Source organism: Lissotriton vulgaris, chromosome 10 (genome assembly GCF_964263255.1).
Source record: "Lissotriton vulgaris chromosome 10, aLisVul1.2, whole genome shotgun sequence".
NCBI lineage: Eukaryota > Metazoa > Chordata > Amphibia > Caudata > Salamandridae > Lissotriton > Lissotriton vulgaris.
Window position 1 is genome coordinate 237263901 of NC_141698.1, and position 1153433 is coordinate 238417333.

Below are 1153433 nucleotides of genomic sequence, written 5' to 3' on the forward strand. Positions count from 1 at the left end.
ATATTCTTGCGGTGTCCCACCCATTTGTTCGATCAATCCAATGCAAGTGTCAGGTCTCCTCATCATTCTGTAGGGAAGCAAGATACTCCTCCAAATAACCCCAAATACTTTTTGGTCTGGATTTCGCCGGTAATAGCTCCTCATACGGTTGTAGTTTGTCTTGGCATGTGGACATGTCATGTAACCATGTTTGCACCTTAGGCACCTTACGACTGTGCCAGCATTGTGCCACCTGCCTCTTTGCCAATAATAATGCTATTGCACAGAACTTGCGCTTCAATGCCCTGAACTGCGGCACTATTCCCAGCAGACAGACTTTAGGCGTACATTGCACCTCCTCCTCCAGAATAACAGACAATGTGGTAGTGACCTCCATCCAGTAACTCTCTATCTTGGCGCAGTCCCAAGCCAGATGCGCAAAGTTCGCCCCCTCCCTGTTGCACCTTTTGCATCTATCTTCCTCTTGTAACCCGTATCGGAGCAGTTTCGACGGTGTGTAATAAATTTGGTGAAGGAATTTAAAATGAATAATCCTCAAATTGCCGCTGGGTGTCAGTATCTGTGTCAGGGCACAAGTGCTAGCCCATTCTTCATCAGTTAATGGCGTGTCTAATAGTGCATCCCACCGCCCTTTTGCCTTCGATGTGTGTCCAGCTATTTCTAGTTGTGCAGCTGAGTAAAGTCTAGACACCAGGTGTGACAAATCGTTAGTTGTGATCAATAATTGCAGTGGTGCAAGGGATTCAGGTTCCGAAGGGAACGTCGGATAGTGTTCCTTCAAGGCTCTAGTGAGTCTGAAATATGTAAAGCGAAACATGGATGTTTGGTTCTGAACATATCCCAGCTTGTCAAGGCCCACGAATTCCCCACCCTGAAAAACGTCCCCCATCCTGTCAATTCCAGCTCTGCGCAGTAGGGACATTCCGACTCCCTCCCCAGTGACTGATAGCTCCTGATGATGGTGTAGCAACATGGCTGGTGCGTACAGTGGGGTCTTATGAGCCAGCTGCCCCAGTCTGTGCCAAGCCTTGACCGTAGTGTCCACTGTGTTAATATCCCTAGCATGTAGCGGGGGGCGTGTATGTGAGATAATTGCTGTGAGGGGAACAGGGTGCGCATCACTCTCCTCCACAGCCACATGGGTGAGGTAAGGAACTGCATGGTACCAATACGCCGCGTATTGCGCCTGCGCACATAGGTAGTATAGGAGGAAATCAGGCACACTGAAACCACCCTGCGCAAGCGGCAGTGTAAGAGTCCGCAGATCCACACGGGCCTGCTTGCCAGCCCAAATCAGAGTCCTTACCAGGGAGTTTATCCGCCGGAATATAGCCTGCGGAGGGGTAATCGGAATGTTGTTAAACAGGTATAGCAGTTTGGGCAGTATGTTCATTTTAACGACCGCTATCCTGTCTGCTAGTGAAAGGGGCAGATGTATCCAGCGCTGAATACTGTCCTCCAGTTTCGAGAGCACCACGCCGTAGTTTGCCCTCAGCACCTCTTCTGGATCTCTATGGTACATGACCCCTAGGTATCTGATCGGGTCTCGTTGCCACTCTAGCGGGAAATCTACTACAAAGGGAGAGGTGGTGTCAGTGAGGGGTATTATAAATGATTTGGTCCAATTTATAGCTAGACCCGAGTGGCCCCCAAATCTGATGTATTCCCGGAGTAGTGTGTTCAGGTGGGTCTCAGGGTCACGGACATACAGTAGCATGTCGTCCGCATACAAAGATATATGAAGCGGCCTGGCTATGAAGTGTAGTGCCGAATCTTTGTAGTTCTGTCTTATCAGACATGCCAGCGGTTCCAGTGCCAATGCGAATAAGAGCGGTGAGAGTGGGCAGCCCTGCCTCGTCCCCCGCTCAATTTCAAATTGATCTGAAACGTACCCATTTACTCTGACCCTGGCACGTGGTTTCGTGTAAAGCAGGGAGACCCACTGCACAAATCGCTTCGGAAACCCCATTATATTCAGGACAGTGATCATATATCGCCATTCAATGGAGTCAAAAGCTTTGGTAGCGTCGAGCATGACCGCCACCGCTTTGACCGAGGGCTGTAGGTAGTGTGAGAGTGCAAACAGAGTCCTAGTGTTATGTGTGGTCGATCTGGAAGGCACGAAGCCAGATTGGTCCGGCAGGACCAAACTTGTCATCAGGGGTGACAGCCTTTTCGCAATTAACTTGGCAAGGATTTTCGAGTCCACGTTGATTAGGGATAGTGGTCGGTACGAGTCACATTCCTCCGGATCTTTAGATGGTTTGAGGAGAGCGATGATCATGGCTTCGCGTAGCGAGGGGGGGAGCACTGCCTTCTCAAATGAGGTGCCATACATGTCCACTAAGTGTGGTGCGAGAATGTCCGCGTATTGTTTATAAAATTCCGAGGTGAACCCATCCGGGCCGGGTGCTTTGCCATTTTGCAGCGAACCTATTACCTCAGTTACCTCCTCCGCCGAGATAGGCCTAGCTAAGTATTCCCTATGCGCATCCGACAGCCATCCAATTGCTACATCGTGTAGGTAGTCATATGTGTCAGCAGCTGGGGCTGTGGGTTGGGACTTGTACAGTGACCCAAAGGAATTAACAAAACATTTCAGTATGTCTGCAGCATGTGTCTGTGGTACTCCCTCCTTAGACTTCACCCTGAGTATCGTAGTCGGACCCCGACCTGTACATATTTTACGAGCCAAAAATGCTCCCGGCCTACCCCCTTCTCCAAAGGCTCTAGCCACATGCGTACGGTTCAGGTATTTCATTTCGGATTCAAGAAAATCTGCATGCTCAGTATGAACTTCCCGCAGTTTGGCTAGGTGGGAGACATCCTGGGTGGACTCATACAAGGATTCCAGGTCTCTCATCTGCCGCTCGCATCTGCGTATTTGGGCCCGAATATCTTTAAGAACCCCTGAAGTGGTGCCAATACAGACCCCCCTGATCGTGGCTTTGAATGCTTCCCATAGGATGCAGGGGTCGTCAGTTGATGGAGCATTAAGGTCAAAATAATCCTTTATCGCCTTTTTAAGGGTGTCTGCATAGACCGTGTCAGTTAGGGCACGCGAGTTGAAGCGCCATTGGAAGGGAGGGGGTACGTATCGAGGAATATCTAATTGTAATAGTACTGGATTGTGGTCGGAAAGTGTGCGGGGCAGCACCTGTAGGTGACGAACCCATAGCGCCAGGTCCTTTGTGCCTAGCCAGTAATCCAGCCTGGACCAGCTGTTATGTGAAGCTGTTATGTGCGTAGCCCCAGATGCGTTAGCGTTTCTCAACCTCCAAAGATCCTCTAAACCCAGATCTTTCATCATGTGACCCACCAGTATGCGTGATTGCTTGTGTTGTTCTATGGAATTAGATGATCGGTCTAAACCGTCCCGGAGAGTCATGTTCCAGTCACCCCCACATAATATGTGTGTGCTATTGTGTTTCTGTAAGTGTTCCCACACCTCCCGGAAGAAGTCCGGGGCGTCCGTGTTCGGACCGTACACGTTCAACAACGTTACTCGCTGACCCCTTAAAGTACCTGATACCAGCACAAATCTACCAGATGGGTCCTGTGTTACAGTGTGTGTCTCAAACCCCACCCCACGCCTTACCAAAATGAGCACCCCTCTAGAGTAGGAAGAGTAGGAGGCCCTATAAACCCCTTCCGCCCATCTTGACCCTAACTGAGCGTGCGTGTGTGGTGCCAGGTGAGATTCCTGTAGGAATGCTATGTCCACATTCCACCTTGTCAGGCTAGCGAAGATCTGCCTTGTTTTACGTGGCTGCGAGAAGCCCCTAACGTTCCAAGTGAGAACGTTTAAACCGCTTCTACCCGAATCCCTCGACCCCATCAAATTTGAGTGGTCCAATGCATGACAACGTACTCCCTGTCAACTGTATAGGACTTGCCAGCTGCTTTCCAGCGGGAGTCCTAAGTGGCACATCGGTTGTCAGAATCAACGGTGAACTAGCATGAAAAGATACGTCATACTCTGTCGGTCTATATATACATTCAAACAACCCACCACCCCTTATCCCACCCACTCCAGCAACCCCAACCTGCCGAAGCCATCCCCATTCAGTGCACCAGTCCATAAAATTCACAACCATAACTATAGTGCCCAGAACCAAACTCATATCGGGTTTTACCCTCACAGAGGTCCGCCAGGGGCACAACTCTCCACCCGGTGTAAGGATGTGGGCGATACTAAAAAAGCTGTATGAGATGCAATTTAGGTGGTTCTCCGCCGCCCCTCCCCACCGCCCCCCTAACACAAATCAACAGTGCCGCAGTATTAACAGCATGTCCATAGCAGTGCGATCTCAACGTTGTTTCATTATTAAAACTGTAAAGAAGACATCTTCCGCCCCCCACATGCGCTGGTCGCCACCCATAGTGCATTGGAGACCGCAAGGGCAGGTTGTGACTGAAGCTCGTGTCGGCCAATGCAAAGTAAGCAAAACATATCAAATAGGGAGCAGTGACCCACTGTATGCGAACCGAGCTTCACAGTATATCCGCCAAATGGCACCAATGTTGCATGTCAATGTTGGGCAGTACAGCACACATGAGGGGGCATGGGCCGCGGGGCATTTACAATGCAAAGTCAGGAGCGTCCCCGCATTACCAAGCAGTAGTCTCTATGCCCCAATATTCCCACTCCAGCCAATCATGCAGTCTTTGCTGTGCCAACTCTACAGTCATTTTCCCAGGAGAGCAGAGTCGCGTGAGCCCTATGGGTGTGGACAACAGTGGCCATGCTAGCACGCACGTCTGTAGACAGAACAAGGAACTCACCAGTGGTCGACTAAGAGTCCATTAGTCGCCTTCAGTCCGAGTCACGATGCCTTTCGTTCTGTGAGTTGTCTCTCATCTCGCGTTGCACCTTTTTAACAAATTCCTGTGCTGCCTTTGGTGTCGCCAGGATAGTCGCTTTCTCTTTCCACACCACTCTAAGGCGCGCCGGATACATCATAGAGTACACAATGTTCAAATCACGTAATTTGGCTTTCACCGCGGTGTATTCTTTCCGGGCCTGTTGGACCGCAACCGTGTGGTCAGGATAGAACTCCAAGGAGTTTCCCTGGTGCTGAATCTTCCCTTTCTCTCTCGCCAGTCGAAGGATCGTGTCCCTGTCTCGGTAGTTGAGGATTCGCGCCACAATCGGTCTTGGCGTGGTGCCAGGAGGTGGTTTCGGGGCCAACGATCTATGTGCTCGCTCCACGATGAACAGGGGCGATAAGGCCTCAGCACCGAACAGGTCCTTACATAGCGTTTCCACGTAGGTCTCCATCCGCCCCGTGTTGGTGGTCTCCGGCAGGCCTGCGATTCGAACGTTGTTGCGTCTCGAGCGCGCCTCCAAATCCTCCTCCTTCGCTCTGATCACCTCCAGGAGTCGTTCCATATCGGCGCACTTTGAGGTGGAGGCTCGCGCCTCATCTTCGACCGCAGAGATGCGTGTTTCGGCCTCATCCAGACGTTCGCCATGTTTCTCCTGCCGTGCTGCCATTCCGTCCATTCTGCAAGTAAGGTTATCCAGCTTGCCATTAATGTCCTGCAGATTCGACTGTATCGCCAGTAGGATCTTTTCTATGTTATTGTTGGGCACCGGCCCGCACCATCGCCATCATCGACCCCTTCATCGCTGGGCTTCTGCGTCTTTTTTGCCTCAAATGACAGTTTCTGTTGTTGCTTGTCCGGTTTACCCATGGTGGTGGTCGGGGACACTGTCTTCCTGTTTGTGGGCCCGATGCCCTCGCAGCTCTGGTCGCCGTCGCCGTGATGATCCCACAACAGGTACGTCCGTCGTATGTTATACCGACCTACAGGGTCGTGCAGAGGGCAGAGGTGATACTGGCCCAAGCGTGATATTATGTGGGTGAGCGCTGATTGCCTCGTCGTACCACAGCTGTACTCGACGTGGCCGGCCAGTGGCCTCCCAGCAATACAAAATGTGCGAGAGGATGTGACAGTTCACCTTGTTAAAGAGCACCTGGGTCTCTCCGTCCTTCGAGGCGGCGTTCGGGATGCACACCGTGTTCAACGACGTTAGTTCTGCAGCGTAGCCTATATTTTCTTTGCGCGGGCACAGTTTTGCGTCAGGCAGTAAACCTCCGCAGCCTGGATAATCCTTTGCTGACTGGAGCGGGGTCTGATGCACACGTGGTCATTAGCCAGCCATCCCCACCTTGGCAGGCGCTAACCCCGGCGTTATTGAAGCGGTGCGTTGTTTCTCCGCAAGCTGAGGGGGCAGGACAGCGACAGTAACAGGTTAAGGGAGCAGGGCCTCACCTCTGAAGCACCGTACTCGGCGCAGATGATTGAGCGTGGACTGTCCGCCTCACTCTGGCCAAGCGTCCAACATCCAGCGCTGGTGAACCTTCAGGCAGTCAGATGCGTCTAAATATTCGCCAGTGAGCAATCCTGCCGCTCCTGCAGTCACCTCCGCAGCCACTCCTGAGACTCGGCAATGCTGCGATATATGAGCGATGTCCGGTGAGGGGCTAGCTATGCCCGCGTTTTCTCGGAAACAGCCGCCATATTGTCAGGCATGAGCTCCTGCGTCCCAGAGGAGGTCCTCGGTACCCCGTAGTGTGGCAGGGCAGGGTATTGGCACCGGAGGTTCCAAGGAGCCAGACCCTACCCCTGAAACGTTGTTCGTGGCGTGGATGGACCCCTGAAGTTCGCCCGTTCCTGTCACCTGCGCAGTTGTCCGGTAGCGGCGGCCATCTTGTCAGGCATGCCGACCCACCACTGTTTCCACCGGCGATTAAACCGATATCCCACGCAGATCGGGGGGCTCTCTGCCGCACATCTACTGCAGCGGCATTTCCCACATCAGATGAAGTGCTCTGGGAGCGGGCGGCCGGGGTGAGACCGGCGGGATCACACAATGTTGGTGATCGCCCGGCGGAGCTGCTGCTCAGGCAGCCATCTCGCTGTGCGCCCCCTAGCGCCTCCCATATTAATGGGTTTATAACCTATATAGGTATTTCATCAGGCAGAATACTCTGGCCCTAAAGCAGATGAAAATGGGGACCATACCAGGTCTAACTGAACTGGCTCTTACATCGGGGATTAATTATTACCGAATTTCAAAACAGAACTCCACTACACTCAAAAGCGAGCTCTCTGTGACTCACCTGTCCGTCGGTTCCCCCGCTTGAAATGCGAGCGGATGTGGAGGTAAAAGCAATAGCGCCATTGCTCCTTATAAAGCTCCTGTTGATTGGGTGAAAAAGTCACTGTGGAGCCAAGATAGAACAAGGGATTTAGCAACCTCGCGGCGGGTCGCGTTGAGGAAGCCGCTACTAATGCGCGCATGCGTGGAGGCTGAGAGCCATTACTCTCCAACGCATGCGCGCTCGCTATGTCTCAATAATTGTACTCAGTAGAGACCTTAAAGAGCGAGTGTCCCTGAATTGGACAATTATCAGCTATTGTGCTGGCCGGACCAGTAGTTTAAACGGCAACAGCTTTAATGGCCCCAAAAGGATTCCGAATGCATAACCCAAAGGAGACTAGACATCAGAAAAAAAAAAAAAAAAAAAAAAGAGAGAGGTAAATGTCATTGAGCCTGTAATCGCTAATGGAATACTGGGTATTCCGTCCTTGTTACCATTGGAAGTGGTTATATAAATATGGAAAGAGCTATCTCAGATGAAAAATTTCATCAATAGGGGTTTTAAGGTATGTAATCTGCGATGGAACATGCTTATTGAGTGTTCCCTGATTGGCTGATTATAAAGAGAGAAGAGGACGATGTCTCAGGCGAAATCAAGCCTTTTAATTGGATTAAAAGGACATGGATGATCTCATGGGTCCCTTGTAACACTAAGGTGACAAAATCCCATAAGGACTACTAATTACTTCACAAAATTGGAAGTGGATGTTGTTAACTATGAGTGTCAGTGAGGGTGGACAAAAAGGAACACACACAATTAAGTTGGGTGAGCTATGAGGTGCAAAATACGTTTGCACCCTGATATAAACGACCCGCAACTGAAAAGCTGCACTTAATACTAAGAAAACAAACGGGTGTGTGGAGGGTCGGGGGGAAATATTTAATGACCTCTCTGCTCGCTCCCCTAAAGCAAGGTAAAAAACACACAAAGAAGCAGACCAGGTCTAAGAACGGCGTGTAGCTACAACAGCGACTGTGAGACACTGATGGTGAGTGTATGAGACAAAGGATTGTGGAACAATAGAAGACTATTGGTCACAAAAGACTAGAGAAATTCCCATCAGACCACCCATATGGCGGAATTCGCGTCATGTGGGAATCACTAAACTTCCCATCCCAAGTACGACCATATAGTGTCGAGGCGGGAAGGGCCATCACCCACACAAAGCTGGGTGAGTATCACTGAGAGGTATTTCCTTTAAGTGATGAAGCTAACATGCTTTTTCAGAATGCAGAATGTCAAATGATTTCTGTAGGTGTGTCTGCACGGTTTCTGTGTGTGTACGATAGGTGGATGTGTAAGACTTAGTTTTGTTTGACATATTGTCTTTGTGTTCCTCTTCTCTTGATAGGAAGAAGACACTCTTTCCACCAGTGGACATTTAAGTATACAAGCACCTGGTATATATGTAACTTTGTATCAGTACATGTTTATCAACCTTCACTTAAACACATCACATGTTGTTGCAGTAGCTGATTTTTATTAAAGGTCCTGAAGAAAGCTGGGCACATTGCTCTGTAAGCTGAAACATGTTGACCGTACTGCACAGCGCCATTGAGTAGTCTTACTACTTGGCGTGTTTTTAACCCTTGACACTTAGACTTCTGTTGCAATTTTCTTTGGAGTCTTGGTAGTTAATTTTATCATTTCACATTCTTTTGAGCACTGCACATTTTTCACTGACATTACCTTAGAGTGTCACAATAGGACTATGGTCTTGATAGCCCTTCCCGCCTCGACACTATATGGTCGTACTTGGGATGGGAAGTTTAGTGATTCCCACATGACGCGAATTCCGCCATATGGGTGGTCTGATGGGAATTTCTCTAGTCTTTTGTGACCAATAGTCTTCTATTGTTCCACAATCCTTTGTCTTATACACTCACCATCAGTGTCTCACAGTCGCTGTTGTAGCTACACGCCGTTCTTAGACCTGGTCTGCTTCTTTGTGTGTTTTTTACCTTGCTTTAGGGGAGCGAGCAGAGAGGTCATTAAAAATTTTTCCCCCCGACCCTCCACACACCCGTTTGTTTTCTTAGTATTAAGTGCAGCTTTTCAGTTGCGGGTCGTTTATATCAGGGTGCAAACGTATTTTGCACCTCATAGCTCACCCAACTTAATTGTGTGTGTTCCTTTTTGTCCACCCTCACTGACACTCATAGTTAACAACATCCACTTCCAATTTTGTGAAGTAATTAGTAGTCCTTATGGGATTTTGTCACCTTAGCGTTACAAGGGACCCATGAGATCATCCATGTCCTTTTAATCCAATTAAAAGGCTTGATTTCGCCTGAGACATCGTCCTCTTCTCTCTTTATAATCAGCCAATCAGGGAACACTCAATAAGCATGTTCCATCGCAGATTACATACCTTAAAACCCCTATTGATGAAATTTTTCATCTGAGATAGCTCTTTCCATATTTATATAACCACTTCCAATGGTAACAAGGACGGAATCCCCAGTATTCCATTAGCGATTACAGGCTCAATGACATTTACCTCTCTCTTTTTTTTTTTTTCTGATGCCTAGTCTCCTTTGGGTTATGCATTCGGAATCCTTTTGGGGCCATTAAAGCTGTTGCCGTTTAAACTACTGGTCCGGCCAGCACAATAGCTGATAATTGTCCAATTCAGGGACACTCGCTCTTTAAGGTCTCTACTGAGTACAATTATTGAGACATAGCGAGCGCGCATGCGTTGGAGAGTAATGGCTCTCAGCCTCCACGCATGCGCGCATTAGTAGCGGCTTCCTCAACGCGACCCGCCGCGAGGTTGCTAAATCCCTTGTTCTATCTTGGCTCCACAGTGACTTTTTCACCCAATCAACAGGAGCTTTATAAGGAGCAATGGCGCTATTGCTTTTACCTCCACATCCGCTCGCATTTCAAGCGGGGGAACCGACGGACAGGTGAGTCACAGAGAGCTCGCTTTGAGTGTAGTGGAGTTCTGTTTTGAAATTCGGTAATAATTAATCCCCGATGTAAGAGCCAGTTCAGTTAGACCTGGTATGGTCCCCATTTTCATCTGCTTTAGGGCCAGGGTATTCTGCCTGATGAAATAGCTATATAGGTTATAAACCCATTAATATGGGTGTTTGAGACAGTTACTAAGGGGCGTTTCTTAGCAATCCCCCACCTATGTATAAGAGCTGGAGTCCCCAATAGGTCTTGAGCTTTCCTACATTTGTATACCTTTGAGGGCAATGATTGCACACTTTTGAGAATGGTTTTTTCTCGAAATACTCTGTGCCTTAGTTCAGGGTATATAGCATCATTTTTCATAGGATTCACCTAGAGACACACACTGAAACCAATGGACTGGTTGCTCTTCCTGGTTCGCAAGGTGTGCCATTCCTGTGTACTCTGTAAGAATCTTTGAAGTGGTCAGTGTTGGGTGTGACATTCTGTTTACTATCACACGTCAGTTGGGTTATATGTGTAGAACCATTGGGTAAGGCATAGTAAAGTGGTGTGCTTACTGTGTCGTTTATTTTTACACTACAGAGCGGGGCCTCATACTCCCGAGCGGTTGCCGGGTGAGGTGAGGCCATCACCCACACAAAGCTGGGTGAGTATCACTGAGAGGTATTTCCTTTAAGTGATGAAGCTAACATGCTTTTTCAGAATGCAGAATGTCAAATGATTTCTGTAGGTGTGTCTGCACGGTTTCTGTGTGTGTACGATAGGTGGATGTGTAAGACTTAGTTTTGTTTGACATATTGTCTTTGTGTTCCTCTTCTCTTGATAGGAAGAAGACACTCTTTCCACCAGTGGACATTTAAGTATACAAGCACCTGGTATATATGTAACTTTGTATCAGTACATGTTTATCAACCTTCACTTAAACACATCACATGTTGTTGCAGTAGCTGATTTTTATTAAAGGTCCTGAAGAAAGCTGGGCACATTGCTCTGTAAGCTGAAACATGTTGACCGTACTGCACAGCGCCATTGAGTAGTCTTACTACTTGGCGTGTTTTTAACCCTTGACACTTAGACTTCTGTTGCAATTTTCTTTGGAGTCTTGGTAGTTAATTTTATCATTTCACATTCTTTTGAGCACTGCACATTTTTCACTGACATTACCTTAGAGTGTCACAATAGGACTATGGTCTTGATAGCCCTTCCCGCCTCGACACTATATGGTCGTACTTGGGATGGGAAGTTTAGTGATTCCCACATGACGCGAATTCCGCCATATGGGTGGTCTGATGGGAATTTCTCTAGTCTTTTGTGACCAATAGTCTTCTATTGTTCCACAATCCTTTGTCTTATACACTCACCATCAGTGTCTCACAGTCGCTGTTGTAGCTACACGCCGTTCTTAGACCTGGTCTGCTTCTTTGTGTGTTTTTTACCTTGCTTTAGGGGAGCGAGCAGAGAGGTCATTAAATATTTCCCCCCGACCCTCCACACACCCGTTTGTTTTCTTAGTATTAAGTGCAGCTTTTCAGTTGCGGGTCGTTTATATCAGGGTGCAAACGTATTTTGCACCTCATAGCTCACCCAACTTAATTGTGTGTGTTCCTTTTTGTCCACCCTCACTGACACTCATAGTTAACAACATCCACTTCCAATTTTGTGAAGTAATTAGTAGTCCTTATGGGATTTTGTCACCTTAGCGTTACAAGGGACCAATGAGATCATCCATGTCCTTTTAATCCAATTAAAAGGCTTGATTTCGCCTGAGACATCGTCCTCTTCTCTCTTTATAATCAGCCAATCAGGGAACACTCAATAAGCATGTTCCATCGCAGATTACATACCTTAAAACCCCTATTGATGAAATTTTTCATCTGAGATAGCTCTTTCCATATTTATATAACCACTTCCAATGGTAACAAGGACGGAATACCCAGTATTCCATTAGCGATTACAGGCTCAATGACATTTACCTCTCTCTTTTTTTTTCTGATGCCTAGTCTCCTTTGGGTTATGCATTCGGAATCCTTTTGGGGCCATTAAAGCTGTTGCTGTTTAAACTACTGGTCCGGCCAGCACAATAGCTGATAATTGTCCAATTCAGGGACACTCGCTCTTTAAGGTCTCTACTGAGTACAATTATTGAGACATAGCGAGCGCGCATGCGTTGGAGAGTAATGGCTCTCAGCCTCCACGCATGCGCGCATTAGTAGCGGCTTCCTCAACGCGACCCGCTGCGAGGTTGCTAAATCCCTTGTTCTATCTTGGCTCCACAGTGACTTTTTCACCCAATCAACAGGAGCTTTATAAGGAGCAATGGCGCTATTGCTTTTACCTCCACATCCGCTCGCATTTCAAGCGGGGGAACCGACGGACAGGTGAGTCACAGAGAGCTCGCTTTGAGTGTAGTGGAGTTCTGTTTTGAAATTCGGTAATAATTAATCCCCGATGTAAGAGCCAGTTCAGTTAGACCTGGTATGGTCCCCATTTTCATCTGCTTTAGGGCCAGGGTATTCTGCCTGATGAAATACCTATATAGGTTATAAACCCATTAATATGGGTGTTTGAGACAGTTACTAAGCGGCGTTTCTTAGCAATCCCCCACCTATGTATAAGAGCTGGAGTCCCCAATAGGTCTTGAGCTTTCCTACATTTGTATACCTTTGAGGGCAATGATTGCACACTTTTGAGAATGGGTTTTTCTCGAAATACTCTGTGCCTTAGTTCAGGGTATATAGCATCATTTTTCATAGGATTCACCTAGAGAGACACACTGAAACCAATGGACTGGTTGCTCTTCCTGGTTCGCAAGGTGTGCCATTCCTGTGTACTCTGTAAGAATCTTTGAAGTGGTCAGTGTTGGGTGTGACATTCTGTTTACTATCACACGTCAGTTGGGTTATATGTGTAGAACCATTGGGTAAGGCATAGTAAAGTGGTGTGCTTACTGTGTCGTTTATTTTTACACTACAGAGCGGGGCCTCATACTCCCGAGCGGTTGCCGGGTGAGGTGAGGCCATCACCCACACAAAGCTGGGTGAGTATCACTGAGAGGTATTTCCTTTAAGTGATGAAGCTAACATGCTTTTTCAGAATGCAGAATGTCAAATGATTTCTGTAGGTGTGTCTGCACGGTTTCTGTGTGTGTACGGTAGGTGGATGTGTAAGACTTAGTTTTGTTTGACATATTGTCTTTGTGTTCCTCTTCTCTTGATAGGAAGAAGACACTCTTTCCACCAGTGGACATTTAAGTATACAAGCACCTGGTATATATGTAACTTTGTATCAGTACATGTTTATCAACCTTCACTTAAACACATCACATGTTGTTGCAGTAGCTGATTTTTATTAAAGGTCCTGAAGAAAGCTGGGCACATTGCTCTGTAAGCTGAAACATGTTGACCGTATTGCACAGCGCCATTGAGTAGTCTTACTACTTGACGTGTTTTTAACCCTTGACACTTAGACTTCTGTTGCAATTTTCTTTGGAGTCTTGGTAGTTAATTTTATCATTTCACATTCTTTTGAGCACTGCACATTTTTCACTGACATTACCTTAGAGTGTCACAATAGGACTATGGTCTTGATAGCCCTTCCCGCCTCGACACTATATGGTCGTACTTGGGATGGGAAGTTTAGTGATTCCCACATGACGCGAATTCCGCCATATGGGTGGTCTGATGGGAATTTCTCTAGTCTTTTGTGACCAATAGTCTTCTATTGTTCCACAATCCTTTGTCTTATACACTCACCATCAGTGTTTCACAGTCGCTGTTGTAGCTACACGCCGTTCTTAGACCTGGTCTGCTTCTTTGTGTGTTTTTTACCTTGCTTTAGGGGAGCGAGCAGAGAGGTCATTAAATATTTCCCCCCGACCCTCCACACACCCGTTTGTTTTCTTAGTATTAAGTGCAGCTTTTCAGTTGCGGGTCGTTTATATCAGGGTGCAAACGTATTTTGCACCTCATAGCTCACCCAACTTAATTGTGTGTGTTCCTTTTTGTCCACCCTCACTGACACTCATAGTTAACAACATCCACTTCCAATTTTGTGAAGTAATTAGTAGTCCTTATGGGATTTTGTCACCTTAGCGTTACAAGGGACCCATGAGATCATCCATGTCCTTTTAATCCAATTAAAAGGCTTGATTTCGCCTGAGACATCGTCCTCTTCTCTCTTTATAATCAGCCAATCAGGGAACACTCAATAAGCATGTTCCATCGCAGATTACATACCTTAAAACCCCTATTGATGAAATTTTTCATCTGAGATAGCTCTTTCCATATTTATATAACCACTTCCAATGGTAACAAGGACGGAATACCCAGTATTCCATTAGCGATTACAGGCTCAATGACATTTACCTCTCTCTTTTTTTTTTTTTCTGATGCCTAGTCTCCTTTGGGTTATGCATTCGGAATCCTTTTGGGGCCATTAAAGCTGTTGCCGTTTAAACTACTGGTCCGGCCAGCACAATAGCTGATAATTGTCCAATTCAGGAACACTCGCTCTTTAAGGTCTCTACTGAGTACAATTATTGAGACATAGCGAGCGCGCATGCGTTGGAGAGTAATGGCTCTCAGCCTCCACGCATGCGCGCATTAGTAACGGCTTCCTCAACGCGACCCGCCGCGAGGTTGCTAAATCCCTTGTTCTATCTTGGCTCCACAGTGACTTTTTCACCCAATCAACAGGAGCTTTATAAGGAGCAATGGCGCTATTGCTTTTACCTCCACATCCGCTCGCATTTCAAGCGGGGGAACCGATGGACAGGTGAGTCACAGAGAGCTCGCTTTTGAGTGTAGTGGAGTTCTGTTTTGAAATTCGGTAATAATTAATCCCCGATGTAAGAGCCAGTTCAGTTAGACCTGGTATGGTCCCCATTTTCATCTGCTTTAGGGCCAGGGTATTCTGCCTGATGAAATACCTATATAGGTTATAAACCCATTAATATGGGTGTTTGAGACAGTTACTAAGGGGCGTTTCTTAGCAATCCCCCACCTATGTATAAGAGCTGGAGTCCCCAATAGGTCTTAAGCTTTCCTACATTTGTATACCTTTGAGGGCAATGATTGCACACTCTTGAGAATGGGTTTTTCTCAAAATACTCTGTGCCTTAGTTCAGGGTATATAGCATAATTTTTCATAGGATTCACCTAGAGACACACACTGAAACCAATGGACTGGTTGCTCTTCCTGGTTCGCAAGGTGTACCATTCCTGTGTACTCTGTAAGAATCTTTGAAGTGGTCAGTGTTGGGTGTGACATTCTGTTTACTATCACACGTCAGTTGGGTTATATGTGTAGAACCATTGGGTAAGGCATAGTAAAGTGGTGTGCTTACTGTGTCGTTTATTTTTACACTACAGAGCGGGGCCTCATACTCCCGAGCGGTTGCCGGGTGAGGTGAGGCCATCACCCACACAAAGCTGGGTGAGTATCACTGAGAGGTATTTCCTTTAAGTGATGAAGCTAACATGCTTTTTCAGAATGCAGAATGTCAAATGATTTCTGTAGGTGTGTCTGCACGGTTTCTGTGTGTGTACGATAGGTGGATGTGTAAGACTTAGTTTTGTTTGACATATTGTCTTTGTGTTCCTCTTCTCTTGATAGGAAGAAGACACTCTTTCCACCAGTGGACATTTAAGTATACAAGCACCTGGTATATATGTAACTTTGTATCAGTACATGTTTATCAACCTTCACTTAAACACATCACATGTTCTTGCAGTAGCTGATTTTTATTAAAGGTCCTGAAGAAAGCTGGGCACATTGCTCTGTAAGCTGAAACATGTTGACCGTACTGCACAGCGCCATTGAGTAGTCTTACTACTTGGCGTGTTTTTAACCCTTGACACTTAGACTTCTGTTGCAATTTTCTTTGGAGTCTTGGTAGTTAATTTTATCATTTCACATTCTTTTGAGCACTGCACATTTTTCACTGACATTACCTTAGAGTGTCACAATAGGACTATGGTCTTGATAGCCCTTCCCGCCTCGACACTATATGGTCGTACTTGGGATGGGAAGTTTAGTGATTCCCACATGACGCGAATTCCGCCATATGGGTGGTCTGATGGGAATTTCTCTAGTCTTTTGTGACCAATAGTCTTCTATTGTTCCACAATCCTTTGTCTTATACACTCACCATCAGTGTCTCACAGTCGCTGTTGTAGCTACACGCCGTTCTTAGACCTGGTCTGCTTCTTTGTGTGTTTTTTACACTTTGGAATATGCCAGCCGTTGAAGGGCACCACCCGTGTGGTAACTGTGCAGCCTGTCATCAGACATCAAAGTCAACGACTATTGACATTGGAAGTAACTGTCCGTGGTAACAAAGGCGGTTTACGAACTGCAATAGTCAGAACTTAATTTATCTCATTACTTGTCCGTGTCATCTCAAGTATGTAGGAATGACCACCAGAAGGATTAAGGTCAGGATCTCAGAACATAAGAGCACCATCAGGTGTAAGAAACAGGCTACACGCCTCACCAACCATTTCCTGACGGTGGGACATAAGCATACAGATTTCACTTGGACAGTAATAGAAAAACCTATGATCCCAGAACACACCACAGATGTTAGCAAATACCTCTTCAAAAAAGAACAAAAATGGGTATACAAATTAAATACGGACAAAGAAGGTCTTAACGAGGACATACCTTGGATGTCGCTATGATTTGTATCTTGCTAAGTGTCTTCTATGCCACGGATTACCAGTACAACGCTAATCGAGCATTATCATTAGCTATATAACACTCTTTACTGATGGATTAACAAATATGAAAAGGATCTTTATTTGCTCCTGGTAATTTGCGTGTAATGAAAAGATAGAACTACATGATTGAAGTAGGTCTGATTCCAACATAACTGGCATAGACGTGTCCTGAGATCCGGATGTCATAGACACTGAGGACAATGTTAAACTTTATGACACTGTTAGTTTCCTGATAAACCTCTATCTAATAAATCTAGTACTGACCCGTATTGTAAAAATCGTATGGTCTATTATAGTGATACACGTGGTAATTTACCAGTAAGCATTCAACATTGTATGTTCAGTTACTTTTTGATCTGAATAGTGACTACCATGTAAGAGTTATAAGATTGCTAAGTAGATCCGGTTTTCTTCTGACTCTAACTATGTTTGAAATGAGGCTCAATACTTAGATGGCGTGTGGTTTCTAATATATGATCACTACGTTATAAGAAAATCAGGTAATTGCCATGTTTATCACCTACATGAAAGTGGGCGAGAAACTAACAGATATCAAGTTGTGCGCCAAAAATTAGAACAGTAGCCCTGATCGTGTTCGATTCACTGAACATTCGACCGGTGTTGGCACGTACTCTCTTTTAGAGTACAGGATGATTTACACGATATCTATTTTAAGATATAACATACAACGCGGTACTGGGGACAGTAGAACTACAAGTCCCAGCACCCGGAACGTGTCACGTGCTGCCGTGACGTCAAACGCGTCCCAGAACACGGAAGCGTTATAATCGGAAGAACCTGCCGGGTCGGCACCTCCCCGAGACGGCCCAGAGGGACGCCCGGAGTACAGACGGCAGGTAGGGATACAGCTTGGACTTTGGTGCGCTGCCTCTTAACAAACGTTCTGTACGATTTAAACTGTGCATGTAATGGAGAGATCGTAGTCTGGAAAATGTGTACTCGAGCGAACTGTTATGGCGCTCATTACTTATCGGACGCTATCTAGTGAACCCTTAAATATAAGCAAGAGTGAAGCCCTAGATATTGCAGAGTCCCGTATGCCATTTAATTAGGAATATACCATCAGTGTGAATGACAACAAGCTCAAGCGTTATTCTGTCTGATACGAGATTAGAGCAACTAGAGAAAGTGCATGCATAAAGGGTCCTGCCTAATATCATCTGCAAAGGAGGTTTGGATCACAGTTTACGTGCAAGTAAGGACTATGAATGTCTGCTGACAACGGGTAGGAACTCAGTGCCAACATCGCTATCAGAGTTGAAGAGAGTGTGTATCACCACTGGTGGTACACTCACATGACATTTTTATCTTCTTAGCACTCTTTATCTGGACGTTGTAGATCGTGTGACAAGAATTAACATGAAGCATTTATGACCTGCATCTGTTTATTTTTAATAGAGCGGTGCTCTATCTACCTGAGCCGTAGCCAGGTGAGGCGCAGCACCCACGTCCTACTAAGAAGGTGAGTGGGTGACAACAATGTTGGTGGGCTTCTGGTATACCTTTATGGATATAAGAAGGAAAAAGAGGTATATAAAGGCATTATCAACAGAGATGCTGTTTTCAAATACCAATGTGTCTTTGTATGTCGTTGTGTGTGTGTATGATACACTAACCTATTTCCACTTGGACGCAATTTTTCTAGGTATCTGGTGGACAACTCCGGATCCTAGTCGTCCAGGTGACACTTATGGACTTTTCACTCACACAGGTGATTTTCAATTATCTCACATTCACGCAGTAGCGAAGCTTTGGTCCTGAAGAAAGCAGTGGACCCTAGGTCCTCTTACTGCTGAAACATGTCAACCTTTCTAATTAAATAGTAGCTATTTGTTGAAAACTACTATATCTCCGCACTGGTTTTTAGTCTTGAAAGTATGAGAGGTACCTAATAAATTGTTTTTCCTCTATACTCTTCAATTTTAGTTTTTTCACTATCACTTTCTTTTTCACATGCACTGCGTTTCAGTTATCGTTGTTAGGTTACCTTTGTAGACCCTTAGTTACACTGGGGCATCAGCCTCCCTATCGTGAGATGCAGTAATATCCTCCTTGGTGTAAGGAGTCCCATATGATGACAAGGGCGGCACCAAACAATATCTGATGGGTACTTTCGCACCCAAGAAGCATCATTTACTAGTAGGATTATGCTTTAATTATGAGTAGGATGGTGGCCATACCTTCACAACTTCTGATGCATGTAGACCCACAGTTACTTTGACTCAACATCCCACCCTACATGACTGGTGTATAATGCAGGAGTTAGTGCTACCGCCCACTCCTGCGCATATGAATGTTTCAGTGATTCTGGAATGAGATCAGAGTAGGCTGGTAAAATTACAGTTTCTCCCTTTGGGCAGTCCATAATAAACTCAGGCGGCCAATCTTTTTCTGCTAAAAGGATGTCATATCCAAAGTGCAGGTTATCCCCAAAGACACCGTTATCTTTCCTCAGTATGTACCCCTGCATATGGATTATTATTTTTTATAACTGGTGTGGGACATTTATCCTAGTATCAGATGTCTCCACTGTGATATGTTCATTCATCATTGCTGTCACTAGAAATTCCATCAGATTCTGGTGAGCTTTTGTTACTTCTGCTGTGCTGTCTAGCATCGTCAGAACCCATTCCCTGCTCAGAAGCCGATTCCTCAGCAGCCTGGGCATTTATTTTAAGATCACCTATGTTCCTCTTTTTAAATTAAGGTTTTTATTTTGGTTTATCTTCTTTTTTTATATTTAAGTCTGAAGTGCGATGTGTGTCTATTGGCTTGGCTCGCTCTTCCGGTTGTGTTCTGACTGCCCTCCCCTTTCAGAGTTTTTTGATGAACCCAAAAGGAACTAGATAAACGTGTTTCAGTATCCTGATATCTGTCAGGTTTTCTAATGCTATCACAGTTTCTAAGGTTATAACTCCTGTCAGAGGACTCCTGTTGAGGATACCCACCAAATGATTGTGATGTATTCTGCTCATTGTTCTGTTGTTTATTGTCCCATTCCTTCTTAGAAGGATCTGGTGTTTGCTTAGTGTTATCCTTTTCAGAATTACCCATTACTTGTGGTTTCATAGGTCTGGCTCCCAAATTATCTCTACCTAATTCAGCATATGTATCTTGAAAAGCGCTTGGCAAATTTTGCTCTGTTGTGCAGGGGGTCATTCCCTCAAGCGTTGGCGTATAGCCACCGCTGCTGCTTCCCCTTTTATGTTTGCTAATATAATTGTCGATACCTGGGAAAATTGCATCCCTAAGTTTGGAGCAGGTTCTGCTCCATACTAATTTTGTATTTGTCATAATACCTCTGGTATCACTGCTATTAAAGGGGCGCCATGAGTCCTGGTATGGATGGTAGTGAAGACTGTACCCCAAGTGGTATAATCCTCTATGAGGGGAGCTATCCCCATTGGCGAGCAGATTGTCAGTATTCTGTGTTTTTCTTCTGGGCCTCTGTGTGGAAACACAGGGGCATATTACCAAGGGCCTTATCGTCGCTTTAGCGGGAATTTTTCCCGCTAAAGCGGCGATAATTTTATCGCCCTATTACCTAGCTGTCGCTAACACCAGTTAGCGACAGCTAGTAGGAGATAGCGATCATCTTGGGGCCCACTTTGCATGTCAGCGATAATTATCGCTAATGACATGCAAAGTGGGCGTGCCAAGATGTTAGCGACTGGAAACAGTCGCTAACATCGCTATCGCCTATTACCTACTTTTGGAAATATTCGCACTAAGCGGGAATATCTCCAAAAGCTAACGCCTGCCCAGAGCAGTTCTCAGCCATGTTATCCAATGGTAGGTGGATAACATGGCTAAGAGCATTAGCTCGGTAATGCCTGAATATCGCTGACTTTTCAGCGATATTCATGCATTTCGGTCGATTTTTATCGCTTTTGAGATAAACCTTGATAATAGCAAGGTTTATCTGCGATAAAAATCGGCGGAGCTCGGCAATAATAATATTGCCGCTAAGCCAACATAGTGATAATTATCGCTAGTTGTTGGTAATATGCCCCACTGTCTCTAACTGTGCTATTTTCTGTGCTATCCAGATTGGCATTTGCTCACGTCTAGTGGGCATTCAATGTTTGTGAGGTGATTTTAGTTGCAGTCCCTTGTAGTTGGCTTGCTAGAGCAACACTTGTGGGCTGAAGTGTGAGTGTTCTCATAACGAACTGTGTCAGATTTCTGAAAAGTTTTATTATTTCTTCGTGAAGTGGACGTAAGTCTGCTATTGGTAATGGGTCAACTTCTGGATGCGGTGTGTAAGCAGCGAAAACCGGCCAAGTCCCTTCATCTATGCTGAGCAGGGCGAGTCATACTTTTTCTGTGTTGTGTGGGAGGGCGCCTATAATCCATTTTATATATTCCTGGTATGTTAACGGGACCTCTTTGTCCTTGTATGCATTGTATTCTTTTGATATTTCATCCGAAGTGTAAGAATGAAATGTATGTGTCCGTGCATCTACAGGTGGGAATTTAATCCATGAATAGAACACCTCCGCTCTGTATGCTTCGTGTGCCTCCACCACAAAGGTAACAGTCCCACTTAATGCTGGGACTCCAAAATCTGCAAATTTTAAAGTAAGTGCATTTCTAACATTTTCTGAAAAGTTTAGACAACATAAACTAAGGTTTAGTGTCCGGACTGATTCGAGACACCCCCAAAGGATCTGTTTGTCCAGCTAGCTCAGAGTGCTACTATGAGCCCTTCTTACCAAGGAGCAAATAGCTCCTGGCAACTATCGAACATGACAACCCTGTCCCCTCAGAGATTGTGGAAACAGTGCAGTACTTTTCGCACAGTCACTTGTGCTCACTTTGTTTCGGAGAGATACACAGAATAAACAGTGGTATAAAATATGTGTGCTGCAGCTACCATTGGAAAGAAAAAGATATATACGATTATGCGCACCTGTAGAGTAAAGAAAAGGTAGAAATTCTATCATAGTGCTAAAACAATGTATATATGCAGGCATATAGATACATGACAATAAAATGCGTACTCCTATGATGCTAACCCTAACTAGACGTACCTAAGTGTACCTAGAATGTATGTAGGTGTATAGCCAAGAATCCCCTTAGGATAGAGCCAACCCCATTACCTGATGTGGGAGAGCGAAGGACCCCGTCTTGGTCATGAGATTGGCACCTCGCAAGGGATGTCAGACCACTGCGTCCTGGAGTGTCTGTGTCAAATCCCATCTGAGGAGGTCCGTGCTTCAACACTGTCACAAACGATGATATTAACGCACTATGAAGGAGGAATGCAACAATTCCCATCAGGCCTCGTGAACCAGAAGGGATGCATGGGCGTTCATGCTTCGTCCTGAAGGGATCATAATCCCTTCCAGAGCAAAAGATGTTGCTGATTATTCTCAAGTTTCCGATGCAGCGACCAGACGAGGAAGAACTCCTGTTCCTGAGTGGTAAGGGTGCTGGTAGCACTGCGCAAGTCTCTCTTGTTTACTTTTGTGATATCACTTCCCAGATTGTTTTCGCTTTGCTTTTCTAATCAAACAGTTATACCGGAAGCTTGTTTCCTTTCCAGTATAAGAATTGGCTTGGTAGTTTGGTCTGCCCTGTTCCCATGATGCATTGGGCCAGGGACAGACTAATTTGCATGTAGCCAGGTTCTGAGCTGGGATGGTGCAGTGAGCTAAAAAAAACGGTGATGGATCAAGCCCTGATCTGTTGACTGGGTACGAGTGTTCTGCTTAATTCAGATACTCTGTCCATCACCACCCCTTTTTCTGAATCGACTTGCTAAAATGTGTCAATAAAATTACTTTTCAAGCACAGCATGCAATGTGCAACTGCCAACGTTCATTAAGTGACTAGTACCGTGTGTAGTACAGGATTGGCAATGTCTAAGATAGCACATGATGTCCCAAGTTGGTATGACAAACAGTAAACATTTTACAAGGAGGGTGTGAATGCTAAAAGCAAATCTGCTTGCAAGATAGCATTTATGTGGGCCAGTCCTAGGTGTATGTATGTGATGATGAAAAATCTGACATACCACAGGTATGTATACATGTGAAACATATGCACGTGGCTGGCATCAAAGGCACATCCTAACGTAAGATTAGTAGTACACAATGCAATTTGCACAATCATAGGAATATGGACATGCTTCACATCAGTGCCTGCAACCACATCCCTTATCACTCAAATGGTGTCTCATGTATGTGGTCATACAAACACTTTAGTCGTGCTGCAAACAGAACTTCCATGACATGGCGGAATTGAGTCGTCAATATACATATGTAAATCTGAGCGATTGACAAAGCCTTGGCACACCACTAATCCTTGAGCACTGTTACACTTTTCATTTGGAGAAGTGACAACGTGACAGATTTCAAGTTTTAGGTCAATTTGTCAATCTGGAAAAAAACAATGGGACATTGAGTCAGCTTGCATACATCCACAATAACTACTTTTGTACAGGCCTGTCACACAGATTGTTGTACAACAACAGACCATAAATGTCCTATGCCTATTCAAATATAATATGTATATTATCTGTGGCCCACAAGATGTGTGTTACGATCCGTACCACTAGTACAATGTAGATTGCCAATGAGCCCATTTGCCTATGGCACCATGGTCTGTCAGTGCCTTGTTCACTGTTTTGTGCCCTTGTTGTGTGTGTCTGCTTTGACTGCTAGCACCAATTTTGCCTGTCTGGTGTGTTTCCCCAGTTTTTCTCTGTATTCCCATGGTCTTTTACTTGCCACTTCCAGTGCAGTTAGCTCTGCATCCAGCACCCACACACGTTCATGCTTCTGCCTTCAAGCTGCTCTCCCTACCCACGACCCCAGCTCAATTGCAGTACAAAATAGCCCCACAAGATATCGATTGTGGTAAAATTGATTGAACAACCCAGGAGCCTAGAGAATCAGTACACACTTACTATGAACAGCTTTTGACTGCTTTCAAGCAACACAGTGGGTTAGATACTCTTGACCCTAAAGACATGGGACAGTTTGTTTCCAAATTTGTGATGGGTTTTAAACCAGGATTAGCATTATGGTCCAGCAACATTTGATCTGTCGGCAAAATATGCCAGTGGATGAAATTTTACGGTATGTCAGGTATTGCAGTGATGAGGTAGATTGCAAGCATAGGAGGATAAAGGACAAGTTTATGTTAGTCCAAATGAGGAATGCCCAATGAGTAAATCAGGCGCAGACAATAGGAGGAACAGTGGGTTGGAATTAGGGGAAGAATCAAGGAGGGGTTCAGAATGTTCCCAATAACTCTGGACAGGGAAAAGGGAGAGGTGTCTCTATATACCCCAAAACAGGGATAGACATTGCCATGCTAAAGAAAATGATGGCCTGCCATTTTTGTATTTAAATCAGGCATTGGAAACGCGAGTGTCGATCAAAATCAGCAAATAAGATGCAAGAGAGAGAGTTAGTGCAAGTACCAGATGTGCTAAACACTGCGACAAGGCCAAGATCCTAAATGTGGGGAATTCGAAACCAGTTAGTACAAGTGCCACAACCTCCAAGAGTTCCGCAGAGTAATCGAGCATACCACCAAATGCCGTTTATGGAAGCATTAGATAGATGTGATCAGGACCAGTCATAATGAGGGGGGAGGAAGACTGTACCCTTGGAGCAGTCTTAGCGGTAGACCAGAGTGGACCGTATGTGGAGGCAGATTTTACATTCTTGATTGATACTGGTACTATCCATTCTCCTATGAGATCTGCAGTAGTCTCAAACCTACTCCTCACTAGAAAATCGATCCAAGTTGTAGAAGTTGCCAATAAGAGAAAGACGAACCCTTTGACAGAAGAGGCACCAGTGAAAATAAGAACCTTTCAGGATCTACACCAAATTGTAGTGTTAAACTCGAGTCCAGTCTGTTTGTTAGGGCGGGGTCTCTTATGTAATTTAAATGGCATCATTTATTGCTCAGCAAAGGTAATTGAACTGCAGACAAATGATGATGACATTGCGTTCAAGATGGCACATCAGAATAACTTGGTAGACATGTTTCCCGTACTGAAAGTGGAAGACATGCCGCTGAATTTGAGACACCGTCCCTCCAGTGGTGTGGGACTTCATGCGAGAAGAGATAGGGCTGAGTCACAGAGTTGAGCAAGTCGGTATACAAATCAAGCCTTATGCAGAATTACAAACAATGCCCCAGTACAACCTGACCCCGGAAGTGGTGGCAAGGATTACATCTGTGATTGATTCCATGATTGCAATGGGTATATTGAAAGGGTTAATAGGAAGTCCATCCAATTCACCTACCATGGGATTGCAGAAGTCGAGCGGAAAATATCGCATGGTTCAAGATCTTAGAAAGATAAATACAATTGTGATTCCTTGTTGTCCCATCTGCAATCGTGTTTCAGATCCCTTGAAAAGCTGTTTGGTTTACTGTTATTGATCTGTGCCAAGCATTTTTCCCCATCCCATTTGATGAGGTATGCCAATTTGTATTCGCTTTCCAGCTGTAAAATCGTGTTTTAACATGGTGTTGTATTCCACAAGTGTGTACTGAAAGCCCATCTATCTTTAACCAAATTCTTAAAAAAACCTTGAGAGCTTGGTACTGCCTCAGAATTCAGGGATCGTGCACTACAAAGATGGTCTCTTAATTGCATCGGAGAAAGAAGAGTCTTGCAGGGACAATACCATTGCTTTACTGAACCATTTAGCTGAAAATGGACACAAGGTGTTGCCGAACAAGCTTCAGTACTACTTAACAGAAGTTCAGTATTTGGACCATCGCATTAAGAATGGCTAGAGAGAGGCGTCACCAGATCGCATTGAGGCGATCATGAAAATGAATGTGCCTACCACTCAAAAGGAAGTCAGGATGCTTTTGGGAATGGTTGGCTACTGCGGACAATGGATCCCAAAATTGTCGTTGAAGGGAAAGCCCTTACAGAGACTGGCACAAAAGGATGTAAACATTCTGGTACCCTGGGATAATGATTGCTTGGATGCCTTCTTAGATCTGAGAGAGTGACTTAGTTGCGCTCCAGCTTTGGGAATGCCTCATTACAACAAATGTTTATGCTATTCTGCTGTGAGAGGGAGGGTTGTGCTCTATCTGTACTCACTCAGGCACAGGGGGGTGTCCGTAAAACTGTGGCCTACTTCTCAGTTACATTAGATCCTTTAGATTTAGCATTGCCCGTATGTCTCTGATCCATTGCTGCAACAGGTGTTAGCACTGAAAGATGTGAAAGCATTGTGATGGGTCATCCACTTACTTTATATGATCCACATTCAGTTGAGCTTCTGATGGTGAGAACCAAAAAAACAGCATTTGATGAATAATAGGCTAACAAGGTATGAGCAAATCTTGTAGGCGTCTGAAATCATCACCATGAAGGGATGTTCTGTGGTAAATCCTGCTACCTTGTTGCCCATTCTAAATGCTGGTGGGGAAGATTGTGAGGACCATTAATGTACCATTTCTGGAGTTGTGGAAGCTGCTTTTTTACATGGAGTATACTCCGCATAGGTGGGTGAAATCATCACCTTGGCCCGTGCATGCCTTGTTTCTGAGCAAATCTGAGTCAGTCTATACAGATAGCCATTAGGGTTATGGGAGAGTTCACTGCTTTGGACAGGTATGGTCACAGAGGGGGTTTTTAACGTAATCAGGATCTCCCATAAGAAACAGGGAGTATGTGAGACAACTGTTGGAAGCCTTGCGGTGACCAAAGGAAGTGGCTGTTGAAAAATAAGCTGTACACAGGAAAGGGAAAGACTTTGTGACTGCGGGAACCTGATACGCGGACGAAGTAGCCTGTTTTTGTGCCCCTCATGCATGTATTTTTAATGGGGAATATTCTGGCGAGAGCACAGAGGGAGCCAAGGTCCGCGTGATGCTAGCCATTGCAGATACCTGGGATGAGGTCAGGCGTCTGCAGGTAGAAGTGTTAGATCAGGAACAGCCTGGGTGGATCAAAGCAGAATGTAAAAAGAGAAAAGATGACATTTAGGTTTCAACTAATGGTAGAGCAGTATTGTCGGATTGTTCGCTGAGTCCCAAGGCGAGACAGATTCATGGAGCAGTTCATATAGGGAGTGATGCAATGGTGAGATTGTTCTGGCAAACATGGTGTGATTGCTGTGCAGTGTGCCATCAATGGAGAAGTGTGGCTCAATGGTTAGAGCAGGCAGACCTCGATGCAGAGCTCTGGCCAGGGACCAGGGTTCAATTCCTGCCTGGCGGTCTCGGGCTCATTAATTCCCCTGACCGGATATTCTCGCCTCACTGCCTATTCTGATCATGGGTCCCACGCTGCAACTCTGGGCAATAGCTTGCTTTGTCTCCACAACGGCCCCCACAACGCGAGCGATGCCTGGTCTGCACCATGGGGGTGCCCAGGAGTGGACACTTCACAGGGAAAGCCAGGAAGGGTTCCCTTGCGGTATTCGTACAAGCGCCGGGAAACCCACTGCGGGTAGCTGTGCGCTATACAAGTACAAAAACATTTACATTTACAATGTGTCACTTGTCAACAGATGAATGCTGGAAAGAAAACTATGGTTGCTTTAATCACATTGGAAGGTTGAGAGGTCCTTTCACCCGAATAAAGTTGGACTTTGTTGAGATGCCAGTGTGTAATGGTTTGAGATACATTTTGGTTGTTGTGTGTATTTTTTCATGGTGGGTGGGAGCTTATCCGACTAGAAGGTGTGATAGCCTCACAGTAGCAAAGTTATTGTTGAGGGAGCTTATCCCGCTCTTCGGATTTTTAACTACACTACAGTCGGATAGAGAGATGCATTTCCATAGTGAGATCATGAAGCTGCTGTGCACTGCCTTAAACATTGATCAGAGACTGCACTGTTATTATAGGCCATAGGCATCAGGAATGGTGGAATAGTTTAATGGGACTTTAAAGATGAGAATAGCAAAGGTATGTGCTTAGACGTCTCTGAAATGGCTTGATGCATTGCCTTTGGTCTTGATGACTTTGCGCAGCCTTCCAGATAGGAGGACTGGGCTATCGCCTCATGAGATCCTCATGGGGAGAGTGATGCACTTACCTGCAGTGCCATCCACAGCGTTAATTAACATCACCGATGATTTGGTTCTTGACTACTGCAAAGGATTGGCTGATGTGGTTCGTGCTGTGTCTCACCAGGTTGAAGCTGCGACGACTCCTACCTGGAAGGACTTCTGCCACGACTTGGGCCCGGGAGATTGGGTCCTAGTCCGAAAGCATGTAAGGAAGAACTGTCTTGATTCACGGTGGCATGGTCCATACCAGGTGATCTTCGTGACAAGCACTGCTGTGAAGTGTGGAGGTCTGCCAAACTGGATACAAGCTTCACACGCCTGCAGAGTCTCAGGACCCTCAGAAAAACAACTCCTCCCCCAAAATTGACTCCAGCCGTGGTTGCAAAACCACCGAAGAGGACAAGCCAGGCTGTGGGGGTTCCTGAAGTGGCTGGATACCCACCAAGTTAAGCTTAGGGGGGTCAAGCTACATAGGGCCCAGGTATTGACTCTGAGGGAGACGGTAAAGTTGCAAGTGGTATAGAGTCTGACTCAGCTGAAGAGACTGGTATGGAAAGTGGTCATGTGCTACCAAAGGAGACAGGGGATGCAAGAGAATTGTGGCTGGTGAGGCCGAGAACGCAAAACTTGAGACATGCATCCAAGAGAGAGCTTGCTCCCATAACTGAATCATCTAAATCCAACCATAGTGATTCAGATCAAGTGCAGGGGAGTGTGAGGAGATTGGGGAGAACATTGTGCTGTGCCAAAGATACGCCTCTTTGGAGTGGATTTACCTTGCTACAAATGCCGGGGAGAGTGAGGTCCAGAACATCGATACTGATAATTGAGATTGAGTTGAGAGTGCCTGGAGTAGAGACTAATGGTGTTCTGATATTGACTGTACCATATCCACTAAGATTGGGTGGCTTAAGGAGTTTGATTTTTGAAGATCTTACATTTCCAATCTTTGAAAATCAGCCATTGTCTCAGGAGATTGCAGCGTTCCCAACTGAACTTTTGCCGCGAGTCATGGACGAAGTTGGCTCTGATCTCATAAAGTATGTAAATTGAACTTTGAACTGTAAGAAATTTTTTGCTAAAGAAGATAACCTAGGAATAAAAATAGGGACTTTTCCGTAGAAGAAGAAAGAGGGCTAGGGAAGTCTTTCAAGCTGTGTAAATATTGTGCCAAAGACTGACAACTGTTTCCACGATTTCAAGGAAGTTTATTGTGCGAGAGTGAGAGGCGGTGAAGGAGACAATGCGTTAATCCTCTTACAGCTACAATCCAAACCACTTTGAAAATGGAGTCTGGAAATCCGAACCATAGGCACAAATGTATAATAGGTACACTTATTGTAGGTGTAATTATAGTAATAGCTGTAGTCATCATTATGTCCACTATAAATTCACATGAAACTGAGGTCAAGGGAGTGGGAGTACATAGGATCTCCACACCTATCACTCCAAGCACAGGATCCGATAGTGTTTTAATAGAACAAACTAGTCACTTATTGCATGTAGATTTGTCTAAAGGTGATTATACGTTCAATGCTTATGCAAAATTGTTGTATTAATATATGAATACCATGGATGTGAGAGATTGTTATGTCTGCATGTGATTGTCTGCCTCGCTTGAGGACTGGTGTTTAAGTACCATCACCTGTCTTTGAGGTAGGGCATTAGTTGCAGATTGCTTCTTAGTATCTTCTATGGAAAGGATCATTACGAGTACTAATTCTCCAATTATGATCTGGTGCTTTCAGAATTTCCAGTTTACAAACATCTGAACACATACAATTATTATAAACAGGAGGAGAGATTGGGAAAGTATTTTGTAACTACTATTACGCTAGACACACCTTAAGTACATAGACAAAATTTAACCTGCACACTAACTGAGAAAGAGAAAAAGTTTGTAAATCAAGGAGAAGATAGACATGCGTGATTGACAGTTAAACTTGATAGTAGGGAGGAAGTTTTCAAATGGACCACAGAAGAGTTAGGTCACAAGGCTAAGGGAAGTTATGGTCCAATAGCTCTTGATTGGGAACAACGAGGCAAGCTTTGTATTCAACAGTTACAGATGCGTTATGACACCATTTTTGTGGGACAAAGTGCTTATGAACACACATTTCTAATTGACGCTTCTTCGAAGAAGTTCTTGCAAGAAGCGGTACAAGAGTAGGGCCAAATGTGTACTTTGTATGTGGGAGAAGCACATATGTCCAACTGCCGAACAAATGGTATGGTCATTGTTTTGTAGCTGGTGTATTTCCTAAGATATACCACATAGATGATTTGAAGGGTTTGGAAACGGAGGCCATCACATAGAGAGAAACGAGGAACAAGTGCAGGGGAAATTGTAGGAGACGTGTTTGGAGCACCAATACCTAGTTTGGGAGTGGTCTTAAATGATGTCAGGATTAGAAGATAAGTTGTCAGTCAATACAGCTCAGTCTTGCTGCCCATAAATGGAGAAATGGTTTTGATAAGAGCTTTGGTAATGCAAAACCATCTTGCTTTAGATGTGCTATTAGCAGAAGCGGGCGGAGTCTGTAAAATTTTGAAGGTCCAACAGTGCTGTACTTCTATCCCAGACCATAGTAAGGATCTGAGGATGTACATGAATAACATCACTGAGAAATATTATGAGATACATGACTTTGCAACTGAAGGAAATTGGGATACGGTTGGGAAAGGTTTTGAAAAGGTTGGAAGTTGGTTTGCGAATCTTGGGAAAGGAGTCCTTGGTTATAGCTTGAGACCATCAGATAGGCAAGCAAAGAATTTCATTAGAGAAAGGAGAATTGAAGGACTGCAGGACAGTCACTATGAGGATCCTAAGTGCTTGTAGAAGGTATGACAGGGGAGACTGGCTACACCAGGTCTTTAGACCGAAGTTGTGATGGCACATATCATCAGAGGGGAGGACTGATGTAGCACAAAATTCAATTTTAATTTGTGGGGGTGCTTCATAATCATGAGTAGTCGGCACCCACATATATTCCTTTGTTGTATTAATCTGAGACAGTAGAACGTGAATTGTAATAATATGGATTGTGGTGTATTAGGGTCATTTCAAAGTAATGTGAAGAGAATAATGTTGAAACTAGATGTGATTAGCTGTAAACATTAACGTGTAGAATTTGTGTATGCTGCTGAAAATTATTCATGTATTTGATTATGCAATGTGTTAATTTAGAAGTGCTCAGTAAAGAGTGTCTCAATTTTTATGTTGCCCGATTTCTGTAGACCTGAAATGCATTTTTCCTGGAAGCTCTCGCACTAGATTTAATAGTTGAATTTCATGTCCATGTTGGATTTGTTCTTTCTCACGTTTCTGTTGCAAGTGGAGAATCATCCTTGTTATTTAGAATAATGTCTTTGTTTTATGAGTTAGGCTTAGGATGAAGAGAATACATTGAGCATTGATACTGAAAGTGGAAAACTGTTGTACTTTCTCAGCGGCATAAGCCAGGGAATAAAGGACATCTCGCCAAGCTTGGAAGCATCACTGCCTACTGGAAAGTTACCTATGAGGTATCCTGACTGAGTGGCGTGATCCGCAAAGGACCCTGGGATACTACCTATGGTATTGATATATCGTAACTAGGGAAAGTTGCCTTGAGAAAGAGAGCATCTTAGAACTATCACTGCCTTAGTAGCTTTATACTGCTTGACCCAACTAAGGTGGAGAGACTTCTTAAAAAGGCCTCACGCGGTGAAACCTTAACTGATCTTGCTTTGGGAAATGCTATCAGGGATGTTACGTTATTGTAGAGTAGGGACAGATTAATTTTGTATACTCACGAACTTCCGATAAAGGGGAAACTGGATGTCTGCTCCAAAATCTTTTGTATCCTGATTCTCGAACGAATCATTTTTTTTGCGTGTTGCACTACCATAACTTCATCCGTAGATTTGGCTTTGTATTAGTTCCATGTATTTCTACACCCTCACTTTGAGATGGCTGTACGTTCAGTTATTCTTGGCTTTGTAATAAATAGACTAATCTTAATTGGTAGTCTGTGATTCTTAAGAGTCATAGTAAAGTGGAACTGAAATGATTGATCTTCTAAGTATTTCTCTCCCCCTCACGCTTTCATGCTGAGAAAATGTACCACCGACTTAAGGTTCTAGAGCGAATCTAGAACATAGAACATGGAACTCAGCTCCTTCAATGTCGAACTGGTGAGAAGTGTAGAATTATTCCCTTCTCAACTTTTTTTTATGCTACAAACTGGAGACACAAATAAACTTTGTTAGTCTACCAGTAGGGTACTCTCTATTCATAAATCACACCCCTCAGCAATAACTCTAGGTCCCTGCAACCAAACTCTTGCTGTGTATCCATTCAAAGAGCACCCCACTACCAATGTGAGGAGAGGCTTAGGATGAAGTACGTCACCTCTGGGTGGTTGAGGGCTTTCGTCCTTTAACATGACCACAGAACATTGTTCACTAAGGCATGCGACGTTTACATTTAGTTCCCTTTGGAACTATCCCCTAGGGACTCTGTAGTTTATATCAGTAGCATAGAATGTTGTCTTACAAAAAAGGCAGTTGTTGCCTTCTTAAAAAATAACGATATAAATGCGTAATACATGTTTTTGTTTATTTTGCAAAAAGTGCTCCAGAATGTGGCTGGGACAATACAGTACTTCTAGCTCAACCCATTCATATGATAAAGTGTATGTTTTAGCTGCTGTCTTTGTGAAGCACGCATGGACTGCAATGTTTAATTCAACTGACATACTTTCAGCTCCTGACCCTGTCCTGGTAGTTATAGATCCCAGGTAGTGAATGAGCAGGGCATGATGTTAAATTGACCATGCATATCTATGTTCTTACAATATATTGAACATAACACGACCTCACTATAGTATACTGGGTTGTTTTAATGTCAGACTCAATTCATAACTCCTTTTTCGTCATAATTAGGAATTCCGCTTTTCAAGTATAATTTCCACTGAATTTTCTCTCGTTATTGCTGTACTTATAATGCAGCTAATGTTGGAGGGCAGCTTAGCTAATCAATATATCAGTCACATTACGGTCAGCTGCATAGGTTTTTCACAGAGATCTGGAGTACAAGGATAATACAGACCAGATGAAAGCAGAATTGACAACTTTTAGAAGGCACAAGGAAGGACCCCCTATCAGAACATCATATTTGAGGTTAAGGGTACAAGGAAATGTAGGCATCGAGCAACACCAATGTTCACTCTTAAAAGAAGATGCGGAAAACCTTTATGTGCATGATATTGGCGCTTTGGATCTACTAAGAATCTGTCACAACATTTATAAGTGGAGAGGGATCACTTCCATTCATCCATGAATGGATGAAAGGTGCCTGTATCCAGATGAATCCCAGCTGATTCGTGTACGGTATTAGCAGTTCATTATGATTTCCGTAGTTAGTACTTGAGGGATAAGTATCTGGCGCCATGATGACTCTTACACCAACGCCCAGGAATTATCGAAGGCTTGTGGATAATTATATAGCTACTTCATTTAGCAATCATGATTTTAAGGGTCTGGCTACTTGGCTGGAGTAATCCAATGAATTCTCTGTACAGAGAAGACTTTTATGGGACATTTAACTGCCCTGCCAAGTTTCCCAGGCTCACGCTTGGTATGCTGCTCCAGTCTAGGCTTTTTTAATTTGGAGTATAGGACTTGTCTGGTTTATTCCATTCTAAAACAAGACAACATGTCATGTGCCCATTGACCTGGGAAACTTAGCACCATATGTGTTTATCTTTCAATAAGACTAGATTGTTTGTCACTTGTGCAGCTTTTGATAAGTGTTTACAATACAAATTTTAAAACAATTTTGCCTGAAAAGCATAAATTGAACCAAAGATGCATTTGGGAGCTCTCTCGGTGCCCTACGCAGAGCAGAGCAGTGCAGTGAACAATGTAAAACAACACCAATGAGCATGGGATTTCTGCTCCTGTGAACTGAGAGAGGTGAACCGGCAGACTTACAAAAAAGCATACATTTCTGAGGAATACTTCTAACTGCAAATATATACCTCACCTTGTAATACCTCTTGCATCCTGGCAGTTGGCGCCATCAGCTTTCGGGGTGACTGGACAATACTACACGACGCCCCCTGGTGGTGCAAGCTCTGTACCCTGATGTCAGTTCCTCTTATTACACTCCACCTAACCTCTACAAGGCAGATCTGGGACTTAACTCCTTTGATGTTCCAACTTTTACTTTAGTATTCCAATCAAACATTTCTGAAAGTGTGCAGGATTTAAACCACGCAGCGAGTGCTACATGCTGAAGTCTCTCACAAATGCACACATCTGTCTTTGGTGCCTCACCAGCTAACATGACTCCAAATTCCAATTTGTGCGACAAATACTCCCTGATGCGTCCAAAACCGCTCACAGTGAGAAGCTAAACTGTATGTCATCGAGCATAAGAAAATAGGTTGGTCCTACACTAATTTGCGTTGCTGTTCCAGGTCCCGCTTCTGTTCCAAGTCTAGGGGAAAAACGAGAAAAAAGGTGAAAAGTAAGCACACAAGGTCCAAATGCTTCTCGTCTCTTACTTGAAACTCCTATTTCGGGCAGAGGTCTAATAGTTGCCACTCTAAATGCTTGACTTTGACCTGATTCTGATCCCAGAGCTGAGTTTCTGGGCCATCTTCAACCCCACAGCAAATTGTGACCTTTAAGGAGGCCATGCTGCAGCTCTTCAAGATGGTTCCTAATCACCCTGGTATACCTTCCGGTCTCATAGATCTACTGGAGCCTCTAGTCAGGCTTCTGCCGGTGGGTCCTCTCTAGAGTGACCTAACACCACATCATGACAGTCTGCCACCGGCCCTTGGCCTCGACTCCCTTGCTGCAGACCCCATCGGTTATTAATTTGCCGGCACTTGACCCCCTCCAGAGTTGATGGTAACACATTTTGCTCCGACTCCGGAACCAACTCTGGTTAGGGTGCATCCAATAGCAAACACGGCTCAACCTCAGTTTGTGGCCCAGAGACTGTATTTTAAGAGGATCAAGGATCAAGCCTCTTACTCTAATGCAGTTTAAGGTCATGAGCATCTTCCCCACAATAAAGAATATATTGAGAAGGAAGACATTGCCAAATGCCCCCCACCCCCAATTACATTGATTCAGGCTTATACCTTGATTTACAAAAAGCCACTGGCTTGGACAGTTCTCCAGAGAAGGAACTTAATTTGCTCTTAGGAGCCTCCATGGGAGAGAATGCTTCTTTTGGAGGGGTGGTACAAAGAGCTGCAGAGTTATAAATGTGTAGATGCCTGAATGGGCAACTAGGCCCAAACATCTGACAGAAATGTTGCTATTGGGGCCCTCAGCTTCGCAGCTGATAATGCCTTTGAATAAGGCCTTGTATGAGACCATTATGGCAGCCTGATCCAAGCCTTGCTGGACACCGCCTGTGCGTTACCAGACTGCTAACTGGCACAACCTGCCTCAGGTGATCAAAGTTCCTGACTCAGCATCCTTTTTTAGAGAGCTTTGTAACATAGTCCTCTCTGAGCAAATTCAACTCGTATCTTTCCCACTGCTTCAAATCAAATCCTGAACTAGGGTATTGTGTTTAGAACCTTGAATTAATATTGAATGTTATAAAAATTGAAAGAGACGTAATGTACCAGGACACTCTGAGAGTATGAAAATGTATTCATTCGAATAGAATACATTTGTCTCATAGTATTCTGGTACATTATGTCTTTTTAAATGGTTTTGACATTCAAAATTAAAGCATGATTCTAGACAAAATACTCTAGCTCAGAAAGCTTCACTCTGCCTTAGTTAGTTTCTGGAACTGCATGAGCTTACCTTCAGAGGCAGCCCTCACATCCAGCTCAGCTAGTTCAGCCCTTTTGTGGCTCCAGTGACAGGGGCACTGCTAGGCCAAGCAGTCACCAACAGCAGAAGCAGTCTCGTTCACACCCGTTACCAGGAGCTGCTGCTCACAAGCCCATTTAGTTTCTCCTCCACCAACACATTGGGGCCGGTAGGGTATGAACCCAGTGTAAGCTACCCCACTGTCACTCTATCATATGGCACCAATGAGTCCTTGACGAAGTTCAACAAGATTCTGCCCTCTCCCTTTTGTGCACCATTCTCATGTCCCTCCAAACTTCTGTGGATCGTGCTCATTTGTCCCAAGATGTGATGATGGTGCTTGCCAAAAGTGTACCCGAGGCTAGAGGGGCATGGGTTGCTATTCCATGTACTTTTGGTCACCAGAACGATGGAGGCTTGAGAAACAGACAAGGCGGCACATGCCGGCCCTTCAATAAAATCTTTGGCTTCGGTGGACCTAGCACTGGGGATGCTTTATGGGTAGGATTTGGGTCTCCAATGAGGTGGACCAGGACCTTCAGTGGAGCATGTTGTTTACCAACCAGGAGAGTGGCAAGCCATTTTCCCTTCTGCTCTCGAGGTCTCAGAGGTGATGGATACATCGACTTTTGGCTGGGGCACTCACCTGGACATCAGCGGTCTCAGTCTTCCATTAAGCACCACCATCACATCAGTGTTTTAGAGCTGCTCGCCAGCCACTTGCCCCTCAAGGCATTTCTTCCTTCCTTCGAAGGCAGGACCATCCAGGTGCTGACAGACAACATGACCTCCATATAGTAGTGCAACAAGCACACAACACAAGCTGGGCATGGTGAAGTCTCGTGTCCTATGTCTGGAGGCTATGAAGCTCTGGGCGGACCTTCACAAATCTCTCAGTGAGTTGCCTGGAGAGTTCTTCATAATCAGGGCAGACAAGATCAGCAGGCATCCTCTTGGACGTCGCAAGTGGAGTGCGGACCCTGAGGTGGACTGGGGTATTTTCACCCGATAGATCTTGTCGCTACCTCCAAAAACTCTCAATGTTTAACTTTTTGCGCTCTAGAGTTTCCTCTTTGAGCATCTCTAGGGGACACGTTCCACCTTTGATGGGATGCAGGCCTACTATATGTATATTCGTCTCTTCTGCTGATCTCACTGGAGCCAGAAGAAAGTCAGGAAGGACCATGCACCGCAGACTCTGGTCGCCTGTGATTAAGCCAGGAGACTCTGGTACTCAGAATTGCTGACCCTCAGCATCTGACCACCTCTTCAGCTTCCTCTTCTGGGGGATTTGCTGTCTCAACAACAGGGCAGGATCTTACAACTGAACCTTCTGCTCCTCTACGCATTGAGATTGTCACCTAGTGTCAGGAGAAGAACAATCTAACAAGCTCTACCAGCTAAGGTGTTGATGCCCTTTTGTTCTGGTCTTCTATGGGTCAGCCAGACTTTGCTGTGGGTACAAATAAAAGTTACTTGTCTGCTCCTTTGGCCCTTCTTTGTTGAGCTGATCGTGCTTTTCTTAAAAAAGGCTTTCAAACATTTCCCACGGCCCCTTAATTGAACCATACTAAATGTAGTTCTGACATTCTTAATGTGCGCTCATTTTAAGCCTCTTCATAGTTGTACTCTGAGATTAATAGCTCTGAAGACTGAGTTTCTCATTGTAATCACTTCTACAAATTGCATTGGTGATCTACAATGATTGTCAGTCCTTCCTCTGTACACTACCTTCTTCCTGACAAACGGGTACATAGAACTTGGATATCTTTTCTTCTGAAAGTAGTGTCACTCTTGCAGGGCAATCCCTCAAGGCTCATACATTCTTCTCTCTGCAACATCCCTCTAAATGGGGAGAGATTACACCGATTGGATCCATGCGTTTGCAGAGTACCAGGGATGACTAGCTTTTCATTGTATTCATTGCTGCAAATTTAGGAAAGGAAGTTCAAAAACAGACCTTAATGTGATGGATTGTTTTTTGCATCAGATTGTGCTATATCTTGGCCACAAAAAACATTGTGATGGTATCAGGGCTCATTCCACCAGGGTAAATTTCGTGGCTACAGCCCTGGCTCAGGGTGTCCTCAATTTGCACATATGCCAGACAGCCACATGGGTTTCCATCCATGCTTTTACGGGGCACAACTAGTTACTTTCTCGGGTCTAATGGGGGGTCATTTTTCCGCTCAGTTGGGCAGGACTTCCAGGTATTAAGTCCACTCTTTATACACACCTTCAAAGGGGCATTGCATGGGCACGGATTCTTAAGGTGAGGAAGGTGCCGTAAAGAAGTATCGATCAGAAAAATAACTTATTTTTATTTGCTCTTTCTGTTGAACACTCTATCTAGCCACAGATTACTCAAGCCCGCACTTCTCCCCATTCTGTGGAGTGGACTTTAAGTAGTTGTAAGGTACCAAGTTAGATTTTGCATTCACCATGTTTCCAATAAGTCACCGATACTGCAGGTCTGAGGGTGCAGACGTGGAGGGCAGTAAATGACCTGATGACAACATGCAGGGTTGGTACCTGTCATGTCAGGAGATGCTACAGAGCCCAATGGTGCTACCTGCCTGTGTGCAGAAGCGACTGCAAGAGTTTCCAGATCCAAGCTGGTACCTGGAAAGGTTGCCATGGTGAAGACTCTTTTTAGATAGAGTATCCACCAAAAAGTGCATACTGAATGTAAATCATTTATTCTTTTCCCTGCATGTGCACTTTCATGGTGAGCTGAACCCTTGTCTATAGAATGCAACACAACCCTCAAATGTAGGAATCGCCCACTGAACCTCATGGTGCTCTGAATGGTTCCGGGAGAAGCAGCACTGTTCCTAAGAAGGGGGTGGGTAGTGAGAGTAGGAATTTAAACACACTGGGCATAGAACAACAGTACATAAAGGTGCACAGTAAATCACTAGTCAAGTATCAGAATTCATTGCCGTTCATTTATTCTGCATTTTTTAAGATCACAGCATTAGAGCAGAGCACAAGATAACTACAGTCCCTCTTGATCCACTGAAACAGACACATGTCCCACAAAGAAAATATCAAAAAAGATGGCCACGGACATTACACTGCATTAACTAATGTCAGTGCTAAGATTATGCAGCTCAGATCAATGTGGCACATGCTCTCCAGACGTTGTGCTGCAGGGCTGACTGTGGTTGGTCCTCAGGCATGGAGTGCCACCTGGAACTCAATGGTAGAGTGCCAATTGGCGAGTTCATATGCTACTATGCAGTAAGGTCTCAGTGCCAAAGTGCCATGGAGGAAGTGCCTTGTATTAAAGTGCATGGAATCTTGGATCATTCTTTGCCGATCCTCACTTGTGCTCCTTTGCTTGCCGGTGAATCAGCTCTGCATACAGACCCTTATTCTTCAGCAGTTCAGAATGGGTGCCGCACTAAGGTAGAAAGAATAAAGACAACTGTCATTTGTTGCTTACTTCCCCACAAAAAATACATCCCTAATCACTCCATTTTGCACGCCACAGCTAGAAACCCTCGTGAACCAGTGATATATGGAAGACCAGCCTCAGCAGGGCCAGCGAAGGGCACAGGTTCGAAAGAAAACATGTTTGTTTGCTATTTCCACTTAAGACCTCAGATACCTTTTAAAAACATTTCTCTTGGCTCTGAAGGGTCTTAAGCATGTTTATGCTACAATGACAGTTACTTGCTGTTTTAGTGATCCCCTTCTTCTATTCATTTGTCATCTTTCAAAGGGAGCGGGTGTAATGGTTTAAAGTATCACATTTTTTCGGGAGGGAAGTAAAGCTGGTTATGGCATTACAAGTACATCCTTTCTTAAAATGAAACGAATGTCAACTAAAATTCCAAGTGTAGCTCTGCAGATCTCAGGAAAGGAGATGGCACTTGGCATGGCACAGATCAAGGCTACTTTGGATACAAGAAGTCCCGGAACTTGATAAAAAAAGATCTTCAGGAGTAGAGGAAAGGTTAAATACTCCAAGCTCAAATTTCAGGAATTCAACCAACAGAGTTGCAGATCTGTCTACTACCATCACCTTCATGTAAGAAACAGAAGGGGGCAGCTGCAGGGACATTGGCACTCACACTTTACTTAGCTGAACTCAGAACAGATGCAAGAACATTTGCTCACCAGACACTGCCCAGCTTGTAGTAGATAGGCCTTGGCATTCAAATTTGGATCAACACCTGGATCGAGTAAAACCACCCACTTTATCACTGTATATGTTCACCCCATTATTCCTTCGGATTCTGTGAACCTGAATTTCATTATAGTCTAAAGTGTAAGAAGATGTAACTCATAATCTATGCACCATCAAAAGAACAGACATTTTAGTAAGAAAAAGTTACCTACTGGTAATCATTTTTTTTTTGTTCTATTCTATATGTTCTCATATTTAAACAGCCCTGGCTGCAAGCATAAGCATCTCTGAATACTAACCTTTTTTATTTAATGATATAATGGTGGTAAATTTTGTACGAGGCAAATTTTTCATATATCTCAACTTCTTCACATTCGGAGAACTGCGTGCCATTGCAAACCTTCCTATAGGGAAACTATAGGAGGACTAGGGTGTGGCAAATACGATAATTGCGACTGGCTAGATATTTTAGGAGGGCTTCTGGTAAATTATGGGGCTCTACCAAAGGCATCATATTTACCCACCACAAGAGTGCTAGACTGTTGGGTGACGGGACCCACTCAAAATTGTACTTTTAACATTGCAGGCTACTTCCTATTGAACACACCATGACACTGCTAAAGACTGGTGATTTCTGGATACAGAGGGGGCACGTTTCGTTTTACCTGAACCCCAGTGGGACAGGGGCAGCTCCTCCACAAGAGAAGAGGAACACAAACATACATAAATAAAATGGCATAATAATGCTATTTTATTTTGCCACTAGCTTGTGCTGTGTACACCGCGAGTGTGAAGCGGGGCTGAATCCTGCTATTGCAGGACTACTGCTGCCCCTTTCAGGCTGTGAAACACCTGGGGGAAAGGCCCCAGCCTCAAAATGAGTGCTGGGTTAGACTGCTCCCACCAATCCTGGAGCTCCTCTCCAGAGGCAGTGTGTAAAGCATTTGTTCATAACCAACAGTAACACAGTGAAAGCACTACAAAAGGAAACCACACCAGTTCAGAAAAATATCCAATATTTTTATATACTCAAAACAAGACCAAAAACGATAAAGAATCCACAATACAGCACTTGAGAAAATAGATACTTTGAAAGATGTCTTCTAAACTGCAGAAATACCTCAAAAACATTTGTCCGGGGCTACCCTGATGCTGAAAACAACAGAGTCTAACAGTTCCAGCCAACTGTGTCGATACGGCCCAGCAAAAGCGTGAATGGACTTGGTAGTAGTACCTTTCTCGTTGCGGCTTACACGCGGTGCGAGCCGGTCGTGGCAACTATCTTGGTTGTGTTGCAAAATGGAAGCAGTGCAGGGCGCAGTGTCCTCTTGATGCGGTGCAGGTAGAAGCTTGGGGATGATCGTCCAGACGGCGCCAGTGAGACCAAGGCTTACGGTGCAGGGCGAGACGGTGCTCGGTGCGGTGCTGACAGGTTGCAGGGCAGGCTTCGGAGAGACCAGGATAGCAAAGTGAAGCGAGGCAGTGAGGACTGCTGTGCCCACAGGTCACGGTGCAAGTAGCGACTCGGTAGCGGCGGTCGTAACCATCAGTGAGACCAGGTTTGCAGTGCAAGATGCGGACAGTGCCGTCTGCAGTGCTGTCAGGACACAGAGCCAGCGACGGAGTCAGTGATGGAGTCGGTTGCAGTTCCCTTCTCTGTGGCAACTGAAACAGCGGCTCCAGAAGCGGTACCCAGAGGTTGGTGGAGTCTTTGCAGTCCCTCAGACTTCAGAACAGGAGGCCAGCTCGATTTCAGGCCCATGGAGATACTCAGCACAAGTAAAGAAAGTTCAGTTCAGTCCTTTCACTGCTCAAGGCAGAAGCAGCAACTGCAGGCCAACCCAACAAAGCAAAAGCACAGCAAAGGGGCAGTACTCCTCCTGGCAGCTCTTCCAGCTCTTCTTCTTGGCAGGTTACTTGATTCGATAGAGTTCTAAAGTTCAGGGGTTTGGGCTCACTTTTTATAGCCCAAAATCCTTTGTCCTCTCAGGCAGAGAGTGTCTGTGCACAGCCAGAACCAGTTCTGCCCTCTCTGGTGTGGCTTTCTGGCAGGAATGGAGACGGCATTATCAGAGGCTGAAGGACTGGGTTTTCTTAAGACCCAGCGGTGCCAGGGGACAACACCTGAAACCTTCGTGGGTAACCTGTTCCGGCGTACAAATGACAGAGACACGGGACACTTCCTTCGGCGTCAAAGATTCGAGGTTTATTACTGCAGGGAACACAGAAGTCACGAGAAGTACATAGCATGTAGGTTCGCGGAGCCTGCTTCAAATTGCTACTGTGGGTCGCTCCTTTTATACACATTTCTCTCATAGGTTAACATGGTACACAAAGGTTTACAACTTGGTTCCCATAATAAACGCCAGGAGGGGTTGCCTTCATGTATTCAGGGCCCGGAACATAAGTACGGAAACATTTGGTGGTTCCCAACTGTAAAAACCCATCTTCCCACCATTAGTACATTCCATTCGGCAGTAAACAGATCGAAGAAGGAACAGAAACAGGTGCAAAGGAAGGCAGAAACAGTGGGGAGATCGGAAAGGGTGTAAAAGGGGTGGTATCGGGAAACACGAGTTGCAAGCATCAAAGGGACGCACCTAATGAGATGCACGGCTGAGACAATAGACCGGCACCACAAGATGAGCCTCGAGCGGGGCCATCTGCCTTACAGTATCATCCCCCTCATCATAAAGACACTTTCAAAGGAAACGTGTCTTCCGCAAAAGTCTTGGGAATCCAGGGTCGCGAAGCGGACAGCGTCCGTTCGCTGGCTATTGAGGGCAAGAGACAAAATGGATGCCGTATCTAAGATGGAACCCGTGGGTACAGATATAGAAACCCACGAAACAGACGAATGGTTTAGGTTAGCACAGCGAAACTGCGTACACCCACTAAACTCGTCATTTGCGGTTCATAGATACCAGACTCGACCATATTCGTACGAGTCAAAAACACCACTTACGATCGTCACGGAACCTCAGACGCTCCTTTTGCCCTCATGTAGGCAAGCACTAGTCAAAATCATATTCTATATTCATCAGACCATCTAGATGTTGCTGTAGCATAATTCTATCCATCTGAGCTCCCTTGGTAACAGGCGGCTGTCTTATACACGTCGTAGCACAGAGGCCACATAAGGCAGGACCACACTGCACACAAAGGCAACACGTGAACAGAAACGCTACGACAACACCGATGATCATCAGAATCTTCCAACCCCAAGTCGACATTAGGCCCCAAAACCACCCAAGTAGCGTCCAATCCCCTACGTCCACGTGTACGGACTCAGAGATTTTATACAACTTTGAAATGGCTTGATAAACAGTTGGAGCGTTATCTGGAATGAAAATACAGCAGCTCGAATGGATCACCTTACATACTCCACCTCGATCTGCTAAAACAACGTCTAAAACCATACGGTTTTGTAACGTCATGAGCCTACCTGCCTGAAGTTCTGCGGTGATATTACCAAGGGCACTGGCAGTGATATTAGCTGTCGATTCCACTACTCGAGTCAACTGTCTCAGGTTCCTACTATTGACCATAGGCCCCCAAAACGGAAAGAAACCCTTGAAAAAGTCTCCTGCCTCTTGACCGGCAGTGTCCTCTTCGCTAATCACGCCCCTCACAATTCTAGTCTTGTGATAATCTGCATCAACAGTAAACGTCGGAGGCAACAGATTTGCGATGTAACATGAGCCCACAAAGTCAGTGGGCAACCACGTATACGCACGATCATGACAGACGAAGTATGTACCCTTGGCAGCCAGAAACACAGGGGAAGAGAGCATCGGTAGGATATAAGTCTCGGAGCAAGCGCTCTCTCCAAGACGAGCTCTCGATCTTCGGCCACGACCTAGTAGACAGAAATTACCAAGGTGGGGTACGATCCATATCGGAGGCGAGCTTCTGAGCTGCCTTTCACCCACGAACGCACTATACTCAGCCTCACTCAGGTCCCTATAGGCTCGCACCTCTTCCTCTGGGATGAGCGACGGTTCGTAGATATCCCTATCTAAGTCCGCAATCGCTATGGCCAAAGGCTTGTGATACGGACCAGGACCAAAGTGGGGAGGACGTGGCTCTCGATTGGGGTAGGAATCTAGTGCGCTTCGAAACATAGTTTGGAATGCTCGAGCTGAACCCTGGGAACTATAAGGAAGGACCAGATATGGAATTCCCTTATCCGTGGTATGTGGCATTAACCCACACACCCAACAATTAGTAGTATTTACCACTAACTGATGCTGATGAAGGAGTTGAATGAAGGAATTATTTCTGAATTCTGCGCGTCTAGCCTGCTCGTGTTGAGGTAAGATGTGAAAGGAATGAGGAGAAACAGTGGTGGTAAGTTTAGGTTCAGAAGTAGGAGTAGGTATGGCAGAAGGTAAAAACGTCAGTATCAGGTAATACACCCCACCCACCAATAATGAAGAAACAGTTAAAAACAGTAGGAACACCTGAAACATAAAGCATTTGGTACGGGTAATTTGTTGCAGTCTGAATCTTTGCGCCTGAGCTTTTTCCAAGTCCACAAGTTTCGAAAATGCCATCCTCTAAAACCGTCCGCAACGTTTCTTGACGCACTTCGTTTTGTGTAGCAGTAGTCAATCCCTAGGAGTTCCCAGGAACCGACGGCCTTTGACCTAGTGTCAAGACCTACTAACCAGAAGGAAGTACACGCGCGGCCCTACGGTACACCTGGATGCAAGGTATCTTTATTCACAAATATGCACAAAAGTCTTTCAGCTGTGGAAGCAAAAACACAGATGTGGAAAAAACTCAATATTTACAAAATCATAGTTATACGAGTGTTTTAGACTGATCGTGTCAATGGGGTAACGTAAATGTCGAGGAATAAGAGCAAATTTTATTAGTCCTTGGTGTTAGATCGCAAAAAGTATCGGCTCTTTCCAGGACGTGTCTGTTCGTCAAACAATGGATCCGATGAAGGAACAGAGTTCTGCTGATCAGTCAAGTTTTCAGATCTTGAGCTTTGGGGTGACAAATGTTCAACAATGTCGTTCTGCTGCACTGAGGATTCTCCGACAGGTTCGGCGTCGCTAAAAGGTACGAAGGTCTGCAATTTCTCCGTTTCAGATGAAGCAATGCCTTTCCTCACCCACGAGTCCGCCGGTAAAGGTATAGGTACCTTTTTGGTGTGGGTGGCATGCACCCAGTTCTTCCGGCCCTCCAAACGGACAGCAGTTCTCGTGGCAAGGAGGACCTGGAAGGGTCCAGTAAAACGAGGCTTCTTTTTCTTCCGAAATTCCTCGTCACCACCCAGTCTCCGGGCTGGAGCTGGTGGCCTGGACCCTCTGTCTGCGTCGGCAGTGCTTCAAAGACCTGTTGGTGAATTAACCTCAGTTTAGCAGTCAGATCATGAAGATAATCGATCAACATTGGATACTCAAGATCAGAAAACACACTCGGTCTAGGGACCCCCCAAACATTCGCAGGACGGCCGAACACTATTTCATAGGGACTGAGCCCTACTCGGGAGTGTACAGTCGCCCTTGTTGACAACAGAGCTAGAGGCAAAGCGTCAGGCCACGAAAGACCAGTTGTAGCCTGAATCTTGGCTAGTTTGAGTTTAAGGGTGCCATTATACCCTTCAACCAAACCTGCTGACTGGGGATGATTGGCGCTATGGAATTTCTGAGTAATTCCAAGGCCCTTACACACACTCTTCATCACACTCCCTACAAACTCACTTCCGTTATCAGACCATACAATCCGTGGCATTCCATACCGAGGAAAGTATTCCTTCAGTAGGATTTTCGCAGTGGACAGAGCTGTATTGTCTTTGAGAGGGTAGGCTTCGATCCATCGGGAGAATGCGCAAACCACAACTAAAACGTATTTCAGGTTATTGCATCGCTCCATATGGATGAAATCTAACTGAATCACTTCAAAGGGATATGAAGGGGGAGCAAAATGGCCAGGAGGTGTAGGTGTTCCTTTACCAGGGTTGTACATCATACATATCATGCAATTCTTCACCAATCTCTCAGCACATTTAGTGATACCATCATTCTTCCACACAGGGGACAACAACTTACAAATACCTTTCGCACTGATATGTGCTAACCCATGTGCCATCGTCACAACAGCTAGCACATACGCGTCTGGCAACATCCATCTCTTATGCTCTGACAAATCAATCCAACAACCATTCGCATCCAACTTTCCCGTACTCTCTTTCCACTTCGTCTTTTCAGTCTCAGTGGCCTCGTTCTGTATCGTTCTCACACTCTCGATGGTATCCTCGCACATACTAGTCTCTGTAGGCCACCTAACCGAACTCGTCACATACATTCTAGTGCTAAGGTTCCGGGCAGTCTCCTTAGCAGTCTCATCTGCAAACGCATTACCACGACCAACATCATCCGTCACCTTACGATGCGCACTACATTTAACAATCGCCACCTGCTTAGGTAACGTAAGTGCATCCAGAAGATCATTCACAAGTTGTCCATGTTGAATCTTAGTGCCATGCGATGTCATAAAACCTCTCTCTCTCCACAATCGTCCAAAACTATGGGCGACGCCAAAAGCGTATTGGCTGTCCGTAAACACATTCACCCGTTTCCCTTTCAACAACACACACGCTCTAGTCAAAGCGATCAGTTCTGCAGCTTGGGCAGAGTTCTGATTCAATCTCGCAGCTTCCACAACAGTATTCAACGTTACCACAGCATACGCAGTCGTCACATCACCATTCGGTAATTTAAAACACGAACCTTCCACATACAAGGTCCCATCGGGATCTTCCAAAGGAGTGTTTTTAAGGTCCACACGACCTTTTGTTTCCTCCTCAGTCCGCAAGTAGCAGTCATGAGGGGTTACTTCGTCTGACTCCATGCTAATGGGCAACAAAGTCGCCGGGTTCAGGACATTACAACGTCTTATCTGAATATGACTTGCCAAAAGCGTCAACTCATACCCAGACAACCTTGCGCTCGTCAAGTGCTGAGTTTTCGTACGATTTAAGAGAGTGTCAACTGCATGCGGAACCATCACCGTAAGCATATTATCCATGACCAATCCTGCTGATTGTCGGATGGACACCGCAGCTGCCGCAGTTGCTCTCAAACAACTCGGCAATGCTCTAGCTACCGGGTCCATGGTCGAGGAAAAATATGCGCATGGACGCTGCTTACCACCAAAAGGTTGCGTCAAAACACTCAACGCACAACCTTCTCTCTCGTGCACGTATAGTGTAAACGGCTTGCTGTAATCAGGGGTACCTAACACAGAAGCCGAACACAACGCGTCACGCAATTCAGAAAAACTTTTCTGACATTCTTCCGTCCATGGTAAAGGAGTTGGAACATCCTTGCACGTAAGAGCCACCAATGGTTTCGCGAGCAATGAAAAATTTGGGATCCACTGCCTGCAGTATGACGTGATACCTAAAAAGGCACGCACATCTCTCTGAGTTGTTGGCACAGTCATTCGAGCAATCGCTGCAATTCTCTCTGGGGTCAACCTTCTTTCCTGTTTTGACAATAAGTGACCTAGATAGGTTACTTCTTGACAACAATATTGAAGTTTAGAAGGAGACACCTTGTGATGTAAGTCACAGAGATGTTGCAACAATGATACCGTAGCAATTTTGCAAATGTCCTGAGTATCTGCAGCCACCAATAAGTCGTCAACGTATTGGATCAAGGCTGCACCAGCCGGCAACACAAACGCATCCAGCTGGCCCTTCAAGGCTTGACTGTATATCAATGGACTTTCACAGTAGCCCTGAGGAGCACGTTTAAACCGGAAGCTGCGACCACCAAGAGAGAAACCGAAAAGGTCTCTGCTTTCCTCAGCAATCGGGATGCTGAAGAACGCATTCTTCAGATCGATCACTGAAAACCAAGATGCTGAGGCTGGAATCAGAGTCAGTAGCGCCGTGATGTCAGGCACAACAGGGAACTGAGGAATCACAATTTTATTTACCTCCCGTAAATCGATAACAAAACGATAAACAGGCGGTTTCGAAGGATCAGTACGTTTTAGAATGGGCAACACAGGACTGTTGCACACGTTTCCCCGTGTCTCCTCGATGACGTCTTTCTCAATCAGGTCATAGATAATCGCTAACAATGCTCGTTCACCATCAAGAGAGATACGATACTGGGGAATACGTGGCAATCGCACATTAGATTTCAGGTGAACAACATAAGGGGAGATGTCAAGCAGGCCCACGTCATTGGGACCCGTTGCCCACAAAGATGTAGGAAGAGAACTCAATTCCGGTGGAAGCTTATCGAGAGACAAATACATTGGAGAGACAACTCTCTCACCCAACGTAAGCTTTACTCCCGCAGGAGAACAATACAAAGTCGCATACAGACGTTTTAGCAAATCCAGACCCAAAAGATTTTCACCATACCCAGTGGTCAAAATCAACGGAGCTTTTAGTTCACGTGGCCCAATGGTAAGAGGCAAAGGGCACGAAACTGGATTGCTAACAGGGGCGCCAGAGAATCCAACGGAAACATTTGTTAAGCCAGACAAAGGTGTGCCAGGGAGTTTCGAATGCATTATGGAACTTTTCGCCGCACCAGTGTCCAACAGAAAAGGCTCAACGACGCCCGAGGTGGCAACTGCGACGTAAGGCCCTCTCTGATCAACCGGAACTGATACTACTCCCTCTCCTTGTCTATGGCTGTCCTAGTAATTACCGTCGTCAGCATCCTGATCGACGTAATAATCATCCACATTGTACTGAGCAGATTGCCCTTGTGACGATCCATGTTGATCAAAACAATTATTGGAGTCCGAGGTGTTAGTGGAACGATCGTTCTGAGCACCGCGACTTCTACCACGTGATGTTTGTTGAGAACCACCATGACCTCCTCTAGACGAATTACCACTATTACGCTCATTGAGGACTGGACAATCGAATTTCAAATGACCCTCCTGTCTACAATAGGCACACTGATTGTACCCTAACGAAGATCTCTGCGAAGAGGAATCATTTCGAGATTGTGACCTATTTGGCTGAGACTGCGATCGATTACGTTGTTGCGAATCATTCTGATTCGAACGCGGAGGATACGCCTGTTGCAACAACACTTTAGTTTTGAGCTCTTTCGTCTTCTTGTCAGCACAATCATTCTCCTCTTTCTCCCTATTCCCACAATACTGTGCCGTAGCCAATATTTGAGCAGACGTAGAGACAGCCCACGCACTTTCAGAATTCCGCAATTTGTTGCTTAAGTCAGGCAATAAGTTAGAAACAAATTTGTCCACAAACAACCTCTGACCACCTTCGGTACCCATATCCTGACCACTATGATCTATGAATGCCTCCTCAAATCTCGTAAAGAAATCAGAGACACTCTCGCCTTTCTTCTGTTTGCAAGCGGACAACTTGTCCCAATTTACCTTCATAGCTGGCATAAGCGTTTTCATCAGAGCGATAATTCTCTGAGGCAAAGCCGTAATGAGCTGTTCAGGTTTAGCCCCACCAACTTGTCGTGTATCTGCTGCTACAAGAGCAGCCCAATCATCACCTAATTCTGCCGCATGGTTTTCTTGACGAATCTTTGTCCATACCGGTTGCGGTACGACATTGCCAAACAGCATATCAATATCGGCAAGATTCATTATCGTAGCGTCTACGAGCTGCGATAATTCTTTATAATATCCGGCGGGATTTTTGCGAGGGTCAGGCAAAGATTGCTTCACCTGCAGAACTTCAGACCGTTTCCACGGGAGATGTATCCACACTCTCTGGAAGTGTGGCAAGATCGGTGGAGCAGCACCAGGGTTACCCGGCATCCACACTGGTGGAACTTCACGCATGGGAAACTGACCAGGTGCTTCTAGTGGTCCCTCAATGTCTTCTACAAACAATGCCCTCGGCATTATAGAAGGACGAAAAGATAATAACTGCTCAACAGCGCGTCGAACATTTGAATCGACTATCATTCCGCTCGAAAACTGAAGCTGCAGATTAGTCAACGCAGTCAATACATCGTCCGATGCATCTGCCGATATGTGGTCACGTAAAACTTTACACATTTCTTCGAAAACGTATCTTTGTGTCGGTATATTGAATTGACAGAACGTGTCAAGCACCACACGTGGTGGATTTCTAAGAGGGTATCTCATCCAAGCCATCGCCATATTATACAATGCAGCACGTTCCCGATTACCGGGAAGCTGACTACGTCTTTGGGGACTGTCCGAACCAGCGGACTCAAGAATAGGTCCAAGAGAATTAAAGAAATTAGCAGCAACAGAGGGGGTACGACGTGGGGTAGATGGAGAAGTATAACATAGAGGATTAACAAGAGAAGAGTTAGAAGCAGATGAAACAACAGGAGTAAGTAGAACAGGAGCAGCAGCGGGAGCAGGAGTATGAGGAAGTACAAGCGGTGGAGCAGTAGGAACAGCAGTAGGCAAGGGAGCAGGAACAATCGGAAGAACGGGTACAGGTTGAGGAACAGGTTGGGGAACGGGCACAGGAGCAGGTACAGGGGGAACCACAGGAGCTGCGGTACCCTGTGCGTACGGAGGTGGTGACTTCAGAAGATAGGACATCAAAGGATCCTCAACTAATTCCTCCTTCTTATCCGACTCCGTTGGCAAAGCGGGGTAACATTTATCTATAGACATACGTTGAAGCCTATCGAAAACTTCCTTTTCCTTTTCCTCCTTATCTCGCTGAAACTGTTCTGCTTTCTTCACTATAGTAGCAACTCCATCTCTCTGATTGCGTTTTGTCTGTCTGATTTCTTTCTGTTTGGCTTCTTTCCGCCACAACCGAAAGGCATCAAACATGGCCGGCCTTGACTTTTTCTTAAACAATTTAGCCTCGAGGTTATCTAAGATCGGTGTCTCGAAACTACCATGAGGTGGCCAACTAAGGACACCGTCTTTTTTGGTATAACAAATCCAATATTTATTAAAGGTAATCGGACCCAACCCATGCTTGCTATATAATTCATAAGTTGGAGTTCCAACCGGAGGTATCGGACACGAGTCCTCCAGTCGGGAATCCGCACCACAACGACCAAAACAACTGAACAAAGTACTACGACCAGGCATCTTGCACACTAGCCGAGTTTCACAAACTTCAAGGGTTACGGGATTTACCAAGTCCCAGCAAAGAGCAAAAACCCTCGGTTTTTGGCGACTGCAGACGTCAAATATCACAACAAAGAACCAAGTACTAAGAACCACAAATGCAATGGAACCATGCAACAACTAAGCACCCACAACTAAGGACTCTGGGAGCGACCCACAAATACTTAACTCAAAGATCGATGGCGTCACCAGGAAGGCCCGTCAATCGTCTCGCTGTACCAAGGTCTACGCCAGGCGCCAAAACAGGTCTACAGTCAGGGCAGCAGTCCGTCGCAGCCGTCAGGAGGCGGGAATCTTCGCGGGAAAAGTCGTCGGGCCACTTGTTTCGACAACAGGATCGATGAAGCGGGGTGCACCTTCCCTTGGAGATTTCACACGAAGTTCCTCACGATCGTCGGGCTTGGACCGGTACCACTGATGCAGCCCCACGTTGGGCGCCAACTGAAGGACTGGGTTTTCTTAAGACCCAGCGGTGCCAGGGGACAACACCTGAAACCTTCGTGGGTAACCTGTTCCGGCGTACAAATGACAGAGACACGGGACACTTCCTTCGGCGTCAAAGATTCGAGGTTTATTACTGCAGGGAACACAGAAGTCACGAGAAGTACATAGCATGTAGGTTCGCGGAGCCTGCTTCAAATTGCTACAGTGGGTCGCTCCTTTTATACACATTTCTCTCATAGGTTAACATGGTACACAAAGATTTACAACTTGGTTCCCATAATAAACGCCAGGAGGGGTTGCCTTCATGTATTCAGGGCCCGGAACATAAGTACGGAAACATTTGGTGGTTCCCAACTGTAAAAACCCATCTTCCCACCATTAGTACATTCCATTCGGCAGTAAACAGATCGAAGAAGGAACAGAAACAGGTGCAAAGGAAGGCAGAAACAGTGGGGAGATCGGAAAGGGTGTAAAAGGGGTGGTATCGGGAAACACGAGTTGCAAGCATCAAAGGGACGCGCCTAATGAGATGCACGGCTGAGACAATAGACCGGCACGACAAGATGAGCCTCGAGCGGGGCCATCTGCCTTACAGTATCATCCCCCTCATCATAAAGACACTTTCAAAGGAAACGTGTCTTCCGCAAAAGTCTTGGGAATCCAGGGTCGCGAAGCGGACAGCGTCCGTTCGCTGGCTACTTGAGGGCAAGAGACAAAATGGATGCCGTATCTAAGATGGAACCCGTGGGTACAGATATAGAAACCCACGAAACAGACGAACGGTTTAGGTTAGCACAGCAAAACTGCGTACACCCACTAGACTCGTCATTTGCGGTTCATAGATATCAGACTCGACCATATTCGTACGAGTCAAAAACACCACTTACGATCGTCACGGAACCTCAAGGCATACCCGGCCAGTTCAGGTGAAAGGAAATCTCCTCCCCCTACTCTAAATGCAGCCCCAGTCGATTCAGCCCTTTCCTGACCCATCTAGACTATCTGGAACCACTGCTCCTCCCTAGCCCCTGTCACCCAAAACCCAGACAGTCAATCCACAAACCCAGCAGAGGCGTACTGCATGGGTGTGCAAGAAAATACCTACTTTTTAACAGAATGTAAAAATCACCTTCACTAAACGATGCATCTTTAGATGCTAAGTCCAGGTATACTAAACTTCATTTCTTTACCTAGTTCCCAGTGCCAGTTATATTTATGAGATATTATAAACAAATTCAGCATTCTGCCCTGTGGGAACAGGTAGCCTTGTGATACTGAATTACTGCCAATTTCGGTTTTCACTATCAGGACATGCCACACACACCAGGGCATGTCCTACCTTTAACATACACTGCACCCTGCCCACAGGGGTACCTTGGGCCTACCTTAGGCGTGACTAACATGTACGAAAAGGGAAGGTTAAGGCCTGGCAAGTGGGTACACTTGCCAAGTCGACATGGCAATACCAGACTGCACACAGGCTCTGCAATGGCAGGCCAGAGTAAAATGTACAGGCTGTTCATGTGGGTGGCACAATCCAGTGCTGCAGCCCACTAACAGCATTTGATTTACAGGTCCTGGCACACTCAGTGCACTTTACTAGGGACTGACACATAAATCAAATATGCCAATCATGGAAACACCAATCCATAACATACTTTTCAACAGAAGCACTTGCACTTTAACACTGATCAGCAGTGAGAAAGTGCGTAGAGACACTAAGCCAGCAAAACCAGAGACAAAACTTGGAGATCAGAAAGAAAAAACTCAGGGGAAACCTGCCAAAAGATGCCAAGTCTAACAGCTTCCAAAGTGAAAAAGACATATGAAAGTAACATGGGGTTAGAGTATCCCACTCACATGAGCCTTTCGAAAAGAAGTAACCACCAGTGCAAGAATTCATGGGTAGTAAGCCAGGGAACCATAATGAGAGGGTGGTTTATTTTTTTAACTCTTACAAGGTAAACCTGTTAGGCTGCTCTTATTAACATTACTTAGACATGTTAGGTAGAAGTTGGCAAAGTAGTTACTACAACGCAATTATAAGAAAGGATATTTTCTATAATAAACTGTCAACAATTCTGAAAATCTTGCATTTGATATGTTTTTGTGGGTGATCTGATACATATGCACGTCAGATTTTTCACCCTCTTTATTCATGTATATATATTTGAAATAAAGTTTTCCGGGCTCCCCACATGGAGCTGGGGATTATACTAATATTTATAACCCTCAATGAATACCCTACAATATAGAAGTTTTTAGTTTGATTGGAATTTGGATTGGTCTTGAGCTCACTCTTAAAACCAGATGATGACCACAATCCTTGAAGATGTGCTGTGGATGTTTCTGATCATATTAGGATATGTATATGCGAGGATTGATTCTAGGCTTTGAACTGCAGCTACAAACACTGGACATTTTATGAACCCTTTCATGGCTGGCTTGATCCCGGAAATGAGAACTGGTAATATTTTATACTCCTCACAAATGTGAGTTCATTCTTATGGTCACCCTATAGCTCAAATATGAACAATTGCATATCAGTGCTACAGCAAGTAAAGTACTTTGTGAGAATACCACTTTTTTTCAAATAAAGAAGTACAGAAAATATTTTTTACCCCTCCTTCCCCAACAAGTTTGTCCCCAATTACTCCTTTTCAAAGTAAAATAGGTGGAACGTAAGCCTAGCCTTTCCATTGTGGGGAATTATGCTTTAGGTGAACACCACTGCCTCTGGTTGTGTCAAACCTATGGAGCCTACTTCTTTAATATGCAAGAACATGTTGCTAGTGTTGCACAGACACTTGTGCAGTGTATAATTGCTATTTTTAAAACATTGGCCTTCAGGCCTCAGATGACCTCCTGTTCAGTCCTTAATAAATAAGTGGACATTGTTCCAGGACAATCTTGGATTCGCTACATAAGAACCCGTTTTTACTCTTTTACACTTCATTCACGTTCTGGACATAGAAATGCTCCTCACTAAAAAGAATATTTAATATGTGACACTATATATCCAGCCAGTAGCCTACAATGCATCTGTAATGTTAGACCAGCAGAACAAGTTACTTATTTTTGGTAACACTTTTTCTAGGTAATACTCTACCTAACCAAAGATTCCTCATCTTAGAATACCCCCATCAGGCGCCAGACTGGATCCAGCCACTCTTTGCCAGCAATGCTCCAGTGTGCCTCTATGGAGTGCCACGAGGCTTCGTGTTAGCCCTGTACCGCCCTAGAGTGGAGCCACATGTAAGTGCCACCCCTACATGCTGATGTCAGTTTCTTATTGTTCTCTTTCCGAACCCTCAGAAGCAAAGCATTGACAATTGTTAGAACCAGTGTGCAGATGTTTTAGATGGTTTAAAGTGACAACTCCAGACAACGGAGAAGTTGGAAAGCATGAGGAACCTGCGGTTACATAGTTTCCACTAGAAAGGTTGTTACTTCTGGACACTTCTAATTGCATAGTCCAGATATTCTAGTTGGCCAACGCTATGGAATGATCACAGAGACTGCTTCAGGGATATGCGAGGAACCAGATTTAGCACTTATCGGTGAATCGGACCTTGCTATTCCCGAACCTCATGTCACCGGCTTAGACGTTAATATCTGTAACCCAAGTCTTGTAAATGTGGAAGCACCCGCTGCAGGGGCAGTTAGGCAGTCCTCGGAGCTCCCCACTGCACGTTGCAACAGTTTAACAGTTCCCAATTATAGCTTTTTATTTTGGAACATTGCAGGCATTAAGGATAGGGCCACGGATCCCTCTTGGATTGATTTTGTTAGTGCATTTGGTCAGTGAAGTAGTGTGGCTCACTGGTTAGAGGCGGCAGACCCGAGAGCAGAGGAAGGCCCGGGACCAGGGTTTGAATCCCGGCGCGGCAGGTTTCTGGACCAGGGTCAGCGGACTCGATAATTCTCTCGCCTCGGTGCCCACTCTGATCAGCGATCACACTCGGCAACTCTGGGCATTAGCTTGCCTCATCTTCACTAACGGCCCCACCAGACCGCCGGGGATGCCTGGTCTCACCCTGGAGATACCCATTAAGGGACCATCTCTCAGGGAAGCCAGGAAGGGTTTCGCAGCGGTCGAAGCGCCTTGGGACCCTCCGGGTAAGTAGTGCGCTATATAAATGCCTATACATACATACTGTGTTTCCAAGAAACTTGGACTACTGAGCCTGTTCATTTAAACGGGTTTAGTACTTTTCATGTTGCTGCTCTTCCATCTAAACGCGGGAGGAATAGTGGGGGGCTTTGTATATTCATTTCTAACCTTTTGGGTGCTGAGAAAATTAAGGTTGTTAACCAGGGAAGTTGTTACCAGGTACTTTCAATTCGGTTGGCCGCTAAGGTCGATATTATTTTGATTAATATTTATAACAACCCGAATAAATGTTTATTAACTGACCTGGTTCTTTCATTGAGTAAGGATCTTCAGGGGATCTTTACCCCAAAAGGGAAGGATTGTATCATTGTTTGTGGGGGGGATCTTAACCTCAATTTATGCGATCTAGCAGTAGGGGGGTGTGGATTTATCGGGACAGGAGCAGACGATTCACCTCCACATTTTTCTCACCTGGACGGGGGGATTTATTGAATGAATTGTTGGCATCCTTTAATTTAATTTTTTTAAACAGACTATGCTCCCCTTGTGTCGATTTTAGTGCAACCTTTGTGGGGAGAGGCCATGGTACCATCATAGATTATATTGTAGCCTCTGAAAGCCACGCCTCCTGGTATACTGATTTCTCCACCCACACGGTAGGGTTTAGTGTTCATCTTCCTCTTTCCTTCTCTATCAGATTTCCACAGACTCAACATAATTCCCTGATAGAGAGACTGTCATGGTTGAAATCCTGTGAAATGCCCAGACTTAATGGGTATACCATCAAATGGAGTTACGCTGATGCAGAGGCCATGCACAACAAGATTGTCAGGGGATCTCTTGCCCATATTGAGAGGTGTCTAGATGCAGAGGCCTCTTGTGAAGAAGTGCTGAAAGCCTTTGAGACTATCTCACGTAATGTCCGAGACAGTTTGTCCCGGAGAGGGAGAGACTTTTCCTCCAGCCCATCGAATAACTCATGGTTCGATGCTGCCTGCTCTAAGGCACATTCCCTTCTCAAGGCTGCTCTACACAAAAAGATCAGGGACCCGGCTGAGGTGGCTAATTGCAGAAAAATCTACCGATTATTCAGAAAGAACTGTAAGAAAAACATTAAACAGGAGGCCTGGAACAATTTGGTTTCTGCTGCCCAATCTAAGGATAGCGCCCAATTTTGGTGCGCAGTCAATGCACCCTTTTTTAATACTCTAAATAGTGCGAGGATTGAGGTCGCCATTAGCGAAACTTCCTGGATCGACTTCTTTTCGGACGTCTATAACCCAGGGGAGACCTTAAAACTAGTGGATATGAAGTGCATAGAAAAAGAGGCATCCCGGACTTTCAATAAAGGTAATCTGGGAATTTCAACTGGTGAAATGTCCACCGCCATAGAGCAGAGTTGGGGAAGAAAGGCCCCGGGAATTAATGGGGAACCTATCGATTTGTTTAAACATTCAGTAGACCTATGGTCCCCTATTCTGAAAAGAGTGATGGATGCAAGTGGCGAGTTGGGCTTTCCTAAGACCTGGTCTGATTCCATCATCATTCCCATTTTCAAGAAGGGAGATAGAGAGAGCCCTTCGTGTTATCGTCCCATCTCCCTTCTTGATTCTTTTATGAAGATCGTGGGAAGGGTTGTTTTAAACCGATTATCATCATGGGTTGAAGACGCAGGTGTCCTATCCCAGGTCCAGTATGGTTTCCGAGAAGGCATGGGCACTGTAGAACAGGTTTTAAATTTCACTCTCCTTCAAGGGAAATATGTTCAGGCCAAGGCAGAAAAACTTTGTGGCATTCGTCGACCTAAGTGCCGCGTTCGATTGTGTTAGGCACGATCGATTATGGGTGGTGCTGGAAAAACTCAAAATAGACGAGCCCATTATTTCCTTTTTAAGACAACTCTATGCCGGGGCTAGGGCAAGGGTGAGATTCGGTGCCAGTGGCGAATGTACCAAACCTTTTTATGTGAAACGAGGGGTGAGACAAGGGTGCGTCCTTGCGCCCCTTCTCTTTAATCTCTACACGAATGACCTAGAAGAGGTCCTGTCGTCCAAAGTTATTGATTCACCTAGAATCAATTCTAAACAAGTAGTGTCCCTACTATATGCGGACGACGCTGTCATTATGGCTAGAACTGAGAGGGGTCTGCAGTTAGCCCTAGATACGTATACTAATTTTATGGAATTCAGGGGCCTGTCTCTTAATGTAAAGAAAACCTTCGCGATGGTTTGCACTAGAGGCAAGTCTAAAACCTGCAAATTGTTTGTAGGCAGGGAAAAAGTGCAGACCACAAAAACGTTCACATATTTGGGAGTAGTCCTGGAGGCCGGGGGACACTGGGGCCCAGCAATTAGGAGCAGAATCTTGTCATTTAAAAAGGCCACAGCAGCACTCATGGCCTTTTCACGTAAAATGGGAAAAATACCTCCAGCTATCTTACTTAAGATTTATTCGGCTAAATGTGTAAGCACAGCCATTTACGGGGCAGGTGTCTGGGGCATTTTAGATTCTAGAGAAATACAAACTGTAGAAAACGCTTTTTTAAGGTTTATTTTAGCTGTTCCCCCTAGTTCTTCTGTATATAATTGTCATGCTGAGCTGGGGGTCCGACACATTAGCGACCAGATTGCAATGCAACCATTACTTCTCTGGCACAGGGTCTGGACCGCAGATGAGTTAGTTCTAAACAGAGAAATCATGCTTGACGTAATGGCCCTCGATAATTCCCATAAAATAGCATGGCTATCTTACATTCGAAAGTTCTGCCTAGACATGAGCAAACCCAAGTATTATTTTGATCCGAAAGGGCTACATAGGATCACGAGGGCAGCTCTAAAGAGAGAATGCTGGTCTCATATGGAATCCCTGAGGCTAGCGGTAGAGCTGAACAAAGTTACGGTAGTGCGGCATCATTCTTTGCTCACTTCAGACAGTATGCAGTCTTATCTGACCTGGTGTTCTAGGGGCTTTGATAGGTACCTACTCACCAGATTCAGATTTGATATCTTTTTCCGTCTGGTGTCTTTCCCTCAAACTAATGACTGGTCTAAAAAACTTATTAAATGTCCATGTGATGGGAGATCTGATCAATCAACACTGCATGTGATCTGTTTCTGTGGTTTCTATCAAAACGAAAGAGTCCGATGATTAAACCTCTTTTGAATAAATATGGCCCATGACGCCATTGTCGCCTTGCTCTGTTGTATCTCCAGCTCTTAAATGATGAACCTTGTGTGGCTACTATGACCGGTTTTTTAAAGAGTGTCTTTTTAAAAAGAAAAATCCTATCAAGTTTTTAAATTTATTGTAAACATTGTTATTTTTCCCCATTGTTGTACTGTTCTATATATGTATTTATGTATTGATTTATGATGATGTTGCTTTTATGATTTTTTATTTTACAAAAATCGACTAAAGCCTTTCTACCTACCAGCATAGTCATCACCTTGGAACAGTGCCTCATCAGATAGAGGTTCTGTGGAGTGCACTCAGTTATAAAACTATTACATGAACGAGCAGGCGAAATGACCATCCACGTGTCAAAACAGAGGTATCAGCCTTAGCCTTGATGGAATGGGATCTCAAGCCTTCCGAAAGCTACTTTTTGGCCAGTGCATTTAAGATGTTAATACAGATAGATCAGCAGGGTCCTTTTCTGCACAGTTTTCCCTTTCTTTGCCCTAGAGACACCACCCCCCCAAGAAGCTGATTGTCGGCACTGTGGGGCAGATTTGCCACTTTTTCAAACAGCGACGTTTAGTAGCTGCAAATATAGCGCTGCATGAAATGTTGGAGAGCGCCAAATTTGATAAAATATGGCACTCTCCTCCTCTTTCACTATGCACGGGCAAGGAAATCAGCTGCCGTGTGCCACGGAAACACCTTTGCGGCATGGTGCAAGAGTGCCTCTGTGAGTCTAGCATAGGTTTTGTTCTGGAAGGGTAGCCTTCCAATACAAAACACTATGCATAGAGTGCCTTAAACCATTTTCCCTCTTTGAATGTGTGCTGTACAGTGCAGCACACGTACAAAGTCGGAAAAGGAAGGAGAAATTAATGCATTTCTCCTTCCATGCGCCTACTTCAAAAGGGCACAGTTTCCTGAACCTAAACCCTGTCTACTTTATTTAGTAAATTGGGTTTAGCGTTAGAAACCTTGGATGGTTGCATGGCAATGCCCATGCTCCACCCATGGTATGACCCCTTGGCGCTAAACGCTGGTTTGTAATACTTTCATGTTATTTCCAGTGCTAAACAAGTTTAGCCCTGAAAAGTAAATCGGAATAATCAGATTTCTAACCGATGTGTGTCACTTTTGTGACACAAACACAGCATAACATTTTAGTAAATCTTCCCTTATGTTTTTTGGTCCATATAAAAGCTTAACATTTTTTTTGGGTCAATCAATGAAGCCTCTCCTCCTCTTTCGAGTGGTGAGCGGGTCAAAGAACCTGGCAAGGTCAACTATTGCTCGATGTGGAAGGGAGATTTAATGTTCTCTGTTAGCTGTGTCTGGGTGAGATGAATGTTTGACGATACAAATCTTGAGACATGTGTCGAACATGATTGTTGGTATTCATGCCAAAGTATGATGTATTGCATATGTACACCAATATAGCAATGACATTTAATAAATCATGTATTTTTAATATTTTTTACCTTGTTGATCATTAATAAAAAATATGTTTTGTATTCACCCTAGACACATTTAGTTGTGAGCCCTTTATCTAGATAGAACACTAACTTTACATTTTTGAGTTGCCATGGGTGTTTTACATTCAACATGGAAGGGAGTCATGACTTTAGGCAAGAAGGCCGCCCGAGTTCTCAGCTTGTTCAAGAAAAAGGTCTTGTAAAGCAGTTGCACCAACAATTCATGAAGCTCACTCACACAACGAGCTGAGGTAATCGCAATGAGGAAGACAGACTTTAAAGTTAGGAGTTACAGCGAACTGTTATCCATCAGCTGAAAGGACGTACACATGAGAAATATAAACACCAAATTAAGGCCCCACTGCGGCATCACATACAGTTTGGGAGAAAACGTTTGTCAAACCTTTAATCACAACAGGTGATTTAAGATATAAACATGAATGGTTTGTCTGGGAAACATAGAAGGTCTGAAATGGGCAACAAACAACATTATAATTGCCCTTTGTAAGGCCTTGCTTGGTCAAAGTCATACCAAACATAAGAACATTTTACAGCTTGGTTTGTAAAGGTTCTATCTTTTGGACACCACGACAGACAACAAAATGGTTGCAGTGCTCAGCATAAATGGACTTTATGAAAGGGTGATTGGCAACGAGGATGACATTCACCACTGGCAGATCAAACACAGTCAACTGCTTCCACTTAATCTTCATCCATTGAGGTGTAGATTGCAATGGTTTGGGTGAAGGACCCTGCCCTCCTGCTGCAAAATAATATCCTTCAAAGCGGTAATCCAATCAGAGGGCAGATGCTAATGCTCAGAAGTTCCAGGCCAAATATGAAGCCAGTATGATGACTTGGGTCTTGAAGTTCCAGGTGTTTTTCAAAACTCATGGGAGGAGCAGTAAAGGCACAAAAGAGTAGGAGCTGCAGCCCAGGAGGAGTCTGCACAAAACAGCTTCTGGAGCCCTTGAAGTGTCATTTATGTAAATTAGAGGGGTCTCGCACATTCTCTTTTTGCCGGGGCCCGATAATCCTAGAACTGGCCATGTTGGAATGCATTTCCAGCACATGTACTCACAGAATTTCCATCACACAAAACGTTTGACACTGCACGCTCTTGATGGTGGCAAAAATATCTAGCTGGGGTTCTCACCACAGCTGAAAGATGCCTTGTGCCACTTTGAGATGGAGAAGCCATTCGTGATCTGCCATATGCAGAATGCTTAGTTTGTCTGCTCTGGCATTTAAGGGTACGGACAAGTGGTTCACGATCAAGGAATTGCCCTGATGCCCCAAATAACTCCAGAGGCGCAGAGCCTCCTAGCACAGAATGAAATACCACATTCTACCCTGTTTGCAGCAATCCCACAAGGCTATGGTGTGGCCTGTGAAAACCTGCACCCGTCTTTTTCCTCGATTGACCAAAGGCCTTCATGCAACTCCAACAGACTGATGCGGAGATGACCTTCCATTGGAGAAGGGTGTTCACTTGTCTCCAACTCCCCCAGAGGACTTCCCCAACTGAGTAATGAAGCATCCATCAACCACCATAATGTGGGAAATGGAGGGGAAGGGAAAAGGGCCTGCCACAAGAACAATTGCGTTTGAGGAGCCACCAATGCAGAACTGAGCTATTTCCACCTAAATCTGGAAGGCATGCAATAGATGTCCTTGTTGCTGGGCCCACTGTAACTTCAGATTCCACTGTACAGTCGCATGGAGCACCTGGCATAATCGAAAAGGTGGATAAAGGAGGCTAAGAGACCTCGAAACATCAGAGCCTCTCTCACCAATATCAGGGACCTCTGAAGTTTGTAAACTGATGAAGGAACTGCTTTTATGTGCATTTTACTTGAGAACCCTGGGATTAGAACCTCCATCTTCTAGATCCATATTCAGCAGCATCACCAACAGTTCGCCCACGCAGTAATATTTCCTGAAACGTTGTTCAGATAAATTTGACATGCTGATCAAGATGTATGGTCAGAGTAGAATAGAACATGTAGAAGGCGGTAACATTTTAGCACAGTAAGGTATCAAAGATCACGTTTCTCCTCTTTGTGACCCCAAGAGGGCATGTTTTCATGATTTGTGGCAATAGTTTTCTATAGCTTTGTGTGATACATATTTCTTCCCTTTCTCCCTTATTCTGGGACCTGAGAGGACTCCCTTTTTTTTTTAATCTAAAGACTTCATTTAGATGTTGCTTTTAAATACAGCCACCACAGTAGATTAATAACATTGCCATTCTATAATACTATTGCATTTAGAGGTTTTGGAGTAAACATAGGTGAATAACCTCTTCTCTTTTAAATACTTTAATTTCGCTGGTTGTAATCAATCACAGAATTATCAAGAGATTTTTCATTAACTAGTGACTTGATCATCAAGCATTGTTTATTCTATGCCGAATTCCTGGAATAAACTAAAGGTGGGTTTATGTGCCACCCATTTTTTGGCTGCAAACGCTGGTTTCCCACCCCAATAGAAGCAGGTTTTGTTTCTGGTGGAGAATGATAAGGGAGGAGATATTAGGTAGGATTCTATGGAGTATTAGTAACCTCATCAGACGAAAACATCTGGAGAAGTACAGGAAGACTGCTTAGTAAATACACTCATGCATTATATGATTCACAAATAGCTCACAGTTACCTCAATCACTTTCCCGTCAGACAGCAGAACGATGAGGTCAGCCCCAAAGATTGTACTGAGCCGATGTGCAATGACAAGAACTGTGCGGTTTGATGTGGCCTTGTCCAGTGCCTGCTGAACAACCCACTCCGACTCAGAGTCCAGGGCGCTTGTAGCTTCATCCAGGATCAAGATGCTGGGGTTCTTTATCAGAGCCCGGGCAATGGCAATTCTCTGTTTCTGTCCCCCAGAAAGAGTTACCCCACGCTCACCTACAGGAAAGAGAGAGAGGGGATGAGCACTGCAGACACAGTACACAAGGCCATCTGCTAAACATGCATAGAAGGAGAACGTTTGTAAAGCTAGGGCCTTCAGAATCCGAAACTGCATAACAAATACAACACAAATTACAAAGACAAAAGTGTATGTGGTTACATAGGCTGTGGGCACTGAACACCACCATTTTACATGTTCACGTTTAAAGTTGACTTTTAACACACATTTGTTTGCGCACCTGTAGAGGATAATATTCTCAGAAATTAGGGTGCTTACACTTACACTTCTTCGTTGGCATATGATTAAGCCCTTGAACATTTTGTACAAGGACTAAGGGCCAGATTTACGGCAGATTTTTGCATGCGCAAATGAGTCTTAGACCCGTTTGCGCATACAAAAATCTTGTTGGGAGTCGCAAAACTTTGCGACTCACAAAATAGTGTTTTGCCACTCGCTATTAGGAAGGGGCGGTCTCTTCCTAATAGCAACCCCAAATGCCATGTATGGCTGTTTTGCAACCACGATTGCGGTCGCAAACAGTCACATAAAGCTATGTGGTTTTTAAATAAGAATATTTTGTATATTTGTTTTTGTAGCCCTGAAGAAGTCTTTCAAAAAGACGAAACGAGTTGGCTACTGCAGAAATGAGAAAATAAAGATTGAAGAAACACAGATTAGGGGGGGGCGTGGCCAAGCAACATGGCCGACAGGACGTGAGCTCCACCAGCTCCGTCCCGAAGACCCGCAAATCCTGCAAATAACTCTTGCCCGGGCTGTCAAATTGCTTGGGAATCGTGCTGAAAGTCATCCTAACGCGATTGGGACCTCCCGAGTTGAAGGAGCGGTCCCGGATCCCTCCATGAGCGGAGACAACGGCACTGTCGGAGGTCGAGGCGGCACGCTGATTTATGCAACGCCGCGGTCTGCACGCTGATTTATGCAATGCCGCGGTCTGGGCCTGGGTCGCGGGGCCGAGCTGCGGGCGACCCGCCCAGGACTGACGTACTGCGGGTTCCGGGCCGGGCGAGTCCTTGGCGGACCCCGGCGCTCTACACACTGCTACTGGTGAGCGATTGGAGGTGGGGATTGACCGCTGGGAGGCCCCGGTAATCTACGGTGACCGTAGTGGGAGGATCGCGGCGCCGTCCTTCTTGAGCTGTGCTCCTACGGCGGAGCTCCGCCCCGGGCGCTGACACTGCCGGGGATTGCCTGGCTAGCCTCCAGGGCCTCGAGGAACCTACAGGCCACGGGGGAGAGCGTGAGTGCTGTTGCCCTGACCCCTGATATAGGCATACATCCAGAGAAGCGGATCCTGAACTATTGGGCGGCCGGCCTGGCCTGATTCCTTCGCTGTGCCCTGCAGGAGCTGCAGACTTGCTCCCCCCCCCCCGAACTGCAGACTGCATTACGTCCCCCTGCTGGGGGTTACTGGTGCTTCAATACCCTGGGGGGACACGGGGCGCGGCGCCTCGGGAGATACGACCACGCTAGCACCCCTCCCCCGCTCGCCCGCCATTTTGACTGCGTATTCAGGCGATTCCTTGGTGGTGCTGTGGGTACACGTGGCGGGGGAGACCTCTGTCACAACTTGAGCTGCGGCTGTGTGCTCTTCCGGGGGGGTGCTCCTGGGGCCCCGAGAGCCGGACTACTGCCGACTGGAGGTGTGGGGATGGCCGTGGAGTGATTTGGTGAGCGTGCCGACCGTCCCCCTCCTTGTTGCCTCGGCGAGTGCTGGACTCTGACCACCACTGCACTCCCGGCATTGAGGGGGAGACGAGAGCACGCTGCCTCCATTCTGTCCTTGTTGCTGGATCGCCTGGCCTGCCTCGAGCACTGCCTACACTGCGTTTGCCGCGAGCCCTGGTGTGGCCTCATTGTCCCTGCTATCCCTGACCTGGGCCCGCTCGCATATTCCCTCTCTTACCGGTGGGGCCTAGGGTGAACCCTTTGGAACGCGCTGGATAGGCGCAGCACCTACCTCACACCATGGCGACCCGTAAGGATCGGTCCTCGAAAGCCTCCCAACCTAACACCATTGTACAATATACTACTCCACGTCTGCAATCACAGAGGATCACACGCGAGACCGGGCCCGAAGACGGGAGTGAAGGTCCTGCAGAACCGTCTAGAGCCGAAATCTTGAAGGCTATTCAGGGATCCCACTCTGCCCTGGAGCGACATATAGAGACTGTCTCTATAGATGTTAACCTACTCCGGACCGACCTCCGCAAGGTGGCAGACAAGGTTTCGGACGCAGAGGGCAATATCACTCACTTGCAAGGTGAGGTCGCATCTTTGCAAAAATCAGTTGCGCAGCTTACATCTACTACCCGCGCATTGGAGAGACGTGCCGAGGATGCGGAAGGAAGGGCCCGTCGAAGCAACATAAGGGTCCTGGGAGTACCGGAGCGATTGGAGGCGGGAAACGCTGAACGCTTCCTGGAAACCTGGATCCACACTCACCTGTGCCCGACTGGTTTGTCCCAGTCTTAATCGTGGAGCGAGCACATAGAGCCCTTGTGCCCCCTCCGCGCCTGGGCGAACCTCCTAGGGCCCTCATCGCAAAGATCCTAAACTATAAGGACCGTGACTGCATCTTGCGAGTTGCAAGAGAAACGGAGTCCCTAACAATTGAGAACATCCGCGTGTCAATATACCCTGACTATACCCAACAGGTGCAGGAACAGAGAAAATCCTACCTGGGAGTTAAACAAAAGCTCCGTGAAATGAAACTCCAGTACATGCTTTTATACTCAGCCAAACTTAAGGTGCTCTCCCAGGGCCGTGCACACTTCTTCGAGACGCCTGCGGAAGTCTGGGAGTGGCTTGAGATTAGAGGAGATGATCTGTCCCCAGGTGAGCGTGGTGGCCCTCGTGAAACTTGGGGAACCAGACCACAGAGGAAGCGCCGAGGTAGGGGAAGGCGCCGGTCTGGATCCCGTGGTTCTCCTGAGACTCGAGTTACAGTGGGAGCGGATGGCGCTATGCATATGGACAAAAGGGGGTGGTATGCACTCCAAATTTACGAAAATTCAATCCAATACAATCATCCTTGTGCTTTATGCGTGCCATCCAGGCTTTTCGTGCTTGCCCTAATGCACTGAATATAATTCATTGCAATGGGGAACATAGAATTTCTACGCTCCACACCCAGATGCACACCGTAACTGGATACAAGATCCAAACGTTTAATCCACATTTCTTTTAACTCCAATTTTAATCCTTCATTTATCTGTAATTATTCCTTTCCTCTTTTTCATGTCCACATCAATCATCATTTGTATTTTTGGAAGCTTCATATATTTTCGTGTGCACATCCAGACCTTCACTGAAATATGATCCAAATACAACCAATATTTTTGAGCAGCATTTCTTTATTGAAAAGCCCAATGCATTAAAATTGGAGTTAAAAGAAATGTGGATTAAACGTTTGGATCTTGTATCCAGTTACGCTGTGCATCTGTGTGTGGAGTGTAGAAATTCTACGTTCGCCATTGCAATGAATTATATTCAGTGCATTAGGGCAAGCACGAAAAGCCTGGATGGCATGCATAAAGCACAAGGATGATTGTATTGGATTGAATTTTCGTAAATTTGGAGTGCATACCACCCCCATTTGTACTTTAACTTTTTGCCCACTGTTGGTTTTTGCACCCGGGACTAATAGGATACCTTTGAAACAACAAAGTATAAATCACAAACTCCGCATCCAGCTAGTTTTCAGCAGCTTTCTCGTCGAACATAAACATAAATAAAAGCATTATACCGCGTATACTGTGGATTACATTAGTTTTGGATGGTTTTAAATGCATGTTGGGTATTGTAGTTTACATGAAGACTACAAGGAGATTACTCAGGTTCACGCACAAGGGGAGGAGCATGCAGTTTTTAAGCGTAGGTCGAGGGAAGGGCCAGCTATACGAAAACCCTTTGGCTGTTGCAGGCGAACGCCGAGCGGCTTGCAGACAATACAATGAGCAGGTATGATTAGAGCGGGCTTATCCACTGAAGGAGTATAAGTGCATGGAAACGTTCGTTTTGATAGCTTGTAGGAATATGTGAATGTTTACTAGCAGCCGGGACGATCAGAAAAGTACGTAATTGAATCAGATGGGTGTGAAGGAATCACAGATTACGCACTGCGTGTTGCGAGGGTGATATTATTTAATGAAGGGCTAGTGGGTGATCCAATGAACTAAGGGAAGTTGGGTTGAGAACACGACAACTGAGCATTTTTTTCTACTTGATTTATAAGACTTATAATGCAAAAATGTATAATATTAAATTTAAATTCAAATTTTTGTGCATAACGTGATATAGTATGTAACCTATCGCTGATGGATTTTCTTTGATTGGTTAATTTGCAGTGACCCCTGACGGAGGGCTGGTGACACAGCCCGAAATGCATTGGGCTTTTCAATAAAGAAATGCTGCTCGAAACTATTGGTTGTATTTGGATCATATTTCAGTGAAGGTCTGGATGGGCACACGAAAATATATGAAGCTTCCAAAAATACAAATGATGATTGATGTGGACATGAAAAAGAGGAAAGGAATAATTACAGATAAATGAAGGATTACGGGTTGGGCTGGGTTGGTGAGGGTGGGTCGTGGAGGGGTGGTGGGGTTATAGGGGGGAAAAAAGCAACACAAGAAAATGAAACTGAAATCCTAGAGTACTTAAGGAATTATGTATTAAACATGGCAATGTCATGGAATGTTAGAACTTGCAAAATACATGATATAATTTTTTCTATTCTAAAATGCTTCGAATAAAATGTTTGGCCTGGAACGTTGCTGGCCTGAATAGTAAAAGGAAAAGACGTTTAGTCCGGGAAGAAATAGCTCTTTATAAGCCTAATGTGGTTTTTCTATCTGAGACACATGTTGCCTATGCTGATAGAAAATTTTGGGGATTTTTGGGGCTTGAGGTGATAACTTGTTCGAAATTTAATGCATCTATAAGGGGGGTTGCTATTTTGAAAGATAAACGGGTTAAGCTAGAAGTGGGGAAGAGTGTTTGTGATAAAAAAGGGAGGTGGGCTATCGTCCAATTAATGGTGGAAACAATTAAATATGTTTTTTGTATAGTTTATGGGTCAAATTTTGATGAAGCTTATAGTTTTGATCAGTTGAATATGGAATTATTGCAATGGGCAGGCGAATTAATCATCATGGGTGATTTTAACTGCATAATGGACTACAAGATTGATACTACGAGGAGCGATGTAAATTATAGAATGCGGAAAACACGAGCTGCCATCCTTGAATTAGGGCGCATACATAACATTAGAGATGTTTGGCGAGCTACCTTTCCTACTACACCTGGGTATACATATTACTCTGCCTCTCACAAGCTCTGCTCACGCATCGATATGGTCTGGCCATCAGATAGAGTAATGAGAACTAGTACCATCGAACTTTGCCCCAGAATGAACTCAGATCATAACCCTATTTTATTTACTTTTGAAACTGAAAAGAGCTATATAACTCCCCGAACATTCTCATTTCCCAGGCACTTATTTACTAATATCTTATTTATATCACAACTCAAGCTACATATCGCAGATTTTATCAAGACTAATCTTAACTCCATGACATGTCTAATGGTATGGGACTCTTGTAAGGCGAGTATTCGGGGTTTTACCCAGCAATTTCTATTTCATCAAAATTCCGAGCGGTTTAAAAAGGACAGAGCGTTGGTTAACGATATACTTTCCACTGAACTATTACTAGCGGAGGCTCTCCGCCGACACGCCACGAATATAAAAGAATTGGAACTACAATTAGGACGACTGAAATCTGCTCTAAAAACTATTTTCTGGGATAAGAGCAGCATCAAGCTACACAAATTTCAAGTCACACAGTATGAGAGCGGCGATAAAGTCGGAAAGTTATTAGCCTATAAAATAGCTGACGAACGAGCTAATACTCGGATTAAGAATTTAAAGGGCCCTAATAATAATATAATTGATCAACCCAATCTAATTTTAGAACACTTCGCTGCATTCTATAAAAAACTATACACTCCAGAAAAACAACCGACAGAGGTAGATATCCAGAAATATCTGGATGATTTTCAGGAGAAACCTGACTCTCTTGATTTGGACCAACTATCTAATCGCATTAGACCATGTGAAATAAGAAAGGCCATCTCTTCCTTACCAGCTGGAAAGGCATCCGGAGAAGATACGATCCCACTAGAAATTTATAAGGGGTGTACCGAGGAACTTATACCTCTCCTCTCCCAAGTTATTAATTATATTGGGGAAAACAAGGTAGCCCCGAAATCCTGGAATAAAGTAAAACTAGTCTTTTTTAAAAAGAAGGGAAAATCACCCGATCAGTGCGGTTCGTACCGCCCCATCTTGTTAATTAACGCGGATGCTAAAATATTTGCTAAAGTGTTAGCCACTCGATTAGCCCCTATAATACCGAAAATAGTAAGCCCAAACCAACACGGGTTCGTAATTGGTAGGGATACTACCGCACATATTAATTTGGCTGTCACAGCCTTTGATATAGCTGAAAAGGAATCCACCCCACTCGGCATGATTATGCTTGATGCAGAAAAGGCTTTTGACCCAGTGGGGTGGGATTACCTGTGGCTAGTTATGACTGGTCTTGGTTTTGGAGGCACATTTCTGAATTGGATACAGTCACTATATGATAATCCCATGGCCAGGATCAGCTATGCTGGTCTATTATCAGCTTATTTTACTATTGCTCGGGGAACCCGCCAGGGGTGTCCCCTATCACCTCTCCTATTTGCTTTATCAATAGAACCATTTCTTTACGCCTTACGAATACAACCACTTATTATCCCTTTTAAGTTTGGACCTCACTTATTGAATCTCACAGCCTACGCTGACGACGTCGCCATATATTCAACTGATATCGGTGAGGCGATGCAGGGTATTATACTAGAAGCCAATAGATTTGGGGACGTCTCTGGCTATAAATTAAATCTAAACAAAACCCAAATAATTGCTAATCACAAACCAGAAGGACTAACTATTGGACTGTGTTCGGCAGCTACTTACTTAGGGGTTAAACTATCTGCAAATATTAAGGATTTAATTAAAATAAATTACAATGACTTAGTTAAAAATACTATAACTTTGCTAAAAAAAATGGCATAAACTTTTCTTAAATATCATTGGCAGAATTAACTTGATCCGTATGATAATTTTACCAAAATTTTTGTACTTTTTTCGTTCTATTCCTTTGGCATTATGCAATTCCTTTTTTAAAAAATTAGACAGGGTATTCAGTAGTTTCATTTGGGGATATCGTAAAGCCCGTAGATCGATGACACTATTAAAAGGTGCTCTCGATATGGGAGGGCTGAATTTCCCGGACTTTAAGCTGTACTTTTGGGCAGCATTTGTTGGACGCTTACGACACTTAATTAACTCTGAAGGTATAGATAAGCAACCTTATTTTCTTACATTTATGTTTGATCTAGATGTGAAAATGTTTTTATGGAGAATCAATGACCCCAACTACTACAAAAGAGTTCGTTTTAAGACTGCGAGGGATCTAGTGAAAATTTGGCGTAATATCCAGGCCTTCTGTAACTTGAATTTTTTCCATCCTAATTTGATTTTGTGGGGAAACCCCGGCTTACCGGTAATATTTACCGATGGATTAACTAACATATGGGAAATACATGGAATAAAAAAGTTAGGGGACCTGTATGGAGCACAAGGGTTCTTAAGCTTTGAAACACTTAAAATGTTATATAATATCCCTGACTCCACGAAGTTTAAGTACTTGCAGCTATTTTACTTTTTTACTCGTAAAATGAAACTAAAGAATATTTCTGATTCAAGCATATGGGATCATCTCTATTCACAGGAAACTAAATCATTAATTAGTGGCTGTTATAAATCTCTCAACACTTATAGAAACATGGACTGCAATATAATATCAGAGAAGTGGAGCAGGATGTTAGGGGCCAATATTACTCCAGCTGTAATAAGCTCATCTCTACGTAATATCAATAATTTGGTTTCATCATCAAGTTTAAGATTGCTGCAATTTAAAATAACCTGTATGCTTTACCATACCCCAGAAAGAATAACCAAATGGGCCTCGAATAGCACATATAGTGAACGAACTAAGTGCCCCAAATGCGTGTTGGTTGCAGCAGATTTGGTGCACATATTCCACACTTGCCCTAAATTATCAGAATTTTGGACATCTTTTCAGAATATAATAACACTGAAATTAGGGAATATATCCCCTTTAGACTCTGTGTTAGTTATGTTAGACACTAATGGTAGGAATATCCCACATAGACACTTATTTACTATTATGGTAATGTGCGCTAAACTTATAATTGCTCGCGCTTGGATTTCCCCTAAACCCCCACACATAATGGAATGGTGGTCTCTTCTTATTGAAATTCATAGTATGGAATTAGCGCTGGCTAGGCTTAGGGGTACTAAATCTCTAGCTAAATTCAATAAGATTTGGGGGTCTCTCATATTTTAGTTTAAAAAATCATGTTTAATCTAGATCATTACTGTCCTTTGTTCTATATGTACCAAGATACATGTATATATTTTGTTTGGATCTAACAAGAATGTTGTCAACTGATCAAATGCCAACTTAACGCTAATTTTGTAGACGTCTAGATTATTTCTTTTAATTTGACTCATTTTTGTATACTATTGGTTCTTGTGTTGCTAATAAAAACAAAATAAAAAAAAAGATAAATGAAGGATTAAAATTGGAGTTAAAAGAAATGTGGATTAAACGTTTGGATTTTGTATCCAGTTACGCTGTGCATCTAGCTATGCATATGGAAACATCACCGCTGAGGGCGGGACCGGGGTCGCCTGGGGCCCCTGTCCCTGGTGAGATTTTGGTCCCAGACACCTTGCAGGAGACACCGCTTGATACCGACTCTACAGCCCCGGTGGTCCCGGAGACTGCCCTCTCTGAACCAAGGTTGGAATAAATTAATGACTTCTGTTGTATATTGCTGTGCATGCTGTTGTCCTCCGTGTTGGGGGACCTCAAATTGACACTTTGGTAGTCCACCACTGCTTTTCATTGACACTGAGGGTGTTGGATAACTAGCCACAATAGAGAACTCGTGCCCCTATGGCCTAAGGTGCGAGACAGGAGTGGGGGTCGACTTTCTTCCTGAGTAACATGTTGCCCGTACTGATTATCGATATAAGAAGACATGCCCGGGAACTGTCTTAAGACCATTGGGTCTTTCAGGGAGCTGGGGGGGGAGGGTGGGTGGGTTTGGTTTGGTGTGTGTGAGTGTGTGCTGAGTGAGTTGTATGGGGTGGCTGTGTACGTCCTGGCACTGGCAAGGAAGGGCGGGGTGGCGTTTTTCATTGTTGCTATCCTTTTGCTCGTGGGTGGGGGGGGGGAACTGTTTTTGCAAAAGTTCTGTGTTCTGGGGTTTTTGGGGGGTGGACTGAGGTTCATGAAGAAGTTGTTACTGGCATCATATGCATGTTGAATCCGAATTATGTGTGGCTCTCTGACAGGGCTACCCCGTCCGGTCTGACTGGAGTGGGGGCCAAGCAGCGACAGGTCATGTTGTGCATATGTTGTGGCCCGAATGGGTGTAATCATCGACCATGGGTTTTAAATTCTTAACTTAGAATGTGCGTGGCTTGGGTACTTGCACCAAGAGACACAGAGTCCTCTCTTTCCTTAAACGACATGGGGTCTCGGTAGCCTATTTACAGGAGACCCATTTAGACGAAGACCGCGCGCAGCGGCTATCCATGAAGTGGAGATGTCAGGTCTTCCATTCCTCCTTCTCCACGTATGCCAGGGGGGTCCTCATTTGGGTGGCCCCAGGGATTCCTTGCGCTGTCCAATATATTGAAGCAGACATTGACGGCAGGTATCTATTAGTGCAGCTTCGATTAGATGATAAGGAATTCCTACTCCTCAACACCTATGCACCAAACACTGATGATCCGACCTTCTTCTCCCAAATCCAGGATCTTATAGACCCAGATTTGGATGCACCCCTCCTTTGGTTTGGGGATTTTAACTGCGTGTTGCATCCTGAGTTGGACCGTCACCCACCCAGATCGGGCACTAAGCCCCGTATGACGGCGCGTCTTCGGGAGGTGATGCACAACCTTGGGGCACTGGACGTGTGGCGAACGTGTCATCCTGTCCTGAAGCTCTACACGTGTTACACTCCGACACATGGTACCCATAGTAGACTGGACCGCATTCTTGCAGCTAATCTCACCCCGTCTCTCACCTTGCCGGTAACACATCAGGCTCAGTACTTATCGGACCATGCCCCAGTGACGTGCATGGCGCAGTGGGCAGATCGGGCTGCCCGTCCCCATACCTGGCGAATGCCCACTGACATTCTTCAGGATCAGGTGGGCAAGGACCATGTGGCGGCATCACTATCGGACTACTTAGAGCTAAACTGGGGGAGCGATGTTCTGCCCTACTCTACTAAATGGGAAGCCTTGAAGGCGGTGGTGCGTGGAGCATGTATGGGCCTCACTTACGGGGTCCGGAAACAATTGTTGTCTGAACTGCACGATGCAGAGGTTGTGCTTCAGCGTGCCCAGTCCCGTTCGGATCCGGACTCATTGGACCAACAGACCGAGAAGGAAGCTCAGGTATAGACACAGGTCGTCCTCACCCGCCTTCACAAATTTACGTTGGGCCAATATAGGCAACATCTCCACCGCGAAGGTGATAAATCTGGCCGCTTATTGGCCTGGATCCTTCACCGTGAGTTTGCACCTGAAAGGATAGTTGCTCTACGAAACTTGAGTGGTGTTATGGTCCACTCAGAGTCCGATATCCTTGAGGTCCACCGGTCCCACCTGCAGACCGCGTATGAGGTTGACCCATTGGTTACGGAGGACTCTTATCACTCGTACCTGGAAGATCTGGACATCCAAACCCTGCCGGAGGCAGCGGTAAAGGAACTTGATACTAAGCTCACACTGGGTGAGATCAACATGGTGATTGCCGCCCTCCCTCGTGCCAAGACCCCTGGCAGGGACGGATTCCCGGCAGAATTTTATCACTCATTCGGGAACGTTCTGGCCCCTCTCCTGTAGCAAGTTTATGATGAAGCCCTGAATAAGGGCACCATTCCGCCCACCATGAATCAAGGGGAAGTCTGCATGATTTTGAAACCGGGCGGTGATAGTAGTGATCCCGCGGCATTCCGCCCTATCACCTTGATTAATACAGATGCAAAAATCCTTACTAAGCTGTTGGCCAATCGACTCGCCCCGCACATGACTCGTCTGATCCACTAGGATCAGTGCGGATTTATTCCGGGTCGTAACACGGCGATAAATCTGCGCCGCCTGAATCATGTCCTACATGAAGTGCGAGGAAGAGAAGGTCCACATGTGTTGGAGTCAATTGATTTGGCTAAAGCATTTGATACTGTACATTGGGGGTATTTAATGCAAGTGCTCCAGAAAACTGGATTCGGACCTAGATTTCGTAACTGGGTTCGAGTGCTCTATGGGCGCCCCGAGCCAGGGTCAGGCTGGGATCGGCCCGTTCGGAGGAATGACCATTGGAGAGAGGCACCCGACAGGGTTGCCCTCTCTCCCCTCTCCTGTTTGCTCTTGCGATCGAGCCCCTCGCCGTCTCCGCCCGCGCTGAGCTACAGCAATGGGGGATAGCGGTGGGTGACACTACTAATGTGGTCTCACTCTACGCTGATGACGCACTATTCTATCTGACCTCCCCTTCTGAGGCCCTCCCTGCCTTGATGCGGACCCTTGAATGCTTTAGTGCAGCCTCTGAGTTGCCTTTTAATCTTAATAAATCCCTGGTCTTCCCGTTGACGGGTTGTACTCCGGACCCAAGCGTAGATGTGCCGCATTTGGGTCTGCGTTGTGAGCGTGAAGCGTTCCGATACCTTGGCATTCAGGTGGCCACATCTGATGAGGCCCTCCTGACTTACAACGTCGACAGAGTCCTCCAGGCTCTCCACAAATCTGTTACCTTTTGGAACACGCTTCCTCTCTCTCTTATGGGAAGATTGGCGATCGCCAAAATGGTGATGCTCCCCAGGATTTTGTATGTATTACAGAATACCCTGTGTCCATTGCCCCCCGAGTGTTTCGTACACTTGACTCACTCCTTACGTCCCTGCTTTGGGCGGGCGGGTGTAGTAGAGTAGCTTTGCGCACGGTGACACAGTGTTGGGAAGAGGGAGGCCTGGAAGCACCGAGATTTGATTTGTATTATTATGCAGGGCAGCTTCTCACAGCTGCTAAGTGGTTCGCTGATGAGGACAACTGGGAAATGGCACTGCTGGCAGGTATGGCGAACAAAAAGGCTCTGAGGGAGGCCTTGATGCAGGGTCGGGGCGTCGATGAAACTCTACCATATGTGGTGCGCCACACAGTGGGAATTTGGCAGCGATTTGTCGAAAAGGTACTGAGAAGGGCTCCGTTTCATAGAGTGCTCCCAGTGTGGATCTTGGCCCCGGTGCTCCGGTTGGAGGAGAACATGTCCTACCGAGAGTGGCGCTGTGGCGGATGCGAGACTTTAGCAGACCTCTACCCAGACGACACCTTTGTGTCCTTTGAACGTGCCATGGAGTCCTTTGATCTCAGTGGGGGACAGTACCTCCACTACAGAAGCCTCCGGGACATAGCCAGAACAACGTGGCCCCAATACCCGGAAGCGCTTACTCTCACCTATACTTTGGACATTATTTTATCCTGTAGGAGAGGGAAACAGCTGATTTCCCAGCTCTACTCGGCCATGCGTTGAGACTCGACCCCCCAGATCGCACCGGCTTGGGTGGCCTGGGAGGCTGACTTGGGGGTGGAGCTGGAACCTGAACAACGGAAAAGAATCAGGCTTTTGACCCGCAAGGTCTCCTGCAATGCACGTTTTAAACTTATACATTTCAACTTTGTCCATCGTACCTATATGACCCCTGTCTCTCTGAATCGCATATCGGCAGATAGACGACACAATTGTCCTAGGTGTGGAGCACAGAAAGCGGGTTTTCTCCATCTGGCGTGGGAATGCCCTCTGGTTCATGACTTCTGGAGGGAGGTGGTGGCCCACATTGCTCGAGCCGCGAAAACCAGAATTCTCCTAGACTCGCTCCATTGTCTCCTGGCGCTAGTGCCCAAACCTAGAAAGAAGAAGCTGTCTTATAAATTCTTGCAACTGTTGCTAGTTTTGGCGAGGAGGCGAGTAGCTATCACCTGGATGGGTCAAAGGGCGCCCGAGATTTCCCTATGGCTGAGGGATGCTAGAGAATGGGCCCTGGCTGAGGAGACGCAAATGCAGCGCACTCGCAGGGATGGGAAGCTACAGGATGATCTGCTTGCTTGGAGGATGTTGTGCATAGAGGGGCTAGCGGATGATGTTTCGGATGCCACCAGCGCTGAATTATTCACCCCGGCTGAATCGGAGTCTGAGTGTGCTGGGGAGGGAGCCCAGCTGGAGGGCTTGGATCTGGTGTGAAGGCCCTACGCAACCACGCAAATATTCCTTTACACACATTATTGTGAATAGCTGTGATTCCCACAGGTCCTAACTGTATTATAATGACTGTGCCTTAGATGGGCCTCGCATACATGACCTGCCTCGTTAAATTCTGTGCTAATGATGCCATACTTGGGTATTTTAGTTCTTGGTAAACAAATAGTATAAATGCACATAAATGGAAAATTAGCGAATACAACGATAATTCCATATCCTTTAGGCGCAACTGAACTTTTCCTTTCTACATGCTCTGATCCTACGCCGCCCAGCCTCCGGGATGTGGGTCAAATTTGGCTGTGTATTGTCATGGAACCTGCATGTTATCAACTTTTGCATATAAGTGGTCTGGATAACCATGTAACCTGTGCCTTTTTATAATTTCGCAATAAAAATATTTTCCAAAAAAAGAAACAGATTAGTGTGATTCATCCTTGAATGAACTGACTTTTTTGTTTGTGTGTGCGGGCCACAAATATTCATACATGTGTCTGTTGTGAAAGGTTCTTCCACGATTAAGAGAATCAAAAGGATCTGGCTCTCTGTTGGTCAACGCACCTCTTGTTAATACAATTCCCCAATTTTAAATACATGCGGTATTGTTTCCTAGATCCTTTTTTTAAATCCTTAGATAGAGTAGTGTTTTATTGGAAAGAAGGGGGGGGGATTTCATGAGAATAATGTGGGATGCTTCATATTAAATCCCTCTATAAATTTGGTTCCCAGGAAGACAACGCTGTGCAAACAAGGTAATTTAGGGACCATTTGCAGATATTGGTGGCAGCGGGTGAATGGCATGAAACGTTGTCTGTTGGGTTGATGTTGGCAGATAGAAGGATGATGCTCAGGTTGATGAGATCCACCCTAGAGATGGGTGTAGAGGGGGGAGGTCGCACTTCTTGTGACTTCATTGTTGTTATCTGCAAAGGAATATAACCAATGATCTGGTGGAACACTGCTCTTCCAACACATTTGTTATTGAGTTACTATCATATCCTGATATATTATTGATTATTTATAAATTGATTCTTGTTAACAATTAATTGCTCCAGGGCAGAGAAGTGATTTATGGTTATCTTCTAAGATTTCTGATATTAATGTTTTTTTTATTCCTCTGAAGTGTGTACAAAGCTAACTGGTGATTATAATACAAAGTGTACCACTATATGGAGTAAAACTAACCAGAGTTAGTGCAATTATAGCAGATGACAAGTCCCAGAGCCCACCAGCTAGAAATAATGGGGGGGGGGGAGCAGAGGTAGATTATGTACGAAAAAGCTTCTGCTTAATGTTAAAACATGTTAAACAGGGATCAAATGTGTGAGGGTAATGTGAGAAGTATCTTGATGAAATCCCTACTCTCAGTCATTTGGGAATATTGAATATGATGTTTAGGTTAGGAATTATCTCACTCGTCTCTGTACTTTCCTAGTGCAAACCTTCTAAAGTTATAAGTGATAATCTCCCGTACGCATTATGACCTTGCCTCTCGCTTAAAGAAGCAATGATTTATGCCAATTTCTTTACATGGGTATTAAGAACTGGTCCTCCCATCCCCTTTCACTGGAATTTAGAAGCAAAAGTGCTACTGAGCAACTCTACTGCCAAAATAACAAGTTTTGTTGTTTAAATGAATTGCCATGCATTGGATGTAATATTTGTAACAATATGTCATCGCTCCACCTTCACCACTGAGAAAGTAAGCATCACAAGGAGTGGTGGAGGTTGACCAATCACTGCAACAAAGGAGACTGCGCGGGCAGGCGATGGCAAAGAGTTCTGTGACTTGGTGCAACTAACTGTAATTCACCACCACCTGTAATTCCCCTAGTTCCTATGGTCCTTACCCACAGGTTTCCAATCCCTGGGTTGCAGAGCCGGGGAGAGACTTACCAACAACTGTGTTGTAGCCATCAGGGAAGCTCCTAATGAAGTCATCAGCATTTGCTTGATGTGCTGCCTCTTGTACTTCGTCGTCAGTAGCATTTGGCTTTCCAAAACGAATGTTCTCCATTATTGTAGTACCAAACAGAACAGGCTCCTGTGGAGAAATAAAAATACTTCTTGCGGCACTTCTTCACATGTTCATAGAAATCAACAAGGCATCCCATGTCCATCAATCCCTACATCACCAAAAGGGCTGCCACAACAATTCAAAACTGATTCCTATACACCAATACTGCCTTCTGTACCACCACGCTGCAGTACTCCTATATTATTAAGTAGAGCAGCACAGAAAACCTTCACTACAACCACCCTTACAATCTTGACACAGAAACCCAACTCAACCGATGCAGACAGCTACAGTTCCCTTGTGGCATGAACAGGGGTACCATGGAAATCAAGTGGAAAAAGTAAACTAAATTGGGCAATGTCCTAGCCCTTTGAACAAGGTTATCTTGAATTGAGATATGATGTTGGTGAAAGCCACATGAATGTGTTTCAGCTAGAAATGGAGTGGCCATGAGGGACGTGGGCACAGACGCTAATCAGGGGCAGTTCCTCTTTGCGGCATCCGATATCGTCCCCCTATATTTGCAGCCCTGCCACCTATTTGTGGCCCCTACTTCCCTAGTATTAATGTAATTTTTTTTACTGGCCACGGCGTCAGCTTTTTTTCAGCCGTGGTATGTTTTTAAAGTGCCTGAGGAAGGTGGAAAGGTCTAAATAGTCTTTACATTGCACAGTTGTGCTAGTTACTCACTCTTCAAAGTTGCAGTGCGCATGTCGGGTTTGACGGTAGCCTTTTGTGCGGTCAGCCCGACACGCGCAGTAGCCGCCTCTCTCACATGCTCACTGGTGAGCGTGTGGGAAATCACAGCTGCATTCACCCAGTCTCTTAATGAGTGCTAACTTATCCTGCCTAATCCAGTCTGGACAATGCTCTCATGCTGTGTGTTGATAACATAACGCAAAGATCCGTATCTGCATTGGCATGGTTACCATGCCACTGGGGGTGATGTGAGGCAGAAACAGCACGGGCTGGGACTGAGAGTTCACAACACATGTTGCTTGGTGTTCAGAGGATTCAACCCTTTCGCCAGCCTGTTTCGAAGAAGCTTGTTGCGGGCCTCCTGTTAGATAAGCTGCTGGCACTGTGCAGCATTTCTGACCGGTCAGCCTAAATTCGGCCAGAAACCTGACAACTGGGTAAGACTCTTTGTCAGAGTAGGGCCGGGGAGGGCGGTTTGTTGAGAGGTGCTAAAACCTCTGTGTAAGAGACGTCCAATCGCACAACCTCCCGGCTGCACCACACGTGGGATGCAATGTCTCTAAAACTGGAGCCAGGGAAACCCCAAATTGAAAATATAAACAGGGACAACTTAGTGAGGTCTTTCGGAGCCAAAGTTCTGGAAACCCTTACCCCGCATATAGGAAGAACGGTTTCATGACTCAGCACTGCTAATATTTCTAAATGACTCCCAGACCAAAAGTCTGATTTACTTAAAGACAGGTTTGGATAGAGCTGTGTCTTTGCGTGCACAATGCAATTTGTGTCTCGGTTGGTTATCAAACGAAGTGCACAATTGCTATCCCTTTTGGAGAGGTCCGTCTTGCATGTCTGATGCAGCTCCACTATGGCTTTTTCTTTTTATGCACGCCTGAGCTTTCTGCTAAGTCATCCCTCACTCCAGCCCTTCAATGTCAGCAAGACAGAGAGGAGAGGGAGAGGTAGCAGAAGGTGAGGGCAAGGACTGGATGTCTCTTCCTGTGGCTCACCTGGATGGGGAGACCTTGGAGGCGGAGCTGTGTGTTTCTGTGTGTGTCTCAAACAAAAGAGGGCCTTACACACAGCTGCCAAAGGGCCCTGGGACACTGCAGACAGGTCTGGCCCTTTAGCCAAAAATATAGTGTCACCAAAGGGAAGCAACCTTTACAAAGCAGTCATTACATCGCACTACCTTTACAACGCAGTCAGTACAACGCAACATCCGTTACATCGAATGCCATTACAACGCAGCCGTTGCATCGCATGTTGTGAGAAGTTAGCCTGGCATATGATGGCCACTAGTTCTAGTGGACACCTTGTACCAGTCTAATCAACCCTTATTGATGGCTGTAAAGTCAACCTTATAGAAAGCTTTACTAGTGGTCGCATGGACCAGCAGTCAATAGGCTAAGACTTCAGAGAGCATGTGAAGCTGTTTGTTTTACCAATTCTAATCCCTTGAATACCAAATGAAAGGACACCACACAAGGTATATATCAAATATATATGTATTTATTCTAAACACAACCCCTCTGCACTCTTTATGAGGTCAGAGGTAAAAGCACAATACAAGTTACTTAATTAGCATACAATAAGTTGCACAAATACAGTTATGCCCTAGGAGCCTCACAAACCATATACTAAAATAGTGGTATAAGAGCCACGCCAGAAATAGAAAGTAGAATAAACAAACAAAGGAGCCGGACAGTGTAACTTTTCAGAAACAAATGCACACCTAGTATAATAAATTGCTAGGCTGAAAAACCATTTGTGTTTAGTCACTTATTTTTTTATGAAAGGTTATAAACCAAGTTTTTAGCATCAAAGGATACACCACCACATTCACAGAGGTTCACAAATACATTGAATAGACCATAAACAATACAATCAATCAAATAATACACATAAAGACAATTGTGATAACAATAAATATAGACAACTGTGCAAGGCCTCAGCAAGTTATGTCATTGAGGCACCAATCCTGAATTAAAAATTGAACAAGTGGACTGGCAAGATGAAAAACTAGCCTACTTGTTTCACCCACCACAAAATACACAGTGAATTTGTCACATGGTGCGAAAAATAGGAAGACACATAAACTAAACAACAGTGTAGAAATGTGTAGGTTCTATTCCTATTACGCCCTAGTGGTTTGGTATCTTGGTGGAGCTGGACGCCGACGCGTTTCGAACCCAATCAACGATTTACGGGTTCTCCTCAGGACAAGGATTGGGGGGGTCGTTGTCACTGTGAATTAAGTTAAAAAATGGTATCAATGACGAGCTAACTAACAACTCACTGAAACTCAAACATCGTGAAAAAACGTATGAGTACCTTATACTTGGAGTGTCAGGATACTCCCTGTGAATAAGATGATATAAACCTCAGTTATTATCAGTTTTGTAATAGTCCCTATCAGCCACCGGGTTAGAGTGGTGAATTTTGGCACATACCTTGAGGTGGTAAACACTGGGAAGTAGTTGGGGCGCCGGAGCACCTAAGATGTTTTTTTAATTTTGGAGCGCCTACAAGAAGCACAAACACTTCTTAGTATAGTCCCAAATGTTGAAACGCAATACAAAGATGTAAATATATAAAAAAATCCTACCTTCGTGTGTAGGCGTGTGGATTTATTTATGCGCGAACGCAGGCGGCAGCCGCCGCAGGAGTTCTACAACTGTAGAGACAGAGAATGGGCGTTTAGGAAGGATCTAGTTTAGCGCTCGCTCGGCAGAATACTAATAATTATAATGCGGGACTTACTTCAGAAACAATGGATTGAAGCTCTGCACCGGCGCCCAAGCAGTAGTGAAATGACAAGTCGAAGCTTGGGGGGGCGTGTCCAAGTGTATTTAACATGGACGGAGTCCCGATGCATATTGGGAAATGTAGTTCGAACATGTGCAATGTCCATGGCTGGATTGGAAACGGGGCTCAAGAAGGGGGTTCACGGTTGGAGACCTTTATCATTAGGATGTCAATGGTACGTATACGTTTAAAAATATATTGGCAGTGAAAAGTTTAGCGGACACATGAGCAGCAGCAAGCGGAGAAAGACAATCGCCGCGGGCAAGATATCTACAGGTTACTGAATTCGTTAAGATCATTGAGTCCAAACATGGCAGTATTAAATCTCAAAATGAGGTAAGCCTCTTTCTGGGCAAGGCGTGCATCAGGGTCCCCTCCTGCTCCTGGAGTGTTCTTGATGTTTGCTAGGATTGTCCATTTTATATCATTGGGCAAGTGTGCCTTTTGCGAAAATTGGGATACCAAGGGTGCTGTCAGGACTTTGTTGTTAATCCGGGATCTGTGCTGGATAATGCGTTGGCGCACTTTTTGAGTTGTTTTGCCTATGTAGACTTTTCCACATGGGCACGTGATGGCATAAACTGAGTATTTGGTCTTGCAGTTTGTGAAATTGTCATGTCGCCAATGTTTTTACCATCAGTAAAGAGAGTTCCCTCTGTTGTCAAATTGCACACAGAACATGTCCCACACTTGTGATGACCCTTTACCGGGCCCATGTTGAAGAGGGTCCCTTGTATTTCTCTTTTGGTGATACCTCGTGTAGATGAGATCTGCTGTCCGAAACTTCTGGTTTTTTTTAGTGCGAACAGCGGTTTACCGATATCAGGTAGGATTTCTTCCACCAGATGCCAGTTGCTCCAGATGATTTTCTGTACCGGGTTGGTGTGAGGTCCAAAGGTAGAGACACAGACCATCCGTTCCACCTTAGGTTTTTCTCGCTTTTGCAGAACCATGCCATTCCTAGATGTGGAGATAAAATCGACACCAGAAGGCCTGAAGTCCACACTCTTTCAGAAAAAAACTGACAAGAACAACGCTCTACATTATGCAAGTTTCCACCCCAAAAGCCTAAAGAATAATCTCCCCTACGGTCAATACCTTAGGGTGAGACGGAACTGCTCGAGAACAGAAGATTTCATCACCCACGGAGAAGCACTGACCAACAAATTGAAGGCACGAGGCTATCCAGCCAAACTCTTGAAACAATCCATGAAGAGGGCAAGATGGACACCTCGGGAACATCTATTGCAAAAAGAGAAATACAAGGGACCCTCTTCAACATGGGCCCGGTAAAGGGTCATCACAAGTGTGGGACATGTTCTGTGTGCAATTTGACAACAGAGGGAACTCTCTTTACTGATGGTCAAAAACATTGGCGATTAACAACAAAGTCCTGACAGCACCCTTGGTATCCCATTTTTTGCAAAAGGCACACTCGTCCAATGATCTAAAATGGACAATCCTAGCAAACATCAAGAACACTCCAGGAGCAGGAGGGGACCCTGATGCACGCCTTGCCCAGAAAGAGGCTTACCTCATTTTGAGATTTAATACTGCCATGTTTGGACTCAATGATCTTAACGAATTCAGTAACCTGTAGATATCTTGCCCGCGGCGATTGTCTGTCTCCGCTTGCTGCTGCTCATGTGTCCGCTAAACTTTTCACTGCCGATATATTTTTAAACGTATACGTACCATTGACATCCTAATGATAAAGGTCTCCAACCGTGAACCCCCTTCTTGAGCCCCGTTTCCAAACCAGCCTTGGACATTGCACATGTTCGAACTACATTTCCCAATATGCATCGGGACTCCGTCCATGTTAAATACACTTGGACACGCCCCCCCAAGCTTCGACTTGTCATTTCACTACTGCTTGGGCGCCGGTGCAGTGCTTCAATCCATCGTTTCTGAAGTAAGTCCCGCATTATAATTATTAGTTTTCTGCCGAGCGAGCGCTAAACTAGATCCTTCCTAAACGCCCATTCTCTGTCTCTACAGTTGTAGAACTCCTGCGGCCGCTGCCGCCTGCGTTCGCGCATAAATAAATCCACACGCCTACACACGAAGGTAGGATTTTTTATATATTTACATCTTTGTATTGCGTTTCAACATTTGGGACTATACTAAGAAGTGTTTGTGCTTCTTGTAGGCGCTCCAAAATTTAAAAACCATCTTAGGTGCTCCGGCGCCCCAACTACTTCCCAGTGTTTACCACCTCAAGGTATGTGCCAAAATTCACCACTCTAACCCGGTGGCTAATAGGGACTATTACAAAACTGATAATAACTGAGGTTTATATCATCTTATTCACAGGGAGTATCCTGACACTCCAAGTATAAGGTACTCATACGTTTTTTCACGATGTTTGAGTTTCAGTGAGTTGTTAGTTAGCTCGTCATTGATACCATTTTTTAACTTAATTCACAGTGACAACGACCCCCCAATCCTTGTCCTGAGGAGAACCCGTAAATCGTTGATTGGGTTCGAAACGCGTTGGCGTCCAGCTCCACCAAGATACCAAACCACTAGGGCGTAATAGGAATAGAACCTACACATTTCTACACTGTTGTTTAGTTTATGTGTCTTCCTATTTTTCGCACCATGTGACAAATTCACTGTGTATTTTGTGGTGGGTGAAACAAGTAGGCTAGTTTTTCATCTTGCCAGCCCACTTGTTCAATTTTTAATTCAGGATTGGTGCCTCAATGACATAACTTGCTGAGGCCTTCCACAGTTGTCTATATTTATTGTTATCACAATTGTCTATATGTGTATTATTTGATTGATTGTATTGTTTATGGTCTATTCAATGTATTTGTGAACCTCTGTGAATGTGGTGGTGTATCCTTTGATGCTAAAAACTTGGTTTATAACCTTTCATAAAAAAATAAGTGACTAAACACAAATGGTTTTTCAGCCTAGCAATTTATTATACTAGGTGTGTATTTGTTTCTGAAAAGTTACACTGTCCGGCTCCTTTGTTTGTTTATTCTATAAGAGTGGTCCAGGCCGGCCAGGGACAGGACCCAAGCCTTCCCCCTTTTCCCTAGAAATAGAAAGTAGGCCTGGGGCCTAGGGAATCGCTGGGGCTACACTACACAACCAAAGGTTAGGAAGTAGGAGGCCCAAGGGAGATGCGTGCAGTGTCTAAACACAGCCGCGAGTTACCATTGACTTTCTATGGGAAACGTAAAAGTTACAAAGTTAATGTTTAACCCCTTGCATGTTGATGACGAACCCCAGCCGTCATGCACTACAGTGCTCGTGTGCTGATGACGGCTGGGGTTCGTCATGGCCCGCCCCTGTTCATTTGTTTACAGCACAGGGGCGGAAACGGGCCAGCAGTGAAGGGGTTAAGGGCACTTCCGGCTGGACTACGACAACACCCCTTTAAACCAAGACACTTCGAGAGTCAAGACCCACGGCAGCACCGGAGTACTCATGTTACCTCACTCAGGGAAGCTGGGTGCCTATGTGCCTTTTGGTGTCGGGTTTCGTCGATGTTTTTTCTGAAGATCTGCAAAGAAGTGCTGCAGGCGACCAGAGGAAAAGTGTCCGGTTGGATCCAAAGGTGGAACGAAGATCTGAAGAACCTGAAAGCAGAAGGGACAGAGTCTGGGTCACTAGCCAGTGACTAGGAAGGTAACAGGAAGGAACCAGGCGATGTCGCGATGATCTCCGGTGAAGAGGTGAAGCTGGTCTCTGCAGCCACGAGGTCCAGGAGGCGTCGACGACGACCAGGAGCTGGATTCGAGCTGTCCCACAAAGGATCTAGTTGACTGCGGTGTCGCTATCCAGATTAGACCCAGCAAGCCTTGGCAAACGCAATCCACGCAGATGAAGATTGGCTTTGGTGCAGACCAGCAAGGTCTGTGGCGCTTCTCCTTTGCAGGGAAGCTGGAGCAAGCCTGGAGCAACCTGGAAAGCAGTTCAAGTTTAAAAGAAAGTCTTCAGGGGGCTCACTAGCCAACGGACTAGGAACCGGGAAGACGCTTCAAGCTGAAATGCAAGAGCAGGCCCACGCGGCACTCGTGGAGGGCTGAGCTTCAGTGCAAACGGTGCTCGGGTCTGGGGCTTCTCGTACTCCAATGCACAACTGCAAGTTACCTCAGGAGTCGATGCAGTTAGCAAAATGCAAGATGTCCAGGAGTTCCGGTCCCACGTCTCTTGTGTCCGCTACGGGTCTCAGCTTTGCTAGAGTTGTCGAGCAGGGTCAGAGATGTCTGGAAGTCCGTGTCCTGTGTCGCAGAGTCTTCAAGTTCCGGCGGGAGCCTCGACAATGCAGACCGGCAAGTACTGGTGGTGCCTGTTTGCATAGGGTGGTCACTCCTTGACCACAAGGAAGATGTCTTCTGTTTTCCAGTCGAAATGGAATGTCGAAGGTTCAAGAGTTCTGTATCAAAGTTTCGTTCCAGGATAATCTAAAGTCCTAGGGACACAGCTCTTATACTTATACCAAGTTAAGGGGTTGGATTACCTGCTAGGTCCCTCCTATGGGTGGACCTGAGAAGGGGGTGATTACACCCCTTTCCCTTTGTCCAGTTTCGCGCCAGAGCGAGGATGGAGTGCCCCAGCAACTGGTTTGAACCGGGCTATGAATGGAGAACCTTGTGTGCCCCAGGCAGTCTCTGAAAAAGCATCTGCTGATGCAGCCCTCCCTGCCCCAATACACAAAACCCTGTCTGGGGAGGAAACCTATTGTCCAGGCCTCCCCTGATGGAGTTTCATCCAGCAGCAAGAGGTCAGACTCGTGTCTGTGGCAGCAGCATCCATTTTGTGATGCTAAGGCTCTGTTTAACTTTAACCGGGTAAACCAGTAACTACATGTCTTCTCCCTCTAGAAGGGTGGAATGCTACCCCCGCCGCCGGGACTGGCGGGGGGGGGGTAGTATTTCAAGGTGTTTGACACCTTACACGACATGTTTCGATAAAGCCAAACCAAAGTTAGCATTAACCGCAAGGATTATAATGCACTTAAGAGTATATGGTATGGCTATATCATAGAACAGCTATAAGGAGATGGTTCCGGAAGCTGCAGAGGGGCTCATCTCATGCTAGGACAACCTCTCACATACAACCAAGCACTCTGCCTCCAGTATTGATAAGGCCTGCCACAGGAGTGACTTATAGGTGCATATTTCTATATATAAGGTAGATATAGGTATACTACTGATTACACCACCTTACCCAGGCTGGGGGAACAGCCTGGGGTGTCAGTTTGGAGGGCCAGCCAGGGGTTGCATAATACATGCTGCAGCCCCTGGTAGGCCTTGGATGCACCTATGCCCTGGGTACCTATGGTACACTATACAGGGGCTCACAGAGGTGACCCAATACCCAATCTGGTATGTACCTAAAGTACATGGTATCAATTTAGAGAGAGAACAGCTAGGCTGTGGTCCTGATTAGCAGGGCCGCACCCAGTCTAAAGTCGAAAAACCAGAGTATCACAGCAAAAAGTGGGGGTAACCATAGGAAGCAGACCCTACTCTCCTACACATGTCATTACAACGCATGGCACTACAAGGCGTGGCATTACAATATATGGTAAGTAATGGGGAATAGTAACTTTTACCCCTTCCCTATCCAACACTTACCCTACTGTTGAACTCACTGGAGTGGGAACAGTAATTTTTACCCCTACACTATCCAACACTTACCCTACAGCTGCCCTAAAAGTAATATGCGGTGTAATGGTATGCGTTGTAATGGAATGCATTGTAAATGTAGTTTCGGAAAATGCGTTATGATGGCATGCAATGTAAAATCATTCGTTGTAATGGATACTGGGATGTAAAAAGTGCATTGTAGAGGCATGGATTGTAGATGTTTGCATTGTATCGTCATACATCCGTCACCATACGCACCCCTACCCTGCCAGCCTCCATCCGTGCTGCTTCCAGCGAGGGATTGTATGCAGACACCCTAAATAAGTGTTTATGAACTGGAGAACCATGCAGGAGGCTCTATGAAGGGGCAGAGGGAAGGGATATCCTGCAAGAGGTAGTGTGAGAGAACTTTGTGAGAGGCATGTTGTACTGGCTCTGCACCGGGCCATGTTGCTGAGGCACTGTACCATGCTTTTTGTTCATGCCAATCAGTATAAACCCATTACACTGGGTATTAATGTTCAGGGCACCGTGCAGGGCTGGATTATATGAAGTAGCACAGTAGAAGTTCGATCTCAAAGGTGTAATTGACAGAGCTGTTGTGCACAGAGCTATTATGCATGGGTATGGTGCATGGGTATAATGAAGGAGTAATGTACATAAAACTTTCTGTGGGCAATGGACAGCAACTTCGCCCAGAAGTTTTGTGCATTGGTCATAGTGAAGGGGCGCGGAGCAGTAAACAGATTGCAGCAGCAATGTGTTGGCTTCTTGTGAGCATAAGGCAGAAGCATCATGCAGGGGTATTTCCATAGCTTTTCGATTCGCAAAATGAGGGGTTGCAATATGTGCATTGAAAACGGAAGTATTTACAAGAAAGGTTTTCGACTTCGACTTCTACCTCTATGCATTCCACAAATGTAACAAGTAGGTTATAGCCCATTTCCATCTGGGGCCAGTGTTTATGGCCTGACAAATGGCTCTGGGAAAACAGCCTCTTCAGGCCCTCCCAAATGCAAGCAATCCATTGAAGTAATTAGGGAAGGCATGAACACAGGGTCTGGAAACCAGCACAACAGAGCAGATTGGCAATGGAAAGAAGTATGTATGGCTTCAGGTGGTAGTCTGTGTAGTGTAACATTTCCGAAAGGAAAATCTCAGGAGGCCCCAGCCTTGCCTTTGATGCTAGCCTTGTAACCAGACCAAGGAGTTTGGAATTGCCATCTGTTCTGTATACTATAAATTATACATTACCAATATAAGATGCAGAACTGAAGTGGCTTTTTAGTTGCAAGAAGTGATAGAATATCATCGAAATAAATGTTATTTTTGCTGGACAGGAAAGAATGGTAGTGAATGAGTTGCATGTCATTATGTGTTAGTTAGTACTTACTGCAATAAGTCTAAAGGTTTAGGCTTTACATATTGCAGTGACAGGTTTATTTTGAGGTTTTCTATAGCGCTTTATTAACCTACTTGCTTTCTCAAATTTGCTTGAAATACCACCATTTGCCCCCACTTAAAAAAAAAAAATGTTCTTGGTGGGGTGGGAGAGAAACCCCCGAACCCACTTTATGACAGACGCTTGCCCCCCACTATCCACTCATCCCGAACTCTTCCGCTCCACCACTTTCAAACGTCACCAGCCGCACTCTGAAAGCCTCTAAGTTTGGGGAAGAGTCTTCCAATAATTCACCTGGTTGATAAATCCAATCACCCGTCCTCGCAGCCAGGCGGGGTCCAGATTTCGTATGTCATTTCCATCCACAGTCACCACGCCACGGTTCGGATCATAGAACCTTTCCAGCAGAGCTGCCACTGTGGACTTTCCTAAATAACATAAATGCAAGAACAAATGCATTGGCTATAAAACTACATAGGCAGTGCAGATTCACAATAGACTTCCTTTTAGAAGAAAACTAGACTGTAGCTGATCTTTTGACAGAGTTTTGAACTGTTTTCAGGAACAGATCTCTACAGAGGTCTTTACCTCCTCCAGATTGTCCCACAATCGCCACCGTCTTCCGTGAGGGGATGGTGAGACTAAAGTCCTTCAGAACATCCTGGCCTGGCCTGGTGGGGTAGCTGAAATGCACAAAAGTGAAACAATGCAGATGAAAACGATACTCAGGCAGCACGACCAAGTTCTCATAAAATGGATACATAAAATAAGATAGGAATGAAAGCGCATGTAGAGGTCAAAAGCAGTGGTACTGATATTGGGCCATGAGCAGACCGCATGCAGAAAGCAGTTTGGAGGCCTACATGGCGGGCGGAAAAAATAATTTAGAAATAATGATAACTCTAGTTCTTGGTCCCATCAAGGGCGACTTCAGCCACTGGTGTTGGATCAACGTCAAATGCATGAGTTGCCAACTCCAAATACAGGCCATACTCTACAGAGCAGTCCATATGCTAGGTTACTGCAGTTGCCCTCAGTTTCTATGTACTCAAGGGCTCCTATGTCTAACTAAGCAGAGACCAAGGCTCCTCTTATTCCATCCACAAACCATTACCATGTATTCCTCTCTCCACCACCCAGGGGCCCTCTGTCAACTGTACACAGATTGCACCCCTTTTTGTCAATTACAGATCAGAATGCCTCAACTTGTTATTTAGCGTTTGGACAATATATACACATAATCCAGAGACCCGAAACAATTTAAACATCAAGAGCCCTTATAACCACCATCTAGAGACAGAAGCCTCTCTTTCTCCCTCCTGGAAGCCTGTGGATAGTGGTCAGGCAACCATAAACACAGGAATCCTCATCCACAGGCTGGTTTCTTCTTTACACACTCCCAACAAATGGGGCCCTCGATCTGCAATCAATGTTCTGAGGACCACTTCTGGACATCCTCAGACCGGGCCATTCGGTCATTTCAGAGGCTATAGACCATTTATTAGTAAACAGGAAATATCGGTTAACCAACCAACCAGAGACTTTCAAACAATACTACTGCTCACATTTAAGTTTAAAGCAAACATATGAAGGGTAAGCACATTCAATAGATTGATTGTGTCAGACGAACGTCCTAATATTATCTATCCCCAGAACCTCATAACAGCCTTAAAAACAACAGCAACACATAATTTAAAGCATCCCTGATCAAACACCTTCTACCACAGTTCCCACTGCTGGTGCAGTTTACAGCACCGTGGTACTTTTGAATGCAGCCTCAAACTTGGTCAAACCCATCTTAGGTGATGCGCAGGAAAGAAAATATCTCACTTTGTGGCAAAGTTTATGTTCAGCATGTGTGCTATTCCAAATTTTAAGTCTGGATGGCAAACTCCTTACGGTTAATGTTAGACCTGTCAGCCTTTGGGTGGGCTTCCTCCAAACTGTTTGCCTTTCTCCTCTATTTTTCCTGATCTCGTTTTTGCTGACATTAGGACTCTGCACACTTTACCCCTGCCCATCAATGCTAAAGCACTTGTGCTCTCTCTCCTCTAAACATGACAATATTGGCTTATCCCCAAATGGCATATTTAATTCACTTATAAGTCCCTACTTATGGGGTACTACATGTGCCCAAGACCCATAAATTAAATGCTCCTAGAGGGTCGGCAGCACTGGTTATGCCACCCATTTAAGTAGTACTGTAAACATGCCTCAGGCTTGCCATTGCAGTCTGTTTGTGTAGTTGTAAACTGCCATATCGACCAGGCAACATAAACCTTTTGCTAGGCCCAAACCTTCCTTTTTAAGACATATAAGCCATCCCTGCGGTAGGTCCTGGACAGCTCAGAGGGGAGGGGGCCACATATGTAAAAACAGGACATGTACTTTTAAATTTTACATGTCCTTATAGTGAAAAAAAACTCTTAAATTCGTTGTTCACTATTGCAAGGCCTATCTCTCACATAGGATAACATTGGAGTTGCATTATTACATTTTTAAAGTGTAATTTCCAAATGAGATGTTGCGTGTCCCTGAAATCACCATTTAAAATCCTTCCTTATGGTGAACTTGGATTTTAAATTGAAACTCTGAAAGTGTCACTTTTAGAAAGATGGTAATTTCTTGCCTTAGCCATTTAGTGCCTGTAGCCTGTCTCTGGTCACATGACGGTGTGGCTGTCAGTCGGGCGTTGTGCATTCCTTTTAGACAGTCACACACAATAGGGAGCTTAGGTGTACCTGGATAGGCCATCACTGGCAGAATGCACAATCACAGGCAGGATGGAAAGGGAGGAGCTAGGCACAGCCCCACTTACACCTGAATAGGCTGTGTCCTGTCACCACACAAAGGGCTGCATACACCAACTTCAAAGGCACAACTTGGTATAAATACTGGACCTCAAACACCACCACTTCAGTTCAATTCTGGACCTGTGGATACTCTGCCAAGAAGAAGGAATGCTGTGGTGCTGAAGGACTACCACTCTGCTGGACTGCACTCTACTGGACTCCAGCTTTACTGCGCTGACCTGCTGTCTGCTACCCTATTGCCTGGGTGTGAAGAACTAGACATGCATCTCTTGAACCCAGAACGACTCCAAGGGCTAGTTAGCCGGCCTCCTAATTCAATTAAATTCATTTTATTTTGATTTGGAATTCCAAGGAATTCCACATAAAATACAAGGAAAACATCATTTCATACACATCATAATATTTAAAACACAAAAATACAACTTCAATTTTCTTCGATTACACCCGAGAGTACTTAGACACTTTTCATAATAGACTCTACACTACGGGGAACAGCAGAGAGCAATTTCTAAAACATAAAAACTTATAACTTCAGAAATCCTAAATTGAATCCTCCCAGAGATGGAAATCTCTTTTCTTCCTTAAATTCATCGCTGTAATGGGCAAAAATATTCTAATAGAGAACACTTGCGGCCAATAACTATCATTCTCGAATGGATAAAACTTTTTGGCTATCACTCTGGATTTATAAATTAATCTACGTTTGGGTGGCACATAGTTAAGAAAAGGTACAAATATCATCCAATATACACATAACAGTTTACATAAATTGTTAAAAACTTTTTCTTTCCAGAGATGAACATGAAACAGTAATAGCAGCAAATTTTTTTATAAAATGCATATTAAAGTGCTAGTGCTTTACATAAAGTGCCAGTGCATTGAATACCCTATTCTTAGAAATTTCTCGCAAATGGCTATCTAAAAGCCATGTTTCAAGGAGATACGCATGGTAAATTAACTATCTTACAGAGATGCCAGTACACAATAAAAGTAGTACATAGATTATCATATTTAGTAATTTAGTAACTGATTACAATGTTTGAAATGCATAAAAAAGAACTAATACATGGAATCACATCGCACAGTACTATAAATACCTACGGGTCACCCTCGCCCACTAATTTTCAATAAACATTCAAAAATTCTTTAAAAAAACGAAATTGTTTAAAACAGATCAGTTCAGATGGGGGGGGGCAGAAGGAAGTTGCGGGCCTTCTCTGCTGCATGCACACCTCTAACCAGCTACAAACTATTGATACGCTCTTCTAAATACCCAGTTAGTACCTATGCAGTGTAGGAATCCTCCTGTCTGTCCCATGCATTTCTCCAATCACCCATCCAGCACTATCTACTTATCCTATGACTCCACCAATACCTAAGCACTTATAAATTCACTATACACTCGGTTTGTAATACTGTAATTATTCTAGTTACTAGTCATGAACTTATGGAATGGCCTAGCTACTAACACAAGTACAGCTATAATATTGTGTGCACTATCCAAGCAGACCTCTAACTAGCTACATACTATTGATACACTCTTCTAAATACCCAGTTAGTACCCATGCAGTCTAGGAATCAACCAGTCTGTCCCATGCACTTCTTTAATCACGTATCTACCACTATCTACTTATCCTATCACTCCACCAATACGTAAGCACTTATAAATTAAGTGTTCACTCTGTTTGCAGCACTGTCATTATTCCAGTTACTTGTGGTATTCTTATAAAATGACCTAGGCACCAAACAAGTACTTATAAAATATTCTGTGCATAATCCCTACAAATCTCTAAGCAGATACATACTATTGGTCCACTCCATTAAATATTGAAGTAGTATCAATGCAGCGTAGAATACCTCCTGTCAGTCTCATGCAATTCTTCAATCACCCATAAAGCACTATGTTCTTATTGTATCAATCTGCCAATACCTAAGCACTTATGGGGCAGATTTACAAGCACCGTGCGCCACCAGTACGTCACTTTTTGTAACGTAGTGATGGCGCCAGGCACTCCTTCATATTTACAAGGAGAGGAAAAGCCACACTGCATGGTTTTTCCTCTCCTTGTAAATACGAGCCTTTCATACACAGAATTTTGCGTTGAAAGGAAGTTCCATAGGTGTGGCTGTGGGTGTTCCCACGCAACACCCATAGAACAAGACACATCTCCAGATTTATGAGAAATCGTAAATCTGGAGATGTGTGTGAATGCTGCGCCATCCTAGAGTTGGTGTATCAAGGCGCAACGAGGAGAATTGTTTTCATTTCTCCTCATTTTTCCTCTTTCAATGCATGCTGCATTCCACAGCATACATTGAAAGAGGAAAATGCCTTTACTGATTGTTATTGTGCAGGAAAGTGTCCCTTTCTACACAAAAACAATCTCCGCACGACACAGACATCCTTTCACCATGGTGCAAGGGTGCCTGTGTCACCACATAGCTGCAGTTTGTGCAGCAGTGCAGAGGGAAGCTTAGAGTTGCAATATATTCATTTACATATGTCACATCCCTGTGCTTCGGAAGTGCCACAATGCAGTGCAGCTAAAGAGCTTGCAGTGTCACGCTGCAGTACTTCCTCATAAATCTTCACCTAAAAAATTCACCATACACTGCTAATGCATTCTTTCAGTCAATCATGCTGTATACATATATTCGACCAAACTTTCTCACATTACCTTGCAATTATAGTTCTTTCTTTAACCAGATAAGGTAGTTCTGATAAGAACTTTTTTTTTCTTTTGAATTTTTTTGGGTGTGTTTTCAAAAAATGAACAAAAAAAACCGAATAAAACAGGAAACTTTTGTAATTACTTATTAAAAAAAAATAATAATTAACAACGATGATTGCATTGCGCAGCACAAACTGCATCCACGACTGCTCACCGAAGCATATGTTTCTTACACTTCACGCAGTGTTGCTCGAGAAAGGCGAATTCTGGCCTAATATCCATTGTAGGTGTTCCTGAGGACGCTCCAGACGTACTTGCCACAGCAGGTGACGGGTTGAATGCAGCTCGCCTTATTTCCTCCCAAACAAGATTGAGAGGATGTGTGGTCCGGAGATGCTTGTCCATAGATGCAGTGACACAAGAGTATTTTTTTCACTGCCTCTTGACAGGACTCGGTCACAAATTTTGCATGTCGCCTTTCTCGCATTTACTTTCTTCTCTCCAGGTGGAAAAGTGAAGTATTTCCACACAACAGATTCCTGCCTCTGTGGACGTGGTGCCTCCTGCAAGAATTCTTCTTTAGAAGATACTTCCTCCTGCTGCTGTCCAGACGCCATTTTGTTTGATATTTTTTTTAAAACACCAAAAAACAAGCAAACAGGATTCTTGTAGGAAAAGAGATGTCGCTCTAAACATGTGTGGGGTCCTTCAATAGTTACAGTGGGAAATGTTATGAACCAATTAAATCTTATTTTTTGAGGTCACAAGGGACCCGCGCACTCTGCGCTCACGATGCACGCACCCGACTTTGCGAAAATATATTTAAAAATAATATACGATTATAAGTACAAATATATTCTTTTTATGAATATATTAGATAATCTCTTGCCCTAATATGTATATTAAAGACACATACATATCATTTTAGAACATAAAAATGTTTTGCGTGAGACGCGCACCCAGCGCGTCCCAGCACGTACAGGACGTTCCGTGGGACCCGCCACTGCGCAAGCGTCTCGTACCGTAATGCGCATGTGTCGCAAATGTGCGGGAGCAGGAGACACGGACTGGTTGCATACCAATCGCACACATCATGTAATATTAAATGTATATGATGTAACTGAAAAACACGCAGCTGTCGCACACCGTACGCGGATCCTTCAACTTTTCTAAGAATCCACGCACCCAACGTGATGTGTAAGCTTTGAGTGCGAGACTCCGAAAAGAATTTGGAAAAAAAAAATGTTTTCAAAGAAAATAGTATAAATAGATTAAAATAAAAAATGAAAACAAAAAAATTAATCATATTTCAGTTTGAATTTTTTTTAAATTATTTTTTTGCAATTTTCAGAAAAATATTGAATGTTATTTAATGAATAAAATATTTATAAATAAACAGTTAAAAAAACTAGAAAATCAGTAAAAAAAAATAGGTATAACTACTATCACACTTAAAAATTAGCATTTAAAAAACCTTTGAAATTCATTGAAAAAACCATAGCTTTCAGAGACGTTATAGTTAGAAATTAACATTTAAAAAACCTTAGAAATTCACTGAAAAAAACATAGGTTTCAGGGGGGTTATAGTTAGCTGGCCATTTCACTCGTACAAAACCATAGACATTCCTCCGTTATAGTCAGCTCTGCTAACTATAACTCGCGCACCCGCAATGCACTGCTGATGATGTCACACATTGCATCGTTCGTAGAACTAACTATAACGGAGGAATTCCTATGGTTTTGTACGAGTGAAATGGCCAGCTAACTATAACACCCCTGAAACCTATGTTTTTTTCTGTGAATTTCTAAGGTTTTGAAATGCTAATTTCTAACTATAACATCTCTGAAACCTATGGTTTTTTTCAGTACATATATATACACATAAATACAAATATATATATATATATATATATATATATATATATATATATATATATACAAACCCATATATATACACAAACACACACATAAATATATATACATATATATAAATAGATATATGTATAGATATAGATATATTACCTACTGGCGGTCGCCAGTAGGTATATATAGTTAGCACCTAGTTACCATAGGAAATTCCGAACATTCTATTGGGAATAACTTTGGCCCCGATTGAGGGATCTGCCTGTAATTTTCCTTAAATTTGCCTCGCTGCGCTCCGCTCCTTCCCTGAAAGTTTCGGGGGGATTCATTAAGCGGGGGCCAAAAAAAAAACGTGTTTTCCCCATGTTAATTTCCATAGGGACATTCTGACAAGGCTACAGCTCGAACGGCTGAACGGAATTACACCAGATTTGGCAAAATGGTAGGAACTGGTATGCAGTAGTGCCTTTTGTATGTTTGGTGTAAATCCCTCCAATAGTTTTTGAAAAAATTGAATGTTAAATGTAGCCCAATGCAATTTTCCATAGGACCTTTAGACACGGCTACAGCCCAAACGGCTGAATGGAATTACACCAAACTTGGCAAAATGTAGGGACTGGTATGCAGTAGTGCCTTTTTTATATTTGATGAAAATCGCTCCAGTAGTTGTTGAGAAAATTGAATTTTCCCAAATTATATATCTATGGGTGGGACACCGTGAGTGCACTGTAAGCTTGCTGTACTCTGTACCTTCCCGAGTATGAGCTGCATGCTGATTGGCTGCCACTGTCTGTCAACACTCTAAAACAGAAATTGTTGGCAGCCATCTTGTGCCTCGGTAGACTGAGGCACAGGAAAGCAGAAAAACAAATGTGTATAACTCAAAAAGGGGGCAGGGTAGAAGCACCCTGACCCCCTAGGCCCGCTCAGGGGGTCCCACAAGGCCCCCCTGGCCCCCCAAAAATATTTTTTGTTCGGGAAATTGCGGGGGACGCACACCGTACGCGCACCGTACATGTACGTACGCGCACGGTGTGCGTACGGTGCGCGTACCCCCGCGATTTTCCGGGAAAAAAAATTGGGGGGGCCTGGTGGGACCCCCTGAGCAGGCCTAGGGGGTCAGGGTGCTTCTACCCTGCCCCCTTTGCTTGCTGTGCACCTTTGTTTCACTGCTTTCTTGTCCCTTTGTTCTACCAAGGCACAAGATCGCTGCCAACACTTCCTGGTTTGGAGTGTTGACAGACAGTGGCAGCCAATCAGCATGCCTTTCACAGGAAAGCAGCATGCTCATTGGATGTCAACACTTCTAACCAGGAAGTGTTGGCATTTATCTTGTGCTAGGTAGACCGAGGCACAAAAGGAGCAGAAAAACAAATGTGTAGAATGCAAAAGGGGGCAGGGTAGAAACACCCTGACCCCCTAGGGCTGCTCAGGTGGTCCCACAAGGATATTAACATATTTAAACGTTATCCGCTAATAGAATTAGCATTTAAAAAACCTTGCAAATTCACTTAAAAATCCATAGGTTTCAGGTCATATATAGTTAGGAATTAGCATTTAAAAAACCTTGCAAATTCATTGAAAAAAACATAGGTTTCAGGTCATATATAGTTAGGTATTATCATTTAAAAAAACGTGCAAATTCACTGAAAAAAACCATAGGTTTCAGGTCATATATAGTTATGAATTAGCATTTAAAAAACCATTGAAATTGCTCCTATATAGTTAGTTGTAATAACTATATTTCACGCACCCGCAATCCACTGCTGATGATGTCACATATTACATCATTCATGACATGGTCAGTGACATCACTGATGACATCTCAAATGACATCACTGATGACATCACTGATGACATCTCAATTGACATCACTGATCACATCACTGAAGATATCATTCATGTGATAATACGATGCACCTCTTCACACTCTAATATAACCTTTGATTCATCCAGTGTTAAACACAGACTACCATTCTTGAAACCATTGACACACCAATACCAGTTACTACATACGCACACACTGATTGCTAGGTCTATACACACATCCACTCATTCACCCATAGAATCACTCGTACATACAGTCACTCATCAATACAACACTACCATCTGCACTCAAACACCTATACAGACACTCACACTCTGCCACTCATCCATGGAGTTACTCACACATCTAGTCAGTCATGCAAAGAATCAATCACACTTTCATTTCCTCAACTATACAGTTATACACACAACACCTTACTTATTCAAACACATACTAACACATACTTACTTTGTTATCCAATTACTGATACAAGTACACAATGATCCATACAGCCACTCGCACAATCAGTGGCTCTTATGTATAGTCATTTATATATGCCAGCTACCCACACACAAACTCAGTCTCCCATACAAATACTCGGGCAACCAATCAATAACACATATAGCCACTCATATAGCTACTGATCAACACATACAGTAGCTTACACAACAACAGACATACTGATGCACACATTCAGACAGTTTAGTCACTAACCCAAGCATTCAGTAAGACACATTATTCACTCACTCATACATTCAGTCATGAACCTACTAAATCTTTCATCCAGACACTTATACATCCACTCACTCTTCAATATGTAAAACATATTTAAACTTTACAGAAACACACAGTCACTGGATGATGTCATCAGTGATGTCTTTTGAGATGTCATCAGTGATGTCACTGACCATGTCATGAATGATGTAATATGTGACATCATCAGCAGTGGATTGCGGGTGCGCGAAATATAGTTAGTACAACTAACTATATAGGAGCAATTTCAATGGTTTTTTAAAAGTTAATTCATAACTATATATGACCTGAAACCTATGTTTTTTTCAGTGAATATATATATATGTCAAAGTGATCCGGTATCCTGCATATGGGTGGGACAATTAAGTGCTTAGTAATATTGATGAGGATTCCATGGAAGAAAACTCCACATCAAACAGATGTCTTTGTCACCCAAGTCAAAGACAGGAGAGGTACAGCAAGAGAAGCAATCTTAGCTCTGTTCATGGAGGATTAATAGGGATCATCCATAAAACTAATTATGAGGGAGGCAAAATGGTTCATAGATTCCCTTTATGCCACATGCATGGTCTCCCAACTTAACTGAAGACACATGATGGATTTCCGATGACAGATTAGTTCAAACACTCACAGACAGCCCCCGCCATGCTTTCCATTTTGCTTTATTAGTTATGATTGAAGACATGTGATACAGGTACATTAGCTGTAGTGAGTGCCCTCTGTGGGATGACAATCTGCCTATCAGTTACTTTTCTTGCTTAGGAGAGTTCTATTTAATCTATTGTTCCAGCTTTTTCGGTCAAGGGGCTTCACATGTTAGTCACTCTTTTCGTTACGTTGTTTCACCACAGGAGAACCCAGAAAGCCTTATTTACTTGATCATCATTCTGCCTGAAAGTAAGAAATGTGAAAGCAGGGTGTTAACCCTGTTAATGCATGAGGAACAGGTTCATGGGGTTGGAGTACATGATGTACAAGGAAAGATTTGCTCCTGCAAGGAGACTGATAAGAAACCGTCTAAGATTTCATCTCTTTAATGGTGTGACAGGGATCAACAAACCATCACAAAGACCTTGTCATTTTTTGCAATTTCGTTCCTGTGATCAAGTGCAATATTTGTTTATGTGACAGAAGAGGCACTTTCTCCTCAGTGGGTTGTTAAAAGAGAGCAAGAGGTACATCTGACCAAACCTTTTCATCCTTGCACAGAATTATTTCAGTCAGATTTGGTGACAGACCTGACCTAGAGACTGCTAAGCCCATATCAACCAGTGAACAAAAAGTCCATAGAGAAATTTTCCCCGAAGGCATTTACAACGCGGTTGTTTCAACGACTGCGTTGTAACAACGCATATCATTACTCTGCAAGTCATAACAACAACTTGCTCTAGGGGGAGCACTGAATGTCGGAACAGTATAATTTATAATTCCAACTCCAGTATGTGCAACAGTACGGAAGGTATTGGATTTTAAATCCAACATCTTCTGACCCCTTCGCAAGTTGTTGTTCCGACTTGCAGAGTAATGGTATGCGTTTTTACAACGTGGTCGTTGTAACGACCGCGTTGTAATTGCCTGCTGGGAAAAGGATTTGTGGTAAACGATGTTTACCGTCCACAGAGACAAGGAGTAGAGGGTACACGGTTTCACTCTCAAGATTTCTGATTAGGGCACAGGTGTGCTTAGAGGGGCCTCAGGTGATGGGATTTTGATGTCCACATGCCGTCTATATGAAGGGATGTTTGGCGCAATGCAATTAGGTTACAAACCTGAATGTGACATTCTTAAATGAAACCTGTCCCATGAGAGAATGGCTGGGAATCCGCGCACCTCCAGCTATTGGAATCTGAGGTTCCTGCATCATATACTCGAAGACTCGAGCGCCAGCACTAAGCCCTCGGATGACCTGTGAGAGAAGAAAGAACGGTAGTTACTATCACAAGGAAGAGATGCCATGCCTAGAATACATCTGTCATACTCCCAACCTTGATTAGTGAGCGAAAACACAAAGCCAAAGATGTGCACTCCAGGTATTATCTCCAGCAATAAACGGTAAACAATTACATATGCAAGGAATTACTAATGACAGTAGAACAGTACCATCCACAAAATGAAATAGCTCAGCTGTGAATAAGAACACTATACACTGATAGGCATTGATTAACACTGCTGGTTTCTAGTGGACGTGCACAGGGATTGCCATCCATAGGAAACCAATAGTGGTCAGATGTAGCTAGGTTCACCATTATTATGCGACTTTACAATTATTTTAAAATGTTAATTTTCTTTAGTCTTTCTCTTCAGAGTGCTACCTAGTGTATCCATAACTCAGCTTCGAATGTATGGATGTCTCAAAACATTTAATGAGGACTAAGGTTTGCATATTTTTATAAGAACATGCTTGCTAGATATTTATAAATCTTATGTTTTCATTATTTCCCTTTTATTCCAACTAGCAAATAAAAATGTCATAACTAATTAATCTCGTCTTCCAATATTTTTATTATTCTTCTCTTAACTTTATAAGCTGTGAAGTACAGAACCCCTCTTCAAACTTTTTCAATGTATGACATTTCTGTCTATAATAATTAAAATATTATGTTAAACCCTTAAAACTAAAGCAGAACAGATTCTGAAATACATTTAATATTAGTTCTCCCTCAATAACTCTAAAATGACATGCAATTTAACTTCCACAATAGCTTTAAATTCAAAGAATCCAGGGTAGATTACATCTGACGATAAAGCTAACAGTCTCTAAACAAGCACTGGCGTTGCCAATAGGTTTCGCATTTGGAAAGTTGGAGCTATTGGTTTTGTAAATGACATTTTATATTTATATATTGTTATTGACAATGCCAATAACGATATATAAATATAAAATGTCATTTACAAAACCAATAGCTCCAACTTTCCAAATGCGAAACCTATTGGCAACGCCAGTGCTTGTCTTTCTTTTGAACTGTGTACAATGAATGTGTTCAGTCTTTTGTGCCAATGGTCGTTTTTTAAATAATTGTATGACTTTCAACATGAACGTTTGAGTGCCATTGCGCTCAAATTTAACATCAGTATATAATTGTTATGGCTTTGCGCATTTACATTGACATCGCGCTTGTCTTGTCAAATTTTACATCGCGCTTTTGTCTTATGACGTTATTATGAACCTTTGCGCGATTACGAACGTTTGCACGCTCAAATGTAACACCAGTATATAATTGTTATGGCTTTGCGCATGAACGCTTGTCTTGTCAAATTTGAGCAATGCTGGCAAATGGCCGGAGGGAAGCCGGATGGGGGCGGGAGAGCCTGGTGGGGGGGCGGGAATGCGAGCGAGGGGAGGAGAAGTGTGGCAGGCGGATTAGGGAGATGCGCGTGCTTGTGTGGTCACGTGACCCGCTGTTGTGGTCACGTGACTCACATGCACTGTGAGAAAACCGCAGTGGTTTGACGAGTCGATGGAGCACTTGAATTCTCGCCTATTACATTCGTAAGCGAATGATAATAGGCGAAACCTAAAAACAAAGACTGTGTTAACGAATGGTATCAAATACTCCATAAAGGTTTGTTTAAGCTTTTATTATTACCATAAAACAATCATCGAAACCTTTAATTCAAGTAGACTTAGAGATACAAATACTCAAGACTCCACTGCAAATACAACGTGAGACAGAATAACTATCTAGCAGCCAGATTCATGAAGCCGAAATCGGCTCGCAAAGGGCCAGATTCTGAGAATCTGGCACTTTGCGAGCGCTATTTTTGCATTTGGGATTCATCATCCCAAATGCAAAAATCGTAATTCTAAAAATCGCTAAATTATGAATAATTGCATTTAAGGAATCTCAATTTGAGATTCCTTAATTGCAATTCATGAACCATTTTAAAATTGCGAATTTGCAATCTGGGGCCGCTATTTACCGCGAAGTGTAACTATGTGGTAAATAGCGAAAACTTAGAAACATGCACTTTAGTGCATTTTTCTAAGTTGTATGTTACACACACACATGTCCTTTGGACATGTGTGTGCGCAACACCTGTGTACATTACCATTTCAGGGGTGCTACAGGGTGTCCTTTGGACACCCTGGCACCCTTGAAATCGCATCCTTATTTGCGAATCGCTATTTGCTAATCGCAAATAAGGAATGACTCCCCATTCATTCCTATGGGCCTTTAGGCCCATAGGAGTGAATGGGGAGTCACTCCTTATTTGTGATTCGCAATTAGCAAATCGCAAATAAAGTAGCTGTAGAAATCGCAATAAATATTGCGATTTCTACATGAATCCCGTTTTGCGAGTCTTTAATAGCGATTCCTTAATAATCGCTATTAAGGACTCGCAAAACATGACAATGATGAATCTGGGGGTAAGTGCCTTGGGAAATTGACAGATAAAATAGAAAGGGATATTAAAGGTTGACACGACAGAAACAACCCTCAAATGATTCCAGCACCAACAGGAACGAGCGAAAGGAAGGCACAGAAGGTACGAACAGAGTTCAGAAAGCAACTAGCACAGAACTAACAAAACAAAAAAACAGTGCAACTTTTTTTTTAAAGAATCTTCATATCCAGAGAAAGGAAACCAAGAGGGTGAACGAAGGGAAAGACAGCTTTGTATTAAGGAGTTAGAACAAAGTAAAACATTAATTATTCTGACATAACTAACTGTTATGCAACAAAAGGTGTCTTGATTTATCCCGACCCACAAACGAATTGCCCTGATACCAACGTTTAATAATTCAAATTTATGCAAAAGTTGAACAACTTCCTCAAAAACAAAAAAACAAAGAACTATTGGAATATGTTTAGGTCTGATCAAAATACCTATTCACTTTCTAGGTAATGAATAAAACTGTTTTTCACATGAAGAATGGGTCTTGGGTCTTGGAAGGTTTAAAACAATTACCAATCATGAAAAAAATTATGAATTTGAACATTGCAATGAATGAAGGGAAGTTCCTCGCAAATTATTTGAGATTAAAACAGAGAAACAAAGTACCTTTAAGTGATTTTCATCCCTAGGTAAGGCATTAATGCTCTCAGCTTTCTAGACAATTCCTTAGGCAGATTTCAAACTCTTGTTGTTTATAAGAATGTTTTTCCTATCGTCCACCACTCCCACCGAGTCAGGGTCACGTCAATGCTGACAGTGTCTGTGTTTATAATGAATGCCCCTTTTAAAAGTTGATACAAGCTCTGACTAAGAGCCCTAGACTCCTAAATGCGGTACCACTGTATAGAAAACAATATAGAAAGGCCAGGCTCCTGAGAAGGTCTGAGGTAGGTGCCATTTCTTGGTCAGATTCAGAAATGACCCTAGAGATATTTTATCATTTGTACTAGAAACTATCCAGGTTAGGTGAATTGAACAATCACAGTAAGTGATTATCCCAGCTGATTTTGTAAATTGTTATAAAGCAATAGTAAGCTCATACTGCCAGCTTATCATATGGCACTGGTCATGCCAGAAAAAAATGTGCTTAGCAGATTGCCTGGCTTTTTGGCAGAGGTGACTGCAATAGCAGATATTGTTCCAAAGAATAAAGACTCCTGACCAAGACCAGGGTGGCACTGGACCAATCTGAACATGATCAAGACACCTTTTGTCCCAAGCTAACTGAAGTGCTGAGTGCCACATTTAGTGAGCCCTTTCTTCCCCAATCTTGCCTTCAGTCTATTATTTAAATAGGCAGAGATAGATCTGTGATAAAGGATAGGAGAAGGGTCTACAAGCGCCTGATTACCCATGCCAAGAGCGAATGGGAACAGGAGAAATGGGAAAACCTCACTATCTCACTAGCTTGTAGGGATTCTCGCAAATTTTGGCGTATTGTTAATACGGGGTCTGAGGAGCTAGCCTCGGCAATCAAATCCAATATCTCAGCCAAGGCTTGGCAAGATCACTTCCAGTCCCTTTATAGGAGTTACGATGGGGCCCCTAATAATTCCTCACCGACCACCAGTGTTTTACTAGAAGGGGACCCCTTTACAGAAATGGAGGTACGAGCAGCCATTGCAGGGTTGACATCAGGTTTGGATGGTCTACCGAGCGACTTATTCAAACAGGAGCCTGATGTATGGGCGCCCTACTTGATGACGTTATTCAATGCAGTTTTGAGGGGTATGGAGGTGCCCGGTACTTGGCTGGGCGCAGAGATTGTTCCCATATATAAGAAGGGATCGCCTCTGCTCCCAGCCAACTACAGGCCCATAGCCTCATTGATGTACCTCAGAAAAAATTTGGTAGGCTGATACTTGATCGCCTTCAAAATTGGATTGAGGAACTCGCCATCTTGAGTCCCTACCAGGCTGGGTTCAGAAGGGGGGTCTCAACCACGGACCATATCTTCCGTCTGAAACTCTTGTTCTGGAAGACTGCAGCAACCGAGGGCGGCAGCTTGTGGACTTGCGAGCAGCCTTCGACTTAGTGCCAAGAGACAGATTATGGACCGTTTTGGCGGAGCTAGGGATCCCGGCCGACATTCTGTCAATTCTGATAAGACTACATCAGGGGAACTTCGCCCGGGTCAGGTGTGGCAGAAGCGGGGCACTTTCGGGAAGATTCCCCGTTGACAGAGGGGTGAGACAGGGTTGTGTACTTGCACCGACCCTGTTCTGCCTCTTTTTCAACGGGGTAATCGGCCACCGGAATAGGTTGGGTGACATTGACGCTCCCAAGCTCAACGGCAGCAGGGTGCACGCCATTATGTTTGCGGACGACACCCTGTTGCTGTCCAAGTCCCCCATGGGTATACAACGGGTCCTGGACGGGTTTTCGACTTTTTGTGTGGAGCTCGGGCTAGAGATCAATGCCCTGAAAACCAAATATATGATCTTCAACCCTCCCTCCTCAACTCGCCCCAATCCTACCATAGGCCCACTGAGATTAGAGAGGGTCCTCACTTTCGAATACCTGGGGGTAACCATCAACCAGACTATGACATGGGACTCACATCGGACCAAGGCCAAGATGAAACTGGTTCAGTTAACGGGTGGCAAGTAGGTCGACCTACAAGCCTTTTGGTCCCCTCCTCCAAATCTATAAAATGCAGGCAAGAGGGGCAGTTACCTATGGTGGAGAATTGTGGGGTCACACAATTGCCCAGAACTTGCAGATTAGTGAGAATAACTTCATTAGGCAGTTGGCAGCCCTACCACCAAGCACCCCCCTTCTCCCGCTGAGATTAGACTTGGGTTTAGACCGATTACAGAAGAGTTGGGACTAAAACCAATAATCTTTTGGCGCAGAATCTGGAGCACGCCTTAACTAATGAACTATAGGGCTGAGCTTGAAGAGATTCTACGCTTACCTAATGCAACACAAATCCCATGGCTGAGATATATTAAACAAACATGCGAGACCCTAGGAAGACCAGAACTATGGCTAGATCCGGGAAACGCATGCTCTAGGATCCCACGCAAACTTCTCTCGAGGGATTTTTACAAGCAAAAGTTACTTGTGTCAACAGAGAGTACACGCGAGGGGTCTTTAACAAATTTGTTTATTAAATCTAAAGACTCATACCATCTAGAGCTTGTCCTTGATGGCATCAGCCCCGTTCTGACTAGAAAATTATTTATGCAGTGGCGATATGGCACCCTCCCTCTCAGGGCATTTACTAATCATTGGGCCCAGTCCCAGCCTTCAGCACAGTGCCCGGTATGTTCACACCATCAGGAAAACGACCTGCATATTATATTTTTCTGTAAAGCTTACCAAAGATCTAGGAAGTACTGGCTTGTCCCACTCCTTAAAAATCTTGGTTTTAGGCACTACCTCCCAGCTTACAGAATATTAAAGACGGAACTATCACTGCCAATTGTGTTTGCAGTGGCAAAATTTCTAACAGCGATGTGGCATACCCGTAACCGCTGCATTAAGTCAGATACAGATTTGTTATAATTGAATTGTACCAATGACTCAAATGTAATGTACTGTAACTGATTTTAAACAGGCTAATTGTACTGCTTTTAAACTATGTTATTACTTGATACTATTTTAACTTTATTTTAAACTGCTTGTATTCCTTTTATGATCTAAACAGATCGAAATAAAGATTGAAATGAATGAATGAATTAAATAAGGTGGAGAGAGGTGATTCTGTTTGTTAGCTACTATCCAATCTTACGTATTAGATTACTCTGTTAAACTACTGGCCAGATTACTTCTAGGAAGATTACAGAAGAGGGCAAAAGAAAAGGCTAAATAATCTGATGTGCTATTTAGGTTTAAGAAAAGAGTGAGACAGGAGAGAAAAAGGCATGAACCTTTAGGCCATCATTGCAAAAAATATATATGAAGGCAAAATAAGGATATGTAGGTCTTGCTTTTATGGACTTTAGCACTGGCTTTTGAATCAGTCCCAACTGCTGAACATCTGATCTGAGATGGTTCCAATCCTCTTCACTTCTCAGTATATGTCAGATATGACCCTTCTGTTGAATCTACTGAACGTTTTCAACTTGTTTTATTAAGATTGTGTATTTAACAAGGCACATGCTCAGCATTATAATGACAATATTATGCGTCCAGATAGGCGCATTGTTCAGCACAGGACGTAGTGTCCTTTGGCAGATATCACCTGCATCCATCCCCCCAGGCTGGATGCATAGGTGGGTCACGCAGTCAGCACGCAAGCAGCATTATTTAGACTAAGGTGAAGAGAATTATGGCTAACTGTAGGTTGGGGACAGATTCAAGAAGGAAGGAGGATTTTATGTTGAAAAACAGGAGACTGAGTTTATAGAGTGGAGTGTGAGGGCTATAGCCCCTAGAGATTTTGTTGGCTGCAAATAAGCAAGCATGGAGATGTGGAAAGTATTAGGAGGATAGCAGATCCTCCGTTGGGGCGGTCAGTTTCTCCAGGAGTCCATTCAACACTGGTGCTAATGGATGGCTTCAGAGGCCATGGGCCTCCTCACTATGCAGGGCCTTAGCCTTCGGACAGAGGATGAAGGCAAATCACCACTTGGAACTTTATCCCGCTCCAGCAGCAGTGTGCTCCTGAACCAGCCGGCATCCCATGGTGGTACACACATCAGACTGCCTTTGCATGTATGAGCAACACTTAACATGTGGGTACACCACTCGCACCCACTCCAAGCATCTTCGGTCACAAGGTTTGCTGGCCTGGCAGTGTGTGCGCACAAACCCAATGCCACCTTCTCTTCATCGTGGGGCATGTAGCATGCAGGGTCCCTAGTATGTTAAACCACTGAGACGCCCATAACCCCCAGCACCTAATCTGCACAGACTACATACAAGTCAATCATGGCCAGCACCCTGTCCGTGCTAAACATACGAAGGAAAACCGCTTTCCACACACAGACGTGGGAGGACACAATACAAGCATCATCTGTGGTTTGAATTCTCATTATAAATGCTTTACTTTAAAATACAAAAACAGAACACCAATATAAAACTAAATACAGGACTGCAAGTACCAGAATGCACTCTGCCTTGCAGAAGCCCTATATACAACAATGTGCACTGTACATGCAGTTTTGATTTTCATTTTGTAAACGCAGGAATTCAAGTTCCATAAAGCAATATCCCATGAGAAGGTATGATATAAAAATTCATGTAATTTTGAGTTTCATTCTGGTTCTATAAGTACCTGAGGGAAATCTATCAAGTACAGATATGCTACAAAAATACAAACTGTACATTTTGCTTTGATTTGCATTTTATAAATGCAGGAGTACAAGTACAAGAATGCAATATTCCACCTATGTGTATTATATAGTACACACCGAGTGCATGTTCTGCTGGTTTTCATTTTACAAATGAAGGTCTACAAGTATCAAAATGCATCCTAGGTCAATTATAGCATAAAACGCACTGTACATGTTATTTTCATTTTACAAATGCAGGACTCCAATGACCAGAATGCAATATTCAATGTACATGCATGATATAAAACAATGCACACTGTTATTTTGATTTTCTTTTTACAAATGCAGGACTGCATCTACCAGAACGCAATATCAAATAGACAAGAAGAACACAAGCTGCTTGTATAGTTTAGATTTCCCTCCTATGAACGCAGGCTACAAGTATCAGCACACAAACTGCGAAACAGGGCAAGATAAGTTGTTGTAAAAACAACTGAGGTGGTAAATCGCAAGTCACACACTGCCCTGCTGAAAAAGAAGGGATGCTATCTCACTCACTCTGCACTCCCTCATACCCCAGGACCTAAGCTCCTCACTAGCCAAGCACCTAGGAGGCATCATGTGGTTCTTGGTAGCGCTATAGATACTCATCACACAGACCTAGCTGCAGATAGTGGAGTGACACAAACCCCCCTCCCCCAGCAAAATGAGCTGAGGGGCACCTAAAACTCTCATACCTCGCACACATTCTCAGGGTGGAAGCTGAACTGGGGGCCCGTAAAGGTGAAACGACACCACCGCAAGGCCTGCTCTGGGGCCCTGGTAGCAGAGAGACATAAAGGCATCATGCTGGCGCTATGCAAATCATTAAAATAAATGAAAACATATATAAAAGCTTTTTTTTAATTCATTAATATGCGTGAATTTTTGCATACATTGAATATATTGATGTGAGGCACATTCCTTTATCACTGAACACCTCTTTGCCAAGCAGTCCTTTCATTATGCTCTGAAGGTAGGGCCATGCTGACCTGTTACAAAGCCAGCAAAACAAAACACGGTAAGCCACAACAATGACGCTGTTTGTCTCAACCGGATGCCTGTGTCGGTCTCATCGCCTCCAGCATGGCTTGGGGCGGCATAAAGGCTATACTGGATTGCATTTGCATTGCATGCAATTTAAACGGCTGGCATCCAGTCGTATTTACATAGACTCACCTGCGGGCCTTTCTTTCCCAGGCTTGTCTCTGGCCTCTGAGAAACCTGCCTCAGAGTCACACGCACTTTTTAATGCATGAGCCCCAATGCGCATGTCGTGATGAGTGTCACCAGGCATCAGAGACCCCACCCTAAGGTAAAATTAACTGAATAACCCCGCCCCGCGGAGGCGGAGACATCTGCGCGCTGTGCGCATCTACGACTATACGAACGTCATCATGGTCAGGTCAGGTGGTTTTTAATCAGTGGTCGAAGTGGGGGGAAAAAAGTAGGGGAACTGTGGGCGGAGACTCCAAGGGCGGGGATAACCCAAAGACTGGATCAGTGGGCGGAGTCAGAGGTGTGGCCAGAATGTGCCAAACATCCCAATTTTTAGTATTTGTTTGGCATTTCAGCGACCAGTTACAGCTTATTGTGTTATTTAATTCAACCAATGGATACACTTGATTATTTAAGGTTTAATAGGAGTTATTGGCATTTAAATATATTCACAAAGTGGGATATATTTCCAATCACACAACGTCCCAAATATGCTTAAAGTGGAATCACAAGCCATTTGTCTCCAAGCCATGCAGTTTCTCTCATTATCACTTCTCCTTCCTTCTTCCACAAGAGCAGTTCAAACATGAATTGCAAAATATCCTAGTTTGCAATTGTTTTCTATAGAATTATGGCTCTGCCATATTTGCCACATAATACATCATCCACTGCATAATCTTACAGTTCTAACTAATCATTTTTGTAGCTCAAATGAATAAAAAGTTACTAAAAACGTGACTTGAGTTGCTGCAAAGTGGACAGTCCTTTGCAAAGGTTGACTGATCACCTTTCTCACTGCTGCATTTGTATGTTATACTGATACTAATGAGGCAGAATCTTTGCAGAAACTTAACATGTGTAAAATGTCTAAATAATAAAGTATAAGAAAATATATTGCATTACGCTGCAGCCTTTTTATTGTTGCATAATTTAGTCAACACTGCTGCATAATTTTGTCCCCATTGCTGCATAATTCCAGTGGCTCCAGAGCAGGTAGCACACGTTAAAAGTGCTTGTGCATGAAGCAGAGAGACTGTGAAGTTTGCAAACTTAGTTTGGTGTGCGTGCAAATCCTGCATTGCCAATCCTTGGTGGGTTGCATCTACTACTGCTGAAACAAGGCCAATGGAGGTACAAATGGGTGAGGCGGAATGGCCTCGATGGCAGAGCCGGCTTTCGTGCTGGTGGCGCCCTGTGCAACAATGTTTGTTGGTGCCCCCAATGATCACCTATGTCTCGTACTCCCTCACTTCCACCCGTTAAAAGTCCCCCTCAAGTTTCCATAACCATACTCTCTCAGATACATTTAATTTGATTTACAGCACCACTGATACCAGTGTACGGTGTCTGAGCACTTTACATCATACCCACTACACAGAGACACTCATTTATATGTGTGTAAATCACTGTATAGGAAATGTTACATAAGACAAAGATCTACAAGGTGTAGAAGCCACATGACAACCATACTAGTAGGCAGTATAGTTTAATAGCTCACTGTTCTATGTTAGGATTTAACTTATAAACTGCAAGTAACAAAAGGATCTCTCTGAAAAAAGCAGTAACCTACTAACCTAGATAACATTATTGCACTTTGTGATCTGCATGTTCTTTACAGCAGGCACATTAACCCTCTGTTCTACCTTTCCAGGAATTAACCCTTCCACTAGACAAAACTCTGATCTCTCTCTAGGAAGAACATTATTCACTGAAGTTATTGTGAAATTTTTATTGTTGCTGAAAATTGCTGTAGGCAAGGAAGGAGGCGGCAAGTTTTTTTAAACCATAATATACTTACAAACACTACGCACCCACCCGAAATAGGTACCCAGTGTGGTCACACCGTTCATACCGCCCTAACCTGCTCAAGGTTCATGTGACCTCAGTGCCAGAGTCAGTGACTATTTCACTGTGGCTGTAGGGTGTGCTGCTTCCTAGACCTGCCCGCAAGACTGGAGATGAACTTCAATATGGATTGTGGTGGACAGGCCTTCAAGGTTAACCCACAATTGACACCACTAGGGTACATCTGCTTGTGCTAAGACATCAGGCCTTCTAATATCTAGTGGGGCCTTCTAAAAAAAGTCTAGCATGGGAATATGCTCCCTTCGTAGAGTGGTCTGGTGAACTGGTCATGAAGGCTGAACCCGGTTCCCCAGTTCCAAATTCGACAGCTCTGGCCATAGTGCCATATCCTCTCCCCCATTGAACACCATACTGCCCCACTGCGAGAAACTCGGACTGCCTTCAGCTACAACCTGATTGTGCCGTGCTATAAACACTTGGATGTGGATCAATTCAAATAATGCACTTGATAAGAGTAATATGCTGCCTAAAAAAACCAAGCATTTACAATGCAATGGTCTCGGCATTTTAAAGTTAGAGCTATTGGCAGTGCTCATGATATTATTGTTATTTATGTATTTTTTTTAAAACATAAATAAATGGCATTGTCATTTACAATGCCAATAGCAGGGCAGGAGAGCAAGCACAAGCAACGAGGGGGCAGGACAGCAAGCACAAGCAACAAGGGGGGGCAGGGCAGCAAACACAAGCAACGAGGGGGGCGGGACAGCAAGCACAAGCAACGGGGGCAGGGGAGCAAGCACAAGCAACGAGGGGGGCAGGGGAGCAAGCACAAGCAACAAGGGGGGGCAGGACAGCAAGGGGGGGCGGGACAGCGAGCACAAGCAACGGGGGACAGGGGAGCCAGCACAAACAACGAGGGGGGGGGGACAGCAAGCACGAGCAATGAGGGGGGCAGGACAGCAAGCACGAGCAACGGGGGCAGGGGAGCAAGCACAAGCAGCAAGGGGGCAGGACAGCAAGCACAAGCAACGAGGGGGCAGGACAGCAAGCACAAGCAAAGCGGGGGGCAGGACAGCAAGCACAAGCAACGAGGGGGGGCAGGACAGCAAGCACAAGCAATGAGGGGGGGCAGGACAGCAAGCACAAGCAACGAGAGGGGGCAGGACAGCAAGCACAAGCAACGAGGGGGGGCAGGACAGCAAGCACAAGCAACGGGGCAGGGGAGCAGGCACAAGCAACAAGGGGGGCAGGGGAGCAGGCACAAGCAACGAGGGGGGACAGCAATCACGAGCAACGAGGGGGGAGCAGGACAGCAAGCACAAGCAACAAGGGGGGAGGACAGCAAGCACAAGCAACGAGGGGGCAGAACAGCAAGCACAAGCAACGAGGGGCAGGGGAGCAAGCACAAGCAACGAGGGGGGCAGGGGAGCAAGCACAAGCAACAAGGGGGGGGACAGCAAGCACGAGCAATGAGGGGGGGAAGGACAGCAAGCACGAGCAACGGGGGGCAGGGGAGCAAGCACAAGCAACAAGGGGACAGGACAGCAAGCACAAGCAACAAGGGGGCATGACAGCAAGCACAAGCAACAAGGGGGGGCAGGACAGCAAGCACAAGCAACGAGGGGGGGCAGGACAGCAAGCACAAGCAACGAGAGAGGGCAGGACAGCAAGCACAAGCAACGAGGGGGGCAGGACAGCAAGCACAAGCAACGGGGCAGGGGAGCAGGCACAAGCAACAAGGGGGCAGGGGAGCAGGCACAAGCAACGAGGGGGGGACAGCAATCACGAGCAACGAGGGGGGAGCAGGACAGCAAGCACAAGCAACGAGGTCGGAGGACAGCAAGCACGAGCAACAAGGGGGGGCAGGACAGCAAGCACAAGCAACGAGGGGGCAGGAGAGCAAGCACAAGCAACGAGGGGGCAGAACAGCAAGCACAAGCAACGAGGGGGGCAGGACAGCAAGCACAAGCACAGGACAGCGAGCACAAGCAAGGGGGGGCAGGGGAGCCACCACAAGCAACGAGGGGGGCAGGACAGCAAGCACGAGCAACGAGGGGGGGCAGGACAGCAAGCACGAGCATCGAGGGGGGGCAGGACAGCCAGCACGAGCAACGAGGTGGGGGACAGCAAGCACAAGCAACGAGGGGGGCAGGGGAGTAAGCACAAGCAACGAGGAGGGGCAGGGGAGGAAGCACAAGCAACAAGGGGGGGGAGGACAGCAAGCAAGAGCAACGAGGGTGGACCAGGGCAGCAAGGGGGGCAGGACAGCGAGCACAAGAAATGGGGGGGCAGGGGAGCAAGCACAAGCAATGAGGGAGGGAGGACAGCAAGCACGAGCAACAAGGGCGTGGCAGGACAGCAAGCACGAGCAGCGGTGGGGCAGGGGAGCAAGCACAAGCAACGGCAGGACAGCAAGGGGGGGCAGGACAGCGAGCACGAGCAACGAGGGGGGCAGGACAGCAAGCACAAGCAACGGGGTCAGGGGAGCAAGCTCAAGCAACGAGGGGGGAGGAAAGCAAGCACGAGCAACGAGGGGGGGCAGGACAACAAGCACAAGCAGCGGGGGCAGGGGAGCAAGCAGAAGCAACGGCAGGACAGCAAGAGGGCAGGACAGCGAGCACAAGCAACGGGTGGCAGTCGAGCAAGCACAAGCAACAAGGGTGGGGGGAGGACAGCAAGCACAAGCAACGAGGGGGGGCAGGAGAGCAAGCACAAGCAACGGGGTGCAGGGGAGCAAGCACAAGCAACGAGGGGGGGACAGCAAGCACGAGCGTCAAGACTGCACAACAGGCGCTTATACACATATACACACACACACACACACACGGTCTGTTTTTTTTTTCTGGCGACAGCACACAGATGTCACTTTGTTTTTATAATTTATCGATTCAGTTATCAATGAAAATTATAAAACACTGTCATGCAGAATTTCTGGGAGGAACACAATACGTGTAAATTAACACATGTAGCAGACCTGCACGAGCAGCTAACAAAAGCCAGAGAGACTACCTTCCCAAAATGGAAGGGCGGTAGATATTGTGAAGTCAGTATGACAGGGTAATAGCTGCATACAGCATGTTGACAAAAAAAAAACTCACAAAAAACACACAAGCGAGGTAAACACAATCTCTGACACCATGAGACTAGGAATGAGATGAGTCGGTAAAAGATGTTTCTATGGCGATGCTGGACCTTTTAAAGGATAGATGGAAAGGTAGAAGTTTTGTGATGAATGCCATTGAAAAAGGAAACTCAACTATTTGATTCAAATTTGATTGAGGTGGACTAGCAAGTGTGTAATCTCTGAACGCCTTAAAGACCACTCAATTGCCATATGCAGAATGTAACGGGGGAAGTTATTGTAGAATTTTGGCAATCTGATGTTTAGACTGGGCACGCAGGCGGGACAAGGTGGTCAAAGAAGCGACAGAAGAGTATCTGGACATACAAATTAGTTGAATGAAAATTCACTGGACATATTTTGAATATACCACATAAGTAAAGAGCGTTATATTTAAATACATAAAAAATGGAGTAGATTGGATATCTGAAACTAGTCTCTCACAAGCTCTTAGTGGCATGAACACAGTATAATGTGACATGGATCCCCACTTGCCTCATTTCCTTCATGCCATTCAAAGCATCTCGAAAGCCATCACTCTCAAATCTTGGGCGGAGATGTCAGAATTGGAGTATTGAAATATTGTCAGCTTTCGATCCTGTGATGCACAACGATTTCTGCAGCATGTACATTACTTACTCGGGTTACCTCCGATTAACATTAATAAAAAGCAACATACATACGTTATGAAATCCATGTAAATTATTTTGGATAATTTGCAATGTAAACTTACATCTGGAAAGGGTATAACTGTTGTTTTACTGCACATATCAGCTGAGCAGAAATGGTCATTCTCTTGCTACCAGCGCCATGGGGGGCTTGGGGGGTCTCTCCCCCGGGCGGTTTGGGAGGGTCTGGCAGGGGGGGCTGGGTCCCAGGCCCCGGGCTCCTTTTTTCAAATTTGGGCTTTATTTTCCTACTAGAGGAGCCCAAGAATAAATTCTGTGGGCTCCTCCTCCCGGCCACCATTTTAGGTTTGGTGACCTGGTGGCCGGGAGTTAGCTTAGGAGAAATTTTTTCTGGTAGTGTTTAGTGAGTGTTTTCTTAGTCTTTTTCGACTTGAATTTTGCATAGGCATGGCGGCTGAGGATTACAGGGTCTTGGAAGCCATCCTGCTTCTCAGTGAGGCGGGTAGGTTGGATCTGGTGATCGGTAATGTGAAGGGCCCTTCGCGCCCTCACCGTCAGGCTTCCGACGGGGTAGCCGCTGTGGTGGCGGCGTGTGTTACGCCGAAACGTTCTCGCTCAGGGGACCTGAGCGAATGTGGCCGCTCGCGTACTCGACGGCCTGCCCAGCAGCGGTCGAAGGAGGTGGCGTCTGTCGAAGCCCAGCGGTCTTCGGAGCCGGTAAGTTCTGCGGTGAGGGGGGGTTTCTTAGAAGGGGCGCCGCAGGAGCTTGCTATTGCTCCGGCGGCTTTAATGCGGGCGGGTTCTGTGGCGGGACAACGAGGGAAGCGAGGTGCGCAGCGCGGAGGACAGAAGCGGGCTGCTTCTGCCTCCGGAGTTAGTGGATCGGGAGGGGGGGGAGCGGGTGAGGGTTGCGCGCTCTCCGTCTTCTCTTCAACGGCCATCACTACAGATTGAAGGGAGGGTCCAGGATGCACAGGGAGCTTTGGGGTTGGACGCGGGCCGTAATTTTATGGTGCTGGGCAATGAAGTGGCCCCTTTTCATGTTAATCATCACGCTTTGGGCGGTCAAGAGGTCTTTGGGCAGCAAAAATGTTTTCAGGTGCCAGCTGATGGTGAAGTTTTTGAGCAAGTGGAGTCAGGCCATTTCAGCCCTTTGTTGTTTTCTCCGGCAATTTCCATTAGGGATGAGGTTGTTTCAGTTCATAGTGGGTCGGTTGGGGAAGGCGAGTGGGCTCAGACAGGGGGTTGGGTGGACATGTCCTTTGAAGCGCTTGGTCAGGACACAGGTAAGGTGACTTCCCCAGTTTATTCCTTGGGGTCTGGCAGGGGGCTTCCTATGAAGTTGTTGCAGGTTGGTTCTCTTTCTTCGGCTGGGGTGGCGGAAAAAGGGTCTGGTGTGGGAGCTCGGTCTTGGGAAGGTCTGGATGTTTTCCCTTCTTGGTCTGAGGGTATTCGTGATTCTGTTAGGGGTAGGGGTGGAGTGGGGATGGGTTTTCAGGGTGAACCGGGGCAGGTTTTGAAATTGCATAAGCCTGTTTTGGGGAGTCAAATGGTACAGGTTAGTGATGTTCCAGTTCAATCACAGGTGATGTCTAGGGGTCAAGCTCAAGGTCCTGCGTCAGCTGTATTACAGGCTATGCTGGATTGGAGCAGTGGGGAGGAGGAGGTGGTGGAGCCTTCCCCTCCTCAGCGTAGAGTTTGTTTCCAGTCAGGTGATGTGGTGTTACAAGATGATAGGTTTATTCAGAGAGATCTTGCAAAGAGGTCAGTTGGTAGTGGTGTGGTTCTTGGTCAGGGGCCCGGCACATCAGTCCAGCCTTTTTCTTTTCAGGTTAGGGATCAACGTGGAGCAGCAGACTCGGTAGGGCGGAGTCCAGCCCATTTCCGCCGAGGAGAAGGGAGGGTGGAGCCAAGCGCGGCACATTCCATACCGTCGGGGGATCCCGGCGCGGTCAGCAGATACAGGTCCAGCGCGACCTCGCTGGCCCCTACGAATCTTCACTCACGACAGTTGGATTTTTCTGCAGCAAATATTTACAGGAGTAGTAGAAAGTCAGGGGAGTACCGGCGCGTACAGTCGGCTCCTCCTGTGAGTGATCAACAGAGGGTTGGTAAGGCCCATGCTAGTGTGGTGGAGCAAAGTAAAGCTCATAAAAGGTTGTTGGCGCCAAGTCCTCCTAGGTTGGAGAAATCATTACTTTTGGACTATGATGAGGAGAGCCCCGAGGAAGGGGAGATTCGTGATATTGTGTCTGGGGGGGGGGGGCATTTTCATGCTTCTCATAGTGTTTTACAGGCACCGGTGGCGGTGCAGGCAAAGAAGGTGGTGGTGTCCGGACCAGCTCGAGAGCGCGGCCCCGTGGGAAGGGTTCCTCGGATGGTGGACAACGTGGACCAAAGGACATGGAGGTCGGGGCCAGGGCAAGCCCCCGTTTTGAATCCAGGTGAGCTTCCTAACCCACGGGCCAGACCAAAAATGGTGTCAGTGGGGACCGGGGGTGAGCCTTTAGCTGAATCAGGTGGTAAACTGTTTAAGGGCCGCTATGTTAGGGATCAAGGGGTGGGTAAAGGTGAGGATGAGAAGATGTCCTCCACGGTTGACAGTGGCATGTGCACTGAGCCCGCTGGGGACGGGAAGGATCCTTTACATAGTAAGGAACTGAAAATTAAGAAATTACCCTACATGGGTGTCACTAAGCCTTTAGGTGCACATTTGATGCTCTCAACTAAAGAGAGGATTTGGAAAGGTGAGTATGTGGAGCTTCTGAAGCTCCTACATAGGGAAGTGCATTCTAAAGAAGGCTCCAAAGAAGAAGAGTACGAGTTGGCCAAGCGCCCCAAAGTACCGCTGACCATTGAGAACTGGACGTCAGCGTTTTTAATTTATGCTAGCGTGTACTGTGAGAAGTTTCCTGAGCGCTGTGTGGCATTATTCAAATATATGGATGTTATCAGGAAAGCTCAGATTACTGGCAGTGGTTTTGCTGGGCGCAATATGATGAGGAGTTCAGGGCCCGTATGGCGTGGGACCCTGACGCTAAGTGGGGCGAATTGGATACTGATCTTTGGCAGCACACCATGGGTGCTTCAGTAGGTGGTAAGACCATTTTCACAGCTAGTGGTCTACCTTTAGTTTACCGGCCCTTTACAGGAAAACCCACCAGGGGAGGGGTGGGAAACACAGCAGGCGCACAATCAGGAGGGGGGGCTTGTTGGGATTTTAACAAGGGGTTCTGTTCAAGGGAGTTTTGCAGATTCCGACATGAATGCTCTCAATGTGGTAAAAAACACCCTTCAGTCAAATGCTGGGGGCCCAGTCCGGCAGGGGGACAACAGTGGCCGCAGCGGAGTGCTGGCACGTCAGGCCCTTCACAACAAGCTCAGGCTAACAGAGGGGGGAAGAATGCTACTGGAGTTGGGGCCAAAGGCTCGTACTCCGGTTAAATTGGTCCAGTTGGCTATCAGCCTGTCACAATATAGTGATGTGCAAGCTCAAGATATTTTGTTGTCTGGTTTCCGTGAAGGTTTCAGATTAGGTTTTACAGGTCCTCGTGTGAGGCGTTGGTCTAGGAATTTAAAATCGGCTGATGAACATCCAACAGTGGTACAGGACAAACTGAATAAAGAGGTTTCTGAAGGTCGAATGGCAGGCCCCTTTGATGATTGGCCTTTGGAGAATTTGATAATTTCACCTATAGGAGTGGTTCCTAAAAGGGATCCTGGTCAGTATAGGTTGATTCAACACTTGTCATGGCCAGAAGGGGCATCAGTGAATGATTTTACTGATGATGAGTCAGCTTCAGTGTCCTATTCCTCTGTTGATGTGGCTATGACTTTAGTGGTAGCAGCGGGTCTCTTGGCTGAGATGGCAAAATGCGACATCAAATCTGCATTTAGACTGCTTCCAGTCCATCCTGAAGACTGGTGTCTTCTGGGAATCCATTTCCATGGTAAATGGTACGTGGACAAAGCACTGCCAATGGGTTGCTCGATATCCTGTGTCCTTTTGGAAACTTTTAGCACCTTCTTGCAGTGGTTTTTCACTCGCCGTTCTGGTTATGAGCTCGTCACGCACTATCTGGATGATTTCTTTTTTGTGGGACCCCAGGGATCATCAGAGTGTCAGGTAGCACTGGATACATTTCAACAACTTATGAATTACTTGAGGGTGCCTTTGGCCCCAGAAAAGACCATGGGTCCATGCGTGACCATGTCTTTTTTAGGAATTGAGCTTGATTCAAGACTCATGCAAGCTCGATTGCCACAGGACAAGAAGTTGAAAATGTTGGATCTCATACAGGCGATGTTGGCAAAACCAAAGGTTACGGTGAAGGAGGTTCAGGTCTTATTGGGTCATTTGAATTTTGCCTGCAGGGTGGTGAGAGCGGGTAGAACTTTTTGCAGGCGTCTAGGAAGGGCTCTGTCTGGACATCATTTGCCCCATCACCGTGTGAGATTGACTGCGGGTGTGAAAGAGGATTTGCGGATGTGGTCCACCTTTCTGCATTCCTTTAATGGGATTCCTTTGGCCCGGGAGGAGGACTGGCTGTGGGAGGTTCAAATTTTTTCAGACGCTGCAGGCAGCGATGGTTTTGGAGTTTACTGGCAAGGTAAATGGTGTGCAGAGAAGTGGCCGGAATTGTGGAAGGATGGTGGCAGAAGCATTGCTTTTTTAGAACTGTTTCCAGTGGTTGTTGCTTTGACGCTATGGGGCAGCAGTTCGCTCATAAGAAGGTTCTGTTTCGGATTGACAATCTGGCTGTAGTGGATATCATTAACAGACAGTCTGCCAGAGACCCCCAGATTCTGAAATTGCTGCGGGTTTTTGTGTTGGGGTGTCTTAGGTATGACATCTGTTTTAGGGCTCTGCACATTCCTGGTGTGGACAATGACATTGCGGATGCTTTGTCTCGTTCACAGTGGGAGAGGTTCCGTGGGCCTGCCTTGGAGGCGGACAGAATGCCAACGCGTATGCCGGAGCACCTATGGGAGGTCGGCAACACAGGGTCCTACAGTTGGTGGTAGGTTCTTTGTCTTCATCAACTCAAGCTGCTTATGACCTGGCTTGGAGAGAATTTTTGGCATCTGGAGCTGTTAGGCGTGCACCTGGCTGGAGGCGTTTGGATGTTGGAGGGGTGGTCACGTGAACGCAGTGTGCATCAGTCTCTTCAGAATCCCTTGTCGTGGCAGACTTTGGCGCGGGTAGTGCAGGTACTGCCTTCTGTTTGTATTGATGCTTTTGAGGTGTGTCTGTTTTCCACACTTATGGTATGGATGTTCTTTGGTGCCTTTAGGGTTTCTGAGTTGCTGGGTTCTAAGTTTAACGGGGGTGTTCAGTGGGGAGATGTTCATTTGTCCGAGAAGGGTGTCCACATATGGCTGCATCGTTCCAAAACAGATCAGAATCAGAATCATAAACTTTTATTCGATTATCAAAAATTTACATAATCATAAAAAGTACAGTTTAAAAAAAAAAACCATCATTTTTGTACTGGGGTTTACATTTTAGAATTTACATCTTAAAAAACAATTTTCGATCGGATTCTTGTTACTATTTTTAAAAAAGTCACTATCATTTTGGCTTCATACGGGTTTGCCGGTGATTGTAGATAGGCAAGCGCTGGATATGTGTTTCTAAGGCCACTTAGTCGCAGAAGGGGAAGGATCCATTTTTTCCTGGCCACACTGTAGTATTTACAGAATAGTGTGACGTGGACCGTTGACTGCTTAGAGAGCCCATCGCAAGGACAACAGTTCATGATCCGTGACCAGTTATTCTGTTCTGGAAATGAGACCAGGCGAAAGAAGAGATCAAACCGGAGTCTAGTCAATAAGAACTTTTCGTGATTCGAAAGAAAGAACGTGAGGTAAGGCTGTATCAGCTTCTCTGATTGCAATTTAGAGATTTTTTCATTTTGTGTTTTCGCTATCTCTGCTTGATTCCGAAGTTCTCTCAGGTGGCCTAGACACAGTTCTTTCAGCTGTTTCTTGGATATATCTTCAATCGAAGATGGATCAGAAAAGTATTGCTCACGGTTGAGATCTTGAAAAAATTTAAAAACGTAATTAAGCCAGGGAATTTTTCTCCAGTGAGTTAGGCTAAGACAGTCTGTGATGAGGGCGCGTGATACATGGCTTTCTGGGTTGCACCATATGCGATGCCATAGGATGAGAGGTTGACAGCGTATGGTGTCTGTGACGAATTCCATCCCTAGCTCTCGATGAGATGCTAATATCGGAGAGCTTTGGGGGAGAGCCAGTACGTATTTAATGAAGGCGTTTTCCGTAGCCTGTAGTTGCTTGATGCACCCATAACCCCAGATGCCTGCTCCGTAACTCGCCACGCTGTGGCATTTTGCGTAGTATAAAGTTATGAGTTCTGACGGGGCAGGTTTGCCTAGTTTTCTGGAGAAAGCGCAAAGTGCAGATGTTGCACGACGAAAGTTAAGGTTTCTGGCTTCTATGGCTTTTCGCCAGGTCATTGAATCGTCAACAAGTATGCCCAAATATGGATATACTGACGTTTTTTCCAGCTTAATGTTGTTTATATATATGGATTTTGTGTTCCCTGGTTTGGATCCTATGGACATTGTAAATGTTTTCTTTGTATTTACTTTTAGTCCCAATGAGTCCATAAACGTCACATATTTGGCCAGCTGTCGTTGTAGTTGGTTGGCTGTTCGGGCCAGGATGACCGAGTCGTCGGCGTAGAGTAGGATGGGTATAGGGCGGCGAGCTATTTGCGGGAGGTCCTGGCTCCCTGCCAACATTGCTTCTTCAATCCCGTTGGTGTATAGGTTGAATAGGAAGGGAGCCAGTACACACCCCTGCCTAACTCCACGCGTGATTTTGAAGGGGCGCGATATGTCGCCGCCAATGCCGTAACGCACTCGGCCTTCTGCGTTGGTGTATAGGCCCCTGAGAAAGGCCAGTATCTCTGGATCTACTCCGAGATTCGACATAATTTCCCACAGTTTGGCGTGCTGAACACAGTCGAAAGCCGCGCTCAGGTCTACATAGACTAGATAGATCTTCCCTTCTTTTGCGTGGGCATATTTCCCAGCCAAAAGCGTCAGGTTTAGGGCTTGCTCCACCGTACCGAGTCCCTTCTGGAAGCCGTATTGCAGATCAGTGAAGATGTTGTTTACCTTGGCCCAAGTTTGTAAGCGGTCCAAAAGTAGTCGACCTGCAATTTTGCCCGTAGAATCCAGAAGGGAGATCGGCCGGTAGCACGCTGGGTCGTTTCGGTCCCCTTTCTTAAATATTGGCAAAAGAGTGGATGAGGACCAAGAGGGAAGGAGACCGACTTGAGCGACTGCGGTCATTACCCGGGTTATTATTAATGACCAGTAGTCACTATTGTGCAAGAACAAGTCCATAGGTACCCCGTCCGGGCCAGGAGCCTTGCCAGTTTTTGACGCTCGAATTGCTTTTCTAACCTCGGTGACTGTAAAGCGTAAGTTGATTGGAAGAAGATGGGTTTCTGCCTCGGCCACTTGCTCTGTTTGGGGTATGTCGGATGCCGGGCCGAAAATTTTTGTGAAGTGAAGGACCCATTCATTCTCTGACACTGCGACATCGAGGTGGTTTGGATCGGTGTCATTTTCCAAGAAGGGTGATCTAATGGTCTGCCAAAAAGTGGTGCTGTCCTTTTTTAATGCGCTCTCGTGCAATTGGCACCAAAGGTCTCTCTTGATCTGACGCCTGCGTTCTTTCCTTGTTCCATTATACAGTTTCCTCCGGGATGAGATTAGTTGGGCGTCTCTTGGCTTCTGCCGAAGAGCTTCTTTTAAAGCTGAAAGGGCTTTTGTGCAGTCCGAGTTAAACCATCTGTTGGTTTGGGATGTAGGTTTGTTTGCCCTGTATTTAACTAGTTCGTCTCTTATGGCCCCTTGTATGTTATGGAAGGAGGCGATAATTAGTTCAGGAGAAGCTTCTGCGGACAGACAGTCCCTTTGCCAGGGGAGCGTTTTTTCAAGTATCCTTTGCGTAGTCGTCTCAGGGTCGACTTTGGCCCATTTAATTGCAAAACCGTTCCTTTTCTTTAATGTTATTGTTTGCTGATCGAGGGAGCTCGTTCTCGTTATGGGAGGACCTGCTTTCTCCATTGTGATCTCCACGCTTAAAGGATAGTGGTCGCTGATCGGGCTCGACCCTACTTTGTAGTTTGCTAACGTGTTCTTACACGTGTTTGAGGCTAGGATGAAGTCGATGGTAGATGTGCAACCTCTCCCATGGAAGGTGGGTTGAAATTCCTGTACCGGGTCCACTAGCTCATTTACGAAGTCTAAGTCCAGGGTAAATAGAATTTCGTTCAGCTTATTTCCCCTTTGTGAGTGTGCAAAGTGAGGGACCGGATTGCCGAATACAGATAGTAGGCCACAGGTTCCGGTTTTGTGGTTTGGGCATATTGGCTGATTAAAGTCTCCTCCCCAAATGATTTTTATTGTTGCACTTGGATTCGAATTTTGCAGTGTGGATATATGGGCCACCATTTCATCCAGGTTTATGCAACAGTCCTGGGTGCCTGTGTTATTGTAGTAGTTAATGAGTATGTAGATATTCCTTGATGCAGTGGTGAGATGTGTGATTTGGATGACCTGAAAGGCAGATGTTTCTTTTATTAGTTTTACCGTGGCTGCTAGAATGTTAGAGAAGTAGATCATAAGACCACCTTTTGGTCTTCCCATTGTGCTTGGCGTTGCTTTGGTGAAAAATGTCTTGTATCCCGGTAGATGGAGGGGGGATAGACGCCAGGTCTCTTGTAAGCACAGGATTTGATGGCTTCGTGCTATTTCCAGCCATTGAGGACATGTTATTTTGCTGGCTAAGCCTGCGACATTCCAAAAAGCTATACCTACGGCAGTGGCCTCGTTAGTTGTCGAGATGGCGAGAGTGGTTTTGCCACTGGTTGTGATTTCAGTGGTTACAGATTGCTCAGTTAGTGGTCTTGCGCTCGTGGCCGAGATCTCTGAGGGACAGGGGGTTAAGAGATTGTTTTGTTGAGTCATAGAGGACTCTGCTAGCTCGAGCTGTTCAGGTGGAGTTTTCTGGTACTTATTTGGGGCTAGGGAATGTGAAACGTCAGCTAAGTAATGAGAGGCAGCTGTAGGTTGATTCAGATCGACCGTGGATGGTCAATCGATCGTATCGAGACACTCGTAGCGGTTGTGAGTTGGGAAGCCCTGCCAACCTTCATATGCGGGATAAGGTCTATCCTGCCAATATGGAACTTGGGTATCAACATACCTTTCTCTTGGTCCTCCCCTATCTGGGTACTCACAAGGGAAGTCCCGCCAATTCCACGGTGTTTGACGCCATGGATCCTGATTTCGTCGGGCTTTGGGAAGATGGTGCCATTCCCAAGGAGGGAGGTTGAGTTGTTGTTTCATTGGGGGGTAGAACTGAGAAAGGTGGCAGGCGTCTACTCCTCCTTTTTTCTCGAGTTGTGGCCAGGCACATATATAATCAACCGTTGCGGGATCTTTGCAAGTTACTATGATACAATCACCGCGTATTGATTTCTTGGTTTTGCCTATCCAGGCTACCCTACGTGCTGATATGATCCCTCCTGATAGGTGGGATTCAAGAGGTCTATTTATGCTAAGCCACTGCATGGCCTTGTTTTTAAGTGACCATGCAGTTTCTGGGGTGTCATCTACTAACTCGGGTACTCCTGTTAAAACTATTGTGTAGGGAGTAGCTTCAGGGGGCAGATGGGCAGGGCGTCTAGCTGCAGGAAGTTTTTTCGGGGTGGTTACCGATGTGATCTTTGGTGTTTTTTGGAGGGGTAGGGAATTCGCGGGCTGAGAGACGGGTTTCTCCTGGGGAATTCTACTAGAATCTAATTTTTGTGCTGGACACGAGCTTTGTGACTCAGCCTTACTTTTAGTATCTATCTGTTGCCCTTTGCTTTGTTGTAGTGACTTCTGTTGTATTGGTTTCACCTGCTGGGGGTGAGATGCATTTGTGTTTGATTTGGGCGTGATTATCGGTGGATTGGGGTTCGTTTGTACTGTATGTGTTGCGTTTGTAGGATTAGCTACTTTCTGAATTTGTTTCTGGTTTTGCTTTTTTGATGGGTGTGTGGTGTTTCGCTGTCCCTTTACATCTATCCTGGTGTTTGTGTCTAAGAGAGTAGCTGATATTATCGTTAATTGAGCCTCAAGATTTCTTATGCTCAGCTGAATGGGTTTCAGATATTGGTAGAGTAAGTCTTTGGTGGTAGTTAACACTTGAGTTGTAATGCTACAGGTCCTACATTGCTCAGTTTGGTTATTGATGTTGGATATTGGCTTGTGCGGGAGAGTGCAGTCAGGAATATGTAGTATGCTGTTAGAACATGGGGAGTTTGAGTTATTCGCAGATGAATTTTGTGTTTTTTCGCTGCGTGGTAGTCGGGTTTCTAATGTTGCCCTTCCCCGTACGTCGTGCTGGGGTAGGTTGTCGTGAGTTAGGATATCTCCTTGCGATTGACAGCCAGCTAGGTCTGGAGTTGCTTCCAAATCTTCTGATGATAATGATGAGGATTCCAACTCGGAGTGAGTAACTGACAGGTCAACTACAGAAGGAACAGTGTTGAATTCCGTGGTTAGAGGGAGTACTGGGAGTGAGCTGTTTTGGGAGGTCAGATTGATTGGAGAAGCAGCATTCGCTATGGCGCCGAGTGATGAGCGCTTGGCATTTGCGCTCATGAGGTCCAATGAAACCCTCTTTTCCATGAGGGCTATGCTTTGATTTATTGTTTCATGGACCCGCGATATAAACAGGTCAATGGGGCCTGTTACCTGTGCTACCTCCTGCGCGTGTTTGGACTTCGATTTGGATTTGGAGGTACTTCTGGTTTTGGGAGGCATGTTGTTTGTTACCGGGTTGTCGATGTAAGAGAGATGGCCCGGTCCGGTCTCTACCGGGCACTAACGGGCAACAACGGGCCCGCCCTTGGCCCGGGCTCCGACCCGCGCGCGTCCCGCGATGCGCGTTAGTAATGCGGTTAAGTGGTTGTTGGGTGAGAGGGGGCGGGCACTGGGAGGGGGCGCGGCTCGCACGGGAAGAGGCAACAGCTGATGTAGCTGATAGCTGAGCCTCGCAGTCCCGGAGCCGCGCCTCGCGCCTCCTCTGCGGCCACGCTGATGTTCTTCCTCCTCACCTCCTCCTCTCAGGCTGGAAACGGGTTAGTTCAACAAGCTACTCCTGTAGCGTCAGGGAATGCGATGCAACTGGCAGGGAACCTCAGTGCGAGTGGCGCCCGCGTAGCGGGAGCCACGAGAGGTTGTAGGCGATTTGGTGGGGGCGGGCACTGGGAGGGGGCGCGGCTCGCACGGGAAGAGGCAACAGCTGATGTAGCTGATAGCTGAGCCTCGCAGTCCCGGAGCCGCGCCTCGCGCCTCCTCTGCGGCCACGCTGATGTTCTTCCTCCTCACCTCCTCCTCTCAGGCTGGAAACGGGTTAGTTCAACAAGCTACTCCTGTAGCGTCAGGGAATGCGATGCAACTGGCAGGGAACCTCAGTGCGAGTGGCGCCCGCGTAGCGGGAGCCACGAGAGGTTGTAGGCGATTTGGTGGGGGCGGGCACTGGGAGGGGGCGCGGCTCGCACGGGAAGAGGCAACAGCTGATGTAGCTGATAGCTGAGCCTCGCAGTCCCGGAGCCGCGCCTCGCGCCTCCTCTGCGGCCACGCTGATGTTCTTCCTCCTCACCTCCTCCTCTCAGGCTGGAAACGGGTTAGTTCAACAAGCTACTCCTGTAGCGTCAGGGAATGCGATGCAACTGGCAGGGAACCTCAGTGCGAGTGGCGCCCGCGTAGCGGGAGCCACGAGAGGTTGTAGGCGATTTGGTGGGGGCGGGCACTGGGAGGGGGCGCGGCTCGCACGGGAAGAGGCAACAGCTGATGTAGCTGATAGCTGAGCCTCGCAGTCCCGGAGCCGCGCCTCGCGCCTCCTCTGCGGCCACGCTGATGTTCTTCCTCCTCACCTCCTCCTCTCAGGCTGGAAACGGGTTAGTTCAACAAGCTACTCCTGTAGCGTCAGGGAATGCGATGCAACTGGCAGGGAACCTCAGTGTGTAAATAGGGTGTATATATATGAAATAGAAGGAGAAAATGGTCTTATATGTAATTTTTAAGGAGTTTTTTACACACATATATATATATTTTTTTTTTGTACAACACTGTATATACAATGAATTATGAAGAAGCAATTCAGTTTGAAAGAAATGGCCTACTCGTTGGGGGTAAAATTAGATCACAGATGAAAGTGTACTATATGTAGTATGGATATTTCATGTGTCCAGTAATCATGTTGTTTGATAACCTGAGGAAAATGAGAGAGAAAGGGAGAGATATATATCTATGTGCACGAAATTCATAGCGAGGAGATAAGCTGTCAAAACAGATCAAAGAGGCAAGGGTAAGGGGGTTTAGTTGGAAGCCTCTTCCCCCTTTGAGACGTGTCCCCTGCAGTGGGCCAGGAGGTGGTGCACTGTTTCGGGTGGGGTTATGGAGGCTAGCATTTTTCAGCACGCAAATGGTTTCGGGTCACTGATTATCAATTGCGCATGGTCCTCCGCAAAGCATTGAAAAGCATTGGTATGGATGAAACGAAATTTGGCACTCATTCCTTCCGAATTCGGGCAGCCACAGAGGCATACAATAGGGGTTGGTCTGGGCACGATATCATGCGCTTAGGGCGTTGGTCCTCCAAGTGTTTTCAGCGCTATGTAAGAACTGAAGTGGGCGAGGCGCTGGCGTCATCCTCTTTGTCTTAAAATTTGATGCTGCTTTTCTCATTCCAGGTTCGGTGGCTGGTCCTCGGTCCACGGCTCTGACCATCTGGATTGTGGGTCATTCTTTCGTGAAGTGGGCGCAGCTTCAAGCACGAAATAGCTATTTTGGAATGCAGCTTGGTTTTAATGAACGTTTTTTCAATGTGGTGTGGAGAGGTAAAGGTGGGATGTGCTGGAAGGAATTGATTCCAGCTCTGAATTCTTGGCTGGGTGGGGGTCATTGTTATTCACCTGGGGGAGAATGATCTTTGCAAAGTTAAGGGAGTGGTTCTTCTGCGAGCTATCAAAAAGGATCTTTGTCTATTGAAGCAGCAGTGGGCGGGGTGTCATGTCCTCTGGACGGAATTGGTCCCCAGGAGATCTTGGAGGGGAGCTAATAAACTGTAACGGGGTGTACAAAAGGGCATCGGAGGGCATGCAGGACTCAGAGCCTCCAGGTGCTGGTCTCCCTCGAGCAAAGAGGACGACCGAGGGGAGGTCCGACCTAACGCTTGTTCCCTCCCCTCCCCTCTCTCTTTCTAAATCACAGGACCCGGGTGCAAGCTGGACTGAGCCGAACGCCATGGACTGGCCCTTTAATTCTGGAGAGGACGCCGAGTGGGAGGAGTCGACCTATCCGACCTGCCCCTCAAAAGGAGAACACGACGAGTCTCAGGTGTGCTTGTTCACCTGGAGGACGGAAGGAGAGAGTGCGCGGAGAACGGATGGTCGAGAGGAGGAAGTTAAGGATCGGAGGATCGGACTGCAGGAGGAGAGAGCGGGAGACGCCAGTGGAGAAGCCGAGAGCCGGTCAGCGAGAGAAAGAAGCCGGACGTCAGGAGAGGAGACGAGAGCAGATTCGGCGCCTGCCACGGACGGAGGGAAGCCAGGAGGCCACCGTTTCCACGAGCCGCCCAGCCACTCACCCAGGGGAGGTGCGTGGCTTCTCCAGGTACGTGACCGGTTAAGGGGTTGGGTTGGAGGTCATCGTACGCTAGGTACAACACTCTGGGACGTCTAACCTCCCCGGTATCCTTCCGGTGCACTTAACCCCTCCAATCACTCGTTAACTAGTGCACAGGTGCTCCCCTCACTCCCTACCCTGCACGGATTGTTGTTTGAAACAGACGACTGACACTTTTCCTTTTCTTCTCTTTGGGTGATTGCTGGAGAGCTACTCCGATAGTCGGGACGGACTCCGAGGGGGAAGAAACACCACCCAGAAGACCTGAAGGGACCCGGAAGAAGGAAAAGGTCGTACATCGCCGACGGAGCAGAAGCCGGTCTCCACGGAGATACCCTAATAGGAAAAGCTGTACAGACCAACTATTTGCTGCAATAAAACCTCAGTTGCCACGAGCTCGCCTCTTGCCCCTATCTTCTACGCCGCAACCCGCACCAATTGTAACAGTGGTGGAGAATGCGGGGAACGTGAATCCCGATACAGAGATGGAGACCATCCTTCAAGAGCTCGTTCAAGGACAGGAGAAACTCGGCTGGGTTGCAGAACAGCAGTTGACCTCGGCCCAGGCTGACCGCGAGATCCTAAAGAAAGCCCTTGCAGCCAGAAAGGAAACCCAACAAGCTTGGGTGGATCCCGGCCCCACAGGGGGATCCCGAGGAGAAGGAACTATCCCCCATGGCTCCTCTGCAGTGGCCCTGCAGAAATATCATGCAGGAGACGACCCTGATGCTTTTTTGCTTAATTTCGAAAGAGCCGCGAGGGCCTGTGGGTGGCCCATAAGCAAGTGGCCCTTCTTCTTAGCGCCCCTCTTATCTGGTGAGGCGCAAGCCGCCTACCAGGTCGCCAACCCCAATGGGGACACCTCCTACCAAGATGTTAAGAAAATCATTCTCGATCACCTAGGACTGGACACAGAGGCCTATAGAATAAGGTTTCGGAAGGAAAGGGGCACCCCCGGAGAGACCCCTAAAACTCTATTTGTGAGACTGAAGATGGCCGCTGACAAATGGCTGACCCCTACCACCAGCACTAAGACCGAGATCATGGACCATATCTATCTCGAACAATTCCTAGAAGCCCTTCCCTATGCTACGCAACGGTGGCTCCGCCAACATCACAACCTGACCACTGCTGAAGCCGTGGAGATGGCCACCACGTTCTCTAGAGCACAACCCCGCTCCTCGGGGTGGGAACATGAGCGCCACCAGAAACCTCCGGTGAAACAAGAGAGACGCCCCGTCCCGCGTCCCATCGAACCCCCGAAACCACGTAGCTGGAAACCAGACATTCCGTCCAGCTCTGGTCCGCAATGCTTTGATTGCGGGAACTGGGGCCACATCGCCAGATTTTGCCCCACCAAGAAACCCCAGGAAGAACCTATGGAGGTGGGATACTTGCCTCGGACAGTGCTATACTCAGCCGAGATGGGGAGCACCTATCGGGTGAGTGTACAGGTGAACGGAGCAGCTATTCAGGCTCTATTAGACTCAGGGTGCCGGCAGTCAGTTATTCAGGCCCAACATGTCCTCAGGTCACAATACCTGTGTCCTCAAACAGTGGCCATAAGATGCGTACACGGGGATGTTAGAACGTACCCACTTGCTCAGATACCCATAGCCCCCAAAGGAGGCCCCCAGCAGCTAGTAAGAGTAGGTGTCCTCCAAACCCTCCCGGAGCCCTTAATAATAGGAACTGACAATCCCCGGTTTCTTCAATGGTTCAGGCAGAGTCTAGGTACAGGAGAATACAGCTCACAAACCCCAAAACCAGCCCTTCTAACTCCTGAACCCTGGGTAATGGACAGGAGCTTTAAATTTGCACAGATTAACGACACTACACTCTTGAACGCCTGGGAGCAGGCCCACCAGGAGATGGACGCTCCTCATCCGCGATACCCCAGGTTTCTCATTTCAAAGGAGCTACTGTACAGACAGGCAAAGGAAGGCGAACCAGAACAGCTACTGGTGCCTGTCTCATACAGAGAACAAATACTATTCTTCGCCCACACTCACCTAGTGGCTGGGCACACCGGGAGCGAAAAGACCACCCAACTTATATTACGTTTTTTTTACTGGCCCGGTATATATAAGGATGCCCAGCGTTATTGCCAGGAATGCAGTATATGCCAGACAAAGAACATGACTAGACCTCCTGCAGTGCCTCTCCAGCCCCTCTCCATTATCGGAAAACCTTTCGAAAGAGTCGGTATGGACATCATCGGTCCATTACCAAAAACCCGAAAAGGACATCAGTATGTGTTGGTGTTAGTGGATTACGCCACCAGGTTCCCGGAGGCTTTTCCCCTCACGGCTACCACTACGAAGCAAGTAGCGGACAGAATGATCGAGCTATTCAGCCGTGTGGGGTTCCCAAAAGAGCTACTGACAGATCAGGGAACCCCCTTCGTCTCCCGTCTGATGAAGGAAGTGTGCAAGTGTCTGGATGTGCACCAAATCAGAACTTCCGTATACCACCCGCAGACGGATGGCCTGGTTGAGCGATATAACCGCACCCTAAAGGCAACATTGAGGAAAATGATGGAGGTCAATGGGAACGAATGGGACCAAATCCTTCCCCTGGCTCTATATGTAATAAGAGGGCAACGCCAAAGTAGTCTCGGAGTTTCGTCCTTTGAGCTCCTATATGGTCGACAACCCCGCTCTCTGATGGAGATGACAAAAGAAGCCTGGGAGAACGAGGTTCCCGAAGAAACCTCAGCCACTCTGGACTATGCCCAGAACCTCAAATCCAAGTTGGGAAAACTCAGAGATCTGGCCTATGCAAACATGGGGACTAGCCAGCAAAGACAGAAACAAATCTACGATAAAGGCAAGAAATGGAGGCAGTTGAGGGTAGGTGAATGGGCCCTCGTATTGTTACCCTCCTCCACTCAGAAGTTTCGTGCCAGTTGGACCGGACCCTACCAAGTGGTCAAAACCAACGGAAAAACCACCTATTGCCTACAGATAGGACCCAGAAAAACGCAAACCTACCATATAAACACGCTAAAGAAATGGTTAGGGGGCCCTCCCGCCGATGTGCAAATAATGACTAGTATTGATCCGTCTACTTCCACTCGAGACCAGCTGAACATCAATGATGAGTTGACTCAAGACCAAAAGAAGGATATACAGACAATACTCCACAGACACGAGGGATTGTTCTCCGACCAGCCCGGACTAACCAACCTGGCCGAACATTGTATAAACACCCCGCCCGAAAAGGTCATTAATATCAAACCCTACCGGGTGCCTGAAGCCAGGCGAACCGCCATCAAGAAAGAAGTGCAAGACATGTTGGAGCTAGGGGTGATAAGGCCGTCAACCAGCCAATGGTCAAGTCCTATCGTCATGATTCCCAAGCCGGACGGTAGCCGGCGCTTTTGTATGGACTTCCGAGCCCTCAATGAGATTTCTGAATTCGACGCTTACCCCATCCCTCGCGTGGACGAACTCATAGAACGCCTTGGGGAAGCCCAGTACATAACGACACTCGACCTTACCAAAGGATATTGGCAGGTGCCCTTACGGGAGGAGGATAAGAAGAAGACCGCCTTCAGCACTCACGAAGGGCATTATGAGTTCACCGTCCTCCCGTTCGGGCTCCACGGGGCACCTGCCACCTTCCAAAGACTCATGAACACAGTTCTTGCCCCCGTATCTTCCATGGCATCGGCCTATTTAGATGACATCGTCATACACAGCAAAACCTGGGAGGAACATCTACTGCATATTCATCAGGTTTTTCAAGAACTGGAGAAAGCGGGACTCCGAGTAAACGCCAAGAAATCCCGGCTAGCCTACCAGAAGGTGAAGTACCTCGGTTATGTCTTGGGACATGGCATGATCGAACCGCAGATAGAGAAAGTCAGGGCAATAGCGGACACCCCTTTTCCCTCCACCCGAAAAGAAATGAGGGCCTTCCTAGGGTTGGTGGGGTATTATAGGAGGTTCATCCCCCTCTTTGCGGACATTGCGGCCCCCCTTACGGATGCCCTACGACAGCCAGGGAGATCCAACGCCCCCATCAAACCCACGGAAAGCATGGCCGATGCCTTCAACAATCTGAAGCGCATCATAACTACCACCCCTGTGCTAACGTCACCAGATTTCTCAGTCCCGTTCCTACTTCACACAGATGCCTCAGAGTACGGCATAGGCGCAGTATTGTCCCAGACAGGCAAAGACGGGCTTGAACACCCGGTGGTATATGTCAGCCGTAAACTCTTTCCCCGAGAGTTAAAATATGCCACCATCGAAAAGGAGTGTTTGGCAGTGCGATGGGCTATTGAAAAGCTGGCTTACTATCTCGAGGGTCGCCCGTTCCACCTGTACACTGACCATGCTCCCCTCTTGTGGATGTCACGAAATAAGTCCAACAACGCCAGGGTCATGCGCTGGTTCCTGGTGCTTCAGCCATATTAATTCACCGTGTATCATAAGAAAGGAACTGAGAACGTTAATGCGGACTACCTATCTCGCCATCCACTCCCCGATCGGGAGCGTCCTAGGGGGGAGGTGTGTAACAGGGTGTACAAAAGGGCATCGGAGGGCATGCAGGACTCAGAGCCTCCAGGTGCTGGTCTCCCTCGAGCAAAGAGGACGACCGAGGGGAGGTCCGACCTAACGCTTGTTCCCTCCCCTCCCCTCTCTCTTTCTAAATCACAGGACCCGGGTGCAAGCTGGACTGAGCCGAACGCCATGGACTGGCCCTTTAATTCTGGAGAGGACGCCGAGTGGGAGGAGCCGACCTATCCGACCTGCCCCTCAAAAGGAGAACACGACGAGTCTCAAGTGTGCTTGTTCACCTGGAGGACGGAAGGAGAGAGTGCGCGGAGAACGGATGGTCGAGAGGAGGAAGATAAGGATCGGAGGATCGGACTGCAGGAGGAGAGAGCGGGAGACGCCAGTGGAGAAGCCGAGAGCCGGTCAGCGAGAGCGAGAGAAAGAAGCCGGACGTCAGGAGAGGAGACGAGAGCAGATTCGGCGCCTGCCACGGACGGAGGGAAGCCAGGAGGCCACCGTTCCCACGAGCCGCCCAGCCACTCACCCAGGGGAGGTGCGTGGCTTCTCCAGGTACGTGACCGGTTAAGGGGTTAGGTTGGAGGTCATCATACGCTAGGTACAACACCCCGGGACGTCTAACCACCCCGGTATCCTTCCGGTGCACTTAACCCCTCCAATCACTCGTTAACTAGCGCACAGGTGCTCCCCTCACTCCCTACCCTGCACGGATTGTTGTTTGAAACAGACGCCTGACACTTTTCCTTTTCTTCTCTTTGGGTGATTGCTGGAGAGCTACTCCGATAGTCGGGACGGACTCCGAGGGGGAAGAAACACCACCCAGAAGACCTGAAGGGACCCGGAAGAAGGAAAAGGTCGTACATCGCCGACGGAGCAGAAGCCGGTCTCCACGGAGATACCCTAATAGGAAAAGCTGTACAGACCAACTATTTGCTGCAATAAAACCTCAGTTGCCACGAGCTCGCCTCTTGCCCCTATCTTCTACGCCGCAACCCGCACCAATTGTAACATAAACCCAAAGCAATTGATAAGGCCCGGAAAAAGATTAACTCAGAGGTTTCCAAGTGTTGCAGGGATTTGGGTTTTGGTCGGGTGTCGCATGGGGACATTCGTTTTGATGCAGTGGAGTTTTTTCGTCATGATGGTGTTCACCTTTCTCGTTTGGGTATGGATTTATATCTTTTGGAGTTGCGTGAAGTTTTGTCGCGCTGTTTGAAAGTTCGGGAGTTTGCTGGTTAACCTCTTCTTTCCTTAGCTCTTTCGTGCGTTCGCGAGGTTGGGGGGGCAGAAAGGGGGGTGTATTTCTCTCCCCCGCTTTCTGGGTGGCGGGGTTTTAGTTGATTTGGTCTGGGTTGGTAAGTTTGTGGTTGGTTTTTACTTGGTTGGCACATTAGGTAGGGGGATTTGGACAGGTTGACGGTTTGGGATGGTTCTATACGTTTGGGGACGAAGAGGGGTTTGAGGGCAAAATGTGGATTTTGTTTTATGGTTGGAGGGTTGATAATTTGAAATGTTTATGCGGGGTGTTTGCATTGTTGTTTTGTAATTATGTAAATGCTTGGGTGGGGGCGGGGTCAATGACGCTTTAGGGGTGGGGGTGGGATGGGGGAAATTAAGGTAGTATATTTTAGTTAGTGAGGTTTAGTTTTGTAAGGCATTGGCCGAGGTTTTAATTTGTTAATGTGCACCTGTTTCAATAAAGCGGCCTTTTTCATACTCATACTTTGTCTGGTGGTCATCTCCCTCCCCCCTCGCCCTCCCTCCCAACGTTGCAGTGGCCTGTCAGCGTTAGGTACAAACGCATTAATGAAATCACCTGTTTAAAACGGCCTCCTCGAAAGGGAAGCTGGAGCCATCATACAGAATACATACACATCTATGGCATGCACAACTCAGAACCCGCCTTTCACAGTGAGAACAAAAAAAACAAGTTGATGAGGCAAAATGTTTAACAGCACACACGAAGGTATTCACTTAAGTACGGTGTTCTGAAAGTTTTTTGATACCCAACAAAGGGGCGCGCGGCGGGCAAGAGCAGGGTCTTCTTACAATGGCTGCAGCTTACTTCTATGTGAATGTTGGTGTTGACGCTTTGCGCTGTTACCGCATCAGGAACCAAAGGAAATAGAAGGCAGACTAAAGCGCAACTTATCAATGATCAGAAAGTTCCTAAAGTAGCGGCAATATCAGAATGAAGCACTACATTTTAAAACATAATCATAAAATGGTAACAATGATGCAAGAGTAAAACATCCATGCTTACCTGACTATTTAAAATTACTTCAGAGGACCATGGGTCAGCAATGATGAAGTAGCACTCCATCCACGGAGTGATGACACCCAAAGTCTTTGACTTTTAGTGGTGATTTTCAAATGTATACATTTATTTATTATTTGAACGAATTTTGTGAAACAAGAAGGACACAATCATTTATGCATATAAAAAGAAAGCTTTTATATGCATAATGGGCTTATATGAGCATGACCACGATTAAAGCAACCAACTAGGATTGAGAGCTATGAAGTACTTAAATAAGTGTTATGGTGCCAATTTCTTCTCCACTACATAATGCTGCATAAGGTTCAGAACCATGTTGGCGTCTTCATGGTGCACAGGTAAACAAAATGAGACATTTGCGCGTAAATACTGAAGCTTTTAACTGTACTAGGTTTTTTAAATTGCGTAGGCAAAATGCTGTCCCTCACAATGGGTGACGTGGGCTTACCCACTGCCCCATGCTCTAAGCTGTGGTGGACAGAGTCGAAATGGGAATGAGAAGTTAACAGAGAGTAGATGAAGATTGCTTACCAGAAGCCCTTCTACGTACATATAAACATATTTATGATTTCTTTTTTGTAGGAAAAATGAGTTTGTAGAGACAGCAAAAGTTAGACCTAAAATGAAGCTAGGTGGCAAATGAGGTTTGGCGGAGAAGTGATAAAGGAGAAAGGTAAAAGGAGGGAAAGAGCTGCACAGGGCATGCATTTGGTGGGAGTGACTGGAAAACACATGCACTCTCATGGAGTGCTTTTCCCTAAAAGTGAGCAGATAAAGATAGAGGTCAGTCAATCAAAAGGATGGTAAAGAGGCAATGCTCCATGTGAGGGAGAAACACAAAAGTAGGCAAGACACTGAATACACAGCAAGCGAATGATAGTGACTTAAAGCCAACCAATGGGGAGTGACAGGTGAGTTCTAAGCCCACTGTGAGTTTTTGGTATAAACCACAGGAGACTTTCACCTAGGCGAGACCATAAAAAAAACACACCAGCCCTCCTCACAGGGAGGCTGAACTCCTATGTATCAAACCTTCCCTCTCCATTCCCAGGGACACACAGTTTATGCAATAAACATCCTTCTCCACTCACACAGAAAGCAAGCGACCCTGTATAACTCCTCCCTCCACTCCAAGGGACACATGGCCGCTATGTATCGAACATCTATTGTGTTGTGATGTCCAACATGTAGCGGAAAAATCAAGATGAATTAACTCGTAATGAGGTTTAATGCGTTGTGCATAATCTGGTATGTATGTTCTGCCAAAGTTAAGAAATCCTAGCAGGGATTGTAAGTTCTTTTGTGTATTCGCAGGTTGCAACTGGGCACCCTTCTCCAAACAAGCATTGGTAAATGCATTAGGTTTCCCCTATATGATTAATAATAAGCTGTTTTTCATTATAGCTTACTGAGCAGTAGTACAATATAAGTTACAGAATGTCTCTTATTGTGTTATGACTTGTTTATGTACAAAAAGGCAATATATTGTGCTGTTACTAGTGGTATAGTGCATGTAAATAATAGAATTTTTTTGAAAAATGAAATGAGACAGGGAAATAATAGAATTAATTTATGTAATAGCAATTATTATGTGTTTGGAGGAGTTCTGACAATGTTTGACCCTAGTGCCACTGCATCTGCCGCACCATTCAAATCATGCTCCCAGTGCCTGCAAGATAACTGCATTTGTGACTGCCTGTTTAGTTGTAAAATATAGCAATATTTGGTGTTTAAAGGAGTTATGACAACATTCAAATCATTACCCTATTGCCTGTAAGGTAACTACAGTTGTAATTGCCTGTTTAGTAGTTAAATATTGCAATATTTGGTGTTTAGAAGAGGGCTTCCTAGACGATTGAGCCCCGGTGCCACTACTTCTGCTGCACCATTGAAATCATGACCCTAGTGCCTGCAAGGTAACTGCACTTGTGACTGCTTATTTAGAAGTTAAATATAGCAAAATTTGGTGTTTAGAAGAGTTCTGACAACTTTTGGACCTGGTGCCATTGCACCTTCTGCACCATTGAAATAATGGCCCTAGTGCCTGCTAGATAACTGCACTTGTGACTGCCCGTTTAGTAGTAACATTTTGCAATACTTTGCGTTTAGAGGTGTCCCTAGAGTCCAGTGCCACTGCACCTGCTGCACCATTCAAATCAAGCCCCTTTTAACTGAAAGATACATTCAACTGTCGCTGCCTGTATAGTAGTAGAAAATAACAATATTAGGTGTTTAAGAGTAGTTCTGACACATTTTGGGCCCTGTGCCACTGCACTTGCTGCACCATTCAAATCATGACCCTGTTGTCAGCAAGGTAACTGCACTTGTGATTTCCAGTTTAGTAGTAAAGTATAGAAATATTAGGTGTTTAGTGGGGTGCCTAGAGCATTTTGTCCTTGTGTTACTGCACCTGCTGCACCATTTAAATCACGACCCTATTGTCTGCTAGATAAATGCACTTGTGTCCATCTTGTTTAGTAGTCAAATGTTGCAATATTCTGGGTTTAGTGGGGTCCAAGAGCTTTTAGTCCCGGTGCCACTGCACCTGATGCACCATTCAAATCAAGTCCCTTTAAACTGAGAGGTAACTGAAATTGTGACTGCCTGCTTAGTAGTCAAATATAGTAATATTATGTGTTTAGAGGAGTTCTGACAACTTTTGGGCCCAGTGCTACTGCACCTGGTGCACCATTCAAATCATGACCCTGTTGTCTGCAAGGTAACTGCACTTGTGGATGCCTGTTGATTAGCAAAATATAGCATGGCTCTTGTATAGTGACTTTATTTTTAATGCGCAATTTTTTTTACAACATTTAGAATTAAACATAATGACCAAATAGACTAAGTTGAAAAAATCAATCCAATAATGCCTACAAAGTGCGAAGAAGGGTACTGAGGCATGAATAGGAAATGCCATGAACGTTCTAAGGCTAAAGAACCTGCTTTAGACAACTAAGTAACATAAAGAAAGCATTCCAGCATCCTGTTAGAAGCTGTCTACCTTTTCCGTGGGAAGAGATCTTGACAGTAAATGGGGCTTAAACAGTGTGAACAGCTTTAGTGGAAGTATCACAAATGTGTGCAGCCAGAGGAAGTTAACACAAATACACGTTCCACACACCTAGCGAATGACTACAGTAATTTGGTAATGGGAACTGATAAAAGCACTCTTTTAAGATATATTAAATACAAAAGATTTCACAAGCACAGCAGAAACCTAACGCTGAGGTGCTGGTCTCTTTCCCTCATGCGTAAATTCATATCCTAGAAAAAGGACACTCAGAAAAGCTAAGTTAGACTTTTTAAAATTGAACTTATAGCCCAGTTCAGCAAATCCCAGTATAATGCGATCTACTCGGGCTAAGTGTGGATTTAGGTAATCATCCGTAAGGTAGATCTCATCGGCTTACAACAACGCATCTGGATCAATATCATGTAGACTTGATATGCGTGCATCAAATAATCACATGATAATCTTATAGCCCATAGAGATCCTTCTGTATTTCATTTGAAAACCAAGTGCGGAAAATGCTGTCCAATGCTGTTTGTATTTTTATACAGACTATATTGTTAATAAGTGCCCTACGGTGTGTGCTTTGGATTTCAAAAGTGTGTTTATGGCTATTTAAATGTCCATAGTCTAGGACTATATGATAAGAAAGACTTGGTTTCAAATCAGGAAAAAGTGGATTATTCATGTGAGAGGTACAGGGTTCAATTACTCACTGACACTCCATGTGGGAGAGTATTTCTTTAACAGAGGCTTTAGCATCCTGTTTAATAGGGTGTTGTGGTTGCACTTGTGGGCTGGACTTTATAGGTATGACAAGATAAAGAGAGTCCTTATCCCAGCTGACATGACTGCGATATAGCGCAGGGAAGAGTGTAGGAACCCATTTTGCTGCATAAGCTTGTGTGACTTGTTCAGGGACAAGAGCAGAGAAGGAATGAAGTATTACATCCTCATCCTGTGGGGATGTGTGTACGGACTGTGGGGGCCAATCAACCTTCGCCTAAGGATGTTATAAGACAAAGTAACATTTTCCCAGAATATTGCTTCAATGGTACTCTGTATGTCGCCCTCAATTTGAATGTTTAGATGATATAACCTATCTGGAGGGACTACATGCCTAACCGAGGTCTCAACTGTAATAAAATTATAAGTTGCTTTCACTGCCTGAAACTCCTGGAGATTCCCAGCGCACTATGGTGACTACTGTCGCCCTATTGAGGAGATTCACAGCCCAAATCCTGTTCAGGAGAAGGGTTCCCAGTGTCTGTGGCATATCTAGTGGTTATAGCCGCTACTTTCTTTCTCTAAAAAGGAGCTTTATATTGAGGAGTTCTGTCCTCCTTTTTTATCCTCACGTCAGACGAGCTTTGTGTCTCCCCTTTCGGTTCCACATACTCTTCTGGTCTGATCGCTCTCCTCTGTTGTACTGCTTGTCAGACGAATCCTGAAAGGAACGACGAGAACGTTTATCAGGAACCTGATACCTGTCTGAAGTCTTGATATTAGAGAGATCATGAAAATCATACCGCCTCTCAGAGAAAATACATGACAGTTTCACCCAACCACTTAATTTCAATATTTTCAGTCCCATCTTCGAAACCTTTCACTAAAAAGCAAATCCTTATCAATACAACCAAAGACATTTTGCTTATAGATAAAAAAATAGTCTTCAGAATTTTCAAATGTCTATCTATAATCTCTATGGAATTCCCCCTACTAGGGAGCTTTTGTGAGATGAAAAGGGCTGATAAGAGACCTTTATTCAGCAGTAAGGAACACTATTGTTTGTTAAACTTCAACAATCTAATAACCTGTCTTATTTGGATTTTTCTCACTTTCCTAAAGTTAAGAAGTTACCAAAAATCGGTCCTCTCAAGGACCTTGAGATCTGCTCCTTACTTAAGAAATATATGCCATCTGGCTACATTGCCTCAAAGATGTATAAGTGAATACATTTTCAGTAAAACAATTCAATCTTTCAACCTCCTACTATATTTAATAAATGCTTTACTAACCTTGGCCGAACACCTCCAGACGGAGAAACACGGACTAACATTTCTTCTAAATCTTTATGACATAAAATCATGCTTTCGCTTGCTCAATCGAAATTCTTCACATTGCATCTGGTATTCTGGACACCAAGTAGACTGGCCAAGTCTAACCTTAGTGGCTCGGATCTATTTTGGAACTGTAATGAGAAACCTGGAGATGTCAAAAACATGTGTTTTAGCTGTAGACTGCTGCAATCTTATTGAGAGAAAGTCAAATGATGTCTAGCCAGCATCTTTGAGCAGCATATTTTATTACATTTCCCCACGGTACACTACTAGGCCATTCAGCACCTTTACCCCCTCCCTACCTCATGAAAAATTAAAATGATCTTCTTGATCTACTACTCACCACTGCAGTCAAATAGGTCCTAATAGACTGGAAGTCTGCCATGCACATTTAATTTCAGACATGGTGGGCTTTGGTCGCATAGATTCATGGTGCGCATAAATAACAATGTTTCATGCAAACTTTTACCATGCATACCACTAATATATGGGGTTCGAGAAATATATTTAATGATGACACAACTTCTAAATAGGATGTTCACCACTAAGGTACACTTTCTTGAGGGTGAGACATTTAGAGTCTCGTACCAGGTGATACTCAAGACAATGTGCCTTTACCCACTCTCACTCTCTTTTCTCTATTTTCCGAAACTGGATTGCTTTGCTAATGTTCTTCTAATCCTTCTCTTCAGGGGGGTATTGCTGCACACATATGTTAGGTGCTTGTTACATTTTCCAATGTTCTTATTATTATCTGGTCTTGCTTACACTTGTCATTCATCAACGAGGCCCACTCTTACCTTACTTTGCCGAAGGTAAAGAGTTATTTATGTGTAATAAGGTCTATCATGCTGTACTTGTCAATACTGTAAGCAAGAAGCCATTTACCACATTGAGATATTGTAACCCCCTTTCTTTCTGGTATATACTTCACTTCATGATTTACCTCTTCAAAATCTTAATAAAATCTTTTGAAATAAAGAAAAATAACTTTGCCTCTGGTCCAGGGGATCCACATCAATAGATATAAACATTGAATAGCATAGCAACCTCATCCCACTACAAAAAACTGCAGACAATTAAAATGACTGAACAGTTCCCATATTTACTCCAAAACATTCCTTAAACAGAGCTGACCTACTTGGGCATCTGCTCTTGAATCTGAATCAAAATAATAGTGTCTGAGATAGGTATGTATTGATGTCCATGTAGCAGTTTTACATATTTCCAAAATGGGTATGTTTCTTAGTAGAAGCATAGTCACTGTTTTCCCCTAGTTGATTGAGCTTTAGGCATGTAAGATAGAGATTTATTTGCAAATTGGGAACAGAAAATGATACAAGAAACAATCTACCTGGGATGCAATGATTTAAAGTATAGAGATCAGTCCTAAGAGGAACATAGTTTAAAAAAGGTGGCTAGTTTGAAGATCTCTTTTGCCTTCTCAAGATAACATTTTAATTCTCTCTTGACCTCCAATGAATGAAGGGCTCTTGCTGCAGATTAAACTGATTTGGGGGAAAAGTTGGTAAAGAAATTGTCTGATTGACATGCAAATCTGACATACCTTGGGAAGAAAGGAAGGGTTCGTTCTCATTCAGCCCAGTTACTATGAAAACGACATAAGACTCTTTTGCGAACAAATCTTGAATTTTGCTGACCCTCTTACAATGTAATGGCTAAATGGAAGGTTGTTTTCCATAATCAATAATGCTGAGTCACTTTATAAACAGGTTCATAAAGAGGAACAATGAGTTTTGAAAGTACTAGATTCAATTCCCATGGGGAAGACCGGGTTTGAATGGGAGGAAAACTTTCTTAATTACTTCTAAGAAATCCTTTGCTACAGTTATTTTAAAGAAAGAGATTTGTGAAGGAAATGTCCTAAAGGTAGAAATTGCTGCAACATGAACTTTTACAGAGAAAAAAAGGCCACATCTTGCGAGGTACGAAAGTTATGGAATAACCATCACCTCTTACTATGTAACAGAGCTATGGTTATTGTGAATACACCAGATGCACAATCTCTTCCACTCAAAAGCATCTGATCAACTTTTGGAGAGCCTCTTCAGCTTTTTCAAGACGTTTATACTATCTTGTGGAAGACCCAAATGTCCATATTGCAAGAATTCAGGATGCAAATCACTAAGTTCATCAATGATAGATTAGGGTGAGGAATCTGGCCTCCAAACATGTAAAGTTGTTTCGGCGTGCACAGCAGCTTCCTGTGTGGTCTCACTGATAGGTGATGACAGTCTGTGCACCAACACCGTCGAGGCAATTCTGGGGCTGCTAGAATCATTCTTGCTTCGAAACAACATAGTTTGATCAACACTGTTGGAATCAAAGGGATGGGGGGAAAAGCATGAAGAATCTTCCTGGACCATTTGATGAAAAGGGCATTTCCCATGATTCCTGGTTGGTAATGTCTTGCTTGAGGCAAAGCTTGAGCATTTTTAGTTGTTTACATCTGTAAAAAGATCTATTTGAAGATAACCTCTGTCTTTGCAGATGTTGTGACTACTTTGTCATTGAAGATCCAGTTGTGATTTTCTTGTATAAAATGGCTGTGCATGTTTTGAATGCCTGGAAGATAGACCGCCTAAATCATTAGATCCTTGACAACAGCCATTTCCAAATGGCCTGAGCTTTCAGGGCCAATTACACTGAGCATTTTACTCCCTGCTTGTTTAGGTAATACATTCTAGATCTATTGTCCTTCTGAGTAAGCAGTCCTTTCGTTTTGAATGAGTGCCAAAATGATTTCGGAGCTAGATGGATGGCGCTCAGCACCAAAAATTAGTAGGATTTATCCTTTTCTGTCCATGATCCCTGTACCTGTAGATGTTCCACGTGAGCACTGCATCCTAGAAGGGATGCATCTGTTATTATAGTATGAGAAGGAATGTCCCGGTGAAAGGGAATTCAACAAACACACTGTACGCCATCACACCTACCATAATCCCTGCAGCAGCTGGAATAAGGACACAAATTCCAACTCACCACCTCCCTCAAAAAAATCTCACCACAGACATCCACGGATGACAATACCTCAGCACTCAATCTCCATCGCTGGATCTCCGACTGCGACAACACACTGACCCCATCAAGAAACACTCAGGCAAGCAGCACTCCAAGAAAGCCAGCTGGTTCTTCTCTGACCTCCAGGAGTCCGGATGCACCTGCAGATCACTCAAGACCACAGCAGACCACACAACCTTCAAATCCGACATCACAGGACACCACCGCCTCATCAGAGTAACAAAGAAAGCAGCCATCAAGGAGTGCATCAACGCCAACAAACACAAAAGCAAAGAACTCTTTGCTGAAGTAAAATAATTCGCCAAACCCAGCACAGCAGCAGCAGACATCCGCCCGGCCCAAAACTTCTGCAGCAACCTAGCCACCTTCTGATACCACAAGATCAAGAAGATCTATGACAGCTTTACAACCCAAGACTCACCCACCCAACCGCAACCACTGCACCCAATGGCTCCATCCCCCAGCATACCTTGACTAACTGGACCACCCTCACCTCTGACAACACCTTCAGGATTAGGAAGAGCATCCACTCTGGAGCCCCCTCCCATGCCTGCCCTCACCACATCTTCAACAGAGCCGGCACCTCCATTGCACCCAAACTCTGCCACACAATCAACTGCTCCATTGAATCTGCTACTTTCCAGGAAGACTGGAAACATGCACAGATTAACCTCCCTGCTGAAGAAACCTTTGGCTGACCAGACGGGCCTCAAGAACTACAGACCCATCTCTCTGCTCCCCTCCCCAGCCAAAGTATTCCAGAAAGCCATCAACGCCCAACTCTCTGAGTTCGTCGAAACAACATCCTGGACCTGTTGGCTATCTGTTAACATGAGAATCACCTTCAAGCTTCTCAAACATGCCTACAAAGCCCTCCGCAAAGCCGGACCTGCATACCTCAACCACTGCCTCTCCTTCTACACTCCCACCAGACATCTCCGCTCTGCCCAACAGGAACGGACCACCGTCCCTCGTATCCTCAAGACCACAGCCGGGGGGGAAATCTTTCTCCTAACTTGCTGCGAAGACCTGGAACTCCCTGCCCCTGCACCTCAGGCAAACACCATCACTGCCGTAATTCAGAAAGGATCTGAAGGAGAAGATTGGTTGCTCTGCACCACCAAGGGAATGACTGGATACCATTAATTAATTTGCTCTTCCAGCTTCCTGATTTCTGGTTCCACTGATCTTCCAGGCATTGTTGGAACAGCCTCATGTGGAGTCTGGATATAGCAAAGGGTTTACCCAAATATAGTCACTGGGACCTGGGTAATAACAGTACTGAGAAAAGGGGGGTCCCAGCAAACAACAATAAATTCAAACCAATCAACATCAATGAATAAAGAAACACTTGATTATCCTACACTTGCTTTGGGGTCTTCATCAGGACGGGGGCGGGGCATGCAACCAGGGTTGCTCGTCTCCAAGTTGGAAGTTGAAATGGAGAATCCTTTCATAAGAAGAATGACATCAGGTCATAGTATGACGATGTAAGGCGACCCTCAAGTAAAATATGGAGATGATGGGCGTTCAAATTTGAAGCAGAATGGTCACAACGTCTAGATATAACGTCTAAGGCAGACGGTGTCTGTCCGTGCGCCGACTCGTGTTCGTCGTAATCAAGACGGCGAGATTGAACCATCAGAAGCAGAGTGAATCTGTTAGTCTGTCGACGCGCGTCAACAGACTAACCGATTGGAGACGAGCAACCCTGGTTGCCTGCCCCGCCCCCGTCAAAACGTCGACAGCTTTTATGTTTATCAGCTTCGCCCCATTATTAAGTCATTCAATGCGATATGTGAAGTATGATTCTTATTTAACCCCTTCCATGCTGATGACAGAACGGTTCCGTCATCAGCGTCGGTTGAGCTGTGCTGATGACGGAACCGTTCCGTCATGACTCCGCCCGCGCAAGGCGGAGTCAGCACAGGCGGGGAATATGCCCTGCACGCAAGGGGTTAATGATGAACTGTACCTACGGTTGTTTTTCTGTATATGTTGGACATTGACATACAGCACTGCCAGACCATTTGGTTGTTTTTTATTGTCACTATCCCATACCCACACTACCTGCACTATACCACTTCCCTCCCTTCCTGGGGCACTATATATTCTGTGATTATCTAAATCAATAATAACTAATATACACCTACTTTGTGAATAAATAACAGTGTAGGCTAATCAAGTGTTTCTTTATTCATTGATATTGATTGGTTTGAATTTATTGTTTGCTGGGACCCCCCTTTTCTCAGTCATGTGGAGTCTGGCATTCAGTGTTAGAAAAGTGCATGAAGCCATTGATCCCAGTAAAGAGGGGATCTGCTGTGCTATTAATGGAGTGTGTATTTCAGATTGCGACATATCTGAAGGGTAGATTTGAGGCTCTCCCGTGAAGGAAACATTTTAACGACAGTGGTGTCTAGTTTTGCTCCCAAATAGTGAAAGAATCCTTTGTACTGGAGTAATTGTTGACTTTAATTTTTTTTTTTTTTTTTTTATTATTATTATGGAACACAACAGAAATCAAAGTACAATGGATAATCTTCACATAATACATAATTCATAGTTCATAACAAAATATATCCCACACTCCTTTTGATAAAGGATGAATACGAGCGTTATACAGAACAAATAAAGAAAGAAAAACTATACAATGAAGAATGTACACAAAAATACACACAACATAGGGTCTTTAAGCCTCATAAAAATCTGAAAAAGTCCCCCATATTTTCCACCCCAATCTTTTTCTCCGTCTTGATTCGGATAACGAAAAGAGACTCCACTCTAACTTATACAATTTATATAACCGGGCTTGCCATTGTTGAAATAGTGGAGGTTTTTCTTGAAGCCATTCTACAGCAATACATAATCGAGCTACTGTCATTATAAAAAAAATAAAAAATCGGAAACGATAAAGTTCATTATTTTGACTATCACCAGGGATCTTCCCTAGGATCAACATTGATGGGGTAATTTTGAAGTTGACCTTTAGAATTATAGACACAAAATTTTCAATGTCTTGAATAAATTTTCCTAGTGTAGGACAAGAGAAAAAAATATGTATACTATCTGCATTGTCAACTTTGCAGCGAAAACATTTGCCATCATGACCTCTTCCCCACTTTAACATTCGAACAGGTGTATAATATAAATCAAACAGGCTTTTAAAAAATTGAGCTCTTAAATTAGCAGACATCAAAACATCTTTAGACAGCAATATCAAATTTGCAACTTCAATATCATTATCTCCCAATAGCTCCCTCCACTTTGCTTGTATTTTAACCAAATCATCAGGCTTTTCTTCCAAAAGCATGCGATAAAGAACACCAATCTTAACTTCTTGTGCGATACCCTCTACAATTTTATGCTTTTTTAGGGATAATTTATGTCTTATAAGATAGTCCCGTATTTGTAAAAACTTGAAAAACTAACTTCTAGGTAAACCAAATTCTACAGACATTTCAGAAAACGACTTACATTCACCTACACTCGAATAAAAATCTCCCAAACAAGTCACCCCTTTTTTTTGCAGATTCCGAGCCGCTCCATCCGAAAATATCATGGGTAAAAATCTGACAGAGAAATATGGAGTATAATATGACAATTTCATTATATCAATAAGACGGGCCACCCACTTCCAAGTTTTATGGGCACACAAAGAACCTTAAATCGGGTCCTTTTGTAATAATTGCCATCAATTTAATTGAAAAACATTTGTTGTGTGTGTGCGCCCATCAAAATCTCGAATATGGAGGGATAATTATGTGTATGCTCCATAGCGTCTCTTATTAACAGAAATCTCATTTTTAACAAAAAACACACAACATAATATAAAAAGAAATCAGGTACCCCTAACCCTCCCCTTTCAATGGGTAAAGTGAGATATTTCATCGCCCGCCTAGGTTTGCCAGGGCTCCAAATGAATTTACCACAAAGAGATTGCAGAGCCAGCAATTTAGGTTTCGAAAATTCCAAAGGTATCGATCGAAATAAATAAAGAATTTTCGGAAGGACATTCATTTTGATGACATTAGTCCTGCCTATAATAGTCAAATATAACTGCTCCCATTTCTCCAACAACACTCGCACATACCTGGGCAGTACGTGGACCTGCTGGACGGCGCGTGGATCGCCTTTGCCCTTGCCTCTGACCTCACGCCTCGCGGAACCCGCTGCGCGGGTCCCGCTTCGCCAAGGGGCGCCTGGAACTTTGGAGCTGCCGTTGCTGGAAACAGACCAGGGCTAAGGGCTGTGAGGGCTGCGAGCAGGAGGGGCTGGACTCAGTTTCCCAAGAGTCACAGCTCAGCTCCGCCCGCAACACCTGGGCCGCTCTCCCTCATCGCCCCGCCCTCAGCTGACCAGTGAAAGCTGCCGGATTCCTCCCTCTACGTGGGACAACACTCGCACATACCTGGGCAGTACGTGGACCTGCTGGACGGCGCGTGGATCGCCTTTGCCCTTGCCTCTGACCTCACGCCTCGCGGAACCCGCTGCGCGGGTCCCGCTTCGCCAAGGGGTGCCTGGAACTTTGCAGCTGCCGTTGCTGGAAACAGACCAGGGCTAAGGGCTGTGAGGGCTGCGAGCAGGAGGGGCTGGACTCAGTTTCCCAAGAGTCACAGCTCAGCTCCGCCCGCAACACCTGGGCCGCTCTCCCTCATCGCCCCGCCCTCAGCTGACCAGTGAAAGCTGCCGGATTCCTCCCTCTACGTGGGACAACACTCGCACATACCTGGGCAGTACGTGGACCTGCTGGACGGCGCGTGGATCGCCTTTGCCCTTGCCTCTGACCTCACGCCTCGCGGAACCCGCTGCGCGGGTCCCGCTTCGCCAAGGGGTGCCTGGAACTTTGGAGCTGCCGTTGCTGGAAACAGACCAGGGCTAAGGGCTGTGAGGGCTGCGAGCAGGAGGGGCTGGACTCAGTTTCCCAAGAGTCACAGCTCAGCTCCGCCCGCAACACCTGGGCCGCTCTCCCTCATCGCCACGCCCTTACCCATAACCCAATTGTATCCAAGGCCATAAGTAAGTGCACGAACACCGCTGCGCGGGAGCGCGCGGGAGCGTCCCGGGAGAAGCCCGGGACAAGGGCGGGACCGTCTTTGGCCGTCAGTGGCCGAAGGAGGCTGGGCTGGGCCCACTCTCTTAATCCCCCTTTGAGTCACAATTAAGGCAATGCCTTCGCCCCCACCACGGGAAACCCCCTCAAGGGATGGCGCCTCCAGCTCCGGGACTTTGGATAATTACTTTAAACCCACTAAAGGAGAAGCGGACAAGGAAAGCTCGCTTGAGAAACGTAGGGTGGAGCGCAGGCGCTCCATTGAATCTATGAAAACCAGGCCCTTGACCGATATCATTCCTTACCCCACCACTCAAGAGGAAGGCACTCCACCCAGCAGTCTAATTAAATCGACACTCGAGGACTTCCCCGTCTTATTAAGGGAAATTCCCTCTACTCCAGGGATAGCGCTTGGAAAAAACATAGAGCCAGCCCCTCTTGAGTTCTCCCATACCCCTGTTAACCTGGTAACTCAAACCCCACCTACGCAATTGGCTAATAAGAGCAAGTCCAAATTAAATGTAGTGGCGGAGTTACATAGGCCCCCACCCAGTAAACGTGCTCGGAAAACAGTGGGGGGGCGGGGGAAATCCAAAATATCACATCTTGACTTTGGCAAGAAACGCACTAACACCGCTCTATCGGGGAAGCCTACGGAGATAGTGCCTACCATTCCACCGCCTAAGCCCCCAAACCCCAGTATAACGGCCACCACTAAAGAACCAGAGGTAATTTCATCAAACTTAAACCTCCCACTCTCTGCCAAAGGGAGCATTGAATTTCTACTCCGCTCCCTTTTGCAGCCCATTACGGACAGCTTAAAAAAAGTCGAGATCAGGCTCACCCTACTAGAAACTTCTCTTACCACTTTGAACACTCTAGTAAGTAAGCAGACAAAGCTAGTGGGAACCCATTCCTTTGCTGGGGATCCTTTCAAAGCAGAAGCTGCAACTAATGCCAATAAAGCCCCCCCCAGAAACCCGCCGCCTGCCCCCCCTCTGCAACCCCTTATGGCCATCCAACTCCAGGCACGGCACAATAACCAAAGCAACAGACCTACCCACCCAGTGGACCTAGCCTCCCATAGCTCTCAAATAGAGTCCTCTGGAATACATCAAGACCAGGTTAACGCCCCCCCACCCACGCCCGTTTGCCCAACTCCCAGACCACGAAGGCCAGACCTCCCGCCTGAAGCTAATAGATTAATGGTGGTCTTAGCTGGTGCCCCCCACTTAAGATCAGGGGAAAATGAGGACTACCAATCCCTTAAGAAAAAGTTAATCAAATGGCTTAACTGGAACCGACCCTTGCCATCCCATTTTAATAACGAAATCATCATGGTGAGAAGGGTTCCATGGCTAGGGAAGACCAGGAAAACCATAGTGGGGGACTGTATTATGGTAACCTTTAAGGATCCGGGCACGGTACGACACATTTGTGGAGGAATGAACCGATCCCTTGATTCCACCATACAGACCCTCCCAGTATCTTTTTTCTTCCCCCCGATTCCCAGGCACCAGGTCCCAATACACGATGACTGGACAAGGGTGGAATACAGACGTAAACACAAAGGCTTTCTACAACGCCCGTACTTCCAACCGCCGGACACACCGTTTTGCGATTTTAATCGCTTTAACTGCCTGAACGGTTTGGATGGGGTCGACTGACTTACCGTCTGTAAGACAGTGTCAGGGGTCTCGGGCTCTTGTGGCCCCCTGGAACCCCCCACTGTGTCCTCCGGTTCAATTTCTGGCCCCCTGAATGATCCAGCTGCTTCAGACCATGGCAGAACCGAATCTTCTCACCAAGCCACTGATGGGGTAGTTGTTGCTGAGGGGATAACTACGGTTCCCTTCCTTGTGGGCAATGGTGCGCCAAGACCACCGGTGCCACATGCATCTTTTGCTGCCCCCACTACAGGTCCCGCAACTGAAGTGGGGCCTGGACTCACCTCCTCCAACCCTCATGGTATGGCATCTGCCACCTCCGAACATTTGAAGATAATTTCCTGGAACATCGCAGGATTAGCTAACAAACTGGAAGAGCCGGCTTGGGCAAAGTACATAGAAACTGGTGACATATGCATGTTCCAGGAAACCTGGGCCAGAGAGGACTATGGACATCAAGGCTATTCGTCATTTTTCATCCCAGCAAGGTGGGAAGGCAAAGGCCGCCCATCAGGGGGCCTTACGACGTGGGTTGCTGCGCACCTGGGCTGTGTGGCCACACGGCTCCCATTCAACTCTGATGACATCCTTGCGGTCTTATTAACATGGCCAAACAAAGCTAACCTCCTGCTGGTCAACATCTATTCCAGGCCGATGGGAATGGCAAAAGAATCATCGACCTTTGATGAACTCTCGAACTTCTTATCTGAACTGTCGACTGATTCATATTATGTGGTGGGTGGGGACTTTAACTCTCACTTTGAGCCACTCCCCGGCCTCCAGGAAGGGTTCTTATCAGAAGAAGAAGTTAGGTGGGCAGTACTATGGGTTGATGTGCCATCTCCGAAAGCTTGGACCCCACTGGCACTGCAAATCACTGCCCTTACGTTAAGGTTTGGTCTCAGAGCGTGTAATGGGCGAATCAAATCCGATATACCAGGCAAAAACACTTACAATCGGCGGGGAAGAGAGTCTCATTTGGACTATGTCCTGGTCCAATTGGCGAGATGGTCAACAATACAGGACTTCAGGGTAATAGACAGGTTGGACAGTGACCACAATGCCCTCGAGTTAGACCTTGCCCATCCAGCACCTCAGGCCCCAGTGACCCATGAGGAAGGGAATCGCCCCACGCTCCTCCTAGATAACAGTAGGAGAAGAATTAGGTGGGAGCATATGGTCACAAGCAAGGATAAGCTCCCACTGCTTTATGCAGAGATTACTCCCATCCTGGAAACTGTTGGGGATCTTGACAGTGTGGCAAATAAAATAGATATAAGGAGCAAACTGTTTGTTGCCCACGAGGAACTCATAAAAGTTGCGGCACCCCACTTTACTCGTAACCTACGAAAGCCAAGGGAGAGGTGCCAAGGTAAAACACAATGGTATAATGTAGCCTGTAGACGGGCCAAAACAGAACTCCTTGGAGCAATTAAGGAGGGCACAGGAGGGGAACGCCTTAAGCAACGCAGGCAAGCCTACAAGAAGCTTCTTGCTCAGGCCAAAATAGAATGGGAGGAAAATCAGTGGGAAGAACTCACAAAGGCCCTAGCAATTCAAGATCAACGCCTGTTCTGGAGAATTGTGAATGGGGGATCAGGGAGTCTACACTCGGCAGTGGAGCCTAACATAGCTCCTGGAGTGTGGCAGGCCCACTTCCAGTCCCTATATAGCGCTGAGTCCGGAGAACTTCCTGCGCCAATCGAACCGGAGAGGCTGGGCCCTCAGGCGGATCTAAAAACACTGAGTGAGGTCACTGCTGCTATTTCAGGCCTGGCTTCGGGGAAGGCGCCTGGACTGGATGGGCTACCGGGAGACCTGTTCAAGCAGGAGCCCACCGTCTGGGCGCCTTACCTCGCTGCTCTTTTTAACGGTATCCTCGGTGGGATGGAAATCCCTAGTACTTGGCTGGGGGCTGAGGTGGTCCCGATTTTCAAAAAGGGATCCCCCCTCCTCCCAGCCAACTACAGACCGATTAGTCTGATAGACGTAGCGCAGAAGCTGTTCGGCAGGGTTCTCCTGAATAGGCTTCAGGAATGGATAGAGGAGGTGGGCGCCCTCAGTCCCTATCAGGCAGGATTTAGGAAAGGGGTATCGACTGTGGACCAGGTCTTTAGATTGAATCTGGTCTATTGGAGGACAGTGAGGTTCGAGGGCGGTAGTTTGTACACGATTTTCGTGGACCTACGGGCCGCCTTCGACCTCGTGCCCAGGGGAAAACTTTGGATCATCTTGGCAGGGATGGGCGTACCACCAGATATTTTATTGACATTGCAGAGGTTGCATCACAACAATTATGCCCAGGTGAGGTGTGGGAGGTCGGGGGAACTGACTGATAGATTCCCCGTTGGCAGAGGGGTAAGACAGGGCTGTGTGCTGGCGCCGACCCTGTTTTGCCTCTTTGTCAACGGGGTAATCGCCCATCTTAACGCCACTGACTACACAGATGCCCCCAAATTAAACGGCAACAGTGTGCCCGCAATAATGTTCGCGGAAGACACATTGTTAATATCTAAAACACCCATGGGCATCCAAAGGATACTCGATGCCTTTGTGGCCTTCTGCCAGGATAGAGGGTTGGAAATCAACGCCACAAAAACCAAATATATGGTATTGAATCCGAGCCCCAAACAGCGCCCGAATCCCCAGCTGGGAGCAGTGCGGCTGGAAAGAGTAGCCACGTTTGAATATCTCGGCGTGACGCTCAACGAAAATATGACCTGGGGGACCCATCAGAGCAGGGCTAACCTTAAATTAGTGCAAATTACCGGGGGTATATCCCGGATGATGACTGGTTCGACCTACCGCCCACTGGGGGCCTTAATTCAGATATATAAAGCCCAGGCCAGGGGGGCGATCTTGTACGGGGCTGAATTGTGGGGCCACATTCCATGTCGGAACCTGTCTTCCACGGAAAATAGGTTTATAAGACAAATAACCGCACTTTCCCCTAGCACTCCACTCCTTCCTCTGAGGCTTGATCTAGGGCTACGGCCACTTGCCGACGAGATAAGTCTAAGACCCATTGCCTTCTGGCGCAGGCTATGGAGCGGCGATGATCTCGCCGACTATAGGGCGGAACTGGCCGAACTATTAAAGCACCCCAAGGCGCTCAGTATTCCCTGGGTCAAAAACATCCAGTCAATTTGCACCGATCTGGGGCTCCCTGAATTGTGGACCGAACCAGCGAATGCAGCACCTGGAATCTCTAAGAGATCCCTGGCGAATCTGTATCACGAACACAAAAGGGCAAGGGCCTTAGCTACCCAGACAGAGGGGTCCCTTTCTTCCATATTCCTGCAAACTAAGGATCTCTACAGATTTGAGAAGGCTTTCGATCCTATATATCCCATACTCGCCAGAAAGTTATTTCTCCAGTGGAGATACGGTACATTGCCTTTTCGGTCCTTCTCAAGCACCTGGTTACAAGTCCCTTCCACCAAATACTGTCCTCTTTGCGTTGATAAAGAGGAAAATGATTTGCATGTGATCTTTTTCTGCCCAGCCTACAAGGCAGCCAGAAAGCATTGGCTGCTTCCCTTGATTAAGAATTTGGGTGGCAGGGAATTTACACCTATGTACAGGATTTTAAAATCCGATGTTTCTGGCCCAACCGTTTTTGCACTTTCCAAATTCTTTACGAATGTTTGGTATACGCGTATTCGTCTTTTAAAAAATGCTGGGTAGACTTTAGAATCGCTTCAATTCTTAATAACTGTTTTTATTGTCTGTGTTGATCTTAAAATCATGTATTGATGTTTTAACAAATTTGACAGAATTCATGTGATTTTATTGTATGTGCATCTTTTATGACCAAATGGTCGAAATAAAGATTGGAAAATGAAAAATGAAATTTCTCCAACGAAATCTTAATTTTATGGTAAACATTACTCCAATTTGCATTAACCAATTCATCCATATCGGTTTTAATATGTATCCCTAAATAGGTAACTTCTCCAACCACCCTCTCATCCTCCCAAGTTATGGCTTCTGAACAAAGAATCTGTGTTTTAGACGCATTAAGTTTATACCCCGTTATCATGCCGAATTCCTTGGCCAACCTCTCAATTTCCAAACTAGCAGTTTCCGGGGTATCCGTGACTACCGCTATATCGTCCGCATAAGCGAAGACTGAAAAAGAAAAATCAGTGACCATAAAGGGGGGAATCAACATGTTCCGGCTTAATAACTCAATAAAAGGGTTAATGCATAGTGAAAATAATAAAGGGGAACAGGGGCAACCTTGACGAGTCCCTCTGGTAATATACACCAATTCAGAAAGTCCTCCCAAAGTAGATATCTTTGCGGTGGGTTTGAGATACAGTGTTTTTATAGCTTTAATATATCTCTGGCCAAAGCCCATTTTATCCATTAGAATCCAGAGGTACTCCCATGCCACTCGATTGAACGCTTTTTCCGCGTCTAATAAAAAAAGCGCTAATTTTCGTTTGTTCACAGCGGCCAAATCAAACAATGTGATGATTTTGTTAATATGATCAATGGTACTTCTTTTAGGAATAAACCCATGTTGGTGTCAGGAAACTAAAGATGATACTACCCCAGATAATTGATTAGCTAAGATCTTTGAGTATATCTTGTTGTCCACATTCAACAAAGATATGGGTCTATAGGATCCAACACTATCAGTGGGTTTATCTTTTTTACAAAACACAACAATTGTTGCTTCGGCCCATGTATCTGGGGGATTACCCTCTTGAGCTGTCACAATTACCTGATGAAGCTCATCTTTTATAATATGAAAAAATCTTTTATAAACTTCAACAGGTAATCTATCTGGCCCCGCAGATTTACCCAATGCAAGGCTATTCACTGCGGTCTCCACTTCAATCAAAGTTATGGGCAATTCCAATTCGTCAGCTAATCCAGGATTTAAAACATTCAAATCAATCAGCATTCTATCGTACCATTGATCATCAGAAGCCATGGTGTCTTCCCTAGCATAAAGCTTTGCATAATAGGTTTGAAATATTCCCAGGATACCTTCCTGATCAAAATGCATATTACCATGGGAGTCTTTCATTGCACTTATATTCTGTGCAGTTTGTTTCATTCTAAACCTTGTCGCCAAGGTCCTGCCTATTCTTTCACCAAATTCGTAACTCGTCATTTTTGAGGATAAAAATTTTCTTGCAATTTCTTTATCCCAGAAACCCAGAATATTTGACCTAGCTTTAGTAACAACATTTTCCTCTGCAGCCAAAGCCACATTGCCCAATGCAATTTTTCTAGTTTAACAAATCTCTGATTTAATCAAAACTTCATATAACTCGTCCAATTCTTTCTTTAGCTTCTTACGTTGACCCATTGTGAAATTAATGCATTCTCCCCTAAACCCTGCTTTAAAAGTGTCCCATACTACCGGGATATTGGCAGTACCACGATTTTCATCAAAAAAGGTTTGAATCCAGCCCTGCATATGCGCAATAAATTCTACATTTAAACTAAGTTTACGATCAAATGAAAAACTGGATTGTATCTTCCTTTTAGGTAAATGATGAATATCTACCACTACTGGAGAGTGATCCGAAGATATCCGGGGATAGATTCTGATATTAGTACATTCAATTAAATTTCGCGGTAAAAAAAATAGTCTAATCTTACTAACTTTTTATGTGGATGAGAGTAAAATGTGAATCCACTATCCCTCTTTCTCAACATACCCCAAGTGTCTACCAACCCATGATCTGCTAACAAGTTCTTAAGTGCTGTATACACCTTAGGTTTACGTCCTTTATAGATTGCTTGTGTATCTCCTAAAACGCTGGTATTCAGATTAATATTAATATCGCCACAGATCACTATCGGCTGTTGAAAGTTGACTAGCTCCATATTGATCTCTATTAGTGGTTCGGGGTCATCCAAATTAGCCCCATATACCGATACTAAAGTAAATTGTCTATTTCCAAACTTCATTTCAACAATGACCCACCTTCCCTTTTTATCTTCCAGCTTACGACCAACTGTTATTAAACTGTCTCTGATTAAAATGGCCACCCCTCGTATCATACTGGATTGTTTGGAGACTGATGCCAATCTGAAACCTAAATCCGTTAGGAGCTCCCTCTTAGCCCATGGGATATGCGTTTCTTGTAAGCAGACCACATCCGGTTGTATATATTTTAACTCCGCTGCCACTTTGTGTCTTTTTATTAAATTGTTTAAACCTGATACATTCAGAGAGCAAATCCTTAAGCTATTTCCCGCCATATTCGATCATAACATTGCAACCCAAATAGTTTAACCATCCTCTTTTCAAAAAATTCTTTTTTTTTTATTTTGCACTGTATTACGCTCAATTTTCTTCTCACCATGTCTTATACCTATACTTCCAGCATGCATTAGTCGTGTTCCATATTTTTCCCCCTTTTATTTTCACCCCCGTGCCCCTATCCCTCCCCAAAGACCAGCCCCCCCTCTGACCCCCCCCCCCCCCACCCAGTTGTCCCCAACCCTTCACTGAGGCTTTAGGACTGATGGTCCTGTGATGAAAGTTTGTCCCCCCCCCCTACCACCCCCCAACAGAGTTTCCGAACATCCTCATAAACAAAAAAATAAATAAATCATTGCAGGTGAGATATTATCCATAATCCTGACTATTTAAACATTTGTCGTTTAACCCACAGACCGGTATCATATTGATAGTAAAAATTATTTAGCGGCAGCTTCAGTGGTAAAAAACTTGGTGCGCTCTTTGTATATAATTTTAAGCTTCGCAGGAAACATAAGATAAGCCTGCGCGCCTTTACCTTGAAACTGCGCAATGAGTTGTCTGAACTGCCATCGTAGCTCAACAGACTGCTTACATAAATCCGGTCTAACAAAAAATTCACAATCACCACCATTACATTTTTTATCAGGGCGAGCTTTTAAGAAAATCTCCTCCCTTGCTTGGAAGCTATTAAAGGCCACTAGAATTGCTCGGGGTTTTTTATCTCTGACATTAGCCCTAAACGGGAATCGATGGGCCCTCTCGACCTCCCTATCCCAATCCCATCTCCCAGTTTCTGGCATAGCAGATTTTAAGAGTGACACAATGAATCCTCGTACATCAGACCCTTCTTTCCCTTCTTCAATTTGCAGGAACCTCAAATTGTTCCTACGAGCTCTATTTTCAATGTCTGTAAGCTTCCAATTAATACCCTCTTTAGTCGCTAAATGTAATTCAATAGTCTTTCGCTGTTGGCCCATCTCGTCTTCTAATGAAAATATACGTGCTTCAGCTTCAGTTGCTCTGGTGACAAATTCCGTATGAGACTTAACCAGCCGTCTCACAGAGTTCTGTAATTTCTTACAAGAGTTTTGTACTTTAATACTGTCCTCACGATTCTCTTCCCTGTGTTGCATCATAGTTTGATATATCAGGTCCAGTGAGATATCCTCAGAGTACTCCACGCCCTTATTTCCATCGACTGCACCATCTTGTGTTAGCTCTTTATCATTTCTATCCAATCTGAGCCTACGAACGGTGCTAGGGCCAGTAAAATCTCTGTCCATATTCCCATCCAAGCTACTATGAGCACTGTAACCAGTCTCCTCCTCTAACACACCATCCGACCCGCCGTCCTCCATGCTCATACGTGTAGCGTACAACTCAACCAGACTTTCTGATCAAGACATAGAGTGTTCTGACAAGGAAAATAAATCTGCTGAGTCAGTATCTCCTGCCATTGATGTAGCTAAATCAACGCTGACCACTTTTCCGTGTTGCACTTCAGGAATTGCAAGCAAAGAACTCCCACTTGAGCATCCTTTGTCCATTTGTGTAGTCGTATCGATTAAAGCCCCATCATTGCCTCCATTAGCGGGTGTATTGGGATCTGTCACTATCACTTTCTCGTTACCCATTGCTTCCGCTGCCGACATAGGAACAGAGCTAGAGTCATACACATTTTCAACAGCCATTTCTAAAACAGCCCCCGGGGTCTCTTCTACTTCACCGGCCGGTTGCTGTAGCTTTAAAGTTAGTGTGTCCACCGCTTTAGTTTTCAAAGCAGTGAACATTCCAGGGATTTTTCTGCGGACACTTGGCTCCCCCTCTCTCCCGGATGACTTCTCTAGTACTATACTGTTTGTACTCACTGCGGGAGGAGGGGGAGTCGATCCAGCAGCAGCAGTCTTGGCCATAGTCTCAGCAGGTATTTCTGGCGTTTTGCTCGACGCAGCATCCACTCCATTAGTCATCTCTGCTACCGTTCCCTGTCCTCGCGCTCTCCTGCCCTTCAGCCGCATTTCTCTTGGCAAAACACACGAAACAGCGCTCTGCCTCCACACGCCGTTCTCTATGCCGAGCTCCGCACTTTCGGATGCAACTCTGACACGCTTTGGGCGGAGAGCCGGCTTCCACCAGGTGTGCTGCGTTAGCTGTGTAATCAGGAACTGCTGTAGCCGTGTATAGCGCTCCCGCTGCCAAAACCGTCGCCACATCCAGGTCAAAACCGCTCCTTGCGAGGTCATAAAGGTCCAATTCAACTGTAAGCCGCTTTCTCTTACAAATTATAAGCGATGGTGCCCACTTCTCTCCGTATTCTCACCGCATTACCTCTACTCTGCGGGGTCCGGCAGGAGCAACAAACGTACGCGTCCGACTCGGACGCCATCTTGCCTACCTGCATCACACCCCTTCCCAGCGTGATTGTTGACTTTCAAAAGATGATTTCTAACCCCAGCTTTTGCAAGATGTTTGCTGCCATACAAAAATATTTCCTTAGTGGAGATGATGCTTTTATTATTATCATCTAGATAAGCATAGACAAAAATCTTTTGTTTTGGTAGGTAAGTAGCTACCACTGCCATGCACTTTGAAAAGGTGTGAGGAGCGGACTTGAGGCCAAAAGGAAGAAATTTGAACAGGTAGTAATGTTTTCCTAACACAAATCTTAGAAGTTTACTGTGTTTCCACAGGATTGGCATGTGGGAAATGTATCTTGAAGAGCTATAGCACACACTCAATCCCGATGATGCAATTGTGGGTAGATTTGATGCAAGGCCAACATCCTGAATCTCTCTTTATCTATTAGTATCAGATCAAGAATGTGTCTGAATTCTTGTTTTGAACTTTTCTTTTGCACCAGAAAGTAACAGGAATAAAATGACAGTTCTTTTTTAGTAAGAAGGCCCTTCCTCCACCTCATCCTTTTTAAAGTAAGGTGTTCACTTCTTTGTGAAACAAGTCCTGATGATAATGAAGCGATCTCTTCGGTGAAACAGTAGGTGGCGGAGAGGATAACTTGAGAGAATATACATATTTTATTCAATATTCAAGGCCCACTTGTTTTTTGTTATTTTATGGCACTCTTGGAGATGATTTGAAATGTTTCCGTCCACCAGAGTGACTGACAGAGTGGAGGGAAGGAAGACCTAATTTTGTTTTGTTGGTTTCCTTGTAGCGGCAAATGTGTGTTGGTCACTTCTGCCTCTAGAGTGCCTTCTGGGATGATAAGACTGCCTTTGCTGTTTTTCCTGTTGTTGTTGCTGTATTTGAGGCTGCCAATGAGGGACTTGAACCGCCTGCGGGAAATATTGTCTATAATAGGGCTTGTAGCATCTACTAAATTCATTGTTCTTTTCAAGACTTACAACTTTTAGTGTGTCCAGTTCGGTTTTCATCCGCATGAGATACAAGAAGTGAATTACACAAAAAAGGAACATTCATAATTCTTTGCTGTGCTTCAGGTTTTAACCTAGCACTGAGTGTGAAAGAAATTCCATCGCAATATCCATGGACACAAAGGTAAGAATGGTCTGCTTCTGCACTTATCCCCTGATTTGAACCTATAATGCACTCCTGTAAGATCTCCTGGAAATACTGTCTATCTTCCCTTTCCAGCTTTTCTGAGCATCTTTGCAGAGAGTCACACAGAGATCTGTTATACTGGCCAATTAAGGCTGTTGCACTTGCAGTTTTTATACTAGTAGCAGCTGTGCCACATACTTTTATTCCAGTGAATCCATACATTTACTCTCCTTGTCAGGAGCAATAGTGGATGAAGGTGCAACAGTGTTAGATTTCTTTATGGCATGAATTATAACTGAATCAGGAGGAGGACCCGATCTAAAAAATTGAAGGTCTAGATCCGGAGCTTACGTTTTTTTTCATCAATCTGGCATGTGAAGCTTTCACAGATGTTGGTACCAGAAATAGTTGCACGACTCGTTCCAAAAGACCTGGAACCAAGGGCAACAAAGGTCTTGAAGAAGGCCTGTGGTGAATAATTTAGTAAATAATCAAAGCAGAGGTGGTAGGTGACGGTATAGTGATGTTCAACTTAGTAGCTTCCCTTACCAATACTTCATCAAAGGTATTAATGTCATCTACTGGTGTTACTCTGGCTTTTCGAGAATTTGAAAGTGTTGGAGAATAAACCTTAATAGATGACTGTAATGAAAGCAGCGTGGAGACCGACGGTGGGGGACCCAGGGGCACTGGGAATGTGCGCGCGAGTGTTTCAGCCATTTGTGAAACACCCCCATTACTGCAGCTGCAGCCACATAGGCTGGAGGAGGACCTGGAAGGAGAAGAGAGGAGCGGGGTTGCGAAGTCGGCGTCATGCAGCAGGGAGGCAGGCTGGTAAAACAGAGAGGAGAAGAACGAAGAAGATACCAAGGGACGTGTCTGGACAAGCGAGGAGGCTGGGCATGAGTGGTTGCTCCAGTCATCGGATGCAGTTGAAAGGAAGAACGATGCCTGTAGTCCAGAGACTTTGAGGGAAGGCGAGGAGGCCTAGACTACATTACAGGGTCACTGCTTCCGGCAAGTGGCCCAAGAAAGTGCGTGTTATGTAGGTGGCTGGTTTCTTGAACGCGCTTACTTGGTTGGATTGTAGGGTTTGGGTCTGAAGGCACCTTACAGACCCTTGGGAGGAGGGTCTTTTGATGGACACTTTTTACATGATGTGCACTCTGAATAGCAGTTCTATTGAGGAGTGAAATTCCCCTCATAACACTGCTTGTCTAATAGGACTGTTTATCACACCTGACATAGGGCTTAGGCGTACACAAACTGGTGTAATGGTTACGGACTTAGTGAAATCCATATAAACAGATACTAATTGCCCTAAACCTTTGTTTTCCCCAAGGGTACTCTACTACAGTGGTAAAAGGATTTGGAAGAAAATCCCGAAAGTGATGTGATTTGGAGAATAGAAGACGGCAAAGAGACAGGGACAAAAGGAGGACTTTTGTATTGTGACTTGGAGAGAATCAGGTCGGGTACCGTTAAAAACCCTTTACTCTAAACAGTGCATGGTGTGGTCTCTCTTGTCCTGTCACAGTGGTGTCAGAAGTAGGATTCAGGTCCCCTACAGAACAAGATGACTCAACCAACAACCCTACGATATGATTAAACAACTTGCTGAAGGTCAGCGTCATCTTCAACTAGTGGTAGAAGGACAGACCACATCCGCACAGAGAGATAGGAGAACTTACAGGAGGCCCTTCAAGAGCAGGCCAGATTTATGGCAAACAATCAGATGTTGCAGGATACCGCTATACAAAGATTAACAGACACCATTGCTAGTAGCGAAGTACATCCTAAAATGCCAAGTTCTGTACTGCAGAAATAAGAAACAAGGGATGACCCAGATTTTTTCTTTAAAAACTTTAATAGAGTTGCCAGTACTACGATGGGGCCAGTACATCGCACCCCTTTTGTATGGTGAGCTAACCTGCTGGGACCACGTCATACAAAGAGATAAAAAGGACCATTTTGGAACACCTAGGCAATGATAATGAGTATTATCGTTGAAAATTCCGTTACAAGTGGATGCTTCAGGACAATCCTAGAGCGTGCTTTTACAGGATCTAGGTACTCATTGGCTACAACCAAACACTTCAACAATGGAAGAAGTGATGGATAAGATTTTTCTGGAAAAGTTCCTTGAGGGCTTCCCTAATCCTACTCAAGCCTGGATAAAACAGAACCCAAATCTGACTGTATCTAGTGCTATTGATTTTTGTGTTTCTTCCATAGGGCTCCTGATTTCAGGGTCTCCCAGCCAAGAACCCCTACTCCGGCTGCACTACATTGGAGGTTTTCAGCCCCTAATCCCACTACTCCTCCTTCTAGGTCATCCTTTGAGTCTAGACAGTCCATATGGCCTCCTAGTAGGAAGTTAGGGCAAGGGCCACAATTTTATCAATGTACTGAGTGAGGTTATATTGCCCGAATTTGTCCCCAGAAGACTGCAGCAAGCGAACCCATGGAAGTGGGGTATGCACAAGGTCAGGTTTTGTGGGCTTGGGGTAGCATAGATCCCTACCATATGATGGTCCAAGTGAGAAACAAGCCCACAAAAGTATTAGTGGATTCAAGGTGTGGTCATTCAGTTATTTGTTGTGACAGGGTGAAAGAACATCAGTAGCGGCCCACGGAGACCGTAAAGATAACTTGTGTCCATGGTGACAGTAAAATGTACCCTGTTGCTGGTGCTGATATAGAATGGGAGGGCAGAAAGGAGTACATCAGTAGGAGGGATTCCCCGGTTAGTAGAAGAGATGACTTTGAGAACAGAGTACGAAGAGTTTCCTAGGGTATAAACTACACCGGTTAAACAGAAAAACAAACAAGCTTGGTTGGCAGAAGCTTCATTTGCAACTGAGGACTTGACAGGTGGTAGGTATAAGGAATAGAAATCCTGCAGAGAGAAACATGTTAATAACAAACACGTTGCTTTGAATGATCTGGCTAAAACACCATCTATTCCCTCCACTACAGATGGGGAACAGGGAGCCCAACACAACTTCAGGGCAGCTCAAAGAGATGACCCCAACATAGAGAATGCATGGGCTTATATCATGTTGGATGAGTATGGACAGGTAGGACCCTATTTCCATGTATCAAAAGGCCTATTGTATAGATTGATAAAGAAGCCCACAGAGATAGTCTCCCAATTGTTTCTGCCATTCCCTTTTAGGGATCAAGATAAAGCAAGTGTGATTAGTCACTTGCCCCTGCCCGCACAGCGTAAATGCAAAACTCAGTTTGCTTAATTATTTCACGCAAAATCAAACAGTTTAATACTCATGACTTTTTTTACTCAAAAACCAAAATCAATTTTAAGTACAATATATATAAAAAAATTCACTGCATACTTCCTATTACAATTTTTTTGAATCTGCTAAACAGTTGTGAACACTGTATACAAAGCATTTATACATATACTCAAAATAAACAGGTTCATGACGTAAATGTCCTTGTTGTCTGTCCCAATGCATTTCGGGATACAAGATCCCTTCTTCAGGGGAACTGTAAGAATAAGGAATTAGAATGCACAATATTAAAGCACACTACAGGAGGAACATGTCACATTCCAACATTAGTCAAATGCCAAATAAATAGTCCTAGCGTAATGTTGATACCAGACAAAGGGTGACAACCAAAATCTTCACCAGTGACACATGAAACACACAGGTGCACAAGTACAATTCCCAAATTCTCTCAATGTGAAGCAAATGAAAACTTACTCAAACAATCACGTCGACTTAATGGAGGGTCAATTCAAACAAAAAGCATAACAACAACTGAAACGGAAAAAATCAAGATTATCGCCTGTAAACTCTGACCTGTTAATCATCATAGTGTCTGATCTTTTGACATGCTAGTTACCTGGCATAGTAATCCTAGCCAAGATCTATCCAACTGTATGTGGTTATCCTGGAACGCCAGGTCTGGGCTGTATATCAAACTCTGAAAAACATTTTATTCAACAGTTGATGTTACCAAACCCTCGCTCTATGAGACTAAAGTGATTTCGAAAAATGCGTAACAACCGGTTACCTTTCTGTTGCACCATGTTCCAACAAATACAACTTTCTTGAAGAGACAATGTGCACTAATGGCGAATGACGCCCTCGTTTTGTAAGAAAAACAAGATCTGTAAAACAATGAGCATACTCTAAAAACTTGATCTATCAACAAGTTGTATGTGCACATATTTAGACATACACCAAAAGTGAATTACCTTAACTATGGTTGGTATTTGTAAAGGCCGACGCAGTGAGCGTTGTCTGCTGCGCGTTTTTCATTGTCGACCACAGCAAATTACTGGCGCTTTTCAAGCTTCTGTGAAAAGAACGCACAGAGTGACTGACGCCCGTTACAATTGCCAACTGCTCAGTATTCAAAATTAGCGTGTCTCAGCCAAATTTACCTTAAGCCATCGCAACCTTCCACATAATCTCTCCGTACGTTCCACCGCAATAACAACCGAGAACCTGATCACGCTATTGCGAGGATTTGAAATTGACGAGCCGGTCACTAAACTAAACAACTGACTCAGTCCCACTGTAAGTATACAGAAAAACTACCGCCATCTTGTAACATGAATCACCAACACCAAACTGGCCATTAATTGCAGGTCTGTGATGAAAACTAAAGCCTAAAGAAACTATCAGATGCCAAATCCGTTTGAAGGAAATCAGAAAAGTGAAAAACTCATAAATGTGCACAAAATAAATTAAATAAATGCTACACATAGTGGAGTACACACACCGAAACCCATTATAAGTGTTGTGATACCTGCACGCAAAGAACAAATCAAAAATACCAGAGATAACATTGGCAAATATAGCTGTTCGCACAATATCTGTACATAGATGTAATTAGCAGCATGCTGATATTAATAAAACAAACCAGACTACATTGTTGTAAATGAATCTCGGACCCTGCAGCAGCAAGTGCCGAAGGAAGCCGACCCTCCAACAGAGGGACTGCGAGACTATCATTTCTCCTGCCGAGAAATCAGCTCCAGTGTTTCCTGGCTACTCTTGCGGGTATCTGGGAAATCGAGTCCGGAGAACGAGATACAAGACCTCCTTCATTCTAGAACAAAGGTATGGGAGCTGATTAGACCTCTTAGAAAATTATTGGAATCAGATTCCTGGCAGAGAACTCCTCCTCTTATACTCCCTCCCTCTTACCAGACTTAGGTTAGGTACACCGTGAGGGAGGGAAAGATTTTACTGTATGCATATCGTGGGACATTCTTATCCCTCAGCTAGCATGAACCCCTGTGTGTAGGCCCTGCTGTTCAGAATTATAGGCCTTGGTTAGATTGGCCAGAGTACTGCCATTTTGTGTTAAGAAAGCAGAAAGCAGGTCTGGCCAAGACTTCATCCAGCCCCACTTGTCTGCGAAGCTTCTCCTCCTGTTTTAGAGCCCCCACCCAGCTTGTGTGCTAAAGTTCAACTTCCACCATATTCTTTCAACACAGAGGGCCACATCCTCAAACTGTGTATGAGAAAAGGAGAACTTCGCCCTTCAGCTATGACAAGCTGGAGTAATGGATGTGGCAACAGGTTATACAGATTGGTACATACACACCTAAAAATAATCTATTTCTGCAGTAAAAACGCTTTTCTGTTATCCAAAGCAAATTTACGATAAACTTCAAGTCAATAAGGCACGACCTTTAGTCCAGCATAAGTGCCAAGATTCCAGGAAGGGCTGCATTTTGAACGTATAGGATGAGAAAAGTGCAGATTAGGCCATAAATTACGCAAATAGGGTACGTGGCATGGGATGGCGTGAGATGACGTGGGTTACTATGGAACCCTTGTACTTGTACATATGCTCTAAACTTGCTGCTTTATTTTATATTCTGTCTTATGAAATGTTATATTTACCGTGCTTTTTTTTACCTTGTTTCTCCTTATTGCATTTGAAATGTACAACTTGTAATTGCAGGATTTCTCACTTATAGGCAGATGTGAGTAGTCTCAAATAATATGTACTTTGCCTTTTTGAATGCATTTTGCCACAAATGATAAATGTGTCTTAACGTTTAGACTTACTGTCTCACTGTCAGGAAACTGTCATTCTGTAAATGATATCTGGTCCAGGAGGCTATCTGAGAATGCGGAGTCCTGGACACAGAACTATGATTTTCATGCCTTTGTATTAAAGTATCTAGAAGTTGCATCTTCTTTTTTTTTAATTTTTTTATTTTTGGGGAACCTTTATTATTACTTCAAGCAAATACAAGCATGGGCCTACAACCACCCCGGCCGGCCGCTAGTCAAGTCGTAAGTACAGCAAATCAATGTGGGAAAATATAGCAGCTCAAAAACCGGGGTCTAACAAGTGTCCAGGATATGACTTGTATTCAAGCGTACTGGCCGAAATTCAGGATTCATGAAGGTTCATTTTACAATAAAGAAAAAACTAAAAGAATCAATGCCATACGGTCATACATGGTCCTACAATAGCAAGCATGAATCAGGAAATCCGCAAATAGTGCAAATACAATTGAAGTATTGGGGGTAAGGTATACGAGTCAGGATAAATGTAAACACAAACCCGTTCCGTAGCAAAGCTGCACCCCACCCCTCAAAACGAAACATACTGTAGGAAACATGAAAAACGACGACACCAAAAAGGAAGAAAGACAAAAGGGCCATAGAAACAAATAACGGACAAATTAACAAACCTCATCCCCCTAACCCCCACCCTGCACCCCTGCAGAAGGCCACGGCCTACCCCCCCCCCCCCCCCCCCCCCCCCAGCAGCGTGCCTGTCGCCCTAAATAAGAGACCTGAAATATAGAAAAAGAAGAAAAGAAGAAAAAAAAAAGAAAAAAGTGGAGAAGGGCCCTCGATCTTGCCACCCGCCCCCCCCACCCCCGCGCCCAGTAAACATCCTAAAAGCAAGATCAGAATAATCATGGAAAACATTAATCACCAATTGCACCGTCAATAAAATCCCCGCCGAGTGTCTCCCAAACCACCGTCAGCCAACAATAAGTCCTCTGGATCCTAGACGGTATCGCCCCTGGCCTTTTCTATCAGTAGTACCAACATACGTCCACTTATCAATCGGCATACAGAGCGGCGTGGAGGGTCCAGGTGATACGGGCGGACCGGGCCGCGTTATTACTCCATGGGACTTCAGCAACCAAAACCCAGCCGAATATGTATGGCGGAAATCCGTCTGTGTCGGTATCAACCCCGAAAACATCCTCAAGTTCGAACACAGTCTCACCATCCAAGGAGAGAGAGTCACACCATCCGGCAAGCGCTGAGACGTCGCCGGGGGAGCCCAAGACATAGATCGCGTTGTTTCCCCAGCCGCCGATTAGATATGTGCCCCGACGAGTCACTCACATGTACTACAGATCTGTCCAAGGCGATCTCATGAGCCGGGCCTTCCAGCGTCTCCACGAACCTAGGCGTAGCTGGAGCACTCTTCACTGACATAGAGGCGGGCATGTCGGCACTTCCTTGAGATCGAACTGTGCCCGTGTGGAATGGCGGGACAACAATGGCGGCCATCCTTCTTCCCAGGTCCCGGGCTTTACGAATCAGGGTCGCATGCAGGGTCGTTAGAGCAGCCAATATATCTTTGGACGTGGGCTCTTTCTCGTGCCGCCAGTCCCCTGAACTCTCCCACACAGCAGCTTTTCTATCCGGACGTGGTCTGCGTGAGAGGGCGCCAGCCGCCATCTTAGCTGATCCGGCCTCTACCTTCTTCACCTCACCTCGGGACCGGGCCCCACACCAGGGCGCAACAGGATTCACAGCAAGGACCCAGAAAGTCAAGGCACCACCCCCTTTTCTGAATCGTTTTTGGCCACTATAGGTGTGGCAGGGTATACTCAGACATGAGTCCCTTTCTCACTGCTCCATCAGGATTCAAGCAAGCCGGGCCGAAGACGGCTGAAATGCCAGAAACCGGTCCCCGGTAGCTTGTCTCCTTTCTGGTGAAGAATTGGCTTGGTAGTTTAGTCTGCCCTGTTCCCATGATGCACTGGGCCAGGGACAGACTGATTTGCATATAGCCAGGTTCTGAGCTGGGATGGGGCAGTGAGATAAATAACGGTGATGGATCAAGCCCTGATCTTTGGACTGGGTAAGAGTGGTCTGCTCAATTCAGACACTCTGTTCATCACCACCCCCTTTTCTGAATCGTTTTTGGCCACTATAGGTGTGGCAGGGTATACTCAGACATGAGTCCCTTTCTCACTGCTCCATCAGGATTCAAGCAAGCCGGGCCGAAGACGGCTGAAATGCCAGAAACCGGTCCTAGGTAGCTTGTTTCCTTTCTGGTGAAGAATTGGCTTGGTTGTTTAGTCTGCCCTGTTCCCATGATGCACTGGGCCAGGGACAGACTGATTTGCATATAGCCAGGTTCTGAGCTGGGATGGGGCAGTGAGATAAATAACAGTGATGGATCAAGCCCTGATCTTTGGACTGGGTAAGAGTGGTCTGCTCAATTCAGACACTCTGTTCATCACCACCCCCTTTTCTGAATCGTTTTTGGCCACTATAGGTGTGGCAGGGTATACTCATACATGAGTCCCTTTCTCACTGCTCCATCAGGATTCAAGCAAGCCGGGCCGAAGACGGCTGAAATGCCAGAAACCGGTCCCCGGTAGCTTGTCTCCTTTCTGGTGAAGAATTGGCTTGGTAGTTTAGTCTGCCCTGTTCCCATGATGCACTGGGCCAGGGACAGACTGATTTGCATATAGCCAGGTTCTGAGCTGGGATGGGGCAGTGAGATAAATAACGGTGATGGATCAAGCCCTGATCTTTGGACTGGGTAAGAGTGGTCTGCTCAATTCAGACACTCTGTTCATCACCACCCCCTTTTCTGAATCGTTTTTGGCCACTATAGGTGTGGCAGGGTATACTCAGACATGAGTCCCTTTCTCACTGCTCCATCAGGATTCAAGCAAGCCGGGCCGAAGACGGCTGAAATGCCAGAAACCGGTCCCCGGTAGCTTGTCTCCTTTCTGGTGAAGAATTGGCTTGGTAGTTTAGTCTTCCCTGTTCCCATGATGCACTGGGCCAGGGACAGACTGATTTGCATATAGCCAGGTTCTGAGCTGGGATGGGGCAGTGAGATAAATAACGGTGATGGATCAAGCCCTGATCTTTGGACTGGGTAAGAGTGGTCTGCTCAATTCAGACACTCTGTTCATCACCACCCACTTTTCTGAATCGTTTTTGGCCACTATGGGCCAGATGTAGGTAAATGAGATTTACCGATTTTTAATTACCGAATTTTACCGATTCGGTAATTAAAAATCGGTAAATCTGAGGGGTGGATATGTAGGAACATCCAGATGTTCCTTTTACCGAATCGGTAAATATCTGTATTTACCGATTCGGTAAATACCGACCGGTAATGCCCCATTCATTCCTATGGGCTTTGAAGCCCATAGGAATGAATGGGGCATTACCGGTCGGTATTTACCGAATCGGTAAATACCGATTCTGACAAGGGTGCAGGGGGTGTCACTTTGACACCCTCTAGCACCCCCAAAAAAGGTTCGGGGGCCATGTGGCAGGCATACCTGCCCTAAGGGCAGGTCTGCCTGTCATATGGCACAGGTGTGCATGCACACATGTGCATGCACACCAGAATCGTTATTTTACCATCAAATAGTATTTGATGGTAAAATACCGATTCTGTCATGCTTGTGGGACTCAGAAGAGTCCCACCTACATATCAATTTTACCGAATCGGAAAAAATACCGATTCGGTATTTTACAGAATCGGTAAATTTACCGATCGGTAAATTTGACCGATTCTGTAAAATACAGGGCCCTACATCTCAAATTGCATTTACCGGTCGGTAACGGCCGAATTCGGCCGTTACCGACCGGTAAATGCCTACCTACATCTGGCCCTATAGGTGTGGCAGGGTATACTCAGACATGAGTCCCTTTCTCACTGCTCCATCAGGATTCAAGCAAGCCGGGCCGAAGACGGCTGAAATGCCAGAAACCGGTCCCCGGTAGCTTGTCTCCTTTCTGGTGAAGAATTGGCTTGGTAGTTTAGTCTGCCCTGTTCCCATGATGCACTGGGCCAGGGACAGACTGATTTGCATATAGCCAGGTTCTGAGCTGGGATGGGGCAGTGAGATAAATAACGGTGATGGATCAAGCCCTGATCTTTGGACTGGGTAAGAGTGGTCTGCTCAATTCAGACACTCTGTTCATCACCACCCCCTTTTCTGAATCGTTTTTGGCCACTATAGGTGTGGCAGGGTATACTCAGACATGAGTCCCTTTCTCACTGCTCCATCAGGATTCAAGCAAGCCGGGCCGAAAACGGCTGAAATGCCAGAAACCGGTCCCCGGTAGCTTGTCTCCTTTCTGGTGAAGAATTGGCTTGGTAGTTTAGTCTGCCCTGTTCCCATGATGCACTGGGCCAGGGACAGACTGATTTGCATATAGCCAGGTTCTGAGCTGGGATGGGGCAGTGAGATAAATAACGGTGATGGATCAAGCCCTGATCTTTGGACTGGGTAAGAGTGGTCTGCTCAATTCAGACACTCTGTTCATCACCACCCCCTTTTCTGAATCGTTTTTGGCCACTATAGGTGTGGCAGGGTATACTCAGGCATGAGTCCCTTTCTCACTGCTCCATCAGGATTCAAGCAAGCCGGGCCGAAGACGGCTGAAATGCCAGAAACCGGTCCCCGGTAGCTTGTCTCCTTTCTGGTGCAGAATTGGCTTGGTAGTTTAGTCTGCCCTGTTTCCATGATGCACTGGGCCAGGGACAGACTGATTTGCATATAGCCAGGTTCTGAGCTGGGATGGGGCAGTGAGATAAATAACGGTGATGGATCAAGCCCTGATCTTTGGACTGGGTAAGAGTGGTCTGCTCAATTCAGACACTCTGTTCATCACCACCCCCTTTTCTGAATCGTTCCCAGAGAAGAGTCAACAAAGGGCTAAACAAAATCTCTGCCGCTTCCCGGGAGCCGCCCGCCAATTCTGGGGGAAGACCTTGGTTATGCCCGGACACAAAACTGGAAAGGGGGCCAAATATCATGCACACCCCTCGACCCTGCTTTGCCACGCATCCCCACGAGACACTCCGCTAGATGGACTGGGTCGTCACTGTCACCAACGGCCCATCAAATCTCCGGCTCCCTCCGGCCGACTCTTCACCTCCACCAATGGCCGCTGTTGTCGCAGTCGCGGCCGGCTGCTCTTCTCACTCGACACCCCGGTCCCAGCTCCGTGAGGGCCGCAAAACAATAGGGGACATTTCTTCGGGTCTGCCGCACGTAGAAGCCTCAGGAGCAAACGGTTAGTGAAAGTTTTCCTTCGCCTACTTAAATATGCCGTTACGGCTCAGGATAGTTGCCAGGATGTATGCGCGGGGTGAGAGGGTTCACGGAGCCGAGCGTCTATGCGGCCATCTCGGTCGCTAGCTTGGCTCCTTTGAAGTTGCATCTTCTTAATAAAACTGTTAACCTTTCAGCTTTGGCTTCCACGGCTCACATATCTGTTTTCTCTATTTTTAGAGCAAGGGTTCCTGCATACCCCGGTACAAATTAAGCCGCCCCTTTGTCCCTAGTTCACTCTCACGATCATCCCAGCGCAGGCTTCAGAGCCGTTGCGCCCAGCCCTTTGCCCTTCTGCCCCATATTAAATCTCCCTCCAACATTTTGGTGCCGTGACTCGGATTGGCAGTACCAACAGACAGGAAGCATCTGGACCAGGAAGAAATACAGGCTGCTAAAACAAACGTACAGCCCTTCTGACTGAGCCATAGGAGAAGCACAAACGCATGGGGTAAGTTTATAACTGGACTGCCTGGTGCTTGTCTTTTCTGCGCTGCAGTAGAGAAGTGGTTGTGTTTTGTGATGCAACTGTGTCCCTTCCAGGTTATCAGTTTGTTACTGTCTGAGTGGTCTCGCTACACCTTTTTTTTCCCAAGAGAGGGGAAGTTGTGTGCAAAGTGGAATTCTGAGCCTGGGAGTAAAGGTTAGGACATTAATGTGATTTACGCATTTATCTTTCCAAGTGATCCTCTGTAGACACATGTTATTACTATGCCTTTCGTAAAAACAAAGTAGGAGAGACTGCGTCTGGAGTCTTTCAATGCTCATTTATTGCTAAGCCTCTCTGAAACAAGGGAGGGCCTCTGACATATCTAATAGATTGTTAGGGAAGAGAAGGTGAGTTTAGCGCCTTTCAAATGCTTATTTTTTGCTTTTCTAAGTGATTCTAAGTGACTCTCTGTATAGTAAACAGAGAAGGATACCCTCCATTTTAATAGTCAATGGTGAAGAAGCTAAATCTGAAATCCGCGTACCTAACGGTATTTTAGATGTCGCTTATATAAAAGAATTAAGTGATTCCCCGGGAAGATTATGTATCTTTGTTGAAAGCATTGTATTTTCGCCAGTTAAAAGTATTTTTTCGCATTTTTTTTGTTCTCTTTCTGTACGCCATTTGCATAGGAAGCACTTTAACGCCCTCTAGTGGCCAAAGGGCGTAATTTAAAAAAAAAAAGTTCAAAAACATTAGCATTTGCTCTTCTGTTTTGAAATACATGTACAAATGTTCGCTAATTATTAGTCATTGTCTGGACTGTATATTATTGCTTAGTACCTAGTTTTATAGATATATAGAGGTTTTTTTTTAGGTCTAAAAGTGTAGCTTTTTTGTGATTATTGTTTCTTATGGTTTTGTATTGGAAGTCACTGGCTGGTACAGAGGCTGACCCTAGTGAGACCATATATTTAGGTGCACATTGTTTATTTTTTGTTGATTCTTTGTTTGATTATAATCACATGCATATTGATTGTAGAAGAATATTTTTGTGACTGGCCCCATACTATCACTTAAGGGTAAGGGCCCGCTTGTAGGATGCTGCTGAACAATATTTTTTTAACATTATTGAAGGCCACTGCCAAATGTAGAACACTGGTTTGTTAGTGAGATTCAGTAACTAGGGAGATTGTAAATGCATTTATATACCCCCATGTGTATTGATCTGCCACTGATTAACTGAAGAGATTCTGTAAGCCCAAAGTATCTTGAGCGCCACAATTGTCACAGATATACTATTTTAAGGCTGCTACTTTCCTGTGTGCATATTTGTCATTCAGGATTACCCCCCCCCCCCCTATTAGCACTGCAGACCTCGCTTCGAAAAAGCCAGAGAACATTCACTGCGCCATTCAAAAAAAAAAACTAGGTGTCACTTAGGTCTGCAGAAAATGTTTTTCTTTTAAACAGCGTTTTTCACACAAGTAAATCGAATACATGGTTAAAAAAACACATAAGCATATTTACAAAACCGCAAGGAGAATAAGATTGTCAAAATTCGCTGTTCCCAATTGCCCGCCTCAAAGATCACTCTAGGAGATGAGCAGACAGCCCACGCAAACTACAAGACAACAGATCACGGTACACTTAGAAAAAGGCTGTGTTACTGCCCTTTCTGAGGATCTAACAGCATCCTCTGTTCAGGTTTTACCACTGACGGCTACAGTCATCTTGACACTGATCTCACTCCTGGAAATTGACACAACAAACTTGCAGCAGGTGAGACTAACTATAGCACCTAGTGGAGTTACACCCTTACTCCTTTCTATACACAACGCTGAAGAATAATGCCAACACCCACAGCAAATCCACCAGCATTTGACGCAGATGCCATGTATCCAGGACAGGTTATCAAGACTGACCTAGAACTCCTATCAAATGACCAGGCAGCCATAGGCCATGACGATATCTCAGTCCCAGACATCTCAGATGATTCACGAGACAGTAGACCAGAGAGTACATAGGGCCAGCAATCCCTAAGCTCCCAAAGCCCAGTACTGCAGGGCTCAGCATCAGAAATGCCAGGTCAAAGTGACACGCTATTTACAATAAAAATGACACAGGCTTCCAAATCTGCAGCCCCCCAGCAGGAAGAGGACCAAGAGAGCGATGGGGCCTCGGGCGGTTCACAGCACAGCTTCCACATGCCACTCCCCAGACTTAACCACCCAGCCCCCGCATCCATCACTAGTGATCACAATACCACAAGAACTAGACATTATGGCCCATTCCGATCTCCTAGCCAGCAGCATTACAATACACAGACACACTACGATGGGTGGCACACCCTTAACACTGGTACCAAGAGAAAGGAAGAACACCTGTTACAGTTCAATGAAGAAAAAAGAGACAGTGAACAGTATCCTTCTGAGGTAGTCACTGATGGAGATAGTGGCAGGTGGAGGACAGAACGCGACCTATGCCAAAGAACGGGTAGAGAAGCAGGGGACATGTCACATGAACAGTAGTCAAGAAGCCCCACTGGCAATACAGCAACACTTCAGCGACTGTCATTACATGTAGGCATTGTAGAGGATAGAATGACTGAACTGATGGGTGGCGTGGGCCTATTTAGTAAGAAGCAACAACCAGCACTAAATGAATTAGCAGGTGCTGCAAACGTAGCAGGGTGACACAGTGGTGGGATCCCAACTATCATACCACAGCAAGGGCCATGGATAGACTTACATAAGGAAGCCCAAAATGTAGCCCCACCACAGTGCAACACAGCAGCTTCTCTTACAGCCAACTTCTTAAGTGTACCACAAGCTCCACCATCACTCATTAATTGCAGCACCCAGACATCACATCCAGTAGTTACACCACGTAGGCCAGTAACGCCACAGCTAAACCAAGATAATTTGGATCTGCCAAATGTGCTCGAATGGGCAGAAAATAGGAGAAGACAGAGAAGAACAGAGATAGAAAATATTGCAGTGTTAGGTAACGATGGGCGACCTGAGGACATCTCACTGGAATATGATGTATCAGGTACAGCACATCTGCGCACCGCCAGATCTAGAGCACTGCACCACATGACTGGTAACAGGCCAAGACCACCACTGACCAATGGTCTAATGCCAAGTGAGATAGTAGTACTTGGAGAAGGGTCTGACTATTATGTCGATCCATTCTCAGGTAACTTGGCAGGCTGGACAGAAGTTAATGCACCTCAAATGAAGGTGTGGCCCCGAGAAGGATCTTTTAAACTAGAGGAAATGGACACTGCTGAAGAGTGTATCTTGCAGGGGGCAGGAGACAAGGATTGGGACTATGAGTACATGCGCCAAGGCCTAAGAGTCTGGCAGAAATACGCATGCAGGTACGGTCACACAAGACCTACAGGGGTAACACACCAGCTGCCCCTGCTGTTCAAAAGTGTCAATGACCCCCCCATCTCTGTTTCTTGGTCCCCAATGGACAAAGAAAATATGAAGAATGAACTCCCACCCCTCAAAGAGGGTGCGGGAAAGTGGATACAAGCCTTTGAAAAACACACTGCAGGTGTGTCATTGGTTATTTGGGATGTGAAAAGTCTGCTCACCTCCCTGATTGGAGAGGACGCATCGACACAAGACTTTCCACCACTAATACAGAATTAGATGGTGATCCTTTCAATGAAATAAGATCAGCGCTATGGAATGAACTGCGCCGGAAGTTTTCCGATTTCCCAGACATTTGATGTCCAATGTCACAAACAAGGCAATTAGCAATTGAAAATACAGGTGCTAAATTAGTACAGCAAAAATTAAAGGAAAGAGAGGCTCTTGACGCAGTTATGGTGGCCACACCAGTGAGTCAAATGGCTGCTGTCGCTAGTTTTCCACAAAGTGCCTGGAATGTACTAGGAGGTAACACACAGGTAACAGCACAACACATGCAACAACAGCTACCTCAGCAAAACATGCCTGTGTACCAAATGGTGCCCCAGACACAAGCCCTTGTACCACAGGGAACTACAGTACTGCCCCCCATCAATTCGGTTTTACAGGGCACCATCCAGTAGTACCAGGCTGGAGGATATTCAAGTTAGGACAGCCCACAGATAACTCTAGTGTGTCCCGTGCTGTCATGTCTCACAAACATCTCTTGGGACGTGATATCATGGCCAAATTAAATATGAGAATATATTTTCATGAGAACGCCACAATGACTTTCTCCATTCCTGATACACCACCAGCCAGAATGATGGCTGTCAATCAAAAATTCCTCAAGATATGCAGTATTTTTTGATCATAGGCCTGAAGAATGCCCTCTTCAGTGTCCCACTGCATGCTGACAGCCTGTTTTTAATCGCATTTTCATTCAGAAATAGGCAGTTCACATGTAAAGGTTACATCGAGACTACTGTGAGTCCCCCATAGTATTCAACAGAGTTGTCGAAAATGATTTGTCAAATTTCCAATGTGACAGCACTCTGCTACAATATGTCAATGACATACTCCTCTGTAGCACCACAGAGCAAGAGTGCAGACAAGATACAATTGCTCTGCTCATAACACTAGCACAGAGAGGATACAAAGTAGAAAAAAAAGAAAACAAAATACAAAAACAAAAAACATTCAATACCATCAGGAAGAAGAGTTACCCCAGGAAGGGTAGAGGTAATAAGGAACACTCCAGAACCTCAGACAATTAAAGACATGCAAAAGTTCCTAGGACTAGTGAACTACGTTAGACAGTGGGTCTTTGATTATTCTACTGTAACTGCACCACTCCTGAAAGCTGTCAAAATGGCTAAAGACAGGCATAACAAGATTGACTGGACACCTGAAATGACATCAGCCTTTGTAAAATTGAAAGATGAGATTACAAATGCCCCAGTGTTAGGCTCTCCTGACTACACAAAGGATTTCTATCCGTTCACTCACTGCAATGGACAGGTCATGACAGCAGTCCTCACCCAAAAGTACCCCATGGGCCACAAACCAATTGCATACTTCAGTGGCATGTTAGACTCAGTGATGAAAGGCCATTATCCTTGTGAGCAGGGTTTATCAACAGCAGCATTCGCTGTTGAGAAAAGCACCCCTATAGTTATGGGCTCCCCTCTGACACTGTATACTGAGCATGCAGTCTTTGCAATAATACAAAAAGCTAAAACAACCCTTACCACACAAAGAGTGTCAGGATACAGATCATACTGTCATTGCCATCCTTGAAGGTTGTTAACCCCTTCGGTGCTCATGACGAGCTCAGCTCGTCATGAGGCACAGTGCTCCTTTGCTCATGACGAGCTGAGCTCGTCATGACCACACCCATTATCATTATGGCCCAGCACAGGAGATAAATACCTCAAGCAGCCAAGGTGTTAAATTTCACACTGTGAATCCAGCCACATTCTTTTCCCATCCTGTTGCCACCGATGATGATGACACTCATGATTGTCACAAATGAGTCCTGCTTTGTATGTTCACACATTCCTCACTCTGTAGGCGCAGATAAATTGCTCTTTCCCAAAGAAGTCCCACCGCCCACTGCCAAGTGCCTCCTACACCTGCTCCAAGTGACCAGGTACGAGCTGATGCAGCTTGTCAACAACACCCGTGATGGGTTCAACGCTGTGAAAGAAGAACTACGACCTTTGAGACTCATTGTACTGGAACATCGCTATGTTCTAGACCAGTTAACTGCGATGAATGGTGGTGTCTGTGCCAAGGTGGGCAAGTCCTGTTGTACTTTTATAATAGCGAATGATACGGACAATGGAACACTTACAAAAACTATCGAGGACTTGGACAATTTGGGGAAAAAGATGCATGAGGAAGGAGGTGCACAAGCAGACCTTTTTTGCTAATTGGTTCAATATGGACTGGATGCCTTCATGGCTGTCTGCAGTACTGAAATTGTTCATGCCAATATTAATCGTGATGCTGCTGCTGTGTTTTGGGACACAGATTATGATACATTGTGTTAAGAGATTCAGCTCAAAAGTGGTTGGGATGAATTATGCAGACTCAGGAGTATATACGGGAATACGTAGGGAACAAGGGGACGAGGAAGGAGTAGCAATGTTAAACATAGTAGAGCTCACCAACCCTGACTTTGGCACAGCACAAGTTCCTCCCGATAGTCAGTACCAGGCCCAGGTGCATAGTGGCCAACCACTTCCCTCGGGGAGAGATTTGGTACATCCTTGTGAGACGATGTGTGACAAATTAGGGGTACCATATGAGGACTTAGGAGCTGCCCTGAACAAAAGCCCCGGGAGCCGGTCCTTCATGACTCACCATGGCCACTACCCCCAGCGCCAGCTACACATGCGGTTCGAATGATGTTCAATAATATGAACAAGACGGGGAATGAGAGAAGGAAAGATTTTACTGTATGCATATCCTAGGACATTCTTATCACTCAGCTAGCATGAACCCCTGTGTTTAGGCCCTACTGATCAGAATTATAGGCCTTGGTTAGATTGACCATAGTACTGCCATTTTGTGTTAAGAAATCAGAAAGCAGGTCTGACCAAGACTTCACCCAGCCCCACTTGTCTACGAAGCTTCTCCTCCTGTTTTAGAGCCCCCACCCAGCTTGTGTGCTAAAGTTCAACTTCTACCATATTCTTTCAACACAGAGGGCCACATCCTCAAACTGTGTATAAGAAAAGGAGAACTTCGCCCTTCTGCTATGACAAGCTGGAGTAATGGATGTGGCAACAGGTTATACAGATTGGTATATACACACCTAAAAATAATCTCTTTCTGCAGTAAAAACGCTTTTCTGTTAACCAAAGCAAATTTACGATAAACTTCAAGTCAATAAGGCATGACCTTTAGTCCAGCATAAGTGCCACGATTCCAGGAAGGGGTGCATTTTGAACGTATAGGATGAGAAAAGTGCAGAGTAGGCCATAAATTACGCAAATAGGGTACGTGGCATGGGATGGCGTGAGATGACGTTACCGTAGACTTCTCACTGATTTAAAACATATAAAAAGGAGGTTCACAAAGACCTCTTTGAATTACTCCTCATAAGTTAGTTCTTCCCAAAGGTTACTAAAGAACCCTTGTAATTGTACATATGCTCTAAACTTGCTGCTTTATTTTATATTCTGTCTTATGAAATGTTATATGTAGCGTGCTTCCTTTTAACCTTGCTTTCTCCCTATTGCATTTGAAATGTACAACTTGTAATTGCAGGATTTCTCACTTATAGGCAGATGTGAGTAGTCTCAAATAATATGTAGTTTGCCTTTTTGAATGCATTTTGCCACAAATTATAAATGTGTCTTAAGGTTTAGACTTACTCTCTCACTGTCAGGAAACTGTCATTCTGTAAATGATATCTGGTCTACGAGGCTATCTGAGAATGCGGAGTCCTGGACACAGAACTATGATTTTTATACCTTTGTATTAAAGTATCTAGAAGTTGCATCTTCTTAATAAAACTGTCAACCTTTTAGCTTTGGTTTCCACAGCTCACATATCTGTTTTCTCTACTTTTAGAGCAAGGGTTCCTGCACACCCTGGTACAAATTAAGCTGCCCCTTTGTCCCTAGTTCACTCTCACGATCATTCCAGCGCAGGCTTCAGAGCCGTTGCGCCCAGCCCCTTGCCCTTCTGCCCCATAATAAATCTCCCTCCAACAACTGGGGTAGGCGTATTCTAGAAGCACCAGTTGAGTATTTTAGTCATCCTTTTATCACTGTATGTATTTTATGTATTTTATACATTTTATGCACTTTATGGCTTAGAAACCATATCATGCTTTTACAGTACTACTTTATAATACACTTCGTATTATATGCATTGTACTTCATAGTAAGCTTTACTATTGTAGCAGTTCATTTTCAATGCTTGAGAAAGAAGACTGTTCAATAAATACCTTTTATTGAAAAAGCCCGTCTCTCTATTTCTCTTGCACCTCTGGTGAAACTAAGCATGCACGATTGACTGAGTGAAATAGTTATCTATTGTTTCCGCGACTCTAGAGATTTGATTTCTTATTCTTGGGAAACAAAGTTGTCATGTTTTAAGCGGTTGTCAGAAACTAATCCCTTTTTGTTTATTCGAGAAAGTTTCTAGTGACCTCTGAGCTAGCTGGCACTCACAATTAAGTCTAATATAGTCAGTAGAGACCTAATAGACCTCGGTCCTACGTCTAAGCTACAGGATATATTATTGCAATGCACAGAGCCTATTGGGAATATAGGAACTACACTACAACATAACTAGCATATAAGTAGGTTAATGACCCCACATATCTAATTGAATCATGAATATTCCGCAGCTGCGGAAGACCTCTCTACGGGGGAACATTTGAATTAACCTGAATAAAGTGAGTGAAGGTGTCTAAAGAAGACATACCATGTCTAATTTATCATTCAGTTCTTGCGGTATCATGGTATTGAGGAATCTTATCCACCATATTTCGCGACGAGACAACCATTTATCATTGTCTCGATCTGGCAAAAATTGAGTATTAAACTGTATGATTTTGCATGAAATAATTAAGCAAACTGAGTTTTGCATTTACGCTGTGCGGGCAGGGGCAAGTGACTAGTCACACTTGCTTTATCTTGATGTTTACAGTGTAGAGGATAGCGACCTCTTTCCCACCCAGCACGCTCCGATTAAACATTTGGTCTTGATATTATAACGGTTTACAAATCGTTCAACCAGGTGTGCGCAGCTCAAACCATTATTTACTTTTCAATTACTGAGCTAACAGGGCTACAGCACCCACTTGAAAAAAAATTTCCTTTGACTCCATTTCTAACATAACGGACAATAGGGCAGAGGCAAAAACATATACATCAGCTCAAGCCTCGGACATATATTCTTTCATTACAGAAACTCAGTCATTCAGCACACAAGGTGGTTCAGTCACTCAACAACTTCGACAATTGGAATTTTTATCTAGAAGAGTACTCAACCAAAGACTACATGCATCAACACTTATACAGTACCACAAGGTACAGAGGATTCCACGTGGATTACGCCTACCCATAAAGCCCATGTTATTCCGGTTTCAATTCAATAAGCATTTCATGGATAAGTGGTATGCTATTTTAACCCCTTCGACGCTTATGACGAGCTCAGCTCGTCATGTGGCACAGTGGAGCTGAGCTCATCATAACTGCTGCGGAACGCCCACGCAGGGTTAATTCCCCTCCAGTGCGGGCGTTCTACAGGAGTGGGAGGAATCGTGACGAGCTCAGCTCGTCATGAGCACTACGAGCTGAGCTCGTCGCAAGCACTGCGGCGCCGCGCGCACCCCCGCCTTCCCCAGCACAGCGAGGGAATTAGCCCCGCGTGGAAGGGGTTAAAACAAATGTTCGTTTATGTTATACTGTTATTGGTGGAGGAACTAGCAAAACCCATCAAAGATTTGGAGGAAGAGATTGATATTTTGAAAAGCGAATTGTCCACAAAATGTGACATTGAGTTCTGGGATGCAGCTTTAAAAGATCAAAAAGGACAAGCTGGACAGGTATGGCAAAGAAACACAGGAACGCAAATTGCGAAAATACAAAAGAGACACAATAGATTACAAACTTAACGAGGTGTACACCTTGCCTGAGGTGTACACCCAGAGAAGACATCCACAGAAAGTAGTCTCGTCATCTCAAGAGTTTAGTTTCTGATCAATACTTGTCATCTACCAGACAACCCACTAATGTTGAAACAGCACTAAGCTCATCCGCAGGCCCTGGACAAAGAGCCTCCACAAGTGATATTTCACAGCACCAGCAACCTGGATTTTTAGAGAAGGGTCCCACCACAGGCAGACCACCAGAAAGGAACAATTCAAGAAAACCAGTCGAGGGAAGAGAAACCATGAGTCAAAATTTGAGAAGCAAGACCAAAAGTTAGTGATCAATATTTCCTCTAAAATTTTAAACAAGCAACAACTCCAGGTTCTGAACAAAGGCACAACTTTTGTGCCCATATATCACAGCAACAACTTTGAAACAGAAATATGCTTCTTTAAGTTTATGCGTACGCTCAGATTACACCATTTATTTTCAAATATAGTCCCTGCTTCAACAGATTACGTGGATCAAACAACAAATAGGGAGGAAACAGAGTTCAAGGAGTTTAAACCTTCCAGCACATACATGGCACTAGCATCACATAAAATTCTGGATACCTTTGAGAGCCTAGTCAAACAAGACCTGATTAAACTTCAAAGGAGGTCTTGAATCAAGCTTAACATCAATAAACATGATCATCATATAATCAAAGAATTGGCGAACTATACTTCCCTTACAGCGGCAAGGGTGGCAATCTTGTCATTATGGATACTGCATACTATGACATGAAAGTAACTCAATAAGTTAATGATGAGAATACTTATTGGAAATTAGGCAAGGACCCAGTGACTGAGATCGCCCAGATGCGCAATGTAATTTTGGAGAGAGCACTTGAAATGGATTGGATTAATGTAAGCACTAAAACATTTTTAACCACTGCAAACCCAAGGTGTCCGAAACTTTACATGCTGCCGAAAGTACATTGAAACTTACTGGATCCACCATTTAGACCTATTGTGAGTTAATGTGAGTCAATTTTTGAGCCACTGAGACAGTACATAGATGAATTTCTACAACCATTTGTCCAAAGCTGGACTACATATATCCGTGACACTGCACATTTCTTACAAACACTCAAAACAGTGAACACAGATTTATCCAACGTAATTCTGTGCACAGTTGATGTCACTGCATTCTACACTTTGATACCGTTGGTGGAAGGCCTGGAGGCCAGCGAATGGGCATTATTGCAGTCAACTGACATACCAGCAAAGTGTTCATTTTGGAGTTACTGCAATATTGCTTGCAACACTCTTATTTCAAATAGAAGGAAGATTACTTCTTACAGATTACTGGTACTTCAATGGGGTTTTCTGGAGCCCCGGCGTTTACCAATATTTCATGGCCAAATTTGAGAACAATTATATTTTGACGGACTCCTGTTGGAAGGAGAGAGTTGTTTTTTTTTTTTTACAAATTATTCATTAGTGATATCTTCTTAATTTGGTCCGGTTCAGAGAAAGAGTTGTTACTTAAGATTGAAGAACTCAAGTCGAGAAACGCGCTGATTCAATTTACACATTCTGTGAACATCAGAAAAATCGCATTCTTGGATGTGTTAATTACCAATACAGAAGAGAGGTTGGAAACATCGGTGCATCATAAACCAACCGACCGAAATAATTTGTTATTATTTACAAGCTTTCATCCCAAAGCTCTACTGCGTAACTTACTATATTCAAAGATGTTGAGAATAAAGCGGATTTCGTCTACTGAAGAGGCTTTGTCAGAAGAAATGAATACACTAAAGGATAAATATGTGGCACATGGGTACCCATTAACAATCCTTCAAAAAGCTAAGTCAAGGATTGAGAACATTGCCAGAGAAGAATTGCTACAGACTAAACCCAAGAGCAACCAAGATAGAATGGTTTTTGTTTCGAAGTTTTCCACAGAATATGCAGAGATCCAAAAAATGGTGACTTATCGATTGGAACTTCTGCAGAATGAAGTTGATTTCAAGGTTTTGTTCATGAGTAAACCTTTGTTTGCTTATACAAGGAGCAAAAACTTAAAGGAGCTGTTAACTCAAGTACCTCAGTCAAATATTGTGCAAGCCACTAAAGCAGGCACCAAGAAATACTTGAACTGTACACATTGCAATAATGTGATTGTGGGATCTACAATTCTTTATCCTCAAACTGTAAAATGTCTCAAGTTGAGGGACCAAACTGATTGCAATTCTTCATATGTCATTACAGTATCAAATGCCTGTGTGGAAAGTTATATATAGGAAAAACAGAAAGAAAAGTCAAGGTTCACATCACTGAACATAAAGGCCGCATAAGAAATAAAGTTGCTAATTCAAGTTTGGCTGCACATTGGGCAGAAGAAACCATACCATTCCTCAACTTCTATTTCAGATATTAGAGAAAATTAAAATTTTGCCAGATCGAGACAATGCTAAATGGTTGTCTTGTCACAAAATATGGTGGATAAGATTCCTCAATACCATTATACCGCAAGGACTGAAGAATAAATTAGACATGGTATGTCTTCTTTAGATACTTTCACTCACTTTCTTCTGGTTATTCAGGTTAATTCAAATGTTCTTCATGATTCAATGAGATATGGTGGTTCATTGACCTACCTATATGCTAGTAATGTAGTCTGGTTTGTTTTTATTAATATCAACATGCTGCTAATTACATCTATGTACAGATATTGTGTGAACAGCTATATTTGCCAATGTTATCTCTGGTATTTTTGATTTGTTCTTTGTGTGCAGGTATCACAACACTTATAATGGCTTTCGGTGTGTGTACTCCACTATGTGTAGCATGTTTGTATTTTTAATTTATTTTGGGAAAATTTATGAGTTTTTCACTTTTCTGATTTCCTTCAAACAGATTTGGCATTTGATAGTTTCTTCAGGCGTTAGTTTTCATCACAGACCTGCAATTAATAGCCAGTTCGGTGTTGGTGATTCATGTTACAAGATGGCTGTCATTTTTCTGTATACTTACGGTGGGACTGAGTCCATTGTTTAGTTTAGTGACCAGCTCGTCAGGTTCTCGGCTGTTATTGCGGTGGAACGTACAGAAACATTGGAAGGTTGCGATGGCTAAAGGTAAATGTGGCTGAGACACGCTAATTTTGGATTCTGGGCAGTTGGCAATTCAACAGGCGTCAGTGACTCTGTGCGTTCTTTTCACAGAAACTTGAAAAGCGCCGGTAATTTGCTGTGGTCAACAATGAAAAACGTGCGGCAGATACCGCTCACTGCGTCGGACTTTAGAAATACCAACCATTGTTAAGGTAATTCACCTTTGGTTTATGTCTAGGTATGTGCACATACAACTTCAAGTTTTTAAAGTATTCTCATTGTTTTACAGATCTTGTTTTTCTTACGAAACGAGGGCGTCATGCGCCATTAGTGCACATTGTCTCTTCAAGAAAGTTGTATTTGTTGGAATGTGGTGCGAGTTCAAACAGTCTTTGCTACAGAAAGGTAACCGGTTGTTACGCATTTTTCTGAATCACTTTAGTCTCATAGAGAGAGGGTTTGGTAACATCGACTGTTGAATAAAATGTTTTTCAGAGTTTGACATACAGTCCGGACCTGGCGTTCCAGGATAATCGCATACAGTTGGATAGATCTTGGCTAGGATTACTATGCCAGGTAACTAGCATGTCAAAAGATCAGGGGGGGTTGCTTGGAGAGCAAGCATGGCGGACGTGCTCTAGACTAGCTCCGTCTGGCCCACCATATATCCTCCGATTATCCTAGCCCCCACAGCCATTTTGGGGCTCGTAGTGACGCCTGACCTTTGCTGTTCCCTGGCGGGAGCTCCGGTAGTGGTTTCTGGTGCCCCACGCTTGATTTCAGGAGCCTGGTGTCCCGGAGAGGAGGGGTCTAGCTGCGGCAGTAGAAGCCGGGGCCTGGAGTTTGGCGGCGGCCCGGCCTGGAGAGGGGGCGGACCTAGCCTCGGGGGGTCTCCCGGGGCCTGGACAATCTCGGCGGCCGGAGGTTTGCGGACGCCTTGGCTCTGCCGCTGCTAGCGGGCAGTAGTGGTGGGCGGAGCGGCTGCCACAAAGCGGAGCAGACGGCCGGTGGAACTTGGAGGCACCACGGACGGCGGAGGCGGCTGGGCCTGGTGAGGTGGGGCTGGCGGCGGAGGTGAGGCGGTCCTGGTGTGCGGAGGCCCCTGCTTCAAGTGCAGTGCGGTTTTGGGACCCCCTGGCCCACTGGCTCCGGTCGTGAGCAGGCAGCGTGGTTGACAGGGCCTGTGGAGGACCGGGCGCCGAGAGCTGCGGCATTGCTGTGCCTGGAGAGGCCGGGTGGCGATGCGGCCTGCCCGGCTCATCGGCCCCTGCGCTGTAGACTCGGGGTGCGGCGCATCCCTGGGGCCATTTAATGAACTGTGGCACTGGTGCATAGAGTGAAGAGGTGTGGCGGTGCGGCCTGCCCGGATCTTCGGACACCGCAGTGGTCGCACTGGAGCATCGCCGTCTGGATGAGGTCGCAGACACAGAAGGAGCTAGACCCCTGGGGCCCCTTGGTGGATGAGCAGTGGAGTCGGGATCAACGTGGGAAGACCGACTGGGGCTCATTAAACTCTCCTGAAGATACCTGGGGCCATCCCTGGGAGGCCCCCGTCCCCTGGCAGGGGGTGCCTTGGTGCCTGGCTGTGGTGGACCCCCTCCCCCACTCGGCTGGGCCTTCAGTTGCCCCCGCTGTATGGACGCTGGTGTTGGTCGGGCGGTCAGGTGGGCGCCCCCTCATCACGTGAGTGCTGGTTGGGACAGTGCCTAGTGGAGTGGCCGGCCTGTGCTTGGCGGCCATGACGAGAGGGAAGGGAGGCGCGGCGCTCCAGGGGCCCATTGACAAATACACCGAACCTGGTGGGGGAGCTGGAGCATCTTGGGGACGGCAGGAGCCCGGACCGGACAATGCGGCCCTAATGGCGGCAATCACACAGTCCCGTGATATGCTTCGGGCAGAGATTGGAGCGGTGGGGACTGATGTTTCACTCCTGCGGCAGGACCTGCGCAATGCTGTTTCCCGCATCACGGAGGCGGAGGGAAGAATCTCAGGTGTAGAAGACGACGTCGCTGCTCTGAAACGGCAAGTGGCCAAGACGGAGGGGGTCCAGAAGGGACTGGCCCTGCGGGTCGAGGATGCGGAAGGGCGCGCGTGGCGCAACAATCTACGCTTTGTTAGCTTTCCAGAGGGCTGCAAGAAGGGTGACATGGAGGCTTTCTTGACCCGCTGGTTGGAGGGCTGGCTGCCCCCGGATGCTTTGTCCCATTGCTTTGTAGTGGAGCGGGCTCACCGAGCTCTCATCCAGAAACCACCGGAGGGGGACCGCCCACGACCGGTTATTGCAAAGCTGCTGAACTACCATGACCGCGATGTCATCTTGAAGCAGGCTAGGCTTCGGGAACCGCTTTTATTTGAGAGCATTCGCATTATGGTGTTCCCGGACTATACTCGTCTGGTTCAGCAGCAGCGCCAGTCCTTCCAGGCAGCTAAGGCCCGTCTTCGTGAACTCAAGCTCCCATATGCTCTCCTCTTTCCAGCTCGCCTGCGGGGGTGTTCCAATCGCGCACGCATTTCTTTGAGACTCCGGAGGAGGTTTTTCAGTGGACTGACGAAACTGTGCGGGTGCGGCCGCATACTCCGCCTAGACCGCATGCTGACTCCTCGGATGGGGGAGCTCCATCTGGAAACAATTGGAGTTCCCGTCGGGAGGGGAACTGGCGGTCCAGATCACGGCAGCGCTCCGGCCCTCAGGGGGCAGTGGACTCGAGACCCTCGGCATCCGAACATTGAGCAGTACCTTTGGGTTTGGTTTGCTATGTATGCTCTGTATTACTCTATTTAGGCCCTGTATGCTGACGAGGTTTGGCTCTGTTCTTGAGTTGCTGGATGTGGGGGCAGAAGGTTTTTGATGTGGGCCGCTCTCTTCCCCCCCCCTTTTTCTTAGGGGTTGGTGGCGGGTGGGAGTAGGTCTAGGTGCTATGGCTTGTTGGGAGGGGATCCATTGGCGGGGGGGCCTCAGGACCTGTGTTGGGGTGGGGGCACCCGCCTAGCCGCGACAGATACTTCAACGGTTTTGAGGTATGGGGGTGTGGGGTGGGGGTTGGGAGTTTCCGGTTTGGGGGGGATCTGGTTGGGGTTGGGGGGGGTTGCACAGCCTGGGGGAGCCCGGATTTTCCAGTTCTGTCCTGTCCCTTTTTTCCGAATGTCCATGTATTCCTTGAAGCGACTCCCAGATGAGGCCTTGGGTTGATGTGCCCCCTGGGGCTCCAGGCACCCTGCGAGTCCTTAGCTGGAACGTTCGGGGTCTTTTAGATAAGATCAAGCGAGGGGCTGTGTTGCGGCTAGCGAAGCGTCTAGGGGATGACATCCTTCTGCTCCAGGAAACACACCTATTGGATAAGATTTGGCTACCAACAGGTTTACCATGCTGGGTTTGCACGGGGTCCAGGGGCGTTGCTATCCTTGTCCACCGTAGGGTCCCTTACACTCACACAAGCCTCTGGCAGGATGCGCAGGGGCGGTATGTAGTGATACAGGGGATGGTGGGCGGGACTCCCGTGGTCTTGGGTTGTGTATATGCCCCACCGCCTTTGCAATGGTCCCTTATAGAGAAGCTTTATACTGTTTGGGCTGATATCACAGATGTGCTGATGGCAATGGGTGGTGACTGGAATGATGTCATGGATGTTGCTAGGGACAGATTCCGGCAGGGGGCGAGGTGCCGGTGGACCGCCCCTCGAAGCTGCAGGGATTTGTGGCTGGCATGGACTGGATTGATTCATGGAGGCATACTCATGGTGCTACGCACGAATATACATATGTTTCGGCGGTGCATGGGTCCTTCTCGAGACTTGACTACATTTTCATTCCCAGGGCGAGCTGCCTAGAATCGGCGACGATCCATCCCCGGGGTCTCTCGGATCATTCCCCGGTGTCGGTGGAACTACAGCTGGGTTGGGGGAGACAGCCGTTTAGGTGGCGCATGTCGGGTGGCATCTTTAGCAGGAGGACTACAGGCGACATATGTGCGAGGCGCTGTCAGCATACCTTACATCTAACGTGGGCTCTGTCGAGGGGGCCACAGCGCTATGGGAAGCCCTGAAACCCACATTGAGGGGTGTGACTATCGCCTGGTGTGTGGCAGCGCGGAGGCGGAAACGGGAGGCACTGGTGCGTGCAGAGGCTGAGGTGGAGGCCTTGGAGTGCAGTAGTAGACGATCGGGTGTGGCCTGTGATTTGAGCCAACTCCTGCTAGCGCAGCAGTCCTATGCCGCGCTGCTTATGGACGAGGCTCGTCAGGTGTGGCTAGCCACGCGGAGCAGAATCTATCAGTGGGGAGATAAGTCCAGCAAAATGTTGCATAGGCTCTGTCAAGGGGTCTTTCATGGGCAGCAGTTACCAGGGCTGCTGGATGATGCAGGGGAACCGTTGACGGACCCCGGTAGCCTGGCCGAAAGCTTCGCGCGGTATTATGAGGAGCTCTATGCCCCACGGGAGTGCCTCCTCCTGCCCAGATTGATAAATTCATGGCTGATCTGCCTCCTAAGGCGGTGACAGATGGCGTGCGCGACAAGTTAGACCTTCACCTGACAGCGGAGGAACTGGGCACTGCACTGGGAGAGCTAAACCCCGGGAAGGCCCCTGGTCCGAATGGGTTCCCCAGTGAATTCTTTAAGAACTATAATACTCAACTGGCCCCTCACTATCAAGCGGTCTTGGAGGAGGCTAGGGACCAGGGCAGGCTTCCCCCAGACTGGCGGCACGCGGAGGTGGTGGTGTTCCACAAGACGGGACGACCCCTAGAACAGCATTCCTCTTACCGCCCCATCTCGCTTCTCAACGTGGAGGCCAAAGTGCTGGCCAAGGCGTTGGCCAATAGGCCCCTTCCGTATATATAGAACCTGGTCCATCCCGATCAGGCGGGCTTTATGCCACAAAGGGCGACCAGACAACATTAGACGGGCCCACGTGGCAATGGAGGCGATTAGGGACATGGGGAGGCAGGCGGGGCTTCTGTTGGCCGATATCGACAGAGTGTTTGATTCCTTTAGTTGGGTATGCTTGTTTTCTTTACTCCTGCGGCTTAACCTGGGTCCCCGCTTCCTCTACTATGTACATCTCTTGTATACAGACCTGACAGCTTCGGTTAAGGTGGCGGGAGCGGTCTCATCCACATTTCACATTCGGCGCGGCACCCGACAGGGGTGTCCGTTATCGCCTTACCTGTTTGCCCTGGCCATGGAGCCCCTCGCTACGTGGGTGCGGATAGACGCTCAGCTGCACTGGTTTGATTGGGAGGGGGGTCCGTCCAACAGAATCGCGCTCTACGCAGATGACGTCCTCTTCTTCCTTATGGCCTTACATAGCTCAGGGCAGCGCCTTCTAGAAATTCTACAGATTTTTGGTGAGAACTCAGGCTTGTATTTAAATCCCCGCAAGTCTACTCTGTGGGTCTTGGGCGAGCAGACGCCGGCGGTGAGTGGTTGGGCCGCCTCGCTTCAGGTGGCAGTTGGAGGGCTCCAGTATTTGGGGGTCTTCCTGTCGGATGCCCCGACTGTGTCTTGGGAGCGGAACTTGGTGCCAGTGTGGGACAGGTAACTACGGACATGAAGACCTGGGCGCGTATGCCACTTACCATTTATGGTAGATCGGCCATCTTTAAGATGGTGGCGCTCCCACGCCTGCTGTATCAGCTCCAGAATCACCCCTATCCGATTCCCCTGAGCTGGTTTCTTCAGGTCAATTCTCACCTGGGACAATTCTTATGGGAGGGGGGTGCGGTCCGGGTGGTATTGCGCACGTGCTTCCTCTCTACTTATTGTGGTGGACTGGCCACGTCGGACGTTCTTTCCTACTATCAGGCCTCCCATTTGTTGGTGTTGAATGAATGGTGGTATGGTGACCAAGCGGACCCGGCTTATGCCATTGAGCGCTTTTTGATGGGCCCCAATACGCTTCATACTATCCTCTACTCTTCGCCCCTGCGTAGTGCACTGCCCACAGCTACCCGGGTGGTATTCCTCATCTGGAGACAGGCCCTGCGCCGCGTGGGATGGTGGAATGTCCTGACGGCGGAGACGCCTTTATGGCACAATGGCCGCTTCCCAGCTCTAGTCTCTCTACAGGGCTTTGTGGGGTGGGACAGGGTGGGGATCTCGACCTTAGGGGATGTGATGCATGACAAACCACTGAAATCTTTCCAAGAACTCCGAGACAAATTTGAGATGCCCAACTCCCAATTTTTTCGCTACCTTCAATTTCGCCATGCCCTGTCCCCCAGCTTGGTGGGTCTGGAGACATTGCCGGACTTCAATCCCCTGGAGGCAAAAGTGTTTATGGGGGACCTGGTAACAAAGAAAATTTCACGCATATACCAAACACTGGTCATCCATAGTGCTCCCACGCTTCAGAAACTCAGGGAACACTGGGAGAGAGATGTGGGAAAGTTGGAGGAGGAGGACTGGAGAGAGGCGCTGGCTTCACCTCGAGGCGCAGCTATTGCTATGCGACTCCGCTTGGTCCAGTTCAAATTCTTGCATAGGGTCTATTATACAAGAGTTCGTCTGTTTGGGCCTGATAGCCTCGCCGGCTTGTCTTCGCTGCCAGAGCGAGGAGGGGACATTCCTCCACACGGTATGGAGTTGTGGGATTGTAGCGCGTTTCTGGAGGGGAGTGTTGGCCTGTTTAGCTGAGGTTTTGGGGTGGGAGCTCCCTCATACGCCGGAGTTTGCCTTATTGCATGTTATGGATGGGGTTGGGGGCAACTTGTATAAAAGACACCTGATGTTACTAGGCCTCACCACTGCTAGGAGAGACATAGCCAAAGGGTGGAAAGACCCCCGTGCCCCCAAGATGACGATCTGGAAGAGGGGCCTTGATTTTTATATGGGCCTGGAGCGCCCGATTTATATTGCTTGGGGTTGCCCTCGGAAGCATTTTAAAATTTGGAAACGCTGGGCAGATTACAGGGGGGTGTGGTTGGAACCTCCGATGGAGCAGGATGTTCTCCCTCTGGATGAGTAAGGGGGCTGTGTTAAAGAGTCTGGAATATGGTGCAGACAGGATGCATGGTCTATATGGGCTCGTTTCTACATATGGCATATTATATGTTCGGTGTGGACTTCTTTTCTTTGTTATTTTTCCCTGGTCCTATTGAGAGCTGTGCGAGTGTGGGGGGGGGGGGGGGGGGGGGATGGAGTTGGGGTGTTGGGGGCAGATGGGAGGGGGAGTGGGTGGGGTACAGTGGGGTCGGTTGGGGGGCTTCATGTTATCTTTGTAGTGTTTGTCTACACAGAGGAAAAGTCAAATGCTGATGATCTTGTGATGTTTCTTGTGACAGGCTATGGTGATTAACAGGTCAGAGAATACAGGCGATAATCTTTTTCAGTTTCAGTTGTTTTTATGCTTTTTGTTTGAACTGGCCCTCCATTAAGACTTGATTGTTTCAGTAAGTTTTCATTTGCTTCACATTGAGAGAAGTTGGGAATTGTACATGTCCACCTGTGTGTTTCATGTGTCACTGGTGAAGGTCTTGGTTGTCACCCTTTGTGTGGTATAAACATAATGCTAGGACTATTTATTTGGCATTTGAATAATGTTGGAATGTGACATGTTCCTCCTGTAGTGTGCTTTAATATTGTGCATTCTAATTCCTTATTCTTACAGTTCCCCTGAAGAAGGGATCTTGTATCCCGAAATGCATTGGGACAGACAACAAGGACATTTACGTCATGCACCTGTTTATTTTTGAGTCTATGTATAAATGCTTTGTATACAGTGTTCACAACTGTTTAGCAGATTCACAAAAATTGTAATAGTATGCAGTGAAAACAATTTTTGTATATTGTACTTAAAATTGATTTTGGTTTTTGAGAAAAAAATGTAACGAGTATTAAACTGTATGATTTTGCGTGAAATAATTAAGCAAACTGAGTTTTGCATTTACGCTGTGCGGGCAGGGGCAAGTGACTAGTCACACTTCCTTTATCTTGATGTTTACAGTATAAAGGATAACAACAGCTTTCCCACCCACCACGCTCCGATTAAACATTTGATCTTGATATCATAATGGTTTACAAATCATTCAACCAAGTGTGCGCAGCTCAAACCATTATTTACTATTCCCTTTTAGGGAGCAAGTGTTACATCTGGCTCATGGACGGGCTGGGGGAGGCCATTATGGAAGGGAGAAAACAGAGGAATGTCTCTTAAAATGATTTTATTGGCCTGGGTTTTTTTTCAGACAACAGACGTGTTGGAACTGGCCCTTCCCAAACCTTTTGCTTCTTCCTCCCTTATTTTTCCTGACCCGTGGCTGTTGGCAATAGGACTCTGCACACTTTACCACTGCTGATCAGTGCTAAAGTGCATATGCTCTCTGTGTAAATTGTTATTGTGATTGGATATACATGATTGGCATATTTGTATCAGCACGAAGTCCCTAGTAAAGTGCACTGGGTGTGCCAGGGCTGGTGATGACAAATGCTACTAGTGGGCCAGCAGCACTGATTATGCCACCCACATGTGTAGCCCTAAAATTGTGTCTCAGGCCTGCCACCACAGTGCCTGTGTGCAGTCTGTGAACTGCCATGTCCTCCTGGTCAGTGTCCCCACTGACCAGGCCTAACCCTTCCCTTTTTGTGCACATTGGTCACCCCTATGGAAGGCCCAAGGTACCCCCCTGGGCAGGTTGCAGTGTATGTGAAAGGTAGAGCATGTACTGCTGCAGGTGACATGCTCTGGTAGTGAATCACAGCCAATTTCGTTTTTCACTATTGTAAGGCTATCTTGCTACATAGGTTAACATGGGATGCTGGCTACAGTGGCCACCAGCATTTCTTCCCATAGGAACAAGATAGGACATAAGAGTCTAGTATCCCCGAACTCAGAATTTAATAACACATCTTTTAGGAAAGGTTGTTTTTAGGTCGAGCAGACCTACCCTCAATGCGTGAGCATTGAAGGTGTCTGCTTCAGACCTATTGTGGCCCGTATTTAGGAATGTGGACAGCTACCAGACGCGCGCTTTGACGAGGTCAGATTTCACCTTGGGAGCGAGCGTCTGATAGCTGCGCATGCGCGGTGCAAAGCCCTTGCTCACACACAGACACAGGCAGCCCCCACCCCTCTGCATGCATGCACGCACGCACACACCCAGGCTCGCGCATGCACACGCAGGCATACGGCACACATACAGGCACACATACAGGCACACTATCCCCTACCTCGCATTCTCTCTCAATCACACACAGTCACGCATGCGCACACACATTCCCTCGCGCACACACGCACACACGCGCGCACACACTTCCCCCCCCCCCCCGGCATACACACAGGCACGCACGCACTTCACATCAGCCCTGGGCCCCACTCACCGACTGCGCTCTTCCGGCGGGGCTCCTCTCGCGCTCCGCTCCTCACGGCGCGGCGCGTCTCGTCTCCTCTTCTGAATCGGGGCTCCCTCAGGTCAGAGGAGCCCCGCAACAGGCGCCACACTCCTCCTTCTCCCCGGCCCCCTCCTGGGGACCCGGGCTACCCCGGACCGGCAGGGCGCTCCATGCGCCGGCATGCCTGTTCACGGACCTCGGGAGGCGGGACTTCCGGTCGGCCGCGAGCGGATTGGCCAGCCGGCCAAGAGCTTCCGGGTCGCCGCGGGCAGCGCGGCGGCACCCTCCCTATCACTACAAGGGCAGGGTCTGTGCTCTTATTGAACTATTAAGCAGCCCGTGGATTTATTTTTGGATTTCAAGCCTGCTAATTAAATTGCTGAAGCGTTTTGCATCCATTAACTCACGTAGTTATACTTTTTTTTTACTATTCATAACTCTTCATATGAAAACGGTTTTTACATAATCTGTATTAGTTTTGAAGTATAATTATATATACGGCCCGCTTCCTCCCACAGTGCCTTAAAATAGGTTATAACAGGGGTCTTATCTTGTTATGCAGTGAAGTCACACAAATAAAACCCCTGGGGCCTATTTTTCTTACACTGTTCTTTGGCCTCTCAACTAATGTTGATGCAGATAATGTAGCTAATTTGTTTTAGCATATAAAACATTCATGGCTTAATTTTATTAATTCTGCTTCAAGGCAAGTTACCCTATCGTGGAGCAATGTGTGTCTACCGCTCTGGTTCTACATACCTTATTAAGCCTGCTTTCAGAGCAATGCCAGAAATTGCAATTTGTGAGTGGGTTAAGGATCTTCAAATAGGTAACAGTGTATGGGAAGACCTTTCAGTAAATAGAGATTGGATGTTGCTGTCCATTCCTCCCTAGTCGCCACCCCCTCACCCTCACATCCCCTCACCCTCACATCCCCTCACCCTCACCCTCACACCCCCTCACCCTCACTCACACACTCACCCTCACCCTCCCTCTCACCCACCCTCACCCACCCACCCTCACACACCCTTTCACCCTCACACCCCCTCTCACCCTCACCCTCCCTCTCACCCACCCTCACCCACCCACCCTCACACCCCCTTACCCTCACACCCCCTCACCCCCTCACAACCCCCTCACTCTCACACACCCTCACTCTCACACCCCCTCACTCTCACTCTCTCACCCCCTCACTCTCACACCCCCTCACCCTCACACCCCCTCACCCTCACACGCCCTCACCCTCACACGCCCTCACCCTCACACACCCTCACACACCCTCACCCTCACACACCCTCACCCTCACACACCCTCACACACCCTCACCCTCACACACCCTCACACACCCTCACACACCCTCACCCTCACAAACCCTCACTCACCTTCTCACCCTCACTCACTCTCACACACCCTCACCCCCTCACCCTCACCCCCTCACCCTCACACACATCCGCACACACCCTCTCACCCTCACACACATCCTCACACACCCTCTCTCCCTCACACACCCGCACCCACCTCACCCTCACACACCCTCACCCTCACACACCCGCATCCTCACTCACCCTCACCCCTGTCACCCCCCTCACCCTCCCTCACCCTCTCACCCTCACAACCCCATACCCTCACCACCCCATACCCTCACAACCCCACACCCTCCCCCTCACACCCTTGCACCCCTCACCCACACTCTCACACTCACACCCCCCTCACCCTCACCCCCACACACCCTCACCCTCACACATCCTCACCCTCACACACCCTCACCCTCACACACCCTCACTCACCCTCACCCCCCTCACCCTCACACACCCTCACCCCCTCTCACCCCCTCACCCTCACCCCCTCTCACCCTCACACCCCCCTCACCCTCACCCAACCTCACCCTCACACACCCTCACCCCCCCACCCTCACACACCCTCACACCCCCTCACTCACCCTCACACCCCCTCACCCTCACACACCCTCACCCTCACACACCCTCACCCCCTCTCAACCTCACACCCCCTCACTCAACCTCACACCCCCTCACCCTCTCACCCCCTCACCCTCACACCCCCTCACCCTCACACACACCCTCACCCCCTCTCACCTTCACACCCCCTCACTCCCCCTCACCCTCACACCCCCTCACCCTCACACCCCCTCACCCTCACAAAATCACTATGTGCTACCACAGCATCACTGAACGCCACAGCATCACTCGTTTGCCATCACAACATCACTCAGCGCCACCACATCATCAATCTCTGCGACCATTCAACAACACCTGGTTCAAATATGCTCTCTCAATGTTTGAAGCTTTATTACAAATGTAACAAAAACATGTTAATATTTCACTTCTGTTCTTGGAATTTCGTCACAATGAAATACACTGAACATAATCTTCACAAAAGTTATTTACAAAACTTTAAGCTATTGCCATTATAAATTACAATAACTTTTATTTAATTATTAACTATTAAAAAAAAATTAAAAGCCATTGTTATTTGTAATATCAATACATGTAAGTCACGTAAATACAACACATATTGCATTACAAATGCTATAGGTGTCACATTTGCGAAAGTTATAACTATTGGCATTGTAAATGACAAAGCTATTAATTTAGTTATTTTCAAAAACAAAATATAAATAAAAAAATTGTCATTTACAATACCAATAGCTCAAACTTTCCTAATGCGAGACCTATTGCATTGCAAATGCTTGTTAAATCCTGTGTTTGAGAACAGCACTTTTAGAAAGTTGCTGTTCTCTTGTCTGACCCTTCTGTATGCCTTGGCCTGTTTGTGTATTGACTGTCTGGTTTGAGAGTGACAGGGGCTGGGGATTCTCCAGGAGGCTGGCTGAGTCAGCCCTAGTCTGAATGACTGCATTTGCAACCTGAGTGGTGGGAGGAGTTAGCACCTGGGACTGAATAGGGCTGTGCCTGCCTGCCACAATGCTGGCTCCACCTCCTGCTGGGTGGCTGATGACCCTGTCCCTCACTCTGAAAAGAAAGGAGAAGCCAGGCAAACTAAGTGCTCAAGCAACACCCAGAACTGGTTCAGACCGGGCTCAGGGCCCACTTGCCCAAAGAGAACAAAGACTTTTAGGGGTATAAGTACAGGACCCCTGACAACAGAAAATTAGATCATCCTGGAATCAAGAAGGAACCTCTGCCAAGGAGAAAGCAGAATCTGAAGAAGGAAGACTGTCCTGCTGTTGCTCTGCTGGACTGACCTGATGCTTTGCTGCCAAGGAGAGGGGAAGGACTTTGCCCTGTCTTGAAAGAATCTCCAAGGGCATGAGAAAAGCTGGCTCCCTGTTCTGAAGTCCCAGGAACAAAAGGACTTTACCCCCAACTTCCCTGAACTCTGCTGAGAGAGTTCTGTCCTTCCTAGAGTGCTTGATCCAGTTGTGGGGCCTCTGGAAGTTGTACCTGTGCTGGGAAGCTTGAAACTAAGCTTGAGAGACTTCTTGCAATTGAAAAGGTATCGCATCGCTCGCTGCGGAGGCAATCCCCGACAGTGCGAGAAGTTTCCCGCCGTTACGAAGGTCGAGATCGTCGCAGCGCCTGTTGCCGCTGTCAGAGCCGTCGCATCCTTCGTTTGCGGGACGAACCCGATCGGTGCGGGAAGCATAACATCGCTGCGAGTGTCGTCGCAGAGCCTGTCGTCGCTGGGTTAGATCGCCGCACTGCTTGCTTGCGGACCGCATCACGTCGCTGCGAGTGTCGTCGCAGAAACCATCGCAGCGGCGAGCTGCGAGAGAGAAGATCACCGCTGGTTCGCGCATCGTCGCCACGGAGATCGTCGCAACTCCAGAGATCGTCGCATCGTGCCTTTGCGAGAACAAACTTTCTACGTAACCTAAGCACCGGAATCCATACAAGTGGCCTTCCTCCCCATACAGACCGGATTCGTCGCAACACGCCTGCTGCTGCAGCGGAGCTGCCGCATCGCCTCCCCAGGGTCTCAGGAGCAACGCATTGCTTGTTTTCCACCACACCAGCTTCTGCTTTTGGAACTTTTTGCGCAACTAAAGGTACTGTGTCTGAAACGTGACGCAACTGTGAACTTTTCACGCAACTATGGATTATTTTATCGCAACCTAAAGAACTTTTTATTACAACCTTAAGAACTCTTTTGAAACAATATTCTTGAACTGTGTATGTTGGATTTTTGTCGTTTTGGTCTTGTGTAGTTTAGATTAAATACCTTTATTTTTCTAAACTGTTGTGGAGGCAGTTTGTGGTGTTTTCACTGTGTTACTGTGAGTGTTGGTACAAATACTTTACACATTGCCTCCTGAATAGCCTTGACTGCTCGTGCCAAGCTACCTAGAGGGTGAGCAGGGGTTATCTCAGAGGGTTTCCTCCTCACCCTGACTAGAATCAAGGGTCCCTATTTGGACAGTGGTACCTACCTCTGCCAACTAGAGACCCCCAGTTCTAACAAGACGTTTTTCTGCAGCTTGTATGCAATGTCAACAAGTGAATCCCCCTCATGTGTCCAGGGCTCCATTGCGGCCGTTTCCTATCATTGATGTTCCTTTTTCCAGGGTCTGTATGGATCTGGTGGGACCTTTGGTTGCATCATCCCATGGGAAACAATATATTTTGGTACTACTTGATTATGCGACTTGATATCCTGAGGCGATACCTCTAACCAGTATGACGACTACTGCTGTTGCCCAGGCCATGATCGGATTCTTTATTAGGGTGGGGATTTTGACAGATCAAGGTACTCTTTTTTTATGTCAAGATTAATTACCCACATTTCTAAGGTGCTTAGGGTTCAGCAGATCCACACCTCAATTTATCACCTACAAATGGATGCCTATGTGGAATGGTATAACCGTACAATGAAAACCATCCTAAAGAAAACAGTGAAGGTGTTATGTTTCATATAGGTACCCTAATATAGGCCCGGGTAATATCATACACCGTCACCTACATTATCGCCCTTATACTACACAGTAACGAGCCTTTAGGATTGAACCTTTACCTAGTTCTAGTCCTGGGTGCAGAAGGAGGGTTTTTCCTAAACAATAGTCTCATATAACTGTATCAATAAACTCACAGAGTATGAATGAAACAATGGTTCTTGGAAACCAGGCAGGGACTACCCCGCCATATCTACGTACAAGGCTCATCCCATATGTCATCCTCAAATCCAACAATGGCTAACACAAGGAACAAGGGACATAGGAACCACAGATACTTTCTGCATAAATACAGCACATCTTGCTAGTGTTAGCTAGAGGGAACCGAGACTTCCAGGCCGACACACTGACAGAGACGCTGAGGCTCCTGCATGCAGACGCTCCAGCTGACAGTGGTCTGAAATCCCTCGCAGGATGTCCATCTGGAGACCAAGAAGGGCTCCCACATTCTCATACTTCAGGTAATGAGGTTCGACAAAATCCTAGAGGGATTCTTGGCTTCACACCTACTCACATTTTAGGTACACTTAGGTGCCTCTAGATAGGCATCGAAGGAGTATGTGCTTTCTTTTATCATGCATTTGAGGCTTCATGGCCCGATCAGCCATTCCTGAAAGGGAGGTACTGTAACGAAAGCAGCATGGAGACTGATGGCGGGGGCGCCAGGGGCACTGGGAATGTGCACTTGAGTGTTCCAGACATTTGGGACATGCCCCCTTTTCTACGGCTACAGTCACATACGCTGGAGGAGGACCTGGAAGGAGAAGAGCGGAGCGGGGTCATGGAGTTGGCGTCGCTGCAGCAAGGAGGCAGGCTGGTTAAGATGAGACCGGAGGAGAAGACTGAAGACACAAAAGGCCATGTAGGGACAAGCAAGGAGGCTGGGCCTGAGAGGTTGCTCTAGTTATCAGACACAGTTGAAAGGCAGAACGAGGCCGGTAGCCCAGAGAGCTCGAGGGAAGGTGAGACGGATGAGGCGGCCATGACTCCGATACCTGGGTCACTGCTTCAAGCAAGGGGCACAAGAGAGTGCACGTTATTTGAGCGGCTGGTTTCTTGCATGCGCTTACTTGGTTGGATTGTAGGGTTTGGGTCTGAAGGCACCTTACAGACCCTTGGGAGGAGGGTCTTTTGATGGACACTTTTTGCATGACGTGCACTCTGAATAGCGGTTCTATTGAGGAGTGAAATTCCCCTCACAACACTGCTTGTCTAATAGGACTGTTTATCACACCTGACATAGGACTTAGGCATACACAAAGTGGTGTAATGGTTACTGACTTAGTGAAATCCATATAAACGGATACTAATAGCCCTATACCTTTGTTTTCTCCAAGGGTACTCTACTACAGTGGTAAAAGGATTTGGAAGAAAATCCCGGAAGTGATGTGATTTGGAGAATAGAAGACGGCAAAGAGACAGGGACAAAATGAGGGCTTTTGTTTTGTGACTTGGAGAGAATCAGATTGGGTACCAATAAAAACCTTTTCCTCCAAACAGTGCGTGGTCTGGTCTCTCTTGTCCTGTAACAATTAAATAGATGGCAAATAGTGTTGTTGCTTAGAGGTCCTGTGTGACGATGTTACACTCTTGTTGAGGATCTAGATCTACTACGTCCTCTTTTCCATGGAGAGTCTTTATGTGCTGGCCTAGATGGAACGTGTGGCAACCTTGGTGACCTTTGTGGGTGTGTAGAAGTGGGAGGTGGCGCTGGTAAAGGGAGTAGGGACACAGACCTTCGGGGTGTAGTGGAGGACAGACTGAGCACAGCCGCCACATTCCTCATCGGTGAGTATGCCCTAGAGTACCCTGAATGTGTAAAGAGAGGTACTGTCCTTCTTTTAAGGTGAAAGAATCAATCTGCTTTAAGCCTCTAGGACCGAGAAGGAGATCCAGATAGTTTTCTTGCTGTTGATGGTGGTGTTTTCATTGTTGATGATGATTGTCTCTATGTCGATGGTGGTCTCAACATTGACTTGCTGGATCTCCTCGATGTTGAGGTACCATGTCTTGATGGCTAGCATGTGGCATAGTACTTGTTTTCGATGTTGATCGAGAGCGTTATTTTTTATATGATTTTCTGAGCTCTTTAGCTGTACCTTTTGGGTAGTTCATAAGAGTGAGATAAATTTGCAGAAATTAAGGATCATTTTATCCTTGCCCTTTTTAAAGTCCTGAGGCTGTTGTCTGTCTGAAGCCTTTTCTGTAGACTGAGCAGTCTGATCCACTGTCTATCCTGCCCGGTTCTTCAGGAAATTATCTTTACAGTGTCCACAGCCTTCTGGATGGTGATCTTGAAGAAGACATTCACTGCAGTAGTCATGAGGGACTGACTGGGTCATTTTCTTGTCACATTTAGATCACTTCACAAATAGTGCAAGCATTCTAACTGGAAAATATGATGAATGAATGTTAGAAATAACATCTCTCTAGTCCTTAAGGACTTCAATTGAGGTTGGTTATACCAAGTTTCAAAAAGGTTTTTAGAGAAAATAAACCAAAAAAGGCAAGCTCAGTGCTCCAGGATCTTGTTGACAGGAGTCAGAAAAATTAACTGGCCTAATCGTCAAGTCTCATGCATGATGGGATACAGTAGTAAGGATGTGACCCTAAAGGCACAACACCAGTTGTAATGCTTTATCTGTGTAGCCTATATTCTAGCATTGTACAGGATTCCCTTTATTTTAACTTTTTAGATAAAAGCTTGTGACTGATATTTCTAGTCACTTTAGATACAGCAAATATATTTTTTCAATTGGAGATGAGACATAAATGAAATGTAGCCATTTCTAGGCATTTTAGACTATAAGATCTATGTGTACATGTACAAATATATATTTTGCAAGGTGCTCAGACATCCCACACTTGGGCAGGTTAATTCCCTTGACTATGTCTAATGATGAGGATCCCCTGGAAGAGAATCCTTTCCCATTTTGGAAATAAAGGCCACTGGTTCTCCTGGCTTATGTAGGGCAGAGTTTCTAAATCTAATGATAGACCCATTTCTTTGTTAATATTATATTACCTGAGCCTGCTTTACTGCTCACCGGCGCCTACATAGCGCCTCGCCGCTCCCGATGGCGCGGGAGTCGCTTCGCTGTTCTGGCATTGTTGGAGGAAGGAGGCTGCAACTACAAGTCCCAGGGGGCGTGCTGACAAGCCCCCACCTGAGCCTGCTTTACTGCTCACCGGCGCCTACATAGCACATCGTCACATCCGCTGCGTGGAACGCGCGCGGACGCACGCCGGGCGAAGCCCGGGCCAAGGGCGGGCCCGTTTGAGCCCGTTCGAGAAAGGCTCGAGGACGGGACGGAACCACCCTCTAACACTGATTTGGCAAGGTTAGTACTTAATTGTAACTTGGGGCTCCCTACAGATTTGTATTCAGTAGCTTGGTAAACTGCCCAACAAAGGTTTTTTTTTCACCGGAATAGCATGCCTAAGGCAGACTACACACATTGACAAAATGCCCTCAAAGGTGCCGAAGGGAGGAAAAACGACTACTACGGACACAATCATGGGTACGCTGGACCAATTCATTTTACGGGCTTCGTCAATCCTAGCCCATGAAATAGACCTACTGAAAAAAGACTGTCACTGGACCCTGCTTTTAATAAAAGGTCTTCAATAGGAAGGCTGGCTGCGTCGCCGTCCCCTATCACCGCTCCAGGCTTTGATGCTCCCCTAAGCGAAGGTGCGGGGGGGATCATGGGGTTCATTCAGTTCAAGTCCACTCTGTCAGGGCGATCCCGGATGTCCAAGCTCAATTGAGGGTAACGTGTCTGATGTGCAAATTGGCTCCCCTGAATACAGCATTGTGTCGGACCCTCCAGAGAATACTGAAAGGGCTCCACTCACTCGTGGCGCAAAATCTGGGCAATCATTATTGGTCACCAAAAGTAAACGTGGAGGCCAAACGCCTTTGTAGAAATTCCTGGGGTAGCATCGACATCATTAAACAAAAGTGTAGAGGATATGACTCCGTCGGTTGTCGTGGAGGGTCCAGTGTTGCCACTCAGGATGGAGTCTCCATTGGAATGGAGCCAGGACATGTGGGACAAACTTGAACAGCTTTTCTATAGGCCCTGCACCCCCATCTACAAAAGACTTGACACCATTGAAAAGAGACGTACAATTTTAGAATCTGCAAGGGCCAAGGCCAAAGATAATAGCAGGCCTGGGTCCGCGGACGGGTCCACGGGCGGGGATGGAGTTGTTGGTGATCCTGAGGATAGTCGAAGTCCTAATCCTCCTATTCAGATAGTGAAGACAGTGGCACCCAAAAGTAATTGCACCACGATTGCTAGTGACCCTATCCCTCAGACTAGCATGTGTGGTGTTAATGGAGTGCGGCCAGCGTGTGGCAAGGGAGATGGGGCGGGAGGTTTGAACGTAGGAACTCAACATCTAGACCGCAGTAATAGGGTGCCTGATGACCCACCTTTAGATCATCTACCATGTATAGATATCCCCCCGGCTTCCGCACCATATGTGTCTATTTTAACAGGGGTCCCCACATTGAGGCCAGGTCAATAAAAAAATTATGCTGAATTGAAGAACAAGTGCATCCACTGGCTCAATGCGAATCGGTCTTTACCCCCGCGGGTGTCGGCTGAAATGTTATTTGTAAGAAGGGTGGACTGGGTTGGGCCAAGATATAAAACCACCAAGTGCGATAGTGTTATCATCAATTTCAGGGATGTCAGAGCTGTAGAGCAAGTATGTGGGTGGGAACATCAAGGTACAGATTCCCAAATTAAATCACTCCCTTTGACATATTTCTATTCAGCCAACTACCAGGGTTCCTTGAATGCCCAGGCAAGGAGGAGTGGGTTAGCCCAAACGCCTAGGGGAGGCTTCGGTGTTTGTACGGGGAACAGGTATGATGCACTATCAGGTTTAGAAGAGTGCGATTGACATCAAATCACACGTAATCATAGTGTTCCCGTTAGTGCCTTGCAGGCCTATATCCCCCATAACTCTAGATTTAGCTTGGATGATCTAGTACATGGCGAACTTAGTCCATCTAATCCCCCGCCCGGTAGAGTTACCTCCCGTATAGAGAATGCGGGTAAAGCCCCTGTAGATGGTTATCTAACACCTACTAATGGATATGGCGTTAAAGATTGTTTAACGAAATCGGGGTTGAATAGGAGTCCTGGTCCGCCCCTACCCGGGATGGCTGTCCAGTAAGATTGGATCTTTGTACCTAAAGGCCCAATACTGTGTCATTTTTATCTTAGAATATAGCAGGGCTGGGGTTCCAAATTAGTACTTACTGATTGGTCAGACTTCATAGAAGCTCACGATATATGTCTCTTTCAAGAGACATGGGCGGTAGAGCCTGTATACCGCCCGGGGTATCTTACCTTCCAGGTTCCAGCAGTAAAACAAGCAAAAGGCTGACCAGTGGGTGGCCTGGTGATCTGGGTTCCACAGGCTTTGCCGTGTAAAGTATCCCAACTAGTTACAAATAACATCGACATTCTTGCAATAAGAATTATTCCAGAGCAGGGTCCTAGTATACATATCTATAACGTTTACGCAAGAGGCCTCACTGCTGGGCGACGTTCAGAAGTGGTAGCAGCAGTAGAGAGGTTGTTGGACGAAACACCGAGTAACATCAGTCCGATAGTCGTGGGGGATTTTAATACCACGTTTGAACCAATAGGGCTTGAGGACAAGTGTCTCATGGAAGAAGAAGATGCAAAGTGGTGTATACCCATCCTCGAGATTGACCCAATTAAAAAATGGTCAGAGGCAGCCATTCAAATGAAGGGGATGTGTATAGGTCACCAGTTGAGGGCCGCAAATGGGCGCACACTGTCCGACAGGAGGGGGGCTGATACTTTATATGATGGCCACAGGTCTAGCCGTATTGATTATGTGCTAGTGAGTCTACCTTTGTGGCAGTTCCTTAAAGACATGGTTGTCACTACCCGAGTCGATCATAACCCCCTTATCGTCACGATGGCTGGGTTGTTGGGCGAAGCTTTATCCAGCAGGGAAGAGGCAGTGGCCAATGACCTGGTACTGTCTAACGATAGCCGACATTTGAAATGGAGTTACGTTATAGAACACCCGGAAATACTGCTAGCTATGAATATTGAGGTAGATAGGGTATTGGAAGCTTGGGGAACCAGAGAGGGAAACCAGACCCCGATGCCACAAATAACTGAGACGCACACCAGGCACTTTGATTGTTTAACGTTATTCCTCTGTAAACCTGGTAACAATAAGAAAGGCATGATTAAGAAATCTGAAGGATGGTTTAATAAGGACTGTCGGCACACATGGAGGGCCTTGGGGGTAGCCTTGAGTTCTAGGGACTCAGTTAGAGTAAGGCTTACGCGGGACTGTTACAGAAAAGCTGTTAAGGAAGCCAAAAAGCTCTGGGACCAGGCAAGATGGCAGGAGCTTAAAGAAGCATGTGAGTCACGAAACCCTAAACTATTTTGGAGCAAGTACAAATGGGACAGGCCCGGGACCAGGGTTCGATTCCCGACGCGGCAGGTTTCCGGACCAGGGTCAGCGGACTCGATAATTCTCTCGCCTCGGTGCCCACTCTGATCAGCGATCACACTCGGCAACTCTGGGCACTAGCTTGCCTCATCTTCACTAACGGCCCCACCAGACCGCCGGGGATGCCTGGTCTCACCCTGGAGATACCCACTAAGGGACCATCTCTCAGGGAAGCCAGGAAGGGTTTCGCAGCGGTCGAAGCGCGGAGGTACCCCTTCGGGAGTGAGTCCTGCGCTATATAAGCACACAATTAATTAATTAATTAACAGGGGGGGATGCCCAGAAACCCCGCAGAATAACGTTGCCCACCACCTATGGGTTAAACACTTCAAATCTCAGTATGCTTCCCTTGACGAGGAGCGGAATATTGATCTGCATGATCACACCTTTTTTAATAGTGGGATATTCACTTTAATGGAGGTGGATAGGGCGCTAGATTCTATCACACCAGGACGTGCCCCCTGGAATTGATAGCATCCCGGTGGATGTTTTCTTAAATTACAAGTCATCTTGGCGCCTGTATATTAGACATGTGGCAAATGCCATTGCATGTGGCGCTCCAATCCTGCCTTCCTGGAAAGGGGCAGAGATAATTCCAGTATTCAAGAAGGGCAACAAACCAGTGGCAGCAATTTACAGGCCAATTAGCCTTATAGACTCTATCCCAAAGGTTATGGGCAGGTAGATTTTACATAAGCTCCAGTCATGGATAGAAGATGAGCAAATTCTAACCCCACTCCAGGCGGGTTTTCGACCCCTGACAAGTACCATAGATCAGGTCTTCCGTTTTATTACTATCTATTGGAAGACTGTTGTTCTGGGGAAAGGGGACTTGTACGCGGTATTTGTAGATTTGAAGGCAGCCTTCGACCTAGTAACGCGTTGCAGGCTGTGGCGTGTCTTGAGTGAGATGGGGATGGCTCCTGAATTGCTATCCCTTATCGTCCGCTTACATGGGGATAACCACGCGCGGGTTCGGTGGGGGGCCAGGGGCGAGGTTACCGAGCCATTTGCCGTGAACAGGGGGTTGTTACCTATATTCCTGTTCGCGGACGACACCCTGATTATCTCCAAGACACCTAGTGGCCTTCAAAAAGCCCTACGTAGGTTTGAGGACTTTTGTTCTATCCAGGGGCTAGTCATCAACACGGCAAAGACAAAGTTCATGTCTTTTAATGAACATAAATCATTCCGGGGCAAGGTGTACATGAACAACGCTCCCCTCAAAAAAGTCGATGCCTTTACTTATTTGGGAGTTACACTACAGGCAGATATGAGATGGTCAAACCAAATTGATGTGGCCACACTAAAGCACAAACAACAGTCAGGGAACCTTGCAGTCAAATTCAAAACATCCCTCTCCAAACCGATCAGCCCATTACTGGAGATTTATAGCTTGAAGGTCTTAAGCTCCGCTCTGTACGGAGCCGAGCTATGGGGGTTTACGAATGTAAGCCCTCTAATTACAGCTGAAAATTATTTTTTGCGAAAGGTCACTAGTGCTCCAAAAAGCGCATCTATGCGACCGCTACTGCTAGATCTAGGCAGGAAGTCAGTAATGGATCTGGCGAAACTTCGCCCTCTTCTATACTGGCGAAGATTGTGGTGCACGGTTGAACTATCGCACTATGCTAAGGGTCTCAAGGATGTAATGGATGCAGATCGCTTTCACAAGGTTAAATGGTTGAAGGAGATTAGGGCGTTGTTGGTGAACTTGGGCCTGAGTGAACTGTGGGACGATCCCCTTATTGCTGCTTTTCCCTCTAAGAAGACACTGAAGGAAATGTACTGGGAAATGATTATGATTACAGCATGCACTAGTGGATTAGCAAACCATCTAACAAGCCAGTTCCTAGAATTTAAGTCAAGGCCCGCTTTAGAACAATATTGGGATGCCATTGAAAAAAACTATGCCAGGAAGGATCCAGCTTCACGCACAACTCCAGAACATACAAATTGGCACAGTTTACGAATTGCAACAGCACGCATGTGATATACGCCATCACTTGTCCATGTGGGTTGCTTTACGTAGGACAAACTACACAAAAAGTCAAAATAAGAATTTTGCAGCACATGAGCCGAATTAGATGCAACACTATTGGGGCCCCACTAGTTGAGCATTATAACACCTATAAACATAAGCCTGATGAGATCAAGTGGAGAATTGTGGAAAAGGTAACCGTAGGCCCAAGGGGTGGATCCACAGCTAAGACAATGAGCTATAAGGAGTGTAGATGGATACATTCCTTGAACAGTGTCTCACAGGGGCTTAATGAGAGAGAAGAAACAGCGAGACAAATGGGACAGCTGTGAATATTTGGCTATGATTATATCTGTTGCCCTATTTCTGACCAAACATCTCCAAACAATACAGCTTAAAAACATCACACTGTTTTCGCTAGCAGTAAAACCTCTAACGCTGTATGTTTCTCGAATACAATGTACATGGATCACGTTAACATCGTTTGTTTTGTAAATATAATATGCATGGTTCATGTGAACGTCATTTGTGGCTATGTTTTTCAAATACAATGTGCATGCATCACGTTAACATCGCTTGGTCTTTAAATATAACATGCATGGATTATGTTAACGTTATTTGTGGCTATGGAATTGTTCTGACTTTGCCATTGAGATATGTGAATATTCCTCTGTGTCTCTATTCTTTTAATCTGCCAAGAACGGATTCCTGAATAAGCGTAGTGTTTCCTAAACCATTGCTCATTGTGCCCAGGGTCTGTTTAGCCTCTCGGATTGATCTCCTAGCAACGAGAGGCGTAGTGTAACTGACTCAGTAAATTCCAATCATACACGGGCTGACGTCACCCTGACGCGCGCCGTGTCTCGCGCTTTGTTGCTAGGCAACTCCAACGCCGACGTCCTCGAGGCGAATGCGGAAGTTTATAACTACCGCCGCCCGGGACTCGCATTCAGCTAGTCGGCACCGCTTAGCCGAGCGGACGATTCTAGGATTCCAGTTTGACGAAGGAGACCACGTATCAAAAGTAAGCGCTGCATAACTACAGCACCAACACAGATTTTAATTCCGTCTGTGTGTTGGGTTTATCTGACGGACTTTTCCGTTTCAATTTTTCAGAATTTCCACATTGAATGTGAGAGGGCATAATTGATGGAAGACAGCAATATGTATACCCACATATACAATTGGTGAGTGCTGCCAAGTTAGTTTAACGGGGAGACTAATTATGATTGGACACTCCCAAAAACTTTTTTAATAATAAAAAAACACTAATACTTTGCAAATGATATTAATTTGCAGATCGTTGAGAGTGATGCACAACGATCGTGGTGTTCAGAGAGAACAGTCACCCCACAATTAGAAATATCTTTGAATATGGCCACATGATACACAGAATAGGTGAGTGTAACACACCAGTGAGGCCTGATCCGATTTGCCATATGGCCAATATTGAGTAGTTAGTCCACTAATACTCATTGTTTGATTATTCAGATTCAAGATTGATGAAGACACCTGCATAAAGTAGAATATAAGGATGTCTGCTCGGTGAAGACCTGGTAATAAGTTGTAACAACGTCTTCTATTAATAATTTCTCGTGCAAAACCCAAACCTGATGGTTTTATCCTCTTTTAAACCAACAGGCGCAATAATCTTTTCCCAGTCCCCGTCCTGAAGAAGACCCGCCAGTGACCCACAAATAAGGTGTCCACAGGGTCGAAACGTCGACATAACCATCAAAGGACCAATTTACCGAGTCCAACACATCATGGCTAATTGAAATAGCGTGTTGGTCCCGAGTATTAACGAGATAGAAACTGGCCTTTTATAAACCTCTCCCCCTTCCTCATAATCACTTATTCACTTGTATATAGACCTTCACGTATATATGTCACAATGTCACGACATTTCACACTCAGTCACTTCTCACACTGATTTGAATTGTTGCGCCGCAATTTGTATTTTGTGAAAAAGTAAAAAATTGCTTTTTATGTTCTTACGGAAGGTGTCAGTTGACAACTAAAAAGAAAAAGAAAAAATAACTGTTTAATTAAAATATACTCTGACCCTTCTTTTTGTGTTTGGTTTTGCACCTCAAAGATGACTAATGTAGCATATTTTTGAAACTATAATTTGATTATTGCTGAAGGTATGCATATGATTCAAAGCAATTGGTTAGATACCCGAAAGAACCACTGTTGAAATTACTACTGTATTGCCCAGGTTCTCAGGGATACTGGGTTACCCCGTAAGAATTAATCCTGCCATTGAAAAAACGTTCGAAAGGAAACTGTACTTCCAGCTAAGGGTTGGTACCATACCCGTAAGGTCATTCACTAGTAAATGGGCAGGGGTCACCGAGAATGCATGTCCTAAATGTTTAGATAGACAGGAAACGATCAGTCATCTGTTGTTTTTCTGTCCATTATATAACAAACCCCGCTCTACTTGGGTCATACCCATCTGCAAGCTATTAGGTTTTAGAAGGCACGAAGTGGCGTTGAGAGTCCTTACTACGGACCCAACTCTTCCAATAGCAATAGCAATGGCTACGTTTTTGGGATGGGCATGGTATATTCGATCCAAGGTGCTCCTCCAGGCACACACTAATCGATAAACCTCGAATGGCACTCTGTATCGACCTGGAGTTATGAAATGTTGCTAGTGGCTCACTCTGAATTTTATTGCACTGAACATTTTAAATATTTTAGATACATCTTATTCGTCAGAAATCAAATGTTTAATAATTTCTTAAATATGCTTTTAGGTCTGGAACATTTATATTTATGTAAAAAAAAATTAAATGTGTATGTAGTAATGTCTATGTTTGTGCTTTTATGACATATCTGTCGAATAAAGCTATTTTGAATTGAATTATTATTTTATTGAATAATATTTATTTTTATAACAATATAAACAATGTGGGTGCTATAGGAAAAGGAATACAAAACTGTCTTGCAAAAAAAGATGATTCGCCTATGCATTATTTAAGTCAAGCACCAATTTTAGAAATGGTAAAGCATTTTATTATTACAATTAAAAAGATGAACTATACAAGCATGTCAATAGCCAAGCACCAACACAAAGGTTACTCACTTTTACTTTTCACATCCACATTTAGAAGAAAGGCTATTTTAAACAACAGGGGTTTTCCCCAATGCCTTTCTTCCTATTTTTCTTTTCTCCCTCCAAACTCTCATTCCCACCGTTTCATGCCCTTCTTTCCCCAGCATGTCTACTAAAAATGTGATATTATTATCTCATAAATTAGCAATTTTGTGCTCGGACTCTGGTGTTCTAACTGCCTCTTCTAATCTCAGTTTTTTTCCATTTATACTGTAACCATTCTGCTCCTATAATCCCTTGATTTTTTGAAAGCATGACCATTGAGTGGTAATGGTTCCTGGCAGTGCTTGTTCCTATACCGTACACAATATTTTGTACTGCTTCACCAATTTAGCTGCAACAATACTGGAAAATTTATTTTTTTACATAATGTACACAATTTCTACCCTCCTACTGCATCCTCCTTTCGCTGATCTCTCCTCCTGCACCCCCCCCCCCCCCCCCCCGCCCCAACCTCATGTTTAACCCTCCAGGTTCCTCTGCAAATGGAAGCAAATCATCTGCAAGCACTATTCAACTATATATGCTTGTGCATTTAGAAAGGTCATCCAGTGCCATTTAGAATAGCTTTGTTTACAGCAGGCACATATCACTAGGGCACTGTATATATTGAGGAAAATGCATTGAATACACTAGATATCACCAAAGGTTGATTTATGAACTGCCAGTAGCTCAAACAGTCAGTAATGTACTCTTATGACTCCACATTAAAGTGGAGTCTACAGATCAATGTATGTGACATATCCTTGCAGAGGACATTCCAAAAATCATGGCTATCTGAAAGTGAACTAAAGAGAAGTATATTCAAGTCCAAGTTGGAGACGAAGTACCTCTGGAGTCCCCTTTTATGGACAGATGAATTGTCACTCCTTCCCTGCACCTCAGCTGTTCCCTATTGAGCTTTCACTAGTTTTTAAACTTTTATTCAGTACATTTTAATTTGGTCTTACCATCATCAACTTAGTGTGTTTACATCGAATTTCAAACGATAAGAAAGCTACATGATACCTAAATGAATCAAAGAATAATCCACTGTATCTCTGCAATAATAGTGAAGGGTTTGAATGATGTTATGTTATACTAACATCACTTTATTGTACATAACATATGCATGCACTTTGACAGTGACATTGTTTATCTCTGTTATTTGATCATTTAACAATAACATAATTAACAAAGAAATAAATAGGCATGTACATTCTTTCCGAAGGTAATATTAACATTATTTTGCCCATGGGAACATGAAGAAAGAATGTATGCTTTATTGGCTCACACCAAAAATGTTTGATTTCCACTTCTCATTTCCCTAAATTTGAAAACCACCAGCAAGCTGTGCCTGTCGAAAAAATCGATCTAGACAATATCTTAGAGGTAGGGAGATGGGACAAGGAACAAGAGAGAGACAATGAGAGGCAGGGAGCAGAGACACAATGAAAGGAAGCAGAAGCATGAAGATACACAGAGTGAAGCATGTTGAGTGAAGAGACATAAGTGACAGAAAGCAGGTTCAAGGTGTGAACAGGGAAACCGAGACAGGGAGCAGGCAGGACCTTGGGCAGAGGATGGGCAGAACATAGCAATACAGTAGGAGGCAGGTAAGAAGACGAATTCTGACCGAATCTGGAAGCAGTACAGAGAAATGTGATTGGACAATGCAGAAGAGACAAAGGTGATAGGTAATGAGAACAGCAACAGAAAGAAACTATTCTTCCACATAAAAATGAGCTGCTGGAAGGGCAGGGGGCTTGCCTGGGACTGCTAAAGTGAGTCAATGATCAAAGTAAGTCAAACGAGGGCCAAATCCTTCTGCTAAAGTATAAGCAAACAATCTTCTAAAAATAAAAGATACTAACTGCATCTTTTACACATTTTTCAAAGTACAGAAAGTGAGCCCTAGGTACCAATCCCCTTTCAACTGAATGAGTTTTTTTAGGCATTGATTAACCCACACAAAAAAAGCCAGAAGGTGGAGGGTTTGGGTAGAAACCTCAGCTACAATTGAAAGCCTTTAGGTTTCTGGGACAGATCTAAAAAAAAAAAAGAAAAAATAGCAGTCTGCCAAAGAGCAAAACATACAAAGAAATGAGGCAGCACCTAAAGGGTTCCTGGATACCAGGACAGTGTTTGTGCAGCTCACAGAGTATTTCTTAGTTTTGGCTTCTCAACGAATGGATGTATTTACGCATTGTCCTAGAGAACCGAAAGTAGGTTAGTACACTTCAAGGCCTCAAAGTCACTGGTAATTACAGTAGGAAATGTACATTTATCATCAATATGTTGTACATTTAAGCATACTCTAACAGCACACCTACCTGCCCAAAAAGGACGGAAATATTTGCCATGGACCTGCCAAAAAAGAAAAAGGAGAAGTGACATAAATATATATAATCATATTCCTTTGTCATGGGTCATTTCAGTGGTTTCATAAACATCTTCAAATAATGGTGGGCTTTAAATCATGCAAGCAGGCAGACATTTTTTCTTGATAAATATTAATGAAAATCTCGTGAAGGAGATGGCAAACTTACTTACCTGTTGTATTAGTTTTCCATGATCGACATCTTTGTTATTATTCAACAAAGAATAGTGCCCGTTGAGCAAGGGATCTGGATCTATCCCAGAGGCAGATATTAAATGTGTAAGACTGTTAAGGAAGATACACTTAATGGAGAACCACTGCAGTTATGCCAGGAACTTAGCATCACGAGCCACTCGATTCAGCCATGCATGGAGACTATGACATCACAAGCTGTATAAGAAGCTTCAACCCCTACCTACTCTGCCACAGAAGGCCGGGCTTATTATTCTTTACCTAGTTAAGGAGAGAAAGAGCATTTTATTTTAAAAATTTGTAAAAACTTGCATTTGAGAACATCTAATCTATACTGACAACGCTGCAGAAAACAAATACATTTAAAACAATTGCAATAGACAACTGCTCTGCAATTTAAAAACATGAACATGTAATGCATGTTACCGTTACATTTACCTTACCCTCACTAGGGGTGGGGGCAGAAAAGTGTGATCATGTGTTCATTTCGGAATAAAGCAATTGTGGAATTCAATTATTTATAGGCAGCTGTAACTGCAGGACATATGTGCCTTAAAAGAGAGGAATTCAAAATGATATATACATGCGGCATGATAAGGGGTGTATCGTTAAGCAAGAATGTTTTTCAATTAATGCTTTTCAATGAATGATGGAGCCACAAGCTTCTGAAGAAACTTTGTAAATGCATTTTTAAAGAAAGAGGTAGCAGGGAAGGTGGGTAGGTACCATCACACAGCTTCGAAGCCATTTGAAAGAAAACACAGTAAAGCACATTGTCATCATCAAGAAAAATTACACATGCAAATAACCTTTGCAAAACTAATTTTCAAGGAGTGGGTACCAGCTCCAAGAGAGGGTACATCAATCAGGTTTTTCTCGAGATGGGAACAAAAGCAACCCCTGACCTGTTTCAACCTACTAAGGCCTCATCACTGAGGTACAGCTTGAGTCCTGTGGACCAAGACAGATAAGCATCTGGCTGGCCTCCGTCTAGAGTGGCAAGGAGGGAGAAACAAAGCTATACCTCACTGATTAGGCTTAGGTAGGCCAAAACGAGTCTGGGGTTACTAGTACCCTACTTTTAGGGACCTAGCTAGGCAGTGCTATACCTATTGGAGCAAGATCAAGACCAATTTGCACATGGATTGACTTTTCCTAGCGTGGCAAAGGAGGTGGGGGGGGGGGCAAACAAAGAGCTGGTGTACTGCCCCATGCAATCACCAGTGGCTGAGATTAGTTCAAGCGTCTCTTCTATCATTTTGCTATTTGCTGCTTTTTAGGTATGGCGGTACAAAAGGGGGTGGTGATGGACGGAGCATCTGAATCAATCAAACACTCACACCCAGTCAAAAGATCTGGGTTGAATCCATCACCGTTCTTTAGCCCACTCTGCCTCCCCAGTTCAGACATGGCTATATGCAAATCAGTCTGACCCTGTGCCTCATGGGAACAGTCCAGCCCGAACTGCCAAGCCATGTCTTCCCTGGACCGGAAACAAGCTTCCGAAGACCGGTTTCTGGCATTCCAGCCGTCTTCAGCCCGGCTTGCTTGAATCCAGTGGCAAAGTGAGCAAGGGACTCACGTCTGAGCATACCCTGCCACAATTATGGCGGCCAAAAGCGGTACAAAAGGGGGTGGTGATGGACGGAGCATCTTAATCAATCAAACACTCACACCCAGTCAAAAGATCTGGGTTGAATCCATCACCGTTCTTTAGCACATTCTGCCACCCCAGTTCAGACATGGCTATATGCAAATCAGTCTGACCCTGTGCCTCATGGGAACGGTCCAGCCCGAACTGCCAAGCCATGTCTTCCCTGGACCGGAAACAAGCTTCCGAAGACCGGTTTCTGGCATTCCAGCCGTCTTCAGCCCGGCTTGCTTGAATCCAGTGGCAAAGTGAGCAAGGGACTCACGTCTGAGCATACCCTGCCACACTTATGGAGGCGAAAAGCGATACAAAAGGGGGTGGTGATGGACGGTATAGGCAAAAAGACCTATAGCTACCGCTTTGGCTTTTCAGCCAAAAACGTGCATGCGTTCCATTGCCTTCAATGACGTGTGCACGTCTGGCGATTCCCTTGCGGGAGCAAACGCCACCATATGGTAGCAATTATTGCTCTCGCAAAGGAATCGCGCAGCCCCCCTCCTCCCCATGCTGCTGCGCGAGGCGTGCGCCTCCCCCCTGCTGCCGCAGCCTGCCACGCTTGTGCTTGTTCTTCCTGCCGTATCCCAGCTGCTTGCAGACCCTGTTCCCTTAATCTCCCCATGCTTTACCCCAACACGCCTCCACTTACTACACAGCACAGCTGTGCGCCTTTCTTCATTTCTTTTTGACGCTGATTAAAATACATCATGGCTCTGTGCCTTTCTTCATTTCTACACAGCAGCGCTTTCAGTTCAAACGTAAGGTGCTGGTTTAAGCTCCTTTCCTGTCCTCCTTCTGGCACAAGATTGTGTTTTCCCCCAACAAGCTATTGCTTATTACTCAGCATGGCAATGTGCCTTAATTGATTTCTGCACTGTGCCGCTTTCAATCCAAACGTAAGGCACTGCTCGAGCCCCTAATCAGTCATTGGATTATTTTACAGTACATACTCGAAGGCCTTGTTGAGGAAGTCCAATGTGTGGGCACTTCATCCAAAACTTGTTTATTTAAGGTAAGCCATGGGTGATGATGTTATCAAACCTGCTTAGAATAGGCATGTGGGCGCTGGGCTTTTGGATCCATGAGATAAATGGGTGCAAAAACACCCCAATGCATGGGACATTAGAACCCGGTACATTAGTTATTAAACCTAGATTGTGACATTCTTGGTACTCCCGTATATCCTCTAGTGCATTGGAATTGGTGCTGGTATCGCGCACGCAGCATTGCTTTGCTGCTAGTAACTATGGTGTGGCTACTCAGTCAAAGGTTGGTGTTGCTATTGAAGCTACGCTACCTAAGTAAAACAAGCATTGGCATAGCCAATAGGTCTCGCCTTTGGGACCTTATAAGTGTTTAGCCATGCAACAGTTGATGTTGTTGCACCAAGGATATTGTGCTGCATAACTAAATACTTATAAGGTCCCAAAAGCGAGACCTATTGGCTATGCCAATGCCAATCCTGCCCTGAGTGGTCGCTCCCCTGTCTCTCCACCGAGACGCGGTATCGTAGAACTGCGCTGCATTGTGATTGACTGTGCCATTATTTTCAACTGGAAATTATTTGTATTTACCTCGCTTGCTTGCACCATATCTGTCTTGCCATTGAGTTAATTGTGCGATATCCCCCGGCGCCCTGCTCTACTCCCCCCTCCATTTTGTCTCTGTTGCTGTTGTGCTCCGTGTGCGTTGACCTGAGCCCGCCCCGCCTCCCAGCTGAGCCGCCCTCCCACTAACTATTTACAGCGCTCCCGGTCCCAGAAGCGCTGTGATCCCTCATCGCTCCTGCCCTGAGTGGTCGCTCCCCTGTCTCTCCACCGAGACGCGGTATCGTAGAACTGCGCTGCACTGTGATTGACTGTGCCATTATTTTCAACTGGAAATTATTTGTATTTACCTCGCTTGCTTGCACCATATCTGTCTTGCCATTGAGTTAATTGCGCGATATCCCCCGCCTCCCAGCTGAGCCGCCCTCGCCCCTCCCCCTTCCCACCATCCATATATGACAGTAGCCCATGCGCGCAGCGTACACGCGCAGCGTTCGCGCCCAATCCGCGCCAAAGGTAAGCCCGTCTACGCCCGTCCGCGCCTGGCCCACGCCTAGCGCCAGACCCCCTAGCCCTCGCTTTGCCCAGCCCTCCCGCATTACCTACGATGCCACCACCCTCCTAGCCCTTAACCCCGGCCGCTCCCCCAACTGCGTCCAAGCCGCTCCTGGACACACCCATGGACCTTTCTCATGCTACTCCTGCAAATTTATCGGCACCGACAACAACTCCGCTACGATCACACCACAGACTCCCGACCCCAACCACCTACAATGCATCTTGCTCAACACCCGATCGGTCCACAGGCACGCCATTGACCTATGGAATCTACTAGACACCAACTCTCCGGACGTCGCCTTCCTAACAGAAACATGGATGAACGCCTCTTCCTCCCCAGACATCACCATTGCCATCCCAGAAGACTATAAGATCATACGCAAGGACCGTACCGGCCACACAGGAGGAGGAATCGCTATCGTCCATAAGAAATCCATCCACATCTCAACCAGCTCTGACGTCAATCTCGCCAACTCTGAACACCTTCACTTCCAGATCCACATCGACCCCAAGACCACACTCAGAGGCACCCTCCTTTACAGACCTCCAGGACCCCGCGCACAATTTAGTGAGGACATCACGGACTTCATCACTCCACACGCGCTCCCCTCCAAAGATTACATCCTTCTGGGAGACCTCAATTTTCACCTTGAAAAGAACAACGACCACAACTCCACCACCCTTTTGGACAACCTCGCCAACCTCGGACTTAAACAACTGGTCACTTCCCCCACCCACATCGCAGGTCACACACTCGACCCTATCTTCACCTCCAGCAATCATGTCTCCTTCAGCCACACTACGGCTCTCCTCTGGACTGACCACAGCTGCGTTCACTTTACCTACAACAAGCCCAAACCCAACAACCACCCCCAACCAACTCTGCAAAGAAACTGGAAGAAATCACCATCGACCAGATCTCTTCATCGCTTCTTCTAAACGCCCCAGCCCACTCCTCAAACCCCGACCAAGCCGCCACCAACCTTACCCTATGGTTATCCAACAGCGCCGACATCCTAGCACCACTGAAAAAACGACAAATCAAACTTGGCAGCAAGAAGGCCTCCTGGTTCAACGATGATCTTAAGAAATCCAAGAAACTCTGCCGCTCCCTTGAGAAGGCCTGGAAAAAAGACCCAACCACCAGCACCAAGGACGCCTTCAAAAACGCCACCCGCTTACACCACCAACTGATCCGAAAGGCCAAGAAAACCGCCTTCAAGGACCGACTAGATTGCAACGCCCACAACAGCAAGGAACTTTTCAACATCGTCAAGGAATTTACCAATCCCTCGGCCAACTCCAACGACATCACCCCCTCTCAAGCCCTCTGCGACTCCCTAGCCTCATTCTTCCACAACAAAATTGCAGACATCCACAACAGCTTCGACAACCAACCCGGAGACCAACCCACCCAACCATCTGCTGGACCTTCACCCCCCTCGAACATCCTTAATGACTGGAACCCAATCTCCACTGAGGACACCATCCGCCTGATGAACTCCATCCACTCAGGATCCCCCACAGACCCATGCCCTCACCACATCTTCAACAAAGCAGACTCCATCATAGCACCGCACCTCCGAGACGTCATCAACTGCTCCCTCAACTCCGCCACCTTCCCGGAAAGCTGGAAACACGCTGAACTCAGCGCCCTTCTGAAAAAACCCACAGCGGACCCCACCGAACTCAAAAACTACCGTCCCATCTCGCTCTTTCCATTCCCGGCCAAAGTCATCGAGAAAGCTGTCAACAACCAGCTCGCCGCCTTCCTCGAAGCCAACAAATCCCTCGACTCCTCACAGTCCGGCTTCCGAGCAAAACACAGCACGGAGACCGCCCTCATCGCAGCAACAGACGACATTCGAAATCTACTGGACAATGGAGACACAGTCGCCCTCATCCTCCTCGACCTCTCCGCAGCCTTCGACACAGTCTGCCATAGCACCCTTCTACAGCGCCTCAGAAACATCGGAATCCAAGGAAAAGCACTAGAATGGATCACCTCGTTCCTCACCGGAAGAACCCAGAGAGTCCGCCTTCCACCATTCAAGTCAGAGGCCACTGAAGTCATCTGCGGCGTGCCACAAGGATCTTCACTCAGCCCCACCCTTTTCAACGTATACATGAGCCCCCTCGCGGCCATCGCACGCCAACACAACCTCAACATCATCTCCTACGCGGATGACACTCAACTGATCCTATCACTCACCAATGACCCTAGCACCGCCAAAACTAACCTACACGAAGGAATGAAAGAAGTAGCCGAATGGATGAAACACAGCCGTCTGAAACTGAACTCAGATAAAACAGAAGTCCTTATCTTAGGTACCTCCCCCTCTGCATGGGACGACTCTTGGTGGCCAGAAGCCCTTGGAAAAGCACCCATCCCGACAGACCACGCACGGAACCTGGGCGTCATCCTGGATTCCTCACTTTCGATGAACAGACAAGTCAACGCCGTCTCTTCATCCTGCTTCAACATTCTTCGCATGCTCAAAAAAACATTTCGTTGGATCCCCACCGAAACTAGGAAAACGGTCACCCACGCTCTGGTCACGAGCCGACTGGACTATGGAAACACCCTCTACGCCGGTACTACCGCTAAACTCCAGAAAAAACTCCAACGAATCCAAAACCCCTCAGCCAGGCTCATATTAGACATCCCGCGTAAAGAACATATCTCTGGTCACCTGAAAAACCTCGACTGGCTTCCCGTCAATAAGAGGATCACTTTCCGGCTCCTAACCCACGCACACAAAGCACTCTACGAAATCGGACCAGAATGCCTCAACACACGACTGTCCTTCTACACCCCCTCCCGCCAGCTACGATCATCCAACCAAGCCCTTGCCACTGTACCCCGCATCAACAAAACCACCATGGGAGGTAGATCCTTCTCCTACCTGGCAGCTAAAACCTGGAACTCACTTCCCACTTACCTTCGCCTTACCCAGAACCACCTAGCATTCAGAAAGCAACTTAAAACGTGGATATTTGACAAGTAATTCCCCACCCCTCCTCAAGCGCCTTGAGACCCTCTGGGTATGTAGCGCGCTATATAAATTCTTTGACTTGACTTGGCTTAACCCAAAATGAATGCTGCAAATTTGCAATTCAAGACTTTCACTTGCAATAGCTAAAGGAAATTAACTGCTCTGTAATGAATAAAGCATGTACCTTAATCGACTCAGTACAATACTGAGCACAAGAATGTCTCATTCTGACTGAAAACTGAAAATCCGTCTAGGGCTCACACCAGAAGGATTTCCTGTTGTTTTTTTACATCTCTATAATTGCGAGAGAAAGTTTCTCTTGCAGCCCAAGATTGTTTTTTTACTAACACTCTGTACGGCTAGCAGTGTACAAGGTGTGCTGATGTCACACGGGCTGAAAATAAAGGCAGCAAGAGTCCTTAGCCTCCCGCAGCTTTCACTGTGCTCTGAGCAGTCCCCCAACCACGCATCAATCACCATGGAAGAGGTGCGTCCGCCAGTTGATACCTGCTCTGGGTTTGCCACCAGGGGCGGCTCTTCCATTAGGGCGGAGGAGCATCGCCCCACTGCTTTCTCGCAGTGCAAGAAGCAGAAACATACAATGGTAAAACTACTATTTTATGTTTGTGCTTCTCACACTGCGAGAAAGCAGAAGGGTTTGGTTGGGGGCGGGCTGGTTATCTCTGGAGGGCAGGGGAGGAGTGGCAAGCCCAATGCTGCGGGCCCTGACTGGTCGGCCCTCCGTCTTCCGGTCACATGGTGAGTCGGCTGAAAGTTGGAGGTTGGAGTTTACCAGCAGGGTTATCTCCTTTAGTGGTGGTGCAGCTCCAAAGTCACCTGCTCTGGATGGTGAGCTGGACAGGTCCCAGGGTCAGACGATGATGCAGCCCACTTCGTGTGATGATGCGACTGGAAGGAGTTGGGCTATTTCAAGGCGCTTTTCAGGTCAAGCTGCAGTGAAGCAGTTGATCAGGCACACTACAGGGCAGTTCCTCAGTCATCTGCATTCAGGGTCGCAAAGAAGTAGTCCACTCAGGTACACTTCAGTTTCAGCAGTGCTCTCTATTGGGACATAGATAGTTCAGGCATGTGCAATGGGCTGGAAATTGTAAGTCTGTTGGAGCACACTGTGGACAAGTGCCATGGACTAGCAGCAGGCAGGTTTCTACTTTGCAATGTGCTCGAGCACCCCTCTGGCAAGTGCCACAGATTTCCTGCTTCTACAAAGGTGGCAGACTCTGACCCAGAAGTATGCAAGCCATGCTCTATTGAGTCTCCGTTGGACAGACGTTCAGCTCATAGGTCAGTTGCTTCTTGTTCACCAAGGTTGACTGTCCTCCTGTAGGGCTGGCTTACTCCTTCCTACTTCTTTCAGGCAGGGTACTTCCAGGAGCTTCAGGACAAAGAGACCAATCTCCATTCAGACCAGACTCCAATTGTTATCATTCCCTTACCTCTGGGCAGCCGGCTGTCAGGCAGACATCATCTTTGGTTGCACAGCAGTCCTCTGCGTTTCCTGCAGAGCCCCCCCTCCTTGGTCAGAAAGAGCTTGGAAATGGAAAGACAAATGGGTCTACAGCTCCGACTTTTATACAGACACAGCAGAAAGAGGATGTGTATTCTCTGCCTGCGCTTTCAGAATCAGCTTAGTTGGTTCTCGTTTCATATGTCTGTCTCAGATTGACTTCAAGAGTCTGTCTCTGTGTAGAGTGATACTCCTCACAGTAGGTTGTCTTCTGTTTGGAGCACCCACAACAGAGGCAAAGAGGTGTAAGTATTCTGCAACTGGTTATCAACAGCCACATTGACAACGATCAGAAAGACGGACAGACATTCTGCCTGAACTAGAAGACCCTTCACACTCAGAAATACAGGGACTACAGTCAAACTCTCCACTGCCATTAGCTACTAAATGGCAGTGCTCAGGAAGACTAGTTCAGAGTCTAGGTCCCTTTCCTCCAAGAATGCAAGAGGTACACGATCTTCAGTTAATTTTTCCCATTGACCCCCTTCCTTCCTCCCGTTCCAACTTTCAATCTACCATGCTCAACATCGCTGAGTGGATGCTCCATAGTCAGCTAAAACTGAACCCTACAAAAACCGAGCTGGTACTAGTTGGGGGCTCCACTAATCCGTGGAATTCCACCTTTTGGCCCTCCTCTCTGGGGACTCCGCCTAGCCCAGTTGGCACGGTGAAGAGTCTGGGGGTGATCATCTCTGAGGACCTCTCTATGAGGCCTCAAATCAAAGCAGTTACCTCATCCTGTTTTTTCCACCTTAGGCGGATTCGTAAGATCAGTAGGTTCCTCACTAGAGATGCGCTGATTTTAGTCATCCTAGCATTGATCACTTCCAGACTCGACTATGCTAACACGTTGTATGCCGGAATTCCATCAATCCACCTCCACAGGCTGCAACTTGTCCAGAATCAGGCCTCAAGGCCCATAGGAATCAATGGCAATTACCGAATCGGTAAATACCGATTCGGTAATTACCGCAGATTACCGATTCGGTAATATTTACAGAATAATTACCTACATGGCATTTACCGAATTGTAAATACCGATTCGGTAAAATTCGGTATTTACGATTCGGTAAATGCCATTTACCTACATAAGTGCGTAATTTCCCACTCGTGTAACACAAATGAAAAGGTCTGGTCACGACTACTAATTCACTAAAACACAATGGGCCATATGTAGGTGGCAAAATACCGGTCGGTAACGGCGGCCGATTTCGTCCGTTACCGACCGGTATTTGTACTTCCAGATGTAGGGGGCCAGAAAATTACCAATTCTGTATATTTACCGAATCGGTAATTTTACCGAATCGGTAAATTACCGAATCGGTAAATGTACAGAATCGGAAATTTGGGATGTAGGTGGCCCTGGAAACAGTGCCATAGGCCCTTAGAAATTCGTTATTTACCATGAAATACAATTATTATTATTATTATTATAGAAACTTTTGTAGCGCGCTCTATTACTAAAACAATAGTATCCTGGCGCGGGAGAAGGGAGGCAGATCAGAGTAAATCCAGGGTAAAAAGAGAACCATTATACAGTGATGTTAAAGAGATGGGTTTTAGTCCCTTCTTGAACACCGTGATAGATGAAGTTGTTCTCAAATGGAGAGGAAGGGTGTTCCACGCTCTCGCAGCTCTGACAGAGATGGATTGGCCACCAAGCCTGCTGTATTTAAACTTTGGTACAGTCATTTGGTGTAAATTGGTTGACCTGAGAGGGCGATTAGGAACATAGAGGGAGAATCTTTTTCTTAGATAAACTGGACCAGTTTGATGAACAGCACGATGTGCAAGAACAAGGATTTTAAATAAAATCCTATGAGCGACTGGGAGCCAGTGAAGGGTTCGAAGAGGTTGGCGAACACTAGAGCTCTTTGGTATGTTAAACAAAAGCCGCACAGCGGCATTTTGAATAACTTGGAGACGATGAATCAGATAGGCCGGAAGTCCACAGAAGAGGCCATTCGCGTAATCCAATCTGGATAATATAAGAGCGCGGATGACCATCTCCTTGGCTTCTCTCGGGAGTAAAGGAAGAAACCTGCATAGTGTTTTTAGTGTGGAAAAGCAGATCCCAGTAAGTTTTTTTAGGTGATCCTCAAATCTGAGGTTGTTATTAAACCAGACTCCTAAGTTTTTTGCAGGTCCACCGATGGATTTGGGGCATGGCAGATCGGTGGGCCAGAGAGAGTCGCTAAAATTATCTGGAAAGAGGCCATACAGCAGGATTTCAGATTTACTTTCGTTACATTTTAGTTGGGCGAGGGCTAACCAACGAAAGACCGATGATAGACAGGTTTGAACTCCCGACGTGTCCAAGTTATTTTTTGGCCATGTGAACAGAAGTTGTGTGTCGTCAGCGTAAGCCATAATTTTTGCTCCCAGCTGTTCAGCAAGATAGATAAGAGGGGTCATACATATATATAAAAAGAAGGGGGCTGAGGGTGGAACCCTGTGGAACGCCAGTTGTGAGTTTTTTGGGAGAGGATGCAAAGGGCGGCATCCAGACTTGCTGAGATCTATTATCTAGAAAAGATGTCAGCCAGTCAAGAGCAGAGCCTGTTATGCCTATAGCCGCTAATCTAGTAAGTAGAAGGGAATGAGGGACCGTATCGAAGGCGGCAGAGAGGTCCAATAAAATCAGAGCCGCTCTGCCACCTCCGTCCAAACATTCCCGGATAGCCTCAGATACTTCAACTAAAGCCGTCTCCGTGCTAAAGGCTGCTCTAAAACCTGATTGCGCTGGGTGAAGAGCCTGAGAGCTTTCTACAAATTTGTCCAGCTGTATGAAAGCAACCTTTTCGCATATTTTTGCCAGGGCCGGCAACAATGATATGGGCCGGAAGTTAGCGGGGACCGCAGGATCTAGGCCATTTTTTTTTTTAAGTGGTAACAATTTAGCTTGCTTCCAGCATGCCGGAACAGTGGCAGTGAGAAAAGAGTGGTTGATAATGTGTGTCACCTCATGGCCAACTGTGTTTGCAAGGCCCGCAAGCACTCTGGCAGGACAAGGGTCAGAGGGGGATCCTGATTGTAAGGCAGCAAGAATTTTAACAATATCTGTTTTTTCAACTGGGGTGAAGTGGGTAAACTGATCCGTAAGGAAAGGCATAATGGGGGATGGGATGATCATTGAAGGTGGAAAACTATTACATACGGTGAGTAGATCATCTTGAATTTTGGCGAATTTGTCCACGAAGAACACAGAAAGTTCTTCACACCATTTCTCAGAAGAGGTTAGTAAAGGTTGAGCAGCACATGTTGAAACAAAGCTTTTGACGATAGCAAAAATTTCCCTGCTATTGTTGTTAGCCTTGGTTATTCGCCCATCGTAATATTGACTTTTTGCAGATTTAATCGCAGCATAATACCTCTTTTGCGCCGCCCTCAATTCTTTCTTAGCCTCGGGGAGATAGGCTTGTCTCCATATCCGTTCAAGTTTTTTACAACCTGATTTGAGATCACGGAGGGTGTGGGAAAACCAAGGTTTAGAAGGGGTAGAGCGCATTCTACAGACTCAGCCTGTTTTAATTGATGCAGCAGTCCCACGTTCAATCCATGAATTGAAAGAACTGACGGCTGACTCAATTCCAGGGGGAAGAGTTGGGCGGGAAGTATCTAGTTGGTCACGTAGAATATCTATATTAATTTTCTGTGTATGAGCAGCTGGATGATTAATCTCGGCAGGGCGGGTTAAAGGCCAGGTAAACCTAATCAGCATGTGGTCAGACCAGGTCACTATTTCGGGATGAGTCATGTTTATATCAAAATTAGTACACACCAAGTCAAGGACATGTCCACCTGAATGAGTTGGAGCCTTAACCCATTGTTTAAGCTGGGCCGTAGCAAGAGCATCATTTAAACGGGCCGTATCAGGTAGATCTAGATTATCCACATGAATATTAAAATCCCCCAAGAGAAGATATCTGGAGTATTTCAAAGCCCATGGGACTATTATGTCCTCCAGTGCCCCCAGGAATTTACCTGCATGGCCTGGTGGCCAGTACACCAGAGTGCCCCCTAAGGTGAAATGTGCCCCGAAAGATAATGAGAAATGGAGCATCTCGGCATCAGCTGGGGGGCCCAGAGGGTCAAGAGAGAGTGTCCATTTTTCTCTGAAAATGGCTGCTATGCCACCTCCTCTGCCTAAAGGGCGATCTTGTCTAGCAATTTTAAAACCACGTGGAATGGCAAATTCGACCGCTGGACTGCATGTCTCATTTAGCCATGTTTCCGTGACGAAGAGGAGATCAAACTCGTTGTCACTCAGTAAATCAAAAATGTCATCGGAGTGCTTGACCAATGATCTAGCATTGATCAAGCCTGCCCGGATGCATGATGTATCGATGGGAAGCTGGATAGGACAATTTAGAGTAGGCTGAAAGCGAAATTTGCAAGCTTCACAAATCCGCAGAAGGTTATCAGCCAACTCCCATTAGTCCCTGCAGGGGCAGGAGTTCGTACTAAGTGCCATAAGGTACTCACGGGAGTAGCGAGCTCTGGACCTATCGGTAGTTGGTGGAGCAGCAACAGGGGGGCTGGCGCTGGCCACGTCCGGGACACGGACGGGCACAGACGGGCCCTCCTTTGGCGCTCCTTCGGCGCGCAGACGGCGCGCCCGCTGCGCGTGGCCGCTGCGCGTCTTAAAGGGCATGGCTATTTGTAGGGAAAAGCCCCAACCTCCGCTGGACCGCTAACTCTGGTCCGGCAGGGTCCGACCCACACTAAAGATGGCGGCCGACCTAGCCCTCCACAACAATCGGCACGTGAAGCCGCGATGGAACGGGGCTCAGGGGGACCAAATTAATGAAATGCAAGTAGCGGTCGGTTTTAAAATGAACACACAGTATTTAACACAGTAATGAATAAAATGATTTAAAAGTGTTAAAAAACGAGTCAATTTAAATGCATCAAAGGGAATAAGGTGGGAGCAGAGGAGAGCCCTCGCAATCTGCTCGCCTTCTCAAGCGTTGTTCCGAGGTGCTGCCACCGCCTCTACACAAACAATGACATGGTAAATAACGAATTTCTGTGTACATGCACATCTGTGCATGTACACCTGTGCCATGTGGCACACAGACATGCCCTTAGGGCATGTCTGTGTGCCACATGGCACACAAGCCAGAAACAGGGGTGCAACAGGGTGTCAAAGTGACACCCTGTCCCCCATGACAAATCGGTAAAATTACCGAATCAGTATTTACTGATTCGGAAATTGCCATTGATTCCTATGGGCCTCAAGGCCCAAAGGAATCAATGGCAATTACCGAATCGGTAAATACCGATTCGGTAATTAGCGAATATTGCCGATTCGGTAATATTTAAAGAATTATTACCTACATGGCATTTACCGAATTGTAAATACCGAATCGGTAAAATTCGTTATTTACAATTCGGTAAATGCCATTTACCTACATATGGCCCAATATGTTGCCACCTCCACTCTACATGCTAATTCATGACAAAGGTGATAGGGCACTATCGCTACACAGTAGAATACCAGACACTAGCTGGGCACTCAGGGCAGGGAGACGACGGTACACCATACAGAGGGTCTGTCACGTCCCAAAACAATTTAAACAAGCATTGGCATAGCCAATAGGTCTGGCTTTTGGGACCTCATAAGTATTTAGTTATGCAGCACAATATCCTTGGTGCAACAACATCAACTGTTGAACGGCTAAACACTTATAAGGTCCCAAAGGCGACACCTATTGGCTATGCCAATGCTTGTTTCCCTTCTCACTGGAGGAAATCAATTAGTGATTTATTAATTTTAAGAGGTGGGTGGAACTTGGCAGGCCAGACTCTTTAATTACCTCTGAGGAAAAGTTGTTTTGTAAGTCGTGTGTTTTACTATACATCCTTGACAGTATTCAGGTACTAACTTGCTCTATGTACAGGATTCCCCCAGAATGATAGCTACTTTCGTATGAGTAGAGTCCCATCTAAAAGCTGGACTTAAGAAAGGTTTAGTTCCACCACACAAGCCAGTGGCTGGTTTTGGTACTCCACTAAGAGCTTGTGCCAATTCTAGGGCGAGAGACATATAGCTTTCATCTCACGATGTTTTGGTGGCCATGGTGCATTACTGTAGGGTAACCCAACACAAATAGGTGTAGTGTATTCCTTTTCTAAAAAGCAACGAAATGTAGGCAAAGGCTCGCCCCTCTCATTCTTGTACCCATCATATATAAAACGCATAAACTGAAGATTAACATCAACTATGTCCAATTCTACATGGAACCACCTCGCGCAACACTCAATTGGCGAGCAGCGATGGTCATACTTGGGCTCGTGTTTTATTTCAAGAAAAGCTTTGGACAGGAGGCCACTGGAACAGGATACAAAACGTTTCATATTAATTAACTTCCAGTAAGCTGCCTTTAGTTTCAATTTACTAGGGAATACGCTTCCGGCAGGGATGGTCCATAATTGAGCCGTACCCAGTTCACATAGTAGGTTTTTAACACAACTAAACCACCCAATTTTCTGGTTGACATCCAAGTCCCTCACTTCTAACAGGGCCTGGGCATAGTGTGTGAGCTCTGGGGTCACCCAAAGCCGCCTCCAATAAGCTAAAAGCATGTAAGGTGCTACATCTCTCACTGAATGGCATCCCAGATCCTGAAAAGGGTGGTACTAAGGGAGTGGATTGGGGGAGGCAGATTAGGGAAAGAAATAGAAAGATGTCCATACTGGAACAGGTAGAGGTATCCGGGGAGGCGGGTGGGCGTGTACAACTCTGCAACTCTACATGCCAAGAACAGATTCATACTGGTTAGTAGCTTTTTCCGTTCGAGGCATATGAACTGCAGATTGTACACTTTTTCATAGACTACACAGCAGTTACCTCCTTAGCGGTGGCTACCTGTATCTGTTGCAGTAGTTTGAAATAATGTTTTTAGTACAGCCTGGTCCACACTAGCTTGTTGTTTTGCCTGCACGTCTACACAATAGTGTTTTGTGAAGGTGTGTGGTGAAGCCCAAGTTGCTGCTTTGCATAGGTCATCCAGGGGAATGTTCCCTAAGAATGCCTTAGAAGCCCCTAGATTACGTGTAGAATGAGCTCTAGGGGGGATGGTTAACATGCGTTTGGCTTTGATGTAACATATTTGTACGCATTTTACAAGCCACCTAGCCATTCCTGTTCTGAATATAGGATTACCTTTATGAGGTGGGGAGAAAGCCACAAAAAGTTGTTTGGTTTTCCTAAAAGATTATGCTCTTTCAATGTAGTAGAGTATTGCTCTTTTAACATCTAAGGTGTGTAGAGCTCTTTCTGCCATTGAGTCTGGTTGAGGAAAAAATAATGGGAGTTTAACAGACTGGTTCAGATGGAAGGCAGATACTACTTTGGGTTAGTTCCAAGAACCACTTTGTTATGATGGATCTGTAAAAATGGTTCTTGTATGGTTAATGCCTGGAGTTGACTTACTCTTCTGAGAGATGTGATAGCAACCAAAAAGTGAGAAACTGTAGTTCACATTTGTGGAGAGGTTCAAAAGAAGGATCCATTAGTCTGGTAAGGACGACATTTAGGTTCCACAGTGGAGAGGGTCGAGCTCTTGCTGGAATTATTCTTTCCAGTACTTCCATAAAAGCTTTGATAGGGGGGACTCTAAACAAAGACAAGTGTTGTTTATTTTGTAGGTAAGCCGCTATGGCCGCTAGATGTAACCTAATAGAGGTGTACGCTAGGTTACATTGTTGTAGATGGGAGAGGTAACAGATGATGTTTAGAATTGAAGCCTCTAGTGGGTTGATCTTGTTGTGCTTGCAATAAATGACGAACCGCTTCCATTTTGCCGCATAACATGTCCTTGTTGTGGAGCTTCTGGCCTCTTTGATAATGTTCATACAGTCTGGAGGGAGATTGAGGTAGCCAAACTAAGATTTCAGGAGCCAGATCACAAGGTTGAGTTAATTGGAATATGGGTGTCTTATCTCTCCATGGTTCTGAGTAAGAAGTTTGGGTGAAAGGTGAGAGGTGTAGCTTTTGATGTGGTACTACTGATAGTTTCAATAGGGTTGTGAACCATGGTTGTCTTGCCCATGTTGGAGCAACTAGGTTCATTGTGAGGGAAGGTTGTTTGAGTTTCTTCACCACTAACAGAATGAGTGGGAGAGGCAGAAAAGCGTAAGCAAATTTGCCTGACCAATTCATCCATAGCCCATTGCCTTTGGACAATGGGTGTGGAAACATGCCGAGCTCAGCGCCCTCCTGAAGAAACTCACAGCGGACCCCACAGAACTCAAGAACTTCCGCCCCATCTCGCTCCTCCCCTTTCCTGCCAAAGTCATTGAGAAGACCGTCAACAGACAACTCTCCGCCTTCCTCGAGACAAACGGATACCTCGACCCCTCGCAGTCCAGTTTCCGAGCAAACCACAGCACCGAGACCGCACTCATCGCAGCCACTGACGACATCAGGTCCCTGCTCGACAACGGGGAAACAGCTGCCCTCATCCTCCTGGACCTTTCAGCAGCCTTCGACACCGTATGCCACCGCACCCTGATACAGCGCCTCAGCAACACCGGTATCCAAGGAATGGTCTTGGGAGTGGATCATCTCGTTCCTCGCCGTAAGAACCCAGAGAGTCCGCCTTCCCTCATTCCGATCTGCGGCCACCGAAGTCATCTGCGGCGTCCCGCAAAGATCCTCGCTCAGCCCCACCCTCTTCAACGTCTACATGAGCCCCCTCGCAGCCATCGCATGCCAACACAACCTCAACATCATCTCCTGCGCCGACGACACCCGGCTGATCCTCTCCCTCACCAACGACCCTGCCACCGCCAGAACCAGCCTCCAGGAAGGAATGAAAGACGTTGCGGAATGGATGAAGCTCAGCCGTCTGAAACTGAACTCAGACAAGATGGAAGTCCTCATCCTGGGACCATCCCCCTCTGCCTAGGACGACTCCTGGGGGCCCCCGGCCCTGGGCACCGCCCCCAAGCCAGCGGACCATGCACGCAACCTGGGCTTCATCCTGGACTCCTCCCTCACGATGACCAAGCAAGCCAACGCCGTATCGTCATCCTGTTTCAACGTCCTGCGCATGCTCCGAAAGATCTTCCGGTGGATCCCCACCGAAACCAGGTAGACGGTCACCCAGGCCCTCGTCACCAGCTGTCTGGACTACCGGAACACCCTCTACGCTGGAACCACAGCCAAACTCCAGAAAAGACTCCAGCGCATAGAGAACGCTTCGGCACGACTCATTCTGGACATCCCCCGTCACAGCCACATTCCTGCCCATCTGAAAGACCTGCACTGGCTCCCCGTCAGCAAGAGGATCACGTTCAGACTCCTCACCCATGCACACAAGGCTCTCCACGACATGAGCCCCAAATACCTCAACAGCCGCCTCACATTCTACACACCCACCCGCCAGCTCCGATCCGCCAGCCTCGTCCTCGCCTCCGTCCCACGAATTCGCAGAGCCACCGCCGGAGGAAGATCCTTCTCCTACCTGGCAGCCAAGACATGGAATTCCCTCCCCACCCACCTACGGCTGACCCAGGATCACCTCTCCTTCAGGAAACAACTTAAGACCCGGCTGTTCGAGCAGTAGCGACTTTTTTTTTGCGGAATTGCCCATCTCCATATGCTTTGAGCTAGGTGTGATAGCTGTAGGAAGTGTGTCCCCCATTACTTCTGTATGTAATACATTGCTGTCATGTTGTCTGTACGAATCAGGACAGCTTTACCTAGAAGGTGCAGTTGAAAAGATTTCAACGCTAGTAAGATTGCTAACAATTCCAGGTAGTTGATGTGAAATTGTTTTTGTTGCAGGGTCCAGATACCTTGAATGGTATGGGTTTGAAGATGAGCTCCCCAGCTGGTGAGCGATGCGTCTGTTGTTAGCACTATCTGTGGGACTGGCTCGAGGAACGACCACCCTATGGAAAGGTTCTGTGTGTTCCACCATTGCAGAGAGCGATGGGTGCGGTCGTTTATCAACACCAGATCCGTTAGCTGACCTTGAGCCTGGTTCCACTGATGTGCTAGGCACTCTTGTAATCAACGCATTTGAAGTCTTGCATGAGGAACGAGAAAAATGCAAGAGGCCATCATCCCTATTAGTTAAGTTGCATGAACACTCGTGCTGGTAGTGAGTGTTGTGGCTGAAATCTTTGAACTAGTGTTTGTATAGCTATTATCCTGACTGTGTTGGGATATGCTAGGGCTGTGGATGTATTTAGTGTAGCTGCTAGATATTGTTTTATTCTGGATGGTTGGAGATGGGATTTGCCCAGATTTACTGTGAATCCCAGCCTGTGAAGCAGTTGTATTGTACGGAGTGTGTGTTGAACATAGCTGTTGTGGGATTTTGCTTTATGAGCCAGTCGTCTAGATAAGGGAAGACATGAATCCGCTGTCTTCTCAAATGGGGTGCAACCACTGCGAGGCACTTGGTGAAAACCCTGGGTGCCGTGGTGATCCCGAATGGTAGAACTTTGAAATGGTAGTGTTGCCCATCTGCCAGAAACCTGAGATATTTCCTGTGAGCAGGGTGAATGGGAATGTAGAAGTAGGCGTCCTTTAGATCTAGAGTAGAGAGAAAGTCGCCTTGCTGAAGTAGTGGAAGCATGGGCAAGTGGTCTGTTTGGATGTAGAAGTTGAGCAGTCTGAGGTCCAGTATTGGCCTGAGAGAACCGCCCCTTTTTGGAATTAGAAAATTGAGGGAATAGATCCCTGTGCCTTGATGAGGCAAGGGAAGCCGCTCTATTGCATGTTTTTGTTATAGTGCAAGAACCTCTTGTTTGAGAAGCGTCAGATGTTCTGATGACATTGGACGCTGTTTGGGAGGTATCAGTGGCGGCTGGTGGAATTTGAAACTAGTGGGGCGTAAGAGCAATTAATGAGCTTTGGTACACATGTGAGCAAGCTGGAATTTGTTTTAGGAAAGTTTCTCCCCCAGAGAATCTTTATTGAAAATGGTTGTAAAAAGGTGCATTTTCCAGCTCAATGTCTATAATAAATTACGAAAATGCATATTTCTTGCAGGCCTTTTTTGGGGGGGGGGGGGGGGGGGGGTTTAAAAAAACATCATGAAAAGTGTCCTTGGTTTAGCATGACGCACATTTCATGAGGCTATTTGGTAGCTGTGTCCCATTTCTTTTACTACTACAAAGACATGCCCTTGAACTATGCGCTTAGCTTTTAGGGGCTGTGAAGAAATGTTGCCTGTGTGATTAAAAAATGCAAGACGTAGTAGTATTCTGCACTTAGAAATTAATAGCATACAGAAATCTGTGTTAACTTGTGTCAGGGCTTGCTTGTCTCTTTGTATACTTTAATGCTACCAAGAAAGTCCTCAACATTCCAAGTACCTCCCGGCTAATTGTTCTCCTGCCTTGTGCCCCTTTTAATTTGGTACACCACTATGCTAGCATGTAGGGCCCAGATATCCCTTAAAGCAGGTTCTCTTTTCACTGAGCGCTTACCTACAATGAGATGATTCCCTGTCTGTCAGAACCCAGCACTCGGTGACCCCTGAGCATATGGCCATGTCTCTGAGACTCCAACTTCACAGAACTGGTGTCACAGGCTCCTAGATATCGTTATATGACATTGACAAGTGTCATAGGGTCCTGGCTGGTGGCACATGGCCAGTGTCAGATGAGCCTGACTAACCTCACAGGGCCCTGGACTGTGTCACAGGACCCCGACCTGTGTCACATGACCATAACAAGCATACAAGACCTTGACCGGTGCCCCAGTTTCCCGATCTGGCTAGTGTCACATGGCCCGCCCGAGGTGCAGTGAGTTCCATATGGTGACACATGCCACTGACCAGAATTCTGTCCTGTTACTGTGGCTCCGACTTGGCAGAGCTTTTCACTGCTCTGAGCCCAGGCTCGTGCTGCAATAGCCAGATGCCAAGAGAGAGCCAGGTTTTGCGTTAGCATGCTTGATTTTTAATTACACGCTTCGATTTGATGTGCCCATTAAGATGAAATGCAGAGTTGGCAGGACCCTCGGTGACCCAACTCTTCCGCACTCACTTATTTGCTGATGTAACATTTGTTCTTGCAAGTGATAAATAAAAAAATACACACATATGATTGACTCTGCTCGGGCACTGCTTTTTATGTTTGAATAATGCTGCACCTTCGTTGGAGTATTTTCACGATCTGACAGATTGAATGTGATTTATGCTTTTACTGGTGCTGCCTACACTGAGTGCCCAGGCCCTTCACATAGGCCGGAGCATAAGATGAAAGGCAGCGCCATTTAACACTTTGAGATTAAAAATGTATCTTTCTTAAACCAAACGGTTAATCGGCGCGTTAATGGAAAAATACTTAAAGCTATGACTGGGGATGTACGTTTGAATTTATGCATAAAAGCAAACTGTTTGAACACTGAGTCCGGGCCGGGGGAGGCACTGATTCATGCATTGTGGTTAAGAATGCGCACGCAAACTCGCACATTCACTGTTAACATTAAGCCTCATCACTCACCATAATGTATTTCCACGGGTGCTGCTATGACATATATCATCAGCATAGGGTGGTTACATATAAGCATGGTTATGGCGCCAACAATGCTTATATTTGACTACATGCAATTTGCCGGCATGACGGACGGGTGGGAGGTGGGGTAATCGCGGGAGAGATTGGGGAGAGGCGGGGGGGTTTAATTAAAGAAAACTATTAAAAAAACGTACTGTCCTGCTTCTGGGTGGGTCCCAAGTCCGACTCCCGCTCCCGCCGTCCACCATTTTCTAATTCAGACCTGCACCCTCCACCAATCTCAACGCTGTGCACCACATTGTTGCTGTGCCACTGCCAGCTACAAAATATATATTATGTAAACTATTAACTAAACTCACTCACTATGACTATGAGGAGGAATCCTCGCTCCATCCGTCTGACTCAGAGCACAGCCGTATCGGGTTCAAAGGGGAGCGCGTGCCATCACTCTCCTCGTGACTCTTGTTGTAGCAGTCCTGTCCACGCCAGGGCGTGGTGACGTCCCAACAGCGCCGGCCAATTACTGACTACATGGAGCAGGGCTAATACTGCCCATAATGAGACCCGGCTTCCCCGGGTCTCTGCCTGTGTGAATGCAAGAAGAGGAGGAGGAGGGAAGGGGCTACTGAATGTGTGCGCATGCGTGGGCAAGTCATAAAAATGACTTGTCCTAAATGCGCACACACTGCTGCTGCCCCCTGCCCTCCCTGCCACGCTGCTATCTGCTAGCCCTTCCTACCACTCACTGCCGCAGGCCCGCCCCCCACAGTCTTCCGCGATGACGTCACTATAGTTAGTGACTCCGACCGACCTCAAGGCTAAAAAAAAATGCATTATGACTCGGTAATTAGTATGTATGCAGTGACGGTCGTCCATGGCTAGTGGGGCAACGCCCCAACGCCCTCAATGGACGAACCGCCACTGGGAGGTATGTTGGTATGGGTAGAAGTGAGTTCCAGACAATAACCATACTGGATAAGTTGTCTTACCCACTTGTCTGTTGTGATGGAATTCAAGACAGGTAGGAACTGTGAGAGGCGTCCCCCGACAGGAGTGGGATGATCGGAGGGAAGTGCAGGGAAGTCACTGTTTGTTATTAGGGGAGCTGGGGTGTTATTACCCCTGCCTCTGCCCTTGTTGTGGTTCCCCCTGTAACCTACTCTAGTGTATCCTCTGGAAAAGGAGTCCTGGTTGGGACTTTTGTAGGATGAGGACGGGTGTTCTATTGTATTTGTTTTGGAGCATGCTCAATAGAAGGAACGCTGAAAGGAGCCTCTGTTAGAAGGTGACTGAGGAGCTCCCATCGACTTGGCAGTCTCGGTGTCCTTTTTTATCTTTACCAAATATGTGTCCACTGCAGGGCCAAAGAGGTGCTCCTGGTCAAAAGGTTGATTAAGGATCGTATTTTGTACCTCTTGTTTAAAACCAGATACCCTGAGCCAGGCATGTCTGCGTAGAAAAACACTGGTATTTACTGCACGGGACACAGTGTCTGCTGCGTCGAGCGTGCATTTTATGGATGTATTAGTGATTAGGTTACCTTCCTGTATAAGGTCATTGACTTAGTCCTTATATTGTGGAGGTAGATGTTGAATTAGCTTTTCTAGCTCATCATAGTGAGCCCCGTCATACCTTGCCAGAAGGGCTCGTGTGTTGGCTATTTTCCATGAGTTTGCAGCTCGAGACGCTATGCGTTTGCCTGATGCGTCTAATAATTTAGATTCTTTATCAGGAGGTGCTGTGTCACCTGACCCTGGAGAGGTTGCTCTTTTGCGTTCAATGGCTACAATCAGGGAATCTAAAGGTAGTTGACCCTTGATGTATATGGGGTGAGTGGGAGCTGCCTTGTATTTCTTACCTATTCTGGGGTTAAGAACACTAGCTCACCTCAGGGGCGTGTCTAAGAAGACCTTCAAGCATTGGCAAAACATGCACAGATTTTTGTGGCTGGTCAAAGGTTTCTAGAAGGAGATATATATTTTGTAGAATGGCCCATCTCCAAATGTTCTGTGCGAGCTGTTTTTGTATGTAATACATGGCTGTCATGTTGTCAGTCCAGATCAAGACAGCTTTGTTCTGTACCTGGAATGTTTTGAGTGCTAAGAATATTGCTAGCAGCTCTAGATGGTTGATATGGAACAATTTTTGTTGACTGTTCCATTGTCCTTGAGTTGTATGATGTAGGAGATGAGCTCCCCATCCTGTAAGGGATGCGTCTGCTGTGAGCACTAGCTGTGGAACAGGTTCGAGGAACGGCCGCCCTTTTGTCAAGTTTTTGGTGTTCCATCACTGCAGAGAGCGATGTGTGCGGCTGTCTACCAACACCAGGTCTGTCAGTTGACCTTGAAAATTACAAAAAACAATTTGATGGACAGAATGTAGATCAATGTCTTACATTCACCCCAGTACAAGGATCTGGGCCTAAATCCATCGTTTTTTGCACTCCACACCACCCTGGGTCAGATAATGGCTTTATGCAAATCAGCTCTGACCCTGTGCCCCATGGGAACAGTCCAGTCCGAACTACAACAGCCATATCTTTCCCAGACCGGAATCAAGCATCCGAGGACCGGACCGGTTTCGAGGTAACACCTCTCATCAGCCCGGCTAGCTTGACTCCAGTGGTGTGGAGGCTCTGGGACCCACGTCTGAGCTACCCCAGTACACTCAGGGAGAAAATTACAAAAAACAATTTGATGGACAGAATGTAGATCAATGTCTTACATTCACCCCAGTACAAGGATCTGGGCCTAAATCCATCGTTTTTTGCACTCCACACCACCCTGGGTCAGATAATGGCTTTATGCAAATCAGCTCTGACCCTGTGCCCCATGGGAACAGTCCAGTCCGAACTACACAGCCATATCTTTCCCAGACCGGAATCAAGCATCCGAGGACCGGACCGGTTTCGAGGTAACACCTCTCATCAGCCCGGCTAGCTTGACTCCAGTGGTGTGGAGGCTCTGGGACCCACGTCTGAGCTACCCCAGTACACTCAGGGAGAAAATTACAAAAAACAATTTGATGGACAGAATGTAGATCAATGTCTTACATTCACCCCAGTACAAGGATCTGGGCCTAAATCCATCGTTTTTTGCACTCCACACCACCCTGGGTCAGATAATGGCTTTATGCAAATCAGCTCTGACCCTGTGCCCCATGGGAACAGTCCAGTCCGAACTACAACAGCCATATCTTTCCCAGACCGGAATCAAGCATCCGAGGACCGGACCGGTTTCGCGGTAACACCTCTCATCAGCCCGGCTAGCTTGACTCCAGTGGTGTGGAGGCTCTGGGACCCACGTCTGAGCTACCCCAGTACACTCAGGGAGAAAATTACAAAAAACAATTTGATGGACAGAATGTAGATCAATGTCTTACATTCACCCCAGTACAAGGATCTGGGCCTAAATCCATCGTTTTTTGCACTCCACACCACCCTGGGTCAGATAATGGCTTTAATGCAAATCAGCTCTGACCCTGTGCCCCATGGGAACAGTCCAGTCCGAACTACAACAGCCATATCTTTCCCAGACCGGAATCAAGCATCCGAGGACCGGACCGGTTTCGAGGTAACACCTCTCATCAGCCCGGCTAGCTTGACTCCAGTGGTGTGGAGGCTCTGGGACCCACGTCTGAGCTACCCCAGTACACTCAGGGAGAAAATTACAAAAAACATTTTGATGGACAGAATGTAGATCAATGTCTTACATTCACCCCAGTACAAGGATCTGGGCCTAAATCCATCGTGTTTTGCACTCCACACCACCCTGGGTCAGATAATGGCTTTATGCAAATCAGCTCTGACCCTGTGCCCCATGGGAACAGTCCAGTCCGAACTACAACAGCCATATCTTTCCCAGACCGGAATCAAGCATACGAGGACCGGACCGGTTTCGAGGTAACACCTCTCATCAGCCCGGCTAGCTTGACTCCAGTGGTGTCGAGGCTCTGGGACCCACGTCTGAGCTACCCCAGTACACTCAGGGAGAAAATTACAAAAAACAATTTGATGGACAGAATGTAGATCAATGTCTTACATTCACCCCAGTACAAGGATCTGGGCCTAAATCCATCGTTTTTTGCACTCCACACCACCCTGGGTCAGATAATGGCTTTATGCAAATCAGCTCTGACCCTGTGCCCCATGGAAACAGTCCAGTCCGAACTACAACAGCCATATCTTTCCCAGACCGGAATCAAGCATCCGAGGACCGGACCGGTTTCGAGGTAACACCTCTCATCAGCCCGGCTAGCTTGACTCCAGTGGTGTGGAGGCTCTGGGACCCACGTCTGAGCTACCCCAGTACACTCAGGGAGAAAATTACAAAAAACAATTTGATGGACAGAATGTAGATCAATGTCTTACATTCACCCCAGTACAAGGATCTGGGCCTAAATCCATCGTTTTTTGCACTCCACACCACCCTGGGTCAGATAATGGCTTTAAGCAAATCAGCTCTGACCCTGTGCCCCATGGGAACAGTCCAGTCCGAACTACAACAGCCATATCTTTCCCAGACCGGAATCAAGCATCCGAGGACCGGACCGGTTTCGAGGTAACACCTCTCATCAGCCCGGCTAGCTTGACTCCAGTGGTGTGGAGGCTCTGGGACCCACGTCTGAGCTACCCCAGTACACTCAGGGAGAAAATTACAAAAAACAATTTGATGGACAGAATGTAGATCAATGTCTTACATTCACCCCAGTACAAGGATCTGGGCCTAAATCCATCGTTTTTTGCACTCCACACCACCCTGGGTCAGATAATGGCTTTATGCAAATCAGCTCTGACCCTGTGCCCCATGGGAACAGTCCAGTCCGAACTACAACAGCCATATCTTTCCCAGACCGGAATCAAGCATCCGAGGACCGGACCGGTTTCGAGGTAACACCTCTCATCAGCCCGGCTAGCTTGACTCCAGTGGTGTGGAGGCTCTGGGACCCACGTCTGAGCTACCCCAGTACACTCAGGGAGAAAATTACAAAAAACAATTTGATGGACAGAATGTAGATCAATGTCTTACATTCACCCCAGTACAAGGATCTGGGCCTAAATCCATCGTTTTTTGCACTCCACACCACCCTGGGTCAGATAATGGCTTTATGCAAATCAGCTCTGACCCTGTGCCCCATGGGAACAGTCCAGTCCGAACTACACAGCCATATCTTTCCCAGACCGGAATCAAGCATCCGAGGACCGGACCGGTTTCGAGGTAACACCTCTCATCAGCCCGGCTAGCTTGACTCCAGTGGTGTGGAGGCTCTGGGACCCACGTCTGAGCTACCCCAGTACACTCAGGGAGAAAATTACAAAAAACAATTTGATAGACAGAATGTAGATCAATGTCTTACATTCACCCCAGTACAAGGATCTGGGCCTAAATCCATCGTTTTTTGCACTCCACACCACCCTGGGTCAGATAATGGCTTTATGCAAATCAGCTCTGACCCTGTGCCCCATGGGAACAGTCCAGTCCGAACTACAACAGCCATATCTTTCCCAGACCGGAATCAAGCATCCGAGGACCGGACCGGTTTCGCGGTAACACCTCTCATCAGCCCGGCTAGCTTGACTCCAGTGGTGTGGAGGCTCTGGGACCCACGTCTGAGCTACACCAGTACACTCAGGGAGAAAATTACAAAAAACAATTTGATGGACAGAATGTAGATCAATGTCTTACATTCACCCCAGTACAAGGATCTGGGCCTAAATCCATCGTTTTTTGCACTCCACACCACCCTGGGTCAGATAATGGCTTTAATGCAAATCAGCTCTGACCCTGTGCCCCATGGGAACAGTCCAGTCCGAACTACAACAGCCATATCTTTCCCAGACCGGAATCAAGCATCCGAGGACCGGACCGGTTTCGAGGTAACACCTCTCATCAGCCCGGCTAGCTTGACTCCAGTGGTGTGGAGGCTCTGGGACCCACGTCTGAGCTACCCCAGTACACTCAGGGAGAAAATTACAAAAAACATTTTGATGGACAGAATGTAGATCAATGTCTTACATTCACCCCAGTACAAGGATCTGGGCCTAAATCCATCGTGTTTTGCACTCCACACCACCCTGGGTCAGATAATGGCTTTATGCAAATCAGCTCTGACCCTGTGCCCCATGGGAACAGTCCAGTCCGAACTACAACAGCCATATCTTTCCCAGACCGGAATCAAGCATACGAGGACCGGACCGGTTTCGAGGTAACACCTCTCATCAGCCCGGCTAGCTTGACTCCAGTGGTGTCGAGGCTCTGGGACCCACGTCTGAGCTACCCCAGTACACTCAGGGAGAAAATTACAAAAAACAATTTGATGGACAGAATGTAGATCAATGTCTTACATTCACCCCAGTACAAGGATCTGGGCCTAAATCCATCGTTTTTTGCACTCCACACCACCCTGGGTCAGATAATGGCTTTATGCAAATCAGCTCTGACCCTGTGCCCCATGGAAACAGTCCAGTCCGAACTACAACAGCCATATCTTTCCCAGACCGGAATCAAGCATCCGAGGACCGGACCGGTTTCGAGGTAACACCTCTCATCAGCCCGGCTAGCTTGACTCCAGTGGTGTGGAGGCTCTGGGACCCACGTCTGAGCTACCCCAGTACACTCAGGGAGAAAATTACAAAAAACAATTTGATGGACAGAATGTAGATCAATGTCTTACATTCACCCCAGTACAAGGATCTGGGCCTAAATCCATCGTTTTTTGCACTCCACACCACCCTGGGTCAGATAATGGCTTTAAGCAAATCAGCTCTGACCCTGTGCCCCATGGGAACAGTCCAGTCCGAACTACAACAGCCATATCTTTCCCAGACCGGAATCAAGCATCCGAGGACCGGACCGGTTTCGAGGTAACACCTCTCATCAGCCCGGCTAGCTTGACTCCAGTGGTGTGGAGGCTCTGGGACCCACGTCTGAGCTACCCCAGTACACTCAGGGAGAAAATTACAAAAAACAATTTGATGGACAGAATGTAGATCAATGTCTTACATTCACCCCAGTACAAGGATCTGGGCCTAAATCCATCGTTTTTTGCACTCCACCCCACCCTGGGTCAGATAATGGCTTTATGCAAATCAGTTGACCTTGAGCCTGGTTCCACTGCTGTGCTAGACATTCCTGTAACAGACGCATTTGTAGTCTTCCATATGGTATTATGAAGATGCAAGATGCCATCATGCCGATTAGTCTCATGAACACTCTGGCTTGCAGAGATTGTTGCTGTTGAAAAACTGTGACTAAGGTTTGAATGCTCTGTATCCTTGCTGGACTGGGATATGCTAGAGCTGTAGACGTGTTTATTGTAGCCCCTAGATACTGATGTATGTGAGAGGGTTGCAGGTGCGACTTGGTGTAGGTGATGGTGAACCCTAAGTCGTGCAATGTTTGAATTGTCTGGTGTGTGTGTTGGGCACACTGATTGAATGACTTGGCTTTTATGAGCCAATCGTCTAGCTAAGGGAAGACATGTATTTGTTGTCTCCTGAGATGTGCTGCTACTACTGCTAGGCACTTTGTAAATACTCGAGGTGCCGTTGTCACCCCGAATGGAAGGACTTTGAACTGATAATGTTGTCCTTCCAGCACAAACCTTAGATACTTCCTGTGAGCAGGATGTATAGGAATGTGGAAGTAGGTGTCCTTTAGATCTAGTGTTGTAAGGATATCGCCTTGTTGCAACAGTGGGAGCACTACTTGTGAAGTGATCATATGAAAATGATCTGATATGTAATGATTGAGGGGCCTGAGGTCGAGAATTGGTCTTAGTGTCCGTCTTTCTTGGGAATTAGAAAGTACAGCGAGTAAACCCATTTTCCTTGTTCTTATAAAGGAACTATTTGTATTGCGTCCTTTTGTAGAAGTGACAGTACTTCTTGTTTGAGCAGAGTAAGGTGTTCTGTAGACATTGGACGCTGCCTGGGTGGTATGTGTGAAGGTGTTGCTGTAAGTTCTAGGCAGTAGCCATACTGGATAATCTGTCGTACCCATCTGTCTGTTGTGATGGAGTTCCAGACAGGCAGGAATTGCGTTAATGTGCCCACCCACAGGAGTGGAATGCTGTTGGGGGAGCAGAGGGAAGTCACTGTTTTGTGGCGGAAGAGGTTTGATTACTGTTACCCGACCTCTTCCTTTATTGGTATTACCTCTATATCCTCCTCTAAAATATCCTTTGCTAGAGGATGTTTGTGTGTTAGATGTGAAGGATGTTGTATTGTCTGCACCTGTTTGTTTGGAGCCCACTCTATAGAAGGAGCGACGAAAGGAACCTCTAGTTTGTGTGGACTGTAAAGCTCCCATAGATTTGGCAGTGTCCGTATCCTTCTTCATTTTTTCAAGTGCTGTGCCTACTTCTGGACCAAAAAATTGGTTTTGATTAAAGGGTTGATTTAAAATGGTAGTTTGCACTTCCTGTTTAAACCCTGAAATGCATAGCCACGCATGTCTTCTAAGTACGACACTAGTATTTACAGCTCTAGATGCAGTATCTTCTACATCTAATGTGCACTTGATTGAGGCATTAGAAATAAGCTTGCCTTCTTGTATAATATCAGTTGCCTGTGCCTTATATTGGTCAGGTAGATGTTCTAGCAGTTTCTCTAACTGATCATAATGAGCCCTATCATATCGTGAAAGGAGGGCTTGTGTATTAGCTATACGCCATATGTTGGTTGCTTGCGCAGCTATTCTTTTGCCTGAGGCATCACCTGAAGTTTGTGAGTTTGCTCTCTTCCTAGCATTTGACACAACTAGTGAGTCTAATGGTAGTTATCCTTTAATGTAGGCTGGATCTGCAGTTGCAAGCCTATATTTTTTCTCAATTCTAGGATTTAAAATTCTAGTACGTACAGGGTCTTTAAAAATTTCTGGAGCATGTTTGATGACCCCTTTGATCATAGGAAGAATTTGAACAGACCTCTGTGATTGTTCAAATGTGTCTAATAGAAAATCTTCCTCTGCCTCGTTGAATGCATAGTGATCCCATGGTAAATGGCAGCTCTGTTCAATAGGTGCCCAAAACCAATGTTATCTTCTGGGTGGAGAAGGTTTTGATGGGTATGACTGTGGATCAGGAATGTCTGGTATATCCTGTGGGTTTGGGTACTCCCAGTCTGTATCATCTGTAGGGTATGGGAAAGGCTCATCTGTGTCTATCCCTGTTCCTAAAGTATACTCATCATCATTTTGAGGTGAGTGTGAAGATAAAAGAGGAGAATGTGAAGGAGACATCTGTGGTGAATTGTTAAGAGGAGCAGGAGATGAAGGAGAAGGAAGTATAGGTGAAGAAGGGTGCATAGGGGATGTGGCAGAGTCCTTCTTCTTGGCAGTAACCACAGGTGTGGATGTTTCATCTGCCTTTCTCTTCTTGTGTGGTGTAGTGGACACCTGACTTGTCTTTGGGTCAATGTAGATCTTCTTTTGCAGAGGATCTGGCTGGAAGAGTTCTTATCCTTGTGGAACCTTTGTCGGCGTCGATTTTTTCGGTACCGGACGAGCTTCTTGCTTATCTTTAGCCTTAGGAGTTGTTACAGTGTCCTTTGGCGTAGTTTTCGACACCGAAGTTGTTGTTTCGGTGTCGTAGGCTGTTTCGAGGTCTTGGACACGTCGGAATCAGGCCTTGTCTGTTTCGGCACCGAAGACGATGCCTTCGGAGTGGAAGCTGGTCTTGTCGGCTTCGAGGCGTCGGACGCTGGCTTCGTACCCTTGTCTTTAGAAGTCGCCGGTTTCGGAGCCGAGACTTCTTTCGGTTTCGGTGCCAAGAGAGCTGGTGGAATCGGCAAGTGCGACTTGCTAGGTACCGAGGTACTGGAAGGCTTAGTTAGTTTCTTCTTAGCCGGGCTCGATAGCGGGGCTGTTGAAGTGGTTTTTCGGTCGCGACTGGGCTCCGGAGGCGGAGTGTTGACCTTTGCCTTCGATCTGGGTGCTGTGTGTGGTGCAGGGGCAGTAGTACCCACGCGCTGACCCGATGGTATGGAGTCATCTGAGTCGTCTGCCTCTGATACGATCTGGAGATCATCAGAATCTTCTTCAGGAACGAGCGGAACCTCCTCGTCTAAGATATCCACCGGTTCCGAAGCTGATCTCTGCATGTCGTGTCGACGGGCCCTCCGATCTCTGATGGTTTTCTTGGATTGAAAGGACACGCAGGCTGTACAGCTGGATTTGTCGTGTTCTGGCGAGAAGCACAGATTGCAGACCTCGTGGTGGTCACTGTGTTGAAACTTTGCTCCACTCCCGGGGCATTTCTTGAACGGCGTCCATTCCATGAGGTGTAGGCCTCACGGCGTGGATAGGCCCAAAGGCCTGCGTCGACGACCGGAATCGAGCTGATGGAGTCGAAACGATGTTAGTCCATGTCGAAAGTAGTTTGGTAAGTTTTTAGGAAGTTTTTGTGCTTCGAAGTGCTTGAAAAGTCTATTTCTAGCCGGAGCGGAAAACTTTCATCCAAACCCAATGGCGGAAAAAAACAATCTAAGGATGGAGCCGATGTCCATGCGCACTGTCGTCCAAGGGAGGAGTCACCTATCTCGTGACTAAAAAGACTTCTTCCAAGACGACAACAACATGCAATCATCCGAGCCCAACACCAGGTGGCGATCTAATGCTAAGTTTACAATCTGCAGCTCATATGCCTCGAACATATCATTTACCAATTCCAAAATACCGAATTTTACCGATTCAGTATTTTAGAATCAGTAAATGATATGTAGCTAATAATTCGGTACATTTTACTGAATCTGTAAAATTTGGTAAATACCGATTCGGTATTTACCGATTCGGTATTCCCCAATTATTCCTATGGGCCTGGAGGCGGAGGTACATACCGAATCGGTAATAGGGGGTAGACTTACAAGGGTGGCAGGGTGGCACATTGACACCCTGTTGCACCCCTGTATAGTGCATGGGTGCACATGTAGCACACATTCGTGCCCTAAGGGCATGTATGTCTGCCACATGGCGCAGTTGAAAAAAGCACAAAATTGCTTTTTTTAAGGTTTTCGATATTTACCACCAACTTGTAGTTGGTGGTAAATAACGAATCCTTACAAGTGAAAAGCACTCACTTGAGTACTCCCGACATTAAGGATTCGGTAATTTACCGAATCGGTATTTAAGAATTCGGTAAATTACCGAATCCTTAAATTAGGCCCCTACATCTCAAATGCCTAATACAGGTCGGTAACGGCCGAAATTCGGTAATTTCGGCCGTTACCAACCGGTATTAGGCTTCCTACATCTGGGCCCAAATAAATAAAGAAACCTTACAGATCTTGCGCCAGTAAATATTAATGCAGGTAGGAGGTTGAGAGACTTCTGACAAGGGTTCAGCTTCTGAAAACTACTGCCTCACATTGCAGTATAGCAGTGCTCATATACGATATTAAAAGATAAAAAAGACTCAGGGTGCCCAGTCAATCCAGCTGCATTTCAGCAAGTACTGGTTCTGAGTGTCCCACTTAGAGCTGGTGGCTACACGTTCTGTTCTGTCCTGCTTTGGTTGAAGTGTGGGAATTGCAGAGTAACACACAACAAGACTTTATGTCCAATGCACAAGCATGAGCAATATCTTTAATCCTACGGTGCCTCTCCTCAGTCTCAGTTTTAACAAAACATCACACTCCGAAATATTTTCAGGGTTGTCAAGTATGGTACTGTTCTACACAATTATTGTAGAGCAGGTGGTTTCCGTATGCTTACCTCTGACTCGGTCTTGCAAACTCACCTTTGAACAGTCTGTGACGCCACCAGAAAGGACATGAGGTCACCTGCTGAAATCTCGTTTCCAGCCATCATCGACCCACCAGCAAAGATGGTGCCCAGCACAATGCCTGATAAAAACAATCAGGAAGGCGGACATGAGAAAATGCTTTGCTTCCTCCTTGCATTCAATAATAGAAACATTTTTATTTTTCAAAACATCCAGGGCTGTATAACATTACAGGGGCATTTTCATTGTAAGTGCCAGGCGCAACTTTCAAAAGGTGCACCCGGCACAAACAATGAAAATGTGCTGTATTAATATGAATGTGCTGCCCCCTTGGGGCAGCGCATTCATGTGATAAACAGGCGCGCCAGGCGCAAACAGGGACAGTGCAGCCTATTACATGGAATGAACTGTCCCAGGGCAGCCACAAACTTGTGCTGCCTGGGGGAGCGCATTCCTGTGAGAAACAGCGCGGCTGCTTTGAAACTGCTCCGTTTTTTCACAGTGCCTGCACAGCACTTTACAAAGGGGATTAGAGATCCCCTTGCAGACGGGTTCATGAGTGACTGCACCTGCCTGCAAGGTGATGTCTGGGGTGATTTTTAGGACCCCTTTCCCCCTCTCCAGAGGGTTGCCATCAGGGAGCACACAGACAGTGTGCCACCTTTTAGGTGGAGGTCGGTCAGTGCCCCTCCTAAGAGCTTCTTTGCCTCCGAGCCCGTGTCTTTTTTTTGTTGAAAATTTCTTTATTTGCAAGTTAGGTCACTGCATATAATATAGACATTCGCACAGTATTTCTCCGCATCGTGACACATATTTCAGTATACATTTCAATTATTAACATTTTCCGTTTTCTGCTTTCAATAACGTCCCAACTCCCCTATTCCCTCCCTGCTCCCTCCCCCCCCCCGGCACTTATCATTCCACATAACAGCATTACGTTGGTTTTGCGTCAATATGTACAGTAATATCGGTATTCTGTAGGGGTACCGGTCCCCGGTTACACCATATATGCATATCAGATCGTTCCCAGTGTGTCTGCATCTCAGCTCCCGTGTATATTCGGTCATGGGCGTAGTATCCCCCTGCGATAGATGATAGACACAGACTAGTCCTCTTGGTCTTGTACGCCTTGTTCGAATACTATGAGTAGGGCGTTCCATTCCATTGAGATGGGATGTTTCCTGAGGCCTCTACGTCCTTCCCTGCCTAGTTCCTGTCCCTCGGCCTTGCCCCACCTGACCACCTCCCCGCTCCAGGTCCCTATGTCTGGCGGCCTTGCCGATTTCCATCTCATCGCCACTGACCTCTTCGCCATTAGTAATGCCAGATCCACAAATCTGGATTCCACACTTCTCTTTTTCTCTTTGTGTCCTATCCCCAGCATGCAATAAGAGGCGGATGTGTAGGGTCTATCCGGTGCTATATCATTCAGTATGTGATGTATCGTACCCCAGTAGTGTCCCAGCTTAGAGCATTCCCAGAACATGTGTAACATGCCTGCGTCTTCCTGCCGGCATCTGGGGCAAGTATCGGACGCATTCGGGAACATTATGTGAATCCTGTGAGCAGTCAAGTATGCCCTGTGTATAATCATCAATTGTATAAATTTAAACCTGGGGTTCCGAGACACTTTCTTCGGCAATCTCAATACCAGGTCCCATTCTTTGACGCTCAACGCCACCCTTAGATCCTCCTCCCATCTCAATTTCAGGGGTAGTAGGGGGTCCGCCCTGCCCTCCCGTATCCCAGCAGTCAACCATTTTGTCAAGTTTCCGTCCGCCCCCACGAGGTACTGCATAGTGATCAGCGTGTTGGTGGAAGGCTCCACCCCGTCCCCCGCCCAATGGGTGCCTATGTAGTGTGTCAGTTGTGCATGCTGCAAAAAGAGCGCCCTTGGCGCCTGGTGAAGCCTGGCGAATTCCTCATACGGCAGTAGCCTGTTATCCGAGAAGAAATCCCCGATTTGTGTTATCCCCGCCTCCTGCCACACCCGCAGTCTTCTTTCCGTCATCGGGCCTGTCCCCAGCGTGATGCCCAACAGTGGTATCGAGGGTGCATAATTCGACCGCCCATTTGTATACCTGACCGCCCTCTTCCAGTACGTGAGGGCCAGTTTGAGTAGGGGTGGAGTCGTCGCCGGTGCCTTGGCCCCTGGCAGTAACAGCCGATGTATGACCCCCGGAGTCTATCGTCCTCTGTCATGTTCAGTTCGTGTAAATTGCGGCCAGCTAACCAGTAAGCTAGCCATTGCAGTTGACACGCACAGCTGTAAGCGAACAAATCAGGCACTCCCAAGCCGCCCCTATCCGTGGGTAGTTGCAGCTGGGTCATGCTTATGCGTCCCCTGCCCTTCCCCCAGATTAGGTCGAGTAATAAAGTGTTAAGTTTCTTAAAATAAGGCATAGGGATAGAGACTGGTAGATTCGTAAAGAAGTACAGTAGACGCGGCAGTACCACCATTTTTGATATAGCCACCCTCCCTGCCACCGATAGCGGTAAAGTAGTCCAAAATTGTACCCGTGCAGTTAGGTTAGTCAGTGCTCGCCCTAGGTTCCCGCCCAGCAGGTCCTGTGGTTGTCGGTATATCTGGATACCCAAGTACTTAAATGTTACAGGCGCCACCTGGAAACAGTGCGGCGGAAACTGGACTTGTGTTCCCGCCACCGGGCCCCGAAAGCCAAACCCATATGACTTTGTCTCGTTGATAGCGAGACCCGATAACTCGCGGAAGATCTCAAAGACCTGCGGCAGTGGTGTCACTGGGTTATTTATGTCTTTTAGGAACAGTAGTATGTTGTCGGCATACGCCGAAATGACATGATGGGTGTTGAGCCTAGTAATCCCCACCGCAGCCGCCATAGTTCGGACTTTCAGCATTAGGGGCTCCAGGGCGATTATAAACAGCAGTGGCGAGAGAGGGCACCCCTGCCATGTGCCTCTCGCTATGTCTATCCGATCAGAGATACAGTTGTTGGTCCGAACCCGTGCCGTAGGCTTCCGGTACAACAGAGATACCCAGGCTATAAATCCGGCGGGTAACCCAAATTTGGTCATGGCCGCGAACATGTAGTCCCATCTGAGTGTATCAAATGGTTGTCGTAGGTCCAGCGAGATACAACCCTCGGTGTCACTTCCCCCTGCAGTCGGAGACATGAGTTGGTTGAGCCTCCGCAAATTTAGCGCCGTGCTCCTGTTCGGTATGAACCCGCATTGATCGGGGTGTACCATTTCTGGGATGTGTTGAGACAGGCGCACCGCTAGTATCTTACTGAGTATTTTGGAGTCAGTGTTCAAAAGTGACAGTGGTCTGTAGTTGTCAAGTCGCAAAGCATCCCTTCCCGGTTTCTGAAGGGAGACAATTAGGGCTTGCAGTGTCGTGTCCGGCAGGCCACTGCTCTTCAGTGCCTCGTTATATACCTCATGAAGGCGGGGGGCCAGCAGGTCTATGTATGTTAAGTAAAACTCCGCAGGGAGTCCATCTGTCCCGGGTGCCTTGTTTCTGGGCAGAGCCCTAATTGCCATTCTAATTTCCGCCACCGTAATGGGTTTCGCCAGCTCCTCGCTATGCGCCGCACTCAGTTGAGGAACGCATACGTCGGAGAAGAAGTCCTCCAATGCCGGTTCTTTGAGTGGAGGGTGTGGGCCGTACAATTCAGCGTAGTAACGCCGGAACGTCGTGTTGATTTCCCGCTGCCCCTGCATTAATTCCCCTGAGGGATCCTGAATCTCCATGATAGGGGTGGCTGCCGGTGCGTCCCTGGTCAGGCGCGCCAATTGCGCACCCGCCCTGTCCGCCTGTGCGTGTTGTCGTGTGGTGTATTCCCTATAGTCTAGAACCCTCAACTCTTCTAGAAGTTCCGCATACTGTATATTAGCCTCCTGTAGTTGCGTGAGGGCGCCGCCCGTGCCTGCGGCCTCGGTTTCTAGTGCCGCTAAACTGCTCTCTATCTCTCGCAGTCTCCTCAGCACCTGGTGTTTGATGCCTACTTTGGTGCCCATGGCCACCCCGCGAATGGTCGCCTTGAAAGCGTCCCACTCGACCTTCCTGGAGCTTGCCGTACCCGTGTTTTCTGTGAAGTAAGTGTGCGGTAGCATCTGAAAGGGTGGACGTAAGTATTGAGTCTTCTAAGAGGCTTGGGGACAATCGCCACGTCGGTATGGGGGTGGGTATTCTTCCCCATGTCAGGGACAATTCCACCGGGTTGTGGTCCGAGAGTGTCTTCCCCATATGTCCTACTTGCACAATTGCAGGCGTGTCTTGGAGCAAAAGATGCGATCTATCCTGGTGTGGAGGTTGTGCGGTGGGGAGTAGAATGTGTATTCCCTGTGCGATGTATGAAGTGCCCGCCATGCGTCAACTAGGTCCCACCCCTCAGCCCAACGTGCCAATGCCTCCGCCTGTCTTCTACTCTCAGCTGCATGTAGAGGGGGATGAGATATGTCGAGCGTGAGATCTAGTACCGCATTGCAGTCTCCACCTATAATCCAATAATACTCCACCCAATCCGTTAGTGCCCTACCTAATTCCGCAAAGAACTGCGATTGTTCCACGTTCGGGGCATACAAGCAGCCAAGCACTACACACACACCATTCAGCAATCCCTTAGCAAGCACGTAGCGGCCTTCCCTGTCTATCTTAGATTCAATGAGCTTAAACGGGACTGTGTTATTAATCCAAATGGCTGCCCCCCGGGAAAATGCAGAGTACTTAGTGGCGAAGAGCTGGCCCTTCCATTTCCATAGCATTTTGGCCCCCTTTGATTCATTCAAGTGCGTCTCCTGCAGGTATGCTATGTGCACCCGCCGCCTATGCAATTGTGCCAGAACTCTGTGTCTTTTGTGTACTGAGCCCAGTGCCCGTATTTTCCAAGTGCAGACCACATAATCATTAGGGGACGTCATTACCCCGGATGTCCTCAAAATGTTCGAGCCCGTGTCTTTAATACGGTGGGGGCGCAGAGGCAAAGGATTGCCAGGTTTGCAAATGAGGGAATGCCCTCTGAAGGTAGCGCCGGCACTTTAAGAGCTCCGGCTTTATTGGTATTACAGAAGGGGGATGCACAAGCGTCTCTGGCTCCTTCTGTAATGCTCAAAGTGCCCCGGGGGCACGCAAAGTGGGCACAAATGCCTGTTGCGCCCCCTGGGCACTTTCATAATATGGCCACTGGTTTTCAGCAACAGGGGTAGATTTGCCATTTTTAGCAAAGGCTCCCAATGAGTTTGTGAACTTAGCCTTCTTCAGTACTCAAAGGTGAATCCACCCAAGCTAATGCAAACAATGCTGCATGATTTAGCAGGCTGTACCAGTAATGACTAGAGGGACTTCGAACTAGAATCCAACCTAGAATCAGGATTCAATAAGGTTGACAATAGTTACTATAAACCACGGTTGTCATAAGCAATGAACAGGGATTCATAGAAACAAACTGGCTACATTCTGGAGGGCTTTCAACATGCAAAGAATGAGCAGAAAAGTAGGTTCTCTCAAGTTCCTGTGTGTGTGGTTGTTTTGGCATTCCTGACCCCATCTTTGAACTCCTGGTGCATCCAGAACAGTAAACGAGCTCATGGCAGAAAGTACGAGCCCAGACTCAAGTTGTGTCATGTTTCCCACCTCTATAGGCACAGATTTACCTCAAGTGCACGAATTACAGGGAATGTACTGGTGCTAATGCTTTTCTGCTTTCATCATCGAAATCATGCTGCTTCTTCAACACACAGTGACAAGAGGTAGCAAGTCATCAATGATCTTCTGACATGGGAAGTGTCTTGTATGACACGTATGCTGTCGTCCGAGCTTCTTATTAATAGCCCAGAGCCTCTCAGTATCTCACACAAAGCTTCTGCTATCTGTTGTGAGATAAACATCACCACTTATTCAGAGATCACGAAAACCGGGAAGTTAGATACGTGAATGCATCATACTGCTTTCAAACTCAACTGTAGGAAAATGGGGAGTCGTTGGGTGTTTCTTCAGCTGATCAGTGCTGTGAATCTCTCTTTAACCTTAAAAGAGCTCATTCCACAGCTTCGGGCCAGCACCAGCAGTGCCAGTCCTCTTGGACCCTGACAATGTCACCATCCACCTGCGGCCAGGCTGGCCCTTAGCCTGGGGTGTGTTAGATGATGATCCTAGCCCAGTGTGCTGGCCCACCACCATGTGACATATAGCAGTTGTAAAGATACAACACGTGCACAGTCCTTATCTTTTGCACCTACCCCTGCCCATGCAGGTCTTTCTGGCAGGACAGCCCACGCTGGAGTACAGAGGCCTGGGAGTAACTGAGGGGCAAAAAAATCAAAGAGGCTGAGTGAAGAGATGTAAGAGTAGAATCATCCTCCTATACAGACCTTAATTAAACAAAGGAATTCTACCACTTTTCAATATATCCTTCCTTGTGTTGGAAGCCATAATGAAGGTGGTGGGAAAATTGTGTTTAAACCTAAGGAATTGTCATGGGAAACACTATGTGTTTTTAAAATACCCCTCACACACTAAGAATCCCTTAGTGTCATGCTTCTTCATGGGGGTCTTCCCGTCCCTCTACGGGGCAGGCATGCTGCAACCTACAGAGATGTGAGAGCACCTGATAAAGTGAACAAGGCAAAATGGTAAGTAGCCTTAAAAAGCCTGAGGGCAGTAAAATCAGAGATAGTGTCCAGGGGAAAAGGGTGGGACCCCCGTCGATTTAGTAATTGTTTCACAGGCTGTGGGGAATACTTGCTACGAGAAAACTGAGTGACCTGGCGGGAAAACATTGTTCCTTTTAAGGACAGTGAGCTCCACTTTTGTAATACCTTTCCAAGAGCACATCCTCAATGATGAAGCCGCCAAGTAGGAGACTCCTTAGCCTTGGCACATGATGTGTTTTCAATGAAGCTGGAGGCAATAAGGGAAATAGCCTTTTGATAGTTTCTAGGAGGAGAAAAAATTATCCTCTGCTATAGTAAATGTAAGTATACCTGATGGCTTTTGGACATGCTTCTGAGTAGCATTGTAAAGCATTTGGCTGATCAATATAGGATAATTCTAAATAGTCTCATTAGAATATTTATGTGTGACTACGTCATTCTCGGTTTCACTGAATTCAAATAACTACTACACGTTGGACAGAAAAATAGTGAGGGTGACGTTAAGGTGGGAAACGAGAGAAAGATGTGGGGTGGAGCATGTCTGAGTGGCAATAGGGTATCAGACTGGATGAGGTGCAAGCGTGTACGTGAGAAGGGTAGATAATAACGTCATAGATATGATGCCATGTAAGTGTGGAAAGTGGATGAGAAGAAGTGTACGATGAGTGAGTGAGGGTGGACATGATAGGTGTGGATAGAACAGAGACAACGGTGGTTAGGGGGAAACTGGGGATATGGTGAGAGTATGAATCGGAAATGTGTGTGAACAGGTTGTGAATGTCAGTGTGTGTGTGTATATGATTGGCTCAGATAGAGAAAGGCTGATGACGAGTGAGTAGGTGGAAAAAATAGTTCATTGGCAGAGAGGAAGAATGACTGAGATGAGGTTGTGAGATCAAATGATTATTCAAAATTAAGCTGGGCTCTCTCCAAATGAATTCAACAATTCTGAGTAAAGGTGAGTGTTGTTTTGTGACATACAGCATTAGCTTATGAAGTACATTTTAATTTTCACTTTGCTGAAATTGGTGAAGCCTTTATATTTTGTTATGGGGCTACCGGTACTGGCTTTGCAGTCACTGACTCCTGGAACAAAAGCTTACAGCCTGATTTAGATCTCAATGGGCGGGTTACTCCGTCACAACGAGGACGAATATCCCGCTCACCAAAAATATAAATCAATCCCATTATATCCTATGGGATTTATATTTCAGCGGACGGGATATCCGTCACCATTCTGACGGAGGAACCCGTCCGCCAAGATCTAAGTCAGGCCCATAGTTTGCAATAAATGTTAGTAGGAATGTTTTGCTTTATGGTTGGGTATATTTGCTATGGACAACTATGTCAGAATGCTAACATGATTGAGACTGAATAAGTATTGGGTTAGGGTTATTAATATAGAAAATTAATAGAAGTGGAATAGGTGAGGTGCAGTGTTGGAGCAGATGCTTGAAAGTGAACAGAATGTTTGTAAAAAATATATTTTGATTGAAAAGAAAAACACCATCCCCATCAAGTTTGTCCATTCGTCCCTCTACAATACCATCATATACTCACCTGAGATCTCCTCTTCTTTGATCTTTCAAATTTGTTTTCTCTTTAGATGCCATCGAATTAATGACTAATTTGCAATAGTGTGGAGATTTGACACTAAACACACAAATCAGGGAAACCCTAACAATGAAGGTGAAGAGGAACGCTGTACTCACAGTTCAGGGTGACATTGGAGAGTCCTTGGAAGACTGCGATGCCCACTCCCAGCACTTCGTTTGCCTGGCAAGATTTATCCACTTCGGCCGAGTAAAGCCTCGAGAAAAAAAGAGAAACGTCAGGAACAGGGGTCACATCCCATTGTTTTATGGTCTGGCTTGACAGAGTAGCTGTTGCAATACAATTATGGGTCCATCACTAGAGATGAGCTTTGGCTCTGCCCTCAAGTTGGGAGCCAGGCGTACATGGTTTGATTGGACAGAAGTTGTGTGCTTCCACATTTAAAGTGATTGCCGTTCACACAGTTGTGATCATTTTATTTATCCAGCAGCCTGCGCTTCAACTGTCAGGCATACACATATGACATTGTAATGCTATAAAAGTATTTTAGATAGCTAGAGAATTAAGGAGTTTTTTTTCTCTTGCAGCGGCACAGATGGGAGCAGGGTAGTTATTAACTTTCATGGGTGTTTAGGTGTGGCTTGATAGTACAACTGTCACCTGACCTATTAATGTACACCAATATTATTCTACAGTTCTTGGCTTCCACACAAAGACATATCCTTTCCCGTGCTATCTACTTACAATGCTTCATTTAACCATACAACATTCCTTCAAAGTCAAACTTACTTTCATAGCCAGTGCTTGTTGTAATGTACGTTGTCCCAATCCAACAGGACAGCTGTAATTGTGTTCGTTAATCCCGGTCGCCAACAGGTTACTCAGCCTATCACATGAAGAAAAGGCCTATTTGACATGTTCGGTGTGTGGGTGTGGAACAGACTAGTTCTCAGTGGGCATGTGTTTACTTCAGTATAACTACCAATGTGAGCAAAAACGTACAGCCCTCCACTTACTAGGTTTAGCACAAATCAACATGAGGGATTCATCAGCTAGGTGTGGTGCGCAAGATATAATACAGCTTTCTATGATGTACTCAACCTGTCAATATACTTTAGCATTAAACTCTGCACCATTTCAAAATCCCTATTGTGGGGAGCAGGATATTTCTATTGTGGCCCTAGGGTTTTTTACTGTTGCACTACAGGATTTCTTGATAGTTGATCTAGATCTAGCCTGTTGAAAACTACAAAGGCTTCAAACTTACTGGGAAATGCTCATGAATAGCCTGGCAGCAGTATTAAATGTGAGAAAATATGATATTTTGTATGGAGGTTAAAAAGAAAGTTTGCATTGCTGATCTACCATTTGCAATGTTCTTTTAACTCTTTATTACAAATATAAAAAAATAAAATGTAAATGTACAAATCAAGTCCACTTCTACTTTACGTTCTCCCCAGGTTTGCCAGTAATTGGCTTCTCCATCAATCAACCAATCAGGATTTATAAAGTGCTGCTCATCACCTGATAGGGTATCCAGGTGCTTGCAGGCCCTGTGGGCTTATTAGAACAGCCAGGTCTTGAAGGCTATTCGGAATTCCAGAAGTGAGGTGATGGTCCGGAGTTGCATGGGGAGGTTGTTCCAAGTCTTTGCAGCGATTTGGGAGACAGAGCGTCCTCCAATTCTGCTTAGGTAGATACTTGGAGTAAAGCAAGTTAAAGGGAGGCTGAACAATGGTTAGCGGAAGTTCAGGTGGTGGTTAATATAGGCGGGTCCATGGTTGTATAGAGCCTTGTGTGCGTGGGTCGGCAGCTTGAATTGACATCTCATCTGTACAGGGAGCCAGTGGAGTTTCCTGAGATGGGGTGTGATGTGGGTTCATTGGAGAAGGCCAAGGATGATTCTGGCTGCGGCATTCTTCATGGTCTGAATTCTCAGTAGAAGGTGTGAATGGATTCCTACGTAGAGGACATTGCTGTAGTCCGGTCAGTTGGTGATGATGGCTTGTGTCATGGTACATCTCGTGTGTAGGGGTAGCCACTTCTAAGATTTAAGTTGAGTTGGGGAAAGTACCTACTTATATGAAAAGAGCATTCAGATTCTGTAGGAAAGTACCCATTTTTGACATGGTCACCCCCACTTTGTGCCTGGTATTTGATTCAATTTTGACAGACATGCACTGGGTTCTTGTTATCCAGTTCCCCAGTGCCAGATCTCTTTTCCTACTAACTGTACAATTGTTGCCCCCATTGGCAATTTCTTTAACAACACACGTATGTCCCAAGCAACTGCCACCCTAAGGGACACCTCACAGCACTCATGCAAACTGCCATTGCAGGCTGTGTGACATGGTGCAGAGAAAAGTGAAGAGACAACATGGCACACAGGAGGTGTGCCATGCCTGCAGACACTGCATGTAATATAAGTAAGTCATTCCTACAGCCTTAAGGCAGGGTGCATTATATTATACATGAGGGTATAAGCAGAAATCCCCTTGTGATGTCCATGTAGATTCTTGGACATTGCCAGTGAACAGGGATACCATCTTGAGAATATGTACTGAGCACTGGTGATTACGAGTTCCCCAGCTATATGATGGCTTCACTGAAACTAAATATATTTGGTATCAAACATCTCGTATTATTAAGCCCACATTGATTCTAGTGATGTATTTGACTAGTGATGACCTTAGAGGTGCCCCCTGAAAACCCATCTTCCTCTAGTGTACTGATTGATTGGTGTAGACCAGCCTGCCACCACAGGCAGGTTTATGACCCCTGCAGGTGAGAGCCCATGCTTTCTGAGGTCAGAAACAATGCCTGCTCTGGCCGGAGGTGTTGTCACCTCCTCCAAACCGGATGGCTAAGTAATTAAAATGTCAAGGAAGAAGGCTTCAGAGGCCTCTGCCGCCTTTCATATGTGATCCATGCTTCGCCCCTTAATAGAGGAAATGCCACCCCGTGCCCCCGGCCTATTTGGTAGCAGGACTGGCAGGACAATTAGCTAGTCAGGAGGCATTTTCCTCATCAGGGCAGTTCCAACCCGAAGGTGGGATACCGGATGTTAACACGAAAATAAGAATTCCATCACTTTGGTTTTTGGTGGAATTATGCTCACTGCATCAGGGTTATGCCCAATTCCCACAGGAAGTGGTCATATAGAGGTGTAGGCACCCTGAAGGTAAGTAGCCTATTGGCTACTACCTGTCACTACCCACTTAACACCCTAAATTGAGTATTCTGGTGGCCCCTCTGATGCCAGCGCTTAGATTTTAAGGACCTAGAAGCAGACAACAAGGAAGAGAAGCTACTACAAGAATGAAAGACTTAATGGGGACTTTTGGTGCCAGACCCTGCCTCCTGCACTAGTTTTGACAATCGTGAAGAAACCGACTCATCCTGCAGTTGAAACTGTACCAAGACCCCCAGTAGACTGTCAGCTCTTCACAAATTGACAGCAGTATCCCTTGGAGTAGAGGAGCTACTCCCCTGCAGTCCACAGGCATCGAAACAGCAGAGTCCAGTTTACCATACTGCTGCTCGCTAGTTGTACCGATAAAGCAGCCACTCAGGAAGAGATCAGCATTCTCTGGATGGTCAGATCCGTCTCTCCACCAAGTGAGAAGACGCCAGGACCATCCGGAGACATACAGCACCACTACCAGGGGTACTTGACCCCTTGCAACAACCAAGGCCTGTTTAAGTCCAGTTGGGGCTTCAACAGCCCTCCTGCCGTCATTTTTGCATCCTCAAAGGGCGAGATAGACAACTGCCAGGTCCTTTGTTGCACCAGCCCAGTTGACCAAACCCCTCTGCACCTGAGCGTCCCATCCCAGGGTAAAGAGAACCAATAGTGCTGCCTTACTTCCAGGACCCTTGAGAATCAAGCTCCCCCATTGAGAGCTACCGACCTGTCCCCAAGTCCCTACCAACCTGACCAGCATCTCTGCACCCAGATGCCCAAGGGCAGGTTAACTCTAACCGCTGATAGTACTTTGAATCTTACTCTCCTACCACCTTTAGTCCTGAAGGGGACCCCTGGAAACCTACTGCAAGTCCTGTATACCCTATGCTTTTTTCTCCCATAGGAAAGCATTACGCGTAAAAATGCATTCAAGTGACAATTTTGCTTATTTATGAAATTCAATATTTAAAAAAATACTTACCTGATAAAGTTCTTGGTATCAAAATTTAAATAAAAATATGATGTATTTTTCTAAATTGAACTCAGATTTATTATTTGAGTGTGTCTCCCATTTATTGCCTCTGTGAGTACATAAATGCTTACCACTACAATCTGATTAGCCTAAACTGATCGCCCACACTACCCCAAAAGTGAGCATTTATTGTTTTTATTTTTGCCTCTATAAACCAAAAAGGGTTACCTGGACTCTCTGCACACACAAAGTGTACCTCGTTTTGGTACACTGTATAGAGAGCCAGCTTTCTACATTGGTAGCAGCAGTGGGATACATGACTGTGCATGCGGATATCACTTGGTCAACAGGTGACTCCATGAAGTAAATCCACAATTGGCATTAGTTAAAGGATTATTTTGGCAATTTTGTTGATTTTTCAAAATGTGCTAATTTGAACTGTAAGGGCCTTTAGCTAACTCCCCTGGTCTAATTCATTCGAATTTAAAAGTTATCCTAGATAATTAGGCTTTAAAAACAAAGCATTATAATTTTTTTTTTATTCCTAAAAAGGTCCCAACTGATCTAATACCATGTTCTGAGACAGGTTACTAAACAGGTGCTCAACCTGGCTCCTTTCAAGAAACTTAAACTGACCCAACCAGGCCCGGACTGGCCATAGCGGGCACCGGGCAATCCCCCGGTGCGCCGCACAGGTGGGGGCCGGTTTTGGGCCCCTGGGGGCCGGTTTTGTTACAGGGCCGTTTTTGCAGCATAGCTGCAAAATCGGCCCTGTAACAAAACTGCAGAAAAACAGCCCGACAAAGTGCTCAGCCGCCCCCCTCGCCGGAGTGGGGAGGGGGGGGGGGGGCTGCCTAGCACTTTGCCAGGGCCGGTTGTGGTTCCCAGTCCGGCCCTGCTTAAGGACCTCTGTAAAGCATGGAACCTTGCCATGGGATCTAAATCTACTATAGCACATCTACAAAACCTTTTTTTGCTGAGCATGATAGAGCCATGGCAATGAATGGAAGCCCCAATGGTTCAGTGGATAGAAAGGTCAGTGAGTATGACTAGTCCTCAGATTCCCCTGCTGACAGCACTCCTACTGGGAGTACGCTGGTAGTAACCCAGATGATATAGAAAAGGAAGATCCTGATCTTCTAAAACTAGCTAGGATAATAGCTCTGGAGGCTAAAATCAAAGCGATAGAAAAAGAAAGAGCTGAGATGGTAATAGGACCCATCTCTGGTGGAGGCAAAATCTCAAATATGGAGAAAGATTAAGCGTTTAGCCCTGAAATTCCCAAAGGTATTGTCCCCAAATATGTAGGAGGCAATGATATCACCAAGTGCTTTACAGCCTTTGAGAGGGCTTGTAACAGAGGCGTAACAAACGCCCCCGCAGCCCCTACTCTTCAGTAAATGAAGGGGGCCCCCTCAGCTCTTCGGTGTGAGCTGTGAGAGGGAGGCTTGCAGCTAAAGCAAGCCTCTCTCCCTAAAAAGCAGGTGCAGGCTGTCTGCAGCCTGCTCTGAGCTCCTGCTGACTGAAGAGAAACAAAGTAACAAGTTACATTGTTTCTCTTCAGTCAGAGCCAGACCCAGGCCCAGAAAAGGGATGGGGGTGGGGACCCCAGAGACAGCAGTCTCCACAGGGCTTTGCTCCTCTGAGGCAGCACAGAGGTGACAGAGACATTGTAAGGATTTTTGGGGGCCAGGGCCAAATTATTTTGGGGTCTCCTGTTTGGAACAGCTTTGAATTTATGATCCTATTTCAGCTCTTTCATGCACCCTTTGGCCAGGTCACTGACAGTGCACAAGCACACTATTGTAAATTCAAATGTGTTTACATCTAATATTAAGGGATAGTAACTAGTGTTTTCAATATTGTAACACAGCAGCAGCTCACTAATGTTACTGCAAATAACCTCTGTGTCACCCTCCCATTTCTCATATTTCAGGTCCTTTTGATCTAAAATAACCTTTTTTTATGGATTTTGCATGAAACAAACACATTTCTCAGTAAAATGTCTGTAATAGATTTTCACACATCACCCACATTAAAAATGAATTAAAGAAAAATGGTATGTAAAACAAACACAAACTGTCTATGCATTACTCAAGGTCGCCAGGACAAGACTCTGCAGAAAAGAGTTAGCTCTATGAGGGGGCCCCCTGAATGGCCGGGGCCCTGGGCCAGAGCCCACTTTGCCCATGCCTTAGCACCTTCCCTGCGGGGCACATTCCCCCGCTGTGTTGGGGGGATTGGGGTGCGCACAGTGCCCCGTGCTCATGACAAGCTCAGCTCGTCATGCAGCACGGTGGTTGTGGGCTCATGGCGAGCTGGGCTTGTCATGACCACACCCTTTCCTTTAGAACGCTCACAGAGCAGGGGAATTAGCCCAGCGTGCGAGCGTTTCAACGGTCATGATGAGCTGAGCTCGTCATGGGCACACTAGCACCGTGGCTCATGACGAGCTGAGCTCGTCATGAGCGTCGAAGGAGTTAAAACATCTCTTTGCCAGGAGAAGGATTGCAGCTCCAGGAATAAGACTCTGCTGGGACGCATTGGAAGGCACGCAAGCATTGGAAATGCAATAGTCCTCGCATTTGTTTGTGTTGGAGCTATTGGCATTGTAAATGGCAATGCTTTTTACTTATTTGCTACAGAGTATATGCATGTGGTTTGTTGTGGAATCATGTGGGTTGGATTGAATTAGTTAGTTGTGTAATTGTGTGGCTTGGAATTGTGTGGTGTGGAGTGAATGTGTGTATTGGAATTATGTGGCATGGGTCCTGTGGAATAATGTGGATAGTAATTATGTGGTATTAAGTGTCCTGGAATTATTTGGAGTGGGGTTGTGTCAAGCTACATCCAAAACCTAAACTGTCCTCATGATATCTAGCACTCTTTGTTTTTAAAGAGATAGCTTTGGTATTTATGTGTGAATAATCTGCCATAAACATAGCGCAACGTATTAACCTTTTCAAAACTATGGTGATGGAATTCCATCGCACGAGCAGCGGGAGGATTGGGGGAGGCGGGGCTTTAGCAAGACGCAATGCAGTTAAGAGGAGAGACTATTACACGCTGCAACAGGAGAAACCATGAAAGTACCATCATGGCCAACAACATTGTTCTCTTAGTGAAATCCCCTGGGCAACAACCAAGCAGCCTGGGGTGGGACTTTGGAAAGCAGTCCACCAAAAGGGGGCCAGCATTTATGGCTGGCACAGCAGAGAGCGAGTGGAAAGCACTCAGACTCTAAGCTTGATCAAAAAAGCACAGCTATGCTGCTACTTTGGGTCTAGGAAACCAGATTAAAGTTTCAGAGTCAGACTTTTCATCCAGCATGCATGGCACTCTTGAACAAATCAGGGCAGGCTGAAAGTCAGTGACATGCTGACAGCTGGACACCTAGTATACCAGGGCCTAGGGAGGAGGGGGGTGAGAGGGCACGACCTCTGCCCCCCAGAGTACACAGTGGATGCTGGGTGTCAAACATGAGCTATTGGAGAATGCCAAGATGGACCAGTAAAGCTTGACATAGGCCACCAGGACAGGCTTTCAGCTGAGTGCAGACCTAAAGTCCCAACACCCAAAGGGATGCCTGAAGGGGTCTCTTGTAATGGGGTCACTTTATAGCTGCTATGACCATAGGTTCCTACTTTCTCTTCAGGGAACAAGAGATATGTCACATTCTAAAACACGTCCTGTTAATGCAGGTAAATGTGAGGAGGAGAGTGGGGAGACGGGTGAGATAGGCCCTAAAGATTATTTTCCTGCTGACCTCTGTATATCCATAAGCAGGTGTACACACAAGTGATAGTTGCCCCTTTCCCCTTACCGGCTTTGTGTTAAACATGCAGGCTAACAACTGCATGTGTAGTCTTGGGGTGAATGTGACCTATTTAACAGTTCTATGTGTACAAGTCTCAGGGCCCCTTGTGCACGTGTACATATGTCTTCTGCATTCATTGCTTTTGGGTACAACTCTCAGGGCCACAGATGAACCTTTGTAAACTAGGGATGACGGCAGATGTTTTTCTACATTCCAGTGCCATGTTCATCCTCCTGGGCCCCAATCACATGCATGTGCACATAGGCAGCTTGAAGGCTTCTTTCTACTCTGTGTAAAAACAGAATCCTCCTGTTATATTCAATGCATTGATATGTTGACATCAGAGACTTGGTTTAAGCCCTTCTATCCTAGTGGTGTACGGTTGAAAGGTATGGAAGGAAACTAAATCGTTTTTTTTAAAAGGGGGTGTCTCCCAGGCAGTCATAATGGAATAATAAATGGAGTACTGGTTCAGACGGCATCCCCTTTGGGTCCCTCTGGGTTCATGCAGACACCGGAAGTTATTGTCGCCTTGGCTGAAGCACACGCTATCCATGACACTGTGGGGCTGACGCCATGACAGGATGCCAACGCTCTCTTAACTGAGGTGTCCCACATGTTCAGCTCTAGCCACTGCTACCTAATGTGTAGTTCTCAAAAACAGCAGGCACGTAGTTTTGAAAGACGGAGGTGACAGCAGCTGCGAGTTAGTACACCAGTTTGAATTTTACTTGGGTTGATGGAATATTATATTAATAATGTTAAAATGTAAATATTTTGCTGACCAATTGATCTTTTATGGTTCAGATCTTTTAATTAATTCATCCAGGAACAAATACTCTTACCTAAATCCAAAGGCTGATGAGGTAGAACAGTGGGAGAACAGAAGAAGGAGATAGAAGGCGAGTAAGGGAGGATACCGGGGGACTGGGAAAGGCGAGATGGAAGCAATAAAATATCAGGGGTTGTCACCCGGATGATAGCCGCTCTTGCCAGTATTAGCTCTTTCGCAACATATTCAGTGTCAGCAGGCTGGGTCTTTTAGTTTATTTTATTTATTTAAGAAGTTTTATATAGCGCTTGACTGACCAGAGGGTATAGGAGCGCTTTACAACAGTTACGATGCAGAGAATTACAAAATACAGAATAGTGTAGGTCGATTAACGGCGAGTTCAGTTTTGCGGCTTGTGGACATAGAGTCGCAGCTGTGAGAGGTGACTGTTTCCACACTCTGGCTGCTCCTATCTGTTTCCTAGGGAACGGTTGAGGAACAGGACTTTGAGCTGGCTTTTAAATTTTGCAAAGGAGGTAATAGTTCTGATGTGGGGAGGAATAGAGTTCCAGATTTTGGGTGCGCTCCCGGCAAAGGATCGAGTCGCAGTTTTTTGTTTCCGAGTTTTCCGCTGGATGAGTAGAAGAGAGTTCGAGCTTCTCAGGTTCCTGGTCTGACTGGCTTTTTTGAGTTTGACTGCCAAATATTCAGATCTGCCTGTGTGTAAGGCTTTGTGTGTGAGGCAGGCTGTTCTGAAGCTAGCCCGCATTTCCACTGGGAGCCATTTAGGTTCTCTGAGTGCCGGAGAAATGTGATCAAATTTCTTGATTCTGGTGACGATTCTTGCTGCAGCGTTGAGCGCTGTTTTGAGGGGGCAAGATGTGATTTTGCTACTCCTGAGAGGACTGTATTTCCATAGTCTAGTCTTGACAACATCAATGCTTGGGTGGCCTGTTTGAGATTATTGGACGGGATGAAAGGTTTTATTTTGTTCAGTAGTTTTAGGTTGAGGAAGGCGCTCCTGGCTGACTTCTTGATGTGTGAGTTCATGTCCAGTTTCAGGTCTAGCGTGATACCTAGAGATTTGAAACAGTCGGCCAGGGTGAGGTTCCCATAGAGCGCATCGATGGCTTTTAGCCATTCAGCAATTTGGGGGTTCTCCTCTTTGTTCGAGATGAGGAGAACTTCGGTTTTATCCGGATTTAGTTTAAGGTGGTTGCTAGACAGCCAATTTTGGACATCTCTCAGTATGTCGTTGAGTCTTTCGATGTCCTTGATGGAGGAGGATTCCAGGTAGATCTGCGTATTGTCTTCATAAAGATGGAAGCAGATTTTGGCTTTTTTGAGTAGTTTGGTGAGGGGTTCCATGTAGATGTTGAAAGGTTGTGGAGAGAGCACTGAACCTTGCGGGACTCCCTTGTTGAATGGATGCAGATCGGATGCAAAGTTTTTCATTTTGATTCTTTTGGTGCGGTTGTGTAAGAAGGATGAGAGCCATTAGAGGACCGCCTTGCCAAGTCCGGCTCATTCTTGGAGAGCCTTAATGAGAAGTTTGTGGTCTACCGTGTCAAAAGCTGCTGATAGGTCTAGGAGGATGAGAAGGCAGCAATGGTCTGAGTCTAGTGATTTATGGATATCGTCAATGATGTTGAGGATCGCGGTTTCAGTGCTGCATCCTTTTCTAAAGCCAGACTGATGGGAGTCAAGGAGGTCGATGTTGTCTAAGTGTTGGGTTAGTTGTTTAGTCGGTCATACCCACTGCAGTCAGTCTTTGTCCCGAAGGTGGGATACCGGATGTTAACACGAAAATAAGAATTCCATCACTTTGGTTTTTGGTGGAATTATGCTCACTGCATCAGGGTTATGCCCAATTCCCACAGGAAGTGGTCATATAGAGGTGTAGGCACCCTGAAGGTAAGTAGCCTATTGGCTACTACCTGTCACTACCCACTTAACACCCTAAATTGAGTATTCTGGTGGCCCCTCTGATGCCAGCGCTTAGATTTTAAGGACCTAGAAGCAGACAACAAGGAAGAGAAGCTACTACAAGAATGAAAGACTTAATGGGGACTTTTGGTGCCAGACCCTGCCTCCTGCACTAGTTTTGACAATCGTGAAGAAACCGACTCATCCTGCAGTTGAAACTGTACCAAGACCCCCAGTAGACTGTCAGCTCTTCACAAATTGACAGCAGTATCCCTTGGAGTAGAGGAGCTACTCCCCTGCAGTCCACAGGCATCGAAACAGCAGAGTCCAGTTTACCATACTGCTGCTCGCTAGTTGTACCGATAAAGCAGCCACTCAGGAAGAGATCAGCATTCTCTGGATGGTCAGATCCGTCTCTCCACCAAGTGAGAAGACGCCAGGACCATCCGGAGACATACAGCACCACTACCAGGGGTACTTGACCCCTTGCAACAACCAAGGCCTGTTTAAGTCCAGTTGGGGCTTCAACAGCCCTCCTGCCGTCATTTTTGCATCCTCAAAGGGCGAGATAGACAACTGCCAGGTCCTTTGTTGCACCAGCCCAGTTGACCAAACCCCTCTGCACCTGAGCGTCCCATCCCAGGGTAAAGAGAACCAATAGTGCTGCCTTACTTCCAGGACCCTTGAGAATCAAGCTCCCCCATTGAGAGCTACCGACCTGTCCCCAAGTCCCTACCAACCTGACCAGCATCTCTGCACCCAGATGCCCAAGGGCAGGTTAACTCTAACCGCTGATAGTACTTTGAATCTTACTCTCCTACCACCTTTAGTCCTGAAGGGGACCCCTGGAAACCTACTGCAAGTCCTGTATACCCTATGCTTTTTTCTCCCATAGGAAAGCATTACGCGTAAAAATGCATTCAAGTGACAATTTTGCTTATTTATGAAATTCAATATTTAAAAAAATACTTACCTGATAAAGTTCTTGGTATCAAAATTTAAATAAAAATATGATGTATTTTTCTAAATTGAACTCAGATTTATTATTTGAGTGTGTCTCCCATTTATTGCCTCTGTGAGTACATAAATGCTTACCACTACAATCTGATTAGCCTAAACTGATCGCCCACACTACCCCAAAAGTGAGCATTTATTGTTTTTATTTTTGCCTCTATAAACCAAAAAGGGTTACCTGGACTCTCTGCACACACAAAGTGTACCTCGTTTTGGTACACTGTATAGAGAGCCAGCTTTCTACATTGGTAGCAGCAGTGGGATACATGACTGTGCATGCGGATATCACTTGGTCAACAGGTGACTCCATGAAGTAAATCCACAATTGGCATTAGTTAAAGGATTATTTTGGCAATTTTGTTGATTTTTCAAAATGTGCTAATTTGAACTGTAAGGGCCTTTAGCTAACTCCCCTGGTCTAATTCATTCGAATTTAAAAGTTATCCTAGATAATTAGGCTTTAAAAACAAAGCATTATAATTTTTTTTTTATTCCTAAAAAGGTCCCAACTGATCTAATACCATGTTCTGAGACAGGTTACTAAACAGGTGCTCAACCTGGCTCCTTTCAAGAAACTTAAACTGACCCAACCAGGCCCGGACTGGCCATAGCGGGCACCGGGCAATCCCCCGGTGCGCCGCACAGGTGGGGGCCGGTTTTGGGCCCCTGGGGGCCGGTTTTGTTACAGGGCCGTTTTTGCAGCATAGCTGCAAAATCGGCCCTGTAACAAAACTGCAGAAAAACAGCCCGACAAAGTGCTCAGCCGCCCCCCTCGCCGGAGTGGGGAGGGGGGGGGGGGGGGGGGGGCTGCCTAGCACTTTGCCAGGGCCGGTTGTGGTTCCCAGTCCGGCCCTGCTTAAGGACCTCTGTAAAGCATGGAACCTTGCCATGGGATCTAAATCTACTATAGCACATCTACAAAACCTTTTTTTGCTGAGCATGATAGAGCCATGGCAATGAATGGAAGCCCCAATGGTTCAGTGGATAGAAAGGTCAGTGAGTATGACTAGTCCTCAGATTCCCCTGCTGACAGCACTCCTACTGGGAGTACGCTGGTAGTAACCCAGATGATATAGAAAAGGAAGATCCTGATCTTCTAAAACTAGCTAGGATAATAGCTCTGGAGGCTAAAATCAAAGCGATAGAAAAAGAAAGAGCTGAGATGGGAATAGGACCCATCTCTGGTGGAGGCAAAATCTCAAATATGGAGAAAGATTAAGCGTTTAGCCCTGAAATTCCCAAAGGTATTGTCCCCAAATATGTAGGAGGCAATGATATCACCAAGTGCTTTACAGCCTTTGAGAGGGCTTGTAACAGAGGCGTAACAAACGCCCCCGCAGCCCCTACTCTTCAGTAAATGAAGGGGGCCCCCTCAGCTCTTCGGTGTGAGCTGTGAGAGGGAGGCTTGCAGCTAAAGCAAGCCTCTCTCCCTAAAAAGCAGGTGCAGGCTGTCTGCAGCCTGCTCTGAGCTCCTGCTGACTGAAGAGAAACAAAGTAACAAGTTACATTGTTTCTCTTCAGTCAGAGCCAGACCCAGGCCCAGAAAAGGGATGGGGGTGGGGACCCCAGAGACAGCAGTCTCCACAGGGCTTTGCTCCTCTGAGGCAGCACAGAGGTGACAGAGACATTGTAAGGATTTTTGGGGGCCAGGGCCAAATTATTTTGGGGTCTCCTGTTTGGAACAGCTTTGAATTTATGATCCTATTTCAGCTCTTTCATGCACCCTTTGGCCAGGTCACTGACAGTGCACAAGCACACTATTGTAAATTCAAATGTGTTTACATCTAATATTAAGGGATAGTAACTAGTGTTTTCAATATTGTAACACAGCAGCAGCTCACTAATGTTACTGCAAATAACCTCTGTGTCACCCTCCCATTTCTCATATTTCAGGTCCTTTTGATCTAAAATAACCTTTTTTTATGGATTTTGCATGAAACAAACACATTTCTCAGTAAAATGTCTGTAATAGATTTTCACACATCACCCACATTAAAAATGAATTAAAGAAAAATGGTATGTAAAACAAACACAAACTGTCTATGCATTACTCAAGGTCGCCAGGACAAGACTCTGCAGAAAAGAGTTAGCTCTATGAGGGGGCCCCCTGAATGGCCGGGGCCCTGGGCCAGAGCCCACTTTGCCCATGCCTTAGCACCTTCCCTGCGGGGCACATTCCCCCGCTGTGTTGGGGGGATTGGGGTGCGCACAGTGCCCCGTGCTCATGACAAGCTCAGCTCGTCATGCAGCACGGTGGTTGTGGGCTCATGGCGAGCTGGGCTCGTCATGACCACACCCTTTCCTTTAGAACGCTCACAGAGCAGGGGAATTAGCCCAGCGTGCGAGCGTTTCAACGGTCATGACGAGCTGAGCTCGTCATGGGCACACTAGCACCGTGGCTCATGACGAGCTGAGCTCGTCATGAGCGTCGAAGGAGTTAAAACATCTCTTTGCCAGGAGAAGGATTGCAGCTCCAGGAATAAGACTCTGCTGGGACGCATTGGAAGGCACGCAAGCATTGGAAATGCAATAGTCCTCGCATTTGTTTGTGTTGGAGCTATTGGCATTGTAAATGGCAATGCTTTTTACTTATTTGCTACAGAGTATATGCATGTGGTTTGTTGTGGAATCATGTGGGTTGGATTGAATTAGTTAGTTGTGTAATTGTGTGGCTTGGAATTGTGTGGTGTGGAGTGAATGTGTGTATTGGAATTATGTGGCATGGGTCCTGTGGAATAATGTGGATAGTAATTATGTGGTATTAAGTGTCCTGGAATTATTTGGAGTGGGGTTGTGTCAAGCTACATCCAAAACCTAAACTGTCCTCATGATATCTAGCACTCTTTGTTTTTAAAGAGATAGCTTTGGTATTTATGTGTGAATAATCTGCCATAAACATAGCGCAACGTATTAACCTTTTCAAAACTATGGTGATGGAATTCCATCGCACGAGCAGCGGGAGGATTGGGGGAGGCGGGGCTTTAGCAAGACGCAATGCAGTTAAGAGGAGAGACTATTACACGCTGCAACAGGAGAAACCATGAAAGTACCATCATGGCCAACAACATTGTTCTCTTAGTGAAATCCCCTGGGCAACAACCAAGCAGCCTGGGGTGGGACTTTGGAAAGCAGTCCACCAAAAGGGGGCCAGCATTTATGGTTGGCACAGCAGAGAGCGAGTGGAAAGCACTCAGACTCTAAGCTTGATCAAAAAAGCAGAGCTATGCTGCTACTTTGGGTCTAGGAAACCAGATTAAAGTTTCAGAGTCAGACTTTTCATCCAGCATGCATGGCACTCTTGAACAAATCAGGGCAGGCTGAAAGTCAGTGACATGCTGACAGCTGGACACCTAGTATACCAGGGCCTAGGGAGGAGGGGGGTGAGAGGGCACGACCTCTGCCCCCCAGAGTACACAGTGGATGCTGGGTGTCAAACATGAGCTATTGGAGAATGCCAAGATGGACCAGTAAAGCTTGACATAGGCCACCAGGACAGGCTTTCAGCTGAGTGCAGACCTAAAGTCCCAACACCCAAAGGGATGCCTGAAGGGGTCTCTTGTAATGGGGTCACTTTATAGCTGCTATGACCATAGGTTCCTACTTTCTCTTCAGGGAACAAGAGATATGTCACATTCTAAAACACGTCCTGTTAATGCAGGTAAATGTGAGGAGGAGAGTGGGGAGACGGGTGAGATAGGCCCTAAAGATTATTTTCCTGCTGACCTCTGTATATCCATAAGCAGGTGTACACACAAGTGATAGTTGCCCCTTTCCCCTTACCGGCTTTGTGTTAAACATGCAAGCTAACAACTGCATGTGTAGTCTTGGGGTGAATGTGACCTATTTAACAGTTCTATGTGTACAAGTCTCAGGGCCCCTTGTGCACGTGTACATATGTCTTCTGCATTCATTGCTTTTGGGTACAACTCTCAGGGCCACAGATGAACCTTTGTAAACTAGGGATGACGGCAGATGTTTTTCTACATTCCAGTGTCCATGTTCATCCTCCTGGGCCCCAATCACATGCATGTGCACATAGGCAGCTTGAAGGCTTCTTTCTACTCTGTGTAAAAACAGAATCCTCCTGTTATATTCAATGCATTGATATGTTGACATCAGAGACTTGGTTTAAGCCCTTCTATCCTAGTGGTGTACGGTTGAAAGGTATGGAAGGAAACTAAATAGTTTTTTTTAAAAGGGGGTGTCTCCCAGGCAGTCATAATGGAATAATAAATGGAGTACTGGTTCAGACGGCATCCCCTTTGGGTCCCTCTGGGTTCATGCAGACACCGGAAGTTATTGTCGCCTTGGCTGAAGCACACGCTATCCATGACACTGTGGGGCTGACGCCATGACAGGATGCCAACGCTCTCTTAACTGAGGTGTCCCACATGTTCAGCTCTAGCCACTGCTACCTAATGTGTAGTTCTCAAAAACAGCAGGCACGTAGTTTTGAAAGACGGAGGTGACAGCAGCTGCGAGTTAGTACACCAGTTTGAATTTTACTTGGGTTGATGGAATATTATATTAATAATGTTAAAATGTAAATATTTTGCCGACCAATTGATCTTTTATGGTTCAGATCTTTTAATTAATTCATCCAGGAACAAATACTCTTACCTAAATCCAAAGGCTGATGAGGTAGAACAGTGGGAGAACAGAAGAAGGAGATAGAAGGCGAGTAAGGGAGGATACCGGGGGACTGGGAAAGGCGAGATGGAAGCAATAAAATATCAGGGGTTGTCACCCGGATGATAGCCGCTCTTGCCAGTATTAGCTCTTTCGCAACATATTCAGTGTCAGCAGGCTGGGTCTTTTAGTTTATTTTATTTATTTAAGAAGTTTTATATAGCGCTTGACTGACCAGAGGGTATAGGAGCGCTTTACAACAGTTACGATGCAGAGAATTACAAAATACAGAATAGTGTAGGTCGATTAACGGCGAGTTCAGTTTTGCGGCTTGTGGACATAGAGTCGCAGCTGTGAGAGGTGACTGTTTCCACACTCTGGCTGCTCCTATCTGTTTCCTAGGGAACGGTTGAGGAACAGGACTTTGAGCTGGCTTTTAAATTTTGCAAAGGAGGTAATAGTTCTGATGTGGGGAGGAATAGAGTTCCAGATTTTGGGTGCGCTCCCGGCAAAGGATCGAGTCGCAGTTTTTTGTTTCTGAGTTTTCCGCTGGATGAGTAGAAGAGAGTTCGAGCTTCTCAGGTTCCTGGTCTGACTGGCTTTTTTGAGTTTGACTGCCAAATATTCAGATCTGCCTGTGTGTAAGGCTTTGTGTGTGAGGCAGGCTGTTCTGAAGCTAGCCCGCATTTCCACTGGGAGCCATTTAGGTTCTCTGAGTGCCGGAGAAATGTGATCAAATTTCTTGATTCTGGTGACGATTCTTGCTGCAGCGTTGAGCGTTGTTTTGAGGGGGCAAGATGTGATTTTGCTACTCCTGGGAGGACTGTATTTCCATAGTCTAGTCTTGACAACATCAATGCTTGGGTGGCCTGTTTGAGATTATTGGACGGGATGAAAGGTTTTATTTTGTTCAGTAGTTTTAGGTTGAGGAAGGCGCTCCTGGCTGACTTCTTGATGTGTGAGTTCATGTCCAGTTTCAGGTCTAGCGTGATACCTAGAGATTTGAAACAGTCGGCCAGGGTGAGGTTCCCATAGAGCGCATCGATGGCTTTTAGCCATTCAGCAATTTGGGGGTTCTCCTCTTTGTTCGAGATGAGGAGAACTTCGGTTTTATCCGGATTTAGTTTAAGGTGGTTGCTAGACAGCCAATTTTGGACATCTCTCAGTATGTCGTTGAGTCTTTCGATGTCCTTGATGGAGGAGGATTCCAGGTAGATCTGCGTATTGTCTTCATAAAGATGGAAGCAGATTTTGGCTTTTTTGAGTAGTTTGGTGAGGGGTTCCATGTAGATGTTGAAAGGTTGTGGAGAGAGCACTGAACCTTGCGGGACTCCCTTGTTGAATGGATGCAGATCGGATGCAAAGTTTTTGATTTTGATTCTTTTGGTGCGGTTGTGTAAGAAGGATGAGAGCCATTAGAGGACCGCCTCGCCAAGTCCGGCTCATTCTTGGAGAGCCTTAATGAGAAGTTTGTGGTCTACCGTGTCAAAAGCTGCTGATAGGTCTAGGAGAATGAGAAGGCAGCAATGGTCTGAGTCTAGTGATTTATGGATATCGTCAATGATGTTGAGGATCGCGGTTTCAGTGCTGCATCCTTTTCTAAAGCCAGACTGATGGGAGTCAAGGAGGTCGATGTTGTCTAAGTGTTGGGTTAGTTGTTTAGTCGGTCATACCCACTGCAGTCAGTCTTTGTCTTGCTGATTAGGCGTGCCCCCTCGTCCTGTAAGGTGGTGTACTCCTAAGTAAAGAGGACTAGTAAATTCCCAGAAGTCCTGTGCCAGATATTGGATGCATGGGCCCCTCATTTTGTCAAAGTGTAGCAACTTGTTCTGCCGGGAAGCAGTAAGCTTGTCCATCCCTGTGAGGTCCCACAGTTTATGCAGCCAGTCAAAGTGAGACGACAATGTATCTGTGCCCCATTTGGTTTTGATGACATGTTTAGCCCCACATAAAGCCAAAACCTGTTATTATTGCTTTGCCTTTGTTAGAGGGTACAGGGTGTGTTTGGGCATTGGTGAGGCTCAGTAGGACGTAGCTAGAAAGACAGGGTATATCTGTTGCAAACATTTCATTGATATCTTACAGACGACCTACTAGTAGCATATGAGTTTGGGACAGAACCAGAGGACACAAGTCAGTGTGTCTGGGTGGCCGAAGTTGCTTTAACAGCCATTAGGACTGTTGAGTTTCCATTTCACCTTCTGGCTGGGGTGTAGTACTAATAGTGTGTAATCTTATGCATTGCTTCTTTAGCTGAGGCACAGAATGAGGAGGTGTGCACTTTGTGGAGGATGTCAGTCCATTTCTTTATGATGAAGTGAAAGTCCTGCTCAGCCTCCGAGCTGCGGGGTTAGAATAGTTGCACAATTCCCATGTTTTGAATTGTGTACCCAGACCCACCTTATCTAGTACACAGAAAAAGGCTCATGCACTCGATAAAATGCATGGTCTCTGTCAATTGACAAGAGAAGTGCTGGGACGCACTCTACAGTGAATGTGTGTCTGTCTGTCAGTCTTTCTGACACCCTGAAAGAGAAGGCTGCCCCGTGTGAAAGGTTATGTTTGTGACTGGTTGTCTTTGTCTTTATCGATTTAGAGAAATTTGGGTAAGACACCTTGGATTGTTTCTGCAGGACAGAAGGTTGAAGAAAGAGGTAGGTCTTACTTTTGGGCTGATGATCGACAAGGCAGGAGTTGGGGAAACTTATGAGTCTTGAGTTGGAAGGTTGGGTGTTGGCAGGAGATCCTCGAGTTGTTCTCTGAATAGTAGCAGGTTGGATGGGTTTTGATGCTCTACAGGAAGTCTGTTTCAAGGGCTGTTGTCAAACATTAAATGGATCAGACCTCTGCAGAGTATTTTTAAGTGAGTTATTGGGAAGGTGGTGTGGGGTTGGAACATAGCTTATTTTTTGGGGTGATTTTGTCCTTAATCGATAGTGGTGCTTAACAGTAAATGGCTTTGTGAGGTAGTGGCGTGGAGGTTGAAAAAGCAGGCAGAGACAGTAGTTAGCATCCAGGAAATACAACAATGTACTGTTTAAACACATCTTTCCAAGAATGGTAACAGACATTTGCATGTGTTAAAAGCCTTACAATTTATTATCAGAGTATAAACTCTAATGAATTAGCAAAATTAAAAGGCAGCAGGGAGAGATTTCAAGACCAGGTTTACTAATGTAGAATGTCACAGGTGATGGAAAATGTTGATAAACGAACTCTAACCACAAAAAAGTGTACATCCCATTTAAGCCAATGTGCTGACCTAATAGATGCACCTTATGCAATATATTCTTTTTCACCTTTTCCTATGTTGGAATATGCCTGGGGGTTTTGGGAGCTGTGTCAATGTGGATGTCTCTGGGTATGAGGTATTGACCTGGTGGGGGATCTTTTTCTTGTTTGCATAAGAGTCCACGACAACATTGCTATGTCACTGTACAGAATACAACGAGAATGCTGTATGAGTGATAAGGGAAGTGAAGGGGTTTGAACAAGGCTATTATAAATGGTCCAAAACAAAAAGTGCCTGTGGTGGGTCAGAGGTAAGAATGTGTACTCCATTCCAGCAAAATCCTCTCCTCCATCAGTGGCCTTTTTGCATGTGTTTGGGTGTGTGTATGTAGATGGAGAGAAAGAAAGAGAGAGAGAGATTCAAACAATGTAAACAAACAGCACTGATTTGCAACTAATGGTTGTTGGACAATTTAATGTGTGTGGCAAGGTGCAGTGTCTGCTTTTTCTGTGTCGTCCCACAATACATTAATCAGCTGTGGTGGAGGGCACTACTAGAGCCAGGACAAATAGCACTGGGGAACAGGCACCATCTGGCCTCTATAGAGACACCAGTGAAGACTCTGGAGTAAACAAATACAACCTGTGAGGCTAGGGGTTCTGGGAGAGTATGAGAAAGAAGAAGGGCAATAAGGTCTGTACTAGATTGGTGAAGAGCATAAGAATGCACTGGAAGCGCTAATCAAGGGACCCAGCGAGAAAGTATGAAGGAAAGAAATCACAAGGTGCTATAGGGACAAGGTCAGCTAGGGTATAAAAGAAGAAAAGAGGTAGGGAACGGAGAGGGTGAGAAAATGGGCGAAGGGAATACAAAGCAGATAGCATAAAAAGAGCAGAGAAAGGGAGAGAAATACTGCACAGGAGACAGTAGAAGCATAGTGGAATGATTTTGACGGGATGGGAGAGAAAAAGTTGGAGATAAAAGTGATAGAGAATAGAAAGAAACAGGCTGGGATGAGAATGAAGAAAAGATAGGATGCTCAGAAATAATGGAATGGAAGAGATAGAAAGCAAGAGGGAGTAAGGAGGTGTGAAAGAGCAGGAGCAGTGGATGCAGTTTTGGCAAGACCGAACAAAGAGTGGGCCCAATGTTGCATATCCTGACAGGAGTCTGCATCAGAAAACCCACCTAAAATAGGGCAAACTTCCCCTGCGTACTGATGGCAGGGTCCCTGTAGTGGATAGACCACCACCTATGATAGACTGCAGGCAGACTAAGCCCAACTGTTAACTCCACCATCCAGGGTTACTTATAACGGCCCTATTGGTACCAGTGGAGTAGCAATAGCCCCTACAGTATGGCAGGTGGCTTGCCTGAGAAATCTTGAGTGGCGCGGAGAATGGGGGGGAGCCCCATCCATGTACTTTGCAGGGGGCCCCCTCAAGTTTCGTTACGCCACTAGCTTGTAAGATGAGGAAACTCAGCCAGAAGTATTGGGGCTCTCTACTCTGGGAGCTGTTTTTAGGAAAGTGAGGGGGACACTCCTGACTCTTACTTGGGGCGGATGCTGTGTCATATGACCTCATTAAAGATACCTTGATGGAGGGCTTTGGACTCACCACAGAGGTGTACAGAATAAGGTTCAGGGAAACTCACAAAACCTCGAGTCAGACCTGGGTAGATTTGTTTGACTTCCCATTTAAAACCTCTAGGTGGCTGGTTAAAAGGTAACAAGGTGCAGGGTATGCTCAGACGTGAGTCCTTTGCTCACTTTGCCACTGGATTCAAGCAAGCCGGGCTGAAGAAGGCGGAAATGCCAGAAACCGGTCCTCGGTAGCTTGTTTCCGGTCCAGGGAAGGCATGGCTTGGCAGTTCGGGCTGGACTGTTCCCATGAGGCACAGGGTCAGACTGATTTGCAGATGGCCATGTCTGAACTGGGGTGGCAGAGTGGGCTAAAGAACGGTGATGGATCACACCCAGATCAGTTGACTGGGGGTGAGTGCTTGTATTGTCAACGCTCCGTCCATCATTTCCTTTGTTTTTTCTTTGTTCGCCCTAAGTTGCCAGGGTATGCTCAGTCGTGAGTCCCTTGCTCACTTTGCCACTGGATTCAAGCAAGCCGGGCTGAAATGCCAGAAACCGGTCCTCGGTAGCTTGTTTCCGGTCTAGGGAAGGCATGAATTGGCAGTTCGGGCTGGACTGTTCCCATGAGACACAGGGTCAGACTGATTTGCATATGGCCATGTCTGAACTGGGGTGGCAGAGTGGGCTAAAGAACAGTGATGGATTAAACCCAGATCAGTTGACTGGGGGTGAGTGCTTGTATTGTCAACGCTCCGTCCATCATTTCCTTTGGTTTTTCTTTGTTCGCCCTAAGTTGTCAGGGTAAGCTCAGACGTGAGTCCCCTGCTCACTTTGCCACTGGATTCAAGCAAGCCGGGCTGAAGAAGGCTGAAATGCCAGAAACCGGTCCTCGGTAGCTTGTTTCCGGTCCAGGGAAGGCATGGCTTGGCAGTTCGGGCTGGACTGTTCCCATGAGGCACAGGGTCAGACTGATTTGCATATGGCCATGTCTGAACTGGGGTGGCAGAGTGGGATAAAGAACGGGCATGGATTAAACCCAGATCAGTTGACTGGGGGTGAGTGCTTGTATTGTCAACGCTCCATCCATCATTTCCTTTGGTTTTTCTTTGCAACACAATGATAGGCAGCATAATCTTATTATGAAACAACATCTGTTAAGTAACTGTTTTTCCCAAAAAATGCATCAATACTAGGCAGACCTAGGTCCTGTCTTTCTCCAAGGATTGGGAAAGAAGGCTGACCGTTGGGTTAAGACTAGGGAGTCCAAAAAGTCTCCTGGAGGGGGTGATCAAAAGAAAGAAAGAGTGGTCAGTCTAAAGATAATAACAAAGTGTCCTCTAAAAGCCCCCCAAAACCTGTTCAGGAGGGTGGGCCCCAACACAATACACAGACCAAGGGAGGGTAACAATGTTCCCTCTAATTATTTTTCTCTGTGTGCGGCAGTGAAGGGTTTCTGTGCCCTGTAGCCAAGGCGGTGTGCGCTGAATACTGGTGAAAATTCAATATGCAAATGAATTGTTGTGCGCAAGGTTCTAAAATGAGTTATGTTCACTCCGATTTAAGGTTTATTTGAAAATGAATGCAAAATGTTTCATTTTGATTCAGTTTATCAATATGTGAAATCAGTGGCGGCTGGTGGATTTTAAACGTAGTGATTCAGAAATGTTATATTGGACTATAATATACAAGTGCAGCGAGTGAGGACCGAAAAAGGAAGGTGCGTGGGATCCTCCCATCACAAAAACATTTTGTGAAAAATGTGTTCAAAGATTGGCTAATACGGCATTAATTTATTGAAAACTTTGCACTTCAGTTCAAGGCAAATAAATACAGCATGATGTGCAGAGTTTTGATCTAGACATAACCGCACACATAAGTATGCACAGACATAAGAATAGTAAGATCTCTGTACAAAACATGTATTAGTGTTCAATACATTCTGCTAGCATTTGCTTTTTACAGTTCTATTGCCAGTTTCAGGCCTTTGGCTACTCAAAAAATACGAAGGACAGAAGCAGATACGCAAACTTCTTTCGTATTAAGTGGACACCCTATGCATTGCTGTCCTGATATATTGTACCATTTATCCTCTTCGTTTTCCACTGACATACTCAGTGCCTGCTAAGATTGACAATGTAAGTGCCATGGTTCTCTTGTTTCTTACATAAGCCACCTGGGCATTGCCCGATGCTGTGCTCATTTCACTTAAATTCATCTTTTGTTTTGTGTATGTTTGCTATTGTTGCCTACGAATGCCACACACTGCCCACGTGAAAAATATTTTAATAAACTTGCACAGGTACATGACGTCTTTAAAAACCTACTGAGGTTGCTTTTGTGTTGCAGTTGTTTCTGACAATACAACACACCAGGAGACCAGAGACTTGTTTTTCAGAAGCTCATCATGTTCGGAGTTTTCAGTATTTTATCAAACTGTGATAAAAAAAACACAGAATTAACTTAAGCGGCCACTTCTACATCCACTACTGGTGCACCTACTGCACCGTTTGAAAATGAATGAAAAGCCTCGGTCGCCTGAATAAGAAGTTAATCAATTACACAGAGTGTGTAGCAGTCATTACATTTCAGGTTTTTTTTGTTATAATGCAGGAATGCATTCTTTGATTCCTGTATTGTTTTTGTTTAATTGTTTTAAGAGAAAATACAAGTTTCCCGATATACTAAACAGTATCTCCCATCTGGGTTTAATATTTTTCATTGAAGATTGTACTACTGAACATCGACAGCAACAATATTTTGGTAAAAGTATTGAGGGACAAAATATCTAAAGGGAAGGAGCATACATGGAAGTATAGATTTAATATCCCTAACTCCACATACACATACTTTGAATACACATGTACCAAGTATGTGCATACATGTTGCGTTAGGTATTGAAAATCTCAATTTACTTACCTGTCGAGATTTTATTTTCAAAATTCTGCCCTCAATATTGTGTTCCATCAATACTGTGGTTTCGATATTCAGGGGGCATGTATTTTTTCAAACCTAGCCTGCATGGATTTTTAAGCCTCAAAGTGTGACTTTGGGCTACTTTGCAATAGAATCCTACTTATGGGTGGAATTGAAGTTGGCCTCGCAGGAGGCTACTACACAAAAGCAGGCTGAATAGTGACGATTTCCTTTAGATATATAGGCTGTGAATGGACTATTGCATGAGAAGTTTGATTACAGGAGGAACACAGGAGAGTCATAAGGCTGCCTTTTCCGGCAGGTCTGTTTTAGGTAATATCACAATAGGACAAGGAATTATGGCTTTGTTTTACTGTAAGAATGGTACTTTTTTGCACCATTTTCTTATTCAGAAATATGTATTATCTTCTTCAACTTCAGCAATATTGGTTGGTTTCTTGGATAAACATGCCCTGTGCATTCTTTAATTGAACATTAGATTATGCTCGACATTTGTTTACAATGCTAATAAGCAGCCAGACTTTCCCTGAAGACAGTAGTGGGAACTGTATATGATTTGGGCCTCACCAAGCATACTCCTTCGTACAGGAGTAATTATTTATAGAGTGTTACAGGAACAGCGGACTGCCGCATTTCTGTTCTGAACCCCCTGATCGGGTTAGCAAGACGCAAAAGGCCAAGCCAGCAATAACTGAAAGGTAACCACTGCGTTTGGAAGTCAGTCGTGGAGACCTGCAGAGTACAAGGGCAGGGATGCGGTTGGTTCAATATCCTGTTTGCCCTTGAAAAATAAAGGAAAGGAAAGCAAAGCCTTGCTGCCACCCTATTCATGGTCTACAGACAAAACGTACATCAATGAAACCGGAGTATACATATCCCCAGCATGAACATCCGCTCGCTGATTGAAATGTGAAAGACCGGTTGCCCCACTAGACATTAATGTACCATAACACCCCTGGACCTACATGTACCCTGACCTCGAGGTGTTTGGCATTCTATGTAATTACACAACTGGACTGCACTGTACTGGGTTACTGGAGCTTGGCCTCTCCCATCCAAACCCCCATGATAGGAGTAATACCCATTTAGATGGGGCATCACTGGATGGTGGTAAGCTAGCCAACCCGAGTTGGTTTGTAGAACATATACCCTCTTATCAATGGTTGTTTTCAGAATGTAGTATCACTAATCTAAGACGCCACGAGTGAAGTAGGTAGTTGTGAGAGATAGCAATTCACACAAAGGGGCATGATCTTGAACAAACCCCAATGAGCCAACCCAGTTTCACTACCTTGACCAGAACTGCTGCGAAGGCAGCTCCTGCCAACATAAGCGATGTCCGCGGGGGCTGTGGACATCTTCAGATTCCGAGAGCAGTTACTCCGTCAGGGTGATGGAGTATTTTACATTCAACTTTACCAATGCCCAGTGCGAATACATTCTTGTGGTCTAGACTTTTCAAATGCCTACATTTTCAGTCCCTCAAATCCTACAATTTGGGGCAAACAACCTGATTTGGAGTTTAGTAAATTCATGTCAGTGCTTTTGTGACATTGTTAAGCTCCATTGCCTTACACTGAATATGAAACCAATTTGAGACGAGCTCTCCACTCAACTACTGGAATGGCCATTGAAAGGCCTTGCTCAACCTGAACACTATCCAGAAATGTTTGGCGAGTCCTCCCTACGTTTTACGTTATTCCATCACCGAAAAGAGAAAATAATGAATTTTCTTTCTTTAGTGCATGTCTGATGAATGAGTGCTAGAAAACAAAGCATTGTCAGCACAATGGTCCTGGAACTGATGCCACCCTTTTGGTTCTGGAAATTCTTGTTGTGTTCTCTAATGGTATTGGCAAATCATTATTGGTAGGGAAGCTGCCAGGCCCTCATCATACTAAAATAAAACATTGGATAAATCCAAAAATATTTTGGGTCTCTAAAATGCACACATTACCAGAGTAAACCGTAGCACTGAGAGGAACTATTTTGTGTGTGAATGTGCTTCTTGTGAAAGGGAAACATGCACTAACTCAAAGTGAAGTCAGTCAAAGGCTGAAGTGGGCTGCCCATTGCCCCATGATGCATGTTAGAGTGGATGGAGGCAAAATGTGAATGACACAGAAACACACTAATGGATAATGTCTGACTGAAAACTCCTATAACTATGTTAAAGAGATAAGTTTAGTAAAATCATAAGGGCTTGTTAGCCAATCAGTCTGGCATTGACTTCCAGTCTCCTGCCTTTACTAGTACTTGATTTGCAGTGTTTTTGAAAGTCTTTATTATGAATAAATAGTGTACAAAAGATAAATAAGTAGAGAGGCTTGCAATGACAGATAGAGAGAATTTATAAATAGTGTTGCATGGATGGTTAGATAAACAGATAGATAGACAGAGTTGCATAGACAGATAGGTAGATAGGTAAATAGGTAGCAAGATGCATGGATGGACAGCTAAATCTCGCCCCCCATCAAACGGGTGGACAAGATTAAGCAGGACCATGTCGTCTTTTGGTAAGAGTGGAGTTGCACTCCTCAACCCTGGACTGGGCTTTCTGTCTTTGTTGGTGCTGCTGCCACTGACTTTAGGTTAGGCAGACTCCTCCTGGCGGGTCTCCTGGCGAGACTGCTTCAGTCTGCGGTGCCTCCTTAGTCTGACTGATACACTAGCAGGCTCCTTCTCTGTTGTCCCTTTGATCCAGGGAACTGGTAGACTGCCTACCTAAGTTTGGGGAGCAGGGTACCACACTCGCTACTCTCTTGTCGGAAGCTCTCGTCAGGTCGGCTCATGTTCCAGATCTACTGTATGTGATCCGCAGCTGAGCATCTCCTTCAGCCACATCTCACACCATCTACCACCGTCCGACGCCACAGCTTTGGAACATACATGCCCCCCTTCTCATGGAGGAGATTCCCCACCTTAGCACAGGATCCCCCTCTCCTCTCAAACCTCCCAGCCAACTCCCATAGCCTTGACACCAAAGACGGATGAAGACACTGCACGAAAGGCTCATAGACCTGGGGGCAGAGGGAGTAGATGACCACGTGCCTCAGCTGTGCCAGCAAAAGTCACCCCCCCCCCCCCCTGAGAACAATTTAAGTATTGAGCCATGATTCCAAGAATGGAAAAGACTTATTAACATAATTCGGTGGGCAAAGTCACACATAATTTAAGTAAGGCACTGATAGAGGCGAGAGGGTCAAGCAGTGCACAGCTGAATACGTTTGATAACTGTGAGTGAAATCTCTATGAATGGAATACCCAAAAGCCATACTGGAGAAGGATAAGTTAGTTGCCAGAAGGAAAGGAGTGATTAGTTAAGTAGAATACAATTTATTCAAGTGTCTCAGAAAGATAAACGTGTTGTTAGACATGGCAAAAGTTCATTTGAGAGGAGAAATCAACAGTGTTTTTTTAGCAAAGGAATGAAATTGTCCAACACTGGAGGGACGGGTCAGGGGCCTGATAATTTGAGGGATAAAGAGGTCTAAGACAGTGCATTAGGGCTTTGCTGACTTTCGACCATATAAAGAGGAGTTCGACTGCGTCTGTGAGGCAGGAAAGAAAGCTCAGAGAGAAGGTGTGTATGAGTACAAAGTGAGGTTCGAGCTTGTAATGAGAGTGATACTTGAGTGAAGGCAAGAAACTGACGGGATAGAAGGGATCATTGTTGGGGTTTGAAAGAAGCCCCTCTCCACCCACAAAAAAACCCTGCACATTTCACTCCTGCAGCATGACATTTTATTTTCACCACTTTCATCATAGTGCCAACGGCCAGCCCACTAACAAATTGTCATTCAATATAACACTCATTCTGTCCATCTTGAATCAACCCTGCAGGTGAGGTGGCCAATGCCAGCCATGCCTCACGGAGCACTCCTGCACACCCACAACTACTGCAGGGCCAAACGGAAACCAACTGGAAGCGAACCACCATCAACATCAAGTGTATAAGCCTTTCTCTCTGTAGCCTCCTGAAGGTACAGAAGCTGGCATTACAGAAAGGGCCACAAACCCTTGCACAGATTGTGCAGGGGCACATTTAGCACCAGTGCAATCCTAAGGGGGCTTTCTCATGAAAATGAAGTGAAGACTTTGCCTCTATGCCCGCACTGTATTATGAGCGCAAGCCCAGAAGCAAAGAAGCCATGATGAGGTTCACGCTAGTGCAATTCAAATAGGTAGCACGTCGTCAGTGCGCTCCCCAAGGGCCCACCACTGGGAGGCTACATTGGGGCTCTTGCACTTCCAGACCTCCCCTCTAGGTGGGCGCAGTCAGTAATTGCACCCGCCTGCAGGAGGATCTCTGTCCTCCTTTGGAAATAAAGCAGGCCGCGCGCCACCTGCACTGTGGAGGACAGAGCGGCAGCTATAAACAGCTCTTAGCCTTTCACTAATTATATGCAGCCCCCAGGGCATACACGAATATAAGTGTGCCCTGTGGCAACACGTTATCTGTAATGGGGTACAGTGTCTCCGTTTGCGCTTAAAGGTGCGCCACTGCGCCAACATGGACAATGCACTCTTACACGTACCCAGTGCTGGAAAAGGACAAATAGAAGTTCAGGTGCTCTGCCCCAGAGTAACTGCTTATTTGTGAGAAGTGCCGGTACTCTACAGTATTAGGTCTGTCATGAGAAGTGCCGGTACTCTCCCGCTCATAATAAAAAATGTTGGTACTCCGCATCGGGCATTTAAAGGAAGGACTGCACGTACATAATGCAGCACTCGGCCTCCAGCGCGGCCTTGTAGCCCTACTCATAGAACCCCCTAGGTGCTTTGCTGCTGTAGCCTCCTGTAGCTGTTCCCTGATCCGAGATCCCTGGGGTCTGTAACAACGGCCGATGTTAGCGGCCCTGGACTCCATACTTACTCCAGCTCCTTTTCTTCCATGGCGAACGCTCGAACCGTCCGTACATTGCCCAAAGCCTCGTCAGCCACTCCAGTCGCTCTGGCAACCTGCAAGTGAGAAGCAGAGTCCGTCACCATGGAGAAGACTTGAACCTCTCCTCTGCGCCAATGTGGGGAGGGTGGGGGTTCAGAGGGAGGTCAACCCTTGACCATATGGTGGACACAGAGGATACTTACACGAGTACAGTACACATTACACTGGTACAGGCCTGGGGGACAGCAGGGAGACAATTAGGCATGGGAGGATTTCGCGGATCCACGATCTGCAAATTTGCGTATTCGCGGATATGCAAAATCCGCGAATTTGCGGATTCGCAGATTTTGCGGATTTCCTTAATGGAGGGGGGGTCTTCTGTGCGGCCGCGACGACGCTCACAATTGGTTTTGGGTTGATGAATGAGTCACTGAATTTGAGCTTCAACTAGTTCCCAGCGACCATGTGTGTGTTACTATGCAATCGCCCCGAAGGGCGCAGGGGTCCCTTGAGTGAGCTGTCCATCATAGTGGGTAAATGGCGGAAGTCAAGGATGCAAAGGCCTCTATCCAGCATCACAGCTGATTTTCGACACTCACGATTGTTTTTGGGCTGATGAATGAATCACTGAATTTGAGTTTCAACTACTTCCAGCAACCATGTGTGTGTTACTATGCAATCGCCCCGAAGGGCGCAGGGGTCCCTAGAGTGAGCTGTCACTGTCTCAACCTATAATCCTGTAACTATTTTAGGATGGCGCCGGCAAGCTGCCAGCGCCATCCTAAAATAGTTACTAAATTAGCTTAATCAGGAAGTACTAATAGATAAAATAAAGCAGGTGCTCGAGCACCTGCTTTATTTTATCTATTAGTGCTTCCTGTTGAAGCTAACTTAGTGACTATTTTAGGATGGCGCTGGCAGCTTGCCGGCGCCATCCTAAAATAGTTACAACTTCAAGCTTGAAGGCTTGAACTTTTGCCCCCCGAATCCGCCGCTCGCGGATTCGCGGATTTTCGGTAAATTCGTGGGAGTTTGCGGATTGCGGATTTACCGAAAATCCACGAAATCCGCGAGCGGAACGGATTTTGCGCTCACACCTAGAGACAATGGCTGCTACCTTCACTCACAGCTTGATGGGGGAGATTCAATGAAACGCGGTGCGGCTGCTGTGTTAAGTGAGTTAATAATGGGGGTCCAAGGTACCAACTTATCTCTTCTAGATGCGAAACCAGAACACAGTGCTCTGTTATCTCAGAGGCCCCCCCACACACACAGAGGGCAGTCTGTCGGGGCTCTGTGCATTTGCAGGGTTTCTATCAATACCTGCTCCTGGGCTCGGCGCGAGAGCTTCCTTAGAAAAGAGCCAATCAAGGCGCCAGCTCCCACCAACGTTGGCACCACCACAACCATCAGCGTCGTCAGCTTCGGGGAGATGAGGTAGAGTGAGATGAAGCAGCCGGCAGTCTGGGTGATGCTACGTAAACCCTGCGAATGGAAACAGAGGGGATAAACATGCCTTAAACAAGAGAGGAGAGTTAGAGTGCAAGCTGCCCCTGTGGAAGTGCAATCTGATACACAAAGGTAGTGCAAGTGCTGGGTGAGAGTGCAAACGCTGCACTGGCAAGTGCAAGTGCAAGAGGAGTGTGTGGACTGGGTGCAAGGTGCAGTGCAAGAGGGGAGTGTGCTTAGTGCAAGTGGAGCGTGTGGACGGTGCAAGGTGCAGTGCAAGAGGGTAGTGGGCTCAGTAGAAGAGGAGTGTGTGGACTGGGTGCAAGGTGCAGGGCAAACACTGTACGGGCCAGTGCAAGTGCAAGAGGAGTGTGTGGACTGGGTGCAAGGTGCAGTGCAAGAGGGGAGTGGGCTCAGTGCAAGTGTAGTGTGTGGACTGGGCGCAAGGTGGAGTGCAAGAGGGCAGTGGGCTCGGTGCAAGTGCAAGAGGAGTGTGTGGACTGGGGGCAAGGTACAGTGCAAGAGAGCAGTAGGCTCAGTGCACGTGAAGTGTGTGGACTGGGTGCAAGGTGAAGTGGAAGAGGGTAGTGGGCTCAGTGCAAGTGCATGAGGAGTGTGTGAACTGGGAGCAAGGTGCAGTGCAAGAGGGCAGTAGGCTCAGTGCACGTGAAGTGTGTGGACTGGGTGCAAGGTGAAGTGGAAGAGGGTAGTGGGCTCAGTGCAAGTGAAGGAGGAGTGTGTGAACTGGGAGCAAGGTGCAGTGCAAGAGGGTAGTGAGCTCAGTGCAAGTGCAAGAGGAGTGTGTGGACTGGGTGCAAGGTGCAGTGCAAGAGAGTACTGGGCTCAGTGCAAGTGCAAGAGGAGTGTGAAGACTGGGTGCAAGGTGCAGTGCAAAAGGGGAGTGGGCTCAGTGCAAGAGGAGTGTGTGGACTGGATGCAAGGTGCTGTGCAAGAGGGGAATGGGCTCAGTGTAAGAGGAGTGTGTGGACTGGGTGCAAGGTGCAGTGCAAACGCTGCACGGGCCAGTGCAAGTGCAAGAGGAGTGTGTGGACTGGGTGCAAGGTGCAGTGCAAGAGGGGAGTGGGCTCAGTGCAAGTGGAGTGTGTGGACTGGGTGCAAGATGCAGTGAAAACGCTACACGGGCCAGTGCAAGAGGAGTGTGTGGACTGAGTACAAGGTGCAGTGCAAGAGGGGAGTGGGCTCAGGGCAAGTGGAGTGTGTGGACTGGGTGCAAGGTGCAGTGCAAACGCTGCATGGGCCAGTGCAAGAGGAGTGTGAAGACTGGGTGCAAGGTGCACTGCAAGAGGGGAGTGGGCTCAGTGCAAGTGGAGTGTGTGGACTGGGTGCAAGGTGCAGTGGAAGAGGGTAGTAGGCTCAGTGCAAGTGCAAGAGGAGTGTGTGGACTGGGTGCAAGGTGCAGTGCAAACATTGCACGGGCCAGTGCAAGAGGAGCGTGTGAACTGGGTGCAAGGTGCAGTGCAAATGCTGCATGGGCCAGTGCAAGAGGAGTGTGAAGACTGGGTGCAAGGTGCACTGCAAGAGGGGAGTGGGCTCAGTGCAAGTGGAGTATGTGGACTGGGTGCAAGGTGCAGTGGAAGAGGGTAGTGGGCTCAGTGCAAGTGGAGTGTGTGGACTGGGTGCAAGGTGCAGTGCAAACGCTGCACGGGCCAGTGCAAGAGGCGCGTGTGAACTGGGTGCAAGGTGCAGTGCAAACGCTGCACGGGCAAGTGCAAGAGGAGTGTGTGGACTGGGTGCAAGGTGCAGTGCAAACACTGCACGGGCCAGTGCAAGAGGAGCGTGTGAACTGGGTGCAAGGTGCAGTGCAAACACTGCCTGGGCAGGTGCAAGAGGAGTGTGTGGACTGGGTGCAAGTTGCAGTGCAAACGTTGCGCGGGCCAGTGCAAGTGCAAGAGGAGTGTGTGGACTGGGTGCAAGGTGCAGTGCAAGAGGAGCGGGTGAAGTGGGTGCAAGGTGCCGTGAAAACGCTGCACGGGCCAGTGAAAGAGGAGTGTGTGGAATGGGTGCAAGGTGCAGTGCAAGAGGGTAGTGGGCGCAGTGCAAGTGGAGTGTGTGGACTGGGTGCAAGGTGCAGTGGACGATGGGAGTGGGCTCAGTGCAAGTGCAAGAGGAGTGTGTGGACTGGGTATGAGGTGCAGTGCAAGAGGGTAGTGGGCTCAGTGCAAGTGCAAGAGGAGTGTGAAGACTGGGTGCAAGGTGCAGTGCAAGAGGGTAGTGGGCTCGGTGCAAGTGCAAGAGGAGTGTGAAGACTGGGTGCAAGGTGCAGTGCAAGAGGGTAGTGGGCTCGGTGCAAGTACATTGGGGCAAACATACAATGTATGTGTTGCGCACATTGCGATAATGTAATCTGAGGCCTGCAGGCGGAGCAAGCAGTGTCAGTGTGCAGGCATAGAGATGAAAGGCATAGAGGAGCAGAACAAAGGCAATAAAGGTGATATCATGGCTATAGGAATGCATGGGCTCAGCCAGGAGAAGAAATAATGGAAAGAGGCATGTCATAGGGAGAGGGCATCCTCCGTGGGGCCTCACTTTTCAGGCAGACTACCGGACTCATGGATTGATCCCAGCTGCACTAATTCCTGTAGCAGTTTTCAGCTCTGATATTAAATTATGAGGTTTTTGCCTTTTTCTCCTTTATTGAACCAGCATTTACCATATTGGACTATTTGTTTCCTGACATAAGTTGCGTACATTGAACTATTATGGATTGCATTGTCCTGAAGAGAGACTCATGAATTGCTTAATTAAAAGGGTGGAAACGTTCACAACTCTCCCATACTAAGATTGGCCATAGGATAAACCACGCCCTAAGCTATTTTGAATCCCACTCGAATTTATTAAATCAGTCTAGCTGGATTGTTTAGAGCTGTGTCCATTTTTTCACAAGCACTGCACACTCTGCACTATACAACTATATATTGCATATGTTAAATGAATTACATGTGTATGCCTTTTATGAACTCATTGGCTCGGTTTTGCTTGATGTTATTTAACAATGGCACCCATATGTATTTGCCTTATTGTTTAAGGGTGATATCTTAGAATCATTGTTCCTTGAATTATATATACAAGGTTTTGGGTCTGTCCTGCATTTTGTGCAGGGGGAATACAACCGCTGCAGAGCAAGGCGAGACCCCACTAGGAGCGGGCAAGCAACACTGTAGCCGGGAGACGCAAATCCTGCATGAAGAAGACTCACCTGGGAAATAACAAGCTTAAATGAGGACTTGAACTCCTGGACATCCGAAGTGAGGCGATTCACCAGATGACCAGTTTTATGGGAATCGAAGAAAGCCACATCCTGCCTGAAAGAAGAAGCACACACGTCTCTCAATTCGAGACCAGGTTGGAGTTCTAGCACAAAGCACTGGTGAAAATGCCTTGGGCACACCACCTCAGCTCAGGGGATGCACAGGATTCATCAAAGTAGTATGAGCAAGAATCACAGCATTGGGTGAAACAGTAAGAAATGGCCCAATAAACCAGAGAAAGAGGACAGAGTAGTGAGAAACTGGGACTCACCTGGACCCAAGAGTTACCACAGAGGAGCCAGAGAGAAGCAATGTAAGAGCTAGGGTGCCAAGAAAGATGGCGGCCGGCTTAAAATTACCTGAGCAGAGAAGAGAAGAGCTCCTTCCTCATTCTGGCGGCTATTCTCTCACCGACGCGAGACAGCAGGATGATATACCCACAGGTCAGCAGCCCCTGCAAGAAAACGACCAGTGATGCGGAGGCCACCATTGCCTTTTCATGGTAAACAGTTGAATGAAGACAAGAGTATGTGCAAGGGCTCCCTTTACCTCAAAACCAGTCTCCTTGACAGGAGTAGGTGGTTAAGAAGCAAAAGGAGATGATGGACGCCTTAGATGATGAAACATCTACAGATGAGGACCACAAAGGACACTTTGATGAGGTCACTCAGCTGCCCTCTTATTTTGGTATTGTTTATTTATTGAGGTAGCAATTTTCATCAGTGAGGCGGTGCTCAAAAGGAATTCGCAAGCTTTAGACAGAGCACTTGAAAAATACTGATGGTTGGAAAGGTTACATTGCAGTAAAGTACAAGACGGAAAATTCACAAACAAATGAGCTGAGGAGAAAATAGACAAAACCTAGGAAGAGTGGGGTTATTTGAGTAAGTAGCTGGGCCATTAAAAAGTCCTCATCATTCACTGCAACCATTTGTATATTTACCCACAGAGTATTGAACAAGTTACTTACTTTCAGTAATTCTCTTTCTGATAGGGACGCTATCACACTGCAGATTCCTTCCTTGCCTTTAGATTATCCCCAGGCGCCAGACTGAATCTTAAAGAAATTATAGCAATGCACCGGCTTCCCTGCCGGTGGCACAGTGTGGCTCTCTGAAGAGTCCTCACAGCCCGGGAACTGATGGCGCAGAGCCGCAAGTAAGTTCCACCCTTGCACACTGAAGTCAGCTTCTTGGATCTTTCTCCAACACAGAGCACAAAACAATTGTTTGAGGCAGTGTGCTGATCATCTAAATGGGGAGACCACTCCACAGGGAAAGGGAGGAGGGCGGGTAGTATGGAATCTGCAGTTAGCTGTAGTATCCAGCAGAAAGAGTGGTACAGAAGGTAACTTGTTGTTCTGATGGATGCTTCTAACCACAGATTCCTCACCTTTAGAGTAGACAAAGGTGAAGGGAAAGGGAGAATGGGCGCATTAAAAACGTCCTACAGCATAGAGCTGTTACAGCAACCTTCCCACTGGAACTGGCTGTCTAAGCAGTAGTGCTTTATGAATGTATGCACCATTGCCCTCGTCACAACCTGGCAGATGTGCAGAAAAGGCACTCCTTGCATCTGTGCCATTGTAAATGCCCTGGCCCTGGTGAAATGAGCCTGTAGGCCTTCACCGGGGCTGGTTCTAAGCCAGCGCATGGAGGATTTTGATGCATGCTACTTTCCAGCTTGAAAGAGTCCTCTCCTGCATTGCCTTCCCTTTCTTCACACCAGAGAACATACCAAGGAGCTCACTAGACCATCGGCGGTTTCTCTTCTTGTATGGAAGAGTGTCATCCCACTTGCTGGCGCAGCGGTAAACACAGAATAATAAAATGGTTATTACCATTTTATCATTCTGTGTGCTGCTAGCCCGCGCTGCTGGAGTGTCAGGGTAGGGGTGGGGCAGATTCCTGCAGGTTGCAGGATGTATCCTAGGGCTCAGTGCGCATGTCAGATTAGACAGCTGTCTACAGCCGACCTATCCCACATGTGTACTTCAGACCCAGGAAACCCCAGCACTAAGAAACAGCCAGGGGATTGCCGGCACAGGCCCCCAGCCTCAAAATAAGCATTGGTTTAGACTGCGCCAACCAATCCTAGAGCTGCTCTCATGCTGAGAGCAACTCCAGGATTGGTTGGATTTGAGCTGCATGTGGAAGGAAGTCCTTCCCTTTCCTCCCTGCTCCTTGTCAACCTCCCAGGAACTGCGCGGGGAGAGGAGTACCCAACGGATGGCCCGCGGCCAGCAGCACTTATGGCGATTGCTCCACCACCATTTATTAATGTTGCTAGTTGCCACTGCTTTACTGAGCAGGTTATTGAATCCGTTGTTGAGGCAAAAAAGCATTCCTACATGTACTCGCCAAAACGATCGGCTTTGGCGATTCCTGACTTTGAAAAGGCAAAGAAAATATGAAATAAAGAGTTCGATAAAGAGCTCTCTTTACAAACAAAGAGTAGGGCGCTAGTCCTAAGACTGGCAGCTGTCCCTGCAGTCTGCGTCCAATTATAAGGCTCTGGTGGAGACCCCTTTAAAAGTTTCCATGGTTTTTGTGCTTGCAGAAGTCAAATTCAAAATAGAGCGCACCTACTCTGACAGTCTGCTGTAAATATCGTCGGCATCTGTAGGAGAAAATGAGCGCGACCGCTAATACTTCTGCCTGCAAACGTCAGGCACAAGAGAGAGTGCTACTCCTCTGACACGCCGCTGTCAATACAGTCGGCGTCTATATTTCGAACCTGCTGGCTTTCAGAAAGGGTCTGAAGACGTGGCTCTATGGACAGTAATCTGCTTGTTCTTTTCTCCTTTTTTGCCTGCCCTCTGTAGTCTGTTGTGGGTTAGAAAGCGCCGGGACACTCCTTGGAGTAGCCGAGCGCTATATAAGACACCCATAACATTAACATTAACATTATATTGACAGCGGTGTATGTCATTGGAGTAGCACCCCGCTGTTTGAAAGAGCTCTTCAATAGCTTTTTGTCTGTGCAATTAACCAGGAAAATTTTACTTAAATAACAGATGAGACATTCCCCATGAAATGTTCAGAAGGGTCATATAACAGTTCATTTGATCGTCCTGAAGATGGTCTAACGGATGTGAACACCAACAAACGTCGACAACTGCATCTATTTCCCTTTTGATTGGTTTTCTTTAGAAAATGTTTTCTGTTTTGTTCAGATTCACTGTTCTATTTATGTATTTATGTTTGGAATGGATGGTTGCATTAACCCCTCCCATGCTCATGACGAGCTCAGCTCGTCATGAGCCACGGTGCTCGTGTGCTCATGACGAGCTAAGCTCGTCATAACGGTTCCAACGCTCGCACACGGGGCTAATTCCCTCGCTGTGCTGAGCGTTCCACACAAACGGGTTTGGCCGTGACGAGCTGAGCTCGTCATGAGCACACGAGCACCGTGGCTCATGACGAGCTGAGCTTGTCATGAGCACCGGGGCGCTGTGTGCGCCCCCCCCGCCCCAGCACAGCGGGGGAATTACCCCCGCGGCCAAGGGGTTAATGACTCCGAGGTGTTAGCAGTGCAGAATTCTTTTGTACACCTCAGTCATTTTTGTGCTGATCTAATTCTTTGTGCCCTTTCTATTTACATCACATACATTTGTTTTTTGAAGAATTCACACCCGTTCAATTTATTGCAGCATCGCTGACAAACCCAGAACTTTGAGGTGCATTGGGACCAATTACAGAATTGGCATCCCTGTAAGGGACCAAGAATGAGAAACAGAGCACCCTTACATCCTCTAATCTTCTCAGAGTGAGAGTGGTGAGGCAGGGACAATACCAATTTGTACTTCATTGATTTTTCCTACAATTTGGACGTACTCAAAGACTTGGATTGCAATGAAGACCTGTTAGAGGGCTGTTTGTGAGAACTAGAATAGGTCTGAGTACTTGACTTCAAGCAGGAGGAGCCTTTACGTGATTTCCAGCAATGGTCAGCGAGAACAGCTTGGCTTTAAGGTAGTGGATTGCCTTCAGATTCATCAGAGCACACTCCCCACACAACATGAAAAAGTGGCCCGACCCTAGACACCAGAGGCACACCTCGTCTAGATCTGTCACAGACATCTGTTGCCGACAATTCCTACAAGGTTTAAAGGCTATGGCTCTAGGAGGTAATGATTTTGGTTACAGTTCAAAGAGAAAAAGCTCTTCAACTGATGGGAAAAATAGAGGAGCTAGCGCCGGTTGCACGTACAAAGACATGAAAACAAAGTTACTGACATCAATGTGACTAGTTGGTGGCTATAAATGGCTCCAGTTATCACTTCGAAGGCAGAGCAAAGTCGGTGCAGAGCGGACCCAGAGCAGCATGACACCACCTATTAGTGAACAGGGGCTTTGTTCAAAAGTCTTCTAGAACCAGTCTGGTGCCTTGGGATAATCCAATGGTGAGGAATCTACATCAGAATAATAAATACCTTTTAATGAAGTAGTATGTGACCAAGGGAAATGAAAAGCCTGGACATATAATGGCCCTGCTGCCCTCAGGTGTAACAACCCCAGGGATCACTTTGAGTTAAGATGCCTGTCGTATGAGCAGCTTCTGAAACAAACATACAAATGCAAGAACAGATGGTTAGATTAGTAGCACAAACCTAGTCTTTTAACAGGCTGGAGTCCATAAGCGGGCAATGTACCAAATTATCTTGGTGCATATCATAGATGTTGCAGCTAATGTGACAAAACATTGTACAGGCAATCATCCAAGGAAGGATAGTGGTGAGTACTTTGGAGTAGCAAGACAGGAGCCAAAAAGGCCAAGATTTTGGAGAAGAGCTGCGGGCTGGGAAGTTTCAACCAAATAACAGCCTACTGTACTCAAACTGCTGAACTGGCATCCTTAAGGTGAGGTACTCTGTGTTCCAGTAGGACTTACACATACAAGCTAAAATCCCACAGACAGATGTTGGTTCAGACAGGCTAAAATGATCTAGACCAAAGAAAACATATCAAACTTCTGCAGGGGGCAATACGGTGAGATCTGAGATTCAGGATGAGGAGATTTTTTCTTACCTTCCTTACTAGAAAAAAAATAGGAGCAATATCCCATCCCAATCATGGGCCAGGTCTACTACTCCTAAAATTAATAGCTTTTCAACCTCCTGTTGAAGTTCATTAGAAGCAGACGGAAGCACTGGACGCCTGGATACAGACGGCCGCGGGAGAAGTAGAGCACAGCTAATTCAACACTGCCAGGAGGACATATACTTCATGATGATGTTGGGTCCAAGGCAGACAGTGAATAGAATGTCTTCCCTGCTCCACAGTGGAAAACCTTGTGAGATGTAGCAGAGGAGTACAGTTTAGTCTTGCAAGGTCAATAGGACTTTTTAGCATTTGTTAAGTACTAGACGACAATCATTGCATTTGCTCTTTTGCACCCCAGATCTATCCTAAAATGCTCCGACTCTCTTACTTTACCCATTTTCCCAATCCATCATCATTTCCACTATTTGTAAAATCAAAATAATTTTCCTGGAAATTAAACTTATGAAGCTTCATGAATCAGGTGGTCACCCTAGCCATAGATGAATCAATATTTACGATATTATCCAGAAGTAAGGATAAGGTAGAGGTCTTCCACCAGTGTGGTACAACCCCAATGGAAGGCCATGACTATATACCAAGGGGGATGCCTGGCATTCAGTTCTTGTAAATAAAGACAGTCTGTAAGCATAATAAAAGGAAAAGCTGTTTAAAGGTGGGGGGTGGAGGAGGTTGATGGGCTGGCATTTCCTTGCATGCAGGTAATCCCAATGTCGGGACTGCATGGGGAGGCGGTCGGCTGAGCTAAGGCTCATGCGAGGGAGGGGGCTGAAGCAAAGGCCCTCAATCATTTTAAAACTTGAAAAGAGACTGCATGCTAGGTGCCTCAGAGCAAGGCCCCAGGGAAAGGGGTGAAGCGCAGGAGCTCTGTTTGCTTTTATACCAGTCAGAGGCACAGCCTGGTAGGAGCATAGTAAAGATGCCACAGGTTAGAAAGCGAAGCTCGGAGATTACATTATTTTGCTGCATACACAAGGAGATAATGGACAGAGTGCTGAAACTTTTCAGACACTCACACACAGTCACAGATCTGGGTGGAATCCATCATAGTTCTTTTGCTCACCACACCACCCCAGTTCAGACCCAGTCATAAGCAAATCAGTCTTGACCCTGTGCCTCATGGGAACAGTCCAGCCCGAACTGCCAAGCCAGGTCTTCACTGGACTGGAAACAAGCATCCTGGGACCGGTTTCGCGGTAAAGTTTGCTGCATTCAAATAGAGGGTGGACTGATGAGGGCCTTTGAGCTGGGGGTTTGACAGAGACATGCTGTAAAAGATCTGTTAAGTGTTCCAGTTCCATTTCTTTTCTTTCCATTCTGGGACTTGTATAAAATAAGGAGTGAAGCAGCTAGCCAACCACATATGGACATGGGAAACTGCCTCTTTTGCAAAGGAGCACTGAACAACAGGTATTAGGGTTATATGTCTTATTGACATGTCTCTGAATCCAGAATATATCCACTGTGAGAATCCGGGTTAAGCCTCGTTAGGAGAGATACTATTTTGCTTTGCCAACTGTAATTTTCTATGAGTTGGTTATGGCCACAAGCCAATAATAACAGCTATAGGCTTGACTGGTGTGCAGGGAAATGTTATGCCATAGGCCAGGCTTGTTTATTATGAAAAGGTATTACGAATGCAGTAGGCCTGGGTTTTTTTATTGTTAAACGCATATGGTAAAGCTAGAAGGCCTCTACAGTAGATTATTGTCACATTATTTAGAGGCCATTAAAAAAGGTATCAAGTGCATGTAATCTTACAGATTACAGTTGTAAGCAAGGGGTAATGGTGTTTGTCACCTACTCTGACAAACCTTAGAAGCAGAACTGCACGGTGATGTTTCTTGTTAGGCCCTACTGAGAGGGGCTTAAACTGTTTGTACTCACTTATTGTGAAAAGTATGTGTTAAAGGTACACTGTACTGAAGACTGTAGGCAGGCATTTTGGTACAGGGAATCTCACAGATTTCTGTCGTAGGCATGGGTTTCGATGCTAGTGATCCACCTGAATAAACCACGAAAATAGGATTTGCAATATCATAATTCTTACTGACCTCTATTAGTAGAGATTGTGTATTGTTTTGACAACTGCATTTTGTATATATTTGTAATTTTACTGTGGCATACCTGGCTGCTGCCATGCAGGAAGCCTAATGAACAACACAGTAGGTCTGAGTTGTTTATGGGGGCAAGCCAATGAGATTCTTTATAATGACATGCTGCAAAAAAGGCAGTATACCTGACATACTGAATGTGAAAAACATTTTAAAGCTACTATGTATTTAGGGGTACATTGTTATTACTCTGTATAAAAGTCTACAGGTATTTCACTAGTTGGAATCTCACAGATTACCATAGTAGCCAAGCGTTTGGGTGCTGGTTACCCTCTCTAACAAACCATGCTATGAAAAAACTTTACTGTAAGAATCATTGTTAGGCCATCTTTGAAGAGGAAGATTATTTTTTTCTGCAAGCCATAATTTTGTGTAATATGATCTAGTACCTATGTTTAAGGGGAGAGGCATTAGTTCTACTATTGATTTTATTTTTGTGTCGGCTTGTATGTTGCCTTTTCTTATAAAGTTTAAAACAGATTGGAATACCTGTAGTGATAATAGTCTTCTTCTGGCTGAGTTTAGATGTTATGACTTTGGGGGCAAGAAAACCATGCCATTTAAGAAACTCTTGTAGCAAAGGAGCTGGGTCACAGAAAAGGTTGGGGAAAAAACATCCTGGAGGACTTCCTAAGGAATTTGATACAATCATGTAGTAATGATTTCGAAGCTTGTTTACAATTAGAAGCAACTGGAATAGGAGAAGGGTGGACAACCCGGACCTAAATAGTTTGATAAAAACTGCTCAAAGACCCATGAAGATCTGATGATGGTTCTTTATCAGAAACCCAGATCCAATGAAGCAGTGGAGACAGTAAGTACAGTGCAGCCTGTAGGACTCAGCAGAATGATCTCAAAAGGGAAGCTTGGGAACAGTTAGTGACTGCATGTGCATTACAAGAGAGCCAGCCTTTTGGAGAGTAGTGAACCAACCCCTTTTAAATGAGGCAGCTGCACCATACATGGACCAAACTATCCCTGTGCAGGAGTGGGACACCTACTTTGAGTCTATCTATTCTATTAAATGTCATTCTCCTTTTAACCCTTCTTTCATCAGAGGAGAAGAGTTACATTTTGATGTGGTTGAACTGTCAGAAGTCAGGGTAGATCTGTGGGCCCCTTTAGTCAACCAACTTTTAAATGCAGTAGCATGAGGGCATATTCCCTCTTCTTTGCAACAGATGATAATTGTTCTGATTTTCAAAAAAAGGGAACCAAGCAGACCCAGCTTGTTATCGGCCATCTCTTTAGTAGATGCCGAAATGAAAATTACTGGTCGGGTACTGTTGAATCGACTAACTGAATGGGCAGAGAATAGAAAGATAAAGCCAAATATTCAAAATGGTTTTAGACCAGGATGGGGGACGATCCAACAGAAATTGATTTTTTACCTACTGATTAATGAGTACACCATAGTTAAGAAAGGAGCTCAGTACAGCCATTGATACTGTAGATGTATCGAAACTTTGGGCTGTACTGGGGCCATGCGAGTAGATAGTGCCCTTATTACCGTTTTGCACGATTTGCAAGCTGGGCTTGAAGCTTCAGCAAGATTCAGCCTCAATGGGAAATGCACAATACACTTTCAGTTGGGAATAGGAGTCCGCCAGGGCTGTATATTAGCCCCGTGCTTTTTATCTATATAATAACCGATTAGAGCGATTTTTAGTGGCTCACTGCAAGGATGTTCCAAAAGTTGTGACTAGGCAGGTTCCAGCTTTACCTTATGTGTATGATACAGTCCTTATAGCACGTACAGCTAATGGCCTTCAGCTTCTGTTAGACCGCTTTTATTAATTTATGGGTAGTCTGGGCCTGAAAACTAATTTTACTAAATCATATACCATGGTGCTAGGGAAGAAAAATGGTAAAACCAAAACTTATTTGATCAATGGACACCACATTGGCAATACTGAAACATTTTGCTATCTAGGCATCTGGCTAGACTGCAGAATGAATTGGAACCCATTGTTGACTGCTCATCTACAGTCTTTTAATAGAGTAGCCCATAGCATTGATGCTTTTTCTAGGCACCTTGGTCCTACCCACATCAAATCCATAATGGACCTTTACAAAGCAATATGTTCTCCCGTTTTTAATTTAAAAGAGAAACACTTTCAAAATGTGTATCTCTATCCCCAGAGGGATGTTTTTGATGAACCTTTGCTGGTTTTCCTCCTGGTAGCCAGGCCTAGCGACCAGGAGCATTTTCATCACATCTTTTGGCGTCTAAAGAGATGCCCATGTTGCTGCCTGACAGATGCCCAGGACTGCTACTCCTCTTTGTAAAGCCGTGGTAGAAACCTTAGCTCAAGTGGAATGAGCCCTTAAGCCTTCAGGAGGCTCCTATTTGGCCAGAACGTAGCAAAAGTATGATGCAGACGACGGCCCACTGGGAAATGGTCCTCTTCTGCACCACACAACCTTTCTTTGCTCCAACATACCCCATGAGAAGTGGTCATCCACCAGGAATTCTTTTGTGGAGTAAAGCTAGAATGACAATGCTTTGTTTGGATCCAGATGGGGAGGCGCTCATCTTCTTTAAAGGAATGCTGAGGAGCGTAGAAAGCGGGCAGGGTAACAGATTGACCTCCAAGAAATGGCGTTACGACCTTCGGAATGAAAGAGGCCCCCAGTGCAAAGCACCAATTTGTCAGGTAATATCACCAGAAATGAGGGCTTTAACAATAGAGCCTGCAGCTCGTTCACCCTCCAGGCAGATGTAATCACCACTAAGAAGGCTGTTTTGATGGTGAGCAGCCGGAGGAGGCAATTATGCAGGGGCTCGAAAGGAGCTCACATTAGGAAAGTGAGAACCAAATTAAGGTTCCACTGAGCCATAATGAAAGGGACAGGAGGAAACATATGTACAAGGCCTTTCAAAAAATCCATTTACAAAGGGTGATTTAAATAGGGAGGGTAGGTCTGGCAGCCTGAGGAAGGCAGACACAGCCAAAAGATTCCCATTCAAGGTGCCCAGAGTAGAGCCCTGCTGGGCAAGGGACAAAATAAAAAGTAAAATATCAGAAAGGGAAGCAGAAAGAGGGTCAATAGACTTTTCTGTACAATATATTACAAATCTGTTCCACCAGCAGGCGTATAGGAGGGATGCCTGGCTGTCAGAATAGCATTTCAGACTTTGGGAGGAAGATTGAAAGCTACCAACTGCAGCCGCTCAATCTCCACGCAAGAAGGCACAGAGTTGACAGGTTCAGGTGGAAGACCCCCCCCCCTGAGGTTGCAACAGAAGGTCCTCCCAAAGGGACAGCCTGATCGGAGGAACAATGCTCATCTGAAGAGGTTCGGGATACCGGACTCTCCATGCCCAGTCCGGAGCCACAAGGATGAATTGGGCCGGTCGTTCCGGATCTTCTTAAGAACTCTGGGTAGGAGGGGTATGGGCGGAAAGGCGTACAGGAGGCCTGAGCTTCACTCGAGAGGAAAAGTGTCTCGGAGCGAAAGCTGCCTTGGAAACTCCAGGGGGCAATCCTGGCATTGCGCGTTCTCTGTGGAGACAACAGATCTAACCAAGGCTCTCTGCACTGCAGAAAGAGACTTTGAAGCACCTCCGGATGGAGACACAATTCATGATCCACTAGGCATTGACGGCTTAATTCGTCTGCCCTGTTGTTCAGGGAACCTGCCAGATGTTGAACCACCATGAATATGCGCTGCTGTTCCAGCCATGTCCAGAGACACAGGGCCTCTTAACAAGGAGTCCACTACCCACTCCACCCTGTTTGTTGCATAGCGGTGTATGTCTGTGAACACTTGTCCCCCACAATCTAGTCAGAACTTGCTGGCCGAATGGTGTGCCACAGCCTGGCCCCCCAAAACTCTGTGAAGAATCTAGGTATTAAAATTGACAACACTCTCTCGTTCCAACCCCAGATTCAAGCACTAACCGGCTTTTGCTTCTACACTCTCCACATGCTAAAACATTTTTTACCTCTCCTGCCTAAGTCAGTAGGCAAAAAGGTTATTCAGACTCTGATCACGATGAGACTGGATATGGGAATGCCCTCCATCTCGGTCTCCCAGATTTCCTTCTCAATAGACTCCAGGTGGTTTAGAATTTGGAGGCCATACTGCTACTCAAACTCCCACCTAGGTCTCACATGTCCTTTTATGTGAGGGCCCTCCACTGGCTCCCTATTTTTTTTTAAGGCCATGGTTTTAATGCCATGCACGACGTGGGTGCAGTATACCTCAGAGAGAGAATTAACAAATACATCGCAGCGTGTACCCTACGTTCCTCCTCTGCTCGCCTTGCAAGTGTGCCCCGGATCAACTGACTTAGCGTAGGCGGGAGATCTTGGTCTTACCTAGGGCTGCTCACCTGGAACAAACTCCCGAAAGATCTCCACAGGGTCAGCAATCTCGCTGCCTTCAAGAGGAAACTGAAGACAAGGCTTTTTATGCAATCAACCTAGGTACACTGGTCTGTTGCCCTTAGCCTTAGCACCGGGATACTCTGCTGAGTAGCTGCGTACTTTACAAATCGGGTTAACGTTACATAACATAACTTGAACTTGCCTTCCTTTGATGGTGGTTAAACGGCTTTCAATGCCAAACAGATCACTCAGAGCTCCAGCATGATGATGTGGAGTCCGGATTCTGCCAGAGACCTCTGATCTCCACCTCTCCCAGATGCCCCCCCCCATCCCAGAAGTGACGCATCTGTCACTACTGTGACATCTGGTTGGGGAAAGGAGAGGGGTCATGTAGGTCCTATAAACCCTATATAGGATCTGCACGTTTAGACAACAGTCTAGGATTGGTGTCAGACTAATTCTAGACACCCCTACCGGGTATGTCGGCCTGTGTACCAGCTAGCTCACAGAGCCACCAGAAACTCCTCTTACCAAGGAGAGAATAGTTCTCGGCAACTATCCAACGTGACAACTCTGATCCCTCTGGATCGTGGTAACAGTGTACTACTTTTCACTTAGGTCCTCGTGCTCACTTAGTCTCAGAGAGATACACAGAATAAAAGTTAGGGATGTTTTCAATAAGTATTTATTGAACAGTGGCGCTAGAGGGCGCACGGCAAGATGGCCGCACTTATGTGAGGCTCCGCCAGACTAAGTCCAAATCCGTCCAATATCCGCCACATCCAGCGTCTACTACCGAATATCACGGTGGTGATTTATGCCCGACAGCTTGCGGTGTTAATTTGAGCTGTTCCCGGGCGGCGGAGCTCTCTGGCGACGTGTACTGGTGCACAGTTTCTCCCCCGCGAGATCTGTCGCATGGCGGCTGGAGCTGGCCTACGTCTGCCGGGGCCCGCCTGGTGCATGGCGCGGTGAGCGCGGCCCGTTGGCCGGTGGTGTTGTGCCCCGGAGGTGAGGGAAGACTGACGTGCCTACCGGAGTGGAGACGGAGGACGTTTTGCAGGAGGACAGCTGTTCGTTGCTCCGGGACTGTGACGGCTAGCCGCGGTGAGCCTGCGCGCCTGCCTGAGCTGATAGCGGTGAGTGGGGCTGAGGCCTAGGGGAGGCCGGGGCTGCGGAGGCGGCATGTGGCTGACCTAGGCCTGGCTGTGCGACCTGGGCAGGCCTGAGCGGAACCAACCAAAGCTTAACTTTGACCCGCGCAAGTCTGCGATGTCCTCCTCTCAGGCCACATCTGACGCTGAGACAGCGCCGAAGTTGGAGGCCACACTCATAGCTATGCAAAAGACATTACAATCAATAGAAGGAACTATGGAAGATGGTGAACCACAGGCTTGATCACATGTCCGCACAATTTGACAGGCAGAATGAGAGAATGGGTGAAGTAGAGCAAAGGGTGTCAGCTACGGAGGATGGCCTTACAACAGTCGCTGATAAAGTATTCAACATGGAGCGGGTACTGGCAATTATCCAAGCTAAGAATGAGGAGTTGGATGGGCGGTCCCGGCGCAACAACATCCGCGTCACGGGGCTGCCGGAATCCACGAATGTGGGCAGGGTGGAAGACTTTATGGAGGGTTTGTTTGTGGAACTCTTCGGGGCCGACCAGCTTTCCCGAATGTTCATAGTGGAACGTGCACACCGCTCTCTGGCGAAAAGACCAGTGCCGGCCGCGCCGCTGCACCCCATCATCACTCGCATTTTAAACTATAGAGACAGGGATGTACTACTACGCTTGGCACGGGAAAAAGGCACTATTGAATATCAAGGCAGCAAGTTGGAGTTTTTTCCTGATTTTACTGTGGCTGTACAGGCGGCATGGAAAGAGTTCAATGGTGTGAAACAACTTCTCCGGACAGAGGAAATATCGTATGCCATGTTGTATCCTGCTCGGCTGCGGATAGGTGCACCTTCGGATAATAAAATCTTCACCTCGCTGAAAGCTGTCATGGAGTATGCCAAGAAACAGAAGAAGCGTAAGCGAGTCTCCGCTACGGCGCGGGAGGGTGATGATGAACTGAACGAAGATAGCTGAACGAAACCCTGAGCATAACGGGCTGTTTGGTACTTGAAATGATGATCATGGGAGCCTTTTCAAGTTGGGATTGCTTTCCTTCATTGTACTGTCTGTCTTGCTTTATCTAGGCCAATGCAAAGCATATGCACTGTTGGGGTTAATGCCTTGTGAGAAACAAAGTTTGAGACTGTGTTATCATGATGGTAATGTATTGTAATGTGTATGGTGTATGGTGTTTAGCCACTTCAATTGTGATCTTTGGGAGTTATAGAAGCAGCGGGATGCAGGCTCCTGGTGGTAGACGCAGGATGTTCATTCTTGAGGCTTGGTCACCTCCCGTTTCTCCACATACGGCAGTTCTGCTCCTCTATGCCCCCACATATGGGAGTACCCCACAATCTAATTGCGGTTGGGATGGGGGGGGAGTTTGGGGGGTTGGAGACAGCTTTGGCAGGTTGGGGGAGCTGAAGTGGGTGGGGGCTGAAGGGGGAAGATAGGGTTTTCAGGTCTGTTTTGAGTCTACAAATGGAGTGGGAGGGGGGAAGGGGGGCTAGGGGATGGCTTTGGCAGGTTGAGGGAGCCGAATGAGTGGGGGGTCGGGGTGGGTGGACTGCGGGATCGGGAGCTACTGGTTGACATGCATTTTGGTCCTCGGGGATTCTACGGATGCAACTACTGGAGGTGTGGTTGCCATCACATGCGCCTGCGCCGTTTTCGTGGCGACTGCCACCTGGGGCTTTGTCGGATCTGGTGTTGCGTGAGAGCTTGAGGGAAGTAATTGAGCACTATTTTGTCAGGAATGTTAGCTCTGTAGATGGCATGTGTGCTGTTTGGGAGGCCTTCAAGGTGACGGTGCGTGAGGCGTGTATTGGTTTGCAGGCAGGTGTGCTCAAATCACTAAGGGACTCCATGGACAAATTGGAGCGTGAGCTGTTAGGCCTGGAGCGGCAATATGAGCTACAACTGGCGAAATCTATTTTGGTTGATATACGTTCGAAAGTTACCGAGTATAATGAGCTAGCGGAACAGGAGGTCAGATATTTATCCAAGCGTACTAGGGCAAGGTATTATGGGGAGGGAGGACGTCCGGGGCATGGACTGGCAGATAGAATTAAAGAACCATGGGCCAAGCACTGCGGAGTACAAGCAATCAAGGACGGGGACAAGACTGTGACGGATGCGGACGGTATACTGAATTGTTTTGCGCAATATTAAACACACATGTATGAGCATAGGGAGACGGCTGGTGAAGACGAGATAGCGCAATATTTGGAAGATATAGCGTTGGTCTGGCTGTCGAAGGGGCAACAGGATTCTTTAATGCATCACATCACGGAGGGGGAATTCAGGGATGCGATTTGTGGCTTTGCCGAACGGTAAGGCAGCAGGAACTGACGGTTTACCGTCTGAATTTTATAAAGAATATGTGGACTTGCTTTTGCCCCATCTGGCGACAGTATTGGAGGAGGCTCTAGATCAGGGGCAGCTTCCAGCGACAATGCAAGAGGCCCTTCTTGTGGCTCTTCCGAAGCCAGGTAAGCCACAGGACCAGTGTGAGTCCTATCGCCCACTGTCCCTGATGAATACAGACGTAAAGATACTCGCCAAAGTGTTGGCGACACGTCTACGCCTGATATTACCCGATATGATACTGCCGGACTAATCCGGCTTTGTCCCCATCCGCTCCACGACACATAACTTGAGAGCTTTATTTGTGGTTCTCCATCTACTTAAGCCGGACCTTGCTGCGGTGGCGGTCCTCCTGGACGCTGCCAAAGCGTTTGATTCTGTAGCTTGGCGATATAGGATAGCGGTGTTACATCGAATGGGGGTGCCTTTTGTCTTCACGTCCTGTGTCAACTTACTTTACACCAATCCGATTGCACGGGTGCGGGTCAATGGTTGTGTATCGGCGCCCTTTTCTATACAGAGAGGCACGAGGCAGGGATGCCCACTCTCGCCCTTATTATTTTTTAGAACCCCTGGCCTGTATTTTGAGACAACGACACACGGCATCAGCGTTACGTTTTCATCTCAGGTCACTCGCGGTTTCCATGTACGCCGACGACATGGTTTTGTATGCGTGGGAGCCCGATAGGTATCTGGAAGGGGTGATTCGGGAGTATATCCGGTTTGAACGCTTTTCTGGTCTATCTATTAATTGAGATAAATCCATACTGTTGCCTTTGACAGACATTACACGACCATTTCAGTTGGAGTTCCCATTGGCATGGGCCACGGAGCCTGTTCGGTACTTGGGGATCTGGGTGCACAGAGACTCCCAAGAAATTATACGAGCTAATTATGGGGTAGCAATTTCGAAGCTGGAGAATCAGGTGGCTCGCTGGACGCGTCTACCGCTATCGTTCGCTGACCGGGTTGCACTGATCAAAATGGTGGTGCTACCTAAAGTTCTTTATTATTTTGTTAATATTCCCCTCGCCCTAATGTCTCATTTTTTTAATACGCTGCTGTCTTTGTTAGTGACTTTGGCCTGAGGGGGTAAGAAGCCACGTGTGAAGTGGGACACTCTGACCAAGCCTTATGAGCTGGGCGGGTTTGCTGTGCCAGATATGCGTTTGTACTATCTATGTGCCCAGGCACACTTCGCCTCCTACTGGATTTTGGCACCACCATATACTCCTCATGTAGCAACTGAGGCAGGAGCAATATATCCGCTACCCTTAAAGGCGATGGTAGTGAACCCGCATTTGGTATATGAGAAGGGTGAAGTGGACACGGTGCAAAGTAATGCTAAAGCTTGGAAGCAACTGGGGAAACGTTGGAATTGATTGCCGCTGTATGCTCCAGCCTTGCCTATGCTGCATCATGCTGGCATCTCAGTGTCGAGTGAGGTGGGGGCCCTTCAGCTGTTGCGGGGTGCCGGGGTACAGACCATGGGAGCTGCTTTTCCGGCAGGCCATTTTCTTCCACTACAAATGCTTATTGGAACATGAGAACAACAGAACCATGGCTACATTTATTTATGTCAGGCTGCGTGCTGCGGTGCGCGACCTGTATCCATCTTTCCCCACAGAACCACCTGTGCTGGGAGCATTACAGTTGATGTATACTACGACTACTCGTGTGAAGTTGGTTTCGCGATTATATAGAGCGTCACAGGTGGACGAGAGGGGGTATGAATGTGACCACGAGAGCTCGATGGGACGCCTGCTTGATGGAACCATTGACGGATGATGAATGGTCTGACTGCTGTACTATGACTGGCAATTTCACAGCTAACGGTAATTTTAGACTCATACCCTACAAATTTTTACAGCAGTGGTACGACACACCAGCGCAACTTACTAAATACGGTCTCCGCGACTCGGCTGTCTGCTTGCGTTGTGGGATGGATGGAGCTGACTTTATGCATTTAGCTTGGGTGTGCACCCTTGTATTTGCGTTCTGAACGGATGTGACAGCGGCGTTGTCTGAAATGATGTCAGTGACGATTGCTAATGACCCGCGCGTATGTTTGCTTGGCATCGTTTCTAGCGTGCCGGCGGGTGTGAGACGTTTGGTGGTATTAGCATTACAGCTAGCCAAGCGTAGAGTGGCAGTTTGTTGGGGAGGGAGGCGAACGCCTGATGTCAAAACCTGGTTGCAAGAGTTGGCGTATTGCCATGATCAGCTGACATACTACTATGAGGAACTCCCCACTGCCTCGCGACTGAGAGATATTTGGGGCCCTTACACTGCCTATATGCTGTCCAAAATCACTGATGAATGATTATCTACATTACTTATCTCTACATTGCCCAACCGTTGCTCTTTCGCTACTGTTGTCCCGAGCACTGCCATCTGCCTTGTTGTTAGCATAGTCCTGCTCGTGTACCTGCTAGTATGTAAAGCAACACCGGTAACCTGCATTTCACGACGCATGGACCTCCTTCTTCTGTTGTCTATTAATACCGCCTTCCTGCTTTTATATTAGTTTACTTTCCTTTCAGTAAGCATTTCATATGTGTACAGAATGAGATCAAAACCCTGACCACACGTGGGACTGAGGACAATATGTTTCACGCTCTTTTTGTATTTTCCTCTCTTTGTTATTGGATGCTGTCAAGCTAGGATCCTGGGGGTTTCTGGGGGGGGATGTTTATTTATACGTTTGTTTATAGTGTATGTAAAATGAAAGGCTGAGAAGTATATCCTGAATCAGAACGCAAGAACTGAATACCCCAATTTTGAACTACTACGCCGCCGGACCTTTGGTTGTCGGCTAAAGGGCTGTTATTGAGACTGGATTGTCATGCATTTGTGGTCTTCGCGGCCGGCCCCTTAGGGTTGTAGGCCTGATGCTGTGTTCTTGCAGAATGATACAATAAAGGTATTTTTTCAACAAATCATAAAAGTATTTATTGAACAGTCTTAATAGTCTAAAATAGGTGTGCTGAAACAATCATTAGACAGTAAAAGATATAGATGATTAGAAGCACTAGGAAAGTAAAAGGAAGGTGGATTTCTATCATTTTTTTAGGTTTCGGCTGCAAAAAAGCTGCGCAAGCAGCTTTTGCGCAGGAGAAATCTATTGAGTTACAGTATGTGGCTCTGGAATCCGCCCTCTGTTTCATTGGCTAGCTCCATAAATGGAGGCTAGCCATTGGAACAGAGAGGCGTCCGTCATGGCCGGACCAGATTCGGGGGCGTTCCCGAGAATTTTGGCTTTTGGCTACGTCATGCTACGTCAGCCAAAAGCCGGGAACGCCCCCGAATATGGTCCGGCCGGGCCGTGCTTGCTGCTGTCCTGCCTTCCTCCGTGTCCCTCCTCCCGCCGTCCCCCCTCCCCTCGCTGTCCTGTGCACGTTTCCCTCCTCCCTCCCACCGTCCGTGTCCTCTCCCGCCGTTCGTGTCCTCTCCCGCCCCCCTCGTCCTCTCCCGCCCCCCTCCCGCCGTCCGTGTCCTCTTCCGCCGTTCGTGTCCTCTCCCGCCGTCCGTGTCCTCTCCCACCCCCCCCCGTGTCCTCGTAGGTGCTTGTTTAGAAAATGGGGTGAGTCGAGTTGAAATGCATATGGTGAGATTCCGGTAGCGTGAAAAGGGATCCTCTCTGTGGTACAGTCCATGAGTTTTGATAAAGACGCGGGGGGGGGGTGTTAAATTCCTGATGTTTTTGGGAATGGGTTACTGTGGGGGGCATCCCTGTTACCTTAAAAGTAATCCGTAGAAACTCTGTATTTTATACTGCACGGATATATTTCAGTGGAGTCGCCGAGCTGGGGCTGTCTCGGGGTGCCCTAGGAGCCCCTCTTCTCGTGCTAGGTTTTCTCCCGCCCCCCTTCCTCTCTCGGCTCTTCCTTTGTGCCTGGCCTGGGGGTGGGAGTGACCGACCCAGCTCTGGCCCAGGGCAGCGGCATCCTCCTGCTGTGAGGCTTCCCTATCTGATACAAACACTCGCTTCTATAGACACTTCCAGCTTTCTCGTTTTTTGTGTTTTTTTTTTTAAGCCAGTACTGTTTTGTTATTGTTTATAAAATATATATCCTGTTGTTTTACTTATTTTGCCTTATACATTTTCACCACTGGTTACAAATTACTTTTTTCTTCATTTTTGTATAGATAGCACTCTATCTATATTGCAAACTAGCGTATTCTTTTCAACCCCCCCCCCCTCTCTGGTTTGGTTACACTTACTTAAGGGTCTTTTTTAATTTATTTTATTGGAGCCCAATAAATTACTCACAAAATGGACACTTTATAGGGAACTGGTATTGAGACCCCCATCCTCATGTAGGAAGAACTCGGTTTTGCTAGACCTGACGCATTGTTAGTTTTCGGAAGGGGTAATTGATGTGTCTGGCATTTCACCAGTCACCCCCACACAGTTCTGGTTGCGATAAATCGATGGCGTTGTGTGATTCACCAGTCAGCCACCGAGGGAGAACTTTCTCTGAAAATGACCGAACTGCCAAGGTCAGCGGTTTTAAGGTTTTTAGTGATCCGAGTAACTAACTGCGCTGCACCTTCTTCCATTGTAGCCCAAGTAAACAAAAGTATTGATTACAGTAGATGGCATGGGCCGAAAACGGGGAACATGGTTGATCATCTACTGAACAGGGTTACATATGGATAATTGTGTGTGTGGAAACCTTCTGTGGACTTTAAAGCGATTTACATCATTTTGATATAACCATTAGGGAATATAATAAGCTTACCCAGGATGTGTATATACTATCCCTTGGTATCGCCCATTGTGTGATCCTCGTTAAATCAAGCCATAATCAGTTCGCTCTGAGTCTTAAGTATAGTGTTAAAACAGGGGCACGCCCTATTTTTGGGGCTGGGTGGGGGTAGTCCAAGACCATTTGCACATTTTCGTCCATTCAACAGCCTATGGTGTTCAGCGCCGCCTGCAAGGATCTATTTGTAAACTGTAGGCCAATGTTTAGACTTACCAGGAGGTTATGGGTGACTCAGCAGTTATTCTGCATAGCGTAAGCTTTGCCCTTGGGTGTTGTGACGCATTACGAAAATTCAAACCTTTACCCTTGATAATACCTATGGGATACAACATTCTTCCTCCCAACGTTTCCTCTTTTTCTTGCTTGATAAAAGGGGCGCGAATTAATTTCTTGACAATAATACGTTTTTCACTGCTCGTCATAACAGCAAAATCTTGCTCGTAGCGCTACTTAAATCGTGTTAGTTGCAGTGTTTATTATATATTGAATATGCATGGCTGCACGGGAAGGATTGTTTACACCCATAAGAAGGTGATGTAATGATGGGCATGGAACAGTGTGTATGCCGTAATGTAAGAGCCAAGCTCTCTGCTCCCTATTTTCTCTGGCCGCAGGTGAAGCGACATTACTTCTATAATTAATGCATTGGTTGCTTAATGAAAGCCCCGGATATCAGCACTGTATCTCTTGAATTGCTATACCATGTGTTGACCAGTTATAAATGTGTTCTACTTTATCAAGTTGACATGCACTACGTTTTTGAACTATACATCTGGTTACCTAGAATCTCCCGAGCTAAAGTACCACGAGGGACGTTTCATTATGGAAAACATAAAATTGAGTAGGCAACCAACTTTATTTCTGGCTAAAACGGGTGTTCACCGTCGGGTTCTTGCTTATTTTTTAATTTTCTTACACTTTATCCAACTTAATCAACAAGGTAATACAAGGTATACAAACTCACTAAAATTTGCAATTGCTAAAATTCAGTCGTTTAATCAACATAGAAGATTTTACATTTTCTTGCCTGGTTCTTCAGGTTGCGGGAGTGTACTGGGAATTAGAAGTTTCTGCCTAAATTTCAGTTGATCCGGGACCCCAAGAGATTAAAGTGGGGAAGGGACGTGAATGTATAAAATTAATTAATTAGTGACCAATTCAAATGTTCGGTTTCTTTATATGTATTTATGTATTATTTTAAATAAATCTTCCTTGCGTCCTTTCTCTCGGCTCGTGTGCAGTTACACTGTTTGATCGGTAGTATGCGCAGCTCTTAGTGCAAGTCCGGTAGATTTTGTTGTTAGAACCCAGCTTCACATCACTTATTTCCTTGAGGAATGTTGTTATCCGACCATGACTCGAACGTTGCTAGTGCACGGTGTCGGGTGTAAAAAAAAAAAAAAAAGAAATCAGCGTAACAGAAAAGTGTACATGTTCAATGATCCTGGAAAAATGTGCAGCTGTGGCCTTTTAAGAGCAGCTCCCGCTCCTGGGGAATGAGTCTGGGCCTGGTGGTGCTGCCGCTGGGCTGGAACAATGTCCCTTGATGCAACCAGTGTTTCGTTTTAAATTGAGGCCCTGCGAGGAAGTAGAGGTGCAGGAACCAATCCATGCAGTTGTGCAGGCAGTGCAAACATCCACAAAGTGATGCATGCAACCAGTGTGCTGTTTTAAAAGGCGGGCCCTGTGTGGGAGGAGAGGTGCAGCTGTGGTAGAAAAGGCCTATGGACCTGAGACAGGAGTGCATCCTGTGACACGAGACAGCTGTGCACGTGGGCGCTGCACACAGCTGGGCTAGAATACTGTAAACAGACTTAGGCATACAGCAATGAGAGGGAGCTAGTGACTTTCTGTTCCTGTAGAGGCGCTTTAGGTGTAAATACTGCAGTGTTGTGTTTGGTATAGGATTTAAGATGCAATATTAATTTTTTTTGTTTAAATCTTGTACAGATATTGTATTGTTTGCTAAGAGCTGATTTTCGATAATAATGTTTTGAATAAACACAACCTGTGTGATGAATCCAAATTAGAGATATTCAGTATTGTCAGTGACTCAGCTGAGTTGGAGGGTGCGGGATCCAAATTGGGTGTCTCCCTGGCCCAAGCAATACAGAGTGTTACTGATTCTTACTCAACCAACTGGCTAACAGACATGTTGAAATGCAATCATCTTATCCCCAAACATCAGCTGATCAATTTTTGAAAATAGCCATATGTTGCTATCAAATACACATTTTCTTTTTGAAAAGAGCAAACAAAATGACAAAAGCTTATTAAGAAAAAATAAAATAAAACCTGTTTTGGCACAAATATCTTTTCATTTTTCGTAAATACACATTTGACAATCAAACTTCAATTTGTCATTTTCATCACATACTCACATGCATCACTTCCACACATGAATGCCATCTATCACTATCTCATGCCATGGAGGTCTACAATATGCCAAGAATCATCATGCTTGGATCAACATTAGACCAAGGGTGGGAATCCTGATGCCATGTGTGTCAACAACAAGAAGCAAGTAATTGCCACGGTTATACCTTGGCCACCACTATACTAGGTTGAGCAACATCATTCAGTGGTGGAAACCAATATTTCAAAAATTGACATCAATATGTCAGAGGTGGCATTTGCCAGCGGTTGCCATCATGAAATTGATTCTCACATTATGCAAAGCATTTCCACCTGTATGCCATGGCCACCAATACCAAAGGTGGGAACCATCAATACGCTAAGAATTCCAATCAATATGCCCGGGACAACATTTTGCCAGGAGTGGGAACCATCTTTATATTGAAGCCCTCAATAAGCAAATAATGAGTGCTAGGGAGTGAGAGTGACTAGGCAGTGCTAGGGAGTGCAGAGTGACTAGGGAGTGCTAGGGAGAGCTAGGGAGTGCAGAGTGACTAGGGAGTGCAGAGTGCTAGGGTGTGCTAGGGAGTGCAGAGTGACTGCAGAGTGCTAGGGAATACAGAGTGACTGCAGAGTGCTAGGGAGTGCAGAGTGACTGCAGAGTGCTAGGGAGTGCAGAGTGACTGCAGAGTGCTAGGGAGTGCAGAGTGACTGCAGAGTGCTAGGGAGTGCAGAGTGACTGCAGAGTGCTAGGGAGTGCAGAGTGACTACAGAGTGACTAGGGAGTGCAGAGTGACTAGGGAGTGCTAGGGAGTGCAGAGTGACTAGGGAGTGCTAGGGAGTGCAGAGTGACTAGGGAGTGCTATGGAGTGCTAGGGACAGCTGAGTGACTGCAGAGGCTAATGGCAGTGTAAATGACAATGCCATTTATTTATTTATTTATTTATCGGTTTTCAAAACCAACACATAAATACAAATTTTGTCATTTACAATGCCAATAGCTCTAACTTTTCCAATGGCGAAACCATTGCATTGTAAATGCTTGTATAACTATGAATATAGGCAAGTAGATAAAATACATGACAATAGAATGTGTACTCCTACGATGCTACCCTGACTAGATGTACCTAAGTGCACCTAGCAGGTCTGTAGGTGTTAAGCCAAGACTCCCTCTAAGATAAAGTCAACCCCCATTACCTGAAGTGAGAAACTGTGGGACCCCGTCCTGGTCTCGGGTTGGACTCCCGCAAGGGATGTCAGACCACTGCGAGCTGGAGTACCTGCTTCAGGGTCTTCAGCGTCTCATGTCAGTGTGTCGGCATGGAAGTCCTGATCTCCTCTTCCTGTCCCAGCAAGATACGATGTTTATATACCCAAAGGTATCCCCGGGGGTTCTACCTTGCTGTGTCACTGTCTGACTTAGGATGACATTGGGAATTAACCTTGTACATAGTTATTATTCAGAAGATGGTAGTCCTGCGGAGTTTCCGAGAATCCAAGGATCCTCATGCATAATGTATGAGGCTACTGTTCAGGGAAAACCCCACGTTCATTAAGCAGTACTGTAACTAGGTAAAGGGTCAGTCCTAGTAGCCTATTATGTATGTAGTGTGGGATGAATATAGGTGAAAGGTTGGGATGTTACCTGAGCCTATATTGGGGTACCTATATGGAATATAACAGACCCAGTCACAATTCATCAGCCACCACTGCAGATCTTGTGCAGTTCCCTCTGAGATCTGGACCATGTAGGAGAGATTCCCTTGATGCTGCTCCCACTGGAACTTCAGGTTCCACTGCAGAGCCCGAATATGCCATCTGGCATGTGCCACTAGCAGGATGCAGGAGGCTGAAACATCGGAATCATAAGCCCGAAACTGCACTTTGTCCAGAAGTGGAGCATCTGAGAGGGAGTCAGGTGTGATTTCCATATGTCTATTGTGACCCCCAGTGAATGGAGAAGGTTCGCTGTAGCCTGGAGGTGAGAAACGACAGCTTGGGCAAGCACACCTTCAGCAGCCAGCTGTCGAGATAAGGGAAGACTGGTACACCTGATCTGCCTAGATGAGCTGAGACCACCTTGGTGAACAACCAAGGGGCGCTGGTAAACTCAGAAGGTGACCTGAAAATGTTTGTGGCCTACCATAAACCGCAGGTAGCGTCAATTATGGGGCAGGGCGGGAATATGGAAATAAGTGTCCTGCAAGTCCAATGCTATCATCTAGTCTCATGTGTCCATGGCAGAAAGGGCCTGAGCTAGAATGAGCATCTTGAATTTTTCCTTTCGAGGAAGTAGTTGAGGGCTCACATGTCTAGGATAGGACGAAGGCCCTGGTCCTTTTGCAGGACAGAATGTAGTGGGAATAGCAACCACAGCCTACTTTTGGCTCCTTAACCCTCTCTAAGGCTCCCTTGGTCAAGAGAGTTATGACTTCATCCTGAAGAAAAATGAGATGATCCTCTGCCAGTCAGTCATAAGATGGAGGCATTGAGGTAGGGGTAGACCCGAAGGGGAAGGAGTAGCCCCTTCGGACTCTCTGGTGGACCCACTTGTCTGATTTGATAGTCTGCCCGTGTTGGAGATGATGGCAGATCATGCCACCCACTGGCTGTCCATGATCTAGAAGAGCAAGACTTGGAGGGTTTGTAGGCTGATGCTGCAGGGTTGATGGTGACCCGACCTTTGGCAGCCAGACTCATGGGGTCGGAAAAAGCCGCGGCCTCGGCTGTGCGGAGGTTGCAAAACCTGCGCTGTCTTGTGATTGGGATAGGGCTGGCACGGCTGAAAGCCTCTTCTGTATTCACAAAAGGGGCGAAAGGCAGACTGGGGACATGTGGCTACTGAGAGGCCCAAGGACTTGGCCATAGCCAGTGAGTCCTTAGAGCGCTCCAGTGCCATTTCTGCCTTGTCTCCGAAGAGAGGTTTGTGATTTAAGGGCATGTCCATGAGAAAGGCCTGGACATCCTCCAAAAAGCCAAAAGGTCTGAACCAGGCACAGCGGTGAACAGCCACCGTCGAAGAAATCGTTCTGCCCAGCAATTCAGTTGTACGGAGACCACAACGGATGGAAAATGTTGCTGCATCTCTCTAGTCTGACACTGCTTAGCAGTACCTGTGGCAGGAATTGCGCAACTGTTTCCCACAGCGAGTGGGAATGATGGGCCAGAATCCAGGGAGGTATCCAGTCTGTTGGCCTCATCCAACTCTTCACACCGGTCTATTTCCTGATAAGGGTGGTCCAGCGACTTTTCCAATCTTCTCCCGCTTCTAGCCCCTCAGAATATGCTCAAGAAATCACATGGGCCCTGAAGGTTCTGTAGGTGCCGGAAATGGTGTCAGTCAACGCAGTAACGGCTGCAGGTAGTCTTAGACCAGAATAGGGCTGACACCACCAGGGGGCACCAGTGGCGCCAGGAGCATCGGCGACTCTTCTGGCATCATGGTAGATCGCGATGGCATGACCGGTACCGGACAGGATGTATTCCCAAACTGACGTAAAAGAGAGCCGAGGTGGCACCTTTATAGGTGATGCAGACGTCAATTCCAGTGCAGATGACGCTGCTGACTTAAGAGCCAAACAACGCCACCTATCAGCACACAGCGCTATTGCTCAAAGAAAATTTTTATTGATCCAGTCTGACACCTGGGAAATTCAAAGGTAAGTAATCTGCAGCTAGAGGTCTGTATCAGATAAAGCCAGTAGGTTTCACTTATACATAATATAACCTGTTTAGAGTGCAGATTTATATTTGGTATTGGTTATGAACATTGCAATTGTGGGGATCAGGACCCACTAGGGGTTTAATGTGATATAAGAGTGTCCCCAAAGGAATTTCCATCTACCTGATGTATATATGTGTAATCTAATGTGTAGTATTTAGTAGTGTGTATAATAAAAGTACTTTTCCTTTCTAAAAGTAAAGTCACTGACTGGACAATAGTTTAATGAGTGCTGTTGTGTGCCAGCACATTGTGATTACTAGCTCACACCACTTCCACTGAGTAGGCACTGGACTGCTCTGCTTTGCTACCATTAAAGAATCCAGTGGTGCAATTGAGTACTTGGCTCCCAGAAAAGAGACAATTGTTGACCTATTACTTGTGAAGAACTCACATCCTATGAAACAGAAGGCTATGCATGTTCTAATTCACAGTTCTGTGGTCCAAACTATGAGATACAGTAGTCCAACTTTTTTTTTTTGAGGTAGCAAAGCTACCATGTTAAGCTTTTCCTCTGTGAACTTTTTATCCATGCTCTCTTTGATCAGTTTGAGTAAACCACCAGATTTAGAATAAAAGCAAATGTATAGTATGTGTAGCTGAGTCCCTTTTAAACAACCACAATGTTATCCTACTTGTGATAAAAGGCATGGGTTCATGAGTATGTCCTTAAGTGTTTCATTCCATAGTTTATGGGATGTGGCTTGTCTAAAAAGATAGAGTCTTCATGTTCCTACATAACTGGATCCACAGGTTGTTCAACTTCCCCATCTGAACTTTATGGTGCTCAGGAGAATCTTTGAACTGTTTTGTGTTCAGGTTGCTTTTCAACTTCTAGATTGTTTAACGTGTTGAACAAATCTACACCAACCATCAACTCAAATTTAAATGATTCAGGGAAAGTAAACATATCCATCATCTCTCTCATTAGAAACGCACGAAAACTTGTGCGAATTTGAAAGAGAGTCATTACAGGTGAGGGAAACCAAGGGCAGATTGTCATGAATGATGAAACACAGAAGAAAGAGGATGGCTCTAGATCTCTGGCACAGTTCCTCAAGGAACCTCAGGCCATATGTAATATTTACTAGTCGTAAAATACAAGCAGCATTTTGTGACCACTAAAGAATTGTAAGATCTGACCTATGTGCTAATAGGTCTTTTATGAAAAATTTGAATCGTAGTGAGGCGAAACCTGACCTACCTCATGCATATTATTGAGGTAAGCTGCAAATTGAGACCAAGTAAGATTTGTTCCTATCACAGGGATGGTGGACTGCATAGGTCAGCAGACCACCATGTCTATGATTGCTTTTAAATACAGCAAACCTTTTTTTAATGCAGCTTGTTTTCCTTAAAGTAAAATTAGTTTCTAAAAAAAAACATTGTGTAGACTTTAGGAGTTTGGGGCAACCCCCATGAACCACTGCCTATTTTTAAAATATATTTTGACCATTCACAAATGGGAAGGAATCCCTTGGAGACTGGTGGAATTGTGCCCTTTCTTCAGGGTAACCCCAAACATTTTAGCCTTTTGACTAACTATATTTTTGCTGTCAATAGAACTCTGTGCATTTTAACCGGCTAACCAATGATACAGTGCATTGCTCCTCCTTTAAACATGCCCAAACTGATATTCTCCTGATTGGTATATTTAGCTTACCTATAAGTCTCTTGTTTATGGTCCCCATAGTGTACACACAGCATGTAAGTTGAATGTCACCAGTGGGATGCAGCCCTCAATGTGCAAACCACTATGGTGACAAAGTCTCCAGGCCTGCCACTGCAGCCTGGCTGTGCAGTTTTAAACTGTCAATTCTACCTTAAATATAAACACTTTTGGCAGGTCTAAACCTTGCTTCTAAATATGAATAAGTCAACACATGGGTAGGTCCTAATACCTATAAGGTAGGGTGCATTGTATTTAAAAGTAGGAAATGTAGCAGTTTAATATTCCATTTGTCCTTGCAGTGAAAAGCCACCAATCCATTTTCACTCTAGCAAGGCTGGATGTTTCCATAGGGAAATGCAGATTTGCATTATACCACCCTGTAATGCTAATTTCGGATTGGTAACCGTTACAGAAATATTTCAAGTACTCTTTTCAATAGCTAAACAAAAACAATTTGCTGGTAAAGTCAAATTTCGCCTAATTATTACAGAGAAGGTACTTTAGAAAAGTTATCTTTTGCCTGCTAAAAGCCTCTGGGGGCCTTTCTGTAATTATTTAACTGTCGCCTAACAGCAGCTTGAATGCTCTTCTTTGGTGAGGTGTGAATTGCTCCAACCCCAGTGGAAGAGAGAGCTGCCCCAGAACTGGTTTAGAGTGAGCAAAGGAATGTAGCTGTGAGCATCCTCTGACATTAGAGTGTCAAATCCTGCTTGAATGTCACTTCTTGCTTTACAGGTCTGCTTGGGCTTTACATATAACATTTGGGTTCAATTCAAAGAAGGGAAACAGAATGTCAAAACAGTTGTGAATCTACTATCTGACTGCTAAAAGCTCAGCTTTGACTTTACTAAATGCCTGTCTCTGAGTTTGTTGGGGGGTTGGGACTGCCTAAAACTGGATTTTAGCATTGGATGTCGGAGGACAGAGGATTACGATAGTACACTCCCCATTCAAACCCCCAGCACTCAGAGCCTAAGTTTAATGATGTAGCTAAAGAGTCTGGACATCTTTAAAATTCCGTTAGTGGGAAGAGTCAGCCCTGGGGATCCTTAACCCATTGGTTAGGGCATCCCCAGAGGTCATTCCAACTCATTAGCTCATTCCAGGCATAAATGTAGCACCTACAGGCATACACTTCAGAACACTTCTGGACCTGTGGAAGCTCCAAAGACCGAAGCTGCTGTCTAAGACCTGAAAAAGCCTAGAAGGTTGGACCTACGCTCCCTATTGTACCCAGGACAACAAGTTACAAGAGGCCTTTTCATCCAACAGCCAAGCTGGCCAGTGGCAACTGGACCTGGACAGGACTCTGCTATGGCCTCTGCCTGCCTCCCTGTGAGTCTTCCCTGAGGTCCTTCTGGGCTTTAGAAGTGCACTCCAATGGAAGTTTGGAACTCAAGTCAGAAGGTAAAATCTGTTAATCAAGACAAACCTTGTTTGAGTATCGGAACCGTACTCCATCATAGTCAGTGTCAAAATATGCCTAGGGCTTGTTCTACCATGACTATTAAGTATCATTTGAAGTTCAGTTCAGTTCAGAAAACTTTATTGCGGCTGGATATAGCCATAAAAGCACATTCAATTTAAGACAATTACTAGTACAGATCCAAGATAAAATTAAGAATTTCATACTGTACATAGGCGTTTAGGCAAAATAGGTTAATACTATTATTATACAATCGTCATTCTGGGATTTCATGATTATAAAAAACATAATAAAAATATAAGTTAACAATACAAATTCATAAAACTCTAAAAACTCTGAGAGGAGCCGCCCGGATCACTCAAGACCCTAGATGCATGCCGCAGGTTCTCCCTCCACAACCACCCCGTGTAAAAAAGCTCCCAGAATTGATCAAGATGCTCGGTATGACGGATGGAGGGGTACTATTCATTGCTTTTAGACTGTTCCAATTTTAGCAAGTTCCTACGAATTGACCACATAGAAAACAAAAACATTGATACTGCGACCACATAAACCGGATCAGTATCAGTCTTTAGAATCCTAAAAAAGTCTAGATATTTCCTGATACCCAGGTTCCTACAAAGTTGGATAATCCATTTGCGCCTAGGTTGTTCATATGCCACACAGAAGAGCATAACATGGATTAGCGATTCTTCCTCGGTGTGGCACCAGGGACACTGCTGAATAGGAACTCCCGCCCACTTATTAGTGATCGCATATAGCGGCAGAGTTCCAAATCTAAACTGAACGAACAACTTCGTTGCTAGGATTGGATGTACGGAATCCAGGGCCCTCTCAAATTCATAATGGCTCTTAAAATCAGGAAACCTATAGGTTAGGCTCGTTGGGTTTGCTGACTGGAACATTTTTGTTAATTTGTGCTCTTTCAGAGCATTTGCCAAAATGTTCTTAGAAATGACTGGGCAGAATACTTCAGGGTCTGTCCATAGGTTTTCCATGCCAATTGTCCTAAAAGAGTGCTTTACATAAGAAAGCCAAGGTATGCTACCCGCCCCTAGTGAGGTCCTCACCACTTTTAATTCTTCCCTGTAGCTAATCAGCTCAGGGGTACTCCACAACCACCGCCAATATAGCAGCGGTCGTATTGAAATAAGGTCCGCAAAATGAAGAATATTTAAGTCCATCCTTAGCGGAACAAGCGGAGTATTTTTGGCAGTATCATTGGCAGTATCATTAGCAGTTTCGGCTTCTTGCCACTATTTCGACTTAAAACATTTTAAAAAATAATTTCTCCAGTTCCCCTTGTTGAATGTTTGTCAATCTGGTGTAATTTTGTTAATTAAAATGTAATCTATTTTCCAACATATTTGCTGGCTGCAAACCTAGTGATTTAATGAATTGCAGGGCTTGAGACCAGTAAATGCATTATTACATCTGTCCCTTCTTCTAGCACTAGGTGGACTTTAATGACTTACTTTCCAAATCTCCAGGAAATGTTTCTTAAAGCATGATAGTATCACCAACAATAAAACCAGGATGAGGAAGTCAAAGGTATTCTGTAACAGACAGTTTTGGCAATAGAGGAAGACATCAGGGTGCCTGCGATTGACAAGTAGGGGGAAAGAGCAAGATCTCCTAAACTTTAGAGCAGATAGCTCAGCTCACAAGAGTGTCAGATGTCTAATTGCCTGAGACACAGCTCTGCAAATATAAGGAGGTACTGTACACTCCACAACCGAAATCTCTGTGGAGGGTGAGAACTGTGATCGTCTGTAATTTAGAATTTGAAATAGATTAAGGCGTTTAAATATCAGAAGCAGGCACATCTTGGGAAGTAATAGGATACAGAGGTAAACAGATGATAGGAAGAGAGTGAGGTCGCAACTTCTGCTTATGCGTTCGAGTTAGATCTCAACTTCTGAACCAGAGAGTTTTGGCGTTGAATACTTTTTCCTCACCTGCAGCCCATAAAGGGAGAGCAGCTTCAGAGCTGGTTCCTTCATCTCGCGCAGGTAGTTCCCAGCATGCTCTCTGGTGAAGCCGGATACCACATTCACCAGGGAGCCCAGCATTAAGGGAATCTGTATGTTGAGGATTGCTGTCCAGAAAGCGAGCTGAAAAACATGAAGAAGAGTAAGTGAGTTGGATAAAAGAGCTATTACACATCAGATTAGCAGAGCAGCAGCGCATAGGGCACATTAGAGGTAATCTTCTCTCACTCAAAGGAGAGCAGGAAGGAAGCTTCTCTCAGTCAGAGATAGAAGCATCTTGGGGCAGAGAAACTTTACTTAGAGGGTGTGACTGGAGGAAAAAAGCTTCTACAGGCCAGAGGTTGCAAGGGAACAGATTAAAAACACTTATTTCTGCCAGTGGTATAGGGACAGCAGTAGAGGAGCAATCTTTACCCAGGGCTCGCAGAGCAAGGACAGAAACATGGCAGAAGCATTTGTTGTAATGTGACTAGCACAAAGTGTAGGAAATGGGACCCCCGGCCGGCCAGGACTTGCACCCCAGCCAGTCAGAGACCGCCACTCCTATGTAAAGTCGACCCCCTGCTCACCCATCTAGGTAACGCGGCGCGAGCAGCCAGGCCTATCTCGGAGGACATGTGTGAAGCATTTGCGCACGCACCCACCAACAACCACCTCCCGGGCCTCCCACAAAAAGAACTCCACACCAAGTATATATATGAAAATAGTCTTTGTATTACGAAGGACACATAGGAACATACACTTTACAATGGGCTCGAGGCACGGCAGGGGTTACAAGGGAAAAGGTACAGGGCAGGGCCAAGGGGCCCCTGCCAGGGGTATGCACATGATGGATCTAGCATGGGAACACATATCCACTGGGAGCTTCCTCGGACGAGGACTAGAACACATAATCACCAGGAGCTTAGCATTAGAATACGTCACGCCCCGGGGTCTCATAGAACTAGCAATAGAACTCACTCTAATCAGTATAGACATACCTGAGGCAAGGTTATACAGGGGGGAAGGAATGGCAAGGTACATAACACAACAGAGGCCCCCATCAGCAGGGCAACACATAAGAATTCTTAGCATTACTTTGATAATAGTCAGTAGCGCCCCCTAGGCCAGATGGCCTTCCTGGGGCGAGGGCGCCTTAGAGTCTCGATGTCCAGAGTGGGCTGCAAGGGGCCCGGGGCAAACCTAAACGTGGCAGCGGCCCACGAAGTGCTGGGCCGCTGGGGGACTAGGACATAGCCCTGCAGGCCTGGGGGGACAGGGGGGCAATGGTGGAGCCTCTCGCAGGGTCAGGGACACGTGGTGGGGCCACTCGGGGCCCAGGCAGGGCCAGGGACACGTGGTGGGGCCACTCGGGGCCCAGGCATAAGGACACGTTGGAACTGCCTCGGGGCTCGGGGTCCAGGACACGTTGGAGCCTCCTCGGGGCTCAGGACAAGAACTGTGGGCAGGCGGGGCCCCCCTCGGGGGACCCAGCATCAATGGGCGCCCCCGGGGGCCGTGACGGAGCCTCGCGGGCTCGGAGGGCCAAAACTGTAGAGGGAGCCTCTCGGGGCTCAGGGGGGCAAAGTATGGCCAGGCGGGGTCCCCCTCGGGGGACCCGGCATCAATGGGGGGCCCGCGGATCTCCAGGAACATGTGTGCTCGCGCTGGAGGGGAGGGGCGAGCACCGACAATGTGCTCCGACGCCCCGCCTCCCCTCCGGCGCACTCACCGCTCAACTGCCAGACGCGCCGGTCTCTCTTCGCTCCCCGGGGCTCCCGCTCGCTCCTGGGGGGCCCCGGGGGGGTCAGCGGCACTTCTGTTGGGGGGACGCAGGGCGCGGAGTTGGCTCCCGCTGCCTCCTGCATTGCTCGAATCTCTTCTGGGTGTGCAGCTCCCCGGGCCGCCGGCCAATCAGAGCGCGGCCCGGGGGAAACGTCATCGGGCCAGCCGCCTATCAGAGCGCGGCCCAGGGGCGGGCTTCACGCGGGGTCCCGGGCTGCGGCGGTGAATACAGGGGAAATTGACGAGGGTCCGGCTCCCTCGATAAGGCAGCCAGGGAGGGGATAACGCGAGGTAGGCACTCGCTGGGGTTGTAGAGCCTCGGTAGCACGAGGCAGACGCCGGGTGGGCACCGATCTTGTTGGATATAGGGCTCCCAGCGCGAGGGCACGAATGAAGCGCCCCAAGGCGCTAGGCCAGCAAGAGAGTGCTCCCGAGCGCTAGGAGCATAGATGAAGCGCCCCAGGGCGCTAGGACCGCAGGGACGCGCTCCCACGGGCTAGAGGCATGGAAAGCAGAAGCCATAGGAAGTCCAGGGAGTCCGTAGTTCAGGAGCAGAGCAGGGCCCAGGGGGGCACGCCCTTCCCTGAGCCCAAGCAGCAGCACGACCCAGGCAGGGTCCCAAGCAGGAAGAAGAAGAGAGAGAGAAGAGGGCCCACCCTCCTTTTATACAGGAGCTTCCTTTGTCTCCAAAAGGGGCAGGCAGGGAGAGAACCAGCCAGAACTGGTTATAAGGAATTTCAGGTTACTGGCCAGGCCAGGGACACTGGACGCACCCCAGGGGGGTGGAGCCAGCCTGGTGGGGGAAGGCCCGGCCGGCTTCAGCCAATCAGGCGCTAGCACACCTACTGCACACACACACCAAAGTCTAGAAGTGGCACTTCCCTTCTGGTCACCCACATGCCGCATACATCATCTTGTAGCATTCAACCTCACGAGTGCATACATACCAAACACGACCCGGCACGCCCCACGCATCAGGAACTACCAGAGCCACATACATTCCCCATGCATTCCTATGGGAGGCAGGTCTCTCTCACCACACACACACTCATAAGGGGAATCACCATCCCCCGGACACATATAATAAGCACAAAACTTCAGGGGTGGACCTGCCAGACGGGCCAAGTCCAACACATGCCCCTCCCAGCCCAAACGCAGGGCAGACCAATCACTACCGTGATGGACTTCCCTGTGGCAGGGCGATAGAACGTGGACGCGGCCCGCACCGCCGGACCGATAGACATACACAGACTGAAAATAATGAAAGTTACAACAACAACAAAAAAATAAAAAAAATGAAGACATAGGCCCAACCAGGCTACCCACCTGGTACTCCTTAGTTGTCCATGACTAGGACCAGGCCCTAAGCCATCCAGATACCCCTGGTCCTTGCTAATCCGAAGTGGGGGGTGGTAACCCCTGGCCCACAATAGCCATTCTCCACTCCCTTTCTCAATGTAGCCACGACTACCACTGTTCCTTCCACCTAGGGTCCGCACCCTCAGGTTTGCCAGAGGTCACGGGCAAGAATGCCCCACCCTACCTCTACTTCTGAGGTTCCGCGTTCTCCCAGGAGAAACACCCTCAGAACACACTTTCCTACCAGTCTTGGAACTTCCTCCCTCCACTGGTCTTCCCCCTGGGACTAAGCGTTTAGCTCTCCCCTAAAGCAAGCCGCGGCCGAGCCAGCAGGTCTTCCTTGACCGGGATACCACCTAACCTAAATTCAGCCAGGGCGACACCTGACGCCTAAACACAACAAGATGAGCCGCGGCAGCGCCAGCAGGTCTCAGTGTTCAGCTCTCCCCAAGGCAAGCCGCGGCAGCGCCAGCAGGTCTTCCTTGTCCGGGATACAACTCAACATAAATTCAGCCAGGGCGACACCTGACGCCTAAACACAACAAGATGAGCCGCGGCAGCGCCAGCAGGTCTCAGTGTTCAGCTCTCCCCAAGGCAAGCCGCGGCAGCGCCAGCAGGTCTTCCTTGTCCGGGATACAACTCAACATAAATTCAGCCAGGCCGACACCTGACGCCTAAAACACATTCAGCGGGGTAAGGAAGACAGGAGGCGTCAACCACATTTAGCGGGGAAAAGGGGACACATGATGCATCCAACACATTCAGAGGGGCAAGGAAGGACACTATTATCGTTGATTCAGCAAGCTCCCCATCCCAGAGAACTTACACTCCATTACTCAGCACACCTCAACATTCATCCACACCCCGTCCCCTAGACTGGTAAGACAGTTTTCCACCGCCCCTGATTCCTCAACCTGACCCTTGTGGCACAGGTACCATTACTCTAGGGAAGGGACAAGGACCACACACCTGAACACAATTACACAACTACTACTGGATCTCACCCTTCTGGTGAATTCAGAAAACCATATTGTACTAGGGAGATTATTTACCCTCCCAAGCTAGGGACACCTAACTCACAGTGTATACGCACACATTTTTCCACGGAACGGACATTTAAGTAACCTTAAAAAACTTTCCACAGAACGGGTATTTCTATTAATCACTAAACATTTCCACAGAACAGACATTTTTAGCAACCTGGCCTGACCCATGTGGCGCAGGTATCATTACTCCAGGGAAGGGACAGGGACCATACACATTGAACACAATTACGCTGCCACCACTGGATCCCACCCTTCTGGTGAATCCAGAAAACACATTACACTAGGGAGATGATCTACCCTCCCGAGCTAGGGCCACCTAACTCATAGCGTACCAGTATACATTTTTCACAGAACGGACATTTAAGTAACCTCATACAAACAATAATCTCCTTTCTTTGCGACCATTTACCATGCAGAGTTTTGTAGGGAGGCCAGTTATCGTTGTGGTACTGCGCAAACACAAGTCCGGATCCCACCGCTAGCCACCAGTGTAGGAAATGGGACCCCCGGCCGGCCAGGACTTGCACCCCAGCCAGTCAGAGACCGCCACTCCTATGTAAAGTCGACCCCCTGCTCACCCATCTAGGTAACGCGGCGCGAGCAGCCAGGCCTATCTCGGAGGACATGTGTGAAGCATTTGCGCACGCACCCACCAACAACAACCTCCCGGGCCTCCCACAAAAGGAACTCCACACCAAGTATATATATGAAAATAGTCTTTGTATTACGAAGGACACATAGGAACATACACTTTACAATGGGCTCGAGGCACGGCAGGGGTTACAAGGGAAAAGGTACAGGGCAGGGCCAAGGGGCCCCTGCCAGGGGTATGCACATGATGGATCTAGCATGGGAACACATATCCACTGGGAGCTTCCTCGGACGAGGACTAGAACACATATTCACCAGGAGCTTAGCATTAGAATACGTCACGCCCCGGGGTCTCATAGAACTAGCAATAGAACTCACTCTAATCAGTATAGACATACCTGAGGCAAGGTTATACAGGGGGAAGGAATGGCAAGGTACATAACACAACAGAGGCCCCCATCAGCAGGGCAACACATAAGAATTCTTAGCATTACTTTGATAATAGTCAGTAGCGCCCCCTAGGCCAGATGGCCTTCCTGGGGCGAGGGCGCCTTAGAGTCTCGATGTCCAGAGTGGGCTGCAAGGGGCCCGGGGCAAACCTAAACTTGGCAGCGGCCCACGAAGTGCTGGGCCGCTGGGGGACTTGGACATAGCCCTGCAGGCCTGGGGGGACAGGGGGGCAATGGTGGAGCCTCTCGCAGGGTCAGGGACACGTGGTGGGGCCACTCGGGGCCCAGGCAGGGCCAGGGACACGTGGTGGGGCCACTCGGGGCCCAGGCAGGGACAGGGACACGTGGTGGGGCCACTCGGGCCCAGGCATAAGGACACGTTGGAGCCGCCTCGGGGCCCGGGGTCCAGGACACGTTGGAGCCTCCTCGGGGCTCAGGACAAGAACTGTGGGCAGGCGGGGCCCCCCTCGTATCGATCCCCTCGGGGGACCCGGCATCAATGGGCCATGACGGAGCCTCGCGGGCTCGGAGGGCCAAAACTGTAGAGGGAGCCTCTCGGGGCTCAGGGGGGCAAAGTATGGCCAGGCGGGGTCCCCCTCGGGGGACCCGGCATCAATGGGGGGCCAGCGGGTCTCCAGGCACATGTGTGCTCGCGCTGGAGGGGAGGGGCGAGCACCGACAATGTGCTCCGACGCCCCGCCTCCCCTCCGGCGCACTCACCGCTCAACTGCCAGACGCGCCGGTCTCTCTTCGCTCCCCGGGGCTCCCGCTCGCTCCTGGGGGGCCCCGGGGGGGTCAGCGGCACTTCTGTTGGGGGGACGCAGGGCGCGGAGTCGGCTCCCGCTGCCTCCTGCATTGCTCGAATCTCTTCTGGGTGTGCAGCTCCCCGGGCCGCCGGCCAATCAGAGCACGGCCCGGGGGAAACGTCATCGGGCCAGCCGCCTATCAGAGCGCGGCCCGGGGGCGGGCTTCACGCGGGGTCCCGGGCTGCGGCGGTGAATACAGGGGAAATTGATGAGGGTCCGGCTCCCTCGATAAGGCAGCCAGGGAGGGGATAACGCGAGATAGGCACTCGCTGGGGTTGTAGAGCCTCTGTAGCACGAGGCAGACGCCGGGTGGGCACCGATCTTGTTGGATATAGCGCTCCCAGCGCGAGGGCACGAATGAAGCGCCCCAAGGCGCTAGGCCAGCAAGAGAGTGCTCCCGAGCGCTAGGAGCATAGATGAAGCGCCCCAGGTATCTAGGACCGCAGGGACGCGCTCCCACGGGCTAGAGGCATGGAAAGCAGAAGCCATAGGAAGTCCAGGGAGTCCGTAGTTCAGGAGCAGAGCAGGGCCCAGGGGGGCACGCCCTTCCCTGAGCCCAAGCAGCAGCACGACCCAGGCAGGGTCCCAAGCAGGAAGAAGAAGAGAGAGAGAAGAGGGCCCACCCTCCTTTTATACAGGAGCTTCCTTTGTCTCCAAAAGGGGCAGGCAGGGAGAGAACCAGCCAGAACTGGTTATAAGGAATTTCAGGTTACTGGCCAGGCCAGGGACACTGGACGCACCCCAGGGGGGTGGAGCCAGCCTGGTGGGGGAAGGCCCGGCAGGCCGCAGCCAATCAGGCGCTAGCACACCTACTGCACACACACACCAAAGTCTAGAAGTGGCACTTCCCTTCTGGTCACCCACATGCCGCATACATCATCTTGTAGCATTCAACCTCACGAGTGCATACATACCAAACACGACCCGGCACGCCCCACGCATCAGGAACTACCAGAGCCACATACATTCCCCATGCATTCCTATGGGAGGCAGGTCTCTCTCACCACACACACACTCAGAAGGGGAATCACCATCCCCCGGACACATATAATAAGCACAAAACTTCAGGGGTGGACCTGCCAGACGGGCCAAGTTCGACACAAAGGAAAAGAGAAAGAGGATAATGCTCACCTTTAAAACAACAGAATTAACAAGTAGAGGAAATTGGAAATTTAACAACAAAAAATACAGATCTGACACAGAAGGCAGACATAAACTACTATTTGGAAACATTGCGAATAGCAACTGGCTTTCTACAACCTTGGTGTTCCATCCTGATTCTAATGGAATGGTACTAAATCATAAAACAAGATATATTACAAGCTCTGCACAGGATTCAGACTCTATGAGAAGCAGCGCCCCTCGGATACCACTTATTAAATTCACATGGTAAATTAAATCAGTTTATCAGTGAGTAGACATTAAGTATGCAGGCAGGCTTAAGCACAGCAGAAAACAGTAGTTCGCTAGTTCAAACTTCAGGACACATTTCCAGCTTTGGCAATTAGACACAGTGGAGGAGGAGAATGAGTGAAACAATGTGTGAAATCTAAGCCATTTTTTACCCTACTGAATAGTCTGAAAGACCAATGAGCAATTGAGTACTCCTTTAATTACCTTGGAAATATGAATATGGTCATGGTAAGTAGATGTGGAGTTAAGAGTAATACATCTACTCTTAACTAAAGATACCTTGACAATAACATGGTTAAAGACATTCTACAGTTGATATTTTTTCAGCTCAGTATTTTTTACCTTATAAGTCTGTCACACACCCGCATGCTATCATACAGTAGCGGCTCGTGGAGGGAGTGCCGCAGGGCGGTGAGGTGTGACGGGGAGGGGCAGTGTGGGGGGTAGTAAACTCCGCTCACAGCCGACCGGAGTAATGCAACTAAATAAATAATAAAACGGATGCCATTGTGCGCGCTGAAACGCATTTGGCATTTTCAGCACGCGCAATGAAATTTGTTTTATTCATTTATTTAGTTACATTACTCCGGTCCGACATGTGCCCGAGTTTACTACCCCCCACTCTGCCCCTTCCCCACCTCACCGCCCGCGGCACTCCCTCCACGAGCCGCTACTGCTATCAAATGAAGGATGGGTTTGGGAGGTGCTATAGCAGATGACTAACAAAGCATAGCCACCGTCAAGATGTGATAATACTAGCAATCCTATGTCTGGACGAGAGACGAGGATTTGTATATTCTTTCTTCATTTTATTTCTCCAGCAGCCAATATGACTTAAACAATGAACAAAATATGTTTCCAGAGAGACAATGAGAGAAGAAGAAACATTCGAACAATAACAATAACTCATAGTCGAATAATTCCCTGCCAAGTTTCCCAAGTTAATGTGTGAGGTGCTGCCCCATTCCATGTTTTTTCCTTGAATTCTGGGACTTGTAGTTTTTTTTGTTCCATTATGAAAGAGGACCACATATCCCAGAATTCAAAGGAAAAACTTAGACTGGACCAGCAAATCACATATGGACTTAGGAAACTTGGCAACTATGCATATATAATGCATCTTCAGTTCAACAGAACGTTGCTACCTGGATGAAAGATAGCTGCCTCAAGTTGAACTCGAACAAGACTGAAGTACTCATCCTGGGACCCACCCCTTCAGCCTGGGAAAATTCTTGGTGGGCAGCTGCTCTGAGATCCCCTCGCACCCAGGTGGACCATGCACGCAACCTCGATCTCGGCATCATACTTGACTCATCGCTCACAATGAACTGCCAAATCAACGCAGTTTCCTGAGCTTGCTTTCACACGCTCCACTTGGTTCGAAAAACATTCAGATGGATTCCCACAGAATCTAGAAAGATTGTCACACATGCACTCATCACCAGCAAACTCGACTACAGCAACGTAATCAACGCCGGTGTCACCCAGAAACACCTCAAGAAACTACAGAACTTCCAAAACGCTGCAGTCAGACTGGTCCTCGACATCCCCCGCCGCAGCCTCATCATGCAACACATCCCAACAACTTCACTGGCTCCCAGTCAACAAGAAAATCATCTTCAAGCTCTTCACACATGCCTACAAAGCTCTCCACGACGAAGGACCAGCATACAAAAACCACGCCTTGCATTCCAAGTACCAGCCAGACAACTCCGTTCCGCCCAACTCGCCCTAGCCTCCGTCCCCAGGATCCACAAGACCAGAACTGGAGGAAGATTCTTCTACCTCGCTGCCAAGGTCTGAAACACCCTGCCCGTCTACCTCAGGCAATCCGCGTTGCTGACCCAATTCAAAAAAGACCTCAAGACTTGGCTCTTCGAATGATCCTACACTCACAAGGACATTCAGCCCCCCCCATGTCTTGAGACCCTCCCAGGTGAATAGCCAAGCTATACAAGCCCCTGATTGATTGATTCCAATACCCCTCTTACTTTGCTGCTCCAACAGCTATTCAGATAAGTATCGCAGTTCTCCTTTATGTTAGCTGAGATATTTACGTTATTTTATGGGTATATTGTCTTTTTTTTCCAGGCTTGCTTAGGGAGTTGTTGTTACTCCACATTGCGGGGATGCTTTGTCGTTCCTAATGCTGTAATTAACCTGATTGTATGTGATTTCCCAACTTCGGTCGGTTAGCGTGGCAGTGCATGCTGCAGTTCTCCCTCCGGCAGAGGGCACCCGTGCGCTTTATGCATTTGCTGTTATTCCGCACAGGGGTCTCCATAGATGAAATCTGATGCGAGGGGCACCATGGGGACTGTCTCCTTAGTTATTCAGTGTGAAACTCACACTTTGACTGCACTGAAGAGTCGGACACCCTAAAGGTCTTAAAGGAAACAGATTCCCTCTTTAATGGCAGCATTTTTTATTCTCATGCCCTGCGCCAGGGTCAGGGTCAGTACACTTTGGGTGAATTAGAATACTGACCCGGACGGAAATATCCCTTAAACTAAATTGGGTGATGTGTCCTGGACTTCCCCTATTAAGCATTCGCTGGTCGCTCCGCTCATTAATTAATACGTGGATTATGCAGGTCTCCCAAGAGTTGGAAAAAGAGGAAAAAGCCATGTTTGGCTTGCCTTGGGGTAATGATTTCTTTGAGGTAGTTGATGCCTCAATTTATATAGGAAGTGACGAGTGTGATGCCCCCCAAAAAAATAAATTAGTGCTGCTCAAGCGGAAATGTAAAGAACCTCTTTCAGAGAGAGGTTATTCCTGGGGCATCCTATACTCCTATGCCACGGCAATTTGAGAAATCCCCCTAAGAAAGCAAGACCAAGGGATTGATCTCAACGCATTTGTAAACTGAGAAGGTCATTTATGGCACAGGATTTATCCTTAAGTGATCAGAGTTCTGGAACCCTTAACTTTGTGGACACAAACATGAGCATGAGGGAAATGTTGTGCCTTCCACTTGTCCACATCAAGAGGATCACTCTTGAACCTCTTGATGGGGATGATACCCCTGCTGATTTGGATGGGGTCAATAAACATGAAAGACCTTGGCTTTCTTCCCCTACTCTTCCTTCTTTAGAGGGAAACGCTGATTTTTTTGTATTTATTTTGTTTATATTTCTTTTATTGAGGTTTTTCAACGGTTTCCTATATTAGGCATGTATACTTTTCAAGAATAAACCATACATCAATCAATATCTGTCAATTTAACATATTGGGCAATACTTTTGTGTGGTGATTGAGAGAAGTATATCAGCGTGTTTATTCTTGGGGATGAACTGCAGGGGGGCTGGTAGGGGAGCCTCGTTTATGTGTCTTGGTAAGACGAAAGCAAATGCCTTTGTCAGTGAACCGTCTTCACACCTCTGCACACCTTGATTCTGCTCCTGCGTACTTTTTTTTTATATATATACATTTTTTATTTCCCCCCTCTATTTTTGTTTTCTTTTCCTTCTTCCCACAGTGAAGCTGAATGCCGCCTGCTCTTGCTGTTTATATGAGCATGGTTTGGCTTGTATGTGTGATTGGGTCGCTCAACGCTCTGTGTCTTTATAGTTTTCCTAGATCAGCGCCGCTTAATAGTACCAGGTCTTAGTGTGCGCTGTTTGTTTGCTCTTGCACCGTGCTTGCCTCTTGGGGGATTCCTTGTGTCTCTAGGTGCGTCTGCCAGGCGCTGTGAAGGTCTGAGAGTGCCACATCCCATGATGATGCCATTGGTATTTTGTGCATTCCAATGACATCTTCACGTCTGAGCACTACACTTTCCACCTTAGAGGGAAACACTGATGCTCAGCCTCCCTTATCTAAGATGTGGGATCCGTATGACATTTTTAGGTCTCGCCTGTCGATGCGCATGCGCATCGAGCAAGGCGAGAGTATTGGCACTTATCCGCTCTTTATCCACACTGCAAGGAATCGTGGCGATTCCTTGCAGTGCACGAGAAATTTAAGCTCAATGCGCATGCGCATTGAGCTTAAATGCGCGTGCACATGCCCCCAGCCGCCTGCCTTGCCTACTCTCTCCCACAGCCTCCCCCAGCTCCGCCCCCTCACTACTTGATTGCACTGCCGCTAGGCCGTGCCTCCCCTACTCTCCTCCCCCCTCCTCCTCTCCTCCCCTGCCTGCCTGCCGCTAGGCCGTGCCTCCCCTACTCTCCTCCCCCCTCCTCCTCCTACTCTCCTCCCCTGCCTGCCTGCCGTGTCGCACCTCTCCCCTCTCCGCCCCCTCCCCTGCCCGCCGTGTTACGGTGAAAGGCTTGTTAGATATAAGGAGACATTTGGGAACTTTCTGTGTTGATGATAATGTTTATGATTTACTGTTGTTTTTCTCACTTTAATTATTCAGTTGCGATGTGGTGTTCACTGAGTATTACAACCTGCAGTTTGGAATAAGTTAGCTTGGCTTTGTCCATTTTTAAAGGAAAACTGAAGACTTGCACGTTTTTTCTTTTAAATATTTTTTTCATGTTGGCAGGTTAATGTGCACTTAAAGCAAATGGCTTGGCTTCCAAATATGAACGGAAAAGGGTCTATTTATGATTGTGTTTGTGGCGTTCACAAATTGAGTGCACTGTCCTTGACTTGGCTGCCGACTGAGGAATGCTTTTACATTTCAAAGGTGTTTGTACGCTGCCTTGAAGTATGCTGGGCTGAAGAGCGGCAGCAACATAAAGATGGCATTGCCACTTATCCAGGCACATTGTACTGCAATTGAATAGAAAATAGAGTTCGTTTTCAATTTTTTGGATTTCTTCACAATATTTGACATTTTTTTTCTTCTTTTCCACCGGAGGTAGGTTAAAAAAATAAAGCATTGGCAAAACCATTATACCTCTCACCCAGCAGTTTTGTCATCCTTATTGTGAGTATTAACAAAGGGTGCGGCTTCTGATCCGTAGTGCAGGGTATTATCCTTAAGCGTTGAGGGATCTGTCTCTCCTAAGCGAAGGTATCTGTTTCTCCTCCCCCCTCCCCTCTCTTCCCTCCGTCACTGTCGTCTCCCTCCCCTTGATCTTAGGGATCTGCCCCTGGGAGTTACGTCCTCGGCCCTCTAGTGCTGGTTGCCTCCCGTCCGTCTTTGTTTACCCGCTCCGCCCCCTCCCCTTCCCGCCGTGTCGCATTTCTCCTCCCCTCTCTTTCCTCCGTCACTGTCGTCTCCCTCCCCTTGATCTTAGGGATCTGCCCCTGGGAGTTACGTCCTCAGCCCTCTAGTGCTGGTTGCCTCCCCCTAATATTACGGATCTGTTCTCAAGTGTTGCTATTTTGTTGAAATGTGCATTGCATTTTACATGCATTGACTCACAGCTGCATTCTTTAAACAACTATCGTCCCTTCTTAATGTCAGGGATCTGCTCCTGCGTTTTATGTCTTCTGCCTCTAGGCACTAGCTGTGTCCTCTTAATGTTAGGGACCTGCCCATAAGTGTCACACCACCTGCCTTCGAGTGCTGACTGTCTTCCCTTAGTGTCGGGGCTCTGCCCTTAAATGTCACGTCATGTGCCCCATTGTGCCGGCTGTCTCCCCTTATTGTGAGGAGTCTGCTCTTAAGCCTTGCTAACATTTCACTTGTGCATTGCAATTTCTATGCATTAACTCACAGCTGTAATCGTTGATTGATTGAAAATTGATTGTAATCGTTGTATCTCCGCTTCATGTTAGGAATCTGCCCCTACGTGTTACTGACTGTTCTTTGGAGCACCATGTCCCTCAGTGCTAAGACCTCATCGCCTTAGAAAGGCCTTCGCACCTTAGTGTTCTGTCCTCTGCCGCCTAGTGTGCACTGCCTCTCGGGGTCTTTGTCCCACAGAGCTGGTTCTCCCTCAGGGTGCGGCTTCTGATCCGTAGTGCAGGGTATTATCCTTAAGCGTTGAGGGATCTGTCTCTCCTAAGCGAAGGTATCTGTTTTGTAGTGCACATAGGCTCTCCTTAGTTTCCGCCCCCTCCCCTTCCCGCCGTGTCGCATTTCTCCTCCCCCCTCCCCTCTCTTCCCTCCGTCTTGTTGCCTATGGGCGGCTGTGCTGGCAAGCAGCGCTGATTCCTCTCCTCTTTCTGTTGAAACAAACAGCAGGGAGGGGAGGCGTTTCCAGGGCCAGCTCACTCTCGCTCTCTTCGTCTTGTTAGGGTTTTCACCACCAGAATCAAGGAGTGACAAACCAGCCAGTATGTACATTTTCAATTCAGAACGCCCTCTCTCCTGAAGTGTCAGTAATCGCGGCCGCCGTTTCTCCCTCCCCTCACCTCTCTCCCTTCTTCCCTCGATCTGTCTGTAACAGAGTCACTGCTCCTCCCACTCTCTCTCTCTGTCTGCCTGACGCCCTCTCGCCTATCCTCCTATCCTGCCATCTCTCTCACATCCTGACATCTCTCTCACATCCTGACATTTCTCTCACACTCTCTCCCATCCGGCCATCTCTCTCTCCCATCCTGCCATCTCTCTCCCTTCCTGACATCTCTCTCTCCCATCCTGCCATCTCTCTCTCATCCTGCCATTTCTCCCACACTCTCTCCCATCCTGGCTGCTCTCTCCCATCGGGCCACCACCCTCACCCTCACTCACCCTCACTCACCCTCAACCCCTCACCCTCACCCCCTCAACCCCTCACCCCCTCACCCTCACTCGCCCTCACCCTCAACCCCTCACCCCCTCACCCTCAACCCCTCACCCTCACTCACCCTCAACCCCTCACCCTCACTCACTCACCCTCAACTCCTCACCCTCACTCACCCTCAACCCCTCACCCTCAACCCCTCACCCTCAACCCCTCACCCTCAACCCCTCACCCTCAACCCCTCACCCCCTCACCCTCAACCCCTCACCCTCACTCACCCTCACTCTCACTCACCCTCACTCACCCTCACTCACCCTCACTCACCCTCAACCCCTCACTCATCCTCACTCACCCTCAACCCCTCACCCTCACCCTCACCCACCCTCAACCCCTCACCCTAACTCACACTCACCCTCACTCACCCTCACCCTCACTCACCCTCACTCTCACTCACCCTCAACCCCTCACTCACCCTCAACCCCTCACTCACCCTCAACCCCTCACTCACCCTCAACCCCTCACTCACCCTCACTCACCCTCACTCACCCTCACTCACCCTCACTCACCCTCACCCACCCTCACCCTCACTCACCCTCAACCCCTCACCCTCACACAGTGCAATAGGTCTCGGAGCATTTGAGTTAGAGCTTTTAGAATTGTTTATGGCTTTTTTTATTTGTAATTCTTTAGCATTGGCTACAGGAAACAAAAATGCTAAAGATTTACAAAAAAAACCCATAAACAATTCTAAAAGCACTAACTCTAATGCTGCGAGACCTATTGCATTTCCAATGCTTGTTCATCCTTGCTCCTCAGAATGGACCCAGGGCAGAAGGTAGCTGCTTATGTAGCAGGGAGATTGGGTAAACAGCTTGAAAAAGAGTTTCGCAATCACCTTAGGACTGAATGCCCATGTCCCTCCGACTGGAAAGGTGGCCCTTATTTCTGAAATTGATGCTTGTAAGGCCACCTTTTAAGCCAAATATATTTGCGACCTGAAGAAAGGCAATGACCGGTCTTGGCGGTCATGCCAAGATAAACGACTTTACATTACAGGTCCCTGAACAACAATTCTAGATATGGCTGAAAAAGATAGAGAATCAGGCTCTCTAATTCCTCCTGATATCCTTTCAGGTTGGGCCCAAAGGGCAATAATATTCTTATTTAACATAAATTGTGCCCCCTCCACCAAATGGCACAGTTCACGCCTTATCAAAGTAGACCCTAAGTTAGGAGATCTCTCTATTTCGGAGGCTGGTCCAGTAGCACCAGGAATCTCTTTGGGGATCCATTTATTAGGGTAATCTCCAAAGGTTTTTGCAAGGGTCGTTTGTGGCAGGGGGTGTTTGACCAGTTGCTTCATCCATCAAGCCCCTTATAGAGGACAGACAGCCAGGCATGGCCAATGGCAAGATCCTTTCAGGTTGGTAGGTTTCTTCTCTTCCAGAGGATTCCAGAGGCACACAGGTGGCAGAGGCAATTTCAATGGAGAATCTTCTTGATCAGCTTCCTCAAATGAAACTTACCCCTTCTTCCAAATTAAAAGGGGAGGCTGAGTGGCAGATCCTGTACACAATTAGTGGCCTCATACAACAGACAAATAGGGTCTTCAAATAGTTCAGGGGTTTCGGATAGAATTATTGGGAACTAGTGTCCACACCTTTTGTCCCCCGTCATCTGAATTTTTTGCAACTGGATGCCGTTAGGATACAAGAAGAAGTTTCAGCCCTTCTCACTAAAGGTACAATCTTTCACCCTAGTCCATCCCAGTGGTTTTTTAAGCAACATTTTCCTAGTGGAAACGAGAGATGGAGGCTATCGACTGGTGATAAATTTGCAGCAATTCATCAAATGGTTTGTCTACCACCATTTCAAAATGGAGGGTATTCACCTTCTTCGGGACGTCTTACGATGCAGTGATTGGATGGATTGTCTGGATTTGAAGGACACATACCTTTGTATTCCAATTTTCTCTCCTCATTACAGATTTAAGCAAATCACTTAAAAGTCTCAAACTCACAAATTCACAACTCTGCCTTTAAGTCTCTCCTCAGCGCCATGGTGTTTCATAAAGGTACTTCGCCAGGTAATAGAGTATCTTCGTGCTCAGGGCACTCGTCTTATAGTCTACCTAAAAGACATTCTCCTGTTGGATCAGTGCCCTCAGAGGTTGATGCTACATCTTCAGATAGTGGTATTTCTCCTAGAAGGTTTAGGCTGAATCCTAAACGAGGAGAAATCTAACTTAATTCCATTTCAAACCATTACCTCTCTCGGTTTCTTGTTACGCTCTGTGCAGGCTACCCTAAATTTACCTTCCAAAAAAATGAACCAAATATGCCAGAATATGCACAAAACGCTTGCCAAGAAGGAAACTTCCTTGAAACAAATAGCAGGTTTGGTAGGCCTTCTATAATCTTCCATTCAAGCTTTATTGCCAGGCCCCCTCTTCATTACAGGGCTCTTCAACGGCTCAAGGAGAAACATCTCAGGATCAGTCTCCCTTATTCTCGGAAAATCTCCCCATCATAGGAATTAAGGAAGGAGATGAGTAAATGGTTGTCCAACATGGCAGCATGGAAGGGAAGAATAGCCCAGATATAATTAAAGAGTTGGATGCCAGCAGAGATGGCTGGGGGGCTCGATATGGAGATTTTCCCACAGATGGAAGATGGTCTTCAACAAGGAAACAAGTGGAGAACCTGGTGATGGTGATTCTGTTTGGTTGTTCTCGGGTATGATATCAAGTTCTGATGGAACTTTCCTGGTATTTTATAATCCCTGTACCCCATTGCCCAAATCCTCTTCAATGTCCCCTGGGGAATCCCCACCACCTAGTGGCAGATGGAATGTTCTATCTCTTGGCTTGGAGGATTTTTAGGAAACAATGGGAAATCCCCGGCATTTTAAGACAATCTCAATTCCTCCTTTCCAAAGCAAGGGCAGATGGAACAGTTAAGAGGTATAAATCAGCATGGTCCAGATGGTTACACTGGGGTATGAAGAGGACCCATTTTCTTGCAGCAATTGCAGAAAAAGGGAATGGCTTACAGGTTAGTGAACACCTTTTAATTGGCTATTTTAGCAGCACATCTCCTGACTGATGGTAATCCAGCAATGGAACATCCTTTGGTAAGGAAATTACTCAAAGATGCTGGTCATTCTCTCCCTCCACAGCCTATATATAGGTGAGACCTAGACTCAGGTCCAGGCCAGCACTCTCCCCAGCAGTGCCGCCTCTTCATCTCGTCGCTCCAGCCCGTCCCTCGCCAGCAGTACTGCAGTTTTTTTCCCACCGCGCCTCCTGTATCTCCGCACTGTGTAACTGACTGGGTGACTGTTTTTAACTGTATTCATGGTATCGCCCCCTGATTAATTGTGTGACTGTATTTTTTAGTTGCTCCCTGTTTATTTTCTGTACCTGTCCTGCCTTGTGAGTTGATTTTCTTGCCGCTGCTACCCTGCAGTACCTTCCACTGACACAGCCACTGATCCCGCCACCCTCCTCCCCTACTTAATGGTGACCGTTGAAGCGCGTCTGCACCACCGCGCCCAGTGCCAGGCCCCCACGAGCGCCACAAAACCCGACGACGCCACAATCCTCCACGCACTCAATGCCGGCTGATCTCCACCTGCTTCCAGGCCACCCCGAAACTCTCCCACGGACCCTTAACCTGCCAAAACTGCAGCTACATCAGCTAGCGCACACCTGCACGTCCTGCCCATCCCAACACAGCTGGCCACAACCACCTCAGTTACGTACTTCTCAACACCCGCTCCGTCCCCAAGCATGCCGTCGAACTCTGAGACCTGCTCGACTTCTCCGTCCCAGACGTCGCCTTCATGACAGAGACCTGGATGAACACCTCCTCGGCACCCGACATAGCCATAGCCATCCTGGACGACTACAAGATCACCCACAACAACAGACCAGGAGGAGGAATAGCCATCGTCCACAGGAACACCATCTGGATCTCAACCAACACCAAAGACTCCCTCAGCATGGCCGAAGACCTACACTTTCAGATCCATGTCGATCACAACACCACCCTCAGAGGAACACTCGTCTACAGACCTCTGTGACCCCAACCACAGTTCAGCGAATCCATCGCCGACCTCATCAGCACACACGCCCTCGCCTTCATGGACTATATCCTCCTCGAAGACCTGAACTTCCACCTCGAGAACGCCAATGACAGCAACTCCACAACAATGATCGACAACCTCGGACTCAAACAACTCATCACAACACCGACCCACTGCACTGGTCACATGCTCGGCTCCATCTTCTCCGCCAGCGACCACGTCACCTTCAGCCACACCACCAAACTCCACCGGACTGACCACCACTGCATCCATTTCTCCTTCGAGAACACAGCGCACACAACCAACCGCAACGTATCCCACACCGCAGCTGGAAAAAAATCCCTGAAGACCAGATCACCACCACACTCGCCTGAGACCCTCCACCCGAGCCCTCCGATACCAACGCAGCAGCCAACAACTTCTGACAATGGATCGACGACTGTGCCAACACCCTCGCCCCAATAAAGAAACCCTCCAACAGGCACACCAACACGAGAGCCATCTGGTTCAACGCTGGCCTCCAAAACTCCAAGCACACCTGCAGAAAACTCGAGAAACATTGGCGCAATGACCAGACAACCACGCAGCCCTCTTGAACGCCAGACGAAACACCACCAACTCATCCGATCCACAAAAAGAACCTCCTTCAAACAACGCATTGACAACAATGCACACAACAGCGAAGAGCTCTTCAACATTGTGAAAGAGCTTGCCACCCCCAGCTCCTGCTCCAATGACATACCGCCATCACAAGAACTCTGCGACTCCCTGGCTACCTTCTTCCACCGCAAGATCGCAGACATCCACAACAGCTTCGACACCCAGAGACCGACGACAGACGCCATCACCCGTCTCTACACCCACCAAGCACATCGACCCTCTACTATCCTGGCACAACGTCAACGACGAAGACACCATCGAAATCATGGACACCGTCCACTCCGGCTCACCTTCCGACCCCTGCCCCCACCACATCTTCAACAAGTCAAGCCCCATCATCGCACCAAAACTCAGAAAGATCATCAACAACTCCTTCGAGACCGCCACCTTTCCAGAAAGCTGGAAACACGCTGAGATTAACGCCCTTCTCAAGAAACCCAAGGCGGACCCTAAGGACCTCAAGAACTTCCGACCTATCTCCCTGCTCCAGTTCCTGGCGAAAGTCATTGAGAAGACCGCCAACAGACAACTGGCCCACTTTCTGGAGGAGAACGTCTTGGACTCCTCCCAATCCGGCTTCCGCAGCAACCACAGCACCAAAACTGCCCTCATTGCCACCATTGATGACATCAGGACCATACTGGACAATGGCAAAACTGCGGCCCTCATTCTCCTGGTCCTCTCGGCCGCCTTTGACACCGTCTGCCACCACACCCTGCGCAAACGCCTCCATGACGCGGGGATCCGAGACAAAGCCCTTGAATGGATCACCTCCTTCCTCACCGGCAGAACACAGCCAGCCTCCCCCCTTCAGGTCCGAAGCCACACCACAATCACCTGCGGCGTACCCCAAGGACCATCCCTCAGCCCGACCCTTTTTAACATCTACATGGCACCGCTTGCCAACATCGTCCGAGCACACCACCTCAACATAGTCTCATACACCGACGACACCCAGCTGATCCTTTCCCTCACGGCCACTGCCAAATCCAACCTCCATGAGGGAATGAAGTCCTTCGCAGATTGGATGAAGACTAGCCGGCTGAAACTGAACTCAGACAAGATGGAGGTCCTCATCCTGGGCTCCATCCCCTCCGCTTGGGACAACTCCTGGTGGCCGGCCACGCTGGGTGCTGCCCCGACACCCACCAACCATGCACACAACCTGGGAGTCATTCTGGACTCAACGCTCTCTATGACACAGCAAGTCAACACGATTTCCTCCTCCTGCTTCAACACCCTCCGCATTCTTCACAAGATCTACAGATGGATCCCCACCGAACCCAGAAGAATGGTCACCCAAGCACTCGTCAGCAGCAGGCTGGACTACGACATCGCCCTCTACCCAGGAACCGTGGATACACTCCAGAAGAGACTCCAACACATACAAAACGCCTCCGCACGCCTCATCCTTGGACTCCCTTGCCACAGCCACATCACCACCCACCTGAGAGATCTGCACTGGCTCCCGGTGAACAAGAGGATCACCTTCAAGCTCCTCACCCACGCTCACAAAGCGCTCCACAACACCGGACCGGCATACTTCAACGAACGACTGTCCTTCGAACTGCCAGCTTCATTCTGCCAACTTCGCACTCGCCACCGTCCCAAGCATCCCCCGAACGACCACAAGCGGAAGATCATTCTCCCACCTCACCCCCAAGACATGGAACACCTGCCCCATCCACCTCGTCAGACCCAGGACCAGCTGACCTTCAGGAGACGTCTCAAGACCTGTCTTTTTGACTTGTAGCTGCTCCCATCAGCTCCATGATGAAAGTTTTTCCTTGATTTTATTTATTTACTTGAGTTTTATATAGCGCTGGCTAGACCCGGAGGTATCAGCACTGACTAGGAAGCCGAGTTCCTTCATGTATACCACAAAATTCGAGAGCAGAGACTGAAGGGCCAGAGGGGGGAGCCATAAGGCCAGCATTGTTAGCGTAGAGGAGTGTCGGGACAAGGCGCGTTCCTATTTGTTGGATATCTTTAGTAGATGCCGCAAGTACCTCACCCACGCTGTTTATGTATAATGAAAAAAGGAAAGGAGCCATAGCGCATCCGTCTAACCCCTCTCTCCACGCTGAATGGTTTGGTGCATTCCCCTCTGGTGCCGTATCTGACCCTGGCTTTGCAACCCAAGTACAAGTCCCTCAGTGAGATGGTGATTGATGCCTCCATGTCTTTCATTTGTATCCATAGTTTAGCGTGTAGAACACAATCAAAGGCCGATGACAGATCGACAAATGCTAAATAGGTGTTTCACTTTTTGATGTTAACATTTTTTTCAATTAGCATATTTAAATTGAGACTCTGCTCTATCATCCCAATCCCCAGGCGGAAGCCATATTGCAAATCTGACATGATATCTTGCTATTCCGCCCAGTCCTGTAGTCTTTTCAGGATTTTGCGGCCCAATATCTTGACTAGTGAGTCGAGCAAGGAAATAGGTCTAGAACAAGCTGGATTAAGTTGGTCTCCTTTTTTATAAATAGATACAATGATAGATTCACCCCATGATTGCAAAAAGCCTGCTATACAGCATACCCTCAGTACTAGAGTTAAAACGGACCCCCATAGGGCAGTATTATCTTTATCTAAATCTACTGGTATTGCAGTTGGTCCTGGCGCTTAGCCACATTTACTTGCCTGTGTTGCATTATTAACTTCCTCCAGGGTAAAGGGAGCAATGGAGGGAGTTTGAGGTGGGACTTGGGTGTCATTGCTGCTATACTCACGCTCTAATGCTAGTGCTGTGCCGATCAGAGAATAGATATTGTCAAAATGCTTTATCCATTCTTCCTCCAGTATTGAAAGCTCGACCCTGGAAGCCTCATCTGTTGTCAGTGGTGTAGAGTTAATTACCAGCCAGAAGGCTCTATTATAATTGCTGGTGCTTGCTTCCTGTAAGGACTCCAAAGCCACCTCCCATAAGTGTAGTTTTCTCAACTTCACAGCCTATTTATATTCGTTTATGGGCCTTGGAACATAATGTGTTAAACCACTTCCTCTCCTCCTGTTTTGCTTTCTCTCTAGCAACAAAAAGACCATCCTGTATAGCCTTTGTAATTGACACAAAAGGCTGTGATGATTTTGTTGTTTGGGGTGGTATTGTCCAGACACAGCTCGAAGGCTTCCCTCTTGTTAATTATCAATTTCTTGAGAAAAACTTCTGCAGTGATCTATGTCCAGCGCAGGGAGTAACCATTGCACCTTGCTAATTCAATCTCTGTCGCTTATAGGGTGGTTTTGCCACACCCCTATTTAAAAAATAGTACACAAGTTAGTTGCATACTCAAGGGAAAGTGGTTATTTAGTGAGAACGAATGCGTAGAAAAACTAAACGCAAAACTAGCACGCCTATTGGACAGTAATACATGGTCAATGATGCTGTAACACTTTCTTCCATTAAAAGTATTCTTATGGATACCACAAGGGGAAGAAATTTCATTTGCGAATGTCAGATCAAATTTAAATATTAGATCACTGCTCTTATCGCCATAAATGCTATGGTTAAAATGAGGCTGATCTCCATCCTCTGGGTTTGCCGTACCACATATTTTATCTGACTGAATATTTGCATTGTTGCAAATTAAAGGAGCCCCCCCCCCATAAGATTACTGTATGTTTTCTATTATCTAAGGTGATGTATTCCAGATCATCATTCAATTTCTGCAAAGTGTCTATTATATCTTTCATAGTAGCAGTATTATAGAAATTGATCATTATTAGCCTAGCAGGCCCTGCCAAGCAACTGCCACACCTGTATGTACCTCACTTGGACATGTATTGTCAGTAGTTCGGCGGCAAACCGGTAAGCCTGACAATAACCCTGAATATACCTTGCACTACCCTGGGTATATTCACAGTGCTGCAGTGGTGGATGAACACTGGATGAACACAGACTGAACTGGTCTCCATGTTCACTGTAACACTGGCAAAAAATGTTATGGGAAGAGTACATTAATCAACTGCTGATGATCTGAACTGCATTACAATGTATTTTATTGTGGGAAGGTGCTGATAGTAATACATTTGTTTTAGTTTACCCCCTGTTGAGTGCAAATTGGAAGGGCTGTTATTTATTAACTCATCTATCAGATATTTGGGATAAGTCTATCTTTAGAAACAGGGCCATTATTCAGCACTTCAGCTAAATGTTCTTAGATACTGAAATTCAAATTTAAAATTTCGAAAAATGTGTGCGGTGGGTGCAGGTGACCTCAGCTTCCAGGCCCAGTAGCAAGGGGGTTGAAGGCAACTACCTTGAGGCCAGAGAACATTTGTATATTTACATACCTTTGTAAACTGGTAACCGAGGCTTAGTTCTTTTCTGGTGCCAGTATCCCTTGGGCCGCCACTCTGCCTATTCCTTACATTTGAAATTTGCATTTACTGCTGTAGTGTGAGAATGCCTTTCATGACAAGGAATATAAATTAAGGTTGCCAAAAGAAAACAAATACCAGCAATGTATTGTTTAAAGTCTTGACACAAAATAGGGTTATAAATAAAGTATGTATTGATTTGTAATGTGACTTTTCTGTCTTTCTTGACTTTAATTATCAGTCATGGATCATTCAGGCAGCCCTAGCCCACAATTAAAAGTGTTTTCTATTTATATTTGTTGTTCAAAGTATGCACAGATAAGTGCTGAAAATACGGCTTTAGGTGATGCTTATTTTTGTCCCTTCTGGGGCATCAAAGTAATGTAATGTAATGTAATGTGTCTTGTAAAGCGCACTGCTGCCCTGAGGCGTCGTGGCACTGTAGACCGCTGGGGAACCCGTCCTGGCTATCCCTGTGAGATGGTCCCTACTGGGTATCTCCAAGGTGAAACCAGGCATCCCCGACGAATGTGGGGGGCCGTTGTAGAGATGAGGCAAGCTAATGCCCAGAGTTGCCGAGTGTAATCCCTGGTTCGAGTAGGCACCGAGGCGAGAATTATCGAGTCCGCTGACCCTGGTCCACGACCCTGCCGCGTCGGGAATTGAACCCTGGTCCCGGGCCATTCTCTGCTTCCGGGTCTGCCGCCTCTAACCAGTGAGCCAAACCACTCCATGAGCTGGCAACCCTAATCATAGGACTGTAAGTTTGTTGCAGGATCAGCACATTATTTATTTCCCCCACCCTCGATCCCTGATTAGCGCCATAATTGAAATAGTTTAACTTATATCTGAAAACCCTACGCCGCCGTCAATAACATGCTGAGTTACTTCAAGTGTTTGGGAATGCACCCTGCATTCAAACAACTCACTCCTCATTCTTGCCCTTCACTTGTGCGCTCACCCTGCACTCACAGCGATCACCATATACTCACACTGATCACCATGCACTCACACTATTCACCTGCTTACCCTGCACTCACAGTGACTACACTGCACCTATGCCACTCACCATGAACTCACATCGATCTCCCTCCACTTACCCTGCAGTCACATGAGCACACTGCTCACTCTGCACTCGCAGTGATCACTCTGCACTCACAATGCACTTGCGCTGTTCACCCTGTACCCCACCCTACAGTCACACAAGCACACTACTCACCCTTCACTTACGTCACACTTTACTCCCCTGTCATCCTCACTGCTCAATCTGCAATCTCACTTAAACAAGCCCAGCACTAACCGTGCATTCTTCCGTCCCACTCTGCACTTACATCCGCACCCAAATTTATATGGTCATCTCACTCACCCTGCAGTCACTCCTCTTACCCTACTCTCACACTGTGGCATCACTTACCGTGCACTCATATGGTACTCCTACCACCCACAAAGTGTAGAGGGTTAATGTGCCTGCTACAAAGAACGTGTACCATGCACATCACAGAACTGAGTGTGAGTAAACTATGAGTAGCGCTATAAAAAAAAGAAATGTTTGTCATAAAGGTGCTATAGAGAGATGATGTGCATTGTTGGTGAGTGGTAGTGAGGGAGTTCATGGAAAAAGAAGAAATGTGGGAGGGCGTACCGAAAAAGATTGTCAGATGCCATCCAGAGACTTTTTGAGGCATGGGCAAAGTGGGCTTTCAGGGGGCCCCATGATAAGACCAGCTCTTTTCTGTAGAGTCTTGCCCTGATGGCATTAAATGAATCATAACCCCTTCAGCGCGGCGCGAATTTTCGCGCTGTGCTGAGGGTTCTAAGGTTCTAACGGGCTCATGACGGAACGGTTCCGTCATCAGCACAGCTCACCCGTAGCTGATGACGGAACCGTTCTGTCATCAGCATGGAAGGGGTTAAACAGATTGTTTTAAATACAACTTTCCTTTGTTTTGTTTTTTAATATTAATGATGTGTGGTTCGAGCAGGTCGGTGTGGCGTAGTTGGCTCAACATACTGTGATACTGGGAATTGGGGAAAAATCATCAATCTCCCATGCCTAACAAAAAAGTATATTGTTCTTTCCAGTGTGTCCCTGTGTAGTTTATTCCATCATGGACGTTGCAAACTCTCTGTTAACACTGTTAGTGAGTTTGCAAAGTCCATGATGAAATGAACTACATACTTTTTTGTTAACACACTCTTTGAAGTGCTTCAAAAAGTGTTAATGTTTATATAGCAGGAACGCGACCCGAAAGTATTAGCGGGGCTGGCTTTACATGAGCGCGCCAGTCAGTGCTCGACTTTGTGTGTATGAGGACTGGAGGGAGGACACTGCCTCATACCGATTGTGTCCTCTGTGTGTACTGACTGGCGCGCTCATGTAAAGCCAGCCGGCTAATACTTTCAGATTGCGTTCCTGCTATATAAACATTAACACTATTTGAAGTGCAGAGTGACTACTTCTCTAGATTTTACCTACAGAATGTGAACAATACGTTAATCTTAACATTTCTTCTTGAATGGTGCTTCTTTGTGACCTGTTTAGTTGTGTGCAGTTTAAATAAAAAAAATCTGTGAGGTTCTCAGCATTGTATCTTGTAGTATGTTATGAAGCTCTTTGGTTATACTGAATAAGCAGATACCATGATGTTGTTATATGACATCCCTTTATTAACCCCTTCCATGCTGCCGCGATTCCCCTGGTGTGCTGTAAACAACACGAACAGGGGCGGGCCGTGACGAACCCCAGCCGTCATCAGCACACGAGCACCGTAGTGCATGATGGCTGGGGTTCGTCATCAGCATGGAAGGGGTTAATGTAATAACTTCACTTTCACAATTGCTTTACTAACCTTCTTGCTTCTCACATTTGCTTGAAAATGCACCATTTATCCTCTCTTTTTTTCAAACTTTTCTCAGGGGGAGAACCCTCCTTTAATTTTTCGGGCTCGCATAGCACGCCATGGTGCGGTCCCACAGAACGTTTGCGCTGCACCTCTTTCAAATGTCACCACCCACCTCTGATTGCCAGTCGAGTTTTTATGGAATTGCAGGTTTGGGTTTGTCTTTCAAAGTTTCAGGTTATTTTCCATTAATGTCAATTCTAATTCAGACCCTTCATAGTTATTCTTCAGCCATAGGCAGTTACTAAGATAATGTGACCGCTCTTTGGCATTGTTCTGATTGCTGCCGTTCCTGAGACAATAGGATCGCTCCTTGGCATTGTTGTCATTGCTGCCTCAGCTAAATAATCTGCTTTTGACATTATTGTTATAAATGGCGTAGCTTATATGGTACGAGGGTTGCCCTCTGTCTCATTAGAACTTGAGAAAGACAATATAGAGGCAATTAATTTAAATGTTGGAGGTTTCAAATCAAAATATGCCAGTTTTTGGGCGGTAGGGCAAAGTGGTAAGTGGTGGGCCGGGCCGCCTGGTGGGGGCCCCCTCCATGTGTTTTGCAGGGGGGGCCCCTCAAGTTTCGTTACGCCACTGAGTCTTTCTTTTTAGCGTGCCGCATTAACACACGTTGTCTTACATGGAGAGGCTGGCACACACACACAGAGTTACATAAGCTTAACTGCACACATACACATATGCACAGCATCACTCAGAGCCAAGAATGCATCACTCAGCACCACCACAGCATCACTCAGCACCACCACAGCATCACTCAGCAACACCACGTCATCACTCAGGGCCAAGAATGCATCACTCAGCACCACCACAGCGTCACTCAGCGCCACCACAGCATCACTCAGCGCCACCACAGCATCACTCAGCGCCATCACAGCATTACTCAGCACACAAAAATATCGCTCAGGGCCACCACAGCATCACTCAGCAACACTACATCATCACTCAGGGCCAAGAATGCATCACTTAACACCACCACAGCATCACTCTGCACCACCACAGCATCACTCTGCACCACCACAGCATCACTCTGCACCACCCCAGCATCACTCTGCACCACCACACCATCACTCTGCACCACCACACCATCACTCTGCACCACCACACCATCACTCTGCACCACCACAGAATCACTCTGCACCACCACAGAATCACTCTGCACCACCACACCATCACTCTGCACCACCACACCATCACTCTGCACCACAACAGCATCACTCTGCACCACCACAGCATCACTCTGCACCACCACAGCATCACTCTGCACCACCACAGCATCACTCAGCAACACCACGTCATCACTCAGGGCCAAGAATGCATCACTCAGCACCACCACAGCGTCACTCAGCGCCACCACAGCATCACTCAGCGCCACCACAGCATCACTCAGCGCCATCACAGCATCACTCAGCACCACCACAGCATGATTCAGCACAGAACAATATCGCTCAGGGCCACCACAGCATCACTCAGGGCCACCACAGCATCACTCAGGGCCACCACAGCATCACTCAGGGCCACCACAGCATCACTCAGCACCACCACAGCATCATTCAGCACAGAACAATATCGCTCAGGGCCACCACAGCATCACTCAGGACCACCACAGCATCACGCTGCACCACCACAGCATCACTCTGCAACACCACAGCATCACTCTGCAACACCACGGCATCACTCTGCACCACCACAGCATCACTCTGCACCACCACAGCATCACTCTGCACCACCACAGCATCACTCTGCACCACCACAGCATCACTCTGCACCACCACAGCATCACTCTGCACCACCACAGCATCACTCTGCACCACCACAGCATCACTCAGCAACACCACATCATCACTCAGGGCCAAGAATGCATCACTCAGCACCACCACAGCGTCACTCAACGCCACCACAGCGCCACTCAGCGTCACCACAGCGTCAACTCAGCGCCACAACAGCATCACTCAGCACCACCACAGCATCATTCAGCACCACCACAGCATCACTCAGCACACAACAATATCGCTCAGTGCCACCACAGCATCACTCAGGGCCACCACAGCATCACTCAGGGCCACCACAGCATCACTCAGGGCCACCACAGCATCACTCAGCACCACCACAGCATCATTCAGCACAGAACAATATCGCTCAGGGCCACCACAGCATCACTCAGGGCCACCACAGCATCACTCTGCACCACCACAGCATCACGCTGCACCACCACGGCATCACTCTGCAACACCACGGCATCACTCTGCACCACCACAGCATCACTCTGCACCACCACAGCATCACTCTGCACCACCACAGCATCACTCTGCACCACCACAGCATCACTCTGCACCACCACATCATCACTCAGGGCCAAGAATGCATCACTCAGCACCACCACAGCATCACTCAGCGCCACAACAGCATCACTCAGCACCACCACAGCATCACTCAGCACCACCACAGCATCACTCAGCACACAACAATATCGCTCAGGGCCACCACAGTATCACTCAGCAACACCACATCATCACTCAGGGACAAGAATGCATCACTCAGCACCACCACAGGATCACTCCGCACCACCACAAGATAACTCAGCACAACCACAGCATCACTCTACGCCACCACAGCATCACTCAGCACCACCACAGCATCACTCTGCACCACCACTGCATCACTCTGCACCACCACTGCATCACTCTGCACCACCACTGCATCACTCAGCAACACTACAGCATCACTCAGGGCCAAGAATTCATCACTCAACACCACCACAGGATAACTCAGCACTACCACAGCACCACAACAGCATCACTCAGCACCACCAGAGCATCACTCAGCACCATCGCAACATCACTCAGCGCCACGACAGCATCACTCAGTGCCATCACAGCATCACTCAGCGCCACCACAGCATCACTCAGCACCACCACAGCATCACTCAGCACCACCACAGCATCACTCAGCACCACCACAGCATCACTCAGCAGACAACAATATCGCTCAGGGCCACCACAGCATCACTCAGGGCCACCACAGCATCACTCAGGGCACCCACAGCATCACTCAGGGCACCCACAGCATCACTCAGGGCAACCACAGCATCACTCAGGGCCACCAGAGCATCTCTCAGCACCACCACACTATCACTCAGCACCACCACAGCATCACTCAGCACCACCACAGCAACTCACCACTACTACAGCATCACTCAGCACCACCACAGCATCACTCAGCACCACCACAGAATCACTTAGCACCACCACAGTATCACTCAGCAACACCACATCATCACTAAGGGCCAAGAATGCATCCCTCAGCACCACCACAGCGTCACTCAGCGCCACCACAGCGTCACCCTGCGCAACCACAGGATCACCCAGCGCAACCACAGGATCACCCAGCACAACCACAGCATCACTCAGCGCAACCACAGCATCACTCAGCGCAACCACAGCATCACTCAGCGCAACCACAACATCACTCAGCGCAACCACAGCATCACTCAGCGCAACCACAGCATCACTCAGCACAACCACAGCATCACTCAGCACCACCACAGCATCACTGGTTCAAATATGTTCTCTCAATGTTTCAAGCTTTATTACAAATGTCATAAAAAGATGTTAATATTTCACTTCTGTTTTTGGATTTTCGTCACAAAAAAATACACTGAACATAATCTTCACAAAAGTTATTTGCAAAAGTTTAAGCTATTGCCATTATAAATTACAATAACTTTTATTTAAGTATTAATTATTAATTCAAAGCCATTGTTATTTGTAATAGCAATACATGTAAGTCACGTAAATACAACACATATTGCATTACAAATGCTATAGGTGTCACATTTGAGAAAGTTATAACTATTGGCATTGTAAATGACAAAGCTATTAATTTTGCAATTTTCAAAACCAACACATAAATAAAAAAAAATTGTCATTTACAATACCAATAGCTCAAACTTTCCAAATGCGAGACCTATTGCATTGCAAATGCTTGTTCTGTACCTGCAAGTGTTGGTTTGTCCTCGGTTTTGGAGTCTCAGGGCCAGCAATGATTCCACTACATCATCGCTGTAGAAGGACTCTCAGTCCGGCTGTCCGAACTACAATGACCAAAAAACAATTTGATGGACAGAATGTAGATCAATGTCTTACATTCACCCCAGTACAATGATCTGGGCCTAAATCCATCGTTTTTTGCACTCCACACCACCCTGGGTTAGATAATGGCTTTATGCAAATCAGCTCTGACCCTGTGCCCCATGGGAACAGTCCAGTCCGAACTACACAGCCATATCTTTCCCAGACCGGAATCAAGCATCCGAGGACTACAATGACCAGCATTCCCTGCTCTACCCGGACGGGCCCAGCGCAGCATTCTGCAACTTGCTAAAGGCCCGTCCCTCCAGTCCGTCAACACTCTGGTTTAGAGCTTTCCACAAGAGCAGTGCTGCTTGCTGTGTGTTGGAAGGACAGCCTCATTCCATGGGCGATGCGTAGTGCCATGATGACATCAGTCCCACCCCATCGCCTTGGAGGAAGCCAGAGGCAGCGCCGATCTTCTGCTACAACCCTTAGCCTCGGAGCCAGATGGGAAGAGAAGATCGCCGCCTCACAGCCTCTTCCCTGGCCAACAGACTTCCAAGACTGCCTAGGCCTAAGACTGCCCCACTTTAACGAGGACAGCCCTGTACGGCCTGCCTGAATTATCGTTTTGTGAGGAACGGAACCCCGAGTTCTCAGCCGGTGACTCGCACATTTGCAGGCGGTCATCTCTAGTGAGTTCTCCTGGTCCCAAGAGAACTGTTTTGGAACGTTCAATGAGTGCTGCTTTAAGCATTGTTTTACCTGCATAACGCCAGGAGTCGCTCCTATCAGTCCCTATTTGATTGTACTTGCCTCTGCCACAGTGCTTACCTAACTGATCTAAGAACTTGCAGTGAATGTGATAGTTTGAAATACCTACAAAAGTACTTGTGCGATCTGTCGTTTTGTCATGTTTTGTGTAAAATACAAATACCTATTTTTATAAACCTGTGGGGAGTCTTTTTGTATTGTATTCATTGTGTTGTTGTGTGAGTATATTGCACAAATACTTTGCACATTACCTCTGTTGATAGGCCAGTCTGCTCTGCGTCAAGCTACCAGAGGGTGAGCACACATCTTCTTTGTGTATCTAGCTTACCCTGACTAGAGTGGTGGCTTCTGCCCGGTAAAGGTGTATACCTCAGCCACACTTTGGTGCATCTAGAAAAAAAAGTGTAAGCAATGTACCACCCAATTGCCAAAGTTGAGCCAATCTCAAGCAACTGGTTTGTTGACAGGTCAAGTAAAATCAGGTATTTGACACTATTACTGCTACTGCCACTGCCTCAGTGAAAAAAATCTGCGTGAAAATCAGCTGCGGTGTCCTCTCATGTGTTGACAGTTTCCAAGAAACCACAAAGCTGAGTAGCGACACAGAGTTCTAAAATGTTTGCTGCTGTGGAAAGGTGAAAGATCTAGAAAAATCAGAATCAAGGTCATTCCTATCAAGGCAACCACGACTCCCTCTTTAAATTGGCTGGCAACAACGTCAGAAGACAAGGATGGAACAAATGAACTGAGAAGAGAATCCGTCGGAGGGCCAGATTTACAGTCCTGCCTGACCTTATTAGGTTGAAAGAGGAACAAAAATATTATTTTTTCAGTCCGAAGGAAGATCATTTGAATATCAGAGAGCACTGTGTGAACAGAGTAGAGATGTAGTTCTGAATCTGTTATCTCTCAATAAAAAATAAAGTTACTCACAAAAGGACTAAGAGAACGAAAAAGAAAAAGTCATAAATAAAGTTTTCATTAATACAGCAACAATCATGAAGACCTCTTTTTATTTGGTCTCAGCTGACACAATCCTGCCAGGGGAGATAGTAGTATTTTTAAGGCTGTTTTGTAGGTATCAAAGTGTTTTTTTATATTCAGATCTTTCGACCAGGTCATTGTTCTGACACGAAGCCTTCACATTTCGTAATCAAATGTTTCAGCTCAACGAGTTGTTCCATAAGTAAGGGGGATAGCTTAGTTCTGTCTTGTACATTATTATCCACCACTTCCAATGAGGAGTCAAGAGCAATTGCGATCCACTTGCTGTTGTTGAAGTAACCAGTAGTGGTAGCCTCTAAAGTTGGAAGGGAGGTGAGAGTAGCATCAAAGGCTTCTGGGGAAATGCTCCTCCAGTTTGTGGACTAAAGACAAAATACATGTAGCAAATGAATCAAAGGATAATTAGAAAGAGATTTCCATGAAGCTAATCCATTAGCCCCTAAAACGGTCATAGATGAATTGAGAATATTGAGAAACTATCTTTATTTAGATATAACACAGATATCTTTAAAAGAAAATTACAAAATTCACATTATATACAAACTGTTAAAATAGAAAAGAAAACAAGGCGATCAATTAGACGACCATAATAAAAATAGAGATCTTCCACATCCTGCACCTCCTAATTCCATAACATTTTAAAAGAAAGAAGAAAAAAAGATTTAAAACGTAATGTACAAAACTATTCACCCCATTTTTGTTACACTGACAGTCAGTGGTATCGTACATATGAAAGGCAAACCAGTGTTCTTAGAGGTACCACTCGATGTGTTGGCCAGTCAAGTTAAAAAAGAATGTTCTTTTCATTTCATCTTCCCTTTTTTTTTTCTTTTGGGGATGTGGTGGAAATATATTAGATGATTTAAACAATAAAATAAGGGGGAAGCATTAGCAGGACCTCTTTTGCATAAAGTTACGATATGCTTGCTGAATAAAAATTATTAATCCTATGTTTAAATCTGTATTTTCAGGGTTCAAAGCCACAATGATGGCTTGCCTACAGGTCCGAACATCCAACCTGTTCCATTCAGCTTTGAGTTTGCACCTGCGTTGGGAATTAAAGGCTGGGCAAAGGCAGACCACGTGCAACAGAGTTTCAGCTGTCTTGCCGTACCCTCTACAGGTTAGGTTTTCCACCGTACGTCACCAGGGGGGCAGATCTTGTAGAAATCGCCAGTCACCCATTCTAATAGCCATAAGGCTGCGTTTTAAATACAGTGAGTATGTGCAAGACAGGTAAGTGGCGGGGGATAACCGTCTGTAAGAATTCACAAGAGCCCAATCATGACTGTGTTTGGAAAAGAGGGCTTTGTCCATAATGAGTGAATTCATTCTCACACATTTTTTAATACCGGTTTTGAATGCTGTCTGGCTGGGGTTAAGGGCCCATAAGTCACTCGCCGACATTTGATGAATGGAGTCCTTAAAAAGGCGACCAAAAGCGCCTCCTGGATTTTTCTGGGTGATTTCTAGCCAGACTAAGGATTCTAGTGTGCCTAGGTCCGCTTGTCTCAGTTTATGACAAAGGTTTAAGTATGCACCGATGTTAGAGGCCTCATAATTTAATAACCCCAGCTCTAATCTTATCTGTGCTGCAGATGCGGAATTTGGCAGATGGAGGACCTTTTTATAGATTTTAGTTGTGTGTTGATTTAAGACAGTATTCAATTTGCCCCTAAATATCTCTATGCCGTATGATAGGGTAGGGCCAATTTTTGCTCTAAGGACTTCCAAAAGTGGCGAGAGAGTTGGGCCAGAGAGATTTTTCATGAGCTTGGCTAGTGACACTCCAAGGGTAATAGCTTTAACTGCGATCTCGTTGCGCTGTTTAATGAGATTACCCCTAGAGTTCAGGTGAACACCTAGGTATTTGTACGAGTGACCTGTAACAAGGCTTGCGTTGTTATATGACCACCCACCACCGACATGCCGTTTCCTTCCAAAGGGGACAACTTGGGTTTTCTTTAAATTAACCTCTTGTTGGTTCGTGATCGTATAACTAAGTAGTTTGTCAGGGAGCCTTTGCAGCCCGACCCTAGTGAGGCTAAGAAGAACCAGGTCATCGGCATATAAAAGGTTACTTAGTGCCGTGCCTCCCACCTTTGGGGGATGACTATTTGTTTCATCCAGTGTCATCGACAAATCCACTATAAACAGGTTAAAAAGGAGGGGGGCCAGCGCGCATCCCTGCTTCACACTTCTAGTTGTCATGATTTTCCGCGAGAGATGCGTGCCGGACCCCAACGTCACCCGGACCCAGGTACAAGAGTGAAGTTGAATGATTGCCTCCAGTACTTTATCAGGGATCCCCCATTTTCTTAGCTTTTCCCATAAAGCCGCCCTTGGGACCCTGTCAAAGGCGGCTTTGAAGTCGACAAAACAGCAAAGCACTGACCTAGATGTTGAGAGTGCTTTGTCGACAATAGTTGACAATGCTAATAGGTTGGTCCTAGTCCCGGAGTTAGCAATAAAACCAGTTTGGTTCATCAGTATCAGTTTGTGTTCCTTTACCCATAGCCTCAACTCCTCCAAGAGGAGACCTGCATAATGCTTAGCTTCAATGTCCAAAACAGCAATGAGTCTATAATTGTTGGGGGAAGCGCGGGATCCTGATTTATAGATTAGGTGGATTATTGCACCCCGCCATGAGTCCGGGATTGTTGCAGTTCTTAAAGCATAATTAAAAAGGTTTGTTAGCGGCCCTAACCAGAGAGCTATGTCCGATTTAAACAGGCTCTGTGGCAAGCCATTTGGGCCCGGTGCTCCGTCTGATCTAGCTTTTGACACAGCTGAGGCATCCCTTTCTTGCAGCATCTGAAGATCCTCACTGACAGAGTGTAAACACTCAATGGATATGCTCCGCATGTTACTAAAGTCAGTCTCAATCCTTCTTGGGGGGCTGCTTCCTGTAGCTCCTGAGTATTCTGGTGACCTAAAGTGGTCAGTGAGGAAAGTTGCCCAGTCTGATTCTTGGATGTTTGCCGATCCGAAGCTCGATGTGCTCGGTTGGAGTGGTTAATTAGGGCCCAGAATTTTCTTGAATTCGCTCTCCCACACTAATTTACACCAGAATTGATTTTCGTGCGTCTGTTTGTCTTTGGTAATCGCCAGCCTGAATGATTTTTGGGCTGCTTGATAAAGTTTTAGAAGTTCACTATTCCCCGGAGATTTTGCAAGTAGCCGCAGAGCATTATTTCTGGCTTTCTTAAGTGACTTTGACTGTTTTCAAAGTATGAACTGGCGAGGCGGGATTGTCCTTTGGGCCTGCTGTTTTGCTGGGAAAAAATTGATCAGGAGTGAGCAAAGCATCGTCCATGCCTCAATCGGAGAGGCATCCTGAACGATTCCACCTCTTATAAGGTCCGTGCTTACATGTAGAATATTCAGACTAATGTCATCACTCCATCTGAGGCGCTTTAGATTTTCAGTGTATGTTCCCCTGCAGGTTGAAGGTGCAGGTTTGTGATTCACTGGGTTTGTGTTGAGGGATATGACCTGGGGCCGATGGTCACTTTCGGTCCGTGGGTGGATACCAAAACTGACCAGAGAGTGGAGCAGGGCTGAGTTACAGATGGTATAATCCAAATAGGATTGTTTATTTCCATTTGTCCAGGACCAGTTTGGAGGGGTATCGCCGCCCGACTTTCCATTCATTACCAGATAGCCTGCACTGTAAAATCGCATCACACAGAGTTCACCCAGACCGCAGTAGGCTTGGTTGGGAGGTTTGGTTTGTATTGCGGCCTCAGTCAAAGAAAATAAGAAAGGCCCTTCAGTTTCTGCTGGTTTTCCTTGGAATAGGTTGGTATTGAAATCCCCCGTGACAATACAATCTGAATTGGGTTGTTCCGCGGCTAAGTCACTCATAATTTCCATTAGGCGTACCAGATAGTCTTTTTTTGTACCTGTGCTTGGGTTGATGTACACGTTTAGGAGAAAAAGTGAACGTTGTTTCCGCCATGAATTGATTTTGAACCCAAGTAGCCAGTCATCATTAAGATTTAATCGTGTGATTGGGCCTTTTAAATGGTTTGATATGTATATTGACAGGCCACCTTTAGAGTGACCATAATGGCTGTCCCCGAGTGCTGGTTTCCATAGTTCAATAAAGCTGATGACAGGGCAGCCTTGTGTGGCCCAAGTTTCCTGCAGGGCTATTACTGCATGCTCGCATATAAAGGAATAGGTGTCTGGATTGCTACTTTTCTGCTGAAGGCCACTGATGTTCCAAGAACATATTAAAAAGGTGGAATCTGCTTGTGGATTAAGCACAGTTGCTGATGAGGCTGCTTGCAGGCTTATCTTTGCCAGTGATTTGCGGTTTTGGTCCGCAAACTCTACTCCATGTGGTCATTCTGATCTTTTAGTTGACAGGATAGCTGGGAGCCAACCCCAGCCTTGACTTATGTCGGCATTAGAGACCACTATTGGAGAGATTAAATTCTGTTCTTCAGAGCCTGACGTGTTTTTAAAATTGAGTATGGTCTAGTGTAGGGCACAGATCTGAAGGTTCCGGCTTTTGTGGGCGGTGTTGGCTGGTTTAGTAATGCTGTGGGGTAGCCTGGGGTGGAATATGGATACACATGGATGCCCCAATCCCGCAGAGTAGCCTTGTGATCAAATATACTCCTGGCCATAGATGAATAGTGTCTTTACACTGTTGCACTGGAGGCCCCACATCAAAGCTCCAGCAAAGGAGACACAATACCTGTACCATGTCAATTATACCCCATAATGTGATTGCAGATCTGCCTCACAACCACAGTATGATAAAATATTGAGGAAAATATTTAGCAGCAAGAAATAGTTTGAAAAAACGTTTATCTTGATGAACGATTTTTCAAGGCTGCAACTGCGAGAATCTGTCTGTGACATGTAGAAATGGTCATGCTGAGGATAACAGAGGCCCCACACCTGAAGGAAGTAATGGAGATGCTCTAGACATCTCAACATAGCGCCTGGAAGAAAAGACTGTGGGGACACATGCAAAACAAAAATGCAGGAATATAGGGCAATAGCCCAAAAAAAAAAGTTACCATCAGGAAAGCATGTCAGAAGTCAGTACAAATCCACTATGCACTTGCAGTAAAGATTCGCCACATACTCCATTCCTCTTTCAGACTTTTCAGTGTGTGGTAGTCCCTGATTACCAACAACTAAACCTCGAGAGCCAAGGGGGCTAGGAAGAGCACCAGACACCTGTAGCGAACTAATGTGTCAATGAGCCCCAGCCAGATCTGATGCAGCAAATCCTGGGGCCCAGACACAGTAAATGAAACAATGTTTCTTTACTCAGTGAAAACAGGTTACATTTCCTTTGAGTCAAATGGTGTGCATTAGCGGTCAAATAACATCCAGAGCTAGAATCTGCTTGAGAAGGAATACGTGCATTTGCAGAGATTATCAAAGTTTGTTCCCCAGGGATGCTGCACGTGAAACAATGTGGAAAACTGCACCTATTCTTTCAGGCATGTTTTCAACTGCAAACTATATAGATCTTCATTATACAATAAATGCAATAACTGCTTCTACAATATTTACTTAAATAACAAATTAGGTACCCCTTTAAGGAACAAGGGCCTTTACCCAACCTCCCTTTTCATAGGAGCCACAGAAGTGGATGGCCAAGCTAAAGCCACTCCTCCACACAATGCAGTCAATGTTATCAATGAGTCACATCCCTGCTGAAAACCAAACTGCATTTCCAAGAAATAGGGCCAGAATGGCTTTAGCTGCGGACACCCTGTTGAAAGAGGCTGGTTTCTACATTAAAAATAAGATTGTTCCATAATGAAAGAGCACCCTCACTGAACTTGGTTCAGTCTTTCATTTATTTCAACACCAAATTGCTACAACAGATCACTGCCTTGTGGCCAAAATTGCCCATATATTAGTATTTGTTATCCTTCGTTCTACAAAAGGGTAATACTTCGGCCTTACGCAAGGTTAATTCTGGGGCATTAGCTTCACAATAGCGACCCAGAGTTACAACAGATCTTTGGAGGACCACTGTTATGCAATCACACAAAAACAAGATGTTGGCAAAGCACAAAGCTAGGATGATTTCACTTTCAGGTTTGGTGATTATGTCTACCTTTCTTCCGCTCCTCCCACACACATAACATATGAAAACTGGAAAGCAATAGGTAGAGAACACATTTCTCCAGGAATCATGTCAGTGCTCGGGTTCTACTACGTCGTGGCATCTAGGGTCTACGCAGATTCATTGGGATACTCCAGGACAAGCATTTGCTTAACAACTGACCTCTGCGCACCTTGCTGAAAGCTGCAGTGAAATAAATGCTAGAGGTAGTTGCACTGCTTTGTAAGCTAATGTCATAATTGCCACCTTAATCAACGCTGTCACTTCATGCACTATTATAGAGGTTTGATGCTGGAAGTTTGTATGGGTATTAGGTATTCTTCATTAGCTAAAGGCCCATTTAACTAAATGTTCAATTATTCTATAGGCAAAAACTTTGCCAGAAATTAGCACTACTGTTAGATAGTAGTCATACTACTGCTATCTTAACCCCTTTTTAGGTTTCGACTGGGGAACGGAGCTTTTAGCTCCGCCCCCAGAGAAATCTGTAGTTTCCAGTATGGGTGCCTTGAATACGCCCCTCTGTTTCATTGGCTAGCTCCATAAATGGAGGCTAGCCATTGGAACAGAGAGGCGTCTGTCATGGCCGGACTAGATTCGGGGGCGTTCCCGAGAATTTTTGGCTTTTGGCTACGTCATGCTACGTCAGCCAAAAGCCGGGAACGCCCCCGAAACTGGTCCGGCCGGGCCGTGCTTGCTGCTGTCCTGCCTTCCTCCGTGTCCCTCCTCCCGCCGTCCCCCCTCCCCCCTCCTCGCTGTCCTGTGCACGTTTCCCGCCTCCCTCCCGCCGTCCGTGTCCTCTCCCGCCCCCCTCCCGCCGTTCGTGTCCTCTCCCGCCCCCCTCGTCCTCTCCCGCCCCCCTTCCGCCGTTCGTGTCCTCTCCCGCCCCCCTCGTCCTGCGACCGTGGCTTCGACCCATGATTAAACTAGCGCATGTGATAGGTTGCCAAACAAAGTATACATTGTCCTTTAAAAGCAGCTCTTCTAACTTTCCAAAGAATGCGTCTATTTTTGTTGTTGTTTCTTTGCTTCAGTGCTACGAGGCTTCGACGACGAGAGCACTTGAAACACAAACATCACGTGACGTCAAAGTGAACTTTTTTTCTGCATTTACATTTATATAGCGCTTGCTACCTCTAATGAGACGTTGCAGATCTACCCGCGACACATTTTGTGAAGCCAGATCCACTCAATACAAGCATTTAAAATCGGGTACACTGCGCGCTGCAGGCAGGGGCTGGCATTGGTATTTTAGAGAATAAACCGCGAGACTTGAGTGGGACTAGGGGCATGCCACGCCCCGCAGCATCTGCGGGCATCTCATACCAGAGGCTGTCGAGGTGTTAATTGTTAACACTCGGATCCCAAACTCGCGGGCGAGTGGATCGGTAACCTACGGACGAGGTTATACGGGGCAAAGGTGAAAACATCGACCAAAGTAAGAAGGTGAGATTCACGGATCGGAAACTAAGTATGAGTTCTGTTACAACAAGGCGTGTAAAATCGGGTACACTGCGCGCTGCAGGCAGGGGCTGGCATTGGTATTTTAGAGAATAAACCGCGAGACTTGAGTGGGACTAGGGGCATGCCACGCCCCGCAGCATCTGCGGGCATCTCATACCAGTGGCTGTCGAGGTGTTCATTGTTAACACTCGGATCCCAAACTCGCGGGCGAGTGGATCGGTAACCTACGGACGAGGATATACGGGGCAAAGGTGAAAACATCGACCAAAGTAAGAAGGTGAGATTCACGGATCGGAAACTAAGTATGAGTTCTGTTACAACAAGGCGTGTAGGAGAAACTAAGAGTAAACTAGAACTAAAGAAAGAAAAAGAAGTGAAATGGTGAAAAGATGCGAAAGAGGATTGGGTAAGAGAAATAAATAAGTATGGAAGAAAAGGAAACGCGAGGGAGGCAAGAGGAGAGGAAAGAGTTAAAGGAGAGAAGTAATCATGTTAGAGAAAAGAAGTAAAAAGAAAACAACAAAGAAAAAAGACATTAAAGCGTCGGCAAAAAAGTAGAGTGCCGAAGGGTAGCTGATTGTTTTACCTCAATGGACAGAAGGCCTTATTACAGAAAACAATGAAGGATGGATGGGTGATCTGTTGTTGGAGCCTAAACAGAAAATCACAGAGAGTGACAGTAAAGCAAATGATAAAATGCTGTCGCTTATGAGTGTTCCCAAAGTTACACCACGGTGCCAGTGACCTGTCAGGCGACCTTGAGGGATCATGCGGGCCACTGGAGCCTCTGGGTGTCAAACTGGCGGCGACCCGCAACACCATTTCTTTAGGCGGTGCCGTCTCAAGTGAGACGGGCCTCCACTCAGCTGTCGCATCTGAAGCCTGTTGGCTGTCAGTGAAATGAAGCAACGGGCTGCATTTTACGGCGTTATGTGCTTTTGTGTAGCACTCCCAACATTTCAGAGCCGCCTGCGGAGGTGAAAAGGGTACTGGTAAGATCATGTGATAAAGTAGCCTGTGCTAATTAGAGCGCTACAAAATAGCAGGACGGCTGTCAAATGCTGTAACATAAATTACATATTCCTAACACGTGGAGGTGGGAGAACGAGGGCTTATCAGTGAAGGGTGTTCTTTGTTGCTCTAGATACACGCGTGTGTGTTTATATGTGTAAAGCCTCTATTAGTGATTAATTAGCGAACTTTGTATTGGAAATATTACACATTCAATGCAAACGCACCCTCGGTTTTCAGAAACCACGTTTCATCATCAAAACCCGGCCGCAGCGTAGCCTCGCTTGCATCCCCCCTCCTTTAAAACTACTCAGTCTTGTACTAGGTAACTTGCTGCAATATGTGCTTTGCCTTTTCTCTGTGGTGCCTCGGCCCTTGCATTATTCAGTGCCTTGAAGGCTGCACGGGGAGCGCTATCACCTCTATGGGATGACAGCACACTCGGCTCGCACTATTCCTGTCTGGCACAGGGCGACGTGTTCTACTAAGATCTTTGCCTCTTCCGCGGGGTGATCACTTATCCCCTGTGCATCTCCTGCGTGGGGCGAGGTCACTTTCTGCAGTAGGGGTGTTGTCTATTTTCTGGGGAGGCCCCAAGTACAGAGCACACTTCTATTGTATACACACCCTGGTGCGCACGCACACACTGCTCCCCTTTCTTCTTTCGTCAATAAGTATCTGTCATGCGGTCACTTTCTGCAGTTGGACTGTTGTCTCTTTTCTGGGGATGCCCCAAGTACAGAGGGCACTTCTATTACACACACGCACGCGCGCCCACCCTGCTCCCCTCGCTTCATGCTCCATTAAGTGTCTGGCACGAGGCCACTTGTTGCTTTAGGAGTGTTCTCTCTTCCTTGGGGTGACTGGAGTGTTGCGTCTTCCCCGCGCCCTCTCCACTGCTGAGTCTGGGGTCAGGTCACAACCTTCACAGGAGCGCATGGGCAAAATGACTGCGTCACAACCTTCACAAGAGCGTGGGGGGGGGGCAAGATGACTGCGTCACAACCTTCACAGGAGCACCTTGAGTGCAAGATGAATGCATCACAACCTTCACAGGAGCGCATGGGCAAAATGACTGCGTCACAACCTTCACAGGTGCCCCTTGGGGTACGGCTTCTGCCAAATGAACTACTGGTACCATACTTTTTCAAAACACAGCCCCAGAGGTTTCTCACTCCCAGGGCGTGAAACAATGCCCCAAGAATCCGAGGCTGTATTTCTGCATTAGGGGTATGCTGAAGCAGAAAGTGGTGAAAAGGAACTAGACAGTGGGGTCAAGATCATGCGAACAAGGTTCATATCATTATTGGTGAAAGCCAAGCCCTCATCATATAAGTAGTCCCATCACCATGAGGGCGAAATGCCGCATGTGGAAATGCGAAAAGAATGTCTAGAATTAGCGTAAATTACGGTAAATCGCATGCACATTACCTATTCAAGTAGTTTAGCAATTAAGTGATTCAAAAAGACAATTAAAGAGTTGTGGGAAGGAAGTCTAGTGGGTACATTGAAAATGGAATGTTCTTCAACGACTAAAGCACATCTTCAGCCTGTAATGTGGTAATAGGATTATTTCTCCTCGTTTTTTAGGTTTCGGCTGCAAAAAGCTGCGCAAGCAGCTTTTGCGCAGGAGAAATCTATAGAGTTACAGTATGTGGCTCTGGAATCCACCCTCTGTTTCATTGGCTAGCTCCATAAATGGAGGCTAGCCATTGGAACAGAGAGGCGTCCGTCATGGCCGGACCAGATTCGGGGGCATTCCCGAGAATTTTTGGCTTTTGGCTACGTCATGCTACGTCAGCCAAAAGCCGGGAACGCCCCCGAATCTGGTCCGGCTGGGCCGTGCTTGCTGCTGTCCTGCCTTCCTCCGTGTCCCTCCTCCCGCCGTCCCCCCTCCCCTCGCTGTCCTGTGCACGTTTCCCGCCTCCCTCCCGCCGTCCGTGTCCTCTCCCGCCGTTCGTGTCCTCTCCCGCCCCCCTCGTCCTCTCCCGCCCCCCTCCCGCCGTCTGTGTCCTCTCCCGCCGTTCGTGTCCTCTCCCGCCCCCCTCGTCCTCTCCCGCCCCCTCCCGCCGTCCGTGTCCTCTTCCGCCGTTCGTGTCCTCTCCCACCCCCTGTGTCCTCTCCCGCCCTGCGGTGATCGGCTGTCTGCCTGCCTGCAGTGTCCGTGGTCCGTCTGTCTGTGTGTGTGCCTGCAGTGTCCGTCTGTCTGTGTGCGTGCAGTGTCAGCCTGTCTGTGTGTCTGCAGTGTCCGAGGTCCGTCTGTCTGTCTGTCTGTCTGTGTGCCTCCAGTGTCCGTCTATCTGTGTGCCTGCAGTCTCTGTCTGTCTGTGTGCCTGCAGTGTCTAAGGTCCGTCTTTCTGTGTGCAAAGTCAGCCAGTGTGTGGGCTGTGAGAGCTGTGTGGGCTGAGAGAGCTGTGTGGGCTGAGAGAGCTGCGTGGGCTGTGTGGGCTGAGAGAGCTGTGTGGGCTGTGAGAGCTGTTGGCAATGTAAATAACAATGCCATTTATTTATAAGTAAAAAAAAAAAAAGAAATGTCATGAGCAATGCCAATAACTCTAACTTTTCCAAAGGCGAAACCATTGCATTGTAAATGCTTGTTATTGATAAGAATCAACATCTGTGAGTGGTTTCTGTTAAATATCTATCAAAAGAGTATGTTCATCCCAATAGGATATTTGGCGCTATTAGAAAAAATATCAAAAAGGAATTTGCTTCAAAGTCTGGTTTGTGCAGGCAGTTTACTGATGAGAGAGATTATTAGTGAAAGGGACACTTGTTAGGTTTGTTACATATTTCAAGGTACTGGTACTCTCTTAGAAAAGGTTGTGGAAGGAAACTTCAGAATTGCGTTCCTTTAACAAGACATGACTTGTCTCCGCTTCAGGAGTGGAAGAAGAGAGGGACAAGAGTTTTGAGGCTGAGCATGAGTGGGAAGTGATTTGAGGATGTGCTGTTTCAGCAAAATGATCCTCAACAAGTGAAGAGGATGAAGCAGAGGTACAATATAGTCAAACTTTATTAATCCAAACAGGAACTGAACAATCACATTTTAATGTGTTAATAAAGGAGAACAGCGAAAACATTTTTTTCATATCAATATCTTTGTTTTGTATTTTAAAAATGTATGACAAATAACATTGTCTTTCTAAAAGTACCTTCTTGTAAATCAAAGTACAATCCACAATACATTAACCCAAGATGTGTCATTGATTGAGTATCACATATCACAGATTAAATGGAACGTTAGAGGCCCAGGTAGACATAATTTCCATCATCCAGTCTCAACATCGGTAGGGATAGTGAAAGATCTGCCATTTAGGAGTTCTCCCCGAAAACCAGTAGTAAGTATACCAAGTAGCAATGTGGGTAGGCTGTAAGGCTGAGGTTAAAGAGATCATTTGGCACTACAATCTTAGATGAGTTGGGTTTCTCAACTATGAAGATCTGTGCCTTATAGTCCTTCATTTTTACATTTCCTCTGTAGTATCTAAAATATTGAAATGTCTTAATATCCCTCCTCATCATAAAAGCTCAGTGAACGGCTACCCATGGCCCTTCACTGATTTCCATCAGAGCTTCACACCTCTAGTCCCCTTCAAGAACACCTGAAATGTCCTTCCAGAATCTGCAATTGTCACCATCATGGACTACATAAAGCAGTCTCCTACCTGTCAGTATTATAGCGTTTGTCCAATGTTTATACCATTACCTTTGGGGGTACAATTGCATCTGGTATTTTATTGCATCCCATGTTCTCCATGACCTTAAGCATGTTCTTTATGCCCCTTAGCAAAGTACTTATCAAGTCTTACCCCAGATAAAGAACTTCTTGCTGCTTATGCCTTGTAGCCGCATTGAACCAAGCACCAACTCAAACTAATTTAATTGATCACGTTATTTTGAGGCACAATCGTTTGCAGAGGTCATAGTAAACAAAAGTTCTAATAGTGACAAAGGCTTGAAAAAACGTGTGCAAACAAACGTGGCAGATTTAGATATTCCGGTATGGCTTATACTCCGTCAGGGCGAAAGAGTACAATAGACCATTTCCCTGGTGGAGTTTCCGCACTCCCAATTCAGAGATGTCTGCAGCCCCAGCAGACATCTGATACATGGGCAGGAACCGCCATCAAGGCGGTTCCTGTCAATGCGCTGAAAATATGCCATAAGAGTCCATCAACATGCTGTCATCTGGCACACATTCAATCTCTTTTTATTTTTAAACACAAAATCATAAAGCGAGATTTTCTTTTTAAAAATAAAAAAGCAATGACCCTTCGCCATGGGAGTTTTACTTTAACTTACCATCACGTTTTGGATGGCAGTGGTTTAAAGTAAAAAAACTGCCAATTTGTCCGTTCACTTTAACTTGGGCAGGTGGACAAATAGTCAAATCTCTGATGGCCCTTACTCTGTTGAAGGAGAGTGCCTGCTGCGGAGACGGAAAACATACTTAAGTTCCACCAGACTCTAAGTGAGGTGAGTGGAACTTTAAATTGACTCAGCTGAAGAGTTTTAAGATTGCAATGCTCCCTAAAATGTATAGCTAACCTGCCTTCTCTGCGTAAGAGACAAGAGACAAGCACAGCTGGAAAGCATCACCAAAGTTATGGCCAGAATTTTGCAGAGAGGGTACTGTGTCGCTATTGTGACGGAGTACTATCTCTGCCAAATTCTACACCAGGCCCTTCTGGTTAGTTTTTAATAAATATGTTTGGGAGTGATTCTAAAGTCCATGAAGATTTTTTGCCTGAGTATGTAGCGTAATGTTAGATTTATTTTTTACTAAAGCTTTTCTTTAAATATTGTTTAGTCCATCTGTCTAAGTTTCTTTTCTGTGCTTACTTTGCTTACTTAATTATGTAATACACTATCATGTCAAAGATGGTATCTTCTTTTCTGCACAGGAACGAGCATTGGCAAAACTAGTAGGCTTCACCTATGAGACCCATTGGCTTTCCCAATGTTTTTAACTGTGCTTTACAGCATCGCAGCTGCTGCGCAAAGACTCAATGACATGGCTGTTGCGTCATTTTGTAGGTGTACACTCTTGCATTCAACACGCATGTGCATGCCTGTAAACGGACACATGCTTTTTTTCTTTCTATTTACCAATCAGACATGGATCGGCAAATTAATTTTTAAAAAGTAGTTTGAAAGCTCTTTTTTAAAACATAGCAGGAAAGTGGTTTTCTCTAAAAAAAAAAAATAGACCACTACTTGCAATTTTGCACATTTGTAGCTCTTTACTTTACCTTTTGCGACTTATTCAAAGACTGTGATTCACTAAATCAAAATTTTACTTTTCTATCTGTTTTTGTTTTAGTGGATGCTTGGACAAATTTTCGATGATTGACTATGAACTTTGAATATAGCTTTGACCTATTTTACTGGGGTAATCAAATACATGTTATGAGTTGCTGCTTTGCTGTATCAGTCTTCAAGCATTATCTGTGCGAGCATCAGCTCGGACTGATATGGAGTAAACATCAGCCTAACGCCATTTTTCTACAGTTTGAATTATTTGAAATAGTATCGCCATTTTGGTTAGCATTCTAGCATTGCAGTCTCCCTCTAATGACAGCCTATTTAAGGTGGCCAGCTGCGAATGCGGGCAGTGGGCATGCTAAAGATAGGCCCTCTCAGCCCATCTTCGCAACTCCATGCACAGTGCCAACCATTGCTGCCAGTTTTTTCAAAAATAATATTGCATCTATATTGAGCTCATTCGCCACAAAACCCCAACGGTATTCTAGGGAACAACGTGTGGGTGGTAACTGGCAGGCCTCCCAGAACTCCATTAATTTCACCAGCGCTTGTCCCAGGGAAAGGATGTTAATGAATACTCATTGTTAGGGGGGAGAGATGTACAGAGTAAATAGAGGGGATATCTCACCTATTAACATGATGGCCAGAAGCTCAATCAGGAGCAGTTTGATCAACACCCATTTGTTGGTGAAACTTGCATTTGAAGTTAACGATTTACAACGTTCAGAGGGGTTATAATTACTCTTCAGAACCGATATTTGGGCCATAAATGAGTCTAGCCCTAACTTTGGTGATGCTGTACAGCTGTGTTTAAAGTTATGCATGTCCCTCATTCCTTACACAGTGGAGGTGGGTTAGCTATACGCTTTTGGGAATCTTAAAACTCTTCAGCTGAGTGAATTTGATCATAAAGAATTACTTGGCTTCTCTCTATGCGCCTGTGCCTCCAAGTCTATTGTCTGTGTGGTGCGTTTTCGCCTGCCAGGCTCATCTATTAATTTCCCCTTTAATTTAATCTCACTCTGCTTTTTTCTACTTGTACCTCCTAAATTCTTCGGCCGCTATGGGACTTGAACAGGTAGTCTATGGCCCCACTCATGTAGATAATCATAACATTGACTTACTTCCTCCCCCGTTGGTTTTGTTATGGTGTCTCAGGTATTACCTCAGGTCTGGACAGGACATTTTTAAAGCATTTTTAGATTCACACAGAAGACAGAAATCACTTTAATGGCCCTACAAGAAATAGAAGTAGCCTGGCCCGACTGAGAGCGAAATTGTCTGATAAGACATTATCTGATACGCTCACTGCCTCAACTCCCAGTGTCATCGAACTATCAGACATGGATCACACAGGATCTGGGCACGCTCCGTCCAATTAAGAAGAAATTATCATGCTCATGCCCTTAGTGCGTTGGTATAATGATGCCCTCGTAGCTTCCCAAATTGAATGCAAAAAGATTGAAAAATGATGGCATGCCAGTTATACCATGGATATGAAAGTTAAAATTAAGCAAGCCTTAATAAACTACAAGAAGCTCATTATCTCGGCTAAAGCAGAGTACTTAGCCAAAGAAATCATAGAGGTTTCTAATGTCACAAAAAAATATTCTATTGCTCATACTCGGTCTAACTCATTTTGCACATTTCAAACTATTAATCACTCAAATTCAACGCAAAATGTATCTGACGTCTTTGAGAATAAAATGTTGAACATCATTTCAACTTAGAACAATCAGGAGACCACATTTCATTTTAATGAAATCATGAGGTTGGCTCTATCAATTGTCACCACTATACCTGTTATTTATAATATCTAGTCAACTCTGAATGACTTCAGTCAGATGGATATGGAGTCAGTCAGTCAAAAGCTTTATTTAATTCAGCAATCAAATCATAAAAGCTCATAATAAAATACACAGCAGGTTGAAAAGGAGATACACTCATTAAAATATTATACTATCAAACATAGTTAAAATACATTATTCGGAAAATACTTCAAAAATATTAAAACAGTGAAATATACAGTAAATAGAACCATAGCTGACCTGCAATAACATATTGCGGGTTCATAATAAAAATTAAGTAAAATTGTTGTTCATTTGTCAAAGGACTAACCTCAACAAGACTCAGTATTTTGTGCTGTGTCTGAGGCTGCCGGTGATGTAAACTAGCCCTGGAGAAAAATGGAGATTTGATAATATATTTTGCTTTTGGTGGCATATTTTGAGGATTATCAAAAAAACTGTGTAAACCCACCTCATGAATCATCGGTTTCAAGCAGCGAAGCCAAGGGATCTTCTCAACATTAAACATAGCAAGACAATCCACAATATTAATCTCGAAAAATCTAAATCCAATGAGAGCCACATCCAATTCGGAGTGACAGAATGTAGAAGATGCACTTTTGAGCACTAACAGAAGCCTTCTAATTAGGTCTACAACTTGATGCTTGTTACTCCTACTGTGCCGCCAAACTCCTGCCCCATAAGTGGCAATAGAAAGTAAATTTGCATGACCGAGAATGAACATTTTTTTTACAGGTTTCTGTCGCAATTAAGCAGTAAACAGAAAAAGAGCATCTGTTGCTCTAGTTGTCTGCTGCGCTTTTAGAGTAAATAAAGGGTCCCATGATAGCTGTATGTTAAATAGGTTACCCAAATAAGAAAAACCTGTAACTTTCTCAATTTCATTTCCCTGCACCACGAAAGTTTTCGTTTTTTGTCAGCTTGGGGCCACATACCATAATATACGATTTTTTTTAAATTAACTTTTAGATCAAGGGAAGTCATAGAATCTATAACAGCATCAAGGAATTTCTGAAGTCTTATTGCAGTTCTGGCCAGAAGGACAGTGTCGTCTGCATAAGAGAGTAATGGGACGAAGTCACTGCCAATCCTCGAGAAATCTAACTTGTTCTGCAATAAATATATCTTTAACCCATTTGTGGAAATAAAAAAGTGGCTAAGATACAACCTTGAGAAACCCCCTCGGTCGAAAATATTGGCTGTGTTTTCTCTCCTTCACTGACATATCGTATCTTAACCATTGTGTTATAAAGTATAGCCAGCATAACAGGACTAACGATTCCTCCACTCCCATCATAGCCCACAATCTGTCATGATTGAGAGTATCAAAAGCACTCGATAATTCCATGAAGGCCAGATGTTAAGGGCTCTTCAAGGACTTAGTGTACTTATTGACAATCAGTGACAGACTGAGGCATCGTTCTATTGTGCCCATACCCCACCTAAAACCGCTGTGTCTGTGAAAGAACCTTATTAGCGGTCATCCAGTCTTACAATTATGCCAAAAGGACCCTGCCTAAAACTTTTACTGTGGCGACAATCATATTGGCCTATAACAGACCGGGTCATTTCTATTCCCCTTTTTAAAGACGGGGACCATAATCAAGGGACCAATGGAAGTAGGCCTCAGTAACGATTAAAAACGCTCCTAAGATAGTTAACAGGACACAAAAACCACCTTACAAGCCATCAAGGAACTGATCACACAAAAATACCACAGTGCCTTAGTAGACTCTTTCCGATAATAGAACAATCCACCTGGGAGGACCAAGAGAGCGGCCCCAGCCACGGTCGCCGCTGGTGCGCACAGCAGGTCCCACACTGCGGGACTTCCATCGCGATTTTGAGTGCTGTTGTGACTGAATCAGGCAGGGGGGCGTAGTCCCACCCCAGCCAGGTTAGATTTTAGCAGTGAAGTCAGTGCGGGCAGGGAGCAGCAGGCAACCCATGGAGTCATTTGAAGATTAATAATTTGATCTCTTGCCTGCTCACCACTAGACCCTTTACCACCAAGAATTTGGATGGAACTGCTTGACTGTTTATCTAAACCATTACAATGTATATGTAAACATTCTTTAGTGACAGGCTCTATTCCCTCTGAGTGGAAGTAAGTCATGGTGGCTTCGCTACTAAATAAATCCGATTCACCTGTCTTGGGCAACTTCCGACCTATCTCCCTTTTGCCTTTCTGGTAAGATCATGGAAAAATATGTCAACCATTTGTCATCAGACATTTTGAAGCGCCACTGTCTCCTAGACCCTGCTCAATCTGGGTTTCTCCAGGCTCATGGCATCAAATCTGCCTTGGCCCCTGTCTTGGATGACCTTCGTATGGTGGTAGACAAGGGTCACTTTATGTTCCTTGTCTTACTCAATCCGTCTGACGCTTTAAACATTTAACATTCATTAGTGACAGGACGTGGAAGAAAGTCATGGGGACACCGCTGCTAAATAAACCTTCAACCTTCGTCCCTGTCTTGGATAACCTTTGTTTGGCGGTAGACAAGGGTCCCTTTGTGGTCTTTGTCGTACTTATCTGTGTGCCGTTTTTGATATGGGACAACTTAACATCCTGATTTTTCGATGGGCAGAGACAGCCGTCAGTAGTACAGCCTTGAAATGGTGTGAATCCTACTACGACAAAAGAGTCTAAATTTAAAGCTAACGGTCAAATAGTGCCTCAAGGCTCCTCTACAAGGTATTCATTTTATGAGTTATGCTGATGACATCAAGCTAATCATATCAGTCCATCAATCACCATTGGAAGATTTTTATAATTGTATGTGTAACATCTCTGTATAGATTGGTCAAAATTCTTAAAATTCAACAGTGACAAAACCGAAGTGCTGTGCTGTTCTATAGGAAACCCCATGCATTCGCTGCTTGATTAGTCCCTTTAGTACTTTCTTCCATTTTCGGCATACTGGATTACTTTAACTCATTGTTTCTGGATTCCCAAATAATCTCTGTAAGCACATCTACTGTATTCAGTCTGCAGCAGCTAGATTGGCTTTGACCTTTCCTTATTACTTAGGTTCTGCAGCCTCGTTTGATTCTTTGCATTGGCTACCCATAACAAAGAGAGGCTCTCTGTATCACTCATAAAGCCATTCATCAAGTAGGACCCCTTTTCTTATAGCATAAATGTGAACCATATCTCCTTCAGTGACCTTTGCACTCCGCTTAAGCCGACCTCTTCGTGGTCACAAAATGTAAAATTTTAAATGGTGTCAAGCCTTTTCTGTACAAGCTGCTCGGCTTTGGTACAATGTGCCCACGTTCCTTCAATCTATTACAGATCTTCTGGCTTTCAGAAAAGCCTTAAAACTTGTCTGAAATTCCCTTGAAGTCGAATATATGCTTAGCTCTTTGTGGTGTAGTGGTGATCAGTGCCAGGACACATTTTAGGTAGCAGGTGAGGAATGAGAAAGAGATGTGGACACACATAAGCAAAGCAAGGACAGCTCCTTCGCTACTTAGCTTCCAGCTCCGCAGCTCGCTAGGCCCTACTGTCCGAATTAGTTTGCTGCTTAAGTCCTCAGTCCGATTCAAGCACCGGACTGTTTTTTCAGAGGGCCTTTGGGGAGAGAAGGAACGCAGACGACTGTGACTGAACTCTGTGAAGGCTCCATGAAGGCTGTAGAGGTCAGAGTAGCTCTGCGGCTGTGATATCTACCAGGGTTTTTAGGTCGAGCCTAGTGCCAGCGTGCATGCGCTGCTCTGTGAGATTTGTAGTGGTTGAGTAGCGAATAGAAGCTCCGCCCATATTTGCCATTGGCTTGTGTCATTGTCTGTCCTAAATGCTGGCTTCTGATTCGTAAATAGACTTGTTAGTCCCTCCTTAGTACTGCCTCCTCTTCATTTATCACCTCTCATTGGGACTGGCCCCTTTACTTCGTCTGTTACATGGTTCATGTTATTTTAGACTGTGAGCACCATTTTCTTTAATCAGTTTCTCTTACTGCAGGCACCACGTGCTTTGGTGCCTTCTTTACCCCCCTTGCCGTGCCTGGTTTAATTCCCGTTGTCGACTCTCACTCTGGCTCTAGGCTCGACCTAAAAACCCAGGTACCTTTTACTAATGATTGCCCTTTACAGTCTTATATTTTGTGGACACAGCAATATATGTGGACACAAGCACAATACTAACAATGAATATTTAACTCACTTTAGGGGCTGAGGGTATGCCCATTATTAACCTTTCTTGCAAAGCGGTAAGAGGAGATTAACCGCTCCAAGATGGCCGACGTATTTCCATATACCGTATTTATTGTGTTCGTTGTGCATAAAGCAGGTTACAGTCCCATGAGAAGTTTCTGCTCTCATGTCCTTAACAACGCGAGATCACCAGCGGGTCAAAATGAATTTGTAACTCACCTTAGGGCTGAACTATGCCCATTACTAACATTTTTGGCAAAGCTTACTTACCATGGGGTTGTCAACATACTTACTTTGACAATCTTCTTTTGGTCTCTTTAACACGTTTAGGTCTGTACAGATACCGGCAGGGAATTTGGCTGCTGGTGCTGGGGATTGAAATAACCCTTATCGAGTGGTTTTCATTGCACCACTCCACCTATTTTCTTTATGTTTGAAAGATTTGTATGCCATAAAGTCTCCATATAAGGTACGTGGGGCCTCATGACCATATTGTTTGTCAGGCCAGAATATACTCCTATATGTTTAGGGTGTATTCTTAATGTAATTGGGCCATTTTCCTTATTTATTCATCTTTAGGGACTCTCAAGCTGATATTACAAGAAGGATACATATATACTGAATAGGAGTTACTATTATCTGACACAGGATACCTTACAGTTTTTACTGCGCGTCAATGATTGGACCTCTTGAATCCCTTTCGGGCCATAAATACAACCGAAATCAAGTTTGGTTACCCTGACGTTTTTGGTTACCATTAGCAAGGTCAAAAAAAGCTTTATTTCGGCCGTATGGCCATAAAAGCACATAAAATAATACAAATACATTTTACACGATAATAAATTATTAGATGTTAGAGTCAAATGTCATCATAGAACTAAGAACGCAGGTCCAAATTGTGGGTGGCTTTCTGGCTCAACATTGGCTGCACTCCCTCTTGACAGTTCTAAATGCTAAAATTGTACGGGCAATGTTCAACAGTGGAAGTGTATTCTACATCACAACAAGAAGGGTTGGAGTATCCAGTGTTATTAGTAATTGCCGTTACATTAAAAATATTAAACTCAAATCTGTTAATACATGATAGGGTTGCTAACCTTGGCTGGTAGCCCCTGGGTACATATTTAAAAACACATTAAAAGCATAAAAGAAGAAAAAAGACAACCCAAGAGAAAAAAAGAGTTTGCAGAACAATGTTCAAACTATAAAAATATGCCGGCGTAACACAGCAACATATTTAGTTGGCAATCGGAGTCAAGGGTTTTCTGAATTCTTTTTCTTTAGAATGCCCCTGCAAATGCACCACATTGCATAGAGAAACCTGGAAATGACAAACACAAATAGTGGGTCAGTTTCATGTTTAAGAGCCTAAAGACCTCAATATGGTGTCTAATCCCCACATTTCTGCAGAGCTGGAGCACCACTTGGACCTTGGCCTACTATAGGCGGGGCAGAAGAGAAGAACATGTTGTTCTGTTTCTTCAAATGTATCACACCCTTGGCAATCTAGTTTGAGTGCTCCCTGCCATTTGTTGGTGAATGCTCAAAGTGGAAGCACCCTGTGTCTAAATTGGAGGAACAGTTTCTTTGCCAAGAGTGGTAGAATACTATCAAGTGCCAATTCAAGCTTGTATTGCTGTTTAAAGTCCAGAAACTTGTAGGTCAAGCTACTTGAATTGGTCCTCTGGCATAGTTGGGCCAATTTATATTCTCTGAAGGAGACAAGTAAAGCATTTTTGGGGATTGTGGGGCAGGTCTCTTCGGGTGTTAGCCACATGTTTGCCCTCCCCAATGCCTGGCAGGAGTTCCTAATGTAGAGTAACCATGGTAAGTTCCCTGCACACAGGAGGGTCAGGACATCCTTCAATTCCTCTCTGTAGTTGACTAACTCTGGTGTACTCCAGATGCGACGCCAATATAAGAGTGGTCTAGAGGCGACTACATCGGCTTTGGGACCAATCCCCAGGTCCATCCTAAGTGGTGTTAGTGGAGTACTCTTTGGGAGGCCCAACAATTGCCCGAGGAATCGATTTTCTGTCATGGATAACGAAGTTGATGGGCAGTGACCCCATAGTTCTACCTCTTACAGAGAAGCTCGCCTAGCTTGTATTTTGTACATTTCTGCTGGTGGGACTATCAGTTTCTGAGAGCAATTTTTGTGTATTTTTAAAATGCCCCCCTGGAGACTGGATCAATTTTAAGTTAGCTTTCTTTACTTGTGTCCCCCAGTCTATCTTATCGTTAAGTGGAGGCCCCAAATAATCAAAGATGGACACCCTCTCTAGGGCCCTGCCATCCAATAGAAGGTGTGGGCAGTTAGTGGTATTAGCATGGAAAACCATGTATTTTGTTTTTTGGAGATTAATCTCCAGGCCCCTCTTCCTGCAAAAAGCACTGAATTCCTCAAGTAGCCACTGCATTACCATAGGTGATTTAGAGAGAAGCAGAGTGTTGTCCGCCAACATAAGTGCTGGAATTTTGCGGATCGCCAACATAGGTGCATCTATGTCTTTCCCTGCTAGTAAGGTTTCAATTAAGCCATTTAAAAAGAGGGAGAACAAAGTCGGGCCAGGACACATCCCTGCTGCACCCCTTTCTCTAAGGGAAAGGGAGTGGTCAGTTCGCCTTTTTTACCATATCTTATTCTCGCATAATTGTTTTGGTGCAGACGTTTCAGCTGATGGCAAAGACAATCTGGTATTTCCATATCAAGGAGTATGCCCCATGGCTGGTCTCGCTGAACCATACAAATGCGGATTTAAGATCCACAAATGTGAGATAGAGGCTGCCACCCTCTAGAACCACAATTTTCCAATGGATCAATTGTAATCTAAAGATCTGGTCGGTAGTCAAGGTCTTGGCCCTGAATCCAGCTTGTAAAGGTGTTAATGCCTTGAAGAATGGCGTTTAATAATAGCCATAAGTAAGGTGCCCAGACTGCTTGTTCAGATCGAAATAGATTGCCAGGGATCCTGTCTAGCCCAGGTGCTTTTGCTCGGAGTATGTTATCCAAAGCCACTGGGATCTCCTTCATAGTGCAGGGGGGAGCATTCGAGTTTAGGAGAATTACTTCTAGGGTGGCTAATACGTCCCTAACATCTTCAGCTTCTTCTACAGGCATCGAATATAAGGTCTCAAAACTTCTTCCCCAGATTGGGTCCAATAGCTGAATGACCCTCAGATTTCCCTGTCTTGACTAGATTCCAGAAACCTTGCATTTAATGGTTGTCTAAAGCTATTTGTGTTGCTTCCCATTTGTCTATTTCCCATTTTATTTTTGCTTCAGCTGTGATTGTTTTGTATTGGGCCCTGGCTACCTTTATTTGTGGTTTTATTATTTATTTTAATAGATTTTATTAGAGCCTGTTTGGCTTCCCTGCATAATTTATTGTACCATGGGTGCTTGGGTTTGTGATTAGGCCTGGTCTTATCACTATTATAAAAAAATTGTGCTAATGTGGTGAGCATGTCCTGGTGTTTTTTTTCGATCGCCTTTAGCGATGCGGAGCCACAACTAGTTGCAGACAATTGAAACGCTATTTTTAAAGAGGGGGCAATTTGTTGGTACAAAGTAGCCACTTTGTTTGTTGACTGTGCAAAGGCTCCCCAACGTACCCCCCTCCCGCCTCCTTCAATCAATACTAGGTTTGGGGTGGAGGGTGAAGTTATACTTTGGATGTCCTTGTGCACGGGGAAAGTTATTTCTAGGGCCAGCTGGTTGTGGTCGCTTTCATGGCGGGAACTGACCATGAAGTCCAAGGTCTTATGCTATAATTGGACATCTACCAAGAAGTAATCTATTATAGATGCCTGTCCCGGCTTGTTAAAAGTAAAATTCCCAGGACTATCAGAGGGGAATCTGCCATTACAGGCCCTTAGTGAGTGGCTAAGTGTAACTGCATTAATCTGTAAAACTAGAGGGGTCCATGCCCTGGTTGGCTGGATGTTAGTTTCTGGGATTGACCAAACCGAATCTTCCTCACTTGTGATAGTTGTAGTGGTGCCATTCAGGGGCTCGAATTAATAGTTAAAATCTCCCCCAATTATTACTTGACAATTCTCTGGTATAGTTTGGAGAAATGTGGTCAGGCAGTCGAGTGTCTGAGAGGTGTGTCCCTGGCTAGAGAAAGGCCAAGGAGGAACAGAAGACCCAGGATGGGAAAAGGACAAAGAAAAAGAGCGCCCGAACACCAGAAGCACCACAAAGCCGAAACGGGACAAGAAGAAAACACAGAAAGAAACCTAGTCATCAACATATCAGACTATGTGTTAACACCTGAAGAATCAAAACTATTACAAAGGGGTACATCATTTGTTCCAACAACGGACAGCAACAACTTGGAACTAGAGATAAGTGTGTTTAAACTGATGAGAAAGCTTCGACTTCAGAACTTTTTTGACAATGTTAAACAGAACTTTTTTGACAATGTTATACAAGATCAGAGGCCCATCGTAGGTCAAGATGAATTACAAGGATTATGAAGCAAAAGCACTTATATGGCTCCCACAAGCCATAAAACCGTGGATCTATTTGAAAACCTGGTTAAACAGGATCTTACACTTATTAAGTTTAAGAATAAGTAGAGAAGAAACATAACACAGAAAGATTGGAGTACACTTAAAAAACTGGCGAACAACCCAAACATAGTGTTTCAAAAAGTAGACAAGGGTGGAGCACTAGTGGTATTAAACACAGTCCACTATGAAAACCGAGTGAGGGAACACATTAAGGACAGTAACACATACATGAAATTGGACAACAACCCAACTAAGGAATTTTCAAAACTACTAAAGACAATAGTTGATAACGCATATGAGATGGGAACAATAAAATAAAAAATGAGGTCTTTCCTCTTGATACTGAAACCCAAGAGCCCAGCACTCTATATGGTGCCGAAAATACACAAGAGTGGCACAGACCCACCATTCAGACCCATAGTCTCAACATGTGGTAGTATTCACAAACCTATTGGCCAGTTTTCGATAAATACCTTCAGCCAAGCGTTAAAAAAATGGCATCGTACACAAAAGACACCACCGATTTTCTACTCAAACTTCAAAATGTAAGTTGGCAAGAAAATGAAAACATTATATTGTGCAATGCTGATGTATAATCACTGTACACATCGATTCCCCACAACATGGGATTAGAAGCAGTGGAATACACACTTCTTAACAAGGATCTGGAAACATCAATGCAAATTTTTATTATGGAATTAGTCAATTTTACGCTGTATCAAAGTTATTTCCAATGGAAGGAGCAATGGTGCCTCCAACTTAGCGGTACCTCCATGGGAAATTGTATGGTGCCCTCGTATGCTAACCTGGTAATGGAAAGATTTGAAGAGTAAAATATTTTGTTAAACCAAGAATGGAAACAGCATATCATTATGTATCTACGATACATTGATGATATTTTCATACTGTGGAAATGCACTAATGAAGAGGTCAAGACCGTTATCGAAACTTGGAACCCCTTCAATGAACATATGCAATTTACGAGTGAAACATTAGAGACACAAATCACATTTTTAGATGTACTAATCCTCAAAACAGAAAAAGGTCTGAAGACCGACATTTATCGAAAGATAACGGATAGAAACAATATCCTCCATTACTCAAGTCATCATCAGTTATCTCTTAAAACTCATTTACCAACTTCACAAATGTTGAGAATCAGAAGAATCGTATCTAACACCGAAAAGGTAAACCAGAGGATCAATGAGATGGCACAAAGATTTACAGACTGAGGGTACCCTCCATTGATAATAGAGAAGGCTAAAGTTAAATGCCAATCAACCTCACGTGAAAGAGCTCGAAAACCCACAGAGAAATAAAAAAACACCAGAACAGTGGTGGTATCAATATTTTCTACATCAAGCAAAATCTTTAAGAAAATCATTAACAAACATTGGCCTATACTAGCGATGGAGCCAGACACCAATCACGCATTTTCACAACCTCCAATCTTTGCGTATACAAGGAACAGAAACGTAGGAGAAATACTTAAACATAAGGACCCACAAAACCAATTACACAGTGGCACTAAACCATGCTTAAACTGTCAGGATTGTAACAACATTATACGCGGAACTGTCATTAATCACCCAATGAAGGGTTACAATATTAAACTTCATGTAACGGCCACATGTGACACCACCAACGTCATCTACTTGCTAAAATGCCCCTGCGGCAAAGTCTATGTGGGGAAAACTGAGAGGAAACTACGTCTAAGAATCAATGAACATAAGTCAAATATAAGAACAAGAAACATGAAGTCAACGGTTGCGATACACTTTATGGAACTGAAGCATAATATATCTCAGCTGAGATTTATGATTTTGGAAAAAGTTGACAGAAAAGAAGGCAGAGATAATTACAAACATTTATTGAGGAGAGAAAACCATTGGATAACGAAATTACAGTCTTACAGACCACATGGCCTGAACGGATTGAGTATGCCTGCTACCTTTAAGTAACAGGTTCTCATGTTTGCTCCTAAGAACTGTGCTAGTTGCCATAAAACATTATGTTAACACTGGATTTAATTCATGTCATGGACACTAAGACTTAAGTTATGAGTATAAAATAACGTTTACTTTTCATTTACGTTTATCTATTTTCATCTTTACTTTGATGTTACAGAATTAACACAAATTGGACATCGCCACATAGCCATTTCAATATGTCTCCCACCTTTCGGTTATTCTAAGTCCGTTTTCACCTTTAATCACCCCTTACAGCGTCTTCGCATATACGCGCGGCACTGTTAACATACAGAACGCCAAACACACACTCTCGACACTCTGCTACGGTACGGAATTGCCGATAACAGAAACTTAGCCTTAAGACACATGCTGTTGAAGTGCTACACAAGTAAGTCCTAAATTTTAATCGAAGGGCTTTTGTAAAGCGCGAAGGCATAGCCTGCTAAAGCATTTATATACGCGCTAATCTTTAACGTGTTTTAGGCACCACAGTACTTTTTTTCTACAAACGGCTGCTGTTTTGTTTAATTTCCGTAATCATTCTTTTCACAGTAACCTGTGAAGTATATTTTCGCGAGCCCCATACGTGAGTAATTCTATACGTATTCCTTTACACCTTTACGAATACAACAAGCACGTTTTCTTTGGATATCACATGTATGTCCATATCACTGCACAAATGAGCACAAGTTTAAAGTGCATGACCATTAACATGACACTAATGTGAATTACAGAAGTTACATGTCCTGGTATCAATATGCATTGTGATTTAATTTCTAGATCGTACTCCCTGATGAGGAGCATACAATACTCGAAATGCATTGGAATGTATTAAGTATTAAAAAGGCTTTGTGAAGAAATTATGCATTAAGAAGAAGTAGCATATGGAACGCAATGAAGATTAAAGAAACACTATGAATGAATAAATTCATGAATATATGATAAAAGATATGGTTTCAATTTTTTAAACCTTATGGATGCAAATGGAGTGCCCTAAAGGGGATGCAACCAAGTTCTTTGGAAGCACAATTGGGATTCAGTTTTTTGACGTTACTTTATTGGACGGAAACGTCACCCCAAGGAGCACCCAACAAAACAAGAGAAATTACTATGGAAAGTCTAAGGAAAATCCACTAAACCCATTGGTTGTGCACTAGCTAATTAATTTGAATACATAAACTGTTGGATGTCTAGAATTCCCAATTCTGTACATTTGATTGTTTCTTAGCCCTGAAGAAGTTGCTGTGCACAACAGTAGAGCGAGACGAAACACGTGTTTGCTAAGGCTTTCAAGAATAAATTGAAGCAAATGTTCCAGCAAAGAATCAAGCAATTTGTTACATTTTTATTGATATACTCTATATACTGTTAACGTGTGCAGGGGACTCTTTAGTTCTGGAAAAACAGCTGTGAGAAGAGGGTCTTAGGGACTATGTTTACCGACCATTCAAGTTCATACCCCAATTAAACTATACTTATATAACAGCTTGGCCCTGAAGAATGCCGGTGAACTTTCACCTTTCGGCAGAAACATGTTGGCCCTAATACTTTCCACGCATACTGTACAGTGATTCTTTCACACTGTTACCACACTGTTTTTAATCTGACGCTTAGGTGAATACCATTAAACCAATTTTTTCACCTTGACGTTCATTTTAACTATCACCACCACACTCTTAGTTATTTGTTTTTTGCACTGCACTACATCAGCACCACTTGCGGAGAGGACACATACAATTTCTGAACCACGGTCTAGTGGAACAAAGCCAATACATCTAGGCTTGGATACACAAACTGGGTTCAAGATGTCCTAAATGACGAAGTTCCGCCATATGGGTGGGCTGATAGGACTTACATTAGTACCTGTCTGTGCCTCACCACAATGTGATAGTTGATTTCTTGTTGTTCACCCCTGGTAGGCGTCACTCAGCTCTTTTGAGACCTTCAAGTTCCTTTGTTATATAAGACTCTTTAGTTCTACCATTGGTTTTCCACGCATTGAGGAGTAGGGTAGCTCTCCCTACCCTTATGCACCGCAATTCTCACTTATTATTAGTGTATACTCACCTGCGTATTGCCCAGGAGCGCCAATACTACACAGAACCGCCTACCGAGTAGTTTCAATTGAGGTTTTTTTCTTAATCTGTACATTGTAAATATTGAATATTACACGGTCACCATCTTTAATGTTCAACACATGAACTATCATCCTGTGCCCCATAACCTGAGCAATCCTCTTTACTACCATAACCATCATCAACACACTTGACCTTGAGGTTTTTTTTTTCTTTTTGCATACTTGCCCATCATTCCGCAAGAGGCACATTTTTGTTTGATAGCTGGGCATAATTTGCAACTGGCGAAATGAGATTTACAGTCACAATGGTAACACCTCAAATTCTCTCTATTGGCTTCGTAAGTTTTTTTCCTTAACACTTCAAGAATATTTGTTTTTAACTTCAACATTCTTAGAAAAAGACTCGTTACTAATTTTACTTACTACCTCATCATTTTTTAACTTGACATCAGCTTTTACCTCCCGCGCACGCCTACTTGACATCTCAGCTTTCCTTACAGTGGTTAAGATAAATTCTGGATTAGCATCTCCATTCACCCATAACCTTTTTTGTTTGGACGGGCCATTCACATGCATGACCACCTGGTCTCTGATAAAATCTTCTTGTAGCACTCCAAATTTACAATACAATGACAAGGTTTTAAGAGCTAAAACATAACTACCTACTGATTCATCCTTATTCTGTTTCCTCTGAAAGAACGTATATCTCGTTTCTACCCCCCCTTTCCTCCACCATCCTTATACAAATGATTGAAAGCTTTAAGACCCTCCTGGTTCACAGAATGAAAACAGATTCCTTTCTTCTGAGCAGCAGACCTCTTCATTTGTAAATCCAGGGTTTCAATGTAGTTAAAAAAATATGCTTTCCATTCCGGCCACTCCCTGCATGGTGTACCCCCAGCTGGCCAAAAACATTGGGGAGGGGCCAAAGAATAACTTTATATGCACATGAAGAAAACTATTAACAGAAAAGAAGGGACTAGTTCACTGAATAGAACTGACAGTGTGTTTTTCACTCCTCCAGAAAATGCAAAGGATTGGTTCACTGACAAAGAGCACAGTGTCCACTCTTCACCCTTGCTGTAGACCGATACCTGTATAAAATTAGGTAAAAGCAGCCACAAAGACAAATTAGAAACCTGTGCTTAATTTACTGTAAAAACAGGGGATCAGAAACCGAAACAAAAACTCCCATAAAAAATCAAAACTAATCAAGTAAAACTCACACAGTTAAACGCGAAGATTGTGGACAATTTTTTCCCCAAAGGCGGTAATCCTTTCAAATACCGGATTCGATGCAGTGGTGCCGAAGTCGTCGCCAAATTGTTAGATATATGAGGACACAGAAGAACTTAACAAAAGGTTTATTTCAGTAAATGGCACCACCGGTAAGCACATCCAGTAACGCCAGCTAACAGCATCAACTGTAGTAATGCTGTCACGGCACAGACCTGGTAGTTCCAACCTGGAACACCAAATGTACGCTGTGAGAGCGAGACACGTGTTAAAATGGAAAAAAAATGAAAAAATGTTAAAGTAAACACACAATTAGAAAATCCAGGGCAGAACAGACAGAAGGGACACGCTTATAAAAAGTGATCAACAATCAAAGTAATGAAATAAAGCAGAAAGTCTTCTCAGTTTTGGGTAAAACCTATCTATTATTGGAACCCAGCACTATGACTTCACAGCTAGGGGTTCTCGATGAAGAGAAATACTAAAAGAAAACTTGTGGCAACGTTTTTAATGGTAGTGAGAATGATGGGATACAGAGAAATATAGCTTCAGGCCACCATTTAGGAAAAAAGATGAACTTACAATCACATGTATGTACCTACTTCTATGAATGACCATTACGCCTTTGGTGTAAGTAATCTATCCACCCCAACAGTCAGGGGGCTGGCTGTATAGTGACCCATGACATAAGCAATCAAAAAGGTAAAAACGAGATTAAAAGAGTAAAAATGTCAGTCAACAATGATTAAAACTTCTGAAAGTCTGGTTAATGTATGTAGAGGTGTGTACACTATAAAGACCTAGAGAAACAGCTTATCAACTTTATTATATTGATCGATAAATCTGTCTTGGAAAATCTAGTATGTTAGATGGACATAAAGAATCAACCTGATATGCCGGCATGCCCAATGTTATCTGGAAAACCCAGGTTATAGGAGGCTAACAGGATCTCTAACCTCATATTTGGGTCAGAAATTGAACTGATAAAAGAGGCAACAGATATGCTGCCAAATCACAGAAGATTTCCCCTTCCGAACGTGATTGATTTTTCCAACTCAGAAAACATTAGTAGTCTCTCATGCGAAATTAGACTGCTGCAAAATAAGGAGGTAAGCCTGGAAACGCCCCCTCCAAGATCAAAGAGCCTCCTTCCCATGTGGGGAAGCAGCAAGGAATTTAAGTATAATACCTTCAATTAATAAAATCTTGGAATCCGTTGTGAAACTCCTGTCTAACTTTGTGGTTGACTTGGAACACAATGTGGATATTAACCTCTTAATACTGCAGTATCTAACAGAACTAAAGTCAAGAGAAACTAAGGACCATATCTTGACAGCAATTAAAATAAGTAATGGGGTAAAAGTATCACAGTTAGACCTCGAACCGATGCAGGGTGTGAGCACTAAAAGTCATAAAACTGCCTAAATGGAGCTGACGAAAACAAATGACCTAACTGAAACCACTGCAGAGAGTTCAAGGCCCAAACGTGTGGCAATTGATACCAGCGAAAGGATAAACAAATTAGTCCGCGAGTATTGGGTAGCAATAGAAAAGAAGACCCGATCAGAAGAAAAAGAGCCGTTAACGGCCAACAATGTCTTTCAGATTTTTAATAATAGAAAACAACCCAGGTACTTTTAGAAATTAAAAGAAAGTAGTTAGCACAAAATAACTTAAACAAAAAAGTAAATGAATCCTGCGCTTTGAGGTACCTTTTTAAAAATAACATTGCAGTACATCCCAGCAAGTTAATTTCGACCAGAAGTTAGCACCATCTAGTGTAGATAAAACCCCTGAAGAGGTAACAATGTTACCTGATATCTCACCTGTTGAAGAGCTTTTAGGGGAGAAGAAAAAAAAACACCCAATCCTCGGAGGTCTACTATAAAGATAAAGGGCATTAATAATTAAGCCCACACCACTCCTCCACAAGAGCTTGGATCAGCACCCAGAATGTCCATAAGTGAACATGGTCAATATGTAGCTTGTGAATCAATAGATTGTAGGCTTTGCTAGCAGGAATATTCGTCATGATCTGAAAGAAGAATCCCAATGAATCCTTATCACAAAAAAACGCACAGGAATTACAATTCATACATTTTGAACAATTTTCGGTACTTTACTAGGCATTAAGAGAAACTTCAAAGGATATAGCTCTGATTTCTCTTCCACAGGAACAAGAATTATCAAACTAGCCAAATGCACCGTCAAACATAGTGGTGGATGAAGAATTTTATTCTATCGATGAACTGAGGTATTCTGATTATGATATATGAAAATTACCAATGGAAAAATAATCAGAAACATATGTAAGAGGATGAAAAATAAGGTCCTGTCCGAGGCTGTTGGGGTGAAAAAGTAGTAACAAACCCAGTTCTTATTGATAAAATGAATATATATGCGACCATGGGAGGAAAAATTAACATAACAAAAACAGACTCAGAAAGACAAATATATACAAATTGTAATGACCCTGCTCAGATGAATGTTCAGGATTAGAACTGGATTGCCCCTGCAATTAATCCAGAGAATCCGGTTTCTAAACCTATGCCCTTGGAAGTCCTGATGATGGTGTCACCCACTTGTTGTTCTGGGATATAGCTATCCTGAAAAGAAACTGGATATCTCTTAGCTCAAAATTAAAAGTGAAAGACTTTAGGTTCGCAGCCCTGCAAGAAACATGGGAAACCGAGACTGTGGTGATAAAGAATTACCTATCGTATAATTTGAATGCACTACAGGGGAAATTTGGCAGACTAGCTGGTGAACTAATACTATTAGTAGCGAATACAAACAGACCTAAAGATTGCAATAACTTTTCAGGAATTTACAGATTTTACACCCATTAAAATATCAGGTATGAAGTACCTGTGGGGAAGCTCCAGCCTTGCTTACAGCTATCAATATTGGGCTCATTAACTTAGTCCGCAGACGATATACCAGAGGGTACTTAGCTGGGGACCACGTGTTTGTTTGAAAACTTGTGTCTGATGCATCAGTGTATGGAATTCTTTTCGGTTGCAGCTGCAATGCAGTTTGTTTTCCCCATCACTTATAGAAGCTGTACTAGTGAACAGGAATAGGTTTTCTTGTCTTCCATTGGTCCTGAAGAGTTCTGATAGTGTAAAGGCCAAAATGCGGCAACCTATTTTGTGCAACAGCAGAGCTATATGTACTATGATATAGAATCTTAGTAGACGGGTCTGAATTAATGAATGGACTTTGTTATTGGTCTCACCTTCCCCCTTCTACCTCTAGGTGGATCAGGGACTCTTAATATAGGTGAAGTTCCAGCCACTGTGTTTCAAGGTTATGAAGACCAAGGATTAGGTATATAAACATAGGAAAATGTACAAATTACAATAATTGTATGTTTGTTGTACTTCATTCATGTATTTACATTTATTTCTTTTTCAATGTATGTCAAGGTTAGGTTGGTCATTTGGCTTGTAAAGTACTTTGACAATAAAAAGTAATAATCAAGAAGTACACACAAGTGATCAAACAAGAAGATGTGTTAAAAAAATAATTTTAGTTGAATATTTAGTATGATAAACTCATATTAATGTAACCAAATTAAGTTTGGTTTGCTATAAAGTACTTTGTAGATCGTTCCTCAGGCTAGCCATACTACGTGATTCTAAAGGATGCTCTAGACAAGAAAATATCAAAGATCTAAAAATGTGAATACTTACTTTCCACCAAACAAACCCTAGGAGAAACAACAAAAAAACTGATTGTTTTAATTGAGGCTGTTTGTTCTGAGTATCCAACAGTTCCTATTCTTCTGTTTGAGGATTTCAATACTAAAATACCAAGCTCAGAGAGTCTGGATGAGTTCTAATAATAGAAAGAAAAGGCCTGGGTATTCCAGGACAGATACTTGATTACACTTATGGATACACCTGGTAACAGCTCTTGAAAGTCTCAATATGTTGATAAAAATGGTAAAACCAAAGAAGACCAGCCGGTGAAACAATCATGTGATCTTCCCTGACTGACTATGCTGTATATCCTTAGAAGAGTTCTACCTGCTAAGGGGCTTAGTTTGAAGTATGGGATCTGACAGGGAGTAATCATAAGCAACTTCTGTTATCATTAACGTTTTCTCCAACAACAAGAAAAATCTGGCAGAACAGTCACCAAATATGCTGTAAGAATGCAGGAAGGATCATCTGTTCGACACAATTCACAAGTCAGACAGTAAAATTGGTTCATGATTTATTATCATCCTATACAGAGACAAATTCACAAGGTACTATTGAGGAATACAGTACATAAATGTGGACTGTGAGCCTAGACTTGCACCTAATATTGCAAAAAAGGAAACTTATTAATGAGTATACCGTATTCCCAGAAAAAAAAAGAGAATCTTTCAAATTTGCTCATGTTACCAGAGAGGCCTTAATAAAATGATACAGAAATGATTTTAGAAAGGAGCTCAGAAGGGTGACTTAGAATGGGAAAGAAACAATATTTCAGAAGTGATAATGGTTTTTGGAGAAAGGAGAATAAAGTCTTTTTGGGACCTTGCAGGAAAAACCCTAGGGAAGGTTGAAGAAAATTGAAGCGACCCCAGTAGAGGAGGAGGAATGGGTGAAGTAAAATTAAGAGGGATCATTTTAGGGGTCAGTGAAGGACAAAAGCCAGATACATCTAAAGGTGCTTATGAACCTCTAATTCCAACTACAAACACAGTCAAAATAATCATTAAGAGTTTATAATGATCTTGGCTGAAGGACTGGATAGTTTATCAGCCTATATACTCAAATAAAACCCTTATATGTGGGCACAAGTCCTTACCCAGGTGCTTGTGGCAGTAGTCACTGGGACCCAAACCTTGAGTCTTGGAAAGGCATTTTTAGGTACCAATTTAGAGAATGGGCCTATATAAACTAGCAAGCAATTATCAGATGATTAAGTTACTGCATATTATGAGTAAAATGTATGTGGAACACCTGCTTCAAGCCCATGAAGGAAGGGCAGAGAAGGAGGATATTCTACCAAAGTTGAAAACGTGATTTCAGAAGGGCTATTCTACTGATGGGTGCTTTGCATTGAAACTAAACGCCGCGGAATATGCGCTAAAGAAAAAACAACCTCCTTATGTGTCCTAAATTGAACTAACACAGCCTTTGAGACTACTAATCGCACGCACCTTTTGGGAAACAAATGAAAACCTGGAGGATTTGGACGGGTTTACTGATACTAATAATGCAATTTCATGAAGGGTCCTGAACAAGAATAGAACTAGACAGTAATGGATCACTGTTCAGAAAAATCAATACACCCTATAGGTTAAAGCAAGTATGCATATTAGCAAATATAAATGTTAAATATATATATATATATATATATATATATATATATATATATATATATATATTCACTGAAAAAACCATAGGTTATAGACCATATATAGTTAGGAATTAGCATTTACAAAACGTTGAAAATTCACTGAAAAAAACATAGGTTATAGACCATATATAGTTAGGAATTCGCATTTACAAAACCTTATTTTACTCACACAAAACCATTGAAATTCCATATATAGTTAGTTGCACTAACTATATATCGCGCACCTGCAATCCACTGCTGATGATGTCACATATTACATCATTCATGACATGGTCAGTGACATCACTGATGACATCACTGATGACATCTCAAATGACATCACTGATGACATCACTGATGACAACATCCAGTGACTGTATGTTTCTGTAAAGTTAAAATATGTCTTACATATTGAAGAATGAGTGGATGTATAAGTGTCTGGATGAAGGATTTAGTAGGTGCATGACTGACTGTATGAGTGAGTGATTAAATGTGTCTCACTGAGTGCATGGGTTAGTGACTAAACTGTCTTAATTTGTGCATCATTATGTCTGTTGTTCTGTAAACTGTTGCATGTGTTGATAAGTAGCTATATGAGTAACTATATGGGTTATTGATTGGTTGCCCAAGTATTTGTATGGGAGACTGAGTGTGTGTGTGGGTGGCTGGGAGGTGTATGACTCTGTGCATAGATGTGTGAGCAGTTGATTCACTAGATGTATGGTTTCAAAAGTGCATGTGGAAACAGCTGTATGGGCGGTTGACTGTGTGCATGAGTGTATTGGTGAGTGAATGGATATCTCAGTGCTACATGTCAAAGTAAGTACATATGTAAAACACAGTACATGTGAGAGTTGACATATATAAATAACTGTGCATAAGAGCCAGTGAATGTGTGAGTGGCTGTATGGATCATTGTGAACTTGTATCAGGGATTGTATAAGAGAGTAAATATGTGTTAGTATATGTTTGAATAAGTAAAGTTTGTATAACTGTATAGTTGAGGAAATGGAGGTGTGATTGATTCTTTGCATGACTGACTAGGTGTGTGAGTAACTCCATGGATGAGTGACAGTCTGTGAGTGTCTGTTTACACTGATTGTATCTAAGGTTATATTAGAGTCTGAAGAGGTTCATCGTATTATCACATGAATGATATCATCAGTGATGTGATCAGTAATGTCAAATGAGATGTCATCAGTGATGTCATCAGTGATGTCATTTGAGATGTCATCAGTGATGTCATTTGAGATGTCATCAGTGATGTCATCAGTGATGTCACTGACCATGTCATGAATGATGTAATATGTGACATCATCAGCAGTGGATTGCGGGTGCGCGATATATAGTTAGTGCAACTAACTATATATGGAACTTCAATGGTTTTGTGTGAGTAAAATAAGGTTTTGTAAATGCGAATTCCTAACTATATATGGTCTATAACCTATGGTTTTTTCAGTGAATTTTCAAGGTTTTGTAAATGGTAATTCCTAACTATATATGGTCTATAACCTATGGTTTTTTCAGTGAATTTTCAAGGTTTTGTAAATGCTAATTGCTAACTATATATGGTCTATAGCCTATGGTTTTTTCAGTGAATATATATATATACATACATATATAAACATATATCATCTGTATATCTATATAAATACAAACATAAATGCATGCATACATATACTTATATGCATACAGATGCATGTTATTTACATGAAAGTTGAAAAAACACTAATAAAAGCAAAGCTAAAAAGCCACCTCATTACAAACAGAATGGCTTTAACTTAAACGAGGGCGAGATCTATTGCATTTTCAATGCTTGTTTACTTTGGTTCCATCAAGAAGGCATTCAGATGTGTCACACATTTGCCATAAATTCTGAATGTTAGCACTCTAGTTGCACATTAGATCACTGTAGTAAAGCTACTGCTCACCAGGGACGTCTGCTGCTGGTATTCAAAGTGCATGTTTCAGTCTGCATGTCAGAATTTTTTTAATGAAATAGAAGAGGATTTGAGAAGTCACTCAAAATGATCCCTAATTTTTCTTTCTGAAGCACTAATCATACTTTCTATGGCAAAATTAACCCCCTCATGTTGTTCCTTTTTAAATTGAGTGTTTTCAGACTTACCACTTCATTCCAATCAAGATGGCTTCTGGTGTGCCATACTTTTGTCATAAGTAAGACTGTTCGCGCTCTAGTTGTTCTTTAGAACACTCTGGGACATTCTGTCATTGGGCTATACTTGGGGTACATCTGGGTGATATTTGGGCTACATTTAGGCTCTTTTGTCTCTGGTGGCCATCTTGGGAGACTGTTTGTCAGAATTTTTTAATGAAATTGAAGAGGGTTTGAGAAGTCACTCAAAATGTGCCCTAATTTTTCTTTCTGCAGCACTAATAATACCTTCTATTGCATAATATACCCCCTCATTTTGTTCCTTTTTAAATTAAATGTTTTAAGAGTTACCACTTTATTCCCATCACGATGGCTCCAGGTGTGCTATACCTTTGTAATAAGTAGGACTGTTAGCGCTCTAGTTGTTCTTTAGAACACTCTGGGACATTCTGTCATTGGGCTATACTTGGGCTACATCTGGGTGATATTTGGGCTACATTTGGGCTCTTTTGTCTCTGGTGGCCATTTTGGGAGACTGCATGTCAGAATGTTTTAATGAAATAGAAAAGGATTTGAGATGTCACTCAAAATGTGCCCTAATTTTTCATTCTGCAGCACTAATCATACTTTCTATGGCAAAATATACCCCCTCATGTTGTTTCTTTTTAAATTAAATGTTTTAAGAGTTACCACTTTATTCCAATCAAGATGGCTTCAGGTGTGCCATACCTTTGTAATAAGTAGGACTGTTAGCGCTCTAGTTGTTCTTTAGAACACTCTGGGACATTCTGTCATTGGGCTATACTTGGGCTACATCTGGGTGATATTTGGGCTACATTTGGGCTCTTTTGTCTCTGGTGGCCATTTTGGGAGACTGCATGTCAGAATGTTTTAATGAAATAGAAAAGGATTTGAGAAGTCACTCAAAATGTGCCCTAATTTATCATTCTGCAGCACTAATCATACTTTCTATGGCAAAATATACCCCCTCATGTTGTTTCTTTTTAAATTAAATGTTTTAAGAGTTACCACTTTATTCCAATCAAGATGGCTTCAGGTGTGCCATACCTTTGTAATAAGTAGGACTGTTAGCGCTCTAGTTGTTCTTTAGAACACTCTAGGAGGCTGCAGTAGAACACAAAGGAATCAACTGACAGTCTCTGTCCTAATTTCTAATTTCTAGGTTTGGTAAAGCGCAACAGCTACCCCAGCAATGGGGTGTCCCGGCGCTAAGAGACAAACTAACTCTTACAGAACGGGGAGGGGAGGATGAGGGCCCTAGAAAGCGGGGAAGAGGTGGGTCTTGATGGCTTTGCGAAAGGCCGGGAGACAATCTATGGAGCGGATGCTTAGGGGGAGATCGTTCCATAGCTTGGGCCCCAGGACGCTAAAGGAGCGGCCACCAGTGCGGCTAAGTCTGATTCTGGGGACTGTCAGGAGGAGTTGGTTAGAAGAGTGAAGGTCGCGGCCGGGGACGTATGGTCGGGCCAGATTTCGCAACAGGGGGGGGTTTCCCTGCTTGACGATCTTAAAGATCGTGATAAGAGCTTTGAATTTCACTCTGTGCTCCACGGGCAGCCAGTGTAGTTTGCGGATGGTAGCTCTGGCTGAGCATCTGCGTGGGAGACCGACCAGTGATCTGGCCGCCGTATTCTGGATACGCTGGAACCTAGCTGTTTCCGCTTTGTTTGCTCCCAGTAGAAGAACGTTGGCATAGTCCAGGCGGGACAAGATGGTTGCCTGGATAATAAGCTGGCGAGCTTTAGAGTCAAAGAGTCCAAGTATAGGCCGGAGGTTCCTTAGGAGCCCTATGCAGGTGGCTGCCACCTTTTTAGTATGTGACTGGAAACTGAGATTGGCATCCATCCAGACTCCCAGATTTTTTACACAGTTTTTAGGGGATGGAGTGGTGCCAAGGGATGACGGCCACCAGTGCTCGTTCCATAGGCAGGTGTTGCGGCCAAGGAGGAGCACCTCGGTTTTCCCGGCATTAAGTTGGAGGTAGTTGTCCGTCATCCATTGTGCCACTGATGCCATGCCCTCTCTAAACTTGGATGCCGCGGTGGACGGGCTTTCCGAGAGGGTGACGACCAACTGGGTGTCGTCGGCGTATGAGACCAGCGTGAGTCCCCACTCCTTGGCCACATCCGCAAGCGGCTGGACATATAAGTTAAAGAGGGAGGGACTCAACGCTGAACCCTGGGGGACTCCTTGGGCTATGGGGTGAGATTTAGAGAGAAATGGGGGGGCTGACACCTTGAAAGACTGACAAGGAGAAGGTTTTTAGTACAGTAAATGGGTGCACTGCCTGTTCATGCGCATATAGTACAAAATGGTACAAATTTTCAGGTGCTAATCGGCGAGTGGACAAACCTAAACCACTCATGTGAGTAAAGAACTACTGCTACAAGTAAGAGGTTTGCCGAAGCACTCTGGTAAGTAATTATGATTGTACAGTGACAATATAACAACACATTTGAGAACACCAAATTGACAGAAGTGACCAAAGTTCCACAAGATGAGTAAATCTTGGATTCTTTAATGAAGATTACAGCCAGCCGACACGTGTTTCATCGCCTTCGCGATTCCTCAGGGCTGAAACAAACAATAAATAGCATCTAGCATATTTTTTGAACAGTTAGATTTTTCATGGCAGACCATGCTGTCTGACCAAAGTAAATATACAGTGGATGCTGCCTCCAGCTGTGGACATACAGTGAATTTTTCAACTCATTTCACTAGTGCCACCACAACTCATCCGTGTCGAATAGGGTGTCTATGATCGATATTATATGTAGACGTGAGTATATGTGATAGTGATTGTGATGGGTTTATGTGAGAGGAAACGGTAATTCAATAAAAAGTGCTCGGCGATCTCTCATGACACAATTGACAAGACCCTGTAGCGCAGTGGAAGTGTCCTGACCGTGTGCGGCTCTTGCATACTCCATGCCAAATTTGTGATATGGTGCAAACGTGTGTCAAAGAGAAGGCATACCTAGATGGCCGTATCGACATCAGAAGGTCTGTAAAATTATAGAAAGGGAGGAAAAATCGGAAAATTCTCATCACTAACCGCACTTAAGTAACTATAGGGCAAGACGTCACCACAATGAGACTAACTCTTAGAAACTAATTCTGGCTGCTCACCGCTTAGCTGGTGATAATTCCGACCCAGCCGGGCCTTCCAGTATGGGCACTGGTTCCAGTGCGTCCAACAGCGGCGGAAGTCTTTATGTCTGTGACACAGTAAGGGTAAATCGTGTCACTACGATCAGTATTCAAAAATTGTTTTCATATTAAGGAACTGGGTGAGACTATGTCTGTGCAAAAACTATATATCAAAAAGGCTAACTTGCTGGAGTCCTTTTATTATAAAAGACATGCAATTGAATTCCCTGTCTATTATCCTAGCCATGACACCTTTGTTGGTTTCACATTCGGTCATTTGTAAAGATACTCATGCATTACCATAGGTGAGGTAACTCCATTCTACTTACAAATATTTATCTGTCATATGAGTAAAAGAGGGCTCGGAAATCACTCGATATGGTAAACCAGAATATCGGTCATGCCGATAATGACATCACATGCTGTTAAAAGAGAAAGATGTTCTCATCAATAGCTCGATATGGTCAGTTGTGCATACGTGGGATTACATATACGTAGCTATTGCCTTGTCTTACCGATTGTTATTTAGTAAAGCGGAAACCCGGTGCGGTTCCAATTAGTCCGTAAGTCAGTGCTAAACAAAAGGGAGGATAAGGGCTGTATTTAGACATTCGCTCGTATTTAGCGAAGTAACATTAGGAATTTACACTCCTACGTTGGTTACCATGTCCCTTTAGAATCCAGCTTACCCGTGTGCGGCTTCCTCTAGCGTAGTAGGCGAGTGCACCTCTTCCGAGCCCGGTTCCGTGTTTTCACACGTGACTGAATCCAGGCCTGCGTATATGCGCGTCTCGACGTGAGGCGTTCCCTTCACTTGAGCGCATTCGGACAGTAACTGTAGCGGCCATCTTGGAGAGGATAATATATCTCGTGTCCAATTCCTCACATGGTATATGAGTAATTATGCTGATCAGATGTATACTTATATTTTGATCAGTCTTAGAGAAAATATTGCCGAGAATTTAATTTATATATTGCTCCATGCAATTATTTTGATGTCGATGTGCGAGCAGAAAGACACCACTAACTTGGTTAATGGTGCTCTAATTTGATAAGTATAGCATTATTTACAGGGAATTCCGGTTTGTTTTACGCCCCCGGGTGCCGTGTGAACATGCAACTTCCATTATTGCGTGCCATATTTCAGTGTGCACCGTGATTTAGAGGCATAACCTATATGAGTGGATGACCCATTCATACTGTGACTGTCTATTATAATATAACAAGTCCATCGTCACAAATCAATATTTATGTACTTCCTCAGTATAATTGCCTGTATGGGAGACATAAACCAGCATTGGGAAAGATATTGCTATTACAGAGATTTCCACAGTTCTGCAGTATTGTCAATTTTTATACAAAAAATGCCACGTTCTATTGTCGGTGTTTAATCACCCAAAAAGTATTGCATTTCTTGGTCGTAATTTAATCCCAACTCTACAGATTTCAAACGCATAATCCAGGTCGCTTCAATGCGTCTTAGTCTTAATTCGCGATTCCCACCTCTTAATGCCAGAGGAACAGTTTCTATACCAAAAAATTGCACATTTTTACTTTTCTGGCCTTGTTGGCAGGAGGCTACGTGCAAAGCCACAGGGTATTTGGGGTCACAATTTACAATTGCTCTTACATGTTCCATCATTCTTTCTTTCAATGCTCTTATTGTGCTCCCCACATATTGTTTACCACATTCACATTCAATAATATAAATGACAAATTTGGTTGTGCAGTTGATATTACTTTTGATATTATAACATATGCCATCAGGGCCCATGAAACTTGTTGTCCCGTGTTTGGCCCATTTACACATACTACAGAACCCGCATTTGTGGAAACCTAGACCACGTTTTGTTAACCAATCTGCATTCCTCCTATCACGGGGAACAGTGGGACTCAGCTTATTCCGTAACGTGTTTCCTCTTCTGAAGGAAATCTGTGGTCGTTCTGTGATGCAGTTGGTCAGAGCTTTTTCGGATTTTAGTATATTCCAGTGTTTGGTTAAACTTTTTCGTAGATCAGAATGGAGTGAATTGAAATCCGTCACCATTCTGATATGTTTTCTATCATCAGAGTTTCGTTGTTGTCTAGTGATCAGAGTGTCTGTTCTCTTTACTTTCTTGATTCTTTGTTCAGCTTTTGTAATAGAATATTTTTTTTTTTTTTTTTTTTTTTTTTTTGCATAGCCCCTGGTTTGAAATCTTTCTTTCATGTTGGTAATACATCTCCCGAATTCACCATCCTCACTACAGTTTCTTCTTGCCCTAATAAATTCACCAAATGGTATGGCGTTAATCTGGTGTAGGGGGTGAGAACTAGAGGCATGCAGAATTGCATTGCAAGCCGTTGACTTCCTGAACAGTCTACTGTGCAAGCAATTAGATGAGATATAGAACTCAATATCTAGGAATTCTATAGTCGTCTTGCTCCACTTCATTGTGAAGCTAATTTTCCACAAGTTGTCATTTAAATATTGAAAAAAACTCTGTAGTTGCTCCTCTGAGCCTGACCAAATAAGGATGCAATCATCTATATATCGACCCCAAAATATTATGGAGTCGATATATTGGCTGCCCTTATCGCCCCAGATCAGATCTGCTTCCAGTGCACCCATGAATAGGTTCGCAAACGAGGGTGATATTTTAGAGCCCATGGCCACACCTTGTTTTTGCCGGTACCAGTGTTTTTCACACATGAAATAGTTATTTTTGAGAATTAATTCTATCATTGTTGCTAGCATTTCAGTGTGTTTCCATAGAGTGGCAGGTCTATTGCCAAGAAATTTGTTGATAGCCTTGATACCTAAGTCTATGTCAATACTGGTATATAGGGATACCACATCCATTGTTACTAGAAAAAAGTCTTCTTGCCATTCCATGTCTGCTAGAGTGCTAAGAATATGCTTAGAGTCCTGGATGTAGGAAGGTAAATTTTTGACTATTGGGCCAAGAAAAAGGTCCGCATATTCTGCTATTCTTTCTGTGGGGCCACCTATGCCAGAAACAATTGGCCTCCCTGGTGGAAAAGGTAGGTTCTTGTGGATCTTAGGCAAGGTGTATAACCATGGGTATGTTGGTCTAAATATTTTTAAGTACAAGTATTCTTCCTCGTTCAATAACCCTGATTGTTTCCAATTTAACAAATGAGAGTTGATTTCTATTGTTAGTGGACCAATGGGGTTGTATGTGAGGCGTTCATAGCACAGTTCATCTTGTAGTTGACTCATTTCTGATTGGTAGTCTATGCGATCCATTACCACTACATAATCTCACCAGTGGGGAAAGAGCAGCACTCAATATACTTATGAATGACAATACTATCACTATACGAGAGGCGGACAAGGGAGGGAATGTAGTGGTAATGGATCGCATAGACTACCAATCAGAAATGAGTCAACAACTACAAGATGAACTGTGCTATGAACGCCTCACATACAACCCCATTGGTCCACTAACAATAGAAATCAACTCTCATTTGTTAAATTGGAAACAATCAGGGTTATTGAACGAGGAAGAATACTTGTACTTAAAAATATTTAGACCAACATACCCATGGTTATACACCTTGCCTAAGATCCACAAGAACCTACCTTTTCCACCAGGGAGGCCAATTGTTTCTGGCATAGGTGGCCCCACAGAAAGAATAGCAGAATATGCGGACCTTTTTCTTGGCCCAATAGTCAAAAATTTACCTTCCTACATCCAGGACTCTAAGCATATTCTTAGCACTCTAGCAGACATGGAATGGCAAGAAGACTTTTTTCTAGTAACAATGGATGTGGTATCCCTATATACCAGTATTGACATAGACTTAGGTATCAAGGCTATCAACAAATTTCTTGGCAATAGACCTGCCACTCTATGGAAACACACTGAAATGCTAGCAACAATGATAGAATTAATTCTCAAAAATAACTATTTCATGTGTGAAAAACACTGGTACCGGCAAAAACAAGGTGTGGCCATGGGCTCTAAAATATCACCCTTGTTTGCGAACCTATTCATGGGTGCACTGGAAGCAGATCTGATCTGGGGCGATAAGGGCAGCCAATATATCGACTCCATAATATTTTGGGGTCGATATATAGATGATTGCATCCTTATTTGGTCAGGCTCAGAGGAGCAACTACAGAGTTTTTTTCAATATTTAAATGACAACTTGTGGAAAATTAGCTTCACAATGAAGTGGAGCAAGACGACTATAGAATTCCTAGATATTGAGTTCTATATCTCATCTAATTGCTTGCACAGTAGACTGTTCAGGAAGTCAACGGCTTGCAATGCAATTCTGCATGCCTCTAGTTCTCACCCCCTACACCAGATTAACGCCATACCATTTGGTGAATTTATTAGGGCAAGAAGAAACTGTAGTGAGGATGGTGAATTCGGGAGATGTATTACCAACATGAAAGAAAGATTTCAAACCAGGGGCTATGCAAAAAAAAAAAAAAAAAAAAAAGAATTCTATTACAAAAGCTGAACAAAGAATCAAGAAAGTAAAGAGAACAGACACTCTGATCACTAGACAACAACGAAACTCTGATGATAGAAAACATATCAGAATGGTGACGGATTTCAATTCACTCCATTCTGATCTACGAAAAAGTTTAACCAAACACTGGAATATACTAAAATCCGAAAAAGCTCTGACCAACTGCATCACAGAACGACCACAGATTTCCTACAGAAGAGGAAACACGTTACGGAATAAGCTGAGTCCCACTGTTCCCCGTGATAGGAGGAATGCAGATTGGTTAACAAAACGTGGTCTAGGTTTCCACAAATGCGGGTTCTGTAGTATGTGTAAATGGGCCAAACACGGGACAACAAGTTTCATGGGCCCTGATGGCATATGTTATAATATCAAAAGTAATATCAACTGCACAACCAAATTTGTCATTTATATTATTGAATGTGAATGTGGTAAACAATATGTGGGGAGCACAATAAGAGCATTGAAAGAAAGAATGATGGAACATGTAAGAGCAATTGTAAATTGTGACCCCAAATACCCTGTGGCTTTGCACGTAGCCTCCTGCCAACAAGGCCAGAAAAGTAAAAATGTGCAATTTTTTGGTATAGAAACTGTTCCTCTGGCATTAAGAGGTGGGAATCGCGAATTAAGACTAAGACGCATTGAAGCGACCTGGATTATGCGTTTGAAATCTGTAGAGTTGGGATTAAATTACGACCAAGAAATGCAATACTTTTTGGGTGATTAAACACCGACAATAGAACGTGGCATTTTTTGTATAAAAATTGACAATACTGCAGAACTGTGGAAATCTCTGTAATAGCAATATCTTTCCCAATGCTGGTTTATGTCTCCCATACAGGCAATTATACTGAGGAAGTACATAAATATTGATTTGTGACGATGGACTTGTTATATTATAATAGACAGTCACAGTATGAATGGGTCATCCACTCATATAGGTTATGCCTCTAAATCACGGTGCACACTGAAATATGGCACGCAATAATGGAAGTTGCATGTTCACACGGCACCCGGGGGCGTAAAACAAACCGCAATTCCCTGTAAATAATGCTATACTTATCAAATTAGAGCACCATTAACCAAGTTAGTGGTGTCTTTCTGCTCGCACATCGACATCAAAATAATTGCATGGAGCAATATATAAATTAAATTCTCGGCAATATTTTCTCTAAGACTGATCAAAATATAAGTATACATCTGATCAGCATAATTACTCATATACCATGTGAGGAATTGGACACGAGATATATTATCCTCTCCAAGATGGCCGCTACAGTTACTGTCCGAATGCGCTCAAGTGAAGGGAACGCCTCACGTCGAGACGCGCATATACGCAGGCCTGGATTCAGTCACGTGTGAAAACACGGAACCGGGCTCGGAAGAGGTGCACTCGCCTACTACGCTAGAGGAAGCCGCACACGGGTAAGCTGGATTCTAAAGGGACATGGTAACCAACGTAGGAGTGTAAATTCCTAATGTTACTTCGCTAAATACGAGCGAATGTCTAAATACAGCCCTTATCCTCCCTTTTGTTTAGCACTGACTTACGGACTAATTGGAACCGCACCGGGTTTCCGCTTTACTAAATAACAATCGGTAAGACAAGGCAATAGCTACGTATATGTAATCCCACGTATGCACAACTGACCATATCGAGCTATTGATGAGAACATCTTTCTCTTTTAACAGCATGTGATGTCATTATCGGCATGACCGATATTCTGGTTTACCATATCGAGTGATTTCCGAGCCCTCTTTTACTCATATGACAGATAAATATTTGTAAGTAGAATGGAGTTACCTCACCTATGGTAATGCATGAGTATCTTTACAAATGACCGAATGTGAAACCAACAAAGGTGTCATGGCTAGGATAATAGACAGGGAATTCAATTGCATGTCTTTTATAATAAAAGGACTCCAGCAAGTTAGCCTTTTTGATATATAGTTTTTGCACAGACATAGTCTCACCCAGTTCCTTAATATGAAAACAATTTTTGAATACTGATCGTAGTGACACGATTTACCCTTACTGTGTCACAGACATAAAGACTTCCGCCGCTGTTGGACGCACTGGAACCAGTGCCCATACTGGAAGGCCCGGCTGGGTCGGAATTATCACCAGCTAAGCGGTGAGCAGCCAGAATTAGTTTCTAAGAGTTAGTCTCATTGTGGTGACGTCTTGCCCTATAGTTACTTAAGTGCGGTTAGTGATGAGAATTTTCCGATTTTTCCTCCCTTTCTATAATTTTACAGACCTTCTGATGTCGATACGGCCATCTAGGTATGCCTTCTCTTTGACACACGTTTGCACCATATCACAAATTTGGCATGGAGTATGCAAGAGCCGCACACGGTCAGGACACTTCCACTGCGCTACAGGGTCTTGTCAATTGTGTCATGAGAGATCGCCGAGCACTTTTTATTGAATTACCGTTTCCTCTCACATAAACCCATCACAATCACTATCACATATACTCACGTCTACATATAATATCGATCATAGACACCCTATTCGACACGGATGAGTTGTGGTGGCACTAGTGAAATGAGTTGAAAAATTCACTGTATGTCCACAGCTGGAGGCAGCATCCACTGTATATTTACTTTGGTCAGACAGCATGGTCTGCCATGAAAAATCTAACTGTTCAAAAAATATGCTAGATGCTATTTATTGTTTGTTTCAGCCCTGAGGAATCGCGAAGGCGATGAAACACGTGTCGGCTGGCTGTAATCTTCATTAAAGAATCCAAGATTTACTCATCTTGTGGAACTTTGGTCACTTCTGTCAATTTGGTGTTCTCAAATGTGTTGTTATATTGTCACTGTACAATCATAATTACTTACCAGAGTGCTTCGGCAAACCTCTTACTGACACCTTGAAAGATCTGTCCTTAAGAAAGGATTGGAACCATGAAAGAGCGAGGCCAGTTACACCGGCCATCTCCAGACGCTCCAGAAGGATGTCATGGGATACCGTGTCAAAGGCTGCGCTGAGATCTAAGAGAATCAGCGCAGCACTTTGCCCGGAGTCTAGGATCGTCCGGAGATGTTCGGTGGTGGCCAGTAAGGCGGACTCAGTACTGTGGCCCGCTCGAAAGCCATTTTGGGATGGATCCAGAATTCCGTGACGGTTCACATGTTTCGAGAGAATGCCGTTGACATGGGCCTCTGCTATCTTGGATATCCAGGGTAGAAGGGATATTGGTCGGTAGTTTTCCGGTTTGGAAGGGTCAAGGGAGGGTTTCTTAATTATTGGTGATACCCACGCTTGTTTCCAAGCGATAGGTACAGATCCAGAGGTAAAGGAGAGATTGAGGATATCCATCATGGGAGGTAGAAAAAGATCCAATGAGTCCAGGAAGTGAGAGGGGCTCATCGGATCAGCTGGGGACCCAGACTTCACCTTCCTGCATAGTTTGGTCAGTTCAACAGTGATGGCAGGAATTTGGGTGAGAGGGATACGGGTGGGGACTGTGGTTGTAGGCTCTCTGGGGTGAGGAGGGTTCTGCAGAAAGGTCGCATATATTTTTTGAACTTTTTCAACGAAGTATGTGGCAAGTTGCTCACATTGTTCGTTGGATGAGATTTTTGGAGATGGCGCCCTAGGGTTTTGAAGTTCTTTGACTAGCCTAAAAATTACTTTAGATGGGTTCGGGTTGGAGCTAATTTTGTTAGCATAAAAAGAAGCGCGGGAGGATCTGATGGCTTTATGGTAGCTTTTGAGTTTGGATAAATAGTTTGCTTTATCCTGGTTGTCAAAGTTTTTTCTCCATTGGCGCTCGGCTTTTTTACAATCCTTACGAAGCGCTTTGAGGGTATCATCATACCATGGATTAGAGGGCGTATTGCGTCCTTTAGTCAGTTTAACTGGGATGAGAGTGTCGAGGCCATTGGTAATCCAGGTAGTGAAGGAGGTATAGGTCGCTTCTATCTCCTGATTAGTATCGCAGTGGAAGTTACCTAAGGTTTTATGTAGAGCTGGAGTGGAGAGCTTGTGCCAAGGTCTTCTAAGGCGTTGGTTGGATTCAGTTTTATACTGCCGATGTGGTGCAGGAACCATAAGTTTAACGAGGTAGTGGTTCCTTGTTCCTTGTTGGATGTACATGTTTTACTGAGAATGTCAGACTTCATTTTCACATGACTGAGAAAGATAATGTGAATTTACAGAAAATATGCTTTCAGTTTAGCTTATAGATCCCCTTCCAAACCACTGTGGGAAAATCATGAGATATTAGTTTTCTTTCAAACAATATTCATGATATCACAGCAGAAGGTTTTTTCACATGGTAAAATCACCTTAGAACCCACCACAATTCCTAAAACGAGTATGGTACCATCAACAAATGATTTATAATGTAACTAAAGTCCTAAAACCCTCTATTAACTACAATGCTTTTTAATGAGGTGCTATCATGTATATTGGTCCCAAGATGGCTGCCAACACTTCTTGGATGAAGTGCTGACAGCCAATCAGATCAGATGTGTGGTTAGGCTCCGCCCAGATATATATCTTTTTTTGAACCTAAATTACTCAAAATCCACTGGAGCACATATATTGAGACCTAGCAAAGGCACATCGGGCTAACAGTCCCTACAATTTTGCCAAGTTTCGTGCAAATCCATTCAGCCGTTCGAGCTAAAAGTGAGGCCAACCGCCCTATGGAAATTAACATGGGAAAAACGCGTTTTGGGACCCCCCTTTTTTCTCGGCCCCCCCTTGATGAAACCCCCCCAAATTGTCAAGGGCTGCTCAGAAACAAAATTTTCCATTTTCCTGAAAATTTCAGCCAATTCCGTCCACAAACGCCAAAGTTATTAGACATAGAATTTTCAAAAATCCCATAGAGAAAAAATCCTAACTATATATACCTACTGGCGACCGCCAGTAGGTAATATATATATATATATATATTTTTGGCACACAAAGGACGCAACACTCTGGAGTGAAGATTATTCAAATGAGATTATTGGCACAACTTGGTTGAGTAGTGCCAATAAACTCATTTGAATAATCTTCACTCCAGAGTGCAGCGTCCTTTGTGTGCAAAATTAAATTAGGGGCCAGGATCCGGTCCCCACGCTGAGCACCCGCTGTGAGAGCGCACTGATCAAAGGGATCACATTGTGGATGTAAATATACCTGGGCTAACTATAATTTATGCCCCCGCAATGCACTGCTCACAACCTCGCATATTACATCACTCATGACATGGTCAATGACATCAATCATGACATCTCAAATTACATCACTGATGACATCATCCAGTGAGTGTGTGTTTCGTAAAGGTTTGTTCAATTTAAAAATATATACTAAGCTTCTACATAAATTAAATTAGTATACTTTCTTTAGTACTGAGCGATACTATTTCTAACATCTTAGCTGAGTGGCTGTGTGGTTGTATATATGAGTGGGTGTCTGTGGCTGTATGAGTGTGTGAGTCAGTGTCTCAGTGGCTGTATGGGTGTGTGTGATTGCCTGTATGGATCCGTCAGTTGGTATGTAAGTGGATGTGTTGCTTTCTCAGTGGGTGTGTGAGTGGCTCAATGAGTCTGTGAATGGGTATGTGAACGGTTTTCTGTCTGTGTGACTGGCTGTATTGGTGTGTGAGTGACTATCAATGTATGGGTGAGTATGTGAGTGGCTGTATCAGTGTTTGAATAGGTGTATGCGTGACTGTACGGGTGTGTGAATGGGTGCATGAGTGTCTGCATGATTGTGTGAGTGAGGGAATGGCTTCTGGGTCTCTGTGAGTGGCTGTATCAGTCTGTGAGCTGGCGTGTGAGTGGCAGTATGGGTCTATGAACAAATGTGTGAGTGGTTTGATGGGTGTGTAATTGGATGTGTGCCTGATGTATGGGTGTGTGAATGGTTGTATGGGTCTGTAAATGGGTGTGTTAGTGGTTATATGGGTGTGTGAGTGGTTGTATTTTTTTGTGAGTGGTTGTATTGGTATGTGAGTGGTTGTATTGGTATGTGAGTGGTTGTGTGGCTGTGAGTGGTTGTGTGGGTATATGAATGGTTGTGTGGGTGTGTTAATGGTTGTGTGGGTGTGTTAATGGTTGTATGGGTGTGTGAGTGGTTCTATAGATGATGACCTCAGTGATATCATTTGAGATTTCTTGAGTTATGTCATGAGTGATATGTGAGGTCATACGCAGTGCATTGCTGGGGGGGGCAAGTTATAGTTAGCTCAGGTAACTAGAACTGCTGAATTACTATGGTTTTGTACTTGTAAAATCTGAGCCTAACTAGAACGACCCTGTAGCCTTTGTTTTTTTCAGTGAATTTATACATTTTCAAGGCTAATCATTCTTAAATATAACGTCCCTGTAACCTTTGTTTTTTTAAGGGAATTTGTTAGGTTTTTTAATGTCATTTCCTAACTATAACGTTCCTATAAGCTTTGCTTCTTTTTTTTTATAAACAGATTGTATTGGTTTTAAACCACAATAAGTGGTAAATTTGAATAATTGACACACATGTATCACAATACATATGAAAAGGCAGCAATTGCACAGGTCAGTGACTCATGCTGTACATCATAATTATAGACACCACCATCCAACGTACTACATCAATTACAATTTTGGACAAATTGACCCAGTCACTTACCCCAAACCTGTCCAGGGTTGTAGGGGCAGCCTCTTGCTTCACAGACCACAAGTTCCTATAGTATGCACCAGTCTACCCCTCGCTGCCAATCTGTCAAGGTGGGAGGACCAGGGGACATCCATCAAGCAACCAGGAGGGCCATACCCAACTCTTGTGCCTCTAGGGCCCTCAAACACACCAAGCAATATCAACAAGGGGGAGGGAGGAAGCCCCCACCCAAGGACGTCCAATAGATCCCGGGTCATTATGGTCCAATAATTCGCAACCACATAGCAGGATCATACCATGAGATGGAAATCTGATGTATCAACACCACAGTGAGGGCACGAGGAGCTAGGGTGGAGGCCTGTCCAATACATTCTGGTTGGGGAAAGGTATGCATAATAAAGATAATATGTTTGAACCAACCACAATCGGGTGGAAATAGTGAGCTCCTGAGGGGCCATCAGGGTGTCCCGGCCATCCTCATCATCAATGGGACCCAACAAATCCTCCCACCAAATTCTGAGATGTTGCAGAGTACTGGGGGAATTGATTATCAAGGTATGATAAATTTGGGAGATTCCATTGTGGCCAAGGTTTCCCATAAGGAGTTTGGCTTCAAGGGGACTGAACTCAGGTAAGGCTTCAGATTCTAGGGCATCAGTGTGGAGAGCATGTTAGAGTTGAAGGTATTTGTAGAATTGCGTATTTGTCCAGGCATAGATGGCCTGAAGGTGCTGGAAGGAACATATGTGCATCCCGGTCCAGATGTCCCCCTACTGGTTGATGCCAATAAGATCCCAGGTCGTAGAGCCTTGAAGCGTTGTCGTCTCCTTTAACCAGGTGCCATGCCAGAGAGGTGTCTGCTGTGTGAGTTAGCCATCCCACTGCACATGTCCAAGCACAGCTCTCCAGGCTAGGTACACCACTCTAGTTACTTGAGGCTTGGCAATTGGGATTTGAGAGGCATAGAGAAGGACCTGTAGGCACAAACAACCAAACAGGGATAGTTCAAGTTGATAAGCAGGGTTGGACCATCCCCCATTAAACCAATCATAAATGACACAAAAGTGGGAAGCCAAATAATAAAGATAAAGATTGGTCATTTCCAGGCCACTGTCATAGGGAATTTGTTGACAGTATGTGAAAGCATGACCAGGTTGAGACCCACAAAAACGTTGTGGCCGTCCTGTCTAGAGCTCAAAACAGCCACAGGTGGAGTGGTAAATCCTGAAAAATATATAAGAACTGTGGGAAGATCGTTATATGTATAGAGCTATGCACCTCATAACATTTAGGAAAAGTGATTGTCATCCAATAAGATCAGATTTGGCCTTTTGGACTAGGTGTTGGAGATTGTGGATCCAGGTGAGTTTCTGCATGTAAAGTAACCCAGATGCCTAAGTATTTGAACCTGATAGGACGAACAGGCATATTCCGGTGCCAATCAAAGCAGTCTCTAGATGAGGCCAAAGGAACCAATATGGATTTAGAGGGGTTCATCTTAAGAACGGAGGCTGCCTCGAAGCCTCTCAGCAGATGGAGACAGCAGGAACCACTCATCAAGGGGTCCACAAGATATAAAAGTAGGTTGTCCGCGTGCAGAGCTATGTAGTCCTCCTGGCCATCACTCCAATTCCAACCACTAAACAGGCCATCTGTACAAACAAGCTGAGCCAAAGGCTCAACTGCAAGCACAAAGGGGGTGGGATAGACGACAGCCCTGTCTAGTCCCTCACCCTATGGGGAAAAGTGTGGAGATAACCCCATTGATCTGAACTGATCTGATCCCAGTGCCGGGAGGCGGAGGAGGGTGAAGAAGGTGTTTGGAGAGCCGCAACTCAGGGCTAGTCTGGGCAAAAAGCAGAGCCAGATTCCCATTGCACTGTGGAGCATGCCCCTGCGTAGAAAGGAAGAACAGGTGGGAGGTCTCCTTGGGTTCCAGACCCTCCCCTTGCCTCCAGTCGTCCCAAGTTACTGGGGCTCAATCCCATTTCCCAGCTTCACTGGACCAGCAGCACAGCCGGTGAGGAAGAAGGCCCGGCGTCCTAGGTGGGTCATAAGTGGGTCAGCGGCCACGCGACTCATACCAGGCAAGGGCCTCCCGTCTCCAGGTGGTGCAAAGGCCCGCTGTGCCTGCAGGCATGTGGAACACTGTTCAGGGACTCCTGTGGGCAGGGATGCTCCCTCCACAGTGAACAGGGCCAACGAGGCAGTTAGGGAAGCTCGATGGCAGCTACAGATACAGATTTATAACGTATTTGTAGTGATCAAAGTGGAGATGAGCTAAGAAGAGGCCGCCATGATGGCCTTCGGGACCGTGCCCCTCCAGCTTTGTTTTTTTGTGTGAATTTATAAGCTAAAAAGTTTTTTTTAATGTAACGTGTACATTTGAGAGTGGCTGTATGGGTCGGTTAGTGTGTGAGTGGCTGTATGGTTCTGAGTAGGACTGTGAGTGGCCTTATGATAGTCAGTGAGTGGCTGTATGGGTCTGAGCGGCTGTATGGGTCTATGAGTAGGTGTGTGAGCAATTATGTGGGTGTGCGAGTGTCTGTATGGGTCTGTGAGTGCCCATGTGGATCTGTGAGTGTGTGTGTTAGTGTGTGTATCTGTGTGAGTGTGACTGGGTCTGTGAGTGGGTGTGTGAGTCTGTGTGGATCTGTGAGTGGGTCTATGAGTGTCTGTGAATGGCTGTGTGAGTGGGACTGCAAGTAGCTGTGTGGGTGGGACTGAGAGTGTGTGTGTATGACTGGGTCTGTCAGTGTGTGTGTATCTGTCAGTGTGTGGCCGGGCCTGTGGGTGGGTCTGTGAGTATCTGTGTGGGTCTGTGAGTGGGTGTGTAAATCTGAGTGGGTCTCACAGACCCAATCCAACACTCACTCACAGGTGTGTGAGTGCCTGTCTAGGTCCGTAAGTGGGTGTGTGAGTGTCTGGGAGTTGGTATGGGAGTGTGTAATTGGGTCTATGAGTGTCTCCGTGGGTCTGTAACTGGATGTGTGTGTCTGTGGTGTGTGAGTCTGTGAGTGGATGTGTGAGTATCTGTGTGAGTCTCTCATTGAGTGTGGGAGTGTCTCTGTGGGTCTCTGAATGGGTGAGTGAGTGGGTCTGTGAATGGGTGGTGTCTGTGTGGGTCTATAAGTGCAAGCGTGTGTGTCTGTGTGGATTTGTGAGAGAGTGTGCAAGTGTCTCTGTGGCTCTGAGAGTGTGTGAATCTGTGGGTGTGTGACAGGGTCTGTGAGTAGGTATGCAAGAGCCTGTGTGGGTTTGTGAGTAGGTGTGTGAGTGCCTGTATATATATATAGTCAGTCAAAAAACTTTATTTCGGCTGTACAGCCATCAAAGCACAAATAATTGTAATACATATATATACACACACAATGCAGTGGTGTCATGTGATCAAGGGCTGTTTAGGCAAAAATGCGTCATGTCGGATTGTTGGTAATAAACATACAGCACTAGTCTTCAGGGTCCGTGTTTCCACTGGCAGGGAATTTTATGAACGGTGTAACTTGGATATATGGATATATCCTGAAGACTGGTGCTGTATGTTTATTGCCAACAATCCACCATTACGCATTTCTGCCTAAACAGCTCCTAATCACATGACGCCACTGCATTGTGGGCCCACATTTTTTTTAACGTGACAAGTGCTTCAAACGTACAATAACCTTTATAAACAGACTACCAACGTCTCAAGGCCATCATACTTTTATTGTATTTTTTTAACCACAATTGTTATTGATTTTTCATAGATCACAGACGGAAATTGCAAATATGAGCAAAGATCAACAAAGGGGGGTTCAGTTACATACCCCGGTTGTGCAGCAGTTCCACATGGCAAACCAGGTTAATGAAGACCCACCTATGATTTCATAAGCTGTCCATACTTATTGCTCGGGCAGTTGCCTGTGGAGTGAGCTCCTTGTAATAGTCAGTGTCCAAACAACTGAATTCAATCCCCAACTACCCCCCTTCCCTTCCTCCCTCACCACCCTCCCAGGGGTGTCACTTAAGTGCTGTCTACGAAAGATCAGGAGAGCTAATGTCACAGTAGAGCGACTTAGTAGAATGATGAGAAGCTGAGTGAGAACAGGTATGTAAGCCAAGCGTCACTACTAATCGTGAGGAGGCAGAGCAAGGTAGGTGAAAAACTGATTACGCGTTAAGCTACGGCTGCCCCAGGGTCGATTAGAGCTGCATCCTCCTCCTCAGCTATCGGGGATTTGAGAGCTACAACATGCACTTCCCAGGCTCTCGCTCCATTGCCCTTTCACTTCCCGTGCGATTTGCAATGTGTAACCTAATCACTCCCTCACACTCAGCCCATTTCAGGAATTCCGTTCTCCACTTGGCAATGCTAGGGCCCTGTTGGGCTTTCCACTGAGAAGTGATGGTTCGCTTGGTCAGGAGAAAGCCCATATCTATAAATTTACTAGTGATTTTATTCTTTGAGGTGTGGGGAAACCAATGTAGGATACAGTGAGCCATGGATGGGTCTAGGTCCCTATCAGTGAGGTCCGTCAGTAAGGCTGTTACGTCCTCCCAATAGTTATCCAGTAATGAGCAGTCCCACACCACATGTTTAAAATCTGCGTTATCAGCATTACATCTCGGGCAGGTCGCTGGCTGGGTCGGAAAATATGTGTGCAACTTTGGTGGGGTAAGGTGTGCTCTGTGCAGAGTGTAAAAGTGCACCAACTGGAACCTTGCATTTCTCGTGCTCTTCCAGGCCCTCTCTACAAGTTCACCCCATGCCTTGTCCGGGATGGCCAACCCTATATCTGCTTCCCATTTAAGCTTTAGTGCAGATAGGGGGAAAAGGGATTCCGATGTCATGCATCTATAAAGACACGTCACAGCCTTAAAGGTGCCTGCTGCCATTACCACATATTGGCACCCCCTAGATGTGGGTGGTTCTGTTACCTCCTACCCAATGTTTTTTGATGGCCGTCGTGAGGGCCGTGTATTGTAGGAAATCCCCCCCCCCCCCACTCCCCCCCCAGGGCAGGTCATAACGAGCTTGTAAGTCTTTGAACGGAATCATGGCTCTCGACTCATAGAGGTGCCCGATGGTGGATAGACCCCCCTGCATCCAAGTTTCCAATTTCCCCCATGTAGCAGGGCCCTACACATCCTTAGTGGTATTTCTGGCGTATAGGGGCTCTTAATAGAAGCCCTGTGCAAGTACCTGTTCCAGCATTTCAGTGCTGTGGGAAATTCTAGGGTAAGGAATGCAGAGTTGATTGGGAGTCTCAGCACTATGCTGGCCAGTACCATCAGGGGCCCCAATACCACCTGTGCTCTTCCTCCCCTCTACTGGCTCTCGCTACACATTGTGTGAGCCACTGAAATTGGGCCGCCAATTAATAGGTCTCGTAAACTGGGAGCGCTAGACATCGCTCTGCGCGAGGGCGCATGAGTGTAATGAGGGCCAACCTGCACCAACCCTTGCCCCACAGCAAAGCAGTAATCATTCATGATATTATTGGGTATGATGGCATAAAGCTATCTTACAATCACATGTGCAGCAGACTCATTTTGTTGATTTTAGATTCATACAAAAGTGCGCCATACCAGTTAATTACGTTTACATAAAAAAACAGCAGTCAAATCGATTTTAAAATCAATATGAAAACCAATACAAAGAATGTAAATAAAAGCCTAAATGCATTATTTCTCATATGCATTCATGGGGTTCACCATTACTTAAAAAACTTTGATCTAGTGATCCAAATTACTAATCATGATTACTTTACTTATGACAATCTGGTTTAATGAATTGTGACAGTATGTTCTAATAAACACTGCATCACATGGAGTATTCAATATGTACTATGGCCCCTGTGGGCCAAATGTTAACTCACATTTCTGTTCTAGTCTGTATAAAGTGCAAGAGAGTTTAAAGTGCCAAAATTATCAAAGATAAAGTGCTCTATTACTTTTAAAAAGTTAAACCATAATGGCTATTTGAAGTGCAAGATAGTATAGCAACAGGCAAACAGCAGCACTGAATTGTTAACTAACGGACCAGACTTAAATGTCCTTGGTAATGTTAAGTCCCCCATCATATCTGTCTAAATGTCCACTAGTTCTTTATGTGTCAATACTGAGGGTTGGCTACATTGTTTCATTGACTTATGCTTCAGGATCTCACTATTAATAAGGACTGTTGAAATTGTTTTTCCCCCGAGGAGTGTGGGGCATACAGGGACTAAATAATTGTGACCTTTTCTACTATTTGGGCAAATGGACATTAATTGATGCTAAAGATAAGTAAAGAGATCTTCACTTGCAATAAGACTGCCAGGCATCTTCGTATCTAACTCTAAGATATATCTAGTTTCCAATTTCCTTAAAATGACTTCCCTGTTGCCTCCACGTCTTGAACTCAAAACTGAGTCCAAAAGATGGTATCTGAAATGTTCTAAATTATTGTCATGAATTTCTTTCAAGTGGCGGGCAACAGGATAAGTTGAATCATATTAAGTAATTCCCCGAATGTGCTGGAGTATCAGCTTAAATGTTTGCAACTTAGTGCTGCCAACATAACGTAAACCACAGGAACACTCCAACACATATACCACATCATCGGTTCTGCAGGTAAGGAACTTTTTGATATTGTTAGGTTTGTCACTGAAAGGGATTAGATACGATGTTTTGTTGACCCCAAATTTGCATGCACGACTGGTGCTGCATTTGAAAAAAACTTTTCTATGTGTAAGCCAACTTCCCACTACTGTCAGCTCTGGACAACTTTTGACCAAGTTGTCACTCATGAAAGTGGCTTTCCTATACATTATGAAAGGTGATTTGGGAAAGAGGGGACCAATCACTGGGTCATCTAATACCAATGACCAGATTACCATCTTTCTTGTTTGTTCTAAGTGAACATTAGCCTGGCTTGATCTCCTTTGTCTTTCTGTGTAGGTTTGGGTATTAGATCACTGCTGTAAGTACCCAACAGAAAATATGATCGACTATTGGATTGTGTTTTGATGATTGCAATGTCTATTATCTTTCCAGAGTATCCCTGTGCCACGAATCTAGCTTTGCTGTCACTTTGGGCTAGTTTGAAATCTATATTGTTGCTACATATTCATTTAAATCTAAGCATCTCCACATAGGGGATGATATATATATGATGACTTGGATGAAAACTAATGGCTTGAAGCATGGCATTGCCGGCTGTGTGTTTACGGTGTAATTTAGTTTCTATCTTTTGGTTGACAATATAGATCTGTACATCTAGAAAATTGACTGATTCTGCACTCACCATTGCTGTGAAATTAAGATTAATATCGTTGATGTTAATTTCTGATACAAAATTGAGTGCACTTTCCTTCGCGCCCCTTCAGAGAACAAAAAGTTCATTGATAAACCTGATGAGGCCTGTTAGCCCGAAAAGGGTCCCAGGATGCTGGTTTCCGGTCCAGGGAAGACATGGCTTGGCAGTTCTGGCTGGACTGTTCCCATGAGGCACAGGGTCAAGACTGATTTGCATATAGCTTTGTCTGAACTGGGGTGGCAAAGTGAGCTAAAGAACGATGATGGATTCAACCCAGATCTGTGACTGGGGGTGAGTGTCTGAAAGGTTTCTGCACTCCGTCCATCATCTCCTTGTGTTTGCATCGATATATCTCAACTATACCACTACATGCTCATCTAAAATTGCCTTGTAGTTCGCCATGAGGACCTGCTTCTCCCACTAGCCCATGTGAAGACATGCATAACTGGGAGAGAACCTGGCCCCGTGGCGACCCCATCTACTTGTTGGAAAATGTTATTTTGAAACATGACGAGATTGTTCTCTAGGCAAAAGGACGTCATGTTACTCAGTATCTTGCTATGTTGAAATAAGCAAATCGCTCTGTTGCTCAAGTAGTACTTCAATGCTCTAATGCCATCCTTATTTATGATTGATGCTCGTGTAGAGCGATGTAACATCCATTGTCATTAGTAAATAATCTTCTTGCCAGGCAACGTTTTAAATATGCCGAAGAAAGTCACTAGTATGAAGTATAAAGCTGGAAATGTGAGAAATGCGAGCCTCGGATGTTGGTCTTTGTAGCCCAGGAAGAAGAGGTCTTAGACCTTGAAACGCGTTGGCATGCAAATTACAAGGTGGAGCGGAAAGGCAGGCTGCATCATCAAAGCCGGTGAGCAGAGTGCCGTTGAGTGCCCTCACGTTGCTTCAGGGCACTTGGATTACAATATTTACACATGGCGGCCTGGCCGTGGGAAGAAGAACCATCGCCAGCTCGAGAGAAATGCCAAACCAGCTGGGTGAGGCTGTGGTTTTGAAAAATGTTGAGACTTTGTCGGCACAGCACTCTATATGCAGATTAAGCCCGCTTTTGTACTCCACAACCTACTATAGGAAATCAAAAACGTTTTTAAGTACAAAACAACATCTGAACTTATTTTAATGAATACGTCATGCTCGTATTGGGACTCGTTGTCCCATCAGGCATTAAAGAGACAGCACTAAGCAGACGGCCACTGGGGGCAGATATCCCAATAAATAAAGCCAGAAATGCAAGCCTCGGATGTTGGTCTTTGTAGCCCAGGAAGAAGAGGTCTTAGACCTTGAATCGCGTTGGCATGCAAATTACAAGGTGGAGCGGAAAGGCAGGCTGCATCATCAAAGCCGGTGGGCAGAGTGCCCTACCGTTACTTCAGGGCACATTGTGTATATATATATATATATATATATATATATATATATATATATATATATTCACTGAAAAAAACATAGGTTATAGACCATATATAGTTAGGGATTAGCATTTACAAAACCTTAATTTACTCGCACAAAACCATTGAAATTCGCATATATAGTTAGTTGCACTAACTATATATCGCTCACCCGCAATCCACTGCTGATGATGTCACATATTACATCATTCATGACATGGTCAGTGACATCACTGATGACATCACTGATGACATCTCAAATGACATCACTGATGACATCACTGATGACATCACCCAGTGACTGTATGTTTCTGTAAAGTTAAAATATGTCTTACATATTAAAGAATGAGTGGATGTATAAGTGTCTGGATGAAGGATTTAGTAGGTGCATGACTGACTGTATGAGTGAGTGATTAAATGTGTCTCACTGAGTGCATGGGTTAGTGACTAAACTGTCTTAATTTGTGCATCATTATGTCTGTTGTTCTGTAAACTGCTGCATGTGTTGATCAGTAGCTATATGAGTAACTATATGGGTTATTGATTGGTTGCCCAAGTATTTGTATGAGAGACTGAGTGTGTGTGTGTGTGGGTGGCTGGGAGGTGTGTGACTTTGTGCATAGATGTATGAGCAGTTGATTCACTAGATGTATGGGTTCAAAAGTGCATGTGGAAACAGCTGTATGGGCGGTTGACTGTCTGCATGAGTGTATTGGTGAGTGAATGGATATCTCAGTGCTACATGTCAAAGTAAGTACATATGTAAAACACAGTACATGTGAGAGTTGACATATATAAATAACTGTGCATAAGAGCCAGTGAATGTGTGAGTGGCTGTATGGATCATTGTGAACTTGTATCAGGGATTGTATAAGAGAGTAAATATGTGTTAGTATATGTTTGAATAAGTAAGGTGTGTATAACTGTATAGTTGAGGAAATGGAGGTGTGATTGATTCTTTGCATGACTGACTAGGTGTGTGAGTAACTCCATGGATGAGTGACAGTCTGTGAGTGTCTGTTTACACTGAGTGTATCTAAGGTTATATTAGAGTCTGAAGAGGTTCATCGTATTATCACATGAATGATGTCATCAGTGATGTGATCAGTAATGTCAAATGAGATGTCATCAGTGATGTCATTTGAGATGTCTTCAGTGATGTCATCAGTGATGTCATCAGTGATGTCACTGACCATGTCATGAATGATGTAATATGTGACATCATCAGCAGTGGATTGCGGGTGCGCGATATATAGTTAGTGCAACTAACTATATATGCGAATTTCAATGGTTTTGTGCGAGTAAATTAAGGTTTTGTAAATGCTAATCCCTAACTATATATGGTCTATAACCTATGGTTTTTTTCAGTGAATTTTCAAGGTTTTGTAAATGCTAATTCCTAACTATATATGGTCTATAACCTATGGTTTTTTCAGTGAATTTCAATGGTTTTTTAATAGCAAATATCAAAAGCTGTAAAATGTCAAGTACATGGTAGGTAAAAACATTTTCGTATTTATGCACGCTGATGTGCTTTGAACGCTGCCCCCCCCCCTCCTCTTTTCTTTTAGGAGTATTCTCTCTTTGCAGATAGTGAAGGGTAGGTAACACAAGCCTTTGCCCCCGTTGTAATCCGTTGTGCCTGCTTCCCTCTCCATTTGATTGATTGTTATACTAGCATTTATTGTTTTGGAATTGGTTCTCTTTGGTTCATTCTCTATTTACAAACAAGCACAGAGTCGCAATACTCTGTTTAGTCTTTGCAGATAGTGAAAAATCGTTAAAAAAACAAAAGGAATCAAGCAAAATCAGTAGGCCACTAATGGGATCTCTTTTTGACCTCGCTAAAATAGAAACATTATGAACAACCCCTCATGACAAATACGAAACTAGTGAGAGGAACTGAGCTCGACACCATGATGGCTGCAAGACAGCTCGGCTCCGCCGCCCACCCCACCCAAAATAACGACAAACACTATGCAAATATTATAAATATATACAACACACCAGCAAAGTAACAGGCTAAAACGTTTTATTAAATAACTATTTACATGGCAGCCTGCTGCAACATCGATCCAAACAAGCCTTTGTATTTTGGGCTCAAAATAAACCATCAATAGTAAGATTTTCATAGGTGAGTGTAGGTTCATGGTTTTCCATCCACAGACTAAAAGCCTGGAGTGGGAGTGAAAGAACAATAACTAGGTAAGAAGGAAGGCAGAGGTTGTGGGAAGGACTCTGGATATGGTATGTTGCTTGGTCCCTGAGATGCTTCAATGTCACTGCCTTGCACAAATGGCATAAGTCCTGGATGTTGGGTGCCATAGTTAAGGGTTCCGAGCAACGCTTGTAACACTGTCTGAAGCTTATTTGCACCTGCTACAGCTTCACTATTCTCAAAGTAAATGGGGGCTGTTTGTGGACCTGACTGCATTGGAAAACAATGTGATGCGGTGCCTCCCTGAACCACTTGACGGAGGCCCCCGAGATAATTGCGCCTGCTCCACACCTTGTCCCACAATCTGTTTGACCTGAAGACACGTCCTGCGGTGCCCTGGTCCGACCATCACTTATACCTGCGCCAGGAGACGGCGTGGGGTGCAGTAGAAGGGAGAGGCGGCGCGAACGAGCCTCCCCCACCTCCCCAGGTGGAGGTTTCTCAGCTACACCCCAGCGCTTCACTCGACCAGCTGACTTGCGCCCGCTCTTGCGACAGTGCCTCGCTCGGCCAGCTGAATTGCGCCTGCTCTTGTTATTACAACGTCTCACCCGCCATCCAACGGAATTGCACCCAATCTTGCGGTACAGCGACAGGCGGCTGCTACGGAGCTCACGAAATGGCGGTCGACTCCACAGACTTGGGCCTGGCCTGCAAAGATGGCTCTGGGCAACCGTGGAACTCGGACGCTTGACTGCTAGGGCATGGGCCCCATTCCCAAAAGAGTCCCCTCAGCCTTAAAGATTCTACAACAGTAACCGGGACCCCCGACTCCCGTAAACTTCCGGTGGGGAGCGACTGCCATGATTGCTCGCGGAATGGCCACAACGTAGCCACGAGATGGTGGTGCTCTCATGCTGACGCCAGCTTCTGTCTGAAACATCCAGAAACACTGTAGACTACTAATTCGATCAGTTCCGGTGGAGCCCCAACGTGACCCGGTAGAGAAGAATTTGCCCTCCCCTCTTTGATTGATGGTTCTTGTTGCCTGTCCCTTCTCTTGTCATTTAACAGAACTTTTTGGACTGCTGAAAGGGGTTGTGTTCCGACCGCTGGTTGGTGGAGACAAAATGACTATATTCTGGACCTGCGTTGTCGCGTAATGCGTCATATGACGCGCTGCGTTAGCGCACCCGGAAGTGGTCCGGTGCGCGAGGCGCAGCTTCCCGGAAACGATACAGAGTGCGGCGCGCAGCACGTAACGTAAGCATAACAGGTCATGTGACTTGTAATAAAACTTTTCATTGGTTCATTTTACTTTTGTTATTCTAATGATGAAAGGCTTGGTCATATGACCTAAAAATAACTTTTCATTGCTTTCGAATATTTTTTTTCCCCAAATGATGAAAGCCCCACCTTTTTTTTTCTCACTCTGACTTATAAAGCAAAGGACCCAGATGCATTTACAGTTTATCACTAACAATGTTCCAGGCTAATGTATTTTCCCGGGAAATTTACAACTGTCCTGCAAGTAAAATATTCCTATTTCGAGAAAAAGGGCGTTTCTTCGTCGCATGAGGGAGCCGTTGAACAAAAGAGGCTCGGCCTGCTGTCTTAGTCGCTGATAGGCATGAATATCAGATTCTTATCGATCACTTTATGTTGCAGGAGTGGAAAACACAACAGCCCTTGACCATTTATCCTTACTGCGTTCCTGCGTATTATACCTTTTAACCGTCATGTAATTGGACTGCTTTATTTCACTTGCCTTTTATTGATTCGAAAACAGTGGCTATTATTCAAAACTTTACCAATGTAGGTACTACTACCATGTTTTGTTTTAAAAACCTTTATTGTGAAAATGTCAGTATACAAATACGGGCCTATAACCACGTGGGCCGGCCACGGAGCAAACTGGAATCGTATATGATGAGGGGACATTTACACTGTAGAAGAACATAACGGGCGACCCATTAGGTTGCAAGAACTAAGGTGTCTAACATTTGCGGAATCGGTGGACGTACATTTTATAATTAAAGTACGACAGGGCCAGTTACAATAAAATTATCTAGATATACATTTGCGGGCAAGTACCATGGGTGACATTAATTCGAACTTTCAATAGTACAGTAATCAATAACACATCAGAACTTAATATCAATAGGGATGTCCAAATGTTCAATCAATTCTCGTCCCCGGCCGCCATGTGCTTCAAAACTGCATACGTATCTCGTGATATCAAGGTTGGGCAACCAGTACACAACAAGGAGTTACGAGTCCCATTTATACCGGCGCCATTTTGGGCGAGGCCGGGCAGGTCCAGGATATAGTCAAAATGTCTCCACCAACCAGCGGTCGGACCAGAACTCTTTTCGGCAGTCCAAAAAGGTTCCGTTAAATGACAACAGAAGAAATAGGCAACAAGAACAATCAGTCAAAAGAGGGGACGCTTTCGTGAATGGGGCCCATGCCCTAGCAGGCAAGCGTCCGAGTTCCAAGGTGTCCCAGAGCCATTTTAGTGGACCAGGCCCAAATCCAAAGAGCTGGCCACCATTTTGAGAGTCCCGTTGCAGCCGGCTATCGCTGCACCACAAGAGTAGCCGCAATTCAGCTAGATGGCGGGTGAGTCACTGTACCGCAAAAGCGGGCGAAACTCAGCTGGAAGGCGAGTGAAACGCTAAGAGGCGCCCCACTGCAGATGAGGTGCCTCCACCTGGGGAGGAGGGAGAGGCCCGTTTGCGCTGCCCCCCCCCCCCCCGGGCACCCCACGCCGTCTTTCGGCGCAGCATTTTAGGATGGCCACACCAGTGAAACTTGCTGGACTCCACCTCGGTGCCATCCGGATCTCGGCGCGTTGTGCTGCCTTCGACCTATTCGCACATCGGTCCGCTACTGACGCCGCCTCACAGGCCAACGGATTTTGTAGGCTTTTTATAGCCCAAAACCGCATAACAGGTCATGTGACTTGTTTATAAAACTTTTCATTGGTTCATTTTACTTTTGGTTTCCTAATGATGAAATGCTTGATCATATGACCTAAAAATAACACTTTTCATTGGATTAAAACATTTTTTTTCCCAAACGATGAAAGCCCCACCTTTTTTTTTCTCACTCGGCAATCCAAAAAGGTTTCGTTAGATAACAACAGAGGGGACAGGCAACAAGAACCATCACTCAAACAAGCATTAGAAATGCAATAGGTCTCGCAGCATTAGAGTTAGTGCTTTTAGAATTGTTTATGGGTTTTTTTGTAAATCTTTAGCATGAGGTTGAGGGTGAGTGAGGGTGAGTGAGGGTGAGGGGTTGAGGGTGAGTGAGGGTGAGGCTGAGGGGTTGAGGGTGAGGGTGAGTGAGGGTGAGTGAGGGGTTGAGGGTGAGGGGTTGAGGGTGAGTGAGGGTGAGGGGTTGAGGGTGGGTGAGGGGTTGAGGGTGAGTGAGGGGTTGAGGGTGAGTGAGGGGTTGAGGGTGGGTGAGGGTGGGTGAGGGTGGGTGAGGGTGAGTGAGGGTGGGTGAGGGTGAGTGAGGGTGAGTGAGGGTGAGGGTGGGTGAGGGTGGGTGAGGGTGGGTGAGGGTGAGTGAGGGTGAGGGGTTGAGGGTGAGTGAGGGTGAGGGTGAGTGAGGGTGAGTGAGGGTGAGGGGTTGATGTTGAGGGTGAGGGGTTGAGGGTGGGTGAGGTAAATTAATAAAGCCTTTTTTTCTGTGAAGTAAAAAGCTGAAAATACCACAACAAAAACATACAGGAAACAATGCAGCACAAGAATGCAAGATAAAAACCACAGTACAACACATCGTATTACAAAAATGTAATACAAAAACACAGCAATACAAAAAAAGCATATCACCACAGCAAAAACCAAAAAAAAAAAACAAAACAGACAACTATTACAGTGGCTTCACTTTACCAAAAATAGGGCCAGCCAAAAATGTTTTCAGCTCCTGTCCTCAGATTTGGATCCACACCCAATGTGTTGGAGATACAGCTTATTTTTTTTATCTAGAACACTGAAGCTATTATAATTGTCTGACATGAAATTTTAGTAAATATCACCTGCCCTAAAACCAGACAATTAATCTCAGGAAAAAAAGTAGATTATAACTTATTTCACTAGCTCTGCCAGCATTACAGCAAATTCAGTAGCAGATGCCAGGGCCTTCAGGAAATGTCCAGCAAGCTTTATTTTGCAAATGTTCCCAAATAAATGAATACTTGGTTGTATATAATTAACAAGCGAATCGGTTTCAATAAATCACGACCCAGTAAACAGTCAAGTTTATTATATGCTTGGTGGTTAATATGCATGGTAGTAATTTATTTTATAGTGCAGTTTTACGACTATTCTTCTTCAGTGTTGTAACTGTGTGACAAGCAAGTTGCATACCTGTATGGTCAGATGGCTCTTCGGAAACAAACTGGTGGCTTGTTCAGAGAACTAGCAGTAGCATAAGCAATAAAAAATAAAAAAGCACAAAGCAGGAAAAAAAGGTGCAGTACTAGTGTCACTGTGTGCTCTTTAATGCATTTACAAATACTTTGCTGGCACACTCATATTGGTTGCTATTTTAAGGTTTTCTTGTGTAGGGCGTGCTTGCTGGTTGAACAGAGAACAAACACGTTGCGCAGCCCGGGGTTTCCTGCTAGCCTTTTGCAGAGAGCAATTTGTCTGCACATATACAGTGCCTGTCCTCACCTTAGATAGAAACTATGCTATCGTGACGTTTTTGGTACAAATCTGCGGTTTACTTATAAGTTAGATATGGTATGTTCTCCAAACAATGAGTGACCAGAGAGAAAGAGGGGTAGGGGTGAAGGGGTTTGCCACACGATCGGCACATTTCTTCATAGTTATGAAGCTGGCGTTCTTTAACTTTATGGGTAGAAACTGGATTTAACAAACCGCCAAACTTCATATCTATTTTATTTACAGAAGCTGCACCCAGCTCTTGCAGGAATTTGCAAGCATTTCAAATTTAGCAGTAGGTAAACTGACTGGGGTGGGGGAGAGAGTAGGCGGGATGAACGAGGGGGGTGATGGGTGAAGCAAAAACACGGCGCCGGCCCAAAGAAAACACAAGAGTTTGCTGCCAAAGATAAAGATTAATTCCCAAAAGCTGGTATAGAAAATACTTGTTGGAGCAATTGAATAATAAACAGGAAAAAGCGAAAGGCACTTTCCGCAAACTCCTTGAGCACAGCTTCGTCTGAACGAGCCCGTTTTTGACCGTATGCTTACCATATGCGCACCAAAGGCTTTGCAAATACAAACGCGTGAGGGTTGGTTGCACCCTTTTGTAATCTGAAATGATCGCTGGCATTTAACATGCACATACATCGCCCGATACTGTTTTTCTGCAATACTTAACAGCTGTTCTTCTGAGTCCCAACGGCAGAAGCAATCGAATGGGAAGAGAAAGAGCAAAGGTGTAAGTTTGAGGCGGGAGACAGCTTGAATTCAGAAGGCCGAGGAAGCAAGACCAGAGATAGACAGAAAGTAGCAAGTCAGTGGCCATTAACGGCTACAATGGAGTAAAGAGTCACATGCCGAAAGAGTCACTGAGGTTAAGGAGGTAAACTGACTGGGGTGGGGGAGAGAGTAGGCGGGATGAACGAGGGGGGTGATGGGTGAAGCAAAAACATGGCGCCGGCCCAAAGAAAACACAAGAGTTTGCTGCCAAAGATAAAGATTAATTCCCAAAAGCTGGTATAGAAAATACTTGTTGGAGCAATTGAATAATAAACAGGAAAAAGCGAAAGGCACTTTCCGCAAACTCCTTGAGCACAGCTTCGTCTGAACGAGCCCGTTTTTGACCGTATGCTTACCATATGCGCACCAAAGGCTTTGCAAATACAAACGCGTGAGGGTTGGTTGCACCCTTTTGTAATCTGAAATGATCGCTGGCATTTAACATGCACATACATCGCCCGATACTGTTTTTCTGCAATGCTTAACAGCTGTTCTTCTGAGTCCCAACGGCAGAAGCAATCAAATGGGAAGAGAAAGAGCAAAGGTGTAAGTTTGAGGCGGGAGACAGCTTGAATTCAGAAGGCCGAGGAAGCAAGACCAGAGATAGACAGAAAGTAGCAAGTCAGTGGCCATTAACGGCTACAATGGAGTAAAGAGTCACATGCCGAAAGAGTCACTGGGTTAAGGAGGTAAACTGACTGGGGTGGGGGAGAGAGTAGGCGGGATGAACGAGGGGGGTGATGGGTGAAGCAAAAACATGGCGCCGGCCCAAAGAAAACACAAGAGTTTGCTCCGTGGCCATTAACGGCTACAATGGAGTAAAGAGTCACATGCCGAAAGAGTCACTGAGGTTAAGGGAAGAAGCAAAGGCCGAGGTCCAAGAATCCGCCTTACCCCAGGAGTCAGGCTCCGCCATCTTTCTTGCAGCTTGCTCCCGTCCGCGCGGTGTGTGAGTCACTGTCTGACGCTCTGCGTATCACGCAATCGCACAGTCGTAAGACGGACGGAGGAGAGGGGAGGGGGGAGGAGAAATGCGACACGGCGGGAGGGGGCGGGCAGGGGAGGGGGCGGAGAGGGGAGAGGTGCGACACGGCAGGAAGACGGAAGGAAGAGAGGGGAGGGGGAGGAGAAATGCGACACGGGGGGAGGGGGCGGAGGGGTAAACAAAGACGGACGTGCACGCGCCCGTGACTTTTAAGGTCAATGCGCATGCGCATAAGCTTAATGCGCATGCGCATTGACCTTAAAAGTCACGGGCACTGCAAGGAATCGCCACGATTCCTTGCAGTGTGGATAAAGAGTGGATAACTCGCAATACTCTCGACTTGCTCGATGCGCATGCGCATCGACAGGCGAGACCTAAAAAGGGGAGGGCAAGTTCTTCCCTACCGGGTCACGTTGGGGCTCCACCGGAACTCATCGAATTGATAGTCTACAGTGTTTCTGGATGTTTCAGACTGAAGCTGGCGTCAGCATGAGAGCACCACCATCTTGTAGCTCCGTCGTGGCCATTCCGCAAGCAATCATGGCAGCCGCTCCCCACCGGAAGCCTGCGGGAGTCGGGGGCCCCCAAGACTTTTGTAGAATCTTCAAGGCTGAGGGGACGCTTTCGAGAATGGGGCCCAAGCCCTAGCAGACAAGCGTCCGAGTTCCAAGGTGTCCCAGGGCCATTTTAGTGGACCAGGCCCAAAACCGAAGAGCCGGCCGCCATTTTAAGAGTCCTGTGGCAGCCGCCTATCGCTGCACCGCAAGAGTGGGCGCAATTCAACTAGATGGTGAGCGAGACGCTGTAGCCGCAAGAGCGGGCGGTAAACAGCTGAATGGCGGATGAGGCACAGTGCAGCAAAAGCGGGCGGAAAACCGCTGAATGGTAACTGAAACGGTAAAGGGGCGCCCCACTACAGCAGACGAGCCTCCACCTGGGGAGGCCCGTTCACGCCGCTCCCCCCCCCCCCCCGGGGCGCCCCACGCCGTTTTTCGGCGCAGCATTGTAGGATGCCAAGACCAGTGCGGCAAGTAAAGGACATCACCTGGGTGCCGTCCAGATCTCAGCGCGTTGTGCTGCCTTCGGACTATTCGCACAACAGACCGCTACTGACCATTGTTGCTTCTGTTTAAACATTTTTTTTAACGTGTTTACTGTTTTTGGTGCGTTGTATATATTTATAAGTTATTAAAGTGTTATAATCCTACTACTTTATTGGAGTGCTATATATTTTTAATGTGACACATAATTGTGAAGACTTTGATGTACAAAAAGGCATCCCTGGAATCTTCCGCTTCAGGCTCGGTCCCACACACCCTCACAGTGAGAATCCCCTCCCCAATCACAATACAGGATCGTTATCAGATAGTAGGAACGCGTGTGGTGTGACGGATCTCATCGGGTGGGGGCCTTGATCTACTGTAACTCCTTTGAAGAGAGGTGATTCTTTACAGTTGAGGCCATAAACTACATCAGCAGGGCTAGGTGATAGCCTGGGACCGGCCTGGACAATCAGACACAAAGGAAGAGGAATGTCAGAGGGTGCGGTAGTGAATAGGGTGAAAGGGAGGTGTCGGGCGGGCACAGGGTGTGATTCTCAGGGAAGAGCAGCGCAGATGGGGCGAGGTTTATGGCCCATGCATAAGACAGAGAGCGGGGGTGACCAGTGCGTGGGGGAGATGCTTGCGAGGGTGGGGAGCCATGCTGAGGATCGGCGGCGTGCAGAGAGTGGGTCTGGTCAAGGCTTCTAAAATGGCTGCCGTGCACGACAAAAGTGTGGCATTGGAAAAAAAGCAAGATGGCGCAGACAATGTTTATCAATACGAATTAATTTATAACAATTATTTTTAACAATATATTTACTCGCAGTGTCAAAATGGCGGTCAACACTTCCTGATTTCCTTCGAATCGAACGTTAACAGACGTCACGATCGGCGGCGTGCAGAGAGTGGGTCTGGTCAAGGCATCTAAAATGGCTGCCGTGCACGACAAAAGTGTGCCATTGGAAAAAAAGCAAGATGGCGCAGACAATGTTTATCAATACGGATTCATTTATAACAATTATTTTTAACAATATATTTACTCGCAGTGTCAAAATGGCGGTCAACACTTCCTGATTTCCTTCGAATCGAACGTTAACAGACGTCACGCAGCAAAAAAAAAAACGCTCATGCGCAGCCGCTGGAAGACATGTATCAACATATATGAGCATCCTCAGCCACCCTCAGAAAACATAGGGGGTCAGGATACGTCTCCCGTAGCCCCTTATACCCATTTCTCACATTGTTTTTCCTCCATCTTGTAATTTAATTAAACCGAAACACAAAATGGCGAATTCCCGTTTCGCTACCGGTTCGCGAACCGGAAAGCGCTTCTACCGCGAAAAATCAATTTTTTTTTATTTGCCCACGGGACCCTTTAATAACCCCAACATCATTCCTAGGGGGTCAAGAGGGGTCTACCTTGCCCCCTTTCATTAAATTCCCCCTTCGTTTTTTTCTCCTCTTCTTGTCTCTCGATCCTACCGAGAGACAAGATGGCGGCCGCTCCGGACTGTTTAGAATGTTGACAGACACCGGAGAGCCAATCAGCTTCGCAAAGTTCCGTTACGCGAAAAGTTCGCGAACCGGAGCGCTATCCGGGACGCTGTCACAGATATATCTATTTTTTAAAACGTTAATTTCTCAAAATCCACTGGAGCACATATATTGAGACCCAGCAAAGGCACATCGGGCTAACAGTCCCTACAATTTTGCCAAGTTTCGTGCAAATCCATTCAGCCGTTCGAGCTAAAAGTGTGGCCAAACGCCCTATGGAAAACTCAATGTTAAAAACGCGTTTTGGGACCCCCATTTTTTCTCGGCCCCCCCTTGACGAAACCCCCCCAAATTTTCAGGGGCTGCTCAGAAACAAAATGTGCAATTTTCCTGAAAATTTCAGCCGATTCCGTCCACAAACGCCAAAGTTATTAGACATAGAATTTTCAAAAGTCCCATAGAGAAAAAATCCTAACTATATATACCTACTGGCGACCGCCAGTAGGTAATACATATATATATATATATATATATATATATATATATATATATATATATATCCCACTCAGAAGAGCCACAACAGCAGGTAGGTACACTTTTGTTTTAGTCACAGGAAGCTGCAGCAGAGCGGGTGAAAAACCACCAAAGTTTAAGTTTGCCTTTCAGTTTGCCTGACGAGTTTCATGCTCCACGAGCAATTCTTCAGAGGCATGGCGTCCATTCACAGTCTGTGGTTCGTATTAATTTTGTTCACTCCACCTGCCCGAGTGGGCATCGGCTCTCGCAAAGCCTGATGGTCCCTGTAGTTAAGTATTGCTCCAGTGAGCCACCAACTTGCTGTGACAATCCGGACATTTGTAATCCACAGTGGGTCTGGGGATAATTCAAACTCACGCTGTGCTGCACATAAATCTTTCTGAAAAACAACCTCTCTGTCTGAGTGCCGCCAGTCGGGTGACTGCAGCATAAACCACAACAATGCGGTAGGGCTTCTTCCACGGCCGGGGCCAGCCGTAATACATCCAACAAAAAGAGTTTCCCACTCAGAAGAGCCACAACAGCAGGTAGGTACACTTTAGTTTTATTTACAGGAAGCTGTGTGGGGGTCCATCGCCTCATGACAGACGTAGGGCAAGACCTGCAGCGCCTGCGGGAAAGTAAATCACGTCTCCAAAGTATGCCGATAGACACAAAGGAGGAAATAAAACGGCCCGCCTGGTCGAGTTTGCACGATTGAACCGCCCCCCGATGGTCCCACCAGCAGTGACATGGATGACGATGAGGCCGATGCTGCCACTGTCCACATGGTGAGAATGCTGAACACTTTATCGGCTGTCCAACATACTACCCCCATGTGCAAAGTCAAGGAACAGGTAGCTCATGACTGCCAGCGTCTACAAGGGTTTGCCGAACTCCCCTGCACTACGCTCCACCAGGGTACAAGTCTATGCCTACGGCACCAGGTCTCCACTCAAGTTATGCAGAGTATTCCAGGCCAGTCTCTCTCACGAAACGGCACACCAACAAGCCAAAGTCTATGTGTCACAAGAAGGCTCAGGATTTGTGCTGGGCTGCCAGACTGGACAGGACCTCAATCTGATTTACTTTGCATTCACTGTACATGCCAACGACCTAGACCACCTGCTGCAAGGTTTCAGAACGTTATTCGAAAGCATTGGGTGCCTGAAAGGTCCAGCGGCCCGACTACACATCGACAAGTCTGTTGCCCCCATCGCCCTCCGTCAAAGGAGGATCTCCTTTCATCTCCACCCCAAAGTGGAAGCAGAGCTGCGCTTGCTAGAAAGAGCGCAAAATTATCGAACAGGTGCGTGGTCCCACCCCCTGGGTGTCACCCATTGTCGTTGTGAAGAAACCAAAGCAACCAGAAGCAGTCCACATCTGTGTAGATATGAGGATCCCAAATCTCGCCATCAAACACGAGCGCCACCTGACCTCAACTGTAGACGACATCATTGGGGAGCTAGCCGTCTTCAAATGGTTCTCAAAGATTGACCTTCGCTCTGGCTACCACCAGATTCCCCTCCATCCGGACTCCCGCCCCATTACTACGTTCTCCACCCATGCAGGACTCTGATGCTACACTCGCCTCAACTTCGGAATCTCCAATGCTGCCTAAGTTTTCCAAAACATAGTCAAAAATGTTCTCCAGGGGCTGGAAGCCGTACTTCATGTCAGCGATGATATTCTGGTGCATGCTCCCACACTGGAAGAACATATCCAGAGCTTCAAAGCAGTATTCTCTCGCATCCGAGACAGCGGACGCACCCTGCACTGCGAAAAGTGCGAGTTCTTGAGAAGAGACATCAGTTTTTTGGGCTATTACTTCTTCGACAAAGGCATTGGCCCCGATCCTGACAAAGTAAAAGACATACAACATGCCCCATACCCAACATCAGTGCCCGGTGTTCGCAGCTTCCTGGGCATGGTCACGTACTGTGGGCATTTTATCAAAAACCTGTCTGATCTGACCGGACCCCTCCGAGACCTCATCAAGACCACCAGCCACTGGGTGTGGGAAACAGAACAAGAGGAGGCGTTCCACCTCACAAAAGCTGCCCTATCAGCTGACACGACGCTGGTATACTTTGACCCCGAAACGAGTCCCAGCTGGTAGTGGATGCCAGCCCAATTGGCCTAGGGGAAGTACTGGTCCAACAACAAACCTGCGGAGAATGGGCCCCTGTCACCTACGCCAGCAGGACCCTCACGTCCACGGAGCAACGCTATTCTCAAATCGAAAAAGAAGCTACTGCGATTCTGCGGGTTGCAGCTACTTCCACATTTACTTGTACGGGCACCCATTTACGGTTGTGACCGACCACAAAGCCCTCATTCCGCTCTTCCAGGAGTCTTCGTCGCGTCCTCCCCCATGGATAGAAAAGTGGGTGCTGCAGCTCCAAGAATTCCTGTTCACCGTGGAATACAGGCCAGGCACCCGCAATCCTGCGGACTTCCTATCCAGACACGCCAGACCGGTCACCGAGCCAGAAACTGCAGAAGCGGCAGCTACCGAAGACTACGTGCGAATGATCATTGAATGATCCAGACCGCTCCCCATCTCGCTGGAGGAGGTGATACAAGCCACCAGAGAGGGCGATTGCCTTCAAATCACGATCCAGGCAATCACCTCAGGAGACTGGAGGCCACTGCAAAACCCGACACCGTTCCGCACGACCGAAGCCCAGGCCACTTTGAAAGCTCTACACCAAGTAAGCCACAAGTTGTCCGTGTCCACCGATGGCTGCCTCCTGAGAGGTCCTAGCCTTGACCTGCCGGAGTGCCTGACTCACCAGGCAGCCCTCCTTGCACATGGGGTGCACCCGTGAATTGTGAAATCAAAGAACCGCCTCAGGAGCAAAGTCTGGTTTCATGGCCTGCACCAACAAGTTGAGTCAATTATCCAGTGCTGCCCAGTTTGCCTTGCAACCAGCCTGCCATGCAGACCCGCACCTGTCATCACGGAAGCCACTCCCAACGCCCCATGGGAGAAAGCCAGCGCAGACTTCGGCAGCCTACCAGGAGGGAAGTACATGTTAGTAGTCGTGGATGACGTCTCACGATATCCAGAAATCGAAATAGTCTCCTCCACAGCAGCAGGAGAAGTAATTCCCAAACTAGAAAAGATCATGGCAACCCACGGCCTAATTGGAGAACTCCGGACAAATAATGGCCCGCCATTCACCAGTGCTGAATTACTCGAGTACCTGTCGTCCCATCGGATCAAGCACCGCCGGGTAACCCCCAGGTGGCCCCAAGCAAATGGGGAAGTGGAGTGTCATATGCAGACATTAAACAAAACGATTCAAATAGCTCTAGCCGATGGCCAACTCCTGGAACAAGCACTATACCAGTTAGTCCGAGAATATCGCCTCACACCCCACTGCACCATCGGCATCTCTCCCAGCCGCCTGTGCTTTGGTCGAGCGGTGACGGACACCATCCTGCACCATCCGTTGTGGGCAGAATCTCCTAACCTTCCGAACCAGTCGCTAGCACAGCGGACGAAGACCAACCAGGAAGCATCCCGGAGGAGGCGTGCAATGGAAAGCCCAATCACCTTCGGCGACCGAGTGCTTGTACAGAACCGCCACCCCAGCAGAAAGTTCAGGATGCTGTTTGAACTGGACCCGTGGACTGTGACCGAAATCAAAGGCACTATGGTAACGGCATCCCGAGGACCTGAAAGAGTAACCCGCAATGTGTCGTCCTTCAGGAAAATCCCGGACGACGACGCAGAGGAGTTTCCACTACCTGATGAGCCAGCGACGGCGGAGCCGGGCAGTCCTCACCGGCCTGAAGGAAGTAATGACTGCCCGACAGCCACCAATGTGGAAGCTGGCCGAAACAATCCCACTCCTCAACAGACCCAGGATCAGGATCTTCGAGGTAGCCTGTCAACCCGAGAGGACGACGGCCAGGCTGAAGCCCACCCAACTCCCCCTGTCAGAAACAGCCAGGGCCGATACTGCCTGCGGCCTCACCCCAAGCCATCTCAGAAATATCAAGAGTTTGTAGCCTGATATCGATGTCCCGACGGGAGACACAGGGGTACCTGCAAACCAAGTTATACTGTTCCATAAAAACTCAGTTTGTCATGGACTAATGTTTATTCCTCTATGCCCTGTATTGGTTTAGTTTGTTGGGTAAAGGAGGAATGTAATGTCGTACCCTGTGGACTGGTCCATATTACCCGAGTGTTAGGGGTGCCTTCCCCTCAGACCCCGCTACGTCATAACAGTAGGCTGGCCCAGCATACGCTCGGCCAGCACATGTGCCTGTTAATAAATAGCCTGGGGTCCCTGGGCGTGGCTAGTTGGTTGCTGGCCACTAATTGAAGAGTGCTGTGTGGCTCTGTGTCCTGAGTAGTTAGGCCCTGAGCTAAGACGCTACAGTGTTCACAGATTGGAGGGTATATACCGGGTCACCTCCCTGCCAGAACTAAATAAACATTATTTGGATATCGTTTCAAAACTCGGAAGGACATGTTGAAACGTGTTCTTAAGTGAACCAATACAGTTGTAAAACAATGCTGCCCCCTTCTGTATCGTGCTTAGAATTACTGCAAACACTAACTCCCAGTACATTTGATCAGGTCAAACAATCAATTTCTGTGAATCTGTCAGACAAACTTTCATTGGTGACTCGAAACATAAGAGACTGTTACTGTAGAGTGGTACTTTGCCTTTCTAATAAGAAAGGCAGGCCTCTAATGGGTCAGGCTCCAGTGGTTTTCTTATTTCGAGCACCATTACTGAAAGGCGTTACAATTACTTCATGTAATGAACTCAATGTACAAATTCCGAAAGAAGGTGCTGCACTTTTGCCCTGCCCAGCCGCAGCCTAAATGACTGAAATAAGATCACAGTCAAAGTATAAATAAACTTTTTACTTCAATTCATTCCCCTGCTCTAATCGCAGACACAATCTGTCTAATACGGACATGTCTAAGAAGCAAAAGTAACACATCTTTGGTAATGTTGCATCTGGTGGGTACGCCTGTAGCCAATACATCCAACATTACCAAATAAGCCCACAACCTATTTTTAGGTTTCACCTGCACAGTGCTTATTTTCACAGAACAATATTTTGTTGCCATCGAGCCGTCAATGCCCTTTTTTCTATCACTCTCTATTCTCCCACATTTTATCACAATACTCACATACATTGAGACCCGAGGAGGATTGGGATACTTACGATGGAACTCCTCCTGGACCTCTCTGCAGCATTCGATACAGTCTGCCACCGCACCCTAATACAGCGCCTCAGCAACATCGGAATCCAAGGGAAAGCACTGGAGTGGATCACCTCGTTCCTCGCCGGATGAACCCAGAGAGTCTGCCTCCCCCCGTTCCGATCCACGGCCACTGAAGTCATCTGCAGCTTACCTCAAGGATCCTCGCTCAGCTCCACCCTCTTCAGCGTCTACATGAGCCCCCTCGCAGCCATCGCACGCCAACACAACCTTAACATCATCTCATACGCCGACGACACCCAGCTGATCCTCTCCCTCACCAACGACCCGGCCAACGCCAGAGCCAGCCTACACGAGGGAATGAAGGACGTCGCCGAATGGATGAAGAACAGCCGCCTGAAGCTGAACTCAGACAAGACAGAAGTCCTCATCCTGGGATCATCCCCCTCCACCTGGGACGACTCCTGGTGGCCCCCTGCCCTGGGCGCCACCCCCAAGCCAACGGACCACGCACGAAACCTGGGCTTTATCCTGGACTCCGCCCTCGCAATGACCAGACAAGTCAACGCCGTATCGTCATCCTGCTTCAACACCCTGCGCATGCTCCGTAAGAACTTCCGATGGATCCCCAACGAAACCAGGAAGACGGTCACCCAGGCACACGTCACCAGCTGAATGGACTACGGGAACACCCTCTACGCGGGAACCACTGCCAAACTACAGAAAAGACTTCAACGCATACAGAACACCTCCGCACGACTCGTCCTGGACATCCCCCGCCACAACCACATCTCCGCCCACCTGAGAGACCTGCACTGGCTCCCCGTCAGCAAGAGGATCACGTTCAGACTCCTCACCCACGCACACAAAGCTCTCCACGACCTGGGCCCCAAATACCTCAACAACCGCCTCACTTTTTACACGCCCACCCGCCAGCTGCGATTGACCAGCCTCGCCCTCGCCACCGTACCACGCATCCGCAGAGCCACCACCGGAGGAAGATCCTTCTCCTACCTGGCGGCCAAGACATGGAACTCCCCCCCCATTCACCTACGGCTGACCCAGGATCATCTCTCCTTCAGGAAGCAACTCAAGACCTGGCTTTTCGAGCAGTAACGGACCCCCCCTCCCAGCGCCTTGAGACCCTTCCGGGTGAGTAGCGCACTTTACAAATTGTTCTGATTGATGGATTGATTGATTGATTGAACTTATCATGGCTCCGTGGTTTAAGTAAAGAGGATTTCTGCTTACAATACAAGTGCTTGGATATTTCTGATTATACGTATGGTGAAATTAATGTTAAGAAATACACATAATGGCAAGACTGTGCTCTAGTTACTGGAGAGCTTTCAACGTTGCGAATTAGCCTTAAGGAAGCCCGCAAAGGGCGAAACGCGAGTCGGCTGTGGAGCGCTGTACTTTAAAAAGAAATAAAAAACTGCATTTTTCTACACTACGTGACTCTCTTGGATTGGATGAGAAGTCTTTCTACGAATATACGAATTGGAGAATAAGTGCTGACTGCACAAGGATAAAAGTGACTCTTGTGTGATGGGCGCTGGTGTTTTATCTTTGCTGATGTGACAATCTGCAACGCTGTCGGTGGGCAGAGAGTCCTTTTTTTGGTGCTTGAGGTGGATAAGCATCTAACACCAAGGTTTCACTCAATATTTGTACTTCTATTTCACATCAACTGTGTTGATAATAATAGGACATGGTGTAATGTTCAGATCTGGAATAGCAAATCCACCTTCTTGTGATTTTTGTACAATACTCGCATACATTGGAAATAAAACAAATGTTTCTCAAAGCACTCATGACATTTTGCAGTACTTTCTAAGAACTGTTTCCATCCGCTTTTGTGGAACTATTTTTTTAAGGTTTTGTATGTAAGGGAACAGAAACAGACTGCCCCTCCCCTCACCCACACTCTTTTGGCATTGGTATAATCTTGTCAAGTTGCTCAAAGCTGAATTCACAAACTCAAAATTATATGGCAGGACCAGAGGCTCAGATTATGCTTTCTCAATGTCTTTACTACTCAACAGCAGCCAATGAGAAAAAAGTAAACATTACACAAAACTACATTTCCCATGAGGCTTTGAACCATGCCTCCTTTATCAACTAATAACATAAGAGGTTAGCATACAAAATAATGAGGCACCATCTTGGTTTCCTCTTTCTTTGCTGCTCCGCAGTCAAGATAAGTGCCTCATTATTTTGCTCATATTCTAGCTGTGATTCTAGTATTGCGAAATCGTAATTTACTGGTTTAATTGAACCTTACTTTGAGTATGTGTACGCTTGTTGCTTTATATTGCTTTGTTGTAGCGCTCTCGCGCCGCACTGCGACCGGCGCGCACGATTGCGCCCTGTAACATGTTTTCTCCTCAGCGCGTGTTGCGCTGTTCTTGTAGGCCGTCGCTAACATCATAAATTAATGTTTATCTCGATATTGCCCAAAATTCAGGTTTACTTGTGACGCGAGTTCCGTGACTCCAAGTGCTCTCACGCGCTGACGGGGATTGCCCCCCCTTTCAGGGAGCGAGGCACCCATTGGAATCCCGATCGGGAGGCCTGCGTGCATCTCGGGAGCCTGCATGCGTCTGTGCACGCGTGCAGCCCTGCGCACACACAAGCTGGAGAGACGCCTCACCTGGGCTTGTTACTGCGGATAACACGCAGCAGGCAGACGGAGGAGCAGTTACCGGGCCTTCAAAAACTCAGGCAAACCTCTTCTTCTTTCACCAATAGGGGCATACATTAACCCCTAAAGCCCCAGTTGGCTTTGGCATCAGAATTTTTGGCCGAATAGGTAAATAGGGTTTTACACCCTCCATTAGTCCTATTGACAGGGGCTATATTTTGGTATCTGAGTGTGGCCCCCACTGCCCCAGCTTTGCTCCCGACCGACACCCATTCTCTTAGAGAGTTTGGGTTGGAAAATGTTGGCTTCTCTCTGGAGAATTCGGAATCATATATATATTATACTATATATACACACTGCATGATGTCGGACTGCGAAGTCTATGAGGAGGAGGTGGCTACGTTTGATCCCCCTAATGACGAAGATTACTATTAGGAGGACGCTATGGAAGCTATTATTGATAAGAGACTTGGCTCTAAGATGGATAAAGTACTCTCCTCCGCCCTACTGCCTATTTCCCAACATCTGGAACCCTGCTCCCTCTGACACTCCGAATCACGACTCCTCCCCGTCCCCGAGGCAGCTGGGCTTCCCTGGCCTCGTGTTCAGGTCTATTCCAAATTGAGCAGTGCTAAAGAACAGGCCCAGGGTGATGTGCCTGCCCCCTCTTCCTCTGCCCCTACATTCACTATCCCTCCCACTACTACTACTACTACTGACACGGACACAGATTCTTCCCAAGAATCCAGACCCCGCAAACATGCCAAGAAGCGCAAACAGTCTTCCTCGCCCGTACAACCCTCCCCCTTCTCTTTTGACCCTTCAGACATCGTCCACACACACTCCTCAGACTGAACTCCCGCCCTGGTGGAATATATGCAAACACACTTGTGCAAGAGCTTTGATAAAGAGGTTAGAGTCCGCCTTAAGTCCAAATGTCCCCGCCATGATCTGGCTCACAAGGTGGCCGTTACCCCAGATATTGATTCCTCTATGACCACTTTTTTGAAGAAATATAAGGATCCAAAACAGGGCATAGATCGCGCCCTTAGGGCGTGCTAGGATAAGTTGTTAGACGTTGCAGGTCCCCTGGTAAAAATCCTTGAAATTGGCCCTTCAAGCACAAGAGACCAGAGCTGTTATTCACCTGGAGGTCCTAGCGGGGTGGACTCAGAGGGCGATTTGCCTCTTTTGCAACGCCAACTGCGCACTCTCGTCGGAGAGGCGCAAGTCTGTCCTTTTGCGAATCGACACGCAACTTGTAAAGTTGGCCTCGGCCGAACCAGGCCCTCTGGCGGAGGGTCAGCTTTTTGGGGGACGTTTTGTCAAGGACATAACGAAATTCGTCAGCACTTTTTCATCCTTGGACAAGTCACAGTCATCGCTCAAAGGGTCTTTCACCCAGTCTCTGGCAGGGCTGGTCGTGGCAGGGGACGCTCGGCTGGCCGCTACTCCAACCCAAGTCCCCAGCGAGGATTCGCCCCATGGCGCAGAGGGTATAACCAGGAGCCAGAGCAGGCAGGCTTCTACCCCTCCAGGTCCCGAGCTTCCGTGGCCAATTTAACAGGGGCATCAACAGGAGCTACAAGAACTTCGATACCCAGTCATCAGGTATGTCTGCCGATTTTTCCAATTATCACCCTCGGGAGCAGATTGTTAATTTTAGTGATGAATTGGACACAGCTTACCACGGATGCGTGGGTTGTCCCCACTGTTCAAGGTTATCAGATAGAATTAATAGACTCCCCTTGTCAGGTGGCAACTCCTCTTCCACTCCTTATTTCCCTACAAGAGCAAGCTTTTATTGACTCCGAGCTTCAGGAACTTTTGGCCAAGCAAGCTATTGCTGTAGGACCCTTCATTCCCGACAGGTTTTGCAGCAAAGTTTTCCTGGTACAAAAGAAAGGAGGAGGCCAGAAAGTTGTTTTAAATCTCGGGGAGTTTAACCCCTTTGTGGTACACAGACATCAAAAGATGGAGGGTATCTTCTTTTGGAGAAAGACTGGATGGTCCGCTTGGACCTAAAAGATGCTTACCGTACCCATTTGCCCTTTCCATCAGAGATTCCTCCAATTCTCCTGGAAAGGGCAATGGTACCGGTATCTTTCCCTTCCTTTCGGCCTGTCATCAGCCCCTTGGGTTTTTACCAAGCTGTTAAAGCTAGTGGTCACTCGTCTGCGAGAGATGGAAGTTTGCATGATCGTCTATCTCGACATGTTAATTCTGGCACAGGATCAGAAGCTTCTGCTCACACATTTAGGGTGGACAACCTCCCTGTTACAGGAGTTGGCGTTGGTGATAAATCTCAAGAAATCAATGATCATTTCAAGCCAACAGATGGACTTCCTGGGGTTTCAGATAAATACAGTAACCGCCCAGTTACTCTTGCCCATGACCAAGATCAAATCAATAAAGAGAGAAAGATCAGATCCACTCTGTCGAAACAGCTGATCTAGTTGAGTCTTGGCGAGGATTGTAGGCCTTCTGGACTCCTCTATTCAGGCCATATTCCCAGGTCCCCTTCATTACAGGGCTTTACAGCGACTCAAGATTTATTATCTTCAAAAAAGAATTTCTTTGGTGGTTAGAACACATGGAAGTGTGGAATGGCAGGGCCATTTTCGGCATCGCTCCGGACGGCATCATAGAGTCCGGCGCCAGCCGTTGGGGTGCAAGATTTGGAAACTTTGCCACTGGCGGAAGATAGTCTGCCGACGTATAAAAGTTGCACATCAATTGTCTGGAACTGTTAGCAGGCTCGTTTGCCATAAAATCGATCTCCCCTCTGAAGAGCAAATGTTGCATCCTTCTCAGGATGGACAATGTTTCAACAGTGCCGTACATCAATCGCCTAGGAGAGACGAAACTCTGGCCGTTGGCCAACAATGTGAGAGACTTTTGGCATTTTTGCCTAGATCAAAAGATCAGTGTGATAACGGAATATCTGCCCGGCAAGCTCAAGCAGATAGTCGATTGGAACTCCAGGTTCCTAAGGGACTTCAGGGAATGGAGACTCCATCCTTCGCTTTTTGTAGAGATCATCACTATGCGAGGTCTGTGCAAGATAGACCTCTTTGCTTCTCGCCTCAATGCTCACCTCCCACAATTCTTCAGCTGGAGACCGGATCCGATGGCGATGGGAACGGACGTGTTACTTCAACATTGGGGGTCTCAAAGGAACTATGCTTTCCCCCCTTTACTCTGATTCTAAGGGTGGCGGCCCATGTCCGTCGACAGGAGTCGTCCTTAGACTTGGCCACACTTTGTGGAAGACTCAGTCGTGGTTTCCGACACTATTGGAGTTATCAGTGGACTTACCTTTTCAGCTACCTGTGTTCCCGATGCTTCTCCAGGACCCAGCGGGATTGCGTCATCCTCTGGTCCTGCAGAACCAGTTATCCCTCATGGTTTGGACGATCTCAGATGACACCACAGAGGTTCTCCGGCGCGATTGTGTTCCGAAGACGTACGTGGAAGTTCCACCGTGAACTTCAGGTACCTTACTATAGGTCCTCACCACGTGAAGCCGCCCCATAGACTTGCACCTTATCTGGTGCCTAATCGTCCAAACGGCTTCCCTCAGAGACCCTTGCAACCATTGGTAAGCGGGTCCTTGGTTTCTTATTCTTCACGCACCTCCATAGCTGCGGCCCTGAATTCAATATCCCTACTACGAATCTCGCACCCAGGGGAATTTCAACTCACCCCGAGGCTGCGCTTCTGCCCCAACATCCCATCCACAATTCGTCTCATCCAGGGTATCTACAATTCACCACGAGGCTCCAGGTTCCGGCAACTTTACCCCTCCTGATTCTTCACTCGCCCCGGTTGCCCAACTATACCGCCCCGGAGGCTTTTAATTCAGGCAAAGCATTGAATGTCCTAATGATGATCCATAATTGTAACTGGATCGAAACGCCGTTGACAATTTATGTAGTCTAAACACCAGTTCACGTGGTGCCAAATTATGTTTTTTCTACATATGTGAAGCAAACTGATTCTAATTTTTTGCTCCTTCACCCTTCAATTGCCTAAAAAATCTTAGTTATTTGTACTGTGAATTGTTTGTATAGCCTTGTGGATACAGGACTGTGTCCCACTGCTTTACTGTTGTTTGGCTATCTTTACTTATTTTAGTATCAAATACAATTCGAAGTCCGGCTGGACTTCATGTTCATTTTAGTGCAGATTGTAGCCTATAATTATTCCACTGTTTATCTCTTTTTGTCAAGGACCACTGTTGTTCATTTTGATTGATACCCCAGGTCCTTGCTTACCTAGCGGGTTTCCTTGTTGGTTGGAAATAATACCACAGAATTGAGGGCCTTTCATCAGCGGCTGCCGAGTTTATACACCAAGCTTGGGCTCCATCCATCCGCAAACGATATTCTGCTTTATGGAAGCGATGGGTGGGTTGGTGCCTTCAACAACAGGTGGATCCCTTGGGATCAGATGTGAAGGAGGTATTACATTTTTTATCTGAATGTGCTGAATCAGGTCTTGCATACAGGTCCGTTTATAATTTCCGGTCAGCTCTCTCGGCTGGACACAATCACATCGAAGGTAAGCCGGTGGGGATGCATCCCCTTGTGTTTAAGTTGCTGAAGGGTATCAGAGTGGCTTGTCCGCCTCGTCCCAGATACACTACCTTATGGGATGTTTCTAAAGTCTTGTCTTTATTAGAATCTTGGCCAGATAACAGAGACATATTGTTAAAAGAATTGTCGGCTAAACTTACTATGTTACTATGTTTAATCTCCTGTAGGAGAGATTCTGATGTACATGCTTTAGATTTGGCAGGAAGGATGTTCTCTCCACAGGGTGGGTGTTTCATCATCTCTAGGAGGACTAAGACCATGTCACGTTCAGTCGAGTATACTGCCTTTCCTCACAATGAAAAATTGTGTGTTTTAAAATGTTTAATGTATATGAGGAATGCACATTAGCTCATAGAACAGATCCCTTGGGTCAATTGCTCTTAGCAATCCAAAAGCCTTTCCATCCATTTTCAGTGGCCACCTTGGCGCGGTGGGTCAGGTGGGTTATGTCTGAATTAGGGATTGACATTTCGGTTTATGGTGCGCACTCCCATCAGAGGTGCTATGGCCTCTAAAGCATATATTCTGGGGTCTCGCTTAGAAGACATTTTGAAAGCTGCAGATTGGTCTTTGGACTAAATGTTTATGTATTAAATCTTTTATTGAGCACAGGCAAACAATATGCACCTCGATATGTAATGTGGGCCGACCCCACTCCGGGGGAGCCAAAGGCGGAGATCCCACTGATACCTATAACATGGCCAGCAGGCCACACTGTTCGTTAACACAGCAAGCCGCCTACAACCCGATCGGGCCGGCCGCGTCATAAGAGGTGCTACAAAGGTGCAAGCTATGTAGTATTTAGTGCAACATGAAAGAACTATAAAACCGTTAACAACCCCCCCACCCTTCCCACCCTTACCCTCCCCTCTCCTTGTCCATGACCGGGAAAAATCGGTTGGTCACTGTCTTCCATTAGTGGTCTGGTGATGCTGCGCTCGCCCGGCCTGCGCGCTTGTGGGAGCGTGTCTTGGGTTCTGGGAGAGGTGTTTCCGCAAGGCGCAGCAGGCGCAGGTAGCGTGGGCAGCTCACCTCACGGAATTCCCCCGTAAGTAGGGCGAGGAATGGTCGCCAGAGCTCCGCAAATTCCGTCCCCCTCCCTGCCGCCGCCAATGACAGTTTCTCCATTCCCAGGATCGCCCAGAGCCGGTGGTGCCACCCTAGCTGTTGCGGAGCCTGGGCTGCTCTCCAGTGGGCCACAATGTTCTGGACCGCAGCCCCCAGAGCTAGTGCGATCAACCGCCCCCTCCAGGACTTCAGAGGATACATGAGGGCGTTCGGGAGGCCTAGTATAATGTATGCTGGGAAGCGCGGCAGCTGTGTATCTAGGTGTGCGTCTATGAGGTCTAGGATGGGGTCCCAGTTGGGGCGAAGCGCCTCGCAGCTCCATAACAAGTGTTCCAGTGTTCCCAGCTCCCCGCACCCCCTCCAGCACCTATCGCTAACTCGGGCATCCCATTGGTGTAATCTCTCAGGGGTGTGGTACCAGTACGTGGCTACTTTAGTTAGTGTCTCGGTGAGCCCGGTGTGGTGTGCTGAATGTCTGGCTCTGTGGTACACCCCCTCCCACTCTTTCCTCGTGAGCTGCCGCCCGAGGTCCCTCTCCCACCTGACCTGTCCCGCGTTGTGTGTGTGTGCCTGAGCGAGGAGCAACTGCTGATAGAGATCCGAAATCAATTTTTTATCCGAAGTGCGTGTGAGCAGCCACTTTTCATAAGGTGTGAGGTGTCGTTGGGCACTAGGCTGGATCGAGGGGTGGAGCACCCAGTGCCGCACCTGCAGGTACTGTAGGCGTTCCGATTCGGCCACGCCGTAGTCCGCCTTAACCCGTTGGAACGGGAGGATCCCTTTGAGGTCAAACATATGGCCCGCCGCCCTGCAGGGCGTCGACCGCCAGGTCGTGAACGCTCCAACATCCAAGCCCGGTGTGAAGTCAGGATTTTCGAAAATGGGGGTCATAGGCGAGGGGAAGGTGGTCAGTCCCCTGGTCACGGCTACTCTATCCCACACTCTCAGGGCGGTGCTAGTGATTTCAGAGGCGTACAGGTTAGGGGGCCGATGTTGGCGAGGCAGGAAAGGCACACCCTGAAGAGTGCGCCCTGCCACCGCCTGGTCCTGGAAGAGCCAGTGTTTGCCGGACTCCAGTTGGAACCACTCCACAAAGGTGCGCAGTTGCGCCGCCTGGAAGTACAGGGCGAGGTCGGGCACACCAACCCCCCCGTTCGTTGGGGGCAGAGCGGCGAGGGTATGCTTAAACCGCGGTCGGCGGCCGTTCCAAATGAATCGCGACAGCTTCGATTGGGTCTGTTGAAGCCAGCCGGCCGGGGGATTCAAGGGGAGCGTCTGGAATAGGTACAAGATCTGCGGAGTTTGACTGTGAGCGCCTCATAGTTGATTCGCGCAGTACCTCGCACAGTAGGAGCCAGACGGACCCCCAGGTACGGGACGGCTGCATCTGACCACAGGATTTTGAATTCGGACTTAAGTTCGGCCACGACGTCCGGGCGTAGGGAGATGTTCAGTGCTTCAGACTTAGCTTCATTGATCTTAAAACCCGAGGCCAGGGCAAAGGTATGAAGCTTCACAAAGAGGGCACGCAGGGATTGCATCGGGTCGGTGAGTGACAGCAAAATGTCATCAGCGTACAGGCTGATTTTGTGCGTGTCAGCACCAAATTTAATGCCGGAGATGAGCGTATGTTGTCGCACCCTCTGGGCCATCGGCTCCATGTACAGTGCGAATAGGAGCGGCGATAGTGGGCAGCCCTGGCGCGTGCCTCTGCCAATATCAAATCTTGGGGAAGTATGGCCGTTCACCCTCACGGTGGCGTTGGGCCGGCGGTAGCAATTGAAGATGCGGTGGCGGAGTTTCTCCCCAAACCCGAAGTGGCGAAGAACCTGGTCGAGGTAGGGCCAGTGCACCCTATCGAATGCTTTCTCCGCATCGATGGTGAGGAGCATACAGCCCGGTTTAGTGCGCGACCCGGCCTCAATGAGGTGCAGCACTCGCCTGGTGTTGTCGCTGGTCTGCCGTTGGGGGATAAAGCCTGCCTGGTCTGGGTCTATCAACTGCTGCATGTATGGTGCAATGCGGCCTGCCAAAATTCCGGTGTAGAGTTTCAAGTCTACATTCAGCAGCGAGATGGGCCTGTACGAGCCGCAGGCCGTCGGGTCGCGGCCCGGTTTGGGAATTACAGAGATTGACGCCTCTAGCAGGTCTGGGTGTATGGCACCAGGTGTGTCGAAGGTGTTAAACAGGTCGCGCAAGAGGGGGGCAAGCTGCTGACAAAAGGTCTTATAGAAGGCCGTAGTAAAGCCGTCGGGGCCCGGGGATTTCCCCACTTTGAGGCGGGCGATTGCAGAGATGACTTCCTCCAGGCCTATGGGCCGTTCCAGAAAGTCCGTTTGGGCTTGGGTGAGGGTGGGGAGCTCCGCGTCCCGCAAATAAGACGGCCCGGCAGCAGGGTCCAAGTGGTCCGCATCATATAGCGCAGCGTAAAAGTTGCCGAAGGCCGCTGCGATTGCCGCGTCCTCTGTGATCTGGCCGCCACTAGCAGATAGGAGGGAGCGCACCTGCTGACGTTGGGTCTGCGCCCGCAGTCTGCTCGCCAGAAGCTTCCCGCAACGGTCGCCTCCGGTGTAATAGGGGTGCTTTAGGCGCATAGCGGCGTATTCCGCCACGTCCTGGTCTAGCGCGGCCAACATCTTCCGCTCGGCGCATAATTGGCGCCATGCCCTTGCCGCTCCTGTGCGCTGGTGCATTTGTTCCAGTTCCGCCACCCTTTGGGTAAGCTCGGCACGCTTTAGAGCCCTTTCTCTGTTGTTGGCGGTGGCAATGGAGATAAGTTCACCGCGCAGGACCGCCTTGAGGGCCGCCCATTGAGTGGCTTTGGTGGTGTCGTCATTGGCGTTGTGTTCCAAAAAGTGGTCAATCGCGGTTGTGAGCCGCGTTTGGGTATCAGGTAGCTGCAAAAGACCATCACGTAGCCGCCAGTGTCGTTGCGGAGCTGGCGTGGTCCCCACTCGAAACGTCGCTACCACCGGGGAGTGATCCGATAGCGCGGCTGGCATTATCTCCACCTCCTTGACCTGCAGCGCCAGTTGAGAGGAGCATAAAAAATAGTCCAGCCTCGCATAAGTCTTGCGCGCCGCCGAATAATATGTGTAGGCCGTCGTCTGGGGATGGGTATGTCGCCATAAGTCTATGAGGCCCAAGTCCGCTATGTGTGCGTGTCCCGCAGCTGTGAGTGCCCCTACTTGCCCGGATCTCTGGCCTGATCGGTCTGCTGTGTTATGAAATACAATGTTGAGGTCTCCCCCCAGTAGTAAATGCGTGTGTGTGGTGGATGTTGAGGCCTCCAACGCTGTGTGTAAGAACCTTTCCTGCGCCTCATTCGGGGCATAGACCGAGCCCACGAGTAGAGTATGGCCCGCAATCTGGAAGCTGTAAAGTAGAAGCCGCCCTTTAATTTCAGCTTCTTTCTGGAGGACCCTCCCCTCGAATGACTTAGCAACTAGAATCGCAACCCCAGCCGCTTTCTTCAGGGATGAGGAGAAGAACTGCCATGGAAAGGCGCGCGATTTGAGCCTGTGCTGGTCGCTGCGGACAAGGTGTGTTTCTTGGAGGAGGCAGATGTCCGCCTTGGAACGCTCGAGGAAGGACAGTATTGCTTTGCGCTTGTTTGGGCTGTTGAGCCCCCGCACATTAAGCGAGAGCACCGTCATGTGTCGTGTCATATCCAAGGTAATAGGGGAGATGCTAGATCCCACCTGGAGGTGGCGGGCGCGGGCTGACGGACCATGGAAGACACTGTGCCGGAAGTCCTACCGGCTCCGGTAGTGGTGGTAGAATCCCTTGGACAAGGAGAGCCCCCCCAACCCTCCCCTTCTTTCCCCAACTCCCCCCCAACCCCAACTGGCGCAACTCCCCCCTCCCCACAACCCTCTCTGACGCAGTGTTCGAGCCTTGAGAAGGGTGCAAGCACCGATGCAATTCCCCCCCCCCTCTGCCCATGTCAACTCAACCATAAAGAAGTCTGAACCATCATAGTCCCAGATCCAGGTGAATGTCCGCTGGACCTGTGGTGAGGGAAACACTTGGAGTGTAGGCGATGGCGACGGCGACGGTGGACAGTGCACGTCTCCGTCCAGGTCGGCCATCGAAGGGATGGCGAAGAAAGAATGCGGGCTAGCGAGGCTTCGCCCCCGCCGCCGGTGCGAGCAGTCCCGGCCGAGCCGTAACCCCGCAGGTCTGTGGGTCCCCGGCCAGGGGTCAGTCGTTTTCTTGATTCACCAGGCCTTGCGCGACGGTCTCCACTGCTGCTCGTTGGCCTTCTGCTATCTCTTTGGTGGCAGGACGCCGCGGTCTGTGTCGCCGCCGCTGCTGCCGCCATCGGCCCGGTGCTTCCTCACTGGGGGTGCCCCCCGCCACCGGGTTCTCCGCCTCAGTCGGTTCCTCGATGTTCAGGAGGTTGCACGCCTCCCTGAGGGAGCGGATCTGGTGAAGATTATTGCCCATCCTGAACACAAGTCTAAAGGGGTGTCCCCAGCTGTAGGAGATGTGGCGTTTCCGCAGCTCTGCTGTGACAGGTCGGAAGATGCGCCTCTTCTCCAGGGTCAGCGCTGCGAGATCTTGATAAAGAGCAGGGGAGTGCGCACCGTAGGACACCGGCGCCATCTGGCGCGCCTTGTTGAGGATCTCCTCTTTGGTCCGAAAGTCCTGCACGCACACGAGGATGTCGGCTGGGTGGGCCGTTGCCGCTCTAGGTGGGCCCGTCCTGTGCACTCTGTCCAGGCCCAAGGGAGAGTCTGTCGGCCGGCCTAGGATATGATTGAACAGGCCCTGAGTAAATTGAAAGAGATCTTCCGTGTCCAGGGAGTGCTTCACCCCCCGGATCCTGATGTTATGCCGCCTGGAGCGGTTCTCCAAATCCTCGGCGTGCGTCTGGAGGTCTACCTGCTGGTCGTGTATGCGCACCAGTTCCTGTCGCAGTGTCTCAATTTCTATATCCCGTGCATCGCTCTTCGTCTCCAGCTCCGCTACCCTCTCACCAATGGCGTCGGTGTCCCGGCGCACCTCCTTTATCTCGTCCTGGAGTTCTTTCTTCAGCTCCTGGATATCTTCGCGCAGCCCCTTGAAGAGCGACTCTAGGAAGGAGCGCGTGACTGGGCCCTCCGGGTCTGTCTGTCCCTGGGCTGGCGAGGTCTGGCTCTTCTTCTCGGCGCCCGCGCGGTGGCTGGTAGTTGCGACATCTGTCTTCTTTCCCACAGCGCCGGGGGTGAAGAGCTCAGCGATGGAGCGGTCCTTCCTTGTCCTAGCGTTGGACATGGCCCCCACGGCGTCCCTTGTCCCGCAGTAAGCCGCTACCAGCACCGCTAGCCCGGGCCGCAGATGCTGCTGTGTCTCCTGGCGTCCGGCACGTGGGTAGCGGGGAGGTGGCGCGCCTTGAGCGTTGGTTATGTGTCCAGCCGGGTGTTGGCGACGCGATGTGGCTCTCGCAGTGGGGGCCCAGGTGTGAGGGCTCCGCCAGGGGTACTCCACGCAGGCAGGAGCTACGCCGGGGGATGGGGTCTTCCTCTCGCCGTGGTGTTCAGGAGCGTCCTCTGGCCAGTATCCGGGCAGGTGCTAGATTCGCCGCCCAGGCCTACAGCGTGAGTGAGAGGACAGGGCCGGGCTGTTTGTCAGGCTCCCCTTGTGCAGGCAGGCGCTGTGTGCCGCTAGCAGGCTCCTCTCTCGATGTGCCCCCCAGACGCAGCCCCCGGGCGGCTCCCGTGTAGATGCGAGTGCTGACGCGCAGGGCAGCAGCGCGAGAGGGTGGGCAGGAAGGTGGCCGGCCCCTAGTGCCGCGCACGATGTCAGCGGCCACAGGGCTCGGGCCAGGCCTACGTCGCGCTCCACCGCGGCCTCAGTACCTGGACGCCTAAGATGGCGGGCTGCCGTTGGGGATCGCGCCTCCTGCGCCAATTCCTTCCCGGCCAGGCGCGCCGGGACGCAGGCGTTGTGCGAGGGGGGGGGGGGGGGGCCCGGTGTCACTGTCTCACCCCCCCGTACCTCTTCTCCGCTGTGCTGTGCTGCGGGTCCCAGGGGCTCGCGCTGCTCCGCCAGGTCCGGTGGCGGGAGCCGGCGGCAGCTCGGGCAGTGTTCGCTCAGATCCCCGACGGGGGCGGCCGGTCCGCAGAAGCTTCCCCGTGGGACCGTGGGAAGCCTCGCACGTCTCCGCGCGGGCCGGACCCGCCGCCTCTGCTGGTACCCGCCTCAGGCGATCTTTGGCGGCTCTGTGGCTCCGCCCTCCTCGGCCTCGCTCTCAGTCGCGCTCCGGACTCGCGGAGCGCGCTAGGCCCCAACCGCCGCTGTCTCTGCGGCCGAACGTCGCAAGGGTCAGGCTGCCTCCGGTCGCAGAACCGGGCCAGTAGGTCGCCGCTGCTGAGGCGCTGGTGTCAAGGGCCCCCTGGGGTCACTCTCGGCCGGGCAAGTGCTATGGTGGTGCTAAGTTCAGTGACCGGCGGCGGGAGCTCAGAAAGGCACGTCCGCTCACACCGCCATCTTGGCCACGCCCATCTGGACTAAATGTTTAAAGTGTCTTATTATAAATCTATTACGCATGTTTCTTCTGTTGTTGTTGGTCAGCTTTGAACCAGCATAATCTGAGCCTCCGGTCCTGCCATAGAATACAAACTTTTCCAGCTATTGCGCCAATAGAATTTTAGATTCTATTAAGGACACGGAGGCGAGGATTACCCCACCCATTGGGACAGGTAAGATGTCAACTGTCATGTTGCAAGATGTTGAACTATGCAATGTTACTTTCCCACCCTGAGATATCAAACCTTTTGGGTTCCCTATTCTCAAAGTGGTTTCTGTTTCAGGAACTGATTCCAAACAGAATTAAGCCTACGATGATCTATGTTATGGTTGTCCTCGTCGCGGGAGGATGGCTGTCATACCCAGGACTGTTGGGACGTGCTCTCAGTTGAGAGTTGGATCTGCTATTATTGCTCTCAGTTGAGAGCCAGGACTGTTGTTTGTTTTTTCTGACAGTTTAACCCCTTCACTGCTAGGCCTGTCCCCCCTTCCCCTGTGCTAAGCCTTTTTTTGGCTATTTGTGGTAGTGTGCGCTTAGGCCCCTGTAACTTTTTGACCACATAAGGTATCCACGCCAAATTTGCGTCCTTTTCTTCCAAAATCATGGGGATTCTAAAGGTTCCCAGAAATTAGCTAAAATACAGCAAAATTTTGTTTTTATAAGAAAAAAGGGCTGCAAATGAAAGTGTCTGGGTTTTTCCCTGCAAATGGTATCAAAAAAGGGTTTGTGGGGCTGAAATCACCATTTTCCCAGCTTTTAGGAAATGACAGACTTTTGTCAGAAAACCAACATTTTTTACACAGTTTTGGTATTTTTCTGGGACATAGCCTATTTTTGCTATTTTTTGTGCTTTCAACCTCCTTCCAGTTAATGGTAGAAATGGGTGTGAAAGCAATAATGGATCCTGGAAAGCTATATATTTTGGAAATGTAGACAAAATTCTGAATTCAGCAAGGGGTCATTTGTGTAGATCCATCAAGGTTTCTTTATAGAAACTAACAGGTAAATATAGGAAAAGTTGAAAATTAGTTGAAAAAAACAGCCTTTTGTGTCAACGTTTTCACCTGTAACTTCTTCTAATTATGATAGCTCTTTGAAAGCAATATACAGTTACATCCAATGGACATTACTGGTTATGAGGATATATAGGACTTGTAGGTTCCCCCAGAACCCGAAGAACCCAGAGTCAAAAACTGAGCAGCAATTTGCAATGGCTTTTTATTATGTACTGGGTATATAATAACTATTGTGGGAAAATGGATACATAGAAAAATCGGTATGAAAGACACCTATCTATTTCTGAAATGGGAACACAATATAGAGTTTAGAAACAGTAGATATTTGCACATTTCCGAAATTGGGGATACTCATACTAGCATGAGAATTATCGGATGTATGACGTTCCATCGCGCACATTTACATCGCGCGCTTTTCCCCCGCATCTATTTGATCGCCGAGTCCATTACATCATGTGTTTTCACCTCGCATTCTATTGCAACGCGATCCTGTTGATTTCTAATGGGCCGTACTTTACCCCGCAGTCCATCATGTCGCATGGCAAAACAACGCGGTCTTTGGAATCAGCTGCAAGAACCCGCCTCTAAGCCCTGGCCCCCATCCCCCCCCTCACCTCAACGCCAAATCTTCGCTTTCTATAGTATGTTTGCACATGTTGCATTTTTTTGGGGGTTGTGTTAATTACATTTGTAATAATATCTTAAGAAATTGCAGGCTTTTTAAAGTGCTTCGCCTTACATGTTGTGAACACATATTGGGGTGGTACAAAAGGACTCGCCCCCCATGCCTCCATCCATTTTGCAGTTGTTCATCCAGCTAGCCAGACGTGAGTGCAGCGTCCCAGCGGCCCGTCCTCAGCCATTGCAAGTAAGTGCGAAGAAAATATTGTTGAGCGTGAAACCAGCTCTTTGCGCTCTGATGTGTCTATATGACGTACCTTTTTCCCCAAATCTAATTACTTTTTGTCATGATGTGTAACCTTTGTCCGGATTCTTTACACTCACCGTCCCGCATTTGCATCTATGGCAGTCGGCCCCCCTAGCCAGGATCCTTGTATTGAGCACCTGAATTGGCCTTTACTATTTACTAACAACGCAATTGCAACACATATTGTGTGTTAAGACACGAACCTGGGTCCTATTTTTTTTGGGTGTGAGTCATGAAAGACATTCAGGATACGATGCGCTCGAATGTGTTTTTGAGTAATATTCCTCTCACATGAAGTAACTGCAGCAGAGGTTTTAGAAGGGCAGGGCAGGGCAGAAGGGATGTGTGAATGTGAGAATGTGAAAATGAAAAAACCGTATAAGGTGGCAAGATCGGTTCGTGCTGGGGGGAATCGTGAACTTATTAACAGGAAAGATATCAGAACAAAAACGCAGGGAAGTTCAAAGAAATGTCTGTAGTTTGGGCGGTAACATTCCGAACTATAATTGAGGTGGCGCTGTATACATAATTTTTGTGTTCATGTAAAATATGTTTTCGTGCCATCCTTACATTGGCACGGAAAGCAGCGCGGCCTGTGTTTGTGGCAAGTGTTTCTTCCTGCACTCCGAGGCCAAGTACATGTAGAAAACACCGTGCTTGCCATCCTCTGCGAAAACAGCTGTGCCAAAAGCACTGGAAGCCTGCTAATTAGTAACTCACACAATCTCACCTTCTTTCTCCTAGTACATTGAACGCGACTCCCCTCTACACTTATACATGAACAGCATCTGCTAAAAATGCCCTTTGCCTGCGCATCTGTGCCAGTCATTGCACTCCGTGCCTAACAGCAAGCTTGGCAGCGCACGCCAATAGCTTTCTTCGCGCTGCTGCAGAATTTGATTTATTTCAAAAGCTGCGATAACTCGACTACAAAAAGATATTAGTTTTATTGACTTATGCAATTTTATTGTAAAACTCTAACCCCTCTGGACTCCATTCCAAAGTTTTTTGGGTGACCCATTGGTCACTTACTGACAGACAAGCCTTTTAATACAGTACAGTATATACAGTAAACGAAATATGAACACAATCAAATCTCCACATGCGTTTTACAATGTATTTAGTGCTAAATAGCTCAGTCAAAGTCACAAGGCCATTGCCTGGGGTGGGTGGATGGATGGATGCGTGGGTGGGTGGATGGGTGGGTGGGTGGGTGGATGGGTGGGTGGGTGGGTGGGTGGGTGGGTGCGTGGGTTGGATGCGTGCGTGGATGGGTGGGTGGATGTATGCGTGGATGGGTGGATGGATGCGTGGTTGGGTGGATGCGTGCGTGGATGGGTGGGTGGATGTATGCGTGGATGGGTGGATGGATGCGTGGTTGGGTGGGTGGATTGAACCATTTCACTGTTGTCCCTTGTTGATTTATTTTTTGCAGTTAAACACAACTAATAATTCAACCGCAATCTCTATTTTTTTCTTTCTGTTATAAAGTCTCAAAGGTCACCGAGTTGTAAGGCAAGCTACATTTTTGTGGGTGTCAGCGCAAAGTTACAGAGCACAGTGTCCAAAAAGGTAAAAGAGCGAACATTCATAATGTGTGAGTGAAGCAATGTTTTTGGTAGGCTAATTTAGTAGATGCTCATGTCCGTCTGCATTTTCTAGTGTTTACAAAAATGTGTAGGGGTATTGACGCAATGCCAATCATTGTTTTTAGGTCTTGCCTAGGCAATGGATGTAGCGATGCTTCTGCCAGATATTAATTAGGGGCTTGCAAAAATCCCCCCAAGCCTTTTCCAGGCGGATTGGCTACAGGGCATTCCTCTGGGACACCCAAGCAATTTCTATAAGTTAAATATTTGTGTACTAACGCCTCTTGAAGCTGAGGCGATTTGAAGAGGGAGAGAGCCTGCTTGGGGTCTATTAGCGTGGACAGGAATGCATACAGTAGTGTATTATTCAGTGGTACAAGTCTCCTGCTCTCAGATATGAATGTCTGAGAAAATATGGAAAACAAAAATATCGATATACAAAAATATCGGAACAAAAATATCGAAGTCAAAAATATAGGAAACCTATCCCTAACAAGGTAAGTACAAATATATGGAAAATAAAATATAGAATGACAAAAATATCGTTTTTTGTAAAATATCTTTTTTTTAAATAGAATAAAAATGTAATATTAACAAAATAATACTTATAAATGTAATAAACATATTTAAAAATGTACTATAATATTTTTAAAAAATACATAATGTAATACAAATTATTAATAAATATATAATACATAATATAGTTTTCATTAATAACTCTAAATTAATTATTGTCATAACTTAAAAACAAATACAAATTTAATAAATTACTAATACATTTATTTACATAAAATATTCACTTAAATAACAATTAATAACAACATAATACTAATAAAAAAGCTAAATACATTTTAGATAGCGTATGAGTAAAAATTACTATTCCCACTGCAGAGAGTGCGACAGTAGGGAAAGTGTTGGATAGCGTAGCAGTAACAATTACTATTCCCACTCCAGAGAGTGCAACAGTAGGGAAAGTGTTGGATAGCGTAGGGTTAAAAATTGCTATTCCAACTCCAGAGAGTGCAATAGTAGGGAAAGTGTTGGATAGCGTAGGGGTAACAATTACTATTCCAACTCCAGAGAGTGCAATAGTAGGGAAAGTGTTGGATAGCATAGGGGTAAAAATTACTATTCCCACTCCAGAGAGTGCAACAGTAGGGAAAGTGTTGGATAGCGTAGGGGTTTAAATTACATACTTATAAATTACATCTATCAATTAATCAATTATTTAAAATTAATTACCAATTAATTAAATTTACTTACCAATTAATAAAAATAAATGTATGCTTCCTACTAATTAATAATTAATTCTACATAATGAAATTACTTCCCACCCTATTCCACTATAAACCCATAACCCGCTACAGAACATATTTACCAATTAATTAAAAATAATTACCAACATAATTAAATATAATTACCAATTATTTTTAATTAATGTATGATTCCTACTAATTAATAATTATTTAAACATTATTACATTACTTCCAACCCTATTCCCCTATAAACCCATAACCCGCTACAGAACATATTTATCAATTAATCAATTAATTAAAATTATTTACAAATAATTCTCAAATTAATAATTCCTATTAATTAATAATTAATTTAACATAATTAAATTACTTCCCACCCTATTCCCCTATAAACCCACAACCCGCTACAGTACTAAAAGACAATATTTAATTAAATTACATTAAAAATAAATAATAAAACATAATAAATACAATATAATATACACAAAATTTATTTAAAAATCGATATTAGTAACATCGAAATTATTTATTTCGATATTATTGACATCGATATTTAAATTTTCGTAATTACTAATATCATACTAATATCGATATTAAGACTGTCGATATTACTTACCTTCTATATTATGTCCCATCGATATTTAAACTTCGAAATAATTGTATATCGAAATTTAAAACTCGATATTTTGTCTGTGTACCCTCAGATATACATTCTCATTCCATAGCCTTGTAGTGGTGACCCTTCCTTACAGCAGCAGGTCAAAGGATTGGCAGTTATTAATTGGATTTTACAATTAGAACGTGCCCAAAGGAGCAACATATATTGTGACAATGCAAACAAGATAGTGCACAAAGCGATGAGTCCAGTGTACAGAGCATATTCACAGTGTACACCTTTTACACCTTCCAACTGAAATGACAGATCCTGTTTCTGTCTTGTAAATGATTCTCTTTTTATTCATTTTGACCCTATTCACAGTGTACACCTTTTACGACTTTCAACCTCAATTAAAGCTCCTGTTTGTGTATTGTCAAAGATTCCCCTTTTTTTTCATTTAACAGGAAATGTCGGATCCGAACATGGCCAAATACATCACTTCCAGCAGAGGAAACCGTCTACTAAAGCACACTGGTTATATATACTGTAAGGAGAGAAATTCGGAGCCACGGGGTCATTGGAAGTGTGTCCAATATTACCCCAAGCAATGCAGAGGCAGAGCGGTTACTGAGGGTGACTCTGTTTTAAGAACCACCGACCATAACCACTCTGCCTCTGCAACTGCAATTGAAGTGAGAGAATCAATAAATGAAATGAAAGAGATTGCAGGCAACTCCAATGACCCGTGCGCTGCTATTTTAAGGGAGGTATCCCAAACCATTCCTGAACATGTTGCTAGTAGCATGCCCGCTATTCCAAACTTGCGTCGAATAATTCAACGTAAGAAACAGGCTACTAATCCTAAGCGCATTACACCACGAACATTTTCTGACATAACAATCCCTCGTGAACTTTCTCTGACAGTTGCGAATGAACCCTTTATATTATATGACAATGAAAATGCTCTAAAGCGTGTTTTAATATTTAGTACCCCCCGTAATCTAAGTAGGTTGGAGAACAGTGATGTTTGGATGATGGATGGTACCTTTAAAAGTACGCCCACCCCTTTCACCCAAATATACACTATTCACGGCTATGTTAACAGCACAGTAGTTCCATTAGTGTACAGTTTGCTGCCAGACAAACAATCAGTGTGGCTCACTGGTTAGAGGCGGCAGACCCGAGAGCAGAGGACGGCCCGGGACCAGGGTTCGATTCCCGACGCGGCAGGTTTCTGGACCAGGGTCAGCGGACTCGATAATTCTCTCGCCTCGGTGCCCACTCTGATCAGCGATCACACTCGGCAACTCTGGGCATAAGCTTGCCTCATCTGCACTAACGGCCCCACCAGACCGCCGGGGATGCCTGGTCTCACCCTGGAGATACCCATTAAGGGACCATCTCTCAGGGAAGCCAGGAAGGGTTTCGCAGCGGTCGAAGCGCGGAGATACTCCTCCGGGAGTCGATCCTAGCGCTATATAAACTTGCAATTAAATCCTCAACATATACTGAATTTTTGTCAGTCTTAAAATCAAAAATGCCAAACAAAAGTCCGAGAAAAGTCATCATGGACTTTGAATTACCAATGCTCAATACTATAAGTAAATTGTACCCGGATACCCAAATTCAAGGATGTTTTTTCCACTTTTCTCAGGCGTTTTGGCGTAAAATCCAAAAAACATCCCTCATTGAGGATTATGCGTCTGACAGCAAACTCCAGTTTGAGCTTAAAAAACTAACTGCCCTTTGCTTTGTTCCTCCTCACAGTGTAGACGAGTACTACACATCGATTACTGAGTCTGAGTACTTTATAGCAAACGAAGACAAATTGGCACCAATTTTAAATTATTTTGAAGACACATGGATTGGCCATCTAAGCAGGTCAGGTCGCCGGAGGAAACCACGTTTTCTTGTGGACTGGTGGAACTGCTACTCGACCTGCTTAGAGGGAGGAGCAAAGACAAACAATGCCATAGAGGGTTGGCACAACTCTTTAAACACGAGTATTGGGAAACCGCACCCTAATTTTTACCATTTTGTAGAGATTTTGCGAAAGGAGCAAAGCTACCAAGAACTGCGAATGTCACAATCTTTAGCATGTAATTTAAACCCGCGGCTTTCACAGCGCACAAAGGAAATGTCGACTCTACTATTGGCAGCACTAAAACTTTTCCCCTTGTCTGTGGTTAGTGACTACCTTGCTTCATTGGCACATATACTGAATTCCTTTCACTAACAATGTGTGTACCTTGCTGCCTATGACACCAAAATCCTCGAATAACAAATACTGTCATTGTTAGATGCAAAGGTTTCTGTTGACATTTCTGTTTTACTCCCAAAAAGAATGAAAGACGTTAAATGAGTGCATCATTCTCCCCAGTGTAAATTCAAGTCCAAATATGTTAGTAATGTCCTACATCCAAAGTATCTATCTCTGTGATATAAATTGAACGTAATGCGATAAAAATATATATGGCTTCCCCGAAAAAAATTTAGACGGTTTCCCCGTTAACCTTGTGTGTTGTTATTATCTTCTATAAATTTCTGTGATCCCAATCCAATGTAATGCCATAAACGTGCAACTTTCCTATGTAAAACTGTTCTTTTGTTTAAACGCTTGTGCTTCTATACTCATAAAGAGTACAGGGGAATATTCTAGTAATAAATACATATATTTTTATAATATATAAGGTGTGTGGTGTCCTTTCATTTGATATTACAGGATTGCATATGGTAAAACAGCGGTCTTCACATGCCCTCTTGATTTTAGCCTGAAGGCCAACTTCTCACATTCCACCCACCCATCCACCCACCCACCCACCCACTCATCCATGCATCCATCCACCCATCCATGCATCCACTCAACCATCCATCCATCCACCCACCCATCCACGCAACACACACCCACCCACCCATCCATGTATCCATCCACCCACCCACGCATCCACCCACCCACGCATCCACCCATCCACCCACCCACGCATCCACCCACCCACGTATCCATCCATCCACCCACACACACACTCATCCATGCATCCATCCACCCACCCACGCATCCATCCACCCACACACTCATCGACCCACCCATGCACCCACCCACGCACCCACCCACGCAACCACCCACCCACTCATCCATGTATCCATCCACCCACCCACGCATCCACCCACCCACGCATCCATCCATCCACCGACACACTCATCCATGCATCCATCCACCCACCCACGCATCCATGCACCCACACACACACTCATCCATGCATACATCCACCCACCCACGCACCCACCCACGCATCCAACCAATGCATCCACCCATGCATCCATCCACCCACACACTCATCCATGCATCCATCCACACACCCACCCATCCATCCACCCACCCACTCATCCATGCATCCGTCCACCCAACCATGCATCCACCCACCCACCCACCCACGCACGCATCCAACCCATGCATCCACCCACCCACGCATCCATCCACCCACCGACCCACCCACTCATCCATGTATCCATCCACCCACCCACGCATCCACCCACCCACCCATCCATCCATCCATCCACCCACCCACACACTCATCCATGCATCCATCCACCCACCCACGCACGCACGCATCCAACAAAAAGCATCCACCCACGCATCCATCCATCCACCCACACACTCATACATGCATCCATCCACCCACCCATCCATCCACGCACCCACTCATCCATACATCCACCCACCCAACCATGCATCCACCCACCCACTCATCCATGCATCTGTCCACCCAACCATGCATCCACCCACCCACCCAAGCACGCATCCAACCCACGCATCCACCCACGCACGCATCCATCCATCCACCCACACACTCATCCATGCATCCATCCACGCAACCACCCACTCATCCATGTATCCATGTATCCATCCACCCACCCATGCATCCACCCACCCACCCACTCATCCATGTATCCATCCACCCACCCATGCATCCACCCACCCACCCACGCATCGAACTCACGCATCCATCCATCCACCCATTCACGCACCCAGCAAGCGACCCATTCACGCACCCAGCAACCGATCCACCCCACCCATGCAGGCATAAAAATCAAATATACGCAGTGTATAAAAAGTAAGTTATTCTAAATAAACGCAGTGTATAAAAAGTAAGTAATTCTTTGAATGTTGGCCCCCCTAAAAAATGTACATTGTTTATGTATTTTTTTACTGTTGACGTGACAGCAGGTTCGAACATTAGTCCCCGGCAGCAAAATTTTTTTATTGTTTGACGTGACAGCAGGTTCGAACATTAGTCCCCGGCAGCAAATTTTTGTTGACGTGACAGCAGGTTCGAACATTAGTCCCCGGCACCAACATTGCAAGGACCGCAAAGTAGCATGCACCACTTTCCAGGGTTGTATATTTATGCATGTTACTTCATCCAGTAACTGGCACTATAAAACAGAAGTTTGACGTAGGACTGCTGGTGTTTAGACAGCTCTTGTCCTTTCATCATGGCAAAGATAATTTGGTAATAACGAATCCATGGCCAAAATGTGAAAATCCTAATTGTATATCAGTATGTAATGTGTCATTTTCGATAAATATGTGCTCGTAAATATTTTCAATTGTTTGGGTCGTAAATCATCTTTTCTATTGTTTGGGTCGTAAATCATTTTTGATCGTAAATATTATGTGTCATTTCCGATGTAATATCTTTTGGTCCTTAATGCGATGTAATGTGTGCCGCTGTAAAAGTCATTGCGGCGTCTTAGCATGCGGCGCGGTAGCATGCGGTGTGAAGCCATCTGCGATGTAATAGTCGCGATGCGATAGTAACGCGATGCAGTGCTTCCGATGTAATGGGTGTTTCCCGAATTATCGGTCATTTTTTTAAATGACTTCTTTTTACACAATGTCTTTCATTTGGAAGGCAGAAATGCATCGAACGTCAATAGGTAATAACAGTTGCTTTATAGATCTGAATTACCCTAAGTCTTCCGATAGAAATGGTACCTCACTTGTGTGGGTAGGCATAGTGCCCACGACAGGAAACGGCGCAATACGCAACATGGACACACCCCAATTTCACAGGGAAAAATTACCCTTTTTTGGCAAAGTGCCTAGCTGTAGTTTTGTAACCCTAGCTCTGCCGGCACCTAGGGAAACCTAGCAAACTTATACATTTTTGAAAACTAGACACCCAGGGGAATCTAGCATGGAGTGACTTGACTGGTTCCCCCCAGGTTCTGTTACCCAGAATCCCTTGCAAACCTACAAAATTGTAAAAAACAAACAAATATTCCCCACATTTCTGTGGTGGAAAGTTCTGCAATCTGAATGGGTCCACAAATTTCCACCCACCCCGCGTTCCCCAACGTCTTCCGAGAAAAATGGTACCTCACTTGTGTGGTTCGGCCTAGTGACCGCAACAGGAAACGGCGTAAAACGCAACGTGGACACACCTCAATTTCGCAGTGAAAAATGACCCTTTTTTGGAAAAGTGCTTAGGTGTAGTTTTTTAACCTTAGCTCTGCCGGCACCTAGGTAAACCTAGCAAACCTATACATTGTTGAAAACTAGACACCCAGGGGAATCCAGGATGGGGTGACTTGACTGCCTCTCACCAGGTTCTGTTACCCAGAAAACCTTACAAACCTAAACATTTTTTTTTTTAAAAACACATTTTCTCCACACTTCTTTGGTGGAAAGTTCTGGAATCTGTGAGGATCCACAAATTTCTACCCACCCAGCGTCCCCCAAAGTCTTCAGAAAAAAATGGTACCTCACTTGTGTGGGTCGGCCTAGTGCCTGCGAAAGGAAATGGCGCAAACGTATCTTGTTGGACCTGTCAGCTGCCTTTGACACGGTCGACCACGTCATCTTGGTCGACCGTGTCGCAGCCCTTGGAATTAGTCATCTGGCTAAAGATCTTATAGCCTCTTTCCTAGTCAATCGTAAACAGGCAGTCAAATTGGGCAACTACTACTCGCCCACTTCTGAATTGCTCTGTGGAGTCCCTCAAGGATCCTCGCTAAGTCCCACGCTTTTTAATATCTACGTTGCGGACTTGGCGAGGGTCATTAAATCTCATGGGATGCGATTGACTACCTACGCAGATGACACCCAACTTGTGTTGGCAGTACACAAGAACGGTCCAGTGGTAGCAGCTAAGTTTCAGGAGGGGCTACTGGATGTACAATCATGGATGCACAGTAACTGCCTGAAACTTAATGCAGAGAAAACCGAAGTTATGACCTTCGGTAAGATCTCCCCCGAATGGTCCTCAACATGGTGGCCCAGTCAGATGGGCTCCCCCCCGGTTCCTGCTGTTAAGGTTAGGAATTTGGGAGTTATCTTCGATAACAAGTTATCATTTGGTTACCATGTAAATAAGGTGGTCTCTGCTGCATTCTTCGTGCTGAAGAAAATAAAAAAACTCATGCCATACCTGCCTGCCTCAGCAGGGAAAACACTCATCACCACCTTAGTGTTTTCGAAGCTGGATTATGGAAACACCCTCTTCCTTGGTACACACAAATACATTCTGAATAAACTACAGTCTGTGCAAAATATGGCAGCACGGATCCTACTTAATATCCCCTGGCGACACTCCACTTCAGTAGCCATACGCCATCTACACTGGCTAAGGGTGGAGAGCAGAATCAAATTTAAGGCTCTCTGTATCGCCTATAAGGCCATCCATCAGACTGGACCGAAGTTCCTAAAGGGAGCTTTTCAGGTGGACATACCTGGAAAGGATCTAAGATCAGCGGCAAGCTGTCTATTGCATGTCCCCCGCACAAGAACGGCCACATGGGGAGACAGACGTTTCCTGGTAGCAACCCCCAGACTGTGGAACACACTCCCCTTGCACATTAAAACAGCACCAACACTCATTGCCTTTCGCAAGGCCTTGAAGACATGGCTATTCAACCAATAAGTTCACGCCCTGAATTTTGTGCATCCCAGAGTATCTCACTGCGCCTAGACACCCTAGGGTATTAGTTGCGCATTAAAAATTCCATACATAAATAAATAAATAAACGTGGACACACCTCAATTTCGCAGTGAAAAATTACCCTTTTTTTGGCAAAGTGCGTAGCTGTAGTTTTTTTACCATAGCTCTGCTGGCACCTAGGGAAACCTAGCAAACCTATACATTTTTAAAAACTAGACACCCAAGGGAATCCAGGATGAGGTGACTAGACTGCCTCCCATCAGGTTCTGTTACCCAGACTCCCTTGCAAACCTAAATAATTGTCAAAACAACACATTTTCCCCACATTTCTGTGGTGGAAAGTTCTGGAATCTGCGTGGATCCACAAATTTCCACCCACCCAGAGTTCCCCAAAGTCTTCCGAGAAAAATGGTACCTCACAAGGGGCTTGTGGGTAGGAAAACGTTAGGGGACCCATGCAAGCCATACCTCGGTGGACTCCCCCAGGTGTCTAGTTTTCAGAAATGTGTGGGTGTTAAAGGTTTCCTTAGATGGCCGCCAAGCCCGGGCCAAAATCTCATGGGACCCCCCTTGCAAAACCAGGTTGTTTTGTGATAGGACATTTTGATGTCGCCTCAATAGGTTTTGGGCCCTTGCCTGTCGCAGGTACTAGACCCACCCACATGAGTGAGGCATCATTTTTATCGGGAAACCTGGGGGAACACTGGGTGGGTGGAAATTTGTGGATCCACGCAGATTCCAAAACTTTCCACCACTGAAATGTGCGGAAAATGTTTGGTTTTTTTGGACATATTTTCAGGTTTGCAAAGGATTCTGGGTAACAGAACCTGGTGAGAGCCAGTCAAGTCAACCCATCCTGGATTCCCGTGGGTGTCTAGTTTTTAAAAATGTATAGGTTTGCTAGGTTTCCCTAGGTGCCTGCAGAGCTAGGTTTCAAAATCTACAGATAGGCACTTTGCACAAAAAGGGTCAGTTTTCACTGTGAAAATGTGGTGTGTCCACCTTGCGATTTGGGCCGTTTCCTCTCACAGGCACTACGCCTACCCACGCAAGTGAGGTACCATTTTTCTTGGAAAACTCCGGGTGGGTGGAATTTTGTGGATCCTCGCAGATTCCAGAACTTTCCACCACAGAAATGTGAGGAAATTGTGTTTTTGTGGACAAATTCTTAGGTGTGGAAGGGATTCTGGGTAACATAACCTGGTGAGAGCCGGTCAATTTACCCCATCCTGGATTCCCCTGGGTGTCTAGTTTGTAAAAATGTACAGGTTTGCTAGGTTTCCCTACGTGCCGGCTGCGTTAGGGCCCAAAATCAACACTTAGGCATATTGCTGAAAACAAATCCATGCTTAGTCGGCTTTCTGCCGCCCCGGGGGGATATCGGGGGTGGGGATGCCCAGATATGCCCCCAAGGGGGGAAGAAACACTGTGGCTAGTTTTTTAGGGGGGTGGGGGCATTGGTACGCCCATTCTGGGCAGGCCCCACCCCCACACATAAAAAAGCCAGCGTAATCGTTGGTGTCTAGTGGGCTTTTTGTCCCCCCCCGGGGGGGGGGGGGGGGGGGGAGATTGGGGGCATCTGCCCCCAGGAAGGGCTGCAAGTCCACTAGAGGCCAGGGAGTTTTTTGGGCAAATTTTAATTAGGATGGGGGCTGCCCAAAACGGGCATGCCAATGCCCCCACCCTAATTAAAATTTTCCCCAAAAAATACCTGGCATCTACTGGGCTTTTTACCCCCCACCGAAGAGGGGCAGATAGGGGGATAATGCCCCCAACTGCCCCCCAGGGGGGCAGGAAGGCTGTAATTTTTGTGGGGGAGGGGGTGGGGGCATGGGCATACCTATTTTGGGCAGCCCCAACCCTAATTCAAATTTGCCCCCAAAAAAATCGCTGGCGACTGGTGGGCTTTTTGCGCCCCCCCTGGGGTTGCAGAATGGGGGATAATGCCTCCATCTGCCCCCCAGGTGGAAAAGCCTACTAGACGCTAGGGATTTTTTGAGCAAATTGTAATTAGGGTGGGGGTTGCCAAAAATGGGCATGCCAATGCCCCACCCTAAAAATATCTGCCCCAAAAAATCCCTGGCGTCTAGTGGGCTTTTTGCCCCCCCCCCCCCCCCCCCGGAGGGCAGAAAGGCTGTAATTTTTGTGGGGGAGGGGTGGGGGTTTGGGCATGCCCATTTTGGACATCCCCACCCTAATTCAAACTTGCCCAAAAAAAACCCTGTGCCGTCTAATGGGCTTTTTGCAGCCCCCCCCCCCCCCGGCGGGGCAGATGGGGGGGGGCTAATGGTCCCATCTGCCCCCCAGGGGGGGATGAAAGTCCACTAGACGCCAGGGAGTTTTTTGGGCAAATTTTAATTAGGATGGGGGCTGCCCAAAACAGGCATGCCAAAGGAGAAGTGTGGCTCACTGGTTAGAGGAGGCATACCCTGAAGCAGAGGTCAGACCCAGGACCAGGGTTCAATTCCCGACGCGGCAGGGTCTTGAGCCCAATTGTCCACGGACTCGATAATTCTCGCTTCGGTGCCCACTCTAATCACGGGTTCACACTCTGCAACTCTGGGCATTAAGCTTGCTTAATCTCCACAACGGTCCCCGCGGCGGGATGCCTGGCTTTCACCTTGGGGATGCCCAGTACGGGTTATCTCACAGGGAAAAGCCAGGACGGGTTCCCAATGCAAGCGCCGAGATGCCCTAGGGTAAGTCGAGCGCTATATAAGAACACACATACATACATACATACTGGGCTTTTGGTCCCCGGGGGGGCCGGAAGGCTGTAATTTTTGTGGGGAGGGGTGGGGGCATTGGCATGCCCATTTTGCGCAGCCCCCACCCTAATTCAGATTTGCCGCAAAATATCCCTGGCGTCTGGTGGGCTTTTTGCCCCCCCATGGGGCAGATTGGGGCCTACTGCCCCCCAGGTGGGGCAAAAAAGCTGTAATGGTGGCGGGTGGGGGCATTGGCGTGCCTGTTTCAGGCAGCCCCCACCCTAAAAGGAATTGCGCAAAAAAAAATCCCTGGCGTCGAGTGGGCTTTCTGCCCCCCGGGGGGCCGAAAGACTGAATTTAGCCCATTTCTTTATGAGGGGAGTGAAAGCCCTTGCCCAAGGGGCCGCTCCCCCTCCCTGGTGTGTAGTGGGTGGATCTCTACCTCCCAAGGGATCCACTGGGGAGGAGTACCATTGGAAGGTGATGATTCTCCCCTTTCCAATGATACCTCTCCCGTCTTTCTATGTGCCCGGGGGGCTAAGATAGCCCCCCCAGCTCCCAAGGTCACAGTGGTGAAATAGAAATCCCTCTGCTGTCTGCAGCAGAGGGATTTCGTGCCCCTGGCACAGGGGCACCGATGCTCATGACGGAACCATTTCGTCATGAGCATCAAAGAGGTTAGGTAGTGTTTTTTTGCAAAGAAAGAGGAAGCCAAGATGGGTCCTCGCCATTTTGTATGCTAACCTCTTATGTTATTGGTTGATAAAGGAGGTGTGGTTCAAAGCTTCATGGGAAATTAGTTTTGTGTAATGGTTACTTTTTTCTTATTGACTGCTGTTGAGTAGTAAAGAAATTGAGAAACCATAATCCTCGCCTCCGTGTCCTTAATAGAATTTAAAATTCTTGTTGCGATAGCTGGAAAATGTTGTATTCTGCTGTGGTGGAAAGCAGGTGGTGCAAGTAGTGCAGCATCAGCAGAATTCACAGGACCTCCAGATTCCGCAAGCCAAAAGCGGTGAGCGTTATACTTTCTTCGATGCACTTCAGACGAGCGCTAGTTCTTTTGTTTCATTCCGGTGGGCTTTTTGTTTTGGGTTGCACTCTCCCTGCCCTCTGGCTCCCACATGCTGCTTTACCCTTCACCACTGCTTGTGCTCCTTATCTTCTCCTCCTGCCACTGTTTGTTCTTTATTTAAAGCAGTTTTAGAAAGCGCAAATGCAACCTGAAGGTATAAGGAGTGCTTTGCATGTGCCAATACCATACAATGACGGCCATGGCACAGAGGAGGTAACTGTTTGGGGCTGGTGGGAACCATTCTGTTCACACTCTTTTGGGGGGGCATACGTTTACTGCACTTTTTAGTCCCGGTTGTGTGCATTGCACAACTTTCATCTTTTTGAAAAAAATTGCTCATGATTTTAGCCACTTGATTTTACTTTCTGGTTACTTGTCTGAGCATTCTACATGCACCAACATATCGAAGCAGCGCTCGAGTGTTTGCATGTGCCCAGCCTATAAAATTACGGCAGCAGAAACATCACCACCATTTCAAGTGTCTGACTGTATTCATTTACAGGGTAGTTGACAGAGCTTTATCATCACTCAAATGTGCAGAGACTTTAAAATGTTTACAGAAGGAGTTCGCTGTCAGCAATAAAATCCTCTCTACTCTCCTAAACAAGGCTGAGCGGAGGCCTTTAGGGCTAGATGTAGGTAATTGAAATTTACCGATTCGAAAATACCGAATTTTACCGATTCGGTATTTTCGAATCGGTAAATGCAATGTAGCTAAAAAAAATCTGTAAAAATTACCGAATCGTTCAGATTCGGTATTTACCGAATCGGTATTTACCAATTCGGTAATTGCCATTCATTCCTATGGGCCTGGAGGCCCATAGGAATGAATGTCAATTACCGAATCGGTAAAAACCAATTCGGTAAAATAGGGAAAGAGTCAAGGTTGGCAGGGTGTCACATTGACACCCTGTTGCACCCCTGAATAGTGCTTGTGTGCACATTTGGCACACATACATGCCCTAAGGGCATGTATGTCTGCCACATGGCACTGATGTAAATGCACACATTTGCATTTACAGAAGTATTCGTTATTTACCACCAACTTATAGTTGATGATAAATAACGAATCCTTAAAGCACAGAAGCACTCTTCAAAGTGCTTCCTACATTTTCGGTAGTCGGTAAATTTGCCACCTACATCAGAAAAGCCTATTACCGGTCGGTAACGCCCGATTTCGGCAGTTACGACCGATAATAGCCTTCCTACATCTGGCCCTTACTGTTCGTTTGCCAAGATGACTTGCTTGCTACACGCCTTATTTGAAAAACTCATACCACAGTACTTAATATTTAATCAATGTTGCCAAAGAACCACCTCTGTGTCGCAGAAGTCTAATTTACCTAACACATTAAAATTGGGCAGTGATATGTTTGTGCCTATTGTGGGTTTTTTTCTGACATGAAAGAGGAGTACGTTGGCGTTTCCTTCACCTAAAAGTTTTTTTTAGGGGGGGGGTTGGTAAAAAGTACATATGTACGTACGCAAGCAAAATGTCATAACACTTTTACAGAGTTTTTTCTAACTCATATTGCACAACTGCTCACCAACTTAAAACTTACCAAAAAAATGTATTAATTACATAGGCAAAACTAAATGCATTCACTAATGCTTGTTTAACTAGTAGTTCCGTTTGCAGAGTGGTAGAGAAAGGGGGCTGGGCAGTCGACCAGCTCTCCAAAATGACACTGCGTAGGACATACAAGAGGTGCCAGGAGGGCTTCTTGACAACCACGGTCCTTCAGGAGTAAAGTGGACTTCATTCACCAACCAATAGTGCACCATGAGCCTCATTTGCAGAGTGGCGGATAAAGGGGGCGTGGCCTCCAAAGACCTAAGTAAGTAAGCGAATAGACAACTTGTAGAGCGCACAAATGCCGAGGTGTCTTGGCACTATGTGTAGCAGGGGAGCAAGCAGCAGTCTGGTGCAAACGGCTTCATTCCCTTGCAGCGAAAAGCCTGGCCTTAAGCATTTTCCTGTACCCGGGGTCTTGAATTTTGACACCTAATGCTGGCAGGTAGTTCTTTCCAGAGGTATGATGCTCGGTATGAGAGACTTCTACCTCCTATCTGGCCTTATAGATAATGGGGACCTAAACTAATTCTTTGTTGGCAGATCTAAGTTTCTGATTCGGTAAAAACCACTGAAAAAGATTCTGTAGGTCCCCAGACCCGTCACCATACAGTGCTTTATGCACCAGGCATAAAGCCTTAAACTCAATGGGCTGCTTGATCAGTAGCCAATGAAGCTCCCTAACGCTACTTGAGATATGATGGTATTTTGGAATATTGAGCAGCACTCGAGCTGCTGCATTTTGCAGTGACTAAAGTTTTAACAATTGGCGTATGTCAATGCCCAGAAAGACTGCACTACAGTGGCACTAGATTACTATAGGCCATTATCTCTACTACTCATTATAAATTATCTTTATTGGTCCTGAAGAAGCGCTTTTGGATCTCCTCCAAAGACCGCGATTTAGCGCGAAACATGTCGACCTAAAAGCATATCCATTAGGGTTATGCTACTCACCTAGCTACAGAGGGCCATTATTCCCCTCCCAGCAGCACCACCTTCATGGTTTTCAACAATGACATAGGGACTTCCTTTTTCAATACCTTCACTTACTACCCCTCCAGTCATTTTTAACTTCACATTAGGGCTTCATAGTCTCTAACCCCCACGCACCCACACAGCTTTATCAAAAGATCTCCGACAAAGTGACCCTTCGGGGGACCTGTAGTTTATTGCAGCGCCGCCCCGACAAGGAGCAACAGCCCAATGATGAAGCATGTTATCCTTCAGGGTGTGTGAGGGCATCAATATCATGACACACTGTCCCTCACAAACAGAGTAGTAGGACGACCAGAGTTCCTTTCCCTTACTTTCTCTCTCTTCTGATAGGAACAGTGACTCTCGTTGGTTGTATCTGCGTAAGTTACCAGCCAGAACCCGTGAGCCCTTGTTAACTTGGCCAGAGGCCTAACATATATGTTAAATAGAGCTAGTGACAAGGCTGAGCCCTGCGGAACATCACAGGGGAGGGAAAACCTCTCTAATGTAAAATGATCCCAACACACCCTCTGTTCCCTTGGAGTAAGAAATGAGGTGAGAAGGGTTAGAGCCGCCTCTTAAATTCCTATTGCCTTCAGCCGTTGCATCAGTACTAGATGATTCACCGTATAAACATGGCTGATAGGTCAAGTAGTATCAGGACGGCTCTTCCTCCTCAGTCCAGCTGCTTGCGATGTTCCTCCGTTGCCATGAATAGAGCTGACTCTATGGAGTGCCTTGGTCTAAAACCATGTTGTGTGGACTCCAGAAGATCATTTGCATCCCAATACCCAATTAGATCTTGATTAATTGATTTTTCTAGTATTTTTGCCACCAGTGGTAGGCAGGATATAGGTCGATAGTTTTTCACATCGAGTGGATCGGGAGAGGGTTTTTTAAGAATTGGTCTAATACAGGCTTTCTTCCAAGAGACAGTATTGGTTCCAGAACTAATGATGTTATTCAGAAGCAGAGTTAGTTTGGTACTGATCTTATCCGAGGCCAACTGTATTATAGTGGGGGGACAGGGATCAGTCGGGGACCCAGATTTTGTAGCTATGAACTTTGTCCACAGTTAAAGAAGAAAAACCTCTTAGCAATCACGCGGTGTGGGACTTATTGGAGATAACAGGAGTGGTTGTTGGCCCTCAAGGACGTCTTCGGGGGCAAACTACACCTCCTGTTACCTCCTGTAAATCCCACACAGCTGGATCGCTGAGACCAGGTAGGAGGCCACGCCTCCTTTCTCTACCACTCTACAAACGTTCCTCCTGGAGCACTACTAGTAGAGGGATGAAGTTCCTTTGGCTATTGAAGGCCCTTGGGGGCCAATCGCCCCTCTTGTTACCACCAGCAAGTCCCACACAGTGGGTTTGCTTAGAGGTTTTCGGTCGCCACGCCCCCTTTCTCCACCACTCTGCAAACGTGCCTCCTAGCACACTACGAGTTGGGGGATTAAATCCCCTTGGATCTTGAGGGTCCTTGGGGGTCAGCTAGCCTTCCTGTTACATCCAGTAAGAACCACATAGCTGTATTGCTGAGAGGATGTCAGAGGCCACGCCCTCTCTCTCCATCACTCTACAAATACGCCTCCTGGCACACTGCTGCTTGGGGAAAAAAGTCCACTTTGGTCCTGAGGCGCTTAGGAGGCAAGGGGACCTCTTCCCCCCACTAGCAGTGCACCAAGAGGCGCTTTTGCAGAGTGGTGGAGAAAGGGGTCATGGCCTCCGATCACCTCTCAGCAATCCCACTGTGTGGAGTTTACTGGAGATAACAGAAAGCCTTGTAGGCCCTTAAGGTGCCCCAACAGCCAAGGGGGCTTCATCCCCGGAGGTGGGCACCCTGGGTCATTGCTGGAGCCAGCCCTGGAGGGTGGCGGTCCCCAGGGATGGTCCTGGGTACCACCACCCTTCAGGGCCAACCCCAGGGCCCTAGGAGGGAGGGCCACGCGCCCCTCCTTTCTTCCTTTAGGGTCTGTCCCAGGGAGGTGGCATTTCCAAGGGCAGAGAACAGCCCCAGGGGGGAGGGGCCACATGACCCCCGTCCAATTTTAGAGTTGGCTCAAGGGAGGTGGTGGTCCCCGGGGTCCGGGGGTCCGTGAGGCCCCTTAAGCCAAATATAAAAAGCTCCAGGGAGGTGGTGGTTCCCGGGGCAGGAGGGGTCCGTGAGGCCCACCCATATTATTGTAATTAGCCCGGGGGGGTGGCAGTCCCCAGGGCAGGGGGGTCCCTGTGGTGGCGGTCCCTGGGGTTTTGCTAAGCCCTAGGAGGGGGGAGGCCCGTGATCGCCCTCTTTTATTTAGGATATGCCTCCAGGACCTGGTCCACCGGGGGTTATTTAAAAGCAAGCACAGGAGCCAGTGCTTTTTTTCAGCAAATTCGCGAATTTTGCAGCAAATTTTTCATTTAAAAAATGCTTTTATGCCGTGGCTGGTTCCCAGCGGGACCCCAAGACCATAGATTGGAGGCCAGGGTTTTCCTACCCTCCCTCTTTTCTTTATTTACACATTTCTTTAGAACTATCAATCAATCAATCAATCAGGACACTTGTAGAGCGCACTACATAACAGTGAGGGTCTCAAGGCACGGGGTGTTTCTACTGATCGAATAACTCGTTGAAGCAGAGTCCCAAGAAAGCTGCTAATACTTCCTTGTTGAAGTGTTGGCAGCCAATCAGAGCTGTGCATTTCCCTGCACAAGCTACTTCTTTTTTGAAGTGTTGGCAGCCATTCATGGCTGTGCATTTCCCTGCACAAGCTAGTCTTTTTTCTCAAAGGCTTCGCGACCAGAGATATCAATATAATTTTCAACTTAAATTTCTGAAAAACAACTGAACGGATTGGCGCCAAATAACAAAACGCACAATCTGCGTAACAACATCTTTCTGCCAAATTTGGTGTAATTCTGTCCAGCAGTTCAGGCTGTAGGTTCGACAAAGCATTCGCATGGGAATTAAAATGGGAAAATGCATTTTGTTTGAACCCACTTTTCCTCAGCCCCCACTTAAAGGAATAGCCCGAAATGTCCCATGAACAACAAAACTTACTTTTAAGTTGTGGCAGGATTCACAGATCCACACAGGGCCACTTGAGTGCCGCAGTGGATCCGCGAACACCTGCACGTTTAAAAAAAGAACTATTTTAAATCAATTTCTTCACCTTTATGGGTCCCACTGCGACCTCTATAATACATCTGTGGGATCAAGTTACCTCTACCCTGACCCCAAAGACGAGACCTACTGGCTACGCCAATGCTTGTTCAGTTTGTCCTCAGGCTATTGGATCAGTGATGGTTTTCTTGGCAAAAGAGTTAGAGGTGCCTGTCAGTCAATCTGAAGCAATGAGATGAGCTTCTCGCAGTAAAAGGCAACATGGAAGTCTCTCTTGTTCAGGAAATGAGAAATTTTTTACAGATAGGCAGTGAGAAAAGTGATGTACTGAGGGACGGTTCACTTGGTTAGATACTTTGAGGGAAATCATTTTGACATGGCAAGGAGGTTAGTTAGATGAAGATGGTAAGGAGAAAGGAGAAGAGGATGAGGCAAAGATGGGGAGATACGATGATGAAAGAAAAGAGAGAAGAAGGGGATTGAAAAGGCAGAGAGGACGTGGCTTGAACGCCGAAGCGTAATGGTGGACCCGGTGTAGGCTCTGCATCGATGCTGGACTTCGTGCCAGTAAAGAGCCTTGTTTGGCCATCATTCTGCCTCCGGACGGCAGTCACGACTCGATAAGGATGCGGTGAGTCCCGATAACGCTTTTCAAGCTTATTCCACCTAAAGCGAGCCCGTACGCCGTGGCGGTGATTTCACCACAGCAAGTCGAGGGCACCTGCCATTTTGTAACGGGCGCCTGCGTTTTCTTTTTTCATGCCGAATCCAGTGGAATGCGTCTAGAATCCTTATAGCGAACTGCACCAACCTTAAGACGCAGCGGAATTTGGAGTGCTAGCCCTTAACTACGTACTGAATCTTTTCACTTTGTTGTAAAAGTCGCACTTATCTCTAATACAGTAACGGTGGCTGGTTCCATGCATGTTATATGTTTTCTGTCAGAAGCAAGTAGTATGGCAGACCAGTTCTCTAACTAGTGGTTGAGGTGACAATCCATACCAGAAGGAACCTGACCACAAAATAATCACCACAGTCACTAGCTTAACTCAGTGCCTCTGCCATTTGTATTACAGTGAATTTGTTCTTTCTCTGCCTGTTTACATCTACTCTTCCGGGCTCAAATAAGGACTCTTTAATATCCTTCACCTGGAACAATGTTTGGACATTCTCTACTGTATATGCTGCATTTAATGGCCATTTTTTCAATATTTGTGGTGACTACGTGGTCATTTTTCTCTTCTGTACATGCCTGCTGGGTTACTTGTGTTATATTATCTTGGAGGTCCTTATTATACCACTGCTCAATATATTTATTCTAATATGTGACATGTGTTCTGGACTATGATATTATAACGTCTTTCTCTACTACAAGAAATATCTTCCTCATTATATTTTTTAGACCAATTCATCAAACACTGTGCATTATAAGTCAATTTTTTCATTATCTTCACAATGGCTAGTGATCTGCATACTGCTAGGTCTTCCTCCTCTGGTACAAAGCCGAAAAGACAAAAATTATCCACCTTCTCCCATTCTCTCCTCACAAAATCCAGTTCGAGACTCTATATTGGACGAGGTTCATGGCCTTCAACCTTTTATGTCCGTGACCAATGAAAAGTTAAAACAAATTGAGGAGAGATGGATTGTTATGGAGGGAAAAGTTTTGGATCTTGAACAGCGTGTTAGCGACTTACAAGATGTCTCCTCAAAGATTCCAACATTGGAACAAGAAATCTGCAACTTAAAAATCCACACAGAGGACCTTGAAAATCGCATTCGTAGAAATAATCTGCGCCTTTATGGACTCCCAGAGAATATTGAAGGTCCTGACATGGTTACATTTCTACAGAAACTCCTCCCAGAACTACTGGATCTTCAATCATCGTCAAATCCTCTCAATATACAAAGAGCACACCGGCTGGATCGTCTTAATCCTACTGCTAACAAACCACGTGGAATGATAATGCTTTTCTTGGAATTCACCGAGCTTATGCAAGTTCTGAAGGCTGTAAGACTTCAACGTCGTCTTATCTGGTCGGGCCATAAAATCTTTATATCTCAGGATATTTCCAATGCAACAAATGCTCGACGCAAAGAATTTCTTGCCCTGCGCCCTCAGACGGAACAACTTAACATCCAATATGGAATTCTCCATCCATGCCTTTGTAAAATTACACATGATGGTCGGTCACGTTCCTTTGATGATAGGTACAAACAAACTTTTTCTTCATAATCTCTCCTCTCAAAGCATGGATACAAATGTTTGATTTTTCTTATATTGCAGGATCGCAAATTTGATTCCAAAAGTTTGTTTATTTGATCTTCTCTGACTCTTTGTTCTTTTTTTTATTCATAAGTTTCTTATTTTACCTATTCCTTTGTATCTATTACAGCGGTCCGTGTCCTTCGGTGTCACTACGCTCCTCTTCATTCGATCTTCCTTCTCAGTTCAGATCTGGATGTTAATCCTTGATCTGTTTACTTCTTTCTCCCTTCAGTTTCTTCTTTTTTCTTTCTCCTTTTTTCCTTTGATTCTTATTGTTTTTCCTCACATTCAATTATGTTTTTTGATAAATGTCCTTCTAATAATACCTTTTCCTCATCACATATCATACGAGGTCTTTCTTTTTCTTTTTATGAAGTTTCGTGTCCCTGTTTCCTCATGTACCCCTTACTCTATTGTCATGGTTAATGTGGTCTCGTGGAATGTTCGTGGTCTTGGTCATCCTGTCAAACATCAAAAGGTATTGTCTCATTTGGCAAAACTTGATACCCAGGTTGCTTTTTTATAGGAAACCCACTGTAATGATAAAGAGTCTCTTAAACTCAAACGCCAATGGGTCAAACAAATTGTTTTTTCTCCTGCTATTGATCGTCATGGTGGTGTTGCTATATTGTTTCATATTTCGACTAATGCACAGATTATATCATCAGATTGTGATCCCTCAGGTCGTTGAGTAATGGTTGGTGTTATCATTAATAAAAGACAAATTACCTTTTTTCAATATTTATGGGCCTGTAAAACCAGATCCAGAATTCTGGCAATCTATAAAATTGAAATTATTATCTGTATCCAATTCTAACATTGTGGTTGGTGGTGATTTTAACAACTGTTGGAACCGTTTTCAGATAGACAATCTAACTCCAAACTTAAACCAGATAAAACCCACAAATCATTTCAATCTGCCATTTCCTCCAGTCCCCAATTTGATACATGGAAAACGTGTAATCCAGATACCACAGAGTTTACTTTCTTCTCTCCTGTACACTATACTACATCTTGTATTGATTATATTTTAATTTCCAAATCGTTGTTACCTTGTCTACAATCATCTGAAATTGGTTCTATTTTTATTTCTGAACATACTCCTGTTTCTACCCTTATTGACCTATCTATCAACACATGCAAACAAGGCAGATGGCATTTTAATATTCACCTTTTACCTGATCGTACTTTCGTGTCAGAAGCAATCTCCTTTATTAAGGAATTTTTTGTTTTTAATAATTCGTTAGACATCTCATTACACAATAATTGGGATGCATTCAAAGCATCCTTTAGAGCCTTCACTATTGCTTACTCTTCAAAGAAAAAAAAGCTAATGAATGCTAAATATAAAGAAAAAGTAATTTTTCTCAAAACATTAGAACACAATTACTACTCATCCAAATCCCCATCATCATTACAAGAGTTAATTAAAGCTAAATCCACACTGAATAAAATAGTTACTACGGATGCTTGTAACATCCTCCTTAGGATTAAATCCAAATATCATGGAGGTCAAAACAAAGCAGGAAAAATGCTATCAAATTATTTAAAAATCAAATCAGAATGTAAAACTATTGGTCCTATTCACTCAGAATCTAATAATACACTCCTCTCAGCTGATTCTGATATTATTACCACATTTCAATGATATTACAATCTTTTATACTCAGAAACTACTAAACCGTCTGAAGAAGACTTTATGTTAGGAAATGAGGGTAGGTCTAGAGCAGGAGACGAACATTCTTGTATATATTGCGTTGTGTTTCCAACCTAAAAAGTACTTTACAGACGATCCCTAAGTCACGTAAGAGGACGTCTCCCCCCTAGTGCAGTACTTGGCTTACTTCCTGATTCAACGTGACCACGCCCCATACCCTTTCCTTCAGTTTCCTGTTGTTACTGACGGCGTTCCTCGTTTTCGAGAGTCTTGTTCCTGTTCCTGACATTCCACCTTCTCGAGTTTTGTCTAAAGTGCTGGTGAGTACTTGTCCGTTCCGCTCCTTGTCTCCTCCTTCGGAGCCGGACGGCAAGTCTCACTCCTTTGATACCCTTTTTTGAGTGCTGGTGAGTGCTTGTCCGTTCCGCTCCTTGTCACCCCGTTAGTGGAGCCAGACGGCAGGTCTCACTCCTTTTTAGCCCGTTATCGAGTGCTGGTGAGTGCTTGTGTGTTCCGCTCCTTGTTCCTCACTTGGGAGCCGACGCCAAGTCTCATATTTCAGAGCCATTACTGTGGTTGCTCCGCTCCGCTTGACCCCCACCCCTTTGTTTAGGAGCTGGACCATACTACTAGGGCAACAAGTGTCTTGCTGTTCCGTTCTTTGCATGACATAGGGAGCCGAACGGCAGACCTCGATTTTCTTATTTCCTGCCCGTTGCAGTTCCGCTCCAAGCAAGGGCCAGACTGCTCGCCGGATTTATTTTTCTTTTCGGTGCACCGTTTTCTTTAATTTATTTGTATATTGCTGCTCTCCCAGCTTCTCGATGAGCGTAGGATAACCTTATTTTTCTTTATCCCTTACCCGTATACTCATTTCTTATACCCTCAGCTCCTCAGAGATTAATTAGCCGATGATTTCCTTCTTGAGCTATTTTTTTAAATCACCTACTTAACCCAATGCCAATTGATGAGAGAAGAAGTATCAGAGACATCTCTTGTTCCTAATCTCCTCACTGATCCCTGGTACTACATATAGACAGTTCCATGAGGGAAGACTACTGAAGAACTTCAAAGCTTTCCGTATATAAGGCATGGGTGAGTGGTGCACTTCGCTTTATATGCATTAATGTTGGTAAATGTCACCTTGTCCTTTGAATCAGTATTCCATTAGACTGTCACTTTATTTTTAGCTGACACCATCTCTGATATTCTTCACTGCTGAACATCTTGTTGCATCATAGGGGAAGAGTGGTGGTCACTCTTTGGTTATTCCTCGCACTTTTAGGGAACAGGTATCTGGGAGTACGTGCCACTAAGTCCTCCGGGTCTTGTTCGATAGAAGTGCGGAGTGCTTTCATCTTCGCTTCCGTGGAATTCTGGTTGGACCTGATACTTTACCTCCTTTTTCCGAGATATTCCCAAAACTTAAACGTCCCCGGATATTCTCAAACAGCTTGAGGAGGATATTTCTCTTCAAGATTTATCTGATGCTCTCAAATCCTTGAAAAAAGCGAAGGTCCCTGGTCCTGATGGCTTTTCAGTTGAAATATTTTTAGCATTCTCCTCAATTTTTGCCCCTAAATTATTAGAACTTTTTAATTCTTTCATATCCAATTCTAAGGCATGTGGCTCGTTTTTGGAAGCCCTTATTATTGTATCCCTAAACCAGATAAAGACCCTCCTTTTGCAACATTTTTCGTCCTATATCACTAAACTTTGTGCAAAAATCTTACCATCTTGTCTAGAGAAAGTTATCCCCCTTATCATTAACCCAGATCAAGCTGGTTTCGTTAAAGGTTGTCTGGCTTCTGATAATGCTAGAATGTTTTCCAATATTCTAGCAAAAAATATTCCTCTCCATTAACCGCAATATCTTTAGATGCAGAAAAAGTCTTTGATCAAATGAACTGGGATTTCATGATTCACATACTAAAATGGTTTGGTTTTGGTCCAAAATTTATTTCATATGCCAAATTATTATATACAAATCCAAAAGCTTGTGTTTTTGTTAATGGTCTTTTTTCTACATATTTTTCTCTCCAAAGAGGTACTCGTCTGAGCTTTCCCCGTTACTTTTTTTCGTTGTGCTTAGCACCTTTTCTGGAACGCATTAGAAGTAATCCTCTTATTATTGGTTTTAAAATAAAATCCCATCAAATTTAATTATCTGCATACGCAGACGATGTTCTCATTTATATGTCCAATCCTATATCCTCCTTACCTCCCTTTCTACAAGAGATCTCCACATTTTCTAATGTTTCAGGCTACAAATTAAATTTCTCTAAGACCGAGATTTTACCCTTAAATCCTTCATGTTATTGACATATGTTTGATTCGACCAACTTTACATGGTGTCCTCAAAAAATTAAATATCTAGGCACTTGGTTCTCTTCTAACACTTGTGATACATTAATCCATAATTTTACTCCCTTAAAACTTAAAATTACCAATTTGTTGAACTTTTGGTCACCGTTATTTTTATCATGGTGGGGCAGACTTGATAGAATTAAAATGATGATTGTTACCCAGATATTGTTCATATTATCTATGTTACCATCCAAAATCCCTAAATACTATTTTACTCAGATTAATTAGTTATGTATTAAATTTCTTTGGAATAATAAACATGCACGCATTGCTATATCCAAATTGATTCGTCCCAAGAACTAGGGGGGTGTAAGATTTCCTGTTTTTAAATTATACCATAATGCTTTTTAGATTCGTCAATTTTATGCTCTATCCAAACATTATCAGGATTTACCTAAACCTTCATGGGTTAATGTTGAATGCTCATTGTTAAACGACTTTTCAGTACGAGATATTGCATACATGACTAACTGTACTTTTATTTCCAGACATCCAATTTTGAAACATTCTCCATATCTGTGTCATACACTTTTCTTGAAAGATTTTGACAAATACCAATCTTTTCTAGCTTCCTCACTATGGTTTAATAAAAACATTAAATTCCGTCACAAATCATTCTATTACAAACAATGGAAAGAAAAGGGCCTATTTATGTCAATCAAATGATTGTTAATAATGTGATTTTACCCTTCCATCAGTTGCAAGAGACCTTTCACTTATCTGATTCCTGTATTCAGCAATATAACACTTTAGCTCCCATATTACAGGAATGTGTACAGAATTTTCTTTCTCATCCAATTCTTACTTCTCTCACCCCTCATACTCCCTTATATAAAATTTCTACTGATATTATCCCTAGTGCCTCTTTTATATATAAAATTGTATCTACACCGAATGGCACACGGAGTAAATCTAATATTGAACTAGAATGGGAACAGGATCTATCCCAGACACTCAGTGGGATAAGTTTTGGCAAAAACTGTTCAAGACATCCAAAGCTGCAAATATCACACAATCCTTATACTTTATTTACAATAGTTGTTATTACTCTCCTCCGTTTACATTAATTCAACCATTCTGTTACATCATCTTGTTGGTCATGTCTTGATGCTGAAGGTTCTTTAATACATTTCTTGTTTTATTGTCCTAAGGTGCATACTTTTTGGAAAGCTACATGGTCAAAATGTATATTTCACAATGTCTTTTTAGGTACTATGTCACCTGATTTTTTTTATTTTAATTTTAATTTTTTTTTTCCAAAACCTTTATTGCTCCTTTTAGTCTTACACAGCATCTGGCCTACAACCCAACGGGCCGGCCGCCACACCATTGCTGAACTAGCCTCATTATTGTAAAAGTCTGTATATCTGTTGCTGTTTTCGTGGTCTGGTTACTTCGCACTTTAGTAAAGGAGCATCATTCACAAGTAATGTTCTAATTTGAATAGGTTTGGTTTTTTGTTTTTTCAACAATAAACAACGTGCAAAATCAACAAAGAAATCACAGGTAGGTCGTCATGATGTCACCTGATTTTGATCAAATTATCTCTAAATCTATTCTATTTGATGTATTTCTTGCTGTGGCTTTTAAAATTATATTAACTTGCTGGAACGACAACTCTAAAAAAAGTTTTTTTACTTTGGTGGAATTTAATATGTGATTGACATAGAATTGCTTCTGTAACTCAACCTTCAATTCATTTACAAATTAAATCTGATTTATTATGGCTACCTTTCACTACTCTTCTATCATCTTAATCTTTATAGTTTATTTTATATTTCATACTTCCTCCTTTTTCTTCTTTCTCTTTTCTTTTCCTCATTTATGTATTTATTTATTTATTTATTTATTTTTTCCATTTGTATGGCGCACAGCTACCCAAAAAGGGTTTCCTGGCGTCGACAACAGGTTTGCTGATCACAAAGTTTCGCTTGAGGGTTACAGAGAGTTATTTGTTAAAGAGCCAGGTCTTGATGCTCTTTCTGAAACTGGCATAGTTTACCTCAGTCCTGATGTTGACTGGGAGGGAGTTCCAAAGAGTGGGTCCCAGGACAGAGAAAGATCTACCACCAATTCTTGCCAATTTGTATCTGGGGATCACAAAGAATGCTCCTGAGTGGGAGCGCAGCATCCTTCCAGGGATGTAAGGGGTGACCAGTGTTTGCAGGTATTTGGGGGCTGTTGAGTTTTTAATTCTGAACATGTAGGTGAGGGCTTTGAACTTGATGCGTTGATCAATCCTGAGCCAGTGTAAGTCCCTCAAATGTTTCGATACACTGGTGAATTTGGGGATGTTACAGAGCAGTCTTGCTGCTGAGTTCTGGGCGAGCTGCAGCCTTTTGATCACAGCCTGATTTGATCCTAAGTATAGGATATTCCCGTAGTCAAGACGTGATGTTATCAATGCATTGACTACGGTCTTTTGAGTTGCAAGTGGCAACATCCAGAGGATCTTTCTCAGCCATTTCATTATGGTGAAACAAAGACCGACTACTTTGTTTGCCTGTTGCCTCATGGATAAAGTGTCGTCGAGGCAGACGCCCGGATTTCTTGCATGGTCAACAGGAGTTGGAATGGTCCCTAGTTCAGATGGCCAATGGGAGGGGTTCCACAGATGTTTGTCTTTACCTAGGAGTATGACCTCCGTTTTATCGCCATTTAGTTTCAGTTGGTTGATGGACATCCAACTGAAGATGTTCAGGAGTCCCTGTCTGAGAAGAGAGGGGTCTGGGGATTTTGGCTTTGTCAGGGAAAAGATGATTTGGGAGTCGTCAGCATAGGTCATTAGGGTGAGACCAGAACTTTCTGCTAGATCGGCCAGAGGTCGAAGGTAAATATTGAAGAACAGGGGGCTCAGGATGGAGCCCTGTGGGACACCGTGTGGGGCACTGAAGGTGTCAGAGCAAGCAATGGACGAGGTAATTTGAAAGGTCCTATGTAACAGAAAAGATCTGATCCAGTCAAGAGCTGCACCTCTAATGCCGTTGTTATCTAATGTGGTCAGTAGTTTGGAATGCGAGATGGTGTCAAACGCCGCACTCAAATCTAACAGTATGAGTGCGACAGTTTGGCCCTCATCCAGGTGCTTCCTAATGGCTTCCGTGACGCCTAGTAAGGCGGTTTCAGTAGAGAAGCCGGCACGAAATCCTGATTGGGATGGATGAAGGAGGGCGTTATTCTCGGTGAAAAGAGTAAGAGCAGAGTGAATGTGTCTCTCCAGAAGTTTAGAGCAAGCAGGTAGAAGTGATATAGGCCGATAGTTAGCCAGCACTTCAGGGTTGGCAGAGGGTTTCTTCAATAGGGGACTGACCATCGCGTGCTTCCATAGAGAAGGTACCGTGGAGAGGGTGAGTGAAGCGTTAAGGGTGTTAGCGACAATGGTCAGAGCTGGGTCGTCGAGGGTTTTTAGAACACTGACGGGGAGGGGGTCTCGAGGAGAGCCAGATTTGATGGACTTCAGGGAAGATTTAAGTGAATCCAAGGTAATTTCAGGCCAGTGGGTAAGGATCTTAGAAGCAGGAGGGTTTAGTGGTGGAGCGACTGGAAGGTTGTTAGGGAGAGGTTGAGAGTTTATGGCATGGATGATGTTCTCAATTTTATCAGTAAAGAAAGATGCTAGGTTTTGACATTGTGTGGTGCTCAGAGGGGGGGCGTTTGCAACAGTATTGACACCTGCAAGTTCCTTAACTGTGTTGAAAAGAGTTTTTGCTTTGTTAGAAGCGAGATTGATATTATTTGCAACACAAAGGGCGCGCGCTTTGGTACAAGCGGAGTGGTACTTATTTCTGGCGTTTTGGTAATCCCTTTTTTTTTCAATGGAATAGTCCTTTCTCCATTGCCTCTCAAGGTGTTTGCAGTGTGATTTTTCCGATTTCAGGCATTCAGTAAACCATGGGGCTGGGGGTCGGTGTATGTTTTTTTTGGTTTGAGAGGGAGGGAGACAGCTGTCAACAGCTTTTTCCATCCAAGTGTGCATCGCGTTGGCAATACCTTCTCATTCTCTTTCTTCTTTCTCTATCTTCCTTTCTCTTTGCTCCTTTGTTCTATTCTTTTCCGATAAAAAAAATAAACTCTCTGTCTCTTCATATTGTATTCACTCTACTATTTACACAGGTTATTGTTATATCAGTAAAATAGGTTATATCTATTTTTATTATGTATTTATGTTTTTCATAGTCACTGTTTAGGAACATTAGTATAAGATTTATAACATATTGTAACTCTTTTAACTATATTTCATCTAATTTACGGTTACCATTTATCTATGCTTGTTTACTCATTTCTATATTAGAATTGACAAATGTACATTTCCATTCCTGTGTTCTTTATCTTCAATAAAAATTATTTAACAAAAAAAACAAGCATTTGCAATGCAATAGGTCTCGTATTTGCAAAAGTTTGATCGATTGGCATTGTAAATTACAATGCCTTTTGTTTATATGTTTTGAAAATCCGCAAGCGGGGCGTAAACACACACTTTGTACTTATAGTCGTTGCTTACGAGAAGCAAGGCTGGCAGTAACTGCGTCTCTTAACTGCCAGTCTTGCTTCTCTTAAGCAAGGACCATAAGAACAAAGTGCGTGTTTACGCACCAATTGCAAACTTTCAAAACACATAAATTAAATCCATTTTCATTTATAATGCCAATAGCTCAAACTCTTGCGGTTGCGAGACCAACTGCATTGCAAATGCTGGTTTAGGACTTGCCTGTGCTGACAGCCCTCTACTGCAGCACAAGTTCTCTAGATTAACAAAGGTGAACCTGCACACTTGGGCAGTTGCTGTGCACAAAAAGGACAAACTTAATGTGCAGCCTAGACTCTGGCAGGCAACACTATTTTGCTGCAATTCCACTGTACTCTGGAATTTTCCCTAAACTGAAGGCTGGCACCTGTGAACATGCCATTAGTGATGCCAAGCATTCCTCGGTGTTCCGTTTTGAGCCAGGCACACATAACATCAGTCCACTGAGCCATGAAGGGCACAGTGCTGAACGCTTGTTGTGCATGGCTACTCTCTGCTTTGATTGTACATATATAGCCACTTTAATGGTGCACTAAAAATTCCACGCTGGCCTTGGAGGCCACTATCTAACATGATGCTCTATTATCAGTAAGAAACACAACCAATGCAGTGTCAACAGACCACTTTGTCTCCAGCCAATGAGAATTCTAGATCTGGTAAGGGTACCAAGATTGCAAGTGGCAAGGACCATACTGATGCTAGGGTTGCGCCCATACAAATGTAGGTAAATGTATTTTGTGGCATGTAAAGTGTCAGCATCAGATCAGGGGGCCCATTGCAAATTGCTTTTCCTGACCTGAGGATCTTTGCTGCTGTCTGCTGCTGTCCTGTGCGTGGGTGGAGGAGTCCGTCTTGACGTGCCTGTTGCCCTGGTGGGACTCGTGGTCCCAGGGTGCACCCGACTGCTCTCGCTGCCCTTGAGCCCAATTTTACACATGTGCTGCTGCTGGGGGAGGCGCTGTCATCGCGCTTAAAGCGCCGCCTTCCCCCACGCAGCGCGGGGCCCATTGCAAATTGCTTTTCCAGACCTGAGGATCTTTGCTGCTGTCTGCTGCCGTCCTGTGCGTGGGTGGAGGAGTCCGTCTTGACGTGCCTGTTGCCCTGGTGGGACTCGTGGTTCCAGGGTGCACCTGACTGCTCTCGCTGCCCTTGAGCCCAATTTTACACAGCTGCTGCTGCTGGGGGAGGCGCTGTCATCGCGCTTAAAGCGCTGCCTTCCCCCACGCAGTGCGGGACGTGCGCGGGCAAAGCCCGGGCAAAGGGCGGGCCGTTTTGTGGCCGTTCGGGGGCCGGGCTGGGCCACCCCCCTTTTACCAACTTTTCCAGGTCGATCATCTGTGAATCGTAAAGCGACAAACAAGTAAGCGGACACTGGACTGTTATTCGTTTGGGAACTGTTTATTGCAGTTGAAAATGCCTTCTTCTAAAATTCCCAATCATGCTAAAAATAACATTACAACATTGACTGCCATTGACCGCATGTTACAAAAAACTATTGGTGCAGTAACTACTGATATTGAGCAGTCGGAGAGACGCTTGTCCCTGCCTCCAACTGGACTACCTCCCTACTCTATCATTAATTTATCAGAGACTATTGATAACACACAGGACTCATTTGTTGCCATCTTTTGTTGCCCTTCCATATGTGGCTAGTTCTTTGACCCCAGAAGCTGATACACCCCTTGAAGATCCAACTAGTGTTGATCCCGCCTCCATCCACTCAACGGCGTTACCCGCTAGCCAGGAGAATACGGGTGGAGTTCTTCTAGGGCAGGGGGATGCGGCTTTGTCACTCTTGCACCACTCGTCTGAAATTAACAACATTGCAGATATTAGCATCCCGCTCCAACTGCGCGAGTACTCTAGGTCCCCTACACCTACTAGGGATTTATTAGGTAATAACCCTTTTTCTATAGAGGGGGCGAAATCCCTGCCTCAACCTACTCCTCCTGTACCCGAGGGGAGTAAAAGCCATTCCCCTCCGAGAAAGAGGAAGCGAGGGGCTGATATTCCTCTAGCGAGAAACGTAAAATCGAGGAAAAAAACAGAGAATAAACAAGGGAAAATCACGATACCCTCGGGGGACTTGAAGACAAAACAACCCTTTATTTTAAACACACCTGCCATTCAACCTTCCTTTGTTAAGGAGGTTGTAGAAAGCATACAAACCCTAATGCAATCCCTAGTACTTCCAATTGTACACAGGTTAAAAATAATTACTGAAAAATTGGGAGAGTTGGAAAACAATACACAAACTAACACTCAACTCTTAAAGGAACTAACTAAACAAGTACCTAAGAATGTACCTGTTAGACAATCTAATCCTGTTCCAGCTTCCCAGACTAAAGCGCCCAGATTGGAAACTAAATCAGCGCAAGGACAAGCTTATTCTAATTCCAACGGGAATCTTTCTATGTCCAAAATTCCATCCACTACAATTCCTGCCCAAAGTAGAGACAGCTCTCTAGTTCCTATCACGCAGGGCTTAGGCAATACAGGGGAAGCAAGGGAGGGGACAGTTTCAAAAGAAACAACACTTGCCACTGACGTACCAGATGTAAGGGGTGCAAAAAGTTTGTCATCTGTACCCCTGGCAGCAGGAAAAAATAATGGCCCAGTTCAAAATGAGCCCTACAGGAGAAATCATTGTGAGGTTTCAATTATGCTCCCCCCAGAATCTGCTGCGTATGTCGCAGTTCTAACAGGGGTCCCTGAGTTACTACCAGCTCAATATGAAGATCATGGGAGTCTTAAAAATAAAACAATTCATTGGTTAAAAAAGAACAGACCACTACCTCCACACATCAACGGGGAGATCTTACATGTAAGAAGGGCTAACTGGGTGGGAGTAAGACAAAAGGACATTAGTGGTGACATTATAATTATACATTTTAGAGATCATAGAGTGATGACCTTCCTGAATGAATGGTATCAGGAGAAAGAAACCCTAGGGATACATCTAAAACAATTAGATTATTTCTATCCTAGGTCCATGGTTTTTCCAAGACAACATCAGGCTCCCGAATCCCGGAGGCAACACGAAGACTATCTGTCCTTCCCCCTGTTTACAAACAGATATAATGCCCTACTAGGATTAGATAGTGTGGATTGACTTAATCACCCCATGCTCCAAAACGATCTTTCTCATTCCTATTTAACCCCTCTACCTGTTAAAACTTTATTACCCCCAAATAGCAATGTCGCTTCTCCTATTCCTTTTCATCCAGAGTTGTTACCGTTGCCCAACTTAGAAACTCGGGGTACGGTCATGACATGGAATGTGGCAGGCCTAGCCACCAAAATACAAGATTCTCAGTGGCATTCGATCATTTCAACCCACTCGATTATTGCCACCCAAGAAACGTGGGCAATAGAACCACTACACTTACTGGGCTATCAGACATTCTTTACTCCAGCTATCCCCAGTAAAAGAGGTAGAGCAAAGGGAGGTCTAGCCACATACGTGTCTATTACCACGGGCCCGATCATTCGGAAGTCATTCCTGGATAACTCATATTTCCAAATCTTACTGGGATCTTGGGGTCACCATAAAAACCTGGCCTTTATAAACTTCTACAATAACATCCCAGCATTAGAGTTGGATAAAACATTTAAAAATCTGTTTAATACACTAAACTCTTTAGAAGACCGAACATCGGGGATATGGCTGTCATTTGGGCAGGTGATTTTAATTGTTCAACCTGCCCTATGAGTACTAAGGGGGTTTGTGGTACAGATGAGGATGAACAGGGGGCAACAGGTTATCACTTTGCCCATACAAAAGCTGGGGACTTATTTAATACATTAATGGGGGTTTTCTCGCTTGTATTCTTCAACAAGCTTTGTAACCCACCCAAGAAATTTTCTCCAACTTTCAATGGTAGGGGTGTGAAGACAACAATAGATTTCATACTATACTCATCACAGTATGTTTCTCTGGTAGCAGATTGGGAGACCCTTCGTTCCCCAATGAGTGATCACTATCCCATACTAGCGACACTTATCTTGGAGTCAAATAGTAAACCCCCTGCTATATGTCCAAATTGTGACTTTAACCCAATCTTGGAATCCTTTTTAAAAAACCTTGTGAGCTCATCCTTTAGTGAGTTTAATGTCTGCCTGTCCTTAGAGGGTGACCCGTTGAAGGTGACCGAGGCGTTTGGTAAAATTTGTTCTTCTATAAAAAACCTACTAACAAGAACTTTTTCTAATTCCTCGAAGGGCCCCAGGGGCTGGTTTGACGCAAAATGTACAAGGGCTCTGAGGACCCTAAAGAAGGTCCTTCATTCATCCACAGTGAGTAGATCCGAGGTTAAGCTTGCTAGGCTAAATTACCGCAAGGCACTATTGGTCAGGAAACAAGATCTTAAAACTCAGGCATGAAATACGTTAAGGGAGGCTTCAGAAAGTAGGGATAATGTGGCCTTTTGGAAGGCCGTAAATGCATCTTACTATCAGGAGCGCACTGGCCCTATAATAGACAATGCCATTTCAGCGCAAGAATGGGTTCTCCATTTCGAGCGACTCTATAGCATTTCTCCCTGCTTGCTAGTTCCCATTATCACGGGAGCAAGCACAGAAACGCAGGGATCTAAAATCCAGATAGATATCTGTTTTAATTTACATGAGGTTCAAAAAGCTTTACAAGAAAGCTCGGCTGCCAAAGCCCCCGGTCCTGATAATGTCCCAATTGATATTTTTAAAACTTTCCCTGATCTCTGGGCTCCTATTCTTACCAACGTCCTTAACTGCTCTAACAAGGTCGGCTTCATAAAAACCTGGCAGGAGTCAGTCCTTGTTCCTATATTCAAAAAAGGGGATAGAAATGATCCTGCCTGCTATCGGCCGATTTCTCTTCTAGACGGCCTTATGAAGATTGCAGGCAGGATCATTCTATCCCGAATCCAGGAATGGCTTGAAGAGAAGGACATTCTTTCCCCGCTCCAATATGGGTTTAGGCGTGGGCGGGGAATCATAGAGCAGGGTTTGAATTTAGCCCTCATAACTGCCAAATATACGCACGCCAGAGCTAATAACTTGTACATTACATACGTAGATCTTAGCTCTGCTTTCGACTGCGTAAGGCATGATCTTTTATGGCAAACACTTGGGGACATAGGGCTGGACATAAATATTTTAAATTTCATCAAACAACTTTACTTTGGTGCGGGGGCCCGTGTTAGATATGGAAAGAAGGGGGGGATGTACAGATTTCTTTCGGATCCACAGAGGTGTTAAACAGGGGTGCATTTTGGCACCCCTGTTGTTTAATCTGTACATTAACGGTGTGGGCGCTAAATTGGTGCAGAGTTACAACGATTACCCTGTTATTAAGGGAAGACCCATACCGATATTGCTCTATGCCGACGATGCGGCTATCCTTTCACAGACCAAGGGGGGACTTCAAAGGGCCGTTGATACCTTTGCACTTTTTATGACTGAACGGGGCCTCAACATAAACATATCAAAAACCTTCACAATGTCCTGTGGTATAAAGAAAGTGAGAGCTCCATGTAGCATCTTCTTAGAAAATAAACCACTGGAAGTAACAGATACTTTCTGTTATTTAGGAGTTCTCTTTGATCGTCGCAGCAGCTGGAAACCAGCAGTGAAGGCCAGAGCCCTTTTGTTTAATAGAGCCATTGGAGCTCTTTTAAACTTTTCCAAAAAAATAGGGTCAAGACCTCCTAGGTAGCTCCTTCAGGTATATAGAGCAAAATGTGTTTCGATAGCTACATACGGTGCTGGCCTTTGGGGATGGTTATCGGCTGAAGTAATTCAATGTACAGAAAACAAATTTTTACGCTACCTTTTAGCATTACCGCCTAGCACGTCTTCTGATAGAATTCACTTTTCGATGCCCTAATTACCCTATGATGATGTGCGAGTTAGCATCATATGACTAACTAATGCAGTTCGTATATGCACTTATGCTGAATTTATATTCTCACTCATTGCTTATATTCAAATGTATGTGTGACCATATTAGTTTCTTAGCTTAGCCTGTGTGCCACCATTTTGTGTAACTCTCTGTGCCTGCGGGCTCTGCTCGCTCATGCCCCTCCCGCAGGAATACAGAAATATACTAAGACAGCAGTTTTCGTTTCTCGGCTTACTGTGGCCGAAACTAACAAGTCTCGTTATCAGTAATGTTCTCATGCCCAGAGACGCCGAAGCCTAGCTCCATGGCCCTGAGCAGAGATAATAATGTATCCCTTGCAGGTGCAGATGCCTGCTGTATGAGAGCATTGTTCACTGGTCTGAGGCTCGGTAACTTTCCACGAGGGGCGTACCCCTCGTTACTGTATTGCATTATAATGTATTGCTGTGATGCAGAGAGTCAGTCCTCTCGTTCGCACTCCTAGGAGTGAGGTCGGACAGGGCCCTCTCATATGAGTGTTGTTTGGCCTAATAAAGACTTTTGTTTATTCTTCTCCACTGTCCGGCTGACTTCCTATAAGGTAATTATAGGTGAGTGCGGTAAGTCACTCGGGTGGATTTGAGCCACGCTTATCAGATGGCGCCCGAATAGGGACCCCGCGATAAGGATCTTTCTCACCCGTAAGTGGGTAGCAGAAGACCGGGGACCCGCTGGTCGGCACGGTGGGCCCGGGATCCCATCTGATGCCGAGCTTGGTTCTCGCAGCGCTGCCCCACCCTGCTGATCGGGAGAGGTCCCGGTTCGGATCTTACGCCGGGGTCCAGAAGGCGGAACTTGAAGCTGACCGTGTTGGTCCTGGCAGCCGGAGGTGGAGAACGGTAGAGGTCGGTGCCGCCTACGGAAGGTGAGTGGTCCACCTGTGATTGTTGCAAGAACGGGAGTGTTCCGGGAGACTAGAGTGTATCCGATGGTTTGAGGAGCCGGTGTGCTCCTGGGGCTAGTGTGCTCCGGGGAACTCAGAGTACGAGTTGGTGCTCTGACAGACTTGACGGGGTTGGGGACGTATTTCGAGGTAATTGTTTGTAGCGATCCGACCGAATGGTACTGTGGTGAAGGCGTGGCTCATTGTGGGTAGACTCCGGTACTTACCCTGAACACCTAGTGTGGTGATTCAGTGGAGGTGAGGCCTGGGTTTCCCGCGGTAAAGTGCGCAGCGATCCATAGTGCCGCACGGGTGGCGGATCTGTTCCCCGTCCTCAGAACAGTTAGCGTACTGTTCGGTCTGCGGTAGAGTCCAGGTTCCCCAGGACTTGGTCGACGGGCCTTGTCCCATTTGGTAACACGTGTTTGGAGATATTGTATATGTGTACGTGGTTCTCTAATGTCCATCTATATATGTGTGTGTGAATGAACTCGAGTTGTGATTCAAGGTAAAAGTAGTCAGTGGAGAAGTGCTACTTTTACATCAAAGTAAGGATGCCGTGTTTTAGTAAGTTACGATGTTTTGGATGCTGTTGTCGACCCTCAGATACTAGACTGGCCGAGAGCCAACCTGCACCCCCTGAAGGGACACCGAGTTTTGATATGTATGTTAAACATGGACTGGTCCCGATTTTGTTTGGTACTTTGTGGCATCGGTACACTGCTGATAATGTGGATTTACAATGGCCTTTGACGGGTTCTTTTGATGAAGCTAAGTTGGATTATTTGCAAGACAAACTGTTTGCTAGGCGTAGCCGTCAGAGTATGTTCGACTCTTTGCGAGTGTGGCAGAAAGAGGCCAGGAAACGCAAGATGCGAGAGGAGAAAGAGGAGTATAAAAAGTCCACCCAGACTATGGCGCAGAAAGCGAAGGAACAGGTGGGGAATGAGAATGCACTACGTATGGAGCGCGCAGATAGACTTTGTAGGTTGAAAGAAAATAAAAGTTATGTAGTGCGAGAAGACGACCCTGATGAGATGGAGGACATTTTGAATGCCCGACCCCCTCCCCCTTATGCCCCACAGCCCTTGTACCCCTCCTTGCCACTTTCGGCCCCTAGTAGTGCCGTTCCAGGTCCTTCAGCGAGTGCCCCCCAACTATCCCTGCCCTCGACACCCCTCGTTTCTCTACTCCAGACCACTTCACCTGCACCCTCACCATTTTCTTTAGCACTCCCTACTGTTTCAGCTAGTACCACCCCCAGTCAGGAGATGCTAACACCGAGTCGCGGCGCAGGTAGCGGATTGTTTTCACAGGTACGGAAGCTGCTTACACGCTCTACAGTTGGTTTAGATGAAAAAAGTATGGTGGCTAATCAGGCATGTCAATGGGCCAGGAATAATATTTATTCGTTCGAAGATATTTGGTCCACCATGAAAGATTTTGAGCCCTTGATGCAGCAGCACGCTTTGTGGCACATGTCTAATGTATTGATACCGCTATGGGAGCAGGGATATGGAGGTGTGGCTCCGGCGGTTTTACGAGATATACAGGCTGGAGCGTACAGAACGAACACGGGGGTGAAGGAAGTGATGAGTAGTCTGCGCGCACTATTGCAATACAGGAATGAATTACCCTCTGTTGGTACACCCCACTTCCCAGGTCTCCACCCAATGCGCGAGGTGCACCCTATTTTTCATCCCGAGGTCCCCGAGTTGTTAGACCCGGTCACGAGGGCTGTTACAAGGAACAGAATTGATGCACATTTCCAGGAGCAATGGGTGTATACGCCATGGAAGAGAAGTGAGGTGTTGTCATTGAAGGCTCAGCTGCCGGATTCCAGAAAGAATCCGACCGCCTATTACAAAGAGCTTACGGAAGCGGCGTCTTCTACGGTGATGACGTTAGCCGATGTTGAATTGTTTTTCGGGCTTTTGGTCCCGGTTGATGTGTGGCGGCAGGTGAAAGGTACGGATCATAGGGAGGAACTGGGAGGTACATGGCAGGAGTTACAGGACTGGGATAAGGAGCGTAAGCCAGGGGAGAAGCCGAAGGCTGAAATATTAGCTTTACCAGGGCGCATAATAAAGTATATGCACTCCCTTATTCCCCCGAAAAAGGTAGATTGGGACAAGTTGACGGCTTGTAAACAGAACAAGCATTTACAATGCAATGGTTTTGCCTTTGTTAAAGTTAGAGCTATTGGCATTGCTCTTGACATTATTTTTATTTATGTTTTTTTAACATAAATAAATGGCATTGTCATTTACAATGCCACTAGCTTTCTCTCGCAAATGACACACACAAACACACACAGAGCCCCCCTACACACACCCCCACACAGAGCCCCCCACACACAGCCACACAGAGCCCCCCACACACACAGCCACACAGAGCCCCCACACACACAGCCACACAAAGCTTCCTACACACACAGCCACACAGAGCCCTTCACACACGCCCACCCAGCACAAGCAGGCAACAGGGGCACACGGAGGCACAAGCAGGCAACAGGGGCACACAGAGGCACAAGCAGGCAACAGGGGCATACTGAGGCACAAGCAGGCAACAGGGGCACACGCAACAGGGGCACGAAAACGGAGGCACAAGCAGGCAACAGGGGCACGAAAACGGAGGCACAAGCAGGCAACAGGGGCACGAAAACGGAGGCACAAGCAGGCAACAGGGGCACGAAAACGCAGGCACAAGCAGGCAACAGGGGCACCCAGAGGCACAAGCAGGCAACAGGGGCACACAGAGGCACAAGCAGGCAACAGGGGCACAAGCAGGCAACAGGGGCACGAAAACAGGCACAATCAGGCAACAGGGGCACGAAAACTGAGGCACAAGCAGGCAACAGGGGCACACGGAGGCACAAGCAGGCAACAGGGGCACACGGAGGCACAAGCAGGCAACAGGGGCACACAGAGGCACAAGCAGGCAACAGGGGCACACTGAGGCACAAGCAGGCAACAGGGGCACACGCAACAGGGGCACGAAAACGGAGGCACAAGCAGGCAACAGGGGCACGAAAACGGAGGCACAAGCAGGCAACAGGGGCACGAAAACGGAGGCACAAGCAGGCAACAGGGGCACGAAAACGGAGGCACAAGCAGGCAACAGGGGCACCCAGAGGCACAAGCAGGCAATAGGGGCACACAGAGGCACAAGCAGGCAATAGGGGCACACAGAGGCACAAGCAGGCAACAGGGGCACAAGCAGGCAACAGGGGCACGAAAACAGGCACAATCAGGCAACAGGGGCACGAAAACTGAGGCACAAGCAGGCAACAGGGGCACACAGAGGCACAAGCAGGCAACAGGGGCACACAGAGGCACAAGCAGGCAACAGGGGCACACGGAGGCACAAGCAGGCAACAGGGGCACACGGAGGCACAAGCAGGCAACAGGGGCACGAAAACTGAGGCACAAGCAGGCAACAGGGGCACGAAAACTGAGGCACCAGTAGGCAACAGGGGCACACGGAGGCACCAGCAGGCAACAGGGGCACACGGAGGCACAAGCAGGCAACAGGGGCACAAGCAGGCAACAGGGGCACACGGAGGCACAAGCAGGCAACAGGGGCACACGGAGGCACAAGCAGGCAACAGGGGCACACGGAGGCACAAGCAGGCAATAGGGGCACACGGAGGCACAAGCAGGCAACAGGGGCACACGGAGCACAAGCAGGCAACAGGGGCACACGGAGGCACAAGCAGGCAACAGGGGCACACGGAGGCACAAGCGGGTTGGGGTTGGAATCTTCACAAGAGGCTCCCAGAGAATATTCAGAGGTTGACAGTTCTAGTTAAAAAAAAGCCCTCTTCTCATAAAATCATATCCTATGACCCATTAACTGACATCTCTCTTTTTAAGTAACTTCTAAATATCAAAGTGTTTAGAAGATGTTACTGGAATTAAAATCAAAATCAAAGAGGAAGGCTTGTCTCCACAGATATACAACATTAAAACATAGGGGACAAGTCATCAAGAAAACAGACTACTGCATGTCCCTGGTGTAATTTATGAACATACTAAAAGATGTCCAACCTGAGCAAGGCAGGATGACAGAAGCCTGGGTTACTTCTGATCACAAAGTTGACCAGCACATCCATTTCCAGTAAGGGTGGCTTTGAAATTGCTCTACAATGCTTACAAATGTTTCTGAAAAAACAGTGACACCCGTTAGGGAAAGCATAATGCTGATGCCATACATTTCTGCACATATATTATTGCATTCAGAAGTATATATATATATATATATATATATATATATATATATATATATATATATATATATATATATATATATATATATATATATATACATACACACACAGTTTATATGAGATAAAGTACCTTCTGTCATACAGTAGAAGGCTAATGCAAATTACTGAGTAGTTTTGTGATCATATAGAGGACGAAGGTGGAGTTCCTTTATACAGACTGGAGCACTAAGGTGACTTGCATTATTCTTTTAACATACAGAAAAGGACATTTTATGGTTAGACTTTCTCTCTTCCCATAACCGCTTAAACATAATGTATTTTCTGAAACATCTGAAGTAATCAGACATTACATAGGGTCGTGTGAGACTACTAAAGCCAGTGGTAGGAGTGCAGTAGTTCTTCAGCAATCATTCCCATTGTGTCTCATACTGACAGAAAATAATATTTCAGGCAAATTTCTAACCTTCGGATTCAAACAATTATATTTCTTGTTACTCTGCTTAGTTATAAACTAATTACAGCTACATCGTAAGCAAAGAGACAGGGAACTGCCTTTTCCTTCTTCTGCGGTGTTTTTATAAAGTGATTGTCAGAAAGGAGATGTTTATGGCAACACGTTCATTTTTTCCACTCTATAGGTAATTGCAGTAAACATAGAACCTCTGCATGTCTCTACATGTTCTGAGGGATTGCATTTTTGCAGCACATTACTAACTGCTTACTGTTGTGTTTAGTTTGCACTACAGATTCTACAAGTTGTCAAACAAACCAGGGCTTTTATATGAAAGAACTTAGTCAACAACATATGCATTGTGCCTTGATTCTGTAATGTTCCCTGTATAACTCATAAGTCTACAAACCCCAGCATGGAAAGCCTTACTGGCTTATAGTCCAAGGTGACACGAGACCACCGGACAAGCGTTCCTTATTAATGCATCTAGACAAAATGCAGTGCCCACCGCTGCTAGCAGGGCATGGCTGCTTGTTTACCCAGAACATTATCTACTGGATCAGATAATTGCAGCCTTCTGCGAACTACAAAGCCCACAACATGCACAGGTGAAGAAGACAGGTTTCTCTGGCCTTGCTCCAGCACTGGGGTGCGCTCCAAGCAGAACATGGCGAGTTTCACTTATTCCTTGGGACACATCACTCCAGACAAACCTGCCTGTGACGACTAGAGGAGCAAACAAAACACACACACACACACACAAAAAGCAATAGTTAACGCTGCAGCACTCCACTCGAGCTAAGTGGAGCATAAATCATAATAACTGTGTGTTTATCTGATCTGTCAATTTTGCTTATATGCATGCATGCCTGATATTTGAAGTAATTTTGTTTTTCGAATATGGATCCATCGCTTGCCGGTTTTTTACAATTATTTGCATCTGCAAAGTGCAACTGCTGCCTCAGAGGCATGCTGGCACGAGGGTTTCATCACTTAGATTTTTTTAAGCGATTATGTTTTACTTGCACTTCATTCATCCTTAGTTTTTTCTAAACACCGACAAATAGGTTTTACGTCATTGATAATGGAACACCAGAGCAAATCATTTTATGATCACTCAACCATAAAGTGCAGAAAGCCGATCCTATATCCAGGTTCACTGCGAAATATGTGAGGGGGTGCATTTTAATTCTGGGAAGGCAATTCTCATTCGCCAACTCCTGAAAACGACAGAGTGGTATTGCACATCAGAAAAGCATGTTTCATAAGTCTGATCCATCTGAATATGAAGACTGTCTGTATGCAAGCACGTCTGCTGTGCAAACTTGCCAGTCCTGCCTTTGTTCCTCTCACAGTGCTTTGCATTATGCTGTGTGGTCTGGTTTTACTCTTCCCCACCTGAAATTGTGGGACTGCAAGTGCCAGAATCCAAAAAGCTGAGACTGACATCCCGGACTTTGGGAAACCCCTCTTGCTTCCAGACACCCTTACTCTCACCGACACCGGTCCAATATTAAAGGAACCTCTGCATCCGATCTAAAAACCGGATACAGCTGACCGCTGTCCAATATAATCCGCAGCACTTTCACCTACTCCAACCCCAGCAGCCATTATCCAATAAAGCCGACTTTAGCTCAAATCAAGAGGAAACAAATACAATAGCGAACAGCCACCATAGGTGTGTCAACAAGAATCCCAGCCCAGAAAGGCACAAAAAGCCTAGATTCCGAAAGGGTCACCATATCACGAAAATAACATAACAAGACCACAGTCATTAAAATAGTAGGGCCCTGCCCTGGGCTACTGTTTTCTAAACCCTGATCGCTACAGTTAATCGCAGAACAATTTTAAGAAAGAGGCCTGCCGTGCAAGTCCGATGCCTATTTTTTATTAGCTTCATTTTTGTGTAGTTAAAAAAAAACTTAATGTCCTGAGATTTAAAGTTTTCTTCCGAGTTGTACTTGGGTTACAACTCTCATGCTCTCAACAGATATGGCGGGAAGATTACATTTTCCGACTCGTGTACTTAAAACACACTACCTCAGTTTTCCAGTATATTTATTGCAATATGATTAAAGCTTTGACAAAGCGATGCAGCTCCCATATCATACAGATATCAAACATTTTAAATCTTGACTCTCGAAATGCATTAGAAACAAGCATTTACAATGCAACGGAGGGGGGGCGGAAAGGCACGGAGAGCGGGAGGGGGGCGGGAACGGCCACACACTGACAGCGGAGGGGGAGGGAGGGAGGGGGGGGGGGGGGCGCGAACAGACACACACGGAACCGCTTACCTGAAAGTCTTTAGCCACGGAGGAGACCCACGGAGAAGGAGACTCTTCGGCATGGGAGACCGGCAACGTCCTCCGCATCTCCCGGGGTTCCCTCCAGGCCACGGGAGCCCCGCGGGCGCCGCCATACTTCTTGCCGTCTTCCTTCTTCCCCCGGGCTGCGGGGGGCGGGCACTTCCGGCCGGCCGCGCTAGGATTGGCCGGCCGGCCAGTCACGGGGCGGGAAACGGGGGAGGAGAGACGCAGAAGTGCCGGCAATGCCGGAACAGATTTGGGGGCGTTCCCGGGTTTCGCCTGACGTCGCGTGACGTCGGCAAAAGCCAAAGAATGTCGGGAACGCCCCCGTGTCTGGTCCGGCATTGACGGACAGGCCCCTTGTCCAATGGCTAGGCTCCATTTACGGAGCCAGCCAATGAATGACGAGGGCCGACCCAAAGCACACTACAGTTCTCATCAGGTTTTCGCCTGCGCGAAAAAGATGCGCAGAGCGCATCTTTTTGGCGAGGCAAAACCTAAAAAGGATGAAGCGGTCTCAGATTTCTTTACGAGGTTTGAGGAAACGTTAATGGATTTTAGTGGACAGGATGTGTCACAGGATGGAGGGTTACGGCTTTTTGTTAACAGGTTTGTCACAAATTTATTACCTGAAATATCAGCTAGACTGCAAGCGTCGGAGAGCACGTGGACGACGTCCTCTCCTTCGGGAATACTAAGTATGGCGCAATATTACGAACACAGGGAAAATGAGAACAAGGACAAGCAGGAAAAGAAGGCTAAGGATTTAAAGACGAGGGTTTTGTTGCAGCAAGTGGCAAGAGGCAGGGGGAGAGGTGCGGCGCTGAGTCGCGGAGGTGGTTTTGGCAGAGGTGAGAGTAGGGAAAGGCTGGGACCGAACCAGTGCGCCAAGTGTAAGCAGGAAGGGCATTGGTGGCGAGACTGCCCACTGCTCCAGTCAGGTACCGGTCCAGGAAGAGGACGAGGACGAGGTAGTGGTGATTTTGGGAGACAGGCTGCGCGATCAGAAGGAGGCGGGAGACCGGGAGGCAATTACTTTGACAACGGGGCAGATAGACAACAGTCGCAGAGGAGCGGGGGCCAGTATTATAACGATGATTACTCGGTGGACGACTTGACAGGGTTCTCCCACAACTAGGACAGCGTAGGACAGAGCATGGGACCAGTACTTATGGAAGTTGATCAGAGGGGACCTTATGTCGAAGCTGACTTAATGGGGTCTCAACAGAAATTTCTAGTGGATACGGGTGCAATGAAAAGTTCAGTGGCTCGTTCTCGGGTCCCAGGGGCGGCTCTGTCTGGCAAGAATAACATATCCGTGGGTTTCGCAGGAACTCCGGTGATTAGCCCCATTTCTAAACCTCTCACGTTAACGATTGGCCCTTTTACTGTTGATTCACCGTTTTTATTGACATCAAATTGTGGAGAAAATTTGCTGGGTTTAGATTTATTGAAGAGATTGCATGCCACCATCTATTGTTCTCCGGATGGCGTGTACCTTACTCTAGGCCCGAATGTTGCCCGCCCACTACAGTGCTTTTCAAAAGACGACCCGCTGCCACCTGAGTTCCGAGGCATACCCGACAGCTTGTGGGCTGTCAGTGATAATGATGTAGGGAAAATGGATATTGCCCCGGTGACAATAAGAGTGAAGGTGGGAGCCAAATTGCCCAGAGTTCCACAATACAGAATACCTAGGGAGGGAGAGAAGGCCTTGTTACAAACAATACAAGATTTAATACAGTCTGGAGTAGTGGAAGAGACTGATTCGAATATATGTAACAGTCCTATTTTGCCTATACTTAAAAGACGGTCACCTGATGCTACTGATAATACTCCTGATGTTTATAGATTTGTGATTGATTTGCGGCAAGTAAATAGAGTAGTGGAGCCACAATATCCGGTGGTCTCGGACATCACTACAATACTGACTATGATTCCACCTTCGGCCAAATATTTCTCTGTCCTAGATTTGAAAAATGCTTTCTTCAGTATTCCGGTACATGAAGACAGCCGTTACCTCTTCGGATTCTCATTGGCTGGCCGAAGTTTCCGCTTCAAGAGAATTCCCCAGGGGTACACGGAGAGTCCGAGCATATATAGTCAGGCTCTAAAGGCACAATTGGATGACCTGGAACTTCCACCTGGCAACGTCATGTTGCAATATGTGGATGATATCCTAATAGCATCGGACGATGAGCAGGGTTGTCGGGATGCTACTGTAAAATTGTTACACCATTTGGCTAAAAGGGGGCATAAAGTGTCCCTCCCGAAATTTCAATACTGTCGAACGGAGGTCACCTATCTCGGTCACCTCCTTTCGAAAGTGGGGAGGAGATTGACGCCGGAGCGCATAAAAGCGATCACTAACATGCAAGTACCTAACACGCAGCGAGAGGTGCGCGCGTTCTTAGGCATTACATCGTATTGTCGCCAATGGATACCTAACTATGCGTTACTAACAAAACCCCTATTGTATCTGACTACCAAAGAAGTGCGCGAACCCCTACCCTGGACCCCCGCATGTCAGGAAGCGTTTGAGTCACTAAAAACGTCTTTGTGTTCGGTGCCAGTTCTTGGAACACCTGATTACCAGAAGCCTTTTGTTCTTTACGTGCACGAGGCGGAAGGTTGCGCGTTGTCTGTCTTAACTCAGTGTTTTGGGGGGAAGCAGAGACCATGCGCGTATTTTTCCGCCATGCTTGATAATGTGGCAAGAGCGCTGCCGAGCTGTTTGAGAGCCACAGCGGCTGCTGCGGTCTCCATAAGACAATCGGCAGGGCTCGTGCTGGGATCAGACCTCACAGTAATGGTACCGCATGCTGTGGATATTTTGTTGAACAGGACACAGACGCAGCATTTAACAAGCGCTCGTCTGACGGGTTACGAGATGACACTTTTTGCACCCCATGTAACAATTAAAAGGTGTGCCACATTGAACCCCGCCACCTTGTTACCTATCCCCACAGATACTGACACAAATGATGATGACATACATGACTGTCTGTATAGGACTGAAGAAGAGACAAAGGGGAGGGTGGATCTGACAGACAGGCCCATGGAAGAACCAGATGGGGAATTATATGTCGATGGATCCTGTTTTAAATTACCAGACGGTACATCGACAGCAGCATATGCAATAACAACATTACAGACGGTGGTAGAGACTTCTAGAATACCTTACAATTCTGCCCAGGCTGCCGAGATTATTGCCTTACTGAGAGCATGTGAGTTGAGTGAGGGGTTGGATGTGAACATTTATACTGACAGCCAATACGCCTTTGGCGTGGCTCATAATTATGGGCGACTTTGGGCAGAACGGGGATTCCTGACCTCTCATGGACAACGCATCCAACATGGCCCCCTGATATTACGACTGTTAACGGCCCGGACATTACCCAAAAGATTGGCTGTGATAAAATGTAGCGCACACAAGACAATAGTGGACGATGTAGGGCGAGGCAACGCTTTCGCCGATGAAACAGCAAAGGAGACTGCTAGAGAAAAATTACCACGAATGTTTGTGGCAGGACCAGCAAGATGGGTCCCAGATGTTCATATGTTCGCAGACACGGTACAGAGTGTCAAGAACATACAAGGCAAAGCGACGGATGAGGAATTGAGAGCATGGAAGGATGGGCAGGGACGACTGGATGCGGATGAATGTTGGACAGATGTGACAGACAAGAGACGATGGATGTTACCGAATGCGTATGTCCTTCCAGTAGTGACGATGGCACATGGGCCTGCCCATGTGAGTGCCAAGGGTATCTGCAAATTGTTAGACCCGGTTTGGAGCAATAAAAACATCTCTAAGATGGCCACCAATTTGGTTCGTCAGTGTATGGTGTGTTTGAGACACAATCCTGGAAAGGGTACTCCTGTCCCAACTGGAAATTTTGCACCCCCTTCTTTCCCTTTCGAGGTGATCCAGATGGACTACATCGAAATGGAAAGGGTCAATAATTTGAAATATGTCCTTGTAGTCGTATGTGCTTTTAGTAGGTGGGTGGAGGCATATGCTACGAAGGATTGTACAGCAATTTCTACTGCTAAAATGTTGATCAAAGAGTATTTTTCCCGCTTCGGATTACCTAGGGTGATCTGGAGTGATAATGGCACATCCTTTAATGCTGAATTAGTGAAAAATATATGCAAAGGTCTACACATCACCCAGAAGTTCCACTCAGCCTTGCATCCCCAGGCGGCAGGACTGGTGGAACGGTTTAACGGCACACTCAAGTTGAAAATTGGCAAAATATGTGAGAGTACAGGTCTCCGTTGGCCGGACGCACTTCCCTTAGCTCTGCTTTCCACGAGAGTCACTGTAAATGCAAAAATGGGCGTCTCCCCGCACGAGGTGGTATTTGGCCGCCCGGCCAATATCTGGGGAGTGCCCCGACCTAAATGTTTTACAGAAATTCCTTACCCTTTGTTGACAGATTATCTATATGCTTTGACTAAAGATCTTCGTTCTATTCATCAGCAGGTAGCAGACACTCTGAAGCCGCTGCCGGAGGGGCCTGGACACACCATCCACCCAGGGGACTGGGTGGTCGTCAGAAGATATCAGCGGAAGTCTTGTTTGGAACCAAGGTGGTCAGAGCCGCGCCAGGTGCTCCTCACCACGCGCACTAAATTAATATGAACTTGGTACCTTGGTTCTTGGTATATATTCTAAATAGAAATCAGGAATAAAGCAAAAGTATTCCTTATTTAGTATTTGTATTACTATGGCCAAACTATGTCTATTTTTACTTTTTACAATCTCCTGTCCCGTCATGAACCACAAACACGCCTAAGGATATTACTGGATTATTTTTTATTTTATCAAATAGCAAGATTTTTAATTATTTCTCTTTTTCAATTCAAACACATTTGTATATACAAGTAATTTTTCATATATACAAAAAAAGCCCTTCATTTCCAAACTAGGATGTCACAATGAAACAATAAACCGGACATTCCTATCGAGATCAAACAGATTAATGTGAGGAAAACAAATAGGTAGAAATTATTTAAACCAAATGTTTCTTCAGTCCCTCAACAAATTATTTCAATTAATCAAAAGTGTTTTCTATATATCTGTTGTCTCTTTACAGTCGACGCGTTTCAGCCAATCAATTCTGGCCTCTTCAGGACTAGGGCTATTCAAAATCCATCTGTACAAATAAGAATGGGAACAGACATCATTTATAGATCCCATAGACTGATAACATAAGTGCCTATCTACATATCTACATATCTACATTAAAATAAACATAATTATTCTGGATATTATTCCTGTGAGCAGACTGACCGTTGTGACACATAATTAATTGATTTAATACACTAGGGCATGATTTCATCATTTAGTTTTATATTAAAACAACGTTATATTGTACTAAAGGTTCTAAGTTGTTGGTTAATGTAAGGGCAGCACAATTACCGGGTTATAAAGTCATCTGGGGTTGAAAAACGTTTTCAGGTTGTGCCAGGAGCTCTCTTTTTCACTGAGCTCGCATTATATCCAATAAATGGAAATAGTTAGTTCACTGTCGGTGCTTGGGTGAAAATATCACCATTTTTGCAGCATCTGAATAAAGAGGACAAAGAAAACGAAGAAAACCCCTATCAGTGAGTTTTAACCATGGGCCGGCGTTACTGACACGCGCTCAAATTACATGGGGACTCCACTTACATAGCTGTCACACAGGACGCCTCTTTGATTTGCTCACTCGCGTTCGCGTTTGTTTACCGGAGGTCGGCCTCGTTTGATGCTCTTTTCCCGGGGTCTGAAAAAATACAAAAATACCCCGCCCTCGTCAGCCTCACGATATAACCGTGCAATGCTGACCAATATATAGGGAGTTGAAAACGGCACTTACGATTTCTGTGTGTCTCTTTCTTTCGAAGTTGATCTCCGCTCTGCTGACTATGTTAGAGACTACCCGCCTCTATATTCTGGCGACATGAACAAAGGACTGCCTTTTCCGGGTTCATTTGTGTAAACAATGAAGAAGGACTGTAGTGCTTCCTTACTGCAGGTATTGTCACAAACAAGGGACTATTTTAAATTCTGTTTTACAGAGACATTGCCCGACGTCTACCCTTTTTGGAATGCTCAAAGTTAACAAAGAAATTGAGTTATGTGTTTCATAAACTGATTAGCTGATCAAATTAATAAAGTCAACGGACTATATTGGACAAAGTTTCCTTTTTATATATATAAAAAAAAGAAGCTTATTATTAGTGGTATTGCGCCCTTGGTATTAATAATTCTAAAGTCACAAGTGATTTCATATTTACAGTCTTTTAAAGGTCAGTTGCTCCTCACATTCTAAATAATGTTTACATTATTTTATTCTTTAGTAGTATCATTGCATGTTATATCAAGGAACAGAATTACAGTGTATCACACTTCAAATTCATTACATCTTTACAGTAAGGACCAGATTTCATCTTTTTCATTTAACCCTGTGGTTGCTGTTTTGTATTTTTCAATCAGTCTCGCTTCTAATCTATTCAGTTTGGATTCAATCTCTTCTGGTCTTGTTTTATCTAGTACACAAAGTACTGACCAGGTTATATCTTCCTCTGAATGTAGATGAGTTTCAAAATGTTGTACTAAAGGAGCCCCTGAAGTTTTGCATTTTATTCGTGACTTGTGTTGCAGGATGCGTTTCTTGACCAACTGGGTGGTTTGCCCAATATAAGTCTTTTTGCAAGGACAAGTAACACAATAGATTGTGTTTCTTGTGTTGCAATTAGAAAAGCTTCTTTGTTGGTGCATAGATCCATTGATCTCAATTTCTTTTGAGTCAGATGTCAAAGTACAGGCCACACAATTTAAACACCTATAATGGCCAAATATAGGGGGTAATTTCAACATTCCTCTTAGATCAGTTGTTTTTTTGTCTTCTTTTCTCTCTGCTCTCACAAGCATTTGTCTTATGTTTTTGCCTTTTTTGAAAGCAAATAGTGGTTTTTCAATTCCTAAATGTTCTATGATTTTCCAGTGTTTCTGAATAATCTTTTTGATTTTATGTACTTTTGGATCAAATGTCAAGACGCATGTTAAAGGTGACTCTCTATTTGTTATTTTTGGTTTTAGTAAGTTTTCTCTTGGCGTAAACCACGCTCTTTTTAGAGCGTTCTTTACTAACCTCTTTGGATAACCTCTGTTAACCAATTTTTCTTTCAGGAGTTCCGCACTCGCAAAATAATCCTCTTTCTTGCTGGAGTTTCTTTTTATTTTTAGGAATTGGCCATACGGCAAATTTTCTTTTAAGGTTCTGGGATGGCAGCTGGAGAAATGTAATAATGTATTTCGATCTGTCGGCTTAGTGTACAAGCTAACTTCCAGTTCTCCATTGTCAGCCTGTACATAAACGTCTAGAAAATTCAATTTCTTTTGATGGTATGCCATAGTGAAGTTGAATTCAGCTGTGCGGGAATTGAGCCAATTATGAAAGTCCTGTAGTATGGTGATACTTCCCTCCCAAATTAAAAAAATATCGTCTATAAAGCGACACCATAGTTTTATACAATTTTTGAAGGGATTGGTGTCACTATAGATTAGTTTATTTTCAAATTCGGCCATCACAAGGTTTGCTATTTCCGGTGAGAAACTACAACCCATTGCCACTCCTGACGTTTGTAAATAAAGTTGACCTTTGAAATTAAAAAAATTGTTTTTTAGACAGATAGTGGCCAAGGATACAATGAATTCTGTAGGGACTTGATGTGGTCTCTCCCTAGCATTTAGTACACTCGCCATTACTGCTATCACCACGCGCACGGCGCTTCGGATCGACGGCAGGAAAGCGTGGACTCACGCCTCTCACGTGAAGAGAGTCCCGCTCCCGTTGCCTTATGATCAATGGGTACAAGATGGCATCGCTGACCAGGAGTCTGAACGAATACCGAGATATGCTCCTTTCTCGGATGCTTCACTGATTGGAGAAGAGCGTAGCGGAATTGACAATTCGGTGAGCTCTGCAACTCCCCTTGCTACTAGTGAAGAGATATCGGAAAGTTCAGCGTCTGCCACAGATACACCTGTTTTGTTCACTGATCCCGAAGTGCCAGGGAGCACTCGCTATAATTTGAGGCCCCGAACAAGAAATAACAAGACAAGTAACAGTGTTGAAAATGATGGACTGGGCACTGGAAGAAGGGCTTAGTGGTTGTCACGGCTCGCGGCGTTGCCGCGGCCGGCCATTTCCGCAATCACACACGGGAGGCCGGGATACTCACTTCCGGCGGAAGTCGAGTACCCGGTCTAGTCACCAGGCAGCAAGGCTCAGAAGCACTTCCGGGGGAAAACGCATAAACCTCGCGTTTCCCGCCGGCTGAGTGCTTCGGATTCCAGTACCTTGCTGGGACACTGTTTGCCGAGACCTGCATGCCCTTCCAAGCTCTCTTCTGCTGACTCACGGAGAGCCGCGCTGAAGGGATACTTTGTTTCAGCTGCCTTCCCGGAGAGCCGCGCTGAAAAGATACTTTGTTTCAAACTGCCTTCCCGGAGAGCCGCGCTGAAAAGATACTTTGTTTCTGCTGCCTTCTCGGAGAGCCGAGCTGAAGGGATACTTTGATTCTTACCCTTCTAGGAGGCAAGCCGCGCTGAAGCGCTACCTTGTCTCAGAAAGCGCCACGCAGGAGCGCTTGTGCAATTATTCACCTGGGGGTTCCAGGAAAAGCTCATTTTTTGTTTTCATGACCCTTGGTGCGCAGGAGCGCCCTAAGGGTGTACATTGAACCTAGGATTGTGTTTTGGGTGTACACTTTAGTTTTCCCACTGCGCAGGAGCGCCATTGGGAATAACCCTGCCTACAGACCCTGTCACCTTACCAGGGATACCACATACCTGGGTGGTTGTTTCCGGTTTTCAGCTACCCGCGCAGGAGCGCTTTCATTTTGTTTTAGCTTGGGTGAACGCGCAGGGGCGCTTTATTTAGTGTGCACTTGGCGATATCGCGCAGGAGCGCCTTCCTCGCTATTCACATCCGGAGCTACACTCATCGGGGAACATTCGTTTCAAGAGCCTTGGTGAGTCCTCAAGGGTAACTGGTCCTGTGTGTGTGTATGTGGGGTGGTTCCTTTTCGGGTCTGCTTCACTTTCTGATCTTTCTTGTTCTGGTTTCCAGTGACACCGGGCCGCCCCACCAGCTCCACGCCATCCTTAACCCTACACCCTGGCTCCCATCCCTGCGTCCATCTCATCCCTGCTGGGTATAATCGTCCACGAGGGTCAGGTGGGTACAGGGACGGGTGCTCTTGTCGCCTCTGCGGGATCGCGCCACAAGCAAAGGTAAGACTTGTGGGGCAAACCTGACAGAATCCGAAGCCCACGAAAACTATTCCGCCCAGACGACATGAGCGATCAGGAAGTCACTCTGCAAGACATCGCGGTCATGCTGGCTGCCATGCAAACAGAGAACCTCGCCCTCCGCCAGGACATAACGGCCCTACAGGGTCAAATGGCAGCCGGGGTCACTAATCCTTGGGGTTCTACTCCCAGCCCCAGAGCCAGACCAGACGGCCTGTTGAGACAACCAACGTTCACCTTTGGGGGTCCTTCCACCACCACCACGAACCAAGACACAGCCATCCAGGTCGTCACTCCCCACCCGGTGCAGTTGGCACCACCCGAACGTTTCTACGGAGATAGTACTAAGTACGGAATATTCATCCATCAATGCCAACTACATTTCATGGCCAGAATTGCGGCCTTTCCCGACGATGCTTCCAAGGTCGCCTACATACTTTCTTACATGGGCGGGGATGCGGCTCAGTGGTCCATCTCCTTGGTAGAGAACGACGATCCCATGCTTAACCACCTGCCTACGTTTAAGGAAACTATGCGGCGTATGTTCGCTCGCCATACCTTCGTGCAGGCTGCAGACAACGAGTTGCTCGGCCTCAAGCAAGGCAACCAGGACTTGCTCCATTACATCACCATGTTCAACCGGCTGGTCATCGAGGCCCACTGGCCAGAGGACAAGAAAGTATCTGTGTTCTATCGAGGGTTACGGGATGACCTAAAGGACCTCATCTCGCAGTATCCCGATCCGCCCGAAGCTATAGGCCCTTTCATTGACATGGTGGTGAAAATGAACTTCCGCCTACAGGAAAGAAAGACCGACAGGGGAAAAGGGAACGACAACCGTCTCTTGCCCATCGGAGACAAGGGCGTCGAGAAAGCCAAAGAAGCACCTGCTCCCCAGGGAGAAGCGTCCGAACCCATGCAGATCGGAGGCGTCAGAGGACCCCTGACCAGTCAAGAACGGGAAAAAAGGAGGAAGCAGAACCAGTGCCTGTATTGTGGCAAAAGCGGCCACTTCGTACGGGAATGCCCTGCTAAGCCCTCAAGACCACGAGGCAGAAGGCCGTTCGTGTTGCCCATCAGCAAGGGAGACAAGACGGGAAACGAGGAAACCCAGTAGACACAGGGGTCCGTCTTCTGGGTTCTTCATCAAGCACATCTGCGATCCCAGTGGTATACGACGGTAGTCATCACGTCGGCATGGACGTGTCCTTACGGAATCTGGCGGGCAGAACCTGGGTGGTGACCGCCATGTTGGATTCCGGGGCGACAGGCTGCTTCATCGATACAGCGTTTTCCCGCGCATTGGGTATCGACACTGTGACGAAGGCCCAACCTGAACCCGTCAAGGCCGTTGACGGAACGGACCTTACTTCCGGCCCCATCCGACACCGAACAGAAACCTTGACCATGGTTTTCTCAAACAACCACACCGAGTCCGTATGTTTCGACGTCATTGATGCCCCTCAGTTCAAGGTGATCCTGGGTTTGCCTTGGTTGGTGAAGCACAATCCCCGCATCGATTGGGTGACCAGAACCGTCCATCTTGAATCAGAGTACTGTAATAGCACCTGTTACGCAGAAATCGACCTGACAGGTCCTCGGGTCATACAGGCACACTCGTTACCTGTAGTAGGGATGGGAATGGTTTCCCAAGGAACCATACCGAAAGAATACCAGGACCTAGCGGGGGTATTCGATAAGAAGGGAGCCAACACTTTGCCACCCCATCGATCCTTTGACTGCCGCATAGACCTGATTCCCGGCTCCACGTTGCCATGCAGCAGGATCTACTCGCTCACAGAAAAAGAGAACATCCACCTCCGCTCCTATCTGGACGAATACCTGGACAATGGCTTCATACGTCACTCCAGATCTCCGGTTTCCTCTCCTCTTTTCTTCGTGTCGAAGAAGGAAGGGGATTTGAGGACCTGCATCGACTTTCGTGCGATGAATACCATCACGATTAAAAACCGGTACCCGCTACCGTTGATAACCAACCTCCTGGACCAGGTCAAAAACGCCACCATTTACACCAAACTGGATCTTCGGGGGGCTTACCATCTTGTCAGGGTCCGGAAGGGTGACGAATGGAAGACCGCCTTCCGGACGAAGTTCGGCCTCTTCGAATACCAGGTCATGCCGTTCGGACTCTGCAACGCCCCCGCCGCTTTCCAGTTTTTTATAGATGAGGTGTTGAGGGACTACATCGACGTCTTTTGTATCGTCTACATCGACGACATCCTGATTTATTCACAAACCAACGAAGAGCACGTCCATCATGTACGTTCAGTCCTACAGCAACTGGAGAAACACCGGCTGTACGTGAAGTTAGAAAAAAGCCTGTTTCACGTCACATCGGTTGAGTTCCTGGGGCACATCATCACACCGGCAGGCATTCAAATGGACAACAAAAAAGTGGAAGCCATCCTGTCTTGGCCTACACCTGAGTCGGTGAAGGGCGTCCAACGGTTCCTCGGCTTTTCCAACTATTATCGTCGTTTTATCACTGGCTTCTCTGAGATGGTGGCTCCCATCACGCGCTTGCTGCGCAAGGGAGTACGTTTTGATTGGGACCAAAAAGCTGACAACGCATTCCAGGAACTAAAGAGACGGTTTACCATGGCCCCGGTTCTGGTGCACCCTGATACCGAGCAGCCTTTCATCGTAGAGGCTGATGCTTCCAAGGACGCCATAGGCGGTGTGCTCTCACAACGGAACTGCGAGACGGGCCGACTGCATCCCGTGGCCTTTTACTCTAAGAAACTCCAACCCGCCGAGCGCAACTACACCGTGTCTGACCGAGAACTGCTAGCCATCAAGACCGCATTCGAGGAATGGCGACACTTCCTGAAGGACTCGAAACATAAAGTGACCATCTATACAGACCACAGAAACCTGCAGTTTCTACGATCAGCACGTGCCCTCACAGCCCGACAGCTCCGATGGACCTTATTCTTCAACGAGTACGACTTTATGATTACATTCCGGCCCGGGAAAGACAACGCCAAAGCAGATGCACTGTCACGGCTGGCTGAAACGGAAGAAAACGCCGAAGACCATGAGCCTGGCCTGATCTTACCAGAGAAACATTTCCAGGGCATCATCGCTCCTGTTCGTTCCAGCGGCCAGGCAGAACTAGACACGACACGGTCCGATCCCGTGGTCTCGGAAGGGGACGAAGAAGGAGGGCCCAGTAACCAAACACATCTAACCGGGGTAGCCGATCAAACGAAGGCCCTATACTCGTGTCACAATCATGTTCTCTCCGGCCATCCAGGTTACCACAAAACGCTCGATCTTGTGCGGAGGCAGTATTGGTGGCCGACGATGGTGACGGATACAAAGGCACATGTGACGAACTGCGCCGTTTGCCTGCTTGGCAAGAACAGATCCGAACCATCGGTTGGTCGTTTACAGCCCATTCCTGTGCCTCCTTCTCCCTGGCATACCGTCTCCATGGACTTTGTGGTTGAGCTCCCGCTCACCAAAACAGGACACACCACGGTTCTCACAATCGTGGACCACCTCACCAAGATGGCACATTTCGTCCCCTTGACGAAACTTCCCACGGCGGCCGACCTGGCCTTGATATTCGTACAAGAGGTGGTTCGTCTCCATGGCATTCCGTCCGTGGTCATAACGGATAGGGGATCGCAGTTCGTGTCCCGTTTTTGGAAGGAGACATGCAGGATACTCGAGATGGACGTACGTCTCTCCTCAGCATACCACCCCCAGACCGACGGACAGGCCGAAAGGACAAACCACACCATGGAACAGTACCTCCGTTGTCTGCTGCTGTCAGTCGAGAAGGAATGGTCCGAAGTGCTATGGATGGCCGAGTATGCGTACAACAACAGCAAGCATTCGGCCATCGGCATGTCCCCTTTCTTCTGCCTCCATGGACGCCATCCCCGCACGTCGGCATGGGAAGAGCCTCAGGACTGCCCCTTGCCCTCCGTACGTTCTTACCATGCGACACTGCGCGACCTGTGGCAAAAGGCACGGTTCGAGTTGGCAAAAGCAAAAGACACCTACAAGGAGCGTGCAGATGCTCATCGACAACGAGAACCCGCGTATCGCGAAGGCGATAGCGTGTGGCTTTCTATTCGGCACCTGAATGTGCATGGGCCCAAAAAACTGTTGCCGCGTTATGTGGGTCCCTTTCTTGTGGAGAAGGTAATCAACCCTGTGGCCATGAAGCTGTCCCTGCCTCCGCACATGAAAATCCATCCGGTCTTCCACGTCTCCCTGTTGCGGGCGGTTCAGTCTGGCAGTTCTCTTCCGTCTCCCCCTTCTCCGGTGGTGGTGGAGGGCCATGATGAATATGAAGTCAGGGCTATCTTGGGGTCCCGTCGTACCAAGGGCAAGCTGTTCTACCTAGTGGACTGGAAGGGGTACGGTCCAGATGAACGATCCTGGGAGCCCTTGTCCCATGTACGCCATGCTCCTGTTCTGGTCCGTGCTTTCCATCTCCGTCATCCCCTGTGTCCTCGCCCTGTCTCTCTTTTCTGACTTCGGGGGTGGCTTTGGAGGGGTTCTGTTCTGGGGGTGGGTACTGTCACGGCTCGCGGCGTTGCCGCGGCCGGCCATTTCCGCAATCACACACGGGAGGCCGGGATACTCACTTCCGGCGGAAGTCGAGTACCCGGTCTAGTCACCAGGCAGCAAGGCTCAGAAGCACTTCCGGGGGAAAACGCATAAACCTCGCGTTTCCCGCCGGCTGAGTGCTTCGGATTCCAGTACCTTGCTGGGACACTGTTTGCCGAGACCTGCATGCCCTTCCAAGCTCTCTTCTGCTGACTCACGGAGAGCCGCGCTGAAGGGATACTTTGTTTCAGCTGCCTTCCCGGAGAGCCGCGCTGAAAAGATACTTTGTTTCAAACTGCCTTCCCGGAGAGCCGCGCTGAAAAGATACTTTGTTTCTGCTGCCTTCTCGGAGAGCCGAGCTGAAGGGATACTTTGATTCTTACCCTTCTAGGAGGCAAGCCGCGCTGAAGCGCTACCTTGTCTCAGAAAGCGCCACGCAGGAGCGCTTGTGCAATTATTCACCTGGGGGTTCCAGGAAAAGCTCATTTTTTGTTTTCATGACCCTTGGTGCGCAGGAGCGCCCTAAGGGTGTACATTGAACCTAGGATTGTGTTTTGGGTGTACACTTTAGTTTTCCCACTGCGCAGGAGCGCCATTGGGAATAACCCTGCCTACAGACCCTGTCACCTTACCAGGGATACCACATACCTGGGTGGTTGTTTCCGGTTTTCAGCTACCCGCGCAGGAGCGCTTTCATTTTGTTTTAGCTTGGGTGAACGCGCAGGGGCGCTTTATTTAGTGTGCACTTGGCGATATCGCGCAGGAGCGCCTTCCTCGCTATTCACATCCGGAGCTACACTCATCGGGGAACATTCGTTTCAAGAGCCTTGGTGAGTCCTCAAGGGTAACTGGTCCTGTGTGTGTGTATGTGGGGTGGTTCCTTTTCGGGTCTGCTTCACTTTCTGATCTTTCTTGTTCTGGTTTCCAGTGACACCGGGCCGCCCCACCAGCTCCACGCCATCCTTAACCCTACACCCTGGCTCCCATCCCTGCGTCCATCTCATCCCTGCTGGGTATAATCGTCCACGAGGGTCAGGTGGGTACAGGGACGGGTGCTCTTGTCGCCTCTGCGGGATCGCGCCACAAGCAAAGGTAAGACTTGTGGGGCAAACCTGACAGTGGTTTTCATGAATAAGAAGATTTAGTGATAGGGATGGACTTATAAGAGCCCTGGTGCCTGGCCGAAGGTTGTGCTCTTTGAGACTATAGAGTGGCGCGGGCCCGAATTAAGTGCTTCCCTTGTTTCTACATTGTTGAATAACGGCGATGGAAATAGGTATGGACGGTAAAAGCCTGCCTGTGAGGCTTTGAAGGACACAGGGAGAAGATCCCTTTTTAAAGGGTTGAAGAACCCCTCTGGCCGGTTGAGGATTGTCTGGGACTATTTTTTTTTTAGTAGTAGTGTGATTTTTATTTTTATTTTTGATTTTTGGTGCTAAGAGTATACAGAATGTATCCCTTTGGGCGGCCCATTCCTGATGAGGAGCAGCCCTTTGCAGCTCCCCCGAGACCTGAGCCTGATTCCCCCTGGTTGGCCCTTCCCCGAAAGGGAAAAATAGTGGTTATAATTGTCATTTTGATTGCCTTTCTAGTGACTCTTGGAATACTGTTTTTTCTAGATAAACATTATCCGGTTCATGTTTTTGCACCCACACCCACCGCTGTTCCAGAACATAATATGGTTACTGTTGATTATGGTGAGAGAATGATGAGAAAAAATTATAAGGACAATGTTTTCATTAAGACTTTGCACCATGCACACGCCACTACCAACTTGACAGATTGTTGGGTTTGCGGGCTTTTACCTTCTGCTGCCTATAAAAAGGATAGATTCCTCGCTCTCCCTTTAACGCCAGTGAATAGTTGTGTGGGGTGGTATACTCTTATAGGTCTTGTTAAATATTTCCAGCAGCCAGATTCTCTGACTCCACGCCTGCAGAATAGGGGGTGGACAATGACAATGCGAGTGCGGCCTTTGCCTTCAGCTTCCCTTGGACGAATATATACTGACGGACGTTTTGACCAGACTTTTATAGAGACCTGTGAGAAAAGGTTGGGTCGATTCTTGACACCTAATGATACTGATCGACTTAGGGATAGTTTCATGAAATTGAACGCCACTTTGTCTTATAGGCATCCCCCAAAGAGTAACGACAGCTCCAAGTCTTTGATACCCCTGGCTGTGGTGGGTCCTTCTCCATTTTTCTGTATAGAGGGAAGGGGTCCCATAAAAGTTGGTAATAGCTCTTGTAATGTGACTGCTTCAATACGCCTGCTCGTTAGCCCCTCTTTGATTGCCCCACCCAGTGTCTATTTTGTTTGCGGTGAAAATGGATACTTATGGTTGCCCGAGGGTTGGGGTGGGGTGTGCTACCTGGCCTATATGATTCCTCCTGTGTATGTGGCTCCCTCTGATTACCACAGAACTCATCGACGATTCCCCAGTCCTCAGGAACAGCCGCTAGAGCAGCGTAAAAGGAGGGAACTACAGGTAGATGACGTGGATCAGACGGACACCTCGTACCAACAATGGACTGATTTTTCGAAGGGTTTGCTTCTTTTCTGGGGCCCTATATTCAACAGTAGAGCTATTAGACGACTGTCTAGGGTAATGGAAAAAGTGGTTCTGACTGAGGCTGACATTACGACTAACATATCTGTTGAGATTCAGGCTATGAGATTATTCACGATCCAGAACAGGATGGTCCTTGACGTCATACTAGCTGATAGGGGCGGGGCCTGTCGCGTCATCGGGACATCTTGCTGTGTTTATATCCCTGACTCCGCCCCGACTGTTAACTTGGCAGTACAAAAATTGCATAGATTAGCGACTGAACTACACCAAGATAATGGGACATGGTCTCTACAAGGGTGGCTCTGGGGTGCCTTTTCTTCCTGGGGTTGGAAAATATTGATGGGTTTGGTTGGAGTGGTGAGTGTAATTCTGTCTTGCTGCCTTTGCATATATTGCCTCCCTCCATGTTGTTCAATGTGTGCTGCAAATATACGTCCGAAAAAGAAGTTACATGGTCAATATGCCACTTCTATGATTACTGAAATTCCTGCTGATGCAAGTTGGTTAATGTTTATTGCAGAAGATGTTCTAGACTGAAGAAGTAAAGTCCTGCCCCTAGAATGGATGTCGGCACTACCTTTTGCAAATAAATGAGGCTATAGTTAGCCAATGATGCTAAAAGGAGGGTCTGATAGAATTCACTTTTCGATGCCCTAATTACCCTATGATGATGTGCGAGTTAGCATCATATGACTAACTAATGCAGTTCGTATATGCACTTATGCTGAATTTATATTCTCACTCATTGCTTATATTCAAATGTATGTGTGACCATATTAGTTTCTTAGCTTAGCCTGTGTGCCACCATTTTGTGTAACTCTCTGTGCCTGCGGGCTCTGCTCGCTCATGCCCCTCCCGCAGGAATACAGAAATATACTAAGACAGCAGTTTTCGTTTCTCGGCTTACTGTGGCCGAAACTAACAAGTCTCGTTATCAGTAATGTTCTCATGCCCAGAGACGCCGAAGCCTAGCTCCATGGCCCTGAGCAGAGATAATAATGTATCCCTTGCAGGTGCAGATGCCTGCTGTATGAGAGCATTGTTCACTGGTCTGAGGCTCGGTAACTTTCCACAAGGGGCGTACCCCTCGTTACTGTATTGCATTATAATGTATTGCTGTGATGCAGAGAGTCAGTCCTCTCGTTCGCACTCCTAGGAGTGAGGTCGGACAGGGCCCTCTCATATGAGTGTTGTTTGGCCTAATAAAGACTTTTGTTTATTCTTCTCCACTGTCCGGCTGACTTCCTATAAGGTAATTATAGGTGAGTGCGGTAAGTCACTCGGGTGGATTTGAGCCACGCTTATCACTACTTACGTACTTCACGAGGAACTGGCAGTAGTGTATATCACTGACATCATAAGGGTGGCACCAATATTACTTTGGCATAACATCTGGACCAATCCGGCCACCTCCCTTAATAGAATGATAATAGAGGACTGTCTACAAAGTGAGGGAGTAAAAAAAGTGGTTCTCCTATATTAAGAGCTTTGTAAATGACATCGGCCACCCAGAATATTTCCAAAATCCCTCATCATTGGACCTGGTGTCGAGGTCAACCTTAAAAAAGGCCCTGATGGAGCACCTGGAAATTAAGAGATGGGGTAATGAGAGGTTAAAAATAACAGTAAAAAATCATGATGCTGTCATCCTCCATAACACTATCCAGCTCTATCTCTTAATAGTTCAGCCTCTCTATGACCGTAGATTACTTACTTATTTTAGGTTGGAAACATTTTTTAGGATAATTATGCTCCCAATATGTAAGGAATGGTCCAAGGAGAAAGTAATCTCCCCATGTGACATGTCTTCCTTCCAGTCTAACATTCATTTTACCTTTTATTGTACCTTTTACGCACATCCAAGGAGACAAATTTTAAGGCCCCTATTGCGTACTTGGGGAGTGCGAAAGTCCCGTGAGGCTTACAATAAATTGCGTTGTTTGGCCGATTACCATACAATTATTACAGTAACGGCTTTTTTGAAAGTAGTATTAAGATTACGACGCTCTCTCGTATTAGATTAACTGGCCTCCCATCCCAAAATTTTAATTCATTTTGTGTATTTTGATAGGTGGTTTCGCTATTTTAAATTAGATACTAAATATTTTAATGAATTACTATGTATTTTATGACTTTGTTTGTAATCATGATGAAATTCAAATTGATGTATTTTATTGTATGCTTTTATGAACTGTTTTTACAATTCGAATAAAGCTTTTTTGAACTGAACTGAAGATGAACCTGTGCTACCATTTACAGTTTAAAAGCTGAAAGAGCCTCTCTCCTCCCACAGTCACCCCCTTCCAGGCTGCAGTCAATATCAAATCATTAACCAGCAATCCCCACCCTGCCAAGGGAAACTTGTGCTCTGGAAAAACTCAATGACAACTGACTCTGAAAGAAGCAAGGAGTCAAGAGCCACCTTCTTATTAATACAGCCCTGGGGCACGGCCTTTCCTTGCCCATTGCTGTAGAATTTGAGTAAAGTCGTGCGCGCGTGGAGGCGCGAGCCCGCACTGGGCTGTCTGAAGCACTCCAGCCTGTGTTTACTGCTGTTACAAAGGACTTTAGGATGGCGCTAATGACGCCCCTTGGATTTCCCCCAACACAGATTACACGTTAGCTTCAAAGCTGCTACTTTCATCTTGTGGGTGCGTTCAGTGTGAAACAAAGTAGGGAGGCGATACAGAACAGGGAAGGACACTGGGGGCTGCAAGCACTGAGCAGGTAGGAGCTGCCGAGGCGAGCAATGAAGAGAGGGAGAAAAAGAGAAGGACAAGCGAGAGAGGACGAGGAGAGGAAAGAGTGAGGGGAGAAAAAGAGGGGACCGAAAGGTGTAGAGTGGTACAAAGAAGTCGATTGAATCTAAGAGGAAGGAGCAGGAAGATAGTGAGAAGGTTGGGTTGGGGTACGAGACGATGGTGATAAAAGATAGTGAGGTGAGAAGAAGGGTATGGCAGTGGGATGGAGGGATACACATACAGGAGACCTGGGTAGAGAGAAATCTGTAGATAGTGGTCGACTCAGTGCTTTAAATGGGCCCGTACTGTCAGGTACCGAGTACCTGTACTTCTCAGCAGAGCTCCAATACTTTTAGTTGGAGTACCTGCACTTCCCAGAACCAAATAGGTACTCTGGTATAAGGTACCTGCACTTCTAATTTTCCATTTCAAGCACTGGGTAGAGCGAGAGACAACTAGAGACAGGAGTAGATGTAGAAAGCCTGGTAGTGAGGCCACTAGTGCAGCAGGTGCAGTGGGACCGGGGCACAGAGGCCTGAAGGGGCGATTCAACCCTCAATAATGCTAACTTTTACAATTCAAACAGGCGGCCATTTCCCTTCTTGTGCTAGGACCATCTACACTGGCTATGCAATTGGGAGGGAGTCAGCTGTGAAGGTTGGGAGACAAGGAAGGAAGGATGTAGGAAAGGGCGCAGACAGAGTGGAGGTAAAAGAGAGAAATGGGGAGGGAGAGAAAGAAAGAAAGAAAGAAAGAAAGAAAGAAAGAGGTGGCTACAGGAAGATAAAGTTGTTTATCACTGTTTGCACGATAGTGGTTCACAAGTATTTCACCATGAGCCCTGGTGTCTTATCCCCAGTGGAGAAGTTAAGGACTGGTCTTAAGGGGCACTACTGACTTGGACTTTCATCGGCCTCTTTCCTTTCCGCCCCACAGCAGAGAAGAAGAAGGGGAGGTAGGCAACCTTTTACCCGATAGAGCGCCCTCTGCTGCCTGGTCTGGATGAGAGGCCAAGGATGGGCTTCAACACCAGCACGGACACCGTGGGAGTCAGCACTGAAATGGCGCTGATTAGCAACCTCCTGGCGGCCTACTCCTTCATCTCAGGTAGGTGCCGGTCCTGCTGCGCATGAACTCCACGGTGGCTGACATCTTTCATATGCACACATCCAGCGCCCCAGGCCCCGGAGCTTCTGTAGGAGGAGGCTTCCAGCCCACGTTCGCTCTGCTCTGGCTAGCGAGGGTGTTGCAGGGCAAAGAGGTACAACCATTTCCCCAGGAGGCATTTTAGGCACTCAATATGCTCGTTCATCAAAGAAAAGCTGTACTGAATTACCAAGCCTTTCACTGTCCTGAATATTTAACTTGCCTTACTTCTGCAGAACAGACTGTTATGGACCACTGGAAGTTGCAGTGTCGCACTTCCCAGACTCATGTGAAACACTTCGAGTGACACGTTATTGTAAACTCGAGTCATTGGCTCAAGAAGGGAAATTTCATCCCTGAGTAGTACAGCCCTGCCAAGAAGTCCATGTGTGACTGGCTCCTCCATTACAGGTGTTACTTTGCATTATGGTACTTGTATGTTGATTTATGCTATTATCAACTCAGTACTACAAGCCCCAGAATGCAAAAAAAAACAAGCTCACGCGGCAGCAGAGGAAGGCGCGCGCGGCCTCGCGAGGCAGGAGGGGGGCCTGCGCGATTCCCTTGCGCTCCCGCAAGGAAATCGCCAGAAGTGCACGCGCTGCCATTGCAAGCAATGCAACGCGTGCACGTTTTTGCCCCCAAAGCTGTGCCAATGGCATCAGGTCTCTCCTATGCAGCACATGCGTTCTGCGTAGGCCAGACCTCAAAAGAAAAGGCAGAGAGAGCAGAAAAGGATACCGAGGAGAAACATATAGGATGAACAAACATACCACCACAGCAGCCACAAGAGCAAGTGTCTCAGGTCGCAGGAACTTGAAGAACTCAGCCCAGTTAAATTCAGGGTCCACTTCCTGATGTTTCTTCTCTGGTTCGACTACAAGATGGTGGTTGTTGAAGTCCATTTGGCAGTAGACCACTCTTCCACCAAAGGTCACCAGGGCAGGTCCCACCAGAAAGGACACTGTCCTGCCCACTTGGAAGGGACGCCAGCATTGCAGAGGAGCGTATTGCACAGCTTTGCGGAGCAGAGCATAAAGCCGCAGCGGCTGGATGGGCGGAGAGGTGGGACCTGAAGTCAACCAGTTGCGGGAGAATAAGAAGCGCACATTCTTGACACTAGAAAAGAAAAATATAGGGGTTATTTGAAAGGGGACAAAAACACTCCGCAAACTGATGGAACCACTATAAATACATTGAGAACAGCAAATACAGCAGTAACCCATCTGACCTCAGCAAGAGAAATTAACAAGCATAAGAAAATACACAAGGGTCATATTTTCAGACACTTAGAGAGTGGGGATGGTGACTGTGTATGTGTGCTGCTCAGAAATACAGTGTGTCTGTTGAGTGTGTGGTGTGTCTGTACTCCTTCCTTGTGTTATTACTTGTGAATACTCTCTCAATGAATTTGCCTCAAGACTTAATACGCAATGTAATTTTTGTCATAACTGTATGTTCACTGGTCTGAATCAGAAAGAAATTTCTGATCGTACATATGTGTTTATGACTAAAAGGGTGTTAATTAATTCCGGTCAGAAATTCACAGGATTCCCGACAGTTAGAAATTAATTTACTACTGAATTACTCTCCCTGACTTTGCAGAATTACACAGTAGTTCACCCCATGCAAGTGGTGAGGGGTGGGTAGAAGAGGCTTGGTTTCCCTTTTCAGTCTGGAAATGTCAAAAACGTGTGAGTTTGCAGCCCTTCACAAGCTCATTTTCACACCCAGGAAATGTTTGGAGTTTTATTCCAGTAAAGAGCTGGCTAACCGCTCTTCCAAGATGAGAAGAGGAACGTCTTTCCTTGAAAATTGAAAAGATGTAGGCGTAGGTGTTTCTCCACTGGGAAAAAAATTCCCAACAGAGGAAAAGAAGAAAAGAAAAGCTCTGCGAACATACCACATGACATTTCCAGTAATATGCCTCAAAATCTGCACCTTGCTCTGTTTTCTAGTGTTACTTCAAGGACTGTTTGAGAACGGCAAAAAACATTAATACATTAAAAAAAATTAATTAATTTAATCTCCGCATGTAAATTTGGAGTATTTTTGAATTAGGCCCTATCTTTCAAGCACAAAGAATCTCCAAACACTCATTCCTTCCTAGATTTTCCAGGGATTTCTTAGTCCCTTCCAGCTCCAACAAAGGATCAAGTTGGTGGGCAGGGCTACTGGAAGGGCAAAGGGCAGCTATTACTTCCCTCAGCTCTTCCTTTTCCATGCCCACCGGCTTGAGACAATGTTTTCTGTTGGTGGTAGGGAAAGAAGGAGGAGAAAGGGAAGGAAGGGGGAGAAACGGCAGGGAGAGCAGCCCACTTCCTCCCTACCCTTATGAGCTCACCAACAGAAAAAAACAAGCATTGGCATAGACAATAGAGCTCGTCTTTGGGACCTTATAAGTATTTAATTAAGCAGCACAATATCCTTGGTGCAACATCAACTGTTGCATGGCTAAACACTTATATTGTCGCAGAGGCGAGACCTATTGGCTATGCCAATGCTTGTTTTAGTATGTAGGTAAAGTGGCATTTTTCTTTGAAGAGCCTTGGATACAGATTTTAGAGAGTTCCATCAAAGTTCTTTAACATGTATCAAAAAACTAAATCAGTGCTGATGGTGGATCGTTGTTAACTATATTGGAAAAGTAACTTTATAAACTCACTTTGTACTGCCTGGAAGCTTTAGCAATTAAGAAATAGTTGGGCTGCACATCTGAAGGTGATTAAGTTTTGAAGTGCAAAAAGCTTCTCCACCCGTTGAACAACAGGACTGGTGCAGTGAGCAGGAACGCTGGGGAGAGGTAATCAATTCACATGCATCTTGTACTGCGACATTTAGTAAGTGGAGTCCTTACTGGCTACAGAATGCTGCCGTGCCCCACGGGAGGTTTCTGAAACACAAAAGTCTAAGTCGAAAGGTAGGACTTGAGATTAGGACAAGATGGTAAATACATCCAAGTGGAACCTAAAAAATATCAATAAATAAATAAAGGCTTCAATAAAAGCACAGACTTTATGTAGCAGACTTAAAGGGCCTCTCGCCGGACTCATCTTACTGCTTCGCATCACCCTGAAGAGTTTGCCTTTTAAAAGACTAAATACATTGATGGAACTTCTGACTGGTGTGGCTCAAAAGACTTGCCCGAATCCTGATCCGTCACAGTTGACCTGATATTGTAGAAAGGACCCAGACAACCACGAACATTGTCTTTAACTGGTGCTTTTTGCTTTGTTGGCCTTTTAAAGACCTGCGGCACTCAGGTGCTAACAAGACCCAGTCATTCATCAGCCTTGTGAGATAGAAACCAGAGGCAGGGAGAAGAGCAGATCTTTTGGAGGTGGGGGGTTCAAACACAGTACAGCAGCCTGAGCGTTGTAAACATGCGAGCGTCGCAAACAGGAAGGGGAGTGGCCACCTACAATAATAAACAAGTTGGAGGGCTGGGGGGAGTGCGGCCGAATGCAGGGACACGCAGCATTTACCTTGCGGGAGCAAGCGAGGTAATTGCTAACACATGGCGCCGCTGCTCGCTCCCACAAGGGAAACGCCAAAAGTGCAAGCGTTGCAATAAAAAGCAATGCAAAACATGCACGTTTTGGGCAAAATGCAGATCGATTCCTAAAGGTCCCCTCCTAAGCAACGCATGTTCGCTGCGTAGGCGAGACCTAAAAATGAATCAGGGAGAGGGGAAGGGTGAAAAAGGATTGTTCCTGGTCCCTTCCTTCCAATCCCCACTTCCTTATTCATTTTTGGACCTTTGTGACCCAGTGATTCACTGTCCAAGAGAAGCATTGGGAGTGAACAGAGATGTGTCTGTGTGCGCCATCATGGCGCCAGCTCTATCTGAATTCTCATCTGCCTAAACATCCAGTGACTGACTCCTTTATGGGGCATGGCCACACAGTGTTACATACCAGTAAGAAGACAGAGGCTCTTTGGAAATCCAACTATTACATGGCCCCTCGCGGGAGCACAGACGCAAAAATCTGAGCCTCAGTGAGGAGCAAGGACGCCGCTTAAATTTATCCTTAGACTTAGAAAAATCCAAACCCACCCTGACTCCCTACTAATAGGCAGACACACACGTCTACACCCCAGCAAGATCTGTCAATGCTATTTTTCTTTTTTCTAGCCTCAAAATAAATTCTCACTGGCTCCTTGTTGGGGTACAGACACACAATCATCTGCACCCCAGTGAGTAACGAGGACCTTGTATAGATTATTTCTTAGACAAGAAAAAAACCAAAGCTGCACATGGCTCCTCACTAACGTGGAGACACCCACCAATCTGCACACTGGGCTGCAAACACACACACATCTGCACCCAGGTGAGGAGCCAGAAGGCTGTTAGGATTGTTTTTTCCCCAAAGAGAGTCCAGCAAGGAGCCAGGTACTGTTAGGCCGCAGAAAAACCCATACAGCGCCTGGCTGTTTGTTAGGCTGCAGGCACACACACGTCTGACCCTTGCAAGGAACGCAGACACATAAATGTATGCGCCCAGCGAGGACCTCATGTGCCGTTTGGTTTGTTTTTCCTTGGCCTCACAATAAATCCAAACAGCCCGGGTATCCTCATTGGGCGCACACACACACACACACACACACATATACAAACGCATACATCTGGGCCCCCACCAAGGAGTCTGGATACCATTTGCATTCTTTTTTAGCCTCGGAATAAATCCAAACAGTGCTGGCTTCTTGCTGTGGAATGAACCACAAACAGACACACGTCTGCACCCCAGCTAGAAGTATTGATGCTGTTTGGGTTTTCTTTTTAACCCGAAGTAAAAATCCATAGAGCATCTGACTGCCATGTTTTGGCACAGATACGCACATCAGGGCCAGAGGTCCTCCGGGGCTTAGGGAAACCTACCAACACCAGATATTTCTGAACACTAGACACTTGGAGGAGTCCTTGGTGATTTCTTAAATAAAGGTGATAGGCTAACGACATTTCATTTGATTAATTCCCCTTCGATTAATTCATATGGTCACCGTTCTAGGGACATATAATTCAGCTGATTCCTTGGATTCATATAAAAAAAGATTCCCTTGTTAGCATAGCACCTTTATTTCGTTTTATACCCATGCTCGCAAGGGATAACTGGGTCTTCCATTTCTTTTTAGGTCGCGAGGAAATATGAAATATCCGAATACCGCGTCCATCTTCTATTTTGCCTCCATTTTTGTATTGCCATTACCCAGGCCCGACTTCAAGGTACGCGCTCGGTGCTCCCTGTCCCTGAACGAATACAAACGCTCGCTAAAAAGCAAACTACTCCCTGTTAGCTTTGTGCAAGAGAGTCAACCTAGTACACCAAGATGATTGTGCGAGATCCCAGCCCCGCATTGTGGATCATGTTTATAGTTAGGCTCATCTGTCATAAGTCATGAAATGTATTGATGATTAACTAGGTTATAAAAGATATTGCACGAGTGAAAAACAAGAGCATGCGATGATCACGCCGTAGTCTGACAAACAAGAGAAGTCACTGCTGATTGGTTGAAGTTTTGGTGTGTCTACCACTATAAAAGAATGTACGCTGCGGATTGAAGCAGCGGTCTCCCGAGAACTTACTTTGTTGTACTTCTGGGACTACTGTTCAGGGCTGCAGTCAAATAAATGTTTACTCTTTCTCATGAAGAGAGTGTTCTGTGTCTCTGTGTACCTGTGTACCTGGACAGGTGAACTCGAAGATTTCAGGCGTCCCCTGCGCCGCCGGAGCATAATTAAAGTCCGGTTCTTCAATTGGCGCCCAACGTAAGGAGTCTTCAGCGGTTGCGGTCAAGCCGGAGGGTCGTGAGGAGTCTCGTGAACAAACTCTGAAGGAAGCGCGCCACCTGATTGACCCCTGCTTGTATTTTGTGGACCCGAGGTGTTTGCAGCGCGACTTCCCCTTCCCGAAGGCTGTCTGGCCGCCGTCCTGACTGACGCCCTGTCTTGGTCCCACTAGTTGAGAGAGTGAGACTTTAGAAGGACCTCTATTGGTGAGAAGAGAATTTGGTCAGGTAAGAGTGGGTAGCTCCCACTTGTCTGGTTATTTGTGGTTTGTTTGTTCGACTTTTGCAAAAGCCGAAACCAAGGGGTACGTACTTGAATTGAGAAAGTACGTGATTATAGTTTTACCTTTTGATGTTTGTTTTATGAACCAGAGATTCTAAAGATGCCTTGTTTTAGCAAATTTCGTCAATGGTGTTGTTCTGGTTGTTCAAACACGGGACTGCCCCCATCATTTTCACTGGCCTTTGGGAAAAGTACACGAAGAATGACGGTACTTTACAATGGCCACGGGATGGTAATTTCGAGCCCTGTGTGTTGGACAATTTGGAAGAAAAATTGTTTAAGAAGAAAGCCCGGCCGGCAATGTTTGATTCATTTCGCATTTGGCGAAAGGAATCAAAGCAGAAAGAAATTAAACAGCAGAAATCTGAGAATAAACAAGGTTGTATGTCTATTATACAAAAAGCTCAGAAACATGAAGACGATCGAGTTAAAAAGGACATAGAGATAGTAAATAGGAAGCATAAAATGGAGATAGATAAATGCAATCCTGCATTGCCTACTTCGTTCAGTAAAGATGATGATTCGGAAAGCGACCCCATAATGTCACACATGTTAATAGCACCTCCACCGTATGCTCCGGTTGTACCTCCTCAAGGAGTACATTTGACCTTAGGCCGAGTAGTGTCCCCAGTATATTTATCCATTGATGCCCTACCACACGAGTTCCGACAGTTACCGGTCTCCCTTTGGGCGCAAGGTCCTAATGATGTCGGATTGTTCTTTAATGGCCAAACCTTTACTAGCTTTGACATTGAAGGATACACCTCACCCTCTCCCTTGGACACCAGAGTGCCAGAAACGTTTCTTAGATCTACGATCTTCTTTATGTTCTGCACCAGTATTAGGTACTCCTGATTATACAAAACCATTCACACAGTATGTCCATGAGAGAGAAGGTTGTGGATTACCAGTGTTAACACAGACTTTTGGTGATAGACAACGTCCTTGCGCATATTTCTCAATGGCCTTGGACCCTGTCGCCAGGGCATTGCCGAGCTGTCTAAGAGCAGCAGCAGTATCAATCCGCCAATCGGCAGGATTGGTATTGGATACTCCGCTTACTGTTATGGTTTCCCATGCTGTAGACACTTTATTGAATAGAACAAAGACACAACACCTCACCAGTGCCCATCTCTCCGGGTACGAATTAACACTGTTAGCGAGCCACATCACCATAAAGAGATGTATTACACTGAATCCTGCCACCTTACTCCCACTTCCATCAGATTCAGATACTATTGAACATCATGATTGCATTTCTCGAACAGAAGAGGAGACAAAAGGTAGAATAGATCTTAAGGACACTCCAATTCCGAACGCTGACGGAACACTGTATGTTGATGGTTCATGCTTTAAATTACCTAACGGTGATACTACAGCAGCAGAGATGGTTGTTACCTGACGCCTATGTTGTCCCTGTTGTGACAATGGCACATGGTCCAGCTCACATTAGTGCCAAAGGGATATGTAAGCTTCTAGCACCAGTTTGGCAAAACTCTAACATTCCCAAATACGCTGAGAATTTAGTAAAGAACGGTATGGTGTGCCTGATGTATAATCCAGGAAAGGGAATGCCAACTCCAGCAGGACACTTTGCACCACCGACATACCTTTTTGAAGTACTCCAGATAGATTACATTCACATTGAGAGATGTAACAATTTAAAGTATGTACTTGTAGTGGTATGTGCCTTTTCCAAATGAATAGAGGCCTACCCCCTCAAAGACAGCACAGCCTTGACAACTGCCAAAGCCCTTTTGAAAGAACTTTTCCCCAGATTTGGCTTGCCCCGAATCATCTGGAGTGACAATGGAAGTGAACTTGTGGGCCAAATTATGCAGAAAGTCTGTACGGGTCTAGGTATACAACAGATATTTCATGCAGCAAACCACCCACAATCAGCAGGTTTGGTGGAACGCTATAATGGGACTTTGAAACTCAAACTTGCGAAAATAAAAGCCACCACGGGCCTGGCATGGCCTGATGCATTGCCTCTTGCCCTTCTATCCACAAGGACTCCAGCACACTCACGCATGGGGTCAGCCTTTACAAGATTGTGTTTGGACGTCCAGCAAATGTCTGGGGCGTCCCTAGACCAAAGAAATACTCTGATATTGAATATCCTGTAGTAATTGATTACTTGCATGAATTGACTAATAAGATGTGTGTCCTTCACCAACCGGCGCATGACGCTTTGCCTCCAGCTTCCACTGACCAGGGCCATTCCATACAACCTGGAGACTGGGTCTGCGTACGCAACTTCCAGAGGACCAAGAATCTCGAGCCTAGATGGAAAGCCCCGCAGCAGGTTTTGCTCTCAACGAGAACAGCAGTCAATATTGCTGGTAGAAAGAATTGGACTCACGGGGTACACTGTAAAAAAGTGTCCCTGCCCCTGCCTTATGATCAATGGGTGAAGAATGGACTAGGAGACGTTGAGTGTGAAAAAGTTCCAAGATTTGTACCTTTCAGTGATGCACACTTAAAGTATACCAGGACTGAGAAAGAGGACGACGAGATCCTCCAAGCAGCGGTACCATCCTCATTGAAATTAGACACTACTCAGCCTCACCTTTTTTTCCAAGATCAAACTACACCTGGCTCAATGAAATACAATATTAGGCCAAGACTAAACAAAAACACTTCAATAATGTCTCAGTGACGCTGTCCATGATTTTTTTTTTGTCGACCATGTTCTGATTGAACAAAGTTGCAGGGCTGTGATAAAGTCTCAAACTCGTGACCCGAGTAGTGGCATTAGGCCTGCGGGACCTGTAGGATCATAGGACTGCAAATAATCATGGCTGAGTGAAGCAACCACCAGTCACGGGCAACGCCTAGATGGAATCGACTGCTCCTAAAACAATGGACAACGTACAAATGAAGAGAAAAAAGTATTGTAAATTATTGCATAGTCGTTGTGTCGTAACTTTAATAGTAGTGGTCCTAATATGCATTATGATTTCTTGTATAGGATGGGTGTTTCAAGTGGTTTTTGCACAACCTACCACTAAGATCATTGATGAAATGCATTCTCATGTTACTCTATCCCCACATCTTGAGCCAAGAAGGAGCGAGTTCCACAACAATACGTTTGTTTCTATGTTACATCAACACCAGCTAGCCATCAACACCACAAATTGTTGGGTTTGCGGCCTTCTGCCAAGTTCTACAAGCACAGGGACACCATATATCCCTCTTCCTTCAATGGTTCCTGTAGTACGTGGTGGGAGTTGAGCGCCAGTTGGGCATCTAGTACTAACAGAGACAATACAGATGTATGGAGTTTGGTACTACATCTGTACCATTTGTGTTGGCCAGATGGGAAAAGAGTATACGGAGCGATTAGCGAAAAGTCGGAATATGCTGACCGCCAAAACAAGTCTACAGACCTGTTTTTCCTGCCCTCTAATAAGACATCTCGCAAAGGACAAACGCTTTTAGTAGCGTCCGGACAGGCACCATTTTGTATTAAGAAAGGGGAGTCGGAGAACAAAGGTACTAGTAAGTGTCTGTACGTTGCGACTCTGAATGGAACAGACTGGCCTCGCATGATACCCTCAAGTAACACATATTTTGTGTGCGGGAGTAAGGCCTACACTTCTTTACCAGGTAGTTGGAGAGGCACTTGTTATATTGCTTGGTTACTGCCCCCTGCGTATCCGGCAGATGCCAAACACCACCTACAGAAAAGAGGAGTGGTATCTGCCGAAGATACAGCAGGACAAGGAACAGCAGATTTCTTAAAAGGGCTCCTTCCAATCTGGGGTCCAATGGCCAACAGCAGAGACATAAAGCAACTTATTCGAGTTGTAGAGGCAACTGTCAATGAAACAGCTGGAGCTCTAAATAATCTTACTGCAGAGCTTGCTGCCGACTGCCTTGTCATGCTCCAAAATAGGATGGTACTAAACATTATCCTTGCTGACCGTGGAGGCGTATGCAAATTGATCGGATCTAGCTGCTGTATTTATGTGCCTGATAATGCCCCTACAGTATACCAGGCCATCTCAAAACTGCATAAGATAGCTGAGTCTATCCACCAAGATGAAGGGAGTTGGTCATTAACAGGATGGTTCTGGGGAATGCTGTCCACTTGGGGTTGGAGGATTATGACAGTTATTGGAGCTATGTTAGCTGTGATTATCATCTGTTGCCTCTGCCTACAATGCGGCCCGGCCATCTGCGGCCTTTGCGCCACATCATGCATATCATGACCAATGAATAGGAAAAAGAAAAATGCCCAAATAATGCTGCAAAAACAAGTCTCCCAATTCATGGCCCTTGAGGTGGATTCGGACTAGAATTTGCCTGTGTATGGCAAAAGGGGGGTCTGAGGAAATATGAAATATCAGAATACTGCGTCCATCTTGTATTTTGCCTCCATTTTTGTATTGCCATTACCCAGGCCCGACTTCAAGGTACGCGCTCGGCGCTCCGTGTCCCTGAACGAATACAAACGTTCGCTAAAAAGCAAACTACTCCCTGTTAGCTTTGTGCAAGAGAGTCAACCTAGTACACAAAGATGATTGTGCGAGATCCCAGCCCCGCATTGTGGCTCATGTTTATAGTTAGGCTCATCTATCCTTGTGGCGGGTGGTATAAGTCATGAAATGTATTGATGATTAACTATGTTATAAAAGATATTGCACGAGTGAAAAACAAGAGCATGCGATGATCACGCCGTAGTCTGATAAACAAGAAGAGTCACTGCTGATTGGTTGAAGTTTTGGTGTGTCTACCACTATAAAAGAATGTACGCTGCGGATTGAAGCAGCGGTCTCCCGAGAACTTACTTTGTTGTACTTCTGGGACTACTGTTCATGGCTGCAGTCAAATAAATGTTTACTCTTTCTCACGAAGAGAGTGTTCCGTGTCTCTGTGTACCTGGACAGGTGAACTCGAAGATTTCAGGCGTCCCCTGTGCCGCCGGAGCACAATTAAAGTCCGGTTCTTCAGTCGCAGCCTACCAGACAGAGCAGCTGTCTAGTTTGCTGAAACCATATTGGGGACATACAGAAAGCTGGCCTAGAGATGCATTCCGCCCATTGTTTACCAATGGCTTTGTGGTCTGTAACTCACATTTTTGGTTCTCTGTTTGCTGGCTTTATTTGTTTTAGGCTGTCCAGCTTGAGTTCGCCCCTCCTGTTGCCCAAACCATATTTACAGTATTCTTCAGAGTGATCCCTTTCTGTAAACAAGGCTTTAAATCTTGTTCCTATCTGGTCACATTTGCTGTGGATTTAAAGACAGAGGTCGAATGTCAGGTTCCATCTTTGGGAAAGCATGGTGTTTACTTTCTTTTCTCGGACTTCAAAGTGAAAGGAATTATGTGACAATCATGCTGGCTAATGGGGGTAATTCTAAATTGTGGTGGAAACAAATATTTTAATCTTGTCAAAACAAATAAATAAACAAGGTGTTGACATTTCCACACATTATATTTTCTGCTCTGTATACTTTTATTAGTAAAACTGTATATCTGTGCAAATGTAATGGTCATTTCAATTGAAGATGTGTTGTTTGTAATGGCAGCACACCATACATACGCCACGTTACCCCACTCCACTCTGCACAACTCCACATCACTGCCCTCTACTCTGCACCGTTCACTTTACTCCACTCCACACTGTGGCACTGCATTCTACACCATTCTACTCTACACCACTTAAGTCTACACCTCTCTACGCTGCATCACTGTATGCCAATGCACTCTACTATGCACCACTGCACTCTTCACCCCTCCACTCTACTCTGTACCATCCACTCTACGCCAGTGCACTCTAAGCCATCCTCACTATGACACTCAAATCTACTCTGCACCACTGCACTCCACCCTGCACCACCCCACTCTACCTTGCACCATTCCACTGTACGCCACTTCTCTCAACTCTGAAACAATCTACTCTTTGCCACTTCACTCTATGCCACTGCAATCTACACTGTACCACTACACTCTGCCACACTGTGCCTTACACAGTACAACTCTATGCCACTGCACTCAACTCTAACCACTGCACTCTACGTCACTGCCTTCTACACCAATCGACACTGCACGCTACTCTACACTACCTGCAACACTCTATGTCACTGGTCTCTACACCACTGCACTCTACATCGCTGCACTCATCGCCACTCTGTTCTACTCTTCACCACTGTTCTCTACGCCACGTGACTCCACTACACTCTATACCAATGCACTGTATGCCACTCTATATGCAACACTGCACACTCTGCCACTGAACTCTACGCCGCTCTAGTCCATGCCACTGCACTCTATGCTACTGCAGTCTACTCTGTACCACTCTATGCCAATGCACTCTACGAAACTACACTCTACGCCACTCTACTCTGCATCACTACACTCTATGTCACCGCACTCTACCCTGCACTACTCCACTCTACGTCACTGCACTTTATGCTAATCCACTCTCATCTATTCTGCACTACTGCACTCTAATCTATGCCACTGCACTCTACGCTGCTTCGCTGTGCTCTGAAACAATCTACTCTATTTTACTGCACTCTATGCCACTATATTTCACTCTGCTTTTCCACTCCTCTTTACACCACTGCACTTAACGCCAATGCACTGTACACCACTTTACTCAAAGCCACTGCACTGTACACCACTATACACTACTCTGCAACATTTTACTCTATGCCTCTATACGCTAAGCCACTATAATCTACTATGCACCACTGCTCTCTATGCCACTTTACTCTGCAGCACTCTACTCTTTAAGCCATTCTACTTTACACAACTGCACTCTGTGCTGCTGCACTCTATGGCAATGCACTGTATGTCACTGCCCTCTAAGCCACTCTATTCTCTTCTGCACCAATGTACTCTATACCAATGCTTCCTATGTCACTTTACTCTGCACCACTCTACTTTACAATACTGCATTCTGTGCCACTGCGCTCTGCACCACTCTACTCTACAGCATTGCACTATAAAACTCTACTCTGCGGCACAGCACTGTCTGACACTGAGCACTGCACCACTCTACTCTGCGTCACTGCACCACTCTATTCTATGTCACTCTAATCCGTTGTGCACTCTATGCCACTTCACTCTACACCTCTGTACTCTACTCTGCACCACTCTACTCTTTGCCAATGCACTCTATTCTGCTATGCGCCCCTGCACTCTTCGCCCCACACTCTACAAAACTCCAGTCTAGGCCACTCCACTACTCTCTGCACCACTACACTCTATGTGAATGCATTCTACCGGACTACTCTATGCCACACCACTCTATCCTGCACCACTTCACTCTACACTGCAGCACTTAACTCTATGCCACTTCACTCTACTCTGAAAAAATCTACTCTAAACCACTGCACTCTATGCCACTCTACTCTGCTGCACCACTCTACTCTACTTCACTACGCTACTCTACACTAAACCGCTGCACTCTACCCAATGTACTCTACACCACTTTACTCAAAACCAATGCACTCTATGCCACTGCACTCTACGGAAACTACTCTGCACCACTTCACTCTATGCCACTGTACTCTACTCTGCAACACTCTATGCCACTGCACTCTACAGCAATCTGCAACAGTGAACTCTACATCACTGCACTCTACGCCTTTCTATTGTACTCCACTACTGTACTGTATGCTACTGCTCTCTACAGCACTCTACTCTACTCTACGCCACTGCACTCTACACCACTTCACTCAGCAAGACGGCACTCTCAGCCACTGAACTCTGTGCTACTCTTTGCTACTGCACTCTACTCTGCACCACTCATGTCTACACCAATGCACTCTACGCCATTCTAATCTACTCAGCACACCGCACTCTACGCAACTCTATGCTACTAGACTCTACCCTACCCCTCTGCACTCTACCCTGCACCTCTTCCCTCTACTCTGAAACAATCTACTCTACCCTGCACTCTATGCCACTCTACCCAGTGCCATTCCACTCTAAGCAATTGCACTCTATGCCACTGCAATATATACGCTGCGCCACTCCACTCTACTCTACTTTGCACCACTCTACTCTATGCCACTGCACTCTACATCCAAGTTACGCTGCAGAACATGTGCTCGTCAAACTAGACCAGGACTATCCATGAAGAGTCACATAGTTGCAACCTGCATTTCCTGCTTTGCAACTCTGAGGCTACTGAGAGGGTGTTTCCTTGGCTACCTACGGCTGCTAGAAAAACATTGGTCTAGGTCCCGGACATAAGCCACCTTGACTAAAGTAATGCATTGTTCATGGCAGTCAACAACACCTTACTGTCCAAGCTCCAGGTAGTGCAAAATACAGCTGCCCGCCTGGTCTGTAATTTCCCAGGAGGTTTGCCTTCGGTGCCTACTCTCAGAACTCTTCACTGGCTTCCTTTTAGGAAGTGCACCGTTTTTAAGATATGTTGCCTTACCCACAAATCCTTGATGGGTAGATCTTCTTTGTACCTAAAGGATAAACTACATTGCTATCGTCCTTCACGTACTTTAAGATCTAGAGATCAGGAGCAACTGATTGTCCCCCGCACCCATACATCTAGATACAGTAGCAGAGCCTTTTCCTTAACGGCCCCACCTGCCTGGGATCAACTTCCTCTTCATCTACGCTGTTGCTCAGACTTCACCAAATTTAAGAAAATGCTGAAACCTGGCTGTTTTAGCTTAAGGCTGTAGTTTATGTGCTGGCTGAGCGCCGAGATATACCTTCGGTATGATTCAATGTACTTTATCAAGTTAAACTAACATAACTCTACACCACTTTACTCAAAACCAATGCATTCTATGCCAGACTTCTCTGCACCACTGTAGATCATGCCACTCGCTCTAGGCCACTCTACAACACTCCACTCTATGAGGCTCTACTCCATTAAACTCAGCTCCACTCTATGGCACTCTTCTCCACTCTATGACACTACTCCACTCTACGATACTCTACGTAACTCCCACTATGCTACTCCATGTACCTTTACTCCACTCTATTCCACAACACACTACTCCACTCTGACACTCTATGCCACTCCACTCTGTGACACTCTACTCCACTCTCTGCCATTCCACTCTATTACACTACTCCACTCTACGATAATCTACTCCACTCTACTCTATAACACTCAAAGCAATACCATCTATGCTATGTGAGAAGTTGGCCTAGTATATGCTGTCCACTATTCTAGTGGGCACCTAGCACCAGTCCAAACGACCCTTATTGATGGTAGGTTATAAAGTCAACCTTATAGAAAGCTATTCCTAGTGGTAGCTGTGGAGAACAGCCTTCAGGCTAAGTCTTTAGAGGTGAGTTAAGCAAGTTGTTTTACCAATTATAATATCTTGAGTACCAAATGAAAGCACACCACACAAGGTATATATCAAATATATATGTATTTATTCTAAACAGAACCCCTCGTGACTCTTTATGAGGTCAGAGGTAAAAGTATAATACAAGGAACTTAATTAGCATACAATAAGTTGCACAGTATACGTTTTGCCCTAGGGGCCTCACAAACCATATACTAAAATAGTGGTATAAGAACCACATGAAGAATAGAAAGCAGGCCTCGAGCCTTTGGAATCGCTGGGGCTTCTAAGAACAACCAAAGGTTAGGATGTAGGAGGCTCACGGGAGACACGTGCAGTGTCTAAACACAGCCGCAGGTTACCATTGACCTTCTATGGAGAACAAACAAGTTACAATGTGTGATCAGTGACCAGGATGGAGATGGGAAGCTGCCAGCCAATGTCGGGTGATTTCAGGTGAAAAGGTGAAGTTTGTCTCTTCAGCCACGAGGTCCAGGAGGCATCGACGACGGCCAGGAGCTGGATTCGAGCTGTTCCACAAAGGATCTAGTTGACTGCGGTGTTGGTATCCGGATTGGACCCAACAAGCCTTAGCAAACGCAATCCACGCAAGAGGTCGAGATCTTCTTCGGTGCAGACCAGCAAGGTCTGGGGAACTTCTCTTTTGGGGAGAAGTTGGAACATGCCTGGAGCAACCAGGAAAGCCAAGTAAATCAACAGCAACTTTGCCGGTCTGCATTTTCAAGGCTCCCGCCGGATCCCGAAGAATCTGCGACACAGGACACGGACTTCCAGACATCTCTGACCCTGACTTTCGCTCACAGCAAAGCTGAGACCCGTGGCGGACATGAGAGAAGTGGGACCGGAACTCCTGGACATCCTGCATTTTGCTACCTGCACCTACTTCCCGAGGTATCCCGAAGTTGTGCATTGGGGTGCTTGAAGCCCCAGCCCGAGCACCTTTTGCACGGAAGCTCAGAGGCCCCCACTCCACGAGTGACCCGTGGGCCCGCTTTGTGCATTTCAGCTCGACGCGTCTTCGCGGTTCCTAGTCCGTTGGCTAGTGAGCCCCCCGAAGACTTTCCTTTTAAACTACTTCACTTTCCTGGTTGCTCCAGGCTTGCTCCAACTTCTCCCCAAAAGCGAAGTTCCACAGACCTTGCTGTCTGCACCGAAGCCGATCTCGACATCTTGCCTGGATTGCGTTTGCCCAGGCTTGTTGGGTCCAATCCAGATACCGACACCGCAGTCAACTAGATCCTATGTCGGACAGCTCGAATCCAGCTCCTGGTCATCATCGACGCCTCCTGGACCTCGTGGCTGAACAGACAAACTTCACCTTTTCACCTGAAATCACCAGACATTGGCTGGCAGCTTTCCATCGCCATCCTGGTCACTGGCAAGTGACCCAGACTCTGTCCCTTCTGCTGTCAGGTTCTTCAGATCTTCGGTCCACCCTTGGATCCACCCGGACACTTTTCCTCTGGAAGCATGCAGCACTTCTTTGCAGCTCTCCATTGAAATCGATGACGAAACCCGACACTAAAAGTCACCCATGCACCCGGCTTCTGTGGGTGAGGTAACACGAGTACTCTGGTAGTCTCAAGGGTATTGGCCCTCCTAGTGTCTAAGTCTAAAAGGGTGCCATCGTAGTTCATTTAGAAGTGTCCTTAAATTGTAAATTTGTAACTTGTTCGTTTCCCATAGAAAGTCAATGGTAACCCGCGGCTGTGTTTGGACACTGCACGCGTCTCCCGTGGGCCTCCTACTTCCTAACACTTGGTTGTTCCTAGAAGCCCCAGCGATTCCACAGGCCCTAGGCCTGCTTTCTATCTCAGGCGTGGTTCTTATACCACTATTTTAGTATATGGTTTGTGAGGCCCCTAGGGCATAACTTATACTGTGCAACTTATCGTATGCTAATTAAGTTCCTTGTATTGTACTTTTACCTCTGACCTCATAAAGAGTGCAGAGGGGTTGTGTGGCCCAGGTACATAACCGGACTCTGCCCTATCTGGCACTTAGTAGCCTTGATAGTTAGGCCTGCTTTTTGCAGGGCCTCCAAAACATTTTTCAGGTGATCTTCCCAGGTGGAGCTAAAGACGGCAATATCATCAAGATAAGCTGCACAGTAGTCATCCAGGCCTGTGAGGACTTTATTCACCAACCTTTGAAATGTGGCAGGTGCATTTTTGCAGACCAAAGGGCATTACCACAAACTGATAATGTCCACCAGGGGTTGAAAATGCGGTCTTTGGCTTGGCCTCCTCAGCTAACCTGATTTGCCAGTAGCCAGCTGTCAGATCAAATGTGCGCAGATATTTGGCAGAGGCCAACTTATCTATGAGCTCATCTGCTCTGGGGATTGGATGGGCATCTGTCTTAGTGACAGCATAGAGACCTCTGTAGTCTACACAAAACCTCATCTCTCTTTTACCACCCTGGGTGTGAGGTTTTGTTACCAGGACTACTGGACTAGCCTAAGGGATATCTGAAGGTTCAAATACTCCCAATTCCAACATTTTCTGGACTTCTGTCCTGATACAGTCCCTGACATGATCAGGTTGCCTGTAAATCGTACTTTTAACATGCAGACTGTCCCCAGGGTCCACTTCATGAGTGCACCAGGTGGTCTGACTTGGAGTCAGTGAAAACATACGTCTGTAGGTCTGCAGAACCAGTCTGCAGTCACTCTGCTGTTGGTCAGTGAGGCTGCCTGCCAAGGCTACACCATCAACACCCACACTTTCTGTCCTGGCTGGTAAACAGTCAGTACAGCCTTTTGGTCATGCCAGGCCTTTTGCAATTCCTGACTAGCTTCAAGGCTTTTGGATGCCTTTTTCATGTACTCTACCATCCGGGAGCAGAGACCAAGTAAATAGTCCACAAGGTCTTGTTTGGGAAGTTTGAGAGGTAACTCCCATCCTTCCTTCACCAGACAAAGGAGTCCTCTTACAGGATGCCCAAACAGAAGTTCAAAGGGGCTGTAGCCAACCCCCTTCTGTGGGACCTCTCTGTAGGCAAATAAAAGGCAGGGCAGTAGGATATCCCCTCTCCACCTGAGCTTTTCAGGGAGACCCTTGATCATGCCCTTTAAGGTCTTGTTGAATCTTTCAACTAGACCATTGCATTGTGGGTGATAGGTTGTGGTGAACTTATAGTTCACTCCACACTCCTTCCACATTGCAGTAAAGTAACTAGACATGAAGTTTGCACCTCTGTCTGATACAACCTCCACAGGGAAACTCACTCTTGAGAAAACTTCCAGGAGGACCCTTGCCACAACAGGTGCTGTAGTGGTCCTAAATGGTATAGCTTCTGGGTATCTGGTGGCATGATCCACTATCACCAGAATAAACCTGTGCCCAGAGGCTGTTTGGGGATCCATTGACCCTGTTTCCAGGCAGGTCGCTCCCCAGGCAGCGCAGTTCCACCTGACTGCGCCTGTGCTCCTTGCCCAGCTGCTGCCTCTGCTCTGAGGGTGTTCGAGGCCCGCCTCCACCCGCAGGCTACCACCTGTGCCTCATCCCTGGTGGCCAGTGGTAGGCCTTAGGTTTGTTTGTTGCCCGCGCGCATTTCTCCTTGTAACTGTGATTTTTGTATTACTTGTGACTGTTTTTCTGTTTCAGTGCTTGTTTTTGGCTGCCTTTTGCTTTTGCCTGTGCTTGTGCCTTCCTTTGTGCCGTTCCCTCGCTGATCCCTCTTCCCGCCGCTGCGTCCCCTGCGGCCCCGCCCCCGCCCCCATTGGACTGCTCCCCCCCCAGCTGCTCCTCCCTCCCACCTCCCCTTCTTGTGGCGGCCGCTGTGCGACCGCGAACAGCGGGTGCGCCTAAGGCAAGCCGGTCTGCGCTGGTCCGCGCCTGGACCGCGCCCAGCGCCCGAACCGCGCCCAGCGCCCGAACCCCTGGACCCCAGAGACGCCACGACACCTGACTGCACTACGACACCAGTACCCTCCACGCACCCAACCCAGGACGAGAACACACCTGCTACTGGGCCACCCCGAAGCGTACCCAAGGGCCTTTCACCTGCCGGAACTGCAGCTTCACCAGCATCCAGCCTGACAAACCGTCGACCAAAGAACCCAACTACCTCAGATGCATCCTCCTCAACACCCGCTCCGCTCGCAAACATGCCATCGAACTCTAGGACCTCCTCGACTCAACCGCCACGACGTCGCCTTCCTGACGGAGACCTGTCTGAACACCACCTCAGCACCAGACATCGCCATAGCCATCCCAGAAGGCTACAAGATCTCCCGCAGAGACCGCACCAACGGAGTGGAATTGCCATCGTCCACAAGAACACTATCAGAGTCTCGACCAACACCAACGACACCCTCAACACCGCCGAGCACCTACACTTTCAGATCCACACCGACCCCAACACCACCCTCAGAGGACCCCTTGTCTACAGACCGCCCGGACCCCGACAACAGTTCAGCGACTCCATCGCTGACTTCATCAGCACCCATGCCCTCGCCTCCACGGACTACATCCTCCTCAGGGACCTAAACTTCCACCTCGAGAACAACAACGATGCCAACTCCACCGACCTGATCGCCAACCTCGCCACCCTCGGACTTAGACAGCTCGTGACAACACACACCCATGCAGCTGGACACACGCTTGACCCCATCTTCTCCGCAAGTCCCCACGTCTCCTTCAACCACACCACCAAACCCCATTGGACCGACCACAGATGCGTCCACTTCACCTTCAGGAAACCCACCACGCACCACCGCACCCAACAGATGCCACCCCGCTGCTGGGGCAAGGTCACCGAAGACCAGCTGACCACCACCCTCGCCCTGAGACCACCCGCAGACCCCACCGACCCAGACACCCCCGCCCTCAACCTCAAACAGTAGATCAACGACTGCACCAACACCCTCACTCCACTCAGGACCCCCGCCACCAACCACTCCAGCAAGAAAGCCACATGGTTCACGAAGACCTCCAGACCTCTAAGCGCACCTGTCGGAAACTGGAGAAGAACTGGCTCCGCGAACGATCACCAGACAGCTGCACAGCCCACAAGAACGCCACCCGCAGACACCACCAACTCATCAGGACCGCCAAGAGGACCGCATTCAAGGACCACCTGGATAACAACGCACACAACAGCAAAGAGCTCTTCATCATCGTGAGAGAACTCTCCAACCCAAGCTCCAACACCAACAGCATTCCCCCATCTCAAGACCTGTGCGACTCTCTGGCCACCTTCTTCCACCGCAAGATCGCCGACATTCACGACAGCTTCAACACCACGACCCCCACATCCACTGCCGAGCCCACCACCCCTGCGACCGCCATTCGCACCAGCCTCTTGATCTCCTGGTCCAACGTCAGCAACGAAGATACCATCAAGACAATGACCTCCATCCACTCCGTATCCCCTTCCGACCCATGCCCACACAACTCGTCTTCAACAAAGCCAGCACAGTCATCGGCCCCCATCTCCGGAAAGCGATCAACAACTTCTTCCAGACAGCAACCTTCCCGGAGAGCTGGAAGCACGCCGAGATCAACGCCTTACTCAAGAAACCCAAGGCAGACCCGAGGGACCTCAAGAACTTCCATCCTATCTCCCTGCTCCCGTTCCCGCGAAAGCCACAGAGAACATTTCCAACAGACAACTGACCCGTTACCTCAAAGACAACAACATCCTGGACCCATTCCAGTCCGGCTTCCGCAGCAACCACAGCACCGAAACCACCCTCATCGCCACCACCGAAAGGAGAAACAGCTGCCCTCATCCTTCTGGACCTATCAGCCGCTTTCGATACGGTCTGCCACCGCACCCTAAGAGCACGCCTCCACAACGCCGGAATCCAAGAGAAGGCTCTGGCCTGGACACATCCTTCTTCTCCGGCAGAACCCAGAGCGTCCGCCTCCCACCCTTCCGCTCCAAGACCACTGAGATCATCTGCGACGTACCACAAGGATCCTCACTCAGCCCGACGTTGTTCAGTATCTACATGGCACCACTCGCCCACGTCGCCCGACAGCACAACCTCAACATCATTTCCTACACCGATGACACCCAGCTGATCATCTCCCTCACCAAAGACCCTCTCACCGCCAAAGCCAACCTCCACAGGGGAATGAAGGCCATCGCCGAATGGATGAAGGACAGCAGGCTGAAGCTTAACTCTGACAAGACGGAGGTCCTCATCCTCGGCTCCACCCCCTCAGCCTGGGACGACTCCTGGTGGCCTACCTCACTGGGAACAGCTCCAGCACCCACCGACCACGCACACAACCTGGGGGTCATCCTCGACTCCACCCTCTCCATGACCAAGCAGGTCAACGCCGTCTCCACATCCTGCTTCAACACCCTCCGAATGCTCTGCAGGATCTTCTAATGGCCCCCTCTGAAACGAGAAGAACCGTCACCCAAGCCCTCGTCACCAGCAGGCTGGACTACGGAAATGCCCTCAACGCAGGAACAACAACCAAGCTCCTGAGACGGCTGCAACGCATCCAGAACGCCTCGGCACGACTGATCCTCGACATCCTCCGACGCAGCCACATCAGCCCCCACCTGAGAGACCTACACTGGCTCCCCGTCAACAGGAGGATAGCCTTCAAACTCCTCACCCATGCACACAAAGGCCTACACAATGCCGGACCAGCATACCTTAACAGACAACTCAGCTTCTACATCCCCACCCGCAGCCTCCGCTCAGCCAGCCTCACCCTCGCTACAGTCCCCCGCATCGGTAAAACAACTGCTGGCAGCAGATCCTTCTACCACCTCGCCGCCAAGACCTGGAACACCCTCCCCACCAACCTACTGGCCTTCAGAAGACTTCTTAAGACCTGGCTCTTCGATCAGTAGCAGCCCCCCCACCCCCAGCGCCTTGAGACCCTCACAGGTATGTAGTGCGCTTTACAAATTCCCTGATTGATTGATTGAACAATGTCAATCCCTACTCTTTCAAAGGGAACCCCTACCACAGGTAGTGGAATAAGGGGGGGTCTTTGTAGTGCTAACTGCTTTGCCACTGGCTTGGCAGGTCACACAGGAGCGACAAAACTCCTTGGTATCTTCTGACATGTGAGGCAAGTGGAAGTGAGGGACAAGCCTGTCCCAAGTCTTGTTCTGGCCAAGATGTCCTGCAAGGGAAATGTCATGGGCTAGTGTCAAAAGGAAGCCCCTGAATGCCAAAGGTATGACCAGCCTCCTGGAAGCACCAGGCTTGGGGTCTCTAGCCTCTGAATACAGAAGCCCTTCATCCCAATAAACTCTATGGGTTCCACTAGCATTCCCTGCAGCCTCAGCAGCAGCTTGCTGTCTGAGGAGTTCAAGAGAAGGGCAGTCCAACTGTGCCTGCCTCAGATCTGCCCTGGATGGCCCCCAGTCCCAAGAAATTCAACCTGATCAGGTTCAAGCTCTTCTAGGACAGTTCCTTCTTCAGGCTCACAATCAGCTTCCTCAGAAGGCTGATCCTCCTCCTGGGGCAGGGGGGGGAAGGCACAGCCGTAACCCTACTGCTCCTTTTCCTGGTAGGCAACTGGTCCATTATTCCAGAATCCAGTGCCTGTTCAGTGTTGCAATTTTTGACCTGGGATCTAGTCACTGCAAGAACATTTGCTGAGATACCTAACATTTCTGCATGTGTCCTAAACTCCGCTTCAGACCAGGCTGAAGTCTCTAGGTCATTGCCAAGCAAACATTCTACAGGGAGGTCTGAACTAACATCAACCTTCTTAAGGCCAATTACCCCTCCCCAGGAGAAATTAACAACGGCCATACTGTGTGTGGTAGTTACATTGCTAGCATTGGTCACTAGGTACGTTTCACCTAGTATGATCTGTCCAGGGTCCACAAAGTCAGGTATCACCATGGTGACACTTGCTGCTGACTGACCCCTCACCACGTAAGCTTATTACACGTCTACATAACACCATGCAAACTACATATCCGGTGATAAGGCCCGAAGCACTATCAGATTGGAACACTGAACTGAACCCTACACTGTCGGACGAGCAGTTAAAATGCTGCTGTGGCCAATTACGGATGCTGTCTCCTAATTACAAGTTGTGATTGATTCATTTTAAATTTCTGCATCAATTTTAACCCGTTTACCGCGGCTTAGGTTCGGCGCAGTGCGGGTGATCTTAGGAGTGGGCGGGGCAGAGTCGGCCGTTGGGGGAAACCGACTGCCCCATCGGTAAAAGTCTGTCAATTATTAGACGGAATTCATAGCTATGCAGGTCCTAGCCTCCAGTAACTTTATTTTACTGGGGGATTTTAATTTTCATGGAGAAGCTGTCAAACCCGGATGTCATCCAGTTGACTTCTAGTCTATATGTCATATGGGTTTATTGCAACAGGTGTGTGGCCCCACCCATAGCGCAGGTCACATGTTGGATCTTATTTTTACGAATATGGAAGATTTAAAGTTTCACCTCTCACGTACTCTGACATGGACGATCACTACTTGATTTTATTTTCATGTCCTAATACTGGCTCCTCCAACAGGAAGCCTCCAAACCCGTCAAAATCACAAAGGGGTTGACCCTGGCAGAAGCCCACTTCGGAAGCATTCGAGGAGACGTTTCCATTCTATAATAAGGACCCTGGACAAAACTCGCTGGATACATCCGCTATGTTGGCCAGATTTATTTTGGCTGTGACACAGACTCTGGATGTAGTCATCCGGGAGTGTAATAAGAAGCCTGCTATTCGACGAATATCGGCTCCATGGTATTCAAGCGACCTAAAAATTGACAAGTCTTTATGTAAAGCCTTAGAGAGACGTTGGAGAAGAACTAAAGATGAGGCGGATAAACAAAGTTATAAATCAGCCCTATCTCGCTATCATCAAAAAATTATAACGGCTAGGTGCACATTTATACAGCTTCAAATAGAACAAGCCGGAAATTCATCTAAGGCACTGTTTGATATTGTTAAAGATTTTGCTTCTCCTCAAGCATGTAAACAGTCATCTTTAGAAACACAGGAGCTCTGTGACTCTTTAGCGACATATTTTCGAAATAAAATCTTACTATTCTATGATAATTTTCCTACCGAGCATATCAGACCCACTGGGTTTTCAGATATTTCTATGACAGCGCATGGGTGTCAACTTAAGCATTTTGAACCCATCTCACTGGAGGATACCAATCATCAACTGCAGACAGCAAAATCGGGATCCTCTGGTGACATATGTTCTCCTAATACAATGGCCCTTCTTGCCTTCATCTGTGCTCCGCCAATTCAGGAAATGTTTAACTCTTCCATTTCAACTGGCTCTGTTCCAACAGTTTGGAAGGAAGCCTTTGTTCGGCCAATCCTTAAAAAACTGACAGCAGATCCTCAGGTCTTGAACAATTATAGACCGATATCTTTGTAACCTTTGTTGGCAAAGATATTGGAAACCCATATAAATAAACATCTGAGCCATTATTTAGAGATTAATAATATCCCGGACCCCTCGCAGTCAGGTTTTCGGCAAGGCTTTAGTACCGAGACCGCCATATTGGCGGTCACGGACTCAATAAGACAAACCCTTGATGAGGGAGGATCAGCAATACTCATCCTTTTGGACCTCTCCGCAGCGTTCGATACTGCTCCCATCGACTGCTGGTGGAGAGGTTACGGGAATGTGGGGTTGAGGACCTCACTCTGAAATGGCTAAAAAGTTTTCTGGCAGACAGAGGGCAAACGGTCATGCTGGGCCCTTTCAGGTCTCAAAAATTCTTGCTAGATAAGGGAGTTCAGCAGGGCTCCTGCTTGAGCCCTACTCTCTTTAGTGTGTACATTGCTCCATTGGCTAAGATCGTTCGTCCTTTTGGGTTTGAGATTATATCGTATGCAGACGATACTCAGCTGATTTTCCCTATTGGATCGAATCTAAATTAAGAGAGAGAGTGCGGTTTTCGGCAGGACTGTTGGCCATTTCAAACTGGATGACAGGATGCTGTCTCCAACTTAATCCAGAAAAAACAGAGCTTATGCTTCTGGGAAGAACAATTAACTTCAATATGGCCGATTGGTGGCCTGTCCAGTTGGGGACGGCCCCTAATCCCTCATCCTCAGTAAAGAGCTCGGGAATGCAACTGGATGACAAACTGACTATGAAGGACAATATCAAAAACATTACAGGCTCCTGCTACTATAGTCTTCGTCTACTCCATAGAATTATTCCATATCTACCAGTGAAACATCGCAGATCGGTGGTCCAGGCGATGGTGGTGAGCCGCCTGGACTACGGGAAAGCCCTACTGGCCGAAGTGGGTGAAACCTTGGTAGCTAAACTTCAAGTCATTCAAAACACGGCAGCAAGGATGGTTTTAAACCATCCCCCAGGTACTCTGTCACTCCCCTTGCTCAGAGAGCTTCACTGGCTCTCAGTAAAAAAAAGAGATATTTTTTCAAGATCTGTTGTCTCACCTTTAAAGCCATTAACGGAACAGGTCCTGGTTATTTGCAAGCAGATTTCCTGTCGTAACCTGAGATCAAATGCAATGGCACTGTTGAAGATTCCGCGCATTTGGTGCACCCGCTCAGTGGGCAAAGCTTTTTCTTATATTGCCCCCAAGTATTGGAATTCCCTACCAAAGGCTTTGCGTAAATCTACCTCTTATCTGGTTTTTAGGAAACAACTCAAGGCCTTCCTATTTTAACTCTCTTGAGCGCTGATACATCATTTCTTCCTTTGGTTTTTACCTAAGTAAGCGCTGAGATGCCCCTGGGTGAGTCATGCGCTATATAAGAGGCCAATAACATAACACAAGATATCACCTTTTGTCAAACTCAATTATCATTATTCTGGGAACTAATGCCCACAACTTCCAGACCCAAAGACATTTGGGGTCCAGTACTGGAATGGCTACGTAACAACCCAATCGAAGACGCCTACAGGCCCGACCCGCAGCAACAGAGACACATATTTAGCTGCACTTTACAGACCTTGCGGGGCATAAGAAGGAAGGTATCCATAGAATTCGAGATGTGGTGAACACATGTGTAGTAGGCCATTGTGTTGCAACATGCTAATAACCATTCCAATGATACAGTGTTGTATTGATGCACGTAAGAATTATACTTATGAACGGACCTGTTGTTAACTGTTCAGTTGGTTGTTAAGCAACATCTATTTTAAACGCCATACTTGGCGGAGCTCACTATTCAGTAATGTGATAATGCTGTTAAAATTCCAATAAACAATTTCTTTTTTTTAAAACATCCACACTTTGAGCAGTTCAAAGTGGTCTGAATGGCGACTCCGCTCTGAGGACACATGAAAGAACAAAAAGCAGAAGATGCATTTCTCCAGGATTGAAGTAAGACATGAAAGTTTAAAAAAGGCAGCACTCTGGTTGGGAAGGTGTCCCTCTTTGGCCACCAAAGTAGAGTAAATACTGAGCTAATATTTTGCATAATGTTTGGATTTCCAGGAAACTTAGAACGATGACCAGAGCAAATGGATTAACAGGAACTGAAACACTGCTGGGCTGTAGTTGTTCCATGCATGCGGAGGCACAGCCTGGACTCTGGGAAAATGCCTTTCTGATGTGATCTCTGGAAAGACGAGGAGCTAAACTGCCCACGCAATGAGAGAAGCTGCCAACCAAGATGCAGAGAAGACCTGCTTAAGGCCCAGATCAATATGAAGTGTGCAAAAGAACTACAATTGTCCAAGAGCCTTCAAGTCCCCAAGGCTGAGCCTGTTTAGAGAAGTAAAAACAACATGGTCTTGGTAGTGGACCTACTGTAGCTTCACTGCTGAACCAGCATTGCCTATAACCCAACCCATATCCTTTGGATACCGGCATCTGTGTGTTTTAGTCCCAGGCTTCTTGGAGGTGCCTTGCATCCCCATCCTCTGTGCATGACTGCTCCTGTTGGCTGGATCCAGCCGTCCTGATTCTGAAACCACCTGAAACGTCTTTTTAGCCTATACTTATAAAGAAAGAACCGTTATTTCTGTGGAGTGGTGAGGCTCACTGGTTAGAGGCGGCAGACCCGTAAGCAGAGAATGGCCCGGGACCTAGGTTCAATTCCCGACACGGCAGGGTCATGGACCAGGGTCAAAACGGACTCGATAATTCTCGCCTTGGTGCCTACTCTAAACAGGGAACACACTCAGCAACTCTGGGCATTAAGCTTGCCTCATCTCTACAACGGCCCCCCACAGACGCCGGGGATGCCTGGTTTCACCTTGGAGATACCCAGAAAGGGACCATCTCACGGGGAAAACCAGGACGGGTTCCCCAGCGGTCTTCAGCGCCAGGATACTCCATGGAGTCGCAGTGCGATTTACAAGTACACCCACATTTACATTTTCTAGTCAGAGTTCAATAACTAAGCCTGACGTCCAATTTCAAGTGACAAACAGGCACAAGCCTTTCCAATGGGTGCCCCCCCAACAGAAAATGTTAACTCCTACCAGTATTTTCATAGATATGACCCAGAAAGCTAGGTAGACCTGGAAGACTTTCTGGCAGGTGCTGATTCACTACGTCATATTCCCTTTCTGCAAAGACTAACGAACCAAATGGGGCTCATATGGGTTTTAAAATAAACTGTCCAAGGTATTCCTGGCCTGTAAATGGAATTTAAACGAGCCCCAGACTGCACCACTGACTGGAGTGGGTGGGCACATGGTTGTCTGGTTGGTGGTTTTTTGGGAAGTTCGTAGATCTTTTCTACTTTTCGAAACAGGAAATTCTTCAGCTTAAGCTTCAGCCCCCTGAGCTGTCCTATCGTACACCGAGCCACTGAGGATCAGATGTATCACAGCAAAGCTCCTAAATTTCGTTTGCCACTTCTATCCCATTCACAGGAGCATCAAATAACGATTTACAAACACTAAAGTCTAAAAACCTGCTAATGCTATAGAAAGTGTAACATCAGTTGCATTAACACTTTAGAAACATCGGATGTCATATCTTGCACACCGTAGGTACTTTCACCTTCTGTTTTCCATTCTTTGCGTTTTCTCCATTAAATGTGTTATTAAGTATCTCAACATTCTACCCCCAACACCTCCTACAGTAAGCCAGGAATCTTGTAGAGGTAACATCTTATTTTGTCTGGCTCTGCTCGTTGTTTCTTCATTGAGTTTCGTTTCAGTAGTCATCCTTGGTGGGCTTTCAGAGTTATTTTATTTGTCTGTTCCCCTTAGTCTCCTTTTGTGTACACCTCATTTCTTGAAGTTGCCTTTAATTTCATTCTTGTTTTTTTTAATATTAGTCTGCCATTGCTTGCGCTAGTCATTCTATCACATCGTTCTTTCATAGTCCACTTCTTGATCGGTCTTATTTTACCAAATGTTCTCTCTTTTTCGCTTCTCCTTTTCTTTAATTCCCTCTAGAAATTTCATAAGAGCCATGGCTCACCAAACCTGTACTGGCCAGGCCACAGAAGCATCTCAAACAAGGTAGATTCTGCGCTTGGCCAAAAAAACTAGATCTGGGTACCCGCTGCCCAACAGAAATGAAATGGAATGAATGCACGCTCCAGATCTTACGTCCATTTCATATTTTGCCAGCCAACCAGAGGCAGATGCTCAAACCAGGATACCTTGAACGCAGAGTACAGAAAGCAATGCCTACAAAGGTAGGGCGATTGGAGGGCAATGAGCATTGTGAATGATTTCACATTACACGTCATATTCTTCACTTTAATGGGAGCTTGTCTACTTTGTGTTAACGTTGCTGTACAAATTGTTCCATCAATATTGTATGTGTATAAGATAAATACATAATAATGTGTGTATTCATGCCTTATCAACAATCAATTATTCATGCCATTGAATAAAACACTCATTAACAAGTGTGAGGATTGTTTTAAGAAGCTATGTACTCTTTGATGTGGGACTCATGTTAATATCAGAGAGAATGTAATCAAGTGTTGTGGTAAAATGCGCCTATCTGTATACATGAAAGAAAGTCTGCCATGGGATATGGCGAGTATGCTTTTGTTTGGTGAAATCTAAGAGGCAAGTGATAATGGTCTGCTTTTATTAGTGAATGGTATGGGCTCCTGACATTGTGGGTGCTGCACAAACATTAATGAGAATATTACGCATGGAAATGTGCTGAATCATACATGCCTCTGTTTGTTATAATGTTGCTAGGTTTCCATTGTGCAAAAAGACAAACATAGTCCAATTGGGATTTTGAGTTCTACTATGTCAGCTTCAGTCAATGTTTCAACCTAAATGATGGTTGTGGTTTTTGCTGAATTAACTTAATTTCATTTATCATAAGGAGTGGGTTCTTCATATTGACCCTTAGGCATTAGGAACCCTGGAAGAAGGATGAATGAATACATAAAAAAGATGTCCAAATGAGATACTTAGTTGGTGCCCAGTGAAGTTTTTTCTATCTTATCTAAACAATCTTAAAGTCAGTGGTTCATTTATTTTAAAAAGCACTGTGCCCAAAGGTTTTCTCAGAAGCCCGCCAGCATGAACTGCTGAATGTCAGCACGGGTGTAGCTGCGTCAATAATGTTGGTGGTGCGAGTAAGCCGGTGGTAATGGACAGAGTTAAGGGCGTTAGCTTTCAGTTATTTGGAAATGTAAAGCTAGCCAACGTAGGGCCTCTGTGGGATAGTCTGGACTATGTGGTCCAGTCAAGATTGGACCTCTTCAGGCATTTTCTGGCTAAGTGGCCCAGGAGAGCACGCTAGCACAAGCCCAACCCTAACATAAGCAGACCAGACTAAGGATGGGCAGTGAGAGCAGGCCTTTTAATAGCCCAGGACCAGCAGCAGACCATGATTGGAAGAAGAGAGGAAGTACTTAGCAGTATGTAATGACATAAGAAAACTAAAATTCCAGGAAAGGAAAGTTTGAAACTAACTGCATCATAAATCCGTAGCCCCCTTTGGGAAGCTGCACAGCAATGAACTAGTAATCCCTCATGTTTTCACTTTTATTATAGAACATAGAAAGAGTATCACAAACAATATGAAGATTGTGTGTGTAGATTCGTGTGCTGAAGGACATTACAATTTGTTTCATTCTACTGAGGTATACAGTTGTTCACTTCTCGGCTTAAATATGTTATTAATATTTGAGCTCCCTTTCCTTATTAGGTGGCTTTGGTGCCATTCTAAGTGTTTGTGGATGGAGTAGGTTTAATCTGTCTTTGTCCCAATATATATATGTTGATTAATTATAGGAGGAGCCACTGGAATTATGTGATTCTGCGCAGCAGCTTTTTTATTTTGCATAATTATTGATTTGCTGCATAATCTGTCATCTGTTGCATAACCTGCAGATTTTAGATTTTACCAACAAAAAAATGTTTCTTGCGAAAACAGATCAGAAGTTACTGAACGCGCGGCAACATATGTTTGCGTGCAGTGGAAGACTCTTCACAAAGGCTAACTGGTCATCATTCAGTTACTTATTTCTGTATCTTGTTGTTAAACTGGTACTAATGAGGTGACATTTTTGGCCAGAAAGTACTACTATGTGTAAAAATTACAAACTAACGAAGTAATATTGTCAAAAAATGTGCTTCCTTATGCTATATTATTTGCCTTTTTTTCTTGCTGTATAATTTAGTCAACCCTGCTGCAGATTTCAGTACTCCTCTGCCTCATAATCCCGATGGCCTGAATATTATAGGATTTTGTATGTTTGTATAGCTTGAAAGTATGTACCACTGAGAGAGCAAACACTCAGGCAACTGTATAACTTTGAGCTATATTGTGCATATGATGGTGCCAGGAACTGTGTCTAAAGTGTATTGTTGTTGTCGGGTGATGCTTTTGGGTGACTTAAGCTGGATTCTCGACTGATCTAGCAAACACTGAAACACCTGAATGGCCTGTAGTTGATTGATTGCTCAAAGACTTGTCTCCTCACCCACCGATATTTGACAGGACATTACAATACAATGACTTCAAGGGAGACAGCGATAGAAAGGGTAGGTGGGACCAGGACAAGACAGGAAAAGGATGGGAGACTCCAACACCCACACCACCACCACATGCACAGCAGATTATGAGTGGCCTTTAGGTAGATGCAAAAGGAAGGGAGTAAGTGAGAGCGAAATTTGCATAAAGCTATCGATAACAAAACCATTTACCCACTAAGCAGTCTAAATTAGATTACACATGTGAGATCAAATATTACATGCAATGTACTGGTGCATCTACATTACCCATTCAAGATATTTTAAGAGTACAGAAACTATGACCAGTATTTTCATGTCAGGTGAAAAACAAATCACTTAAAACAACACAATTAATTATGTTTCCCTTTAAATACAAACATAAAGCAGCATACAAGATGAAAACTCGTCAAAGTATTTTAGAACTACCTAGACTATTCCGAAATATTTTTAATGCAAACATAATCAGAATTGCTAGGTTAAAGGCAAAGAACAGAGGGGTTTTCCCCAAACTGCTATTTAAGTAACATCTGCTTGGCCTTCCATAAAGTCAGCATACACAGAAATGTCAAATATTCTTCCTTGAGAAAGGTGACAGCCCTCGTGTAGGCCTTCAAATACGGCAGGGCCACCCACTAGACGGCTTGAGACCCTCACGGCCGATTAGCTGCGCTATGCAAACCCCTGATTGAGAGATTGATTGACTGGATGATCACAATCATGTTTATAATCCACAGCCGGATGAATCCCGATGGCACCAACAGACAGGTCAGTACAAAATAGTAGTGGGTGGGATTAATGCTTCTGATACATGAGAGTATAAGCTTCCCTCCCACACAGAATAGGTATAGCGCACCATCAGCAGTACACGTGTCACTCACAGAACAGACACATTTTGGCATTAGCAGTGCAAGTTTCTCAATATTTCCATCTTAAGGGAAAAAGTTCACCACAGCATCCTTTCCAGAACAGGTACAGGTGGGCAACAGCATATTAGACTTCCATTACTCATAAAACAGGTACAGAATGGATAGAAGTGCAAGCTACACTCCTTCACAAAACAGGTAAAAACATAGTAGAAGCAGTGGAAGCTTCCCTCTCTGACACCACAGCAGCAGTACAATTTTCCTACTCACAAAGAACAGGTAATACCCAGGAAGTATCAGTGAAGTTTCCTCTCTGAAATAACAGGTATGACACAGTTTGTGGCAGAAGTGCCCTCAGTATTGATTATTTGAGGTGTATGTTTGAGTATGGTTGTGTGGATTGGTAAATGCGTGGATGGCTGAGCAAGTAAAACAGTTACGTATGGATGGCGTAGTATAACAATAGTTATTTGAGCTGCAAGATGCCCCAGGGGTGATTCTGCATTTATAAATACATTTGGAATGTCATGCTAATATATGTGGAAGGGTGAAAAGCTGCATTGATACAAGAGGAAAGTAATGGAGTAGCGGATTATAGTGTGAGTTCGTGGAAAACTGAGTGAGTAGGAGGATGGATGGTTTGTGAATTTCTGTTTTGATGAATACTAAATGTATGTGGACAGATGGATGACAAGATAAACGAAGAGTGTGGATGGTGAATACATGTGAAAGGAAAATGTCTGTGGGCTGATAGATATTTGTGCAAGGATGTGGTATGGTTAGTTAGTCTGTATGTATAGGTGGATTAAAGCTCACCTGATACTACACATTAACTGGAAGTTGTCTTAAGTGTCATACCCCAGTAAAAGAAGATTCCGTACTGAAAAACATGGTATCTTTGATACGATACTGTGACTTGGCCACTGCTGGCAGCAAAAGAAGCTCATAACAGAAGGAATAGCAGGCAGTATGCCATCTCAGAATTACTTATGACATGTTGTTGGCTTGTATGTTACAACTTTAAGGTCAAACATGCAACTGTATCTCCAGCAATTTATTCCCAAGATTTATAAGAACATTAATTATCTGCAGCAGTTCAGAATGACACTACATGAAGCACTACAAGAACTAATCGCTGGGATACTAACAAACGGTCACTAAAGTGTACCTGCTTGTGTTGCTATTCTCAGAGTGGATATGGAATCACCACAAACACTGGCCCCATGACTTGTTGTCACACCGCAGAGGCAAATGGTTAACAGTCCAGGCTGAGCCTAAGGGAAGCAGGTGGTGGAATGCTGGTTGCTTTGTAGAACCAACTTGAATTTGGAGACAAATAAAGCTGGATTTTGTTAGATCCCAACAGAGTATGCAGATCCTATAGCTGATATTTCTCTCACACACAAAAGGGGATTCAGTTAGAGAGAAGCTAGTGCTGAAGCGGGGTAGAGATAATTTAAAAGCCGACGTAACTTGCCGAAGTACTGAGTCGCGCGTGTGCAAGCATCACACATACAGCCAGAGAGGAGTGTGAAGTTTCAACGTTGTGCGTTAATGGAATCACTGTGGTCATCATTCCAGGCAGCCAGTGCATTCAGTGGAATGAAAAAGGTGAGGAGTCTCTAAAAGAGGCTTTGGCAAAGAAGTATAACTAGGAAACCTTTGCCAAGAGGCTTATCCTAAGTAATTAACGATGTGCTTTTAAAACATGAAAACTAAAATCTTGTGCGTTACAAAGCTTGCCACTTGGTTGATATTTGGTGCCTCTCTCCCAGTTGCATGTTAATATATCAAGACATATAACACAACAACAGACGTGCAACTAAACACAAGACAACCCTATTAGCTTTGTCAATGCTTGTTAGCAGTACTGAATAAATCAGCAAAAACAACGATTTTGTTGTGAATAATAAGAACTGAACATGTTTCAATTCTGAAAATGGAGTCAGATTTAAACATGGATAAGATCTGGGAAAAGGGAGGGGGTCTTCAAAATGTCTCAGTCACTTCCATTCCCTTTCATTCCACATTCTTCTGCCGTCTCTCACTGGTAGACACTTAGTCCCATGTTTGTCCCATACCTTTCTGAAACCTTCCATATGCATATCTAACACATCAGCATTTTCCCCTTCACACTGTCTTGCCACTCTCGTCTTCTGCAGCTACTTCTGTTCATCTCCCCACACATAACACACCAAATCAGCTATAAGCACTGCCTTTTATTTTCGTTTGGCACAGTCAATACTTTGACTGCTATATACCTCCTTCACTCACTTTGACACATATCTGACCAATGCTAAGTGGGTTTTGCAGAGAGGCCATGGATTGCGTGTGCATGAAGTCTAAACACCTGTATGACACACTGACAGACACTGTAAGAAATTCTCACTTCCTTCAAACTCCTCTCTTGAGCTCTCACTCATGTCCGGTCATGAACACTCACCCAAAACTCTCCCTAACAAACCGTTTAAGGTAGAAGATTTGCACAGTAATATTTATTGCTAGAATATCTCCTACCATGAATTTGCAATATAAAAAAAACAGTAACAAATACTGTAACTCACATGGCAATGTAGCCAAAGACTGAAGCACTCCGTTGGCCTGATGATAGCATTTAGCATGGGGTGATGGTTAGGCCACTTCAGACACTGGCTCTATTGTCCTGTGAGTGATTGTATTTTTGTTATTACATGCTCAACCACCTGAAAATGAGCATGCTTCAGTGCCAGGACTGGAGGGCCAACCCTTTAGTTTTCTATTTCTTCCCTTTTCATCCTTTGATTTTCATTATTTTTAGAGCACACTACAGCTCCCCAGACAGTGCTAGCAGGCTGCTTGCTTGCTGTTTATATTATCTGTAGTGCGCAGCACCCCACTAGGCCATACCCTATATATCAGGCTACTGCCATTGAATGGTATTCTCCATAGTTTCACTGATTTACCATTATAAGATGACCAACGTTCTAAATGTAGCAGCCGTGCTAGAACTTTAAAACAACGAAACAGCTAATACAATTCCACTGTGAGATAGCCACCCGCTGCTATGTATAATTGTATTTATTATTGCAACAATGCCTGCCATTTTTAGCCAGCAGCCTGTTTTCTTGGTTTATTTTTAATCTTTTAATTCATTTTGCTCACCTTGTTGAGTTTCTGTGTGAGTTTATTGTGGTTCAGCAAGTATACAAGTCCAAGAATGAGTCGGCGGGTGGATAAATGGACGCATGAATGCAAGATGAGAGACAGAGCACATGTATGATGACTTATTGGATGTCTACACCCATCATTGGCAGTGAAGGCACTTTCCTTTAAAAGCTAGACCTACTGACATTGACAATGTTTGCTGAAAGAGGGTCGGGTGAGTGTGCACACTAATTAAAATGCACGTTCACATTTCCATTGGCCTGTTAATTTTACACCACACCATGGACAGAAGGTATTTCTTTAAGGAGTCACCTACTGTGCTACCTAATCTCTTTCACAGAGTACAGCATTTCTGGCAAATCAGCTTCCGAGGAGCTCAACAGCCTATCCCTGGGTCTCATCACAGCATGGCGGATAGGACTATTTTTTCTTTTACATGATGAGTTATCAAAGGGTTGCACAGTTCTCCATATCTATTGCATAAATATTATTCAATATGAAAAAGAGACGCTAAATATTTTCCCATTACTCGACCATGGGCATCTCTCCATTACCTTAGCCTTGCAGAAACAAAAATTGAAGTTTATACACTCATGCTGTTTTTATTGGCTTTATAGTAGATGTGCTCTTGTTTAACCAATATTTAAACATTGTCCCGTGTCTCAGAATGCAAGAAAAACCAGACTAAATAAGCTACTTATGTTTGTCATGAGAGAATTTGAGATTTTAGTGCCCTTCTCTCACACCTGCTCCATCACACTTGTAGATGCTGTGCCACAAAACAAGATAACAGCAGCTCTTTGGTCGCACACAAACAATAATAGGGACCTCAAGAAATACAATACTCTACCAATCACAGACTCCCCCACAGTGTAGCGTACTAAGCACCTGATATGCGCTTCAGTGTCCCTCGTTGATAGGAAGCACCTTTTGAATGCTGCAATACGATATATATGATCACCTTTCTTCTCGGCTTGTAGACTATCCCCACATATTCCTTCGTCTATGTTTGTGCAAGCTGTATCTGTAGTCCTTCTTCGCCTATGCAGTTCAGCAGCCATAGGCACTGACAAAATGTAATCCTACTTCTGTGTCTGACAGGCTTTTGGTTGTGAAAAGCTTGTAGTACAGAAAGGCAACTGGTCATGTTTCGAAATAATACTCCATTAAACTCCAAACATGGCATTGCACAAGTTACACAAGTACTGGCCCGGGGGGGGGGTGTGGCTTCGGCGCAAAGCGGAATGGCTGCCTGCTAAGGGAGCTCTGCGCGCCGGAACCTTTATCTGCTTAACAACATCCTTTAAAGTCCCCCTGCGTGCCGAGAAACCCTTGCGGGACACTGCCCAAGGTCCAAGCAGTGCGCCTGAGGTGACGGACTCGGAGCGCCTACGAAGCCGTAACCACACTGAGCCATTGTTTTCACCGCGGCTCAGAAGAGAAAATGGCGCTGACATGGTGAGCACGACCTGTAGACTTAGACTGCGTCTACCGGACTGGGTCTAACTTTCGCCAGCAAATTGCACACAGAGACTTTCAGCCCGCTGCGGGAGACTAGCCGGACAGCGGATCAGCGCTAGAGGTGAGGCCATATTTGCAACAGCGAGGACAGAGGAGTGACCCGGGTTGCTACACGCTGTGGAGATCCACATGGTGGCGGGGAGCGGACCTCCCCTGGGCTACCCGATTGCTCGAGGTGCGGAGCGGGCGTGAGTACCGTGGGGAGGTCTGAGCCTGGTCCTCCGGGCGGCCCTGATAGCAGGAGAGGACAGCACCAAAGAAGTGACTGAGGCGGCATAGAGGAGCAGCGCTGGAGGCGACCTAACAGGGTAAGAGAAGCACCAGAGTGGGATGGGCCTGGGCTGCTGGAGCGGGGCGGCGCGGCCAACATTGTGCGTCGCACCTGTGTGTGTGGTGGCGCTTGGTGGGGGTCGGGCTGTCGAGCGGCGGGGGCACAGGATCAAGGTGGCGTATTCTGGGTGCTCTGGGTGGTTGCTGAGCTGCCTCCCAAGGGCTGGGGGGCGTTACCCGGTGGGTTCCTGGACATCCACTGGCCCAGCTTTGCGGGCTGGGGGGGGTCGGGGAGTCACGGGAGACCGCTCGGCTATGAGGGGGTGGTAGTAGCACTGCCTGGAATGCACAGTGCGGCTGCCTAAATCCAATCACGTGCCAGGAAACAGAGCCAGGCCTTGAAATCAACAGAGGGCCTGGGAATCTAGCGAAAAGTGGGGCAGCGTGGCCTTACTGCCGGCTACAGAAGAGGAGCGTGACGATCAACAAGAGTATCTTCTGGAGTGCTACCTCCCTTTCTGGATGCTGGGGGCACATGCTGAACGTGAGATGTGGATTTGCCTTACTGGTTTCCGTCCTCTACACAGATAAGTGCGGTGTTGGTGTGAGAGGATGCTACTGAGGAAGAATTGCTGACCGGACCGTTGGAGTTAACACTGAACTGGGAGATACAGGCTTATCGGCGGTTCTCACTTTCAGAATGGGCAAATCAGAACCCAAACAGGTTAAGTTACAATTCGATAACAAGGGCGCCACCGGCGCTACAGACGGAATGGGCGAATCGAGCGAGATGCAGAGTACTTTGGGCCTTGCAGAGACCACAGAGGACGACACCAGGACTATCTTGCTGGAACTCTGGGCTGGCATGAAAACCATAGACAGCAAGATTGATGCGCTGGCAACCGGACTGGACATGGTCAAAAAGAAGGTGGAAAAACACGAGCATAGACTGGACGTTCTGGAGAATAAGGTGTCGGACACGCACGATGCACAGGCTGAATCAAGAACACAGATCCTGCAGATGGAAAATATCTTGGAGGTCATAAGGGCGAAAAATGAAGATTAGGAAACGTGCTTGAGGTGCAATATAATCTTTGCATCATTGGGCTATCGGAATCAACACCAATATCCAAAATGGAGACATTCAAAGATGGCCTATTTCGAGAGGTTTTTGGGTCTGTACTCTCCACCGTGATGATTGTGGAGCGGGCGCATCGTTCACTTGGGCCAAGGCTTAAACCTGGCGCGCCACCACGCCCGATCATAGCGCGACTTCTAAACTATGCTGACAGAGACGCTGTGCTGAGAGAGGCTCGGGCCAAAGACCCGGTGGTCTATAAAGAAGACAAGCTATCTTTTTTCCAGATTACACTCCAGTGATTCAGGCGGCGAGGAAGGAATTTGTGCCAGTAAAGAAACTGCTGAGAGAGGCCTCGGTTCCCTACGCCATGTTCTACCCGACCAAGTTGAAAATTACTCACGAGGAGCAGGCGCATTTTTTCACGGAAGCAAAGTCAGCTTTGAAGTTCACCAAGCATATTTGCAAGACAAGACCTCGGCAGCATGCACAGGAGGAGACGATTGTGGAGTTGAGACTGGATGACGCGGACTAGAGATATGCAGCTGATCTGACAAGGCTACATGTTGATACGGAAGATATGTAGTAAGCTGGACTGGATCGGTCGGCAGAGAAGGTCTGACTTATTGTCTAAGTGGTGAGGTGGGTGGCCAGTAGGGACTCACTGACATTGAACACTGTTTGTTCTGAGAGGAAAGTTGTTACATATTCATCATAACATGTTGTCATGAGGTACGCAGGGGGACTGACTATTGATTTATGGCAACCGCATTTTGGTGCGGGTATTCGTTGCTGAACCTCTTCCCCTGGCGGGTGTTCCCCGAATGTTAAAATTGAATGGATCGGAGTGAAGTTCGAAGGGCGGGTGGTGGGATCCGGTCTCGACCTGATTGGGAGGTTGGAGTGGGAGGCGGGAGGGGGGAGGCCGTGGGGGGAGTTATGTTACTTTCTGTTTTGTTGCACAACACATCTATCGAGATGCACATAGGTGCATATCAAGAGTTCATATGGGTTGAAAAAGTGCTAGTTTGGCATAGTCCCTGCTTCTCTGGGACGAGCTGGGAAGCAATTGGGAGGTAGAAATCAGGTAACTGATGGAGGATAAATGCAGATTGTTGACCTGGAATTTTAGTGGCCTCAATTCACCTAAAAAAGTGAGACAGGTATTGGCATATCTTAATCGCCACATGATACACATTGCCTTATTTTAGGAAATGCACTTAACCAAGCATACAGACTGTGGTGTGGCGGGCAGGTGGGCGGGCTTTCGGGTGTCTGCCTTTTACTCTTCGTATGCGAGGGGAGTTATGATCTTGGTTAAGAGAGGGGTGTAGTTTCAACCGATACATACATATGCAGGTGAGGAAGGCAGATGTGTAATGGTGTGCGGCAGACTTCGTGGCAGACTGATTACCATAGTAAATATGTATGTACCAATTGTGTATGATCCATCTTGTGTTGCCCGTATATGTGGGGTATTGAGAGAATGGCTGGAGACTCCTGTTTTATGGGGGGAGATCTGAATACGTATTTGAACGCGGGGTTGGATACGTCTAATCCCATATCTCACCGTACCCCTAAAGATGCTAAAAGTATTGAATGCTTTATGGAGGAATTTGGTCTCTGCGATGCTTGGAGAGTGCGTAACCCTCAGGTGCGGGAAGGCACACATGCGACACCATTGTATGGAAGTTGGTCGAGATTGGATTATTGGCTAGTAGGGACAGAGGTGATGGACTGGGTGAGGGGGTTCACGCCACTCGCCCGAACATTATCGGATCATAATCCGGTGCAACTGGATGTAGTGTTCCCGATGGCTATACGACCCCCTTTTACAGGGCGCTTGCGATCTGAGGCATTACTGGACCCAATATATGAGACGACAGTGAGGGAGGCCATTATACAGTATTTTGAGCTAAATAAGGGCACTGTAGATGAGGCTTCTACACTATGGGAGGTCTTTAAGGTCACAATTAGAGGGGTTTGTATCAGCTCTGCAGCGGTTATACTGAGGGATATACGTACACAATTAGAAAAAAACGAGGAAACGCTGCGACAGTTGGAAAGAGACTACAAGGCTGAGCCGAGAGCGGACAAATTGGCTCATCTACAGAAATTGCTTAAGGATTATGACGAGCTCGCCGACACAGAGATAAAAGACCTGTCGCGAAGACACACAGCCAGAAGATATGGGGAGGGAGGACGACCGGGACGCACACTAGCGTTCAAGATTAAGGAGCGTCTTCAGCAACCACGGATAGATAGAATTGTGGATGGGCAGGGGGGTGAACATCACAATCAAATTGACATTACGGAACAGTTTTGGTCGCCACGTCCTTCCGGCTATGAATGGTGCTGATTGGTGGACGCACCCGCTGTCCCGGAAGCACTTTAGTGCTTCTCGGGCAGCTGAAGTTGAAAAGACTCCCTTATTTAAATGGCCACAGGCAGGTCACTTTATCCTGCTTGCGGCAACGCGCGGTCGTCATCATCTTCTGCCCGACGGACTCTTAACACACGTGCTGGGTTACCAAAGGTTGTGCCCCCCTTCACGATGCCTCTACAGGAGCCGCGCAGGCTCGACTGTTTCCCCACCCACCATCTCAAGTACAAGGCCCCTTTAGGGTTGCTCCCCTTGATTTATCGTATTTAAGTTGCCAGGTAAGGTCAAGATTGGGGGACAATTAGGGCCCCTTTACGCCATCCTGTTTTACCAAATTTAACATCTGAATACATGGACCCTCCAAGGGGTGCTGCCACCAGGACGCAAGGAGGAGGCCAGGGGGCTGGAGGTTTATGGGCGGTCGCTGATGCGGTCCTTTACCTAGCAACCACCTGCGCAGGCGCATTTGTGCACAACCTTGCACTGGCCCTTGGGGGATGACAAACCTTATTGTAAGGGGTGCCCGCGATAGGTATCCCAAGGGCAGCCGGGCCTCCTGCACACAAATTTGCACACATTGGAGACCTCCCCATAGGGAGGGGGGAGGGAAAGTGGACTCCTCTCATAAGGAGGACCCCTGAAGGGGTAAAAGAAGGGGCAGGGCCAGTCTTGATCTCACTCGGAACGGTTTCGGAATCATTTCTTGGTTGCACAGGGACAGACTAGTTATGGTTAGGCGATTCCCATGCACTAGATCCCTTGGCTAAGTCACAAATATAAGCTGAAAAGGTAAATAATGTGGTTACTGTGTAAAAAGTTATAAAGTGTGTTTTGTTTATTGTATGAAATAATAATAAATACCGTCAGGGGTCTTACGACCCCTAACCCAAAAGTAATATAAAAAGAGACTTATTGCATTGTTGTCATGAGTTTTGGGAGTAATGGTAAGTATTCGCATCCCCAGGCCATCGGCGACTCCCTGGTCATATCCACCTGAGCACTTGGGAAGGGACAGTTGGTGGGAAGTATCGAAATGCTCTGACCTGTGTTTGCTCTCTCCTGCAGTGCCTTTACACTACACTACGCGTTCACCTACCGATAATGGAGTTGTGTCTTCATTACAAAGTCCAACTCCATACTCAGCCACTGGCTTGCATGAAGGGAGCCACTCCCTGTGTTTTCAGCTTCTGCCTCAGGCAGAGTATCTATGTAACTTGATGGGGCATTCACCACTATGCATTCATCTCTAGACACATACGCTGACACCCAATTGACCGGATATAAGAGACTTCTCACCACCCTGCTTGCATAACTCCCGAGTGTGCCAATAATCCCCTGTGTGGCTTGATAAGCGACCTAAGGCAATAAGATTAATCACCCATTAAAGTCTGACTACCAAGCAGTCACTAAATTGCTCGGTAACACGATGCCTGCCCACTATTTTGTCCGACTGTCGAGTATGTATGACACTGACTCTAAGTGAGCTCAATCAGCAACCATGTGCGCCTGACGCACTCTCTCCCTTAATTGTTCGCAACAATTCGTAACGGATAATACACCTCACCGCTTTCAAAGATCACCATTTTGATCCACGCCAAGAAATGTCCGTATATTAAACCCAACACCCCGTAATGTCGCGCATATATGCAGTTATCTCCCTGAAATTTAAAACACTGCGCACATTTCACTCTTTTTACATTTATTGCCTTATTATGCTTGAAATTATTATCTATTCTAGCGGTTGTCACAGACATCACAATCACCAGCCACAATGTTATTATAATTTCAATCGGATCATTTGAATACGGTGGCTCCTTGGGGCCAAACCAGTTCAGGAAGTACGTTAAGCGGTTTCTTCCGCAAGCCACTGCACGTTTTCCCTCCAGCTTCTCCCCCCCCCCCCCCCTCGGTACCTTTGGGAGTAGCGAGAAGATCCTCCCTTAAGCCCGGTTTGAAACAGGTGAAACAGCATGTTGCAGATGGCAGACACCGGAAGTGAAGATAGTCGCTGGATTCTTATTGCCCCTGCAAGACGTTGACTTCTCAAAGAGATCCTAAAAGTTCAGAGCCTGCTCATGATCTCTGATATATTCCGAAAGTCCTAATGTGTATTACTGGCCCTAATATGGCTGCTGATGGGAACTCAGATGTTCTTGTTCTTTCTGCCCCCAGTGGGAAGGTTAGGTTCAGTTTATTGAAATGTGACTGCCAGGTTGTATTTGCGGCGGCCATCTTGAAATGGTGATTCTTTCTAAATAACGCAAACTACATCTTCTATTAAACACGCCTGAATTCATAAAATGAATATTTACATCCAGTTCTCTGCTTCTTTATAAATACAAAGTACTATTGCAAGACAAAAAGATAATGGACGGAATGCAGAAAGAAAACATGCACCCCAGTCACAGTTAAATCCATGTTTTTGTGCTCATCATGCAACCCAAGTTCAGACCCGGCCATATGCAAATCAGTGTTGACCATGCTCCCCATGGTAACAGTCCTGCCTGAACTGCCAAGCTAGGTGCTCCGTGGACTGGAAACAAACAACATGGGACCAGTTTTGGGGTATCACCCTACATTAGCCAGGCTTACTTGAATCCAGTGGCACAGTGAGCACAGGACCAACGCCTGGACATGCTCTTACCACTTATGACGACTATAGCAACCAGTGCTTTAAATGGGCCGTTACTCACCGGTACTGAGTGAGTACCAGCACTTCCGAATTTTCAGGCCCTCAGTACCGGCACTTTTCTTGGATCAGGGAGAGTACCGGTATACCCTCATCGAGAGCACAGGTATGTCCTCCAGCTCAGGGCAGACACCGTTCAGCTTCGGAGGAGATTGCAAGTCACTTAGCCCCTCAGTGGCCTTTTGCAGAGTCGCTGCTGGAGGTTCTAGCAGCGCCCACTTGAACGGCCCCAAACTGCAGGGGTCTGAGAGGGCTTGCTTACGTCATGCTGTGATCAACAGGACAGGGTTAGACAGACCCTACACTGTCGATCAGGTGCACAATGGCTATTCGCCTTAAAGTGTTAAGGCCCACCCACCCCCTTCCTCCATCAGGCTTGTGAAATGGGCTGGGGCTGCCAGTCAGTAATCCTGTGCCATTTAGGGAAATGCACTGGCCATGATAAAGTGAGCGGCAGCTGCACACAATCCTCTACCTTCCCCTAAGCCGTTTCTTTTCATCTTTTTGATCAGCACAGGGGCTGCTTTACTTTGTGTGCCCCTCCAACACTAATCACTGCCTTTGCATGACAACATGACTGACCTGGGTACTGGCACCATGGGTGTAAATTCAGTGCTTAATTTGTGCCTGTAGTTGCCGGTGCTCAGCACCAGCACTTATTTTCGAGGGCAGGCACTATGGCTTTCTTTTATGCGGGGAGCTGTGGTGCAGATCATTTTTAAAAGAGGAATGCACGCAGCAGGTTTGCGGTATTTTCCTAAATCATCTTCCGAGCTGCTTTCACTTTTACCCTTTTCGTGAAAAGGCCTGCACCCTGCCCGAGCCTCTAATTGGGTATAATTATTGCTAGGGGCTGGCTTGTGACAGCTGGGGCGAGGCAAGCTTGGAAACAGCAAGCCCAGGACGATGAAGGAGTGTGACAAACACACAAAAATGTGTACACTACGGTAGCATGAAAATGTGTACATTATGCTAGCCTGTGTGCTTAGCGCATAGCAATAAAATATTGCACAGAGGCCTAGGGCTATGTCTCCCCAGCTAAGCCGGCAGTAGGGCGGAGCCCACAGTTCTTCTCACCCCTCAGACACTGCCTGTCATGAGTGCTACAGAAATGTAAGTAGTGGGTGAGGGTAGGTAGGCAAATAAATATCACTGTGCCTTCTTATTTCAATTACAAATTATGCCTTAACTTTGGACCTCTTGTTTCCTTCGCCGTCTTGTGCAGTGGTGACCTGCCACTGCATATATCTAATTCCTGGGACAGCCTCGTGGGCACTTTGTTGCTGGAGCTGGGCTGGATGGGACCGCTGGGATGCACTTCACTATGAAGCTGCCAGTGATTGCCAGTTTCTGCCTCCTCCTGTACCGGGCCTTGTTGAACATGCTCGGGTACACAGAAAGAGAGAAGCCTTTTAATAACTAATTATTGTCAACTTAGCTCTGGTAACAAATACTTGCATGTTTTTTTATCATTCAAAAATCAAAACAGGCCCAAAGAGCCAACGTCTAGGCCCACACTACCACAACAAATCCTATCTACAGTGCTTAATTTGAGCTGGTGTTTGAAGGTGATGCACAGTAGCACTTATTTTTAGGGATTGGGTCAGAACGAGAGAAAAAGGTAAAAATGGTTAAAGATGCAAGAAGGTAACAACTAGAAAATAGTGACAAAGGGAAAAAGTAGGAGTGAAAAGTACCTGCAAACCGGAGCTAAAAACGGAGCTAAAAAGGGAGAGAATTTCTGGTGGTAGGTAGAACAAATGTCAACCGCGCATTCGGCAGTGCTGGAAAAGAGGTTCTGAGATAAAACTTTGAGCCCTGGCACTTATTTCTTTATATATTAAATACTGGCCTTTCCCATAGAGAAATGAACAGCAGGGAACCCTGCAGCACTCCAGGAATGAGCTCCAGGACAACTGGCAAATGGATTTGGTTGAGGGTAAGTTAAGATGAACATAGAAGGAAGGGGGAGAAATGAATGTATAGAAGTGAGGTGACAGGTGAAGTTAGAATTGACACTTTTTTCACATAAAAATACCAGATGTTGTGTTCTGAAATCATGAATGGGCTTTGAAATGGTATTTTAACACAAATTTAAGTACAGTCAAAAATCCTGTGCATTTCTTGTTAACTTTAATAATCGTTTAAACATACATATTTATATGTCTATGTGCTTGCCAACCTGTGTATGCCTATTTTTGTGTGAGAGAAAAGAGGGAGAGAATCAGGACACTCTCAGGAGATATTTTAAAGGTAATGGGTGGAATGCTTTTGTGTTCATCTCAGCTTGTTTCGCTCTCTGTGTGTGTGCACGCTTGAGAATATATAGCAGTGTGCCAAAGAACAATAAATAACATATGGCATTAAAAGCAGCAAATATAAAAAAAGGAAATGTTAACATAGCATCCTGTTTGGCTTTCATTTTGTGTAATGAGTTAACCTGATTTGTTTACATAAACGCATTTCTCATGCATTTTGATATATGCTACAACTGGTACAGAAGTCATGTATCATCATATCTTGCCCTTAGCCCCACCCCTAGCCCCGCCCATTTGCCACACATCTAACTCATTTTAATGAGTACCTGCACTTATTTTTTCCCATTTAAAGCACTGGTAGCAAAAGAAAAAGAGAATGGACGCAATGCTGAACAAATCAAAAATTCACAGATGTGGGTTGAATCCAATGTTGTTTTACTCACTATGCCACCCCAGTTTGGACCCAGCTATATGCAAATCATTCTTGACCCTGCTCCCCATGGGAGTTCAGGCTTCCCTGTTCCCATGAAGGGGCAGGGTTAAGACTGATTTGCATATGGACGGGTTCATATTGGTGGGCATGGTGAGCAAAAGAAGGATGGATTAAACCCAGATCTGTGGCTGGGGGGTGAATGTTTGATTTGTTCAGCATTCTGTCCATCATCTGTTCTGTTTTTTGTCGCCCTAAGTGGGAAGTGTATACCCAGACGTGTGTCCACTGCTCACTGTGCCACTGAATTCAAGCTAGCCTGGCTGATACTCTGTAATCTGCCCCAGGATGTTTGTGTCTGGTCCAGGGAGGATCTGGCCTGGCAGTTCGGGTTGGTGTCAAGACCCGATTTGTATATGGCTGGATCCAAATTTGGGTGGCGCAGTGAGCAAAAAAAAATAAATGATGGTTTAACACCTGATTTGTGACTGAGGTGAATGTTTGATTTGTTCAGCATACCTTCTTTTATCGGTTCTATTTGCTTTGTCATCTGTTCTATTTGCTTGTGTTTCTCTAAGTGGGAAGGGTATGCCTAGATGGGGGTCCTGTGCTCACTGTGCCACTGGATTCAAGTTAGCCTAGCTGATGAGGAGCGATACTCTGAAACCAGTCCCAGGAGGTGTGTTTCCAGTCCAGGAAGGACCTGGCCTGGCAGTTTGGACTTGACTGTTTCCTTGGGGAGCAGGGTCAGGACTAATTTACATATGGCTGGGTCCCAAACTGGGGTGCATTTCCCACGTAAAGAGTGTACAAGAGTGGTTGTAGTGAGGCAGTGTTGAAACCACCACTGTCCTACCTAGTGTTGCTTGCTGTTCGTTCCTATTTCAGTGAAAGTCTGAAGCAGAGACACGAAGCACAGTGTGATACTATCTTGTTATTGTCTTCATTAAAGAAAATATTTCTTAGTTAAAAAAAACTATTAAAAAAAACAATAGATTAAACCCAGCGCTTTGACTGGAGGCAAATGTTTGGTTTGTTCAGCATTATGTCCATCATCTGTTCTTTTTGCAAAATATTGAACATATTTTTATGAAAAGGAATGGTGTTCTTTTACTAGTATTTAAGATTTTTTTACTCAGAGAAAATATTACATCACAATATCTCTGTATTAGCAAACACGTCAATTCCCATATAAAACTGAACAGATAATACGTAGTCATAGCCCTGACTTATTGACTCCTTTTTTCCAAGCAAATGTCAAATATTGGGAGTGTTGTTGGGGTTTGTGTGGGGGGGGGGGGGTAAATCTGAGTATGATTTAGGGGCCTCTCTCTCCAGTTCAATAACTTTGTGTTTAGGTAGGTATTCAATTAAGACTAAAACAGGAACATCACTTTCGTGCCTGGGCTGCTTATAAAACAAGATGTGGAAAAGCCAGTAGTTCTTGCTGGTACCTATTGCAAGTTTCATAGGTTCCTGCATGATAGTGGTGCTCCAGTCTAGTTTTTCATTCAATTGGGATATTTGTAGTTTTGCTTATTCCATTGTAAAATAGGACTACAAGTCCCAGAATAAAAAAAACCTGGGTTGGACCACTACATCACACATGGACCTAGGACACTTAGCAGTTATGGTCTATTGACTTTGCTAATGATTTTAGCCATGCCGAACAGCCATGGTGTAGGAAGTGTGGGGAATGGGGGAAATGCATTTCCCCTGTGGTGAGGCCAGGGCCCATGGGGAACAGACTCGGCCTAGGTGGGGCAATCAAGCTGACACCAGACATCTTGGGTCTGAGTCTGGGTGTGGCCATAAGCGGTCCACTGCCCGATTATGCATACCTGGGGTCTTTGCCCGGCCTTCAGGGAGTGTGCTGCACATGGCTCAGCGCTACCTAAAGTGCTCCTGCCCTTGACCTGCCCGCAGTTACCTATGCCCAATCTGTTGGTCACAGAATGAGGGTGATCTCTCACAGGCCACTCTGCCCTCTGCCTTTTTGTTTGAGCTACAAACCTCCAGCAATTCTGTCTCACTGCGCCACCACAAAGCTGTTTGCTGTCTACATCCTGCCCCTCAGCCCTACCACCAGATGCATACCTTGAAGACAAGCCTAGCAGGGCAATGAGGACTGTCTGAATTGGTAACAGAGTCCTGCTCAGCTTGATGCCTGCAGGTTTCTACTGTCAGAAAAGATAAACAATGGATGCTTGGTGAAATACAGTATTTGCCTAGGATCATACCATTTGGTGAAACAGTGAAGCCGCGATTGATCCGAGGTTTTACCATTTTACACAGCACAATTTAGCCACACGAAGGGTATCTCTCACATATAGGTTAATGTTTTGCATCTAATTATTGAAGAGTTAGATTAGAGCATGGATGACAGACAGAATCCACATTCCATTTTGGGCAGTTTCACCTAGTGTTATTAGTTATGTTATTGTTACATACTTAAGCTCACTGAAGTATATTATTATCTCTTCTCCTCTCAAAATTCTTGTTTGACTTGAATCATGATTGAATCTTCAAGAACAAGAAATCAATCAATATTCCATTTCAAACAACACCTCTCCATGTGATGTAGGAGCAACGGACGGTGCAGAGGGTCATGCGATGGGTTGTGGGGTTTAGTGTGCGTGGGGCAGGTAGATTCACTGAGCCTTGCACTAGGTTATAATTTTCAGTACTGTAATCAACTGGTGGCAGTGGAGAGGGAGTGGGTTAAGAGAGGTGAGGGTAGGATACCTCCTCTCAGGTTAAACTCTACTCACAACAGTGTATCCTGACCCCGAATTGGCTCAAAAAGCCTTCTCAACTCCTTAGGTGGCGAGTACGCAATAGCGGGAAGAACATTATTCCTTTTGTTTTTTAACTCTCACACACCCTATTGGTGTCATGCTTCATCATTTGGTTCACCCTACCTCATAAAGGTCTGGGTGGGCTCGATCATATTTCAGGGAGCGCTTAGGAAACTTAAAGATAAAAATCCTACTATACCACCCAGGAATCCCTTTATTAGTGGTTATGTAGTGGATATTAAAAAGATAATAAAAGCGGGTCTTTATAGGAAATTGTGGTTCTAACAGCTAGATTCATGAAAGTAAATTGCGCACGCAAAGGGCCAGATTCTGAGAATCTGGCCCTTTGCGAGCGCAATTTTTGCATTTGGGATTCATCATCCCAAATGCAAAAATCGCTATTTGCGAAATCGCATATTTGCGAGGAATTGCATTTAAGGAATCTCTATTAGAGATTCCTTGAATTCAATTCATTAACCAATTTTAAATTGCGAATTCACAACATTTTGCCGCTATTTACCACGAAGTCTGACTTCGTGGTAAATAGCGAAAAAATAGAAATATGCACTTTAGTGAATTTTTCTCTGTTGCATGTTACACACACACATGTCCTTTGGACATGTGTGTGCGCAACACCCGTGTAAATTGGCATTTCAGGGGTGCTACAGGGTGTCCTTTGGACACCCCTGGCACCCTTGAAATCGCTATCTTATTTGCGATTAGCAAATTGCTAATCGCAAATAAGGAATGTGTAGGAATCGCAATTTATTTAGCGATTCCTACATGAATCCCGTTTTGCAAGTCCTTAATAGCGATTCCTTAATAATCGCTATTAAGGACTCGCAAAACGGCTCTTTGATGAATCTAGCTGATAGATCCTAAGAGACTGCCAACATGTTTCAGCCCGAAGGTGCTTGGCCAAAAATGGTCCTGGGCTTTCATCAAGGCACAATAAAATTCCCTCCCTGGTTCAGATCAAAAAGCAGTGTTGGATGACCTATATATTAGTTTTGAAGATGCAGAAAGCTGCAACCTTCTTGAAAAGTGTGACAGTGAAAACAATCACATTAGGGAGAATACTTATCTCCCTTCTTCCAGTAACGAAAAATTCCGCCTGTAAGGAGAAAAAGCAAAAAAGGACAAAAACATATTGTATTGCAATAGAATTCTTAAAGTGCACATATGTCCATCATGCATGAGTGCACACGTCCTTATCGTACATGATCTGCACTCATGTGATCACAAACAACAGAGCCCTAATGAATCCATTAATTCAAGGCTGCCAGTGCGGTAGTGTGCGTAATAGCCATAACGTACAATTTGTACTCAGAGTGAAAAATGTCTGTTCCAGTTGCACCACTCCCACTAACAATGCAAGCAACCTGTGTCAGAATTTGTATATGTCATGGCATGTAATAAGTAATTAATAAAGACCATAGTATTCGACATTGTGTCGAATATACCTTCTATTTAGTCAAAAGCGTTAACAACCAACAATACATTCTCAGCCAAATGTGCATCAGTTGTATCAATGCATTGACACTCGACGTTATATTTTTTGGGTGCCATTCGTGCCTCATATAATCACATCCACTTCCAATCACCCTTACCCAATTAGAGGGGAATTCAAGTATCAACGGGGTCCCGATGGGGTAACCTTGTAGTCAAACGCTATTCGGGGAAAATAAAACAGAGTACTACCGTGTTAGCGTTCAAGTAAATGTTAAACTACAGAGTACCTCTTTCGTAGTTCGCGTAATAAAGACACTCCACGCAATTCTGCTCATAGCATAAAAGGTTACTTTTATTATTAGGACAGCCAAAGACAGACTCCGCACTTTATTGAAAACCCAAAACTTTGTACATTTCCAAAACCTTTCCCCCAACTGTTTTTCCATCACCATTCCCCAATGATTTTCATTATTTTGCCAAAACCCCAAAACCGTTTTAATACCAACCAAAGTTTTCCTTCCAACTTTTCTTTCCCTTATTCACCTACCCTCCCCTCACCCCCCAGAGAGAAAGGATATATCCGCTCGAGACAATCCTAACTCCCAAAACACACCACCCAGGAAAACCCCAAGAGTTTTCCTGCCCCACCCAACCACTGTAATAAAAAGGACAACATTTAAACTTGTGTATTAGGAGGCGTGGCCAAGATGGCGGGGTGAGCGGACGCTTCCTCCCGCAGCTCCTCCAGCACGACTAGGCTCGAGCCCTTTTCTTCAGCTTTTCTCCCCCCGCTGATGCTCAGCGGATGAGTGGAGTGTGGCGGAGTACCTGGGGCACGCAGTGATGTCGCTTTGACCCTAATCGCTCCGGTGGAAGCGTCTCAAAAGACCGATCGAAGATCGAGGGACGACGGAGCGCCCGAGAGGCGGAGCGTATCAGAGTGCTGTCCGTGCGCCTCGGCTGGGCCTAGTGCTGAAAGTTGGCGATCTAGGCGGAGGCCGTCCCGGCACTTGACGGAGCCGAAGGAGAGCTACAGGCTAGGGGACCTGCTACGCAGAGGACTTTGGATGTGCACGCTCTGGCGCTCGGACTTGAGATGGTGGTACCCTGCTTGCGGGGACCCGGTCCCGGGACTGGAGAGCGATCGGCTTGGGACCAGGGACGGATCTGCCGACTTTTCTAAATAACAGTGCAGCCTCGGCTGTGGAACTTATCGGATTGTCTGGTCTCCGGGGTGCCCCGGTGGTGTCGCCGGGCTCGGGCGATCTGCTTGGCCCCACCCAGCCGCCATTTTGTCCCCGAGGGGTCGGTGTCGTTGGCCTTCCACGGAGCCCCTTGACGGCGGATTTCTGCGCCCTCCGCCTCTGCACGGCTATTTCCCTGTGGAGTGTACTGGCTGAGGCCCCCTAGTATAGATTCTAGCTGCCGTCCCGACGGGGCGCCCGTGGCTGGTGGTGCCCGGACTGACCCGCCATTTTGTCGTCTGTGACGCAGCCCCCCGGACCTGACGGGAGCTACCCACATTGAGTGCTTGCTGGTGGTTGGGCATTCCTCGGAGCGGTTGGGCCTGTGCCCACTTTTCAGCTGAACGCTTGAAATGACTGGAAGAGGTGGTTCGAGGAAGGGGGATCGCACCCTGCCGGATATGCTTGGCCGGGCCCAGCAGCTACGGGACAGAGCACAGCCGTCGCCGGGGTCTTCCCGGGCCTCGGCGGACGCGTCTGGGGGAGAACCCCCGGTCACGAGATCCTTCATGGAAGAGCTGTTCAATTCTCTCAAAGAGGACTTCCAGACGCTGAAGCGGGAAGTGGCTAGCGAGGTCCGAGAGGTCCGCAGAGAAGTGGAGGGCCTCGGTGAACGGGTTGAGACGGTGGAGACGGCAGCCCAACGCCGGGACGATGAGATTGTCCACTTACAACAAGACGTTCTCCGTCTCCGAGAGCAGTGCGTTGAGCTCCAGGCCCACTCCGAGGACCTTGAGAACAGGTCCAGGAGGAATAACATTCGAGTGCGTGGCGTGCCATCTGCAGACGAAGGGACTGATCTGGTGGGCTATCTGCAGGACTTGTTCCGGGAGGTCCTGGGGGAGGCCGCGGACTTCCCTATCCGCATTGATAGGGCTCACAGAGTTGGTCGACAGCGCCAGTCATCGGCGCCCCCGCCGGACATCCTAGCTTTCCTGCCCGACTTCCCGCTGAAGGAGCGCATCATGTCTGAAGCCCGTAGGAAACAGCCACTGACTTTCCGGGAGCGGCCTGTTGCGCTCTACCAGGACCTGTCCGCCATCACACTGCAGAAACGCAGGTCCTTCAGGATTGCTACCGACTTCTTGCGTGAACAGGAGACGCCGTACTCTTGGGGGCATCCCTTTCGCTTGATCTTCCGCTGGAACGGAGTGCTGCATCAACTACGCTCCTTGCAAGACATCTGCGGTGTCCTGGGGCTCACGGCTACAGAGGAGCACGGAGCCACACCGTCGTGGAGGCGATCAGAGAGAAGGGGCCGACGGAGATCAGCGAGGCGACGATCGACAGCGAGCGCTGGGCGTCCTGATTCCCCAACTATCCGGGCGGACATGGCCGGTGCCTTGAGGGCGGCGGCCAGGGACTTGGCCGACTCCAACGGCGTGGCCTTGACGGCCTAGACTCACTCCGGGGGGAGATGAACATAGCTTCTTCGATGCCAGGTTCGGGGCTGGGGGGGATGGGAGGGAGCGGGTCGGGGTGAGTGGCTGGACGTCCACTTTTCTACTTTCTACGGACTTGCCCGTTTTGGGGCTTGACTGAGACAATGGGTTGTTTGAGTTTGCATTTGGCTAGCTGCCATGGGTGTGTTTGGGGTGGGGTTAGGTGTTGTTCTGAAGTTGGGGAAGTACCGTCCGATGCTGTCCATGCCCACGCCTGGCCTGCTCTGGCCTGTCCCGCGCTGCCGCCCCGCGCCCCCCGCCCTCTGGTTTCCTGCCCACAGCATAGCGTTCCTGGTCCCTGGGAGACATGTCGTCCCTGAAGGTAGTGACCCTTAATGTTAAGGGACTGAATAATCCTGTAAAGCGCAGGGCGATTTTGTCTCTACTTGAGGGGACACAGGCTGACATTTGCCTTTTGCAGGAGACCCACTTGTTGTCCCGTGACTGCCACAGATTGCGCTCTGCTAAGTTCCCCACCCAGTTTTTCTCTTCTGTGGCGACCAAAACCGCGGGGGTCGCCATTCTCATAGCGAGCTCCTTTAGGGGGGAGGTACTATATAAATATGCTGAGCAGAAGGGGAGGCTTTTGGCTTATCGCCTCCGCCTGGGAGGCATAGCGTTTACGGTTGGCTCCGTCTATAGCCCAAATGACCACCAGGAACGTTTCTTGGACTCGGTACTGGTGGATGTCACTGCTTCTCCCGATCGACATGTTATTCTAGGGGGGGACCTTAACATCGTCTTTGATTCAGTGCTGGATAGGTCGGCGCAGCGGTTTCCGCAGACTGGAGAACTTTCCCAGGCTGTGAAGGCCCGAATTGCGGACATGGACCTACACGATCATTGGTGCTCCATGCACCCCACAGATAGGGACTACTCCTACTTTTCGCATGCGCACCGAACCTACGCGCGGTTGGATTATCTCCTAGTTAGTGGGCCGATGCGTGCCGCCGCTACGACGGCGGACATTGGGGTCCTAACACTGTCTGACCATGCGCCAGTTACTGGCGCGTTTGCATGGCCGGTGGCCTCCCCCTCTCGGGGGGTGTGGCGCCTTAGGGACACCCTTTTACACAAGAAGACGGTGGTGAAACGTATTGAGGAGGTCATACAGGATTATCAGACACACAATAGCAATACCGATACTTCCCTAGCGACACAGTGGGCTGCATTGAAGGCGGTTCTTCGGGGGGGAGTTCATTAGGTGTGGGCGGAAAATCCGTTACGCTTGCGGATTTTGCGGATTTTTGGGAAATTCGCAATCCGCGAGATTTGCGAATTTCCCGCAAAATCCGCAAATTCGCACGCAGCAGATTTTTTTGGCGGCGCGCGGCGTTGGTGATACAATTTTTGCGGCGCGCGGCGTTTATCATTGTTTGCCGAGTTGTTTTTTTCGATAGTTTGCGAGTGCTGCGCCATTTTGGATCTTGCTGTGTGATCCCGCGGGAATTGGCGAGCGCGATTACGTCATCGCGGCTTGCCAGCGATAGTTTGTCAACGCGAGTACGGCGAGATCACGTCTCGCGGTACTTCGCAATTGCGAGATTTGAGATGCGGCGAGCGAAAATATAAATTTGCAATTCTGCACAAGAAATCCACCAGCAAGCAGCATAAACCTTCTAGAAATGATGATTTTTATGTGAATAACTCCTTAGTTTGACATTTGCCTGCACTTTTTTAGCGAGGAGTCCATTTTGGGGAGGGGGGCAGGGGGGTGGGAGGAAGGAAGTGCCCCACAGTCTTCAACTTCCTGTTCCTGTTCAGCAGGCTCCTCCCAGTGCTTTGTCCATCTCCTGGTCACTTTTCATTTGGATGTGGAGCTGGAAGGATTACTTTTTGTGGATGCTGCTGGATCTTTGGATTTGAGGCCTTTTTGACTTTCTTTGGATCACTGTTGGATTAGAAATTTTACAAGTAAGTTTGTTTGGGGCATTACAGTTGCTGCAACTAAAATTTTGGAATTTTCGATTTTTGGGCTGTTTTGGGGCCTTTTGCCCAGGGGTACTCAGTGGTGGGTGGACTGAGTCTTTCTGTGGGTTGTCTTGAACTTAAACATCATGGAGGCCATAGATGAATTGGGATTGTGCTGATTTTTCTGTGTTTTTCGATTTTTGACCTGTTGTTGGGGCCTTGACCAGGGGTAGTGAGTGGAGCATGGGCCTAGTCTTTCTGTGGGCTGTCTTGAACTTAAACATCATGGAGGGCATAGATGGAATGGGATTGTGCTGATTTTTCTGTGTTTTTCGATTTTTGACCTGTTGTTGGGGCCTTGACCAGGGGTAGTGAGTGGTGCATGGGCCTAGTCTTTCTGTGGGGTGTCTTGAATTTAAACATCATGGAGGGCATGGATGGAATGGGATTGTGCTGATTTTGCAGTGTTTTTCGATTTTTGGGGGTGTTCATGGGGAGGGACATGCCATGTGGCTGGTGGCCATTTTGAGTGCAGCTACAGGCACTGGCCATGTGCTGGCAGGCAAGTGGCCATTTTGAATGCAGGCTTTGTTGTTAGGCCTCCAACCATTTTGCCTACTTTTCAACCTTTATTTATGCCCAGGGGTAGTGAGTCTTGCATGGGCCTAGTCTTTCTGTGGGTTGTCTTGAATTTAAACATCATGGAGGCCATGGATGGAATGGGATTGGCAGATTTTTCAGTGATTTTCGTTTTTTGGGCCTGTACTTGTGGCCTTTTCACCAGGGGTATTTGAGTCTAGCATGGGCCTAGTCTTTCTGTGGGCTGTCTTGAATTTAAACATCATGGAGGCCATGGATGGAATGGGATTGTGCTGATTTTGCAGTGTTTTTCGATTTTTGGGGGTGTTCATGGGGAGGGACATGCCATGTGGCTGGTGGCCATTTTGAGTGCAGCTACAGGCACTGGCCATGTGCTGGCAGGCACGTGGCCATTTTGAATGCAGGCTTTGTTGTTAGGCCTCCAACCATTTTGCCTACTTTTCAACCTTTATTTATGCCCAGGGGTAGTGAGTCTTGCATGGGCCTAGTCTTTCTGTGGGTTGTCTTGAATTTAAACATCATGGAGGCCATGGATGGAATGGGATTGTGCTGATTTTGCAGTGTTTTTCGATTTTTGGGGGTGTTCATGGGGAGGGACATGCCATGTGGCTGGTGGCCATTTTGAGTGCAGCTACAGGCACTGGCCATGTGCTGGCAGGCAAGTGGCCATTTTGAATGCAGGCTTTGTTGTTAGGCCTCCAACCATTTTGCCTACTTTTCAACCTTTATTTATGCCCAGGGGTAGTGAGTCTTGCATGGGCCTAGTCTTTCTGTGGGTTGTCTTGAATTTAAACATCATGGAGGCCATGGATGGAATGGGATTGTGCAGATTTTCAATGATTTTCGTTTTTTGGGCCTGTACTTGTGGCCTTTTCACCAGGGGTATTTGAGTCTAGCATGGGCCTAGTCTTTCTGTGGGCTGTCTTGAATTTAAACATCATGGAGGCCATGGATGGAATGGGATTGTGCTGATTTTGCAGTGTTTTTCGATTTTTGGGGGTGTTCATGGGGAGGGACATGCCATGTGGCTGGTGGCCATTTTGAGTGCAGCTACAGGCACTGGCCATGTGCTGGCAGGCAAGTGGCCATTTTGAATGCAGGCTTTGTTGTTAGGCCTCCAACCATTTTGCCTACTTTTCAACCTTTATTTATGCCCAGGGGTAGTGAGTCTTGCATGGGCCTAGTCTTTCTGTGGGTTGTCTTGAATTTAAACATCATGGAGGCCATGGATTGAATGGGATTGTGCTGATTTTGCAGTGTTTTTCGATTTTTGGGGGTGTTCATGGGGAGGGACATGCCATGTGGCTGGTGGCCATTTTGAGTGCAGCTACAGGCACTGGCCATGTGCTGGCAGGCAAGTGGCCATTTTGAATGCAGGCTTTGTTGTTAGGCCTCCAACCATTTTGCCTACTTTTCAACCTTTATTTATGCCCAGGGGTAGTGAGTCTTGCATGGGCCTAGTCTTTCTGTGGGTTGTCTTGAATTTAAACATCATGGAGGCCATGGATGGAATGGGATTGTGCAGATTTTTCAGTGATTTTCGTTTTTTGGGCCTGTACTTGTGGCCTTTTCACCAGGGGTATTTGAGTCTAGCATGGGCCTAGTCTTTCTGTGGGCTGTCTTGAATTTAAACATCATGGAGGCCATGGATGGAATGGGATTGTGCTGATTTTGCAGTGTTTTTCGATTTTTGGGGGTGTTCATGGGGAGGGACATGCCATGTGGCTGGTGGCCATTTTGAGTGCAGCTACAGGCACTGGCCATGTGCTGGCAGGCAAGTGGCCATTTTGAATGCAGGCTTTGTTGTTAGGCCTCCAACCATTTTGCCTACTTTTCAACCTTTATTTATGCCCAGGGGTAGTGAGTCTTGCATGGGCCTAGTCTTTCTGTGGGTTGTCTTGAATTTAAACATCATGGAGGCCATGGATGGAATGGGATTGTGCTGATTTTGCAGTGTTTTTCGATTTTTGGGGGTGTTCATGGGGAGGGACATGCCATGTGGCTGGTGGCCATTTTGAGTGCAGCTACAGGCACTGGCCATGTGCTGGCAGGCAAGTGGCCATTTTGAATGCAGGCTTTGTTGTTAGGCCTCCAACCATTTTGCCTACTTTTCAACCTTTATTTATGCCCAGGGGTAGTGAGTCTTGCATGGGCCTAGTCTTTCTGTGGGTTGTCTTGAATTTAAACATTATGGAGGGCATGGATGGATTGGGATTGTGCTGATTTTGCAGTGTTTTTCGATTTTTTTGTGCTCTATAACTGAACTGATGTTCCTCTGTCTTCCATTTTTTTTAGGTGCACAAGACTCAAGAGAACCACCAGTGCCAGGAAGAAGTCCTGCAGCGGTGTGTGTGTGCAGCATAACGTCACGCGACGTCACGTCTGGCCTCAGACAACTCTACAATTCGTGCAACTGCGGCCTGCTGTCTGACCTGCTCTGAAGAAGATGGCCCCGCCCCCAAAGAAAGTTCTCCGTAGCTCCTCTAGCAAGAAAGTTGCTAGTAAGGAGCAGAAGAAGCAAGTTACCAAGGAGGCTGGTGTGCCACCCGCCACTTTTTTTGGGAGCAAAAAAAAAAGTACGCCTGCAGCAGCAGGATCTGCTGGGGACCAAGCTGGGAGCAGCACCCCTGCTCCATTGGGTTCAGTGCCTCCACCACCACGCCAACTTAAGTCAAAGCCCTTGAGTGCTTCAGAGGCAGTCAGTGTACTTCTCCAATCACCATCGACCAGTGATGTTGGCTCATCGCAAGAAAGTAGCAGCAATGTCCCTGAATCAACACAGGTTGTTGTAACTCATCTGACAAGTGTTGAACAACCACAGCCGCAACAACAACACCATGTGCAAGTACACGCCCAAGTACATGTGGAAGGAGAGGCAGCAAAAGGAGATGCGCAAGCAAAGGTGCATGGAGGTTCACAAGTGCCCACAATAGTTGTTCCTCCCGAAGTAGGGGCACATTTGGAAATCGACAATGAAGCCGAGGTATCATTGGAAGCCACTCCTCCTGATGATCATTCATTGTCTTCCACATCCCTAGCAAGGAAAAGATCAAGGGGGGTGTCTACATCTTCTTCAAGCCCACCTCGTTCTGATGCAAGTGATCTGTCTTGGGAACCACAACTGCGGTCTGACAGTGAGGCACACCATGATCTGACACCGGTACCTAAGCGTAAAAGGAAGGTCGTCCAAAAACTCAAACCTATGGAGTGTGATGAGGCTCAACAAGAAGTGACAGCTACTGCTGGTGATGAAGCCTCTCACGATGACGACGAGCCAGTCATCACAAAGGTCACTGCAGCCCCACCGGGCATGCAGCAAAGAGACATTTTGACCCTATCCCGAGAAGCTGCTGAGCGTGATGATGATGTCGGCGAGGAGGCAATGGAAATGGAATCATTAGATTTGGAGTTAAGTAGTACACCAAAACCTACCGCTTCCATATTTCTTCCTCGCAAGAAGGTACCCACCTCGTCCTCGACCTCAATTCGTGGTGGTGAAAGTGCAAAACGTACTGAAGTTCGGCAATCCACATCCTCCACTTCATCTGGCATTAGCAGCAGGACCACCACCACCAGTATCGCCGCCTCCTCCGGCCCCCGAAGACATTTCAAGTCTCCAGTTTGGGACTTCTTTAGTGTTTGCCCAAAAAATGAAAACGTAGCCATTTGTAGCATTTGTAAGCTTCGAGTTAGTCGTGGTAAGTTGGGTTCCAACTATGGTACCGGAGGCCAGAGAGGTCATCTTAGGAGAACGCACGATGTCCAATGGTTTGCGCACCTACACACGATCAAGGAAGCCGCAATTGCACGCAATGAAAACGTTGTTTTTTCATCTGGTGATGACGAGGAGGTAGACGATTCAAACACTTCACTTACACCCAGTTCCCCTGTCAGCAGCACACCCCATGGGAGCCACACTAAGAGTGTGGGAGAGAGTGAGACATCAATGCGGAAAAGTTCATCAGCGAGCGTAACTGGGTCGAAGAGATCATCATCATCCCGTAAATCCTTGGTCCAGGGCAACATTAAAAAGATGTTGTTTACAGAAGCGCAATATGAACGCAACCACCCAATGACCCGTCTGTATAACACTAAGCTGGCTAAAATGCTAGCTCTAGACCTTCTCCCTTTTTCTTTTGTAGAAGGGGTTGGTTTTCTAGAATTAGTGACAGCGCTCTGCCCTAAATGGAAGGTTCCTAGCCGGTTCTATTTTGCCCGAGTTGCGGTTCCAGCACTACATGAAGATGTTCTGAAGGTGATTGGGGCAGCTTTGCAGAAGAGTGCTGTTCACACTATACATCTGACAACAGACATGTGGACCAGTGGCGCAGGCGCTGATTACATGTGCATCACTGCACACTGGGTCTCTTTTTCAGGGGCTAAAGCAAAGCTAAACTCAGGTGTTGACACTAACATTGTTTTTAAAGGTGCTCGGAAACATGCAACACTAGCCATGTTTGGTTTGGAGAAACGTCACACAGCAGAAAACATTTTGGATGTCTTTAACACAAAGGTCCTTAACTGTCTGTCCCCACTAAAACGCAAGGTTGGTTATGTTTCCACGGACAATGGCGCCAATATAGTTAAGGCCATGAGGGACGGTTACTATTTCAGAGTGCCGTGTTTGGCGCACTGTATAAACCTGGTTGTCCAAAAATTCTTGGGTAATAAAGGCAGTGCAGCGTACAGTGTATTGGAGACCTGCCGAAAAATGTGCAAGCATTTCAGGCATTCTTTTAAGGCCCGGAAGCAGCTGAGGAGCCTGCTATATCAACGTCAAATGCCAGTGAAAGCACTCATCCAGGAGGTGGTAACACGTTGGAACTCAACCTTCTACATGCTTGAGCGTCTGTATGAGCAGTATACGGAACTCGATCAATATTTCTTGAAAGAGGGTATAGAGGAGCTGAGGATGGGTGGGCCGCAATGGAACATAGTTGAAAGCCTGACACGCATGCTTCGTCCTTTTGAGTTCTTCACGCGTGCAGTCAGCAAGGAGGACTCTAATTTGGCAAAAGCTATCCCATTGTTGTACATGCTGGAGGACCAACTGAAGGAGGTGTGTTCTGTGTTTGGAAAAGATGACAAAAACCAAGACTCTTTGCTTCTGGCTGAGCAATTATTAGAGCTCCTACAAGGTGATGAACATCTTAAAAAGATCCACTCAGAACAGCATTACATTTGTGCTACTATTCTGGATCCACGCTACAAAAAGGCGCTGGCAGGCCAAGCATTCTTTCCTTTTGATGATGAACATGTTCTAAAGTACAAACGTTGGCTAGCCTTGTCAGCCAAGAAGTTTGAAACAGAACGGCTGGAAATTGAAGGAAATGGCAGTACATCAGCAGGCCATCCCCAGTCAAAACAATCCACTTCTGCACCTGTGGCTGTGGCACAAGTGACCTCTCAGCCGTTAAAGACACCGGCAACCGGATCATCTGCACGAAAGACAACAGAAACATTGGAGGCTGAAGAGGATTGGCTAGCTCTGCGTGGGTTTGGTTCTCAAAAGGTCAGAGGCACAGCAAGAGCTAAGCAAAGTGGAGGAACCTTGGATGAGGACCTTGAGTCGATGGTGAAGGACTATCTGAATGACTCAACAGAGGTCTATGTTAATTCTGACCCATTGGCGTATTGGCATGGGAAAAAAGAATTGTGGCCACAGCTCACCAACCTGGCTTTAAACTACTTGTCTTGCCCACTCGCAAGCGTGTCTTCTGAACGGGTTTTCAGTGCGGCTGGTGGGATTGTAACTCCCAAACGGAGCCGCCTCTCGCCCAAAAATGTGGAGAGGTTAACAATGATCAAGATGAATCAGCACCTCATACCACCAGATTTCAGAGTACGAGAGAGCGTGCCGGATGAAGAGGATGTGGCCAGCAACATAGATGAGGGAATTTCTACTCTGTCAGGTGACACTGAGCTCTCCCTGCCTGAATTCGCAGAGTATGATGACGAAGCCTTATTCTTATTCCTGGACCGTGCAACCGACTTCGAGCCCTGAAAATGAGACAACGAATCAATAACTTTCTTTTTCATCCTTATTCACTTTTATTCCTGTGTGTCTGTCTTTCTTTGTTGTGCACAGTTAATATAATTCAAACTTTAATCAGATAATCACAAAAACAAGCCCATCAGCAGAACTGTCTTCACTTGTTTGCTAATTTATTTGAAGGTGCCGCAGTCTGCATTCCTCAGGTTCACAAGTTCAGAAGAACATGCTCCTCTATCCTCCTCCTCCAGACTCCTATTTCCATCAAAGCAGAGGGCTGGTTTACGCCCAATGAAGAAAGACTCAGCACTTGTGGGGGTGTTGTTCTACCTCTTTGCAGGTGAGTTGACGGGTCTGGGGCCATTGCTGGGAAGCACTAAAAGTGGTTTGGACCAAATCCGAGGCGGAAATTTTTTTGTGTTTTTGATGACTTGCTTGCCTTTGAGGTGCTCTTAGGGGGGGTTCCGTCTGTTTGTGGGTGAGTTTCGTGGTCTGGGAGCATTGCTGGGACACTCTAATCTTGATTGCATTTGCTTTTCAGGAAATCCGTCGTGCCAACCCCGACTTATGGCCTAGCTACGCAGCGCGTTTGGACCGAAGGCCCAGAAATATTGCAAGTATGAGATTTTGCTTTTGGCCTGTTTGGGGGTGTTATGCTTCTTGGCGGGTGGGTTGCCGGGTCTTGGGGCATTCCTGGGAAGGTCTAATACCGGGTAGAAGTGGTTGGGACAAAATCCAGGCCGATTTTGTTTTGTGGCTATTTCTGACATTTTGCTCTATGTAGCGTTTTCGGGGGTCCTGTTTGGGGGGCTTCCTGGTGTTTGTGGGTGAGTTTCGTGGTCTGGGAGCACTGCTGGGACACTCTAATCTTGATTGCATTTGCTTTTCAGGAAATCCGTCGTGGCAACCCCGACTTATGGCCTAGCTACGCAGTGCGTTTGGACCGAAGGCCCAGAAATATTGCAAGTATGAGATTTTGCTTTTGGCCTGTTTGGGGGTGTTATGCTTCTTGGCGGGTGGGTTGACGGGTCTTGGGGCATTCCTGGGAAGGTCTAATACCGGGTAGAAGTGGTTGGGACAAAATCCGCGCGGAAAAGCCTTTAGTTTTGGCACTTTTTGTAACTTAGGGTTCGTTAGGGTTAGCCCTAGCAGCAGGATTGCATGTGTTTCGGGGTGTTCTAGATTTTTCCAACTGAGTTCTGGGGTCTTAGAGCACTCGTGAGAATGTGTAATTTTGGTTGCAAGTCATTTGAAGAAAATCCATGGTGGGAAAGGGGGGATTTGGCATAGTTAAAGAAAGCCTTTGCCACTATTCTTAACTTAGGGTTCGTTAGGGTTAGCAGTATTTCTATTGCATGTGTTTGAGTGGGGGGGATTTCGAGTCTTGGAGCGATGCTGGCTATGGCCACTTTTGCTTGGTTGCTTGCAAGTGGTTTGAATGCAATCCACGGTGGGTAATGGGTAATTAGGAAGGGGGTACTTCGGCCTACTTTTACTTTCAAAGTAAGTTTTGTCACCAGTTTTCTGCTAGGCCTCGTTTTTTGAGATTTGATTGGGGGTCTTCTACATTTTTGCGACTGGCTTTAGTAAGGGTCTGGGTGGGAGCACTGCTAGGAAGATCTAATTTTGTTCTAAAACACAGTTTACAGTACACCTAGCTTGAGGGGCAAGATCCGCTACATTAATTTGCCCATACTTATTTATCCTTCAAAAGGTGACTCAGAGTACGCACTTTCAAAAATATTGTACTGTCTACTAGGAAAATCAAATTGTGACTTTTTGCACTCCACAGCCTACATACCTTATATTTATTTATCAGTGGTGTTGTAATATTATATCACTTCCTGTTTTTCGTTGAATAATTACAGGCCGGGTTTCAGTCTCTGCAATGGGGAAAAAAGGATGGAGTCAGGCTTCACAGTAGCGAGCCACAATTCAGCATCAGGCAGGCAGTGGACAGGGTGTCTTCTGGTGACCAACATCGATGGACGAAGCGTCGGCTGCAATGGAGGAGTGCCGCTAATAGGAGGATTTTTTTTCTGCAGGCAACTTACTTACCACTTCCAACAGGACCACTACAACCACATAGATACAGTATCCCTTGCCTTTTTCTCTGACTGTGACTGCATTTCTTGGCTCTCTCTCGGCTTCTAAATTGATCCCTTAACACATCACTTAGTCCACTCCACTATCACATCTGCACCACAAATAGTCATTTGTAAGTGCTCCTACGTAATTCGCAAGTCGCAGCACGCCCCAGGCCGTAGAGGACTGGGATGGCCCCAATGATGAAGCATGTCACCAAGGGGCAACCCTGGTGAGTGAGGGGACACCTAGAAAAAAAGCAATTTCTCCTTTTCTATCTACTATACCTTCCAGACCAACCCCACTGAGTGTTGTTGTGAATGGATTTATAGTGACCAGCAAGGCTCTCGGGTATCTGGCTACAGAGACCTTATGTTGAATATCGTTATCAATAATTTACACATAGGCCCTTTACTGTTGCATTCTTTCTTCCACAGTTGTCGAATGTACTACTTACTTTTCACTGACATGCATGCAGTAGTGCATGCACTTTCAAAGATTGATGGATAGGTTTGTACCCAAAGAATTGTTTATGTTCAATTGTTTGTCTATGCTGTGCTTTTTTTTACAGGGTGTCTTCTGGTGACCAACATCGATGGACGAAGCGTCGGCTGCAATGGAGGAGTGCCGCTAATAGGAGGATTTTTTTTCTGCAGGCAACTTACTTACCACTTCCAACAGGACCACTACAACCACATAGATACAGTATCCCTTGCCTTTTTCTCTGACTGTGACTGCATTTCTTGGCTCTCTCTAGGCTTCTAAATTGATCCCTTAACACATCACTTAGTCCACTCCACTATCACATCTGCACCACACATAGTCATTTGTAAGTGCTCCTACGTAATTCGCAAGTCGCAGCACGCCCCAGGCCGTAGAGGACTGGGATGGCCCCAATGATGAAGCATGTCACCAAGGGGCAACCCTGGTGAGTGAGGGGACACCTAGAAAAAAAGCAATTTCTCCTTTTCTATCTACTATACCTTCTGTCAGGTTACGCAGCCCCTAAGCGCCTACCGTACTATGAAACTACATTTCCCATGAGTAGGCGGGAGACTTGCAGGAAGTTTATCTGGGGAACAGACGCGCTTCCTGTTGCGCGTTATTCTGGTTTCTGTTCTGCACCGGCATGAGAGCGGACGCTCTGCATGCTTTTCTATCGTGTCTCCTGTGGACTATCACCTCCCCCCCCCCCCCTGACGCTCAGTGGGGAGCGCTTCCGTGTTCTGTCCTTGGCGGTAGACGGACTTCACGCGTCTTCAGGTAAAGCCGCTCTAAACTCTTCGGCCGCCCGTGCGGTCAGCTGATTACTGCCTGAACGGATTGTTAAGGGAGGTTCTGTGACTGTTTTCTAACAGAATTCTACCTTTGATGAATTCCTGTTTGGTTGAATTGTGTGTGGCGGAGCACAGTGGCGGTCTATACCACGTGTTAGCGTTCACATCGGGGATCGTTTTTGTACTATTAAAACGGAGCGCGGTAGTAAGGACAACTACGCGTCTCCGTTGTATAACTGTGTATTTCAAAGGACCTCCATAACTGGGCATGTAGTGAGGTAACTACAGGCTACCCCAGTTCTCTTTGTGTAGTGCACCGTGGGGTGTGTTGTTGGCAGAATTCAGTGGTGGTCGCAACTACGTTTTTCTGTTTGACCTTCACCAAAGATTCTCTGCTGGGTCATTACTTAGAGAGCGCAGTGTTGTAGTTCTTGCTTCCTACACACTACCGTTTCCCTCTTCCTTTTTGTTGGACCATACTTCTTTGCTTTGACTATTTGGAACCCCCTTTGTACATTGAGTCCTCTACCATGTTTGTGGTATGTTGTGAGTAGTGGGTTTGATGTCTTAGTATAACGCGAGTGTGTTTGGTGCGACAGGAGTGTGTTCGTTAACTATATGTTTATGTGTTTCTTAGGCCTTCCTCACAGATTGTGGCAAAAGGGCTATAGTATTTCCTATCCGAGGTCATGTTTTCTTGGTGCTCAGGTACTTGTCTACTTCCTTTGTTTTTTAGTGAGACTATATGAGAGTACCCTTGTATGTTAGGACAGCACTTCACTGATGCCTGTCTTGTCTTCTGTTACAGGTATCCTTTCCCTGCTGACCCTACCTTTACCCATCCCACATTTTTTATTTTAGCTTGTTATTTTTCTCCCCCGCCTAATGGCTCGAACACCCTGTGTTTACACTTCTGGGTGTTGGTGACATTTGGAGGTGGAACCATATTTGCATCGACTGGATCACGGGGAGTAAACCTGACACCTTCCAGACCAACCCCATTGAGTGTTGTTGTGAATGGATTTATAGTGACCAGCAAGGCTCTCGGGTATCTGGCTACAGAGACCTTATGTTGAATATCGTTATCAATAATTCCACACAGGCCCTGTACTGTCGCATTCTCTCTTTCCACAGTTGTCGAATGTACTACTTACTTTTCACTGACATGCATGCAGTAGTGCATGCACTTTCAAAGATTGATGGATAGGTTTGTACCCAAAGATTTGTTTATGTTCACAATAGTTTGTCTATGCTGTGCTATTTTTTCTTGTCTCCCAAAACCTTTCCCAAAAACCCCCGTACCCATCCATTTTTCAAACCCTAACCCTCTTCCCCCGGGCTGTGTGGTTTTGATTGATGTGTGACTAAATTATTATTACAGCAATAAATCCACACACTTGCTGGGGAGGATAAGGTGATAGCAACAGGCTGGTGAAGAAATCCGAGGATATATTCTTACTCTGCTTGACAAAGAACCATTGCTAATGTGAAAGAACTTCAACCGAATTAGTAGTTATACTTTACCATTTGTTAGGCTACAATGTGGCACTGCTCTACTGTACTTCTGTCACCTGCTATATTCTCAGTTGTACCGTTGAATTGCTCAGGAGGACAAACCAGATTTCATTTTCTTTTTTTTCATAGGCATGCAACTGCCACTGTGTCACACCACTAGTACCACCGCTATGAGGAAATTTTATCCGACCAAGATTGCCAACCTTATTCGGTGTTTCCCGTGGAGCCAGCCCTGGGTCTAGCCCTACTTTCAAACACAAATTACAGGTAAGATAAGCGTTTGGTGGTTTGGGGGTATAATGGAGTATTAGTACGAGAGACGAGAGACTGAAGGTAGTACTACTAAAGTCCTAGGACTCTTGGATTCACTTCACTTAGTCTGTGAGAGGCACTTAGTGTTGAAAACATTTGGGCATTTACACTTAAAGGAAGAAAATGGAACTAAACTTTCAGGAAAACAGTCAACGTTAAACCCCCACCCACCAGGCAAGCAGTAAAAAACAGGTATGCTCAGATAAAGTTTGAAAAAGTATATTTATATCCCTAACAAAATAATCTCCCGCAAGACCCTCCCTAACCCCAACGATTGTCCTTCAAAAGTCCCCAAAAACCCAACTCCCAATTCCCACCCCCCAAAAGTCTCTAAAAAAGGGGCAAGGGACACTATGGGTGGATGCTGTTAACTTTTTGGGCCAGGGCATCATGCTCCTCGCGGAGCAAGGCGAGCTCCTGCTGAAGGCGGGACACCATCAGGGTAGTGCGGCGCAGGCGTGCCTTCACTGCCTTGCAGGTGCAATGCCTGTGAGAGGCAGCTGTTGGCCTTGCTGCTCGGCGGTGGCGTTTGCCTTTGGCAGCCCGGCTCAGTCTGGGTGGACCACTGTGCTGGGTGGCAGCCCGTGGGGCCACGGAGGCCGATGCAGACGACGTTGTTGTTGTTGTCGACTGCACACTTTCCTCGTCCTCCAGGGCCACCAGCCGCCGATATTCCGCAACAGTGGCCTCGATCCTCCGTTGCCGGGCTGCTCTAGCCAGCTCCTTCCTCCTTGTTCGTTTGGAAGGAGAACCTATATGAAGAAAGAAAGACATAGTCTGTAACCAATGCTCTTTAAGATTAACTCAATCATTCAGCAGAAATTTGTGTTGCAGTACAACTAGCAACTTGCAAGCGCATTACATAACTATTGAGGCCAGTATCTATCTAACCTCACACTTCTTCATCCTTGCTCTAACATTAGTGGGAGTTTAAGGAACAAATTCTACGAGCACTGTGGACTTCCATTGGAGTCGACTATGAAAGTACACCAGTCTTATTCTTCTTCTTATCTCTTGTTTTGGAAAATTGGTACGTTATTTTCTGCAAGCCGGCATAATGCCAGCGCAGTAAACTTGCACCCGAGAAAAAGAGACGCACGCCATGAGGAGTGACCTAGACTTGCGTTGCTGTTGCGTTACTGTACCCGTCCAGTACATGCAGGTGGTGAAGCTTTTACTTTTCTATTATGGGTGGCACTGAGAATACTCTGTTACAACTCAAGGGCTACTGCTTAATTAATTTAACTTTCACCCTACAGTGGAAATGAGTACTAGAAATGGAAAATTGAAGAAGATAAATAATCTGATTATCTATCACTTCACATGGGATGTTTTTGCTTATATATGGGATGACTTTAGGTGCTTTGCTTTTTATTGAGTGACCAGTGATACATCCACACATGAATGACTGAGTACTACTAAACTTATTAAGAGAGGTAGGGAGTGGCCACCATAATAACCGGATCTATGCAGTGCTTGCAATACAAACTACTGCTACTATTTATGGTAGTATTTGGACAAAATTAAAAGTTCTTTTCCTTGCCTTTCCTACACTGGAACGGACGTGCGGGTGCAGTGTTACATGCTCTTCAAAGTTACACTTAGTTCATCCACTGACCGTCTACTCTCTCTAGATCATGGGTACTCACAAACTTTCTCTCAGGGGCTACATTTACAGTGTAGTTTGGGGCCGAGGGCCGCACTGGTGGGGGCGGAGTCAGAGGGGGCGGGGCTAAAGCAAAACGATAACTTGTGACCATGAGGTTGCACACAGGTCCCTGCAGCAGATGCCCTCACCCACTGAGCCACCAGACCCAGCATTTACATACATCTCTCTCCCTCCTGCTCTCCCTCCTGCCCTCCCTCCATCTCTCTCTCCCTCCTGCCCTCCCTCTCCCTCCCCCTCTGTCATCTCACTGTGTGTGTGTCTATCTGTGTCAGCCTTCAGCCCGGGTTGAGACCGCTTCCTCAACGCGCACACACAGACAACACCAAAGTACTTAACAGGTCTTTAAAAGACCATTAACATATTATTGAGGCTTTGTTTGTTGTAGCGCCCCTGCTTCTCCACCCTGACAATCACTGCTTGCCCGGCCCCACAGAGCAGAGGCTTTGTTCTATTTCACCTCTTTGTGGCCTTGCATCTCCACTCTGCTCTGTGGGGGCCGGGGGAGCAGTGATTGTCAGAGTGGAGATGCAGGGGCGCTAACAGGTGAAATACAAAAAAGCCTCTGCTCTGTGGGGGCCGGGGGAGCAGTGATTGTCTGCAAGGTCTGCGCACCGCCAAGGAAGGCTTGCCGGGCCACCACCGGCCCGCGGGCCGTACTAGGAGTACCCCTGCTCTAGATACACATATGCTATCTAAGAGTCAGATAGTAGCATGATCCAGGTATATGGACACATACAGTTTCTGTGTCACCCACCCAGGCTGTTGTCCTTCCACCCATCATTGCTTCATCATTCACCCAGCCATGCATCTCATATTCTTGCCTTCCCAGCTAGTCTTCAATCTCAATAAGTAAGGAATATATAAGAGCTTACCTCTGGCCGCCACCACCACCGTCTCAACTCTCACAGCCGCCGCCTCCTCCCCTGAAGAATCGCCCTCCGCCTCCGTGTCGAGCACCACCACCTCCACACTGGCCCCGCCACCAGATGTTCCACCTACAAAGTACATTTAAGAATGTTAGAATAAAGCACTCACTAGTCTTTGGTCTAGGAATGAAGACATGTGAAAACAATGTAATTTGTGACTGTCTACGTTAAAGTTAAAAAAAATGTCCCTTTTTCCAGGGAAGGTTGTCTTGCTGCACTTTTTGGCACAACTGATGAAGGCTGTTTTTTTAACACGCACCATTTTTCTCCACACAGACAGAAGATGGACTTCTAACAACAAGATCAAGTTGAAACCAGGTGAGAGCTCGGCTCGACCACAAGAAATGTCTTCAATTAATCGTCAGCACTAACCACTTTTCCATTATCAGTTAAACGTTTAGTTTTATTATGACTTCATTTTAATAAATATGTTTACTTTTAATAAAGCTTTTAAACTTAAATACAATCTGTGTTTTTTGGTCCAGACTAGAGTGACTGAGCGAAAGGTTTTGCAATTTTTGCAAGCATGAGTCCAGATAGAACACTTCAAAAGACATTATGGACAATCCCAGAGGACTGCACTAAGTTGATAGAGCTATTGCTGACTAGAATCATGGGAGTTTCGCCAACCGTGCAATCTTAGTTAGCTACACAGACAGACTAATAAGAATAATCTAGTAATACCACAGGGAGTCATAGTAGAGGCAGGATAAGAATTTAGATACAGTCTACAAGAAGAGCAAAGACAATTTTGAAAAAAGTCAAATGAGGAACGCTAGGAAAAATAGGTACTAGTCTAAAATGAAAACTTACTGGGGCCAGCAGAGGAGCCCTCGCCTGCCCGATCCTGGCCCTGTTGAACAGCATCCGCCGCCTGCTGCTCCTGTGTCCTCCTCTCGCCCCTGGGGGGAGCTGACGTACAACATGAAAGAAAGAACAGAAAACATGGATGATTGTTGCTTGTCAATGTCAACCAAATCAAACATTTCAAAAGAACAATAACAAAATATTTCCGCGAAATTATATTGATTATGGTTACTTTTCATTTATTTGCGGACCTGTGACTTCGAAAGTCACGTAACTCACTAAACAAAGTACTGAAACGTTCACCTAGGACTGGCAGGCAGCAGTCCGCAGGCAAGACGCAAAGTGACAGACAAACTCCATTGTGATTTCAGTCAGATCAGTGACAACACTAACAGTTGCCTGCTACATTACCAGTCATTTAAATAGTCAAACTATCAATCCACCGCCACTATTTTTCTTATTGTCAGGGGTACAAAGGAAGGGGCAGATTTAAGCCCTTGCGGCTCTTTTGCGCCGTTCTTGCGTGACTTTTGTGACGCAGCAGCTAAACAAAAAAGGGCGCCATGGTGCGGCGTATAATATTATAACAACGTGACGCATTTGGGAGATGCATCCCGTTATAAAGCCCTGCGCCATCAGGGGGCGTTCCGGCGCAAGGGAGGGCATTCCTGCGCTGGAACACATCCTAATAGTGGCTGAGGGAAATCTACAAAATATCAATCAGTCACCTTTAGGACAATGATGCGTCACACAAACCCTGCACCTGCTTGAAGCAGACGTACGGCTTGACCCAGCATTGGGGAGATAGGGTACCCCAGAGCATTGATGGAGCTGCGCCATCGTTGCGACGCAACTCCAGCAGTAAGCTTCGGTGACGTTTTGGGCCCATGGTGCGCCGCATTGCAAATACGGCGCACCATGTTTGGTGGTGGTAGCGGGCCGCACAATTAATGGCGCATCCCTGCTACTTTGCAGGGATGCGACGGTAATTGCAATTCTGCCCCTTAGGGGCATACTTACTTACGCGTTCTGGCGCATCTCCAGAGATGCGCCAGATCAAATGCGTCACGCAAAACTACCCTTGCGACACGGCAGATGTGCCTCATTTACAATGCGGCGCGCCCTGGCGCAAGGGTAGGCACTTGCGTGACGCATCTCGTCACGTAAGAGCGGCGCATCGCTGGAGTCACGTCGCCAACGCAATGCAACTCCAGTAATGCTCAGGGCCACCCAATACTTAACATGCTGTGTCAGTCTTTTCGCCTGCTTCGAGCAGACATAAGGAATTGAATTGACGTAGCAGCGTCGCAGAAGTGCCTGCGTTAAATCTTGTACATTTCACGCAGGCAATTTTGCGAGGCGCACAGCCGCTGGACCGCCCACCCTGCGTACTAGGAACGCACCCATTCTGGTGCAGGCCCATGGCTTTATAACGTGACGCATCTCCCTAGATGCGTCATGCTGTAAATGACTCGCATGGATGCGGCACGTTTACGCCGCTGTTGCGTCACGCAAGGCAACGTAAACGTGGCGCAAGGGGCTTGTAAATGTAATCTGCCCCCTAGTGTCTAGCATTACGCAGTTCTGTAAAGTACACTCATACATAATAGTTACTCAGGCCAATGAGACCACGAAATAGAAAACAAATAAGCATAGTAGCAACGCCACTGAGAAGGAGAGCAGTGCACCTGAAATGCACAGAAGATTTTGAAATATAATTTAACTACAATGTAATCGTCATCAGCGGCATTATTGGCTTGCTCCATGTAAAAAACAAATATTTGCAATACAACAACACAGAGCAGGAGAAAACATCATAGTAGTGAGTGATTAAATGGCTACTACTACTCACCAAGCCCGGGGATCTCCAAGCCGAGCTGGTCCAGCAGGTCGCGCTCGCGGTCCAGGAGGTCCGTCCAGCGATGGGTGACCTGGCTGTAGGTGCGCTGGACCCCGTAGAGGTGGGATATGGCCCAGCACACCTTCTCCCACCGCTTCCGGCGCTCCCGCATGTTGTAGCCGCCGGCCGCGATCCTGCCGCCTCCCGCGATGGTCCTGGGCAGGCGGCGCTGGACGAAGTAGACCAGCGCGCCCACTTCCTCCGGGCTGAATATCTCCCGTCGCGTCACCTGCTCCCCCCTCAATCTCCCGCATGCTGTCCTGCCACTGGGTCCAGCACTACTCCCCGCCGCCGCTGCGGCCCTCAAGTGCCTGGGCAGCTTCACGGCGCCTGGCTTGACCATGGTCTGGGCAGGTAAGGTAGGAAGAAGTAGAAAATTAAGAAAGAATAGGATAGGGAAGAAGAAAAGAAAAGAGTTTAAAAAAGTAGTTTAAAAGTAAAGAAAAATAGCAGAAAAGACTAAAATATACAGCTAGGAAAAGAGAGGGATAGATAAGAAGCAAAATCGTAAAAAAAAAACTGAAAACAAGCAAAGGATGGCAAAGATACCAAGAGGATTAAACACCATGCCCAGACACAGGAAATGAATGAAAAACAAGATGGCCGGCGCCCGTTCACGAGCGCGAAAGTAAGTTCGCGCGAGATTTTCCTTGCGATCTCGTGCGAACCTCTAGATTTCCCGCGCGATCTCGTGCGAACCTCTACTCGCAATGCGCTTACTGCGCGAGATTATACATAGCGGGCGGAAACGGAAATACGTCACGCAAACAAAATGGCCGCGCCCGTACTCGACCTTGGGGTAAATTCGCGTGTTGCGCTGCAAGCGGCTCGCGAATACTGCAAAAAAACTCGCGAAACAACAAGCCGCAAAAAAATAAAATGCTCATTCGCACGAATTGGCGGCTTCCGCGGTCGGTTTCGCACGACGACGCGCCCCGCGAATAGCGCGAAAAAAACCGAAAAACGAATTCAGCAAAAGCAAAAGCAATGAGCAGGTGCAAAAGGTCAACCTCATGATCTGTAACGATTCTTTGTAGTGCTTCCTGAGGGGGCCCTCCAGAATTCGGTTGCCTGCTTGCAACTATTGTGTGACCCTGCTCTGACCTTAACTGTATGCCACAAAGGTCCTGATTTACAGCTAAAGGAGCAGACAAGCAGGTGCCAGGCTGGAACTTTAAATTCTTTCAGTGACACATTAATTAGCCCCTAATTCATTATTGTCAGTTGGGGCAGGGCAGGTGTTGTTAATAAACTAACCCCAAATTAATTCATGTCAGTTCAAGCAGGGCAGGTGGGCTTGCTTTTCCCCCCCATCTTCTACAGTGATGATGAACCAGAGGGTGGCATTGATGTAACAGAGGGTGGCATGGGTCAAAGAGAGGGTGCCAGTGGTAAAACAGAGGGTGCTGGGAGGCTGTGATGATGAACCAGACGTAGAAACAACATAGTCGCGACCGTTGCGAGCCGACAAGTAAGTTCGCAATTGCGAACTAGTACCAAATCCTCGCGAACTGGCAGAAACAATTGCGAACACACAAAAAAAAAATCCGCAAATTCGCGGGAATTCGCGGATTTTGCGGATTGCGAGTTCGCAAATCCGCAAAATTCGCGAACGCGAGATCCGCAAAATTCGCCCATGCTTAGAGTTCATCTCCATCTCCTCGGCGGAAAATAGAGAGCGGCAACGGAAGAGGGATGAACTGACTGTTCAGGTTCGGGAGCTTGAGCAGGTCCACCGCCGTACCGGTGCTCCGAGGGTTTGGAGGCAGCTGAAGGCAGCTAGGAAGCTCCTGTCGGCGCTGGACCTGGATAGAGCGGAATACGCCGCCTTGCGCTTGAAACATGCCTACTACACTGGGGGGGACAGGTGCGGCAAACTCCTGGCACATCGGCTTTGGGTCGCGCAACAGCGTAACGTCGTGAAGGAACTTGTGAGTACAGACGGAGTGGCCGTTTCCGGTGACGCAGAGGTGGCGGAAACTTTCTGCAGTTTCTACGAGACGCTGTACGCTGCGGAGCCCTCCTCGCCGCGGGACGCCGAGTAATATTTGGAGTCGGTGCCCCTTCCGGAGCTGGACCCCGCTCAGGCGGAATATCTGGAGCGGGATATTCGCGTTGAGGAGGTGATTTCCGCTATAGCTCGGTTGAAGCACGGGAAGGCCCCGGGCCCGAACGGATACACGTCCCTGTTCTATAAGACCTTTTGCCCGGTTGTGGCCCCTGTCCTAACTCGACTATTTAATTCCTTCGCCGACCCGGGAGCTATCCCACCGGATCTCCTGAGGGCAACAGTATCGGTGATCCCGAAACCCGGGAAAGACCGGGCTTTATGCGGCTCGTATAGGCCTATCTCGCTCCTAAATGTCGACCTTAAGCTATACACGGGGATTCTGGCGTCCAGGCTGGCCCTACACCTCCCCGGCTTGGTTGAGGCGGACCAGGCTGGCTTTGTGCCCGGCAGGCAGACGGTCGACAATACCAAGCGGGTGACGCACGTCTTAGAGAAGGCCTCGCGGATCCCCGGGGAGCGGATGTTGCTAGCGGTTGATGCGGAGAAGGCCTTTGACAGGGTTCATTGGCCGTATCTCGAGCTAGTCCTCAGGAAACTGGGAATTGGTGATAAATTCCGCACTATGGTCTTCAACTGCTATAAGTATCCCTCGGCATCTGTGCGGGTCAACGGGTGCAGCTCCCGTGGTTTTGCGATCGAGCGCGGCACGAGGCAGGGCTGCCCCCTCTCTCCACTCCTGTTCGCTCTCTACATGGAGCCGTTCGCCCAAAGGATCCGCCACAATCCGGATGCTGTTGGGATCAGGATGGGCCAGTATGTTCACACTGTCAGCCTCTATGCTGACGATGTCCTGCTGACCCTAGACGACCCTAGGAGGTGCACGTGTGGCCGGCTTTAAAATGAACGTGAGCAAATCGGTGGCTTTAGATGTGTCTCTGGCTACGGACACTAGGAGGGACCTTCAGCGACTCTTCCCTATGCAGTGGTCCTCGTCCCTGGTACCATACCTAGGGATCCTACTGGCACCTACTTTGCCAGCGATGGTGGCGGCCAATTACACTTCTCTTAGTAAGAAGATTAGGGAGGAGCTTGGCCGCTGGAGTAAGAGCCTGCTGTCCTGGCTGGGAAGGATCGCGGCTGTTAAGATGACGGCCTTGCCTCAAATATTATATCTTTTTCGTGCCCTGCCTCTCCAGCCTCCAGTGGGCTGGATTCGACAAACGCAGGCCGACATCTCCCGCTTTGTCTGGCAAGGCCGCAAGCCGCGGATGAAGAGGGTCCTCTCCACGCTTGCCCGGGAAGCAGGGGGCCTCGGTATCCCGGACCTCCGTAAGTACTTTCAGGCGGCGCAGCTAAGATACCTTGTAGAATGGAGCAGATGGGAGTCCGACAAACACTGGCTTTTTCAAGACCAAGCGGTGGCAGGCCGCACCTTACAGGAGGTCCCATTCTTACGCCGTGCTCATCGACCGCCCAACCTATACGCTTCTTTCGTTACACGGGTCCCCTTGAGGGTGTGGGATGCAGTCTGCGAGGCTCGGGGCCTTACCACTTTCCCTTCACCGTTTACACCCATAGTGGGGAATCCCGACTTCTCCCCAGGGATGGAGCTGGGCGCTTTCTCCCATTGGAGGACGGCGGGCTGTAGGGCGCTCTTCCAGGTCTATGGGCCCGACGGCGTGGTTCCCTTTCAGCAGCTGCGGCAAGAATTCGGCCTGACGGAGTTGGATAGGCTACGTTACATGCAGGTCCGGCATTGGGCCCTCCAGCCCCAGGTGCGGGACACCGCCGATCGTCAAATTACACCGTATGAGCAGTGGCTGGTGACCCGAACCTCCGATGCTAAACTGATTACTGATCTTTACAAGCATCTACAACCCCGCCGTTCCACTATTATAACCCAGGGAGGGAACGATGGCACAGGGAGCTGGGTAGAACACTTAGCCACAAGGAATGGGACCAGATTGCACACCGGGCACGACACTCTGCGTACCATACCGGCCTTACTGAGACGTTTGCCAAGGTGTCCACGTACTGGTACTACACTCCAGAGAAACTGTGTGAGATGCATAGGCACACTGACAGGGGGTGCTGGAGAGGTTGCGGACAGGTGGGGACCCTCTCACATATTCTTTGGGATTGTCCCTTGCTGGCCGCCTATTGGAGGGAGGTTCTGGATGAGGTGGATAAGCACTTTGAAATCGAGCTCCCGCGCTTCCCGGTGTATGTCTTACTGGGCCTCCCCAATGGCCTGATGTATCCACTGAAGTCTCGCAGGGGCAGGCAGATCGCAATCGCACTGGGGTCTGCGGTCCAGAATATCCTTATCCATTGGCGCACCACTACTGTCCCTTCCATTACGGGTTGGTTACATAGACTCTGGCACGTGTTGGGAATGGAGAAGTTGTCGCTCACGGTGGCGGGGGAGATAGACCAATTTGATGAGCTGTGGCAACCCTTCCTTGCGCTACTTACCACCGAGTTCAGGGAGCTCACCTGCCCGAGGTACCTCAGACTTCTGAGGCTGACGCCACCGGTTACTCCGGCAGAATAGGATAAGTGGGGGACGGGTTCTGGGTGGAGGGGGGTGCGGCTTTGGGGCGGGTATTATTGGTAGTGGGCCATTGGACGGGGGGGTTGGGGGGAGTTGGGGAGTTGTTCCTTTTTCTTGGGGCAGGGGTTCTGGGAGGGGTTGGGTTGTGCCTTTCTGGGTTACTTTCATTGCTCTCTCTGCTCAGATTTGGGGTGTTGGACATGCTCGGAATGGAGATATAAGTTGCTTTTTATCTTTTCATCTACCAATGCTTCTCCTCTGGGCTGACGAACTGTTCCTCGACAACGCTCCTGATACTGCGCTTTTTTCTTTTATTGTATTGTATGTAACCCTACCCTCCTGCTCCCCTTCCCCGTATTCCTTTGTCTTAATAAAAATGCTTTAAACCTAAACTTGTGTATTAGAACACCACATATCAACCCCCCACAACTTTGCCAGCACATCACGCAGTTCCATTAAATAATAAGATTGGCCCATCTGCGACAGGTGCACCCCATCGCACCTGAACAAATGGAGCATCTCACTTGAAAAATGTTCATGCACCAATACCGTGATACCCATTGACTTACAGAAAACTGACATTGCCCTGTTCAATTTTCGACGGGCTTTTTCCACCGCTAAGTGTATTCTAGCCCCTCTCCATTGGTGTCTGTATACAAATTCAGTCCACACGACCATTGTTCCAACCCAATTATTTTTTATAACTGCTAGATCCAACTTAATTTGTTTAATCAAGGTGAGGCCTGACAATTCCACTAAGTCGTTCTCTCCCAAGTGTAGAACTAGCAGATCATGGATTCCCCATTCAGCATTCAGTTTTGACAGCAAAGGGAAAAGGTCCTTCCATCTCATACCACCCACACCTTTCCAGAAGAGTTTGTGATCTTTCCCATACAAACCCAAACCCCTTCCACAGATTTGCTGCTCCGCAAAAACCAATGACCATTTAACCAAGGAATGGCCCACAATCCATGTTCCCTTTTTCCGGGGGAAATCCAAAACTCGACCTAATGATAAAAACCCCACAATTAACTAATATACGTAAGAAGAATGCATTTCATAACCGAACATATCTGTAACATCAGTTGGACTTCCACCTCCCAATGCGCTGTATCTCCTCCCTCCCCAACCCAATCTGGCAGCCTCCGTTGCAGCTCCTATTCTAAAGGAATGTGTCCCAAAGCATTTAGGATTTTCCCCCACCAATGAAAGCCCTTTTCTCAGTACTGATAAAAACTGAAAACCAGACAACTGTACCCCCTGCTTATGGCAAAAAATTACCACAGAGCGGAAAACATCTGACTTTAAAAAGGAATCCCGGGGGCGTGGTCAAGATGGCGACGGAGTAAGACGTGCCTGCGAGCTCCTCCGGCACCCCGAGCCTTTCATAGCTTTGTTTAGCGGCACTGGGGCGATTTTAGCCTCGGCTCTGACTCTCCTGGGTTCGCTGAGGTGTCCTGCATTGGTTTGCTCCTTCTCCCGTCGAGCTACGGCCTGGGACGGCGGACTTAGCCGAGGTGTTACTTTGGTGACGCACGAGCATCGGAGCGGCCTACGGGGCTTTGCCTGGGCGACGCCGGCTCTGCACACGAGGGGACTCGGGACACTAGCAAGTTACTGAGTGAAGCGCTTGCTTTGCGAGTCCCCCCCCACTGGGATTGTGGCGAGTCTGCCAGCGATCCCGGCGTCCTAGCTGGCTGTTGTCCCTGAGCGGAGGTGACGAGGAGGCGCCGGCCTGTCTGGAGATTTGCTGGACAGCACAGAAGACAAACGGGCGGAGAGGTGGTGCCATCTTGCCTCTCACCGTCTGAGCTGAGGTGCCGTGTCATGTCGACGAGGAATCGCCTGAATAAGCCGGGGAAGGATGGTCCTGGTAAGGGGGCGTCTGGTTCGCCCCCCGGCCCTAGCAAGTCACCGACCGAAGACGACGCTGATGGCCCGGTCACGAAGGCCTTCCTGATCGAGCTTTTTTCCTCCATCAAGGAGGATATTACGGAGCTGAAAGCACAACTGGCCTCCGACCTCCGTGAGGTCCGCCGTGATGTAGACGGCATCGGGGAGCGTGTGGCGACCTTAGAGGACCACGACTTGGGCCTCAGTGGGGATGTCCATCAACTACAGCAAGATTTGCTCCAGCTCCGAGAGCAAAATCTGGATCTCCAGACCCACTGCGAGGACTTGGAAAACCGGTCCCGTCGCAATAATATTCGAATACGAGCGGTGCCGTGGGATGGAGACGGTGGAAACCTGCGGGAGTATGTGGAGGCTCTCTTTTTGCAAATTTTGGCGGAGGACGATCGCAATGAAGTCAAGATGGACAGAGTACATCGGGTGGGCCTGCCACGTGGCGCGCGCTCGCCGCCTCCCGACATCTTGGTTTGTGTCCACGACTTTCAGCTGAAGGAAGCGATCTTGCGGAAGGCGAGGGATACTAACAACTTGCTTTTCCGTGGGCACAGCCCTCAACTTTTTCAAGACCTGGCGGCTTCCACCCTGCAAAAAGCGACGGGACTTCCGCCCGATCACGGCCTTCCTGAGGGAGCAAGGGGTGTCCTACTCCTGGGGTCACCCCTTTCGGCTTATCTTCAGGTGGCAAAATAGGCTGGTGCAAGTGCGAACATTAACAGCCGCCAGGGAGCTGCTCGGCTTGGAGGAAACGTTTGCATCGGCGGACGCCAGTGCCTCTCCAAGAAGACGTCGCCGTTCCCGCTCCCCGGCATGGCAAAGAGTTGGACGACGTGGCGTAGCAGAGGGACCATCTCCACCGGCAAGCCAGACTGAAAGGGGAGAAGCTTTAGCCTCGGTGGCCCAAGTGACTGAGTCGAGCCGAGTGGACAGCTCCTCGGCGGCCTAGGCCCCCTCATCAGCGGCTCATGGGAGCCGGGGGGCTCCTCCATCTCAGGTACTCTGTGGGACAGTTCTCCTCTGGAGGGTTACCCCGACCCTGGATTCGGGGGGGGGCATTACCAGGGTCTTCTACCCCCGACCCTTACGGTCATGTCCGACTTTCATTGTTCTCTTTCTGGTTTTTGCTTTCCCTTTTTAGGTTTTGCCTGGCGAAAGCTGCGCTCTGCGCAGCTTTTTCGTGCAGGCGAAAACCTAATGAGTATTGTAGTGTAGTTTTGAACGGCCCCCGTCATTTATTGGCTAGCTCCATAAATGGAGCCTAGCCATTGGACGATGGGCCTGTCCGTCAATGCCGGACCAGATTCGGGGGCGTTCCCGAGATTTTTTGGGTTTTTGGCGACGTCAGCCAAAAGCCGGGAACGCCCCCGAATCTGGTCCGGCATTGCCGGGACCTGCCTTCTTGCTGATTGGTTGATTTTTGTTCCTGGCGTGACGTGTCTGGTATTGCCGGCACCTGCCTTCTTGCTGATTGGTTGAATTTTGTTCCTGGCATGACGTGTCGGGTCTCCTACGTGGTGACGTGTCAGGTCTCCTTCTCCGTGGGTCTCCTTCTTCGTGGCTAAGGAGTTTCAGGTAAGCGATTTTGTGTTTTGTAAAAAAAAAAAAAAAAAAAAAAAGTTTCTTTCGTTGCCGGTTGGCCGTTTTCTTTCCCTGCCGTGGTCTTTTTCCCGCCCCCCTCCCACTCTCCGTGTTTGTTCCCGCCCTCCTCCCGCTGATTAGGTTGGCCGTTTTCTTTCCCTGCCGTGGTCTTTTTCCCGCCCCCCTCCCACTCTCCGTGTTTGTTCCCGCCCTCCTCCCGCTGATTAGGTTGGCCGTTTTCTTTCCCTGCCGTGGTCTTTTTCCCTCCCCCTCCCACTCTCCGTGTTTGTTCCCGCACAATGTACACGGTAGACTGCAATAAGTACTCTAGGGGATAACCTCCTCTGAATAAATCCCAGCCGTTGATATCTTTCTAAAGCGCCAAGAGGCCAAGCGCTTGGCGATCGCAACGCTACACTAATGCCCAATAACCTAATGTCTCCGCGCTGCATCCCTTTACCCCCCTTCCGCACCAGGACAGACACAGTCCGACGTTGGTCCCTGAAGCCCTGGCTCAGCACTTCCAGGGCAGGGACGACCCCTGCATTTCCTAGGACAAACAAAGGCAGGAAGCTCCTCCCCCTTTGGCACCTCTTCCTGCCCCGGTAAGTGTCCTGGGCTGCCCCTGGCCCCTGCTGCAGTCCCCGGCGCGGCCCCTGTCGCCTAAGCACCTCCCGGACGGTCGGGAGCCCCCCAGGAGCCACGGAATGAGCCCTCTCCCCAGGTGAGGCGGGCACAGGGTGCCCCACTGGCACCGGGGCACCCCAGGGGTGAGTGGGCGGTTCGGGTATGTCGGGCGGTGTTTCCTCTGCAGGTCGGAGCCTCCGAGGAGCAGGCTGGGCTTGAATGGAGGCAGTCACTAGCTGGGCGGTAGTCAGGGAAAGGGCAGACTATTGCTCTGGAGAGGCCAGTAGCGCTGGGTCAGAGTCAGTCACAAGGAAGGGCCACTGGCTCGCAAGTTGCACTGCGTCAGTGGCAGACAGGGGCCAGGCTGCCGACTTGGCGCCATGAAGAGAAACAGGCTCATAACGACCTACCCAACTTGACAGGGTGGCGGACCAGGTGCATCCGTGGTGTCCATGTGCACTTAGTCTTTAGATGCTCCAGCTTCACCATCTTGTGTGTTCAAGCTAGTCACGTGACAGGCATGTGTATACATTTCCACTTGCAAGTAATGCAAACTCTTCTTGCGTTACATGCCTGTGTCACAAATTTTGTTTTGCTCATTTCCCACTGTTAGTTCGTTATTTATGTAATTTTTTTTCCTTCACTTAAGTCTTGTGTGTGTATATTATGAGGTTACATATGGACGTCACTTCAGTTCATTGATGGGAGGCTTTTTGTTGTATAGACTATAGTTCACTGGATAACAATCTTCCTTGCTCCCCTGCGTAAACCCCTTCCTCTCTATTACAATATTTGTATTTGAATAGCTGCTTGGCGCATTGAATTTTATATTTTAGTGTTTATATGTACCGAAATGTATCAATGTTTTTATGCAAACTTTTATGCCAGGAACTGGCCAAGTAAAGAGTTTTGAGATTAGTCACGTGTCAGAAGTGCCTTGGGTACGCCTATGGCTGGGGCAGAGGAAAAGCCATTCACATGTCAGGACTGAACCCCTTGTGGTCCATAGGAAAGGGTGAAGGTCAATCAGGTAAGGCCAGATTATCTGGTAAGGCAGAGGCAAGGTCATTGAAAGTCAGGCCTGTGCTTCTGGCTGTCCATAGGGCTGGGGCAAGGTAAGTCACATGTCAGGAGTGAACCCCTAGTAGTCCATAGGAATGGATGACCGCCAGATTATCTGGTAAGGCAGAGGCAAGGTCAGTGGAAAGTCAGGCCTGTGCTTCTGGCTGTCCATAGGGCTGGGGCAAGGTCAGTCACATGTCAGGACTGAACCCCTAGTAGTCCATAGGAATGGATGACGGCCAGATTATCTGGTAAGGCGGAGGCAAGGTCAGTGAAAAGTCAGGCCTGTACTAGCTTAAGTGATTGGCAAGAGTTAAAAATACAATAGATGCTACAAATATGGTGATCTTTGAGTTGCATTGAATATATTGTTGCACAAAAGTAAACAGTTATTTGTACATTCCAATAGTGGGTGATTCAAGTATTGAGATTTTTTTAACTTCAAGAAATTCAGTTGACTCCGGGTCAGGGCCACTTGGACTACGTGATAATTGTAGTGAATGTGCGCAGACCTGCGGATCCTACTGTACAATAGTAGTTTGTAAAGCAAATTCTTTGACCCACTGCTTGATCTGATGTCTGTCTAAAACGAAGTTTTTGTTTATTTATTTGTTGCATCCATACTGCCAAAATCTTTCATTAAAATGTTTGTAATTAGTGGCAATAAGCCCTTTGTGTTTGAGGCACACATGTTCCTGTGGCTGCTCTGGTGCATTGTTTTAGAGGCTACTCGTGTTCCTCTGGCTGCTCTGCTGTCTTGTAAGACTGCTGCATTGTTTTTTGATGCCACACATGCTGCTCTGCCGTCTTATAAGCCTGGTGCATTGTTTTTTGAGGCTACACATGTTCCTCTGGCTTCTCTGTCCTCTCCCTGCCTGTTGTCGTGTCCCGGTGGCAGCAGGCAGCAGGCAAGAGCGTGCACTGCGTCCCCGAAGTAACAGCCCTAAAGCAAGCAAGAAGTACGCCCCCCTCCCACCAATCCCTGTTAGGTAGTGGAAACTGTCCAAACTGGGGTGCAGACAGCCCCTCTCACCTTTCGGCCTGGTACCCTACTGACAGTTCTCCACTTCAGCCCCGTCTAAATTACAATTCCTGCTTGTGACCCTTTTGCCTGCTTGTGCTTGTTTTCGTGACCCTGTTGCCTGCTTGTGCCTCCGTGTGCCCCTGTTGCCTGCTTGTGCCTCCGTGTGCCCCTGTTGCCTACTTGTGCCTCCGTGTGCCCCTGTTGCCTGCTTGTGCCTCCGTGTGCCCCTGTTGCCTGCTTGTGCCCCTGTTGCCTGCTTGTGCCTCCGTTTTCGTGCCCCTGTCGCCTGCTTGTGCCTCAGTTTTCGTGCCCCTGTTGCCTGCTTGTGCCTCAGGTTTTTGTGCCCCTGTTGCCTGCTTGTGCCTCTGTGTGCCCCTGTTGCCTGCTTGTGCCTCCGTGTGCCCCTGTTGCCTGCTTGTACCTCCGTGTGCCCCTGTTGCCTGCTTGTACCTCTGTGTGCCCCTGTTGCCTGCTTGTACCTCCGTGTGCCCCTGTTGCCTGCTTGTGCCTCTGTGTGCCCCTGTTGCCTGCTTGTTCCTCCGTTTTCGTGCCCCTGTTGCCTGCTTGTGCCTCAGTTTTCGTGCCCCTGTTGCCTGCTTGTGCCTCAGTTTTCGTGCCCCTGTTGCCTGCTTGTGCCTCAGTTTTCGTGCCCTTGTTGCCTGCTTGTGCCTCAGTTTTCGTGCCCCTGTTGCCTGCTTGTGCCTCCGTCTGCCCCTGTTGCCTGCTTGTGCCTCCGTGTGCCCCTGTTGCCTGCTTGTACCTCCGTGTGCCCCTGTTGCCTGCTTGTGCCTCCGTGTGCCCATGTTTGCTGCTTGTGCCTCAGTGTGCCCCTGTTGCCTGCTTGTGCCTCCGTTTTCGTGCCCCTGTTGCCTGCTTGTGCTTCCGTGTGCCCCTGTTGCCTGCTTGTGCCTCCGTGTGCCCCTGTTGCCTGCTTGTGCCTCTGTGTGCCCCTGTTGCCTGCTTGTGCTGTGTGGGTGTGTGGGGGGCTTTGTGTGGCTGTGTGTGTGGGGGGGCTCTTTGTGGCTGTGTGTGTGGGGGGCTGTGTGTGTGGGGGGCTCGGTGTGTGTGTGTGGGGGCTCTGTGTGTGTTTGTGTGTGTCATTTGCGAGAGATAAAGCTAGTGGCATTGTAAATGACAATGCCATTTATTTATGTTAAAAAAACATAAATAAAAATAATGTCAAGAGCAATGCCAATAGCTCTAACTTTAACAAAGGCAAAACCATTGCATTGTAAATGCTTGTTTATGTTTTGTTTATGAGGCTCCTGTGGGTTTAGATAGGCTTGTTGGGGATGGATCCCGGTGGGGGTGGCTGGGGACCTGGTATGGCTGTGGTGTGTTTGGTTTGTGTCTGGCGGTGGGTTGCATTGATTGGAGCGATGGGGGGGGGCGCTGGACTCGATGTCGCCTGTTACGATAGGCTCCTGGAACGTTAAAGGCCTTAATTCTCCTCAAAAGCGCCAGAAAGTGTGGAAGTATATTCTTGATCATCAGCTACACGTGGTGGGCCTGCAGGAGACTCATTTGGCCCGTAAAGATGAATCTAGACTTAAACACAGGCAGTATCCCCTGATTTATGAATCCTCAGCCACTACTAAGCACCGAGGGGTTGCGCTTTTGTTCCGCTCTGCTCTTCAATTTCAGCCTGTGGGGGTGCGGGGGGACAAAGAGGGGCGGTGGTTGATGGTGAAAGGGATGCTTATGGGTAAGCTTTGCACATGGGTGGTTGCATATGCTCCAAATACGGGCCAACATGGGTTCCTTGAGGCTCTTCTGAGAGTGATTGGGGACTTCGGGGAGGGAGCGTTGATTGTGATGGGGGATTTCAATTTGGTTTGGGATAAATGTCTTGACTGCTCACATCAACAGAGGACGGAGACGGGTCTCTTTTCCCCGGAGCTGCGCGATACTTTGTTGAGTTTGGGCCTTATTGATAGCTGGCGCTCCCTTCACCCCCGCACTAGGGATTACACGTTTTATTCACATGTTCACCACACATATTCCCGTCTTGACCATATTTTTGTACATCAGTCTCTACAGGGCGACTTGCGCGATAGCAAAATCTTTCCACTTTCGGTTTCTGATCATAGCCTTTTGGCGACGTGCTTGATCTGGGCCCCAGAGTCGTCCCCTCATCGCAAATGGTATTTCCCGGCATCCCTTACGCGGGACGAGGAATCCTGCAAGAAGCTTAGGGTGGCCATTGGTGAGTTTTTTGAGCTTAATAAGATTGGTGACACCTCGGTCTTCACCCAATGGGACGCCTTCAAGGCGACGACACGGGGCACGTGCATTGCATTAAACTCCGCCTTGAACAGGCTTCGTCGCGAGGAGAGGGAGGCGCTGGAGACGGAACTGACGACGTTGGAAACTGCGCATAAGCAGAATCCTTCTAGAAAGTCCCTTCGCCCTCTTACTGCGGTACGAGGGAAGCTTAGGGCGCACTATAATAATCGAGCTGAATATACCCTCCTGCGCCTACGGCGCCTCTCCTATGCTCAGGGCAACAAAGTGGGGAAGCACCTAGCATGGCAGCTCTGTGATAAACGTGAGAGGGAGTATGTGGGTGGCATTCGGACCCCCTCCGGGGTCGTGGAACACAGGGATGCGGTTAAGGCAGAGCTCTTCGGCGACTTCTATGCCGCATTGTACTCGGCGGACTGCCTGGCACCGGCCGCTCAGCGAGCATACTTGGAGGGCCTGACGCTTCCACAGGTCTCCAAGGAATGGAACGAGCTCTTGGAGGCCCCCTTTTCCAGGGAGGAGGTGCTGTCGGCCATTCGGTCCCTCAAACCGCAAAAGGCCCCGGGCCCGGACGGCTATACGGCTATCTTCTATCAGACGTTTGCATCCGAGTTGGGGGATCACTTGGTGACTCTTTTCAACGACATGAGGGAGGCGGGCCGTACTTCGGGCACTATGGCGGAGGCTGTGATTTCGATCATTCCCAAGGCGGGGAAAGACCCCTCTAAATGCGACTCGTACCGGCCCATAGCCCTATTGAATGTTGATGCCAAACTGTATTCTTCTATCCTAGCCACCCGGCTCAAGGACCTTATGCCTGCTCTCATCCATCTGGATCAATCGGGCTTTATAAAGGGTCGCCAGACCCATGATAACACTAGACGGCTAATCCATCTAATCGAGAAAGCTGAGCGCTTTAAAATTCCAGCTGTTCTGCTAGGCCTTGACGCTGAAAAGGCGTTTGATCGGGTGGACTGGGACTTTCTCTTTGGTACTCTACATGCTTTTGGCTTTTCTCCCAAATTTATAGATATGCTTCGGGCCAATTATCATGACCCGCGCTCGAGAGTTATGGTGAATGGTCATGCCTCACCCTTCTTTGCTCATTCCCGAGGCACGAGGCAGGGCAGCCCCCTATCTCCCTTACTTTTTGCGCTCAGCATTGAGTCTCTTGCCATTAGGGTACGAGAGGACCCGGATATTGTGGGCCTCCCCTTTTCGGGGGAACAGCACAAAATATCTCTGTTTGCTGACGATGTCCTATTGTCGCTAGCTGACCCCGGGACTTCCCTCCCGCGGGTGCAGGACGTGCTATCCCAGTACGAAGCGGTGGCGGGTTTTCGGGTGAATCCCGGCAAATCGTACATTCTCAATCTCACGCTGTCACCCTCTGAGGTAGCGCGCATTCGCTCGCTTACGCCCCTGTCCTGGTCCAGCTCCTCCATATAATATCTCGGGGTCCGGCTGACCTCCTCCGTCGCTACCTTGTATGCAGCTAACTTCCCGCCTCTGCTGACTCAGATACAGGCTGAGCTGAATCGCTGGAAGCCTATGTTTATCTCTTGGCTGGGACGCGTGCATGCTGTCAAGATGACGCTGCTCCCCAAGCTTCTTTATCTGTTCCAAGCCCTCCCCATTACCTTGGACGGGGTTTTTTTTCGACGTCTAAAGACTATGGTTTTGCGTTACATCTGGCAAGGGGGCCGTGCTAGACTCTCCTTTCTTACACTTCGCCGGCCATTGAGGAAGGGCGGGGCTGGCCTTCCAGATATGCTTCTTTATTACAAAGCGGCACAACTCAGGGTGCTGGCTGAATGGACCCATATGGAGTCGGAGAAGCACTGGCTGCATATGGATAGGAGTGTGGCGGGTCGTTCTATATGGGACCTGGTTTGGAAGGCGAAGGGGGATCGGCCTCGCAACGCATACATCAGCACCCCTACGAGCACCACTCTAAAGGTCTGGGATTCGGTCTCTAGTGACGAAAGATGGACCTCCTTTCCCTCCACCTTCACACCTATTCACTTTAACCCAGCGTTTCCGCCGGCTCTTGTTGAGGGGCCCTTCGATGGGTGGAAGGCGGGGGGCTGCCACGCACTTACACATTTGTTCCATGGCCATGAGCCGCTCACCTTCCAAAATTGCATGCGTGACTATGGGGTGCCGCCTACTGAGCGCTACCGGCACGCCCAGCTGTTGCATTGGGCATTGTCTCCTGAGGTGCGGGACGCCGCGACGAGGCCTCCCACGGATTTCGAATCTTACATCACACGCACATCATCTATGAAGTGGGTGATTTTGTTCCTCTATGATTTACTATTAACCACGGCTGTCTCACCTCGCCCTAGATACATGGGTTTGTGGGAGGAGCACCTGGGGCGGGATATCTCCGACGAAGAGTGGTCTCATCTTTGGCGGGACCTGCACAAATTTAATCATTCTGTCGATTTGCGAGAAGCACATATGAAGACCATGCTAGATTGGTATCTGTATCCGACCCGGTTGAAAAAGATTTTTCCTTCCGCGTCTGACAGATGTTGGCGGGGCTGTGGTCTCCTGGGGAACTTTCGCCATATCTGGTGGGAATGCCCCATCATACGCCCCTATTGGGATGAGATTCTGTCTCATATTAGGGAGATCCTGGGCTACCCGATTCCAGATTCCATTGGCTTCGTGCTCCTGGGCCTTCGGGACCCGCTTCTGGAGCACCAAACCAGGGCTGACAAACACATCTTTTGGCTCTGTTTGGGTGCGGCCAAATTGACTCTAGCTGCTGCATGGAAAAAGAGGGAGGCCCCAGCTCTTTCCCTTTGGTTCGCTAGGTTATGGAAGTTGCTGAGTGTGGAGCGTATGGCGGACATTTTCAGAAATAACTTTAAGAACTTTACTTTCAGATGGGGCCCACTGGTCCGCTTTCTCTCTCGAGGGTTGCCGTCAGCGGTTTGCCCGCCCACCATACGCGCCCTACATCTGTTTCAGGTGTGAACTGTGCTTGTGTGAATGGTTGTTGTCAGGCTGCCACCAGCGGGGGGGAAGGATGCACCGGGGAGGTCGGAGCCTCTGGGGGGGGGGGGGGGGGGGGGGGTTGTTTTTCTTTCTGGAGGGGGATGTAGACGATTTGAGTTTTTATGATCTTCTTTGCCGCGTTGTCTTCCCTATGGCCGAACCGCTTGGAGGCGTACATGGACCTGGTCGACTAAGCCTCTGACTTGGATAGCCTTGCCCGATACCAGTGAGGGGCTTTCCCCCCCGGGTCTTCTCGGGGGGCTTGACATTATCCCGGGCAGATTTTTGGACTCTTTTTGCACTCTTTTTTCCTGCCCTGAGTGATGACGCTGTTCGGCCTTTCATTATTGTTATTGCTGCTCGGCCTTTTGCATTGGCCCCTGCGTGGGCACTACTTTGATTTGCCATTCATGTGCTTTCATCCCCTCTCTCTTCTGTTTTTTCTATCTTTCTATTTTCTCAATAAAAATATCTTTAACAAAAAAAAGGAATCCCACTCCCCCAACGAGCAACAACCCACCACCCCACTCGCTCTCAACTGAACCCAAGTCCCAACCCCTCTTTGGTCTGTCTTTGACTGTCTCAACCTGATCCGTAAACGTAAATCCTCCCCATTCACAATCCGTATGTCCGATGTCTGAATCCCAGACTGATTCCTTAACCCCAATAGCTCTGAAATCCGAAAAGCCCCGAAGAACAACCATACCATGCACAACTTGAACCTAACTAATTCCCATTTGCTGTAACAGCAACTAGGCAAAACATTTAAAATCCTTTGCAACAGCTCAAAAGTAATAGGTTCCCTCAAAGATTTAAAAGCAACTTTGCTACGCCCAAACCCCTTCAGCATCTTCCTCAACAAAAACCCCATCTGAGTTACCTTACCCAACAATAACTGACTGTAAAAGGAAATACCCGCAAGCTTGCCGGAAATTGTTGTATGTGACAACCCTTTGTCTAACAATTGTAATACAAAATTTAACATAAACTGTTCATTCTCCACTGCAGCGCCATCCTGGTCGTGTGCCAAAGCATAAGATAAAAATTCAGACCACGCTTGCTGGTAACTCCTGCGCGTGGACTTAGCAATGGACTGCTCCACCAATGCCACAATCCTCACTCCCCCAGGTCCCAGTTGGTCGAAGGAATCGCCGTCTTGCATCTGTCTGCTTTTGGCGCCAACAACCGGAACTTCTGCCAATTGCAACGAGACAGAGCATCGGCGATTGAGTTGATCACCCCAGGAATATGCCTGGCTCTAAACACAATGTTCAACTTGATGATTTGCAACATGAAAACACGCATACATTGTAGTACTCTGACATCTTTTGCCTTTTGTCCATTAACCAAGTTTACCACTGCCATGTTGTCGATGTGAAATAACACGCAACGGTCCCTGAACTCCTCTCCCCACACCTGCAACGCCACTAGTAGTGGAAAGAATTCCAAAAAGGCAATACTGCGGCCTTGCTCCACCCAATGCTTCGGCCAACTCTCTGCGCACCAGCGACCTTCCCAAAATACACCAAAGCCTTGAGCCCCCGCAGCGTCCGACAAAATCTGGACCTGCCAAACAGTGTCATCCTCCACAAAGTTAATTGACACACCATTAAATTCTTCCATTAACCTCAGCCAAATAGCCAAGTCTTCCTTCACCTTGTTGGACAATCTAAAGTGGTGGTGCGGCAAGGAGGCTCCTGACAAGGCAAAGCCAAGACGTCTGCAAAAGGTTCTTCCCGCTCTTACCACTCTACAGGCAAAATTTAGCTAACCCAAAAGCCGCTGAACCTGCCTTAATTGCAACATCTTTGCACCCAAAACTTCTTCCAAAAACATTCTGATCTCCTGCACCTTAGCCAAGGGCAGACGAGCCATCATCTCCTCAGTATCGGTCTCAATGCCTAAAAAGACTAACTGTGACGTTGGACCTTCCGTTTTGTTTGGGGCCAAGGGACTCCAAAATCACCTGCCATCTCCTGAAAACATGTTAACACTTCAGTGCATTGCTCACTCCCAGCCTGACCTATAAACAAAAAGTCATCCAGGTAATGGCAAACAGCTTCATGTCCGGATTTGCGTTTCACACACCATTCCAGAAACGTGCTAAACATCTCGAACAGTGAACAAGAGATGGAACAGCACACGATCAACATAAAACTTCTCTTCAAAATACCTTCCGAGTAGTTCAAAATCCAAAGGATGGATGGGCAACAACCTAAAAGCCGCCTGAATGTCACACTTGGCAAGTTGCGCCCCCATTCCAGCCAAACGAACCAGACGCAAAGCGTCGTCTGCAGAAGCATATGACACCGCCGTGTCTTCTGCAGAGATCAAATCATTTATCGAATGACCCTCCGGCCAGGACAGATGGTGAATGAGACAAAACTCACCCTGGGCTTTCTTTGGAACAACTCCCAAAGGCGAGACCATCAGATTGGGCAGTGGACAGCTATCAAAGGGACCCGCTATTCTACCCAGCTCTAATTCCTTTACCAGCTTAGTCCTAACCACATGGGGGAATTCCTTTGCAGACTTAAGATTATCGGCCCAAAGCTGCACCCGCGGACCTTGGTAACCTATTCGAAAACCTACCCGAAAACCCCAGAGCAATTTGACCGCTGCTGGCCTATCCGGGTATTCCGCCAACCAGTCCAGCATGACCTAAAGCTTAACTGGAGTAGGCGCCTTTTGGTATAAGAGGTGGAAGGGTCCCCCTGCCCCTCTGCCCTCTCCCTTGGTCCCCTTGGTGGTGACTGGGGAAACACTGGAATATGGCATGCCGACCCCCACACTATGCACACTCATGCTTGAACTTGCAGTATTGGCGGATACAGGTGCCCCTAATAAATCCCCAACACGCTCCTGTGGCAGGCAACTGTCCCCGTCCCATCCCACCCGCCCCCAATGGAGCGGGACGGAAGAAAGGGCCGATACTGTATTGGAAGACCACTAGCTGTATGTATGGTAGCTGATACCTGATGCCCTGACATCCATTGGAGCCACAGCTCCTGGTCCACCTCTCCCCATGGTTTATCATTAAATAAGCTCACTCTGGCCCTGAACTCTTCGTCGTAGTTCAACCAGGCATAGCCTCCCGCCTGTAAGTGTGCCCTCCTGATGATGTCAATGTACTTAAATAAGGCCACCGCCCGCTCTGGGTACCGCTCACAATACACACTTGCATAGATTATAAAGGCTGCCGTCCAATTTTCGATGGTCTTCGGTACTTTGGGGCGGCGGGACAACTCTAGCTCCTCCTCCTTTGACCCTTCTCTAGCCTGCAAATCTCTATGTAGTAGATGGAAAACGTCGACATAGTCATGACTCCAAATTCTCTGTCTCGTCCTTTGCGACAAGGGCATGCCCAAAGGCATGGCCACACCCATATAAGGTAGCTTGGTGCCACCACACCCCTGACCCTCACCCAGCGCAGAGCTTACTATGGACGAAGCAGGACTTGCACCCCCAACCCGATCCAACTGACCCCCAGACCCACTAGTGGACTGTGGTGTTTCCTGAACCACATTACCCAAATCGCCCTGTACTTTTGCCCTCCCTTCAGGCACACTCTCCCTTGGCTCCACACCTGAACCGACCGCCAAAGGCCGCGTCCACGCAGCCCACCAGTCTTCCTTACCTGACGGCAGCTGTGTAGCCCTTTGTTGAAAATCCTTCAGTCCATCACGCTGATGATGACCGCCACGCCTTCCCCGATCAGCAGAGAAAACCGCTCCAGTTCTCTGAAACACACTAGAAGATGTAAGACTACCCCATCCCTCTAACCCCAAAATCTTGACCACCCCAGCCAGGAGCCACCTCCCTCGACCCCCAATCCCCGTGATTATCCACATTTTCCTTATTAGTGTCATCATAAGCAAGAATGTAATCATCATGAAATATAGTATCATCGCCACTTGTGCTCGGCATAGCACCATCGCCAATGCTGCCATTGTAATTTACCCAAATGGACACAGGCCTCTGTTGTGAGCGCCCGGCCGATGACTCAAACTCCGCACCAGAATCGCTACGGGTCTGCTGCGCAGTACCCAAAGCTGCACCATGCTTCGCCACAAAATTAACAGAACTCCGACCAAGAGACCTATGACCAGATGTCCGCTGACAAGTTCCCGCCGCTCCAGCGAGGAACCGCTCTCAACTTACCCTTTACCTGAGAACTCGTAACTCCAGATGGAAACTACCTGGGTAAATCAGCGTGTTTGACCCACACCCACTGCCCCTGCTGTGGCCCCCTATCAGAATCAAACTGCTCCTGAGGAGGACACAGGGGTGGCCTGGACTCCGGATACACCACCACCACATCGTTGTCACTGTGAAAAATAACACCTTCATCCTGACCCCCAACCCCACGAGAACTTGCCCCGGCACTAATACCCAATAGACCATCATCATCCTGCTGAAAGTCACCTGGCTGCAAGTCAAAATTGTCTTCCCCATGCCCAAGATCCATGCCCCCAAGCCCCTTCGGAGGCCCTCTAACTTGAGGCAGCAACACCCCTTGCAAAATCTGTAATCTCCTGAGTCTGAAAGCTGTGTGTAGACGGTGCTGGCTCTCCACTCCCAGCACCTACAGACCCCACGACGTCCTTCTGACAAAGTTCTTCATCGCTGTCGCTGGAGTAGTCCACCAGCGCATTGGAGGACTCCCCCACCCAAACCTCAGGCGCAATATCCACACTTCTGCCATTAGCGCCCACAGCATATGCCACAGGGCGCCTTCTTCCCGTAAAAGCAGCGTCATGTAAAAAGGAAACCCTTGACGCCTGTGTAGGAACACCGTCCTCCGAGAAGAATTTGCCACCCTCCTGCTCTTTAAACAGCTCCACTTGCTGCTGCCTATTCACCAAGGCAAAGCGGACCCTTCCACGTCGCTTCCCTGCTCTCTTCCTGGCCTGGGGCTCAAAAGCAGCTTGAGCTTCCTTCAAAACGCTCGGGGCTGAAGCAGAGCGCAGTGGTACCTTCTTTCCTCTAGAGCTCCTGCCTGAAGAGCGTGCACAACGAGGTCTAAAAACTGACGCAGAAGGCTCAAACGCAGTCTCTGAATGAGCGGCTAACCCCTGCCCTGCATGCTGCCACCGCACGACTCACCCCTTCAGCCGCTAAGCGCCGTGGTCGCTTCACCTCCACGCCGCCCTCAATGACAGCTCCTGGGCATAATAAATCAGTGCGCCCAACTGCCACCAAAGCTCTTATTGCCTCCCTGGCAATGTCATCCGCCGACATCCTTTCACGAGTCACCAGAAGCTCCAAATAACAAAACAGCGTTAAAATACACAAACGCTGACAGAGGTTGTCTCTCAGCTGACTTCTAGGACCTCCGTTACACTTTCCAAGCGCTGCAGCTGTTTTCCGTCAAAATTTAGACAGGAAAACCCAGCTGACGCGCTTCTCTCCTCAAAAAACTCGCCGCCGCCGCCTCCTCACTCGCTGCGAGTGACCTAAGCCCTCCCGCTCCCACCCCGAGCACCGCTAAGCCCCTCCCACACCCAGAAACAACCAATCACCTCCCGTCGGAGGTCGCATTGCGTGAAATACCCCGGGGGGACACCGGCTCGTGCCAAGTCCCCCCGGGACCCATTCAGCTGTTTTCACTTACTACTCCAAAGGTCCTGCCCAGCGTTATACCTATTTGGTATCACAGATCCCCGGTTCTTGCGCCGTGTAGACCAGAGAGCCCCTATTTATGCGAGCAAAACTTTCAGCATCGCTGTGTACCTGGGGGCGGGGCTGGGGACACAGCGCGTCTAATGTGCGTCAGTGTCCATGAGCTCACCTGAAGTCGAGGCGGTGAGGCTGCCATAGCTGCATGGGAATTGTAGTACCACTTGTCGCCGCTGTAATTTAGAAGTCGGTAATCAATCGGAATACGCGTATTAACGATGGGAATAATCATGTTCTAAAAAGAATAAAAGTCTGCGTAGGAATATTTAAGGTTGTGGCATTTGTATTATTACCTTTCCTACAAAATATATTTAAAACCACATTTTTATATTTTATGTGAATAACTTCCACATTCATAGACTAGGTAGTCAGTTGTATCCTTTACTGATATAACTCTAAGAGTATAGGGCCATACCTACCTATTGCCAATCAACCGACAGAATAAAACAGGCTAATAGTGACAATATTTTTAATTCATGTATTGTACATTGGAGGGGATATCAGCAATTTGCCTGCAGCCATATATTATTTTATCATATATTTTGAACTGTACATGTATAGATGGAAACTGGATTTTCTGTGAATCACATGACGTGCTATCTCAGATTTTGTAGAGGCCATGTGTGTATATTGGTTAGGGTCCTTATGAAAAGATTTGGGATTTCAATTTCTGTTTAGTGCATTCCATGGATAGAATCATTAATTCCCTGGTTGTCAGTGCCCAACCGATACACCCAACGTTGTTTTCGCTCCAGGAGTCTTTTTGACATGATAGGGCCTTCCTTCACTTTCTCAATAACCGTCCATTCAATATCCTTGTCATTGTGTTTCTTTTCCAAGTAATATGCTATGAGTCTTGTGGCCGCGATTGTTCTCCTGATTGTGCTTCTGTGTTCGCCTATTCGAAGTTTTACTTTTCGTGATGTCATTCCGACATAGTTTAACCTGCAAGGGCGGACGATCATGTAAACTACATTTGCTGAGTTACAATTGGTGTGGGCTCGTTGTTCCCACTTTGATCACATGCCCAGGGAAAATGGCTCGTACCAGTGGTTGGTTCCACAGGGTCATTCGAGTATCCTATGCAAGTTCCCAGTTGTCAGTGTGGACCAGCATGTTTCTTATGCTTTTGATCCTCCTGAAAGAGAACATTGGTTCCTCAAACTTTAATTTGTTCGACGTTAGGATGCGTCAGTTGTTCTGTATAATTTTCAGTACACAGATCTTAAAAAAGCCGAAACTGCAAGATCTTCCTCAATGTAAATGCTCCCATTTGTGACTGATGTGGACCTGTTTCCCCAATAGGGGTAGTGTTTCAAGTGTTATTAGAACTGAGGTCTCAGAGCACAGTTTACAATTATTGTCCCTGATCACTTTTGACATTTTCAGTGTAGTTTTAATTTGCATGAAAAGAGGGCGATAATCAGTGCTGGGCACAGAGGTTCTAAAAAGAGGGGGGTGGTGTGCTCTTGAAACAGAGGATCTGGAAATAGGGAGATAATTCATCCTGGGCTCAGAGGGTCTGGGAAGAAGGAGGTGATCTGTCCTGGGCACAGAGGGTCTGAGAAGATGGGAATAATGTGCTGAGCACAGAGGGTCTGAGGAGAGGGGGATGATCTGTCCTGGACATAGAGGCTCTGGAGAGAGGGAACAATGTTTCCTGGGCACAAAGAATCATGGGTAGTCAGAGATAATCTGCCCCAGGTACAGAGGGCCTGGAGAGAGAGGGTTGATGTGTCCAAGGTACAGAAGGTCTTGGGGAAAATGGATGATCTATCCTGGGCACAGTGAGTCTGAGGATGGGAGGATTATCGGACTTGGACTCAACAGGTATGAGGAGAGGGAGATGATCTGTACTGGCAGAGAGGCTCTAGAGAGAAGGGGACAATGTGTCCTGGGCACAGAGGGTCAGGGGAAAATGAGGATCATCTACCCTGGGCACAAAGATTCTGAGGGGAGGGGATGATCCACCATGGGCACAGAGAGTCTGAGGAGAGGGGGCTGATCGTCCTGGGCACAGCCAGTCTGAGGTGAGGATATGATCTGTACTGGGCACAGAGGGTTTCAGGAGAGGAGGGTGATCTGACCCGAGAGTTTTGATGAGGTGGGGATTATCTTTTTGGGACACAGTCAGTCTGAGGAGAAGGGTTTTTTCTGTCCTACGGATGGATGGTCTAAGGAGAAGGGGGTGTTCTGTCATGGGTACAGAGAGTTAGAGGAGATTGGGATGATCTGTGCTGTTTACAAAGGGTTTGAGAAGAAGGGACTAATCTGCCCTGAGCACAGGGAGTCATGGCAAGATGGGATGATCTTTCTTGGGCACAGACGGTCTGGAGAAATAGAAATGACTGAACCAGTCACAGATCGAACCCCAGACTCAAGTTCCATGCAACGGGTGCCCTGGGGTGGTGCTCTATAATAATGCTGCAAAGTCTCAATGTCAGACCCCAGATACTGTCATGTGGTCAGGATAGGCCCGGTTAGAAACACCACCATTCACATGTTCACGTCTCTTAAGTTGCCTTTGCCCTTAAACTCATTGACTTTTGACATACATTTGCCTGTGTGACCATGCAGGGTAGCATTCTCTAAATCTGCATTGCTTATATTTCCCCTTCATAGGCGCACTATCATGACACCTTGAACATTTAGTACACAGGATAAAGTTCACAGTGCAAATGTTAATCATGTTGTTGTCCGGTAGGCGACAACGCTATCCAACTAGAAAAAAACAATTGCAGCCTGACAGGGGTTGTAATATGGCCACATGTGTTCTGTTCTTAAACATACAGAACTTCTTTGTTTAAGAAGAGGAGCACTCAACTGACACTGCAAGGTCCCTACATGCCGGAATTCAGGTGCAGCTGATTCCTGCTTATCAAAACAAGGGATGTCTATCTCTACACCGAGATGGACAGTCTGATGACACGTACTCGCAGGCAACGGGAAGTTAGACCACATGGGTAGTTATTTGTCAGATTAAGGAGCGCTAGGTAGGAGTACACTATACACAGTACTTATATGCCCGCATATGAAATGAAATGAAAGAGACACTTATATAGCGCTTGGCTACCCGGAGGCCTCCCAGTGCTGTGCTAGACTAGTGACCTGTGGCAGAAGAAGTTAGGAGCACAATATTGTTTTCAGTTGCTTTCAGAATGCAAGATGGTTAGATTCCTTACGGAAATATAGTGGCAGTGCCTTCCAGAGTTTGGCCGCATTGTAGGAAAAGATTCTGCCACCGCTTCTGGCCCTCTTAATCCTTAGGACTTCAACCAGGTGAAGTTCATCTGAGCGTAGTTTCCTATTGGCCTTGTAGGGGCAGATCATGGTCGAAATTATCGGTGGCCCGTTCCCATGCAGTGACCTGTGGACAACACAGAGGGCCTTAAAGCTGATTCTTTCTTTCACTGGAAGCCTATGAAGGGAGTGATGGGCAGGTTTAGCCAAGAAGCAATTGGACATTCCCGGCAGTAGTCTGGCCGCACAGTTTTGGACCATTTGAACTTTCGTAATTACTGCGATTGGGGCCCCCAAGTAAAGTGTGTTTCCGTAGTCTATCCTTGAAAGTATCAGTGATTGGACAAACATTTTCTTGGCCTAGGAGGAAGGATAGGAAGCACTTTTCAGGCCATTCTGAGCAGGCCTTAACAAGTGGCCACCATCTTCCTTGCTTGCACCTTGAATGTCAAGGTCTGGTCTAGCCAGATGCCCAGACTCTTTATCTCGGTTTTAGGGACCAGTACTGGGCCCATGCATGCAGGCCACATAGTCCTCAATGTAAAACTAGAGGGGTTGCCCATAATCATGATCTCAGTCTTTTCACCATTGAGCTTCAGGTGGGATGCCCCCATCCACTTAGAGACTTCCTCTAGGCTTGAGTAGAGGTCATTAGGCAGCTGCTTTGCTTGATTAAGCGCCACAACCAATTGGATATTGTCGGCATATGTCACCATATGGATTCCGAAAGGGGCCATGATAGCCGCCAATGGGGCCATATACACATTAAAAAGAGTCTGGCTCAGTGATGAGCCCTGAGGGACACCACACAGCAAAGGCAAGGGTTTCGAAGCTGTATCCCCTTCAAATATTTGGAAGAATCTTCGCTCCTGAAAGGAACACAGCCATTGCAGTGCAGTGTCAGACACTCCTATATTTCTGAGACGGTGAATCAAGATATGGTGATTCACCGTATCAAATGCTGCACTTATGTCAAGGAGTATAATGGCTCATGACCCTCCTGAGTCCAGGATCTTTCTGCTTTCGTCTACTACCACTAACAGAGCAGTTTCCGTACTTTGTCGTGGGCAAAATCCAGGCTGAGAAGGGTGAAGCAACTTATGGGTTTCTAGAAAATTTAGAGGGTATGGTTAAAATATTTCGCAGCGATCTTGGCAATCCCAGGGAGAAGGGAGATGGGGCGGTAATTGCCTAGATCCGCTAGGTCCAGATTGGGTTTTTTCAGAAGTGTCTTTACCATAGCCCCTTTCCAATTGGGGGGACTATTCCTGTGGTAAGTGAAGCATTAATCACGTCCGTGATGGTAGCGGCAATTATGGATGATAATTACTTTAACCTGTTTCATTCTATTGATTATCTCAGCACACTTTTTTAATAGAAGAATCACAATGCTTCAATAAATATCGAAAAGTCTTGCTGACTGTTTCTTGTACATTTATTTGAGAATGCATTAAAGCCCAAACAAAAGGGTTCTGGATCTGTTACCACGATTTCCTTGGGGATCTGGGTTGTCCTGTTCTGAGGGTGCACACACACATTTGTTACCCTTAAAGGTTAGGGAGGCAGATGGTGCACTGTGGTCTAGCAGGGATGCAGGCCAACATATCCTGAGGGTCTGCAAGCATCAGTCTGGCACAATCCCGCTGTTTATGTTGCCCGACAAACGCAGTTTTACTGATGAGGTACAAACTGTACGACAGTATGTGATTCACTGGCCACCTAGGTTCTACTACTGCCGCTGCTACTACTGCTGATCAAAATAATAACAATGATAATTAGTTGTCTTACTAATAATAATAGAATTTGCAATCATTATTCTTAGCATTCTCACTAATATTCCTATTCTAGTAGTGTTCTCATTACTGCTGTTACAGTCACAAAAATATCACTTTTTAGTATTAGCTTTCTTTTTAGATCTATTTTTAATTCTATATTTAATATAGTGCCATTTTATGGTAGTACATATATTATTGATGATTATGATAACAATGATAATTAATATTTGAATAATCAACTGTGTTTTTCTAGACTAATTCCGTTATCATAGCATTATTTTCCTCTATTAGTATTAGTGTTAATAATAGAAGTGGCAGTGGTCGTAGTACTATAATTACCATGTTATGTGATAGTTAGTACCAGATATCCTGCTCTTATGACAATGCATCAGTGAACTAAGAGGCAAGTCAATTGTCATGTGGCCTTTATTGCTAGTATTAATTTGATTATTATAGTCTATTAAATAAAACACAAGAGGTTTGTGTACAGCACACAGTGTTGCCATTTGTGATAATGAAGAAAAAGGAGGCACAGTGAAATAAAATTTGTCTGGGATCAGACAGGTTGATCTAGTGAGGGATAGATCTAAGGTTTTCTGATTTCACATTGTGCAATTCAGCCCCTAGATGGGTATCTCACTCTCTCCTGTTTTACATCAAAAGTGAATTCCTTGTCTTGTAATTCTTGGCACCTGAGGCTAGACTGTGGGTGTCAGCCAGAAACCTTATGAAGGATCAGCTCCCTTTGGGCTCAAGGGTCTTAGAGGACCTTGAGCTGAGCAAGAGCCAGACTATAACGTTTTGTCATTTGGTTAAAAGGTACCCTGTAAATTTCACTTTCATTGTCAGGATCTGTTTATTTTTTACAGCCACTACGCCAGCATCTGGGCAAGCTAAGCCAAACCCACACCTTTCTACTGCACTTATGAATAGAAAGCAAAATGTCCCCTTAGCCAAACACACAGTGGTCCAGCATGTGACTCTCCTTTGTGCTTCCCAGAAGCTGTCGTACAGTGACTTATGCACCACAAACAATGAGAGTGGAAAGGTCACAGTGGAAAGGTCACTTGTCCTGTTTGTCACTGGGTCTCCAACATCAGGGACCCTTCACAACAGGATTCTCACTTGATAAGCAAAGTACAGTCAGCGCTGCACCATACAGGCTGGATGGGCTTTATCCGGGTCCAACATCTGTATCAAGCCCACTTTTTCCAAATATATTCTTTGGACATGTTCTCAGAAATGTTGGCATGCAACTAGTATAGAAATGTCAGAGGGTCTAAAGAAAAAACCGATGTGTACGCGATGTGTGTACTACCAAAACCAACTAACGTCCTCACCCCTAGTGTCTTAATCTAAGGTCATCTTTAGCAAACCCAAATAGTGATCAGATAAGGATGCCCATCAGTCACCATACGGAACCGCCCTTCATCATTTGGGATTCCATCATAACCACCATTAGGAGAGCCACTCACTTTCACGGAAGAGGGCCCAGATGGTAACGGACGTCTTCATCCGGTCAGACGAGTCTCATGATGGTCCTATAACTCAATTGTGAGAATATTCATACACATGAGTGATTGATGCCGCAGTGCAAAAAAGATGAATGTGTGAAACAAGGAAAACAGTGTGATAAAATTGGATGAGGAGGTACTGAAAATTTTATTCTGGTGCTACCCGCTCTTCCAATGCTAAAAAGTAGTCAAAGACAGTACCAAAAGATTTTGTTTTGACTGTCCAGATATACTAGAAGGTCAACATGTTTCAGCAATTAACGACAAAGTGCTAAAACATGTTGACCTTCTAGTATTCACCTTTCACCTTTTTTGCACTGCAGCTCAAAGGATCGCCCTATTGAGCGCGGCGCCTCACAAGCCCACAAAGCTGGCAGTAATTACTGCGAAGTTCACACCACCAGAATCTAGATGGAAACAACATTGAGGTTTCCGAACTGAATCGTGACGCCGCCTAACGCTAAAACGCTTGGCATCCTAGATTGATGCTTGCCTCAATTTCGTCACCGCCGTGACCGCACTACAATAGAGTGCCCTGGCTTGTATAAACACAATCAGGCAAATTTTATTTGTAGTCCTGAAGATGATCCCAACTTAATTTTGGAGACAGGGATCGAAACGTTCGTCGACTGTTTGTACAGTACTGCTTCCTTTTTCATCTTATAATATGTGTTGCAGTCACTGTTGGTTAGATCTTACGAAAGATTTCACTGTACTGTAAGCCACCTCTTTCTCCAACCTGTTTGCCTGTTATTTCTTTCTTCCCCATGTATTGTTTTTCTCCTTGACTTGGTACAGGCTTGTGCCCAGTTATTAATTTGTGGCTGGCTCCACTTCTAAAATTTTTATTTATTCACTAATTCCTTGAAATAAACACCTCCTTGTCCGGCTGGACACTGGAGGCAAAAGACACACAGTTCTTATTCAAAGCCTGTGCTTATTATTCGTTCAAGTATCCTAAAGCTTAGGACCTTTGTTAGCCTTAAAATTGATAATTACCTGAGGTCCTCCGCTACCTTTACGGGTTCCTTTGTTTCATATATTAGTACTTGATACATTGTATTCCTGCAGTATTATTCTTGCTTGGGCATGATCAACTAGCAAAATGTTGTACAAAGAAATTATATGATTTGTTTCTAAATGTGGTTCAATTTAAAGATGCCTTTGTGTTGTATAGAAGACAACGGATAACATGTGTTTTACCCCAACCGCACCCAATAGTTTTTCCGTGGTATTGCCATGTGATAATGGTTTGCTGCTCACCAACCTCCCCACACTATATAAATAGAGGGTTTCACAGAATAGCGCTTCACGTTTATACAAAAGTGTTGCCTATTACCCTCCAACTATGCCCCTTATCTCTTTTTTTAGCCCTTCTCTCACATGTATTTCTTTTACAGTGCTGCATGTCCTAGGGTAGAGTGTCGGATCACTTTACATCACAGACGCATTAAACAGAGACCATGTATCATAAAAATGTGTAAATTAAGCTACAAGATGTGAGAGTCACACATGATCCAAACTGATAGGTATTGTATGTCAATCGTGGAGAAACAGAAAGTCAGGTTTTAAAATGTAACACCCTGGATGGGATTGTCTGTACTAATAATAATGTGTTACTACCCAAAGAACCATTTTTAGCAACCACTGAGTAAAGAAAGATCGAGAAAATAACTGCAATGTTCTAAACCTATTGTAGTTTGTTTGCAGCTCTTTAAAGCCAGGGCATAACACACCCACGAACGCTGTGAGTGGAACGGCTTACCATTCCTGCATTTGTTTCTGCTTCCTGCTTCTACCACACGTCATGAGGGGAACGGCTTAGCTCTCTCGCACTTGCCTCTGCTCCTTGCTCCTGCCAGACGCCGTTAGGGGAACTGCAAAGGCGCACCAGGAACACGCCAGAAAAGTACATATCCCAGCAGACCCCAGAGCCTGTGACCCGGTATTTGTAGGAGAGTAGGGTCTGCTATCCTATGGTCACCCCAAATTTTTGCTTTTTGCTTCACTGGTTTATGACTGAATGTGGCTGTGGTCCTGCTAATCAGACCCACAGCCTGCTGTTCTCTCTCTAAATTACTGCCAATGCACTCTAGGTGCATTACGAATTGGAACTGGTTCACCTTCTAGGCCCCTGTAACAGTGTACCATAGGTACCCAGGGCATAGGTGTAGCCAATGCTTACCAGGGGCTGCAGCATGTATTGTGCCACCCCTGGCCTGGCCTCCATATTTGACACAACTGGCTGATCACTCAGCTGGGGTAAGTTGGTGTAATCACCTCTTACTTAGATATAGTATCCCTATATCTAACCTTAACTGGACACATGTTAACCTATAAGCCATTCCTATGGAAGGCCCCTGCAATCCTGGGGGCAGAGTGTGTGGTTTCATGTGAGATGGTGCTCTAGCATGAGCTGAGCCTGTCTGCAGCTGTCGGGAATAATTCCCTTAGCTGTTCCGGGATATTGCCATACCATATACTCTTAAGTGCATTATAATCCTTGCGGTTATATGCTAACTTTGGTTTGGCTTTATCAAAACATGTCGAGTAAGGTGTCATACGATTTGGAATACTATCCCCTCGACAGTTCTGTCGACGGGGATAGCATTCCACCCTTCTAGAGGGACACGACATGTACCTAGCCTTAACCCCGGTTAAAGTTAACCAGAGCCTCAGCATCACAAAATGGATGCTGCCACCACAGACACAAGTCTGACCTCCTGCTGCTGGGAGTCCTTCCAGCGAGGGAGGCTTGGACAAAGGGTTTCCTGCCTTGGGAGGTGCGAGCACCACCCCAGACAGGTTTTTGTGTATTGGGTAGGACAGGGCTGAATAGAATCAGACATGCCTGGGGCACACAAGGTGTCCTCGTGCATAAGCCAGTCCAAATCGGTCCTGGGACTTTCCAGACCCAGGCCTGGCGAGGAGCTGGACAAAGGAAAGGGAGTGTAACCGCCCCCCTTCCTGGTCCCACCCAGAGGAGGGACCTAGCAGGTGATCCACCCCTCAGATTGGGAATAAGAGTGGGAGCAGTGCCATAGCACCTCAGATCATCCTGAATCAACTTGAAACTAAGAAGACGACTGGACTTCGACATTCTGCTGCACAGAAGACTGAAGAGCGTCTCCCTTGTGGCCTAGGAGTGGCCACCCTGTGAACACATGCACATCCAGCAACTCGACGTCTGCTTTGCCGCCGCCTCCTGCCGGAGCCCAAGCCCATAGCCTGACGAGACCCAGACTCCCAGACTTCTCACAGCCCGATCCACGGTCCCTGCAAAGAAGGGACCCGTAGAGGCACCGAGAGACGTGGGACCGGACATCTCGAAAGACCCCTGAGAAGCTGACTGCGCAGCACCCGAGGCACCCTCGATGCTGTGCTTTGGGGTTTGAGAAGCCCCACAACCGAGCTGCCCTTGCACCGAAGATCAGCCCCCCAGCATCTCCACGATCTGCGTAGGGCCCTTTTGCATTGTGCCACTCGACGCGCCATCCCGGCCACTTGCCACATGGTCAGCGGCCATCTTGGCAACAAAACCTACAATCTACACTGCGGGTCTGGTTGCTCCAGACTTGCCCTCGCTCCTGTAAAAAGGAGCACCCGCTCTGACCTTGCTGGTCCGAGTGATGAGCTTTTTCCACTTCCTGCATGGCTTGCATTAGCCTAGGCCTGTTTGCTCCGATCAAGTTACCGACACCACCATCAGCTAGAGCCTTCGTGGGACAGCTCGTGATCGACTCCTGGACGTCCTCGACCTCTTCGTGTCCACGTGGCTGCAGAGAGAAGCTACACCTCATCGCCTGTTTGCACCCGACATCGCCTGGTTCCATCCTGGTTCCACGGTAGTCACTGGCTAGTGACTTTGAACATTGTCCCCTCTGCTTTCAGGTCTTCACCACTTCAGATCCACCCTTGGGTCCACCGGAACTCTTCACATCGAGCCGCCTGCAGCATCTTCAGCTCCAAGCACCATCGACCTGCGTGACGAAACCCGACACTACTTCGCACCTGTGCACCCGCTTCCTGTGGGTAAGGTAACTCAGCAACGCCGGTGTTCCTACACTGGTACACACCTCTAGTGTCTGTGTCTAAAGTTTTATTCTTCTAGGTCACTCGGAAGGTTCCTTAATAACTAACTTTGTAACTTTTACGCACCATTGACTTTACATTGGTAGATGCGTGCACTTTCCGCACTGCACCCGAGTCCCGCGGGCCTTTCCCGACTTCTTCACTGTTAGTCCCGAACAGCTCCAGCGATTCCCCAGGCCCTAGGCCTACTTCCTTTCAGCTAGGTGGTTCTTATACCACTATTTTAGTATATGGTTTAGGTGGCCCCTAGGGCTCATCCATATTGTGCAACTTTTGTATATTTAAACTGTGTTTTGTTTTAACGCATTTGCTTCTGTGCTCATATAGAGTAGAGGGGATTTTGTAGTAAATAAATATATATATATTTTCAATATGTATCTGTGTGGTGGCCTTTCATTTGGTATTCAAGGGGATTGTGTATGGTAAAACAGCTTGCTTCACATGCCTTTACAGAATTTAGCCTAAGACTGCTTTGTCCACGCTACTAGGATAGCTGGTCTATAAGGTTGACTTACAACCAATCATCATAAGGGTTGCTTGGCATGGTACAAGGTGATCACTAGAACTAGTGAGCATCAAATACCAGGCTAACTTCTCACATTGGTGAGCAGCGGTTGGGATTTGAGCTTGCTGTTGTTTTACCATTACAATCTTTGAGAGTATAATTTGAAAGATCATACAGGTACCTGCTAGGTACATATAAAATAAGACTAGTATACTTAAGTTCTACTGAACTTAGTTGTTGTAGAGGATAGGTAGTAGCACACCCTGACTATAACTACTAGATAGGTTTAGTAGGTAAACACCAGTGTAGGTAGATTGCAACGAATCCACCCACACTAGAGCAATGTCTGGAGCAGAGGGTTCCACTGGGAATGTCTCTGTTTAGAGTGACCCTCCAAGGGCACCGTCCAAATTTGCTATGCTTAATTTTAAGGAATTGAGCAGCAGCGGTGCGTCCATTGGGGCGTAGGGGCGTAGCCCCACTAAGCCTGTGGACGCACCTGCTGCGGCACAACGAGCGCTCCCAAATTAATATATTAAAAGTGCTTTCAGCGGGGGTTCCGGCCGGGACACACCCGCGGGAATCGGGAGTGTGCAGGGGGTGGGGCTGCCGGGCTGGCTGGCTGGCATTTAAACTGTAACAGTTAAGCTTAACTTTTAAAAAAAAACAGTGTAGTTGCGCATTATGGGCAGAAACTTGCCAGAGCATGCGCGTCAGCGTCATGTAGACGCTGAGAGCCTGAGACAGACCGAAGGGGCCAGCAGGGGGTGCGGCTTTAGCCGGCCCCGGCATTTGGAAGGCGAGAGGGCGAGTGCTGTTTGGGCCCCCTAGCCAATCCTGGTGCATATGCAGCACCAGGATTGGCTGGTCCACCGCGCCAAGGACAGGCAATCCATCATTGGATGCCGCGCGTGGGTGGCTCAGGCAGGCCGCTCAGCACTATATCCTGCTGGCCAATCACTGTGACTTAAGCATGAGAAGGCTTCACAGTGATTGGCCATGCGCGCCGACAGACTTGTTGTTACGTGTTTCTAACGGTTGCGCGCCGCTCTCTCTCTCTGGAGTCCGACCGACTGAGTCATCCCTCTGTGACTGTCTGTCCCTCTGTGACTGTCTGTGACTGAGACACACACGCACTCGCCGACTGTGAAGACTAGAGACGATTCGAGATCGTCATCGATTCCCAGCCTTCGTGAGTGACGGTGTTCGTGTTCGTTTAATTTTTAAAGTAGCGGTGGGTGAGATTTTAAAGTGGTTCTTCTATGACTATGCCCCCTCTCTTGTGCAGCACTACTTTGGTTTGTAACTATACCCAGGGCTCGAGTCGGTAACAGCACCCCCCCCCCACTTTTACGACTTGTGGCCTGACTATACCCGTGGTGCATAAATCGAGTGCTTTCATATTACTACCTGGCTTGGAAAGCGCCCAAGGTGTGCTGTGGTTTTCTACGTAACATATTAATGTAACCGCTACCATGTCTCCTTTATTTTTTATTTTTAAAGGGTGTTCTTTGATCTAGGATATTCTGTCTACACTTCAATCCAATTTAACAGTAACATCTTTCCACTAGCACTTCCTGTAGTCTGGTTTTCTCTTTTTCCAGATTTGCTATTTAAATAAGGCTTGGTGTGAGCCGGGTACCCCGAGCTGGTTCACATGATGTGATATTAGAAATTAGATCGTGTATGAAAAGCCGGCCAAGCCGGTTTCCGAGCACCTGGCGGGGCAGGAGGGGTTCAATACGTATGTCGGACTCTGGGCGGGAGTCCTTTCACAAAAAAGCGTGAATCCCTTTGACTCATAATTCAATCTCATTTTAGTAGTAGGAGCACATATACATGGAGCTATATATATTTGGTGTGCAGCAGGATATTTTCCAAAAGTGTGATCACACGAAGCTTTCAGTTGAACGCGAGGATAAGTAGGCAGTTTACAGTATAACTATCTATTTGTTTGACGTGTGAATATATTATAACCGGCCTCTTTAGATATTTTATGATATTTTTGTACTCGAGGGAGTGGCGTGTGTGTACCCGCGTGTCTAGTGTATGTGGAAAGCACAATAGTGCGCTTTGGAGGCTACTCCTCAATAACAGGTATTTTCACCAGTTCCCTCCACTCCCGGCTTTTTTGCTATGAATTCGTGATGACTCATGAATAAATCATGAATAATCGGTGCACCTTGCTCTTGTGTGAGGGCGTGTGAAACCGAGCATTGCAGGAAGGGGCCAGATACTGCACGGTCGCCTGATTTCCTGTAAACCTACACAACTCGGTGTGTTTTTCTTGTGCATGTGTCTGTCTAGCTTCTGTCGTAGGAAGGGGCAGGTGGTATGTTTTTGCAGTTTTTATATATCTTATGCATGCTTCTACTGTGGTAGGAATAAAATGCACATGTGATATGTATGTGCTGTATTTGTTGCGTGTGCGGACTGGTATGTGCGCCCCGTGGTCTTTCATGCACCCGCCTCATCCCTGGCGATGAAGATAGGCAGGGAAATGACATTTCAAGCAAGCTATCAGGGAGGGTTGGTAACGCGCAACTACTCACCCGTGGGGGTCTCAAGGCGCATGCGGCTCCGTTGAGTGCTGGGGTCACTAGGAAAAGCCCGGCCTTGAGGTCCTTCCTGAACTCGGACATTTTGCACCGAAACGCACTGCATTCCAGTCCTCGTTTCAAAAACGGAAAATGAAGATATGTTTCGGGTGGCTGGCAGATTTCCGGTTGTGATGCAGACTGTGAAGTGGATCCGGGGGACATGGTGATGCAGCGTTGCCCAGTGTCTGATGCTGTGCACTGCACAGCATCAGACACCGGGCAACGCTGCATCACCATGCCCCCCCCCCCCTGCACTGGTTGGGATGTAGGATGGTAACCTGAGCTGAGGATGGTAATAATTTATGTTGCAGGTGTGAGTGATAGTACCGATCGGCCACTGCTCCTTCCTGGCTGCAATGCAGCAGGCCAGGCTGGCACCCGGGGGTAAAATGCGCGGAACCAAACAGCTCCTGGCTACAGTACGGGTAGGCACCGTGGGGCAAAGGTTGAGGTTCGGTTCCTCCAGATGGCAGCTCATGCAGGGCTCACAGCTCTGGCACGGACTTCTAAAGGAGATTGGGAGAGGCAGAGGCCTAGTTTCTTCTTGTCAATGACCAGTCGCAGTCAGGGCCTGCACGTGTGACTGAGTGAGTATTTGAAAGAGGAAGAGGCCTAGTTCCTTGTTACCATCACATCCCAGGCTGCACGAGTGGAAGAGGATGTGATGATCATGGAGATAGAGAGAGCACATAGGCCTACTTTCTTCTTGTCAGTCGCAGTCAGGGCCTGCACGTGTGAGGATTTGAAGGAAGTAAGGAGAGCACACAGAGACCTAGACCAAAGCTATACATACCATTGTCAGGCCATGGCCTTTGTTTAAAGTGAAGTGGGTAAAGGGGGTGCACATTTATATAAGTAATAGAAGAGAAGGATTCCTATGGGCTACTGAAAATGCAGCTCTTCTGTCAACTGTAAGCTTGTCTTCACGTAAAACGCAAATTGTTTTGATCGTTGTGTATTCTTTTGCTGTCATTGGACATTTCAGCAATGAGCTTCAGACCTTCTACGGCGACTGGCACCCTTACAGCGCTGTACGCTGCTGTGAATAATCGAGTTCTGCTAAACAAGTTGTCAGTCTGAATATAACATTTGAGATTTATTTTGCTGAAGCTATTTGGTTTGATTATACACTGTCCAAAAATCACACCACACTGCAGACTACTGAGGCTAGAAAGAGTTCGCAGTGTGTTCTAAATGGTGCATGGCATGGGCAGACTTGGACTGTAATTATACTGAAGCAATGCTTGCTTTACCGTGCTGTGTGTAGTAAATTGGCATTCTCCGAAGGTTTGCAGGGATGGTGCTGACCAGAGACTTGATAGGACTACAGCCGTCTCTATTTGAACGTGGCACATGCATGATGCACTCCAGCCAAAATTAGCCGGGTGCTGTGAAATGTGTTTTTTAAATTGTGTCTGTGCTGTAAGCACTGGGCTGCCTGTGTGCAGGGGGGACAGTCGCGTGCAGACTCCATTTCAGTCCTGTCCAGGACACACAAATACTTTCTTCGTCATCCTCAGTCAGAGCCTGCGCTGCGAGTGAGGATCTGAAGGAGGCAGGGAGAGCACAGGGACGTGGTTCCTTGTTGTCAGTCGCAGTCAGGGCCTGTGCGCAGGACGATTAGGAAGCAGGTTGAGTATGAGCTCGCTTCTTACCTGTTGTAGTAATAATGTTAGACAGAGCAGAGCCGTGATTAGTCATTAGCGCCGGTGTTCCATCTCTTTGATTTATGGTGGTACATCCCGGAATCACGACAAGCTGCTTTAATTCAACAACCAGGGAGAGATAAGAAGCCGTTGGAGGGATTTTATTGGATGCTTAGGGACTGCCTTTGAAGTTGTTCTGAACTGAGTGACAACTAATGAGCGCCGCTGTTTGAAAGCTCCATTTTGGCGTTCCGGGCTTACATGTATATTCCTATTACTATTGACTGGGGAGATGCTGGCCTAAGTAAAAATAGTGGGCTTAATTTGTTTCAGTGTAATTCAGAGTCAGTGACCTCGCTTAAGAAACTAATTGAAAATGTGTTCCTGCCTTTCATTATTTTCCTGCACACGCCACTATTACTGTAGATGTCAAATCCTTGCCGCAGCGCTGTGATATGGCCACCGTATGTTGGCAGGTTAAAACACACGGCGCGTTTGCTATAACGTATGTAGTGGGCACTTGGGAAGCACAGACGCGGTGGCACTTGTTTTCAGGGAGGCCCCACTTGTATATGATTATGATGAAGGAGATGGCCATATATCTTTTACAATTTGCAAGTTACACAGCATCGAGGAAAGAAACATTTACATGGATTGGGAGGGGGGGGGGGAGAGCCACGGTGAACTGGGAAGTGTCAGACTTTTAACCTACCATAGAGGTGCGAGGGGGGGAAGAGACTGCTGTAATTTTCACGTCACAATACTATACATTATAAAAATATTACGGAAATGACAAAGGAGCCGGGCTGCCTCTAATGTCCATATAGCCGGACTTGGTAGCTATATACCGAGCATTATACTATATAACTGTAGAGTAACATGTTTATGCCTTTCATGTCGGATTATATTATCCGTGCCATGTTTTTACGTTGCTACTTGCCTCCCTTTGGTGTGTTTTGACATGGTGTGATTAAAGCTATGATGATGAAAGAATTTGTCTATGTTTTAATCTGTAGAGCCGTAAGGTTTCCAGTCAAGTGTTTAGCATGTGATGACTGCACGTTATTGTATGTGCCTTTCTTCATTTTGTGGTTATCTTGCATTGGTAACATATGTCACTGACTCATGACCTTAATTGGGGTGGTGAGGAATGCCTGTTTCTGAGAAATGCCTGATTTCCTTTCCAGTGTTACTTTTACGTACCGTGGTTGCATTTAAATGCGTGGCTAGTGTCTTATACCGTACTAGATGGACAATAAGGTATGTTATTTTTTACATTTCATAATGTTATCTTTAACATTCCTTCTTAATTGCAAATCCTGCTACCTTCTCACACTGAGCTTAATGATAGAGCAAGGCACCCAGATACATTTTAATTTTTTTAACATTTTTATTAAGCTTTTCATATTGATAATCAATTGTCATGTTACATTATAGTAATCATCACATCAAGCTCATGCTATCATCTCCAACAACGTTCTGTTATTCAACACCCCCAATTCCCCAAACTGCCCTCCCTTCCCTTCCCTCCCCTATGGGCCGCCCCCACTTTAGTCTGGCATCAGTAGATCAGACTGTGTTAATGGTAGTTCCCCTTTTCGGTGTCAGTTTGCGAGTGTAGTCGGCATGTTTGTGTCATGTTGGAGGTTGTGGGATGTATGTCTTCGCCTTTACCAATACAACTGACAGCTCTAGGAAGGAGCAGCGAAAGGGGACCCCTGTGTTGTTACCGGCAGTTTTATGTAGCGCGAACTTGTGGATACCATCAAGATGTGCCACTGGATATAGGTGCCATTCTTGCAAGTTAGTGTTACCCTAGTGTTTGAAAAATAAATTGTTATCTTTTCATTTCCAGCGCCTGGTCAAGTCTGACAACCTGAGACATTACTGCATTTTGGGCCAATTTTTCGCCAAGCAAGAGGACCCCAACCTCCTTTGCTGCTCTCACCTGACCCCAGCTACAACCCAGCAAACACCAGTGACCAGTGTTAAAGGTAAGGAAACTGATGCTATATATTCTTTTTACATGGGAGTTAGGGCTATGTATCTGGTCACTCTCCAGGCCCTGAAGCAGTGTCTCTTTCAGTGCCTCCAGCAACCACTATGCAACAGAGAGGCAGGAGGCAGTACGGCTGTATTTTAGCAGTCATTTTGTGGGAAGGGGAGCTGTTGGAGATGTATTTGTATTTGAACTGAAATTTCATATTATTGCACTCCACCTTATACGCTGTACTTTGATTATTGACAGGTTTATCAGCAAACAACAAGAGGACCCCAACCTCCTTTGCTGCTCTCACCTGACCCCAGCTACAACCCAGCAAACACCAGTGACCAGTGTTAAAGGTAAGGAAACTGATGCTATATATTCTTTTTACATGGGAGTTAGGGCTATGTATCTGGTCACTCTCCAGGCCCTGAAGCAGTGTCTCTTTCAGTGCCTCCAGCAACCACTATGCAACAGAGAGGCAGGAGGCAGTACGGCTCTATTTTTAGCAGTCATTTGAGATGTATTAGGATAATCCACAAGATATATGTATAATGTATTTATACTGAAATTTGATATTATTGCACTGCACCTTATACGTTGTACTTTGATTATTGACAGGTTTCTTTAATATATATATATTGGTAAGGCCAGCAACACCATCATGAATACAGTACAAGAGCTGATTACAAAGTCATTCCAGTCAAGGCCACTTGAACAAAAACTACAGATAAAACAATTAGGACCTCATCAGCCTGAAATAAACCTACAGCAAACTACCCAGGACAGAGGAAAAATGTCAAAACGTACATTCTCAAATGCCTGGTACAAAAAAGCTGATTGGCTTACAGGGTGCCCTATAAGAAATTCTCTGTTCTGCTTCCCCTGCTTGCTGTTTAACGGTGACTTTTCTTGGACACGGCAAGGAATGGTCGACCTGAAGCACATCGCTGAAAAAATAAAGAAGCATGCGCTCACAAGAAATCATCTGGAAAACCTGACAAGACTGGGAATGTTGGGGGAAGACGCACCAATTGAGCAGCAGATAAATGATGCGTATCGCAAATCCATTCAAAAACACAATGAAGCTGTGGATAAGAACAGACAAAATCTATCCAGGATCATTGATTGCATTCGTTTCTGTGGTGCTTTCGAACTGGCATTGCGAGGCCATGACGAATCAGAAACTTCCTCAAAACCTGGGATCTTCCGAGGCCTAGTGGATTTAATGTCAACCATAGACCAGGATTTGGAAAGACATTTAGCACGTGCTACAGTCTTTAAGGGCACCTCTAATACAATACAAAATGAACTCCTTGACTGTATGCTCGAAGTTATAAGAAGCCATATTGTGCAAGAGTTGCAAAACACAGACTTTGTGGCTATTCAGGCTGATGACACCACTGATGTGTCCACTCAAACACAGTCCGTGTTAGTGTTTCGGTACCTTGACAGTGACAGAAACGTTGTGGAAAGATTTTATGGCTTCACACATTTAAGTGACTCTAGTGCAGCAACCATCACTAAAGCAATACTGGATCAACTGGACTTAATTTTCCCGGACCTGCCTCAAAAACAAAAACTTATCGCCCAAAGCTATGATGGTGCGTCCGTAATGAGTGGAAGCCTTAGTGGAGTACAGAAACGAATTCGAGATGTGTACCCTAATGCTCATTTTGTGCACTGTTACGCCCACCAACTCAATCTTATTATGCAACAGGCGGTATCAAAGATCAGAGAGACACGAGTTTTCTTTCAGGATATCGGAGGCATAGCAGCATTCTTCACACGTTCCCCAAAAAGAACAGAAGCCCTTCATGAGATTGTGGACAAAAGCGTACCAAGGGGATCCTCAACTCGTTGGAACTTTCACACTCGTACAGTCAACTTAATCTATGAACAGAGGGAGGGCCTTCATAAATGTTTTGTCGCCATATCATCTAGAGCAGACTTTGATCACACAACTCAGGGTGAAGCCCATGGCTTTATTAGAACAATAGAAGACAAAGAGTTTCTGTTCTTACTGTTTTTATTTCATGACATAATGACTCCTGTTGAGGTGTTATACGATCAGTTGCAAAAAAAAGACCTAGATACTGTCTCTGTGAAAGCCAATACATCTGCATTTGTACAACAGATTATGAAAGTGAGAGATGGGGTTGACGATTTAGAGAGCAAACTGCCGGAGGATTCTATTTTTGCAAACCGCAGACAAAACATCACCTCTCTGGTTCGAATTGGAAAGGAGGTATGTGACATTGTAATTGTGCAGGCAAAAGAACGTTTTTCATTCACAAAACATTTGGTGAGTGCAACTTTATTGCAAAGTAAAGAGTTTGCACAATATGATGAATCCTTCCCTGAGCGTGCTCTGAATCAGGCTGTGGAAGCATATCCTATGCTCATAAAAGAGCAGCTGAGAACTGAGTTATCTGTACTCTACAGAATGCCTGTGTACCGAAAAGCCAAAAGCGCCTTGACTTTGCTGAGTTTAATTCATAAACTGCATATGGAAAACTCACTTACAGAGATAGTGACTTTACTAAAAATTGTGATTACGACTCCAATGACAACAGTAGAAGCTGAACGATGTTTTTCAGCCTTAAAGCGCATAAAGACATTCCTCAGGAACACCATGCTAGAGGAAAGACTAAATGCTTTGGCGATGCTATCTGTAGAGAGCAAGCTAGTCCAAAAGATACCGGACTTCAACATGAAAGTAATTGACAAGTTTGCTACACTGAAAGAAAGACGAGCGGATTTCATTTACAAAAAGTGAATGCTGCTACTTGTTTGTTGAATACAAAAAATTCTGATTGAGGTAAGAAATGCATCTCTGTTTTTAAAAGTTTTGTAGTGTTTGTTCTATTTGGAGACTACACAGATTTGCTCACCTTTGTTCACTGGCCGGACCTGTCTCCCGCAGGGTGAACAATTCGTTGCTTGTGTTGCCTATCAAAACTTTCCCCTTGGCAAATTACAAAAACCTTTATACCATTTATATTTGGGGTATTTGCGTGGACCTATGTGAAGTGTGTGTACAAAGCTCAGCTCAACCAGAATCACGGTAACAGCGCATTGCGCTGCCTCTTTTATATTCAGTATATTGTAAGACTGTTTTTCTTCCCCCGCCTTTCCTTGTTTTGTTTCCCTGTTTTCCCCTTGCTTGCCATTCGTTACTCTAGAGTCTAATATTCAGTATGTTGCAAGACTGTTTTTCTTCCCCCGCCTTTCCTTGTTTTGTTTCCCTGTTTTCCCCTTGCGTGCCATTCGTTACTCTAGAGTCTAATAGAGTCGGAAGGCCGTAGGGGAAGACTGTGGACTTTTCTTCAAGTTCCTGACGCTCCTGCGGAACGAGCCTGGAAACCATTACACTGCTGTGCAACTTCTTCTACTCTTAGAGCTGAGATTTCCATGAAAGTCTTATAGTCTGAATCAGCACCTGAGCATAATAGGACAGAATGTATGAAGCTCTGTGGTATTACTGAATAAGCAGCTACCTATGTTATGCCATCTATTAATGTAATAACTGCACTTTCACAATTGCTTTATTGACCTTCCTGCTTTATCAAATTTGCTTAAAAATGCACGATTTTTCTTCTTTTTTTCAAAATTTTCTTGGGGGGGGTTATCCCCCCAAACCACCCTTTTGGGGTTCGGGCTCGCTCGCTGCGCTCGCTCGCTACGGTGCTGTATGCTAATTAGTTTGCGCCCCACCACTTTAAAATCTCACCCACCGCTACTGGAATTGAGGCTGCTTTGTGCCTCAAGAGGTCTCAAGACAGGGCCAACCCCTACTACAGACCACCTTAGAGAGCTTTTAGACCAGTCTGAAGCTCTAAAGACCTCTAAAGCAGACCCCACAGGGAATGCTGAAGGAGGCTCTCCCACTGAAGATGACAATACTGATACCCCTGTCCCTATAGTCCAGGTAGATGAGGATGACCAAGTCACTGGAGATGGTCAGCCTGATGAGGAGGAAGATGAAGAGGAGACAGAAGGGGGGAGCAGTGACTCTGATGATGGGAGAAATAGTCAGGTGCCAGCCAGCCGGCTTACCCAGGCTAACTTAAGTGTATTTGGGACTGAAGTAAGGATGACCTTACCCAGACACCCAAGTGGACTTAACCAGGAGCATAGGAGGAGGAGGAATCACTCAGGTGAATCCAATACCTCCCAGGCTTCTAGAGGTTCTCATGGTCACTCCAGAAGGGGGATGACTAGCCCTCAGAGAAGAGAACATGAGGCCAAAATGAGAGAGGCTGAACTTAGGATCCAGAAGCAAGAATTAGAAGTTGCCCTGGCCCAAGAGAAACTTGCTAGAGCAAGGCAGTCTAGAGAGAGTGAGTTAGTACCAACTGGTGGCAGCATTATCCCTAAGGATAAAGACAGGTCTTTTGATAACAGAAACCTGAGTAAGATAGTGCCCCCCTACAAAGCTGGGGATGATATCCACAAATGGATGACTGCACTTGAGAGAGCCTGCAAAGTACAGCAGATCCCTCAGGAGCAGTGGGCAGCAATCTTGTGGCTCTCCTTTGAAGGTAGAGGCCGAGACAGACTCCTCACAGTTAGTGATGGGGATTCTAGAAACTACCTCGTCCTGAAGAGTGCTCTGATTGATGGGTTAGGCTTAACCACTGAACAGTAGAGGTTAATGTTCAGAGATACCCAGAAGACACAGACTCAGGACTGGTCTGAATTTGTTGAATGTGCCACTAAGGCTCTGGAGGGATGGTTGCTGGAAGTAAGGTTACAGACTATGAAGGATTGTACAATTTGCTTATGAGAGAACAAATTTTAAATAATTGTCAGAACCAGCAGTTGCATCAACATTTGGTTGACTCAGATCTGACCTCTCCCCATGAATTGGGAAAGAGGGCAGACAGATGGGTTAGAACCAGAGTTAAGCAAAAGAACCAGAAGCTTTTTTCTGTATAATCTTTTGTTTCGAAGTACTGCAACGAATGTGCCCTGCTCATGTTATAAAATGGGGGAAAAATTCTCAATAAAAAAAATTAAAAAAAAAAAAAAAAAGAACCAGAACCAGGGTGGTGACCAAAAGAAAACAGACCAGAAGGGTGGGGAGCAGAAAGCTAAAGACCAGAAGTCTTCAACAGGGCCCCAAACTAATACTGAGGGTGGATCCCAAACTTCCAAGAAGAAGAAGAAAGAAGGTCAAAGAAAACCCTGGTGTAGTACATGTAAAAATACCTCTCACTGGACCAGTGAGTGTAAAAAGAGTGGAGTCCCCAACACTGCAGCCCCTAAGGCACCTGCACCCACTAGTACAGTTAGCAATGTTGGTCCACAAACTAAGGGGGTAGTGTGTATCACCTTGGGAACTGAGGGAGATTCTGGCCTAGTCAGAACCCCTACACAGGCTGTTCTGATTTGTGATGGGGAACTAGATTGGACCCCTACTGTCAGCCCCAGTAATCTGGGCAAGTACAGGCAGAAGCCTTTGATTAATGAAAAGTGGCTCAAGCATACAGGGACACATGTGCCAGTGTCACTATGGTGACACCTAGCTTTGTGGACCCTGGAGAATACCTGCCAGGTGATAATTACCTGGTGACCAATGCCAGCAATGCCACCACTACACATAGTGTGGCAATTGTTAACTTTTCCTGGGGAGGGGTAACTGGCCTAAAAAGAGTTGTGGTTAGTGCTGATCTCCCAGTTGAATGTTTGTTGGGCAATGACCTGGAGAACTCTCTATGGTCAGAAGTTGAGTACATGACTCATGCAGAGATGTTAGGGATATCATCACATGTCCTTGCTGTGACCAGGTCACAGGCCAAAAAGTGCCTCTCTGAACCTCAGGTCTTGGATCGTGGAACAATGGACCAAGCACCTTCCAAGAAGAAGAACAGGAGGGTAAAGGCTGTGCCTTCCCAACTGCCTACAAGTGAGGATCAGCCTTCACAGGAAGATGATCTTGAGACCCCTGAAGGAACTGCCCCTGAAGAATTTGAACCTGATCAGGTTGAGTTTCTGGGGACAGGGGGACCTTCTAGGGCAGACTTGGGGCAGGCTCAGTTAACCCGTCCTTCTCTTGGACCCCTCAGACAGCAGGCTGCTGCTGAGGCTGCTGGGAATGCTCAAGGTACCCATAAAGTATATTGGGATGATGGGCTCCTTTATTCAGAGGGTAGAGACCCCAAGCCTGGTACAACCAGGAGGTTGGTTATACCTCTGCAATTTAGGGGCTTCTTTCTTACCTTGGGCCATGATATTCCTTTAGCAGGACACCTAGGCCAGAATAAGACTTGAGACAGGCTTGTCCCTCACTTTCACTGGCCTCACATGTCTGAAGACACCAAGGAGTTTTGTCGCTCCTGTGTAACCTGCCAAGCCAGCGGTAACGCAGGTGGCACAACAAAGGCCCCCCTGATACCACTACCTGTGGTGGGGGTTCCCTTTGAAAGAGTGGGGATTGATATTGTAGGTCCAATGGATCCCCTTACAGCATCTGGGCACAGATTCATACTGGTGGTGGTGGACCATGCCACCAGGTACCCAGAGGCAATTCCACTTAGGACCACAACAGCTCCTGTTGTGGCCAGGGCCTTACTTGGAGTTTTCTCCAGAGTGGGGTTTCCTAAGGAGGTAGTATCTGACAGAGGTGCCAACTTCATGTCAGGATACTTGACGCTATGTGTTATGTTATGTTATATATTGATTTATAACGCGCTCTGTTAGTCGGGACTGTCCTGGCGCGGTGAGGAAACTGAATCAGAGTGATCGGGAAAAACAGCTATTCATGATGTATAAAAAGGTGAGTTTTTAACAGTTTTTTAAAATTAGTCAGGTTGGGGGAATATCTTAGAGCATCAGGAAGGGCGTTCCACAACTGAGCTCCCCTTACCGTCAGAGATTGCCCCCCCCAGGCGAACTCTCTTAAATCTGGGGACGACCACCTGCTTTCGGGAGGCAGATCGCAGCTGACGGGTCGGTAGATAAAAGGCAAATCTTTTTGCAAGGTAGGGTGGACATGGTCCATGCAGGGCTTTATAAACGAGTACTAGAGCCTTAAAACGCACTCTTTGGGCCACTGGAAGCCAGTGAAGCTCCCTCAGTTGCTTACGAATGCTGAGCCTCCTCGGGATGTTATAGAGGAGTCTCACCGTCGCATTCTGGACTACCTGTAGCTTTCTAATCAGAAAGTCAGGTGCCCGATGTAAAGGGCATTCGAGTAGTCCAGGCGGGAGAGCACCAATGCTCTGGCTACCATTTCTTTGGCCGCTTGGGGGAGAACATGTGGAAGGAATGTGGTGTCAACTACAAGTTCACTACTCCTTATCATCCACAGTGTAATCGGCTTGTTGAGAGATTTAACAAGACCCTAAAGGGTATGATCAAAGGATTACCTGAAAAGCTCAGGCGAAGATGGGATATCCTTCTACCCTGCCTTCTGTTTGCTTACAGAGAGGTCCCTCAAAAGGGGGTTGGCTTCAGCCCCTTTGAATTGTTGTTTGGGCACCCTGTAAGAGGACCCCTATGTCTGGTGAAGGAAGGATGGGAGTTACCTCTCAAAAAGCCTAAACAGGACATAGTGGACTATGTACTTGGTCTCCGCTCCAGGATGGCTGAGTATATGGAGAAGGCATCCAAAAACCTTGAGGCTAGCCAAGAATTACAGAAAGCTTGACATGACCAAAAGGCTGTCTTGACTGTGTATCAGCCTGGACAGAAGGTATGGGTGTTGGAGCCAGTGGCCCCAGCAGCACTCCAAGACAGATGGTCTGGACCCCATACAATTGTTGAGAAAAAGGGAGAGGTTACCTACTTGGTGGACCTAGGAACTCCCAGGAGCCCGCACAGGGTGCTCCATGTCAATAGGGCAGACATGGGCTTGCTCATGGCTACAGATGAGGGACAGGAGTAAGAGAGTGATCCTCTCCCAGACCTGCTCACACAGAACCCTGAAGATGGCTCAGTTGATGGTGTGGCCTTAGATGGCAGCCTCACTGAACATCAGCAACATGACTGTAGACAAGTTTTGCAGTCATACAGACATATGTTCTCATTGACACCCAGTCAGACTAACTGGTGTACCCATGTGGTGGACACTGGTGACAGTCTCCCTGTAAAAAGCAAGATTTACAGGCAACCTGACCACGTCAGGGACTGTATAAAGACTGAGGTGCAAAAGATGATGGAATTAGGTGTTATTGAGCCTTCAGAGAGCCCCTGGGCTAGCCCAGTGGTTCTGGTCCCCAAACCTCACACCAAAGATGGCAAGAGAGAGATGAGGTTCTGTGTGGATTACAGAGGACTCAAGGCTGTCACCAGGACAGATGCACACCCTATTCCAAGGGCAGATGAGCTCATTGGCACGTTGGCTTCTGCCAAATATTTGAGCACATTTGACTTGACAGCTGGCTACTGGCAAATCAGGTTAGCTGAGGAGTCTAAAGCCAAAACTGCATTTTCTACCCAGGTGGGCATTATCAATTTGCGGTGATGCCCTTTGGTTTGAAAAATGCACCTGCCACCTTCCAAAGGTTGGTGAATCAAGTCCTTACTGGGTTGGATGACTTTTGCGCAGCATAGCTGGATGATATTGCTGTCTTCAGCTCCACCTGGGAGGATCACCTGGTCCACCTGAAGGAAGTGCTTGAGGCTCTGCAAAAGGCAGGCCTCACTATCAAGGCCACAAAGTGCCAGATAGGGCAGAGTAAGGTTGTGTACTTGGGCCACGTTGTAGGTGGAGGCCAAGTTCAGCCACTGGAGAGTAAGATCCAGACCATAAAGGACTGGTCCCCTCCAACTAACCAGACTCAGGTCAGAGCTTTCTTGGGCCTGATTGGGTACTACAGGAAGTTTGTTAAGAACTATGGGTCCATTGTGACTCCTCTTAATGATCTGACATCCAAGAAGATGCCCAAAAAGGTTCAGTGGACAGTAAACTGTCAAAAGGAATTTGATGACCTGAAGAAGGCCATGTGCTCTGCACCTATCCTGAAGAGTCCTGACTACTCAAGAGAGTTCATTGTCCTGTGGTAAATAAAATTACCCGGACATAGTTTCTATACATAAAGAATAAGGATATCTCATAAAATGAGAGGCAGAGTCCGTGGTATCTGAGTCAAAAGGGCTTTCATTCAAATGACTCGAGTCACTGAGAATCGGGTTCCATCACCACTAAGGTCCAGGAAGGGATATCTAACGTTTTATTAACATCACACATTATATATAGTAAAACCATACAGTTGGAATGAATAGAGGAGGCGGAACACTCCAGGCGGAGCAAGTGAAAGAAGGCGTGAAAGAAGGCGTACACGTGGGTGTTCACTTGATGAGTCATAGGTGTGTCATAGGTGGGTAGATGCATAGAGGAGGTCTGCAGGGTCAGCAGAAACTATTACCCTACATGTGTGCGCAACTGGTCATGACGTGAAATTGACGTGTAACTGGGGAGAGCGGGGGGCTGACTTTAGCACTAGTAGAGGAGTCTGGAGTCTGGGATGTCAGAACGACCTGCACCTTTGGCATATCTGATATCTGGTGTTTGGAGGATGTATTGTCTGAAGTAAAGGTCTTTTGAGTAAAGGCTGTTCATCACTAAATGCTAGTTTGTGCATATATTTCTTCGTGCATTGCGTGGGGGCCATGGGCCTACTATGGCAACGGGTTCAGTAAATCACTCGCATGGAGGCAGGAAGGCTAGGCCCTATGCTCTGCAGGCGGAAAATGTTTACCTCTTTCACTAGACTGGAATGTGTTTTTGCGGAGGCTGAGCAGATAACTGTAGGCAAAATACCGTCTTGGCAGGCAGGCCAGGCTGGGCACCTCTCGGCTGAGCAGGGAGTATGGGAGAGGTCAGGGATGCATACCTAGACTGCAGCTTTTCAGAGTCAGAAGAGGCTCGGAGCCTGAATTCAGGGCCTGGCTCGGCTGGGCCACAAAAACGTGTGCTTCTCGATTTTCAAGCGTGTACCATGTAAATGCATTGGCAACGTAGGCCTCAGTGCAGAATTAATGTTTCATTCATGGAAGGCCTAATAACTGACATGCTAACATTTAGACGGAAATGCAGGGGCATTATTATGACAGGCACGGGAAGGGAATTACATGGTAACATGAACATACATGGGGCATAGGTACGTGGATAGGGTGCAAGGGGGGGACACACTGACCACATAAAATTCTGTTTCCTCATTCCCTCCTTGTCCCCTACTGCGCCCTTTAGGATACATATATTTTCATGAGACCATCTATTTGTTCATATAGCATCATTTGCTCGTCTTTTTTCATTCGAGCACGGGAACGTGAACGTGGACGGGGAATACAAGCAGTGGCACACAAACCGCAAATCGCTGGGCCACATTGCAGACAGAGACAGCAACTGAATAGTATGAGCAGTATTATTCCTAGGAATGACAACACTTTCCATCCCCAGGCTGATATCACACTCCAGAGCCAACCGGACCAAGTCCAGGTGCCTGGATTCTGGTGTATCTGGTGAGCTATCTTATGGAGCCTTGTTATTGCTGCATACACTGATGGTGCGTTATTAGGAATAAACACACAACAACTGGAGCCGATCACTCTACAAGCTCCGCCCCTATCGGCCAGGATGACGTCAAGAACAAGGCGGTTCTGAAGAACAACAAGTCTCATAGCAGACTGCTTCTCAGTCAGGTTACCTAAGGCAGAAGTAGTCTCATTCATTACTGCTTCCAAAGTTCTTGTTAATTTGCGTATTAATTTACTGTTTTGGACGGGACCTACGAAGAAAAAGAATCCTTTATTGAAATCTGTATATTGCTCCCACGCTGTCTCAGTCTGATCGACAATTGGGGACTCGATCTCCCTCTTGTGTCTTACATGTACGAGTTGGGAATCTCGATGATAATCGTATGGGGCTAGAAAAACAGGTGGCAGTAGGAACGCAATATAACACGTTCCACCCCAATCTAAGGGCAGACGCACATAAGCTGTCTGACCACAAATAAAATAGGAATGGCGGGAAGCTTTGAAAGTAGACTTTCCTTTATCATTGAATTCGACTACAGTATTACAATCACTGTGTCCTAGGTGCACTGAACCATTTTTCCTAACGCATAATTCACCTTTCACTGGTAAGACTGTTATAAACGGTGAACCTGTATTGGTCTCGGACTGGATGTTCAGAATCATGAGGTTAAGGGAAACATTCCCTAATTCGTACACTTCATTTTCTAGATCGGTCCCTTTCCTTTGGGGAAGACCGTCTTCGCCTGGAAAACATGCCTTATTCATAACTGTATTCAGGTCTCCCCATATCCAATCGCCCTGGGAAACTGTGGACTTACTGTCTAGTGATGACATTAAAGCAAACCATGCTCCGCACGAACCATTGTGCGAAAACGGAAAAGGAAAGAGGGGCAGAACTCCCTTCATTTTCTGATAAGGTGGGAGTCGGCCGCATACCCAGCAATTTGTTACATTGCTGGTCTGGTGAGAATGGTGTAACATACGGATTAAAGTGTTGTTACGCAGTGCTAGTCGGTATGACAATTCATGGGGTGGCAGGTCACTGAATGTGTGCTCTACAGTGTCATTGAAGGAAGAATGTACATGTGAACCAAGAGGAGGAAAGAAAACATGTAGCGTCAAGCTTATACATATAATCGATATACTTAGAAAAAACATAATGATCAGAGTTACTATGCATCTACTGCGTAAGTTTTTGCAGTATTTTTCTTTCATTTTTTTCCGCCTATCTCTCTGACTATTTGGGTCTACGATCTAATACATGTCAGGAACCTGTCTAACCGCTTCACCCGAGGGGGACTTAAACAATTAAACGCTGTCTGACTTACTAGACCGTAACTTCTGTCTATATTCTTGTTGCGGAGTCTTTTCTAGCAAAGGGAGTTTAGTGTCTATGTTCTCGGGACAGTTCTCAGAGTCCTTTACTGAACCAAGTCCATGGAAACGCTTCACATGATGGGCATGGAGCCATCCTTTACGTCCCTCGACCTTGACGGCAGTCCTCGTCGTTAACAAGACCAATTTGGGCGCGCGCCAGCGGGGCTCCAGAGGGCTTGAACGGTCGAAGTTACGGACACACACCAGGTCTCCCGGAACAATTGCGTGAGTCTTCACCTGGGTGTTGTCCGGGAAGGCAGCTGCAACCTGTGAATGACAAGAAAGTAGTGCAGACATCAAGGAAGCCAGGTAATCTGTCAGCATAGTACTGTCAACATCGGTTATTTTACGTGGCATAGGCGTACCCCACATATTCGGCGGTCTACCAAAAACCACCTCGTACGGGGATAATCCGGTTCTGGAATGAGCTACCATACGCATGTAAAAGAGGGCAACCGGCAAGGCTACCATCCAATCCACGCCTTTTTCTGCACAGACCTTCGCTAACTTAGTTTTAAGAGTCTGATTGTGTCTCTCTACGAGACCAGCTGCCTCTGGGTGTCGTACGCAATGGAATTTCCACTGGTACCCTAACAGGAGAGATACTTGTTTCATCAGTTCAGAAGAGAATGGTTGTCCATTATCTGAGTACACGACACGGGGCAAGCCGTATCGCGGGAAAATATTCACGGACCAACTGCTTGGCAGTGGTCACAGCAGTGTAATCTGGGACTGGGTACGCTTCTGTCCATCTAGATAGGGCACATACAACTACGAGGACATACTTGAATCCTCGATATCTGTCCATCTGAATATAATCCATCTGGAGGACTTCAAAAGGGTGGTCAGGAGGATGAAATCCCCCTTGTTCCACGGGAATGCCTTTGCCTGGATTGAACTGACAACAGATCATGCAGGTACGCACTTTCTGTTTCGCTGCTGCACGTAAATGCTTGTTGAACCAGATGTTCTGTATACTGTCTAACATGGCTTTTTCTCCTAAGTGTGCTGGACTATGTGCTGCATTTATGATAACTTGAACCATGGAGTCAGGGAGGAACCACGTGGCTTTGCCTTTTGTCATACATCCCTGATCTGTCTGGACCCCTCCTTGTTCAGTCCATTTCTTGATTTCGTCTGGAGTGGCATGTGTCTGTATGTCGAGTACATCTTGTGAGGGATCCCTGACTGTCATGCAATTTGTCCGTGATGGTACTTCTGTCTTTGTCGTGTCAGCTGGAATGTCTGTTTGAGTCTGAGCTGTAAGTTTAGCTGTTCGATCTGCCAGGTCGTTACCGTGGGAAATAGTATCTGTGATTTTAGTATGTGCTTTGCACTTCATGATGGCTATGGCTGTAGGTAAGTGTATTGCATCTAACAAAGCTTGAATGAGGGGACCGTGCTGTATTTTGGCCCCATAAGAGGTCAGAAAACCTCTCTCTTGCCAAAGGACACCAAAGTCGTGAACGACTCCGAATGCGTACTGTGAATCTGTGTATATGTTTACTTTCAGGTTCTTGGCTCGTATACAGGCTTGGGTCAGAGCGATGAGCTCTGCTGCTTGGGCAGACAGGGTGTCAATTCGTTGTGTTTCTATGACTTCAGTATCGGTGGTCACTGCATATGCGGCCACTAACTCTCCTGTGCTTGTTCTCATACATGAACCATCCACATAAAGTGTCAGGTTTGGGTCGGGTAATGCAATGTCTGTCAAGTCTTGTCTTGGCTTAGTCGCTGTGTTAATTACGTCCACACAATCATGTGGGGTAGGGTCTGCTGTGCTCGAGGGTAAAAGTGTAGCAGGATTTAGAATATTGCAACGTCTAATCTCTATGTGTGGCTGGAACAATGTCAGTTCATATCCTGTCAGTCTTGCTATTGTCAGGTGCTGTGTCTGTGTCCTGTTCAAGAGAACTTCCACTGAGTGTGGAACCTGTACTGTCAGGGGATGTCCTAACACTATGGAATCGCTTTGTCTGATTGCTAGAGCTGTTGCTGCAACTGATTTTAGGCACGCAGGCAGAGCCTGGGCCACTGGATCCAATGTACTAGAAAAGTAAGCACAAGGCTTGTGCTTTCCTGCCTGATCTTGTGTGAGAACAGATAGTGCTGTGCCATCGCGTTCAGTGACAAAAAGCATAAAGGGTTTGCTGTAACATGGTGTCGCTAAAACTGGTGCTTGACATAGAGCTTTCTTCAATTCTTCAAATGCGAGTGTATGTTCCTGGGTCCAAAGGAGGACAGTCGAAGTCGCTGCCTCCTGTGTTGTCAACTGTATGAGTGGTTTGGCTAGATATGCGTACTGAGGAATCCATTGTCTGCAGTAAGAAGTGAGGCCAATGAAGGCCCGTACCTCCTTTTGTGTCTTGGGCTGTGGAAGATGTGCAATTAACTGAATGCGGTCAGGTGTCAACTGTCTACCCCTCTTGGACAGCAAGTGACCAAGGTACACAACTTGCTGGACACAGAATTGTAGCTTTGAAGGGGACACTTTGTGCCCCTTTTCTGCCAGGAAGTATAAAACTGTCAGTGATGCACGTTCGCAGTCTCGTTCTGTCCGTGCTGTGATCAAAAGATGATCAACGTATTGGAGCAGTGCAGTGTCAGTAGGCATGTGAATACTGTCTAGTTGTCTTTTCAATGCTTGACTGTAAATACTAGGGCTTTCTGTGAACCCTTGAGGAGCCCTTGCAAATTTGAAGCTTCGACCATTTAAACAGAATCCGAAGAGGTATTGGCTCTCCGGATGGATCGGGACACTAAAGAAGGCGTTCTTGAGATCAATTACAGTAAAGAACGCTGCTTCGGAATCAATTGCAGTCAATAGTGAAGAAATGTCTGGGACCACTGTGTACTATGGTATTATGCATTTGTTCAATTCTCGGAGGTCAATCACTAATCTGTAAACCGGTGGTGCATTTGGGTCAGTTCGTTTAAGAATCGGAATGATAGGAGAATTACATATATTTGAGTCAGTTTCTACAACCACTCCCTGTGCAATGAGTTCGTCAACAATTTTCAGTAATGCTACTACAGCATCAGGTGGCAACTTGTATTGTCGGATTCGTGGCAGTACAACTCCTTGCTTGAGTGTGACACGGTATGGTGTAATGTGCATACAACCTACATCAGTCGGACCTTGTGCCCATAAATGCTGTGGTACATTCTGGAGTCTGGGGTCAAAATCTCTCAATACATAATGACCTTTAAAATCACGTAAAAACAATCTCACTCCTTCCGGAGAACAACAAATCACTGCTCCTAGTTCTTTCAACGTTTTTATACCAAGCAAGTTTTCTGGACATGATTTCGTAAGCAACAAGTCTGTAGTACGGGACAATGGACCAACTTCTAGGGAAACTGGCTTTGATACTTCGTTAACAATAGGCTTTCCTGAAAATCCCAGGGAAATATTCTGTGAGCCTGAGAGGGGTGCCCCTGGGACCTCGTCATGACTGATGGTAGTTCTGCTCGCCCCTGTGTCAATCAGAAATTTTCTGTCTTTCCCCAATACATGACTATGCACATAGGGACCCTCTTGATCTACAGGAACCTCAATAAGGGGCAAGCCAACCTCCCTCTCTAGGCTGTTTCATGAGTACTGTTGATAATCTGGGTAGTCTGACTGTGCATACTGGTACATTTGTTGTGTGACATGTTGTGTGGCAGCAATGGGTTGGGGTACAGCTACTGTCTGTTGCGTGTTCTGTGGAGTTTGCGTGTTCTGCGGGATGTGATCCTGTCTAGGAGGACGCAGTCTTTCTTTCGTCTTGCCTGTAGCTATGTTGTGTTTCAGGACAGCACATTCATTTATATAGTGACCTGGCTGTTTACAGTAGTTACAGTTCCCTTTGACAGGTGCCGCGCCCTTTTTCTGGCCATCGGCGGCTGGAACTGATTGAGCAACTAGTACTTTCATTTTCGTGTCTTTCATGCGTCTCTTTTCGTGTTCCTGTTCTTCTCTAATTCGGTTCTGGTGGTACTGTAACATTTGTAACATTTGGGAAGGACTATTTGCTTGCCATGTACTCTCAACATTCAGTACTCTATTTTTGATCTGTGGTAAGGAATTCTCTACTAATTTGGTCACAAAAAGATGTGGGTACGATTCACTACTTGTCTTCAGGCCACTATTAATAAGAAAACATTTTTTGAATCTAGAATAAAAATCACTAGTGTCTTCATCTTGTTTCTGTTTGCAGGCTGAAATAGCATCCCAATCTTCCTTTTTAATAGTCAATAATCTCGGCAAAACCTGTATCAATAGCTCGGGTAGTTCTTTAGCTCTGTCCCCGAGACTAGTACCAGGGGTTCGTGTATTATCTTCGTCTTCTAATTCTGTCCAGTTAATCTTTTTCTCTCCCACCTCCCACTCTTTTTCTTTAAGTTTTTCGTAAATGCCTGCTGGTAACAGTACTTTCAACATTTTAATCGTATCAGCGTATGTATACTCCCCCATGCGGAGCATGTCTTTTAATTCACGGTGGAACCCCGCTGGGTCTTTATCATGACAGAGCAGTAATTTTTTCATTTCCAATAATTCCATTTTTGTCAATGGTGCGTAAACGAATACTCGTTGAAGCGCACCCCCTGTAGTTCTAACGGGATGAACCTCTCGTAGGGGATTCTGTCTGTCTATGTAAAAGGTCTTTCTTTCTCGGTGTGGAACAGGAATCAAGTGTGGGGTCAAGAAAGTCAAGTACTTATGTTGTTGATCTAGAATAACATTAATTAATTCGGGGCCTAGGCCTCTCCATCTTGCTAGAAGTAAATCGTCCAATAATTTATACAAGGGACCTGGATCAGAATGCTGACTCTCATACAATGTGATGAGATGTTGAATCATGTAAATACCAGCTAAACGCTGTTCTTCCGGAGGAAGACTCAAAAATGTTTGCGCTACTATATCATCCTTATATATGTTATGCATAGTATTAAGTTCACTACTCCCTACTCGATTTTTCAGTGCATGTTCAGTAGCTTGGAATAGATGTTCGAGGGAATATCGTTCTGGTATGGGAGAGAGAGAACGTTTATTGTATTCTAGGCGTATGGGTCTATCAAACGGTCTTGCCCTACCTACATAATTCATTTTATTCATTTCCCCTGTTACTGCATCATCGTCTTCTGAGACTTCGTCGTCCTCTTCCTCGGCTTGCTTCTCGGCCTGTTCTTTCTTGTGTATCTCAAGTATTTCTTTACAAATTTTCCTCTACATGCTTTCTACTCTATTCTGTGTATCATGTTTACCAATAGATATATTGTCACTCCAGTTCGTCATACCTTTAGTTACTTCTTTATCTGGCTGGTCTCGTTCCCTGATCAAACAATTAACCAAAAACTGTAAGAGCATGCGTTGAAGCTCCACTTTTCTATTTGCCATGGCCTCATGTATACTTTCTGATCCCTCCCCCGTTCTAATGAAGTGGTATATTCTGTCTAAATGTTCCTTCATGCCTGGTAGAGTAATCAAATAGTCTGCAACGCGTCTTAATCGTATTGAGTATATGAGCATTGTGCCCTCACCTGGTACTGGATCATATATACAATCGGTGAGGGACTGTCTAAGGGTTGCTAATGTCATTGGTTTTGGCGTGTGTTGTAGTGCTAAATCTCGTAGTGATCGTTTTATTGGTGGTGGGGTGTGCAGTATATCTCTAGAGGGCCCCCCTCCCGATGCTCCTTGACTTGAGTCACCTAGACTTGAGTCGGCTTTCACTGCCAGCGCTGTCGCTGGTAATGCGGGTTGATCTTGTACTACGGGTGATGGGTGAAAAGGATTGGTAGGGAGGGTGGCAGGAGGATTAGTAGGGTTGGTAGGATTTTCATTTACATACTCTGGAGCAGCGTCGTCTAAATAGGAGGAAAGAAAAATGTCCGCTGCGGTCTGTATATGACTACGGAGTTTAGTCGGGATCAGTGGTGGCGGCAAGTTACTCGGTACTTCCGGGGTCACTTTAGGTAGGCCCTCGGCAAGGAGGGGATACATGCCTTTAATAAGGGCATTTCTTTGTCTATCTAATTGTTCTGCCTTAACCCGTTCACCTTCTTCTTTTAGCTCTTTTTCTTTGGCTTTTTCTGATGCTTCTCTACTTCTCTCTGCTTTGTGAATTTCTTTCTCTGTTCTTCTATGCGCTTCTTTACGCCACAACTCTATGGCATCTTTCTGGGATTGTCTGGCTTTCTTTTTCCACAGTGCTTCCTCTACTCTCATGATGCAATCAGCATCCCATGTCCCTGAGACAGGCCATCTATATTTCTCCTCCAGATCCTTTGTGTAATCTACCCATAAATCTAAATACAGTATGGCATCTAGGCAATGCTTGTGGTACATAAAATGTCCAGGAGTGTCCCTAGGCGGGACGGGAACTGCCTCTTCGAGTATCCCTTTCCTGGTTCCTATCTGACGTAATTTCGAAAACAATGGCATGTTTGAACTAGCTTGAACGAAAACGCAATAAGCACAATAATGGACTGTAAACAATCATTCATACCACAACATTAAAACATTAGAAACAGATACCAACTAGTACATAGAAAAACACAATCCTAAAAATCCTAACATAAAGTACTGGATGCACTGCTAGAACAGTACAGTCATACCGGTCTCATAAAGAGACACGTCTTTACCGCATCCACCTAAATGGACACGTCTGTACCGGGTCTGTGTACCCAGACCCGTCTTGACCGGGCTCAAATAAATGAACCCGTCTACATGCCTTCCCAACAACGGTACTCACCAGGAAGCAAGACTGAAGGCCTCGGAAACTCGATACTGGACTGGACTGCTACGGCTTCTTGCTGCGCATGCGCCTCGGAACAGGTGGGCCTCGGGATACCTCGGACCTTGCTCTCTCGGCTTGGGCTCTGGTCGGGATGGTCCGCACTCCTCACCGCCTCGTGTGGATGCCTGGTCGCAGTCTCCGTCTCCTCGGTGGGCCTGAGGGAGTTGGCAGGAAAACCCGCGGATGTGCAAAGAATGAGTCCGTCACGGCTAAAGAAGGGGTCAGGGGGCTGCGCCTACATCACCGGCGCGTGGGGAAGGGGACCTGTCCCTAATCGGGCGCCAGAATTATGTGGTAAATAAAATTACCCGGACATAGTTTCTATACATAAAGAATAAGGATAGCTCATAAAATGAGAGGCAGAGTCCGTGGTATCTGAGTCAAAAGGGCTTTAATTCAAATGACTCGAGTCACTGAGAATCGGGTTCCATCACCACTAAGGTTCAGGAAGGGATATCTAACGTTTTATTAACATCACACATTATATATAGTAAAACCATACAGTTGGAATGAATAGAGGAGGCGGAACACTCCAGGCGGAGCAGTGAAAGAAGGCGTGAAAGAAGGCGTACACATGGGTGTTCACTTGATGAGTCATAGGTGTGTCATAGGTGGGTAGATGCATAGAGGAGGTCTGCAGGGTCAGCAGAGACTATTACCCTACATGTGTGCGCAACTGGCCATGACGTGAAATTGACGTGTAACTGGGGAGAGCGGGGGGCTGACTTTAGCACTAGTAGAGGAGTCTGGAGTCTGGGATGTCAGAACGACCTGCACCTTTGGCATATCTGATATCTGGTGTTTGGAGGATGTATTGTCTGAAGTAAAGGTCTCTCGAGAAAAGGCTGTTCATCACTAAATGCTAGTGTGTGCATATATTTCTTCGTGCATTGCGTGGGGGCCATGGGCCTACTATGGCAACGGGTTCAGTAAATCACTCGCATGGAGGCAGGAAGACTAGGCCCTATGCTCTGCAGGCGGAAAATGTTTACCTCTTTCACTAGACTGGAATGTGTTTTTGCGGAGGCTGAGCAGATAACTGTAGGCAAAATACCGTCTTGGCAGGCAGGCCAGGCTGGGCACCTCTCGGCTGAGCAGGGAGTAGGGGAGAGGTCAGGGATGCATACCTAGACTGCAGCTTTTCAGAGTCAGAAGAGGCTCGGAGCCTGAATTCAGGGCCTGGCTCGGCTGGGCCACAAAAACGTGTGCTTCTCAATTTTCAAGCGTGTACCATGTAAATGCATTGGCAACGTAGGCCTCAGTGCAGAATTAACGTTTCATTCATGGAAGGCCTAATAACTGACATGCTAACATTTAGACGGAAATGCAGGGGCATTATTATGACAGGCACGGGAAGGGAATTACATGGTAACATGGACATACATGGGGCATAGGTACGTGGATAGGGTGCGAGGGGGGGACACACTGACCACATAAAATTCTGTTTCCTCAGTCCAAACAGATGCTTCTGAGTTGGGAGTGGGAGCTGTGCTTTCACAACTTAATGTAGATGGTCAAGACCAGCCCATTGCTTTTATTAGCAGAAAGCTGACCCCCAGAGAGAAACGTTGGTCAGTGTTGTATATTTATCTTTCCTCTATTTCCATGCTCTACCATAGTTCTTACCTGTGTCACTCATTCCAGAATGTACATGGCTCTGTCTCCTTCTAGTGTTCTAGCTGGTGACAGTTTGTGCCTGGCCAGCTTGTGTTGAGGTTGCTCTACTCTGTTTTCCTGCAATAAACCTCTTGTGGTACACCTGTGGTCTCCAGCTATTTACTACAATTTTGGCGACGTTTATTGAGAGGGAGGCCTATTCTGTGGTGTGGGCCCTGAAGAAGTTGAGACCATACTTGTTTGGCACTCACTTCAAGATTCAGACAGACCATAAGCCCCTCTTATGGCTTAATCAGATGAAGGGTGAAAACCCCAAACTACTCAGGTGGTCCATTTCCCTACAGGGGATGGACTTTACAGTGGAGCACCGCCCAGGGACTGACCATGGCAACGCAGATGGTCTCTCCAGGTACTTCCACTTAGAACATGAAGACACAACTGGTCAAGGTTAGTCTAATGTCCGTGCGTTTGGGGGGGGTTGTGTCGGAGAGAAGGGTCTGCTATCCTATGGTCACCCCAAATTTTTGCTTTTTGCTTCACTGGTTTATGACTTAATGTGGCTGTGGACCTGCTCATTAGACCCACAGCCTGCTGTTCTCTCTCTAAATTACTGCCAATGCACTCTAGGTGCATTACGAATTGGAACTGGTTCACCTTATAGGCCCCTGTAACAGTGTACCATAGGTATCCAGGGCATAGGTGTAGCCAAGGCCTACCAGGGGCTGAGCATGTATTGTGCCACCCCTGGCCTGGCCTCCATATTTGACACAACTGGCTGATCACTCAGCTGGGGTAAGTTGGTGTAATCACCTCTTACTTAGATATAGTATCCCTATATCTAACCTTAACTGGACACATGTTAACCTATAAGCCATTCCTATGGAAGGCCCCTGCAATCCTGGGGCAGAGTGCGTGGTTTCATGTGAGATGGTGCTCTAGCATGAGCTGAGCCTGTCTGCAGCTGTCGGGAACAACTCCCTTAGCTGTTCTGGGATATTTCCATACCATACACTCTTCAGTGCATTATAATCCTCGCTGTTATATGCTAACTTTGGTTTGGCTTTATCAAAACATGTCGAGTAAGGTGTCATACGATTTGGAATACTATCCCCTCGACAGTTCTGTTGACGGGGATAGCATTCCACCCTTCTAGAGGGACACAACATGTACCTAGCCTTAACCCCGGTTAAAGTTAACCAGAGCCTCAGCATCACAAAATGGATGCTGCCACCACAAACACAAGTCTGACCTCCTGCTGTTGGGAGTCCTTCCAGCGAGGGAGGCTTGGACAAAGGGTTTCCTGCCTTGGGAGGTGCGAGCACCACCCCAGACAGGATTTTGTGTATTGGGTAGGACAGGGCTGAATAGAATCAGACATGCCCGGGGCACACAAGGTGTCCTCGTGCATAAGCCAGTCCAAACCGGTCCTGGGACTTTCCAGACCCAGGCCTGGCGAGGAGCTGGACAAAGGAAAGGGGGTGTAACCGACCCCCTTCCTGGTCCCACCCAGAGGAGGGACCTAGCAGGTGATCCACCCCTCAGATTGGGAATAAGAGTGGGAGCAGTGCCATAGCACCTCAGATCATCCTGAATCAACTTGAAACTAAGAAGACGACTTGACTTTGACATTCTGCTGCACAGAAGACTGAAGAGCATCTCCCTTGTGGCCTAGGAGTGGCCACCCTGTGAACACAGGCACCATCCAGCAACTCAACGTCTGCTTTGCCGCCGCCTCCTGCCGGAGCCTGAGCCCATAGCCTGACAAGACCCAGACTCCCAGACTTCTCACAGCCCGATCCACAGTCCCTGCAAAGAAGGGACCCGTGGAGGCACCGAGAGACGTGGGACCGGACATCTCGAAAGACCCCCGAGAAGCTGACTGCGCTGCACCCGAGGCACCCTCGACGCTGTGCTTTGGGGTTTGAGAAGCCCCACACGATCTGCGTGGGGCCCTTTTGCATCGTGCCACTCGACGCGCCATCCCGGCCACTTGCCACATGGTCAGCGGCCATCTTGGCGATGAAACCTACAATCTACACTGCGGGTCTGGTTGCTCCAGACTTGCCCTCGCTCCTGTAAAAAGGAGCACCCGCTCTGACCTTGCTGGTCCGAGTGATAAGCTTTTTCCACTTCCTGCGTTGCTTGCATTAGCCAAGGCCTGTTTGCTCCGATCAAGTTGCCGACACCGCCATCAGCTAGAGGCCTCATGGGACAGCTCGTGATCGACTCCTGGACGTCCTCGACCTCTTCATGTCCACGTGGCTGCAGAGAGAAGCTACACCTCATCGCCTGTTTGCACCCGACATCGCCTGGTTCCATCCTGGTTCTACGGTAGTCACTGGCTAGTGACTTTGAACATTGTCCCCTCTGCTTTCAGGTCTTCACCACTTCAGATCCACCCTTGGGTCCACCGGAACTCTTCACATCGAGCCGCCTGCAGCATCTTCAGCTCCAAACACCATCGACCTGCGTGACGAAACCCGACACTACTTCGCACCTGTGCACCCGCTTCCTGTGGGTGAGGTCACTCAGCAACGCCAGTGTTCCTACACTGGTACACACCTCTAGTGTCTGTGTCTAAAGTTTCATTCTTCTAGCTCACTCGGAAGGTTCCTTAATAACTAACTTTGTAACTTTTACGCACCATTGACTTTACATTGGTAGATCTGTGCACTTTCCGCACTGCACCCGAGTCCTGCGGGCCTTTCCCGACTTCTTCACTTTTAGTCCCGAACAGCTCCAGCGATTCCCCAGGCCCTAGGCCTACTTCCTTTCAGCTAGGTGGTTCTTATACCACTATTTTAGTATATGGTTTAGGTGGCCCCTAGGGCTCATCCATATTGTGCAACTTTTGTATATTTAAACTGTGTTTTGTTTTAATGCATTTGCTTCTGTGCTCATAAAGAGTAGAGGGGATTTTGTAGTAAATAAATATATATATATTTTCAATATATATCTGTGTGGTGTCCTTTCATTTGGTATTCAAGGGGATTGTGTATGGTAAAACAGCTTGCTTCACATGCCTTTACAGAGTTTAGCCTAAGACTGCTTTGTCCACGCTACTAGGATAGCTGGTCTATAAGGTTGGCTTACAACCAATCATCATAAGGGTTGCTTGGCATGGTACAAGGTGATCACCAGAACTAGTGAGCATCATATACCAGGCTAACTTCTCACAGTATTGGTGGCGCCATGAGGGGAAAGGCTTACCTTTCCTGCATTTGTTTTTGCTCCCTGCTTCTACCAGACGCCATGAGGGGAACGGCTTAGCTCTCCCGTACTTACCTCTGCTCCTTGCTCCCGCCAGACGCCGTGTGGGGAACGGCAAAGGCGCACCAGGAACACGCCAGAAAACTACATATCCCAGCAGCCCCCAGAGCCTGTGAAGCGGTATTGGTGGCAGCATTTAAGCCCCAGGCGCCCCCCACATCGCGGCACGCGCGTGGGCTGCGCCCGGGCGAAGCCCAGACCAAGGGCGAACCCGTCATCGCCATTAAGAGGCAGGGAGGGGCCACCTCTCTTTCGTTTGCTTCCAAGGACCATTATAAAGGTACTGTTGTCCTTCGGTGTTACTAACAGTATAGGTGTTGCCCAGTGATTCGCTAATTGTGAATGTTCCCTACACAGACGGACAAAGAGTGACCAACCCGTTATTCATTTCTTGCTTTTGAAAGACATTTTGGACTAAATACTCCGTCCTGAGTGCCTGGATTTTTATATTGCACTTTGCACTTTATGGGTATTTTAATGATTGATAGCTTTCACTCTAGTCGCAATTTAGAATATTAGCACCTAGCACTTTCTAAGGATTGCAATAGTGGCTCTGTGGAGCTTTTTTTTCCCAGCTTGGATTTGCATTTTTGCACATTGCTTGTTGCACATTTGTATACTGTATCAAGGAATTAGTCGTTCATAGCAGGTTTTGCACTTTAGTAAGGGGTCGAAGTGTTTGATGGAGGGTGTTACTAGAGCAACTAATCATGAGTAAGCGCAAAATAAATCCGGGGAAAAGTTTTGTCGGTACACTAGATGCCTTTGTAGGAGAGTAGGGTCTGCTATCCTATGGTCACCCCAAATTTTTGCTTTTTGCTTCACTGGTTTATGACTTATTGTGTCTGTGGGCCTGCTAATCAGACCCACAGCCTGCTGTTCTCTCTCTAAATTAATGCTAATGCACTCTAGGTGCATTACGAATTGGAACTGGTTCACCTTATAGGCCCCTGTAACAGTGTACCCCAGGTACCCAGGTCATAGGTGTATCCAAGGCCTAACAGGGGCTGCAGCATGTGTTATGCCACCCCTGGCCTGGCCTCCATATTTGACACAACTGGCTGATCACTCAGCTGGGGTAAGTTGGTGTAATCACCTCTTACTTAGATATAGTATCCCTATATCAAACCTATCTGGACACATGTTAACCTATAAGCCACTCCTATGGAAGGCCTCAACAATCCTGGAGGCAGAGTGCTTGGTTTCATGTGAGATGGTGCTCTGGCACGAGCTGAGCCCGTCTCCAGCTGTCTGGAACAACTCCCTTAGCTGTTCCGGGATATTGCCATACCATATACTCTTAAGTGCATTATAATCCTCGCGGTTACTTGCTAACTTTGGTTTGGCTTTATCAAAACATGTCGAGTAAGGTGTCATACGAATTGGAATACTAACCCCTCGCCAATTCTGGCGACGGGGTTAGCATTCCACCCTTCTAGAGGGACACGACATGTATGTAACTGTGAACCCCGGTTAAAGCTAACTCGAGCCTCAGCATCACAAAATGGATGCTGCCACCACAGACACAAGTCTGACCTCCTGCTGCTGGGAGTCCTTCCAGCGAGGAGAGCTTGGACAAAGGGTTTCCTGTCAGGGGCGGTGCTAGCACCATCCCAAACAGGGTTTTGTGTATCCCAGGTAGGCAGGGCTGAGAGGAAGGTGACTGCAAGTGGCACCCCGGTGCTCACTGTGCATATGCCGGCTCAAACCAGTTCCAGGGGCACCCCAGCCCCTGAGCTGGGGAGACACCGGACAAAGGAGAGGGGTGTAACTACTCCCCTCCTGGTCCCACCCATGGGCAGGACCTAGTCGCGTGCCAGCCCCTTTTCTTAGAATAAAGGTAGGAGCGGGCCCCCTTCCCAAATTAGATAATTCTGAATCTTGAACTACTTTCCACGAAAGGAACTCTTGATACCTTCTGAAGACTCTCCCTTGTGGCTAAGGAGTAGCCACCCTGCACCCGCAGGCACCATCTAAGCATCGCGGTTTGCTGTAAGTCCATCCTCCGGATCAAGACTGCCCAGCTCGACGAGACCCGGATTCCCTGGCATCTCTGACCTCTACCTGCATCATCAGCCCAGCTGAGATTCGTGGGTGTGAGGAGACCTGAGGGACCAGCCATCTTCAAAACTGCACGACGCTTAACCAGCACGACCGCCGAGGGAACCTCGAGTGAGTGCTTTGGGGTTTGAGAAGCCCTAACCCTGAGCAGCTCCAGCACCGAAGTCCAGCCCCCCAGCATCCACGAGATCTGCGTGGGGCCCTTCTGCTCTTTGCCGCTCACCGCCTTGTCCGGTCACTTGCCCGTTGGCTAGTGGCCCTCCTGACGACGCACCACGACGTTTTCACCGCTGGTCTGGTTGCTCCAGACTGGCCCTTGCTCCCTTCCAAAAGAGGAGCACCCCGGACCCTCCTGGTCCACTCCAGACGCCATCTTGACTCCACCGCGTGGGCTTGCCTTTGCCAAGGCTTGTTTCTCCAATCCTGGTTCCAGCATCGCTGACAGCAGACACCTTCGTGGGCCAGCTCGCACCTCCAGCCTGGTCGCCGACAACGCCTCCTGGTCCGAGGGACAGCAGAGTCCAGCGTCGCCCACTCACCTGGTCGAGGTGACTTCATCCGGTGACATCCTGGTGCCCACACAATCACTGGCTAGGGATTAAGAACTGAGTCCCCTCTGCTTTCAGGTCATCTCCACAACCGATCCAGGCTTGGATCACTCCGAACATCTTCACTGGTCGCCTGCCAGCAACTTCTTCTTTCAGGCTCCATAGACTACAACGAGGATTCCCGACGTCTTTTGAACCCTATGCAGCCGCGGCCCCTGGGCTAGGTAACCTGAGCATTTCGGTGCTCCAACGTAGGTTCACTATCTAAGTGTCCAGATCCTTTTTTGTTTTTAGTCTACCTAGTCGGATTCGTCCGGAAAACAGTGACTTTAGAAATACTAGCCTCCATAGACTTTGTCCTGCATCCTGCGTGAGAGTGCACACTCTGCACCCGATCTCCCTAGGCCTCCTGCTCCTAACCTTAGGGTTCAGTAGTGTAGTCCTAGCGATCCTGAAGCCTATGGATCTTGTTACTTGCCTGCTAGTATTTCGCATTCCACTTCTAGAGTATATGGTTTTTCGTGCCCCTCGGGCATTTGTGTAAATTGTGCAACTTGAAGTATTTTCTTAAGAGTTTTGTATTGTGCTTAGCTTCCTGACTCATAAAGAGTTCAGGGTAGACTTGTTATAAATAAATATCCTTTATTTTCATAACAACTTGTGTGGTGTCCTTTCACTTGGTGTTCAAGGGGTATATGTGATGGTATAACAGCTGGCTTAACACGCCCTCTAGAGTTTAGCCTAAAGACTGCTCTTGTCCATGCTACTCGGATAGCTGGTCTATAAGGTTGACTTACAACCAATCATCAATAAGGGTCGTTTGGGATGATACACAGTGATCACCAGAATAGTGAGCACTATATATCAGGCCAACTTCTCACATTGGTGGCAGCGGTGGGATTTGAGCTTGCTGTTGTTTTACCACACGTATCCTAAGAATATCATTTGAAAGATCACATAAGTACCAAGGTACATATAACTTAGCTTAGAATACTCTGAGTTCTACTGAACCAGCTGTTGTAGGGTAACAGGGCTTAGCACACCCTGACTACAACTCTTAGCAAGGGATCAGTAGGCAAACAAATAGTGTAGGTAAGTGCACCACTTACACCTCACTAGAAAGCATGTCTGACCAAGGAGAATCTTCACAGACTCCCCTAGTGGTCACTGACCCTCCACAGGTCATGTCAAGATATGCAGCTCTTAGCTTCCAGGAGATGAGACAACTGTGTACCTCCAGGAAGCTAAAACAGGGTTCTAACCCTACCACTCCTTTTCTGATAGGTCTCTTAGAGACTTATGATGCCAGGAGGGCTTCTAACACAGGCCCCCCTAATCCAGATGGGAGCATGCCCCCCTTAGAGGGAACCCTTGGGGACCCTGACCTCAACCTCAATGGAACAGGAAGTAAAGGAGAGGAAGAGGATCAGGAGTTGTCAGGGGATGAGGCAGACAAAGGTCAGGTAGTAGTCAGAAGGCTCACCAGGACCAACTTAAGAATGCATGAGAATGGAACTAGGGGACCCCCAGGCCCACTCTCAGGCAGGCTTAACATTGGGAATGGACGAGTTAGGTCTCTCTCCAGAGGCTCTAACAGATCCATTCGTACCAATGGCTCTCAGGCCTCTTCTCACAGAGGGATGACATCCCCTCAGAGGAGAGAGCATGAAGCTAAGATGAGGGAAGTCAATCTGAGGATTGAGAGGGAAGAACTTGCCCTTGCCAAGGAAAGACTTGCCTTTGTTAGAGCGCAGAAATTGAGTGGGGCAGACCCCACTGGTGGCAGCATTATCCCTAGAGATAAAGACAGGAGTTTAGACACTAGACACCTGAGTAAGATAGTGCCTCCCTTTAAGCAAGGGGATGCCATCCACAAATGGATGACTGCTTTGGAGAGGGCCTGCACTGTCCAGTGCATCCCCCAGAGTCAGTGGGCAGCTATCTTGTGGCTCTCCTTTGAAGGCAAAGGTAGAGATAAGCTCCTCACTACTAGAGCTGAGGATGCTAACAATTACCAAGTCCTGAAGAATACACTGATTGATGGGTTTGGCTTAACAACTGAGCAGTACAGGTTGCTGTTCAGAGACACCCAGAAAATTCAGTCTCAGGATTGGGCTGACTTTGTCGATTGTGCCACTAAGGCTTTGGAAGGCTGGTTGCTGGGTAGCAAGGTTACTGATTACACAGGGTTGTATAATCTTATCATGAGAGAACAGATTTTAAATAACTGTCAGAACCAGTTGTTGCATCAGCACCTTGTTGATTCAGATCTGACCTCTCCCCAAGAATTGGGAAAGAAGGCAGACAGATGGGTCAGAACAAGGGTCAAGCAGAACCAGACTCAGAACCAGGGTGGTCAGAAGAAAGCAGACCAAAAGGGTAGTAACAAGAGTGAACAAAATGACCAGAAGTCTTCAACAGGTCTCCAACAAACCAAAGAGGGTGGGGGTCAGGCTTCACAGCAGAAAAAGAAGACTCAAGAAGGCCAGTCAAAAAGGTGGTGCCAATACTGTAAAAGTAAGACTCACTGGTTTAGTGAGTGCACCAAGAAAGGAGGACATACTCCTACCACTACAGCCCCTAAGGCACCTGCACCCCCTAGTACAGTCAGTAGTGGTAGTGCACCTCCCAAGGGACTAGTTGGGTTAACCTTGGGAACTGAGGGGTATGACAACCTAGTTGGCACACTCACGCAGGCTGTCCTTGTCTGTACAGGGGATATGGATATATCCCCTGATGCCAGTCCCAATACTTTGGGCAAATACAGGCAGACACCTTTAATTAATGGAAAAGTGGCTCAGGCCTACAGGGACACTTGTGCCAGTGTCACAATGGTGACACCTAACTTTGTGGACCCTGGACAGATCATGCCAGGTACAGATTTCCTGGTGACCAATGCCAGCAATGTCACTACCAATCATAGTATGGCAGTTGTTGATTTCTCCTGGGGAGGGGTAAGTGGCCCAAAGAAAGTTGTGGTTAGTTCAGACCTCCCAGTAGAATGTTTGTTGGGCAATGATTTGGAAACATCACTATGGTCAGAAGTGGAGCAGAGGACTCACATGGGAATGTTAGGCTTGCCAGCACATGTCCTTGCTGTGACTAGGTCACAGGCCAAAAGATGCCCCACTGAACAGGTGCTGGATCCTGGAACAATGGACCAGACACCTCCCAAGAGAAGGAGCAGTAGGGTTAAGGCATCACCTTCCCCCTTGCCCCAGATTGTGGATCAAGTCTCAGAGGAGACTGACCTTAAGGAACTGAGGGAAACTGAGCCTAAAGAGCTTGAACCTGATCAGGTTGAGTTTCTGGGCTCAGGGGGACCCTCCAGGGAAGACCTGGGGAAGGCACAGTTAGACTGCCCTTCACTTGAACCCCTCAGACAGCAGGCTGCTGCTGAGGCTGCAGGGAACGCCACAGGTACCCACAAGGTATACTGGGATGATGGACTCCTGTACTCTGAGTCAAGAGACCCCAAACCTGGTGCAACCAGGAGGCTGGTCATTCCCTTGTCTCAGAGGGGTTTCCTTCTTACCTTGGCCCATGAGATTCCCCTTGCAGGACACTTAGGCCAGAACAAGACTTGGGACAGACTTGTCCCACACTTTCACTGGCCTCACATGAATGAAGATACCAAGGAGTTTTGTCGCTCCTGTGTCACTTGCCAAGCCAGTGGTAATTCAGGTGGCACAACAAAGGCCCCCCTTATACCACTACCTGTGGTGGGGGTACCCTTTGAGAGAGTGGGGATTGACATTGTTGGTCCAATGGAACCCCAGACAGCATCAGGGCACAAGTTTATACTGGTGGTGGTGGACCATGCCACCAGGTATCCTGAAGCTATTCCCCTTAGGACCACTACAGCACCTGTTGTGGCAAGAGCCCTAGTTGGAGTGTTCTCCAGAGTGGGCTTCCCTAAGGAGGTTGTCTCTGACAGAGATGCAAACTTCATGTCAGGATATCTGACTGCAATGTGGAAGGAATGTGGTGTCAACTATAAGTTCACCACACCCTATCACCCACAGTGCAATGGGCTTGTTGAGAGATTCAACAGGACCCTCAAAGGGATGATTCATGGACTACCTGAAAAGCTCAGGCGTAGATGGGATGTCCTGATACCCTGCCTCTTGTTTGCTTACAGAGAGGTCCCACAGAAAGGGGTTGGCTACAGCCCTTTTGAACTTCTGTTTGGGCATCCTGTAAGAGGACCCCTTTGTTTGGTAAAGGAAGGATGGGAGAGACCTCTCAGAAAGCCTGCATCAAACATTGTGGACTATGTACTTGGTCTCCGCTCCAGGATGGCTGAATACATGGAAAAGGCATCTAAAAACCTTGAGGCCAGCCAAGAATTACAAAAAGCTTGGCATGACCAAAAGGCTGTCCTGACTGTTTACCAGCCTGGACAGAAGGTGTGGATGCTGGAGCCAGTGGCCCCAGCAGCACTCAAAGACAAATGGTCTGGGCCCCACACAATCATTGAGCAAAAGGGAGAGGTCACCTACCTGGTGGACCTTGGAACTCCCAGGAGCCCCCTCAGGGTGCTCCATGTGAACAGGCTCAAAGCATATGTCAACAGGAAGGACATGGGCTTGCTCATGGCCACAGATGAGGGACAGGAGGAGGAGAGTGACCCTCTCCCAGACCTGCTCACTCAGAACCCTGATGATGGGTCAGTAGATGGTGTTGTCTTTTGTGGCAGCCTCTCTGAGCATCGACAAAAGGATCGCAAACAAGTTCTTCAATCCTTTAGACATATGTTCTCTCTGACACCCAGTCAGACCAATTGGTGTACCCATGAGGTTGAAACTGGGGACAGTCTGCCAGTCAAGAGTAAAATCTACAGACAGCCTGATCATGTCAGAGACTGCATCAAGACAGAAGTGCAGAAAATGTTGGAGCTGGGAGTCATTGAGCCCTCAGATAGCCCTTGGGCTAGTCCAGTAGTTCTAGTGCCAAAGCCTCACACCCAGGGTGGTAAGAAAGAGATGAGGTTTTGCGTAGACTACAGAGGTCTCAATGCAGTCACTAAGACTGATGCCCACCCAATACCAAGAGCAGATGAACTTATAGACAGATTGGCTTCTGCCAACTACTTAAGTACATTTGACCTGACAGCTGGGTATTGGCAAATCAGGTTAGCTGAGGAGGCCAAGCCCAAAACAGCATTTTCTACCCCTGGTGGGCATTATCAATTTGTGGTAATGCCCTTTGGTTTGAAAAATGCACCTGCCACCTTCCAAAGGCTGGTGAATCAAGTTCTCACTGGGTTGGATGACTTCTGTGCAGCATATCTTGATGATATAGCTGTCTTTAGCTCCACCTGGGAGGATCACCTGGTCCACCTGAGGAAAGTGTTAGAGGCACTGCAAAAGGCAGGTCTCACTATCAAGGCCACTAAGTGCCAGATAGGGCAGACACAGGTTGTATACCTGGGCCACCTTGTAGGTGGAGGCCAGGTTCAGCCACTGGAGAGCAAGATACAATCCATCAAGGATTGGGCTCCTCCAACCACCCAGACTCAGGTTCGAGCTTTCTTGGGCCTGACTGGTTATTACAGAAAGTTTGTCAGGAATTATGGATCAATTGTGACTCCACTTAATGACCTGACAAGTAAAAAGATGCCAAAGAAAGTTCAGTGGACAGCAAGCTGTCAAAAAGCATTCGATGACCTAAAGCAGGCCATGTGCACAGCACCTATCCTAAAGAGTCCAGACTGCTCTAAAACATTCATTGTCCAAACAGATGCTTCTGAGTTGGGTGTGGGAGCTGTTCTATCTCAGCTGAATTTTGATGGTCATGACCAGCCCATTGCTTTTATTAGCAGAAGGCTGGCCCCCAGAGAGAAGAATTGGTCAGCTATTGAGAGGGAGGCCTTTGCTGTGGTTTGGGCCCTGAAGAAATTGAGGCCATACTTGTTTGGCACTCATTTCAAGATTCAGACCGACCATAAGCCCCTCTTGTGGCTAAATCAGATGAAGGGTGAAAACCCCAAACTACTTAGGTGGTCCATTTCCCTACAGGGGATGGATTTTACAGTGGAGCATAGACCTGGCACTGATCATGGCAATGCAGATGGGCTCTCCAGGTATTTCCACTTAGAGCAAGAAGACTCACCTGGTCAAGGTTAGCTTATTGTCCCAAAGTTTGGGGGGGGGTCATGTAGGAGAGTAGGGTCTGCAATCCTATGATCACCCCAGATTTTTGCTTTTTGCTTCACTGGTTTACGACTTTCCCTGGCTGTGGGCCTGCTAATCAGACCCACAGCCTAGCTGTTCTCTCTCTAAATTGACACACATGTACCTTAGGTGCATTAACCAATTGGTACTGGGCCACCTTATCAGTCCCTGTACAGTATACCTTAGGTATCCAGGGCATAGGTGTACCCAGGGCCTACCAGGGGCTGCAGCATGTATTATGCCACCCCTGGCTGGCCATCCAAATCTGACACAACTGGCTGCATGACAGCTGGGGCAAGGTGGTGTAATCACCCTTTGCTTTAGATATAGTATTCCTATATCTAACCCTAAAATGGACACATGTATTCCTATCAGTCACTCCTATGGCAGGCCTTATCAATCCTGAAGGCAGAGTGCTTGGAATTATGTGAGATGGTGCTCTGGCATGAGCTGAGCCCGTTTGCAGCTTGCGGAACCAAGTCCTAATAGCTGTTCCATGATAACGCGTACCATATACTCTTAAGTGCCTAATAATCCTTGCGGTTATTTGCCAACTTTGGTATCGCTTTATCAAAACATGTCGAGTAAGGTGTCATACGAATTGGAATACTACCCCCTCGCCAATTCTGGCAACGGGGTTAGCATTCCACCCTTCTAGAGGGACACGACATGCATGTAACTGTGAACCCCGGTTAAAGCTAACTCGAGCCTCAGCATCACAAAATGGATGCTGCCACCACAGACACAAGTCTGACCTCCTGCTGCTGGGAGTCCTTCCAGCGAGGAGAGCTTGGACAAAGGGTTTCCTGTCAGGGGCGGTGCTAGCACCATCCCAGACAGGGTTTTGTGTATCCCAGGTAGGCAGGGCTGAGAGGAAGGTGACTGCAAGTGGCACCCCGGTGCACACTGTGCATATGCCGGCTCAAACCAGTTCCAGGGGCACCCCAGCCCCTGAACTGGGGAGAGACCGGACAAAGGAGAGGGGTGTAACCACCCCCCTCCTGGTCCCACCCATGGGCAGGACCTAGTCGCGTGCCAGCCCCTTTTCTTAGAATAAAGGTAGGAGCGGGCCCCCTTCCCAAATTAGATAATTCTGAATCTTGAACTACTTTCCACGAAAGGAACTCTTGATACTTTCTGAAGACTCTCCCTTGTGGCTAAAGAGTAGCCACCCTGCACCCGCAGGCACCATCTAAGCATCGCGGTTTGCTGTAAGTCCATCCTCCGGATCAAGACTGCCCAGCTCGACGAGACCCGGATTCCCTGGCATCTCTGATCTCTACCTGCATCATCAGCCCAGCTGAGATTCGTGGGTGTGACGAGACCTGAGGGACCGGCCATCTTCAAAACTGCACGACGCTTAACCAGCACAACCTCCGAGGGATCCTCGAGTGAGTGCTTTGGGGTTTGAGAAGCCCTAACCCTGAGCAGCTCCAGCACCGAAGTCCAGCCCCCCAGCATCCACAAGATCTGCGTGGGGCCCTTCTGCTCTTTGCCGCTCGCCGCGTTGTCCGGTCACTTGCCCGTTGGCTAGTGGCCCTCCTGACGACGCACCACGACGTTTTCACCGCTGGTCTGGTTGCTCCAGACTGGCCCTTGCTCCCTTCCAAAAGAGGAGCACCCCAGACCCTCCTGGTCCACTCCAGACACCATCTTGACTCCACCGCTTGGGCTTGCCTTTGCCAAGGCTTGTTGCTCCAATCCTGGTTCCAGCATCGCCGACAGCAGACACCTTCGTGGGACAGCTCGCACCTGCAGCCTGGTCGCCGACAACGCCTCCTGGTCCGAGGGACAGCAGAGTCCAGCATCGCCCACTCACCTGGTCGAGGTGACTTCATCCGGTGACATCCTGGTGCCCACACAATCACTGGCTAGGGATTAAGAACTGAGTCCCCTCTGCTTTCAGGTCATCTCCACAACCGATCCAGGCTTGGATCACTCCGAACATCTTCACTGGTCGCCTGCCAGCAACTTCTTCTTTCAGGCTCCATAGACTACAACGAGGATTCCCGACGTCTTTTGAACCCTATGCAGCCGCGGCCCCTGGGCTAGGTAACCTGAGCATTTCGGTGCTCCAACGTAGGTTCACTATCTAAGTGTCCAGATCCTTTTTTGTTTTTAGTCTACCTAGTCGGATTCGTCCGGAAAACAGTGACTTTAGAAATACTAGCCTCCATAGACTTTGTCCCGCATCCTGCGTGAGAGTGCACACTCTGCACCCGATCTCCCTAGGCCTCCTGCTCCTAACCTTAGGGTTCAGTAGTGTAGTCCTAGCGATCCTGAAGCCTATGGATCTTGTTACTTGCCTGCTAGTATTTCGCATTCCACTTCTAGAGTATATGGTTTTTCGTGCCCCTCGGGCATTTGTGTAAATTGTGCAACTTGAAGTATTTTCTTAAGAGTTTTGTATTGTGCTTAGCTTCCTGACTCATAAAGAGTTCAGGGTAGACTTGTTATAAATAAATATCCTTTATTTTCATAACAACTTGTGTGGTGTCCTTTCACTTGGTGTTCAAGGGGTATATGTGATGGTATAACAGCTGGCTTAACACGCCCTCTAGAGTTTAGCCTAAAGACTGCTCTTGTCCATGCTACTAGGATAGCTGGTCTATAAGGTTGACTTACAACCAATCATCAATAAGGGTCGTTTGGGATGATACACAGTGATCACTAGAATAGTGAGCACTATATATCAGGCCAACTTCTCACAGAACCTATACTCCAAAAAATAAGTGTGATAGAAGCAAGATTGGCCAAGCTAGAGGGACCCATCAGATGTAACCCCCCAGTAGTCCCGGTAGTGAGCCTATCAACAAACACAGACGACCCAGTTAAGAGGGGTAAAAAAGTTGTGGAGGAAGAGTCAATGGGTGGGTCCACTGCAAGGACTCGAGTAAATAGTGAGGGACCAGATAAAATTAGTGCAAATAGCACTAGGACTAGAAGACAGGACACCGGAATTACTTCAATGCAGCCACCCAGCAGAGCAGGATAACCAGGGTTGTATAGGGAAAGGGGGACAGTGGATAGGTCCCACCAACCCTTGGGTCTTCTGGTTATAGATTTTCCATCAGAATCCACCCCATATGTAGTGATATTGGGAAATGTACCCCCTCTTCGCTCTGGGTTAAAGAAGACTATGTGCAATTGAGAAACAAATTGACACACTGGTTCTCAGATAATACTACCCTTGGTCATCGGGTAGTTAAAAACATTATAATGGCACGTAAGGTTAGTAGGTTAGGGAGCTCAAGCAAACCGGACAATGGTGATTGTGTTATCGTTAATTTTGATAACGCTTTCACTGCTGGACGCATTTTATCAAGGGACATTAGCCTCAATCCATTATCCGGATCCGTTATAGAGGCTCTTCCCCTGGTTATTTTTATAAGCCAGTTAACCAAAGGGAAGCACCGGAACATGATCATAGGCCATGCCAACTAGGAAGCTGGCCGAATAATCAAGTACCTACACAACAGCCCTTGGCTCTAGCTCATCCCGCTCTTGTACTTGATGGGCAGCCTAATAGTACCCATGCACTAGCTCTAGATAATAGATTTGAAGTTTTATCTGGGCTGGAGAATTGTGATTGACTGTGGGCACCAGTATCTCCAGGACCACATTCAGACACACCCCCTCAGACCCTAGACGAGTTAGCTGTGAGGCAGACAGCTGTGAGGCACAACAATTTTATATCCCGGAATATTGCAGGGCTGGCCAGTAAACTCCAAGACCCACAGTGGGTAGGTCATGTGAAACAATACTCTGTAATTTGCCTACAAGAAACATGGTCGGTGGAATGTAATCTCTTCCTTGAAGGCTATATGGCATTTTTTGTCCCGGCCACTCCATCGGTGAGTGGAAAATCAAGGGGTGGCTTAGTTACTTATATCTTGGTGGCAATAGATTACAAGTTGCAGGTACTCCCAACCACACACCCGGGAATTCTGGCACTGTCAGTATCGAGAGGAGATACCATATGGGGAATTTTTAACTTCTACAACTCGGTGGCTAGTCCACAAGAGGAGTGTAACATCACCAGCCTGCGAGCAATCCTGAAACAATTGAGGGGTGCTGGATTTTATAACTTTGTGGTCTCCGGTGATTTCAATATACATCCTTGTGGTAACCCTTTTATCTCCCGTATCTTGGAGTTAGGGTGGCCCCCATATGTCGGATTTTCATTTTGAACACCACTCTCAAGGGGACCAGTTGAATAACCTTTTAAATGAATTAGACTCGGTGGTTATGATGTCTCTAACTGAAACCATCCACCCATTTCCTTACACCAACGTTCAAAGGAAATGAAAGAGGATCCTTTATTGATTTTATCTTAATTTCTTCATCGTTGCAATCCTCTTTTAATACTTTTAACATTTTAGAAAGCAAATTTAGTGACCACAATCCTCTAACAGTTCACCTGTCGGGTCCATTTTCTACAAAAATTGAAGAGTCCTCTAAAAGAGGTATCCTGAAACCGACGGATGGCAGGCGTAGATTAAAATAGTCCCAGGTATCTCCTGACAGTTTTTACGACAGTGTGAAATCATCCTGCGCCTTTGAACTGTCACTATGCACATCCGAGAGGTCCACCCCTAATGAGATCCTTGGAGCCTAAGAGAAAATAGCGCAAAAAGTGGGCGAACTATTAAGTGCTCCAGCCAGAGTTCTGCTCCACATGGCCCAAGATGGTTTGACTCCCACTGCTCCAAATCAGCTAAGTGGCTGAGGGAAGCTCTGGCGGCCAAACCTAGAGTATAATCTGAGGTCAGTGAATGCTGCAGGGATTATAAACTCGCTCTGGCTAAACGAAAGGGTGCCTTGAAGGATGATGCTTGGAAAGAGTTAATTGATTCCAGTATCCTGAGGAATAGCGCAAGGTCCTGGAGTGTCGTGAATGGGCCCCTGTTTAATAAAGGGGGGGGGGGGGTGGCCTGGATGCACATATCACTAAGGAGGAGTGGGTACTTCATTTTAAAACCATGTTTGACCACCCGCTGGAGTCTACCCATAGAGAACCCCGTAGCAGGTGGGTTGCTACGATAAGCTTTGACGGGAGTGAAATCATGGACGGAATCCTGCGGCTTACCATCAATAAAGCCCCAGGCGGGATTCCTCCTGATTAATTCAAGTCAGGCCCCTCGTTCTGGACCCGGGTTCTTACGTCATTTTTTAATGCTGCAGCAAAAAATGAGTGTCCTCAGTCCTGGGCTTCCTTAACCATAGTCCCCGTCTTTAAAAAGGGCGATAAAAGTAGTACCCACTGCTATAGACCGATTTCACTTGACTCAGTGGTCAAAGTGGTGGGTAGGGTTCTCTTACAGCGACTAAATACCTGGGCAGATGAGAATAGGATTATGACACATGTCCAGTATGGTTTTCGGACGGGGCACTCTACAGTTGCCATGTGCCTTAATTTATATATGGTATTGAACAAATACACTGTCGCTCGTCCTGGAACCATCCACCTTGCCTTCATGGATCTGTCATCCGCCTTTGATTGCGTAAATAGGGCAAGGTTGTGGCAGTTCATGAGGGCAATGGGGGTGGAAGACAGCATTGTTAATTTTCTTGAGGACCTGCACTCATCGACCAACGCCAATGTCAGATTCTCACAAGACCTGCAGGCAACAAGGGACTTTGAGATTAGGAAGGGATTCAGGCAGGGCTGGATTATTTCGCCTTTTTTTATTTAACTTTTATATTACTGAAATAAAAAACTGGAGCTGACTTTCCTTAAGTAGGACGGCGGGCATCCCCATTTTGCTTTACGCGGATGACGCCGTCCTATTATCTAGAACCGAACTGGGCTTGCAAACCCTTTTAACTGCATTCTCGGATTTCATGTCAGAACAGGACTTGACTATCAATAACTCGAAGTCCTATGTTATGAAAGTGGGGAAACATACAAAAAAAGAGTGTTCAATTCAGAACTGGCAATGATAAGATTCCCCGTACAAGTGTTTTCTCCTATCTGGGGGTCTTATTTGATGATCAGCTTAAATAGGAGCCCCTAATTCAGAGAAAAAAAGGGGATCTGATCCGGGTTAATGCAGCTATTTTTAATTTTGCCTCTAAAGTGGGGAGGAAACCGGCTGGAGCCATGCTACAAGTGTACGAAGCAAAAAGCTTAGCCATAGCAAGCCCCGGCAGCGAGATCTGGGGGCACTCGGCATTAGAACCCCTCCAGGTAGTGGAAAATGGGTTCCTGGGGTCCTTAGATAACATGTCACGTATTGTCTGGCTAAACTACATTAAAAGAGGATTTGAGTGGATAGGGAGGGGCGATTTATTCTTCAAGCCAGATGTTATTGAGAAAAAGGACATTGAACTTACTAAGGTAGCTTTTTTGAACCGACGATGTGCAGACCAAGAGGCAGTAGAGGCCCGGAAACAGAGTGTCCGGGCATATCTTCTTCTTAAATCGACGCCCCTAACAGAACCATATCTTATGGGATCCTTGACGTCACATGAAAAATTTCTTCTATCAAGGTTCCGGTTAAATCTTTTTCACTTACTGTTAGCAAGACCTAAGGGGGCTTCAAGAGGTCAAGTGCTACCGGTCTGTGGCTGCGACAGTAAGTCTCCTCAGGACCTGATGCACTTCCTGTTTTTTTGCAGATTGTGTGAAGTCCCCAGGAGGCATTTGGGTTTTAATCAAGTCAGACCAGCATTCATGTATCTCCAACTGCTGAAGGACAATTGTATTATTTTTATTGTTGGGTTTTTAAAAGCATTGTTGAAATCTAGACACTTTATGGACATGTAGAGTCTAATAATTATGACAAGATTTTAGATGATTTTTCTGTGTAATAATGGAGTATGGGATTTCACTTTTTAAATTATGTCAACAATTTGCACTATTTTTATGTATTGTATTTGTGTAACTTTTATGGTTTTGCATATAAAAACCAAATAAAGTTTATTGACTGACTGACACTGTGCTATGAACGGCAAATAACAAAAGGACATGTGTGACAAAAGCAGTAACCCACTGGGCTATCTACATAAAATGCAAATCTATGATCTTAATGTTACACATTGTGCTTTTCAGTAGTCATATTAACCCTCTATGCTACTTTATGACTAGTCAAAACCCCCACCAGAAAAAACTCATATCTCTCCAGCAAGTACATTGATCACCAGAGTTATCTTGGCATTTTTATCATTGTGTGAATATTGCTGGTCACACAAAGAGCTCTGCAGCAGATGCCTCTAACCTTATAAAAATATTTTAAACTGCTGCCCTTCCCACCACCCCATACTCCTAAGCTTGGTGCCTGGTTCAGCAGCACTGGTCGGACCGCCCTGGAACTGGCACTGAGCACATGCCATTTGCTCTGTTTTATCCATATGTCACAAAACAGCATACAGGGTGGAGTCTGATCGGCTTGTCTGTGTCATGTGTGACACACCTAGACTTCTTTTCACATTTGAGGCTTCTCATGTTTGCATGCATCTCACGTGCCTTGTTTTTCATATTTGCGGATATCACACACTGTACTGAGCATTTTATATTTCATTTCATTGTGTCTTTAATTATATTAAAATAATCATAAAAGACAGTGCATACAACGTCGGGTAAAACGTACTTGGAATAAAAACACAGTGCCATATATAACAATTAAAACAGTGTGGCTGATAACAGTAATTAGTGTAAAATATGTATCATATAAAATGTCTCAATAGCCAAAGACCACAATAAAAACCATAAAAATACAATAATGCAATATAACACCAAATAATCTCTGCTGTAGGTTCATTAACAGTGTGTTACGCTGGGGGTCGGCGGGGGTTCAGTTATGGGCAACAGGCGGGCTCGTGGTAATGAAGGTTTTATTGCAGTAAACCAGTGATCAGTACAACTCTTCCTAATCGGGTTAAATCTCCTTGGGGATCTACTCCTGCTACGCCGTCGTCGTGTGACCTTCTCCTTTTCTCGGACCCCTTCCGGGCTTCGAGGGGGTGATTCTTCCTCGTCTGAGTCCGTCGCTGCGAGTGCAGGGTTCTCGTTCCCCAGAAGGCAAAAAGAGAACAAGGGAAGTATCAGATATCTGTACGAGATCTCGATGTCAGGGTAAGGGAGTGAGGGAAACCACCGGTGCTCTGATTTACAAAGGTGCACTATCGTGAGTGGGAGGGGCGTGTGCACAGGGTAGGGGTCCCGGGATGTTAGGTTTCCCGTGGTCTGGTACCTAATGTACCTCGAAGATCCACCCAGCCCCGCAATCGGTCACGCACCTGTGAAAGCCACGCACCTCCCCTGGGTGAGTGGCTGGGCGACTCGCGGGAACGGTGGCCTCCTGGCTTCTCTCCGTCCGTAGCAGGCGCCGACTCTGCTTCCTGAAGGTGACTCTCCGTCTCTCCCCCGGCCTCTGATGTCCCACGCCACTCTCGTCCTCCGCCTCTCTTACTCTCTGCTGCTTCCTCCGATCTCCTGCTTCTCTCGCCGTCCTCTCCTCCTGTCTCCGTATTCTCCTCGCACTCCGTCCTCTCCTCACCTTCCTCCTCCGTCCTCCGGGTGATCAAGCACACCTGTGCCTCGGGGCGGACTCCTTTTGACGGAAATGAGTAGTATGCCGACTCCTCCCATTCTGCCTCTTGCCATGAGTTAAAGGGCCAGTCCTCGCCAGCATTATCAGCAATACCGGGTTTGGTGTCCTGAGAGGGGAGAGAGACAGGGGAGTATGGTAAAAGTACATTGTTGTCCATATCCCCGGAGTCCCACCTGTCACAATGCATTCTGGTAGTTGTAGGCGGAGGTGTTGGTCCGGTGACTGGGGACCTCGTGTACACCCCGTTACACAGTGCCACACTGAAATAACATAACATCTATATAGCTATGACTAGACTTGGGTTTCTCTTAGTTTTTTGCAGCGAATAAGCCAGACCCAACTCAGGAATTGTGCCATAGCTACAACTACAGGTACATCAGTGGATGACTGCAGAATCCTTAACGCCTCCATAGCAGATCTAGTACCCAGGTTCTTGCAGATGGGTTTCAGCCATTTGCTTCTGGGTAGCCTGTAAACCGGGCTCGCCATCAAAAAGTGGGATATGGATTCTAACGGGCCGGACATGCAGGACAATGCTCTGACCCGTGCAAACGCCATTTGCTTGTAAAGACGTTGATTGGGAGAGAGACAACCCTGAACTGGTGGTATAATTTCCTATCCACCGGTCTTAGGTTGGTATCCCAATATGCTTCAAGCACAAAGTCCTGTTTTTGCAACAGAAAGTCCCTGGACAAGGTGGAGCTAGTGGTGGAAGAAAAGTAGTTGCTCTTGACCATATCCCAATATGCGGCCTTAAACTCCCTTTTAGGCGGGAATTGATTTTCTTCGGGATGCTTCCACAACCCACTAATCCCATCCCGCACAGGGTGTTTTTTACATTCTGTAGCCATTTGATCTTCCTCGTACAACCAACCCCCCTGAAATCCATAAGGGATTTGGCATATTGGGAGAGCTCGGGGGTGACCCAAAGGCGTCTCCAAAACGCTATTGGTCTGTATCGGGCTGAATCCTCAATGCGTAGACAACCCAAATCCATAAAAAGAGGCAATAAATTTGAAGATTGCAGAAGGATCGTAATAGCTCTGACAAATTTATTCTGAGCTTGTACCAAGGAGGAGATGTTCTTAAAACCCCATAATTCCGCCCCATATAAGATTGAGGTAATAACCTTGGTCTTATATATCTTAAGAACCGGGGCTATGGGTTTAGTGAGCAAGAGCTTATGTTCTTTTACAAGAACTCCTGCCAACTGTGCATGTTTCAGAGCTAAAAGGTCATGTGAATCTTCCAGGTAAGTTTCTTACCTAAGGTAATCCCCAGGTATGCAAACGCATTTGTCTGTTCCAAAAGGACATTGTTCATGAACACACTACTTTTGATGGTCTTATGGTTGTGGAAGACCATGAACTTTGTCTTATCCACATTTACCACCAGCCCATGATCGTGACAAAACATATCAAACATGGACAGTGCAGCCTACAGACCCTTCTGTGTCTTAGAAAGGATCAAGGTGTTGTCCGCGAACATGAGCAGTGGTATCCTCAGCCCCACCAGACTCGGGGCATCTGTGTGACATATGGAGTAGTCATGAACCACCCTGTCGATAAACAGGGAAAACAACGTAGGCGCCAGGACGCATCCTTGTCGCACCCCCTTTAGGACTGGAAATCTAGCTGTAACCTCAACCTTTGAGCCCCACAGCACCTGAGCGTAATTCGAAGTGTGCAGTTTAATTATCAAGGCTAGTAGCTCCTGAGGCATCCCTGCATCCAAAAGGACGCTCCACATTTGGTTACGTGGAACCAGGTCAAATGCAGACTTAAGGTCGATAAATGCTGCGTATAGACAACCTCCTCCTATGATAACTACTTTCCAGTAAATCATAACAACCCTAAAAAGCTGGTCAATGGTGCTAGTAAAAGGTCGAAAGCCGACCTGCAATGGTGACAAAATCTTATTCTCCTCAATCCACACTTGGATTCTATTGAGGAACAATCTAGCAATTATTTTCTGCATTGAATCAATGAGGCTGATCGGCCTGTAGTGGCCAGGTAGCGAGCGATCGCCCTTTTTATATATCGGTAGTATAATAGCGCCAGACCAAGATTCAGGGATGGGTGCACCACTAGCTATGGGATTGGCTATAAAAGTAATGTATTTGACCCATTTCTCTTTGTCATACTGAAACAAATCAGCCGGTATGCAGTCCGGGCCAGGGGCCCTCCCTTTCGGCATCAATGAGAGGACCATCTCAACCTCGGAACTGTCAAACTTTAAGATAGTGGCCGTTAGACCTGGTAGGGTGTAGGTAACAATGTTATTTAAAATTGAAAATTGTGCTTCGAAGTATGCGACCCACAATACAGGTGCTACATGGTTGACCGGTATGTGGGGTATTCCATTACTACCCCACTTAACTAACTGCCAAAATTTGACCATATCTCTCTCGTACTAGCTTCAAGTATGTCGAGCCAGCATTTGCCATCCCATTCCTTCTTAGCTGATTTTTGAACAGCTTTGTACCTAGACCTAACCAATCTGATCGCTACTTTGTCTTTGGATCTAATGGCTTTTGTTAGCTCCCGATATGCCTCTCTACATAGCTTATTGTACCAGGAAGCCATTTGTTTACACCTGAAGTGTTCTTCCTGGAGTTACGCTCAGTAAAAAAAGATTTTAGACTGGAGAATAACCCACTATGTACACTAAGAACGGTGCGACTAATATACTCCTGAGAGTGACAATTATTGAGAATAGCAACCGAATGGGCAACCATAGACTTCATCTGCTCAAGGTCCCCCTCTCTTTCGACAAGCCTGACCCATCTGACTCTTCTATCGTCATTCGAAACAGCTGCTTCCACTAGGGTGTGTGCTTCATCCTTATTGGCATTGACTAATGTGATCAATGCCGTGAGTGATAATACCAGTGGGTCATGATCACTTTCGGTATGCTCGTATAAATGAGCCCAGAATTCCACATTGAGAAAGATATAATCTATATGGCTTGATCTTAGACCGTTATTGAAGGTATACGCACCCTTCCGATCCGACTGTGTCCTCCCATTTGCTGCCCTCACGCCCTTCTACAGACACGACCCCTTGAGCTGCAAAGCTGCTTCCTTCCATTTATTAATTGGGCTGAGGTCTGGGGGTGGGATGTTCCATTGTTAGTCTTCGTCAGAGGTTAATTTACCATCCTCAAAGCCAAGGGGTTCAAAACAACAGTTAAAATCACCTGCTATAATCAGATTGTGCCCTTCTCTCCAACTATCCAGAAAACCATCAAGGATGGCAACTGTCTCAGAGACTCCCACCTGGCTGCCCTCTTGCATAGATGGTAATTAGCAAGATATCCCGTTCTTGGCCCATACGTAGACAAAGAGCCATGATATCCGGGCTGTCGATTAGAAGTTCCTTAACAGTGTAACTCGATTGCTGTCTCACCCAGCATGTTAGCCCACCCGATGGTCAACCCTTTCGTCCCCCTTGCGTTGGCTTAGAAAAATTAAGAAACCCGGGGTGGTGGACTTGTTCCATGGACCATGTCTCTTGAAATACCCAAATGTCATGCTGTTCGACAAAGGTAGACTAGTCACTGGATTCAGTTTTGGATAAATGCCCGCGAGGTTCCAAGAACCCACTGTAATACTGGCTGCCCCCGCTAATGGTGTATTCCTAGATTTGGTCCTAACAAGAAGATCTCTGATAAGGATACCATGATCTAATCCTACGTACCCCTTGATTGTGCTTGTTGTGGTTGTTACAGGCCCACCATCACAGCTGAGTCAGTCATTACTTTCCAGTGTAGAAAGGGCATCAAATCGATTACTCACAGGGAGAGAGTGAACAAAATTCCCTGATGATTGAAATGTCCCGCTCATGTTGGCACTGCTAAGATCTGTTTAGGGTCCATAAAAGAATCCCATGGGTAATACAGGGATAGTGTCCCTTGCATCGGGATTCCCTGCCCTCAACAGAATATACTGAACCATGCTGGGTGACCTAAAGCTCAAAACCACACAGTCCCCCCTTATAGTTTTCTGAGACTTCCTCACCCACGGTATCCTTCGCACCATTTTGAATTCTGTAAACAGATCTGTTGTTAGCATTGTTCTGGAACTTAGCAGGTGTAAGGCTTTATTGCGCAGGGTAGACCAGTGTTCTAGCACCTGTGTTTCAAGCTCAGGGATGTTCCCCAAGACAACGGTGTAAGGGGTGGCTTCTGGCGATAAGTGGAGGGATGTTGGGTGGTTCCGTTTCTCCGCTAGGGGTTGTTGAAATAGTAGTGGTCTACCAACTCTCGCGGACGGGGGGCACCGTATGGGCCAGGCCCACCACCAAATGGGGGGTTTGATTGACTATTACCTGCAACTACGCTAGAAGAATTAGGTGTAATGTTTGCAGACCTCTTTCTTTGCTGACCCCCCCAGCCGGTTTGGATGCATCCCCCCACTCACCCAATTGTGCAATGTGGTCAGTCGATAGGATCCTAGGGAGGCCCTGCTCTATTTTAGTGAGCTTAGCTTCGATTGAAGCAAGTTTTTGCATCAAGGGGTCAATTAGAGAGGAGATTTTCTGCAATAATGGAGCATTGTAATCATCCTTACTGCAGTTTGCTGGATCAGGAGTAGCATCCACAAGAGAACAATCGCTAGGAGATTGCTGACGCCCCCCAACCCCCTTTGCAGGTACCTTCCGACTTATACTCCCTGTTGAGTGTGGATGTGTTTTTTCTAAGGCGCAGGCTTTCCTTTTCTTTGTTGGTGGTTCCCCCTCCGCCCTCCAGCACCCTGCTTGGTCTGCTTGCCCCTAGTAGTAACCGTGGAGGCTCTGTGGGGACTTCGTGGGCTTGTTGGGGTAGAGTCTGAAGGGGCAGATAAAACGGATATAACCTGCCTTGATAACCCTGGAGCAACTACGGGGGCGTTTCATTGAGTTGATATGATAGAGGGAGCTGGGTTACCTGATCCTATTGATGTTAGGGGTTCTAACGATAGCCTGCACTCCATTCGTTGTATCTCATGAATGAGTGCAGATTCAGCCCTGGTTAAAAAAGCATCAAGGGTTCCCACTTCTCCGCCCCCCTACTCCCGATTTGCGTTTACCCAAAAGACTAACCCCAACAGGTGGCATGGTGGAACAATGTTACAGCTGAACTGGCCCCCCTGTTGATAAGGCAGAAGTTAGAGGGGTGGCCCAGCCCAGCCTCCTCCAGACTCGGACGGGCTCAGACGGGCCCGCCCTTGTTCTGGACTTCGTCCGGCTGCGTCCCGCACCGCGGGTGGAGAGGCAGCGCTTTAGGCTCGGTGGCCATGTTTCCCCCTCACTTGCGGCAGCTGGTCCTGGCAAGCAGCGTCCTCTTGGGCCCTGGGACCGCGTCCCATCAGAGCTGTGTCATCAACACTAGAAGGAGAGCAAAGCAGGCAGTGGTACGGGAGGTACGGCAGCAAGGGCAGGGTGCAATCAGAGAAACCCGTGCCGCGGGTGGAGAGGCAGCGCTTTAAGTGCGGTGGCCACGCCTCCCCCTCTCTCGCGGCAGCTGGTCCTGGCAAGGTGCGCTCTGGGAGGTTGAGTCCTCTCCCAGGGTGTGAGCGCCTGTGGCAGGAGATGAAGCAGCATCCTTGTGGGCCCTGGGACCACGTCCCACCAGAGCTGTGTCAGCAACAACAGAAGGAGACCAAAGCAGGCAGGGGTACGGCAGGTACCACAGCAAGAGCAGGATGCAATCAAAGAGCATTTTATAGAACAGTTACTGTTTGTGCTTTCGTGCATTTCACACAATACTCATGAACTTCCACCAGCTATATTCGCTTGTAAACTTCACACACAAACAATATGTTTCTAGTGTATCACATTCTACCCCTCATGTTTGTGTTTAACACTAACACCTCAGTTCTGAGTTTCACAGACACACTTCTCATTCTGCATATCCCACTACCTATTTTCTGGGAGCATCTTACATCATGCTTATCTCATTTGTAAACATCTCTTATGCACACCATTGCTGTTGTTTTACTTCTATCTCAGACAAAAAACTTTTTCACATGTGTAAGCACCTTTCATACACACAAACACTGTGCATCTCATATTTGTAAGCATCTCACAGGCTCACTGTTAGTGCAAGTGTGTCTCATATGACTTCTTATTTGTGGGTGCAAAATATGTGGATTGAGACCACTCTACACACTTGTCATCCATCTGCAATAACTCTTACCATAGATTAGATACAGGTTTACATTTTTTGGGTTGTGTCTTATAATTTGCAATACATTAAGTACATTCAGAAGCTGGATTCTACGCCCGCTAGCCAAAAGGATGCAGTCAATGACCTTTCATTATCTGGGGATCTATTCTCACCCTCCATCAGGTCATTTCCTAAACCAGGGGCATCCAAAAGGGATCCGACAGGCTTGGATAGTCAGGCTCACACACACACGTACGCACACGCACACACACAAAAAATCCTATACCATACATGTTGATTGATTGATTGATTTTATTGTTGACCGTTCGATTATTTAAAACCATTACAGTAAAAGGCTAAAATTAAAACCCAACTCCCCTTACCCTCCCACCCGTCCCCCCCCTCCCATGGCCTCCTGTGAGATTTAAATACCCCATTTCCAATAGTCAAACTTGTGTTGCACGGAACTTACTGCCTTTAGTTCAGGAGCTTAATTTTAATGTGGCGATGTTCCAGTCATAGTACTTGAGGTGGCGGCCAAGGTCTTCTTTGCTCAGGAATGTTACAGTGACACCTTGTTGACTCATTAATCTGGCTCTGACTTTCATGGGCTTGAGGAAATTGATTATACTATAGCGTCTAATGCTTGACCAATCTGGTAAGTAGAGTTTGCCGCTCTTGCCAGGGGATGTTTTTTATTTCTGAAAATCACCAGTCTGATGCCTCCTTGCAGGTTCTAATACCAAGACCAAATGTGATGAAGCAGCCTCTGTCGGTCGCAGGTGAGTTTGGGGCAACAGCATAGTAAGTGGAGCCAGGATTCCCATTGGTAATTGCACAGGCGGCATGAAACGGCTCCATCTGCTCGTGCCCATGCTGGATTGAAGTCCCCAATTCTAAGTGACGTTAGCCTCATAAAAAGGTTTTTTTTGTGTGCCTGGGCACCTAGTGCTTCTCTTAGGTATAGTTGGGTTTTTCCCAAGATGTAATATTCGTCCAATGCCTTCGTACAGGTGTTGTGTCGGAGTGCAGTTAGATCCTTTTCGTACAAAATCGAGCGGACCTGCCGTCTCATGATATTTGACCAAGCCTTAAGCGGGATGTCTGTTAGGGACAGACTGTTGGAATCTATGTTTTTAGGTCTCTGTTGCTTTACCCAGCTTGGTAAACCAGGGCGAGTCCTCTTTTCTGAAAATTGTTACAAGATGGTGTCTGAGAGAGTTGTGCTGATATAGTATTCTGATATAGTATTTTATTAGATCTCCCTGGAGGGCCTGTTCAAGTCCACTGAGGCCTAATTCCAGCCGTAATCTCATGTTCCTTGCATTCCTAGGTACTTGCAGAACAATCGTGTGGGCTTTGACCTGCACTGCTGCTATAAGTTTATCTAAAGCTCCTGGAAATGCCAAGTGACCGTAGTTAATGGCTGGCATTAGTTTTGCCCTGAGGACCTTCAGCATGGGGTCTGCTGTGGGGCTGGTCAAGTATTGACTCAGATGTCTCATTGATAAAATTACGCTGTTGATTTTAGCAGTTAGATGTTTTGAATGAGCTGCTGATGTTGCCCTCTCGTTTAGCCAAACACCAAGATAGTTATAGGCTGTAGTGGTCCCAATTTGGTGATCTCCCAACTTCCAGACTGTTTGTCTTTTTTGCAGGTATCTGCTAAATATCATTATCTTTGTTTTGCCTTGATTAACTGTTAGGTGACTCTCCTTGTTATACTCCCCCAGCTCTTTAAGTGCTCTTTGGAGGCCCAATCTTGTGTGGTCCATCACTACAGTATCGTCTGTGTATTGTAGAATTGCCATTCTTGCCTTGCCCAGTCTCAGTGAAACTAGACTTGCCTTTTTCAGGGCTCCCCCCATATCTGCTGTATAAAGAATAAATAATAGGTGGGCCAGGACACAGCCCTGCTTCAGTCTGTTGTTGGTTTCGACTTTTGCTGTTAGAGCTGTGGGGCTTAATTCGACTTGTACCCAGGTTCCCTCGTGAAGGGATATGATGGCTTTCAATAACTTGGGAGGCACCCCCCAGGATAACATTTTTCCCCAGAGTTTGCCCCTATCGACTTTGTCAAAAGCCGTACTGTAGTCAATAAAACAGCAGAACAGCGGATGGTGCCTGACTTTCACAGCATGTTTTGAGAGGTAGGCCAGGGCCATGATGTTATCAGTTGTTGCACTGTTTTTCCTGAAGCCAGTCTGAAAGAATGGTAATATTTCGTTGTTATTAGCCCAGTCCTCTAGCTCTCTCAGTAGTAGTTTGGCAAAAGCTTTGGCTTCTACATCCAGCAGGGCTACTAGCCTGTAGTTTGCGGGGTTAGAGTGGTCGCCTTTCTTGTGAATGGGGAAGAGGATAGATCCTTTCCATGAGTGTGGAATTGTTGCCATTGCATATGAAAAGTTGTATAAGGGGGTGAGGACTGTGGAAAAGAATGATTGGGCTGTCGTTTGGACCTGGCGCCCTGTCAGTCTTCATTTTCCTAATCTCCATTATTATTACGGCTTCCGTGAATCCCTCGTCCTCAAGCATCCTTTGTCCTCCCTCTTCTGTGTGCCTGGGGAGGGTGGCTATGTGGGAGCCTGTTTCCCGGATGTTCACAGGGTCGTGCTCACTAACCAGTGTACCTTTGGTATATAATCCTCTTACGTACTCTTCCCACTCGCTGCTTTCAATATTGTTCTCCTTGCTCCTGGGTTGAGAGATCAGGCGATTGAGGTACCTCCGTAATTCAGTATTATTCTTTTCCTTTTGCAGGGCAAATACCCTGATCCATTTTTGCTCCATCTCTTTCCTCTTCTGCTCACCTACTTTCCTCCTGAAGGCGGCTATTAGTGTTACTATGGAGGCCCCCTCTGCTGATGTTCCTCTTTTCCTCCTTCTTCTAAGTGCCTTCATTAGCACTCCTTTACATTGTCTCAGGCTTTTCGATGTCTGTAGGTTCTTTAAAGAGTGAGCCTTATGACAGGGTTTTTTTTTACTGGGTTTTTTACCCAGCTTCTGCCACATGTCTTCTGTCAATTCCTCCCAGCAACCAACCGCCTCTGAGTCGGTCTTCCATGATCCCCGAGCCTGCCACGTTAATACCCATTCCTGAATTTTCCCTTCAAGAGAAGTTAACCATTTTATTCTTTTGATATCTCTGAAGCGTTCATCCCCTGTGGTTTCTCCCATCATTTTCTGGAGGTCTGTTGCTTCCATACTGTGAGGAAGAGCATGAAGTCTCTTACGAGGTGGCCCGACACCGGAACACTTTCCCCCTTACCTCTCTCCCTGTCCCCTTCTATATTCACAGACAGTCTCTGGAGAACACTGAGCCTTTAAGCCCATAAGACTTCTGGGTCACGTGAGGGAATTAGCTGACCTGCAGAAGCTTAAGTCGGAAGACGCAGAGGAAGCGGCGTTCTCGTTTGGACTCTTGGAGGTAGCGGATTCAGCGCAGGAGCATCAGCTGGTGGAGACCTTTGCAGTTCGCCCTTGGAACAGCGTGGAACCTTGCTCGGAAGAAGAGGACCACGTATCAGCAAGAGGAGTGTACACGGGACCGGAGACTGCTGGCAGAGCAACAGACGGGCAGCCAGACCCTAGCTGGCAACGCGAGGAAGCCCGCCACGGCCCTGGATGGTCGTAGCTGTACAAGGTACGTGGGCGTTTTGGACAAGTCTGGGGGAATATTACTGACGGTCCCAAGGAAGGGGGCACCCGAGAGTGACTGCACTGACCTGACCAGCGTTACTTAAAGTCTCTTTTCGTTTGCACCACAAGAGTAATCTTAATTTCATCAGGAAGTGGGTTGGGTGGAGTTTAACATTTTTAAGAAGGCAAAGCAATGGGCCTGCCTTTTGCTGTTTGTTTTGTTTTCCCGGGGCATTTTTCAAGCCTCTCAAGTTAAAGTCTCCTGCGATGATTACTTTGTAGTGCTCATATTTTATTAATATATCTTCCAGCGTGTTGGTAAAAGATGTCATACTGGCCGTAGTTAGAGCAGGGTAGATATAGCAGTTTATGAGCAGCAGATTAAACGGCAGGTGACCCTCCCTTAGCCCAGCGATTGTCATTGCTTGCAGGTCTGGGGAGTTTACTCTCATTTCCGTGGGCTTGGGTTTTCTCGCGTAGCTTATAAAGTTACCATACATGTGTCCCATTGGGCACATGGGGTGGTTTTATCAGGTTCTCTGTTTCATCGTTCTAAATGCCCTTGAAACTTTGTAGAAGTTTAAGCCTAATGGTAGAGTGAGGAAGTATGCCATGAACCCCCTCCCTAATGTGGTAAATACCCCGGGATTCGCTCTGCTGTCCTGCCTTACCGCTGATGTGCCTGTGCAGAGAGAGAGAGATACAGGGTTGAACCAGGCATGACCTGGGCAGAGTCACCAACATTAACGAAGGACCACTCTCTCTTGGCACAGGTGAGCAAGGCCCCAAGAGCCGCAAACCAATCAGGAGAAAACAAAGGAGGAGACAGAAATGCCATGGGTAGCACAACCATGGAGCAAAGAGACGATGACGAGGTCCCAGGAGGAAAGAAATCCTGCCACAGGATGCTGGAAGAACGAGAAGACGGAACCTGACCGGAAGGAGATGACGCCATCAGCCTCGACGAGTCCCAGAAGGTGTGGACCGAACAGTGGTAGATGCCGTCAGAAGAAGCTGGTTGGCCCGCTACAACTCAGGAGAGCTGTGGCGTTGTGGGTGAGGGACTCAAGGGAAGGTAGCGGGAGGCTATACTGGGTAGGGTAACTTGGGCTGTTTTAGCTGCCTTTTCCCCGAGCACTACTTGTACCTTGTCACATGCCTTTAGAGAAACCAGACATTCAGTATTAGGAAGTAATGGGTAGTTATGTTTGGACAAAGGCACACTAATATGATTCACATGGTGGATCTTTCAGTATGAACACTATTGATTGATTATAGACTTTCACTACTGCAAGGCACTACTGCTTTTACTATTGCACACACAGTATGCATATGGGTAAGGAGCAGCTACCTGCCTTTATTAAATTGAGTGTAGGGAAACTCCCATACCTCTAATCTTCCAGGTGGTCACAGTCTTTGCCCTGAAGAAAGTCCAGCACCCTTTATGGGGCACCAGTGGACTGAAACATGTTGGCAGTAGGGTCCTAGGTCCATAATATCCCACAAAACCCTATTCCTTTATCTTTTTAATATCCCTGCCAGATGCAAGAATAAAGGGAAACCAGGATCTGCCAGAGGAGTTTTAAATCTTTATCCCCCTCTGGCCCAAAAAATCATCTAAGAGCTCCCTGAGATATGGTTGAGCCCACCCTGACTTTTAGGCGTCAGGGTGTCCTGATGATGAAGCATGACACCACTAGGGTGTGTGAGGGAACATAAAACAAAAGGAGTTGCCTCCTTCCTCACCTATGGGTGATGAACTATCCTAGCTTCACGTAGGGACATTCCACCAGCATCAACTCAGGTCTAGTCATTAAAGTTATCTGGGTCTCCCGGATTAACAATTAGGGGAGTACTTCGTGTGCAATATTGTGAATACACGGGAGGGTGCACTCCCCTCGCAAACTCCTCTCAGCCTTCCGAGAAGTGAGAAACTTATCTTGCTTCACCAGTGTTAGTACTACTGCTTGTACAACATGGAACAGTATCAGAGAACCTGAGGGGACTAACCACTGTCTTTCTGAAGATAGTCTATCCTAAGTTAAGGAGGACTAAAATAGTTTCACAGGATCCAAAGACAGAAACACCACAACGTTCTAATCAAGGGAGGGACCAAGGCGGGGCTGTTTCAGACCCAAGTTGGGTCGTATTTGTTCAGCCCTGCACTAATCACTGTCACGAGTGAGATGATGGCTTAGGACTAACCCCAGAGGGAAATCTGAACCTCATAGTTATTGCTCGTTCTGTCATCTGACAATCCTGGTGGCACCATCCTGTTGGAGGGGAGCACCTAGAAGAAAGAAAGAGAGCCCAACATCAGCCATATCTTGCAGAACAAGGAGACTGGCCTTTCAAGAAACGTTGCTAAAAACTCAAGATTTTTACCCGCAGCTCTGTGATCTCAATACAGTTTCGTAACCCAGAAACCTATGCAGCCTCCTCGTCCGTATATACGCACTTCCCTCCTACATGTGGTTTGGCCCAAAATGAAGGGCACCTCTATGGAAGTTTAGGTCTTAAGACACTCAGACTCACCGCTGTGTATCTGTACCACAATTTGAATCATTGAGTAGGACCAGCTTTGTGCCTCCCTTGAGTAACCAGTGCCTATTCACAACCAAGCCCGCAAACTGAGCTGCACCTCACCTGTAATATTACCTGCTGGTAAACCTTCAGAAACCTTGGGCAGGTGGCAAAGCAGCAACCCAGCCACCGGAATCCATTCTAAGTCAGACCAGCAACATACAGCTTGTGAGTGGAGCAAGATAAACGCAAAAGAGGGAAGTTGCTATAACTACTGCTGCTTGGTAGTGCACTACAGGGCTGTGTGGTATAAACAAATAATTTCTTATCCAATCTGTTTGAGTACTTTTGTGGTCAATTGTGATGATGTACTCTCTTTCTAAGCCATCATCAGTTCAACTATGCATTTTCCCCTTCTATACTGTGTGCTGAACAATTCTGAGGTGCTGTACTTGTATTACAATGACCAAATCAAAAGCCTTGAAATGTCACTTGATGTTCCTCAACAGATTTCTTTTCGCTGCAAGTCGTATTCAGCAAAAGGCGATCTTTCAAGTAAGTTTGTCTACCACCGAAAAGTTTTTGCTGCAGTGCCATATTTATTTCTGAGACTAGAATGCTCTTCTTGCTGCATAAACCTAACCGCGACACATAAAGCAGCTGAATAGACCTCCTAGGAAGCCTTTGCACACACTTGCATCATGTCCCCTCACTGTCTCACTGCTTTGGGAATAAATCCTTATGCCAGAGGCAGGTTTATCCCTAACACTCATAGTGTTCATTACACGTCCAGGTGCACGCAAGAGTACAAAAGACTGCTTGCAACTTTTGAATGGCAGTTAATTGTTCTGTATACCCACAAACTGCAATTGCTACAAACTTGTTTTTTTCTTTTTCTAGAATGAATCTGGAAACAGCCAAGTGATGTGAATCCATGTTAGGATAACTCAGAATCTAATCAGATACATTGCAATGATATGCCTGAGATTCAGTTTGATATTTAATACGTAGTTGGAGCAGCAGATTTAGAAATATCAAGTGATTGTGTCCCATTCCCAGGAACATTTTGTGAAGTTGTCACTGACAGGCAAATCAAGCAACAGTTCTTGGGAGGGAGGAAGGGGTGCAAGCACGGCCGACTACCATTTTGTGTGTGTAAAAGGCCGCTTTATTGAAACAGGTGCACATCACATTTTGTTAAAACCTGACAAAATGCCTTACAAAACTAAAACCTCTCTAAACATCGATTTACCTGACCCTTTGTGTTTTTCTCCCCCCACCCCTACGATCCCCACATGATAAAATCCCCCCACCCCGCATATACAAATATGTAACTCAATTACATCATAATAATATCCAATTTTATCCCCTACATCCTAATTCCAAAACCTCCCAAGACCTACGGTCCTATTTGCCTTCTTGCAACTGTAACTAAGTACCCTCTAATGTAACTCCCAAACTGGTTACCCTTTCCCCGCCCCCGTTCCCGAACTCCCCAAAGTTAACGATAAAGTACCGAACTCCAGCCAAACTTGGCCAACATCAAAAACAACTCCGCCAGCACCTGTTCCAAGCGACAACTTACATAAAAATCTCCCCCCTGTGCACCTGTCCCAACTCAGCCCCCTTCAACAACCAAAACTACCCAAACTAAAAAATTAACAAAAATCTCATAACAAAGGAAGGGAGGGTGGGACCAAAAAGGCTCCTCCGCTTTTGCTCCCAGCCACCAGGTCTTAGAACCTAAAATGGTGGTTGGGAAAACGCTGAAAGCCCATTTTCTCCCCTTGGGCTGCTGACGTCATATTTGGGCTGCCTTTGGGCTATTCCCAGGCAGCCCAATGGGACAAAATGTCCGCACCTTCGCTCCTCCCCCCTTCCCCCTCCCAAAACTGCCCGGGGGCAGACCTCGCGGATCGGCTGCCCCCCAAGCCCCCCTTAGGCATCAACTGCCAGCTTCAGGAAAGCTAGGGAGCACTTAGAAGCACCAAACCAACCACAAGAGCACCATGTCAATTCAAATATTTACAACACAGTTGCAAACTAACAACAATCACAATATGCATTTGCAAGGAAGATGGTTCTAGGATTTCCCCTGGCTTAATTATAGCAACAAAGTGGCAGGACTGCTTTGCTTTTACTGTGTAAAAGCAAAGTCATTACGTTTAATTGAGCTCTCCAAGAACATAGTAAAAGCATTTGGAGTACTGGTTATACCAACTGGAAGAAGGCAATAGAAAGGTTGAAAAAAACACCTGAACAGTTATGCTCATTCATATGTGCTGTGTCATATGGCACAGTATCATTGAGGCCAACCAATCAATCTCCAGGTATCACAACAAGTCCAACAATAACAGAAAGAATCCTGACTTTGTCTTCACAAAATCATTTAAACCATTTTGCAAAACAAGGCCTTGCACTTCGATGTCATGAGTACAGGGATGGAAACTTCTGTCTGTTTATTAGTGCACAAGCAAAAAATGGCTCTTCTTTGAAACCGCAGATAACAGCGAATCGTGCTAATTATCTCAGTCCAGACATCCAAAAGGAAATTCTTCAGTTATTGTCCGATGCATTTTTGTATCCGATTTGTATTAATGTTGGTGACAATCCATATGCAGTAGTTGTTGATGGCACACAGTATATATCTAGTCTGGAACAAGAGAGTTTTTATATTTGTTACACTGACCAACATTTGTACCCACATAAGCATTGTATTGGACTGTATAATGCTGATAATACCACTGGCACTGCAATTGCTAGAATTGTAAAGGATGTTTTATACCAACGTTGTTTTTCTATGTCGAAGCAGGGAGCACAAACATATGATGGTACAGCAAATATGGCAGGGAAATACCATGGTACACATGCGTTAATACACAAAAAATGACCACTTGCACTTTATGCCCACTGGGAGCGCATTGTACAAATGTAGTTAGTCATGCAGGCTGCAGCACATAAATGTTTCATAATGGAAGATGCATTACTTTACATCCAAACACTTGTCAATCAGTTTGGGCAATCTATAGCATTCCGCACAATATTCTCAGACCAATGCCAGCACAGTGTAGAAGGACCTGCCAATGTTTTTAAAATAAAGCCATTGTGTCCAGGGCTCTGGACGATTCATGTAAAAGCAGTGCAATAAGTAATGGATAGCAGCTATGAACCTACTCTGAAAACCCTGGAATAATTGTCAACTTCTAAGACCAGTGGTCATGTATCTGCTCATGCTCGTGGTTTGCTGAAAGGAACAACTGCCTGTAACCCAATGTCTCCCGCTGCAGGGAATTCCAATATGGCGCCTGCGATCGGGCACCAGGAAAAGGAGGTCGGTGGTCCAACCCCGGTATGCAGGGGAATGCCGGCTCAGGAAGAGGAGGGGCAAGAAGGAGGAGAAGAGGATGCCACGGAGCCGGTCGGTGTACTGCTGCAGAGGGAGGACGCAGAGGAGATGCTGCTCCAGAGGGAGAACCCAGAGGAGCTGCTGCTGCAGAGGGAGAACCCTGAGGAGCTGGAGCTGCGGAGGGAGAGAGAAGTGCCAGGAAAAGGAATCCAGGAAGAAGACTCCCTGACTGAAGAACCGCCTAGAGGCAAGGTCCCAGAGTCAAGCCGGCCTGAAGAGGAGGAGGGCGGTGAGGCTCCCCCTGCCACGACCCTGGAGGGTTGTGGCCACAGACAAGCGCCTTTCTTTACTTATTTTTCCACAGGTTGGTGGAAGTTGGGGCGGTGAAGGGCATCTGTATGTACATGTGCACCAAGGTTCGTATTCCCTCCACTTATCCCCCGAAGCCTTGCACAACACAGCCTCTTTCAACCCTATACAATCCGACCCCAGGTGACGGTGCACTGACTGCCTCAACCCCTGCATACCTGATCCCTGCCTGTCTTTTCCTCCGAGGGCACATCTACTGCCCCCTTTTCTACATCCGGCGGGTTGGAAGAACAGAACATGAGGACATCTCCTAGCAAGAGAATGAGAGGGAGAGGCTGACCCAGAAGTCTAGAGACTGAGACGGAGGACAAGAAGTCCTCCAGCTTATTTGATTTATTGTCTTTGCTGGACCTTTGCCTCACTGCCATGTATTTCTTTTGATTTGACCATTAAACCCCCTATACAACTATTCCTGACTCACCGTTCTGTATAAACATGCGACCACACTGCCCTATTTCTTCAGATTGCTCTCCAAGTATTGCAGCTTCTGGAGTGATTGAGTATTGTCATGCTTCCTCCCGATCCTTTATTGTGTGTACCAAGAAGCATATCTTCACACTTGTAAATGTTGGGGATGATTTTTTGAATACTCATTGAGAGGAAGACGGAGGCTTGGGAAGAAGGAGCCAGTGCCATTAGGAGGCTGGTGAGGAGAATACATTGCTTTAAGTGTGACTACAGAGGTTCCTGAGCCCTTCTCAATGGGACCCAGATAACCCCTAATGTATTTACCTAGGAACGTAAGGTAGCAACAAGGCTTACACCATCGACATAGTGGCATATACATTGTATATATGCTACCAAAGGATCAGATATTCATTCTGTCGAATGCTATGGACTCTGTTGAGCCACAAGGCAGAAACATGTTGACGGTTTAGTGGGGCTGGGGTACTAGTTCCCCTATTCCTAACATTTTGTTTTATAATACCAGGCAGTATCCTATATAGTATAAAAGTCAAACTGAATTACCACATTGGTATTTAAGTATATATATTTCACGGATACCTATTTAGTAATAAGTGCCTCCCTGATTTCAGGGCATAGGCCAGCTCTTCATAAAACTGGGTTTTTGAAGAGCGTGGAGAGTCCTATGATGAAGCATGACCCCTTGTGGTGTGTGAGGACATCGCGTCACATTTTTATGTATGTCTAGGAGCAGGCTGGTGTAACATGAATAAGAAATAAAGAAAAATGCCCCCTGGTTCTCACCAGCTCTTAAGTCTGAACTAGGTGAAGTAAAGACACTAGAACGAAGGTGGCGCCGTAACTACGACACCGCTGCTCGTCACGTCTACATTGCAGCAAGACGGAAGTACCACGCAGAAATAAAACTAGCAAAAAAATCTCACTATCTACAAGCCATTTCCTTAGCAGGTCAAGAACAAAAAGCAATCTTTGGGATTGTTAAGAATTTTATGAATCCTTCAGCTCTATCGCAAGAGATCCCTCCATCCCAAGAACTCTGTAATGCGATATCTGATTACTTCGACAATAAAATCCTGACTATTACCAAGACGTTTCCTTTGGAAAACACTACGATAATGGATGATCAAGAGATAGTGAAGACAACTTCCCCCTTCCGGCTTGATGAGTTTATCCCAGTGTCTCTAGAAGAAACTGCCAAAGCTATTTTGGCCAGCAAATCGGGTTCCCCCTTTGACCCCTGTCCCCCTCCAGTGTTGCATTACTTAATAGAGATGGTCAATCCTATCATCAACAAAATCATCAATTCCTCTCTAGCAACAGCAAATATCCCCAATGACTGGAAATTGGCAGCTGTTAAGCCACTCCAAAAAAAGACCCTTGCAGATCCCACCACCCTCTCTAACCTACGCCCTATTTCCTTGTTGCCCTTCCTATCTAAGCTGACTGAAAAGTTTGTCAATAGTCAACTGACTAACTTTTTGGAGAAGAATAACGTTCTCCATCCCAATCAGTCAGGATTTCGGTCAGAACACTCTACCGAATCAGCTCTATTATATACTGCTGAAACTTTAAGAGCAGCTATGGACCAAGGAAAGCAGGCTGTCCTGATCCTACTTGACTTGTCGGCAGCCTTTGATACCGTGTCCCACAACATCTTATTGGACCGGTTGGCTGCCGCAGGGATAGGAGGACAGGTGTTGGCCTGGTGTAGGAATTTCCTCACTGACAGACGCCAAATAACAGTGTTAGGCCCATATCAATCTGAGGCTAAAAACGTCAGCTCAGGGGTGCCACAGGGCTCCAGTTTGAGCCCTGCCTTATTTAATCTATATATGACACCCCTGATGAACTTGATCGAGTCATTTAGGATCAGTTCTATTTCATACGCTGACGACACCCAACTGATTTTGGTGCTGGACAAAGAACGGCCAGGTGCCGAGGAAGACCTTAGGGACTGTCTTGCAGCAACTTTTAAATGGATGAACAACAACCATTTAAAGTGCAACGCCGGTAAAACGGAAATTCTACCTGTAGGGACAAACAACCCTTTTTCCCCTATAGCATGCTGGCCATCAGATGCTGAAGTGCCACCTAATACAATTGTATCCGCCCGGAACCTGGGTATAAAATTTGATAACAAATTATCCTTTAAACCCCAGGCTATAGCAGTAGCAGGCATGTGCTTCCAAATTATTAAAGCACTCAGGAAGTTCTTTGACCTTCTGCCCCTCTCGGCCAGGAAAACAGTTGCAGTGGCCTTAATTAACTCTAGGCTGGACTATTGCAATGGACTCTATGCTGGAGCAAATAAGATCGTTCTCCACAAATTGCAGATGGTCCAAAATGCGGCAGCCCGTCTTGTACTGCGTCTGCCCCGTAGATCGTCAGCCTCAACAGCCCTGAATATTTTGCATTGGCTGCCAATTGGGAAGAGAATTTTATTCAAACTTCTCCTAATCACTTTCAGGGCTTTCCACCAACGTGGACCAACCTACCTACAGAAGGGGTTCAAAAGATACCACCCAGCGCGTTGCTTGAGATCCACAAACCAGAACCTACTTTCTACACCCCATTTCAAACTGACCACTAAAGGTGGCAAATCCATCTTCGTTTTGGGAACTAAGGCCTGGAATAAACTCCCCCTCTCCTTGCGGTCTTTTTCTCAAGAAGCCTCCTTCAGGAAGGCATTGAAAACCTGGATCTTCTCTCTGCCTGATGCCGTGTGCCGGACCCTGGTGTAATGTGTGTGAAGAGATTAGGACATCTTTTTCCTTTCCAACTCTCCATCTGAGTTGTGTAATGCGCCAAGATACTCCTTGGAGTGGAAGTAGCGCGGTAGAAATGTCCATTACATTACATTACATTACATAATGTGATACATTAGAAAATTGTAGGGAAGCGGGTTTCTGTTGCAGTAACCCCCCCACGTTTTGCCTGATACCTGTGCCCTGGGTCCCTGCCAATCAGGTACCCAGGGCCTGTGTTCCTTCCCTAAAAACTGCACTAAAGCCTGAACTCAATTGGCATCTCTGGCCACAAGTAAGCCCCTGGTAAATGGTACCCTAGGTACCCAGGGCACTGTGACCAGAGAAGACCCCCAAGGGCTGCAGCACTTATTGTGCCACCCTTAGGGGCCCTGTACCCTGACACACATACACTGCCTTGACAGGCTGAGTTTCTTGGTACAGAACTAAACAGAGAGTCGACATGCACACATCCCTGTGTGCCATGCCCACAAACACACTGCCCTGGCATACATCAGTCACCCCTCTAGCTGGGTGCACTATGCCAGTGGTGTGGGCACAGGTGCATGAGCCCTGTGCCGCTACAGTACCCAGGGCCATTACTGGGCACTGTAAGTGCAGTGATGCCATTAAGAGTATATGGTGCTGGGAGGCTGTCATTACGCACTCCACAGCACCCTAATGGCTACACTGAAGACTGAGAAATTTGGAATCAAACTTCTCAGCACATTAAACCCACACTGATGCCAGTGTGGGATTTAATGTAAAAAGCACTACAGTGGGCATCTTAAAGTTGCCCCCTGAAACCTAACCAACTACCAGTGTCCTGACTGAGAGGCTGCCTAGGCTGCCACACAGAAGACATGTTGCTGGACCCTGGGTAGAGAGCCATCCGCTCTCCTTGTCCTGCAACAATGCACATCCTGGGATAAGGTTCTAGGTCTCCTCCCCTAGGATGGGCAGGGGGAGCTTCAACGGCATGCCGCCTTTGTGAGCTTCTCAGGCCCCTTTCTGTACTCAGCATCTGACCCCGGCCGGTTCTGACCACCACTCTGGCGGGAAGACAGGCGTGAAAAACAAATGAAGGGAAGTGGGTGTGCCAGCCTCTGCCAACCCCACCACTCAGGCGGGGGAGGGCCGATGGAGCACAACTCCAGGCTCCCGCCATCTTGAGGATGGTGAACCCTGCCCAATCAGAGATAGTCTCCTGCCCCTCTCCCACAGGAGAGGAGCAGGATAAGGAGTGTACTCACCCCAGGATAGGGACCCATTGGTCCCTGCCCTTACCCTACCTGTAACACCCCTAAATTCAGTATTTAGGGGCACCCTGAACCTTTGTTCAGCAGATCCCGATTTGAAAAGGAAGAAAGAAGATCAGGAAGAAGAAGACCTGCCATGCAGCTGCTAACAAGAGGACAACACCAACTGACTTGGCCCCAGCCTTCAGGCCTGTTGATCCTTGAACCTGCTCCTGCTAAATCCCAGCGTCTCCTGCGGACAGGAACCTTGAAAACCCTGGAGGACCTGCCTGCCTTGAACCTATTAAAGACTGGGACTCCCATGAGCAGTGGTTCTGCTCAAACAGCAATACCCCTGGTGCCAGCCAGGAACCGCGACTCTAGCACACTCTGCGCCCGGCATGTGCCTGAGTGGGCAAAGACCCTGAGGACGTCCCCCCCCCGGCGATTGTGACCTGGAATCCAGTGCCCAAGGACCCTCCTCAATGACCCAAAAGAGGCCTGCAGCCTCACAGCAAGAGACCCCCCAACCGCGACCAGCAGAGGGTAAGATTTCCCGACGTCAAAGGACACCCCTGCACCCGGCGCCAAACGGCCCCCTGTGTCCAACTCCTGGGTGCCTCCCTATCCTCCAAGATCCCAACTTACCTCTCAAAGTGTTGGTCGCTCCTGAAGAATCTCCGTCCCCGAGCCTGCAGCCTTTGTTCATCTCCCAAGATCTCCATTGAATAACATTGAGCGCCTGATGGCTCAAAAGCACTCTGCACCTAGCTGCACGAGTGCCCCTGGCAGTACAACCTTTGTCCGAATCTACTCCCCCATTTTCCCTGAGCAAGTGACGAGGAGCCCAGCTGCCACAGCCGCATGACCTGCTTGGCAGCAGCCACCGACCAAAGGCCCCCTGCCTCTCATTGGATAACATTGGGCCTAACTACCTCTGTACCCGGCTGCCCCGGTGCCGCTGAGGGTGTACCAACTGTACCTACCTGACCCTGGGAGAACCCTGAGTCTATGCCCAGAACCTTAACTCTGCCAGTCGATTACTTACCCAAAAGCTGATAACTCACTTTTCTTCCATAGGGTAACATTGACTGGTTTCACCTGAAAATTCTTTTAAGTGTGGTGCTTTGAAACTTTAAAATATTCATCTAAAATCAGCCGAACAACGAATTCCGATTTACTCACCTGTTATCAGGAGAGAACCCAGTTCTGCATCTGTTAGCCCAGCACTGACCCTGAAAAGTTATTTTAACCGTACTTACCAGTAACTTGAAATTCCTTACATAGGAATCCATTGTATGGTTTTCACCAGAAAAGTTTCTGTCGATTTTCAAAAACTACAATATTCCTTAAAAATCGCCTGTATGACTTAAACACATTCTTTCAATTGCTTACAAGAGCTGCACCAGGGATGCATCCAGGATCCAACCCTGAGTAAGAAAAAGTAACAATAACACTACTTACCTGTTAAGTGAATTTCCTCCCGTAGGATAACATTGGTGGTTCTATGTGAAAACATTTCTAAGTATCAATTTTTAAAATACAATAATATTCCTTAAAAATCACTATTGTAACCAAAACGCTTTTACTTAACTGTTTACAGGAGATGTCCCAGGACTGAATCTAGGATCCAGTCCTGTGGTTAGAAAAGTAATCTATAAATTAACTAATTGCATTTCTCTAGAAATTCCCATTGAGCTCAATGTTACATTGTGTTTAAAATTGTGTTGCCAATTGCAACAACTGTAACTATTGTAATCAAAAAGTGTATTGCCTATTTGAAAAGCATTTAACTAAAGTAACTCATTCTGAGAAAGCATATTTTGATACCTTGTTGGTTCTAAACATAAAACAACTATATATTTTTATACAAAACAATTGGCCTAGAGTTCAGTTCTTGAGTGTGTGAGACCATTTGCTGACTGAGTGTGTACAACAAATGCTTTACACTGTCCTCTGATACTGCCTTACTGCTCGACCAAGCTACCACTTTAGAGAGTAAGGTTATATCTAACTTTAGCCTCTGCCAAACCTCTGGGGACTGTGGACTCTGTACACACTGTACCTTACTTTGGTGCCGGTATATACAGAGCCACTGTCAGTGATCAGTGATGTCATCAGTGATGTCATTTGAGATGTCATCAGTGATGTCATGAGTGATGTCACTGACCATGTCATGAGTGATGTAATATGTGACGTCATCAGCAGTGCATTGCGGGCACACGAGTTATAGTTAGCTGAACTATCTATAACAGGGGAATTTAAATGGTTTTGTACGAGTGAAATGTCCAGCTAACTATAACGTCCCTGAAACCTATGATTTTTTCAGTGAATTTCTAAGGTTTTTAAATGCTAATTCCTAACTATAACTTGCCTGAAACCTATGGTTTTTTCAGTGAATCTCAAAGGTTTTTTAACCCGTTGGCAGCTCCCGCGATTTCGCGGCAGTGCACCCGTTTTAAAGAACGGGCGGGGCCGCGTCAGTCATTGGCCGACGGCAGCACCAACGAGGTAGTGCTGCCGTCGGCCAATGGCCGACGGCAGCATGGAAGGGGTTAAATGCTAATTTCTAACTTTAACATGACTGAAACCTATGGTTTTTTAAGTGAATTTCAAAGGCTTTTTAAATGTTAGTTTCTAACTATGCCTACAGAGGTAGGGCATGTGAAGAAAGAAGAAAAAACGCACAGAGAGAAAAAAGAAATGCAGAAAGAAGCAACAGAATTCCTCAAAGACGAAGAAAAGTGCAGGAAGAAGGAAAACGTGCAGAAAGAACAAACAGAGGAGCAGAAAGAAGCCTTGTTGCAAAATTATCCTATACCCTCAACTTTTTCAGACGGGTACTGGTGGTAACTAAGTCTGACTAACCAGTCCTAGAGCCAGTGCTATGTTAAAAGACACTTAGAATACAGTGAAAACACCTACATACACTAGGGAACACCATACGTTGTGGTACTCCTGTGATTACCATGTCCTCCTCTGTAAGACCCTAGTACATAATAGGGCAGGACGATTAAAACTACCTCTTATAACGCACCAGAGGGCGCATTTGCACATTGGGGAAGGGAGGGGGGTGCCTGAGGTGACATGTGTGCCGTTTTCAATTGGGGGATGAAGTCCCCTTGAATCCTGAGAGTCCCTAGGGTCAAAATTGCTCACTAGGTACCTCCAGTAAGCGCCGCTGCAGAGAGGTGTAAAAAGTGGCAAGGCTGGACCACCTCTCTGCAACGCAGCGCAGTGGCGCTTACTGGAAGCACCTGGTGTGCTAGTTGGCCCCCAGGGGCCCTCAGGATTGAAGGGGAATTATTTCCCAAACTTAAAAAGCGCCACAGGGCGTGTTTGCACACATCACCTCAGGTCCCATCCCCTCCCTTCCCCACTGTGTAAACACGCCCTGTGGCTGTTTTAAGTTGGGAGATTAAGCCCCCTTGAATCCTGAGTCCCTAGGGTCAAACTAGCCCACTAGGTACCTCCAGTAGGCTCTGTTGCAGAGAGGTGTAAAAAGTGGCACGCCTGGACCACCTCTCTGCAACGCAGTACAGTGGCGCTTACTGGAAGCACCTGGTGGGCTAGTTGGCCATCAGGATTGAAGGAGAATTATTTTTCCAACTTACAACACACCACAGGGCGTGTTTGCACACGTCACCTCAGGCCCCGTCCCCTCCCTTCACCACTGTGTAAACTTGCACCTGGTGGGCTAGTTGGCCCCCAGGGGCCCCCAGGATTGAAGGGGAATTATTTCCCCAACTTAAAATGTGCCACAGGGCGTGTTTGCACATTTCACCTCAGGCCCCGTCCCCTCCCTTCCCCACTGTGTTAACACGCCCTGTGGCCATTTTCCGTTGGGAAATTAAGTCCCCCTGAATCCTGAGGGTCCCTAGGTTCAAAGTAGCCCACTAGTTACCTCCAGTAAGCACCACAGAGCTGCGCTGCAGTGAGGTGTAAAAAGGGGCATGGCCTCTGAACACCTCTCTGCAACGCAGCTCCCTGGCGCATACAGGAGGTACCTAGTGGGTTTTTTGGCTCTCAGGGACCCTCAGTATTGAAGGGGAATTTATTCCCCAACCTACAACTCCCCAGGGGGCGCGTTTGCGCAATGGTGAAGGAAGGGGGCGGGGCCTGAGATGACATGTCTGCAAACATGCCCTGTGGCGCGTTTTTAAGTTGGGGAATTGATTCCTCTTCAATCCTGAGGGCCCCTGGTGGCCAAGTAGCCCACCAGGTACCTCCAGTATGCGCCACAGAGCTTTGTTGCAGAGAGGTGTTCAGAGGCCAAGCCCCTTTTTACAACACTCTGCAACGCAGCTCTGTGGCACGTACTGTAGTGTAGTTCCTATATTCCCAATAGGCTCAGCGCATTGAAATAATGTATCCTAAAGAATTGACATAAGACTTAGGTCTACTAGGTCTCTATCGAATATATTGAACTTAATTGTTAGTGCCAGCTAGCTCAGAGGTCACTAGAAACTTTCTCGAATAAACAAGAAGGGATTCGTTTCTGACAACCGCATAAACATGACAACTTTGTTTCCCCAAGAATAAAACGTATCTTCAGAGTCCTGGAAACAATAGATAGATATTTTACTCAGTCAATCGTGCATGCTTTGTTTCATCAGAGTTGCAGAGAAATAGAGAGACGGGTGTTTTCAATAAAAGTATTTATTGAACAGTCTTCTTTCTCATGCAAAAGAAATGAACTGCTACAATTGTAATACTGGCTGTAAAGTATAATGCGTACAGCAAAAAGAGTATTATAAAATAATACTGTAAAAGCATGGTATGGTTTCTATGCCATAAAATCTATACTACTATTATGAAGGAAGAACTTTGAGGCTTTGAGGCGGGTAAACTCGGGAACCATAGCGCCAATCCACACACCCGATACATCGTTGTAATCCTCAGGGTGTGCAGATGGACATAGGCTATATAAATTAAAAATAAATACGTTATTTAAAAAATATAAGTTAAAACAAAAGTAGTCCCTTCAAAGTAGCGCCGGCCGCGACGTGTGTGCTTACATCACGAGCGGCGTACACGAGCACGAGGAGCGGTGGAGATCAGCGCGTGGAGGAGCGGCGGAGATCAGCGCGGGGAGGAGCAGTGACGAGGAGCGGCGGAGATCAGCGCGAGGAGGAGCAGTGACGAGCGGAGGAGCAGCAGACATGAGCGGGGGACAGGCGGTGAGGATCGGCGGGCAGGCAGTGAGGAGCGGCGGCGGGGAGGAGCGGTGAGCGGCGGATGAGGTAGGACGCCAAGTAAGCAGTAAGCAAAGCAAATGTGAGGGAGGAGCGGGGCGGAGAGGAGCGGTGAGCGAGCCACTGGTACCAAACGGAAAAAGAAACATGTACAGGTTACAAAAGTGTACAAAGTGGAGCGGTCAGCTGAAAGCTAAAATGACAATCGGGAAAAGGTAGCAAACAGGGCATTACAGGAGGAAAAAGTGACGTGGGCAGTAACGTGGGCAGGTACCAAAAGGGGCATTACAGGAGGAAAAAGAAACGTCTGCAGGTTACAAAAGCGTACAAAGTGGAGCGGTCAGCTTAAAGCTAAAATGACAATCGGGAGAAGGTACCAAACGGGGCATTGAAAGAGGAAAAAGAGACGTAGGCAGTGACGTGGGCAGGTTACAAAAGCGTACAAAGTAAACATAGAGGCATAATACTGCACAACGTCAGGGCGGGCGGGGGCCCTGAGCCATGATTGCTCCCTGACAACGTCGGGACGGGCTGCTAGTACATACATAAATAACAATGACTAAAAGTACGCAACTGGTGCTTCTAAAATACGCCTACCCCAATGTACCTAACCTAAGTCTAGTACGAGTGAAGAAGTAAGTATGGTGTAGCATAGGTTTAGTTTCTTTGCCAAGAATCTATCCAAGATTTCTCTTAGGGTCTAATCAGCTTCCTACCTTGGTTTAGAATGAAGGAGGTCTGGTATCTCTGTCTCGGACTCGATTTCCCAACACCCCGCAAGGGGAGCTTGGAAACACTGGAGCTGGATTCTCAGCGAGAGAAAGGCAGCCTCTCTGTCAGTGCGTCAGCTGGAGGGTCGGCTTCCTTTGGCACTTGCTGTAGCCAGCTGCGTCGGACAAGTAGATAGTGGAACTGCTCCAAACCACTGTGTGTTTGCTAGGGCAAGTGTAGGCATATTTATCAATCAATCAATCAATATATTTATAGAGCGCGCTACTCACCCGTGAAGGTCTCAAGGCGCTGAGGAGGGGGGGGGGTGTTGCTACTGCTCGAATAGACAGGTCTTGAGGTGTTTTCTGAAGGTGAGATGGTTCTGGGTCAATCGTAGGTGTGCGGGGAGGGAGTTCCAGGTTTTGGCTGCCAGGTAGGAGAAGGATCTTCCTCCGGTGTTGGTTCTGCGAATTCGTAGGATAGTGGTGAGGGCGATGCTGGCGGAGCTGAGCTGGCAGGTGGGGATGTAGAACGAGAGGCGGTTGTTGAGGTATTCGGGACCCTTGCTGTGTAGCGCTTTGTGTGTGTGGGTGAGGAGCCTGAGCGTGATCCTCTTGCAGACGGGGAGCCAGTGCAGGTTTCTCGGTGGGCAGATATGTGGCTGTGGCGGGGAATGTCAAGGATGATTCGTGCGGAGGCGCTCTGTATGCGTTGAAGTCGTGTCTGAAGTTTGGTTGTGGTTCCTGCGTATAGGGCGTTTCCGTAGTCTAGTCGGCTGGTGACGAGGGCCTGGATGACGGTTTTTCTGGTTTCGGTGGGGATCCATCGGAAGATTTTTCGGAGCATGCGCAGGGTGTTGAAGCAAGATGACGAGACGGTGTTGACTTGCTTGGTCATCGTGAGGGAGGAGTCCAGGATGAATCCCAGGTTGCGTGCGTGGTCCGAGGGTGTTGGCGCGGAGCCCAGTGCAGTGGGCCACCAGGAGTCCTCCCAGGCGGATGGGGATTGTCCGAGGATGAGGACCTCCGTTTTGTCTGAGTTCAGCTTCAGGCGACTGAGCTTCATCCATTCTGCGACGTCTTTCATTCCTTCCTGGAGGTTGGTTTTGGCGGCTTCAGAGTCTTTGGTGAGGGAGAGTATCAGTTGGGTGTCATCGGCGTAGGAGATGATGTTGATGTTGTGTTTGCGTGCGATGGCGGCGAGGGGACTCATGTAGATATTGAAGAGGGTAGAGCTGAGCGAGGAGCCTTGTGGTGCACCGCAGATGATCTTGATGGCTGCTGAGTAGAAGGGAGGGAGGCGGGCTCTCAGGAATCTGTCGGAGAGGAACAACGTGATCCAGTCCAGGGCCTTTCCTTGGATCCCAGGGTTGAGGAGGCGGGTTGTCAGGGTGCGGTGGCATACAGTGTCAAAGGCTGCCGAGAGGCCTAAGAGGATGAGGGCGGTTGTTTTGCCGGTGTCCATCAGGGTCCTGATGTCGTCGGTGGCTGCGATGAGGTGGCTGCGATGAAGGTACCAGGTTTGAAGTAAAGTTGGACATAATAACGTCATCAAAGAACTCCAAGGGAATGGTTGTTCTTTGAAAACGCTATGATTTCTAGGACACGTCAATATTCAGGAAAGGGGATGTCCCTGACTGCTGAAGCCGAGTTTTCCAAGAAATCGTTGTGGCTTTTTGGAACTAGTGGAAGTAGCCATGCCTGTATTTGGACTGGATGGGTTATGGCTAAACATGGGCATGATTTCTATGCCTATATAAGGGCAAGGTGAATTGTACCTATAATGTTATGTTATGGGAATTTGTATAGCGCACGGCTGCCCCAGCCAAGGGGCGTCCCGGCGCTGCGAGCTGACCAAAAAGCAGAATGAAGGTGCACAGAGAAAACAGATTATTGAAAAAGATGGGTTTTGATGGCCTTTCTAAAGGCTAAGAGGTCTTGCATCCCCCGTATGGTTTCAGGCAAGCTGTTCCATAGCTTGGCAGCAAGGAAGCTGAAGGATCGACCACCAACTCTGGCAAGTCTGGTGCGGGGAATGATCGCTAGATGTTGTCCCTCTGAGCGGAGCGATCTGCTAGGTGTGTACTCAGACAAAAGGGGACTCAGCAATGGGGGAGAGGCGGTTTTGAGGATTTTGAAGGCTAAACATAGAGCCTTGAACTGGATCCTTTTTCCCACCGGGAGCCAATGCAGTTTTCTTAAGGTTCCTGAGACTGAAGAATGGCGAGGGAGGCCGACCAAAGCCCTGGCAGCCGCATTCTGGACTCTCTGCAGTCTGGTGGTTTCAGCCAGATTCGCTCCCAAAAGGAGAGAACTGGCATAGTCCAGTCTAGAAAGGATCGTCGCCTGGACAATGAGCTGGCGGGTGCGGCAGTCAAAAAACTTCAGAATGGGCCTGATGTTGCGTAAAATGCCGAAGCACGTGGCAGCCACTTTCTTGGTATGGATGGTATATTTTAGAGCCGAGTCGACCCAGACACCTAGATTTTTAACACAGTCTTTTGGCTTGGGGGGTGGGCCCAGGATGTCAGGCCACCAATTATCTCCCCAGGATGCGGTGTTTTTTCCCAGGAGGAGAATCTCGGTTTTACCGGCGTTTAATTGGAGAAAATTCGCCGTCATCCAGTTGGTGATGTCAATGAGTGTCTGTTTAAAGTGATGGGCTTCCAGACCACTGTTGTTATTCAAAGCCACCACCAACTGGGTATCATCTGCATATGATACCAAAGCCATTCCATTCCTTCTAGCCACCTCCGCTAACGGGCGGACATAGACATTGAACAGGGTAGGGCTAAGGGACGAGCCCTGCGGCACTCCCTGTCCAATGCTATGCTCCTTCGAGATGTAAGGGGGGGTGGAGACTCTGAAGGACCTGTTAGACAGGAAGTCTCTAAACCACCCCAAGGCTGCCCCTGTGACTCCAATTTCCTCCAATCTCGTCAAGAGGACCTCATGTGACACCGTATCGAAGGCAGCACTGAGGTCCAATAGGACCAGTGCTGCAGTTCCGCCGGCGTCAAGAATGGAACGGAGGTCTTCAGAAACACTGAGCAAGGCTGTCTCGGTGCTGTGACCAGCTCTAAACCCGTGTTGGGAGTCATCCAGGATGTTATTGGTGAGGAGGAAGTTGGACAAGATGTTATTGACGTGTGCCTCGGCCACTTTAGCAGGCCAAGGGAGCAGGGAGATCGGCCTAAAGTTCTCCGGGAGTGAGGGATCTAAAGTGGGTTTTTTTAGAATAGGGGACACCCACGCCTGCTTCCATTTGGAAGGAACACTGGCGGTGGAGAGTGACCGATTGATGATGTCACAGACGTGATCTGTGATGAGTACATGAGCTTCACAGGAAAGGTCAGGCTTTAAGGGGTCTGCCGGAGATCCGGATTTAATCTTTCTACAGATTTTAGAGAAATTCTCACGGTCAAGTGTAGGAAGGGAAGTGAGGGAAGGCCTGGTAGGATCAAAGGTGACCGGTGACTGTGGGCCTTTGGGAAAGGTGTCGTATATCTTCTTGATTTTATCTGTGAAAAAATTGGCCATGTTGTTGCAGAGGTCGGGCGAGGTAGTGATGGTGTTGACAGATTTTTTTGCCGTGAGGTCTTTCAGAATTTTAAAAACCGATTTTGAGGTGTTAGAGCTATTGTTGATTTCACTGGCATAATATGCCGCTCTTATATAAGGGCAGGAATCGATAATTTCGCTTGGATTCTAAAATGCGACACAACACCCACTCCACTTTATTATGTTCGACATTACTAACTTTTAAGCATATGTAAACATATCTAAAGCATGATGTGTAAAGATCCCACTAAAAATACATAAAATGCATTCAAAATGGTTGCACACCAAAATTAGCATTTGTGCTGTATGCATTTTTAAAGCAATATTTTCATTCAAAGCATATAGTATGACATTGGAAATGCTATCAGAATGAGTCATGAAATAACATTGTCATGATCGCCCTCGCAGACACAACGAGAGGACTTAAGAAAGGACAAAGTGCGCGTTCACTCCTCTTGCACTACAAGTCCCAGAATGCCAAGCGAGCCGGGAAAACAGGAAGGAGGGTCTTTCCTATATAGCTCCGCCTCAGATGAGGATCAGTGCTTGACAATTGTTCTTGTGGATTCATTGACGGGCGGATGGTGTTCCCCGCCGGAGTGATCCCGGAGAAGATTACCTACGCCGATCAAGAGCCTGCGCGGCCAGAGGAGTTTATCTACGCCGATCAAGTGCCTGCGCGGCCAGTGGAGATTGCCAGCGCCGATCAAGTGCCAGCGCGGTCAGAAAGCATCAAGCCAAGTTCCGAGTAGGAACTAGAGCGGTCAGAGGAGTGGAGCAACTTCCAGAGAACCGCAAGTATCATCACGGAAGAACGGGCTCGTTCTTTCCGTTCAGACCGGAGAATTTGATATTGTTTTACGGAAGTTCCAGTTATTCTTGTTTTTGTTCGTACAAGTTCGTACTATTTCAAGTCCAGGGGTTAATTTCATTTACTGTATGCTCAAGCATCATTGAGGATACAATTGAACGGAGAACAACTCTAAAAGCACTAGATTCCGAGACTCGTTCGCAGGAGTACAGCACTGAGCGGGAAAGTGACTTTCAACTTTTCACTTCAGTCTATCGGAATAGGAGGAACAGATCGGTTCCATTTACAGTGCGAGTGATCGTAACTCTGGTAAGTGTGATTACTCAGGGCCAGGGGAGAACAGGGGAAAGAAGAGAACAAGATACTTATACCTGTCCGTTGTCTTCCCCTGCTGCAGCACATTCATCCAAGGAGGATTCCCCGGACCCAGATTCAGAGGGCCTCATCCCGCACTCCGTTCTTTCCTGCACCTTATCCCTCCGGCTTTCTGCGATACCCATTCAGACGGCGATCTCTAAGACGCCCCTGGGTGTGGTGTTTAGGCAAGTCGGAAGGACATTCTTCCCATCGTCCCTGCTGACCGGATTGCTGAGGTTAGTGGTGCGCGAAGGTATTGGCGCCGCTTGCAATCGCGACAGATTGTCAAGCCTACGAATACTCTTCAGCCCGGACGATGGATGCCGATGCTACCTTTGCTTCCCTGATGGAAAGCTTTTCGGAACTTCGTCAGGAGGTACTTACCTCTCGTGCCGAAAATCAGGCATTATACCAAGAAGTCACGCTCATGCGTAAAGAGATGTCTGACTTATCGTTGAAAGAACCAACGGTACGCCCTATTCTTAAACCTGCCACTTTGCCTCCCCCTTCGGCCTCCCGAACCGGGGGTTACTTCTTGCCCTTATCAACTCCCGCTGCAGTCCCGGATGCGGTACCGACGGTACAGGTGATACAGAACCAAGGAATTCCGTTGGCCCCTCCGGAGAGGTTTTTTGGGGATCCCCGTAAATTCGAGACATTCCTAAATCAGTGCCGTCTTCATTTCCTTTGTAAACCTGTGGTCTTCCAGGAGGAGGCGGTTAAAACGGCATTTATGATGTCTTACATGGGAGGGAATGCGTCAAGCTGGACCATTCCCTTATTGGAACGTAACGACCCGGTGTTACATAATTTTTCGGATTTTTGCCTCGAACTACGCAAACTATTTGACAGGAAATCCCATATGCTCACCCTTGATAGAGAAATATTGACGCTTAGACAGGGGTCGCAAGATTTATTATCTTACATAACTACCTTTAATCGCCTGCTCGTGGAAACAGATTGGCCGGTGGAGAAGCGAATTTCCCTCTTCTATCAGGGGTTGAGAGGAGAATTAAAGGATGTGTTGGCCCAGGTGGTACAACTTCCCGCCACGGTATCTGAATTTATAGATCTCACCGTGCAGTTGGATCATAGATTACTGGAACGTAAAGGAGAAAGGCCCAGAGGAGATAATCGTTTCTTCTATCCCCCTTCCCGTCCCAAATTTGGAGGAGAGGAAAGGATAAAAGGGGTCGAGGAGCCAGAACCCATGCAGATCGGAGGGGTCAGGGGGCCTCTTTCGTCCGAAGAAAAAGACAAAAGGCGACGTCTAAAACTATGCCTTTATTGTGGTAAAGGAGGACATTTCATTAAGGAATGTAGAGCCCGTAATTACGTTCCCGGACGCTCTACTCTTCCTCGGATTCAGGCTACCCAGAAAGACAGCGAACCGGCGGAAAACTTCAGATCTTAAGTCAGATGGAGATCTCCGACTTAAGATGCCAGCAACCTAAGATCTCCCCCGTATTGGCCAACACCCTTCATCCAGCAGTGGCCCACATGAATGTACGTGTATCCCTCTGGATTGCCTCGCACAACAGATTACAGATTGATGCCCTGCTCGACTCTGGGGCCACTGGTAACTATATTGACCAGGACTATGCATTACGGATGGGCATCCCTTGCGAAAAGAAGCTGCGTCCCGAGACGGTGAAGGCAGTGGACGGAACTATCCTGTCGTCTGGTCCAGTGGTCTATAACACCTTGTCACTTTTGATGGAATTCGGTGAGAACCACCAAGAACACATCCAATTTGATCTGATTGATGCCCCGCAGTTTCGGCTCATCTTGGGTATGCCGTGGCTTACGTTGCATGATCCCTTTGTGAGTTGGTCGTCCCGGACAGTCAGTATGACCTCTCCTTATTGTAAGGAACATTGCATGAATCATGAGATGCGTCCTCCTGTTCTGATGCCCTCGCCAGCGGCCTGCTTGGCGAGCGCCGGTGGCTTGGAACTGTTCTGTTGTGCCACGGTGCTTCCCGTGGAATATCTGGAGTATCAGGCGTTGTTTGACAAACAAGAGGCAGCCCGGTTACCCCCCCATAGGGTTTATGACTGTCGAGTGGACCTCATACCGGGGGCGGATATCCCTTGTAGCAGGGTTTATGCATTGACGGAGAAGGAGACCCAATATTTGAAAACTTATATTGACGACAATCTCGCTTCCGGATTCATTAGACACTCTACCTCCCCGGCGTCTTCACCGATGTTTTTTATTGCAAAAAAGGACTGTGACGAGTTGCGTCCCTGCATAGACTACCGTGCAATCAACAAGGTGACGATAAAAAACCGCTATCCCCTGCCCCTCATCCCGGTCTTAATGGACCAATTGAAGGGAGCGAAATATTTCACAAAGCTTGATCTTCGGGGGGCATACCACCTTGTCCGAGTACAAAAGGGCGACGAGTGGAAGACCGCGTTCAGAACCAAATTCGGGCTATTTGAATATCGGGTGATGCCCTTCGGACTCTGCAACGCCCCTGCGGCCTTTCAATTCTTCATGGATGAGGTGCTTCGGGGATGCTTGGAAACATATTGTGTGGTCTATATCGACGATATTCTGATATACTCTACAACAATGTCAGAACATGTTGTCCATGTGAAAACTGTGTTGCAGAAGCTTCTGCAAAACTCATTGTACGCCAAATTGGAGAAATGTCTCTTTCATGTACAGGAAGTCGCCTTCTTGGGTTACATCATCGACGCTCAAGGGTTCCGAATGGACACACGTAAAGTCGAGGTGATCCTGAACTGGAAAACTCCACAGAATGTTAAGGCGGTGCAGAGTTTTCTTGGCTTTGCCAACTACTACAGACGTTTTATTCAAGACTTTTCAAAGGCCATACATCCCATCACATCCCTCCTGAGAAAGAACGCTCCCTTTGTATGGGGACCTGAAGCAGCACAGGCCTTTCAAATTCTCAAAAACAGGTTCACCCAGGCTCCTATTCTGAGGCATCCCGATCCTCAATTGCCTTATATCCTCGAGACCGACGCGTCCCAATACGCTCTTGGGGGAATCTTGTCCCAAAGACATCCGAAAACGGGGCAGTTACACCCAGTGGCATACTACTCCAAAAAACTTACACCATGTGAAATAAATTACTCCATCACGGATAAGGAACTTCTCGCTATTAAACGAGCCTGTGAAGAATGGCGACACTATCTTCTAGGAGCACTGCACACCGTGGAGATTATCACGGATCACCGCAACCTTTTGTTTCTCAAAACAGCTAAGGCTCTGACCCCAAGGCAGCTCCGATGGACATTGTTTTTCTCCGATTTTGATTTTATAATCAAGTATCGACCTGGATCCCGTAATGGAAAGGCAGACGCCTTGTCCCGACTAGGTACAGAGGATACGGTGGAACCAGCAGAGCCTCCATATATCCTTCAAGGCACAGATTGTTCTGAGGTTTCGCTTGCCCTGGTATCCTCAGAAGACTTTCTGGATGATTTAAAAGTGGTGATAGCGGATCTGGACATCGATACTTGGATACAGGAAGAGCCAAGAAATCGACGTATGGAAGACGAACTGGCCTACCATTACCAAGCGTTGTACGTCCCCCAGATACAGTTACAACAACAGGTGCTCAAATGGGCGCATGACTCAGTATTAGGAGGACACATGGGCATCTATAAGACCACAGCTAATGTGGAACGTTCCTTTTGGTGGAAGGAAGTTCGCAAGGACGTTAAAGAATACGTAAAAACATGTGCTGTTTGTGCCCAGGGCAAATCGGTACATACAAAACCCTCGGGTCTGCTACGCCCATTGCCCATTCCTCCGAAACCTTGGCACACCGTCTCCATGGATTTCATAGTGGAGATGCCTCCATGCGGCAATCAAACTGTGGTTCTGGTGATAGTAGACCATCTGACAAAAATGGGCCATTTCATTGCTTTACCGGGGCTGCCTACATCGATAGAATTGGCTAAAGTATTCCTGCAACACGTTGTACGGGCGCATGGAGTACCCAGTGTGCTTATAACCGATCGAGGCACACAATTTACTTCTCATTTTTGGAAAGCGCTCTGTGCCATCTTACAAATTGATGCCAAGTTGTCGACCAGCTATCATCCTCAGACCGATGGTAAGACCGAGAGGCTTAACCAAACACTAGAGCAATACCTTCGGTGCTTCACCATGCAGAATGCCATGGAATGGACCACACTGCTGTGGCTGGCGGAATTCGCCTATAACAATGCTGTGCACTCCACCTTGGGGTGTTCCCCCTTTTTCTGCCTTTATGGTTTCCATCCGAATATGCTTCCTTTCGACTGGCCAGCGGAATCCATGGTTCCTTCCATACATGAACATCATGCGCATTTGAGAGCCATTCTGATCGATGCGAGACATTGTTTACAGTCGGCACAGGCGGCACACAAACTGTTTGCAGACCGGCGGAGGTCGGAGGAGCCCGAGTACAAGGTGGGGGACAAGGTGTGGCTATCCACGCGCAATATCCACTTGAAGGGTGTCAATAAGTTTAAGCCTAAATTTATTGGTCCCTACAGTATCAGTGAAGTGGTGAACCCTGTTGCCATGAAATTGTCCCTGCCGGTGTCATGGTCCATTCATCCAGTGTTCCATGTGTCTCTCCTCCGGCCTTGTCCATTGAGTATGCGCTTGCCGGAACGTCCCCCTGCAGTGGATGTGGAAGGTCAGGAGGAATACGAAGTGCAACGGATCCTGGACTCCCGGTTGATTCGTGGCAAGGTTCAGTATTTGGTCGACTGGCAGGGATATGGGCCCGAGGACAGAACCTGGGAACCAGGGGACCATTTGCATTGCCCTGATCTGGTTGCGGAGTTCCATGAGCGATTCCCTGGCAAACCGGGTCGACCGCCGAGTCGGCAGTCCTCGAGAGGGGGTTCTGTCATGATCGCCCTCGCAGACACAACGAGAGGACTTAAGAAAGGACAAAGTGCGCGTTTACTCCTCTTGCACTACAAGTCCCAGAATGCCAAGCGAGCCGGGAAAACAGGAAGGAGGGTCTTTCCTATATAGCTCCGCCTCAGATGAGGATCAGTGCTTGACAATTGTTCTTGTGGATTCATTGACGGGCGGATGGTGTTCCCCGCCGGAGTGATCCCGGAGAAGATTACCTACGCTGATCAAGAGCCTGCGCGGCCAGAGGAGTTTATCTACGCCGATCAAGTGCCTGCGCGGCCAGTGGAGATTGCCAGCGCCGATCAAGTGCCAGCGCGGTCAGAAAGCATCAAGCCAAGTTCCGAGTAGGAACTAGAGCGGTCAGAGGAGTGGAGCAACTTCCAGAGAACCGCAAGTATCATCACGGAAGAACGGGCTCGTTCTTTCCGTTCAGACCGGAGAATTTGATATTGTTTTACGGAAGTTCCAGTTATTCTTGTTTTTGTTCGTACAAGTTCGTACTATTTCAAGTCCAGGGGTTAATTTCATTTACTGTATGCTCAAGCATCATTGAGGATACAATTGAACGGAGAACAACTCTAAAAGCACTAGATTCCGAGACTCGTTCGCAGGAGTACAGCACTGAGCGGGAAAGTGACTTTCAACTTTTCACTTCAGTCTATCGGAATAGGAGGAACAGATCGGTTCCATTTATAGTGCGAGTGATAGTAACTCTGGTAAGTGTGATTACTCAGGGCCAGGGGAGAACAGGGGAAAGAAGAGAACAAGATACTTATACCTGTCCGTTGTCTTCCCCTGCTGCAGCACATTCATCCAAGGAGGATTCCCCGGACCCAGATTCAGAGGGCCTCATCCCGCACTCCGTTCTTTCCTGCACCTTATCCCTCCGGCTTTCTGCGATACCCATTCAGACGGCGATCTCTAAGACGCCCCTGGGTGTGGTGTTTAGGCAAGTCGGAAGGACATTCTTCCCATCGTCCCTGCTGACCGGATTGCTCAGGTTAGTGGTGCGCGAAGGTATTGGCGCCGCTTGCAATCGCGACAAACATTTAAGAAATGGCTCCTAAATACAGGAAAAAAAAGGTCGAGACCATTCCATGACAGAATATATATACTGTTTTAGGTTGTGGACAAGATCAAATATTGTCATTTTGGAAGTGTGTCAAAGAATTCTTGTTCTCTAAGAATAGTTCTACTTTAGGCAGATTACTTTGTGCCCAAAACAAAAAGTCTAATTCTGGAAAAAGTCCAATCATAGAAAAATAGAGTTCTGAAGTTGGAAGTTTGTTGTTTAGAAAAATGAAGGTCGAATACAGAATCACGTAGAACGCTGTGTGCTTACTTCAAAAGTCATTCTCGTTGTTAGGAGAAAACATTAAATCTTCTAAGCTGGCAAAGAAATCGTCTACCACAGTAGGTGAAAGTTGGACTACTTCATTATGTAAATCAATTGCATGAAAATGTGAAGCATCGCCGCCAGCGTCAGCAGCGTTAACAGTGTTTGCAGTAGATGGTGATGGTACCTGTGTGCCTGTTGATCCACGTATCTCACAATCAGCAGATTGCATCTGTGAAACCTCATGAATGCCGTCATCAGGATTGGTAGACGCTGGGGACAACACAATGCATGAGCCGTTACCGAACCAAGCAAAGTATTAACATCCGTTGGCAGTGCTGATGGAAGTGCTAGACAGATGATAAACACGCATTCTTCTCCACATATCAGTCATCGTAGAACAGGTAAGATGCAATCTTGCCAGATTGGTCTGAATGATAGGAACCACGTGGTATTTAGATCTCTCAAACGAGCCAAGCCTAAGATCTGTATCATGCGATCACGACACTTCATTGCCAGGAGAGTGTTCTCTAAGGTAATCTGGGTGTCGCTGGTGACTGGACTTGCCATATCGGAGCAGAAAGAGCCAGAATGCTACGAGTCCCAAAATGAGAGGCAGGCCGCCGAACACAGAGTGCACGAAATTTGGAAAAATGCTTAGGACTGCTCTAAAGGGTGCTACCAGTCCCGAAAAAAACTGTCTTAAATACATGTACAATACCACTGGTATCAGACATGTTTAAGATACTACCTAATATTTCTGCGAAATGTATTGGACAGTTTGTGGATAAAAGGGCATGTATCTCTGCAGAGGACCTTGCGACTTGCAGATCATACGTCTGTTTGGACGAGGTCAGTGGCACAGTTTTTTGTAAAAGAATGGCTTCCATTCTGCTTAAAGTATCAATTCGAATAGAAGAGATGTTCAGTGAAAGCCATAACGGCGACTCCCTGTTTGTCTTAGCTTTAGGAAACAATACTTGCATACAACAAGTGACCCTGGCTGACACAGTTACGAGATAGGCTATACCTGGCATCATTCCACAACAGCTGTGAGCATTCAATATTATGTAGCTCTCATTGGAAAGCTGCCTAAAAATTGGATCTATCACTGCTGCCGGAGAACCTTGCAGGTGGCAGGATAATTTGGTCGAAGAGCCATCACAGGCTCTATGGAAATTAATACCCTGACATAAAAGTGTACAGCGTAGTGCACTTTTGCAGTTTGTACCACTAAGAAATACCTCTTTTCCCCCACTCCAACATCTGTGTGTATATGGTAATTCCCAGGTTGACTTCATGTATTCCTTACCCAACCTTTCATACACGCCCGTTAGTATATGTTTCAAACAATATTGAAAGTGGAAAATCGTGACAGGCAGAGTGATTGTCCCATGTATTATCCATTCCGTTGCTGGTTTCTCAGAAACAGTTATTGGTAATCTTTCCAGTTTTTCAATGCTCAGCACCGTATAGTCTGCTCCTATTTGTGCCAGAGTGATTTGTTTATCTATAAGGTTAAATATAGAAAACAATGACGTGGTGTTGATTAGACGCCACAGCAAGTATCCAGAACAAAGGTTTTGTAACGTCCAGCCTAAAAGCATTATAGTACTGTAACAACCTGGGGTCTTCACAAATACAGGGAGATAGACAAGATTCACGTATCCAGTTGTCGGCTACTACCTCTCATTCATTGTACTCTCCACAGAACATCGACACGGAGGTAGAAATACAATCAGGACAATGGCCCTTTAATTCAGACTGGAACTACGACTGGGAGGAGTCACCACAAGACGCAGAGACGTCTTATACCAGGAACGACGAATCAGAGGTGTGTTTATTCACCCAGATGGAGCGAGCGGGAGAGCGGAGCGGAGACGAAGGAGAAAGCGAAGCAAGGAAGAGTTTGGGGGAGTGCGAGGAGAAAAGATCGTCAGCCCGAAGAAAAGGACGTGGAGAAGGAGAAGCCAGGAGGCCGCCGACACCACGAGCCGCCCAGCCATACACCCGCGGGAGGTGTATGGCTCACTCAGGTACGGGACAAACTCAAGGGCTGGGTCAACCGTAAAGGAGCATTTACAGAGTAACCCGGGGTATCCACTGTCCCTGGTATTCTTTCCCCACCCTGAGCACTGAACCCTCACTTTGGCAGTAGTTATATGTGTATGTCACGGTTGGTTTGGTCCCCACACATTTTCCCTTAAAGCGCTAGACAACGCGAACACACAACTGATACACTATTGTCTCCCTCTGTTTTCATCGAGCGGCAAGACGGAATCCGAACAGCCTTTACCATGACGGAAACCCGACAGAGGTCGTAGAACGGAATCTGCAGAATCCGGTATCAAGAAGGCTGCGAGAAGCCGATCACCGAGAGGAACTATAACAACCAGGAAGAAGAGCTCGGATTCTTTGTATATAAAAATAAAACCCACAAAGACTAAAATTAACGTGTTGCCTATTCCTCCCGCGCCTGTAACAGTGGTGGAGAATGCGGGCATAGGCACCATCTGTGGAGAAAAGATGGAAACCGTTGTGGAACAACTAGAAAAAGGACAGGAAAGAATCGAATGGGTGCTAGAACAGCATTTGGTATCTGCTCAAGCAGATAGGGAAGTGATAAAAAAAAGCGCTCGAAGACAAAAGCGAACAACCATGGGTTGACCCAGTTCTGAGGGGAGGAGCAACTGAAAGAACCATGTCACATGGTACACCAGCAGTGTCCCTACAAAAATATAGAACCGGAGAAGATCCTGACGCATTTTTGCTAAATTTTGAAAGGGCAGCCAGAGCCTGTGGCTGGCCTGTATCCAAATGGCCTTTCTTTTTGGCACCTCTATTAGGAGGAGAAGTCCAGGCCGCTTATCAAGTGGCAAATCCTAACGGAGACACTACCTATGCGGAAATAAAAAGAATTATACTAGACCATTTAGGACTAGATCCTGAGGCGTATCGCCTACGATTCCGCAAGGAGAGAGGTTCCGTTGGGGGAAACCCCAAAACATTGTTTGTAAGACTTAAAATGGCTTACACCTACTACTAGCAGTAAAGAAGAAATACTTGACCGCATATACTTAGAGAAGTTTCTTGAGGCCCTTCCCTATGCCACCCAAAAATGGCTTCAACAGCATCATAATTTAACAACCGCTCAAGCCGTCGAGATGGCCTCATCATTCTCTCGTGCACAACCGAAAAGCTTCCCATTTGATCTTGAAAGAGAGAAAAAAATGGTTGTGCGACCTGAAAAGAATTTTTCTAGGGGAAAAGAACCAGCACGACCCCGTACATGGAGAACCGAGAACAGAATAACTACAGGACCACAATGCTTTGATTGTGGGCAGTGGGGCCACATTGCTAGGTTGTGTCCAAGAAAAAGAAGTGAGGAAGAACCTATGGAGGTCGGATACCTCCCCAAGACCGTCCTCTACTCGGCGGAGATGGGAGAATCTTTTCGAGTAAGTGTAAAAGTCAATGGACACTCTCTGTTGGCCTTGTTAGACTCCGGCTGTCGCTAGTCAGTGATCCAGTCCCCATATGTAAACTCAGAACAATATATTTCTCAGGGTATGGTTAATATTAAATGTGTCCATGGGGATATCAGACCATACCCAATTGCCAACATTATTATAGAACCTACAGTTGGAACTACACATGCGGTAAGGGTGGGAGTAATGTCCAATTTACCGGAAGATCTGATCATTGGGACCGATAACCCTGGCTTCCTGAACATGTTTAAAATGACTCTGGATAGTAAGGATAAACTCACGGTTAAAAGTCACACAGATAAGGAGAGTAGTAACCCAAAGGGACGACCGCGTGTAGTTAGCCTTAATTTTGTAAAATTAACTAAATATGCAATGTCTCCCACTAAGGGTTCCACAAAAGCAGAAGGATATGATTTGTACAGCGCTTATGATTATGTTATACCGGGCCGAGAGAAGGCACTGGTCAAAACGGACCTGCAAATCGCAGTTCCACCGGGGTGCTATGGCAGGATCGCTCCCCGTTCAGGCTTAGCTGCTAAACACTTCATAGACATTGGGGCGGGGGGTTTTGATGAAGACTACAGGGGTAATGCAGTAATCCTCCTGTTTAACTTTGGGACTGACTCATTTCATGTCCATAGAGGAGACCGAGTGGCACAACTCATTTGTGAAAGTATAGCTTCTACCACGTTGCAGGAATTAAAGAGTTTGGATGACACAGATCGGGGGTCTAAAGGTTTTGGGTCCACGGAGGCACAAAACGAGCCGGTACATACGGTTCTTTCGCAAGACCCATGGGTTCTTGATAGGAACTTTAAATTTGCACAAATTAGTGACTCCACTCTTTTCAATGCGTGGGACCAGGCCCACCAAAGACCTGAGGATTCCAATGATTTTACCGGGTTCGTAATTCAAGATGGGCTATTGTATAGAATAGGGAAAGAGGGAGACTCTGCTCAACTCTTGGTGCCCGTGTCATTTAGAGAGCAAGTTCTTTTTTTTGCACATAGCCATCTGGTTGCCGGCCATGCCGGCGCCGAAAAAACCACTCAGAATATCCTCAGACATTTTTTTTTGCCTGGGATTTATAAGGACTCTGAGTCTTACTGTAGGACCTGCGAGATATGCCAGAGAATGAATATGGTCAAACCACCGGCTGTCCCTCTGCAACCGTTGCCCGTCATTGGAAAGCCTTTCGAAAGGGTCGGCATGGACCTTAAAGGCCCGTTGCCCAAGACTAAGAAAGGGTTTCAACACATCTTAGTCGTGGTCGACTATGCCACGAGATTTCCGGAGGCATTTGCTTTATCGGCTGCCAATTCAAAGCAGGTTGGTGACAGAATGATCGAATTGTTTAGCAGGGTTGGTTTTCCAAAAGAAATTTTGAAGGACCAGGGCACTCCGTTCATTTCCAAATTGATGAAGGAAATTTGTAGCACATTGGACATCCACCAGATCCGTACCTCTGTTTACCATCCTCAGACGGACGGACTGGTGGAACGTTACAACCGTACCCTGAAATCCACCCTCCGCAAGATGATGGAGGTTAGCGGGGCTGATTGGGATAAGATGTTACCGTTAGCCCTATACACTATCAGGGCTCAGAAACAGAGCAGCCTGGGTATCTCGGCCTTTGAACCGTTGTACGGACGTCAACCCCGCTCCCTGTTGGAAATGACTAGAGACGCATGGATTAATGAAACGTCGGAGGAAACAACTGCAACCCTTGACTACGCCAAGGCTCTAAAATCTAAAATTGGTAAATTAAGAGATTTGGCGTTGGCTCACCTTGAGGCTAGCCAGCATAAACAAAAAACTGCTTATGACCGGGGAAAGAAATGGAGACAACTCAACATTAATGACTGGGCCTTGGTTCTCCTGCCTTCCTCCTCTCATAAGTTTAAGGCCGAATGGATCGGTCCCTATAAAGTGGTGGCAGTGATTGGTCGCACTAGATATAAATTACAGATCAGCCACAATAAACAGCAGTCCTACCACATCAACCTTTTGAAAAAGTGGTTGAGTCCCCGCCGCCGACATTCATTTGACTGACAGTTCCCAGTCGGCTGTCTCTACAGTTGAACAGCTTGTCCACAATGACGAATTGAAGGCTCATCAAAAGTTGGAACTGAGAGAAACGCTGGAAAAATATGGTGACGTTTTTTCCAATCAACCGGGGAGAACGTCTCTAGCTGAACATTGTATTGATACACCACCTAACAAGAAGGTTAGGATTAAACCTTACAGAGTCCCCGAAGCCAGGAGAGCGGCTATTAAATCAGAAATTGATGAAATGCTTCGACTGGGCGTGATTCGGCCTTCTAAAAGTGATTGGTCCAGTCCCATAGTCATGGTCCCTAAACCTGACGGCAGTCGGAGGTTTTGTATGGACATTCGTGCTCTAAATGACATCTCGCTCTTTGACACCTATCCCATTCCTAGAGTGGATGAGTTAATTGAGAAACTGGGCAACTCGAAATACATCTCTAACCTCGATTTGACTAAGGGGTATTGGCAAGTTCCACTACGGCCAGAGGACATCAAAAAGACTGCCTTTTCTACTGATGAGGGACATTTTGAATTTACGGTGCTCCCATTTGGCCTTCATGGGGCGCCGGCGACCTTCCAACGTCTAATGAACACTGTTCTGGCTGGGTTGTCGGATTTTACGTCTGCTTATCTGGACGACATTGTCATCTACAGTCCAGATTGGCAGACTCATCTCCTGCACCTGAACAAGGTACTGCTGGCTCTCCGAAAAGCGGGACTTACTGTTAACGCTAAGAAATGTAAGTTGGCATTTAAAAAGGTTAAATACCTTGGATATGTTTTGGGACACGGATTGATTGAGCCACAAATTGAAAAAGTGAGGGCAATTGCCGACACTCCTTTTCCCTCGAATAGGAGAGAACTGAGGTCTTTTTTGGGACTTGTCGGTTATTACCGACGGTTTATCCCGCAGTTTGCGGATATAGCCGCCCCCCATACGGATGCTCTGAGAAACGCTGGGAAGGCTTCTACGCCAGTACGTCCTACGGTCCAAATGCAGGAGGCCTTTAGAATATTGAAGTCCGTGATTACCTCGACTCCGGTGCTATCGTACCCCGATTTCTCTCGCCCTTTTTCTTTGCACACGGATGCATCGGATTATGGCATTGGGGCGGTGCTTTCTCAAATGGGTTGCGATGGGCATGACCACCCGATCTTATATGTCAGCAGAAAATTGTTCCCTCGTGAATTAAAATATGCCACAATCGAGAAGGAATGCCTCGCGATCAAGTGGGCCATTGAAAAACTGGCATATTATCTCGAAGGACGGCGCTTTGACCTTTTTACGGATCATGCACCACTGCTGTGGATGGCCCGCAACAAAGCTAATAATGCTAGAGTCCTACGCTGGTTCCTATCTCTGCAGCCATACGCCTTTTCTATCCATCACCGGAAAGGCATTGAGAATGTAGGTGCGGACTTTCTATCTCGTCACCCACTCCCCGATCGTGAGTGTCCGGAGGGGGAGGTATGTAACAACCTGGGGTCTTCACAAATACAGGGAGATAGACAAGATTCACGTATCCAGTTGTCGGCTACTACCTCTCATTCATTGTACTCTCCACAGAACATCGACACGGAGGTAGAAATACAATCAGGACAATGGCCCTTTAATTCAGACTGGAACTATGACTGGGAGGAGTCACCACAAGACGCAGAGACGTCTTATACCAGGAACGACGAATCAGAGGTGTGTTTATTCACCCGGAGGGAGCGAGCGGGAGAGCGGAGCGGAGACGAAGGAGAAAGCGAATTAAGGAAGAGTTTGGTGGAGTGCGAGGAGAAAAGATCGTCAGCCGAAGAAAAGGACGTGGAGAAGCCAGGAGGCCACCGACACCACGAGCCGCCCAGCCATACACCCGCGGGAGGTGTATGGCTCACTCAGGTACGGAACAAACTCAAGGGCTGGGTCAACTGTAAAGGAGCATTTACTGAGTAACCCGGGGTATCCACTGTCCCTGGTATTCTTTCCCCACCCTGAGCACTGAACCCTCACTTCGACAGTAGTTATATGTGTATGTCACGTTTGGTTCGGTCCCCACACCTTTTCCCTTAAAACGCTAGACAACGCGAACACACAACTGATACACTATTGTCTCCCTCTGTTTTCATCGAGCGGCAAGACGGAATCCGAAGAGCCTTTACCACGACGGAAACCCGACAGAGGTCGTAGAACAGAATCTGCAGAATCCGGTATCAGGAAGGCTGCGAGAAGCCGATCACCGAGAGGAACTATAACAACCAGGAAGAAGAGCTCGGATTCTTTGTATATAAAAATAAAACCCACAAAGACTAAAATTAACGTGTTGCCTATTCCTCCCGCGCCCGTAACAAGTACGTAATTGTGACTGTCCATGCTGTAGCATGAACAAGTCCTGTTTCCATTATGTCAATGGCAGAGGATACTATGCTGTCAAAAGAATAAATTCTGGATGACGTTAACCCATTGTCAGTCACAAAAGTTGGAGGTACCCCTGTTGCGTACGACAAGGTGGGGGAACTTAAACACTAAAAAAGGATATAAACCCTGTCTTAGTTGTTTTAGGTAAGATATCCTAAAGTATGAAAACAGAAATAAGAATACTTTGGAGACCTATCGAACAGGAAACTACACGAATAGTACCTAAAGCAGGGCAGTGCTAAATAGACAAGTAGACAAAATTAATAAAAAAGATAATAACACCCAGTAAACAAAATATATCAGAATGTGAACAATAAAATGTATTACCTCCCGAACGGGTTACAATCTAAAAAAAAATTAAAACCAATTTATATAGGCCACCAAAAGGTGGACAGTTCATAAAACAGTCATATATAAGCAAGTGAACACAGTCGACGCAGCGTTTCGGTGCTTAAATTAATCTTCACACCTTCCTCAGGACGTTCACAACAATTTGATATCTGTTGAAATTGTAGGATGAATGTATCAATTCTTTTCATCCAGCAAACAAAATTTTTTTTTCCTTAACGGCTTGATTCTCGCTTAAGCTTCTCTATAGATGCACGAATGTTCAAAGTGCACGGAGGGGCCACCAAAGATTGACATAAAAACCTGATATTCATTCAGGTTCTCAATGATAATTTCACGACACTTGAAGATTGTCGGATCCGAAAATTCTTCTTCAAATTAGAAGACCCAATATTTGGCTCTGTATTGACGAATTCGGCCTCCCTGCTCCTCCGTGCTGCCGCGGTTGGTAATGCCTTCGTGATGGTGCAGAGTCGCTTTGCAGGACCTTGTAAGAAGTCCCTTAAATCAACGCCATCTTTAAGTAAAGATAAGTGTTGTTTAACCTCTGTAAGTGTAGATTTTTGTAGCCACTCAAAGCCCAGTTTACCTATACTCTACGTTGTTACTATCCCTGGATGTTGTCTCTGGACATATCTCGGGTCAGGCCTAGTGAATGTGAACCCTTCTGTCTTGTTCAGGAATCTATGTTGACAGTTGTTTGTGTCTGTGGGCCAGATTAACCATTTCTTCCAATCAGGATTAGTTTTGTTTTTAAGTAAAATTGTTTTTACGTCTACCACCCCCTCTGAAGTGTTTTTGCTATCAGTTGTAGGTGTAGGTATGGACAGTTTGTTTAAATCTTTTATCTTCGCCAGGTCAAGACAGGATGACTGTTGCACAGTGTCATTCAAAAACATTATTTGCTCAGGGATAATGCAGGTTCTAAATAAAGCTTCTATTCCCTGCACTTGACAGTCTTTTGTGCCCCAGACAGTTTTTGTTTCAATATTGTTACTCCAAAAGTCAAAACCTAATGAGGACAATTGGGCAAAAAAGGCTGCAGAATAAATTTGCTTTGTATTAGTTAACATACTTTTAATTCCTGTCTTAATAACATTTTTAAAGTAAAATGTTTCTGGATTTGTGACATTAAAATCTGAGAAGTATGGCCATTTTTCAGAGAATGTTCTTGAGCTACCCTTTGGTGGTGTTGGACAATGTTCCCATTGATTATAAGTATAAACATTTCTAGGGTTTGCAGATTTGTGCAAATAATGATGACCATAGATCTCAACTTCATGGCACATGCGAATAGAGTAGCGGCAACAGCCCATCACAAATTAAGACTGATTAGAAAAATCATCCCATTTCTGCCAGAGGTACCTGCTAAAACATTGATCAGCTCTTTAGTGTTATCATCCCTTGACTATTGTAATGGCCTATTTTTAAATGCCCAGGTTAGGGTAACCAATAAGCTTCAGACAATCCAGAACGCAGCAGCACGTCTGCTTTCTGGAACACCCAAGTTTTCGCCCATATCAGACACCATCAAGACATATCACTGGCTGACGATCCGTAATCGGATCAAATTTAAATCACTTTGCATAGTATACAAGACACTTCATGACCAAGGACCACATTATTTTAAGGACCAGCTGATACCCTACAGACCTGCCAGACAGCTTCGATCCGCCACTCTCAACCAACTTGTGGTTCCACGGTCAAAAATGTCATGGGGTGATCGCCGCTTTTTAGTCATGGCACCCAAATTATGGAACACCCTGCCGCAGCATATCAGGACAAGCCCCTCACTTCTCCAGTTTCGCAAAAGACTGAAGACCTGGCTTTTTAATCAGTAATATTGACAATTAACCTCAGGATCCGTTTTATCGGGAGAAAATTAGGTGAATAATCTAGCGCCGAGACGCCTACGGGTATTCGTTCGCGCTTAATAAGTTGCAAAAATAAATAAGTAGGGCCCGATTCACAGAACTAACCTAAGACAAAATCCTAAACTTACTACTTTTGGTATTCACAGAAGTTAGGATTTTGTCTTAAGATTGTCTTAAGACAGACTTAAGACAGACTTAAGTTAGGATTTTGTCTTAAGTCTGTCTTAAGTTTGTCTTAAGACAAACTTAAGATCAAATTCTAACTTCTGTGAATACCAAAAGTAGTAAGTTTAGGATTTTGTCTTAAGTTAGTTCTGTGAATCGGGCCTATAGTGATTATAATAGTACATTTGTTCATAATCTGATGGACCTTCTAAGTATTCATGTTTTGTAAATATTGCTTACATTTCTAAATCTGTCATCATATTATTAACAGTCTCAAAGTCCCAATCATCAGAAAATGTACTGGGTGAAACAAAGTCACTCAAGGAAACCTTGAATTGATGTGGAATCTTCAACAGCTCTGCAGGACCAAAAATGTAATATTCAGTTCTGTCCCATGCTATACCACCAGGTATAGGAACGGCTGTGATGTTCACAAATGTCAAGTCTCTTCGTTCATGATGAGATGATTTGTGTGGCTTCAGGAGCAAGTTGAAGTTCTTACTTGCTGTGTCCATTTTACTGTATCTTCCATTTATCAGTATTCCAAAAGATAATACAAGGATTAGCCAAAGTAGGAGAAAAAGTATGCCTAGCACAATCCAAAATTCAACCCATGGTGAAACACGATAAGTCTTTTCAAGTTGATGAAAAAGTTCTGTTACTTTAAAAGTTTGATTTGCTGTTGTTGTTTCGGGCTCACTAGGATCCTCAGAAAACGTATCAAAGTTGATGAAATAGCCGGAGGCAGTTCTATCAATTGTTGGTATTGCATCAGGACTACTCGAAATCGCTGGAGCTACTTGATCCCTTGTCATATTAGTATAGTCAGATGCTATATCATTGTAGACAGGAGTGTCTTTACAAACTGTTATTTGGGTCTCAAGAGGCACAAGTTACATGGCTTTATTGCATAGTCCTTCTTTTCTTACTGCAGATTCTTCAAAGGGGATGAGTCACTCAGTTTGAACCTCTTGGATAGTAGCAAGATTTTGTCGTCTGCTACATCTTTGGAGTCCACTGAGCCTACTACTTATTATTGGCCACATGATGTGGTTTTACCAGATTGATGGACACAAACCGGTTCTCCTTTCTTCCAGCAAGGGGTGGCAGTAACACTGTTCTTGATCCATGGTTTGCTAGCACAGGTACTGGTTTTCTGTAAGAAGGCCCAAATTCCTTCTTATCCGTGATCTTTTCTCTGACTAGATCCCCAATCTTTGGAATCGAGACAGGCCTTGCTGGGACGGGTGGTTTTTCTTCAGTGATCGTTGGCTTCTGCAGTGTGTTGCTTAGACTTCTTCTTGTTTCATTTAAGTCCTGCAAAACAGCCAAACGGTCTTTGATATCAAACAGTTTTTGTTCTACCACTAAAGTGTGATGATCAAGGTTCTCGATAAGCATTCTAGTACCAAAAAGGATTTCATATGGAGTGATTCCACCCAGACACCCAGAGAATTTCTTGTCAGATTATTTAAACCACGTTGGACACTTATTAGATGTTTGACCCACCCGTCACCCGAGCCTAATACCCTAGCTGTTATAGATTGCTTTATGTCCCGTTTTTTTCTTTCCACTACAGAATTTCCCTCAGGATGGAATGGACTCGAATACCGCAATGCAACGCCCGGATTGGCCATGGCCTCCTTGTAAGCTCAAGAGCTAAATGCAGGACCCTGGTCAGAATGTAGCGTGCCGATTGCGTATGTGCCGATCAAGACTCGCAAATCTTTTATAACAGTTCGGGCGTCAGCTGAGCGCTGAGGCCACATCCATATGAATCTGTCCTAATAGTTGTTGGGCCGCATTTGTCCATAGGGACGTCTGCGTGTAGATAGTCTAATGCTATCTAACAATGGTGTCTGTACTGGGCTGGCTACACATATTCAGGTATCTGGTGGCGTTCTCTGCTGCGATCTCTGTTGCAGTCAGGGCAATTAATTTAAATTTGTGAATGTGGGCATTCATCCCTGGCCACCAGTATGTCTCTTTTAATTCTAGTATTGATTTAGAGATCCCTTGATGTATCAGACCCTCTCCCATATGTGCTTCTTATATCAAAGCACCTCTCCGTCTCCTGTTTGGAATTACTCTATCCCCCACTCCAGGGATTCGAGCAAAAGGAACGTAGTTTGCATCAATTATGTATGAATATTCGAGTGGGTATTTTAGAGGTAACACTGCTCCGCTGCCTTTGCTTGTGGCATTGACAGCTAGCATTATTTCGCCATCTATTTTTGTTTTAGAACGAGTGATTGCAGCTACGGAAGCCATTTGCACAGCTGCCTTTGCGGCTTCATCAGCCAATTACTAATTCCCTGCAACGTGAACGCCATCCCGCTGATGACTCAGTGTATGAATCACATGAGTCTTTTGTAGTTCTTTCTGTAATTGAACTACTTGTTCCCAAAGCAACTTATGCTTGATTTTGCCACCTTTGCATATTTGAAACCGTTTTGAACCCAGTTCTGCAAGTATTCATTGTAGGATTGCACGCAGTAATACGAATTGCACACTATGAGTGTGGGGAATTCACGATCGGTATTTTCAAGCGCCATCTTGGATGCCTGTAGTTCAGCTCGCTGAGCTGTACAGTCTCCTAGAGATTGCGTTTTTGTGACCATAGGTCAGAATTTACCATTGCGCCAGTGACCTTTAACAATCGCACACGCAGCACTATAAGCTTGTTTACCCACGATTGTGGGTTGTGCTGATCCGTCTGTATAAATTATACATTCATGCAGTTCTAGAGGCAGAATTTCAGTGGGCAGAGGGCATTCTTGTTCGTATTGTAGAAATTCTTGAGTTTTCAAGTAGGGGTCAAAAACGTATTCAACGTCTGTCGCAGCAAGAGAGTTAACCCATTGTATCCATCTTGGATGTAAAGCCTTTGCATTAGGAATTCTTGCTCTTGTCACTGCCTCTAAGGCAGGTACAGGAGTAACAACCATTATACGTTTACCCTGTGCGAGAGCTCTCTCTTTTGCTACTGCAGTTTGAACCGCTGTCAGAATTTTTTCTGTTGACGTGAATTTCATTTCAGCTTGTGTGTACAAGTGTGATTTATATGCAATGGGTACTTTTTCCCCTTCATTAAAGGTTAAGTACGTGAAACCGCATCTTCCTGGGATTATTCTGATTACAAGGTTGCGTACGTTTACGCGTGTCTCTAAATGTGTTGTAGCTAACATGTCTGCTTGCACTGAACGCAAAATTTCAGTGTGTTTTTTAGTCCAATTAGTTGTTTTGAAATCAGGTTTGATTAATTCGTAGAGAGGTTTAACTCTTTCTGCGTAATTTAGAATGTAAGATCTTCCGAAATTCAGGAAACCTAGAATTGACTGTAAGTTTTTCAACATTTTTGGAGGTTAGAGCAGCACACATTTCTCTAAAAAGTTTGCTGCCAGACTTTTGCCTTCACTTGATAACTCGTATCCCAGAAAAAGGACGTTGAGGTGGGCAATTCTCGATTTCTTAAAATTGAATGAATACCCTTCAGATGCGAAGCCAAGTATTATGGGGTTCACTCTGTTCAAGTGCCTATCCAAGTCATCGTCTGTTAGATAGATGTCATCAACATAAGATAATGCCTCATTATCATACGTTTGTACCCTGGACTATTCTTGAATCCCGGGGGGAGGCGACAGAAGTGACTCTGTGTCCCCATAATTGAGAAAGCGGTCAAGTACCTGCTTTCAGGTGCAATATTTTGACAGAAGAAACGGTTAGAAATATGTAATGTGGTTTTATATTTTTTACGCACAATGTTATTCATTAGTGCTGCACGGTGTGCATTTTGTACTGCAAAGGTTTTGCAACAAGAGTTTAAATGTCTGTAGTCCAAAACTAGACGATATGTATTGTCTGGGTTGGAGACAGGAAACAAAGGATTGTTCATGGACGAGGTGCATGTTTCAATCACCCCTTGGTATTCAAGTTGATCTAAGATCTCCTTGACCTGTGTTTTAGCTTCTTGCTTAACTGGGTACTGCCTCTGTGCAGTTGGTTGAGTTTTTAACTGGATTTTATGGTGAGGAGAGTCCTCATCCCATCCCACATGATTTTTATATAATGCTGGAGCTTGGGCTACAGCCCATTTTCTGGCATAGGTGTATTTTAAGTGAATTGGAATATGATTTGAGAAGGCTGGCATAATGATGTCTTCACCATGTGGGCACTCCCTGACAAATTTAGGTGGTCAGTCTTTTTCAGCTTGAAGAATGTCATAACCCTTAGAGAGCTTCTCCCAAAAAAGTGCTCTTATTTTCCTAGTTATGTCCCTCTACATCCAGAGTGTTACTTCATATAACTTATTGTTGCGGGATGAAATGACTCACGGGCGCACAAGGAGAATGTAGTGCAGTTTTTATTGGCTTAAGCAAACGCCGTCGGCGTATTACATTACGGTAATAGGGGAGAGTCTTTCCCGGTCGATGAGAGACGCTCTTTCCAAGGTCCAGCCCGGTTCTTCTTTTTTCCGGGTGCTCCTGGCGGATGTAGTCGCCGAACCGGCCGTTGTTGCCGCCACAATAAAAAGGATAAGAAAGAAAATATACTTGCTTCAGTTTGGTGCTTTACTATATAACAGTGTCAGGGAAGGGGGTGAGGTCTCACACGCGTGCACAAGTTTTAGCCAAAAGAAAAGCTTTTACGTAGTGCTGATGGTGCGAGGGATAAGGGAGTGTAGGGGACGATCGAGTGAGGGTTCAGGGTGGTTTAAAACCCTTTCTACCCGCCCAGCCCACGATATGGGAACGTACCTGGGAGAACCATGCTTCCCTTGAAGCGTAGCTGGGCGATTCGCCTTGGCGTTGGCCTCCTGGCTTCTATCCTTGGCTGGTTGTCTCCGCTCCCAACTCCTCTCCGACCATCTCCTTTTCCATGCTGTACTCTACTTTTTCATCTCCGCTCACTCCTTCACCTCCGGGTGTAAAACACACTAGTATAACGATGTTTCTGGTATTTACTCTGTTGTCCGCGTCACATCTGGGAGAGGGGCTCAGCTCGAGCTCGACCCAGTTAAAGAATCAGTGTCCCTCTTCTCTCTCCAGGTCGGGTGAAGCTACGGTTGTGTCTGCAAGTCTCCAGTTCTCTGTTTGCTGCATGGAAAGAGTGGAGATGGTTCGTCCTGCTCCCCCCTGTCACACACCACCCCCCTGCAATCTCCTGATCGGGGAGAGGAAAGCGAGAAAGAAAGTCGCCACTCCCATTTTCTGAGCCCTTTCGATGGCAGAACTGGAAGGAGATCGGCTGGAGTGTCAAGAACCATCTCAATACCCTGGGATTGTGAGAGATGTTGCGGCTCATCCATTGTAGAGGAGCATGGTCAGTCTATAGGGTGTATGGGTGACCCTCAAGATATTAACGTAGCTTATCTACGGCCCATTTAATTGCGAGACACTCCTTTTCTATTGTTGGATATTTCACCTCCCTGGGAAAGAGTTTTCTGCTGATGTAGAGAATGGGATGCTCTATTCTGTCTGGTGACAACTGTGATAACACTGCCCCCACCCCATAGTCTGAAGCATCTGTGTGGAGGATGAATGGTCTAGAGAAGTCGGGAGATGACAGTTCAGGACTAGTGGTAATGGTCCTTTTGAGGGCGTTAAACGCTTGCCACATCTCTGGGGTAGGCTTCTGATAGCCTAGGAGTTTGTATTCCTTCTTGAGAGTGTCTGTGAGGGGAGTGGCAATGTCGGAGAAGGAGGGGATGATTCGTCTGTAGTACCCTATTAACCCAAGAAACGCCCTCATCTCCTTTTTGTTTCTGGGGAAGAGGGTATCAGCTATGGCCCTTATCTTCTCTATCTGGGGTTCTATCATTCCATGTCCCAGCACGTATCCCAAGTATTTTACTTTTTGGTAACCCATACGTGATTTTTTTGAATTCACATGTAATCCAGCTTCCTGCAGTTGTCCCAGAATGGTCTGTATATGATGCTGATGACTTTCCCAGGAGGGGCTGAATATTATAATGTTGTCAAGGTAGGCTGAGCTAAAGGCCTGGTAATCAGTCAGGATCTCGTTCATTAAGCGCTGAAACGTTGTGGGAGCTCCGTGCAGTCCGAAGGGGAGAACGTTAAATTCGTACAGGCCATTGGGTGTGGTGAAGGCTGTTTTCTTCCTATCTTCCTCCCTTAAGGGCACCTGCCAATATCCGTTGGTCAGGTCCAGTGTGCTGATGTATTGTGCGTCTCTGAGTTTCTCGATTAATTCATCGATTCGTGGTATAGGGTATGCGTCGAAGGAGGAATTCAGGGCACTGAAGTCCATACAAAATCTTGTACTCCCATCCGGCTTGGGCCCCATTACGATGGGCGAAGACCATTCGCTCCGGGATGGTCGGATTACACCCACTTTTAACATTACCTGGACCTCCTTTTGTATGGCTGGTCTTTTGGCATCGGGTATCCAGTAGGGCTGTTGTTTGATTATAGTCCCCTTCGGAGTTTCTATTCGGTGTTCTATCAGCGTGGTTTGCCCAGGCAGATTCGAAAATAGCGATGAAAAAGGAACGAGTACTTTCTGTAAATCTTCTTGTTCTGTTTTTCGAAGGTCCTCGTTTATCACTAATTCCTCTAAGGTTGATACTGATGAGGTCCTCGTAGGTATTGTGAGGTGATGTGCAGTAGTACGAGAGCCCAATCGTTCACCTCGAGGCGTCTTCATTTCTTCCCCTTATCGTAACACAGCTTCTGTTTTTTCTGGCTGGTTTCTAGGTTGGAGTATGCGAGGTGTCTTATTTTTCCCAGGTTGTTTTTCAGGAACTGGCTATACTCCAGAAGGCTTTTTCTTTCCCCCTGATTCTCTGACTCCCAGGCATCCTTGGTCATCTCGAGTAGGCTTCTGGGTTGGCGTCCATAAAGCATCTCAAAAGAGGAACACCCCAAGCTGCCTTGCTTTTACCCCCTGATCACATATACTGCTATGGGGAGAAGGAGGTCCCACTCTTTGCCGTTTACCGACAGCATTTTCTTAAGGGTAGACTTAAGGGTTCCATTATAGCGCTCTACCAGCCCGTCTGTTTGCGGGTGGTACACCAACGTCCGGATCTGGTGAAGGTCCAGGAGTCGACACACCTCCGCATTAGCCTAGACATAAAGAGGGTGCTTTGGTCCGTTAAGACCTCCTTTGGAAACCCCACCCGGGAAAACAGCTCTTGGAACTTTTCTGCTATAACCTTGGATGGCGGGACCCATAGTGGAAAAGCCTCTGGGAACCTAGTGGCGTAGTCCACTATGACTAAAGCATATTGATATCCGCAGCGGCTTTTAGGAAGGGGTCCTATCAGGTCCATCGCTACCCTTTCAAAGGGCGTCCTATTATTGGAAGGGGTTGCAATGGAACGGCTGGTGGTCTATGGGTGTTTTTTCTTTGGCAAACGTCACAGGTCTGACAATGGATTTTGATGTTCTTATACACCCCAGGCCAGTAAAAATATTGTAAGACATGCTGAGTTGTCTTCTCGCTTCCGGTGTGTCCTGCCAGAAGATGGGTGTGTGAGTAGAACATTATTTGTTCTCTAAAGGAAGTGGGGACCAGGAGCTGGAGGGGGTCCTCTGGGCTCCCTTGCCTATATAGGAGTTCATCCTTAATCATAAATCTCGGGTATTTGGTGTCCGGGGTAGTTAGATTATAGTGAGCCTGTTCCCATGCATTAAATAATGTAGCGTCGTTGGACTGAGCAAATCTAAAGCTTCGGTCTGTTGTCCAAGGTTCAGGGGAGGTCAAAGCATGAATAGGGGAGAGCTCTTTATGGGCAGTTTTCTGTAGGGTCTGGGTGAATAAATCAAGGAAGTGAGGATTGTGGATGTATGACGTTACAACGCAAACTTTTACAACGCATACCATAACAACGCATTTTTTACAACGCAACATCCATTACAACGCATTCCATTACAACGCATGCCATTACAACGAATTTTTAAAAACTATCTTTACAAAGCATTCCATTACAACGCATACTACCTTTACAACACATACCATTACAACGCATACCATTACATTGCATGTATGGTAAGTATTGGATAGTGTAGGGGTAAAAATTACTATTCTAACTCCAGCGGGGTGCAACAGTAGGGTAAGTGTTGGATAGTGTAGGGGTAAATATTACTATTCTAACTCCAGGGGGTGCAACAGTAGGGTAAGTGTTGGATAGTGTAGGGGTAAAAATTACTATTATAACTCCAGGGGGTGCAACAGTAGGGAAAGTGTTGGATTATGTAAGGGTACTATGCGTTGTAATGGTATGCATTGTAATGACATGCGTTGTAGTGGTATGAGTTGTAGTGTCATGCGTTGTAATGGTTGCGTTATAATGGCATGCGTTGTAATGGATGTTACGTTGTAAAAGTTTTGTTGTAATGGTAGTGCGTTGGAAAAGTTGCGTTGTAAAGGTTATTTCCCAAAGATTGTCAGTCCCTAAAATTCTCTCTTCTGGGAGTGTCTCCGAAACCCCTACTTTCACTACAAGGGTTCTTCCCTCCATTAGTACTAGGGGTACATAAGCTACTGGATAGCTCTTAACATCTCTGTGGACACACTTGATATACACTACCGTGTCCGGTACCACCTGATGGGACTGCACAAAGACCCCTTGCATTACTGACTGCTTACACCCCGAGTCTAGAAGGGCCTTTATTTTCACATCATTCACCCAGACACTTACATGATAGGCTCCTCCTAGTTCAGCAGAGTACATTAGGGACTTGGGCAGGTAGCCCACTTCCATAGGTTCTTCTGGGTTTCTTTTCTGGGGGCACAATCGAGCTATATGGCCCCAGGTGCCGCACTCGAAACATTGAGGGCCTTTTAAACTAGGGATCTCAGGCTTTATTGGGCGTGGCACGGGAAAGTCTGTTTGCTGGCGGGGTTTTCTTTCCACCCTGGGAGGTTTGGTGGGTTTGTCCGGCTCCCAAGGTTGTAAACGGGGTTGGGCTCGGGCAAAGGAGGACGCCATTTCCATAGCTTGGACTGTTGTTAAATGAGAGTGTTGCCTCAGCCACTTCTGTGTTCCATAGGGTAAGGCTTCCAAATACTGCTCCAAATGGATTTTATCCATTATTTCCTCTTTGGTACTGAGCTTGGGGGTGAACCATTTGTCCACGGCCATTTTCAAGCTGAAAAAAGAGTCTTTGGATTCTCTGCGGGTGTTCCTCTCTCCTTTCTAAAGCGCACGGCCTCGACATCAAGACCCAGGTGGTCCGAAATGATTGTTTTAACCATGTCATAGGGGGCCTGTCCAGTGGAGTTGGCAACTTGGTACGCCGCTTGGGCTTCTCCTGTTAAAAGTGGCGCCAAAAAGAATGGCCATTTTTCAAAAGGCCAACCACAGGCCAATGCAACCCTCTCAAAGTTAACCAGAAAGGCCTCGGGGTCTTCCCCGGTGTACAGTTCTGGAGGGAGACTCCCGCTGGAGTCGGGTGAGCCGTTCTGGTCTCCCTTGCTGCCGGGTTGGCGGGGTCCACTATCAACTTTTGTAACCCCTCTATTTGGGCTGCTATGGTATTTTTGAAGGTTTCCCGATCAGCTTGTGCTGAATTTAATTGCTTCTCGACTGCCCAACCTAACTGTTCCTGTCCTTTAACTAGGTGCTGTAGTAAGTCTTCCATCTTGGCTTCACAGATGGTTATCTCTGTACCCGCATTCTCCACCACTTGTTGCGGGATGAAATGACTCACGGGCACACAAGGAGAAGGTAGTGCAGGTTTTATTGGCTTAAGCAAACGCCGTCGGCGTATTACACGACGGCAATAGGGGAGAAGTGTCTCTGAGTCTTTCCCGGTCGTAGAGAGCCGCTCTTTCCAAAGGTCTAGCCCGGTTCTTCTTTCCCGGGTGTTCCTGGGGGATGTAGTCGCCGAACCGGCCGTTGTTGCCGCCGCAATAAAAAGGAAAAGAAAGAAAATATACTTGCTTCAGTTTCGTGCTCTACTATTTAACAGTGTCAGGGAAGAGGGTGAGGTCTCACACGCGAGCACAGGTTTTAGCCAAAAGAAAAGATTTTACGTAGTGCAGATGGTGCGAAGGATAAGGGAGTGCAGGGGACGATCGAGTGAGGGTTCATGGTGGTTTAAAACCCTTTCTACCTGCCCAGCCCACGATACAGGAACGTACCCGGGAGAGCCATGCTTCCCTTGAAGTGTGGCTGGGCCATTTGCCTTGACGTTGGCCTCCTGGCTTCTCTCCTCGGCTGGTCGCCTCTGCTCCCAACTCCTCTCCGACCGTCTCCTTTTCCACGCTGTACTCTACTCCTTCACCTCCGCTCACGCCGTCACTTCCTCAGCACACTCCTTTACCTCCGGGTGTAAAACACACTGGTATAACGCTGTTTCCGGTATTTACTCTGTTGTCCGCGTCACATCTGGGGGTGGGGCTCGGCTCGAGCTCGGCCCAGTTAAAGAAGCAGTGTTCCTCTTCTTTCTCCAGGTCGGGTGACGCTACGGCGTAAACATCGTTTACAACGATGTTTTCACAACGCGGTACCTTTACACCGCGGCTGTGACAACGCAAGTCGTTACCACGACTTGCGCTGGAGGGCACTCAAGGTCTAAAAATAGTTAATTTACTATCCTAACACCTTCCCTAGGGTCCACGGGGACTGGTGTTAGAATAGTAAATTAAACTATTCGAAATCCGCGCCCCCCCAACACAAGTCGTGGTAACGACTTGCGTTGTCACGGCCGCGTTGTAAAGGTATGCGTTGTGACGGTACGCGTTGTACCGTCATATATCCCGCTACGGTTGTGTCTGCAAGTCTCCAGTTCTCTGTTTGCTGCATGGAAAGAGGGGAGAGGGATTTGTTCATATTTCCGATGGTCCGTCCTGCTCCCTCCTGTCACACTTATGGGGTACACTAACCCTGGTATCGGCAGTTTCAACTTAGATGTACTCAGTCAAGTCCACTGTCTCCAGATGATCCTTCAAGATCTTGCGAGCTATGGCGACTTCTCCTGCGCTGTCCAGCATTGTCTGGGCCCACTCCCCGTTCTTGAGTTGTGTCCTCAAGATCCTCGGCATGTCTGATTTTTAGACCTGCTACCTTCTTTCTGGTGAATTGGGTTTTCTTATTTTTTGAAACGTGTTGATCGTCCTTAGACTTCATGCATTCTTCCTTGTGTTCTGACCATCCTCCTCTTTCCGATTTCTGTGAGGAAGTCTGAAAGGTATGAGAGGAACGTGTATCAGTATCTTGTTATCTATCAGGTTTTCTCAAATTATCCCTGTTCCTGAGGTTATACCTCTTCTCAGAGGGCTCCTTTTGAGAAGACCTACCTATGGATTGAGAATGCTTCTCTTTAGAAGTTTGTTTAGTATTTTCCCACTTCTTTTTAGGAGTAGTGAGAGTGTTTTTAATAAAGACCTTTTCAGGATTCTCTGTTAGTTGGGGTTTAACTGGTTTCCCACCCAAACTATCTCTACCTAGTTCTTCATAGGATTTTTCTATTATTCTGGCCAGTTCATATGGTTGATCAGTTATATCAATTTCTCTTATTCATTGGCGGATCACCACGGATGCCGCTTCACCTTTAATATTCGCTAATATTATAGCTGAGACCTGTTTGAAATCTTTTAGTAATTCCATACCCAGATTTAAAGCAGGCTCTGCCCCGTATTCATTTTGAATCTGTTTCAGGACATCTGGTATTACCGCCATAGACGGAACACCATGTGTTTGTGGGTAGATTGCAGCAAAGACTGTACCCCAAGTGTTACAGTCCTCCAGGTATGGTGCGATCCCCATTGGTAAACAGATTGTTAGAATCCTATGTTTCTCATGAGGCATACTATCGGGGAAATACTGCCTCTATTTGAGTGACTTTCTGAGCTATCCAGAATGGAATTTGTTCCCCTTTGCGGGCAATTTACCAATGACTGATTGTATAGTCTGTGGTGTGATTTTATTAGAGTTCCCCTGGGGATAGTTTTGCTGTGGAATCCTTATAGGAGGTTGGACTGTTAGCGTTCGCATGACATATTGAACCAATTGTCGATGTATTTTGATTAATTGTTTTAGTTGAACTAATAGTTCTGCACCTGACATTTCTTCAATGGCAGGATGTGGTGTATAGCTGGCTAATATCGGCTATGTTGCTCCTGGTCTACCTAGTGGACCGAGCCTGATTATGTGATTTTGATGTTGTAGGGTGCCTTTAAACCAGAGCGCATGCTCTTGGTATGTTAATGGAATTTCAACATCCTCGAAAGGAGTGTATTCGGTTGGAGGTTCCTCTACTTTGTAGAAGTGGAACATGTGTTAATGGATTTGCTTCTGGGAAGATAATCCATGAATAGAATACCTCTGTCTGCTGATATTCATGTGCCTCTATGACAAAAATTACCCTACCACCTCTTGATGATAGACCATTTGTTATAAGCTTTATAGTGATTGTTTTTCCTTAAGTTTTCCGGGATGAGTATAGCATCTGCGTCATCTTCATTAAACCCTGTAACGTCAAAGCCTAGTCGGGCTGCAGTTACTGCAGCTCCACCGGTTGTGTTGTTGTTTCTTGTAGGTCTACCGGTCTTGGTATCGCTATCCGACATTTTGTTTACTGAAAGTTTGCAGAGTAAGTTTCAAGGAAACAAAGATAAGGTGCACAATATTTTGAAACCCTGTATCCTTCAACGTTGAACAAACCAAAAACTAATACATAGGATTTTCGTCCTACTCAGTTATGGCGGATATTTTCCTTTCACCCACTCCAGATGTCTATTGGAGTATTTTATGGGAAAAAAGGGGTCTCTGAGTTACTTTAGTATCTAGCGTTAAATTATTGCCTTACCAAATGTTGGGCGCCATGTAGTGTAGTTCCTATATTCCCAATAGGCTCTGCGCATTGGAATAATATATCCAATAGAATTGACGTAGGACTTAGGTCGACTAGGTCTCTATCGAATATATTAAACTTAATTGTGAGTGCCAGCTAGCTCAGAGGTCACTAGAAACTTACTCGAAAAAACAAGAAGGGATTCGTTTCTGACAACCGCATAAACATGACAACTTTATTTCCCCAAGAATAAAATGTGTCTTCAGAGTCGTGGAAACAATAGATAGATATTTTACTCAGTCAATCGTGCATGCTTCGTTTCATCAGAGTTGCAGAGAAATAGAGAGACGGGCATTTTCAATAAAAGTATTTATTGAACAGTCTTCTTTCTCATGCAAAAGAAATGAACTGCTACAATCGTAATACTGGCTGGTAAGTATAATGCGTACAGCAAGAAGAGTATTATAAAATAATACTGTAAAAGCATGGTATGGTTAAGCCAAAAAAAACATACATAAATAACAATGACTAAAAGTACTCAACTGGTGCTTCTAAAATACGCCTACCCCAATGTACCTAACCTAAGTCTAGTACGAGGGAAAAAGTAAGTATGGTGTAGCATAGGTTTAGTTTCTTTGCCAAGAATCTATCCAAGATTTCTCTTAGGGTCTAATCAACTCCTTACCTTGGTTTAGAAAGAAGGAGGTCTGGTATCTCTGTCTCTGACTCGATTTCCCAACACCCCTCAATGAGAGTTTGGAAACACAGGAGCTGGATTCTCAGTGAGGGAAAGGCAGCTTCTCTGTCAGTGCGTCAGCTGGAGGGTCGGCTTCCTTCGGCACTTGCTGTAGCAAGCTGCATCGGGCAAGTAGATGGTCGAACTGCTCCAAACCACTGTGTGTTTTCTAGGGCAAGTGCATGCATATTTATACCTTGAAGGTGCCTGGTTTGACGTAAAGTTGGACATCATAACGTCATCAAAGAACCCCAAGGGAATGGTTGTTCTTTGAAAACGCCATGATTTCTAGGACAAATCAATATTCAAGAAAGGGGATGTTCCTGACTGCTGAAGCCGAGTTTTCCAAGAAATCGTTGTGGCTTTTAGGAACTAATGGAAGTAGCCTTGCATGTATTTGGACTGGATGGGTTATGTCTAGGGCTCCCGGTTTTATGGTATTTATTTTTTTGCCATTTCCGTCTGTATTTATCCATATTTATTTTTTGTGCATTTTTTTCTGTATTTATCCACATTTATTTTTGTCACAAGCAAAAGACGACGCTACATCTAGTATTTTTCCACATTTATTTAAATTGTGAATGCACACATGCAGTCGGTTGTTATTGGTCAACACTATACATTCATCTGAAAACGTTGCCATTTGCAGAATGTCCCAAATATGCTTAAAAGTGCTATCACAAGCCATTTGACTCAGAGCCTTGCAGTTTCTGCCATCAACAGAGTGCCACATCTTCTCCCCCACTGAACACCTTACTACTCCACTGAGAAACTCACACTGCCTTCAGCTGCCACCCAATTGGAAGCAATTCAATTCAAATTATGCACTCCTCCATTCCTGTGCGCAGGATTCTGTTAATGTGGTGGTAAATTCGAGATCCTACCTCCCTTTCTTTTTTTATGCCTTGAAGCTCATCTCATGAAACTCATGAGGAAAATGGTCAACAAGTCTGTCAACGTGCACATAGTCATTTGGTTTCCGAGAGTAACTCTCTACGCCATAACCCTTCCAGTATATAAAAAATTAACATCATCCTCTTTATCTTGAGTCTGAAATTGATGACAGTCCTTTAGGCGAGGTACCAATACTAAGATTGACAAGGCATGATGCATTTTTTCCCCATTAGCTAGGGTGTCCTACTGCAGATTATCTTGTCAAGGTTGGGATTTCTTATGAGACTTCAAACCAGGTCAGTTTTGTGGACTGTGCATTCCCCATCCGCTACTTTGTAATCTGGAACTGGTTAATGAGGCACTTAAATAAATTATGGATGTTCTAATCTAGACAGATTACTATAAATACGTCAGAGAAATGTCTAAAGCAGTAATTAATGAAATGACGAAGAAAGCATTAACTGAATGTGTATATATGTATTTACTTGTTTAACAGCATCAATTGCATTTGAAGCAGGATGTGAATGATAGTAAATATGCAGATAGGATTACAGAGGTTTCAGTGTCTTCATAAAATGAAAATGTGAGCTTGGTGTGAATGTTGAGCGCAATTAAGTAAAAGAAAGGACACAAACATAGATGAATATTATATGCAAGTCTTACAATTAAATGTCATGAACACATCTTCTGAGTGGCCTAATGTTATTTGTAACCCAGCGGTCTGTACAGTGGCTGCTCGTTCTGCAGGGCACCGCTGAGAAACTCTCAGTAACATTGTCTGCACTTCACAAATGCTTTTAAAACATTCAATATTCATTTGGGCCACATTATTAATCCCCAAGATTCGTCATCAACCTTTACCATTTCGTGTTTTTGTGAGTAGGAAGGATCACAATCGCAGACTGCTTCTCAGATCCGCACTCCTCTCTGGGAACAGACAGTGCACCATTCTTGATTCCAGAGAGACTGAAAGCATAAAATACAGTCCTTGTCGTTCCATCGAAAACCCAGAGGTGCACTGTATAACCGTCAATGTGGGTTTGGAAAGCAGCAGGTCCCTCTAAATGCATTCAATCCTACAACTATGCACTACCTGACTGCTATGAGCTTCTAATCAAGGGCCTGGGCACTGCATTCTGTAGGGGCTGCTCTCACCCCTTGCCACCCACCTCGGCAGCGAACCCCGCCTCGGGCCCGAGAACCACTGTTGCATAGTCCAGTCTGAGAGGAAAAGACGGGTGCTGGAGCAATCGGCAGAGTCAAAAGGCAGGGGCCGAGGGGTGAACAACAAAGCCTCATTAAGATGTAAATGGTCCTTCAAAGACCTGTGAAGTACTCTGGTGCGCCGTGTGCGCGCCGGGAAGCTGTCTCAGCTGGGCTAACACCTCTTAACCCTCTAAGGAGAGGGAGACACCAGATGGGTGTGATTTATTGAAGTCATGACAAAATATATTAGTATTTTCCCGTTTTTATATATAAATACAGATAAAGGAAAACTTGTTTTTATATGTAAAAATCCGTTTAAACGGAAAACCGGGAGCCCTAGTTATGTGTAAACATGGGCATGATTTCTGTGCCTATATAAGGGCAAGGTGAATTGTACCTATATAAGGGCATGAATCGATAATTTCGCTTGGGTTCTAAAATGCTACACAACATTACTGGAGGTACTTGGTGGACTATTTGGCCCCAGGGATCCTCAGGATTGAAGAAGAATTAATTCCCCAACTTAGAATACGCCATAGGGCGTGTTTGCACACATATCACCTCAAGCCCCTCCCTTCACCCCTGTGCAAATGCACCCCGTGGCGCCTTTTAAGTTGGGGGAATAACTCCCCTTGAATCCTGGGGGTCCCTTGGGTGCAACTAGCCCACCAGGTACCTCCATTAAGCGCCACAGAGGTGCGTTGCAGAGAGGTGTAAAAAGGGGCGTGGCCTCAGACCACCTCTCTGCAACGCAGCTCTCTGTCGCATACTGGAGGCTCCTGGTGGGCTAGTTGGCCCCCAGGGACCCCCAGCATTCAAGGGGAATTAGTTCCCCATCTCCAAACGCGCTAGGGGGCGCGTTTGCAGTGTGCTGCAGGGAGGGGCCTTCGGCGCGATGCCGGTCTTTTTTTTTTTTTTTTTTTTAAAAAGGGGGGGCTGTGCGGCCCCCTTCTTTTCCTAATTTATTGCCCTGGGGACCCCATCCCCCAGAGCCTGTTCCCTATTTAAAAAAATAATAATAATAATTTGGAAGGGGGCCCATCCCCCGGGGCATGGCCTTTTATAAAAGTTTAATTTCATTGGAGGGCTGCGTGGCCCCCCTCCTCAGGCCATTTATGGTCCCAGGGACCCCATCCCCCGGGACCGGCCTTTCCTTTTTTTTTTCTTTTCATAAATTATTTATATTGGGCCACTAATAGTCCCGGGGACCTCATCCCCCGGGGCTGGCCCTCTCCGTTGGGGAATGTGGAGGGGTCTCCAATTCCTCCATGGTGCCGCCGGCTCCCCGCCTGCTGCGGGAGCCGGCATTGCTTTTCCACACGGGGAGCTGCTATGATGCAGCTCCCCATGTGGAAAAGCAATCTGCTTTGGTATTTGGAAGAGAGCTTCGTTTTTTTTTGCGGACGGGCACGCAGATCCTCTGCAGATTTTGCTGATTTTAAAATAATTGGGGGGCCCTGGGGGTCCTTGTGGGACCCCCTAAGCAGGCCTAGGGGGTCAGGGTGACTTGGCCTCCAACATTTCTTTTACTTTTTTGTATGATTTTGCATCAGTCTGTGAAACTTTCTTTGGCCATTCTTTCACTCCACTGCCTGCAAGGTTTTCGAAGTATTTGATCATTTTCTTTTCATCTTCTTCTATTGCATCTATGAAGTCATTGAATGTTTTGATCCATTTAGCCCATCTGGCACTGCATTGTATTTTGGGCTCCCTTTTGTCTGCCATTGAGACCACATTCTATTCAGACAGATTTGCTGTACCCTGCGGCCCCTGCAATCATTATGCTTGAACCTGGGTCACCACGCCTGGTCTGAGGTCATAAAATGCTTCACTTGTCTTTGACTGTGAGTAAATTCTGTTTCTAGCACCTGGTTGTCACTGCCATTATCTTTCTGCTTTGTTTTAGTAATTACTCCCTATTCAGGGTATCTCCATTGATCGCTTCACTGGTGGGCGTTTTGAATGTGCTCTTCTGCAGGGCCTTCACTTTCTTCTTTGACCGTGTATGGGCTAGAGGAGGGCGTTGACTCCACATGCACCAGTTGCACACTACCGTGCATCGATTTGAGGCACCTGCGGCATGCACAAGCAGTTTGACATACTGTTGAAAACTCTCAGGGAGAACAGCCTTGTTTACATCAGGACACATATTTATTACTTGTCGCCAGATGTAGCATCTTACACAGCCTTGCCTGGAAGATGCAGGTGAATTACCCCACACGGGAGTCGTAGTTAAACATTTCTTTCTTCCTCAGCGTACATTCACACACTGCACATTATTTCATACTCAGCATTAACCACACATTAACGCCTTTCTGCAGCTGACGTAGTTTCTGTTCAGAGTCCACCCAAGAACCACGAGGGACCCAGTGCATATCACATCAATATGCTACACCTAGTTGTTCTCTCACCGGTTTGTTTTTCCCCCATACGCTCCATGTTGCTCTCTCATTATCAGCTTCTCCTACCCATTACCATCCTCCGAGTTACTTCCATCCCTCAGTGTTGCTTCTGAAGGATCATGATTATTTAAGCATTATTTTGCTCAGTCAAATCCTACTTATTGTGTGTGAATTATTAAAACATACTTAAAAAACACATGACTAACATTGTGTCTTGTGGAATACAGAGAGTTTTTAAACTGCATCGTAAAAGCATACAGAAGGGTCGCAAACTAGTGAAACTGAGATATTTACGACAGAGAGAGAAAAACTACTAATGTGTTATGATAATAATGTGAAAAGTAGCAACAATAATTGGTGGATTTCTAGCAAAATAAGTTTTGAAAAGGATGCTCTATTCAAATGTGATTTGCTTTGATTTTTCATAGCGTGAACCTGAAACTGCAAAGATAAATGGTTGGTTTATTAATTTAGTTTGATTTTATTATAATTATGGAAAATAGTGAAATGCTAGGTATATTAGATTTGTATGTGTTTATGTTTTCTTCAAGTATTTTAAAGTTAACATGTTGTTAGGTTTTCCATGTGGGCCTCAAAATGTATTATGTCCTTCCATTGTTGGCCTTAGAGAGATGTATTTTGTCTTTCATTATTTCCTTTCGAAATAGAATAAAATGCTTACTTGATTGCTCTAGTAACAAGTATTATCACTGAAGTTTCTTTCTTATAGTCTGAATATCCTCTCTCTATGAATAAATGTAAAAACTTTGTTGCAAGCTAAAAAAGAGCGCGTGGACATGTTGAGTTGCAAATGTTCTCCCTATTTCTGAGGTGAAATTAAATATTGTACGTTCTTAGAAAACTGTGGACAGAGAGCAGCGGTATTACATATAATTGATAACTTATTTCGGCCACCAGGGCCATAAAAGCACATGATAAAAAACATAGATTTATTACAGTTAAAAAATGAATAAGTTAAAAACTAACGAACTACAATGACATTGGTGCTTGATAATAAATTACACATTTTCTAGAAAAATATATTAAAAACTTATTAAACCATGCAAAATAGTTATCAGTAGCAATAGCAGAAAATTCATCAGACAATCATGGTATAAGAGAGTTACGTCGCTTCAGCCACATTGCATTTAAGAAGCGGGACACTGCGAAGACTATCGGGGGGGGGTGTGTCAAATTTTAGAACTCTCAGAGCCGTGGAACATTCCCTGAATCCGAGGTTCCTACAGATTGGTTTAACCGAACTGCGTGCTGCCTGATATTTAGGACAGAAAAAGAGGACATGAATTTCATTTTCTAGACGGTGATTGCATGATGGGCACTCAGTGCTTTGGTTTGTGACCCATTTGCTGGTAAATAATTTGATTGGCAAACTACCCAACCTGAACTGCATGTACAATTTTCTTGACATGGCCAGGAAGATTACATCCAGAAACTGTTCCAGTTTGTACTCTACTTTGACATGGAGGAACTGGGATGCCAGCTTGCAGAGTGTAGTGCTCCTGTGTAGGAGGGTTAAATTGTAATACCTACAGTGATGCACAAGATTAGCCCTAGATATTGTAGAGCAGACTGCTTCTGGTGCGGCCCACAACTCAGGCAGACCAATCCTACTGGTATTTTTCTTAATGTGATTTAGCCATGGAATCCTTTTGGCTCTAATATCCGCCCAAACATCACTAAACTCGTTCTTGTAGGCAGATAATTCAGGAGCAGTCCACAATCTTCTCCAGAATGTTCCTCGATAAGAAGGAGCACTAAATCCAGTCTGAGGGGTACTAGAGGAGTGCTGACAGGCAGCCCCAACAAGTTCCTCATAAATGTATTTTCAGTCTTGGTGAGGTTGGTAAGCTTGTTGTGACCCCATAGCTCAGCTCCATACATCGATGCAGCTCTAACCTGTACTTTATAAATTTCTATTACGGGTGCAGTAGGCTTGTGGGCCAATAGTCTATGCATTTTAGTTAACCCTCTGACTTTTTGTCCCATTTTAAGAGCTGCCTTTGACAGCTGGGTACCCCAGTTCAGATGTTCTTCGAGCGTGATACCCAGTTACTCAAAGGTTTTTACCCTCTCTAAAGGAGTACCATCTAATACTGGATTTTGGCGGGTCTTACTGGGGGGGGTTGAAAATCATGAACTTGGTTTTGGACAAATTGATTTCCAATCCTCTCAGTGCACAAAAGTTGGCCAAGCGGTCCAGGACGCGTTGGATCCCCATTGATGTTCTGAACAACAACAGAGTGTCATACGCGAACATCAATGCGGGTACCCGACCTGTGACTAGCTCGGGGCATCAATGTCCTTTATACCCACTAAATGGTCCACAAGTCCATTTATGTAAATATTGAAAAGGGTGGGGGCCAGGACGCACCCCTGGGGTACTCCCTTTCCTACCGGAAAACGTTTGGAGAGTTCTCCTTGTCTCCCACACCTGACCTGGGCATAGGTTTCTGTGTGTAGCCTGATTAATACATCAAGAAGGTAAGGAGGTAAACCTAGATCTGCGAGAACTTTCCACAGTTTGCCCCTGGGCACCAGGTCAAATGCAGACCTCAGGTCCAAGAAAATGAGGTAGAGGCTGCCACCCTCTACACTCACTGCTCTCCAATACAGGACCTGAAGTCTAAATAACTGGTCAGTGGCTGACGTACCTGCCCTGAAGTCAGCCTGGAGAGGACTCAAGATCTCATTTTCCTCTATCCAGGCTTGTACCCTATCCAGGATAATTCGACCCATCAGCTTCTGCGTGTTATCTATTAGACTGATGGGCCTATAGTTTGATGGTAAGAGAGGGCAGGCTTTTTTATGAATGGGTACTATTTCTGCCCCCCGCCAGCTTTCTGGTGAGTCCATTCCCCTCAGGATAGAGTTGAACTGTGGCCAGAGAGCAGCGGTATTACATATAGGTTCCGGACGATTTGGGCTGAAGAATGATCATTCCACTATCACACCATGGATCCCAACCAATAGAATCATGTAAAACTGTGCAAGAAGCTACATTTGGGGGCTGAAATTGTGAACATTCCGAGGTTTAAAAACTTAGTGGAAAAAGTATGTGTGTGTGGTATTTTCCTTGCAATTCTTGGGCACATGCTGTCAGTCAAAATTCTGACTATCCTGAACTGAACTCTCCTTATTTCCCCTGCACTTCCTTGGTTGGTGAAGTTGAGCAGGCTAAACCTTTTAGCTTAAGGGTTCATTATTCCAGACTAATTACACGCTGTGCGTAGTCCACTTTTGCGTCACGGTCCTGCTAAATCTACGACTGAATTTTGCTTCGTATTAGTTCTGAAATTGCATACTGAAATTGCAATGCATGATTATTCTTTCTGTCACTCTTCACACCAGTTATTTGATTTATGATGTAGTTTGCTTTAAACTGTGATTGTATTGTGATTTTACCTATATTCAATTGAGAAACCATGTACTAAAAATTCTAACGTGTTTTTGCGTATTGACCATTAATTGTTTGATGATTAGATAAAAGTGCTTTGATAACTACACAGAGTTTGATTACTTTTTGATTAACCCCTTCGATGCTCATGACGAGCTCAGCTCGTCATGAGTTACGCCTCTCGTACACTCATGACGAGCTGAGCTCGTCATGTTACTCGGGATTTTTGAAAACCCAGCACACAGCGGGAAAAGCGCAAGCAGTTAAGGTGTTAATATTATTGTCAAGTTATGGTTATTGATTATTGTTGTTAGATAGGCATTTCTTCATTACAGGTCCTCATGAAGGAATGGCTTCTGTCTCAAATTATCTGAGTCCCTATTAGCTCTTACGAGGATCTATTGGAGGACCTCATGATCTGTAAGTGGATGTAGAGTTTTTATGGGCCCAAACTCTGTGATGTTGAGAAATGTATAGATTAGAGTTTATGAATTCACACTGCTTCCGATGGATCTCTTCTTTCACCCACACCATGTGCTTTGGCCCATTCATGCTAGCCTCTCACTTCTCCTCCACACAACCACCCTCTATGTTGCTCTCCCCCATATTTCTACCTCAACCTAACCCCTCCATGATGCTTCCCCTCACACCATCCATCCGGTTTGCCTTCCCCACCCCAGCCCTCTATGTTGCTTCCCTCAACTCAGCCCTCCTTGTTGCCGCTCTACCCACACTTCAAAATCACTCATTCGTGCTATTTTTTTAAATCTACTGATCCTAATTGAAAATGTTTTAAAAAATGCTTGCGTAATTAGGTATGCGCATGTGCCTTCAAAATGTTGTGATCAATGCGTCATAGTGCTTTATTAAGTCTCGCCTAATCAGTACGCAATCGCTGCTTAGGAGTGACCTCTTGTAATCGGTCAGCACTTTTTGGAAAACTAGTGCATGTACTGCACTGTTTCCAATGAGCGCTCGTGCATGTACGGCATCCGCCTTGCGGGAGCGAGCAGCTTTGCCCTCTGTTTCCAATTATCGTGCCTGTGCCGCGCTTGTTAATTGGAAACAGATGGCGCTGCAAGGTAGATACTGTACATGCACGAGTTCTTTCACTTTCTTTATCCGCCTGGCCTGCACTTTTAAATGCACACCAGAAGAAAGTGGCAGCCCTATTCACAAACATTTTCTCTAATTTTGAAAAGACTAGAGTTAGAAGGGCATGCCTCTAATTCAGAGTGATGTCACGTCCACCTCAGTGTTGCCGGCCTTGCTCCACTCAGTTCAGAGTGCGCGTTGCTTTAACTTTCGCGGCCGCGGGCGGTGCTTGTCTTTCAGCGCCTGTTGTTAGCATGTCATTCACCGTATTGACCGCTGAACTTTACCAAACCTCAGAGTCTAAAGAATATGTCTCTGTTAGAACTGGGGTCACCAATTCCGACACGTATCTTGGCGCGAGGCAGGAAGGCACCCGAAGGCAATGTGTATAGTAGTGGCGCAGCACACACTCATACTGACTCAAGAATGCACACGCAATAAATTGACACCACACCAGGTTGCTGTTTAAATCAAGACTCTTTATCTAATCTCTTTGGTTCAGGGAGGTAACTCTTCTTATAAATCAGGCAAATGGGGTAATCCTCCCTCAAACATCAATTCCAGCAATATTAACGCTCTCAGTATTCAGGGACATCATAGGCAACAACATTTCAGGTAAACATAGACATCAAAAGGGATTTGTCTTAAAAATGCAACACTTCCTGGGCAGGGATATGGCATCAGCAACATTAACACAGCATTATTAACATTTCATAGGCAGGGGCACTCTAAAAAGAACCGTCCCCCCACCCCCGGCAAGGGTTAATTCAAGCACAGTACATCATTAGCCAGTGCAGTCCCCCATCCAACTCAGGGAGAGCCCTTAGGTCTAATGGTGGTTCTAGGTTCTTACTTGACCCAGTATGACTCCGGACAGTTCTGTGCTTATTTAAGGCCCCAGGGCCGACAGGACCATCGGAGGGTTAAATGGGGCCTTCAGGGCCCAGTTGCAGTCTCCTGAGGGAAGGGGCCGTCACAGGGCTGCCTCTCTGATCTTAGGAGTCTCCTCGGCAGGCCCTGCTCTCCCCTGACGTCTCTGTCCTCCCCCAGGGGTGTTACCTTCGTTATCGGCCTCCGGTGGCAGTTGGGCCTTTGTCTTCACTCTGGAGCTCGCGCAGGCTATGCGGGCCCCCAGCGGCTCCTCTTCTCTCTCTCCGGGCCTCTACACACTCTCGGCCGGCCTGGGTGAGGCAGCGGGAGGCTCCTGCTCCTCTCGGAGCCCCCAAGCTGAGGCCTGGACCAGCCTCTGGCTTCCCGGCTCCTTCCTAGCCTCAGGGCCAATCAGCGCACGGCTCCAGGGGGCGCGCCTGCCAATTGCAGCGCGGCTCACCCAGGGGCGCGGCAGCCTCAGCCAATGGCTGCGCGGCATCAAGGGGGCGCAGCCGATGACGAGGCTGGTGCCCCCGTCACTTGATGACGGTCGCGCGGCTTCTCCGGCCCAGCGCGGGCCTCTCCAATAGCGCAGCGGCCCTCTCCAGGCTTCGGGGGCTGCAGCGATGAACTCGGGCAGCAGCTGGTCCTTTTCACCAGGCGCCGGGGCAGCAGCAGTGACTTTCGCGCCCCAAGGCGCAATCGGCAGCAGCGCCCAACCACAGCACACACGAGATTTAGACACAGGCAGCTCCTCGGATTTCACGGCGCCCGGAACGCAGCGGTGATCCTCCGCAGATTAGCGCTTTAATGACACAGCGCTGGGGCACAGGTTCCGGGGCTGCGGCGGTGATTGGGGCCTGCAGCACGTTTATACACCCAGCGCGTAGGAGTGGTACTGGCAGGGGGTACAGCAGCAGTTCAGATGGCGCTCCCAAACGCACAGCGCTGGATCAAGGGGGCCAGTCTCTACACAAAGCACTTAGCAGGCAGCAGTTCTTTCAAGTTCTGGGAAAGCAGCGCTTAGAGGCTACACAGCGCTTTAGTAGCACAGCGCTGGGGGGGGCACAGTTCTTGGAGTATGGTGCTAGGTGGGCACAATGCTTTACCTGGTTGTTCCCCCAGAAGTGCTCACTGCAGGCAGTCCACTTCTTCACTACAGCGCTTGTCTTGGGGGGAAGAATGTACCGCAGGTCTCAGTTGCAGGTTCTTGGGGGAAGAAGGGGTTGAGTTGGCGGGCATCAAAGGCAGGATGGTTCCCTGCAGCACACTGGAGTTGGTCCCCTGGGTTTCCCCCTCACTGAGCAAGATCAGCAGGCTGACTGAGTCCCTCATCTAACTTAGGTACAGAAGGGACTAAGCTCAGTCAGTCCCAGTAGTGTAGGTTCCTCCCCTAGGCCCAACCGCCTATACTCCAGCAGAGGTTCCCCCAGGTCCAGTGGTGCCCCAACTGACTAGTTCAGTTTCCCTCCTTTCTTCTTATACCCCTAGGTCAGGTGACCATCCTGTAAAGGCGGCAAAGCATAACTCCTCCCAGGGCTGGAAGGTTCCAGGAGCTTCCACATGTTGGTCTATGGGACAAAAAGGCGGGACGGCAGAGATACAGTATCAGGCTGTCCCAGCCTGCTCCTAACTACTAGTGCGTGTATTCAATGGTGTAGGAAGGGGGAGGCTCTAGTTGGCGCAGTGCAACACTAGCGACAAGCAGGGACTCTCTCTTCCTCGTCAGGGCTGAGGGTTACCTTCCAGACAACCTCTGCTTACCCTCTAGGTAGTGTGGCTTAAGCAGTCGTAGGCTAATCTTTGGGGCACATAGGGTTAAACACTTGCAATACTACACCCTCACAACCAACCAACCACACAATGAGACCAAACTGTATTCTGTAAAAATATATATCTTTATATAAATTTCAAGCAGGCTTGTGAATACAGTTATCAAACTTTCAAATAGCGGTTCCAAGTTACTTAGTTCAGGTCGCCACAGTTCTTTCTAGCAATAAGCGTTCTTTAGGGCCTTCTGGCCGGTTCAACAAAGTTCTTGTGGAGCGGGCGGCTTCCAGGGGAGCTGTCCCACGTCGTGTTGCCTTCCCGGGGTCTCTGTTCGTTGCGGCTCTCAGCCGAGCAGGTCACGGGTCATCCGGGGCAGCGGTGCTTTGTGGCGGCAGGGTCCTTTCCTCGTCGTTCGCTCCGACCCTGGAGGCGGCGGCTGTGTGGTGACGGGAAGTGGCAGTACGGTCCTCAAGTGCAGGACGTACCCAGCCAAGTGCCGGGGGCAGCTGTGCGCTCACAGCTGAGCTGTCGGGCAGGATACCGACCAGGAGGATTCTCACAGGGCGACTGTCCGTCTTTGCAAGTGGATTGGCTGCTCGTGGCGCAGTCAACTCGGGAGCTCGGACCAGACAGGTCCTCCTTCACTTTGCTCTCGGGCTCCCGGTACAGTTGCGGTCACGGTGTTCGGGCCAGCGGCGGCTGGACCTCACGTTGCTCTCGCTGTTGCTTTGGGCCCCGGTCACGGTGGTCAGGTGGATGTCGTTGCCTTGGAGGAGATTCCTTCGTCGGTACTGCAGCGATAAGCAGCACCCACAGTCACTTTCTTCAGGATGTAGCGCCCACTGGTCCTGGGGCGCTGGTCAGGGGGCAAGTTCACAGCAAGCCCTTGGAGATCGTTTCAGCAGAGTTTGGCACAAAGTCTTGTAAAGCAAAAGTCTTCTCGTAGTCTTTCCTTTTTCCTCTCCTTCGGCAGCAAGGCACCAGACACAGGCAAGAGACAGCACTCTTCCTTGTCCTTCACGGTCCTTCTCGCCGGGCAGAGTTCCTTCTGTAGCCCAAACCGGATCTAACTTTCAAGGAGCAGGGCTCCTTCTTTTATACGGTATTTCTTTTGTTCTCGCAGGCCAGGGGGGCCTTTGCATATCCACTTTCAGTCCTTGAGTACTCCGGCAGGTGTAATCCGGCTTCTGCTTTCAGTGTGAGGGGCAGGCGCATCAGACGCCCCACAGGAGGTGGAGCCAGCATTGTGCGGACAGGGGTAGCCAGAGTACCTTGTTGATGGGGCTTCGCCCTTCCTGGGCCAGATATCGGCTGAGTCATCAGTCGCTCCCCAGGAGGGTGGAGCCAGCATTGTGGTGGCAGAGCACAGCAAGATCCAGAGTCAAGAGCCACTCCTACCTCCCACTAAGGTGTAATCTGCGCATTCACCACCTGTCATCCCCCCAGCCCTGTCACTCACACATCCCAGACAGTCAGATACACATACCAGCAGAGGCGGGCTGAAATGGTTAGGCAAGCAAATGCTAACTTTCTAAAAGTAGCATTTGCAAACACAGGATACTAAAATAAACTTGACTACAAGAAATATTTTATCATCCTGAGTTCAGGCATACTAAACATGACTCGCTACCATGCTCCTTGAGCCTGCTGGGATTATAGGGTGTAATAATTCCAGCAGCTCAGTCTGGCCTAACGGAAGCAGGTAGCCTTCAATAGTGAAATACGATTTTGGTTGTAAGTCACTACTAGGACATGCCACACACATCAGGGCTTGTCCTACCTTACACCTACAACGCACCCTGCCCGCAGGCCTACCATAGGGGTGACTAATATGTAGTCAAGGGAAGGTTCAGGGGCTGGCAAGTGGGTGCACTTGCCCAGCTAGCGTGACAGTACGAGACCGCACGCGGGTTCTGCGGTCGCAGTCCCCAGACACATCTTTACGGCTGCTTCGGTGGGTGGCGCAACCAGCGCTGCAGGCCCACTAGCAGTATTGGCATCTACAAGCCCCGGCACTCTTAGTGCACTTTACTAGGGACTAACAGTAAATCCAATGAACCAATCATGGATACCAATCGCATGTACAATTTACAGTAGGGAGCACTTGCACTGCGGCACGGGTCGGCCGTGGCGCAGTGCCCTGAGTATCGGAAAACCAGCAAAACATCGGAGGCACATCAGCAAAAAGTGGAAGGGAAACTCACGCCAAGGTGCCAGGTCTAACATGTGTCCCCTCCAGCTGACGTTACGCCACACTCTTGCCAAAGGGACTTCATATACTTGGATATGAAATTGGTCCCCCTGTCGCTCACCACCTCTAGAGGGAATCCTACTCGTGAGAAAATTCCCATCAGTGCACGTCCCACCACGGGGGCCGTCACTGTCCTCAGAGGGATGGCTTCAGGGTACCGGGTGGCGTGATCCACCAAGACCAGGATGAACCTGTTGCCCATGGCTGTCTTGGGGTCCAGAGGCCCAACGATGTCAATACCCACTCGCTGGAATGGCGTACCGACCACAGGGAAGGGTTGGAGGGGAGCCTTGTTCTTCCCTCCGGTCTTCCACTTGCCTGGCAAGTCGGACAGGTTCTACAATGAGCGTCTGAGCTCTTGTGCATTTGGGGCCAGTAAAAGTGGGTGACAAGCCTGTCATAGGTCTTGTCCATCCCCAAATGTCCTGCTAAAGGCACATCATGAGCCAGACCCAGTAGGAAGGCTCTGAACTTCTGGGGTACCACCAGCACACGGGCTGACCCAGGTTCAGCAGCCTTAGGCTCTGAATACAGGAGGTCGTTCTCCCAGTACACATAATGTGTTTTGGCCTGAACACCATTGGCCTGGTCTGCAGCCTGCTGCCGCATACCCACGACAGAAGGGCATTCTTTCTGCTCCTTGCAGAATTCCTCCCTGGAGGGTCCTCCTTCTTGCTGCCAATGGGTCAGCTCAGGCAGGTCCCCCAGTTCGGCGATCTGTTCCCCTGTAGGCTCCAGGGCATCCCCCTCAAGGTCTGCTTCCTCCTGGACCGTGGGAACTTCAGGGGCCGGCTTCCCGCGCCCCCTGCGCCTTCTCCCTAAGGCCGGTTCCTGGGCCTCTCCTTCAGGCCCCAGGACCTCTTGATCACCCCTACTGGCAGCCATTGACCGGGTAGTCACGCACGCCCAGTCAGGCAGACCCACCATCCGCAGGTGAGTCGTTTTCTCCACCTTTTCCCAAGGGGAGTGCTCCAAGTCATTCCCTAGCAAACAGTCAACAGGCATGGTTTTTCTTACACAGACCTGCAGAGTACCAGAGACCCCCCCCCCACTCGAAGGGAACTTGAGCCATCGGACACTGACTCTCTGAATTATCAGCGTTGATAACCCTACAGTAGGCATGGGGTACAACCTGCTCTTGAGACACCAGGTGCTGCCTCACTGCAGTCACACTGGCTCCTGTGTCTCTAAGAGCCTCAGCTTCCTTGCCATTGATGATCACCACCTGCCCATATTTCTTAGTGTTAGAGGGCAGGTAGTTCGTAGGGATCATCTCACTGTCTCCTAGCGAGACTAGGGTCATGTGAACGGGATCTCCACCCCCCGGGACCATCACTTCTTCTCCTAAGTGAACACTAGTCACTTGACGGGGCGGAGCACCAGTGAGTGCGGGTTTTCCAAACAGGCGACACTTGGGGTCACTGGATATGTGCCCAGGCTCGCCACATTTGTAACAATTGAAGGGCCCCTTTGGAACAGGTTTACCTGTCGGGGCCCCATTCTGCTTCGGGGGTGGGGGAGGCTGAGAACCTTGCTGCTGGTTCCCCTGGGAACTACTTTGGGGGCCTTTTTGGAACCCTTTCTGTTTCCCCCCCTTGTCCCCCCCACTCTTCTGCTGGGGACCCTGCCCACTCTTGGCGGAGTCTCCCACGGGACCCTTGTGGACCCTGGTGCTGAGCCAGTGGTCCGCCTCCTCAGCAAGCTTCCTCGGGTTGGACAGCTTGCTATCGATCAGGTGTTGGCGTAACTCAGGAAAACAGTGATCAGACAAGTGCTCCCATGCAATCAAATCAAAGAGACCTTGAAAATCATTCACTTTGCTACCCTTCACCCAACCATCCAGTGCTCTGCAAAAGTAAGTCACATACTCCACATACGTATTCCCAGGCCGCTTAGTACATCCCCTAAACTTCTGTCTATACATTTCAGGGGTAAGCCCGTACCTGTTCATTAAAGCTTCTTTCATGTGGGAATAGGATCTCTGTTTTTCAACGGGCAAATCTAGCAAGGTATCTCGCCCTTCGCTAAGGAACCTTCCCCACAACCCCGCTCCCCAATCCTTGTCAGGGACCCGGTGGGAGGACATGGCTACCTCGTATGCCCTAAACCACTGTCCTATGTCATCCCCCTTAAAGAACTCCTTAACTACGTCCTTCGGGATGTGCACTCTTGACTCTACCTGCACTGGCGATGTGCTGCCACCAGAAGGAGGACGATCCAAGCCTCTCTCCTTCAGACTCATCTCCCTCATTTTCACTTCGGAATCCATTTGGTGCTTTCGCTCTTCCAGCGCCATTCTTTTTGTTTCAAGCTCCAGTTGGATTTTCAATTCTGCCAGCTTTCTCTCGTGATTCCTTGTTTCTTTCCTATCTGCCAGCTCCTCTGGCGACAGGCCTTTACCAAAGCTGTGCACGCTGTCTTGCCTTTCGAGATCCACCAGATCCCCAAGTGCATTCTGCTCCTCCGTTGCAACTTGCTCCGCGAGGGCGTCTTGATCCTCCGGGGCCTTTCTGGACTCTATCCAGGCTTTCAGGGCCTTGTAGAGCTCTGGCTTGTTCTTGCAACCAACGTGCGGAACCTTGAGTTTCTTGCAAAAAAACTTAAGTTCAGCTCTGGTGTATTTATCCAGCTTCGCGGCGTCCCACTCGACCTCCAACACCTCCGAGGTCGTGGACTCCGCTCCATCCAGGCTCTTCGTGCCCGGCATGGTTTTCACACTCGGAATCTTCTTTCGGCAAAATTCAAAAGCAAAGTCTGTGGCTAAGTAACTGGACTGTAATCACTGTGCAATGGTCAGAAGCTCAGGTATATATATTGCAAATGTAGATTCGAAAAATCCTCACCGCTGCGTCCAATGTAGGAAGGGGGAGGCTCTAGTTGGCGCAGTGCAACACTAGCGACAAGCAGGGACTCTCTCTTCCTCGTCAGGGCTAAGGGTTACCTTCCAGACAACCTCTGCTTACCCTCTAGGTAGTGTGGCTTAAGCAGTCGTAGGCTAATCTTTGGGGCACATAGGGTTAAACACTTGCAATACTACACCCTCACAACCAACCCACCACACAATGAGACCAAACTGTATTCTGTAAAAATATATATCTTTATATAAATTTCAAGCAGGCTTGTGAATACAGTTATCAAACTTTCAAATAGCGGTTCCAAGTTACTTAGTTCAGGTTGCCACAGTTCTTTCTAGCAATAAGCGTTCTTTAGGGCCTTCTGGCCGGTTCAACAAAGTTCTTGTGGAGCGGGCGGCTTCCAGGGGAGCTGTCCCACGTTGCGTTGCCTTCCCGGGGTCGCTGTTCGTTGCGGCTCTCAGCCGAGTAGATCACGGGTCATCCGGGGCAGCGGTGCTCTGTGGCGGCAGGGTCCTTTCCTCGTCGTTCGCTCCGACCCTGGAGGCGGCGGCTGTGTGGTGACAGGAAGTGGCAGTACGGTCCTCAAGTGCAGGACGTACCCAGCCAAGTGCCGGGGGCAGCTGTGCGCTCACAGCTGAGCTGTCGGGCAGGATACCGACCAGGAGGATTCTCACAGGGCGACTGTCCGTCTTTGCAAGTGGATTGGCTGCTCGTGGCGCAGTCAACTTGGGAGCTCGGACCGGACAGGTCCTCCTTCACTTTGCTCTCGGGCTCCCGGTACAGTTGCGGTCACGGTGTTCGGGCCAGCGGCGGCTGGACCTCACGTTGCTCTCGCTGTTGCTTTGGGCCCCGGTCACGGTGGTCAGGTGGATGTCGTTGCCTTGGAGGAGATTCCTTCGTCGGTACTGCAGCGATAAGCAGCACCCACAGTCGCTTTCTTCAGGATGTAGCGCCCACTGGTCCTGGGGCGCTGGTCAGGGGGCAAGTTCACAGCAAGCCCTTGGAGATCGTTTCAGCAGAGTTTGGCACAAAGTCTTGTAAAGCAAAAGTCTTCTCGTAGTCTTTCCTTTTTCCTCTCCTTCGGCAGCAAGGCACCAGACACAGGCAAGAGACAGCACTCTTCCTTGTCCTTCACGGTCCTTCTCGTCGGGCAGAGTTCCTTCTGTAGCCCAAACCGGATCTAACTTTCAAGGAGCAGGGCTCCTTCTTTTATACGGTATTTCTTTTGTTCTCGCAGGCCAGGGGGGCCTTTGCATAGCCACTTTCAGTCCTTGAGTACTCCGGCGGGTGTAATCCGGCTTCTGCTTTCAGTGTGAGGGGCAGGCGCATCAGACGCCCCAAAGGAGGTGGAGCCAGCATTGTGCGGACAGGGGTAGCCAGAGTACCTTGTTGATGGGGCTTCGCCCTTCCTGGGCCAGATATCGGCTGAGTCATCAGTCGCTCCCCAGGAGGGTGGAGCCAGCATTGTGGTGGCAGAGCACAGCAAGATCCAGAGTCAAGAGCCACTCCTACCTCCCACTAAGGTGTAATCTGCGCATTCACCACCTGTCATCCCCCCAGCCCTGTCACTCACACATCCCAGACAGTCAGATACACATACCAGCAGAGGCGGGCTGAAATGGTTAGGCAAGCAAATGCTAACTTTCTAAAAGTAGCATTTGCAAACACAGGATACTAAAATAAACTTGACTACAAGAAATATTTTATCATCCTGAGTTCAGGCATACTAAACACGACTCGCTACCATGCTCCTTGAGCCTGCTGGGATTATAGGGTGTAATAATTCCAGCAGCTCAGTCTGGCCTAACGGAAGCAGGTAGCCTTCAATAGTGAAATACGATTTTGGTTGTAAGTCACTACTAGGACATGCCACACACATCAGGGCTTGTCCTACCTTACACCTACAACGCACCCTGCCCGCAGGCCTACCATAGGGGTGACTAATATGTAGTCAAGGGAAGGTTCAGGGGCTGGCAAGTGGGTGCACTTGCCCAGCTAGCGTGACAGTACGAGACCGCACGCGGGTTCTGCGGTCGCAGTCCCCAGACACATCTTTACGGCTGCTTCGGTGGGTGGCGCAACCAGCGCTGCAGGCCCACTAGCAGTATTGGCATCTACAAGCCCCGGCACTCTTAGTGCACTTTACTAGGGACTAACAGTAAATCCAATGAACCAATCATGGATACCAATCGCATGTACAATTTACAGTAGGGAGCACTTGCACTGCGGCACGGGTCGGCCGTGGCGCAGTGCCCTGAGTATCGGAAAACCAGCAAAACATCGGAGGCACATCAGCAAAAAGTGGAAGGGAAACTCACGCCAAGGTGCCAGGTCTAACATGTGTCCCCTCCAGCTGACGTTACGCCACACTCTTGCCAAAGGGACTTCATATACTTGGATATGAAATTGGTCCCCCTGTCGCTCACCACCTCTAGAGGGAATCCTACTCGTGAGAAAATTCCCATCAGTGCACGTCCCACCACGGGGGCCGTCACTGTCCTCAGAGGGATGGCTTCAGGGTACCGGGTGGCGTGATCCACCAAGACCAGGATGAACCTGTTGCCCATGGCTGTCTTGGGGTCCAGAGGCCCAACGATGTCAATACCCACTCGCTGGAATGGCGTACCGACCACAGGGAAGGGTTGGAGGGGAGCCTTGTTCTTCCCTCCGGTCTTCCACTTGCCTGGCAAGTCGGACAGGTTCTACAATGAGCGTCTGAGCTCTTGTGCATTTGGGGCCAGTAAAAGTGGGTGACAAGCCTGTCATAGGTCTTGTCCATCCCCAAATGTCCTGCTAAAGGCACATCATGAGCCAGACCCAGTAGGAAGGCTCTGAACTTCTGGGGTACCACCAGCACACGGGCTGACCCAGGTTCAGCAGCCTTAGGCTCTGAATACAGGAGGTCGTTCTCCCAGTACACATAATGTGTTTTGGCCTGAACACCATTGGCCTGGTCTGCAGCCTGCTGCCGCATACCCACGACAGAAGGGCATTCTTTCTGCTCCTTGCAGAATTCCTCCCTGGAGGGTCCTCCTTCTTGCTGCCAATGGGTCAGCTCAGGCAGGTCCCCCAGTTCGGCGATCTGTTCCCCTGTAGGCTCCAGGGCATCCCCCTCAAGGTCTGCTTCCTCCTGGACCGTGGGAACTTCAGGGGCCGGCTTCCCGCGCCCCCTGCGCCTTCTCCCTAAGGCCGGTTCCTGGGCCTCTCCTTCAGGCCCCAGGACCTCTTGATCACCCCTACTGGCTGCCATTGACCGGGTAGTCACGCACGCCCAGTCAGGCAGACCCACCATCCGCAGGTGAGTCGTTTTCTCCACCTTTTCCCAAGGGGAGTGCTCCAAGTCATTCCCTAGCAAACAGTCAACAGGCATGGTTTTTCTTACACAGACCTGCAGAGTACCAGAGACCGCCCCCCCACTCGAAGGGAACTTGAGCCATCGGACACTGACTCTCTGAATTATCAGCGTTGATAACCCTACAGTAGGCATGGGGTACAACCTGCTCTTGAGACACCAGGTGCTGCCTCACTGCAGTCACACTGGCTCCTGTGTCTCTAAGAGCCTCAGCTTCCTTGCCATTGATGATCACCACCTGCCCATATTTCTTAGTGTTAGAGGGCAGGTAGTTCGTAGGGATCATCTCACTGTCTCCTAGCGAGACTAGGGTCATGTGAACGGGATCTCCACCCCCCGGGACCATCACTTCTTCTCCTAAGTGAACACTAGTCACTTGACGGGGCGGAGCACCAGTGAGTGCGGGTTTTCCAAACAGGCGACACTTGGGGTCACTGGATATGTGCCCAGGCTCGCCACATTTGTAACAATTGAAGGGCCCCTTTGGAACAGGTTTACCTGTCGGGGCCCCATTCTGCTTCGGGGGTGGGGGAGGCTGAGAACCTTGCTGCTGGTTCCCCTGGGAACTACTTTGGGGGCCTTTTTGGAACCCTTTCTGTTTCCCCCCCTTGTCCCCCCCACTCTTCTGCTGGGGACCCTGCCCACTCTTGGCGGAGTCTCCCACGGGACCCTTGTGGACCCTGGTGCTGAGCCAGCGGTCCGCCTCCTCAGCAAGCTTCCTCGGGTTGGACAGCTTGCTATCGATCAGGTGTTGGCGTAACTCAGGAAAACAGTGATCAGACAAGTGCTCCCATGCAATCAAATCAAAGAGACCTTGAAAATCATTCACTTTGCTACCCTTCACCCAACCATCCAGTGCTCTGCAAAAGTAAGTCACATACTCCACATACGTATTCCCAGGCCGCTTAGTACATCCCCTAAACTTCTGTCTATACATTTCAGGGGTAAGCCCGTACCTGTTCATTAAAGCTTCTTTCATGTGGGAATAGGATCTCTGTTTTTCAACGGGCAAATCTAGCAAGGTATCTCGCCCTTCGCTAAGGAACCTTTGTAGGAGAGTAGGGTCTGCAATCCTATGATCACCCAGATTTTTTGCTTTTGTTTCACTGGTTTACGACTTTCTCTGGCTGTGGGCCTGCCAATCAGACCCACAGCCTGGCTGTTCTCTTTCTAAATTACAACATGTACCCTAGGTGCATTTACCAATTGGTACTGGGCCACCTTATCAGACCCTGTAACTCAGGGCATAGGTGTACCCAGGGCCGCCAGGGGCTGCAGCATGTATTATGCCACCCCTGGCTGGCCTCCTAAATTTGACACAACTGGCTGCATGACAGCTGGGGCGAAGTCGTGTAATCACCCTTTGCTTTAGATATAGTAGCTCTATATCTAACCATACAATGGACACCCGAGTCCCTATCAGTCACTCCTATGGCAGGCCTTGACAATCCTGAAGGCAGAGTGCATGGGCTCGCGTGAACTGTGTTCTGGCCCGAGCCGAGCCGGTTGCAGCTTGCGGAGAAAAGATCCAATGGCTGTTCCATGATAACGCGTGCCACATCGGTAACTTCGGTGTCGCGTTATCAAGACATGTCGAGTAAGGTGTCATACGAATCGGGATGCTGCCCTCTCACCAACTCTGGCGACGAGGTTAGCATTCCGCCCTTCTAGAGGGACACGACATGTACGTAACTGTGAACCCCGGTTAAAGTTAACGAAAGCCTCAGCTCCACAAAATGGACGCTGCCACCAGAGACACGAGTCTGACCTCCTGCTGCTGGGAGTCCTTCCAGCGAGGAGCACTTGGACAAAGGGTTTCCTGTCAAGGGCGGTGTTCGCACCGTCCCAGACAGGGTTTGTGTATTCTGGGTAGGTAGGGCTTTTGCGAGAAGGTGACTGCGGAGTGGCACCCCGGTGCTCACTACGCATCTGCCGGTTAGAACCAGTTCCAGGGGCGACAGCCCTGGCCTGGGGAAAGTCCGGCAGGGGAGAGGGGTGTAACTACCCCCCTTCCTGGTCCCACCCTTAGGGCAGGACCTAGTCATGTACCCACCCCTTTCTTTAGGATAAAGGCCGGAGCGGGGACCCTTCCAAATTAGATCATCTTTGAATCAAGAATACTTTCTACGAAAGGACTTCAAGACTCTTCTCAAGATTTCTCCCTTGTGGCTAAGGAGTAGTCACCCTGCATCAGCAGGCACCATCTAAGAACTCTGCGGTTTGCTGTAAGTCCTTCCTCAAGGAATCCGACGGCCCAGCTCGACAAGAACCGGCTTCCCTGGCACCTCTGACCTCTACCCACGTCATCAGCTCAGCTGTGATCTGTGGGTGCGACGAGACCTCGAGGGACCGGCCATCATCAGAACCTGCACGCTCTTAAAAACCAGCACGACCATCGAGGTAACTCTCTGGTGAGTGCTCTGGGGTCCGAGAAGCCCCGACCCTGAGCCGCTCCAGCACCGAAGTGCAGTCTCCCAGCATCTCCACAATCTGCGTGGGGCCCTTCTGCTCGCTGCTCAGCACGTTGTCTGGTCACTAGCCGCTGGCTTGTGTCCTTCTGTGACGACATCCGAGAATCATCACTGCCGGTCTGGTTGCTCCAGACTGGCCCTTGCTTCCATCTTTTCGAGAAGCACCCCGGACCCTCCTGGTCCACTCAAGACGCCGACAGCGACATCCGTCGTGGGACAGCTCGCACCTCCACCGTGGTCGCCGATAACGCCTCCTGGTCCGTGAGACTGCAGAGCCTAGCGTCGCCCACTCACCTGGTCGAGGTGACGGCCAACCGGTGCCTTCCTGGTACCCTCTGACTACTGGCTAGTAGTACGAACTTGGTCCCCTCTGCTTTCAGGTTTCATCAATCTCCGATCCAGGCTTGGATCTCTACGAACTATTCAGCACTGGTCGCCGGCCAGCAACTCCTTTTCTTCCGGCTCCTGGCTCGTCAGCGAAGACCCCGACGCCTGTAAGACTTGTGCAGCCGCAGCCCTCGTGGCTAGGTAACTCGGCATTTCAGTGCCTGCATAGCCTCCTTACTCTAGGGTCCCGAGTCCCTCGCTTCCGACTTGCCTTAACCTTTCCGTGTCCTCGGACACTTGTTTTAACTGTGCACTTAAAGTATTTGCTAAAGAGATTTGGTTTGTGCTAAGTACCCTGTCCTCATAAAGAGTACAGGGCTGTTGTGATTCTTAATAAATATACCGTTTATTTTCATAACACTTGTGTGGTGTCCTTTCACTGGGTGTTCAAGGGGTACATGTGTGGTAAACAGCTGGCTTAACGCGCCCTCTCGAGTCTTTAGCCTTAGACTGCTTGTATCCACGCTACTAGGATAGCTGGTCTATAGGTTGACTTACAACCAAACACCATAAGGGTCGTTGGAACGATACATAGCGGTCGCTAGAATAGCGAACGTTGCATATCGGGCCAACTTCTCACAACCTTCCCCACAACCCCGCTCCCCAATCCTTGTCAGGGACCCGGTGGGAGGACATGGCTACCTCGTATGCCCTAAACCACTGTCCTATGTCATCCCCCTTAAAGAACTCCTTAACTACGTCCTTCGGGATGTGCACTCTTGACTCTACCTGCACTGGCGATGTGCTGCCACCAGAAGGAGGACGATCCAAGCCTCTCTCCTTCAGACTCATCTCCCTCATTTTCACTTCGGAATCCATTTGGTGCTTTTGCTCTTCCAGCGCCATTCTTTTTGTTTCAAGCTCCAGTTGGATTTTCAATTCTGCCAGCTTTCTCTCGTGATTCCTTGTTTCTTTCCTATCTGCCAGCTCCTCTGGCGACAGGCCTTTACCAAAGCTGTGCACGCTGTCTTGCCTTTCGAGATCCACCAGATCCCCAAGTGCATTCTGCTCCTCCGTTGCAACTTGCTCCGCGAGGGCGTCTTGATCCTCCGGGGCCTTTCTGGACTCTATCCAGGCTTTCAGGGCCTTGTAGAGCTCTGGCTTGTTCTTGCAACCAACGTGCGGAACCTTGAGTTTCTTGCAAAAAAACTTAAGTTCAGCTCTGGTGTATTTATCCAGCTTTGCGGCGTCCCACTCGACCTCCAACACCTCCGAGGTCGTGGACTCCGCTCCATCCAGGCTCTTCGTGCCCGGCATGGTTTTCACACTCGGAATCTTCTTTCGGCAAAATTCAAAAGCAAAGTCTGTGGCTAAGTAACTGGACTGTAATCACTGTGCAATGGTCAGAAGCTCAGGTATATATTTTGCAAATGTAGATTCGAAAAATCCTCACCGCTGCGTCCAATGTAGGAAGGGGGAGGCTCTAGTTGGCGCAGTGCAACACTAGCGACAAGCAGGGACTCTCTCTTCCTCGTCAGGGCTAAGGGTTACCTTCCAGACAACCTCTGCTTACCCTCTAGGTAGTGTGGCTTAAGCAGTCGTAGGCTAATCTTTGGGGCACATAGGGTTAAACACTTGCAATACTACACCCTCACAACCAACCCACCACACAATGAGACCAAACTGTATTCTGTAAAAATATATATCTTTATATAAATTTCAAGCAGGCTTGTGAATACAGTTATCAAACTTTCAAATAGCGGTTCCAAGTTACTTAGTTCAGGTTGCCACAGTTCTTTCTAGCAATAAGCGTTCTTTAGGGCCTTCTGGCCGGTTCAACAAAGTTCTTGTGGAGCGGGCGGCTTCCAGGGGAGCTGTCCCACGTTGCGTTGCCTTCCCGGGGTCGCTGTTCGTTGCGGCTCTCAGCCGAGTAGGTCACGGGTCATCCGGGGCAGCGGTGCTCTGTGGCGGCAGGGTCCTTTCCTCGTCGTTCGCTCCGACCCTGGAGGCGGCGGCTGTGTGGTGACAGGAAGTGGCAGTACGGTCCTCAAGTGCAGGACGTACCCAGCCAAGTGCCGGGGGCAGCTGTGCGCTCACAGCTGAGCTGTCGGGCAGGATACCGACCAGGAGGATTCTCACAGGGCGACTGTCCGTCTTTGCAAGTGGATTGGCTGCTCGTGGCGCAGTCAACTTGGGAGCTCGGACCGGACAGGTCCTCCTTCACTTTGCTCTCGGGCTCCCGGTACAGTTGCGGTCACGGTGTTCGGGCCAGCGGCGGCTGGACCTCACGTTGCTCTCGCTGTTGCTTTGGGCCCCGGTCACGGTGGTCAGGTGGATGTCGTTGCCTTGGAGGAGATTCCTTCGTCGGTACTGCAGCGATAAGCAGCACCCACAGTCGCTTTCTTCAGGATGTAGCGCCCACTGGTCCTGGGGCGCTGGTCAGGGGGCAAGTTCACAGCAAGCCCTTGGAGATCGTTTCAGCAGAGTTTGGCACAAAGTCTTGTAAAGCAAAAGTCTTCTCGTAGTCTTTCCTTTTTCCTCTCCTTCGGCAGCAAGGCACCAGACACAGGCAAGAGACAGCACTCTTCCTTGTCCTTCACGGTCCTTCTCGTCGGGCAGAGTTCCTTCTGTAGCCCAAACCGGATCTAACTTTCAAGGAGCAGGGCTCCTTCTTTTATACGGTATTTATTTTGTTCTCGCAGGCCAGGGGGGCCTTTGCATAGCCACTTTCAGTCCTTGAGTACTCCGGCGGGTGTAATCCGGCTTCTGCTTTCAGTGTGAGGGGCAGGCGCATCAGACGCCCCACAGGAGGTGGAGCCAGCATTGTGCGGACAGGGGTAGCCAGAGTACCTTGTTGATGGGGCTTCACCCTTCCTGGGCCAGATATCGGCTGAGTCATCAGTTGCTCCCCAGGAGGGTGGAGCCAGCATTGTGGTGGCAGAGCACAGCAAGATCCAGAGTCAAGAGCCACTCCTACCTCCCACTAAGGTGTAATCTGCGCATTCACCACCTGTCATCCCCCCAGCCCTGTCACTCACACATCCCAGACAGTCAGATACACATACCAGCAGAGGCGGGCTGAAATGGTTAGGCAAGCAAATGCTAACTTTCTAAAAGTAGCATTTGCAAACACAGGATACTAAAATAAACTTGACTACAAGAAATATTTTATCATCCTGAGTTCAGGCATACTAAACACGACTCGCTACCATGCTCCTTGAGCCTGCTGGGATTATAGGGTGTAATAATTCCAGCAGCTCAGTCTGGCCTAACGGAAGCAGGTAGCCTTCAATAGTGAAATACGATTTTGGTTGTAAGTCACTACTAGGACATGCCACACACATCAGGGCTTGTCCTACCTTACACCTACAACGCACCCTGCCCGCAGGCCTACCATAGGGGTGACTAATATGTAGTCAAGGGAAGGTTCAGGGGCTGGCAAGTGGGTGCACTTGCCCAGCTAGCGTGACAGTACGAGACCGCACGCGGGTTCTGCGGTCGCAGTCCCCAGACACATCTTTACGGCTGCTTCGGTGGGTGGCGCAACCAGCGCTGCAGGCCCACTAGCAGTATTGGCATCTACAAGCCCCGGCACTCTTAGTGCACTTTACTAGGGACTAACAGTAAATCCAATGAACCAATCATGGATACCAATCGCATGTACAATTTACAGTAGGGAGCACTTGCACTGCGGCACGGGTCGGCCGTGGCGCAGTGCCCTGAGTATCGGAAAACCAGCAAAACATCGGAGGCACATCAGCAAAAAGTGGAAGGGAAACTCACGCCAAGGTGCCAGGTCTAACAAATGGCCACTCAGCAGTAGCGGGGGTATGTGGTAGCCATGTTATTGGGAGAAAGCACCTGCACCTCAGCACTGTTTGGCAGTGGTAAGGCGACCTAGGTACAACAAAAAGATGGTCGCAAAAATGAGGCTAAAAGGGAAAAAAAGGGGGAAGACCTCCCTAGGGCTGACAGGTCTAACAGTCTCCTAATCTCATTCCCAAACCTCCTCTCCGTCAGGTGAGCAGAGCTGCCACCCTCAATCCTCAAAGCACAATGCTGCACAGAATTTCCTTGCGTAACACCAAAAACAAATTCTAAACTTAAATGCTGAATTATTCTGTGGGTGGAAATGTCTCGTGCCTAGCAAGCAACTGAACGATACCTAAGCTTGCGCTTTACGTGCTGGAATCTGAAAACATATGGAATGCAAAAGGGGCAATCTTTGGGTGCAAAGGTTCCCAAACAAATCGGTTCTGTGTCGTCAGGCTGTGGAAACTAGCAGAAATCGCTGTTAGCATGAGCTGAAGCCATTTTGGTTGTGGCAGCCATTTAGTTAGCAATGTGCTAGCCATGAGCTTCTTGTCTCTTTACTGTCGCCTGCTTTTCTATTCTGCTTGAGTCATCAGTTACAATAACTCCTTCAGCACTGAGCCAGAGCAATGTATGATCAGAAAGGCCTGTAGCTGCTAGAATACACCTGTTTTAGAATATAACTGTCAGGCTATTCCAACTGATGTAAGGGTTTGTGTTACTCCTCCCTCTCTGTTGACTAAGTAGTATCCAGTTGTCCATATATGTGAATAGCTATTCTTGTGTATACTTGTACCGCCTCTTTTTGAGTCTTCATGCTTACTCAGCTACAAACTGGTCATAAAGGGCCCATGGTTTCTGTATTCCATGTATTCCCTCATACATTGCCTGAGGGCTCTGTGTCGATGTAGTGCCACTCATGAGTAATAATAAAATATTTCTTTGATATTACAGCTTTCGTACCAATCTCTATTTTGTTAGTCTAAGGACTTAAGGACAGAGAAGGGCGAACCCATGCACCAGTGGGCCCCTGAAAAGGCAGTGCACGGGGAACGAGGACACCGGGGCTGCAACCTCCAAAGTGTGTCCTACATAAGTTCCCGCCCTCTTCCGTAACATCTGCGTTCTGTGCAAAATGTCAGGGGAGTTTGCATTAAAGAACAACTCCACTGTGGAGGGGGCGTTACGACAGTATCCACCGCTATAGTTCATATACCCTGTCCGGACAGTGCTCTCTGGTATATATCTGTTACCTCAAAAGCAGCTGGCCCGCGGTCCCTGGTGCGCCTCTCCGAGTTGGACAGAAAATGGCAAGTACAATTCATGAGCTTATGTTCGTTGGTTTCTGGACTTGCCCTTCCCAGCCTCAGAATGTTCCTGGAATGCTAACAGGAAGTTAGCTAATCAATCGTTCGCACGCTATGCACGTTCGGTCTGGAGCTCACACCTTTTAAAAAAGCATCCAAAAGACCTTTCCGTGCAACGTTAAGATAGGTGCGTTATTGTTGTTACCAACAAGGTCTGCAATAGTTCTCATAGTGCTATGTTTCTATAGCGCCTCAAGCCTGCTTGTAACATATTAACTTTTCAACTTTCACGATTTGGTTTGATTACTTCAGTCTTTGATCCAGGCCGTGCATACAGTTGGCACTTTTACTGCTTTTCAAAGGATATTAATTATTCTTCGGGTGCGGATAAATGAGAGTCACAAAATAATTCTTTAACCATGATCTTGGCCTGAGAACAAAGCGTTAAGATGAACCTTATTTAAACTGGGGCAGGCTGTTGATCGAAGGCGTTAACTAAATACACAAAGTCAAAGTCAAAGATGCTTTATTCGGTTTGTAAAGAAAATACAACCATATAGCAACAGACATAAAAATTTACACAATACTAGAGCAAGCTACCATGAAAATAAAAACACAATGTGTCAAGATAGAGCTCATAATAAAAAACCCTATACAGTTAGTTCTGTATCTAGTATACATTTGGCAGCATTTATAGAACATAAACATTAAGCCATTCGACAAATGCATTTAACTGTAATATTGACAATTATACAACCTTTAGTTATGTGCAAATATGCAGTTAAAGTGCTAAATATCGTCGCTATGTGCAAATTAGCAAATCAAGAGAAAGGTTCGGCAGCATCCTTCCTAAAGTGCAATATGCAATTAGCAGCACTTAATCTAGCTATACACAGAAAATATAGATAGATAGGACAAAGTGCAAGTGCTATGCCATTCCAACAATGCATATTATACAATAGCAACAATTAATCCAACATACATGTATGTGCAAATTAGCATGATAAAATACTTGATATCAACAACGGCTTATTTTAAAGTGCACAGTAAATTTAGCAGCTGAGAACATTCAAATAATAATTGATTTTCTTGCAAAAATACATTTTAAAATATAAGTGGCCACATAAAAGCATACATCTGGGATCTCTAGATTAAACACTAGTTTCATTGCTGTTTGTAAATGATGCGTATTATATTTTAAAAAGATGGGTTTCAAATAATATTTCCTAAAAGGAATATAAAAATTACAAGATAGCATAAAGTGACACTTGCTCTGTTTTGATTTGCCATCACATGGGCACAAACAAGTTCCAGGTTTTTTTGGCACAGGAAAGGCCACAAGGTGATGCACAATTCCTAGGCGGAGACGGGTTAACACAAATCGGTGGGAAGGGATACTAACTGTTACAAGGTAAGATTGAAAACCTGTGTTGATGTTATATTGCTGATAAAAATTGAATGTACTCTGTTTTTCATATTTTTCCATTCTAATCTCTGCTGTATATTTCAAAAACGAGACCTTCAACTCCCACTTTGATAATATAGGATCCATTGTTAAATCATTAGAAATATCCAGACCATACAATGTTTTATACCAATGATGTATATGATTCAGCCAAGGGATATTCGATCGGTGGTCAAGTTTAATACAATCAGTTATTACGTCCTGCGTAAACTTTGTCTCCTCCTTTGCCCAAATTGAACGCCATAAGGACAGAGGACGGAGGGCAATTAGATCATTAACATAATACAGTAATAGTTCCTTATGTATTAACTCAGTTGAAGCCGTAGCTGGGGCATTGATTAATCTTTTTAAAAACACATTCTCCTTTCCCTGAACAGATTTGGCTCTCTGTGAATCATACCCCCAAACTCCGGCCCCATATATAGCTGAAGAAATGCATCTAGCATTAAAAAGGGTTAGCATTTCATGAATTCTGCGATCCCCTAATTTAGCAGCAAATCTAAAAATACAATTTGTATTCCTGACCATTTTAAAAAGAACGCTTTTTTGTTCATTTATCCATCTCCCATCTCCTGAAAAGGTGATGCCTAGATAACAGAAACTGTTAACAGATTCCAGTCTCCCCCCTTCTAAAAAAAAAAGGGCTTGTGTTTTCTTGGTTTCTTACCACACACCATAGTAACCGTCTTCCCTTTATTAATTTTCAATTTCCTATTTTCAATAAATACGTGGAATTGATTGATTAAATGTTGCAGTCAATTGTGAGTCCTAGAGAGAAGGACCGCGTCGTCCGCGTATAAAAGGACTGGGATAGGGTTACCATTTATGATGGGTGCATCTGCATTAGTCTTTCTTAAAGTTGCGTCAACATGGGTAATAAAAAGAGAGAATAATAGTGTATAACTAAATACACATTCGCTACACCTGTGTGCTTGATGCACGTTCCTAAGTAGAAATGCTCTTTTACATAATAGAACAGAATTCTTTAAGTAACAGAATGTTTAATAGTTTATAGATATCCCGTTTCCAGGTGAAATATGTGGAGAGGCCAATTTCAAATTGATGTAAGGGCTCCATTCCTATGCCCGACTCAATCCCAATCACAGTTTGCATTTTAAGAAATATAGGGCCAGATGTAGATCGCCCAATACCGGTCGGTAACGGCCGAAATTACAGAATTCGGCCTTAGGGCATGTATGTGTGTCACATGTGCACCCATGCACTATACAGAGGTGCAACAGGGTGTCAATGTGACACCCTGCCACCCTTGTAGGTCTACCCCCTATTACTGATTCAGTATTTACCGAATCGGTAATACTCATTCATTCCTATGGGCCTCCAGGCCCATAAGAATGAATGGGGAATACCGAATCGGTAAATACCCAATCGGTATTTACCGATTCAGTAAAAATTATCAAATGAATACCTACATACCATTTACCCATTCTAAAATACTGAATCGGTAAAATTCTGTATTTTAGAATCGGTAAATAGTATTTACCTACATCAGGCCCATAGTGTTAATCAAAATGATCACACATCCTGTGAATGCACCCTTAAGCACCATTGACATAAATTCTTACTCATTGAACAAAAGTAGACAATTTTGATGCCGCATGGATCTCACAAATTTCTCCTCTAATAACTCATAAATATGCCCGTTGGCAGTCCTTTGTACCTCCAACCATCTGGTCCCTGAAATTCTTTAAGTAACAGAATGTTTAATAGTTTATAGATATCCCGTTTCCAGGTGAAATATGTGGAGAGGCCAATTTCAAATTGATGTAAGGGCTCCATTCCTATGCCCGACTCAATCCCAATCACAGTTTGCATTTTAAGAAATATAGGGCCAGATGTAGATCGCCCAATACCGGTCGGTAACGGCCGAAATTACAGAATTTCGTCCATTACTGACCGGTATTGGGAATTTGTAATGTAGGAGGCCAAAAAATACCGATTCGGTAAATACGAATCGGTAAATACCGAATCGGATGTTACCGATTCGGTATTTACCGATTCGGTATTTACCGAATCGGTAGATGATTTGTAGCAAGCAAATTTAAGAGTGCTTATGTTCATTCAGGATTCGGTATTTACCACCAACTAATAGTTGGTGGTAAATATCGAAAACCTTAAATAAAGCAATTTTGTGTTTTTTTCAACCTCTGCCTTGTGGCAGACATACATGCCCTTAGGGCATGTATGTGTGTCACATGTGCACCCATGCACTATACAGAGGTGCATCAGGGTGTCAATGTGACACCCTGCCACTCTTGTAGGTCTACCCCCTATTACCGATTCAGTATTTACCGAATCGGTAAAACTCATTCATTCCTATGGGCCTCCAGGCCCATAGGAATGAATGGGGAATACCGAATCGGTAAATACCGAATCGGTATTTACCGATTCGGTAAAAATTATCGAATGAATACCTACATACCATTTACCCATTCTAAAATACTGAATCGGTAAAATTCGGTATTTTAGAATCGGTAAATAGTATTTACCTACATCAGGCCCATAGTGTTAATCAAAATGATCACACATCCTGTGAATACACCCTTAAACACCATTGACATAAATTCTTACTCATTGAACAAAAGTAGACAATTCTGATGCCGCATGGACATCACAAATTTCTCCTCTAATAACTCATAAATATGCCCGTTGGCAGTCCTTGTACCTCCAACCATCTGGTCCCTGAAAGCCACATCCTATTAAAAAGAGAAATACACTCCTCCTTCATCAAAATAATTTTCTTCAGTCTTAATCACCACATTTTCACCTTTGTCAATTGTTATTTCTAGTTAGGTACCTTCCGTTTCTTGTTACAAACTTGCTGAATCTTCCTGCTCCTGAAAAAGGCAACCATAATCCTGACAAACTAGCTAACACCCTCCTAAAACAAACACACATGTGTACTCCTGGGTTTAATAAGAGGGGGCGCCTTCCTTTTGGAGGGCATGGTGCCCCAATCCTCCCCCCTGACCAACTTGCATATGAGTTTTGTGGATATTACACTAATCAAGCCATAGGGGTAGCCAATAGCTAGGTTAACAACAAATAGCTGGTATCGTAAACGGTCCATTAACTCAACTCAGGAGCTATGGCAAGTTTTCAGGATATTCAAATAAAATACATTTACATAGTTCGAGCCTGTACGGAAGGACTACATATAATCAACTGGCATCTTAAAAATCTGCCCTGAATCCAGTCCTCCAGGGAAAGAATAGGACAACCCTGAATAAATCATGCATATAATGGGAGTAAATGTTATCCACGCATACCACTCAATATCTTATTCCCTCTCTAGAGGTGTATTTCACCACTCCCTGCATGTGAGTGAGGTGGTGGCAATGTGCCGCACACAAAGCGCTACAAAACCAGTGCAAACAAATTAATAAAAAGCTGCCAAGTTTAATGCAATAATGAGAAACAATGCCGAAGTCTGCAAATTACTGGAAGTCTTGCATTAAAAAAGCCTTTGACAGAATTCCTGCTATTTGACAAGCAAATCCAGTCTGTGGCAATCACTTTTTTTTTTTGCAGAACTGCTTGTTTGCCCCTTAACAAAACAAGTATTGGCACAGCCAATAGGTCTCGCTTTTGGGACTGTATAAGTATTTAGTTATGCAGCATGTGGTGAGGCAATGGGGTATAAAGATGAGGCGGAAACTGAGGAATCAATTATCGTGTACGATTTATTGCCCGGAGAGCGCCGTGAACAACCGCACTCTCAATCACTCGCGGCTCTCTGACATGGCTGCCTGCGCTCCCAGCATTCCCCGTCACAACACGTGACGGGAACACGAGAGCGCTACACCACATATCTCCCCCCTTTGCAACAACCCAATACAACAAACAGTAACAATGGGGATGGCTGCTGGGGGTACGTGAACTACGGAAATTGGCATATGAGAATGTACTGGCCTAGGCAAGAGTGGGGTGTATGAAGGGTGTTATACTTTCATGTCATACTCCTTGTACCTCCTCTGTAGTACCACAACCCTGCCTGTGTGTGTTGAGGCATTGCATGTTCTGGTTTCACTACTGTTGCTGGGATGGTCATTGCTTGGCATCGAGGATGTTTGACGCACAGTGTCTGACCCTACAGCACTTTGGTTTTCCTGCAGCATGTGTTGGTCTGCATCCTCCGAACCCCTCTGTGCACTTGTGTTGTTAATCTCTTTTTCCCGGGTGATTGTGGTCCTGTTTCTCTGCACTACTATTTCCAGTGCCTGTTCTTCCTCGTCCAAGCTCCAACTGTCGTTCTTCTCTGGTGGCCCCGCACCTGTCTTGTCCCATCTCATTACTCTGTTACACCTGGCCATTCTGTCCTGGGACCATACCTTTCCGTCACTTAATAGAGCAGATCTGGCATAAACTTCACTTAGTTGCAGAGGAATGCTGAATTTGCTGTCACCTTTTTTCCGTAGCTGTGCTACCTTCACTCTGACCCATTTCCCCTTCTCTAGCGACACCTCCTTGACTATGTGTTGCTTGTTGTAGTGGTCCGTGTTAATTCTTTGTGCTTTTTCCAAGTTGCTGCGCACTACTGCTAGCGACCATTTGCTTTGTAACGTGAGCTGTGTCCCCGCTGAGTTGTCTCTCGTGAACAGGTCTCAACCCCGCAGTATCTTGAAAGGACTATATCCAGTCGCAGTCGGTGTAATGAAGTACGCCCACTCTGTGCATCTAAGTTCCGACTCCCAGTTCTTTCCAGCTCTGATGGCTGCTTGTACCAATCCCATGATCACTCGATGAAACCTCTCTGCAAGACCGTTCCCTGCAGGGTGATACACAGGGCTATGCTTGGTCACGATGCCATTCCATTCCATGAATGCCTTCCATTTATCAGACGTGAACTGTGGACCATTATCATACGTGATGACCCTTGGTATGCCTTCCCTTAAGAAGGTGGTGGTGAGAAAGGCTAGGACGGTGTCCGTGTCTGCAGTTTCACATAGGTCAACCTCTGGCCACTCGGAATATCGGTCTATGAGGACGATGGCATACTTGGGGACGCTCTGCGTATCCAGTATTGGGCCCAGAATGTCCACTGACAATTCTTCCCATGGGTTACTGGGGTTGGTGAACGTAGCATGGTTTGTGCTTTGTTGGCGTTACTACACTGCTCACAAGCCCTGACGTACTTCTCCACCTGGTTGTCCATTGCTGGCCACCAATATGCCTGTTTGACTCTTTGCTTCGTTTTGATGATCCCAAGATGACCTTCACACAAGATCGCCAGCAGGCGGTCCACAAGCTGTCGTGGAGAGACTACCTTGTCTCCCCGTAGAAAGAATGTGGCATCATCTCCTACAGATAGTTCTCGGACCTCCCAGAATTTCCGGAGGTCGGTGTCCAGGTGCTTCTTCTCTGGCCACCCCATCACGATGAACCGTTTGACGGTCGTGAGGCCCGTGTCATTTTCATATGCCGTTTTCCAGTCTTGCGCACTGATTGATGCTTCTTGGTCCTCTACGTAGGCTATCATGTACTCATCCCAGTCTGTGCGCCCTGGTGCCTCTTCCATCACCGCTGCTCTGCTCAGGTAGTCTGCGACTTTGTTCTTGGTGCCTGGTAGGTATTCTACATCGTACACGAAGTCTAGTAGTCGGAGCGTCATTTTCGCTGTGCGTGGAGTGGCACTGGCGTGTCCGCTGGATGTAAGCACTTTGACCAACGGATTTTGGTCTGTTATGAGGAGAAATCTGGAACCCCACAGGAACTGGCAGAATTTTTCTATCGCCCAGATCGCTGCTAACATCTCTTTCTCAATGACACTAAACTTTTCTTCGTTGGGGGCGAGGGAGCGGGACGCGAAGCTAACCGTGGTCACCTCACCTTGTGTGGATCTCTGCATCAGGACTGCTCCCAGTCCTCGTTCACTCGCGTCGGTTGTGAGAATGGATAATGCCATTTGGTCAAAGCTGTGTAACGGCAATACTGCGCAAACGTCGTCCTTTATTTGTTGGAATTCTTCGCGGGCAGCCACTGGCCATGCGAAGGCATTCTTCTCCTTGAGTAACTGGCGTAGGTGGTGCGTCTTGGTGGCGAAGTGTGGCACGAATTTGCTATAGAGTTCCGCCATTCCCAGGAAGGAGTGGACGTCGTCTTTGTTTCGGGGTGTGGGTGCGTTCTTAATAGCTTCCACGTTTGCACGTTTGGGTGCGATTCCTTTGGCACTTATTTCCCTGCCTAGTTAAGTGAGAGTGTGTAGGCCGAATTTGCACTTGTCCAATTCTGCTGTGAGGCCGTTCTGTGCTAATATGCGTAGCACTGTAGCAAGCTTGGTGTCATGGTCTGATTTAGTCTTTCCCATTATTAGGATGTCATCCTGAAAGTATTGCACCCCCCTTAGTGTCTTTGAATAGCTTGTGCATCATCTTCTGAAACGCTGCTGTGGCCAATACCAATCTGAAGGGCATCTGCCGGAACCTGTAGCATCCAAATGGCGTGATAAAAGATGTAAGTTTCTTGCAGGTGGGGTGTAGCGCAATTTGGTGGCACGCAGAGGTAAGGTCTATTGTGGAGAACCATTTTATGTCTTTGGTCTGGGCCAACATTTCATTTATTTTTGGTCACGGCAATTTGTCTACTATTATGTTTTTATTGAGTTCTCGCAAGTCTATGCAGAGACGCAATTTTCAGTTGGGTTTTCGGGCTACTACTAATGGCGCTAGCCATTCTGTGCTCTCGATTGGTTCTCTTACTCTGTTGTCCTCTAGGCGTTGTAATTCTTGTTGCACCACATCCCTGCAATTGAATGGAATGTTCCTCACTTTATGGCTTACTGGCTTGGCGCCCTCTTTGAGGCATATTTTGTGTGTGAACTTTGTGAGTTTCCCTATGGTGCCACACATGGAAGGCTGGAAATGCTGCCTTCCATGTGTTGTTCTCGTACATTTGTGAGTGGTCTGTCATGAGTACCTGCGTCGTGCCACCTGGGTTTAGTTGAATCCCTAACGGTCCTTGTTTGACCCACCCCAACACGAGGGCCCTTTCTCAACTACGTACAGCTTGCCATCAGCGGTTCGGCCTTTGAACTCAAACTGAAGGGGGCACATCCCTACCATAGGAATCAGTTCCCCTGTGAAGGTGACTTGATGGATGACTGTTGGGAGCAGGTGAGTGCCTATGATGTGTGCGAAATGGATGATGGTGTATGGGGAACCCGAGCCTGCCACCATGGATACCTGTACACCCCCAATGGATAATACACATGAAGGTTTTTTGTTCTGGAACAGTCTATGCCCAAAATCTGGTCATCAATGCACAGAACATGGTCCTCTTCTTCCTCGCCCACCCCCTCTTCTGTGTCAGAGTCCTGCATCACACATTTCACAGAGGTTTTGCAGGGCTTGCGTCTGCACACTTTCTCGAAATGTCCCATCACCCCACAATACAAACATTTGACTCTGAAGGCAGGGCAGCGTCTGTCATTGGCTGCATGTGCCCGACTGTCACACCTGCAGCAGCTATTCTTGCCATCCCCAGGGGTCCTTTGGGGTGCGGACATCTTGGGTGTGACTTTCTTATACTGCCTTGTGCCGACTGGGCGGCGGCTTGTGCTCTTGGGAGGTTGTGTCTGTTACTTTGCACAATGTGGCTTTACATGCGCTGTCTTTTTATTGCTGCTTCTGCACAACGTTTGGAGAGTTCTGCCTTCTTGACCAAGGCTACTATCTCTTTGAGGGAGGCATCACCACTGACCCATAGCTTATCCTGTATGGACGTATTCACAGTGTGCATGATTATTTGATCACGTATGAAGTCAATATTGTGAAGCACGCCAAATGTGCATGTGATCACCAACCTCTTAACCCCCACTACATAATCATCAACCGACTCCCCTGCGGTCTGTTTCCGTTGAAAGAAGTTAAAACGGTCTATGGCAGTGCATACTAGAGGTTGGTAATGGCTGTCCAAGTCTTCTAACGCGTGTTGGAACACATCGTCATCATCGGGGCCTAGTCTTCTTTACAATGTTCAGGTACACTCTGAGGCCTTCTGGACCTAAATTGTGAAACATGATTTTTTTCTGCATTTACTCAGGAAAACTTCTTCACCTTCGTCTTCCAGCGTCGATAAATAGTAAGCATGGGCGGAAAATCCGTTTCGCTCGCGGATTTTGCGGATTTTTGGGAAATTCGCAATCCGCGAGATTTGCGAATTTCCCGCAAAATCCGCAAATTCACACGCAGCGGATTTTTTTTGCGGCGCGCGGCGTTGGTGATACAATTTTTGCGGCGCACGGCGTTTATCATCGTTTGCCGAGTTGCTTTTCTCGATAGTTTGCGAGTGCTGCGCCATTTTGGATCTTGCTGTGTGATCCCGCGGGAATTCGCGAGCGCGATTACGTCATCGCGGCTTGCCAGCGATAGTTTGTCAACGCGAGTACGGCGAGATCACGTCTCGCGGTACTTCGCAATTGCGAGATTTGAGATGCGGCGAGCAGCAACAATCTCGCACAAGCGAAAATATAAAATTTGCAATTCTGCACAAGAAATCCACCAGCAAGCAGCATAAACCTTCTTGAAATGATGATTTTTATCTGAATAACTCCTTAGGTTGACATTTGCCTGCACTTTTTTAGCGAGGAATCCATTTTGGGGAGTGGGGGAGGGGGGTGGGAGGAAGGAAGTGCCCCACAGTCTTCAACTTTCTGTTCCTGTTCAGCAGGCTCCTCCCAGTGCTTTGTCCATCTACTGGTCACTTTTCATTTGGATCTGGAGCTGGAAGGATTACTTTTTGTGGATGCTGCTGGATCTTTGGATTTGAGGCCTTTTTGACTTTCTTTGGATCACTGTTGGATTAGAAATTTTACAAGAAAGTTTGTTTGGGGCATTACAGTTGCTGCAACTAAAATTTTGGAATTTTCGATTTTTGGGCTGTTTTGGGGCCTTTTGCCCAGGGGTACTCAGTGGTGGGTGGACTGAGTCTTTCTGTGGGTTGTCTTGAACTTAAACATCATGGAGGCCATGGATGGATTTGGATTGTGCTGATTTTTCAGTGATTTTCGTTTTTTGGGGCTGTACTTGTGGCCTTTTCACCAGGGGTATTTGAGTCTAGCATGGGCCTAGTCTTTCTGTGGGGTGTCTTGAACTTAAACATCATGGAGGCCATGGATGGAATGGGATTGTGCTGATTTTTCAGTGATTTTCGTTTTTTGGGGCTGTACTTGTGGCCTTTTCACCAGGGGTATTTGAGTCTAGCATGGGCCTAGTCTTTCTGTGGGCTGTCTTGAACTTAAACATCATGGAGGGCATGGATGGAATGGGACTGTGCTGATTTTGCAGTGTTTTTCGATTTTTGGGGGTGTTCATGGGGAGGGACAGGCCATGTGGCTGGTGGCCATTTTGAGTGCAGCTACAGGCACTGGCCATGTGCTGGCAGGCAAGTGGCCATTTTGAATGCAGGCTTTGTTGTTAGGCCTGCAAGGCTGCAACCATTTTGCCTACTTTTCAACCTTTATTTATGCCCAGGGGTAGTGAGTCTTGCATGGGCCTAGTCTTTCTGTGGGTTGTCTTGAATTTAAACATCATGGAGGGCATGGATGGATTGGGATTGTGCTGATTTTTCAGTGATTTTCGTTTTTTGGGGCTGTACTTGTGGCCTTTTCACCAGGGGTATTTAAGTCTAGCATGGGCCTAGTCTTTCTGTAGGTTGTCTTGAATTTAAACATCATGGAGGGCATGGATGGATTGGGATTGTGCTGATTTTTCAGTGATTTTCGTTTTTTGGGGCTGTACTTGTGGCCTTTTCACCAGGGGTATTTGAGTCTAGCATGGGCCTAGTCTTTCTGTGGGCTGTCTTGAACTTAAACATCATGGAGGGCATGGATGGATTGGGATTGTGCTGATTTTTCAGTGATTTTCGTTTTTTGGGCCTGTACTTGTGGCCTTTTCACCAGGGGTATTTGAGTCTAGCATGGGCCTAGTCTTTCTGTGGGCTGTTTGAACTTAAACATCATGGAGGGCATGGATGGATTGGGATTGTGCTGATTTTTCAGTGATTTTCGTTTTTTGGGCCTGTACTTGTGGCCTTTTCACCAGGGGTATTTGAGTCTAGCATTGGCCTAGTCTTTCTGTGGGCTGTCTTGAACTTAAACATCATGGAGGGCATGGATGGATTGGAATTGTGCTGATTTTTCAGTCATTTTCGTTTTTTGGGCCTGTACTTGTGGCCTTTTCACCAGGGCAGGGTATTTGAGTCTAGCATGGGCCTAGTCTTTCTGTGGGCTGTCTTGAACTTAAACATCATGGAGGGCATGGATGGAATGGGATTGTGCTGATTTTGCAGTGTTTTTCGATTTTTTTTGTGGTGTATAACTGCACTGATGTTCCTCTGTCTTCCGTTGTTTTTAGGTGAACAAGACTCAAGAGAACCACCAGTGCCAGGAAGAAGTCCTGCAGCGGTGTGTGTGTGCAGCATAACGTCACGCGACGTCACGTCTGGCCTCAGACAACTCTACAATTCGTGCAACTGCGGCCTGCTGTCTGACCTGCTCTGAAAAAGATGGCCCCAAAAAAATTTCTCTGTAGCTCCTCTAGCAAGAAAGTTGCTAGTAAGGAGCAGAAGAAGCAAGTTACCAAGGAGGCTGGTGTGCCACCCGCCACGTTTTTTGGGAGCAAAAAAAAAAGTACGCCTGCAGCAGCAGGATCTGCTGGGGACCAAGCTGGGAGCAGCACCCCTGCTCTATTGGGTTCAGTGCCTCCACCACCACGCCAACTTAAGTCAAAGCCCTTGAGTGCTTCAGAGGCAGTCAGTGTACTTCTCCAATCACCATCGACCAGTGATGTTGGCTCATCGCAAGAAAGTAGCAGCAATGTCCCTGAATCAACACAGGTTGTTGTAACTCATCTGACAAGTGTTGAACAACCACAGCCGCAACAACAACACCATGTGCAAGTACACGACCAAGTACATGTGGAAGGAGAGGCAGCAAAAGGAGATGCGCAAGCAAAGGTGCATGGAGGTTCACAAGTGCCCACAATAGTTGTTCCTCCCGAAGTAGGGGCACATCAGGAAATCGACAATGAAGCCGAGGTATTGGAAGCCACTCCTCCTGATGATCATTCATTGTCTTCCACATCCCTAGCAAGGAAAAGATCAAGGGGGGTGTCTACATCTTCTTCAAGTCCACCTCCTTCTGATGCAAGTGATCTGTCTTGGGAACCACAACTGCGGTCTGACAGTGAGGCACACCATGATCTGACAAAGGTACCTAAGCGTAAAAGGAAGGTCGTCAAAAAACTCATACCTATGGAGTGTGATGAGGCTCAACAAGAAGTGACAGATACTGCTGGTGATGAAGCCTCTCACGATGACGACGAGCCAGTCATCACAAAGGTCACTGCAGCCCCACTGGGCATGCAGCAAAGAGACATTTTGACCCTATCCCGAGAAGCTGCTGAGCGTGATGATGATCTCGACGAGGAGGCAATGGAAATGGAAACACAACAATCATTAGATTTGGAGTTAAGTAGTACACCAAAACCTACCGCTTCCATATTTCTTCCTCGCAAGAAGGTACCCACCTCGACCTCAATTCGTGGTGGTGAAAGTGCAAAACGTACTGAAGTTCGGCAATCCACATCCTCCACTTCATCTGGCATTAGCAGCAGGACCACCACCACCAGTATCGCCGCCTCCTCCGGCCCCCAAAGACATTTCAAGTCTCCAGTTTGGGACTTCTTTAGTGTTTGCCCAAAAATGGAAAACGTAGCCATTTGTAGCATTTGTAAGCTTCGAGTTGGTCGTGGTAAGCTTGGTTCTAACTATGGTACCGGAGGCCAGAGAGGTCATCTTAAGAGAGCGCACCCTGTCCAATGGTTTCCGCACCTAAAGGCGTTTAAGCAAGCCGGAATTGCACGTAATGAAAACGTTGATTTTTCATCTGATGATGACGAGGAGGAAGAAGACGATTCAAACACTTCACTTACACCCAGTACCCCTGTCAGCAGCACACCCCATGTGAGGCACACTAAGAGTGTGGGAGAGAGTGAGACATCAATGTGGAAAAGTTCATCAGCGAGCGTAGCTGGGTCGAAGATATCATCATCATCCCGTAAATCCTTGGTCCAGGGCAACATTAAAAAGATGTTGTTTACAGAAGCGCAATATGAACGCAACCACCCACTGACGCGTCTGTATAACACTAAGCTGGCTAAAATGCTAGCTCTGGACCTTCTCCCTTTTTCTTTTGTAGAAGGGGTTGGTTTTCTAGAATTAGTGGCAGCGCTCTGCCCTAAATGGAAGGTTCCTAGCCGGTTCTATTTTGCCCAAGTTGCGGTTCCAGCACTACATGAAGATGTTCTGAAGGTGATTGGGGCAGCTTTGCAGAAGAGTGCTGTTCACACTATACATCTGACAACAGACATGTGGACCAGTGGCGCAGGCGCTGATTACATGTGAATCACTGCACACTGGGTCTCTTTTTCAGGGGCTAAAGCAAAGCTAAACGCAGGTGTTGACGCGGACATTGTTTTTAAAGCTGCTCGGAAACATGCCACACTAGCCATGTTTGGTTTGGAGAAACGTCACACAGCAGAAAACATTTTGGATGTCTTTAACACAAAGGTCCTTAACTGCCTGTCCCCACTAAAACGCCAGGTTGGTTATGTTTCCACGGACAATGGCGCCAATATAGTTAAGGCCATGAGGGACGGTGACTATTTCAGAGTACCGTGTTTGGCGCACTGTATAAACCTGGTTGTCCTAAAATTCTTGGGTAATAAAGGCAGTGCAGTGTACAGTGTATTGGACACCTGCCGAAAAATGTGCAAGCATTTCAGCCATTCTTTTAAGGCCCGGAAGCAGCTGAGGAGCCTGCTATATCAACGTCAAATGCCAGTGAAAGCACTCATCCAGGAGGTGGTAACACGTTGGAACTCAACCTTCTACATGCTTGAGCGTCTGTATGAGCAGTATAAGGAACTCGATCAATATTTCCTTACAGAGGGTACAGAGGAGCTGAGGATGGGTGCGGCGCAATGGAACATAGTTCAAAGCCTGACACGCATGCTTCGTCCTTTTGAGTTCTTCACGCGTGCAGTCAGCAAGGAGGACTCTAATTTGGGAAAAGCTATCCCATTGTTGTACATGCTGGAGGACCAACTGAAGGAGGTGTGTTCTGTGTTTGAAAAGAATGACAAAAACCAAGACTCTTTGCTTCTGGCTGAGAAATTATTAGAGCTCCTACAAGGTGATGAACGTCTTAAAATTATCCACTCAGAAGAGCATTACATTTGTGCTACTAAAGGCGCTGGCAGGCCAAGCATTCTTTCCTTTTGATGATGAACATGTACAAACGTTGGCTAGCCTTGTCAGCCAAGAGGTTTAAAAGAGAACGGCTGAAAATTGAAGGAAATGGCAGTGCATCAGCAGGCCATCCCCAGTCAAAACAATCCACTTCTGCACCTGTGGCTGTGGCACAAGTGACCTCTCAGCCGTTAAAGACACCGGCAACCGGATCATCTGCACGAGACACAACAGAAACATTGGAGGCTGAAGAGGATTGGCTAGCTCTGCGTGGGTTTGGTTCTCAAAAGGTCAGAGGCACAGCAAGAGCTAAGCAAAGTGGAGGAACCTTGGATGAGGACCTTGAGTCGATGGTGAAGGACTATCTGAATGACTCAACAGAGGTCTATGTTAATTCTGACCCATTGGCGTATTGGCATGGGAAAAAAGAATTGTGGCCACAGCTCACCAACCTGGCTTTAAACTACTTGTCTTGCCCACTCGCAAGCGTGTCTTCTGAACGGGTTTTCAGTGCTGCTGGTGGCATTGTAACTCCCAAACGGAGCCGCCTCTCGCCCAAAAATGTGGAGAGGTTAACAATGATCAAGATGAATCAGCACCTCATACCACCAGATTTCAGAGTACGAGAAAGCGTGCCGGATGAAGAGGAGGTGGCCAGCAACATAGATGAGGGAATTTCTACTCTGTCAGGTGACACTGAGCTCACCCTGCCTGAATTCGCAGAGTATGATGACGAAGCCTTATTCTTATTCCTGGACCGTGATACCGAGCCCTGAAAATGAGACAACGAATCAATAACTTTCTTTTTCATCCTTATTCACTTTTATTCCTGTGTGTCTGTCTTTCTTTGTTGTGCACAGTTAATATATTTCAAACTTTAATCAGATAATCACAAAATCAAGCCCATCAGCAGAACTGTCTTCACTGGTTTGCTAATTGATTTGAAGTTGCCGCAGTCTGCATTCCTCAGGTTCACAAGTTCAGAAGAACATGCTCCTCTATCCTCCTCCTCCAGACTCCTATTTCCATCAAACCAGAGGGCTGGTTTACGCCCAATGAAGAAAGACTCAGCACTTGTGGGGGTGTTGTTGTACCTCTTTGCAGGTGAGTTGACGGCTCTGGGGCCATTGCTGGGAAGCTCTAATACCGGATAAAAGTGTTTTGGACCAAATCCCAGGCGGAAAATTTTTTGTGTTTTTGATGACTTGCTTGCCTTTGAGGTGCTCTTAGGGGGGGTTCCGTCTGTTTGTGGGTGAGTTTCGTGGTCTGGGAGCACTGCTGGGACACTCTAATCTTGATTGCATTTGCTTTTCAGGAAATCCGTCGTGGCAACCCCGACTTATGGCCTAGCTACGCAGCACGTTTGGACCGAAGGCCGAGAAATATTGCAAGTATGAGATTTTGCTTTTGGCCTGTTTGGGGGTGTTATGCTTCTTGGCGGGTGGGTTGGCGGGTCTTGGGGCATTCCTGGGAAGGTCTAATACCGGGTAGAAGTGGTTAGGACAAAATCCAGGCCGATTTTTTTGGGGCTATTTCTGACATTTTGCTCAATGTAGCGTTTTCGGGGGCCTGTTTGGGGGCTTCCTGGTGTTTGTGGGTGGGTTTCGGGGTCTGGGCGCACTGCTGGCTATATATACTTTACTTTGCAAGAGGTTTGAAGCAAATCCATGGTGGCAGAGGGGAGTTAGGGCCTAGCTGCAGAGCGCGCGCGGAGTGATTTGGGAAATTTGTGAAAAATTGACTAAGTCCCCATTTTTGTACTTTTGCTCTTTGGCTGTTTGGGGGTCTTCTACTCGTTTTCTCCTGGGTTGACGGCTCTGGGGCCATTGCTGGGAAGCTCTAATACCGGATAAAAGTGTTTTGGACCAAATCCCAGGCGGAACATTTTTTGTGTTTTTGATGACTTGCTTGCCTTTGAGGTGCTCTTAGGGGGGGTTCCGTCTGTTTGTGGGTGAGTTTCGTGGTCTGGGAGCACTGCTGGGACACTCTAATCTTGATTGCATTTGCTTTTCAGGAAATCCGTCGTGGCAACCCCGACTTATGGCCTAGCTACGCAGCGCGTTTGGACCGAAGGCCGAGAAATATTGCAAGTATGAGATTTTGCTTTTGGCCTGTTTGGGGGTGTTATGCTTCTTGGCGGGTGGGTTGGCGTGTCTTGGGGCATTCCTGGGAAGGTCTAATACCGGGTAGAAGTGGTTGGGACAAAATCCAGGCCGATTTTTTTTTGGCTATTTCTGACATTTTGCTCAATGTAGCGTTTTCGGGGGCCTGTTTGGGGGGCTTCCTGGTGTTTGTGGGTGAGTTTCGTGGTCTGGGAGCACTGCTGGGACACTCTAATCTTGATTGCATTTGCTTTTCAGGAAATCCGTCGTGGCAACCTCCGACTTATTGCCTAGCTAGGCAGCGCGTTTGGACCGAAGGCCGAGAAATATTGCAAGTATGAGATTTTGCTTTTGGCCTGTTTGGGGGTGTTATGCTTCTTGGCGGGTGGGTTGGCGTGTCTTGGGGCATTCCTGGGAAGGTCTAATACCGGGTAGAAGTGGTTGGGACAAAATCCAGGCCGATTTGTTTTGGCTATTTCTGACATTTTGCTCAATGTAGCGTTTTCGGGGGCCTGTTTGGGGGGCTTCCTGGTGTTTGTGGGTGAGTTTCGTGGTCTGGGAGCACTGCTGGGACACTCTAATCTTGATTGCATTTGCTTTTCAGGAAATCCGTCGTGGCAACCCCGACTTATGGCCTAGCTACGCAGCGCGTTTGGACCGAAGGCCGAGAAATATTGCAAGTATGAGATTTTGCTTTTGGCCTGTTTGGGGGTGTTATGCTTCTTGGCGGGTGGGTTGGCGGGTCTTGGGGCATTCCTGGGAAGGTCTAATACCGGGTAGAAGTGGTTGGGACAAAATCCAGGCCGATTTGTTTTGGCTATTTCTGACATTTTGCTCAATGTAGCGTTTTCGGGGGCCTGTTTGGGGGGCTTCCTGGTGTTTGTGGGTGAGTTTCGTGGTCTGGGAGCACTGCTGGGACACTCTAATCTTGATTGCATTTGCTTTTCAGGAAATCCGTCGTGGCAACCCCGACTTATGGCCTAGCTACGCAGCGCGTTTGGACCGAAGGCCGAGAAATATTGCAAGTATGAGATTTTGCTTTTGGCCTGTTTGGGGGTGTTATGCTTCTTGGCGGGTGGGTTGGCGGGTCTTGGGGCATTCCTGGGAAGGTCTAATACCGGGTAGAAGTGGTTGGGACAAAATCCAGGCCGATTTTTTTTTGGCTATTTCTGACATTTTGCTCAATGTAGCGTTTTCGGGGGCCTGTTTGGGGGGCTTCCTGGTGTTTGTGGGTGGGTTTCGGGGTTTGGGCGCACTGCTGGCTATATATACTTTACTTTGCAAGAGGTTTGAAGCAAATCCATGGTGGCAGAGGGGAGTTAGGGCCTAGCTGCAGAGCGCGCGCGGAGTGATTTGGGAAATTTGTGAAAAATTGACTAAGTCCCCATTTTTGTACTTTTGCTCTTTGGCTGTTTGGGGGTCTTCTACTCGTTTTCTCCTGGGTTGACGGCTCTGGGGCCATTGCTGGGAAGCTCTAATACCGGATAAAAGTGTTTTGGACCAAATCCCAGGCGGAACATTTTTTGTGTTTTTGATGACTTGCTTGCCTTTGAGGTGCTCTTAGGGGGGGTTCCGTCTGTTTGTGGGTGAGTTTCGTGGTCTGGGAGCACTGCTGGGACACTCTAATCTTGATTGCATTTGCTTTTCAGGAAATCCGTCGTGGCAACCCCGACTTATGGCCTAGCTACGCAGCGCGTTTGGACCGAAGGCCGAGAAATATTGCAAGTATGAGATTTTGCTTTTGGCCTGTTTGGGGGTGTTATGCTTCTTGGCGGGTGGGTTGGCGTGTCTTGGGGCATTCCTGGGAAGGTCTAATACCGGGTAGAAGTGGTTGGGACAAAATCCAGGCCGATTTTTTTTTGGCTATTTCTGACATTTTGCTCAATGTAGCGTTTTCGGGGGCCTGTTTGGGGGGCTTCCTGGTGTTTGTGGGTGAGTTTCGTGGTCTGGGAGCACTGCTGGGACACTCTAATCTTGATTGCATTTGCTTTTCAGGAAATCCGTCGTGGCAACCTCCGACTTATTGCCTAGCTAGGCAGCGCGTTTGGACCGAAGGCCGAGAAATATTGCAAGTATGAGATTTTGCTTTTGGCCTGTTTGGGGGTGTTATGCTTCTTGGCGGGTGGGTTGGCGTGTCTTGGGGCATTCCTGGGAAGGTCTAATACCGGGTAGAAGTGGTTGGGACAAAATCCAGGCCGATTTGTTTTGGCTATTTCTGACATTTTGCTCAATGTAGCGTTTTCGGGGGCCTGTTTGGGGGGCTTCCTGGTGTTTGTGGGTGAGTTTCGTGGTCTGGGAGCACTGCTGGGACACTCTAATCTTGATTGCATTTGCTTTTCAGGAAATCCGTCGTGGCAACCCCGACTTATGGCCTAGCTACGCAGCGCGTTTGGACCGAAGGCCGAGAAATATTGCAAGTATGAGATTTTGCTTTTGGCCTGTTTGGGGGTGTTATGCTTCTTGGCGGGTGGGTTGGCGGGTCTTGGGGCATTCCTGGGAAGGTCTAATACCGGGTAGAAGTGGTTGGGACAAAATCCAGGCCGATTTGTTTTGGCTATTTCTGACATTTTGCTCAATGTAGCGTTTTCGGGGGCCTGTTTGGGGGGCTTCCTGGTGTTTGTGGGTGAGTTTCGTGGTCTGGGAGCACTGCTGGGACACTCTAATCTTGATTGCATTTGCTTTTCAGGAAATCCGTCGTGGCAACCCCGACTTATGGCCTAGCTACGCAGCGCGTTTGGACCGAAGGCCGAGAAATATTGCAAGTATGAGATTTTGCTTTTGGCCTGTTTGGGGGTGTTATGCTTCTTGGCGGGTGGGTTGGCGGGTCTTGGGGCATTCCTGGGAAGGTCTAATACCGGGTAGAAGTGGTTGGGACAAAATCCAGGCCGATTTTTTTTTGGCTATTTCTGACATTTTGCTCAATGTAGCGTTTTCGGGGGCCTGTTTGGGGGGCTTCCTGGTGTTTGTGGGTGGGTTTCGGGGTTTGGGCGCACTGCTGGCTATATATACTTTACTTTGCAAGAGGTTTGAAGCAAATCCATGGTGGCAGAGGGGAGTTAGGGCCTAGCTGCAGAGCGCGCGCGGAGTGATTTGGGAAATTTGTGAAAAATTGACTAAGTCCCCATTTTTGTACTTTTGCTCTTTGGCTGTTTGGGGGTCTTCTACTCGTTTTCTCCTGGGTTGACGGCTCTGGGGCCATTGCTGGGAAGCTCTAATACCGGATAAAAGTGTTTTGGACCAAATCCCAGGCGGAAAACTTTTTGTGTTTTTGATGACTTGCTTGCCTTTGAGGTGTTCTTAGGGGGGGTTCCGTCTGTTTGTGGGTGAGTTTCGTGGTCTGGGAGCACTGCTGGGACACTCTAATCTTGATTGCATTTGCTTTTCAGGAAATCCGTCGTGGCAACCCCGACTTATGGCCTAGCTACGCAGCGCGTTTGGACCGAAGGCCGAGAAATATTGCAAGTATGAGATTTTGCTTTTGGCCTGTTTAGGGGTGTTATGCTTCTTGGCGGGTGGGTTGGCGGGTCTTGGGGCATTCCTGGGAAGGTCTAATACCGGGTAGAAGTGGTTGGGACAAAATCCTCGCGGAAAAGCCTTTTGGCACTTTTTGTAACTTAGGGTTCGTTAGGGTTAGCCCTAGCAGCAGGATTGCATGTGTTTCGGGGTGTTCTAGATTTTTGCAACTGAGTTCTGGGGTCTTAGAGCACTCGTGAGAATGTGTAATTTTGGTTGCAAGTCATTTGAAGAAAATCCATGGTGGGAAAGGGGGGATTTGGCATAGTTAAAGAAAGCCTTTGCCACTATTCTTAACTTAGGGTTCGGTAGGGTTAGCAGTATTTCTATTGCATGTGTTTGAGTGGGGGGGATTTCGAGTCTTGGAGCGATGCTGGCTATGGCTACTTTTGCTTGGTTGCTTGCAAGTGGTTTGAATGCAATCCACGGTGGGTAAGGGGTAATTAGGAAGGGGGTACTTCGGCCTACTTTTACTTTCAAAGTAAGTTTTGTCACCAGTTTTCTGCTAGGCCTCGTTTTTTGAGATTTGATTGGGGGTCTTCTACATTTTTGCGACTGGCTTTAGTAAGGGTCTGGGTGGGAGCACTGCTAGGAAGATCTAATTTTGTTCTTAAACACAGTTTACAGTACACCTAGCTTGAGGGGAAAGATCCGCTACATTAATTTGCTCATACTTATTTATCCTTCAAAAGGTGACTCAGACAGAGTACGCACTTTCAAAAATAATGTACTGTCTACTAGGAAAATCAAATTGTGACTTTTTGCACTCCACAGCCTACATACCTTATATTTATTTATCAGTGGTGTTGTAATATTATATCACTTCCTGTTTTTCATTGAATAATTACAGGCCGGGTTTCAGTCTCTGCAATGGGGAAAAAAGGATGGAGTCAGGCTTCACAGTAGCGAGCCACAATTCAGCATCAGGCAGGCAGTGGACAGGGTGTCTTCTGGTGACCAACATCGATGGACGAAGCGTCGGCTGCAATGGAGGAGTGCCGCTAATAAGAGGATTTTTTTTCTGCAGGCAACTTACTTACCACTTCCAACAGGACAACTACAACCACATAGATACAGTATCCCTTGCCTTTTTCTCTGACTGTGACTGCATTTCTTGGATCTCTCTCTGCTTCTAAATTGATCCCTTAACACATCACTTAGTCCACTCCACTATCACATCTGCACCACACATAGTCATTTGTAAGTGCTCCTACGTAATTCGCAAGTCGCAGCACGCCCCAGCCCATAGAGGACTGGGATGGCCCCAATGATGAAGCATGTCACCAAGGGGCAACCCTGGTGAGTGAGGGGACACCTAGAAAAAAAGCAATTTCTCCTTTTCTATCTACTATACCTTCCAGACCAACCCCATTGAGTGTTGTTGTGAATGGATTTATAGTGACCAGCAAGGCTCTCGGGTATCTGGCTACAGAGACCTTATGTTGAATATCGTTATCAATAATTCCACACAGGCCCTGTACTGTTGCATTCTTACTTCCACAGTTGTCGAAAGTACTACTTACTTTTCACTGACATGCATGCAGTAGTGAATGCACTTTCAAAGATTGATGGATAGGTTTGTACCCAAAGAATTGTTTATGTTCAATTGTTTGTCTATGCTGTGCTTTTTTTACAGGGTGTCTTCTGGTGACCAACATCGATGGACGAAGCGTCAGCTGCAATGGAGGAGTGCCGCTAATAAGAGGATTTTTTTTCTGCAGGCAACTTACTTACCACTTCCAACAGGACAACTACAACCACATAGATACAGTATCCCTTGCCTTTTTCTCTGACTGTGACTGCATTTCTTGGATCTCTCTCTGCTTCTAAATTGATCCCTTAACACATCACTTAGTCCACTCCACTATCACATCTGCACCACACATAGTCATTTGTAAGTGCTCCTACGTAATTCGCAAGTCGCAGCACGCCCCAGCCCATAGAGGACTGGGATGGCCCCAATGATGAAGCATGTCACCAAGGGGCAACCCTGGTGAGTGAGGGGACACCTAGAAAAAAAGCAATTTCTCCTTTTCTATCTACTATACCTTCCAGACCAACCCCATTGAGTGTTGTTGTGAATGGATTTATAGTGACCAGCAAGGCTCTCGGGTATCTGGCTACAGAGACCTTATGTTGAATATCGTTATCAATAATTCCACACAGGCCCTGTACTGTTGCATTCTTTCTTCCACAGTTGTCGAAAGTACTACTTACTTTTCACTGACATGCATGCAGTAGTGAATGCACTTTCAAAGATTGATGGATAGGTTTGTACCCAAAGAATTGTTTATGTTCAATTGTTTGTCTATGCTGTGCTTTTTTTACAGGGTGTCTTCTGGTGACCAACATCGATGGACGAAGCGTCGGCTGCAATGGAGGAGTGCCGCTAATAAGAGGATTTTTTTTCTGCAGGCAACTTACTTACCACTTCCAACAGGACAACTACAACCACATAGATACAGTATCCCTTGCCTTTTTCTCTGACTGTGACTGCATTTCTTGGATCTCTCTCTGCTTCTAAATTGATCCATTAACACATCACTTAGTCCACTCCACTATCACATCTGCACCACACATAGTCATTTGTAAGTGCTCCTACGTAATTCGCAAGTCGCAGCACGCCCCAGCCCATAGAGGACTGGGATGGCCCCAATGATGAAGCATGTCACCAAGGGGCAACCCTGGTGAGTGAGGGGACACCTAGAAAAAAAGCAATGTCTCCTTTTCTATCTACTATACCTTCCAGACCAACCCCATTGAGTGTTGTTGTGAATGGATTTATAGTGACCAGCAAGGCTCTCGGGTATCTGGCTACAGAGACCTTATGTTGAATATCGTTATCAATAATTCCACACAGGCCCTGTACTGTTGCATTCTTTCTTCCACAGTTGTCGAAAGTACTACTTACTTTTCACTGACATGCATGCAGTAGTGAATGCACTTTCAAAGATTGATGGATAGGTTTGTACCCAAAGAATTGTTTATGTTCAATTGTTTGTCTATGCTGTGCTTTTTTTACAGGGTGTCTTCTGGTGACCAACATCGATGGACGAAGCGTCGGCTGCAATGGAGGAGTGCCGCTAATAAGAGGATTTTTTTTCTGCAGGCAACTTACTTACCACTTCCAACAGGACAACTACAACCACATAGATACAGTATCCCTTGCCTTTTTCTCTGACTGTGACTGCATTTCTTGGATCTCTCTCTGCTTCTAAATTGATCCCTTAACACATCACTTAGTCCACTCCACTATCACATCTGCACCACACATAGTCATTTGTAAGTGCTCCTACGTAATTCGCAAGTCGCAGCACGCCCCAGCCCGTCGAGGACTGGGATGGCCCCAATGATGAAGCATGTCACCAAGGGGCAACACTGGTGAGTGAGGGGACACCTAGAAAAAAAGCAATTTCTCCTTTTCTATCTACTATACCTTCCAGACCAACCCCATTGAGTGTTGTTGTGAATGGATTTATAGTGATCAGCAAGGCTCTCGGGTATCTGGCTACAGAGACCTTATGTTGAATATCGTTATCAATAATTCCACACAGGCCCTGTACTGTCGCATTCTTTCTTCCACAGTTGTCGAAAGTACTACTTACTTTTCACTGACATGCATGCAGTAGTGCATGCACTTTCAAAGATTGATGGATAGGTTTGTACCCAAAGAATTGTTTATGTTCAATTGTTTGTCTATGCTGTGCTTTTTTTACAGGGTGTCTTCTGGTGACCAACATCGATGGACGAAGCGTCGGCTGCAATGGAGGAGTGCCGCTAATAAGAGGATTTTTTTTCTGCAGGCAACTTACTTACCACTTCCAACAGGACAACTACAACCACATAGATACAGTATCCCTTCCCTTTTTCTCTGACTGTGACTGCATTTCTTGGATCTCTCTCTGCTTCTAAATTGATCCCTTAACACATCACTTAGTCCACTCCACTATCACATCTGCACCACACATAGTCATTTGTAAGTGCTCCTACGTAATTCGCAAGTCTCAGCACGCCCCAGCCCGTAGAGGACTGGGATGGCCCCAATGATGAAGCATGTCACCAAGGGGCAACCCTGGTGAGTGAGGGGACACCTAGAAAAAAAGCAATTTCTCCTTTTCTATCTACTATACCTTCCAGACCAACCCCATTGAGTGTTGTTGTGAATGGATTTATAGTGACCAGCAAGGCTCTCGGGTATCTGGCTACAGAGACCTTATGTTGAATATCGTTATCAATAATTCCACACAGGCCCTGTACTGTCGCATTCTTTCTTCCACAGTTATCGAAAGTACTACTTACTTTTCACTGACATGCATGCAGTAGTGCATGCACTTTCAAAGATTGATGGATAGGTTTGTACCCAAAGAATTGTTTATGTTCAATTGTTTGTCTATGCTGTGCTTTTTTTCTTGTCTCCCAAAACCTTTCCCAAAAAACCCCATACCCATCCATTTTTCAAACCCTAACCCTCTTCCCCCGGGCTGTGTGGTTTTGATTGATGTGTGACTAAATTACAGCAATAAATCCACACACTTGCTGGGGAGGATAAGGTGATAGCAACAGGCTGGTGAAGAAATCCAAGGATATATTCTTACTCTGCTTGACAAAGACCCATGGCTAATGTCAAAGAACTTCAACCGAATTACTAGTTATACTTTACCATTTGTTAGGCTACAATGTGGCACTGTTCTAGTGTACTTCTGTCACCTGCTATATTCTCAGTTGTACCGTTGAATTGCTCAGGAGGACAAACCAGATTTAATTTTCTTTTTTTTTCATAGGCATGCAACTGCCACTGTGTCACACCACTAGTACCACCGCTATGAGGAAATTTTATCCGACCAAGATTGCCAACCTTATTCGCTGTTTCCCGTGGAGCCAGCCCTGGGTCTAGCCCTACTTTCAAACACAAATTACAGGTAAGATAAGCGTTTGGTGGTTTGGGGGTATAATGGAGTATTAGTAGGAGAGACGAGAGACTGACGGTAGTACTACTAAAGTCCTAGGACTCTTGGATTCACTTCACTTACTCTGTGAGAGGCACTTAGTGTTGAAAACATTTGGGCATTTACACTTAAAGGAAGAAAATGGAACTAAACTTTCAGGAAAACAAAGTCACTGTTAAACCCCCACCCACCAGGCAAGCAGTAAGAAACGGGTATGCTCAGATAAAGTTTGAAAAAGTATATTTATATCCCTAACAAAATAATCTCCCGCAAGACCCTCCCTAACCCCAACGATTGTCCTTCAAAAGTCCCCAAAAACCCAACTCCCAATTCCCACCCCCCAAAAGTCTCTAAAAAAGGGGCAAGGGACACTATGGGTGGATGCTGTCTACTTTTTGGGCCAGGGCATCATGCTCCTGGCGGAGCAAGGCGTGCTCTACGCGGAGCCCCTCCAACTCGTTTGAAAAGTGGTGGAGCTCCTGCTGGAGGCGGGACACCATCAGGGTACTGCGGCGCAGGCGTGCCTTCAATGCCTTGCAGGTGCAATGGCTGTGAGAGGAAGCTGTTGTCCTTGCTACTCGGCGGTGGCGTTTGGCTTTGGCAGCCCGGCTCAGTCTGGGTGGACCACTGTGCTGGGTGGCACTGGCAGCCCATGGGGGCACGGAGGCCGATGCAGACGACGTAGTTGTTGTGGTCGACTGCACACTTTCTTCGTCCTCCAGGGCCACCAGCCGCCGATATTCGGCCACAGTGGCATCGATCCTCCGTTGCCGGGCCGCTCTAGCCAGCTCCTTCCTCCTTGTTCGTTTGGAAGGAGAACCTATATGAAGAAAGAAAGACATAGTCTGTAACCAATGCTCTTTAAGATTAACTCAATCATTCAGCAGAAATTTGTGTTGCACTACAACTAGCAACTTGCAAGCGCATTACATAACTATTGAGGCCAGTATCTATCTAACCTCACACTTCTTCATCCTTGCTCTAATATTAGTGGGAGTTTAAGGAACAAATTCTACGAGCACTATGGACTTCCATTGGAGTCGACTATGAAAGTACACCAGTCTTATTCTTCTTCTTGTCTCTTGTTTAGGAAAATTGGTACGTTATCTTCTGCAAGCCGGCATAATGCCAGCGCAGTAAACTTGCACCCGAGAAAAAGAGACGCACACCATGAGGAGTGACCTAGACTTGCGTTGCGTTACTGTACCCGTCCAGTACATGCAGGTGGTGAAGCTCTTACTTTTCTATTACGGGTGGCACTGAGAATACTCTGTTACAACTCAAGGGCTACTGCTTAATTAATTTACCTTTCACCCTACAGTGGAAATGAGTACTAGAAATGGAAAATTGAAGAAGATAAATAATCTGATTATCTATCACTTCACATGGGATGTTTTTGCTTATATATGGGATGACTTTAGGTGCTTTGCTTTTTATTGAGTGACCAGTGATACATCCACACATGAATGACTGAGTACTACTAAACTTATTAAGAGATTTTGTGAGTGGCCACCGTAATAACCGGATCTATGCTGTGCTTGCAATACAAACTACTGCTACTATTGATGGTAGTATTTGGAGAAAATTAAAACTTCTTTTCCTTGCCTTTCCTACACTGGAACGGACGTGTGGGTGCAGTGTTACATGCTCTTCAAAGTTACACTTAGTTCATCCACTGACCGTCTACTCTCTCTAGATCATGGGTACTCACAAACTTTCTCTCAGGGGCTAAATTTACAGTGTAGTTTGTGGCCGAGGGCCGCACTGGTGGGGGCGGAGTCAGAGGGGGCGGGGCTAAAGCAAAACGAAAACTTGTGACCATGAGGTTGCACACAGGTCCCTGCAGCAGATGCCTTCATCCACTGAGCCACCAGACCCAGCATTAACATACATCTCTCTCCCTCCTGCTCTCCCTCCTGCCCTCCCTCTCCATCTCTCTCTCCCTCCTGCCCTCCCTCTCCCTCCCCCTCTGTCATCTCACTGTGTGTGTGTCTATCTGTGTCAGCCTTCAGCCCGGGTTGAGACCGCTTCCTCAACGTGCACACACAGACAACAACACCAAAGTACTTAACAGGTCTTTAAAAGACCATTAACATATTATTGAGGCTTTGTTTGTTGTAGCGCCCCTGCATCTCCACCCTGACAATCACTGCTTGCCCGGCCCCACAGAGCAGAGGCTTTGTTCTATTTCACCTCTTTGTGGCCTTGCATCTCCACTCTGCTCTGTGGGGGCCGGGGGAGCAGTGATTGTCAGAGTGGAGATGCAGGGGCGCTAACAGGTGAAATACAACAAAGCCTCTGCTCTGTGGGGGCCGGGGGAGCAGTGATTGTCTGCAAGGTCTGCGCACCGCCAAGGAAGGCTTGCCGGGCCACCACCGGCCCGCGGGCCGTACTATGAGTACCCCTGCTCTAGATACACATATGCTATCTAAGAGTCAGATAGTAGCATGATCCAGGTATATGGACACACACAGTTTCTGTGTCACCCACCCAGGCTGTTGTCCTTCCACCCATCATTGCTTCATCATTCACCCAGCCATGCATCTCATATTCTTGCCTTCCCAGCTAGTCTTCAATCTCAATAAGTAAGGAATATATAAGAGCTTACCTCTGGCCGCCACCACCACCGTCTCAACTCTCACAGCCGCCGCCTCCTCCCCTGAAGAATTGCCCTCCGCCTCCGTGTCGAGCACCACCACCTCCACGCTGGCCCCGCCACCAGATGTTCCACCTACAAAGTACATTTAAGAATGTTAGAATAAAGCACTCACTAGTCTTTGGTCTAGGAATGAAGACATGTGAAAACAATGTAATTTGTGACTGTCTACTTTAAAGTTAAAAAAAATGTCCCTTTTTCCAGGGAAGGTTGTCTTGCTGCACTTTTTGGCACAACTGATGAAGGCTGGTTTTTTAACACGCACCATTTTTCTCCACACAGACAGAAGATGGACTTTTAACAACAAGATCAAGTTGAAACCAGGTGAGAGCTCGGCTCGACCACAAGAAATGTCTTCAATTAATCGTCAGCACTAACCACTTTTCCATTATCAGTTAAACGTTTAGTTTTATTATGACTTCATTTTAATAAATGTGTTTACTTTTAATAAAGCTTTTAAACTTAAATACAATTTGTGTTTTTTGGTCCAGACTAGAGTGACTGAGCGAAAGGTTTTGCAATTTTTGCAAGCATGAGTCCAGATAGAACACTTCAAAAGACATTATGGACAATCCCAGAGGACTGCACTAAGTTGATAGAGCTATTGCTGACTAGAATGGGAGTTTCGCCAACCGTGCAATCTTAGTTAGCTACACAGACAGACTAATAAGAATAATCAAGTAATACCATAGGGAGTCATAGTAGAGGCAGGATAAGAATTTAGATACAGTCTACAAGAAGATCAAAGACAATTTTGAAAAAAGTCAAATGAGGAACGCTAGGAAAAATAGGTACTAGTCTAAAATGAAAACTTACTGGGGCCAGCAAAGGAGCCCTCGCCTGCCCGATCCTGGCCCTGTTGAACAGCATCCGCCGCCTGCTGCTCCTGTGTCCTCCCCTCGCCCCTGGGGGGAGCTGACGTACAACATGAAAGAAAGAACAGAAAACATGGATGATTGTTGCTTGTCAATGTCAACCAAATCAAACATTTCAAAAGAACAATAACAAAATATTTCCGCAAAATTATATTGATTAGGGTTAGTTTTCATTTATTTGCGGACCTGTGACTTCGAAAGTCACGTAACTCACTAAACAAAGTACTGAAAGGTTCACCTAGGACTGGCAGGCAGCAGTCCACAGGCAAGACGCAAAGTGACAGACAAACTCCATTGTGATTTCAGTCAGATCAGTGACAACACTAACAGTTGCCTGCTACATTACCAGTCATTTAAATAGTCAAACTATCAATCCACCGCCACTATTTTTCTTATTGTCAGGGGTATAAAGGAAGGGGCAGATTTAAGCCCCTTGCAGCTCTTTTGCTCCGTTCTTGCGTGACTTTTGTGACGCAGCAGCTAAACAAAAAAGGGCGCCATGGTGCAGCGTATAATATTATAACAACGTGACGCATTTGGGAGATGCATCCCGTTATAAAGCCCTGCGCCATCAGGGGGCGTTCCGGCGCAAGGGAGGGCATTCCTGCGCTGGAACACATCCTAAAAGTGGCTGAGGGAAATCTACAAAATTTCAATCAGTCACCTTTAGGACAATGATGCGTCACACAAACCCTGCACCTGCTTGAAGCAGACGTACGGCTTGACCCAGCATTGGGGAGATAGGGTACCCCAGAGCATTGCTGGAGCTGCGCCATCGTTGCGACGCAACTCCAGCAGTAAAGCTTCGGTGACGTTTTGGGCCCATGGTGCGCCGCATTGCAAATACCATGTTTGGTGGTGGTAGCGGGCCGCACAATTAATGGCGCATCCCTGCGACTTTGCAGGGATGCGACGGTAATTGCAATTCTGCCCCTTAGGGGCATACTTACTTACGCGTTCTGGCGCATCTCCAGAGATGCGCCAGATCAAATGCGTCACGCAAAACTACCCTTGCGACACGGCAGATGCGCCTCATTTACAATGCGGCGCGCCCTGGCGCAAGGGTAGACACTTGCGTGACGCATCTCGTCACGTAAGAGCGGCGCATCGCTGGAGTCACGTCGCCAACGCAATGCAACTCCAGTAATGCTCAGGGCCACCCAATACTTAACATGCTGTGTCAGTCCTTTCGCCTGCTTCAAGCAGGCATAAGGAATTGAATTGACGTAGCAGCGTCGCAGAAGTGCCTGCGTTAAATCTTTTTTTGCGAGGCGCACAGCCGCCGGACCGCCCACCCTGCGTACTAGGAACGCACCCATTGTGGTGCAGGCCCATGGCTTTATAACGTGACTCATCTCCCTAGATGCGTCATGCTGTAAATGACTCGCAGGGATGCGGCACGTTTACGCCGCTGTTGCGTCACGCAAGGCAACGTAAACGTGGCGCAAGGGGCTTGTAAATGTAATCTGCCCCCTAGTGTCTAGCATTACGCAGTTCTGTAAAGTACACTCATACATAATAGTTACTCAGGCCAATGAGACCACAAAATAGAAAACAAATAAGCATAGTAGCAACGCCACTGAGAAGGAGAGCAGTGCGCCTGAAATGCACAGTAGATTTTGAAATATAATTTAACTACAATGTAATCGTCATCAGCGGCATTATTGGCTTGCTCCATGTAAAAAACAAATATTTGCAATACAACAACACAGAGCAGGAGAAAACATCATAGTAGTGAGTGATGAAATGGCTACTACTACTCACCAAGCCCGGGGATCTCCAAGCCGAGCTGGTCCAGCAGGTCGCGCTCCCGGTCCAGGAGGTCCGTCCAGCGATGGGTGACCTGGCTGTAGGTGCGCTGGACCCCGTAGAGGTGGGATATGGCCCAGCACACCTTCTCCCACCGCTTCCGGCGCTCCCGCATGTTGTAGCCGCCGGCCGCGATCCTGCCGCCTCCCGCGATGGTCCTGGGCAGGCGGCACTGGACGAAGTAGACCAGCGCGCCCACTTCCTCCGGGCTGAATATCTCCCGTCGCGTCACCTGCTCCCCCCTCAATCTCCCGCATGCTGTCCTGGCACGGGGTCCAGGACTACTCCCCGCCGCCGCTGCGGCCCTCAAGTGCCTGGGCAGCTTCACGGCGCCTGGCTTGACCATGGTCTGGGCAGGTAAGGTAGGAAGTAGTAGAAAATTAAGAAAGAATAGGATAGGGAAGAAGAAAAGAAAAGAGTTTAAAAAAGTAGTTTAAAAGTAAAGAAAAATAGCAGAAAAGACAAAAATATACAGCTAGGAAAAGAGAGGGATAGATAAGAAGCAAAATCGTAAAAAAAAAACTGAAAACAAGCAAAGGATGGCAAAGATACCAAGAGGATTAAACACCATGCCCAGACACAGGAAATGAATGAAAAACAAGATGGCCGGCGCCCGTTCACGAGCGCGAAAGTAAGTTCGCGCGAGATTTCCCTCGCGATCTCGTGCGAACCTCTACTCGCAATGCGCTTACTGCGCGAGATTATACATAGCGGGCGGAAACGGAAATACGTCACGCAAACAAAATGGCCGCGCCCGTACTTGACCTTGGGGTAAATTCGCGTGTTGCGCCGCAAGCGGCTCCCGAATACTGCAAAAAAACTCGCGAAACAACAAGCCGCAAAAAAATAAAAAGCTCATTCGCACGAATTGGCGGCTTCCGCGGTCGGTTTCGCACGACGCCGCGCCCCGCGAATAGCGCGAAAAAAAACGAAAAACGATTTTTGCAAAAGCAAAAGCAATGAGCAGGTGCAAAAGGTCAACCTCATGATTTGTAACGATTCCCTGTAGTGCTTCCTGAGGGGGCCCTCCAGAATTCGGTTGCCTGCTTGCAACTATTGTGTGACCCTGCTCTGACCTTAACTGTATGCCACAAAGGTCCTGATTTACAGCTAAAGGAGCAGACAAGCAGGTGCCAGGCTGGAACTTCAAATTCTTTCAGTGACACATTAATTAGCCCCTAATTCATTATTGTCAGTTGGGGCAGGGCAGGTGTTGTTAATAAACTAACCCCAAATTAATTCATGTCAGTTCAAGCAGGGCAGGTGGGCTTGCTTTTCCCCCCCCATCTTCTACAGTGATGATGAACCAGAGGGTGGCATTGATGTAACAGAGGGTGGCATGGGTCAAAGAGAGGGTGCCAGTGGTGAAACAGAGGGTGCTGGGAGGCTGTGATGATGAACCAGACGTAGAAACAACATAGTCGCGACCGTTGCGAGCCGACAAGTAAGTTCGCAATTGCGAACTAGTACCAAATCCTCGCGAACTGGCAGAAACACTTGCGAACACAAAAAAAAAAATCCGCAAATTCGCGAGAATTTGCGGATTGCGAATTCGCAAATCTGCAAAATTCGCGAACGCGAGATTCGCAAAATTCGCCCATGCTTAATAAATAGTTTAGAAAGTATCCTTTCCAATCCTCCCATTTCATTACCAGCTTCCTTTGTTTTGGCAGAAGGGAAGGGAACCGGGTTCGTAAGAGATAATGTTTGTGCACACATATTGGCCGGTCTTTGCGGTGGAGAGCCTTCTGTCATGTGCGGGGTCTTCCTGACGCGACCTGGTCGTGCTGATGAGCAGGCTCTGCCTGGGACGTGAGGTCTCCACCCACGTGGTCTTGGCTTTGGTGCGCCAGGGTCAGGTGCCAGAGGCGGGTCTGGGCCAGCTATAATGTGCTGGAGTGTGGGGGGCTCCTCAATTAGCAGTGGCTGGGTCAATTGTGGCAACCAGGTGTCATTGGAGGGTTGCTGTGGGGCTGGTGGCAGAGGGGGGCTATGAGCCGGTGGATGCTTGGCCCTATGTACACCCAGTTGCTGCTGGCAGTGTTGGCTACCCTGGGGAGTGACTGGCTCAGTCAATGCAGCCCTGCATGATCCCCTTGCAAGTCCTGCAACCTGGTCAATGTTGGGCACTGCCCCACTCACTGCTGTGCTGGTTGCCTTGGCTGCTCCAGTGGAGTGGCTGATGCTGGTTCTGTGCTGCCTCTCGTGGCCCCGCTGCCTGCTCTGCTGACAATTTGGTGGATTTGTGGTGAGGTAGTTGCAAGGAGGCAGCTCCGTGTCTCGCTGCCACGCTCTCCGGGTGGTGCCGGCCGCCTCAGTGTCCTGGAGCGTGAGCATGTGCACGGTGCCGGGACTGCTCCAAGCTTCCCCCCAACCTCTTCACCAATTTGTGGTGAGGCGATGGGGTATAAAGATGACGCGGACACTGAGGAATCAATTATTGTGTATCATTTATTGCCCGGAGAGCGCCTGTAATATTGTGATGCGCTCTATTAGTTGGGAATGGGCGTAGCTAGGGGGCCAGAGGAAGAGGAGGAGCGGAGACAGGAAAGGGGCAGTTAGAGTAGGGACAGGGACCGACCAAGAAGTAGATAATAAAGCTCTGTGGTAAATGTATATATCGTGTCTGTCGTTATTGGGTTGAAGACACGACAACTGGCGACGAGGGTGGGATGGTGCAGTTGCCACCCACAGAACCCCCGAAGAAGCGTCCCGTCCCCTGCAGCGTGAAAGAAGAAGAAAACTCGGGTGAGACACAAGGCCGCCGTCTAGATCAAGAGGCCAGCGGTATTTGCCCTTGCTCCGCAATCCGTGAATCGCGTAGAGCCCAGAGGAAGAAAACGCCAGTGAGAGCTGTGGCGTTTTGAAGCAGTGAGCCGGTTCACGCCAAAACGTGGCTCACCCCCGACGCGTGTAAGTCAGCACGCACTTAACGAGGAGAAGTCGGGAGCCCTCCCCGACTCTGCCTACCGCTCCGGTGGCCAAGGAGCGTCTGTGGTGCTGCCCAGGACGTGGGGAAGTGTCCTAACGACAAGCGCTGTCGAGCGCCAAAGACGACTGACCAGCGCTACTTGGCGCCAAAATTGGGAGCTCACCCCGGATGCGTGAGATTTGGCACGCAGCGGCTGCAATAGACCGCGACTGGAAAAAGTAAGTTGAAGTGTCAAGTGGGACAGATCGCATGAATGGACCAGATGACAGTCTGCCCAACAAACGCGCAAGAAGGGCAAACTATAGAAGACTGGACCAGTCACATCAACACTGGAAATCGGTACACGATCACACACAAGCACCTCACTGTTTGCCAAATTCTAGAGACGAGTCTCTAGAAGACATCAAACAGGAGAACACATCACACCGGTAGCACAGATGTCAGGACACCAAACAAGTGTGAAGAGGAAGCGAACTGCATAAGATGGACTGATGCACTCAGACAACGTAAAGGGGAAGACAAACACATTCATGACATCCGAGATAATGAAGAAACTGAGAGGAGGTCATTACCATCATGCGGGAGAGGCAGAAATTAAATACCTTGGGATCAAACTCAAGAAACAAGTACGTGGTTATCGAACAACTTCTCCAGTGAATTGACAACGAAGACACTTCGAGAAAGATACCCGGAGAAACATCCCAAAGATAACTCCGACGGGAAGAGCAGCTACCCATTTCAGAAATCCACCCGTTAAGACATTCTCAAAGGAACGTTCTCAAAGGAAATCGACAAAGAACTCCTCTGATTCAGAAAGCATGTCGGTCCGATCCTTCGAGTCGACCGAGTCGTGGTCCCGACAACGATCATGGCGTCAATCACCCGAACACACCAGAGAACCAAGGGACATCCTTTCCGTCAAGAGCAACATGTCTTACACCATTGTCTCTGAACACTCAATCACTGTCATGTCAGTCACAGGTGTATCAAGACATAAATAATACACTGTCACCCCTGATGGGGTCAGCGAGGCTGACTCAAAGGGCCTACAAAAGGAAAACAGGTATAGTGGACATTACTCACCGGATGGAAAAAGACCAACCAGTCAATCTGCAAGGAAAGCCAGACGTGTCCATAGAGACAGATCATCATCGGATGAGAGAGGAACATACATATGCGCAAATGGTTCAAGGGTTCACCAGTCCCAAGCGCGAGCGGGAGTGGATGAGACAACCAGAAGCAGCAAAGGAGTCCCCAAACCAAACCAAGACGATCTCTTCATATAGCACCGTACCGTCTGGCATGCATGACTCCGAACAGGAGGGCAGCGTTGCTCTCAACTGGACAAGACAAAAAGAAGTAAAAGTACATGCGAGTGCTCGGAAGAGAACCAGAACAACGTCCCCTCGGAAAGGAGATTGAACGTCAATCGAACAAGAGTCACAAAGGAAGACAGACTGCCGATATCAAGCTGAGACCATCACAGTCATCTCAGACACTGAAGGTGAGTGGATCACCCAGAAGCTGATTGAAAACCACCACGAATTTGAGCATACGCACATCACACGAGACGTCGTGCAAGTGCCAAGATGCACTCTTGTAGTAAAGGATGCTCTCGTCAAGGCGACAGAAAGTGTAAAAGTCAAAAATGTATTAATAGGGACAAGAGAAGGACACATACAAGGTTTTCAAAAGAATAGTGGCTTTATTGCCAATAAAGCTGCAGCTTGAGACAATTTGCAGGTTTGCAAAGTGATCTAATTTTCACAGAGAGAATTCAGGCTTTATATATGTTCACAATCTCTTGACAGGTTATTCATTAACTATTACATCATGGTGTGACCATGCTAGAATTAGATCCATGTGTACATTACAGTATCAAGGTGTATTTCAAAAATATGTCTACGTTCACATTTTACATTATTTGCGACACATCTGACCATGCAGCTACAGGTTAATCTTTAAACCACCATCTCGTGTCTTTTCAGCCTTGCCTTGGCCGGTTATCTTGAAATGTACACATTAAATGTTGATCTACTTATCGGCAGAGGCCTGTGTCAGCCTTGCCTTAGTCGGTTATCTTGAAATGTTCATATACAATGTTGATCTACTTATCAGCAGTGGCCCGTGTTTTCTGCTTTCCCACACAATGACGCACTTGCTATCTGTGCTGGGCACACACTTTGCCTCTTTAGGACAACAAGGCAAGGACAGGCTAAACTTGTCATATTCTAGGTCAGCGAGCAATTCCTGGAAAAAGCTCGCTGAACTGACTGAACTGTCTCTGGTACATAGGTGAAAGCTAGTGAATCATTAAACAATTTGGAGCTTCAACAGAATGGGCACGCACAGGCTCATCTGCCTTTCTTTTCTGGTTTCAGCTGAATTTCAGACAACTTAATTTAACCCTCTGTGCACCAGCCGTGCACCATGGAGTAATCATTTCATTAAAACTAGTGGGATCTGTTCATTTGCAAGCAGGTTACAGACAGAAATTAATATAAACTGCAGTTCAATTCAATATTGTCATTCAGCAAGTGGCCAACTTAATTTTTCATCTTTGACAAATCGACCCTTTGAACCTCAGTTTAAAATAATTTCATCGCGCAGCATATCATAATTTTAATAATTATATTGTTCATTCTTATCATCGTCAGAAATGTCTATGTTCATTCACTCAGTAGTGACTGTTTGCATCAGCATCCTTTCTTTTTCCTTTAATTTCCTCACTTGGCATTTTGTCATCTGTCCCAATAGTTGACAGCACATTGGCAGGCAATTAACTAATAGGCAACAGCCTATTATTAGTAGGAAAATTGTTATGAACACCATCCCTATCTTCCAACCCCATGCGCTCAACCAACTCCAAAGTGAACCTCCTATATCCCATGTACCAGAATCCTGATGTGCTTCTACACCTATATGATGCAATCTTTTTATTGCTTTCCTGACAGTAACAGAGGAGTCCGGGACATAGGTGCAACAGGACGCCCCTATAATTGCACAGACTCCTCCCCTTTCTGCTAGCATCATGTCGAGGATCATTCTATTTTGTAACGAAACTAATCTCACAGCTTGAAGCTCTATTGTAATATTTTCAAGTATGCTTGTTGTTTCATTTATTGTTGCTTCTAGTAGCCTGGATAATCTACGTATATCTCTGGAGTTGATAGCTGGACCAATCCATGGTATCACTCCTTTAAATATGTCACCCGCTATCTGTGATGCTGTATCTCTTTGATCCACATCCACACTTCTCCTGCCTCTCCGTGGTGCATGTCTTTGCATGTCCCTTCGAACTTCTTTTGTGTCTTTAATTGCTATAGCAGGTAATACAAAACCTAGGTGACAACAACCACCCCAATTTGTTGGAAGCCATGTATAAGCCTTCTCTCCACAAATGAAATAAATTGAGTCACCTACGTAAAGTGGAATGCTAATATTTCCGGCCGCCATTTCAAATGTCATGTTACAATTTGTACTATTTCCTACCTGATAGGTCCCATTACTCTTAATACATATACTCCCTATTGCGTTGTGTTTTCTTAATTTTAACTTTAAAAATGGTATATTCTTATTTGCTTCTTTTGGTGGGCCTGCTATCCCAATGCTTGTATTCTTATTTGGAAAGAGCGGGGTAAAGATGTCAGAAAGGGGAAATGTTGCATTTGGTTCTACCACTTCCGTGCAGTTCCCTAGTGTCAGAATATCTGCCATATATTTGTTATATAATGTTCCTGCAGGTGGGGCCATAGTTGCCCCTGCACCAGCAGTACTTTTCTTTAAGTTCTGTAAAACAGCTATCAGTTCTATTTTTACTATTGTTATGTAAATGGCATAACAGGATGCTGCAAACGGTAGTGGGACTTGAACCAGGGGCAAACTTTGGTCTACAGAAGCTGGGAATTGCAAACATATCCAGCAATCTCCCCTTGTTAATATCTTATTGGTATGATGCATCAAAGTCACAAAGGAATTGTGGTGCATATCTTCTCTGTGGGCTATTTCTTCAGGTGACAAAGTGTATGCAGGTATTGTAGCAGGTGTTGTTGGTGTTGAGATCAATTTTTCCAAAGCACTGCGTTGAAGCGCAGGCGTGAATTCTGGGGGGAAGCGACTTTTCGCAGTACGCCATGTAGAAGTACCATTTTTCATAATGTCTATCACCCACTCGTGTATCATTTTCTGTTCTTTTTCTGTTATTTTTGGCCTTAACCCTTGTCTACCAGAGGTAGAGAGAGGTGTTTCTTGTAGTGCTACAGGTACTGTCTTACTAGTTGGTGATGTATGTTGTGGTGTGTGTGTCTGTGGTGCTGATGTAGTTTGCATTGTTTGTGGGCTGTATGGTGGTGGAGTTGTTAATAATGCCTCTATTACAGGGTCTTCTGTATCTTCCTGTTCTAAGGGAGCATTAGGTAGAGTGGGGTACACATCTGGTATGGGCTTGTGAACTGTAAGACATTTATCCATTTCCATTTCTTTTTCCCTACAACTTGTTACACATCTTTCTTTTGCCTTCTCCCTATCATATGCCAAAGCTTTCCCTTTCGTTGTCCTAGGTTCCCCTGGCCATCTGTTAGCGGCATATGATCGCCATGCATGAAATGCATCCCATTGTAATAAACGTACTTTCTTCCCTTTCTTTTCACGTTCCCTTAAACAATCTTCTAAATAAAGCATTTTATCTCTGTCAAATGTCCCATTTTCTGGAAACTGTAGATCAGGATTTTTTCTAGTATAACGAGTCCATTGATCTAAGTGCATAGCTGTGTGGTACCCTTTTTTCCGTGCCACGTACCATGCTGGTGTGCCACGAGGAGGTGTTGGTTGAGTGACATCTAAGGCTGTCCTGCGGCCTTTAGCTGTGCTCAAAAATAGTTTGCTAAGCATTTTGAATTTTATTTAGTTACTTATTTAATTATCTTTCCTCTTCTATCACTTGTAATTTCTTTTTATTTTAAAGTGCTCTTAAAATACACTATTGTACACTTTTTTATACTATTTTTCAAAACTTTTGCAAGATACAGTTGTATGACCTATTTCAACAATATGCATATGTACTTTTAATTTTTAGACGTGTTTCAAAAGCATGCTCTGTCTAAAGGCGACCACCCATGGTCCCTCTTAAAAAAAGCGACCACCCACGGTCCTTTCTCCTGTCCTTGGGATCCTTAAGATCTTTCACAGGTTGGACAGTCCTCCTCAGGCACTTATCTTAAAGGCGCCCTCAGACCTCCCCTAGAGACCCCTAATGGATCTCAGTTTGTACTTTGTGATGTATTTTAGAAAAAACACTATTTCAATTGACAATATTGAGTTCAGTGCAATGAAGCACTGCCTACCTGAACATTAGACCATTTAGTATGCCGTTGTATGCGTCCTTCTTTGCTGTGGCAACAAAATCACCTAATGGCTCAAGGGAAGCTGGTGGTGTCTTTTGTCAAAGGCTTATCAACGGGAGCCCCGTCATCTGGGCGTGTCAGGAAACAAGTCCTCTCAGTAGCTGCGCAGAATACACCGAGACATCAAGGCTCCTGAAGAATCCAAAGACAGCAGCTCTGTATCCTCTGCAGAGACCATCAGTTCCCCACGAGTCACTGGCACCATCTGTAAAAGTCAAAAATTTATTAATAGGGACAAGAGAAGGACACATACAAGGTTTTCAAAAGAATAGTGGCTTTATTGCCAATAAAGCTGCAGCTTGAGACAATTTGCAGGTTTGCAAAGTGATCTAATTTTCACAGAGAGAATTCAGGCTTTATATATGTTCACAATCTCTTGACAGGTTATTCATTAACTATTACATCATGGTGTGACCATGCTAGAATTAGATCCACGTGTACATTACAGTATCAAGGTGTATTTCAAAAATATGTCTACGTTCACATTTTACATTATTTGCGACACATCTGACCATGCAGCTACAGGTTAATCTTTAAACCACCATCTCGTGTCTTTTCAGCCTTGCCTTGGCCGGTTATCTTGAAATGTACACATTAAATGTTGATCTACTTATCGGCAGAGGCCCGTGTCAGCCTTGCCTTAGTCGGTTATCTTGAAATGTTCATATACAATGTTGATCTACTTATCAGCAGTGGCCCGTGTTTTCTGCTTTCCCACACAATGACGCACTTGCTATCTGTGCTGGGCACACACTTTGCCTCTTTAGGACAACAAGGCAAGGACAGGCTAAACTTGTCATATTCTAGGTCAGCGAGCAATTCCTGGAAAAAGCTCGCTGAACTGACTGAACTGTCTCTGGTACATAGGTGAAAGCTAGTGAATCATTAAACAATTTGGAGCTTCAACAGAATGGGCACGCACAGGCTCATCTGCCTTTCTTTTCTGGTTTCAGCTGAATTTCAGACAACTTAATTTAACCCTCTGTGCACCAGCCGTGCACCATGGAGTAATCATTTCATTAAAACTAGTGGGATCTGTTCATTTGCAAGCAGGTTACAGACAGAAATTAATATAAACTGCAGTTCAATTCAATATTGTCATTCAGCAAGTGGCCAACTTAATTTTTCATCTTTGACAAAAGCCACACAACGGAAGCTGAGATGTGTCTCCATAGCTCAAACGAACGGCCCGCGGACCCGTGTGGCTGATCGAGGAACTATAAATATGTTGGACGCTAAGTTCATTTTGTTAACAAGAGGGGAGATGTAATATTGTGATGCATTCTAGTAGTTGGGAGTTGCGGAGCTAGGGGGCCAGAGGAAGAGGAGTAGCGGAGACAGGAAAGGGACAGTTAGAGTAGGGACAGGGACCGACCAAGAAGCAGATAATAAAGCTCTGTGGTAAATGTCTATATCGTGTCTGTCGTTATTGGGTTGAAGACACGACAGCGCCGAGAACAACTGCACTCTCTATCACTCGCGGCTCTCTGACATGGCCGCCAGCACTCCCAGCATTCCCCGTCACAACACGTGATGGGAACACTAGAGCGCTACACCACACAGCACAATATCCTTGGTGCAACAACATCAATTGTTGCATGGCTAAACACTTATAAGGTCCCAAAGGAGAGACCTATTGGCTATGCCAATGCTTGTTTTTAACTTTGTTAACAGCAGACCCATTCGCAAAGTAAACAGTTCCCAAGGGCGAGACCTGTTTGCTTTGAAATGCTTGTTTCATTTATGTCACAGCCCTCGTTTCCCTCTATTTCCGTGTCTTTACGTTGAGTTTATTTCCCTGACTTCTTGCACTCGTACTTTCTTTTCCCTTCGCACTCGAAGTCTTCGTTTACTTTGCACATTTATTTTATATGTATGCATTTTTTAACCTGGCTTTAGGGGGGTAGGTGCATGATTGAAGTCAAAGCTGAGGGCAACGTAAAGTGTTTCCAGCGTAAACACAATTACAACATCCTGGTTGAAGGACCCGAATAGGAAAGTCAAAGGCTTCTATTGCAGCGGTTACTCTGCTCGGAGCTCAGCTGCTTCTGTCTGCTTCTGCCTAAGCTTACCACTCCTTAGGTGGGCGGGCCTACAGAAACCCGTCCGAGCTGTCCAATAGGGCAGAGGTCTGAAGATAGCTGGAGACTAGGAGGTACACGTTTTCCTGGGATACCAAAATATTACCCAACAGTGGAAACCCAGACCTCTCCACTGAGCAACCCCGGGATCTGTTGTCAACAGAGAAGAGAGAGCCGCAGGAGGGGGCAGCAGAGCACACGCAGACTTTAGGTGCAATGACAAGCCGGGTCCCCCAGGACCAAACACATTACCCCGCTAACACAGTTGAGCCCAGAAGATCCGCCGCGACCCCGGAAGTCAAAGGAGCCTGCGCTCCGAGTTCCATAAGGCTGAAACCGGAGGATACTGAACAATTGAACTCTCGGTAGCACCAGCTGCAAAGCCATCCGCGCACACAATCCGTCAGGCCACAGCTAGGGGTCTGACGTTGAAGGTGAGTCGGGGTCCTGGGTAGCAGAGATGAGACGCTTTTTGCTGCTGGTGAGCGGAGCGGCATGAGTGGACAGCAAGAGACAAAGGGCTGCGAATGGCAGAGGCCAATTGTTGTGGGCAAGGGGCATTTGTTTACAACGGATACGTGGGTACCGATAGGTTGGGGGTGCTCGCTTATTTTGAACCAGTAGTGTGTGCGTATTTACCACGAATAGGCAGGCAATACGGCAAATGACAAGAGTGGTAAGGCGGTTCTTGTTTACAAGTTGTGGGCAGGGGTGGTACTAGTTTACCATTGGGTGGCTGTCAGACTGGGCACCGGAAGGCGTAAGCGATTTGCTAGGCGAGTGCCAGAAATGACATAACAAAACGTATTTTCTTCTAATGGGGTTCCGCTTCACGTGGCGGCGCTAACCAAGAATTTTACTGGTCACAATCGACAAATCTTGGTCACCGAACACCCTGCACTTCTCGTGTGGACAGCTGGTGACAATGTATTTGCATAGACAGGCATACACTCTTAGTCGGTACACGGTTGTTCCTATTTGTTCATTTACTTATCTTTTTGTCACCTGTCTCTTCTTGTCAGCCTACGTGTCCTTTCTGTGGGACAAGCACTTTCTGTCTCACTGCTGTCTTAAGAGCCTGTCTTTATCTCACCGCCTTACCTCTGGCTACTTATAACCATTGGACTGATGTTTACATATAGTATTTCTGCCTCTGAACCTGCCGTCATCGACTTGGCCAGTTCTGTTTGGCCGTAGTTCACCCCATGAGTCAATGCTGAATATTGTGCCGGTCTCTCCTTTTAGCACCTATGCCAATTATGGTGTCTGTCTTTACACAACATCTGTGTTGTGGAATGAGTGCACAACCTGTGTATGACACTGTTCGTTCCTTTTTGGGTGCTCCGTGGGTGGCGGCCAACGTCCCTGGGCGCCTGATAGACAAAGTAACACGTTGTGTCTCTAGTGGAGCACTAGAGACATCCCCTAGGGCACTCCTTTATCTCCTCCCTTGTAATCAGAGGATTCCACAAAATTAGTGTTTCTTCACTTTTGATATTTTATTGGATGTTTTCAATGTTTTGACTTGAATTCAACCATTCATTATTCTCTCAAAATTTCAACATCAGTGACAAAATGTTCTTAATATTCCAATGCATTTCGGGCGGTATCATTACGCCCTTCATCAGGGAATCAATACTATGAAAAAAACAGAAATGTGAAGAAAACGTCACTATCTAAATAAATGTGATGTGTCTTATCAGTACAAAACATCATAAATAAAAGGATAACTGTGCATTCCTAAATAGGAGAATGAAAACGTCTACATATGGGTACAATATAATGAAAGGCAATTGTCCTTATCAGGTTGCATGCATACACTCACGTGTCACTTTTCTTCTCTTTGGAGGGTATGTCTGGAAAAATATTGTAAAATAAACGAGTGTAAACTTAGTGTTCTAATAGCACTGTTCTTAAAGATTCAATACTGGCATAACCGGTCGTTCTCAGAACACACTGACCTCATTGTCACAATCTCGGCGTGTAGTTCAGCAAAAACCTCTCCGACTCCATTATCAAAACGGTTGCCCGGGATACGAACAAGCTAAAATACTATTCGACGTTGCTCCGCTCACGTGACTCGGAGCGCATCTCAAAGCCAGAGCTCAATGTCGGCTCGGCAACATCCACTACATTATTCTTAGTGGTGAAGTCAATGTTCCAATCCTAGTTGGTGCTACATAACGTTCAAACGTTATTAAAGCTTACACATGTTAAAACTTTTAAATAAAAACGGGAAAAAATAGGAAAAAATATATAAGCGTCCCTACTGGGATTCGAACCTCATATGCCCTGCAAAACACATCTACCCTCGATCGCGGTGTGCTATCGTAGAACTTAACAGTGAGAGCCAAAAAAAACAGACAGGTGGAGAAAAAAGTGAAATAAACATACACTGCATAATCAATTATTAAACAGTAAACTATAACAAAGTGAACATCACAGTATATAGTATCACAGGAGTCCAGTCCCGGGTGGGGACAGTCAGGCATACAGTGATGCCCGTTCAATTAGAGGTAACAAGACAGTTCGCTCCGTTCATTGAGCCCATTAGGGCTTTGCGTGCACAATTTATGTATCCAGTAGTTCTCACGTTGTAGTAGGTGTTTAGTATTGTCTCTTCCTTCTATTTTTTCTGCTGTTTCCAACACCATGTATTGTAATTGTGAGATGTTATGTTTTGCCTCAGTGAAGTGGGCAGCTACGGTGGACTTTACACTTTTGAGCCTAATGTTCGATTTATGTTCCGTCAATCGTGTTCTAATGCTTCTTTCCGTTTTACCCACATATAGTTTTCCGCACGGGCATTTCAGTGCGTAAATGACATTTTTGGTGTTGCATGTGGCGTTAACATGGACTTTGATGTTATATCCCTTCATCGGATGATTAATGGAATTTCCTTTAATGATGTTGTTGCAGCTTCCACAACTTAGACAGGGTTTAGTTCCTTTGAATGATTTGATTTGGGGTTTGCGTTGCTTGAGGATTTCCCCCATGTTTTGAGCTCTAGTATGTGCGAATATTGGAACTTGATCAAAGTCATGTTGGAAATCAGGTTCTGACCTCAGCATATTCCAGTGTTTGGTGATGATTCTTTTAAAGTTATGACTTTGGGTGGAAAATTTCGACACCGCTACTATACGAGCTTCCTCATGCTTTTCTGACGGTTTTAGTAGATCCTTTCTATCCATTACATCCACTTTTTTCCTCGCTTTGTCTATCACCTCAGTTGGATACCCTCTATTTGCAAATCTTGTGGCCATTTCATCCAAAGAAGTTTTCGCCTGTGTGCTGTCCGATGTTATTCTCTTGACTCTTGTCATTTGTGAATAAGGCAAATGTTGTTTTAGGCTTGGTTGGTGGAAGCTGGTGTAATGTAACATGTTATTCCTGTCCGTTTCCTTTCGGTATATTGTTGTTTCAAAGCCTTTGTTAGTTAAGTTGATTCTCATGTCCAAAAATGTTATCGACGACTCTGATGTTTCCCAAGTTAGTTGTATGCGGCTATCTTCCTGATTGAATTCACATAGTGCTGTTTCAAGTACTGTTTTGGAAGATTTCCATAAGATGAAAATATCATCTATATAGCGGACCATGAATTTTAAATTGTCCTTCCAGATCGGTTTAGAGAACATGTTGAGTTCTTCATAGCTTTGCATAAAAATATTAGCGTACACCGGGGCCGCCGAATTTCCCATGGCTGTTCCTGTCAGTTGTTGATACCATTGTTCGCCATATTTGAAGTAACTTTGGTGTAACGTGAATGTCATTAGTTCCATAAGGAAAACCTGAAAATCCTGTTTCAGATCTGTGTTTACTAGAGCTCTTTCAACAGCTTCCAATCCAAGGTTATGCGGTATTGAGGTGTACAGCGACCGTACGTCTGCTGTGCACATAAGCAATTTTTCACTCAGTTCAAAATGAATTTCATCCAATTTTTTTAAAAAGTCAGTTGAATCTTTGACAAATGTCCTCATGTAAGAAACATGAGGACATTTGTCAAAGATTCAACTGACTTTTTAAAAAAATTGGATGAAATTCATTTTGAACTGAGTGAAAAATTGCTTATGTGCACAGCAGACGTACGGTCGCTGTACACCTCAATACCGCATAACCTTGGATTGGAAGCTGTTGAAAGAGCTCTAGTAAACACAGATCTGAAACAGGATTTTCAGGTTTTCCTTATGGAACTAATGACATTCACGTTACACCAAAGTTACTTCAAATATGGCGAACAATGGTATCAACAACTGACAGGAACAGCCATGGGAAATTCGGCGGCCCCGGTGTACGCTAATATTTTTATGCAAAGCTATGAAGAACTCAACATGTTCTCTAAACCGATCTGGAAGGACAATTTAAAATTCATGGTCCGCTATATAGATGATATTTTCATCTTATGGAAATCTTCCAAAACAGTACTTGAAACAGCACTATGTGAATTCAATCAGGAAGATAGCCGCATACAACTAACTTGGGAAACATCAGAGTCGTCGATAACATTTTTGGACATGAGAATCAACTTAACTAACAAAGGCTTTGAAACAACAATATACCGAAAGGAAACGGACAGGAATAACATGTTACATTACACCAGCTTCCACCAACCAAGCCTAAAACAACATTTGCCTTATTCACAAATGACAAGAGTCAAGAGAATAACATCGGACAGCACACAGGCGAAAACTTCTTTGGATGAAATGGCCACAAGATTTGCAAATAGAGGGTATCCAACTGAGGTGATAGACAAAGCGAGGAAAAAAGTGGATGTAATGGATAGAAAGGATCTACTAAAACCGTCAGAAAAGCATGAGGAAGCTCGTATAGTAGCGGTGTCGAAATTTTCCACCCAAAGTCATAACTTTAAAAGAATCATCACCAAACACTGGAATATGCTGAGGTCAGAACCTGATTTCCAACATGACTTTGATCAAGTTCCAATATTCGCACATACTAGAGCTCAAAACATGGGGGAAATCCTCAAGCAACGCAAACCCCAAATCAAATCATTCAAAGGAACTAAACCCTGTCTAAGTTGTGGAAGCTGCAACAACATCATTAAAGGAAATTCCATTAATCATCCGATGAAGGGATATAACATCAAAGTCCATGTTAACGCCACATGCAACACCAAAAATGTCATTTACGCACTGAAATGCCCGTGCGGAAAACTATATGTGGGTAAAACGGAAAGAAGCATTAGAACACGATTGACGGAACATAAATCGAACATTAGGCTCAAAAGTGTAAAGTCCACCGTAGCTGCCCACTTCACTGAGGCAAAACATAACATCTCACAATTACAATACATGGTGTTGGAAACAGCAGAAAAAATAGAAGGAAGAGACAATACTAAACACCTACTACAACGTGAGAACTACTGGATACATAAATTGTGCACGCAAAGCCCTAATGGGCTCAATGAACGGAGCGAACTGTCTTGTTACCTCTAATTGAACGGGCATCACTGTATGCCTGACTGTCCCCACCCGGGACTGGACTCCTGTGATACTATATACTGTGATGTTCACTTTGTTATAGTTTACTGTTTAATAATTGATTATGCAGTGTATGTTTATTTCACTTTTTTCTCCACCTGTCTGTTTTTTTTGGCTCTCACTGTTAAGTTCTACGATAGCACACCGCGATCGAGGGTAGATGTGTTTTGCAGGGCATATGAGGTTCGAATCCCAGTAGGGACGCTTATATATTTTTTCCTATTTTTTCCCGTTTTTATTTAAAAGTTTTAACATGTGTAAGCTTTAATAACGTTTGAACGTTATGTAGCACCAACTAGGATTGGAACATTGACTTCACCACTAAGAATAATGTAGTGGATGTTGCCGAGCCGACATTGAGCTCTGGCTTTGAGATGCGCTCCGAGTCACGTGAGCGGAGCAACGTCGAATAGTATTTTAGCTTGTTCGTATCCCGGGCAACCGTTTTGATAATGGAGTCGGAGAGGTTTTTGCTGAACTACACGCCGAGATTGTGACAATGAGGTCAGTGTGTTCTGAGAACGACCGGTTATGCCAGTATTGAATCTTTAAGAACAGTGCTATTAGAACACTAAGTTTACACTCGTTTATTTTACAATATTTTTCCAGACATACCCTCCAAAGAGAAGAAAAGTGACACGTGAGTGTATGCATGCAACCTGATAAGGACAATTGCCTTTCATTATATTGTACCCATATGTAGACGTTTTCATTCTCCTATTTAGGAATGCACAGTTATCCTTTTATTTATGATGTTTTGTACTGATAAGACACATCACATTTATTTAGATAGTGACGTTTTCTTCACATTTCTGTTTTTTTCATAGTATTGATTCCCTGATGAAGGGCGTAATGATACCGCCCGAAATGCATTGGAATATTAAGAACATTTTGTCACTGATGTTGAAATTTTGAGAGAATAATGAATGGTTGAATTCAAGTCAAAACATTGAAAACATCCAATAAAATATCAAAAGTGAAGAAACACTAATTTTGTGGAATCCTCTGATTACAAGGGAGGAGATAAAGGAGTGCCCTAGGGGATGTCTCTAGTGCTCCACTAGAGACACAACGTGTTACTTTGTCTTTACACAACCACATGGTTTATTTCTGCCACACCTGAACCATGCTGCCTTTAAAAGTATGTCTAATTTTCTCACCATTGGACCAACGCTTCCTGTAGTATCTTTTTGTCACCTCTTTTGACTACTTCCGAAAGTATTCCTTCCATACTTAGAACCGTCACTATTAAAATAGGTGTCTTACATTCTATAATGTTTTAAATGATACCTCACAAATATTTATAAAATTGTGTTGTAATGGGTATATTTAAGTAGGAAGAATTGTGGTAGTCCTATAGAATGTAGAATACAAACTTTTCCATCATTCGCAACAAGAATTTTAGATTCTATTAAGGACAGGGAGGGGATGATAATGAGTAGTAAAGATTGAGACACATAAACAGCAGCCAATGAAAAAACAGTTAAAAAACAAAACTAACATTAAACACTGCATGTCTCACAAGGCTTTGAACCACACCTCTTACATTAACCAATCTGAGCAGTCCAAAGTCTTACAAAATAGCGAGGCACCATCTAACTGCCTCTTTTCAACAAGCAGTCTTTTCCATAGTGCTTTTCAAAGCAGGATACAGTTCCAGCTCTCAACGGAGAGCAATTCCAAATAACAGGTCTCTGCCGAGACAACTCTATTCATTATCAGCGTAGAACTTGTAGCTAGAAGAAATTCCATATTCAGTTCTGTTTGGAATCCGTTCCTGAAATCAGAAACGAGTTTGAAAACCACAGAATTAAAGACGTTTCGAATTCTAGGGAGGGAAGAAAAACATGTTGCAATACAACGTACGACATCATGACAGTTGTAATACAACTCTTAGCTGCTCCAACGGGTGGGATAATCCTTGCCTCAGTGTCTAAAATTCTTGTTGCAATTGCTGGAAAATGTATTCTATGGCAGGACCAGAGGCTCAGATTATGCAGGTTCAAAGCTGACCAACAACCACAGAAGAAACATGCACAATTGGTTTATAATAAAACATTTTAAACATTGAATCGGATGACCAGTCCGCTGCCTTAAGAATATCTTCTAATCTGGATCCCATAATAAAAGCCTTAGAGGCCATAGCGCCTCACGCAGAATGAGCGCCATACACAGATACATCAGTACCGGCCTCAGCCATATCCAATCTGACCCAACGAGCCAAGGTGGCCGCCGATACAGAGCGGAGATGCTTCTGCATTGACTATAGCAAAGGTCCTAAAGGATCGGTTCTGTGAGCTAAAGTACGTTTCGTCATAACTTTTTAAGCATTTTATCACACATTTATCATTATGAGGAAAGGCAGGATAATCAACAGAACGAGACGTTGTTTTAGTTCTTCTTCTAGATATAATGAATGATACAACCTAGGAAAAAATTCTACCCCTGCTAGTTCTAAGGCATGTACATCAGAAACTCCACAACAAGAAATGAGACATAAGAGCATGGTAAGCTTAGCTGATATTTCCTTTAACCCCTTAAGTGCTGCTGACGGCCAACGGTCGTCAGCAGCGCTACCTCCCCAGTGCTGCGCACGACCATTGGACGTCCATTCAGCACTGGTTCCAATGGACAGCGCAGCACTGGGGAGGGATGTTTACACGCAGCTAAGGTGTTAATGATACATCTTTATTGTCAAGCCAAGATTCCAATAATGAGAGAACATCAGACACATCCCATAACTTATTGTATCTGGGTCTCGGTGGACAAGTGACCCTTATACTTTTCATTAACTTAAATATCATCCGATGGATCCCAACCAGCTTTCAATCTATGTGGTCATGTCCAGCAGACAACGCAGATCTAAATTTGTTAACAGATCTGTAGCATAATCCTGATTCCGCATATTCTGACAAAAAGTTTAAAATCTCTTTCAAATCTTATCCCATGGGATCCACCTGCAGTTGAAGGCACCAACCCATACAGCGTTTCCGTGCCGCTGAATATCTTTTACGGGTGGAAGGAGCCCAAGCCTGTTGTATAAACTCAGCAGCCGTCAATGAAAGGCCTTCAATTAGTTCATGTCTCCCGAAAGCATCCAAACCATGAGTATCAGTTGATCTTGAAGGACCAATGGATGTGGGGAGCCCACTGGGGCCTGGAGTAATTGTGGAAGTTGAATGGGCAGATCCAATGACAACTCCAAGAGAGTTGGAAACCACAATTGTGCCTTCCACAGAGGTGTAACTAACACCAATGATGCTGACTGACGACTGACCTGAGCCGCGACTCTGGGGATCAATGCAAAGGGATGAAAAGCGTAATTCCTCTGAGGTCCCCACTGATGAAGAAAAGCATCCGTTCTCATTGCCATTGGGTCCGGTCTCCAGCTGTAGAAGCAGGGAAGTTTGGTGTTGAAACAGGAGGCAAACAGGTCCATCCTACATGGGCCGTGAATATTCATGATCTCTTGACACAAGGCAGGATGGAGCTTCCAGTTGCTGAAGTCTGTCAGGAAACCTGGAGTTCCAATCTGCAACTAGATTGTCTTTGCCGGGGATGTATTCTGCTATTATTGAGACCTTCTGTGTTAGGCAGAAATGCCAGTAATCTCTAGCAATGTTAGCCAACAGACAATATCTCATCCCTCCTAGGCGATGTATGTACCTCACAGCTGACACATTGTCCATCCTGAGAAGGATGCAACAATTGCTCTTTATTGGGGAGATCGACTTGATGGCAAACAAGCCCGCCAATAACTCTAGACACAATTGATGTGCAATTTCAGTTCTTCTGCTGACCAGTGGCCACCTGCAGCGAAGTCTCCGCATCTTGCGCCCCAGCGACCTGCGCCCTGGTGTCTGCTTCGATAACTACATCGGTAGACCCTCCGAAAATGGCCTTGCCATTCCAAGCCTCCATATGTGTTAACCACAATTGCAGTTCTTTTTGAGCTTCGGGTGACGGAGCAATCAAGTGATCATAACTGAAATTCTATTGAAGATAATGATTCTTGAGGCGTTGGAGAAGATCAGGGAATATCGCCTGGATCAAGGATGCCAGAAGGCCCACAATCCTCGCCAGGGACCTCAAAGAAACCATCTCTCTCGATAATGTTGTTCAGATTTCCCTTTTGATGGATTTGATCTTGTTTGGAGGGAGGAGCAATTGAGCAGTCACCAAGTTGATCTGAAAGCCCAAGAAGTCCACCTGTTGAGAGGGATCCTCATGGATATTTTGAGATTTATTACAAAAGCCAGCTCTTGTAGCAGAGACATAGTCCACTGTAGCCGATTTTGATCCTGTGTCAACAGAAGCATGTCGTCTAGGTAGATGATCATGCAAACTGCCATCTTCTGAAGACAAGTCCCCACCGGTTTCAACAACTTGGTGAACACCCAGGGAGCTGATGAGAGGCAGAAGGGTAGGTATTGGTATTGGAGCCACTGTCCTTTCCATTGAAATTGGAGGTATCATTGGTGCGGAGGAAAAATTGGAACTGTCAGATAGGCTTCTTTTGGTCTGAACGCACCATCCAATCGTTTTCTAACAGACAATCTCTTAAAAGGTGGATGCCTTCGATCTTAAAATGTCTGTAAATTACAAGGGGTTGTATTTTCTGAGACTTAACACTAATCTCTGGCCTCCTCCTTTCTTTTGCACCAAGAAGACGTTGCTGCAAAAGCCTCCTGGTATGAAGGTTCCTGTAGCAATAGCCTGCTTTGTCTAACGTTCTAGTAGTTCGGAGTCTATAAAAGACTGCTCTTGAAGGGAAAAAGGGAGAGGAGTAGAAGAGCCTGTTTTGTAGGAAACCGACTTACTCTATTTGATACGTCTTGAACAGTGTTCATGATCCATGCAGTTGAAGTGATCTTTGCCCTATTGTGTACAAAATGCATCAATCTGCCCCCCAAGGGAATATAAGGGAGAAAAGGAATTGTTACCTGAAGAATGGGCGTCATTGTGTCTGAAACCTCGATTGATCCCTTTGTTGTAATGGCAGCGGGAAGCCCGAGATCTGGTGGGGTAGCATCCGGCCTGATCTAGTTCTTGGGTATAGCCTCTGCGGACAAAGCCACGTTGAGGACTTTGCTGGTTGTAGCGGCCGGTCGAGCATCCTCTGCCACTACCGGCCCTACCAGAGAGGGGATGGATACTCTTTTGAGGGAGGACTGAGATTTGTCAAGGGATGTGAAGGTGTTTACGAATTTTGCGATATCCTTCACAAACCACTCGCCAAAGAGTTGACCTTCCACTAGTGGACCCGGCTTGGCTGAGGCCAGTTCTGCTAGCTGCGGGTCAATCCTCAAAAGGATGACTTGTGTCTCTTGGAAGAAAGTGCGCAGTTCCATGGCCAAGAAGGCACATTGCTCTTTGAGTCCATCCAGCTAGGGCTTCCGGTTGGATGGCTACACCAGTTTCCTGTGCTTGCAGAGCCAATTCCAGTATCTTTGCCAGTGGACCAGAGACATCGAGTAACCTATCTTGGCAGGCTCTGAGAGCTATATCTGTACCTTTCTTGGGATCTTTCCGGTATTTCTTGGGAAAGGTTTGCATAGAGGTATCTAGTTCTGAAGTCTGTGCTGTTTTGTTGGGAGGGTCTGGACGGGGCATTCTGATTTAAGTCGGGATCTAACTTCCTTGTCGAAGCTCTTACGCAGATTCGTCTGCATATATTCCTCCTCCGCCGGGGCTGGGAACCATTCTGAAGATCTAGGATGGACTATACTAGAAGGGTCAAAAGTGAAGGGAGATGGAGTAACAGGGGAAAGAGAGTATTTGCGTTTCTTGGTGCGCTTGCGTGGGCGTGATTCCTGTGAGGAGTCTGTATCAGTTTCTGTATCGGTCTGGGATGGGATTAGAGGGGAAAGGCGGAGGCGAAGGGGCCAGCGGATCCATTGTGTTGTGATCTTTGGCTTTTTGTGTAACCTTGGTGTAAATTTTAACAATGGGCCAAGAGGGACCTGGAGGCTCAGAGGGTGGTGGGGAGGAGTTGGGGAGGGATTACCAGGCGGGATACCCTGACTAGTACCTACCAATTAGTCAAGGCAGAGTGAGATAGGCAGGAGGGCGAAGGATAGAGTCTTGTCCAATTTTTTTATCTCAAGTTTTATCAATGAGGGTCTCCGTATTTTCATCATAGTAATAGTCTTCATCTTCTACAGGCCCATATGCAGCTAATTCTTGTTCATAGACTTCACAGTCCGACATCTTAATGAATATAATATATTCCTGTCAAAATTCTCCAATGGAAAGCCAATTCTACAACCCTGATCAGCTCAGGAAACAGGGCGTCAGAAGAGAGCAAAAGGCTGGGGCAGGGATGCTAGAAGGTAGCAAAAACACTGTAGTAATAGGATTTGCGAAAGCCCTTCTTGCCTAATTAGCCAGTGAAGAGTTAAAAAAATTAAGGCTGTTAATACAACAGAATTTATATTATAGACCTGACTGCGGAAAAAAATTGCCCAGGAAAAAGCTGATCAATAAGGCCCGGTACCGGCACAAGACTGCAAAGGCTTCACTCCCTCCATTATACAAACCCGGGCAAAGGCATCATCCAGTGTGTGTCGGGAGTCTGCAATCGCATGCACTGACATGTGCAGGCTCCTGAGAGGAACGCGCAACCAGCCCAATTGGGCTCTCTACGCGACCTCAATCCCAGGGAGGGGCCACTCCCTAGCAGTAGCACGAGGAGCGTGAACCGCAGCAGCACGGACGCCTGGGCAAAACAAATAAATTCACCTAATTTACGGGTATAAAAACACAGATACTACGCAAATAATGAACAGCGCAACACTCGCTGATAAAGTAAGGGGACTATAGTTTTAACACGCGAGCACGCCAGGAGCGAACGCTGCATTGCAAGAAAAACAGTTGCTATGAATCATTAATCAATAACCATGAAAATGCAAGAAACATTTATGACAACCAGAATGATATGCAAAATAACGAGGCACTTTTCTTGACTGCGGAGAAGCAAAGAAATGGGCAGTAAGTTGGTGCCTCGCTATTTTGTAAGACTATGGACTGCTTTGATTGGTTAATGAAAGGGGTATGGTTCAAAGCCTCATGGGACATGTGGTGTTTAATGTTTTTATCCCAGTTTTTTTTTCATTGGCTGCTGTTAATCAGTAGTGAAGATTGTGAAGCATAATCTGAGCCTCGGGTCCTGCCATAGATTGTAGATCTGGATGGTGAACAGCTATGGTGAACCTGGAAATGCCTTCTATTGCCTGGTGGGACTGTCTCTGCTACTTGTAAACCCACCACGCTGTATTTACGACCACATCTAAATATTGAAGTCTAGCGGCTTGTAAGATTCTTCATTTGCACCCTTGCAATTGGGCACTGCGTTAACCTAAGTTTCAAAAGTTGCAGCATTCTGTGTAAAAATTCCAATGTGGTGGTAGCCACGGTGTGCAACCTTTACACTGAGAGTAACACAAGTTCAGCAAGTGATTTTAAAAGTTGCTGCGTCCTGCATGAAAAGCTCAGCGTTTTACGTTGTGGTATGCATTTGCAGCACTACGTGAAGAGCCCGGTGCAGAAGGTCGCTATAAAGTTGTTGAAATAAAGAATAAAACGTTGATAAAGTAGTAAGGTGGGTTTATTAAACCTTATCCATAAACAACCAAGAGCAACTGACAAGCACCAGGATTCTTATCAGGAATCCATGTGTACGGTTCTGAAATCTAAGAACATAGATGAAGACACACAGGTCTTAAAGGGGAAAGGGAGAGAACATCACACATCTCCCTTCCTTTCATTAAAACAAGTGAAAGAACGAAGAAAAAACATACTATCAAATAAATACAATCTAAGCCAATACAAACAGGTCAGAAACACAAAGAATTCCATGAGATACAGTTAAAAGAATATACTCAAACATAGTCTTTCAAATAACAAGGAGCTCTACGAGTTCTTTGACACCTTTTGAAAGAAGAGAAGGACCTGTCAAAGGAAGAGTTAGAAGCAAGATGAAAGTTTCTGCACGTACCATCATTATAGATAGTCACCTGAAAGAGACAATTTTGGATTAACAACAACTACACGACTCTTATTCCAAATTCTCCCATCTTCTGTCTTAATAGCACTCTTGAAAATCTTAACAACAGCTCTAATGTCAGTATACTTCGACCACGGTTTGCGTCCTACCGGAGTCTTTATTTTGACAAAATCACCCACTTTGACTTCCTGAGAACCCACACTTTTCTTTTGGTCAAAGTAAACCTTACGAGCAGATTGTTTAAGTAACTCTCTGGTTCTCCACTCACCAATGTCATTATTAACTAGCCCTTTATTCAAACACATCCACCCAGGACATAACAATGTATTAGGAATCCTCCCTTTGAACAATTCAAATGGGGACCTCCCAGTTGATGAATGAGGAGCAAAACGATAAGTATTAATTCTGTCCTGTAGAGCTGTCCTCCAATTCAAGCCAGAAGAACGAGCCAATTGAATTGACTCTTTCAGTGTCTTATTAACTCTTTCTACGGCACCATTAGTTTCAGGATGGTATAGGGAACACCTTTTATGAACAATACCACATTTTTTTAAGAAGTCAACAAACATAGAGGAACAGAATTGTGGTCCATTGTCAGATAACAAGCTATTAGGAAAACTTTCCTTATTGAACAAAGCTTCTAAAAACTTAATGATGGAATCAGAGGTAATTTCCCTGACCGCACAAACCTCTATCCATCTAGAATAGAGATCAATAAGTACAATAAGGTAAGGCATATCAGAAACCCCAGACAATGGACCCTGGATGTCAATAGCAACCTCATCCCAGGGATGGTTTGGTAAAACTCTCTTGACCATGGGCATCTGCTTAGTTTTTAAAATCTTGGCACTAGAGCAGCAATCAGCACATTCCCTGACCATTCTTTCAATTTCTAGATCCATGCCAGGCCACCAGAATTGCATACGAAGAAACTCTTTCGTTTTCACTATTCCCAAGTGACCACAATGAGCATGAGACAACAATTTTTTCCTTAGACCACAGGGAGGAACAAGTTTGGTACCACGGGTTAATAGACCATCGTTCACAGAAAGCTCATCAGAAACTAATAACCAAGGTTTACTCAAACGAGAATGATTTTTTAAGGAAAGAATGACTTTACAAAGCTCTTCACTTTTCTCCAATTCCAACCTCCATTCTGATTCATCTATTGCACCATCTGTCACTTCACACACATTCGTGTATTCATCAAGCTCACAAGAATCATCCATTTCAAAATTATCATTGTCAACCAATCTAGATAAACAATCTGCTGACCTGTTAGCTACCCCAGGAATATATTGAACCTCAAACTCCTACTCCTGCAAGGAAACAATCCATTTTCTAATTCTTGAAGATATAGCGTCTAGTCCTTTTTTTGAAAACACCTCTTTTAAAGGCTTATGATCAGACAAAACACAAACTTTCGTGCCCCAAATCAGATTCTTAAACTTCTTTAAAGCCCAGAAAATTGCAAGAGACTCCTTTTCTATTACTGAGTAATTATACTCTGATCCTCTGAGACAACGAGAAGAACAACAACTCAGAGAATCTTTCCCATTTTTCTTCTGAATCAAAACAGCTCCTAGACCTTTGTCACTTGCATCAGTAAACAAGACAGTAGGAAGACCAGGAACAAATGCATGGAGAGAAGGAGCTTTATTCAACTCCTTCTTAATACGTATAAATTCAGCCCTGCACTCTGTTGACCAGTCAAAAACAACATTTTTCGCGATCAATCTCCTTAAATTGTGAGTTTTGTCTGCAAAATTAGTAATGAATTTACCATAAAATTCAACCATACCTAAAAAGGAGAGAAGCTCATCTTTACAAGTAGGTTCCTTCACTTTGTCAATAGACTCAACCAGTTCTTTCTTTTGAAAAACACCATTCCCAGTGATACAGTGTCCTAAATAGTTAACTTCTTGTACTCTGAATTTGCATTTAGACCTTTTTAGAGTCATGCCAGCCCCATCTAAACATTTCAATACAGCAGTCACGCGACTGTCATACTCGAGAATATTATCACCATAAATCAGTAGGTCATCCTGATAACACTTAACCCCAATCAATCCTCTTAAAATTTTTGACATGATTCGTTGAAATACAGAGGCCGCAGAAACAAGACCAAAAGGCATTCTCTTAAATTTAAAAGTACCCACGGGCGTAATGAATGCGGTCAGTTCTTGAGAAGAACTGTCTAGCTCCACCTGATGGTACGCGGAAGCTAGATCAAGAGTAGTGAAATATCTTGCGCCTTCCAAAGTGCCAACCATCTCGTCTATGTTGGGAAGGGGAAACCAATGGTAGAACGTTTCAGTTGGCAAGGAGTTCTGCACGTTGTCAAGGCAGTGCGGAATGCTAGAGCATTAGGCTACCTTAGGCCGTCTAGCTGTGTCTCCATTTTTTTTTGTCAGGCATATGGAAAAGCCAATTAAGTTCTGCCAAACAAGTTGCGACCACAATAATTAAAGGAGGTCAGGCTTAAGCGGTCTCCACATTTTCTTATATTGTTTTGTAGTGCATCTAAAATACTCCTTTGAGGTCTTGCCTAGGCCGCACGCATGCGCTGCTCTAGGAGATGACCTTTTGGAATTGGTCTGACCTTTTCAAGCACTCAAGCTTGTGCTGACATCCATCTTACGGGAGCGAGCAGCGGCCCGCACTGTGCCTGCTGCATTCCATAAATTCTTTGTAATGCACGAGCGCGCACTACTCGCAGGCTTTGTTTATAAATTCCTTTTAGCGCGTGTGCGCACCACTCCCGGGCTTGTTCTCTCTCCTGCACCAGGGCCTCCATTTCGCTCCTTCAGTGCACTGCAGGAGCCTATCGACTACGAGAGCCCAGGCAGGTCTCTTTCATAGGCGGTAGTCTCGCCTCTATAGCCTTCACCTTTCTCCAAGCTCCCGAGTGGGTTGCTTCTCTTGTGGTCTCTGTGCAGGCCGCGTTCCTCTTGGTCCGCCGCTCTCCATACTGTAGCTCCTCGCTAGGTTGGGCGGCCCTCCAGCGTTTTCAGATGGGCACAGCGGGGGTCTTTAATGGGAGCCGAAATTTCACACTGCCGTGCTGTGTCCCCAGTAAGTCTGCCATTCACAGAAGCCTGGCCGGATATCGCTGTAGCTCTCTCCGGATCACCACTTTCTGTCAGCTCAGGGGGTGCCGGCCACCTAGCCCCCAAGTGTCGCCCTCTTTCAGGTTCACTCGTCCCCAGGTCCTCTCTTCACTTCAGCGTCTGCCCATTTGTGCGCCTCAAAATGAGCGGCTCTTCACTCTGCCTCACATCGTCTCAGGCCAGGCATCAAGTCTCCGCCGTCCGCCACAGGGATAATAGCGCTCCCCAGCACCTCTGCGTATTTCGTGGGGCCACTATATTTCAGGATGTCACACAATGGGGGATTTCCAGGTGGGACCTCTGCAATTTACGACCTGCTCCATTGGCGTTTAGCCATGTCCCTTTGCCCCCCGTTTGGTGCATGGTTCTTCCTTTTGTCTGGTGGCCAACAGCCAGGCAAAGACCCACTTTTGCGCTTTGCATGCCTGCTGATATTGTGGACCAGTGACAGGCGAGCACTGGGACTGTAGAGGGTGCTGGGATATAAATTACACGCGTCTTGAGTGCCAAGCAGGCAATATGTTGTCTGGGGTCTGCTGGCCATGGAGCAAACTGTGGGGAAGCAGAGCCGTAGCAGACTACACTGGGAATGGGATGCTGGAAACAGAATCCGTTCATCGTTTCCTCAGTGAAAAGGTCTCCAGTGGGTCATGAATTCGGTCAGCCTACTGTATTCTTGGCACTTGAAAGGAATTGATCTTCAAGCCCAGATTTAATCACCCAGATCTCCCTCTACCTTCTGATCTCTCTAATCTCATACAATGCTTAGACACGTTCAAGAGTCACTGACAAGAGAGGCTTCAGTTGTGCACAATATTTAATTGGTAAGTTTCTAATGTACTTAGATGCTGGCTCATTAAACCTGGTTTAGGGATGGTTTTAAATTTTAACATAGTTCCATGGTGCATTAATCACTCCCAGATAAATCTTGGGTAATTCATCTCAGAGTGACTAATGCCCGATACCTATTGCTTGCATTGTTAAAAAAAACAACAAAAAAAACCTTTGGGCTATTTGAACTTTTTATGGGATTATGCCCACACTGTACCCTCCTTCATTACTTTAACATTATCTTTTAACTTTGGCCCCATTTTATTTTCATAATTAATAACAATATTAGTTTATTTTAAAATTTTAGCTAGAATTGCTCCTATCCTTGTATTCTTTGTCTCACTCCTCACTATTTTTCGTTAACAATGTTGTTGTATTTTCGCATTTAACATCCTGAGATTTTTGTATCTCCATGCAGTTGACATGAACAAAATGCTACTTGTAAATAATCAATCTAACTCTCTAGAATACTTAAACTTCAAAAACAAATGGCCCTTTGTAATGAAATTGCAACAATTGTTCACAAATAAAGGAAGAAAATGAATGACCTGGTCAAGAAAAATGCAATAACGTAATATCCAACTTTCAAATCTTACGATGGAGAAAATCAATTTTCATCAAAATATACACATACATATTAATGCCCTCGGAGCCGGTTCTGCCAACTATACTGCATTAGATTTACCTCGGGTGGGAGTGTGTTGTAACATCCGGAGAGAAGCTGTCTGGGTTGGGATGCATTGCATACACTTGCTATTTTTATGCACGACTGCTGTGGTGTACTTAATTGTCTTTGTTTTGCCGAGTGCCTAATAAAAAGATATTATAAAAATATATATATTTAATACACATAGAAAACAACCGTCCATTTCGTCTTTCATAGTTCACTAACAGTACTGCACCTGAAGACATGGCTAGTCCGATGTCCATGGACGTCCTGAAAGTTGACAACCAAGCGCCTTCGTATTTATTTTGCATAGGTTTTATGTACTCTGTGGGACAAGAGAGAACATTGATTTCAATCTGAGTTCAGCCTTCTGGTGAAATACTAATTGCAAAGAATGTATTATACACAGAGAAGCTCTCTTTAAAGTATCTAGGATACATTATCTAGGATGAGATTAAGAAATAATAAAGAAATGGACAGGCAATGTTCTACGTTGCATATAAGAACAAGCATTTGCAATGCAATAGGTCTCGAATATGCGTCAGTTTGAGCTATTGACATTGCAAACAACATTACCTTTTATTTTTGTTTTCGTTTTTAAAACATAAATAAAAGGCCTTGACGCAGCTAATAACATAATTCAAGGAAGGATACAAATTAGTTGAATGTGGATTGGATCAGAACATCAACTGTGGGGTCCTATAATTCCTATGGATATGTACAGATATTAGATAAGGGGTTACGTCTAAATATTTGTGTTGTCTTCTTTTTATGCTGGTCATAAATTGGAATATTTAAAAGTTTGTGTGAAAGATTAAGGGACATATCTCCTAGGAGATACTGTTGTGTTTTTTTTTTTTTAAGTGTTACTAGGTCTACTTGTTTTTAACGTTTGTTGTATAATGGAATGAAGATGCTATTGAATTTTTTTTAATAAACAGGAAATGATCATTTATTTAATACAAGTTCTATAGTGTATATGTTTGTTTGACTATTGTATCTAGACCAAGTTTGGGTCAAGGGAATCAATTCTTGCCTTGGTAGCAGTACCCTATATCCCATGATTTTTATTAAGAGGTCCCTCTCTTTTTTCTGACTTGTCATTTACAATGCCAATAGCTTAAACTCGCGTAACTGCGAGACCTATTGCATTGCAAATGCTTGTTTATTTGTGTGTGTGAGGTGTGTGTGGGGCATCATAAATCAGCTGTATTGTGTCTGTCTAAATGAGTTTCTCGTGCCTATAAGACTTTATAGTACAGTGGAAACTGAGCAGTATGTGTACCACCGAGGCACCCCCATTTAGAAATTTAGTGCTGCATTTCTATCTTCACCGGGGGAACCAATTGTACAGTGGGTCGAATGGAAAGAGTACTTTTTAAATTACATTGCCTACTTAGAGTACTGTAGTGGATCTTTTCACCTGAAAGAAAAAAAAGAATGTTTATGTATTGTTGAGGTCCGGAGGGCTTGCAAATCTATAACCAACTACAAAGGCATGAAAGATCTGACGATTTGATTGTGTTTAAAGTAGCACCATTGGATTTAGATGAGCATTTTTCACCAACTGTATGCATAGCCATAATGAAACATGCTTTTTTCAAAGGAAACAGGAAAAGCATGAGTCTATTGAAGATTGTGTGTACGCTTGTGTGTTAACTTGAGGGGTCTAAATAACCATCATTGTGGACCAATATCCATTGCTGCGCATTGATGAAATATTGTCATTAACCACAAATGCTAAATGTATTTCAACATTGGATCTGCTGTATATCAGCAGGAAGTCTTGAATCCTGAGTGTAAATATCTTACTGCCTTTTGCCCGCTATTTACTTGTTACCAATTCTGACGCATGGCGTTCGTTTTAGCATTGATCTCTCAAAGGCTCATGACACAGCTTTCTGGGAGAAGACATTTTTCCAAGATGATATTTTGATTATGGGGAAAACCAGGAATCCCATGGTGAAATTCTAAGAAAAGTGTTCAGACTCTGAAAGAAAGGTTTAACTGCAGAAATTAGTAAATGTGGAGGTGCTGCTCTTCCATGGAATGATCTATGCGTGGCTGGGATATTTAACAAAATCAAAGGGTTACAAAAATAACAGTGGATGAAAGCGCAGGAGGAGAAAATGTTAAGACAAAATTGAAAATGGTTGGGGGAAGTATGTTAAAGCATAACTTCTTGGGGCGATAAGGTGTACTGGGAAGTCAGGGATGAGTTAGGAGTTGAAGGCATGTTTGTAGTGAGAAGTGACCAGGAAATTCGGCTTTACAAAATGAGGAGTAAAATTATTTTGCTTTGTCATGAGGGGCATGCTGGTATAGCGAGCACGAAACGGAATGTCAAAACTTTGTATTGGTGGCCTAAAATAAACATTGGATTGGAAGATTTGTTAGGTCTTGCATGGAGTGTGAGGGTGCGGACAAGTCCCAGAAAATATTCAGTTCCCCCATTGAGTTCCATAGGTTGTCCATTCCTACCATGGGAAGATGTGGTACTGGATATCATGGGACCAGTTTCGCATCACAAAATGGATGCTGCTGCTACAGACACGAGTCTGACCTCCTGCTGCTGGACGAAACTTTGGCAGGGGAGGCCTGGATAATAGATTTCCTGTCCAGGGAGGTGCCAGCAATTTGTGTCTGAATTTGGAAGGCCTTTATGGAAGGTCTGGGAATTGAAGCCAAGTGCTCTACCAGCTATCACCCAGAAACAGATGGGCAGACGGAGAGAGGGATAATCAAGAATTAGAACAGTATCTAAGGTTATTACTCCTGAAGCAAGATGGAGAATGGTCAGACTATTTATGGGCAGCAGAATTTGCACACAATAACGCAAAAACGACTCCACAGGCTATTCGCCATTTTACCTAAACTATGGCTGACATCCAAATTCTGCTGTACAACAGATTGATATTTCGGTTCCAGCAGTCAAAAATGTAGTTTCTCATTTAAGGCAGGTCCACCAGACTGCTACAAAAAATCCGGAACAAGCTAAAAAGAAATATAAGATTTATGCAGACAAAAAGAGATGAGAAGGCCCTCCTTTAGAGATTGAAGATAATGTTTGGCCAAGTACAAAGAACCTTAGGTTAAAAGGTAACAGAAAATTCCAACCAAGGTTTATAGGGCCATATTCGATTGAGGAAAAAATAACTCCAGTTACTTACTGTAGGAGAGTAGAGTCTGCTTCCTATGGTTACCCCCACTTTTTGCTGTGATTCTCTCTAAATTGATACCATGTACTTTAGGTACATACCAGATTGGTTACTGGGTCACCCTTGTGAGCCCCTGTATAGTGTACCCTAGGTACCCAGGGCATAGGTGCACCCTAGGCCTACCAGGGGCTGCAGCTTGTATTATGCCACCCCTGGTTTGCATTCCAAACTGACGCCACATGTCTGTCCACACAGCCTGGGTAAGGTGGTGTAATCACCCCTTACTTAGATATAGTATACCTATACCTATATCTATATATACTTATAGACACATATATACCTATAAGCCACTCTTAAGTCAGACCTCGACAATCCTGGAGGTAGAGTGCTAGGTTTTATGTGAGAGGGTGCTAAGCATGAGCTGAGCCCCTCTGCAGCTTTCGGAACCATCTCCTTATAGCTGTTCTATGATATAGCCATACCATATACTCTTAAGTGCGTTATAATCCTCGCGGTTAATGCTAACTTTGGTTTGGCATTATCAAAACATGTTGTGTAAGGTGTCAAACACTTTGGAATACTACCCCCCACCAGTCCTGGCGGCGGGGGTAGCATTTCACCCTTCTAGAGGGAGAAGACATGTAGGTACTGGTTTACCCGGTTAACGTTAAACAGAGCCTCAGCATCACAAAATGGATGCTGCTGCCACAGGCACGAGTCTGACCACCTGTTGCTGAACGAAACTCCTGCAGGGTAGGCCTGGACAATAGGTTTCCTGTCCAAGGAGGTGCTGGCACCTCCCCAGACAGGCTTTTGTGTATTGGGGCAGGGAGGGCTGCATTCAGTGAATGCTTTCCAGACACTGTCTGGGGCACTGTAGGTGCTCCATGCATTTCCCAGTTCAAACCGGTTGCTGGGGCACTCAGCCCCAGCTCTGTCTTGAAACTGGACAAAGGGGAAGGAGTGTAACCACCACTTCCCTAGGTCCTCCCATAGGTAGGGCCATAGAGTTAGTCCATCCCCTAAATATAGGAACCCAGTCCCTAGGACTTTAGATTACCCTGGACGAAACTATGAAGACGAAATCTTGGACCTTCGACATTCCATATTGATTGGAAGACAGAAGAAATCTCCTTTGGGGTCAATAATTGACCCCCCTGTTCAAACAGGCACCAAAGAAGCATCTTGCAGGTCTGCATTTTCGAGGCTCCCGCCGGATCCCGAAGAATCTGCGACACAGACACAGACTTCCAGACATCTCCGTGGCTGACATGAGTCCCCAGCAAAGCTGAGACCTGTAGCTATCACGAGAGACGTGGGACTGGAACTCCTGGACATCCTGCAAGTTTGCAAGTGCACCTACTTCCCGAAGTTGTGCATTGGGCTATTTGTTGCCCTTGCCCCGAGCACCTTTTGCACCGAAGCTGAGAGGCCTACACTCCACAAGTGTTCTGTGGGCCCCGTTTTCTTCACCGCAGCTCGAGGCTCCTTCGCGATCTCTAGTCCGTTGGGTAGTGGGTCCCCACGAAGGACAATCATTGGTTTCTTGGGCTTTCCTGGTTGCTCCAGACGTGCTCTGACTCCCCTCCAAAGGGTGAGTCCCTCAGACATTGCTAGTCTGCAGCGAAGCCAATCTTGTCATCTTGTGTGGGATGCTGTTGCCAAGGTTTGTTGGATTCAATCCAGATTCTGACACTGCAGCATTCAACATCCTTCATGGGACAGCTCGAATCCAGCTCCTGGTCGTCTTCAAAGCCTCCTGGTCCTCGTGGCTGAAGAGTCCAGCTTCACCTACTTCACCTTAAAGCACCCGACATCGGCTGGCATCTTCCTATCGCCATCCTGGTCACTGGCTAGTGACCCAGACTCTGTCCCCTCTACTTTCAGGTTCTTCAGATCTCCGATCCACCTTGGATCCACCCAGACACTTTTCCTCTGGACGCCTACAGCACTTCTTCGCAGCTCTCCATTGGAATCGACGACGAAACCCGGCACGAAAAGACACCTATGCACCCGGCTTCCCTGGGTGAGGTAACACGAGTACTCCTGTGCTCCCGTGGGTCTTGACTCTCGAAGTGTCCTAGTCTAAAGGGGTTTCACTGCAGTCCACTCCTAAGTGTCCTTAATCTTTAAATTTGTAACTTGCTTTTCCTCCATTGAAGTCAATGGTGATTCGTGGCTGTGTTTAGACACTGCACGCGTCCCCCGTGGGTCTTCTGCGTCTCTACCTTTAGTTATTCTTGGTTGCCCCAGCGGTTCTACAGGCCCTAGGCCTCACTTCTATCCCTCATGTGGTTCTTATACCACTATTTTAGTATATGGTTTGTGAGGCCCCTGGGGCAAAACGTATACTGTGCTATTTACTGTGTGCTGTTTAAAGTTCTTGAATTGTACTTTTTCCTCTAGCCTCATAAAGAGACTAGAGGGGTGTGTTTAGAATAAATACATATATATTTGATATATACCTTGTGTGGTGTACTTTCATTTGATCATTCAAGAGATTATAGACTGGTAAAACAAGCTGCTTTATACTCCTACAAGACATAGCCTGAAGGCTGTTCTCCACAGCTACCACTAGGATAGCTTTCTATAAAGGTTGTCTTAAACCTACCATCAATAAGGGTCGTTTGGAATGCAAGGTGCCCACTAAAATAGTGGACATCATATGCCAGGCTAACTTCTCGCAGGAAAGATTTGGAAACAGAATTGAAGAAGATGGTGTAGACTTAGTGTGACGCACCCTATTATTGGATAACATGGTGTGACCATAATCTATTGTATTATGGTCATGAAATGCTTTTTGTTTTGTTTTTATTAAAGGGAAGGAATGTGTAGTAATGGGTATACATAAATAGGTACAATTGTGGTAGTCCTATAGAATGTAGAATTAGAATTGTTAGGATTTAATAGGCACTTCTGTCCGTATGACGAATGTTGAGGCCAGATGTGCTTGTACTCCTACCTGTTGACCAAGCTGTCCGAGGTTTGTGAGAAAATTAGGTTCTGTTGCAGTACATCCCCCCCCAACGTTTTTTGCTGACCTTTGATGCAACTCTAACTGTAGAATACTGGGTTCCTGCCGTATAGAGGCCCAGCAGTACCAGTGTCCTTTTCCCTAAAAACATATTCACAATTGACACTTCTGCCGCCTGTAAGTCCCTAGTATGTGGTACCCTGGGTACTAAACAGCTCCTTGTAATAAATCCTCACTGTTGCTAGTGTGAGATTTCTTTAAACCATGCCTACCGACCCTGGTGTGGTCACTGGCTGGCTTTAGGCGGCCTGCCACATACAGGCATGTTTTTGGACCCCAGGGCAGAGAACCTCTGCTCTCTGGGACCAGAAACAATGCACATCCTGGACGGAGGTGTCACACCTTCTGCCCCAGGATCGGCACAGTGCTCGAAGGGGAACCTTCAAAGGCCTGCCACCTTTGTAATGCGACCCCCAGCCTCTGCTGCTAGCAGCAGATGATAGCCCCCGGTTTCCTCATCCGCTTTGGGCGGTAAAACTGGTGCGAACACTTAGTAAGACTAGGAGTTGTGCCCACCTTTGCCAACTCCACTCCTCAGGTGGAAGAGGCGGAGTGTAGCACACTTTTCTGTCCTCTCCATCTTGAAGATGAGGGGACTCCTCCAATCAGGGCTAGGACTATGTCCTCTCCTGCAGGAGGGTGGCATAACATAGGGTGTGGTCACCCCAGGTTAGATGCCCGTTGGCCCTACATGTTACTCCCTTAAAACTTCCCCTAAATCTAGTATTTGAGACTCCCCAGACCTTGAAGCTGGTTACCTGCAACCGAGGGCTCCTAGGCCTTGGTGAGCTGAATCGACTGTGCCGCTAGGACCCTCTACATCTCTACTTACCTCTGCTGTCGTTGGCCTTCCTCCTGCACCCTGTTTGTTAAAAGCAAAGTCTCCATTGAAAAGCATTGGGAGCCTGAGTCTGGAATTGCACCCAGCAGCTCCTGTGCCGCTGGTGGTGAATGTTTGGTGCTGCTTTGCGGCCCCTCCCCCTCTGTTCTTGTCCTAACCCCAAAGCTTGGCCCCTACAACAGATTTACCTACCTGCAAGCAGTGTGGCTTCAAGCACTCCCAGTCTCCATTGAAACGCATTGGGCCGAACTCCCATGTTTGACCGATGTACCCAGCTGTCCCTGTGCTGCTTGTGGTGCAAGTTTGGTACCCACCCGCCCTTTGCCTGTTGCCGACCTTTGGTCCCGAAAACTAGCACTGTAAGTTGGATACTTACCTGTATAACAGGATTATTGTTTTCCTCCATAGGGTAACGTTGAACTGTTCAAAAATTGCACTGTCGACTTTTGAAAGTGAAAGGTATTTTAATTTAAAAACATTCTTTCCTTATTGCGAAGATCTGAGTCTTAAAATAAAACTCAAACAAAGGACACTTATAAAATTGGTGTGGATCTCCTTTTTGAGTCATGTGTCAATTATTGGTAATGTGTGTGCAATAAATGTCTTGCACTCCTCTGTGTTAGTCATTAGGCTGCTCACCCACACTACCACTAATAGAGCACTTTGGGTTTTACTTTGAGCCATGTACACTTTTGGGGATCTCTGGACTCTGTGCACAGTATAACCACCTAGTGGTATACCATATACAGAGCCAGCTTCCTTCAAGGTTGTCTGATAACGATGAATTGTGCACAGTGTACCTGTCGCAGTGTCTTTACTGCAAATTGCTTTAAACACCCAAGCTTGCGTAATACTTGTACGTTTATACATAGGCAGTGACAGACTATTTATCATATAAGGGTGATTCACACTTGGTTCAATACTGTCTTCTCATGTTCCTGCTTACACTTAAAAAAAATGCATTTTTTTGCCTAGTGTTCTGTACTTGCCCCCAGACTTGAGCTATATAAAACTCTTAAATAGCCATGCTAAGAAAATATTATTGTATTTCAGCTCGTCAGTATTTGCGTAAGTACTTTATGCTGTGTTTAGTCTCACCCCATCCATGTCAATAAAGTTTGCCATGTCTATCTATATTGCATTAGAATCCAAACGCTGCCTGTAATTTCTCTGTACTCCTTTTAATAGTTGGTGTTGTTAGCGGTGACAGTTTCCATCTCTGCCTGGATTTGTTCTGCCTGTTCAGTTTGTACAACTTGTCCAGCTTTCTGGAATATTGATGCCTGAAGTGTCTGATCATTCTGAGTCAGTGCTGCCAATAGTGTTTGTTTATCACCTTTCATCAGCGCTGTTTGAGGTGTAGTGCTGTCTCTTTATCTCACCCTTTGGTTACTGCTTTCTTCAGTATTTGGAAGGTAATCCTTAGTTTGGTGCTACTTGTAATCTCTGTCTGCGACTGTTTCTTCAGTGAGTTTTGTATGCAGTATCTGTTTGTTGCACTCCTGGATCGGTGTGTCCAGGATTGTCTTACATAGCTCACTGAATTCAGCTTTCCCTATAGGCTGTTTATGTATATTGCACACTAGATTAGTGCTGTTGTAGCACTTGTCTGTACTTCACCCAAAGCAAACACTACAACGCAAAACAGCAAACACAAAGCACACAACGCCGGGATACTCAATTGAGTAGCAGTGCGCTCTAAAAATTCTGAGTAACATAACAAATACTGCACTGTTCTCACCAGCGGGCCAGTGTTTTCCCTGTCTCTCTCTAGCTCACCTCAGGGTCGGTGCTGCCTATGGTATCCCACACCATGATTCAGCGCTGCCTGGAATGTTTGCCTCTGTGTATCTGACCCCATTGTTCTGCGCTATATGTAGGGTTTGTTTAAATTTCATTATATATGTGCAGTCCTTGTCTGCCTCACTTGATGGTCATTGCAGACTGAAGCATCTTTCTCACCCGTGGTTCATTACTGATGCTGGTGTCTGCATCTCTGTGTGTTGGGGCTATTTGCCTGATTCTCTTTCATGAGTTAATGCTGCCTGCAGTGTATATCTATATCGGACTTCTCCAACCAGTAGCCCAAAAGCTACTATTAGCTATCCAGATATCTGTAAGTAGCACTCCTGTCCAGGCTAGCCTTCTAAGTTAGATACATTTCAATTAATACAACTGTGTCAAAATACTGCTGATGCACTGAGTTGAATAATGCTGATTTTTTTTTATAGGGTGGTAACTACTGCAATCTATTCTGGTCACTATTTCAACACTAATAGATACATCAACTGAATGGGGACCAAAAACCATCAGTTTATGATCCGGTACAAGTCCTGCCGATTGTCTGATTGAAATGGCAGTTGCTGCCACAGCCTTCAGGCAACCAGGGAGTGCCCTGGCCACATATACTTTTTGCATTTAAAATATAACCTTTCTCTCATCACTTTCTGCACTCACTTCTTGTGCTTTTAATTGTAATTCTTTAATTTTCTGAACAATAGTCTGTGTTCTTCAAATTTCTTCCTATCCTTTTCTTCTTTAATCTGTTTTTTTTTTCTCCACAACCCTACGGCATCAAACATACTCTGCCTACTTTTTCTCTTAATGAGCTGCTCTTCTACATATTGCAGTTTGTTTGAATCAAAGTACCATTAAGTGGCCACTGTAAACTGGCATCTTCCTCCATATATTTGTCCACAATGTGCTAAACAGTATGGAAGAAATACCGTATTTAATGTACATTTCATAATTCAAAGGGCCTTCTCGAGGCACTGGCTGTCTTTCTTCCAAAATTCTATTTTTGTTGCAACAGCAACACAATGCACGAAGTGTGCTCAAAACAGGCTTGTTTACCAAATTTCTTCTTAACAATGTTGTCAAGAGACTCTCATAACAAAAACCAAGACTTGAGAAAAAAATCTCACATTACCGGTCTAAAAACATTTGCAAATGCTTTTATCAAACCAAAACCAACAAATACAGCCATTTCGATCCTACCTGATCACAATTCTCCAACTCCCACCTGCTGATCCTAAGATCAATAGATCACATCCAAAATGCCAAACAAAGAGCCCCAGTTGAGAGACACAGTGCCATGAAGGTCAGGTCGATTAGCTGAAAGGCACCTTAGCCGCGAGAACCGAGTCTCCTCTGCGGGGCGCCCCTTGGTGTTTCTGTCTCGTTGAAGCGACTTCCTTTTAGGTCCAGCTGCTGTCTTCAATGGGGCCTCACGTTACCGGCGACAGTTATAGAAGTGAGATTTTTATCTGTCTCACTGGTGCAGGGACACCCTTTGTCTACTGGTTCACAAAATGAGGATCAACACTGAAGTGGGAACAAAATACAAGTTTATTACATCTCATGAGCGGTCTCCATCATACAGACACTGCAATGACCGAGAGGGAACTGACTAGCATGGTTTCAAACCTGGTATTTATACAAATTTGGTACAGTAAGACGAGCACTAAAACCCCTTTGTCATTGTTACATACTGATTACACAACCCCTTACACAACCCCTTTTTATAATGCTTACATGCTGAACTGTTGAATCTTGATAAACCCCCCTCCCACGTCACTTTCATAGATAGGGTTGGGTACAGGCGTTGGTGGGCTTGTAGATAGGAACATCTACGTGCTCGGGGTCTTTCGGCAGGGCAGGGCCTCTACTCTGGCACGTAAGTATTATCAGCACAACCAGCTTTCAGTAACCATGTAACTTCTGACTTTGCAAAAAGTCCCCGCAGAAACACAAAATGGGGGCTGGTAGACAAAATGGAATAGAAGTAGAGGTTAACTTGACAAAATAACGTTTTTACTGTTTAGCACGGGAACTGGGTTCGAGTCTCTGCAGGGACACTTAACATCCTGTGATTCTGGGCAAATCACTTAATCTCCCCATGCCTAACAAAAAAGGAATGTGCCAGTCGGTAACATAACTGGTGCTCATGTAAAGCTCTCTGATACCTTCCGGTCGAGTTTGCACTATATAAAAATCCCAAAACAAGATAAGTAAGGCTGTTGGAGATATGGAGAGGCCAGGGTATTGTTAAGTCTAGTGTGTCAGAGAAATATTTAGATGAGTGAAGGAAACAGATTAGTGCCAGATGGGTGAGTAGCTCAAGTGAGTTTCCACTATGCTTGAAAGAATTGCAAACAAGGAGTGCTCACAGGAGATAACCCTGTAGCAGAAAAAAAGAGTGCAATTGCGAGACTGTGATGAAACTGCAGGATTAAACTTAAGACACTGGTCAAAACATGGCAAAAGTTTCTGTGTTCAAATGTTCTTGTGTGTTCACTCAAACTGGTTTTGGCATGATCCTTCAATTCAGTACATTTGTTGTATGGCCTCTGTGACATTGTACTTGCAGCAGTTTCCGCTAGTTTTGGGGATTTTGGCGGTTACTGATATCTATTGTCCTTCACCACTTTGAGGTTTTTTTGTCTACATGTTAGTCTTATCTACCAGACAGCCTCCAGTTAAACTTTTCTTTTTATTTACTACTTCTCGGGTTGGTAATCTAAAATGGTTTGCATTTGTGTGATGATGCATGCTCAGGTATACATAATCATCATCATCATCATCATCATCTCATCATGTCATATACAGATGATACGCAGCTCCTGCTCTCTAATCAAGGGAATTCAGTGAGCACCAAAGAATCTTTGCTCTCTGTATGAGGGCACTATTGAACTGGCTTCAGTCTAATTAATTACAATGCAACCCAGACAAAACAGAGATCCATCTGTTTGGGTTAAACCCCTCTTTAAGATGGATTGGAGAGTGGCCCAGTGAGGTTGGCCTTCCGCCCCCACCATTGACAGTGGCCAGAAGCATGGGTGTGATGTTTTATTCCCAACTTTCCTTCAAGGCCCAGATTTGGGAGGTGGTTAGATCATGTCTCTGGATCCTCTGCATGCTTAGGACATTTTTGTATCTTCTCCCTCACGAATCTCAAGTAACCGTGGTCAGGGTGGTGATTTTGTCCTGATTGGATTATGTCAACGTTCTGTCTCTGGATCTTCCTGACAACTTAAACATATGTTTCACAAGTAATACAGAACATGGCAATAAGCCAAATGTTCAGACTCCCCAAATATGCCTTGGTATCTCCTTTCGGTGAGAAACTTCATTGGCTTCCAGTCACACGTATAATTTTCAAAACTATGACTCTGGCCCACTAAGCCCTCTATGATAGAGGCCCTGCTTACTTAAATGAAAGGAACAAGGAGGTCAGACCAGGCAGACTGCTACGATCTAGTAGCACTGGCCTGTTAACAATTTCCGAAAACCTCAGGGGAGGGGGGGTGTCCTCCTTTATGGTCAGAGCAGCAAGTATGTGGAACCAACTACGTGCTCATGTGAGATTAATAACCAATGAAAACACTGTTCAAAAAGGCCCTGAAAGCACATCTTTTTAAGCTTTAGGACTTGATACACTTTTGGTGGCTCTGCCCCTTATCACCTTTTCTTCCATGCTGTGCACAGGCACACTGTCCGATTAGCTGTGCTCTGTATAAAATACATTAATTCATCATCATCATCATCATCATCATCATCATGCATGCTCCTTCAAAATGATATAGCCATGCCATTGCACCTTTTTAGGTTTTGACTAGCGATGCGTACTTCAGTACGCATGCGCCAAAAAACCTTTTGATGTGTGTGTGTGGGGTCGGGTATACGCCCCCTCCATTCCCCTCCTCCCATTGGCTAGCTCCATAAATGGAGGCTAGCCATTGGGAGAGGGCTCTGTCCGTCAATCTTGGACCAGATTCGGGGGCGTTCCCGAGAATTTTTGGCTTTTGGCTACGTCAGCCGAAAGCCTGTTCTCGGGAACGCCCCCGAATCTGGTCCGGCATTGCCGGCACCCGCCTTCCTGCTCAGGGTTGTGGGCAGATGTGTACATTTGGCCTCCGTGCATGGTGTGAGGTCGGGCACGGCCCCCGCCTCTTGTAACGCGATCCACCTGGAATGAAACGCTGAGATCTGGCCGAGAACACGCTGCGTACATGCTGGAAAGCGTGTGCAAACCCGAGCAGTCTGAGTGAGCATGACTCGTTTAAAGTGAGCGAGGGTCCCGATGGCCAGCTTCGGCTCTGCCCCTCTCTGCCGGCACTTAACTAACAGTCTTATGCTTTTTATGATAATGTATGCCATTGTCAATTTTGATTTATAATCCTCTAAACCCCTACGCGTCTTTGCTGCTTGGTTCTGACTGGGGTCGGACGGCTGGATTCCACCCCCGGGGGTGCGCCGCCTCGGACTCAACTGCTCCTGGGAGCTGTGTGACCCGGGTGGGTCTGATGGCCTGGTGGCTCACCAGGCAGCCCGCAGACCACGGGCCGGTAGCAGCGGTGGGAGCAGCAGCTAGAGCGATGTAGCGATGAGTGGTTCCTCCGCTGACCGGCGGTGGCGGCAGTACTCAGCAAAGGGAGCAGAAGCTGGCTGTGGTCTATGATGGATGGTTGGGGGAAGAGCAGTTTGTGATGCGGCACCGAGCGGAAGGTGCTGAGCGGTGGTGCTGGGACACAAAGTCAGAGTGCATGAGTGACCCCGGGAGGAGACCTGCTGGTGAACCAATCCCCCCGGGTCCCGCAGAGTCCTGCTGTCGGCAGTACTGTAGTATGGCAGTACGGTTGTATGGTGGTTCAGGTTCAGGCGGGAGCGGAGGGGGTTGGGCTGGGAGGCTGCGGGCCGTAGACTGTGAAGCTTGCGCCCTCTTTCCTCTCGTTGTCCACCCACCCGCCTCCACCTCTTGCTACAGCCCCCCTGCAACTCACCGCCGCCATCGACACTGAATGCTCAGCACCGGGTTGCCAAGCTGCCGATACCGCAGTGCCGGTGCCGCTACTCTGTTCGCTACTCTGCTCGTGATCGAGTTTGTGGTTGCGCTCAAGCTCCTCAAGGGTCCTTATGGCTCCTAGTGGCTCTCGCAGTTCGGCTTCTCTACCCTGCTTCACCGCTGCTGCTTGGTCGCTGGTAGCTCGGTCCCTGGAACCAGCAAGGCCAGTGTGTCCCGCTTTTGAAAAGAACGAGCAAACCTTTGAGCTTTGCAAGTTCCTATTTCAGATGCCGTTAAGCATCGGTAAAAAGAAAGGAAATGTTATTGCCGATGTTGAACAGCATTGGCAAAAAAAGACAAGACAAGAAGCACGAGCATTTCCAATCATGCGTGCACGTACGCCATGATGCTGGGGTTAGCTTTTTTTTTAATTTCAAATATACCATTACATGATTGAGAACACTTTTCATGGAGAGGTAAACTGAAAAAATGATGAACCATGCACGCTGTCTTTAAAGACCCTGTAGTTAGTTTCAGCTGGCGGGCCTCCAAGAAAAGAAAAAAAAAGTTAGGAAAAGAAAGCAACAGGGGTGGATGGAGAGCAACAAAGGATCACTGGGCTCAATGCACGGCCCACCGTGCTGAGTGAAAGGAGAGAAGCTTGGGAAGGGAGGTGTTTTTCCCGCAAGCAGTAGAGAGGAAGAGCAGTGGGCGCGGAACCCACTCTTTTTTCGCCGCGGCTGGGTCTTCTGCTGGGAAATAATGTCTTCTGTCCATTTCAGCAGGTCGCCAGTTAGACACACACGCGCCCATCCAGTCTGTGGTAGGTGCCACTAGGCAGCCCCTTTATATGGAATTAAAAAATCACGACGTTCATATATCAAAGACGGACACTCGGAGACATTTCGTTGAACATTATGTTTTTTAATATTGTGATCTTGCTAGTGTCTTATTTTCTCCAGGATATAAAAATATCCCGATGCGACCCAGGTGGGACTTGAACTCACAATCCCCAGCTCCGGAGGCTGATGCCTTACGGTGCACGGCCTCGGCAATTGCGGGGGCATGTGGGGTCGTTTGTGTGGGCCCGCGTATGGATTAATGTGTGCACTGATGCTGGATTCCGCGTAGAGGCCTTGGACGTGTGGGATGGCGATGTCCGGCCATCGCTGAGTTGGTGATGCCTAAGAGGGGGGGTTTAGGAGTTCCCCCGATCTTGTGCAGGCTCACAAGTGTGGTGAGTCCGAGAGTAACTACAGGAGGTGGCGGGCGGCCATCACTTCGGTTCACGATAGGCGGTTCAGGGGTCTCAGCTCGGCCGCTTGCTGGACCCTGCGGTCTGGCGGTGGGGGGAGGGCCTGTGTGATGGGCCCAGCACGTGCGTGGCCAAGTACCCCCACAACAGCCTCACGATGCACGACCTCTGTGAAGAATTAACGTCGGTCCATCTGTAGTATTACCGCGTTGGTCACATTTTTCCTACGACCTCCCTGGCGAGTAATTACTTATTTTCTTATACACTTTCTTAAGCTAGCGCGATCCAGTCGGTCCTCCGCCGAGCCCAGCCTACTCCTATCCCTCCTGACGGGGTGGTGTCGTTAAGTTTTTTAAGGAACTGTCTGTGTGGTTATTACTGCTTTCAGACGTCACGTTTTAGGGTCATCAATTTTAGTTACTAATGTCTGCAGCGTTTGGCAGACTTGTAGACTTTCGGCCTGATGACAGTGTGCGGGAACTTCATGGATGGAATGATTGCTTCACTGGCCTCTTGGGGCTGTGAAAGCGAAGTTTGTATTGCGCGTTGTGTCAAGAGTTGAGGACTACATTGGTGTGGTTCGAATCAATCATTGCGACTAATATTGATTAGGGCGGCTAGAGTGTGGGCCGGTGTGGGTATATTTCGTATGCTTTAATGCGTAAATGACGGTTTCACTGACATCCCCTTATCCTGCTATCAGTATGAGCCGTTTCGTGCGGCTCTCAGCAGAGAGGCCAATGGCGGTATGGGCACTAGGCAGCCGCTTCTCGGCTTTCATACACATCCAGGAGATTGTTCGCTTCTTTAAACAAACTCGCGCGCTCCGGGCACGGCCCGATGGTGTTCTGGCGTCTAGCACGGGCAGCGATGATTTTATTATTACAACTTTCTTTGATTGACCATTGTATTCATCATGTCGCTGGGTATGGTTCTTATATGCGAGCCAATTGGCCTAACATTTGTAGGTACTTTAATCTTCCCCGATTATATCTGTGAATTTGAATAGGTTCCAGGGCAGTCCCCCCCCCCCCCCCCCCCCCCCCGCTCACCCGCTCACCCCCAGCGTCCCACCTCCCCCACTCGGGCTCTCATTTACACCGAGCGCCAGGGAAGCTCTCTCATCCTGTCGGTTCCCTCAACTCCATGGGCGCGGATTCTGAGCGGTGGGGGAGCTTGCATATCTATGCGGCCCTGATCGGCGCCCTACACAGAGCAAGTAGCAGGCTCTTTGCCGGTGTGAGTTCGGTTTTTCCGCGCTGTGTAGCTATAACTGGCAACACAGCGGCCCATTGTTCTGCTATTGTTGATTTCCTCACGGGCGAATGATTTTATAGGGGTGTTGCGGTCAATTTTGAACCTTCTCCGCGTGGATCAGAAGAGTGGTTCATATCATCTTTCGACACGCTTAGTTGGGGTTCGTGCCAGGTTCAGGGGGCGACAGGGTCCGCACCGCACCTATGGAGGATGCGCAGAGTGAGTGCGAGTGCCTGTGAGTGCAGACTGAGTGCAGAATGAGTGTGTGCAGAGTGAGTGCGAGAGCGACAGTGAGTGCAGAGTGAGTGCGAGAGCGACAGTGAGTGCAGAGTGAGTGCGAGAGCGACAGTGAGTGCAGAGTGAGTGCGAGAGCGACAGTGAGTGCAGAGTGAGTGCGAGAGTGACAGTGAGAGTGCAGAGTGACAGTGAGTGCAGAGTGACAGTGAGTGCAGACTGACTGCAGAGTGAGTGTGACTGCAGAGTAACAGTGACTGCAGAGTGACAGTGACTGCAGTGTGTGAATGTGCAGGGTGCACATTGTGTGAGTGTGCAGGGTGAACAGTGTGAGTGTGCAGGGTGAGCAGTGTGTGAGTGTGTAGGGGCAGTGTGTGAGTGTGCAGGAAACAAACACTCAAACTAAGTCCACCACACACTACTGCATATACTAGTGAATACAGTCATCTCTATATACCGAAAAAATGAGTTAAATTTAGAGGGGTCGGAGTGAGACACAGTGAGTGGGTGGATGGATGCATGATGAATGGATGTATGCATGATGCATGGATGTATGGGTGGATGCATGGATGGGTTGTTGGTTGGATGGGTTGGTGGATTGCATAAATTGTTGAGGGATTGGCTGTATATATGCATCTATCCATCCACCCATCCATGCATCTATCCATACACCCATCCATACCCCCATTCATGCATGCACCCATGCATGCATCCACCAACTCATCCATGCAAGCATTACAACAAGAACCCGCAGCTCTCCTTCGTCTCTCCTCGCCCCCCTTCCCTGTGCCCTGCCCTGCTATTGTAAATGACAATGCCATTTATTTATGTTAAAAAAAACATAAATAAAAAAAATGTCAAGAGCAATGCCAATAGCTCTAACTTTAACAAAGGCAAAACCATTGCATTGTAAATGCTTGTTCCTTTTAGTCAGCATTGTGCAGAAACAGCGTTTCCTATGCTGTACAGCATCACCAAAAGGCATTGGCAAAGACAATTGGTCCCACAAGATTTACCAATGCTTGTTTAGGTCTAACGTTTGTAAAGACCTTTTTGTTTTAATAAAATTATATGTATAATGTGCCTCCATGAGCATTAAGACAGTCCTCTTCAGCTATTTCTCTGTTATTGTATCATCAACATTTTCTTCCGTCCACTAGAGCTCATAGCAAGGGAGGAGCAGGTCAGCACACTTCAGCCTTCGGCTACTTCGCTGAGAATGACAGTGTTCTGCCCTTTCACAAGCAGCACATCTGCCCACTAAGGCCCTCATTACGATATCGGTCGGAGTTGCCTCCGAACTACACCGTTACGGATTGGGAACCGACCGACTTTCGGTCAGCAGTTCTGACCGCACATGGTGTGGTCGGAAACATCAATTTTTCAATAGAAGCATTTGCGCTGGGCTGAAACCTCCTGCAGCACAAGCTCTCAATGAAAAATTGAAGTTTCGAAACATTTCTGCACCGTGTGGCAGGCGATGTTGAGGGTGGCATCATTGGTTCCCCCAGGCCACAATGCGGAGGGCCAGGGGGGAAGGGGCCCTGCTAGGTGCCCCCAAAAGCCGTTCCCGACAGCCAATCCATGTCAGAAAGGCTTACATGGATTGGCTGTTGGAAACTGACATCATAATCCAGATGGGATTATAAGGTCTTTCCGACGGGCTCCATCATTCCGTCGGAAACTCATCAGCTTCCCCAGCTGGTTTAAACTCCAACCGCCGACATCATAATACGGCGGTTTGACTTTAAACCTGCAATGTCAGTCAGAAAGCCTCCGACCAGTGGTCAGAGGCTTTCAGATCGACATAGTAATTAGGCCCGATGTAGTCTTCTACAGTGCCAGGGACTACTATGTCAATGTGTACTTTTTGAGACTAAAAATATGTGTACTTTTAACCAATGTATTTTTTATTTTAGGACTGAACATCTTTCCCAACAATGAAACTTGGCAAAAACCATGACAAAACAAGCATCCACAAAGCTAAAAGGCTAGCAGCCAACATAGGCTTGTTGCGTTTAGTTGTATACTGATATTGTCTCTGCCTGGGTACAGTAAGCCGGGTGCGCCTACCTTCATTGCTAGTACTTGCTGCTGATAAGACCATTACCTTTTAGGTCGAAGCCTGCCAGACAGCGCAGCTGTCTGTTTTCTAAATTACTTCTTGGGGTCATTCTGAAAGGTTGCCGGAGAATGAATTCAACCCATTCCTTACCATTGGCTTTATGTTTTGTAACTCCTATTTGCTTGTTTTCTAGTTTCTGGCTTAATATGTTTTAGGTTGTCCAGCTTGAAGTCGCCCCTCTCCACTCTACAACACTCTACACCACTCCACTCTGTGCTACTCTACACCACTCAACTCTGTGACACTCTACGTCCCTTCACTCTGCCACTCTATGCCACTCTACGCATCTACTTCTATGCCACTCTATCCATCTACTTCTATGCCACTCCACGCCACTTTACTCTACTTCATGAAACACTACTCCACTGTATTCCAATCCCCTACGCCACTCTACGCCTCTCTGATACTCCACTCTGTGCCCACTCCACTCTACAACACTCTTTGACGCTTTAGTCTGTGATGCTCCACTTTGCTCAACGACACGCTGCTCCACTCCACGCCAATTTACTGCACTCTGCGACACTCCGCTCCAAGACATTGCACTCCTCTCTGCCACTCCTGAACACTCTGCTCCTGCCTACGCCCCTGCATTCTACTTCACTATATAACACTCTACTCTCTCCATGACACTCCACAACACTCTATGCCACTCACCTCCACTCTGTGCCACTCCGCTCTGCGACAATCTACACCACTGTATGCAACTCCCTCTATGCCATTGCAACTCCCTCTATGCCACTCCATGCCACTTAACTCGTCTGTGTGCCACTACTGTGCTCAACTCTGACACTTTACTCAACTCTGACACTCTACCCCACTCTACACCACACCACTGTACACCCTTCCACTCTGCTTCACTAACACCACTCCACCCTACGCCATTAATGACACTCTACACCATCCTGTACCACTTTACTCCACTCCATGGCACTCCAGTCCACGACACTCTGCGCCCCTCCATGACTTTGCAACTCCACAACACTCCACTATACTCCATTATATTGCTGTACTCTAATCTATCTCACTCTGTGCCACTCCAAGACACTTTAGGCCACTCTCAGCCCTCTACTCTGTGCCACTCCACAGCACTGAACTCCACTCCACTATACGACACTCCACTCTTCTCTATGCCACTTACTTTTAGCCATGCTGAACAGCATTTACACTGGTGTACAACATGGCTAAAACACGTTAGCAAAGCCAAGAGGTCTGTTGTCTTTGTCAATGCTTGTTTATTTTCTGTGGTCAAAATTGTCTGAAGATGTATTTTGATTGTCATTGATCTCTAAAGTTTTTTAAGAGAAGCCTTACACATGACAGAGCTGCTACAAACTGAACAGCTTTGTAGCTTTATGAAATAACTGCCTAACCTAGTTGAGCCCTAGGTGACACTTAACTATCCTTTTTGGATCATTCCTAACTAGAGCGACATCCCATTGCAAGGCTGGCATCTTTAAAACATCTTGCGTCATGTTGACTGGTAATACACTGAGGTAGAGTTTGATAGGTGGTAAGTTTTACTGGTATCTTGTCTTTTGTGTGTTTTAGAACCATTGTTGTGCCTCCTTTTTACATAAAGTGGGTAAGGCATACCCTGCATTTTGATTGTGGTTTTGAGACTTATGCACTCCTCTTCTACAGACCGGATGCGAGAAGCTAATTCCTTCACTGGAGGTGTGTGCTTGTTTAACCTGAGGAAGGTTTCCAAGTGTTTGGCTACTGCTTAGACACGCTAATCTCTCTAATGATGCCTGATGTATATCCTCATTTGTGCTGTTTGAATGGTGACTGTCTGCTTGAGGTCGCCTGGGGTTGATGTCATTGCATCCTCAATGCATACCTAAGGAGCTGACTGTCCTGCAGAGTGAATTTTACTGGTTCTTAATGAATGATACCTCCAGCAGGAATGCAGTTATGGGTGTGTGATACATGGGATGGAGCAAAAGCTCACGTTTACTGTTGTGCGAAGTGCAGGTACATGGAATGTGTTTGCAGATCAGGATTTGCAACCTATCTAGCCTGTTGCAGGCCATGTCAACTTTTGACACTACAGAGCCTGCTCCCCGTTTGTCCTCTACTCACATTGGTACTACTCTCATCAGCCTGTCCCAGGTATATGCTTTTTTCACTGCACAGTCTTGCAGATATTCAAATGCTATTGAGAATTGTTTCGAGATGAAATGGGTATTCATATAAACCCATAAAAATGACTTTCCCTAGAAAAGCCATTTGCACCTTTTTTTTTAAATGTGTTTTTTTTTTAGATATCTTTACCTTTATTGTAAAAGTTTAGCGTCTTATTCTTTGGGACAAGCCATTTTGGTTTGTCGACTGTTAATCTGCCAGTCAACAGCTGTGGTCTGCAAATGTTCTGTAGAGGTCAACTGACATTGTTTTAGAAAAGGGATCACAAATTAATTTTGGTACTAGAGCTAAAGAACCGAATAGATGTTGGTGTTCTAGTAACTGTACTTAATGATATATTTTGTGTACTTTACAAAACTCATCTTTTTTTAACATGTCTAAGGTACATGTTGGATTCTAACACTCTTCATCATGCCTAAGATATTTGTGTCTGTTGCACTTGGTGTGGTAGGGTATATTAGGATGTGTTACTAATGTTTTGAGAACTTTTCTATTAGACCTGATTCTCGAAGGATTTAATGTGCATGTGCATGTGCAAGTTGCTAAACAGTTTGGGGCTTTGTAAGGAGATGACATTAGGTACCACCTACTATGGGAATGCACTGTCCGCTAAAGCTATTGTTTAAAAAACAAAAAAGAAACTTTACTTGGAGCCCACCCATTACTTACCAGTGGTCATCGGCTACAGGAGGCTGACCCTGGTGGTCCTCCAGTCTACGGGGCACAAGCTGTTCACTACTGTGACGTGCGGCTGACTTTGGCGGCTCGTACTCCCCAACCCGAACGCGTCTTAATCATAGACCCGCAGTGTGTACACACCCAATAGCCGATTATACTATCACATTCGACAGTCCATGGAGGCACCGAGGCACCGAATTGCCTGTCTCCAATGCTTCTTATCCGCAGCGTGTTCTATCTTGACACGCCTCCATTTTCTGTATGACAACATCCCCGTAACTTCCCCATACAGGGTGCCTGGCTGGGCCTCATGTGAGTGTGTTTACCTTTTCTTACTGGGTTTTATGTGCACTCCACCAACTCAGTCTTCAGATTGTTGAGATTCTAATGGTGTCTCCAATTTTTAGGTCCTAATGAGACCCCCCCCATTAACAGTGGGGTCGAAACGTCGTCGACTTGTATAAAAAACAAACCATTTCCAGTCTTTGTAAAATCATAACAAAGTTATTGAATCTTTATTTAATTCATCATGGTCGTTTCCATGTATTAAGAAACCACTCATGTCACATTTTTGTCACTTAGAAGTGTGACGGTTCTATTTTCACTTGGAACTCTGAGCACTAACTTTATATGTTTTTTTCAAATACAGATATGACTTGGTGCTAACAGTATTTGGCCTCCTGATTGCCTTTTGTATGAGTGTCTCTCTTTCAACATCCTTTTGTAGCATTACCTGCCCTTGTTCATGGTTATTATTAAGTATTTCTGTATTGTCCACAAGAACCATTGTGTTTCCTATATACACTCTGAGTGCACAGCATTTTACAGTCTCCCCACCTTCTTCCCTCCCCACCCAGCTCCCTCTAGTTGCTTCACACCCCTTAACGCCCTCCATCCACTGTCCTTTTTTCCACCCCCCCTCATTACGGGTATTTGGCAAGTTTAGCAAGAAAAAAAGCTATATGACATGGTAACCACGAGCCACGCCACAGCATTTTTTTCCCTTCTAGCCATGTTGCACAGCAGCCAGTGCTGCTTTGCCATGTCTAAAAACATTGAGAGCCTGTAGATCTTTCATAGGCTCAATCTGTAGGCTTTGCCAATGTTTGTTTTTCTTGGATAACGTATTTGCAGTGATCTGTCCTGGAATTGAACAGTGCGGATCAAGGTAGTGGGGTCCAGTTTTGGCAGGGTGATGTGTTGTTGAGAATAATTCTAGGCTTATCTCTATTTATGGCTGTTGCAGTGTTAATTTATTGGATCATAGCAAATTATAAGGGCTGTTAAGATGTGTAGGGATGATTGTCTTGAGTGGGTTATTTAAGCCATCGACAGTCTGGTATCTAAAGGTGAAATACAAAAGTTTGCAATTCCTCTAGATCTTTACGCAGAGTCTGAATTGCTGCCTTTAAAATAGAGTAGCCTAGTCTCTTCTTTGGTCTGGTGAACCATCTCGTTGCTGTGAACTGAATACATTGTAATTCATACACCTACATTTCTAGGAATACAAATCCTTTGATTCGTTTTACTTTGTGTTGATCGTCATGGTCACTACACTGACAATTTTTTGTGGGCAGTGATAATGTTGCTTTTTCACATTTGGCACAACAGGAACCGGGCTTGTATGTCCATGAAGGTCATTTGGGTGGAGATGGTAAGGATCATATCCAGCAGAATCCTACATTTTGGTAGTTCTGGTGCAGGTTAGTAGATGGTTGAAGACTGTAACTAGTATGTGGGTCCTAGCAGTAGTGTATTAGTCTTGTAAGCCATTGAATTTGGAATGACTACCCAGCTACCTTCAAGGTGTCCAGAATTTTACAAAGGGTTGTAAGATGGTATTGGAGCAGCAGAAGATTTAATACATCTAAATTGGAATGAGGGTCTGCTTTTCTACAGTTTGTCCATAATAGGAAAGTTATGATTTATGAAAAAAAGCGTTAAGAAGAGTTATTTGGGGGGGCCCAAAATTGGTGGTGGCTGACTGAGAAAAATGAGATGAGCTTGGCAGGTTGCTTTAGATTGCTTGAAAAGTATCTTCGTGAAGTCATTATTGAAACAGAGCCACCAGTAGAGTATTTGCTTTGTGTGGCCTCTTCAAATATTTGACTTTGACAAATGAGTGCTCATGTGCTTATAGAGACAGCAAATGAAGGTAGGTTGATGTTAGTGGCCCAAATATGCATGGGATGAAGGGATGGAATACTTAGTGAAGAGTTTTGCAGAATTTTTTTATTGGATATTGTATATTTTTGGTAATCCTGGTCTTGGTCGTTAGTTCCATAGTAGAGAACCATCTAATTTGTTTTTGGTAGCAGGGAAAGAACGCCTTGGTCATTTAAGGGATTAGGTTATGGATCTCTAGTTAAAGGATTCATTGGTGATGTTGGTCGTTGTTATTGCAATGATAACACTATTGTTTCTTTCGTCATAAGACGAGCAGCACTCAAAATTTGGGAATGATGGTGATTCTGAACATTTCCCACAACCTAAGCTTTGTACAGTTGGAGGGACAGTGAGGTGGGTGCTTTTTTGTATGACTGCTAATGTTTCCAGAAGGCAGATAGCCTAGCTGTGGCCACTAACTTTGTTGAATGCTTTGTCAAGGAAGAAGCTTGTTTTGAATGGTACAGATAAAAGGCCTTTATTTCTGTATTAGCAGTCTGGTGGATTACAATTGGGTAACTTTCAAGGGGGTAACATCACAGATCTGACCAAGTGATATAACTGTAGAGAATTCTTAAGACCGAGTTAAAATATTGTGCTTCAGAGGCATTGTATTTCCTAGCTCCTTTCCCCTGTTCAGTCATAAATGTCCTAGTTAGCACCTAATTAGCTGCATTACTCTGCTTCTAACCATGGGTGGAGCTCCCAGTGTTATTGTACCTCTTTCTACTTTCTCATTGGCGCTTTGTTCCTCATTGTTCACTATGAGTGTAACCCCAAGGAATTAGTTAAGTGCTGGTGAGACACATCCTGCCCTTTAGACATAAATTTGACATCATCTGGGAATGTTAGCTATGGAGAAGGGAGGCTGAACATGTGGTTATCAGCACAGAATCAACCATCCATGGCAGAGGTTTGCTGTGTTCTAACCACATTTGTGCTGGCCACAGGATTATTGGGTCCTGTACAGAATACTTCTGATTGACTGATGGATGCATTTTGTTTGGCATAGAATCACCGACGGGTGCATTGAATTTGTGGTCATTTTATCGTAGAAGCTCATCTCCTGGAGCACCTATTTTATGGTAGGTAAGCCTGGTTGACTTACGGTCTAATGCTCATGCATGAGTTGAGTAAACGTTCTGTGTAATTGGCTTGGGGTTCATGGAATGCAGCAGTTCATATGCACACTACCCATAGTTATTCCCCATTTTAGTGAGATTATGGTGGAGATTTGGTGGCTGGAGGGAGATTAAGGTTCCATCTATGTACACAGTTATCCAGTAAAGAATAATTTGGTGTATACCTCCATGTAGATAAACCCATTCTCATTACCAGTGTTTTTAAATAGAAAGGATCGATGGTCTGCGGCAATATTGGTGTCCAAAGTCAACAAAATGATAGAAAGTTGTTGTGCATCATTGTTCCATTTACTTAATGTATATTTTAGGTGTTGAACATTAATTGTATAACGGATATTTGACTATTGATTACAGGTGCATGATGTGCTTTGAACTTGTCAGAGTTCTGTGAGTGGTTTCCTTTTATGTTTTTTCAAGTATGTTTTGGTAATATATTTACATTTTAATCTTTAGTGTACTAGTGTGGGTTTATGGTCCGGGTTTGCCTTGTCTTCAATGTTTTGCTCTTCGAAATCTACTTCACTCTTCATGCCACTGTGTCAGGCCTTGTACCTGTTTTCTCTTCTGCAGAATGCCTTTCTGTACCTGAGCTATTTAACATAAGTGATGAAAGTACTGTCCGAACACCCGTCCCTCCCTTGTGTCCCGAGAGACTTGGGTTACTGCTTGCTCATGCCTCGTGGTATCTTCCCGCCCCTGTAGTGCGAGTTGACCGCACAACTCCCAGCTGCTCTTGAAGTACTCTCTATGACTTTCATAGGGAACCGTTCTTCATGAATGAGATTCGTAGCCCTGTATTTTCTTTGCAGTGCATCACATCAGTGAAAACCAAAACCTGGCTTCGGTACCTTTGTCTGTCCATCACTTCGGAGCATATCCGTAGGTACGGGGGAGCCTGGGGGTGACAAGGCACTCTATAATTCCGAATGACTCACTCTGAAGGTCAAATTAGACCGACATACATTCAACATTGTGCCAGAGCACAGAGTGAGCGTCTGCTGTTGTACGTGTGATGCAACAAATATAAACCGGTCCTGCTGCAACTGCCGCTTCCTCCTTTTGTCTTCTTTTCACCTGCTCATCTCCTGCATTACTCTGCTAGCTTCCCCAATTCTCTCCGCTTCGCTCTTCCTTTTCTCTGTGGCTTTCCTCAGTCTTTGTCCTGCTTTCTCATTCTACTTACTTTCTTCTCTCTCCTCCTTTCTTTCTCTGTTTGTTTCGTGCACACGAGCTCTCCTTGTTAGATAACAGGCTCACAGGTTACACGAGCACGTTTCTTTTTTCCCACATTTTATTTCAATGTTTTGTGAATAACATGACAAATATTACTAATGTGCCGACCCAGTGCGCTCTCGAGAAATCAGTCCTAATAGCATAAATGCATAAGGAGGAGAGTCAAAGATGAGCCTCGGTTGTTGGGGTGTGTGGGGGTGCTCAAGGGGGTAGCGGGTGGGGGAGGGATGAGCGTATCACTAAATATATTTAATGATACCCAACAAACAGTAGAGCCATTTAGCCTTTCTCATGAGGAAAGCTGATGGCTCTTCGGGTTAGTGTCAGACGCATTGTCCAGGTCAGAGGTGTTCTGTCCAGACGAGCCCGACCAGGGGTCTCCACGGGTAGCTCAGGAGCTACTGGTAGCTCGCCAGCACTCTCAAAGTAACTCTCAGAAAGAAAGACAAGACAAACCAAGCCATTCTCTGAGAGTCAAAACATAATAAAGAAGGCAGCACCGCTCATCTCAAAACCCTCCGGGTGAAAACTAACCAAACCAATGGCAGCACCTTATAATTGCACTCAAACACAAACTGTGTTGGTTTGTGGGGTCTGCTCCATTACCCTCTGTATCCACTCTTAATATAGGTCACAAGGAGATTGGTCATGCTATACGCCCCGCTCTATGAGTCGTACCACACATGTGAACAATGTACTATGAAAGAAAAATAGTAGCAGTACTCTGTGCTGACCCCCCAAAATGTGGGACTGCAGGAGCCACAGTGAAAATGTTCTAGTTGAGAGCATGATCAGCCTAAGAGCTGAGAAGAGCAGGGTATGGATCCAGAGAAAAGAAACATTAAGAGCCTCATTAGCATTTTTTTATGTGTGAGTCTGTCTGACACAGTGTCTCTCCCTAATAAACAGTATTATTTTCTGGAGCTACTCCTAGTGTCAAAGACCGTCACATTTGTATGATGGCCCCCAGCATAAAGGTTTTTTTTAAATCTCTGGTGCAATAGTGTCCGTTCACGGAATAATAGTGTCAATGGCATAATAATGAAGCAAACACAAGGAGATGATGGACGGAGTGCTGAAACTTTTCTGACAATCACACCAGTCACAGATCTGGGTTGAATCCATCACCATTCTTAAGCTCACTTCACCACCTCAGTTCAGACCCAGCTATATGTAAATCAGTCTTGACCTTGTGCCTCATGTGAACAGTATAGCCCTAACTGCCACCCATTCCATGTGTCAAATCGTGCGCAATTCGATGCCCCATAGAAAAAACCTAATGGTAAAATCTCAATGCCCGAGCCCCTAGACCCTCCACCATACACAACTTCCCTCCGTATCCTTTCTACTGCCGCTGGACTATTGAAGTTGATCACGATACAATCACCGCTTTTAGATTTTCTCATCCTGCCCAGCCAAGACACCCGTCGGGCCATTATAACACTATGTCCTGCCATATTGCCTTCTGAAGTGTTGCACGAGAGCCAGTGAACAACCTTATTTTTTAACTGGCTATACTCCTCCTTAACTCCCTCAGTAAGCGGTGGTACATTTCCTAGCACCAACACCAAAGGTGAGGATTGGGGGGGTAAATCAATAACAGGGAGAATAGCCATATTATTAGTAGATTCAACCAGGTGTCGTGCCCCCTCAGCCTGTATTGATGGTATAGATGGTAAGGGGGTATTCTAATATCCACCACTCAAATTACTTTCATATTTCACCTTACTAATTCACCACTAATCCTTTATGGGTTTCCGGAGTACCGTGCTACTCACCAAAAAAAAGCGCTTCAACATCCCATCCGGGGTAAGAAGGGCTATATAAATACAAACCTTTTTTCCTCTTCTATCCTTCCGAATTCAAATAACTGACTAACATATCCACCACTTAAAATGTACTTGCATGTTTCACTATACTAATTCAACACTAATCCTCTATGGGTCCCGGAGTAGCGTGCTACTCGCTAAAAAGCGCTTCAACGCCTTGTCAGGGGTAGTAAGCACTATACAAATGCAATTGCAATACAATACAATACAATACAGTGTTAGTTGTATGACCAATGACTACTGAACTACAGCAATGTCATACATTTCCCGAAAACTCGCTGAGCCCTCCTAAACGGGTTCTGTGTTAGAATGTATTCTCCATCTCTATACTATAGTGCAGTCAAATCGTTTTAACAAGAATCCACACAAATACCTAAACTTCGAAGGCTAAGCATCAGTGAAACAATGCCTGAATTATATGTCCTATATAGACCTACTCCATAATGACTGAAATAACTGAATGTTATCCATTGCTGTGCTGTGATACAGTTCAACCGATTCAAACAAGAATACCCATCAATGCCAGAGCATCCTTGCCTGAACACCAGTAAGACAATCACTAGATTATACATCCTATACAGCCCACCACCATACTGTCCAAAATGAGTGAAGTTAAGTTGTCATTAGTAGGAACAGAAACAATGAAATGCACTTCCAGTAGTTACGTTTTTCAAAACGCTCCCATTTAATGTCTGATGCGTCTCTCTCTTTCTCTGTTTACCAAGTAGCGTCTCTCTCTCTCTGTTTACCAATAGCGTCTCCCTCTTTACCAAGTAGCATCTCTCTCTCTCTCTCTCTGTTTACCAAGTAGCGTCTCTCTGTTTACCAAGTAGCTTCTCTCTCTCTGTTTACGAAGTAGCGTCATCTCTCTCTCTCTCTGTTTAGAGATTCTCTCTGTGTTTACCAAGAAGCGTCTCTTTCACTGTTTACTAAGTAGCGTCTCTTTCTCTGTTTACTAAGTAGCTTCTCTATCTCTGTTTACCAAGTAGCTTCTCTCTCTCTGTTTACCAAGTAGCATCGTCTCTCTCTCTGTTTACCAAGTAGCGTCTCTCTCTGTTTACCAAGTAGCGTTTCTCTCTGCTTACCAAGTAGTGTTGTCTCTCTCTCTGTTTACCAAGTAGCGTTGTCTCTCTCTGTTTACCAAGTAGCGTTGTCTCTCTCTGTTTACCAAGTAGCGTTGTCTCTCGCTCTCTGTTTACCAAGTAGCGTTGTCTCTCTCTGTTTACCAAGTAGCGTCTCTGACTCTCTGCTTGCCAAGTAGCATTGTCTCTCTCTGTTTACCAAGTAGCGTCTCTCTCTCTCTGTTTACCAAGTAGCGTCTCTCTCTCTCTCTGTTTACCAAGTAGCGTTGTCTCTCTCTGTTTACCAAGTAGCATCTCTCTCTGTTTACAAAGTAGCGTCTCTCTCTCTGTTTACAAAGTAGCGTCTCTCTCTGTTTACCAAGTAGCGTCTCTTTCTCTGTTTACCGTCTCGTCTCTCTCTGTTTACCAAGTAGCGTCTCTTTCTCTGTTTACCAAGTAGTGTCTCTTTCTCTGTTTACCAAGTAGCGTCTCTCTCTGTTTACCAAGTAGCGTCTCTCTCTGTTTACCAAGTAGCGTCTCTTTCTCTGTTTACTAGTAGCGTCTCTCTCTCTCTCTGTTTACCAAGTAGCGTCTCTTTCTCTGTTTACCAAGTAGCGTCTCTCTCTCTCTCTCTCTCTCTGTTTACCAAGTAGCGTTGTCTCTCTCTGTTTACCAAGTAGCGTTGTCTCTCTCTGTTTACCAAGTAGCGTTGTCTCTCTCTGTTTACCAAGTAGCATTGTCTCTCTCTGTTTACCAAGTAGCGTCTCTTTCTCTGTTTACCAAGTAGCGTCTCTCTCTCTCTGTTTACCAAGTAGCGTTGTCTCTCTCTGTTTACCAAGTAGCGTCTCTCTCTGTTTACCAAGTAGCGTCTCTCTCTGTTTACCAAGTAGCATCTCTCTCTGTTTACCAAGTAGCGTCTCTCTCACTCTGTTTACCAAGTAGCGTCTCTCTCTGTTTACCAAGTAGCGTCTCTCTCACTCTGTTTACCAAGTAGCGTTGTCTCTCTCTGTTTACCAAGTAGCATTGTCGCTCTCTGTTTACCAAGTAGCGTCTCCCTCTGTTTACCAAGTAGCGTCTCTCTCTGTTTACCAAGTAGCGTCTCTCTCTGTTTACCAAGTAGCGTCTCTCTCTGTTTACCAAGTAGCGTCTCTCTCTGTTTACCAAGTGGCGTCTCTCTCTCTCTGTTTTACCAAGTAGAGTCTCTCTCTCTCTGTTTACCAAATAGTCTCTCTCTCTGTATTTACCAGGTAATGTCTCTGTGTTTGCCAAGCAGGGTCTCTCTCTGTATTTAACAAGTAGTGTCGCTCTGTATTTACCGAGTAGTATCTCTCTGCGTTTACAAAGTCGTGTCTCTCTCGGTAGTTACCAAGCAGTGTCTCTCTCTGTGTTTGCCAAGTAGTGTCTCTGTGTTTGCCAAGTAGTGTCTCTGGGTTTGCCAAGTAGCGTCTCTCTCTATATTTACCAAGTAGCGTCTCTCTCTGTGTTTACCAAGTAGTGTCGCTCTCTGTATTTACCAATTCGGGTCTCTCTGTGTTTACTAAGTCATGGCTCTCTCTGTGTTTACCACGTAGCGTCTCTCTCAGTGTTAACCAAGTAGTGTCTCTCTGCCTTTTATTCATTTGCATCGGTGCGTAAACGAACATTTTATACTTATAGTCCATGCTTATGAGAAGCAAGGCTGGCAGTCTCTTTTACTGCCAGACTTGCTCATTATAAGCATGGACTATACGTCAAAGTGCGTGTTTATGCACTGATAGCAGGTTTTAAAAACAAATGAATAAAAGGCATTTCCGAATTACAGCACGAATAGGTCCGAAAATTCCATACAGGACAGGCTTAAGAGGATGGCCACCTCTCAGGCTCCACAGACCCTTGTAATAAAACAAACTGCCCAGCCATGTCAGGCTCAACCCCATAGCCACCCTCTAGCATTCTGCTCTCGAGCAATTCCAACACCTGCAATTGCTTCAGCCATTAGCAACGGAATACAACCCCACAAAATATTTATGACTAATGTCCGAGACTTGATACTACCACTAAAAACACCTTTGAGAGTGAAGAATCTTTAATTAACAAAGTAACTCATTGGATTCGCCACACTAGGGGGTGCCACTCGATGATTAGAAATTATATACTCGGAGCTCGGTGATGCTCTACACCGTTCTCCAAAGTTGATGATATCGAAATCACCCTAAAGGACCCAGAGATTGCGGAGAACCTCCTAGCAATGGAGTATCGGACCTGCCCCCCGAAAGGCTCTTCTATACAGTTTAGACACCAGTCCTCAAATAAGATAGGCAATATACACCCCACACAAGCAATAATTCACCTTTCGGGCACATGCTCCTTGGAGACCAATGATTTACTGTCAAAATAATAATCCTCTGATTGTTTTTGCTAGTCCTAATCGCCATACACAAGTTTCTTGCTGTTTAGCTAGTAAAAATAGGGCAATTTTACACCTAGACGAGGATTTAGGCACCGACCCATCTTTTCCCACTGATTCACCATCATTAGAACTTATTGTGGGAAACAATGCTATCTCGCCACAACGGGAGTTACTCACCACCAGTCAGCAATTAAAAATTGTATCTTGGAACGTGACAGGATTAAATAGCAAACTCCCTCTCCCTCATTGGAATGACTTTGTCGGGAATTTCGACATATGTATCTTCCAGGAGACGTGGAGCTTGGAACCTTTATATAAACACGGCTACACTAGCCACTTTATCTCTGCAACATCCATTGGGAAAGGGCGCCCTTCAGGCGGGCTGATTGTCTGGACAAGCATAGCTCTTGACTGTAGAATCACCTCCAACACAAGCTTAAGTCCAGACATTTTGTGGCTAAGTATCAGGGGACCCATGAGTGGTAGCCAAATGGAGCTTTTTAATATATATGCAAGAGGGACCAAGATTGATATGCCATCTACTACGATTTCTGCATTAGAGGATTATTTGGACAAATGCCCACCCCATGCAATAATCATAGTGGCAGGTGATTTTAACTGCACCTATGAACCCTTGATTGTGGAGGAACTGTTGGAGATTGAGCCCCAAGATGCTAGTTGGGCTATACCCCAACTAGAACTCCAACCAGTTAAAAGATGGACCCAAAAGGTTCTCGAAATTAACTCCATTACTATGGAGTATGGCTTAAGAGCCACTAATGGCAGGTCACAATCTGATAAGGGAGGGGCCAATACTTTTAATAGACCTAACGGCCCATCACGTATAGATTATATCCTTCTAGATATTAGACTATGGGACCATCTCATCGATATGAGATTGGGCACAGCACCAGACAGCGATTATAACCTCTTGTGCCTAATCCTGAAACCCCTCTGGGTTGTAAACTCAATTCAATTGCTTTATTCGATTTTCACCAAGTAATAAAAAATCATAAAAGCAGTTCATACAAGCAAAAATCACATTGCAAATACATATAATAAATAGTTATAAAAACAATATTAAATCAAGTTTAGGTGATTAATCGATAATTAATAAATTCATGATAGGTTCCTTAGTTTTACAACACTTTTTAAAAACATTGACACGGAACTAATACAAAGAGGGTTTCCTAATTGTTGGAGATTTAAATAAGCCGGCCTACATTGCCTCCAAGCCCCATCTCTTAGATAGGGTTTCAGCCATCTCACGCGCTCTTTTTTATACAGTTTACAAAAAAGTACAAGATGGAAGGTCGACTGGGTGGATAAATTGTCACATGGGCATAGGGCCAAAGTTCTTTTCCAGTCGTTTTTATCCGGATATGAGACCAGTCGGTGAAAAATATTAAACCTGAATCTAGTCAGGACAAAGCGCTCAAAACCCAAAGTGATGAGAGTTAAGTACGGTTGCATTTTGTAGGTTGTCAGCAGCGGCTGATGGTCGAGCACAGTTCTTTTGCTGACTTCGTTCCCAAGCCTTAAGGTATTAAAATGTTCCATACATAGGTTTTTAAGGCTTTCTTAGGGATTTTCCCAATTAATTCAGGTTTATGATACCATTCTGGCCTTTCCATGTCCGTCAGGGCTTTCCTCACATATTCAAGCCATTTAATTCTTTTAGCATTGGCTAATGACTTGACATCAATGATTATTTCTCGGTTTAGGCCCAGTTCTTGCGACGCCCAAATTCTCCTCCATAGTAGAATTGGCTGGGTTTTAATCAAATCTGTCAGATAATCCATACCTAGTTCTGCATGGGAATTATAATTTGACATGCTTTTTGGGAGAGACAAAAGATATTGAAAAAAATTATTTTCGATAATCTGGAGCATCGTCACATCATGGTACCCCCATATTCCTGCCCCATACAGGGCAATGCTTCTGCATTTGGCGACATATATATTGAGCATTATGCCAGGTTGTTTTCTGCCCAATTTGCTAGCAAAATGTTTTATAGCCGCAATTGAACGTTTAAATGCTAGCGCTCTATTTTTTACCTCGGGACCCCAACCCCCTGTTGCCTCAATAGTAACTCCTAAATATGGAAATGTTTTTGTGGCTTGTAGTAGGGTGCCTGCCGCTTTCAATTGTTTGCATCTGGCTCCACCTTTGCCAGATGCCATCACAAAGGACTTTTTTGCATTCAATTTGAGGCCCCTCTCTTCCATGTATGTAATGTATCTATTCAACACTTTTTGTGCGCCAACCTTTGTTCTTGCCATCAACACAGCGTCATCCGCATACAAAAGGGAGCTGATCTGCATGTTCCCGGCTTTAGGAGAGTCTATATTGCTGGCACCCAGTTCCTTCTCCAAGCTGTTAGTATATAAAGAAAAAAGAAATGGGGCCAGCACACATCCCTGCCTCACCCCCTTCTGTATGCGAAAAGACCCTGTACATTCCCCTCCCACACCGTATCTAACTCTGGCAGAGGCATTCAAATATAGTTGTCTTAGAAAGAGGACTATCGAAGAATCCACTTTCATCTCCTCTAATGTTGACCAGAGTTTATCGTGTATAACACAATCAAACGCCGACGAAAGGTCGACGAAGATTGCGTAAAAACACCCCTCTTTTGCGCTGGTATATTTCCCTTGCAAAAGAACAAAATTAAGCACTTGTTCCACAGTACCCATTCCTAGCCGAAATCCATATTGTACTGGGGTCAAGATATTCTGTTCTTCTGCCCAGTCCTGGAGCCTAGTCAGGACTACTCTACCTGCTATTTTTACTAGCGAGTCTAAAAGTGATATCGGCCTATAATTTGATGGGCTTTCCCTATCCCCCTTTTTGTATATTGGGATAATCAGTGATTCTGCCCAGGTTTTAATGAAGCCTATATCACAGCAAGCCCCCATTACTCGTAAGCAGATAGGTGCCCAAAGATCTATGTTCATTTTGTAAAGATCACTTGGGATCCCATCTGGGCCCGGGGCTTTGTTATTCTGAGAGGACTTAATAGCTACCTTGACCTCCTCAAGTTCGAACTCTAGTGGGATCCGGTGATGTTTACTCGGTAGTTGTTGCTCTGTCAGAGTGTTACAGTACAGTTTAGAGAAAAACTCCACCCAGGCGTTTCCATCAATAGTAATTTCTATTTTCGCTGTCACCTTGTTGTTCATGAATGGTGAATTGACTACCTGCCAAAATGACTTGGGGTCTCTGCTTTCCGCTGCCACCAGTAAGTCTTGCCAAGCTTTTTCCTTAATTGCTTTCTTTCTTTGGTCTCTTACTACTTTATATGCTTTCCTTAATGCTCGAATCGTCTCAAGGTCCCTTACTGGATCTTTTAGGGCCTTTTTTAGCACATTGTGTGCCTTGGTGCATTGGGTGTCAAACCAGCCCTTGGGGGTGTTGTTCTTTTTTGAACACTTCCTGGTCAGAACACCCTTTATGGTCTCCGTGATGTTATTAAAGGCCTCCAATATTTCTCCACTTGTGGGATTGTCCTCTAAACATACAAGTAGTGAAGGGAGAGCATCATGCACGATTCTTTGTAAAGTTTTTTCAGGATCGGCCATGCTCCATTTTAAAGCAATACCATTTTGGCGTGCTACCGCTAAATTTTGGGTCCATGATAAAGTCTCAGTTAGTGAGGTTGTTTTGACACCCGTTATGTTTTTTTTTTTTTGTTTTTTTTTGAAAATCTGTTTATTAGCATAGTAGGTAAAGCAGTTACAAATACTTTCAATCCCGGAGGGATACAGAGTAATACACATAAAAAGGTTGCTTAGAACATATAATTGTATAGTTATCTTAAGTTTTCATTTTGTTGGTGACATTAACCGTCACAGTTTATTCAAACCCCTATCAAAAATCATCCCTCCCCCCACCCTCAACAGATCCATTCGACACTCACACAACAACATATAATCGATTAATCAGTAGACCGGGGCACTCAGGGAATCACAACATATGTCTCTATTCGACTGTCCACTTAGATGGGACTAGACCAATACAGAAAATATAGAATATAAAATATAAAATATAAAATGGGGGGTCCCCCCTCATTTCTTCGCAGCGCACCACGGTTAGTGACCGTGCATGTCAGTCCGACCAATGACACATTTATCGTGCAATCGAAGAGGCACTTGTATCCTCGTCTTCCCCGTCTCCCCCAGTTTCAAACATACCTAATATGGTATACCAGTCCAGTGAAATTGGCTTTTTCCTCAGACCCCTGTATTCCTCCCTCTGTAGTGCCACTCCCTCTGCCTTACCCCATCTCACCACTTCCGCCCTCCACAACTCCGGGTCAGGAGGCCTAGCTGATTTCCACCTCATAGTGATGGCACGTTTCGCCAGCAACAGGGCCAGATCCGCGAAACGTGTCGCCACGGTTCTAGTGCGCTGTGAGGGCCCCAACCCCAGTAACATGCATTCCAATGTTGGGGATCGGGTCAAAGCACCCGCGTCCTGTAGCGAAGCATGGACCGTGGTCCAGTAGTATCCTAGTTTGGGGCATTGCCAGAGCATGTGGATTAGTGTTGCGTCCTCGGTGTCACATCGGGGGCAATTACTGTTTGCATCAGGAAACATCATATGTATGCGGCGTGGGGTCAGGTAGGCTCTGTGTAGAAGCATCGACTGAATAAACTTGAACTTGGGGTTCCTAGCTACTTTTCTGGGGAACTGAAGGATACGTTCCCACTCCTTATCTCTCAGGGGCCTACCAATGTCTGCCTCCCATGCTGCCCGGAGTGGCGACAGATCGAAAGCCCTCCCCTTCTTAATACTAGCAGTAAGCCACTTAGTAAGGTGTGCGCCCGTGCCCATCAGATAGAGCATGGTGATGAGAGGATTCGTAGCTGGCTCCAGGCCCCTAGGGGACCACTTATGCGTGAAATAGTGGCGAAGGCCAGAGTGTAGTAGGAAGGCGCCTCCCGGGACTCCATGGGTAGTTCTAAAGTCTGCAAAGGACAGTAGGCGCTCTTCCGCGAACAGGTCACCCACGTGCGACACTCCGGCGTCATGCCAATGCTCCAGCGAGTCCGCCGACAGAGTCCCCGTAGCCAGTGGGATACCCAATAGCGGGATCGAGGGGGCATAAGATGACTCAGGGGATGTGTACTTTAACGCCTTCCGCCAGTATGTTATCGCCAGTTTGAGGAGAGGTGGGACATCCCTAGGTACAATTGAATTGGGTAAAAGTAACGTGTGTATTCTCCCCAATGCATGATCCCTGTCCGTCATGTTAATCTCCTGAAGATTGCGACCCGCCACCCAGAAGGCCAGCCATTGCAGTTGACACGCATAGTTGTAGGCCCTAAAATCAGGCAACCCCATGCCACCGGCTTCAGAGGGGAGCTGCAGCTTGGACAGACCTACACGCCTGCGGCCGTGCCCCCATACAAGTTCGGTGAGTAAAGTGTCTAGGGCCTTAAAGGTAGCTGCCGGGATCAGGTGTGGCAAGTTAGTGAAGTGGTAGAGAAGGCGGGGGAGCATCACCATCTTGGATATCGCCACTCTTCCGGGTATAGAGAGTGGCAGTGTGAGCCAAAATTGTATCTGAGACTTCAGTGCTCTGATGGCCCTCCCAAGGTTACCGTCGATCATCTGACCTGCTTCCCTGTAAATCTGCATCCCCAGATATCTGAAGGTGGTTTCAGCTATCTGGAACTCGTGGGGGGCGAAGGGCAATGGAGTGGTCAGACCAGCGGCTGCAAATGTGAAGCCATATGATTTGGACTCGCTTATGGTCAGGCCTGAGATCGACCTAAAGGCCTCAAAAACCTGGGCAACTGGGCTCAGGTCGCTCCTCAAGTCTCGGAAATATAAGATGATATCATCCGCATAAGCGGACACTATATGTGCCGTCCCATGCCGCAGAATGCCAAACCGGGGGGCCATGTGGCGGAGCCTGCAGAGCATTGGCTCAAGGGCAAGGACAAATAGGAGGGGGGAAAGTGGGCAGCCCTGTCTGGTGCCCCGTGCAATAGCTATAGGAACTGATATATGACCTGAGGTGCGCACTCTAGCAGTGGGATCGGTATACAGCAACCTGACCCAAGCGAGGAATTCGGGGGGTATCCCAAATTTCGACAATGTGTCAAACATGTAATCCCATCTAAGGGAGTCAAATACTTGTTTCAAGTCCAGTGAGATGCAACCTTCAGAGCTCGTGCCCCCTCGATCACCGAGCATGAGCTGGGCTAGCCGCCTGAGGTTCATGGCTGTATTGCGGCCCGGGACAAATCCACATTGATCAGGATGGACTAGTTGAGGTACATATTGCACGAGCCTAGATGCCAGCACCTTGCTTAATATCTTGGAGTCAGTATTGAGAAGGGACAGGGGTCTATAGTCAGCCATCTGAAGCCCTTCTTTATTAGGCTTTAAAAGAGACGTGATCAACGCCTGCATAGACGACTGCGGTAGGGTGGTTGTTCGCAGCGCTTCCAAGTAGATAGCGTGTAACCGTGGGGCCAGTAGGTCTATGTATGTTGCATAAAAGTCGGCCGGTAGGCCGTCAGTCCCAGGGGTCTTGCCCTTAGGGAGGGCGCGTATTGCCTGTCTGATTTCAGCTATGGTGATGGTGCGCTTAAGGTCTTTGATCTGCCCCTCTGTAAGCCGAGGCAGGGCTAAGTCCCTCGTGAAGGCCTCGAATGCGACCTCTGGAAGGGGCTGTGGGGGACTGTACAGTGCTGTGTAGTATTCCCTGAACGCAGTGTTGATCCCGACCTGTGTGGTGACTGGATTTCCTGCTTGGTCCAAGATTCTCAGAATGGGGTGGCTCACTGGGGAGTCCCTTAATAGGCGGGCTAGGAGGGGGCCAGCTCTATCTGCCTGTGCATGCTGCCTGTTCGTATATTCCCTATAGTCTAGGAGCCTCAGGTCTTCCAATAGCTCTGCGTGTCGAATGTGAGCCTCCTGTAGTGGTGTGAAGGGCGCATGTGTGCCGGCAGCCTCACTTTCTAGGGAAGCCAGGGAGCCCTCCACCTCCTTCAATTGATTAATAATCTCCCTTTTCCTGCCCATTCCAGCGGCCATGGACGCCCCCCTAAGACAGACCTTAAATGCGTCCCACTCCACTTGACGGGTGCTGGCGGTGTGCATGTTTGTGGAGAAATATGTTCCTATAGCGTCGGACAGGGAGGCCCTGAACACTGAGTCTTCAAGAAGATCTGGGGACAGTCTCCAAGTAGGGATGGGGGCCAGCCGCCTGCCCCACTGCCATGTAAGTTCTACAGAGCTATGGTCTGACAGAGTTTTCCCCATGTGTTGGGCCTTAACAATTGTATCCGCTACGGAGCGGGAACAGAAAATGTGGTCAATTCTAGTATGAAGCTGGTGTGGTGGGGAGAAAAAGGTATATTCCCTCTCCTGTGAATGTGTACTGCGCCATACATCAGTCAGGTCCCAGCCCTCAGCCCATCGATTAAGAGCATCCGCTTGTTTCCTGTTCTCAGTTGCCTGTAAAGGGGGATGTGACCTATCCAATGTAACATCAAGCACAGCATTAAAATCACCCCCAATAAACCATCGATGATCAGCCCACCCCGTCAGCACCCCGTTCACCGTCAACAAGAACTCCGATTGATTAGAGTTCGGCGAGTAAACACATCCAAATACAACAGCATCCCCGTCCAACATCCCCCGCACAAATACATATCTGCCCTCTTTATCAATTTTATGCTCTAGCATCTGAAAGGGGACAGAGCCACGGAACCAGATCGCCGCCCCCCTTGAAAATGCAGAATAAGAGGTAGCAAATAATTGTCCCCTCCATTTTTTGCGCAGTTTCACAGCTTCAGAGGCGTTCAAATGTGTCTCTTGTAGGCATGCAATCTGGGTTCCCCTGCGGTTGAGCTGGGCCAAAATTCTATGGCGTTTCTGGACTGCTCCCATGCCACGCACGTTCCAGGTGCACATTTGGTAATTATTAAGGGGCCCCATATCCAATCATGTGGTGCGACTCAGTGAAACTCCCTGGGTCCCATGTCAGCTTTGCGTTGAGATAAGGTGAGTGTGTCGTGGAAACAAATAACCCCTTAACAAAAAGGTCCCCAAGCCAACGTGCCCGGGATCCAAACTGTGGTGCCCAACGTGGGCACAAGTCATTGGAGTCCGTGTGCAGATCGGGGGGTGACAGGCCTCTGTCAACTGTCATTGAACGGTCTGCATAGGCTCGGTAGTCCTCAACAAAGTGGGTTCCCCATGCAACCCACCACTAGCAAAAGAAGGGGGAGGGGGGGGGGGGAAAGTTCAAGTATACATTACCACCCGGAGGGGATCAAATTTCCAGCAAGTCAGAACTCCTCTGCCATTTGGGCTGTAATTTTCGGGAACAGCGGCAAGCTGTCCATTGAGCCAGACACCTCTGTATGGGTGTCAGTGGTTGTGGAGTGCCTGTCGTGAAGTGCTTGGGCGTCGTGTGCTGCTAGTGCCTCCTCCGTGAGCTGCTGCCGGCGAGATGTCGATGGGTTGCTCGTCCCTCGAGCATCAGGAGGGTGCGTCTTCTCAGGTGGCCCATGGGATGAGTGGAGTCCAGGGCCTGGGATGTCGTGTCGTCTGTCCGGTGAATCTCCGCGCCCGTTGCTGCCGTCCCCCCGGTGCTCCCCGAATGGGTCCTGTGAGGTCGGCGGTGTCAGGGTGACCTCCATCCATTCCTCCACCTCCTCTGGTGAGTCGAAGAAGTGGGATCTGTTGTCGTGCAGGATTTTGAGCCGAGCTGGGAACAGCAGCGCGTACTTCATATTTCTGTCCCTTAACTTGCGTTTGACACCCATGAAGGTGGACCTGGCGCGCTGCACAGTGGGCGTGAAATCAGGATAGACTGAAATGTTTTTATCCTCAAATCGTATCGGTGCTTTTTCCCTGGCCGCACGCAATACAGTGTCTCGGTCCCTGAAGTGAAGGAGGCGCGCGATCAGGGGACGAGGGGGCGCCCCTGGTTTGGGGGGCCTAGGAGGCATCCGATGAGCCCTCTCCACGCTGTACAGTGCAGTGAGATCTTCTTGGCCCACTAGCTTCCGTAGCCAGTCCTCCACGAATTGGGTGGGGTTCCTCCCCTCGCTTCTCTCCGGAATGCCTAAGATGCGAACGTTGTTGCGGCGCGCACGTCCTTCTGCCTCATCTACTTTATCCCAGAGATGTTTAAGCTGTTTCTCCACTCCCTCCAGTCTCGTGGAATGCTCAGTTTGCTGTGGCACTAGGTCATTCAGTGCTAGCTTCTGCTCCGCCACTCGTTCCGCCAATTTGTTATGGTCCGCCTTTAGTAATGATAGGCCAGTCGCCATGTTGTCAATACGCGATTCCAGGGCCTCTCGAGTCGCTCGTATCTCATTAAGGATAAGGTCCAATTTTGCGTCCTGGGACCTTTTCCCAGTCGGCGGGATGATGTCCATGTTGGAGGAGGCCAGAGGGTCCTCGGAGCCTGTGGACTGCAGGTCCGTCGTAGCACCCTGTCCATGTGTCTTGCCCCTTGGCTTGCCCATGGCTCTTGTTAGCAGGGTGGCGCCGGACGGGCACAGCAGGTCGCCGTCGCCTTCTCCCGTATCTACTCCGGGCGCCGGGCTGCGTCCGCCTCAGGGTCAGGTAGTGGAGTCCAAGGGTGGGAGCAGCACAGGCCTAGGGCCGGCAGGGAGCGAGTAGAATCCCTGTCCTCGCCGTCAGTGTCAGTATTGGCGGCTTACCCAGGGAGGCCCTGTGTGCAGCGTCGACTATAGCTCCCCGCAGCACAGATGAGGGAGGTAATGCGGCCCGCATCCAGTGTCTGATGAATCGGCCCAACGCAGGTGCACTTTCGTTGTCTGGGACAGTGTGTTTTAGTAGGCCCGCAGGGTGGGGGCCCTACTCTCCTGTCGTCACTCGTGGCCGGTCGCCCCGTTAGCCAGATCCTGTAGCCCACTGTCCCTTGCTCATCGCCGGGCACTCCACCCTCCGCAGGGCGTTGCACCTCGTGGGATCTTAGTCACGGTTTCACAATCGACCAACGTATGGGCCAGAGGAGCTCCTCCCGGCCGGGCCCCAGCAACAAGATGGCGCCAAAGGACTGCCAATGAGGCCTGCAGTGTCGGGGGAGGGGCCGGAGCAAGCGGCGCTTGTAGCTATTGTTCGGCGTTGTCCGCCTTACAGTCCCGGGCTGCGCAGCAGGGGACGGGCGTCTTGCCCACCGCGTGAATGAGGACGGGCAGTTGGGTGGAAAGAGCCTCGGCCCGCTACGCAGTGCGTCCAGCAGGATGGTCGTGCAGGGCCCTGTAGCTTAGGCGGGGGCCGCTGGGTCACCGCACGATCAGGACACCCCCTCACAGGCAATATCCGTCGCCGGTGTCCGTCTCAGTGGTCCGGCGCGGAGTCCGTTCTTACCGCGCCAGAGGCTATGGGGAGGCCGGGGAGAACATCCACTCGAGCCCGGGGCTTCACCACACGCAGTAGGCCGCTGCCGGGACAGCCGCGTTGAGCTTCAGCAGAGCGGGCGGACAGGAGAAGCACCGCTCCGCTTCTAGGATTACACCCTCTGGGACCTCCGGTGCAAGTATGAGGTGGGTTGCAGCGGGGGAAGCAGGATATTTCGCTAATGTGAAAGGATTACGGACGGAGCCCTCGGGCTACACGTCCACCATCTTCGGCTGCAGGCCACGCCCCCCGACACCCGTTATGTTAAGGACAATCTTTAATGGTAGGTGGTCGCTCAGGCCCATAGCAAGAGTTTCAAAGCTCGTAACCCTACTACCAAACCTATTCGGGAGAATTATAAAGTCAATGATTGACTGTAGTCCTCTTGCCATGAAAGTGGGGGTAAATTCAACCTTGGGGTGGCATAACCTATTTGCAAACCCTAGGTCAAACTTGGCCATGATATCATTTAAGATTTCCCCTTTAGTATGGTGTGCAAAGTGACTGCTATCCCCATGTTCCCCCACCCCATATTCCTCGAAACCACATGTGTCGCTAGAACATATGTTCACGTTAAAATCGCCAACCCAAATCCAGATTAATTCCTTCCCTTTTAAGGGTTTTACCTCCCTCATTTCTTTGGAGACTTTCAATAGTTCTTCCCTAAAATGTGCATTCTCAATGTTATTATAAAAATTGACAACTATCAGCACATTTCTACTGTTTAAATTAATCGTGACCAATTGAAAGTAGGGTGTCGTAGATCTACCTACACTGGTACTGGTGTTAAGACGATTGGACACATAGACACATAGACCCCCTTTATTCCTGCCATGATTGGAGGTGACTGCGGGAACATGGAAGGTTTTAAAACCATCCATGTGCACCTCCTTTAAAGCCCATGTCTCCTGGACACAGAGTATGTCCACATTGGTGACAAACTCAACCCAAAGAGTTTCTGTCACTTTGTTGGCAATCCCACACACATTCCACGTTGCTACGCTTATAAGCTGTTCTTTTGGTCTAATTAACAGATTCGCGTTCCCTACAGCATTCTTCCTTATTGCCCTCTCTGTTATAATTTCATCGCCCTTATCCTTTATCCTATTTACCTTTTTAATTTTGTTCTTCATCCCTATATCATAGACTGGGGTCGTATTCCTCTTACTTCCTACTCTTTGGTCAGATGAGAGACTCTTATACATACTTTCCTTTCCCCTCGCCTGGTTATATTTTGGCTTATTTTTTGGTATATCGAGTCAATCGTTTTGGTCTAGACCCGAGAGTGGTTCATAGAGATTATGGAGTGGAATATTCCAAAAGAGATTTGGGTTTATATGATGATAGTTGTTATCTAGGCCATGATCAAATCTATTGGGATAATGCGGCACGGAGATAGGTGGCAGATCATTGTACCTGTGCCTACTTAGGCTGTGGTCAACTCTATTAGAATAATGCGGCAAGATGCCCGGTGGCTGCTCATGGTACCTATGCCTAACTAGGCTGGGTTGTTGTCTATAGTTAGCTGATGCACGTGAATTGCGGTGACCCCACTTTGAGGGATGGATACGGGGCCTCATCAAACCTTCGGGATAAAAGTAACTCAGATTTCGAGTGGTTACAGTCCCCTCCTGCCTTTCAGAGAACCAGTCCGAGATATGGTTAACCACCCTATAATCCCTGAAGTTTATGATGATCACATCGCCATCTATGTCTTTTGGTCTTACTCCCACCCAGTCGCAGCGTCTAACAGATACTATCTCCCCGTTTAGGTGTGGCGGGAGAGGTCTGTTAGCCCGCAGCCAATGATTTACTTTATTTTTTAGGCTTGTGTCTGGCTCTATACTGCCCTCTGGTATCTTGGGGACCCCAGTTAATATGATGACATAGTTTAGTGACTCCGGGGGTAGATTTACATTTCTTTTCTGATTTGTTGTGTACTGGTTTTGTGGCGGGTTATTTATTTTCCTCGCCTCTACCGCTTGTGGCACCTTTTTAGTCATGATGTTAGCTTTTCCTTCCTGGGGTACCAGAATTCCCTTTGGTGTTACCTTTTTGTCCTTAAAGGTAGGGGTTTTTTTTGGCTGGTCATTAGTATGAATCAAGGTGTTCTGTGGGGGGTGTGTGTCTACTTGGCCATTATCATTCCCTTTACTTTGTCCCGTTACCTTGGATATTTGTATTTCCAGAATACGCTCCACAGTTTCTCCCAACCTTTTCACCCTCTCTAAAATAGGAAGCATGAAGGATCTGAGGAGGTGTTCAATGTCCTCTACAAGTCCCCCGTGCGTCTTGGTAGGTAGAGGCACGCTCAGTTCTGCTTGTGGCTTATTTGGGACTTCTTTCGCAGTGGCCTTATTAGTTTTATCGGTAAAGATTTTTGCTAGCGGTGTTACTTTTGTAGTAGTGGACCTTTTTCTACTCCCTGCCTTTCTCGCTTTTTTCCTTGGCGGAGAATGGCAAGCTTCATGACTTCTCTTACTCTGTGTCTTTCCAACTGGTGGATTATCTATGTGTTTTCCTCCTTGTGTCCCTTCTTCTGTGATAGAGATAACTACGGGCAAGGGGTGGCATGACACGTCTAGATCCTGAGTTATTGGTGAGTTCAATGCAATAACCTCTGGAAGTTGCAATAGTTTTTGGGTGGTGTTAATGGGGCTAGCAAGCTCCTTGTGAATTGTTTCAGGTAGACCTTCTTTAAAAATCAAGGGGATGTCATTTGTATTAAATAGGTCTATATCTGTCTCTCCCTCTATAGAGTTATTTGGCGTTGAAGTAACCTCAATTATGGCGGGTGTTAAGGGTTTCTGTTTTAGCAGTTCAATAGAGAGGCGCCGCTCTGCTCTCCGCTCAGCCAACTCTATCTCTCTGTCTATGTCCCTTTTTGCCCGTGCAAAAAATTTATCAAGAGGGCCCAGTATACTCACTCCAATAGTTGCAGGTAACGAGGAGTTCAGTTCAAGGCCAGCCATTATGCCAGCCCTACGTGGGTATTTCAATGTAGTTGGAAATGCTGAGCAGACCTGTGTAACCCCTGTACAGCGATGGAATTAGACCAATGATCAGCAAATTTCCAGCATGCACATGACTCATTCACCGGTACCTTAAGTGAGTGCCTGGAGAGTGTGACCAATCCACCGTTAGAGGGGGAGCCCAGCCCGGCCGCCGTCGGCCCCGGACGGCCACAGACGCCCGCCCTTTGCCCGGGCTTCGCCCCGGGCGCTCCCGCGTGCTCCCGCGACGCTGGGGTGACGCCTCTTTAAAGCGCAGCCTGGCGCGCTCTCACCGCGGTATTCTCGCCGCTGGGGCTGGCGGGAGTTGCAGTCTTTGATCCCTGCAATCCTCCGGTGCCACACGCCCCCGTCCGCTCGGCGGCCGCTAGGTGATTAATGCGGCGGCGGGAGGGGGACAGCAGCGGACCCAGCTGTTATTGCCTTTTCTCGCCCTCAGCAGGTACAGTATGCCAAAGTGTTCGGCAATTCTCCACAATGTTCTAGAGGTTCCCCCGCTCCTCCGGGGTGACGCCTCTTTAAAGCGCCGCCTGGCGCGCTCTCATCGCGGTATTCTCGCCGCTGGGGCTGGCGGGAGTTGCAGTCTTTGATCCCTGCAATCCTCCGGTGCCACACGCCCCACTCCGCTCGGCGGCCGCTAGGTGATTAATGCGGCGCGGCGGGAGGGGGACAGCAGCGGACCCAGCTGTTATTGCCTTTTCTCGCCCTCAGCAGGTACAGGATGCCAAAGTGTTCAGCAATTCTCCACAATGTTCTAGAGGTTCCCCCGCTCCTCCGGGGTGACGCCTCTTTAAAGCGCCGCCTGGCGCGCTCTCACCGCGGTATTCTCGCCGCTGGGGCTGGCAGGAGTTGCAGTCTTTGATCCCTGCAATCCTCCGGTGCTACACGCCCCCCTCCGCTCGGCGGCCGCTAGGTGATTAATGCGGCGGCGGGAGGGGGACAGCAGCGGACCCAGCTGTTATTGCCTTTTCTCGCCCTCAGCAGGTACAGGATGCCAAAGTGTCCGGCAATTCTCCACAATGTTCTAGAGGGTTGTAAACTCCTCGGATCGAGCGAACATGCAGTCCCTGGCAGTCACCAAAAATGTAGTCCCATCAAACTGTAAAAAGATTCTGAAGTGGGAAAAGGTAGCATTTAGTGAGAGTAAAATTGCCGGTATTAAACAAGAACTAGCTACCGGCATAGCCAAGCTTCAAACTGCGGCAGTTAGTAATACAGGATTCCTGGAAGTACACGGGATCCATGATTATACAATCACTAAAATCAATCCATACTTCTTGACCACACCAAAAAAGGCTAAAGCAAGTGACTTTGCCAAGGCCCCTTATTCCTGGTTCAACAGGGACTGTAGGGAAAACAGGCTGGCCTTAATCAAGGCTATCAAGAGGAAGAACAAAACACAAATAAAAGCTGCTAGAACTTCCCACAAACTTGCCCAAAGTAAGGCTAAGCTAGCATGGGATGTTTCTCGCTGGGAACAGCTGAATGTTGCATGTTTATCGAAGGATAACCATCTTTTTTGGAAACTGGTTACCTGGGGCAGTAAATCAGGCCCGCAAACCACATTACCAACCAAGCATGGTTCACACATTTTGAGGGGCTTTATTGTATTGTAGGAGATAGCCAAGAGGGAGAACCAACAGGTCAATTTGGGCACCTGTAAGAGGAGGAACTTTCACGTCTAAGGAAGTTGAAACGGCTATAAGTAAAATAGTTCCTGCAAAGACCGCAGGTCCGGATGGCCTACCAGGCGATCTATTTCTGGCTGATCGTGTACAATGGACACACTATATCTTAATACTACAGGCGCACGCAGACCTTGGGACCCAGAAGCTTCCTCACCCTATCGACGGAGGCATCGTGTAACTGACGGCGTGGGTGCAACATACCCCTGTATCTCAGCAGGACCGGCTCGACTTCTCGCCGCACCCGCTCCGCGGGTGCCGCTTCGAGTTGGTGTGAGACAGCGGGCTCCAAGGCGGCTCTCAAGGCGGACCGGGTAAGAGGCTCAGCGGGGCTGCGAGCGTGCAGGGACTCCAGTGACCAGGAGTCCCTGCGAGACCGGGTCACAGCTGACGGTCCGCTCTCCCTGCTGGCCCGCCCCCCGCCCCCTGCACCTGGTAAAAGGAGCACTCTACCTGCCATCTTTGGGACGCTTTCTTGCCAGACCCTATCGACGGAGGCATCGTGTAACTGACGGCGTGGGTGCAACATACCCCTGTATCTCAGCAGGACCGGCTCGACTTCTCGCCGCACCCGCTCCGCGGGTGCCGCTTCGAGTTGGTGTGAGACAGCGGGCTCCAAGGCGGCTCTCAAGGCGGACCGGGTAAGAGGCTCAGCGGGGCTGCGAGCGTGCAGGGACTCCAGTGACCAGGAGTCCCTGCGAGACCGGGTCACAGCTGACGGTCCGCTCTCCCTGCTGGCCCGCCCCCCGCCCCCTGCACCTGGTAAAAGGAGCACTCTACCTGCCATCTTTGGGACGCTTTCTTGCCAGACCCTATCGACGGAGGCATCGTGTAACTGACGGCGTGGGTGCAACATACCCCTGTATCTCAGCAGGACCGGCTCGACTTCTCGCCGCACCCGCTCCGCGGGTGCCGCTTCGAGTTGGTGTGAGACAGCGGGCTCCAAGGCGGCTCTCAAGGCGGACCGGGTAAGAGGCTCAGCGGGGCTGCGAGCGTGCAGGGACTCCAGTGACCAGGAGTCCCTGCGAGACCGGGTCACAGCTGACGGTCCGCTCTCCCTGCTGGCCCGCCCCCCGCCCCCTGCACCTGGTAAAAGGAGCACTCTACCTGCCATCTTTGGGACGCTTTCTTGCCAGACCCTATCGACGGAGGCATCGTGTAACTGACGGCGTGGGTGCAACATACCCCTGTATCTCAGCAGGACCGGCTCGACTTCTCGCCGCACCCGCTCCGCGGATGCCGCTTCGAGTTGGTGTGAGACAGCGGGCTCCAAGGCGGCTCTCAAGGCGGACCGGGTAAGAGGCTCAGCGGGGCTGCGAGCGTGCAGGGACTCCAGTGACCAGGAGTCCCTGCGAGACCGGGTCACAGCTGACGGTCCGCTCTCCCTGCTGGCCCGCCCCCCGCCCCTCACGCCCCCTATATAACAGACGTAATCTCCCGCAGCGCGGGACGCAGCTCGGGGCGAAGAGCGGGCAAAGAGCGGGCCGTTTGAGGCCGTTCGAGGACGGCAGCGGACGGCCCTGGCCCACCCCCCCTGCTACTCCTACCCCGCCTGTTGCTCTACTATTGGGGTAAGCTGGGCCAGCTAAAGAGAGGCAACCCACCTAGCAGTGTGTGTGAGGGCCCTTACACAATACAATACTATAGTAAGCATTATGAGCACCAGGATGACACGTAGCAAGGCCGCCAAAAGGGGTTCACAAGTCAGCGGCCCGATGGATGACTTCATCACCCGCACTAACATAGCCATTGATGAAGAAATATCCAAACTCCAAACCCGGGTATCCCTAGAACTGGCAGCCGCACGTAGGCTGTCTGAGGTAATGGCCCACTCGAAAAAATCTTCTCTAGGCCATATAGCCTCTGCTGTCACCCCTGCTCGCCCTGTTCGCCCAGATAGTATTGTTATTCAGGCCGACCTCCACCATCCCCCGAGCACTCCTTCTCTCATTCCCCCCTTAGAGCAAATACGCACTGTAGAAGACCCAAGTTTCCCTGTACTTCCCCATGTTCAGCCCTCCACCCTTAACCTTCCCGCCCAAGAAACTTTAACCACCTCCTGTGCTTCTAGCACACATTCTAAAAGGAAACGCCAATCACGCTCAGCCTACTCCCGCAAAAAGGCTAAAGTGGCAGGCTCCCAACATCTTACAATGGCTAATACCCAGGTATGTATTGCCTTACCCGAGGGCCCTTTAATCTCACAGCCAGCATGCCAAACAACGGGTGACGGCTTAGCTACCACCACACCAGAGGTTGAGGGGTTGCAGTCACAGTACCAGGGACCAAATAATAAAGAATTTATAGACCAAGTTTGGGAAACACTAAAAAAACTTCTCTCACCACTCGACCTAAGACTATCTAGAATAGAAAACAATCTACTCGAGATGGAAAAGAGCATTATTGCTCTGGCCACTCTTGGCCTAAGAACTCTTGAAAACCAGGGCGTGTCTCTATCCGACCCACAATTGCCAGCTCCTGCTGTACAAATTGAGCAGCACCCCGTGCCAGTACCTGCTGCTGCAAGGCCTGTTCCCAAGCCAAGGACGGTGGCTGTGGATCAAATTTCTACGACCGCTAAACCCCAGGCTTCCCAGCCGCAGGCTCCCGCACGGATTCCGAAGCCACAAAATACAACTTCAAATCTGGCCCCACCTACTAGACTTCATCTTACTGAAACCCAGGGCCCCCGTCCAAAAGAAAATTTTAGAGGTGGCTATATAGATCTCCCTCCTGAGGCCAATGAGTATGTAGTTGTGTTGACAGGCGTCCCTGTCCTTGGCACTGACCAACACGAAAACCATTGGTCTTTGAAAAATAAAACAATGCACTGGCTCAACGTCCATAGACCGGCTTCTAATGGGAGGAGAAGCCGGGTAATGATGGTCCGCAGAATACCTTGGGTGGGACCAACAAAGAAATCCAAACATGGGGACTGTGTAGTTGTAACTTTTGACGACCCACATACGGCACGCCATATCTGGTCTTGGCCAACCAGCGAAGAATCACTTGTTATCCCGAGGCCGCTATCTTATTTTTACCCCCCACGCCAAGCATACACCCAAGCGGTCAATTGGTCCTTGGTGCAGCACCCTTCACGGAACATCCACCCTACGAGGCCAACGGACACCCTTTTACATTGGAATGGCCTCTCAACCTATAACAGTTTTGGAGGCCTGGAGGAGGTCGATTGACTTTTTGTGCCCACTATCACTCCACAAGTAGGAAAAGCTTTGTCTCCCACGGTTCCGGAATTATCTGGAAATCAAACTTACAGCCCTCAAAATAATGTTGGCGCACTTTTGCCTCAATCGCCACGTGTCCTGGATCTGCCCAAAACGGCTACTTCAGACTGTACAGGGATGGAACTACGGCCAGACACCCACTCCCTAACCCTATCTCCTCCTGTCCATCTCAATCAACTGGAGATCGAACAGCCTGGTAGTGCTGGCCCCATTGAATTATATCGGACCAAGATCCCCTCAATACCAACCATCCGGGATGAAGAAAAATCTCTTTTATCTTTGCACGTTCCTAAAATCCTTCCACCTGGCGATTCCTCATTGAAGATCTTAAACTGGAATGTGGCTGGCCTTGAACGTAACCTTGATAATCCAGAATGGAACACCTTCCTGGCACCCTATGACATCTGTTTGCTTCAGGAAACATGGTGCCAGGAACCTAGACACAGAGTGGGTTTCTCGACCTTTTATGTCCCGGCTGTACACCAACAAGGTTCCAAAGGACGCCCGTCAGGTGGTCTTTTTATCTGGATTAATATAGCTCTTGACCTCAGCGTTCTCCAAAGAACTACTGAATCTCCCGACCTCCAATGGCTAACGCTCCAACATAAAGGGGGACGGAAGCTAGAACTGTTTAACATCTATCTAAGGGACAGCAGGAACGGAGGATCTTCAACCTTATTAGGTCTAAACAACATCCTGGCTGCCTGCAACGCTGACTCTCTCGTCCTGCTGGCAGGCGATTTTAATTGCTGTTTTGAGCCTCTAGCTGTAGAAGATATCCTGGACACCAATGAGGAGGACAACAGGAGGGGAATCCCCATCTTGAATCTCGACCCGATCCCAAAATGGTCACAACGGGCGATCGATATAAACGCTCTCTGTATGGAGCATAACCTGAGAGCAACGAATGGGCGTTCCAGGTCAGACTCCAAGGGTGCCCATACATATAACAGGACGGGTCACTCTTCCAGAATCGATTTTGTTATGCTCAACTATACCCTCTGGTCATACCACCAAGACATGGAGGTTATAGAATCCTGTGATAGTGACCACAACCCTCTTGCGGTAACTATTTCTGATCCTTGGCACCAGGACTCTCAAGAAAGCACGAACCAGATATGGAAATCGTCACGTGAGATCCTTCCCTCGAATTGTGGGAGACGTCTCAAATGGGCAAGAATCGCATCAGATGAGGCACGGATGACGCAAGCTAAAACCATCCTACTCCAGGCTGAATCTAAGTTTAGTTCCACAAATGGTGATACTAAGAAGTTTTTAACACTATTCTTAGAGACAATAACTGCGCTAAGTGGGCTATTTACCATTTTTAAACCCAGCGCCAGAAGCGCTGCAAAATGTGTCCCAAGACCAAATGGAAAGTGGTTTACAGCGAGTTGCCGTAATGCTAAAAGTAAACTCGTGGCTGCAGTCAAAGGGAAAGACCAAACTGCTATCAGGTCTGCAAGGAATCTCTACAGGAAATCTGTGTCCGAGGCCAAGCGGACATACGATTTCAATTTCTGGTGTGACCTAACGGAGGCAAGCACAAAGAAAGATGCCAAGGGGTTTTGGGACTTGCTAAGGTCAAGAGAAAAGCCCGTAGATCACCAATTGACCTGTAACATTCCTGGCGCTGTTTGGTTTGCCCATTTTTCGAACTTGTACACAGCTCAAACAGGGCTCATTCAACTAGACCCGCCACTAGGGTTCAGTTCCACAGTTCTCCCACCAAATGATGATGTATTTACTACCGTAGAAGTGGAGAAGGCAATTAGCTGTATTGTTCCCAACAAAGCGGCAGGCCCGGATGGGATCCCGGGCGATCTGATAAAAATTAATCCCACATTTTGGAGCAGACTTATTGCAGACCTACTCAATGAGGCTACAATGGGGGGATCCTTACCTGACTCCTGGAGGGGCGCTGAAGTCGTCCCTATTTTCAAGAAGGGTAACAGGGAGGACCCAGCAAACTACCGCCCCATTAGTTTGTTGGACTCAACGCAAAAGGTGGCCGGGAAAGTAGTATTGGGCAGGATCCTGGAGTGGGTGGACGACAACCAGATACTATCCGATTTCCAAGCGGGGTTCAGAGCAGGGACAGGTACCGTCGAGCAGACTTTCCGCCTTCTAATGCTCTACTGGAAGGTAGTGGTGCTAGGAGGAGGCAGTTTATATCTAGTCTTTATAGATTTGAAAACGGCCTTCGACCTAGTCCCACGAGCACTACTGTGGAAGGTCCTTGACGGTTTAGGTCTACCTCCCTACCTTCTGGCCCTATTGGTAAAATTTCATGCAAATAACTTTGCTCAAATCAGATGGGGTGCTCAGGGAGAAAAAACACCGCGTATCCCAGTAGACAGGGGTGTCCGCCAGGGATGTGTGCTTGCCCCCACTCTGTTTTCGTTATACGTGAACGGAGTGGTGGAGCATCTTTTACAACATCCTGCTGATGCACCATCCCTGGCTGGGAGGAAAATCCCGACACTCCTGTTTGCTGATGACACCCTCCTGATTTCGAAGACACCCACAGGTATACAGGCGCTACTTACCAGCTTTATGGCCTTCTGTGATACCAAGGGCCTAGCAATAAATATTGGTAAGACCAAATTCCTTGTTCTGAATCCCCCGAAGAAATCTGTAAAACCCCCCACTCTAGACTCCGTTCCACTAGAGCGGGTCAAAGAATTTGACTATCTGGGCATTCGCCTTTGTGACAGTATGAATTGGAAGGCCCATCACCAGAAAGTGTTTCTAACCCACAAGAGGGTTGTTGGCGCTCTCCTCAAAGAACAACGTGCCTCTTCTACAAAACCGATCGGGGCACTGCTTGACATCTATAGGGCTAGGGTCGTGAGTGCAGCGTTGTACGGAGCAGAACTTTGGGGAACCCAGAGAGTGGACACCTTGGCCCACCTAGAAAATAAATTTCATAAAGACTTGATGAGGCTACCCCAAAGCACTCCCACAATCCCACTCTTGCTTGACGCTGGTACTCGCCCTATCTGTGATCAAGCCAAACTACGTCCCTTATTGCTGTGGTCCAGAATTTGGAATGTTCCTGAACTTCATAGCTACGCGGACGCCCTAAAAGATGTCTTGTCCCTCCCTGGCTGGCATAAGATCGCCTGGCTTAGAGAGGTGAAGAAGGCGCTTACCTTGCTTGGTTTGGGTTCTGCGTGGGAAAACAAAACTGCACCTTCCAAACAGGAGCTGAAGAAGGCATACTGGACTTGGGTCGACAGCGAGAGACTGTGTAAATTAAACCATCCAAAAACTGTTGCCAACTTCCTGATGGTTAAATGTAACCCCTCCAGAGAAGCTTATTTGGACTTGATACACAGCTCCCATGATAGGGCTTTATACATTAAATTCAGGGTTGGGGTTTTACCCTTGTGCCAGTTCACTTCTACTTGGAAACCACCCTTGCAAACTGTTCCCGACTGTCCATTTTGTGAGCTGAAAACAGAATCTGTTGCACACTTCCTATTTGAGTGCCGAGCCTACTTAGCTCCCAGACGGAGGTGGTTGAAGCCTCTTTTCAGGAGCCTAGGAACTCGTTCACACCTGGAAGCCTTGAGAATACTGCTCTCAGACGCAAGACCCTTCTTTTCAATCTGTTTGGCAAAGTTCCTAGGATGGGCCTGGCGTATAAGAACCGCTAAAAAACTGATGATCCAATAATGTCTCCCCTCCTTTTTTAACATATTTTTAGTCCAATGGACAGATCTCTTTTATTGCATAATGAATTGTAAGTTGTTCTTCGAATATTGTTATATTGTGATGTTCTGCTTTTATGATATGTTTTTATATATCGAAATAAAGCTTACTTACTTACTTAATACTATCCAATGCCATAGCTAAAGGTACCCCTGTCCAAGCGACTTAGAAGTCCGCTGGAATAGTTCCAATATACAAAAAAAGGGAGACAGAGATGATCCTGCTAATTATCGACCAATAAGCTTGATCGATGCTATGCAGAAGGTATTTGGTCGGTTGCTACTGCAAAGGATCCTGGCATGGTCCGAAGAAGGGGACATTCTTTCCCAGTTTCAAGCGGGTTTTAGAGCAAAGACCGGGACAGTGGATCAAGTATACGCCCCCCTTTGTCCTCAACTTATTAATTCGACTACATGAGGGGACCTATGCCCAGGTCAGGTGGGGAGACCAGGGTCAACTCACCTAGCGCATCCCTGTCAATCGAGGTGTAAGGCAGGGCTGCGTCTTGGCCCCCACCCTTTCTCTCTATAGGTGAACGGAGTGGTGGACTTTCTTTTAGAGGAGCCAGCGGACACACCGACCCTGGGGAGGAAAAAGATACGAACCTTGTTGTTCGCGGATGACACGTTGTTGATATCTAAGACCCCGGCAGGGCTACAGCTCTTAGTTGACAGGTTCCATCACTTCTGCGAAACGCAAGGCTTCATCATCAATGCCAGCAAAACCAAATTTATGGCCTTTAATCCTCACAGAGCATGCAGGAAGGGACCCCTTCTAGGAGGGACCCCCCTCGAAAAGGTTAATACCGTTGACTACTTAGGTGTAAGGTTCTCTGATAAAATGTCTTGGAGGCCGCACCTGGGAAAGTTGTTGATGCCCCATAAGCGTATGTCTGGTGCAGTGGTTAAGGAACATCGTCTCTCCCACACAAGACCTGTAGCCCCAGCCCTCCAGGTATACAACGCAAGGTGGTCAGTGCTGCCCTATATGGCGCCAAAGTTTGGGGATACGATAAATTAGATGAGCTCTCCATAGCAGAACATAAATTCCTAAGAGATTTAGTGTCAGCACCAAAATACATTCCCCTTACCCCACTATTTTTGGATATGGGTAGGCGGTCGATAAGCGACATAGCCAGGTTGCGGCCTTTACTATTTTGGGCTCGTATTAGGAGGACACCTGAGCTCTCTTCATACGCAGAGGCACTTACTGAGGTCACTAAGCTTGATACCGGGGGGAAAATAGGCTGGATATGTGGCACCAAAAAGATGCTTTCGGCGATTAGGCTCAGTGGTTGCTGGGTCAGTCAGGAAGCCCCAAGGAGGGAGGTACTTATACGCCTCTACTGGGAATGGGTGGACAACGTGATATTAGAAGAACTAATTTGGGTAAATTGACAACAGAGTTCTACTTACATAAACAAAGTAGATACTTTGAACCCTATCTGGATTTAATAAAAAAGTGCAGTGAGATAGAATACTCTACATGCACTTCAGGTACAGCTCTCTCCCAGTAGGGGAGGTGACAGTAAAGTGGTCCACCAATAATGGAAAAGATTGCCCTAGTTGTCTGGCCCCTGTGGAAAGCATTGCACATATCTTGTTTACCTGTCCGGCGTACAAATTATCGCAGGAAAAATGGTTGAGCCCGCTCTGCCGGCAGTTTGGAACGCGGGAGCACCATGTTGCACTTCGAATTCTCAGAACTGATACCAGACCATTTATATCTTGCTGCATGGCAAAGTTCCTGGCCCAAGCGTGGCTGATACGAAGAAAAGCACTTGTAAAGAAGATGTAGTAGTTCTATCCGTGCAGCAAATTTTATAAACTATTGACATTTATTGTTGAAAATACTATCACGCACAAGCACTTTATTTTATCTTTTTAAATATTAGCAATCCTTCTAGCACCTTGAAGCTTTCTCCGTGCATTGTAAAGCTATAAACTATTTTCCAGTTTTAACTCAATTTTATGATGATTGATTGTATTTGTCACTATAACTTTTTCACTTTTTAATCTATATGTAGTTTTGTGGTTGTGTTATTTTTGTTTTGTGTTGCTTTTATGACTCTTGTGTCGAAATAAAGCTTGTGATGATTAAAGGCATTGTCATTTACAATGCCAATAGCTCAAACTTTAATAATGCGAGACCTATTGCATTGTAAATGCTTATTTTTTATAGGCTTGTCTTTTCTTGGATTATTCTAACTGAGTTTCTTTCTGTGTAAATGGGTAAATGATTGATTGATTGCATTGAATAAATCCTTAGCCGTTTTACATTGTACATCAAACAATCCATTTGACACCTTATATGTTTGAATTACTCTCACTGGTTTGGATAGTGCTAACCCTCTTAATGTTACAAATTGTACCACATTCACTTGAACTCTAGGACCCACGCTGCCTAATGTAACTAAATTGTGCATAATCATTTGTAAAATGGGCAGATCTATTGCTTTCCTACATTATTATTCCACTTTTGTTGTTAGCAGATGGCAAAACATCACTTGAACCCATCTGACTTCACATAACTGACTACTTCTGTTCAAGAGATGTAAGTCCTACCGCCAAAGAGATATGATCACTTTTTTAACATGGTATCACCAAAAAATGTATAATAAAGGCCCGGTCTTAAAAATGTAAAAAAAAATATCATTTTATTTGATTGTTTATCGCCAGCAACAAACTCTTGTTTTGCTGGAGTGTTTGGAAAGATTCCGCTGTTTAGTTACCTCAAGCCTGTAGGTATCTTATTGTCTTTCAGTTGTGTTAAAACTACTGATGGTTTAAACCTTCTGACCTACTTTGAAGAAATACCTAGAAGTGCATCCCACATTTGAATTTTATTTTCTAGAGGATGTGAATCTCTAATGGACAATAACAATCACCGCTCATCTCTTTCAATGGTGACCTGCTTCAAAATAGGTAAGGTGGTTGTTTCTACTGGTAGGGTCTACTGTAGATATTTAAGAGAAAATATTTTCTACTTTCTACATCTATCAGTTTTAGGGCAAGGTTGGTGTTTGCCAACTGTATCTTAACCAGATCGCCTTTCAAGTGCGTGGCAATTTGGAACTTGTGTGGACAATGTCTGTCAGCACAAATTTTATTCATTTTACAGAAGGAAAGCACCAGCCAAATTGCACCAAATTTCAATAATCGAGAAGTACAGTCACCGAATCCCACCACCCAGTGTACAGACATTAAAAAAGCAAAGATATGTTGGAAGTCAGCACACACTCTTAAATTTCATATCCAGTATATGACTTTATTTTTCAGTGAATTTGAAGATTTGTATGACCCGACTGACAACCAGGGGCCACATACCAACACACCTTATGAGAAGACGTTTTTGTCTAATTGGTCAACTACATTGCCTAAAGCATCTACAGTGGGCTCTTTAGGGTAGTTGTTTTGGGCATTTGAGCTGTTGTATGTGGCATGCTGAATCACCCGTGAAAGTCATCTTTGAAACAAAGGCACAAGTTACTGAGTTTTGGTTCGCCACTCCTATAGACTTATTCTTGTCTGTTATAGGATTGTCTGACAAGATTGTGAAACTCTCCTTATGGTGGTTATTTGCTTCAGGGGAGCAACTTCGTGACTGACTCAACGCTTTGGTTGTTATTTGCTGTATAATTCTCTTCAGACAGTGTTTTTATTACTTTAATTGTCTTGATCATCAGTTCTTTTAAAATTCCCATACCATTACACAATTCATTACCGTATCCTCCATTCTTTTCTCACGTACTTATACCTTCTTGCGTCTGACTGTTGACAAGTTTTTGGTGTTAGCCGTTTATCTCTAAATCACTTCAAATAGAGCGCTTATGTGAACAGTGTGCTTGGATGGGCGCACCATCACTTTTCTATACACTAGTGCTTATAGCAATCTTAATGTGGAGAAGTGTGGCTCAATGGTTAGAGTGGCAGACCCTGATGCAGAGGTCTGGCCCGGGACCAGGGTTCAATTTCCGCCTCTGCCGGTCTTGGGCTCAATTTCCTTCGACCTGATAATTCTCGCCTCGGTGCCTATTCTAATCATGGGTCCCACTCTGCAACTCTGGGCAATAGCTTGCTTAATCTCCACAACGGCCCCAACAGCACTAGGATGCCTGGCTGCACCTTGGGGGTGCCCAGGAGTGGGCGCCTCACAGGGATAAAGCCAGGAAGGGTTCCACAGTGGTATGCGTACAAGGGCCGGAGAGACTCCATGTGGGGTTATTCGGGCGCTATAAAAGTACTACAACATTTACATTTATGCCAGATTACCCACCCCATTAAGGAAGTCTTTTGTCCCCAGCGAAGTACAGCTTAAATTGTTTTAATTTAGGAGCTAATGATCCATCCAAGCCCTTTATTGCTACCATTTGTAGACTGTAAGAATTTGATCTCACTTGCTAATTCATCCATTTCAGGCCGTTGGGTGTGTTGTTTGGAACTACCCTTCCTCTGTGACTGCTCTGGTGTACATAGGAGTTATTGCCAAGGGCATTAAGCACTTTATACTGATTTATAGCAGAAATGTAAAACAAAATCAATGCATATAAACATGTGATCCATGCTGACACATTTATACTTGCACATTACAATAACTAGGAAATCCAGACAGAAAATGGACGGGAAACAACGTTAACCATGCAATGGCACAACGCTGTACTTTACAACGTGCTGGTTAAAACGACCACATTGTTAACAAGCATATCATTACAACGCAAGTCGTTTCAATGACTTGCTCTAGCAGGGGCGTGCAACACCATGGAATGTGTTGGATTTTAAATCCAACACTTTCCCTGCTATTGCGCAAACTGGAGTAGGAATAATAATTCCTAGCCCTATTCCTAAGTCCAGCGCGCCCCCTAGAGCAAGTCGTTGAAACAAATTGTGATGTAATGACATGTGTAGTAACAACGCGGTCATTGTAACGACCGCGTTGTAAACTACAGCATTGTAAAAGCACGCGTTGTAACGTGATATAGTCCTAATGGACATTAGGGAGGAGTAAATAAAGCGGGTACCTGAAAAGTCAATATACAATGGATCCCCTCTGGAAGTGGGTTAAAAAAATTTAAAAAGGCAGTGAAGAAGAGGTGAGATGCACCAATGAGCGAGTATAAGGATTTGTCTAAGAGAATAAGCTATGGTCTTAAGAGACATGGATTATATAAGTGAGGATAAGGACATTCAAGAAAATAAGCTTTATCTCCCCCCATCAAGATTGTGGAAAATGGACAAAACCTACCCCCTGGCCTGCCCAAGATGTGGGGCAGCTAAGGGTGACTGCCTACATATGATTTGGAGCTATCAGGTGGTTCCAAGCTATTGGTAAGAGATTGGAATAACCCTCACCAATGTGCTGTAACTTCCCATTGATCTATCCCCAAAATTGGGGTTTATAGGCTTTATTGAACAATGAGAGGGCAGAAGTAGTGCACAGTCCCTTTTGGGTCTGAGTTGAAACCTGGTCAAGAGAGATTGCTTGCCACTGGGGAACTGAAATTTCACCACCGTTTGAGTAGTTAAGGGATACTTATAATTGCATTTGCATTGAGAAAACAATTTACCAGACAAGGGGATGCCATCCTAAATATAGGAAGAAATGAGGCCTCTAGTTGGAACACCTTGGACTAGATGTTCTACATTCTCTATGGTTCTCCTATATGCTTACTGTTGTATCCATTGTGGCAGTGCCTAAGCCATTGTGACAATGCCCATGCCATTCAGTATTCTTCATGTTTATCATTTTCAAATGGCCATTGCACTGACTTTTGTTTACATTAATACTAATGGAAATAGTATATATCTATACTACTATTATAAAGAGAGAGCTGGGAACCTTTGAGGCGGGTAAACTCCAGAAGTACAGCACCAATCAGAACACCCAATACAGTGTTGTAAAGGGGAGTTTCAGGAGATGGACATAGGCTATACATCAAGCCACCATATACATTACAAAGGTCAAAACAACATTAGGGGTAAAGTAGTCCCTTGTGGGCATAGGCGTTGGCGTGTCGGGCGTGTGGGTGGCTGTGTGCGTTGAGAGACGCATGCAGCCTCAGAACGTTCTCCGGGTAAAAAAGATTTAGGTGGGCGTGTGGGTGGGGGTGTGTTCAGAGACCACAATGCACACGCCCACACACAACAACTCTGAACAGCACGCACACCTCGCGACGTGCACTAACATTAATCTCACTGTGATGAGATTAGTGTTCGTGCATGTCGTGACGTCTGTGTGCCCTTCAGTGTTGTTGTGTGTGGGCGTGTGTATTGTAAGACGCGTTCTTCATTGTAAAGCGCGGAGGGGGGGGTGGGGGGTAGCGTTGGGTAACGTTTCCCATCCTTCGGGTAAATCTTTTTCATTCTCGGACAACGCAGTCGGCGTTTAGGCACTTATCACTCGGCCGGTTCCTGCCACTCACTGCTGCACAAGCGGACAGACCAAAGGACTCAACAAGTACAAAGGTAAAAGTCGACGTGCAATATCATTGTTGAACAACGCCTCTACTTCATTATATAATTTTTAATAACAAATAAACACCATTGCACACATTCTCTTTATTCCCCGGACAACATCGGAACGTGCTAGTATGACTGTAAAGGAGAAACAATTAATGATGAAACCAGGTCGATGAGAAGATGATGTAGAAGGAAAAAACACCTGTTTGATCAAGCAAGATTTGAACCCTTTTTTGAAAAAAACAAATCTCAGATCTGATTTGTTTACTTAAGAATTATCTGTATACTGTCAACTAAACTAAGATATAATGTCAATTGCTTATTGACTATAACCTTTCAGAAACTATCCTTATTATTAAAAGAACAGGTACAGTTAAAGGCCACGCATGCCCATATAAATGTACAGGAAAACCAAGGTGTATTTTGGATAGCTGGCTTATAGCCTATTTTTTCCTGTTGGTCAGAAGGAGCCTCTTGATCAAATGCCTGACTGTTTAAAGGCAAGAAGTAATCTAGTCTACTCAACACTTCTGGAGTAAATCGATTTTCAGGATTTAAAAAACATCACTATTTGTCTGAATCAGATCACAAAATGTCAAAATCTTTCTTTTTTCCAAATAGTAGTTGTAGAATTTGGATATTCATTAGGTGACAGGCAGTCAAGAAAACAAGCATAATGTTGAAATCCTACTTAAATATTGCAGGAAAAGCAGTGGTGCATAGTGGTGGCAAGGGTTCCAAATTCTGGTCACACTGCCTGAAAAGGATTTTGGAACTGTATGGGCTTTTCTTTGCTAGTCTGACTACTGGCTGAATGTAAGGAAGTGATGCAAACAGGCCCATAAAAGATCCAACTTAACCCCTTCGATGCTCATGACGAGCTCAGCTCGTCATGAGGCACAGTGGAGCTGTGCTGATGACGAGCTGAGCTCGTCATGAAACAATGGCAATGATGAAATATCAGCACAGGAGGAAAATATCAATAGCAGCGAAGGTGTTAAAAAGGTGAACCATTGTAGTGTAGTGAGACCGGGATGACGTAGTTGTTTATTTTTGTCTTCTAGTGACAAAATGAGCTACAACTAGACTCATGGGTGCACTTTTGGTATGCGAGTGAAAAGAGTTTCCCGATTAAACCTTGACAGAACAAAGGTACTACGGGCTTGTAATGTGGTTCTGGAATGAACTGCCTGATTTCCCACACTAGACTCAGTTGGAAGCATTAATTATCCTCTATTACATCAATTTGTGGCTTAAGACAGTCTGAAGATTGTCTAAAGCTTGAAACAATCATTTTGTATTAAGGCTGTTCCCTTGTTTAAGTATCCCCTGTCTTTTCAAATGGGGGTATTCCAAAACAGATGGAATTTCTTAAATGGGTTTCTTGTCCGACACAGAGGACATGGTGGACAGTCTTTGTCCCATGGATAGTGTGCATCACACCACATCACAGATAGGCTCCAAGCAACATCACAGGTGCAACATTCAGTGCCACCAAAGTGGTAATTTCCTGCAAGCAGTTGTGGAAGAGGACAAACTTCAACATTCCACAAGCAAATTGTCGGGTGCCCCACAAGACTTACCTCTGCTTGTGAAGCAATTCCGCAGAGACGACAAGAGCCACCGCCTCTGTACCCACCTGACCCGTGTGGACTGTAGTATCCAGCAGGGATGAGATGGAAGCAGGGAAGGGAACCAGAAAGGAACGTAGAGGCTTGGTGTGTGTGGAGCTTGGGTAGGATCTTGGTGCCAACTGGGGAGACAAGAAAAGACCTGGTTAGGAAAAGACCACACCTCCCGCTTCCAGAACAGACCCTTAAACACATACAGAAAGGATATGCCTTAAGGAACTCACCAGTGCTTCTGTAGACCTCTGTACCAAGAAACCATTGCTGCTCCAAAGGGAAAACCAAGTAAAGCGCTCCTGCACGATATTGCACAATCAAGTGTTAGGTACAACAAAATGTGGCATTCCTGGGTGGGGAAAGTAAATCAAGAATAACGCTCCTGCTCTGAGAAACTGTACCCCAATGCTGCGCTCCTGCGCGGTGAGGTAAAACACAACAGTAAGGAAAACCAAATGCAGCGCTCCTGCGCGGTGTACCTTAACCCCAGTACAGCGCTCCTGCTCGGCAAGGGTTAAAGACCACAGAAATAGAACTATCCTGAATAGCGCTCCAGCGCGGTGTAAACCAAAGAAACCAACCTAGCGCTCCTGCGCGTAAAAAGGTAAAGAAAACAAAGAAGCGCTCCTGCACTGCGAGGGTTAAAAGACTATAGTATTTTAATACCCAGAACAGCGCTCCAGCGCGGGGAAGACAAGAAAACCAAATAGCGCTCCTGCGCGGCGAGGGTCTGCAGCTTTCTATAAAACGTTTCCCGGGCTCCGTTAGACAAGTCGCGTATTCAGAATGCAGGAAGGAATCGGAAGCACAGAGCCGGCGGGAAACGCGATGTTTAAGCGTTTCCCCCGGAAATACTTCGGGCAGGAAACGTCAGCAGCAAAAGACTGGACTGGGACTCGACTTCTGCCCGCAAGTGAGTATCCCGATTTTCTGTATGTGTTTAGCGGGGAACGGCAATAGCCGCAAACGTGACACAAATGACTGTCCTTTGCCCCACATTGCTTGGCATCACCTGAGGTCACCCTGGTTGACTTCCAAAGCAAATGGCAGTCTATTACCTCAGACAAGTGGATGTTAAATAAAATAAGGCATTATCTATATATATAAAAACGAAAGTATGTCTGTTTGTCCTTTATGCATTACTACACCATTCATCCGATCGGCATGAAACTTTGGGAAGTTGTTGAGTACACTCCCGCGAAGGTTTCTGGCAAAAAAAAAAGAAGAATAATTTGTTAAATATCGGCCCCCCGGCCTCCCTGGGCCCTCATAATCTTTCCAATACTGAACGTTTACTGTTTCCGGTGCGACGTGCTTTTGCAATGACCATCAACAAAGCACAAGGACAATTGCTGCAAGTGTGTGGACTAGATTTGGAGAATCCGTTCTTTTCACATGGACAACTGTATGTGGCCGGCTCACGCGTTGGAAAACCTTCTGATTTATTCGTGTACGCACCAGACGGAAAAACTAAAAATACTGTGTATCCACAAGCACTCGAATAAATAAACAGAATTAAAACAACACTTTAAAATGTTTTCCATATTAAAATGAATATGTTTCAATAAAAATGACACAATGTAAATTAAATGGTATCATAACAAGTTTCCTTAAATTTCCTTTCTTCTGAGATCGCAGCAACGCGCAAGCTAGTTGCTGTATAAAACTGGCGAACAAGCCGCATACAGTTAAATCAAAACAATAAATGTACAAAATTGCCTCATAAATCTACTAGAGCAAATGGTACCAGAGCGGGTGCTCAAATGAGCAATTTAAAAAGTACTGTACAAGGAGGGGAAAGGTTTTTGTGTAGTGTTCTGACTAATACCACAATACAAAGCAGAACATAACATTACATCCAATCCTGGAATTAGTTTCTTTTTTTTAGCAAGACAGTCAAAACACAATGATTTCATATGACCTTGTTTGTTACACCTCTGACCGCTGTGCAACCCGCAGCGTCTTCATCCTCACCGCCGCGGTTCATGGCTCAGCCTACGGCTCCACACCTCTCCTCTTTGGGATGGCACGCTTTCCCGTGGTGGGTCGCTATTGCAGTTAGAGCATCAAGGATACGCAATGCGACGCTCTCATCCCTACCTTGGCAGATTGCGGTTCAGCCCGCAGCGTCTTCCCCCTTTTAAGCACACTGCGAATCTGTGTGATGGCCCGTTTCTGTGCCTGCAATTTCCGTGGCATGTTGCAGTTAGAGTTTTGGGACTGTGACCTGAAATGCACCTAGTTTTAGCCCAGTATTCTCAGCTCAGGCCTGGGAAGCACATATAATGAACATTCTGATATCCATTCTCCTGCATAGGGATCATATTCTTGCCTGTCTTTTTCCCATGATTCTACAGTCTTACTCCCAGAAGGCTTAAGAAAGGGATTTGTTAAACCATTCTAAGATGGCACCTTTCCTATCTTTTTCACTGCTTCTCCCCTAGCTAAGACCGTGTCTATTCATTTCCTATCGCATCACTTCCTGTCCATCGGTATATAACGGGCTGAATCTTCCATCTCTCTGTGTTGTTACATCTTCGATCCATTTTCTCTTCCTGTTTCTATTTTGGATTCCATTATGTGTAAGTGTTATTCAACTTTTTATTCACCTGACTCACAAATGGACTTTAAGACGGGTACATTTAGACTGGGGCTTTGGCTTTGATTTAGGGGTAGATGATTAAAGAAAATCTTCTGCCATGTGTCAATAGATTAACATTTTTAATAATTTAGTTTAGATCTTTCTGGAAGACTTTCTATCATCAGAGAACGGCTTTGGGTGAGAAGTGCATGCGCATAGGCATGTGTGCAAGAAAACTTGCACATGATGTGGTTAGGTGGGTTGTATGTATTGCTAGTATGGTACGACTCAGGCCATGCACTAATTTAGTCTTCTACCTCTTCCAGGACTGACTGGGAAATGACCAGGTGACACTAACTTCAAAGATGGCTGGCCGAGATGAGGATCGTGAGTACCAGCGGTTGGAAGACTTTGAGGAGGACTCTCCTCCTGGGGAGGAGGATCTGCTGGTGCATGTGCCTGAGGGTTTGAAAGGTAATGTTCTTGGGAACGTCAATAATGTAATACTTCTTTAAATCGTTCTTCTAGAAGGATTGATGGCAGCAGCATGTGTTGGTTGGTTGTTGAAAATATCAAACTTGTTGAACGTTTTGCATTTAGTGCTAGCTGCTCAAGAAAGAGCAAAGAATATTTAAATGAAATCCTTTTTTTTCAGAGTTGCACCTCAGTTGCACATTTGGAGGATGACTCATGCCCCTTTGCAAACTTATTTTACTCTTAAACATTTTCATTGTGATAGTTAGGCTTTGTTGAACACTTAGTACTTGACCCATGTTTCTCCATCTATGTCCTTGTTCATCTGCCTGGGATGTCGTTTTTTCGTTTATAAACTTTATTCGACAGTTTAAAAAAAAAGTCATAAAAGTACACAGATAAAATCAGACATATAACATTACACAAGGAAAGTACATATCATCATGGTTTGGTTTCAGAGCACACAAATGTCAACCAATAGAAAAGAATAGTAGCTAAAAAACCATACTTTTTCTTGCAGCAACAGATTTCAGAATAAAGGTTGCGATAAAAAAACACAGATCCGGGCTAGCAAGTGAAAATAAAAATTTCATGGCATTTGATGTAGAAGACACAGAATATTTTTTAAATAACTTTGAGCCTTAATGTCATGTTTTCATATTTGTGAATTCTCCAGCTGTTTTTCCTTCAATAATTTCTTTTCTCATTGTGTTAACAGATTCTTGGCACCATATTAAGAATTTGGATAATTTCTTCACCAAGATATCCTTTTGTGTTAAACTTCTGTTAATGAAGGCAGGCTTTTGGTAGGTATCAATGATGTGGGTTGTGTTGGTGGGGCATAACATTACCACATCAAGGTAATGAACCCCAAAAGCTGTCCTCGTTATGGATCTCGAGTCTGCAGTGCCATGCTCCATCCTACATGCTTCTGGTATAAGATACAGGGGCCTGTGGATGATATTTCTCATAATGTTATGATCAGTGACCCTGTAGCTGTGCCTTATCCAGTCCCTCTAGTGCTCTTTGTTATACAGTCAAATTCTGCCCACCAGCCTCTCATAGTACTTTATATAATCCAACCCACACCTTCAAAGTATTGTGCATGTATGTTGTTCCTTTAGTGCTGCTTGTGAGCTGGTATATTTGGATCTCCAGTGAGCCATGCCACTCAGTCCTTGAGGTCATGTGCACCTCCTTCCCAGTGCTGAAATATGCTCCGCCTCCTGGTGCCATTATGCGCACCCCCTCCCTGGTGCTTTCATGCGCACCCCCTCACTGGTGCTGTGATGCGCAGCCCTCTCCCCGGTGCTGTGATGCGCGCCCCCTCCCTGGTGCTATGATGCGCGCCCCCTCCCTGGTGATATGATGCGCGCCCCCTCCCCGGTGCTGTGACGAGTGCCCCCTCCCCATTGCTGTGATGCATGCCCCCTCGGTGCTGTGATGCGTGCCCCCCTCGGTGCTGTGTGATGCTTGCCCCCCCCCCCCGATGCTGTGATGCGTGCCCCCCCTTACTCAGTGCTGTGATGCCTCACCCCACTCCGAGAGCACACATTTGGAATAAACTACCGGCAGCTCAGATCTTTGACAGTGCTCTCCCACTTTAAACAAGCATTTGCAATGCAATAGGTCTCGCATTAGGTCTCACATTAGGAAAGTTTGAACTATTGGTATTGTAAATGACAAATTTTGTATTTGTGTTGGTTTTGAAAATAGCTAAATTAATAGCTTTGTCATTAACAATGCCAATAGTTTTAACTTTCGCAAATGTGACACCTAGAGCATTTGTAATGCAATATGTGTTGTATTTACGTGACTTAGATGTATTGATATTACAAATAACAATGGCTTTTATTTTTTTTAATAATTAATACGTAAATAAAAGTTATTGTAATTTATAATGGCAATAGCTTAAACTTTTGTAAATAACTTTTGGGAAGATTAAGTTCAGTGTATTTTATTGTGGCAAAAATCCAAGAACAGAAGTGAAATATTAACATCTTTTTGTGACTTTTGTTATAAAGCTTTAAACATTGAGAGAACATATTTGAACCAGTTCTTGTTGAATGGTTGCACAGATTGATGCTGTGGTGGCGCTGAGTGATGTGGTGGCGACGAGTGATGCTGTGGCGTTCAGTGATGCTGTGGTAGCGCATAGTGATGTTGTTGTGGTGCTGAGTGATGCTGTGGTGATTCGATAGATCGAGGGAGGGCGATGGAGAGAGTGAGGGCGATGGAGAGAGTGAGGGCGATGGAGAGAGTGAGGGCGATGGAGAGAGTGAGGGCGATGGAGAGAGTGAGGGCGATGGAGAGAGTGAGGGCGATGGAGAGAGTGAGGGCGATGGTGAGAGTGAGGGCGATGGAGAGAGTGAGGGCGATGGAGAGAGTGAGGGCGATGGAGAGAGTGAGGGCGATGGAGAGAGTGAGGGCGATGGAGAGAGTGAGGGCGATGGAGAGAGTGAGGGCGATGGAGAGAGTGAGGGCGATGGAGAGAGTGAGGGCGATGGAGAGAGTGAGGGCGATGGAGAGAGTGAGGGCGATGGAGAGAGTGAGTGAGGGCGATGGAGAGAGTGAGTGAGGGCGATGGAGAGAGTGAGTGAGGGCGATGGAGAGAGTGAGTGAGGGCGATGGAGAGAGTGAGTGAGGGCGATGGAGAGAGTGAGTGAGGGCGATGGAGAGAGTGAGTGAGGGCGATGGAGAGAGTGAGTGAGGGCGATGGAGAGAGTGAGTGAGGGCGATGGAGAGAGTGAGTGAGGGCGATGGAGAGAGTGAGTGAGGGCGATGGAGAGAGTGAGTGAGGGCGATGGAGAGAGTGAGTGAGGGCGATGGAGAGAGTGAGTGAGGGCGATGGGGAGAGAGAGAGTGAGGGCGATGGCGATGGGGAGCGAGAGAGTGAGGGCGATGGCGATGGGGAGCGAGAGAGTGAGGGCGATGGCGATGGGGAGCGAGAGAGTGAGGGCGATGGCGATGGGGAGCGAGAGAGTGAGGGCGATGGCGATGGGGAGAGAGAGAGTGAGGGAGATGGGGAGAGAGAGTGAGGGCGATGGAGAGAGAGAGTGAGGGCGATGGAGAGAGAGAGTGAGGGCGATGGAGAGAGAGAGTGAGGGCGATGGAGAGAGAGAGTGAGGGCGATGGAGAGAGAGAGTGAGGGCGATGGAGAGAGAGAGTGAGGGCGATGGAGAGAGAGAGTGAGGGCGATGGAGAGAGTGAGGGGTGTAGAGAATGAGGGGTTTGGAGAGAGAGAGAGGGGTGGAGAGAGAGAGAGGGGTGAAGAGAGAGGGGTGAAGAGAGGGATAGTGGTGTAGAGAGAGAGAGGGGTGTAGATAGAGAGAGAGAGGGGTGTAGAGAGAGGGGTGTAGAGAGAGAGAGGGGTGTAGAGATAGAGAGAGGGGTGTAGAGAGAGAGGGAGAGTTTGTAGAGCGAGAGAGGGAGTGAGGGCGATAGATAGAAGGAGAGAGAGAGAGTGAGGGCAATAGAGAGAGTGAGGGGTGGAGAGCGAGGGGTTTGGAGAGCGAGGGGTGTGGAAAGAGAGGGGTGTAGAGAGAGAGGGGTGTAGAGAGAGAGGGGTGTAGAGAGAGAGGGGTGTAGAGAGAGAGAGTGAGGGCGATAGAGTGAGGGGTGTAGAGAGAGGGGTGTAGAGAGAGAGAGCGAGGTGTGTGGAGAGAGAGCAAAGTGTGTGGAGAGAGAGAGAGAGAGAGAGAGGGGTGTAGAGAGAGAGAGGGGTGTAGAGAGAGAGAGAGGGGTGTAGAGAGAGAGAGGGGTGTAGAGAGAGAGACAGAGAGGGGGTTGTAGATTGAGAGAGCGTGGGGTGTAGAGAGCGTGGGGTGTAGAGAGCAAGGGGTGTAGAGAGCGTGGGGTGTAGAGAGCGTGGGGTGTAGAGAGCAAGGGGTGTAGAGAGAGAGAGAGAGAGGGGTGTAGAGAGCAAGGGGTGTAGAGAGAGAGAGAGAGGGGTGTAGAGAGCAAGGGGTGTAGAGAGAGAGAGAGAGGGGTGTAGAGAGAGAGAGAGAGGGGTGTAGAGAGAGAGGGGTGTAGAGAGAGAGGGGTGTAGAGAGAGAGGGGTGTTGAGAGAGAGGGGGTGTAGAGAGAGAGGGGTGTAGAGAGAGAGGGGGTGTAGAGAGAGGGGGTGTAGAGAGAGGGGGTGTAGAGAGAGAGAGAGGGGGTGTAGAGAGAGAGAGAGAGGGGGTGTAGAGAGAGAGAGAGGGGGTGTAGAGAGAGAGACAGAGAGGGGGTGTAGAGAGAGAGAGAGAGAGGGGTGTAGAGAGAGAGAGAGAGGGGTGTAGAGAGAGAGAGAGGGGTGTAGAGAGGGAGAGAGGGGTGTAGTGAGAGAGAGGGGTGTAGTGAGAGAGAGGGGGTGTAGAGAGAGAGAGAGAAAGAAGGGGTGTAGAGAGAGAGGGGGTGTAGAGAGAGAGGGGTGTAGAGAGAGAGGGGTGTAGAGAGAGGGAGGGCTGTGGAGAGGGGTGTAGAGAGGGAGAGGGGTGTAGAGAGAGGTGTAGAGAGGGAGAGGGGTGTAGAGAGAGGTGTAGAGAGGGAGAGGGGTGTAGAGAGAGGTGTAGAGAGGGAGAGGGGTGTAGAGAGAGGTGTAGAGAGGGAGAGAGGGGTGTAGAGAGCGAGGGGTCTAGAGAGAGCGGAGGGTGTAGAGAGAGAGGGGGGTGTAGACAGAGAGGGGGGTGTAGAGAGAGCAGGGGGTTGTGGAGAGAGAGGGGATTGTAGAGAGAGAGAGGGGGTTGTTGAGAGAGAGGGGTGTAGAGAGAGCGAGATAGAGTGTAGAGAGAGAGAGGGGGTGTAGAGAGAGAGAGGGGGTGTAGAGAGACGGAGGGGTATAGAGAGAGAGGGGTGTAGAGAGAGGGGTGTAGAGAGATGGTGTAGAGAGATGGGTGTAGAGAGAGAGAGGGGTGTGTAGAGAGAGAGAGGGGTGTGTAGAGAGAGGGGTGTGTAGAGAGAGAGAGAGAGGGGTGTGTAGAGAGAGAGAGGGGTGTGTAGAGAGAGAGAGGGGTGTGTAGAGTGAGAGAGGGGTGTGTAGAGAGAGATGTGTGTAGAGAGAGAGAGAGGTGTGTAGAGAGAGAGGGGGGTGTAGAGGAAGGGGTGTAGAGAGAGGAAGGGCTGTGCTACCGACCCCCCCCCTCCCGGGGAGGGCTGTGCAACCTGACCCCCCCCCCCCCCCCTGGGAGGGCTGTGCTGCGCGACCCGACCCCCCCCCCCCCCCCCCCCGGGAGCGCTGTGCTGCGCGATCCGACCCCCCCCCCCCGGAGGGCTGTGCTGCGTGACCCGACCCCCCCCCCTCTCCCCGGGAGGGCTGTGCTGCGTGACCCGACCCCCCCCCTCCCCGGGAGGGCTGTGTTGCGTGACCCGACCCCCCCCCCCCCCGGAGGGCTGTGTTGCGCGACCCGACCCCCCCCTCCTCCGGAGGGCTGTGTTGCGCGACCCGCCCCCCCCTCTCCCCAGGAGGGCTGTGTTGCGCGACCTGACCCCCCTCCTCTCCCCGGGAGGGCTGTGTTGCGCGACCCGACCTCCCCCACCCCCCCGGGAGGGCTGTGTTGCGCGACCCGATTTCCCCCCCCCGTCTCCCCGGGAGGGCTGTCTTGCGCGACCCGATCCCCCCCCCATCTCCCCGGGAGGGCTGTGCTGCGCGACCCGATTTCCCCCCCCCCCACCGTCTCCCCGGGAGGGCCCCGATTTCCCCCCCCTCTTCCCGGCGACCCGATTTTCCCCCCCCCCTCTCCCCGGGAGGGCTGTGCTGCGCGACCCGATCCCCCCCCCCTCTCCCGGGAGGGCTGTGCTGCGCGACCCGATCCCCCCCCCCCCTCTCCCCGGGAGGGCTGTGCTGCGCGACCCGACCCCCCCCTTCTCTCCCCGGGATTGCTGTGCTGCGCGACCCGACCCCCCCCCCCCCCCCACCCTCCCCCTCCCCGGGAGGGCTGTGCTGCGTGACCCGACCCCCCCCCGGGAGGGCTGTGTTGCGCGACCCGATTCCCCCCCCCGTCTCCCCGGGAGGGCTGTCTTGCGCGACCCGATCCCCCCCCCCCCCCCCATCTCCCCGGGAGGGCTGTGCTGCGCGACCCGATTTCCCCCCCCCCCCACCGTCTCCCCGGGAGGGCTGTGCTGCGCGACCCGATTTCCCCCCCTCTTCCGGGAGGGCTGTGCTGCGCGACCCGATTCCCCCCCCCCCTCTCCCGGGAGGGCTGTGCTGCGCGACCCGATCCCCCCCCCCCCCCTCTCCCCGGGAGGGCTGTGCTGCGCGACCCGATCCCCCCCCCCCCTCTCCCGGGAGGGGCTGTGCTGCGCGACCCGACCCCCCCCTTCTCTCCCCGGGATTGCTGTGCTGCGCGACCCGACCCCCCCCCCCACCCTCCCCCTCCCCTGGAGGGCTGTGCTGCGTGACCCGACCCCCCCCCCGGGAGTGCTGTGCTGCGCGACCCGACCCCGACCTCCCCCACCTCCCCGGAGGGCTGTGTTGCGCAACCTGATCCCCCCCCCCCGTCTCCCCAGGAGGGCTGTGCTGCGTGACCCGATTTCCCCCCCTCCCTCTCCCTGGAGGGCTGTGCTGCGCGACCCGATTCCCCCCCCCCCCCCTCTCCCGGAGGGCTGTGCTGCGCGACCCGACCCCCCCCATCTCTCCCCTGGATTGCTGTGCTGCGCGACCCGACCCCCCCCACCCTCCCCCTCCCCGGGAGGGCTGTGCTGCGTGACCTGACCCCCCCCCCCCTCCCCCGGGAGTGCTGTGCTGCGCGACCCGACCCCCCCTGCCCTGGAGGGCTGTGCTGCGCGACCCGACCCCCCACTTCCCGGGAGGGCTGTGCTGCGTGAACCGACCCCCCCCCCCCCCCCTCCCCGGGAGGGCTGTGCTGTGCGACCAGATCCCCCCCCCCCCCTCCCCGGGTGGGCTGTGCTGTGCGACCTGACCCCTCCCCCCCCTCCCCGGAGGCTGGGCTGCACGACCCGACCCCTCCCCCCCCCCTCACCTCCCCGGGAGGGCTGTGTTGCGTGACCTTACCCCTCCCCGTGAGGGCTGTGCTGCGCGACCCGATTCCCCCCCCCCCCCTCCTCCCCGGGAGGGCTGTGCTGCGCGACCCGACCCCCCCATCTCTCCCCTGGATTGCTGTGCTGCGCGACCCGACCCCCCCCACCCTCCCCCTCCCCGGGAGGGCTGTGCTGCGTGACCCGACCCCCCCCCCCTCCCCCGGGAGTGCTGTGCTGCGCGACCCGACCCCCCCCCTGCCCTGGAGGGCTGTGCTGCGCGACCCGACCCCCCACTTCCCGGGAGGGCTGTGCTGCGTGAACCGACCCCCCCCCCCCTCCCCGGGAGGGCTGTGCTGTGCGACCAGATCCCCCCCCCTCCCCGGGTGGGCTGTGCTGTGCGACCTGACCCCTCCCCCTCCCCTCCCCGGGAGGGCTGTGCTGCACGACCCGACCCCTCCCCCCCCCCACCTCCCCGGGAGGGCTGTGTTGCGTGACCTTACCCCTCCCCGTGAGGGCTGTGCTGCGTGACCCGACCCCCCCCCCCCCCCCCCCCCCTACCCTCTCCCCGGGAGGGCTGTGCTGTGCTGCGCGACCCGATCCCCCCCCCCTTCTCTCCCCGGGAGGGCTGTGCTGCGCGACCCGACCCCCCCCTTCTCTCCCCGGGATTGCTGTGCTGCGCGACCCGACCCCCCCCACCCTCCCCGGGAGGGCTGTGCTGCGCGACACGACCCCCCCCCCCCCGAGGAAGGCTGTGCTGCGCGACACCCCCCCCCGGGAGGGCTGTGCTGCGCGACCCCCCCCCCCCCCGGAATGCTGTGCGACCCCACCCGACCCCCCCACCCCCAGGAATGCTGTGCTGTGCGACCTGATCCCCCCCCTCCCCGGGAGGGCTGGGCTGGGCTGCGCGACACAACACCCTCCCCCCCTGGGAGGGGTGTGCTGTGCGACCAAACCCCCCCCCCCTCCCCCCCCGGAATGCTGTGCTGTGCGACGCCACCCGACCCCCCCCCCCACCCCCAGGAATGCTGTGCTGTGCGACCCGACCCCACTCCCACCCCCCCTCCTCCCCAGGATTGCTGTGCTGCGCGACCCGACCCCCACCCCACCCAGGGAATGCTGTGCTGCGCGACCCGACCTCCACCCCTCCCGGGAGGGCTGTGCTGCACGACCCCCCCCCCCCCCGGAATGCTGTGCGACCCCACACGACCCCCCCCACCCCCAGGAATGCTGTGCTGTGCGACCCGACCCCACTCCCACTCTCACCCCACCCCCTCCTCCCCAGGATTGCTGTGCTGTGCTGCGCGACATGACCCCCTCCCCCAGGGAGGGCTGTGCTGCGCGACCCCCCCCCCCCGGAATGCTGTGCTGTGCTACCCCCACCCCCCCTCCTCCCCAGGATTGCCGTGCTGCGCGACCCGATCTCCACCCCTCCCCGGGAGGGCTGTGCTGTGCTGCGCGACCCAACCCCCCGGGAGGGGTGTGCTGTGCGACCCGACCCCCCCCCCCGGAACGCTGTGCTGTGCGACCCCACCCTCCCCCCCCCCTCCCCCCAGGAATGCTGTGCTGTGCGACCCGACCCCACTCCCACCCTCACCCCCCCCTCCTCCCCAGGATTGCTGTGCTGTGCGACCCAACCCGACCCCCACCCAGGGAATGCTGTGCTGCACGACCCGACCTCCACCACTCCCCGGAGGGCTGTGCTGCGCGACCTGACCCCCCCCCCCTCCCCGGGAGGGCTGGGCTGTGCTGCGCGACCTGACCCCTCCTCTGTGCTGCGTGACCCGACCCCTCCTCTGTGCTGCGTGACCCGACCCCCCCCCCCCGGGAGGGCTGTGCTGCGTGACCCGACCCCCCCCCCCCCGGGAGGGCTGTGCTGCGCGACCCGACCCCCCCCCCGGAATGCTGTGCTGTGCGACCCCACCCCACCCCCTCCCCAGGAATGCTGTGCTGTGCAACCCAACCCCCACCCCGGAAGGGCTGTGCTGTGCTGTCTGACCCGACCCCCACCCCACCCAGGGAATGCTGTGCTGCGCGACCCGACCTCCACCCCTTCCCGGGAGGGTGTGCTGCGCGACCTGACCCCCCCCCCCCCCCCCGGAGGGCTGTGCTGCGCGACCCGACCCCCTTCCCGGGAGGGCTGTGCTGCGTGACCCGACCCGTCCCCCCTTCCCGGGAGGGCTGGGCTGCGCGACCCAACCCCCCCCCCCTTCCCGGAAGGGCTGTGCAGTGCGACCCGACCCCCCTCCCCGTGTCCCTTCATCTAGTGATGCTGTGAGACAAGTTCTTCTAGGACCATGCACTATTGCAATATGAAAGCATGATATAACCTTAAGCCTTTGAGATACACCCCAGCCCCCACATGCACATATCCATTACTCTTGTGAACTTTCACAACGCGGTTGACCATCTAGACACCTTACATAGCATTCGTAATACAATGAAAAATACATTGGATGCATAAAATGAAACAAATTACAGTTGTGTGGATAGATTTTGAAGGTGATTTGCTGTAAAATAATTGTTATGTTCCTGTCTCTTCTGATGATAAACACAACTTTCTATGCCACCTTGGTTACAATTCACCATGTATAAGGCAGAGTTTTGCCTTTTTCTTTTCTCACAAGTTTGTTCTCCTACTTGAAGGTTGGCTAAGTTTTCCACTTGGCTTCTTGTGATGACTTATGTAGGAGTGATTCTCAGAGTTTTCTTCTACCTTGTCACTATTCGCCTATTATAGCTTCTGAGGATTTCAATTTGTATTGTATGGCATATAGGTGTTGCTTTTCTTTTCTTATGTCAATCTGCTATTTTCATTGTTTGAAATCTTGTGCAGGTAATTCTCCATGTGCAATAATTTCAGGTTGCCCAAACAAATCTCCTGTATTTGACTTTTTCTAGTTCCATGCGGCCAAGTGATGCTCCTGGAGAACCAGCATGGTAGCAAAACATTGGTGGAATTGGTTATTGGGTCTTACGATGTGGGTCAATAGAAGCCATTTGATTCTCCCTTCTTAATGTGGTTTCAGAATTCAAGATGCCCTTTAATTCTTGTCCTTTCAAATCTATTCCCTGCCCTGCCTTTTCTGCATGCCCCTATTTCCTCAATTATTGTACATCTTCTGGCAAATTCCAGTAGGCTTTCTCAATTAAACATTCAGACATTTAAAAGTCTACTTGGCTCATTGAGTTTGCATTTCTCATTCTTTTTGTGCCTGCCACGGTATAGCCATCCGCAAAATGCTCGCCTTGTGCAGCAGTTCCTTTAGTAGGAAGAAATGTTACCTTGTACCAGCATAATAAAACTTTTTCCTTGACCACTATGTGCACATCTATCACTTTCACCAAAAGAATGGATTTGCCTGTATGGTGCTGTCGGATTTCTTCGAGATGGTGTAAGTATTCATCCTTTCTTATAAATACTTTCATTTTTTAAACTGTTTTAACTTTGTGCACTGCACCTTTTTATTTACTTTAGTTTGTTCATTTCCAAAGTACCAATCCAACAAAGACATTCTGGTCAAAAAGCCCAACCTAATCTACAGTGCGTAGCTGATTCTCAAGATACAGCTAGTAGAAAATAAATAAAACCATCTACTCATACATACATTACACCATGTTGTATAGTAAATGTTATACCTCATTAATAATATTGTCTTGATTTGCTCCTTAAAATAGATATAGACTTCCAGATGGTGTCCGGTCTGAAGCTTGTCCAAGCCAATCATAATAGTTCTTGTCAAATCATTAGGGTACATGAGGTCAGAATGCCCATCCCTAATTTTACGAGGGCCTGTGATCCAAAACATTGCCATTTTCCTTTTAGGTACGTTGGCAGCATAAAATAAATGTTTTTAGGTCTCGGCTAGCGAAGGCTGCGCTTGCACAGTCTCGCTCGCTAGATCTTATGTCTCCTAGTAGTGGGGCTTGAACCCTCCCCTCTTCTCCATTGGCTGGCCTCCTAAACGGCGGGCAGCCGTTGGAGAAAAAGTCTCTCTGACGTAGTGTTTTCACTGTAAGCCCCGTCCATTTCGGATTGAGGGATGTGTTTTTTTTGTTTCTTTCTCTCAGAGGGGAGAAAGAAAAAAACACGCCCCCCGGTCTGAAAAGGACGAGGCTTACAGCGAAAACACAACGTCATGGCGAGTGCTTGCTCGGCGCGGAGACACCACCGCTTCCAGTGCGTGCAAGGTGTGACCTGCTTTCCGGAGATAATCACAGTTTCTCATCTCCAGTGTAGGTAAGAAGTAGCGCCTGCCCCGAGCTCACCCCTACTCTGAGAAACCTCAGGGAATCCCGGGTCACTGTATAAGCTACCAGCATCTGCTAAACGCCATCGAAGCTTCGGATCAAGCACTGGCATCAGTGGAAGCTGAAGGGACCCCCCCTGCGATACAGTTCCTCTTTCCTCATACGACCGCTACTCCCACCCTCCTGATCAAGCATACCCCTGCAGGTGACCCTCTCGGCCATCCTTTGCTCACCATGGTCTCCAAGTCCGCCGCCCCTGCTGTCTCTCTCGCCGCGGGCGGCGGTGTTGAGGTCCCGGGAGTAGACACTGTCTCGGCTCGCAGCTCTCACCAATACAGCTGCGGATCACCCTCCCTTACGGTTCCCCCTGCGGGACAAACCAACGCCGTCCGTAAGCCCTTGCGAACCGACAGAGCCCTGCAAGTGGGAGTGGCATGAACACTCTAAAAGGACAAACGCGTCATAGGCGCTCCCAGGGAGCCCTTTGTCGTCGAAGAGGCCATGTTTAAATGCTGTGTCTGTTAATGTTCTATAGCGCCATGTTACCTTTCAGAAACCTTAAAGCGCCTTGCGATTCTGGAACGAGAAAAGGCAGAGCTAGGCACGCTGCATTATTTTCCAGCTGACAAACATATATATTATTAGTCCCTTGCACAACGCGCTTAGATGCCCTGTGCTGAAGGAGAAGTGGGGGTGTGTGAGGGGGGGCTGAGGGGTGGTAGAGCACGCTGTGCGGGTGAGTGGGGGTTGCTTCATCTACAGGTGGTCTATCTGAAGAGTGTCTTTAAACGCACGTCTTCAGTGCAGCGTCAACCGTGCCACGTTGTAAGCGCCACGCTCTGTGTGTGTGTGGCTCTGTGTGTTTGTGGCTCTGTGTGTGTGTGTGTGAGTGTGTGGCTCTGTGCCATGAGTCTTTATTTTTTTTGTTTTATTTTATTTTCTCTTCTCTAGGGCCCATCCACGAAACACTAGCTAATAAACTGAGCACGCGTGGGTTTCCTGTTGTGTATTACACTAGCAAGACAATTAAAGACAAAATAGTTTAACAACTGTCTAGCACACGGCCACACGAAGAAAGGCCCTTGCCTCCCAAATTATTGGTTCTTCAAAAATCGACCTGCAAAGTTGCAAAAAAAAATTAAGCCCCAATATCCGCATTATGTAAGATGTAGACACAATCCTTTATAGATGTTTGCTCGAAACTGCCAATAACCCATCTTTCATGCGCGTACGATCCATGTTTTGCTAAACGTTGTCAGTCACGGTTTGGCGCAACGTTGTGGTTCTGCGCAGCCACCCGTGCATCGGAAGGGTTGACAGCGATGCTGAATTCCTGAATGAAGGAGTGAGAAACAGGGTCACTTGTAGCCTGTGATTTATATGAATAACATCTGTGAGCCTTTCATTTCCGTAAGCAGACGCACGGGGGCTATCCTGCGAACCAGAGGGCACAACTGCGCTGCCTGCAACTTTACACAACCGACTACAGGAACAACGGGCAACAATGTTTATCTTAATCTCGGCGGCTTTGATTCCCTCCAAACATTAAATGATTCATGGTAACGCTTAAACATTAGTCATGCACAATTTATAAATGGCAGCTCGGCTTTAGTATTAATGAATTGGGATCAATAGGGAGCCAATGAAAGCGTTCACCTTTTCTATTTCAATACATAAATGTTTCACTAAGGCTGAGCCCACTCCAGCTGAATAGAAAACGAGACAACATTTTGCGCAAAGTTCTTCTTAATTGAATGGGTGTTTCAATGAATGGACGCTTGTAATCTGAAAAACAGGAGGGGGTTGTTTATTCATAATTTGGTTCTGGAAACATCAGCAGCCTAATAAAGTCAAAGGGTGATGGTGATTGACCCGATGGGGCGTGCGCAACATACTCAAACAAAACTGACTGTAACCCCCATCACTACATTTATGACGCTACCTGTGCTGGCGTATATATCAATCCTCGTCGCGTTTACAAGGAAGGGTGGCAGGCCACAGATAGCACGAGGTGGCCCGCGTTAGTCTGGTGGCAGCTCACACGGCAGCATAGATCGAACTACACCCACCACCACCATCGGCGGCAGCCAATCTTGATAACCGTATCCAACACGTGTTGACAGATTGAAGCAAACAGTAATCTGAGCGGCCGCGCCGCCAACACACCCGCGCGTGCACACACGCACCAGAACAGTCTTCTAACCACTGTTTTGTGCATCACTCGACCAGTCCTTCCGGTGGTTGTCAGTCGTCCCAGATACCAAAATGCAGATATATGGAAAACGCGTGACTACCCAGAACTGTCTAGGAAGCCCCAGCCGGAAACCTCTTGCACTCCCCCACCTCCCAGCCTTCCGGGTTCTGGCAGATGCCAAGTGGCAGTCCACTGTAGGACAGTGATAGCCAGCAGGGCTGCAATGTTAACAGTAACTGCCCTCAGGTGGACAGCCTTGTTATCTTAGTGTAGTCTGGTAGTAGCGGCGCCATTGAATGGAACGCTCTACCGGCCCTGCCTAGCTACCAGCCATGGGCCACAGTGCAACCCACACTGGCAGACGGGTACCATCTGTTAGGCTAGAGTAGTTTTGTGGTAGCCCCACCCATGACATGCGTCACTGTCTGGTCAACTGCCTTGCAACTGCAACTCGCATCAGATGGGGCTGCTCATTCTTGGGGCCCCCCGCTTTGAAGTCCTATGTCTTGAAACCAAAGCTTCCCTTCCACGGATATGGAGCCTGTGTGACCTTCACTAAAGACCATCGAACCCTAGTGTTGTCTGTGACCATGTTTATGACTGACCTGACAACAGTGTGTGTGGCTCTGTGTCTGTGTGTGTGTTTATGTGTGTGTGTGTGTGTGTGTGTTTGTGTGTGGCTCTCTGTGTGTGTGTGTGTGGCTCTCTGTATGTGGCTGTGTGTGTGTGTGGCTCTGTGTGTGTGTGTGTGGCTCTGTGTGTGTGTGTTGCTCTGTGTGTGTGTGTGTGTGGCTCTCTGTGTGTGTGGTTCTGTCTGTGTGTGTGTGGCTGTGACTGTGGCTCTGTATGTGTGGCTCGGTGCGTGTTGCTCTGTGTGTGTGTGTGTGTGTGGGTGCAAATGCAATAGGTCTCACATTTGCGAGAGATTAAGCTATTGGCATTGTAAATGACAATGCCATTTATTTATATGTTTTAAAAACAAAAATAATGTCATGAGCAATGCCAATAGCTCTAACTTTAACAAAGACGAGATCATTGCATTGTAAATGCCTGTTGTATTGTCAGATCAGTCTAAAAAAAACAAAGTCAGATTTCAGGCAATGACTGAATGTGCTGTATGGATATCCCTCTGAGAGCTCGGTGAATCTCACTTCATTACTCCTCAAAGGAATATTATGAAGTAGAATGCAAGAAGCCAGGCGTATTGTAACCATAATGCACCCATAGACTTAAAACCGCCGGATCGATCTGATGTCGTCTCTTCGGAGTTAAATTCATTTTACGTTAGAATTTGTGGTTATTGTTTAGAAGTGATGTTTTTGGCTGGATACAGACAACCTACTTATGATCACCTGGTGCGGTTGCACACTCCAATTTCCGTATGGGAGGTTGTGTTGCGGTCGGAAACTTGCCACAGCACAAGCTCCAATAGAGAAACGGGAGTGAGTTTGTGTAAATCCCTGCACCCTGTGGCAGGCACCTCATGGTGCCTGCCAAAGGGTGCAGGGATTTACAGGGGGGCACCTGGTGCCCCCCAGGCCCTCAACCGTAGGCCTTACAGGGTCCCCAAAGTCGCTTTCTGACAGCCTTTCCATACTGGAAAGGCCAGCATGGAAAGGCTGTGTGAAACCGACATTATAATCCTGACGCCGGAAATGCTATCCTAAAGAGATTACTTTGCGGTTCCAACTGGTTCCTTGAGCCCGTCGGAAGTCTGCGAGAATGACCGGTCAGTTTGACTTCAGACCACCTACATTGTCATTAGGTGGTCGGTAGTCAAACCAGGGATGTCGGTCAGAGGCTTTCTGACCAACATTATAATAGGGCCCTAAATGATTCTGAGAAACAAGCTATTTTATCTACCTTTAGGTGATGGTTCAAGGTCTATAAACTGTGACCTACCAAGATTCACATCTTAAGAGTTGTTGGCATGTCCAATAACCTTTGAAAATGCAGGAAGGCTCCAAGTGTTTGTGTTAAATGAAAACTGTTTCAAATATATTTTCCCTTATAGGTCATTCTAATCCAGTGATACTCAAAGCGCGGCCCGGGGGCGCATGCCACCCTCCTGACCTGGGCTGCTGTTACTTGACAGAGCAGGAACTTCAGAAAGCTGTGAAACAAACGTGCATACTTTGTTTGCACATTAACTAAGTAACCATCGAGAAGAAAAGCAAGGTTCTTTGGCAACTTATCTTTGGGAACACCTTAAGCTTTAAAGACATGTTGCACTAAACATGTAAACCCTGCAAACTTCAAAAAAGTGTGTGTTATTAACATGCATGAGCATTTTACCTTAGTAGATCAAATTATATCACTGCCTTTAGAGGAATTTATTAGCAGTGAAAATTTTCAAACATGATCTTGGAAACATTCATGTCGCCCCCATTCTGGGAACAATGCCATTAATGAACCAAGAAGCAAGTCATTTGTCAGGTTCACCTTATGTGTAGCCGTGGTTGTTATATGATTGGAACAACATTATAGTTTATTAAATAAAACACAAGAGAAGATTTTGTACAGCACACATCCTGAACTCATAGAATGAAGGAATAGGTAATGAAGAAATAGGAGGCAAAGTGAAATTGCCTAGGATCGCACAATTTTGTCAAGTTGGAATGCTGAAACCAAGTTTTCTGGTTTCAGTTTTGCACTTCAGCCACCAGATGATTATCTCTTTCTTCTCATGTTTTACATTAAAAGTTAATGTTTTGACTTTAATTCTTGGTGCATGAGAATTGAGCATTGGTGGCGGTCAGAAGTCATGTGAAGGATAAGTTTGTTGTCAACACCACGCATCTGGTTCGCATCCCTTTATGCCCACCTTTCATCACCACGACCCTTGCATTGCTGGAATAAGTGTGACGCTCAAGTATGCCACAGGTAGTACTTTGCGCCCCCCGAATAAATGTTTGCGAGTACCCATGTTTTAATCCATAATTGGTCATTGCTTTATGGAGACCATTTTTCATAAATGTTGGTAATCATCAGTGTTCACTTTGGGGATGTGGCGACACTGCGGATAGAAATCCAGATATGTACAAATTTAGTAGCAACATAGTCTAGGTGCCCCCAAAGCCCCTGACTCAGTACTTCACTGGCTATGGGCTTCTTGCCATGTTGATGTAACTATACCTTTCCTCCAATTCCAAACCTAACGACCCCTCTCCCTGGATGGTGTCTGGGGTTAATATAAATGCCAAGGTACCTGTTCAACTTTTGCTGCTTTATCTTCGAAATGGCTCAGCAATATGGGATTTACCCAGTTTCAATTCTTTTTTCTACAGGGTCATAGGAACTATTGGATTTGAGAGTGTGATGACATAAGACCACACCTTCAACACCGCTATAGGTGTGAATGTTCAGTGCTACAGCCATGGGCTTGTGGGACTGAGGCTTTTATGGCTTGGCCTAACATCCCTTAATCTCATCACAAAACACGAAAATCCTTGCTCTCCCATTCAAATTATCTTCACATTTAGCACCTATGTAACTAGATAATTATAGAAGTTGAGGAGTCCTGCATATTTGCAAAAAATAATTATTCTGGGGAAGCGAAACAAAAATTCCCAAGAAGTGTAATTGATAACCTTTGGGAGGGTGACACAGTCATGTCTAGAACGAGTACGGTAGCTTGCTAAAAAGGCCCAGCTGATCCCAGCCACAAAATGTTCAGTCTTATCACAGGACTCCTCTCAGCAGCTGGGGACATACAAATGCATCTGTATGCTGATAGCATACGAATGCTACTGATGAACATAGACACCTCATTTTCTGTCCTCCTAGCTCTTATCACCGAGTTTGGGAGATTCTCAATTTACAAGATAAAGTGGGGCAAAAGTGAGGCCCTACATCTTAATCAGTCCACTGTCCCGTATTAGTATTGTTCTCACAATACCAATGGTCCACTACCACTATTAAATACTTGTGGTTCCTGATTGGTAATGACTAGCTTAACGCAGGCAAGAAAAATATGGACTTCTTGCTGGCAAGACCACTGATAGACTTTGCTAGATGGTCTCACCTAGGGTTATCAGTATGGGGCCGAATACAAACCGTAAACATGGTGACTGCACCCCACTTCAATTATTTACTAGGTAGGATTTCAAAAAGTCTCTCCAAACATGATTCTTGAACTGAACAAAATAATAGACTGTGTTTGGGATGCCCGAAAGACTTACCTTGCAATAACCAAATTACAAGCAGAGACAGCCTCAGGAGGCTTACTGCTACCGGATATGTCTCTCTACTACAGGATGCACTAATTAGCTAGCACTCCTGGCTTATCTTTTTTCATTGGATCTAGAGAAACTGAATTGGGTATCCATTAAGTACCAACTCATTGGGAGACCGATCAGCTGTGGTGTGCTTGCTAGAAAGGCTCCGCTGATCCAAACCACAAAATGACCACTAAGAGCCCATATACCAGCATACACTGAGTCACTCCTTGTTCTGCCGACCCTTAACGCTACAGCTCATTCAATGTGTCTAAATACCTCTGCAGCAAACCGGAGACCCAGGGCCAAACAAACTCCGACTTCCAGGGGCTTTACCACAAGCAGTTATGGCGGGAACCCAGACATTGGCAGCAGGCCAGATGCATACCACCTCCCATCAAGCCGCCTTCCCATCTGGCGAATGCCCTTACTAGCTTCCCTGGGAAAATTGGGGGTGAACAGCATCTGGCGGGTATGGCACCTTGGACCTGCCCAGAGACAAGACATCCTGCCTGGCAGAAGAGGATGAGGGCTACTTCCTCTAGCAGTTCCTGGCTGGAATTTTTAATTGGGCTTGGCCCGTAATGATGACATCATAAAGATAATACAAAAGTATACAAAAAGTGCATTTCTTTTTTTGGAAAACATGCCACCTCAGTTTGGACCCAGCTATTTGCAAATCGGTCTTGACCCTGCTCCAATAGGAACAGCCCAATCTGCCAGGCCAGGTCTTACCTGAACCGGAGCACAAGCAACTCGGGATTGATTATACCCTAGTTGGATGTTATCAGCTAGGTATAGCTTGGTTCCAGTTAAACAATATGCATTGGCCCCACGTCTGGGCATCCCTGTCCCACTTAAGGCAACCCATTAAAGTATACAAAAAAGTGATGGGTGGAATGCTTGAATTAATCTCAGGCACTGGTAATTACCAATGGGTGCATCCCAGTCCATTGTTTTTTGCATACCATGCCACCTCAGTTGAGACCCAGCCATACGTAGATCATTCTTGACCCTACTCCAGTGAGTACTGTCTAGCCCAAACTGCCAGGGTACGTCATCTCTGAACTAGAACATAAGCAACCCTGTACCATTTTCACCCTAGTTAGGGCTCGTCAGCCAGGTATAGCTTGGTTTCAGTGACCCAGTGTCCACTTCGTGCTTCAACATCGGGAAGCACTAAAATTCTACTTGGGGGACACTGGAACATCATGTTGGACCCAGTCATAGATCATACTGGCCTCCCCGGAAATTGCTTGCAACAAAGACAGGATGGCGCTTTCAGACTTAATGAATGACCACTTTCTTCTGGACTGTGTGAAACATTAATAGAGTGCATGCACTCCCGCCCCATCATGATATATCTGAGAGAGGTTTAGACCAGAAAACTGGGGGAAAATATTCTGAGTCATATTGGAACGGAATACCTGGCACACATGACAGGGACCTATTGGAATCTAGACTCAGCTGTTCTTTTTCAAACTTCTGTATTCTATACTGTGGGGAGACTGGAACATCATGCAGATGTGTGTCTTTAGTGTCCGCATAGCTATGGCAAGCTAGGATTTGAACCTGCCCATATACACACTACTGCTTGAGCAAAGCTGCACCATGCCAGAAACATCCTTGCCAACGCACCTGATTCAGGAGAGAGAATGCCCAGTATTTAAGCCCCAAAAATTGAAGTCCGTAATCAAAGGTGAAGTACTCAAATTATTGATTGGGATGGGACCCTATAGATAGTCTTATTTGCAAAAGCGTGGGCCCTGATTTAGAGTACAGAAGTAATTTCAGATCTATGTTCAGACACAAATTTGTGCAGGGATCAAAGTTTAGCACTATTTCCCTAAAGATGCTTAACCAAGTAGCACTTTAAAAAAATATTGGGGGGGGGGGGGGGGGGGGGGAAATGCTCGGTAAAAAGGCATACCATGGCGAGTTCCGGTAAATAAATACCCAAAGCTTATGTTATGCATCATTCTAAGGTTAGGAACTTGGAGTAGGAGCTATTTCCCACACCAGCTAAATTACTCATTCTGGGTGTTTGTACTTAACAGGTGTGTAAATTTACCAGCCTATCTGCCCTACCTCAAACCAATAACTATTCCTCAAAGTGTTCAAAGTCCAATTCCAAGTGGTTGTCCTTTTGCTTAACTGGTTAGATATTTTTAGGATTCACCGGCACAGCGCTTGCGGTGTGCTTTTGAAATCTCATGTAATCAATATACACCTGAAAAGGAGCTTGCAGGCCGCCCTTACTTTTCATTTGTTCGCTTGATTGCCACTTTGTTGTTTTCCTTCACTTTACAGCTATATGTCTGTGTTTGTGTTTATTCATGCAAGGTACGAATTAAGATTACATTTACTGTTAGTCTGTATTTTTAAGCAATATAAAGAACTGCAAAAAAACGTGCAGTCCTCGCTTTTCCTTTGGGCGAGTGTAAAAACAACCAAATCTCTGAAAAAAGTGCAGTTTAATTCCAGATCACATTAGGCGCAGGAGGAGAGAGGTTTTGGTGTTAGGGTCAGTGCTGCCACTTTGAAATTGAGGAACCGGATTTTCGAGTCTCTGTGTCTCCTCAACAATCTGTGATTTTGGGCATAGCACTTAATCTCCCTGTGCCTTTAAAAATAAATTAATTCCAACCGTATGTACTGTATCGGGTGCTCAAGTAGGTAGCCCCAATACATTCAGTGGAACTTGCGCTACATAAAACTGCAAAATACAAAAAGCATTGGCAAAGCCATTAGGTTTCGCCTCTACAAAACCTGTTTAGTTTGTCAATATTTTTTAGACATGTCGCACAACATTGACAAAGACAATAAAAATTGTCATAGGCGAAACCTATTGGCTTGTCCAAAGCTTGTTTCAACGTGATCATGCCAGTGGCATTTTCTGGATATGTGTCTCTAGTCAGAGAAGCAACTCAAGAGATTGCTTTGCAGACTAAGCCTTCCAACCAGGATAGAAAGCTGCATCGCAGCCTTACAGGACCCCTGGTTCTGAATGTCTAAAGTATCAAGATTTGAGACTGCCTCTTGACGGTACGCACATTTTCAATGTGCTATACATGGTTTGCTTTTCAAATGGAAGAGATTCTGCATATTACGTTCAGACCTTCGTTTCAGCATTTTACGTAACAGAATAATTTTGAATTCCACTACCTCTATTGCTCGGTCAAGCCTGGCTTACAATTTTCCATTGTAAATGGTGTGCGTTTGCATACTATATTAAGTGCACTTCTCAGATATCCTTTGTTTAACTATCTGCAATGAAGTGATTACGTTTTTTTTTTTTTACAAATATATCCGTTGGGAAGAACAGACTAACAGATGAGTTACAGTGATGGTTCATACTAGTGCTCTGCCTCGTGACATGAGGTAAAGTTGGAGAAAGCAACGGTTCTTTAATACCATGCTACCAGGCTGTCTTATCGCAAGAGGGACGTTTTGTCTACACAGTAGAACCACGTGCGTGCAGTACCCTATGCTGCTTGCGGCACCACCTCTCAATTTTCACTCGGGGGTATTACAACCCCTGAGTGAATATTAAATTTCCCTTTGGCACAAACATATGGGTGCTTTCTCTGGGGATGATACCGCCATAATTAGGAATGTCAGATATCCCCCATTACTTATGTCCTAATGTAACCCGTGTGTCCTGGATACATGGTGAAACGTTGTTGATACTAATAACAAAGAAGCAAATAACATGGCAACCAACTATAGCTAATGGACTAACTTAAATTTACCTTTGATGGTTGTTTGTCATGAATAACACAAGTAATTTTGTACTTGGCATCTGCTATAAAGTTCTGTTTGGTCGTGATTCCTTCACTCTGGCGACAATATGCACTGATTTGCACTGTCTTCATTGACTATCCTTGTTTTAGATTAATTGTGTTTACTTTGAGTCTGTTTGGAATTGATAATGGTAAAATATATTTTTAATATATGCAAAACTTAAAAGTGTTTGCCTGGTCCTAATGTGGAGGGTTGAAGAAAAAGTAAAATCAAAGCATTGATTGCATGAGGTCATTCTGCCTCTTGAATGTATATCTTGTGAAGTGATACCAATGAGAGCAACTGTTCTGATTAATCTCTATCCACCAAACCGCTCTTCTCTCCGCAGCTAATTAATAATAATAGTCTTGGAATGTACACATACGTTTAGGATTCCCCTGAGCTCCCAAACCACCTTTGAGGATACCCCCAGATTATTTTTGTCTCTTTACAAATATGGATGTATCGCTGTTTATATAGCGTGAATCGAAATTTGCCTAGCTTACGTAACGGTAAGTTTCAATTCTATTAAGGACACGGAGGCGAGGATTATGCTATATCTTCCTTCGCTTTATTAACATAAAGAAACCACAGCAGCTCAGGAAAAGATATAATAAGAACACAAGATGCTTTAAACATAAAGCATTGACGTAATGTTCAACAAAAAATCAACAACAACTCCCAAGAGTCTCTTTGCTTATAATAATAGTCCACAGTCCTTTGTCTCTGTCCATCGTCCCTATATAACCGGACTTCCCATCATCTTCCTCCTCTTTCTTCGCGCAGATCACGCTTAAGCCTCATTGGTCCTGTTTAGCACCGTCGTTGCCTGCCAAAAAAGGAACAGCATCAGCGAGGTGGCCCAGGAAATGCGACAACAAGGCGAGGAGCATGCAGAGAACAACACAGTACTGACAACGTAAAGGAAAACGCTTTACTTACTGCCATACGGGTGGGTAGAGACACCACCGTAGTCCGGGTGGGATAATCCTCGCCTCCGTGTCCTTAATAGAATTGAAACTTACTGTTACGTAAGCTAGGCAAATTTCGATTCTATGTCAGGACCGGAGGCTTCAGATTATGCTAGTTTAAAGCTTACTTACCACCAACTGAGCCAAATCCACCACCGGCTTAAAATAAAACCTCTTGAAGGTGGAATCCGAGGACCAGTCCGCAGCTCGCATAAGGTCCTCCAGACGAGCACCCACCGAGAATGCCTTAGAGGCCATGGCCCCCCTGGCGGAGTGTGCTCCAAAGAGAGAAGTATTGATGCCCGCTTCCTGCATGACCCAACGCACCCACCGAGCAATAGTGGGGGAAGAGACAGCTTTGTGTGGCTTCCGCAGGGCAATCAACAACTGACGCTCGCCCGGAGGGCGCAGATCCAAAGTCAGGTCCTCATAAGCTTTGAGGCATTGCACGACACACAACTTAGGAGTGTCAGTAAAGGCTGGATAAGAAATGGAACGCGACGACGTCTTAGTGCGTCGGCCCACCGTAAAGGTAACCCCATCCGGGGAAAAAATGCGTGCAGAAACATCCAGCGCGCGCACGTCCGAGACGCGCCTACAAGAGACCAGACATAACAACATGGCTAACTTCGCCGACAGCTCTTTAAGAGACAGATAGGAATTGGCCGGCCACGACAGGAACAAATTCAGAACCAAATTGACGTCCCAAAGGACGGAGTACCTGGGTTCTGGCGGCAGCGCGAGGCGAACAGCTCGCAGAAGCCGGCACACAAAAGGATGTTCCCCTACCGGATGGCCATCGATGTTATCATGGCCAGCAGAAATCGCCGATCGAATAGCATTGATCGTCCTATACGCTAGACCCTTGTCGGCCAAATGCGCTAGGAAATTCAGCACGGGAACGAGGCCTGCGACCACGGGATCCAGATCCCTTCGTAAACACCAACGCATCCACTTAAGCCAAGCGGATCTGTAACGCTTCGTCGTACTATCGGCCCATGCTTTGGAGAGCAAGTGCTCAGCTGACCCCGAAAGGCCCGGGAGCGTCCAGCGTCTCCTGAGAGCCTCCACGCCACGAGGCGGAGAGTGTTCTGCATGACGAGAGGGTGAGGTTCCAGATCCGGGCTCGTCAGGAGCAGAGGAAACAGGGGGAGTAGGATTGGAAAATCCCAGGAAAGTTCCAGAAGAACCGGAAACCATACTTGAGACCTCCACAGCGGTGTAACCAACACCAGGTCCGCACCCTGGCGGCGTATTTGAGCCGCCGTCCGCATGATCATGGAGAACGGGGGAAACGCAAACGGTTGTTCCCGACTCCAATCCTGCAAGAACGCGTCCGTGGCCTCCGCCAGAGGGTCCGGCCTCCAGCTGTAGAACCGCGGCAGCTGGTGGTCGAGACGGGACGCGAAGAGGTCCACCGAGAAGGGGCCCCAAAGGGAATGTAGCCACCGGAAGACTCCCGGATCCAGTTTCCACTGGCTGGCATCCCTGAGATGTCGAGAGTGCCAATCCGCCACTTGATTGGACTGGCCTGGCAGATACTCTGCCGTCACCGCAATGTGACGAGACAGGCAATAATCCCAGAAGTCCTTCGCTAAATCCGCCAAAGCGCGGGACCGAGGACCTCCCAGGTGGTTCACATATCGGACCGCCGAAATATTGTCCATCCGTAGCAGGACACAAGCCTTGACCGAATCCTTGGTCCAACAGCGAACCGCGAAGGAGCCCGCAAGGAGCTCCAAACAATTGATATGCAATTGTTGTTCTTCTGACGACCAGGCGCCGCCGGTGGAAAAATCCCCGCACCGGGCGCCCCAGCCCGACCTGCTGGCGTCGGACTCTATGATCAAGTCCGGAGCCGACCCGAAGATCGCTTGCCCATTCCATGCCTCCATGTGAGACAGCCACCATGACATCTCCTCCTTCACTTCGTCTGTGAGGGGAACCCACTGGTCGTAACACATCCCACGGCGCAAATGCTGCGCCTTCAGGCGCTGAAGAGCCCTGTAGTGCAGCGGGCCTGGGAAAATCGCCTGGATGGAGGACGATAGAAGACCCACCACCTTGGCGACATGGCGCAGTGACGTACGATCCCTCGCGATCGTCTGCCGAAGCAGGTGTCGTATCTTTGCGACCTTCCGACCCGGTAGGCTCAAGACCGCCTGTACCGAGTCCACCACGAAACCTAAAAAGGTGATCCGCTGAGTGGGAACCAAGACCGACTTGGAGCCGTTGACGACGAACCCCAGTCTCTGAAGCAGGCCGACAGCTTGACGCAGCTGTCCTGCCAGCACCTCTGGGCACTGTCCCATGAGGAGGATGTCGTCTAGGTATACTATCATACGGACCCCCTGGCTTCTGAGAAAATCCACCACCGGGTGAAGGACCTTCGTGAAGCACCACGGGGCCGAAGAAAGACCGAACGGCAGGGCGGTGAATTCGAACACCTTGCCGTCCCACAGGAATTGTAGGAAACGACGATGAGGGGGGTGGATGGGAACGACCAAGTAGGCATCCTTGAGATCCAGTCGCACCATCCAATCCCGAGGGAGGAGCACGTCCCGAAGGAGGTGGATCCCCTCCATCTTGAAGTGACGGTAGACCAACCACCCATTGAATTCCTTGAGATTGATCACAGGCCTCTTGCCCCCATCCGTCTTGTCTACCAAGAAGACGTTGCTGAGGAACCCATGTGGGTGGCGCGTTGATAGACGGATGGCTCCCTTGCGCAGCAAGTCTGAGACCTCCCCGTCTATCAATCGCGCGTCGGATTCTGAGAAAACCATCGGGCGCGGGGTCCTCACCTGAGTTGGTTGGTCGTGAAACTCTATATGGAAACCTCTCACAGTTTGCAAAACCCAAGCATCGGCAGTGAGCAATTCCCACTCCCCGTAAAAGCTTGCCAGCCGCCCCCCAATCGGAACTTGATCCAAGCAAAGTACACTCACCGGGGGCATTTCCTTGTCCGGAGTTCTTCTTGAATCCTCTGCCACCATAGCGCTGTCCCCTCGTGGGGTAGAAATTGGTGTAGTTGGCCGAGGTCTGGTACTGACCTCTTCCGGAGCCTTGTCCGCGGTTGTTGGTCTGCTGACCACGGCCGATCGCGCGGCCCCTGCCGCGACCGGCCCCTCCAGAAAAACGCTGGTGGAACACCCTCTTGATGCTGGACTGGGCCTTGTCCAGCGACGTGAACGTGTTCACGAACTTTCCAAGCTCGCGGATGAAAGGCTCACCGAAAAGGCCACCCTGGGCCACGGCACCTGCCTCCGACGAGGCCAGGTCCCCCAGCTTCGGGTCCAGCTTGATAAGGAGCGACCGCCGCCGCTCCGTGGACAGGGCACAGTTGACGTTGCCCAAGAATACGATCACCCTCTGGGCCCAGTTGGAGAGCACCTCCGGTGAAATGGCGGTGCCATTCGCCCGAGCCTCCTCCGCCATATCGAGGATCTTCGTGGCGGGCCCGACCGCATCCAACAGTTTGTCCTGGCAGGCCCGCCAGGACCGGTCGATCCCCTTCCTGGGGTCCTTCATGAATTTCGCCAGGAAGGTGGCCATCTTGGGGTCCAATTCTGGTGTCATGGCCACTTTCCCCTCCAAAGTAGGCCGAGGGCATTCCCCGCGCAGGCAACCCCTCGCCTCCTTCTCCAGGGGCTTGCGCAACCTGCCCGCGACAAACTTCGCCACCGTCTCCCCCGGGGCCCAGGCCGCGGATCGGGGGTGGACGATCTCGTCCGGGTCCAGCATGCCCGACTCATCTCGGGGCATCTCCTTCCCTGAAGGCACCGGGAGCCAAGAGCGGGTCGACTCCCCGTCGTCATCCGTGTCCGGAGAGTCGTAGATCGGGGAGGCGGGCGCCGTTGACAGGCCGCCTGAAGTGCCTGGTTCCACCAAGGGTGTCGGAGGCACCGCTGTCGCCTTGGCCAGGAAGGCGTCATGAAGACGCTCGAAAGCGCCCCTATCCACGCCTTGGGCCTCCGATGAAGGCCCTTCACCCCGGGGTCTCTTCGGAGCGGGCGGCAACCCGCCGGATGTCCCCGGGAGTTCGGGGGACGGCGGCACCTGCGCCGCTGCCAGCTTCGCACACTCCTCCACGATGCGGGCCGAAAGGCGGTCCTCCATGGGCCCTACCACCTCCGTCACACAACGATAGATGGAGTTGTCCACCGCTTGGTAAAACTCATCATCCTGCAGATAGGGGCAGGCCTCCTCCTCGTACTCCCCTTCCATCTCGGAACCAAGGGGCAAATGCGGGGCACCCAGAGGGCGGCAACCGAGAAAGTTCTCGAATGTGGGCAGGCCCAGCGGCTGCGATCACGTTTTGGGCCAGCTGACGTGGCAGGTGGGCTGCACCAACCCCCAAGCGCGCAGACCCTCCTCGCCGGGACCGGGTCTACGTACCCCTCAAGCGCGCTAGGCCACACACTGTTAAAGAGGTGCACAGATCTCGCCCGAAGGCGATTCACGCGGTCAAAACCGCTATACAGACCCCAGAGGGCGTCAAAATTGTGAAAGTACAGACCCGGATCACCAGGTGTCAGAGGGGTACGCGAGGGTCGGCCCCTGCGCAAGCAGACCCCACGGCGCGGCTCCTTGTACTGCGGAGGCGCGCCGGAGGGTCGGCGAGGCGACAGGCCGCCCCCTTGCGGTCTATGTACACACCGCACACGAGTGGGAATAAAGTCGCGTAGGAACGATAGAACGTTCCCGCAACCAGGGACTCTGAAAGGGAATAAACCATACAAGGAGTCCCCAAAGACCGCAAGACAATCAATCACAATAAAGAAGACAAAATAGAAAAGCACTTATCTGGCTGCGGGAGCAGCGAAGAAAGAGGGGGAAGATGATGGGAAGTCCGGTTATATAGGGACGATGGACAGAGACAAAGGACTGTGGACTATTATTATAAGCAAAGAGACTCTTGGGAGTTGTTGTTGATTTTTTGTTGAACATTACGTCAATGCTTTATGTTTAAAGCATCTTGTGTTCTTATTATATCTTTTCCTGAGCTGCTGTGGTTTCTTTATGTTAATAAAGCGAAGGAAGATATAGCATAATCTGAAGCCTCCGGTCCTGACATAGAATCTGTCTTTGAAGTATCAGAGCGCTGTTCATTGGATATGGGGTTGGGAATCGATGGTAGATCATGTACATCAAGTGAGGATTGCACCTCTCAAATATTTAGGCACAGGAAGATTAATTGATTTGCCCAGAACCACAAATATGGTGAGGCCATGATTCAGACCTAAGTCCCCAGGTTTCAAAGGCGGCAGCTTCAGCCACTGGTCACATCACCACCACCTTATCATTCCTTTTGAACACTTTAATAGAAACATTATATTAAGCACGTGGAAACATCAGTGGAAATAGAGGATTTAAATGGTGTAATAATGTGAAATGTTGAAAAGGTTCTTTGTTTTATTTAAATGTATGAAGAAGTCAGTATTAACTAGGCAACCAGTTAATAAAAGTGGCATGATCTACTTATTTTATTTATTTTTATGAACTATAGTAGACAGTATTGCTGTTACAGCAGCCCCAGCTGTTAAAATAATGTACTTTGGTGATGATCATTTTGAGAGCAATTCTTTAATGGGGATGACCTACTTAAAAGAGTACTGCTAAATACAATACCTAGTAATGGCTAGCAGAAAAAGTCAAAAGCTGTCTCATAGCTATTGGAATATGTGACATGTCTTATAAAGAAGATATGGGATTACTATTCAATGTAAAGAGTAAATGGTAAGCTTTCTCATGGTTGTCAAATGCCCGCATGTTACCAATACTGAATATGCAAAGATGGTGCTAGCCCATGAAATTCTGTTTCCAATATGGACCAAACAACATGTGTTTGATCCTCCTTATCTCCCAGAACGTTTTGTAATGGCAAGTTCATGATAGTCGACGCATGTTGTACAAGTTGTTGCAACCCTCCGTATGGGGGCACCCATGCTGGAGGATCTTTTAGTCCCCAGTAGGCCTGTTGTTCAAATATATAGTGCTAATGTTTCTGAAAATGCTCAACTTCTTGTAAATGGTAATGATTTGGATAGCTGTAAACACATTACATATTCTATTTACGCGTGCATGCGTGCGTGTGTGTGTGTGCGCGCGCGCACGAGCACTTAGAGGATCCTTCCTTTTAATGATGCAGCTCCTTGTCTGCAAGGCAGATAATTATTCCCCCCTTGCTTATTATTTCTCTTTGTGATTTGGGTGGGTCACTCCTGCAAACGTTATTTCTTACTTGTAGAATATCTCCAGATGCTTAACCGCGTAATTGTTTTGTTAGATTCTGCTTTTGATTGAAGAAGGCATCCCATATTCACTGCTTCCTGTTTTGGTTGAAGGTTGTTTATAACCCATTCTTCTTTTATTATTTTATTTTTAACCGTCATTTTGGGGGATATTTTCGTTGTGTTCACCTATTGATAGTCTCTACTCTGTTTTGGTGGAAGCTTGAGTGCTAGCGAGTCTTCTATTGTTGGTCGCTACTCTCTTATTTTAAGGAAAGGATGTTTCTGAGGTTGTTATCTACAGGTGATCACAGCTCTTTGTTTAGGATTGTTTGTTTGTCTCTTGCAGACAGTTTGTCTTTGTTGTGACCTTCACCACCTTCCTTTTCTGCTGTGTGGAGTATGACGTGCTCTTTGCCAACAGACCTGTGAACCACACTCAATCTGCCACATCCCTGGAACGGAACAAGGTGACGCTGACAGATGCCATCCTCCCATCCCCGCAGTGTGCCAAGAGGTAACGTCTGTATGTGATTATAGTTGTGCTCTGTGTGTAAAATACTTATCGCTTCAAGGAAACAGGTGGTGTTCTTTCAGGGATGGCCTACTCTGAACTCTTAGTTAATTTAGAACAAAGTGGAGACAATTTCTATATGGTATTTGTTGTTTTATGCCTATATTGTTCAGGACTGAAGCAGTTTAAATCTATTAGCTCAGAACTGAAGTGGTTAGGTCTGATATGATCAAGATAACAACCTATCTTAGTCTTGGAGCTCAGAATTGATGTGGCTAAGACCAATTAAAAGAGGCAAATTTAATTTAAACTGCTTTTGGCTGAATTATGAGGGTGACTAATGGTAGTTTTGGAGTTGAGACCGTCATACCATAATTTGACTGGCAAATGTATCCTGTTGATTGGGAAAGCTAAATTGTTTTCTGTTGGAAGGATGTACTCACAACCTAACGTGTGGGAGGGTTGTATATTTGTCTGGTTGATTGAGAGACTGCAAAGCCCCTATGGGATGTTTGTTCATTCCGTTTCCCTTGTAACTCAGTGCAAGACTTGTTACTATGTGAACTTGGAGCACAAACAAGTTGACAAAAGTGATTTTTGACAACTTGGGAGTGAAAATCAATATCTGAAAGAGACACGTTAGTGATAGATTCCTTACCTTAGAATATCCCCAGGCGTCAGACTGGATCCGGAAACTTTTGCGTAGCAGTACCCCTGCGCGTCGGTAGGCGTCGTCTGCGGCTCCGCGTCAGTCGTCGGCGTCATGGGCGCCGTGATGTCGTCGGAGTACTTAGACGCCGCCTCCGCGTGCTGACGTCAGTTCTTCTTTTTAACGTGCCAGCCAGCGCAGATCTGGAAAAAGCAGTAACCCAGTCAATTTTTGACTAACTTTTTGGTGATCTTTTTGATCCTTCTCGAAGTCTTAATCGACTCCGACGGTGCCGTAGGGATGCCCGGCTTCAAGCATTGTGAAGATTGCGACCGCACCATGTCGGTCACGGATCCTCACCGCCAGTGCCTGACGTGTTGGGGGTTCTGGTGACGACGAGGCCTGCCCCGACTGTCGGGTCCTTTCGAGGAAGGCCAGGCGGGAGCGGTCCCGCAGGCGGCTCGAACTCCAGCAGTCGGCCCCGCGCCGCGTGAGGTCCCGGTCCCACGGGAGGTCGAGGGACAGGTCGCGGGGACGGAGCCGTCACAGCTCCGGGAGTCGGCACCACTCCTCCGGGTCCAAGTCGTCAGGTAAGAAACATAAGAAGTCGAAGAGGCATCATCGTTCTTCTGACTCCCCGCGACGCGGCCGGGGGTTCGGGTGACACCGCCCAGGCGGCTCCCCGGGAGTCGCAGGCGTCGCGTCTGGCCCCATACCCTCCGGTCCCTGGGCTGAACGCGACGCCGGAGGAGATTGAGCGCTTCCTCATGGCCATGAGGTCCCTTTCTCCTCCGACGGGTTCCGCGGCGCCTACGGGCCCAGCGAACCCGTCTGGGGGCCCTAGTGGGTCGGGGGCTCCGACCCCGACGCCATTGGGTGCTTCGGCCCCGACGCCGCCGGCGCCTTCGGGCCCGGCGCCGCAGGGCCCCACGATCCCGACACCGCCGGTGCCCTCTGGCCCGGCGCCGCAGGGCACAGCGGCTCGGGCACCGCGGGACGCCGATGGGTCTTCCTCGGGCTCTGGACCGTCACCGGTGGACCTTACGACCCCCCCCTGGCGTCAGTCCGTGTGGTGTCACCTCCGGCACCGTCCTCGGGCGGCGCCGTCCCCGATACCTTCTTTACTTCGGTTCCGACGTCAGGACGACTCCTATCGGGGCCGCACCCGACGCCGTTTGGAGATTTTTACTTCTATGAACCAACGTCATACAATTACAACCCTGAGTCTCAGGAGATGGGTGATGAGGAGGATTGGGAGGGGTCTGAGGACCCTCTGACCAAAGATTGTCAGTCTGATATGGACTGGGCAGGAGACCTTGGGGAGGCCAGTTGCCTGGACACCTCTCCAGACACTGGATTTGTCTCTCCTCCTACCGTGGCTTCGGAGGAGGGAGCTACCTATGGTGTGGTGCTGACGAGGGCTGCCAAGGCCTTGGGCCTTAAGCTCCCCGTCGCGGCTGTGAGGACTAACCTCCTCACAGAGGTCCTTAAGCCGCAGTCATGCTCCATGGAGCCTCTGCTGCCGTTTAATGAGGCCTTGACCGACGTTCTTTTGGGCACTTGGTCCAGGCCCGCTACGGGTTCGCCCGTAGATAGGAACGTGGCCAGACGCCACCGCCCGGCTCCGGGCGACCCTTGTTTCCTGTCCTCCCACCCCTCCCCCGAGAGTCTGGTCATCCAGGCCTCTAATTCCCAGACCGCATTCCCGTCGGCCCCGCCGGACAGGGAATCCAAGAGGTACGAGAATTATGGCAAGAAGATATTCTCGTCCCTTAGTTTGGGACTGCGGTTTTCCAACACCGCATGCCTCTTGGGCCGCTACACCCACTCTCTGTGGGAGACGTTGGCGGAAGTGCTGCCAGAGTGCCCGTTGGAGGTACGGGCCAAACTCGACCAAGCCCTTGTGGAGGGCCGGGACGCAGCCAAGTATTCCATCAGGTGTGGGCTGGATGCTACTGACTCGCTAGGCAGAGCGATGGCTACGACAGTGGCGGTCAGCCTGGCTGAGATCCGCCAATTTATCGGCAGACGTCCAGAACACTCTGATGGACATGCCGTTCGATGGCCGTCGCCTCTTTGGCGACAAGGCAGACCACGCGCTTGAGCGCTTTAAGGACTCCAGGGCTACGGCCAAGTCCTTGGGCCTCTCGGGCCCGCGCCAGCAAACTGGTGCCTTTCGCTCCTTTTGTGGCCAAGGAAGGGGCGTCCCCACACGTGCCGCCAGCCACTCCCCGCAAACTATCGTCCAGCGCTGCGGCGGCCGTGGGAACCGCCGCGGAGGCGGTCGGGGACCCAGGCGGAGTCAATCCTCACCTGCCCCCGCGGCATCCACCTCTAAGCCCTCCTAGTCCGTGCTTTTCGGCCCATGTGACTCCAATGGGAGGCAGGGTTCGCCATCACCACTCTCACTGGCGCACTGTCACTTCAGACAGGTGGGTACTGCAGATCGTCCGGAGGGGCTACTCCCTCCCCTTCGAGACGACTCCTCAAGCCATGCCACCGCAACACCACCGCGTATCGGGGGATCACTTGCGGCTCCTGCAGGAGGAAGTTTCGGCCCTCTTGGCCAAGGGGGCCATCGAGCGCGTTCCTGGGCCAGAAGTAGGACATTGTTGCTATTCCCACTACTTTCTGGTACCCAAGAAGGGCAAAGGAGGCCTACGCCCTATCTTGGATCTGGGGGAACGTCAACGGCTTCCTCCGGAAGGAGAAGTTCAAAATGCTGACTCTGGCTCAGGTCTTAGCTGCCCTAGACCCAGGAGACTGGATGGTAGCGTTGGACTTGCAGTACGCGTATTTCCACATCGTGTCCTGCCGGCCCACCGGCGTTACCTGCGGTTCACGGTAGGCCACGAGCACTTTCAGTTTACCGTGCTCCCCTTCGGCCTTACCAGCGCCCCACGGGTGTTCATGAAGGTGATGGCGGTGGTCGCAGCTCTTCCGCGCAGGTTAGGGGTGTCAGTCTTCCCCTACCTAGACGACTGGTTGTTGAAGGCGGGCTCGCCCCAGACAGTCGTCAGCCACCTCCAGACTACGGCGGATCTCCTGCACCAGCTGGGATTTTCCATCAATGTGCCGAAGTCACACCTGTACCCCTCTCAGAAGCTCCTTTTCATCGGGCGGTTCTCGACTCGGCGCAGTTTCGGGTTTACCTGCCCGAACAGCGGGTTCAGGATATACAGGCTCTGATTCCGATCTTCCGGCCTTTATCCCGAGTTTCGGTCAGGTTGACGCTGCGGCTTCTGGGGCTGATGGCCTCCTGCATCCTTCTGGTGCATCACGCACGGTGGCGGATGTGGGCTCTGCAGTGGGACCTGAAGTTTCAGTGGGCCCAGCATCAGGGCAACCTGTCCGACCATGTCCTGATCTCGGAGGGCACTGCGAGACAGCTGCAGTGGTGGCTCACGGACCGCGATTGGGTCAACGGCAGATCCCTCTCCCTTCCCCAACCGGAGCACGTAGTTGTGACGGACGCGTCCCTCCAGGGCTGGGGCGGCCACTTGGGAGAGGCGGCGATCAGAGGACTCTGGTCTCCGGCGGAGTCCCGGCTCCATATCAATCTGTTGGAGCTGCGGGCGATTCGTCTGGCACTGAAGGCATTCCTCCCGTCTGTCCGAGGGAGTGCAGTGCAAGTGTTCACGGACAACACCACCTCCATGTGGTACTGCAACAAACAGGGCGAGTGGGGTCGTGGACCCTCTGCCAGGAGGCTCTGCGCCTCTGGCAATGGCTGGAACATCAGGGCGTGACTCTGATGGTTCAACACCTGGCAGGTTCTCTGAACGCCAGGGCGGACAAACTCAGCCGTCAGTGCTCGATAGATCACGAATGACGTCTGAACTCGGACGTGGCGCAAGGCCTCTTTCTGCGATGGGGAGAGCCTTGGTTAGATCTATTCGCCACCGAAGAGAACGCGCAATGTCATCAGTTCTGCGCGTTGGAATTTCCAAGGCGGCACTCGCTTGGAGACGCTTTTCGTCGCGAGTGGAGCTGCGGTCTGTTGTACGCCTTTCCGCCTATACCACTTCTGCCCAGAGTGCTGAAGAAGATCAAGCACAACCGGGCACAAGTCATCCTTGTGGCTCCGGACTGGGCACGAAGGTACTGGTATCCCGAGCTACTCAGTATGTCAGTCGTTCCCCCGGTTCGTCTGCCTCTTCAGGAGGACCTTCTGTCGCAGCAGCAGGGGACGGTCCTCCACCCGAACCTGTCCAGTCTCCACCTCCATGCTTGGAGATTAAGTGGCGACAGTTGAGGCCATTTGACTTGCCTCCTGAAGTTTGCAACATCATTCTGGCAGCCAGGCGTCCCTCCACAAAGTCGGTATACGCCTGCAGGTGGAACAGATTTGTGGCATGGTGCACAGCAAAGGCTGTGGATCCCCTCAATGCCCCTCTTTCTGAGGTTCTCCTCTTTCTTCTCTCTCTTGCCCAGCAGGGCTCTGCTCTGGGCACTGTCAAGGGCTATCGTTCGGCTCTTTCAGCCTTTCTGAGGCTGCCTGACCAACCTTCTTTGTTCAAATCCCCTATCGTTAATCGATTCCTGAAGGGCATCACTCATACCTTTCCTCCTGTTTCCTTCGTGATGCCTCAGTGGGATTTGAATCTGGTTCTTACGTTCCTGATGTGCGCTCCCTTTGAGCCACTTCACAACTGTCCTCTTCGCCTTCTTTCCTTGAAGACTGCCTGCCTGGTAGCCATCACCTCTGCCAGGAGAGTTAGTGAGCTCCAGGCTCTATCTTGTAAGCCTCCCTTCCTTTCAGTCCATCCGGACAAGGTTGTGTTACGGACAAGGCCTTCCTTCCTTCCCAAGGTAGTCACGGCCTTCCACATTGGGCAATCCATCACGTTGCCCACCTTCTTTCCGCCTCCGCACCTCTCGAGAGAGGAGGAGAGGCTCCACCGTCTGGACCCAAAACGTGCGCTCTCATTCTATCTGAATCGCACACAACAGTTCCGGGTGGATGATCAACTCTTTGTGGGATACGCGGTCGCTAAGAAAGGGAAAGCGGTGCACAAGCGGACCATCTCCCGGTGGATTATCTTGTGCATCCAAGCGTGTTACTCCTTGGCTAAGAAGGAACCCCCTGCTGGGCTGAGGGCTCACTCCACTCGAGCCACGGTCACTACAACTGCCTTGGGCCGCGGCGTGCCCTTGCAGGACATTTGCCAGGCAGCTACGTGGGCCTCGCTGCACACGTTTGCAAGACACTATTGCCTGGACAGTCAAGTCCGGAGGGACGGCTACTTTGGCCGTTCCGTCCTCCAGGGCTTTCTGGTGTGAATATTGGTTCGCAGACCCACCACCACGGGGATGGTATTGCTGGGGTATCTATTCTAAGGTAAGGAATCTATCACTAACGTGTCTCTTTCAGATGCACAAGTTACTACTTGTGTAACGATATATCTGTAAGAGACATTAGTTAGTGATAGATTCCTTACCGACCCACCCATCCTCCCCGTTCTGCGAACTGATATCTAGGGTTAAGGTCATCCCCTTTCAGGGCCCTAGTTTCTTGGCACCAGTGTTGGTTTTTGTCATGGCTCTGCGCTTCTGGCGCGGAAAAGCTGTGGCTAAGAACTGACGTCAGCACGCGAAGGCGGCGTCTAAGTACTCCGACGACATCATCACGGCGCCCACGACGCTGTCGACGGACGCGGAGCCGCAGACGACGCCTACCGACGCGCAAGGGTACTGCTACGCAAAAGTTTCCGGATCCAGTCTAACGCCTGGGGATATTCTAAGGTAAGGAATCTATTACTAACTAATGTCTCTTACAGTTATATCGTTACACAAGTAGTAACTTGTGCTTTACATTAAATAATGACAAACTGATTAAAAAAACAGGCCTGGTTATGGAGAAACACGTCAAACAAATGAGAGAATCTGTTAAAAAAAAAATTCTTGGAACTAGCCTATTTAAATGAAAGGTCACGTGGAGTGATGAAAATGGAAATAGGATTTAGGTAGTCTTTTCTGCAGCAATCTTTGCTGGCATTCTCAAATGAAGAGGTGAGAGGGAAGGGCTCTCCAAATGGAAGTAAAAATAGGGGCAGAGTGATTGTGTTATAGTTGGGGGGGTTGAGTTTAGCCGTGGAACAGTACTGCTAAAACAAATACATTTTGTTGGGAAGTGAGAGAAGGTGTGATTCAAATAGGAAAGAATGGAGTAAATGAGAAGCGGAGAGAGTAGAATGTTTGTGGAAATCCTCACATTCAAAGAAATGAAAAATTAACTGGAGGACATAACATTCTGAAATAAAAAAGCGGAGAAGCAGTAGAGAGGGGTACATCCTCCTCCCATCTTCCGCTGCTCCACCATCAACTTAAAAGCAAAGGGGATAGTTTGTAGGAGTGATCCAGGGTAAAGGTGAAAGTAAGGAGTTGTGTTCAATCTTGAAGAAATTATTTTGACTGGACGAAATTCGTGTTTTTGTGAGGATCTTATGGAACTGTGAGAAACATTTGAAAGCCTGCGATAGAAGAAGCAGACTGAAGCCATCGTCCATAAATCTGTGCAAGCCAGATCATTTAAAATTGCCTAAGAGTTTGTTATTTTGATATAAAATGAGGAGGGCCGTTTTAAGGTATTTTAGAATGCCAGATCTTCGTTTATTCACCTTGTATTATTTCTGACTATTTTTTTCCTAAACGGAAGCCAGCCATTGGAGAAGACTGGCGTCTTTCCATTTAAGCCCCATCTTTTTCGTATTGAGGGGTGTGTTTTTTTGTTTTTTTCTCTCCTCTTCCCATTGGCTGGAATTTTACATTCCAGCCAATGGGAAGAGGAGAGAAAGAAAAACACGCACCCCAGTCCGAAAATGACTGGGCGTTTCTCCGAGGCATTTCTGCTTGACCTCGGAGAAACATGGTGCTGTTCATGGCGTGGTCCGAGGGGTAAACATGTTATTGTGCCTCTAATACACTCCAACCTGCCAGCAGTTCTTCTATTTCGGGCCAAGTTTCAGGGTCACCAGGATCAGAGTCAGTTGCACTGTTTCCCTCGCGACCCCTCACACTGCAGGGGCCTACCTCCTCCACTGGGCCTCAGATCACTGAATTCACTGGTTCTTCAAGTGTGCAGCAACTCAGGGTTCCCCAATCACAACAATGCAATAATGGCTTAATGGAGGGCCGCAATCTACAGTGTTCCTCTGTTGATCGCGGCCCGCGCCACTCACCTCCAGGGCGCAGGGCCTAGCTCCGGTATAATGAGGCCCGCGGGGGCAATCCACGGTGTTACAGCGTTCCTCTGTTGATCGCGGCCCGCACAACTCACCTCCAGGGCGTAGGGCCTAGCTCCGGTATAATTAGGCCCGCGGGCACCACACCACCGGGGGGATAGACCCGCAACGCGGCGGACCAATGCAGAGCCCAGGAGGTCTCTTGATGGCAGGCTGGCTTGCGTCCACGCCAGAGCGCTGGCCCGACCGCTGGTAGCCCCTGCAGGGCAGACTCCCAGGGGCCATCGGCAGAGGCAGGGCTGACGAGGCAGGCGAGCAGCGCCATGCCCGCCGCGGGTTGCGGCAGTGTCGCAGGAGCTACAGGAGCTGCGGACGAGGCAGGAGAGGGGGAGGCCTCACCTCGATCACCACCTGCCGCAGCTCAGTGGCAATGTGACCCAGAAGTCCTCCAGCGTGGCCCGTGTCCTGCGCGGCCCGTGGCGGCAGTTCTCCGTCGAGGAAACGGCCTGAGTGAAACTGGGGCCGCCGGCGCTGGCGCTGTGTGCGACGTCCTTTTGCTGAGGGGAGGCTGGAAGGATGGATGCCAGCCTCGGCAGACCCCCAACTAGGGCCGCCCCTGTCTTGAGGCCTCTACTCTGCTGCAGGCAGAAGGGAGGACCCGGGTGGTGGTGATCTACAGGTCTCAAGCATCATCAAGCAGGCACTGACCCACTACAGGAAGGTCATCGCCAAGGTGAGTCCCCTCGTTGTGCTCTGGTTGTGATTGTTTTCTTGCCTCTGTACCCTGCTTGTGATCGTTTTTAGTGCTTCTGTTCCCTGCTTGTGATCGTTTTTAGTGCCTTAGTTTAGACAGTTTATTTTGGGGAATAGAAGTCGTGGTGGATGATGGGACTAGAGAAGTATCCAGCACAGCAGCCTTGGGGAGGGCAGAAGGTTGTAGGTAATTTGTGTTTGTTTATTTAAGAGAGATGCGCCATGGCTTTTAGAAAGAAAAGGATGTCTGAAAATGTAAAAGCTAGCACTTTCTTTTGTGTTCCTCCTATGACTTTGACGAGAAAGAAAGAAACTTGACAAGAAGATAAGGATGATGAATAAATATTTGCCAATGTGCTTGGGTAGATTTAGTCTTCCTGGTGGTCTAAAGGAAACGGGTGCCATTTTATAAGTGGAACACAACATTTACATTTTCTTCTCACACTCCGGAAAGAAGAAATGTGGCAGATCAAACCTGGCAGTGAATTCTAGAACATAAGAGAGAAGGAACGTCCTCCATCCATTATGTGCTTTTCAAAAGTTGAGCATAGAATTTCTCCGAGTGTGCAGAGAAGCTAACGGAAAGGATTGTACCAACAAGATTTTGCTTTGAGAAAGACAGCAGCTCCCCCATAAATATAATTTTCAATTGTACTCTTTGCATCTTGAACCCAGTGAAGTTGCATTGTGAGGGATGAGGAAGAACTGCAGATTGTTGGATGATCTGAAGTGTGACCAACAGAACAGTTGAAGACCTGGATATAAAGAACTTCTGTATTTCTGACCAAATGGTGCCAGTTATTACTCTAGGACCATCCACAAACACTGCGATAGAAAAGGCAAGAGTTAGGATCCAGTATCACCTAAGCCACCAGTGCCTGATTCTGTTTACTTGTAGAGACTAGGTTGTGGCCATCTGTTTTTTAAAGTTTAAAGTTTATTGAAGGAACAATTGTAGCAGAAAGAGGAAAACATCATATAAGAGAAATCACAATGTAAGAATATTATAAATTTAAACAAAATAAAAAACCTATTTCTGATAAATAGAAAGGGAAAGAGAGGGAGAGAGGGGGGGATCAAAAAATCCATTCCAATATTATTTTAAAAACATTAAGAGTAAAAGTAATATTTGACCTGTAATCTCTTATTCATGTACAAGAACGATGGTAAGTACACTGTAAACATAAGCTGTAAAATACAATAATGAAAAGAAAAAGGAGTAATATCAAACTATATATCTAGAACTAGATTAAAAAGACAACAAAAGATTTATGGAGGTTTTCTGACTTCATCCGGAGTATTAACTATAGTAGCGGAGGTTGAAGCTATGTCAGTTAGGTAAGTGGTAAGAGGGAGCCATAAGAGATCCCTTTTAATGGATAAGGATATATGAGTAACATTGCTTGTGTGAAGTCTGTGATAATAACAAACAGCATTCCACCAAGCTCTGAAAGTAACTTTGTCAGCTTGTTTCCAATTGGAAGTTATTAAATGGAGGACTATTGCTAATAAAAAATCAATTAATGAGGGATTGGGAGTTGAGTGTGTCCAGGATAGCGATAAGGAGCCTAAAAAGACGTTAGATAGTGAATAAAAGATTTTGGTGTTGAAAATTTCATTAATTTGGGACCAAACTAGAAACCAAAAACGGTAGAGGGAGGTGCATTCAAAAAGCATATGTTTTAAATCAGCTGAAGTAGCTTTGCATGTCCAACAGGCTGAAAAGAAGTCTGTAGAAAAAGAGGCTAACTTCGCTGGGGTGAAAAGAAGGCGTTTGTAAATAAAATAAAGAGTCTGAGATGTATTAGCTGCTCTTGATGTCTTAGGAATCTTTAACCATAGTTTATCCCATAATGGAATAGACCAACATTCTGCGAGATCCTTTTCCCAAGCCAATTCAGCCTTCCCCTTGGCCCTGTCAGAGGAGAAAAATAGATTTTTATATAGAGAAGAAGCCGATGTATTAATAGATAGGAAAGGGAAAAGACTGGAACATCTGGTAGGAATATTGGAACTAGGCGGTAAGGAAAGGAGGTATTGTACAAGAGTAGGAAGGAGTGAGTCATATTGAGATTTACATGAAGAGGGTAAAGCAAATTATAATTGAAGGTCTGAGAAGGATAGAGGAATATTATTAAAAACTAACTGTGAAATCCAAATTAAACCTTTGAGTCTCCAAGATCTCCAATAAATGGTACGGCCTTTGATATGTAATAAATGATTATGCCAAATAGGTTGTTGATCTAACGAGGAATATGAAGGATAAGAGGACGGAAGAAGTGGTACTAATATTTTACGTTAATGGGAGATAACTTGAGTACAAAAAGAAGACATATTATTAGTAAAAGTAAGGGATTCATTAAAATGGAAAGGAGCTATAAAGTGTTTTTTAATATTCAACCAATGAGGAGGATGAACACATTGATCTGGAGAGAGCCAGCAGGAGGATTGTCTCAGAGAGAAAGCATAATGATATGATTTAAAATCAGGAAATTTGAGATCACCAGAGTTTTTGTCAGCTTTGAGAGCTATTCAAGGAGATTTATTTTTCCAGAGTAATGTGTTTAATAGAGAATCCATTTTTTTTAAAGTAAAAACCAGGGATATGTACTGGGATCATAGAGAGAAGGTAGAGAATTAACGGAGAAAGCTTAATCTTAATAGAGTCCAGGCGTCCCCACCAGGAGAAGAAAAGCGGTTGCCATCATTCAATAGACACAGATAAACTTTTAGTAAGATTATCAAAGTTTTCTTTTAAGGTTTCTGGACTAGAAGGAGAGAACCATAAACCTAAGTACTTTATGATAGAGGTCTTCCAAGAGAAGCCAGTAGAGATAAAATCCTGTTGCAGACAGAGAATATTTAATGGGAGAACCTCACATTTACCTGAATTAAGGCGATATCCGGATAATTGAGAAAAAGTATCAACTTGGGAAAGAAAGGCTGGAAGAGAAGTAGAAGGATTTGAGCAGTATATAAGGATGTCATCAGCATAAACTGACATTTTAACATGAGTAGTGTCAAGTTTAAAACCAGTAATTCTATCATCTAACCTAATTTTCGTTAAAAAGGTTTCCAATGCAATTATAAATAAAAGAGGAGATAAAGGGCAACCTTGACAAACTCCTCTGAAAAGAGGAAAATACTCAGAGGTTTTCCCATTAACAAAAATAGAGGCTATAGGGCCAGAGTAAAGTAAAGAAAGAAGAGAAATCAGTTTAGTAGGGAACTTAATCCATTTTAGTGCTTGAAACATAAAATCCCAACCGATCCAATCAAATGCTTTTTCAACATCTAATGCTATCGCAGCGATGGGATAGTCTAGAGAGGAGGCCATACTTAAAATGTTGAAGAAGACTCTAGAGCAGAGGTCTTCAAACTTTTGGATGCCGAGACCCCGCCTGTCAACATTTTGAGGCGGAAGGACCCCCTCCTGACAAAAATTTCTAAACCTGTAGGCAGGGCTACTAGAATTATGAGGCAAGTGAGGACCAAATTACGCGACAGGCTTGACTAAATTGTGTGGGAAGAAAATGTAAGTGATGTTATGTGATGCTGCGTATTTTGGGATAGCATTTCTTCATTATTTTGACATTTGTTACACACAGTAACACTGAGGAAAGATTTCACCCCATCAGTACCCGTTTATAACCAAAATACAGCAATTAACATCAGAAAGATTTCTAGTCAACCTTTGAGAAGGGCCTTCCACTCTGCAGGAATACGTGCTGCCACATTAGAAGCTCACCTGGCCCTGGCTAGGAGAGACAGGGGTCCCTTAAAAACCTGGCGGTTTTGTGCAGAGTTAAACAGTTAACCCATGCAGCTTTCCTCTCACCCCCTCCCTTCCATCCCTCTCTCCTCTCCTAATCCCGGATCCTTCTCTCACTTTGCAGGCCATTTTCTTTCACCCCTTTTTAGGTTTCGCCTGGCCTCGGAGCTCCTAGCTTCGCCCAGGAGAAATCTTATGTCCCTACAGTGTAGGGCATAATCCCGCCCTCTGTTCCATTGGCTAGCTCCATAAATGGAGGCTAGCCATTGGAACAGAGATCTGTCCGTCATGGCCGGACCAGATTCGTGGGCGTTCCCGAGATTTTTTCGCTCTCCGCCTCTGCGATGTCGTCATCGCGGCCGTGGGCGGGGTTTATTTTTGTGTTTGTTGAGGTTGCTTTTCTTCATTCCGCGGCCGCCCGCCGCCCGAGTAAGTCCAGGTGAGTGCTTTCCGTGTGTTCCCACACCCCCCTCCCGCTGTCCGTCTTCCCGTTCCTGCCCCCCTCCCGCTGTTTGTGTCTTTCCCGTCCCCCCTCCCGCTGTCCGTTGCTTTCCCGCCCCCCCCTCCCGCTGTCCTCATAGGCACCGGAGCCGTCGGACACCATGTGCACCGTGTGTCGGTGTGCCGAGAGCCGATGCCGGGAGCCGGGCACCGATTACTGGCGTGTGCGGCGTGCTAGAACCACTCTGTTTCTCTCCCTGGGTCTCGGGACTTAAGGCACGGGGTCAGGTTCTTTGTCCCTGGTTTCACCTGACCGCCGTCCGCTTGCTCCGCTGCACTAGCTCCTCTTTCCACCTCTTTCCGACTCGGTGCTCTGTGTTTGCTGAACAGCGCCCTCAAGCGATCATCCACCGCAGTCAACACATCCACATTGGGAAATCGATCTATTCTGGCTCATACAGTCCTCCCGCTGTCCGTTCCTTTCCCGCAACCCCTCCCGCTGTCCGTGTGCCTGCCCGCCACGTTTCTGCTGCGTGTTTTTACCCGTCTCTGCAATTCCCGCCCCCTCCCGCTGTCCGTGTGCTTTCCCGCCCCCCCCTTCCGCTGTCCTTGTCTTTCCCGCCCCCCCTCCCGCTGTCTGTCTTCCCGTTCCTGCCCCCCCCCCCCCTGATGTTCGTGTCCCCTGTCTTCTCGGAGGAAATCTGGCAACACTAAACCGTCTTGAAAAAGATGTTGTGAATAGTTCTTTGTGGTGTGACACATTTGGATCTGTAATATTTCTAGGCCAATTGTACCTGGATAGGCCGCAGTGTTCGCAGTATAGTAATTTGGGTTGATACCTGGAACATACTCGGAATACCTGCAAACAAAAACCTGTTTGTACACTTCATTGCTGGGAATGTAGAAGAGCGGAAATGAACGCGTAATGTAGTTTGTTTGAGTAGGCTCTCCAGTTAATTTCCAAATTCAGTTTATCCTAATTTAGTGTAATCAAGCAGACTCAAACTGCTGTTTCTGTGAACTTAAATATTGAATTTGTTTATTTGGCACTTTGTCATGCAAATGTATTGCACTGATCGTTACATGACTTTTAAAGGGCCGAAAGTTTTTCTTAGAAGCTTGCTGCTGGGATTGTTGAATACCGGGTTATCCAGTATTAAGGCTGCATAGGCTTTAAGCAACATCATGTCTTTCTTCTGCCACCTTACACTTCTAGTCTATTTATCTCGCTTCTGCAGCTTCTTTTCAATCTCTGCTTTGTCAGTTTAATGCTGTTTTCCAGTATTTCTTTGTCCTCCTTTCTCCCTTTTCTGCCTCCAACTCTTTCTTGTTCTAGGTCAAAGTCTGAAGATGAAAAATAAGTCACTGTCCCCCAAAGTGAGCGGGTGCCAGTTGCAGTCATCTGCAGAGAGTTAATGCTTCCCTAGATCATTTATTAAAAATTGCTACTGATCTTCAGTACACGTATCCTATTTGATCGGAAGTAAATAGCTCCCAGAGAACACCGGATATGTATGTGCTAGGGAGATCCTGGTTCCCTCTAGCGTTTTGACGTAAATACAAAGCTTGCTGGAATTCTAGCCTCGTGTTAACAATAGTAGTAACAGTAGCTTTACTTTACCATCGCCAACCTTCTTCCTTGCCTCAATCGAAGACATGCTGTTGGTACAGGATTATAGATCTGTACTTTTTAAGGTGTATTTGTATTAAACTGGCTGGTATTGTAAGCGGCCATTAAATAACACCTGATTAACTAATATAAAAGTCCATGTAGCAAATGTTTTCGCGGAAAGCACTCTTTTAGTCAGATGCTTGCTGAAGCGTATGAAAAGGCCAGTAGTGCTGAAGCAATTTCAGTCATATGTTAGGCTAAGTGACCTACTCGTGTCTTAAACAATACCTTTTTTTTAATATTATTTTTATACCTCGTATCAAACATTTTTCTAGATGTGTAACGACTTTGGTCTTGTGAACGTGTCCCTGTCTTGGTTCCTGAACTTGATCATAATGTGTGATACTGAGCAAATCAGTTCATCTTGCACTTCTGGTGCAAGATGATGCCACAATTGTGGGAAGTTTAAATAAAGGCTGAGAATACGAAATAAGACATTAATATGACGGCAGGTTGGTTTGCTCAGTTCAGGTGTTCATTTGATGAATGAGCACAGCGTAGTGTTCATTCTGGCATTTAAACACAAGTAAAATATGTAAGTAACGCGCTTACACGTGTTGTACCAGCACTTCTTAATGCAGAGGGTGAGTTAATGATTCTGTAAAGACTGCATCACTGGGACAACTTCAGTCATGTTAGAATAGCACAAATAACTGTCTCAGCCACAGGCCTACCTTCCTTTCCTAGCGTTCGACCTATTGGGGATTGTCTATTTGCTCACAGATCAATACACTTTTATTTGGCCTGCGGCTTTAAATGGTCTATTGTAATGTGGCCCCCACACATTGTTTGACCCTGGGCAAATGAGCGCATCTCCCTGTGGCTCAGTTCTCTTTTGAGCATTTTGAAAAGAGCTAAATGTCAGTTATACGCTATAGAAAAAAATATTGGACATTTATTTTTCCATCTAGTAGTTGATTGAGCTATTTAATCAGTAATCCTTCTGCTAGGATTAATTTCTGAGAGAGTACTTTTCAATTACACTTAAGTTTTATCAGCATACGTGTTACACTTGGAAGTACATGCTACCAACCTTCCCTCATTTTAACATGGACTGAACGGCTGGATACCTGCAGTATTTATTTAAGGTGCTATGAACAGTGAGGTGATAATATGCAATTCTCAAGTGTGCAAATTGGCTGTTAGTGGCCGTGATAAAGCCCAAACAATATATAGCCCGTTGGCTGGATTTGATTTGTGTCAAGAGATTAGGAGATGTGTCCGGAATAAATGCCAATAAAAATCTGAGCTGGAGATTTAAAAAAAAAAAAAGTAGCCCATAGAGGAAACAATATTGACCTTTTTGCCCGAAATGTACTTATAAGGGATCGTCAAAAAACGTTGTCAAACTCCTTTGTAGGTAGCAACCATTAGTAAAGAATTGAAAGCAAGTGAGATGGACTTTCTAAGAGCAACTCGAATGTACAGCCTGCTTTTCCCAGTAAATACGGGTCTACATGCCTCAGCTGACAGTGGCGTTTTACTGTCCGAGGTGCACGAGCGCCGTTTGCTTTCTACTGTTGCAAACTGGTGTCTCCGCACACCCTTGGGGAAGCAGTGGATCACCGTCACTCAGAGCGTGGCCCGGCGCTTATAGCTCTGATAGCCGTGAAATACTTCCCTACTACTGTTACGTCTGCAGTGAGTGTAACTGGATTAAGATACTAAAATTATTTTTAAAAGATTTATTTGGAAACCATGCATCACAATCCTGGACAAGTGTATGCGTCTATTACCCTCTTTGTATTAGGCTATAGCCACTTAAAGTCTGTTACTTTTTTAATAGTCTTAGGTTAACTGGGAGAGTTTTTAGTTTGTCATTTAATTGTACCTATTGTAGGTATTTGTCATTTAAGTGTACCTATTGTAGGTATTTGCTATCATTGAATGTTTTAGGTCTTATAAATTAGATAGGAGTAATTTATTACTGTGCTGATTTTTGGAAAATGGCTGATTTTGGAAAACATGACGATTCGTGTTACACTTTGGATTTCCTCATTTGACTTGCTTTCATTTGTTTAACATTCTGCAAGAAGTCTTTCACCCACTCAAATACAAAATCCTGCTGTGATCATTCAAACCCTGCCAAAATAGTCTAATAAAAAAAGTAAAATCGGATAAATACAGTAGCATACGAATAAAAATATGACACTTGTTTTGATCTGCATATATACGAATTTAGAGCAGATAAACGGGTGCGGTAGATCAACCAGTTGGCCTCCTGAGTTAGATATGTAGACAAAATATTTATCTGATGGGAATATATATAACACCCACCTGTTCATCATAGTAACTTGTGCCAGGCATGAAAAAGCCAGCGTATGGAACATCTCTTCGTGTTCGGCTTGGGTGCAGTTATCTCATAAATGAGATGCATGAAGAAGGGTATTTTTCATCTGGAAACCTATTTTTGAAATAGTGATGTTCTGTTTGTCTACTAAACTTACTGGGTGTACCTGGGGTGTAAAGTAAGCCCTCACGTCAAGAGTATTGCCCTCTCCAGTCCACATGTTTTTTCCCTTGAATTCTGGGACGTGTACTCCTGGTTTTGTATGGTATGAACAAGACAAGAAGTCCCAGATTCAAAGAAAAAACTGGAATGCGCATTGTCCTGGGAAACTTGGCTGGGCTGTAAAACGTGCCAGGCAGAAAAGTATGAATGCATATTTATTAGTAAACTAAATGTGAAAATATACAATTTTACAGCTCAATTTATTCTCAAAATACAAAATAAATATGGGTAAATACCAAAAAGGTGTTTAAAAAATAAATACACCAGTTTTGTGTGTACCTCTGTTGCCTGCTTGCGACCCGTTTTTGTGTGTGCCTCTGTTGCCTGCTTGTGACCCGGTTTTGTGTGTGTGTGTGTGTGCAAATGCAATAGGTGTCGCATTTGCGAGAGATTAGGCTATTGGCTTTGTAAATGACAATGCCATTTATTTATGTTTTCAAAGCCAACAAATAAATAAAAATGTTGTCATTTACAATGCCAATAGCTCTAACTTTTCCAAAGGCGAAACCGTTGCATTGTAAATGCTTGTTACAACATCTGAACTCTCCCCATTCAACCTCTCACTTTAACAATGCACCTCATCTCTCTATATAGCACCTTTCTGTCAAACATTTCATCATTTTTTGTAGCACTACTCATAGTTTACTCACACTCAGTTCTGTGACCTGCATGGTACACGTTCTATGGAGCAGGCACATTAACCCTCTGCACACTGTGTGGGTGAAAAGAGTGCTCATGTGAGTGCACGGTGAGCGATGCAACAGTGCAAGAATAAGGTAAGAGAAGTGATTGCAGGGTGAATGAGGTGGGGTATGAATTTAGGTGCGGATGCAAGTTCAGAATGGGACGAACAAATGTATGATTACTGATGGGCTTGTTTGAGTGAGTTGCTTATTGAGTAGTGAGGGGGTCAGGTGAGTGAAGTCTCACATGAGTGAAGGATGAGTAGTGTACTCGTGTGACTGCAGGGTGTGGTATAGGGTGAACAGCGCAAGTGCATTGTGAGTGCAGAGTGATCACTGCGAGTGCAGGGTGAGCAGGTGAATGGTGTGAGTGCATAGTGATCAGTGTGAGTGCATTGTGATTACTGTGAGTGCATTGTGAATACTGTGAGTGCAGGGTGAATGGTGTGAGTGCATGGTGATCAGTGTGAGTGCACGGTGAGCGTGAAAGTGAAGGGCGAGAATGAGGAGCGAGTTGTCTGAGTGCAGGGTGCATTTCCATACACTTGAAGTAACTCAGCATGTTCTTGACGGCGGCGTAGGGTTTTAGATCTAAATTAAACTACTGCGGCATTAATCGGGGATCGAGAGTGGAGGAAATAAATAATGTGCTGATCCTGCAACAAACTTACAGTCCTATAATTAGGGTTGCCTGCAGATTATTTTGATGGCCCAGTCGGTACAAAAATAAGCAAACGCCTAAAGCTGTATTTTAAGCACTTATCTGTGCATACTTTGAACAACAAATATAAATGGAAAGCACTTTTAATTGTGTTCTAGGGCTGCCTCAATGATCCTTGACTGATAAAGAGAAAAAAAGACAGAAAATACACATAACTAATGCATAGATACTCTTGTATTTAAAAGTCTATTTAGTGTCAAGAGGAGATCTTTGCAGGCTCTTTAAACAAAACAGGCAGTCATTTTTCTTTTGGCAAACCCTACTTTATATTCCTTTTCATTAAATACATTTTCACACTCTAGCAGTAATTTTAAAATACAAATGTAAGGAACAGGCACAGTGGGGGCCCAGGGGTACTGATACCAGGACAAAAACTAAGCCTCTGTAATCCGTTTACAAAGGCATGTAAATATGCAAATGGTCTTTAAAGACCTGTGAAAAACTCGGGCGTGTTGAAGATGACTCCAGACACTGCTCAGCCCACAGCTCAAATTACACTGCAGCAGCAGCCGGGCTGAGAGATATGACGAGGGAGGAGGGGGGCTGAAGCCCTTGGGCCTAGGAAGAAGTAGGACTGTGAAGGCGCGACCCCCTTTGCATCGCTCCAAGGCCCCCCTGGGGGTCGCGCCCCACAGTTTGAAGACCCCTGCTCTAGAGTTATCTGAAGACAGATGACCTTTAACAAATCCTGATTGTTCTGGGCCAATAAGGTTAGGTAAAATGGGATCAATACGGAGAGCGAGAATCTTTGCGAAAATCTTGTAGTCTAAATTAACTAGGGAGATCGGACGATAATATTTACAAAAAAAGGGATCTTTATTCTCTTTGCGAATTAAACAGATCACGGCTTCTTGAAAAAAACCTGAAGCGGAACTTTCTTTAACAAAAGACTTGTAAAGTAATAAGAGATGGGGAAGTAATAAGGACGCGAAGTGAGCATAAAATTCAATAGTAAATACATCAGGACTAGGCGCTTTCCCCCTTTTCAGTACTGATACAGCATGTTTAATCTAAGACAAAGTGATGTCAGATTCTAATGAGGTAAAATCAGTATCGTATGGGGAGGAGAATTTATCGATTGGAATAAAGAGGAAAGTGCAGCTGAAGTTGATTGTTACTCTGGCGTATACAGATTTATGTAAAATGAAACAAATTCATTCAGAATATCATTATCTTTAAATAGCGAGTCGCCTACATTGTTACATATGGATTCTATTTTAGTCCGTTCACAGTGAATCTTTAAATAATTAGCAAGTAATTTGCCCATTTTATTTTGGCCTCCATAATAACGGGCACTACTTTTGAAGAGATAAGAGGGTGCAGCGGCTGTAGTTGATTTATTAAAAGAAATGTTTGCCTCAATAAGATTTTTTAACAAGGCGTCAGAGTTAGAGTGATAATAACAATATTCAAGTTGCTTAATCTTGGCTAATAACGGAGTAGTTTTGGCTTCCAAAAACTTTTTTTCCATGAATCAAAATGTATGATAAATCCTCTTGCTGCAGCCTTAAGAGTCCCAAACCATTACTGAGAAGAGTCTGGAGTGGAGTTAAAAGAAAAGAAATTAGAAGCAAAAGAGGTGAATTGGCTTGTGAAATTAGGATCTGATAATAATGTGTTATTAAAACGCCATCCATCAGCATGAGGGAAGAAAGGTATCAGATCAAAATCTACAAAAACTGGGGCATGGTCTGATATTAGGATAGAGCCAATCTCGGTGTGTGAGACAAGCTGAGACAAGGGTTTACTGAGGAAGAGATAATCTATTCTGGATTGCGAATGGTGAGGGGGAGAATAGAAAGTATACTCCTGTAGATCTGGATTACAAGGCCTCCAGATGTCAATTAAAGCTTTACTACATATGGCAGAAGTAAATTGTGAGTGCATCTTGGTATTGGAGAATTTCACAGAGGAATGTCTATCTAATATAGGGTCGAGAATCTGGTTACAGTCACCTCCAAAAATAACATAATGATCATCAAGCATAAGAGGTTTACCATATATCTGAGTCCAAAACGCATTCACAACATTAACAGGCGCATAAACATTAAACAATACTAAGAGTATTTGATCAAAAAACAATTTAACAATTACCCAGCGACCATCAAGATCATTTTCCTGATGAACAACTGAAAACTGATGTTTTTTATTGCACAAAATAGATGTTCCATTCTTCTTTCCTAAAGCTGGGAAAGAAATAACCTGTCCCACCCAACCTCTTTTCAGTTTAGCTGCTTCTGCATCTGATAGGTGAGTTTCTTGAATTAAAGCAATATCAGTATTCAATCTAGCTAAATGGGTTAACACACGTTGTCTTTTTATGGGATTATTAACTCCTTTAACGTTCCAAGTTACAACTCTAAAGGTAAACCATTTAAAAGAACATGCACCATTATTATAAAAGCAGTTGAATAGCATAAAGTGAAAGAGAGAATGAAAAGAAAAGTGAGATTAAGAAAGGAGATGAAGTACATTTGAAGGAGATAATGTCAAGAATAGAAGGAAGAAAAGATGAAAAGTGAAGGGAAAAGGAGACGCAGGAGGAGGAAACAATCTCCGGGCTCAAATGGAGAAGACAAAATTCAAAGAAGCACAAAACTGCATATGAAATAATCAAACAAATAATAAAAAATGATTAACACGTCACATACCATTGACGAAAACAGAAACACAACTGGGATAAGGATGAGACATGAAATAATTAGTTAACAATGTTTAGGCCACAAAAAACAATTAAGCTCGAGGAGTGTCCATAGATTCATCTCTACAAGGTTCAGAAATTGTTGGAAAAGCGCAGGATCTTCATAGGTCGATGTTTTATTATTATAAGTAATTTTAAAAACACATGGATGGAATGAGCCATAGCAAGCATTCAAGGATCTGAGAGCAGGCCTCATTTCTAGAAACTTCTGTCGACGATCTGCAGTAATCTTGGCATAATCCTGAGCAAAGAAGAGAGTTGAGCCATTCCATATGATCTTCCCTTTCTGCTTAGCTGCTTGAAGAATTTTAAGGAGATCTGTATACTCTAGAAAGTATAGAATTACACCTCTAGGTTTCACTGAAGAAGAAGAAGTAGCAGATGAGCGTGAGATTTGACCTAGACAATGGGCTCGCTGAATATTCAAAGTGGAAGATGTAGAAAGTCCAAGAAGCGTGGGCCAAAAAGATTGAAAAAAGGTGATAGGCTTAGATCCTTCAAGACCTTCCGCCAATCCGTAAATGCGTAGATTGTTACGTCTATTGCGGTTTTCCAAATTTTCAACTTGTAGCTTCAAGTTTTGAATTTCCGTATGCAGAAACCGGAACTTGGTCAGTGATTACCTGAACAGAGGCAACTTGTCTTTCTAATGCATCAACTTTTTGTTCAGTGTGTGACCAGTTATCCTCCAAGTTTTGGAGACGGGAATACGTCTCTGACCTATATGGTTTAAGAGACCGAATTTCATCAAGTAATAATTCCATAGAAATAGAGGAAGAGGAGTTAGTGGGCGAAGGCGGGTTCGCTTTCACTCTTTTACCTGGTGTAGAGGCAGGTGTGGAAGACATTTTGGAGTTATTCTTATAATTTGAGCGTGAATGTTGAGAGGAAGAACATTTTGTTGTAGAAGTATCCATTGTTGCTTCATCCACATTATCTTGTAGGACACTAAATGGATTAGTGTCTTCCAGTGGCCCATTGTTAGAGTTTATTTGATGAAGCCCACTTCGTGCAGTGTGAGACATTGCCATTATGAAGAGAATGAAGATGTAAAGTCCGCTTCAGAGCACAAAATGGTGGCTTCTTATTTTAACTTTTTTGTAAATCAAATAGTTAAAAGACACATTTCTTAATTTCACAATGTGCACTTGAAATATCTCTTGGAAGATTTGTGATTGCCAAAAAAACGGTCTCATACATTTAGATATCAATCATTTTCGTGGTGATCAAAACATATTTTATATCTAGAAATTTCAACAGATTAGCAGTGACTACTGTGAGGGCAAGCATCAGATGTAAACTTATTTTCTAATGAAATTATCTAACCCCAAATAAGGTTTCAAATTGTGCAATCTGTTAGAGGCAATAGAAGAAATACTAAATTGTGCTGCTGAAAGTTAAAAAAAATTCTTAATGGATCTCCCTTTTCTCTTCCCTCCTGCTTCACATGAAGCAATTTCTTGTTCAGTCACTGCTGGTCATTGTTCTGCACAGTGATGAGACAGGTGTAATCACAAACATTCTGTTGGTGCACAAGGAAATGAATTAATAAAGGGAATATTGCTATCCACTATCAGGTGGTCTACATCATTGCTGTCACTTCTGTGTGTGTCTTGAGTGAGCTGCACTTTCTGTTGTTGCAGCCTCCTTACACCATCTTCTTCCCAGACAAACTAGGGCTGACGACTTTGGCTGCCTTCCTGCCAAAAGTGGTATCTACCTTTCATGTTGGACACCTGATCACCCTACTGACTTTCTTCTCTCTGGCACATACTTTGAAAGAGGAGAGGCCTCAACAGCGTGACCCTAGAAGAAATTTTCTTTTCTACATCAATTATACCAAAGAGACACTATGTGGGTGAGCAGCTCTTCATGGGTTTTGCTGATGCTAATGAAGCAAAGGCAATACAGAAGTGGACTCTGTCTAAGAGAATAATTCTCTGCAAAAATATGTGCTATTCATTGGTCTAGAAGGAACCTCCCTGAAGGGATATGGCCCTATTCCTCCAGTGCTAAAGCCACCGAAATTGGGTTGGCAAAGGGAGTGCCTTTCTTGCCCATTTGGTCCTGTAAGGCTTTGTTTGACACCACCTCTCAGATCCTCCGCCTTCTGCCGCTATGCTTTCATATTGATTGTAAAGATGAGGAGTCTGTGGTTCGAAATATTCATCAGAATAACAAGTTACGTTCAGTAGCACTCTTTCTGGTGGATACGTTTATCTAACTGCATATTTCTCACCAACCTCCCACCTCCCTGTTCTGAGAACTGGCACTCTGCACATTGGAATATGGTTCCTAGTTATATCTTGGCAAACTCTCTACAGTTTACCTTTATCCATGTCTGAGTGCGCAGGAGAACGATTAAAAACCCGGGAAAGGAAGAACTGAATCCAAGACAGAAACAGGGTCACTGGATAGCATCACTCTGTCTGGTGACAAGGTGGGTATGGTATACACTGAAAGAGAATTAATATCTAAGAGAGAAGAAGGGCCTTAGTGATTTTTATCTTTCTGACACCACCATATAACTTCTAATATGTATATGAAATTCTTCTAAGCACTCTCTGTATTTCCAGCACTACACGGTCTAGTAGAACTGGTTGTCTTACTAGAGCTGAAACACAATTAGAATTAATGTAATAAATGCGAATTGTAGTCTAGGTTTTCTGATGAATACTTCTAATATTCCTCACCTTAGAATACTTCTCAGATGCCAGACTTTATGCAGAAACCTATTTTCGCTTTTTATAAACATTAATTGCAAAATACCACAGTATCTAAGATCAAATGAAACGGAAACTAAAGGACCAGCTCGACAGTGACATGTCATTTTCTGTAATTACATACATAATGTATATGTATAATAAAGGGTGACGCAGGCCACAGATGAAGTTACACCAAGCCATGATCAGGTCCTATATGTATATATATATATGCAATCCCTGATCAAATAGTAAAATGTGGCTAGTGATATTTCACATCGGGTGCAGGCTGGGTGCCTGGCTCCTCCATCTTTCACACCCGATAGGGGCTATAGTATGTCCTGTGCAGGTTGTTATACTCTATTCCTCTGAGATTGTAGGGGCTAGCCAGGGAGCGCACTGCCAGTTGTGCCCCCTGCAGCGCCTCATCATCCAGCTCGCCCAGATCATCATCCCTGGAAGAAACTTTTCTTAGGAGTGCTCCTGTGTACCGGTAGCTCACGTTGTGCAGCTCCACATTGGCTCTGTACAGCCCCAGAAATGATGAAGGGGATTCACATATAAGTGCCAACCCTGCACCCTGATGTCAATTCTTTCTTTCGGTGCCTTCCAACTCCTCAGAATCGGAAATCCATGAGGATTGAGGCTTTTGGCAAGCACATGTTTTCCTCATCCATTCCGGCATTGTGGTCAGTTTCCTGGGTTTTATTGGCTTACTGGGTCATTATACACATGCCCTGTATGATCTTGCCAATGCAGTTGGAGGAAGGACCCATCATTTCCTCCTAGGGTGGTGATCCATTGAGTCCACAGATATGTCATACAAATCATAAGAAATGGCTTTGCACTGCCTTTTCTTTTTTTCACCACAAATATTTCCCTTTCATCTGAGCTAATCTCAGAAGAGCACCGGTTCATTCTGCTGCAATATATGCAAGTCTAATTCTCAAGGGTGCTAGTGAGAGTGTACCGCACTTTTAAAGAGGAGAGGGCGGTGACTCCCTCTATTATCTTGTGCCAAAGAAGGTCTTGGTTCTCAGACCTATTTCAGACCCTAAGCCTCTAAATCCATTTCTGCTGAAGGAAATATTCAGAATGCTCACACTGGCCAAGATTATGTCTGTTATGGACCCAGGTGACCGAAATGTATTTGTGGACGTGCATAACAGGTATTTTCAAGTACCCATCCTAAAGTTCCACAAACGTTACTTGCAATTCAAGGTAGATGAGGAGCATTGTTTTTGCCACATTCCCTCTCGGCATCACCAGTGCTTCTTGCGTGTTCACGAAAGTGTGGGCGGTGATTGGTGCCTATTCAGGGTTCAGGGACACCAGTTTTCTCCTACCTCTGACTTGCTATTGAAAGCAGGCTGTCCACATTCAGTCGTAGACTTTCGTCAGACGACCAGAAACCTCCTGAAATCTTGGGGGTTCACTGTCAACAAACTAAAGTGACATCCAACTCCTTCGCAAAGGCTTCCATTCATTGGAGCTGTGCTGGACACAGTGTAGTTCAGGGTCTTCCCTCAACCTCATTGAGTCCTGGGCATTCAGGATATGATCCTGATGTTTCTGGCTCTGTCCTGGAATTCGGTGAGAGCAGCTCAGAGACGTCTTGTCCTCCTAACCGCCTCCATTCGCCTTGTCACCTATGCTAAGTGGCACATGTGGGCTCTGCAATGGAATTCTTGTTGACTCCGCATCGAGTCAGTCTGACAAATGTCATCCAGATCTGGAAGGAGGTGGCTCACAATCTGCTGTAGTGGTGGCTCGAATACAATTGGTATAGTAGCAAGCCCCTCTCTCTTCCCCACCCGAAGCAGACCATGGTGACACATGTGTCCTGCTGAGTTGGGTAGGTCATCTGGAGACGGAAGGGGGAGGGGGATTAGACGGCTCATGTTAAGCCTTGCTTCTGGCAGAGACCAGCCTGTTAAGGTTGCTCGTCATTTGTCTGACTCTGAAGGCCAGACAAACAAAGGTTAGGGAGTTTCTCATGGACCACATCACTGCAATGTGGTATGGCAAAAAGCAGGGCTGAATGGGACCCTGGATCCTGTGCCTGAAGGCTCTGCACCTCTGGAGTTGGTTGGAGAACCAGGGCATTTCCCTTATCATGAACCACCTAGCAGGGTCCCTGAATGCCAGAGTTTTGGATAATTGCAGGCGGCTTCTGACAGATCACTAGTGGTTTGTACATCATGATGTGCTGCAGGGCAACAGTAAGGAGAACCCTGGATAGATCCTTTAGCCACCTTCAAATGAACGTAATGTCAAACATTTTGCACATTGGAGTTTCACCAAGGACTCTTGTTAGGTGATGCATTCTGGCTGGAATGGAACACAGGACACCTGCTTCTTCCAGCTCCTGCCTCAAGTTCTGAAAAAGATCAGGGCCCAAATCATCCTAGTGGCTCTGGACTGGACCAGGAGAGTGTAGCACCCAGAAAGTCTGGACACGAGCAACTGTCCTCTGATCAGGCTACCACTTTGTGAGGACCTTCTGTCCCAGCAACAGGGTAGGGTGATCCATCCAAATCTTTGCAGTCTACACCTACATGCATGGATTGCGAGCGGCAACGATAGACGTCATTTGATCTGTCATCTGAGGCAGCAAGGATGACATCCTTGCTGTCAGGCGTCCTTCCACAATATCCTTTTATGTCAGACACTGGGGCAAATGTGTGGCCCAGTGTGGTGTTCATATAACTGATCCTTTACAATCAAAGTTGTCGAACATTCTTTTGTCCCAGCATGGTATGGGTAACGTAGTAGTGATAAATGGGTTTTTCTGGTAAGGTTGGATTTAAGACTTCTAGGGCAGAAATGCCACTTTCAGACCGGAGGCATCTTTCTGCTCTTAACTTTGCTCTGTGTAACCTCTAGACTGTTTCCAATACCCATCTGGACGAAGTGACAGATCCCATGTGGGCATTTCTCCTTGACAGCCATAAAACCAGGAAGGTCAGGGGTTGCTGAAAACCCCTCTGCATTAATCTGCATTCCGATGGCCGGCCTGGGTACAAATGGGTAGTGATCCCCATAGATAACCTAGCAGACAGGACTGACTTGGAATGGGTACTTGTGCAGTACAAAACCACTCTTAGAAGTTATCCCCACGTCAAAGACACATTTGGGTCCCTTTTTTTCCTTTTCTGCTCCAGGCCCACAAGCAGCTGCAGAGATGTTGATGCCCAAGAAGAACCTAATCTCTATCTATGAGCTCCTGTTCAAGGAAGGAGTGATGGTGGCTAAAAAGATGTCCATATGCCCAAGCATCCGGAGCTGGCTGACAAGAATGTTCCCAACCTACATGTCATGAAGGCCATGCAGTCTCTAAAATCATGTGATTACGTGAAGGAGCAGTTTGCCTGGAGGCATTTCTATTGGTATCTGACCAATGAGGGCATCCAGTACCTAAGAGCCTTCCTGCATCTGCCCCCTGAAATTGTACCAGCTACCCTGCGCAGAAGCCGCCTAGAGACTGGCAGACCAAGGCCCAGAGGTCTTGAAGGTGAGCGCCCTTCTCGTCTCAAACGTGGTGAGGCTGATAGAGAAACTTACAGACGCACTACTGCTCCTCCTGGTGCTGACAAAAAGGCAGAAGCTGTTGCTGGGGCTGCTACAGAGTTCCAGTTTCACGGTGGATTTGGTCGTGGACGTGGACAGCCTCCTCAATAAATTCTCTTGGATTTGTGTAAAATAAAGATTTTGTAAAACCAAAAAAAAGACACATTTGGGTATAAGTACTGGGTCTCTGAACCACCCAAATCAGACACTTTTGGACCTACACCAAATCTCTGTCCGAAGAACTACGGTGCTGCTTAAAGGACTCAACTAGAGGGCTTTTTTTGTAAGGTCTCCTGTTTGCTACTCTCGGACTCTGCCTTCCTGACTCTGCCTTCCTGCCAAAGTAGTCTCCAAAGGCTTGTTAGCTTGACTCCTATTTCTGAAGTCTCCGGGACACAACAGACTTCCTGCAGTTCTTCCAGCAATGCAGGACTCAGGCTTCTGGGAGTCCTACCATTGCCTGAGGTACTCCCTCCAAGTTCTGGACCTCAGAAGTGGGTTCTATAACTGAGTGCCTGGCAAATCCGATGAGAAGCAACGTGAAGCCTCACACAGCCTCGCTGCAGAGCTAACAGCTCTAGGAACCAACGCCAGACCATTCAAAGCCTCGTCCGGCAGACTGCGCCCTAAGATCCAAGGTACTATGGTCTAATGGCCCAAGTAGGTCCCTGTAGCTGGCCTGCTCTCCGTTGTGGTCGGCCTGAACTTTGGATTTGCACCGGTCTTTCGCTAGCTGAAGTAACCTTTTTAGTGCTTGATTGCATTTATTTCTATAAAGTTCAATATCTTGACTTCTACTTGATGGATTTTGATAGTTGTGGCTTTGTCTGACTCAGATAAATATTCTCTATTTTTCTAAACTGTTTTGGAGTCTTTTTGTAGTGTATTTACTGTGTTGTTGTATGATTAATTGCACAAATACTTTACACATTGCCTTCGAAGTTAAACCTAGCTGCTCTGTGCCAAGCTACCAGATGAGGAGCACAGATAATGTAGGATTTTGTTGTGACTTACCGGACAAGGATTGTGGTCCCTACTTGGACAGGGTGCATACCTCTGCCAACTAGAGACCCACAGCAGATTATTTATCTGCCCTTTTGGCCTGTCTGCATTTACCAGAACAACTATCCTTGTTTAAATCACCTATTGCGATGAGATATATTAAAGGTTTAACACAAATGTTCTTTCTCAAGCCATTTGTGATGCCACGGTGAAACCAAAACTTGGTATTTATGTTTCTCACATGTATGCTCTTTGCGCCAATACACAGTTGCTCATTGTGTCTCCTGACTTTGAAGACCGTCTTCCTTACTGCGATTACGTCACCCGAGTGAACTCAAATCATTTTAAGTGCAACTACTGTACACCACCTTTTTTAAATCCTTCACTCCTCAATTTCTTAATAATTATTTCTGTTCCCCAGTTGTGTTGTGTTGTGTTCGCCACCTTGTCGGTGCGCCAGGACGCTCCTTCGCTGGAGCAGCCGTGCGCAATACAAATAGCACTAACATAACATAACATAACATATACAGTTTAGTGTTGAGGACTGAGGAAGCATTCATGCTGAAGTCATTACTCCCTTTCACTTTGAGCAGTCCTTCACTCTGACAGCATTCTTCACTCCTCCTCATCCCTCGAATAAGTAGAAGAGGCTCCATCGAACAGTCCCCAAAAGGGCTTTAAGCTTTTACATCGATAGTACTGAGGAGCATCGTGTGGACAATCAGCTTTTTGTGGGGACTCTGAGGCGAAGAAAGGAAGGCTGTGCAAAAGCAGACCCTTTCAAGGTAGTCGTCTCCACCAACATATATTATGCATTGGCCAAGGAGCAGCCCCCGGAAGGTATGAGAGTCCATTCCACCAAGGCTAAGGCTGCTACCACTGCTTTGGCTCCTGGACTGTCTTTCCTTGACATCTGTCAGACTGGGCATCAGTGCATATAGTTGTGAAGTGCTAGTGTCTTGACAGTCAGGTCTGGCAGGAAAGACATTTTGCCTCTTGGGCCTGCTTGCAGGACTTTATGATCCAAGTCTACTACACAGACAGCACCTGGTGATGTACTGTTTTGGTATTTATTCTAAAGTGAGACATCTGCAGTTAGAAGTGTCTATCAGAAAAATGAGTTCCTTACCTTCAGTAATGCTCTTTCTGGTTAATATTTAACCACAGATTCCTCGCTGCCTACCTCTTCCCCGTTCCGTGGAGTGGCTCTTTTTTTAACCTCTAAAAGGGACCCAAGTTAGAATTCAGAGCAATGGTGTCAACAATTATTCATGCTTTGTCTGAGGTTGTGAAAAGGGAAAAACAGGAAACTAACACAGGCTAAGGGTGCCACTTATAGATGTCTATGAACCATCTCTTCCTGGGTAGTACAGAGCCAACGTGGAGGTGCACTGTGCCACCTAGCAGTGCATGTCAGCACGTATAAGAAAAGTTTCCAGTTCCAGTCTGGCGCCTGGAGAGTGAGTAGTCTAAAGTGAAGGAATCTGCTGTTTGACAAAGTATGAACAAGAAAGAACGTTACGAAGGTAATCATCTTGCTTTTTGTGTATTTCTTACTGTCGCCAACTACCTTCAATGTTAAAGGAATATGTTCTGTGGCTTAAATAACTTTCAATTCTGATACATTCTTCTAATAACAATCACTTCTCAAGCTAAGTCAATACCTTAATACCACACATGTTTCAAAGGAAAAGTTAACAAAGTCTGCGCAAAGCTGAAGATTGTTATTCACTCCATTCAAATCATCAAAATTGCTTATGCTGGGATCCCTAGATTCCAATTATGACTCAGTGAAGATACCCGGATTTCAATTATGATTCAGTATGGGGTCCCTGGATTTCAGTAATGATTAAGTGGGGGTCCTTAGAACTCAAAAAGTTAAGAACCACTGTCTTAGAATACTTCTCTATATCCTGTTCAGTCCTTCGTCACCTTCCACAGAAAACACGAGCTGCAGAGCTTCAAAACCCTGCAGCTAGGTCCCAGCTACAGCAGCATCGTATCTCAGTTGCTTGGCAAGAACGGTCTAGACTAAGATGAACTTATACTCCGAGAGCCCAAGGTAACTGCCACCATTTTTGAGTATCCGTAGAGTCCTGTGGCTCCATGAAATATTTAGTCTTTCTTGATTTTAATCATGTCTCATAGCGTGCCCATCTGAGATGTAAAGCCTCTTTCCAGCGCAACACCTCCATGGTGTATAGTACCAGCCTTTCTGACTTTTGAAGGCGAGTACATTTCAGGTATTTAGAATCATCACGCCTCTGTGCAAGACAAGCACAAGTAGGTAAGCATGGCTCAAGCATCATGCTAGGACTTCTTATTTATTTAATTTTAACAGTTTTGTACTGCACAATCAAGCCACACAATAGTGACAAGTTGATGTCCTATACATAGAGGCAGAGAAGTACAATCCAAATCAATTTTACTGTAGGGTATAAAAGTAAGCTAGCATAGAAGAAATTAAAATGTAGTAATACCATTGGTATCTAAGGCAATGACATAACATTGTGATATTGTAGTATATTAAGGCCCTTTTTTGAGTTTGCTGGATTTTTTGTGCAATGATACTTGGGGCCAGAATCTCCCATTCCAGCCAGCATCCTTGCAGAAAACTCTGGCATTTACAATGTTTCACCTCAGAATATCAAATAGCTGACTGGACCTGGGTATGTTAAGTTTTCGTTGGTTTTTCACCAGTTCAAGAGAGTAGTCTGCTGATATTTTCAGCCTTTGTGATGTTGTAGGGTTTGTGCAGACCTTGGTCTGTGCTCCTGCCTGAAAGCCCTCTCCGTATCCTTTATACCGGTTTCACTGGGTGCGGATCTGCACTCCGTGAAACTGGTTTAGTATATCCAGACCTGGGATATTTGGTTCCAGAGACACCAGACTACGTGTAAGGGCAAGTGGTGGTAACTCACCCCGAGTTAACAATCTGGATGATGAGGGTCTAAATTTCTTAGGCATCAACTGGGAGATAAGAGGTAAGCTTCTAATGATATGTGGTTCTTACAGGTGTTCAGATGTAGGGACCTTGAAAGTAAGGTGGATTACGTAATGGAGCGAGGTGAGAGGATAAATTTGAAAGTGTGAGGGAGGAAAATTGTACAGGATCTGTAGGGCAGAGCCAGAAACGGGCGAATGCTATCTGGTAAGATTCCTCAACGAGGAAACATTTTTCAGGTGTGACCTAAGCCTCCTTCACTGTTTGTTGTTTTGGTTCTAGCAGCAAATGACATCCATTAAGGTGTTGGTGTTTGGTGGGGGTGACAGGCAAGGAAGAGGACCCGGCAACTCATGTTGCAGTAAGTCATAACATAGGAGGGTGGTAGACCAGACTAAGTTGGAAGATGCACTACAAGCACTTATGAGAAGGAACATGGGAGATGGAGTACAGAGGGATCTTTTATACGTCAGTTGACACTAAAGAACAAGTATGACTTTCCATTTGATTGTATCTAGGAGTAACGTTGTATTTTCACCAATTTTTAGATTGCAAGTAGGCCCTTAACTTGTACAGTATATTGGAGAAGGTGAGGTAATCAGGTGGATAGTAATGACAGTTGAGCCCCACGATATTATAGGTAATCCTGAAAAGTAAATCGGCCATCTGTGCCCTTGAAGAGGTCCTAGGGCTGAAGTTTATAAACAAAGCAGACATAAGATGACTGTGAAGTGCAAGTCCTATTAAGCCAGCAGAGGAGCATAGCAGCATAGTAGACCCCTAGAGACCGTCAGTGAATACCTGAGTAGAGCCAACACTAGCCATGGCTTGAGATGAAGAGGCAGAGGTCAGGAGGTGGTGTACTCAATTGGGGTAGTGTTCATTCCCAAAATATGTTGCTGGAGAGTCTGGTATGGGAAGTGGAGTAGAGAAAATGTGGAAAGTCGAGAAAGAAAGATTCGCATTTATAGTATAGGACTTTCAGACCAAGTGGCCATGCATGCAATAGGTTGCAATATACATAATAAGAGTTACCAAGTTGGATTACATATGATGGGGTGGACAGTGTTAGACCTGGGGTGTCTTGAATGTCCAGCAGATCATAGTCTGTTTGGGCGTGATCTCTTTGGCTCTCTCGTTGCCGTATTTTTGCTTTAATTCCTTCTGAACCTGTTTGGTTCTGTTTGCACATGCCTGCCCCTAGATCCTCCCTTCTTTTGAGGTGGCGTGAGTATTTTGTTGTTGGGCACCAGACTGTATAAAGACTGTACTGGTATCATTTTGGTTTTCATTATGTGTATTTGTGTCTCTTGTGTCGTGACCTTCTCTTGATTTAAATGATTCCTGTCAAGGTTTCTGCATCTGTTTTTTGGTTTGCAGCTCTACATTATGTTGTCCTCTCTGGTGCACTGTGTGTAGTTATTTCCTGTAGCTCTAGAGGTGTTAGCGGCCTGTCTGAGTGGGAGAGTTTTTGTCGATTTGGTTGTTCAATCCTATATTGGTTCCAGCTTCTTACTCCGTGAGTGTTTTTGCCAATTTTGTGTTATGTCTAGTTTTCCTTGGACATCTCTTGGATTCAAGGGAATCTTTCAGCGTTTTCTACTGCTGATGAACAGCACTACATTTACCCCTCTTTGTAAATAGATCTCCCTTGATCACAGTCTGTCATTGCGAGAATCGGGAACTGTATGTGCAGGAAGAAATGTGCATTACCAGATTTCATTCTGGGAAGAGAAGGATGGCGCCCGCCTCTCTGTTTACAAACTTACTCATCAAGGATCTTGAGCTGGTTTGTTCTTGTCCTTATGACTAACAGCTTACTTGACACGTGCTCAGATCCTCAGCAATGCTGTGTACACAATCTTTTCTTCCCCTGAGGCAGAATAAGACACTGTCATGGTTGTAAAATCCTATTTATACCCCTGGAAGTAATCCAAAGATTGCCACACTGACTCTGGAGTAAAGCTTTCTGCGCATGCAGCGGGATCAATGCATGAAAACAAGCCTAAAGTCATTGGTCGGTAATAGTAATTAAAGGGTATGCTATCCTGCCAGCACAACACAGCTGGTGCTTACTGTGTCATACGCATTACCTGCAGTGCCACCCTTCGATGTCTGTATGTAGATCAGTGAACATTTCAGGCAACTTGTTGTGTAAAGAATATTTTAACGATCATGCCAGCAGTAAGAGTTACGCCTATAAACACCTGATTCTGATTTGTGACCTGTAGGTTATCATTAAGGACTATATGGCTATGTCAGTTTATATAGCCAACACTGCAGAGAAAGCTGCTTTCGGAGTTTTAGATAGACATTCAGCCACACTTATTCTGCCAGGTACATTTTGATTCCTAACAAACATGATAGGTTTCTGCTTCAGTGATATACTGATGTCCGGGTCAGAAATCAGCGTCCTTTTTAGGTTTTGTCTACCAGAGAGCGTTAGCTGTCTAGTTGCAAAAGATGTATTGTGTTCTTGCCTGACACTTAGAGGGGCTTACATTCTACTCATTGCTTTCCATTGGTTGACTTTGTTATCAATCTCATTTTCTTGCTTCTTATTCGACTGTCCCTGTTTACTTCTGTTGAGTAGCCTGCTTCTCAGTATAAAGCCTCTCCGCCCAGGCCTGCCTAATTGCTCGTTCCAGAGTTTCATGTTTGTCTGATAAAGGATTAGTAACAAACCCCAACAGTGTATCCTTCTATCTCCACTTCCTGCCTTCGTTCAAAAAGTGCTGGCTCATCATGCTGTTGGGTCTGCAACTGGAACCATCGCATAGTAATTTCCTTGCACTTTTTCAATTCTTAGCTGTCTTGGAATATGAGCTCCTGCTATTGCCTGCTCCCCCGGTGGTTGGTTCCGCCTGTCTATTCATAGCTGTTCTCCTGTCACTTCTGCCTTCCCTTGTTTCTACTGCCCATCCTCTTCCTCCAAGTAGTATATATGATGCTATGCTGCTCTGTCACATCTACCTCTATCCCCACTCTACTTTTACCATGATTCCAGCTCTCCAGCGCCCTTCTCTTCCTTATTGCGCTCCTCAGCTTTTGACTAAATTTTCCACAACAGATGACTCAATTTGTGAGTAAAAATGTGTCCAATCTCAAAGGGAGTCAAAAAATGCATTCCTTATTCTTTAATAGATTACTGTAGCAAGAATTGCATGGTGGAAAATAGGGAGGTGTGCATTGAGTGGCTGACTAAAGTATCACAAATTACATTGTTTAATTTGGCAACCCTGCAATTACCTATAGGGATAATCTCTTAAAGGCTACCAGATTAGGAGTAGAGTTAATCATGTGTCAACTTTACTTTTAGGAGGCTGGCAGGTCTGAGGAATTGCCATTGTCATGCCAGGATCACATATAGAAGTCTAGTAGGGATGGCCGAGTCAATCTGATTCATACACACACAAAAGTATCCCACCAAATATTTTAACGCTGTGCTGTGTACTAGTGTTATCAGGTGGAACTCGCCTGCCTTTAATCTTTATGCCCCCGGTCTTTTCCTTTCAAGTGCTCCTTGAAACATCATCGAGCCCACCCTGACCTTTATGATTGGGGTGAACCTGATGATGAAGCATGACACTATTAGAGTGTGTGAGGCTTATTTAAATAAAAGGAACCCTTTCTTTCCCTGCCTCTTGTTAGGTTTAAATCTTTCATTGAGATTTTATCAAACATGAACATTACCGGTCTTCCAGTGCAGTAAAGAGCAGTGTGATCAGTCATGCTCAGAGAGCAGAGGGCATGTGTTATGGATTCCAGGCAAGTACGTAACATAGAAAAGAAGAAACATGGAAATAAAACTTACACTTTCCCTCACACCCACCCACCTCCCGTCCCCCGTCCATTTGGTTGTCGTCGATTATCAAGACTGTCTCCAAAGTGCGTAAGTGGGAGTCAGATTAATTTGCTGCCTGCTGGTGATCGGTAAGGCGCAAGAGTCTCAGATATCTGGGACAAGTCACTTCCCTAAATTCTGAGGCAAGGAGGGACAAAAATGGTTGCCAAAGGTCTACAAATGCAGTGCCTTTCCCTGCTTGTGTGAGAGTCATTTTCTCTATTCCGAGAACCTACCTCAGGCGGTGTAGCCAGCTTGTAAATGAAGGGATCTGGGGCGTGCGCCAGTGGTTCAGGATGTTCTATAGTGCAGAGCCTAGTGCTATCGCGATCTGGCGGCCTCTGCGGGATTTGAGAGGATATGTCGAGGGATTGGGGAGACCCAGGAGAACGTAGGCGGGAACCGTGGTATTTGTTTGTCTAGGTGCTTGTCCACCTCGTCTAGAACCTGAGCCCAGTAAGGCTGTAGATGTTCACATTCCCAGAGGATGTGCACCAGGGTCCCGGTCATCCCACAACCCCGCCAGCAGTCCGCACTTAGTCGAGGGTCTATTGAGTGGAGGCATTCAGGGGTATAATACCATTATGTAGCTATTTTCGTCATTGTCTCAGTCAGTCCCGTGTGGTAGGCTGAATGGCGGGCTCTGTGGTAGACCCCCTCCCACTCCTTGCGGCTGAGGGATCTATCCAGCTCTCGTTCCCAATGAGCTCTTGTCAGATGTGCGTGCGATAAGCCACTTTTCGTACACAGAGAGAGGCCGGTGAGCGTGTGGTTTAATGTCTGGGTGTAGTACCCAGTGTCATATCTGGAGGTAGCGAAATCGTTTGGTTTCAGGGATTCCATAGTCTGATTTATTCTGTTGACAGGGGATGATCCCACCCAGATCAAACAGGTGACCCAGAGACCTGCATTCTGTAGAGCGCCAGCGTGCCCCCGTCGTCTCACCCAGGCCTGGTTGGAAGTCTGGATTATTAAAGATGGGAGTGAGTGGGGAGGGAAATGTAGTAAGATTGTGTTTGATGCTAGTGTTATCCCATGCTTCCAAGGACACCCTTGTGATGTAAGATGCATAGAGATTAGGGGGCCTGTTTTTCTTTCGGAGAAAGGGGACCTTCTGGAGGGATGTTGCAGCCACCGCCCTGTCTTGAAAGAGGCAGTGCTTTTTTGATTCCAGCTGGTTACACTCAACTAAATACTGCATCTGTGTTGCTTGGAAGTAAAGTTGAAGATCGGGAATGCCAAGACCACCCTCCTCCGGGAGGAGAACTGCTATGGTGTGTTTCAGTAAGGGCTTACAGCCCGCCAGATAAATTGTGTCAACTCCGTATGGGTCTGCTGGATCCAGCCAGTGAGTGGGCCGAGTGGCAGGGTTTGGAAGACGTATATTATCTGGGGCAGGATAGTCATTTTAGTGGCAGCCACTCGGCCCAGCCATGAGAGTGGGTAGTGTTTCCATTGGCCCAACTCTGCCCGGATGCGGGCATAGCTGATGGCGGCCATCGTCTGTATAGAGGGCGCAAGTTGAATCCCGAGGTAGGGGATTGAGTCGTCAGACCAATGTATGGGATGCTTCTCCTGAAGGTACGCCCGGGTAGCAGATGACAGGGAGAGGTCTAATGCTACAGATTTATCAAAGTTAACCTTGAAACCGGAAGGAAGCCTGTGCAAAGCATTCCAGTTCTGAAAAACAGGCTCCCAGTGCTGAAATTGGGTTTGTGAGGGAAAGTAAGACATCATCGGCATATAAGCTGAAGGTCCCAAATGTAATTCTTATCAAAGGGTTGCGCCGTATTCACTGGGCTAGAGGCTCCATATAGAGTGCGAAAAGTAGGGGTGAGAGGGGGCACCCCTGTCGCATAACTCTACCTATAGGGAACCCGGATGATGTGTGGCCATTCACGCCGACTGTGGCAGTGGGAGACCGGTAGCAATTCAGGATGCATATCAGTATGTCGCCCATTCCCACTCGTTTAAGCACCTATTCTAGGTAAGGCCAGTGCACTCTATTGAAGGCCTTCTCTGCATCAATGCTGAGGAGCATATATTCCCCCTGTGTCCAGGAGGCCTTCTCTACTAGGTGTTAAAGTGCGTTTGGTGTTATCGCTCGTTTGGTGTTGGGGGATAAAGCCTGCTTGGTCCGGGTCGATCACCCCTGGCATATAGAGTGCTAGGCAGGTCACTAAAATTCTTGTGTATAATTTATTATCTATGTTTAGGAGGGATATTGGGCGGTACGCACCGCAGACGGTTATGTCTTGCCTCGGTTTTGGTATGACTACAATGCAGGCTTTGAGCATGTCTTAGGGGATCGCCCCCGGTTGGGCAAAGGAATTAAAAAGCGGCACCAGCTGTGCACTGAACGTTTTTTTTTAACGGCTGAGTAGCCGTCAGGCCCCAGTGATTTCCCTATATTAATACGCAAGATAGCGGCTATGACTTCCTCTACTCTGATGTCTCTGTCCAGGTGGTCCACCTGCATCTGAGCCAGTGTGGGTAGATCAGCATCAGCAAGGTACGCCTCACCGTAGGTGGTGTCTAGTGCCAAGCCTGAATAGAGTTAGGCATAAAAATCTCAGAAGGCTTCCACGATCTCAGAGCCCTCTATGATCTTCTCGCTCCCCCCCACCCCGTCGGAGTTCTTGGATTCCTGGTTTCAGTTTGGCCTCTCAGAGTTTATAAGCCAGTAGGCGCCCACATCTGTCCCCTCCGGTGTAGTAGGTTGTGAGAGGCTGGTTTGGGTTCAGTAAAGTAAGTTGAAGATTAGTAGAGCTGTCGGAGTTAAGGATCACCATAGATAGGATAGCTGGGCTAGGGAAGAATATGTCATACATCAGTCTAATGTGTTAAAGTATGACATAATGGGGCTGTGTCAGTCACATCCCAGGTTCCATCTTACATCTTGACACAAAACCACTTCATCACATGACACAATATTAACCATGAAAGCGTCACCCTCTGCAAAAACCAGAGGTGGGCCTTAAGTACTGGTCAGGACACAAAATCGGAACCTTTCTCTAGAGTCTCATTTTTAGCTAACAAAAATGGCCAACTGTCTAAAACCAAGACAGGAAGGGATGGTTCATGTTGGGTCCTATGTGGAGAATGTAAATGTAAATGTGTAAATGTAAATGTATTGGCATTTATATAGCGCACTACTTACCCGTAGGGTCCCAAGGCGCTTAGACCGCTGCGAAACCCTTCCTGGCTTCCCTGAGAGATGGTCCCTTAATGGGTATCTCCAGGGTGAGACCAGGCATCCCCGGCGGTCTGGTGGGGCCGTTAGTGAAGATGAGGCAAGCTAATGCCCAGAGTTGCCGAGTGTGATCGCTGGTCAGAGTGGGCACCGAGGCGAGAGAATTATCGAGTCCGCTGACCCTGGTCCAGAAACCTGCCGCGCCGGGAATCGAACCCTAGTCCCGGGCCGTCCTCTGCTCTCGGGTCTGCCGCCTCTAACCAGTGAGCCACACTACTTCACACGAGAAGGAATCCGCTAAACCAATTAATGTTAAGCAAAGGTCACTGCTGAATGATACACACAGTTTAGTGATTTTAAAGATAACCAAACATGCAGAAGTAAAGGCAGGGCCTTACGGTGCAGTCAAATGCTCTCACCGAGTGATAGTTCCCTTCAGCACCTATTCAACCTTATCCGTCTCACTCTTCTCCCACAAGGGCTGATTCCTCCTGCTTTCCTCTGTCGCGCACACCATTGAGCTCCTCCACTTGCCTATTGGATGGCGTTGGGGAATGAGGAGGCATGGCCTGGAAAACAACTAGCGTGCTAGTTGAGGCATCTATTTTGCCCCGTGGTCTTTACCAGAGGCAACGACCATTGAGTTTCCGACATCCTGGACACAATACATCCCATCCAGGACTGGCCATCGGTCCATGAAGATACAGCCGTCCTTGACAGGAAATCAGCATTACCCTGCATCTTCCCTGTATGATGGCGAATCTGAAAAGAAAAACGTTGGAGAGCTAGGAACCACCGCAGTATTCAAGAATTGGTGTCTTTGTTGCGAGGTAGCCAGACAAAGGGTGTGTGGTCAGTAAGTAAGAGGCAGGGCTTTCCCAGGAGATAATATGGCCGGGCTTTCCTTGCCCATGTGATAGCCGGACACTCTTTTTCTTTGTTAGGAAGTGGGTTTCTCCGGGCAGCAACTTTCTACTTCTATAGGCCACTGGTTGCAGACAGTTGTCCTTTTCCTTTTGTGACAAAAGGGCTCAGAGCCCCTTGTCTGAGGCATAAGTTTGTAATACGAATTAATGTTGGAAGTCTGGATACATCAGTACCACATACCATATATCTGACTGTTCTTTACGCAGTGAGGGACGCCAAACTATATGTCACATGGGGGACTTGGGAAAGCACCACATAAGGACCCTGCCATCTAGTTAACAGTTTATCAGAGCATGGTATGAGAGCCAATGCCTGATCCCCTACACTTAGCTCTCTCAGCTTGGCATTATGATTGTATTCTGCCTTTTGTTCCTCCTGATCATTTTCCATATTCTAGTGGACATCGTCCCATAACGTATGGATCGTATCTTTAAGGCTAGATAACTAGTCTTAGAGCCCTAACCCATTGTTTTTTTCCTTCCCCAACTGTTCCACAGGCATATGCAACAGAGTCCGGCGTTGTCTACCAAAGACAAGTTCAAAGGGACTATACCCTGTCGAGGATTGGGCATGTGTTCATATTACAAACAGAACCAGAGGTAGCTTCCTCTACCAGTCCCTCCCGGTGTCCGTAACCACTTCTTATGGATTGCTTTAATGGTACGATTATATTGCTTAAGGAGACCATCCATTTGTGGGTGGTATACAAACGACCATAGTTGCTTGATGCCAAACACCTTACATATCTGTGCCATCAACTTGGACATGAATGGTGTACCCTGATCTGTAAGGAGCTCTATTGGGAAACCCACCCTGGAAAACGGCCTGGGCATCAATAATGGGCAGAGGTCACAAAGGGCATTCATCATGTGAGGGGGATTACCTAACTGACATCTATCACAGGTTGTAGGAAGGTGGGTACCTGACTATGGTTACCCCATATTTTTTGCCTAGTGTTTAGCTGGTGTTCGACTTAGTTGGCCTAGAATACTACTAATCAGGGCTCCAGGCTATCTGCTCTCTCTGTAAAATGGACTCCATGTACCCTAGGTACATCTCCAATTGGATACTGGGTCACCTTATGAGCCCCTGTACAGTGTACTATAGGTACCCAGGGCATAGGTGCATCCAAGGCCTACCAGGGGCTGCAGCATATCTTTTGCCACCCCTGGCTGGCCATCCAAACTGACACAACTGGCTGATCACTCAGCTGGGGCAAGGTGGTGTAATCACCCCTTGCTAAGATATAGCATACCTATGTCTAAACCTATATCTGGACACATATGCACCTATAAGTCACTCCTATGGCAGGCCTTAACAATCCTGGAGGTTGGTTTTATGTGAGATGGTGCTCTAGCATGAGCTGAGCCTGTCTGCAGCTTTTGGAACCATATTTAAACAAGAAGAATCCTACTCAGGGTGTACACCTTAGGGAATGGGGGACACCCAGTGTTGTGTTTAATACCCCTCACACACCAACAGGCCCCTTGGTGTCATGCTTCATCATCGGGGTCTTCGCACCCCGCTGGAGGGATGCGGCGTGCTACGACCAGCGGCTGCGCGGGAGCACTAGAGTGGTTGACTATGTGTGGTGTGTGTTATGTGCTTGTGCTGGGGTATATGGGAGAATGTGAGTGAAGGGTGTGGTGAGGATTAAAAAGACACCTGGCCAGTAGGTTGTAAGAAAAATGTATTCGAAAACTCTGGCTGGTGCTATTAAAATAAGTGCAAGGCGAGGTTAGTAGTCTTGATTATGGACTTTACCTCTGGTGTGCGTCAACATGTTTCGGAACTCAGTGTTCCTTCTTCAGGACGGGTGCACAACTTCCTAACCCTACTCACGTGTGTTTTTTAGTAAAAAAATGTTGTTTACTAAATTTTTAGAAAAAAGTGAAAAATATTTACAGTGAGAGACTAGGCTATAGTGTGCCTACAGCGGTTTGTCGGGATCATGCAGCTGCTATACTCAGCGGAGTATAGCAGGGAGGAAAGAGGCCTACTTTGGCGGACTTTATTAGGAGTCCACCTACCTACCCTGGCTTTCTGGACATGCTCGTAAGGCAGAACATGACAGTCTAAATGAGACATGCAACTGCATGATCCCGACAAACCGCTGTAGGCACACTATAGCCTAGTCTCTCACTGTAAATATTTTTCACTTTTTTCTAAAAATTTAGTAAACAACATTTTTTTACTAAAAAACACACGTGAGTAGGGTTAGGAAGTTGTGCACCCGTCCTGAAGAAGGAACACTGAGTTCCGAAACATGTTGACGCACACCAGAGGTAAAGTCCATAATCAAGACTACTAACCTCGCCTTGCACTTATTTTAATAGCACCAGCCAGAGTTTTCGAATAAATTTTTCTTACAACCTACTGGCCAGGTGTCTTTTTAATCCTCACCACACCCTTCACTCACATTCTCCCATATACCCCAGCACAAGCACATAACACACACCACACATAGTCAACCACTCTAGTGCTCCCGCGCAGCCGCTGGTCGTAGCACGCCGCATCCCTCCAGCGGGGTGCGAAGACCCCGATGATGAAGCATGACACCAAGGGGCCTGTTGGTGTGTGAGGGGTATTAAACACAACACTGGGTGTCCCCCATTCCCTAAGGTGTACACCCTGAGTAGGATTCTTCTTGTTTAAATATCAGTGCCCGTGGAGTGAGAATCCTATCTCCATACTCTACCTCCCTCTGTTGATACTTGTTGCTTTTGGAACCATGTCCTTATAGCTGTTCTAGGATATTGCCATACTATATACTCTTAAGTGCATTATGAACCTCGCGGTTCAAAGCTATCTTTGGTTTGGCTTTATCAAAACATGTCGTGTAAGATGTCATACGCTTTGGAATACTACCCCCTCGCCAGTCCTGGCGACGGGAATAGCATTCCACCCTTCTAGAGGAAGAAGCATGTTACTTTCCTTAAACGCAGTTAAATCTAACCAGAGCCTCAGCATCACAAAATGGATGCTGCTGCCACAGACACAAGTCTGGCCTCCTGCTGCTGACCAAAACTCCGGCAGGGAAGGCCTGGACAAAAGGTTTCCTGTCACAGGGAGGTTCTAGCACCACCCAGACAGGAGATAGTGGATTGGGGCAGGGAGGCCTGAATGAACCTAGACACTGCCTGGGGCACACAAGGTGTCCCATGCAAAGTCCAGTTCAAACCGGTGCTGGGGCACTCCAGCCCCAGCTCTGGCGCGAAACTGGACAAAGGGAAAGGGGTGTAACCACCCGCTTCCTGGGTCCCACCCATAGGAGGGACCTAGCAGGTGATCCAGCCCCTTGATTTGGAATAAAGGTAGGAGCTGTGCCCATAGACATTAGATCATCCTGACTGAAACTTTGATACGAAACTCTGGACCCTTCCACATCCTACTCGACGTAGAAGACTGAAGAATCTCCCTTGTGGCCAAGGAGTGACCACCCTGCACAAGCAGGCACCATCAGCGCTCAAAGGTTTTCTTTGGGGTTGCTCCTGCCGGAGCTCGAACGACAGAGACCCACAAGACCTGGACTCCCAGACTTCCAACAGCCCAATCCACAGTCCCAGCAAAACTGAGACCCGTGGAGGCGACGTGAGACGTGGGACCGGCCATCTTGGAAAGCCAGCGAAGTGCTTCCTGTGCAGCTCCTGAGGCACCCTCGAAGCTGTGCATTGGGGATTGAGAAGCCCCAGCCCCGAGCAGCCTTTGCACCGAAGATCACCTCTCCACACTCACCGAGTGCTGCGTGGGGCCCTTTTGCATTTTTCCTGCTCGACTTGTCCGGTCACTTGCCCGTTGGCTAGTGGCTTCTGTGACGACAAACCTTCGAATTTTCGCTGCTGGTATGGTTGCTCCAGACTGGCCCTTGCTCCCCTGAAAAGGAGCAGCCCATCAGACCTTGCCGGTCTGATCCAGAAGCCATCTTCGATTCCTGCGTGGGTTGCATTTGCCAAGGCCTGTTGACTCCTTTCGAGAACAGACACCGCCGACAGCGAGAGCCTTCGTGGGACAGTCCGTGTCCACCTCCTGGTCGTCCTCGATCCTTCCTGGTCCACGTGGCAGCGGAGACAAACTTCACGACATCACCTGATCGCAACCAGACATCTCCTGGTTCCTTCCTGGTTCCATCCTGGTCACTGGCTAGTGACCCAGATTCTGTCCCCTCTGCTTTCAGGTGCTCTACATCTTCGATCCACCCTTGGATCCAACCGGACTCTTCTCTCCTGGTCGCCTGCAGCATCTTTTCCTCCAGGCTCTATAGAACTCCACGACGAAACCCGCACACTTTGACACCTATGCACCCGCTTTCTGTGGGTGAGGTAACGAGAGTACTCCGGTGCTCCTGTAGTGGTTTACACCTCTAGTGTCCTAGTTTTAAGTGGTTAAGTTCTAGTCCAGTCGGAAGACTCCCAAATCTGTAACTTTCTAACTTTTACGCACCATTGACTTCTATTGGTAAACGCTTGTGCCTATAGAAACTGTACCCGCATCCTGTGGGCCTCCCCCGACCTAACCTTCGTTAGTCCAGTGTAGCCCCAGCGATTCTCAAGGCCCTAGGCCTTAGCATTGTTCATAACGTGGTTCTTATACCACTATTTTAGTATATGGTTTGAGTGGCCACCAGAGACTATCCTAATTTTGTGCAACTTTTGTATGTTATATGAAGTTCTTTGTTTAACGCTTGTGCTTCTGTCCTCATAAAGAGTACAGGGGATTATTCTAGTAATAAATACATATATTTTATAATATATAACTTGTGTGGTGTCCTTTCATTTGATGTTAAAAGGATTGCATATGGTAAAACAGCTGGCTTCACATGCCCACTTGAGTTTAGCCTAAGACTGCTTTTGTCCATGCAACCATTAGGATAGCTGGTCTATAAGGTTGACTTACAACCAATCACCATAAGGGTCGTTTGGACTGGTGCAAGGTGCTCACTAGAATAGTGAACATCATATACCAGGCCAACTTCTCACACAAGTGTTGTAAAACCGCTGTATGTCTGAAAACACCCTTGGCTAATTATACCATCTCGGGAGGTATTCAGTTTTATCTCTTCCGTAGTAGTGTTCTGCTCGTCATCCGATATCTATCCGGGCCTTCAGAACCCTACCCCTTGAATACCTCACTTCCATAGGTTATGCCGGTGGACAGTTATGAGCAATATGGCCCCACTCCGCACACTGGAAACATTGCAGTCCTTGTCCAGTCTCCCTACCTATGGACGGGGCATATATCTATTGTCATAGGGAAGTTTCGGCACAACCCTTGAAATAGCCATTCTCCAGTTATGGTGGACAGGAATCAGTGCTCAAGGTTGGCGGACCCTAAAATCGGGTGACTTGTGAAAAGCACAAGTCAGATCAGTGACAACAGAGACAGTGAGTTTAAGGTGTTGTCGTATCCAGGCAAGAGTGGATCTGGAAAGTGCTTCCAGAAACTAGTCCTCGAGTGAGGAAGATGAAGGTTTCAAACCGCAGTCCTCAAGATCCTGTACTCTATAGCATGACGCCCTATGATTATTCTGGGTGTTCCGCTTCTCCTTCTGAAATTTTACCTTTGTAGATAATTTTATATGTTGATAGGGGTTTGTATCAAGTTTGCGGCTTGGTATGCCGTTTGCAACCCCCACAACGAGGGGTGCAACATACTGTCCCCACCGTTCTGGGGGCCATGCTGCCGTAGTGGCAACCCTCTCGAAGTTGGAGAAGAAAGAGTCTGGGTTTTCACCCAATTGTTATTTCTGCAACTCAGAACTAGGAACTTTTTCTGTGTGCCTTGGTGCTAGCCATGATATGGGTCAGTCTGTGAATAGCTGTATCATAAATCAGCTGGTTACTGTGCCCTGGGCTTGTATGGCTGTTTGAAGTTTCTCTCTGTCCTGCTGGGGATCTTTGGATGGCTCTTCTACCATGAGTTGAAAATGCTGCTGGCCCTCCACCAGCAGTTTGAGCACGTCCCCCATTGTCACAGGTTGGGTCATTTCTACCTTCTGTCAAGGGTGGACTATATCCCACTTCTGACCCCATGTGACACAACCCAAACCAGCGTGATATTCAGTTCAAGCATTTATTGGTTTTACCCAGCAGGTAAAACAAAGCACCAGACGTCTTCATTAGAGTTCCCTATAATGTAGCTATTGCCTTTCTCGACTTCTCCGCTTTGTGGGATGGCTTGACAATGGTTATACGTCATGCTTCGGATAAAACAAAAGTGGGAGGCCTTAAGTACTGGTCAGGCTACAAAATTGGGACCTGTCACCAGAGTCCTCATTTTATCTAACTGTAATGGCCAACAGCCTAAACCACCAAGGGATCTTTAATTTCCGGTCCTGTGTGGAGAAGGAATCAGCAAAACCAATTACACTGTCAAGTCGTGCACACGGTTGAGTGTTTTTAAATTACACTAAATATGCAGAAGTAAAGGCAGGGCCTCTCAGTGCAGTCAAATGCTCTCACCCAGTGATAATAAAACGCAAGGAACACGCCTGTCGCTCACACACCCAATGGGTGCTCCCCACAAAGACTGTTACATCCTCACCAAGTAGCGCCGTGTCACCACCCACCTTACCAGGGCTGGTGCCTCCACCCGGTTACATACCTGAGGCTGTGACTTTCTCAGCGCTACAGCAGCCTCGTCCGTCTCCCCTTTTCCTGGGGTACTCAAAACGCTGACCTCACCTTCCTGAAGCCACTCGTACTCCCTCCAGGTCTCCACCGACTTTCGTCTCCACTTGGGTGAGTTGTCCACCCCTGCAGTTCGGGCTTCCTTCTCCCTCTGGCACCTCCTGCTCTCGTCGCTGAAGCCGTCCTGCTTTCCTTCTGCGACGACTCATTTTACTCCATCTCCGCATAGTACTTTGTCCTGCTCTTGTCCCTCCAGTGCTGCTTCCTCCTGCGTTCCTCCGTTGCGCACACCATTGGGCCCCTCAGCCCTCCTATTAGACGGTGTTGGGGAATGAGGGGGCGTGGGCTGGATAACCACTAGCAAGCAAGTCAAGGTATCTGTCTTACCCCCGTGGGTCCTCACCAGAGGCTATCACCATCCAGTTTCCAACGTAATTCATGCCCCTTTTTGTCAACGTCTCATCGATGAGTGGATAGACTGACTGAACCTACTGGGATTCATACCTTCGACTATGAGGGTCAAACACAGATCCCTGCAGTGGGTGCATAAGCACACTGAGAAACCACCATCATAATGCAATAATTTTGACAAAATTAAAAATACATCTACCTAAAAGAGATCTCTTACTCCTAAAGAAAAAAGGCTACTGGAAACCTGGTGGATATACCAATTTTATTAATTGACATTTTTTTAATACCCTCCCAGTTCTGACCTGTCTGTGCTGTGCCTGTGGTGTGTGTGTAATAATACCTGTACTGCTGGTTCTCCTATTCCTTGTATGTGTATGAAAGTACAACTGCTTCTGTTTGGGCAGTACTTGTTGTATGTGTGAGTGAAGCTTGAACTACAAGAGTATCCTCCCCCACTATATGGCTGAGTGGTTAGGTACTACTTCTAGCCATGTTTGAAGTGTTAGGAGCAGAACACCCGCGTCTGAATCTTTCCCTGTCTGAATGCAATCCCCAATTGACTTTGTACACTGTACACTTGTGATCTTCACTTGTGATCTTCACCACCACTTCGTTTCACCACCCTTTCACTGGTGGGGCCTCACATCTCTACCTAATCTGAATTGTTCCAGTGGTATAAGTAACATAGACAACAAAACATAAACCACCAGCTTTCAACACCTTCTTTTAACTGGGTCTGTTACTTGCCCCTTCCCCTTTTTTTGTGCCACATTTTCATACCTGCCTGCCTCTCCAATGTAGCAATGATCTTTTCGTCCCATCCCCTTACCCTGTAGTTCTGTTGCTTCAACTAAATGCAACCCCTTACACCTCCTACTTGGCTAGATTACCTGTGCAGTTAATTTTCCTTGTTTCATGTGAGGAGCGTGAGTTGGACCCCAGCATTCCTAATACACCCCGATGGCAGTGGAAGGAGAACCACTGAATGCCCCCCCCCTCCTCTTTCCTTTTTAATTTTAGTCACCTCAGTTGTTGTTAGTTAACTGCATGTCTGGATTGGAGCTGACACCTGCATCTTCAGATCCTCTTCCTCCTAGACTTACTCTCTAGGTTGTAAATGGCCGGACCACCAACATTATTCTTCTGTTTGATATCTCACTTTTCTCCTTTGACCGGGGTTCCTGTCTCTCTTTTTACCAATCAATGCACCTTGGTTGTTCCACTCAGTGCCCTGGGTTCCTTTAGCCACTGCTATTTCTCCTCCGGTGTTTCAAAGAAGGGCGTTTTTTCAATGTTCAGTTTGATCGGAAAAAGGAGGCTCTACTCATGGCATACTTCTCTGTTTTTTTCACTTCATCAAATGTTTTTCTCTGCTTTTACACTATTTTTGGAAAGAACATGACATGGGAGGATTCACATTATGTCAGCCTCAGTCATTGCACCTTTGCCAGGACTGCATCTTGCATTCTTTATTTGAGGGGATATGCAATAATGAGGAGCTGGAGGGGTGAGTGTGAGGTGCACCAGAAGGCAAGTGTGTCATCAGTGTCGTACGTGCTATTCCCACCATAAAGCAGGGAAAAATGTCTTCTATAGAAAGCAGTATGTGAAGTCAGCCCTCCATGAATTGTTTGGGCTGGGCTCCCTTAGTCCCCTGTAGTGGTACAGATTGATTCTCTGAGCTCTTCATTCTGCACATTTGACCCGCTTTTCTAGTATATAGAACTGCTTCAGCAGTTGTGTCGTTATAGTCTTTAGACTGCCCATTGTGTTCCCGGATATCCGCCACTCTAGACTCTGCTTCCATCACTCTATCAACTACTTTGCGCTTATCCTGACTAAGCAGTGCCAAGCCCACCCCACACCTCTCTAAATCTGATTTGAAGGTCTGTTCATATGCTGTTTATTATGAACAATTTTACTGCTGTCGATGACTCAGCCCATTTGGCTCAGGGCTCCATGAGATTGAGGACCCCCTCCTCCCTACTTTGTTCAGGGGTTCTCAGGTTCTCAGGATTCGATGTAGTGTACTTATCTAATTTCTCCTGTGGTGGAATGGACATTTGCATTGTGTAAAGTTGTGTCCCCAGTCGAGTGCCCAACTGCAAATATGTGAAATGCTGGCTTGTGGTTTTTTGACCCCAGCCTCACACTAATCTTGTGTGTGCCGAAAGGCCTGTCCTTTGACATGAGAAATGTCCTGGACTTGTTCTGGTCTTGTAAGGGCACACAGGGTTTAGCATACAGCTAGGTGATTGCAGCATACTGTGTTTTAGTAATCCCGTTGTGTGTTCATACATTTTTACAGGGATCATAAGAGTGGTGGCTTGCTACTAACACATATCCTTGTGCTTACATCATAACAATACACCCCGATGGCAGTGGAAGGAGAACCACTGAATGCCCCCCCCCCTCCTCTTTCCTTTTTAATTTTAGTCACCTCAGTTGTTGTTAGTTAACTGCATGTCTGGATTGGAGCTGACACCTGCATCTTCAGATCCTCTTCCTCCTAGACTTACTCTCTAGGTTGTAAATGGCCGGACCACCAACATTATTCTTCTGTTTGATATCTCACTTTTCTCCTTTGACCGGGGTTCCTGTCTCTCTTTTTACCAATCAATGCACCTTGGTTGTTCCACTTAGTGCCCTGGGTTCCTTTAGCCACTGCTATTTCTCCTCCGGTGTTTCAAAGAAGGGCGTTTTTTCAATGTTCAGTTTGATCGGAAAAAGGAGGCTCTACTCATGGCATACTTCTCTGTTTTTTTCACTTCATCAAATGTTTTCCTCTGCTTTTACACTATCAATGCACTCTTGCACCTCTGTGTGGAATATCGGGTCTTCCAGTGCCAGCGGGTTCAGCCGCCACGTGGGGATCGGCTGCCGCTGTCTGGACCAGAGGACCGTAAGTAAGCAAGGGTTGTGGTCCGAGATGGTCCTCGCCAGGTATTCACTGCTGCGCGTGAGTTCCTGGGCCCCAGCCGTACAAAGAAAAGTGTCAAGGCGCACATGTAGATCATGTGGCGTGGAGTAGAACGAATAATCCCTATCGATGGGGTGATGCGTCCGCCAGGCGTCTAAAAGCCCCCACTGCTCTTGCCAGTTCCTCCGAGCCTTGGCCACCCTGCGCACCACCGATTGAGCCAGCGGAGGGTGGGAACGATCTATCTCCACATCCACCACCGAGTTAAAGTCCCCCCCATGAACACTGTGCCCACCAGCATAGATGCCAACCTCCTCGACAGCGTAGAGAAGAACGCGGCCTGATCAAAGTTTGGAACATAAACACGGCAAAGCGTAACATCCCGGCCATCCAGTCGCCCTAGTACCGCCACAACCCTCCCATCTGAATCCACCCTCGTCGTCATGGGCTGAAAGGGGACACCTGCTCGCACCCAAATCAACACCCCCTAGCATGAGCAGAATAGGTAGTATAGAAGAGTTGCCCCCTCCATCGCCGCTGTAGCGCTTGCCCCTCTGCCAGTGTTAAGTGCGTTTCCTGCAGAAAAGCTACCTGAACCCCCATGCGCACCAGGCATGCATGCACCTTGTATCTCTTCCTCATGGAGTTGAGCTCCCGCACATTCCAGGTAACACATTTCAGTTCCAATCTAGCCGCCATCAATAGGCCTCTAGCCGAGTCCAGTCCCTGACAGCCCTGTCGGCACACTGACAATCCCCTGCAACCTGCAACAGCCCCAGCCAACCCCCAACCCACCCACCCCCAGAACAGGCGCCAAACAATTGTTACCCATCCAAACCTTACCCCCGCAAACGAGGGAAACTCTGGGAACTACCAGAGACTCACAAGTTATGTGAGATCGAGGAGGTGACTCCACACAAGCCGGCCGGATAGCCAGAGACCCACCACACCGTGAGAGGCCGATCCCGACTAATAATAGACCTCCCCCTCCCCCCCAGCAGCACCACCGCCCCATTGAATGAACCAGGGTCTCCTCGCGCTCCAGCAACACCCCAGTAAAACAGGTGACAGCGGCATTCCTAGTGCCCCAGACAGCAAAACCCCATCAACCCCGGTAATGTCTTCCTCACAGGCTGAGCACACCTCCTTACTGTCCTTCACTCAGCCTCCTGGAAATCATTCGTCCATCAGTCCATCGGCAGTCTGCGGAGTGACCTGAGGCAACTCCACAGGGTCCATCTCCGAGCCCCCATCCGAACCTCCTAGCTCCGCTTCATCAGAGCCCAATCGGGAGCCCGAGTCCACCGCTGGGGCCTCCGTCACCACTCCAGAGATGATCGACACCGCCTGAACGGCGGCCTGCCTCTCCAGATCAGTCTGCGACACCGATGGGGACCGCCTGTTCTGCTCTTGCCTCTGGTTGCGCTTGCTCCTACGCGGTTTCGGCCGGTCCTCCGCAGCCTCCGCCCAGGTACCCGTGCCATCCTTGCCCGCTCTGTACCGTTCCAACCACTGCCAAGCGTCGTCCGGTGTGTCGCAGAACATCGCCACTCCATCTACCAGCACCTTCAAGCGCGCAGGGAACAGCAAAGAGTACTGCACCCCCTCGTCGCGGAGAGCCCTCTTAACAGCGACGAAGGAGAAGCGGCAGCGTTGGACCTCCTGGGAATGATCGGGAAATAGAGACACGGATGCGTTGTCCACCTTGTACGGGCCATCCGACCTGGCGTGCCGCAGGATAATGTCCTGGTCCCTGAAATGTAGCAGCCGGGCTATCACTGGTCGGGGGGCGGCCCGGAGCTGGAGGTCGAGCCGGAACCCTATGAGCTCTTTCCAGTGTATAGAAGTGCGTCAGGCCCTCAGGGCCCACCACATCTCGCAGCCAGTTCTCCAGATATGAGACCATGTCGCCCCCTTCGATATTTTCGGGCAGACCCACCACGCGAATGTTATTGCGCCTGTTGCGCCCTTCTGCGTCAGCCGCTCTCTTCTCCAGTTGCCGCACCCTGCACGTTAGGTCCTCCAATGTGACGTCCGATGTTCTCTGGGCCGGTTCCAGCGTCTCTAGCACCAGCTCCGCTGCCTTGACTCGATCAGCGAGCTTGTCGTGGTCCGCCTTCAGGAGGCCAAGGCCTGTGGAGACCTGAGCGATGTCCTGTCGTAGCGCCTCTCTTGTGTCCCCTATGGCCTTGAGGATCTGGTCCATCTGTTGCTGTTGCAGCCCTGTAGCCTGGCCATCCGTCAGCCGCTGGTCATGGGCCTCAAGAGAATCCTCAGACTGGTCCGGTGGTGCCGTGCCCGCTCCCTTCCGTGGTTTTCCCATGTTGCACCACCGGTTCTCGCACTTATGCCAATCGCCAAGAGTCTGTCTCGAGGTGTGCTCCGGGTGGCAATGGGGGCCGCCGCCCCTCAGGTCGGTCTGAGCAAAGAGCCGGAACTGCTTCCACTAGATGGCTCCGGGTGGCGCCGTCTGGCCTCAGGTATCCGGTGCTCCAATGGGGGCTCCCACCCGCTAGGCCCCACGTCCGTCAATGAGGCCCACCAGTGACGCTAGGCCGCCCCGGCCCCTCGGTGAGAACCAGGATACCCAGATGGCAGATCTAGGGGGAGCGCCAACGCGCCCCCAGGTCCTCATCCGTGCACAGGAGGGCCGCGCCGGGGGGCCAGAAGTCCTCCCAAGTCCAGGGACCCGTGGCGTAGACACCAAGACGTCACCAACCGTGTCTGCACTGGGCCAAGGGCAGGGCCCCTCTCAGTCCGATCCTGGGCAAACCGCAAACCCAGTGGCCTCTACTCTTCCAGCATGGCTACCGAGGCCCCAGCAGGCCAGGCGCCACTCCCCTCTCACAGCTCCGAGGTGTCTCTGCTCCCCAGTCGGGGTCCGTGGTTCCGGTGCGCCAAACAAGGCAGACCGGCGCTCCCGAGTAGCAGCCCCGCCGGGTCTGCCCTATGCGGGCCCCCTTCCGGGACCACTCCACTCCGCCGCCCGGAGGTGATGACGCCACAGCCCCCTCTCGTCGGGACCTCCGTTCGTTGCCGCTGGTCAGTCGGGACCACCAGTACGCGGGCCCCAGCGCCAGGCGCCCGCGTCTATCCCCGCCAATGGGCCGTGTCCCGGGCTGCTCCGACCCCTGACCCTCCACGTAGGCCGAATCTCCAGTCGACCCCTCAGCAATCGAGGTCGGGGATCAGTGAGCCGCAGCGGGCCCTCTGCAAAATGGCCGACCGCCGCAGTCCGGGCTCCGTTTCAATTGCCGCTTGCAAGACATCCGCGGGTACCTTCTCATGTTCGGCCGATGCCGAGGTGCTCCACGTCGGTCAGGAACCACGCCGGGTCAGTGGCGCCGCCGGGGAGGTTCTCGGTCAGGATAAATACCGAGATCAGCCCGGAGCTCGGGGCTCAGGCGACCATGCTCGGCGGAGTCGAAGCCACGCCCCTTCCCTATGGCACTTGCCCAAGTTTGCTCAAAATGGATTCTGCTGTTGCAGCCCATTGCACTTGCCCACATTTTGGTTGATCAGTCTGCCCCACTGAGGAAGTGATTAGTGACAAGTCCATGCTATCCTGAATTGACACTTGCCTCAAGTGTGACTTAACACTGCATCTCTGAAGAGACTTTTGCCAAGCTATTAGCACTGTCCAAGTGTGCCCAAAATGACGAATTATTTGCTGGCGCCTCAGCACATGCCCAACATGTGCCTGAATGGACTATGCCACTGTAAGAGAAGCTGCTGCAGCGAGTTACTTCTTCACTATTTGTGAATGACTGTACAGCTAACCGAGGCGCTGACTGTAAGTGCGCCCAATTGGACTATGTTGCCACTGCTGAACTGTGGCGTGCCTGGAAGCTGCCCTGCTATTTCCACCTGGACCTGAGTCTGACAGCGGGCTATATCGTTTACCTGTGTCTGCTCTCATGACTGGAGCAGAGGGCCAGTGCACCTTCAGCAAGTATGTCTTACTGTCTGGAGGTAAGGCAAGGACTGAAGTGCTCTTTGACAAATTGGAGCCTAGTGCAGACCTTTGCCTGATTCTCACGCTACTGTACCTAACACTAAGAGAGAAGAGGAGGTGGAGAGAAAAGCAGAGGGTCATCCCAGCCCCAAGGACAGTGGCCCTGCACCAGAGACTCAGATTATCTGAACATTTGTTGTGTATAGTATTGCATTTTATAGTGTATTAAAGTACTTCTCCGTTATAAAGATGAGCACTAGGATGGACGATCAAGTTATTACTCTGTTGGGTGTTTGTTGGTAGTGCGCTGAACTTGTTTTAACCTCCCTGAAAAGCCTGTAACTGCTCGCCATTGCTACCACCGAGAGTCAAGTGTTCAAGTGGCTGTACTTGGCCCAGTTTGCAGAGCCATGGCAGGGCAGATGCCTGGAACATCAGAAGCAAATGACGCTAACTTCCAAGGCTGAGACCCAGGAGGCCCTGCTTGTCCTGTGACCCTCGGAACGGGTCTCTCATTTTGTGTGATCTGACGAGAAGTTTTGTGTTGTGCAGTTTCTTGCACTCTTAGTCACAGACAGGAACTCTCTGCCCTGTCACCACTCAAATGCCGAACATAGTTTTCCTCTTGCTTCCTTTATCCCTGACCACATTTCTGATATTGTTTGACAGTTCCCTAACCAGTTATATTCCTTACCTTCTCCTTGTGCTTACACCCTGATATCTGGTCTCCTTATACTATCAAGTGGTATTTTGGTTCTCTTATACCATACAAATAAATGGTTATTGCTATTTGCTTTTCAAGGCCTATGTGATGATGTTGAACGTAGCACAGTTGTGATTTGTTTTCTTAGTTAATGACCTTGTTTCTCTCATCGGTTTTATGTGTGTTTCCTAGTGCCGCAGTTTTCTTGATCTCTGTCTAACATAATGACATTTATTTTGTATATGCTAACATCTGTTTATTATGGTACCACAGTTCATGTCTGATTAAATGTGGTTTATTTAATACCTGCTCTGCACAATGCTCTGCTACATAGCTGGGTGGAGTTTGTGCGATACAAGACCATAAATAAATACTGTGTTTCTATATTGTCACTTGTTCTTTGTCTGTCTCGCAGGATCCAGGAGGACAGCTGGATCATCTTCCTGTTGGTCATGGCAGCGGTTTTCTGGCTCTACCGGCTGGTCAAGATGTTTTGTAACCTCTTGAGTTACTGGGAAATACGCAGCTTCTACATCCGAGCTTTGAAGATCCCTTCTGTGAGTAGACCTAATAGAGGAATGGGGAGGTGGTGGTAGTCCTGCATATTCCCTCAATGAGGGGGCCTGCTGGGACATGATGATGGTGAGCATATGCCGAGCATAGTCGCATCTTACAAGTATTTGTCTAATTCACAAATATTTCCTGCACTTGCGTGTTATTTACACATTTATCTTCCTGTACATTTGCCTGCATGTATGTCACAAAGAATGCTACTTGGAGCTTACTTTCTTTCTACTCTCACTAGTGGACAATCTATGTGTAGGCATGGTCCGAGGATTGGTCGAATTTCACTTTTTTCTTTGATTTGTCTTTTTTAACTGCTGTAGAACTCTGCTGTTGTATGCTGCGAAGACTTATATTAGCAACTAAGATGATTTTGACATCCGTTTTCTAAGATGTGCCTATTCATTACTGTCCAGGCACCTGCCAGATTAGCATTTCATAGACGTCTTTATTACACAGTAGTAGTCAATTCAGTTCATTAGTCTTTATTTCGATTATAAAAATCATAAAAGACATTACAGTCAGGTAAAAATTAAAACCGATTAAAAATACAAAATTGAAAAAGATCAAGGCAAGACAGAGCTGACCTTAATGTAAGGGGGCCACAATAAGATGCATGAGTTTAAGTATTAATACAGCAGATCGACATACTCTAATACACTATAAAAGCCCATAAGGTTAAAAAGATGTGGTATGAAATATATCCACCCAATAATGGTTTATTTGCAAAACGGTATTATAAGGCCAAAACACCTATGGCAGTGGTTTAGACAAACAGCTACCCTGGTCTTTGATGAAATCAATAAACCTTGCATCAAGACTCGACAGGGTAGCAAATTCAATCTACTGCACAGCCCTTAAAGTTGGTAAAAAGTGGATTGAAACAAATCAGTGTTCCCTTTGTTTGTTAGCCCGAATCACCCATGCCCAACTCAAGAATTTTGCCATGGCAACAACAATGGATTTCTGGGCACATGTCTGCAGGATCCTAAAGGCCTCCATGGCTGATCTTGTGCCCAGGCTGGTACAAGTGGGCTTGAGCCATTTCATCCTAGGTGGCCTGTAGGCCGGGCAAACAAATCGGATGTGAGCAATTGATTCAATCTGTGCTAAACACAAAGGGCACATTTCTGTCGTAGACGTATACCATCGGCTAGTAAAAGCTTTAATCGGAAGGGAGCCTACCCTAAACTGGTGGTATAGCTTTCTATCAAATGGTTTCGAAATGAAATCCCAATACGATTCAAACCAAAGCTCATGTTTAATCATCTAAAAATTCCTGGTCAAAGTTGGCCTTGTGATAGAGGAAAAACGCTTCATCTTCACCTTGTCCAAGTGAACTGCCTTAAGCTCCTTTTTTGTCGGGATTGGGTTGACTTCTGGATTCTCCCACAATATACTCATCCCCATTTCTCTCAAGGATTTTTTTATATACTGGAGCCACTTGATCTTACTTAGGCACCCTACCCCCCTGAAATCCAAGAGAGCTTTGGCATAGAGAGAGCTCAGGGGTAACCAAAAGCCTTCTCCAAAGAGCTATAGGCCTGAATCGAGCCAGATCCTCAATACAAAAGCGACCCAGGTCCAAGAATAAAGGCAGCAATGGAGTAGATTGCGACAAACCAGTTAGTTGCCTTATAAATTTGTTTTGGGCAGTAACCAGGGGAGTAATATCCTCATGGCCCCAGAGTTCAGCACCGTATAGGATTGCACTGGCAACTTTAGAGTTGTATATCTTAAGGGCGGGAGCTATGGGCTTAGTAAATGAAAGCCTATGCTCTTTTGTAAGGGCCCCAGCCAACTGTGCACGTTTTAAAGCTAGCATGTCAATCTGTGGCTTCCAGTTTAGCTTCCTATTTAAAGTTATCCCCAGGTAAGTGAACACTTCAGTCTGATCTAGAAGAACATTATTCATGTAAACTTTACCCTTAATGGCTTTTATGCTTGTGAAAAACCATGAACTTTGTCTTGTCCACATTGACCACCAACTCATGGTCGTGGCAGAACTCCTCGAAGCGGGACAGGGCAACCTGTAGCCCAGTTTGGGTCTTAGATAGGATCAGGGTGTTGTCCGCGAACATGAGAAGGGGGATCTTCAAGACCGCCAACCTTGGGGCATCAGTGGGGCATGTGGAATAATACTGTACAACCCTGTCAATAAACAAAGAAAACCAGATGGGAGGGAGGACACATCCTTGGCGCATGCCCTTTAACACAGGAAATCTATCTGTTACTTCTCCGTGTATGCCCCATCAAACCTGTGCATGATTGGAGTCATGTAATTTGACTAGCATTGCTAGTAACTCCAATGGCATCCCCACATCCATAAAAGCTCTCCACATTTTATTACGAGGGACCAAGTCAAAAGGGGACATAAGGTCGATAAAAGCCACATATAATGTGCCCCCTCCTATGATAACAACCCACCAGTAAATCATCACAAACCTAAGCACCTTATGAATGGTGCTGGTATGGGGGCGAAAACCTGCCTGCATTGGTGATAGAATCTCAGACTCCTCTATCCACAGCTGGATTCGACACAGTACCAACCTGGCAACTATTTTCTGAATGGAATCTATAAGGCTGATAGGCCTATAGTTGCCAGGGAGTGTGGGGTCCCCCTTTGTATATACTGGTATTATAACTGCTCTGGACCAGGTGTCAGGGATGCGCGCACCACTAGCGATGGCATTAGCAAGATAGGTGATGTAGACCACCCAGTTGTCCTTATCATAAACCAACAGGTCCACCGGTACACAATCGAGGCCCAGGGCCCTTCGTCTCGGAATTAAGGAGAGGACTGTCTCTACCTCGTAATTGTTAAATAATAGGGTGGGTATTGAGGGAGGTATTTGAAAATCTACAGAGTTGTTAATGGGGGCAGAGATTTGGGCCTTATAATACAAGGACCATTGTTCGGGCGGAACATAATTAGTAGGTGTATGGGGTGTTCCGCCACTCCCCCACTTGTCTAATTGCCAGAATTTTACTGTGTCTTTCTCGTTGCCGGCTGAAAGCAAGTCAAGCCAGAAATTATCATCCCACTCCTTTTTAACTTTTAGTTGAGTTGCTTTATACCTTACCTTGTGTTGATTTAACCTCTCCCATATCTTTGGATCTAATAGCCCTTGTCAATAATCAATATGCCTCTCTACAGGTTTTATTGTACCAGGTGGCTATTGGTATCCCTGTCTTTACCTTCTTTTTGCTGGTCTAAATAAAATATGTTTTTAGGTTTGAAAACAAGTCTCTATGAACCTGTGGGGCAATGAGGTTTATATCTTCCTGGGAGTCACGGCTTTGGAGACAGGATATGGAATGGGCACCCATGGCCTTCATCATGCCCAGGTCCCTTTCATTCCAGATAAGCCTAGATCATCTTACTCTCCTTGTATCATTTGAAGGCAGCACTTTTGGTGGTATATCCTCTGCGACCTTTTTGGGGATGTTTAATAAGCCTGGGGCCTTGATGGTCAAAATTAGCGGGCCGTAGTCGCTTTTTGTGCATTCCTGGACCAGCATGTCAAGAAGAGAAGACCAAAATTCTATATTGAGGAGAATAAAGTTAATGCGACTACTCCTTATGCCATTATTAAAGGTGTGCGCGCCCCTCCTGTCGGATTAGGAACTCCCATTTGCAGGTCGCACTCCCCTTTCCAGGCACAGCCCCTTAAGTTGCAAGGCCGCTTCTGTCCATTTTTAGGTCTCGCAGAGAGACCTATTGCCACCCATCCACAAAGCTGACTTTTACGATGAGGATATTCAACAGTTAACGTGAATCACGAGACCACAAGCTCCTCGTGCACGAGCTTGCATTCAATCATCATAGGCAGCCCAGTGTTCGAGGCATGTGGGCTGCTGAATTCATATCTGTGCATAGTCCGCCACCTAGTGTTGGGTCCGGATGATTGCACCTTGTTGTCCTGGAAGAGTCTTCGAAGTATCACGAGATAGGTGGCTCCTCCCCTGGACTACAGTGCGCATGGGCATCGCCTCCATCCCCAGATTGTTTTTTTCCGCCATTGGGTTCGGATGTGTTTCGGTTCCCTCTGTCGGAACCGATAGTTGTTCTACTTTTTACTTGAGACCAAAAGGTCTTTAGGCTGGGCGTCGGTATAGTTGCGTTCGGGTTTCTTACTGACTCTCAGCTCCTATCTCTTGCTGCCCTTCCACGTGCTTTCGACGCGGACGGGCCTACACTACACCCTTTGCTATGGAGCGGACTCCATTCAAGAAGTGTCCGCTGTGTCATTCTAAATATTCGCACCTCGACGTGCACCCCGTGTGCAATACATGCTTGTCACCGGATCACCGTGAAGACACCTGCATGGCGTGTTCGAAATTTAGAAGTAAGAAGACTTTAAAGATTCGCCGGGCTAATCGGCTCCAGGCTCAATTGTCGGCTTCGGCACCCCCACCCGATGACATCTTCCAGGAATCGGTCGAGGGAGAAGACGACGTACAAGGGTCGGACCCTGGCCCCGCGTCCGAGGAAGAGACCTACGACGCGGATGAGGAGGCCTGCGACGAAGCCTCCGACGAGGTAGGGGACGACGATCTGGCTTGTGCCACGATGGGTGATAGCTCGGAGGAAGAGCATCCCCAACCAGACTCTGGGGTTACTCCCCATCATACGGCCCAGGTCGAGGGATCGCCTTCGGGCCTTACCCAAGATCTAACTTTGAGTCCTACGTCCCCGCCTCCGGGCCCGGTCACGGACATTTCTAAGAAGAAACCGAAAGTGAAGCCAACTGGTCTCGCACCCTCGGATGCGAAACCGAAACCGAAAGTGGCGTTGGTGAAGAAGGTTCTGGAGGCGTCAACTTCCACGAAACCCAAAATGGCCGACTTGAAGAGCCACGCCAAAATGGCCGACCAGAAAAGCCGCGCCAAAATGGCCGACCCGAAGCCCTCTGGGTCGGCGCCGAAGGTGAAGGCATCCGACGCGGCTGCGTCGGCGCCGAAAGGGGTCGCGGACCCGAAGACGGCTTCGAAGAAGCGTCACGCCGACGGTGCGCCAGGCCATGGGACGTCGGCACCGAAGAAGAGGCCTACCGACGACCGGGCTCTCGGAGACGAAGAGTCGCTCGAGACAGTTCAGCCCTCGGCATCCCTTACAAAGAAGGTGGGAGAATCCTTAAAGAGGATCCAACAGTCCACTGTGGTTCCCAGCCAGGACACTGTAGTGCCTAGGCCCACGCCGAAGCCTGCCAAGGAACAAATGCCCATTCGTTTTACCCTTCCTCCCAAGTCGGCGCCGAAGGCCTTCGCGCCTAAGCAGAGCGGACACTCTCAGGAAGTATTGACGCCGAAGGCTGCCTTGGTGGTGTCGAAGCTTCGGCTCCAGCCGCTTGCGGTGGAGGAACGTCGTGAGGTGATCATCGACGCCAACACCGGAAAATTGTCGCTCCTCAAACGAAAGATTACGTCGGAGCCGGCTTTGGAACCTTTTAGGATTCCACTCAAGAACAAAAGGTACTCTGCGGACTCTTCGGCTATGATGGAACCTCTGTCTCCACAAGCCCTGGAACACTCGCCGGCCCATTCCCCCGTGCCTGATGTGGACGAGGAAGAGGCCGAGTACGACTATCCTGCGTACTCGGATCCGGAGGAGGAGCAGGTGCCCTGGACAGCAGGAGGCGACACAGACGACCCGCAGTCGGGGCAGGACACTCAACTTTTCGCCGCAAAGACGTCCCCGACAGAGGACTCGGCGGCATTCAATGCATTAATAGAGAGAGCTGCAGCGAACCATGACGTCGAACTGCACTCAGACCCCGTGGATGCAGACTTCTTGGTCGACACCTTCTCGGTAGCCGAAAAACAAGTCAAGACACTACCGATGCTGAAAGGGGTGCTGAAGCATGCACAGGAGGTATTCAAGGAGCCCACCCGGGCGCGGGTGGTCAATCCTCGCATCGACAGGAAATATAAAGCGGCGCCCACGGATCCCACGTATATTAAGGGACACTTGCCATTGGACTCCCTGGTGGTTTCCAACGCTCGAAAGAGGGCGAATTCGCAGACTACTGGTGACGCTCCTCCCCCGGACAAAGAGTCCAAGATCTTTGAGGCATCAGGCAAACGCATTGCTGCACAGGCAGCGAACATCTGGAGGATCTCTAACACTCAAGCCCTGCTTGCACGTTATGATGGGGCCCATTATGACACATTAGAGGCCATCCTACAACACTTGCCTGACCAATATAAGGAGGCGGGGGAGATGCTCATTCAGGAGGGTAAACTCATTACAAATGCATCCATCAAATGTGCCCTAGATGTGGCAGACACTGCCTCCAGGGCTATCAATACAAGTGTGTTACTTAGACGTCATGCCTGGCTTCGAATCTCGGGGTTCAAACCCGACATACAAACCACAATATTGGGTCAAACTGTGAATCCTGACCATCTGTTCGGCCCTGAGGTGGATGCCTCCCTAGAAAAGATGAAAAAAGATACTGAAACTGCCAAATCTATGGGGGCTTTACAAAGTCAGCAGTTTCGGGGTAGTTCCTTTCGCCGCTCCAATTCAAGAGGCACCTCGAGGGGACAGGCATCCCAATCCACACAATACTACAAGGGTAACACCCAGTCCTCGTATAACAACAACAAGGGCAGGGGTGGCTACAGAGGCAACAATATCAAAGGCAGGGGACGTGGAAACAATGCATCCAGGTCCACCACCACCAACAAGCAGTGACGTCTTGTCACTTCCCCCCGATCACACGACACCTGTCGGGGGGAGACTCCAGCAGTTCCTGCCGGCGTGGAGGTCCATCACCACGGACAGGTGGGTGAGGTCTCTTATCCAGTACGGGTACTGTCTAGAACTTACGTCCATTCCACCGGACATACCGCCAAGAAGCCGTGCTATGTCCGACGAGCACTTGACCTTGTTGCAGCAAGAAGTTCTGGTCATGCTGCAAAAAGGGGCAATAGAGCTCGTTCCATTGCAAGAACGGGGAACCGGGGTTTACTCCCTGTATTTTCTGATCCCCAAAAAGGACGGATCACTCAGACCGATCCTGGACCTCAGGCCCCTGAACTGGTACATCAACTCGGAGCACTTCCATATGCTCACATTGCAGCAGGTGCTTCCCCTGCTTCAACAGGGGGACTTCCTAGCAACGCTGGATCTGAAGGATGCCTATTTTCATATTCCCCTGCATCCTTCCCACAGAAAGTATCTCAGATTCAAGATCTTAGACCAGCATTACCAGTTCAGAGTCCTGCCGTTCGGGGTCACCACGGCACCGAGAGTATTTACAAAGTGCCTAGCGACTGTGGCGGCGCATCTCCGTCGCCAGCACGTCCATGTCTTTCCATACCTAGACGACTGGCTTATTCAGGCAAAGACGGAACAGCAGTGCGTAGACCACGTGTCACGCACCATTCACCTCCTGCACGATCTGGGATTCTCTCTGAACTACCCAAAGTCCCATCTCCAGCCCGCCCACGTGCGACAGTATCTGGGCGCAACAATCGACACTCTGGCAGCCACTGCGCAGCCGAATTCAGTGAGAATCGCCAGTATCCAGGCGCTGATCATACGATTCAGACCCCAACACTCGCTTCCAGCGAGGGTGTTCATGCAGTTGATAGGCATGATGGCCTCCTGCATCTCCATTGTCCCGCACGCGAGACTACATATGCGTCCGCTTCAGGAGTGCCTTGCACGTCAGTGGACTCAGGCTCATGGGCAACTGACAGACCTAGTGTTGGTGAGCGGTCGGGCGTACAACTCTCTGCATTGGTGGAATCCACAAAACCTTTGCAAGGGCCGACCATTCCAAGAGCCTGTCCCACAGATCATCCTGACGACGGACGCCTCTCTCCAGGGATGGGGAGCGCATGTACTTCACTACACTGTGCAGGGACTATGGACACTTCAGCAAAGGAAGATGCACATCAATGTGTTGGAACTGATGGCAATCTTCATGGCCTTAAAGGCGTTCAAAGTACATCTGTGCAACAAGGTCGTGTTGATCCGGACGGACAACATGACGGCAATGTACTACATCCAGAAGCAGGGAGGTACACACTCTCCACAGCTGTCTCATCTGGCTCAGAGCATGTGGAAGTGGGCCATTCAGAGGAACATCTTCCTCATGGCAGAGCATCTCCCGGGCAAGGACAATCAAATGGCGGATCTGCTCAGCAGACACAGCCATCAGATGCACGAGTGGGAGATACATCCATCAGTACTCCAACCGTACTTCCAAAAGTGGGGTCATCCAGAGATAGACCTGTTCGTCACAAAGGAGAACGCAAAATGCCGAAGCTTCGCCGCCAGGTTCCCACACCCCCAATCACAGGGCAATGCGATGTGGATGAACTGGTCAGGCAGATTTGCGTACGCTTTTCCCCCAGCACCTCTGATACCGCTGGTGGCACGCAAGCTCAGGCAACACTCGATGACGCTCATCCTGGTTGCTCCAACGTGGGCTCGCCAACCATGGTACACCACGTTTCTGGAACTCTCCGTGGTACCGCATCAAAGGCTTCATCTCACTCCCAGCCTTCTGACGCAGAGCCATGGCGACATTCAGCACCCAGATCCGCAACAGCTCAACCTGGCGATCTGGCTCCTGAAGTCCTAGAGTTTGGCTACCTCAATCTTCCTCCCGATTGCATGGACATCATTCGGGAGGCAAGGAAGCCCACTACTAGAGCTTGTTATGCGGCTAAATGGAAGAGGTTTGTCATCTACTGTGTGGACCACAGCATTGACCCGCTAGATGCTTCCATTCAGAACATCATATGTTACCTCTTTCACCTGTATCGATGTAATCTAGCGTACTCTTCCATCCGCATTCACCTGTCTGCTATGGCAGCATACCTCCAGAATAGGCAGCACCTGTCTCTCTTTAAGGTCCCTGCTATCAAGGCTTTTCTGGAAGGACTCAAAAGGGTCATTCCACCAAGGACTCCACCAGCTCCAGAATGGAACCTCAATGTGGTTCTTACAAGGCTGATGGGTCCTCCCTTCGAGCCACTGCACTCTTGTGAACTCCAGTTTTTGACTTGGAAGGTTGCGTTCTTAGTAGCAATTACATCGCTACGGAGGGTAAGCGAGCTGCAGGCGCTCACCATCCAAGAACCTTTCTTCCAAGTACATGCTAACAGGGTGGTGCTCCGCACTAACCCTAAATTCTTACCCAAAGTGATCTCACAGTTCCACATGAACCAAACAATTGAATTGCCGGTGTTTTTCCAAAACCCAGAGACGCTGGCGGAGCGTATGCTCCACACTCTTGATGTGAAAAGGGCCTTGATGTACTATGTGGACAGAACAAAAGATTTCCGCAAAACCAAACAACTCTTTGTTGCTTTTGACACACAACACAAGGGAAATGCAATCTCCAAAGCGGGGATTGCTAGATGGATAGTAAAGTGCATTCAGATCTGTTATGCTAAAGCTAAGCGCACTCTCACTATCCCACCAAGGGGCCCACTCCACTAGGAAGTTGGGGGCCTCTATGGCCTTCCTAGGTAACATTCCCTTAGAAGACATCTGTAGAGCAGCCACATGGTCTACCACACATACTTTCACTAAGCACTACTGTGTAGACGTGCATTCCAAACAGCAGGCAGCTGTTGGTCAGGCTGTTCTAAAAACGCTTTTTCAAACTGCTGCAGCTGGCACAGGCGGCCGCCGCTAATGGAGGGACTGCTATGTATTCTATGCACAGATATGAATTCAGCAGCCCACATGCCTCGAACTGCAAATGCTACTTACCAGTATGCATCTGTTCTTGGCATGTAGGGCTGCTGACATTCATATCGCCCACCCTCCTCCCCGGCGCCTGTAGCAGCTGCAGTATTTATTCATTTACACATATGCTCATAGCATGGTCATCACTCACTTTCTTCACTCCATCTCTGCCAATGGCTAAAAACAATCTGGGGATGGAGGCGATGCCCATGCGCACTGTAGTCCAGGGGAGGAGCCACCTATCTCGTGATACTTCGAAGACTCTTCCAGGACAACAAGGTGCAATCATCCGGACCCAACACTAGGTGGCGGACTATGCACAGATATGAATGTCAGCAGCCCTACATGCCAAGAACAGATGCCTACTGGTAAGTAGCATTTGCACTCCCTCACACAAGCTTCTCCCAGCAGGCAGCCCACCCCCCTCCCTCTCCATATGGTCGCTCGAGTTGCAGGCAGCCCACCCCCTCCCTCTAATCTGACATCTGCCCCGAGCCTTCTGCCTATCAGCCTCCCTCCCACCTCCCCCTCATTGCTTTAATTTTCACGGCCTCAAGGCCGTGAGCTACTTCAGAGATCCGCTCCGCAGCTAATCAGCCTGCCCACCCCCTCCCTGTCTGTGCCTTTAAACAATGTGCCCGCATAATACAGTACTGCATCATTTGCCTTTTCTTGGTAAATTAAAGCCGCCAGCGTCTGTGCCCGTTTAGCCTTTTTTATTTTAAATGCACGGGATGACTTGCGATATATACACAAAGCAGGCACAGCTTTTTACCGCTAATATGAATACACGCTGCCTGCTTACTGTGCGTTATTTATACACGCAGCAACATTGCTGAGGCCCTCCATGCATGCACCCTTCACAACTTGTGTTACTGCAGGCAAAGCCCCTCACCCTATTAGGGGTGCCCACGCAACATATCCTGCCTGGAGTTTCAATCTATTTGCTGCCTGGACTTCCTGCCCACAGCTATCGGATTCCATGAGCCCCAGCCAGCAGTGGAGATGGCTCCTAGCAGGCCTCTTTTCCTGCCCCTCCCCCTGTCTGCACATCCTCGCCTGCTTCTGCGGGGCAAACCCTCCACAACTCGGTATAGAACTGCCCTTCATGCTTCCAAATTGCAATATCTTGCTGCAATGTCGCCCTGCCCTGGAGGCATTTAATACCTATTGTTCCCAACCCCTCCCTTGTGATCACGACCATTCTTCCCCGAAAGCCTCCTACAAAAACCCCTGTGCACCAAGAACGTCCGCTGCAATTATTCCAGCATGTGGCTGATATGTTATTTTATCCACAGAACGCTACCCTCCCAGGACCGGCGGAGTTTTCATCTGCCACGTGCCCTTGTTCGAAGTGTTATGTACTGTCTGTGCGCACTTTAAGGGCACAGGCAGCACAACTGCATCTCACCTCGCCACTCTTCTTGGTTAACTTGTGAACACACTCATAAACACGGGGTAGCATCCAGTGTTACACAGCATGTGGTTAGCTGGCGGCATGTCGCGTTAATTAGCTTCTTGCTTTCCTGTTTTGTTGTGAAGGCATGAGCGGCCGTCTAACTGGCGCCATGTTCCAAAGCCCCTTTCTGCCACTGACACTCAGCTAATATTGCAAGGAGTGGTAAATACAAACTACTCAGGCTTACAGTGAAATTGTGTAAGCATTTATAAATTGCCACATAACTCAGCAACAACATTTGCAGATACTTGCACAATATCTACCTTGATTTTGCACTTCGTCCGCCCAGAACGGATTTCCGAATACAGTTATGCTTAATCTCACTGTGTTGCGCGAGAAAAGTAAGTACATTAGCGGCTCCCACCATCTTCCAAAGCCCTCTTGTGTTACAAATACTCAGGATATTGCAAGGAGTTATAAGCTACTGCTAACAAACTTGTGCGGCAACAGCGTGTACCAAATAAAAACATACGCAGGCTTATAGTGAAATTGTGTTACTGTACATGGATTTTGTCTGCATTATGTTTGGAAATCTTGCGGTTATTTATTTGCTAAAAGTATTCCTTTTGCGGTGCCTGCCGTCAATATATGTTATAGCTTCATTCAACTCTATCCCTAACATCACTAATATCGCAGTACTATACTGTACTTCTTTTCTGTATTCTTACTATCACTACTATCACATTATTACACCGTGCCCCTCTGCTCTACTGTCACAGTCGCTGCTATTACATCACAACGCCTTGCCCCTCAGCTGCATTTTTAGCATTACTGCTATCACAGTAGGACTTCGTGCAAATTCACTCCGCTACTGTTTATCAATTGTGGTCTTTACAGCTTTCAATAGTAGGCATGTAATATGTTAAAGCTTCATTTTGTGTACTTATTAATACATTCAGCACATTTCCAGTGTTGTCGGTATTGCTACTGCTTTTGGTGTCTCTCAAACTGCACTGTGATTCAAGGCGCACCTTCTCTGTGCATTGAGAACATCAACAAACTCTGCAGCTGTCCGCACAATATCTGTCTCTCTCCTGCCCCTCGTCCCCGCGGAGACCACCGCCCACTAGTGCCATATGCCTAACCCCACCGTGTTGCGCAAGCAAACCAAAGACACTAGCGGCTCCCCCATCTTCCAAAGACCCCTTTTGCCAGAGATACTCCGCTCATATTGCAAAGAATGATGTAAAAGGTACAGCTAACAGACTCGTGTGGCAATAGTGTGAATCAAATAAAAACTGCACAAACGTATTGTGAAATTGTGTAAATGCTTATATATTCATGTTGTGTCATGTTTAGAAATATTGCTCTACCCTCGCAATAGCTGCTATCGCACTACCACAATGGGCCCTGTGCTGCATCTTTGCCATCACTAATATCACAGAACAACACTGTGCTCATTCACTCTGTCTGCCATCACTGCTAATATTGCAACACCATGCTCTACTGCTTCATCTCCACCATCACTGCTATCAAAGTACAATACCGTGCCCCTCCGCTGTATTCTCGCTATTACTATTATCACACCACAAAACACCATGCTCCTCTCTATCCCTGCCATCACTGCACTCGCACTTCAACACTGTAGCCCTTAGCTATATCCTTAACATTACTACTATCACAAAACAAAACACTGTGCCCTCTGCAGTATCTACGTCATTGCTGCTATCACCCTACCACATTGTGCTCCTTAGCTGTATCCTCGCCAGTACTATTATCACATGACAAAACACTGTGCTCCTCTGCTCTATCCCCGCTATCGATGTTATCATACAGCACTATCACCGTGCCCCTTAACTCTATCCATCACATTACTGCTATTATATTACAAGATTAGGCCCCTTGGCTCTATCCCCACAATAACTGTGATTACACTGCAACAACGTACCCCTCTGCTGTATCTGTACTGCAGTGGGGGCTAGCCTTAATAAAAGCCCTGTGATGGGATGTTAGACAAGTGGTCCTTTTAAAATGCTACGGGGTATCTATCTATCTATCTATCTATCTATCTATCTATCTATCTATCTATCTATCTATCTATCTGTCTATCTGTCGCCGCAGCATCACTATCTGTCGCCGCAGCATCACTATCTGTCGCCACAGCTTCACTATCTGTTGCCACAGCATCACTATCTGTCGCCACAGCCTCACTATCTGTCGCCACAGCATCACTATTTGCAACCATTCAACAACAACTGGTTCAAATATGTTCTCTCAATGTTTCAAGCTTTATTACAAATGTCACAAAAAGATGTTAATATTTCACTTCTGTTCTTGGATTTTCGTCACAATAAAATACACTGAATATAATCTTCACAAAAGTTATTTACAAAAGTTTAAGCTATTGCCATTATAAATTCCAATAACTTTTATTTAAGTATTAAAAAAAATTAAAAGCCATTGTTATTTGTAATATCAAAACATCTAAGTCTAAGTCACGTAAATACAACACATATTGCAGTACAAATGCTATAGGTGTCACATTTGTGAAAGTTATAACTATTGGCATTGTAAATGACAAAGTTATTTATTTCGCTATTTTCAAAACCAACACATAAATAACAAATTTGTCATTTACAATACCAATATCTCAAACTTTCCAAATGCGAGACCTATTGCATTGCAAATGCTTGTTTAATTGGGCTCAGATCTATGGACGGGATTTTCCACTGTGAATCCTCATTGGTACTTAAATTACCATCTTCTAGATCAAGCGGTTCAAAGGTGCAATTGAAGTCTCCCATGATTAACAAGTTGCACCCACCCCTCTGGCTATCCAGAAAACTATCAAGGAGGGCTACGGTCTCGGAACAACTCTCACCCGGTTGCCCTCTTGCATAGATGTTAATTATCAAAGTATCTCGTGTTTGAGCCGTCGAAAGCCGTAGGTCCATAATATCCGGACTATCGATGGGGACCACCTCAACCCTGTAACCCATTTGCTGTCTCACCCAACAAGTGAGGCCGCCAATGGGTCTACCTTTCCGTCCCCCTTGGGCAGGTTTAGAACATTTTTAAACCCGGGGTGATATACCTGATCAATGGACCAAGTCTCCTGGACTGCCCAGAGGTCAAACTGTTCAATAAAAGCTGCCCAATCTCTAGATGTGGTTTTGGGCAGGAGCCCTGCAATATTCCAGGAGCCGACTGTCATGATGGACTTTAGGTGCCCTTGAGATGAGCTTGCAGGGGATGGATAGGGAGGAGGTACATTCACAGCCACCTGCGCATCCAGACCATTGAAGCAGTCTGGTGGAATGGATCCTCACGGGTGAGCATCAACCATGCCTTTCGGCCTTTCCACCATGCTCAGTTTCACCTTAGTAGTATGGACACCCCCAAGATAGCCAGGATTATTACCTATTGCATCCTGCTCTGTTGGGATATCCCGAGTTTAAAAAAAATCAGGTGGATCGCAAATTGGGGGACCATTACTGTGGTCCTCATGGCCCCTAGATTTACCTGTCCCCGGTGAATCGGTGCAGTCAAGTGGTACAAATCAATCGATGTCTTCTAATGAAGAAAAAACATCGAAACAGTTGTTAAGGGGGACAGAATAGTTAAATTGGCTAAGTGTTTGGGATGTCCTTCACCGTTCAGCAGATCTAGTGACATTCATGGGTCGATGGAAATACCCCAAGGGGAGAACAGAGATTTCATACCTGACGTCAAGGTCCCCTGCCCTCTCCAGAATATGCTGAACCAAACTGGGGAACCTAAAACGTAGGACCACACAGTCCCCCCTAAGGGTCTTTTGGGACTTCCCTACCCATGGTACTCTGCAAACCATTTTAAATTCAGTGAACAGTTGGTTCTTGATCCCTGTCCTTGAGCTCAGTAAATGTAAAGCCTGGTTTCTCAGGGTTGACCAGTCCTCACATGCCTGCGATGCTAACCCAGGGACATTACCTAGGACTACAGTATAGGGAGTGGCTTCTGGGGGAAGATGTAGGAAGTTAAAAGCATTCTGAGCACCTACAGGACTTTGCTGATGAGGGGAGCGTGTGCGAGTTTCTCTCAAGACATGCGAACTCGTTAGGCTAGTACCCCCCCGAAGCAAGGAGACATGGTGACTATCAGCAGGGGCTAGTTCGGTGTGATTCGGTGCATTGGTTACAGACCCTCTGTTCTGCAGATCCATCCTCACCCCCTGAGAAGAGATGCCCCGCCATCCGTCTTTGCGCTGGAATTGCTCAAGGTATTATGGGATAGGTCCTGCTCCATTTTGCTGAGTTTATCTTCTATCAGACACAATTTTTGCATCAAGGGGTCAATTAGGTTTGAGATTCCCTGCACTATCCGTGTGTAGAGTGTTTCCTTGTTAAATGTAGGTGGGCTATCAACCGCATGGCCTGGTAGGCTATCGCTAGTTTCACTGATGTGGTTTGGCAGCACTCTGCCATGCCCACGTGAGGCTACCTTCCATTTGACTCCCCCCTCAGGGTTGGGGGATGGCCTTTGATGGACCCCGGCCTTTCCTTTTCTTCGAGGGTGGTTCCCTTTTTTCAGCCTGTGTTGCTTTCTTCCCCTGGTTATAACTATTGTTATGCCTGAGTTGGAATCTGGGCTAGATGGAAATGCTGCGTTGGGACCCCAAGAATACTGACTTAGGGACGAGGAAGTGTGAGAAGTTGGCCTGGTATATGATGATCACTATTCTAGTGAGCACCTTGCACCAGTCCAAACGACCCTTATGGTGATTGGTTGTAAGTCAACCTTATAGACCAGCTATCCTAATGGTAGCATGGACAAAAGCAGTCTTAGGCTAAACTCAAGAGGGCATGTGAAGCCAGCTGTTTTACCATATGCAATCCTTTTAACATCAAATGGAAGGACACCACACAAGTTATATATTCTAAAATATATGTATTTATTACTAGAATAATCCCCTGTACTCTTTATGAGGACAGAAGCACAAGCGTTAAACAAAGAACTTCATATAACATACAAAAGTTGCACAAATATGGATAGGCCAGGTGGCCACTCAAACCATATACTAAAATAGTGGTATAAGAACCACGTCACAAACAATGGTAAGGCCTAGTGCCTTGAGAATCGCTGGGGCTACACTGGACTAACGAAGGTTAGGTCAGGGGATGCCCACAGAATACGGGTGCAGTGCATATAGGCAACTGTGTGCACCAATAGAAATCAATGGTGCGTAAAAGTTAGAAAGTTACTGATTTGGAAGTCTTCCGACTGGACTAGAACTTAACCACTTAAAACTAGGACACTAGTGGTGTAAACTACTACAGGAGCACCGGAGTACTCTCGTTACCTCACCCACAGGAAGCGGGTGCATAGGTGTCAAAGTGCGTCTGGTTTCGTCGTGGGGTTTTATGGTGCCTGGAGGAAAAGAAGCTGCAGGCGACCAGGAGAGAAGAGTCCAGTTGGATCCAAGGGTGGATCTAAGATGTAGAGTACCTGAAAGCAGAGGGGACAGAGTCTGGGTTACTAGCCAGTGACCAGGATGGAACCAGGAAGGAACCAGGCGATGTCGGGTTGCGATCAGGTGATGTCATGAAGTTTGTCTCCGCTGCATGTGGACCAGGAAGGATCGACAACGACCAGGAGGTGGACACGGACTGTCCCACGAAGGCTCTCGCTGTCGCCGGTGTCGGTTCTCGAATCGAAGTCAACAGGCCTTGGCAAATGCAACCCACGCAGGATTCGGAGATGGCTTCTGGATCGGACCAGCAAGGTCAGATCGGCTGCTCCTTTTCAGGGGAGCGAGGGCCAGTCTGGAGCATTCAGACCAGCAGTGTAAATTCGAAGGATCGTCGTCACAGAGGCCACTAGCCAACGGGCAAGTGACTGGACAACGCGTCGAGCAGGAAAAATGCAAAAGGGCCCCACGCAGTACTCGATGAGTGTGGAGAGGTGATCTTTGGTGCAAAAGCTGCTCGGGGCTGGGGCTTCTCAATCCCCAATGCACAGCTTCGAGGGTGCCTCGGGAGCTGCACAGGAAGCACTAAGCTGGCTTTCCAAGATGGCCGGTCCCACGTCTCACGTCGCCTCCACGGGTCTCCACTTTGCTGGGACTGTGAATCGGGCTGTTGGAAGTCTGGGAGTCCAGGTCTTGTCGGTCTCTGTCGTTCGAGCTCCGGTTGGAGCAACGGCAAAGAAAACTTTTGAGCGCTGATGGTGCCTGCTTGTGCAGGGTTGTCACTCCTTGACCACAATGGAGATTCTTCAGTGTTCTACGTCGAGTAGGATGTCGAAGGGTTCAGAGTTTCGTATCAAAGTTTCAGTCCGGATGATCTACTGTCTATGGGCACAGCTCCTACCTTTATTCCAAATCAAGCGGCTGGATCTCCTGCTAGGTCCCTCCTATGGGTGGGACCCAGGAAGGGGGTGGTTACACCCCTTTCCCTTTGTCCAGTTTCGCGTCAGAGCTGGGGCTGGAGTGCCCCAGCACCGGTTTGAACTGGACTTTGCATGGGACACCTTGTGTGCCCCAGGCAGTGTCTAGTTTCATTCAGCCCTCCCTGCCCCCAATCCACTATCTCCTGTCTGGGTGGTGCTAGCACCTCCCTGTGACAGGAAACCTTTTGTCCAGGCCTCCCCTGCCAGAGTTTCGGTCAGCAGCAGGAGGCCAGACTTGTGTCTGTGGCAGCAGCATCCGTTTTGTGATGCTGAGGCTCTGGTTAGATTTAACCGCGTTTAAGGAAAGTAACATGTCTTCTCCCTCTAGAAGGGTGGAATGCTACCCCCGTCACCAGGACTGGCGAGGGGGTAGTATTCCAAAGCGTATGACACCTTACACGACATGTTTTGATAAAGCCAAACCATAGATAGCATTTAACCGCGAGGTTCATAATGCACTTAAGAGTATATGGTATGGCAATATCCCAGAACAGCTATAGGGACATGGTTCCGAAAGCTGCAGACAGGCTCAGCTCATGCTAGAGCACCATCTCGCATAAAACCAAGCACTCAGCCTCCAGGATTGTTAAGGCCTGCCATAGGAGTGACTTATAGGTGCATATGTGTCCAGATATAGGTTTAGACATAGGTATACTATAGCTGAGCAAGGGGTGATTACACCACCTTGCCCCAGCTGAGTGATCAGCCAGTTGTGTCAGTTTGGGTGGCCAGCCAGGGGTGGCATAATACATGCTGCAACCCCTGGTAGGCCTTGGATGCACCTATGCCCTGGGTACCTATTGTACACTGTACAGGGGCTCATAAGGTGACCCAGTATCCAATTGGAGATATACCTAGGATACATGGAGTCCATTTTAAAGCGAGAGCAGATAGCCTGGGGCCCTGATTAGCAGGATCCCAGGCCAACTAAGTCGAAAACCAGCTTAACACTAGGCAAAAAAATCTGGGGTAACCATAGTCAGGTATCCACCTTCCTACAGGAAGGTATGACAGAGGGAGTATCTGTGTAGGAATGGTGGGGGGAGCCAAACTACCATAGGTTAGGGCCATTTGAGGATCTAAGGATAATCTGCGCTCTGTTAGTTGGATCTCGTGAATCAGCGCAGATTCTGCCCTAGTCAAAAAGGCATCAAGGGTTCCCACCACCCCCCCCTCCCACTCCTGTCTTACGTTTGCACGATGGACCAGCCCCCACAGGAGGCATAGCAGGGGATCAGAGAGGCTAAACAGAACCTTGCAATTAAAGAGTCTGATGTACATAAGGTGGCCCCCAGCCTCTTCCTGTCTCGGATGGGCTCAGACGGGCCAGTCCTTGGTCCGGGCTTCATCTGGGCTACGTCCTGCGTCGCGGGGTAGAGGCAGTGCTTAAATGTGTGTGTTCATTTCAGCTCCTCCCCCTTCATTAGCAGCAGCGGGATGGAGCGCTGTGCACCCTGGGCATTGAAGTCCTTTGGCGGTGGCAGACGCGAAGCAATCCCTGGGACTACAATCCCACCAGAGAGACTCCGAGGAACAGGTGAGCTTGGAGCGGCACAGGGACCAAAAATGCAGAAGAACACACCCGTGCCATGGGGGAGAGGCAGCTCTTAAATGCGCGTGTTCACTTCAGCGCCTCCCCCTCGTTAGCGGTACAAAAGGGGGTGGTGATGGACGGAGCATCTGAATCAATCAAACACTCACACCCAGTCAAAAGATCTGGGTTTACTCCATCACCGTTCTTTAGCCCACTCTGCCACCCCAGTTCAGATATGCAAATCAGTCTGACCCTGTGCCTCATGGGAACAGTCCAGGCCGAACTACCAAGCCATGTCTTCCCTGGACCGGAAACAAGCTTCCGAGGACCGGTTTCTGGCATTCCAGCCGTCTTCAGCCCGGCTTGCTTGAATCCAGTGGCAAAGTGAGCAAGGGACTCACGTCTGAGCATACCCTGCCACACTTATGGCGGCCAAAAGCGGTACAAAAGGGGGTGGTGATGGACGGAGCATCTGAATCAATCAAACACTCACACCCAGTCAAAAGATCTGGGTTTAATCCATCACCGTTCTTTAGCCCACTCTGCCACCCCAGTTCAGACATGGCTATATGCAAATCAGTCTGACCCTGTGCCTCATGGGAACAGTCCAGCCCGAACTGCCAAGCCATGTCTTCCCTTGACCGGAAACAAGCTTTCGAGGACCGGTTTCTGGCATTCCAGCCGTCTTCAGCCCGGCTTGCTTGAATCCAGCGGCAAGTGAGCAAGGGACTCACGCCTGAGCATACCCTGCCACACTTATGGCGGCCAAAAGCGGTACAAAAGGGGGTGGTGATGGACGGAGCAGCGGGATGGAGCGCTGTGCACCCTGGGCGTTGAGTAGTAGTCACATTTTAGCGATCAAAGGGACTTGTCAGTTTATAAAACTTTTTTTCTTCCAATCCCATTTCTTTCAATTTTAAAAGGAATAGTCCTAGGTGCCCTCTTTAAGTTATATCCTTTTTAGGTCAAGACTAGCAGCGCGCAAATGTTGCTCTACGAGGCATGATGTATTCACTGACAATTGGTTAAAGTGTGTGTCCTTTCTAAAAGCTTTCTTCTCTGTGGTTTCCGGTGGTTATATGTCCAACTTTCTTGTGTCTTATTCCTCCCCTGGAGAATTGGTCTTTTAAGGTATCCTTTGTCTAAAAAAGTATTTAATTTGTGTTTGTGCACTCTTTGCAGCTTGTACGTAGAATTTATCTTTAAACCTGGCGGCCTCCTGCCTTTTATTTTTCTCTTTATTTACTTTTGTAACATGTACAGCGTTCCGCACTTTAGCCTTAAGCATGGGAAAATAAAGCATGCTGTGCCGTGAATTCTATAAAAGTAATTAACTATCCTGTCAAAGTTTAGAACGCCTTTATTGTGTATACCAACCGTCGCTGTTAGAGCTCAAGCGGTGTTGCTTAAGCGCCTTAAAGACGGGAAAAGATGCAGTCATTTGTGATATGACAGCTGTCCGTGATTCTTGATGTACTTATTCTGAACTTTAGTGGCCACTAGCTTTTGAGCACTTTACCTTTTCTTGTAAAATAATCCTTAAAATTTTACTAATTGTATCTCCTTTTGTGTTCCATTTTTGGAACTGTCAAAACTAATATTTGGTTCAAATGACATCTTGAAGTAAATGTCTTTGAACCAAGCATAAGTACACAAACCTAAAGCGAGCATTGCACTATCAAATAACTGCTAGAGTGAGTACTGATTATACTGATTTTCTTACTTCAATGCGCTGTATTTTCTAATACTTTTTTGTTTAAATCGGTAAGGTTCCAGGAACGATTTTTTCTTTTGTTTTTTATGTCCTTCTTTACTTTTTTAGCAAATAAAAATGTAAACATGTAACGTGTTTGTGTTTTCTTTTTTTCGCTTTCGATTTATTTTCTTCTGTAAACTAATCACTCCCACCGAGTCCGAACAAATGTATAAAGTACTGCTACTGTGTGATAAATAATATAACAGTTGGCTTTTCTAGGTTTCTGGAACATACGTATTTGGGTAGTCCAGTAAAAGGTATCACACTTTGGAGTTTGTAAACAGTTAGTTCTTTGAACAAGTATGCCCGTCAGTATTCAGTATCCTGTCTGTGCCCTCATGCCTCCTGTCTGTGCCCTCATGCCTCTTGTTGACTTCATTCCTCCTGTCTGTGGCCTCATGCCTCCTATCTCTTCCCTCATCCTTGAAGCCTCATGTGTGGACACTCACGCCTGATGTCACTACTGTCACTTGTTAACCAGCCCCCCCATGTGCCACCTGCCCCCCCCCCCCCCCCCACCCACCATGTGTGCATCTAGTGTCTCCTGTCTGCATGTCTTGGTGCCCGGGTGCATCGGGACACATGGCACTGCTGCACAGGGCACAAGTCCTAAAAAAAGAAGTGGGGGGACTCTCCAAGGTAGGCGTGGTCACAGGAAGTGACATCACGACAGGAAGTGACATCACGACAGGAAGTGACATCACGACAGGAAGTGACATCACACCAGGAAGTGACATCACAACAGGAAGTGCATCACATGTAAGGCAGATCTATCATTTGCATTTAATGCAAGATTTAACAATTGAAGCTGCTTGGTACTTAAGCCTGTGACTCAAGGTCCCTGCCTGGAGGAATTAGCAGCCCAAATGTGGATGAAGTTTGGCGAAGGTGACATGAACACATTTTCAAAACGCTACAGGAAAGTTTGACTGCAAGATTTTGTATACATTACAGGTTCCCAGAGAGGCTGCTTCCCACACTAGACAATGACTATTACACACATTAGGGCTCCATATTCACGTTATTCTATCGATGAGTGTTATATGTTATCTCCCCACCTATTGTAAACTAGTGACTCTGTATTAAATAGTTTTGTCTCAGCTGCCTCTCTCTAGCTGTGGCTAGATTTATTTATTTTATTAGAATTAGGGTGACCAACTGGCATTGGTGCAAATTCAGGATGGTGAGTGTAAAAATTCAGGACAAAGGGTCAAAATTCAGGACACAAATTCTGGACAGGAGGTCAAAATTCAGGACAAAACTTCAGGACAATAGGTACGTTTTACAGACACATCAGAGGTCGCGCAATAGTATATAAGTAAGCCCAGCCATTTCCAAAAGTATTCAACCATTTGCAAACCTATCCATCATGTATCCTTCCATCTATCATTTCACTCATCCATCCCCTCATCCATCCTTTCACTCATCCTCCATTATCCATCCATCCATCCACCCTATCAATCTGTACACTTATCCATCCACTCTTCATCCCATCCATCCATTCACTCATCCATTCAGCTATTTACCCTTTCACCAATCCAGCCATCCTTTCACTTACTAATCCTTCCACCCATCCACTCTTTTAGTCATCCATCCATCCTCCCTTTCTCTCTCCATCGACCCTTTCACTTAGCCTTCCTTCCATCCATCCATCCATCCACCCACCCATCCATCTGCTCATCCACTCATGAATCCATCCATTGCCCCTATCACTCATCCATCTATCATTTCACTCCTTCACACATCTATTCATCCTTTTGTCCATCTACCCTCCCTTTCACTCACTCATCCATACTTGCACCAACCCTTTCACTCATATGTCCATTCATTCACCCTTGCACTTATCAATCCATCCATCATTTCACTCATCCACCTACCCCCCATCATCCACCCACCATCCACACACCCACTCATCCATCCTTTCACCCACCCACCATCCAATCCACTGATCCATCCTTTCACCCATCCACCATCCACCCACCCACTCATCCATCCATCCTTTCACACACCCACTCATTATCCATCCATCCATCCATCCTTTCACCCACCCACTCATCATCCATCCATCCATCCTTTCACCCGCCCACTTATCCATCCATCCATCCATCCATCCCTTCACCCACTCTCCATCCATCCATCCTTTCACCCACCCATCCATCCCTTCACCCACTCTCATCCATCCATCCTTTCACCCACCCATCCATCCCTTCACCCACTCTCATCCATCCATCCATCCATCCATCTGTCCTTCCCCTCATCATCCATCCATCCATCCATCCCCTCATCATCCATTTATCCTTCCCCTCATCATCCATCCATCCTTTTCCCTCATCATCCATCCATCCTTTTCCATCATCATCCATCCTTCCCCTCATCATCCATCCATCCTTTTCCCTCATCACCCATCCATCCTTTCCCCTCATCATCCATCCATCCATCCTTCCCCTCATCATCCATCCATCCTTCCCCTCATCATCCATCCATCCTTCCCCTCATCATCCATCCATCCTTTCACCCACCCCCTCATCATCCATCCATTCCCTCATCATCCATCCATCCATCCATCCCCTCATCATCCATCCATCCACCCTTCCCCTCATCATCCATCCTTTCACCCACCCCCTCATCATCCATCCATCCATCCATCCATCCATCCTTCCCCTCATCATCCATCCTTCCCCTCATCCATCCTTCCTTTCATCCATCCTTCCCCTCACCCATCCATTTATACTGCCCCTCATCCATCCTTCCCCTCCATCCATCCATCCATCCTTCTCCTCATCTATCATCCTTCCCCTCACCCATCTATCCATCCCATCCATTTATCCTGCCCCTCATCCATCCATCCTTCATCCTTCCCCTCATCCATCCTTCCTTTCATCCATCCTTCCCCTCACCCATCCCATCCATTTATCCTGCCCTTCATCCATCCATCCTTCCCCTCCATCCATCCATCCTTCCCCTCATCCATTTATCCTTCCCCTCATCCCTCCTTCCCCTCCATCCCTCATCCTTCCCCTCATCCATCTTTCCCCTCATCAATCATCCAGCTACCCTTCCACCCATATATCCAGCTATTTACATTTTCTCTCCATCCTTCCCCTCACTCATCAATCCATCTATCCTCTCTCATTATCCATTTATTCAATCTTTCATTCATCCATTCACCCTTTCACTAATTCATCCAGCCATTCACACACCCCTTCACTTACTTACACGCCCACCTTTCCATATTCATTTTGAGCTGAGCCCTTTTGAGAAGAGGCCCATCAAGAACTTCACCCTCGTTGCAGGGGCCGTTCCAGGAATGGGACAGAAGCCACCCAAAGCGGAGACAGGATCCACCGGAGAGGGGGGACAAGAGCCATCACAGGCGGGGGTGGACTGGAGCCACAACATGGGGGGACAGGAGCCATCACTGTGGGGGGTGGACTGGAGCCATAACATGGGGGGACAGGAGCAGGAGTCATCACAGGAGAGGGAACGTGATCCACCAGGGTGGGCACAGGGGTGGGCATGCAGTATTCTAGTATCATCTTGGGCTTCTCGCCCCCTCCTGCAAAAGATAACGAGAAGACAGGCTCTCTGTCCAAAATGCCATCCCCCATTGTGATGTACAGTACTTACAGGAGATACTCCGAGAGAACTGATGGAACTGATTGTCCTCCATACTTTGTTAATCAGTGTGGGTGCGATTGTGCCATTTCTTTATTGTATTACATTATGCATGTTGGAAGAACCGAGGTTTGCTTACAAATTAGTGACAGTAATTAAGCTCGGTGAAGAGAAGCAGGTGCTGGCTCGGTGTAATCTGGGGTGTAATCTGGCCGAGTCTAGGAAGTTTGGGGCCCTGGGTAGAAATGGAATGTGTGAGCCCCCCTCTAAATAGCAGATACAAGACGCATTCAGGGTTGTTTGCGTGTGAATGGATGCCTCCTGCTCCGAAGCTGCCGCCCCCTCTGTCACCTTCAGCACCTCTTAACAGCTCATCAAGGGCTGGAGGTGTGAGGGTTGCCATCCCGCTGTGCCTCTACAGTGCTGCTGGGGGTCAGCTTTCATACAGCATCGGAGTCAAGTAGGGAGGTGGGGGCAAGCTGTGCCCGGTTAAAATTACGGACAAATGGCAGGGGCGTGGTGACCACCGGCGTGCTTGGTAACTTCAGGATTCAGCTAGCCACTCGCCCAACCGGAAATACTTTATTTACTTTGTGCGCGCCGCGCTCCCGTTTTTTAACGGTGGACGCGGTTTTGATTTAGCAGGGTGGACGGCGTCCACCCTGAAAAACCCTCGAAAATAGGTGGGGGGATGCCGTCCACCCGCGTGGTACCCCGACTCGTGCCCTGCTGCTGCAGCAAGGAGCGGCGCTGCTGCACGTCTTGGGCGGACCTTGCCCCCCGAGCGGAGGGTGTGTGTTGGTAGAGCCTGTTACCAGCCAGGACAGCCACGGTCTCCCTTTAATGGTGCCGCTCCCAGTTGCCAATAATGCCCTCTCCGCATCTTCCTGGGGTCTGAGGTGGCGGCATCGGTTGCCCGCCCATCTCCAAGATGACAATGACATCAGCGCTGTGCCAGCCCCTCCCTGGCTCCCAGAAGCGCCCCTCCCATGTCTCTCCCACCACACTCGCTGCCTTTACCAATGTTTCAGCAGTCACCTTTGTTTGGGAACATTTTGGGATTTTGATTCTTTCGGTTTGGGCCTCCCACGTTCTATTTTATCTGTGGTATAAGTTTATGTTCATTTGTGCTGACCTTTGCCTATGGTTTTACCCTTTAAGCTCCGATTTTAAGGATTATTTTACAAGAAAAGGTAAAGTGCTCGAAAGTTAGTGGCCACTAAAGTTCAGAGTAAGTGCATCAAGAATCACGGACAGCTGTCATATCACAAATGACTGCATCTTTTCGTGTCTTTAAGGCGCTTAAGCAACACCGCTTGAGCTCTAACAGCGACGGTTGTTGTACACAATAAAGACGTTCTAAACTTTGACAGGATAGTGTTAAATACAAGTTTATCCTTGAACTGCGGCACCAACAATAATATAACTGCATAGTTTATTAGAGGTTATGGATGTCTATTCAAACTTCGTGTAAACTGAAAATAAAGTGGTACATTTCCAGCTGTCGTTCTATCAAGTTCGTGATGGTGAAAAGATGCTAGGAGATAACACATTGGTGCTGTTAAGTGCGAACATTTTATGCAAAGGCACATCTTGAATTACATGATTTTACTGGCGATACTGTGATTTGCTAAAAGAAAGTAAATATTTGTTCATTCCGAAAGGAAGGAAAAAATGTGGATGTTAGTGAACAGACTGCGCACTAAAAGTGTTTTCACTAAACAATAAAATAGCCTGCACTGGAGAGCATGTAGGCGCTGTGGCATTTATAACCACCACCTTATGTAGGGTATGCAGCGGGTGGGTGGATTTACATAATAAACGGGCGTTTCTGCGGGGTTTGTTAGCAAAAATGTAGCTTTTATTTTTAATTGATTTCTTCTCGCTGAATGAAGTTAGACATGGTGTTGTGGGTAACTTCATTCCAGTCCGTGAGCCAGCCAGCACTCGGTTGGTTGGTAAGTTCGCCTTCCTCCAAACATCTCCCCGTCACTTTCTGCTTTGTAAAGTCATTAACAGGAGTGCGGGCAAGGCTGGTGCCCTCAGAGAATGTACTGCAGCAGTATATGGAGATGTGGGATGTATAGACAGGCACCCCTGTGGCACGGAAGACAGTTAACAGGAACAATTTCCAGTCGGAGGGTCTTGGGATATAGGTTTTTCGGAGGTCGGGCACTTTGAAATTAAGAGGAAAAAAAGTTTTGCGCATTAGAATGGCAAATTTGCTGGTACGACGATCCTTTTAACACAAAATAAGATACACCTTTTACATGGGTCGTTCCGACTGGTTTGGGATCAGGGCGTGGAGTCAAAAGAGCTTTTTGGGGAGTTGCATTTATATAGCGCTTACTACCCTGACGAGTAGTTGAAGCGCTTTTGTCAATGCATTATGCAAAAGGTCGGTTCCGATTTTCCAAGCGGGAGATCGCAACAGATGGGAACTGTTTTAGGAGGATGGTTGAAGTTCGTCGTCAGAGTGAGCAGAGAGGGCATCACTTGGAAAACGTGTCTGGAAGGTAGCAATGCCAAGGCCGGAGGGAATAAAGTGCTGCAGTGGGAACTTGCACAGGGCGCAGGAGCATAAGCCCGCTCCTCCAGGCAGTTGGAAGTGTGAGCACAGCTGCTCCTCCAGGGATACCGAGAAGTACTTGTTGGGGCGCAGGGACTCTGCGTAGCTCACGCCTCCTGGGGCCAGGAACACGGACCTGGTGCCTGCGAAGAGGGGCAGCCCGGCCAGCAGCAGCCTGGGCCCGCTGAGCTCACCCAGGACCCGCCGCATCTCCTGCAGGGAGCCGCCCAGCAGCAGGATGTAGTTGCGGGTCAGCAGCAGCGATAATTATAGTAATTTCCCTTGTTCTTCTGCCAGATAACCCTACTGAGGTAGACTCTAATTGGCTCTCACCCTACAAGAGGGCTGGCTGCTCAAGGATGTAGGATTACTACCAACTAAATACCGCTTTTATGGCCCAACAAATGTCGAGCAATATAAGGACTGCTTTTGCTGAGCTCGGAATGACTTGGATTCACCAGGACACACTTGCAACTTGTCCGTGGTGAGTGGTCCTTGCCTGCATGCTTCTGGCGCCTGCAAACCACCTCCCATGCAAACCAGCTTCCCTCGGAGATCTTAGTCACAGGAAATGTGGCCTGCGGGTGTTGAACGGGAGATTATGTAACGCTCTCCATACTTCCCTTTCATTCCTCACCGCAAGCGTTACGCACTTACGAAACACAACCAGCACATTTTTCCTGACCATTTTGGATTCGCTGATAAGGCATTTTTTTTCGGAGCACTCACACTTCGTAGGTTTTATGGAAGCCAGGATAGGAAGAGAAGCAATCTGAAAGAATGAGACTGGCCACTCCAGCGGGGGACGGCAGAACTACATTAACACGGCAGGCTCTGTAAAACATTAACACAGGCATCTACTTTAACATGGCAGTACTGTAAAAGTTGGCAATGTGAAACGATTGTGGCAGGAAAAACGGGACAAACAGGGGGGCAGGGGCACGAAGAACGGCACAAACAGGGGGGCAGAGGCTTACCTCATGTCTTTGGTAGACGCTGCTCGACCTAAAATATGGCGGCCGCAAGCTTCCGAATTTTTCGGATTTGGGGGCGTGTTTTGCTGTTCTGAGTGACGGATGACGTCACCATCGAAAGAACAGCAAAACCTACGCCTCCGAATCCGAAAGAGACTGGGCTTGTTTGGAGTGACTCCCTTCTCCTCCAATGGCTGGCCTCCGTTTAGGAAGCCAGCCAACGGAAGAGAATGGAGGAGAGAGGCGGGTTCAATCCCCCTTACTCAAACACATAAAATCTCCAACTTCCGGCTGGCAAGCCAGCCTTCGGTCCCAGACCTAAAAAGCGAGCTGTTCTGCTCGTGCCTGTGCGGTGGTTCATCTTCTCCCACCTGCTCGTGTGGCCACAGCGCACGGGCACGGGCACTAGAGGGTCTTTACGCTTCGCCTCTCAGCAGAAATAAAGCCTGGTCACGCTCCAATAACCCAGAGGTTATAAAAACAAACGCCTCGCTTCTGCAGGTCTGGGTAAGGCTACTGTGCATGGAGAGGCCGAGTTATTTATGTTCACTCTGACACCTTGGTTTCCGGACATACTGCTGCACAGCTGTCAGTGACCTGATAAACTGATAAGGAGTGCTGGGCAGAAAGGGATCGCAAGGCCTCTCTAATTTGCAAGCAACCATACGCCACAAAATATGACCTCATAGGAAATGCCATCAATTGACCTCTGACATTGATAAAGTGACTTTGCAAGAATCAACTTTCCTAATAAGACATCAGTTAACTAAAAAATATACAATTCTAGATTGGTAACAGTGAATTATGGGAAGGTTTTTCACTAAGGGGTTCTGAGTGACATTAAATAGACATCAAGAGTGAAGGTCGAGTTGTCTATGATGTCACTCTGAACCCTGAGGTGAAAAACATCCCCGTAATTCACTTCTTCTCCATCTGTAATTTTAGGTTTTGTGTTTTCCTTGCTCCCCCCAATCATCTGGTCTTGCTTTAATCTGCTACAGGGGAGTAATGGGGTAGCCATGTATAACATGACCTCTCCTTCTCAACCCCAATATGAACAAGCATTGGCGTAACCAATAGGTCTTGCCTTTGGGACCTTATAAGTGTTTAGCCATGCAACAGTTGATGATGTTTGTTGGACAGGGCCTCGTGGCGTGGCCCCACTCCTCCTGCATGGCGGGTCCCGGACTACCTCGACCCCTGTTCTACGACCAAGAGCGGCACCTTCCACCTTCCACGAGTGCCGCCCCTCCGGGCCGCCCCCAGCTCTCCCCCGACGGAACTCGACCTCCTCTCCCCAACTCTCCCAGCCGCCATCTTGGACCCTCCACGACCAGGCCTCGTGGCCTCGGCCCGACCCCAGCCGTAGGCCCAGCAAAGCCCCGACATCGAGGCACCACGATCAGACCAGGGGGTAGAGAGACCACTTGGCGAGTTTCGATGGTCCCCCATCCGCCTAGTTTCGATCGCCCACAGCCTCCCTGGGCGCTGGCTCCACCCCCCTGCTGGGTGTCTGGACTCGCACATCCCGGACACCCCGACCTCCAAGTGCGAGGGTCCGGACATCAAAGGGCACCAGACCTATGTCTGGGGCAGCTCCGGAGCAGGAAGGCAGTTGTATCCTGGAGTCGAGAGACACCGAGACAAACTCATCCTTGGAGTCATGCTGGCGCTGCCGCGGCTCATCTTCGTGAACCATCCTTGGAGTCCTGCTGGCGCTGCCGCGGCTCATCTTCTTGAACCATCCTTGGAGTCCTGCTGGCGCTGCCGCGGCTCATCTTCGTGAACCATTCTTGGGGTCCTGCTGGCGCTGCCGCGGCCCATCCTCTTGAACCATCTTGGGAGTCCTGCTGGCGCTGCCGCGGCCCCTACCGAAGAAACCTTCCAGCTCGAGGATTGAGAGCTGTCCGCAAGATATCCCTGTACCAGACAGGTACCAAGACTGTCCCGCTACCCCCTTCCCACCGAGACTAAGTTCAAGGGGATCCTAGAGCCCCGTTTCTACTGTATCGTTACGATAACCTGCCAAAGAATACTGATAAAAGAGTTAAGAACCTATCTTTGTGTGGTGTCCATCTGTGGGGGGGGTGGTTGCTCGTCCGTACGATCTGAGGAGAGGACCCTCGCCAGGAGGCCTCTCCCCCCTGCTCGGCCAACCCTCAGGTTTCCCGTCTAACATTGGTGGCCAGCGGCGCGATTTGAGCCGACGCAAATCGTACGGAGAGTAACTCGCCCCACTACAAACGAAAAACATACAGCGACCATGACGACGAAAGAAACCGGAACAACCGCGAAATTCCAGATGGAACGGCTGGAAGATTACAGTCACAAGGAATTGAAGCAATTCTGCATAGACTTGGGTATCGCTACCACGGGACTAAGCACCAAAGACGATCTCAAGCATGCCCTGCAGACTTGGGTGGAGACGGGAGCGTCGCCACCCCAAAACGAAAACATCGCAACCACGGAAACCATTGCAACCCCCGAGGAAGAGAGAAGCACAGGCCTCTCTCACGAGGAGGCCCGAGAACGAGAATGGAGCCGGCTCCACGAGTTGGAACTGGCTAGACTCCGCTTAGATGGGGAACTGAAACTAGCGGAAAAGAAGATAGCCCTTGAACACCTACGATTACAAGGAGAACGGGAAGAGAAAAAAAGCCAGAGGGAGCTGGAGGAGAAGAAGCTCGCGTACGAACACGAGCGCGGTTTGAAGGAACTAGAAATTAGGAAACAAAACAGGGACATCGGCGTCTCCGAGAACCAGAGCTCCACTCCCCCTGCGGACACCAAGGTCCACATCCCCAAAGATGTCGTCCGAGAGTACTACAAGAACGACAACATCCAGCAATGGTTTAAGGCCTACGAGGTAGCCATGACCTCCCACCGGGTTCCGCGAAAAGACTGGGGGGCCGGGTTGTGGGGGAGATTAGTCAACGAAGGGAGAGATGCCCTGCTACAGCTCCCCGACGCGGAGATGACCTCCTACGAGCATATGAAAGCCGCCCTCCTCACTCGCTATGGGCTCACCCCCGAGATGTACCGGCAGCGATTCCGAGACTGTAAAAGGATCCCCGGTACCACCTGGGTAGAATATGAGAACTTTTTTAGCCGAGCCCTAGAAGGATGGATCAAGGGCAGCCAGGTCACCACCTACGAGCAATTGTTCGATCTCATCGTATGGGAACACTTCTCCAATAACTGTTTCGTCGAACTAAGGCAGCATCTCCTCGACAGTAAACTGACCGAGCCCCGGAAACTCGCCATTGAAGCAGATCGATGGGAGAGCACCCGGGTCCCCCGGAACTGGGCGGGAGACCAAGGCCGAGCCTCCCAGGGGTCCCACCGTCCGCGAGGAGGAGGAGGAGGCCAGGGCCGGGGCCGGGACACCGCCACGGTCCCTCTCACCAGCTCTCCCCCGTCCCTGGCCGGGAGAGGAAGCCCTCCAGTACAGCCGGGACCCCGCCCCAACGTTATCTGCCACAAATGCCAGCGACCCGGTCATTACGCCAATGACCCCAACTGCCCGAGAAACCAACCATCCAACCCCACAGGATCGCTAAACCGCCGTCTCCCTAGGGGAGGAGCCAGGCGAGGAAGAAGTCGACGACGGTGAACAGTACCGGCCCGAGTGGGAACCCGCAGCCATGTCCCTGGTATGTCTGGGCGAAAGAGACATGGTCCCACGGGCCCCCATCCCGGCCAATACGCAGAAGTACAGCCAGTGGGTCACCATTAATGGTCACCGGGCCGAAGCCCTCCGCGACACGGGAGCCAGCGTAACGGCCGTCCGTTGCCATCTGGTGACCCCGGATCAAATTCTGCCCAATGTGCTATGCCCAGTACGGTCAGCGGATAACTCCGAAAGCCTGTGCCAGATGGCCCGCGTCCCCTTTGAATGGGGGGGGAGTGTCGGGTATGCTGAAAGTGACCGTCCGAGACGATGCCCCCGTAGACTGCCTCCTGGGGAACGACCTCGAGAGCTCCCCCTGGACTGCCGTTGAACGGAGGGAGCACCTGGGGATGCTTGGCCTCCCTGAATGGGTCTGTGCAACGACCCGATCCATGGCGGCCCGCACCATCCCCTCCACTGAAGAACCCGAATGGTCCGAACCTCCACCGCCCGTAGTCACTGAAGACACCGACCCTGAACCCGGTCCACCGGGGCCCAACGACGAAGACCCTGACCCACTCCGCGACCTCCCGGAGCTGGCCCAGTGGCGCCAAGAAGGTGGCCCCACGCAAGAACAGTTCCGCCAAGAACAAAAAACTTGTCCCTCCCTCGAGGGGATCCGACAGCAAGCCGCAGCCCAGAGCGCAGGGGATGCCTCGGGGGCTCATTGGGTCTATTGGGACAATGAGCTCCTCTACAGTGAGCAGAAGATTGCCGAGCTAGGGGCCAGCTGGGTGCTGGTAGTCCCCCTCCGATTCAGAGACTTCCTCCTGAACCTGGCTCATGACGTACCTCTCGCCGGGCACCTGGGGCAGGACAAAACTTACAGCCGCCTCGTGACCCACTTCTACTGGCCCAAGATGAGGAACGATGTGATCAACCACTGCCGAGCCTGCCCCACCTGCCAGGCCAGCGGGAAGAGCGGCAGAAAAATAAAAGTCCCCCTGCAACCCTTCCCGGTCGTCAACACTCCCTTTGAGCGGGTAGGGATTGACCTTGTGGGGCCCCTGGAGCCCCGGACATCACAAGGTCACCGGTTCATACTCGTCCTGGTGGACCATGCCACCCGTTATCCCGAGGCCATACCTCTCCGGACCGTGACAGCGCCCGTGGTGGGCCGAGCCCTGATGGGGATCTTCTCATGGGTGGGCTTCCCCCGAGAAGTCGTCAGTGATCGGGGCATGAACTTCATCTCCCGATACATGAAGTCTCTCTGGCGACAGTGCGGGGTCACCTACAAATTCACGACCCCCTACCACCCGCAAGGGAATGGACTGGTAGAACGTTTCAATCGCACCCTCAAGGGTATGATCATGGGTTTGGCAGAGCCCTTACGACGCCAATGGGACGTGTTGCTGCCCTGCCTCCTATTTGCCTACCGGGAGGTCCCACAGAAGTCCCTGGGATTCAGCCCCTTCGAACTATTGTATGGGCACCCCGTCCGGGGTCCCCTGAGTCTGGTCAAAGAAGGATGGGAGGTGACCACCCAGAATGCTCCTCCTGATGTGTACCGATACCTCCTGACCCTCCGGAACCAGACTCGGCGGTTCAGGGAATTTGCCAAGGCCAACCTCGAAGCCAGCCAAGAAGACATGAAGAGGTGGTATGATCAAAACGCCTCGTCCATCGAGTTCGAACCGGGACAACAGGTCTGGGTCATGTCCCCGGTCGAACCATGCGCCCTCCAGGACAAATGGACGGGGCCCTTCAAAGTGGTGGAGCGCAAGGGGCCTGTCACCTACCTGGTGGACATGGAGTCCCCCAGGAACCCCCTCCGGGTCCTCCATGCCAACCGACTTAAGCCTCACTTTGTTCGCTCAGAACTTAGCCTCCTGATGGCTACCGACAGCGGGGCGGAAGAGGACTCCGAGCCACTGCCCGACCTCCTGAAGACCCTCGAAAAAGACGGCTCCGTGGAAGGCGTCAACCTCTCTTCCATCCTGACCCCAGCACAACGCCAAAGCTGCCAAGACCTATTACGACAATTTGCCGATCTATTCTCTCTCACCCCCGGGGTCACCCCATGGTGCCTCCACGATGTCGACACCGGGGATAGCCCACCTATACGGCACCGGGCCTACCGCGTTCCCGATCGGGTACGCGTCTGCATCCAGTCGGAAGTATCCAAGATGCTGGCTCTCAGAGTGATCAAGCCCTCCGACAGCCCATGGGCCAGCCCGGCCGTGCTGGTCCCCAAGGCCGCCGCCCCTGGCGTCGCCCCCGAACTCAGATTTTGTGTGGACTACCGGGGCTTGAACGCCGTCACCCAAACCGACGCTCACCCCATCCCTCGGGCTGATGAACTGATCGACCGCCTGGGGGCCGCCTGCTACCTGAGCATCTTCGACCTAACGGCGGGCTACTGGCAGATCGGCCTCACCACGGGCGCCCAGGAGCGATCCGCCTTCTCCTCCCCGGATGGCCACTACCACTTCAAGGTGATGCCCTTCGGGATGAAAAACGCCCCCGCCATGTTCCAGAGACTAGTGAATAAGGTGCTGGCGGGGCTCGAGGAATTCAGCGCTGCCTACCTAGACGATATTGCTGTGTACAGTCTCCACTGGGCCGAACACCTCCAACACCTCCATGAGGTCCTGGCCGCCCTCCGACGGGCAGGACTAACAATAAAAGCTAGCAAGTGCCAAATCGGCCAAGGGTCCGTGACCTACCTGGGGCACCAGGTGGGAAGTGGCCAGGTGGCCCCCCTCCAACCCAAGATCGCCGCCATCCGGGCCTGGGAACCCCCGGTCACCCAAACCGAGGTCCGAGCCTTCCTGGGGCTCACAGGATATTACCGGCGCTTCGTGAAAGACTACGGCAGCATTGTGGGCCCCCTTACAGAACTCACGTCCAAAAAACACCCACCGAAGGTACACTGGACACCGGAGTGTCAGGCCGCCTTCGAGACTCTCAAGACAGCAATGTGCACCGCCCCCGTGCTCCAAGCCCCCGACTACAGCCGGGAATTCATAGTACAGACCGATGCCTCCGATCACGGCGTCGGAGCAGTCCTCTCCCAAATCAACGCAGAGGGAATTGACCAGCCAGTAGCCTTCATTAGCCGACGTCTGCTGGCCCGAGAACAGCGCTGGAGCACCATTGAGCGGGAGGCCTTCGCCGTGGTGTGGGCCCTCAAGAAGCTCCGACCCTATCTCTTCGGCACCCACTTCTGGGTCCAAACGACCACCGACCTCTGCAATGGCTGATGCAGATGCGAGGGGAGAATCCGAAACTGTTGCGTTGGTCCATCTCCCTGTAAGGGATGGACTTCACCGTGGAGCATCGCCCAGGCAATGACCACGCCAACGCAGACGGCCTGTCCCGCTTCTTCCGCCTCGGCGAGGAGAATACCCAAGAAGATGGGTGACTCTCCCTGCCTTCAGCTGGGAGGGACGCGTGTTGGACAGGGCCTCGTGGCGTGGCCCCACTCCTCCTGCATGGCGGGTCCCGGACTACCTCGACCCCTGTTCTACGACCAAGAGCGGCACCTTCCACCTTCCACGAGTGCCGCCCCTCCGGGCCGCCCCCAGCTCTCCCCCGACAGAACTCGACCTCCTCTCCCTAAATCTCCCGGCTGGCCCGGACCATTTCCTGGACCATCGTCTCCGGCCCAGCCGCCATCTTGGACCCTCCACGACCAGGCCTCGTGGCCTCGGCCCGACCCCAGCCACAGGCCCAGCAAAGCCCCGACATCGAGGCACCACGATCCGACCAGGGGGTAAAGAGACCACTTGGCGAGTCAATGGGGGAAGGAGTTTCGATGGTCCCCCATCCGCCTAGTTTCGATCGCCCACAGCCTCCCTGGGCGCTGGCTCCACCCCCCTGCTGGGTGTCTGGACTCGCACATCCCGGACCCCCCCGACCACCAAGTGCGAGGGTCCGGACATCAAAGGGCACTAGACCTATAACTGGGGCAGCTCCGGAGCAGGAAGGCAGTTGTATCCTGGAGTCGAGAGACACCGAGACGAACTCATCCTTGGAGTCCTGCTGGCGCTGCCGCGGCTCATCTTCGTGAACCATCCTTGGAGTCCTGCTGCGCTGCCGCGGCTCATCTTCATGAACCATCCTTGGAGTCCAGCTGGCGCTGCCGCGGCTCATCTTCTTGAACCATTCTTGGGGTCCTGCTGGCGCTGCCGCGGCCCATCCTCTTGAACCATCTTGGGAGTCCTGCTGGCGCTGCCGCGGCCCCTACCAAAGAAACCTTCCAGCTCGAGGATTGTGAGCTGTCCGCAAGATATCCCTGTACCAGGCCGGTACCAAGACTGTCCCGCTACCCCCTTCCCACCGAGACTAAGTTCAAGGGGATCCTAGAGCCCTGTTTCTACTGTATCGTTACGATAACCTGCCAAAGAATACTGATAAAAGAGTTAAGAACCTATCTTTGTGTGGTGTCCATCTGTGGGGGGGTGGTTGCTAGTCCGTACGATCTGAGGAGAGGACCCTCGCCAGGAGGCCTCTCCCCCTTGCTCGGCCGACCCTCAGGTTTCCCGTCTAACAATGTTGTACTGCATAACTAAATACTTATAAGGTTCCAAAGGCGAGACATATTGGCTATGCCAATGCTTGTTATTATTTTTAAAGGAAAACTGTTTCTACTGCTTCTGTACCAACCAGCAGTAGAGGTTTATTGAACCCTGCTTTACCGTTTTTTTTAACTTAAGGCTTTTTATAAATATTCCAACGATTCACAATTTTAAGTACTGTGCAATAGTTCCCATGAGGAACTCTAGACTATACCCTTTTTGCTCTTGTGCCCCCTCCAGACTATTTTATGTTTGTTAATGAAAACCACCAGCATTTTCCCTGTCAGATGTAAGTAATCCAGAGGTATGGTACATAAACCACATTTTTATTGGGTGTGAAATCTAGGTGATACTGCTGTTTTTCACAAAAGTGAGAAGTATTTGTCCATTTCGGTTCCATTACAGAAGTATTGATTAATAATCATAAAAAAGCTACATTAACAAGTACAAATATAAAAGTCAATTAGTAGGAACTACAGGTTAGCAAACTAAACTTTCTGATTGAAGGAAAAAAAGCAATGACTTGTTTTACCCGCCGTAGACTTTAGAATCATCTGAAGTAGAAACCTATTGTAGGGAAAATCACCTTTCCTAAAAAGTAAAGCGCAGGTTTACAGTTATAAAGAACATGCGTTTTAAGAATTAGGGATTAAAAATAAACGCATGAAAGGCTTAGAATCCAGTGTCCAGTGAAAATGTTCACTTCTTCCTGATTTCTCTCTGACCCCCATTCCTCTACTTGAACTGTTGTCCTACTCCCCCGTATTCACTTTCGTAGTCTGTTTCATACAGTCTTTTCCCCATTTTGTAGGCTTGTATGGGAAGTTCTAATATTGGGATTGGAGCATAAGCAAAATGTGCTTGTAAACTCATCTTTTACCCTTTAAAACTAACTTTTCGTTCACTGCTTAGAGGTAGTTGTTCATAAGATTTCCCTAACCTACTAGCAGGGCCACTTTAAATTGATAGTTTGTCGACTAAAGAACGACATCAAAGTCGACTACACTTTGAGCAAGTCCCTTGATTCAGATGGAATGCAAAGTTTTAGTAGCATTGAATCATTCGCTGGAAATGCTTATATTCTCCTGTACAAAACATGAAACTTTTATCTAAGAAAGTATTTAAAAATGTCAGTACTCTGTCTGAAATTCTATTTTCCTTGCTAAGTGTTTTAATATCTCTTTCATTTGTGGCGTTGTCTGTTTTTCTCTCCCCCTCAGTTGTTTATAATCCTTTGTTTTTATCAACAATCTAGCATCTCTTTGAATGTTTACCTGTGCTGAGCTGCCTCTTAAGTTGTAACCTCTCTTTTTTTTTTCGTGACAGGATGAGCTTTGTAACTTCACCTGGCAGGAGGTCCAGGACCGACTTGTCTCATTGCAGCGAGAGCAGCAAATGTGCGTCCACAAAAAGGAATTGACAGAACTAGACATATACCACCGCATTCTACGCTTTAAAAACTACATGGTGGCAATGGTCAACAAGTCCCTGTTGCCTATTCGCTTCCAGCTGCCGCTGATGGGTGATGTCATCTTTCTTACCCAGGGCCTGAAATACAACCTGGAACTTCTCTTCTTCTGGGGGCCTGGCTCTCTCTTTCAGAACAAGTGGAACTTGCAGCCAAAGTACAAACGCATGGGAAATCGCCTAGAGCTGGCACAGCAGCTCAGCCGCAACATCTGCCTCTTGGGTTTAGCAAACCTCATCCTCTGCCCTTTTATTTTGGTTTGGCAGATTCTGTATGCATTTTTCAGCTACACAGAGGTCATCAAGAGGGAGCCTGGAAGCTTGGGAGCCAGGCGCTGGTCACTTTATGGCCGCCTCTACCTACGGCACTTCAATGAACTAAATCATGAGCTGCACACCAGACTGAGCCGTGGCTATAAGCCAGCCACGAAGTACATGAACTCTTTTACTTCCCCCCTGCTGACTGTTATTGCTAAAAATGTGGGTTTCTTCTCTGGCTCCATTCTGGCTGTACTCATCTCGCTAACTGTGTATGATGAAGATGTGCTGACCGTGCAGCACATTCTCACTGCCATCACCATTCTGGGTGTTGTTGTCACAGTGGCCAGGTAAGCCCATTTTTGAGTGAATGTGTCCCATCCAGTGTGATTTGAAATGGGATGCCAACTTTCATTCCTTTTGGAAGCAAGAACGTACCTTGTGTATGCCATGATCAGAGTTCTGTTCCTACTATGTACCAGCTTCCTCTCTACGCAGCAATAGTTCAAAATGGGTATATATTCAGTCCAAAAGTGGAACAACCACCTAGAGAATGGTTTAAAGGTTACATTTTGTGTCCCCAAATATGTACATGGTCGATATTTTATAGTTGCACATCTTTTGCTTATCTCTTGTAGCAGATGATTTATCTCAGAATATTCTTTGGTCTTTATTCTTTTTTTTTATATTGACTAGTGATCTTACTAAATTATATCCACCGCACTCTTTTTCTTCCTTAATTTTAACCTTAATGGCTACTGGAATAATGATGACAAATGCACACCTTGGTGTCCTAGAGCTAAGCTGTTAAAAAAAGCAGATTGGATATCAGGAGAAGATGACAGACGGAGAACAGATGAGCAACAGGATTTAGGATGGAAACAGAAATGTTTTGGGAGACTTACGGAAGGCCAGAAAGTTCCTTTGATTTCTGAGTGCTGGGGCACAAGGGGCTTAATTGGAAATAATCTGCCTCCTGATCTGAAATGCTAGACCTTAGCACGGGATGGAATATCGGGATCAACATTGTTATGGAAATAATGGGGCCGGTGGAATGAACAGCAAGGTGACAAAACCAGAATGCCTTGAAAATAGAGTACAGAGAGGTGAGAAGGCAACGTAATTTGCAAAGATGATTGGAGGTAAAGGAGTGGCCAGGAAGACTATAGATAAGATAGCAGCATTCTGGACAGTTCAAAGTTGTGACGGCAATCATTGAGGTTTGAGGTAGTCAGTCCAAAGTGTAATTATTGCCATAGTCTAGACGAGAAAGAATGATCGATTTAACAAAAGTTTCCTTTAAGCAAAAAGGAGTCAAATGTTTTTTATAAGAGTCTGATGCAGCAGAAGCAATTGGCAGATACTTCAGAGTGTTTAGGATTGACCTCTTATTCAGACGTACACTAAATATCGCTAACTCCCATTTCATGTCTTTTAAAAGCTTTTTCTTCTAACCTAGTGCATTATCCTCGATTTCTTTACCTGCAGCAAACTATAATGCTAACTTGGAAAAGTACTTTGGATCAGCTATTTTATCTTTCCAGGGCAAACCTTGAACAAAAAGGGAGTTGCCTACCTATCAGGCACTGAACTCGTAATCTCACCAAAAGTGAACTAAAACTTCTTTAACTTTTCAAATCATGCTAGAATACGCTTATGGGAAGGAGTTCACACATCAGTGTTGTAGACATTCTTGTGGAACTTAAGGGCATATGAGATGAAACAAAAAATGTTTCTTGCATTTGACTAGCTTTAAAAGTGTATGTAAATATTTCCCATGCTACTTGTCTGTGTGAAGACGTTTCTGTTATTCCATCTTAATTATATTGAGATTCAACCCATCAACATCATTAATGAGACTGGAGAGAGAGAGAGGAATCTGTTTATTTAGACCATGGTCTCTAAACTTCGAGTTCATAAAAATTATAAAACATTGCAATCCCAACAATAACAATTGATGCGTAATGGTCTCTAAAATCCCACAGTTACTTTTCTGAGCTGCTCTACTTATACATTTATAGCAAGCCATAAGATACCATTGGCTCATATTTTTCAGTATTTCCAATTTAAAAAGGATCAGTAAAAAAAATGTTAAAAACATCTTAACTTAGTAAAATAATCATTACAATTTTTAAAAAGCCCTTTACATACATCATTATTATTTTACAAAGGTTAAAACCATTTAAACTAAACATTAATGAGACTGGCATAGTGTTTACCTCATACTTTCATTGATACTCCTCGAATAAGTCCATTTGGGGCATTATATCAGTATAGCTGCAGTATAGCTGCAAGCTTCTTCCTTGCGTAGTAATCCCTCAATAAGTATTACTGTATCCCTATCCTTGGAGAACACAACCTGTCCCTCAAATATCGGATCTGAAATGGATGCATCCCACAGTGGGGTGATTTAGTGCAGCTTGGGTGTCGATAAGGCCCCACTCCTACCTTAATGGACTCCTTTCCTTCGCATACTTACATTTTATCCATTAGAAATCTATTTTGTCTGAGAAGCTGTAGAGCAAAGTCTGGTAATAGATATGATCCAATTGTGGCTTGATAAATTATATCATAATTATTGCTATAATGTCTATGATTCGTTTAAATGGGCTTGACCCAGTAGTAAACGTTATGTTCAAGCCAGGCACAATCCCTCGTCTTCCAAGTTATTAAACAATTTGAAGCTTGGAATACAGATAAACCTTGAAGGACTACATCTTGGAATCTTGCGAAAAACGTTTTCTTAATGTAGATCAGTATTGCATCAAATATAAATGCTAATTTTGCCAATACTATAATTTTGCCTGTATTCATCCATCAATCAGTGAAAAATGATCCCACATACTGATAGTGTTTGTTTCTTTTTAAAAAGCTTTAAAATTCCACTTTATAATCGTGTCCAGTTTCATTTAAATACCAGTGTCAAATAGTAGAGGTTTTGTCTGTAGTAACCACTCTGTCTAAATGTCCCTTCATTATTCTGTGAGAATTATAGAGCTCTCTATAAACGTGTCCTTAATTGTAGGGTAAAACCGGTAATAACCCATATCAAGGATACTGATGACCGGGACTTTAAGACGCATGTTCTTACTAACATCCTAACTAGAACTATCAGCCTAGCACTAGGCCAGCTATAGATCGCCTTTGGCGTTTGTTTAAAGTTCTTAGTGAGAGTGTATTATATTACCACTGTCAAAAGGGTCACTTAACCCAGTTGATTGGTTTTTCAGTGTTGACCTAGCAGTATGCTAGAAGAAGGTATTATAATTTGCATTAATTAATACTTGGGCCAGCACTATCAAATGTTATAAACTCGTTTAGGGGAGGAACGAGAACTGCCCTGCATAATGACAGCGATCCATATTTGCTTGCCCTAGCCACAATATTTGTAATGGTATTTCAACCTGTTGAGCCCTACTCTGTGCCTGCTGTTGCCTGACCGCCCTTGTGGGCCAGTACCTGCAGCCTGTGCTGCACGGTTGAGGCTTGGTGCATTACATTCACAGCTGTGTTGTGAGCGCTGCACTTCGATATAACAACAAATAGGGATGGAAGTTTATTTTTTCCTGTGTCTGTAGACACGTCTAGCTTGGTTGTAATGGCATTGTTCTGGTAAATATGTAATTTGAGCTATTCCAAGGATTGTTAATGTTAGCCCATTAACAGGAGATGCCGTCTTTTGACATCTGAAAGGCCATTTTTGTCATCTCACCCACTGGGCTATTTAACCATGTCTTCCTACAAGACAAAACAGACAGAGAGCCAGGAACTAACTTTGATTTTGGATTTCTCAACTCTGCACTTTGGCGTTGCAACATAAGGTAACGCCACCTATTTGTTTCAGCCAATAGCATGTTGCATTGTGGGGCTTGTTCTGCTTTTAATAGCTTCCTTATGGAATGAAAACCCCTGCACCCAAAGCGCTGTAGGCTAAAATTGGCAACAAGTGACGTACATGATACTAAGACGCTTGTTGGCGACCTTTTATCATTGTACAAAGTAGCCAACTCTATTCCAAAAACAGGTTAGTGAGTAACACCAAAAGTAAACTCTGCTCACATTTTGTGAAGGTTCACTTTTCACTCACATCATGCTTTAAAACAAGCATTGGCAATTTGGATTGTTTTTCTTATGCGAAGAGGAAAATCTTATACCAAGTTTCACACCCCAATAAAGGTTCAAAAAGAACAGCCGCAATGCAACTTTGCCTAACACAAATATTAAGTAAAGGACAGTTGGCAGCTGCTGAAGGAACATCACATGGTTCTTTCATGCATACAGTACAGGTACAACACAGGTAGCTAAAGTACAAAAGAGTGAGGGATATTAAAGGAATGTTGTATAATTTCAAAGCTGACATAAACATACAAGATGTACAAACCTCCTGCAAGAAATAGCCAAACCCTGTATGGAATTACATACATTCATGTACTGATATAGGATGAACACACGCCTACCTCGTGCAGTATGCTTAATCAGTGGGTTCTATATCTTGCACTTGGATGCATTAGAGAATACTACAGTGCACATTTCGTACAGTCTCCTTGTTATAGGGTTCCCTAGTTTGGGTGAGGTTATGTCCCTTATGTCAACATTTATTTTCTACCTTTGTAAACTGTTAGACGTATATTAAAATTGTAGGTGGGTGAGCGCAACATGTTTGTTTTTTTACCTTTGCCTCCCTACCGCAAGATTAACATAAGGGGGCCAAGCAATGGACATTTCTCTTGTCCATCATCTGTTTTCAGTGCTTGAATATTGCTGAATTGATTAAGTGAGGAGGAAGCAGCCCCTTCATTGTTTCATAGAGTCAAGTCAGTAAACTGTGGAATCCTAGCATCTTTAAGCTTCCCAATGTTTCAGTCCCAATTTCCTCCAACCTGTTTTCAGCCTGTAGTGCTACATCTTTTCTTAGGGTTAAATAGGATCCCCTGTCTCCCGTAGATCACCCTCCTAATTTGTATATGGTAACAGAGGATGTGCACATAGAGGCTCAGTATCCTGATATCTGTCTCTGCTTCAGCATAGTGTCATTCGGTTGTAGTATCTCTGATTTGTATAGTCTGGATTGACAATGCAGCTGTCACCAAAAAATGATGTGAGAATTACTAATAGAGTGGATTTTTCTCCGCTGACATGTTGGGAGCTAGGAGTTCATGCTTTAATTGGGTAGAAGTTGTTTACTTCCACAAAAATGTGTTTACCCTCCATGCAGGTGCGATCATTTTGTTTATGTAGCCAGCTGCCTGAGCGCTAACATACAGGGTCACAACATTGACCTTGTATTGCAATTAAAGTCTCATACATAACTAGGTAATTTAGGGGTTTCTTTTCTCTGGCAATAGCACAGATGGGATGAGAGCAACCATGAAGAATGTATTGCAATCCAATCACTCTCCCCTTCTATCAATAAATTTAGATTTCAGACTTTGTTTGCGTTTGAAAGCAGTATGGAATGCCCAGGGCTACACTGAGGTGTATTCCTGGCTTGACAGTTCAAATTATGTAATCAACCAAAAATAACTTTCAGAGTACTACTGAGAGAGGAGATAAGCCTCTGTTCACATTTTGGTTTCCCTGAGTACAGTATTTGGTTTGGCTGAATGTGTGTGCTGTCACTAAAAAGTTTGCTTTATGGCACTTTTTGGCGTGTGCTAAACTTAATACTTGATACAACAGAATTGAGTTGATTATAGTGGCAAGTCAAAGATTATGGCTATAGGCCTTACCTGTTTATTGTGACATTTTATGATAAAGGTACTAGGCCTGGCATATGTATAGTCAATAGGCATTTAAGTGTGGATTGTTATTGCTCCATATTAAAGACTACCTATAGATGTTTTAAAAAATATTTTTTTATTAACATTGCTCATATCATCATACATTACAGGACAGCATTCATAAAGTATGTGGCAGAATTGCAGTTTAGAATACAGTGTAAGGTATTTGAAGGCACAATCGGGGCATACAACTGTTAAGATCACAACCCTGACCCTCCCCCAAGTGCCCTATACTTCCGCCAAGGCCTCCAAATTTTCTTCCATTTCTTAGTGCAGCCCCATCTCTTATAGATAGTTTCCTCGACCCTTTGGCACCAATCTAGGTCGCTCATCCATTGGTCCCACTGTGGAGGCATCTGTGACCCCCCAGCCTCTCGCTATGTTCCTTTATGCCACCCGGCTGCCAACGCCAACCAGATCTCATTATATCTAGACCAGTCCGAATCGTTCTTGATCATTAGCAGCAGCCACCTGGGCTCTAGCGGGACCTGTGAGCCCACTACTGTTGACATTGTGTCCGCAACCTTAGTCCAAAAGGGCACTATCTCTGGGCACTCACACAATATATGGTAGAAGGTGCCTTCCTCCCGACATCCCAGTGCACAGAGGGCTGACTGACTTCTTCCCCAGGCATATAGGTGGGTACGGGGTAGTGTACGCGATGTAGGATTTGAAGCTGCACTAACCGAAACCGGCAGCAAATTGCTATCTCAAGTGGGCTTTGCAGGGTGTCGTGCCAGTCGTCATCTTCCAGGTCACCTATGTTACTCACCCACCTTGACCGCAGTGACTTCAGTGGATCAAGCATTTGGTTTGAGTGTGCGGTATATTGTGGAAGTGGGTTTCTCCAATATTGGGTCAAGGAGCAGCCTATCCTCCATGGTGGAATACTCCAGGATTGACGTGTTACTCCTTATGTGAGCGGGCAGGGCATGGGAGAGGCGTATGTAGTGGTAATGTTGTGAGTCATGGAGATCGTATTCTTTTTTAAGGTAGGCGAAGGATCGAGGGGCCTCCCCTTTCCAGACATCTCCTAAATATTCAATGCCTATGAGTTTCCATCCCCTGAACCCAGTTACTTCTATTAGCTGGTCTCCAAGCCATAAAGGGGTTCTACCCGTCAGGGAGCCCGATCACCCTAGGAGCTTATTTGCCTCCCTCCAGCACTGAACAACCACACCTGTGTGAGACGGCCAATCTCTTCTTGGCTTCTGAGCATAGAGCAGTGGCTCACAACTTCCACCAGGCATGACAATCCGGTCGACTCTATAGGCCGGTTCCGACCGATCAGCTTATACCCAATCATTGACCACCTGTAGTTGTGAAGCCCAATAATACAACTTGACGTCCGGAAGGGCCAGCCCCCCATCGTACACCCCTCTCGTCAGCTTATGCAATGCTATCCTTGGGTTGCCACCATCCCAGAGCAACATCCGTAGTGCTTGTGTAATTAGAGTGAATACCCCATGTGGAACTGGATATGGCATGTTTTGCAGAATATAGAGAAGTCGCGGTAGTGCTAGCATCTTAAATATTGCAGCTCGGCCCATGAGGGAGAGAGCCAACGACCTCCGATGGCTCACGTCAATCCCCAGGCGCATCAATTGGGGTTCCAGGTTCTTAGTAAGGAACTCTGCCCTATCTCTAGTGATGTCTGATTATTAATATTTAAATCAGTTTATTGCGATTGAGGCGGGACATCTAGTCGGCATCCGTGGGGGGACCAGAGAGTGGATAAATCAATGACTTTGCCTAATTAATGGTATAGCCCGAATAGCTACCGAATAATTCAAAGAGGTGTAGTGCCTGCTCTATCGAGTGGTATGGTCTGGCCATATATAGCACAATATCGTCCACGTACAGGGAGATACGCTCTTCCCACTCGTCAGTCAACGCCAAGCCCCAGAACGACCTGTCCTTCCTAATCCAATGAGCCAAGGGCTCTAAGGCCAAGGCAAATAGGAGGGGGACAAAGGGCACCCCTGTCTGGTACCCTTCCGTACAGGAAATGCCCCGGACACAACGCCGTTAACTCTCACCCTCGCTACCGGCTGCTCATACAAGAGCCGCGCCCAGCTGCAGAACGTTGGGCCGAATCCCAATCGCTGGAGCACCATGAACAGGTAGGGCCATTCAATACTATTGAATGCCATTGAGACGTCCAGCGCCATCAATGCTGTCTGGGTGTTCCCCACATTCTCCGTCATATATAGTACTCCATAAAGGCGGCGTAGATTGTGACGGGTGCTCCTGTGCGGCATGAACCCCGATTGATCGATATGCACAAGATCCGGCAGAACTGATAGCAGCCTATCCGCCAAGGCCTTAGCCAAGACCTTGGCTTGAAGATTAATAAGTGAAATTAGGCGGTAGGAAGAGCAATGATCAGCCGGCTTTCCTATTTTGTGGATTACAACAATCGTGGCCTCTCATTGATCAGGCAGGAGCCTTCCTACCTCTCGCGCTTCTAAGAACATCTGAAGGAGGGGGTCAAGGATGACATTTGCCTGCCACTTGTATATTTCCACTGGGAGCCTATTCGGTCCCTGCGCCCTCCCGGATTGGAGGGAGTTGAGGGCCCCTCCTATTTCCTCCCCGGTAAAATCTGCCTCCAGGCGGTCTCTTTGCTCCTGGGACAATGTGGGCAACGCAAAGTCTTGTAGGAACTCTGCGCAGACCTGTTCAGTCCTGGTGCAGACCGGGGTGTATACCCCTTCAAAGTAGGAGGCAAAGGCTTCCGCTATGTCTGTACTATTGGAGGCTAATGAACTTGTCCGATCACGGACCACGGCTACCCATGAGTGCTCCCTGTAACGCTGCTCGAGCCACGCGCCAGTAGCTTCAAGGCCTTATCTCCCACATCATAAATCCGATGTTGTGTGGCAAGGGAGTAAGCGCGCGCCTCGCTCTCAGCCAGAGCCCTGAGCTCCTTTTGTTTAAGAGCCAAGGTATGCTGGAGCAGTGCCAGCCTCCCATTCAAGTCTCTCTATCTCTCTTTCCAACTGGCTGACCTGTAGGGACTCCTCTTTCTTTTGGGCCTCAATCAGAACCTGGGCCTGCCCTCTCAGAACAGTCTTATAGGCGTCCAATTAATGTGATATGGGACTGAACCGAACCCTGAATTTCTTCAAAATAGAGCTGGGAACCCTCCGGGAGTTTATCACCTATGGTTTCATCTTGGAGGCGCCACGGATCTATCCTCGAGAAAGACTCCCTGTTGATCACCGGACCCTTAAGAGTAACGCTAACCGGGGGGGGTGGTCAGAAATTCCCGTGGCCAGGATGTGAGGCCCCTAAAATTCGCCCAATTGATCAGTACGCATGAAGAAGTGATTCATCCAGGAAAAGGACCCGTGTCTAGCCCAATAAAATGTGTTGTGCCGGTGTGAGGGGTGGTGTGTGCGCCAAATGTCTCTAAGCCCCAGGGCCGTAATGAAGCCTTGTAGCCCACATTCTCCCCTGGATCCCCACCCGATTGGTCCAAGTCAGCGTCCATTACGGCGATGGCGGCACCACCTAACAGGAGGACACCCCAGGGAAGGTCTGCCAGAAAGGATCCCAGTTGTGTAAATGTCGAAGAGTGTAGACCAGGCAGGATGTAACTGGAGCCCAGAACTATGGTTCGCCCCTCCCACCTACCTGCCACCGCGACCATAAAGCCCATATAATCTGTCCATGTGCCAGAGAATACCATAGGCAGGGTGTTGCAAATTAGAATACACACCCCTCTTGAGCCCGAGGTGAACCCCGAATGGGCCACCATTTTATAGCCAAATCTGTCAAGGGCCTTACATCTATTACCTCATAAGTGTGTCTCCTGGAGGAAGACCACATCTGGGGAATGCCTTTTCAGGTGCATCAGCACCAATGTGCACTTAATGTTGTTGCTTAACGCATTCCCGTTCCAAATCCATGTTTTAATATGTGTCTGTTCACCCTTTGTGTCATGAGGCCTCCCCCTTCTCGGATAGTCAGCGACCCACTGTGCCATGTTAGAGAAATTCCCACATGCAAAAGAACTATTTTGATATTGAGCCAAACATACCCACCTCCCAGAACCAACCCCCATCCCCCCAACCAACTCCCTCTTCCCCTCTCCCTGCCTCCCTACTCTTTGAGTACCCAACCTCCCACCTTCCAAACTTCCAGAGTGCCTGTCGTCCTATCCGCCCCAAATCAAACTTGAAGATGGAACGCAAGCTTGCAGTCAGCAAAAAATACATGACTAACGGAGGTCTCACCCAGTATGGTAGGTATATACGAGCAACCCTCTGCCAACTCCGCTGTTCCACCACTCCCATCTTCCCTGGCCTTGATGAGCCGACATTGTGGATGTTGCATCCAATTATCAACTCATAACATAACAGAGACAATTGAGTTCAGTATCCTGGATTACCCGATGGCGCCTTTATGCAGCCCCAGGTCCCAGAAACCCTTGCAGACCCCTCCAGCGCTAAGGACAGGAGTCACCTCAAGTAGCAATGCCGACTATAGTTACTTGAGAACACTCTGATCCTGTTCCTGGCTGTGTGATGCTTGTCTGTCCGCACCCATCGTGTCTCGTCCCGGTGGGCGCTGTTCGGCTGTGTGCTGGCCTCCGTTTCTGCCCACTGTCCGCCATCCCTCCAGCCAGTCACTGGCCTCCTCAGGTGACTCGAAGAAGTACTTCTTGCTGCCATCCAAGATCTTGAGGCGAGCTGGAAAGAGCATCATGTATTTCACTCCTTGTTCCCGGAGGGCTCTTTTAATCCCTTTGAAGGACCTCCGCTGGCGCTGAACATGGAGAGTAAAGTCCAGGAAGAAACGGATGGTGGTATTTTCAAACTGAAGATCACCGGCCACCCGTAACGCCTGTAGGATGGCATCTCAATCTCTAAAGTTCAGGATTCGGGCAATGATAGTTCGAGGAGGGGCCCCTGGCTTAGGCTTCCCCCCTAGTGCGCGATGGGCCCTCTCAACTGAAAAAAAAGTTGGACAGACACTCCGGCTTCAAGTGGTTGAGTATCAAGTCCTCTAGAAACCAGTCCGTGGACGGCCACTCCATACCTTCCGGGACCCCCACTATGCGGATGTTGTTGCGCCTTGCCCGTCCCTCCTGGTCCTCCAGTCGGGCATAGATGTCGATTTTATTCTTCGTTAGGGCGGCTACTTGATCTTCGAGTCTCTTTGTCTTGGATTGAAGACTACCAATCCCTGTCTCTGCAACAGCCACCTTTTCAGACATCTTCCTGAAGTCCCGCGCAGTAGGTTGACCTCCTTCGTCACTGAGTTCAGCTTGGGTTCCAGGGTTCCGTGTAACTCTCTGATAGCCGCCATGATGTCTCTGAGCGAGGGGTCGGGCCATTGTCCAGAGGTTCCCCCTGTTGGCTTCCACCCGGATTTCCGTTGTTCCTTCCCATGGCCACTGTGTACTTATTTTTTTGATTGGACTGTCCTTGTCCTAGATGTCTGTTGTGGCCCATATTTGGGTGCGCAGGGCTATCAAACGTGTTGTGGGGAGCGCCTCTGACTGTGTCGCTGTGCGCCTGTGGGGCCCTCAATCGTTCAGCAGGGGGCCGTGTCTGCTGCTTACAATAGGCCGGCAAGGTTTCCGCTATGACAGTCCTCCCTTCGTCTCAGATCATCTCAGACACTTTGCTGCTTGGTGCTGTCTCTCCACACACCTTCCGTCCGGGCAACCCCAATTGTCATTCAAGGCCTGCCCCACTCCTGGCACCGTGCTTGGCAGCGGCGAATGACTGCTGGAACCCAAGCTTGTGTTGCATTAGAAGTAGTCCCCTCCGATTCCACAGGCCACTATGCATGGAGACCTCACTCCCTTTCTGCTCTCCGCACTCCTCTCATGCCATGGTCTGCCCCTACCTGTGGCGTTCCTGCTGCTCTCACATCAAGCTCCTGGAAGGAATCATGCCGCCTTGATCGGGCCTCTGCTCCTGAATGCCTCACAAGTTCTGAGTTCATTTGGGCGCCGCTGAAGCAGGTTGCAACTGCTGTGTGTGTGGTCCGTCCCGCCACACAGAGACCAGCAAGGCCCGCAAATGTTCGCTGGCGGTCTGCGCCAGCCCCAACCTGGGCCCAGATTGCACCGGAGCCAGAACCCGTCGGCCCCACAAGCCTCCCCTCAAGGAGACCGCTCGCTCTCACTGCTTCTTGCACTGAGCTCACCGCCTTTCAATCTCGCCGCCTTGTGGCCTCACAAACAGGGGTTTCACGGCAGAGCGCGCCGCTCCGATTGTCTCTCCACCCCCCGGCGGACACGGTTGACTCCGGGAAGTGAGCAGGAGCAAGTCGCTGCATCCCTCCCCACTCGCACCGCCGCCTACTACCTCCGTAGGAGCTGACTGAAATGGGTCCCGGTACCTCGCTCGGCTACCTCAGGCAGGGGCTCCCACAGTCGCTGCGCTCTTAACTGACAGGCGCTATTGTGTCATGATGACTCGGACGGCTCGGGCGGCCCGGACCTCCACAGTCCAGTGTTAGGATGCCCGGGGGGGCAGCTACTGGTCAGCGCTGTACCCACTGCGTCCTGAAGTCTACAGATGCCGTTAGGTGCCTCTGTTGCTCAGGATAATGTCTGATTTGGGTTCTTAAGCACCGAGTGCTAGCGCAGCTCTCCTAGCGTGCGGATATTTTCAGCAGCTGCAAGCCACGCCCCATATAGATGTTTTTTTTAACTGTAATTTCACTGATTACCGTAGTAGGTAACGGTTTTGGTGCTGTCCACCCTCTTACACAAGCCCTGGGGGTTTTCTCTCTGATGATTTTTGTTAGGCCTTGTCGAGTGGTTTTGTAGATTGTTTTCCAAGCTGTATTTGTCTACACATTTTTGATCTTATAACTGTATGCATGATGGTTGCCAGTGGATGTGCACTTGTATAGGCCAGTGTTGGGTGAAAAGCGAAATGTGACTGTGAATGCAGTTGCAAAATGTTCGCATTTAACCACCTACTTCAAGTAGGTGGGAACCCATTGGCAAATGGGAAGGGGTCCCTAAGGAACACCTTCCCCTTTGAGAATGCCAGCGAAAACTTTTTTTCAGAGCAGGCGGTTGTCCCATTGACCACTGCCTGCTCTTAAAAAAGGAAAAGAAAACTTTTCATTTTTCTATTTTTAAATGCAACCCGTTTTCCTTTAAAACCTTTAGGCTACCTAGTCTCTAAAGGGAGCTTTGCATGGGGAGCTGTATTCTTACTGCTCCCTGAGCCGTACCTGTGCTCTGCTTAGCTTCTGGTGCCCTTCTCCTGTTGGTGGAGCCATCTGTTGCAGCTCTTCCAGAATCAGCCAGCAAAGCATCCCCCTTATTGCAAACCCCAGGGCCTCCTGGCGTCTTGAGGGAAATACGGGTGGTAGTGAAGCCTAGGAACAGTCCATAAAAGTCTTAGGGGAGCATCCAGGACCCCCGTCAGGTCCTTACCGTTCCTCGGGGGCATATAAGGACCCTCATCACTGACTCTGGACATACCAATCATAGTCTGGGGTTCAGCTGGGGTCAGTCAGAACTAATTATCAGAGGAAGATTTCCTCCCCACCCTTTCCTTTCCCAGGAACCAGGTCAATCCCTGTTAAATTCCCTTTTGTGTGGGGGAAGCCTTTGATCCCTTTGCTTTGGAGCTGAGAAATTAACTTGGGCCGGTAAGGAGGGTAGGGGAACAGAATAAAGTAATCTGATTGAGACGAGCCAAATAATTATGACAAATATTGAGGCTCCATAACATGTGAATATGGGTTGTTGGGCACTAGGAACTTATACTCATGGTGCATGTCTACCCCAAGATTGATACCTTGTTGAACTTTGTGGGCCTAAGTTGTGCAAAACTGTATTTAAGGCAAATTTTACCTATAGTGTATAATATTCTGAAAACACTATTGACCTTCTGTAAGAACTGCAGACCTGTATAATGAATGCCCACTCCTAAAGTGTACCCCAGGTCAGTACTGATTCCTAAAGAGTCCTATTTGCACCATGCTACCTGTGCACAGATACCGGGCTGCAACGATGATATTCTCACATGTGCAACCCGCACATGTGTTTACATGTACTCTGCCCTGAGCCTCTTACCCTAGCTGTGCAGCAGTGGATTATGTTATAGGCAAACAGTGGTGGTTATGACACTCTTCACCACAAATTTACTGTTCCGAGAGACGTTAGTAGTGAGACTTACAGCAAAAGTCTAAAAAATCGGTAGCCCATTAAAAATACTGGTGAATTTGATGAGTGGAACTTATTTACCACAGGTTTCATTTGCAGATGTCTTTCCAGGCCTACAGAAAGCTGACCATATTAGACCCCACACAACTCTAATTCCTGTCATTTGAGAACAATACCTCCATTCACATGCTTTAATGTGGCTTTGAGTACAGAACTGAATTTACTCACTATAAAATATCCAACCCTTACATATAGCCCCCACCATTACTCCAACAGACTGGCTTTCAGATAGCTCCCTGTAACAGATCTCCCCTTCTTACTTTTAACATATGAGTGTAAATTGATCTTGAATCCTTGAGATTCTCTATCAGACCACTGCACTCTGTGCATTCCACTATCACACAGCATGTATTAACCTACTTGCTATTGTGGGAGGCCAGGCTTTCTGGGCTCTTTCCATTACACCCTTGTTTTTTTTATAGCTTCTACCTTCAAAATGGAGACCTCCTCCTGTCTTCTGCTTAACCTCTTTTTCATTTCATTGTTGCAGGTCCTTCATTCCAGATGAGCATATGGTGTGGTGCCCAGAACAGCTGCTGCAGTGTGTCTTGGCACACATCCACTACATACCTGACCACTGGCAGGGCCATGCTCATAAGTCTGAGACCAGGGACGAAATGGCCCAGCTCTTCCAGTACAAAGCGGTGAGAGATGCTTGCTTGAGTGTGTACTTTTTTTTAGTACTCTGTCTTTTACAGATTGTTCCGCAACAGCTTCTTAAATCTCTTAGCCGATAACTTTCTCCTTCTGTTTTCTCTCCTGTGCACTCTACAGTTCATATTACTTATAAACTTACAGTCCAGTCTCTTCTATACTGATTAGATGACCTTCCCAGCAAGGGGTGGAATTGAATACTTTACACAACAAGAAAAGTTTTTTAAATTAAAAATAAATAAAACCTTTATTGAGGATTTAGACACAACAAGATTACAGAATTGCACCATGACAAAATAAAATGCATTGCGATACAATATACAAGATCGAAGGCTGCCACTTACATGCACCACAAACAATAACATCAATGAAATAGGTCGGAAGAACACCAAAAGCAATGCGAAGAAATTATTAGGAACAACACCACACATGAAAGAGGGAGAGCACGGAGTGGGGGGGGGGGGGGCGTGAGGGGGGGGAGCAGAGAGGAGGAGACTCATTGAACTTCACCGGTGGCCACTGTGGGCGGAGCACCAGCGGGGATCGCGGGAGAGGTCGTCGGATTCTGGGAAGTATGACTTAGGAGATAGGAAACAAGTGGACCCCATATATCAAGTGGGCAGGATCTAGCAGGCATTAGGTCCCATAATTCGGACAAGAGAACCTGTCATCGGGAAGCATCCTCCAATTAAAGGGCCAGCTTCGGTGTGGGTCGGCGACCCCAGCACATGGAAACCCTGCACCGCGCAAGAACGAGCAGCATAACAATCACTCTACGAGAGGCATCAGGGCAAAATCTGACAAAGCCTTAGAGGCAAAGCAGAGGATTGGGTTGGGGTGAAAATTAAGTGATTTCAGAAATAACAGTGCATACCTCACGCCAATAAGCGGAGACCTTGGTGCATAGCCCGGCAAGAAGGGAGAAATCGTCCGCAGGCGCAGAGCAATGCAGGCATCTGTCACTAGTAATGAGTCCCATTTTGTGCAATTGTGCAGGGGTCCGGTAGAGGCTGTGGAGATATTTAAAATGGATAAGGAGCAGACGATAATTAGGGGAGAGGCATTTAATTTGGGTGCAGCAGTACAGCCAATCATCCTGGGAAATTACGATGCCTATCTCCGTCTCCCACGCCACGCGCACCCTGTCAGTGGAGATGGAGGAAGCCACCAGCGTGGAAGAATAGATTTTGGTAACCAATTTCTGTGGAGAGGGGGACGTGTAGAGGAGATTGAGAGTAGCCATCGAGGGGGGAGGCTGGGGCAAAGAGAGATGGAGTTTCTTACAGACCGCCCAAAGCAGATAATAAGGCAGAGTGTCCATAGGACCAGAGTCAGCGCTAGTGTATAGAATGTGTTCTCAGGGTAGAGATCGGACACAGTGGAAAGCCCAAGACGAGTGGTGTGCTTCACCATCCCCGAAAATTGAAGCGGAAGTAATGGGCATCGCAGCCGCAGAGAGCATGTCCGGACCTGAGATTTTCCGGAGCCTTTCCCAGGCCCAGCGCAGGGTCTCCACTGTGTCGATCTCAGGGCGCGGAGGCTGCCCCGGGGCAAATAAAGCGGTAGAGAACGGCCAAGGGGCAGCCAGGTCAGCCTCGACCGCGACGTGGGGCTGAAACGGAGTGGGATGGAACCAGCAATTGAGAAAGCTTGCCTGGACGCTGAGGGCATAGAGTTTGAGATTAGGGGCACCAAGACCACCGCGCGACATAGGGAGAGTTAAAATATAATATGTCACCCTGGGTTGCCGGCCGGCCCAGATCAGAGCACACCAAAGAGCGGAGTTTACAGAAAAAATGAGCGGTCAGAGGGATGGGAATATTAACAAATAAATATAAGAACTTCGGTAGCACCACCATCTCGGCAATGGCTATGCGACCTGCTAGAGAAAGCGGCAAACGACTCCAGAGAGGAATCTCAGACTCCAGCCAGTCCACCACGCAACCGAAGTTGGCCCTCCAGAGCTCATCAACGCTCCTACTCAGCCAGATCCCAACATACCTAGTGGGCTCTGTAAGAGGGAATAGCATAGACGTACTCAAGTTGACCTGGATGCCGGAGTAGCCTTCAAAACCTATCACCTCACGAACCAGAGGACTGAGGTTCTCCCAGGGTTGGGGGACGTATAGGGTGATATCGTCCGTGTACATTGAAACAAGTAGAGCAGGAGCCACAAAGCCAATGCCTCTCTGGGTGTGATACTGATGCAATCGAGCCGCAAGATGTTCCATTGCGATGGCGAAAAGCATTGGGGACAGCGGCCAGCCTTGCCGTGTACCACGCTAGATGGAGATGGGATCGAAGATTTGTCCGTTAAGCCGAAATAGAGTGGTGGGAAGAGTATAAAGAAGTAGCACTTTACGTATAAAAATCAGACTGAAGCCCAGGCGGGGAAGAAGATAAAAAGGAAGGGCCCCACTCTAAGGTGCTTTAGTAGCGTCCAACAAGGCCGCCACTGACGGGAGAGTCAGGTTTATTTGCTGGAGGACGGAGAAAATGGTCCGACGATTATGGGAGGTGGCATTGCCAGGGATGAAACCGGATTGATCTGGGCGGGCGATAAGCGACATGAGGGGCAAAAGGCGCGAAGCAAGCAGTTTGGCAAAAATGTTGTTATCCGTGTTTATGATGGACAGGGGGCGATAAGAGTCCTCCGATTCAGGTGGTTTATCTGGCTTTAAGAGCAAAGTAAGTAAGGCCTTGTGAAGCGATGGGGGAGTTGCTCAGTTTCAAAGGACTCGTTCTACATGGCTGCAAGGTGAGGAACCAAAATAGGAGCAAAAGCCTTGTAGAAAGAGGCTGGGAAGCTGTCCAGGCCAGGGGCCTTATCTCCGGGCATGCCATTTATTGCGGCTAGTATCTCTTCTTTGGAGAACGGCTCGTCAAGGAACTACTGGTGGGGTTTACCAAGCCATAGCAGTTGGAGTGGGTCCAAATATTTATCAAGGACCTCATGCGAATGGACTGAGCCGTACGTGTAAAGTTGTGTGTAGAGTGAAATAAAGCTTCTTTAATTTCCTCGGGCGAGGTTGTTCGATCAAGTCCGCCGTCACGGAGGGCGTTAATATAAGAAGCCACCGAGGCGGGTGAAGAAGGTTGGCCAGGGTTTTGCCAGGGTGGTCGCCCTTGCCAAAACGGCACGCCCGAGCCTCCCTGCCGAGAAAGGCAAGGTCTCTGTCGGCCTCGTCGGCGAACTCAGTCAGTTTACTTCGGAACTGAGAGAGCTTATCAGAGTTGGGGTCCCGAGCGTGGGAAGAATCACGATCCTTGATCTCCCTTTCTAATTTGTTGAGGGTACCACGTATGGATCGAAGGATGCCGAACTGCTTAGAGATACACTCACCATGAATCACGACTTTAAAACTCTCCCATAGCGTGGATGGCGAATCGACCAAACCCTCGTTTATCTCAAAGAAGTTTGTGATTGCAGTCTGAATTTCATTGCAAAATACCGAGTCGCGGAGGGCATTAGGAAGGAGCCGCCAAGAGAAAAGAGAAAGCACGGCAAGGAGAGTGTGGAAGGCAGAGGCCTAAGCGAACAGGAGCATGATCAGAAAGAGTGTGCACCATGTGATCTACGGAGGTGAGCCAAGCCAAGGTGTCCGGAGTAGTAATCCAAAGGTCCAAACGGGACCAGCAGCTGTGGGAGCCAGCAACACAGGAACCCTCGAGCACGCTGGGCGAGTGTCTCGCCATGCGTCGTACAGAGAGTTGTCGTGAGAATGGAGTTGAGAAGGGCGGTGGCGTGCGGGTGGAGTGTGCCAGGACCGGATCAATCAAGGGAAAGGGAAAGTGTTATATTTAAATCTCCACCCCAGAGGAGCGCCGCAGGGCTGAGAGCAGAAATGTGGTGCCAGACTTGTGTGAACAAAATCAGGGTCGTCACAGTTGGGCCCGTACAGCGCAGCAAGTATCAGGGGCTGGGCGTGTAGAGTGCTGTGGAGAATTACGATGCGCCCCCCAGAGTCGACAATTACTTGTGAGGTTTGCCAAGGGAGCCCCTTACGTAACAGGATGTACACCCCCCGACAATAGTTAGAATAATAAGAGGATTACATTTCCCCCCAGTTTCTGGAGAGAAGCCGAGAGGATATGGCGGGCATGAGATGGGTTTCCTGCAGGAAACATACGTCCACTTTGTGACAGATAAGATGGGCTTGGACCAGCCGTGCTTTACGGTGGTCTTTAAGCCCCTGGACGTTTCAAGTCCAAAGGACAGTGTCTGTCATGGTGCTGTGTCAGGGGGGAGAATACTAAGCGAGTCAATAGGAGAGAAAAATGGTGCGTAGCAAAATAAGGATTTCTGTCCCAAATGGTGAGGTCAATGCGGAAGGCGTGAAGGCGCACGGTGGTGCCATAACCCATGCAGCAAAGAGAGCCCCATAAGAGGGTACCAATAAGCGCTGCGAGGGTGCCCTAGTCTGAGAGACTAACCATAACAGTGCATGGGAAAAGCATAACAATGAGTCCAACATCAGATGCAGAGAGCAAAAATACACAATATAAATGGCGTGTCATAAAGGAGCCAATAGCATGAAGCAGTGCAAGAACGAACATCAAAGCCCCAATAAGAGGCAACAATTCCCTAAAAACCCCAGCCCAACCACCCAGCCCCCCAACCCCAGAAACAGCACCAAAAGACCGACCACTCCCGCACCCACTCCAACCCCCCAATCAGGATGAGATACCACCCAAGGACCCACAACTAGGAAGGGGAGAGTCAATGACAAGCAAGGGAATTATCCTGTGAGGGAATGGCGTTGCTCAGCGTACTCAACTGCCGAAAAAGCAGGGCGGCCAAGCTACGAGCATGTCTGACAACAATCAAAAAGTGACGATTGGAAGAGCGACAAATGCCCCAATGCATGGGCTGGAGGCGGCTGGACCCGGGGTGGCTGCATCAACCAAGACAGCAGCATAGAGCAAGCAAATGAGCCACAAAACTTGCAAAGAGTAACCAACTGTTAGCACACATCCAGTCAATCATTGTCACTAAGGTGGTCAGCCGCAGTGGCCTGAGAGTCAGTAGGTGAGGAGCAGAACGGTTTGTCGAGTTTCTTGGCGTAAGCGAGGGCGTCTTTAGGATCTGGGCAGACAAGCGTTTTGAGCCCTGTCTGATACGCAGCTTCGCAGGGTAAGCCAACGAGTAAGAAACTTCGTGTTTTTAGAGGATCCGCTTTGCTGGGAGGAATTTGCGGCGAACTGCCTGGACAGCAATGGTATAGTCCGGGTAGAACAAAAGTGAGTTGCCTTGATGGTGGATTTTGCCCCTCTCTCTTGCCGCACTGAGAATGGCGTTGCGGTCTCTGAAGTTAAGGATTTTAGCAATGATGGGGTGAGTCGGTAAGCCGGGGCCTGGACGAGGGCCGATGGAGTGGTGCGCTCGCTCGACAATGAAGACGGAGGAGAGGATATTGCCAAAGAGTTCCCTGACAAGCTGTTCCACATAATCCACCTTTCAGGAGATATTGGTGGATTCAGGTACTCCCGTGAGCGGAGGTTGATCCTCTGGGAGCGTGCCTCCAAATCTTCATTTTTATTTCGAATGAGGTTGAGTATTTTGTCCATCTATAATAATTTTTGGCGATCCTGAGTGGCGGCGTCCTTGGCATCAGAGACCCTGGACTCAACATGCAAGAGACGAGCATCGTGGGAGCCAACTCTGGCCTTGACTGAGTCCAGAACAGCAAACAGTTGATTCAGCTGGGCCGCAATACCCGTGACTGTGGACTTGACGTCAAGCATAATCCCCTTCAAATCATCTTCACGTGTTGGGAGGGGCCTCCATGATGGCAGCGGGTTTGCCACTATCCAAACTCGCGCCCTCCTGACGCGTCGCTTGCCGCTGATCAAAGGCGATCTTGGGCTGCTTGGGGTCAGTCCTCCCATGGCTGGCAGGAGCAGGTGGGAGGTGCAGCCAGAGAGCAAGGGGGGGAGATAGCACCCAAGAGAAACAGCAACAGAAACCACAGCAAGTGAGACACAGACAGACAACAGCTGGGAAAACTGCAAGGATGATGGTGAGGTCTCCAATGCAGGTAAGCAGGAGCGGTCAGTCACTGGGGGTCGTGGGATCTGCAAGGTGACTGCAGGACGTGGCACAGGGTATAGACACCAAGCTGGCAGAACAGCGGATTGACAAGGGCAGCCCCTGCAGCCACAGCGGAGTCCCAGGAGGGTCACGCCACTCCGAGCTGACCGCAGAGAGGCCACATGAATAGTCCTCCGGGTACCGCCCGCGCGGCCAGGCGACACAGCTGCAGCGGCACTGCCCCAGGACGCCAAGGGGGACAGTTGGCATCCCAGCGTGGGACCAGCGTCTCGGGTCCACCAGGCGTGGCGTTTTGAGAGGCGTCAGAGCAGGAGGAGGGCACAGAGTGTCTCGCCGTGCGCAACATGCACCCCATGCTACGCCGCAGAAGCTGCTGCAGTGACAATGGTCACCGTGGGAAGACAAAGCCAGGTGCTTGGAGGCGCTGAAAATCGACTCGGTCGGGTAGTGAGTAGGAGGACGCAAAGATCGAGGCCAGCAGTCCAGAAGCCAAAGGTCCCACTGAGGATATCACATCAGCCGGCACAGGGCAGGCTATAAGGCCAGGGCAGACACAGTTCGCACCGTAGAATAACAGGCCTCAGGCTGGTGTTGGTGGCGATTTGGGCCCAGGGTCGGATGCACCTGAGGAGTGAGGGTCGATGCGGCCACTAGGGGGCCGAGGTGTCGCAGCGATTATGTGGAAGGACGCAGGAGGTGGCCGCAGAGAGAAGTGGAGGCACCAGGCGTAGTGCGCAGCTCTGCGGGGGAAGCCGGGAGAACGCGCCAGACCGAGAGCAATCATGGCGGGGAGTCGCAGGGGCACGCTGCCCTGTCACCCAGCCTGGGCACACAGAGCCTCCGCAGTGGGCACCAGAAGGAAGGGGAAATGGCCCCCATGTCGCGGGAAGGCCAGGGCCGGGCGCTGCAGCACACGGGCCCCCAATCCTGCCGGGACAGACCCCAGCAGCAGCCGCACTCACCGGGCACAGCAAACCAGGATTCCACGCGGTCCTCCGATCGATCCTCAGGCTCACGAAGCCAGCCCAGCAGCGAGGTAGGAGTGCCGGGTCTCGCCAACGGCAGGGTTCAGGCCCAGCGCGGCGATCGGACGCCAAATCTTTTCATAGAAAAACAGTCAATGTTATCCTGTGGAGGAAAATAGTGTTATCGGTTTAAAGGTAAGTACTTTGTTGTGGGAGTTAGTGTTCTGGGGTTAGACTCAGGGGTCCCCCAGGGTCAAGGATGCATTCTTGTTACACCCTGAGCTGCACTAGGGAAGCCGGGTGCAGAGTGCTAAGGCCCACTGTTGTCCAATGAGGGTTAGGGGACCTCCGGTTGGTGACTGCTGACTTGCAGGCCACTGGGTTGTGGGAGCAAAGCTCCTGGACTTAAGCTCAGGGCAAATGGGGCATTAGGCCAGCACAAAAGATGCACCCTCAGCAGCACTGGGGCGGCCGGGTACAGAGTGCTGTTTTGGCGCCGGAAGCCCTGTAGCTTTCAATGGGGAGTCTCCGGTTTGCAAAAGCACTGCAGGCTCTGGGATGAAGGTCTTTTGGGTGCAACCACCACTTGGAGAGTTAAGTTAGGATCTTGGGGGGTTGGTTAGGTACAGTTGTTTGGGTCACCCAAGGCCGGGGACGTCTGGTGCAGGGGTGCCTTTTAGGGTCGGATCTTCTTACCAGTTCCTGGTCATGGTTGAGGGGACCTTCCAGCTTGGGGCTGCAGCCGTTGGCTGGAGGCTTGAGGCAGGTCAGGTGTCGCCGGATCTCGGGTCAGGAACGCCGGGGGAACCTCCTTTTGGTGTTGGGCCACTCGGGCGTTGGGTGCAGAGTGGTGCAGACCTGCGGATCCTTGTGGAACTGGAGTCTGTTGTTTGAACAAATCTAGTGTTCACGGGAGACGGAGTCTTTGGGATTGAAGGCAGGCCGGTCCTCCGGGTGTGTCGAGGTTGTTGGCTGCAGGACACACCGGGATTTCGCGGGAGCAGGTTCGACGTGGGGACGGGCCGATAGGGTTGGTGCCAAGTCAGTAGGCGTCCTCCTCTTGTTAGCTTCGGCACGGCTGTTCGGTCCTTCTTCTTTACTTCTTTTAGGATCTCGTCTGAAGAAGCAAGGTTCAGGCTTGCCCCTAAATACTAGATTTAGGGGCGTTACAGGTAGATAAAAAGGTTTGGACCAATGGGTCCCTTCCCTGGGGTGGGTACACCCCCTATTATGCCACCCTACAGTGGGAGGGGGCATAAGCCTTTCCCTGGTTTGGTGGGTTCCCCCATCTGCAAGATGGCGGGGACTGAGAGTTGTACTTCACCTCGCCTCCCCCACCTGAGGGGTGGAGTTGGCAAAGGTGGGCACCCCTCTCTTTCTCGCTTGTTTTTCCCGTTGGTTCTCCCACCCAAAGTGGGGGTCAGAACCAGTGGGGACCAGTTGATGAAAGCAGTAAGTGTCCTGGGGAAGCTCACTAAGGCGGTAAGCCTTTGAAGCTTCCCCTGCTTCGTGAACCCTGTCCATCGTGGGGGAGGAGGCTTGGCACCTTGTCCTATGATGTGCATTGTTTCAGGTCCCCCGAGAACAGCAGGCTTTCGACCCAGGGATCCAGAAACATGTCTGTGGATGGCAGCCTAAGCAGTCACTCAGTCAGGACACTAGAGGTAGGTTCGTTTTCAGGGGGCATCTCTGAGATGCCTTCTGTGTGCATTTTTCTTTAAATCCCACACTTGCATCAGTGTGGGTTTAATGTGCTGAGAAGTTTGATACCAAACTGCTCAGTTTTCAGTGTAGCCATTATGGTGCTGTGGAGTTCTTAATGACAAACTCCCAGCACCATATGCTCTTAATGGCAGCACTGCACTTACAATGTCTAAGAATGGACTTCGACACTGTAGGGGTACAGGGCTCATGCATCTGTACATGCACCACTGGTATAGTGCATCCAGCTAGAGGGGTGACTTATCTATGCCAGGGCAGTGGGATATAGGCATGGCACACAGGGATGTGTGCCATTTCAACTCTTCACTTTGTTCTGCACCAAAAGACACCGCCTGCAAAGGCAGTGTGTGAGTGTAGTGGTAAAGGGCCTCTAATGGTGGCACAATAAGTGCTGCAGCCCTTAGGGGTCTTCTCTGGTCACAGTGCCCTGGGTAAACTGTTCTCTTTTTTAGCCTTTATTATCACCATTAATAAGGAGGTTGTTTGGTAACTGGCACAGCATGAAGTTGGCAGCGCCTATGCAGAGTTCTGCCTGTGTACTTAGCGATGCCAGGCCTTGACTGGCAAGGGTTCGAGGTTTTGTTCAAGAAGCAGAAGGGTCTGAAATTGTTCCTGTTGATCCCAGAGACCCCAGATGGTGAACTTGGTCTCCAATGGACGAGTGCTTCTATTTAACATCTGTAGTCCGTGTTCTTGTGGAGTTTAAAATTAGGCTGTAATTGTGAAATGTGGTGCCATGACTTAAACTCCATCCAGTGCGTCTCAGCCTCCTCGAAGAAATGTGTAGTTCATGGTTCTTGAGGTTGTACACAGTCATTTCAGACCTAACTTCCAGCAATGGAAAGAGATGAAGTAATAGCCGCAGTATTTCCAAAGGTGTCATTACCTGCTTCTCTTCCTCAAAAACGCCACACTTAACTGAACATTGTAGACGATTCAGGGTTAGTCCATGCTTTGAGCATGATGACCTATTACCCTGCTACTCTGTTAGTGGTTCGCACTCCCCCTCCATTTCGGTTTTAACTGTCACGCACATGTTATTTAGAAGCCGGTGGTGCCTGTAGGAACCAGAATGAGCTCCCTATATTGCAAAATGCACTTGTCAAAATGCAAGTTGCTCTGGCTTGTTCACCTGTGACTGTCCATTCGAAGACTTCGACATTTGAGCTTTAAACATTTTTTAATCTATTCTGCTTTACATTTCCTTTGAACCAGTGCCATCCCAGGACCAAAGGTTGCAAAATGAAAGCTTGCTTCCCTAATGCTGCCACAGAGTCAATTTAAACAGATCTCTTCTGTAGAACCTTAGCCACTATTTGTATAGGGTGAAGTTGTTCTTGTGACTCGTTCTTCTTTGCTTTACAAGTTTCAGCGCATTCCCTCATATGCCAGGAGGACTTTCTTTCTCATTTGTTTTTTGGAATTAGTGTTCCAGTGCTGCACTGTGCTGCAAAACCTGATGCTGAAGCCTCTAAGATTGTTCCTGGAATGCACACAGCCTGTTTTTTCCTGAAAATAAGGTATTCGCTTCTTACTGCTGCTTGCCTGGATAGAGCCCTCCCAGTGCTACATCCCTGGATGTTATCTGCAAAATGGCATCAGCCCCCAGTTTCTGCTAATGCTGTGCATTGGAGGTCAGATACAGGGCAATTGTTGAGCTCTGTTTTGGCAATACTGATTGACTAGTATCTTTAGCCTTCTCCAGGGTTTTGACAGCTGCCTCCTGATACTGTGTTTTATTTCTGAAATCTTCCAATTGAAAAAAACGGAATATTCACCATGGAGATGTATGCTCCTAGTAAACAGCCCCTTCTGGCTTGTGTCCCTCACTTTTGATGGGGGGACATCGAGCTTTTATGTTTTACCTGGAGGATATCACTTCCGTGTAGATAGATGCTGGACAGTTGATGCACTGGCATTACAAAAGTTGCTGTGATACGTATTATGTGCTTTTACTGTGTATCCTAGTCTCTGTATTTTTCCCTTTTAAATGAACAACTCGAAACTCACTTATCACTGTGCCTCCCCTCTATCTTCCATGTGTTGTCTCTTTTTCTGAGCCTCATTATCCACTTGCTTCAGCTTTTACTCTTTCACTTTGTTTCTCTCCATCATTTTCTTTGTACTTGACGCAATCTGTACCACACACTCGCTCTCTCTCACTCTTGCATAAATTCCTTTTCACATTCACTCTCCTTTTCTTTCTCACACTTTATCCATCTGCTTCCTCTACTCTTCCGGATCTCTATATATGGTGTATTTCTCTTCTCTGTAATGTCTTGGCTTCCACTCTCTCACGTGCCTTGTCTCCCCCGCTCTGTGCCCCCTTTAGGTCTTTATCCTGGAAGAACTCCTAAGCCCCATCATCACTCCATTCATCCTGATTTTCTCGTTGCGTCACAAATCCCTGGAGATTGTGGATTTCTTTCGAAATTTCTCTGTTGAAGTGGTCGGCGTGGGAGACATCTGCTCCTTTGCACAGATGGACATCCGGAAGCATGGGAACCCACAGGTATGGATGGCATTAGGCATCTTTGTGGACGAACAAAAGACAGGCACAGAAGGGGGGCAGACCATATCCGAAGGATGTGTGCTCGGGAACGCATGTTTAAATAAAGTGAAAGGGACTCTAGCACAATGTTGTCAGTGTACACAGTTTGCCAAGAGCAGGTACAGCCAAGGTAGTTTAACTAAGTGACCTGATATACCTCATCTACTTAAAGGTGATCCAGAACTTTCCACAGAAAGGCAGACAGCTTAGGCCAAGAGACTGATTTATGGGCAGCAGCAGAGGGAAAGGGATTGTACCGATTACATATAATATTTTTGTCATATTGGGACTTCATATTTTATAAGCTCCAAGGAATTTCACTTGGGAAAAGGAGCTAAGGCTGATGATATACATGTCTGTTTTATTTTTCCTCATTTCTGCCTTTTTATCTATAGGTTACCACCTTGTAATCCGTTGGTTTTCCCTTTCATTAGAGTCTGTTTTTTACTTGCACCCATCCTTGCTCTGTGTAGTCCGTGCTTCTTCTCTGTGTACCGGATGTGACCTGTCACTCTTCCCTCGAGGTTCATGTACCCTCTTCTCACACCTTGCTCTCTGCTTCCCCAGTGGCTGTCAGAAGGGCAGACGGAGGCCTCCGTGTACCAGCAGGCTGAGAACGGGAAGACGGAGCTGTCCCTCATGCACTTCGCCATCACGAACCCACACTGGCAGCCGCCTCTCGAGAGCTCCGCCTTCTTGGGGCACCTCAAGGAAAAAGTGCACCATGACGCCGCCCTTGCACCTTCCGCCCAGCGGATCCTTTCCGAGGCCCCGCTCTGCAGCTCCCTTCTGTCCAACGAGTCTGCCACCGCGGTGAGTGCCCCCTGCAGGGCGTCCTGGGCGCGTGGACGGGGCACGGGTCTGTCCGCGTGATCTGTGCTGGGGTCGTAATGTGTGTGTATCGGCTAGCCTCTTCACCTTTATTAGGAGGCCTGGGTCTTCTATGGAATAATGTGTGTAGCATATATGTTTTTGTATTTTAATGGCAAGTGTTTATGAAGATTTCTCTGGATTGGGTTAATATTAGGCGTCTATTGATTTGTGTATTAAGGATGACTTTTTCAAGAGCTTTTCATTTAGAGCTCTGCAGGGGTACACGCCGTCCACCCTGCGAGGAAGCTGGGCCCCACTGAAAAAGATGCTGAATTCGTCCCTGTATAATTTCCAAACACCGGGACACTTAAAGCAGCGCCTGCACGTTGTTTTCTGCTTTGGATCCGCAACAACCTGCACGTTTGGACGGGGCTTTCTTATTGCAGACTCCTGCTGGGCCCATAACAAACGCCGAATCTGAGGAGCCATAGGGCCTCCTATTGTTCGAGTCTCCTGGCTGGCAGCAGTCGGGACCCTCACACCTAGATGCAGATGCAGTAGAGGGGAAACAAAGGCTCGCACCTTGTTAGCACCTCACACATAATTAAGAGATGCAGCTTTTCACTTTGTTCAGGCGCTGTTTAGGAGATATGCATGCACTGGTGAACAACCTTTATAACAAAACTTTTACAACGCACCATTACAACGCAACAATTACAACGCAAACCATTACAACGCATTGCGCTGGGGGGCGCTCTAGGATAGGGAATAAGTTTAATTTACTATCCAACACCTTCCCTAGTGTCCACGGGGACTGGAGTTGGAATAGTAAATTAAACTTTTCACTATCCAGCACCCCAAAGCGCTATACGTTGTAAAGGTTTGTGTTGTAAAAACCGCGTTGTAAAGGCATGCGTGGTAAAAGTATGCGTTGTAACGTCATACATCCGCATGCACTGTGTGAATGTCAGATGTGTTGATCTTTCCCAGTATTTGCACAAAATAAATAGCACTTATATAGTGCATACTACCCCTGAAGAGGCGTTGTAATATTTTATATATCACTATTTTCTCTTGTAAAGCACAAGAGGAAGCTTTACGCTGACAAAAGGCAATGGTTTCTGTGAAGCTTACAAAAATGTCAATCTTTTAGCCTAAATCAGGAGGGTTTGCAAGTATACTCGAAATGTGCTCAAATTTACTCATGCTAGACCTGCTAAACATATATGTGAGGGCTTAAGATCTGATGTCACTTCTTGTGATGCCATTTCCTATGATCCCACCCGCTGTGATGTCACGCGCCTCACACGCCTTGATGTCACGCTCCTTGATGTAAGCGCTGAGTGATGTCACGCGCCCGTGATTCCACTTGCATGTTGATTAATTTGGTTAGTCCCCCCCACTTCTTTTTTTCAGGACTTGTGCCCTGGAACTCTGGGTTTGAGCCCCAGGAACATTCTTTGTGTGGTTAAACAAAATAAAGTGCATGATTGTTTCCGATGGAATTCTTCCATTTGATGGTATATGCATAAATTCCCATTCTGAATGTTTTGACCGATGGCCAAAACATTTTGCACTATACACTGAAATGTGAAAGATGTGTCATCTGTTATTGTACATAACTAATTTGCAGCATGTTTTGTTGTTGATCACATACTTTGCATTCGCTGCCACCTAGTGTTGGGCTGTGAGTATTACAGCTTGTTTTGTTCTAGACGGGATTTTCTATTTAGAGAATAATCATTCATGTTGCCGAAACCCACGATGCATCAGCATAAACATTCCAGTTTATGATTATTTTCCGGCATCTGGTTCGGAGCTAAACTTTTCACTCCGTATCCTAGACTGCCTCACAACTTGAGCTAGATGTTATGCGATGAGTAGGGAATGGTATGGAAGAATACTGCCAAAAATAAGGATCCCCTGGTCTGGTGAGAAGAGGTCGACAGGAAACGGAAACTCCAAAAACTGCACAAAAGACCCCGTCAGACTTTTACTTTGACAGGAACCATTATTCTTCAGTTTAATATGAATGTGATTAAGGCTCAGTACAGAATTAATTTATACTAATGTTTTTTATTTCTTTATTCATTTTGGCACATTAGCTTTGTGCCAAAATGATTCAAGAAATAAATACAATTGGTATAAATTAATTCTGTACTGAGCGTTTATCACATTCATATCAAACTGAAGAATGTTTCCTGACAAAGTTAAAGACAGACTGCGGTGTGGAAAAATATTCCACTCCAGCAACACGCGAGATGCAAAGAGCTCTAGTATCCGTGCCCGTTGAGGGGAGGGGGGGGGGGGGGGAGGTTGGAGGGGGGGGGGGGGGGGTGGAGAATCTTGTTACTCACTGTCCCGGCCATGAGATAATGATTCTTGGAGCAGGCAATGGACAATATAAATTTAGGACTCGCCTAGGAAGTGCATGCACCGTCTCATCAATGTATGCTGTATCTAGATTATGTTTATAGCTCATAACTGTATACCCAGGTTCTGAGGGACACAGGGTAACCCCATTATATTTAATGGTATCTAGAATGTAGGCTTTAGGCACCGTCCATCTTTCTAATTTACTGTCCTACGCAAATGGCTTCTTTTCTTTGATTAATATGCTCAGTAGTCTCTTCTTTTCTACTTCTGTAAAGTCCCATGAGGACTGCCCTTTTACATATACTCTAACTCTGCATGTTATTTATTACTTTGCGAGCACCTTTTTTTTCTTTTCGGTTGTTTAGGCTCATGAGCTCGCCCTTGCCCACGCCTGCTCCCTCTCCTCGGGCTGTAGCAGCAGCATCCTTATTGTACTCCTTCTTGTTTATTATTTCGTTCATGCTTGCTCTTTGGTGCTGTTCAGCTTCGGTCTTTCACACCCCCCCCCCCACACCCACCACCAATTCCTATTGAATATTTGTTTGTTAAAATTTGAACAAGATTCTGTTCTTGACGTTGTACTTGTGCTTCGTTACTAATGAAGCGACTTCCTTTTCCGTTACGGCAGTACACTGCCTTTCTCTGAGGGCAGCTCAGCTCCACCCACTTGAGCTACGTCAGCCTCCAATCCACCAATCTGTGACGCCCAAATAGCGGCACTGGAGTGGCAGACAGTTGGCTTATTTAACAAGCATTGGAAATGCAATAGGTCTCGCACCATTAGAGTTAGTGCTTTTAGAATTGTTTATGGGTTTTTTTTGTAAATGTTTAGCATTTTTGTTTCCTGTAGCCAATGCTAAAGTATTACAAATAAAAAAAGCCATAAACATTTCTAAAAGCTCTAACTGAAATGGTCTGAGAACTATTGCACTGTGTGAGGGTGAGGGTGAGTGTGAGTGAGGGTGAGTGAGGGTGAGGGTGAGTGAGGGTGAGTGAGGGTGAGGGGTTGAGGGTGAGGGTGAGTGAGGGTGAGTGAGGGTGAGTGAGGGTGAGGGGTTGAGGGTGAGGTGTTGAGGGTGAGTGAGGGTGAGGGTGAGTGAGGGTGAGGGTGAGTGAGGTGTTGAGGGTGAGTGAGGGGTTTTGGGTGAGTGAGGGTGAGGGGGAGTAGTTGAGGCTGAGTGAGGGTGAGTGAGAGTGAGGGTGAGTGAGGGGTTGAGGGTGAGTGAGTGAGGGTGAGGGGTTGAGGGTGAGTGAGGGTGAGGGGTTGAGGGTGAGTGAGGATGAGTGAGAGTGAGGGGTTGAGGGTGAGTGAGGGTGAGTGAGGGTGAGGGTGAGGGGTTGAGGGGGAGGGGTCGAGGGGGAGGGGTTGAGGGTGAGTGAGGGTGAGTGAGTGAGAGTGAGGGGTTGAGGGTGAGTGAGTGAGGGTGAGGGGTTGAGGGTGGGTGAGTGAGGGTGAGGGTTTGAGGGTGAGGGTTTGAGGGTGAGTGAGTGAGGGTGAGGGGTTGAGGGTGAGGGGTTGAGGGTGAGTGAGGTTGAGGGTGGTTGAGTGAGGATGAGTGAGAGTGAGGGTGAGTGAGGGGTTGAGGGTGAGGGGTTGAGGGTGAGGGGTTGAGGGTGAGTGAGTGAGGGTGAGGGGTTGAGGGTGAGTGAGGGTGAGGGGTTGAGGGTGAGTGAGGATGAGTGAGAGTGAGGGTGAGTGAGGGGTTGAGGGTGAGGGGTTGAGGGTGAGTGAGGGGTTGAGGGTGAGTGAGGGGTTGAGGGTGAGTGAGGGTGAGGGGTTGAGGGGGAGGGGTCGAGGGGGAGGGGTTGAGGGTGAGTGAGTGAGGGTGAGGGGTTGAGGGTGAGTGAGTGAGGGTGAGGGGTTGAGGGTGGGTGAGTGAGGGTGAGGGTTTGAGGGTGAGGGGTTGAGGGTGGGTGAGTGAGGGTGAGGGGTTGAGGGTGAGGGGTTGAGGGTGAGTGAGGTTGAGGGTGGTTGAGTGAGGATGAGTGAGAGTGAGGGTGAGTGAGGGGTTGAGGGTGAGGGGTTGAGGGTGAGTGAGTGAGGGTGAGGGGGTGAGGGTGAGTGAGGGTGAGGGGTTGAGGATGAGTGAGAGTGAGGGTGAGTGAGGGGTTGAGGGTGAGGGGTTGAGGGTGAGGGGTTGAGGGTGAGTGAGGGTGAGGGTGAGTGGGTTTCTGAGCTGCAAGACGTACCATCAAGCTCAGCAGTAAGACCTTACAGAAAAAAAGGTTTTCCCTGCCAAATTGCAAACACATGATCGGCCATGCTACAGTATAAAACTGCACTAAATACTTTTAAATATACACATGATTAAACAAAGGTGTGTCCAAAAACCTCCTTCAATCACAAACGAGGTAATGGATATAAAGATGTACCTATATTTTATGCTAGAGGGGCGTGATATTTCAATCACCCTCTGAAGTCATAAAAGTTTCAAAGAAATTTGAAAAACATGGAATCCAAATTCAGATTGTTCCTCACGTAGAGAACACAACGTTGAAATTCCACTTGCGAAATATATAGGACGTGAGCGAGCTGATAATATCTGACAATATAATTTCTCAACCTCTGTAAACAACAGTATACAGGTAGATCTAGAATGAGGCAGCAGAGAGGATGATTAATTATACACTCATGCTCAGCCGTTCCCTTGGTATCCGGTTTTCTGCTTACAGTAGATAACACAGGTGTCATTTCCATGAAATGTTCTCTTATTTACTTCAAGCACAAGAATAAAAAAAAAATCACAACGCGCCTCAAATGAGGCGTCACAGATATGCACACATTAAACAGGTTTGCATCATTCAAAAATCTAACTCTTGCATACAACCCTCTTCAAACCCTAGGGTGGTGAACGAGATCCCCTGCTAACCTAAACCAGTCAGAAATCTGGCTGCTTATATTTTTGGAAAAATGCTCATTCACTAAAGTGCGAAGAAGGCAGTGGGAAGGGGAAAAGCATCATGGCGGTCGCAGGCTGTAAACATGGGCACGGTGGACACAAAACATTCCAGAGCCTGGCGGGCGCACTCGCTTTTGTAAAATGCTTACCGGATTAGGAGAAAGTTTGGGATAAGCGCTGCTGAGGAGGGGCATACCCAATTGCAGTTCACCCACCAAAAGGTGTTTAACTTCAGGCGAGTTCTTCTGAATTGGGTGGAGATGTTATTCCAAATTGTTGAATATAGGGAACACGTCAGAACGTGGCAAGATATTTCTGAATGTGCCTGTAGTGGAAGTTCTTTTTCCTCCAAGTCCCAGTCCATGGTGGAATGTGGTTGAAAAAAAGCGAAAGAGAAAGCAGGGTAACCTGACCCAGGAGGGGGGAGGAGGGAGGAGAAATGCGTCTCGGCCGGAGCAGGGGGCGGAGCAGGGAGAGCGGGCTTTAGCACGGCGTCAGTGTTGGCATTGATGGGGGGTAGGGGGGGAAGTGGGGATTTAAAAAAAAATAAACAAACAAGACGGAGGGAAGAGAGGGGAGGGGGGAGGAGAAATGCGACACAGCGGGAAGGGGAGGGGGCGGAGCGGGTAAAACAAGACGGACGTGCACGCGCTTTTAAGCTCAATGCGCATGCGCATTGAGCTTAAAAGTCACGGGCACTGCAAGGAATCGCCACGATTCCTTGCAGTGGATAAAGAGTGGATAAGCCCCCATAGTCTCGCTTGCTCGATGCGCATGCGCATCGACAGGCGAGACCTAAAAATGTTGTAGAGAAGCAGGAAGAGCAGGATCCAGGAGAAAGTAGTGAGCTATAGGGGTGCAGGTAGGGGGTTAGGGTAAGTGTAGTTCTTTCAGCTACTCCCAAGGAGGCATGTGCCAAAACACGCCGTTCAACTGTGCCGCCCATACGCACGTCCACGACCGTCCTACTCATGCACTTTCTGCAACTGCACTACAGGTCCTAATACTCAGAAGCTTATAATAAGGAGAGTGCATTTGCCCATAACGCTGGGGAGTCAGCGTGCCGCTTCATTTTAATTAGGGAGCTATACAAAGGAGGAGATATTCTCCTGCATTAAATTTAGCGAAATGTTGGTAATTGTGTAACAACCTTAAGATAAACAGAATGACAAATTAGGGTTTAACTGCTGTCTCTGATATTGTAAAAATTGCATGGAGAGGCATGCTAGTGTCCACCCACAAAAGGCATCAGAGCCTAATGGGGTGGAAAGTGCTATCTAAATGCAACTGCAACACAATAAAATCTTTCTGCTTCCAAACAGCTCAAGGCTCACATTCATCAAAGCACTCCAAATATCGCTGGCAATCAAGACCGCTACAGCTCAAAATAGCTTTGTATCCAGCACCTTCCTAAATGCAATTCGGTCCTCAGTAATACACAGCTGGCCTAGCTAATAAGTGATTGTTTTCCAGTTTACAGTGTGAGGAGCTTTGCTTCCGGACCTAATGTGATTCAAAGGTGGTATAGCAACTGTTTTTCACACCAGCGCAGGGTTCTGCACGGCTGCCGGATGTTTATTGAAATCTGTAAGCATTCAGAAGCACCTCCACAAGTTGCATTGCGGGTGAATGTCAGCGCTTTGAACATCATCCTTGCATGCAATGGTGATAGGTGCATAGCTCTATAAGCAGTCCTAATATGGCTATACCGAGTGTTCCTGAAGACTGGGCTACCCACTGAATGAAGAACATCTTGGTGTTGTGCATTATTCTTTTTTGTTGTATCAACTTACTTGGTAACACAATCCTCACAAATACACTCCACACCATGCCACATAATTCCCATCAGCATAATTTCACTCGTGCTACACACATCCAAGCCACACAATTCAGCTCTGCACATTTCCATTCAACACCACATATTTCAACAGCAAACCACATAATTTAACTCAGCACCACAATTGCCCAACACACCACTTACATCAAATCCACACCACAGAATTACGTATCATGTCACAAAATTCAACAACACCCCAAATAATTAAACTCCACTACATACCACTCCACACCATATACCATTCCACATAATTACATTCCATGAAACACAATCTCACTTCACATAATTCCAGTAAACTCAATACCACATAATTACTATCCACATAAATCCACTGCACACCAATCCACATGATTCCACTACACAAATCCACTCCACATCACACAATCCTACAACTAACATATCCAATACAGCCCACATAATTCCACTCCACAACACACAATCACTCCACTGCAACCCAAAACACTTGGGTAAAAGACATTGTCATTTACAACACCAATAGCTCTAACTCTCACAGATGCAAGAGCTATTGCATTGCAAATGCTTATTTATTTTTCTCTAAATATCACACAAACTTGACATGATCTGATCTGCATCCAGTCTGTAATGTGTGGCTTACCCAAGGTCACAATGAAGACTACTGGTCGGGTTGTCAGCATTTTAAGTGTAACTGGACAGTACATAACTGTTGCGATCATAGGTGGGTTTACTGTGCCTCGTGGAGTTAACAACCCAGGACGCAATAGCTTTAGGAGTACATGAAGATATTGATGCCGACGAGGACATTTGGAGACACAGTTCTCGGTCGACTAGAGTTCAGTTTATAATTCTACTCCAGCACTGAGGCTTCAGGTTAGCAAAAGAATTGCTCACAAAGAAGACACTCCCAGCGCGCATGCCACGTAGAACAGGGTGCAAGCCAACTCACTCCCAAGTCTAGAATATAGTCACACGAGGGTCTTCACAAGCTTGCTTTAATACACAAGGAGGTCTTCGGTCTAAAACAAAATGCCTTTGACATCGAAGGAAGGCCAGTCACTAAAGGGTGTACTTTGGGTACTGCTTTGGCTTTGACAGAACCTCCACTGTGAAAGTCACCTCTTCCCAAAAAGAGCCAAAACTTGTTTCGGATCATTTCTTGACCCGTACGCATCGCAATATAGTAGATAAACCAGATTTTTAACAAAATGGATATTGATTTAGGCACAGGCCATATTTAAGCAAAGACTCAGATGGATGTCATTAGGCACAAATATACAGCCAAATAAAGCAGTCTGTTACCACCTTCAAGAGCCGCTGCTTTTAATAGGAAAATCACATTTGAGAATGCTACTTCCTCTGCATTTCACCAGTACCATATCGAAAAGCAAAAATAGCTCAGCCAGTTACTCGGCTTTCACAACAAATGCCCCAGGAACCACAAGATTCTAGTAGCCCATACCCCCCTGTTACAATTCCAGAACTACATAGAAGTGAAGCAGGGGATGATGGTCATCCATGCAAGGCGCTTCCCCCATGTTCTGCTTTGGAAAGTCGGAAGGGTTACCTTGAAGATTGTAATGCATTAATAAAGCAAACAGATTGATGTTGTGTAAATTACAGCTGGGTTCAAGTACTTATCCCCAACTAGAACAACTAGAACTTCTTTTAAACACAAAGTCAACATAGCTTACCCTCATCTCGAAAGCCATTTAGAAAAGCGAAAGTAAACCCAGCAATATCTATCCCACATCCTGACTACAGTATCCCTGGTTCACTGACTGGTTCAAGTCAAAAATCCCATCTTGCACCCTCTCAGATCCAAATCTGTTTGGGCGCAACGTTCGGTGGAACCAAACCTTCCCCAGCACAGAAAGAGTACAGACCTAGAAACTGATTCTAATTTTCCAAATGCCACCTTTTTGAACAGTGAGAAAGGTGATTACGTTGTTTGTATTTCGATGGCTTCACGTATAGAACTTATTCCCTATTCATGCCAACAAATGTGGTCATCACAGTGGGCCTAAAGGATTGGGAAGATCTCATATCAGGGGTGAGAGCACACCTCTCTTACCTCACAGTTTAGGAAAGGAGAGCACAGTAAACAACTCCTTTGCATTAGTATGTTGGAACTAAGAATAGTGTTCCTTGCACTCAAGGCTTTTCCAGCCCACTTGCAAGAGAAAAAAGTACTTATTTAAATAGAGAAAATGACCGTCAATACCTGCTCTCGTAAGCAGGAATGACAACATTGTCCAACCCGAACGCACATTTTGCAACTGATTTAACACATTGGTCCGTTAAGCTCTGCATTTACCTCTTGGCAGAGAAGTGTTCAGGTACATACAACAACTTTGCAGACCTGCTCAGCAGGTGCAATTAAAGAATTGAAAATCAGCCCTGAAAGGTTCTCAACTTAAAATTTCAAAAGGGTGACACTTTGGCCATAGACCTGTTCCCAGTATTCCAAAATGAAAAATACCTATACTTGGTGTCCAGGTTTTCACACTTGTTCTCCCTAGGGAATTACACATGGAACAACTAGTCAGAGGCGTTTGCTGACACCTATGAGATAGGAAGCCATGACTATGATCCTAATCATACCAATAAGTGCCAGACCAGTATGGACATAAGTTACTGGAACTGTCTATTCATCTGCATTACAAATTTGTAGTTTGCATAAATCTGCTAATGAGGCACAAAGTTTAATATTAAAAAAAAATGCATGGAATGCTTGAATTACTCAGCCAATGGTAATTACTCAGGTCTGCCTTCCAGTCCGTTATTTTGCACACCATGCCACCTCAGTTTGGACCCAGTTATATGCAAATCAGTCTTGATCCTGGTCCAATTGGCAAAGTCCAACCCAAACTGCCAAGCCAGGTGCTCCCTTAACCAGAAGACAAGCAACTCAGGATGGGGTTTGCCCAGCTATTCGACTCATCAGCCGTGTACAGCGTGGTTCCAGTGAGTGTGCACAGGAGCACGTAAGCTATACCTGACTGAAGATCCCTAAAAAGGGCCAAACCGGTCCTAGGTTTCTTGTTTTCCAGTTCACGGAGGACTGGGCCTGGGAGCAAGGTCAAGACTGATTTGCATATGGCTGGGTCGAAACTGGAGTGGCATGGTGGGCACAAAACAATGGATTGGGATGTGGCCCTAGCAATTGCCAGTGGCTGAGATTAATTCAAGCATTCAAACCATCTCAGTTTTGTTTTTTAATTTCTCAGTACTACACCAGAAAGTAGTGTCCGGGAGAGCAGTAGGGTGCAGTCTCTAGGGAGTGATGCACATGGGCGTCCTTATCCACATAATGGAATCCACTAGGTAACTCTGAACGAACTCAGCCACATGCAGCATAGCCAGAATTAAATCAAGCCTGTTGTGTAGACCTTACTCCGGGGAGCAAATAGAGGTTTGTTCGAGGCATATGGGCTGCAGACCACACACTGTTGCATTAGATCACCATCTGGTGGTGGGCCCGGATGATTACACTTTGTTGTTGTCTTGGAAGAGTCTTTGTCTGCTAGGTGACTCCTTCCTTAGACCGTAGTGCGCATGGGCATCGACTCCATCCTCAGATTGTTTTTTTCCGCCATCGGGCTCGGATGTGTTCATCGTTCGGTCCCGTTACCGATCTGTTTTCGAATCCATAAATCAATCTACAACATCAATATCGTCTTCGACACTGATTCCAGTCGCCCGCGTCGAAGAGAGGATCCACTTCTCCATTCCAGTGCTCGTCGGGACCGTTGGGCCCAACTGCGCCATTGGGCCTTTGGCTCATGGAAAGAACACCGTTCAAGAAGTGCCCTCAGTGTGGACACCAGTTTCCCCACACTGATCTGCATGAGGTTTGCAACTTATGCTTGTCTCCAGAGCACGAGAGTCGAGACTGTGAGGCCTGCGCTTCGTTCTGGTCCAAGAAAACAATCCGGGACCGTCGAGCTCGAAGAGCAATGGAGCAGTCCTCATCGTCGATACCAGACCTCATCATAGACAAGGCGCCAATTGAGGTAGACGTCGAAGAACAGCAAGAAAACGTCGCTTCCGAAGCAGAGGACTCAGCTTCCGGAGCCGAGGATCGATCCGAAGAGGACTATCTTCTTCCAGCTGGTCAACAGGTCGTAAGTAAGAGCGTCGACCCTGTTCACCCTCCCCATACCGGGACAGGCTCTGTTTCCACCCCCATCTTCGGGTCCGGGTGCACACCGATTGAAACCTTCCGACGCCCCGCCTTTAGGCTCGGCAGAGAAGAGTATTAAAAAGCCTCCAGTCTACTCTGGCTCGAGTCAGTCTGTCGGTCCAGAAAAGCAGAAAGTGCTTAAGCCGAACTCAATACCGGCACGAAACACCCATCGATACCGAGAGTTACCGGACCGAAACCAAGTTTGGCACCAAAAGAGGTTCCGAAACCAAGTTCGGCACCGAAAGAGGTTCCCAAGGTTACCGAAACAACAACGACTCCGGTAACTAAAAAAGCGGGCCCGAAAGCAGTTTCCATACCGAAACACACTCAGCACCAAAGGCAGACGAGTCTAAACACTCTGCAACAAAAGCTTTGGATCCAAAAAACAAAGATCCAAAGAAAAAGCAAGAAAAGTCTTCGGAACCGAAACCAAGACCCGTTCCAAAGATAATAGACACTGTGAAGCCTAAACCTGTCTGCTCCAAACAAAAAAGGATTTACCAATAGAAGAGCTTTTTCAACCTGATGTAATGTCCTAAACCATCACCCGATCCTCCAAAGAAGCATGTTCAAACTTCCCCTATAAGACTTCCTTCACCAGAAATAGAAATGCCAGCAGATATTTCTCCTGTACATTTGCCAGCTAACACACATAGCCTTATACCACAGGATGAGGATTATGGGGATACATACTCACAAGAGAGTTATCATCAAATAGATGATATTAATGACCCAGATAATATGGCTGGGCCATCAGGTGACCCATGGGAAGATTACAATGCACCAGATGCACCAGATCTACCACAAGATGAGGCATACCCGTCTAGGCCATCTCCACCAGATGACACCATTTGGTTCACACAACTCATCCATAGAGCAGCTACTTTCCATGGAGTAGATTTGCATACAGATCCAATAGAAGTAGACTTTCTTATGGATACAATGTTCTCGTCACATAAAACCACAACCACACTTCCAATACTTAATGGAGTGGTTAGACACGCACCAGAAATATTTAAAGACCCAGTCAGGGCCAGGGTAATTAACCCCAAACTGGAAAAGAAATATAAAGCGTCTCCCTCGGAGCCAGCATATATTAAGGGACAGTTGCCACTAGACTCACTGGTAGTGTCAAATGTGAGGAAAAGAGCCAACTCGCAGACAACAGGGGATGCTCCACTCCCTGACAACGAATCTAAGCTTTTAGATGCTTCAGGGAAATGCACACTCTCACAAGCTGCCCATATATGGAGGATTGCTAACACTCAAGCTCTGTTAGCAAGATATGACAGAGGTCATTATGATGAGTTAGAGTCACTCATGCAACACCTGCCAGAACAATATAAGGCTAGGGCGGCTCACTTAATACAAGAGGGCAAGGTTATAACTAATACCTCCATAAGATGCGTGCTAGACACTGCAGACACAGTATCTAGAGCAGTAAATACAGGGGTACTGTTGCGCAGACATGCATGGCTACGAATCTCTGTGTTCAAACCAGAGGTACAAGCCAGTATATTAAACCAGCCATTTGACCAACAACATCTTTTCGGTCCAAATGTAGACAGTGCACTTGAAAAAATGAAAAAAAGATACAGATACGGCAAAATCAATGGGAGCTTTACAAACACAAGCCCATAGACCTTCCTTTCGTTGCTCCTCATATAGGGGCGCCTCTAAAGGTTTCCAAACGGACAACACCTCCTCTACTTACAAACTGCCCAACCAAATCTCGTCCAGTAAGGGATATTATAGAGGAGGATATAGAGGGAATAACAATAAGGGCAGAGGCAGAGGCAACAACAATCGCAACGCCTTTACTCCCAAACAGTGACTTCCCTTCCATCCCCCCAGACCATTCCACACTAGTGATGGAGTTCCAGACAGTTCCTACCTGTCTGGAACTCCATCACTACAGACAGGTGGGTGAGACAAATAATTCAGTCAGGTTATTGCCTGGAGCTCACTTCCAATCCTCCAACAATACCATCAAGACATCGTCCCATGTCACAGGAACACCTCTTACTATTAAGACAAGAGGTGAAATCACTACTGCAAAAGAATGCAATAGAACCTGTACCAAAAGTACATCAGCACATAGGGGTTTACTCCCTTTATTTTCTCATACCCAAAAAAGATGGGTCTCTCAGACCAATTCTAGATTTACGACCCCTAAACATGTACATACATTCAGACCATTTTCATATGGTCACATTACAACAGGTTCTGCCGTTACTAGAGAAAGGCGACTTCCTCGCCACATTAGACCTCAAGGACGCCTACTTCCACATTCCCATTCATCAGACTCACAGAAAGTACCTAAGGTTCGTACTAGAGGGTCAGCACTACCAATTCAAGGTGCTCCTCTTTGGAGTAACAACAGCATCTCGAGTGTTCACAAAGTGTCTAGCAGTAGTAGCAGCACACTTAAGAAGGGACAACATTCACGTATTCCCATATCTCGACGACTGGTTAATAAAATCCAAGTCATACAACCAATGTGTGCAGCCCACGCATCAGACAATCTGCCTGCTGCACAACTTGGGGTTTACAGTGAATCAAAAGAAGTCACATCTACAACCGTCCCTATCTCAGCAGTATCTAGGTGTCACAATAGATACTTCCAAGGCAATAGCGTACCCCAACTTAGTAAGAATACAAGCTATGCAGACTCATCAAAAAATTCCAGCCACAGCACTCACTACAAGCTCGAGTGTTCATGCAGCTAATAGGAATGATGGCATCTTGCATTTTCATAGTACCATAGGCAAGACTACAAATGCGCCCCATACAAGAATGCTTAGCAGGTCAGTGGAATCAGGCTCGACAAGAAATAACAGATCTGGTGGTGGTAGACGACCGGACGCATCGCTCTCTGCAATGGTGGAACACCAAAAACGTTTCCAAGGGCCGGCCGTTTGTAGAACCTGCTCCACAAATTATACTGACCACAGACGCATCTCTCACTGGATGGGGAGCGCATTTAAAAAGTCACACAGTACAAGGTACGTGGACAATGAAACAAAAAGTACTCCACATAAATTATCTGGAGTTACTAGCAATCTTTCAAGCTCTGAAATCGTTCCAACATTACATATCAAACAAAGCTGTACTAGTCTGGACGGACAATATGACAGCAATGTATTACATTCAAAAGCAAGGAGGGACGCACTTCCTACAGCTCTCCCGGCTGCCGCAGAGCATTTGGAGATGGGCCATCCCTCAAAACATTTTTCTGTTAGCAGAACATCTATCAGGAGTTCACAATCAATTAGCAGATCTGTTAAGTCGTCAGAGACAACAGATAAACGAATGGGAGCTTCATCCTCAAGTTCTTCCGCCATTTTTTCAACAGTGGGGACAACCAGCGATAGATCTGTTTGCCACACATCGCAACTACAAATGCCCAAGCTTCGCCGCCAGATACCCACACCCATTATCCGAAGGCAATGCGGGTATGGATGAACTGGTCAAACAAATTTGCGTACGCTTTTCCACCTCTCCCACTAATTCCATTAGTGGTACGCAAACTACGGCAACATTCTCTCGCATTGATTCTCATAGCACCAACGTGGGCCAGACAACCATGGTGCACAACGCTACAAACAGCTCTCTGTAGTACCACATCACAAACTAAAACACTCCCCACATCTACTAACACAGAACCATGGAGAGATTATGCATCCAGACCCAATGCAGCTCAATCTAGCGATCTGGCTCCTGAGGTCTTAGTGTTTGGATATCTGAATTTACCTCCTGATTGCATGGATGTCATTAAGGAGGCAACACATCCTACTACTAGAGCATGCTACGCAGCAAAGTGGAAAAGATTTGTTGTCTATTGCACAAATAACAACGTTATTCCATTAGATGTTTCTATACAAAACATCATATGCTATCTCTTACATCTGCAAAGATCTAATTTAGTGTATTCCTCAATCAGATTACATCTTGCTGCTATAGCAGCATATCTCCAAAACAGACAACATTTGTCATTGTTTAGAGTACCTGCAATCAAAGCGTTTATGGAAGGGCTTAAAGGAATACTTCCTCCCAGAATACCACCTTCTCCAGTATGGAATTTAAATATTGTTCTCACAAGACTTATGGGTCCACCCTTTGAACCATTGCATAAGTGTGAGTTACAGTTTCTTACAAGGAAAGTTGTTTTTTTTAGTGGCAGTTACCTCACTAAGAAGAGTGAGTGAGATCCAGGCATTAATAATTCAAGAACCATTTATACAACTTCATCATAATAAAGTGGTTCTCAAAACAAATCCAAAGTTTCTGCCAAAGGTCATTTCACCGTTCCATCTCAACATATCAATTGAGTTGCCAGTATTTTTTCCACAACCGCAAACGTTTGCAGAAAGAGCTCTAACACATTAGATGTAAAAAGAGCAATTCTATACTACATCGTTAGGACAAAAACTTTTTGTAAGACTAAACAACTTTTTGTGTCCTTTTCACCTCCACATAAAGGCAATCCTATTTCTAAATCAGGCATTGCTAGATGGATTGTTAAGTGTATTCAAATTTGTCACCAAAACGCACGCTATCCATTCCTCCTAGGGCTCGTTCTACCCGTAAGTTAGGAGCATTTATGGCATTCTTAGGAAACATACCATTAGATGATATCTGCAAAGCAGCTACATGGTCTACTACGCACACATTTACAAAACACTACTGTGTAGATGTGCAAGCAAAACAACAAGCAAGTGTGGGCCAGGCTGTACTTAAAACATTATTTCAAACTACTGCAACAGATGTGGGTGACCGCTGCTAAGGGAGAAACTGCTGTGCAATCTATGCAACAGTGTGTGTCTGCAGCCCATATGCCTCGAACGGAAAATGCTACTTACCAGTATGCATCTGTTCTTGGCATGTAGGGCTGTAGAACCACACACGCCCACCCGACTCCCCGGTTACCTATATCTGTTCCAGTATTATCTTATTTCGATACACAAAACATGGTCATCCTTATCTGTACTGATACAACTCCATCATTTGCCCAATGGCGAAACAATCTGAGGTTGGAGTCGATGCCCATGCGCATTACGGTCTAAGGGAGGAGTCACCTAGCAGACAAAGACTCTTCCAAGACAACAACAAAGTGTAATCATCCGGGCCCACCACCAGATGGTGATCTAATGGAACAGTGTGTGGTTCTGCAGCCCTACATGCCAAGAACAGATGCATACTGGTAAGTAGCATTTTCCTTCTTTCCAAGCAATAGGTTTCTCGCCAAATACCAAATTTTCTAAATTCCATTAGCATCTTAGCGTTCATCATTCTGGATAATGAAGGGAAGGACCTATCATGTCCGTAAGGCAGTTACAGTCCCCGACCTCCCTCACCAGATCGTGTGTGTGTGTGTATACATATGCTAGTGTCACAAACAATGCATTCAAGCAGGCCTCAGGTGTGACATTTGGCACATACAAGTATACACATTTGAGCAACTCCCATTATTTGTACATCATCATCAACTAATGACCTTCTTGATTAATGATCTTTGTAGTACACTCAATGGGATGCCATACCTAGCACGTAGTAAGACGTTCTCGGCATAATAACAAATATGTTGGGTTGTACATCTGGCCCCTTCACCTCATGTGAAGTTATTTGTCCTCATCACTTTAACATGGGTCTCCGGTTAGAAAGCAAAAAGGACATGGCTCTGTTTTTATTATGCATCTCTTCCTATGAGACATTTGAAAGCTTGAAACATAGGACTTTAGTGGCTTTGCCCTCTTCTCAGTTGTAACAAGAAACACAAATTATGATGGTCAGCAAATTCACCTAGGCTGATCCCTTGCTCTTCCAGTGCAGTCAGTGAGATTCTCCTTTCTACCATTAAAACCTACCATGTTTTCCCCATCACAGCCCACTTTAGTTCAGAGCACACAACATATAAGAAAATAAAAATAACAGTAATGTTGAAAGTGACTAGTTTTCTTTCTGGTTGAGCCAAAATACCATCACGAAAGACATGGCACTCAACAGGGAAGGCCCATGCTAGCTTGTCCTACCTCAGTCACCAAACCCTGACACTGCTCCGGTTTGTACCCAACTTCAGCAAGCAACACTGCACACAGACTCCAGTGCCATCCATGAGAGTGGGCTTCCTAAAGTGTCATCGCCTAATTTTGGGTCACTTCTTATATGATTACATCTGTCTTTCATAGGAGTTATCTGATGCTCTTAGTTTGAGTTTGATACAGACACATCAGAGCCTGTGTCCTCTGCTGTTGATGATTTGTCTAGGTCATTGGTGTTGTTAGTGGTGTGTTTAGCTGAAAAGCATGTTCTGCAGTAATTATGACTGCTTTTTCTACTGTACGTTGAGTATCCTTAGTTCCTGAGCTCGTTGTCACCTCCCTTGCTGTGTACCACACTGTGTCTGCACTCACGGTGGCTGTTGCTATTAACCACACGTTCCAGTTCTTGCTTCAGTCTAGTCCCAAGTTGTTTTCACTTCAGTATAGAAATGGGCTACTATTACCTTCCTTGAGGCTTGCAGAGAATAGCATCATATATTTAAGCCTCCTGCACTCTCAGATATGAGTTATGCTTGTGCTGCACTCTGAGGGTGTGCTGTTGCAAATGAGTACCCTAGTGTTCTCAAAGTGGGTAGGAGCAGCTTTGCCTGTAGAATTAGATAGTGAACTCTAGTTAAATAGCTTGGCAATCCGGAGGTCTAAGCAGTACCCCAGGGGCGATGGCAGTATCAAGGACCTCTGCGCTCACTGAACAGTAAAGACATGAAAAGTCTCTTTGGGGCCACCATTTTGTAAAGCCATTGCTCCATGAGCTGCTCCATACTGCGGCCCTGTAGTCCCTCAGGTGGACCCATGTTGTAAATGTTGTTTCTTCCACAATGGCTATCCATCTCTCCATCCTCCAGTCTAGAATTAATTTGGTCCTTTCTCAAAGTTCTCTCACCTGTTTGCAGAGGTCAGAGATCCAAGGCTCCAGTGTTGAAAGTCTTTGTCTCTGCTTGCCTTCTGCCAGTTTATGTTGGTCGGCTCTCAACTATGGCCCCACCATTGTTGCTATGACTCTTTTGCTCTCCATTGCCACTTGTGTCCTGTATTCCTTGGAGTTTATGATCAAGCTTGTTTAGTTGTCCTGTTTCTGAGTCATCGTTACACTGCCATTATTGACAACCCTCCAATTTAGTTTTGGTTTCTAATGTTTGGGCTGAGCTATGTACCAGTAACACACGACCCATGCGGATAGTCTTTGTCTCTCCCTATAGTTAGTGCATCATAGCTAAAGACGCTTAACGCGTTCTAAGGTTGCAGCTGTACAGGATCCATTGGCCCACACATTCTCCGTTCTAAAGCTCAGGTGGCACACAATTGCAAAACATCCAGAGATATTGAACTACTCATTCCTTATCCGAGAGGAGCCTTACACGAGAGAAGCGCAAGGGAGGGAGTGGGGAATATTGATGCCTCCTTATTCACCAATACAGTTCTGCCAGATAACCAGCCTTCAAATTCTTCAAGTGTCTATATTGGGGATGGTCATTTACATTACTATCTAGTTAGCTGCGAATCCCTCCCCATCATTCACCCCAAAAAATGCATGGAAATCAATGCTTGTCAGCACACCAAATACTGTTCTGGATTTTGCACTCTAAGTGATGAGGGATTAAGGGAAAGGTAGGGTGGGTGTGGCAACTACAGATGTTGACAAATTCTGCCTGGGTTGCGGCTGCTCTTTCATCCATGTTACACCCAGTGTCCGCTGACCCTGCTCTGCACTAAGTGAGGTTCTTCCCTGCTCTGTATTTCCCCTAGTTTTTAAAGTAGGCTTCAAAGAGGAAATGCTGCATCAAAGATGACAGATTTTGTTCCTTACTTTCCACCGCAGCTGCCTGCTCACACTTTTCTTAAGCATACCAGGCCTCTTACTACCACATTGAGGTAGGGGTTGGGGTAACCACTCTGTTTTTCAGTCTACCTGGCTCCAGTTGTGGTCCACACCTTTGAGGGATAGGTGTGGCGCAGCGGCCAGGGCGTCTGACTCCGATTCGTACAGCTCACGGTTCGACCGCCAGCGGCAGCTCAGCACCATGTGACTCTGGCAATAGCTCACTTAATCGCCCCGATGGCCCCCAGCGCCTTGAGACCCTTAGGGGCGAGTAATTCGCTCTTTACAAATACCGGATTTCGTTTTTTTCCCATGACATTCCCCTCATTATCACCCAGCTACCTCTCCACCTCCTGTGCTCAGAGAAGGCAGAAAGTAGGCAGTGAGTCACTTCAGCCCAACCTCTCCATTTTGTCCTAAGGGGAGGGAGGGATCTGCTGCCAAGCACCACAGACCTCCAACACCACGCCTCAGTCACTCAGCACAACTCCCATTGCAATCTTTAGTTAGTTATATCCCCCCAAACATTCTTGAGTACTTTGACAAGCATGCTGTGCCCAGTCTCATGGTATACCATGCTTCAGAGAAAGCACAAGTTTACTGTGACACAGAACCACAGTTTAAGTTCACAGAGACAAACAACACAGCAGGGTCGTCTTGATATAGATGATTCGACAGTTCTGAGCAACTTTAGTGTGTGGGTATATCTATCTGTCCTCGTTCCCTCCTTCTTTCTTACCTTGTTTTTCTTTACATCTTTTCTTACATCTTTTGGTAATTGTGGTGTTTTTCTTTGTTTCCTTGTTTAGCCGGATAACCTCTTGGCAAGTGTTTTGATCCACCCAGTGTTAACAGCCAGTGGCCTGCCCTCCAGGGATCGCAGGTTTGTGCAGCCCACCACCACTGCTTCCGCAGCTGCCAGTGTCCTAGCATCCCTCTCTTCATCCCAGCTGCATGGACGGACGCGGTCACACACTGGGCTCTTTGGGGCATGCGCAGAGAGCCCCATGTACCGCAGTGACCAGACCATCTTTGAAGAGAGGTACTAGAAGAATCAGTTCTTCTCATTTCTATATTGGTCATTGATGGAGCACACTACACAATGTACTGTCTTAGCAAATATAAAATGTTACATTTATCCACCTTACTTTTGTTCTTACTGACCTCTGAAGGGTGAGCTGGTACACTGGAATTGAAACCTGTGACTCTCACATTACGTTTTCACAGGCGCTAGTCATGCACATGAGGTGTTGGTGCTTTAGGTAAATCCTTTCCCTTGGTGCTCAGAAATGTGATGGGCTTGCGCAAATTAATTTGGAGGATAAATTGCCCTCAGATGCACTTATCTCTCTTCAATTCTGGGAAGAGAACGCTTCCAAAGCTCCGGACAAGACCCCTCAATGTCTCATGTCTCTGGTGCAGCTATTAAAGTCTGGGTCACGTAATTGTGCTTTTACATAAAAAGAACATGAGGGAGGTGTGTCCTTCTTTATACATATAAAACATAATTAAAAAACATCAGCATTGCCAATGTGAGTGTTTTTGTAATATAGAATTGCCTATGATAATCCGAAAGATCAGCAGCAGTAATCACAAGTTACGTTTTTCCACATTAAACAGAATTGTAAGGCTTAACACAATACCTAATAAACCTTGCACAAATGTGTCTGTGTTTTCCTGTTTGTCAAATCAAATCAAATCAAAACAGACTTTATTCGGTAATATTTCAACCATAAAAGTACAATAAAAACATACAGTACATACATCAAATTACATTATAAATTCACAGGATAAAAGAACTGTGATCATTACATACAGTGGTTCAGTCATTGGTCCAGACAAAGTCGCAGTTTAAGAGCCAGTTTTAAAAATTCAAGAACTTGAAGGACACTGTTGCTGTGTAGCAGTTGTAAGTATAAAAAGGCTGGTCGTATCTGTTTAAAATTCATTTCTTTTAAAAGAGCAATTAAAAAGCGTTTACGGGGGAATTCATAGTATTTACATAAGAACATAAAATGCATCATGTCCTGTGGAGACTTACCGTCGCAGCCACAGGACAGAGGATGTTTACAGAAGCTCTCCTTTTTGGGTCTGATGAGCAGATGTTGAAACTGATTAAATCTAAATCTTGTAAGCAGGAATTTATCATGGGTGCTGAAAGTGCCGAGTAAATAAGGCTCTGTTGTCAAACATGTTTTTGCCATGATAAATTTCCTCACACTAACTTTTTGTAGCTCAACACCCTCCCTGTCAGCCTTCTTACGCTGAAAGAACACCAGCTTAACTAAGTCAATATCCGCCTTCACAATTCCTTCTGGGTGTTCAAATAGATCCGGGCGGCCCATCTCAGTAAAACATGATTTTAAGTACTTCAGCCAGGGAGTGCGTGAAGCGTTCTCAAGAGCCAGGTAATCCTTAACAATTAAGTGTGTTAGGGGGATTTCCTCACATAACCACATTTTCAACCAACATAACAGAGGTCGTAGGGACAGGATATCACTCAGGTACCCCACTCCTAGTTCCTCATGTACTATAAAGTTGGAGGTAGAGGCCGGAACGCACAAAAGCCGTTTATAAAACAAATTATCTGTGGTCTGAAGTTGTTCCCCCACCATATAGCCCCAAAGCTCACTCCCATATGCTGTGGTAGCTACAGATTTTGCTTCATACAATTTAATCATAGCAGCCGTCGGTTTTTTGCCAAGCTTTGACGCAAAATTAAAAATGGAGGCATTGACCTTTAAAACATCACATTTTTTCTTTGCGAGTTGGGGGGCCCAAGATAGTTTAGAGTCAAAGAGTACTCCTAAATAGGAGAATGTACTTGAAAGTGGTATAGCTGTCTCATCTAATTTAAAAGTATATTGTCTCTTTGGCTGTTTCCCCACCTGCATGATGAACGATTTGGAGTTGTTCACTAACAAGTCCCTATCTTCCATAAACTTTTTGAATGCGTTAAGTAGTAATTGAAGGCCTTTTTCAGTTCTTGATAGCAGTACCGCATCGTCTGCGTATAACAAGACTGGAATGCTTCTGTTCCCCACTCTTGGACTGTCTGATTTCACCTCCCGTAAAGCACCATCCAACTCATTTATATAAAAATTAAAAAGGAAGGGGGCCAGTATACATCCTTGCCTAACCCCCTTCCCAGTTCTAAAATCCTCAGTTACGGATAAGTCTTGGCAATACCTTACATTTGCACTGGTGTTATTATGGAGGTCAACCAGAAAGTTTATAATATCATTGTCCACTCCCTTGTCCCTCATGGACCCCCACAGCTTCCCCCTGTTAACACAGTCGAAAGCTGAGGATAGGTCCATGAAGGCCAAGTAGACTGTGCCTTTTTTAACAATGGTATATTTACTTAGTATTAAGAAGAGATTCAGGCATTGTGTTGTAGTCGAGCGGCCATTACAGAAGCCATATTGGGCGATGGACATGATATTATTGTCCCGTGTCCACTCAAGTAGTCGCCGCAATACTATTCTCCCCACCAGTTTGGTCACAGAATTGATCAGGGAGATAGGCCTGTAACAAAGGGGACTGTCCCTGTCCCCCTTTTTAAATATGGGCACAATGGTGGAAAGACCCCATGACGTCGGGCACCCTGCCCTTGCGGCTGCGTTAATAACTGCCGCGATAATCGGTGCCCAAAAATTAGGATCGGATTTAAAGAGATCCGGGGGTATCCCATCCGGGCCAGGTGATTTGCCCGCTGTAAGCCCCTCGATACCCATCACGACCTCTCCTATGCTAACGTTCATACAAGGACCCCCGACAGTGCATTCATAGGGTACCACATTAGTTTCACCCCCCCCATACAGTTGTTTAAAATGAGCAACCCATTCCTCTTTTGTGATGACACATTCTAACCCTTCCCCTGGGTCTTTCACCAGGAAGGGTTTCTTTAGCACCGCCCAGAATCTAGCACTGTTTTTCAGTGTTTGTGGTTCCAGAATCTCAGCCCAGGCCTCGTTCTTCAGTGCCTCCTTTCTTGTTACAAGGACTGATTTATATTCTTTGCGTGATCTCTGAACTAGTTCCTTGTTACGAGGTTTTAGCAACAAGGCAGCTTTGAGATCACGGGCTGCTTTGGAGCATTCCTTATTGAACCACCTTGGGCCCTCCCTACCTCTACTTTTTAGAGGTTCTGTCATTGAAATAGCTATTTTGTCAGTTAAGCTTTTAAAGTCCGATAGAACCTGGGCTGGGTCTGAATCAACTTGGAAGCATCTGGCAATAATATCACTACAATTAGTTTGAATATTCTGATATATGAGGGCCGGGGTGCACATAGACCATTTTAAACGGCGTCTTCCATCCGTAGCTGTAACCCTACCCCTACCTAAATTACGTCCTTCTCTTTCCACCCAGGGCCCCCCTAGATGTATAGTCAAAGGGTTATGATCACTGAGTGGATTACTATCTATAGAGAATGAACGCACAAACACCTGCATGGGGGCGGTTAACAGCATATAGTCAATAAATGTCCCCTTCCCGTGCCCTTTAAAAGTAGGGGTGCAAAAGCGCTTTGAGGGATCACATAAAGTCATTGCAATCGTGAGACCATGTTCATTGAGTAGGTTGTTAAAAAGTGTCCCTTCCACGGTATGTTCCAAATGTAGACCGTTAATTCTGGGACAAAACAATTCCATAAGGCTTTTGTCTAGGGGATCACTACATAGATGAGTGTTGAAATCGCCCATGATCAACAAGTTGTGTGAACAGTCCCTCATTGAGGTGCCTATATACTCACTTAAGGATTCGGAATTGCCATAACTTGTAACATTATTGGTGGAATTATAAAAGTTGATCAGACCAACCTTACAGTTACCCGCAGATAAAACTAGACCTTGTATGCCAAGATTACTTGAAGGCCTACTTACAATTGTGCATTTCAGTGCTACTGATATAAACATTACCATACCCCCCTTTGATCTACCCCGGGTTACTGGTACAGCAGGTACAAAATATGCCTTGTAGCCATCCATTTGAATATCACATTTCACTGACCAAGTCTCTTGTAAGCAAATGATTTGGAAGCCCCTAATATAGGCTAGCCAGCTATCATCCTGCATTTTATTTTCTAGGCCCGCCACATTCCAGCATATAACATTATTTTTTGGTGTAATTGATGGAATCACCTCTAACGTTTGTGCTACAGGCGACTGATCGTTTTCCTGACCCTCCAAGACCCTCAGTCAGTCGCAGGCGTCCAGCCCTGAAAGCATATCAAATCGGTTATGTGTAGGAATATTGTACCCTCTGTTGTTCAGATTCTCGGCATTGAAATTTACAGGTGGTATCCGCCAGCCATTAGCGTTTACTGCTGGCGTTTGCCAACCAGACAGCCCACTAGTATCATTGTTGTACATATATGGTGTTACCGGATTTGGTGTCTGAATTTGTGATATAGGTCTGTACCCACGAAGAGTGTTAGGGGGATTTTTAGGTGAGTTCTGGTCAGGCGCATAGAAATATCCCAGGGGTCGCACACAGACACTGTTTGTATTGTAAACCAGTGAGGATGCGCGTAACAAGACTGTGGCAACGTGTTGCGGGTGTTGAAAATTAACAATTACACAGTCCCCCGTGGTTGATTTCATTGAAGGTCCAACCCAATTTACTCTTACAGTGGATATAATTTGGTCGTAGTAGTGAGGTGGAAAGCCACAGTTTTTGTTTAGCCATGCCACCGTTTTATTTTTTAATGAGTCGTGTGATTCTCCATAAGGTTGTGCTGCAGTTTCCTCATAACGCGGGACATTAGTCAGCACAACCACAAATGGGACGCATTCAGGGGGGAGATTTACATTCCTGAGTCTAGCCCTCTGAGGGACCGCTGGGCAATTGCCCAGGGGGGCCGGGGCAGGGGCCTGATGAGTCGGCTGAGTCACTGGAGCCGTGGGAACCGCAGCTACAGCAACAGCCACGGTTTCTGAGTTTGACTGCCTCTTCTGCTGTGCACTCTGTCCCCTGAGCAAGTGCTCCTTCCCACTCCCACCAGGGATAGTTGTAGGTGTTGTCACCGCTGGGGCTGGGACTGGTGCAGGGGTCATATATCCCGCTACCAGACTACCCAGTCTTTCCACCTCAGAGGCTACTATGTCCAATTTGGACATTATTGGGGTAATTAAATGTACGATTTTAGCCTCCAGTTTACCTACTATTATATTTATTAATGCTTCTAACTTGGTGTCAGACAAGGTCACACTTCCTTCGTTACTACTGCCCTCTTTATTGGGTTCTTCCACCACCTGAATACTTGCACTGTTAACATTAGTGTCTTTAGAGTTATTGGGTTGGTTGGCGTGAGTTTTAGTTTTTGCAGACTTTCCCCCACGCCTCCCCTGAGTCTTTCTGCATTTCCTCACTGGTCTTTGTGTGGAAGGGACCTCCGGTGGTTCTTCTGCTGCTGAGTCCTCCTCTGAAGTGACAAGCAGGTCCACTGGGTTCTCAGAGTGCACCTGTACCTGTACAACTACACTGGGGGCCTCTGTACTGTGTGCAGCCTGTTCTAAGGTGCGATCTGACACTTCTGTGGACTCATTAGATATAATATCCATACAGGGTGAAAGACTTTTACTGCCTAATGAGGCCCTACGTTCATTGTTAATTTGTGTAACTTTTTTGAGCACAAAGTTGTCCAAGGTACGTAGGCCCGATGTAGATGGGTCCGTAGTATTGGTGGGCATGTTAGCAGGTAGCAGAGCGGCTATATTAACACAGTCTCGAGCAACAGTTACTCTTCAATATTGCAGTTAGTAAAAATGAGGGAATCAGAGTCTTACTTGTAGTTCAAATTCCAGGGAGCCAGGGTCCGTGGCCCGTCCCGTCCTCTTCCGGCCACTGAGGGCCAAAGAGGGCCCGCCCTTTGCCCGGGCTTCTCCCGGCCTGCTCCCGCGCGCTCCCGCGTCGCGGGGGGTAGCGCTGGTCTTTATGCGCCTCCTGGCGCGAGATCACTGTGCGCGGCTTCCGGCCGCTGAGGATCCTGGGCAATGGAGTCCCACAAGCACTGCTCTCCTCAGTGCGGCGGCACTTTGATGGCAAAAAGTGCGGCGGCGGGAGGCTGGCTGTAACGGTGCTCCTGGAGTCAAGGTCCGCAGGTGAGGGGCACGGCAATACCCCCGTGGTTTGTTCACTCTTCCCCCCGGGCTCATGTACTGCAACAGCTGGTAAGAGAAATTTCGTTAAGAAATAATGCCTGCAGACGGTTAATGAAACCTGTGGAGTAACAAAACAAGTAAATGTTTGTCTCTCTCCGGACAAAATTGCTCGCCTCATATGTTTTTAAGCCTGGAAGACAGGCACCTGGTATTGACTGGTTTGCCGTTTCAAATGGCGGGTAGAGTCCTCACATTTGTCTCTGCGCTGGCATTTAAAGTGATAGATGTGTTTGAGTCAGTTCAGTTCAATAATTATTTATTCGTCCAATTTAGACCATAAAAGCTAATCTAAAGCACAAATAAAATCAGATTTTGGCAAGAAGTGTATTCGTGTTTGGTACATACTATTAAACTAATATTTCACATTGGGGTATACAAATCTAATACTGTACAAATCTCAATTAAAAACTAGGCTTAAATGATGGTTACATTAAACGAAGTTAGCTAGCTCATCCCGCAGAAACCTGACAACAAAAACCTCAAAATGTAGGTCTTCTATGTTAGCAAGAAATACCCGGGTTCTTCTATCAACCATCAGTCTGATCATATAAAACATTAATATAAAATGCAAGCGCCCTAATACAGTACCAGAACACAAGGTGCGATCCCAAAACCATCTCCAGTCCTAACCCTTCATGGGCTATCCATAAAAATTTAATAAAATATGACTGTGTGTGCATAAAAACAATAAAGCCAATAGCAATTTCCTGCGTCTAAGGGCCCTAGACAAGAAGCTTGCAACCCCACAGCAGACCAGGGGGGAAGAAACCATTTGTTGATGCAGCAGAGCTGGTTCCACTTGTACAAACTGGTTATTTCCTACTAGCAGGAGAATAAATCTGCGGTACAAATCACAAAAGAATATAAAATGCATAGTGTCTTGCTTTGAAAAATAGTCACAAGAACTCTGCACAGATTTCCCACCATGTGGAATCTTTTGAGGTCAGGTAAAAACTGTGCATTGTATTAAACCTGAACTTTGTCAATAAACAATGGTGGGCATTATTTACCATTGACAAATAACTACCTAAAGCTCTCTAACTTCCTTGTACCCCCAATCACCACGCCCGAAACTTGCCATTGGAATACACTTCTCTCAATACACTTTTACTAGGGCTTGAACCGGTTCAGCCCCAAGTCTTTTGGCTAAATCCATTATCACACCTACTGCCCTGAGTAAAATATTCTTTTAAAGGGGGTTTTATGCAATCTACGACCCTCTAATATCAGAGTACCCCCAAATAAGGGAAGGTCAGGACTTTGGCAAGTTCATCCCTTTTACCAAAAAACTTAGTCCCAACTACCTACCAACTACCAATCATCATTGTATGTGATTTGGTGTAGTTGGTTGACAGATCTAGGGAATCCATGAAATCAGTAAAGGCATTGAAGAGATGTTGGGGACCCACAGCAGGCCATGCAATCAGGACTGCATCATCTGAATATAACAGGGCTGGAATTAACTTGGAAATTGCCCTAAAAATATCCCTGCAGGCCACTGTCAAGACCTCTCCCAGATAATTAATGTAGAAGCTATATAGCAGGGGTGCCAAAATGCACCCCCCAGGAGGCAGTCAGGCAGCCATTCTCATCATATTTCACTGAGGCAGAGAGGTTGGAGTGGGAGCTGTGGAAAAAAGCCACAAACTCTGTTTCAATATCCCGATCCAAAAGAAAGTACCACCGTTTGGATCCATTAAATCGATGGAATGCTGAGGTGAGAGCCATAAAAGCTGTGTGCAGGCTTAGCTATAGTGTATTTGCCCACAATCAGATGTAAGTTGACATACTAGTCCAGCGTACCTCTACCCTGCCTAAAGCCATATTGTAGCCCGGATATCACTTTGGTATTATCGAGCCAGGAGGTTAAACCCTCCAGAACAACCTTCCCCATAATTTGTACAGCCGAATCTAAAAGAGAAATGGGACAATAACTTGGTCATCCCTTGTCCCTTTTTTAAAAATAGGTAAAATAATAGCACTAGACCAGGTAGAAGGAAGACCACGTTTGCATGCGCATTAAAAACACAGGTCAAAATCCTAGCTCAAGTTTCACGATTCGCTTGTAAAGATCTGGAGGGCCCCATCCAGGCCCAGCGCTCCCCCCCCCCCCCCCCCCTCCCCCCCCGGTTGTCGCATAAATAGCTTTGGATACTTCTTCGAAACTAAACGTCAACAGTGAGATTTGACTCCCTGGCACCCACTAGGTATCAGAGTCCTCCACACCCCTCCCACTATACATCCCCACAAAATGGGTAACCCATATGTCGGGCTCAATTGTACAATCTACTCTTGAGTTAACAGATCCTGCAAAGAAAGGTCAATTTATAATCTCCCAGAATTTAGCACTATTGGCCTTCAAGCTAGGCTAAAGTAACTCCTCCCAGACCAGCTCTATAAGTTCCCTTTTTCTCCACTGCATCGCTAAAGTAAGCTTTCCTGAAAGCCCTAATCTTGTCCTCATCCGTGGGTTGCTACATCAAGGTAGCCATTAGATTTCTTTGGGTCCTGGAACAACTACTGTGAATCCACCTATCTTCTTTGTTGTTCCTGTGTTTGCTATGAAAAAAAAGTGGCAATCTGTGCACATAAAGCACACACAAATGAGGGGGAAAAGGAAATACTCATACATCCACCTCCCCTACTGATGTCCAAACACACATAAGAGAAGTAGGAGCATTTGAAATCACGCTGTTATACTCAGTGGCACTCGTTGTTTGTTTACAACTACCCTCACCCACAAGTTGTGGCATGCTTCATCATAGGGCTTGCTCAACAAAACCCCCACGCGGACCACCTGGGGTGGAGCAAAAGGGGAGGGGGAAGACAATACAAACATAACATTAGAGGGGTCAAATAAAAAAAACATTAGTGCAGAAGATAGAGTTAAAAACTGGCTCAGAAATATTCACCTGTATCCTTTATTCCTGTACTTCCTGGGCGGTTTTAAACAAACAACGTGTACCACCGAGTAGAACAGCGTGATTTCAAATACTCCTACTTCTCTTTTGTGAATCTGCTCACATAGTCTATAGAAGGCGTCAAGAAATGTCTTAACCTGTGTACCATTTTCTAAGCTTAGGTAAATGTCTCCCACGTTTGCTGTATAAACATGTTCTAAGAATGCCTTCGGTATCACTCTATTCCACTTTAACCTCCGGGCCTGGGCCTTGGTGCTCAGGATGCTATTAGGCAAACCTTTTATTCCCTTGCCGTCCTTAGATTCCCAGGCGAGGTCCTGCATTATGGGGTTATGATCTCTAAAGTTATTCCAGGTTGCTCTCAATGATTGACCCAAAGAGGCCAAGGGAGCTGATAGACAAATAAAATAAATGGTGGAAGAACAGCCCCTACTGATAAAAGAAGGAATAACTTTACCCTCCCCTGTCTGTTCCAGACAGTGCAAATTATTAGCTACTAGAAATTCCTCAAGCAAGTTACCTTGATCTGAGTGTTCGAAATGAGTTACCACAGTTGTTACATCTAATGGTCTTTTTGAAGAGACACATCCTTGCAAACATAAATAGATGGTAAAGTCGCCCAATATTATAATCTGATAGTAGGTGATCCATTTCTCCTCATAGCTTTCCAAAAAGCTCTTCCACGCAAGGATGTGGTCTGTTTCTGAGCTCCTACTAAAGAAGTTATAAAAATTCACCACCAACAAAGGGGGGCTATTTTTAAACGCCAGCTCAACTGCCAACTAGTTAGGCGAGTTATCTGCTACCAAAACAGGAGTACACGAGATCTCAAGGGAGACTAAAACAAGAATGCCACCTTTGGCACGCCATGCAGGAGAAGGGGACGCAACTTTAAAAAAGAGGGAAACCCATCTAAAAAGAAGTATTTTTCTGTTTCTCATGTTTCATGCATGGCCACAATGTGGTTTTCCTCAAGGAAATCCAGCCACCTTTCAATATCCCTTTTATGCCTCAAACCAGTGATATTCCTCGTCATAACTTTGAATCGGGTGGTTATGAGAACTTGTGTCTTCGATCAGAACTATATCACCACCCAATATGCCCGGAGGCTTACAGCAACTAGATCTGGCCTGTAGAGGTGTCAGTCAGTTGTTCCCATGCAGCCCACTCAAGGTAGCAAACCTGCTATCAAGTGGTAATTCCAGCCTAGAGACCCTCTGGGTGATTGCGTGGGTCCTCTAGAACAGACTAGCCCGTGCCAACTGAGTGGGAAGAAAGAGTAGGTCCAAATACTGATGTGGAACAATAATGATCCTTGTAGCCTAGTCCTGTGCAAGAAAACTGCTTTGTACAAAATGTGTAGTACAACTGGTGTGCTTTAGATTAATTGTGATGCAATCCCCCTCAATGTTTTTCTTCACATTTCATCCCACCCAACAAACTCTTCTTGCCATTATGATATGGAGGGGTAGATGGCCATTCACTAAAGTATTGTCACACCGATGTGTTACCATATGTATGAGAGCTGCTGTAGACTCCCTCCCACCCTGCTTAAGAGGAGGTAGCCCTGTTAAAATACCGAGGGGTTCTGATTCGGGCAGGAAGACTCAATGGTGCAGAGTTATCCACCCGAGCTATATGTGGCCCATGGGACATATAGGACTCATTCAGGGCCGGTCCATTATGATTGCTGCTCCTACGCTGGGGTATACCTTGGTGGTGGCCTCCTGCACAATGACACTTATGACCTGGATAGCCAGATGAATCCCTCAGATGAGGATAGCAACTCTTTCTGGCCCCCTGACACACTATGGCTGGGCCCCTCTGATGCCTCCCCAGGGCCGGCACAAACAGAGACTATGGCCTCTGGGAGCGATTACTGGACCCCACACTTCTTTTTGCCTGGGGATTCTACAGTGGGCGTACTGTCTCCATCGAATGAGTCCTCCATGTCGGCTACAAGATTGACAGGCGGCTGAGTTATTTCCTCTGACTATTTACTAACTATCACCATTGCATAATTTTGGAGGAGTAGGTCTAGGACACTACTAGTGGTCTATAGTGAAAGTCTCCGTCCGGTCAAGGTACTCGACGCCTCAACAAAAAAGGATTCAATAGTGGGAATTGTACCCCCCCCCCCCCCCCCCCCCCCCCCGAGGCACCTGTTCTCGTCTTCCTTTTACCCATGGTATACCACATGTGACAGTAGCAAAGCACAGAACTGGTGTCCTTTTACCTTACAAACAAAAGCGTGTTGGCCCCGCCTGGTCTCTGACAGGCTATGATGGGCTAATACTGGGAAGCAGGATAGCGTCACCGCCGCTCTGCCCCACCTTGAAAATGAAAATCTGGTGAACTTAGTCCCACTCCAGACTGATGCGGGCGTTGTCACTGGCGGGTAGGGAACCGCTACTGTTTGAGTCTTTGTGACCTACAGGGAATTGCATTGTGTCGAAATGTATTCCATTGTTTTAAGCTTATGTACATTTTCAGAAACAGACCAACATTGCATAAATTGTATTTACATAGCGTCAGTAGGGGAAAGCTGGTTTAAATTGCTTAGACTTGTATCTACAAGACCTTTTTAAAGCAAAAACCACCTAGATATGCTTATGTTACCTTCTGGAAATATCCTGTTTTCCATAGAGGAAACATTTCCTGTGGTATGCAAAGGTCGCATACACCCCAAAACGTTTAGAAGAATGAAATAGTTTATGTTCATGATTATTTGGTACATCAATAATTTAGTTTTTCCATTGTTCTCTAGTCATCTACATTAGTCGGTATTAACTGCAATAAATGAAAACTAAACAGACACAGGCTTTGTTTTTACAGAAACTACTGAAATTGCTATACTGTAAATGTAATTAATATTTCTGCTGTTAGGAATTGTAAGAAACTTCACTACTCAAGGGTAGTTTTAGCCACCCACACTTGTGTTGCTCAACATCCTCACAAAGGTTAGCGGAAGAATATTACAACTCCTTTGTAGAGGGTGCCAACCTGGCAGAAAAAAAACATGTGGTCAGCATGCAATAAGTTAATCTAAACAGTTAATATTTTGGTTGTATGACAGTACAACGCGGGCTATATCCACGCGTGCCATTACAACGCTGTTTTTACAACGCAAGTCGTTACGACTTGAGCTGTAAGTGCTGGATAGTGGAATAGTTTAATTTTCTATTCCAACTCCAGCCCACGTTACAGTAGAGAAGGTGTTGGAATAGAAAATTAAACTATTCCCTATCCAACAGCGCCCTCCAGCGCAAATCGTTATAACGACTTGCGTTGTAAAAGCAGCGTAGTAATGGCAGCGCGTGGTAATGCCCGCGTTGTAAAGGCTGCTTCCCAATATTTTTTACTGCACCGTCACAGAGTCGTTCATCAGAAGCAAAGCAAAGAAACACTGAATTGTTGGTCCATCCATACAACCTTCAACTCCTCCTTGTGTGACTCTATAACTTGTACATTTGCACATTTTTTCTGTTCGTATCTTGTATGCAACGCATGTAATCCTAAGTTTTTATGTATCGCAACTGGTTCTTATGTAAAGCGCTCTGACACCTTCGGGTAATGTTCACGCTATATAAAATCGCATTAAATAAGATAAAATAAACATAGGTTAGAAATAAATGAGAGTAGAATTTTTTTATATCAAGGATACAATTATCACGATTTAACACAGTAGATTTATAGATATCATATTCCTCTGTCCTCTATACTTTGCAATAATCATGCTGAAATTAAATGGCTCACAACATTTTTTGTAAGTATTCCTAAGTGGGTCTTAGAGTAGTGAAGTACAACAGACAGTCTGGAGCAGTTGTTGGCTCTCCATCAAGTTACCTGTGAAAACCCTGCTGTTGATAGATGACAATAACAGCAGACTCCCATGGCCAATACCTTAAGAAGTTTCATGTCTGTTGCACAGAACATTTCCAATATTACCCAAGTCTAATAATCCTCTTTTATTTCTATCAACAAACGTCACTGTTGGAGCAATGCATACACCAAAGTCGATGTACCTCTGAGGATGAAGACAGTGTTTCTCTGTCTTAGGGTTAGCTGCAGTGGGGAGGGAGTCCACTGTTCTGTATGTGAGCTCGCCTCCTGATGACTGACGTAGTTATTTGTCTTTCACAGCATGACAGAAGGTGATTCAAAGATTCAGAGCATCTCCCGCTCTTCATTAATCGTCTCAGAATTTGCTTCAGCCGAGATGAGCCTTCAAGCAATCTACATGCATGAGGTGCGTAGTGACAATACATTTGTTGTGTGAAGCAAGTATGGGCTGTTGACAAGTTGAATGGCAGCGATGCATTTGTGCTAGGTCAGCAAAGGGTATGCAGCACAAGATACGTATCAGGCTAATAGGCCTGTGTCTGGGTGCAAGAAGTGTGCACAATGTCAGTTATCTCTGTGTGTCATGCAAGCAAAAATAGAATGCAGCCTGTGTTGTGTGATCTAAAGACTGGTGGCATCTTCTGTGAGACTGACTGTCTTTGTCCAATACACGAGGTGCCATTGATAGCGCTGTATTTTTTTTTTTTATCAAAGTACAAAGTAATGAATACAAAGTACATAGTACAGGCTCATCAGAACAATGCTGTGAGGTATTGTAAAATACGACAGAAGTAACATCAATTAAGTTACCAAGGGGCTCTAGCGGTGAGCCCTGAATGCAAACATTGAGTAACAAACAGGTATCTACTGGGAAGAGCAAAGACAAATAGGTTGGGGGGAAGAAAGGTGGGGGAGAGAGGAAGAAAACGGCGAACGGTGTGGCGGTGGAGGGTTGTCTCCTTAGGGTGTGCGAATGTCTGAAGAGAGACAAAGCCAAAGGCATTCCACAGGCTGTGTGTAGGTACCCCAGGAAGTGGGTTAGCACATGGAGATGCCAAGAACTAAAGCGTTCAATTAGAGGAGGATGCAGTCCAAAATGAGGGTCAGGGGTCAAAGTAGGTTTGCCTCTCCTGGGCAACGTCATGAGTCGTCCGTCAGGAACAGGGCCTGCACCTGCACATACGTATTCAGTTTTTTAGTCAGAGTGTAAATGAGCTTCTCGTAGGAAGCAGCTTTGAATATTTCGGTTTACCGCTCTGCAGGTGCGGGGAGAACGCAGGGCCTCTGGATACATAGCTTGGCCCTGGTCAATGCCATGGCATGAAAAATGCGCTCCTGGGGGGGGAGGTGGGGGGAGGGGTACTGGCACATCAAGAAAATGTCTGTTCCATGTAGGAGTACCACTTGAAAAGGCAGTGAATAGGGGAGGTTCAGGGTTCTGCGAAGTGTATAGGTCACTACTGTCCTTAAACCTCAGAGGTTGTGGCAATCATATAAGATATGTAGCGTGCCACAGCTGGAGAGGTTGCAGCACGAGCATCACGAGTGGTTTAGCAGTCCTGCACATTCTAATTTGGAGAGGATCCAGTACCAATCCTGTACTGTTTTAAAAAGGCAGAATTTCGTCCTAGACTCCTTCACTCCACAATGCAAGTTTTCAAGATGTTCAAGCCTGTCCTCATCATCATAATCGATGTGCAGTGTTACCTGCTACACAGCGTGCAGGTGCTGTGATTGGGGCAGTGAGTACTTATGCCGTATCATGAAGACTCAACAGCACTTCGCTGTATCAACCTCAAAGGCAAAAATGGGTAACAATGTGGGAGGGTCCTAAGGCCCACGGTGTCGCACCCAAACTGCTGAAGAGGCAGTGACCGAGTTGGAGATATTTCCATTGCTGATGCAAGGAGTTGGAATTCCTCCATTAGGACTGTGAAGGATTGGAGGTATCCATGATCGAGAATCTGAGAGAGTGTATCGATGCCCACGTGCCGCCAAATCGGCCAGTCAGGCAAACCTCTCCCAATGTGGATTCAAACATTATGCCAAAGTGCGTGCCCCCTTCTGCAAGTGGAGGGTCAGTCGAGAGTAAGACATGGGTACGTTTCCAGGCCTGCACCTAAGACTGGCTCATGGGGTTAGAGGAGCACGACGGAAGCACCCTGTACGCATAAAGCAGGTGAAGGTCCTCTCTATTAGGACCCAACGAGGGTTTGGGATCTAATGTCCCTTTTTGCACAAAGACGTTGCGTGCTAAGAAGTAGTGCTCAATTGAGGGAACATTTTGGACATTGCCAGGTGTAGTTTGGCATAGTCCTAGATGAAGCCCTTGATGGCACTGTCAATGGATCAGGGCAGCGAGATCGTTATAGAAAATGGGAGTATGCCTAAGACATATGTGAATATAAGGGGGGTTACCATTTTGACAGCCTGCACCCGTCCCCAGAGGGAGAGATCAATGTGTGTCCACTTGGCAAAGCACGCTTGGGTCTGTTCTAGAATAGGTTTTAGATTATCTGTCGTCATGCGATCCAGACCCTTATTGATGTAGAAGCCCAAATATTTTAGGCAGGAATGTGTTCAGTGGAATCAGTAGCTGTAAGAAAATGCCTTCTTTTTGCATGGTTGTCCCCACTTTTTGCTGAACTGCGGATGTATTTTGACTGGGTGTGCCTTGGGCTCTTGCCAAACAGGTACCCATGGCCTATGTTCTTTCCCTAAAACTGCATTGAAAACAAACCTAATTGGCACTCTCTGTCAAAAGATCAGCCCCTTGTAAATGGTACTTCAGGTATCAAGGGCACTGTGACCAGGGAGGGAGGCAGGGAGGGAGATACACCCCCCCTTTCAGGCTGCGTGTTTTGGTGCAGAACAAAGTGAATAGTTGACATGCCTACAACCCACTGCCCTAGCACAGATTGCCCACCTCTCTAGCTGAGTGCACTATACCACTGGTACGGGTACAGGTGCATGAGCTCTGTACTCCTACAGTGTCTGAACCAATTCTTAGACACTGTAAGTGCAGTAAAGCCATTAAGAGTATATGGTGCTGGGAGTTTGTCATTACAAACTCCATGGTACCATAATAGCTTTACTGAAAACTGGGAAGTTTGGTATAAAACTTCTCAGCACATTAAACCCATACTGGTGCCAGTGTGGAATTTAATGAAAAATACACACAGAGGACATCTTAGAGATGCCCCCTGAAAACTAACCTACCATTAGTGTCCAGGCTGAGTGGCTACTTTCAGCTGCCACTACCAGACTTATTTCTGGACCCCTGGGTTGGGACCCTGCTGCTCTCGGGTGCCTGAAACAATGCACATCCAGGGACGAGGTGCCAGGCCTCCTCCTCCCTAAGGATGGGCAGGGCCCATAAAGGGGAAGCTTCAAAGGCTTCCCGCCTTTGTGAGCTTCCCCAGGCCACTTACTGCTTTCAGCAACTGGTCCCCACCGGTTCCTGCCCCCATTTTAAGCTCAGAACCCACGGGAAAACCAAGTGAGGAAGGGAGGTGTGTCCACCTTTACCAACCCCACCCGTCAGATGGGGAGGTGAGGTGAAGCACAACTCTTAGTTCCTGCCATCTTGTAAACAGGTGGACCCAGCTAACCAGAGTGAGGCATATGCCTCCCTCCCACTCGAGGGTGGCATAATAGGGAGTGTACCCACCCCATGGAAGGGACCCATTGGTATCAGCCTTAACATTCCTGTAACATCCCTAAATCTAATATTTAGGGGCACCCCGAACCCTGCCTCATAAGATAAGAAACGACCAAGGAGAAAAGAAGGACCGAACAGCCGTGCTGAAGCTAAGAAGAGGAGGGCGCCCACTGACTTAGCCCCAGCCCTACCGGCCTGTCCCTACCTCGAACTTGCAAAAGCAAAACTGCGGTGTGTCCTGCAGCCAGCAACCTCAAGAACGCAGAGAACCTGCCTTGCCTTACAAAGAAAAGACTTTGTCTCCTGTGACCACCGGATTTGTTCACCCACACACTCTGGCTCCGGCCAAATCTGCAAGTCTGCACCACTCTACATCCGTCGCTCATAGCCCGGGTTCGAGTGGCTCAACACCACGAGGAGGTCTCCCCGGCGATCCTGACCCGAGATCTGGTGTTCTCTGACCTGCTTTGAAACACCCAGCAGAGCCTGCAGCCTCTTTCTGGAGGATCCCCCGACCGGAGCTGGTAAGAGAAATCCGACGCCTAAAGACACCCCTGCACCCACTGCTCCATGGCAGTGGGTGGCCCAACCAACGGTGTCCCAGCCTCCCCAGGCATCCCAACTTACCTCGCCAACCAGTCGTCACCTCCAGAAGATCTCCATTCCGAGCATGCAGTCTTTGTTGAAACCGGAGACTCCCCATTGGAACCAACAGGGCACCCGACGCCAAAACAGCACCCCCTACCCAGCCACCCCTGCGGATGTACTTTGGGTACTAACTCAGATCACCCTTTGCCCTGAGCCTAATACCTGGAGCTTTGCTACCACAACTCAGTGGCCTGCTCGTAAGCAGCTACCAACCGGAGGCCCTCTATTGGATAACATTGGGCCTCAGCACTTTGCACCCGGCTGCCCTAGTGCCGCTGAGGGTGTTTTGAGAGAGCATCCTCGACCCTGCGGGAACCCTTGCTCTAACCCCAGAAACTCAACCCCATAGACCGAGTACTTACCTGGTAACCAATACCTTCATTTCTCTCCATAGGAATTCATTGACTGTTTTTCTCTGAAAAAAATTGTATGGAGTTGATTTGTATGGAAACCTGACAAATTGCTGTGGAAAACTGATTTTTCTTACCTTTTCTCTAGGAAATGTCCCAGTGTGATAGCCAGGCGTATCACACTGAGTAGAAAAAGTAACTTAAAAAGTAATCTGAAATGTAACTGAAACGTTATCTGTACAGTAGTTTCGATTTTTTTTGACTTACCTGTATTCCAGTCCAACTGCATTGGAACCTGCACTCAATTGTAAACACTGCATAATATTTTGCAAAGCATTTATTAAACTTACCTGTGCCAGGCTTGGCTTGGTTCTAGAAATAAAATAACTTCGTATTTTTGTATGCAAACAAAATTGGTCTGAATTCAGTCTTTGAGTGTTGTACATCATTTGCTGATTGAGGATGTACATCAAATGCTTAACACTACCCTCTGATAAAGCACACTACCACAAATAGAGAGTACAGTGTTATCTACTTTTACCTCTGCCTATCTTTGGTGTTCCACTGGACTCTGTGCACACTATACCTAGTTTTGGTATAATATATACATGGCCAGCTTCCTACAGTAGCCGTGATTGGTAAGGGGGCCGATAAGCGCCCCATTAGTTTACCTATGCCTAGAGTGTATCGTACAGCCAATGGACTCGAACTATGAAATCATCTCCAAGGTCAAATGTTTGAAGAGTTTTATTTATATTTATGTATTTATTTATTTGAGTTTTATATAGCGCTGGCTAGACCCGGAGGTATCAGAGCGCTTTACATAGGTTTCCACAAAGTTACAAAATTACATCACTTACCAGTTACATCAGTTACTAGAAAAACAGTTCAAGAGCGTAAAGACGAGATAAATGGAGCTTATAAGGGAGTGGGGTAGGGTAAAGGAGTAGGAGGGAATAAGGTGGAGAGACGAGGGAGAGTCTGCCCAAAGTCCAGCTGGGTTGCGTAAAGGTATCTCATGAAAATATCAAGGACCCCCTGTACAGTTTATGAAACTCCTAGGACAGAGTAATACTACAATGAGAAAAATTCCTAGGCAGTTGCTACAATTCAATTTACATTAATCTTGACATAACAGAATATCCGGGGGATGACCCAAACTCAGTGCAAAAGAGTGACAACTATTTAAAACATATAGGGCCCGATGTAGGAGCCCTAATGCCGGTCGGAAACGGCCGATTTCGGATGTTTCCGACCGGTATTAGGGGTTTCTAATGTAGGAGCATGCTTTACAGAATCGGTATTTTACCGAATCTGTATTTACAGATTCGGTAAAATTACCGAATCGGTAAATACAGACTCAGTAAAAATACCGATTCTGTAAAAGCACATGTAGGTAGCACATCTTTGAGTGCCGCAGGCCTTGCAGATTCGGTATTTTACCACCCAATCCAATTGGGTGGTAAAATACCGAATCCAGATGTGCATGCACATCTATGCATGCACACCTGTGCAATGTGACACACAGACATGCCCTTAGGGCATGTCTGTGTGCCACATGGCACACTAGTCCGGAATTGGGGTGCCAGAGGGTGTCAAAGTGACACCCCCTGCACCCTTGCAAAAATCGGAATTTACCGAATCGGTAAATACCGATTCGGTATTCACCATTGATTCCTATGGGCTTCAAGGCCCATAGGAATCAATGGGGGATACCGATTCTGTATTTACCGAATCGGTAAATACCGAATCTTACAGATTCGGTATTTACCGATTCTGAAATACCTACATGTGCCCCCTTCTATTTTACCACTTCTTAAATACCGAATCGGTAAAATTCGGTATTTTAGAAGTGGTAAAATAGAATTACCTACATCTAGCCCATAGAGTTCTTTTATTAAGATTTTATCTAAAATTGGAAACATGGTAAAAACACACAATACATATAAAACACATTGGTGCAATACACATCTGATGCAATGTATTCACCATAAGTCACGATGGGTGAGCACTTATTCACAAATATATATATATATATATATATATATATAATAGTCATACATAACATCAACAAATATAAAAAACAAACCGTTATAACACAAAACTGATGTGATGTGGCTGGGTGAGGAAAGTTCTCCGTTGCGTAAAGGTATCCCCACTCTATGCATTTGAACCCCTTTTCGGTATTGAGAGACTGTGCTAGTGTCTTACACTGCAAGCATTGGTCTGACAAAGCACACAAGCCAGGGTTCATGGATGGTTGTGTAAATTTCGGGCCTAGTGCAAACTGACCTGTGTTTGGTGGATGGGCGTAGGATGACTTTGCCAACACACTAGCCAGGGTTTTGATTTTCCCCATTCAGAAGAGTTATGGGTCGAGAACTGTCGCAGGACAGCAGATCCTTACTCGGCTTGGCGAGCACCGTTATGAGGGTTTTGTTGGAAATCAACCCTATGATGCCCGATCACTCCTCCTGCTTATAGGTCACCTCAAGAGATTATCATGTCTGAGGTTGTCCATTTGTAGAATTCTGCACTGAACCTTTGGCCTGCACAATCTCCTTTCTGGTGATTGCTCCTGAGAATAGCACCCAACCAACATTATTCAGTTGGGGGAGACAGACCGAATGAAGTAATTTATTGATTCCACCCTCATCAGTGACCGCTTCTGAAGTGTAAAGGTCTCTGTAGTATGTGAAAGTATCCGTTATCTCTTAGGGATAGATGATGAGACTACTAGTTCAGTTTTTAATAGCCAGGATGGTGGTAGCTGCCTCCTGTTGTCGGAACTGAGGCTTGAGTAATTTATCAGCCTTTTCACCCTGTTTGTAGTGGCTGTACTTGTGCTTATGGAGTGCATGTTCCAACCTTTGAGATGAAGGGGTGTTAAGGTTGCTTTCTCTAGCTGACGTGGGTGGGCTCTGTGGGGTTGAAGGAATAGGCCAGAGTCTGGTCCTAAATTGTCAATTCTAGGGAGAGTGCTGGGCCACCCTTTATTTGGTGTGCAAGGCTGCACATACATAAGTTGACCCCTAATGGGGACTATCGCTTTTGCCCATAGGCTCTGTGTAGATGAAACAGATCCCGCACCGAATCGGTTGCGACAGTCCGAGGTTCAGCATGTGGCTGGCCGGGAGTGATTGGAGAGCAAGCCCTCCAGTATATGAGCATACAACACCATCAACATTGTAGAATGTGAGATGAGAAAATATCTGGAATGGACTGGGTGCAGTGTACAGGGGAAAGGTAAGTGTAGAACTTGTCAGTCGGTTAAAGAAGGCGCAAGATGTAGAGAATACCATGGTCCTCCTGTATGTCTCAAGGATTGCTCTGTCTACATTGATGGCCCTATCTAATGGGCCAGTGCGGTCCAGCACAGATTCTACAGACAAATTCCAAGTCCCTGTCTTGAAGGATGGGTGCAGTACCAAATTCTGTAGGGGGGCAGTTGAGGTGAAGGAGGAATGTTTCTTTAATCCCAACTGTTGCATGGATCGACCGCACACAATGAGTCTTGACAAGGATTTTAAGGCAGGCCAAGGCTTACCTACCCTCAGGATCCATCCAAGTCTTGAGGACTGTACAGGAAATTAATCTGAGTAGCAAGTGTAGGAAGCTGGCTCTGTATATACTATACCAAAGTAAGGTATAGTGTGCAGTGGATCACCAGAGGCTTTACAAAGGTTAAAGTAGATAATTCCTTACTCTCTTTAGTGGTAGTGGGGTTGAGCAGTCGGGCTTATCAGAGGCCTGTGTTAAACATTTGTTGTGCACGCTCAGGCAAGAAATGATTACACACACTTAATGACTGAATCCAAGACCAATTGTTTGTACAAAAATATTACACTGTTACTTTTATTTTAAAACCAAGAGAACTCAGTTGCATCTAAGTACTAGTTTAAAATAGCAATACTTTGCAGGTACAGTGTGAACGTGTTTGCAAAAGATTTCATCGACTGGGCTCCCCAAAGTGGGGGGCTGAGGGTGCAGGGGTGCCTTTTAGTGTTGGGTTTTCTTTACTGGAGAGGGTCACAGGCAGGAGGGACCCTTTGTGAAGAGGCTGCAGGCGTCTTCGTGGAGTCCAGGAGAGGTCAGCCACCGATGGTGTTGAGGTTAGGATCGCTGGAGAGACTTCACCGGACAGATGAGTCAGTCAGACTCAGGCCATGGGCGTCTGGTGCAGAGTGGGTAGGTGTCAGTGTCACAGCTGGATCTGGAGTCCTTGTAATTGGAGTCTTCTGGAGAGGACCGCTGCCCTCGGGCGATCTAATCTTTGTCGAAGAGCAGGCAGTCTTTCTCAGGTTTTTGGAAATCTACTTCTTTGCAGGGTCTTTAAGCTGGAGACAGACCGGTAGGACTGGAGCCAAGTCTAAAGGAGTCTTCAGGCTTTGCTGCCCAGCGTCATCGTTGTCCTTCGTAGGTTGCAGGAGTCTGAGGATCAAGGGTCAGGGGTACCCCTAAATACTGAATTTAGGGTGTTACAGGTACTGGCAGATGGTAGACAATGGGCTGCTTTCCTTTAGGATTACTACACCCTTTGTATGGCCCCTCCCTTTGGGGAGGGGGCCTTCTATAACCTGACTGACTAAAATCCTTCCATTCAATATGGAGGATTTCCTAAGGAGGGTTTGCCTCGGTCTGCGCACCTTAGGGGTGGTCCTGTCAGAGAGGGTACACTCCTCTCCTGACCACTAATTTTCCCACCGACCTTGCCGCCAAAAGTTGGACTTGGTCAGGGGTGTTGGCATCTTTACAAGCTGGAGAGGCCCTAGTTAGCATATCAAAGGGCAGGAAGCCTTTGAGGCTCATCGCCCTGAATGTTGTTCCTGCTTAGCGGTAGGAGCGAAGCACCTCCACCCCAAGCAGGCTTTGTCCCTGACCCGCAAGAGCACAAGGGCTCTGTCCGGTGCTGCGGGGTCCCGGAAGGAGACCCAGTGGTCCTCTCCTGCCGCATCGGAGGTCCTGGATGATTTCAGCGGCGAGAATGAATTTGGGGAGTGCCGGGGGAGGTGGTCGGGTCGGGTTTCATAGTGAAGTCCTGCAAAGTGCCCAAACAATCTTGCAAGTCCTATAGCTCTAAAAAGTCACTTGACTTTTTCATCCATGGTGATCCACATGCAGGCTGGTTCCATTAATCTGTATTAAATGTCCCATTTACACACTACGGGTCGAAGAGCAAGGAAGGCCCTCCACTTTTTGTTGGTCTCTCTGGTGAATTTTGCCGCCATATGGATTTCATGGACTTCATAGTCGTGGGGTCCATGGTTGCAGGCCACTTCCAGTGTCTCAAAAAGCATGCCTTGATCGTGCGGGGTCTATCACTGTTGGCAGGTCTGCGGGTGCAGATGCGATGGGAGCTTTGAGTCTCCAGAGGTGGTGTGATGGTCACTCCCAATAAAGCGGAAGAGCAGGTCATAGACGAAGCGCCTCACCTTATACCGCACAACCTTCTCGAGGAAACGAAAAAAGCTCCTTTTGTCCTTCCGGCGTCTCTTTCATAAGACTGTGATCTTATGACGTACGCACCAATGTCCAGAGTCCCTGGTGTCTGTGTCACCTCGTGATTCCAGTGCAGTTAGACATGTGGCAATGTCATCTTGTTACCCCTGGAACACCCCTATTTCCGCCCAGATAGGTTTTGTGTCATCGGTGAGGTATGTGATCCTGGGGTCGATTGCTTCAAGCCTGTGTTTCACTGCCATGATTTCCTGTAGCATGTAGTCCTTTGCGTCTTATGTGTGCCCCAGTAGCACCAACGATAGACGTTTGTGCTGGGCTTGACCTCTAAAGATTAGCTGGCTGTTTGCCTTCCCAGAAGCCATGGACAACTGTCACAGTTAGCGAGCAAGAGTCCTGCAGCGTATGTGTTGTTCCCCTTCAGCAGGTATAGTCCCTGAAAGCTACAGGACCTGTGGCAGGACGCAGGGTGAGAAACCACCTACCACTGTTGTCCAGCCAGGTCTACCCGCCGTTGTCGTATCGGAGAAAAACAAAAAAGGGGGGTGTTGATTTTTGCAGAATGAAAAAAAGCAGTTCAGGATGGGTGGTAAACCCCCACAGGTGGTGCACATGCATGAGGGTGGAGTCACAGTGGGAGCAATTGTCCAGCAATGCCAGGCCGGTGCCTATATCTGTTGCACCAGAGAGTGAGTTGAAGCACTCGGGCGAGGCAGTGGGGTGTTGGGAGATCGCTGCGTCTGCAGATGCATTTAAGTAAGTCTTGCTGTGGGCCCCAGGCTGAGATAGTAAATCATGTGCCACCAATGAAGCGAGACTTGGGGTGGTTAGAGAAAATAGGCATTTTCTGGTGGAAAGTGGGAATCTCTCCCGTCAGGGCTGCCTTGTCACTGAGAAAAGTGCTCCGACAACAAATAAATGGACGGAATGCTAAATGAATCAAACGTTCACCCCCAATCAAGAGATGTGGATTAAATCCATTGTTCTTTTGCTCACTACGCCACCCCAGTTTGGACCCAGCCATATGCAACTAAATCTTGACCCTGCTCCTCATGGGACCGTTTTTTGGGTAATGCCCCTCATCACCCAGACTAGCTTGAAACCAGTGGCACAGCGAGCAAAGGACCCACGTCTGGGCATACCCATCCCACTTAGGGCGAAAAGTGCTGCAGCAACAGATGATGGGCGGAATGCTGAAAAAAGGCTAGACTTCACATGGACACCTCTTTCCCCTGAGGGCATCAGGCTTGCAGCGAGATTTAGCACAGCCCACCAGCCAGGGAGGGGGAGAGGTGTCATGGGGAGAGGAACCAGTGGGGGTGGGGTAACAGGCCTTTCATTCCAGCCCCCCCCCCCCCCCCCCCCCCCCCAGACTGGTTTGCAGAAACAGGGGCTCCCAAGCAGGGCCTGCAGTGGATGCCTGTCTTGAGTTCGTGGAAGCAGCTAATCAAGAGGAGATGAAAATCCAGATGCTGAAACAGTGGGACGTCTTTGGTGTGCCTCCTCTCCGCGGACGAGGGGCACCAGCGACCACCACGGGAAAGGCCCATCATCCAGGGCAAAAAAGGGGGTGTAGGTTTCTTGGGATCCTCAGGCCCTCGACAAGGGTTCGAAAGGCATCCAAGGATGATGCAGGCAATGGAGGTGGTGGGTGCTGCCTGAACAGGGCAGTATCCCCCCCAGTGATCAACGGTGATCAGAAGCTGTAGCGTCAGGTGACCTTCTTTGTCATTAGCCAAGCTCCACCCCCAGCACTGTCTGTTTCGAAGGATAGTATTCCTATGTGAGCTTGCAGTGCCTTTGTACATAAAGCTGTTTTACGCACAAGATCAATCTGTGATGTGAGGCGCGTTTTGCCAGTGTCTTCCTCTTAGTCTAAAATGGGCTCATGCAAGATCAGTTCTGATAGTGGGGCACCATGACGAGAGCTGGCAGTGCCTGTTTGCACAAGGGAATTTCTGGTAGTGTCTTGTGATTGGTCACCCATAATTCCCTATGGCATTTGTGTATGTAAGTGGGCATGTGCATACACACATGGTAAAGGTTGACATGATCTTTGAATGAGAGGGACGCTATTAGTGACTTTGTGTTAGGGCAGAGTGGGCTTCTGAATAAGGTGTTCGAGGCATGAGGGCTGCTGAATTCATATCTGTGCATAGATCGGCGGCGATCTATGCACAGATATGAATGTCAGCAGCCCTTCATGCCAAGAACAGATGCATACTGGTAAGTAGCATATTCCGCTCGAGGCATGAGGGCTGCTGAATTCATATCTGTGCATAGATCGCCGCCGATCTATGCACAGATATGAATGTCAGCAGCCCTTCATGCCAAGAACAGATGCATACTGGTAAGTAGCATATTCCATTTGTCTATACTAGGCTGCGTTTGCACACCGTGATTGTGGTCGTGCTTGCGTACATGATGTGGCTTGTGGTGGTGCTTTACCACGTGGTAACTGCTGTCAGGGTCCATTTACCTACATAGCATGGGACTGTGCCTGAAGTTACTGATTGTATGTTTATGTGCATGGGAATAGTTACACTTAGTGAGCTGTAGCTATGTGCAGTGCATCAGATGAGCGGGCTTGGTTTAATAGGGTCATAGTAAGTGTGCCCTCAATCAATATTGACGTGAGCACAGCACAGCAGAAACTTATGGAGGGGGAATCAGGATTGTTACCTTTGGCTCAGCTTTATACTTGTTATAATGGAGCAGTTATGATGAATCAGTTGGACCTTTGACTTTAGTTGAGTAATTTGTGGAGGGCACTCGGCCTGCATTTCTAAGTCTCAGCGACAGTGAGCACATCCCATTTTTAGGTTTCGCCTGGGGCACGGAGCGTAAGCTCCGCCCCCAGGAGAAATCTCTAGTCTTCAGTAAGGGACTCTTGAATACGCCCCTCTGTTCCATTGGCTAGCTCCATAAATGGAGGCTAGCCATTGGAACAGAGATCTGTCCGTCAAGGCCGGACCAGATTCGGGGGCGGTCCCGAGATTTTTTCCATGGGCGGAGTTTCGTTTTTTCCCGTTCCCTCCCCTTTCACTGAAAGTGATTTGTTTCTGGAGCTCGGGTCAGATGCGCTGTCCATTCCCGCCCCCCTCCGTGTGGCTCCCCGCCCCCTCCCGCTGTCCGTGTGCTTTCCCGCCCCCCCCTCCCGCTGTCCGTGTCCTCGTAGGTGCTTGTTAAGATTTATCGTTTAAATGTTCATTTACATAATCATTCTTTCAATGGCTCAACCTATGTTTTGGTTTCCCACCTCAAGCGTATCATGGCTGTCCCGGACGTCTTTATGAGTGACAGTTGCCCTGGCCTTTGAGCGTACTGAAAATCTCTGCGCACACTAATCATGGAAAGGGAAGTGGCTGCTGGGCGGGGCTTGCGTGCGTCATGGGTTGCTGTTACAGCTTGTCGGCATTGAGGGTTGTTGCCTTTGAAATGATAAATCAACCTGAAAGGTTCATTGAAAAGAATTGTTCTGGATGAATATATCGGAAAATATGGCTTGTCCGGTACAAGTTTGGTTCGAAGGAAAGTAAATCAGGTTTAAAACTTTTAAGGCACCCCACAAGTTTGCACCCTTGCCCGCCACGCCCACACACTCACAGGAAGATAAACAAACTGCTTGTACAAATATGAGTGTACTCACAAAGTCACTAGTGTTTGTACATCTTTTAAACTGTTCTTTACAGGCAATGGCTGTGGGAAGGAAAGGGGGCCGGGAAATGACAATGGACGGGGGCACCTCGGCGGTGCAGTCAGATCCTGCACATTTCCTCTCTTTCTGCTGCTGCTGGGAGGAGGGGAGGGGGCGGGGTGCGGCATCTGGGATGGGGCTGGCAAGTTTGCTGTTCTCTCGGAGCCCCGGTGTAGTGCCTAGGGTGCAGCAAAGGAGAGCAGCTTGCACGAGGCACCCTCCCTGGATATTGTCTCTGCCGGCAGAGAGCGGGAGCCTGGGCTGAGGGTCCCGGGAGATTGATCCACCCTGCGGGCCCCCCTGCCACCCCTGGGCTGGCGGGGATGCGGCATGTGTGGAAGCAGAGGCAGTAGATGCCGGGAGAAGGAGCGGCGGCGGCTCGGGGAGCTGTCACGGGGGGAGCAGCCTCCTCTCCCGCCTGGATTCCTTCCAGTTCTCCTGCTGACCTGTCTGTGGACTGAGCCGGTGTCACGAGGACACTTCCGGCTCCTGGAGCCGCCCGCGGTCGCAGGATGAAGCTCTCGCAGCTGCTAACCCTCACGAGGATCCGAGGAGGTAAGGTTGGGAGGGGACCTCGCAGTGCATTGTGGGGCACTTCTTTGCCAGCCTCTCTGGTCTCAGAAATTGGACCACAGCCGGTCCCTCTGACACCTTAACGGGATCTATTGAGTTTAATCAACAAGACTAAAACCTGGGATGTGTACTTGTTTATGGAAATGTAAACTTTTGCTGTAAGACCCTTGCATCTCACTTTTGTGAGGCGAGGTGGCCATATGTGTCGCTGAGAAATGTCTCAGGGGTCTGTAACTCTGAACAAGCATCAGGACCTTGGAAGACCACTCGCATGTCACGAGATATAGTGAAATCCAGAATTTTCCCAACGCGTGAGTTGCCCTGGCCTTTCCTGTGAGTGACGCTGCCTCAACCCACCTGGCCTGTCAGAGGCAGTCGTCTAGTATCAGAAAATTCTTATGACAACCCCGAGAGATGTCGGGCACAGGTGTGATCAGTGCAGAAAGTTGAAATAGATATGACACACACATGGAGAGGATATGACACATCCGTTCACCTGGCACAGCTCGTTGACATAGGGTATGGAACTTGTTCCTGCTAAATCAGGCACAACTGTGACCCTTTATTCAGTCCTCCAAACCATTCAGGTATTGGTTTCTGGCACAGGAATGAGCTTTACCCAATGGATTTGCCCAGGACAACAACCCTCTTTTAATTGTTAATCATTGGTGCCTTGTTGGTTTGTGGTTGATGGAGACTTAAGTTAAATATCCAGTGTTGTTTCCATGGAATGACTTGTGAACAATACAAATTGTCTTAGATTGTGAGTTTTCTTTAATTGGTGTGTTGTGAAGGCATGTGTAGTGTTGTGTGATTGCTGCATTGTGGGCTGTGAGAGCTGTGTGGGCTGTGAGAGCTGTGTGGACTGTGAGAGCTGTGTGGACTGTGAGAGCTGTGTGGGCTGTGAGAGCTGTGTGGGCTGTGAGAGCTGTGTGGACTGTGAGAGCTGTGTGGGCTGTGAGAGCTGTGTGGCTGTGAGAGCTGTGTGGGCTGTGAGAGCTGTGTGGGCTGTGAGAGCTGTGTGGACTGTGAGAGCTGTGTGGGCTGTGAGAGCTGTGTGGGCTGTGAGGGCTGTGAGGGCTGTGAGAGCTGTGTGGGCTGTGAGGGCTGTGAGAGCTGTGTGGGCTGTGAGAGCTGTGTGGGCTGTGAGAGCTGTGTGGGCTGTGAGAGCTGTGTGGGCTGTGAGAGCTGTGTGGGCTGTGAGAGCTGTGTGGGCTGTGTGGGCTGTGAGAGCTGTGTGGGCTGTGAGAGCTGTGTGGGCTGTGTGGGATGTGTGGGCTGTGTGGGATGTGTGGGCTGTGAGAGCTGAGCGAGCTGTGTGGGCTGAGAGAGCTGTTGGCAATGTAAATAACAATGCCATTTATTTATAAGTAAACAAAAAAAAAAGAAATGTCATGAGCAATGCCAATAGCTCTAACTTTTCCAAAGGCGAAACAATTGCATTGTAAATGCTTGTTTAGTGCTTGTCCTCAATGTAAAAGTGCACGGACCACTCACTCTTTTCTGCAGTGAGCATGTGCGGGGCAGACCACTCTTGTGCTTTGATCTTATTGACCGTGCACTAGACATTCAATTCTTTCTTTCAGGTGCATCACTCAGGGTGGTATTGCTTCTGTTGGTGTGCGAGTACCTATTCTATGGCTTATGCGTTGCTTCCTTTTCTCCCAGGTCCACCAACAGCAGCAGCATGGGCTGGGTCAGCACCAGGGAGTGTGGCAGGCAGCATCCGCACAGAGAGGGCACACCTCCGACTCTGGTAAGGAAATACTTTCTAGAAGAGTTTGATGCAGGAGACCTGTAACCATGGGCATAGAGAGGATACTCCATGGAAGTTATGATGTATCGCAATTGCTTAATTTCTGAGTGTTTTTTCTCCAGTCATCCTTTCATGGTCCATAATGCTCTTTGCTTTTCATATATTAAGTAACAGTACATGAGAGATCTCTGAGATTTTTGTTTATGTTCTAATTATCCGTAGCACGGGCATGCTAGATGTTTACTGTCTATCAAATTGTGCTATGTTGCTAGTTCTTTATTCCTATGAAAGTGCCGAATTAAAAAAGAAAAAAAATCTTCTGTTCTGTGTATGCAGATTTTTTTAATCAACTTGTGATACCCTTGCTTTGTCCAGAGTGATCCTGTTCTACGAGGTCACTGGAAAGAATGGCGTCAGGGGTTACAGTCACACTTAACTTCTAGATAGGAAAATTCTGTTAGATAGAGGCATTGAGAACGTCAGTATGAGACACTCTTGATAAGTTAACCAAATAAAGAAATGGGTCGGCATAAACATGTATCTACCTATGTACAGAGATCGTTCCCTGGTGGTCCTATTACACACTTGAAAAGTGATGTTGCTTTCTTCTTTTTGAACAGCAATTGGATGGAATTTTATTGCTGCACACTGAGTTGGAAGAACTGGCGGCACAATTAAAATTGTTTAGATCTTGATTTTGAAGGATGCTGTTGTCCTTTTCATGAGATCTTTATTGTTTTATGTACATTTGCTTGGATTGTGAGCATCGTTTTTTACACAGAGTAAGGTTCTATCCCTGAATGTCTCAGCTATCTGAATTATATCTATTGCTTCCCTATCTCTATTGTTCAGCGTGCATGTTTTCTCCTTGTTTACGTCGCACCACTAAGGGCAAAAAATAAACCCTTCACACATTTTCGTTTACTAACTTTAGGTACAGATCTGCACTCTGCTTCCTCTGGTCACATGTCTGCCTATCGAGGCCTGCAGCTCGGAGGATGGGTTGAAGAGGAAAGACATCAACAGCAAGATCAGGAAGCACAGGGAGCCCAGGGGAGTCAGGTTTCAAATAGCACCAGCTAAAGTGCCTTCCTGCAGGCTCAAGTAAGTAGGGTTTTGGGCCCTGAGAAATGTGTGCCTAGGAAAATTGGTTCCCAAAGTACAAGCCTTCATGCAGCCTTTGTTTTCTTTTTGAGGATTTTTCTGTGACAGAATGTTTGGTAATATATTTATCTTCTTACCTTGACAAAGTTTGGACACAGTAGTTTGCATGATGCAGCTGCTCTATGTAGTCTTGGTGGATGGTGTGTTGTGCATAAACACATGGATAATTAGGGAAGATGCTTGCTGCTGCCATTTCTTTTGTTGCTCTCTTCTCAGAATGCCAGTGTCATCATCTTCATTACTTTGCGGGCAAAATTGACTGAGTACTAGTATACTGCTGCACCCTTAACCATGCATAACTGTCCATCACATTACATCTACCCTGATCTAGTAAAAGTTTAAATATATCTCGTTGATATGCGTGAAATGTTTGATAGAACGTTAGGTTTAATTAATAAATGTGCTGAAATATGAGCTAATTAAGTAGCTATTGCACATGCCATAGTTTAATTTTGGTGTCTGTGCATTGAATTCAACCAAAATTTCCTACAGCCCATATGTTGAAGTCCACAAATTTCACAAACCATTGGTGTCGATTGCGACTCAGAAGGGCATTAGGTTCTCTCAGATTTTTCTTGGAACACAAGAGTCATCTATTCATAAGTGGAGGACAGCATTTGTATGTTTAGACTAGTTTTGAGATTATCTACAACTGTGATTCACATTTGAAGGTAGGCCTTTATATTTTAAATACTTATTAGTTTCGTATAAACAACAAATAAAAGTACAGATTGCCGTTGTCCATGGTACACTGTCAGCAGCACATATGTATTGCAAAAAATGAAATAAAATGAAAACATGTTATACTGAGAGAATCGTCATAATGTTGTATCAATGTGACATGTGGACTGCTGGTCCAATTATAGGGATGCATACATGAGGTACTGCAATTCTTCAATGTCACAGGCGAGGCACCATGGCACCGTGCCACACATTCAGCATTAAATGAGGCCGCAATATTCCCTCATGTGTGCCTGTGCCATATCAGGTTTCCTCAGTCATCCCTTTCCCTTATAAATATATGTTTGTAGCATGTGCCGCTGTAGATCACAAGTTCTAAACAATCCACCCATCTAGTGTTGGATATGGACGATGGCAAGTTGTTTTCCTTTTTTTTGTTTTTGGTCCTGAAATAACTTGTGACTCCTTCCTGAAGCTCAAAGTGCACCGGGGCAAAGACTCCATCTCTAATTCTAATTTTTTTTCACAATTGGGTTTGGACGTTCTTCTCACTTTTCGGGACTTTTGAGCTACAATCCTTAACAATTTGCCTCCAACGACCAGATTTTTCTGTTTGCTAAAAAAATTATATTCTCTTTATGTTCACCTCTTTAAATTCGACCCAAACTTAGGGGGTTTCTAAAACCAGGGAGTATGAGAATTAGGAATGTAGGAGGGGAGTTACGGAGAGCACACCCTTTCAGGTCTGGCCTAAGTACAATTCGAAGTTCCCATAGTCACACCATTACAGAATATGCAACTTTTTTTTATCCTCGAGACAGTGAGGAAGCAAACATCATTCCTTGAATAATAAAACGACAATACGCTACAGAGGGGAGCGTCGCTAGACGCATTATAAAATGCAGTGTCTAGACTCTTGAGAGTCAACACCATATGGCAAGAAGACTGTAAGTGAAATATTTCTAAGCGGTAAGGCCAGTCAGCAACACCCTCTCTTCAGATGGCTCTGATCACAAGGAAGCATGAGCTTCTGGGGTCCTTCGAAGCCTGCACCTCCGACAAAGGCAACACGGAGGACACCCATACCTCGACTCGCAACCAAGGATAGACCCTTTGGAGCTCACCTCGAAAAGAGTCTTGTACAGAAGCAGGGTACTGCTTTCAAGGGAACCGTACATTGAGCCCCGAGCCTATAGCCAACAGATCTTGACAGTCTACTTCAGCCAATGCCGACAGGACAGCTCAGAACCGAGATCTTACATTGTCTCCAGAGAAACCTTGAACCAAAAGCTCAGAACCTTGCCTCAAAGCACAACTTCCAGGACCATCCCTTTGCGCACCGAAGTCTGCTTTGAAGCAGGCGCTAAAACAAATCTCGACTTGTGCCTCTGCACTGAGTGACACAGCCCTACCCTTTGAGCTTCCCAAAGTGCCTGATGTCAGGCAAAGGAAGATTTACATTCATCCTATCTCCAGGCAGATTAGGACTCAGCCTCCACCCCAAGAACTGACCCATGAGCACTTCAAAAAGAGAGGACTCACTTTTGAGGAAGTCATCTCAGAATAGCTCCAACACCACTTGATCCCATATTGCCATAGGCAGCATGAAACCAGCCCTCCACCACAACTGCCACCACTAAGCGTTAGCACCCAACAAGCCAATGTAGGTACGTACACTTTTTAAAACTACTGCAACTACCACACGCTAGCCACCGCCTCTTAGGAGGGACTGCATTACAGTCCATGCGGAGTATGTGTATTTACAGCCACACACGCCATTGATTTGGATTATGTTACTCTGTAGCATCGGTTTGTGGCATGTAGTGCTGTAGATTCACATGCACCCTCCCTAGAGACTTGTGGACGTTGCAGTTACACTTTACAGAATTCTTTTAGCATGAACATCTTTATACTGACACTTTACTTAGTCTTTTCTCACCTGCCTGCGGGAAAGCAATCTTACAAAGGAGTCGATGTCCATGCGCAATAGTTCCAAGAAGAGGAGTCACTCTACCTTGTGACTCGAAAGACTAATTTGAAGAAAAACAAGTTGCACAACTCTGAACCCAACAGTAGATGGCAGGAGTATGCCGAGCTTGTGAATCTACAGCACTACATGCTATGAACAGATGCTTACAGGGTAAGTAACATGAACCTTAGCAGCAATAGCAGCTCAAATGCAGAATAGTCACCATTAATCTCTATTCAAAATTGCTGTCATCAACATGGGACAGGGGTGTCATCACTAGCCTTATGGGACCCCTGTTGGAACCATATTGGTGTTGTGAAATACCATACCTCTCTTGGAAGATGACATTCTTAGTAGCAGTCGCTTCCTTACAGATGGTTAGTGAGTTGCAAGCATTAACAGTGGATCCAGGTTCACAGGAAGATTGCCCTGGTTTTTTCCAAAAGTAATTTCACCTTTTCCCATTGAGTGGAAAATCTTCTTTCCACATCCTGAGACTGTGACAGAAGGAGCATTATTTACATGGGAAGTCTCTAATGTATTGCATCAATAGGATAAAAGTAATTTACAAGTCAAAGCAGCTTTTTTATGCATTCAGTGAACCCCACTTGAAAAATCCTGCTTCAAAGTCTAGACTTGCGAGCTGGATCAAATAAGGCATCAAGTATATTATGCTAACACAAAAAGAACTCTGCATCTGTGCCTAGAATTACCGTCTACTAGAATCAAGGGAGCTACAATGGTTTTCCTAGGTAACATACTGCTATCAGACATTTTGTTGGGCGATTACATTTTCCACACCACACATGTTCACTAGGCATTACTTCGTGAACATTCAAGTCCGGCAGGAGGCAAGTGTTACTTAGAACTATATTTCCAACATGTGCTTTGTTTGCTTGCAAAACTCTCCTTTATTAGGATGGCACATCTTTATATTTTGTGCAGAGCTTATGATCCACAGCAGCACATTTCTGTTTTTAAATTATTTGTATTCATTTTACTGAAACATCATAACAAAACAATATGTCACATTGTTCCTGTCACAAAATCCCCCACATCAGCACTTAAAGGATGGTTGAACAGTCTGTCAGCAGCTTCCCAATTTTCCCTACTTCAAGAGGGTGCAATTGCAGCACAACAGAACAGTAGCTTATCATAAGGGTTTTCATTTGAAGGGACAGAGACCCTAGGCTGCCGCTCACGCCCTACATTCCTGACGCAGTAGTGGTCTTAACTGGGGGTAGATTCCAATACACTGCAGCCCACTCTGGGATCTTGGTATAGTCACTTGGATGCGCCAACTTCCATAGTTTCTCAGCAGTGTTTTGCATGCTGTCCACAAGCTGTGTCCAGCAAGGCTTCACTCCTCACCAGGAAGGAGCTTAGTGGGCTCCATATGTGCTTAGGCCTAGAAGTGGGGATTGTACAGCGGCATACTCCTCAGCTCTCTCGTTCTTTGCTCTCTTGTTGCATACCACCATACCTCACAACCAGTTTATCTGGGGCACACTGCCCCCTCTTCAATGTGTGTCAAACCATTGTTTGCTTAATAAGGCGAGGGCAATACATTATCTAGTACTGACAGGAAGTAGTTTTACATATCCAAGTAATATAGTCAAAGGATTCAGACAAATTAAATGGTAAGTCATTTATGTTAAGTGTTAAAAAAGAAATTTGTATATGGGTGCACATAATCAGGAGTTATACCTTCATGTTCACCCTGGCAGCGAGGGTAATGGTGTTAGCTCCCTGGGTCTCTTTGTGTTGCTTTTCTGGTATGTTGTACGCACAAGAATTTATAATGTAGTCATTTATGCCAATGATTTATAGATACCATCTGCGTCTGAAAACAGCAATATTTTCAATAATTCCAATAGAAGTGGTCTCTCTAACACACCACCATCCCAGCTGTAGCACATCTTGAAGTGTTGTAGATTCACATGCAACCTCCCTTGATGTAAGCTTATTCTTTAGATGTTTTCCTCAAATTATATAGTAATTTACAATGCACCTGTACACATTTACTATACTGCTTCACTTTACTTCACTTACTACACTCACCCATTTGGGAGGTGGGATAGAGACACACAATCTGACGTGGAATATTTGTCCTGCTGCAACGTGGGTTTCATAGAAGTTGTAGGATCGAAAACTAATTTGAAGAAAAACAACTTGCAAACATCTGCTCCATTACTAGATAACAGGAGTGCAATGGCCATGTCCTTTTTGCACCCTTTCAACTGGACGGGGTGGGGGAAGAAGAATTTTCAAGGGGTCTGCAACTGCCCAACAGTGGACAACATCATCTCATCATGCAATAATTAGGCCAAAGTTAAACAGGAATTTCATATACTTGGGAGGAGTGGTCATCCCTCCACATACCCAATAATAGGAGTTTCCCAAACTTACTTAAGGGGACCTTCAACACCCTCTCCAGGCAGACCCTGAGCCACTCTCTGACGGACTGCAAACAGGAACAGGTCCACAGATTATGGAAGAATGTTCTCACCCATCTCTATATGCCACCCCTGCCAGAAGAAGAGCTACTACCTATGATAGTTTCCGACTCAGAGCTGACTTTGTCTCAACCTGGACCGAGGCGGTGCTCTAATCCAGCTGAAGCACAATCTATAGCCAATCCTTCTGACTCTGATGCCTTGCCCCACACAGCAGAGCTCATACTTTACTTCCGGTCTTTGGCTAAGATTAAAACAATAACGACTACAATGAGGGGGACAAAAGCACACCACAGTACGATGAAGATAATTGGTATGGTGATTACAGGATGCCAGTGGTGTGGACACCTCCCCACACACCAGCCGTGTCTCACCCCTGATCCTGTTGCAGAGGAGAAGGCATATTTTGCTGTGTGTAGAAAATTAGTTCTGCCCATCTAGTCCACCAGGATTTTTTACAGTGGACTACTTTTTTGTTACTTTTCAGTGAGTGAGCCCGACTCATGGTAAATTCATGGTAATTGGACTGTTTACCGCCAGTGTCCACCTTTTAACATAGGATTGTTGCTGTGCTGCTAGTGTGACAGGCACTGAGCTGCTTAAACATGCGTGTGTGTGCGTTTGTGTGTGTGTGTGTGCTTTTTTGTTTTTTTTTAAAACTTTATTCACAGCTGCATGACCATAGACATTACATTTCGATGACCTTTACAACGTGGCAGCTGGTATTTTTGGTTTTTCACCCCAACTCGTATCTCCCCGCCCCCGCAGATTCATACCTCTGCATGTATCTTGTGGGCGATCCGGGCCCTTATACAATCATTATTGCATCGTAATTACATATCCATATTGGCCGACAACTGCTCTCGGGAAGAAACGAAGAACAAAGCAATAAACATATACTTCAACTCTTTACCCCACCCTCCACCCCCCACCCCTGAGCATCCCTGCTCTCCCGTATCCCGGTGGTCAAGGACTCCCTAACTCTGGAGTCTGTCTACCCCGGTTCTTATGTACTCTAGTGTGTGTTGTGACTTGGTGTGGTTCGGTGATGTTCGTGAGTCTTTGGGTTTCCAGAAGGTAGCCTCCTCCCCTTCCATTTCATTCCTGCGAGTTAAGGCCCGGCACAAGCGTCTGGGCAAGATCAATGTCTTCTAACTCTAAAAGCATGGCTTCCCATTCTTGGGAGATGGGGTACTTCCGGTGTCCCCGCGCCTCCTCCCTCCGGAGAGTTGCACCCTCCGCTCTTCCCCACTTCAGCACCTCTGCCTGCCAAGTACGTGAACCCGGCGATCGGGGGATTTCCATCTCATCGTGATGGTCCTAATGGCTAGTAAAAGTGCCAGGTCCAGTAATTTTAGTCGGGCTTTCAATGTCTTGGATTGTCTACGCAGCCCCAGGAGGCAAGGCAACCGCTCCCCCGGCACCGGAAGGCCCGTGACCGTCCTCAACGTCCGGAACACCTCTGACCAATATCCGTGAATCCGCAGGCAAGACCAGACCATATGCAGAAACCCGGCCTCGTCCTCTCCGCACCACGGACACCTGTGGGGAGAGTCTGGGAACATTTTATGAAGTTGGCTGGGGTCAGGTATGCTCTGTGTAGAACCATCACCTGTATGAACCGGAACTTTACGTTGCGGGGCACCCGTCTAGGATGCTCCAGGACCTTGGCCCACTCCTTCTCTGTCATCATTCTGTCCATGTCTTGGATCCAAGTGTGCATGAGGGCCGTGGGGGGGACTGCAGCGTGTGCCCTGATGCCTGCGTGTAACCAGCGTACTAGATGTCCCCCCTCCCCCATGTAGTGTAATAAGTGGACTAGCTCATGTTGCGGGGGTTGGAGTCGCTGCGGCGCCCACCTGTAATGTATGTAATGCGATATTGTGGCGTGTAGTAAATACAACCTGGGGGGGGGGGGGCAGTAACCTGTAAGAAGGTGTCATGATCAAGTAGGTTATCATCTCTAAAAAAGGCGCCCACTGTCATTACACCGGCCTCATGCCTGGGGCGCAGAACTCTATTGGTAAGTCTGCCCTGTGGCATTGGAATGCCCAACAGAGGGATATTCGCCGCGTATGCTACTGCAGTGGATGTATATGTTAAAGCTTTCCGCCAGCACATTAAGGCCGTGTGGAGTAGCGGGTGGCAGTCCGTGGGAACACGGCTTCGCGGGAGCAGCAAAGCGTGCAATTCACCTCGGCTTAGTCGCTCTGGCGAGTAAGCTATTTCGTAAAAAGATTCCGCCCTGCCAACCAGTAGGAGAGCCATTGGAGCTGACTGGCAAATTATTATCCTTTAAAGTCCGGGGCCCCCAGTCTTCCTGCTCTAGTCCCCAGCTGTAGTTTCCGGAGACCTATCCGCCGTCTCCCCACTCCCCATATCAGGGTGATTAAGAGTGTGTTGAGTGTGTCAAAGATCGACTGTGGGAGAAGTACAGGGAGATTTACGAAATAGTACAGGATGCGGGGGAGCATTACCATTTTAGAAATTGCAATCCTGCCCATAACGGACAAAGGCAGCGTCGTCCAAAACCCCACAGAGCTGTGCGGACGGGTAATGGCTCGTTTAATGTTCCCGTCTATCTGGTCCTCTTGCTTCCTATATACCTGGATCCCCAGGTACTTGAACGTGGACGGGGCCATCGGAATAAGGTGGGCCCCAAAGGGTAGGAGGTCCGGGCCTGGTACGTCTCGAAAATAGAAGCCGATCGACTTGTCAGGGTTTATAGTCAGGCCTGAGGCAGCAGCGAAACTGTCAAAAATCTTGTAGATGGCCGTGTGATCAGCCTCCAAGCCCTGGAGGTACAATAATATATCGTCAGCGTAAACCGACAAGAGGTCATGAGTGCCGTTACTCGGGATACCAGTGTGCAACACCTTGGTTCTCAGGGCTATGGCTAGGGGCTCCAAGGCGAGGACAAATAAAAGTGGGGATAGGGGGCAACCCTGTCTGGTGCCACGGTGAACCGTGTATTTGTCAGATATATGTCGCCCGTGCGTGCCCGCGCCGAAGGTGCGGTATACAACAGCCTGATCCAAGCCAGGAGAGGGGCCGGGAACCCAAACTTCTCCAAGGCCGAGAACATGAATGACCAAGACAATGAGTCAAACGCCTGCCAAAGATCTAGTGATATGCAGCCTGCTCGAGGGATGTCCTGCGGAGTAACCGCCATGAGTGCATGCAGTCTGCGTGTGTTCATGGAAGTGCTCCTACCTGGGAGAAATCCACACTGGTCTCTGTGGATCAAGGTAGGCAGGTACGTCTGTATTCGCAATGCGATCGCTTTGCTAAGTATTTTGTATTCTGTAGAAAGCATCGACAGGGGGCGATAATTCGATATCTCCAGGCTATCCCTTCCGGGCTTCGGCAGGGAGGCAACCAGCGCCTGCATGGTAGAGTCGGGTAGGTGGCCCTCCTCCAGCGCCGTTCGGTATATCCGCTCCAATACCGGCACTAGGATATCCGAGTAAGTCGCGTAAAATTCCACCGGCAGCCCATCCATGCCAGGTGTCTTGTTACGGTTAAGGGACTTGATGGCTACTCTAATCTCATGTTGTGTGATGGGTCCCTCAAGGCTCTTTTGAGCATCCGCGGGCAAAGTTGGGAACAGAAGGTCAGCCATGAAGTCAGACGGCCGTCCCGGGTCTTCCCGCGGAGGCCGAGCATATAAAGCAGTCATGTGATCATAAAACGCCTTATTAATTTCTGTTTGTGTGTGGACTAAATCACCTGTTCCGGGTCTTATTTGGGTTATCACCGGGATATCTGGGTGTTCTCGCACCATCCGGGCCAGAAGCGCTCCCGACCTATCCGCCTCCGCGTGATGTCTACAGAGATACTCTTTGTGGTCTATAATTCGCAACGTTTCTAAGGCATCAGCGTGTTCTATATTCTCCAATTGTAAGTCTTTCTTCTTCTCAGGGTCCACCCCTGCCTCCTGTTCTAGTGTTTTAAGCCTACGTTCTATATCACAGAGCTTCTGGCGGATTTCTTGTCTGGCCCCCACTAATTGGCCTATCGCTGCGCCGCGTACCACCACCTCCATGGAGTCCCACACCACCAGGTCGGTCCGAGGAGGCCGAGCCCCAATTTTCATCGAAATATTTACTCAAGGTTTCGGACAACGAGGACCTGAAGGGGCCATCCTCTAACAAGAGTGGGTCAAGGCGTCAGGTGGGGACCGGAGTCGGAACCCATGCCCCACCGGAGGCCAAACGTCAAGGGCCTATGGTCAGAGAAGGTTTTTGCCAGGTACTCTGGGTTCTCTATTTTTGAAACCAATGTTTCAGAGCACAGAAACCTGTCTATCCTGCTGTGGAGTAGGTGTATGTGCGAGTAAAAGGAGTATTCCCTCGTTTCTGGATGAAGGGCTCTACACACATCCCTTAGGTTCCATCCCGACGCCCACGTCTGGTAAATCTCGGCCAGTCGGGCCACTCCAGCTACGTGTAACGGGGGGTGTGACCTATCCCGATCCATGTCCATGACCATGTTCCAGTCTCCCCCCAGTACCCGGGGTATGCCCGCCCAGTCCGCCAGCGCCAGGCTCACTGTCCCCAGGAATTTGTCTTGGTGAAAGTTCGGCGCGTAGATGCAACCAAGTACTATCAGTGTGCCATCCAGTGTGCCCTTCACTAGAATGAATCGGCCCTGCTCATCCAACTTCCTCTCTATTTCCTCAAATGGCGTACCGTGTCTGACCCACATCGTTGCCCCTCTGGAAAAGGCAGAGTAAGTTGTGGAAAAATTGTACCTCTCCATTTCTTCCGCATCTTAGTGGCCTCTGTAGCGGTGAGGTGAGATTCTTGGAGAAAGGCAATCTGTGTGTGGTGTCTAAGCAGGAAGGAGTGTATTCTATGCCTCTTCTGTACTGCCCCCAAGCCACGTACATTCCAGGTCGTAAGTCTATATAGTCCTGCCACATCAGCCATTGTCATACACGCAACTGCTCTGGAATCGCCGGAGCACCCTGACCTGAGTTCTAAGTACTAACCACCGGGAGACGTCCCACCCCCCAACCCTCATCGTAGAACTGAACGAAAACGGTACAGCATAAAAACAAAGCTGGGCCCAACAATGAAACAGAATTCAAACAGTTTAAAGGTCCGGTGCATTCGCCATCGGGGGGTGGGTGGTCTAGCATCATTACAGTCCTTGCTCCCTCTTGTTGGGCTCTGCCGGCTCAACGGCAATCTGTCCTTGGGGGCAACGTTACCAATGAAAAAAAGAAGAAAACAATGCAATCCGCCCCAGACCCACGTGGGCGGTGAGACGTATTCCCGCCTTGGTCATTCCAAGGTATTCCCCCCGTCCTCCGGGGCATATAACATTGTACAAGGATCACAGGAGGGAAAGTAAGGGGGGGGGGGAGGAAGAAAAAGGGGGGGGAGAAAAAAAAAGGGGGGGGAGGAGGGGAGAAAAAGGGGGGGGGGGGGGGACGAACACCAAAGGAGAAAGTTCTCAATCCCATGTAACCTCGGGGAGAAGCATCCTCCCCCGTCCCCCACAGGGTCTCGTAGTTCAAACATTGAGAGAAAGGGGGTAAGCCAGGACTTCTGTATCGATGCAGGAGCAAAACATGTATTCGTAAATCCCGTGACCCCCCACCTACCCCCCACCTCCCAAACAATCCCGCATGAAATAAGGACAAAGACAAAAGATACAATACGGTTAGCAGGTAGGTCCACCATTTCCAGCCTGGTCCTCTCTCACAGAGTTGTCCATTACATCATCAGCAGTACGGGGCGTGATAGTGGGGAACAGAATCACACTATGGTCCGAGTCCGAATGGACGGTGCTACCCTCTGAGTCCGTCGTTATTTTCTTGGGGTCCTCCCTGAAGGTGCCTGCCATCGCCAAAGCGTCCAGTTTATTTTCCTTCTGCTGTTCCCGCGGGGGTCCTCTCCGTCGCATTCTGCGTCTCGGTTTGGGAGACCCCGTCGGTCCCCTCCCCTGTGTATCTCCCGATCCCTCGACCTCTGATGACTGGGTATTCGCCAGACTCCCATCAATACCCATGACCTCCAGCCATTCCTCGACATCCGAGGGACTCTCGAAAAAGTGCGTCTTCCTCTCGTGTATGACTTTCAGGCGTGCAGGAAAGAGCAACGCATACTTTAGGTTGGCCTTTTGAAGCTCCCTTTTTACCTCCAGGTAGGACGAGCGCTGTTTTTGCACTGTGTTAGTGTAGTCCGGATAGAGGGAAATCCTGTGGTTGTCATATTGTATAAGGGATTTCTCCCGCGCCTTTTGCAACAGGACATCTCTATCCCGATAATTCAGGATTCGTACTATGAGAGGGCAAGGGGGCCGACCCGGGTTGGGCCTGCAAGTCAGGATCCTGTGCGCTCTCTCCACACAGAAATGCGGCGACAGGCTTTTCTCCGCTACATGGTCACGAAACAATTGTTCCATAAAGTCCACAGAATGAGCCCCTTCGCAGTGTTCCGGAAGGCCTATCACGCGAACGTTATTGCGGCGGTTACGTCCTTCCGCATCTTCCACTCGATCCATAAGAGAAGAGACCTGTCTTTGAAGCTGCTGTATAGAAGCGGAATGTTCCGCCACAGTCGGCGTAATCTCGTCTATGGCCATGCCCTGGTCCTTGACCTTGTCTGCCAATTTGCCGTGATCAGCTTTCAGCAAGGATAAGTTTGTGGTCAGGGTGCCCATCTGCTGCTCCAGCACCGCTCTAGAATCTCTTATTTCCTGCAATATAAGATCCAGATTGTCCAGAGGCTGCCCATCCGACAGTTTTTGTGCATTGGCCGCCACTGGCACACTTTCTCCGTCAAAGGGCGGCACGGTACGGGCCGTCGCTGGACCCCCCAAGCTCCCCGCTATCTTGACGCCTTTGTGGACCATGGTAGGCTGGTCTCGCGGTCCTTTCACGGCTTCAACAGTGTGCACCTCCGCAAGGGGCTCTCCGGAGAAGGGGTCACAGCCAGCAGATTTCGGCCCGTCAGGGTCTGGTCGTGGGCACGACGCACAGTCGTCCGCTGTTCTGCGAACCTGGGGGACCTCCCTCCCGGTCGTCCGCGTTGTGCCGGCGATCGTCTCTACTGGGGTGGGGGGCCCGCAATCCTTGATCAGAATCCAGCCGCACTCCCCAGGTATGAAGAAGGGGGGGCTAGGTGTCACTATTCTTGAGGGTGGGGGGGCCCCACTCTGCGTCCCCTTCTGGCTACACTGGGCCGCTTCCGGCCTCCCCAAATGACCGTCCCGCAGGTGGGTCATAGGGCCTGCAGCGTTCAGGGTAGCCTCCTTTCCGGCCCGGTCCCCTCTTCGCGTCGCCCGGATGAATTAAGACGTCGTGCAGGCCGGGGGGGAAAGGCCCTCTGTTCCAATTCGGCCGCCCGGTAGTTGATCGCGTGGACTCTCCGCCGTTGAGCCCGCAGTAGGAGGGCAACACCCGGTAGCGTTCCGCTCAACAGGATTTAGGCGTGGGCAACCAATCCAGGGTTAACCCATCCGGCCTCAATCGGGGCTTACCGAGTTACCGCCGCGGAAATTGAGAGGGAGGGGGGTGTTCAGGGGAATCACTGCCACCAACCGACAGCCCCTCGCGATCTTCCACTGCTGCGGTCCCACGATCCGGTGAGTGTGGGGGGGGGAATCAGAGGCAGGGGGGGCCTCTCTGATGCAAAATAGGGTTTGCGCCGTCCTCACGAGGCTCTGGGCAGCCCCCGCTCGTGCTCCGCCGGCAACGCTCCAAGATGCGAAGCTCCGATTCCCCCGACAGCTCTCCCGGCTCTCACATTCCTCACCCCTAGGTCGCAACGTTGGTGGGTTCTCCCGTTCTTCTCCCTGCGCAGATAAAGCTCTCCGTTGCCGCAGCAATGACCCCGGTCTGGTCCTCTGTCCTCTTCCGGTGTCGCCGGGAGCGGGGAGACCTGCCCCACTTCCCACTGTGGGTCCCGGCTTCGGCCTGCACGCGCCCGCATCAGGCCTCACTTTAGAAATCCCGGTTGTTTAGGATCCCGCCTCCTCAAGCGGTCGGTGTCGAGGACGCCAATGAGTACCAGCAATATTCCGGCAACATGATCCTGTACCCTGCGGGCCCCCCAGAGCGTTTTTGTCCGGATTAAGCCCCCTGGCAGCGCCGGAGCTCAAGCAGTGCCCGTCCTTTCACATGGCCTGCTAACCACGCCCCCGTGTGTGTGTGTTGTGTGTATGCATGTGTGTGTGTACTGTTGTATGCAGCCCAGTTATTGCGCTGGGGTAGCCTGGCAGAGAAGAGACTCTGCAAGGATTGGTGCTAACCTGTGGTAAGCCTTATAATATTAGGGGGCATTCATAGTGCACGTCTGTAGGGTTCTATGGAAAATCTGTAGTGTTTTCACTGTATAATACATATATGCAGATTCTGCCCTAAAGTACAATTTTCTCCTCTTAAATCATCAAGGTCCAGCAAGGTATCAAACTGTGGAAAAACGTATACACATAGGTTGATTTTGCACTTCCCAACACACTATATCCACATCGTATGGGGCTTCATGAACTGTCCTATTTCTTTGACTCTGCTCATGATCCGATTTCATGCTTCTACCCTCCTCCTCCCCCACACACACAGCTAGGCCATATTTATTACTCTGCTCCCCAGCAGATGGGGTACAAAAGGGGGTGGTGATGGATGGAGCATCTGAATCAATCAAACACTCACACCCAGTAAAAAGATCTGGGTTTAATCCATCACCGTTCTTTAGCCCACTCTGCCACCCAAGTTCAGACATGGCTATATGCAAATCAGTCTGAGCCTTTGCCTCATGGGAACAGTCCAGCCCGAACTGCCAAGCCATGTCTTCCCTGGACCAGAAACAAGCTTCCGAGGACCGGTTAGATGGAGCATTGCCTCCCCACCCAAAAGGTGTACTTCGGTAAACTTTTACGCGATCCTAAAAGGTGTGTGTCTGTACCACTGCAAGAGCATATATCTGCTCAGGCACTTGTACCTTTCTTGTAGAACTTATTTTCATGTTGGCCATTATGGTTTTCCACTGATTCAGCCTTGTTTTCTTTTTTAGATGTTGACATGCATCAAACATATTTCCCTTAAAAAAAGAAGAGGTATCTGAAGTTGTGCAAGAGTTTAGCAAAACGAGTTCCAAGTTGAAATTTCTTAAGAGTGCATTTTATTTTGAAAGCAAAAAATATTTACTGTCAGGCTTTTGTGCATAACCTGGGAGTATTCTGTGAGTATTAGACGTATCCTCAAATTGCTACGATTTGTAAACAAATGTACACATTTTTATACCAATGCATGTTGAGCCCACAGGTCAACGCATTTCCTTACAATGCTGACTTCAATTGTAGAGGCATTGCAATAATGAACAATATATGCATATTTGAACCACTGAGACACATGACTAGAAACATTGCTTTCGTGGCAGATAATCTTTCACTGATTGGTATTGTAGACTCTCAACCAAAGTGTTTGTGCTACAGGGGACTAGACCTACTTGTCCGTAGGAGAAAGTAAACATAAAACTTTGTTGCCCCTGACCCCAAACAATGTCCTGGGTGTCAGGCAATAGGAATTCAACACCCCTGAGTATTTAGTTGTGTGGGGGTGTAGTAAATGTATTTTTCCTTTTTAAATGAAAAAGTACCGACTGGACAATAATTTATTTACCATTGTTGTTGTGTCGACTGCTCTTTTTCCCTACCCTGATAGTCAAGCTGCAATAGGGTACTTGATTCCCACTAATTAGACAGCTGCAGACCTATTACTTGTAAGGATCCACATCTCTTGCAACACATAACATAATTTCCTACACTATGGTTATGCTACAAGTGGCAGAGGTCCTTAACCTGCAGCTCCCTACAATGGAGGTCAAAATAAATGTTCTGACAGATTCTTCAGCCTGGCCAGGCACTAACTGAATCTCTTTTACCATTAAATGAAGACTTAACTGATACAATTGCGGGCACTTGGGGAAAGCCATGATCAGGGCCCCCAGTCAACAGGTAGGTAGCTGGCTGCCACAGACAAGCACCAGGTGATTTTGACTTGTGGATCCAACACCCTACACCAGAGACTCTGGTAGAACAAGCAACCACCAGCAGAGTCAACCCTAGAATACTTCCTGACCATGAGTCTAAATGCATGGAGACCTTTGGCAAGCACATGTTCTCTTCTGCTAGTTTTTATTTGTGCTCAGTCAAGCCAGCTGCCTCCTGGGCTGCTACACTCATTCTTTATCAGGTGCAGCTACTTAAATCCTGCCAGCAGTTCCGGAGGATCTACGGGCGTCCTTAGCCCAAACCATACAGTACAGCTGAGGTACTGCGATTGAGAAGGTTATGACACCAGTATGCATTGTAAAGCAACTGTAGTATGTACCATGAAGCTTTCTTCAAGAGCAGCAGAGACCCCGCCCTCAGTATTCATTGTCTTTTTTAAAATAACCAATTTTATTATTTTCTTTATATAACTTAATACTGTGAGTGGATAGACTTAAGCAAACGTAAATATGCTGCTGGACTCCACCCAAATATTTCTTGAGCTGTATATACACGAGTGCATACGCCTGTAACAAAATTAATAATACTAATGTATAGTGTTTTCGTGTCTCAGTGGCAGCCGACTAGTTCCTACAGTAACTGTAATAAATCTCCCTCACCAACTGTAACCTTTAGCCGTAACCAATCATCTTTCCAATAGGCTTATATTTTTTCCATTTCATTTAACATCCACACCCCTCATATATAGATTTGCCCATGTTTATACACCAGTTTGTGCCCCTCTTCCATGTGCCTGTGTCTGAGAATCAAAATTTTCCTAGCTATCGTAATGTAAAGTTTTAATCCTATTAAGGAAACGGAGGCGATGATTACGCTGTTTTCTCTTCACTTTTTATTAACCAGTAGCCATTAACATCATTATGAAGGCAAGAAACAACTGTAGGAAAACAGTTCCCATGAACCACTGGGGAACAGTCCGTCCAATCTACAGCCAGCAATGCCCTTCAAGATCCTCTGTGGATGCCCCTACTCCCTCTTTCTTCTTGTGTCTACAGGCCAAGGTTTAGAGGTTCAATCTTGATTACAGGAGTCCGTCCCTGAGAAAAAAAGTCAAGACTTTTCCTTCTCAGGAAGATATTATAGTCCTACAAAAGCAACGTTTTCAAAAGTTACCAGACAAATATTATAATCTTTGTACAACGAGAAATTAGGAGACATTAGGAGGATCCATACTTACATTTAACTCATGTAAGATATCATAAAGAATATACTAAATTCACCTCCAAACATTGGGTGGGTAGAATGCATAACCAAGAGTGGGCTAATCCTTGTCATAATGTCCTTAATAGAATTGAAACTTTTAATTACGATAGCGAGGACATTTTTGTCATTCTGTGTCAGGATTGTAGGCACATATTAGCTGGTTTAAAGCTTTTCCACCATTGGTGATGCCAGAAATAAAGCCTCTTAAAAGTAGAATCCGATGACCAGTCTCCCGCATTGAGGGTATCCTCTAATCAGGCTTCTAAAGGGAAAGTCTTCAAAGCCATGGATCCTCTCCGAGAATGAGCTCCTAACACTGATGTGTCAATGTAAATGTGTGGGACTTGTAAAGCGTACTGTTGCCCGTGAGCGTCCTGGCGCTGAAGACCGCTGGGGAACCCGTCCTGGCTTTCCCTGTGAGATGGTCCCTTCTGGGTATCTCCAAGGTGAAGCCAGGCATCCCCGGCGTCTGTGGGGGGCCATTGTAGAGATGAGGCAAGCTTAATGCTCAGAGTTGCCGAGTGCGATCCCTGGTTAGAGTAAGCACCGAAGCGAGAATTATCGAGTCCGTTGACCCTGGTCCACGACCCTGCTGCATCTGGGATTGAACCCTGGTCCCGGGCCATTCTCTTCTTCCGGGTCTGCCGCCTCTAACCAGTGAGCCACACCACTCCAATGCTAGCCTCCTGCATGCCACTGCGCCACTGGAGTCAAGCTATCCTGGCTGAAGACGGCTGATAGCCAGAAACTGGTCCTAGAATGCTTGATTCTGGTACAGAGAAGACATGGCTTGGCAGTTCGGGCTGAACTGTTCCCATGAGGCACATGGTCAAGACTGATTTGCATATGGTCATGTCTGAACTGGGGTGGCTTGGTGATCAAAATAACGATGGATTAAACCCAGATCTGTGACGGAGGGTGAATGTTTTGCCATTGTGCAACATTCCGTCCATCAGCTTGTGTGTTTTGCTGTTCACCCTATGTGGGAAGGGTATGCCCAGACGTGGGTCCCGTGCTCACTACGCCACTGGAGTCAAGCTATCCTGGCTGAAGACGGCTGATAGCCAGAAACCGGTCCTAGGATGCTTGATTCCGGTCCAGGGAAGACATTTCTTGGCAGTTTGGGCTGGTCTGTTCCCATGAGGCACAGGGCCAAGACTGTTTTGCATATGGCCATGTCTGAACTGGGGTGGCTTGGTGAGCAAAATAACGATGGATTAAACCCAGATTTGTGACTGGGGTGAATGTTTTGCCATTGTGCAACATTCCGTCCATCATCTTGTGAGTTTTTTTCTAGCCTCCTGCATGGCCCATCTGACCCATCTAGCAATAGTGGGAAAGGAAACTGCCTTGCGAGGTTTGGTGAGAGCAAGCAGTAATTGACGTTCCCCCGGAGGACGAAGACCCTCTGTCATGGATATATAAGCCTTTATTGCCTTGACAACGCACAACTTTGGAACAGCAGGGAACATGGAGTAAGAGACACTTATTGAGTTACATTTTGTTTTTCTTGAAATGTTAAGTGTCACCCGATCAGGAGTAAATATTCTACCCGTTATGTCCAACACACTCACTTTGGAGACCAAGCAACAAGATACCAAACACAACTAGGTGGCTAATTTCACCTACATCTGTTTACATTACAAGTATTTGTTAGCAGGCCTTGATTTGTTAAGGCGCAGAACTCTATTCACATCCCAAAGTGTAGAATATCTGGTACCGGAAGGGAGAGACAATCTAATGCTCCTAAGAAGTTTACAGACCAGAGGGTGTTCTTCCGCCAGACTCCATCCATCGGAATATGGCCTAAACAAATGGCAAGTCTAAAGGTATTGATGGATCTGTATGCCAATCCTTCTGAAGCCAGAGGCCAGAAAGTTCAAGATATGCGCAATTTCTGCCCCCACAGAATCTGTTTGCCATTGATGACACCAACTCCACCATCGAGACCAGGTCAAGTGGTATCAGTTGGTTGTACAATCTGCCCAGGACTTGGCAAGTGACAATGCAGTTTCCCAAGAAATACCTGGGACTTTCTAGCGCTCCCGGTAATCCTCCATGCCATAGGATGGATAGATCCCTCTAGCACTAGATGGTGACGATTTCCCGGGGATCCCCGAGAAGATCTGGAAACAGGGGTTGTCTGATTGGAAATTCAAAAGAAAGTCCCATCATAACTGGAAACCAGACCTGAGATCTCCAAATTGGTGTTAACACCAGGTTCTCCTTCTGTCTCCGAAGTTGCGTAGACAGCTTCATGATCAAGATAAAGGGAGGGAATCCATATCTCTGTTCCATGCTGCAGTCTTGGAGAAACGCGTCTCTAACCACAGCTTTGGGTCCAGCCTCCAGCTGCAGGAGCTGCCTACTTGGTGAACCAGACGTGAGGCAAACCGGTCCATGGTAAACCGGCCCCACCTGGATTGTATCACCAGAGACATTCGGGGATGCTGTTGCCAAAGGTTGACATCCTGCCAGTGACATTAATTTTAGTCTGTCACCTGATTGGACTATCCTGGCAGGTGTTCATCTTCATGGAGATCTGGTTGTCCAGACCGTACCACCAGAGGTTTCAAGCCTAGTCTGAAAGGCTCTTTGATTTTGTTATTCCGAGATGATTGATGTAGAGGACTGCCGGTACGTTGTCCATCTTGAGAAGCACACCGCATTGGGCTGTGTCCTTGGTCCAGCATTTCACTGCAAAGTACCCCACCATAAGCTCAAGGCAGTTTATATGGACGGATTGTCCTGTGAACAACCATTTTTCTCCTGTGGAGAAGTCCCGGCAGTGGGCACCTTCATCCGAGCCGCTGGCTGGGAATTAAAAATGGTGCCTCTGTTCCTGGTGTCCATGTGGGAGATCCATCATTGCATCTCCTCTTTAGCCTGTTCCGAGAGGGGAACCGATTGAGAATATGTGAGACCTTGTTGAAGGTGGAAGATTTTAAGATGTTGCAATTCCCAATAATGGAGGTGATCAGGGAAGATGCCTTGTATGGAGGATGATAGAAGACCCAAAATGCAGGCAATTTGTCTCAGAGTTGGTGGGTCTGGCCAAGGTCCTTCTGAGTACGTGTTTGAGCCTTCCATCTCAGAACCTCACCAACATCAGAGTGACTTGGATTGAATCCACCACAAACCCCAGAAATTGTAAGGTCTGGGAGGGTATGAGGGAAGATTTATTCTCTTTGACCACAAAGCTGAGTGATTCCAGAAGGGGGATGGTCATTTGGAGATGACTCGATAATCTCTTTGGGCATTGGTCCAACAGAAGAATATTGTCTAAGTAAATGAACATTCTTAGCCCGCTGGCTCTCAAATGGTCCATCGCTGGTTTAAGGACCTTAGTGAATCACCATGGAGCGGCTGTTAGACCGAAAGGGAGGGAGGGAAATTCCAAATTTTTAGATCAATCAATCAATCAAGCAGGGGAATTGTAAGCGCTCCCGTGAGGGTCTCAAGGCATGGGAGAGTACCGAGCTCCGTTCAGTCGAAGCGCCAGGCCTTGAGCGTCTTTCTGAAGATATTCAGGGAGGGAGCGCATCCTATGTCGATGGGGAGCTCGTTTCAGGTCTTGGCCGCGATGTAGGAGAAGGCTCTCCCACCTGTTCTGGCTTTGTGAATACGCGCGATTTCGGCGAGGGGGAGGTCAGTGCATCAGAGGTTTCTCTTGGGTACGTGGAAGGAGATTCTCTTGTTGAGATATTGGGGTCTGGCATTGTGGAGGCATTTGTAGGTGTGGGTGAGTATCTTGAAAGTCACTCTATTCTCAACAGGGAGCCAGTAGAGGTTACGCAGGTGTTGGGTGATGTGTTCATGTCGGGGATGTCGAGGACAAGTCTGGTTGCCTTGTTCTGAATGGTCTGGAGTATGCGGAACAGAGACTTGTTGATCCCGGCGTAGAGGGCATTTCCGTAGTCCAGTCTGCTGGTTGTGGGTGACAGTCTTCCTTGATTCGGGGGGATCCATTTGAAGGTCTTTCGGAGGGTGGGGAGGGTGTTGAAGCAGCTGGAGGCGATGGCGTTGATGGCTTGGGTCATGAGAGGGAGGAGTTGAGTTTGATGCCGAGGTTTCTGGCATGTTCCATGGGTCTGGGAGGGCTGCGGAGGGCAGGGGGCCACCAGGTGATGTCCCATGCAGAGGGGGAGGGTCCGAGGACGAGGACCTTTGTCTTCTCCGAGTTGAGCTTCAGGCAGCTGTTGCTCGTCCAGGATGAGGCGTTCTTCATTCCTTCCTGGAAGTTGAGTCTGGTGGTGTTGGGGTCCTTGATTAGGGGTGATCACCATTGGAACTGCAGGAAGTGCCTATGAGGAGAAAATATAGGGATTGTGAGATAAGCATCTTTTAGATCGAGACGCACTATCCAATCATTCACCTGCAATAAATCCCTGAGTAGGTGGATTCCTTCCATTTTGGAGTAGCAGAAGACCAACCACTCTTTAAACTCTTTCAGCTGTATTACTGGCCGTTGGCCCCATCACTTTTCTCCTCTAGGAAAAGTTTGCTGTGGAAACCATAAGGATGTAACTGGGCCTGAACAATCGCTCCCTTCTCAAAGGGTTGTGAAACTTTCATATCCACTAGATCAGTTTGGGATTGGGAAAAAGCTACAGGGTGCCGCCTCTGAGGCTGTAATGGGGAATCGTAGAATTCTATGTGGAAGCCCATCACTGTTTGAAGCAACCAGGCTTCTGAGGTAAGAGCCTCCAAGTTGAGGATTCCCCCAAGTCTCATCCCTGAAAGATGTTGAACACTGACCTTGAGAGGAGTTGGGGAATGCTTTGTTCCTGGCCTCTTGAGCCTCTATGGTGGGAAAAACGTCTGGTGGGATAGAAGTTGCCGAAACGGGGTCAGTCCTGCCACTGGTCCTGCTGCATTCCTGATCCTCTGGAGGAGGTCTGGTGCATGCCTCGACCGGCCGAGCGCCCACTACCACGTCCGGCGTTGGCAAAAACACAAGACTGGAATATCATCTTAATGGATGTCTGAGCCTTAGCCAGGGAATTAAAAGTGGTTCCTGCTTCAGATGTAGCCAATTCCCTAGTTTGGGATGTATATTTATTAACGGGGATCTTCGCCTTTTTGTGGAAATTGTGCAGTTCCCGTTTCCCCTGAAAAATTAGGGCGTGTTGAGCTTGAGCCCATCCTTGTAAAGCCTCAAGGAAAATAAGGTTGCCGGATGCCTTTGCATCTTCGGCCATGTACAGGACCTTGGACAAGGGGCCTGCCACATCTAATAGTTTATCCTGACATGAGCGCGAGGAGTGGTCTATCTTTTTTGAGGTCCCTTACAAATTTGGCCAAAAAGGTGGCCATCTTTGAATCCGTGTCAGGGGTGAGGGCGTCTTTGCCCTCCAAAGAGGGGTGCGGGCATTTAGCCCGCAGGCAGCTACAGATTTTTGTCCAGAGGTTTCTTCAGGCAGCCCGTCACATAGGCAGCTACCTTGAGAGCTGGCGACCATTCTGTGGAAAATGGGTTTAACTAGTAATCCGGGTCTAGCATGTCTGAATCTGGGTCTGCAGAGCCATTACCTGGTTTTGGTTCCCCTGACAGGGAGGAACGATTATTGAACGGGTGCCGAGGTCTGGTTGGCTCCCCATCGCCTTCTGTGGCTGTAGGGGAGTCATCCCTATCTACGTGGTCCGGAGGAGCGAGAGGAAAGAATGAATACCCCCCCCTTGAAGTAATAGGAATGGGGAGTTCCGGGAGGGGGTGGGACTCCATGACAGACTTTTTTAGACATGTAAAAGCATCCAGGTCGTTACCTGGCTTTGTGTTCTTAGCATCTGATTGTGCCTGAGGCTGCCCTGGAGGTGTAGGGGCCCAGAGGATTCTTCCCATGGAGCGAGGGATTGTAGGCATAGTGCATTTATTTGGAGGATCGTTCTCTCCAATGGTGCCACACCTGTGAAACTGCTTTAAATATGGAAACATCCAGTTCGAGGCATATGATTTGCAGATTGCACACTGTGCATAGATCGCCACCTAGTGTTGGGCCCGAATGTTTGCAGTTTTTGTTGACCTGAAAAGTTCTTTGGAAGTCACGAGATAGGAGACTCCTCCTTTGGACCACATTGCGCATGGGCATCGGCTCCATCCCCAGATTGTTTTTTTCCGCCATCGGGCTCGGATGTGTTTCCTGCGCTCCGGTTAGGAACAGAATTTCTCTCGGCGCGCAATCCTCACCCAGTTCGACAGTATTGTTTCGATCGCACTCCACATCGATGCGATTCTTCACCTTCGAAGTCTTCGATTCCGGCCGTCGACCAAGGCCTTCGGGCCTTACTTCTGGCTCATGGAAAGGACGCCATTCAAGAAGTGTCCTCGATGTGGTTCGAAGTTTCCCCACACCGACCTACATGAGGTGCGCAACCTTTGCCTCTCACCGGAGCACAAGGCTAAAGACTGTTCCGCTTGTGCCTCCTTCTGCTTCAAGAAGACGATCCGGGACCTACGAGCTCGAAGAACAATGGCCTGCTCGTCCGCTTCGATCCTCAACGACTTCTTCGAAGAGGGCGTCGACGTGCCAGAACACCAGCACGCCGAAGAGAGTACCAGCTCCTCAGACGCCGAAGACTCCGACGTCGAGGAAGTCACTCCAGCTCAACGGGTCGTAAGTAAGATAGTCGACCCCAACCCTTCCTCAACACCCTCTAAAAAGGCTTCGGGCACACCCTCACCTACGGGCCCGGGTGCACACCGAGAGACTGCTTCCCACGCCCTGCCTTCGGGCCTGGCAAAGAAGCTCATTAAGCCTTCAGGCAGCTCGGGCTCAAGCCAGCCTATCCCCGGTGCCGATCCTATATCGACACGAAGAAAAAGCCATCTTCGTAAACTACGCCGACTGTTGCTCCGACACCGAAGCACACGGTACCGAAGACTGGCAGCGACTCATTGATGCCGAAACCGCACTCCGAGCCAACTAAAAAACCGCCTAAAGCTCCCGATTCACACTCTTCGGAACAGAAAAAACACCCGGAACTGAAGAAACAGGTTCCGGTAAAGGACACTTCAAAAGGGCACACTTCTAAACCGAAATGAACTACCGACTCGGTACCGAAAAAACCTACGGAGCCGAAATCCTCAACACCGAAGGATCTGCCCTGTTCAGAGGAACTTTTCACACCTGATCCTAACCAAAAAACTCTTGTCAAGGATCCGAAGGCTGGTCAATTGACTCTCAGTTCCAAAAAGAGACCACTTGATGCGCCAGCACCTCCTCCTCCAAAAAAAAAGAGACATTGCAACCTCTCCATTAAGTGTGTCTTCTCCTCCACCTCCCCATACTGTTGCCCCTCCTACACCTACTCCACCTCACCATTCACCTACACCATCCCCTGATCCACAAGATGGTGTAGACACAGACTCTGATGACACAGATGGAGGTGCACATGACCCAGCAGGGACCAATAGTCCCCCTCAGTCACCTAATCCTTGGGATGATTACAAGACCCCTGATGTGCCTTATGTCCCACAAGACGACGTATACCCTTCTAGACCATCCCCACCAGAGGACACTATAGGTTTTAACCCACTAGTCCAAAGAGCTGCCCAATATCATGGGGTGGGTTTACACACCGATGCCATGGAGGAAGATTTCCTAGTAGACACTTTTGATAACACACAAAGGTCTACTGCCATTTTACCAATGCTTAAGGGTGTAATCAAACATGCAACAGAAGTTTTTAAAGACCCCGTCAGCGCTGGGGTCCTCAATCCTCGAATTGAGAAAAAATATAAAGCTGCCCCTACAGATCCATTATATATTAAAGGTCCAGCACCATTATACTCTTTAGTAGTGTCTAATGCACGTAAACGTGCTGATTCTGAAAAATGAGGTGAGGCCTCACCACCAGACAAGGAATCCAAGCTACTTGACGCCTCAGGCAAAAGAACAGCGTCTCAAGCAGCTAATATCTGGCGCATCGCCAACACCCTAGCGTTGCTGGCTAGATATGACAGAGCTCATTATGATGAACTAGAGTCCATAATGCAGCATCTACCTGACAAATACAAAAATAGGGCCGTTGTACTGATACAGGAAGGTAAAAATATTACCAACACTTCCATTCGCTATGCCCTAGATGTGGCGGATACCGCCTCAAGAGCAATTAATACCAGCCCCCTCCTACGTAGACATGCTTGGCTACGTATCTCCGGTTTTAAACCTGAGGTACAAAATTCCATCCTTAATCAGCCATTTGATGAGACACATTTATTCGGCCCAAATGTTGAAGTGTCTTTAGAAAAGATGAAAAAAGGCACTGATACAGCAAAATCTATGGGCGCCTTGCAACAGCAAGCTCCCAGACATTCTCATCATACAGAGGCAACACTAGAGGGTACTCCTCAGAAAGTCCCTCCACCTCTTACAAAACCCCTAGCCAATCCACATTCACTAAGGGATACCAAAGAGGGGGTTACAGGGGTAACAACAACAAAGGCAGAGGCAAAACCAACAACTCCCGCTCTGCCTCTACCCCTCCCCAATGACTTTCCTCCCCTTCCCCCCCAATATTCCACTCCTGTGAGGGGAATACTGCAACAATTCCTTCCTGCCTGGACCAACATCATATCAGACAGGTGGGTGCGACAAATTATTCAATCAGGTTACTGTCTAGAACTAACATCTACCTCCCCAAACATACCACCCAAACAGCATCCAATGTCACAAGAACATCTAGCACTGTTAAAGCAAGAAGTAGAATCCCTGATACAAAAAAGTGCAATAGAACCAGTTCCTCTGCACCAACAAAACAAAGGGGTTTACTCTCTAGATTTTCTGATTCCAAAAAAGGACGGCTCTCTAAGGCCTATTCTAGACCTCAGACCGCTAAACATATACATACATTCAGACCATTTTCACATGGTCACACTGCAACAAGTCCTTCCGCTTCTTTCGCATAACGACTTCCTTGCTATTTTCGATCTTAAGGATGCATACTTCCACATTCCCATTCACAAGGCTCACAGGGAGTATCTCAAATGTGTAATAGACGGACAGCACTATCAATTCAAAGTACTCCCATTCGGAGTCATAACAGCACCAAGAGTATTCACCAAGTGCTTAGCAGTGGTGGCAGCGCATTTACGAAGATAGCACATCCTTGTCTTCCCGTACCTCGACGACTGGCTCATAAAAGCCAGCTCATACAACCAATGTGTGGAACACACTCATACCACAATACAACTGCTTCACGACTTGGGGTTCACAATAAACCACAACAAGTCCCATCTACAACCATCCAAGGTACAACAGTACCTCGGTGCCACAATGAACACCTCAAAAGCGCTTGCCTATCCTACTCCAGCAAGGATAGCCAGCATACAAACTCTTCTAACAAGGTTTCAGCTACAACACTCCCTTCCAGCAAGAGTGTTCATGCAACTCATAGGGATGATGGCCTCTTGCATTTTCATAGTGCCCCATGCAAGACTTCAAATGCGCTCGCTACAAGAATGCTTATCACGTCAGTGGAACCAGGCTCAAGGTCAATTGACAGACCTAGTGTTGGTAGACGGTCGGACTCATCGCTCTCTGCAGTGGTGGAACACCAAAAACCTTTCCAAGGCACGACCTTTCCTAGAGCCAGTTCCTCAGATAATCTTAACTGCGGACGCATCGCTCTCCGGCTGGGGAGCCCACCTACTGCAACACACCATGCAAGGCAGGTGGACACCACAACAAAAGTTACTCCACATCAATCATCTGGAGTTACTAGCAATATTCTTAGCACTAAAAGCTTTCCAAAAGCAGGCATCAAACAAAGCTGTGTTAGTCCGCACAGACAACATGACAGCCATGTATTACATACAGAAGCAGGGAGGCACACACTGCCTGCAACTATCTCAACTAGCACAGGACATATGGCGGTGGGCTATCCCTCAAAACATATTCCTTTTAGCCCTGCATGTTCCAGGAGTACAAAATACCATAGCAGATCTGTTAAGTCGACAAACACAACAGACCCATGAGTGGGAACTTCATATGCAAGTTCTTCAGCCATTCTTTCAGACGTGGGGACAATCTCAGATAGACCTATTTGCCACCCACGAAAACGCCAAATGCCCAAGCTTTGCCGCCAGATATCTACACCCACTGTCCAAAGGCAATGCAATATGGATGAACTGGTCAAACAGATTTGTGTACGCTTTTCCACCTCAACCACTCATGCCACTAGTAGTACGCAAACTACAACAGCATTCTCTGACCCTCATCCTAGTTGCTCAAACGTGGGCCAGACAGCCGTGGTACACCACACTGCTACAAATGTCGGTAGTACCGCACCAAAAAATGCCACTAGTAGTACGCAAACTACACCAGCATTCTCTGACCCTCATCCTAGTTGCTCCAACTTGGGCCAGACAGCCGTGGTACACCACACTTCTACAACTGTCGGTAGTACTGCACCACAAATTACACCGGTCTCCACACCTCTTAACGCAGAACCGTGGAGAGATCAGACACCCGGACCCAGCTCAGCTCAACCTTGCGATCTGGGTCCTGAAATCCTAGAATTTAGATATTTGAACCTTCCTCGAGACTGCATGAATGTCATAAAAGAAGCTAGACGTCCAACCACTAGGGCATGTTATGCAGCCAAGTGGAAACGATTTGTAATATATTGTCACAACAACAATATTAATCCTCTAGATGTGTCTATTCAACACATCCTAGGATATTTACTGCATCTCCAAAGATGCAACTTAGCCTATACGTCTATTAGACTACATCTTGCTGCAATAGCAGCATATCTGCAAAACAGACAACATCTATCTATATTCAGAGTGCTTGCCATTAAAGCCTTTATGGAAGGCCTTAAAAGAATAATTCCTCCTAGAGTACCACCTTCACCTGTGTGGAATTTAAACGTTGTTCTCACACGATTAATAGGGCCTCCCTCCGAACCTTTACCCAAATGTGAACTACAATTTTTAACATGGAAAGTTGCGTTCCTATTAGCTAATACTGCTCTGCGGAGAGTTAGTCAACTACAAGCACTAACCATTCAAGAACCCTTTTTGCAAATGCATCACAATAAGGTAGTTCTGCATACCAATCCAAAATTCTTACCCAAAGTAATTTCTCCCTTCCATCTCAATCAATCTGTGGAACTGCCCGTTTTCTTCTCGCAACCACAGACAGTACCAGAAAGAGCTCTTCAGACATTAGATGTCAAAAGAGCATTGCTATACTACATAGAGAGGTCACAACCCTTTCGTAGGACAAAACAACTTTTTGTGTCTTTCTCCCCACCACACAAAGGTAATCCCATTTCAAAATCTGGGATAGCTAGATGGATTGTCAAATGCATACAGATTTGTTACCACAAAGCTAAACGTACGATATCTGTTCCTCCTAAAGCCCATTCTACAAGAAAAATAGGGGCTTTAATGGCATTTTTAGGGAACATTCCCCTAGATGACATCTGCAGAGCAGCTACATGGTCTACACCACACACATTCACAAAACACTATTGTGTAGATGTGCAAACCAAGCAACAAGCTAATGTTGGCCAGGCTGTTCTCAAAACATTATTCCAAACTGCTGCAACAGATGAGGGTGGTTGCCACTAGGGATGGGCACTGCTATACAATCTATGCTTAGTGTGCAATCTGCAGCTCATATGCCTCGAATGGAAAATGCTGCTTACCAGTATGCATCTGTTCTTGGCATGTAGAGCTGCAGAGTTGCACACGCCCACCGACCTCCCCGGCTACCCTTGTCTGTTCCAGTATTATCTTCATTAGATGCAAATTACATGGGCATCCTTCCTTTTCTTGCAAAGCTCCATCATTTCCCTAATGGCGAAAAACAATCTGGGGATTGAGCCGATGCCCATGCGCAATGTGGTCCAAAGGAGGAGTCGCCTATCTCGTGACTTCCAAAGAACTTTTCAGGACAACAACAAACTGCAAACTAGGTGGCGATCTATGCACAGTGTGCAACTCTGCAGCTCTACATGCCAAGAACAGATGCATACTGTTAAGTAGCATTTTCCATATTCGGCAACATTCGTCATCAATAGGGAGGTAGGTTATTTCCTCCTCCTCCTCCTTCATGTACTCATTGGAGTTCTCCCCCAAATGCCCAGCAGGGTCTTGCATCCTGGACAACCTGCACAACGTCGGACTCAAACAGATCATACAAGAACCAACGCACTCTGCGGAAAACACCCATGACCTTCTATTCACAGCAGGGAATGCCATCACCTGCAGCCACACCTCCGGACTCCCCTGGATGGACCACTGCTGCATCCACTTTGCCTTCAAAACTAACATCCCCTGCAGACGTTACACCAGCTCCAGCACGGGAATTGGAACTAGGTCCGCAACGACAGCTCGCCACCGCCCTCAGCAGTTCCACTCCCACCGCCACAGATGATGACCCTACCACTGCCGCCCGCACGCTACTCAACTGGATCACTGACTGCACCAACACCATCGCCTCAAGAAGCCTCCATCCCTCATGCCAAGAAAGCCAGCTGGTTTTCCACCAAAGTACGGGAATCTAGACGCACCTGCAAATGCCTCGAAAAGCTATGGAGTAACTCCAAAAACGCAGCAGACCTCCACAACTTCAAAACAGCCACCACCGCCCAGCACAAACTCATCAGATCCTCAAGGAAGAAAGCACTCCAGGACAGAATTACCACCCTAGGACAGAATTACCACCCATTCACACAACAGCAAGGAACTCTTCAGCATCCTCAAAGAGTTCACCCAACCCAACAGCAAGACTACTGACATACCTTACTCCCAGGCCCTCTGCGACAGACTCAGCACCTTCTTCCACCACAAAATCAAGTTCATCTACGACAACTTCGATGAAAACAACCTCCACGAGGAACCCTCTCCCACCATACCATGCAGCTGACACTAGACAGCTGACCACCCTCAGCATCAAAGACACCCTAAAGACTATGAAGACTACCCACTCCGGTGCCCCCATGGACCCCTGCCCCCACCACATCTACCACAGAGCCGCATAAATCATCGCACCAGTGCTTCAACAAATCATTAACCACTCCTTCAAGACCTCCTCCTTCCGTGATGACTGAAGCACTCCAAGATTAACCCTTTCCGGAAAAAACCCTTGGTGGACCCCACCGACCTCAAAAACTTCAGACCGATCTCCTTACTCCTGTATTCGGCGAAAGTCATGGAAAAATCCATCAACAGTCAACTCACCGCCTTCATAGAAGAAAACAACTTCCTCAACTTCTCCCAATCAGGCTTCAGGAAGAACCATCGCATCAAAACCGCACTTCTCGCTACGACAGACGACATCCGCTCCCTCCTCGACAGTGGGCTTCATCCTCCCGGACCTCTCTGCGGACTTCGACACGGTCTCTCATTGTACCCTAGCCCGCGGACTCCATGACATGGGAATCCGGAACAAGGCCCTTGACTGGATCCGCTCATTCCACTCCGACATAACGCAATGGGTCAGACTCTCCTCTTTTCTCTCGGAACCCACACTGACCACCTGCAGAATCCCCAAGCATTCTTCATCAGCCCGACCCTGTTCAACGTCTACATAGCACCGCTTGCATCCATCGTCCAATCACATGGACTCAACATCATGTCGTACACAGACAATGCCCAACAGCTCTTCTCCCTATCCAACAAACCCAACATCTCCAAACACAACTTTCAGGATGGAATGGAATCAGTCGACAGGTGGATGAAGAACAGCTGCCTGCAACTCAACACAGACAAAACTGAGGTGCTCATCATGTGCCCACACCCCGATGCCTAGAACGACACCTGGTGGCCCCCTGGCCTCGGAAACCCTCCCTTTACCACAGACCTCTCCACCTCCGACAGACACCATCACTTCCCAAGTTCTTGATGGACCTCAAGACCTGGCTCTTCGACGGACCTCATTAAACACCCAGGAACTGCCAGCCCCCCCCCCCCCCCCTTAGTGAGTAGCTGTGCTTTACAAACCCAATGATTGATTGATTGTATCTTATAATGGCTGAGTATCGCCCAATAGATATCTGTATGTAAGTAGAGGGCTGTAGTAACTGGTGGAAAACCAGGTAGGGTAATTAAGGTTTACCGCAGGTAAACAATGAAGTATTGGAAGGGAGAAGGTCCCGTGACTCACTCACACATGCATTTCTATCAGAGGAAAGAACTATCTGAATTGTTTCACTAATATTATCTCCTGTTCTTACTCGCATGTGGGTGTTCAGAAACCAGACAGTGGCTCAGAATCCTGAAGAAAAAAAATGGCCACAGCATCCATACGGAGAGCAGCCGGACGTGCTTCACCAAGTGAAAGCGATACGCCGGGGGGTAGAGGGCGCTGAGCTCGAGAATGTTTTGGTGTGCTGCCCTGTCGCGTGACCGCAGCCTCGGAGGAGCTGTAAACGTTCCTGCGGCCACGCTGCAAATAAAAAGGCGGTAGTGACACAGCAGTACACAATCAAGCCAACAGGCCCACAACACTATTACCAAAACGAAGATATAATCACTAAAACATATAACACAATAATGAGGAAAGAGCGCTTAACTGGCGACTGCTGGAGCAGCGAAAAAAGAGGAAGAAGGAGCACCTGCAAAGGGTCTTGAGGGCATTGCTTGATGTGGATTGGACGGTCTGTTTCCCAGTGGCTGCTGGTTAATAACAAGCATTGGTAAATGCACTTTGTTTAATCTATCTGATTAGTAATAAGCTGTTTTGTTGTACGTTGTAGCTTGCTGAGTAGTTGTAGAACATAAGTATGTACAAAAAGGCAATATATTCTGCTGTTACTAGTGATATAGTGCGCGTAAGTAATACCAAACTTTTGAAAAATGAAAGAGGGAAATAATAGAATTAATTGATGTAAAAGCCAAAAATTATGCCCTACTAAAGATGGGCTGTCACATGCACCAGGCTGCATCCCCGATGATGCATAACTGATGGTGGGAATTCACATGTACCTGGCAGCATTACCGATGATGCACAACTGAAGATGGGCAGTTGTATGCACCAGGGAGCATCACTGATGATGTATAGCTAGTTGCACAAGGAAAGCAGTTCTGAACTTTGGCAGTGTTCTGTGCCAGTTCTGTACCAGGCAGCATTGTAACGGTGCACAGATTAAAGCTCCAGGTGACACAATTGAGGCTGGGCAGTTCTGTGTAGCAGAAAGCATGACTAGGCTTGCACAGCTCATGAGTCCTGGAAAGCACAATAGACGGCTGGCACTGCCCTACTCCAGGAAACATGAACAAGAGTGCACAGCTCACTGCTTCAGGAAAGCACAACTGACAAAGTACATCCACTACGAGATAAACTGCACCAGCGATCAGATACTACAACAGAGGTCTTCAAACTGGGGGGCGGGCCCCCCTAGGGGGGCCTTAAGTGTTCCCAGGGGGGGCGCCAGGCTCTGGCCAGAAGAAACATTATGCTTTGTTTTCAGCCTAACAAAATGAGCAGCAGTAAGTACTTGTGTAATGGGCCATCATTAACATCCTTTGTCATTTAAATCCCGGCTGAGAGAAGGTGTCAAAAGGGAAGGGACTTCACATTTTCTCCAAGACCTACACTACTATTTCAAATAACCACACTGTAGATCCTTTGCACATTAGCAAGGTCTGCCTCACCGGAATAGTATGTTTGGAAATCCTGTATTTGTTTGCATTTTTAAAACAGTGACTGAACTTAGCTGCAATGTTTAAATAGGTCTAGACATATTTAAAAATGGCCAGTTAAATAGAATAATTGTGAAATATTTTGAGGGGGGGCCCGGCGAATTGTTTTTCTACACTGGGGGGGGCGCCGAATTAAAAAGTTTGAAGACCACTGTACTACAATAAACTTTCCACCTGTGCAATGCAGTTTAGTCAGTTATTGCAAATATGTTTTTCAATGCTGAGAAGATCATTAGGTCAATGAAAAATCGCACTGCAATGATAACAAGCATTGGCATAGCCAATAGGTCTCGCCTTTGGGACCTTAGAAGTGTTTAGCCCTGCAACAGTTGATGTTGATGCACCAAGGATATTGTGCTGCATAACTAAATACTTATAAGGTCCCAAAAGAGAGACCTATTGGCTATGCCAATGCTTGTTTGAAGATATGCACACACCAGCCGTAGTGCTGTACATTATGGCTTTTAAAAAAAAACACAGGTGAATTCAAAGGCTTTGCCAATGCTTGTTTTGTAATACAACTGCGGAAGATGAGCTCTAAAGGCCATGGATTGAAGGCACCCTAATCAGACTATGCTGCTAGTCTATACTAATAGCTGATTACACCCTATACAACTCTGTCAAACATAAAAGGTTAAAAAAATGGAAACGTAGACAACTATATAAAAGCAGCTTCTTCACGATGAATAAAGAAGCCGAAATGTACTGAAATAAAAATATTTTCTACTCAAACGTAACATACTCTTGCACCAAGTCACCAATGAGTAAATCTGCAACATAAGATGTAAACTGCAGTATTCATACGCCGGGCGCTCTTATCGGCCCGACACAGAGTGCAACCGTCGGCTTATCCGGCCTCTGAGCTAGTTTCCCACGCCGCCCGGCAGCTGTCGCCTCAGACATGTGCCTCATGAAAGGACGCGCTGGTGGCCCACGAGGCTCGATAAGGAAGCAAGCTCCGTTCCGCACAAAGGCACCATTCAGGAGCCATAAACACCTGCAAAGGGAAGGCCCAGGCAGAGTCAACAAACCCCCATCTGCGGGTTTTATTAATAACAAGCTCGGTTACAGATACATTATCAATGCTACAGTGCATGACAACTAAGACGGCGGGAAAACTGTACACGTGAGCCTGATTACGACATGCATATAAAAAAAATCTCATATAAAATTTATTTGGAATAAAAACGTATTTTCCTTTCTGCGAAAGCCTTTAATGTCACTCTAGCAGCCAGACGGTGTGAAACGCTCAGGGAATTTTCCTCCACATCGCTTCACATTCCTAATCCAACAAAAAGATGGCTTTCTGTGAATTTTTTTCAACTGCAAGTACTGTCGTTGTAAAGTCATTCATTCCGGCAGGTTAAAAAAATGCAAGAATTGTCTTTGAGTGCGGGTGAAGTGCCTCAGGGGCAGAGACAATGTAAAAGAGCTTCCCCGTGACTGGGGCTGCAGCACTCCGGGCGCTGCAGACTGTGCCAGGGCCCCCCCATTGATCATCACAGGATCAGTCTCTGGTTGATTATTTTTCTGTTGATTTCTGCCAGTGCCACTGCAAAGACAAAAGCTTTCTCGTCGGAAAGGGTTGTGTACATATCCACTTCCTTTTCTGAAAAAATAGAAGAAAACAAGTGGTGCTCGCGCGCTGTAAGGAATACAGCTGCCATTGTGCCCGCCGCTGCACGTGAAAGTGAAGGTTTTGAGAAAAGGCGGGACATGCACCCGTCTTTGGCCATTTGCGTGCTTTCAATTATTGAAAGCCACACGCAAAGGCCAATGGGATGTGTGGAAAGAGGCACACCCACACGGAGAATGCTCTTGGAAGTCTGAAGTGATTCCAAGAGCCTTATCCTAGAGCAGCACATGCCCGTTGCGCTAGGCGAGACCTAAAAAGGAAGTCATCCTGGTTTTACAGACTTCACAGGATCTTCAATGGTAGCTATTGGACTGCAGCCTGACCAGTGACAGACCCCTCTCCCTTTCCCACTGACAATGGTATCGGATGCAACCCTACTGGATTAGGGAGCTCATCTCTGAGAAGTGAAGAAGAGAGAACTCTAGTCTGGCAGAAACCTTGCTCCACTAAACCTGTTGGAGATGTGGGCATTCACCTGGTGTTAATGGCTCCCTGCCATCCATCAAGGAATGGCCGATGCAGGTTCTCATGGCCAACACCACCGCCTTGTGATACTACAGCAAGTAGGGCGGAGTGGGGTTCTGCATCCTGTGTCAAGAATCACTGTTCCTCTGTAGTTGACTGGAGCCTCAGAAAATCTCCCTGAATGTGACCCAGTCAGCAGGATCTTTAAATGCCAGAGTGGGCAAGATCGGCCGGCGACACCTTTCAGATCATGAATGGCTTTTGCATCGCATGGTGGCGCACGTTGCCTTTCCCAATGGGGAGCCCTGGCTAAATCCTTTTGTCAAAGTTAGGATTGTGATGTGTCAAAAAGTATGTGCGTTGGAGTTCCAAAGAGTGCTCTCCCTAGGGGAAGCAGTCAGGTTAGAGTGGAGCACAAGACTCATGTTCACCTTTCTGCCACTTCCTCTTCTGCCCTGAGTTCTGAAGAGATCAGAAATAACCTGGCCCAAGCCATCCTAGTGGATGATCCGCATTTGGCCATTATCGTATGGTACCCGAAACCTCTAAGCATTTGACCTCTGATCAGGCTACCACTTTAAGAGGGTCTTCTGTCGCAGCAGCAGGACAGAGTTGTGCACCCAAGCCTATGGTAATCTACACCTCCATGAGTGGAAATTGAATGTGGCAGTTGACTGTGTTCAGTCTACCTCATGAGGTTGCAGATGTCTTCCTCCACCCAGGTGTCCCTCTACAAAATCTATTTGAGCAGGGTGCTGGAACAAATGAGTTGCCTGGTGTGGAGTCGGCAATGCAGACCACCTACAGCCAAACTGTGAGATGTTTTGTTGTTTATTTTTATTTTTGGCCAAGTAAGGCCTTGTAGTGGGCAGCATTAAAGGGTATTTGTTGACCCTTTCGTCTTTTTTGCCGGACCAAACTTCCTTGTTTAAATCGCCTGTTGTGATGTATTTCATTAAAGGTTTGACACGCAGCTGAATTCACTTCATTGAAGCACTCGTGATTGGTATCGTAGCTCTGCTGCTCTGCTGCTGCTAAAACTCGTGCGTGTTATTGCTGTAAAATTCATAGCGCTTTGTGCAGCATTGAGATTGGGTAGCGCTTTCATTAAATAGCATTGCATTGGTGATTATACTGTGGAATTGCAGCAGTGTTGACTGAATAGCGCTCTCACTCTTTGGTGCATTTATTCATTTTGGGCTTTGTGCTAAGTTTCGTTTTGAATCCCTCCCACCATTTTGTTGTTGTTCTTTCCCCTGGCCCGCCTCCCCGCGACCGCCTCCCACCCACGAACACAGGCACAGGGCTCTACACCTCCCTGGCTAATCTGTGACCGCCTGGACCTCGTCCCGAACGGTCGCTCCCCCACACTCCCTGGCTCCAGCTCGCTATCACTGCTACAGCGCTCACAGCTGAATTCACTTCATTGAAGCACTCGTGATTGGTATCGTAGCTCTGCTGCTGCTAAAACTCGTGCGTGTTATTGCTGTAAAATTCATAGCGCTTTGTGCAGCATTGAGATTGGGTAGCGCTTTCATTAAATAGCATTGCATTGGGAATTATACTGTGGAATTGCAGCAGTGTTGACTGAATAGCGCTCTCACTGTTTGGTGCATTTATTCATTTTGGGCTTTGTGCTAAGTTTCGTTTTGAATCCCTCCCACCATTTTGTTGTTGTGCTTTCCCCTGGCCCGCCTCCCCGCGACCGCCTCCCACCTGACCCTCCCACGCTCCGCCCCCCTACACTACCCTTTTAAGTCAGATGTCCCAACGCGCAGCGCCCACGCGCTGCGGCCGCGCCGAAGGTGCGCCAAAGGTAAGCCCGTCTACGCCCGTCCGCGCCTGGACCACGCCCAGCGCCAGACCCCCTGGCCCCCGTCTCACCCTCCCCACCCGCATTACATACGACGCCTCCACCCTCTTAGCCCTTAACCCCGGTCGACTCCCCAACTGCGCCCTAGCCGCTCCTGGACACACCCATGGACCCTTCACATGCAACTCCTGCAAGTATGACGGCACCAAGACCATCTCCTCACCCACGAACACCAAACAGAGATCTGACACCAACCACCTAAAATGCATCCTGCTCAACACCCGCTCGGTCCACAGACACGCCATCGACCTTTGGAATCTACTAGACACCATCTCTCCGGACGTCGCCTTCCTAACAGAAACATGTATGAACGCATCCTCAGCCCCAGACATCACCATTGCCATCCCCGAAGGCTACAAGATCATCCGTAAGGACCGCACCATCCAAACAGGAGGAGGCATCGCTATCGTCCATAAGAATTCCATCCGCATCTCAACCAGCTCAGACGTCAACCTCGCTAGCGCCGAACACCTTCACTTCCAGATCCACACCGACCCCAATACCACACTTAGAGGCACCCTCCTCTACAGGCCACCTGGACCCCGTGCACAATTCAGTGAAGACATCACTGACTTTATCACCCCACACGCCCTCCCTTCCGAGGACTACATTCTACTGGGAGACCTCAATTTTCATCTGGAAAAGAGCAACGACAGCAACACCACCACCCTTCTGGACAATCTCGCCAACCTCGGACTCAAACAACTTGTTAATACCCCCACTCACTACGCAGGTCACACACTCGACCCTATCTTCACCTCCAGCAAACATATCTCCTTCAGCCACACCACAGTTCTCCATTGGACGGACCACAGCTGCGTTCACTTTGTCTACAAAAAGACCACAACCCACAACCATCCTCAACCTACTCTGCGAAGAAACTGGAACAAAATCACCATCGACCAGATCTCCTCATCGCTTCTTCAAAACGCCCCTGCCCACTCTTCGAACCCCAACCAAGCAGCCATTAACCTCACTCAATGGCTAACCAACAGCGCCGACAACCTAGCACCTCTGAAAAAACGTCAAATCAAACTAGGCAGCAAAAAACGCCCCCTGGTTCAACGATGATCTTAAGAAATCCAAGAAACTCTGTCGCTCCCTTGAGAAGGCCTGGAAAAAAGACCCAAACACCAGCACCAGGGACGCCTTCAAAAACGCCACCCGCAAACACCACCAACTGATCCGGACGGCCAAGAAAGCCGCATTCAAAGACCGGCTAGACAACAACGCCCACAACAGCAAGGAATTATTCAACATCGTCAAAGAGTTTACCAACCCTACTGCCAACTCCAACGGCATCTCTCCCTCTCAAACCCTTTGCGACTCCCTAGCCTCGTTCTTCCACGACAAAATCGCAGACATCCACAACAGCTTCGACAACCAACCTGGACACCAACCCTCCCAACCTTCTGCCGTACCTTCACCCCCCTTGAACACCCTTAATGACTGGAACCCAATCTCCACTGAGGACACTATCCGCCTGATGAACTCCATCCACTCAGGATCCCCCACAGACCCATGCCCTCACCACATCTTCAACAAAGCAGACTCCATTATAGCACCACACCTCCGAGACGTCATCAACTGCTCCCTCAACTCCGCCACCTTCCCGGAAAGCTGGAAACACGCGGAACTCCGCGCCCTTCTGAAAAAACCCACAGCTGACCCCACCGAACTCAAAAACTACCGCCCCATCTCGCTCCTTCCATTCCCGGCCAAAGTCCTCGAGAAAGCTGTCAACAACCAGCTCGCCGCCTTCCTCGAAACCAACAAATCCCTCGACTCCTCACAGTCCGGCTTCCGAGCCAAACACAGCACTGAGACCGCACTCATCGCAGCAACAGACGACATTCGAACTCTACTGGACAATGGAGACACAGTCGCCCTCATCCTCCTCGACCTCTCCGCAGCCTTCGACACAGTCTGTCATAGCACCCTGTTACAACGCCTCAGAAACATCGGAATCCAAGGAAAAGCACTGGAATGGATCACCTCATTCCTTGCCGGAAGAACTCAGAGAGTCCGCCTCCCACCATTCAAGTCAGAGGCCACTGAAGTCATTTGCGGCGTGCCACAAGGATCTTCACTCAGCCCCACCCTCTTCAACGTATACATGAGCCCCCTCGCGGCCATCGCACGCCAACACTACCTCAACATCATCTCCTACGCTGATGACACTCAAACGATCCTCTCACTCACCAAAGACCCTAACACCGCCAAAACCAACCTACATGAAGGAATGGAAGAAGTAGCCGAGTGGATGAAGCACAGCCGTCTGAAACTGAATTCAGACAAAACAGAAGTCCTTATCTTAGGTACCTCCCCCTCCGCCTGGGACGACTCTTGGTGGCCAGAGGCCCTTGGAAAAGCACCCATCCCGACGGACCACGCACGGAACCTGGGCGTCATCCTGGACTCCTCACTCTCGATGACCAGACAAGTCAACGCCGTTTCATCATCTTGCTTCAACATTCTTCGCATGCTCAAAAAAACATTTCGCTGGATCCCCACCGAAACTAGGAAAACGGTCACCCACGCACTGGTTACAAGTCGCCTGGACTACGGAAACACCCTATACGCCGGTACCACCGCAAAACTTCAGAAAAAACTCCAACGCATCTAGAACGCATCAGCCAGACTCATACTAGACATCCCGCGTAAAGACCACATTTCTGGTCACCTGAAAAACCTCCACTGGCTCCCCGTCAATAAGAGGATAACATTCTGCCTCCTAACCCACGCACACAAAGCACTTTACGAACTTGGACCCGAATGCCTCAACACACGACTTTCCTTCTACACTCCCCCCCCGCCAGCTACGCTCTTCCAACCAAGCCCTTGCTGCTGTACCTCGCATCAACAAAACCACCATGGGAGGAAGATCCTTCTCCTACCTGGCGGCTAAAACCTGGAACTCACTTCCCATTCACCTTTGCCTCACTCAGAACCACCTAGCATTCAGAAAGCAACTTAAAACCTGGATATTCGACATGTAATTCCCCACTCTTCTTCAAGCGCCTTCAGACCCTCTGGGTATGTAGCGCGCTATATAAATTATCTGACTTGACTTGGATATTAATTTGGACCTGATGTACCCAATGTATTCCCACTTCGAGCTAATGTACAGCTGCTCATTGCGTCTTATGACTCTCAAAACCATCTTTATCATCACGATCACCTCAGCTCATTGTGCAAGTGAGATCCAGGCTCTCTCTTTGGCACCCTAAACCACATTTTTCCAGACAAACTGGTGTTGAGAACCAGGGCACCCTTTTTGCCTAAAGTGGTGAGTTTTTTTCTCCTTTTTTGTCAACGTGCAGAAAAGGAATTTATCAAGGTGGATAGTCATCTGCATTAAGATTTCTACTCATTGGCCAAGATGCAGAGTGGAAGAACTTTTGGCAAATTCCGCCAGGACTGCTACCACTATGTGGAATTGTTGAGTGCCTATTCTTGGCCTTTGCCAGGCAATGTGGGCATCCGTGCATATATTCATGAAGCAGTACTGCCTTGATGGTCAGGTCAGACTGAAGGGCTTTTTGCCCTTTTGTTCCTGTAGGATCTTTGGTCTGAACCCACTCCACAGTTCCTTCAGCGTGGGCATGTATCTGTGGTCAGAAGTATCTATCAGAAAAACAAGATAAATTAACCTTCAGAACCGCTCTTTATGGGGGATACTTTTATTCAACATCAGATTTCTCACCTCCCTCCCACCAACCCGTTCTGTGGAGTGGCCTACTTGAACCATCAAAAAAGGTCCCAAATTAGAGATCTGCACACATGCACAGTATAATGTTCGTGCTCCATGTCCAAGGGCCCAGAAAGAGTTAAACAAGAAACTGAAGTCAGCACGCTGAGCTGGCATCTATTGGCTGCGCCACTCTATCACTAGCGGTTCGCAAGGGGACTGCTGTGGTAAATAAATTTACCTATACATTTTTCTGCATAATTATCATTACAAGACAGCTCATTCAAATGAGAGGCAGAGTCCGTGGTATCTGAGTCATACGGGCTTTAATGGCATTATCCTTAAGGATGGAGCATCAAGTTCCGTCACCTCTAAGGTTCAGGAAGGGACAGTCAACGTTTTATTAACATTACACATTATATATAGGAAGACTTTACAATTGAATCCAATACAGTAGGCGTAACAGGTGAACAGAGTGAGATAAGAACGCATGCGCGTAAGAGGAGGCGTGAAAAAGAGGCATACACATGGGCGTGCACTGTACATGTCAGAGAAACGTCACAAGATACGTCACATGTGGGTGGATGCATAGAGAAAAGTTGCAGAATCAGCAGAAACCCTTAACCTGGATACGCGCGCAACTAGCATGACGTGTAACTGGGGGCTTTGACTTTAGCACTAGTGGAGGAGACTGGTGTCTGGAGTGTCAGGGCAACCTGTACCTATAGCATATCTAGTATCTTATGTTTGGAGGATGTAGTGTCTGAAGTAAAAGGTCTCTCGGGCAGAGGCTATTCTACACTGAATGCTAGTGCGTGCATATGTGCCTACGTGTAATGCGCGGGGCCATGGGCCTACCATGGTAACGGGAGCAATGAATTACATGAAGGAGACAGGAAGGCTTGGCCCTTTGCTCTGCAGCCGGGGATTTGTTTAACTATTTCACTAGACTGGAATGTGTTTTCGAGGAGGCTGAACCGATAACTTGAAGGCAAAACATGAATTTGGCAGGCAGTCCAGGCCGAGCCGGGCACCGCTGCGCTTGGCAGGAAGTAAGGCAGAGGTCAGGGATACATTTCCATGCTGCAGACTTCAGAGGCAGAAGGCAGAAGTGACTCGAAGTCAGAAATCAGGGCCTAGCTCGGCAGAGCCAGGAAAAAGTAAAAGTGTACCATGTAAAGACGTTGGCATGGCATGTTTAGAAACTGAATTATCGATCCATTCATGGTGGATCTGAAAGAGGACATGTTAACGTTGGACGCAAATGCATTTGCGTCTTCATATTCGGTCATGGAGGGAAATTACATGTACTTTAAGCACGTACATGGAGACGTTGGGGTACACGTTAGGGGACATACTTGACCATAAAAATTTCAATTACCTCATTCCCTCCTTGTCCCCTACGTTCCCTTCAGGATATATCTATCTTCATGAGTCCATCTATCTGTTCATATAACATCATCTGCTCGTCTCTTTTCATACGGGCACGAGAACGTGGACTTGGATGGGGGATACATGATGTGTCGCACAAGCCGCAAATCGCTGGCCCACATTGCAGGCATAGACAACAACTAAACACTATGAGCAGTATGATTCCTAGGAATGACAGTAGCTTCCATCCCCAGGCTGATATTACACTCCAGAGCCAACCGGACCAAGTCCAGGTGCCTGGGTTCTGGTGTAGCTGATGAGCTATTTCATGAAGCCTGGTTATTGCTTTGTATACTGATGGTGCGTTATTAGGAATAAACACACAACAACTGGATCCGATGACTCTACAAGCCCCGCCCCTATCGGCCAGGATGACGTCAAGGACGAGACGATTTTGGAGAACAACAAGTCTCATAGCAGACTGTTCCTCTGTTAAGTTACCTAGGGCAGAAGTAGTTTCATTCACTACTGCTTCAAGGATTCTGGTCAATTTGCGTATAAGTTTACTATTTGAGACAGTGCCTAAATAAGGAAAGAATCCTTTATTGAAGTCTGTGTATTGTTCCCATGCGGTTTCAGTCTGGTCGACAATTGGGAGATCTCTCTTCTGTCTAACGTGAGTGAGGCGAGAATTTCTATGATAATCAGATGGGGCTAGAAAAACAGGTGGCAATAGGAATGCAATAAAACAAGTACCATCCCAGTCTAGAGGTAAACGTATATAAGCTGTATGACCACAAATAAAATATGAATGTCGGGAAGCTTTGAAAGTAGACTTGCCTTTATCACTGAATTCGACAACAGTAGTACAATCACTGTGTCCTAAATGTACTGAACCACTCTTTCTGACACATAATTCACCTTTTACTGGTAAGACTGATATTGATGGCAAGTCAGGATTAGTCTCGGACTGGACATTCAGAATCATGAGGTTAAGTGTAAAATTACCTAATCCATATACTTCGTTTTCAAGATCTGTACCTGTCATTTGGGGAAGACCCTCCTTGTCTGGGAAACATGCCTTATGCATAACTGTGTTCAGGTCTCCCCATATCCAATTACCTTGGGAAACTTGGGACTTACTATCTAACGAGGACATTAATGTAAACCATGCACCGCATGAACCATTATGTGTAAATGGATAAGGAAAGAGAGGCAGAGCTCCCTTGTAGTTCTGATAGGGAGGGAGTCGGCCACATACCCAACAATTAGTGGCATTGCTGGTCTGGTGAGAATGGTGTAACATACGGATGAATGTATTGTTGCGCATGGCTAAACGATAGGAAAGCTCATGGGGGGGTAGTTCACTGAACGTGTGCTCTGCAGTGTCATTAGAAAAAGAATATGCAATAGGAAAGAACATAGGTAACATCCAACTCGTGCAGATTATCGTAAGACTCAGAAAAAACATAATAAGTAATGCTATAACACAACGACTTCGGAGATTTTTACGATATTGTTGTTTCTTGATCTCCTGTCTATCTCTCTCTCTAGTGGGGTCTATCTTATACATGTCAGGAACCTGTCTAACCGCTTCACCCAGGAGGGGACTTAAACAATTAAACTGTCTGACTTACTAGACCTCAATTTTAACTTGTACTCTTGCTGCGGAGTTAACTCTAGCAGGGGGAGTTTAGAATCAGTCTCTGGAAGTGGGCAGTCCTTAAAGGGAGAGTCTGGCAACAGTCCGTGAATTTTTTTAACATGGCTCGAATGCAGCCATCCTTTTCTCCCCTCCACCTTGACTGCAGTCCTTGTAGATAACAAAACCAATTTCGGCTGCTTCCATCTGGGTTCCAGCGGACTCTTCCGATCGAAATTCCTCACGAGAACCAAATCTCCTGGGCGGACTTCATGTGGCTTTACTTGGGTGTTGTCCGGAAAGGCAGCCGCGACCTGTGAACGACAAGATTGTAGTGCAGACATCAAGGAGGCAAGGTAATCTGTCAGCATACAACTGTCAACATCGGTAATCCTACGGTGCATAGGCGTCCCCCACATATTCGGAGGCCTTCCAAAGACCACCTCATACGGGGATAGCCCTGTCCTAGAGTGAGCTACCATTCGCATGTAAAAGAGTGCAACTGGCAAGGCAACTATCCAATCTACACCTTTCTCGGCACATATTTTGGCTAGTCGTGTTTTCAGGGTCTGATTATGTCTCTCTACGAGACCTGCGGCTTCAGGATGTCGAACACAATGAAACTTCCACTGGTAACCTAGCAGGAGTGATACCTGCTTCATAAGCTCGGACGAGAATGGCTGTCCATTATCAGAGTACACGACACGGGGCAAACCGTACCGTGGGAAAAATTCACGTACCAGTTGTTTGGCAGTGGTTACAGCAGTGTAATCGGGGACTGGATATGCTTCTGTCCATCGGGAAAGAGCACATACGACTACAAGGACGTACTTGAATCCTCGGCATCTGTCCATCTGGATATAATCCATCTGGAGGACTTCAAAAGGATGGTCAGGAGGATGAAATCCACCCTGTTCCACGGGGACACCTTTTCCTGGATTGAACTGACAACAGATCATGCAAGTACGCACTTTCTGTTTCGCTGCTGCTCGTAAATGTTTGTTATACCAGAGATTCTGTAAACTGTCTAACATGGCTTTTTCTCCTAAGTGTGCTGGACTATGTGCGGTGTTAATTATAACTTGAACCATAGAGTCGGGGAGGAACCATGTGGCCCTTCCCTTCGTCATCCATCCCTGATCTGTCTGGATCCCTCCTTGTTCAGTCCATTTCTTGAGTTCGTCTGGAGTAGCATGTGTCTGTATGTCGAGTACATCTAGAATGGGATCCTTAACTGTCAGGCAATGTGTCAGTGTAGTCGGATCGATTTTTGTCATGTCAGTCGGAATATCGGTCTGAGCAGTGTATTTGGCTGTACGATCTGCCAGGTCATTACCCTGGGAAATAGTGTCTGTGACTTTAGTATGTGCTTTGCACTTCATGATGGCTATGGCTGAAGGCAAATGTATTGCTTCTAACAGTGCTTGAATGAGGGGACCATGCTGGATCTTGGCTCCATGAGAGGTCAAGAAACCTCTCTCTTGCCAGAGAACACCGAAGTCGTGTACGACTCCAAATGCATAACGCGAATCTGTGTATATGTTAACATTCTTGTTCGTGGCTACTATACAGGCTTGAGTCAGAGCAATGAGCTCTGCAGCTTGAGCAGACAGTGTGTCAATACGGTGTGTTTCTATGACTTCAGTCTCAGTGGTCACTGCATATGCGGCCACTAATTCTCCTGCACTTGTTCTCATACATGAACCATCCACGTAAAGTGTCAGGTCTGGATTAGTCAATGCAATATCTGTCAAGTCTCGTCGGGGCTTCGTCACTGTATTAATGACTTCTACACAGTCATGTGGAGCTGGATCGGTTGTACTCGAGGGTAACAATGTGGCAGGATTGAGTATGTTGCAGCGTCTGATTTCTATGTGTGGCTGGAACAGTGTCAGTTCATAACCTGTCAGTCGTGCTATAGTCAAGTGCTGAGTCTGGGTACGGTTCAGAAGTACTTCTATGGAATGTGGAACCTGTACTGTCAAAGGATGTCCTAACACTATTGAATCGCTTTGTCTGATAGCTAGGGCTGTTGCTGCAACTGATTTCAAGCACGCAGGCAAGGCCTGGGCTACTGGATCCAATGTACTAGAAAAATAAGCACAAGGCTTATGGTGTCCTGCTTGATCTTGTGTGAGAACAGATAACGCTGTGCCATCGCGTTCTGTGACAAAAAGCGTAAAAGGTTTGCTGTAACATGGTGTCGCTAAAACTGGTGCTTGACATAAGGCTTTCTTCAGGTCATTAAAAGCTGGTGTATGTCCCTGAGTCCAAGGGAGGACAGTCGAAGTCGCTGCCTCCTGTGTTGTCAACTGTATGAGTGGCTTAGCTAGATATGCATATTGAGGAATCCATTGTCTGCAGTAAGAAGTGAGTCCAATAAAGGCTCGTACTTCCTTTTGTGTCTTGGGTTGCGGAAGATGTGCAATCAACTGGATGCGATCAGGTGTTAGCTGCCTACCCCACTTGGACAGCAAGTGCCCAAGGTATACCACTTGCTGGGCACAGAATTGCAGCTTCGAAGGAGACACTTTGTGTCCCTTGTCTGCCAGAAAATACAGGACTGTCAGTGACGCATGTTCACACTCTTGTTCACTTCGGGCGGTGATCAATAGATCATCGACGTATTGGAGCAGGGCAGTGTTAGTAGGCATGTGAATACTGTCAAGTTGTCGTTTCAATGCTTGGCTATAGATGCTAGGGCTTTCTGTGAATCCTTGAGGGGCGCGTGCAAATTTGAAGCTACGGCCATTTAAACAGAATCCGAAAAGGTACTGGCTTTCCGGATCAATGGGGACACTAAAGAAGGCGTTCTTGAGATCGATTACAGTAAAGAACGCTGCTTCTGAATCAATAGCTGTCAATAGAGACGAAATGTCTGGGACCACTGGGTATTGTGGTACGATACATTTATTTAATTCTCGAAGATCGATCACCAATCGATAGACTGGTGGAGCATTCGGATCAGTTCGTTTAAGGATCGGAATGATAGGGGAATTACAAACATTCGAGTCGGTTTCGACAACCACTCCTTGTGCAATGAGCTCGTCAATGATTTTCAGTAAAGCCACTATAGCATCAGGGGGTAACTTGTATTGTCGGATTCGGGGTAGTACAACTCCTGGCTTTAGTGTAACACGGTATGGTGTAATGTGCATACAACCTACATCGGTTGGGCCTTGTGCCCACAAATGTGCAGGAACACTCTGTAACCTGGGATCAAAATCTCTCAACACATAATGACCCTTAAAGTCACGAAGGAACAACCTCACTCCTTCTGGGGAACAACATATAACTGCTCCTAGAGCTTTCAGTGTTTTGATACCAAGTAAGTTTTCTGGACATGATTTCGTAAGTAACAAATCTGTAGTACGGGACAATGGACCAACAGCAAGGGGAACTGGCTGTGATACTTCATTAACAATAGGCTTTCCTGAAAATCCAAGGGAAACATTCTGTGAGCCTGAGAGGGGTGCCCCTGGAACCTCGTCATGACTAATGGTCGTTCTGCTTGCCCCTGTGTCAATCAAAAACTTTCTGTCCTTACCTAAAACCTGACTATGTACATAAGGACCCTCTTGATCTACAGGAACCTCGATAAGAGGCAAGCCAACCTCCCTCTCTAGGCTGTTTCATGTGTACTGCTGATAATCTGGATAATCTGACTGTGCATACTGGTACATCTGTTGTGTGACATGTTGAGTTGCGGCAATGGGTTGAGGCTGGGGTACAGCTACTGTCTGTTGCTGTACATTCTGTGGAAGTTGCGGATTCCGTTGAATATTCTGTTGAACATGTTCTGGTCTAGGCGGACGTGGTCTTTCTTTCGTTTTGCCTGTAGCAATATTGTGTTTCAGAACGGCACATTCACTTATAAAGTGACCTGGCTGTTTGCAATAATTGCAATTCCCTTTAACAGGAGCTGCAGAATGACTAGTCTGTGTGTTCTGTCTCTTCTGACCATCAGCTGGAACAGACTGGGCAACTAGTACTTTCATTTTCGTGTCTTTCATACGTCTCTGTTCATGATCGTGTTCTTCTCTAATCCTGTTCTGGTGGTACTGTAACATCTGTAGCATTTGGGAAGGCGTATTAGCTTGCCATGTACTTTCAACTTTCAAAACCCTGTTTTTAACCTGTGGTAAGGAATTCTCGACTAGTTTGGTCACGAAAAGGTGTGGGAATGACTCGCTACTTGTCTTTAGGCCACTATTAATAATGAAACATTTCTCGAATCTTGAATAAAAATCACTAGTGTCTTCGTCTTGTTTCTGTTTGCAGGCTGAGATCGTATCCCAGTCTTCCTTTTTGACTGTCAATAATCTAGGCAGGACCTGTACTAATAATCCTGGCAATGCTTTAGTTTTTCCCCCAAGACCTAAACCTGGGGTACGTCCCTTTTCCTCGTCTTCTAATTCAGTCCAAACAATCTTTTTATCTCCCACCTCCCATTCTTTTTCTTTCAGTTTTTCGTAAATCCCTGCTGGCAATAATACTTTTAACATTTTAAGAATGTCAGAATACGTGTAGTCGCCCATAAGTAACATGTCTTTTAATTCACGGTGGAAACCTGCAGGATCTTTATCGTGACACGGTACTATCTTCTTCATTTCCAATAATTCCATTTTGGTCAAAGGAGTGTACACGAATACGCGTTCAAGCGTATCATCTGGCTTTCGGATTGGATGTACTTCTCGTAAGGGGTTCTGTCTATCTAGGTGATATGGCTGTCTTACTGGGGGTGGAACGGAAACAAGACGTGGAGTCAGGAAAGTTCTATATTTATGACGTTCTAGAATGATATCAATTAAATCGGTACCTAGGCCTCTCCATCTTCTCAGGAGTAAGTCTTGCAATAAATTATACAATGGACCTGGATCGGATTGCTGATTTTCATACAGTGTAATGAGATGTTGGACCATGTATATACCAGCTAGTCGCTGTTCTTCTGGAGTAAGACTCAAAAATGTTTGCACTACTAAATCATCTTTATATATACTGTCATCCCCGGCCCATTGGACTGCTGACCGGGCTAATTCCTGATCACGTAATGTAGCGAGTTCATGATAACCTATTCTTTCTTTCAGTATTTTATCAGTTACTTGGAATATATGTTCAAGAGAACATTGCTCTGGTATCGGGGAAAGGAAACATTTCTTGTTTTCCAGACGTATGGGTCTGTCAAAAGGTCTATCAAAAGAATACTGTTTAGGGAGTTTCACTCTACCTACGTACGCTATTTTATCCTCAATCTCTACTGGAGTTTCTGCTTCTTCCTCCTCCTCCTCCGAGGAGTCATTCTTGTCTGACTCGGCTTCCTTTTCAGCCTTCCGTCTGTTATGTATTGCTACTATTTCTTTACGGATCTTTCTGGACATGGCATCTATACAAGTCTGTTTGTCATGTTTACAATCTGCAATATTTTGGCCCCATTTTATCAGTACATTCATCTCTTCTTGAACAACATCTGGCTGATCTTGTTCCCTTATCAAACAATTAATCAAGAATCGTAATAGTAAACCTTGTGTCTCAACTTTCTGATATGCCATGGCCTCACAAATACATTCTGGCCTTTCTCCTGTTCTAATAAAATGATATATATTGTCTAGATGTTCTGGCATTTCTGGTAACAATATCAAATAATCGGTAACACGTCGTAGACGTAACGAGGCTAACATCATGTCTCCTCTCTTACCAGGTACTGGATCATATCTACAATCTGTAAGATACTGTTTAAGCTTTTCATATGTCATCGCTTTCGGAGTACGCTGTGTAGCTAATTCTCTCATTGTCACTCGATGTAACTGTGGCGGGGTGTGGAAGTGACCTCCTGCAGCACCTCCTGAAGCAGAACCGTGGGCATGACCTGACGTCATGGCGTGTGGTACATGTAATGGAGACTGACTCCGAGCTGTATCTGTCGCTAAAGGATTGTGAGGACCAATAATAGGGGGACCAGTAGCAGCAGCAACAGAAGGGGAAGTGACAGCAGGTGCGGGAAGTGAATCTTGGCGTGGAGGGGTCGGGGTTTGATCAGCCGGAACATGCTGCTGTACATTATTAGCGTGTTGTACGGGTACATTGGTATATGCTGGAGCTACGTCATCTAAATAAGAAAAAAGGAAAATGTCTGCTGCGGTCTTTGTGGGGCGGAGTTTAATCGGAACCAATGGTGGTGGCAAGTTACGGGGTATTTCCGGGGTCGCCTTGGGCAGGCCCTCGGTCAGAACTGGATACATGCCTGTGATGAGTGCATTTCTTTGGCGGTCTAATTGTTCTGATCTGACCTGTTCTCCTTCTTCTAGTAACTCTTTTTCTTTAGCTTTTTCGGATTCTTCCCTACTTTTCTCTGCTTTTCTGATTGCTTTTTCTGTTCTTCTATGCGATTCTTTGCGCCACAATTCTATGGCATCTTTCTGGGACTGTCTAGCTTTCTTTTTCCATAACGCTTCCTCTACTCTCATGATGCATTCGGCATCCCATGTCCCTGAGACAGGCCATCTAAACTTCTCTTCCAGATGTTTGGTGTAGTCCACCCATAAGTCTAAATACGACACAGCATCTAAGCCATGTTTGTGGTACATAAAATATCCTGGAGTATCCCTAGGCGGGACAGGAACTGCTTCTTCAAGTATCCCTTTCCTAGTACCTATCTGACGTAATTTTGAGAACAACGGCATGGCTGGAGTGATTCGGACGCGAACACAATAAACACAGTAATAAACAGTAAACAATCATTCATACCACAACATCAAAACACATTAAAACATGTCGGGCTGAAATAACCTGGAACACAGAAAACACAGAAAAACTCTCGAGATAAAACTGAATGACTAGATGCACTGCTGAACAGTACAGACCGGTCTCATAAAGAGACACGTCGGACCGTATCCACCTAAGTGAACACGTCAGGACCAGAATTGTGTACCCAAAACTGTCTTTACCGAGCACAAATTAATGAACCCGTCTAGATGCGTTCCCAACAACGGTACTCACCGGGAAGCAAGAAACTGAAGGCCTCGGAAACTGGACTGGACTGGACTGCTACGTCATCGGACTGGCACGCATCACGCTACCACGCATGCGCTTCGGAACAGGTGGGCCTCCGGACACCTCGGACCTTGCTCTCTCGACTAGGGCTCTGGTCGGAATCCTCCGCATTCCTCACCGCCTCGTCTGGACGCCGGACCGCAGTCTCCGTCTCCCTCGTGGACCCGAGGGAAGATAGCGGGAAACTCCGCAAACGTGCACGGTTTCCGTCGGGGTTGTAGAAGGGGTCGAAAGCCGCGTGACTTCACCGGCGAGTGGGGAAGGGGGGGTCCCTGTTCGGGCGCCAAATTATGTGGTAAATAAATTTACCTATACATTTTTCCGCATAATTATCATTACAAGACAGCTCATTCAAATGAGAGGCAGAGTCCGTGGTATCTGAGTCATACGGGCTTTAATGGCATTATCCTTAAGGATGGAGCATCAAGTTCCGTCACCTCTAAGGTTCAGGAAGGGACAGTCAACGTTTTATTAACATTACACATTATATATAGTAAGACTTTACAATTGAATCCAATACAGTAGGCGTAACAGGTGAACAGAGTGAGATAAGAACGCATGCGCGTAAGAGGAGGCGTGAAAAAGAGGCATACACATGGGCGTGCACTGTACATGTCAGAGAAACGTCACAAGATACGTCACATGTGGGTGGATGCATAGAGAAAAGTTGCAGAATCAGCAGAAACCCTTAACCTGGATACGCGCGCAACTAGCATGACGTGTAACTGGGGGCTTTGACTTTAGCACTAGTGGAGGAGACTGGTGTCTGGAGTGTCAGGGCAACCTGTACCTATAGCATATCTAGTATCTTATGTTTGGAGGATGTAGTGTCTGAAGTAAAAGGTCTCTCGGGCAGAGGCTATTCTACACTGAATGCTAGTGCGTGCATATGTGCCTACGTGTAATGCGCGGGGCCATGGGCCTACCATGGTAACGGGAGCAATGAATTACATGAAGGAGACAGGAAGGCTTGGCCCTTTGCTCTGCAGCCGGGGATTTGTTTAACTATTTCACTAGACTGGAATGTGTTTTCGAGGAGGCTGAACCGATAACTTGAAGGCAAAACATGAATTTGGCAGGCAGTCCAGGCCGAGCCGGGCACCGCTGCGCTTGGCAGGAAGTAAGGCAGAGGTCAGGGATACATTTCCATGCTGCAGACTTCAGAGGCAGAAGGCAGAAGTGACTCGAAGTCAGAAATCAGGGCCTAGCTCGGCAGAGCCAGGAAAAAGTAAAAGTGTACCATGTAAAGACGTTGGCATGGCATGTTTAGAAACTGAATTATCGATCCATTCATGGTGGATCTGAAAGAGGACATGTTAACGTTGGACGCAAATGCATTTGCGTCTTCATATTCGGTCATGGAGGGAAATTACATGTACTTTAAGCACGTACATGGAGACGTTGGGGTACACGTTAGGGGACATACTTGACCATAAAAATTTCAATTACCTCACTGCTGAAAAAATATCTGGATCCAACTGGTGCCCGGGGAATATTCGAACGGTGAGGAAACTACAATAGAGTATCCAGCAGAAAAAGGTATGTAACTTTTTTGTCTGTGAGTATTGAGGTGCGGTGGGGTCCAGCAGCTTGAACCCCATGTGTTAGCTTCTTTATTCATTACTGCATTAAAGACAGATCCAAGAATTGTCAGGGCCTGTGGGTGTTCAGAGAGCAACCCTGCAACTCTTTCAAAACCCCCAAAGTAAGGTAGGAAATATGTAGATATTTATCAATGTTCATGGCTGGCTGTCTACCATTCCCATCAGTGTAACTGAGTAACTTGGGTGGTCCAGAGTGATCTCAGCCATCACTAGGGTAAAGTATTTCCTCTATAGTGTGGGCATCCTTTCAGATCCTTTCACAAACACAGAATGGTAGCCCTAATCATAGCTAAAACGCCTTAGGAAAGTACAGTTGGTCTCCAGCAAGCGTGTTTCCTGTAGCATCTGAACGTCGGATGAGCGAAGCTTAGAATACTGAATAACTTCCCCTCTCTTGATCTTATCTACCAGTCCATTAAATGATATGGTATCCTGTCATGGTATCTATTCATGCCGTGGTCAAAAGAGTGTTTCTTGTGTTATGTTTTGGAACAAGTCAGTGTGTCGTTGAAACTAAGAACCCAGAAAATGTCCCTGCTCCACCTCCCTACAATTTCTACTGTGAAGCTAGCCAATACCAAAACAAACCACTCATAATAACTTTGAACTTGATAATTTACATCTCCTCCCTTCTTGCTCTACACAAATAGCAGATTACCCCATTACCCCTACCTGGAAGTCCGAAGTCATGGTGATAGTATTCTAGGTATTGCTAATAATGTAACTATGATTACAGTTAAGTATGCTATTTTCCCTGCATGTCATCTAAGTGCCCGACATGTTCTTTGTCATTCAGCTGTTCTTCCCCGGCTGTTTTTTTTCCCGGTGTCCTTGGGGCTGCTTTGTCGTCTAGATGCACAGAGCTCAAAGGTGTTTGTTCTGGGCCGCCACAGTCTTTCTTCTCCTAATGCAACCTCCATCACAGAGTCTCAGATTTTTTGACTCAAAACGGTTGTTTGATAGCCGTATGGTCGGACATTTCTCAATCCGTACTGAGACTGAGATGTCAAAGACGTAGTCTTTTATTTGGTGCACAGGTTTCAGCTTTGCTGGAAAAATGTATTTGTAGTCCTTATCCATAGTTCTAAGCTTTGCTGTCCCCCCTACAAAGGTGTCTTGCAATTTTTAAGCACGACAAGTGTAGTCCGTGAAAATTATCACTCATTGGCTCCTATAGAATGTCTTTTGTTGTACCAGGGTACTGCAAGGATGGTGTCCCCTCTCTTCATAATTAAGTTGCTTTATGATGAAGGGTATTGGGATGTTCCAAGGGGAGGCCGAGCTGACAGAGCCCTGTCTGTATCCAGAAGCACGTTTATCGGGGAACCAAGACAGCCACCATCCCAAAACCACCTACTTGTATTTGTGTTTTTTAGGTCTCGACCTCTGCCAATGCCCTTGTGCATTGCAGATGTCGAGATCTATAGTAGGCAAAACAAACTCTTGAACCAGCGAGGATTGTCCCCAATGCATGTGAGGTACTCAAGCGCGACGCTTCCTCAGCACGCGCTTGGCCTCACTTCTCAATCACTCCCCATATGGTCGTTCCCTCCCACTCGCTCGCACATCAAAGGCTGCTGCTCCCCCACCAATGCGCTCCCGCCCCGCCCCCCCACAGCAATGCCAAGAGCTTGTTCTAATAAGCTTTCATGCGCGCGCTTGTTTATTACCAGGTACTTGCATAAAAATAGAACCGAGGGAATGTCTGGTGCAGAGCATTGTAGGTCCTGCAGGCTGGGGGTGTTAAAGAGGCAGTTTGCCAATCCCTGTGCAGCCCAAAGTATTCGTTCTTTATTGTTTGTAAGAGAAAGTTATTTCTTTGATGATGCCCATGGTGGAGAACTACACATATAGATAAATTACTTTTCCTTTAATTACCTCAAGCAATCAAATAAAAGGTATCCAATGAAAGGAATAACTACACTACGAATATTTTTGCCAGCCTCGATAAAGTGATATTTTTCCTCCATACTCTTCCTTCCTCACTCACCTTCCAGGAATAGAGGCCTTCATTTGCTGTTCATGGAGTGGGCAGGGGTCTCAATGGGGACTAATGTTGGACTTGTGGTCCCTCGTCAGTGGTCATGGCTGAAAGATGAGAATTCATTTTTTTTAAATTAGCTGAGGCAGACACCGAGATAGTTCTGCATAAACAAAAGTAAAGCTGACGAACTGGCTGGAAAGTGTGCAGAATTTTTGAGATGATAAGTTCTCTACTGTGTATGCAGTTTTAAAGCTATGTATGACCTGTGCTGTAGTGACAAGTGTCTTTCTTTACCCCCAGATTTCTTAGACGGACCCATTAAAAGACAGTGGCCATCTCCCATTGGACACTCTCGATACCAGGCTTGTGACCAGGAACAGGAAGGTGCACAAGGTCTTCCACGGTATTGGTTCCTGGCTTCGAGGACTCACCCTGCGCTGTCTTCCTCGTTGCCTTCCTGTTTCTCCATGGGTCGCATGCCCTCATCGGTGCCATGATGGGGGCGATTGGTGGTCACTTTGTGTGTGTTTGCGTGCGGTGGGTGTGAGCGTGATGGATAGATTCTGAGTTCTTCTCAAGGATAAGAAACTCTTTTATGCTGCTTTGCCTGGACAGTGTTAACTCCCGGGATGTTGGAGTTGCCTAATATATCATTGAGAGACTTTTTGTGTTTTTATTTTTATTTCATTGACTCTAAGAGCAAAATAAGCTATTTTACATTTCTTTTACAAAAAGAGAAAAAAAGAAGTATTTATGAACATTGGCCTGTAAAGAGAATTGAAAATCTGCTAACTACACATTCTGCTATTGGAACCGAGGCACCTCATATCACTGTCCACTAGGCAACCTGCTTCTGCATCAGTGAAGGGGGTACAGGGGCATCGACTGGGAGGATGAGAAGATTATTTATTGTTCTTAGTTTAATGAGCAAGAATTGTATTTGTACTTTGGATGCTCCCGTTCCGTTCTATGGCCTTAGCCTAGATATGCTAAGGACCTGAAGGGCCACTTGCACCTTTTCCAGAGATGAATCGGTGCATGCAGTCAAGAGAGAAGCAAAAACACTAAGTCCTTGCCTAGCCAGGAGCCCCCTATGTTCTTCAGGGATGACATTTCAAACAGCTACTGCACCGATAAGAAGACGCCAGGAGGTGTTTACCTCTGTTATCAACTTGCACTGCTTGATCCAAACGCTTCTACACAGTGGATGCCCGACTTTGAGTTCCAGTCAAATAAAAGATGGTAAATGCTTGTCTGATTTGGGAGTTGTGGATCCCCTTACTCAGCAGTAAATTGGGCATGTAATGTGTGAGGTGACTGGATCTGTTTTACAAAAGAACTGTGTATCTAGGACACTGTAGCTGGCAGGGGTGGGGCAGGGTGAGATTGAAGGCTGGTAGTGTCTATCCTTCACCTGCTACCCTAAACACTTATGGCAAGCCCTTTAACTTTACCTTTCATGTGGTGCAGTGTGTGCATCCATATTGTAAAACTTTGGTCATGCCAGTTTACACCTTTCCAGGAAGAGCCTTGGAGACACAGCCAGCAGTCAACACTTATGGGCAGAGCAGTGAATTGGATTACATTATTCCAAAAGGGATAATACCCTGCTGAAGAAGGTGTTTGCACTTCAAGGCATGTCATCACTGTTGGATAATCTGGATGGATGTTAAGTTCTGAACAGAGTGGAGGAAAATGTCAGTCATTTCTCTTTGCTTGACCTTTGCACTGTAGGTTATTTATATTGGGTGTTTTAAAATTTGCTTAGCAATTATGAGCACTATTAGCTAATGATCACCCTAGCAGTACCCCTAGCATATAGGTATCGTGAGCCTGGCACAACATGCCTTGCATATCCTGTTCTATTTCTACAACGCCCCTCTCTCCTGATGAAGTCACTAATGTAAGCGTAGGCGATTTCTGCAAGCATGACGTGTATCCTCATCGCCATTGTTATACATGATATGAACAGACTTTGTGCCATTGGACAGCAGAGCGGCACAGCCACATTTCCATGGTGCTGACTTTCCCGGAGCTGCAGGGGTGCGTCTCAAGGCCTGGGTGTTTGAGTCCTACATCCACAATGGAACTAATGTGTGCGCCAGATAAATTAAATGTTTACAGACTTGTTTGTCACTTCTTGTCCATTCTTTACTGACTGTGGATCTAATGTGCCACCATTCACGTGTAACCAGTGCTGGTATGTGTATACAAAGTGTTTGAGAGCCAGCTACCAGTGCTGCTGAATGCCAACGGTGCCTAGTCCTGCTTGGTTCCTCCCCATGCCTCTTACTCCCATCACCTTAGACGTCCTGTCTCTTGAGCTCCCTTACATATTATTTTTCATGCCTGCTAGCTCCCGCTATCACTGTTTTCTTCTCTCACCTATTTTTTCTTCTTCGCTTTCTATCACTTGTTTCAAGTTTGATCCTGAATTAGTCAAAGTACCTCAAAATATGTGGTGGTGCCTCCTCCTGCAGCTACTGCCACAAACTAAGACCTGTTGCACCTATCATCATCACTGGCAATGTAGCACAGAAGTGACACGGCATGTGGACACTGAAAATGTCGTACTACATGTACACTTATGATTGACTAGCTACGAAAGGTTAAACAGCAACATACACTTTACAAAAAAAATAAATAAACTCCCCTGCTCCCTAGTTTGCAGAAGACGAGCACCCTTTATGTACTGACTTCTGCAATATTTGGTAAGGCGTTAATGAGGCTCAGATATTCCAGGAATGGTGTTTAAAGGGCTCTTTAGTACAAGGGGATAGCCAGCATACATTATTTCACAAAAACAATCATAAACTAGCTGTCCAGTTCTTGCAATTGTGGATGGGGTAAACATATTCCTCTTGCCTCCTGATCTATTTCATAATGTTTCACCTGTTGTCATGACCATCAAAGCCTTATATGTCATCTTACCTGTCTGCTCCTGGGTACAAGGCTGTTAAATGTCCTTTTTCTCAAATATGCATAAAATGTTTCTTAAACTTTGCTAATACCGCTTATTGTCTTCTCTGGCCACCTGGATATTGTTGCTCCTGCCTCCACCCTCTTATCTGTTTTGCTGTTTCATGGACCTTACAAACGCCCGCACCATCCTCCTCAATGCCATCAAATACATCTCTGTATCTGTGAAGAATTGATGAGCCCCAGTTCTTGAGATTCAAGGCATGCATACACTATGTACTGATGAGCTTCTGTGGCCTACCCCATAGTGCTTCTGTTTCTCTGTTGAGCTCTTGTCTGGCCAGGTCCACATCCGCTCCATAAACAGCCCCTCCCTGAGATGTTTATTATTATTAAAATGCTACTCCAGCCCTCTTCCTACCTATCACAGAACCGCCACCTCTACCATCCCCAACACAAACCTCTCCACGCCCTCCTGCCTTCAAACTGTTCCTCTGCCATCATTCATTCTTAAATGCACGCCGCCCCTTACATATGGTTTCCAGGCTTTCTTTTAAGTACCTAGCTCGGGCATCCTGATCAAAGCGTCCCCCATGTTGTTGGTGTTCAGTTCTCCTGTTGCCCTTGATATTCTGACATTGATGTGCACTTGTCCTTCACCTCTGAAGCCATGCCACGAAACCTCATGCACTGAGAGAAGGCCACCATTAGACTCTCCAGGTACATGAAGCAGCCTCGGACCACATTTAAAACTATGTTCTGCATCACAGTCGCCCTCTGCAGTCAAGTCATCCACCAGCCTTTAGCTGACATGCACCACGAAGAAGACATGAGTCGCGCTGCACCAAGCCCCAAATAGTAAAGGCCTCCAGCACCGTGAAGAACTCGGGAACGGCTAAGCCAGGCCTATAGCTCACCCAGTCTACTGGCCATTGCTCTGTGTACTGTTCTGCAGCCCAGTAAACCTACTTTGTCCTGCCAATCCCTCACCTTCTCATCCAGGGATATACCACTTCTAATGAAGCCAGCCAGAAATTTTCCAGCACCGTGAAGAACTCGAGGATGGCTATGCCAGGCCTATAGATAACCCAGTCTACTGGCCATTGCTCTGCAGCCCAGTAAACCTACTTTGTCTTGCCAATCCCTCACCTTCTCATCCAGGGACATACCACTTCTAATAAAGCCAGAGAGAAATTCACGCCCTCTGCTGTACATGTGGCTGTGTGATCGGACAGCGTCGGCCCTCTCGTCAACTCGGCCAGTCTCCTGCAAAGGTTTATACATGTGCAATCCGGGTGTGCCAGACATTTGTTGCACACGCCTCAGTTTACATTTCTTCAGCCTCATTACTTCGGCCACCAGTCAGGTCACTTGTCTAGCTTGATGACTTGCCACTGAATCCTGTTCTGTTCCTGGAACACGAATGCAGTCGCTCGACCTTGTATACGTTTCTCTGCCAGGGCCATGAATGCTGCTAAGCAACGTAGCACATTCCCCTGATCAGTCCCCCAGTCTACAAACCGGAAATCATCCGCATAATGCAGAACCTGGCTGTTGTCAGGGCACCACTTAACTTCTGAATCTTAAAAACATTCAGAACTTTGAAAAAACCCTGCTCAGCCTATGCATGACTTTATCAGCAAAGATACTGCCCTCCATTTGCGTACTCAACAAATCAAAGTTGTCTCTGTTAGCTGGCAGCAGGCGAAAAAGACTGATTTCACATTGCACTTGCCCATTTCCGCCCTCTGTTCATGATGCACTCGCAATCACGATTGCCTAATCCACACCTACCGTGCACATGAACTCGTTCAGATATTCCCCAGCGCCCACTCCCCTCCTGGCCATGACAAACTGTGCATCAGCCTGCATTCCCCTGCACCCTTGTTTGCTAAGAAGCTTAGGGCGGAACGACACTGATCTTCCAAAGATAATCGGGCCCTCAGTTTGTCCCAGTTTAAGGATTTCATTGTTCCATGTCCCTGTGTTCTGGTGATTCCGGTTCCCTAGCCCCAGACTCTAGCACCCTTTCAGTTTTGAAACTTAAGACTCCATGACTGTCACAGCGGCTCCATTCATAGTTGCTTTGAAACAAGATGGTAGGATTGCTTTTTCCCACCAATCTGCGTTACTGGCTCGAGCTTCACACAGGAAGTGCGCCGTACTGTTACTTTATGCAACTCCTCCCAGCATCATTTTCTTCTCCCGTGTGTTGCCGCCTCAAACCCCCGATTCCTGAATAGTAAACACTTGCTGTCCCGGAACCCCTCTGCACATGCACATTAAGGCCTTCTCAGTGAGGTTTTGCCTTATTTTGTGTTACCAGCTTGTGGATAGGCGTTAATGAAGCTTGATGCAACATGTCACAGTAGTGTGACGATATAGCCGACTGTCGAATTTACATTTGTCTGCTAAAAAGAGTAATTAATTAGTACTGAGGATTTGTAGTATTATGGAAGGAGGAGACCGGATTTATTTGTATTTTTTTATTGTATTGGTTTTACCATTACTGATGTCCTAGTGCTATACCTTTAGAGATCATTTTTAAAATGATCAGTTAATGCCTTTAGTTGGGCATGTTATTGCTATGTTGATGTGGATCAGTAGCCAGGTTTACATACAAGATAGCAAGACATCCTCATGATCTTATATGGAAGAAAAATCAACTACATGTTACAAATGTTTCAATTAACGCACTTAAAGTGAACATAACTGATTTACTTTGCATGATGTCTGGAAACCTCACTTCATGTTATTCAAGCTTATGGATGTATTGAGACAGGTTTGCATCTCTAAGCTTACATTAAGTGGTTTATGCTTGGTCTTGCTCCTACTGTGCTTTAGGAGTATGACAAACCCTATGGCCAGCTAATTGCAGCACATTTTCGGCTGTACAGCTCCAGACAACAAGACGTTACATGTTCACTGCATCTCGCGATTCCAGTCAAACTAAGGGATGTGTGACACATTCACTTCCAGAAACTTATTTTTATGTATGTATGTGCACTTATCTACAAAGCCTACATTGTTTAGGTGGCTCTTCTGTATCCGTTGTATTCCTCAATTCCACAACTTACTGCACTGGATTCATGGGGACCGTGTGGAGATTTAAACATCAGAGTACACCATGTAGGATAGCCAAGGAATAAAATGGAGTGAAAGCCATATACTCAGCTATCGTAAGTAAAGACTATTGCTAACTGCCATGTAGAGTAATGTCACAACACAGGAATAAACATTCCATAGCAGCTGGAGTACAAAAGGTACTACAAACTTTCCTATTGATAAAACACTGAATAAAAAGCTTTCATGAATGCACAACATATCTTTAATATTTCTGAAGTACTTTATGAATTCTGCATCCCATTCTCTTTTGTTCATCAACTTGATTGTTCTCCTTCCCATTCCTTTCCCGCATATCATGGTCATCCTCCTCTCTTCTATTGGTGACTTCCTCCATCCTCTAAAGAGTCCCCACCTTCCCACCTATGCTTGTAATTGCTCTGGACCACTTTTCTTTTATTTAAATGGGATCTAAATACCTTTCTCCCTTTGGGCACTCAGCTAACCTTATTGGACACCCTGGCGGTCTTTGTGGTAGCAATCGACTGGAAGCTAGGAGCCGTAAACCTGTTCCTTCAAAACACACAGGGAACTCCTCTAGACAACAAATCAAGCTGTGGCCCAATCATGGACAAATTAGCCTCCTTCCCTTCAATGCTGAGCAACCTGTGCATGCAACTTAATTGTGCACCCCTGAGACCAATCAACTCAGCTAGAGGAGCAATCTCGTACATTAACACAAGAAAGTATAAGAACATTTCATGCATAGAGCCAGGCACAAAGCTTTCAACCTCCTAAAATGGCATTAAAACCTGAACTCATTAAAGACGGATGCAATAAAACAAAAACACGGGACCGGCCATTGAGCTGCCACTAAGTCCCTGCTCTCAGGGAACAAAAACAAATTCAAAACCAAGACGAGCTCAAAGGAGGAATGGCTGAAACCAAAAGCCCAGCCAAATTCAGGAAGACTTCTCACGCCTATTCAGGCTGACACCACTTGAGACGCCATAACCCACTAAACAACAAACCATACCTGCAGCGGACGTGATGAACAAATGTCTCATGCCCGCCAAAGAGGCGGTAAATCAAAATTGCAAGGAACAAACCATCACTCAAGGGACGTTGCGGAAACTAAAGCAGACTTGGGGGAAAGATAAAAATCCACCCAACCATAATAATTTCCAACAAGATGCAGAACCCTCAGGCCAACCCTCCAACAGAACACTGGGTGTAATAAACTAATTGCCCTGTCAACCAACTACTTCAACAACAGCACCATCAGACCACCAAGCAGTTAGGGCCCCCGGGCCTCCACGGCCAAATCTACCAACCACCGTACCCTCGACTCAGATCCTAGGGAGTTACATACCACATTGGCAACTAATCCCTCAATTGACCTTCTCACACTATCACGCATGGATGAGAGGCCAGATGACTTTATCCCATCAAAGCTAAGCCAGCAAAGTCCTAGGTCTCCCAAGGGGAACAAAGGATCAATTGATCAACAACAAACCAAATGCAAATCAAAACCAAGGGGGAGGGCGCGCGACTGTCACCAGGCCACCGATAACACTGGACTTACCAGGGAACAAAGATCGCCACTCTATTCTAAACATGCACCGGCCTCCCCGGCTGGCACCTTAAGTAGGGGTGGAAACATCCTTATGTTTATAACAGAATATAATTCAAGAGGCCCACAGGATATAATGAATCGAGAAAATGTACGTCGCCTGATGTCACACATACCAACTCTGACAGACTTAACTACCACGGATTTGGACTCAGTAGAATTCATTCACCGCAAAGACTCCCAGGCGGGAAGGACACAAAGACTACGTGGAGAAAGCCGTTTGTCGCACAAAAAGAACTCTCAGAAAGCCCAGTATTCAAGAGCTGGGGGATAAACATCATCCTGGTTATCGAACCTGGCTATCCCCTTTCACTGACTTGGGAGCACACAACAGTGTACTGGTGGTCCTAAAATATATCACACGATCAGTATTAAAAGGAGCAAGAGGACACACTTCAACCACAAAGGAGCATTGTTGGACGTGGCCCTTTTTGGCTAAAATTCCCTAAACTTTTTGCCTTCCCCCTAGACCTTTTTTCTGACATGGTGTTGCCAACTTAGATGCTTTAGGCACTGTGCCACTGCTGATCAGTGTCAAAGTGCAAGTGCTCCCTGTGTAAAGTGTAAATGTAATTAGTGGTCCATGATTGGTATGTTTGCCTTACTAGTAAAGTCCCTAGTAAAGTGCACTATGTGTGCCAGGGCTGCTAATCCTAATGCTACTAGTGGGCCTGCAGCACTAATTATGCCACCCACACAAGTAGCCCTAAAGAGAGACTCAGGCCTGCCACATTTTATTAAACTGCCTTGTTGTCCTGACAAGTGCACCCACTTGCCAGGCCTTACCCTTCCCTTTTTATGCTCATCAGACACCCCTATGGTAGATCCAGGGTACCCCCCTGGGCAGGGTGCAGTGTATGTGAAAGGTAGGACATGTACTGAGGTGTGTACCATGTCCTGGCCGTGAAATACTCCCCGTTTCATTTTTCCCTGTTGCAAGGCCATCTTGCTAATAGGACAGAATGGGGAAGGCTGTGTAATATGTTTCCAGCTTATCTTTCCCATTGGCTTAAGATGGAGAGGTAACGTTTAGTGTACCTGATCTCACAATTTAATAACACCTCTTTTTGTGAAGTTGTTTTTTTTGAATTGTGTGTTTAGAAACCATGCTTTTAGAAGTGGCTGGTTTCTTTGTTCTAACAATTTTGTGTGTCTCTGCCTGGCTGTGGATTGACTGTCTGGATTTGAATGTGATAGGATCTGAAAAATGTCTTGACCCAGGGGAGCAGGAGAGACAGCAACAGGCTGACCTGCATCTGGAGTGTAGGGGGAGGAGTACCCCGTGGAGGTGAAGTGGCCTGAGCTGCTGCCATAAAACAATGGCTCCAACTCCTGCTAAGTGATTGAGGATCCAGACCCCCACTATTAAAGGAAGAAGGTGTCACTGGCATGGAGACACCCAGAACTGGTTTGAACAGGGGTCAGTGCCCCCCGAACACAAAGACTTCAAAGACTTTTAGGGGTATAACAATGAGAGCTGAAACCCCTGAACATTGGACGGATCAGGATTGAAAAGGATTGAAACTACTTTGTGGTCAAGAGGAACCTCTGCCAATGAAGAAACAGCTGAAGAGACTGAAGGATAGGACTGACCCTTGCTTTGTGTTCTGGGGCTGGCCTCCAGTTTGCTGATTTAACCAAGGAGAGTCTAAGGGACTTTGCTGTGTGCTGTGTCCCCTTGCTTGAAATTACTTTGCTGTGTGCTGTGTCCTGAAGTAACTTGTCCCCAAGGGCCTGAGGAGAGCAGGCTCCCTGTTGTGGAAACTGAGGAACATAAAAGTTTCCAAGTGTGTCTCAGCGACTCTGTGTGCTTTTTGCAGCCTGAGACCTTCGTAAGAACTGCCCTGTGATTGTGTGCACCTGGAGCCAAGTGAGTCTCAGCGACGCTGTTTGCGAGTGCTTCGTGCAGCCTGAGATCTTCGTGAGGATTGTCCTGTGATCACGTGTACCCGGAGTCCAAGTGAGTCTCAGCACCGCTGTGTGCGTGTGCTTCATGCAGCCTAAGATCTTCGTGAGGATTGTCCTGTGATCGCGTGCACCCGGAGTCCAATTGAGTCTCAGCACCGCTGTGTGCTTGTGCTGTGTGCTTGTGCTTTGTGCAGCCTGAGACTTTCGTGAGGATTGCCCTGTGAATGTGTGCACTTGGAGCTCAAGTGAGTCACAGCGACGCTGTGTGCGTGTGCCCTGTTGCAACCTGAGACCTTCATGGGAAATTGCCCCATGACTGTATGTCCTAGAGCAATTTTGTTCTCTGCTTCGATCGACAGACTGACCAGAAGCACTGCGATCGTCATTGCTATCGGCCCGGACCGGCATCCCCAGAGGAGCTTTGAGAATTCACTAACGACGGCCGAGCCTGCCTTTGCCAAGGAGAGACCTCGAACCATCACCGTCTGGGATCCGAGTTCCACTGCCCAAGATCAACAAAGTTGTATCGGAGGCTCAAGCAATGAGGAGAGGAGAGTGAAATCATACCCCCCAGGTAACGCCCAGCGAGCATGCGTGTGTCGCCGCCTGGGGCTGGGTGCAGGCTATGAGAGAAACGCTCTCGGCCTTTTCCATCTTTGCAGCGCAAGCCTCCGCTCAAGCTCGTATCACAGTCCATACTTGCCGAGGAGTGGCAGTACTGGGGCCGGAGTGTGGAGCTGCACTTTTGCTTTCCATCATACCTGTGTTGGGGGCTTATTTTGCCAGTAGCTGACCGGGAGTCAGTAAGAGTGGCATAGAGACAATCCAGAGCACCTCGATCGGTGCCGAAGTACATTATTTTGGCATTACGAACTGCCTGATTGTTGCATTACGCATTGCTTTACTTTTTACATTACGAAGTGCCTGATTGTTGCATTACGAATTGCATTATTTATGCATTACGAACTGCCTGATTGTTGCATTACGAATTGCATTATTTTGCATAACAAACTGCCTGATTGTTGCATTACAAATTGCATTATTTTGGCATTACGAACTGCCTGATTGTTGCATTACGAACGGCATTATTTTTACATTACGAAGTGCCTGATTTTTGTGTTACGAACTGCATAGCATTGCATTAGGACTGCATTGTGTCATCGAGAATTGCTCATTAATACTGCAAGAACCTACAAGGGCTTGCTGGCCTAATAACCGGCAAGGTGAAATATTACAAATACGCAGATGTTGGATTTTTATCGTGTCGTCTCATCGTATATCTTTTTTTTATAAACATATAATTGTTTTTTTTTATGAAACTCATGTGGAGTCCACTTGTGGTGTTATCAATGGGCAACTGAGAGTGTGGTTGCAAATACTTTACACATTTGCCTTGAAGATCAGACTGGCTGCTCGTACCAAGCTACCGAGGGGGTGAGCAGGGGCTATCTGAGAAGGTGTCCTTCCTTTCCCTGACTTAGAAGCAAGGGTCCCTATTTGGGCTAAGGTACCTACCTCAGCCAACTAGAGACCCCCCAGTTCTAACAAGCATTTTCGGGAAACTGGAATCTGTACATGCAGTGGACCGGCATGAGGACCTGGGATGGCTCTCCAGGACAATAAAAAAAACAAACAAGGAATAATTGATAAAGTAATCATCAACCCCCCAAACAGGAGGAATCAGTCTACTGCGGATATACTCTTGGAACATCAACGGACATCAACGGACTGTCCAGCAAGATGTCAGATCCAGACTTCATCAACTATCAAAGGTCATTTCACATCATTGCACTGCAGGAGACTTGGCTGATTGATCCACCACACTTTCAAGGATACCTGCGCTTCTTCACCCCAGCTGTCAGGGGGGCAAGATACAGGCACTTGAAAGGAGGACTCGCAATCTACGTCACCAACACAAGTATCACCTCAGCATGCACAATCGGCCCAACACCATCAGAAACTATTGCAATAAAAATATCTGCACGAACTGCGTCATAGGGGAACAGATACAAAGACACTAATAATAAATGCTTGTATACATCCAAAATGGAAAACCAAGGCAGCAAAACAACTGTCAAGCTTCTTGGAGTCATGCATATGCAAGGTAAACATAAGCGACATGATCCAATAGTTCAAGTTCAGGCATTTATATAGCGCACTGCTCACCCAGAGGGTCTCGAGGCGCTTGGGGACGGGGTTGCTTATCTGTCGAATAGCCAGGTTTTAAGTTGTTTTCTGAAGGAGGTGCGGTTTTGAGTGAGGCGGAGGTGAGTGGGGAGTGAGTTCCAGGTCTTGGCAGCAAGGAAGGAGAAGGATCTGCCACCCATGGTGGATTTTCGAATGCGCGGGACTGCGGCGAGGGCTTGATTGGACGATCTTAGTTGGCGGGTGGGTTTGTAGAAGGACAGTCGAGTGTTGAGGCATTCGGGTCCTAGATTGTAGAGGGCCTTGTGTGCGTGGGTGAGAAGGCGGAATGTAATTCTTTTGTTGACGGGAAGCCAGTGGAGGTCTTTTAGGTGTCCGGTGATGTGATCTTGGCGAGGGATGTCTAATATGAGTCTCACTGATGCGTTTTGGATGCGTTGGAGTTTTTTCTGTAATTTTATTGTGATTCCGGCGTATAGTGTGTTCCCATAATCCATTCGACTCGTGACCAGTGCGTGGGTGACAGTCTTTCTTGTCTCTAGGGGGATCCAGCGGAAGGTCTTTTTGAGAATGCGAAGTACGTTGAAGCAGGAGGATGAGACTGCGTTGACTTGTTTGGCCATCGAGAGAGAGGAGTCTAGGATGAAGCCAAGGTTACGTGCATGGTCTGTGGGTGTGGGTGCTGTGCCCAGAGCGGGAGGCCACCAAGAGTCGTCCCAGGCAGAGGGGGAGGATCCTAGGATGAGCACCTCTGTTTTGTCTGAGTTGAGTTTTAGGCGGCTCTGTTTCATCCATTCGGCTACTTCTTTCATGCCTTCGTGAAGATTGGTTTTGGCGGTGCTAGGGTCTTTGGTGAGAGAGAGGATTAACTGGGTGTCATCGGCGTAAGAGATGATGTTAAGGTTGTGTTGACGCGCGATGGATGCTAGTGGGCTCATGTAAACGTTGAAGAGGGCGGGACTGAGTGAAGATCCTTGTGGTACGCCGCAGATGACTTCAGTGGTCTCTGAAATGAATGGGGGAAGTCGGACTCTTTGAGTTCTTCCAGCGAGGAATGAGATGATCCAGTCCAAGGCTTTTCCTTGTATGCCAATGTTGCTGAGGCGTTGTATAAGGGTGCTGTGGCAGACTGTGTCGAAAGCGGCGGAGAGGTCGCGTAGAATGAGGGCCACTGTTTCTCCGTTGTCCAGTAGTGTTCGGATGTCGTCAGTCGCTGCAATGAGGGCAGTTTCGGTGCTGTGTTTGGCTCGAAACCCTGATTGAGATGGATCGAGGGAGTTGTTGGATTTGAGGAAGGCGGCGAGCTGGCTGTTGACGGCTTTCTCGATGACTTTGGCCGGGAATGGTAGAAGGGAAATGGGTCGGTAGTTTTTAAGTTCCGAGGGGTCTGCTGTGGGTTTCTTCAGAAGGGCGCTGAGTTTGGCGTGTTTCCAGCTTTCTGGAAAGGTGGCGGAGTTGAATGAGCGGTTGATGACATCACGGAGATGGGGTGCGATGATGGAGTCTGCTTTGTTGAAGATGTGGTGGGGGCAGGGGTCGGTTGACGAGCCAGAGTGGATTGAGTTCATTAGGCGGATGGTGTCTTCAGTGGTGATTGGGTTCCAGGCGCTAAGGTTGTTAGTTGGTGGAGTAGGGTCTGAGGGGGGTGGGGAGGGTTGATCGCTGGGAGTATTCTCGAAGCTGTTGTGGATGTCGGCAATTTTGTTGTAGAAGAAGGAGGATAACGTATCGCAGAGGTCTTGGGAGGGAGTGATATCGTTAGATGCTGCGGCGGGGTTGGTGAATTCTTTGACGATGTTGAAAAGTTCCTTGCTGTTATGAGAGTTGTTGTCGAGACGATCCTTGAATGCTGATTTCTTGGCGGATCGAATCAGTTGGTGGTGATTGCGGGTGGCTGCCTTGAGGCTGGTCATGTTGTCGGTGGTTGGGTTTTTTCTCCATGTTTTCTCCAGGGAGCGACATAGCTTCTTGGATTTTTTAAGGTCATCGTTGAACCATGGAGCCTTTTTGCTGGCTGATTTGATCTGGTGTTTTTTCAGGGGTGCTAATTCGTCAGCACTGTGGGTGATCCATTGCTTGAGATTGGTGGCCGCTTGGTTTGGGTCCAATGAGAGGGTGGGAGGGTTTTGGTTGAGTGATGTGAGGAGTTGGTCGGAGGTGATTTTGTTCCAGTTTCTCCGAGGAATAGGTTGTAGGCGGTTGTGGGTCAGGGTGGTTTTGTAGCTGAAGTGAACACAGCTATGGTCCGTCCAGTGGAGAGCTGTGGTGTGATCGAAGGAGATGTACTTGCTGGAGGTGAAGATAGGGTTGAGCGTGTGTCCGGCTACATGAGTGGAGGTGTCAACAAGTTGTTTGAGTCCGAGATTGGCCAGGTTGTCCAGAAGAGTGGTGGTGTTCCTGTTGTGTTTGTTTTCGAGGTGGTAGTTGAGGTCTCCTAAAAGAATGTAGTTCTCGGAGGCGAGGGCATGTGGGCTGACGAAGTTAGTGATGTAATCGCTGAATTGAGTACGGGTACCTGGCGGCCTGTAGATGAGGGTGCCTCTAAGTGTGGTCCTAGGGTCGGTGTGGATCTGAAAGTGGAGATGTTCGGCGGTTGCAAGATTATCGTCAGAGCTGGTCGTGATTTTGATGGTGTTCCTATGGATGATGGCGATGCCTCCTCCTGTTTGATTGGAGCGGTCTTTTCGGATAATCTTGTAAGCGTCCGGTATGGCTATGGCGATGTCGGGTGCTGATGATGTGTTCATCCATGTTTCTGTGAGGAAGGCGATGTCCGGTGACGCAGTGTCGAGTAGGTCCCATAGTTCAGTTGCGTGTCTGTGGATTGAGCGGGTGTTAAGCAGGATGCACCTCAGGCGGTTGGAATCGGAGCTGTGGTTGAAGGAAGTGGATTTGGTGAGGGTCCTGGAGCAGTAGAACTTGCAGGAGAGGCAGGCGAATGGGCCGTGGGTACGTCCTGGGATGGCTACGCAGCATTGAGGTTTGAGTCCGGGGTTGAGGGCGTGGAGCGTTGTGGCATCATATGCGACTCTAGTGGGTTGGGTGTGGCGAGGACTAGGGGTTATGGCGCTGGGCGCGGTCCAGGCGCGGACGGGCGTAGATGGGCTTACCTTTGGCGCACCTTTGGCGCACCTTCGGCGCTCATGGGGCGCGACCGCTGCGCGTGAACGCTGCGAGTCAATTGCTCTACCATAAGTAGATAGTGGAGGGGGCGGTGCGAGGGATGGTCAGCTGGGAGGCGGGATGCGGGGTGGAGCTGCAGGCTGGGACGGCACAACAACAACAAGATGGCAGCAAAAGCGGAAGCAAGGACAACGAGGTTGGGGTGGGCAGAGTCGCCGGTACAGTCAAGCAGATGTGATCTAATTAATTAAAAAGAAGCCAGCAAATATGCAACTAGCGTAACGATTTAACAATACAAGCGCACAAAACGATTATACAATTCTAGGGCAGACAACGATATTACTATTCAAGGGCAGGCACACTGATAGAGTAGCGCTATCGTTTGGCTGGATTACAAGTACAAGCCAAGCGCAGGCACAAGCTACGATAACACAGGAGGCTTGGTGTGAAAGCGATGGAGCGTAGGGGGAGCGACCGCTGCAGATGGAGGCAGGACGGTCACAGCGCTTCCTTGGGGGATGCGATCCTATACTCTATTGTGGGAGGGATGGTCAGCTGGGAGGCGGGATGCAGGGTGGAGCTGCAGGCTGGGACGGCACAACAACAACAAGATGGCAGCAAAAGCGGAAGCAAGGACAACAAGGTTGGGGTGGGCAGAGTCGCCGGTACAGTCAGGCAGATGTGATCTAATTAATTAAAAAGAAGCCAGCAAATATGCAACTAGCGTAACGATTTAACAATACAAGCGCACAAAACGATTATACAACACCTCAAATTTAGAGCAGTCAATGGCAGACCTGGGTGCGACAACCCTCCTGCATTTACCTACTATTCTTCAACCTAAAACTCGATACCGGATTATACTTTTAACTCTCTGGCTTTGTTCAATCAAATTGTTTCATTTTGTGTGGGCGACAAAGTGGACATCAATCATCGCCCACAGAAAATCACACTCCAAACGAACATGCCCAAGTTTGAGCAGGCTCAGTTTCTACAGGGAGTGAATGTCACAATTAACTACAGGAAAATCAAATTTGTACAAGAATCACAGGAGAGCTTTCTGCAAACTGTAACACTCCTTTTTGAAGCAAGGGTAGGGAGGAATAAAATGGGTGAACTTCACAACCACCGTGGCAGAGATCTTTGCCGCCCGATCAAACCTAGAGCACACCTCAATCATAGTCGCGTGAACAATATTTCAAAAGCACATAAAACCCAGATAAGGCTCATAAAAAATAAAATGTACCATATGCTGAGATACCTTCGACATAACCGACACAACACACTTTGCCCTATCAGGACAGGACAAAGTCAAGCTAAAGAAAGAAATATGGGGGCCAGGAGAGCCTCGGAGGAAGCGGCCTGGGCGAAACTGCACGCCGATATTAAGCAGAACGACGTGCAAGATTTTGGGAACAATATACCGACTGATTTGCCCCACACACGAGCGAATATCATCTAGCATACAGATGTTTCGGTAACTTACCTTGGAGATCATTTTAATCAAGAACACAACTCATTGGTCACAGCAATCCCAGGAAGAGCATCCCCTGAAATCCGACAGGAAAAAGAGTGCCCTAGAACACCAGTAAGTAGAGGGTAATATGCCAGGAGCTCTATACTCAAGCAACTACATTGAAGAAATTAAACAGCAAATTGGAAAAGGCAGGAGGGAAGGGTCCTCCGGTCTCAATGGAATTCCGCCAGTCCTATACAAGCAAGACGTAGATCACTGATTCAAAGCACTTTGCCCTCTCTTCACTGAAATAAGGAAGTCCGGTATACTATACCTCCTCGTGGAGGGCCTTGATAATTTTGCTGATCTTTAAATCAGGAGACAAATTCCTGCCAAAAAATTACAGCTTAGCCCTCTTGGACAATGAGACAAAATAATGTGCAGGAGTACTCCTAGAAGAGCTTCAATCCTGGGCTTTGTTTTATCAACTACAGCGCTGTGTTTGACCATGTAAATGGAAACAGACTGTCAGCAAATTAGGCCATTCCACAATCACTTCTGAACTTGATAATCGACCATCACACAGATACAATGATTCAAGTAAAGTTGGGTGATGGATCGTCCCTGTCAAGATGTATAACCACCACGAAGGGGCTCAAACAAGGTTATGTATTGGCCTGACCCTGTTTAATTTGTTCCTAGCTGATCTCGTCCCAACATTACATGCCATCACCTCACACACCCTCAAGAATAGGGGGTCTAGCACTACAGTGCCTACTCTATGCGGACAACTTAGTTCTAATCAGTCACATGCAGGTGGGTCTACAACATCTACTTCCTACTGCACTGGAATACTCTGAAGCAAATGGCCTAAGTATTAATCCGGAGAAAACTAAAACTGACATTCAGGAAGAGTTCAAAGAAACCACCGGCATGGTTCTGGGGGACATCACACATTGAATCTGTGCCAGAATACAAATATCTAGGTGTGGTCATTGACAATGGCGGCCGCTTCACTGCCCAGAAGAATTCAATCGGAAGGAAGGGCCTTGCACTGACAGTTTCATTAAGGAATCTCAACGACAAACTGAGTGGCCCATTGCTATTCCCCTTAACTCAAGTCATACGGGAAAAACATCTACCAGCAATAGCCTATGGTAGCGATCCGCAGAGGGGTAGGGAATCCAAAGTACTGGATAGCACAGTCCTAGCAGGGCATCAAATTATTTTTAGCCTAACAAAGCAGACCTCACCAGCACAGATCAGGCTAGAATTCGGCATACATAAACCGATTCTGGCAAGGCAAGGAGCATATATCATCTTTTGGGACAAAGTCTGGGAAATCTGCATCAGGAACTCTCAACCAATATCTTTGGTTAGAACTACAATGGAAAGCTTAATTACCTGCTGCAAATTACCTTCAAGCCAGTCTGTCCAACACAGGGTTAACTCCGCTCTGGAAAACACCGACTAATACCAGCCAATTTAAAAAGCTAGTATGGAAATCAGTCAAACTCCTATCATGGATGGATGACCCTGAATACATACTCAACAACTGCTTCTCAAAAATATCTAGCCTTGGGGTATCCTAAAACTATCAAAACTCAATTTTTTAAATATCTACTAGGCCTGTTACCCTGCACAAATCACATTCCACATTGGCTGAAGGTCAAAGCTACCCCACATGCTGCCTATGTGGCACAGAACTGGAGGACATGTTGCATCTACTTTGCACATGTACGGAACTCTTGAATTAACAAAAGCAACTTTTAAAAGCTAATTTTAATCAACAAGTTATTCGCACCAGGAGACAAGCTGTGTTTGCCTACTTCGCACCTGATGATACACAGTTGAATTGCCGGTTGGTGAAGTTCCTGAGACTCGTAGGGAAATATTGCCAGATTAAAGCTGGAGCTCTATACAACGGGAACTCTGAGATACACCACAGATATCCTGAAAGAAGCCCTGGTTCTGAAACCATATTATCCTCCTCACTGTGATTACTCAGCTATAAAAACAGACTAAACAGATATGCTTTGAACAGAAGTCCAGGGAACGAATTTTAAATTAAAAGCTAAAATGAAAACGAACAATAACTTATTTTAATTAAATTCCTTTATTCATTTTTATAAAAAATGTATCTGTGCTTGGATGCAATGGTTTAAAGTACCTATGTAAAATAAAAATATTCTATTCTTTTCTCCCTTTTGTGACCATCTTTGGTAGTCTCGTTCTTATCCAGTCCTCACACTTTAGATACGCATCCTTAGCTGCCTTATATTCATCTTTCCTTTTCCCTGATTTATGTAGTTTCTCATTCTCTCAGCTCTGGTTCATTCACAACAATCTTCTTAGATGGACCCAGCAATAACTGTCCTGCACTCTAGGTGGTGCCATGTGGTGCTTCCCATAATTCTGCCAGCCATAGGTTAGTTGGATATAAGGCAACAATCTGTGCACTTGTGGCAGTTTTTGTTTTTCTGCACCTCATTGATGCTTATAGGATGTCGTTCTCATCTACCAACAATGACCTGGTTGGATATTGTTTCCTAACAGTTTAAAGTGTCTTAGGCGTGGTTAGAAAATATCCATGATCGACCAATACAATATCTGAATTTCAGTGGCTCCAACACTGAAACTTCTTGACTCTACAGGCTTCGGTCTTGGCACTGCTTATAATCAAAGCAAACACAAGTTGATGATCCCGGTCCTAGGATGCTTGTTTCCAGTCCAGGGAGGACCTGACTTGGAAGTTTGGGCTGGACTGTTCCCATGAGGCACAGGGTCAAGACTGATTTGCATATGGCTGGGTTCAAACTGGAATGGCATGGTGAGCAAAAAACGATGGATTTAGGCCCAGATCTCTGTACTGGAGTGAATGTAAGACACTGTTCTGCATTCTGTCCATCAACTCTTGTTTTTGCAACTGCTTATGTACCCAGTCAAGGTCTATTTTGATGTCAAGTCTTTAGCACAGCACCTCCCTAGGGCACAGAGATTTGCTCCCAGAGTTATTGCTATAGGACTCATTCAAATGATGAGGGATCTGTGAGATGGAGTCTTCATCAAACGAAAATGTTGCTTACCTTCGGTAACATTTCTAGTGAATGTCATATTTTTTTGCTGATTCTTCATGCCCTACCGTCTTCACTGTGAGTTAATGCCTTGATTAATACGATACTAAGGTATGCTAACGTATTATTCTGTATTGTTGAAATGCTCTCGGTTTCTCTCTGCACCCTTTGAAGAGGTGTAGCAGAAAGTGCCATCGCCATGTCAGTTTGCACAATATGTTTTCCAATGTCACATGAGGCGCAGAGGGATTCATGGCTGAGGCCACATTGTTGGGGCAAAGTTTCTGGATCCAGTCTGGCAATAGGAGGATTTTCATGAGGTGAGGAATGTATGGAAAAATATACTAAGCTCTAAAATAGAATCACAAGAGTTAAATAACCTGTTTTCGGTCCTTTTGTAGCAAAGTAAAAAAACAGGAGCTCTGTGCTAAAGCGCTAATAAAGTAAAGAGGGCAACATTGATCTGTCATTCCACAAGGACATCAAAAAGACCAGGAGCGAGCCGGCGACTAAGATGGCCGCCTGAACCCTCAGCTCCGCTGATCCGTCTCCCTCTTGTCCGAGCCGCTCAAAATCCTGGAGCTCACGGTGCACTCTCTCCGCGGCATCGGACACGGGAGGCGGCGCTGCGCCTGACGGTGTGATTCCCGTCGTTCTACACTCAGCAGAAGTGCCAAAACGTCCCAGCTTGTTCCCGGCGTGCCTGGATGGCGTCCAGTCCTTTGTCTCCGAGGACGGCGGCCCCCGACGGAGTGAAGCATTGGCCGTAGACGGCGGATCGGAGCAGTTTGGCGGTGAATTGTGGCATCAACGAGCCTTCCGCTACATTGTTGCATCTGCTCCCTCAACACGCGGAACTGGAATCGCGGCGATCAAAGATACATTGTATCCGCTCCTGGCTTCTGTGTTTGCCTTCATCTTCCGACGACTTCCCCGGGGGCCATCTTGAGCCGGGTGCTCTTCAGCTAGCTGTCGCGGACACGGCAGGATCCTGCTGTCATTGCAATCCTCTGCCTCACGCTACAGCCGGGAGGGTTCTGCTATGGAGAGTGCAGCCTTCGCCCCTGAGTTACGGCTGTGTGAGTCGAGACGCCGTGGGCATTCCGGGCAGCTGGGGAACGGTGCTGGCAGGGGGGCCCAAGTATTGGCACGCGATCGGGAGCTCCGTGGTCCTGGCACTGAGCCGTCCCTTTCTCCTGATCTGCCCCTGAGCCTAAGGGTCCTTTACGACGCCCTAACCGCTTTGCGGGCAGATGTCCGCTCCACAGCTCGGGACCTGAGAGGTCGACTGGACACCGGTGGTCTCGCCCTGCCCCCCGTTGATCGAGCCCGCGTCCGCCTGCGGGGCGCTTCGCCATATCCTGTGCCCGGTCGTGATGAACCGACTGGGCGGCTATGCACGGGGGAGCCGGCAGACCTGGACCTAGTGGCCGCCCCGATTTTGCCGGAGTCACGTGTGGGCAGTGTGGAAACTCCTACACTATCGCGTCGACTTGATAAATGCAACTGGGGGCCATGTCCTGGACTTTCCGTGGGAACCGCTGGCGGCTCTGCCTATTGTGGTGGACCCATGTCGCCACCGTCTAGCTGGATGGTTGTGGGTGACTCGCTGCACTGCGCTGCTTCACACTATACAGTTTGGGACTCCACGGCACTGGACTGGTCGGATGCTGGGGACAGGCCCTTTCGATCGCTACCGTGTGGACTAGCTGCCTTTGGTGGACTGCTGCCTTGCTATGGATCATCTGCCACGACGGTGGACCACTCTGCGACGACCGAAACGGACTTTGGAGATCGATCCTTTACTTCGCAGTGGTCCCTTTGTTTGTTTCCACCTTCCATGAGATTTGTTGTGCAGCCGGACTGTGCTGTTCCACCGCACCGCAGGGGCCAAGGGTGAGGCTGCACCCTCTTGGGTTAGGACTGTCTCTCTTCTGTTGCTGGGACGCTGATGGACTGCCGGGGATTTAAACGTTGGTATTGTATTGGTCTTGGAGTCGGGGTAAGGGTGGCCGGGGACTCATATGTTCATCGGACTGAAAATGCTTAGTAGGCCCTCCTCCGGTCTTCTCTTTTCCTTTCCTGGGAGTAATAGGGTATTGCACTCTTCCTTTCTCCCTGGGTTCAACTGTGATTTTCTGGACCTTTTCTCTTCTTTCTCTTATCTCTATATTTCGGGTTTTTCTGGGGCGACAGACACGTAGCTTGGGGGGGGGGTAGGCCATAGCCTCGGCATGCGTGTAGGGTGGGGGGTCCTCATTGATATGTTTTTATTTCTATGGTGCCTTCTTTTTCTTTTATCGCTCTTTCTTTATTCTCTTAGGGTCAGTGGTGGGTACTGGTGTTGGATGGGCAGTGGTTGGGTGACACGTCTTGCGGCGTAATCCTATCCTGATGTTGCAGTATCGTGCCGCCATTTTAGATGTGCTTAGTGCTAGTAGTCTCTCCTGCTCGCCGTTACCCATTCATCATGCGATTAACTGTGATTTTCTGGACCTTTTCTCTTCTTTCTCTTATCTCTATATTTCGGGTTCTTCTGGGGCGACAGACACGTAGCTTGGGGGGGGGGTAGGCCATAGCCTCGGCATGCGTGTAGGGTGGGGGGGTCCTCATTGATATGTTTTTATTTCTATGGTGCCTTCTTTTTCTTTTATCGCTCCATCTTTGGTTCTTAGGGTCAGTGGTGGGTACTGGTGTTAGATGGGCAGTGGTTGGGTGACACGTCTTGCGGCGTAGTCCTATCCTGATGTTGCAGTATCGTGCCGCCATTTTAGATGTGCTTAGTGCTAGTGGTCTCTCCTGCTCGCCGTTACCCATTCATCATGCGATTGTCTGTACTGTGCACTGATCCGTATTGACTTCTGTCTCTCCTTATATATAAAATCATAAAATTAACCTCACTGTCTCCTGCCACTCGGAGCACGTAGATTTATTGTAACAAGGATCGTATGCTTTTCTGTGCTGCCGTGCTACCGAGTGGACATATCCTTTTCCAATAAGCTTCAGAAGTGTGGTGGCCGGCCGGATGGTTGTAGGCCCGTATTTGTACTGTGCAAAGAGCTTAATAAAGGTTTTCAAAAATAAAAAAAAAAAAAAAAAAAAGACCAGGAGCTCAGTTTTTTTCTTCCCAGGATTCTTGTTTCCGGTCCAGGGAGGACCTGGCCTGTCAGTTCAGGCTGGACTGTTTCCATGAGAAGCAGGGTCAAGAATGATTTGCATATGGCTGGGTCCAAACTGGGTGACATAGTGAGCAAAAGAGTGATGGATTAAACCCAGATCTCTTGACTCTGGACGAGTGGTTGAAATGTTTCAGCAATCTGAAAGAAACAGTTAGTTATAGATTCCTTACCTTAGAATCTCCCCAGGCGTCAGGCTGGATCCATAACGTTTTTCGTCAACAGAACCCCTGCGGGTCAAAAGGTGGCGTTGGTTGACTCTGCATTTGGCGTTGTGGTCACCGGGATGACGGCTCGGTAGCTACATAGACCCCGCCCTAGAGCGCTGACGTCAGTTTTTTCTTTTGCCACACCAGCAAGCACAGATCCGGAGAGAGCAGTTCCCCCAGTCAATTTTTGACTGAACTTTTTCTCGACTTTTGTCGACTGTTGTTGTTGAGTCCATCGACTCCTGGTGCACGAGGGATGCCCGGCTTTAAGGCTTGTATATCCTGTAACCGACTCATGCCGGTGACGGATCTGCACTGTGTGTGCCTCTACTGCCTGGAGCGCGACCACGACTCCAAGTCGTGCTCCGACTGCCAGAGCATGGCCCGAAGTCTTTGCGGGAGCAGTCCTGAAAGCTACTCGAGGCTCGGCAGATGGCTCAGCCCCCCTCGACGTCCCGGTCGCGGAGGAGGTTGAGGGACCGGTCTTCATCGAAGTCTTCGCACTCGGGGTCATGTAAGTCGCAGCACAAAAAGAAGTCGATGAGGGATTCATGTGGTACCCCTCCCGTGTCTGCATGCGGAGCCTGCTGGGTCGGCTTTGGGTTCCCCCTTCCTTTCCGGGACCCGGTGCAATCTCTGCCCAGCTTCAGAGTTTCTATGAAGCGATGCATGCCATCATTGGGCAGCCCGACTCCGCTGGCACACCTTTGGGCCCGCGTACTCGGCTGGGGGCCTTCGGCATCGGCGGCTTTGGTCTCGCCGCTGCTGGGTCCCCCTGGATCCGGATCTGCACCGGTCGATCTCATTACGCCTCCCCGGAGCCGATTCCAACTGCACCACATCCACCACCGGCATCAGCTGTGTCCCCAGCCAATGTCGACCCCAGCATCCACCTCGAGGTAGACACTAAGTCGGAACAGCGTCGACCGATGCCGGATCCGACGGGTACTTTTGTGCTCCTGTTCTACCCTGGCTCTTTGAGACCAGATTGGCAGCCAGAAGAGGGTGAGGAGGACTAGGAGGGGTCTGGAGACCCTTTAACAGACCTCCTGGTGTATGAGCAGGACTGGAGAGAGGAACTAGGGGAAGCCAGTCTTTTGCATACCTTACCAGACCTTGGAATGTTGTCTCCTCCTACCTTTGCTACGGAGGAGGAAGCGTCATACGCAGTGGTGTTGCGTAGGGCAGCCAAGGCTCTCCACCACGGGCTACCTACGGTGGCAGTCTGGACTAACCTCCTGACAGAGGTGCTTCAACTGGCAGCGAGCTCTTCAGAGCCCCTGCTGCCATTTAATGAAGCCCTGACAGACATCCTTTTGGGCACATGGTCTAGGCCCAACACAGGGGCTCCTGTGGGCCGGATGATTGCCCAATGCCACCGCCCGGCCCGGGCAACCCCACTTTCCTCTCCCAACACCCCACCCCAGAGAGCTTGGGAGTCCAAGCCTCCACATCCAAGGGCATAGTCCCTACTCTTCCCCAGACAGGGAATCCAAGAAGCTGGATCATCTTGGGAAGAAGATGTTTTCTTCCTCCAGCTTGGGAATGTGGTCAGTAAACACTGAATGTCTATTGCGCCGTTACACCCGCTCCATGTGGGACACGGTTGGGCAAGTGCTGCCTCAGTCCCCGGAGGAGGCCTGGGCCATACTCTCTTGAGCGGTTGCTGAAGGGAGGGACGCAGCAAAGTTTACCATCCGCTTTGGGCTGGATGCCGCCAACGCACTTGTCAGGACGATTTTCAGGTCCGTAGCCTGGTTGAGTTTGACTGGTTGTTCGGGAATGTCCAATCCACACTTATGGACATGCCCTTTGATGGCTGTCACCTTTTCAGCGACAAGGCAGACAACGCGCTAGAGCGGTTTAAGGACTCTCTAGCTACGGCCAGGTCCTTGTGTCTCACCACCACCCGCCCTGTGCAGTTTGCTTTTCGCCCCTTTCGTGGCTACGGAAGGGGTGCCCTGCTATGTCTCGCCCCGAGCCACAGGCCAGCACAAGCTGTTCAGCCCCAGCATTGCCGGGGCGTGGGAACCACCGCTGTGGTTCTTGGGGCCAGCGGGCCGGCCAGTCCACCACAGTCCCCTCCGCAGCAGCCTCCCAACCCTCCTTGTCAGATATTTTAGGGCCACCAAACGCCAGTGGGCCGCAGGATCCGCCATTACCTCCCCCATTGGGGCACCATCATGTCGGACAGGTGCGTTTTGCAAATAGTCCGAAGGGGCTACTCCCTCCCCTTCGAGACTACCCCTCCATCCAGGCCACCTCAGTACCATTGCATGTCAAAGGGTCACCTGGCCCTTCTTCAACAGGAAGGTTTGGCACTCTTGGCCAAGGCAGCCATTCATCGCATTCCTGCCCCAGAAGTGGGTTGTGCTTGCTATTCCCACTACTTTCTGGTGCCCAAGAAAGACAAATGCTTGCATCCTATCTTGGATCTCAGGAACGTCAACCGCTTCCTACAGAAGGAGAAGTTGTGAATGTTGACGCTCGCTCAGGTCTTGTCATCCCTCGACCCTGGAGGCTGGATGGTAGCGTTGGACTTCCAGGACGCCTATTACACATCCCCATCCTGCCAGCCCACAGGTGTTACCTACGGTAGGCCACAAGCATTTTCAATTTACCGTGCTCCCCTTTGGCCTTACCAGCACCCTTTGGGTGTTCATAAAAGTGATGGCGGGGGTCACAGCTCATTTGCGCATTTCAGGGGTTCCAGACTTCCCCTATCTCGACGACTGGCTATTAAAGGCGGGCTCGTCCTAGGCTGTCCTCTCCCACCTCCAGACTACGGCCGACCCCCTGTAATCGCTGGGGTTCAACGTGCCGAAGTTGCACCTAACTTCCTCTCAGAAGCTCCTCTTCATCGGAGAGGTTCTGTACACAATGCAGTTTCGGGTCTATCCTCCCAGACAGAGAGTCTGGGATATTCGTCTATGATTCCGATCTTTCAGCCTCTATCCCGGGTTTCGATCAGGATGACCCGCATATTACCGGGCCTGATGGCCTCTTGCATCCTGCTGGTGGATCATGCCAGATGGCATATGCGGGGACCTGAATTTCCAGTGGGCACAGCATCAGGGAAACCTGTCTGATTACTTACTGATCTCGGAGGGCACTACACACTAATTGCAGTGGTGGCTAACGAACCAGGATTGGGTCGGCGGCAGATCCCTCTCCCTTCCCCAACCAGAATTCACAGTTGTGACCTATGCATCACTTCTTGGAAGGGGTGGCCACATAGGGGAGGTGGACATCTGAGGCCTCTGGTGGAATCTGGGCTCCACATCAACCTTCTGGATCTTCAGGTGATTCATCTTTCACTCAAAGCATTTCTTCCCTCTGTCCTGGGAAGAGCAGTGCAGGTGTTCACGAACAAAATCACCGCCATGTGGTACTGCAACGGACGAACACAGCTGCAGGTGCATGATGGTTCACGAATGCCATTTTCACTCTGAGGTGGTGCAAGGTCTCTTTCAACAGTAGGGAGAGCCTTGGTTAGCTCTATTCACCACCAAAGAGAACAAGCAATATCAGCATTTCTGCGCGTTGGAATTTCCAGGATCGCACTCGCTAGGTAACGCTTTTCATCGCAAGTGGAATTGCTGTCTTCTATACTCCTTTCCGCCTATACCACTTCTGCCCAGAGTGCTGAAGAAGATCAAGCCCGACCGGGCCAAAGTCATTCTTGTGGCTCCGGATTGGGCATGAAGAGTCTGGTAACCCGAGCTGCTACATATGGCCATCGATCCAACTGCCTCTTCGGGAGGCTCTTCTGTTGAAGCAGCAGGGGACAGTCCTCCACCTGACCCTGTCCAGCCTCCACCTCCTTGGGTGGAGATTGAGTGGCGGCAGTTGGCCTCGTTTGACCTTCCTCCTGAAGTCTGTGATATTATCTTTGCAGCCAGGCGTCCCTCCACTAAGACGGTATACAGCTGCAGATGGTACAACTTTGTAGCATGGAGCACAGCAAAGGATGTGGATCCCCTTTCTGCCCCTCTTTCTGAGGTTCTCTTGTTCCTCCTTTCTTTGGCCCAGCAGGGCTCTGCTCTGGGCACTCTAAAGGGCAACCTCTCGGCCATTTCAGCCTTCTCTTTTCAAGTCCCCTGTTGTAAATCGCTTTGTTAAAGGCATTACTCATCTTTATCCTCCTGTTCCCTTCGAATGCCTCAGTGGGACTTGAACTTGGTTCTTACATATCTTATGTGTGCTCCCTTTGAGCCGCTACATAACTGTCCTCTCAGGCGTCTAACCTTAAAAACCTCCTTGCTGGTGGCCAACACGTCTGCGCTCAGGGTGAGTGAGCTCCAAGCACTTTCTTCTAAGCCTCCTTTTCTGACTGTTCACCCGGACAAGGTTATCCTTTGAACTCTTCCTTCCAAAGTGGTTATTCCTTTCCATATTGGACAGACCATCACTCTGCTTATCTTCTTTCTGCCTCCTTATCCTTCTAAAGAAGAGAGGCTCCCCCGTCTGGATCCAAAGCCTGCGCTTTCCTTATACTTGGATCGCACAAAACAATTCTGGGTGGATGACCAGCTTTTTGTTGGCTACGGTGGTGCCAGGCCGTGCACAAACAGACTATTTCTAGATGGGTCGTTTTGTGCATTAAAGATTGTTATTCTGTGGCAAAGAAGGAGGCTCCAGTGGGGTTGTGCATCCATTCCTTCAGGGCGAAGGCAGCTACCACTGCTTTGGAACGTAGAGTCCCCCTTAATGATGTCTGTCAGGCAGCTATGTGGGCATCGCTGCACACGTTCACTAGACACTACTGCTTGGACAGCCAAGTCCGGAGAGACGGCTTCTTGGCCATTCTGTTCTCCTGAACTTTCTGGTGTGAACTTAGTTCACAGACCCACCTCAGGGGTTGGTATTGTTGGGGTATCTATTCTAAGGTAAGGAATCTATAACTAACTATTTCTTATAGATGAACAATTTACTTACCTTCGGTAATGATATATCTGTAAGAAAGACAGGTTAGGTATAGATTCCTTACTGCCCCACCCAACCTCCCCGTTCTGCGAACTGACTTCTAGGGTTAAGGACTTTCATTCAGGGCCCTAGTTTTGTGCACCAGTGGTCAGTGTCTTGCATGGCTCTGCGCTTCTGGCTTGTAAAGTCGTGTACAGATCTGACATCGGCGTCCAATGGCAGAGTCTATGTAGCTACCGCAACATCATACTAGTGACCACGACGCCAACAACGAACGCGTAGTCGACCGACGCCACCTTCTGACGCGCAGGGGTACTGCTGACGAAAAACTTTCCGGATCCAGTCTGACACCTGTGGGTAATTCTAAGGTAAGGACTCTATAACTAACCTATGTTTCTAAAGGTTACTGAAGGTTCGTATTGTAGAGTCGCATTCAGATTATTTGTTAGTAATAGA

At 46.9% G+C, this 1153433-nt stretch overlaps 3 protein-coding genes and 1 pseudogene across 4 annotated transcripts; 3 read left to right on the top strand and 1 right to left on the bottom strand.

Moving 5' to 3' along the window:
- Positions 1-38605: 38605 nt before the first annotated feature.
- On the bottom strand, positions 38606-551556 carry ABCB8 (ATP binding cassette subfamily B member 8). The gene is made up of 16 exons (XM_086940923.1): positions 551282-551556; positions 509660-510005; positions 318584-318739; positions 288041-288135; positions 287630-287735; positions 284287-284448; positions 282952-283037; positions 254168-254265; positions 245838-245943; positions 213109-213142; positions 100724-100860; positions 89635-89729; positions 89341-89474; positions 78408-78555; positions 62772-63022; positions 38606-39077 (listed from the first exon to the last, which is right to left on the bottom strand). Exons 1-16 carry the CDS (start codon positions 551338-551340, stop codon positions 38997-38999), a joined length of 2094 nt encoding a protein of 697 aa, XP_086797049.1. The 5' UTR covers positions 551341-551556; the 3' UTR covers positions 38606-38996.
- Positions 441130-449771, top strand: LOC147685027 (uncharacterized). Its single transcript, XM_086942278.1, has 3 exons — positions 441130-441216; positions 448000-448681; positions 449029-449771. Exons 1-3 carry the CDS (start codon positions 441130-441132, stop codon positions 449769-449771), a joined length of 1512 nt encoding a protein of 503 aa, XP_086798404.1.
- A 239272-nt stretch (positions 551557-790828) lies between the features above and the next one.
- ATG9B (autophagy related 9B) lies at positions 790829-1127481 on the top strand. 2 transcript variants are annotated; one of them, XM_086940924.1, is made up of 15 exons: positions 790829-791230; positions 873282-873429; positions 874148-874191; positions 883714-883778; positions 902382-902549; positions 956847-956988; positions 994503-995251; positions 1009381-1009534; positions 1020616-1020795; positions 1021402-1021647; positions 1041616-1041848; positions 1055037-1055142; positions 1070791-1070878; positions 1071813-1071982; positions 1125646-1127481. In XM_086940924.1, exons 2-14 carry the CDS (start codon positions 873321-873323, stop codon positions 1071959-1071961), a joined length of 2433 nt encoding a protein of 810 aa, XP_086797050.1. In that variant the 5' UTR covers positions 790829-791230; positions 873282-873320; the 3' UTR covers positions 1071962-1071982; positions 1125646-1127481. The 2 variants fall into 2 exon arrangements, with proteins under 2 accessions (XP_086797050.1, XP_086797051.1); XM_086940925.1 differs by lacking the exon at positions 790829-791230 and adding an exon at positions 833532-833669.
- Positions 929521-930017, top strand: LOC147685029 (small ribosomal subunit protein eS10 pseudogene; annotated as a pseudogene).
- Positions 1127482-1153433: the final 25952 nt, after the last annotated feature.

Bases quoted from the DNA above. Each gene is read 5' to 3' on its own strand.
- ATG9B (XM_086940924.1), top strand. From the start codon at position 873,321: ATGGCTGGCCGAGATGAGGATCGTGAGTACCAGCGGTTGGAAGACTTT. The intron at 956,989-994,502 runs GTGAGTAGACCT...TTTTCGTGACAG, and splicing joins GAGCTTTGAAGATCCCTTCT to GATGAGCTTTGTAACTTCAC. The intron at 1,055,143-1,070,790 runs GTGCGTAGTGAC...CTTTTCTCCCAG, and splicing joins AAGCAATCTACATGCATGAG to GTCCACCAACAGCAGCAGCA.
- ABCB8 (XM_086940923.1), bottom strand. From the start codon at position 551,340: ATGCTGTTTCACCTGTTTCAAACCGGGCTTAAGGGAGGATCTTCTCGC. The intron at 89,475-89,634 runs GTAAAGACCTCT...TATGTTATTTAG, and splicing joins TGTGGGACAATCTGGAGGAG to GAAAGTCCACAGTGGCAGCT. The intron at 78,556-89,340 runs GTGAATTATTGG...ATTTCTCCACAG, and splicing joins TGATTGGATTTATCAACCAG to GAGCCTGTTCTGTTTGGTAC.
- LOC147685027 (XM_086942278.1), top strand. From the start codon at position 441,130: ATGGGGTCTTCCTCTCGCCGTGGTGTTCAGGAGCGTCCTCTGGCCAGT. The intron at 441,217-447,999 runs GTGAGTGAGAGG...TTCATTTAACAG, and splicing joins TCGCCGCCCAGGCCTACAGC to GAAATGTCGGATCCGAACAT. The intron at 448,682-449,028 runs AATCAGTGTGGC...AACTTGCAATTA, and splicing joins CAGTTTGCTGCCAGACAAAC to AATCCTCAACATATACTGAA.